Consider the following 1,133,993-nt stretch of genomic DNA (forward strand, 5'->3'; position numbering starts at 1 on the left):
AAAGAAGGTTTCTGAGAAACTGCTCTGTGTTCTCTTAATTTATCTCACAGAGTTACATCTTTCCCTTCAAGAAGCCTTTCGATAAGGCTGTTGTTTTGGCATTGGCAAAGGGATATTTGGAAGCCCATAGAGGGCTATGGTGAAAAAGGAAATACCTTCCGTTCAAAACTGGAAAGAAGCTTTCTGAGAAACTGCTCTGTGTTCTGTTAATTCTGCTCACAGAGTTACATCTTTCCCTTCAAGAATCCTTTTGATAAGGCTGTTCTTGTGGAATTGGCAAAGGGATATTTTGAAGCCCATAGAGGGCTATAGTGAAAAAGGAAATATCTTCTGTTCAAAACTGTAAAGAAGCTTTCTGAGTAACTGCTCTGTGTTCTGTTAATTCATCTAACAGGGTTACATCTTTCCCTTCAAGAAGCCTTTCGTTAAGGCTGTTCTTGTGGAATTGGCAAAGGGATATTTGGAAGCCCATAGAAGGCTATGGTGAAAAAGGAAATATCTTCCGTTCAAAACTGTAAAGAAGCATTCTGAGAAACTGCTCTGTGTTCTGTTAATTCATCTCACAGAATTACATCTTTACCTTCAACAAGCCTTTCGCTAAGGCTGTTCTTGTGGAATTGGCAAAGGGATATTTGGAAGCCCATAGATGGCTATGGTGAAAAAGGAAATACCTTCCGTTCAAAACTGGAAAGAAGCTTTCTGAGAAACTGCTCTGTGTTCTGTTAATTCATCTCACAGAGTTACATCTTTCCCTTCAAGAAGCCTTTCGCTAAGGCTGTTCTTGCGGAATTGGCAAAGGGATATTTGGAAGCCCAAAGAGAGCTATAGTGAAAAAGGAAATATCTTCTGTACAAAACTGGAAAGAAGCTTTCTGAGAAACTGCTCTGTGTTCTGTTAATTCATCTCACAGGGTTACATCTTTCCCTTCAAGAAGCCTTTCTCTAAGGCTGTTCTTGTGGAATTGGCAAAGGGATATTTGGAAGCCCATAGAGGGCTTTGGTGAAAAAGGAAATATCTTACGGTCAAAACTGGAAAGAAGCTTTCTGAGAAACTGCTCTGTGTTCTCTTAATTTATCTCACAGAGTTACATCTTTCCCTTCAAGAAGCCTTTCGCTAAGGCTGTTCTTGTGGAATTGGCAAAGGGATATTTGGAAGCCCAAAGAGAGCTATAGTAAAAAAGGAAATATCTTCTGTTCAAAACTGGAAAGAAGCTTTCTGAGAAACTTCTCTGTGTTCTGTTAATTCATCTCACAGAGTTACATCTTTCCCTTCAAGAAGCCTTTCGCTAAGGCTGTTCTTGTGGAATAGGCGAAGGGATATTTGGAAGCCCATAGAGGGCTATGGTAAAAAAGGAAATATCTGCCGTTCAAAACTGGAAAGAAGCTTTCTGAGAAACTGCTCTGTGTTCTGTTAGTTCATCTCACAGAGTTACATCTTTCCCTTCAAGAAGCCTTTCGCTACGGCTGTTCTTGTGGAATTGGCAAAGGGATATTTGGAAGCACATAGAGGGCTATCGTGAAAAAGGAAATATCTTACGGTCAAAACTGGAAAGAAGGTTTCTGAGAAACTGCTCTGTGTTCTCTTAATTTATCTCACAGAGTTACATCTTTCCCTTCAAGAAGCCTTTCGATAACGCTGTTCTTGTGGAATTGGCAAAGGGATATTTGGAAGCCCATAGAGGGCTATGGGGAAAAAGGAAATATCTTCCGTTCAAAACTGGAAGGAAGCGTTCTGAGAAACTGCTCTGTGTTCTGTTAATTCATCTCACAGAGTTACATCTTTCCCTTCAAGAAGCCTTTCGCTAAGACTGTTCTTGTGGCATGGCCAAAGGGATATTTGGAAGCCCATAGAGGTCTCGGTGAAAAAGGAAATATCTTCCGTTCAAAACTGGAAAGAAGCTTTCTGAGAAACTGCTCTGTGTTCTGTTAGTTCATCTCACAGAGTTACATCTTTATCTTCAAGAAGCCTTTCGCTAAGGCTGTTCTTGTGGAATTGGCAAAGGGATATTTGGAAGCACATAGAGGTCTATCGTGAAAAAGGAAATATCTTACGGTCAAAACTGGAAAGAAGGTTTCTGAGAAACGGCTCTGTGTTCTCTTAATTTATCTCACAGAGTTACATCTTTCCCTTCAAGAAGCCTTTCGATAAGGCTGTTCTTGTGGAATTGGCAAAGGGATATTTGGAAGCCCATAGAGGGCTATGGTGAAAAAGGAAATATCTTCCGTTCAAAACTGGAAAGAAGCTTTCTGAGAAACTGCTCTGTGTTCTGTTAATTCATCTCACAGAGTTACATCTTTCCCTTCAAGAAACCTTTCGCTAAGGCTGTTGTTCTGGAATTGGCAAAGCGATATTTGGAAGCCCATAGAGGGCTATGGTGAAAAAGGAAATATCTTCCGTTCAAAACTGGAAAGAAGCTTTCTGAGAAACTGCTCTGTGTTCTGTTAATTCATCTCACAGAGTTACATCTTTCCCTTCAAGAATCCTTTCGATAAGGCTGTTCTTGTGGAATTGGCAAAGGGATATTTGGAAGCCCATAGAGGGCTATAGTGAAAAAGGAAATATCTTCTGTTCAAAACTGGAAAGAAGCTTTCTGAGAAACTGCTCTGTGTTCTGTTAATTCATCTCACAAAGTTACATCTTTACCTTGAACAAGCCTTTCGCTAAGGCTGTTCTTGTGGAATTGGCAAAGGGATATTTGGAAGCCCATGGAGGTCTATGGTGAAAAAGGAAATATCTTCCGTTCAAAACTGGAAATAAGCTTTCTGAGAAACTGCTCTGTGTTCTGTTAATTCATCTCACAGAGTTACATCTTTCCCTTCAAGAAGCCTTTCGCTAAGGCTGTTCTTGTGGAATTTGCAAAGTGATATTTGGAAGCCCATAGAGGGCTATGGTGAAAAAGGAAATATCTTCTGTTCAAAACTGGAAAGAAGCCTTCTGAGAAACTGCTCTGTGTTCTGTTAATTCATCTCACAGAGTTACATCTTTCCCTTCAAGAAGCCTTTCGCTAAGGCTGTTCTTGTGGAATTGGCAAAGGGATATTTGGAAGCCCATAGAGGGCTATGGTGAAAAAGGAAATATCTTCCGTTCAAAACTGGAAAGAAGCGTTCTGAGAAACTGCTCTGTGTTCTGTTAATTCATCTCACTGAGTTACATCTTTCCCTTCAAGAAGCCTTTTGCTAAGGCTGTTCTTTTGGCATTGGCAAAGGGATATTTGGAAGCCCATAGAGGGCTATGGTGAAAAAGGAAATACCTTCCGTTCAAAACTGGAAAGAAGCTTTCTGAGAAACTGCTCTGTGTTCTGTTAATTCTGCTCACAGAGTTACATCTTTCCCTTCAAGAATCCTTTTGATAAGGCTGTTCTTGTGGAATTGGCAAAGGGATATTTTGAAGCCCATAGAGGGCTATAGTGAAAAAGGAAATATCTTCTGTTCAAAACTGGAAAGAAGCTTTCTGAGTAACTGCTCTGTGTTCTGTTAATTCATCTAACAGGGTTACATCTTTCCCTTCAAGAAGCCTTTCGCTAAGGCTGTTCTTGTGGAATTGGCAAAGGGATATTTGGAAGCCCATAGAAGGCTATGGTGAAAAAGGAAATATCTTCCGTTCAAAACTGTAAAGAAGCCTTCTGAGAAACCCCTCTGTGTTCTGTTAATTCATCTCACAGAATTACATCTTTACCTTCAACAAGCCTTTCGCTAAGGTTGTTCTTGTGGAATTGGCAAAGGGATATTTGGAAGCCCGTGGAGGTCTATGGTGAAAAAGGAAATATCTTCCGTTCAAAACTGGAAAGAAGCTTTCTGAGAAACTGCTCTGTGTTCTGTGAATTCATCTCACAGAGTTACATCTTTCCCTTCAAGAAGCCTTTCGCTAAGGCTGTTCTTTTGGCATTGGCAAAGGGATATTTGGAAGCCCATAGATGGCTATGGTGAAAAAGGAAATACCTTCCGTTCAAAACTGGAAAGAAGCTTTCTGAGAAACTGCTCTGTGTTCTGTTAATTCTGCTCACAGAGTTACATCTTTCCCTTCAAGAAGCCTTTCGCTAAGGCTGTTCTTGCGGAATTGGCAAAGGGTTATTTGGAAGCCCAAAGAGAGCTATAGTGAAAAAGGAAATATCTTCTGTTCAAAACTGGAAAGAAGCTTTCTGAGAAACTGCTCTGTGTTCTGTTAATTCATCTCACAGGGTTACATCTTTCCCTTCAAGAAGCCTTTCTCTAAGGCTCTTCTTGTGGAATTGGCAAAGGGATATTTGGAAGCCCATAGAGGGCTTTGGTGAAAAAGGAAATATCTTACGGTCAAAACTGGAAAGAAGCTTTCTGAGAAACTGCTCTGTGTTCTCTTAATTTATCTCACAGAGTTACATCTTTCCCTTCAAGAAGCCTTTCGCTAAGGCTGTTCTTGTGGAATTGGCAAAGGGATATTTGGAAGCCCAAAGAGAGCTATAGTGAAAAAGGAAATATCTTCTGTTCAAAACTGGAAAGAAGCTTTCTGAGAAACTTCTCTGTGTTCTGTTAATTCATCTCACAGAGTTACATCTTTCCCTTCAAGAAGCCTTTCGCTAAGGCTGTTCTTGTGGAATAGGCGAAGGGATATTTGGAAGCCCATAGAGGGCTATGGTAAAAAAGGAAATATCTGCCGTTCAAAACTGGAAAGAAGCTTTCTGAGAAACTGCTCTGTGTTCTGTTAGTTCATCTCACAGAGTTACATCATTCCCTTCAAGAAGCCTTTCGCTAAGGCTGTTCTTGTGGAATTGGCAAAGGGATATTTGGAAGCACATAGAGGGCTATCGTGAAAAAGGAAATATCTTACGGTCAAAACTGGAAAGAAGGTTTCTGAGAAACTGCTCTGTGTTCTCTTAATTTATCTCACAGAGTTACATCTTTCCCTTCAAGAAGCCTTTCGATAACGCTGTTCTTGTGGAATTGGCAAAGGGATATTTGGAAGCCCATAGAGGGCTATGGGGAAAAAGGAAATATCTTCCGTTCAAAACTGGAAGGAAGCGTTCTGAGAAACTGCTCTGTGTTCTGTTAATTCATCTCACAGAGTTACATCTTTCCCTTCAAGAAGCCTTTCGCTAAGACTGTTCTTGTGGCATGGCCAAAGGGATATTTGGAAGCCCATAGAGGTCTATGGTGAAAAAGGAAATATCTTCCGTTCAAAACTGGAAAGAAGCTTTCTGAGAAACTGCTCTGTGTTCTGTTAGTTCATCTCACAGAGTTACATCTTTTTCTTCAAGAAGCCTTTCGCTAAGGCTGTTCTTGTGGAATTGGCAAAGGGATATTTGGAAGCACATAGAGGTCTATCGTGAAAAAGGAAATATCTTACGGTCAAAACTGGAAAGAAGGTTTCTGAGAAACGGCTCTGTGTTCTCTTAATTTATCTCACAGAGTTACATCTTTCCCTTCAAGAAGCCTTTCGATAAGGCTGTTCTTGTGGAATTGGCAAAGGGATATTTGGAAGCCCATAGAGGGCTATGGTGAAAAAGGAAATATCTTCCGTTCAAAACTGGAAAGAAGCTTTCTGAGAAACTGCTCTGTGTTCTGTTAATTCATCTCACAGAGTTACATCTTTCCCTTCAAGAAACCTTTCGCTAAGGCTGTTGTTCTGGAATTGGCAAAGCGATATTTGGAAGCCCATAGAGGGCTATGGTGAAAAAGGAAATATCTTCCGTTCAAAACTGGAAAGAAGCTTTCTGAGAAACTGCTCTGTGTTCTGTTAATTCATCTCACAGAGTTACATCTTTCCCTTCAAGAATCCTTTCGATAAGGCTGTTCTTGTGGAATTGGCAAAGGGATATTTGGAAGCCCATAGAGGGCTATAGTGAAAAAGGAAATATCTTCTGTTCAAAACTGGAAAGAAGCTTTCTGAGTAACTGCTCTGTGTTCTGTTAATTCATCTCACAGAGTTACATCTTTCCCTTCAAGAAGCCTTTCGCTAAGGCTGTTCTTGTGGAATTGGCAAAGGGATATTTGGAAGCTCATAGAAGGCTATGGTGAAAAAGGAAATATCTTCCATTCAAAACTGGAAAGAAGCCTTCTGAGAAACTGCTCTGTGTTCTGTTAATTCATCTCACAGAGTTACATCTTTACCTTCAACAAGCCTTTCGCTAAGGCTGTTCTTGTGGAAATGGCAAAGGGATATTTGGAAGCCCATAGAAGGCTACGGTGAAAAAGGAAATATCTTGCGTTCAAAACTGGAAAGAAGCTTTCTGAGAAACTGCTCTGTGTTCTGTTAATTCATCTCACAGAGTTACATCTTTCCCTTCAAGAAGCCTTTCGCTAAGGCTGTTCTTGTGGAATTGGCAAAGGGATATTTGGAAGCCCATAGCGGGCTATGGTGAAAAAGGAAATATCTTCCGTTCAAAACTGGAAAGGAGCGTTCTGAGAAACTGCTCTGTGTTCTGTTAATTCATCTCACAGAGTTACATGTTTCCCTTCAAGAAGCCTTTCGCTAAGGCTGTTCTTGTGGAATTGGCGAAGGGATATTTGGAAGCCCATAGAGGGCTATGGTGAAAAAGGAAATATCTTCCGTTCAAAACTGGAAAGAAGCGTTCTGAGAAACTGCTCTGTGTTCTGTTAATTCATCTCACAGAGTTACATCTTTCCCTTCAAGAAGCCTTTCGCTAAGTCTGTTCTTGTGGCATTGGCAAAGGGATATTTGGAAGCCCATAAAGGGCTATGGTGAAAAAGGAAATATCTTCCGTTTAAAACTGGAAAGAAGCCTTCTGAGAAACTGCTCTGTGTTCTGTTAATTCATCTCACAGAGTTACATCTTTACCTTGAACAAGCCTTTCGCTAAGGCTGTTCTTGTGGAATTGGCAAAGGGATATTTGGAAGCCCATGGAGGTCTATGGTGAAAAAGGAAATATCTTCCGTTCAAAACTGGAAAGAAGCTTTCTGAGAAACTGCTCTGTGTTCTGTTAATTCATCTCACAGAGTTACATCTTTCCCTTCAAGAAGCCTTTCGCTAAGGCTGTTCTTGTGGAATTTGCAAAGTGATATTTGGAAGCCCATAGAGGGCTATGGTGAAAAAGGAAATATCTTCTGTTCAAAACTGGAAAGAAGCCTTCTTAGAAACTGCTCTGTGTTCTGTTAATTCATCTCACAGAGTTACATCTTTCCCTTCAAGAAGCCTTTCGCTAAGGCTGTTCTTGTGGCATTGGCAAAGGGATATTTAAAGCCCATAGAGGGCTATGGTGAAAAAGGAAATATCTTCCGTTCAAAACTGGAAAGAAGCTTTTTGAGAAACTGCTCTGTGTTCTGTTAGTTCATCTCACAGAGTTACATCTTTCCCTTCAAGAAGCCTTTCGCTAAGGCTGTTCTTCTGTAATTGGCAAAGGGATATTTGGAAGCCCATAGAGGGCGATGTTGAAAAAGGAAATATCTTCCGTTCAAAACTGGAAAGAAGCTTTCTGAGAAACTGCTCTGTGTTCTGTTAATTCATCTCACAGAGTTACATCTTTCCCTTCAAGAAGCCTTTCGCTAAGACTGTTCTTGTGGAATTGGCAAAGGGATATTTGGAAGCCCATAGAAGGCTATGGTGAAAAAGGAAATATCTTCCGTTCAAAACTGGAAAGAAGCCTTCGAGAAACTGCTCTGTGTTCTCTTAATTCACCTCACAGAGTTACATCTTTACCTTCAACAAGCCTTTCGCTAAGGCTGTTCTTGTGGAATTGGCAAAGGGATATATGGAAGCCCATGGAGGTCTATGGTGAAAAAGGAAATATCTTCCGTTCAAAACTGGAAAGAAGCTTTCTGAGAAACTGCTCTGTGTTCTGTTAATTCATCTCACAGAGTTACATCTTTCCTCTCAAGAAGCCTTTGGCTGAGGCTGTTCTTGTGGAATTGGCAAAGGGATATTTGGAAGCCCATAGAGGTCTATGGTGAAAAAGGAAATATCTTCCGTTGAAAACTGGAAAGAAGCTTTCTGAGAAACTGCTCTGTGTTCTGTTAATTCATCTCACAGAGTTACATCTTTCCCTTCAATTTCCCTTTGACTAAGGCTGTTCTTGTGGAATTGGCAACGGGATATTTGGAAGCCCATGGAGGGCTATGGTGAAAAAGGAGATATCTTCCGTTCAAAACTGGAAAGAAACTTTCTGAGAAACTGCTCTGTGTTCTGTTAATTCATCTCACAGAGTTACATCTTTCCCTTCAAGAAGCCTTTCGCTAAGGCTGTTCTTGTGGAATTGGCAAAGGGATATTTGGAAGCCCATAGAGGGCTATGGTGAAAAAGGAAATATCTTCCGTTCAAAACTGGAAAGAAGCGTTCTGAGAAACTGCTCTGTGTTCTGTTAATTCATCTCACAGAGTTACATCTTTCCCTTCAGGAAGCCTTTCGATAAGGCTGTTCTTGTGGAATTGGCAAAGGGATATTTGGAAGCCCATAGAGGGCTATAGTGAAAAAGGAAATATCTTCTGTTCAAAACTGGAAAGAAGCTTTCTGAGTAACTGCTCTGTGTTCTGTTAATTCATCTCACAGGGTTACATCTTTCCCTTCAAGAAGCCTTTCGCTAAGGCTGTTCTTGTGGAATTGGCAAAGGGATATTTGGAAGCCCATAGAAGGCTATGGTGAAAAAGGAAATATCTTCCGTTCAAAACTGGAAAGAAACCTTCTGAGAAACTGCTCTGTGTTCTGTTAATTCATCTCACAGAGTAACATCTTTACCTTCAACAAGTCTTTCGCTAAGGCTGTTCTTGTGGAATTGGCAAAGGGATATTTGGAAGCCCATAGAAGGCTACGGTGAAAAAGGAAATATCTTCCGTTCAAAACTGGATAGAAGCTTTCTGAGAAACTGCTCTGTGTTCTGTTAATTCATCTCACAGAGTTACATCTTTCCCTTCAAGAAGCCTTCGCTAAGGCTGTTATTGTGGAATTGGCAAAGGGATATTTGGAAGCCCATAGAGGGCTATGGTGAAAAAGGAAATATCTTCCGTTCAAAACTGGAAAGAAGCGTTCTGAGAAACTGCTCTGTGTTCTGTTAATTCATCTCACAGAGTTACATCTTTCCCTTCAAGAAGCCTTTTGCTAAGGCTGTTCTTTTGGCATTGGCAAAGGGATATTTGGAAGCCCATAGAGGGCTATGGTGAAAAAGGAAATACCTTCCGTTCAAAACTGGAAAGAACCTTTCTGAGAAACTGCTCTGTGTTCTGTTAATTCTGCTCACAGAGTTACATCTTTCCCTTCAAGAATCCTTTTGATAAGGCTGTTCTTGTGGAATTGGCAAAGGGATATTTTGAAGCCCATAGAGGGCTATAGTGAAAAACGAAATATCTTCTGTTCAAAACTGGAAAGAAGCTTTCTGAGTAACTGCTCTGTGTTCTGTTAATTCATCTCACAGAGTTACATCTTTCCCTTCAAGAAGCCTTTCGCTAAGGCTGTTCTTGTGGAATTGGCAAAGGGATATTTGGAAGCCCATAGAAGGCTATGGTGAAAAAGGAAATATCTTCCGTTCCAAACTGGAAAGAAGCCTTCTGAGAAACTGCTCTGTGTTCCGTTAATTCATCTCACAGAATTACATCTTTACCTTCAACAAGCCTTTCGCTAAGGCTGTTCTTGTGTAATTGCAAAGGGATATTTGGAAGCCCGTGGAGGTCTACGGTGAAAAAGGAAATATCTTCCGTTCAAAACTGGAAAGAAGCTTTCTGAGAAACTGCTCTGTGTTCTGTGAATTCATCTCACAGAGTTACATCTTTCCTCTCAAGGAGCCTTTGGCTAAGGCTGTTCTTGTGGAATTGGCAAAGGGATATTTGGAAGCCCATAGAAGGCTATGGTGAAAAAGGAAATATCTTCCGTTCAAAACTGGAAAGAAGGTTTCCGAGAAACTGCTCTGTGTTCTCTTAATTTATCTCACAGAGTTACATCTTTCCCTTCAAGAAGCCTTTCGATAACGCTGTTCTTGTGGAATTGGCAAAGGGATATTTGGAAGCCCATAGAGGGCTATGGGGAAAAAGGAAATATCTTCCGTTCAAAACTGGAAGGAAGCGTTCTGAGAAACTGCTCTGTGTTCTGTTAATTCATCTCACAGAGTTACATCTTTCCCTTCAAGAAGCCTTTCGCTAAGACTGTTCTTGTGGCATTGCCAAAGGGATATTTGGAAGCCCTTAGAGGTCTATGGTGAAAAAGGAAATATCTTCCGTTCAAAACTGGAAAGAAGCTTTCTGAGAAACTGCTCTGTGTTCTGTTAGTTCATCTCACAGAGTTACATCTTTCCCTTCAAGAAGCCTTTCGCTAAGGCTGTTCTTGTGGAATTGGCAAAGGGATATTTGGAAGCACATAGAGGTCTATCGTGAAAAAGAAAATATCTTACGCTCAAAACTGGAAAGAAGGTTTCTGAGAAACGGCTCTGTGTTCTCTTAATTTATCTCACAGAGTTACATCTTTCCCTTCAAGAAGCCTTTCGCTAAGGCTGTTCTTGTGGAATTGGCAAAGGGATATTTGGAAGCCCATAGAAGGCTACGCTGAAAAAGGAAATATCTTCAGTTCAAAACTGGAAAGAAGCCTTCTGAGAAACTGCTCTGTGTTCTGTTAATTCATCTCACAGACTTACATCTTTACCTTCAACAAGCCTTTCGATAAGGCTGTTCTTGTGGAATTGGCAAAGGGATATTTGGAAGCCCATAGAAGGCTACGGTGAAAAAGGAAATATCTTCCGTTCAAAACTGGAAAGAAGCTTTCTGAGAAACTGCTCTGTGTTCTGTTAATTCATCTCACAGAGTTACATCTTTCCCTTCAAGAAGCCTTTCGCTAAGGCTGTTCTTGTGGAATTTGCAAAGTGATATTTGGAAGCCCATAGAGGGCTATGGTGAAAAAGGAAATATCTTCTGTTCAAAACTGGAAAGAAGCCTTCTGAGAAACTGCTCTGTGTTCTGTTAATTCATCTCACAGAGTTACATCTTTCCCTTCAAGAAGCCTTTCGCTAAGGCTGTTCTTGTGGCATTGGCAAAGGGATATTTAAAGCCCATAGAGGGCTATGGTGAAAAAGGAAATATCTTCCGTTCAAAACTGGAAAGAAGCTTTTTGAGAAACTGCTCTGTGTTCTGTTAGTTCATCTCACAGAGTTACATCTTTCCCTTCAAGAAGCCTTTCGCTAAGGCTGTTCTTGTGGAATTGGCCTAGGGATATTTGGAAGCCCATAGAGGGCTATGGTGAAAAAGGAAATATCTTCTGTTCAAAACTGGAAAGAAGCTTTCTGAGAAGCTTCTCTGTGTTCTGTTAATTCATCTCACAGAGTTACATCTTTCCCTTCAAGAAGCGTTTCGCTAAGGCTGTTCTTGTGGAATTGGCAAAGGGATATTTGGAAGCCCATAGAGGGCGATGTTGAAAAAGGAAATATCTTCCGTTCAAAACTGGAAAGAAGCTTTCTGAGAAACTGCTCTGTGTTCTGTTAATTCATCTCACAGAGTTACATCTTTCCCTTCAAGAAGCCTTTCGCTAAGACTGTTCCTGTGGAATTGGCAAAGGGATATTTGGAAGCCCATAGAAGGCTATGGTGAAAAAGGAAATATCTTCCGTTCAAAACTGGAAAGAAGCCTTCGAGAAACTGCTCTGTGTTCTCTTAATTCATCTCACAGAGTTACATCTTTACCTTCAACAAGCCTTTCGCTAAGGCTGTTCTTGTGGAATTGGCAAAGGGATATTTGGAAGCCCATGGAGGTCTATAGTGAAAAAGGAAATATCTTCCGTTCAAAACTGGAAAGAAGCTTTCTGAGAAACTGCTCTGTGTTCTGTTAATTCATCTCACAGAGTTACATCTTTCCTCTCAAGAAGCCTTTGGCTGAGGCTGTTCTTGTGGAATTGGCAAAGGGATATTTGGAAGCCCATAGAGGTCTATGGTGAAAAATGAAATATCTTCCGTTGAAAACTGGAAAGAAGCTTTCTGAGAAACTGCTCTGTGTTCTGTTAATTCATCTCACAGAGTTACATCTTTCCCTTCAATTTCCCTTTGACTAAGGCTGTTCTTGTGGAATTGGCAACGGGATATTTGGAAGCCCATGGAGGGCTATGGTGAAAAAGGAAATATCTTCCGTTCAAAACAGGAAAGAAACTTTCTGAGAAACTGCTCTGTGTTCTGTTAATTCATCTCACAAAGTTACATCTTTCCCTTCAAGAAGCCTTTCGCTAAGGCTGTTCTTGGGGAATTGGCAAAGGGATATTTGGAAGCCCATAGAGGGCTATGGTGAAAAAGGAAATATCTTCCGTTCAAAACTGGAAAGAAGCGTTCTGAGAAACTGCTCTGTGTTCTGTTAATTCATCTCACAGAGTTACATCTTTCCCTTCAGGAAGCCTTTCGATAAGGCTGTTCTTGTGGAATTGGCAAAGGGATATTTGGAAGCACATAGAGGGCTATGGTGAAAAAGGAAATATCTTCCGTTCAAAACTGGAAAGAAGCGTTCTGAGAAACTGCTCTGTGTTCTGTTAATTCATCTCACAGAGTTACATCTTTCCCTTCAAGAAGCCTTTCGCTAAGGCTGTTCTTTTGGCATTGGCAAAGGGATATTTGGAAGCCCATAGATGGCTATGGTGAAAAAGGAAATACCTTCCGTTCAAAACTGGAAAGAAGCTTTCTGAGAAACTGCTCTGTGTTCTGTTAATTCTGCTCACAGAGTTACATCTTTCCCTTCAAGAAGCCTTTCGCTAAGGCTGTTCTTGCGGAATTGGCAAAGGGATATTTGGAAGCCCAAAGAGAGCTATAGTGAAAAAGGAAATATCTTCTGTTCAAAACTGGAAAGAAGCTTTCTGAGAAACTGCTCTGTGTTCTGTTAATTCATCTCACAGGGTTACATCTTTCCCTTCAAGAAGCCTTTCTCTAAGGCTGTTCTTGTGGAATTGGCAAAGGGATATTTGGAAGCCCATAGAGGGCTTTGGTGAAAAAGGAAATATCTTACGGTCAAAACTTGAAAGAAGCTTTCTGAGAAACTGCTCTGTGTTCTCTTAATTTATCTCACAGAGTTACATCTTTCCCTTCAAGAAGCCTTTCGCTAAGGCTGTTCTTGTGGAATTGGCAAAGGGATATTTGGAAGCCCAAAGAGAGCTATAGTGAAAAAGGAAATATCTTCTGTTCAAAACTGGAAAGAAGCTTTCTGAGAAACTTCTCTGTGTTCTGTTAATTCATCTCACAGAGTTACATCTTTCCCTTCAAGAAGCCTTTCGCTAAGGCTGTTCTTGTGGAATAGGCGAAGGGATATTTGGAAGCCCATAGAGGGCTATGGTAAAAAAGGAAATATCTTCCGTTCAAAAATGGAAAGAAGCTTTCTGAGAAACTGCTCTGTGTTCTGTTAGTTCATCTCACAGAGTTACATCTTTCCCTTCAAGAAGCCTTTCGCTAAGGCTGTTCTTGTGGAATTGGCAAAGGGATATTTGGAAGCACATAGAGGGCTATCGTGAAAAAGGAAATATCTTACGGTCAAAACTGGAAAGAAGGTTTCTGAGAAACTGCTCTGTGTTCTCTTAATTTATCTCACAGAGTTACATCTTTCCCTTCAAGAAGCCTTTCAATAACGCTGTTCTTGTGGAATTGGCAAAGGGATATTTGGAAGCCCATAGAGGGCTATGGGGAAAAAGGAAATATCTTCCGTTCAAAACTGGAAGGAAGCGTTCTGAGAAACTGCTCTGTGTTCTGTTAATTCATCTCACAGAGGTACATCTTTCCCTTCAAGAAGCCTTTCGCTAAGACTGTTCTTGTGGCATGGCCAAAGGGATATTTGGAAGCCCATAGAGGTCTATGGTGAAAAAGGAAATATCTTCCGTTCAAAACTGGAAAGAAGCTTTCTGAGAAACTGCTCTGTGTTCTGTTAGTTCATCTCACAGAGTTACATCTTTATCTTCAAGAAGCCTTTCGCTAAGGCTGTTCTTGTGGAATTGGCAAAGGGATATTTGGAAGCACATAGAGGTCTATCGTGAAAAAGGAAATATCTTACGGTCAAAACTGGAAAGAAGGTTTCTGAGAAACGGCTCTGTGTTCTCTTAATTTATCTCACAGAGTTACATCTTTCCCTTCAAGAAGCCTTTCGATAAGGTTGTTCTTGTGGAATTGGCAAAGGGATATTTGGAAGCCCATAGAGGTCTATGGTGAAAAAGGAAATATCTTCCGTTCAAAACTGGAAAGAAGCTTTCTGAGAAACTGCTCTGTGTTCTGTTAGTTCATCTCACAGAGTTACATCTTTCCCTTCAAGAAGCCTTTCGCTAAGGCTGTTCTTGTGGAATTGGCAAAGGGATATTTGGAAGCACATAGAGGTCTATCGTGAAAAAGGAAATATCTTACGCTCAAAACTGGAAAGAAGGTTTCTGAGAAACGGCTCTGTGTTCTCTTAATTTATCTCACAGAGTTACATCTTTCCCTTCAAGCAGCCTTTCGCTAAGGCTGTTCTTGTGGAATTGGCAAAGGGATATTTGGAAGCCCATAGAAGGCTACGCTGAAAAAGGAAATATCTTCAGTTCAAAACTGGAAAGAAGCCTTCTGAGAAAGTGCTCTGTGTTCTGTTAATTCATCTCACAGACTTACATCTTTACCTTCAACAAGCCTTTCGATAAGGCTGTTCTTGTGGAATTGGCAAAGGGATATTTGGAAGCTCATAGAAGGCTATGGTGAAAAAGGAAATATCTTCCATTCAAAACTGGAAAGAAGCCTTCTGAGAAACTGCTCTGTGTTCTGTTAATTCATCTCACAGAGTTACATCTTTACCTTCAACAAGCCTTTCGCTAAGGCTGTTCTTGTGGAAATGGCAAAGGGATATTTGGAAGCCCATAGAAGGCTACGGTGAAAAAGGAAATATCTTCCGTTCAAAACTGGAAAGAAGCTTTCTGAGAAACTGCTCTGTGTTCTGTTAATTCATCTCACAGAGTTACATCTTTCCCTACAAGAAGCCTTTCGCTAAGGCTGTTCTTGTGGCATTGGCAAAGGGATATTTGGAAGCCCATAGAGGGCTATGCTGAAAAAGGAAATATCTTCCGTTCAAAACTGGAAAGAAGCTTTCTGAGAAACTGCTCTGTGTTCTGTTAATTCTGCTCACAGAGTTACATCTTTCCCTTCAAGAAGCCTTTCGCTAAGGCTGTTCTTGCGGAATTGGCAAAGGGATATTTGGAAGCCCAAAGAGAGCTATAGTGAAAAAGGAAATATCTTCTGTTCAAAACTGGAAAGAAGCTTTCTGAGAAACTGCTCTGTGTTCTGTTAATTCATCTCACAGAGGTACATCTTTCCCTTCAAGAAGCCTTTCGCTAAGACTGTTCTTGTGGCATGGCCAAAGGGATATTTGGAAGCCCATAGAGGTCTATGGTGAAAAACGAAATATCTTCCGTTCAAAACTGGAAAGAAGCTTTCTGAGAAACTGCTCTGTGTTCTGTTAGTTCATCTCACAGAGTTACATCTTTATCTTCAAGAAGCCTTTCGCTAAGGCTGTTCTTGTGGAATTGGCAAAGGGATATTTGGAAGCACATAGAGGTCTATCGTGAAAAAGGAAATATCTTACGGTCAAAACTGGAAAGAAGGTTTCTGAGAAACGGCTCTGTGTTCTCTTAATTTATCTCACAGAGTTACATCTTTCCCTTCAAGAAGCCTTTCGATAAGGTTGTTCTTGTGGAATTGGCAAAGGGATATTTGGAAGCCCATAGAGGTCTATGGTGAAAAAGGAAATATCTTCCGTTCAAAACTGGAAAGAAGCTTTCTGAGAAACTGCTCTGTGTTCTGTTAGTTCATCTCACAGAGTTACATCTTTCCCTTCAAGAAGCCTTTCGCTAAGGCTGTTCTTGTGGAATTGGCAAAGGGATATTTGGAAGCACATAGAGGTCTATCGTGAAAAAGGAAATATCTTACGCTCAAAACTGGAAAGAAGGTTTCTGAGAAACGGCTCTGTGTTCTCTTAATTTATCTCACAGAGTTACATCTTTCCCTTCAAGAAGCCTTTCGCTAAGGCTGTTCTTGTGGAATTGGCAAAGGGATATTTGGAAGCCCATAGAAGGCTACGCTGAAAAAGGAAATATCTTCAGTTCAAAACTGGAAAGAAGCCTTCTGAGAAAGTGCTCTGTGTTCTGTTAATTCATCTCACAGCCTTACATCTTTACCTTCAACAAGCCTTTCGATAAGGCTGTTCTTGTGGAATTGGCAAAGGGATATTTGGAAGCCCGTGGAGGTCTACGGTGAAAAAGGAAATATCTTCCGTTCAAAACTGGAAAGAAGCTTTCTGAGAAACTGCTCTGTGTTCTGTGAATTCATCTCACAGAGTTACATCTTTCCTCTCAAGGAGCCTTTGGCTAAGGCTGTTCTTGTGGAATTGGCAAAGGGATATTTGGAAGCCCATAGAAGGCTATGGTGAAAAAGGAAATATCTTCCGTTCAAAACTGGAAAGAAGGTTTCCGAGAAACTGCTCTGTGTTCTCTTAATTTATCTCACAGAGTTACATCTTTCCCTTCAAGAAGCCTTTCGATAACGCTGTTCTTGTGGAATTGGCAAAGGGATATTTGGAAGCCCATAGAGGGCTATGGGGAAAAAGGAAATATCTTCCGTTCAAAACTGGAAGGAAGCGTTCTGAGAAACTGCTCTGTGTTCTGTTAATTCATCTCACAGAGTTACATCTTTCCCTTCAAGAAGCCTTTCGCTAAGACTGTTCTTGTGGCATTGCCAAAGGGATATTTGGAAGCCCTTAGAGGTCTATGGTGAAAAAGGAAATATCTTCCGTTCAAAACTGGAAAGAAGCTTTCTGAGAAACTGCTCTGTGTTCTGTTAGTTCATCTCACAGAGTTACATCTTTCCCTTCAAGAAGCCTTTCGCTAAGGCTGTTCTTGTGGAATTGGCAAAGGGATATTTGGAAGCACATAGAGGTCTATCGTGAAAAAGAAAATATCTTACGCTCAAAACTGGAAAGAAGGTTTCTGAGAAACGGCTCTGTGTTCTCTTAATTTATCTCACAGAGTTACATCTTTCCCTTCAAGAAGCCTTTCGCTAAGGCTGTTCTTGTGGAATTGGCAAAGGGATATTTGGAAGCCCATAGAAGGCTACGCTGAAAAAGGAAATATCTTCAGTTCAAAACTGGAAAGAAGCCTTCTGAGAAACTGCTCTGTGTTCTGTTAATTCATCTCACAGACTTACATCTTTACCTTCAACAAGCCTTTCGATAAGGCTGTTCTTGTGGAATTGGCAAAGGGATATTTGGAAGCCCATAGAAGGCTACGGTGAAAAAGGAAATATCTTCCGTTCAAAACTGGAAAGAAGCTTTCTGAGAAACTGCTCTGTGTTCTGTTAATTCATCTCACAGAGTTACATCTTTCCCTTCAAGAAGCCTTTCGCTAAGGCTGTTCTTGTGGAATTTGCAAAGTGATATTTGGAAGCCCATAGAGGGCTATGGTGAAAAAGGAAATATCTTCTGTTCAAAACTGGAAAGAAGCCTTCTGAGAAACTGCTCTGTGTTCTGTTAATTCATCTCACAGAGTTACATCTTTCCCTTCAAGAAGCCTTTCGCTAAGGCTGTTCTTGTGGCATTGGCAAAGGGATATTTAAAGCCCATAGAGGGCTATGGTGAAAAAGGAAATATCTTCCGTTCAAAACTGGAAAGAAGCTTTTTGAGAAACTGCTCTGTGTTCTGTTAGTTCATCTCACAGAGTTACATCTTTCCCTTCAAGAAGCCTTTCGCTAAGGCTGTTCTTGTGGAATTGGCCTAGGGATATTTGGAAGCCCATAGAGGGCTATGGTGAAAAAGGAAATATCTTCTGTTCAAAACTGGAAAGAAGCTTTCTGAGAAGCTTCTCTGTGTTCTGTTAATTCATCTCACAGAGTTACATCTTTCCCTTCAAGAAGCGTTTCGCTAAGGCTGTTCTTGTGGAATTGGCAAAGGGATATTTGGAAGCCCATAGAGGGCGATGTTGAAAAAGGAAATATCTTCCGTTCAAAACTGGAAAGAAGCTTTCTGAGAAACTGCTCTGTGTTCTGTTAATTCATCTCACAGAGTTACATCTTTCCCTTCAAGAAGCCTTTCGCTAAGACTGTTCCTGTGGAATTGGCAAAGGGATATTTGGAAGCCCATAGAAGGCTATGGTGAAAAAGGAAATATCTTCCGTTCAAAACTGGAAAGAAGCCTTCGAGAAACTGCTCTGTGTTCTCTTAATTCATCTCACAGAGTTACATCTTTACCTTCAACAAGCCTTTCGCTAAGGCTGTTCTTGTGGAATTGGCAAAGGGATATTTGGAAGCCCATGGAGGTCTATAGTGAAAAAGGAAATATCTTCCGTTCAAAACTGGAAAGAAGCTTTCTGAGAAACTGCTCTGTGTTCTGTTAATTCATCTCACAGAGTTACATCTTTCCTCTCAAGAAGCCTTTGGCTGAGGCTGTTCTTGTGGAATTGGCAAAGGGATATTTGGAAGCCCATAGAGGTCTATGGTGAAAAATGAAATATCTTCCGTTGAAAACTGGAAAGAAGCTTTCTGAGAAACTGCTCTGTGTTCTGTTAATTCATCTCACAGAGTTACATCTTTCCCTTCAATTTCCCTTTGACTAAGGCTGTTCTTGTGGAATTGGCAACGGGATATTTGGAAGCCCATGGAGGGCTATGGTGAAAAAGGAAATATCTTCCGTTCAAAACAGGAAAGAAACTTTCTGAGAAACTGCTCTGTGTTCTGTTAATTCATCTCACAAAGTTACATCTTTCCCTTCAAGAAGCCTTTCGCTAAGGCTGTTCTTGGGGAATTGGCAAAGGGATATTTGGAAGCCCATAGAGGGCTATGGTGAAAAAGGAAATATCTTCCGTTCAAAACTGGAAAGAAGCGTTCTGAGAAACTGCTCTGTGTTCTGTTAATTCATCTCACAGAGTTACATCTTTCCCTTCAGGAAGCCTTTCGATAAGGCTGTTCTTGTGGAATTGGCAAAGGGATATTTGGAAGCACATAGAGGGCTATGGTGAAAAAGGAAATATCTTCCGTTCAAAACTGGAAAGAAGCGTTCTGAGAAACTGCTCTGTGTTCTGTTAATTCATCTCACAGAGTTACATCTTTCCCTTCAAGAAGCCTTTCGCTAAGGCTGTTCTTTTGGCATTGGCAAAGGGATATTTGGAAGCCCATAGATGGCTATGGTGAAAAAGGAAATACCTTCCGTTCAAAACTGGAAAGAAGCTTTCTGAGAAACTGCTCTGTGTTCTGTTAATTCTGCTCACAGAGTTACATCTTTCCCTTCAAGAAGCCTTTCGCTAAGGCTGTTCTTGCGGAATTGGCAAAGGGATATTTGGAAGCCCAAAGAGAGCTATAGTGAAAAAGGAAATATCTTCTGTTCAAAACTGGAAAGAAGCTTTCTGAGAAACTGCTCTGTGTTCTGTTAATTCATCTCACAGGGTTACATCTTTCCCTTCAAGAAGCCTTTCTCTAAGGCTGTTCTTGTGGAATTGGCAAAGGGATATTTGGAAGCCCATAGAGGGCTTTGGTGAAAAAGGAAATATCTTACGGTCAAAACTTGAAAGAAGCTTTCTGAGAAACTGCTCTGTGTTCTCTTAATTTATCTCACAGAGTTACATCTTTCCCTTCAAGAAGCCTTTCGCTAAGGCTGTTCTTGTGGAATTGGCAAAGGGATATTTGGAAGCCCAAAGAGAGCTATAGTGAAAAAGGAAATATCTTCTGTTCAAAACTGGAAAGAAGCTTTCTGAGAAACTTCTCTGTGTTCTGTTAATTCATCTCACAGAGTTACATCTTTCCCTTCAAGAAGCCTTTCGCTAAGGCTGTTCTTGTGGAATAGGCGAAGGGATATTTGGAAGCCCATAGAGGGCTATGGTAAAAAAGGAAATATCTTCCGTTCAAAAATGGAAAGAAGCTTTCTGAGAAACTGCTCTGTGTTCTGTTAGTTCATCTCACAGAGTTACATCTTTCCCTTCAAGAAGCCTTTCGCTAAGGCTGTTCTTGTGGAATTGGCAAAGGGATATTTGGAAGCACATAGAGGGCTATCGTGAAAAAGGAAATATCTTACGGTCAAAACTGGAAAGAAGGTTTCTGAGAAACTGCTCTGTGTTCTCTTAATTTATCTCACAGAGTTACATCTTTCCCTTCAAGAAGCCTTTCAATAACGCTGTTCTTGTGGAATTGGCAAAGGGATATTTGGAAGCCCATAGAGGGCTATGGGGAAAAAGGAAATATCTTCCGTTCAAAACTGGAAGGAAGCGTTCTGAGAAACTGCTCTGTGTTCTGTTAATTCATCTCACAGAGGTACATCTTTCCCTTCAAGAAGCCTTTCGCTAAGACTGTTCTTGTGGCATGGCCAAAGGGATATTTGGAAGCCCATAGAGGTCTATGGTGAAAAAGGAAATATCTTCCGTTCAAAACTGGAAAGAAGCTTTCTGAGAAACTGCTCTGTGTTCTGTTAGTTCATCTCACAGAGTTACATCTTTATCTTCAAGAAGCCTTTCGCTAAGGCTGTTCTTGTGGAATTGGCAAAGGGATATTTGGAAGCACATAGAGGTCTATCGTGAAAAAGGAAATATCTTACGGTCAAAACTGGAAAGAAGGTTTCTGAGAAACGGCTCTGTGTTCTCTTAATTTATCTCACAGAGTTACATCTTTCCCTTCAAGAAGCCTTTCGATAAGGTTGTTCTTGTGGAATTGGCAAAGGGATATTTGGAAGCCCATAGAGGTCTATGGTGAAAAAGGAAATATCTTCCGTTCAAAACTGGAAAGAAGCTTTCTGAGAAACTGCTCTGTGTTCTGTTAGTTCATCTCACAGAGTTACATCTTTCCCTTCAAGAAGCCTTTCGCTAAGGCTGTTCTTGTGGAATTGGCAAAGGGATATTTGGAAGCACATAGAGGTCTATCGTGAAAAAGGAAATATCTTACGCTCAAAACTGGAAAGAAGGTTTCTGAGAAACGGCTCTGTGTTCTCTTAATTTATCTCACAGAGTTACATCTTTCCCTTCAAGCAGCCTTTCGCTAAGGCTGTTCTTGTGGAATTGGCAAAGGGATATTTGGAAGCCCATAGAAGGCTACGCTGAAAAAGGAAATATCTTCAGTTCAAAACTGGAAAGAAGCCTTCTGAGAAAGTGCTCTGTGTTCTGTTAATTCATCTCACAGACTTACATCTTTACCTTCAACAAGCCTTTCGATAAGGCTGTTCTTGTGGAATTGGCAAAGGGATATTTGGAAGCTCATAGAAGGCTATGGTGAAAAAGGAAATATCTTCCATTCAAAACTGGAAAGAAGCCTTCTGAGAAACTGCTCTGTGTTCTGTTAATTCATCTCACAGAGTTACATCTTTACCTTCAACAAGCCTTTCGCTAAGGCTGTTCTTGTGGAAATGGCAAAGGGATATTTGGAAGCCCATAGAAGGCTACGGTGAAAAAGGAAATATCTTCCGTTCAAAACTGGAAAGAAGCTTTCTGAGAAACTGCTCTGTGTTCTGTTAATTCATCTCACAGAGTTACATCTTTCCCTACAAGAAGCCTTTCGCTAAGGCTGTTCTTGTGGCATTGGCAAAGGGATATTTGGAAGCCCATAGAGGGCTATGCTGAAAAAGGAAATATCTTCCGTTCAAAACTGGAAAGAAGCTTTCTGAGAAACTGCTCTGTGTTCTGTTAATTCTGCTCACAGAGTTACATCTTTCCCTTCAAGAAGCCTTTCGCTAAGGCTGTTCTTGCGGAATTGGCAAAGGGATATTTGGAAGCCCAAAGAGAGCTATAGTGAAAAAGGAAATATCTTCTGTTCAAAACTGGAAAGAAGCTTTCTGAGAAACTGCTCTGTGTTCTGTTAATTCATCTCACAGAGGTACATCTTTCCCTTCAAGAAGCCTTTCGCTAAGACTGTTCTTGTGGCATGGCCAAAGGGATATTTGGAAGCCCATAGAGGTCTATGGTGAAAAACGAAATATCTTCCGTTCAAAACTGGAAAGAAGCTTTCTGAGAAACTGCTCTGTGTTCTGTTAGTTCATCTCACAGAGTTACATCTTTATCTTCAAGAAGCCTTTCGCTAAGGCTGTTCTTGTGGAATTGGCAAAGGGATATTTGGAAGCACATAGAGGTCTATCGTGAAAAAGGAAATATCTTACGGTCAAAACTGGAAAGAAGGTTTCTGAGAAACGGCTCTGTGTTCTCTTAATTTATCTCACAGAGTTACATCTTTCCCTTCAAGAAGCCTTTCGATAAGGTTGTTCTTGTGGAATTGGCAAAGGGATATTTGGAAGCCCATAGAGGTCTATGGTGAAAAAGGAAATATCTTCCGTTCAAAACTGGAAAGAAGCTTTCTGAGAAACTGCTCTGTGTTCTGTTAGTTCATCTCACAGAGTTACATCTTTCCCTTCAAGAAGCCTTTCGCTAAGGCTGTTCTTGTGGAATTGGCAAAGGGATATTTGGAAGCACATAGAGGTCTATCGTGAAAAAGGAAATATCTTACGCTCAAAACTGGAAAGAAGGTTTCTGAGAAACGGCTCTGTGTTCTCTTAATTTATCTCACAGAGTTACATCTTTCCCTTCAAGAAGCCTTTCGCTAAGGCTGTTCTTGTGGAATTGGCAAAGGGATATTTGGAAGCCCATAGAAGGCTACGCTGAAAAAGGAAATATCTTCAGTTCAAAACTGGAAAGAAGCCTTCTGAGAAAGTGCTCTGTGTTCTGTTAATTCATCTCACAGACTTACATCTTTACCTTCAACAAGCCTTTCGATAAGGCTGTTCTTGTGGAATTGGCAAAGGGATATTTGGAAGCTCATAGAAGGCTATGGTGAAAAAGGAAATATCTTCCATTCAAAACTGGAAAGAAGCCTTCTGAGAAACTGCTCTGTGTTCTGTTAATTCATCTCACAGAATTACATCTTTACCTTCAACAAGCCTTTCGCTAAGGCTGTTCTTGTGGAAATGGCAAAGGGATATTTGGAAGCCCATAGAAGGCTACGGTGAAAAAGGAAATATCTTCCGTTCAAAACTGGAAAGAAGCTTTCTGAGAAACTGCTCTGTGTTCTGTTAATTCATCTCACAGAGTTACATCTTTCCCTTCAAGAAGCCTTTCGCTAAGGCTGTTCTTGTGGAATTGGCAAAGGGATATTTGGAAGCCCATAGCGGGCTATGGTGAAAAAGGAAATATCTTCCCTTCAAAACTGGAAAGGAGCGTTCTGAGAAACTGCTCTGTGTTCTGTTAATTCATCTCACAGAGTTACATCTTTCCCTTCAAGAAGCCTTTCGCTAAGGCTGTTCTTGTGGCATTGGCAAAGGGATATTTGGAAGCCCATAGAGGGCTATGCTGAAAAAGGAAATATCTTCCGTTCAAAACTGGAAAGAAGCTTTCTGAGAAACTGCTCTGTGTTCTGTTAATTCTGCTCACAGAGTTACATCTTTCCCTTCAAGAAGCCTTTCGCTAAGGCTGTTCTTGCGGAATTGGCAAAGGGATATTTGGAAGCCCAAAGAGAGCTATAGTGAAAAAGGAAATATCTTCTGTTCAAAACTGGAAAGAAGCTTTCTGAGAAACTTCTCTGTGTTCTGTTAATTCATCTCACAGAGTTACATCTTTCCCTTCAAGAAGCCTTTCGCTAAGGCTGTTCTTGTGGAATTGGCGAAGGGATATTTGGAAGCCCATAGAGGGCTATGGTGAAAAAGGAAATATCTTCCGTTCAAAACTGGAAAGAAGCGTTCTGAGAAACTGCTCTGTGTTCTGTTAATTCATCTCACAGAGTTACATCTTTCCCTTCAAGAAGCCTTTCGCTAAGTCTGTTCTTGTGGCATTGGCAAAGGGATATTTGGAAGCCCATAAAGGGCTATGGTGAAAAAGGAAATATCTTCCGTTTAAAACTGGAAAGAAGCCTTCTGAGAAACTGCTCTGTGTTCTGTTAATTCATCTCACAGAGTTACATCTATACCTTGAACAAGCCTTTCGCTAAGGCTGTTCTTGTGGAATTGGCAAAGGGATATTTGGAAGCCCATGGAGGTCTATGGTGAAAAAGGAAATATCTTCCGTTCAAAACTGGAAAGAAGCTTTCTGAGAAACTGCTCTGTGTTCTGTTAATTCATCTCACAGAGTTACATCTTTCCTCTCAAGAAGCCTTTGGCTGAGGCTGTTCTTGTGGAATTGGCAAAGGGATATTTGGAAGCCCATAGAGGTCTATGGTGAAAAAGGAAATATCTTCCGTTGAAAACTGGAAAGAAGCGTTCTGAGAAACTGCTCTGTGTTCTGTTAATTCATCTCGCAGAGTTACATCTTTCCCTTCAATTTCCCTTTGACTAAGGCTGTTCTTGTGGAATTGGCAACGGGATATTTGGAAGCCCATGGAGGGCTATGGTGAAAAAGGAGATATCTTCCGTTCAAAACTGGAAAGAAACTTTCTGAGAAACTGCTCTGTGTTCTGTTAATTCATCTCACAGAGTTACATCTTTCCCTTCAAGAAGCCTTTCGCTAAGGCTGTTCTTGTGGAATTGGCAAAGGGATATTTGGAAGCCCATAGAGGGCTATGGTGAAAAAGGAAATATCTTCCGTTCAAAACTGGAAAGAAGCGTTCTGAGAAACTGCTCTGTGTTCTGTTAATTCATCTGACAGAGTTACATCTTTCCCTTCAGGAAGCCTTTCGATAAGGCTGTTCTTGTGGAATTGGCAAAGGGATATTTGGAAGCCCATAGAGGGCTATAGTGAAAAAGGAAATATCTTCTGTTCAAAACTGGAAAGAAGCTTTCTGTGTAACTGCTCTGTGTTCTGTTAATTCATCTCACAGGGTTACATCTTTCCCTTCAAGAAGCCTTTCGCTAAGGCTGTTCTTGTGGAATTGGCAAAGGGGTATTTGGAAGCCCATAGAAGGCTATGGTGAAAAAGGAAATATCTTCCGTTCAAAACTGGAAAGAAGCCTTCTGAGAAACTGCTCTGTGTTCTGTTAATTCATCTCACAGAGTTACATCTTTACCTTCAACAAGTCTTTCGCTACGGCTGTTCTTGTGGAATTGGCAAAGGGATATTTGGAAGCCCATAGAAGGCTACGGTGAAAAAGGAAATATCTTCCGTTCAAAACTGGATAGAAGCTTTCTGAGAAACTGCTCTGTGTTCTGTTAATTCATCTCACAGAGTTACATCTTTCCCTTCAAGAAGCCTTTCGCTAAGGCTGTTCTTGTGGAATTGGCAAAGGGATATTTGGAAGCCCATAGAGGGCTATGGTGAAAAAGGAAATATCTTCCGTTCAAAACTGGAAAGAAGCTTTTTGAGAAACTGCCCTGTGTTCTGTTAATTCATCTCACAGAGTTACATCTTTCCCTTCAAGAATCCTTTCGATAAGGCTGTTCTTGTGGAATTGGCAAAGGGATATTTGGAAGCCCATAGAGGGCTATAGTGAAAAAGGAAATATCTTCTGTTCAAAACTGGAAAGAAGCTTTCTGAGTAACTGCTCTGTGTTCTGTTAATTCATCTCACAGAGTTACATCTTTCCCTTCAAGAAGCCTTTCGCTAAGGCTGTTCTTGTGGAATTGGCAAAGGGATATTTGGAAGCCCATAGAAGGCTATGGTGAAAAATGAAATATCTTCCGTTCAAAACTGGAAAGAAGCCTTCTGAGAAACTGCTCTGTGTTCTGTTAATTCATCTCACAGAGTTACATCTTTACCTTCAACAAGCCTTTCGCTAAGGCTGTTCTTGTGGAATTGGCAAAGGGATATTTGGAAGCCCATGGAGGTCTATGGTGAAAAAGGAAATATCTTCCGTTCAAAACTGGAAAGAAGCTTTCTGAGAAACTGCTCTGTGTTCTGTGATTTCATCTCACAGAGTTACATCTTTCCTCTCAAGGAGCCTTTGGCTAAGGCTGTTCTTGCGGAATTGGCAAAGGGATATTTGGAAGCCCAAAGAGAGCTATAGTGAAAAAGGAAATATCTTCTGTTCAAAACTGGAAAGAAGCTTTCTGAGAAACTTCTCTGTGTTCTGTTAATTCATCTCACAGAGTTACATCTTTCCCTTCAAGAAGCCTTTCGCTAAGGCTGTTCTTGTGGAATTGGCGAAGGGATATTTGGAAGCCCATAGAGGGCTATGGTGAAAAAGGAAATATCTTCCGTTCAAAACTGGAAAGAAGCGTTCTGAGAAACTGCTCTGTGTTCTGTTAATTCATCTCACAGAGTTACATCTTTCCCTTCAAGAAGCCTTTCGCTAAGTCTGTTCTTGTGGCATTGGCAAAGGGATATTTGGAAGCCCATAAAGGGCTATGGTGAAAAAGGAAATATCTTCCGTTCAAAACTGGAAAGAAGCCTTCTGAGAAACTGCTCTGTGTTCTGTTAATTCATCTCACAGAGTTACATCTTTACCTTCAACAAGTCTTTCGCTAAGGCTGTTCTTGTGGAATTGGCAAAGGGATATTTGGAAGCCCATAGAGGGCTATGGTGAAAAAGGAAATATCTTCCGTTCAAAACTGGAAAGAAGCTTTCAGAGAAACCCCTCTGTGTTCTGTTAATTCATCTCAGAGAGTTACATCTTCGCCTTCAAGAAGCCTTTCGCTAAAGCTGTTCTTGTGGAATTGGCAAAGGGATATTTGAAAGCCCATAGAGGGCTATAGTGAAAAAGGAAATATCTTCTGTTCAAAACTGGAAAGCAGCTTTCTGAGAAACTGCTCTGTGTTCTGTTAATTCATCTCACAGAGTTACATCTTTCCCTTCAAGAAGCCTTTCGCTACGGCTGTTCTTGTGGAATTGGCAAAGGGATATTTGGAAGCCCATAGAGGGCTATGGTGAAAAAGGAAATATCTTCCGTTCAAAACTGGAAAGAAGCCTTCTGAGAAACTGCTCTGTGTTCTGTTAATTCATCTCACAGAGTTACATCTTTCCCTTCAAGAAGCATTTCGCTAAGGCTGTTCTTGTGGCATTGGCAAAGGGATATTTGGAAGCCCATAGAGGGCTATGGTGAAAAAGGAAATATCTTCCGTTCAAAACTGGAAAGAAGCTTTCTGAGAAACTTCTCTGTGTTCTGTTAGTTCATCTCACAGAGTTACATCTTTCCCTTCAAGAGCCTTTCGCTAAGGCTGTTCTTGTGTAATTGGCAAAGGGATATTTGGAAGCCCATAGAGGTCTATGGGGAAAAAGGAAATATCTTCCGTTCAAAACTGGAAAGAAGCTTTCTGGGAAACTGCTCTGTGTTCTGTTAATTCATCTCAGAGAGTTACATCTTTCCCTTCAAGAAGCCTTTCGCTAAGGCTGTTCTTGTGGAATTGGCAAAGGGATATTTGGAAGCCCATAGAAGGCTATGGTGAAAAAGGAAATATTTTCCGTTCAAAACTGGAAAGAAGCCTTCTGAGAAACTGCCCTGTGTTCTGTTAATTCATCTCACAGAGTTACATCTTTACCTTCAACAAGCCTTTCGCTAAGGCTGTTCTTGTGGAATTGGCAAAGGGATATTTGGAAGCCCATAGAGGGCTATGGTGAAAAAGGAAATATCTTCCGTTCAAAACTGGAAAGAAGCTTTCTGAGAAACTGCTCTGTGTTCTGTTAATTCATCTCACAGAGTTACATCTTTCCCTTCAAGAAGCCTTTCGCTAAGGCTGTTCTTGTGGAATTGGCAAAGGGATATTTGGAAGCCCATAGAGGGCTATGGTGAAAAAGGAAATATCTTCCGTTCAAAACTGGAAAGAAGCTTTCTGAGAAACTGCTCTGTGTTCTGTTAATTCATCTCACAGAGTTACATCTTTCCCTTCAAGAAACCTTTCGCTAAGGCTGTTGTTCTGGAATTGGCAAAGGGATATTTGGAAGCCCATAGAGGGCTATGGTGAAAAAGGAAATATCTTCCGTTCAAAACTTGAAAGAAGCTTTCTGAGAAACTGCTCTGTGTTCTGTTAATTCATCTCACAGAGTTACATCTTTCTCTTCAAGAATCCTTTCGATAAGGCTGTTCTTGTGGAATTGGCAAAGGGATATTTGGAAGGCCATAGAGGGCTATAGTGTAATAGGAAATATCTTCTGTTCAAAACTGGAAAGAAGCTTTCTGAGAAACTGCTCTGTGTTCTCTTAATTCATCTCACTGTGTTACATCTTTCCCTTCAAGCAGCCTTTCGCTAAGGCTATTCTTGTGGAATTGGCAAAGGGATATTTGGAAGCTCATAGAATGCTATGGTGAAGAAGGAAATATCTTCCGTTCAAAACTGGAAAAAAGCCTTCTGAGAAACTGCTCTGTGTTCTGTTAATTCATCTCACAGAGTTACATCTTTACCTTCAACAAGCCTTTCGCTAAGGCTGTTCTTGTGGAATTGGCAGAGGGATATTTGGAAGCCCGTAGAGGGCTATAGGGAAAAAGGAAATAGCTTCTGTTCAAAACTGGAAAGAAGCTTTCTGAGAAACTGCTCTGTGTTCTGTTAATTCATCTCACAGAGTTACATCTTTCTCTTCAAGAAGCCTTTCGCTAAGGCTGTTCTTGTGGAATTGGCAAAGGGATATTTGGAAGCCCATAGAGGGCTATGGTGAAAAAGGAAATATCTTCCGTTCAAAACTGGAAAGAAGCCATCTGAGAAACTGCTCTGTGTTCTGATAATTCATCTCACAGAGTTACATCTTTCCCTTCAAGAAGCCTTTCGCTAAGGCTGTTCTTGTGGAATTGGCAAAGGGATATTTGGAAGACCATAGAGGGCTATGGTGAAAAAGGAAATATCTTCCGTTCAAAACTGGAAAGAATCTTTCTGAGAAACTGCTCTGTGTTCTGTTAATTCATCTCACAGAGTTACATCTTTCCCTTCAAGAAGCCTTTCGCTAAGGCTGTTCTTTTGGAATTGACAAAGGGATATTAGGAAGCCCATAGAGTGCTATGGTGAAAAAGGAAATATCTTCCGTTCAAAACTGGAAAGAAGCTTTCAGAGAAACCCCTCTGTGTTCTCTTAATTCATCTCACAGAGTTACATCTTCGCCTTCAAGAAGCCTTTCGCTAAGGCTGTTCTTGTGGAATTGGCAAAGGGATATTTGGAAGCCCATAGAGGGCTATAGTGAAAAAGGAAATATCTTCTGTTCAAAACTGGAAAGAAGCTTTCTGAGAAACTGCTCTGTGTTCTGTTAATTCATCTCACAGAGTTACATCTTTCCCTTCAAGAAGCCTTTCGCTAAGGCTGTTCTTGTGGAATTGGCAAAGGGATATTTGGAAGCCCATAGAGGTCTATGGTGAAAAAGGAAATATCTTCCGTTCAAAACTGGAAAGAAGCCTTCTGAGAAACTGCTCTGTGTTCTGTTAATTCATCTCACAGAGTTACATCTTTCCCTTCAAGAAGCCTTTCGCTAAGGCTGTTCTTGTGTAATTGGCAAAGGGATATTTGGAAGCCCATAGAGGTCTATTTGGAAAAAGGAAATATATTCCGTTCAAAACTGGAAAGAAGCTTTCTGGGAAACAGCTCTGTGTTCTGTTAATTCATCTCACAGAGTTACATCTTTCCCTTCAAGAAGCCTTTCGCTAGGGCTGTTCTTGTGGAATTGGCAAAGGGATATTTGGAAGCCCATACAAGGCTATGGTGAAAAAGGAAATATTTTCCGTTCAAAACTGGAAAGAAGCCTTCTGAGAAACTGCCCTGTGTTCTGTTAATTCATCTCACAGAGTTACATCTTTACCTTCAACAAGACTTTCGTTAAGGCTGTTCTTGTGGAATTGGCAAAGGGATATTTGGAAGCCCATAGAGGGCTACGGTGAAAAAGGAAATATCTTCCGTTCAAAACTGGAAAGATTCTTTCTGAGAAACTGCTCTGTGTTCTGTTAATTCATCTCACAGAGTTACATCTTTCCCTTCAAGAAGCCTTTCGCTAAGGCTGTTCTTGTGGAATTGGCAAAGGGATATTTGGAAGCCCATAGAGGTCTATGGTGAAAAAGGAAATATCTTCCGTTCAAAACTGGAAAGAAGCTTTCAGAGAAACCCCTCTGTGTTCTGTTAATTCATCTCACAGAGTTACATCTTCGCCTTCAAGAAGCCTTTCGCTAAGGCTGTTCTTGTGGAATTGGCAAAGGGATATTTGGAAGCCCATCGACGGCTATAGTGAAAAAGGAAATATCTTCCGTTCAAAACTGGAAAGAAGCCTTCTGAGAAACTGCTTTGTTTTCTGTTAATTCATCTCACAGAGTTACATCTTTTCCTTCAAGAAGCCTTTCGCTAAGGCTGTTCTTGTGTCATTGGCAAAGGGATATTTGGAAGCCCATAGTGAGCTATGGTGAAAAAGGAAATATCTTCCGTTCAAAACTGGAAAGAAGCTTTCTGAGAAACTGCTCTGTGTTCTGTTAGTTCATCTCACAGAGTTATATCTTTCCCTTCAAGAAGCCTTTCGCTAAGGCTGTTCTTGTGTAATTGGCAAAGGGATATTTGGAAGCCCATAGAGGTCTATGGGGAAAAAGGAAATATATTCCGTTCAAAACTGGAAAGAAGCTTTCTGGGAAACTGCTCTGTGTTCTGTTAATTCATCTCACAGAGTTACATCTTTCCCTTCAAGAAGCCTTTCGCTAAGGCTGTTCTTGTGGAATTGGCAAAGGGATATTTGGAAGCCCATAGAAGGCTATGGTGAAAAAGGAAATATTTTCCGTTCAAAACTGGAAAGAAGCCTTCTGAGAAACTGCCCTGTGTTCTGTTAATTCATCTCACAGAGTTACATCTTTACTTCAACAAGCCTTTCGCTAAGGCTGTTCTTGTGGAATTGGCAAACGGATATTTGGAAGCCCATAGAGGGTTATGGTGAAAAAGGAAATATCTTCCGTTCAAAACCGGAAAGAATCTTTCTGAGAAACTGCTCTGTGTTCTGTTAATTCATCTCACAGAGTTACATCTTTACCTTCAACAAGCCTTTCGCTAAGGCTTTTCTTGAGGAACTGGCAAAGGGATATTTGGAAGCCCATAGAATGCTACGGTGAAAAAGGAAATATCTTCCGTTCAAAACTGGAAAGAAGCTTTCTGAGAAACTGCTCTGTGTTCTGTTAATTCATCTCACAGAGTTACATCTTTCCCTTCAAGAAGCCTTTCGCTAAGGCTGTTCTTGTGGAATTGGCAAAGGGATATTTGGAAGCACATAGAGGGCTATGGTGAAAAAGGAAATATCTTCCGTTCAAAACTGGAAGGAAGCGTTCTGAGAAACTGCTCTGTGTTCTGTTAATTCATCTCACAGAGTTACACCTTTCCCTTCAAGAAGCCTTTCGCTAAGGCTGTTCTTGTGGAATTGGCAAAGGGATATTTGGAAGCCCTTAGAGGGCTATGGTGAAAAAGGAAATATCTTCCGTTCAAGAGTGGAAAGAAGCTTTCTGAGAAACTGCTCTGTGTTCTGTTAGTTCATCTCACAGAGTTACATCTTTCCCTTCAAGAAGCCTTTCGCTAAGGCTGTTCTTGTGGAATTGGCAAAGGGATATTTGGAAGCCCATAGAAGGATATGGTGAAAAAGGAAATATCTTCCATTCAAAACTGGAAAGAAGCCTTCTGAGAAACTGCTCTGTGTTCAGTTAATTCAGCTCACAGAGTAACATCTTTACCTTCAACAAGCCTTTCGCTAAGGCTGTTCTTGTGGAATTGGCAAAGGGATATTTGGAAGCCCATAGAGGGCTATGGTGAAAAAGGAAATATCTTCCGTTCAAAACTGGAAAGAAGCTTTCTGAGAAACTGCTCTGTGTTCTGTTAATTCATCTCACAGAGTTACATCTTTCCCTTCAAGAAGCCTTTCGCTAAGGCTGTTCTTGTGGAATTGGCAAAGGGATATTTGGAGGCCCATAGAGGGCTATAGTGAAAAAGGAAATATCTTATGTTCAAAACTGGAAAGAAGCTTTGTGAGAAACTGCTCTGTATTTTGTTAATTCATCTCAAAGAGTTACATCTTTCCCTTCAAGAAGCCTTTCGCTAAGGCTGTTCTTGTGGAATTGGCAAAGGGATATTTGGAAGCCCATAGAGGGCTATGGTGAAAAAGGAAATATCTTCCGTTCAAAACTGGAAAGAAGCGTTCTGAGAAACTGCTCTGTGTTCTGTAAATTCATCTCACAGAGTTACATCTTTCCCTTCAAGAAGCCTTTCGCTAAGGCTGTTCTTGTGGCATTGGCAAAGGGATATTTGGAAGCCCATAGAGGGCTATGGTGAAAAAGGAAATATCTTCCGTTCAAAACTGGAAAGAAGCTTTCTGAGAAACTGCTCTGTGTTCTGTTAATTCATCTCACAGAGTTACATCTTTCCCTTCAAGAATCCTTTCGATAAGGCTGTTCTTGTGGAATTGGCAAAGGGATATTTGGAAGCCCATAGAAGGCTATAGTGAAAAAGGAAATATCTTCTGTTCAAAACTGGAAAGATGCTTTCTGAGTAACTGTTCTGTGTTCTGTTAATTCATCTCACAGGGTTACATCTTTCCCTTCAAGAAGCCTTTCGCTAAGGCTGTTCTTGTGGAATTGGCAAAGGGATATTTGGAAGCCCATAGAAGCCTAAGGTGAAAAAGGAAATATCTTCCGTTCAAAACTGGAAAGAAGCCTTCTGAGAAACTGCTCTGTGTTCTGTTAATTCATCTCACAGAGTTACAACTTTACCTTCAACAAGCCTTTCGCTAAGGCTGTTCTTGTGGAAATGGCAAAGGGATATTTTGAAGCCCATGGAAGGCTACGGTGAAAAAGGAAATATCTTCCGTTCAAAACTGGAAAGAAGCTTTCTGAGAAACTGCTCTGTGTTCTGTTAATTCATCTCACAGAGTTACATCTTTCCCTTCAAGAAGCCTTTCGCTAAGGCTGTTCTTGTGGAATTGGCAAAGGGATATTTGGAAGCCCATAGAGGGCTATGGTGAAAAAGGAAATATCTTCCGTTCAAAACTGGAAAGAAGCGTTCTGAGAAACTGCTCTGTGTTCTGTTAATTCATCTCACAGAGTTACATCTTTCCCTTCAAGAAGCCTTTCGCTAAGGCTGTTCTTTTGGCATTGGCAAAGGGATATTTGGAAGCCCAAAGAGGACTATGGTGAAAAAGGAAATACCTTCCGTTCAAAACTGGAAAGAAGCTTTCTGAGAAACTACTCTGTGTTCTGTTAATTCTGCTCACAGAGTTACATCTTTCCCTTCAAGAATCCTTTCGATAAGGCTGTTCTTGTGGAATTGGCAAAGGGATATTTGGAAGCCCATAGAGGGCTATAGTGAAAAAGGAAATATCTTCTGTTCAAAACTGGAAAGAAGCTTTCTGAGTAACTGCTCTGTGTTCTGTTAATTCATCTCACAGGGTTACATCTTTCCCTTCAAGAAGCCTTTCGCTAAGGCTGTTCTTGTGGAATTGGCAAAGGGATATTTGGAAGCCCATAGAAGGCTATGGTGAAAAAGGAAATATCTTCCGTTCAAAACTGGAAAGAAGCCTTCTGAAAAACTGCTCTGTGTTCTGTTAATTCATCTCACAGAGTTACATCTTTCCGTTCAAGAAGCCTTTCGCTAAGGCTGTTCTTGTGGCATTGGCAAAGGGATATTTGGAAGCCCATGGAGGTCTATGGTGAAAAAGGAAATATCTTCCGTTCAAAACTGGAAAGAAGCTTTCTGAGAAACTGCTCTGTGTTCTGTTAATTCATCTCACAGAGTTACATCTTTCCTCTCAAGAAGCCTTTGGCTGAGGCTGTTCTTGTGGAATTGGCAAAGGGATATTTGGAAGCCCATAGAGGTCTATGGTGAAAAATGAAATATCTTCCGTTGAAAACTGGAAAGAAGCTTTCTGAGAAACTGCTCTGTGTTCTGTTAATTCATCTCACAGAGTTACATCTTTCCCTTCAATTTCCCTTTGACTAAGGCTGTTCTTGTGGAATTGGCAACGGGATATTTGGAAGCCCATGGAGGGCTATGGTGAAAAAGGAAATATCTTCCGTTCAAAACAGGAAAGAAAATTTCTGAGAAACTGCTCTGAGTTCTGTTAATTCATCTCAGAAAGTTACATCTTTCCCTTCAAGAAGCCTTTCGCTAAGGATGTTCTTGGGGAATTGGCAAAGGGATATTTGGAAGCCCATAGTGGGCTATGGTGAAAAAGGAAATATCTTCCGTTCAAAACTGGAAAGAAGCGTTCTGAGAAACTGCTCTGTGTTCTGTTAATTCATCTCACAGAGTTACATCTTTCCCTTCAGGAAGCCTTTCGATAAGGCTGTTCTTGTGGAATTGGCAAAGGGATATTTGGAAGCACATAGAGGGCTATGGTGAAAAAGGAAATATCTTCCGTTCAAAACTGGAAAGAAGCGTTCTGAGAAACTGCTCTGTGTTCTGTTAATTCATCTCACAGAGTTACATCTTTCCCTTCAAGAAGCCTTTCGATAAGGCTGTTCTTTTGGCATTGGCAAAGGGATATTTGGAAGCCCATAGATGGCTATGGTGAAAAAGGAAATACCTTCCGTTCAAAACTGGAAAGAAGCTTTCTGAGAAACTGCTCTGTGTTCTGTTAATTCTGCTCACAGAGTTACATCTTTCCCTTCAAGAAGCCTTTCGCTAAGGCTGTTCTTGCGGAATTGGCAAAGGGATATTTGGAAGCCCAAAGGGAGCTATAGTGAAAAAGGAAATATCTTCTGTTCAAAACTGGAAAGAAGCTTTCTGAGAAACTGCTCTGTGTTCTGTTAATTCATCTCACAGGGTTACATCTTTCCCTTCAAGAAGCCTTTCTCTAAGGCTGTTCTTGTGGAATTGGCAAAGGGATATTTGGAAGCCCATAGAGGGCTTTGGTGAAAAAGGAAATATCTTACGGTCAAAACTGGAAAGAAGCTTTCTGAGAAACTGCTCTGTGTTCTCTTAATTTATCTCACAGAGTTACATCTTTCCCTTCAAGAAGCCTTTCGCTAAGGCTGTTCTTGTGGAATTGGCAAAGGGATATTTGGAAGCCCAAAGAGAGCTATAGTGAAAAAGGAAATATCTTCTGTTCAAAACTGGAAAGAAGCTTTCTGAGAAACTTCTCTGTGTTCTGTTAATTCATCTCACAGAGTTACATCTTTCCCTTCAAGAAGCCTTTCGCTAAGGCTGTTCTTGTGGAATAGGCGAAGGGATATTTGGAAGCCCATAGAGGGCTATGGTAAAAAAGGAAATATCTTCCGTTCAAAAATGGAAAGAAGCTTTCTGAGAAACTGCTCTGTGTTCTGTTAGTTCATCTCACAGAGTTACATCTTTCCCTTCAAGAAGCCTTTCGCTAAGGCTGTTCTTGTGGAATTGGCAAAGGGATATTTGGAAGCACATAGAGGGCTATCGTGAAAAAGGAAATATCTTACGGTCAAAACTGGAAAGAAGGTTTCTGAGAAACTGCTCTGTGTTCTCTTAATTTATCTCACAGAGTTACATCTTTCCCTTCAAGAAGCCTTTCGATAACGCTGTTCTTGTGGAATTGGCAAAGGGATATTTGGAAGCCCATAGAGGGCTATGGGGAAAAAGGAAATATCTTCCGTTCAAAACTGGAAGGAAGCGTTCTGAGAAACTGCTCTGTGTTCTGTTAATTCATCTCACAGAGGTACATCTTTCCCTTCAAGAAGCCTTTCGCTAAGACTGTTCTTGTGGCATGGCCAAAGGGATATTTGGAAGCCCATAGAGGTCTCTGGTGAAAAAGGAAATATCTTCCGTTCAAAACTGGAAAGAAGCTTTCTGAGAAACTGCTCTGTGTTCTGTTAGTTCATCTCACAGAGTTACATCTTTATCTTCAAGAAGCCTTTCGCTAAGGCTGTTCTTGTGGAATTGGCAAAGGGATATTTGGAAGCACATAGAGGTCTATCGTGAAAAAGGAAATATCTTACGGTCCAAACTGGAAAGAAGGTTTCTGAGAAACGGCTCTGTGTTCTCTTAATTTATCTCACAGAGTTACATCTTTCCCTTCAAGAAGCCTTTCGATAAGGTTGTTCTTGTGGAATTGGCAAAGGGATATTTGGAAGCCCATAGAGGTCTATGGTGAAAAAGGAAATATCTTCCGTTCAAAACTGGAAAGAAGCTTTCTGAGAAACTGCTCTGTGTTCTGTTAGTTCATCTCACAGAGTTACATCTTTCCCTTCAAGAAGCCTTTCGCTAAGGCTGTTCTTGTGGAATTGGCAAAGGGATATTTGGAAGCACATAGAGGTCTATCGTGAAAAAGGAAATATCTTACGCTCAAAACTGGAAAGAAGGTTTCTGAGAAACGGCTCTGTGTTCTTTTAATTTATCTCACAGAGTTACATCTTTCCCTTCAAGAAGCCTTTCGCTAAGGCTGTTCTTGTGGAATTGGCAAAGGGATATTTGGAAGCCCATAGAAGGCTACGCTGAAAAAGGAAATATCTTCAGTTCAAAACTGGAAAGAAGCCTTCTGAGAAAGTGCTCTGTGTTCTGTTAGTTCATCTCACAGACTTACATCTTTACCTTCAACAAGCCTTTCGATAAGGCTGTTCTTGTGGAATTGGCAAAGGGATATTTGGAAGCTCATAGAAGGCTATGGTGAAAAAGGAAATATCTTCCATTCAAAACTGGAAAGAAGCCTTCTGAGAAACTGCTCTGTGTTCTGTTAATTCATCTCACAGAGTTACATCTTTACCTTCAACAAGCCTTTCGCTAAGGCTGTTCTTGTGGAAATGGCAAAGGGATATTTGGAAGCCCATAGAAGGCTACGGTGAAAAAGGAAATATCTTCCGTTCAAAACTGGAAAGAAGCTTTCTGAGAAACTGCTCTGTGTTCTGTTAATTCATCTCACAGAGTTACATCTTTCCCTTCAAGAAGCCTTTCGCTAAGGCTGTTCTTGTGGAATTGGCAAAGGGATATTTGGAAGCCCATAGCGGGCTATGGTGAAAAAGGAAATATCTTCCCTTCAAAACTGGAAAGGAGCGTTCTGAGAAACTGCTCTGTGTTCTGTTAATTCATCTCACAGAGTTACATCTTTCCCTTCAAGAAGCCTTTCGCTAAGGCTGTTCTTGTGGCATTGGCAAAGGGATATTTGGAAGCCCATAGAGGGCTATGCTGAAAAAGGAAATATCTTCCGTTCAAAACTGGAAAGAAGCTTTCTGAGAAACTGCTCTGTGTTCTGTTAATTCTGCTCACAGAGTTACATCTTTCCCTTCAAGAAGCCTTTCGCTAAGGCTGTTCTTGCGGAATTGGCAAAGGGATATTTGGAAGCCCAAAGAGAGCTATAGTGAAAAAGGAAATATCTTCTGTTCAAAACTGGAAAGAAGCTTTCTGAGAAACTGCTCTGTGTTCTGTTAATTCATCTCACAGAGTTACATCTTTCCCTTCAAGAAGCCTTTCGCTAAGTCTGTTCTTGTGGCATTGGCAAAGGGATATTTGGAAGCCCATAAAGGGCTATGGTGAAAAAGGAAATATCTTCCGTTTAAAACTGGAAAGAAGCCTTCTGAGAAACTGCTCTGTGTTCTGTTAATTCATCTCACAGAGTTACATCTTTACCTTGAACAAGCCTTTCGCTAAGGCTGTTCTTGTGGAATTGGCAAAGGGATATTTGGAAGCCCATGGAGGTCTATGGTGAAAAAGGAAATATCTTCCGTTCAAAACTGGAAAGAAGCTTTCTGAGAAACTGCTCTGTGTTCTGTTAATTCATCTCACAGAGTTACATCTTTCCTCTCAAGAAGCCTTTGGCTGAGGCTGTTCTTGTGGAATTGGCAAAGGGATATTTGGAAGCCCATAGAGGTCTATGGTGAAAAAGGAAATATCTTCCGTTGAAAACTGGAAAGAAGCGTTCTGAGAAACTGCTCTGTGTTCTGTTAATTCATCTCGCAGAGTTACATCTTTCCCTTCAATTTCCCTTTGACTAAGGCTGTTCTTGTGGAATTGGCAACGGGATATTTGGAAGCCCATGGAGGGCTATGGTGAAAAAGGAGATATCTTCCGTTCAAAACTGGAAAGAAACTTTCTGAGAAACTGCTCTGTGTTCTGTTAATTCATCTCACAGAGTTACATCTTTCCCTTCAAGAAGCCTTTCGCTAAGGCTGTTCTTGTGGAATTGGCAAAGGGATATTTGGAAGCCCATAGAGGGCTATGGTGAAAAAGGAAATATCTTCCGTTCAAAACTGGAAAGAAGCGTTCTGAGAAACTGCTCTGTGTTCTGTTAATTCATCTGACAGAGTTACATCTTTCCCTTCAGGAAGCCTTTCGATAAGGCTGTTCTTGTGGAATTGTCAAAGGGATATTTGGAAGCCCATAGAGGGCTATAGTGAAAAAGGAAATATCTTCTGTTCAAAACTGGAAAGAAGCTTTCTGAGTAACTGCTCTGTGTTCTGTTAATTCATCTCACAGGGTTACATCTTTCCCTTCAAGAAGCCTTTCGCTAAGGCTGTTCTTGTGGAATTGGCAAAGGGGTATTTGGAAGCCCATAGAAGGCTATGGTGAAAAAGGAAATATCTTCCGTTCAAAACTGGAAAGAAGCCTTCTGAGAAACTGCTCTGTGTTCTGTTAATTCATCTCACAGAGTTACATCTTTACCTTCAACAAGTCTTTCGCTAAGGCTGTTCTTGTGGAATTGGCAAAGGGATATTTGGAAGCCCATAGAAGGCTACGGTGAAAAAGGAAATATCTTCCGTTCAAAACTGGATAGAAGCTTTCTGAGAAACTGCTCTGTGTTCTGTTAATTCATCTCACAGAGTTACATCTTTCCCTTCAAGAAGCCTTTCGCTAAGGCTGTTCTTGTGGAATTGGCAAAGGGATATTTGGAAGCCCATAGAGGGCTATGGTGAAAAAGGAAATATCTTCCGTTCAAAATTGGAAAGAAGCTTTTTGAGAAACTGCCCTGTGTTCTGTTAATTCATCTCACAGAGTTACATCTTTCCCTTCAAGAATCCTTTCGATAAGGCTGTTCTTGTGGAATTGGCAAAGGGATATTTGGAAGCCCATAGAGGGCTATAGTGAAAAAGGAAATATCTTCTGTTCAAAACTGGAAAGAAGCTTTCTGAGTAACTGCTCTGTGTTCTGTGAATTCATCTCACAGAGTTACATCTTTCCCTTCAAGAAGCCTTTCGCTAAGGCTGTTCTTGTGGAATTGGCAAAGGGATATTTGGAAGCCCATAGAAGGCTATGGTGAAAAATGAAATATCTTCCGTTCAAAACTGGAAAGAAGCCTTCTGAGAAACTGCTCTGTGTTCTGTTAATTCATCTCACAGAGTTACATCTTTACCTTCAACAAGCCTTTCGCTAAGGCTGTTCTTGTGGAATTGGCAAAGGGATATTTGGAAGCCCATGGAGGTCTATGGTGAAAAAGGAAATATCTTCCGTTCAAAACTGGAAAGAAGCTTTCTGAGAAACTGCTCTGTGTTCTGTGATTTCATCTCACAGAGTTACATCTTTCCTCTCAAGGAGCCTTTGGCTAAGGCTGTTCTTGCGGAAGTGGCAAAGGGATATTTGGAAGCCCAAAGAGAGCTATAGTGAAAAAGGAAATATCTTCTGTTCAAAACTGGAAAGAAGCTTTCTGAGAAACTTCTCTGTGTTCTGTTAATTCATCTCACAGAGTTACATCTTTCCCTTCAAGAAGCCTTTCGCTAAGGCTGTTCTTGTGGAATTGGCGAAGGGATATTTGGAAGCCCATAGAGGGCTATGGTGAAAAAGGAAATATCTTCCGTTCAAAACTGGAAAGAAGCGTTCTGAGAAACTGCTCTGTGTTCTGTTAATTCATCTCACAGAGTTACATCTTTCCCTTCAAGAAGCCTTTCGCTAAGTCTGTTCTTGTGGCATTGGCAAAGGGATATTTGGAAGCCCATAAAGGGCTATGGTGAAAAAGGAAATATCTTCCGTTCAAAACTGGAAAGAAGCCTTCTGAGAAACTGCTCTGTGTTCTGTTAATTCATCTCACAGAGTTACATCTTTACCTTCAAAAAGTCTTTCGCTAAGGCTGTTCTTGTGGAATTGGCAAAGGGATATTTGGAAGCCCATAGAGGGCTATGGTGAAAAAGGAAATATCTTCCGTTCAAAACTGGAAAGAAGCTTTCAGAGAAACCCCTCTGTGTTCTGTTAATTCATCTCAGAGAGTTACATCTTCGCCTTCAAGAAGCCTTTCGCTAAAGCTGTTCTTGTGGAATTGGCAAAGGGATATTTGGAAGCCCATAGAGGGCTATAGTGAAAAAGGAAATATCTTCTGTTCAAAACTGGAAAGCAGCTTTCTGAGAAACTGCTCTGTGTTCTCTTAATTCATCTCACAGAGTTACATCTTTCCCTTCAAGAAGCCTTTCGCTACGGCTGTTCTTGTGGAATTGGCAAAGGGATATTTGGAAGCCCATAGAGGGCTATGGTGAAAAAGGAAATATCTTCCGTTCAAAACTGGAAAGAAGCCTTCTGAGAAACTGCTCTGTGTTCTGTTAATTCATCTCACAGAGTTACATCTTTCCCTTCAAGAAGCCTTTCGCTAAGGCTGTTCTTGTGGCATTGGCAAAGGGATATTTGGAAGCCCATAGAGGGCTATGGTGAAAAAGGAAATATCTTCCGTTCAAAACTGGAAAGAAGCTTTCTGAGAAACTTCTCTGTGTTCTGTTAGTTCATCTCACAGAGTTACATCTTTCCCTTCAAGAGCCTTTCGCTAAGGCTGTTCTTGTGTAATTGGCAAAGGGATATTTGGAAGCCCATAGAGGTCTATGGGGAAAAAGGAAATATCTTCCGTTCAAAACTGGAAAGAAGCTTTCTGGGAAACTGCTCTGTGTTCTGTTAATTTATCTCAGAGAGTTACATCTTTCCCTTCAAGAAGCCTTTCGCTAAGGCTGTTCTTGTGGAATTGGCAAAGGGATATTTGGAAGCCCATAGAAGGCTATGGTGAAAAAGGAAATATTTTCCGTTCAAAACTGGAAAGAAGCCTTCTGAGAAACTGCCCTGTGTTCTGTTAATTCATCTCACAGAGTTACATCTTTACCTTCAACAAGCCTTTCGCTAAGGCTGTTCTTGTGGAATTGGCAAAGGGATATTTGGAAGCCCATAGAGGGCTATGGTGAAAAAGGAAATATCTTCCGTTCAAAACTGGAAAGAAGCTTTCTGAGAAACTGCTCTGTGTTCTGTTAATTCATCTCACGGAGTTACATCTTTCCCTTCAAGAAGCCTTTTGCTAAGGCTGTTCTTGTGGAATTGGCAAAGGGATATTTGGAAGCCCATAGAGGGCTATGGTGAAAAAGGAAATATCTTCCGTTCAAAACTGGAAAGAAGCTTTCTGAGAAACTGCTCTGTGTTCTGTTAATTCATCTCACAGAGTTACATCTTTCCCTTCAAGAAACCTTTCGCTAAGGCTGTTGTTCTGGAATTGGCAAAGGGATATTTGGAAGCCCATAGAGGGCTATGGTGAAAAAGGAAATATCTTCCGTTCAAAACTTGAAAGAAGCTTTCTGAGAAACTGCTCTGTGTTCTGTTAATTCATCTCACAGTGTTACATCTTTCTCTTCAAGAATCCTTTCGATAAGGCTGTTCTTGTGGAATTGGCAAAGGGATATTTGGAAGGCCATAGAGGGCTATAGTGTAATAGGAAATATCTTCTGTTCAAAACTGGAAAGAAGCTTTCTGAGAAACTGCTCTGTGTTCTCTTAATTCATCTCACTGTGTTACATCTTTCCCTTCAAGCAGCCTTTCGCTAAGGCTATTCTTGTGGAATTGGCAAAGGGATATTTGGAAGCTCATAGAATGCTATGGTGAAAAAGGAAATATCTTCCGTTCAAAACTGGAAAAAAGCCTTCTGAGAAACTGCTCTGTGTTCTGTTAATTCATCTCACAGAGTTACATCTTTCCCTTCAAGAAGCCTTTCGCTAAGGCTGTTCTTGTGGAATTGGCAGAGGGATATTTGGAAGCCCGTAGAGGGCTATAGGGAAAAAGGAAATAGCTTCTGTTCGAAACTGGAAAGAAGCTTTCTGAGAAACTGCTCTGTGTTCTGTTAATTCATCTCACAGAGTTACATCTTTCTCTTCAAGAAGCCTTTCGCTAAGGCTGTTCTTGTGGAATTGGCAAAGGGATATTTGGAAGCCCATAGAGGGCTATGGTGAAAAAGGAAATATCTTCCGTTCAAAACTGGAAAGAAGCCATCTGAGAAACTGCTCTGTGTTCTGATAATTCATCTCACAGAGTTACATCTTTCCCTTCAAGAAGCCTTTCGCTAAGGCTGTTCTTGTGGAATTGGCAAAGGGATATTTGGAAGACCATAGAGGGCTATGGTGAAAAAGGAAATATCTTCCGTTCAAAACTGGAAAGAATCTTTCTGAGAAACTGCTCTGTGTTCTGTTAATTCATCTCACAGAGTTACATCTTTCCCTTCAAGAAGCCTTTCGCTAAGGCTGTTCTTGTGGAATTGGCAAAGGGATATTTGGAAGCCCATACAAGGCTATGGTGAAAAAGGAAATATTTTCCGTTCAAAACTGGAAAGAAGCCTTCTGAGAAACTGCCCTGTGTTCTGTTAATTCATCTCACAGAGTTACATCTTTACCTTCAACAAGACTTTCGTTAAGGCTGTTCTTGTGGAATTGGCAAAGGGATATTTGGAAGCCCATAGAGGGCTACGGTGAAAAAGGAAATATCTTCCGTTCAAAACTGGAAAGATTCTTTCTGAGAAACTGCTCTGTTTTCTGTTAATTCATCTCACAGAGTTACATCTTTCCCTTCAAGAAGCCTTTCGCTAAGGCTGTTCTTGTGGAATTGGCAAAGGGATATTTGGAAGCCCATAGAGGTCTATGGTGAAAAAGGAAATATCTTCCGTTCAAAACTGGAAAGAAGCTTTCAGAGAAACCCCTCTGTGTACTGTTAATTCATCTCACAGAGTTACATCTTCGCCTTCAAGAAGCCTTTCGCTAAGGCTGTTCTTGTGGAATTGGCAAAGGGATATTTGGAAGCCCATCGAGGGCTATAGTGAAAAAGGAAATATCTTCCGTTCAAAACTGGAAAGAAGCCTTCTGAGAAACTGCTTTGTTTTCTGTTAATTCATCTCACAGAGTTACATCTTTTCCTTCAAGAAGCCTTTCGCTAAGGCTGTTCTTGTGTCATTGGCAAAGGGATATTTGGAAGCCCATAGTGAGCTATGGTGAAAAAGGAAATATCTTCCGTTCAAAACTGGAAAGAAGCTTTCTGAGAAACTGCTCTGTGTTCTGTTAATTCATCTCACAGAGTTACAACTTTTCCTTCAACAAGCCTTTCGCTAAGGCTGTTCTTGTGGAAATGGCAAAGGGATATTTGGAAGCCCATGGAAGGCTACGGTGAAAAAGGAAATATCTTCCGTTCAAAACTGGAAAGAAGCTTTCTGAGAAACTGCTCTGTGTTCTGTTAATTCATCTCACAGAGTTACATCTTTCCCTTCAAGAAGCCTTTCGCTAAGGCTGTTCTTGTGGAATTGGCAAAGGGATATTTGGAAGCCCATAGAGGGCTATGGTGAAAAAGGAAATATCTTCCGTTCAAAACTGGAAAGAAGCGTTCTGAGAAACTGCTCTGTGTTCTGTTAATTCATCTCACAGAGTTACATCTTTCCCTTCAAGAAGCCTTTCGCTAAGGCTGTTCTTTTGGCATTGGCAAAGGGATATTTGGAAGCCCAAAGAGGACTATGGTGAAAAAGGAAATACCTTCCGTTCAAAACTGGAAAGAAGCTTTCTGAGAAACTACTCTGTGTTCTGTTAATTCTGCTCACAGAGTTACATCTTTCCCTTCAAGAATCCTTTCGATAAGGCTGTTCTTGTGGAATTGGCAAAGGGATATTTGGAAGCCCATAGAGGGCTATAGTGAAAAAGGAAATATCTTCTGTTCAAAACTGGAAAGAAGCTTTCTGAGTAACTGCTCTGTGTTCTGTTAATTCATCTCACAGGGTTACATCTTTCCCTTCAAGAAGCCTTTCGCTAAGGCTGTTCTTGTGGAATTGGCAAAGGGATATTTGGAAGCCCATAGAAGGCTATGGTGAAAAAGGAAATATCTTCCGTTCAAAACTGGAAAGAAGCCTTCTGAAAAACTGCTCTGTGTTCTGTTAATTCATCTCACAGAGTTACATCTTTCCGTTCAAGAAGCCTTTCGCTAAGGCTGTTCTTGTGGAATTGGCAAAGGGATATTTGGAAGCCCATAGAGGGCAATGGTGAAAAAGGAAATATCTTCCATTCAAATCTGGAAAGAAGCGTTCTCAGAAACTGCTCTGTGTTCTGTAAATTCATCTCACAGAGCTACATCGCTCCCTTCAAGAAGCCTTTCGCTAAGGCTGTTCTTGTGGAATTGGCAAAGGGATATTTGGAAGCCCATAGATGTCTATGGGGAAAAAGGAAATATCTTCCGTTCAAAACTGGAAAGAAGCTTTCTGAGAAACTGCTCTGTGTTCTGTTAATTCATCTCACAGAGTTACATCTTTCCCTTCAAGAAGCCTTTCGCTAAGGCTGTTCTTGTGGAATTGGCAAAGGGATATTTGGAAGCCCATAGAGGGCTATGGTGAAAAAGGAAATATCTTCCGTTCAAAACTGCAAAAAAGCCTTCTGAGAAACTGCTCTGTGTTCAGTTAATTCATCTCACAGAGTTACATCTTTACCTTCAACAAGCCTTTCGCTAAGGCTGTTCTTGTGGAATTGGCAAAGGGATATTTGGAAGCCCATAGAGGGCTACGGTGAAAAAGGAAATACCTTCCGTTCAAAACTGGAAAGAAGCTTTCTGAGAAACTGCTCTGTGTTCTGTTAATTCATCTCACAGAGTTACATCTTTCTCTTCAAGATGCCTTTTGATAAGCCTGTTCTTGTGGAATTGGCAAAGGGATATTTGGAGGCCCATAGAGGGCTATAGTGAAAAAGGAAATATCTTCTGTTCAAAACTGGAAAGAAGCTTTGTGAGAAACTGCTCTGTACTCTGTTAATTCATCTCAAAGAGTTACATCTTTCCCTTCAAGAAGCCTTTCGCTAAGGCTGTTCTTGTGGAATTGGCAAAGGGATATTTGGAAGCCCATAGAGGGCTATGGTGAAAAAGAAAATATCTTCCGTTCAAATCTGGAAAGAAGCGTTCTGAGAAACTGCTCTGTGTTCTGTTAATTCATCTCACAGAGTTACATCTTTCCGTTCAAGAAGCCTTTCGCTAAGGCTGTTCTTGTGGCATTGGCAAAGGGATATTTGGAAGCCCATAGAGGGCTATGGTGAAAAAGGAAATATCTTCCGTTCAAAACTGGAAAGAAGCTTTCTGAGAAACTGCTCTGTGTTCTGTTAGTTCATCTCACAGAGTTACATCTTTCCCTTCAAGAAGCCTTTCTCTAAGGCTGTTCTTGTGGAATTGGCAAAGGGATATTTGGAAGCCCATAGAAGGCTCTGGTGAAAAAGGAAATATCTTCCGTTCAAAACTGGAAAGAAGCCTTCTGAGAAACTGCTCTGTTTTCTGTTATTTCATCTCACAGGGTTACATCTTTACCTTCAACAAGCCTTTCGCTAAGGCTGTCCTTGTGGAATTCCAATGGGATATTTGGAATCCCATAGAAGGCTACGGTGAAAGAGGAAATATCTTCCGTTCAAAACTGGAAAGAAGCTTTCTGAGAAACTGCTCTGTGTTCTGTTAATTCATCTCACAGAGTTACATCTTTCCCTTCAAGAAGCCTTTCGCTAAGGCTGTTCTTGTGGAATTGGCAGAGGGATATTTGGAAGCCCATAGAGGGCTATGGTGAAAAAGGAAATATCTTCCGTTCCAAACTGGAAAGAAGCTTTCAGAGAAACCCCTCTGTGTTCTGTTAATTCATCTCACAGAGTTACATCTTTCCCTTCAAGAAGCCTTTAGCTAAGGCTGTTCTTGTGGAATTGGCAAAGGGATATTTGGAAGCCCATAGTGGGCTATGGTGAAAAAGGAAATATCTTCCGTTCAAAACTGGAAAGAAGCTTTCTGAGAAACTGCTCTGTGTTCTGTTAATTCTTCTCACAGAGTTACATCTTTCCCTTCAAGAAGCCTTTCGATAAGGCTGTTCTTTTGGAATTGGCAAAGTTATATTTGGAAGCCCATAGAGGGCTATGGTGAAAAAGGAAATATCTTCCGTTCAAAACTGGAAAGAAGCGTTCTGAGAAACTGCTCTGTGTTCTGTTAATTCATCTCAGAGAGTTACATCTTCACCTTCAAAAAGCCTTTCGCTAAGGCTGTTCTTGTGGAATTGGCAGAGGGATATTTGGAAGCCCATAGAGGGCTATGGTGAAAAAGGAAATATCTTCCGTTCAAAACTGGAAAGAAGCTTTCAGAGAAACCCCTCTGTGTTCTGTTAATTCATCTCACAGAGTTACATCTTTCCCTTCAAGAAGCCTTTCGCTAAGGTTGTTCTTGTGGCATTGGCAAAGGGATATTTGGAAGCCCATAGAGGGCTATGGTGAAAAAGGAAATATCTTCCGTTCAAAACTGGAAAGAAGCGTTCTGAGAAACTGCTCTGTGTTCTGTTAATTCATCTCACAGAGTTACATCTTTCCCTTCAGGAAGCCTTTCGCTAAGGCTGTTCTTTTGGCATTGGCAAAGGGATATTTGGAAGCCCATAGAAGGCTATGGTGAAAAAGGAAATATCTTCCGTTCAAAACTGGAAAGAAGCTTTCTGAGAAACTGCTCTGTGTTCTGTTAATTCATCTCACAGAGTTACATCTTTCCCTTCAAGATGCCTTTTGATTAGCCTGTTCTTGTGGAATTGGCAAAGGGATATTTGGAGGCCCATAGAGGGCTATAGTGAAAAAGGAAATATCTTCTGTTCAAAACTGGAAAGAAGCTTTGTGAGAAACTGCTCTGTATTCTGTTAATTCATCTCAAAGAGTTACATCTTTCCCTTCAAGAAGCCTTTCGCTAAGGCTGTTCTTGTGGAATTGGCAAAGGGATATTTGGAAGCCCATAGAGGGCTATGGTGAAAAAGGAAATATCTTCCGTTCAAATCTGGAAAGAAGCGTTCTGAGAAACTGCTCTGTGTTCTGTTAATTCATCTCACAGAGTTACATCTTTCCGTTCAAGAAGCCTTTCGCTAAGGCTGTTCTTGTGGCATTGGCAAAGGGATATTTGGAAGCCCATAGAGGGCTATGGTGAAAAAGGAAATATCTTCCGTTCAAAACTGGAAAGAAGCTTTCTGAGAAACTGCTCTGTGTTCTGTTAGTTCATCTCACAGAGTTACATCTTTCCCTTCAAGAAGCCTTTCTCTAAGGCTGTTCTTGTGGAATTGGCAAAGGGATATTTGGAAGCCCATAGAAGGCTATGGTGAAAAAGGAAATATCTTACGGTCAAAACTGGAAAGAAGCTTTCTGAGAAACTGCTCTGTGTTCTCTTAATTTATCTCACAGAGTTACATCTTTCCCTTCAAGAAGCCTTTTGCTAAGGCTGTTCTTGTGGAATTGGCAAAGGGATATTCGGAAGCCCATAGGGGTCTATGGGGAAAAAGGAAATATCTTCATTTCAAAACTGGAAAGAAGCTTTCTGAGAAACTGCTCTGTGTTCTGTTAATTCATCTCACCGAGTTACATCTTTCCCTTCAAGAAGCCTTTCGCTAAGACTGTTCTTGTGGAATTAGCAAAGGGATATTTGGAAGCCCATAGAAGGCTCTGGTGAAAAAGGAAATATCTTCCGTTCAAAACTGGAAAGAAGCCTTCTGAGAAACTGCTCTGTTTTCTGTTATTTCATCTCACAGAGTTACATCTTTACCTTCAACAAGCCTTTCGCTAAGGCTGTTCTTGTGGAATTCCAATGGGATATTTGGAATCCCATAGAAGGCTACGGTGAAAGAGGAAATATCTTCCGTTCAAAACTGGAAAGAAGCTTTCTGAGAAACTGCTCTGTGTTCTGTTAATTCATCTCACAGAGTTACATCTTTCCCTTCAAGAAGCCTTTCGCTAAGGCTGTTCTTGTGGAATTGGCAAAGGGATATTTGGAAGCCCATAGAGGGCTATGGTGAAAAAGGAAATATCTTCCGTTCCAAACTGGAAAGAAGCTTTCAGAGAAACCCCTCTGTGTTCTGTTAATTCATCTCACAGAGTTACATCTTTCCCTTCAAGAAGCCTTTAGCTAAGGCTGTTCTTGTGGAATTGGCAAAGGGATATTTGGAAGCCCATAGTGGGCTATGGTGAAAAAGGAAATATCTTCCGTTCAAAACTGGAAAGAAGCGTTCTGAGCAACTGCTCTGTGTTCTGTTAATTCATCTCACAGAGTTACATCTTTCCCTTCAGGAAGCCTTTCGCTAAGGCTATTCTTTTGGCATTGGCAAAGGGATATTTGGAAGCCCATAGAGGGCTATGGTGAAAAAGGAAATATCTTCCGTTCAAAACTGGAAAGAAGCTTTCTGAGAAACTGCTCTGTGTTCTGTTAGTTCATCTCACAGAGTTACATCTTTCCCTTCAAGAAGCCTTTAGCTAAGGCTGTTCTTGTGGAATTGGCAAAGGGATATTTGGAAGCCCATAGAAGGATATGGTGAAAAAGGTAATATCTTCCATTCAAAACTGGAAAGAAGCCTTCTGAGAAACTGCTCTGTGTTCAGTTAATTCATCTCACAGAGTTACATCTTTACCTTCAACAAGCCTTTCGCTAAGGCTGTTAATGTGGAATTGGCAAAGGGACATTTGGAAGCCCATAGAGGGCTACGGTGAAAAAGGAAATACCTTCCGTTCAAAACTGGAAAGAAGCTTTCTGAGAAACTGCTCTGTGTTCTGCTAATTCATCTCACAGAGTTACATCTTTCCCTTCAAGAAGCCTTTCGCTAAGGCTGTTCTTGTGGAATTGGCAGAGGGATATTTGGAAGCCCATAGAGGGCTATGTTGAAAAAGGAAATATCTTCCGTTCCAAACTGGAAAGAAGCTTTCAGAGAAACCCCTCTGTGTTCTGTTAATTCATCTCACAGAGTTACATCTTTCCCTTCAAGAAGCCTTTCGCTAAGGCTGTTCTTGTGGAATTGGCAAAGGGATATTTGGAAGCCCATAGTGGGCTATGGTGAAAAAGGAAATATCTTCCGTTCAAAACTGGAAAGAAGCTTTCTGAGAAACTGCTCTGTGTTCTGTTAATTCTTCTCACAGAGTTACATCTTTCCCTTCAAGAAGCCTTTCGATAAGGCTGTTCTTGTGGAATTGGCAAAGTTATATTTGGAAGCCCATAGAGGGCTATGGTGAAAAAGGAAATATCTTCCGTTCAAAACTGGAAAGAAGCTTTCTGAGAAACTGCTCTGTGTTCTGTTAATTCATCTCACGGAGTTACATCTTTCCCTTCAAGAAGCCTTTTGCTAAGGCTGTTCTTGTGGAATTGGCAAAGGGATATTTGGAAGCCCATAGAGGGCTATGGTGAAAAAGGAAATATCTTCCGTTCAAAACTGGAAAGAAGCTTTCTGAGAAACTGCTCTGTGTTCTGTTAATTCATCTCACAGAGTTACATCTTTCCCTTCAAGAAACCTTTCGCTAAGGCTGTTGTTCTGGAATTGGCAAAGGGATATTTGGAAGCCCATAGAGGGCTATGGTGAAAAAGGAAATATCTTCCGTTCAAAACTTGAAAGAAGCTTTCTGAGAAACTGCTCTGTGTTCTGTTAATTCATCTCACAGTGTTACATCTTTCTCTTCAAGAATCCTTTCGATAAGGCTGTTCTTGTGGAATTGGCAAAGGGATATTTGGAAGGCCATAGAGGGCTATAGTGTAATAGGAAATATCTTCTGTTCAAAACTGGAAAGAAGCTTTCTGAGAAACTGCTCTGTGTTCTCTTAATTCATCTCACTGTGTTACATCTTTCCCTTCAAGCAGCCTTTCGCTAAGGCTATTCTTGTGGAATTGGCAAAGGGATATTTGGAAGCTCATAGAATGCTATGGTGAAAAAGGAAATATCTTCCGTTCAAAACTGGAAAAAAGCCTTCTGAGAAACTGCTCTGTGTTCTGTTAATTCATCTCACAGAGTTACATCTTTCCCTTCAAGAAGCCTTTCGCTAAGGCTGTTCTTGTGGAATTGGCAGAGGGATATTTGGAAGCCCGTAGAGGGCTATAGGGAAAAAGGAAATAGCTTCTGTTCGAAACTGGAAAGAAGCTTTCTGAGAAACTGCTCTGTGTTCTGTTAATTCATCTCACAGAGTTACATCTTTCTCTTCAAGAAGCCTTTCGCTAAGGCTGTTCTTGTGGAATTGGCAAAGGGATATTTGGAAGCCCATAGAGGGCTATGGTGAAAAAGGAAATATCTTCCGTTCAAAACTGGAAAGAAGCCATCTGAGAAACTGCTCTGTGTTCTGATAATTCATCTCACAGAGTTACATCTTTCCCTTCAAGAAGCCTTTCGCTAAGGCTGTTCTTGTGGAATTGGCAAAGGGATATTTGGAAGACCATAGAGGGCTATGGTGAAAAAGGAAATATCTTCCGTTCAAAACTGGAAAGAATCTTTCTGAGAAACTGCTCTGTGTTCTGTTAATTCATCTCACAGAGTTACATCTTTCCCTTCAAGAAGCCTTTCGCTAAGGCTGTTCTTGTGGAATTGGCAAAGGGATATTTGGAAGCCCATACAAGGCTATGGTGAAAAAGGAAATATTTTCCGTTCAAAACTGGAAAGAAGCCTTCTGAGAAACTGCCCTGTGTTCTGTTAATTCATCTCACAGAGTTACATCTTTACCTTCAACAAGACTTTCGTTAAGGCTGTTCTTGTGGAATTGGCAAAGGGATATTTGGAAGCCCATAGAGGGCTACGGTGAAAAAGGAAATATCTTCCGTTCAAAACTGGAAAGATTCTTTCTGAGAAACTGCTCTGTTTTCTGTTAATTCATCTCACAGAGTTACATCTTTCCCTTCAAGAAGCCTTTCGCTAAGGCTGTTCTTGTGGAATTGGCAAAGGGATATTTGGAAGCCCATAGAGGTCTATGGTGAAAAAGGAAATATCTTCCGTTCAAAACTGGAAAGAAGCTTTCAGAGAAACCCCTCTGTGTACTGTTAATTCATCTCACAGAGTTACATCTTCGCCTTCAAGAAGCCTTTCGCTAAGGCTGTTCTTGTGGAATTGGCAAAGGGATATTTGGAAGCCCATCGAGGGCTATAGTGAAAAAGGAAATATCTTCCGTTCAAAACTGGAAAGAAGCCTTCTGAGAAACTGCTTTGTTTTCTGTTAATTCATCTCACAGAGTTACATCTTTTCCTTCAAGAAGCCTTTCGCTAAGGCTGTTCTTGTGTCATTGGCAAAGGGATATTTGGAAGCCCATAGTGAGCTATGGTGAAAAAGGAAATATCTTCCGTTCAAAACTGGAAAGAAGCTTTCTGAGAAACTGCTCTGTGTTCTGTTAATTCATCTCACAGAGTTACAACTTTTCCTTCAACAAGCCTTTCGCTAAGGCTGTTCTTGTGGAAATGGCAAAGGGATATTTGGAAGCCCATGGAAGGCTACGGTGAAAAAGGAAATATCTTCCGTTCAAAACTGGAAAGAAGCTTTCTGAGAAACTGCTCTGTGTTCTGTTAATTCATCTCACAGAGTTACATCTTTCCCTTCAAGAAGCCTTTCGCTAAGGCTGTTCTTGTGGAATTGGCAAAGGGATATTTGGAAGCCCATAGAGGGCTATGGTGAAAAAGGAAATATCTTCCGTTCAAAACTGGAAAGAAGCGTTCTGAGAAACTGCTCTGTGTTCTGTTAATTCATCTCACAGAGTTACATCTTTCCCTTCAAGAAGCCTTTCGCTAAGGCTGTTCTTTTGGCATTGGCAAAGGGATATTTGGAAGCCCAAAGAGGACTATGGTGAAAAAGGAAATACCTTCCGTTCAAAACTGGAAAGAAGCTTTCTGAGAAACTACTCTGTGTTCTGTTAATTCTGCTCACAGAGTTACATCTTTCCCTTCAAGAATCCTTTCGATAAGGCTGTTCTTGTGGAATTGGCAAAGGGATATTTGGAAGCCCATAGAGGGCTATAGTGAAAAAGGAAATATCTTCTGTTCAAAACTGGAAAGAAGCTTTCTGAGTAACTGCTCTGTGTTCTGTTAATTCATCTCACAGGGTTACATCTTTCCCTTCAAGAAGCCTTTCGCTAAGGCTGTTCTTGTGGAATTGGCAAAGGGATATTTGGAAGCCCATAGAAGGCTATGGTGAAAAAGGAAATATCTTCCGTTCAAAACTGGAAAGAAGCCTTCTGAAAAACTGCTCTGTGTTCTGTTAATTCATCTCACAGAGTTACATCTTTCCGTTCAAGAAGCCTTTCGCTAAGGCTGTTCTTGTGGAATTGGCAAAGGGATATTTGGAAGCCCATAGAGGGCAATGGTGAAAAAGGAAATATCTTCCATTCAAATCTGGAAAGAAGCGTTCTCAGAAACTGCTCTGTGTTCTGTAAATTCATCTCACAGAGCTACATCGCTCCCTTCAAGAAGCCTTTCGCTAAGGCTGTTCTTGTGGAATTGGCAAAGGGATATTTGGAAGCCCATAGATGTCTATGGGGAAAAAGGAAATATCTTCCGTTCAAAACTGGAAAGAAGCTTTCTGAGAAACTGCTCTGTGTTCTGTTAATTCATCTCACAGAGTTACATCTTTCCCTTCAAGAAGCCTTTCGCTAAGGCTGTTCTTGTGGAATTGGCAAAGGGATATTTGGAAGCCCATAGAGGGCTATGGTGAAAAAGGAAATATCTTCCGTTCAAAACTGCAAAAAAGCCTTCTGAGAAACTGCTCTGTGTTCAGTTAATTCATCTCACAGAGTTACATCTTTACCTTCAACAAGCCTTTCGCTAAGGCTGTTCTTGTGGAATTGGCAAAGGGATATTTGGAAGCCCATAGAGGGCTACGGTGAAAAAGGAAATACCTTCCGTTCAAAACTGGAAAGAAGCTTTCTGAGAAACTGCTCTGTGTTCTGTTAATTCATCTCACAGAGTTACATCTTTCTCTTCAAGATGCCTTTTGATAAGCCTGTTCTTGTGGAATTGGCAAAGGGATATTTGGAGGCCCATAGAGGGCTATAGTGAAAAAGGAAATATCTTCTGTTCAAAACTGGAAAGAAGCTTTGTGAGAAACTGCTCTGTACTCTGTTAATTCATCTCAAAGAGTTACATCTTTCCCTTCAAGAAGCCTTTCGCTAAGGCTGTTCTTGTGGAATTGGCAAAGGGATATTTGGAAGCCCATAGAGGGCTATGGTGAAAAAGAAAATATCTTCCGTTCAAATCTGGAAAGAAGCGTTCTGAGAAACTGCTCTGTGTTCTGTTAATTCATCTCACAGAGTTACATCTTTCCGTTCAAGAAGCCTTTCGCTAAGGCTGTTCTTGTGGCATTGGCAAAGGGATATTTGGAAGCCCATAGAGGGCTATGGTGAAAAAGGAAATATCTTCCGTTCAAAACTGGAAAGAAGCTTTCTGAGAAACTGCTCTGTGTTCTGTTAGTTCATCTCACAGAGTTACATCTTTCCCTTCAAGAAGCCTTTCTCTAAGGCTGTTCTTGTGGAATTGGCAAAGGGATATTTGGAAGCCCATAGAAGGCTCTGGTGAAAAAGGAAATATCTTCCGTTCAAAACTGGAAAGAAGCCTTCTGAGAAACTGCTCTGTTTTCTGTTATTTCATCTCACAGGGTTACATCTTTACCTTCAACAAGCCTTTCGCTAAGGCTGTCCTTGTGGAATTCCAATGGGATATTTGGAATCCCATAGAAGGCTACGGTGAAAGAGGAAATATCTTCCGTTCAAAACTGGAAAGAAGCTTTCTGAGAAACTGCTCTGTGTTCTGTTAATTCATCTCACAGAGTTACATCTTTCCCTTCAAGAAGCCTTTCGCTAAGGCTGTTCTTGTGGAATTGGCAGAGGGATATTTGGAAGCCCATAGAGGGCTATGGTGAAAAAGGAAATATCTTCCGTTCCAAACTGGAAAGAAGCTTTCAGAGAAACCCCTCTGTGTTCTGTTAATTCATCTCACAGAGTTACATCTTTCCCTTCAAGAAGCCTTTAGCTAAGGCTGTTCTTGTGGAATTGGCAAAGGGATATTTGGAAGCCCATAGTGGGCTATGGTGAAAAAGGAAATATCTTCCGTTCAAAACTGGAAAGAAGCTTTCTGAGAAACTGCTCTGTGTTCTGTTAATTCTTCTCACAGAGTTACATCTTTCCCTTCAAGAAGCCTTTCGATAAGGCTGTTCTTTTGGAATTGGCAAAGTTATATTTGGAAGCCCATAGAGGGCTATGGTGAAAAAGGAAATATCTTCCGTTCAAAACTGGAAAGAAGCGTTCTGAGAAACTGCTCTGTGTTCTGTTAATTCATCTCAGAGAGTTACATCTTCACCTTCAAAAAGCCTTTCGCTAAGGCTGTTCTTGTGGAATTGGCAGAGGGATATTTGGAAGCCCATAGAGGGCTATGGTGAAAAAGGAAATATCTTCCGTTCAAAACTGGAAAGAAGCTTTCAGAGAAACCCCTCTGTGTTCTGTTAATTCATCTCACAGAGTTACATCTTTCCCTTCAAGAAGCCTTTCGCTAAGGTTGTTCTTGTGGCATTGGCAAAGGGATATTTGGAAGCCCATAGAGGGCTATGGTGAAAAAGGAAATATCTTCCGTTCAAAACTGGAAAGAAGCGTTCTGAGAAACTGCTCTGTGTTCTGTTAATTCATCTCACAGAGTTACATCTTTCCCTTCAGGAAGCCTTTCGCTAAGGCTGTTCTTTTGGCATTGGCAAAGGGATATTTGGAAGCCCATAGAAGGCTATGGTGAAAAAGGAAATATCTTCCGTTCAAAACTGGAAAGAAGCTTTCTGAGAAACTGCTCTGTGTTCTGTTAATTCATCTCACAGAGTTACATCTTTCCCTTCAAGATGCCTTTTGATTAGCCTGTTCTTGTGGAATTGGCAAAGGGATATTTGGAGGCCCATAGAGGGCTATAGTGAAAAAGGAAATATCTTCTGTTCAAAACTGGAAAGAAGCTTTGTGAGAAACTGCTCTGTATTCTGTTAATTCATCTCAAAGAGTTACATCTTTCCCTTCAAGAAGCCTTTCGCTAAGGCTGTTCTTGTGGCATTGGCAAAGGGATATTTGGAAGCCCATAGAGGGCTATGGTGAAAAAGGAAATATCTTCCGTTCAAAACTGGAAAGAAGCTTTCTGAGAAACTGCTCTGTGTTCTGTTAGTTCATCTCACAGAGTTACATCTTTCCCTTCAAGAAGCCTTTCTCTAAGGCTGTTCTTGTGGAATTGGCAAAGGGATATTTGGAAGCCCATAGAAGGCTATGGTGAAAAAGGAAATATCTTACGGTCAAAACTGGAAAGAAGCTTTCTGAGAAACTGCTCTGTGTTCTCTTAATTTATCTCACAGAGTTACATCTTTCCCTTCAAGAAGCCTTTTGCTAAGGCTGTTCTTGTGGAATTGGCAAAGGGATATTCGGAAGCCCATAGGGGTCTATGGGGAAAAAGGAAATATCTTCATTTCAAAACTGGAAAGAAGCTTTCTGAGAAACTGCTCTGTGTTCTGTTAATTCATCTCACCGAGTTACATCTTTCCCTTCAAGAAGCCTTTCGCTAAGACTGTTCTTGTGGAATTAGCAAAGGGATATTTGGAAGCCCATAGAAGGCTCTGGTGAAAAAGGAAATATCTTCCGTTCAAAACTGGAAAGAAGCCTTCTGAGAAACTGCTCTGTTTTCTGTTATTTCATCTCACAGAGTTACATCTTTACCTTCAACAAGCCTTTCGCTAAGGCTGTTCTTGTGGAATTCCAATGGGATATTTGGAATCCCATAGAAGGCTACGGTGAAAGAGGAAATATCTTCCGTTCAAAACTGGAAAGAAGCTTTCTGAGAAACTGCTCTGTGTTCTGTTAATTCATCTCACAGAGTTACATCTTTCCCTTCAAGAAGCCTTTCGCTAAGGCTGTTCTTGTGGAATTGGCAAAGGGATATTTGGAAGCCCATAGAGGGCTATGGTGAAAAAGGAAATATCTTCCGTTCCAAACTGGAAAGAAGCTTTCAGAGAAACCCCTCTGTGTTCTGTTAATTCATCTCACAGAGTTACATCTTTCCCTTAAAGAAGCCTTTAGCTAAGGCTGTTCTTGTGGAATTGGCAAAGGGATATTTGGAAGCCCATAGTGGGCTATGGTGAAAAAGGAAATATCTTCCGTTCAAAACTGGAAAGAAGCGTTCTGAGCAACTGCTCTGTGTTCTGTTAATTCATCTCACAGAGTTACATCTTTCCCTTCAGGAAGCCTTTCGCTAAGGCTATTCTTTTGGCATTGGCAAAGGGATATTTGGAAGCCCATAGAGGGCTATGGTGAAAAAGGAAATATCTTCCGTTCAAAACTGGAAAGAAGCTTTCTGAGAAACTGCTCTGTGTTCTGTTAGTTCATCTCACAGAGTTACATCTTTCCCTTCAAGAAGCCTTTAGCTAAGGCTGTTCTTGTGGAATTGGCAAAGGGATATTTGGAAGCCCATAGAAGGATATGGTGAAAAAGGTAATATCTTCCATTCAAAACTGGAAAGAAGCCTTCTGAGAAACTGCTCTGTGTTCAGTTAATTCATCTCACAGAGTTACATCTTTACCTTCAACAAGCCTTTCGCTAAGGCTGTTAATGTGGAATTGGCAAAGGGACATTTGGAAGCCCATAGAGGGCTACGGTGAAAAAGGAAATACCTTCCGTTCAAAACTGGAAAGAAGCTTTCTGAGAAACTGCTCTGTGTTCTGCTAATTCATCTCACAGAGTTACATCTTTCCCTTCAAGAAGCCTTTCGCTAAGGCTGTTCTTGTGGAATTGGCAGAGGGATATTTGGAAGCCCATAGAGGGCTATGTTGAAAAAGGAAATATCTTCCGTTCCAAACTGGAAAGAAGCTTTCAGAGAAACCCCTCTGTGTTCTGTTAATTCATCTCACAGAGTTACATCTTTCCCTTCAAGAAGCCTTTCGCTAAGGCTGTTCTTGTGGAATTGGCAAAGGGATATTTGGAAGCCCATAGTGGGCTATGGTGAAAAAGGAAATATCTTCCGTTCAAAACTGGAAAGAAGCTTTCTGAGAAACTGCTCTGTGTTCTGTTAATTCTTCTCACAGAGTTACATCTTTCCCTTCAAGAAGCCTTTCGATAAGGCTGTTCTTGTGGAATTGGCAAAGTTATATTTGGAAGCCCATAGAGGGCTATGGTGAAAAAGGAAATATCTTCCGTTCAAACCTGGAAAGAAGCGTTCTGAGAAACTGCTCTGTGTTCTGTTAATTCATCTCAGAGAGTTACATCTTCACCTTCAAAAAGCCTTTCGCTAAGGCTGTTCTTGTGGAATTGGCAAAGGGATATTTGGAAGCCCATAGAGGTCTATGGTGAAAAAGGAAATATCTTCCGTTCAAAACTGGAAAGAAGCTTTCAGAGAAACCCCTCTGTGTTCTGTTAATTCATCTCACAGAGTTACATCTTTCCCTTCAAGAAGCCTTTCGCTAAGGTTGTTCTTGTGGCATTGGCAAAGGGATATTTGGAAGCCCATAGAGGGCTATGGTGAAAAAGGAAATATCTTCCGTTCAAAACTGGAAAGAAGCGTTCTGAGAAACTGCTCTGTGTTCTGTTAATTCATCTCACAGAGTTACATCTTTCCCTTCAGGAAGCCTTTCGCTAAGGCTGTTCTTTTGGCATTGGCAAAGGGATATTTGGAAGCCCATAGAAGGCTATGGTGAAAAAGGAAATATCTTCCGTTCAAAACTGGAAAGAAGCTTTCTGAGAAACTGCTCTGTGTTCTGTTAGTTCATCTCACAGAATTACATCTTTCCCTTCAAGAAGCCTTTCTCTAAGGCTGTTCTTGTGGAATTGGCAAAGGGATATTTGGAAGCCCATAGAGGGCTATGGAGAAAATGGAAATATCTTACGGTCAAAACTGGAAAGAAGCGTTCTGAGAAACTGCTCTGTGTTCTGTTAATTCATCTCACAGAGTTACATGTTTCCCTTCAAGAAGCCTTTAGCTAAGGCTGTTCTTGTGGAATTGGCAAAGGGATATTTGGAACCCCTAAAGGGCTACGGTGAAAAAGGAAATATCTTCCGTTCCAAACTGGAAAGAAGCTTTCAGAGAAACCCCTCTGTGTTCTGTTTATTCATCTCACAGAGTTACATCTTTCTCTTCAAGAAGCCTTTAGCTAAGGCTGTTCTTGTGGAATTGGCAAAGGGATATTTGGAAGCCCATAGTGGGCTATGGTGAAAAAGGAAATATCTTCCGTTCAAAACTGGAAAGAAGCTTTCTGAGAAACTGCTCGGTGTTCTGTGAATTCATCTCACAGAGCTACATCTCTCCCTTCAAGAAGCCTTTCGCTAAGGCTGTTCTTGTGGAATTGGCAAAGGGATATTTGTAAGCCCATAGAGGTCTACGGGGAAAAAGGAAATATCTTCCGTTCAAAACTGGAAAGAATCTTTTTGAGAAACTGCTCTGTGTTCTGTTTATTCATCTCACAGAGTTACATCTTTACCTTCAACAAGCCTTTCGCTAAGGCTGTTCTTGTGGAATTGGCAAAGGGATATTTGGAAGCCCATAGAAGGCTACGGTGAAATATTAAATATCTTCCGTTCAAAACTGGAAAGAAGCTTTCTGAGAAACTGCTCTGTGTTCTGTTAATTCATCTCACAGAGTTACATCTTTCCCTTCAAGATGCCTTTTGATTAGCCTGTTCTTGTGGAATTGGCAAAGGGATATTTGGAGGCCCATAGAGGGCTATAGTGAAAAAGGAAATATCTTCTGTTCAAAACTGGAAAGAAGCTTTGTGAGAAACTGCTCTGTATTCTGTTAATTCATCTCAAAGAGTTACATCTTTCCCTTCAAGAAGCCTTTCGCTAAGGCTGTTCTTGTGGAATTGGCAAAGAGATATTTGGAAGCCCATAGAGGGCTATGGTGAAAAAGGAAATATCTTCCGTTCAAATCTGGAAAGAAGCGTTCTGAGAAACTGCTCTGTGTTCTGTTAATTCATCTCACAGAGTTACATCTTTCCGTTCAAGAAGCCTTTCGCTAAGGCTGTTCTTGTGGCATTGGCAAAGGGATATTTGGAAGCCCATAGAGGGCTATGGTGAAAAAGGAAATATCTTCCGTTCAAAACTGGAAAGAAGCTTTCTGAGAAACTGCTCTGTGTTCTGTTAGTTCATCTCACAGAGTTACATCTTTCCCTTCAAGAAGCCTTTCTCTAAGGCTGTTCTTGTGGAATTGGCAAAGGGATATTTGGAAGCCCATAGAAGGCTATGGTGAAAAAGGAAATATCTTACGGTCAAAACTGGAAAGAAGCTTTCTGAGAAACTGCTCTGTGTTCTCTTAATTTATCTCACAGAGTTACATCTTTCCCTTCAAGAAGCCTTTTGCTAAGGCTGTTCTTTTGGAATTGGCAAAGGGATATTCGGAAGCCCATAGGGGTCTATGGGGAAAAAGGAAATATCTTCATTTCAAAACTGGAAAGAAGCTTTCTGAGAAACTGCTCTGTGTTCTGTTAATTCATCTCACCGAGTTACATCTTTCCCTTCAAGAAGCCTTTCGCTAAGACTGTTCTTGTGGAATTAGCAAAGGGATATTTGGAAGCCCATAGAAGGTTCTGGTGAAAAAGGAAATATCTTCCGTTCAAAACTGGAAAGAAGCCTTCTGAGAAACTGCTCTGTTTTCTGTTATTTCATCTCACAGAGTTACATCTTTACCTTCAACAAGCCTTTCGCTAAGGCTGTTCTTGTGGAATTCCAATGGGATATTTGGAATCCCATAGAAGGCTACGGTGAAAGAGAAAATATCTTCCGTTCAAAACTGGAAAGAAGCTTTCTGAGAAACTGCTCTGTGTTCTGTTAATTCATCTCACAGAGTTACATCTTTCCCTTCAAGAAGCCTTTCGCTAAGGCTGTTCTTGTGGAATTGGCAAAGGGATATTTGGAAGCCCATAGAGGGCTATGGTGAAAAAGGAAATATCTTCCGTTCAAAACTGGAAAGAAGCCTTCTGAGAAACTGCTCTGTGTTCTGTTAATTCATCTCACAGAGTTACGTCTTCCCCTTCAAGAAGACTTTTGATAAGCCTGTTCTTGTGGAATTGGCAAAGGGATATTTGGAGGCCCATAGAGGGCTATAGTGATAAAGGAAATATCTTCTGTTCAAAACTGGAAAGAAGCTTTGTGAGAAACTGCTCTGTATTCTGTTAATTCATCTCACAGAGTTACATCTTTCCCTTCAAGAAGCCTTTCGCTAAGGGTGTTCTTGTGGAATTGGCAAAGGGATATTTGCAAGCCCATAGAGGGCTATGGTGAAAAAGGAAATATCTTCGGTTCAAATCTGGAAAGAAGCGTTCTGAGAAACTGCTCTGTGTTCTGTTAATTCATCTCACAGAGTTACATCTTTCCCTTCAAGAAGCCTTTCGCTAAGGCTGTTCTTGTGGCATTGGCAAAGGGATATTTGGAAGCCCATAGAGGGCTATGGTGAAAAAGGAAATATCTTCCGTTCAAAACTGGAAAGAAGCTTTCTGAGAAACTGCTCTGTGTTCTGTTAGTTCATCTCACAGAGTTACATCTTTCCCTTCAAGAAGCCTTTCGCTAAGGCTGTTCTTGTGGAATTGGCAAAGGGATATTTGGAAGCCCATAGAAGCATATGGTGAAAAAGGAAATATCTTCCATTCAAAACTGGAAAGAAGCCTTCTGAGAAACTGCTCTGTGTTCAGTTAATTCATCTCACAGAGTTACATCTTTACCTTCAACAAGCCTTTCGCTAAGGCTGTTCATGTGGAATTGGCAAAGGGACATTTGGAAGCCCATAGAGGGCTACGGTGAAAAAGGAAATATCTTCCGTTCAAAACTGGAAAGAATCTTTCTGAGAAACTGCTCTGTGTTCTGTTAATTCATCTCACAGAGTTACATCTTTCCTTTCAAGAAGCCTTTTGACAAGCCTGTTCTTGTGGAATTTGCAAAGGGATATTTGGAGGCCCATAGAGGGCTATACTGAAAAAGGAAATATCTTCTGTTCAAAACTGGAAAGAAGCTTTCTGAGAAACTGCTCCATATTCTGTTAATTCATCTCACAGAGTTACATCTTTCCCTTCAAGAAGCCTTTCGCTAAGGCTGTTCTTGTGGAATTGGCAAAGGGATATTTGGAAGCCCATAGAGGGCTATGGTGAAAAAGGAAATATCTTCCGTTCAATTCTGGAAAGAAGCGTTCTGAGAAACTGCTCTGTGTTCTGTTAATTCATCTCGCAGAGTTACATCTTTCCCTTCAAGAAGCCTTTCGCTAAGGCTGTTCTTGTGGCATTGGCAAAGGGATATTTGGAAGCCCATAGAGGGCTATGGTGAAAAAGGAAGTATCTTCCGTTCAAAACTGGAAAGAAGCTTTCTGAGAAACTGCTCTGTGTTCTGTTAGTTCATCTCACAGAGTTACATCTTTCCCTTCAAGAAGCCTTTCTCTAAGGCTGTTCTTGTGGAATTGGCAAAGGGATATTTGGAAGCCCATAGAGGGCTACGGTGAAAAAGGAAATATCTTACGGTCAAAACTGGAAAGAAGCTTTCTGAGAAACTGCTCAGTGTTCTCTTAATTTATCTCACAGAGTTACATCTTTCCCTTCAAGAAGCCTTTCGCTAAGGCTGTTCTTGTGGAATTGGCAAAGGGATATTCGGAAGCCCATAGAGGTCTACGGGGAAAAAGGAAATATCTTCATTTCAAAACTGGAAAGAAGCTTTCTGAGAAACTGCTCTGTGTTCTGTTCATTCATCTCACAGAGTTACATCTTTCCCTTCAAGAAGCCTTTCGCTAAGACTGTTCTTGTGGAATTGGCAAAGGGATATTTGGAAGCCCATAGAAGGCTACGGTGAAAAAGGAAATATCTTCCATTCAAAACTGGAAAGAAGCCTTCTGAGAAACTGCTCTGTTTTCTGTAAATTCATCTCACAGACTTACATCTTTCCCTTCAAGAAGCCTTTCGCTAAGGCTGTTCTTGTGGAATTGGCAAAGGGATATTTGGAAGCCCATAGAGGGCAATGGTGAAAAAGGAAATATCTTCCATTCAAATCTGGAAAGAAGCGTTCTGAGAAACTGCTCTGTGTTCTGTTAATTCATCTCACAGAGTTACATATTTCCCTTCAAGAAGCCTTTCGCTAAGGCTGTTCTTGTGGAATTGGCAAAGGGATATTTGGAAGCCCATAGAGGGCTCTGGTGAAAAAGGAAATATCTTCCGTTCAAAACTGGAAAGAAGCCTTCTGAGAAACTGCTCTGTGTTCTGTTAATTCATCTCACAGAGTTACATCTTTCCCTACAAGAAGCCTTTCGCTAAGGCTGTTCTTGTGGCATTGGCAAAGGGATATTTGGAAGCCCATAGAGGGCTATGGTGAAAAAGGAAATATCTTCCGTTCAAAACTGGAAAGAAGCCTTCTGAGAAACTGCTCTGTGTTCTGTTAATTCATCTCACAGAGTTACATCTTTCCCTTCAAGTAGCCTTTCGCTAAGGCTGTTCTTGTGGAATTGGCAAAGGGATATTTGGAAGCCCATAGAGGGCTATGCTGAAAAAGGAAATATCTTCCGTTCAAAACTGGAAAGAAGCTTTCTGAGAAACTGCTATGTGTTCAGTTAATTCATCTCACAGAGTTACATCTTTACTTTCAACAAGCCTTTCTCTAAGGCTGTTCTTGTGGAATTGGCAAAGGGATATTTGGAAGCCCGTAGAGGGCTACGGTGAAAAAGGAAATATCTTCCGTTCAAAACTGGAAAGAAGCTTTCTGAGAAACTGCTCTGTGTTCTGTTAATTCATCTCACAGAGTTACATCTTTCCCTTCAAGAAGCCTTTTGATAAGCCTGTTCTTGTGGAATTGGCAAAGGGATATTTGGAGGCCCATAGAGGGCTATAGTGAAAAAGGAAATATCTTCTGTTCAAAACTGGAAAGAAGCTTTGTGAGAAACTGCTCTGTATTCTGTTAATTCATCTCACAGAGTTACATCTTTCCCTTAAAGAAGCCTTTCGCTAAGGGTGTTCTTGTGGAATTGGCAAAGGGATATTTGGAAGCCCATAGAGGGCTATGGTGAAAAAGGAAATATCTTCCGTTCAAATCTGGAAAGAAGCGTTCTGAGAAACTGCTCTGTGTTCTGTTAATTCATCTCACAGAGTTACATCTTTCCCTTCAAGAAGCCTTTCGCTAAGGCAGTTCTTGTGGAATTGGCAAAGGGATATTTGGAAGCCCATAGAGGGCTATGGGGAAAAAGGAAATATCTTCCGTTCAAAACTGGAAAGAAACTTTCTGAGAAAATGCTCTGTGTTCTGTTAATTCATCTCACAGAGTTACATCTTTCCCCTCAAGAAGTCTTTCGCTAAGGCTGTTCTTGTGGAATTGGCAAAGGGATATTTGGAAGCCCATAGAGGTCTATGGTGAAAAAGGAAATATCTTCCGTTTCAAACTGGAAAGAAGCTTCCAGAGAAACCCCTCTGTGTTCTGTTAATTCATCTCACAGAGTTACATCTTTCCCTTCAAGAAGCCTTTAGCTAAGGCTGTTCTTCTTGAATTGGCAAAGGGATATTTGGAAGCCCATAGTGGGCTATGGTGAAAAAGGAAATATCTTCCGTTCAAAACTGGAAAGAAGCTTTCTGAGAAACTGCTCTGTGTTCTGTTAATTCTTATCACAGAGTTACATCTTTCCCTTCAAGAAGCCTTTCGCTAAGGCTGTTCTTGTGGAATTGGCAAAGGGATATTTGGAAGCCCATAGAGGGCTATGGTGAAAAAGGAAATATCTTCCGTTCAAAACTGGAAAGAACCGTTCTGAGAAACTGCTCTGTGTTCTGTTAATTCATCTCACAGAGTTACATCTTTCCCTTCAAGAAGCCTTTCGCTAAGACTGTTCTTGTGGAATTGGCAAAGGGATATTTGGAAGCCCATAGAAGGCTATGGTGAAAAAGGAAATATCTTCCATTCAAAACTGGAAAGAAGCCTTCTGAGAAACTGCTCTGTTTTCTGTAAATTCATCTCACAGACTGACATCTTTCCCTTCAAGAAGCCTTTCGCTAAGGCTGTTCTTGTGGAATTGGCAAAGGGATATTTGGAAGCCCATAGAGGGCAATGGTGAAAAAGGAAATATCTTCCATTCAAATCTGGAAAGAAGCGTTCTGAGAAACTGCTCTGTGTTCTGTTAATTCATCTCACAGAGTTACATCTTTCCCTTCAAGAAGCCTTTCGCTAAGGCTGTTCTTGTGGAATTGGCAAAGGGATATTTGGAAGCCCATAGAGGGCTATGGTGAAAAAGGAAATATCTTCCGTTCAAAACTGGAAAGAAGCCTTCTGAAAAACTGCTCTGTGTTCTGTTAATTCATCTCACAGAGTTACATCTTTCCCTTCAAGAAGCCTTTCGCTAAGGCTGTTCTTGTGGCATTGGCAAAGGGATATTTGGAAGCCCATAGAGGGCTTTGGTGAAAAAGGAAATATCTTCCGTTCAAAACTGGAAAGAAGCCTTCTGAGAAACTGCTCTGTGTTCTGTTAATTCATCTCACAGAGTTACATCTTTCCCTTCAAGAAGCCTTTCGCTAAGGCTGTTCTTGTGGAATTGGCAAAGGGATATTTGGAAGCCCATAGAGGGCTATGCTGGAAAAGGAATTATCTTCCGTTCAAAACTGGAAAGAAGCGTTCTGAGAAACTGCTCTGTGTTCTGTTAATTCATCTCACAGAGTTACATCTTTCCCTTCAAGAAGCCTTTCGCTAAGGTTGTTCTTGTGGCATTGGCAAAGGGATATTTGGAAGCCCATAGAGGGCTATGGTGAAAAAGGAAATATCTTCCGTTCAAAACTGGAAAGAAGCGTTCTGAGAAACTGCTCTGTGTTCTGTTAATTCATCTCACAGAGTTACATCTTTCCCTTCAGGAAGCCTTTCGCTAAGGCTGTTCTTTTGGCATTGGCAAAGGGATATTTGGAAGCCCATAGAGGGCTATGGTGAAAAAGGAAATATCTTCCGTTCAAAACTGGAAAGAAGCTTTCTGAGAAACTGCTCTGTGTTCTGTTAGTTCATCTCAAAGAGTTACATCTTTCCCTTCAAGAAGCCTTTCGATAAGGCTGTTCTTGTGGAATTGGCAAAGGGATATTTGGAAGCCCATAGAAGGATATGGTGAAAAAGGAAATATCTTCCATTCAAAACTGAAAAGAATCCTTCTGAGAAACTGCTCTGTGTTCAGTTAATTCATCTCACAGAGTTACATCTTTACTTTCAACAAGCCTTTCTCTAAGGCTGTTCTTGTGGAATTGGCAAAGGGATATTTTGAAGCCCGTAGAGGGCTACGGTGAAAAAGGAAATATCTTCCGTTCAAAACTGGAAAGAAGCTTTCTGAGAAACTGCTCTGTATTCTGTTAATTCATCTCACAGAGTTACATCTTTCCCTTAAAGAAGCCTTTCGCTAAGGGTGTTCTTGTGGAATTGGCAAAGGGATATTTGGAAGCCCATAGAGGGCTATGGTGAAAAAGGAAATATCTTCCGTTCAAATCTGGAAAGAAGCGTTCTGAGAAACTGTTCTGTGTTCTGTTAATTCATCTCACAGAGTTACATCTTTCCCTTCAAGAAGCCTTTCGCTAAGGCAGTTCTTGTGGAATTGGCAAAGGGATATTTGGAAGCCCATAGAGGTCTATGGGGAAAAAGGAAATATCTTCCGTTCAAAACTGGAAAGAAACTTTCTGAGAAAATGCTCTGTGTTCTGTTAATTCATCTCACAGAGTTACATCTTTCCCCTCAAGAAGTCTTTCGCTAAGGCTGTTCTTGTGGAATTGGCAAAGGGATATTTGGAAGCCCATAGAGGTCTATGGTGAAAAAGGAAATATCTTCCGTTTCAAACTGGAAAGAAGCTTCCAGAGAAACCCCTCTGTGTTCTGTTAATTCATCTCACAGAGTTACATCGTTCCCTTCAAGAAGCCTTTAGCTAAGGCTGTTCTTCTGGAATTGGCAAAGGGATATTTGGAAGCCCATAGTGGGCTATGGTGAAAAAGGAAATATCTTCCGTTCAAAACTGGAAAGAAGCTTTCTGAGAAACTGCTCTGTGTTCTTTTAATTCTTCTCACAGAGTTACATCTTTCCTTTCAAGAAGCCTTTCGCTAAGGCTGTTCTTGTGGAATTGGCAAAGGGATATTTGGAAGCCCATAGAGGGCTATGGTGAAAAAGGAAATATCTTCCGTTCAAAACTGGAAAGAAGCTTTCTGAGAAACTGCTCTGTGTTCTGTTAATTCATCTCAGAGAGTTACATCTTCACCTTCAAAAACCCTTTCGCTAAGGCTGTTCTTGTGGAATTGGCAAAGGGATATTTGGAAGCCCATAGAGGGCTATGCTGGAAAAGGAATTATCTTCCGTTCAAAACTGGAAAGAAGCGTTCTGAGAAACTGCTCTGTGTTCTGTTAATTCATCTCACAGAGTTACATCTTTCCCTTCAAGAAGCCTTTCGCTAAGGTTGTTCTTGTGGCATTGGCAAAGGGATATTTGGAAGCCCATAGAGGGCTATGGTGAAAAAGGAAATATCTTCCGTTCAAAACTGGAAAGAAGCGTTCTGAGAAACTGCTCTGTGTTCTGTTAATTCATCTCACAGAGTTACATCTTTCCCTTCAGGAAGCCTTTCGCTAAGGCTGTTCTTTTGGCATTGGCAAAGGGATATTTGGAAGCCCATAGAGGGCTATGGTGAAAAAGGAAATATCTTCCGTTCAAAACTGGAAAGAAGCTTTCTGAGAAACTGCTCTGTGTTCTGTTAGTTCATCTCAAAGAGTTACATCTTTCCCTTCAAGAAGCCTTTCGATAAGGCTGTTCTTGTGGAATTGGCAAAGGGATATTTGGAAGCCCATAGAAGGATATGGTGAAAAAGGAAATATCTTCCATTCAAAACTGAAAAGAATCCTTCTGAGAAACTGCTCTGTGTTCAGTTAATTCATCTCACAGAGTTACATCTTTACTTTCAACAAGCCTTTCTCTAAGGCTGTTCTTGTGGAATTGGCAAAGGGATATTTTGAAGCCCGTAGAGGGCTACGGTGAAAAAGGAAATATCTTCCGTTCAAAACTGGAAAGAAGCTTTCTGAGAAACTGCTCTGTATTCTGTTAATTCATCTCACAGAGTTACATCTTTCCCTTAAAGAAGCCTTTCGCTAAGGGTGTTCTTGTGGAATTGGCAAAGGGATATTTGGAAGCCCATAGAGGGCTATGGTGAAAAAGGAAATATCTTCCGTTCAAATCTGGAAAGAAGCGTTCTGAGAAACTGTTCTGTGTTCTGTTAATTCATCTCACAGAGTTACATCTTTCCCTTCAAGAAGCCTTTCGCTAAGGCAGTTCTTGTGGAATTGGCAAAGGGATATTTGGAAGCCCATAGAGGTCTATGGGGAAAAAGGAAATATCTTCCGTTCAAAACTGGAAAGAAACTTTCTGAGAAAATGCTCTGTGTTCTGTTAATTCATCTCACAGAGTTACATCTTTCCCCTCAAGAAGTCTTTCGCTAAGGCTGTTCTTGTGGAATTGGCAAAGGGATATTTGGAAGCCCATAGAGGTCTATGGTGAAAAAGGAAATATCTTCCGTTTCAAACTGGAAAGAAGCTTCCAGAGAAACCCCTCTGTGTTCTGTTAATTCATCTCACAGAGTTACATCGTTCCCTTCAAGAAGCCTTTAGCTAAGGCTGTTCTTCTGGAATTGGCAAAGGGATATTTGGAAGCCCATAGTGGGCTATGGTGAAAAAGGAAATATCTTCCGTTCAAAACTGGAAAGAAGCTTTCTGAGAAACTGCTCTGTGTTCTTTTAATTCTTCTCACAGAGTTACATCTTTCCTTTCAAGAAGCCTTTCGCTAAGGCTGTTCTTGTGGAATTGGCAAAGGGATATTTGGAAGCCCATAGAGGGCTATGGTGAAAAAGGAAATATCTTCCGTTCAAAACTGGAAAGAAGCTTTCTGAGAAACTGCTCTGTGTTCTGTTAATTCATCTCAGAGAGTTACATCTTCACCTTCAAAAACCCTTTCGCTAAGGCTGTTCTTGTGGCATTGGCAAAGGGATATTTGGAAGCCCATAGAGGGCTATGGTGAAAAAGGAAATATCTTCCGTTCAAAACTGGAAAGAAGCGTTCTGAGAAACTGCTCTGTGTTCTGTTAATTTATCTCACAGAGTTACATCTTTCCCTTCAAGAAGCCTTTCGCTAAGGCTGTTCTTGTGGAATTGGCAAAGGGATATTTGGAAGCACATAGAGGGCTATGGTGAAAAAGGAAATATCTTACGGTCAAAACTGGAAAGAAGGTTTCTGAGAAACTGCTGTGTGTCCTCTTAATTTATCTCACAGAGTTACATCTTTCCCTTCAAGAAGCCTTTCGATAAGGCTGTTCTTGTGCAATTGGCAAAGGGATATTTGGAAGCCCATAGAGGGCTACGGTGAAAAAGGAAATATCTTCCGTTCAAAACTAGAAAGAAGCTTTCTGAGAAACTGCTCTGTGTTCTGTTAATTCATCTCACAGAGTTACATCTTTCCCTTCAAGAAACCTTTCGCTAAGGCTGTTGTTCTGGAATTTGCAAAGGGATATTTGGAAGCCCATAGAGGGCTATGGTGAAAAAGGACATATCTTCCGTTCAAAACTGGAAAGAAGCTTTCGGAGAAACTGCTCTGTGTTCTGTTAATTCATCTCACAGAGATACATCTTTCCCTTCAAGAAGCCTTTAGCTAAGGCTGTTCTTGTGGCATTGGCAAAGGGATATTTGGAAGCCCATAATGGGCTATGGTGAAAAAGGAAATATCTTCCGTTCAAAACTGGAAAGAAGCTTTCTGAGAAACTGCTCTGTGTTCTGTGAATTCATCTCACAGAGCTACATCTCTCCCTTCAAGAAGCCTTTCGCTAAGGCTGTTCTTGTGGAATTGGCAAAGGGATATTTGGAATCCCATAGAAGGCTATGGTGAAAAAGGAAATATCTTCCGTTCAAAACTGGAAATAACCCTTCTGATAAACTGCTCTGTGTTCTGTTAATTCATCTCACAGAGTTACATCTTTACCTTCAACAAGCGTTTCGCTAAGGCTGTTCTTGTGGAATTGGCAAAGGGATATTTGGAAACCCATAGAAGGCTACGGTGAAAAATTAAATATCTTCCGTTCAAAACTGGAAAGAAGCTTTCTGAGAAACTGCTCTGTGTTCTGTTAATTCATCTCACAGAGTTATATCTTTCCCTTCAAGAAGCCTTTCGCTAAGTCTGTTCTTGTGGAATTGGCAAAGTGATATTTGGAAGCCCATAGAGGGCTATGGTGAAAAAGGAAATATCTTCCGTTCAAAACTGGAAAGAAGCCTTCTGAGAAACTGCTCTGTGTTCTGTAAATTCATCTCACAGAGTTACATCTTTCCCTTCAAGAAGCCTTTCGCTAAGGCTGTTCTTGTGGCATTGGCAAAGGGATATTTGGAAGCCCATAGAGGGCTATGGTGAAAAAGGAAATATCTTCCGTTCAAAACTGGAAAGAAGCCTTCTGAGAAACTGCTCTGTATTCTGTTAATTCATCTCACAGAGTTACATCTTTCCCTTCAAGAAGCCTTTTGCTAAGGCTGTTCTTGTGGAATTGGCAAAGGGATATTTGGAAGCCCATAGAGGGCTATGGTGAAAAAGGAAATATCTTCCGTTCAAAACTGGAAAGAAGCTTTCTGAGAAACTGCTCTGTGTTCTGTTAATTCATCTCACAGAGTTACATCTTTCCCTTCAAGAAGCCTTTCGCTAAGGTTGTTCTTGTGGCATTGGCAAAGGGATATTTGGAAGTCCATAGAGGGCTATGGTGAAAAAGGAAATATCTTCCGTTCAAAACTGGAAAGAAGCGTTCTGAGAAACTGCTCTGTGTTCTGTTAATTCATCTCACAGAGTTACACCTTTCCCTTCAGGACGCCTTTCGCTAAGGCTGTTCTTTTGGCATTGGCAAAGGGATATTTGGAAGCCCATAGAGGGCTATGGTGAAAAAGGAAATATCTTCCATTCAAACCTGGAAAGAAGCTTTCTGAGAAACTGCTCTGTGTTCTGTTAGTTCATCTCACAGAGTTACATCTTTCCCTTCAAGAAGCCTTTCTCTAAGGCTGTTCTTGTGGAATTGGCAAAGGGATATTTGGAAGCCCATAGAAGGATATGGTGAAAAAGGAAATATCTTCCATTCAAAACTGGAAAGAAGCCTTCTGAGAAACTGCTCTGTGTTCAGTTAATTCATCTCACAGAGTTACATCTTTACCTTCAACAAGCCTTTCGCTAAGGCTGTTCTTGTGGAATTGGCAAAGGGATATTTGGAAGCCCATAGAGGGCTACGGTGAAAAACGAAATATCTTCCGTTCAAAACTGTAAAGAAGCGTTCTGAGAAAATGCTCTGTGTTCTGTTAATTCATCTCACAGAGTTACATCTTTCCCTTCAAGAAGCCTTTCGCTAAGGCTGTTCTTGTGGAATTGGCAAAGGGATATTTGGAAGCCCATAGAGGGCTATGGTGAAAAAGGAAATATCTTCCGTTCAAAACTGGTAAGAAGCCTTCTGAGAAACTGCTCTCTGTTCTGTTAATTCATCTGACAGAGTTACATCTTTCCCTTCAAGAAGCCTTTCGCTAAGGTTGTTCTTGTGGAATTGGCAAAGGGATATTTGGAAGCCCATAGAGGGCAATGGTGAAAAAGGAAATATCTTCCATTCAAATCTGGAAAGAAGCGTTCTGAGAAACTGCTCTGTGTTCTTTAATTCATCTCACAGAGTTACATCTTTCCCTTCAAGAAGCCTTTCTCTAAGGCTGTTCTTGTGGAATTGGCAAAGCGATATTTGGAAGCCCATAGAGGGCTATGGTGAAAAAGGAAATATCTTCCGTTCCAAACTGGAAAGAAGCTTTCAGAGAAACCCGTCTGTGTTCTGTTAATTCATCTCACAGAGTTACATTTTTCCCATCAAGAAGGCTTTAGCTAAGGCTGTTCTTGTGGAATTGGCAAAGGGATATTTGGAAGCCCATAGTGGGCTATGGTGAAAAAGGAAATATCTTCCGTTCAAAACTGGAAAGAAGCTTTCTGAGAAACTGCTCTGTGTTCTGTGAATTCATCTCACAGAGCTACATCTCTCCCTTCAAGAAGCCTTTGCTAAGGCTGTTCTTGTGGAATTGGCAAAGGGATATTTGGAAGCCCATAGAGGTCTATGGGGAAAAAGGAAATATCTTCCGTTCAAAACTGGAAAGAAGCTTTCTGAGAAACTGCTCTGTGTTCTGTTAATTCATCTCACAGAGTTACATCTTTCCCTTCAAGAAGCCTTTCGCTAAGGCTGTTATTGTGGAACTGGCAAAGGGATATTTGGAAGCCCATAGAGGGCTATGGTGAAAAAGGAAATATCTTCCGTTCCAAACTGGAAAGAAGCTTTCAGAGAAACCCCTCTGTGTTCTGTTAATTCATCTCACAGAGTTACATCTTTCTCTTCAAGAAGGCTTTAGCTAAGGCTGTTCTTGTGGAATTGGCAAAGGGATATTTGGAAGCCCATAGTGGGCTATGGTGAAAAAGGAAATATCTTCCGTTCAAAACTGGAAAGAAGCTTTCTGAGAAACTGCTCTGTGTTCTGTTAATTCTTCTCACAGAGTTACATCTTTCCCTTCAAGAAGCCTTTCGATAAGGCTGCTCTTGTGGAATTACCAAAGGGATATTTGGAAGCCCATAGAGGGCTATGGTGAAAAAGGAAATATCTTCCGTTCAAAACTGGAAAGAAGCGTTCTGAGAAACTGCTCTGTGTTCTGTTAATTCATCTCAGAGAGTTACATCTTCACCTTCAAAAAGCCTTTCGCTAAGGCTGTTCTTGTGGCATTGGCAAAGGGATATTTGGAAGCTCATAGAGGGCTATGGTGAAAAAGGAAATATCTTACGGTCAAAACTGGAAAGAAGCGTTCTGAGAAACTGCTCTGTGTTGTGTTAATTCATCTCACAGAGTTACATCTTTCCCTTCAAGAAGCCTTTCGCTAAGGCTGTTCTTGTGGAATTGGCAAAGGGATATTTGGAAGCCCATAGTGGGCTATGGTGAAAAAGGAAATATCTTCCGTTCAAAACTGGAAAGAAGCTTTCTGAGAAACTGCTCTGTGTTCTGTGAATTCATCTCACAGAGCTACATATCTCCCTTCAAGAAGCCTTTCGCTAAGGCTGTTCTTGTGGAATTGGTAAAGGGATATTTGGAAGCCCATAGAGGTCTATGGGGAAAAAGGAAATGTCTTCCGTTCAAAAGTGGAAAGAATCTTTCTGAGAAACTGCTCTGTGTTCTGTTAATTCATCTCACAGAGTTACATCTTTCCCTTCAAGAAGCCTTTTGATAAGCCTGTTGTTGTGGAATTGGCAAAGGGATATTTGGAGGCCCATAGAGGGCTATAGTGAAAAAGGAAATATCTTCTGTTCAAAACTGGAAAGAAGCTTTGTGAGAAACTGCTCTGTATTCTATTAATTCATCTCACAGAGTTACATCTTTCCCTTCAAGAAGCCTTTCGCTAAGGTTGTTCTTGTGGCATTGGCAAAGGGATATTTGGAAGCCCATAGAGGGCTATGGTGAAAAAGGAAATATCTTCCGTTCAAGACTGGAAAGAAGCTTTCTGAGAAACTGCTCTGTGTTCTGTTAGTTCATCTCACAGAGTTACATCTTTCCCTTCAAGAAGCCTTTCTCTAAGGCTGTTCTTGTGGAATTGGCAAAGGGATATTTGGAAGCCCATAGAGGGCTATGGTGAAAAAGGAAATATCTTACGGTCAAAACTGGAAAGAAGCTTTCTGAGAAACTGCTCTGTGTTCTCTTAATTTATCTCACAGAGTTACATCCTTCCCTTCAAGAAGCCTTTCGCTAAGGCTGTTCTTGTGGAATTGGCAAAGGGATATTCGGTAGCCCATAGAGGTCTATGGGGAAAAAGGAAATATCTTCATTTCAAAACTGGAAAGACGCTTTCTGAGAAACTGCTCTGTGTTCTGTTAATTCATCTCACAGAGTTACATCTTTCCCTTCAAGAAGCCTTTCGCTAAGACTGTTCTTGTGGAATTGGCAAAGGGATATTTGGAAGCCCATAGAAGGCTATGGTGAAAAAGGAAATATCTTCCGTTCAAAACTGGAAAGAAGCCTTCTGAGAAACTGCTCTGTTTTCTGTTAATTCATCTCACAGAGTTACATCTTTACCTTCAACAAGCCTTTCGCTAAGGCTGTTCTTGTGGAATTGGCAATGGGATATTTGGAAGCCCATAGAAGGCTACGGTGAAAAAGGAAATATCTTCCGTTCAAAACTGGAAAGAAGCTTTCTGAGAAACTGCTCTGGGTTCTGTTAATTCATCTCACAGAGTTATATCTTTCCCTTCAAGAAGCCTTTCACTAAGGCTGTTCTTGTGGAATTGGCAAAGGGATATTTGGAAGCCCATAGAGGGCTATGGTGAAAAATGAAATACCTTCCGTTCAAAACTGGTAAGAAGTTTTCTGAGAAACTGCTCTGTGTTCTGTTAATTCATCTCACAGAGTTACATCTTTCCCTTCAAGAAGCCTTTCGCTAAGGTTGTTCTTGTGGAATTGGCAAAGGGATATTTGGAAGCCCATAGAGGGCAATGATGAAAAAGGAAATATCTTCCCTTCAAAACTGGAAATAAGCCTTCTGAGAAACTGCTCTGTGTTCTGTTAATTCATCTCACAGAGTTACATCTTTCCCTTCAGGAAGCCTTTCGCTAAGGCTGTTCTTTTGGCATTGGCAAAGGGATATTTGGAAGCCCATAGTGGGCTATGGTGAAAAAGGAAATATCTTCCGTTCAAAACTGGAAAGAAGCTTTCTGAGAAACTGCTCTGTGTTCTCTTAGTTCATCTCACAGAGATACATCTTTCCCTTCAAGAAGCCTTTCGATAAGGCTGTTCTTGTGGAATTGGCAAAGGGATATTTGGAAGCCCATAGAAGGCTATGGTGAAAAAGGAAATATCTTCCATTCAAAACTGGAAAGAAGCCTTCTGAGAAACTGCTCTGTGTTCAGTTAATTCATCTCACAGAGTTACATCTTTACCTTCAACAAGCCTTTCGCTAAGGCTGTTCTTGTGGAATTGGCAAAGGGATATTTTGAAGCCCATAGAGGGCTACGGTGAAAAAGGAAATATCTTCCGTTCAAAACTGGAAAGAAGCTTTCTGAGAAACTGCTCTGTGTTCTGTTAATTCATCTCACAGAGTTACATCTTTCCCTTCAAGAAGCCTTTTGATAAGCCTGTTCTTGTGGATTTGGCAAAGGGATATTTGGAGGCCCATAGAGGGCTATAGTGAAAAAGGAAATATCTTCTGTTCAAAACTGGAAAGAAGCTTTGTGAGAAACTGCTCTGTATTCTGTTAATTCATCTCACAGAGTTACATCTTTCCCTTCAAGAAGCCTTTCGCTAAGGGTGTTCTTGTGGAATTGGCAAAGGGATATTTGGAAGCCCATAGAGGGCTATGGTGAAAAAGGAAATATCTTCCGTTCAAATCTGGAAAGAAGCGTTCTGAGAAACTGCTCTATGTTCTGTTAATTCATCTCACAGAGTTACATCTTTCCTTTCAAGAAGCCTTTCGCTCAGGTTGTTCTTGTGGCATTGGCAAAGGGATATTTGGAAGCCCATAGAGGGCTATGGTGAAAAAGGAAATATCTTCCGTTCAAAACTGGAAAGAAGCTTTCTGAGAAACTGCTCTGTGTTCTGTTAGTTCATCTCACAGAGTTACATCTTTCCCTTCAAGAAGCCTTTCTCTAAGGCTGTCCTTGTGGAATTGGCAAAGGGATATTTGGAAGCCCATAGAGGGCTATTGTGAAAAAGGAAATATCTTACAGTCAAAACTGGAAAGAATCTTTCTGAGAAACTGCTCTGTGTTCTCTTAATTTGTCTCACAGAGTTACATCTTTCCCTTCAGGAAGCCTTTCGCTAAGGCTGTTCTTGTGGAATTGGCAAAGGGATATTCGGAAGCCCATAGAGGTCTATGGGGAAAAAGGAAATATCTTCATTTCAAAACTGGAAAGAAGCTTTCTGAGAAACTGCTCTGTGTTCTGTTAATTCATCTCACAGAGTTACATCTTTCCCTTCAAGAAGCCTTTCGCTAAGACTGTTCTTGTGGAATTGGCAAAGGGATATTTGGAAGCCCATAGAAGGCTATGGTGAAAAAGGAAATATCTTCCGTTCAAAACTGGAAAGAAGCCTTCTGAGAAACTGCTCTGTTTTCTGTTAATTCATCTCACAGAGTTACATCTTTACCTTCAACAAGCCTTTCGCTTAGGCTGTTCTTGTGGAAATGGCAATGGGATATTTGGAAGCCCATAGAAGGCTACGGTGAAAAAGGAAATATCTTCCGTTCAAAACTGGAAAGAAGCTTTCTGAGAAACTGCTCTGGGTTCTGTTAATTCATCTCACAGAGTTATATCTTTCCCTTCAAGAAGCCTTTCGCTAAGGCTGTTCTTGTGGAATTGGCAAAGGGATATTTGGAAGCCCATAGAGGGCTATGGTGAAAAAGGAAATATCTTCCGTTCAAAACTGGTAAGAAGCCTTCTGAGAAACTGCTCTCTGTTCTGTTAATTCATCTCACAGAGTTACGTCTTTCCCTTCAAGAAGCCTTTCGCTAAGGTTGTTCTTGTGGAATTGGCAAAGGGATATTTGGAAGCCCATAGGGGGCAATGGTGAAAAAGGAAATATCTTCCATTCAAATCTGGAAATAAGCGTTCTGAGAAACTGCTCTGTGTTCTTTAATTCATCTCACAGAGTTACATCTTTCCCTTCAAGAAGCCTTTCTCTAAGGCTGTTCTTGTGGAATTGGCAAAGCGATATTTGGAAGCCCATAGAGGGCTATGGTGAAAAAGGAAATATCTTCCGTTCCAAACTGGAAAGAAGCTTTCAGAGAAACCCCTCTGTGTTCTGTTAATTCATCTCACAGAGTTACATCTTTCCCATCAAGAAGGCTTTAGCTAAGGCTGTTCTTGTGGAATTGGCAAAGGGATATTTGGAAGCCCATAGTGGGCTATGGTGAAAAAGGAAATATCTTCCGTTCAAAACTGGAAAGAAGCTTTCTGAGAAACTGCTCTGTGTTCTGTGAATTCATCTCACAGAGCTACATCTCTCCCTTCAAGAAGCCTTTGCTAAGGCTGTTCTTGTGGAATTGGCAAAGGGATATTTGGAAGCCCATAGAGGTCTATGGGGAAAAAGGAAATATCTTCCGTTCAAAACTGGAAAGAAGCTTTCTGAGAAACTGCTCTGTGTTCTGTTAATTCATCTCACAGAGTTACATCTTTCCCTTCAAGAAGCCTTTCGCTAAGGCTGTTCTTGTGGAACTGGCAAAGGGATATTTGGAAGCCCATAGAGGGCTATGGTGAAAAAGGAAATATCTTCCGTTCCAAACTGGAAAGAAGCTTTCAGAGAAACCCCTCTGTGTTCTGTTAATTCATCTCACAGAGTTACATCTTTCCCTTCAAGAAGCCTTTTGATAAGCCTGTTCCTGTGGAATTGGCAAAGGGATATTTGGAGGCCCATAGAGGGCTATAGTGAAAAAGGAAATATCTTCTGTTCAAAACTGGAAAAAAGCTTTGTGAGAAACTGCTCTGTATTCTGTTAATTCATCTCACAGAGTTACATCTTTCCCTTCAAGAAGCCTTTCGCTAAGGTTGTTCTTGTGGCATTGGCAAAGGGATATTTGGAAGCCCATAGAGGGCTATGGTGAAAAAGGAAATATCTTCCGTTCAAAACTGGAAAGAAGCTTTCTGAGAAACTGCTCTGTGTTCTGTTAGTTCATCTCACAGAGTTACATCTTTCCCTTCAAGAAGCCTTTCTCTAAGGCTGTTCTTGTGGAATTGGCAAAGGGATATTTGGAAGCCCATAGAGGGCTATGGTGAAAAAGGAAATATCTTACGGTCAAAACTGGAAAGAAGCTTTCTGAGAAACTGCTCTGTGTTCTCTTAATTTATCTTACAGAGTTACATCTTTCCCTTCAAGAAGCCTTTCGCTTAGGCTGTTCTTGTGGAATTGGCAAAGGGATATTCGGAAGCCCATAGAGGTCTATGGGGAAAAAGGAAATATCTTCATTTCAAAACTGGAAAGACGCTTTCTGAGAAACTGCTCTGTGTTCTGTTAATTCATCTCACAGAGTTACATCTTTCCCTTCAAGAAGCCTTTCGCTAAGACTGTTCTTGTGGAATTGGCAAAGGGATATTTGGAAGCCCATAGAAGGCTATGGTGAAAAAGGAAATATCTTCCGTTCAAAACTGGAAAGAAGCCTTCTGAGAAACTGCTCTGTTTTCTGTTAATTCATCTCACAGAGTTACATCTTTACCTTAAACAAGCCTTTCGCTAAGGCTGTTCTTGTGGAATTGGCAATGGGATATTTGGAAGGCCATAGAAGGCTACGGTGAAAAAGGAAATATCTTCCGTTCTAAACTGGAAAGAAGCTTTCTGAGAAACTGCTCTGGGTTCTGTTAATTCATCTCACAGAGTTATATCTTTCCCTTCAAGAAGCCTTTCACTAAGGCTGTTCTTGTGGAATTGGCAAAGGGATATTTGGAAGCCCATAGAGGGCTATGGTGAAAAATGAAATATCTTCCGTTCAAAACTGGTAAGAAGTTTTCTGAGAAACTGCTCTGTGTTCTGTTAATTCATCTCACAGAGTTACATCTTTCCCTTCAAGAAGCCTTTCGCTAAGCTTGTTCTTGTGGAATTGGCAAAGGGATATTTGGAAGCCCATAGAGGGCAATGATGAAAAAGGAAATATCTTCCATTCAAATCTGGAAATAAGCGTTCTGAGAAACTGCTCTGTGTTCTGTTAATTCATCCCACAGAGTTACATCTTTCCCTTCAAGAAGCCTTTCTCTAAGGTTGTTCTTGTGGAATTGGCAAAGGGATATTTGGAAGCCCATAGAGGGCTATGGTGAAAAAGGAAATATCTTCCGTTCCAAACTGGAAAGAAGCTTTCTGAGAAACTGCTCTGTGTTCTGTGAATTCATCTCACAGAGCTACATCTCTCCCTTCAAGAAGCCTTTCGCTAAGGCTGTTCTTGTGGAATTGGCAAAGGGATATTTGGAAGCCCATAGAGGTCTATGGGGAAAAAGGAAATATCTTCCGTTCAAAACTGGAAAGAAGCTTTCTGAGAAACTGCTCTGGGTTCTGTTAATTCATCTCACAGAGTTATATCTTTCCCTTCAAGAAGCCTTTCGCTAAGGCTGTTCTTGTGGAATTGGCAAAGGGATATTTGGAAGCCCATAGAGGGCTATGGTGAAAAAGGAAATATCTTCCGTTCAAAACTGGTAAGAAGCCTTCTGAGAAACTGCTCTCTGTTCTGTTAATTCATCTGACAGAGTTACATCTTTCCCTTCAAGAAGCCTTTCGCTAAGGTTGTTCTTGTGGAATTGGCAAAGGGATATTTGGAAGCCCATAGAGGGCAATGGTGAAAAAGGAAATATCTTCCATTCAAATCTGGAAAGAAGCGTTCTGAGAAACTGCTCTGTGTTCTTTAATTCATCTCACAGAGTTACATCTTTCCCTTCAAGAAGCCTTTCTCTAAGGCTGTTCTTGTGGAATTGGCAAAGCGATATTTGGAAGCCCATAAAGGGCTACGGTGAAAACGGAAATATCTTCCGTTCCAAACTGGAAAGAAGCTTTCAGAGAAACCCGTCTGTGTTCTGTTAATTCATCTCACAGAGTTACATCTTTCCCATCAAGAAGGCTTTAGCTAAGGCTGTTCTTGTGGAATTGGCAAAGGGATATTTGGAAGCCCATAGTGGGCTATGGTGAAAAAGGAAATATCTTCCGTTCAAAACTGGAAAGAAGCTTTCTGAGAAACTGCTCTGTGTTCTGTGAATTCATCTCACAGAACTACATCTCTCCCTTCAAGAAGCCTTTGCTAAGGCTGTTCTTGTGGAATTGGCAAAGAGATATTTGGAGGCCCATAGAGGGCTATAGTGAAAAAGGAAATATCTTCTGTTCAAAACTGGAAAAAAGCTTTGTGAGAAACTGCTCTGTATTCTGTTAATTCATCTCACAGAGTTACATCTTTCCCTTCAAGAAGCCTTTCGCTAAGGTTGTTCTTGTGGCATTGGCAAAGGGATATTTGGAAGCCCATAGAGGGCTATGGTGAAAAAGGAAATATCTTCCGTTCAAAACTGGAAAGAAGCTTTCTGAGAAACTGCTCTGTGTTCTGTTAGTTCATCTCACAGAGTTACATCTTTCCCTTCAAGAAGCCTTTCTCTAAGGCTGTTCTTGTGGAATTGGCAAAGGGATATTTGGAAGCCCATAGAGGGCTATGGTGAAAAAGGAAATATCTTACGGTCAAAACTGGAAAGAAGCTTTCTGAGAAACTGCTCTGTGTTCTCTTAATTTATCTTACAGAGTTACATCTTTCCCTTCAAGAAGCCTTTCGCTAAGGCTGTTCTTGTGGAATTGGCACAGGGATATTCGGAAGCCCATAGAGGTCTATGGGGAAAAAGGAAATATCTTCATTTCAAAACTGGAAAGACGCTTTCTGAGAAACTGCTCTGTGTTCTGTTAATTCATCTCACAGAGTTACATCTTTCCCTTCAAGAAGCCTTTCGCTAAGACTGTTCTTGTGGAATTGGCAAAGGGATATTTGGAAGCCCATAGAAGGCTATGGTGAAAAAGGAAATATCTTCCGTTCAAAACTGGAAAGAAGCCTTCTGAGAAACTGCTCTGTTTTCTTTTAATTCATCTCACAGAGTTACATCTTTACCTTCAACAAGCCTTTCGCTAAGGCTGTTCTTGTGGAATTGGCAATGGGATATTTGGAAGGCCATAGAAGGCTACGGTGAAAAAGGAAATATCTTCCGTTCTAAACTGGAAAGAAGCTTTCTGAGAAACTGCTCTGGGTTCTGTTAATTCATCTCACAGAGTTATATCTTTCCCTTCAAGAAGCCTTTCACTAAGGCTGTTCTTGTGGAATTGGCAAAGGGATATTTGGAAGCCCATAGAGGGCTATGGTGAAAAATGAAATATCTTCCGTTCAAAACTGGTAAGAAGTTTTCTGAGAAACTGCTCTGTGTTCTGTTAATTCATCTCACAGAGTTACATCTTTCCCTTCAAGAAGCCTTTCGCTAAGGTTGTTCTTGTGGAATTGGCAAAGGGATATTTGGAAGCCCATAGAGGGCAATGATGAAAAAGGAAATATCTTCCATTCAAATCTGGAAATAAGCGTTCTGAGAAACTGCTCTGTGTTCTGTTAATTCATCCCACAGAGTTACATCTTTCCCTTCAAGAAGCCTTTCTCTAAGGTTGTTCTTGTGGAATTGGCAAAGGGATATTTGGAAGCCCATAGAGGGCTATGGTGAAAAAGGAAATATCTTCCGTTCCAAACTGGAAAGAAGCTTTCAGAGAAACCCCTCTGTGTTCTGTTAATTCATCGCACAGAGTTACATCTTTCCCTTCAAGAAGCCTTTAGCTAAGGCTGTTCTTGTGGAATTGGCAAAGGGATATTTGGAAGCCCATAGTGGGCTATGGTGAAAAAGGAAATATCTTCCGTTCAAAACTGTAAAGAGGCTTTCTGAGAAACTGCTCTGTGTTCTGTGAATTCATCTCACAGAGTTACATCTTTACCTTCAAGAACCCTTTCGCTAAGGCTGTTCTTGTGGAATTGGCAAAGGATATTTGGAAGCCCATAGAGGTCTATGGGGAAAAAGGAAATATCTTCCGTTCAAAACTGGAAAGAAGCTTTCTGAGAAACTGCTCTGGGTTCTGTTAATTCATCTCACAGAGTTATATCTTTCCCTTCAAGAAGCCTTTCGCTAAGGCTGTTCTTGTGGAATTGGCAAAGGGATATTTGGAAGCCCATAGAGGGCTATGGTGAAAAAGGAAATATCTTCCGTTCAAAACTGGTAAGAAGCCTTCTGAGAAACTGCTCTCTGTTCTGTTAATTCATCTGACAGAGTTACATCTTTCCCTTCAAGAAGCCTTTCGCTAAGGTTGTTCTTGTGGAATTGGCAAAGGGATATTTGGAAGCCCATAGAGGGCAATGGTGAAAAAGGAAATATCTTCCATTCAAATCTGGAAAGAAGCGTTCTGAGAAACTGCTCTGTGTTCTTTAATTCATCTCACAGAGTTACATCTTTCCCTTCAAGAAGCCTTTCTCTAAGGCTGTTCTTGTGGAATTGGCAAAGCGATATTTGGAAGCCCATAGAGGGCTATGGTGAAAAAGGAAATATCTTCCGTTCCAAACTGGAAAGAAGCTTTCAGAGAAACCCGTCTGTGTTCTGTTAATTCATCTCACAGAGTTACATCTTTCCCATCAAGAAGGCTTTAGCTAAGGCTGTTCTTGTGGAATTGGCAAAGGGATATTTGGAAGCCCATAGTGGGCTATGGTGAAAAAGGAAATATCTTCCGTTCAAAACTGGAAAGAAGCTTTCTGAGAAACTGCTCTGTGTTCTGTGAATTCATCTCACAGAACTACATCTCTCCCTTCAAGAAGCCTTTGCTAAGGCTGTTCTTGTGGAATTGGCAAAGGGATATTTGGAAGCCCATAGAGGTCTATGGGGAAAAAGGAAATATCTTCCGTTCAAAACTGGAAAGAATCTTTCTGAGAAACTGCTCTGTGTTCTGTTAATTCATCTCACAGAGTTACATCTTTCCCTTCAAGAAGCCTTTTGATAAGCCTGTTGTTGTGGAATTGGCAAAGGGATATTTGGAGGCCCATAGAGGGCTATAGTGAAAAAGGAAATATCTTCTGTTCAAAACTGGAAAGAAGCTTTGTGAGAAACTGCTCTGTATTCTATTAATTCATCTCACAGAGTTACATCTTTCCCTTCAAGAAGCCTTTCGCTAAGGTTGTTCTTGTGGCATTGGCAAAGGGATATTTGGAAGCCCATAGAGGGCTATGGTGAAAAAGGAAATATCTTCCGTTCAAAACTGGAAAGAAGCTTTCTGAGAAACTGCTCTGTGTTCTGTTAGTTCATCTCACAGAGTTACATCTTTCCCTTCAAGAAGCCTTTCTCTAAGGCTGTTCTTGTGGAATTGGCAAAGGGATATTTGGAAGCCCATAGAGGGCTATGGTGAAAAAGGAAATATCTTACGGTCAAAACTGGAAAGAAGCTTTCTGAGAAACTGCTCTGTGTTCTCTTAATTTATCTCACAGAGTTACATCTTTCCCTTCAAGAAGCCTTTCGCTAAGGCTGTTCTTGTGGAATTGGCAAAGGGATATTCGGAAGCCCATAGAGGTCTATGGGGAAAAAGGAAATATCTTCATTTCAAAACTGGAAAGACGCTTTCTGAGAAACTGCTCTGTGTTCTGTTAATTCATCTCACAGAGTTACATCTTTCCCTTCAAGAAGCCTTTCGCTAAGACTGTTCTTGTGGAATTAGCAAAGGGATATTTGGAAGCCCATAGAAGGCTATGGTGAAAAAGGAAATATCTTCCGTTCAAAACTGGAAAGAAGCCTTCTGAGAAACTGCTCTGTTTTCTGTTAATTCATCTCACAGAGTTACATCTTTACCTTCAACAAGCCTTTCGCTGAGGCTGTTCTTGTGGAATTGGCAATGGGATATTTGGAAGCCCATAGAAGGCTACGGTGAAAAAGGAAATATCTTCCGTTCAAAACTGGAAAGAAGCTTTCTGAGAAACTGCTCTGGGTTCTGTTAATTCATCTCACAGAGTTATATCTTTCCCTTCAAGAAGCCTTTCACTAAGGCTGTTCTTGTGGAATTGGCAAAGGGATATTTGGAAGCCCATAGAGGGCTATGGTGAAAAATGAAATATCTTCCGTTCAAAACTGGTAAGAAGTTTTCTGAGAAACTGCTCTGTGTTCTGTTAATTCATCTCACAGAGTTACATCTTTCCCTTCAAGAAGCCTTTCGCTAAGGTTGTTCTTGTGGAATTGTCAAAGGGATATTTGGAAGCCCATAGAGGGCAATGATGAAAAAGGAAATATCTTCCCTTCAAAACTGGAAATAAGCCTTCTGAGAAACTGCTCTGTGTTCTGTTAATTCATCTCACGGAGTTACATCTTTCCCTTCAAGAAGGCTTTCGCTAAGGCTGTACTTGTGGCATTGGCAAAGGGATATTTGGAAGCCCATAGAGGGCTATGGTGAAAAAGGAAATATCTTCCGTTCAAAACTGGAAGGAAGCGTTCTGAGAAACTGCTCTGTGTTCTGTTAATTCATCTCACAGAGTTACATCTTTCCCTTCAGGAAGCCTTTCGCTAAGGCTGTTCTTTTGGCATTGGCAAAGGGATATTTGGAAGCCCATAGTGGGCTATGGTGAAAAAGGAAATATCTTCCGTTCAAAACTGTAAAGAAGCTTTCTGAGAAACTGCTCTGTGTTCTGTTAGTTCATCTCACAGAGTTACATCTTTCCCTTCAAGAAGCCTTTTGATAAGCCTGTTCTTGTGGAATTGGCAAAGGGATATTTGGAGGCCCTTAGAGGGCTATAGTGAAAAAGGAAATATCTTCTGTTCAAAACTGGAAAAAAGCTTTGTGAGAAACTGCTCTGTATTCTGTTAATTCATCTCACAGAGTTACATCTTTCCCTTCAAGAAGCCTTTCGCTAAGGTTGTTCTTGTGGCATTGGCAAAGGGATATTTGGAAGCCCATAGAGGGCTATGGTGAAAAAGGAAATATCTTCCGTTCCAAACTGGAAAGAAGCTTTCTGAGAAACTGCTCTGTGTTCTGTTAGTTCACATCACAGAGTTACATCTTTCCCTTCAAGAAGCCTTTCTCTAAGGCTGTTCTTGTGGAATTGGCAAAGGGATATTTGGAAGCCCATAGAGGGCTATGCTGAAAAAGGAAATATCTTACGGTCAAAACTGGAAAGAAGCTTTCTGAGAAACTGCTCTGTGTTCTCTTAATTTATCTCACAGAGTTACATCTTTCCCTTCAAGAAGCCTTTCGCTAAGGCTGTTCTTGTGGAATTGGCAAAGGGATATTCGGAAGCCCATAGAGGTCTATGTGGAAAAAGGAAATATCTTCATTTCAAAACTGGAAAGACGCTTTCTGAGAAACTGCTCTGTGTTCTGTTAATTCATCTCACAGAGTTACATCTTTCCCTTCAAGAAGCCTTTCGCTAAGACTGTTCTTGTGGAATTGGCAAAGGGATATTTGGAAGCCCATAGAAGGCTATGGTGAAAAAGGAAATATCTTCCGTTCAAAACTGGAAAGAAGCCTTCTGAGAAACTGCTCTGTTTTCTGTTAATTCATCTCACAGAGTTACATCTTTACCTTCAACAAGCCTTTCGCTAAGGCTGTTCTTGTGGAATTGGCAATGGGATATTTGGAAGGCCATAGAAGGCTACGGTGAAAAAGGAAATATCTTCCGTTCTAAACTGGAAAGAAGCTTTCTGAGAAACTGCTCTGGGTTCTGTTAATTCATCTCACAGAGTTATATCTTTCCCTTCAAGAAGCCTTTCGCTAAGGCTGTTCTTTTGGCATTGGCAAAGGGATATTTGGAAGCCCATAGTGGGCTATGGTGAAAAAGGAAATATCTTCCGTTCAAAACTGTAAAGAAGCTTTCTGAGAAACTGCTCTGTGTTCTGTTAGTTCATCTCACAGAGTTACATCTTTCTCTTCAAGAAGCCTTTCGCTAAGGCTGTTCTTGTGGAATTGGCAAAGGGATATTTGGAAGCCCATAGAAGGATATGGTGAAAAAGGAAGTATCTTCCATTCAAAACTGGAAAGAAGCCTTCTGAGAAACTGCTCTGTATTCAGTTAATTCATCTCACAGAGTTACATCTTTACCTTCAACAAGCCTTTCGCTAAGGCTGTTCTTGTGGAATTGGCAAAGGGATATTTGGAAGCCCATAGAGGGCTACGGTGTAAAAGGAAATATCTTCCGTTCAAAACTGGAAAGAAGCTTTCTGAGAAACTGCTCTGTGTTCTGTTAATTCATCTCACAGAGTTACATCTTTCCCTTCAAGAAGCCTTTCACTAAGGTTGTTCTTGTGGAATTGGCAAAGGGATATTTGGAAGCCCATAGAGGGCAATGATGAAAAAGGAAATATCTTCCATTCAAATCTGGAAATAAGCATTCTGAGAAACTGCTCTGTGTTCTGTTAATTCATCCCACAGAGTTACATCTTTCCCTTCAAGAAGCCTTTCTCTAAGGTTGTTCTTGTGGAATTGGCAAAGGGATATTTGGAAGCCCATAGAGGGCTATGGTGAAAAAGGAAATATCTTCCGTTCCAAACTGGAAAGAAGCTTTCAGAGAAACCCCTCTGTGTTCTGTTAATTCATCTCACAGAGTTACATCTTTCCCTTCAAGAAGCCTTTAGCTAAGGCTGTTCTTGTGGAATTGGCAAAGGGATATTTGGAAGCCCATAGTGGGCTATGGTGAAAAAGGAAATATCTTCCGTTCAAAACTGTAAAGAAGCTTTCTGAGAAACTGCTCTGTGTTCTGTGAATTCCTCTCACAGAGCTACATCCTCCCTTCAAGAAGCCTTTCGCTAAGGCTGTTCTTGTGGAATTGGCAAAGGGATATTTGGAAGCCCATAGAGGTCTATGGGGAAAAAGGAAATATCTTCCGTTCAAAACTGGAAAGAAGCTTTCTGAGAAACTGCTCTGTGTTCTGTTAATTCATCTCACAGAGTTACATCTTTCCCTTCAAGAAGCCTTTCGCTAAGGCTGTTCTTGTGGAATTGGCAAAGGGATATTTGGAAGCCCATAGAGGGCTATGGTGAAAAAGGAAATATCTTCCGTTCCAAACTGGAAAGAAGCTTTCAGAGAAACCCCTCTGTGTTCTGTTAATTCATCTCACAGAGTTACATCTTTCCCTTCAAGAAGGCTTTAGCTAAGGCTGTTCTTGTGGAATTGGCAAAGGGATATTTGGAAGCCCATAGTGGGCTATGGTGAAAAAGGAAATATCTTCCGTTCAAAACTGGAAAGAAGCTTTCTGAGAAACTGCTCTGTGTTCTGTTAATTCTTCTCACAGAGTTACATCTTTCCCTTCAAGAAGCCTTTCGATAAGGCTGCTCTTGTGGAATTGGCAAAGGGATATTTGGAAGCCCATAGAGGGCTATGGTGAAAAAGGAAATATCTTCCGTTCAAAACTGGAAAGAAGCGTTCTGAGAAACTGCTCTGTGTTCTGTTAATTCATCTCAGAGAGTTACATCTTCACCTTCAAAAAGCCTTTCGCTAAGGCTGTTCTTGTGGCATTGGCAAAGGGATATTTGAAAGCCCATAGTGGGCTATGGTGAAAAAGGAAATATCTTCCGTTCAAAACTGGAAAGAAGCGTTCTGAGAAACTGCTCTGTGTTCTGTTAATTCATCTCACAGAGTTACATCTTTCCCTTCAAGTAGCCTTTCGCTAAGGCTGTTCTTGTGGCATTGGCAAAGGGATATTTGGAAGCCCATAGAGGGCTACTGTGAAAAAGGAAATATCTTGCGTTCAAAACAGGAAAGAAGCTTTCTGAGAAACTGCTCTGTGTTCTGTTAGTTCATCTCACAGAGTTACATCTTTCCCTTTAAGAAGCCTTTCGTTAAGGCTGTTCTTGGGGCATTGGCAAAGGGATATTTGGAAGCCCATAGAGGGCTATGGTGAAAAAGGAAATATCTTCCGTTCAAAACTGGAAAGAAGCTTTCTGAGAAACTGCTCTGTGTTCTGTTAGTTCGTCTCACACAGTTACATCTTTCCCTTCAAGAAGCCTTTCGATAAGGCTGTTCTTGTGGAATTGGCAAAGGGATATTTGGAAGCCCATAGAAGGATATCGTGAAAAAGGAAATATCTTCCATTCAAAACTGGAAAGAAGCCTTCTGAGAAACTGCTCTCTGTTCTGTTAATTCATCTCACAGAGTTACATCTTTACCTTCAACAAGCCTTTCACTAAGGCTGTTCTTGTGGAATTGGCAAAGGGATATTTGGAAGCCCATAGAGGGCTACGGTGAAAAAGGAAATATCTTCCGTTCAAAACTGGAAAGAAGCTTTCTGAGAAACTGCTCTGTGTTCTGTTAATTCATCTCACAGAGTTACATCTTTCCCTTCAAGAAGCCTTTCGCTAAGGCTGTTCTTGTGGAATTGGCAAAGGGATATTTGGAAGCCCTTAGAGGGCTATGGTGAAAAAGGAAATATCTTCCGTTCCAAACTGGAAAGAAGCTTTCAGAGAAACCCCTCTGTGTTCTGTTAATTCATCTCACAGAGTTACATCTTTCTCTTCAAGAAGCCTTTAGCTAAGGCTGTTCTTGTGGAATTGGCAAAGGGATATTTGGAAGCCCATAGTGGGCTATGGTGAAAAAGGAAATATCTTCCGTTCAAAACTGGAAAGAAGCTTTCTGAGAAACTGCTCTGTGTTCTGTGAATTAATCTCACAGAGCTACATCTCTCCCTTCAAAAAGCCTCTCGCTAAGGCTGTTCTTGTGGAATTGGCAAAGGGATATTTGGAAGCCCATAGAGGTCTATGGGGAAAAAGGAAATATCTTCCGTTCAAAACTGGAAAGAAGCTTTCTGAGAAACTGCTCAGTGTTCTGTTAATTCATCTCACAGAGTTACATCTTTCCCTTCAAGAAGCCTTTCGCTAAGGCTGTTCTTGTGGTTTGGCAAAGGGATATTTGGAAGCCCATAGAAGGCTATGGTGAAAAAGGAAATATCTTCCGTTCAAAACTGGAAATAAGCCTTCTGAGAAACTGCTCTGTGTTCTGTTAATTCATCTCACAGAGTTACATCTTTACCTTCAAGAAGCCTTTCGCTAAGGCTGTTCTTGTGGCATTGGCAAAGGGATATTTGGAAGCCCGTAGAAGGCAACGGTGAAAAAGGAAATATCTTCGGTTCAAATCTGGAAAGAAGCTTTCTGAGAAACTGCTCTGTGTTCTGTTAATTCATCTCACAGAGATACATCTTTCCCTTCAAGAAGCCTTTCGCTAAGGCTGTTCTTGTGGAAATGGCAAAGGGATATTTGGAAGCCCATAGAGGGCTATGGTGAAAAAGGAAATATCTTCCGTTCAAAACTGGAAAGAAGCTTTCTGAGAAACTGCTCTGTGTTCTGTTAATTCATCTCACAGAGTTACATCTTTCCCTTCAAGAAGCCTTTCGCTAAGGCTGTTCTTGTGGAATTGGCAAAGGGATATTAGGAAGCCCATAGAGGGCTATGGTGAAAAACGAAATATCTTCCGTTCAAAACCGGAAAGAAGCGTTCTGAGAGACTGCTCTGTGTTCTGTTAATTCATATCACAGAGTTACATGTTTCCCTTCAGGAAGCCTTTCGCTAAGGCTGTTCTTTTGGCATTGGCAAAGGGATATTTGGAAACCCATAGAGGGCTATGGTGAAAAAGGAAATATCTTCCGTTCAAAACTGGAAAAAAGCTTTCTGAGAAACTGCTCTGTGTTCTGTTAGTTCATCTCACAGAGTTACATCTTTCCCTTCAAGTAGCCTTTCGCTAAGGCTGTTCTTGTGGAATTGGCAAAGGGATATTTGGAAGCCCATAGAAGGCTATGGTGAAAAAGGAAATATCTTCCGTTCAAAACTGGAAATAAGCCTTCTGAGAAACTGCTCTGTGTTCTGTTAATTCATCTCACAGAGTTACATCTTTACCTTCAAGAAGCCTTTCGCTAAGGCTGTTCTTGTGGCATTGGCAAAGGGATATTTGGAAGCCCGTAGAAGGCAACGGTGAAAAAGGAAATATCTTCGGTTCAAATCTGGAAAGAAGCTTTCTGAGAAACTGCTCTGTGTTCTGTTAATTCATCTCACAGAGATACATCTTTCCCTTCAAGAAGCCTTTCGCTAAGGCTGTTCTTGTGGAAATGGCAAAGGGATATTTGGAAGCCCATAGAGGGCTATGGTGAAAAAGGAAATATCTTCCGTTCAAAACTGGAAAGAAGCTTTCTGAGAAACTGCTCTGTGTTCTGTTAATTCATCTCACAGAGTTACATCTTTCCCTTCAAGAAGCCTTTCGCTAAGGCTGTTCTTGTGGAATTGGCAAAGGGATATTAGGAAGCCCATAGAGGGCTATGGTGAAAAACGAAATATCTTCCGTTCAAAACCGGAAAGAAGCGTTCTGAGAGACTGCTCTGTGTTCTGTTAATTCATATCACAGAGTTACATGTTTCCCTTCAGGAAGCCTTTCGCTAAGGCTGTTCTTTTGGCATTGGCAAAGGGATATTTGGAAACCCATAGAGGGCTATGGTGAAAAAGGAAATATCTTCCGTTCAAAACTGGAAAGAAGCTTTCTGAGAAACTGCTCTGTGTTCTGTTAGTTCATCTCACAGAGTTACATCTTTCCCTTCAAGTAGCCTTTCGCTAAGGCTGTTCTTGTGGAATTGGCAAAGGGATATTTGGAAGCCCATAGAAGGATATGGTGAAAAAGGAAATATCTTACGGTCAAAACTGGAAAGAAGCCTTCTGAGAAACTGCTCTGTGTTCTGTTAATTCATCTCACAGAGTTACATCTTTCCCTTCAAGAAGCCTTTTGATAAGCCTGTTCTTGTGGAATTGGCAAAGGGATATTTGGAGGCCCATAGAGGGCTATAGTGAAAAAGGAAATATCTTCTGTTCAAAACTGGAAAGAAGCTTTGTGAGAAACTACTCTGTATTCTGTTAATTCATCTCACAGAGTTACATCTTTCAGTTCAAGAAGCCTTTCGCTAAGGCTGTTCTTGTGGAATTGGCAAAGGGATATTTGGAAGCCCCTAGAGGGCTATGGTGAAAAAGGAAATATCTTCCGTTCAAATCTGGAAAGAAGCGTTCTGAGAAACTGCTCTGTGTTGTGTTAATTCATCTCGCAGAGTTACATCTTTCCCTTCAAGAAGCCTTTCGCTAAGGATGTTCTTGTGGAATTGGCAAAGGGATATTTGGAAGCCCATAGAGGGCTATGGTGAAAAAGGAAATATCTTCCGTTCAAAACTGGAAAGAAGCTTTCTGAGAAACTGCTCTGTGTTCTGTTAGTTCATCTCACAGAGTTACATCTTTCCCTTCAAGAAGCCTTTCTCTAAGGCTGTTCTTGTGGAATTCGCAAAGGGATATTTGGAAGCCCATAGAGGGCTACGGTGAAAAAGGAAATATCTTACGGTCAAAACTGGAAAGAAGCTTTCTGAGAAACTGCTCTGTGTTCTCTTAATTTATCTCACAGAGTTACATCTTTCCCTTCAAGAAGCCTTTCGCTAAGGCTGTTCTTGTGGAATTGGCAAAGGGATATTCGGAAGCCCATAGAGGTCTATGGGGAAAAAGGAAATATCTTCATTTCAAAACTGGAAAGAAGCTTTCTGAGAAACTGCTCTGTGTTCTGTTAATTCATCTCACAGAGTTACATCTTTCCCTTCAAGAAGCCTTTCGCTAAGACTGTTCTTGTGGAATTGGCAAAGGGATATTTGGAAGCCCATAGAAGGCTATGGTGAAAAAGGAAATATCTTCCGTTCAAAACTGGAAAGAAGCCTTCTGAGAAACTGCTCTGTTTTCTGTTAATTCATCTCACAGAGTTACATCTTTACCTTCAACAAGCCTTTCGCTAAGGCTGTTCTTGTGGAATTGGCAATGGGATATTTGGAAGTCCATAGAAGGCTACGGTGAACAAGGAAATATCTTCCGTTCAAAACTGGAAAGAAGCTTTCTGAGAAACTGCTCTGTGTTCTGTTAAATCATCTCACAGAGTTACATCTTTCCCTTCAAGAAGCCTTTCGCTAAGGCTGTTCTTGTGGAATTGGCAAAGGGATATTTGGAAGCCCATAGAGGGCAATGGTGAAAAAGGAAATATCTTCCATTCAAATCTGGAAAGAAGCGTTCTGAGAAACTGCTCTGTGTTCTGTTAATTCATCTCACAGAGTTACATCTTTCCCTTCAAGAAGCCTTTCGCTAAGGCTGTTCTTGTGGAATTGGCAAAGGGATATTTGGAAGCCCATAGAGGGCTATGGTGAAAAAGGAAATATCTTCCGTTCCAAACTGGAAAGAAGCTTTCAGAGAAACCCCTCTGTGTTCTGTTAATTCATCTCACAGAGTTACATCTTTCCCTTCAAGAAGCCTTTCGCTAAGGCTGTTCTTGTGGAATTGGCAAAGGGATATTTGGAAGCCCATAGAGGGCAATGGTGAAAAAGGAAATATCTTCCATTCAAATCTGGAAAGAAGCGTTCTGAGAAACTGCTCTGTGTTCTGTTAATTCATCTCACAGAGTTACATCTTTCCCTTCAAGAAGCCTTTCGCTAAGGCTGTTCTTGTGGAATTGGCAAAGGGATATTTGGAAGCCCATAGAGGGCTATGGTGAAAAAGGAAATATCTTCCGTTCCAAACTGGAAAGAAGCTTTCAGAGAAACCCCTCTGTGTTCTGTTAATTCATCTCACAGAGTTACATCTTTCCCTTCAAGAAGCCTTTCGCTAAGGCTGTTCTTGTGGAATTGGCAAAGGGATATTTGGAAGCCCATAGTGGGCTATGGTGAAAAAGGAAATATCTTCCGTTCAAAACTGGAAAGAAGCTTTCTGAGAAACTGCTCTGTGTTCTGTGAATTCATCTCACAGAGTTACATCTTTCCCTTCAAGAAGCCTTTCGCTAAGGCTGTTCTTGTGGCATTGGCAAAGGGATATTTGGAAGCCCATAGAGGGCTATGGTGAAAAAGGAAACATCTTCCGTTCAAAACTGGAAAGAAGCTTTCTGAGAAACTGCTCTGTGTTCTGTTAGTTCATCTCACAGAGTTACATCTTTCCCTTCAAGAAGCCTTTCGCTAAGGCTGTTCTTGTGGCATTGGCAAAGGGATATTTGGAAGCCCATAGAGGGCTATGGTGAAAAAGGAAACATCTTCCGTTCAAAACTGGAAAGAAGCTTTCTGAGAAACTGCTCTGTGTTCTGTTAGTTCATCTCACAGAGTTACATCTTTCCCTTCAAGAAGCCTTTCGCTAAGGCTGTTCCTGTGGAATTGGCAAAGGGATATTTGGAAGCCCATAGAAGGATATGGTGAAAAAGGAAATATCTTCCATTCAAAACTGGAAAGAAGCCTTCTGAGAAACTGCTCTGTGTTCAGTTAATTCATCTCACAGAGTTACATCTTTACCTTCAACAAGCCTTTCGCTAAGGCTGTTCTTGTGGATTTGGCAAAGGGATATTTGGAATCCCAAAGAGGGCAATGGTGAAAAAGGAAATATCTTCCATTCAAATCTGGAAAGAAGCGTTCTGAGAAACTGCTCTGTGTTCTGTTAATTCATCTCACAGAGTTACATCTTTCCCTTCAAGAAGCCTTTCGCTAAGGCTGTTCTTGTGGAATTGGCAAAGGGATATTTGGAAGCCCATAGAGGGCTACGGTGAAAAAGGAAATATCTTCCGTTCCAAACTGGAAAAAAGCTTTCAGAGAAACCCCTCTGTGTTCTGTTAATTCATCTCACAGAGTTACATCTTTCCCTTCAAGAAGCCTTTTGATAAGCCTGTTCTTGTGGAATTGGCAATGGGATATTTGGAGGCCCATAGAGGGCTATAGTGAAAAAGGAAATATCTTCTGTTCAAAACTGGAAAGAAGCTTTGTGAGAAAACGCTCTGTATTCTGTTAATTCATCTCACAGAGTTACATCTTTCCCTTCAAGAAGCCTTTCGCTAAGGGTGTTCTTGTGGAATTGCCAAAGGGATATTTGGAAGCCCATAGAGGGCTATGGTGAAAAAGGAAATATCTTCCGTTCAAATCTGGAAAGAAGCGTTCTGAGAAACTGCTCTGTGTTCTGTTAATTCATCTCACAGAGTTACATCTTTCCCTTCAAGAAGCCTTTCGCAAAGGCTGTTCTTGTGGCATTGGCAAAGGGATATTTGGAAGCCCATAGACGGCTATGGTGAAAAAGGAAATATCTTCCGTTCAAAACTGGAAAGAAGCTTTCTGAGAAACTGCTCTGTGTTCTGTTAGTTCATCTCACAGAGTTACATCTTTCCCTTCAAGAAGCCTTTCTCTAAGGCTGTTCTTGTGGAGTTGGCAAAGGGATATTTGGAAGCCCATAGAGGGCTATGGTGAAAAAGGAAATATCTTACGGTCAAAACTGGAAAGAAGCTTTCTGAGAAACTGCTCTGTGTTCTCTTAATTTATCTCACAGAGTTACATCTTTCCCTTCAAGAAGCCTTTCGCTAAGGCTGTTCTTGTGGATTTGGCAAAGGGATATTCGGAAGCCCATAGAGGTCTATGGGGAAAACGGAAATATCTTCATTTCAAAACTGGAAAGAAGCTTTCTGAGAAACTGCTCTGTGTTCTGTTAATTCATCTCACAGAGTTACATCTTTCCCTTCAAGAAGCCTTTCGCTAAGACTGTTCTTGTGGAATTGGCAAAGGGATATTTTGAAGCCCTTAGAAGGCTATGGTGAAAAAGGAAATATCTTCCGTTCAAAACTGGAAAGAAGCCTTCTGAGAAACTGCTCTGTTTTCTGTTAATTTATCTCACAGAGTTACATCTTTACCTTCAACAAGCCTTTCGCTAAGTCTGTTCTTGTGGAATTGGCAATGGGATATTTGGAAGCCCATAGAAGGCTACGGTGAAAAAGGAAATATCTTCCGTTCAAAACTGGAAAGAAGCTTTCTGAGAAACTGCTCTGTGTTCTGTTAATTCAACTCACAGAGTTATATCTTTAACTTCAAGAAGCCTTTCGCTAAGGCTGTTCTTGTGGAATTGGCAAAGGGATATTTGGAAGCCCATAGAGGGCTACGGTGAAAAAGGAAATATCTTCCGTTCCAAACTGGAAAGAAGCTTTCAGAGAAACCCCTCTGTGTTCTGTTAATTCATCTCACAGAGTTACATCTTTCTCTTCAAGAAGCCTTTCGCTAAGGCTGTTCTTGTGGAATTGGCAAAGGGATATTTGGAAGCCCACAGAGGTCTATGGGGAAAAAGGAAATATCTTCCGTTCAAAACTGGAAAGAATCTTTCTGAGAAACTGCTCTGTGTTCTGTTAATTCATCTCACAGAGTTACATCTTTCCCTTCAAGAAGCCTTTCGCTAAGGCTGTTCTTGTGGAATTGGCAAAGGGATATTTGGAAGCCCATAGAGGGCTATGGTGAAAAAGGAAATATCTTCCGTTCAAAACTGGAAAGAAGCCTTCTGAGAAACTGCTCTGTGTTCTGTTAATTCATCTCACAGAGTTACATCTTTCCCTTCAAGAAGCCTTTCGCTAAGGATGTTCTGGTGGCATTGGTAAAGGGATATTTGGAAGCCCATAGAGGGCTATGGTGAAAAAGGAAATATCTTCCGTTCAAAACTGGAAAGAAGCCTTCTGAGAAACTGCTCTGTGTTCTGTTAATTCATCTCACAGAGTTACATCTTTCCCTTCAAGAAGCCTTTCGCTAAGGCTGTTCTTGTGGAATTGGCAAAGGGATATTTGGAAGCCCATAGAGGGCTATGGTGAAAAAGGAAATATCTTCCGTTCAAAACTGGAAAGAAGCTTTCTGAGAAACTGCTCTGTGTTCTGTTAATTCATCTCACAGAGTTACATCTTTCCCTTCAAGAAGCCTTTCGCTAAGGTTGTTCTTGTGGCATTGGCAAAGAGATATTTTTTAAGCCCATAGAGGGCTATGGTGAAAAAGGAAATGTCTTCCGTTCAAAACTGGAAAGAAGCGTTCTGAGAAACTGCTCTGTGTTCTGTTAATTCATCTCACAGAGTTACATCTTTCCCTTCAGGAAGCCTTTCGCTAAGGCTGTTCTTTTGGCATTGGCAAAGGGATACTTGGAAGACCATAGAGGGCTATGGTGAAAAAGGAAATATCTTCCGTTCAAAACTGGAAAGAAGCTTTCTGAGAAACTGCTCTGTGTTCTGTTAGTTCATCTCACAGAGTTACATCTTTCCCTTCAAGAAGCCTTTCGATAAGGCTGTTCTTGTGGAATTGGCAAAGGGATATTTGGAAGCCCATAGAAGGATATGGTGAAAAAGGAAATATCTTCCATTCAAAACTGGAAAGAAGCCTTCTGAGAAACTGCTCTGTGTTCAGTTAATTCATCTCACAGAGTTACATCTCTACCTTCAACAAGCCTTTCGCTAAGGCTGTTCTTGTGGAATTGGCAAAGGGATATTTTGAAGCCCATAGAGAGCTACGGTTAAAAAGGAAATATCTTCCGTTCAAAACTGGAAAGAAGCTTTCTGAGAAACTGCTCTGTGTTCTATTAATTCATCTCAAAGAGTTACATCTTTCCCTTCAAGAAGCCTTTTGATAAGCCTGTTCTTGTGGAATTTTCAAAGGGATATTTGGAGGCCCATAGAGGGCTATAGTGAAAAAGGAAATATCTTCTGTTCAAAACTGGAAAGAAGCTTTGTGAGAAAATGCTCTGTATTCTGTTAATTCATCTCACAGAGTTACATCTTTCCCTTCAAGAAGCCTTTCGCTAAGGGTGTTCTTGTGGAATTGCCAAAGGGATATTTGGAAGCCCATAGAGGGCTATGGTGAAAAAGGAAATATCTTCCGTTCAAATCTGGAAAGAAGCGTTCTGAGAAACTGCTCTGTGTTCTGTTAATTCATCTCACAGAGTTACATCTTTCCCTTCAAGAAGCCTTTCGCTAAGGCTGTTCTTGTGGCATTGGCAATGGGATATTTGGAAGCCCATAGAATTCTACGGTGAAAAAGGAAATATCTTCCGTTCAAAACTGGAAAGAAGCTTTCTGAGAAACTGCTCTGTGTTCTCTTAATTCAACTCACAGAGTTATATCTTTAACTTCAAGAAGCCTTTCGCTAAGGCTGTTCTTGTGGAATTGGCAAAGGGATATTTGGAAGCCCATATAGGGCTATGGTGAAAAAGGAAATATCTTCCGTTCAAAACTGGTAAGAAGCTTTCTGAGAAACTGCTCTGTGTTCTGTTAATTCATCTCACAGAGTTACATCTTTCCCTTCAAGAAGCCTTTCGCTAAGGCTGTTCTTGTGGAATTGGCAAAGGGATATTTGGAAGCCCATAGAGGGCAATGGTGAAAAAGGAAATATCTTCCATTCAAATCTGGAAAGAAGCGTTCTGAGAAACTGCTCTGTGTTCTGTTAATTCATCTCACAGAGTTACATCTTTCATTTCAAGAAGCCTTTCTCTAAGGCTGTTCTTGTGGAATTGGCAAAGGGATATTTGGAAGCCCATAGAGGGCTATGGTGAAAAAGGAAATATCTTCCGTTCCAAACTGGAGAGAAGCTTTCAGAGAAACCCCTCTGTGTTCTGTTAATTCATTTCACAGAGTTACATCTTTCCCTTCAAGAAGCCTTTAGCTAAGGCTGTTCTTGTGGAATTGGCAAAGGGATATTTGGAAGCCCATAGTGGGCTATGGTGAAAAAGGAAATATCTTCCGTTCAAAACTGTAAAGAAGCTTTCTGAGAAACTGCTCTGTGTTCTGTGAATTCATCTCACAGAGCTACATCTCTCCCTTCAAGAAGCCTTTCGCTAAGGCTGTTCTTGTGGAATTGGCAAAGGGATATTTGGAAGCCCATAGAGGTCTATGGGGAAAAAGGAAATATCTTCCGTTCAAAACTGGAAAGAAGCTTTCTGAGAAACTGCTCTGTGTTCTGTTAATTCATCTCACAGAGTTACATCTTTCCCTTTAAGAAGCCTTTCGATAAGGCTGTTCTTGTGGAATTGGCAAAGGGATATTTGGAAGCCCATAGAGGGCTATGATGAAAAAGGTAATATCTTCCGTTCCAAACTGGAAAGAATCTTTCAGAGAAACCCCTCTGTGTTCTGTTAATTCATCTCACAGAGTTACATCTTTCCCTTCAAGAAGCCTTTCGCTAAGGCTGTTCTTGTGGAATTGGCAAAGGGCTATTTGGAAGCCCATAGTGGGCTATGGTGAAAAAGGAAATATCTTCCGTTCAAAACTGGAAAGAAGCTTTCTGAGAAACTGCTCTGTGTTCTGTTAATTCTTCTCACAGAGTTACATCTTTCCCTTCAATAAGCCTTTCGATAAGGCTGTTCTTGTGGAATTGGCAAAGGGATATTTGGAAGCCCATAGAGGGCTATGGTGAAAAACGAAATATCTTCCGTTCAAAACTGGAAAGAAGCGTTCTGAGAAACTGCTCTGTGTTCTGTTAATTCATCTCACAGAGTTACATCTTTCCCTTCAAAAAGCCTTTCGCTAAGGCTGTTCTTGTGGCATTGGCAAAGGGATATTTGGAAGCCCATAGAAGGCTATTGTGAAAAAGGAAATATCTTCCGTTCAAAACTGGAAAGAAGCTTTCTGAGAAACTGCTCTGTGTTCTGTTAGTTCATCTCACAGAGTTACATCTTTCCCTTCAAGAAGCCTTTCGCTAAGGCTGTTCTTGTGGAATTGGCAAAGGGATATTTGGAAGCACATAGAGGGCTATGGTGAAAAAGGAAATATCTTACGGTCAAAACTGGAAAGAAGGTTTCTGAGAAACTGCTCTGTGTCCTCTTAATTTATCTCACAGAGTTACATCTTTCCCTTCAAGAAGCCTTTCGATAAGGCTGTTCTTGTGGAATTGGCAAAGGGATATTTGGAAGCCCATAGAGGGCTATGGTGAAAAAGGAAATATCTTCCGTTCAAAACTAGAAAGAAGCTTTCTGAGAAACTGCTCTGTGTTCTGTTAATTCATCTCACAGAGTTACATCTTTCCCTTCAAGAAGCCTTTCGCTAAGGCTGTTGTTGTGGAATTGGCAAAGGGATATTTCGAAGCGCATAGAGGGCTATGGTGAAAAAGGAATTATCTTCCGTTCAAAACTGGAAAGAAGCTTTCTGAGAAACTGCTCTGTGTTTTGTTAATTCATCTCACAGGGTTACATCTTTCCCTTCAAGAAGCCTTTCGCTAAGGCTGTTCTTGTGGAATTGGCAAAGGGATATTTGGAAGCCCATAGAGGGCTATGATGAAAAAGGAAATATCTTCCGTTCAAAACTGGAAAGAAGCCTTCTGAGAAACTGCTCTGTGTTCTGTTAATTCATCTCACAGAGTTACATCTTTCCCTTCAAGAAGCCTTTCGCTAAGGCTGTTCTTGTGGCATTGGCAAAGGGATATTTGGAAGCCCACAGAGGGCTATGGTGAAAAAGGAAATATCTTCCGTTCAAAACTGGAAAGAAGCCTTCTGAGAAACTGCTCTGTGTTCTGTTAATTCATCTCACAGAGTTACATCTTTCCCTTCAAGAAGCCTTTCGCTAAGGCTGTTCTTGTGGCATTGGCAAAGGGATATTTGGAAGCCCATAGAGGGCTATGGTGAAAAAGGAAATATCTTCCGTTCAAAACTGGAAAGAAGCTTTCTGAGAAACTGCTCTGTGTTCTGTTAATTCATCTCACAGAGATACATCTTTCCCTTCAAGAAGCCTTTCGCTAAGGTTGTTCTTGTGGCATTTGCAAAGGGATATTTGGAAGCCCATAGAGGGCTATGGTGAAAAAGGAAATATCTTCCGTTCAAAACTGGAAAGAAGCGTTCTGAGAAACTGCTCTGTGTTCTGTTAATTCATCTCACAGAGATACATCTTTCCCTTCAGGAAGCCTTTCGCTAAGGCCGTTCTTTTGGCATTGGAAAGGGATATTTGGAAGCTCCAAGAGGGCTATGGTGAAAAAGGAAATATCTTCCGTTCAAAACTGGAAAGAAGCTTTCTGAGAAACTGCTCTGTGTTCTGTTAGTTCATCTCAAAGAGTTACATATTTCCCTTCAAGAAGCCTTTCGATAAGGCTGTTCTTGTGGAATTGGCAAAGGGATATTTGGAAGCCCATAGGAGGATATGGTGAAAAAGCAAATATCTTCCATTCAAAACTGGAAAGAAGCCTTCTGAGAAACTGCTCTGTGTTCTGTTAGTTTATCTCACGGAGTTACATCTTTCCCTTCAAGAAGCCTTTCGCTAAGGCTGTTCTTGTGGCATTGGCAAAGGGATATTTGGAAGCCCATAGAGGGCTATGGTGAAAAAGGAAATATCTTCCGTTCAAAACTGGAAAGAAGCTTTCTGAGAAACTGCTCTGTGTTCTGTTAGTTCATCTCACAGAGTTACATCTTTCCCTTCAAGAAGCCTTTCGCTAAGGCTGTTCTTGTGGAACTGGCAAAGGGATATTTGGAAGCCCATAGAGGTCTATGGGAAAAAAGGAAATATCTTCCATTCAAAACAGGAAAGAAGCTTTCTGAGAAACTGCTCTGTGTTCTGTTAATTCATCTCACAGAGTTACATCTTTCCCTTCAAGAAGCCTTTCGCTAAGGCTGTTCTTGTGGAATTGGCAAATTGATATTTGGAAGCGCATAGAGGGCTATGGTGAAAAAGGAAATACCATCCCTTCAAAACTGGAAAGAAGATTTCTGAGAAACTGCTCGGTGTTCTGTTAATTCATCTCACAGAGTTATATCTTTCCCTTCAAGAAGCCTTTCGATAAGGCTGTTGTTGTGGAATTGGCAAAGGGATATTTGGAAGCCCATAGAAGGCTATGGTGAAAAAGGAAATATCTTCCGTTCCAAACTGGAAATAAGCCCTCTGAGAAACTGCTCTGTGTTCTGTTAATTCATCTCTCAGAGTTACATCTTTATCTTTAAAAAGCCTTTCGCTAAGGCTGTTCTTGTGGAATTGGCAAAGGGATATTTGGAAGCCCATAGAAGGCTACGGTGAAAAAGGAAATATCTTCCGTTCAAAACTGGAAAGAAGCTTTCTGAGAAACTGCTCTGTGTTCTGTTAATTCATCTCACAGAGTTACATCTTTCCCTTCAAGAAGCCTTTCGCTAAGGCTGTTCTTGTAGAATTGGCAAAGGGATATTTGGAAGCCCATAGAGGGCTATGGTGAAAAAGGAAATATCTTCCGTTCAAAACTGGAAGGAAGCTTTCTGAGAAACTGCTCTGTGTTCTGTTAGTTCATCTCACAGAGTTACTCTTTCCCTTCAAGAAGCCTTTCGCTAAGGCAGTTCCTGTGGAATTGGCAAAGGGATATTTAGAAGCCCATAGAGGTCTATGGGGAAAAAGGAAATATCTTCCGTTCAAAACTAGAAAGAAGCTTTCTGAGAAACTGCTCTGTGTTCTGTTAATTCATCTCACAGAGTTACATCTTTACCTTCAACAAGCCTTTCGCTAAGGCTGTTCTTGAGGAATTGGCAAAGGGATATTTGGAAGCCCATAGAAGGCTGTGGTGAAAAAGGAAATATCTTCCGTTCAAAACTGGAAAGAAGCCTTCTGAGAAACTGCTCTGTGTTCAGTTAGTTCATCTCACAGAGTTACATCTTTACCTTCAACAAGTCTTACGCTAAGGCTGTTCTTGTGGAATTGGCAAAGGGATATTTGGGAGCCCATAGAGGGCTATGATGAAAAAGGAAATATCTTCCTTTCAAAACTGGTAAGAAGCTTTCTGAGAAACTGCTCTGTGTTCTGTTAATTCATCTCACAGAGTTACATCTTTCCCTTCAAGAAGCCTTTCCCTAAGGCTGTTCTTGTGGAATTGGCAAAGGGATATTTGGAAGCCCATAGAGGGCAATGGTGAAAAAGGAAATATCTTCCATTCAAATCTGGAAAGAAGCGTTCTGAGAAACTGCTTTACTTTCTGTTAATTCATCTCACAGAGTTACATCTTTCCCTTCAAGAAGCCTTTCGCTAAGGCTGTTCTTGTGGAATTGGCAAAGGGATATTTGGAAGCCCATAGAGGGCTTTGGTGAAAAAGGAAATATCTTCCGTTCCAAACTGGAAAGAAGCTTTCAGAGAAACCCCTCTGTGTTCTGTTAATTCATCTCACAGAGTTACATCTTTCTCTTCAAGAAGCCTTAACTAAGGCTCTTCTTTTGGAATTGGCAAAGGGATATTTGGAAGCCCATAGTGGGCTATGGTGAAAAAGGAAATATCTTCCGTTCAAAACTGGAAAGAAGCTTTCTGAGAGACTGCTCTGTGTTCTGTGAATTCATCTCACAGAGCTACATCTCTCCCTTCAAAAAGCCTTTCGCTAAGGCTGTTCTTGTGGAATTGGCAAAGGGATATTTGGAAGCCCATAGAAGTCTATGGGGAAAAAGGAAATATCTTCCGTTCAATACTGGAAAGAAGCTTTCTGAGAAACTGCTCTGTGTTCTGTTAATTCATCTCACAGAGTTACATCTTTCCCTTCAAGAAGCCTTTCGCTAAGGCTGTTCTTGTGGAATTGGCAAAGGGATATTTGGAAGCCCATAGAAGGCTATGGTGAAAAAGGAAATATCTTCCGTTCAAAACTGGAAATAAGCCTTCTGAGAAACTGCTCTGTGTTCTGTTAATTCATCTCACAGAGTTACATCTTTATCTTCAACAAGCCTTTCGCTAAGGCTGTTCTTGTGGAATTGGCAAAGGGATATTTGGAAGCCTATGGAGGGCTATGGTGAAAAAGGAAATATCTTCCGTTCAAAACTGGAAAGAAGCCTTCTGAGAAACTGCTCTGTGTTCTGTTAGTTTATCTCACAGAGTTACATCTTTCCCTTCAAGAAGCCTTTCGCTAAGGCTGTTCTTGTGGCATTGGCAAAGGGATATTTGGAAGCCCATAGAGGGCTATGATGAAAAAGGAAATATCTTCCGTTCAAAACTGGAAAGAAGCTTTCTGAGAAACTGCTCTGTGTTCTGTTAGTTCATCTCACAGAGTTACATCTTTCCCTTCAAGAAGCCTTTCGCTAAGGCTGTTCTTGTGGAACTGGCAAAGGGATATTTGGAAGCCCATAGAGGTCTATGGGAAAAAAGGAAATATCTTCCGTTCAAAACAGGAAAGAAGCTTTCTGAGAAACTGCTCTGTGTTGTGTTAATTCATCTCACAGAGTTACATCTTTCCCTTCAAGAAGCCTTTCGCTAAGGCTGTTCTTGTGGAACTGGCAAAGGGATATTTGGAAGCGCATAGAGGGCTATGGTGAAAAAGGAAATACCATCCCTTCAAAACTGGAAAGAAGCTTTCTGAGAAACTGCTCGGTGTTCTGTTAATTCATCTCACAGAGTTATATCTTTCCCTTCAAGAAGCCTTTCGATAAGGCTGTTGTTGTGGAATTGCCAAAGGGATATTTGGAAGCCCATAGAGGGCTATGGAGAAAAAGGAAATATCTTCCGTTCAAAACTGGAAAGAAGCTTTCATAGAAACTGCTCTGTGTTCTGTTAATTCATCTCACAGAGTTACATCTTTCCCTTCAAGAAGACTTTCGCTAAGGCTGTTCTTGTGGAATTGGCAAAGGGATATTTGGAAGCCCATAGAGGGCTATGGTGAAAAAGGAAATATCTTCCGTTCAAAACTGGTAAGAAGCTTTCTGAGAAACTGCTCTGTGTTCTGTAATTCATCTCACAGAGTTACATCTTTCCCTTCAAGAAGCCTTTCGCTAAGGCTGTTCTTGTGGAATTGGCAAAGGGATATTTGGAAGCCCATAGAGGGCAATGGTGAAAAAGGAAATATCTTCCATTCAAATCTGGAAAGAAGCATTCTGAGAAACTGCTCTGTGTTCTGTTAATTCATCTCACAGAGTTACATCTTTCCCTTCAAGAAGCCTTTCGCTAAGGCTGTTCTTGTGGAATTGGCAAAGGGATATGTGGAAGCCCATAGAGGGCTATGGTGAAAAAGGAAATATCTTCCGTTCAAAACTGGAAAGAAGCCTTCTGAGAAACTGCTCTGTGTTCTGTTAATTCATCTCACAGAGTTACATCTTTCCCTTCAAGAAGCCTTTCGCTAAGGCTGTTCTTGTGGCATTGGCAAAGGGATATTTGGAAGCCCATAGAGGGCTATGGTGAAAAAGGAAATATCTTCCGTTCCAAACTGGAAAGAAGCTTTCAGAGAAACCCCTCTGTGTTCTGTTAATTCATCTCACAGAGTTACATCTTTCCCTTCAAGAAGCCTTTCGCTAAGGCTGTTCTTGTGGAATTGGCATAGGGATCTTTGGAAGCCCATAGTGGGCTATGGTGAAAAAGGAAATATCTTCCGTTCAAAACTGGAAAGAAGCTTTCTGAGAAACTGCTCTGTGTTCTGTTAATTCATCTCACAGAGTTACATCTTTCCCTTCAAGAAGCCTTTCGCTAAGGCTGTTCTTGTGGAATTGGCAAAGGGATATTTGGAAGCCCATAGAAGGCTATGGTGAAAAAGGAAATATCTTCCGTTCAAAACTGGAAAGAAGCCTTCTGAGAAACTGCTCTGTGTTCTGTTAATTCATCTCACAGACTTACATCTTTACCTTCAACAAGCCTTTCGCTAAGGCTGTTCTTGTGGAATTGGCAAAGGGATATTTGGAAGCCCATAGAAGGCTACGGTGAAAAATTAAATATCTTCCGTTCAAAACTGGAAAGAAGCTTTCTGAGAAACTGCTCTGTGTTCTGTTAATTCATCTCACAGAGTTACATCTTTCCCTTCAAGAAGCCTTTCGCTAAGGCTGTTCTTGTGGAATTGGCAAAGGGATATTTGGAAGCCCATAGAGGGCTAAGGTGAAAAAGGAAATATCTTCCGTTCAAAACTGGAAAGAAGCCTTCTGAGAAACTGCTCTGTGTTCTGTTAATTCATCTCACAGAGTTACATCTTTCCCTTCAAGAAGCCTTTGGCTAAGGCTGTTCTTGTGGCATTGGCAAAGGGATATTTGGAAGCCCATAGAGGGCTATGGTGAAAAAGGAAATATCTTCCGTTCCAAACTGGAAAGAAGCTTTCAGAGAAACCCCTCTGTGTTCTGTTAATTCATCTCACAGAGTTACATCTTTCCCTTCAAGAAGCCTTTAGCTAAGGCTGTTCTTGTGGAATTGGCAAAGGGATATTTGGAAGCCCATAGTGGGCTATGGTGAAAAAGGAAATATCTTCCGTTCAAAACTGGAAAGAAGCTTTCTGAGAAACTGCTCTCTGTTCTGTGAATTCATCTCACAGAGCTACATCTCTCCCTTCAAGAAGCCTTTCGCTAAGGCTGTTCTTGTGGAATTGGCAAAGGGATATTTGGAAGCCCATAGAGGTCTATGGGGAAAAAGGAAATATCTTCCGTTCAAAACTGGAAAGAAGCTTTCTGAGAAACTGCTCTGTGTTCTGTTAATTCATCTCACAGAGTTACATCTTTCCCTTCAAGAAGCCTTTCGCTAAGGCTGTTCTTGTGGAATTGGCAAAGGGATATTTGGAAGCCCATAGAAGGCTATGGTGAAAAAGGAAATATCTTCCGTTCAAAACTGGAAAGAAGCCTTCTGAGAAACTGCTCTGTGTTCTGTTAATTCATCTCACAGAGTTACATCTTTACCTTCAACAAGCCTTTCGCTAAGGCTGTTCTTGTGGAATTGGCAAAGGGATATTTGGAAGCCCATAGAAGGCTACGGTGAAAAAGGAAATATCTTACGGTCAAAACTGGAAAGTAGCTTTCTGAGAAACTGCTCTGTGTTCTGTTAATTCATCTCACAGAGTTGCATCTTTCCCTTCAAGAAGCCTTTCGCTAAGGCTGTTCTTGTGGAATTGGCAAAGGGATATTTGGAAGCCCATAGAGGGCTATGGTGAAAAAGGAAATATCTTCCGTTCAAAACTGGAAAGAAGCCTTCTGAGAAACTGCTCTGTGTTCTGTTAGTTCATCTCACAGAGTTACATCTTTACCTTCAACAAGCCTTTCGCTAAGACTGTTCTTGTGGAATTGGCAAAGGGATATTTGGAAGCCCATAGAGGGCTATGGTGAAAAAGGAAATATCTTCCGTTCAAAACTGGAAAGAAGCTTTCTGAGAAACTGCTCTGTGTTCTGTTAGTTCATCTCACAGAGTTACATCTTTCCCTTCAAGAAACCTTTCGCTAAGGCTGTTCTTGTGGAATTGGCAAAGGGATATTTGGAAGCCCATAGAGGGCTATGGTGAAAAAGGAAATATCTTCCGTTCAAAACTGGAAAGTAGCTTTCTGAGAAACTGCTCTGTGTTCTGTTAATTCATCTCACAGAGTTACATCTTTCCCTTCAAGAAGCCTTTCGCTAAGGCTGTTCTTGTGGAATTGGCAAAGGGATATTTGGAAGCCCATAGAGGGCTACGGTGAAAAAGGAAATATCTTCCGTTCCAAACTGGAAAGAAGCTTTCAGAGAAACCCCTCTGTGTTCTGTTAATTCATCTCACAGAGTTACATCTTTCTCTTCAAGAAGCCTTTAGCTAAGGCTGTTCTTGTGGAATTGGCAAAGGGATATATGGAACCACATAGTGGGCTACGGTGAAAAAGGAAATATCTTCCGTTCCAAACTGGAAAGAATCTTTCTGAGACACTGCTCTGTGTTCTGTTAATTCATCTCACAGAGTTACATCTTTCCCTTCAAGAAGCCTTTCGCTAAGGCTGTTCTTGTGGAATTGGCAAAGGGATATTTGGAAGCCCATAGAAGGCTATGGTGAAAAAGGAAATATCTTCCGTTCAAAACTGGAAAGAAGCCTTCTGAGAAACTGCTCTGTGTTCTGTTAATTCATCTCACAGAGTTACATCTTTACCTTCAACAAGCCTTTCGCTAAGGCTGTTCTTGTGGAATTGGCAAAGGGATATTTGGAAGCCCATAGAAGGCTACGGTGAAAAATTAAATATCTTCCGTTCAAAACTGGAAAGAAGCTTTCTGAGAAACTGCTCTGTGTTCTGTTAATTCATCTCACAGAGTTACATCTTTCCCTTCAAGAAGCCTTTCGCTAAGGCTGTTCTTGTGGAATTGGCAAAGGGATATTTGGAAGCCCATAGAGGGCTATGGTGAAAAAGGAAATATCTTCCGTTCCAAACTGGAAAGAAGCTTTCAGAGAAACTGCTCTGTGTTCTGTTAATTCATCTCACAGAGTTACATCTTTCTCTTCAAGAAGCCTTTAGCTAAGGCTGTTCTTGTGGAATTGGCAAAGGGATATTTGGAAGCCCATAGTGGGCTATGGTGAAAAAGGAAATATCTTCCGTTCAAAACTGGAAAGAAGCTTTCTGAGAAACTGCTCTGTGTTCTGTGAATTCAACTAACAGAGCTACATCTTTCCCTTCAAAAAGCCTTTCGCTAAGGCTGTTCTTGTGGAATTGGCAAAGGGATATTTGGAAGCCCATAGAGGTCTATGGGGAAAATGGAAATATCTTCCGTTCAAAACTGGAAAGAAGCTTTCTCAGAAACTGCTCTGTGTTCTGTTAATTCATCTCACAGAGTTACATCTTTCCCTTCAAGAAGCCTTTCGCTAAGGCTGTTCTTGTGGAATTGGCAAAGGGATATTTGGAAGCCCATAGAAGGCTATGGTGAAAAAGGAAATATCTTCCGTTGAAAACTGGAAATAAGCCTTCTGAGAAACTGCTCTGTGTTCTGTTAACTCATCTCACAGAGTTACAACTTTATCTTCAACAAGCCTTTCGCTAAGGCTGTTCTTGTGGAATTGACAAAGGGATATTTGGAAGCCCATAGAAGGCTACGGTGAAAAAGGAAATATCTTCCGTTCAAAACTGGAAAGAAGCTTTCTGAGAAACTGCTCTGTGTTCTGTTAATTCAGCTCAGAGATACATCTTTCCCTTCAAGAAGCCTTTCGCTAAGGCTGTTCTTGTGGAATTGGCAAAGGGATATTTGGAAGCCCATAGAGGGCTATGGTGAAAAAGGAAATATCTTCCGTTCAAAACTGGAAAGAAGCCTTCTGAGAAACTGCTCTGTGTTCTGTTAATTCATCTCACAGAGTTACATCTTTCCCTTCAAGAAGCCTTTCGCTAAGTCTGTTCTTCTGGCATTGGCAAAGGGATATTAGGAAGAACATAGAGGGCTATGGTGAAAAAGGAAATATCTTCCGTTCAAAACTGGAAAGAAGGTTTCTGAGAAACTGCTCTGTGTTCTGTTAGTTCATCTCACAGAGTTAAATCTTTCCCTTCCAGAAGCCTTTCGCTAAGGCTGTTCTTGTGGAATTGGCAAAGGGATATATGGAAGCCCATAGAGGTCTATGGGGAAAAAGGAAATATCTGCCGTTCAAAACTGGAAAGAAGCTTTCTGAGAAACTGCTCTGTGTTCTGTTAATTCATCTCACAGAATTACATCTTTACCTTCAACAAGCCTTTCGCTAAGGCTGTTCTTGAGGAATTGGCAAAGGGATATTTGGAAGCCCATAGAGGGCTATGGTGAAAAAGGAAATATCTTCCGTTCAAAACTGGAAAGAAGCTTTTTGAGAAACTGCTCTGTATTCTGTTAGTTCATCTCACAGAGTTACATCTCTCCCTTCAAGAAGCCTTTCGCTAAGGCTGTTCTTGTGGAACTGGCAAGGGATATTTGGAAGCCCATAGAGGTGTATGGGAAAAAAGGAAATATCTTCCGTTCAAAACTGGAAAGAAGCTTTCTGAGAAACTGCTCTGTGTTCTGTTAATTCATCTCACAGAGTCACATCTTTCCCTTCAAGAAACCTTTCGCTAAGGCTGTTCTTGTGGAATTGGCAAAGTGATATTTGGAAGCGCATACAGAGCTATGGTGAAAAAGGAAATACCATCCCTTCAAAACTGGAAAGAAGCTTTCTGAGAAACTGCTCGGTGTTCTGTTAATTCATCTCACAGAGTTATATCTTTCCCTTCAAAAAGCGTTTCGCTAAGGCTGTTCTTGTGGAATTGGCAAAGGGATATTTGAAAGCCCATAGAGGGCTATGGAGAAAAAGGAAATATCTTCCGTTCAAAACTAGAAAGAAGCTTTCATAGAAACTGCTCTGTGTTGTGTTAATTCATCTCACAGAGTTACATCTTTCCCCTCAAGAAGCCTTTCGCTAAGACTGTTCTTGTGGAATTGGCAAAGGGATATTTGGAAGCCCATAGAAGGCTGTGGTGAAAAAGGAAATATCTTCCGTTCAAAACTGGAAAGAAGCCTTGTGAGAAACTGCTCTGTTTTCTGTTAATTCATCTCACAGAGTTACATCTTTACCTTCAACAAGCCTTTCGCTAAGGCTGTTCTTGTGGAATTGGCAATGTGATATTTGGAAGCCCATAGAAGGCTATGGTGAAAAAGGAAATATCTTCCGTTGAAAACTGGAAAGAAGCTTTCTGAGAAACTGCTCTGTGTTCTGTTAATACATCTCACAGAGTTACATCTTTCCCTTCAAGAAGCCTTTCGCTAAGGCTGTTCTTGTGAAATTGGCAAAGGGATATTTGGAAGCCCATAGAGGGCTATGGTGAAAAAGGAAATATCTTCCGTTCAAAACTGGAAAGAAACTTTCAGAAAAACCCCTCTGTGTTCTGTTAATTCATCTCACAGAGTTACATCTTTCCCTTCAAGAAGCCTTTCGCTAAGGCTGTTCTTGTGGAATTGGCAAAGGGATGTTTGGAAGCCCATAGAGGGCTATGGTGAAAAAGGAAATATCTTCCGTTCCAAACTGGAAAGAAGCTTTCAGAGAAACCCCTCTGTGTTCTCTGAATTCATCTCACAGAGTTACATCTTTCTCTTCAAGAAGCCTTTAGCTAAGGCTGTTCTTGTGGAATTGGCAAAGGGATATTTGGAAGCCCATAGTGGGCTATGGTGAAAAAGGAAATATCTTCCGTTCAAAACTGGAAAGAAGCTTTCTGAGAAACTGCTCTGTGTTCTGTGAATTCATCTCACAGAGCTACATCTTTCCCTTCAAAAAGCCTTTCGCTAAGGCTGTTCTTGTGGAATTGGCAAAGGGATATTTGGAAGCCCATAGAGGTCTATGGGGAAAAAGGAAATATCTTCCGTTCAAAACTGGAAAAAAGCTTTCTGAGAAACTGCTCTGTGTTCTGTTAATTCATCTCACAGAGTTACATCTTTCCCTTCAAGAAGCCTTTCGCTAAGGCTGTTCTTGTGGAATTGGCAAAGGGATATTTGGAAGCCCATAGAAGGCTATGGTGAAAAAGGAAATATCTTCCGTTCAAAACTGGAAATAAGCCTTCTGAGAAACTGCTCTGTGTTCTGTTAATTCATCTCACAGAGTTACATCTTTACCTTCAACAAGCCTTTCGCTAAGGCTGTTCTTGTGGAATTGGTAAAGGGATATTTGGAAGCCCATAGAAGGCTACGGTGAAAAATTAAATATCTTCCGTTCAAAACTGGAAAGAAGCTTTCTGAGAAACTGCTCTGTGTTCTGTTAATTCATCTCACAGAGTTACATCTTTCCCTTCAAGAAGCCTATCGCTAAGGCTGTTCTTGTGGAATTGGCAAAGGGATATTTGGAAGCCCATAGAGGGCTATGGTGAAAAAGGAAATATCTTCCGTTCCAAACTGGAAAGAAGCTTTCAGAGAAACCCCTCTGTGTTCTGTTAATTCATCTCACAGAGTTACATCTTTCTCTTCAAGAAGCCTTTAGCTAAGGCTGTAATTGTGGAATTGGCAAAGGGATATTTGGAAGCCCATAGTGGGCTATGGTGAAAAAGGAAATATCTTCCGTTCAAAACTCGAAAGAAGCTTTCTGAGAAACTGCTCTGTGTTCTGTGAATTCATCTCACAGAGCTACATCTTTCCCTTCAAAAAGCCTTTCGCTAAGGCTGTTCTTGTGGAATTGGCAAAGGGATATTTGGAAGCCCATAGAGGTCTATGGGGAAAAAGGAAATATCTTCCGTTCAAAACTGGAAAGAAGCTTTCTGAGAAACTGCTCGGTGTTCTGTTAATTCATCTCACAGAGTTACATCTTTCCCTTCAAGAAGCCTTTCGCTAAGGCTGTTCTTGTGGAATTGGCAAAGGGATATTTGGAAGCCCATAGAAGGCTATGGTGAAAAAGGAAATATCTTCCGTTCAAAACTGGAAATAAGCCTTCTGAGAAACTGCTCTGTGTTCTGTTAACTCATCTCACAGAGTTACATCTTTATCTTCAACAAGCCTTTCGCTAAGGCTGTTCTTGTGGAATTGGCAAAGGGATATTTGGAAGCCCATAGAAGGCTACGGTGAAAAAGGAAATATCTTCCGTTCAAAACTGGAAAGAAGCTTTCTGAGAAACTGCTCTGTGTTCTGTTAATTCATCTCACAGAGTTACATCTTTCCCTTCAAGAAGCCTTTGGCTAAGGCTGTTCTTGTGGCATTGGCAAAGGGATATTTGGAAGCCCATAGAGGGCTATGGTGAAAAAGGAAATATCTTCCGTTCCAAACTGGAAAGAAGCTTTCAGAGAAACCCCTCTGTGTTCTGTTAATTCATCTCACAGAGTTACATCTTTCCCTTCAAGAAGCCTTTCGCTAAGGCTGTTCTTGTGGAATTGGCAAAGGGATATTTGGAAGCCCATAGAGGGCTATGGAGAAAAAGGAAATATCTTCCGTTCAAAACTAGAAATAAGCTTTCATAGAAACTGCTCTGTGTTCTGTTAATTCATCTCACAGAGTTACATCTTTCCCTTCAAGAAGCCTTTCGCTAAGGCTGTTCTTGTGGAATTGGCAAAGGGATATTTGGAAGCCCATAGAGGGCTAGGGTGAAACAGGAAATATCTTCCGTTCAAAACTGGTAAGAAGCTTTCTGAGAAACTGCTCTGTGTTCTGTTAATTCATCTCACAGAGTTACATCTTTCCCTTCAAGAAGCCTTTCGCTAAGGCTGTTCTTGTGGAATTGGCAAAGGGATATTTGGAAGCCCATAGAGGGCAATGGTGAAAAAGGAATTATCTTCCATTCAAATCTGGAAAGAAGCGTTCTGAGAAACTGCTCTGTGTTCTGTTAATTCATCTCACAGAGTTACATCTTTCCCTTCAAGGAGCCTTTCGCTAAGGCTGTTCTTGTGGAATTGGCAAAGGGATATTTGGAAGCCCATAGAGGGCTATGGTGAAAAAGGAAATATCTTCCGTTCAAAACTGGAAAGAAGCCTTCTGAGAAACTGCTCTGTGTTCTGTTAGTTCATCTCACAGAGTTACATCTTTACCTTCAACAAGCCTTTCGCTAAGGCTGTTCTTGTGGAATTGGCAAAGGGATATTTGGAAGCCCATAGAGGGCTATGGTGAAAAAGGAAATATCTTCCGTTCAAAACTGGAAAGAAGCCTTCTGAGAAATTGCTCTGTGTTCTCTTAGTTCATCTCACAGAGTTACATCTTTACCTTCAACAAGCCTTTCGCTAAGGCTGTTCTTGTGGAATTGGCAAAGGGATATTTGGAAGCCCATAGAGGGCTATGGTGAAAAAGGAAATATCTTCCGTTCAAAACTGGAAAGAAGCTTTCTGAGAAACTGCTCTGTGTTCTGTTAGTTCATCTCACAGAGTTACATCTTTCCCTTCAAGAAGCCTTTCGCTAAGGCTGTTCTTGTGGAATTGGCAAAGGGATATTAGGAAGCCCATAGAGGGCTATGGTGAAAAAGGAAATATCTTCCGTTCAAAACTGGAAAGTAGCTTTCTGAGAAACTGCTCTGTGTTCTGTTAATTCATCTCACAGAGTTACATCTTTCCCTTCAAGAAGCCTTTCGCTAAGGCTGTTCTTGTGGAATTGGCAAAGGGATATTTGGAAGCCCATAGAGGGCTACGGTGAAAAAGGAAATATCTTCCGTTCCAAACTGGAAAGAAGCTTTCAGAGAAACCCCTCTGTATTCTGTTAATTCATCTCACAGAGTTACATCTTTCTCTTCAAGAAGCCTTTAGCTAAGGCTGTTCTTGTGGAATTGGCAAAGGGATATATGGAAGCCCATAGTGGGCTACGGTGAAAAAGGAAATATCTTCCGTTCAAAACTGGAAAGAAGCTTTCTGAGAAACTGCTCTGTGTTCTGTGAATTCATCTCACAGAGCTACATCCTCCCTTCAAGAAGCATTTCGCTAAGGCTGTTCTTGTGGATTTGGCAAATGGATATTTGGAATCCCATAAAGGTCTATGGGGAAAAAGGAAATATCTTCCGTTCAAAACTGGAAAGAATCTTTCTGAGAAACTGCTCTGTGTTCTGTTAATTCATCTCACAGAGTTACATCTTTCCCTTCAAGAAGCCTTTCGCTAAGGCTGTTCTTGTGGAATTGGCAAAGGGATATTTGGAAGCCCATAGAAGGCTATGGTGAAAAAGGAAATATCTTCCGTTCAAAACTGGAAAGAAGCCTTCTGAGAAACTGCTCTGTGTTCTGTTAATTCATCTCACAGAGTTACATCTTTACCTTCAACAAGCCTTTCGCTAAGGCTGTTCTTGTGGAATTGGAAAAGGGATATTTGGAAGCCCTTAGAAGGCTACGGTGAAAAATTAAATATCTTCCGTTCAAAACTGGAAAGAAGCTTTCTGAGAAACTGCTCTGTGTTCTGTTAATTCATCTCACAGAGTTACATCTTTCCCTTCAAGAAGCCTTTCGCTAAGGCTGTTCTTGTGGAATTGGCAAAGGGATATTTGGAAGCCCATAGAGGGCTATGGTGAAAAAGGAAATATCTTCCGTTCCAAACTGGAAAGAAGCTTTCAGAGAAACTGCTCTGTGTTCTGTTAATTCATCCCACAGAGTTACATCTTTCTCTTCAAGAAGCCTTTAGCTAAGGCTGTTCTTGTGGAATTGGCAATGGGATATTTGGAAGCCCATAGTGGGCTATGGTGAAAAAGGAAATATCTTCCGTTCAAAACTGGAAAGAAGCTTTCTGAGAAACTGCTCTGTGTTCTGTGAATTCAACTCACAGAGCTACATCTCTCCCTTCAAAAAGCCTATTGCTAAGGCTGTTCTTGTGGAATTGGCAAAGGGATATTTGGAAGCCCATAGAAGGCTACGGTGAAAAAGGAAATATCTTACGGTCAAAACTGGAAAGTAGCTTTCTGAGAAACTGCTCTGTGTTCTGTTAATTCATCTCACAGAGTTGCATCTTTCCCTTCAAGAAGCCTTTCGCTAAGGCTGTTCTTGTGGAATTGGCAAAGGGATATTTGGAAGCCCATAGAGGGCTATGGTGAAAAAGGAAATTTCTTCCGTTCAAAACTGGAAAGAAGCCTTCTGAGAAACTGCTCTGTGTTCTGTTAGTTCATCTCACAGAGTTACATCTTTATCTTTAAAAAGCCTTTCGCTAAGGCTGTTCTTGTGGAATTGGCAAAGGGATATTTGGAAGCCCATAGAAGGCTACGGTGAAAAAGGAAATATCTTCCGTTCAAAACTGGAAAGAAGCTTTCTGAGAAACTGCTCTGTGTTCTGTTAATTCATCTCACAGAGTTCCATCTTTCCCTTCAAGAAGCCTTTCGCTAAGGCTGTTCTTGTGGAATTGGCAAAGGGATATTTGGAAGCCCATAGAGGGCTATGGTGAAAAAGGAAATATCTTCCGTTCAAAACTGGAAAGAAGCCTTCTGAGAAACTGCTCTGTGTTCTGTTAATTCATCTCACAGAGTTACATCTTTCCCTTCAAGAAGCCTTTCGCTAAGGCTGTTCTTGTGGCATTGGCAAAGGGATATTTGGAAGCCCATAGAGGGCTATGGTGAAAAAGGAAATATCTTCCGTTCCAAACTGGAAAGAAGCTTTCAGAGAAACCCCTCTGTGTTCTGTTAATTCATCTCACAGAGTTACATCTTTCCCTTCAAGAAGCCTTTCGCTAAGGCTGTTCTTGTGGAATTGGCATAGGGATATTTGGAAGCCCATAGTGGGCTATGGTGAAAAAGGAAATATCTTCCGTTCAAAACTGGAAAGAAGCTTTCTGAGAAACTGCTCTGTGTTCTGTTAATTCATCTCACAGAGTTACATCTTTCCCTTCAAGAAGCCTTTCGCTAAGGCTGTTCTTGTGGAATTGGCAAAGGGATATTTGGAAGCCCATAGAAGGCTATGGTGAAAAAGGAAATATCTTCCGTTCAAAACTGGAAAGAAGCCTTCTGAGAAACTGCTCTGTGTTCTGTTAATTCATCTCACAGACTTACATCTTTACCTTCAACAAGCCTTTCGCTAAGGCTGTTCATGTGGAATTGGCAAAGGGATATTTGGAAGCCCATAGAAGGCTACGGTGAAAAATTAAATATCTTCCGTTCAAAACTGGAAAGAAGCTTTCTGAGAAACTGCTCTGTGTTCTGTTAATTCATCTCACAGAGTTACATCTTTCCCTTCAAGAAGCCTTTCGCTAAGGCTGTTCTTGTGGAATTGGCAAAGGGATATTTGGAAGCCCATAGAGGGCTAAGGTGAAAAAGGAAATATCTTCCGTTCAAAACTGGAAAGAAGCCTTCTGAGAAACTGCTCTGTGTTCTGTTAATTCATCTCACAGAGTTACATCTTTCCCTTCAAGAAGCCTTTGGCTAAGGCTGTTCTTGTGGCATTGGCAAAGGGATATTTGGAAGCCCATAGAGGGCTATGGTGAAAAAGGAAATATCTTCCGTTCCAAACTGGAAAGAAGCTTTCAGAGAAACCCCTCTGTGTTCTGTTAATTCATCTCACAGAGTTACATCTTTCCCTTCAAGAAGCCTTTAGCTAAGGCTGTTCTTGTGGAATTGGTAAAGGGATATTTGGAAGCCCATAGTGGGCTATGGTGAAAAAGGAAATATCTTCCGTTCAAAACTGGAAAGAAGCTTTCTGAGAAACTGCTCTCTGTTCTGTGAATTCATCTCACAGAGCTACATCTCTCCCTTCAAGAAGCCTTTCGCTAAGGCTGTTCTTGTGGAATTGGCAAAGGGATATTTGGAAGCCCATAGAGGTCTATGGGGAAAAAGGAAATATCTTCCGTTCAAAACTGGAAAGAAGCTTTCTGAGAAACTGCTCTGTGTTCTGTTAATTCATCTCACAGAGTTACATCTTTCCCTTCAAGAAGCCTTTCGCTAAGGCTGTTCTTGTGGAATTGGCAAAGGGATATTTGGAAGCCCATAGAAGGCTATGGTGAAAAAGGAAATATCTTCCGTTCAAAACTGGAAAGAAGCCTTCTGAGAAACTGCTCTGTGTTCTGTTAATTCATCTCACAGAGTTACATCTTTACCTTCAAGAAGCCTTTCGCTAAGGTTGTTCTTGTGGAATTGGCAAAGGGATATTTGGAAGCCCATAGAAGGCTACGGTGAAAAAGGAAATATCTTACGGTCAAAACTGGAAAGTAGCTTTCTGAGAAACTGCTCTGTGTTCTGTTAATTCATCTCACAGAGTTGCATCTTTCCCTTCAAGAAGCCTTTCGCTAAGGCTGTTCTTGTGGAATTGGCAAAGGGATATTTGGAAGCCCATAGAGGGCTATGGTGAAAAAGGAAATTTCTTCCGTTCAAAACTGGAAAGAAGCCTTCTGAGAAACTGCTCTGTGTTCTGTTAGTTCATCTCACAGAGTTACATCTTTACCTTAAACAAGCCTTTCGCTAAGGCTGTTCTTGTGGAATTGGCAAAGGGATATTTGGAAGCCCATAGAGGGCTATGGTGAAAAAGGAAATATCTTCCGTTCAAAACTGGAAAGAAGCTTTCTGAGAAACTGCTCTGTGTTCTGTTAGTTCATCTCACAGAGTTACATCTTTCCCTTCAAGAAACCTTTCGCTAAGGCTGTTCTTGTGGAATTGGCAAAGGGATATTTGGGAGCCCATAGAGGGCTATGGTGAAAAAGGAAATATCTTCCGTTCAAAACTGGAAAGTAGCTTTCTGAGAAACTGCTCTGTGTTCTGTTAATTCATCTCACAGAGTTACATCTTTCCCTTCAAGAAGCCTTTCGCTAAGGCTGTTCTTGTGGAATTGGTAAAGGGATATTTGGAAGCCCATAGAGGGCTACGGTGAAAAAGGAAATATCTTCCGTTCCAAACTGGAAAGAAGCTTTCAGAGAAACCCCTCTGTGTTCTGTTAATTCATCTCACAGAGTTACATCTTTCTCTTCAAGAAGCCTTTAGCTAAGGCTGTTCTTGTGGAATTGGCAAAGGGATATATGGAACCACATAGTGGGCTACGGTGAAAAAGGAAATATCTTCCGTTCAAAACTGGAAAGAAGCTTTCTGAGAAACTGCTCTGTGTTCTGTGAATTCATCTCACAGAGCTACATCCTCCCTTCAAGAAGCATTTCGCTAAGGCTGTTCTTGTGGATTTGGCAAAGGGATATTTGGAATCCCATAAAGGTCTATGGGGAAAAAGGAAATATCTTCCGTTCAAAACTGGAAAGAATCTTTCTGAGACACTGCTCTGTGTTCTGTTAATTCATCTCACAGAGTTACATCTTTCCCTTCAAGAAGCCTTTCGCTAAGGCTGTTCTTGTGGAATTGGCAAAGGGATATTTGGAAGCCCATAGAAGGCTATGGTGAAAAAGGAAATATCTTCCGTTCAAAACTGGAAAGAAGCCTTCTGAGAAACTGCTCTGTGTTCTGTTAATTCATCTCACAGAGTTACATCTTTACCTTCAACAAGCCTTTCGCTAAGGCTGTTCTTGTGGAATTGGAAAAGGGATATTTGGAAGCCCTTAGAAGGCTACGGTGAAAAATTAAATATCTTCCGTTCAAAACTGGAAAGAAGCTTTCTGAGAAACTGCTCTGTGTTCTGTTAATTCATCTCACAGAGTTACATCTTTCCCTTCAAGAAGCCTTTCGCTAAGGCTGTTCTTGTGGAATTGGCAAAGGGATATTTGGAAGCCCATAGAGGGCTATGGTGAAAAAGGAAATATCTTCCGTTCCAAACTGGAAAGAAGCTTTCAGAGAAACTGCTCTGTGTTCTGTTAATTCATCTCACAGAGTTACATCTTTCTCTTCAAGAAGCCTTTAGCTAAGGCTGTTCTTGTGGAATTGGCAATGGGATATTTGGAAGCCCATAGTGGGCTATGGTGAAAAAGGAAATATCTTCCGTTCAAAACTGGAAAGAAGCTTTCTGAGAAACTGCTCTGTGTTCTGTGAATTCAACTCACAGAGCTACATCTCTCCCTTCAAAAAGCCTTTCGCTAAGGCTGTTCTTGTGGAATTGGCAAAGGGATATTTGGAAGCCCATAGAGTTCTATGGGGAAAAAGGAAATATCTTCCGTTCAAAACTGGAAAGAAGCTTTCTGAGAAACTGCTCTGTGTTCTGTTAATTCATCTCACAGAGTTACATCTTTCCCTTCAAGAAGCCTTTCGCTAAGGCTGTTCTTGTGGAATTGGCAAAGGGATATTTGGAAGCCCATAGAAGGCTATGGTGAAAAAGGAAATATCATCCGTTCAAAACTGGAAATAAGCCTTCTGAGAAACTTCTCTGTGTTCTGTTAATTCATCTCACAGAGTTACATCTTTATCTTTAAAAAGCCTTTCGCTAAGGCTGTTCTTGTGGAATTGGCAAAGGGATATTTGGAAGCCCATAGAAGGCTACGGTGAAAAAGGAAATATCTTCCGTTCAAAACTGGAAAGAAGCTTTCTGAGAAACTGCTCTGTGTTCTGTTAATTCATCTCACAGAGTTCCATCTTTCCCTTCAAGAAGCCTTTCGCTAAGGCTGTTCTTGTGGAATTGGCAAAGGGATATTTGGAAGCCCATAGAGGGCTATGGTGAAAAAGGAAATATCTTCCGTTCAAAACTGGAAAGAAGCCTTCTGAGAAACTGCTCTGTGTTCTGTTAATTCATCTCACAGAGTTACATCTTTCCCTTCAAGAAGCCTTTCGCTAAGGCTGTTCTTGTGGAATTGGCATAGGGATATTTGGAAGCCCATAGTGGGCTATGGTGAAAAAGGAAATATCTTCCGTTCAAAACTGGAAAGAAGCTTTCTGAAAAACTGCTCCGTGTTCTGTTAATTCATCTCACAGAGTTACATCTTTCCCTTCAAGAAGCCTTTCGCTAAGGCTGTTCTTGTGGAATTGGCAAAGGGATATTTGGAAGCCCATAGAAGGCTATGGTGAAAAAGGAAATATCTTCCGTTCAAAACTGGAAAGAAGCCTTCTGAGAAACTGCTCTGTGTTCTGTTAATTCATCTCACAGACTTACCTCTTTACCTTCAACAAGCCTTTCGCTAAGGCTGTTCTTGTGGAATTGGCAAAGGGATATTTGGAAGCCCATAGAAGGCTACGGTGAAAAATTAAATATCTTCCGTTCAAAACTGGAAAGAAGCTTTCTGAGAAACTGCTCTGTGTTCTGTTAATTCATCTCACAGAGTTACATCTTTCCCTTCAAGAAGCCTTTCGCTAAGGCTGTTCTTGTGGAATTGGCAAAGGGATATTTGGAAGCCCATAGAGGGCTAAGGTGAAAAAGGAAATATCTTCCGTTCAAAACTGGAAAGAAGCCTTCTGAGAAACTGCTCTGTGTTCTGTTAATTCATCTCACAGAGTTCCATCTTTCCCTTCAAGAAGCCTTTCGCTAAGGCTGTTCTTGTGGCATTGGCAAAGGGATATTTGGAAGCCCATAGAGGGCTATGGTGAAAAAGGAAATATCTTCCGTTCCAAACTGGAAAGAAGCTTTCAGAGAAACCCCTCTGTGTTCTGTTAATTCATCTCACAGAGTTACATCTTTCCCTTCAAGAAGCCTTTAGCTAAGGCTGTTCTTGTGGAATTGGCAAAGGGATATTTGGAAGCCCATAGTGGGCTATGGTGAAAAAGGAAATATCTTCCGTTCAAAACTGGAAAGAAGCTTTCTGAGAAACTGCTCTCTGTTCTGTGAATTCATCTCACAGAGCTACATCTCTCCCTTCAAGAAGCCTTTCGCTAAGGCTGTTCTTGTGGAATTGGCAAAGGGATATTTGGAAGCCCATAGAGGTCTATGGGGAAAAAGGAAATATCTTCCGTTCAAAACTGGAAAGAAGCTTTCTGAGAAACTGCTCTGTGTTCTGTTAATTCATCTCACAGAGTTACATCTTTCCCTTCAAGAAGCCTTTCGCTAAGGCTGTTCTTGTGGAATTGGCAAAGGGATATTTGGAAGCCCATAGAAGGCTATGGTGAAAAAGGAAATATCTTCCGTTCAAAACTTGAAAGAAGCCTTCTGAGAAACTGCTCTGTGTTCTGTTAATTCATCTCACAGAGTTACATCTTTACCTTCAAGAAGCCTTTCGCTAAGGCTGTTCTTGTGGAATTGGCAAAGGGATATTTGGAAGCCCATAGAAGGCTACGGTGAAAAAGGAAATATCTTCCGTTCCAAACTGGAAAGAAGCTTTCAGAGAAACTGCTCTGTGTTCTGTTAATTCATCTCACAGAGTTACATCTTTCTCTTCAAGAAGCCTTTAGCTAAGGCGGTTCTTGTGGAATTGGCAAAGGGATATTTGGAAGCCCATAGTGGGCTATGGTGAAAAAGGAAATATCTTCCGTTCAAAACTGGAAAGAAGCTTTCTGAGAAACTGCTCTGTGTTCTGTGAATTCAACTAACAGAGCTACATCTTTCCCTTCAAAAAGCCTTTCGCTAAGGCTGTTCTTGTGGAATTGGCAAAGGGATATTTGGAAGCCCATAGAGGTCTATGGGGAAAAAGGAAATATCTTCCGTTCAAAACTGGAAAGAAGCTTTCTCAGAAACTGCTCTGTGTTCTGTTAATTCATCTCACAGAGTTACATCTTTCCCTTCAAGAAGCCTTTCGCTAAGGCTGTTCTTGTGGAATTGGCAAAGGGATATTTGGAAGCCCATAGAAGGCTATGGTGAAAAAGGAAATATCTTCCGTTCAAAACTGGAAATAAGCCTTCTGAGAAACTGCTCTGTGTTCTGTTAACTCATCTCACAGAGTTACAACTTTATCTTCAACAAGCCTTTCGCTAAGGCTGTTCTTGTGGAATTGACAAAGGGATATTTGGAAGCCCATAGAAGGCTACGGTGAAAAAGGAAATATCTTCCGTTCAAAACTGGAAAGAAGCTTTCTGAGAAACTGCTCTGTGTTCTGTTAATTCAGCTCACAGAGATACGTCTTTCCCTTCAAGAAGCCTTTCGCTAAGGCTGTTCTTGTGGAATTGGCAAATGGATATTTGGAAGCCCATAGAAGGCTATGGTGAAAAAGGAAATATCTTCCGTTCAAAACTGGAAAGAAGCCTTCTGAGAAACTGCTCTGTGTTCTGTTAATTCATCTCACAGACTTACATCTTTACCTTCAACAAGCCTTTCGCTAAGGCTGTTCTTGTGGAATTGGCAAAGGGATATTTGGAAGCCCATAGAAGGCTACGGTGAAAAAGGAAATATCTTCCGTTCAAAACTGGAAAGAAGCTTTCTGAGAAACTGCTCTGTGTTCTGTTAATTCATCTCACAGAGTTACATCTTTCCCTTCAAGAAGCCTTTCGCTAAGGCTGTTCTTGTGGAATTGGCAAAGGGATATTTGGAAGCCCATAGAGGGCTAAGGTGAAAAAGGAAATATCTTCCGTTCAAAACTGGAAAGAAGCCTTCTGAGAAACTGCTCTGTGTTCTGTTAATTCATCTCACAGAGTTCCATCTTTCCCTTCAAGAAGCCTTTCGCTAAGGCTGTTCTTGTGGCATTGGCAAAGGGATATTTGGAAGCCCATAGAGGGCTATGGTGAAAAAGGAAATATCTTCCGTTCCAAACTGGAAAGAAGCTTTCAGAGAAACCCCTCTGTGTTCTGTTAATTCATCTCACAGAGTTACATCTTTCCCTTCAAGAAGCCTTTAGCTAAGGCTGTTCTTGTGGAATTGGCAAAGGGATATTTGGAAGCCCATAGTGGGCTATGGTGAAAAAGGAAATATCTTCCGTTCAAAACTGGAAAGAAGCTTTCTGAGAAACTGCTCTCTGTTCTGTGAATTCATCTCACAGAGCTACATCTCTCCCTTCAAGAAGCCTTTCGCTAAGGCTGTTCTTGTGGAATTGGCAAAGGGATATTTGGAAGCCCATAGAGGTCTATGGGGAAAAAGGAAATATCTTCCGTTCAAAACTGGAAAGAAGCTTTCTGAGAAACTGCTCTGTGTTCTGTTAATTCATCTCACAGAGTTACATCTTTCCCTTCAAGAAGCCTTTCGCTAAGGCTGTTCTTGTGGAATTGGCAAAGGGATATTTGGAAGCCCATAGAAGGCTATGGTGAAAAATTAAATATCTTCCGTTCAAAACTGGAAAGAAGCTTTCTGAGAAACTGCTCTGTGTTCTGTTAATTCATCTCACAGAGTTACATCTTTCCCTTCAAGAAGCCTTTCGCTAAGGCTGTTATTGTGGAATTGGCAAAGGGATATTTGGAAGCCCATAGAGGGCTATGGTGAAAAAGGAAATATCTTCCGTTCCAAACTGGAAAGAAGCTTTCAGAGAAACTGCTCTGTGTTCTGTTAATTCATCTCACAGAGTTACATCTTTCTCTTCAAGAAGCCTTTAGCTAAGGCGGTTCTTGTGGAATTGGCAAAGGGATATTTGGAAGCCCATAGTGGGCTATGGTGAAAAAGGAAATATCTTCCGTTCAAAACTGGAAAGAAGCTTTCTGAGAAACTGCTCTGTGTTCTGTGAATTCAACTAACAGAGCTACATCTTTCCCTTCAAAAAGCCTTTCGCTAAGGCTGTTCTTGTGGAATTGGCAAAGGGATATTTGGAAGCCCATAGAGGTCTATGGGGAAAAAGGAAATATCTTCCGTTCAAAACTGGAAAGAAGCTTTCTCAGAAACTGCTCTGTGTTCTGTTAATTCATCTCACAGAGTTACATCTTTCCCTTCAAGAAGCCTTTCGCTAAGGCTGTTCTTGTGGAATTGGCAAAGGGATATTTGGAAGCCCATAGAAGGCTATGGTGAAAAAGGAAATATCTTCCGTTCAAAACTGGAAATAAGCCTTCTGAGAAACTGCTCTGTGTTCTGTTAACTCATCTCACAGAGTTACAACTTTATCTTCAACAAGCCCTTCGCTAAGGCTGTTCTTGTGGAATTGACAAAGGGATATTTGGAAGCCCATAGAAGGCTACGGTGAAAAAGGAAATATCTTCCGTTCAAAACTGGAAAGAAGCTTTCTGAGAAACTGCTCTGTGTTCTGTTAATTCAGCTCACAGAGATACATCTTTCCCTTCAAGAAGCCTTTCGCTAAGGCTGTTCTTGTGGAATTGGCAAAGGGATATTTGGAAGCCCATAGAGGGCTATGGTGAAAAAGGAAATATCTTCCGTTCAAAACTGGAAAGAAGCCTTCTGAGAAACTGCTCTGTGTTCTGTTAATTCATCTCACAGAGTTACATCTTTCCCTTCAAGAAGCCTTTCGCTAAGTCTGTTCTTCTGGCATTGGCAAAGGGATATTAGGAAGCCCATAGAGGGCTATGGTGAAAAAGGAAATATCTTCCGTTCAAAACTGGAAAGAAGGTTTCTGAGAAACTGCTCTGTGTTCTGTTAGTTCATCTCACAGAGTTACATCTTTCCCTTCAAGAAGCCTTTCGCTAAGGCTGTTCTTGTGGAATTGGCAAAGGGATATTTGGAAGCCCATAGAGGTCTATGGGGAAAAAGGAAATATCTGCCGTTCAAAACTGGAAAGAAGCTTTCTGAGAAACTGCTCTGTGTTCTGTTAATTCATCTCACAGAGTTACATCTTTACCTTCAACAAGCCTTTCGCTAAGGCTGTTCTTGAGTAATTGGCAAAGGGATATTTGGAAGCCCATAGAGGGCTATGGTGAAAAAGGAAATATCTTCCGTTCAAAACTGGAAAGAAGCTTTTTGAGAAACTGCTCTGTATTCTGTTAGTTCATCTCACAGAGTTACATCTCTCCCTTCAAGAAGCCTTTCGCTAAGGCTGTTCTTGTGGAACTCGCAAGGGATATTTGGAAGCCCATAGAGGTGTATGGGAAAAAAGGAAATATCTTCCGTTCAAAACTGGAAAGAAGCTTTCTGAGAAACTGCTCTGTGTTCTGTTAATTCATCTCAAAGAGTCACATCTTTCCCTTCAAGAAACCTTTCGCTAAGGCTGTTCTTGTGGAATTGGCAAAGTGATATTTGGAAGCGCATACAGAGCTATGGGGAAAAAGGAAATACCATCCCTTCAAAACTGGAAAGAAGCTTTCTGAGAAACTGCTCGGTGTTCTGTTAATTCATCTCACAGAGTTATATCTTTCCCTTCAAAAAGCCTTTCGCTAAGGCTGTTCTTGTGGAATTGGCAAAGGGATATTTGGAAGCCCATAGAGGGCTATGGAGAAAAAGGAAATATCTTCCGTTCAAAACTAGAAAGAAGCTTTCATAGAAACTGCTCTGTGTTCTGTTAATTCATCTCACAGAGTTACATCTTTCCCCTCAAGAAGCCTTTCGCTAAGACTGTTCTTGTGGAATTGGCAAAGGGATATTTGGAAGCCCATAGAAGGCTGTGGTGAAAAACGAAATATCTTCCGTTCAAAACTGGAAAGAAGCCTTGTGAGAAACTGCTCTGTTTTCTGTTAATTCATCTCACAGAGTTACATCTTTACCTTCAACAAGCCTTTCGCTAAGGCTGTTCTTGTGGAATTGGCAATGTGATATTTGGAAGCCCATAGAAGGCTATGGTGAAAAAGGAAATATCTTCCGTTCAAAACTGGAAAGAAGCTTTCTGAGAAACTGCTCTGTGTTCTGTTAATACATCTCACAGAGTTACATCTTTCCCTTCAAGAAGCCTTTCGCTAAGGCTGTTCTTGTGAAATTGGCAAAGGGATATTTGGAAGCCCATAGAGGGCTATGGTGAAAAAGGAAATATCTTCCGTTCAAAACTGGAAAGAAACTTTCAGAAAAACCCCTCTGTGTTCTGTTAATTCATCTCACAGAGTTACATCTTTCCCTTCAAGAAGCCTTTCGCTAAGGCTGTTCTTGTGGAATTGGCAAAGGGATATTTGGAAGCCCATAGAGGGCTACGGTGAAAAAGGAAATATCTTCCGTTCCAAACTGGAAAGAAGCTTTCAGAGAAACCCCTCTGTGTTCTCTTAATTCATCTCACAGAGTTACATCTTTCTCTTCAAGAAGCCTTTAGCTAAGGCTGTTCTTGTGGAATTGGCAAAGGGATATTTGGAAGCCCATAGTGGGCTATGGTGAAAAAGGAAATATCTTCCGTTCAAAACTGGAAAGAAGCTTTCTGAGAAACTGCTCTGTGTTCTGTGAATTCATCTCACAGAGCTACATCTTTCCCTTCAAAAAGCCTTTCGCTAAGGCTGTTCTTGTGGAATTGGCAAAGGGATATTTGGAAGCCCATAGAGGTCTATGGGGAAAAAGGAAATATCTTCCGTTCAAAACTGGAAAAAAGCTTTCTGAGAAACTGCTCTGTGTTCTGTTAATTCATCTCACAGAGTTACATCTTTCCCTTCAAGAAGCCTTTCGCTAAGGCTGTTCTTGTGGAATTGGCAAAGGGATATTTGGAAGCCCATAGAAGGCTATGGTGAAAAATTAAATATCTTCCGTTCAAACCTGGAAAGAAGCTTTCTGAGAAACTGCTCTGTGTTCTGTTAACTCATCTCACAGAGTTACATCTTTATCTTCAACAAGCCTTTCGCTAAGGCTGTTCTTGTGGAATTGGCAAAGGGATATTTGGAAGCCCATAGAAGGCTACGGTGAAAAAGGAAATATCTTCCGTTCAAAACTGGAAAGAAGCTTTCTGAGAAACTGCTCTGTGTTCTGTTAATTCATCTCACAGAGTTACATCTTTCCCTTCAAGAAGCCTTTGGCTAAGGCTGTTCTTGTGGCATTGGCAAAGGGATATTTGGAAGCCCATAGAGGGCTATGGTGAAAAAGGAAATATCTTCCGTTCCAAACTGGAAAGAAGCTTTCAGTGAAACCCCTCTGTGTTCTGTTAATTCATCTCACAGAGTTACATCTTTCCCTTCAAGAAGCCTTTCGCTAAGGCTGTTCTTGTGGAATTGGCAAAGGGATATTTGGAAGCCCATAGAGGGCTATGGTGAAAAAGGAAATATCTTCCTTTCAAAACTAGAAATAAGCTTTCATAGAAACTGCTCTGTGTTCTGTTAATTCATCTCACAGAGTTACATCTTTCCCTTCAAGAAGCCTTTCGCTAAGGCTGTTCTTGTGGAATTGGCAAAGGGATATTTGGAAGCCCATAGAGGGCTAGGGTGAAAAAGGAAATATCTTCCGTTCAAAACTGGTAAGAAGCTTTCTGAGAAACTGCTCTGTGTTCTGTTAATTCATCTCACAGAGTTACATCTTTCCCTTCAAGAAGCCTTTCGCTAAGGCTGTTCTTGTGGAATTGGCAAAGGGATATTTGGAAGCCCATAGAGGGCAATGGTGAAAAAGGAATTATCTTCCATTCAAATCTGGAAAGAAGCGTTCTGAGAAACTGCTCTGTGTTCTGTTAATTCATCTCACAGAGTTACATCTTTCCCTTCAAGGAGCCTTTCGCTAAGGCTGTTCTTGTGGAATTGGCAAAGGGATATTTGGAAGCCCATAGAGGGCTATGGTGAAAAAGGAAATATCTTCCGTTCAAAACTGGAAAGAAGCCTTCTGAGAAACTGCTCTGTGTTCTGTTAGTTCATCTCACTGAGTTACATCTTTACCTTCAACAAGCCTTTCGCTAAGGCTGTTCTTGTGGAATTGGCAAAGGGATATTTGGAAGCCCATAGAGGGCTATGGTGAAAAAGGAAATATCTTCCGTTGAAAACTGGAAAGTAGCTTTCTGAGAAACTGCTCTGTGTTCTGTTAATTCATCTCACAGAGTTACATCTTTCCCTTCAAGAAGCCTTTCGCTAAGGCTGTTCTTGTGGAATTGGCAAAGGGATATTTGGAAGCCCATAGAGGGCTATGGTGAAAAAGGAAATATCTTCCGTTCCAAACTGGAAAGAAGCTTTCAGAGAAACCCCTCTGTATTCTGTTAATTCATCTCACAGAGTTACATCTTTCTCTTCAAGAAGCCTTTAGCTAAGGCTGTTCTTGTGGAATTGGCAAAGGGATATATGGAAGCCCATAGTGGGCTACGGTGAAAAAGGAAATATCTTCCGTTCAAAACTGGAAAGAAGCTTTCTGAGAAACTGCTCTGTGTTCTGTGAATTCATCTCACAGAGCTACATCCTCCCTTCAAGAAGGATTTCGCTAAGGCTGTTCTTGTGGATTTGGCAAATGGATATTTGGAATCCCATAAAGGTCTATGGGGAAAAAGGAAATATCTTCCGTTCAAAACTGGAAAGAATCTTTCTGAGAAACTGCTCTGTGTTCTGTTAATTCATCTCACAGAGTTACATCTTTCCCTTCAAGAAGCCTTTCGCTAAGGCTGTTCTTGTGGAATTGGCAAAGGGATATTTGGAAGCCCATAGAAGGCTATGGTGAAAAAGGAAATATCTTCCGTTCAAAACTGGAAAGAAGCCTTCTGAGAAACTGCTCTGTGTTCTGTTAATTCATCTCACAGAGTTACATCTTTACCTTCAACAAGCCTTTCGCTAAGGCTGTTCTTGTGGAATTGGCAAAGGGATATTTGGAAGCCCATAGAATGCTACGGTGAAAAATTAAATATCTTCCGTTCAAAACTGGAAAGAAGCTTTCTGAGAAACTGCTCTGTGTTCTGTTAATTCATCTCACAGAGTTACATCTTTCCCTTCAAGAAGCCTTTCGCTAAGGCTGTTCTTGTGGAATTGGCAAAGGGATATTTGGAAGCCCATAGAGGGCTATGGTGAAAAAGGAAATATCTTCCGTTCCAAACTGGAAAGAAGCTTTCAGAGAAACTGCTCTGTGTTCTGTTAATTCATCTCACAGAGTTACATCTTTCTCTTTAAGAAGCCTTTAGCTAAGGCTGTTCTTGTGGATTTGGCAATGGGATATTTGGAAGCCCATAGTGGGCTATGGTGAAAAAGGAAATATCTTCCGTTCAAAACTGGAAAGAAGCTTTCTGAGAAACTGCTCTGTGTTCTGTGAATTCAACTCACAGAGCTACATCTCTCCCTTCAGAAAGCCTTTCGCTAAGGCTGTTCTTGTGGAATTGGCAAAGGGATATTTGGAAGCCCATAGAGTTCTATGGGGAAAAAGGAAATATCTTCCGTTCAAAACTGGAAAGAAGCTTTCTGAGAAACTGCTCTGTGTTCTGTTAATTCATCTCACAGAGTTACATCTTTCCCTTCAAGAAGCCTTTCGCTAAGGCTGTTCTTGTGGAATTGGCAAAGGGATATTTGGAAGCCCATAGAAGGCTATGGTGAATAAGGAAATATCTTCCGTTCAAAACTGGAAATAAGCCTTCTGAGAAACTTCTCTGTGTTCTGTTAATTCATCTCACAGAGTTACATCTTTATCTTTAAAAAGCCTTTCGCTAAGGCTGTTCTTGTGGAATTGGCAAAGGGATATTTGGAAGCCCATAGAAGGCTACGGTGAAAAAGGAAATATCTTCCGTTCAAAACTGGAAAGAAGCTTTCTGAGAAACTGCTCTGTGTTCTGTTAATTCATCTCACAGAGTTACATCTTTCCCTTCAAGAAGCCTTTCGCTAAGGCTGTTCTTGTGGAATTGGCAAAGGGATATTTGGAAGCCCATAGAGGGCTATGGTGAAAAAGGAAATATCTTCCGTTCAAAACTGGAAAGAAGACTTCTGAGAAACTGCTCTGTGTTCTGTTAATTCATCTCACAGAGTTACATCTTTCCCTTCAAGAAGCCTTTCGCTAAGGCTGTTCTTGTGGAATTGGCAAAGGGATATTTGGAAGCCCATAGAAGGCTATGGTGAAAAAGGAAATATCTTCCGTTCAAAACTGGAAAGAAGCCTTCTGAGAAACTGCTCTGTGTTCTGTTAATTCATCTCACAGACTTACATCTTTTCCTTCAACAAGCCGTTCGCTAAGGCTGTTCTTGTGGAATTGGCAAAGGGATATTTGGAAGCCCATAGAAGGCTACGGTGAAAAAGGAAATATCTTCCGTTCAAAACTGGAAAGAAGCTTTCTGAGAAACTGCTCTGTGTTCTGTTAATTCATCTCACAGAGTTACATCTTTCCCTTCAAGTAGCCTTTCGCTAAGGCTGTTCTTGTGGAATAGGCAAAGGGATATTTGGAAGCCCATAGAGGGCTATGTTGAAAAAGGAAATATCTTCCGTTCAAAACTGGAAAGAAGCCTTCTGAGAAACTGCTCTGTGTTCTGTTAATTCATCTCACAGAGTTACATCTTTCCCTTCAAGTAGCCTTTCGCTAAGGCTGTTCTTCTGGCATTGGCAAAGGGATATTAGGAAGCCCATAGAGGGCTATGGTGAAAAAGGAAATACCTTCCGTTCAAAACTGGAAAGAAGCTTTCTGAGAAACTGCTCTGTGTTCTGTTAGTTCATCTCACAGAGTTACATCTTTCCCTTCAAGAAGCCTTTCGCTAAGGCTGTTCTTGTGTAATTGGCAAAGGGATATTTGGAAGCCCATAGAGGTCTATGGGGAAAAAGGAAATATCTTCCGTTCAAAACTGGAAAGAAGCTTTCTGAGAAACTGCTCTGTGTTCTGTTAATTCATCTCACAGAGTTACATCTTTACCTTCAACAAGCCTTTCGCTAAGGCTGTTCTTGTGGAATTGGCAAAGGGATATTTGGAAGCCCATAGAGGGCTATGGTGAAAAAGGAAATATCTTCCGTTCAAAACTGGAAAGAAGCTTTCTGAGAAACTGCTCTGTGTTCTGTTAGTTCATCTCACAGAGTTACATCTTTCCCTTCAAGAAGCCTTTCGCTAAGGCTGTTCTTGTGGAATTGGCAAAGGGATATTTGGAAGCCCATAGAGGGCTATGGTGAAAAAGGAAATATCTTCCGTTCAAAACTGAAAAGTAGCTTTCTGAGAAACTGCTCTGTGTTCTGTTAATTCATCTCACAGAGTTACATCTTTCCCTTCAAGAAGCCTTTCGCTAAGGCTGTTCTTGTGGATTTGGCAAAGGGATATTTGGAAGCCCATAGAGGGCTACGGTGAAAAAGGAAATATATTCCGTTCAAAACTGGAAAGAAGCTTTCAGAGAAACCCCTGTGTGTTCTGTTAATTCATCTCACAGTGTTACATCTTTCTCTTCAAGAAGCCTTTAGCTAAGGCTGTTCTTGTGGAATTGGCAAAGGGATATTTGGAAGCCCATAGTGGGCTATGGTGAAAAAGGAAATATCTTCCGTTCAAAACTGGAAAGAAGCTTTCTGAGAAACTGCTCTGTGTTCTGTGAATTCATCTCACAGAGCTACATCTCTCCCTTCAAGAAGCCTTTCACTAAGGCTGTTCTTGTGGAATTGGCAAAGGGATATTTGGAATCCCTTAAAGGTCTATGGGGAAAAAGGAAATATCTTCCGTTCAAAACTGGAAAGAATCTTTCTGAGAAACTGCTCTGTGTTCAGTTAATTCATCTCACAGAGTTACATCTTTCCCTTCAAGAAGCCTTTCGCTAAGGCTGTTCTTGTGGAATTGGCAAAGGGATATTTGGAAGCCCATAGAAGGCTATGGTGAAAAAGGAAATATCTTCCGTTCAAAACTGGAAATAAGCCTTCTGAGAAACTGCTCTGTGTTCTGTTAACTCATCTCACAGAGTTACAACTTTATCTTCAACAAGCCTTTCGCTAAGGCTGTTCTTGTGGAATTGGCAAAGGGATATTTGGAAGCCCATAGAAGTCTACGGTGAAAAAGGAAATATCTTCCGTTCAAAACTGGAAAGAAGCTTTCTGAGAAACTGCTCTGTGTTCTGTTAATTCATCTCACAGAGTTACATCTTTCCCTTCAAGAAGCCTTTCGCTAAGGCTGTTCTTGTGGAATTGGCAAAGGGATATTTGGAAGCCCATAGAAGGCTATGGTGAAAAAGGGAATATCTTCCGTTCAAAACTGGAAATAAGCCTTCTGAGAAACTTCTCTGTGTTCTGTTAATTCATCTCACAGAGATACATCTTTATCTTTAAAAAGCCTTTCGCTAAGGCTGTTCTTGTGGAATTGGCAAAGGGATATTTGGAAGCCCATAGAAGGCTACGGTGAAAAAGGAAATATCTTCCGTTCAAAACTGGAAAGAAGCTTTCTGAGAAACTGCTCTGTGTTCTGTTAATTCATCTCACAGAGTTACATCTTTCCCTTCAAGAAGCCTTTCGCTAAGGCTGTTCTTGTGGAATTGGCAAAGGGATATTTGGAAGCCCATAGAGGGCTATGGTGAAAAAGGAAATATCTTCCGTTCAAAACTGGAAAGATGACTTCTGAGAAACTGCTCTGTGTTCTGTTAATTCATCTCACAGAGTTACATCTTTCCCTTCAAGAAGCCTTTCGCTAAGGCTGTTCTTGTGGAATTGGCAAAGGGATATTTGGAAGCCCATAGAAGGCTATGGTGAAAAAGGAAATATCTTCCGTTCAAAACTGGAAAGAAGCCTTCTGAGAAACTGCTCTGTGTTCTGTTAATTCATCTCACAGACTTACATCTTTTCCTTCAACAAGCCGTTCGCTAAGGCTGTTCTTGTGGAATTGGCAAAGGGATATTTGGAAGCCCATAGAAGGCTACGGTGAAAAAGGAAATATCTTCCGTTCAAAACTGGAAAGAAGCTTTCTGAGAAACTGCTCTGTGTTCTGTTAATTCATCTCACAGAGTTACATCTTTCCCTTCAAGTAGCCTTTCGCTAAGGCTGTTCTTGTGGAATAGGCAAAGGGATATTTGGAAGCCCATAGAGGGCTATGTTGAAAAAGGAAATATCTTCCGTTCAAAACTGGAAAGAAGCCTTCTGAGAAACTGCTCTGTGTTCTGTTAATTCATCTCACAGAGTTACATCTTTCCCTTCAAGAAGCCTTTCGCTAAGGCTGTTCTTGTGGAATTGGCAAAGGGATATTTGGAAGCCCATAGAGGGCAATGGTGAAAAAGGAATTATCTTCCATTCAAATCTGGAAAGAAGCGTTCTGAGAAACTGCTCTGTGTTCTGTTAATTCATCTCACAGAGTTACATCTTTCCCTTCAAGGAGCCTTTCGCTAAGGCTGTTCTTGTGGAATTGGCAAAGGGATATTTGGAAGCCCATAGAGGGCTATGGTGAAAAAGGAAATATCTTCCGTTCAAAACTGGAAAGAAGCCTTCTGAGAAACTGCTCTGTGTTCTGTTAGTTCATCTCACAGAGTTACATCTTTACCTTCAACAAGCCTTTCGCTAAGGCTGTTCTTGTGGAATTGGCAAAGGGATATTTGGAAGCCCATAGAGGGCTATGGTGAAAAAGGAAATATCTTCCGTTCAAAACTGGAAAGAAGCCTTCTGAGAAACTGCTCTGTGTTCTGTTAGTTCATCTCACAGAGTTACATCTTTCCCTTCAACAAGCCTTTCGCTAAGGCTGTTCTTGTGGAATTGGCAAAGGGATATTTGGAAGCCCATAGAGGGCTACGGTGAAAAAGGAAATATCTTCCGTTCCAAACTGGAAAGAAGCTTTCAGAGAAACCCCTCTGTATTCTGTTAATTCATCTCACAGAGTTACATCTTTCTCTTCAAGAAGCCTTTAGCTAAGGCTGTTCTTGTGGAATTGGCAAAGGGATATATGGAAGCCCATAGTGGGCTACGGTGAAAAAGGAAATATCTTCCGTTCAAAACTGGAAAGAAGCTTTCTGAGAAACTGCTCTGTGTTCTGTGAATTCATCTCACAGAGCTACATCCTCCCTTCAAGAAGCATTTCGCTAAGGCTGTTCTTGTGGATTTGGCAAATGGATATTTGGAATCCCATAAAGGTCTATGGGGAAAAAGGAAATATCTTCCGTTCAAAACTGGAAAGAATCTTTCTGAGAAACTGCTCTGTGTTCTGTTAATTCATCTCACAGAGTTACATCTTTCCCTTCAAGAAGCCTTTCGCTAAGGCTGTTCTTGTGGAATTGGCAAAGGGATATTTGGAAGCCCATAGAAGGCTATGGTGAAAAAGGAAATATCTTCCGTTCAAAACTGGAAAGAAGCCTTCTGAGAAACTGCTCTGTGTTCTGTTAATTCATCTCACAGAGTTACATCTTTACCTTCAACAAGCCTTTCGCTAAGGCTGTTCTTGTGGAATTGGCAAAGGGATATTTGGAAGCCCATAGAAGGCTACGGTGAAAAAGGAAATATCTTCCGTTCAAAACTGGAAAGAAGCTTTCTGAGAAACTGCTCTGTGTTCTGTTAATTCATCTCACAGAGTTACATCTTTCCCTTCAAGAAGCCTTTCGCTAAGGCTGTTCTTGTGGAATTGGCAAAGGGATATTTGGAAGCCCATAGAGGGCTATGGTGAAAAAGGAAATATCTTCCGTTCAAAACTGGAAAGAAGACTTCTGAGAAACTGCTCTGTGTTCTGTTAATTCATCTCACAGAGTTACATCTTTCCCTTCAAGAAGCCTTTCGCTAAGGCTGTTCTTGTGGAATTGGCAAAGGGATATTTGGAAGCCCATAGAAGGCTATGGTGAAAAAGGAAATATCTTCCGTTCAAAACTGGAAAGAAGCCTTCTGAGAAACTGCTCTGTGTTCTGTTAATTCATCTCAGAGACTTACATCTTTTCCTTCAACAAGCCGTTCGCTAAGGCTGTTCTTGTGGAATTGGCAAAGGGATATTTGGAAGCCCATAGAAGGCTACGGTGAAAAAGGAAATATCTTCCGTTCAAAACTGGAAAGAAGCTTTCTGAGAAACTGCTCTGTGTTCTGTTAATTCATCTCACAGAGTTACATCTTTCCCTTCAAGTAGCCTTTCGCTAAGGCTGTTCTTGTGGAATAGGCAAAGGGATATTTGGAAGCCCATAGAGGGCTATGTTGAAAAAGGAAATATCTTCCGTTCAAAACTGGAAAGAAGCCTTCTGAGAAACTGCTCTGTGTTCTGTTAATTCATCTCACAGAGTTACATCTTTCCCTTCAAGTAGCCTTTCGCTAAGGCTGTTCTTCTGGCATTGGCAAAGGGATATTAGGAAGCCCATAGAGGGCTATGGTGAAAAAGGAAATACCTTCCGTTCAAAACTGGAAAGAAGCTTTCTGAGAAACTGCTCTGTGTTCTGTTAGTTCATCTCACAGAGTTACATCTTTCCCTTCAAGAAGCCTTTCGCTAAGGCTGTTCTTGTGTAATTGGCAAGGGATATTTGGAAGCCCATAGAGGTCTATGGGGAAAAAGGAAATATCTTCCGTTCAAAACTGGAAAGAAGCTTTCTGAGAAACTGCTCTGTGTTCTGTTAATTCATCTCACAGAGTTACATCTTTACCTTCAACAAGCCTTTCGCTAAGGCTGTTCTTGTGGAATTGGCAAAGGGATATTTGGAAGCCCATAGAGGGCTAGGGTGAAAAAGGAAATATCTTCCGTTCAAAACTGGTAAGAAGCTTTCTGAGAAACTGCTCTGTGTTCTGTTAATTCATCTCACAGAGTTACATCTTTCCCTTCAAGAAGCCTTTCGCTAAGGCTGTTCTTGTGGAATTGGCAAAGGGATATTTGGAAGCCCATAGAGGGCAATGGTGAAAAAGGAATTATCTTCCATTCAAATCTGGAAAGAAGCGTTCTGAGAAACTGCTCTGTGTTCTGTTAATTCATCTCACAGAGTTACATCTTTCCCTTCAAGGAGACTTTCGCTAAGGCTGTTCTTGTGGAATTGGCAAAGGGATATTTGGAAGCCCATAGAGGGCTATGGTGAAAAAGGAAATATCTTCCGTTCAAAACTGGAAAGAAGCCTTCTGAGAAACTGCTCTGTGTTCTGTTAGTTCATCTCACAGAGTTACATCTTTACCTTCAACAAGCCTTTCGCTAAGGCTGTTCTTGTGGAATTGGCAAAGGGATATTTGGAAGCCCATAGAGGGCTATGGTGAAAAAGGAAATAACTTCCGTTCAAAACTGGAAAGAAGGTTTCTGAGAAACTGCTCTGTGTTCTGTTAGTTCATCTCACAGAGTTACATCTTTCCCTTCAAGAAGCCTTTCGCTAAGGCTGTTCTTGTGGAATTGGCAAAGGGATATTTGGAAGCCCATAGAGGTCTATGGGGAAAAAGGAAATATCTGCCGTTCAAAACTGGAAAGAAGCTTTCTGAGAAACTGCTCTGTGTTCTGTTAATTCATCTCACAGAGTCACATCTTTCCCTTCAAGAAACCTTTCGCTAAGGCTGTTCTTGTGGAATTGGCAAAGTGATATTTGGAAGCGCATAGAGAGCTATGGTGAAAAAGGAAATACCATCCCTTCCAAACTGGAAAGAAGCTTTCTGAGAAACTGCTCGGTGTTCTGTTAATTCATCTCACAGAGTTATATCTTTCCCTTCAAAAAGCCTTTCGCTAAGGCTGTTCTTGTGGAATTGGCAAAGGGATATTTGGAAGCCCATAGAGGGCTATGGAGAAAAAGGAAATATCTTCCGTTCAAAACTAGAAAGAAGCTTTCATAGAAACTGCTCTGTGTTCTGTTAATTCATCTCACAGAGTTACATCTTTCCCCTCAAGAAGCCTTTCGCTAAGACTGTTCTTGTGGAATTGGCAAAGGGATATTTGTAAGCCCATAGAAGGCTGTGGTGAAAAAGGAAATATCTTCCGTTCAAAACTGGAAAGAAGCCTTGTGAGAAACTGCTCTGTTTTCTGTTAATTCATCTCACAGAGTTACATCTTTACCTTCAACAAGCCTTTCGCTAAGGCTGTTCTTGTGGAATTGGCAATGGGATATTTGGAAGCCCATAGAAGGCTATGGTGAAAAAGGAAATATCTTCCGTTCAAAACTGGAAAGAAGCTTTCTGAGAAACTGCTCTGTGTTCTGTTAATACATCTCACAGAGTTACATCTTTCCCTTCAAGAAGCCTTTCGCTAAGGCTGTTCTTGTGAAATTGGCAAAGGGATATTTGGAAGCCCATAGAGGGCTATGGTGAAAAAGGAAATATCTTCCGTTCAAAACTGGAAAGAAACTTTCAGAGAAACCCCTCTGTGTTCTGTTAATTCATCTCACAGAGTTACATCTTTCCCTTCAAGAAGCCTTTCGCTAAGGCTGTTCTTGTGGAATTGGCAAAGGGATATTTGGAAGCCCATAGAGGGCTACGGTGAAAAAGGAAATATCTTCCGTTCCAAACTGGAAAGAAGCTTTCAGAGAAACCCCTCTGTGTTCTCTTAATTCATCTCACAGAGTTACATCTTTCTCTTCAAGAAGCCTTTAGCTAAGGCTGTTCTTGTGGAATTGGCAAAGGGATATTTGGAAGCCCATAGTGGGCTATGGTGAAAAAGGAAATATCTTCCGTTCAAAACTGGAAAGAAGCTTTCTGAGAAACTGCTCTGTGTTCTGTGAATTCAACTCACAGAGCTACATCTCTCCCTTCAAAAAGCCTTTCGCTAAGGCTGTTCTTGTGGAATTGGCAAAGGGATATTTGGAAGCCCATAGAGTTCTATGGGGAAAAAGGAAATATCTTCCGTTCAAAACTGGAAAGAAGCTTTCTGAGAAACTGCTCTGTGTTATGTTAGTTCATCTCACAGAGTTACATCTTTCCCTTCAAGAAGCCTTTCGCTAAGGCTGTTCTTGTGGAATTGGCAAAGGGATATTTGGAAGCCCATAGAAGGCTATGGTGAAAAAGGAAATATCTTCCGTTCAAAACTGGAAATAAGCCTTCTGAGAAACTTCTCTGTGTTCTGTTAATTCATCTCACAGAGTTACATCTTTATCTTTAAAATGCCTTTCGCTAAGGCTGTTCTTGTGGAATTGGCAAAGGGATATTTGGAAGCCCATAGAAGGCTACGGTGAAAAAGGAAATATCTTCCGTTCAAAACTGGAAAGAAGCTTTCTGAGAAACTGCTCTGTGTTCTGTTAATTCATCTCACAGAGTTACATCTTTCCCTTCAAGAAGCCTTTCGCTAAGGCTGTTCTTGTGGAATTGGCAAAGGGATATTTGGAAGCCCATAGAGGGCTATGGTGAAAAAGGAAATATCTTCCGTTCAAAACTGGAAAGAAGACTTCTGAGAAACTGCTCTGTGTTCTGTTAATTCATCTCACAGAGTTACATCTTTCCCTTCAAGAAGCCTTTCGCTAAGGCTGTTCTTGTGGAATTGGCAAAGGGATACTTGGAAGCCCATAGAAGGCTATGGTGAAAAAGGAAATATCTTCCGTTCAAAACTGGAAAGAAGCCTTCTGAGAAACTGCTCTGTGTTCTGTTAATTCATCTCACAGACTTACATCTTTTCCTTCAACAAGCCTTTCGCTAAGGCTGTTCTTGTGGAATTGGCAAAGGCATATTTGGAAGCCCATAGAAGGCTATGGTATAAAAGGAAATATCTTCCGTTCAAAACTGGAAAGAAACCTTCTGAGAAACTGCTCTGTGTTCTGTTAATTCATCTCACAGAGTTACATCTTTCCCTTCAAGTAGCCTTTCGCTAAGGCTGTTCTTCTGTCATTGGCAAAGGGATATTAGGAAGCCCATAGAGGGCTATGGTGAAAAAGGAAATACCTTCCGTTCAAAACTGGAAAGAAGCTTTCTGAGAAACTGCTCTGTGTTCTCTTAGTTCATCTCACAGAGTTACATCTTTCCCTTCAAGAAGCCTTTCGCTAAGGCTGTTCTTGTGTAATTGGCAAAGTGATATTTGGAAGCGCATAGAGAGCTATGGTGAAAAAGGAAATACCATCCCTTCCAAACTGGAAAGAAGCTTTCTGAGAAACTGCTCGGTGTTCTGTTAATTCATCTCACAGAGTTATATCTTTCCCTTCAAAAAGCCTTTCGCTAAGGCTGTTCTTGTGGAATTGGCAAAGGGATATTTGGAAGCCCATAGAGGGCTATGGAGAAAAAGGAAATATCTTCCGTTCAAAACTAGAAAGAAGCTTTCATAGAAACTGCTCTGTGTTCTGTTAATTCATCTCACAGAGTTACATCTTTCCCCTCAAGAAGCCTTTCGCTAAGACTGTTCTTGTGGAATTGGCAAAGGGATATTTGTAAGCCCATAGAAGGCTGTGGTGAAAAAGGAAATATCTTCCGTTCAAAACTGGAAAGAAGCCTTGTGAGAAACTGCTCTGTTTTCTGTTAATTCATCTCACAGAGTTACATCTTTACCTTCAACAAGCCTTTCGCTAAGGCTGTTCTTGTGGAATTGGCAATGGGATATTTGGAAGCCCATAGAAGGCTATGGTGAAAAAGGAAATATCTTCCGTTCAAAACTGGAAAGAAGCTTTCTGAGAAACTGCTCTGTGTTCTGTTAATACATCTCACAGAGTTACATCTTTCCCTTCAAGAAGCCTTTCGCTAAGGCTGTTCTTGTGAAATTGGCAAAGGGATATTTGGAAGCCCATAGAGGGCTATGGTGAAAAAGGAAATATCTTCCGTTCAAAACTGGAAAGAAACTTTCAGAGAAACCCCTCTGTGTTCTGTTAATTCATCTCACAGAGTTACATCTTTCCCTTCAAGAAGCCTTTCGCTAAGGCTGTTCTTGTGGAATTGGCAAAGGGATATTTGGAAGCCCATAGAGGGCTACGGTGAAAAAGGAAATATCTTCCGTTCCAAACTGGAAAGAAGCTTTCAGAGAAACCCCTCTGTGTTCTCTTAATTCATCTCACAGAGTTACATCTTTCTCTTCAAGAAGCCTTTAGCTAAGGCTGTTCTTGTGGAATTGGCAAAGGGATATTTGGAAGCCCATAGTGGGCTATGGTGAAAAAGGAAATATCTTCCGTTCAAAACTGGAAAGAAGCTTTCTGAGAAACTGCTCTGTGTTCTGTGAATTCAACTCACAGAGCTACATCTCTCCCTTCAAAAAGCCTTTCGCTAAGGCTGTTCTTGTGGAATTGGCAAAGGGATATTTGGAAGCCCATAGAGTTCTATGGGGAAAAAGGAAATATCTTCCGTTCAAAACTGGAAAGAAGCTTTCTGAGAAACTGCTCTGTGTTATGTTAGTTCATCTCACAGAGTTACATCTTTCCCTTCAAGAAGCCTTTCGCTAAGGCTGTTCTTGTGGAATTGGCAAAGGGATATTTGGAAGCCCATAGAAGGCTATGGTGAAAAAGGAAATATCTTCCGTTCAAAACTGGAAATAAGCCTTCTGAGAAACTTCTCTGTGTTCTGTTAATTCATCTCACAGAGTTACATCTTTATCTTTAAAATGCCTTTCGCTAAGGCTGTTCTTGTGGAATTGGCAAAGGGATATTTGGAAGCCCATAGAAGGCTACGGTGAAAAAGGAAATATCTTCCGTTCAAAACTGGAAAGAAGCTTTCTGAGAAACTGCTCTGTGTTCTGTTAATTCATCTCACAGAGTTACATCTTTCCCTTCAAGAAGCCTTTCGATAAGGCTGTTCTTGTGGAATTGGCAAAGGGATATTTGGAAGCCCATAGAGGGCTATGGTGAAAAAGGAAATATCTTCCGTTCAAAACTGGAAAGAAGACTTCTGAGAAACTGCTCTGTGTTCTGTTAATTCATCTCACAGAGTTACATCTTTCCCTTCAAGAAGCCTTTCGCTAAGGCTGTTCTTGTGGAATTGGCAAAGGGATACTTGGAAGCCCATAGAAGGCTATGGTGAAAAAGGAAATATCTTCCGTTCAAAACTGGAAAGAAGCCTTCTGAGAAACTGCTCTGTGTTCTGTTAATTCATCTCACAGACTTACATCTTTTCCTTCAACAAGCCTTTCGCTAAGGCTGTTCTTGTGGAATTGGCAAAGGCATATTTGGAAGCCCATAGAAGGCTATGGTATAAAAGGAAATATCTTCCGTTCAAAACTGGAAAGAAACCTTCTGAGAAACTGCTCTGTTTTCTGTTAATTCATCTCACAGAGTTACATCTTTCCCTTCAAGTAGCCTTTCGCTAAGGCTGTTCTTCTGTCATTGGCAAAGGGATATTAGGAAGCCCATAGAGGGCTATGGTGAAAAAGGAAATACCTTCCGTTCAAAACTGGAAAGAAGCTTTCTGAGAAACTGCTCTGTGTTCTCTTAGTTCATCTCACAGAGTTACATCTTTCCCTTCAAGAAGCCTTTCGCTAAGGCTGTTCTTGTGTAATTGGCAAAGGGATATTTGGAAGCCCATAGAGGTCTATGGGGAAAAAGGAAATATCTTCCGTTCAAAACTGGAAAGAAGCTTTCTGAGAAACTGCTCTGTGTTCTGTTAATTCATCTCACAGAGTTACATCTTTACCTTCAACAAGCCTTTCGCTAAGGCTGTTTTTGAGGAATTGGCAAAGGGATATTTGGAAGCCCATAGAAGGCTATGGTGAAAAAGGAAATATCTTCCGTTCAAAACTGGAAAGAAGCCTTCTGAGAAACTGCTCTGTGTTCAGTTAGTTCATCTCACAGAGCTACATCTCTCCCTTCAAGAAGCCTTTCGCTAAGGCTGTTCTTGTGGAATTGGCAAAGGGATATTTGGAATCCCTTAAAGGTCTATGGGGAAAAAGGAAATATCTTCCGTTCAAAACTGGAAAGAATCTTTCTGAGAAACTGCTCTGTGTTCTGTTAATTCATCTCACAGAGTTACATCTTTCCCTTCAAGAAGCCTTTCGCTAAGGCTGTTCTTGTGGAATTGGCAAAGGGATATTTGGAAGCCCATAGAAGGCTATGGTGAAAAAGGAAATATCTTCCGTTCAAAACTGGAAATAAGCCTTCTGAGAAACTGCTCTGTGTTCTGTTAATTCATCTCACAGAGTTACATCTTTACCTTCAACAAGCCTTTCGCTAAGGCTGTTCTTGTGGAATTGGCAAAGGGATATTTGGAAGCCGATAGAAGGCTACGGTGAAAAATTAAATATCTTCCGTTCAAAACTGGAAAGAAGCTTTCTGAGAAACTGCTCTGTGTTCTGTTAATTCATCTCACAGAGTTACATCTTTCCGTTCAAGAAGCCTTTCGCTAAGGCTGTTCTTGTGGAATTGGCAAAGGGATATTTGGAAGCCCATAGAGGGCTATGGTGAAAAAGGAAATATCTTCCGTTCCAAACTGGAAAGAAGCTTTCAGAGAAACCCCTCTGTGTTCTGTTAATTCATCTCACAGAGTTACATCTTTCTCTTCAAGAAGCCTTTAGCTAAGGCTGTTCTTGTGGAATTGGCAAAGGGATATTTGGAAGCCCATAGAGGTCTATGGGGAAAAAGGAAATATCTTCCGTTCAAAACTGGAAAGAAGCTTTCTGAGAAACTGCTCTGTGTTCTGTGAATTCATCTCCCAGAGCTACATCTTTCCCTTCAAAAAGCCTTTCGCTAAGGCTGTTCTTGTGGAATTGGCAAAGGGATATTTGGAAGCCCATAGAGGGCTATGGAGAAAAAGGAAATATCTTCCGTTCAAAACTAGAAATAAGCTTTCATAGAAACTGCTCTGTGTTCTGTTAATTCATCTCACAGAGTTACATCTTTCCCTTCAAGAAGCCTTTCGCTAAGGCTGTTCTTGTGGAATTGGCAAAGGGATATTTGGAAGCCCATAGAGGGCTAGGGTGAAAAAGGAAATATCTTCCGTTCAAAACTGGTAAGAAGCTTTCTGAGAAACTGCTCTGTGTTCTGTTAATTCATCTCACAGAGTTACATCTTTCCCTTCAAGAAGCCTTTCGCTAAGGCTGTTCTTGTGGAATTGGCAAAGGGATATTTGGAAGCCCATAGAGGGCAATGGTGAAAAAGGAAATATCTTCCATTCAAATCTGGAAAGAAGCGTTCTGAGAAACTGCTCTGTGTTCTGTTAATTCATCTCACAGAGTTACATCTTTCCCTTCAAGGAGCCTTTCGCTAAGGCTGTTCTTGTGGAATTGGCAAAGGGATATTTGGAAGCCCATAGAGGGCTATGGTGAAAAAGGAAATATCTTCCGTTCCAAACTGGAAAGAAGCTTTCAGAGAAACCCCTCTGTGTTCTGTTAATTCATCTCACAGAGTTACATCTTTCTCTTCAAGCAGCCTTTCGCTAAGGCTGTTCTTGTGGAATTGGCAAAGGGATATTTGGAAGCCCATAGTGGGCTATGGTGAAAAAGGAAATATCTTCCGTTCAAAACTGGAAAGAAGCTTTCTGAGAAAGTGCTCTGTGTTCTGTGAATTCATCTCACAGAGCTACATCTCTCCCTTCAAAAAGCCTTTCGCTAAGGCTGTTCTTGTGGAATTGGCAAAGGGATATTTGGAAGTCCGTAGAAGGCTATGGTGAAAAAGGATATATCTTCCGTTCAAAACTGGAAATAAGCCTTCTGAGAAACTGCTCTGTGTTCTGTTAATTCATCTCACAGAGTTACATCTTTACCTTCAAGAAGCCTTTCGCTAAGGCTGTTCTTGTGGAATTGGCAAAGGGATATTTGGAAGCACATAGTGGGCTATGGTGAAAAAGGAAATATCTTCCGTTCAAAACTGGAAAGAAGCTTTCTGAGAAACTGCTCTGTGTTCTGTGAGTTCATCTCACAGAGTTACATTTTTCCCTTCAAGAATCCTTTCGCTAAGGCTGTTCTTGTGAAATTGGCAAAGGGATATTTGGAAGCCCATAGAGGTCTATGGGGAAAAAGGAAATATCTTCCGTTCAAAACTGGAAAGAAGCTTTCTGAGAAACTGCTCTGTGTTCTGTTAATTCATCTCACAGAGTTACATCTTTCCCTTCAAGAAGCCTTTCGCTAAGGCTGTTCTTGTGGAATTGGCAAAGGGATATTTGGAAGCCCATAGAAGGCTATGGTGAAAAAGGAAATATCTTCCGTTCAAAACTGGAAAGAAGCTTTCTGAGAAACTGCTCTGTGTTCTGTTAATTCATCTCACAGAGTTACATCTTTCCCTTCAAGAAGCCTTTCGCTAAGGCTGTTCTTGTGGAATTGGCAAAGGGATATTTGGAAGCCCATAGAGGGCTATGGTGAAAAAGGAAATATCTTCCGTTCAAAACTGGAAAGAAGCTTTCTGAGAAACTGCTCTGTGTTCTGTTAATTCATCTCACAGAGTTACATCTTTAACTTCAGGAAGCCTTTCGCTAAGGCTGTTCTTTTGTCATTGGCAAAGGGATATTTGGAAGCCCATAGAGGGCTATGGTGAAAAAGGAAATATCTTCCGTTCAAAACTGGAAAGTAGCTTTCTGAGAAACTGCCCTATGTTCTGTTAGTTCATCTCACAGAGTTACATCTTGCCCTTCAAGAAGCCTTTCGCTAAGGCTGTTCTTGTGGAATTGGCATAGGGATATTTGGAAGCCCATAGAAGGATATGTTGAAAAAGGAAATATCTTCCATTCAAAACTGGAAAGAAGCCTTCTGAGAAACTGCTCTGTGTTCAGTTAATTCATCTCACAGAGTTACATCTTTAACTTCAACAAGCCTTTCGCTAAGGCTGTTCTTGTGGAATTGGCAAAGGGATATTTGGAAGCCCATAGAGGGCTACGGTGAAAAAGGAAATATCTTCCGTTCAAAACTGGAAAGAAGCTTTGTGAGAAACTGCTCTGTGTTCTGTTAATTCATCTCACAGAGTTACATCTTTCCCTTCAAGAAGCCTTTTTCTAAGGCTGTTCTTGTGGAATTGGCAAAGGGATATTTGGAAGCACATAGAGGGCTATGGTGTAAAAGGAAATATCTTACGGTCAAAACTGGAAAGAAGGTTTCTGAGAAACTGCTCTGTGTCCTCTTAATTCATCTCACAGAGTTACATCTTTCCCTTCAAGAAGACTTTCGCTAAGGCTGTTCTTGTGGAATTGGCAAAGGGATATTTGGAAGCCCATAGAGGGCTATGGTGAAAAAGGAAATATCTTCCGTTCAAAACTGGAAAGAAGCTTTCTGAGAAACTGCTCTGTGTTCTGTTAATTCATCTCACAGAGTTACATCTTTCCCTTCAAGAAACCTTTCGCTAAGGCTGTTGTTCTGGAATTTGCAAAGGGATATTTGGAAACACATAGAGGGCTATGGTGAAAAAGGAAATATCCGCCGTTCAAAACTGGAAAGAAGCTTTCTGAGAAACTGCTCTGTGTTCTGTTAATTCATCTCACAGAGTTACATCTTTCCCTTCAAGAAGCCTTTCGATAAGGCTGTTCTTGTGGAATTGGCAAAGGGATATTTGGAAGCCCATAGATGGCCATAGTGAAAAAGGAAATATCTTCTGTTCAAAACTGGAAAGAAGCTTTCTGAGAAACTGCTCTGTGTTCTGTTAATTCATCTCACAGAGTTACATCTTTCCCTTCAACAAGCCTTTCGCTAAGGCTGTTCTTGTGGAATTGGCAAAGGGATATTTGGAAGACCATAGTGGGCTATGGTGAAAAAGGAAATATCTTCCGTTCAAAACTGGAAAGAATCCTTCTGAGAAACTGCTCTGTGTTCTGTTAATTCATCTCACAGAGTTACATCTTTCCCTTCAAGAAGCCTTTCGCTAAGGCTGTTCTTGTGGAATTGACAAAGGGATATTTGGAAGCCCATAGAGGGCTATGGTGAAAAAGGAAATATCTTCCGTTCAAAACTGGAAAGAAGCTTTCTGAGAAACTGCTCTGTGTTCTGTTAATTCATCTCACAGAGTTACATCTTTAACTTCAGGAAGCCTTTCGCTAAGGCTGTTCTTTTGTCATTGGCAAAGGGATATTTGGAAGCCCATAGAGGGCTATGGTGAAAAAGGAAATATCTTCCGTTCAAAACTGGAAAGTAGCTTTCTGAGAAACTGCCCTATGTTCTGTTAGTTCATCTCACAGAGTTACATCTTGCCCTTCAAGAAGCCTTTCGCTAAGGCTGTTCTTGTGGAATTGGCATAGGGATATTTGGAAGCCCATAGAAGGATATGTTGAAAAAGGAAATATCTTCCATTCAAAACTGGAAAGAAGCCTTCTGAGAAACTGCTCTGTGTTCAGTTAATTCATCTCACAGAGTTACATCTTTAACTTCAACAAGCCTTTCGCTAAGGCTGTTCTTGTGGAATTGGCAAAGGGATATTTGGAAGCCCATAGAGGGCTACGGTGAAAAAGGAAATATCTTCCGTTCAAAACTGGAAAGAAGCTTTGTGAGAAACTGCTCTGTGTTCTGTTAATTCATCTCACAGAGTTACATCTTTCCCTTCAAGAAGCCTTTTTCTAAGGCTGTTCTTGTGGAATTGGCAAAGGGATATTTGGAAGCACATAGAGGGCTATGGTGTAAAAGGAAATATCTTACGGTCAAAACTGGAAAGAAGGTTTCTGAGAAACTGCTCTGTGTCCTCTTAATTTATCTCACAGAGTTACATCTTTCCCTTCAAGAAGACTTTCGCTAAGGCTGTTCTTGTGGAATTGGCAAAGGGATATTTGGAAGCCCATAGAGGGCTATGGTGAAAAAGGAAATATCTTCCGTTCAAAACTGGAAAGAAGCTTTCTGAGAAACTGCTCTGTGTTCTGTTAATTCATCTCACAGAGTTACATCTTTCCCTTCAAGAAACCTTTCGCTAAGGCTGTTGTTCTGGAATTTGCAAAGGGATATTTGGAAACACATAGAGGGCTATGGTGAAAAAGGAAATATCCGCCGTTCAAAACTGGAAAGAAGCTTTCTGAGAAACTGCTCTGTGTTCTGTTAATTCATCTCACAGAGTTACATCTTTCCCTTCAAGAAGCCTTTCGATAAGGCTGTTCTTGTGGAATTGGCAAAGGGATATTTGGAAGCCCATAGATGGCCATAGTGAAAAAGGAAATATCTTCTGTTCAAAACTGGAAAGAAGCTTTCTGAGAAACTGCTCTGTGTTCTGTTAATTCATCTCACAGAGTTACATCTTTCCCTTCAACAAGCCTTTCGCTAAGGCTGTTCTTGTGGAATTGGCAAAGGGATATTTGGAAGACCATAGTGGGCTATGGTGAAAAAGGAAATATCTTCCGTTCAAAACTGGAAAGAATCTTTCTGAGAAACTGCTCTGTGTTCTGTTAATTCATCTCACAGAGTTACATCTTTCCCTTCAAGAAGCCTTTCGCTAAGGCTGTTCTTGTGGAATTGACAAAGGGATATTTGGAAGCCCATAGAGGGCTATGGTGAAAAAGGAAATATCTTCCGTTCAAAACTGGAAAGAAGCTTTCTGAGAAACTGCTCTGTGTTCTGTTAATTCATCTCACAGAGTTACATCTTTCCCTTCAAGAAGCTTTTCGCCACGGCTGTTCATGTGGAAATTACAAAGGGATATTTGGAAGCCCATAGAGGGCTATGGTGAAAAAGGAATTATCTTACGGGGAAAACTGGAAAGAAGCTTTCTGAGAAACTTCTCTGTGTTCTCTTAATTTATCTCACAGAGTTACATCTTTCCCTTCAAGAAGCCTTTCGCTAAGGCTGTTCTTGTGGAATTGGCAAAGGGATTTTTGGAAGCCCATAGAAGGCTACGGTGAAAAAGGAGATATCTTCCGTTCACAACTGGAAAGAAGCTTTCTGAGAAACTGCTCTGTGTTCTGTTAATTCATCTCACAGAGTTACATCTTTCCCTTCAAGAAGCCTTTCGCTAAGGCTGTTCTTGTGGAATAGGCAAAGGGATATTTGGAAGCCCATAGAGGGCTATGGTGAAAAAGGAAATATCATCCGTTCAAAAGTGGAAAGAAGCGTTCTGAGAAACTGCTCTGTGTTCTGTTAATTCATCTCACAGAGTTACATCTTTCCCTTCAGGAAGCCTTTCGCTAAGGCTGCTCTTGTGGCATTGGCAAAGGGATATTTGGAAGCCCATAGAGGGCTATGGTGAAAAAGGAAATATCTTCCGTTCAAAACTGGAAAGAAGCGTTCTGAGAAACTGCTCTGTGTTCTGTTAATTCTTCTCACAGAGTTACATCTTTCCCTTCAAGAAGCCTTTCGATAAGGCTGTTCTTGTGGAATTGGCAAAGGGATATTTGGAAGCCCATGGAGGGCTATGGTGAAAAAGGAAATATCTTCCGTTCAAAACTGGAAAGAAGCTTTCTGAGAAACTGCTTTGTGTTTTGTGAATTCATCTCACAGAGCTACATCTCTCCCTTCAAAAAGCCTTTCGCTAAGGCTGTTCTTATGGAATTGGCAAAGGGATATTTGGAAGCCCTTAGAGTTCTATGGGGAAAAAGGAAATATCTTCCGTTCAAAACTGGAAAGAAGCTTTCTGAGAAACTGCTCTGTGTTCTGTTAATTCATCTCACAGAGTTACATCTTTCCCTTCAAGAAGCCTTTCGCTAAGGCTGTTCTTGTGTAATTGGCAAAGGGATATTTGGAAGCCCTTAGAGGTCTATGGGGAAAAAGGAAATATCTTCCGTTCAAAACTGGAAAGAAGCTTTCTGAGAAACTGCTCTGTGTTCTGTTAATTCATCTCACAGAGTTACATCTTTCCCTTCAAGAAGCCTTTCGCTAAGGCTGTTCTTGTGGAATTGGCAAAGGGATATTTGGAAGCCCATAGAAGGCTATGGTGAAAAAGGAAATATCTTCCGTTCAAAACTGGAAAGAAGCTTTCTGAGAAACTGCTCTGTGTTCTGTTAATTCATCTCACAGAGTTACATCTTTCCCTTCAAGAAGCCTTTCGCTAAGGCTGTTCTTGTGGAATTGGCAAAGGGATATTTGGAAGCCCATAGAGGGCTATGGTGAAAAAGGAAATATCTTCCGTTCAAAACTGGAAAGAAGCTTTCTGAGAAACTGCTCTGTGTTCTGTTAATTCATCTCACAGAGTTACATCTTTCCCTTCAGGAAGCCTTTCGCTAAGGCTGTTCTTTTGTCATTGGCAAAGGGATATTTGGAAGCCCATAGAGGGCTATGGTGAAAAAGGAAATATCTTCCGTTCAAAACTGGAAAGTAGCTTTCTGAGAAACTGCCCTGTGTTCTGTTAGTTCATCTCACAGAGTTACATCTTGCCCTTCAAGAAGCCTTTCGCTAAGGCTGTTCTTGTGGAATTGGCAAAGGGATATTTGGAAGCCCATAGAAGGATATGGTGAAAAAGGAAATATCTTCCATTCAAAACTGGAAAGAAGCCTTCTGAGAAACTGCTCTGTGTTCAGTTAATTCATCTCACAGAGTTACATCTTTACCTTCAACAAGCCTTTCGCTAAGGCTGTTCTTGTGGAATTGGCAAAGGGATATTTGGAAGCCCATAGAGGGCTACGGTGAAAAAGGAAATATCTTCCGTTCAAAACTGTAAAGAAGCTTTGTGAGAAACTGCTCTGTGTTCTGTTAATTCATCTCGCAGAGTTACATCTTTCCCTTCAAGAAGCCTTTTTCTAAGGCTGTTCTTGTGGAATTGGCAAAGGGATATTTGGAAGCACATAGAGGGCTATGGTGAAAAAGGAAATATCTTACGGTCAAAACTGGAAAGAAGGTTTCTGAGAAACTGCTCTGTGTCCTCTTAATTTATCTCACAGAGTTACATCTTTCCCTTCAAGAAGACTTTCGCTAAGGCTGTTCTTGTGGAATTGGCAAAGGGATATTTGGAAGCCCATAGAGGGCTATGGTGAAAAAGGAAATATCTTCCGTTCAAAACTGGAAAGAAGCTTTCTGAGAAACTGCTCTGTGTTCTGTTAATTCATCTCACAGAGTTACATCTTTCCCTTCAAGAAACCTTTCGCTAAGGCTGTTGTTCTGGAATTCGCAAAGGGATATTTGGAAACACATAGAGGGCTATGGTGAGAAAGGAAATATCCTCCGTTCAAAACTGGAAAGAAGCTTTCTGAGAAACTGCTCTGTGTTCTGTTAATTCATCTCACAGAGTTACATCTTTCCCTTCAAGACGCCTTTCGATAAGGCTGTTCTTGTGGAATTGGCAAAGGGATATTTGGAAGCCCATAGATGGCCATAGTGAAAAAGGAAATATCTTCTGTTCAAAACTGGAAAGAAGCTTTCTGAGAAACTGCTCTGTGTTCTGTTAATTCATCTCACAGAGTTACATCTTTCCCTTCAAGAAGCCTTTCGCTAAGGCTGTTCTTGTGGAATTGGCAAAGGGATATTTGGAAGACCATAGAGGGCTATGGTGAAAAAGGAAATATCTTCCGTTCAAAACTGGAAAGAAGCTTTCTGAGAAACTGCTCTGTGTTCTGTTAATTCATCTCACAGAGTTACATCTTTCCCTTCAAGAAGCCTTTCGCCATGGCTGTTCATGTGGAAATTACAAAGGGATATTTGGAAGCCCATAGAGGGCTATGGTGAAAAAGGAATTATCTTACGGGGAAAACTGGAAAGAAGCTTTCTGAGAAACTGCTCTGTGTTCTCTTAATTTATCTCACAGAGTTACATCTTTCCCTTCAAGAAGCCTTTCGCTAAGGCTGTTCTTGTGGAATTGGCAAAGGGATTTTTGGAAGCCCATAGAAGGCTACGGTGAAAAAGGAAATATCTTCCGTTCAAAACTGGAAAGAAGCTTTCTGAGAAACTGCTCTGTGTTCTGTTAATTCATCTCACAGAGTTACATCTTTCCCTTCAAGAAGCCTTTCGCTAAGGCTGTTCTTGTGGAATAGGCAAAGGGATATTTGGAAGCCCATAGAGGGCTATGGTGAAAAAGGAAATATCTTCCTTTCAAAAGTGGAAAGAAGCTTTCTGAGAAACTGCTCTGTGTTCTGTGTATTCATCTCACAGAGTTACATCTTTCCCTTCAAGAAGCCTTTCGCTAAGGCTGTTCTTGTGGAATTGGCAAAGGGATATTTGGAAGCCCAGAGAAGGCTATGGTGAAAAAGGAAATATCTTCCGTTCAAAACTGGAAATAAGCCTTCTGAGAAACTGCTCTGTGTTCTGTTAATTCATCTCACAGAGTTACATCTTTATCTTTAAAAAGCCTTTAGCTAAGGCTGTTCTTGTGGAATTGGCAAAGGGATATTTGGAAGCCCATAGAAGGCTACGGTGAAAAAGGAAATATCTTCCGTTCAAAACTGGAAGGAAGCTTTCTGAGAAACTACTCTGTGTTCTGTTAATTCATCTCACAGAGTTACATCTTTCCCTTCAAGAAGACTTTCGCTAAGGCTGTTCTTGTGGAATTGGCAAAGGGATATTTGGAAGCCCATAGAGGGCTATGGTGAAAAAGGAAATATCTTCCGTTCAAAACTGGAAAGAAGCCTTCTGAGAAACTGCTCTGTGTTCTGTTAATTCATCTCACAGAGTTACATCTTTCCCTTCAAGAAGCCTTTCGCTAAGGCTGTTCTTGTGGAATTGGCAAAGGGATATTTGGAAGCCCATAGAAGGCTATGGTGAAAAAGGAAATATCTTCCGTTCAAAACTGGAAAGAAGCCTTCTGAGAAACTGCTCTGTGTTCTGTTAATTCATCTCACAGACGTACATCTTTACCTTCAACAAGCCTTTCGCTAAGGCTGTTCTTGTGGAATTGGCAAAGGGATATTTGGAAGCCCATAGAAGGCTACGGTGAAAAAGGAAATATCTTCCGTTCAAAACTTTAAAGAAGCTTTCTGAGAAACTGCTCTGTGTTCTGTAAATTCATCTCACAGAGTTACGTCTTTCCCTTCAAGTAGTCTTTCGCTAAGGCTGTTCTTGTGGAATAGGCAAAGGGATATTTGGAAGCCCATAGAGGGCTATGTTGAAAAAGGAAATATCTTCCGATAAAACTCTAAAGAAGCCTTCTGAGAAACTGTTCTGTGTTCTGTTAATTCATCTCACAGAGTTACATCTTTCCCTTCAAGAAGCCTTTCGCTAAGGCTGTTCTTCTGGCATTGGCAAAGGGATATTAGGAAGCCCATAGAGGGCTATGGTGAAAAAATAAATACCTTCCGTTCACAACTGGAAAGAAGCTTTCTGAGAAACTGCTCTGTGTTCTCTTAGTTCATCTCACAGTGTAACATCTTTCCCTTCAAGAAGCCTTTCGCTAAGGCTGTTCTTGTGTAATTGTCAAAGGGATATTTGGAAGCCCATAGAGGTCTATGGGGAAAAAGGAAATATCTTCCGTTCAAAACTGGAAAGAAGCTTTCTGTGAAACTGCTCTGTGTTCTGTTAATTCATCTCACAGAGTTACATCTTTACCTTCAAGAAGCCTTTCGCTAAGGCTGTTCTTGTAGAATTGGCAAAGGGATATTTGGAAGCCCATAGAGGGCTATGGTGAAAAAGGAAATATCTTCCGTTCAAAACTGGAAAGAACCTTCTGAGAAACTGCTCTGTGTTCTGTTAATTCATCTCACAGAGTTACATCTTTCCCTTCAAGAAGCCTTTCGCTAAGGCTGTTCTTCTGGCATTGGCAAAGGGATATTAGGAAGCCCATAGAGTGCTAGGGTGAAAAAGGAAATATCTTCCGTTCAAAACTGGAAAGAAGCTTTCTGAGAAACTGCTCTGTGTTCTGTTAGTTCATCTCACAGAGTTACATCTTTCCCTTCAAGAAGCCTTTCGCTAAGGCTGTTCTTGTGTAATTCGCAAAGGGATATTTGGAAGCCCATAGAGGTCTATGGGGAAAAAGGAAATATCTTCCGTTCAAAACTGGAAAGAAGCTTTCTGAGAAACTGCTCTGTGTTCTGTTAATTCATCTCACAGAGTTACATCTTTGCCTTCAAGAAGCCTCTCGCTAAGGCTGGTCTTGTGGAATTGGCAAAGGGATATTTGGAAGCCCTTAGAAGGCTATGGTGAAAAAGGAAATAGCTTCCGTTCAAAACTGGAAATAAGCCTTCTGAGAAACTGCTCTGTGTTCTGTTAATTCATCTCACAGAGTTACATCTTTACCTTCAACAAGCCTTTCGCTAAGGCTGTTCTTGTGGAATTGGCTAAGGGATATTTGGAAGCCCATAGAAGGCTACGGTGAAAATTGAAATATCTTCCGTTCAAAACTGGAAAGAAGCTTTGTGAGAAACTGCTCTGTGTTCTGTTAATTCATCTCACAGAGATACATCTTTCCCTTCAAGAAGCCTTTCGCTAAGGCTGTTCTTGTGGAATTGGCAAAGGGATATTTGGAAGCCCATAGAGGGCTATGGTGAAAAAGGAAATATCTTCCGTTCAAAACTGGAAAGAAGCGTTCTGAGAAACTGCTCTGTGTTCTGTTAATTCATATCACAGAGTTACATCTTTCCCTTCAGGAAGCCTTTCGCTAAGGCTGTTCTTTTGTCATTGGCAAAGGGATATTTGGAAACCCATAGAGGGCTATGGTGAAAAAGGAAATATCTTCCGTTCAAAACTGGAAAGAAGCTCTGAGAAACTGCTCTGTGTTCTGTTAGTTCATCTCACAGAGTTACATCTTTCCCTTCAAGAAGCCTTTCGCTAAGGCTGTTCTTGTGGAATTGGCAAAGGGATATTTGGAAGCCCATAGAAGGATATGGTGAAAAAGGAAATATCTTACGGTCAAAACTGGAAAGAAGCCTTCTGAGAAACTGCTCTGTGTTCAGTTAATTCATCTCACTGAGTTACATCTTTACCTTCAAAAAGCCTTTCGCTAAGGCTGTTCTTGTGGAATTGGCAAAGGGATATTTGGAAGCCCATAGAGGGCTATGGTGAAAAAGGAAATATCTTCCGTTCAAATCTGGAAAGAAGCGTTCTGAGAAACTGCTCTGTGTTCTGTTAATTCATCTCGCAGAGTTACATCTTTCCCTTCAAGAAGCCTTTCGCTAAGGCTGTTCTTGTGGAATTGGCAAAGGGATATTTGGAAGCCCATAGAGGGCTGTGGTGAAAAAGGAAATATCTTCCGTTGAAAACTGGAAAGAAGCTTTCTGAGAAACTGCTCTGTGTTCTGTTAGTTCATCTCACAGAGTTACATCTTTCCCTTCAAGAAGCCTTTCTCTAAGGCTGTTCTTGTGGAATTGGCAAAGGGATATTTGGAAGCCCATAGAGGGCTATGGTGAAAAAGGAAATATCTTCCGTTCAAAACTGGAAAGAAGCTTTCAGAGAAACCCCTCTGTGTTCTGTTAATTCATCTCACAGAGTTACATCTTTCCCTTCAAGAAGCCTTTAGCTAAAGCTGATCTTGTGGAATTGGCAAAGGGATATTTGGAAGCCCATAGTGGGCTACGGTGAAAAAGGAAATATCTTCCGTTCAAAACTGGAAAGAAGCGTTCTGAGAAACTGCTCTGTGTTCTGTGAATTCATCTCACAAAGTTACATATTTCCCTTCAAGAAGCCTTTCGCTAAGGCTGTTCTTGTGGAATTGGCAAAGGGATATTTGGAAGCCCATAGAGGGCTATGGTGAAAAAGGAAATATCTTCCGTTCAAAACTGGAAAGAAGCTTTCTGAGAAACTGTTCTGTGTTCTGTTAGTTCATCTCACAGAGTTACATCTTTCCCTTCAAGAAGCCTTTCGCTAAGGCTGTTCTTGTGGAATTGGCAAAGGGATATTTGGAAGCCCATAGAAGGATATGGTGAAAAAGGAAATATCTTACGGTCAAAACTGGAAAGAAGCCTTCTGAGAAACTGCTCTGTGTTCAGTTAATTCATCTCACAGAGTTACATCTTTACATTCAACAAGCCTTTCGCTAAGGCTGTTCATGTGGAATTGGCAAAGGGACATTTGGAAGCCCATAGAGGGCTACGGTGAAAAAGGAAATATCTTCCGTTCAAAACTGGAAAGAAGCTTTCTGAGAAACTGCTCTGTGTTCTGTTAATTCATCTCACAGAGTTACATCTTTCCCTTCAAGAAGCCTTTTGATAAGCCTGTTCTTGTGGAATTGGCAAAGGGATATTTGGAGGCCCAAAGAGGGCTATAGTGAAAAAGGAAATACCTTCTGTTCAAAACTGGAAAGAAGCTTTGTGAGAAACTACTCTGTATTCTGTTAATTCATCTCACAGAGTTACATCTTTCCCTTCAAGAAGCCTTTCGCTAAGGCTGTTCTTCTGGAATTGGCAAAGGGATATTTGGAAGCCCATAGAGGGCTATGGTGAAAAAGGAAATATCTTCCGTTCAAAACTGGAAAGAAGCTTTCTGAGAAACTGCTCTGTGTTCTGTTAGTTTATCTCACAGAGTTACATCTTTCCCTTCAAGAAGCCTTTCGCTAAGGCTGTTCTTGTGGCATTGGCAAAGGGATATTTGGAAGCCCATAGAGGGCTATGGTGAAAAAGGAAATATCTTCCGTTCAAAACTGGAAAGAAGCTTTCTGAGAAACTGCTCTGTGTTCTGTTAGTTCATCTCACAGAGTTACATCTTTCCCTTCAAGAAGCCTTTCGCTAAGGCTGTTCTTTTGGAACTGGCAAAGGGATATTTGGAAGCCCATAGAGGTCTATGGGAAAAAAGGAAATATCTTCCGTTCAAAACAGGAAAGAAGCTTTCTGAGAAACTGCTCTGTGTTCTGTTAATTCATCTCACAGAGTTACATCTTTCCCTTCAAGAAGCCTTTCGCTAAGGCTATTCTTGTGGAATTGGCGAAGGGATATTTGGAAGCGCATAGAGGGTTATGGTGAAAAAGGAAATACCATCCCTTCAAAACTGGAAAGAAGCTTTCTGAGAAACTGCTCTGTGTTCTGTTAATTCATCTCACAGAGTTACATCTTTCCCTTCAAGAAGCCTTTCGCTAAGGCTGTTCTTGTGGAATTGGCAAAGGGATATTTGGAAGCCCATAGAGGGCTACGGTGAAAAAGGAAATATCTTCCGTTCCAAACTGGAAAGAAGCTTTCAGAGAAACCACTCTGTGTTCTGTTAATTCATCTCACAGGGTTACATCTTTCTCTTCAAGAAGCCTTTAGCTAAGGCTGTTCTTGTGGAATTGGCAAAGGGATATTAGGAAGCCCATAGTGGGCTATGGTGAAAAAGGAAATATCTTCCGTTGAAAACTGGAAAGAAGCTTTCTGAGAAACTGCTCTGTGTTCTGTGTATTCATCTCACAGAGCTACATCTCTCCCTTCAAGAAGCCTTTCGCTAAGGCTGTTCTTGTGGAATTGGCAAAGGGATATTTGGAAGCCCTTAGAGGTCTATGGGGAAAAAGGAAATATCTTCCGTTCAAAACTGGAAAGAAGCTTTCTGAGAAACTGCTCTGTGTTCTGTTAATTCATCTCACAGAGTTACATCTTTCCCTTCAAGAAGCCTTTCGCTAAGGCTGTTCTTGTGGAATTGGCAAAGGGATATTTGGAAGCCCATAGAAGGCTACGGTGAAAAAGGAAATATCTTCCGTTCAAAACTGGAAAGAAGTTTTCTGAGAAACTGCTCTGTGTTCTGTTAATTCATTTCACAGAGTTACATCTTTCCCTTCAAGAAGCCTTTCGCTAAGGCTGTTCTTGTGGAATTGGCAAAGGGATATTTGGAAGCCCATAGAGGGCTATGGTGAAAAAGGAAATATCTTCCGTTCAAAACTGGAAAGAAGCTTTCTGAGAAACTGCTCTGTGTTGTGTTAATTCATCTCAGAGAGTTACATCTTTCCCTTCAGGAAGCCTTTCGCTAAGGCTGTTCTTTTGTCATTGGCAAAGGGATATTTGGAAGCCCATAGAGGGCTATGGTGAAAAAGGAAATATCTTCCGTTCAAAACTGGAAAGTAGCTTTCTGAGAAACTGCTCTGTGTTCTGTTAGTTCATCTCACAGAGTTACATCTTTGCCTTCAAGAAGCCTCTCGCTAAGGCTGTTCTTGTGGAATTGGCAAAGGGATATTTGGAAGCCCATAGAAGGCTATGGTGAAAAAGGAAATAGCTTCCGTTCAAAACTGGAAATAAGCCTTCTGAGAAACTGCTCTGTGTTCTGTTAATTCATCTCACAGAGTTACATCTTTACCTTCAACAAGCCTTTCGCTGAGGCTGTTCTTGTGGAATTGGCTAAGGGATATTTGGAAGCCCATAGAAGGCTACGGTGAAAATTGAAATATCTTCCGTTCAAAACTGGAAAGAAGCTTTGTGAGAAACTGCTCTGTGTTCTGTTAATTCATCTCACAGAGATACATCTTTCCCTTCAAGAAGCCTTTCGCTAAGGCTGTTCTTGTGGAATTGGCAAAGTGATATTTGGAAGCCCATAGAGGGCTATGGTGAAAAAGGAAATATCTTCCGTTCAAAACTGGAAAGAAGCTTTCTGAGAAACTGCTCTGTGTTCTGTTAATTCATCTCACAGAGTTACATCTCTCCCTTCAAGAAACCTTTCGCTAAGGCTGTTCTTGTGGAATTGGCAAAGGGATATTTGGAAGCCCATAGAGGGCTATGGTGAAAAAGGAAATATCTTCCGTTCAAAACTGGAAAGAAGCGTTCTGAGAAACTGCTCTGTGTTCTGTTAATTCATCTCACAGAGTTACATCTTTCCCTTCAGGAAGCCTTTCGCTAAGGCTGTTCTTTTGGCATTGGCAAAGGGATATTTGGAAGCCCATAGAGGGCTATGGTGAAAAAGGAAATATCTTCCGTTCAAAACTGGAAAGAAGCTTTCTGAGAAACTGCTCTGTGTTCTGTTAGTTCATCTCACAGAGTTACATCTTTCCCTTCAAGAAGCCTTTCGCTAAGGCTGTTCTTGTGGAATTTGCAAAGGGATATTTGGAAGCCCATAGAAGGATATGGTGAAAAAGGAAATATCTTCCATTCAAAACTGGAAAGAAGCCTTATGAGAAACTGCTCTGTGTTCTGTTAATTCATCTCACAGAGTTACATCTTTACCTTCCACAAGCCTTTCGCTAAGGCTGTTCATGTGGAATTGGCAAAGGGACATTTGGAAGCCCATAGAGGGCTACGGTGAAAAAGGAAATATCTTCCGTTCAAAACTGGAAAGAAGCTTTCTGAGAAACTGCTCTGTGTTCTGTTAATTCATCTCACAGAGTTACATCTTTCCCTTCAAGAATCCTTTCGATAAGGCTGTTCTTGTGGAATTGGCAAAGGGATATTTGGAGGCCCATAGAGGGCTATAGTGAAAAAGGAAATATGTTCTGTTCAAAATTGGAAAGAAGCTTTGTGAGAAACTGCTCTGTATTCTGTTAATTCATCTCACAGAGTTACATCTTTCCCTTCAAGAAGCCTTTCGCTAAGGCTGTTCTTGTGGAATTGGCAAAGGGATATTTGGAAGCCCATAGAGGGCTATGGTGAAAAAGGAAATACCTTCCGTTCAAATCTGGAAAGAAGCGTTCTGAGAAACTGCTCTGTGTTCTGTTAATTCATCTCGCAGAGTTACATGTTTCCCTTCAAGAAGCCTTTCGCTAAGGCTGTTCTTGTGGCATTGGCAAAGGGATATTTGGAAGCCCATAGAGGGCTATGGTGAAAAAGGAAATATCTTCCGTTCAAAACTGGAAAGAAGCTTTCTGAGAAACTGCTCTGTGTTCTGTTAGTTCATCTCACAGAGTTACATCTTTCCCTTCAAGAATCCTTTCGCTAAGGCTGTTCTTGTGGAATTGGCAAAGGGATATTTGGAAGCCCATAGAGGGCTATGGTGAAAAAGGAAATATCTTACGGTCAAAACTGGAAAGAAGCTTTCTGAGAAACTGCTCTGTGTTCTCTTAATTTATCTCACAGAGTTACATCTTTCCCTTCAAGAAGCCTTTCGCTAAGGCTGTTCTTGTGGAATTGGCAAAGGGATATTCGGAAGCCCTTAGAGGTCTATTGGGAAAAAGGAAATATCTTCATTTCAAAACTGGAAAGAAGCTTTCTGAGAAACTGCTCTGTGTTCTGTTAATTCATCTCACAGAGTTACATCTTTCCCTTCAAGAAGCCTTTCGCTAAGACTGTTCTTGTGGAATTGGCAAAGGGATATTTGGAAGCCCATAGAAGGCTGTGGTGAAAAAGGAAATATCTTCCGTTCAAAACTGGAAAGAAGCTTTCTGAGAAACTGCTCTGTTTTCTGTTAATTCATCTCACAGAGTTACATCTTTACCTTCAACAAGCCTTTCGCTAAGGCTGTTCTTGTGGAATTGGCAATGGGATATTTGGAAGCCCATAGAAGGCTACGGTGAAAAAGGAAATATCTTCCGTTCAAAACTGGAAAGAAGCTTTCTGAGAAACTGCTCTGTGTTCTGTTAATTCATCTCACAAAGTTACATCTTTCCCTTCAAGAAGCCTTTCGCTAAGGCTGTTCTTGTGGAATTGGCAAAGGGATATTTGGAAGCCCATAGAGGGCAATGGTGAAAAAGGAAATATCTTCCATTCAAATCTGGAAAGAAGCGTTCTGAGAAACTGCTCTGTGTTCTGTTAATTCATCTCACAGAGTTACATCTTTCCCTTCAAGAAGCCTTTCGCTAAGGCTGTTCTTGTGAAATTGGGAAAGGGATATTTGGAAGCCCATGGAGGGCTATGGTGAAAAAGGAAATATCTTCCGTTCAAAACTGGAAAGAAGCTTTCAGAAAAACCCCTCTGGGTTCTGTTAATTCATCTCACAGAGTTTCATCTTTCCCTTCAAGAAGCCATTAGCTAAGGCTGTTCTTGTGGAATTGGCAAAGGGATATTTGGAAGCCCATAGTGGGCTATGGTGAAAAAGGAAATATCTTCCGTTCAAAACTGGAAAGAAGCCTTCTGAGAAACTGCTCTGTGTTCTGTGAATTCATCTCACAGAGCTACATCTCTCCCTTCAAGAAGCCTTTCGCTAAGGCTGTTCTTGTGGAATTGGCAAAGGGATATTTGGAAGCCCATAGAGGTCTATGGGGAAAAAGGAAATATCTTCCGTTCAAAACTGGAAAGAAGCTTTCTGAGAAACTGCTCTGTGTTCTGTTAATTCATTTCACAGAGTTACATCTTTCCCTTCAAGAAGCCTTTCGCTAAGGCTGTTCTTGTGGAATTGGCAAAGGGATATTTGGAAGCCCATAGAGGGCTATGGTGAAAAAGGAAATATCTTCCGTTCAAAACTGGAAAGAAGCTTTCTGAGAAACTGCTCTGTGTTGTGTTAATTCATCTCAGAGAGTTACATCTTTCCCTTCAAGGAACCTTTCGCTAAGGCTGTTCTTGTGGAATTGGCAAAGGGATATTTGGAAGCCCATAGAGGGCTATGGTGAAAAAGGAAATATCTTCCGTTCAAAACTGGAAAGAAGCGTTCTGAGAAACTGCTCTGTGTTCTGTTAATTCATCTCACAGAGTTACATCTTTCCCTTCAGGAAGCCTTTCGCTAAGGCTGTTCTTTTGGCATTGGCAAAGGGATATTTGGAAGCCCATAGAGGGCTATGGTGAAAAAGGAAATATCTTCCGTTCAAAACTGGAAAGAAGCTTTCTGAGAAACTGCTCTGTGTTCTGTTAGTTCATCTCACAGAGTTACATCTTTCCCTTCAAGAAGCCTTTCGCTAAGGCTGTTCTTGTGGAATTTGCAAAGGGATATTTGGAAGCCCATAGAAGGATATGGTGAAAAAGGAAATATCTTCCATTCAAAACTGGAAAGAAGCCTTCTGAGAAACTGCTCTGTGTTCTGTTAATTCATCTCACAGAGTTACATCTTTACCTTCCACAAGCCTTTCTCTAAGGCTGTTCATGTGGAATTGGCAAAGGGACATTTGGAAGCCCATAGAGGGCTACGGTGAAAAAGGAAATATCTTCCGTTCAAAACTGGAAAGAAGCTTTCTGAGAAACTGCTCTGTGTTCTGTTAATTCATCTCACAGAGTTACATCTTTCCCTTCAAGAATCCTTTCGATAAGGCTGTTCTTGTGGAATTGGCAAAGGGATATTTGGAGGCCCATAGAGGGCTATAGTGAAAAAGGAAATATGTTCTGTTCAAAATTGGAAAGAAGCTTTGTGAGAAACTGCTCTGTATTCTGTTAATTCATCTCACAGAGTTACATCTTTCCCTTCAAGAAGCCTTTCGCTAAGGCTGTTCTTGTGGAATTGGCAAAGGGATATTTGGAAGCCCATAGAGGGCTATGGTGAAAAAGGAAATACCTTCCGTTCAAATCTGGAAAGAAGCGTTCTGAGAAACTGCTCTGTGTTCTGTTAATTCATCTCGCAGAGTTACATGTTTCCCTTCAAGAAGCCTTTCGCTAAGGCTGTTCTTGTGGCATTGGCAAAGGGATATTTGGAAGCCCATAGAGGGCTATGGTGAAAAAGGAAATATCTTCCGTTCAAAACTGGAAAGAAGCTTTCTGAGAAACTGCTCTGTGTTCTGTTAGTTCATCTCACAGAGTTACATCTTTCCCTTCAAGAATCCTTTCGCTAAGGCTGTTCTTGTGGAATTGGCAAAGGGATATTTGGAAGCCCATAGAGGGCTATGGTGAAAAAGGAAATATCTTACGGTCAAAACTGGAAAGAAGCTTTCTGAGAAACTGCTCTGTGTTCTCTTAATTTATCTCACAGAGTTACATCTTTCCCTTCAAGAAGCCTTTCGCTAAGGCTGTTCTTGTGGAATTGGCAAAGGGATATTCGGAAGCCCTTAGAGGTCTATTGGGAAAAAGGAAATATCTTCATTTCAAAACTGGAAAGAAGCTTTCTGAGAAACTGCTCTGTGTTCTGTTAATTCATCTCACAGAGTTACATCTTTCCCTTCAAGAAGCCTTTCGCTAAGACTGTTCTTGTGGAATTGGCAAAGGGATATTTGGAAGCCCATAGAAGGCTGTGGTGAAAAAGGAAATATCTTCCGTTCAAAACTGGAAAGAAGCTTTCTGAGAAACTGCTCTGTTTTCTGTTAATTCATCTCACAGAGTTACATCTTTACCTTCAACAAGCCTTTCGCTAAGGCTGTTCTTGTGGAATTGGCAATGGGATATTTGGAAGCCCATAGAAGGCTACGGTGAAAAAGGAAATATCTTCCGTTCAAAACTGGAAAGAAGCTTTCTGAGAAACTGCTCTGTGTTCTGTTAATTCATCTCACAAAGTTACATCTTTCCCTTCAAGAAGCCTTTCGCTAAGGCTGTTCTTGTGGAATTGGCAAAGGGATATTTGGAAGCCCATAGAGGGCAATGGTGAAAAAGGAAATATCTTCCATTCAAATCTGGAAAGAAGCGTTCTGAGAAACTGCTCTGTGTTCTGTTAATTCATCTCACAGAGTTACATCTTTCCCTTCAAGAAGCCTTTCGCTAAGGCTGTTCTTGTGAAATTGGGAAAGGGATATTTGGAAGCCCATGGAGGGCTATGGTGAAAAAGGAAATATCTTCCGTTCAAAACTGGAAAGAAGCTTTCAGAAAAACCCCTCTGGGTTCTGTTAATTCATCTCACAGAGTTTCATCTTTCCCTTCAAGAAGCCATTAGCTAAGGCTGTTCTTGTGGTATTGGCAAAGGGATATTTGGAAGCCCATAGTGGGCTATGGTGAAAAAGGAAATATCTTCCGTTCAAAACTGGAAAGAAGCCTTCTGAGAAACTGCTCTGTGTTCTGTGAATTCATCTCACAGAGCTACATCTCTCCCTTCAAGAAGCCTTTCGCTAAGGCTGTTCTTGTGGAATTGGCAAAGGGATATTTGGAAGCCCATAGAGGTCTATGGGGAAAAAGGAAATATCTTCCGTTCAAAACTGGAAAGAAGCTTTCTGAGAAACTGCTCTGTGTTCTGTTAATTCATTTCACAGAGTTACATCTTTCCCTTCAAGAAGCCTTTCGCTAAGGCTGTTCTTGTGGAATTGGCAAAGGGATATTTGGAAGCCCATAGAGGGCTATGGTGAAAAAGGAAATATCTTCCGTTCAAAACTGGAAAGAAGCTTTCTGAGAAACTGCTCTGTGTTGTGTTAATTCATCTCAGAGAGTTACATCTTTCCCTTCAGGAAGCCTTTCGCTAAGGCTGTTCTTTTGTCATTGGCAAAGGGATATTTGGAAGCCCATAGAGGGCTATGGTGAAAAAGGAAATATCTTCCGTTCAAAACTGGAAAGTAGCTTTCTGAGAAACTGCTCTGTGTTCTGTTAGTTCATCTCACAGAGTTACATCTTTGCCTTCAAGAAGCCTCTCGCTAAGGCTGTTCTTGTGGAATTGGCAAAGGGATATTTGGAAGCCCATAGAAGGCTATGGTGAAAAAGGAAATAGCTTCCGTTCAAAACTGGAAATAAGCCTTCTGAGAAACTGCTCTGTGTTCTGTTAATTCATCTCACAGAGTTACATCTTTACCTTCAACAAGCCTTTCGCTAAGGCTGTTCTTGTGGAATTGGCTAAGGGATATTTGGAAGCCCATAGAAGGCTACGGTGAAAATTGAAATATCTTCCGTTCAAAACTGGAAAGAAGCTTTGTGAGAAACTGCTCTGTGTTCTGTTAATTCATCTCACAGAGATACATCTTTCCCTTCAAGAAGCCTTTCGCTAAGGCTGTTCTTGTGGAATTGGCAAAGTGATATTTGGAAGCCCATAGAGGGCTATGGTGAAAAAGGAAATATCTTCCGTTCAAAACTGGAAAGAAGCTTTCTGAGAAACTGCTCTGTGTTCTGTTAATTCATCTCACAGAGTTACATCTTTCCCTTCAAGAAACCTTTCGCTAAGGCTGTTCTTGTGGAATTGGCAAAGGGATATTTGGAAGCCCATAGAGGGCTATGGTGAAAAAGGAAATATCTTCCGTTCAAAACTGGAAAGAAGCGTTCTGAGAAACTGCTCTGTGTTCTGTTAATTCATCTCACAGAGTTACATCTTTCCCTTCAGGAAGCCTTTCGCTAAGGCTGTTCTTTTGGCATTGGCAAAGGGATATTTGGAAGCCCATAGAGGGCTATGGTGAAAAAGGAAATATCTTCCGTTCAAAACTGGAAAGAAGCTTTCTGAGAAACTGCTCTGTGTTCTGTTAGTTCATCTCACAGAGTTACATCTTTCCCTTCAAGAAGCCTTTCGCTAAGGCTGTTCTTCTGGAATTTGCAAAGGGATATTTGGAAGCCCATAGAAGGATATGGTGAAAAAGGAAATATCTTCCATTCAAAACTGGAAAGAAGCCTTCTGAGAAACTGCTCTGTGTTCTGTTAATTCATCTCACAGAGTTACATCTTTACCTTCCACAAGCCTTTCGCTAAGGCTGTTCATGTGGAATTGGCAAAGGGACATTTGGAAGCCCATAGAGGGCTACGGTGAAAAAGGAAATATCTTCCGTTCAAAACTGGAAAGAAGCTTTCTGAGAAACTGCTCTGTGTTCTGTTAATTCATCTCACAGAGTTACATCTTTCCCTTCAAGAATCCTTTCGATAAGGCTGTTCTTGTGGAATTGGCAAAGGGATATTTGGAGGCCCATAGAGGGCTATAGTGAAAAAGGAAATATGTTCTGTTCAAAATTGGAAAGAAGCTTTGTGAGAAACTGCTCTGTATTCTGTTAATTCATCTCACAGAGTTACATCTTTCCCTTCAAGAAGCCTTTCGCTAAGGCTGTTCTTGTGGAATTGGCAAAGGGATATTTGGAAGCCCATAGAGGGCTATGGTGAAAAAGGAAATACCTTCCGTTCAAATCTGGAAAGAAGCGTTCTGAGAAACTGCTCTGTGTTCTGTTAATTCATCTCGCAGAGTTACATGTTTCCCTTCAAGAAGCCTTTCGCTAAGGCTGTTCTTGTGGCATTGGCAAAGGGATATTTGGAAGCCCATAGAGGGCTATGGTGAAAAAGGAAATATCTTCCGTTCAAAACTGGAAAGAAGCTTTCTGAGAAACTGCTCTGTGTTCTGTTAGTTCATCTCACAGAGTTACATCTTTCCCTTCAAGAATCCTTTCGCTAAGGCTGTTCTTGTGGAATTGGCAAAGGGATATTTTATAAGCCCATAGAGGGCTATGGTGAAAAAGGAAATATCTTACGGTCAAAACTGGAAAGAAGCTTTCTGAGAAACTGCTCTGTGTTCTCTTAATTTATCTCACAGAGTTACATCTTTCCCTTCAAGAAGCCTTTCGCTAAGGCTGTTCTTGTGGAATTGGCAAAGGGATATTTGGAAGCCCATAGAGGGCTATGGTGAAAAAGGAAATATCTTCCGTTCAAAACTGGAAAGAAGCGTTCTGAGAAACTGCTCTGTGTTCTGTTAATTCATATCACAGAGTTACATCTTTCCCTTCAGGAAGCCTTTCGCTAAGGCTGTTCTTTTGTCATTGGCAAAGGGATATTTGGAAACCCATAGAGGGCTATGGTGAAAAAGGAAATATCTTCCGTTCAAAACTGGAAAGAAGCTCTGAGAAACTGCTCTGTGTTCTGTTAGTTCATCTCACAGAGTTACATCTTTCCCTTCAAGAAGCCTTTCGCTAAGGCTGTTCTTGTGGAATTGGCAAAGGGATATTTGGAAGCCCATAGAAGGATATGGTGAAAAAGGAAATATCTTACGGTCAAAACTGGAAAGAAGCCTTCTGAGAAACTGCTCTGTGTTCAGTTAATTCATCTCACTGAGTTACATCTTTACCTTCAACAAGCCTTTCGCTAAGGCTGTTCTTGTGGAATTGGCAAAGGGATATTTGGAAGCCCATAGAGGGCTATGGTGAAAAAGGAAATATCTTCCGTTCAAATCTGGAAAGAAGCGTTCTGAGAAACTGCTCTGTGTTCTGTTAATTCATCTCGCAGAGTTACATCTTGCCCTTCAAGAAGCCTTTCGCTAAGGCTGTTCTTGTGGAATTGGCAAAGGGATATTTGGAAGCCCATAGAGGGCTGTGGTGAAAAAGGAAATATCTTCCGTTGAAAACTGGAAAGAAGCTTTCTGAGAAACTGCTCTGTGTTCTGTTAGTTCATCTCACAGAGTTACATCTTTCCCTTCAAGAAGCCTTTCTCTAAGGCTGTTCTTGTGGAATTGGCAAAGGGATATTTGGAAGCCCATAGAGGGCTATGGTGAAAAAGGAAATATCTTCCGTTCAAAACTGGAAAGAAGCTTTCAGAGAAACCCCTCTGTGTTCTGTTAATTCATCTCACAGAGTTACATCTTTCCCTTCAAGAAGCCTTTAGCTAAAGCTGATCTTGTGGAATTGGCAAAGGGATATTTGGAAGCCCATAGTGGGCTATGGTGAAAAAGGAAATATCTTCCGTTCAAAACTGGAAAGAAGCGTTCTGAGAAACTGCTCTGTGTTCTGTGAATTCATCTCACAGAGTTACATCTTTCCCTTCAAGAAGCCTTTCGCTAAGGCTGTTCTTGTGGAATTGGCAAAGGGATATTTGGAAGCCCATAGAGGGCTATGGTGAAAAAGGAAATATCTTCCGTTCAAAACGGGAAAGAAGCTTTCTGAGAAACTGCTCAGTGTTCTGTTAGTTCATCTCACAGAGTTACATCTTTCCCTTCAAGAAGCCTTTCGCTAAGGCTGTTCTTGTGGAATTGGCAAAGGGATATTTGGAAGCCCATAGAAGGATATGGTGAAAAAGGAAATATCTTACGGTCAAAACTGGAAAGAAGCCTTCTGAGAAACTGCTCTGTGTTCAGTTAATTCATCTCACAGAGTTACATCTTTACATTCAACAAGCCTTTCGATAAGGCTGTTCATGTGGAATTGGCAAAGGGACATTTGGAAGCCCATAGAGGGCTTCGGTGAAAAAGGAAATATCTTCCGTTCAAAAGTGGAAAGAAGCTTTCTGAGAAACTGCTCTGTGTTCTGTTAATTCATCTCACAGAGTTACATCTTTCCCTTCAAGAAGCCTTTTGATAAGCCTGTTCTTGTGGAATTGGCAAAGGGATATTTGGAGGCCCAAAGAGGGCTATAGTGAAAAAGGAAATATCTTCTGTTCAAAACTGGAAAGAAGCTTTGTGAGAAATTACTCTGTATTCTGTTAATTCATCTCACAGAGTTACGTCTTTCCCTTCAAGAAGCCTTTCGCTAAGGCTGTTCTTCTGGAATTGGCAAAGGGATATTTGGAAGGCCATAGAGGGCTATGGTGAAAAAGGAAATATCTTCCGTTCAAAACTGGAAAGAAGCTTTCTGAGAAACTGCTCTGTGTTCTGTTAGTTTATCTCACAGAGTTACATCTTTCCCTTCAAGAAGCCTTTCGCTAAGGCTATTCTTGTGGCATTGGCAAAGGGATATTTGGAAGCCCATAGAGGGCTATGGTGAAAAAGGAAATATCTTCCGTTCAAAACTGGAAAGAAGCTTTCTGAGAAACTGCTCTGTGTTCTGTTAGTTCATCTCACAGAGTTACATCTTTCCCTTCAAGAAGCCTTTCGCTAAAGCTGTTCTTTTGGAACTGGCAAAGGGATATTTGGAAGCCCATAGAGGTCTATGGGAAAAAGGAAATATCTTCCGTTCAAAACAGGAAAGAAGCTTTCTGAGAAACTGCTCTGTGTTCTGTTAATTCATCTCACAGAGTTACATCTTTCCCTTCAAGAAGCCTTTCGCTAAGGCTGTTCTTGTGGAATTGGCAAAGGGATATTTGGAAGCGCATAGAGGGCTATGGTGAAAAAGGAAATACCATCCCTTCAAAACTGGAAAGAAGCTTTCTGAGAAACTGCTCTGTGTTCTGTTAATTCATCTCACAGAGTTACATCTTTCCCTTCAAGAAGCCTTTCGCTAAGGCTGTTCTTGTGGAATTGGCAAAGGGATATTTGGAAGCCCATAGAGGGCTACGGTGAAAAAGGAAATATCTTCCGTTCCAAACTGGATAGAAGCTTTCAGAGAAACCCCTCTGTGTTCTGTTAATTCATCTCACAGAGTTACATCTTTCTCTTCAAGAAGCCTTTAGCTAAGGCTGTTCTTGTGGAATTGGCAAAGGGATATTTGGAAGCCCATAGTGGGCTATGGTGAAAAAGGAAATATCTTCCGTTGAAAACTGGAAAGAAGCTTTCTGAGAAACTGCTCTGTGTTCTGTGTATTCATCTCACAGAGCTACATCTCTCCCTTCAAGAAGCCTTTCGCTAAGGCTGTTCTTGTGGAATTGGCAAAGGGATATTTGGAAGCCCTTAGAGGTCTATGGGGAAAAAGGAAATATCTTCCGTTCAAAACTGGAAAGAATCTTTCTGAGAAACTGCTCTGTGTTCTGTTAATTCATCTCACAGAGTTACATCTTTCCCTTCAAGAAGCCTTTCGCTAAGTCTGTTCTTGTGGAATTGGCAAAGGGATATTTGGAAGCCCATAGAAGGCTATGGTGAAAAAGGAAATATCTTCCGTTCAAAACTGGAAATAAGCCTTCTGAGAAACTGCTCTGTGTTCTGTTAATTCATCTCACAGAGTTACATCTGTACCTTCAACAAGCCTTTCGCTAAGGCTGTTCTTGTGGAATTGGCAAAGGGATATTTGGAAGGCCATAGAAGGCTACGGTGAAAAATTAAATATCTTCCGTTCAAAACTGGAAAGAAGCTTTCTGAGAAACTGCTCTGTGTTCTGTTAATTCATCTCACAGAGTTACATCTTTCCCTTCAAGAAGCCTTTCGCTAAGGCTGTTGTTGTGGAATTGGCAAAGGGATATTTGGAAGCCCATAGAGGGCTATGGTGAAAAAGGAATTATCTTCCGTTCAAACTGGAAAGAAGCTTTCTGAGAAACTGCTCTGTGTTCTGTTAATTCATCTCACAGAGTTACATCTTTCCCTTCAAGAAGCCTTTCGCTAAGGCTGTTCTTGTGGAATTGGCAAAGGGATATTTGGAAGCCCATAGAGGGCTATGGTGAAAAAGGAAATATCTTCCATTCAAAACTGGAAAGAAGCCTTCTGAGAAACTGCTCTGTGTTCAGTTAATTCATCTCACAGAGTTACATCTTTACCTTCAACAAGCCTTTCGCTAAGGCTGTTCTTGTGGCATTGGCAAAGGGATATTTGGAAGCCCATAGAGGGCTATGGTGAAAAAGGAAATATCTTCAGTTCAAAACTGGAAAGAAGCTTTCTGAGAAACTGCTCTGTGTTCTGTTAGTTCATCTCACAGAGTTACATCTTTCCCTTCAAGAAGCCTTTCTCTAATTCTGTTCTTGTGGAATTGGCAAAGGGATATTTGGAAGCACATAGAGGGCTATGGTGAAAAAGGAAATATCTTACGGTCAAAACTGGAAAGAAGGTTTCTGAGAAACTGCTCTGTGTCCTCTCAATTTATCTCACAGAGTTACATCTTTCCCTTCAAGAAGCCTTTCGATAAGGCTGTTCTTGTGGAATTGGCAAAGGGATATTTGGAAGCCCATAGAGGGCTATGGTGAAAAAGGAAATATCTTCCGTTCAAAACTGGAAAGAAGCTTTCTGAGAAACTGCTCTGTGTTCTGTTAATTCATCTCACAGAGTTACATCTGTACCTTCAACAAGCCTTTCGCTAAGGCTGTTCTTGTGGAATTGGCAAAGGGATATTTGGAAGGCCATAGAAGGCTACGGTGAAAAATTAAATATCTTCCGTTCAAAACTGGAAAGAAGCTTTCTGAGAAACTGCTCTGTGTTCTGTTAATTCATCTCACAGAGTTACATCTTTCCCTTCAAGAAGCCTTTCGCTAAGGCTGTTGTTGTGGAATTGGCAAAGGGATATTTGGAAGCCCATAGAGGGCTATGGTGAAAAAGGAATTATCTTCCGTTCAAACTGGAAAGAAGCTTTCTGAGAAACTGCTCTGTGTTCTGTTAATTCATCTCACAGAGTTACATCTTTCCCTTCAAGAAGCCTTTCGCTAAGGCTGTTCTTGTGGAATTGGCAAAGGGATATTTGGAAGCCCATAGAGGGCTATGGTGAAAAAGGAAATATCTTCCATTCAAAACTGGAAAGAAGCCTTCTGAGAAACTGCTCTGTGTTCAGTTAATTCATCTCACAGAGTTACATCTTTACCTTCAACAAGCCTTTCGCTAAGGCTGTTCTTGTGGCATTGGCAAAGGGATATTTGGAAGCCCATAGAGGGCTATGGTGAAAAAGGAAATATCTTCAGTTCAAAACTGGAAAGAAGCTTTCTGAGAAACTGCTCTGTGTTCTGTTAGTTCATCTCACAGAGTTACATCTTTCCCTTCAAGAAGCCTTTCTCTAATTCTGTTCTTGTGGAATTGGCAAAGGGATATTTGGAAGCACATAGAGGGCTATGGTGAAAAAGGAAATATCTTACGGTCAAAACTGGAAAGAAGGTTTCTGAGAAACTGCTCTGTGTCCTCTCAATTTATCTCACAGAGTTACATCTTTCCCTTCAAGAAGCCTTTCGATAAGGCTGTTCTTGTGGAATTGGCAAAGGGATATTTGGAAGCCCATAGAGGGCTATGGTGAAAAAGGAAATATCTTCCGTTCAAAACTGGAAAGAAGCTTTCTGAGAAACTGCTCTGTGTTCTGTTAATTCATCTCACAGAGTTACATCTTTCCCTTCAAGAAACCTTTCGCTAAGGCTGTTGTTCTGGAATTTGCAAAGGGATATTTGGAAACCCATAGAGGGCTATGGTGAAAAAGGAAATATCTTCCGTTCAAAACTGGAAAGAAGCTTTCTGAGAAACTGCTCTGTGTTCTGTTAATTCATCTCACAGAGTTACATCTTTCCCTTCAAGAAGCCTTTCGCTAAGGCTATTCTTGTGGCATTGGCAAAGGGATGTTTGGAAGCCCATAGAGGGCTATGGTGAAAAAGGAAATATCTTCCGTTCAAAACTGGAAAGAAGCTTTTTGAGAAACTGCTCTGTGTTCTGTTAGTTCATCTCACAGAGTTACATCTTTCCCTTCAAGAAGCCTTTCGCTAAGGCTGTTCTTGTGGAATTGGCAAAGGGATATTTGGAAGCCTATAGAGGTCTATGGGGAAAAAGGAAATATCTTCCGTTCAAAACTGGAAAGAAGCTTTCTGAGAAACTGCTCTGTGTTCTGTTAATTCATCTCACAGAGTTACCTCTTTCCCTTCAAGAATCCTTTCGATAAGGCTGTTCTTGTGGAATTCGCCAGGGGATATTTGGAAACCCATAGAAGGCTATGGTGAACAAGGAAATATCTTCCGTTCAAAACTGGAAAGAAGCCTTCTGAGAAACTGCTCTGTGTTCTGTTAATTCACCTCACAGAGTTACATCTTTCCCTTCAAGAAGCCTTTTGCTAAGGCTGTTCTTGTGGAATTGGCAAAGGGATATTTGGAAGCCCATAGAGGTCTATGGGGAAAAAGGAAATATCTTCATTTCAAAACTGGAAGGAAGCTTTCTGAGAAACTGCTCTGTGTTCTGTTAATTCATCTCACAGAGTTACATCTTTCCCTTCAAGAAGCCTTTCGCTAAGACTGTTCTTGTGGAATTGGCAAAGGGATATTTGGAAGCCCATAGAAGGCTATGGTGAAAAAGAAAATATCTTCCGTTCAAAACTGGAAAGAAGCCTTCTGAGAAACTGCTCTGTTTTCTGTTAATTCATCTCACAGAGATACATCTTTCCCTTCAAGAAGCCTTTCGCTAAGGCTGTTCTTGTGGAATTGGCAAAGGGATATTTGGAAGCCCATAGAGGGCTATGGTGAAAAAGGAAATATCTTCCGTTCAAAACTGGAAAGAAGCGTTCTGAGAAACTGCTCTGTGTTCTGTTAGTTCATATCACAGAGTTACATCTTTCCCTTCAGGAAGCCTTTCGCTAAGGCTGTTCTTTTGTCATTGGCAAAAGGATATTTGGAAACCCATAGAGGGCTATGGTGAAAAAGGAAATATCTTCCGTTCAAAACTGGAAAGAAGCTCTGAGAAACTGCTCTGTGTTCTGTTAGTTCATCTCACAGAGTTACATCTTTCCCTTCAAGAAGCCTTTCGCTAAGGCTGTTCTTGTGGAATTGGCAAAGGGATATTTGGAAGCCCATAGAAGGATATGGTGAAAAAGGAAATATCTTACGGTCAAAACTGGAAAGAAGCCTTCTGAGAAACTGCTCTGTGTTCAGTTAATTCATCTCACAGAGTTACATCTTTACATTCAACAAGCCTTTCGCTAAGGCTGTTCATGTGGAATTGGCAAAGGGACATTTGGAAGCCCATAGAGGGCTACGGTGAAAAAGGAAATATCTTCCGTTCAAAACTGGAAAGAAGCTTTCTGAGAAACTGCTCTGTGTTCTGTTAATTCATCTCACAGAGTTACATCTTTCCCTTCAAGAAGCCTTTTGATAAGCCTGTTCTTGTGGAATTGGCAAAGGGATATTTGGAGGCCCAAAGAGGGCTATAGTGAAAAAGGAAATATCTTCTGTTCAAAACTGGAAAGAAGCTTTGTGAGAAACTACTCTGTATTCTGTTAATTCATCTCACAGAGTTACATCTTTCCCTTCAAGAAGCCTTTCGCTAAGGCTGTTCTTCTGGAATTGGCAAAGGGATATTTGGAAGCCCATAGAGGGCTATGGTGAAAAAGGAAATATCTTCCGTTCAAAACTGGAAAGAAGCTTTCTGAGAAACTGCTCTCTGTTCTGTTAGTTTATCTCACAGAGTTACATCTTTCCCTTCAAGAAGCCTTTCGCTAAGGCTATTCTTGTGGCATTGGCAAAGGGATATTTGGAAGCCCATAGAGGGCTATGGTGAAAAAGGAAATATCTTCCGTTCAAAACTGGAAAGAAGCTTTCTGAGAAACTGCTCTGTGTTCTGTTAGTTCAACTCACAGAGTTACATCTTTCCCTTCAAGGAGCCTTTCGCTAAGGCTGTTCTTGTGGAATTGGCAAAGGGATATTTGGAAGCCTATAGAGGTCTATGGGGAAAAAGGAAATATCTTCCGTTCAAAACTGGAAAGAAGCTTTCTGAGAAACTGCTCTGTGTTCTGTTAATTCATCTTACAGAGTTACATCTTTCCCTTCAAGAATCCTTTCGATAAGGCTCTTCTTGTGGAATTCGCCAGGGGATATTTGGAAGCCCATAGAAGGCTATGGTGAACAAGGAAATATCTTCCGTTCAAAACTGGAAAGAAGCCTTCTGAGAAACTGCTCTGTGTTCTTTTAATTCACCTCACAGAGTTACATCTTTCCCTTCAAGAAGCCTTTCGCTAAGGCTGTTCTTGTGGAATTGGCAAAGGGATATTTGGAAGCCCACAGAGGTCTATGGGGAAAAAGGAAATATCTTCATTTCAAAACTGGAAGGAAGCTTTCTGAGAAACTGCTCTGTGTTCTGTTAATTCATCTCACAGAGTTACATCTTTCCCTTCAAGAAGCCTTTCGCTAAGACTGTTCTTGTGGAATTGGCAAAGGGATATTTGGAAGCCCATAGAAGGCTATGGTGAAAAAGAAAATATCTTCCGTTCAAAACTGGAAAGAAGCCTTCTGAGAAACTGCTCTGTTTTCTGTTAATTCATCTCACAGAGATACATCTTTCCCTTCAAGAAGCCTTTCGCTAAGGCTGTTCTTGTGGAATTGGCAAAGGGATATTTGGAAGCCCATAGAGGGCTATGGTGAAAAAGGAAATATCTTCCGTTCAAAACTGGAAAGAAGCGTTCTGAGAAACTGCTCTGTGTTCTGTTAATTCATATCACAGAGTTACATCTTTCCCTTCAGGAAGCCTTTCGCTAAGGCTGTTCTTTTGTCATTGGCAAAGGGATATTTGGAAACCCATAGAGGGCTATGGTGAAAAAGGAAATATCTTCCGTTCAAAACTGGAAAGAAGCTCTGAGAAACTGCTCTGTGTTCTGTTAGTTCATCTCACAGAGTTACATCTTTCCCTTCAAGAAGCCTTTCCCTAAGGCTGTTCTTGTGGAATTGGCAAAGGGATATTTGGAAGCCCATAGAACGATATGGTGAAAAAGGAAATATCTTACGGTCAAAACTGGAAAGAAGCCTTCTGAGAAACTGCTCTGTGTTCAGTTAATTCATCTCACTGAGTTACATCTTTACCTTCAACAAGCCTTTCGCTAAGGCTGTTCTTGTGGAATTGGCAAAGGGATATTTGGAAGCCCATAGAGGGCTATGGTGAAAAAGGAAATATCTTCCGTTCAAATCTGGAAAGAAGCGTTCTGAGAAACTGCTCTGTGTTCTGTTAATTCATCTCGCAGAGTTACATCTTGCCCTTCAAGAAGCCTTTCGCTAAGGCTGTTCTTGTGGAATTGGCAAAGGGATATTTGGAAGCCCATAGAGGGCTGTGGTGAAAAAGGAAATATCTTCCGTTGAAAACTGGAAAGAAGCTTTCTGAGAAACTGCTCTGTGTTCTGTTAGTTCATCTCACAGAGTTACATCTTTCCCTTCAAGAAGCCTTTCTCTAAGGCTGTTCTTGTGGAATTGGCAAAGGGATATTTGGAAGCCCATAGAGGGCTATGGTGAAAAAGGAAATATCTTCCGTTCAAAACTGGAAAGAAGCTTTCAGAGAAAACCCTCTGTGTTCTGTTAATTCATCTCACAGAGTTACATCTTTCCCTTCAAGAAGCCTTTAGCTAAAGCTGATCTTGTGGAATTGGCAAAGGGATATTTGGAAGCCCATAGTGGGCTATGGTGAAAAAGGAAATATCTTCCGTTCAAAACTGGAAAGAAGCGTTCTGAGAAACTGCTCTGTGTTCTGTGAATTCATCTCACAGAGTTACATCTTTCCCTTCAAGAAGCCTTTCGCTAAGGCTGTTCTTGTGGAATTGGCAAAGGGATATTTGGAAGCCCATAGAGGGCTATGGTGAAAAAGGAAATATCTTCCGTTCAAAACTGGAAAGAAGCTTTCTGAGAAACTGCTCTGTGTTCTGTTAGTTCATCTCACAGAGTTACATCTTTCCCTTCAAGAAGCCTTTCGCTAAGGCTGTTCTTGTGGAATTGGCAAAGGGATATTTGGAAGCCCATAGAAGGATATGGTGAAAAAGGAAATATCTTACGGTCAAAACTGGAAAGAAGCCTTCTGAGAAACTGCTCTGTGTTCAGTTAATTCATCTCACAGAGTTACATCTTTACATTCAACAAGCCTTTCGCTAAGGCTGTTCATGTGGAATTGGCAAAGGGACATTTGGAAGCCCATAGAGGGCTACGGTGAAAAAGGAAATATCTTCCGTTCAAAACTGGAAAGAAGCTTTCTGAGAAACTGCTCTGTGTTCTGTTAATTCATCTCACAGAGTTACATCTTTCCCTTCAAGAAGCCTTTCGCTAAGGCTGTTCTTGTGGAATTGGCAAAGGGATATTTGGAATCGCATAGAGGGCTATGGTGAAAAAGGAAATACCATCCCTTCAAAACTGGAAAGAAGCTTTCTGAGAAACTGCTCTGTGTTCTGTTAATTCATCTCACAGAGTTACATCTTTCCCTTCAAGAAGCCTTTCGCTAAGGCTGTTCTTGTGGAATTGGCAAAGGGATATTTGGAAGCCCATAGAGGGCTACGGTGAAAAAGGAAATATCTTCCGTTCCAAACTGGAAAGAAGCTTTCAGAGAAACCCCTCTGTGTTCTGTTAATTCATCTCACAGAGTTACATCTTTCTCTTCAAGAAGCCTTTAGCTAAGGCTGTTCTTGTGGAATTGGCAAAGGGATATTTGGAAGCCCATAGTGGGCTATGGTGAAAAAGGAAATATCTTCCGTTGAAAACTGGAAAGAAGCTTTCTGAGAAACTGCTCTGTGTTCTGTGTATTCATCTCACAGAGCTACATCTCTCCCTTCAAGAAGCCTTTCGCTAAGGCTGTTCTTGTGGAATTGGCAAAGGGATATTTGGAAGCCCTTAGAGGTCTATGGGGAAAAAGGAAATATCTTCCGTTCAAAACTGGAAAGAATCTTTCTGAGAAACTGCTCTGTGTTCTGTTAATTCATCTCACAGAGTTACATCTTTCCCTTCAAGAAGCCTTTCGCTAAGTCTGTTCTTGTGGAATTGGCAAAGGGATATTTGGAAGCCCATAGAAGGCTACGGTGAAAAAGGAAATATCTTCCGTTCAAAACTGGAAATAAGCCTTCTGATAAACTGCTCTGTGTTCTGTTAATTCATCTCACAGAGTTACATCTGTACCTTCATCAAGCCTTTCGCTAAGGCTGTTCTTGTGGATTTGGCAAAGGGATATTTGGAAGGCCATAGAAGGCTACGGTGAAAAATTAAATATCTTCCGTTCAAAACTGGAAAGAAGCTTTCTGAGAAACTGCTCTGTGTTCTGTTAATTCATCTCACAGAGTTACATCTTTCCCTTCAAGAAGCCTTTCGCTAAGGCTGTTCTTGTGGAATTGGCAAAGGGATATTTGGAAGCCCATAGAGGGCTATGGTGAAAAAGGAAATATCTTCCGTTCAAACTGGAAAGAAGCTTTCTGAGAAACTGCTCTGTGTTCTGTTAATTCATCTCACAGAGTTACATCTTTCCCTTCAAGAAGCCTTTCGCTAAGGCTGTTCTTGTGGAATTGGCAAAGGGATATTTGGAAGCCCATAGAGGGCTATGGTGAAAAAGGAAATATCTTCCGTTCAAAACTGGAAAGAAGACTTCTGAGAAACTGCTCTGTGTTCTGTTAGTTCATCTCACAGAGTTACATCTTTCCCTTCAAGAAGCCTTTCTATAAGGCTGTTCTTGTGGAATTGGCAAAGGGATATTAGGAAGCCCATAGAGGGCAATGGTGAAAAAGGAAATATCTTCCATTCAAATCTGGAAATAAGCGTTCTGAGAAACTGCTCGGTGTTCTGTTAATTCATCTCACAGAGTTGCATCTTTCCCTTCAAGAAGCCTTTCGCTAAGGCTGTTCTTGTGGAATTGGCAAAGGGATATTTGGAAGCCCATTGAGGGCTCTGGTGAAAAAGGAAATATCTTCCGTTCCAAACTGGAAAGAAGCTTTCAGAGAAACCCCTCTGTGTTCTGTTTATTCATCTCACAGAGTTACCTCTTTCCCTTCAAGAAGCGTTTAGCTAAGGCTGTTCTTGTGGAATTGGAAAAGGGATATTTGGAAGCCCATAGAGGGCTATGGGGAAAAAGGAAATATCTTCCGTTCAAAACTGGAAAGAAGCTTTCTGAGAAACTGCTCTGTGTTCTGTTAGTTTATCTCACAGAGTTACATCTTTCCCTTCAAGAAGCCTTTCGCTAAGGCTGTTCTTGTGGCATTGGCAAAGGGATATTTGGAAGCCCATAGAGGGCTATGGTGAAAAAGGAAATATCTTCCGTTCAAAACTGGAAAGAAGCTTTCTGAGAAACTGCTCTGTGTTCTGTTAGTTCATCTCACAGAGTTACATCTTTCCCTTCAAGAAGCCTTTCGCTAAGGCTGTTCTTTTGGAACTGGGAAAGGGATATTTGGAAGCCCATAGAGGTCTATGGGAAAAAAGGAAATATCTTCCGTTCAAAACAGGAAAGAAGCTTTCTGAGAAACGGCTCTGTGTTCTGTTAATTCATCTCACAGAGTTACATCTTTCCCTTCAAGAAGCCTTTCGCTAAGGCTGTTCTTGTGGAATTGGCAAAGGGATATTTGGAAGCGCATAGAGGGTTATGGTGAAAAAGGAAATACCATCCCTTCAAAACTGGAAAGAAGCTTTCTGAGAAACTGCTCTGTGTTCTGTTAATTCATCTCACAGAGTTACATCTTTCCCTTCAAGAAGCCTTTCGCTAAGGCTGTTCTTGTGGAATTGGCAAAGGGATATTTGGAAGCCCTTAGAGGGCTACGGTGAAAAAGGAAATATCTTCCGTTCCAAACTGGAAAGAAGCTTTCAGAGAAACCCCTCTGTGTTCTGTTAATTCATCTCACAGAGTTACATCTTTCTCTTCAAGAAGCCTTTAGCTAAGGCTGTTCTTGTGGAATTGGCAAAGGGATATTTGGAAGCCCATAGTGGGCTATGGTGAAAAAGGAAATATCTTCCGTTGAAAACTGGAAAGAAGCTTTCTGAGAAACTGCTCTGTGTTCTGTGTATTCATCTCACAGAGCTACATCTCTCCCTTCAAGAAGCCTTTCGCTAAGGCTGTTCTTGTGGAATTGGCAAAGGGATATTTGGAAGCCCTTAGAGGTCTATGGGGAAAAAGGAAATATCTTCCGTTCAAAAATGGAAAGAATCTTTCTGAGAAACTGCTCTGTGTTCTGTTAATTCATCTCACAGAGTTACATCTTTCCCTTCAAGAAGCCTTTCGCTAAGGCTGTTCTTGTGGAATTGGCAAAGGGATATTTGAAAGCCCATAGAGGTCTACGGGGAAAAAGGAAATATCTTCCGTTCAAAACTGGAAAGAAGCTTTCTGAGAAACTGCTCTGTGTTCTGTTAATTCATCTCACAGAGTTACATCTTTACCTTCAACAAGCCTTTCGCTAAGGCTGTTCTTGTGGAATTGGCAAAGGGATATTTGGAAGCCCATAGAAGGCTACGGTGAAAAATTAAATATCTTCCGTTCAAAACTGGAAAGAAGCTTTCTGAGAAACTGCTCTGTGTTCTGTTAATTCATCTCACAGAGTTACATCTTTCCCTTCAAGAAGCCTTTCGCTAAGGCCTCTTCCGTTCAAAACTGGAAAGAAGCTTTCTGAGAAACTGCTCTGTGTTCTGTTAATTCATCTCACAGAGTTACATCTTTCCCTTCAAGAAGCCTTTTGATAATCCTGTTCTTGTGGAATTGGCAAAGGGATATTTGGAAGCCCATAGAGGGCTATGGTGAAAAAGGAAATATCTTCCGTTCAAAACTGGAAAGAAGCCTTTTGAGAAACTGCTCTGTGTTCTGTTAATTCATCTCACAGAGTTACATCTTTCCCTTCAGGAAGCCTTTCGCTAAGGCTGTTCTTGTGGAATTGGCAAAGGGATATTCGGAAACCCATAGAGGGCTATGGTGAAAAAGGAAATATCTTCCGTTCAAAACTGGAAAGAAGCTTTCTGAGAAACTGCTCTGTGTTCTGTTAATTCAACTCACAGAGTTACATCTTTCCCTTCAAGAAGCCTTTCGCTAATATTGTTCTTGTGGCATTGGCAAAGGGATATTTGGAAGCCCATAGAGGGCTATGGTGAAAAAGGAAATATCTTCCGTTCAAAACTGGAAAGAAGCGTTCTGAGAAACTGCTCTGTGTTCTGTTAATTCATCTCACAGAGTTACATCTTTCCCTTCAGGAAGCCTTTCGCTAAGGCTGTTCTTTTGGCATTGGAAAGGGATATTTGGAAGCCCATAGAGGGCTATGGTGAAAAAGGAAATATCTTCCGTTCAAAACTGGAAAGAAGCTTTCTGAGAAACTGCTCTGTGTTCTGTTAGTTCATCTCACAGAGTTACATCTTTCCCTTCAAGAAGCCTTTCGCTAAGGCTGTTCTTGTGGAATTGGCAAAGGGATATTTGGAGGCCCATAGAGGGCTATAGGGAAAAAGGAAATATGTTCTGTTCAAAATTGGAAAGAAGCTTTGTGAGAAACTGCTCTGTATTCTGTTAATTCATCTCACAGAGTTACATCTTTCCCTTCAAGAAGCCTTTCGCTAAGGCTGTTCTTGTGGAATTGGCAAAGGGATATTTGGAAGCCCATAGAGGGTTATGGTGAAAAAGGAAATACCTTCCGTTCAAATCTGGAAAGAAGCGTTCTGAGAAACTGCTCTGTGTTCTGTTAATTCATCTCGCAGAGTTACATGTTTCCCTTCAAGAAGCCTTTCGCTAAGGGTGTTCTTGTGGCATTGGCAAAGGGATATTTGGAAGCCCTTAGAGGGCTATGGTGAAAAAGGAAATATCTTCCGTTCAAAACTGGAAAGAAGCTTTCTGAGAAACTGCTCTGTGTTCTGTTAGTTCATCTCACAGAGTTACATCTTTCCCTTCAAGAATCCTTTCGCTAAGGCTGTTCTTGTGGAATTGGCAAAGGGATATTTGGAAGCCCATAGAGGGCTATGGTGAAAAAGGAAATATCTTACGGTCCAAACTGGAAAGAAGCTTTCTGAGAAACTGCTCTGTGTTCTCCTAATTCATCTCACAGAGTTACATCTTTCCCTTCAAGAAGCCTTTTGATAAGGCTGTTCTTGTGGAATTGGCAAAGGGATATTTGGAGGCCCATAGAGGGCTATAGTGAAAAAGGAAATATCTTCTGTTCAAAACTGTAAAGAAGCTTTGTGAGAAACTGCTCTGTATTCTGTTAATTCATCTCACAGAGTTACATCTTTCCCTTCCAGAAGCCTTTCGCTAAGGCTGTTCTTGTGGCATTGGCAAAGGGATATTTGGAAGCCCATAGAGGGCTATGGTGAAAAAGGAAATATCTTACCGTCAAAAGTGGAAAGAAGGTTTCTGATAAACTGCTCTGTGTCCTCTTAATTTATCTCACAGAGTTACATCTTTCCCTTCAAGAAGCCTTTCGATAAGGCTGTTCTTGTGGAATTGGCAAAGGGATATTTGGAAGCCCATAGAGGGCTATGGTGAAAAAGGAAATATCTTCCGTTCAAAACTGGAAAGAAGCTTTCTGAGAAACTGCTCTGTGTTCTGTTAATTCATCTCACAGAGTTACATCTTTCCCTTCAAGAAACCTTTCGCTAAGGCTGTTGTTCTGGAATTTGCAAAGGGATATTTGGAAACCCATAGAGGGCTATGGTGAAAAAGGAAATATCTTCCGTTCAAAACTGGAAAGAAGCTTTCTGAGAAACTGCTCTGTGTTCTGTTAATTCATCTCACAGAGTTACATCTTTTCCTTCAAGAAGCCTTTCGCTAAGGCTGTTCTTGTGGAATTGGCAAAGGGATATTTGGAAGCCCATAGAGGGCTATAGTGAAAAAGGAAATATCTTCTGTTCAAAACTGGAAAGAAGCTTTCTGAGAAACTGCTCTGTGTTCTGTTAATTCATCTCACAGAGTTACATCTTTCCCTTCAAGAAGCCTTTCGCTAAGGCTGTTCTTGTGGAATTGGCAAAGGGATATTTGGAAGACCATAGAGGGCTATGGTGAAAAAGGAAATATCTTCCGTTCAAAACTGGAAAGAATCTTTCTGAGAAACTGCTCTGTGTTCTGTTAATTCATCTCACAGAGTTACATCTTTCCCTTCAAGAAGACTTTCGCCATGGCTGTTCATGTGGAAATTACAAAGGGATATTTGGAAGCCCATAGAGGGCTATGGTGAAAAAGGAATTATCTTACGGTCAAAACTGGAAAGAAGCTTTCTGAGAAACTGCTCTGTGTTCTCTTAATTTACCTCACAGAGTTACATCTTTCCCTTCAAGAAGCCTTTCGCTAAGGCTGTTCTTGTGGAATTGGCAAAGGGATATTTGGAAGCCTATAGAGGTCTATGGGGAAAAAGGAAATATCTTCCGTTCAAAACTGGAAAGAAGCTTTCTGAGAAACTGCTCTGTGTTCTGTTAATTCATCTCACAGAGTTACATCTTTCCCTTCAAGAATCCTTTCGATAAGGCTGTTCTTGTGGAATTCGCAAGGGGATATTTGGAAGCCCATAGAAGGCTATGGTGAATAAGGAAATATCTTCCGTTCAAAACTGGAAATAAGCCTTCTGAGAAACTGCTCTGTGTTCTGTTAATTCATCTCACAGAGTTACATCTTTACCTTCAACAAGCTTTTCGCTAAGGCTGTTCTTGTGGAATTGGCAAAGGGATATTTGGAAGCCCATAGAAGGCTACGGTGAAAAAGGACATATCTTCCGTTCAAAAGTGGAAAGAAGCGTTCTGAGAAACTGCTCTGTGTTCTGTTAATTCATCTCACAGAGTTACATCTTTCCCTTCAAGAAGCCTTTCGCTAAGGCTGTTCTTGTGGAATAGGCAAAGGGATATTTGGAAGCCCATGGAGGGCTATGGTGAAAAAGGAAATATCTTCCGTTCAAAAGTGGAAAGAAGCGTTCTGAGAAACTGCTCTGTGTTCTGTTAATTCATCTCACAGAGTTACATCTTTACCTTCAACAAGCCTTTCGCTAAGGCTGTTCTTGTGGAATTGGCAAAGGGATATTTGGAGGCCCTTAGAGGGCTATAGTGAAAAAGGAAATATGTTCTGTTCAAAATTGGAAAGAAGCTTTGTGAGAAACTGCTCTGTATTCTGTTAATTCATCTCACAGAGTTACATCTTTCCCTTCAAGAAGCCTTTCGCTAAGGCTGTTCTTGTGGAATTGGCTAAGGGATATTTGGAAGCCCATAGAGGGCTATGGTGAAAAAGGAAATATCTTCCGTTCAAAACTGGAAAGAAGCTTTCTGAGAAACTGCTCTGTGTTCTGTTAGTTCATCTCACAGAGTTACATCTTTCCCTTCAAGAAGCCTTTCGCTAAGGCTGTTCTTGTGGAATAGGCAAAGGGATATTTGGAAGCCCATAGAGGGCTATGGTGAAAAAGGAAATATCTTCCGTTCAAAAGTGGAAAGAAGCGTTCTGAGAAACTGCTCTGTGTTCTGTTAATTCATCTCACAGAGTTACATCTTTACCTTCAACAAGCCTTTCGCTAAGGCTGCTCTTGTGGAATTGGCAAAGGGATATTTGGAAGCCCACAGAAGGCTACGGTGAAAAAGGAAATATCTTCCGTTCAAAACTGGAAAGAAGCTTTCTGAGAAACTGCTCTGTGTTCTGTTAATTCATCTCACAGAGTTACATCTTTCCCTTCAAGAAGCCTTTCGCTAAGGCTGTTCTTGTGGAACTGACAAAGGGATATTTGGAAGCCCATAGCGGGCTATGGTGAAAAAGGAAATATCTTCCGTTCAAATCTGGAAAGAAGCGTTCTGTGAAACTGCTCTGTGTTCTGTTAATTCATCTCACAGAGTTACATCTTTCCCTTCAAGAAGCCTTTCGCTAAGGCTGTTCTTGTGGCATTGGCAAAGGGATATTTGGAAGCCCATAGAGGGCTATGGTGAAAAAGTAATTATCTTCCGTTCAGAACTGGAAAGAAGCTTTCTGAGAAACTGCTCTGTGTTCTGTTAATTCATCTCACAGAGTTACATCTTTCCCTTCAGGAAGCCTTTCGCTAAGGCTGTTCTTTTGGCATTGGAAAGGGATATTTGGAAGCCCATAGAGGGCTATGGTGAAAAAGGAAATATCTTCCGTTCAAAACTGGAAAGAAGCTTTCTGAGAAACTGCTCTGTGTTCTGTTAGTTCATCTCACAGAGTTACATCTTTCCCTTCAAGAAGCCTTTCGATAAGGCTGTTCTTGTGGAATTGGCAAAGGGATATTTGGAAGCCCATAGAGGGCAATGGTGAAAAAGGAAATATCTTCCATTCAAATCTGGAAATAAGCGTTCTGAGAAACTGCTCGGTGTTCTGTTAATTCATCTCACAGAGTTGCATCTTTCCCTTCAAGAAGCCTTTCGCTAAGGCTGTTCTTGTGGAATTGGCAAAGGGATATTTGGAAGCCCATTGAGGGCTCTGGTGAAAAAGGAAATATCTTCCGTTCCAAACTGGAAAGAAGCTTTCAGAGAAACCCCTCTGTGTTCTGTTTATTCATCTCACAGAGTTACCTCTTATACTTCAAGAAGCGTTTAGCTAAGGCTGTTCTTGTGGAATTGGCAAAGGGATATTTGGAAGCCCATAGAGGACTATGGTGAAAAAGGAAATATCTTCCGTTCAAAACTGGAAAGAAGCTTTCTGAGAAACTGCTCTGTGTTCTGTTAGTTTATCTCACAGAGTTACATCTTTCCCTTCAAGAAGCCTTTCGCTAAGGCTGTTCTTGTGGAACTGACAAAGGGATATTTGGAAGCCCATAGCGGGCTATGGTGAAAAAGGAAATATCTTCCGTTCAAAACTGGAAAGAAGCTTTCTGAGAAACTGCTCTGTGTTCTGTTAATTCATCTCACAGAGTTACATCTTTCCCTTCAAGAAGCCTTTCGCTAAGGCTGTTCTTGTGGAACTGACAAAGGGATATTTGGAAGCCCATAGCGGGCTATGGTGAAAAAGGAAATATCTTCCGTTCAAAACTGGAAAGAAGCTTTCTGAGAAACTGCTCTGTGTTCTGTTAATTCATCTCACAGAGTTACATCTTTCCCTTCAAGAAGCCTTTCGCTAAGGCTGTTCTTGTGGAATTGGCAAAGGGATATTTGGAAGCCCATAGAGGGCTATGGTGAAAAAGGTAATATCTTCCGTTCCAAACTGGAAAGAAGCTTTCAGAGAAACCCCTCTGTGTTCTGTTAATTCATCTCACAGAGTTACATCTTTCCCTTCAAGAAGTCTTTAGCTAAGGCTGTTCTTGTGGAAATGGCAAAGGGATATTTGGAAGCCCATAGTGGGCTATGGTGAAAAAGGAAATATCTTCCGTTCAAAACTGGAAAGAAGCTTTGTGAGAAACTGCTCTGTGTTCTGTTAATTCTTCTCACAGAGTTACATCTTTCCCTTCAGGAAGCCTTTCGATAAGGCTGTTCTTGTGGAATTGGCAAAGGGATATTTGGAAGCCCATAGAGGGCTATGGTGAAAAACGAAATATCTTCCGTTCAAAACTGGAAAGAAGCGTTCTGAGAAACTGCTCTGTGTTCTGTTAATTCATCTCAGAGAGTTACATCTTCACCTTCAAAAAGCCTTTCGCTAAGGCTGTTCTTGTGGCATTGGCAAAGGGATATTTGGAAGCCCATAGAGGGCTATGGTGAAAAAGGAAATATCTTCCGTTCAAAACTGGAAAGAAGCGTTCTGAGAAACTGCTCTGTGTTCTGTTAATTCATCTCACAGAGTTACATCTTTCCCTTCAAGAAGCCTTTCGCCAAGGCTGTTCTTCTGGAATTGGCAAAGGGATATTTGGAAGCACATAGAGGTCTATGGTGAAAAAGGAAATATCTTTCGGTCAAAACTAGAAAGAAGGTTTCTGAGAAACTGCTCTGTGTCCTCTTAATTTATCTCACAGAGTTACATCTTTCCCTTCAAGAAGCCTTTCGATAAGGCTGTTCTTGTGGAATTGGCAAAGGGATATTTGGAAGCCCATAGAGGGCTACGGTGAAAAAGGAAATATCTTCCGCTCAAACCTAGAAAGAAGCTTTCTGAGAAACTGCTCTGTGTTCTGTTAATTCATCTCACAGAGTTACATCTTTGTCTTCAAGAAACCTTTCGCTAAGGCTGTTGTTCTGGAATTTGCAAAGGGATATTTGGAAGCCCATAGAGGGCTATGGTGAAAAAGGAAATATCTTCCGTTCAAAACTGGATAGAAGCTTTCTGAGAAACTGCTCTGTGTTCTGTTAATTCATCTCACAGAGTTACATCTTTCCCTTCAAGAAGCCTTTCGCTAAGGCTGTTCTTGTGGAATTGGCAAAGGGATATTTGGAAGCCCATAGAGGGCTACGGTGAAAAAGGAAATATCTTCCGTTCCAAACTGGAAAGAAGCTTTCAGAGAAACCCCTCTGTGTTCTGTTAATTCATCTCACAGAGTTACATCTTTCTCTTCAAGAAGCCTTTAGCTAAGGCTCTTCTTGTGGAATTGGCAAAGGGATATTTGGAAGCCCATAGTGGGCTATGGTGAAAAAGGAAATATCTTCCGTTCAAAACTGGAAAGAAGCTTTCTGAGAAACTGCTCTGTGTTCTATGAATTCATCTCACAGAGCTACATCTCTCCCTTCAAGAAGCCTTTCGCTAAGGCTGTTCTTGTGGAATTGGCAAAGGGATATTTGGAAGCCCATAGAAGGCTATGGTGAAAAAGGAAATATCTTCCGTTCAAAACTGGAAATAAGCCTACTGAGAAACTGCTCTGTGTTCTGTTAATTCATCTCACAGAGTTACATCTTTACCTTCAACAAGCCTTTCGCTAAGGCTGTTCTTGTGGAATTGGCAAAGGGATATTTGGAAGCCCATAGAAGGCTACGGTGAAAAATTAAATATCTTCCGTTCAAAACTTGAAAGAAGCTTTCTGAGAAACTGCTCTGTGTTCTGTTAATTCATCTCACAGAGTTACATCTTTCCCTTCAAGAAGCCTTTCGCTAAGGCTGTTCTTGTGGCATTGGCAAAGGGATATTTGGAAGCCCATAGAGGGCTATGGTGAAAAAGGAAATATCTTCCGTTCAAAACTGGAAAGAAGCCTTCTGAGAAACTGCTCTGTGTTCTGTTAATTCATCTCACAGAGTTACATCTTTCCCTTCAGGAAGCCTTTCGCTAAGGCTGTTCTTGTGGAATTGGCAAAGGGATATTTGGAAGCCCATAGAGGGCTATGGTGAAAAAGGAAATATCTTCCGTTCAAAACTGGAAAGAAGCCTTCTGAGAAACTGCTCTGTTTTCTGTTAATTCATCTCACAGAGATACATCTTTCCCTTCAAGAAGCCTTTCGCTAAGGCTGTTCTTGTGGAATTGGCAAAGGGATATTTGGAAGCCCATAGAGGGCTATGGTGAAAAAGGAAATATCTTCCGTTCAAAACTGGAAAGAAGCGTTCTGAGAAACTGCTCTGTGTTCAGTTAATTCATCTCACAGAGTTACATCTTTACCTTCAACAAGCCTTTCGCTAAGGCTGTTCTTGTGGAATTGGCAAAGGGATATGTGGAAGCCCTTAGAGGGCTACGGTGAAAAAGGAAATATCTTCCGTTCAAAACTGGAAAGAAGCTTTCTGAGAAACTGCTCTGTGTTCTGTTAATTCATCTCACAGAGTTACATCTTTCCCTTCAAGAAGCCTTTTGATAAGGCTGTTCTTGTGGAATTGGCAAAGGGATATTTGGAGGCCCATAGAGGGCTATAGTGAAAAAGGAAATATCTTCTGTTCAAAACTGGAAAGAAGCTTTGTGAGAAACTGCTCTGTATTCTGTTAATTCATCTCACAGAGTTACATCTTTCCCTTCCAGAAGCCTTTCGCTAAGGCTGTTCTTGTGGCATTGGCAAAGGGATATTTGGAAGCCCATAGAGGGCTATGGTGAAAAAGGAAATATCTTACGGTCAAAAGTGGAAAGAAGGTTTCTGATAAACTGCTCTGTGTCCTCTTAATTTATCTCACAGAGTTACATCTTTCCCTTCAAGAAGCCTTTCGATAAGGCTGTTCTTGTGGAATTGGCAAAGGGATATTTGGAAGCCCATAGAGGGCTATGGTGAAAAAGGAAATATCTTCCGTTCAAAACTGGAAAGAAGCTTTCTGAGAAACTGCTCTGTGTTCTGTTAATTCATCTCACAGAGTTACATCTTTCCCTTCAAGAAACCTTTCGCTAAGGCTGTTGTTCTGGAATTTGCAAAGGGATATTTGGAAACCCATAGAGGGCTATGGTGAAAAAGGAAATATCTTCCGTTCAAAACTGGAAAGAAGCTTTCTGAGAAACTGCTCTGTGTTCTGTTAATTCATCTCACAGAGTTACATCTTTTCCTTCAAGAAGCCTTTCGCTAAGGCTGTTCTTGTGGAATTGGCAAAGGGATATTTGGAAGCCCATAGAGGGCTATAGTGAAAAAGGAAATATCTTCTGTTCAAAACTGGAAAGAAGCTTTCTGAGAAACTGCTCTGTGTTCTGTTAATTCATCTCACAGAGTTACATCTTTCCCTTCAAGAAGCCTTTCGCTAAGGCTGTTCTTGTGGAATTGGCAAAGGGATATTTGGAAGACCATAGAGGGCTATGGTGAAAAAGGAAATATCTTCCGTTCAAAACTGGAAAGAATCTTTCTGAGAAACTGCTCTGTGTTCTGTTAATTCATCTCACAGAGTTACATCTTTCCCTTCAAGAAGACTTTCGCCATGGCTGTTCATGTGGAAATTACAAAGGGATATTTGGAAGCCCATAGAGGGCTATGGTGAAAAAGGAATTATCTTACGGTCAAAACTGGAAAGAAGCTTTCTGAGAAACTGCTCTGTGTTCTCTTAATTTACCTCACAGAGTTACATCTTTCCCTTCAAGAAGCCTTTCGCTAAGGCTGTTCTTGTGGAATTGGCAAAGGGATATTTGGAAGCCTATAGAGGTCTATGGGGAAAAAGGAAATATCTTCCGTTCAAAACTGGAAAGAAGCTTTCTGAGAAACTGCTCTGTGTTCTGTTAATTCATCTCACAGAGTTACATCTTTCCCTTCAAGAATCCTTTCGATAAGGCTGTTCTTGTGGAATTCGCAAGGGGATATTTGGAAGCCCATAGAAGGCTATGGTGAATAAGGAAATATCTTCCGTTCAAAACTGGAAATAAGCCTTCTGAGAAACTGCTCTGTGTTCTGTTAATTCATCTCACAGAGTTACATCTTTACCTTCAACAAGCTTTTCGCTAAGGCTGTTCTTGTGGAATTGGCAAAGGGATATTTGGAAGCCCATAGAAGGCTACGGTGAAAAAGGACATATCTTCCGTTCAAAAGTGGAAAGAAGCGTTCTGAGAAACTGCTCTGTGTTCTGTTAATTCATCTCACAGAGTTACATCTTTCCCTTCAAGAAGCCTTTCGCTAAGGCTGTTCTTGTGGAATAGGCAAAGGGATATTTGGAAGCCAATGGAGGGCTATGGTGAAAAAGGAAATATCTTCCGTTCAAAAGTGGAAAGAAGCGTTCTGAGAAACTGCTCTGTGTTCTGTTAATTCATCTCACAGAGTTACATCTTTACCTTCAACAAGCCTTTCGCTAAGGCTGTTCTTGTGGAATTGGCAAAGGGATATTTGGAGGCCCATAGAGGGCTATAGTGAAAAAGGAAATATGTTCTGTTCAAAATTGGAAAGAAGCTTTGTGAGAAACTGCTCTGTATTCTGTTAATTCATCTCACAGAGTTACATCTTTCCCTTCAAGAAGCCTTTCGCTAAGGCTGTTCTTGTGGAATTGGCTAAGGGATATTTGGAAGCCCATAGAGGGCTATGGTGAAAAAGGAAATACCTTCCGTTCAAATCTGGAAAGAAGCGTTCTGAGAAACTGCTCTGTGTTCTGTTAATTCATCCCGCAGAGTTACATGTTTCCCTTCAAGAAGCCTTTCGCTAAGGCTGTTATTGTGGCATTGGCAAAGGGATATTTGGAAGCCCATAGAGGGCTGTGGTGAAAAAGGAAATATCTTCCGTTGAAAACTGGAAAGAAGCTTTCTGAGAAACTGCTCTGTGTTCTGTTAGTTCATCTCACAGAGTTACATCTTTCCCTTCAAGAAGCCTTTCGCTAAGGCTGTTCTTGTGGAATAGGCAAAGGGATATTTGGAAGCCCATAGAGGGCTATGGTGAAAAAGGAAATATCTTCCGTTCAAAAGTGGAAAGAAGCGTTCTGAGAAACTGCTCTGTGTTCTGTTAATTCATCTCACAGAGTTACATCTTTACCTTCAACAAGCCTTTCGCTAAGGCTGTTCTTGTGGAATTGGCAAAGGGATATTTGGAAGCCCATAGAAGGCTACGGTGAAAAAGGAAATATCTTCCGTTCAAAACTGGAAAGAAGCTTTCTGAGAAACTGCTCTGTGTTCTGTTAATTCATCTCACAGAGTTACATCTTTCCCTTCCAGAAGCCTTTCGCTAAGGCTGTTCTTGTGGAACTGACAAAGGGATATTTGGAAGCCCATAGCGGGCTATGGTGAAAAAGGAAATATCTTCCGTTCAAAACTGGAAAGAAGCGTTCTGTGAAACTGCTCTGTGTTCTGTTAATTCATCTCACAGAGTTACATCTTTCCCTTCAAGAAGCCTTTCGCTAAGGCTGTTCTTGTGGCATTGGCAAAGGGATATTTGGAAGCCCATAGAGGGCTATGGTGAAAAAGTAATTATCTTCCGTTCAAAACTGGAAAGAAGCTTTCTGAGAAACTGCTCTGTGTTCTGTTAATTCATCTCACAGAGTTACATCTTTCCCTTCAGGAAGCCTTTCGCTAAGGCTGTTCTTTTGGCATTGGAAAGGGATATTTGGAAGCCCATAGAGGGCTATGGTGAAAAAGGAAATATCTTCCGTTCAAAACTGGAAAGAAGCTCTCTGAGAAACTGCTCTGTGTTCTGTTAGTTCATCTCACAGAGTTACATCTTTCCCTTCAAGAAGCCTTTCGATAAGGCTGTTCTTGTGGAATTGGCAAAGGGATATTTGGAAGCCCATAGAGGGCAATGGTGAAAAAGGAAATATCTTCCATTCAAATCTGGAAATAAGCGTTCTGAGAAACTGCTCGGTGTTCTGTTAATTCATCTCACAGAGTTGCATCTTTCCCTTCAAGAAGCCTTTCGCTAAGGCTGTTCTTGTGGAATTGGCAAAGGGATATTTGGAAGCCCATTGAGGGCTCTGGTGAAAAAGGAAATATCTTCCGTTCCAAACTGGAAAGAAGCTTTCAGAGAAACCCCTCTGTGTTCTGTTTATTCATCTCACAGAGTTACCTCTTATACTTCAAGAAGCGTTTAGCTAAGGCTGTTCTTGTGGAATTGGCAAAGGGATATTTGGAAGCCCATAGAGGACTATGGTGAAAAAGGAAATATCTTCCGTTCAAAACTGGAAAGAAGCTTTCTGAGAAACTGCTCTGTGTTCTGTTAGTTTATCTCACAGAGTTACATCTTTCCCTTCAAGAAGCCTTTCGCTAAGGCTGTTCTTGTGGAACTGACAAAGGGATATTTGGAAGCCCATAGCGGGCTATGGTGAAAAAGGAAATATCTTCCGTTCAAAACTGGAAAGAAGCTTTGTGAGAAACTGCTCTGTGTTCTGTTAATTCTTCTCACAGAGTTACATCTTTCCCTTCAGGAAGCCTTTCGATAAGGCTGTTCTTGTGGAATTGGCAAAGGGATATCTGGAAGCCCATAGAGGGCTATGGTGAAAAACGAAATATCTTCCTTTCAAAACTGGAAAGAAGCGTTCTGAGAAACTGCTCTGTGTTCTGTTAATTCATCTCAGAGAGTTACATCTTCACCTTCAAAAAGCCTTTCGCTAAGGCTGTTCTTGTGGCATTGGCAAAGGGATATTTGGAAGCCCATAGAGGGCTATGGTGAAAAAGGAAATATCTTCCGTTCAAAACTGGAAAGAAGCGTTCTGAGAAACTGCTCTGTGTTCTGTTAATTCATCTCACAGAGTTACATCTTTCCCTTCAAGAAGCCTTTCGCCAAGGCTGTTCTTGTGGAATTGGCAAAGGGATATTTGGAAGCACATAGAGGTCTATGGTGAAAAAGGAAATATCTTTCGGTCAAAACTAGAAAGAAGGTTTCTGAGAAACTGCTCTGTGTCCTCTTAATTTATCTCACAGAGTTACATCTTTCCCTTCAAGAAGCCTTTCGATAAGGCTGTTCTTGTGGAATTGGCAAAGGGATATTTGGAAGCCCATAGAGGGCTACGGTGAAAAAGGAAATATCTTCCGCTCAAACCTAGAAAGAAGCTTTCTGAGAAACTGCTCTGTGTTCTGTTAATTCATCTCACAGAGTTACATCTTTGTCTTCAAGAAACCTTTCGCTAAGGCTGTTGTTCTGGAATTTGCAAAGGGATATTTGGAAGCCCATAGAGGGCTATGGTGAAAAAGGAAATATCTTCCGTTCAAAACTGGATAGAAGCTTTCTGAGAAACTGCTCTGTGTTCTGTTAATTCATCTCACAGAGTTACATCTTTCCCTTCAAGAAGCCTTTCGCTAAGGCTGTTCTTGTGGAATTGGCAAAGGGATATTTGGAAGCCCATAGAGGGCTACGGTGAAAAAGGAAATATCTTCCGTTCCAAACTGGAAAGAAGCTTTCAGAGAAACCCCTCTGTGTTCTGTTAATTCATCTCACAGAGTTACATCTTTCTCTTCAAGAAGCCTTTAGCTAAGGCTCTTCTTGTGGAATTGGCAAAGGGATATTTGGAAGCCCATAGTGGGCTATGGTGAAAAAGGAAATATCTTCCGTTCAAAACTGGAAAGAAGCTTTCTGAGAAACTGCTCTGTGTTCTATGAATTCATCTCACAGAGCTACATCTCTCCCTTCAAGAAGCCTTTCGCTAAGGCTGTTCTTGTGGAATTGGCAAAGGGATATTTGGAAGCCCATAGAAGGCTATGGTGAAAAAGGAAATATCTTCCGTTCAAAACTGGAAATAAGCCTACTGAGAAACTGCTCTGTGTTCTGTTAATTCATCTCACAGAGTTACATCTTTACCTTCAACAAGCCTTTCGCTAAGGCTGTTCTTGCGGAATTGGCAAAGGGATATTTGGAAGCCCATAGAAGGCTACGGTGAAAAATTAAATATCTTCCGTTCAAAACTTGAAAGAAGCTTTCTGAGAAACTGCTCTGTGTTCTGTTAATTCATCTCACAGAGTTACATCTTTCCCTTCAAGAAGCCTTTCGCTAAGGCTGTTCTTGTGGCATTGGCAAAGGGATATTTGGAAGCCCATAGAGGGCTATGGTGAAAAAGGAAATATCTTCCGTTCAAAACTGGAAAGAAGCCTTCTGAGAAACTGTTCTGTGTTCTGTTAATTCATCTCACAGAGTTACATCTTTCCCTTCAGGAAGCCTTTCGCTAAGGCTGTTCTTGTGGAATTGGCAAAGGGATATTTGGAAGCCCATAGAGGGCTATGGTGAAAAAGGAAATATCTTCCGTTCAAAACTGGAAAGAAGCCTTCTGAGAAACTGCTCTGTTTTCTGTTAATTCATCTCACAGAGATACATCTTTCCCTTCAAGAAGCCTTTCGCTAAGGCTGTTCTTGTGGAATTGGCAAAGGGATATTTGGAAGCCCATAGAGGGCTATGGTGAAAAAGGAAATATCTTCCGTTCAAAACTGGAAAGAAGCGTTCTGAGAAACTGCTCTGTGTTCAGTTAATTCATCTCACAGAGTTACATCTTTACCTTCAACAAGCCTTTCGCTAAGGCTGTTCTTGTGGAATTGGCAAAGGGATATGTGGAAGCCCTTAGAGGGCTACGGTGAAAAAGGAAATATCTTCCGTTCAAAACTGGAAAGAAGCTTTCTGAGAAACTGCTCTGTGTTCTGTTAATTCATCTCACAGAGTTACATCTTTCCCTTCAAGAAGCCTTTTGATAAGGCTGTTCTTGTGGAATTGGCAAAGGGATATTTGGAGGCCCATAGAGGGCTATAGTGAAAAAGGAAATATCTTCTGTTCAAAACTGGAAAGAAGCTTTGTGAGAAACTGCTCTGTATTCTGTTAATTCATCTCACAGAGTTACATCTTTCCCTTCCAGAAGCCTTTCGCTAAGGCTGTTCTTGTGGCATTGGCAAAGGGATATTTGGAAGCCCATAGAGGGCTATGGTGAAAAAGGAAATATCTTACGGTCAAAAGTGGAAAGAAGGTTTCTGATAAACTGCTCTGTGTCCTCTTAATTTATCTCACAGAGTTACATCTTTCCCTTCAAGAAGCCTTTCGATAAGGCTGTTCTTGTGGAATTGGCAAAGGGATATTTGGAAGCCCATAGAGGGCTATGGTGAAAAAGGAAATATCTTCCGTTCAAAACTGGAAAGAAGCTTTCTGAGAAACTGCTCTGTGTTCTGTTAATTCATCTCACAGAGTTACATCTTTCCCTTCAAGAAACCTTTCGCTAAGGCTGTTGTTCTGGAATTTGCAAAGGGATATTTGGAAACCCATAGAGGGCTATGGTGAAAAAGGAAATATCTTCCGTTCAAAACTGGAAAGAAGCTTTCTGAGAAACTGCTCTGTGTTCTGTTAATTCATCTCACAGAGTTACATCTTTTCCTTCAAGAAGCCTTTCGCTAAGGCTGTTCTTGTGGAATTGGCAAAGGGATATTTGGAAGCCCATAGAGGGCTATAGTGAAAAAGGAAATATCTTCTGTTCAAAACTGGAAAGAAGCTTTCTGAGAAACTGCTCTGTGTTCTGTTAATTCATCTCACAGAGTTACATCTTTCCCTTCAAGAAGCCTTTCGCTAAGGCTGTTCTTGTGGAATTGGCAAAGGGATATTTGGAAGACCATAGAGGGCTATGGTGAAAAAGGAAATATCTTCCGTTCAAAACTGGAAAGAATCTTTCTGAGAAACTGCTCTGTGTTCTGTTAATTCATCTCACAGAGTTACATCTTTCCCTTCAAGAAGACTTTCGCCATGGCTGTTCATGTGGAAATTACAAAGGGATATTTGGAAGCCCATAGAGGGCTATGGTGAAAAAGGAATTATCTTACGGTCAAAACTGGAAAGAAGCTTTCTGAGTAACTGCTCTGTGTTCTCTTAATTTACCTCACAGAGTTACATCTTTCCCTTCAAGAAGCCTTTCGCTAAGGCTGTTCTTGTGGAATTGGCAAAGGGATATTTGGAAGGCTATAGAGGTCTATGGGGAAAAAGGAAATATCTTCCGTTCAAAACTGGAAAGAAGCTTTCTGAGAAACTGCTCTGTGTTCTGTTAATTCATCTCACAGAGTTACATCTTTCCCTTCAAGAATCCTTTCGATAAGGCTGTTCTTGTGGAATTCGCAAGGGGATATTTGGAAGCCCATAGAAGGCTATGGTGAATAAGGAAATATCTTCCGTTCAAAACTGGAAATAAGCCTTCTGAGAAACTGCTCTGTGTTCTGTTAATTCATCTCACAGAGTTACATCTTTACCTTCAACAAGCTTTTCGCTAAGGCTGTTCTTGTGGAATTGGCAAAGGGATATTTGGAAGCCCATAGAAGGCTACGGTGAAAAAGGACATATCTTCCGTTCAAAACTGGAAAGAAGCTTTCTGAGAAACTGCTCTGTGTTCTGTTAATTCATCTCACAGAGTTACATCTTTCCCTTCAAGAAGCCTTTCGCTAAGGCTGTTCTTGTGGAATAGGCAAAGGGATATTTGGAAGCCCATGGAGGGCTATGGTGAAAAAGGAAATATCTTCCGTTCAAAAGTGGAAAGAAGCGTTCTGAGAAACTGCTCTGTGTTCTGTTAATTCATCTCACAGAGTTACATCTTTACCTTCAACAAGCCTTTCGCTAAGGCTGTTCTTGTGGAATTGGCAAAGGGATATTTGGAGGCCCATAGAGGGCTATAGTGAAAAAGGAAATATGTTCTGTTCAAAATTGGAAAGAAGCTTTGTGAGAAACTGCTCTGTATTCTGTTAATTCATCTCACAGAGTTACATCTTTCCCTTCAAGAAGCCTTTCGCTAAGGCTGTTCTTGTGGAATTGGCAAAGGGATATTTGGAAGCCCATAGAGGGCTATGGTGAAAAAGGAAATACCTTCCGTTCAAATCTGGAAAGAAGCGTTCTGAGAAACTGCTCTGTGTTCTGTTAATTCATCTCGCAGAGTTACATGTTTCCCTTCAAGAAGCCTTTCGCTAAGGCTGTTATTGTGGCATTGGCAAAGGGATATTTGGAAGCCCATAGAGGGCTATGGTGAAAAAGGAAATATCTTCCGTTCAAAACTGGAAAGAAGCTTTCTGAGAAACTGCTCTGTGTTCTGTTAGTTCATCTCACAGAGTTACATCTTTCCCTTCAAGAAGCCTTTTGCTAAGGCTGTTCTTGTGGAATAGGCAAAGGGATATTTGGAATCCCATAGAGGGCTATGGTGAAAAAGGAAATATCTTCCGTTCAAAAGTGGAAAGAAGCGTTCTGAGAAACTGCTCTGTGTTCTGTTAATTCATCTCACAGAGTTACATCTTTACCTTCAACAAGCCTTTCGCTAAGGCTGTTCTTGTGGAATTGGCAAAGGGATATTTGGAAGCCCATAGAAGGCTACGGTGAAAAAGGAAATATCTTCCGTTCAAAACTGGAAAGAAGCTTTCTGAGAAACTGCTCTGTGTTCTGTTAATTCATCTCACAGAGTTACATCTTTCCCTTCAAGAAGCCTTTCGCTAAGGCTGTTCTTGTGGAACTGACAAAGGGATATTTGGAAGCCCATAGCGGGCTATGGTGAAAAAGGAAATATCTTCCGTTCAAATCTGGAAAGAAGCGTTCTGTGAAACTGCTCTGTGTTCTGTTAATTCATCTCACAGAGTTACATCTTTCCCTTCAAGAAGCCTTTCGCTAAGGCTGTTCTTGTGGCATTGGCAAAGGGATATTAGGAAGCCCATAGAGGGCTATGGTGAAAAAGTAATTATCTTCCGTTCAAAACTGGAAAGAAGCTTTCTGAGAAACTGCTCTGTGTTCTGTTAATTCATCTCACAGAGTTACATCTTTCCCTTCAGGAAGCCTTTCGCTAAGGCTGTTCTTGTAGAATTGGCAAAGGGATATTTGGAAGCCCATAGAGGGCTATGGTGAAAAAGGAAATATCTTCCGTTCAAAACTGGAAAGAAGCTTTCTGAGAAACTGCTCTGTGTTCTCTTAATTTATCTCACAGAGTTACATCTTTCCCTTCAATAAGCCTTTCGCTAAGGTTGTTCTTGTGGCATTGGCAAAGGGATATTTGGAAGCCCATAGTGGGCTATGGTGAAAAAGGAAATATCTTCCGTTCAAAACAGGAAAGAAGCTTTCTGAGAAACTGCTCTGTGTTCTGTTAATTCATCTCACAGAGTTACATCTTTCCCTTCAGGAAGCCTTTCGCTAAGGCTGTTCTTTTGGCATTGGAAAGGGATATTTGGAAGCCCATAGAGGGCTATGGTGAAAAAGGAAATATCTTCCGTTCAAAACTGGAAAGAAGCTTTCTGAGAAACTGCTCTGTGTTCTGTTAGTTCATCTCACAGAGTTACATCTTTCCCTTCAAGAAGCCTTTCGATAAGGCTGTTCTTGTGGAATTGGCAAAGGGATATTTGGAAGCCCATAGAGGGCAATGGTGAAAAAGGAAATATCTTCCATTCAAATCTGGAAATAAGCGTTCTGAGAAACTGCTCGGTGTTCTGTTAATTCATCTCACAGAGTTGCAACTTTCCCTTCAAGAAGCCTTTCGCTAAGGCTGTTCTTGTGGAATTGGCAAAGGGATATTTGGAAGCCCATTGAGGGCTCTGGTGAAAAAGGAAATATCTTCCGTTCCAAACTGGAAAGAAGCTTTCAGAGAAACCCCTCTGTGTTCTGTTTATTCATCTCACAGAGTTACCTCTTATACTTCAAGAAGCGTTTAGCTAAGGCTGTTCTTGTGGAATTGGCAAAGGGATATTTGGAAGCCCATAGAGGACTATGGTGAAAAAGGAAATATCTTCCGTTCAAAACTGGAAAGAAGCTTTCTGAGAAACTGCTCTGTGTTCTGTTAGTTTATCTCACAGGGTTACATCTTTCCCTTCAAGAAGCCTTTCGCTAAGGCTGTTCTTGTGGAACTGACAAAGGGATATTTGGAAGCCCATAGCGGGCTATGGTGAAAAAGGAAATATCTTCCGTTCAAAACTGGAAAGAAGCTTTCTGAGAAACTGCTCTGTGTTCTGTTAATTCATCTCACAGAGTTACATCTTTCCCTTCAAGAAGCCTTTCGCTAAGGCTGTTCTTGTGGAACTGACAAAGGGATATTTGGAAGCCCATAGCGGGCTATGGTGAAAAAGGAAATATCTTCCGTTCAAAACTGGAAAGAAGCTTTCTGAGAAACTGCTCTGTGTTCTGTTAATTCATCTCACAGAGTTACATCTTTCCCTTCAAGAATCCTTTCGCTAAGGCTGTTCTTGTGGAATTGGCAAAGGGATATTTGGAAGCCCATAGAGGGCTATGGTGAAAAAGGTAATATCTTCCGTTCCAAACTGGAAAGAAGCTTTCAGAGAAACCCCTCTGTGTTCTGTTAATTCATCTCACAGAGTTACATCTTTCCATTCAAGAAGTCTTTAGCTAAGGCTGTTCTTGTGGAAATGGCAAAGGGATATTTGGAAGCCCATAGTGGGCTATGGTGAAAAAGGAAATATCTTCCGTTCAAAACTGGAAAGAAGCTTTGTGAGAAACTGCTCTGTGTTCTGTTAATTCTTCTCACAGAGTTACATCTTTCCCTTCAGGAAGCCTTTCGATAAGGCTGTTCTTGTGGAATTGGCAAAGGGATATTTGGAAGCCCATAGAGGGCTATGGTGAAAAACGAAATATCTTCCGTTCAAAACTGGAAAGAAGCGTTCTGAGAAACTGCTCTGTGTTCTGTTAATTCATCTCAGAGAGTTACATCTTCACCTTCAAAAAGCCTTTCGCTAAGGCTGTTCTTGTGGCATTGGCAAAGGGACATTTGGAAGCCCATAGAGGGCTATGGTGAAAAAGGAAATATCTTCCGTTCAAAACTGGAAAGAAGCGTTCTGAGAAACTGCTCTGTGTTCTGTTAATTCATCTCACAGAGTTACATCTTTCCCTTCAAGAAGCCTTTCGCCAAGGCTGTTCTTGTGGAATTGGCAAAGGGATATTTGGAAGCACATAGAGGGCTATGGTGAAAAAGGAAATACCTTTCGGTCAAAACTGGAAAGAAGGTTTCTGAGAAACTGCTCTGTGTCCTCTTAATTTATCTCACAGAGTTACATCTTTCCCTTCAAGAAGCCTTTCGATAAGGCTGTTCTTGTGGAATTGGCAAAGGGATATTTGGAAGCCCATAGAGGGCTACGGTGAAAAAGGAAATATCTTCCGCTCAAACCTAGAAAGAAGCTTTCTGAGAAACTGCTCTGTGTTCTGTTAATTCATCTCACAGAGTTACATCTTTGTCTTCAAGAAACCTTTCGCTAAGGCTGTTGTTCTGGAATTTGCAAAGGGATATTTGGAAGCCCATAGAGGGCTATGGTGAAAAAGGAAATATCTTCCGTTCAAAACTGGATAGAAGCTTTCTGAGAAACTGCTCTGTGTTCTGTTAATTCATCTCACAGAGTTACATCTTTCCCTTCAAGAAGCCTTTCGCTAAGGCTGTTCTTGTGGAATTGGCAAAGGGATATTTGGAAGCCCATAGAGGGCTACGGTGAAAAAGGAAATATCTTCCGTTCCAAACTGGAAAGAAGCTTTCAGAGAAACCCCTCTGTGTTCTGTTAATTCATCTCACAGAGTTACATCTTTCTCTTCAAGAAGCCTTTCGCTAAGGCTCTTCTTGTGGAATTGGCAAAGGGATATTTGGAAGCCCATAGTGGGCTATGGTGAAAAAGGAAATATCTTACGTTCAAAACTGGAAAGAAGCTTTCTGAGAAACTGCTCTGTGTTCTATGAATTCATCTCACAGAGCTACATCTCTCCCTTCAAGAAGCCTTTCGCTAAGGCTGTTCTAGTGGAATTGGCAAAGGGATATTTGGAAGCCCATAGAAGGCTATGGTGAAAAAGGAAATATCTTCCGTTCAAAACTGGAAATAAGCCTACTGAGAAACTCCTCTGTGTTCTGTTAATTCATCTCACAGAGTTACATCTTTACCTTCAACAAGCCTTTCGCTAAGGCTGTTCTTGTGGAATTGGCAAAGGGATATTTGGAAGCCCATAGAAGGCTACGGTGAAAAATTAAATATCTTCCGTTCAAAACTTGAAAGAAGCTTTCTGAGAAACTGCTCTGTGTTCTGTTAGTTCATCTCACAGAGTTACATCTTTCCCTTCAAGAAGCCTTTCGCTAAGGCTGTTCTTGTGGCATTGGCAAAGGGATATTTGGAAGCCCATAGAGGGCTATGGTGAAAAAGGAAATATCTTCCGTTCAAAACTGGAAAGAAGCCTTCTGAGAAACTGCTCTGTGTTCTGTTAATTCATCTCACAGAGTTACATCTTTCCCTTCAGGAAGCCTTTCGCTAAGGCTGTTCTTGTTGAATTGGCAAAGGGATATTTGGAAGCCCATAGAGGGCTATGGTGAAAAAGGAAATATCTTCCGTTCAAAACTGGAAAGAAGCCTTCTGAGAAACTGCTCTGTTTTCTGTTAATTCATCTCACAGAGATACATCTTTCCCTTCAAGAAGCCTTTCGCTAAGGCTGTTCTTGTGGAATTGGCAAAGGGATATTTGGAAGCCCATAGAGGGCTATGGTGAAAAAGGAAATATCTTCCGTTCAAAACTGGAAAGAAGCGTTCTGAGAAACTGCTCTGTGTTCTGTTAATTCATATCACAGAGTTACATCTTTCCCTTCAGGAAGCCTTTCGCTAAGGCTGTTCTTTTGGCATTGGCAAAGGGATATTTGGAAACCCATAGAGGGCTATGGTGAAAAAGGAAATATCTTCCGTTCAAAACTGGAAAGAAGCTCTGAGAAACTGCTCTGTGTTCTGTTAGTTCATCTCACAGAGTTACATCTTTCCCTTCAAGAAGCCTTTCGCTAAGGCTGTTCTTGTGGAATTGGCAAAGGGATATTTGGAAGCCCATAGAAGGATATGGTGAAAAAGGAAATATCTTACGGTCAAAACTGGAAAGAAGCCTTCTGAGAAACTGCTCTGTGTTCAGTTAATTCATCTCACAGAGTTACATCTATACATTCAACAAGCCTTTCGCTAAGGCTGTTCATGTGGAATGGGTAAAGGGACATTTGGAAGCCCATAGAGGGCTACGGTGAAAAAGGAAATACCTTCCGTTCAAAACTGGAAAGAAGCTTTCTGAGAAACTGCTCTGTGTTCTGTTAATTCATCTCACAGAGTTACATCTTTCCCTTCAAGAAGCCTTTTGATAAGCCTGTTCTTGTGGAATTGGCAAAGGGATATTTGGAGGCCCAAAGAGGGCTATAGTGAAAAAGGAAATATCTTCTGTTCAAAACTGGAAAGAAGCTTTGTGAGAAACTACTCTGTATTCTGTTAATTCATCTCACAGTGTTACACCTTTCCCTTCAAGAAGCCTTTCGCTAAGGCTGTTCTTGTGGAACTGGCAAAGGGATATTTGGAAGCACATAGAGGTCTATGGGAAAAAAGGAAATATCTTCCGTTCACAACAGGAAAGAAGCTTTCTGAGAAACTGCTCTGTGTTCTGTTCATTCATCTCACAGAGTTACATCTTTCCCTTCAAGAAACCTTTCGCTAAGGCTGTTGTTCTGGAATTTGCAAAGGGATATTTGGAAGCCCATAGAGGGCTATGGTGAAAAAGGAAATATCTTCCGTTCCAAACTGGAAAGAAGCTTTCAGAGAAACCCCTCTGTGTTCTGTTTATTCATCTCACAGAGTTACCTCTTATACTTCAAGAAGCGTTTAGCTAAGGCTGTTTTTGTGGAATTGGCAAAGGGATATTTGGAAGCCCATAGAGGGCTATGGTGAAAAAGGAAATATCTTCCGTTCAAAACTGGAAAGAAGCTTTCTGAGAAACTGCTCTGTGTTCTGTTAGTTTATCTCACAGAGTTACATCTTTCCCTTCAAGAAGCCTTTCTCTAAGGCTGTTCTTGTTGGATTGGCAAAGGGATATTTGGAAGCCCATAGAGGGCTATGGTGAAAAAGGAAATATCTTCCGTTCAAAACTGGAAAGAAGCTTTCAGAGAAACCCCTCTGTGTTCTGTTAATTCATTTCACAGAATTACATCTTTCCCTTCAAGAAGCCTTTCGCTAAGGCTGTTCTTGTGGAATTGGCAAAGGGATATTTGGAAGCCCATAGTGGGCTATGGTGAAAAAGGAAATCTCTTCCGTTCAAAACTGTAAAGAAGCTTTCTGAGAAACTGCTCTGTGTTCTGTGAATTCATCTCACAGAGCTACATCTCTCCCTTCAAGAAGCCTTTCGCTAAGGCTGTTCTTGTGGAATTGGCAAAGGGATATTTGGAAGCCCATAGAGGTCTATGGGGAAAAAGGAAATATCTTCCGTTCAAAACTGGAAAGAAGCTTTCTGAGAAACTGCTCTGTGTTCTGTTAATTCATCTCACAGAGTTACATCTTTCCCTTCAAGAAGCCTTTCGCTAAGGCTGTTCTTGTGGAATTGGCAAAGGGATATTTGGAAGCCCATAGAGGGCTATGGTGAAAAAGGTAATATCTTCCGTTCCAAACTGGAAAGAAGCTTTCAGAGAAACCCCTCTGTGTTCTGTTAATTCATCTCAGAGAGTTACATCTTTCCCTTCAAGAAGCCTTTAGCTAAGGCTGTTCTTGTGGAAATGGCAAAGGGATATTTGGAAGCCCATAGTGGGCTATGGTGAAAAAGGAAATATCTTCCGTTCAAAACTGGAAAGAAGCTTTGTGAGAAACTGCTCTGTGTTCTGTTAGTTCATCTCACAGAGTTACATCTTTCCCTTCAAGAAGCCTTTCGCTAAGGCTGTTCTTGTGGTTTGGCAAAGGGATATTTGGAAGCCCATAGAAGGCTATGGTGAAAAAGGAAATATCTTCCGTTCAAAACTGGAAATAAGCCTTCTGAGAAACTGCTCTGTGTTCTGTTAATTCATCTCAGAGAGTTACATCTTCACCTTCAAAAAGCCTTTCGCTAAGGCTGTTCTTGTGGAATTGGCAAAGGGATATTTGGAAGCCCTTAGAGGGCAATGGTGAAAAAGGAAATATCTTCCATTCAAATCTGGAAATAAGCGTTCTGAGAAACTGCTCTGTGTTCTGTTAATTCATCTCACAGAGTTACATCTTTCTCTTCAAGAAACCTTTCGCTAAGGCTGTTGTTCTGGAATTTGCAAAGGGATATTTGGAAGCCCATAGAGTGCTATGGTGAAAAAGGAAATATCTTCCGTTCAAAACTGGATAGAAGCTTTCTGAGAAACTGCTCTGTGTTCTGTTAATTCATCTCACAGAGTTACATCTTTCCCTTCAAGAAGCCTTTCGCTAAGGCTGTTCTTGTGGAATTGGCAAAGGGATATTTGGAAGCCCATAGAGGGCTACGGTGAAAAAGGAAATATCTTCCGTTCCAAACTGGAAAGAAGCTTTCAGAGAAACCCTTCTGTGTTCTGTTAATTCATCTCACAGAGTTACATCTTTCCCTTCAAGAAGCCTTTCGCTAAGGCTGTTCTTGTGGAATTGGCAAAGGGATATTTGGAAGCCCATAGTGGGCTATGGTGAAAAAGGAAATATCTTCCGTTCAAAACTGTAAAGAAGCTTTCTGAGAAACTGCTCTGTGTTCTGTGAATTCATCTCACAGAGCTACATCTCTCCCTTCAAGAAGCCTTTCGCTAAGGCTGTTCTTGTGGAATTGGCAAAGGGATATTTGGAAGCCCATAGAGGTCTATGGGGAAAAAGGAAATATCTTCCGTTCAAAACTGGAAAGAAGCTTTCTGAGAAACTGCTCTGTGTTCTGTTAATTCATCTCACAGAGTTACATCTTTCCCTTCAAGAAGCCTTTCGCTAAGGCTGTTCTTGTGGAATTGGCAAAGGGATATTTGGAAGCCCATAGAGGGCTATGGTGAAAAAGGTAATATCTTCCGTTCCAAACTGGAAAGAAGCTTTCAGAGAAACCCCTCTGTGTTCTGTTAATTCATCTCAGAGAGTTACATCTTTCCCTTCAAGAAGCCTTTAGCTAAGGCTGTTCTTGTGGAAATGGCAAAGGGATATTTGGAAGCCCATAGTGGGCTATGGTGAAAAAGGAAATATCTTCCGTTCAAAACTGGAAAGAAGCTTTGTGAGAAACTGCTCTGTGTTCTGTTAGTTCATCTCACAGAGTTACATCTTTCCCTTCAAGAAGCCTTTCGCTAAGGCTGTTCTTGTGGTTTGGCAAAGGGATATTTGGAAGCCCATAGAAGGCTATGGTGAAAAAGGAAATATCTTCCGTTCAAAACTGGAAAGAAGCCTTCTGAGAAACTGCTCTGTGTTCTGTTAATTCATCTCAGAGAGTTACATCTTCACCTTCAAAAAGCCTTTCGCTAAGGCTGTTCTTGTGGAATTGGCAAAGGGATATTTGGAAGCCCATAGAGGGCAATGGTGAAAAAGGAAATATCTTCCATTCAAATCTGGAAATAAGCGTTCTGAGAAACTGCTCTGTGTTCTGTTAATTCATCTCACAGAGTTACATCTTTCTCTTCAAGAAACCTTTCGCTAAGGCTGTTGTTCTGGAATTTGCAAAGGGATATTTGGAAGCCCATAGAGTGCTATGGTGAAAAAGGAAATATCTTCCGTTCAAAACTGGAAAGAAGCTTTCTGAGAAACTGCTCTGTGTTCTGTTCATTCATCTCACAGAGTTACATCTTTCCCTTCAAGAAACCTTTCGCTAAGGCTGTTGTTCTGGAATTTGCAAAGGGATATTTGGAAGCCCATAGAGGGCTATGGTGAAAAAGGAAATATCTTCCGTTCCAAACTGGAAAGAAGCTTTCAGAGAAACCCCTCTGTGTTCTGTTTATTCATCTCACAGAGTTACCTCTTATACTTCAAGAAGCGTTTAGCTAAGGCTGTTTTTGTGGAATTGGCAAAGGGATATTTGGAAGCCCATAGAGGGCTATGGTGAAAAAGGAAATATCTTCCGTTCAAAACTGGAAAGAAGCTTTCTGAGAAACTGCTCTGTGTTCTGTTAGTTTATCTCACAGAGTTACATCTTTCCCTTCAAGAAGCCTTTCTCTAAGGCTGTTCTTGTTGGATTGGCAAAGGGATATTTGGAAGCCCATAGAGGGCTATGGTGAAAAAGGAAATATCTTCCGTTCAAAACTGGAAAGAAGCTTTCAGAGAAACCCCTCTGTGTTCTGTTAATTCATTTCACAGAATTACATCTTTCCCTTCAAGAAGCCTTTCGCTAAGGCTGTTCTTGTGGAATTGGCAAAGGGATATTTGGAAGCCCATAGAGGGCTATGGTGAAAAAGGTAATATCTTCCGTTCCAAACTGGAAAGAAGCTTTCAGAGAAACCCCTCTGTGTTCTGTTAATTCATCTCAGAGAGTTACATCTTTCCCTTCAAGAAGCCTTTAGCTAAGGCTGTTCTTGTGGAAATGGCAAAGGGATATTTGGAAGCCCATAGTGGGCTATGGTGAAAAAGGAAATATCTTCCGTTCAAAACTGGAAAGAAGCTTTGTGAGAAACTGCTCTGTGTTCTGTTAGTTCATCTCACAGAGTTACATCTTTCCCTTCAAGAAGCCTTTCGCTAAGGCTGTTCTTGTGGAATTGGCAAAGGGATATTTGGAAGCCCATAGAGGGCTACGGTGAAAAAGGAAATATCTTCCGTTCCAAACTGGAAAGAAGCTTTCAGAGAAACCCTTCTGTGTTCTGTTAATTCATCTCACAGAGTTACATCTTTCCCTTCAAGAAGCCTTTCGCTAAGGCTGTTCTTGTGGAATTGGCAAAGGGATATTTGGAAGCCCATAGTGGGCTATGGTGAAAAAGGAAATATCTTACGTTCAAAACTGGAAAGAAGCTTTCTGAGAAACTGCTCTGTGTTCTGTGAATTCATCTCACAGAGCTACATCTCTCCCTTCAAGAAGCCTTTCGCTAAGGCTGTTCTTGTGGAATTGGCAAAGGGATATTTGGAAGCCCATAGAGGTCTATGGGGAAAAAGGAAATATCTTCCGTTCAAAACTGGATAGAAGCTTTCTGAGAAACTGCTCTGTGTTCTGTTAATTCATCTCACAGAGTTACATCTTTCCCTTCAAGAAGCCTTTCGCTAAGGCTGTTCTTGTGGAATTGGCAAAGGGATATTTGGAAGCCCATAGAGGGCTATGGTGAAAAAGGTAATATCTTCCGTTCCAAACTGGAAAGAAGCTTTCAGAGAAACCCCTCTGTGTTCTGTTAATTCATCTCAGAGAGTTACATCTTTCCCTTCAAGAAGCCTTTAGCTAAGGCTGTTCTTGTGGAAATGGCAAAGGGATATTTGGAAGCCCATAGTGGGCTATGGTGAAAAAGGAAATATCTTCCGTTCAAAACTGGAAAGAAGCTTTGTGAGAAACTGCTCTGTGTTCTGTTAGTTCATCTCACAGAGTTACATCTTTCCCTTCAAGAAGCCTTTCGCTAAGGCTGTTCTTGTGGTTTGGCAAAGGGATATTTGGAAGCCCATAGAAGGCTATGGTGAAAAAGGAAATATCTTCCGTTCAAAACTGGAAAGAAGCCTTCTGAGAAACTGCTCTGTGTTCTGTTAATTCATCTCAGAGAGTTACATCTTCACCTTCAAAAAGCCTTTCGCTAAGGCTGTTCTTGTGGAATTGGCAAAGGGATATTTGGAAGCCCATAGAGGGCAATGGTGAAAAAGGAAATATCTTCCATTCAAATCTGGAAATAAGCGTTCTGAGAAACTGCTCTGTGTTCTGTTAATTCATCTCACAGAGTTACATCTTTCTCTTCAAGAAACCTTTCGCTAAGGCTGTTGTTCTGGAATTTGCAAAGGGATATTTGGAAGCCCATAGAGTGCTATGGTGAAAAAGGAAATATCTTCCGTTCAAAACTGGATAGAAGCTTTCTGAGAAACTGCTCTGTGTTCTGTTAATTCATCTCACAGAGTTACATCTTTCCCTTCAAGAAGCCTTTCGCTAAGGCTTTTCTTGTGGAATTGGCAAAGGGATATTTGGAAGCCCATAGAGGGCTACGGTGAAAAAGGAAATATCTTCCGTTCCAAACTGGAAAGAAGCTTTCAGAGAAACCCTTCTGTGTTCTGTTAATTCATCTCACAGAGTTACATCTTTCTCTTCAAGAAGCCTTTAGCTAAGGCTCTTCTTGTGGAATTGGCAAAGGGATATTTGGAAGCCCATAGTGGGCTATGGTGAAAAAGGAAATATCTTCCGTTCAAAACTGGAAGGAAGCTTTCTGAGAAACTGCTCTGTGTTCTATGAATTCATCTCACAGAGCTACATCTCTCCCTTCAAGAAGCCTTTCGCTAAGGCTGTTCTTGTGGAATTGGCAAAGGGATATTTGGAACCCATAGAAGGCTATGGTGAAAAAGGAAATATCTTCCGTTCAAAACTGGAAATAAGCCTACTGAGAAACTGCTCTGTGTTCTGTTAATTCATCTCACAGAGTTACATCTTTACCTTCAACAAGCCTTTCGCTAAGGCTGTTCTTGTGGAATTGGCAAAGGGATATTTGGAAGCCCATAGAGGGCTATGGTGAAAAAGGAAATATCTTCCGTTCAAAACTGGAAAGAAGCTTTCTGAGAAACTGCTCTGTGTTCTGTTAATTCATCTCACAGAGTTACATCTTTCCCTTCAAGAAGCCTTTCGCTAAGGCTGTTCTTGTGGAATTGCAAAGGGATATTTGGAAGCCCATAGAGGGCTATGGTGAAAAAGGAAATATCTTCCGTTCAAAACTGGAAAGAAGCTTTCTGAGAAACTGCTCTGTGTTCTGTTAATTCATCTCACAGAGTTACATCTTTCCCTTCAAGAAGCCTTTCGCTAAGGTTGTTCTTGTGGCATTGGCAAAGGGATATTTGGAAGCCCATAGAGGGCTATGGTGAAAAAGGAAATATCTTCCGTTCAAAACTGGAAAGAAGCGTTCTGAGAAACTGCTCAGTGTTCTGTTAATTCATCTCACAGAGTTACATCTTTCCCTTCAGGAAGCCTTTCGCTAAGGCTGTTCTTTTGGCATTGGAAAGGGATATTTGGAAGCCCATAGATTGCTATGGTGAAAAGGGAAATATCTTCCGTTCAAAACTGGAAAGAAGCTTTCTGAGAAACTGCTCTGTGTTCTGTTAGTTCATCTCACAGAGTTACATCTTTACCTTCAACAAGCCTTTCGATAAGGCTGTTCTTGTGGAATTGGCAAAGGGATATTTGGAAGCCCATAGAGGGCAATGGTGAAAAAGGAAATATCTTCCATTTAAATCTGGAAATAAGCGTTCTGAGAAACTGCTCGGTGTTCTGTTAATTCATCTCACAGAGTTGCATCTTTCCCTTCAAGAAGCCTTTCGCTAAGGCTGTTCTTGTGGAATTGGCAAAGGGATATTTGGAAGCCCATTGAGGGCTCTGGTGAAAAAGGAAATATCTTCCGTTCAAAACTGGAAAGAAGCTTTCAGAGAAACCCCTCTGTGTTCTGTTTATTCATCTCACAGAGTTACCTCTTTCCCTTCAAGAAGCGTTTAGCTAACCTGTTCTTGTGGAATTGGCAAAGGGATATTTGGAAGCCCATAGAGGGCTATGGTGAAAAAGGAAATATCTTCCGTTGAAAACTGGAAAGAAGCTTTCTGAGAAACTGCTCTGTGTTCTGTTAGTTTATCTCACAGAGTTACATCTTTCCCTTCAAGAAGCCTTTCGCTAAGGCTGTTCTTGCGGCATTGGCAAAGGGATATTTGGAAGCCCATAGAGGGCTATGGTGAAAAAGGAAATATCTTCCGTTCAAAACTGGAAAGAAGCTTTCTGAGAAACTGCTCTGTGTTCTGTTAGTTCATCTCACAGAGTTACATCTTTCCCTTCAAGAAGCCTTTCGCTAAGGCTGTTCTTGTGGAACTGGCAAAGGGATATTTGGAAGCACATAGAGGTCTATGGGAAAAAAGGAAATATCTTCCGTTCACAACAGGAAAGAAGCTTTCTGAGAAACTGCTCTGTGTTCTGTTCATTCATCTCACAGAGTTACATCTTTCCCTTCAAGAAACCTTTCGCTAAGGCTGTTGTTCTGGAATTTGCAAAGGGATATTTGGAAGCCCATAGAGGGCTATGGTGAAAAAGGAAATATCTTCCGTTCCAAACTGGAAAGAAGCTTTCAGAGAAACCCCTCTGTGTTCTGTTTATTCATCTCACAGAGTTACCTCTTATACTTCAAGAAGCGTTTAGCTAAGGCTGTTTTTGTGGAATTGGCAAAGGGATATTTGGAAGCCCATAGAGGGCTATGGTGAAAAAGGAAATATCTTCCGTTCAAAACTGGAAAGAAGCTTTCTGAGAAACTGCTCTGTGTTCTGTTAGTTTATCTCACAGAGTTACATCTTTCCCTTCAAGAAGCCTTTCGCTAAGTTTGTTATTGTGGCATTGGCAAAGGGATATTTGGAAGCCCATAGAGGGCTACGGTGAAAAAGGAAATATCTTCCGTTCAAAACTGGAAAGAAGCTTTCTGAGAAACTGCTCTGTGTTCTGTTAGTTCATCTCACAGAGTTACATCTTTCCCTTCAAGAAGCCTTTCGCTAAGGCTGTTCTTGTTGAACTGACAAAGGGATATTTGGAAGCCCATAGCGGGCTATGGTGAAAAAGGAAATATCTTCCGTTCAAAACTGGTAAGAAGCTTTCTGAGAAACTGCTCTGTGTTCTGTTAATTCATCTCACAGAGTTACATCTTTCCCTTCAAGAAGCCTTTCGCTAAGGCTGTTCTTGTGGAATTGGCAAAGGGATATTTGGAAGCCCATAGAGGGCAACGGTGAAAAAGGAAATATCTTCCATTCAAATCTGGAAATAAGCGTTCTGAGAAACTGCTCTGTGTTCTGTTAATTCATCTCACAGAGTTACATCTTTCCCTTCAAGAAGCCTTTCTCTAAGGCTGTTCTTGTTGGATTGGCAAAGGGATATTTGGAAGCCCATAGAGGGCTATGGTGAAAAAGGAAATATCTTCCGTTCCAAACTGGAAAGAAGCTTTCAGAGAAACCCCTCTGTGTTCTGTTAATTCATTTCACAGAATTACATCTTTCCCTTCAAGAAGCCTTTCGCTAAGGCTGTTCTTGTGGAATTGGCAAAGGGATATTTGGAAGCCCATAGTGGGCTATGGTGAAAAAGGAAATATCTTCCGTTCAAAACTGTAAAGAAGCTTTCTGAGAAACTGCTCTGTGTTCTGTGAATTCATCTCACAGAGCTACATCTCTCCCTTCAAGAAGCCTTTCGCTAAGGCTGTTCTTGTGGAATTGGCAAAGGGATATTTGGAAGCCCATAGAGGTCTATGGGGAAAAAGGAAATATCTTCCGTTCAAAACTGGAAAGAAGCTTTCTGAGAAACTGCTCTGTGTTCTGTTAATTCATCTCACAGAGTTACATCTTTCCCTTCAAGAAGCCTTTCGCTAAGGCTGTTCTTGTGGAATTGGCAAAGGGATATTTGGAAGCCCATAGAGGGCTATGGTGAAAAAGGTAATATCTTCCGTTCCAAACTGGAAAGAAGCTTTCAGAGAAACCCCTCTGTGTTCTGTTAATTCATCTCAGAGAGTTACATCTTTCCCTTCAAGAAGCCTTTAGCTAAGGCTGTTCTTTTGGAAATGGCAAAGGGATATTTGGAAGCCCATAGTGGGCTATGGTGAAAAAGGAAATATCTTCCGTTCAAAACTGGAAAGAAGCTTTGTGAGAAACTGCTCTGTGTTCTGTTAATTCTTCTCACAGAGTTACATCTTTCCCTTCAAGAAGCCTTTCGATAAGGCTGTTCTTGTGGAATTGGCAAAGGGATATTTGGAAGCCCATAGAGGGCTATGGTGAAAAACGAAATATCTTCCGTTCAAAACTGGAAAGAAGCGTTCTGAGAAACTGCTCTGTGTTCTGTTAATTCATCTCAGAGAGTTACATCTTCACCTTCAAAAAGCCTTTCGCTAAGGCTGTTCTTGTGGCATTGGCAAAGGGATATTTGGAAGCCCATAGAGGGCTATGGTGAAAAAGGAAATATCTTCCGTTCAAAACTGGAAAAAAGCGTTCTGAGAAACTGCTCTGTGTTCTGTTAATTCATCTCACAGAGTTACATCTTTCCCTTCAAGCAGCCTTTCGCTAAGGCTGTTCTTGTGGAATTGGCAAAGGGATATTTGGAAGCACATAGAAGGCTATGGTGAAAAAGGAAATATCTTTCGGTCAAAACTGGAAAGAAGGTTTCTGAGAAACTGCTCTGTGTCCTCTTAATTTATCTCACAGAGTTACATCTTTCCCTTCAAGAAGCCTTTCGATAAGGCTGTTCTTGTGGTATTGGCAAAGGGATATTTGGAAGCCCATAGAGGGCTATGGTGAAAAAGGAAATATCTTCCGCTCAAAACTAGAAAGAAGCTTTCTGAGAAACTGCTCTGTGTTCTGTTAATTCATCTCACAGAGTTACATCTTTCCCTTCAAGAAACCTTTCGCTAAGGCTGTTGTTCTGGAATTTGCAAAGGGATATTTGGAAGCCCATAGAGGGCTATGGTGAAAAAGGAAATATCTTCCGTTCAAAACTGGATAGAAGCTTTCTGAGAAACTGCTCTGTGTTCTGTTAATTCATCTCACAGAGTTACATCTTTCCCTTCAAGAAGCCTTTCGCTAAGGCTGTTCTTGTGGAATTGGCAAAGGGATATTTGGAAGCCCATAGAGGGCTACGGTGAAAAAGGAAATATCTTCCGTTCCAAACTGGAAAGAAGCTTTCAGAGAAACCCCTCTGTGTTCTGTTAATTCATCTCACAGAGTTACATCTTTCTCTTCAAGAAGCCTTTAGCTAAGGCTCTTCTTGTGGAATAGGCAAAGGGATATTTGGAAGCCCATAGTGGGCTATGGTGAAAAAGGAAATATCTTCCGTTCAAAACTGGAAAGAAGCTTTCTGAGAAACTGCTCTGTGTTCTGTGAATTCATCTCACAGAGCTACATCTCTCCCTTCAAGAAGCCTTTCGCTAAGGCTGTTCTTGTGGAATTGGCAAAGGGATATTTGGAAGCCCATAGAAGGCTATGGTGAAAAAGGAAATATCTTCCGTTCAAAACTGGAAATAAGCCTACTGAGAAACTGCTCTGTGTTCTGTTAATTCATCTCACAGAGTTACATCTTTACTTTCAACAAGCCTTTCGCTAAGGCTGTTCTTGTGGAATTGGCAAAGGGATATTTGGAAGCCCATAGAGGGCTATGGTGAAAAAGGAAATATCTTCCGTTCCAAACAGGAAAGAAGCTTTCAGAGAAACCCCTCTGTGTTCTGTTAATTCATTTCACAGAATTACATCTTTCCCTTCAAGAAGCCTTTCGCTAAGGCTGTTCTTGTGGAATTGGCAAAGGGATATTTGGAAGCCCATAGTGGGCTATGGTGAAAAAGGAAATATCTTCCGTTCAAAACTGTAAAGAAGCTTTCTGAGAAACTGCTCTGTGTTCTGTGAATTCATCTCACAGAGCTACATCTCTCCCTTCAAGAAGCCTTTCGCTAAGGCTGTTCTTGTGGAATTGGCAAAGGGATATTTGGAAGCCCATAGAGGTCTATGGGGAAAAAGGAAATATCTTCCGTTCAAAACTGGAAAGAAGCTTTCTGAGAAACTGCTCTGTGTTCTGTTAATTCATCTCACAGAGTTACATCTTTCCCTTCAAGAAGCCTTTCGCTAAGGCTGTTCTTGTGGAATTGGCAAAGGGATATTTGGAAGCCCATAGAGGGCTATGGTGAAAAAGGTAATATCTTCCGTTCCAAACTGGAAAGAAGCTTTCAGAGAAACCCCTCTGTGTTCTGTTAATTCATCTCAGAGAGTTACATCTTTCCCTTCAAGAAGCCTTTAGCTAAGGCTGTTCTTGTGGAAATGGCAAAGGGATATTTGAAAGCCCATGGTGGGCTATGGTGAAAAAGGAAATATCTTCCGTTCAAAACTGGAAAGAAGCTTTGTGAGAAACTGCTCTGTGTTCTGTTAATTCTTCTCACAGAGTTACATCTTTCCCTTCAAGAAGCCTTTCGATAAGGCTGTTCTTGTGGAATTGGCAAAGGGATATTTGGAAGCCCATAGAGGGCTATGGTGAAAAACGAAATATCTTCCGTTCAAAACTGGAAAGAAGCGTTCTGAGAAACTGCTCTGTGTTCTGTTAATTCATCTCAGAGAGTTACATCTTCACCTTCAAAAAGCCTTTCGCTAAGGCCGTTCTTGTGGCATTGGCAAAGGGATATTTGGAAGCCCATAGAGGGCTATGGTGAAAAAGGAAATATCTTCCGTTCAAAACTGGAAAAAAGCGTTCTGAGAAACTGCTCTGTGTTCTGTTAATTCATCTCACAGAGTTACATCTTTCCCTTCAAGCAGCCTTTCGCTAAGGCTGTTCTTGTGGAATTGGCAAAGGGATATTTGGAAGCACATAGAAGGCTATGGTGAAAAAGGAAATATCTTCCGTTCAAAACTGGATAGAAGCTTTCTGAGAAACTGCTCTGTGTTCTGTTAATTCATCTCACAGAGTTACATCTTTCCCTTCAAGAAGCCTTTCGCTAAGGCTGTTCTTGTGGAATTGGCAAAGGGATATTTGGAAGCCCATAGAGGGCTACGGTGAAAAAGGAAATATCTTCCGTTCCAAACTGGAAAGAAGCTTTCAGAGAAATCCCTCTGTGTTCTGTTAATTCATCTCACAGAGTTACATCTTTCTCTTCAAGAAGCCTTTAGCTAAGGCTCTTCTTGTGGAATAGGCAAAGGGATATTTGGAAGCCCATAGTGGGCTATGGTGAAAAAGGAAATATCTTCCGTTCAAAACTGGAAAGAAGCTTTCTGAGAAACTGCTCTGTGTTCTGTGAATTCATCTCACAGAGCTACATCTCTCCCTTCAAGAAGCCTTTCGCTAAGGCTGTTCTTGTGGAATTGTCAAAGGGATATTTGGAAGCCCATAGAAGGCTATGGTGAAAAAGGAAATATCTTCCGTTCAAAACTGGAAATAAGCCTACTGAGAAACTGCTCTGTGTTCTGTTAATTCATCTCACAGAGTTACATCTTTACTTTCAACAAGCCTTTCGCTAAGGCTGTTCTTGTGGAATTGGCAAAGGGATATTTGGAAGCCCATAGAAGGCTACGGTGAAAAATTAAATATCTTCCGTTCAAAACTGGAAAGAAGCTTTCTGAGAAACTGCTCTGTGTTCTGTTAATTCATCTCACAGAGTTACATCTTTCCCTTCAAGAGGCCTTTCGCTAAGGCTGTTGTTGTGGAATTGGCAAAGGGATATTTGGAAGCCCATAGAGGGCTATGGTGAAAAAGGAAATATCTTCCGTTCAAAACTGGAAAGAAGCCTTCTGAGAAACTGCTCTGTGTTCTGTTACTTCATCTCACAGAGTTACATCTTTCCCTTCAAGAAGCATTTCGCTAAGGCTGTTCTTGTGGCATTGGCAAAGGGTATTTGGAAGCCCATAGAGGGCTATGGTGAAAAAGGAAATATCTTCCGTTCAAAACTGGAAAGAAGCCTTCTGAGAAAATGCTCTGTGTTCTGTTAATTCATCTCACAGAGTTACATCTTTCCCTTCAGGAAGCCTTTCGCTAAGGCTGTTCTTGTGGAATTGGCAAAGGGATATTTGGAAGCCCATAGAGGGCTATGGTGAAAAAGGAAATATCTTCCGTTCAAAACTGGAAAGAAGCTTTCTGAGAAACTGCTCGGTTTTCTGTTAATTCATCTCACAGAGTTGCATCTTTCCCTTCAAGAAGCCTTTCGCTAAGGCTCTTCTTGTGGAATTGGCAAAGGGATATTTGGAAGCCCATTGAGGGCTCTGGTGAAAAAGGAAATATCTTCCGTTCCAAACTGGAAAGAAGCTTTCAGAGAAACCCCTCTGTGTTCTGTTTATTCATCTCACACAGTTACCTCTTTCCCTTCAAGAAGCGTTTAGCTAAGGCTGTTCTTGTGGAATTGGCAAAGGGATATTTGGAAGCCCATAGAGGGCTATGGGGAAAAAGGAAATATCTTCCGTTCAAAACTGGAAAGAAGCTTTCTGAGAAACTGCTCTGTGTTCTGTTAGTTTATCTCACAGAGGTACATCTTTCCCTTCAAGAAGCCTTTCGCTAAGGCTGTTCTTGTGGCATTGGCAAAGGGATATTTTGAAGCCCATAGAAGGCTATGGTGAAAAAGGAAATATCTTCCGTTCAAAACTGGAAAGAAGCTTTCTGAGAAACTGCTCTGTGTTCTGTTAGTTCATCTCACAGAGTTACATCTTTCCCTTCAAGAAGCCTTTCGCTAAGGCTGTTCTTTTGGAACTGGCAAAGGGATATTTGGAAGCCCATAGAGGTCTATGGGAAAAAAGGAAATATCTTCCGTTCAAAACAGGAAAGAAGCTTTCTGAGAAACTGCTCTGTGTTCTGTTAATTCATCTCACAGAGTTAGATCTTTCCCTTCAAGAAGCCTTTCGCTAAGGCTGTTCTTGTGGAATTGGCAAAGGGATATTTGGAAGCGCATGGAGGGCTATGGTGAAAAAGGAAATACCATCCCTTCAAAACTGGAAAGAAGCTTTCTGAGAAACTGCTCTGTGTTCTGTTAATTCATCTCACAGAGTTACATCTTTCCCTTCAAGAAGCCTTTCGCTAAGGCTGTTCTTGTGGAATTGGCAAAGGGATATTTGGAAGCCCATAGAGGGCTACGGTGAAAAAGGAAATATCTTCCGTTCCAAACTGGAAAGAAGCTTTCAGAGAAACCCCTCTGTGTTCTGTTAATTCATCTCACAGAGTTACATCTTTCTCTTCAAGAAGCCTTTAGCTAAGGCTGTTCTTGTGGAATTGGCAAAGGGATATTTGGAAGCCCATAGTGGGCTATGGTGAAAAAGGAAATATCTTCCGTTGAAAACTGGAAAGAAGCTTTCTGAGAAACTGCTCTGTGTTCTGTGTATTCATCTCACAGAGCTACATCTCTCCCTTCAAGAAGCCTTTCGCTAAGGCTGTTCTTGTGGAATTGGCAAAGGGATATTTGGAAGCCCTTAGAGTTCTATGGGGAAAAAGGAAATATCTTCCGTTCAAAACTGGAAAGAATCTTTCTGAGAAACTGCTCTGTGTTCTGTTAATTCATCTCACAGAGTTACATCTTTCCCTTCAAGAAGCCTTTCGCTAAGTCTGTTCTTGTGGAATTGGCAAAGGGATATTTGGAAGCCCATAGAAGGCTATGGTGAAAAAGGAAATATCTTCCGTTCAAAACTGGAAATAAGCCTTCTGAGAAACTGCTCTGTGTTCTGTTAATTCATCTCACAGAGTTACATTTGTACCTTCAACAAGCCTTTCGCTAAGGCTGTTCTTGTGGAATTGGCAAAGGGATATTTGGAAGGCCATAGAAGTCTACGGTGAAAAATTAAATATCTTCCGTTCAAAACTGGAAAGAAGCTTTCTGAGAAACTGCTCTGTGTTCTGTTAATTCATCTCACAGAGTTACATCTTTCCCTTCAAGAAGCCTTTCGCTAAGGCTGTTGTTGTGGAATTGGCAAAGGGATATTTGGAAGCCCATAGAGGGCTATGGTGAAAAAGGAAATATCTTCCGTTCAAACTGGAAAGAAGCTTTCTGAGAAACTGCTCTGTGTTCTCTTAGTTCATCTCACAGAGTTACATCTTTCCCTTCAAGAAGCCTTTCGATAAGGCTGTTCTTGTGGAATTGGCAAAGGGATATTTGGAAGCCCATAGAAGGATATGGTGAAAAAGGAAATATCTTCCGTTCAAAACTGGAAAGAAGCGTTCTGAGAAACTGCTCTGTGTTCTGTTAATTTATCTCACAGAGTTACATCTTTCCCTTCAAGAAGCCTTTCGCTAAGGCTGTTCTTGTGGCATTGGCAAAGGCATATTTGGAAGCCCATAGTGGGCTATGGTGAAAAAGGAAATATCTTCCGTTCAAAACTGGAAAGAAGCCTTCTGAGAAACTGCTCTGTGTTCTGTTAATTCATCTCACAGAGTTACATCTTTCCCCTCAAGAAGCCTTTCGCTAAGGCTGTTCTTGTGGAATTGGCAAAGGGATATTTGGAAGCCCATAGAGGGCTATGCTGAAAAAGGAAATATCTTCCGTTCAAAACTGGAAAGAAGCTTTCTGAGAAACTGCTCTGTGTTCTGTTAATTCATCTCACAGAGTTACATCTTTCCCTTCAAGAAGCCTTTCGCTAAGGCTGTTCTTGTGGCATTGGCAAAGGGATATTTGGAAGCCCATAGAGGGCTATGGTGAAAAAGGAAATATCTTCCGTTCAAAACTGGAGAGAAGCCTTCTGAGAAACTGCTCTGTGTTCTGTTAATTCATCTCACAGAGTTACATCTTTCCCCTCAAGAAGCCTTTCGCTAAGGCTGTTCTTGTGGAATTGGCATAGGGATATTTGGAAGCCCATAGAGGGCTATGCTGAAAAAGGAAATATCTTCCGTTCAAAACTGGAAAGAAGCTTTCTGAGAAACTGCTCTGTGTTCTGTTAATTCATCTCACAGAGTTACATCTTTCCCTTCAAGAAGCCTTTCGCTAAGGCTGTTCTTGTGGAATTGGCAAAGGGATATTTGGAAGCACATAGAGGGCTATGGTGAAAAAGGAAATATCTTACGGTCAAAACTGGAAAGAAGGTTTCTGAGAAACTGCTCTGTGTCCTCTTAATTTATCTCACAGAGTTACATCTTTCCCTTCAAGAAGCCTTTCGATAAGGCCGTTCTTGTGCAATTGGCAAAGGGATATTTGGAAGCCCATAGAGGGCTACGGTGAAAAAGAAAATATCTTCCGTTCAAAACTAGAAAGAAGCTTTCTGAGAAACTGCTCTGTGTTCTGTTAATTCATCTCACAGAGTTACATTTTTCCCTTCAAGAAACCTTTCGCTAAGGCTGTTGATCTGGAATTTGCAAAGGGATATTTGGAAGCCCATAGAGGGCTATGGTGAAAAAGGAAATATCTTCCGTTCAAAACTGGAAAGAAGCGTTCTGAGAAACTGCTCTGTGTTCTGTTAATTCTTCTCACAGAGATACATCTTTCCCTTCAAGAAGCCTTTAGCTAAGGCTGTTCTTGTGGCATTGGCAAAGGGATATTTGGAAGCCCATAGTGGGCTATGGTGAAAAAGGAAATATCTTCCGTTCAAAACTGGAAAGAAGCTTTCTGAGAAACTGCTCTGTGTTCTGTGAATTCATCTCACAGAGCTACATCTCTCCCTTCAAGAAGCCTTTCGCTAAGGCTGTTCTTGTGGAATTGGCAAAGGGATATTTGGAAGCCCATAGAGGTCTATGGGGAAAAAGGAAATATCTTCCGTTCAGAACTGGAAAGAATCTTTCTGAGAAACTGCTCTGTGTTCTGTTAATTCATCTCACAGAGTTACATGTTTCCCTTCATGAAGCCTTTCGCTACGGCTGTTCTTGTGGAATTGGCAAAGGGATATTTGGAATCCCATAGAAGGCTATGGTGAAAAAGGAAATATCTTAGGTTCAAAACTGGAAATAAGCCTTCTGAGAAACTGCTCTGTGTTCTGTTAATTCATCTCACAGAGTTACATCTTTACCTTCAACAAGCCTTTCGCTAAGGCTGTTCTTGTGGAATTGGCAAAGGGATATTTGGAAGCCCATAGAAGGCTACGGTGAAAAATTAAATATCTTCCGTTCAAAACTGGAAAGAAGCTTTCTGAGAAACTGCTCTGTGTTCTGTTAATTCATCTCACAGAGTTATATCTTTCCCTTCAAGAAGCCTTTCGCTAAGACTGTTCTTGTGGAATTGGCAAAGGGATATTTGGAAGCCCATAGAAGGCTATGGTGAAAAAGGAAATATCTTCCATTCAAAACTGGAAAGAAGCCTTCTGAGAAACTGCTCTGTTTTCTGTAAATTCATCTCACAGACTTACATCTTTCCCTTCAAGAAGCCTTTCGCTAAGGCTGTTCTTGTGGAATTGGCAAAGGGATATTTGGAAGCCCTTAGAGGGCAATGGTGAAAAAGGAAATATCTTCCATTCAAATCTGGAAAGAAGCGTTCTGAGAAACTGCTCTGTGTTCTGTTAATTCATCTCACAGAGTTACATCTTTCCCTTCAAGAAGCCTTTCGCTAAGGCTGTTCTTGTGGAATTGGCAAAGGGATATTTGGAAGCCCATAGAGGGCTATGGTGAAAAAGGAAATATCTTCCGTTCAAAACTGGAAAGAAGCCTTCTGAGAAACTGCTCTGTGTTCTGTTAATTCATCTCACAGAGTTACATCTTTCCCTTCAAGAAGCCTTTCGCTAAGGCTGTTCTTGTGGCATTGGCAAAGGGATATTTGGAAGCCCATAGAGGGCTATGGTGAAAAAGGAAATATCTTCCGTTCAAAACTGGAAAGAAGCCTTCTGAGAAACTGCTCTGTGTTCTGTTAATTCATCTCACAGAGTTACATCTTTCCCCTCAAGAAGCCTTTCGCTAAGGCTGTTCTTGTGGAATTGGCAAAGGGATATTTGGAAGCCCATAGAGGGCTATGCTGAAAAAGGAAATATCTTCCGTTCAAAACTGGAAAGAAGCTTTCTGAGAAACTGCTCTGTGTTCTGTTAATTCATCTCACAGAGTTACATCTTTCCCTTCAAGAAGCCTTTCGCTAAGGCTGTTCTTGTGGCATTGGCAAAGGGATATTTGGAAGCCCATAGAGGGCTATGATGAAAAAGGAAATATCTTCCGTTCAAAACTGGAAAGAAGCCTTCTGAGAAACTGCTCTGTGTTCTGTTAATTCATCTCACAGAGTTACATCTTTCCCCTCAAGAAGCCTTTCGCTAAGGCTGTTCTTGTGGAATTGGCAAAGGGATATTTGGAAGCCCATAGAGGGCTACGCTGAAAAAGGAAATATCTTCCGTTCAAAACTGGAAAGAAGCTTTCTGAGAAACTGCTCTGTGTTCTGTTAATTCATCTCACAGAGTTACATCTTTCCCTTCAAGAAGCCTTTCGCTAAGGTTGTTCTTGTGGCATTGGCAAAGGTATATTTGGAAGCCCATAGAGGGCTATGGTGAAAAAGGAAATATCTTCCGTTCAAAACTGGAAAGAAGCGTTCTGAGAAACTGCTCTGTGTTCTGTTAATTCATCTCACAGAGTTACATCTTTCCCTTCAGGAAGCCTTTCGCTAAGGCTGTTCTTTTGGCATTGGCAAAGGGATATTTGGAAGCCCATAGAGGGCTATGGTGAAAAAGGAAATATATTGCGTTCAAAACTGGAAAGAAGCTTTCTGAGAAACTGCTCTGTGTTCTGTTAGTTCATCTCACAGAGTTACATCTTTCCCTTCAAGAAGCCTTTCGATAAGGCTGTTCTTGTGGAATTGGCAAAGGGATATTTGGAAGCCTATAGAAGGATATGGTGAAAAAGGAAATATCTTCCATTCAAAACTGAAAAGAATCCTTCTGAGAAACTGCTCTGTGTTCAGTTAATTCATCTCACAGAGTTACATCTTTACTTTCAACAAGCCTTTCTCTAAGGCTGTTCTTGTGGAATTGGCGAAGGGATATTTGGAAGCCCGTAGAGGGCTACGCTGAAAAAGGAAATATCTTCCGTTCAAAACTGGAAAGAAGCTTTCTGAGAAACTGCTCTGTGTTCTGTTAATTCATCTCACAGAGTTACATCTTTCCCTTCAAGAAGCCTTTTGATAAGCCTGTTCTTGTGGAATTGGCAAAGGGATATTTGGAGGCCCATAGAGGGCTATAGTGAAAAAGGAAATATCTTCTGTTCAAAACTGGAAAGAAGCTTTGTGAGAAACTGCTCTGTATTCTGTTAATTCATCTCACAGAGTTACATCTTTCCCTTAAAGAAGCCTTTCGCTAAGGGTGTTCTTGTGGAATTGGCAAAGGGATATTTGGAAGCCCATAGAGGGCTATGGTGAAAAAGGAAATATCTTCCGTTCAAATCTGGAAAGAAGCGTTCTGCGAAACTGCTCTGTGTTCTGTTAATTCATTTCAGAGAGTTACATCTTCACCTTCAAAAAGCCTTTCGCTAAGGCTGTTCTTGTGGCATTGGCAAAGGGATATTTGGAAGCCCATAGAGGTCTATGAGGAAAAAGGAAATGTCTTCCGTTCAAAACTGGAAAGAATCTTTCTGAGAAACTGCTCTGTGTTCTGTTAATTCATCTCACAGAGTTACATCTTTCCCTTCAAGAAGCCTTTCGCTAAGGCTGTTCTTGTGGAATTGGCAAAGGGATATTTGGAAGCCCATAGAGGGCTATGGTGAAAAAGGAAATAACTTCCCTTCAAAACTGGAAATAAGCCTTCTGAGAAACTGCTCTGTGTTCTGTTAATTCATCTCACGGAGTTACATCTTTCCCTTCAAGAAGCCTTTCGCTAAGGCTGTTCTTGTGGCATTGGCAAAGGGATATTTGGAAGCCCATAGAGGGCTATGGTGAAAAAGGAAATATCTTCCGTTCAAAACTGGAAAGAAGCGTTCTGAGAAACTGCTCTGAGTTCTGTTAATTCATCTCACAGAGTTACATCTTTCCCTTCAGGAAGCCTTTCGCTAAGGCTGTTCTTTTGGCATTGGCAAAGGGATATTTGGAAGCCCATAGTGGGCTATGCTGAAAAAGGAAATATCTTCCGTTCAAAACTGGAAAGAAGCTTTCTGAGAAACTGCTCTGTGTTCTCTTAGTTCATCTCACAGAGTTACATCTTTCCCTTCAAGAAGCCTTTCGATAAGGCTGTTCTTGTGGAATTGGCAAAGGGATATTTGGAGGCCCATAGAGGGCTATAGTGAAAAAGGAAATATCTTCTGTTCAAAACTGGAAAGAAGCTTTGTGAGAAACTGCTCTGTATTCTGTTAATTCATCTCACAGAGTTACATCTTTCCCTTCAAGAATCCTTTCGCTAAGGGTGTTCTTGTGGAATTGGCAAAGGGATATTTGGAAGCCCATAGAGGGCTATGGTGAAAAAGGAAATATCTTCCGTTCAAATCTGGAAAGAAGCGTTCTGAGAAACTGCTCTATGTTCTGTTAATTCATCTCACAGAGTTACATCTTTCCCTTCAAGAAGCCTTTCGCTCAGGTTGTTCTTGTGGCATTGGCAAAGGGATATTTGGAAGCCCATAGAGGGCTATGGTGAAAAAGGAAATATCTTCCGTTCAAAACTGGAAAGAAGCTTTCTGAGAAACTGCTCTGTGTTCTGTTAGTTCATCTCACAGAGTTACATCTTTCCCTTCAAGAAGCCTTTCTCTAAGGCTGTCCTTGTGGAATTGGCAAAGGGATATTTGGAAGCCCATAGAGGGCTATTGTGAAAAAAGAAATATCTTACCGTCAAAACTGGAAAGAATCTTTCTGAGAAACTGCTCTGTGTTCTCTTAATTTATCTCACAGAGTTACATCTTTCCCTTCAAGAAGCCTTTCGCTAAGGCTGTTCTTGTGGAATTGGCAAAGGGATATTCGGAAGCCCATAGAGGTCTATGGGGAAAAAGGAAATATCTTCATTTCAAAACTGGAAAGAAGCTTTCTGAGAAACTGCTCTGTGTTCTGCTAATTCTTCTCACAGAGTTACATCTTTCCCTTCAAGAAGCCTTTCGATAAGGCTGCTCTTGTGGAATTAGCAAAGGGATATTTGGAAGCCCATAGAGGGCTATGGTGAAAAAGGAAATATCTTCCGTTCAAAACTGGAAAGAAGCGTTCTGAGAAACTGCTCTGTGTTCTGTTAATTCATCTCAGAGAGTTACATCTTCACCTTCAAAAAGCCTTTCGCTAAGGCTGTTCTTGTGGCATTGGCAAAGGGATATTTGGAAGCTCATAGATGGCTATGGTGAAAAAGGAAATATCTTACGGTCAAAACTGGAAAGAAGCGTTCTGAGAAACTGCTCTGTGTTGTGTTAATTCATCTCACAGAGTTACATCTTTCCCTTCAAGAAGCCTTTCGCTAAGGCTGTTCTTGTGGAATTGGCAAAGGGATATTTGGAAGCCCATAGTGGGCTATGGTGAAAAAGGAAATATCTTCCGTTCAAAACTGGAAAGAAGCTTTCTGAGAAACTGCTCTGTGTTCTGTGAATTCATCTCACAGAGCTACATATCTCCCTTCAAGAAGCCTTTCGCTAAGGCTGTTCTTGTGGAATTGGCAAAGGGATATTTGGAAGCCCATAGAGGACTATGGGGAAAAAGGAAATGTCTTCCGTTCAAAACTGGAAAGAATCTTTCTGAGAAACTGCTCTGTGTTCTGTTAATTCATCTCACAGAGTTACATCTTTCCCTTCAAGAAGCCTTTCGCTAAGGCGGTTCTTGTGGAATTGGCAAAGGGATATTTGGAAGCCCATAGAAGGATATGGTGAAAAAGGAAATATCTTCCATTCAAAACTGGAAAGAAGCCTTCTGAGAAACTGCTCTGTGTTCAGTTAATTCATCTCACAGAGTTACATCTTTACCTTCAACAAGCCTTTCGCTAAGGCTGTTCTTGTGGAATTGGCAAAGGGATATTTGGAAGCCCATAGAGGGCTATGGTGAAAAAGGAAATATCTTACGGTCAAAACTGGAAAGAAGCTTTCTGAGAAACTGCTCTGTGTTCTCTTAATTTATCTCACAGAGTTACATCTTTCCCTTCAAGAAGCCTTTCGCTAAGGCTGTTCTTGTGAAATTGGCAAAGGGATATTTGGAAGCCCATAGAAGGCTACGGTGAAAAAGGAAATATCTTCCGTTCAAAACTGGAAAGAAGCTTTCATAGACACTGCTCTGTGTTCTGTTAATTCATCTCACAGACTTACATCTTTACCTTCAACAAGCCTTTCGCTAAGGCTGTTCTTGTGGAATTGGCAAAGGGATATTTGGAAGCCCATAGAAGGCTACGGTGAAAAAGGAAATATCTTCCGTTCAAAACTGGAAAGAAGCTTTCTGAGAAACTGCTCTGTGTTCTGTTAATTCATCTCACAGAGTTACATCTTTCCCTTCAAGAGCCTTTCGCTAAGGCTGTTCTTGTGGAATTGGCAAAGGGATATTTGGAAGCCCATAGAGGGCTATGGTGAAAAAGGAAATATCTTCCGTTCAAAACTGGAAATAAGCCTTCTGAGAAACTGCTCTGTGTTCTGTTAATTCATCTCACAGAGTTACATCTTTACCTTCAACAAGCCTTTCGCTAAGGCTGTTCTTGTGGAATTGGCAAAGGGATATTTGGAAGCCCATAGAAGGCTACGGTGAAAAATTAAATATCTTCCGTTCAAAACTGGAAAGAAGCTTTCTGAGAAACTGCTGTGTGTTCTGTTAATTCATCTCACAGAGTTACATCTTTCCCTTCAAGAAGCCTTTCGCTAAGGCTGTTCTTGTGGAATTGGCAAAGGGATATTTGGAAGCCCATAGAGGGCTATGGTGAAAAAGGAAATATCTTCCGTTCAAAACTGGAAAGAAAACTTCTGAGAAACTGCTCTGTGTTCTGTTAATTCATCTCACAGAGTTACATCTTTCCCTTCAAGAAGCCTTTCGCTAAGGCTGTTCTTGTGGCATTGGCAAAGGGATATTTGGAAGCCCATAGAGGGCTATGGTGAAAAAGGAAATATCTTCCGTTCAAAACTGGAAAGAAGCCTTCTGAGAAACTGCTCTGTGTTCTGTTAATTCATCTCACAGAGTTACATCTTTACCTTCAACAACCCTTTCGCTATGGCTGTTCTTGTGGAATTGGCAAAGGGATATTTGGAAGCCCATAGAGTGCTACGGTGAAAAAGGAAATATCTTCCGTTCAAAACTGGAAAGAAGCTTTCTGAGAAACTGCTCTGTGTTCTGTTAATTAATCTCACAGTGTTACATCTTTCCCTTCAAGAAGCCTTTTGATAAGACTGTTCTTGTGGAATTGGCAAAGGGATATTTGGAGGCCCATAGAGGGCTATAGTGAAAAAGGAAATATCTTCTGTTCAAAACTGGAAAGAAGCTTTGTGAGAAACTGCTCTGTATTCTGTTAATTCATCTCACAGAGTTACATCTTTCCCTTCAAGAAGCCTTTCGCTAAGGGTGTTCTTGTGGAATTGGCAAAGGCATATTTGGAAGCCCATAGAGGGCTATGGTGAAAAAGGAAATATCTTCCGTTCAAATCTGGAAAGAAGCGTTCTGAGAAACTGCTCTGTGTTCTGTTAATTCATCTCACAGAGTTACATCTTTCCCTTCAAGAAGCCTTTCGCTAACTGTTCTTGTGGAATTGGCAAAGGGATATTTGGAAGCCCATAGTGGGCTATGGTGAAAAAGGAAATATCTTTCGTTCAAAACTGGAAAGAAGCTTTCTGAGAATCTGCTCTGTGTTCTGTGAATTCATCTCACAGAGCTACATCTCTCCCTTCAAGAAGCCTTTCGCTAAGGCTGTTCTTGTGGAATTGGCAAAGGGATATTTGGAAGCCCATAGAGGTCTATGGGGAAAAAGGAAATATCTTCCGTTCAAAACTGGAAAGAATCTTTCTGAGAAACTGCTCTGTGTTCTGTTAATTCATCTCACAGAGTTACATCTTTCCCTTCAAGAAGGCTTTCGCTAAGACTGTTCTTGTGGAATTGGCAAAGGGATATTTGGAAGCCCATAGAAGGCTATGGTGAAAAAGGAAATATCTTCCGTTCAAAACTGGAAAGAAGCCTTCTGAGAAACTGCTCTGTTTTCTGTTAATTCATCTCACAGAGTTACATCTTTACCTTCAACAAGCCTTTCGCTAAGGCTGTTCTTGTGGAATTGGCAATGGGATATTTGGAAACCCATAGAAGGCTACGGTGAAAAAGGAAATATCTTCCGTTCCAAACTGGAAAGAAGCTTTCTGAGAAACTGCTCTGGGTTCTGTTAATTCATCTCACAGAGTTATATCTTTCCCTTCAAGAAGCCTTTCGCTAAGGCTGTTCTTGTGGAATTGGCAAAGGGATATTTGGAAGCCCATAGAGGGCTATGGTGAAAAATGAAATATCTTCCGTTCAAAACTGGTAAGAAGTTTTCTGAGAAACTGCTCTGTGTTCTGTTAATTCATCTCACAGAGTTACATCTTTCCCTTCAAGAAGCCTTTCGCTAAGGTTGTTCTTGTGGAATTGGCAAAGGGATATTTGGAAGGCCATAGAGGGCAATGATGAAAAAGGAAATACCTTCCATTCAAATCTGGAAATAAGCGTTCTGAGAAACTGCTCTGTGTTCTGTTAATTCATCCCACAGAGTTACATCTTTCCCTTCAAAAAGCCTTTCTCTAAGGTTGTTCTTGTGGAATTGGCAAAGGGATATTTGGAAGCCCATAGAGGGCTATGGTGAAAAAGGAAATATCTTCCGTTCCAAACTGGAAAGAAGCTTTCAGAGAAACCCCTCTGTGTTCTGTTAATTCATCTCACAGAGTTACATCTTTCCCTTCAAGAAGCCTTTAGCTAAGGCTGTTCTTGTGGCATTGGCAAAGGGATATTTGGAAGCCCATAGTGGGCTATGGTGAAAAAGGAAATATCTTCCGTTCAAAACTGGAAAGAAGCTTTCTGAGAAACTGCTCTGTGTTCTGCTAATTCTTCTCACAGAGTTACATCTTTCCCTTCAAGAAGCCTTTCGCTAAGGCTGTTCTTGTGGAATTGGCAAAGGGATATTTGGAAGCCCATAGAGGGCTACGGTGAAAAAGGAAATATCTTCCGTTCAAAACTGGAAAGAAGCTTTCTGAGAAACTGCTCTGTGTTCTGTTAATTCATCTCACAGAGTTACATCTTTCCCTTCAAGAAGCCTTTCGCTAAGGCTGTTCTTGTGGAATTGGCAAAGGGATATTTGGAAGCCCATAGAGGGCTATGGTGAAAAAGGAAATATCTTCCGTTCCAAACTGGAAAGAAGCTTTCAGAGAAACCCCTCTGTGTTCTGTTAATTCATCTCACAGAGTTACATCTTTCTCTTCAAGAAGCCTTTAGCTAAACTGTTCTTGTGGAATTGGCAAAGGGATATTTGGAAGCCCATAGTGGGCTATGGTGAAAAAGGAAATATCTTCCGTTCAAAACTGGAAAGAAGCTTTCTGAGAAACTGCTCTGTGTTCTGTGAATTAATCTCACAGAGCTACATCTCTCCCTTCAAAAAGCCTGTCGCTAAGGCTGTTCTTGTGGAATTGGCAAAGGGATATTTGGGAGCCCATAGAGGTCTACGGGGAAAAAGGAAATATCTTCCGTTCAAAACTGGAAAGAAGCTTTCTGAGATACTGCTCTGTGTTCTCTTAATTTATCTCACAGAGTTACATCTTTCCCTTCAAGAAGCCTTTCGCTAAGGCTGTTCTTGTGGAATTGGCAAAGGGATATTCCGAAGCCCATAGAGGTCTATGGGGAAAAAGGAAATATCTTCATTTCAAAACTGGAAAGACGCTTTCTGAGAAACTGCTCTGTGTTCTGTTAATTCATCTCACAGAGTTACATCTTTCCCTTCAAGAAGCCTTTCGCTAAGACTGTTCTTGTGGAATTGGCAAAGGGATATTTGGAAGCCCATAGAAGACTATGGTGAAAAAGGAAATATCTTCCGTTCAAAACTGGAAAGAAGCCTTCTGAGAAACTGCTCTGTTTTCTGTTAATTCATCTCACAGAGTTACATCTTTACCTTCAACAAGCCTTTCGCTAAGGCTGTTCTTGTGGAATTGGCAATGGGATATTTGGAAGCCCATAGAAGGCTACGGTGAAAAAGGAAATATCTTCCGTTCCAAACTGGAAAGAAGCTTTCTGAGAAACTGCTCTGGGTTCTGTTAATTCATCTCACAGAGTTATATCTTTCCTTTCAAGAAGCCTTTCGCTAAGGCTGTTCTTGTGGAATTGGCAAAGGGATATTTGGAAGCCCATAGAGGGCTATGGTGAAAAATGAAATATCTTCCGTTCAAAACTGGTAAGAAGTTTTCTGAGAAACTGCTCTGTGTTCTGTTAATTCATCTCACACAGTTACATCTTTCCCTTCAAGAAGCCTTTCGCTAAGGTTGTTCTTGTGGAATTGGCAAAGGGATATTTGGAAGCCCATAGAGGGCAATGATGAAAAAGGAAATACCTTCCATTCAAATCTGGAAATAAGCGTTCTGAGAAACTGCTCTGTGTTCTGTTAATTCATCCCACAGAGTTACATCTTTCCCTTCAAGAAGCCTTTCTCTAAGGTTTTTCTTGTGGAATTGGCAAAGGGATATTTGGAAGCCCATAGAGGGCTATGGTGATAAAGGAAATATCTTCCGTTCCAAACTGGAAAGAAGCTTTCAGAGAAACCCCTCTGTGTTCTGTTAATTCATCTCACAGAGTTACATCTTTCCCGTCAAGAAGCCTTTAGCTAAGGCTGTTCTTGTGGAATTGGCAAAGGGATATTTGGAAGCCCATAGTGGGCTATGGTGAAAAAGTAAATATCTTCCGTTCAAAACTGGAAAGAAGCTTTCTGAGAAACTGCTCTGTGTTCTGTTAATTCTTCTCACAGAGTTACATCTTTCCCTTCAAGAAGCCTTTCGATAAGGCTGCTCTTGTGGAATTGGCAAAGGGATATTTGGAAGCCCATAGAGGGCTATGGTGAAAAAGGAAATATCTTCCGTTCAAAACTGGAAAGAAGCGTTCTGAGAAACTGCTCTGTGTTCTGTAAATTCATCTCAGAGAGTTACATCTTCACCTTCAAAAAGCCTTTCGCTAAGGCTGTTCTTGTGGCATTGGCAAAGGGATATTTGGAAGCCCACAGAGGGCTATGGTGAAAAAGGAAATATCTTCCGTTCAAAACTGGAAAGAAGCGTTCTGAGAAACTGCTCTGTGTTCTGTTAATTCATCTCACAGAGTTACATCTTTCCCTTCAAGTAGCCTTTCGCTAAGGCTGTTCTTGTGGCATTGGCAAAGGGATATTTGGAAGCCCATAGAGGGCTACTGTGAAAAAGGAAATATCTTCCCTTCAAAACAGGAAAGAAGCTTTCTGAGAAACTGCTCTGTGTTCTGTTAGTTCATCTCACAGAGTTACATCTTTCCCTTCAAGAAGCCTTTCGTTAAGGCTGTTCTTGTGGCATTGGCAAAGGGATATTTGGAAGCCCATAGAGGGCTATGGTGAAAAAGGAAATATCTTCCGTTCAAAACTGGAAAGAAGCTTTCTGAGAAACTGTTCTGTGTTCTGTTAGTTCGTCTCACACAGTTACATCTTTCCCTTCAAGAAGCCTTTCGATAAGGCTGTTCTTGTGGAATTGGCAAAGGGATATTTGGAAGCCCATAGAAGGATATCGTGAAAAAGGAAATATCTTCCATTCAAAACTGGAAAGAAGCCTTCTGAGAAACTGCTCTGTGTTCTGTTAATTCATCTCACAGAGTTACATCTTTCCCTTCAAGAAGCCTTTCGCTAAGGCTGTTCTTGTGGAATTGGCAAAGGGATATTTGGAAGCCCATAGAGGGCTACGGTGAAAAAGGAAATATCTTCCGTTCAAAACTGGAAAGAAGCTTTCTGAGAAACTGCTCTGTGTTCTGTTAATTCATCTCACAGAGTTACATCTTTCCCTTCAAGAAGCCTTTCGCTAAGGCTGTTCTTGTGGAATTGGCAAAGGGATATTTGGAAGCCCATAGAGGGCTATGGTGAAAAAGGAAATATCTTCCGTTCCAAACTGGAAAGAAGCTTTCAGAGAAACCCCTCTGTGTTCTGTTAATTCATCTCACAGAGTTACATCTTTCTCTTCAAGAAGCCTTTAGCTAAGGCTGTTCTTGTGGAATTGGCAAAGGGATATTTGGAAGCCCGTAGTGGGCTATGGTGAAAAAGGAAATATCTTCCGTTCAAAACTGGAAAGAAGCTTTCTGAGAAACTGCTCTGTGTTCTGTGAATTAATCTCACAGCGCTACATCTCTCCCTTCAAAAAGCCTGTCGCTAAGGCTGTTCTTGTGGAATTGGCAAAGGGATATTTGGAAGCCCATAGAGGTCTATGGGGAAAAAGGAAATATCTTCCGTTCAAAACTGGAAAGAAGCTTTCTGAGAAACTGCTCTGTGTTCTGTTAATTCATCTCACAGAGTTACATCTTTCCCTTCAAGAAGCCTTTCGCTAAGGCTGTTCTTGTGGTTTGGCAAAGGGATATTTGGAAGCCCATAGAAGGCTATGGTGAAAAAGGAAATATCTTCCGTTCAAAACTGGAAATAAGCCTTCTGAGAAACTGCTCTGTGTTCTGTTAATTCATCTTACAGAGTTACATCTTTACCTTCAAGAAGCCTTTCGCTAATGCTGTTCTTGTGGCATTGGCAAAGGGATATTTGGAAGCCCGTAGAAGGCTACGGTGAAAAAGGAAATATCTTCCGTTCAAATCTGGAAAGAAGCTTTCTGAGAAACTGCTCTGTGTTCTGTTAATTCATCTCACAGAGATACATCTTTCCCTTCAAGAAGCCTTTCGCTAAGGCTGTTCTTGTGGAATTGGCAAAGGGATATTTGGAAGCCCATAGAGGGCTATGGTGAAAAAGGAAATATCTTCCGTTCAAAACTGGAAAGAAGCTTTCTGAGAAACTGCTCTGTGTTCTGTTAATTCATCTCACAGAGTTACATCTTTCCCTTCAAGAAGCCTTTCGCTAAGGCTGTTCTTGTGGAATTGGCAAAGGGATATTAGGAAGCCCCTAGAGGGCTATGGTGAAAAAGGAAATATCTTCCGTTCAAAACTGGAAAGAAGCGTTCTGAGAAACTGCTCTGTGTTCTGTTAATTCATATCACAGAGTTACATCTTTCCCTTCAGGAAGCCTTTCGCTAAGGCTGTTCTTTTGGCATTGGCAAAGGGATATTTGGAAACCCATAGAGGGCTATGGTGAAAAAGGAAATATCTTCTGTTCAAAACTGGAAAGAAGCTTTCTGAGAAACTGCTCTGTGTTCTGTTAGTTCATCTGACAGAGTTACATCTTTCCCTTCAAGAAGCCTTTCGCTAAGGCTGTTCTTGTGGAATTGGCAAAGGGATATTTGGAAGCCCATAGAAGGATATGGTGAAAAAGGAAATATCTTACGGTCAAAACTGGAAAGAAGCCTTCTGAGAAACTGCTCTGTGTTCAGTTAATTCATCTCACAGAGTTACATCTTTACCTTCAACAAGCCTTTAGCTAAGGCTGTTCATGTGGAATTGGCAAAGGGACATTTGGAAGCCCATAGAGGGCTACGGTGAAAAAGGAAATATCTTCCGTTCAAAACTGGAAAGAAGCTTTCTGAGAAACTGCTCTGTGTTCTGTTAAAACATCTCACAGAGTTACATCTTTCCCTTCAAGAAGCCTTTCGCTAAGGCTGTTCTTGTGGAATTGGCAAAGGGATATTTGGAAGCCCCTAGAGGGCAATGGTGAAAAAGGAAATATCTTCCATTCAAATCTGGATAGAAGCGTTCTGAGAAACTGCTCTGTGTTCTGTTAATTCATCTCACAGAGTTACATCTTTCCCTTCAAGAAGCCTTTCGCTAAGGCTGTTCTTGTGGAATTGGCAAAGGGATATTTGGAAGCCCATAGAGGGCTATGGTGAAAAAGGAAATATCTTCCGTTCCAAACTGGAAAGAAGCTTTCAGAGAAACCCCTCTGTGTTCTGTTAATTCAACTCACAGAGTTACATCTTTCCCTTCAAGAAGCCTTTAGCTAAGGCTGTTCTTGTGGAATTGGCAAAGGGATATTTGGAAGCCCATAGTGGGCTATGGTGAAAAAGGAAATATCTTCCGTTCAAAACTGGAAAGAAGCTTTCTGAGAAACTGCTCTGTGTTCTGTGAATTCATCTCACAGAGTTACATGTTTCCCTTCAAGAAGCCTTTCGCTAAGGCTGTTCTTGTGGAATTGGCAAAGGGATATTTGGAAGCCCATAGAGGGCTATGGTGAAAAAGGAAACATCTTCCGTTCAAAACTGGAAAGAAGCTTTCTGAGAAACTGCTCTGTGTTCTGTTAGTTCATCTCACAGAGTTACATCTTTACCTTCAAGAAGCCTTTCGCTAAGGCTGATCTTGTGGAATTGGCAAAGGGATATTTGGAAGCGCATAGAGGGCTATGGAGAAAAAGGAAATATCTTCCGTTCAAAACTGGAAAGAAGCTTTCATAGAAACTGCTCTGTGTTCTGTTAATTCATCTCACAGACTTACATCTTTACCTTCAACAAGCCTTTCGCTAAGGCTGTTCTTGTGGAATTGGCAAAGGGATATTTGGTAGCCCATAGAAGGCTACGGTGAAAAAGGAAATATCTTCCGTTCAAAACTGGAAAGAAGCTTTCTGAGAAACTGCTCTGTGTTCTGTTAATTCATCTCACAGAGTTACATCTTTCCCTTCAAGAGCCTTTCGCTAAGGCTGTTCTTGTGGAATTGGCAAAGGGATATTTGGAAGCCCATAGAGGACTATGGTGAAAAAGGAAATATCTTCCGTTCAAAACTGGAAAGAAGCGTTCTGAGAAACTGCTCTGTGTTCTGTTAATTCATCTCACAGAGTTACATCTTTCCCTTCAAGAAGCCTTTCGCTAAGGCTGTTCTTCTGGCATTGGCAAAGGGATATTAGGAAGCCCATAGAGGGCTATGGTGAAAAAGGAAATAGCTTCCGTTCAAAACTGGAAGGAAGCTTTCTGAGAAACTGCTCTGTGTTCTGTTAGTTCATCTCACAGAGTTACTCTTTCCCTCCAAGAAGCCTTTCGCTAAGGCTGTTCCCGTGGAATTGGCAAAGGGATATTTGGAAGCCCATAGAGGTCTATGGTGAAAAAGGAAATATCTTCCGTTCAAAACTAGAAAGAAGCTTTCTGAGAAACTGCTCTGTGTTCTGTTAATTCATCTCACAGAGTTACATCTTTACCTTCAACAAGCCTTTCGCTAAGGCTGTTCTTGAGGAATTGGCAAAGGGATATTTGGAAGCCCATAGAAGGCTATGGTGAAAAAGGAAATATCTTCCGTTCAAAACTGGAAAGAAGCCTTCTGAGAAACTGCTCTGTGTTCAGTTAGTTCATCTCACAGAGTTACATCTTTACCTTCAACAAGCCTTTCGCTAAGGCTGTTCTTGTGGAATTGGCAAAGGGATATTTGGAAGCCCATAGAGGGCTATGGTGAAAAAGGAAATATCTTCCGTTCAAAACTGGTAAGAAGCTTTCTGAGAAACTGCTCTGTGTTCTGTTAATTCATCTCACAGAGTTACATCTTTCCCTTCAAGAAGCCTTTCGCTAAGGCTGTTCTTGTGGAATTGGCAAAGGGATATTTGGAACCACATAGAGGGCAATGGTGAAAAAGGAAATATCTTCCATTCAAATCTGGAAAGAAGCATTCTGAGAAACTGCTCTGCGTTCTGTTAATTCATCTCACAGAGTTACATCTTTCCCTTCAAGAAGCCTTTCGTTAAGGCTGTTCTTGTGGAATTGGCAAAGGGATATTTGGAAGCCCATAGAGGGCTATGGTGAAAAAGGAAATATCTTCCGTTCCAAAGTGGAAAGAAGCTTTCAGAGAAACCCCTCTGTGTTCTGTTAATTCATCTCACAGAGTTACATCTTTCTCTTCAAGAAGCCTTTAGCTAAGGCTGTTCTTGTGGAATTGGCAAAGGGATATTTGGAAGCCCATAGTGGGCTATGGTGAAAAAGGAAATATCTTCCGTTCAAAACTGGAAAGAAGCTTTCTGAGAAACTGCTCTGTGTTCTGTGAATTCATCTCACAGAGCTACATCTCTCCCTTCAAAAATCCTTTCGCTAAGGCTGTTCTTGTGGAATTGGCAAAGGGATATTTGGAAGCCCATAGAAGTCTATGGGGAAAAAGGAAATATCTTCCGTTCAATACTGGAAAGAAGCTTTCTGAGAAACTGCTCTGTGTTCTGTTAATTCATCTCACAGAGTTACATCTTTCCCTTCAAGAAGCCTTTCGCTAAGGCTGTTCTTGTGGCATTGGCAAAGGGATATTTGGAAGCCCATAGAGGTCTATGGGAAAAAAGGAAATATCTTCCGTTCAAAACAGGAAAGAAGCTTTCTGAGAAACTGCTCTGTGTTGTGTTAATTCATCTCACAGAGTTACATCTTTCCCTTCAAGAAGCCTTTCGCTAAGGCTGTTCTTGAGGAATTGGCAAAGGGATATTTGGAAGCGCATAGAGGGCTATGGTGAAAAAGGAAATACCATCCCTTCAAAACTGGAAAGAAGCTTTCTGAGAAACTGCTCGGTGTTCTGTTAATTCATCTCACATAGTTATATCTTTCCCTTCAAGAAGCCTTTCGATAAGGCTGTTCTTGTGGAATTGGCAAAGGGATATTTGGAAGCCCATAGAGGGCTATGGAGGAAAAGGAAATATCTTCCGTTCAAAACTGGAAAGAAGCTTTCATAGAAACTGCTCTGTGTTCTGTTAATTCATCTCACAGAGTTACATCTTTCCCTTCAAGAAGTCTTTCGCTAAGGCTGTTCTTGTGGAATTGGCAAAGGGATATTTGGAAGCCCATAGAGGGCTATGGTGAAAAAGGAAATATCTTCCGTTCAAAACTGGTAAGAAGCTTTCTGAGAAACTGCTCTGTGTTCTGTTAATTCATCTCACAGAGTTACATCTTTCCCTTCAAGAAGCCTTTCGCTAAGGCTGTTCTTGTGGAATTGGCAAAAGGATATTTGGAAGCCCATAGAGGGCAATGGTGAAAAAGGAAATATCTTCCATTCAAATCTGGAAAGAAGCGTTCTGAGAAACTGCTCTGTGTTCTGTTAATTCATCTCACAGAGTTACATCTTTCCCTTCAAGAAGCCTTTCGCTAAGGCTGTTCTTGTGGAATTGGCAAAGGGATATTTGGAAGCCCATAGAGGGCTATGGTGAAAAAGGAAATATCTTCCGTTCCAAACTGGAAAGAAGCTTTCAGAGAAACCCCTCTTTGTTCTGTTAATTCATCTCACAGAGTTACATCTTTCTCTTCAAGAAGCCTTTAGCTAAGGCTGTTCTTGTGGAATTGGCAAAGGGATATTTGGAAGCCCATAGTGGGCTATGGTGAAAAAGGAAATATCTTTCGTTCAAAACTGGAAAGAAGCTTTCTGAGAAACTGCTCTGTGTTCTGTGAATTCATCTCACAGAGCTACATCTCTCCCTTCAAAAAGCCTTTCGCTAAGGCTGTTCTTGTGGAATTGGCAAAGGGATATTTGGAAGCCCATAGAGTTCTATGGGGAAAAAGGAAATATCTTCCGTTCAAAACTGTAAAGAAGCTTTCTGAGAAACTGCTCTGTGTTCTGTTAATTCATCTCACAGAGTTACATCTTTCCCTTCAAGAAGCCTTTCGCTAAGGCTGTTCTTGTGGAATTGGCAAAGGGATATTTGGAAGCCTATAGAAGGCTATGGTGAAAAAGGAAATATCTTCCGTTCAAAACTGGAAATAAGCCTTCTGAGAAACTGCTCTGTGTTCTGTTATTTCATCTCACAGAGTTACATCATTATCTTTAAAAAGCCTTTCGCTAAGGCTGTTCTTGTGTAATTGGCAAAGGGATATTTGGAAGCCCATAGAAGGCTACGGTGAAAAAGGAAATATCTTCCGTTCAAAACTGGAAAGAAGCTTTCTGAGAAACTGCTCTGTGTTCTGTTAATTCATCTCACAGAGTTACATCTTTCCCTTCAAGAAGCCTTTCGCTAAGGCTGTTCTTGTAGAATTGGCAAAGGGATATTTGGAAGCCCATAGAGGGCTATGGTGAAAAAGGAAATATCTTCCGTTCAAAACTGGAAGGAAGCTTTCTGAGAAACTGCTCTGTGTTCTGTTAGTTCATCACACAAAGTTACTCTTTCCCTTCAAGAAGCCTTTCGCTAAGGCTGTTCCTGTGGAATTGGCAAAGGGATATTTGGAAGCCCATAGAGGTCTATGGGGAAAAAGGAAATATCTTCCGTTCAAAACTAGAAAGAAGCTTTCTGAGAAACTGCTCTGTGTTCTGTTAATTCATCTCACAGAGTTACATCTTTACCTTCAACAAGCCTTTCGCTAAGGCTGTTCTTGAGGAATTGGCAAAGGGATATTTGGAAGCCCATAGAAGGCTGTGGTGAAAAAGGAAATATCTTCCGTTCAAAACTGGAAAGAAGCTTTCTGAGAAACTGCTCTGTGTTCTGTTACTTTATCTCACAGAGTTACATCTTTCCCTTCAAGAAGCCTTTCGCTAAGGCTGTTCTTGTGGCATTGGCAAAGGGATATTTGGAAGCCCATAGAGGGCTATGGTGAAAAAGGAAATATCTTCCGTTCAAAACTGGAAAGAAGCTTTCATAGAAACTGCTCTGTGTTCTGTTAATTCATCTCACAGAGTTACATCTTTCCCTTCAAGTAGCCTTTCGCTAAGGCTGTTCTTGTGGAACTGGCAAAGGGATATTTGGAAGCCCATAGAGGTCTATGGGAAAAAAGGAAATATCTTCCGTTCAAAACAGGAAAGAAGCTTTCTGAGAAACTGCTCTGTGTTGTGTTAATTCATCTCACAGAGTTACATCTTTCCCTTCAAGAAGCCTTTCGCTAAGGCTGTTCTTGTGGAATTGGCAAAGGGATATTTGGAAGCGCATAGAGGGCTATGGTGAAAAAGGAAATACCATCCCTTCAAAACTGGAAAGAAGCTTTCTGAGAAACTGCTCGGTGTTCTGTTAATTCATCTCACAGAGTTATATCTTTCCCTTCAAGAAGCCTTTCGATAAGGCTGTTGTTGTGGAATTGGCAAAGGGATATTTGGAAGCCCATAGAGGGCTATGGAGAAAAAGGAAATATCTTCCGTTCAAAACTGGAAAGAAGCTTTCATAGAAACTGCTCTGTGTTCTCTTAATTCATCTCACAGAGTTACATCTTTCTCTTCAAGAAGCCTTTAGCTAAGGCTGTTCTTGTGGAATTGGCAAAGGGATATTTGGAAGCCCATAGTGGGCTATGGTGAAAAAGGAAATATCTTTCGTTCAAAACTGGAAAGAAGCTTTCTGAGAAACTGCTCTGTGTTCTGTGAATTCATCTCACAGAGCTACATCTCTCCCTTCAAAAAGCCTTTCGCTAAGGCTGTTCTTGTGGAATTGGCAAAGGGATATTTGGAAGCCCATAGAGTTCTATGGGGAAAAAGGAAATATCTTCCGTTCAAAACTGGAAAGAAGCTTTCTGAGAAACTGCTCTGTATTCTGTTAATTCATCTCACAGAGTTACATCTTTCCCTTCAAGAAGCCTTTCGCTAAGGCTGTTCTTGTGGAATCGGCAAAGGGATATTTGGAAGCCCATAGAAGGCTATGGTGAAAAAGGAAATATCTTCCGTTCAAAACTGGAAATAAGCCTTCTGAGAAACTGCTCTGTGTTCTGTTATTTCATCTCACAGAGTTACATCATTATCTTTAAAAAGCCTTTCGCTAAGGCTGTTCTTGTGTAATTGGCAAAGGGATATTTGGAAGCCCATAGAAGGCTACGGTGAAAAAGGAAATATCTTCCGTTCAAAACTGGAAAGAAGCTTTCTGAGAAACTGCTCTGTGTTCTGTTAATTCATCTCACAGAGTTACATCTTTCCCTTCAAGAAGCCTTTCGCTAAGGCTGTTCTTGTAGAATTGGCAAAGGGATATTTGGAAGCCCATAGAGGGCTATGGTGAAAAAGGAAATATCTTCCGTTCAAAACTGGAAGGAAGCTTTCTGAGAAACTGCTCTGTGTTCTGTTAGTTCATCACACAAAGTTACTCTTTCCCTTCAAGAAGCCTTTCGCTAAGGCTGTTCCTGTGGAATTGGCAAAGGGATATTTGGAAGCCCATAGAGGTCTATGGGGAAAAAGGAAATATCTTCCGTTCAAAACTAGAAAGAAGCTTTCTGAGAAACTGCTCTGTGTTCTGTTAATTCATCTCACAGAGTTACATCTTTACCTTCAACAAGCCTTTCGCTAAGGCTGTTCTTGAGGAATTGGCAAAGGGATATTTGGAAGCCCATAGAAGGCTGTGGTGAAAAAGGAAATATCTTCCGTTCAAAACTGGAAAGAAGCCTTCTGAGAAACTGCTCTGTGTCCAGTTAGTTCATCTCACAGAGTTACATCTTTACCTTCAACAAGCCTTTCGCTAAGGCTGTTCTTGTGGAATTGGCAAAGAGATATTTGGAAGCCCATAGAGCGCTATGGTGAAAAAGGAAATATCTTCCGTTCAAAACTGGTAAGAAGCTTTCTGAGAAACTGCTCTGTGTTCTGTTAATTAATCTCACAGAGTTACATCTTTCCCTTCAAGAAGCCTTTCGCTAAGGCTGTTCTTGTGGAATTGGCAAAGGGATATTTGGAAGCCCATAGAGGGCAATGGTGAAAAAGGAAATATCTTCCATTCAAATATGGAAAGAAGCGTTCTGAGAAACTGCTCTGCGTTTTGTTAATTCATCTCACAGAGTTACATCTTTCCCTTCAAGAAGCCTTTCGCTAAGGCTGTTCTTGTGGAATTGGCAAAGTGATATTTGGAAGCCCATAGAGGGCTATGGTGAAAAAGGAAATATCTTCCGTTCCAAACTGGAAAGAAGCTTTCTGAGAAACTGCTCTGTGTTCTGTGAATTCATCTCACAGAGCTACATCTCTCCCTTCAAAAACCCTTTCGCTAAGGCTGTTCTTGTGGAATTGGCAAAGGGATATTTGGAAGCCCATAGAAGTCTATGGGGAAAAAGGAAATATCTTCCGTTCAATACTGGAAAGAAGCTTTCTGAGAATCTGCTCTGTGTTCTGTTAATTCATCTCACAGAGTTACATCTTTCCCTTCAAGAAGCCTTTCGCTAAGGCTGTTCTTGTGGAATTGGCAAAGGGATATTTGGAAGCCCATAGAAGGCTATGGTGAAAAAGGAAATATCTTCCGTTCAAAACTGGAAATAAGCCTTCTGAGAAACTGCTCTGTGTTCTGTTAATTCATCTCACAGAGTTACATCTTTATCTTCAACAAGCCTTTCGCTAAGGCTGTTCTTGTGGAATTGGCAAAGGGATATTTGGAAGCCCATAGAGGGCTATGGTGAAAAAGGAAATATCTTCCGTTCAAAACTGGAAAGAAGCCTTCTGAGAAACTGCTCTGTGTTCTGTTAGCTTATCTCACAGAGTTACATCTTTCCCTTCAAGAAGCCTTTCGCTAAGGCTGTTCTTGTGGCATTGGCAAAGGGATATTTGGAAGCCCATAGAGGGCTATGGTGAAAAAGGAAATATCTTCCGTTCAAAACTGGAAAGAAGCTTTCTGAGAAACTGCTCTGTGTTCTGTTAGTGCATCTCACAGAGTTACATCTTTCCCTTCAAGAAGCCTTTCGCTAAGGCTGTTCTTGTGGAACTGGCAAAGGGATATTTGGAAGCCCATAGAGGTCTATGGGAAAAAAGGAAATATCTTCCGTTCAAAACAGGAAAGAAGCTTTCTGAGAAACTGCTCTGTGTTGTGTTAATTCATCTCACAGAGTTACATCTTTCCCTTCAAGAAGCCTTTCGCTAAGGCTGTTCTTGTGGAATTGGCAAAGGGATATTTGGAAGCGCATAGAGGGCTATGGTGAAAAAGGAAATACCATCCCTTCAAAACTGGAAAGAAGCTTTCTGAGAAACTGCTCGGTGTTCTGTTAATTCATCTCACAGAGTTATATCTTACCCTTCAAGAAGCCTTTCGATAAGGCTGTTGTTGTGGAATTGGCAAAGGGATATTTGGAAGCCCATAGAGGGCTATGGAGAAAAAGGAAATATCTTCCGTTCAAAACTGGAAAGAAGCTTTCATAGAAACTGCTCTGTGTTCTGTTAATTCATCTCACAGAGTTACATCTTTCCCTTCAAGAAGACTTTCGCTAAGGCTGTTCTTGTGTAATTGGCAAAGGGATATTTGGAAGCCCATAGAGGGCAATGGTGAAAAAGGAAATATCTTCCATTCAAATCTGGAAAGAAGCGTTCTGAGAAACTGCTCTGTGTTCTGTTAATTCATCTCACAGAGTTACATCTTTCCCTTCAAGAAGCCTTTCGCTAAGGCTGTTCTTGTGGAATTGGCAAAGGGATATTTGGAAGCCCATAGAGGGCTATGGTGAAAAAGGAAATATCTTCCGTTCAAAACTGGAAAGAAGCTTTCAGAGAAACCCCTCTGTGTTCTCTTAATTCATCTCACAGAGTTACATCTTTCTCTTCAAGAAGCCTTTAGCTAAGGCTGTTCTTGTGGAATTGGCAAAGGGATATTTGGAAGCCCATAGTGGGCTATGGGGAAAAGGAAATATCTTCCGTTCAAAACTGGAAAGAAGCTTTCTGAGAAACTGCTCTGTGTTCTGTGAATTCATCTCACAGAGCTACATCTCTCCCTTCAAAAGCCTTTCGCTAAGGCTGTTCTTGTGGAATTGGCAAAGGGATATTTGGAAGCCCATAGAGTTCTATGGGGAAAAAGGAAATATCTTCCGTTCAAAACTGGAAAGAAGCTTTCTGAGAAACTGCTCTGTGTTCTGTTAATTCATCTCACAGAGTTACATCTTTCCCTTCAAGAAGCCTTTCGCTAAGGCTGTTCTTGTGGAATTGGCAAAGGGATATTTGGAAGCCCATAGAAGGCTATGGTGAAAAAGGAAATATCTTCCGTTCAAAACTGGAAATAAGCCTTCTGAGAAACTGCTCTGTGTTCTGTTAATTCATCTCACAGAGTTACATCTTTATCTTTAAAAAGCCTTTCGCTAAGGCTGTTCTTGTGGAATTGGCAAAGGGATATTTGGAAGCCCATAGAAGGCTACGGTGAAAAAGGACATATCTTCCGTTCAAAACTGGAAAGAAGCTTTCTGAGAAACTGCTCTGTGTTCAGTTAGTTCATCTCACAGAGTTACATCTTTCCCTTCAAGAAGCCTTTTGCTAAGGCTGTTCTTGTGGAATTGGCAAAGGGATATTTGGAAGCCCATAGATGGCTATGGTGAAAAAGGAAATACCTTCCGTTCAAAACTGGAAAGAAGCTTTCTGAGAAACTGCTCTGTGTTCTGTTAGTTCATCTCACAGAGTTACATCTTTCCCTTCAAGAAGCCTTTCGCTAAGGCTGTTCTTGTGGAATTGGCAAACGGATATTTGCAAGCCCATAGAGGGCTATGGTGAAAAAGGAAATATCTTCCGTTCAAAACTGGAAAGAAGCTTTCTGAGAAACTGCTCTGTGTTCTGTTAATTCATCTCACAGAGTTTCATCTTTCCCTTCAAGAAGCCTTTCGCTAAGGCTGTTCTTGTGGAATTGGCAAAGGGATATTTGGAAGCCCATAGAGGGCTATGGTGAAAAAGGAAATATCTTCCGTTCCAAACTGGAAAGAAGCTTTCAGAGAAACTGCTCTGTGTTCTCTTAATTCATCTCACAGAGTTACATCTTTCTCTTCAAGAAGCCTTTAGCTAAGTCTGTTCTTGTGGAATTGGCAAAGGGATATTTGGAAGCCCATAGTGGGCTATGGTGAAAAAGGAAATATCTTCCGTTCAAAACTGGAAAGAAGCTTTCTGAGAAACTGCTCTGTGTTCTGTGAATTCATCTCACAGAGCTACATCTTTCCCTTCAAAAAGCCTTTCGCTAAGGCTGTTCTTGTGGAATTGGCAAAGGGATATTTGGAAGCCCATAGAGGTCTATGGGGAAAAAGGAAATATCTTCCGTTCAAAACTAGAAAGAAGCTTTCATAGAAACTGCTCTGTGTTCTGTTAATTCATCTCACAGAGTTACATCTTTCCCCTCAAGAAGCCTTTCGCTAAGACTGATCTTGTGGAATTGGCAAAGGGATATTTGGAAGCCCATAGAAGGCTATGGTGAAAAAGGAAATATCTTCCGTTCAAAACTGGAAAGAAGCTTTCTGAGAAACTGCTCTGTGTTCTGTTAATACATCTCACAGAGTTACATCTTTCCCTTCAAGAAGCCTTTCGCTAAGGCTGTTCTTGTGAAATTGGCAAAGGGATATTTGGAAGCCCATAGAGAGCTATGGTGAAAAAGGAAATATCTTCCGTTCAAAACTGGAAAGAAGCTTTCAGAAAAACCCCTCTGTGTTCTGTTAATTCATCTCACAGAGTTACATCTTTCCCTTCAAGAAGCCTTTCGCTAAGGCTGTTCTTGTGGAATTGGCAAAGGGATATTTGGAAGCCCATAGAGGGCTATGGTGAAAAAGGAAATATCTTCCGTTCAAAACTGGAAAGAAGCTTTCAGAGAAACCCCTCTGTGTTCTCTTAATTCATCTCACAGAGTTACATCTTTCTCTTCAAGAAGCCTTTAGCTAAGGCTGTTCTTGTGGAATTGGCAAAGGGATATTTGGAAGCCCATAGTGGGCTATGGTGAAAAAGGAAATATCTTCCGTTCAAAACTGGAAAGAAGCTTTCTGAGAAACTGCTCTGTGTTCTGTGAATTCAACTCACAGAGCTACATCTCTCCCTTCAAAAAGCCTTTCGCTAAGGCTGTTCTTGTGGAATTGGCAATGGGATATTTGGAAGCCCATAGAGTTCTATGGGGAAAAAGGAAATATCTTCCGTTCAAAACTGGAAAGAAGCTTTCTGAGAAACTGCTCTGTGTTCTGTTAATTCATCTCACAGAGTTACATCTTTCCCTTCAAGAAGCCTTTCGCTAAGGCTGTTCTTGTGGAATTGGCAAGGGGATATTTTGAAGCCCATAGAAGGCTATGGTGAAAAAGGAAATATCTTCCGTTCAAAACTGGAAATAAGCCCTCTGAGAAACTTCTCTGTGTTCTGTTAATTCATCTCACAGAGTTACATCTTTATCTTTAAAAAGCCTTTCGCTAAGGCTGTTCTTGTGGAATTGGCAAAGGGATATTTGGAAGCCCATAGAAGGCTACGGTGAAAAAGGAAATATCTTCCGTTCAAAACTGGAAAGAAGCTTTCTGAGAAACTGCTCTGTGTTCTGTTAATTCATCTCACAGAGTTACATCTTTCCCTTCAAGAAGCCTTTCGCTAAGGCTGTTCTTGTGGAATTGGCAAAGGGATATTTGGAAGCCCATAGAGGGCTATGGTGAAAAAGGAAATATCTTCCGTTCAAAACTGGAAAGAATCCTTCTGAGAAACTGCTCTGTGTTCTGTTAATTCATCTCACAGAGTTACATCTTTCCCTTCAAGAAGCCTTTCGCTAAGGCTGTTCTTGTGGAATTGGCAAAGGGATATTTGGAAGCCCATAGAAGGCTATGGTGAAAAAGGAAATATCTTCCGTTCAAAACTGGAAAGAAGCTTTCTGAGAAACTGCTCTGTGTTCTGTTAATTCATCTCACAGACTTACATCTTTACCTTCAACAAGCCTTTCGCTAAGGCTGTTCTTGTGGAATTGGCAAAGGGATATTTGGAAGCCCATAGAAGGCTACGGTGAAAAAGGAAATATCTTCCGTTCAAAACTGGAAAGAAGCTTTCTGAGAAACTGCTCTGTGTTCTGTTAATTCATCTCACAGAGTTACATCTTTCCCTTCAAGTAGCCTTTCGCTAAGGCTGTTCTTGTGGAATAGGCAAAGGGATATTTGGAAGCCCATAGAGGGCTATTTTGAAAAAGGAAATATCTTCCGTTCAAAACTGGAAAGAAGCCTTCTGAGAAACTGCTCTGTGTTCTGTTAATTCATCTCACAGAGTTACATCTTTCCCTTCAAGAAGCCTTTCGCTAAGGCTGTTCTTCTGGCATTGGCAAAGGGATATTAGGAAGCCCATAGAGGGCTATGGTGAAAAAGGAACTACCTTCCGTTCAAAACTGGAAAGAAGCTTTCTGAGAAACTGCTCTGTGTTCTGTTAGTTCATCTCACAGAGTTACATCTTTCCCTTCAAGAAGCCTTTCGCTAAGGCTGTTCTTGTGTAATTGGCAAAGGGATATTTGGAAGCCCATAGAGGTCTATGGGGAAAAAGGAAATATCTTCCGTTCAAAACTGGAAGGAAGCTTTCTGAGAAACTGCTCTGTGTTCTGTTAATTCATCTCACAGAGTTACATCTTTACCTTCAACAAGCCTTTCGCTAAGGCTGTTTTTGAGGAATTGGCAAAGGGATATTTGGAAGCCCATAGAAGGCTATGGTGAAAAAGGAAATATCTTCCGTTCAAAACTGGAAAGAAGCCTTCTGAGAAACTGCTCTGTGTTCAGTTAGTTCATCTCACAGAGTTACATCTTTATCTTCAACAAGCCTTTCGCTAAGGCTGTTATTGTGGAATTGGCAAAGTGATATTTGGAAGCCCATAGAGGGCTATGGTGAAAAAGGAAATATCTTCCGTTCAAAACTGGAAAGAAGCTTTCTGAGAAACTGCTCTGTGTTCTGTTAGTTCATCTCACAAAGTTACATCTTTCCCTTCAAGAAGCCTTTCGCTAAGGCTGTTCTTGTGGAATTGGCAAAGGGATATTTGGAAGCCCATAGAGGGCTATGGTGAAAAAGGAAATATCTTCCGTTCAAAACTGGAAAGAATCCTTCTGAGAAACTGCTCTGTGTTCTGTTAATTCATCTCACAGAGTTACATCTTTCCCTTCAAGAAGCCTTTCGCTAAGGCTGTTCTTGTGGATTTGGCAAAGGGATATTTGGAAGCCCATACAGGGCTACGGTGAAAAAGGAAATATCTTCCGTTCCAAACTGAAAAGAAGCTTTCAGAGAAACCCCTCTGTGTTCTGTTAATTCATCTCACAGAGTTACATCTTTCCCTTCAAGAAGCCTTTCGCTAAGGCTGTTCTTGTGGAATTGGCAAAGGGATATTTGGAAGCCCATAGTGGGCTATGGTGAAAAAGGAAATATCTTCCGTTCAAAACTGGAAAGAAGCTTTCTGAGAAACTGCTCTCTGTTCTGTGAATTCATCTCACAGAGCTACATCTCTCCCTTCAAGAAGCCTTTCGCTAAGGCTGTTCTTGTGGAATTGGCAAAGGGATATTTGGAAGCCCATAGAGGTCTATGGGGAAAAAGGAAATATCTTGCGTTCAAAACTGGAAAGAAGCTTTCTGAGAAACTGCTCTGTGTTCTGTTAATTCATCTCAGAGAGTTACATCTTTCCCTTCAAGAAGCCTTTCGCTAAGGCTGTTCTTGTGGAATTGGCAAAGGGATATTTGGAAGCCCATAGAAGGCTACGGTGAAAAAGGAAATATCTTCCGTTCAAAACTGGAAAGAAGCCTTCTGAGAAACTGCTCTGTGTTCTGTTAATTCATCTCACAGAGTTACATCTTTCCCTTCAAGAAGCCTTTCGCTAAGGCTGTTCTTGTGTTATTGGCAAAGGGATATTTGGAAGCCCATAGAAGGCTACGGTGAAAAAGGAAATATCTTCCGTTCAAAACTGGAAAGAAGCTTTCTGAGAAACTGCTCTGTGTTCTGTTAATTCATCTCACAGAGTTACATCTTTCCCTTCAAGAAGCCTTTCGCTAAGGCTGTTCTTGTGGAATTGGCAAAGGGATATTTGGAAGCCCATAGAGGGCTATGGTGAAAAAGGAAATATCTTCCGTTCAAAACTGGAAAGTAGCTTTCTGAGAAACTGCTCTGTGTTCTGTTAATTCATCTCACAGAGTTACATCTTTCCCTTCAAGAAGCCTTTCGCTAAGGCTGTTCTTGTGGATTTGGCAAAGGGATATTTGGAAGCCCATAGAGGGCTACGGTGAAAAAGGAAATATCTTCCGTTCCAAACTGGAAAGAAGCTTTCAGAGAAACCCCTCTGTGTTCTGTTAATTCATCTCACAGAGTTACATCTTTCTCTTCACGAAGCCTTTAGCTAAGGCTGTTCTTGTGGAAGTGGCAAAGGGATATTTGGAAGCCAATAGTGGGCTATGGTGAAAAAGGAAATATCTTCCGTTCAAAACTGGAAAGAAGCTTTCTGAGAAACTGCTCTGTGTTCTGTGAATTCATCTCACAGAGCTACATCTTTCCCTTCAAAAAGCCTTTCGCTAAGGCTGTTCTTGTGGAATTGGCAAAGGGATATTTGGAAGCCCATAGAGGTCTATGGGGAAAAAGGAAATATCTTCCGTTCAAAACTGGAAAGAAGATTTCTGAGAAACTGCTCTGTGTTCTGTTAATTCATCTCACAGAGTTACATCTTTCCCTTCAAGAAGCCTTTCGCTAAGGCTGTTCTTGTGGAATTGGCAAAGGGTTATTTGGAAGCCCATAGAAGGCTATGGTGAAAAAGGAAATATCTTCCGTTCAAAACTGGAAATAAGCCTTCTGAGAAACTGTTCTGTGTTCTGTTAACTCATCTCACAGAGTTACATCTTTATCTTCAACAAGCCTTTCGCTAAGGCTGTTCTTGTGGAATTGGCAAAGGGATATTTGGAAGCCCATAGAGGGCTAAGGTGAAAAAGGAAATATCTTCCGTTCAAAACTGGAAAGAAGCCTTCTGAGAAACTGCTCTGTGTTCTGTTAATTCATCTCACAGAGTTACATCTTTCCCTTCAAGAAGCCTTTGGCTAAGGCTGTTCTTGTGGAATTGGCAAAGGGATATTTGGAAGCCCATAGAGGGCTATGGTGAAAAAGGAAATATCTTCCGTTCCAAACTGGAAAGAAGCTTTCTGAGAAACTGCTCTGTGTTCTGTTAGTTCATCTCACAGAGTTACATCTTTCCCTTCAAGAAGCCTTTCGCTAAGGCTGTTCTTGTGGAACTGGCAAGGGATATTTGGAAGCCCATAGAGGTGTATGGGAAAAAAGGAAATATCTTCCGTTCAAAACTGGAAAGAAGCTTTCTGAGAAACTGCTCTGTGTTCTGTTAATTCATCTCACAGAGTCACATCTTTCCCTTCAAGAAGCCTTTCGCTAAGGCTGTTCTTGTGGAATTGGCAAAGTGATATTTGGAAGCGCATAGAGAGCTATGGTGAAAAAGGAAATACCATCCCTTCAAAACTGGAAAGAAGCTTTCTGAGAAACTGCTCGGTGTTCTGTTAATTCATCTCACAGAGTTATATCTTTCCCTTCAAGAAGCCTTTCGCTAAGGCTGTTCTTGTGGAATTGGCAAAGGGATATTTGGAAGCCCATAGAGGGCTATGGAGAAAAAGGAAATATCTTCCGTTCAAAACTAGAAAGAAGCTTTCATAGAAACTGCTCTGTGTTCTGTTAATTCATCTCACAGAGTTACATCTTTCCCTTCAAGAAGCCTTTCGCTAAGGCTGTTCTTGTGGAATTGGCAAAGGGATATTTGGAAGCCCATAGAGGGCTAGGGTGAAAAAGGAAATATCTTCCGTTCAAAACTGGTAAGAAACTTTCTGAGAAACTGCTCTGTGTTCTGTTAATTCATCTCACAGAGTTACATCTTTCCCTTCAAGAAGCCTTTCGCTAAGGCTGTTCTTGTGGAATTGGCAAAGGGATATTTGGAAGCCCATAGAGGGCAATGGTGAAAAAGGAAATATCTTCCATTCAAATCTGGAAAGAAGCGTTGTGAGAAACTGCTCTGTGTTCTGTTAATTCATCTCAGAGAGTTACATCTTTCCCTTCAAGGAGCCTTTCGCTAAGGCTGTTCTTGTGGAATTGGCAAAGGGATATTTGGAAGCCCATAGAGGGCTATGGTGAAAAAGGAAATATCTTCCGTTCCAAACTGGAAAGAAGCTTTCAGAGAAACCCCTCTGTGTTCTGTTAATTCTTCTCACAGAGTTACATCTTTCTCTTCAAGCTGCCTTTCGCTAAGGCTGTTCTTGTGGAATTGGCAAAGGGATATTTGGAAGCCCATAGTGGGCTATGGTGAAAAAGGAAATATCTTCCGTTCAAAACTGGAAAGAAGCTTTCTGAGAAAGTGCTCTGTGTTCTGTGAATTCATCTCACAGAGCTACGTCTCTCCCTTCAAAAAGCCTTTCGCTAAGGCTGTTCTTGTGGAATTGGCAAAGGGATATTTGGAAGCCCGTAGAAGGCTATGGTGAAAAAGGATATATCTTCCGTTCAAAACTGGAAATAAGCCTTCTGAGAAACTGCTCTGTTTTCTGTTAATTCATCTCACAGAGTTACATCTTTACCTTCAACAAGCCTTTCGCTAAGGCTGTTCTTGTGGAATTGGCAAAGGGATATTTGGAAGCCCATAGAGGGCTATGGTGAAAAAGGAAATATCTTCCGTTCAAATCTGGAAAGAAGCGTTCTGAGAAACTGCTCTGTGTTCTGTTAATTCATCTCGCAGAGTTACATCTTTCCCTTCAAGAAGCCTTTCGCTAAGGCTGTTCTTGTGGCATTGGCAAAGGGATATTTGGAAGCCCATAGAGGGCTATGGTGAAAAAGGAAATATCTTCCGTTCAAAACTGGAAAGAAGCTTTCTGAGAAACTGCTCTGTGTTCTGTTAATTCATCTCACAGAGTTACATCTTTCCCTTCAAGAAGCCTTTCGCTAAGGCTGTTCTTGTGGAATTGGCAAAGGGATATTTGGAAGCCCATAGAAGGCTATGGTGAAAAAGGAAATATCTTCCGTTCAAAACTGGAAAGAAGCCTTCTGAGAAACTGCTCTGTGTTCTGTTAATTCATCTCACAGACGTACATCTTTACCTTCAACAAGCCTTTCGCTAAGGCTGTTCTTGTGGAATTGGCAAAGGGTTATTTGGAAGCCCATAGAAGGCTACGGTGAAAAAGGAAATATCTTCCGTTCAAAACTGGAAAGAAGCTTTCTGAGAAACTGCTCTGTGTTCTGTTAATACATCTCACAGAGTTACATCTTTCCCTTCAAGAAGCCTTTCGCTAAGGCTGTTCTTGTGAAATTGGCAAAGGGATATTTGGAAGCCCATAGAGGGCTATGGTGAAAAAGGAAATATCTTCCGTTCAAAACTGGAAAGAAGCTTTCAGAAAAACCCCTCTGTGTTCTGTTAATTCATCTCACAGAGTTACATCTTTCCCTTCAAGAAGCCTTTAGCTAAGGCTGTTCTTGTGGAATTGGCAAAGGGATATTTGGAAGCCCATAGTGGGCTATGGTGAAAAAGGAAATATCTTCCGTTCAAAACTGGAAAGAAGCTTTCTGAGAAACTGCTCTGTGTTCTGTGAATTCATCTCACAGAGCTACATCTCTCCCTTCAAGAAGCCTTTCGCTAAGGCTGTTCTTGTGGAATTGGCAAAGGGATATTTGGAAGCCGATAGAGGTCTATGGGGAAAAAGGAAATATCTTCCGTTCAAAACTGGAAAGAAGCTTTCTGAGAAACTGCTCTGTGTTCTGTTAATTCATCTCAGAGAGTTACATCTTCCCCTTCAAGAAGCCTTTCGCTAAGGCTGTTCTTGTGGAATTGGCAAAGGGATATTTGGAAGCCCATAGAAGGCTATGGTGAAAAAGGAAATATCTTCCGTTCAAAACTGGAAAGAAGCCTTCTGAGAAACTGCTCTGTGTTCTGTTAATTCATCTCACAGAGTTACATCTTTACCTTCAACAAGCTTTTCGCTAAGGCTCTTCTTGTGGAATTGGCAAAGGGATATTTGGAAGCCCATAGAAGGCTACGGTGAAAAAGGAAATATCTTCCGTTCAAAACTGGAAAGAAGCTTTCTGAGAAACTGCTCTGTGTTCTGTTAATTCATCTCACAGAGTTACATCTTTCCCTTCAAGAAGCCTTTCGCTAAGGCTGTTCTTGTAGAATTGGCAAAGGGATATTTGGAAGCCCATAGAGGGCTATGGTGAAAAAGGAAATATCTTCCGTTCAAAACTGGAAAGAAGCCTTCTGAGAAACTGCTCTGTGTTCTGTTAATTCATCTCACAGAGTTACATCTTTCCCTTCAAGAAGCCTTTCGCTAAGGCTGTTCTTGTGGAATTGGCAAAGGGATATTTGGAGGCCCATAGAGGGCTATAGTGAAAAAGGAAATATGTTCTGTTCAAAATTGGAAAGAAGCTTTGTGAGAAACTGCTCTGTATTCTGTTAATTCATCTCACAGAGTTACATCTTTCCCTTCAAGAAGCCTTTCGCTAAGGCTGTTCTTGTGGAATTGGCAAAGGGATATTTGGAAGCCCATAGAGGGTTATGGTGAAAAAGGAAATACCTTCCGTTCAAATCTGGAAAGAAGCGTTCTGAGAAACTGCTCTGTGTTCTGTTAATTCATCTCGCAGAGTTACATGTTTCCCTTCAAGAAGCCTTTCGCTAAGGGTGTTCTTGTGGCATTGGCAAAGGGATATTTGGAAGCCCTTAGAGGGCTATGGTGAAAAAGGAAATATCTTCCGTTCAAAACTGAAAAGAAGCTTTCTGAGAAACTGCTCTGTGTTCTGTTAGTTCATCTCACAGAGTTACATCTTTCCCTTCAAGAATCCTTTCGCTAAGGCTGTTCTTGTGGAATTGGCAAAGGGATATTTGGAAGCCCATAGAGGGCTATGGTGAAAAAGGAAATATCTTACGGTCCAAACTGGAAAGAAGCTTTCTGAGAAACTGCTCTGTGTTCTCCTAATTCATCTCACAGAGTTACATCTTTCCCTTCAAGAAGCCTTTTGATAAGGCTGTTCTTGTGGAATTGGCAAAGGGATATTTGGAGGCCCATAGAGTGCTATAGTGAAAAAGGAAATATCTTCTGTTCAAAACTGTAAAGAAGCTTTGTGAGAAACTGCTCTGTATTCTGTTAATTCATCTCACAGAGTTACATCTTTCCCTTCCAGAAGTCTTTCGCTAAGGCTGTTCTTGTGGCATTGGCAAAGGGATATTTGGAAGCCCATAGAGGGCTATGGTGAAAAAGGAAATATCTTACGGTCAAAAGTGGAAAGAAGGTTTCTGATAAACTGCTCTGTGTCCTCTTAATTTATCTCACAGAGTTACATCTTTCCCTTCAAGAAGCCTTTCGATAAGGCTGTTCTTGTGGAATTGGCAAAGGGATATTTGGAAGCCCATAGAGGGCTATGGTGAAAAAGGAAATATCTTCCGTTCAAAACTGGAAAGAAGCTTTCTGAGAAACTGCTCTGTGTTCTGTTAATTCATCTCACAGAGTTACATCTTTACCTTCAAGAAACCTTTCGCTAAGGCTGTTGTTCTGGAATTTGCAAAGGGATATTTGGAAACCCATAGAGGGCTATGGTGAAAAAGGAAATATCTTCCGTTCAAAACTGGAAAGAAGCTTTCTGAGAAACTGCTCTGTGTTCTGTTAATTCATCTCACAGAGTTACATCTTTTCCTTCAAGAAGCCTTTCGCTAAGGCTGTTCTTGTGGAATTGGCAAAGGGATATTTGGAAGCCCATAGAGGGCTATAGTGAAAAAGGAAATATCTTCTGTTCAAAACTGGAAAGAAGCTTTCTGAGAAACTGCTCTGTGTTCTGTTAATTCATCTCACAGAGTTACATCTTTCCCTTCAAGAAGCCTTTCGCTAAGGCTGTTCTTGTGGAATTGGCAAAGGGATATTTGGAAGACCATAGAGGGCTATGGTGAAAAAGGAAATATCTTCCGTTCAAAACTGGAAAGAAGCTTTCTGAGAAACTGCTCTGTGTTCTGTTAATTCATCTCACAGAGTTACATCTTTCCCTTCAAGAAGACTTTCGCCATGGCTGTTCATGTGGAAATTACAAAGGGATATTTGGAAGCCCATAGAGGGCTATGGTGAAAAAGGAATTATCTTACGGTCAAAACTGGAAAGAAGCTTTCTGAGAAACTGCTCTGTGTTCTCTTAATTTACCTCACAGAGTTACATCTTTCCCTTCAAGAAGCCTTTCGCTAAGGCTGTTCTTGTGGAATTGGCAAAGGGATATTTGGAAGCCTATAGAGGTCTATGGGGAAAAAGGAAATATCTTCCGTTCAAAACTGGAGAGAAGCTTTCTGAGAAACTGCTCTGTGTTCTGTTAATTCATCTCACAGAGTTACATCTTTCCCTTCAAGAATCCTTTCGATAAGGCTGTTCTTGTGGAATTCGCAAGGGGATATTTGGAAGCCCATAGAAGGCTATGGTGAATAAGGAAATATCTTCCGTTCAAAACTGGAAATAAGCCTTCTGAGAAACTGCTCTGTGTTCTGTTAATTCATCTCACAGAGTTACATCTTTACCTTCAACAAGCTTTTCGCTAAGGCTGTTCTTGTGGAATTGGCAAAGGGATATTTGGAAGCCCATAGAAGGCTACGGTGAAAAAGGACATATCTTCCGTTCAAAAGTGGAAAGAAGCGTTCTGAGAAACTGCTCTGTGTTCTGTTAATTCATCTCACAGAGTTACATCTTTCCCTTCAAGAAGCCTTTCGCTAAGGCTGTTCTTGTGGAATAGGCAAAGGGATATTTGGAAGCCCATGGAGGGCTATGGTGAAAAAGGAAATATCTTCCGTTCAAAAGTGGAAAGAAGCGTTCTGAGAAACTGCTCTGTGTTCTGTTAATTCATCTCACAGAGTTACATCTTTACCTTCAACAAGCCTTTCGCTAAGGCTGTTCTTGTGGAATTGGCAAAGGGATATTTGGAGGCCCATAGAGGGCTATAGTGAAAAAGGAAATATGTTCTGTTCAAAATTTGAAAGAAGCTTTGTGAGAAACTGCTCTGTATTCTGTTAATTCATCTCACAGAGTTACATCTTTCCCTTCAAGAAGCCTTTCGCTAAGGCTGTTCTTGTGGAATTGGCAAAGGGATATTTGGAAGCCCATAGAGAGCTATGGTGAAAAAGGAAATACCTTCCGTTCAAATCTGGAAAGAAGCGTTCTGAGAAACTGCTCTGTGTTCTGTTAATTCATCTCGCAGAGTTACATGTTTCCCTTCAAGAAGCCTTTCGCTAAGGCTGTTATTGTGGCATTGGCAAAGGGATATTTGGAAGCCCATAGAGGGCTATGGTGAAAAAGGAAATATCTTCCGTTCAAAACTGGAAAGAAGCTTTCTGAGAAACTGCTCTGTGTTCTGTTAGTTCATCTCACAGAGTTACATCTTTCCCTTCAAGAAGCCTTTCGCTAAGGCTGTTCTTGTGGAATAGGCAAAGGGATATTTGGAAGCCCATAGAGGGCTATGGTGAAAAAGGAAATATCTTCCGTTCAAAAGTGGAAAGAAGCGTTCTGAGAAACTGCTCTGTGTTCTGTTAATTCATCTCACAGAGTTACATCTTTACCTTCAACAAGCCTTTCGCTAAGGCTGTTCTTGTGGAATTGGCAAAGGGATATTTGGAAGCCCATAGAAGGCTACGGTGAAAAAGGAAATATCTTCCGTTCAAAACTGGAAAGAAGCTTTCTGAGAAACTGCTCTGTGTTCTGTTAATTCATCTCACAGAGTTACATCTTTCCCTTCAAGAAGCCTTTCGCTAAGGCTGTTCTTGTGGAATTGGCAAAGGGATATTTGGAAGCCCATAGAAGGCTATGGTGAAAAAGGAAATATCTTCCGTTCAAAACTGGAAAGAAGCCTTCTGAGAAACTGCTCTGTGTTCTGTTAATTCATCTCACAGACGTACATCTTTACCTTCAACAAGCCTTTCGCTAAGGCTGTTCTTGTGGAATTGGCAAAGGGTTATTTGGAAGCCCATAGAAGGCTACGGTGAAAAAGGAAATATCTTCCGTTCAAAACTGGAAAGAAGCTTTCTGAGAAACTGCTCTGTGTTCTGTTAATACATCTCACAGAGTTACATCTTTCCCTTCAAGAAGCCTTTCGCTAAGGCTGTTCTTGTGAAATTGGCAAAGGGATATTTGGAAGCCCATAGAGGGCTATGGTGAAAAAGGAAATATCTTCCGTTCAAAACTGGAAAGAAGCTTTCAGAAAAACCCCTCTGTGTTCTGTTAATTCATCTCACAGAGTTACATCTTTCCCTTCAAGAAGCCTTTAGCTAAGGCTGTTCTTGTGGAATTGGCAAAGGGATATTTGGAAGCCCATAGTGGGCTATGGTGAAAAAGGAAATATCTTCCGTTCAAAACTGGAAAGAAGCTTTCTGAGAAACTGCTCTGTGTTCTGTGAATTCATCTCACAGAGCTACATCTCTCCCTTCAAGAAGCCTTTCGCTAAGGCTGTTCTTGTGGAATTGGCAAAGGGATATTTGGAAGCCGATAGAGGTCTATGGGGAAAAAGGAAATATCTTCCGTTCAAAACTGGAAAGAAGCTTTCTGAGAAACTGCTCTGTGTTCTGTTAATTCATCTCAGAGAGTTACATCTTTCCCTTCAAGAAGCCTTTCGTTAAGGCTGTTCTTGTGGAATTGGCAAAGGGATATTTGGAAGGCCATAGAGGTCTATGGTGAAAAAGGAAATATCTTCCGTTCAAAACTGGAAAGAAGCTTTCTGAGAAACTGCTCTGTGTTCTGTGAGTTCATCTCACAGAGTTACATTTTTCCCTTCAAGAATCCTTTCGCTAAGGCTGTTCTTGTGGAATTGGCAAAGGGATACTTGGAAGCCCATAGAAGGATATGGTGAAAAAGGAAATATCTTCCATTCAAAACTGGAAAGAAGCCTTCTGAGAAACTGCTCTGTGTTCAGTTAATTCATCTCACAGACATACATCTTTACCTTCAACAAGCCTTTCGCTAAGGCTGTTCTTGTGGAATTGGCAAAGGGATATTTAGAAGCCCATAGAGGGCTACGGTGAAAAAGGAAATATCTTCCGTTCAAAACTGGAATGAAGCTTTGTGAGAAACTGCTCTGTGTTCTGTTAACTCATCTCACAGAGTTACATCTTTCCCTTCAAGAAGCCTTTCTCTAAGGCTGTTCTTGTGGAATTGGCAAAGGGATATTTGGAAGCACATAGAGGGCTATGGTGAAAAAGGAAATATCTTACGGTCAAAACTGGAAAGAAGGTTTCTGAGAAACTGCTCTGTGTCCTCTTAATTTATCTCACAGAGTTACATCTTTCCCTTCAAGAAGACTTTCGCTAAGGCTATTCTTGTGGAATTGGCAAAGGGATATTTGGAAGAACATTGAGGGCTATGGTGAAAAATTAAATATCTTCCGTTCAAAACTGGAAAGAAGCTTTCTGAGAAACTGCTCTGTGTTCTGTTAATTCATCTCACAGAGTTACATCTTTCCCTTCAAGAAGCCTTTCGCTAAGGCTGTTCTTGTGGAATTGGCAAAGGGATATTTGGAAGGCCATAGAGGGCTATGGTGAAAAACGAAATATCTTCCGTTCAAAACTGGAAAGAAGCGTTCTGAGAGACTGCTGTGTGTTCTGTTAATTCATCTCAGAGAGTTACATCTTCACCTTCAAAAAGCCTTTCGCTAAGGCTGTTCTTGTGGCATTGGCAAAGGGATATTTGGAAGCCCATAGAGGGCTATGGTGAAAAAGGAAATATCTTCCGTTCAAAACTGGAAAGAAGCGTTCTGAGAAACTGCTCTGTGTTCTGTTAATTCATCTCACAGAGTTACATCTTTCCCTTCAAGAAGCCTTTCGCCAAGGCTGTTCTTGTGGAATTGGCAAAGGGATATTTGGAAGCACATAGAGGGCTATGGTGAAAAAGGAAATATCTTTCCGTCAAAACTGGAAAGAAGGTTTCTGAGAAACTGCTCTGTGTCCTCTTAATTTATCTCACAGAGTTACATCTTTCCCTTCAAGAAGCCTTTCGATAAGGCTGTTCTTGTGGAATTGGCAAAGGGATATTTGGAAGCCCATAGAGGGCTACGGTGAAAAAGGAAATATCTTCCGCTCAAACCTAGAAAGAAGCTTTCTGAGAAACTGCTCTGTGTTCTGTTAATTCATCTCACAGAGTTACATCTTTGTCTTCAAGAAACCTTTCGCTAAGGCTGTTGTTCTGGAATTTGCAAAGGGATATTTGGAAGCCCATAGAGGGCTATGGTGAAAAAGGAAATATCTTCCGTTCAAAACTGGATAGAAGCTTTCTGAGAAACTGCTCTGTGTTCTGTTAGTTCATCTCACAGAGTTACATCTTTCCCTTCAAGAAGCCTTTCGCTAAGGCTGTTCTTGTGGTTTGGCAAAGGGATATTTGGAAGCCCATAGAAGGCTATGGTGAAAAAGGAAATATCTTCCGTTCAAAACTGGAAATAAGCCTTCTGAGAAACTGCTCTGTGTTCTGTTAATTCATCTCAGAGAGTTACATCTTCACCTTCAAAAAGCCTTTCGCTAAGGCTGTTCTTGTGGAATTGGCAAAGGGATATTTGGAAGCCCATAGAGGGCAATGGTGAAAAAGGAAATATCTTCCATTCAAATCTGGAAATAAGCGTTCTGAGAAACTGCTCTGTGTTCTGTTAATTCATCTCACAGAGTTACATCTTTCTCTTCAAGAAACCTTTCGCTAAGGCTGTTGTTCTGGAATTTGCAAAGGGATATTTGGAAGCCCATAGAGTGCTATGGTGAAAAAGGAAATATCTTCCGTTCAAAACTGGATAGAAGCTTTCTGAGAAACTGCTCTGTGTTCTGTTAATTCATCTCACAGAGTTACATCTTTCCCTTCAAGAAGCCTTTCGCTAAGGCTGTTCTTGTGGAATTGGCAAAGGGATATTTGGAAGCCCATAGAGGGCTACGGTGAAAAAGGAAATATCTTCCGTTCCAAACTGGAAAGAAGCTTTCAGAGAAACCCTTCTGTGTTCTGTTAATTCATCTCACAGAGTTACATCTTTCCCTTCAAGAAGCCTTTCGCTAAGGCTGTTCTTGTGGAATTGGCAAAGGGATATTTGGAAGCCCATAGTGGGCTATGGTGAAAAAGGAAATATCTTCCGTTCAAAACTGTAAAGAAGCTTTCTGAGAAACTGCTCTGTGTTCTGTGAATTCATCTCACAGAGCTACATCTCTCCCTTCAAGAAGCCTTTCGCTAAGGCTGTTCTTGTGGAATTGGCAAAGGGATATTTGGAAGCCCATAGAGGTCTATGGGGAAAAAGGAAATATCTTCCGTTCAAAACTGGAAAGAAGCTTTCTGAGAAACTGCTCTGTGTTCTGTTAATTCATCTCACAGAGTTACATCTTTCCCTTCAAGAAGCCTTTCGCTAAGGCTGTTCTTGTGGAATTGGCAAAGGGATATTTGGAAGCCCATAGAGGGCTATGGTGAAAAAGGTAATATCTTCCGTTCCAAACTGGAAAGAAGCTTTCAGAGAAACCCCTCTGTGTTCTGTTAATTCATCTCAGAGAGTTACATCTTTCCCTTCAAGAAGCCTTTAGCTAAGGCTGTTCTTGTGGAAATGGCAAAGGGATATTTGGAAGCCCCTAGTGGGCTATGGTGAAAAAGGAAATATCTTCCGTTCAAAACTGGAAAGAAGCTTTGTGAGAAACTGCTCTGTGTTCTGTTAGTTCATCTCACAGAGTTACATCTTTCCCTTCAAGAAGCCTTTCGCTAAGGCTGTTCTTGTGGTTTGGCAAAGGGATATTTGGAAGCCCATAGAAGGCTATGGTGAAAAAGGAAATATCTTCCGTTCAAAACTGGAAAGAAGCCTTCTGAGAAACTGCTCTGTGTTCTGTTAATTCATCTCAGAGAGTTACATCTTCACCTTCAAAAAGCCTTTCGCTAAGGCTGTTCTTGTGGAATTGGCAAAGGGATATTTGGAAGCCCATAGAGGGCAATGGTGAAAAAGGAAATATCTTCCATTCAAATCTGGAAATAAGCGTTCTGAGAAACTGCTCTGTGTTCTGTTAATTCATCTCACAGAGTTACATCTTTCTCTTCAAGAAACCTTTCGCTAAGGCTGTTGTTCTGGAATTTGCAAAGGGATATTTGGAAGCCCATAGAGTGCTATGGTGAAAAAGGAAATATCTTCCGTTCAAAACTGGAAAGAAGCTTTCTGAGAAACTGCTCTGTGTTCTGTTCATTCATCTCACAGAGTTACATCTTTCCCTTCAAGAAACCTTTCGCTAAGGCTGTTGTTCTGGAATTTGCAAAGGGATATTTGGAAGCCCATAGAGGGCTATGGTGAAAAAGGAAATATCTTCCGTTCCAAACTGGAAAGAAGCTTTCAGAGAAACCCCTCTATGTTCTGTTTATTCATCTCACAGAGTTACCTCTTATACTTCAAGAAGCGTTTAGCTAAGGCTGTTTTTGTGGAATTGGCAAAGGTATATTTGGAAGCCCATAGAGGGCTATGGTGAAAAAGGAAATATCTTCCGTTCAAAACTGGAAAGAAGCTTTCTGAGAAACTGCTCTGTGTTCTGTTAGTTTATCTCACAGAGTTACATCTTTCCCTTCAAGAAGCCTTTCGCTAAGTTTGTTATTGTGGCATTGGCAAAGGGATATTTGGAAGCCCATAGAGGGCTACGGTGAAAAAGGAAATATCTTCCGTTCAAAACTGGAAAGAAGCTTTCTGAGAAACTGCTCTGTGTTCTGTTAGTTCATCTCACAGAGTTACATCTTTCCCTTCAAGAAGCCTTTCGCTAAGGCTGTTCTTGTTGAACTGACAAAGGGATATTTGGAAGCCCATAGCGGGCTATGGTGAAAAAGGAAATATCTTCCGTTCAAAACTGGTAAGAAGCTTTCTGAGAAACTGCTCTGTGTTCTGTTAATTCATCTCACAGAGTTACATCTTTCCCTTCAAGAAGCCTTTCGCTAAGGCTGTTCTTGTGGAATTGGCAAAGGGATATTTGGAAGCCCATAGAGGGCAATGGTGAAAAAGGAAATATCTTCCATTCAAATCTGGAAATAAGCGTTCTGAGAAACTGCTCTGTGTTCTGTTAATTCATCTCACAGAGTTACATCTTTCCCTTCAAGAAGCCTTTCGCTAAGGCTGTTCTTGTGGAATTGGCAAAGGGATATTTGGAAGCCCATAGAGGGCTATGGTGAAAAAGGAAATATCTTCCGTTCCAAACTGGAAAGAAGCTTTCAGAGAAACCCCTCTGTGTTCTGTTAATTCATTTCACAGAATTTCATCTTTCCCTTCAAGAAGCCTTTCGCTAAGGCTGTTCTTGTGGAATTGGCAAAGGGATATTTGGAAGCCCATAGTGGGCTATGGTGAAAAAGGAAATATCTTCCGTTCAAAACTGTAAAGAAGCTTTCTGAGAAACTGCTCTGTGTTCTGTGAATTCATCTCACAGAGCTACATCTCTCCCTTCAAGAAGCCTTTCGATAAGGCTGTTTTGTGGTATTGGCAAAGGGATATTTGGAAGCCCATAGAGGGCTATGGTGAAAAAGGAAATATCTTCCGCTCAAAACTAGAAAGAAGCTTTCTGAGAAACTGCTCTGTGTTCTGTTAATTCATCTCACAGAGTTACATCTTTCCCTTCAAGAAACCTTTCGCTAAGGCTGTTGTTCTGGAATTTGCAAAGGGATATTTGGAAGCCCATAGAGGGCTATGGTGAAAAAGGAAATATCTTCCGTTCAAAACTGGATAGAAGCTTTCTGAGAAACTGCTCTGTGTTCTGTTAATTCATCTCACAGAGTTACATCTTTCCCTTCAAGAAGCCTTTCGCTAAGGCTGTTCTTGTGGAATTGGCAAAGGGATATTTGGAAGCTCATAGAGGGCTACGGTGAAAAAGGAAATATCTTCCGTTCCAAACTGGAAAGAAGCTTTCAGAGAAACCCCTCTGTGTTCTGTTAATTCATCTCACAGAGTTACATCTTTCTCTTCAAGAAGCCTTTAGCTAAGGCTCTTCTTGTGGAATAGGCAAAGGGATATTTGGAAGCCCATAGTGGGCTATGGTGAAAAAGGAAATATCTTCCGTTCAAAACTGGAAAGAAGCTTTCTGAGAAACTGCTCTGTGTTCTGTGAATTCATCTCACAGAGCTACATCTCTCCCTTCAAGAAGCCTTTCGCTAAGGCTGTTCTTGTGGAATTGGCAAAGGGATATTTGGAACCCCTAGAAGGCTATGGTGAAAAAGGAAATATCTTCCGTTCAAAACTGGAAATAAGCCTACTGAGAAACTGCTCTGTGTTCTGTTAATTCATCTCACAGAGTTACATCTTTACTTTCAACAAGCCTTTCGCTAAGGCTGTTCTTGTGGAATTGGCAAAGGGATATTTGGAAGCCCATAGAGGGCTATGGTGAAAAAGGAAATATCTTCCGTTCCAAACAGGAAAGAAGCATTCAGAGAAACCCCTCTGTGTTCTGTTAATTCATTTCACAGAATTACATCTTTCCCTTCAAGAAGCCTTTCGCTAAGGCTGTTCTTGTGGAATTGGCAAAGGGATATTTGGAAGCCCATAGTGGGCTATGGTGAAAAAGGAAATATCTTCCGTTCAAAACTGTAAAGAAGCTTTCTGAGAAACTGCTCTGTGTTCTGTGAATTCATCTCACAGAGCTACATCTCTCCCTTCAAGAAGCCTTTCGCTAAGGCTGTTCTTGTGGAATTGGCAAAGGGATATTTGGAAGCCCATAGAGGTCTATGGTGAAAAAGGAAATATCTTCCGTTCAAAACTGGAAAGAAGCCTTCTGAGAAAATGCTCTGTGTTCTGTTAATTCATCTCACAGAGTTACATCTTTCCCTTCAGGAAGCCTTTCGCTAAGGCTGTTCTTGTGGAATTGGCAAAGGGATATTTGGAAGCCCATAGAGGGCTATGGTGAAAAAGGAAATATCTTCCGTTCAAAACTGGAAAGAAGCTTTCTGAGAAACTGCTCGGTTTTCTGTTAATTCATCTCACAGAGTTGCATCTTTCCCTTCAAGAAGCCTTTCGCTAAGGCTCTTCTTGTGGAATTGGCAAAGGGATATTTGGAAGCCCATTGAGGGCTCTGGTGAAAAAGGAAATATCTTCCGTTCCAAACTGGAAAGAAGCTTTCAGAGAAACCCCTCTGTGTTCTGTTTATTCATCTCACAGAGTTACCTCTTTCCCTTCAAGAAGCGTTTAGCTAAGATTGTTCTTGTGGAATTGGCAAAGGGATATTTGGAAGCCCATAGAGGGCTATGGGGAAAAAGGAAATATCTTCCGTTCAAAACTGGAAAGAAGCTTTCTGAGAAACTGCTCTGTGTTCTGTTAGTTTATCTCACAGAGGTACATCTTTCCCTTCAAGAAGCCTTTCGCTAAGGCTGTTCTTGTGGCATTGGCAAAGGGATATTTTGAAGCCCATAGAGGGCTATGGTGAAAAAGGAAATATCTTCCGTTCAAAACTGGAAAGAAGCTTTCTGAGAAACTGCTCTGTGTTCTGTTAGTTCATCTCACAGAGTTACATCTTTCCCTTCAAGAAGCCTTTCGCTAAGGCTGTTCTTTTGGAACTGGCAAAGGGATATTTGGAAGCCCATAGAGGTCTATGGGAAAAAAGGAAATATCTTCCGTTCAAAACAGGAAAGAAGCTTTCTGAGAAACTGCTCTGTGTTCTGTTAATTCATCTCACAGAGTTACATCTTTCCCTTCAAGAAGCCTTTCGCTAAGGCTGTTCTTGTGGAATTGGCAAAGGGATATTTGGAAGCGCATGGAGGGCTATGGTGAAAAAGGAAATACCATCCCTTCAAAACTGGAAAGAAGCTTTCTGAGAAACTGCTCTGTGTTCTGTTAATTCATCTCACAGAGTTACATCTTTCCCTTCAAGAAGCCTTTCGCTAAGGCTGTTCTTGTGGAATTGGCAAAGGGATATTTGGAAGCCCATAGAGGGCTACGGTGAAAAAGGAAATATCTTCCGTTCCAAACTGGAAAGAAGCTTTCAGAGAAACCCCTCTGTGTTCTGTTAATTCATCTCACAGAGTTACATCTTTCTCTTCAAGAAGCCTTTAGCTAAGGCTGTACTTGTGGAATTGGCAAAGGGATATTTGGAAGCCCATAGTGGGCTATGGTGAAAAAGGAAATATCTTCCGTTGAAAACTGGAAAGAAGCTTTCTGAGAAACTGCTCTGTGTTCTGTGTATTCATCTCACAGAGCTACATCTCTCCCTTCAAGAAGCCTTTCGCTAAGGCTGTTCTTGTGGAATTGGCAAAGGGATATTTGGAAGCCCATAGAGGGCTACGGTGAAAAAGGAAATATCTTCCGTTCCAAACTGGAAAGAAGCTTTCAGAGAAACCCCTCTGTGTTCTGTTAATTCATCTCACAGAGTTACATCTTTCTCTTCAAGAAGCCTTTAGCTAAGGCTGTTCTTGTGGAATTGGCAAAGGGATATTTGGAAGCCCATAGTGGGCTATGGTGAAAAAGGAAATATCTTCCGTTGAAAACTGGAAAGAAGCTTTCTGAGAAACTGCTCTGTGTTCTGTGTATTCATCTCACAGAGCTACATCTCTCCCTTCAAGAAGCCTTTCGCTAAGGCTGTTCTTGTGGAATTGGCAAAGGGATATTTGGAAGGCCATAGAAGTCTACGGTGAAAAACGAAATATCTTCCGTTCAAAACTGGAAAGAAGCGTTCTGAGAAACTGCTCTGTGTTCTGTTAATTCATCTCACAGAGTTACATCTTTCCCTTCAAGAAGCCTTTCGCTAAGGCTGTTCTTGTGGAATTGCCAAAGGGATATTTGGAAGTTCATAGAGGGCTATGGTGAAAAAGGAAATATCTTTCGGTCAAACCTGGAAAGAAGGTTTCTGAGAAACTGCTCTGTGTCCTCTTAATTTATCTCACAGAGTTACATCTTTCCCTTCAAGAAGCCTTTCGATAAGGCTGTTCTTGTGGAATTGGCAAAGGGATATTTGGAAGCCCATAGAGGGCTATGGTGAAAAAGGAAATATCTTCCGCTCAAAACTAGAAAGAAGCTTTCTGAGAAACTGCTCTGTGTTCTGTTAATTCATCTCACAGAGTTACATCTTTCCCTTCAAGAAACCTTTCGCTAAGGCTGTTGTTCTGGAATTTGCAAAGGGATATTTGGAAGCCCATAGAGGGCTATGGTGAAAAAGGAAATATCTTCCGTTCAAAACTGGATAGAAGCATTCTGAGAAACTGCTCTGTGTTCTGTTAATTCATCTCACAGAGTTACATCTTTCCCTTCAAGAAGCCTTTCGCTAAGGCTGTTCTTGTGGAATTGGCAAAGGGATATTTGGAAGCCCATAGATGGCTACGGTGAAAAAGGAAATATCTTCCGTTCCAAACTGGAAAGAAGCTTTCAGAGAAAACCCTCTGTGTTCTGTTAATTCATCTCACAGAGTTACATCTTTCTCTTCAAGAAGCCTTTAGCTAAGGCTCTTCTTGTGGAATTGGCAAAGGGATATTTGGAAGCCCATAGTGGGCTATGGTGAAAAAGGAAATATCTTCCGTTCAAAACTGGAAAGAAGCTTTCTGAGAAACTGCTCTATGTTCTATGAATTCATCTCACAGAGCTACATCTCTCCCTTCAAGAAGCCTTTCGCTAAGGCTGTTCTTGTGGAATTGGCAAAGGGATATTTGGAAGCCCATAGAAGGCTATGGTGAAAAAGGAAATATCTTCCGTTCAAAACTGGAAATAAGCCTACTGAGAAACTGCTCTGTGTTCTGTTAATTCATCTCACAGAGTTACATCTTTACCTTCAACAAGCCTTTCGCTAAGGCTGTTCTTGTGGAATTGGCAAAGGGATATTTGGAAGCCCATAGAAGGCTACGGTGAAAAATTAAATATCTTCCGTTCAAAACTTGAAAGAAGCTTTCTGAGAAACTGCTCTGTGTTCTGTTAATTCATCTCACAGAGTTACATCTTTCCCTTCAAGAAGCCTTTCGCTAAGGCTGTTGTTGTGGAATTGGCAAAGGGATATTTGGAAGCCCATAGAGGGCTATGGTGAAAAAGGAAATATCTTCCGTTCAAAACTGGAAAGAAGCTTTCTGAGAAACTGCTCTGTGTTCTGTTAATTCATCTCACAGAGTTACATCTTTCCCTTCAAGAAGCCTTTCGCTAAGGCTGTTCTTGTGGAATTGCAAAGGGATATTTGGAAGCCCATAGAGGGCTACGGTGAAAAAGGAAATATCTTCCGTTCAAAACTGGAAAGAAGCCTTCTGAGAAACTGCTCTGTGTTCTGTTAATTCATCTCACAGAGTTACATCTTTCCCTTCAAGAAGCATTTCGCTAAGGCTGTTCTTGTGGCATTGGCAAAGGGATATTTGGAAGCCCATAGAGGGCTATGGTGAAAAAGGAAATATCTTCCGTTCAAAACTGGAAAGAAGCCTTCTGAGAAACTGCTCTGTGTTCTGTTAATTCATCTCACAGAGTTACATCTTTCCCTTCAGGAAGCCTTTCGCTAAGGCTGTTCTTGTGGAATTGGCAAAGGGATATTTGGAAGCCCATTGAGGGCTCTGGTGAAAAAGGAAATATCTTCCGTTCAAAACTGGAAAGAAGCTTTCAGAGAAAGCCCTCTGTGTTCTGTTTATTCATCTCACAGAGTTACCTCTTTCCCTTCAAGAAGCGTTTAGCTAAGGCTGTTCTTGTGGAATTGGCAAAGGGATATTTGTAAGCCCATAGAGGTCTATGGGGAAAAAGGAAATATCTTCCGTTCAAAACTGGAAAGAAGCTTTCTGAGAAACTGCTCTGTGTTCTGTTAGTTTATCTCACAGAGTTACATCTTTCCCTTCAAGAAGCCTTTCGCTAAGGCTGTTCTTGTGGCATTGGCAAAGGGATATTTGGAAGCCCATAGAGGGCTATGGTGAAAAAGGAAATATCTTCCGTTCAAAACTGGAAAGAAGCTTTCTGAGGAACTGCTCTGTGTTCTGTTAGTTCATCTCACAGAGTTACATCTTTCCCTTCAAGAAGCCTTTCGCTAAGGCTGTTCTTGTGGAACTGGCAAAGGGATATTTGGAAGCACATAGAGGTCTATTGGAAAAAAGGAAATATCTTCCGTTCACAACAGGAAAGAAGCTTTCTGAGAAACTGCTCTGTGTTCTGTTAATTCATCTCACAGAGTTACATCTTTCCCTTCAAGAAGCCTTTCGCTAAGGCTGTTCTTGTGGAATTGGCAAAGGGATATTTGGAAGCGCATAGAGGGCTATGGTGAAAAAGGAAATACCATCCCTTCAAAACTGGAAAGAAGCTTTCTGAGAAACTGCTCTGTGTTCTGTTAATTCATCTCACAGAGTTACATCTTTCTCTTCAAGAAGCCTTTCGCTAAGGCTGTTCTTGTGGAATTGGCAAAGGGATATTTGGAAGCCCATAGAGGGCTACGGTGAAAAAGGAAATATCTTCCGTTCCAAACTGGAAAGAAGCTTTGTGAGAAACTGCTCTGTGTTCTGTTAATTCATCTCAGAGAGTTACATCTTGACCTTCAAAAAGCCTTTCGCTAAGGCTGTTCTTGTGGCATTGGCAAAGGGATATTTGGAAGCACATACAGGGCTACGGTGAAAAAGGAAATATCTTCCGTTCAAAACTGGAAATAAGCCTACTGAGAAACTGCTCTGTGTTCTGTTAATTTATCTCACAGAGTTACATCTTTCCCTTCAAGAAGCCTTTCGATAAGGCTGTTCTTGTGGAATTGGCAAAGGGATATTAGGAAGCCCATAGAGGGCAATGGTGAAAAAGGAAATATCTTCCATTCAAATCTGGAAATAAGCGTTCTGAGAAACTGCTCGGTGTTCTGTTAATTCATCTAACAGAGTTGCATCTTTCCCTTCAAGAAGCCTTTCGCTAAGGCTGTTCTTGTGGAATTGGCAAAGGGATATTTGGAAGCCCATTGAGGGCTCTGGTCAAAAAGGAAATATCTTCCGTTCCAAACTGGAAAGAAGCTTTCAGAGAAACCCCTCTGTGTTCTGTTTATTCATCTCACAGAGTTACCTCTTTCCCTTCAAGAAGCGTTTAGCTAAGGCTGTTCTTGTGGAATTGGCAAAGGGATATTTGGAAGCCCATAGAGGGCTATGGGGAAAAAGGAAATATCTTCCGTTCAAAACTGGAAAGAAGCTTTCTGAGAAACTGCTCTGTGTTCTGTTAGTTTATCTCACAAAGTTACATCTTTCCCTTCAAGAAGCCTTTCTCTAAGGCTGTTCTTGTGGCATTGGCAAAGGGATATTTGGAAGCCCTTAGAGGGCTATGGTGAAAAAGGAAATATCTTCCGTTCAAAACTGGAAAGAAGCTTTCTGAGAAACTGCTCTGTGTTCTGTTAGTTCATCTCACAGAGTTACATCTTTCCCTTCAAGAAGCCTTTCGCTAAGGCTGTTCTTTTGGAACTGGCAAAGGGATATTTGGAAGCCCTTAGAGGTCTATGGGAAAAAAGGAAATATCTTCCGTTCAAAACAGGAAAGAAGCTTTCTGAGAAACTGCTCTGTGTTCTGTTAATTCATCTCACAGAGTTACATCTTTCCCTTCAAGAAGCCTTTCGCTAAGGCTGTTCTTGTGGAATTGGCAAAGGGATATTTGGAAGCGCATAGAGGGATATGGTGAAAAAGGAAATATCATCCCTTCAAAACTGGAAAGAAGCTTTCTGAGAAACTGCTCTGTGTTCTGTTAATTCATCTCACAGAGTTACATCTTTCCCTTCAAGAAGCCTTTCGCTAAGGCTGTTCTTGTGGAATTGGCAAAGGGATATTTGGAAGCCCATAGAGGGCTACGGTGAAAAAGGAAATATCTTCCGTTCCAAACTGGAAAGAAGCTTTCAGAGAAACCCCTCTGTGTTCTGTTAATTCATCTCACAGAGTTACATCTTTCTCTTCAAGAAGCCTTTAGCTAAGGCTGTTCTTGTGGAATTGGCAAAGGGATATTTGGAAGCCCATAGTGGGCTATGGTGAAAAAGGAAATATCTTCCCTTGAAAACTGGAAAGAAGCTTTCTGAGAAACTGCTCTGTGTTCTGTGTATTCATCTCACAGAGCTACATCTCTCCCTTCAAGAAGCCTTTCGCTAAGGCTGTTCTTGTGGAATTGGCAAAGGGATATTTGGAAGCCCTTAGAGGTCTATGGGGAAAAAGGAAATATCTTCCGTTCAAAACTGGAAAGAATCTTTCTGAGAAACTGCTCTGTGTTCTGTTAATTCATCTCACAGAGTTACATCTTTCCCTTCAAGAAGCCTTTCGCTAAGTCTGTTCTTGTGGAATTGGCAAAGGGATATTTGGAAGCCCATAGAAGGCTGTGGTGAAAAAGGAAATATCTTCCGTTCAAAACTGGAAATAAGCCTTCTGAGAAACTGCTCTGTGTTCTGTTAATTCATCTCACAGAGTTACATATGTACCTTCAACAAGCCTTTCGCTAAGGCTGTTCTTGTGGAATTGGCAAAGGGATATTTGGAAGGCCATAGAAGGCTACGGTGAAAAATTAAATATCTTCCGTTCAAAACTGGAAAGAAGCTTTCTGAGAAACTGCTCTGTGTTCTGTTAATTCATCTCACAGAGTTACATCTTTCCCTTCAAGAAGCCTTTCGCTAAGGCTGTTGTTGTGGAATTGGCAAAGGGATATTTGGAAGCCCATAGAGGGCTATGGTGAAAAAGGAAATATCGTCCGTTCAAACTGGAAAGAAGCTTTCTGAGAAACTGCTCTGTGTTCTGTTAATTCATCTCACAGAGTTACATCTTTCCCTTCAAGAAGCCTTTCGCTAAGGCTGTTCTTGTGCAATTGGCAAAGGGATATTTGGAAGCCCATAGAGGGCTATGGTGAAAAAGGAAATATCTTCCGTTCAAAACTGGAAAGAAGCTTTCTGAGAAACTGCTCTGTGTTCTGTTAATTCATCTCACAGAGTTACATCTTTCCCTTCAAGAAGCCTTTCGCTAAGGCTGTTCTTGTGGCATTGGGAAAGGGATATTTGGAAGCCCATAGAGGGCTATGGTGAAAAAGGAAATATCTTCCGTTCAAAACTGGAAAGAAGCCTTCTGAGAAACTGCTCTGTGTTCTGTTAATTCATCTCACAGAGTTACATCTTTCCCTTCAGGAAGCCTTTCGCTAAGGCTGTTCTTGTGGAATTGGCAAAGGGATATTTGGAAACCCATAGAGGGCTATGGTGAAAAAGGAAATATCTTCCGTTCAAAACTGGAAAGAAGCTTTCTGAGAAACTGCTCTGTGTTCTGTTAATTCATCTCACAGAGTTACATCTTTCCCTTCAAGAAGCCTTTCGCTAAGGTTGTTCTTGTGGCATTGGCAAAGGGATATTTGGAAGCCCATAGAGGGCTATGGTGAAAAAGGAAATATCTTCCGTTCAAAACTGGAAAGAAGCGTTCTGAGAAACTGCTCTGTGTTCTGTTAATTCATCTCACAGAGTTACATCTTTCCCTTCAGGAAGCCTTTCGCTAAGGCTGTTCTTTTGGCATTGGAAAGGGATATTTGGAAGCCCATAGAGGGCTATGGTGAAAAAGGAAATATCTTCCGTTCAAAACTGGAAAGAAGCTTTCTGAGAAACTGGTCTGTGTTCTGTTAGTTCATCTCACAGAGTTACATCTTTCCCTTCAAGAAGCCTTTCGATAAGGCTGTTCTTGTGGAATTGGCACAGGGATATTTGGAAGCCCATAGAAGGATATGGTGAAAAAGGAAATATCTTCCATTCAAAACTGGAAAGAAGCCTTCTGAGAAACTGCTCTGTGTTCAGCTAATTCATCTCACAGAGTTACATCTTTCCCTTCAAGAAGCCTTTCGCTAAGGCTGTTCTTGTGGTATTGGCAAAGGGATATTTGGAAGCCCATAGAGGGCTACGGTGAAAAAGGAAATATCTTCCGTTCAAAACTGGAAAGAAGCTTTCTGAGAAACTGCTCTGTGTTCTGTTAATTCATCTCACAGAGTTACATCTTTCCCTTCAAGAAGCCTTTTGATAAGCCTGTTCTTGTGGAATTGGCAAAGGGATATTTGGAGGCCCATTGAGGGCTATAGTGAAATAGGACATATCTTCTGTTCAAAACTGGAAAGAAGCTTTCTGAGAAACTGCTCTGTATTCTGTTAATTCATCTCACAGAGTTACATCTTTCCCTTCAAGAAGCCTTTCGCTAAGGGTGTTCTTGTGGAATTGGCAAAGGGATATTTGGAAGCCCATAGAGGGCTAGGGTGAAAAAGGAAATATCTTCCGTTCAAAACTGGAAAGAAGCCTTCTGAGAAACTGCTCTGTGTTCAGTTAGTTCATCTCACAGAGTTACATCTTTACCTTCAACAAGCCTTTCGCTAAGGGTGTTCTTGTGGAATTGGCAAAGGGATATTTGGAAGCCCATAGAGGGCTATGGTGAAAAAGGAAATATCTTCCGTTCAAAACTGGAAAGAAGCTTTCTGAGAAACTGCTCTGTGTTCTGTTAGTTCATTTCACAGAGTTACATCTTTCCCTTCAAGAAGCCTTTCGCTAAGGCTGTTCTTGTGGAATTGGCAAAGGGATATTTGGAAGCCCATAGAGGGCTATGGTGAAAAAGGAAATATCTTCCGTTCAAAACTGGAAAGAAGCTTTCTGAGAAACTGCTCTGTGTTCTGTTAATTCATCTCACAGAGTTACATCTTTCCCTTTAAGAAGCCTTTCGCTAAGGCTGTTCTTGTGGAATTGGCAAAGGGATAATTGGAAGCCCATAGAGGGCTACGGTGAAAAAGGAAATATCTTCCGTTCAAAACTGGAAAGAAGCTTTCAGAGAAACCCCTCTGTGTTCTGTTAATTCATCTCACAGAGCTACATCTTTCTCTTCAAGAAGTCTTTAGCTAAGGCTGTTCTTGTGGAATTGGCAAAGGGATATTTGGAAGCCCATAGTGGGCTATGGTGAAAAAGGAAATATCTTCCGTTCAAAACTGGAAAGAAGCTTTCTGAGAAACTGCTCTGTGTTCTGTTAATTCATCTCACAGAGCTACATCTCTCCCTTCAAGAAGCCTTTCGCTAAGGCTGTTCTTCTGGAATTGGCAAAGGGATATTTGGAAGCCCATAGAGGTCTATGGGGAAAAAGGAAATATCTTCCGTTCAAAACTGGAAAGAAGCTTTCTGAGAAACTGCTCTGTGTTCTGTTAATTCATCTCACAGAGTTACATCTTTCCCTTCAAGTAGCCTTTCGCTAAGGCTGTTCTTGTGGAATTGGCAAAGGGATATTTGGAAGCCCATAGAAGGCTATGGTGAAAAAGGAAATGTCTTCCGTTCAAAACTGGAAAGAAGCCTTCTGAGAAACTGCTCTGTGTTCTGTTAATTCATCTCACAGAGTTACATCTTTCCCTTCAACAAGCCTTTCGCTAAGGCTGTTCTTGTGGAATTGGCAAAGGGATATTTGGAAGCCCATAGAAGGCTACGGTGAAAAAGGAAATATCTTACGGTAAAAACTGGAAAGAAGCTTTCTGAGAAACTGCGCTGTGTTCTGTTAATTCATCTCACAGAGTTACATCTTTCCCTTCAAGAAGCCTTTCACTAAGGCTGTTCTTGTAGAATAGGCAAAGGGATATTTGGAAGCCAATAGAGGGCTATGGTGAAAAAGGAAATATCTTCCGTTCAAAACTGGAAAGAAGCCTTCTGAGAAACTGCTCTGTGTTCTGTTACTTCATCTCACAGAGTTACATCTTTCCCTTCAAGAAGCCTTTCGCTAAGGCTGTTCTTCTGGCATTGGCAAAGCGATATTAGGAAGCCCATAGAGGGCAAGGGTGAAAAAGGAAATATCTTCCGTTCAAAACTGGAAAGAAGCTTTCTGAGAAACTGCTCTGTGTTCTGTTAGTTCATCTCACAGAGTTACATCTTTCCCTTCAAGAAGCCTTTCGATAAGGCTGTTCTTGTGGAATTGGCACAGGGATATTTGGAAGCCCATAGAAGGATATGGTGAAAAAGGAAATATCTTCCATTCAAAACTGGAAAGAAGCCTTCTGAGAAACTGCTCTGTGTTCAGCTAATTCATCTCACAGAGTTACATCTTTCCCTTCAAGAAGCCTTTCGCTAAGGCTGTTCTTGTGGTATTGGCAAAGGGATATTTGGAAGCCCATAGAGGGCTACGGTGAAAAAGGAAATATCTTCCGTTCAAAACTGGAAAGAAGCTTTCTGAGAAACTGCTCTGTGTTCTGTTAATTCATCTCACAGAGTTACATCTTTCCCTTCAAGAAGCCTTTTGATAAGCCTGTTCTTGTGGAATTGGCAAAGGGATATTTGGAGGCCCATTGAGGGCTATAGTGAAATAGGACATATCTTCTGTTCAAAACTGGAAAGAAGCTTTCTGAGAAACTGCTCTGTATTCTGTTAATTCATCTCACAGAGTTACATCTTTCCCTTCAAGAAGCCTTTCGCTAAGGGTGTTCTTGTGGAATTGGCAAAGGGATATTTGGAAGCCCATAGAGGGCTAGGGTGAAAAAGGAAATATCTTCCGTTCAAAACTGGAAAGAAGCCTTCTGAGAAACTGCTCTGTGTTCAGTTAGTTCATCTCACAGAGTTACATCTTTACCTTCAACAAGCCTTTCGCTAAGGGTGTTCTTGTGGAATTGGCAAAGGGATATTTGGAAGCCCATAGAGGGCTATGGTGAAAAAGGAAATATCTTCCGTTCAAAACTGGAAAGAAGCTTTCTGAGAAACTGCTCTGTGTTCTGTTAGTTCATTTCACAGAGTTACATCTTTCCCTTCAAGAAGCCTTTCGCTAAGGCTGTTCTTGTGGAATTGGCAAAGGGATATTTGGAAGCCCATAGAGGGCTATGGTGAAAAAGGAAATATCTTCCGTTCAAAACTGGAAAGAAGCTTTCTGAGAAACTGCTCTGTGTTCTGTTAATTCATCTCACAGAGTTACATCTTTCCCTTTAAGAAGCCTTTCGCTAAGGCTGTTCTTGTGGAATTGGCAAAGGGATAATTGGAAGCCCATAGAGGGCTACGGTGAAAAAGGAAATATCTTCCGTTCAAAACTGGAAAGAAGCTTTCAGAGAAACCCCTCTGTGTTCTGTTAATTCATCTCACAGAGCTACATCTTTCTCTTCAAGAAGTCTTTAGCTAAGGCTGTTCTTGTGGAATTGGCAAAGGGATATTTGGAAGCCCATAGTGGGCTATGGTGAAAAAGGAAATATCTTCCGTTCAAAACTGGAAAGAAGCTTTCTGAGAAACTGCTCTGTGTTCTGTTAATTCATCTCACAGAGCTACATCTCTCCCTTCAAGAAGCCTTTCGCTAAGGCTGTTCTTCTGGAATTGGCAAAGGGATATTTGGAAGCCCATAGAGGTCTATGGGGAAAAAGGAAATATCTTCCGTTCAAAACTGGAAAGAAGCTTTCTGAGAAACTGCTCTGTGTTCTGTTAATTCATCTCACAGAGTTACATCTTTCCCTTCAAGTAGCCTTTCGCTAAGGCTGTTCTTGTGGAATTGGCAAAGGGATATTTGGAAGCCCATAGAAGGCTATGGTGAAAAAGGAAATGTCTTCCGTTCAAAACTGGAAAGAAGCCTTCTGAGAAACTGCTCTGTGTTCTGTTAATTCATCTCACAGAGTTACATCTTTCCCTTCAACAAGCCTTTCGCTAAGGCTGTTCTTGTGGAATTGGCAAAGGGATATTTGGAAGCCCATAGAAGGCTACGGTGAAAAAGGAAATATCTTACGGTAAAAACTGGAAAGAAGCTTTCTGAGAAACTGCGCTGTGTTCTGTTAATTCATCTCACAGAGTTACATCTTTCCCTTCAAGAAGCCTTTCGCTAAGGCTGTTCTTGTAGAATAGGCAAAGGGATATTTGGAAGCCAATAGAGGGCTATGGTGAAAAAGGAAATATCTTCCGTTCAAAACTGGAAAGAAGCCTTCTGAGAAACTGCTCTGTGTTCTGTTACTTCATCTCACAGAGTTACATCTTTCCCTTCAAGAAGCCTTTCGCTAAGGCTGTTCTTCTGGCATTGGCAAAGCGATATTAGGAAGCCCATAGAGGGCAAGGGTGAAAAAGGAAATATCTTCCGTTCAAAACTGGAAAGAAGCTTTCTGAGAAACTGCTCTGTGTTCTGTTAGTTCATCTCACAGAGTTACATCTTTACCTTCAACAAGCCTTTCGCTAAGGCTGTTCTTTAGGAATTGGCAAAGGGATATTTGGAACCCTTAGAGGGCTATGGTGAAAAAGGAAATATCCTCCGTACAAAACTGGAAAGAAGTTTTCTGAGAAACTGCTCTGTGTTCTGTTAGTTCATCTCACAGAGTTACATCTTTCCCTTCAAGAAGCCTTTCGCTAAGGCTGTTCTTGTGGAACTGGCAAGGGATATTTGGAAGCCCATAGAGGTCTATGGGAAAAAAGGAAATATCTTCCGTTCAAAACAGGAAAGAAGCTTTCTGAGAAACTGCTCTGTGTTCTGTTAATTCATCTCACAGAGTCACATCTTTCCCTTCAAGAAGCCTTTCGCTAAGGCTGTTCTTGTGGAATTGGCAAAGTGATATTTGGAAGCGCATAGAGAGCTATGGTGAAAAAGGAAATACCATCCCTTCAAAACTAGAAAGAAGCTTTCATAGAAACTGCTCTGTGTTCTGTTAATTCATCTCACAGAGTTACATCTTTCCCTTCAAGAAGCCTTACGCTGAGGCTGTTCTTGTGGAATTGGCAAAGGGATATTTGGAAGCCCATAGAGGTCTATGGGGAAAAAGGAAATATCTTCCGTTCAAAACTGGTAAGAAGCTTTCTGAGAAACTGCTCTGTGTTCTGTTAATTCATCTCACAGAGTTACATCTTTCCCTTCAAGAAGCCTTTCGCTAAGGCTGTTCTTGTGGAATTGGCAAAGGGATATTTGGAAGCCCATAGAGGGCAATGGTGAAAAAGGAAATATCTTCCATTCAAATCTGGAAAGAAGCGTTCTGAGAAACTGCTCTGTGTTCTGTTAATTCATCTCACAGAGTTACATCTTTCCCTTCAAGAAGCCTTGCGCTAAGGCTGTTCTTGTGGAATTGGCAAAGGGATATTTGGAAGCCCATAGAGGGCTATGGTGAAAAAGGGAATATCTTCCGTTCCAAACTGGAAAGAAGCTTTCAGAGAAACCCCTCTGTGTTCTGTTAATTCATCTCACAGAGTTACATCTTTCTCTTCAAGCGGCCTTTAGCTAAGGCTGTTCTTGTGGAATTGGCAAAGGGATATTTGGAAGCCCATAGAGGGCTATGGTGAAAAAGGAAATATCTTCCGTTCAAAACTGGAAAGAAGCTTTCTGAGAAACTGCTCTGTGTTCTGTTAGTTCATCTCACAGAGTTACATCTTTCTCTTCAAGCAGCCTTTAGCTAAGGCTGTTCTTGTGGAATTGGCAAAGGGATATTTGGAAGCCCATAGTGGGCTATGGTGAAAAAGGAAATATCTTCCGTTCAAAACTGGAAAGAAGCTTTCTGAGAAACTGCTCTGTGTTCTGTGAATTCATCTCACAGAACTACATCTCTCCCTTCAAAAAGCCTTTCGCTAAGGCTGTTCTTGTGGAATAGGCAAAGGGATATTTGGAAGCCCATAGAGGTCTATGGGGAAGAAGGAAATATCTTCCGTTCAAAACTGGAAAGAAGCTTTCTGAGAAACTGCTCTGTGTTCTGTTAATTCATCTCACAGAGTTACATCTTTGCCTTCAAGAAGCCTTTCGCTAAGGCTGTTCTTGTGGAATTGGCAAAGGGATATTTGGAAGCCCATAGAAGGCTATGGTGAAAAAGGAAATATCTTCCGTTCAAAACTGGAAATAAGCCTTCTGAGAAACTGCTCCGTGTCCTAGTAATTCATCTCACAGAGTTACATCTTTACCTTCAACAAGCCTTTCGCTAAGGCTGTTCTTGTGGAATTGGCAAAGGGATATTTGGAAGCCCATAGAAGGCTACGGTGAAAAAGGAAATATCTTCCGTTCAAAACTGGAAAGAAGCTTTCTGAGAAACTGCTCTCTGTTCTGTTAATTCATCTCACAGAGATACATCTTTCCCTTCAAGAAGCCTTTCGCTAAGGCTGTTCTTGTGGAATTTGCAAAGGGATATTTGGAAGCCCATAGAAGGATATGGTGAAAAAGGAAATATCTTCCATTCAAAACTGGAATGAAGCCTTCTGAGAAACTGCTCTGTGTTCTGTTAATTCATCTCACAGAGTTACATCTTTACCTTCAACAAGCCTTTCGCTAAGGCTGTTCATGTGGAATTGGCAAAGGGACATTTGGAGGCCCATAGAGGGCTATAGTGAAAAAGGAAATATCTTCTCTTCAAAACTGGAAAGAAGCTTTGTGAGAAACTGCTCTGTGTTCTGTTAATTCATCTCTCAGAGTTACATCTTTCCCTTCAAGAAGCCTTTCGCTAAGGCTGTTCTTGTGGAATTGGCAAAGGGATATTTGGAAGCCCATAGAGGGCTATGGTGAAAAAGGAAATACCTTCCGTTCAAATCTGGAAAGAAGCGTTCTGAGAAACTGCTCTGTGTTCTCTTAATTCATCTCGCAGAGTTACATCTTTCCCTTCAAGAAGCCTTTCGCTAAGGCTGTTCTTGTGGCATTGGCAAAGGGATATTTGGAAGCCCATAGAGGGCTATGGTGAAAAAGGAAATATCTTCCGTTCAAAACTGGAAAGAAGCATTCTGAGAAACTGCTCTGTGTTCTCTTAATTTATCTCACAGAGTTACATCTTTCCCTTCAAGAAGCCTTTCGCTAAGGCTGTTCTTGTGTAATTGGCAAAGGGATATTTGGAAGCCCATAGAAGTCTATGGGGAAAAAGGAAATATCTTCCGTTCAAAACTTCAAAGAAGCTTTCTGAGAAACTGCTCTGTGTTCTGTTAATTCATCTCACAGAGTTACATCTTTCCCTTCAAGAAGCCTTTCGCTAAGGCTGTTCTTGTGGAATTGGCAAAGGGATATATGGAAGCCCATAGAAGGCTATGGTGAAAAAGGAAATATCTTCCGTTCAAAACTGGAAAGAAGCTTTCTGAGAAACTGCTCTGTGTTCTGTTAATTCATCTCACAGAGTTACATCTTTCCCTTCAAGAAGCCTTTCGCTAAGGCTGTTCTTGTGGAATTGGCAAAGGGATATTTGGAAGCCCATAGAGGACTATGGTGAAAAAGGAAATATCTTCCGTTCAAGACTGGAAAGAAGCTTTCTGAGAAACTGCTCTGTGTTCTGTTAAGTCATCTCACAGAGTTACATCTTTCCCTTCAGGAAGCCTTTCGCTAAGGCTGTTCTTTTGTCATTGGCAAAGGGATGTTTGGAAGCCCATAGAGGGCTATGGTGAAAAAGGAAATATCTTCCGTTCAAAACTGGAAAGTAGCTTTCTGGGAAACTGCTCTGTGTTCTGTTAGTTCATCTCACAGAGTTACATCTTTCCCTTCAAGAAGCCTTTCGCTAAGGCTGTTCTTGTGGAATTGGCAAAGGGATATTTGGAAGCCCATAGAAGGATATGGTGAAAAAGGAAATATCTTCCATTCAAAACTGGAAAGAAGCCTTCTGAGAAACTGCTCTGTGTTCAGTTAATTCATCTCACAGAGTTACACCTTTCCCTTCAACAAGCCTTTCGCTAAGGCTGTTCTTGTGGAATTGGCAAAGGGATATTTGGAAGCCCATAGAGGGCTACGGTGAAAAAGGAAATATCTTCCGTTCAAAACTGGAAAGAAGCTTTCTGAGAAACTGCTCTGTGTTCTGTTAATTCATCTCACAGAGTTACATCTTTCCCTTCAAGAAGCCTTTTGATAAGGCTGTTCTTGTGGAATTGGCAAAGGGATATTTGGAGGCCCATAGAGGGCTATAGTGAAAAAGGAAATATCTTCTGTTCAAAACTGGAAAGAAGCTTTGTGAGAAACTGCTCTGTATTCTGTTAATTCATCTCACAGAGTTACATGTTTCCCTTCAAGAAGCCTTTCGCTAAGGCTGTTCTTGTGGCATTGGCAAAGGGATATTTGGAAGCCCATAGAGGGCTATGGTGAAAAAGGAAATATCTTCCGTTCAAAACTGGAAAGAAGCTTTCTGAGAAACTGCTCTGTGTTCTGTTAATTCATCTCACAGAGTTACATCTTTCCCTTCAAGAAACCTTTCGCTAAGGCTGTTGTTCTGGAATTTGCAAAGGGATATTTGGAAACCCATAGAGGGCTATGGTGAAAAAGGAAATATCCTCCGTTCAAAACTGGAAAGAAGCTATCTGAGAAACTGCTCTGTGTTCTGTTAATTCATCTCACAGAGTTACATCTTTCCCTTCAAGAAGCCTTTCGCTAAGGCTGTTCTTCTGGCATTGGCAAAGGGATATTAGGAAGCCCATAGAGGGCTACGGTGAAAAAGGAAATATCTTCCGTTCAAAACTGGAAAGAAGCATTCTGAGAAACTGCTCTGTGTTCTGTTAGTTCATCTCACAGAGTTACATCTTTACCTTCAACAAGCCTTTCGCTAAGGCTGTTCTTGAGGAATTGGCAAAGGGATATTTGGAAGCCCATAGAGGGCTATGGTGAAAAAGGAAATATCTTCCGTTCAAATCTGGAAAGAAGCGTTCTGAGAAACTGCTCTGTGTTCTGTTAATTCATCTCACAGAGTTACATCTTTCCCTTCAAGAAGCCTTTCGCTAAGGCTGTTCTTGTGGAATTGGCAAAGGGATATTTGGAAGCCCATAGAGGGCTATGGTGAAAAAGGGAATATCTTCCGTTCCAAACTGGAAAGAAGCTTTCAGAGAAACCCCTCTGTGTTCTGTTAATTCATCTCACAGAGTTACATCTTTCTCTTCAAGCAGCCTTTAGCTAAGGCTGTTCTTGTGGAATTGGCAAAGGGATATTTGGAAGCCCATAGTGGGCTATGGTGAAAAAGGAAATATCTTCCGTTCAAAACTGGAAAGAAGCTTTCTGAGAAACTGCTCTGTGTTCTGTTAGTTCATCTCACAGAGTTACATCTTTCCCTTCAACAAGCCTTTCGCTAAGGCTGTTCTTGTGGAATTGGCAAAGGGATATTTGGAAGCCCATAGAGGGCTATGGTGAAAAAGGAAATATCTTCCGTTCAAAACTGGAAAGAAGCTTTCTGAGAAACTGCTCTGTGTTCTGTTAGTTCATCTCACAGAGTTACATCTTTCTCTTCAAGCAGCCTTTAGCTAAGGCTGTTCTTGTGGAATTGGCAAAGGGATATATGGAAGCCCATAGTGGGCTATGGTGAAAAAGGAAATATCTTCCGTTCAAAACTGGAAAGAAGCTTTCTGAGAAACTGCTCTGTGTTCTGTGAATTCATCTCACAGAACTACATCTTTGCCTTCAAGAAGCCTTTCGCTAAGGCTGTTCTTGTGGAATTGGCAAAGGGATATTTGGAAGCCCATAGAAGGCTATGGTGAAAAAGGAAATATCTTCCGTTCAAAACTGGAAATAAGCCTTCTGAGAAACTGCTCCGTGTTCTAGTAATTCATCTCACAGAGTTACATCTTTACCTTCAACAAGCCTTTCGCTAAGGCTGTTCTTGTGGAATTGGCAAAGGGATATTTGGAAGCCCATAGAAGGCTACGGTGAAAAAGGAAATATCTTCCGTTCAAAACTGGAAAGAAGCTTTCTGAGAAACTGCTCTCTGTTCTGTTAATTCATCTCACAGAGATACATCTTTCCCTTCAAGAAGCCTTTCGCTAAGGCTGTTCTTGTGGAATTGGCAAAGTGATATTTGGAAGCCCATAGAGGGCTATGGTGAAAAAGGAAATATCTTCCGTTCAAAACTGGAAAGAAGCTTTCTGAGAAACTGCTCTGTGTTCTGTTAATTCATCTCAGAGAGTTACATCTTTCCCTTCAAGAAGCCTTTCGCTAAGGCTGTTCTTGTGGGATTGGCAAAGGGATATTTGGAAGCCCATAGAGGGCTATGGTGAAAAAGGAAATATCTTCCGTTCAAAACTGGAAAGAAGTGTTCTGAGAAACTGCTCTGTGTTCTGTTAATTCATCTCACAGAGTTACATCTTTCCCTTCAGGAAGCCTTTCGCTAAGGCTGTTCTTTTGGCATTGGCAAAGGGATATTTGGAAGCCCATAGTGGGCTATGGTGAAAAAGGAAATATCTTCCGTTCAAAACTGGAAAGAAGCTTTCTGAGAAACTGCTCTGTGTTCTGTTAGTTCATCTCACAGAGTTACATCTTTCCCTTCAAGAAGCCTTTCGCTAAGGCTGTTCTTGTGGAATTTGCAAAGGGATATTTGGAAGCCCATAGAAGGATATGGTGAAAAAGGAAATATCTTTCATTCAAAACTGGAATGAAGCCTTCTGAGAAACTGCTCTGTGTTCTGTTAATTCATCTCACAGAGTTACATCTTTACCTTCAACAAGCCTTTCGCTAAGTCTGTTCATGTGGAATTGGCAAAGGGACATTGGGAAGCCCATAGAGGGCTACGGTGAAGAAGGAAATATCTTCCGTTCAAAACTGGAAAGAAGCTTTCTGAGAAACTGCTCTGTGTTCTGTTAATTCATCTCACAGAGTTACATCTTTCCCTTCAAGAAGACTTTTGATAAGCCTGTTCTTGTGGAATTGGCAAAGGGATATTTGGAGGCCCATAGAGGGCTATAGTGAAAAAGGAAATATCTTCTGTTCAAAACTGGAAAGAAATTTTGTGAGAAACTGCTCTGTATTCTGTTAATTCATCTCTCAGAGTTACATCTTTCCCTTCAAGAAGCCTTTCGCTAAGGCTGTTCTTGTGGAATTGGCAAAGGGATATTTGGAAGCCCACAGAGGGCTATGGTGAAAAAGGAAATACCTTCCGTTCAAATCTGGAAAGAAGCGTTCTGAGAAACTGCTCTGTGTTCTGTTAATTCATCTCGCAGAGTTACATCTTTCCCTTCAAGAAGCCTTTCGCTAAGGCTGTTCTTGTGGCATTGGCAAAGGGATATTTGGAAGCCCATAGAGGGCTATGGTGAAAAAGGAAATATCTTCCGTTCAAAACTGGAAAGAAGCTTTCTGAGAAACTGCTCTGTGTTCTCTTAGTTCATCTCACAGAGTTACATCTTTCCCTTCAAGAATCCTTTCGCTAAGGCTGTTCTTGTGGCATTGGCAAAGGGATATTTGGAAGCCCATAGAGGGCTATGGTGAAAAAGGAAATATCTTACGGTCAAAACTGGAAAGAAGCATTCTGAGAAACTGCTCTGTGTTCTCTTAATTTATCTCACAGAGTTACATTTTTCCCTTCAAGTAGCCTTTCGCTAAGGCTGTTCTTGTGTAATTGGCAAAGGGATATTTGGAAGCCCATAGAAGTCTATGGGGAAAAAGGAAATATCTTCCGTTCAAAACTGGAAAGAAGCTTTCTGAGAAACTGCTCTGTGTTCTGTTAATTCATCTCACAGAGTTACATCTTTCCCTTCAAGAAGCCTTTCGCTAAGGCTGTTCTTGTGGAATTGGCAAAGGGATATATGGAAGCCCATAGAAGGCTATGGTGAAAAAGGAAATATCTTCCGTTCAAAACGGGAAAGAAGCTTTCCGAGAAACTGCTCTGTGTTCTGTTAATTCATCTCACAGAGTTACATCTTTCCCTTCAAGAAGCCTTTCGCTAAGGCTGTTCTTGTGGAATTGGCAAAGGGATATTTGGAAGCCCATAGAGGGCTATGGTGAAAAAGGAAATATCTTCCGTTCAAAACTGGAAAGAACCTTTCTGAGAAACTGCTCTGTGTTCTGTTAAGTCATCTCACAGAGTTACATCTTTCCCTTCAGGAAGCCTTTCGCTAAGGCTGTTCTTTTGTCATTGGCAAAGGGATATTTGGAAGCCCATAGAGGGCTATGGTGAAAAAGGAAATATCTTCCTTTCAAAACTGGAAAGTAGCTTTCTGAGAAACTGCTCTGTGTTCTGTTAGTTCATCTCACAGAGTTACATCTTTCCCTTCAAGAAGCATTTCGCTAAGGCTGTTCTTGTGGAATTGGCAAAGGGATATTTGGAAGCCCATAGAAGGATATGGTGAAAAAGGAAATATCTTCCGTTCAAAACTGGAAAGAAGCTTTCTGAGAAACTGCTCTGTGTTCTGTTAATTCATCTCACAGAGTTACATCTTTCCCTTCAAGAAGCCTTTCGCTAAGGCTGTTCTTGTGGCATTGGCAAAGGGATATTTGGAAGCCCATAGAGGGCTATGGTGAAAAAGGAAATATCTTCCGTTCAAAACTGGAAAGAAGCGTTCTGAGAAACTGCTCTGTGTTCTGTTAATTCTTCTCACAGAGTTACATCTTTCCCTTCAAGAAGCCTTTCGATAAGGCTGTTCTTGTGGAATTGGCAAAGGGATATTTGGAAGCCTATGGAGGGCTATGGTGAAAAAGGAAATATCTTCCGTTCAAAACTGGAAAGAAGCGTTCTGAGAAACTGCTCTGTGTTCTGTTAATTCATCTCACAGAGTTACATCTTTCCCTTCAAGAAGCCTTTCGCTAAGGCTGTTCTTGTGGCATTGGCAAAGGGATATTTGGAAGCCCATAGAGGGCTATGGTGAAAAAGGAAATATCTTCCGTTCAAAACTGGAAAGAAGCTTTCTGAGAAACTGCTCTGTGCTCTGTTAGTTCATCTCACAGAGTTACATCTTTCCCTTCAAGAAGACTTTCGCTAAGGCTGTTCTTGTGGAATTGGCAAAGGGATATTTGGAAGCACATAGAGGGCTATGGTGAAAAAGGAAATATCTTACTTTCAAAACTGGAAAGAAGGTTTCTGAGAAACTGCTCTGTGTTCTCTTAATTTATCTCACAGAGTTACATCTTTCCCTTCAAGAAGCCTTTCGCTAAGGCTGTTCTTGTGGAATAGGCAAAGGGATATTTGGAAGCCCATAGAGGTCTACGGTGAAAAAGGAAATATCTTCCGTTCAAAACTGGAAAGAAGCTTTCTGAGAAACTGCTCAGTGTTCTGTTAATTCATCTCACAGAGTTACATCTTTCCCTTCAAGAAGCCTTTCGCTAAGACTGTTCTTGTGGAATTGGCAAAGGGATATTTGGAAGCCCATAGAAGGCTATGGTGAAAAAGGAAATATCTTCCGTTCAAAACTGGAAAGAAGCCTTCTGAGAAACTGCTCTGTGTTCTGTTAATTCATCTCACAGAGTTACATCTTTCCCTCAAGAATCCTTTCGCTAAGGCTGTTCTTGTGGAATTGGCAAAGGGATATTTGGAAGCCCATAGAGGGCTATGGTGAAAAAGGAAATATCTTCCGTTCAAAACTGGAAAGAAGTCTTCTGAGAAACTGCTCTGTGTTCAGTTAATTCATCTCACAGAGTTACATCTTTACCTTCAACAAGCCTTTCGCTAAGACTGTTCTTGTGGAATTGGCAAAGGGATATTTGGAAGCCCATAGAGTGCTATGGTGAAAAAGGAAATATCTTGCGTTCAAAACTGGAAAGAAGCTTTCTGAGAAACTGCTCTGTGTTCTGTTAATTTATCTCACAGAGTTACATCTTTCCCTTCAAGAAGCCTTTCGCCATGGCTGTTCATGTGGAAATTACAAAGGGATATTTGGAAGCCCATAGAAGGCTATGGTGAAAAAGGAATTATCTTACGGTCAAAACTGGAAAGTAGCTTTCTGAGAAACTGCTCTGTGTTCTCTTAATTTATCTCACAGAGTTACATCTTTCCCTTCAAGAAGCCTTTCGCTAAGGTTGTTCTTGTGGAATTGGCAAAGGGATATTTGGAAGCCTATAGAGGTCTATGGGGAAAAAGGAAATATCTTCCGTTCAAAACTGGAAAGAAGCTTTCTGAGAAACTGCTCAGTGTTCTGTTAATTCATCTCACAGAGTTACATCTTTCCCTTCAAGAAGCCTTTCGCTAAGACTGTTCTTGTGGAATTGGCAAAGGGATATTTGGAAGCCCATAGAAGGCTATGTTGAAAAAGGAAATATCTTCCGTTCAAAACTGGAAAGAAGCGTTCTGAGAAACTGCTCTGTGTTCTGTTAATTCATCTCACAGAGTTACATCTTTCCCTTCAGGAAGCCTTTCGCTAAGGCTGTTCTTTTGGCATTGGCAAAGGGATATTTGGAAGCCCATAGAGGGCTATGGTGAAAAAGGAAATATCTTCCTTTCAAAACTGGAAAGAAGCTTTCTGAGAAACTGCTCTGTGTTCTGTTAGTTCATCTCACAGAGTTACATCTTTCCCTTCAAGAAGCCTTTCGCTAAGGCTGTTCTTGTGGAATTGGCAAAGGGATATTTTGAAGCCCATAGAAGGATATCGTGAAAAAGGAAATATCTTCCATTCAAAACTGGAAAGAAGCCTTCTGAGAAACTGCTCTGTGTTCAGTTAATTCATCTCACAGAGTTACATCTTTACCTTCAACAAGCCTTTCGCTAAGACTGTTCTTGTGGAATTGGCAAAGGGATATTTGGAAGCCCATAGAGGGCTACGGTGAAAAAGGAAATATCTTCCGTTCAAAACTGGAAAGAAGCTTTCTGAGAAACTGCTCTGTGTTCTGTTAATTCATCTCACAGAGTTACATCTTTCCCTTCAAGAAGCCTTTTGATAAGCCTGTTCTTGTGGAATTGGCAAAGGGATATTTGGAGGCCCATAGAGGGCTATAGTGAAAAAGGAAATATCTTCTGTTCAAAACTGGAATGAAGCTTCGTGAGAAACTGCTCTGTATTCTGTTAATTCATCTCACAGAGTTACATCTTTCAATTCAAGAAGCCTTTCGCTAAGGCTGTTCTTGTGGCATTGGCAAAGGGATATTTGGAAGCCCATAGAGGGCTATGGTGAAACAGGAAATATCTTACGGTCAAAACTGGAAAGAAGCGTTCTGAGAAACTGCTCTGTGTTCTGTTAATTCATCTCAGAGAGTTACATCTTTCCCTTCAAGAAGCCTTTCGCTAAGGCTGTTCTTGTGGAATTGGCAAAGGGATATTTGGAAGACCATAGAGGGCTATGGTGAAAAAGGAAATATCTTCCGTTTAAAATTGGAAAGAATCTTTCTGAGAAACTGCTCTGTGTTCTGTTAATTCATCTCACAGAGTTACATCTTTCCCTCCAAGAAGCCTTTCGCTAAGGCTGTTCTTGTGGAATTGGCAAAGGGATATTTGGAAGCCCATAGAGGGCTATGGTGAAAAAAGAAATATCTTCCGTTCAAAACTGGAAAGAAGCGTTCTGAGAAACTGCTCTGTGTTCTGTTAATTCTTCTCACAGAGTTACATCTTTCCCTTCAAGAAGCCTTTCGATAATGCTGTTCTTGTGGAATTGGCAAAGGGATATTTGGAAGCCTATGGAGGGCTATGGTGAAAAAGGAAATATCTTCCGTTCAAAACTGGAAAGAAGCGTTCTGAGAAACTGCTCTGTGTTCTGTTAATTCATCTCACAGAGTTACATCTTTCCCTTCAAGAAGCCTTTCGATAAGGCTGTTGTTGTGGAATTGGCAAAGGGATATTTGGAAGCCCATGGAGGGCTATGGTGAAAAAGGAAATATCTTACTTTCAAAACTGGAAAGAAGGTTTCTGAGAAACTGCTCTGTGTTCCCTTAATTTATCTCACAGAGTTACATCTTTCCCTTCAAGAAGCCTTTTGCTAAGGCTGTTCTTGTGGAATAGGCAAAGGGATATTTGGAAGCCCATAGAGGTCTACGGTGAAAAAGGAAATATCTTCCGTTCAAAACTGGAAAGAAGCTTTCTGAGAAACTGCTCAGTGTTCTGTTAATTCATCTCAAAGAGTTACATCTTTCCCTTCAAGAAGCCTTTCGCTAAGACTGTTCTTGTGGAATTTGCAAAGGGATATTTGGAAGCCCATAGAAGGCTATGGTGAAAAAGGAAATATCTTCCGTTCAAAACTGGAAAGAAGCCTTCTGAGAAACTGCTCTATGTTCTGTTAATTCATCTCACAGAGTTACATCTTTCCCTTCAAGAAGCCTTTCGCTAAGTCTGTTCTTGTGGAATTGGCAAAGGGATATTTGGAAGCCCATAGAGGGCTATGGTGAAAAAGGAAATATCTTCCGTTCAAAACTGGAAAGAAGCTTTCTGAGAAACTGCTCTGTGTTCTGTTAATTCATCTCACAGAGTTACATCTTTCCCTTCAAGAAGCCTTTCGCTAAGGCTGTTCTTGTGGAATTGGCAAAGGGATATTTGGAAGCTCATGGAGGGCTATGGTGAAAAAGGAAATATCTTCCGTTCAAAACCGGAAAGAAGCTTTCTGAGAAACTGCTCTGTGTTCTGTTAATTTATCTCACAGAGTTACATCTTTCCCTTCAAGAGGCCTTTCGCCATGGCTGTTCATGTGGAAATTACAAAGGGATATTTGGAAGCCCATAGAAGGCTATGGTGAAAAAGGAATTATCTTACGGTCAAAACTGGAAAGAAGCTTTCTGAGAAACTGCTCTGTGTTCTCTTAATTTATCTCACAGAGTTACATCTTTCCCTTCAAGAAGCCTTTCGCTAAGGTTGTTCTTGTGGAATTGGCAGAAGGATATTTGGAAGCCTATAGAGGTCTATGGGGAAAAAGGAAATATCTTCCGTTCAAAACTGGAAAGAAGCTTTCTGAGAAACTGCTCTGTGTTCTGTTAATTCATCTCACAGAGTTACATCTTTCCCTTCAAGAAGCCTTTCGCTAAGACTGTTCTTGTGGAATTGGCAAGGGGATATTTGGAAGCTCATAGAAGGCTATGGTGAACAAGGAAATATCTTCCGTTCAAAACTGGAAAGAAGCCTTCTAAGAAACTGCTCTGTGTTCTGTTAATTCATCTCACAGAGTTACATCTTTACCTTCAACAAGCCTTTCGCTAAGGCTGTTCTTGTGGAATTGGCAAAGGGATATTTGGAAGCCCATAGAAGGCTACGGTGAAAAAGGAAATATCTTCCGTTCAAAACTGGAAAGAAGCTTTCTGAGAAACTGCTCTGTGTTCTGTTAATTCATCTCACAGAGTTACATCTTTCCCTTCAAGAAGCCTTTCGCCAAGGCTGTTCTTGTGGCATTGGCGAAGGGATATTTGGAAGCCCATAGAGGGCTATGGTGAAACAGGAAATATCTTACGGTCAAAACTGGAAAGAAGCGTTCTGAGAAACTGCTCTGTGTTCTCTTAATTTATCTCACAGAGTTACATCTTTCCCTTCAAGAAGCCTTTCGCTAAGGCTGTTCTTGTGGAATTGGCAAAGGGATATTTGGAAGCCCATAGAAGGCTACGGTGAAAAAGGAAATATCTTCCGTTCAAAACTGGAAAGAAGCTTTCTGAGAAACTGCTCTGTGTTCTGTTAATTCATCTCACAGAGTTACATCTTTCCCTTCAAGAAACCTTTCGCTAAGGCTGTTGTTCTGGAATTTGCAAAGGGATATTTGGAAGCCCATAGAGGCCTATGGTGAAAAAGGAAATATCTTCCGTTCAAAACTGGAAAGAAGCTTTCTGAGAAACTGCTCTGTGTTCTGTTAATTCATCTCACAGAGTTACATCTTTCCCTTCAAGAAGCCTTTCGATAAGGCTGTTCTTGTGGAATTGGCAAAGGGATATTTGGAATCCCATAGAGGGCTATAGTGAAAAAGGAAATATCTTCTGTTCAAAACTGGAATGAAGCTTCGTGAGAAACTGCTCTGTATTCTGTTAATTAATCTCACAGAGTTACATCTTTCAATTCAAGAAGCCTTTCGCTAAGGCTGTTCTTGTGGCATTGGCAAAGGGATATTTGGAAGCCCATAGAGGGCTATGGTGAAACAGGAAATATCTTACGGTCAAAACTGGAAAGAAGCGTTCTGAGAAACTGCTCTGTGTTCTCTTAATTTATCTCACAGAGTTACATCTTTCCCTTCCAGAAGCCTTTCGCTAAGGCTGTTCTTGAGGAATTGGTAAAGGGATATTTGGAAGCCCATAGAAGGCTACGGTGAAAAAGGAAATATCTTCCGTTCAAAACTGGAAAGAAGCTTTCTGAGAAACTGCTCTGTGTTCTGTTAATTCATCTCACAGAGTTACATCTTTCCCTTCAAGAAGCCTTTCGCCATGGCTGTTCATGTGGAAATTACAAAGGGATATTTGGAAGCCCATAGAGGGCTATGGTGAAAAAGGATTTATCTTACGGTCAAAACTGGAAAGAAGCTTTCTGAGAAACTGCTCTGTGTTCTCTTAATTTATCTCACAGAGTTACATCTTTCCCTTCAAGAAGCCTTTCGCTAAGGCTGTTCTTGTGGAATTGGCAAAGGGATATTTGGAAGCCTATAGAGGTCTATGGGGAAAAAGGAAATATCTTCCGTTCAAAACTGGAAAGAAGCTTTCTGAGAAACTGCTCTGTGTTCTGTTAATTCATCTCACAGAGTTACATCTTTCCCTTCTAGAAGCCTTTCGCTAAGACTGTTCTTGTGGAATTGGCAAGGGGATATTTGGAAGCCCTTAGAAGGCTATGGTGAACAAGGAAATATCTTCCGTTCAAAACTGGAAAGAAGCCTTCTGAGAAACTGCTCTGTGTTCTGTTAATTCATCTCACAGAGTTACATCTTTACCTTCAACAAGCTTTTCGCTAAGGCTGTTCTTGTGGAATTGGCAAAGGGATATTTGGAAGCCCATAGAAGGCTACGGTGAAAAAGGAAATATCTTCCGTTCAAAACTGGAAAGAAGCTTTCTGAGAAACTGCTCTGTGTTCTGTTAATTCATCTCACAGAGTTACATCTTTCCCTTCAAGAAGCATTTCGCTAAGGCTGTTCTTGTGGAATAGGCAAAGCGATATTTGGAAGCCCATAGAGGGCTATGGTGAAAAAGGAAATATCTTCCGTTCAAAAGTGGAAAGAAGCGTTCTGAGAAACTGCTCTGTGTTCTGTTAATTCATCTCACAGAGTTACATCTTTCCCTTCAGGAAGCCTTTCGCTAAGGCTGTTCTTGTGGCATTGGCAAAGGGATATTTGGAAGCCCATAGAGGGCTATGGTGAAAAAGGAAATATCTTCCGTTCAAAACTGGAAAGAAGCTTTCTGAGAAACTGCTCTGTGTTCTGTTAATTCATCTCACAGAGTTACATCTTTCCCTTCAAGAAGCCTTTCGATAAGGCTGTTCTTGTGGAATTGGCAAAGGGATATTTGGAAGCCCGTAGAGGGCTATGGTGAAAAAGGAAATATCTTCCGTTCAAAACTGGAAAGAAGCTTTCTGAGAAACTGCTCTGTGTTCTGTTAATTTATCTCACAGAGTTACATCTTTCCCTTCAAGAAGCGTTTCGCCATGGCTGTTCATGTGGAAATTACAAAGGGATATTTGGAAGCCCTTAGAAGGCTACGGTGAAAAAGGAATTATCTTACGGTCAAAACTGGAAAGAAGCTTTCTGAGAAACTTCTCTGTGTTCTCTTAATTTATCTCACAGAGTTACATCTTTCCCTTCAAGAAGCCTTTCGCTAAGGTTGTTCTTGTGGAATTGGCAAAGGGATATTTGGAAGCCTATAGAGGTCTATGGGGAAAAAGGAAATATCTTCCGTTCAAAACTGGAAAGAAGCTTTCTGAGAAACTGCTCTGTGTTCTGTTAATTCATCTCACAGAGTTACATCTTTCCCTTCAAGAAGCCTTTCGCTAAGACTGTTCTTGTGGAATTGGCAAGGGGATATTTGGAAGCCCATAGAAGGCTATGGTGAACAAGGAAATATCTTCCGTTCAAAACTGGAAAGAAGCCTTCTAAGAAACTGCTCTGTGTTCTGTTAATTCATCTCACAGAGTTACATCTTTACCTTCAACAATCCTTTCGCTAAGGCTGTGCTTGTGGAATTGGTAAAGGGATATTTGGAAGCCCATAGAAGGCTATGGTGAAAAAGGAATATCTTCCGTTCAAAACTGGAAAGAAGCTTTCTGAGAAACTGCTCTGTGTTCTGTTAATTCATCTCACAGAGTTACATCTTTCCCTTCAAGAAGCCTTTCGCCAAGGCTGTTCTTGTGGAATAGGCAAAGGGATATTTGGAAGCCCATAGAGGGCTATGGTGAAAAAGGAAATATCTTCCGTTCAAAAGTGGAAAGTAGCGTTCTGAGAAACTGCTCTGTGTTCTGTTAATTCATCTCACAGAGTTACATCTTTCCCTTCAAGAAGCCTTTCGATAAGGCTGTTGTTGTGGAATTGGCAAAGGGATATTTGGAAGCCCATGGAGGGCTATGGTGAAAAAGGAAATATCTTACTTTCAAAACTGGAAAGAAGGTTTCTGAGAAACTGCTCTGTGTTCCCTTAATTTATCTCACAGAGTTACATCTTTCCCTTCAAGAAGCCTTTTGCTAAGGCTGTTCTTGTGGAATAGGCAAAGGGATATTTGGAAGCCCATAGAGGTCTACGGTGAAAAAGGAAATATCTTCCGTTCAAAACTGGAAAGAAGCTTTCTGAGAAACTGCTCAGTGTTCTGTTAATTCATCTCAAAGAGTTACATCTTTCCCTTCAAGAAGCCTTTCGCTAAGACTGTTCTTGTGGAATTTGCAAAGGGATATTTGGAAGCCCATAGAAGGCTATGGTGAAAAAGGAAATATCTTCCGTTCAAAACTGGAAAGAAGCCTTCTGAGAAACTGCTCTATGTTCTGTTAATTCATCTCACAGAGTTACATCTTTCCCTTCAAGAAGCCTTTCGCTAAGGCTGTTCTTGTGGAATTGGCAAAGGGATATTTGGAAGCCCATAGAGGGCTATGGTGAAAAAGGAAATATCTTCCGTTCAAAACTGGAAAGAAGCTTTCTGAGAAACTGCTCTGTGTTCTGTTAATTCATCTCACAGAGTTACATCTTTCCCTTCAAGAAGCCTTTCGCTAAGGCTGTTCTTGTGGAATTGGCAAAGGGATATTTGGAAGCTCATGGAGGGCTATGGTGAAAAAGGAAATATCTTCCGTTCAAAACCGGAAAGAAGCTTTCTGAGAAACTGCTCTGTGTTCTGTTAATTTATCTCACAGAGTTACATCTTTCCCTTCAAGAGGCCTTTCGCCATGGCTGTTCATGTGGAAATTACAAAGGGATATTTGGAAGCCCATAGAAGGCTATGGTGAAAAAGGAATTATCTTACGGTCAAAACTGGAAAGAAGCTTTCTGAGAAACTGCTCTGTGTTCTCTTAATTTATCTCACAGAGTTACATCTTTCCCTTCAAGAAGCCTTTCGCTAAGGTGGTTCTTGTGGAATTGGCAGAAGGATATTTGGAAGCCTATAGAGGTCTCTGGGGAAAAAGGAAATATCTTCCGTTCAAAACTGGAAAGAAGCTTTCTGAGAAACTGCTCTGTGTTCTGTTAATTCATCTCACAGAGTTACATCTTTCCCTTCAAGAAGCCTTTCGCTAAGACTGTTCTTGTGGAATTGGCAAGGGGATATTTGGAAGCTCATAGAAGGCTATGGTGAACAAGGAAATATCTTCCGTTCAAAACTGGAAAGAAGCCTTCTAAGAAACTGCTCTGTGTTCTGTTAATTCATCTCACAGAGTTACATCTTTACCTTCAACAAGCCTTTCGCTAAGGCTGTTCTTGTGGAATTGGCAAAGGGATATTTGGAAGCCCATAGAAGGCTACGGTGAAAAAGGAAATATCTTCCGTTCAAAACTGGAAAGAAGCTTTCTGAGAAACTGCTCTGTGTTCTGTTAATTCATCTCACAGAGTTACATCTTTCCCTTCAAGAAGCCTTTCGCCAAGGCTGTTCTTGTGGCATTGGCGAAGGGATATTTGGAAGCCCATAGAGGGCTATGGTGAAACAGGAAATATCTTACGGTCAAAACTGGAAAGAAGCGTTCTGAGAAACTGCTCTGTGTTCTCTTAATTTATCTCACAGAGTTACATCTTTCCCTTCAAGAAGCCTTTCGCTAAGGCTGTTCTTGTGGAATTGGCAAAGGGATATTTGGAAGCCCATAGAAGGCTACGGTGAAAAAGGAAATATCTTCCGTTCAAAACTGGAAAGAAGCTTTCTGAGAAACTGCTCTGTGTTCTGTTAATTCATCTCACAGAGTTACATCTTTCCCTTCAAGAAACCTTTCGCTAAGGCTGTTGTTCTGGAATTTGCAAAGGGATATTTGGAAGCCCATAGAGGCCTATGGTGAAAAAGGAAATATCTTCCGTTCAAAACTGGAAAGAAGCTTTCTGAGAAACTGCTCTGTGTTCTGTTAATTCATCTCACAGAGTTACATCTTTCCCTTCAAGAAGCCTTTCGATAAGGCTGTTCTTGTGGAATTGGCAAAGGGATATTTGGAATCCCATAGAGGGCTATAGTGAAAAAGGAAATATCTTCTGTTCAAAACTGGAATGAAGCTTCGTGAGAAACTGCTCTGTATTCTGTTAATTAATCTCACAGAGTTACATCTTTCAATTCAAGAAGCCTTTCGCTAAGGCTGTTCTTGTGGCATTGGCAAAGGGATATTTGGAAGCCCATAGAGGGCTATGGTGAAACAGGAAATATCTTACGGTCAAAACTGGAAAGAAGCGTTCTGAGAAACTGCTCTGTGTTCTCTTAATTTATCTCACAGAGTTACATCTTTCCCTTCCAGAAGCCTTTCGCTAAGGCTGTTCTTGAGGAATTGGTAAAGGGATATTTGGAAGCCCATAGAAGGCTACGGTGAAAAAGGAAATATCTTCCGTTCAAAACTGGAAAGAAGCTTTCTGAGAAACTGCTCTGTGTTCTGTTAATTCATCTCACAGAGTTACATCTTTCCCTTCAAGAAGCCTTTCGCCATGGCTGTTCATGTGGAAATTACAAAGGGATATTTGGAAGCCCATAGAGGGCTATGGTGAAAAAGGATTTATCTTACGGTCAAAACTGGAAAGAAGCTTTCTGAGAAACTGCTCTGTGTTCTCTTAATTTATCTCACAGAGTTACATCTTTCCCTTCAAGAAGCCTTTCGCTAAGGCTGTTCTTGTGGAATTGGCAAAGGGATATTTGGAAGCCTATAGAGGTCTATGGGGAAAAAGGAAATATCTTCCGTTCAAAACTGGAAAGAAGCTTTCTGAGAAACTGCTCTGTGTTCTGTTAATTCATCTCACAGAGTTACATCTTTCCCTTCTAGAAGCCTTTCGCTAAGACTGTTCTTGTGGAATTGGCAAGGGGATATTTGGAAGCCCTTAGAAGGCTATGGTGAACAAGGAAATATCTTCCGTTCAAAACTGGAAAGAAGCCTTCTGAGAAACTGCTCTGTGTTCTGTTAATTCATCTCACAGAGTTACATCTTTACCTTCAACAAGCTTTTCGCTAAGGCTGTTCTTGTGGAATTGGCAAAGGGATATTTGGAAGCCCATAGAAGGCTACGGTGAAAAAGGAAATATCTTCCGTTCAAAACTGGAAAGAAGCTTTCTGAGAAACTGCTCTGTGTTCTGTTAATTCATCTCACAGAGTTACATCTTTCCCTTCAAGAAGCATTTCGCTAAGGCTGTTTTTGTGGAATAGGCAAAGCGATATTTGGAAGCCCATAGAGGGCTATGGTGAAAAAGGAAATATCTTCCGTTCAAAAGTGGAAAGAAGCGTTCTGAGAAACTGCTCTGTGTTCTGTTAATTCATCTCACAGAGTTACATCTTTCCCTTCAGGAAGCCTTTCGCTAAGGCTGTTCTTGTGGCATTGGCAAAGGGATATTTGGAAGCCCATAGAGGGCTATGGTGAAAAAGGAAATATCTTCCGTTCAAAACTGGAAAGAAGCGTTCTGGGAAACTGCTCTGTGTTCTGTTAATTCTTCTCACAGAGTTACATCTTTCCCTTCAAGAAGCCTTTCGATAGGGCTGTTCTTGTGGAATTGGCAAAGGGATATTTGGAAGCCCATGGAGGGCTATGGTGAAAAAGGAAATATCTTCCGTTCAAAACTGGAAAGAAGCGTTCTGAGAAACTGCTCTGTGTTCTGTTAATTCATCTCACAGAGTTACATCTTTCCCTTCAAGAAGCCTTTCGCTAAGGCTGTTCTTGTGGCATTGGCAAAGGGATATTTGGAAGCCCATAGAGTGCTATGGTGAAAAAGGAAATATCTTCCGTTCAAAACTGGAAAGAAGCTTTCTGAGAAACTGCTCTGTGTTCTGTTAGTTCATCTCACAGAGTTACATCTTTCCCTTCAAGAAGACTTTCGCTAAGGCTGTTCTTGTGGAATTGGCAAAAGGATATTTGGAAGCACATAGAGGGCTATGGTGAAAAAGGAAATATCTTACTTTCAAAACTGGAAAGAAGGTTTCTGAGAAACTGCTCTGTGTTCTCTTAATTTATCTCACAGAGTTACATCTTTCCCTTCAAGAAGCCTTTCGCTAAGGCTGTTCTTGTGGAATAGGCAAAGGGATATTTGGAAGCCCATAGAGGTCTACGGTGAAAAAGGAAATATCTTCCGTTCAAAACTGGAAAGAAGCTTTCTGAGAAACTGCTCAGTGTTCTGTTAATTCATCTCACAGAGTTACATCTTTCCCTTCAATAAGCCTTTCGCTAAGACTGTTCTTGTGGAATTGGCAAAGGGATATTTGGAAGCCCAAAGAAGGCTATGGTGAAAAAGGAAATATCTTCCGTTCAAAACTGGAAAGAAGCCTTCGGAGAAACTGCTCTGTGTTCTGTTAATTCATCTCACAGAGTTACATCTTTCCCTTCAAGAAGCCTTTCGCTAAGGCTGTTCTTGTGGAATTGGCAAAGGGATATTTGGAAGCCCATAGTGGGCTATGGTGAAAAAGGAAATATCTTCCGTTCAAAACTGGAAAGAAGCTTTCTGAGAAACTGCTCTGTGTTCTGTTAATTCATCTCACAGAGTTACATCTTTCCCTTCAAGAAGCCTTTCGCTAAGGCTGTTCTTGTGGAATTGGCAAAGGGATATTTGGAAGCCCATAGAGGGCTATGGTGAAAAAGGAAATATCTTCCGTTCAAAACTGGAAAGAATCGTTCTGAGAAACTGCTCTGTGTTCTGTTAATTCATCTCACAGAGTTACATCTTTCCCTTCAGGAAGCCTTTCGCTAAGGCTGTTCTTTTGGCATTGGCAAAGGGATATTTGGAAGCCCATAGAGGGCTATGGTGAAAAAGGAAATATCTTCCTTTCAAAACTGGAAAGAAGCTTTCTGAGAAACTGCTCTGTGTTCTGTTAATTCATCTCACAGAGTTACATCTTTCCCTTCAAGAAGCCTTTCGCTAAGACTGTTCTTGTGGAATTGGCAAGGGGATATTTGGAAGCCCATAGAAGGCTACGGTGAACAAGGAAATATCTTCCGTTCAAAACTGGAAAAAAGCCTTCTGAGAAACTGCTCTGTGTTCTGTTAATTCATCTCACAGAGTTACATCTTTACCTTCAACATGCCTTTCGCTAAGGCTGTTCTTGTGGAATTGGCAAAGGGATATTTGGAAGCCCATAGAAGGCTACGGTGAAAAAGGAAATATCTTCCGTTCAAAACTGGAAAGAAGCTTTCTGAGAAACTGCTCTGTGTTCTGTTAATTCATCTCACAGAGTTACATCTTTCCCTTCAAGAAGCCTTTCGCTAAGGCTGTTCTTGTGGAATTGGCAAAGGGATATTTGGAAGACCATAGAGGGCTATGGTGAAAAAGGAAATATCTTCCGTTCAAAACTGGAAAGAAGCTTTCTGAGAAACTGCTCTGTGTTCTCTTAATTTATCTCAAAGAGTTACATCTTTCCCTTCAAGAAGCCTTTCGCTAAGGCTGTTCTTGTGAAATTGGCAAAGGGATATTTGGAAGCGTATAGAGGTCTATGGGGAAAAAGGAAATATCTTCCGTTCAAAACTGGAAAGTAGCTTTCTGAGAAACTGCTCTGTGTTCTGTTAGTTCATCTCACAGAGTTACATCTTTCCCTTCAAGAAGCGTTTCGATAAGGCTGTTCTTGTGGAATTGGCAAAGGGATATTTGGAAGCCCATAGAAGGATATGGTGAAAAAGGAAATATCTTCCATTCAAAACTGGAAAGAAGCCTTCTGAGAAACTGCTCTGTGTTCAGTTAATTCATCTCACAGAGTTACATCTTTACCTTCAACAAGCCTTTCGCTAAGGCTGTTCTTGTGGAATTGGCAAAGGGATATTTGGAAGCCCATAGAGGGCTACGGTGAAAAAGGAAATATCTTCCGTTCAAAACTGGAAAGAAGCTTTCTGAGAAACTGCTCTGTGTTCTGTTAATTCATCTCACAGAGTTACATCTTTCCCTTCAAGAAGCCTTTTGATAAGGCTGTTCTTGTGGAATTGGCAAAGGGATATTTGGAGGCCCTTAGAGGGCTATAGTGAAAAAGGAAATATCTTCTGTTCAAAACTGGAAAGAAGCTTTGTGAGAAACTGCTCTGTATTCTGTTAATTCATCTCACAGAGTTACATCTTTCCCTTCAAGAAGCCTTTCGCTAAGGCTGTTCTTGTGGCATTGGCAAAGGGATATTTGGAAGCCCACAGAGGGCTATGGTGAAAAAGGAAATATCTTCCGTTCAAAACTGGAAAGACGCTTTCTGAGAAACTGCTCTGTGTTCTGTTAGTTCATCTCACAGAGTTACATCTTTCCCTTCAAGAAGCCTTTCTCTAAGGCTGTTCTTGTGGAATTGGCAAAGGGATATTTGGAAGCACATAGAGGGCTATGGTGAAAAGGAAATATCTTACGGTCAAAACTGGAAAGAAGTTTTCTGAGAACCTGCTCTGTGTCCTCTTAATTCATCTCACAGAGTTACATCTTTCCCCTCAAGAAGCCTTTCGATAAGGCTGTTCTTGTGGAATTGGCAAAGGGATATTTGGAAGCCCATAGAGGGCTACGGTGAAAAAGGAAATATCTTCCGTTCAAAACTGGAAAGAAGCTTTCTGAGAAACTGCTCTGTGTTCTGTTAATTCATCTCACAGAGTTACATCTTTCCCTTCAAGAAACCTTTCGCTAAGGCTGTTGTTCTGGAATTTGCAAAGGGATATTTGGAAACCCATAGAGGGCTATGGTGAAAAAGGAAATATCCTCCGTTCAAAACTGGAAAGAAGCTTTCTGAGAAACTGCTCTGTGTTCTGTTAATTCATCTCACAGAGTTACATCTTTCCCTTCAAGAAGCCTTTCGATAAGGCTGTTCTTGTGGAATTGGCAAAGGGATATTTGGAAGCCCGTAGAGGGCTATGGTGAAAAAGGAAATATCTTCCGTTCAAAACTGGAAAGAATCGTTCTGAGAAACTGCTCTGTGTTCTGTTAATTCATCTCACAGAGTTACATCTTTCCCTTCAGGAAGCCTTTCGCTAAGGCTGTTCTTTTGGCATTGGCAAAGGGATATTTGGAAGCCCATAGAGGGCTATGGTGAAAAAGGAAATATCTTCCTTTCAAAACTGGAAAGAAGCTTTCTGAGAAACTGCTCTGTGTTCTGTTAATTCATCTCACAGAGTTACATCTTTCCCTTCAAGAAGCCATTCGCTAAGACTGTTCTTGTGGAATTGGAAAGGGGATATTTGGAAGCCCATAGAAGGCTACGGTGAACAAGGAAATATCTTCCGTTCAAAACTGGAAAAAAGCCTTCTGAGAAACTGCTCTGTGTTCTGTTAATTCATCTCACAGAGTTACATCTTTACCTTCAACATGCCTTTCGCTAAGGCTGTTCTTGTGGAATTGGCAAAGGGATATTTGGAATCCCATAGAAGGCTACGGTGAAAAAGGAAATATCTTCCGTTCAAAACTGGAAAGAAGCTTTCTGAGAAACTGCTCTGTGTTCTGTTAATTCATCTCACAGAGTTACATCTTTCCCTTCAAGAAGCCTTTCGCTAAGGCTGTTCTTGTGGAATTGGCAAAGGGATATTTGGAAGACCATAGAGGGCTATGGTGAAAAAGGAAATATCTTCCGTTCAAAACTGGAAAGAAGCTTTCTGAGAAACTGCTCTGTGTTCTCTTAATTTATCTCACAGAGTTACATCTTTCCCTTCAAGAAGCCTTTCGCTAAGGCTGTTCTTGTGGAATTGGCAAAGGGATATTTGGAAGCGTATAGAGGTCTATGGGGAAAAAGGAAATATCTTCCGTTCAAAACTGGAAAGTAGGTTTCTGAGAAACTGCTCTGTGTCCTCTTAATTTATCTCACAGAGTTACATCTTTCCCCTCAAGAAGCCTTTCGATAAGGCTGTTCTTGTGGAATTGGCAAAGGGATATTTGGAAGCCCATAGAGGGCTACGGTGAAAAAGGAAATATCTTCCGTTCAAAACTGGAAAGAAGCTTTCTGAGAAACTGCTCTGTGTTCTGTTAATTCATCTCACAGAGTTACATCTTTCCCTTCAAGAAACCTTTCGCTAAGGCTGTTGTTCTGGAATTTGCAAAGGGATATTTGGAAACCCATAGAGGGCTATGGTGAAAAAGGAAATATCCTCCGTTCAAAACTGGAAAGAAGCATTCTGAGAAACTGCTCTGTGTTCTGTTAATTCATCTCACAGAGTTACATCTTTCCCTTCAAGAAGCCTTTCGATAAGGCTGTTCTTGTGGAATTTGCAAAGGGATATTTGGAAGCCCATAGAGGGCTATAGTGAAAAAGGAAATATCTTCTGTTCAAAACCGGAAAGAAGCTTTCTGAGAAACTGCTCTGTGTTCTGTTAATTCATCTCACAGAGTTACATCTTTCCCTTCAAGAAGCCTTTCGCTAAGGCTGTTCTTGTGGAATTGGCAAAGGGATATTTGGAAGACCATAGAGGGCTATGGTGAAAAAGGAAATATCTTCCGTTCAAAACTGGAAAGAAGCTTTCTGAGAAACTGCTCTGTGTTCTGTTAATTCATCTCACAGAGTTACATCTTTCCCTTCAAGAAGCCTTTCGCTAAGGCTGTTCTTGTGGAATAGGCAAAAGGATATTTGGAAGCCCATAGAGGGCTATGGTGAAAAAGGAAATATCTTCCGTTCAAAAGTGGAAAGAAGCGTTCTGAGAAACTGCTCTGTGTTCTGTTAATTCATCTCACAGAGTTACATCTTTCCCTTCAAGAAGCCTTTCGCTAAGGCTGTTCTTGTGGCATTGGCAAAAGGATATTTGGAAGCCCATAGAGGGCTATGGTGAAAAAGGAAATATCTTCCGTTCAAAACTGGAAAGAAGCGTTCTGAGAAACTGCTCTGTGTTCTGTTAATTCATCTCACAGAGTTACATCTTTCCCTTCGAGAAGCCTTTCGCTAAGGCTGTTCTTGTGGCATTGGCAAGGGGATATTTGGAAGCCCATAGAGGGCTATGGTGAAAAAGGAATTATCTTACGGTCAAAACTGAAAAGAAGCTTTCTGAGAAACTGCTCTGTGTTCTCTTAATTTATCTCACAGAGTTACATCTTTCCCTTCAAGAAGCCTTTCGCTAAGTTTGTTCTTGTGGAATTGGCAAAGGGATATTTGGAAGCCTATGGAGGTCTACGGGGAAAAAGGAAATATCTTCCGTTCAAAACTGGAAAGAAGCTTTCTGAGAAACTGCTCTGTGTTCTGTTAATTCATCTCACAGAGTTACATCTTTCCCTTCAAGAAGCCTTTCGCTAAGACTGTTCTTTTGGAATTGGCAAGGGGATATTTGGAAGCCCATAGAAGGCTATGGTGAACAAGGAAATATCTTCCGTTCAAAACTGGAAAGAAGCCTTCTGAGAAACTGCTCTGTGTTCTGTTAATTCATCTCACAGAGTTACGTCTTTACCTTCAACAAGCCTTTCGCTAAGGCTGTTCTTGTGGAATTGGCAAAGGGATATTTGGAAGCCCATAGAAGGCTACGGTGAAAAAGGAAATATCTTCCGTTCAAAACTGGAAAGAAGCTTTCTGAGAAACTGCTCTGTGTTCTGTTAATTCATCTCACAGAGTTACATCTTTCCCTTCAAGAAGCCTTTCGCTAAGGCTGTTCTTGTGGAATTGGCAAAGGGATATTTGGAAGACCATAGAGGGCTAGGGTGAAAAAGGAAATATCTTCCGTTCAAAACTGGAAAGAATCTTTCTGAGAAACTGCTCTGTGTTCTGTTAATTCATCTCACAGAGTTACATCTTTCCCTTCAAGAAGCCTTTCGCTAAGGCTGTTCTTGTGGAATTGGCAAAGGGATATTTGGAAGCCCATAGAGGGCTATGGTGAAAAAGGAAATATCTTCCGTTCAAAACTGGAAAGAAGCTTTCTGAGAAACTGCTCTGTGTTCTGTTAATTCATCTCACAGAGTTACATCTTTCCCTTCAAGAAGCCTTTCGCCATCGCTGTTCATGTGGAAATTACAAAGGGATGTTTGGAAGCCCATAGAGGGCTATGGTGAAAAAGGAATTATCTTACGGTCAAAACTGGAAAGAAGCTTTCTGAGAAACTGCTCTGTGTTCTCTTAATTTATCTCACAGAGTTACATCTTTCCCTTCAAGAAGCCTTTCGCTAAGGCGGTTGTTGTGGAATTGGAAAAGGGATATTTGGAAGCCTATAGAGGTCTATGGGGAAAAAGGAAATATCTTCCGTTCAATACTGGAAAGAAGCTTTCTGAGAAACTGCTCTGTGTTCTGTTAATTCTTCTCACAGAGTTACATCTTTCCCTTCAAGAAGCCTTTCGATAAGGCTGTTCTTGTGGAATTGGCAAAGGGATATTTGGAAGCCTATGGAGGGCTATGGTGAAAAAGGAAATATCTTCCGTTCAAAACTGGAAAGAAGCGTTCTGAGAAACTGCTCTGTGTTCTGTTAATTCATCTCACAGAGTTACATCTTTCCCTTCAAGAAGCCATTCGCTAAGGCTGTTCTTGTGGCATTGGCAAAGGGATATTTGGAAGCCCATAGAGGGCTGTGGTGAAAAAGGAAATAACTTCCGTTCAAAACTGGAAAGAAGCTTTCTGAGAAACTGCTCTGTGTTCTGTTAGTTCATCTCACAGAGTTACATCTTTCCCTTCAAGAAGACTTTCGCTAAGGCTGTTCTTGTGGAATTGGCAAAGGGATATTTGGAAGCACATAGGGGGCTATGGTGAAAAAGGAAATATCTTACTTTCAAAACTGGAAAGAAGGTTTCTGAGAAACTGCTCTGTGTTCTCTTAATTTATCTCACAGAGTTACATCTTTCCCTTCAAGAAGCCTTTCGCTAAGGCTGTTCTTGTGGAATTGGCAAAGGGATATTTGGAAGCCCTTAGAGGTCTACGGTGAAAAAGGAAATATCTTCCGTTCAAAACTGGAAAGAAGCTTTCTGAGAAACTGCTCAGTGTTCTGTTAATTCATCTCACAGAGTTACATCTTTCCCTTCAAGAAGCCTTTCGCTAAGACTGTTCTTGTGGAATTGGCAAAGGGATATTTGGAAGCCCATAGAAGGCTATGGTGAAAAAGAAAATATCTTCCGTTCAAAACTGGAAAGAAGCCTTCTGAGAAACTGCTCTGTGTTCTGTTAATTCATCTCACAGAGTTACATCTTTCCCTTCAAGAATCCTTTCGCTAAGGCTGTTCTTGTGGAATTGGCAAAGGGATATTTGGAAGCCCATAGAGGGCTATGGTGAAAAAGGAAATATCTTCCGTTCAAAACTGGAAAGAAGCTTTCTGAGAAACTGCTCTGTGTTCTGTTAATTCATCTCACAGAGTTACATCTTTCCCTTAAAGAAGCCTTTCGCTAAGGCTGTTCTTGTGGAATTGGAAAAGGGATATTTGGAAGCCCATAGAGGGCTATGGTGAAAAAGGAAATATCTTCCGTTCAAAACTGGAAAGAAGCGTTCTGAGAAACTGCTCTGTGTTATGTTAATTCATCTCACAGAGTTACATCTTTCCCTTCAGGAAGCCTTTCGCTAAGGCTGTTCTTTTGGCATTGGCAAAGGGATATTTGGAAGCCCATAGAGGGCTATGGTGAAAAAGGAAATATCTTCCGTTCAAAACTGGAAAGAAGCTTTCTGAGAAACTGCTCTGTGTTCTGTTAGTTCATCTCACAGAGTTACATCTTTCCCTTCAAGAAGCCTTTCGCTAAGGCAGTTCTTGTGGAATTGGCAAAGGGATATTTGGAAGCCTATAGAAGGATATGATGAAAAAGGAAATATCTTCCATTCAAAACTGGAAAGAAGCCTTCTGAGAAACTGCTCTGTGTTCAGTTAATTCATCTCACAGAGTTACATCTTTACCTTCAACAAGCCTTTCGCTAAGACTGTTCTTGTGGAATTGGCAAAGGGATATTTGGAAGCCCGTAGAGGGCTATGGTGAAAAAGGAAATATCTTCCGTTCAAAACTGGAAAGAAGCTTTCTGAGAAACTGCTCTGTGTTCTGTTAATTTATCTCACAGGGTTACATCTTTCCCTTCAAGAAGCGTTTCGCCATGGCTGTTCATGTGGAAATTACAAAGGGATATTTGGAAGCCCATAGAAGGCTATGGTGAAAAAGGAATTATCTTACGGTCAAAACTGGAAAGAAGCTTTCTGAGAAACTTCTCTGTGTTCTCTTAATTTATCTCACAGAGTTACATCTTTCCCTTCAAGAAGCCTTTCGCTAAGGTTGTTCTTGTGGAATTGGCAAAGGGATATTTGGAAGCCTATAGAGGTCTATGGGGAAAAAGGAAATATCTTCCGTTCAAAACGGGAAAGAAGCTTTCTGAGAAACTGCTCTGTGTTCTGTTAATTCATCTCACAGAGTTACATCTTTCCCTTCAAGAAGCCTTTCGCTAAGACTGTTCTTGTCGAATTGGCAAGGGGATATTTGGAAGCCCATAGAAGGCTATGGTGAACAAGGAAATATCTTCCGTTCAAAACTGGAAAGAAGCCTTCTAAGAAACTGCTCTGTGTTCTGTTAATTCATCTCACAGAGTTACATCTTTACCTTCAACAAGCCTTTCGCTAAGGCTGTTCTTGTGGAATTGGCAAAGGGATATTTGGAAGACCAGAGAGGGCTATGGTGAAAAAGGAAATATCTTCCGTTTAAAACTGGAAAGAATCCTTCTGAGAAACTGCTCTGTGTTCTGTTAATTCATCTCACAGTGTTACATCTTTCCCTCCAAGAAGCCTTTCGCTAAGGCTGTTCTTGTGGAATTGGCAAAGGGATATTTGGAAGCCCATAGAGGGCTATGGTGAAAAAGGAAATATCTTCCGTTCAAAACTGGAAAGAAGCTTTCTGAGAAACTGCTCTGTGTTCTGTTAATTCATCTCACAGAGTTACATCTTTCCCTTCAAGAAGCCTTTCGCTAAGACTGTTCTTGTGGAATTGGCAAGGGGATATTTGGAAGCCCATAGAAGGCTACGGTGAACAAGGAAATATCTTCCGTTCAAAACTGGAAAGAAGCCTTCTGAGAAACTGCTCTGTGTTCTGTTAATTCATCTCACAGAGTTACATCTTTCCCTTCAAGAAGCCTTTCGCTAAGGCTGTTCTTGTGGAATTGGCAAAGGGATAATTGGAAGCCCATAGAGGGCTATGGTGAAAAAGGAAATATCTTCCTTTCAAAACTGGAAAGAAGCTTTCTGAGAAACTGCTCTGTGTTCTGTTAATTCATCTCACAGAGTTACATCTTTCCCTTCAAGAAGCCTTTCGCCATGGCTGTTCATGTGGAAATTACAAAGGGATATTTGGAAGCCCATAGAGGGCTATGGTGAAAAAGGAATTATCTTACGGTCAAAACTGGAAAGAAGCTTTCTAAGAAACTGCTCTGTGTTCTCTTAATTTATCTCACAGAGTTACATCTTTCCCTTCAAGAAGCCTTTCGCTAAGGCTGTTCTTGTGGAATTGGCAAAGGGATATTTGGAAGCCTATAGAGGTCTATGGGGAAAAAGGAAATATCTTCCGTTCAAAACTGGAAAGAAGCTTTCTGAGAAACTGCTCTGTGTTCTGTTAATTCATCTCACAGAGTTACATCTTTCCCTTCAAGAAGACTTTCGCTGAGACTGTTCTTGTGGAATTGGCAAGGGGATATTTGGAAGCCCATAGAAGGCTATGGTGAACAAGGAAATATCTTCCGTTCAAATCTGGAAAGAAGCTTTCTGAGAAACTGCTCTGTGTTCTGTTAATTCATCTCACAGAGTTACATCTTTACCTTCAACAAGCTTTTCGCTAAGGCTGTTCTTGTGGAATTGGCAAAGGGATATTTGGAAGCCCATAGAAGGCTACGGTGAAAAAGGAAATATCTTCCGTTCAAAACTGGAAAGAAGCTTTCTGAGAAACTGCTCTGTGTTCTGTTAATTCATCTCACAGAGTTACATCTTTCCCTTCAAGAAGCATTTCGCTAAGGCTGTTCTTGTGGAATAGGCAAAGGGATATTTGGAACCCCATAGAGGGCTATGGTGAAAAAGGAAATATCTTCCGTTCAAAAGTGGAAAGAAGCGTTCTGAGAAACTGCTCTGTGTTCTGTTAATTCATCTCACAGAGTTACATCTTTCCCTTCAGGAAGCCTTTCGCTAAGGCTGTTCTTGTGGCATTGGCAAAGTGATATTTGGAAGCCCATAGAGGGCTATGGTGAAAAAGGAAATATCTTCCGTTCAAAACTGGAAAGAAGCGTTCTGGGAAACTGCTCTGTGTTCTGTTAATTCTTCTCACAGAGTTACATCTTTCCCTTCAAGAAGCCTTTCGATAGGGCTGTTCTTGTGGAATTGGCAAAGGGATATTTGGAAGCCCATGGAGGGCTATGGTGAAAAAGGAAATATCTTCCGTTCAAAACTGGAAAGAAGCGTTCTGAGAAACTGCTCTGTGTTCTGTTAATTCATCTCACAGAGTTACATCTTTCCCTTCAAGAAGCCTTTCGCTAAGGCTGTTCTTGTGGCATTGGCAAAGGGATATTTGGAAGCCCATAGAGTGCTATGGTGAAAAAGGAAATAACTTCCTTTCAAAACTGGAAAGAAGCTTTCTGAGAAACTGCTCTGTGTTCTGTTAGTTCATCTCACAGAGTTACATCTTTCCCTTCAAGAAGCCTTTCGCTAAGGCTGTTCTTGTGGAATTGGCAAAGGGATATTTTGAAGCCCATAGAAGGATATCGTGAAAAAGGAAATATCTTCCATTCAAAACTGGAAAGAAGCCTTCTGAGAAACTGCTCTGTGTTCAGTTAATTCATCTTACAGAGTTACATCTTTACCTTCAACAAGCCTTTCGCTAAGACTGTTCTTGTGGAATTGGCAAAGGGATATTTGGAAGCCCATAGAGGGCTACGGTGAAAAAGGAAATATCTGCCGTTCAAAACTGGAAAGAAGCTTTCTGAGAAACTTCTCTGTGTTCTGTTAATTCATCTCACAGAGTTACATCTTTCCCTTCAAGAAGCCTTTTGATAAGCCTGTTCTTGTGGAATTGGCAAAGGGATATTTGGAGGCCCATAGAGGGCTATAGTGAAAAAGGAAATATCTTCTGTTCAAAACTGGAATGAAGCTTCGTGAGAAACTGCTCTGTATTCTGTTAATTCATCTCACAGAGTTACATCTTTCAATTCAAGAAGCCTTTCGCTAAGGCTGTTCTTGTGGCATTGGCAAAGGGATATTTGGAAGCCCATAGAGGGCTATGGTGAAACAGGAAATATCTTACGGTCAAAACTGGAAAGAAGCGTTCTGAGAAACTGCTCTGTGTTCTCTTAATTTATCTCACAGAGTTACATCTTTCCCTTCCAGAAGCCTTTCGCTAAGGCTGTTCTTGTGGAATTGGTAAAGGGATATTTGGAAGCCCATAGAAGGCTACGGTGAAAAAGGAAATATCTTCCGTTCAAAACTGGAAAGAAGCTTTCTGAGAAACTGCTCTGTGTTCTGTTAATTCATCTCACAGAGTTACATCTCTCCCTTCAAGAAACCTTTCGTTAAGGCTGTTGTTCTGGAATTTGCAAAAGGATATTTGGAAGCCCATAGAGGCCTATGGTGAAAAAGGAAATATCTTCCGTTCAAAACTGGAAAGAAGCTTTCTGAGAAACTGCTCTGTGTTCTGTTAATTCATCTCACAGAGTTACATCTTTCCCTTCAAGAAGCCTTTCGATCAGGCTGTTCTTGTGGAATTGGCAAAGGGATATTTGGAATCCCATAGAGGGCTATAGTGAAAAAGGAAATATCTTCTGTTCAAAACTGGAAAGAAGCTTTCTGAGAAACTGCTCTGTGTTCTGTTAATTCATCTCAGAGAGTTACATCTTTCCCTTCAAGAAGCCTTTCGCTAACGCTGTTCTTGTGGAATTGGCAAAGGGATATTTGGAAGACCAGAGAGGGCTATGGTGAAAAAGGAAATATCTTCCGTTGAAAACTGGAAAGAATCTTTCTGAGAAACAGCTCTGTGTTCTGTTAATTCATCTCACAGAGTTACATCTTTCCCTCCAAGAAGCCTTTCGCTAAGTCTGTTCTTGTGGAATTGGCAAAGGGATATTTGGAATCCCATAGAAGGCTACGGTGAAAAAGGAAATATCTTCCGTTCAAAACTGGAAAGAAGCTTTCTGAGAAACTGCTCTGTGTTCTGTTAATTCATCTCACAGCGTTACATCTTTCCCTTCAAGAAGCCTTTCGCTAAGGCTGTTCTTGTGGAATTGGCAAAGGGATATTTGGAAGACCATAGAGGGCTATGGTGAAAAAGGAAATATCTTCCGTTCAAAACTGGAAAGAAGCTTTCTGAGAAACTGCTCTGTGTTCTCTTAATTTATCTCACAGAGTTACATCTTTCCCTTCAAGAAGCCTTTCGCTAAGGCTGTTCTTGTGGAATTGGCAAAGGGATATTTGAAAGCGTATAGAGGTCTACGGGGAAAAAGGAAATATCTTCCGTTCAAAACTGGAAAGAAGCTTTCTGAGAAACTGCTCTGTGTTCTGTTAATTCATCTCACAGAGTTACATCGTTCCCTTCAAGAAGCCTTTCGCTAAGACTGTTCTTGTGGAATTGGCAAGGGGATATTTGGAAGCCCATAGAAGGCTATGGTGAACAAGGAAATATCTTCCGTTCAAAACTGGAAAGAAGCCTTCTGAGAAACTGCTCTGTGTTCTGTTAATTCATCTCACAGAGTTACATCTTTACCTTCAACAAGCCTTTCGCTAAGGCTGTTCTTGTGGAATTGGCAAAGGGATTTTCGGAAGCCCATAGAGGTCTATGGGGAAAAAGGAAATATCTTCATTTCTAAACTGGAAAGAAGCTTTCTGAGAAACTGCTCTGTGTTCTGTTAATTCATCTCACAGAGTTAAATCTTTCCCTTCAGGAAGCCTTTCGCTAAGACTGTTCTTGTGGAATTGGCAAAGGGATATTTGGAAGCCCATAGAAGGCTATGGTGAAAAAAGAAATATCTTCCGTTCAAAACTGGAAAGAAGCCTTCTGAGAAACTGCTCTGTTTTCTGTTAATTCATCTCACAGAGTTACATCTTTACCTTCAACAAGCCTTTCGCTAAGGCTGTTCTTGTGGAATTGGCAATGGGATATTTGGAAGCCCATAGAAGGCTACGGTGAAAAAGGAAATATCTTCCGTTCAAAACTGGAAAGAAGCTTTCTGAGAAATTGCTCTGTGTTCTGTTAATTCATCTCACAGAGTTACATCTTTCCCTTCAAGAAACCTTTCGCTAAAGCTGTTCTTGTGGAATTGGCAAAGGGATATTTGGAAGCCCATAGAGGGCAATGGTGAAAAAGGAAATATCTTCCATTCAAATCTTGAAAGAAGCGTTCTGAGAAACTGCTCTGTGTTCTGTTAATTCATCTCACAGAGTTACATCTTTCCCTTCAAGAAGCCTTTCGCTAAGGCTGTTCTTGTGGAATTGGCAAAGGGATATTTGGAAGCCCATAGAGGGCTATGGTGAAAAAGGAAATATCTTCCGTTCCAAACTGGAAAGAAGCTTTCAGAGAAACCCCTCTTTGTTCTGTTAATTCATCTCACAGTGTTACATCTTTCCCTTCAAGAAGCCTTTCGCTAAGGCTGTTCTTGTGGAATTGGCAATGGGATATTTGGAAGCCCATAGAGGTCTACGGGAAAAAGGAAATATCTTCCGTTCAAAACTGGAAAGAAGCTTTCTGAGAAACTGCTCTGTGTTCTGTTAATTCATCACACAGAGTTACATCTTTCCCTTCAAGAATCCTTTCGGTAAGGCTGTTCTTGTGGAATTGGCAAAGGGATATTTGGAAGCCCATAGAAGGCTACGGTGAAAAAGGAAATATCTTCCGTTCAAAACTGGAAAGAAGCGTTCTGAGAAACTGCTCTGTGTTCTGTTAATTCATCTCACAGAGTTACATCTTTCCCTTCAAGAAGCCTTTCGCTAAGGCTGTTCTTGTGGAATTGGCAAAGGGATATTTGGAAGACCATAGAGGGCTATGGTGAAAAAGGAAATATCTTCCGTTCAAAACTGGAAAGAAGCTTTCTGAGAAACTGCTCTGTGTTCTGTTAGTTCATCTCACAGAGTTACATCTTTCCCTTCAAGAAGCCTTTCTCTAAGGCTGTTATTGTGGAATTGGCAAAGGGATATTTGGAAGCACATAGAGGGCTACGGTGAAAAAGGAAATATCTTACGGTCAAAACTGGAAAGAAGGTTTCTGAGAAACTGCTCTGTGTCCTCTTAATTTATCTCACAGAATTACATCTTTCCCTTCAAAAAGCCTTTCGCTAAGGCTGTTCTTGTGGAATTGGCAAAGGGATATTTGGAAGCCCATAGAGGGCTATGGTGAAAAAGGAAATATCTTCCGTTAAAAACTGGAAAGAAGCTTTCTGAGAAACTGCTCTGTGTTCTGTTAATTCATCTAACAGAGTTACATCTTTCCCTTCAAGAAACCTTTCGCTAAGGCTGTTGTTCTGGAATTTGCAAAGGGATATTTGGAAGCCCATAGAGGCCTATGGTGAAAAAGGAAATATCTTCCGTTCAAAACTGGAAAGAAGCTTTCTGAGAAACTGCTCTGTGTTCTGTTAATTCATCTCACAGAGTTACATCTTTCCCTTCAAGGAGCCTTTCGATCAGGCTGTTCTTGTGGAATTGGCAAAGGGATATTTGGAATCCCATAGAGGGCCATAGTGAAAAAGGAAATATCTTCTGTTCAAAACTGGAAAGAAGCTTTCTGAGAAACTGCTCTGTGTTCTGTTAATTCATCTCACAGAGTTACATCTTTCCCTTCAAGAAGCCTTTCGCTAAGGCTGTTCTTGTGGAATTGGCAAAGGGATATTTGGAAGCCCATAGAGGGCTATGGTGAAAAAGGAAATATCTTCCGTTCAAAACTGGAAAGAATCTTTCTGAGAAACTGCTCTGTGTTCTGTTAATTCATCTCACAGAGTTACATCTTTACCTTCAACAAGCCTTTCGCTAAGGCTGTTCTTGTGGTATTGGCAAAGGGATATTTGGAAGCCCATAGAGGGCTATGGTGAAAAAGGAAATATCTTCCGTTCAAAACTGGAAAGAAGCTTTCTGAGAAACTGCTCTGTGTTCTGTTAATTCATCTCACAGAGTTACATCTTTCCCTTCAAGAAGCCTTTCACTAAGGCTGTTCTTGTGGAATTGGCAAAGGGATATTTGGAAGCCCATAGAGGGCTATGGTGAAAAAGGAAATATCTTATGGTCAAAACTGGAAAGAAGCTTTCTGAGAAACTGCTCTGTGTTCTCTTAATTTATCTCACAGAGTTTCATCTTTCCCTTCAAGAAGTCTTGCGCTAAGGCTGTTCTTGTGGAATTGGCAAAGGGATATTTGGAAGCCTATAGAGGTCTATGGGGAAAAAGGAAATATCTTCCGTTCAAAACTGGAAAGAAGCTTTCTGAGAAACTGCTCTGTGTTCTGTTAATTCATCTCACAGAGTTACATCTTTCCCTTCAAGAAGCCTTTCGCTAAGACAGTTCTTGTGGAATTGGCAAGGGGATATTTGGAAGCACATGGAAGGCTACGGTGAACAAGGAAATATCTTCCGTTCAAAACTGGAAAGAAGCCTTCTGAGAAACTGCTCTGTGTTCTGTTAATTCATCTCACAGAGTAACATCTTTACCTTCAACAAGCCTTTCGCTAAGGCTGTTCTTGTGGAATTGGCAAAGGGATATTTGGAAGCCCATAGAAGGCTACGGTGAAAAAGGAAATATCTTCCGTTCAAAACTGGAAAGAAGCTTTCTGAGAAACTGCTCTGTGTTCTGTTAATTCATCTCACAGAGTTACATCTTTCCCTTCAAGAAGCCTTTCGCTAAGGCTGTTCTTGTGGCATTGGCAAAGGGATATTTGGAAGCCCATAGAGGGCTATGGTGAAAAAGGAAATATCTTACTTTTAAAACTGGAAAGAAGGTTTCTCAGAAACTGCTCTGTGTTCTCTTAATTTATCGCACAGAGTTACATCTTCCCCTTCAAGAAGCCTTTCGCTAAGGCTGTTCTTGAGGAATTGGCAAAGGATTATTTGGAAGCCCATAGAGGGCTATGGTGAAAAAGGAAATATCTTCCGTTCAAAACTGGAAACAAGCTTTCTGAGAAACTGCTCTGTGTTCTGTTAATTCATCTCACAGAGTTACATCTTTCCCTTCAAGAAACCTTTCGCTAAGGCTGTTGTTCTGGAATTTGCAAAGGGATATTTGGAAGCCCATAGAGGGCTATGGTGAAAAAGGAAATATCTTCCGTTCAAAACTGGAAAGAAGCTTTCTGAGAAACTGCTCTGTGTTCTCTTAATTTATCTCACAGAGTTTCATCTTTCCCTTCAACAAGCCTTGCGCTAAGGCTGTTCTTGTGGAATTGGCAAAGGGATATTTGGAAGCCTATAGAGTTCTATGGGGAAAAAGTAAATATCTTCCATTCAAAACTGGAAAGATGCTTTCTGAGAAACTGCTCTGTGTTCTGTTAATTCATCTCACAGAGTTACATCTTTCCCTTCAAGAAGCCTTTCGCTAAGACTGTTCTTGTGGAATTGGCAAGGGGATATTTGGAAGCCCATAGAAGGCTACGTTGAACAAGGAAATATCTTCCGTTCAAAACTGGAAAGAAGCCTTCTGAGAAACTGCTCTGTGTTCTGTTAATTCATCTCACAGAGTTACATCTTTACCTTCAACAAGCCTTTCCCTAAGGCTGTTCTTGTGGAATTGGCAAAGGGATATTTGGAAGCCCATAGAAGGCTACGGTGAAAAAGGAAATATCTTCCGTTCAAAACTGGAAAGAAGCTTTCTGAGAAACTGCTCTGTGTTCTGTTAAATCATCTCACAGAGTTACATGTTTCCCTTCAAGAAGCCTTTCGCTAAGGCTGTTCTTGTGGCATTGGCAAAGGGATATTTGGAAGCCCATAGACGGCTATGGTGAAAAAGGAAATATCTTCCGTTCAAAACTGGAAAGAAGCTTTCTGAGAAACTGCTCTGTGTTCTGGTAATTCTTCTCACAGAGTTACATCTTTCCCTTCAAGAAGCCTTTCGATAAGGCTGTTCTTGTGGAAATGGCAAAGGGATATTTGGAAGCCCATGGAGGGCTATGGTGAAAAAGGAAATATCTTCCGTTCAAAACTGGAAAGAAGCTTTCTGAGAAACTGCTCTGTGTTCTGTTAGTTCATCTCACAGAGTTACATCTTTCCCTTCAAGAAGACTTTCGCTAAGGCTGTTCTTGTGGAATTGGCAAAAGGATATTTGGAAGCACATAGAGGGCTATGGTGAAAAAGGAAATATCTTACTTTCAAAACTGGAAAGAAGCTTTCTGAGAAACTGCTCTGTGTTCTCTTAATTTATCTCACAGAGTTACATCTTTCCCTTAAAGAAGCCTTTCGCTAAGGCTGTTCTTGTGGAATTGGCAAGGGGATATTTGGAAGCCCATAGAAGGCTATGGTGAACAAGGAAATATCTTCCGTTCAAAACTGGAAAGAAGCCTTCTGAGAAACTGCTCTGTGTTCTGTTAATTCATCTCACAGAGTTACATCTTTACCTTCAACAAGCTTTTCGCTAAGGCTGTTCTTGTGGAATTGGCAAAGGGATATTTGGAAGCCCATAGAAGGCTACGGTGAAAAAGGAAATATCTTCCGTTCAAAACTGGAAAGAAGCTTTCTGAGAAACTGCTCTGTGTTCTGTTAATTCATCTCACAGAGTTACATCTTTCCCTTCAAGAAGCATTTCGCTAAGGCTGTTCTTGTGGAATAGGCAAAGCGATATTTGGAAGCCCATAGAGGGCTATGGTGAAAAAGGAAATATCTTCCGTTCAAAAGTGGAAAGAAGCGTTCTGAGAAACTGCTCTGTGTTCTGTTAATTCATCTCACAGAGTTACATCTTTCCCTTCAGGAAGCCTTTCGCTAAGGCTGTTCTTGTGGCATTGGCAAAGGGATATTTGGAAGCCCATAGAGGGCTATGGTGAAAAAGGAAATATCTTCCGTTCAAAACTGGAAAGAAGCGTTCTGGGAAACTGCTCTGTGTTCTGTTAATTCTTCTCACAGAGTTACATCTTTCCCTTCAAGAAGCCTTTCGATAGGGCTGTTCTTGTGGAATTGGCAAAGGGATATTTGGAAGCCCATGGAGGGCTATGGTGAAAAAGGAAATATCTTCCGTTCAAAACTGGAAAGAAGCGTTCTGAGAAACTGCTCTGTGTTCTGTTAATTCATCTCACAGAGTTACATCTTTCCCTTCAAGAAGCCTTTCGCTAAGGCTGTTCTTGTGGCATTGGCAAAGGGATATTTGGAAGCCCATAGAGTGCTATGGTGAAAAAGGAAATATCTTCCGTTCAAAACTGGAAAGAAGCTTTCTGAGAAACTGCTCTGTGTTCTGTTAGTTCATCTCACAGAGTTACATCTTTCCCTTCAAGAAGACTTTCGCTAAGGCTGTTCTTGTGGAATTGGCAAAAGGATATTTGGAAGCACATAGAGGGCTATGGTGAAAAAGGAAATATCTTACTTTCAAAACTGGAAAGAAGCTTTCTGAGAAACTGCTCTGTGTTCTCTTAATTTATCTCACAGAGTTACATCTTTCCCTTAAAGAAGCCTTTCGCTAAGGCTGTTCTTGTGGAATTGGCAAAAGGATATTTGGAAGCGTATAGAGGTCTATGGGGAAAAAGGAAATATCTTCCGTTCAAAACTGGAAAGAAGCTTTCTGAGAAACTGCTCTGTGTTCTGTTAATTCATCTCACAGAGTTACATCTTTCCCTTCAAGAAGCCTTTCGCTAAGACTGTTCTTGTGGAATTGGCAAGGGGATATTTGGAAGCCCATAGAAGGCTATGGTGAACAAGGAAATATCTTCCGTTCAAAACTGGAAAGAAGCCTTCTGAGAAACTGCTCTGTGTTCTGTTAATTCATCTCACAGAGTTACATCTTTACCTTCAACAAGCCTTTCGCTAAGGCTGTTCTTGTGGAATTGGCAAAGGGATATTTGGAAGCCCATAGAGGGCTCTGGTGAAAAAGGAAATATCTTATGGTCAAAACTGGAAAGAAGCTTTCTGAGAAACTGCTCTGTGTTCTCTTAATTTATCTCACAGAGTTTCATCTTTCCCTTCAAGAAGCCTTGCGCTAAGGCTGTTCTTGTGGAATTGGCAAAGGGATATTTGCAAGCCTATAGAGGTCTATGGGGAAAAAGGAAATATCTTCCGTTCAAAACTGGAAAGAAGCTTTCTGAGAAACTGCTCTGTGTTCTGTTAATTCATCTCACAGAGTTACATCTTTCCCTTCAAGAAGCCTTTCGCTAAGACAGTTCTTGTGGAATTGGCAAGGGGATATTTGGAAGCACATGGAAGGCTACGGTGAACAAGGAAATATCTTCCGTTCAAAACTGGAAAGAAGCCTTCTGAGAAACTGCTCTGTGTTCTGTTAATTCATCTCACAGAGTAACATCTTAACCTTCAACAAGCCTTTCGCTAAGGCTGTTCTTGTGGAATTGGCAAAGGGATATTTGGAAACCCATAGAAGGCTACGGTGAAAAAGGAAATATCTTCCGTTCAAAACTGGAAAGAAGCTTTCTGAGAAACTGCTCTGTGTTCTGTTAATTCATCTCACAGAGTTACATCTTTCCCTTCAAGAAGCCTTTCGCTAAGGCTGTTCTTGTGGCATTGGCAAAGGGATATTTGGAAGCCCATAGAGGGCTATGGTGAAAAAGGAAATATCTTACTTTTAAAACTGGAAAGAAGGTTTCTGAGAAACTGCTCTGTGTTCTCTTAATTTATCTCACAGAGTTACATCTTCCCCTTCAAGAAGCCTTTCGCTAAGGCTGTTCTTGAGGAATTGGCAAAGGATTATTTGGAAGCCCATAGAGGGCTATGGTGAAAAAGGAAATATCTTCCGTTCAAAACTGGAAACAAGCTTTCTGAGAAACTGCTCTGTGTTCTGTTAATTCATCTCACAGAGTTACATCTTTCCCTTCAAGAAACCTTTCGCTAAGGCTGTTGTTCTGGAATTTGCAAAGGGATATTTGGAAGCCCATAGAGGGCTATGGTGAAAAAGGAAATATCTTCCGTTCAAAACTGGAAAGAAGCTTTCTGAGAAACTGCTCTGTGTTCTCTTAATTTATCTCACAGAGTTTCATCTTTCCCTTCAAGAAGCCTTGCGCTAAGGCTGTTCTTGTGGAATTGGCAAAGGGATATTTGGAAGCCTATAGAGTTCTATGGGGAAAAAGTAAATATCTTCCATTCAAAACTGGAAAGAAGCTTTCTGAGAAACTGCTCTGTGTTCTGTTAATTCATCTCACAGAGTTACATCTTTCCCTTCAAGAAGCCTTTCGCTAAGACTGTTCTTGTGGAATTGGCAAGGGGATATTTGGAAGCCCATAGAAGGCTACGGTGAACAAGGAAATATCTTCCGTTCAAAACTGGAAAGAAGCCTTCTGAGAAACTGCTCTGTGTTCTGTTAATTCATCTCACAGAGTTACATCTTTACCTTCAACAAGCCTTTCCCTAAGGCTGTTCTTGTGGAATTGGCAAAGGGATATTTGGAAGCCCATAGAAGGCTACGGTGAAAAAGGAAATATCTTCCGTTCAAAACTGGAAAGAAGCTTTCTGAGAAACTGCTCTGTGTTCTGTTAAATCATCTCACAGAGTTACATCTTTCCCTTCAAGAAGCCTTTCGCTAAGGCTGTTCTTGTGGCATTGGCAAAGGGATATTTGGAAGCCCATAGAGGGCTATGGTGAAAAAGGAAATATCTTCCGTTCAAAACTGGAAAGAAGCTTTCTGAGAAACTGCTCTGTGTTCTGTTAATTCTTCTCACAGAGTTACATCTTTCCCTTCAAGAAGCCTTTCGATAAGGCTGTTCTTGTGGAAATGGCAAAGGGATATTTGAAGCCCATGGAGGGCTATGGTGAAAAAGGAAATATCTTCCGTTCAATACTGGAAAGAAGCTTTCTGAGAAACTGCTCTGTGTTCTGTTAGTTCATCTCACAGAGTTACATCTTTCCCTTCAAGAAGCCTTTCGCTAAGGCTGTTCTTGTGGCATTGGCAAAGGGATATTTGGAAGCCCATAGAGGGCTATGGTGAAAAAGGAAATATCTTCCGTTCAAAACTGGAAAGAAGCTTTCTGAGAAACTGCTCTGTGTTCTGTTAGTTCATCTCACAGAGATACATCTTTCCCTTCAAGAAGCCTTTCGCTAAGACTGTTCCTGTGGAATTCGCAAAGGGATATTTGGAAGCTCATAGAGGGCTACGGTGAAAAAGGAAATAATCTTACGGTCAAAACTGGAAAGAAGCTTTCTGTGAAACTGCTCTGTGTACTCTTAATTTATCTCACAGAGTTACATCTTTCCCTTCAAGAAGCCTTTCGCTAAGGCTGTTCTTGTGGAATTGGCAAAGGGATATTTGGAAGCCCTTAGAGGGCTATGGTGAAAAGGAAATATCTTCCGTTCAAAACTCGAAAGAAGCTTTCTGAGAAACTGCTCTGTGTTTTGTTAATTCATCTCACAGAGTTACATCTTCCCCTTCAAGAAGCCTTTCGCTAAGGCTGTTCTTGTGGAATTGGCAAAGTGATATTTGGAAGCGCATAGAGGGCTATGGTGAAAAAGGAAATATCTTCCGTTCAAAACTGGAAAGTAGCGTTCTGAGAAACTGCTCGGTGTTCTGTTAATTCATCTCACAGTGTTACAACTTTCCCTTCAAGAAGCCTTTCGCTAAGGCTGTTCTAGTGGAATTGACAATGGGATATTTGGAAGCCCATAGAGGTCTATGGGGAAAAAGGAAATATCTTCCGTTCAAAACTGGAAAGAAGCTTTCTGAGAAACTGCTCTGTGTTCTGTTATTTCATCTCACAGAGTTACATCTTTCCCTTCAAGACGCCTTTCGCTAAGACTGTTCTTGTGGAATTGGCAAAGGGATATGTGGAAGCCCATAGAAGGCTATGGTGAAAAAGGAAATATCTTCCGTTCAAAACTGGAAAGAAGCCTTCTGAGAAACTGCTCTGTGTTCTGTTAATTCATCTCACAGAGTTACATCTTTACCTTCAAGAAGCCTTTCGCTAAGGCTGTTCTTGTGGAATTGGCAAAGGGATTTTTGAAGCCCATAGAAGGCTATGGTGAAAAAGGAAATATCTTCCGTTCAAAACTGGAAAGAAGCCTTCTGAGGAACTGCTCTGTGTTCTGTTAATTCATCTCACAGAGTTACATCTTTACCTTCAACAAGCCTTTCGCTAAGGATGTTCTTGTGGAATTGGCAAAGGGATATTTGGAAGCCCATAGAGGGCAACTGTGAAAAAGGAAATATCTTCCGTTCAAAACTGGAAAGAAGCTTTGTGAGAAACTGCTGTGTGTTCTGTTAATTCATCTCACAGAGGTACATCTTTCCCTTCAAGAAGCCTTTCGCTAAGGCTGTTCTTGTGGAATTGGCAAAGGGATATTTGGAAGCCCATAGAGGGCTATGGTGAAAAAAGAAATATCTTCCGTTCAAAACTGGAAAGAAACGTTCTGAGAAACTGCTCTGTGTTCTGTTAATTCATCTCACAGAGTTACATCGTTCCCTTCAAGAACCCTTTGGCTAAGGCTGTTCTTGTAGCATTGGCAAAGGGATATTTGGAAGCCCATAGAGGGCTATGGTGAAAAAGGAAATATCTTCCGTTCAAAACTGGAAAGAAGCTTTCTGAGAAACTGCTCTGTGTTCTGTTAGTTCATCTCACAGAGTTACATCTTTCCCTTCAAGAAGCCTTTCGCTAAGGCTGTTCTTGTGGAATTGGCAAAGGGATATTTGGAAGCCCATAGAAGGATACGGTGAAAAAGGAAATATCTTCCGTTCAAAACTGGAAAGAAGCCTTCTGAGAAACTGCTCTGGGTTCAGTTAATTCATCTCACAGAGTTACATCTTTACCTTCAACAAGCCTTTCGCTAAGGCTGTTCTTGTGGAATTGACAAAGGGATATTTGGAAGCCCATAGAGGGCTATGGTGAAAAAGGAAATATCTTCCATTCAAAACTGGAAAGAAGCTTTCTGAGAAACTGCTCTGTGTTCTGTTAATTCATCTCACAGAGTTACATCTTTCCCTTCAAGAAGCCTTTCGCTAAGACTGTTCTTGTGGAATTGGCAAGGGGATATTTGGAAGCCCATAGAAGGCTACGGTGAACAAGGAAATATCTTCCGTTCAAAACTGGAAAGAAGCCTTCTGAGAAACTGCTCTGTGTTCTGTTAATTCATCTCACAGAGTTACATCTTTCCCTCCAAGAAGCCTTTCGCTAAGGCTGTTCTTGTGGAATTGGCAAAGGGATATTTGGAAGCGCATAGAGGGCTATGGTGAAAAAGGAAATATCTTCCGTTCAAAACTGGAAAGAAGCGTTCTGAGAAACTGCTCGGTGTTCTGTTAATTCATCTCACAGAGTTACAACTTTCCCTTCAAGAAGCCTTTCGCTAAGGCTGTTCTAGTGGAATTGACAATGGGATATTTGGAAGCCCATAGAGGTCTATGGGGAAAAAGGAAATATCTTCCGTTCAAAACTGGAAAGAAGCTTTCTGAGAAACTGCTCTGTGTTCTGTTAATTCATCTCACAGAGTTACATCTTTCCCTACAAGAAGCCTTTCGCTAAGACTGTTCTTGTGGAATTGGCAAAGGGATATGTGGAAGCCCATAGAAGGCTATGGTGAAAAAGGAAATATCTTCCGTTCAAAACTGGAAAGAAGCCTTCTGAGAAACTGCTCTGTGTTCTGTTAATTCATCTCACAGAGTTACATCTTTACCTTCAAGAAGCCTTTCCCTAAGGCTGTTCTTGTGGAATTGGCAAAGGGATTTTTGAAGCCCATAGAAGGCTATGGTGAAAAAGGAAATATCTTCCGTTCAAAACTGGAAAGAAGCCTTCTGAGGAACTGCTCTGTGTTCTGTTAATTCATCTCACAGAGTTACATCTTTACCTTCAACAAGCCTTTCGCTAAGGCTGTTCTTGTGGAATTGGCAAAGGGATATTTGGAAGCCCCTAGAGGGCAACTGTGAAAAAGGAAATATCTTCCGTTCAAAACTGGAAAGAAGCTTTGTGAGAAACTGCTCTGTGTTCTGTTAATTCATCTCACAGAGTTACATCTTTCCCTTCAAGAAGCCTTTCGCTAAGGCTGTTCTTGTGGAATTGGCAAAGGGATATTTGGAAGCCCATAGAGGGCTATGGTGAAAAAAGAAATATCTTCCGTTCAAAACTGGAAAGAAACGTTCGGAGAAACTGCTCTGTGTTCTGTTAATTCATCTCAAAGAGTTACATCGTTCCCTTCAAGAACCCTTTGGCTAAGGCTGTTCTTGTAGCATTGGCAAAGGGATATTTGGAAGCCCATACAGGGCTATGGTGAAAAAGGAAATATCTTCCGTTCAAAACTGGAAAGAAGCTTTCTGAGAAACTGCTCTGTGTTCTGTTAGTTCATCTCACAGAGTTATATCTTTCCCTTCAAGAAGCCTTTCGCTAAGACTGTTCTTGTGGAATTGGCAAAGGGATATTTGGAAGCCCATAGAGGGCTATGGTGAAAAAGGAAATATCTTCAGTTCAAAACTGGAAAGAAGCTTTCTGAGAAACTGCTCTGTGTTCTGTTAATTCTTCTCACAGAGTTACATCTTTCCCTTCAAGAAGCCTTTTGATAAGGCTGTTCTTGTGGAAATGGCAAAGGGATATTTGGAAGCCCATGGAGGGCTATGGTGAAAAAGGAAATATCTTCCGTTCAAAACTGGAAAGAAGCGTTCTGAGAAACTGCTCTGTGTTCTGTTAATTCATCTCACAGAGTTACATCTTTCCCTTCAAGAAGCCTTTCGCTAAGGCTGTTCTTGTGGCATTGGCAAAGGGATATTTGGAAGCCCATAGAGGGCTATGGTGAAAAAGGAAATATCTTCCGTTCAAAACTGGAAAGAATCTTTCTGAGAAACTGCTCTGTGTTCTGTTAGTTCATCTCACAGAGTTACATCTTTCCCTTCAAGAAGACTTTCGCTAAGGCTGTTCTTGTGGAATTGGCAAAGGGATATATGGAAGCACATAGAGGGCTATGGTGAAAAAGGAAATATCTTACTTTTAAAACTGGAAAGAAGGTTTCTGAGAAACTGCTCTGTGTTCTGTTAATTCATCTCACAGAGTTACATCTTTCCCTTCAAGAAGCCTTTCGCTAAGGCTGTTCTTGTGGAATTGGCAAAGGGATATTTGGAGGCCCATAGAGGGCTATAGTGAAAAAGGAAATATCTTCTGTTCAAAACTGGAAAGAAGCTTTGTGAGAAACTGCTCTGTGTTCTGTTAATTCGTCTCACAGAGGTACATCTTTCCTTTCAAGAAGCCTTTCGCTAAGGCTGTTCTTGTGGTATTGGCAAAGGGATATTTGGAAGCCCAACGAGGGCTATGGTGAAAAAAGAAATATCTTCCGTTCAAAACTGGAAAGAAGCGTTCTGAGAAACTGCTCTGTGTTCTGTTAATTCATCTCACAGAGTTACATCTTTCCCTTCAAGAAGCCTTTCGCTAAGGCTGTTCTTGTGGCATTGGCAAAGGGATATTTGGAAGCCCATAGAGGGCTATGGTGAAAAAGGAAATATCTTCCGTTCAAAACTGTAAAGAAGCTTTCTGAGAAACTGCTCTGTGTTCTGTTAGTTCATCTCACAGAGATACATCTTTCCCTTCAAGAATCCTTTCGCTAAGACTGTTCCTGTGGAATTCGCAAAGGGATATTTGGAAGCCCATAGAGGGCTATGGTGAAAAAGGAAATAATCTTACGGTCAAAACTGGAAAGAAGCTTTCTGTGAAACTGCTCTGTGTACTCTTAATTTATCTCACAGAGTTACATCTTTCCCTTCAAGAAGCCTTTCGCTAAGGCTGTTCTTGTGGAATTGGCAAAGGGATATTTGGAAGCCCTTAGAGGGCTATGGTGAAAAGGAAATATCTTCCGTTCAAAACTCGAAAGAAGCTTTCTGAGAAACTGCTCTGTGTTTTGTTAATTCATCTCACAGAGTTACATCTTTCCCTTCAAGAAGCCTTTCGATAAGGCTGTTCTTGTGGAATTGGCAAAGGGATATTTGGAAGACCAGAGAGGGCTATGGTGAAAAAGGAAATATCTTCCGTTTAAAACTGGAAAGAATCTTTCTGAGAAACTGCTCTGTGTTCTGTTAATTCATCTCACAGAGTTACATCTTTCCCTCCAAGAAGCCTTTCGCTAAGGCTGTTCTTGTGGAATTGGCAAAGGGATATTTGGAAGCCCATAGAGGGCTATGGTGAAAAAGGAAATATCTTCCGTTCAATACTGGAAAGAAGCTTTCTGAGAAACTGCTCTGTGTTCTGTTAATTCATCTCACAGAGTTACATCTTTCCCTTCAAGAAGCCTTTCGCTAAGGCTGTTCTTGTGGAATTGGCAAAGGGATATTTGGAAGCCCATAGGGGGCTATGGTGAAAAAGGAAATATCTTATGGTCAAAACTGGAAAGAAGCTTTCTGAGAAACTGCTCTGTGTTCTCTTAATTTATCTCACAGAGTTTCATCTTTCCCTTCAAGAAGCCTTGCGCTAAGGCTGTTCTTGTGGAATTGGCAAAGGGATATTTGGAAGCCTATAGAGGTCTGTGGGGAAAAAGGAAATATCTTCCATTCAAAACTGGAAAGAAGCTTTCTGAGAAACTGCTCTGTGTTCTGTTAATTCATCTCACAGAGTTACATCTTTCCCTTCAAGAAGCCTTTCGCTAAGACTGTTCTTGTGGAATTGGCAAGGGGATATTTGGAAGCCCATAGAAGGCTACGGTGAACAAGGAAATATCTTCCGTTCAAAACTGGAAAGAAGCCTTCTGAGAAACTGCTCTGTGTTCTGTTAATTCATCTCACAGAGTTACATCTTTCCCTTCAAGAAGCCTTTCGCTAAGGCTGTTCTTGTGGAATTGGCAAAGTGATATTTGGAAGCGCATAGAGGGCTATGGTGAAAAAGGAAATATCTTCCGTTGAAAACTGGAAAGAAGCGTTCTGAGAAACTGCTCGGTGTTCTGTTAATTCATCTCACAGAGTTACAACTTTCCCTTCAAGAAGCCTTTCGCTAAGGCTGTTCTTGTGGAATTGGCAAAGGGATATTTGGAAGCCCATAGAGGGCTATGGTGAAAAAGGAAATATCTTCCGTTCAATACTGGAAAGAAGCTTTCTGAGAAACTGCTCTGTGTTCTGTTAATTCATCTCACAGAGTTACATCTTTCCCTTCAAGAAGCCTTTCGCTAAGGCTGTTCTTGTGGAATTGGCAAAGGGATATTTGGAAGCCCATAGGGGGCTATGGTGAAAAAGGAAATATCTTCCGTTCAAAACTGGAAAGAAGCGTTCTGAGAAACTGCTCTGTGTTCTGTTATTTCATCTCACAGAGTTACATCTTTCCCTTCAAGAAACCTTTCGCTAAGGCTGTTGTTCTGGAATTTGCAAAGGGATATTTGGAAGCGCATAGAGGGCTATGGTGAAAAAGGAAATATCTTCCGTTCAAAACTGGAAAGAAGCTTTCTGAGAAACTGCTCTGTGTTCTGTTAATTCATCTCACAGAGTTACCTCTTTCCCTCAAGTCGCCTTTCGCTATGGCTGTTCTTGTGGAATTGGCAAAGGGATATTTGGAAGACCATAGAGGGCTATGGTGAAAAAGGAAATATCTTCCGTTCAAAACTGGAAAGAATCTTCCTGAGAAACTGCTCTGTGTTCTGTTAATTCATCTCACAGAGTTACATCTTTCCCTTCAAGAAGCCTTTCGCTAAGGCTGTTCTTGTGTAATTGGCAAAGGGATAGTTGGAAGCCCATAGAGGGCTACGGTGAAAAAGGAAATATCTTCCGTTCAAAACTGGAAAGAAGCTTTCTGAGAAACTGCTCTGTGTTCTGTTAATTCATCTCACAGAGTTACATCTTTCCCTTCAAGAAGCCTTTCGCTAAGGCTGTTCTTGTGGCATTGGCAAAGGGCTATTTGGAAGCCCATAGAGGGCTATGGTGAAAAAGGAAATATCTTCCGTTCAAAACTGGAAAGAAGCTTTCTGAGAAACTGCTCTGTGTTCTGTTAATTCTTCTCACAGAGTTACATCTTTCCCTTCAAGAAGCCTTTCGATAAGGCTGTTCTTGTGGAAATGGCAAAGGGATATTTGGAAGCCCATGGAGGGCTATGGTGAAAAAGGAAATATCTTCCGTTCAAAACTGGAAAGAAGCGTTCTGAGAAACTGCTCTGTGTTCTGTTAATTCATCTCACAGAGTTACATCTTTCCCTTCAAGAAGCCTTTCGCTAAGACTGTTCTTGTGGAATTGGCAAAGGGATATGTGGAAGCCCATAGAAGGCTATCGTGAAAAAGGAAATAACTTCCGTTCAAAACTGGAAAGAAGCCTTCTGAGAAACTGCTCTGTGTTCTGTTAATTCATCTCACAGAGTTACAACTTTACCTTCAACAAGCCTTTCGCTAAGGCTGTTCTTGTGGAATTGGCAAAGGGATATTTGGAAGCCCATAGAGGGCAACGGTGAAAAAGGAAATATCTTCCGTTCAAAACTGGAAAGAAGCGTTCTGAGAAACTGCTCTGTGTTCTGTTAATTCATCTCACAGAGTTACATCTTTCCCTTCAAGAAGCCTTTCGCTAAGGCTGTTCTTGTGGCATTGGCAAAGGGATATTTGGAAGCCCATAGAGGGCTATGGTGAAAAAGGAAATATCTTCCGTTCAAAACTGGAAAGAAGCTTTCTGAGAAACTGCTATGTGTTCTGTTAGTTCATCTCACAGAGATACATCTTTCCCTTCAAGAAGCCTTGCGCTAAGGCTGTTCTTGTGGAATTGGCAAAGGGATATTTGGAAGCCTATAGAGGTCTATGGGGAAAAAGGAAATATCTTCCATTCAAAACTGGAAAGAAGCTTTCTGAGAAACTGCTCTGTGTTCTGTTAATTCATCTCACAGAGTTACATCTTTCCCTTCAAGAAGCCTTTCGCTAAGACTGTTCTTGTGGAATTGGCAAGGGGATATTTGGAAGCCCATAGAAGGCTACGGTGAACAAGGAAATATCTTCCGTTCAAAACTGGAAAGAAGCCTTCTGAGAAACTGCTCTGTGTTCTGTTAATTCATCTCACAGAGTTACATCTTTCCCTTCAAGAAGCCTTTCGCTAAGGCTGTTCTTGTGGAATTGGCAAAGTGATATTTGGAAGCGCATAGAGGGCTATGGTGAAAAAGGAAATATCTTCCGTTGAAAACTGGAAAGAAGCGTTCTGAGAAACTGCTCGGTGTTCTGTTAATTCATCTCACAGAGTTACAACTTTCCCTTCAAGAAGCCTTTCGCTAAGGCTGTTCTAGTGGAATTGACAATGGGATATTTGGAAGCCCATAGAGGTCTATGGGGAAAAAGGAAATATCTTCCGTTCAAAACTGGAAAGAAGCTTTCTGAGAAACTGCTCTGTGTTCTGTTAATTCATCTCACAGAGTTACATCTTTCCCTTCAAGAAGCCTTTCGCTAAGACTGTTCTTGTGGAATTGGCAAAGGGATATGTGGAAGCCCATAGAAGGCTATGGTGAAAAAGGAAATATCTTCCGTTCAAAACTGGAAAGAAGCCTTCTGAGAAACTGCTCTGTGTTCTGTTAATTCATCTCACAGAGTTACATCTTTCCCTTCAAGAAGCCTTTCGCTAAGGCTGTTCTTGTGGAATTGGCAAAGGGATTTTTGAAGCCCATAGAAGGCTATGGTGAAAAAGGAAATATCTTCCGTTCAAAACTGGAAAGAAGCCTTCTGAGGAACTGCTCTGTGTTCTGTTAATTCATCTCACAGAGTTACATCTTTACCTTCAACAAGCCTTTCGCTAAGGCTGTTCTTGTGGAATTGGCAAAGGGATATTTGGAAGCCCCTAGAGGGCAACTGTGAAAAAGGAAATATCTTCCGTTCAAAACTGGAAAGAAGCTTTGTGAGAAACTGCTCTGTGTTCTGTTAATTCATCTCACAGAGTTACATCTTTCCCTTCAAGAAGCCTTTCGCTAAGGCTGTTCTTGTGGAATTGGCAAAGGGATATTTGGAAGCCCATAGAGGGCTATGGTGAAAAAAGAAATATCTTCCGTTCAAAACTGGAAAGAAACGTTCTGAGAAACTGCTCTGTGTTCTGTTAATTCATCTCACAGAGTTACATCGTTCCCTTCAAGAACCCTTTGGCTAAGGCTGTTCTTGTAGCATTGGCAAAGGGATATTTGGAAGCCCATAGAGGGCTATGGTGAAAAAGGAAATATCTTCCGTTCAAAACTGGAATGAAGCTTTCTGAGAAACTGCTCTGTGTTCTGTTAGTTCATCTCACAGAGTTATATCTTTCCCTTCAAGAAGCCTTTCGCTAAGACTGTTCTTGTGGAATTGGCAAAGGGATATTTGGAAGCCCATAGAGGGCTATGGTGAAAAAGGAAATATCTTCCGTTCAAAACTGGAAAGAAGCGTTCTGAGAAACTGCTCTGTGTTCTGTTATTTCATCTCACAGAGTTACATCTTTCCCTTCAAGAAACCTTTCGCTAAGGCTGTTGTTCTGGAATTTGCAAAGGGATATTTGGAAGCGCATAGAGGGCTATGGTGAAAAAGGAAATATCTTCCGTTCAAAACTGGAAAGAAGCTTTCTGAGAAACTGCTCTGTGTTCTGTTAATTCATCTCACAGAGTTACCTCTTTCCCTCAAGTCGCCTTTCGCTATGGCTGTTCTTGTGGAATTGGCAAAGGGATATTTGGAAGCCCATAGAGGGCTATGGTGAAAAAGGAAATATCTTCCGTTCAAAACTGGAAAGAATCTTCCTGAGAAACTGCTCTGTGTTCTGTTAATTCATCTCACAGAGTTACATCTTTCCCTTCAAGAAGCCTTTCGCTAAGGCTGTTCTTGTGTAATTGGCAAAGGGATAGTTGGAAGCCCATAGAGGGCTACGGTGAAAAAGGAAATATCTTCCGTTCAAAACTGGAAAGAAGCTTTCTGAGAAACTGCTCTGTGTTCTGTTAATTCATCTCACAGAGTTACATCTTTCCCTTCAAGAAGCCTTTCGCTAAGGCTGTTCTTGTGGCATTGGCAAAGGGCTATTTGGAAGCCCATAGAGGGCTATGGTGAAAAAGGAAATATCTTCCGTTCAAAACTGGAAAGAAGCTTTCTGAGAAACTGCTCTGTGTTCTGTTAATTCTTCTCACAGAGTTACATCTTTCCCTTCAAGAAGCCTTTCGATAAGGCTGTTCTTGTGGAAATGGCAAAGGGATATTTGGAAGCCCATGGAGGGCTATGGTGAAAAAGGAAATATCTTCCGTTCAAAACTGGAAAGAAGCGTTCTGAGAAACTGCTCTGTGTTCTGTTAATTCATCTCACAGAGTTACATCTTTCCCTTCAAGAAGCCTTTCGCTAAGACTGTTCTTGTGGAATTGGCAAAGGGATATGTGGAAGCCCATAGAAGGCTATCGTGAAAAAGGAAATAACTTCCGTTCAAAACTGGAAAGAAGCCTTCTGAGAAACTGCTCTGTGTTCTGTTAATTCATCTCACAGAGTTACAACTTTACCTTCAACAAGCCTTTCGCTAAGGCTGTTCTTGTGGAATTGGCAAAGGGATATTTGGAAGCCCATAGAGGGCAACGGTGAAAAAGGAAATATCTTCCGTTCAAAACTGGAAAGAAGCGTTCTGAGAAACTGCTCTGTGTTCTGTTAATTCATCTCACAGAGTTACATCTTTCCCTTCAAGAAGCCTTTCGCTAAGGCTGTTCTTGTGGCATTGGCAAAGGGATATTTGGAAGCCCATAGAGGGCTATGGTGAAAAAGGAAATATCTTCCGTTCAAAACTGGAAAGAAGCTTTCTGAGAAACTGCTATGTGTTCTGTTAGTTCATCTCACAGAGATACATCTTTCCCTTCAAGAAGCCTTTCGCTAAGACTGTTCCTGTGGAATTCGCAAAGGGATATTTGGAAGCCCATAGAGGGCTATGGTGAAAAAGGAAATAATCTTACGGTCAAAACTGGAAAGAAGCTTTCTGTGAAACTGCTCTGTGTACTCTTAATTTATCTCACAGAGTTACATCTTTCCCTTCAAGAAGCCTTTCGCTAATGCTGTTCTTGTGGAATTGGCAAGGGGATATTTGGAAGCCCTTAGAGGGCTATGGTGAAAAGGAAATATCTTCCGTTCAAAACTCGAAAGAAGCTTTCTGAGAAACTGCTCTGTGTTTTGTTAATTCATCTCACAGAGTTACATCTTTCCCTTCAAGAAGCCTTTCGCTAAGGCTGTTCTTGTGGAATTGGCAAAGTGATATTTGGAAGCGCATAGAGGGCTATGGTGAAAAAGGAAATATCTTCCGTTCAAAACTGGAAAGAAGCGTTCTGAGAAACTGCTCGGTGGTCTGTTAATTCATCTCACAGACTTACAACTTTCCCTTCAAGAAGCCTTTCGCTAAGGCTGTTCTAGTGGAATTGACAATGGGATATTTGGAAGCCCATAGAGGTCTATGTGGAAAAAGGAAATATCTTCCGTTCAAAACTGGAAAGAAGCTTTCTGAGAAACTGCTCTGTGTTCTGTTAATTCATCTCACAGAGTTACATCTTTCCCTTCAAGAAGCCTTTCGCTAAGACTGTTCTTGTGGAATTGGCAAAGGGATATGTGGAAGCCCATAGAAGGCTATGGTGAAAAAGGAAATATCTTCCGTTCAAAACTGGAAAGAAGCCTTCTGAGAAACTGCTCTGTGTTCTGTTAATTCATCTCACAGAGTTACATCTTTACCTTCAACAAGCCTTTCGCTAAGGCTGTTCTTGTGGAATTGGCAAAGGGATTTTTGAAGCCCATAGAGGGCAACTGTGAAAAAGGAAATATCTTCCGTTCAAAACTGGAAAGAAGCTTTGTGAGAAACTGCTCTGTGTTCTGTTAATTCATCTCACAGAGTTACATCTTTCCCTTCAAGAAGCCTTTCGCTAAGGCTGTTCTTGTGGAATTGGCAAAGGGATATTTGGAAGCCCATAGAGGGCTATGGTGAAAAAGGAAATATCTTACTTTTAAAACTGGAAAGAAGGTTTCTGAGAAACTGCTCTGTGTTCTGTTAATTCATCTCACAGAGTTACATCTTTCCCTTCAAGAAGCCTTTCGCTAAGGCTGTTCTTGTGGAATTGGCAAAAGGATATTTGGAGGCCCATAGAGGGCTATAGTGAAAAAGGAAATATCTTCTGTTCAAAACTGGAAAGAAGCTTTGTGAGAAACTGCTCTGTGTTCTGTTAATTCATCTCACAGAGTTACATCTTTCCTTTCAAGAAGCCTTTCGCTAAGGCTGTTCTTGTGGAATTGGCAAAGGGATATTTGGAAGCCCAAAGAGGGCTATGGTGAAAAAAGAAATATCTTCCGTTCAAAACTGGAAAGAAGCGTTCTGAGAAACTGCTCTGTGTTCTGTTAATTCATCTCACAGAGTTACATCTTTCCCTTCAAGAAGCCTTTCGCTAAGACTGTTCTTGTGGAATTGGCAAAGGGATATGTGGAAGCCCATAGAAGGCTATCGTGAAAAAGGAAATAACTTCCGTTCAAAACTGGAAAGAAGCCTTCTGAGAAACTGCTCTGTGTTCTGTTAATTCATCTCACAGAGTTACAACTTTACCTTCAACAAGCCTTTCGCTAAGGCTGTTCTTGTGGAATTGGCAAAGGGATGTTTGGAAGCCCATAGAGGGCAACGGTGAAAAAGGAAATATCTTCCGTTCAAAACTGGAAAGAAGCGTTCTGAGAAACTGCTCTGTGTTCTGTTAATTCATCTCACAGAGTTACATCTTTCCCTTCAAGAAGCCTTTCGCTAAGGCTGTTCTTGTGGCATTGGCAAAGGGATATTTGGAAGCCCATAGAGGGCTATGGTGAAAAAGGAAATATCTTCCGTTCAAAACTGGAAAGAAGCTTTCTGAGAAACTGCTCTGTGTTCTGTTAGTTCATCTCACAGAGATACATCTTTCCCTTCAAGAAGCCTTTCGCTAAGACTGTTCCTGTGGAATTCGCAAAGGGATATTTGGAAGCCCATAGAGGGCTATGGTGAAAAAGGAAATAATCTTACGGTCAAAACTGGAAAGAAGCTTTCTGTGAAACTGCTCTGTGTACTCTTAATTTATCTCACAGAGTTACATCTTTCCCTTCAAGAAGCCTTTCGCTAAGGCTGTTCTTGTGGAATTGGCAAAGGGATATTTGGAAGCCCTTAGAGGGCTATGGTGAAAAGGAAATATCTTCCGTTCAAAACTCGAAAGAAGCTTTCTGAGAAACTGCTCTGTGTTTTGTTAATTCATCTCACAGAGTTACATCTTTCCCTTCAAGAAGCCTTTCGCTAAGACTGTTCTTGTGGAATTGGCAAAGGGATATGTGGAAGCCCATAGAAGGCTATGGTGAAAAAGGAAATATCTTCCGTTCAAAACTGGAAAGAAGCCTTCTGAGAAACTGCTCTGTGTTCTGTTAATTCATCTCACTGAGTTACATCTTTACCTTCAAGAAGCCTTTCGCTAAGGCTGTTCTTGTGGAATTGGCAAAGGGATTTTTGAAGCCCATAGAAGGCTATGGTGAAAAAGGAAATATCTTCCGTTCAAAACTGGAAAGAAGCCTTCTGAGGAACTGCTCTGTGTTCTGTTAATTCATCTCACAGAGTTACATCTTTACCTTCAACAAGCCTTTCGCTAAGGCTGTTCTTGTGGAATTGGCAAAGGGATATTTGGAAGCCCATAGAGGGCAACTGTGAAAAAGGAAATATCTTCCGTTCAAAACTGGAAAGAAGCTTTGTGAGAAACTGCTCTGTGTTCTGTTAATTCATCTCACAGAGTTACATCTTTCCCTTCAAGAAGCCTTTCGCTAAGGCTGTTCTTGTGGAATTGGCAAAGGGATATTTGGAAGCCCATAGAGGGCTATGGTGAAAAAAGAAATATCTTCCGTTCAAAACTGGAAAGAAACGTTCTGAGAAACTGCTCTGTGTTCTGTTAATTCATCTCACAGAGTTACATCGTTCCCTTCAAGAACCCTTTGGCTAAGGCTGTTCTTGTAGCATTGGCAAAGGGATATTTGGAAGCCCATAGAGGGCTATGGTGAAAAAGGAAATATCTTCCGTTCAAAACTGGAAAGAAGCTTTCTGAGAAACTGCTCTGTGTTCTGTTAGTTCATCTCACAGAGTTATATCTTTCCTTCAAGAAGCCTTTCGCTAAGACTGTTCTTGTGGAATTGGCAAAGGGATATTTGGAAGCCCATAGAGGGCTATGGTGAAAAAGGAAATATCTTCCGTTCAAAACTGGAAAGAAGCGTTCTGAGAAACTGCTCTGTGTTCTGTTATTTCATCTCACAGAGTTACATCTTTCCCTTCAGGAAGCCTTTCGCTAAGGCTGTTCTTGTGGCATTGGCAAAGGGATATTTGGAAGCCCATAGAGGGCTATGGTGAAAAAGGAAATATCTTCCGTTCAAAACTGGAAAGAAGCTTTCTGAGAAACTGCTCTGTGTTCTGTTAGTTCATCTCACAGAGTTACATCTTTCCCTTCAAGAAGCCTTTCGCTAAGGCTGTTCTTGTGGAATTGGCAAAGGGATATTTGGAAGCCCATAGAAGGATATGGTGAAAAAGGAAATATCTTCCGTTCAAAACTGGAAAGAAGCCTTCTGAGAAACTGCTCTGGGTTCAGTTAATTCATCTCACAGAGTTACATCTTTACCTTCAACAAGCCTTTCGCTAAGGCTGTTCTTGTGGAATTGACAAAGGGATATTTGGAAGCCCATAGAGGGCTACGGTGAAAAAGGAAATATCTTCCGTTCAAAACTGGAAAGAAGCTTTCTGAGAAACTGCTCTGTGTTCTGTTAATTCATCTCACAGAGTTACATCTTTCCCTTCAAGAAGCCTTTCGATAAGGCTGTTCTTGTGGAATTGGCAAAGGGATATTTGGAGGCCCATAAAGGGCTATAGTGAAAAAGGAAATATCTTCTGTTCAAAACTTTAAAGAAGCTTTGTGAGAAACTGCTCTGTGTTCTGTTAATTCATCTCACAGAGTTACATCTTTCCCTTCAAGAAGCCTTTCGATAAGGCTGTTCTTGTGGAATTGGCAAAGGGATATTTGGAAGCCCATAGAGGGCTATGGTGAAAAAGGAAATATCTTCCGTTCAAAACTGGAAAGAAGCGTTCTGAGAAACTGCTCTGTGTTCTGTTAATTCATCTCACAGAGTTACATCTTTCCCTTCAAGAAACCTTTCGCTAAGGCTGTTGTTCTGGAATTTGCAAAGGGATATTTGGAAGCGCATAGAGGGCTACGGTGAAAAAGGAAATATCTTCCGTTCAAAACTGGAAAGAAGCTTTCTGAGAAACTGCTCTGTGTTCTGTTAATTCATCTCACAGAGTTACATCTTTCCCTTTAAGAAGCCTTTCGATAAGGCTGTTCTTGTGGAATAGGCAAAGGGATATTTCAAAGCCCATAGAGGGCTATAGTGAAAAAGGAAATATCTTCTGTTCAAAACTGGAAAGAAGCTTTCTGAGAAACTGCTCTGTGTTCTGTTAATTCATCTCACAGAGTTACATCTTTCCCTCAAGTAGCCTTTCGCTATGGCTGTTCTTGTGGAATTGGCAAAGGGATATTTGGAAGACCATAGAGGGCTATGGTGAAAAAGGAAATATCTTCCGTTCAAAACTGGAAAGAATCTTCCTGAGAAACTGCTCTGTGTTCTGTTAATTCATCTCACAGAGTTACATCTTTCCCTTCAAGAAGCCTTTCGCTAAGGCTGTTCTTGTGTAATTGGCAAAGGGATAGTTGGAAGCCCATAGAGGGCTACGGTGAAAAAGGAAATATCTTCCGTTCAAAACTGGAAAGAAGCTTTCTGAGAAACTGCTCTGTGTTCTGTTAATTCATCTCACAGAGTTACATCTTTCCCTTCAAGAAGCCTTTCGCTAAGGCTGTTCTTGTGGCATTGGCAAAGGGCTATTTGGAAGCCCATAGAGGGCTATGGTGAAAAAGGAAATATCTTCCGTTCAAAACTGGAAAGAAGCTTTCTGAGAAACTGCTCTGTGTTCTGTTAATTCTTCTCACAGAGTTACATCTTTCCCTTCAAGAAGCCTTTCGATAAGGCTGTTCTTGTGGAAATGGCAAAGGGATATTTGGAAGCCCATGGAGGGCTATGGTGAAAAAGGAAATATCTTCCGTTCAAAACTGGAAAGAAGCGTTCTGAGAAACTGCTCTGTGTTCTGTTAATTCATCTCACAGAGTTACATCTTTCCCTTCAAGAAGCCTTTCGCTAAGGCTGTTCTTGTGGCATTGGCAAAGGGATATTTGGAAGCCCATAGAGAGCTATGGTGAAAAAGGAAATATCTTCCGTTCAAAACTGGAAAGAAGCTTTCTGAGAAACTGCTCTGTGTTCTGTTAGTTCATCTCCCAGAGTTACATCTTTCCCTTCAAGAAGACTTTCGCTAATGCTGTTCTTGTGGAATTGGCAAAGGGATATATGGAAGCACATAGAGGGCTATGGTGAAAAACGAAATATCTTACTTTTAAAACTGGAAAGAAGGTTTCTGAGAAACTGCTCTGTGTTCTGTTAATTCATCTCACAGAGTTACATCTTTCCCTTCAAGAAGCCTTTCGCTAAGGCTGTTCTTGTGGAATTGGCAAAGGGATATTTGGAGGCCCATAGAGGGCTATAGTGAAAAAGGAAATATCTTCTGTTCAAAACTGGAAAGAAGCTTTGTGAGAAACTGCTCTGTGTTCTGTTAATTCATCTCACAGAGTTACATCTTTCCCTTCAAGAAGCCTTTCGCTAAGGCTGTTCTTGTGGAATTGGCAAAGGGATATTTGGAAGCCCATAGAGGGCTATGGTGAAAAAAGAAATATCTTCCGTTCAAAACTGGAAAGAATCTTCCTGAGAAACTGCTCTGTGTTCTGTTAATTCATCTCACAGAGTTACATCTTTCCCTTCAAGAAGCCTTTCGCTAAGGCTGTTCTTGTGGAATTGGCAAAGGGATATTTGGAAGCCCATAGAGGGCTATGGTGAAAAAAGAAATATCTTCCGTTCAAAACTGGAAAGAAACGTTCTGAGAAACTGCTCTGTGTTCTGTTAATTCATCTCACAGAGTTACATCGTTCCCTTCAAGAACCCTTTGGCTAAGGCTGTTCTTGTAGCATTGGCAAAGGGATATTTGGAAGCCCATAGAGGGCTATGGTGAAAAAGGAAATATCTTCCGTTCAAAACTGGAAAGAAGCTTTCTGAGAAACCGCTCTGTGTTCTGTTAGTTCATCTCACAGAGTTATATCTTTCCCTTCAAGAAGCCTTTCGCTAAGACTGTTCTTGTGGAATTGGCAAAGGGATATTTGGAAGCCCATAGAGGGCTATGGTGAAAAAGGAAATATCTTCCGTTCAAAACTGGAAAGAAGCGTTCTGAGAAACTGCTCTGTGTTCTGTTATTTCATCTCACAGAGTTACATCTTTCCCTTCAGGAAGCCTTTCGCTAAGACTGTTCTTGTGGAATTGGCAAAGGGATATTTGGAAGCCCATAGAGGGCTATGGTGAAAAAGGAAATATCTTCCGTTCAAAACTGGAAAGAAGCTTTCTGAGAAACTGCTCTGTGTTCTGTTAGTTCATCTCACAGAGTTACATCTTTCCCTTCAAGAAGCCTTTCGCTAAGGCTGTTCTTGTGGAATTGGCAAAGGGATATTTGGAAGCCCATAGAAGGATATGGTGAAAAAGGAAATATCTTCCGTTCAAAAATGGAAAGAAGCCTTCTGAGAAACTGCTCTGGGTTCAGTTAATTCATCTCACAGAGTTACATCTTTACCTTCAACAAGCCTTTCGCTAAGGCTGTTCTTGTGGAATTGACAAAGGGATATTTGGAAACCCATAGAGGGCTACGGTGAAAAAGGAAATATCTTCCGTTCAAAACTGGAAAGAAGCTTTCTGAGAAACTGCTCTGTGTTCTGTTAATTCATCTCACAGAGTTACATCTTTCCCTTCAAGAAGCCTTTCGATAAGGCTGTTCTTGTGGAATTGGCAAAGGGATATTTGGAGGCCCATAAAGGGCTATAGTGAAAAAGGAAATATCTTCTGTTCAAAACTTTAAAGAAGCTTTGTGAGAAACTGCTCTGTGTTCTGTTAATTCATCTCACAGAGTTACATCTTTCCCTTCAAGAAGCCTTTCGATAAGGCTGTTCTTGTGGAATTGGCAAAGGGATATTTGGAAGCCCATAGAGGGCTATGGTGAAAAAGGAAATATCTTCCGTTCAAAACTGGAAAGAAGCGTTCTGAGAAACTGCTCTGTGTTCTGTTAATTCATCTCACAGAGTTACATCTTTCCCTTCAAGAAACCTTTCGCTAAGGCTGTTGTTCTGGAATTTGCAAAGGGATATTTGGAAGCGCGTAGAGGGCTATGGTGAAAAAGGAAATATCTTCCGTTCAAAACTGGAAAGAAGCTTTCTGAGAAACTGCTCTCTGTTCTGTTAATTCATCTCACAGAGTTACATCTTTCCCTTTAAGAAGCCTTTCGATAAGGCTGTTCTTGTGGAATAGGCAAAGGGATATTTCAAAGCCCATAGAGGGCTATAGTGAAAAAGGAAATATCTTCTGTTCAAAACTGGAAAGAAGCTTTCTGAGAAACTGCTCTGTGTTCTGTTAATTCATCTCACAGAGTTACATCTTTCCCTCAAGTAGCCTTTCGCTATGGCTGTTCTTGTGGAATTGGCAAAGGGATATTTGGAAGACCATAGAGGGCTATGGTGAAAAAGGAAATATCTTCCGTTCAAAACTGGAAAGAAGCTTTCTGAGAAACTGCTCTGTGTTCTGTTAATTCATCTCACAGAGTTACATCTTTCCCTTCAAGAAGCCTTTCGCTAAGGCTGTTCTTGTGGCATTGGCAAAGGGCTATTTGGAAGCCCATAGAGGGCTATGGTGAAAAAGGAAATATCTTCCGTTCAAAACTGGAAAGAAGCTTTCTGAGAAACTGCTCTGTGTTCTGTTAATTCTTCTCACAGAGTTACATCTTTCCCTTCAAGAAGCCTTTCGATAAGGCTGTTCTTGTGGAAATGGCAAAGGGATATTTGGAAGCCCATGGAGGGCTATGGTGAAAAAGGAAATATCTTCCGTTCAAAACTGGAAAGAAGCGTTCTGAGAAACTGCTCTGTGTTCTGTTAATTCATCTCACAGAGTTACATCTTTCCCTTCAAGAAGCCTTTCGCTAAGGCTGTTCTTGTGGCATTGGCAAAGGGATATTTGGAAGCCCATAGAGGGCTATGGTGAAAAAGGAAATATCTTCCGTTCAAAACTGGAAAGAAGCTTTCTGAGAAACTGCTCTGTGTTCTGTTAGTTCATCTCACAGAGTTACATCTTTCCCTTCAAGAAGACTTTCGCTAATGCTGTTCTTGTGGAATTGGCAAAGGGATATATGGAAGCACATAGAGGGCTATGGTGAAAAAGGAAGTATCTTACTTTTAAAACTGGAAAGAAGGTTTCTGAGAAACTGCTCTGTGTTCTGTTAATTCATCTCACAGAGTTACATCTTTCCCTTCAAGAAGCCTTTCGCTAAGGCTGTTCTTGTGGAATTGGCAAAGGGATATTTGGAAGCCCTTAGAGGGCTATGGTGAAAAGGAAATATCTTCCGTTCAAAACTCGAAAGAAGCTTTCTGAGAAACTGCTCTGTGTTTTGTTAATTCATCTCACAGAGTTACATCTTTCCCTTCAAGAAGCCTTTCGCTAAGGCTGTTCTTGTGGAATTGGCAAAGTGATATTTGGAAGCGCATAGAGGGCTATGGTGAAAAAGGAAATATCTTCCGTTCAAAACTGGAAAGAAGCGTTCTGAGAAACTGCTCGGTGTTCTGTTAATTCATCTCACAGAGTTACAACTTTCCCTTCAAGAAGCCTTTCGCTAAGGCTGTTCTAGTGGAATTGACAATGGGATATTTGGAAGCCCATAGAGGTCTATGTGGAAAAAGGAAATATCTTCCGTTCAAAACTGGAAAGAAGCTTTCTGAGAAACTGCTCTGTGTTCTGTTAATTCATCTCACAGAGTTACATCTTTCCCTTCAAGAAGCCTTTCGCTAAGACTGTTCTTGTGGAATTGGCAAAGGGATATGTGGAAGCTAATAGAAGGCTATGGTGAAAAAGGAAATATCTTCCGTTCAAAACTGGAAAGAAGCCTTCTGAGAAACTGCTCTGTGTTCTGTTAATTCATCTCACAGAGTTACATCTTTACCTTCAAGAAGCCTTTCGCTAAGGCTGTTCTTGTGGAATTGGCAAAGGGATTTTTGAAGCCCATAGAAGGCTATGGTGAAAAAGGAAATATCTTCCGTTCAAAACTGGAAAGAAGCCTTCTGAGGAACTGCTCTGTGTTCTGTTAATTCATCTCACAGAGTTACATCTTTACCTTCAACAAGCCTTTCGCTAAGGCTGTTCTTGTGGAATTGGCAAAGGGATATTTGGAAGCCCATAGAGGGCAACTGTGAAAAAGGAAATATCTTCCGTTCAAAACTGGAAAGAAGCTTTCTGAGAAACTGCTCTGTGTTCTGTTATTTCATCTCACAGAGTTACATCTTTCCCTTCAAGAAGCCTTTCGCTAAGGCTGTTCTTGTGGAATTGGCAAAGGGATATTTGGAAGCCCATAGAAGGATATGGTGAAAAAGGAAATATCTTCCGTTCAAAACTGGAAAGAAGCCTTCTGAGAAACTGCTCTGGGTTCAGTTAATTCATCTCACAGAGTTACATCTTTACCTTCAACAAGCCTTTCGCTAAGGCTGTTCTTGTGGAATTGACAAAGGGATATTTGGAAGCCCATAGAGGGCTACGGTGAAAAAGGAAATATCTTCCGTTCAAAACTGGAAAGAAGCTTTCTGAGAAACTGCTCTGTGTTCTGTTAATTCATCTCACAGAATTACATCTTTCCCTTCAAGAAGCCTTTTGATAAGGCTGTTCTTGTGGAATTGGCAAAGGGATATTTGGAGGCCCATAAAGGGCTATAGTGAAAAAGGAAATATCTTCTGTTCAAAACTTTAAAGAAGCTTTGTGAGAAACTGCTCTGTGTTCTGTTAATTCATCTCACAGAGTTACATCTTTCCCTTCAAGAAGCCTTTCGATAAGGCTGTTCTTGTGGAATTGGCAAAGGGATATTTGGAAGACCAGAGAGGGCTATGGTGAAAAAGGAAATATCTTCCGTTTAAAACTGGAAAGAATCTTTCTGAGAAACTGCTCTGTGTTCTGATAATTCATCTCACAGAGTTACATCTTTCCCTCCAAGAAGCCTTTCGCTAAGGCTGTTCTTGTGGAATTGGCAAAGGGATATTTGGAAGCCCATAGAGGGCTATGGTGAAAAAGGAAATATCTTCCTTTCAAAACTGGAAAGAAGCTTTCTGAGAAACTGCTCTGTGTTCTGTTAATTCATCTCACAGAGTTATATCTTTCCCTTCAAGAAGCCTTTCGCTAAGGCTGTTCTTGTGGAATTGGCAAAGGGATATTTGGAAGCCCATAGGGGGCTATGGTGAAAAAGGAAATATCTTATGGTCAAAACTGGAAAGAAGCTTTCTGAGAAACTGCTCTGTGTTCTCTTAATTTATCTCACAGAGTTTCATCTTTCCCTTCAAGAAGCCTTGCGCTAAGGCTGTTCTTTTGGAATTGGCAAAGGGATATTTGGAAGCCTATAGAGGTCTATGGGGAAAAAGGAAATATCTTCCATTCAAAACTGGAAAGAAGCTTTCTGAGAAACTGCTCTGTGTTCTGTTAATTCATCTCACAGAGTTACATCTTTCCCTTCAAGAAGCCTTTCGCTAAGACTGTTCTTGTGGAATTGGCAAGGGGATATTTGGAAGCCCATAGAAGGCTACGGTGAACAAGGAAATATCTTCCGTTCAAAACTGGAAAGAAGCCTTCTGAGAAACTGCTCTGTGTTCTGTTAATTCATCTCACAGAGTTACATCTTTCCTTTCAAGAAGCCTTTCGCTAAGGCTGTTCTTGTGGAATTGGCAAAGTGATATTTGGAAGCGCATAGAGGGCTATGGTGAAAAAGGAAATATCTTCCGTTCAAAACTGGAAAGAAGCGTTCTGAGAAACTGCTCGGTGTTCTGTTAATTCATCTCACAGAGTTACAACTTTCCCTTCAAGAAGCCTTTCTCTAAGGCTCTTCTAGTGGAATTGACAATGGGATATTTGGAAGCCCATAGAGGTCTATGGGGAAAAAGGAAATATCTTCCGTTCAAAACTGGAAAGAAGCTTTCTGAGAAACTGCTCTGAGTTCTGTTAATTCATCTCACAGAGTTACATCTTTCCCTTCAAGAAGCCTTTCGCTAAGACTGTTCTTGTGGAATTGGCAAAGGGATATGTGGAAGCCCATAGAAGGCTATGGTGAAAAAGGAAATATCTTCCGTTCAAAACTGGAAAGAAGCCTTCTGAGAAACTGCTCTGTGTTCTGTTAATTCATCTCACAGAGTTACATCTTTACCTTCAAGAAGCCTTTCGCTAAGGCTGTTCTTGTGGAATTGGCAAAGGGATTTTTGAAGCCCATAGAAGGCTATGGTGAAAAAGGAAATATCTTCCGTTCAAAACTGGAAAGAAGCCTTCTGAGGAACTGCTCTGTGTTCTGTTAATTCATCTCACAGAGTTACATCTTTACCTTCAACAAGCCTTTCGCTAAGGCTGTTCTTGTGGAATTGGCAAAGGGATATTTGGAAGCCCCTAGAGGGCAACTGTGAAAAAGGAAATATCTTCCGTTCAAAACTGGAAAGAAGCTTTGTGAGAAACTGCTCTGTGTTCTGTTAATTCATCTCACAGAGTTACATCTTTCCCTTCAAGAACCCTTTGGCTAAGGCTGTTCTTGTAGCATTGGCAAAGGGATATTTGGAAGCCCATAGAGGGCTATGGTGAAAAAGGAAATATCTTCCGTTCAAAACTGGAAAGAAGCTTTCTGAGAAACTGCTCTGTGTTCTGTTACTTCATCTCACAGAGTTATATCTTTCCCTTCAAGAAGCCTTTCGCTAAGACTGTTCTTGTGGAATTGGCAAAGGGATATTTGGAAGCCCATAGAGGGCTATGGTGAAAAAGGAAATATCTTCCGTTCAAAACTGGAAAGAAGCGTTCTGAGAAACTGCTCTGTGTTCTGTTATTTCATCTCACAGAGTTACATCTTTCCCTTCAGGAAGCCTTTCGCTAAGGCTGTTCTTGTGGCAGTGGCAAAGGGATATTTGGAAGCCCATAGAGGACTACGGTGAAAAAGGAAATATCTTCCGTTCAAAACTGGAAAGAAGCTTTCTGAGAAACTGCTCTGTGTTCTGTTAGTTCATCTCAAAGAGTTACATCTTTCCCTTCAAGAAGCCTTTCGCTAAGGCTGTTCTTGTGGAATTGGCAAAGGGATATTTGGAAGCCCATAGAAGGATATGGTGAAAAAGGAAATATCTTAAGTTCAAAACTGGAAAGAAGCCTTCTGAGAAACTGCTCTGGGTTCAGTTAATTCATCTCACAGAGTTACATCTTTCCCTTCAAGAAGCCTTTCGCTAAGGCTGTTCTTGTGGAATTGACAAAGGGATTTTTGGAAGCCCATAGAGGGCTACGGTGAAAAAGGAAATATCTTCCGTTCAAAACTGGAAAGAAGCTTTCTGAGAAACTGCTCTGTGTTCTGTTAATTCATCTCACAGAGTTACATCTTTCCCTTCAAGAAGCCTTTCGATAAGGCTGTTCTTGTGGAATTGGCAAAGGGATATTTGGAGGCCCATAAAGGGCTATAGTGAAAAAGGAAATATCTTCTGTTCAAAACTTTAAAGAAGCTTTGTGAGAAACTGCTCTGTGTTCTGTTAATTCATCTCACAGAGTTACATCTTTCCCTTCAAGAAGCCTTTCGATAAGGCTGTTCTTGTGGAATTGGCAAAGGGATATTTGGAAGCCCATAGAGGGCTATGGTGAAAAAGGAAATATCTTCCGTTCAAAACTGGAAAGAAGCGTTCTGAGAAACTGCTCTGTGTTCTGTTAATTCATCTCACAGAGTTACATCTTTCCCTTCAAGAAACCTTTCGCTAAGGCTGTTGTTCTGGAATTTGCAAAGGGATATTTGGAAGCGCATAGAGGGCTATGGTGAAAAAGGAAATATCTTCCGTTCAAAACTGGAAAGAAGCTTTCTGGGAAACTGCTCTGTGTTCTGTTAATTCATCTCACAGAGTTACATCTTTCCCTTTAAGAAGCCTTTCGATAAGGCTGTTCTTGTGGAATAGGCAAAGGGATATTTCAAAGCCCATAGAGGGCTATAGTGAAAAAGGAAATATCTTCTGTTCAAAACTGGAAAGAAGCTTTCTGAGAAACTGCTCTGTGTTCTGTTAATTCATCTCACAGAGTTACATCTTTCCCTCAAGTAGCCTTTCGCTATGGCTGTTCTTGTGGAATTGGCAAAGGGATATTTGGAAGACCATAGAGGGCTATGGTGAAAAAGGAAATATCTTCCGTTCAAAACTGGAAAGAATCTTCCTGAGAAACTGCTCTGTGTTCTGTTAATTCATCTCACAGAGTTACATCTTTCCCTTCAAGAAGCCTTTCGCTAAGGCTGTTCTTGTGTAATTGGCAAAGGGATAGTTGGAAGCCCATAGAGGGCTACGGTGAAAAAGGAAATATCTTCCGTTCAAAACTGGAAAGAAGCTTTCTGAGAAACTGCTCTGTGTTCTGTTAATTCATCTCACAGAGTTACATCTTTCCCTTCAAGAAGCCTTTCGCTAAGGCTGTTCTTGTGGCATTGGCAAAGGGCTATTTGGAAGCCCATAGAGGGCTACGGTGAAAAAGGAAATATCTTCCGTTCAAAACTGGAAAGAAGCTTTCTGAGAAACTGCTCTGTGTTCTGTTAATTCATCTCACAGAGTTACATCTTTCCCTTCAAGAAGCCTTTCGATAAGGCTGTTCTTGTGGAATTGGCAAAGGGATATTTGGAGGCCCATAAAGGGCTATAGTGAAAAAGGAAATATCTTCTGTTCAAAACTTTAAAGAAGCTTTGTGAGAAACTGCTCTGTGTTCTGTTAATTCATCTCACAGAGTTACATCTTTCCCTTCAAGAAGCCTTTCGATAAGGCTGTTCTTGTGGAATTGGCAAAGGGATATTTGGAAGCCCATAGAGGGCTATGGTGAAAAAGGAAATATCTTCCGTTCAAAACTGGAAAGAAGCGTTCTGAGAAACTGCTCTGTGTTCTGTTAATTCATCTCACAGAGTTACATCTTTCCCTTCAAGAAACCTTTCGCTAAGGCTGTTGTTCTGGAATTTGCAAAGGGATATTTGGAAGCGCATAGAGGGCTATGGTGAAAAAGGAAATATCTTCCGTTCAAAACTGGAAAGAAGCTTTCTGGGAAACTGCTCTGTGTTCTGTTAATTCATCTCACAGAGTTACATCTTTCCCTTTAAGAAGCCTTTCGATAAGGCTGTTCTTGTGGAATAGGCAAAGGGATATTTCAAAGCCCATAGAGGGCTATAGTGAAAAAGGAAATATCTTCTGTTCAAAACTGGAAAGAAGCTTTCTGAGAAACTGCTCTGTGTTCTGTTAATTCATCTCACAGAGTTACATCTTTCCCTCAAGTAGCCTTTCGCTATGGCTGTTCTTGTGGAATTGGCAAAGGGATATTTGGAAGACCATAGAGGGCTATGGTGAAAAAGGAAATATCTTCCGTTCAAAACTGGAAAGAATCTTCCTGAGAAACTGCTCTGTGTTCTGTTAATTCATCTCACAGAGTTACATCTTTCCCTTCAAGAAGCCTTTCGCTAAGGCTGTTCTTGTGTAATTGGCAAAGGGATAGTTGGAAGCCCATAGAGGGCTACGGTGAAAAAGGAAATATCTTCCGTTCAAAACTGGAAAGAAGCTTTCTGAGAAACTGCTCTGTGTTCTGTTAATTCATCTCACAGAGTTACATCTTTCCCTTCAAGAAGCCTTTCGCTAAGGCTGTTCTTGTGGCATTGGCAAAGGGCTATTTGGAAGCCCATAGAGGGCTATGGTGAAAAAGGAAATATCTTCCGTTCAAAACTGGAAAGAAGCTTTCTGAGAAACTGCTCTGTGTTCTGTTAATTCTTCTCACAGAGTTACATCTTTCCCTTCAAGAAGCCTTTCGATAAGGCTGTTCTTGTGGAAATGGCAAAGGGATATTTGGAAGCCCATGGAGGGCTATGGTGAAAAAGGAAATATCTTCCGTTCAAAACTGGAAAGAAGCGTTCTGAGAAACTGCTCTGTGTTCTGTTAATTCATCTCACAGAGTTACATCTTTCCCTTCAAGAAGCCTTTCGCTAAGGCTGTTCTTGTGGCATTGGCAAAGGGATATTTGGAAGCCCATAGAGGGCTATGGTGAAAAAGGAAATATCTTCCGTTCAAAACTGGAAAGAAGCTTTCTGAGAAACTGCTCTGTGTTCTGTTAGTTCATCTCACAGAGTTACATCTTTCCCTTCAAGAAGACTTTCGCTAAGGCTGTTCTTGTGGAATTGGCAAAGGGATATATTTAAGCACATAGAGGGCTATGGTGAAAAAGGAAATATCTTACTTTTAAAACTGGAAAGAAGGTTTCTGAGAAACTGCTCTGTGTTCTGTTAATTCATCTCACAGAGTTACATCTTTCCCTTCAAGAAGCCTTTCGCTAAGGCTGTTCTTGTGGAATTGGCAAAGGGATATTTGGAGGCCCATAGAGGGCTATAGTGAAAAAGGAAATATCTTCTGTTCAAAACTGGAAAGAAGCTTTGTGAGAAACTGCTCTGTGTTCGGTTAATTCATCTCACAGAGTTACATCTTTCCTTTCAAGAAGCCTTTCGCTAAGGCTGTTCTTGTGGAATTGGCAAAGGGATATTTGGAAGCCCAAAGAGGGCTATGGTGAAAAAAGAAATATCTTCCGTTCAAAACTGGAAAGAAGCGTTCTGAGAAACTGCTCTGTGTTCTGTTAATTCATCTCACAGAGTTACATCTTTCCCTTCAAGAAGCCTTTCGCTAAGACTGTTCCTGTGGAATTGGCAAAGGGATATGTGGAAGCCCATAGAAGGCTATCGTGAAAAAGGAAATAACTTCCGTTCAAAACTGGAAAGAAGCCTTCTGAGAAACTGCTCTGTGTTCTGTTAATTCATCTCACAGAGTTACAACTTTACCTTCAACAAGCCTTTCGCTAAGGCTGTTCTTGTGGAATTGGCAAAGGGATATTTGGAAGCCCATAGAGGGCAACGGTGAAAAAGGAAATATCTTCCGTTCAAAACTGGAAAGAAGCGTTCTGAGAAACTGCTCTGTGTTCTGTTAATTCATCTCACAGAGTTACATCTTTCCCTTCAAGAAGCCTTTCGCTAAGGCTGTTCTTGTGGCATTTGCAAAGGGATATTTGGAAGCCCATAGAGGGCTATGGTGAAAAAGGAAATATCTTCCGTTCAAAACTGGAAAGAAGCTTTCTGAGAAACTGCTCTGTGTTCTCTTAGTTCATCTCACAGAGATACATCTTTCCCTTCAAGAAGCCTTTCGCTAAGACTGTTCCTGTGGAATTCGCAAAGGGATATTTGGAAGCCCATAGAAGGCTATGGTGAAAAAGGAAATAATCTTACGGTCAAAACTGGAAAGAAGCTTTCTGTGAAACTGCTCTGTGTACTCTTAATTTATCTCACAGAGTTACATCTTTCCCTTCAAGAAGCCTTTCGCTAAGGCTGTTCTTGTGGAATTGGCAAAGGGATATTTGGAAGCCCTTAGAGGGCTATGGTGAAAAGGAAATATCTTCCGTTCAAAACTCGAAAGAAGCTTTCTGAGAAACTGCTCTGTGTTTTGTTAATTCATCTCACAGAGTTACATCTTTCCCTTCAAGAAGCCTTTCGCTAAGGCTGTTCTTGTGGAATTGGCAAAGTGATATTTGGAAGCGCATAGAGGGCTATGGTTAAAAAGGAAATATCTTCCGTTCAAAACTGGAAAGAAGCCTTCTGAGGAACTGCTCTGTGTTCTGTTAATTCATCTCACAGAGTTACATCTTTACCTTCAACAAGCCTTTCGCTAAGGCTGTTCTTGTGGAATTGGCAAAGGGATATTTGGAAGCCCATAGAGGGCAACTGTGAAAAAGGAAATATCTTCCGTTCAAAACTGGAAAGAAGCTTTGTGAGAAACTGCTCTGTGTTCTGTTAATTCATCTCACAGAGTTACATCTTTCCCTTCAAAAAGCCTTTCGCTAAGGCTGTTCTTGTGGAATTGGCAAAGGGATATTTGGAAGCCCATAGAGGGCTATGGTGAAAAAAGAAATATCTTCCGTTCAAAACTGGAAAGAAGCGTTCTGAGAAACTGCTCTGTGTTCTGTTAATTCATCTCACAGAGTTACATCTTTCCCTTCAGGAAGCCTTTCGCTAAGGCCTTTCTTTTGGCATTGGCAAAGGGATATTTGGAAGCCCATAGAGGGCTATGGTGAAAAAGGAAATATCTTCCTTTCAAAACTGGAAAGAAGCTTTCTGAGAAACTGCTCTGTGTTCTGTTAATTCATCTCACAGAGTTACATCTTTCCCTTCAAGAAGCCTTTCGCTAAGACTGTTCTTGTGGAATTGGCAAGGGGATATTTGGAAGCCCATAGAAGGCTACGGTGAACAAGGAAATATCTTCCGTTCAAAACTGGAAAAAAGCCTTCTGAGAAACTGCTCTGTGTTCTGTTAATTCATCTCACAGAGTTACATCTTTCCCTTCAAGAAGACTTTTGCTAAGGCTGTTCTTGTGGAATTGGCAAAGTGATATATGGAAGCACATAGAGGGCTATGGTGAAAAAGGAAATATCTTACTTTTAAAACTGGAAAGAAGGTTTCTGAGAAACTGCTCTGTGTTCTGTTAATTCATCTCACAGAGTTACATCTTTCCCTTCAAGAAGCCTTTCGCTAAGGCTGTTCTTGTGGAATTGGCAAAAGGATATTTGGAGGCCCATAGAGGGCTATAGTGAAAAAGGAAATATCTTCTGTTCAAAACTGGAAAGAAGCTTTGTGAGAAACTGCTCTGTGTTCTGTTAATTCATCTCACAGAGTTACATCTTTCCTTTCAAGAAGCCTTTCGCTAAGGCTGTTCTTGTGGAATTGGCAAAGGGATATTTGGAAGCCCAAAGAGGGCTATGGTGAAAAAAGAAATATCTTCCGTTCAAAACTGGAAAGAAGCGTTCTGAGAAACTGCTCTGTGTTCTGTTAATTCATCTCACAGAGTTACATCTTTCCCTTCAAGAAGCCTTTCGCTAAGACTGTTCTTGTGGAATTCGCAAAGGGATATGTGGAAGCCCATAGAAGGCTATCGTGAAAAAGGAAATAACTTCCGTTCAAAACTGGAAAGAAGCCTTCTGAGAAACTGCTCTGTGTTCTGTTAATTCATCTCACAGAGTTACAACTTTACCTTCATCAAGCCTTTCGATAAGGCTGTTCTTGTGGAATTGGCAAAGGGATATTTGGAAGCCCATAGAGGGCAACGGTGAAAAAGGAAATATCTTCCGTTCAAAACTGGAAAGAAGCGTTCTGAGAAACTGCTCTGTGTTCTGTTAATTCATCTCACAGAGTTACATCTTTCCCTTCAAGAAGCCTTTCGCTAATGCTGTTCTTGTGGCATTGGCAAAGGGATATTTGGAAGCCCATAGAGGGCTATGGTGAAAAAGGAAATATCTTCCGTTCAAAACTGGAAAGAAGCTTTCTGAGAAACTGCTCTGTGTTCTGTTAGTTCATCTCACAGAGATACATCTTTCCCTTCAAGAAGCCTTTCGCTAAGACTGTTCCTGTGGAATTCGCAAAGGGATATTTGGAAGCCCATAGAGGGCTATGGTGAAAAAGGAAATAATCTTACGGTCAAAACTGGAAAGAAGCTTTCTGAGAAACTGCTCTGTGTTCTGTTAATTCATCTCACAGAGTTACATCTTTCCCTTCAAGAAGCCTTTCGCTAAGACAGTTCTTGTGGAATTGGCAAAGGGATATGTGGAAGCCCATAGAAGGCTATGGTGAAAAAGGAAATATCTTCCGTTCAAAACTGGAAAGAAGCCTTCTGAGAAACTGCTCTGTGTTCTGTTAATTCATCTCACAGAGTTACATCTTTACCTTCAAGAAGCCTTTCGCTAAGGCTGTTCTTGTGGAATTGGCAAAGGGATTTTTGAAGCCCATAGAAGGCTATGGTGAAAAAGGAAATATCTTCCGTTCAAAACTGGAAAGAAGCCTTCTGAGGAACTGCTCTGTGTTCTGTTAATTCATCTCACAGAGTTACATCTTTACCTTCAACAAGCCTTTCGCTAAGGCTGTTCTTGTGAAATTGGCAAAGGGATATTTGGAAGCCCATAGAGGGCAACTGTGAAAAAGGAAATATCTTCCGTTCAAAACTGGAAAGAAGCTTTGTGAGAAACTGCTCTGTGTTCTGTTAATTCATCTCACAGAGTTACATCTTTCCCTTCAAGAAGCCTTTCGCTAAGGCTGTTCTTGTGGAATTGGCAAAGGGATATTTGGAAGCCCATAGAGGGCTATGGTGAAAAAAGAAATATCTTCCGTTCAAAACTGGAAAGAAACGTTCTGAGAAACTGCTCTGTGTTCTGTTAATTCATCTCACAGAGTTACATCGTTCCCTTCAAGAACCCTTTCGCTAAGGCTGTTCTTGTGGAATTGGCAAAGTGATATTTGGAAGCGCATAGGGGGCTATGGTTAAAAAGGAAATATCTTCCGTTCAAAACTGGAAAGAAGCCTTCTGAGGAACTGCTCTGTGTTCTGTTAATTCATCTCACAGAGTTACATCTTTACCTTCAACAAGCCTTTCGCTAAGGCTGTTCTTGTGGAATTGGCAAAGGGATATTTGGAAGCCCATAGAGGGCAACTGTGAAAAAGGAAATATCTTCCGTTCAAAACTGGAAAGAAGCTTTGTGAGAAACTGCTCTGTGTTCTGTTAATTCATCTCACAGAGTTACATCTTTCCCTTCAAAAAGCCTTTCGCTAAGGCTGTTCTTGTGGAATTGGCAAAGGGATATTTGGAAGCCCATAGAGGGCTATGGTGAAAAAAGAAATATCTTCCGTTCAAAACTGGAAAGAAGCGTTCTGAGAAACTGCTCTGTGTTCTGTTAATTCATCTCACAGAGTTACATCTTTCCCTTCAGGAAGCCTTTCGCTAAGGCCTTTCTTTTGGCTTTGGCAAAGGGATATTTGGAAGCCCATAGAGGGCTATGGAGAAAAAGGAAATATCTTCCTTTCAAAACTGGAAAGAAGCTTTCTGAGAAACTGCTCTGTGTTCTGTTAATTCATCTCACAGAGTTACATCTTTCCCTTCAAGAAGCCTTTCGCTAAGACTGTTCTTGTGGAATTGGCAAGGGGATATTTGGAAGCCCATAGAAGGCTACGGTGAACAAGGAAATATCTTCCGTTCAAAACTGGAAAAAAGCCTTCTGAGAAACTGCTCTGTGTTCTGTTAATTCATCTCACAGAGTTACATCTTTCCCTTCAAGAAGACTTTTGCTAAGGCTGTTCTTGTGGAATTGGCAAAGTGATATATGGAAGCACATAGAGGGCTATGGTGAAAAAGGAAATATCTTACTTTTAAAACTGGAAAGAAGGTTTCTGAGAAACTGCTCTGTGTTCTGTTAATTCATCTCACAGAGTTACATCTTTCCCTTCAAGAAGCCTTTCGCTAAGGCTGTTCTTGTGGAATTGGCAAAAGGATATTTGGAGGCCCATAGAGGGCTATAGTGAAAAAGGAAATATCTTCTGTTCAAAACTGGAAAGAAGCTTTGTGAGAAACTGCTCTGTGTTCTGTTAATTCATCTCACAGAGTTACATCTTTCCTTTCAAGAAGCCTTTCGCTAAGGCTGTTCTTGTGGAATTGGCAAAGGGATATTTGGAAGCCCAAAGAGGGCTATGGTGAAAAAAGAAATATCTTCCGTTCAAAACTGGAAAGAAGCGTTCTGAGAAACTGCTCTGTGTTCTGTTAATTCATCTCACAGAGTTACATCTTTCCCTTCAAGAAGCCTTTCGCTAAGACTGTTCTTGTGGAATTCGCAAAGGGATATGTGGAAGCCCATAGAAGGCTATCGTGAAAAAGGAAATAACTTCCGTTCAAAACTGGAAAGAAGCCTTCTGAGAAACTGCTCTGTGTTCTGTTAATTCATCTCACAGAGTTACAACTTTACCTTCATCAAGCCTTTCGATAAGGCTGTTCTTGTGGAATTGGCAAAGGGATATTTGGAAGCCCATAGAGGGCAACGGTGAAAAAGGAAATATCTTCCGTTCAAAACTGGAAAGAAGCGTTCTGAGAAACTGCTCTGTGTTCTGTTAATTCATCTCACAGAGTTACATCTTTCCCTTCAAGAAGCCTTTCGCTAATGCTGTTCTTGTGGCATTGGCAAAGGGATATTTGGAAGCCCATAGAGGGCTATGGTGAAAAAGGAAATATCTTCCGTTCAAAACTGGAAAGAAGCTTTCTGAGAAACTGCTCTGTGTTCTGTTAGTTCATCTCACAGAGATACATCTTTCCCTTCAAGAAGCCTTTCGCTAAGACTGTTCCTGTGGAATTCGCAAAGGGATATTTGGAAGCCCATAGAGGGCTATGGTGAAAAAGGAAATAATCTTACGGTCAAAACTGGAAAGAAGCTTTCTGAGAAACTGCTCTGTGTTCTGTTAATTCATCTCACAGAGTTACATCTTTCCCTTCAAGAAGCCTTTCGCTAAGACAGTTCTTGTGGAATTGGCAAAGGGATATGTGGAAGCCCATAGAAGGCTATGGTGAAAAAGGAAATATCTTCCGTTCAAAACTGGAAAGAAGCCTTCTGAGAAACTGCTCTGTGTTCTGTTAATTCATCTCACAGAGTTACATCTTTACCTTCAAGAAGCCTTTCGCTAAGGCTGTTCTTGTGGAATTGGCAAAGGGATTTTTGAAGCCCATAGAAGGCTATGGTGAAAAAGGAAATATCTTCCGTTCAAAACTGGAAAGAAGCCTTCTGAGGAACTGCTCTGTGTTCTGTTAATTCATCTCACAGAGTTACATCTTTACCTTCAACAAGCCTTTCGCTAAGGCTGTTCTTGTGAAATTGGCAAAGGGATATTTGGAAGCCCATAGAGGGCAACTGTGAAAAAGGAAATATCTTCCGTTCAAAACTGGAAAGAAGCTTTGTGAGAAACTGCTCTGTGTTCTGTTAATTCATCTCACAGAGTTACATCTTTCCCTTCAAGAAGCCTTTCGCTAAGGCTGTTCTTGTGGAATTGGCAAAGGGATATTTGGAAGCCCATAGAGGGCTATGGTGAAAAAAGAAATATCTTCCGTTCAAAACTGGAAAGAAACGTTCTGAGAAACTGCTCTGTGTTCTGTTAATTCATCTCACAGAGTTACATCGTTCCCTTCAAGAACCCTTTGGCTAAGGCTGTTCTTGTAGCATTGGCAAAGGGATATTTGGAAGCCCATAGAGGGCTATGGTGAAAAAGGAAATATCTTCCGTTCAAAACTGGAAAGAAGCTTTCTGAGAAACTGCTCTGTGTTCTGTTAGTTCATCTCACAGAGTTACATCTTTCCCTTCAAGAAGCCTTTCGCTAAGACTGTTCTTGTGGAATTGGCAAAGGGATATTTGGAAGCCCATAGAGGGCTATGGTGAAAAAGGAAATATCTTCCGTTCAAAACTGGAAAGAAGCGTTCTGAGAAACTGCTCTGTGTTCTGTTATTTCATCTCACAGAGTTACATCTTTCCCTTCAGGAAGCCTTTCGCTAAGGCTGTTCTTGTGGCATTGGCAAAGGGATATTTGGAAGCCCATAGAGGGCTATGGTGAAAAAGGAAATATCTTCCGTTCAAAACTGGAAAGAAGCTTTCTGAGAAACTGCTCTGTGTTCTGTTAGTTCATCTCACAGAGTTACATCTTTCCCTTCAAGAAGCCTTTCGCTAAGGCTGTTCTTGTGGAATTGGCAAAGGGATATTTGGAAGCCCATAGAAGGATATGGTGAAAAAGGAAATATCTTCCGTTCAAAACCGGAAAGAAGCCTTCTGAGAAACTGCTCTGGGTTCAGTTAATTCATCTCACAGAGTTACATCTTTACCTTCAACAAGCCTTTCGCTAAGGCTGTTCTTGTGGAATTGACAAAGGGATATTTCGAAGCCCATAGAGGGCTACGGTGAAAAAGGAAATATCTTCCGTTCAAAACTGGAAAGAAGCTTTCTGAGAAACTGCTCTGTGTTCTGTTAATTCATCTCACAGAGTTACATCTTCCCTTCAAGAAGCCTTTTGATAAGGCTGTTCTTGTGGAATTGGCAAAGGGATATTTGGAGGCCCATAAAGGGCTATAGTGAAAAAGGAAATATCTTCTGTTCAAAACTTTAAAGAAGCTTTGTGAGAAACTGCTCTGTGTTCTGTTAATTCGTCTCACAGAGTTACATCTTTCCCTTCAAGAAGCCTTTCGAAAAGGCTGTTCTTGTGGAATTGGCAAAGGGATATTTGGAAGCCCATAGAGGGCTATGGTGAAAAAGGAAATATCTTCCGTTCAAAACTGGAAAGAAGCGTTCTGAGAAACTGCTCTGTGTTCTGTTAATTCATCTCACAGAGTTACATCTTTCCCTTCAAGAAACCTTTCGCTAAGGCAGTTGTTCTGGAATTTGCAAAGGGATATTTGAAAGCGCATAGAGGGCTATGGTGAAAAAGGAAATGCCTTCCGTTCAAAACTGGAAAGAAGCTTTCTGAGAAACTGCTCTGTGTTCTGTTAATTCATCTCACAGAGTTACATCTTTCCCTTCAAGAAGCCTTTCGATAAGGCTGTTCTTGTGGAATAGGCAAAGGGATATTGCAAAGCCCATAGAGGGCTAGAGTGAAAAAGGAAATATCTTCTGTTCAAAACTGGAAAGAAGCTTTCTGAGAAATTGCTCTGTGTTCTGTTAATTCATCTCACAGAGTTACATCTTTCCCTCAAGTAGCCTTTCGCTATGGCTGTTCTTGTGGAATTGGCAAAGGGATATTTGGAAGCCCATAGAGTGCTATGGTGAAAAAGGAAATATCTTCCGTTCAAAACTGGAAAGAAGCTTTCTGAGAAACTGCTCTGTGTTCTGTTAGTTCATCTCACAGAGTTACATCTTTCCCTTCAAGAAGACTTTCGCTAAGGCTGTTCTTGTGGAATTGGCAAAGGGATATTTGGAAGCACATAGAGGGCTATGGTGAAAAAGGAAATATCTTACTTTCAAAACTGGAAAGAAGGTTTCTGAGAAACTGCTCTGTGTTCTCTTAATTTATCTCACAGAGTTACATCTTTCCCTTCAAGAAGCCTTTCGCTAAGGCTGTTCTTGTGGAATAGGCAAAGGGATATTTGGAAGCGCCTAGAGGGCTATGGTGAAAAAGGAAATATCTTACGGTCAAAACTGGAAAGAAGCTTTCTGAGAAACTGCTCTGTGTTCTCTTAATTTATCTCACAGAGTTACATCTTTCCCTTCAAGAAGCCTTTCGCTAAGGCTGTTCTTGTGAAATTGACAAAGGGATATTTGGAAGCCCATAGAGGGCTATGGTGAAAAAGGAAATATCTTCCGTTCAAAACTGGAAAGAAGCTTTCTGAGAATCTGCTCTGTGTTCTGTTAATTCATCTCACAGAGTTACATCTTTCACTTCAAGAAGCCTTTCGCTAAGACTGTTCTTGTGGAATTGGCAAGGGGATATTTGGAAGCCCATAGAAGGCTATGGTGAAAAAGGAAATATCTTCCGTTCAAAACTGGAAAGAAGCCTTCTGAGAAACTGCTCTGTGTTCTGTTAATTCATCTCACAGAGTTACATCTTTACCTTCAACAAGCCTTTCGCTAAGGCTGTTCTTGTGTCATTGGCAAAGGGATATTTGGAAGCCCATAGAAGGCTACGGTGAAAAAGGAAATATCTTACGGTCAAAACTGGAAAGAAGCTTTCTGAGAAACTGCTCTGTGTTCTGTTAATTCATCTCACAGAGTTACATCTTTCCCTTCAAGAAGCCTTTCGCTAAGGCTGTTCTTGTGGAATTGGCAAAGGGATATTTGGAAGCCCATAGAGGGCTATGGTGAAAAAGGAAATATCTTCCGTTCAAAACTGGAAAGAAGCGTTCTGAGAAACTGCTCTGTGTTCTGTTAATTCATCTCACAGAGTTACATCTTTCCCTTCAAGAAGCCTTTCGCTAAGTCTGTTCTTGTGGAATTGGCAAAGGGATATTTGGAAGCCCCTAGAGGGCTGTGGTGAAAAAGGAAATATCTTCCGTTCACAACTGGAAAGAAGCTTTCTGAGAAACTGCTCTGTGTTCTGTTAATTCATCTCACAGAGTTACATCTTTACCTTCAACAAGCCTTTCGCTAAGGCTGTTCTTGTGGAATTGGCAAAGGGATATTTGGGAGCCCATAGAGGGCTACGGTGAAAAAGAAAATACCTTCCGTTCAAAACTGGAAAGAAGCTTTCTGAGAAACTGCTCTGTGTTCTGTTAATTCATCTCACAGAGTTACATCTTTCCCTTCAAGAAGCCTTTTGATAAGGCTGTTTTTGTGGAATTGGCAAAGGGATATTTGGAGGCCCATAGAGGGCTATAGTGAAAAAGGAAATATCTTCTCTTCAAAACTGTAAAGAAGCTTTGTGAGAAACTGCTCTGTGTTCTGTTAATTCATCTCACAGAGTTACATCGTTCCCTTCAAGAAGCCTTTCGCTAAGGCTGTTCTTGTGGAATTGGCAAAGGGATATTTGGAAGCCCATAGAGGGCTATGGTGAAAAAAGAAATATCTTCCGTTCAAAACTGGAAAGAAGCGTTCTGAGAAACTGCTCTGTGTTCTGTTAATTCATCTCACAGAGTTACATCTTTCCCTTCAAGAAGCCTTTCGCTAAGGCTGTTCTTGTGGCATTGGCAAAGGGATATTTGGAAGCCCATAGAGGGCTATGGTGAAAAAGGAAATATCTTCCGTTCAAAACTGGAAAGAAGCGTTCTGAGAAACTGCTCTGTGTTCTGTTAGTTCATCTCACAGAGTTACATCTTTCCCTTCAAGAAGTCTTTCGCTAAGACTATTCCTGTGGAATTCGCAAAGGGATATTTGGAAGCCCATAGAGGCCTATGGTGAAAAAGGAAATAATCTTACGGTCAAAACTGGAAAGAAGCTTTCTGTGAAACTGCTCTGTGTTCTCTTAATTTATCTCACAGAGTTACATCTTTCCCTTCAAGAAGCCTTTCGCTAAGGCTGTTCTTGTGGAATTGGCAAAGGGATATTTGGAAGCCCGTAGAGGGCTATGGTGAAAAGGAAATATCTTCCGTTCAAAACTCGAAAGAAGCTTTCTGAGAAACTGCTCTGTGTTTTGTTAATTCATCTCACAGAGTTACATCTTTCCCTTCAAGAAGCCTTTCGCTAAGGCTGTTCTTGTGGAATTGGCAAAGTGATATTTGGAAGCGCATAGAGGACTATGGTGAAAAAGGAAATATCTTACGGTCAAAACTGGAAAGAAGCTTTCTGAGAAACTGCTCTGTGTTCTCTTAATTTATCTCACAGAGTTACATCTTTCCCTTCAAGAAGCCTTTCGCTAAGGCTGTTCTTGTGAAATTGACAAAGGGATATTTGGAAGCCCATAGAGGGCTATGGTGAAAAAGGAAATATCTTCCGTTCAAAACTGGAAGGAAGCTTTCTGTGAAACTGCTCTGTGTTCTGTTAATTCATCTCACAGAGTTACATCTTTCCCTTCAAGAAGCCTTTCGCTAATACTGTTCTTGTGGAATTGGCAAGGGGATATTTGGAAGCCCATAGAAGGCTATGGTGAAAAAGGAAATATCTTCCGTTCAAAACTGGAAAGAAGCCTTCTGAGAAACTGCTCTGTGTTCTGTTAATTCATCTCACAGAGTTACATCTTTACCTTCAACAAGCCTTTCGCTAAGGCTGTTCTTGTGGCATTGGCAAAGGGATATTTGGAAGCCCATGAAAGGCTACGGTGAAAAAGGAAATATCTTACGGTCAAAACTGGAAAGTAGCTTTCTGAGAAACTGCTCTGTGTTCTGTTAATTCATCTCACAGAGTTACATCTTTCCCTTCAAGAAGCCTTTCGCTAAGACTGTTCTTGTGGAATTGGCAAAGGGATATTTTGAAGCCCAACGAGGGCTATGGTGAAAAAGGAAATATCTTCCGTTCAAAACTGGAAAGAAGCGTTCTGAGAAACTGCTCTGTGTTCTGTTAATTCATCTCACAGAGTTACATCTTTCCCTACAAGAAGCCTTTCGCCAAGGCAGTTCTTGTGGCATTGGCAAAGGGATATTTGGAAGCCCATAGAGGGCTCTGGTGAAAAAGAAATATCTTCCGTTCAAAACTCGAAAGAAGCTTTCAGAGAAACTGCTCTGTGTTCTGTTAGTTCATCTCACAGAGTTACATCTTTCCCTTCAAGAAGCCTTGCACTAAGGCTGCTCTTGTGGAATTGGCAAAGTGATATTTGGAACCCCTAGAGGGCTATGGTGAAAAAGGAAATATCTTCCGTTCAAAACTGGAAAGAAGGTTTCTGAGAAACTGCTCTGTGTTCTCTTAATTTATCTCACAGGTTACATCTTTCCCTTCAAGAAGCCTTTCCCTAAGGCTGTTCTTGTGGAATTGGCAAAGGGATATTTGGAAGCCCATAGAGGGCTATGGTGAAAAAGGAAATATCTTCCGTTCAAAACTGGAAAGAAGCTTTCTGAGAAACTGCTCTCTGTTCTGTTAATTCTGCTCACAGAGTTACATCTTTCCCTTCAAGAAGCCTTTCGCTAAGACTGTTCTTGTGGCATTGGCAAAGGGATATTTGGAAGCCCATAGAGGGCTATGGTGAAAAAGGAAATATCTTCCGTTCAAAACTGGAAAGAAGCTTTCTGAGAAACTGCTCTGTGTTCTGTTAGTTCATCTCACAGAGTTACATCTTTCCCTTCAAGAAGCCTTTCCCTAAGACTGTTCTTGTGGAATTTGCAAAGGGATATTTGGAAGCCCATAGAGGGCTATGGTGAAAAAGGAAATAATCTTACGGTCAAAACTGGAAAGAAGCTTTCTGTGAAACTGCTCTGTGATCTCTTAATTTATCTCACAGAGTTACATCTTTCCCTTCAAGAAGCCTTTCGCTAAGGCTGTTCTTGTGGAATTGGCAAAGGGATATTTGGAAGCCCATAGAGGGCTATGGTGAAAAGGAAATATCTTCCGTTCAAAACTAGAAAGAAGTTTTCTGAGAAACTGCTCTGTGTTCTGTTAATTCATCTCACAGAGTTACATCTTTCCCTTCAAGAAGCCTTTCGCTAAGACTGTTCTTGTGGAATTGGCAAGGGGATATTTGGAAGCCCATAGAAGGCTATGGTGAAAAAGGAAATATCTTTCCTTCAAAACTGGAAAGAAGCCTTCTGAGAAACTGCTCTGTGTTCTGTTAATTCATCTCACAGAGTTACATCTTTACCTTCAACAAGCCTTTCGCTAAGGCTGTTCTTGTGGAATTGGCAAAGGGATATTTGGAAGCCCATAGAAGGCTACGGTGAAAAAGGAAATATCTTACGGTCAAAACTGGAAAGAAGCTTTCAGAGAAACTGCTCTGTGTTCTGTTAATTCTTCTCACAGAGTTACATCTTTCCCTTCAAGAAGCCTTTCGCTAAGGCTGTTCTTGTGTAATTGGCAAAGGGATATTTGGAAGCCCATAGAGGGCTATGGTGAAAAAGGAAATATCTTCCGTTCAAAACTGGAAAGAAGCGTTCTGAGAAACTGCTCTGTGTTCTGTTAATTCATCTCACAGAGTTACATCTTTCCCTTCAAGAAGCCTTTCGCTAAGGCTGTTCTTGTGGCATTGGCAAAGGGATATTTGGAAGCCCATAGAGGGCTATGGTGAAAAAGGAAATATCTTCTGTTCAAAACTGGAAAGAAGCTTTCTGAGAAACTGCTCTGTGTTCTGTTAATTCTTCTCACAGAGTTACATCTTTACCTTCAAGAAGCCTTTCGCTAAGGCTGTTCTTGTGGAATTGTCAAAGGGATATTTGGAAGCCCATAGAGGGCTATGGTGAAAAAGGAAATATCGTAAGTTCAAAACTGGAAAGAAGCGTTCTGAGAAACTGCTCTGTGTTCCGTTAATTCATCTCACAGAGTTATATCTTTCCCTTCAAGAAGCCTTATGCTAAGGCTGTTCTTTTGGCATTGGCAAAGGTATATTTGGAAGCCCATAGAGGGCTATGGTGAAAAAGGAAATATCTTCCGTTCAAAACTGGAAAGAAGCTTTCTGAGAAACTGCTCTGTGTTCTGTTAGTTCATCTCACAGAGTTACATCTTTCCCTGCAAGAAGCCTTTCGCTAAGGCTGTTCTTGTGGAATTGGCAAAGGGATATTTGGAAGCACATAGAGGGCTATGGTGAAAAAGGAAATATCTTACGGTGAAAACTAGAAAGAAGGTTTCTGAGAAACTACTCTGTGTTCTCTTAATTTATCTCACAGAGTTACATCTTTCCCTTCAAGAAGCCTTTCGCTAAGGCTGTTCTTGTGGAATTGGCAAAGGGATATTTGGAAGCCCATAGAGGGCTATGGTGAAAAAGGAAATATCTTCCGTGCAAAACTGGAAAGAAGCTTTCTGAGAAACTGCTCTGTGTTCTGTTAATTCATCTCACAGAGTTACATCTTTCCCTTCAAGAAACCTTTCGCTAAGGCTGTTGTTCTGGAATTTGCAAAGGGATATTTGGAAGCCCATAGAGGGCTATGGTGAAAAAGGAAATATCTTCCGTTCAAAACTGGAAAGAAGCTTTCTGAGAAACTGCTCTGTGTTCTGTTAATTCATCTCACGGAGTTACATCTTTCCCTTCAAGAAACCTTTCGCTAAGGCTGTTGTTCTGGAATTTGCAAAGGGATATTTGGAAGCCCATAGGGGGCTATGGTGAAAAAGGAAATATCTTCCGTTCAAAACTGGAAAGAAGCTTTCTGAGAAACTGCTCTGTGTTCTGTTCATTCATCTCACAGAGTTAAATCTTTCCCTTCAAGAAGCCTTTCGATAAGGCTGTTCTTGTGGAATTGGCAAAGGGATATTTGGAATCCCATAGAGGGCTATAGTGAAAAAGGAAATATCTTCTGTTCAAAACTGGAAAGAAGCGTTCTGAGGAACTGCTCTGTGTTCAGTTAATTCATCACACAGAGTTACATCTTTACCTTCAACAAGCATTTCGCTAAGGCTGTTCTTGTGGAATTGGCAAAGGGATATTTGGAAGCCCATAGAGGGTTACGGTGAAAAAGGAAATATCTTCCGTTCAAAACTGGAAAGAAGCTTTCTGAGAAACTGCTCTGTGTTCTGTTAATTCATCTCGCAGAGTTACATCATTCCGTTCAAGAAGCCTTTTGATAAGGCTGTTCTTGTGAAATTGGCAAAGGGATATTTGGAAGCCCATAGAGGGCTATGGTGAAAAAGGAAGTAATCTTACGGTCAAAACTGGAAAGAAGCTTTCTGTGAAACTGCTCTGTGTTCTCTTAATTCATCTCACAGAGTTACATCTTTCCCTTCAAGAAGCCTTTCGCTAAGGCTGTTCTTGTGGAATTGGCAAAGGGATATTTGGAAGCCCATAGAGGGCTATGGTGAAAAAAGAAATATCTTCCGTTCAAAACTGGAAAGAAGCTTTCTGAGAAACTGCTCTGTGTTCTGTTAGTTCATCTCACAGAGTTACATCTTTCCCTTCAGGAAGCCTTTCGCTAAGGCTGTTCTTGTGGAATTGGCAAAGGGATGTTTGGAAGCCCATAGAAGGATATGGTGAAAAAGGAAATATCTTCCGTTGAAAACTGGAAAGAAGCCTTCTGAGAAACTGCTCTGTGTTCAGTTAATTCATCTCACAGTGTTACATCTTTACCTTCAACAAGCCTTTCGCTAAGGCTGTTGTTGTGGAATTGGCAAAGGGATATTTGGAAGCCCATAGAGGGCTACGGTGAAAAAGGAAGTATCTTCCGTTCAAAACTGGAAAGAAGCTTTCTGAGAAACTGCTCTGTGTTCTGTTAATTCATCTCACAGAGTTACATCTTTTCCTTCAAGAAGCCTTTTGATAAGGCTGTTCTTGTGGAATTGGCAAAGGGATATTTGGAGGCCCATAGAGGGCTATAGTGAAGAAGGAAATATCTTCTGTTCAAAACTGGAAAGAAGCTTTGTGAGAAACTGCTCTGTGTTCTGTTAATTCATCTCACAGAGTTACATCTTTCCCTTCAAGAAGCCTTTCGCTAAGGCTGTTCTTGTGGAATTGGCAAAGGGATATTTGGAAGCCCATAGAGGGCTATGGTGAAAAAAGAAATACCTTCCGTTCAAAACTGGAAAGAAGCTTTTTGAGAAACTGCTCTGTGTTCTGTTAGTTCATCTCACAGAGTTACATCTTTCCCTTCAAGAAGCCTTTCGCTAAGACTGTTCTTGTGGAATTGGCAAAGGGATATTTGGAAGCCCATAGAGGGCTATGGTGAAAAAGGAAATATCTTCCGTTCAAAACTGGAAAGAAGCGTTCTGAGAAACTGCTCTGTGTTCTGTTAATTCATCTCACAGAGTTACATCTTTCCCTTCAGGAAGCTTTTCTCTAAGGCTGTTCTTGTGGCATTGGCAAAGGGATATTTGGAAGCCCATAGAGGGCTATGGTGAAAAAGGAAATATCTTCCGTTCAAAACAGGAAAGAAGCCTTCTGAGAAACTGCTCTGTGTTCAGTTAATTCATCTCACAGAGTTACATCTTTACCTTCAACAAGCCTTTCGCTAATTCTGTTCTTGTGGAATTGGCAAAGGGATATTTGGAAGCCCATAGAGGGCTACGGTGAAAAAGGAAATATCTTCCGTTCAAAACTGGAAAGAAGCTTTCTGAGAAACTGCTCTGTGTTCTGTTAATTCATCTCACAGAGTTACATCTTTCCCTTCAAGAAGCCTTTTGATAAGGCTGTTCTTGTGGAATTGGCAAAGGGATATTGGGAGGCCCATAGAGGGCTATAGTGAAAAAGGAAATATCTTCTGTTCAAAACTGGAAAGAAGCTTTGTGAGAAACTGCTCTGTGTTCTGTTAATTCATCTCACAGAGTTACATCTTTCCCTTCAAGAAGCCTTTCGCTAAGGCTGTTCTTGTGGAATTGGCAAAGGGATATTTGGAAGCCCACAGAGGGCTATGTTGAAAAAGGAAATATCTTCCGTTCAAAACAGGAAAGAAGCTTTCTGAGAAACTACTCTGTGTTCTGTTAGTTCATCTCACAGAGTTACATCTTTCCCTTCAAGAAGCCTTTCCCTAAGACTGTTCTTGTGGAATTGGCAAAAGGATATTTGGAAGCCCATAGAGGGCTATGGTGAAAAAGGAAATAATATTACGGTCAAAACTGGAAAGAAGCTTTCTGTGAAACTGCTCTGTGTTCTCTTAATTTATCTCACAGAGTTACATCTTTCCCTTCAAGAAGCCTTTCGCTAAGGCTGTTCTTGTGGAATTGGCAAAGGGATATTTGGAAGCCCGTAGAGGGCTATGGTGAAAAGGAAATATCTTCCGTTCAAAACTCGAAAGAAGCTTTCTGAGAAACTGCTCTGTGTTTTGTTAATTCATCTCACAGAGTTACATCTTTCCCTTCAAGAAGCCTTTCGCTAAGGCTGTTCTTGTGGAATTGGCAAAGTGATATTTGGAAGCGCATAGAGGGCTATGGTGAAAAAGGAAATATCTTACGGTCAAAACTGGAAAGAAGCTTTCTGAGAAACTGCTCTGTGTTCTCTTAATTTATCTCACAGAGTTACATCTTTCCCTTCAAGAAGCCTTTCGCTAAGGCTGTTCTTGTGAAATTGACAAAGGGATATTTGGAAGCCCATAGAGGGCTATGGTGAAAAAGGAAATATCTTCCGTTCAAAACTGGAAGGAAGCTTTATGAGAAACTGCTCTGTGTTCTGTTAATTCATCTCACAGAGTTACATCTTTCCCTTCAAGAAGCCTTTCGCTAAGACTGTTCTTGTGGAATTGGCAAGGGGATATTTGGAAGCCCATAGAAGGCTATGGTGAAAAAGGAAATATCTTCCGTTCAAAACTGGAAAGAAGCCTTCTGAGAAACTGCTCTGTGTTCTGTTAATTCATCTCACAGAGTTACATCTTTACCTTCAACAAGCCTTTCGCTAAGGCTGTTCTTGTGGCATTGGCAAAGGGATATTTGGAAGCCCATAAAAGGCTACGGTGAAAAAGGAAATATCTTACGGTCAAAACTGGAAAGTAGCTTTCTGAGAAACTGCTCTGTGTTCTGTTAATTCATCTCACAGAGTTACATCTTTCCCTTCAAGAAGCCTTTCGCTAAGGCTGTTCTTGTGGAATTGGCAAAGGGATATTTGGAAGCCCAACGAGGGCTATGGTGAAAAAGGAAATATCTTTCGTTCAAAACTGGAAAGAAGCGTTCTGAGAAACTGCTCTGTGTTCTGTTAATTCATCTCACAGAGTTACATCTTTCCCTTCAAGAAGCCTTTCGCCAAGGCAGTTCTTGTGGCATTGGCAAAGGGATATTTGGAAGCCCATAGAGGGCTATGGTGAAAAAGGAAATATCTTCCGTTCAAAACTGGAAACAAGCTTTCTGAGAAACTGCTCTGTGTTCCGTTAATTCTTCTCACAGAGTTACATCTTTCCCTTCAAGAAGCCTTTCGCTAAGGCTGTTCTTGTGGAATCGGCAAAGGGATATTTGGAAGCCCATAGAGGGCTATGGTGAAAAAGGAAATATCTTTCGTTCAAAACTGGAAAGAAGCGTTCTGAGAAACTGCTCTGTGTTCTGTTAATTCATCTCACAGAGTTACATCTTTCCCTTGAGGAAGCTTTTCTCTAAGGCTGTTCTTGTGGCATTGGCAAAGGGATATTTGGAAGCCCATAGAGGGCTCTGGTGAAAAAGAAATATCTTCCGTTCAAAACTCGAAAGAAGCTTTCTGAGAAACTGCTCTGTGTTCTGTTAGTTCATCTCACAGAGTTACATCTTTACCTTCAACAAGCCTTTCGCTAAGGCTGTTCTTGTGGCATTGGCAAAGGGATATTTGGAAGCCCATAAAAGGCTACGGTGAAAAAGGAAATATCTTACGGTCAAAACTGGAAAGTAGCTTTCTGAGAAACTGCTCTGTGTTCTGTTAATTCATCTCACAGAGTTACATCTTTCCCTTCAAGAAGCCTTTCGCTAAGGCTGTTCTTGTGGAATTGGCAAAGGGATATTTGGAAGCCCAACGAGGGCTATGGTGAAAAAGGAAATATCTTCCGTTCAAAACTGGAAAGAAGCGTTCTGAGAAACTGCTCTGTGTTCTGTTAATTCATCTCACAGAGTTACATCTTTCCCTTCAAGAAGCCTTTCGCCAAGGCAGTTCTTGTGGCATTGGCAAAGGGATATTTGGAAGCCCATAGAGGGCTATGGTGAAAAAGGAAATGTCTTCCGTTCAAAACTGGAAACAAGCTTTCTGAGAAACTGCTCTGTTTTCCGTTAATTCTTCTCACAGAGTTACATCTTTCCCTTCAAGAAGCCTTTCGCTAAGGCTGTTCTTGTGGAATCGGCAAAGGGATATTTGGAAGCCCATAGAGGGCTATGGTGAAAAAGGAAATATCTTTCGTTCAAAACTGGAAAGAAGCGTTCTGAGAAACTGCTCTGTGTTCTGTTAATTCATCTCACAGAGTTACATCTTTCCCTTGAGGAAGCTTTTCTCTAAGGCTGTTCTTGTGGCATTGGCAAAGGGATATTTGGAAGCCCATAGAGGGCTCTGGTGAAAAAGAAATATCTTCCGTTCAAAACTCGAAAGAAGCTTTCTGAGAAACTGCTCTGTGTTCTGTTAGTTCATCTCACAGAGTTACATCTTTCCCTTCAAGAAGCCTTGCACTAAGGCTGCTCTTGTGGAATTGGCAAAGTGATATTTGGAACCCCTAGAGGGCTATGGTGAAAAAGGAAATATCTTCCGTTCAAAACTGGAAAGAAGGTTTCTGAGAAACTGCTCTGTGTTCTCTTAATTTATCTCACAGGTTACATCTTTCCCTTCAAGAAGCCTTTGCCTAAGGCTGTTCTTGTGGAATTGGCAAAGGGATATTTGGAAGCCCACAGAGGGCTATGGTGAAAAAGGAAATATCTTCCGTTCAAAACTGGAAAGAAGCTTTCTGAGAAACTGCTCTCTGTTCTGTTAATTCATCTCACAGAGTTACATCTTTCCCTTCAAGAAGCCTTTCGATAAGGCTGTTCTTGTGGAATTGGCAAAGGGATATTTGGAAGCCCATAGAGGGCTATAGTGAAAAAGGAAATATCTTCTTTTCAAAACTGGAAAAAAGCTTTCTGAGAAACTGCTCTGTGTTCTGTAAATTCATCTCACAGAGTTACATCTTTACCTTCAACAAGCCTTTCGCGAAGGCTGTTCTTGTGGAATTGGCAAAGGGATATTTGGAAGCCCATAGTGGGCTACGGTGAAAAAGGAAATATCTTCCGTTCAAAACTGGAAAGAAGCTTTCTGAGAAACTGCTCTGTGTTCTGTTAATTCATCTCACAGAGTTACATCTTTCCCTTCAAGGAGCCTTTTGATAAGACTGTTCTTGTGGAATTGGCAAAGGGATATTTGGAGGCCCATAGAGGGCTATAGTGAAAAAGGAAATATCTTCTGTTCAAAACTGGAAAGAAGCTTTGTGAGAAACTGCTCTGTGTTCTGTTAATTCATCTCACAGAGTTACATCTTTCCCTTCAAGAAGCCTTTCGCTAAGGCTGTTCTTGTGGAATTGGCAAAGGGATATTTGGAAGCCCACAGAGGGCTATGTTGAAAAAGGAAATATCTTCCGTTCAAAACAGGAAAGAAGCTTTCTGAGAAACTACTCTGTGTTCTGTTAGTTCATCTCACAGAGTTACATCTTTCCCTTCAAGAAGCCTTTCCCTAAGACTGTTCTTGTGGAATTGGCACAAGGATATTTGGAAGCCCATAGAGGGCTATGGTGAAAAAGGAAATAATCTTACGGTCAAAACTGGAAAGAATCTTTCTGTGAAACTGCTCTGTGTTCTCTTAATTTATCTCACAGAGTTACATCTTTCCCTTCAAGAAGCCTTTCGCTAAGGCTGTTCTTGTGGAATTGGCAAAGGGATATTTGGAAGCCCATAGAGGGCTATGGTGAAAAGGAAATATCTTCCGTTCAAAACTGGAAAGAAGCTTTCTGAGAAACTGCTCTGTGTTCTGTTAGTTCATCTCACAGAGTTACCTCTTTCCCTTCAAGAAGCCTTTCGCTAAGACTGTTCTTCTGGAATTGGCAAAGGGATATTTGGAAGCACATAGAGGGCTATGGTGAAAAAGGAAATATCTTCCGTTCAAAACTGGAAAGAAGCTTTTAAAGAATCTGCTCTGTGTTCTGTTAGTTCATCTCACAGAGTTACATCTTTCCGTTCAAGAAGCCTTTCCCTAAGACTGTTCTTGTGGAATTTGCAAAGGGATATTTGGAAGCCCATAGAGGGCTATGGTGAAAAAGGAAATAATCTTACGGTCAAAACTGGAAAGAAGCTTTCTGTGAAACTGCTCTGTGATCTCTTAATTTATCTCACAGAGTTACATCTTTCCCTTCAAGAAGCCTTTCGCTAAGGCTGTTCTTGTGGAATTGGCAAAGGGATATTTGGAAGCCAATAGAGGGCTATGGTGAAAAGGAAATATCTTCCGTTCAAAACTAGAAAGAAGTTTTCTGAGAAACTGCTCTGTGTTCTGTTAATTCATCTCACAGAGTTACATATTTCCCTTCAAGAAGCCTTTCGCTAAGACTGTTCTTGTGGAATTGGCAAGGGGATATTTGGAAGCCCATAGAAGGCTATGGTGAAAAAGGAAATATCTTCCCTTCAAAACTGGAAAGAAGCCTTCTGAGAAACTGCTCTGTGTTCTGTTAATTCATCTCACAGAGTTACATCTTTACCTTCAACAAGCCTTTCGCTAAGGCTGTTCTTGTGGAATTGGCAAAGGGATATTTGGAAGCCCATAGAAGGCTACGGTGAAAAAGGAAATATCTTACGGTGAAAACTAGAAAGAAGGTTTCTGAGAAACTACTCTGTGTTCTGTTAATTCATCTCACAGAGTTACATCTTTCCCTTCAAGAAGCCTTTCGCTAAGGCTGTTCTTGTGGCATTGGCAAAGGGATATTTGGAAGCCCATAGAGGGCTATGGTGAAAAAGGAAATATCTTCTGTTCAAAACTGGAAAGAAGCTTTCTGAGAAACTGCTCTGTGTTCTGTTAATTCTTCTCACAGAGTTACATCTTTACCTTCAAGAAGCCTTTCGCTAAGGCTGTTCTTGTGGAATTGTCAAAGGGATATTTGGAAGCCCATAGAGGGCTATGGTGAAAAAGGAAATATCGTAAGTTCAAAACTGGAAAGAAGCGTTCTGAGAAACTGCTCTATGTTCTGTTAATTCATCTCACAGAGTTATATCTTTCCCTTCAAGAAGCCTTATGCTAAGGCTGTTCTTTTGGCATTGGCAAAGGGATATTTGGAAGCCCATAGAGGGCTATGGTGAAAAAGGAAATATCTTCCGTTCAAAACTGGAAAGAAGCTTTCTGAGAAACTGCTCTGTGTTCTGTTAGTTCATCTCACAGAGTTACATCTTTCCCTGCAAGAAGCCTTTCGCTAAGGCTGTTCTTGTGGAATTGGCAAAGGGATATTTGGAAGCCCATAGAGGGCTACGGTGAAAAAGGAAATATCTTCCGTTCAAAACTGGAAAGAAGCTTTCTGAGAAACTGCTCTGTGTTCTGTTAATTCATCTCACAGAGTTACATCTTTCCCTTCAAGAAGCCTTTTGATAAGGCTGTTCTTGTGGAATTGGCAAAGGGATATTTGGAAGCCCATAGAAGGATATGGTGAAAAAGGAAATATCTTCCGTTGAAAACTGGAAAGAAGCCTTCTGAGAAACTGCTCTGTGTTCAGTTAATTCATCTCACAGAGTTACATCTTTACCTTCAACAAGCCTTTCGCTAAGGCTGTTCTTGTGGAATTGGCAAAGGGATATTTGGAAGCCCATAGAGGGCTACGGTGAAAAAGGAAGTATCTTCCGTTCAAAACTGGAAAGAAGCTTTCTGAGAAACTGCTCTGTGTTCTGTTAATTCATCTCACAGAGTTACATCTTTCCCTTCAAGAAGCCTTTTGATAAGGCTGTTCTTGTGGAATTGGCAAAGGGATATTTGGATGCCCATAGAGGGCTATAGTGAAAAAGGAAATATCTTCTGTTCAAAACTGGAAAGAAGCTTTGTGAGAAACTGCTCTGTGTTCTGTTAATTCATCTCACAGAGTTACATCTTTCCCTTCAAGAAGCCTTTCGCTAAGGCTGTTCTTGTGGAATTGGCAAAGGGATATTTGGAAGCCCATAGAGGGCTATGGTGAAAAAAGAAATATCTTCCGTTCAAAACTGGAAAGAAGCGTTCTGAGAAACTGCTCTGTGTTCTGTTAATTCATCTCACAGAGTTACATCTTTCCCTTCAAGAAGCCTTTCGCTAAGGCTGTTATTGTGGCATTGGCAAAGGGATATTTGGAAGCCCATAGAGGGCTATGGTGAAAAAGGAAATATCTTCCGTTCAAAACTGGAAAGAAGCTTTTTGAGAAACTGCTCTGTGTTCTGTTAGTTCATCTCACAGAGTTACATCTTTCCCTTCAAGAAGCCTTTCGCTAAGACTACTCTTGTGGAATTGGCAAAGGTATATTTGGAAGCCCATAGAGGGCTATGGTGAAAAAGGAAATATCTTCCGTTCAAAACTGGAAAGAAGCGTTCTGAGAAACTGCTCTGTGTTCTGTTAATTCATCTCACAGAGTTACATCTTTCCCTTCAGGAAGCTTTTCTCTAAGGCTGTTCTTGTGGCATTGGCAAAGGGATATTTGGAAGCCCATAGAGGGCTATGGTGAAAAAGGAAATATCTTCCGTTCAAAACTGGAAAGAAGCTTTCTGAGAAACTGCTCGGTGTTCTGTTAGTTCATCTCACAGAGTTACATCTTTCCCTTCAAGAAGCCTTTCGCTAAGGCTGTTCTTGTGGAACTGGCAAAGGGATATTTGGAAGCCCATAGAAGGCTATGGTGAAAAAGGAAATATCTTACGTTCAAAACTGGAAAGAAGCCTTCTGAGAAACTGCTCTGTGTTCAGTTAATTCATCTCACAGAGTTACATCTTTACCTTCAACAAGCCTTTCGCTAAGGCTGTTCTTGTGGAATTGGCAAAGGGATATTTGGAAGCCCATAGAGGGCTATGGTGAAAAAGGAAATATCTTCCGTTCAAAACTGGAAAGAAGCTTTCTGAGAAACTGCTCTGTGTTCTGTTAATTCATCTCACAGAGTTACATCTTTCCCTTCAAGAAGCCTTTTGATAAGGCTGTTCTTGTGGAATTGGCAATGGGATATTTGGAGGCCCATAGAGGGCTATAGTGAAAAAGGAAATATCTTCTGTTCAAAACTGGAAAGAAGCTTTTTGAGAAACTGCTCTGTGTTCTGTTAATTCATCTCACCGAGTTACATCTTTCCCTTCAAGAATCCTTTCGATAAGGCTGTTCTTGTGGAATTGGCAAAGGGATATTTGGAAGCCCATAGAGGGCTATGGTGAAAAAGGAAATATCTTCCGTTCAAAACTGGAAAGAAGCGTTCTGAGAAACTGCTCTGTGTTCTGTTAATTCATCTCACAGAGTTACATCTTTCCCTTGAAGAAGACTTTCGCTAAGGCTGTTCTTGTGGCATTGGCAAAGGGATATTTGGAAGCCCTTAGAGGGCTATGGTGAAAAAGGAAATATATTCCGTTCAAAACTGGAAAGAAGCTTTCTGAGAAACTGCTCTGTGTTCTGTTAGTTCATCTCACAGATGTACATCATTCCCTTCAAGAAGCCTTTCGCTAAGGCTGTTCTTGTGGAATTGGCAAAGGGATATTTGGAAGCACATAGAGGGCTATGGTGAAAAAGGAAATATCTTACGGTCAAAACTGGAAAGAAGGTTTCTGAGAAACTGCTCTGTGTTCTGTTAATTCATCTCACAGAGATACATCTTTACCTTCAACAAGCCTTTCGCTAAGGCTGTTCTTGTGGAATTGGCAAAGGGATATTTGGAAGCCCATAGAGGGCTACGGTGAAAAAGGAAATATCTTCCGTTCAAAACTGGAAAGAAGCTTTCTGAGAAACTGCTCTGTGTTCTGTTAATTCATCTCACAGAGTTACATCTTTCCCTTCAAGAAGCCTTTTGATAAGACTGTTCTTGTGGAATTGGCAAAGGGATATTTGGAGGCCCATACAGGGCTATAGTGAAAAAGGAAATATCTTCTGTTCAAAACTGGAAAGAAGCTTTGTGAGAAACTGCTCTGTGTTCTGTTAATTCATCTCACAGAGTTACATCTTTCCCTTCAAGAAGCCTTTCGCTAAGGCTGTTCTTGTGGAATTGGCAAAGGGATATTTCGAAGCCCATAGAGGGCTATGGTGAAAAAGGAAATATCTTCCGTTCAAAACTGGAAAGAAGCTTTCTGAGAAACTGCTCTGTGTTCTGTTAGTTCATCTCACAGAGTTACATCTTTCCCTTCAAGAAAACTTGCACTAAGGCTGCTCTTGTGGAATTGGCAAAGTGATATTTGGAACCCCTAGAGGGCTATGGTGAAAAAGGAAATATCTTCCGTTCAAAACTGGAAAGAAGCGTTCTGAGAAACTGCTCTGTGTTCTGTTAATTCATCTCACAGAGTTACATCTTTCCCTTGAAGAAGACTTTCGCTAAGGCTGTTCTTGTGGCATTGGCAAAGGGATATTTGGAAGCCCTTAGAGGGCTATGGTGAAAAAGGAAATATATTCCGTTCAAAACTGGAAAGAAGCTTTCTGAGAAACTGCTCTGTGTTCTGTTAGTTCATCTCACAGATGTACATCATTCCCTTCAAGAAGCCTTTCGCTAAGGCTGTTCTTGTGGAATTGGCAAAGGGATATTTGGAAGCACATAGAGGGCTATGGTGAAAAAGGAAATATCTTACGGTCAAAACTGGAAAGAAGGTTTCTGAGAAACTGCTCTGTGTTCTGTTAATTCATCTCACAGAGATACATCTTTACCTTCAACAAGCCTTTCGCTAAGGCTGTTCTTGTGGAATTGGCAAAGGGATATTTGGAAGCCCATAGAGGGCTACGGTGAAAAAGGAAATATCTTCCGTTCAAAACTGGAAAGAAGCTTTCTGAGAAACTGCTCTGTGTTCTGTTAATTCATCTCACAGAGTTACATCTTTCCCTTCAAGAAGCCTTTTGATAAGACTGTTCTTGTGGAATTGGCAAAGGGATATTTGGAGGCCCATACAGGGCTATAGTGAAAAAGGAAATATCTTCTGTTCAAAACTGGAAAGAAGCTTTGTGAGAAACTGCTCTGTGTTCTGTTAATTCATCTCACAGAGTTACATCTTTCCCTTCAAGAAGCCTTTCGCTAAGGCTGTTCTTGTGGAATTGGCAAAGGGATATTTCGAAGCCCATAGAGGGCTATGGTGAAAAAGGAAATATCTTCCGTTCAAAACTGGAAAGAAGCTTTCTGAGAAACTGCTCTGTGTTCTGTTAGTTCATCTCACAGAGTTACATCTTTCCCTTCAAGAAAACTTGCACTAAGGCTGCTCTTGTGGAATTGGCAAAGTGATATTTGGAACCCCTAGAGGGCTATGGTGAAAAAGGAAATATCTTCCGTTCAAAACTGGAAAGACGGTTTCTGAGAAACTGCTCTGTGTTCTCTTAATTTATCTCACAGAGTTACATCTTTCCCTTCAAGAAGCCTTTCGCTAAGGCTGTTCTTGTGGAATTAGCAAAGGGATATTTGGAAGCCTATAGAGGTATATGGGGAAAAAGGAAATATCTTCCGTTCAAAACTGGAAAGAAGCTTTCTGAGAAACTGCTCTGTGTTCTGTTAATTCATCTCACAGAGTTACATCTTTCCCTTCAAGAAGCCTTTCGCTAAGGCTGTTCTTGTGGAATTGGCAAAGGGATATTTGAAAGCCCATAGAGGGCTATGGTGAAAAAAGAAATATCTTCCGTTCAAAACTGGAAAGAAGCGTTCTGAGAAACTGCTCTGTGTTCTGTTAATTCATCTCACAGAGTTACATCTTTCCTTATAAGAAGCCTTTCGCTAAGGCTGTTCTTGTGGAATTGGAAAAGGGATATTTGGAAGCCCCTAGAGGGCTATGGTGAAAAAGGAAATATCTTCCGTTCACAACTGGAAAGAAGCTTTCTGAGAAACTGCTCTGTGTTCTGTTAATTCATCTCACAGAGTTACATCTTTCCCTTCAAGAAGCCTTTCGCTAAGGCTGTTCTTGTGGAATTGGCAAAGTGATATTTGGAAGCGCATAGAGGGCTATGGTGAGAAAGGAAATATCTTACGGTCAAAACTGGAAAGAAGGTTTCTGAGAAACTGCTCTGTGTTCTCTTAATTTATCTCACAGAGTTACATCTTTCCCTTCAAGAAGCCTTTCCCTAAGGCTGTTCTTGTGGAATTGGCAAAGGGATATTTGGAAGCCCATAGAGGGCTATGGTGAAAAAGGAAATATCTTCCGTTCAAAACTGGAAAGAAGCTTTCTGAGAAACTGCTCTGTGTTCTGTTAATTCATCTCACAGAGTTACATCTTTCCCTTCAAGAAGCCTTTCGCTAAGGCTGTTCTTGTGGCATTGGCAAAGGGATATTTGGAAGCCCATAGAGGTCTATGGTGAAAAAGGTAATATCTTCCGTTCAAAACTGCAAAGAAGCTTTCTGAGAAACAGCTCTGTGTTCTGTTAATTCATCTCACAGAGTTACATCTTTCCCTTCAAGAAGCCTTTTGATAAGGCTGTTCTTGTGGAATTGGCAAAGGGATATTTGGAGGCCCATAGAGGGCTATAGTGAAAAAGGAAATATCTTCTGTTCAAAACTGGAAAGAAGCTTTCTGAGAAACTGCTCTGTGTTCTGTTAATTCATCTCACAGAGTTACATCTTTCCTTTCAAGAATCCTTTCGATAAGGCTGTTCTTGTGGAATTGGCAAAGGGATATTTGGAAGCCCATAGAGGGCTATGGTGAAAAAGGAAATATCTTCCGTTCAAAACTGGAAAGAAGCGTTCTGAGAAACTGCTCTGTGTTCTGTTAATTCATCTCACAGAGTTACATCTTTCCCTTGAAGAAGACTTTCGCTAAGGCTGTTCTTGTGGCATTGGCAAAGGGATATTTGGAAGCCCTTAGAGGGCTATGGTGAAAAAGGAAATGTATTCCGTTCAAAACTGGAAAGAAGCTTTCTGAGAAACTGCTCTGTGTTCTGTTAGTTCATCTCACAGAGTTACATCTTTATCTTCAAGAAGCCTTTCGCTAAGGCTGTTCTTGTGGAATTGGCAAAGGGATATTTGGAAGCCCATAGAGGGCTACGGTGAAAAAGGAAATATCTTCCGTTCAAAACTGGAAAGAAGCTTTCTGAGAAACTGCTCTGTGTTCTGTTAATTCATCTCACAGAGTTACATCTTTCCCTTCAAGATGCCTTTTGATAAGACTGTTCTTGTGGAATTGGCAAAGGGATATTTGGAGGCCCATAGAGGGCTATAGTGAAAAAGGAAATATCTTCTGTTCAAAACTGGAAAGAAGCTTTGTGAGAAACTGCTCTGTGTTCTGTTAATTCATCTCACAGAGTTACATCTTTCCCTTCAAGAAGCCTTTCGCTAAGGCTGTTCTTGTGGAATTGGCAAAGGGATATTTGGAAGCCCATAGAGGTCTATGGTGAAAAAAGAAATATCTTCCGTTCAAAACTGGAAAGAAGCGTTCTGAGAAACTGCTCTGTGTTCTGTTAATTCATCTCACAGAGTTACATCTTTCCCTTCAAGAAGCCTTTCGCTAAGGCTGTTCTTGTGGAATTGGCAAAGGGATATTTGGAAGCCCATAGAAGGCTATGGTGAAAAAGGAAATACCTTCCGTTCAAAACTGGAAAGAAGCCTTCTGTGAAACTGCTCTGTGTTCTGTTAATTCATCTCACAGAGTTACATCTTTCCCTTCAAGAAGCCTTTCGCTAAGGCTGTTCTTTTGGAATTGGCAAAGGGATATTTCGAAGCCCATAGAGGGCTATAGTGAAAAAGGAAATATCTTCCGTTCAAAACTGGAAAGAAGCTTTCTGAGAAACTGCTCTGTGTTCTGTTAGTTCATCTCACAGAGTTACATCTTTCCCTTCAAGAAGCCTTGCACTAAGGCTGCTCTTGTGGAATTGGCAAAGTGATATTTGGAACCCCTAGAGGGCTATGGTGAAAAAGGAAATATCTTCCGTTCAAAACTGGAAAGACGGTTTCTGAGAAACTGCTCTGTGTTCTCTTAATTTATCTCACAGAGTTACATCTTTCCCGTCAAGATGCCTTTCGCTAAGGCTGTACTTGTGGAATTTGCAAAGGGATATTTGGAAGCCTATAGAGGTCTATGGGGAAAAGGAAATATCTTCCGTTCAAAACTGGAAAGAAGCTTTCGGAGAAACTGCTCTGTGTTCTGTTAATTCATCTCACAGAGTTACATCTTTCCCTTCAAGAAGCCTTTCGCTAAGTCTGTTCTTGTGGAATTGGCAAAGGGATATTTGGAAGCCCATAGAGGGCTATGGTGAAAAAGGAAATATCTTCCGTTCAATACTGGAAAGAAGCTTTCTGAGAAACTGCTCTGTGTTCTGTTAATTCATCTCACAGAGTTACATCTTTCCCTTCAAGAAGCCTTTTGATAAGGCTGTTCTTGTGGAATTGGCAAAGGGATATTTGGAGGCCCATAGAGGGCTATAGTGAAAAAGGAAATATCTTCTGTTCAAAACTGGAAAGAAGCTTTGTGAGAAACTGCTCTGTGTTCTGTTAATTCATCTCACAGAGTTACATCTTTCCCTTCAAGAAGCCTTTCGCTAAGGCTGTTCTTGTGGAATTGGCAAAGGGATATTTGGAAGCCCATAGAGGGCTATGGTGAAAAAAGAAATATCTTCCGTTCAAAACTGGAAAGAAGCGTTCTGAGAAACTGCTCTGTGTTCTGTTAATTCATCTCACAGAGTTACATCTTTCCCTTCAAGAAGCCTTTCGCTAAGGCTGTTCTTGTGGCATTGGCAAAGGGATATTTGGAAGCCCATAGAGGGCTATGGTGAAAAAGGAAATATCTTCCGTTCAAAACTGGAAAGAAGCTTTCTGAGAAACTGCTCTGTGTTCTGTTAGTTCATCTCACAGAGTTACATCTTTCCCTTCAAGAAGCCTTTCCCTAAGACTGTTCTTGTGGAATTGGCAAAGGGATATTTGGAAGCCCATAGAGGGCTATGGTGAAAAAGGAAATAATCTTACGGTCAAAACTGGAAAGAAGCTTTCTGTGAAACTGCTCTGTGTTCTCTTAATTTATCTCACAGAGTTACATCTTTCCCTTCAAGAAGCCTTTCGCTAAGGCTGTTCTTGTGGAATTGGCAAAGGGATATTTGGAAGCCCATAGAGGGCTATGGTGAAAAGGAAATATCTTCCGTTCAAAACTGGAAAGAAGTTTTCTGAGAAACTGCTCTGTGTTCTGTTAATTCATCTCACAGAGTTACATCTTTCCCTTCAAGAAGCCTTTCGCTAAGACTGTTCTTGTGGAATTGGCAAGGGGATATTTGGAAGCCCATAGAAGGCTATGGTGAAAAAGGAAATATCTTCCGTTCAAAACTGGAAAGAAGCCTTCTGAGAAAATGCTCTGTGTTCTGTTAATTCATCTCACAGAGTTACATCTTTACCTTCAACAAGCCTTTCGCTAAGGCTGTTCTTGTGGAATTGGCAAAGGGATATTTGGAAGCCCATAGAAGGCTACGGTGAAAAAGGAAATATCTTACGGTCAAAACTGGAAAGAAGCTTTCTGAGAAACTGCTCTGTGTTCTGTTAATTCTTCTCACAGAGTTACATCTTTCAATTCAAGAAGCCTTTCGCTAAGGCTGTTCTTGTGGAATTGGCAAAGGGATATTTGGAAGCCCATAGAGGGCTATGGTGAAAAAGGAAATATCTTCCGTTCAAAACTGGAAAGAAGCGTTCTGAGAAACTGCTCTGTGTTCTGTTAATTCATCCCACAGAGTTACATCTTTCCCTTCAAGAAGCCTTTCGCTAAGGCTGTTCTTGTGGCATTGGCAAAGGGATATTTGGAATCCCATAGAGGGCTATGGTGAAAAAGGAAATATCTTCTGTTCAAAACTGGAAAGAAGCTTTCTGAGAAACTGCTCTGTGTTCTGTTAATTCTTCTCACAGAGTTACATCTTTACCTTCAAGAAGCCTTTCGCTAAGGCTGTTCTTGTGGAATTGGCAAAGGGATATTTGGAAGCCCATAGAGGGCTATGGTGAAAAAGGAAATATCGTAAGTTCAAAACTGGAAAGAAGCGTTCTGAGAAACTGCTCTGTGTTCTGTTAATTCATCTCACAGAGTTATATCTTTCCCTTCAAGGAGCCTTATGCTAAGGCTGTTCTTTTGGCATTGGCAAAGGGATATTTGGAAGCCCATAGAGGGCTATGGTGAACAAGAAAATATCTTCCGTTCAAAACTGGAAAGAAGCTTTCTGAGAAACTGCTCTGTGTTCCTGTTAGTTCATCTCACAGAGTTACATCTTTCCCTGCAAGAAGCCTTTCGCTAAGGCTGTTCTTGTGGAATTGGCAATGGGATATTTGGAAGCACATAGAGGGCTATGGTGAAAAAGGAATTATCTTACGGTGAAAACTAGAAAGTAGGTTTCTGAGAAACTACTCTGTGTTCTCTTAATTTATCTCACAGAGTTACATCTTTCCCTTCAAGAAGCCTTTCGCTAAGGCTGTTCTTGTGGAATTGGCAAAGGGATATTTGGAAGCCCATAGAGGACTATGGTGAAAAAGGAAATATCTTCCGTTCAAAACTGGAAAGAAGCGTTCTGAGAAACTGCTCTGTGTTCTGTTAATTCATCTCACAGAGTTACATCTTTCCCTTCAAGAAACCTTTCGCTAAGGCTGTTGTTCTGGAATTTGCAAAGGGATATTTGGAAGCCCATAGAGGGCTATGGTGAAAAAGGAAATATCTTCCGTTCAAAACTGGAAAGAAGCTTTCTGAGAAACTGCTCTGTGTTCTGTTCATTCATCTCACAGAGTTACATCTTTCCCTTCAAGAAGCCTTTCGATAAGGCTGTTCTTGTGGAATTGGCAAAGGGATATTTGGAAGCCCATAGAGGGCTATAGTGAAAAAGGAAATATCTTCTGTTCAAAACTGGAAAGAAGCTTTCTGAGAAACTGCTCTGTGTTCTGTTAATTCATCTCACAGAGTTACATCTTTCCTTATAAGAAGCCTTTCGCTAAGGCTGTTCTTGTGGAATTGGCAAAGGGATATTTGGAAGACCATAGAGGGCTATGGTGAAAAAGGAAATATCTTCCGTTCAAAACTGGAAAGAAGCGTTCTGAGAAACTGCTCTGTGTTCTGTTAGTTCATCTCACAGCGTTACATCTTTCCCTTCAAGAAGCCTTTCGCTAAGGCTGTTCTTGTGGAATTGGCAAAGGGATATTTGGAAGCCCATAGAGGGCTATGGTGAAAAAAGAAATATCTTCCGTTCAAAACTGGAAAGAAGCGTTCTGAGAAACTGCTCTGTGTTCTGTTAATTCATCTCACAGAGTTACATCTTTCCCTTCAAGAAGCCTTTCGCTAAGGCTGTTCTTGTGGCATTGGCAAAGGGATATTTGGAATCCCATAGAGGGCTATGGTGAAAAAGGAAATAACTTCCGTTCAAAACTGGAAAGAAGCTTTCTGAGAAACTGCTCTGTGTTCTGTTAGTTCATCTCACAGAGTTACATCTTTCCCTTCAAGAAGCCTTTCGCTAAGACTGTTCCTGTGGAATTCGCAAAGGGATATTAGGAAGCCCATAGAGGGCTATGGTGAAAAAGGAAATAATCTTACGGTCAAAACTGGAAAGAAGCTTTCTGTGAAACTGCTCTGTGTTCTCTTAATTTATCTCACAGAGTTACATCTTTCCCTTCAAGAAGCCTTTCGCTAAGGCTGTTCTTGTGGAATTGGCAAAGGGATATTTGGAAGCCCATAGAGGGCTATGGTGAAAAAGGAAATATCTTCCGTTCAAAACTGGAAAGAAGCCTTCTGAGAAACTGCTCTGTGTTCTGTTAATTCATCTCAAAGAGTTACATCTTTACCTTCAACAAGTCTTTCGCTAAGGCTGTTCTTGTGGCATTGGCAAAGGGATATTTGGAAGCCCTAAGAAGGCTACGGTGAAAAAGGAAATATCTTACGGTCAAAACTGGAAAGAAGCGTTCTGAGAAACTGCTCTGTGTTCTGTTAATTCATCCCACAGAGTTACATCTTTCCCTTCAAGAAGCCTTTCGCTAAGGCTGTTCTTATGGCATTGGCAAAGGGATATTTGGAATCCCATAGAGGGCTATGGTGAAAAAGGAAATATCTTCTGTTCAAAACTGGAAAGAAGCTTTCTGAGAAACTGCTCTGTGTTCTGTTAATTCTTCTCACAGAGTTACATCTTTACCTTCAAGAAGCCTTTCGCTAAGGCTGTTCTTGTGGAATTGGCAAAGGGATATTTGGAAGCCCATAGAGGGCTATGGTGAAAAAGGAAATATCGTAAGTTCAAAACTGGAAAGAAGCGTTCTGAGAAACTGCTCTGTGTTCTGTTAATTCATCTCACAGAGTTATATCTTTCCCTTCAAGGAGCCTTATGCTAAGGCTGTTCTTTTGGCATTGGCAAAGGGATATTTGGAAGCCCATAGAGGGCTATGGTGAAAAAGAAAATATCTTCCGTTCAAAACTGGAAAGAAGCTTTCTGAGAAACTGCTCTGTGTTCCTGTTAGTTCATCTCACAGAGTTACATCTTTCCCTGCAAGAAGCCTTTCGCTAAGGCTGTTCTTGTGGAATTGGCAATGGGATATTTGGAAGCACATAGACGGCTATGGTGAAAAAGGAATTATCTTACGGTGAAAACTAGAAAGTAGGTTTCTGAGAAACTACTCTGTGTTCTCTTAATTTATCTCACAGAGTTACATCTTTCCCTTCAAGAAGCCTTTCGCTAAGGCTGTTCTTGTGGAATTGGCAAAGGGATATTTGGAAGCCCATAGAGGGCTATGGTGAAAATGGAAATATCTTCCGTGCAAAACTGGAAAGAAGCTTTCTGAGAAACTGCTCTGTGTTCTGTTAATTCATCTCACAGAGTTACATCTTTCCCTTCAAGAAACCTTTCGCTAAGGCTGTTGTTCTGGAATTTGCAAAGGGATATTTGGAAGCCCATAGAGGACTATGGTGGAAAAGGAAATATCTTCCGTTCAAAACTGGAAAGAAGCGTTCTGAGAAACTGCTCTGTGTTCTGTTAATTCATCTCACAGAGTTACATCTTTACCTTCAACAAGCCTTTCGCTAAGGCTGTTCTTGTGGAATTGGCAAAGGGATATTTGGAAGCCCATAGAGGGCTACGGTGAAAAAGGAAATATCTTCCGTTCAAAACTGGAAAGAAGCTTTCTGAGAAACAGCTCTGTGTTCTGTTAATTCATCTCACAGAGTTACATCTTTCCCTTCAAGAAGCCTTTTGATAAGGCTGTTCTTGTGAAATTGGCAAAGGGATATTTGGAAGCCTATAGAGGGCTATAGTGAAAAAGGAAATATCTTGTGTTCAAAACTGGAAAGAAGCTTTGTGAGAAACTGCTCTGTGTTCTGTTAATTCATCTCACAGAGTTACATCTTTCCCTTCAAGAAACCTTTCGCTAAGGCTGTTGTTCTGGAATTGGCAAAGGGATATTTGGAAGCCCATAGAAGTCTACGGTGAAAAAAGAAATATCTTCCGTTCAAAACAGGAAAGAAGCGTTCTGAGAAACTGCTCTGTGTTCTGTTAATTCATCTCACAGAGTTACATCTTTCCCTTCAAGAAGACTTTCGCTAAGGCTGTTCTTGTGGAATTGGCAAAGGGATATTTGGAAGCCCATAGAAGGCTATGGTGAAAAAGAAATACCTTCCGTTCAAAACTGGAAAGAAGCCTTCTGTGAAACTGCTCTGTGTTCTGTTAATTCATCTCACAGAGTTACATCTTTACCTTCAACAAGCCTTTCCCTAAGGCTGTTCTTGTGGAATTGGCAAAGGGATATTTGGAAGCCCATAGAGGGCTATGGTGAAAAAGTAAATATCTTCCGTTCAAAACTGGAAAGAAGCTTTTAGAGAATCTGCTCTGTGTTCTGTTAGTTCATCTCACAGAGTTACATCTTTCCCTTCAAGAAGCCTTGCACTAAGGCTGTTCTTGTGGAATTGGCAAAGGGATATTTGGAACCCCTAGAGGGCTATGGTGAAAAAGGAAATATCTTCCGTTCAAAACTGGAAAGACGGTTTCTGAGAAACTGCTCTGTGTTCTCTTAATTTATCTCACAGAGTTACATCTTTCCCTTCAAGAAGCCTTTCGCTAAGGCTGTTCTTGTGGAATTTGCAAAGGGATATTTGGAAGCCTATAGAGGTCTATGGGGAAAAAGGAAATATCTTCAGTTCAAAACTGGAAAGAAGCTTTCTGAGAACTGCTCTGTGTTCTGTTAATTCATCTCACAGAGTTACATCTTTCCCTTCAAGAAGCCTTTCGCTAAGGCTGTTCTTGTGGAATTGGCAAAGGGATATTTGGAATCCCCTAGAGGGCTATGGTGAAAAAGGAAATATCTTCCGTTCACAACTGGAAAGAAGCCTCCTGAGAAACTGCTCTGTGTTCTGTTAATTCATCTCACAGAGTTACATCTTTACCTTCAACAAGCCTTTCGCTAAGGCTGTTCTTGTGGCATTGGCAAAGGGATATTTGGGAGCCCTTAGAGGGCTACGGTGAAAAAGGAAATATCTTCCGTTCAAAACTGGAAAGAAGCTTTCTGAGAAACTGCTCTGTGTTCTGTTAATTCATCTCACAGAGTTACATCTTTCCCTTCAAGAAGCCTTTTGATAAGGCTGTTCTTGTGGAATTGGCAAAGGGATATTTGGAGGCCCATAGAGGGCTATAGTGAAAAAGGAAATATCTTCTGTTCAAAACTGGAAAGAAGCTTTGTTAGAAACTGCTCTGTGTTCTGTTAATTCATCTCACAGAGTTACATCTTTCCCTTCAGGAAGCCTTTCGCAAAGGCTGTTCTTGTGGAATTGGCAAAGGGATATTTGGAAGCCCATAGAGGGCTATGGTGAAAAAAGAAATATCTTCCGTTCAAAACTGGAAAGAAGCGTTCTGAGAAACTGCTCTGTGTTCTGTTAATTCATCTCACAGAGTTACATCTTTCCCTTCAAGAAGCCTTTCGCTAAGGCTGTTCTTGTGGCATTGGCAAAGGGATATTTGGAAGCCCATAGAGGGCTATGGTGAAAAAGGAAATATCTTCCGTTCAAAACTGGAAAGAAGCTTTCTGAGAAACTGCTCTGTGTTCTGTTAGTTCATCTCACAGAGTTACATCTTTCCCTTCAAGAAGCCTTTCGCTAAGACTGTTCCTGTGGAATTCGCAAAGGGATATTAGGAAGCCCATAGAGGGCTATGGTGAAAAAGGAAATAATCTTACGGTCAAAACTGGAAAGAAGCTTTCTGTGAAACTGCTCTGTGTTCTCTTAATTTATCTCACAGAGTTACATCTTTCCCTTCAAGAAGCCTTTCGCTAAGGCTGTTCTTGTGGAATTGGCAAAGAGATATTTGGAAGCCCTTAGAGGGCTATGGTGAAAAGGAAATATCTTCCGTTCAAAACTCGAAAGAAGCTTTCTGAGAAACTGCTCTGTGTTTTGTTAATTCATCTCAAAGAGTTACATCTTTACCTTCAACAAGTCTTTCGCTAAGGCTGTTCTTGTGGCATTGGCAAAGGGATATTTGGAAGCCCTAAGAAGGCTACGGTGAAAAAGGAAATATCTTACGGTCAAAACTGGAAAGAAGCTTTCTGAGAAACTGCTCTGTGTTCTGTTAATTCATCTCACAGAGTTACATCTTTTCCTTCAAGAAGCCTTTCGCTAAGGCTGTTCTTGTGTAATTGGCAAAGGGATATTTGGAAGCCCATAGAAGGCTATGGTGAAAAAGGAAATATCTTCCGTTCAAAACTGGAAAGAAGCGTTCTGAGAAACTGCTCTGTGTTCTGTTAATTCATCTCACAGATTTACATCTTTCCCTTCAAGAAGCCTTTCGCTAAGGCTGTTCTTGTGGCATTGGCAAAGGGATATTTGGAAGCCCATAGAGGGCTATGGTGAAAAAGGAAATATGTTCCGTTCAAAACTGGAAACAAGCTTTCTGAGAAACTGCTCTGTGTTCCGTTAATTCTTCTCACAGAGTTACATCTTTCCCTTCAAGAAGCCTTTCGCTAAGGCTGTTCTTGTGGAATTGGCAAAGGAATATTTGGAAGCATATAGAGGGCTATGGTGAAAAAGGAAATATCTTACGGTCAAAACTGGAAAGAAGGTTTCTGAGAAACTGCTCTGTGTTATGTTAATTCATCTCACAGAGTTACATCTTTACCTTCAACAAGCCTTTCGCTAAGGCTGTTCTTGTGGAATTGGCAAAGGGATATTTGGAAGCCCATAGAGGGCTACGGTGAAAAAGGAAATATCTTCCGTTCAAAACTGGAAATAAGCTTTCTGAGAAACTGCTCTGTGTTCTGTTAATTCATCTCACAGAGTTACATCTTTCCCTTCAAGAAGCCTTTTGATAAGGCTGTTCTTGTGGAATTGGCAAAGGGATATTTGGAGGCCCATAGAGGGCTATAGTGAAAAAGGAAATATCTTCTGTTCAAAACTGGAAAGAAGCTTTGTGAGAAACTGCTCTGTGTTCTGTTAATTCATCTCACAGAGTTACATCTTTCCCTTCAAGAAGCCTTTCGCTAAGGCTGTTCTTGTGGAATTGGCAAAGGGATATTTGGAAGCCCATAGAGGTCTATGGTGAAAAAAGAAATATCTTCCGTTCAAAACTGTAAAGAAGCGTTCGGAGAAACTGCTCTGTGTTCTGTTAATTCATCTCACAGAGTTACATCTTTCCCTTCAAGAAGACTTTCGCTAAGGCTGTTCTTGTGGAATTGGCAAAGGGATATTTGGAAGCCCATAGAAGGCTATGGTGAAAAAGGAAATACCTTCCGTTCAAAACTGGAAAGAAGCCTTCTGTGAAACTGCACTGTGTTCTGTTAATTCATCTCACAGAGTTACATCTTTACCTTCAACAAGCCTTTCGCTAAGGCTGTTCTTGTGGAATTGGCAAAGGGATATTTGGAAGCCCATAGAGGGCTACGGTGAAAAAGGAAATATCTTCCGTTCAAACCTGGAAAGAAGCTTTCTGAGAAACTGCTCTGTGTTCTGTTAGTTCATCTCACAGAGTTACATCTTTCCCTTCAAGAAGCCTTTCGCTAAGGCTGTTCTTGTGGAATTGGCAAAGTGATATTTGGAACCCCTAGAGGGCTATGGTGAAAAAGGAAATATCTTCCGTTCAAAACTGGAAAGACGGTTTCTGAGAAACTGCTCTGTGTTCTCTTAATTTATCTCACAGAGTTACATCTTTCCCTTCAAGAAGCCTTTCGCTAAGGCTGTTCTTGTGGAATTTGCAAAGGGATATTTGGAAGCCTATAGAGGACTATGGGGAAAAAGGAAATATCTTCCGTTCAAAACTGGAAAGAAGCTTTCTGAGAAACTGCTCTGTGTTCTGTCAATTCATCTCACAGAGTTACATCTTTCCCTTCAAGAAGCCTTTCGCTAAGGCTGTTCTTGTGGAATTGGCAAAGGGATATTTGGAATCCCCTAGAGGGCTATGGTGAAAAAGGAAATATCTTCCGTTCACAACTGGAAAGAAGCCTCCTGAGAAACTGCTCTGTGTTCTGTTAATTCATCTCACAGAGTTACATCTTTACCTTCAACAAGCCTTTCGCTAAGGCTGTTCTTGTGGCATTGGCAAAGGGATATTTGGGAGCCCATAGAGGGCTACGGTGAAAAAGGAAATATCTTCCGTTCAAAACTGGAAAGAAGCTTTCTGAGAAACTGCTCTGTGTTCTGTTAATTCATCTCACAGAGTTACATCTTTCCCTTCAAGAAGCCTTTTGATAAGGCTGTTCTTGTGGAATTGGCAAAGGGATATTTGGAGGCCCATAGAGGGCTATAGTGAAAAAGGAAATATCTTCTGTTCAAAACTGGAAAGAAGCTTTGTTAGAAACTGCTCTGTGTTCTGTTAATTCATCTCACAGAGTTACATCTTTCCCTTCAGGAAGCCTTTCGCTAAGGCTGTTCTTGTGGAATTGGCAAAGGGATATTTGGAAGCCCATAGAGGGCTATGGTGAAAAAAGAAATATCTTCCGTTCAAAACTGGAAAGAAGCGTTCTGAGAAACTGCTCTGTGTTCTGTTAATTCATCTCACAGAGTTACATCTTTCCCTTCAAGAAGCCTTTCGCTAAGGCTGTTCTTGTGGCATTGGCAAAGGGATATTTGGAAGCCCATAGAGGGCTATGGTGAAAAAGGAAATATCTTCCGTTCAAAACTGGAAAGAAGCTTTCTGAGAAACTGCTCTGTGTTCTGTTAGTTCATCTCACAGAGTTACATCTTTCCCTTCAAGAAGCCTTTCGCTAAGACTGTTCCTGTGGAAATCGCAAAAGGATATTAGGAAGCCCATAGAGGGCTATGGTGAAAAAGGAAATAATCTTACGGTCAAAACTGGAAAGAAGCTTTCTTTGAAACTGCTCTGTGTTCTCTTAATTTATCTCACAGAGTTACATCTTTCCCTTCAAGAAGCCTTTCGCTAAGGCTGTTCTTGTGGAATTGGCAAAGGGATATTTGGAAGCCCTTAGAGGGCTATGGTGAAAAGGAAATATCTTCCGTTCAAAACTCGAAAGAAGCTTTCTGAGAAACTGCTCTGTGTTTTGTTAATTCATCTCAAAGAGTTACATCTTTACCTTCAACAAGTCTTTCGCTAAGGCTGTTCTTGTGGCATTGGCAAAGGGATATTTGGAAGCCCTAAGAAGGCTACGGTGAAAAAGGAAATATCTTACGGTCAAAACTGGAAAGAAGCTTTCTGAGAAACTGCTCTGTGTTCTGTTAATTCATCTCACAGAGTTACATCTTTTCCTTCAAGAAGCCTTTCGCTAAGGCTGTTCTTGTGTAATTGGCAAAGGGATATTTGGAAGCCCCTAGAAGGCTATGGTGAAAAAGGAAATATCTTCCGTTCAAAACTGGAAAGAAGCGTTCTGAGAAACTGCTCTGTGTTCTGTTAATTCATCTCACAGATTTACATCTTTCCCTTCAAGAAGCCTTTCGCTAAGGCTGTTCTTGTGGCATTGGCAAAGGGATATTTGGAAGCCCATAGAGGGCTATGGTGAAAAAGGAAATATGTTCCGTTCAAAACTGGAAACAAGCTTTCTGAGAAACTGCTCTGTGTTCCGTTAATTCTTCTCACAGAGTTACATCTTTCCCTTCAAGAAGCCTTTCGCTAAGGCTGTTCTTGTGGAATTGGCAAAGGAATATTTGGAAGCATATAGAGGGCTATGGTGAAAAAGGAAATATCTTACGGTCAAAACTGGAAAGAAGGTTTCTGAGAAACTGCTCTGTGTTCTGTTAATTCATCTCACAGAGTTACATCTTTACCTTCAACAAGCCTTTCGCTAAGGCTGTTCTTGTGGAATTGGCAAAGGGATATTTGGAAGCCCATAGAGGGCTACGGTGAAAAAGGAAATATCTTCCGTTCAAAACTGGAAATAAGCTTTCTGAGAAACTGCTCTGTGTTCTGTTAATTCATCTCACAGAGTTACATCTTTCCCTTCAAGAAGCCTTTTGATAAGGCTGTTCTTGTGGAATTGGCAAAGGGATATTTGGAGGCCCATAGAGGGCTATAGTGAAAAAGGAAATATCTTCTGTTCAAAACTGGAAAGAAGCTTTGTGAGAAACTGCTCTGTGTTCTGTTAATTCATCTCACAGAGTTACATCTTTCCCTTCAAGAAGCCTTTCGCTAAGGCTGTTCTTGTGGAATTGGCAAAGGGATATTTGGAAGCCCATAGAGGTCTATGGTGAAAAAAGAAATATCTTCCGTTCAAAACTGTAAAGAAGCGTTCGGAGAAACTGCTCTGTGTTCTGTTAATTCATCTCACAGAGTTACATCTTTCCCTTCAAGAAGACTTTCGTTAAGGCTGTTCTTGTGGAATTGGCAAAGGGATATTTGGAAGCCCATAGAAGGCTATGGTGAAAAAGGAAATACCTTCCGTTCAAAACTGGAAAGAAGCCTTCTGTGAAACTGCACTGTGTTCTGTTAATTCATCTCACAGAGTTACATCTTTACCTTCAACAAGCCTTTCGCTAAGGCTGTTCTTGTGGAATTGGCAAAGGGATATTTGGAAGCCCATAGAGGGCTACGGTGAAAAAGGAAATATCTTCCGTTCAAACCTGGAAAGAAGCTTTCTGAGAAACTGCTCTGTGTTCTGTTAGTTCATCTCACAGAGTTACATCTTTCCCTTCAAGAAGCCTTTCGCTAAGGCTGTTCTTGTGGAATTGGCAAAGTGATATTTGGAACCCCTAGAGGGCTATGGTGAAAAAGGAAATATCTTCCGTTCAAAACTGGAAAGACGGTTTCTGAGAAACTGCTCTGTGTTCTCTTAATTTATCTCACAGAGTTACATCTTTCCCTTCAAGAAGCCTTTCGCTAAGGCTGTTCTTGTGGAATTTGCAAAGGGATATTTGGAAGCCTATAGAGGACTATGGGGAAAAAGGAAATATCTTCCGTTCAAAACTGGAAAGAAGCTTTCTGAGAAACTGCTCTGTGTTCTGTTAATTCATCTCACAGAGTTACATCTTTCCCTTCAAGAAGCCTTTCGCTAAGGCTGTTCTTGTGGAATTGGCAAAGGGATATTTGGAAGCCCCTAGAGGGCTATGGTGAAAAAGGAAATATCTTCCGTTCACAACTGGAAAGAAGCTTTCTGAGAAACTGCTCTGTGTTCTGTTAATTCATCTCACAGAGTTACATCTTTACCTTCAACAAGCCTTTCGCTAAGGCTGTTCTTGTGGAATTGGCAAAGGGATATTTGGGAGCCCATAGAGGGCTACGGTGAAAAAGGAAATATCTTCCGTTCAAAACTGGAAAGAAGGTTTCTGAGAAACTGCTCTGTGTTCTGTTAATTCATCTCACAGAGTTACATCTTTCCTTTCAAGAAGCCTTTCGGTAAGGCTGTTCTTGTGGAATTGGCAAAGGGATATTTGGAAGCCCATAGAAGGCTATGGTGAAAAAGGAAATAACTTCCGTTCAAAACTGGAAAGAAGCCTTCTGTGAAACTGCTCTGTGTTCTGTTAATTCATCTCACAGAGTTCCATCTTTACCTTCAACAAGCCTTTCGCTAAGGCTGTTCTTGTGGAATTGGCAAAGGGATATTTGGAAGCCCATAGAGGGCTATGGTGAAAAAGGAAATATCTTCCATTCAAAACTGGAAAGAAGCTTTCTGAGAAACTGCTCTGTGTTCTGTTAGTTCATCTCACAGAGTTACATCTTTCCCTTCAAGATGCCTTGCACTAAGGCTGTTCTTTTGGAATTGGCAAAGTGATATTTGGAACCCCTAGAGGGCTATGGTGAAAAAGGAAATATCTTCCGTTCAAAACTGGAAAGACGGTTTCTGAGAAACTGCTCTGTGTTCTCTTAATTTATCTCACAGAGTTACATCTTTCCCTTCAAGAAGCCTTTCGCTAAGGCTGTTCTTGTGGAATTAGCAAAGGGATATTTGGAAGCCTATAGAGGTCTATGGGGAAAAAGGAAATATCTTCCGTTCAAAACTGGAAAGAAGCTTTCTGAGAAACTGCTCTGTGTTCTGTTAATTCATCTCACAGAGTTACATCTTTCCCTTCAAGAAGCCTTTCGCTAAGGCTGTTCTTGTGGAATTGGCAAAGGGATATTTGGAAGCCCCTAGAGGGCTATGGAGAAAAAGGAAATATCTTCCGTTCACAACTGGAAAGAAGCTTTCTGAGAAACTGCTCTGTGTTCTGTTAATTCATCTCACAGAGTTACATCTTTACCTTCAACAAGCCTTTCGCTAAGGCTGCTCTTGTGGAATAGGCAAAGGGATATTTGGGAGCCCATAGAGGGCTACGGTGAAAAAGGAAATATCTTCCGTTCAAAACTGGAAAGAAGCTTTGTGAGAAACTGCTCTGTGTTCTGTTAATTCATCTCACAGAGTTACATCTTTCCCTTCAAGAAGCCTTTCGCTAAGGCTGTTCTTGTGGAATTGGCAATGGGATATTTGGAAGCCCATAGAGGGCTATGGTGAAAAAAGGAAAATCTTCCGTTCAAAACTGGAAAGAAGCGTTCTGAGAAACTGCTCTGTGTTCTGTTAATTCATCTCACAGAGTTACATCTTTCCCTTCAAGAAGCCTTTCGCTAAGGCTGTTCTTGTGGCATTGGCAAAGGGATATTTGGAAGCCCATAGAGGGCTATGGTGAAAAAGGAAATATCTTCCGTTCAAAACTGTAAAGAAGCGTTCGGAGAAACTGCTCTGTGTTCTGTTAATTCATCTCACAGAGTTACATCTTTCCCTTCAAGAAGACTTTCGCTAAGGCTGTTCTTGTGGAATTGGCAAAGGGATATTTGGAAGCCCATAGAAGGCTATGGTGAAAAAGGAAATACCTTCCGTTCAAAACTGGAAAGAAGCCTTCTGTGAAACTGCACTGTGTTCTGTTAATTCATCTCACAGAGTTACATCTTTACCTTCAACAAGCCTTTCGCTAAGGCTGTTCTTGTGGAATTGGCAAAGGGATATTTGGAAGCCCATAGAGGGCTATGGTGAAAAAGGAAATATCTTCCGTTCAAAACTGGAAAGAAGCTTTCTGAGAAACTGCTCTGTGTTCTGTTAGTTCATCTCACAGAGTTACATCTTTCCCTTCAAGAAGCCTTGCACTAAGGCTGTTCTTGTGGAATTGGCAAAGTGATATTTGGAACCCCTAGAGGGCTATGGTGAAAAAGGAAATATCTTCCGTTCAAAACTGGAAAGACGGTTTCTGAGAAACTGCTCTGTGTTCTCTTAATTTATCTCACAGAGTTACATCTTTCCCTTCAAGAAGCCTTTCGCTAAGGCTGTTCTTGTGGAATTTGCAAAGGGATATTTGGAAGCCTATAGAGGTCTATGGGGAAAAAGGAAATAACTTCCGTTCAAAACTGGAAAGAAGCTTTCTGAGAAACTGCTCTGTGTTCTGTTAATTCATCTCACAGAGTTACATCTTTCCCTTCAAGAAGCCTTTCGCTAAGGCTGTTCTTGTGGAATTGGCAAAGGGATATTTGGAAGCCCCTAGAGGGCTATGGTGAAAAAGGAAATATCTTCCGTTCACAACTGGAAAGAAGCTTTCTGAGAAACTGCTCTGTGTTCTGTTAATTCATCTCACAGAGTTACATCTTTACCTTCAACAAGCCTTTCGCTAAGGCTGTTCTTGTGGAATTGGCAAAGGGATATTTGGGAGCCCATAGAGGGCTACGGTGAAAAAGGAAATATCTTCCGTTCAAAACTGGAAAGAAGCTTTCTGAGAAACTGCTCTGTGTTCTGTTAATTCATCTCACAGAGTTACATCTTTCCTTTCAAGAAGCCTTTCGGTAAGGCTGTTCTTGTGGAATTGGCAAAGGGATATTTGGAAGCCCATAGAAGGCTATGGTGAAAAAGGAAATAACTTCCGTTCAAAACTGGAAAGAAGCCTTCTGTGAAACTGCTCTGTGTTCTGTTAATTCATCTCACAGAGTTCCATCTTTACCTTCAACAAGCCTTTCGCTAAGGCTGTTCTTGTGGAATTGGCAAAGGGATATTTGGAAGCCCATAGAGGGCTATGGTGAAAAAGGAAATATCTTCCATTCAAAACTGGAAAGAAGCTTTCTGAGAAACTGCTCTGTGTTCTGTTAGTTCATCTCACAGAGTTACATCTTTCCCTTCAAGATGCCTTGCACTAAGGCTGTTCTTTTGGAATTGGCAAAGTGATATTTGGAACCCCTAGAGGGCTATGGTGAAAAAGGAAATATCTTCCGTTCAAAACTGGAAAGACGGTTTCTGAGAAACTGCTCTGTGTTCTCTTAATTTATCTCACAGAGTTACATCTTTCCCTTCAAGAAGCCTTTCGCTAAGGCTGTTCTTGTGGAATTAGCAAAGGGATATTTGGAAGCCTATAGAGGTCTATGGGGAAAAAGGAAATATCTTCCGTTCAAAACTGGAAAGAAGCTTTCTGAGAAACTGCTCTGTGTTCTGTTAATTCATCTCACAGAGTTACATCTTTCCCTTCAAGAAGCCTTTCGCTAAGGCTGTTCTTGTGGAATTGGCAAAGGGATATTTGGAAGCCCCTAGAGGGCTATGGAGAAAAAGGAAATATCTTCCGTTCACAACTGGAAAGAAGCTTTCTGAGAAACTGCTCTGTGTTCTGTTAATTCATCTCACAGAGTTACATCTTTACCTTCAACAAGCCTTTCGCTAAGGCTGTTCTTGTGGAATAGGCAAAGGGATATTTGGGAGCCAATAGAGGGCTACGGTGAAAAAGGAAATATCTTCCGTTCAAAACTGGAAAGAAGCTTTGTGAGAAACTGCTCTGTGTTCTGTTAATTCATCTCACAGAGTAACATCTTTCCCTTCAAGAAGCCTTTGGCTAAGGCTGTTCTTGTGGAATTGGCAATGGGATATTTGGAAGCCCATAGAGGGCTATGGTGAAAAAAGGAAAATCTTCCGTTCAAAACTGGAAAGAAGCGTTCTGAGAAACTGCTCTGTGTTCTGTTAATTCATCTCACAGAGTTACATCTTTCCCTTCAAGAAGCCTTTCGCTAAGGCTGTTCTTGTGGCATTGGCAAAGGGATATTTGGAAGCCCATAGAGGGCTATGGTGAAAAAGGAAATATCTTCCGTTCAAAACTGGAAAGAAGCTTTCTGAGAAACTGCTCTGTGTTCTGTTAGTTCATCTCACAGAGTTACATCTTTCCCTTCAAGAAGCCTTTCGCTAAGTCTGTTCTTGTGGAATTGGCAAAAGGATATTTGGAAGCCCATAGAGGGCTATGGTGAAAAAGGAAATATCTTTCGTTCAAAACTGGAAAGAAGCGTTCTGAGAAACTGCTCTGTGTTCTCTTAATTCATCTCACAGAGTTATATCTTACCCTTCAAGAAGCCTTACGATAAGGCTGTTCTTTTGGCATTTTCAAAGGGATATTTGGAAGCCCATAGAGGGCTATGGTGAAAAAGGAAATATCTTCCGTTCAAAACTGGAAACAAGCTTTCTGAGAAACTGCTCTGTGTTCTGTTAGTTCATCTCACAGAGTTACATCTTTCCCTTCAAGAAGCCTTTCGCTAAGACTGTTCTTGTGGAATTGGCAAAGGGATATTTGGAAGCACATAGAGGGCTATGGTGAAAAAGGAAATATCTTACGGTCAAAACTAGAAAGAAGGTTTCTGAGAAACTGCTCTGTGTTCTCTTAATTTATCTCACAGAGTTACATCTTTCCCTTCAAGAAGCCTTTCGCTAAGGCTGTTCTTGTGGAATTGGCAAAGGGATATTTGGAAGCCCATAGAGGGCTATGGTGAAAAAGGAAATATCTTCCGTTCAAAACTGGAAAGAAGCTTTCTGAGAAACTGCTCTGTGTTCTGTTAATTCATCTCACAGAGTTACATCTTTCCCTTCAAGAAACCTTTCGCTAAGGCTGTTGTTCTGGAATTTGCAAAGGGATATTTGGAAGCCCATAGAGGGCTATGGTGAAAAAGGAAATATCTTCCGTTCAAAACTGGAAAGAAGCTTTCTGAGAAACTGCTCTGTGTTCTGTTAATTCATCTCACAGAGTTACATCTTTCCCTTCAAGAAACCTTTCGCTAAGGCTGTTGTTCTGGAATTGGCAAAGGGATATTTGGAAGCCCATAGAGGTCTACGGTGAAAAAAGAAATATCTTCCGTTCAAAACAGGAAAGAAGCGTTCTGAGAAACTGCTCTGTGTTCTGTTAATTCATCTCACAGAGTTACATCTTTCCCTTCAAGAAGACTTTCGCTAAGGCTGTTCTTGTGGAATTGGCAAAGGGATATTTGGAAGCCCATAGAAGGCTATGGTGAAAAAGAAATACCTTCCGTTCAAAACTGGAAAGAAGCCTTCTGTGAAACTGCTCTGTGTTCTGTTAATTCATCTCACAGAGTTACATCTTTCCCTTCAAGAAGCCTTTCGCTAAGGCTGTTCTTGTGGAATTGGCAAAGGGATATTTGGAAGCCCATAGAGGGCTATGGTGAAAAAAGAAATATCTTCCGTTCAAAACTGGAAAGAAGCGTTCTGAGAAACTGCTCTGTGTTCTGTTAATTCATCTCACAGAGTTACATCTTTCCCTTCAAGAAGCCTTTCGCTAAGGCTGTTCTTGTGGCATTGGCAAAGGGATATTTGGAAGCCCATAGAGGGCTATGGTGAAAAAGGAAATATCTTCCGTTCAAAACTGGAAAGAAGCCTTCTGTGAAACTGCTCTGTGTTCTGTTAATTCATCTCACAGAGTTACATCTTTACCTTCGACAAGCCTTTCCCTAAGGCTGTTCTTGTGGAATTGGCAAAGGGATTTTGGCAGCCCATAGAGGGCTATGGTGAAAAAGGAAATATCTTCCGTTCAAAACTGGAAAGAAGCTTTTAGAGAATCTGCTCTGTGTTCTGTTAGTTCATCTCACAGAGTTACATCTTTCCCTTCAAGAAGCCTTGCACTAAGGCTGTTCTTGTGGAATTGGCAAAGGGATATTTGGAACCCCTAGAGGGCTATGGTGAAAAAGGAAATATCTTCCGTTCAAAACTGGAAAGACGGTTTCTGAGAAACTGCTCTGTGTTCTCTTAATTTATCTCACAGAGTTACATCTTTCCCTTCAAGAATCCTTTCGCTAAGGCTGTTCTTGTGGAATTTGCAAAGGGATATTTGGAAGCCTATAGAGGTCTATGGGGAAAAAGGAAATATCTTGAGTTCAAAACTGGAAAGAAGCTTTCTGAGAACTGCTCTGTGTTCTGTTAATTCATCTCACAGAGTTACATCTTTCCCTTCAAGAAGCCTTTCACTAAGGCTGTTCTTGTGGAATTGGCAAAGGGATATTTGGAAGCCCCTAGAGGGCTATGGTGAAAAAGGAAATATCTTCCGTTCACAACTGGAAAGAAGCGTTCTGAGAAACTGCTCTGTGTTCTGTTAATTCATCTCACAGAGTTACATCTTTACCTTCAACAAGCCTTTCGCTAAGGCTGTTCTTGTGGCATTGGCAAAGGGATATTTGGGAGCCCATAGAGGGCTACGGTGAAAAAGGAAATATCTTCCGTTCAAAACTGGAAAGAAGCTTTCTGAGAAACTGCTCTGTGTTCTGTTAATTCATCTCACAGAGTTACATCTTTCCCTTTAAGAAGCCTTTTGATAAGGCTGTTCTTGTGGAATTGGCAAAGGGATATTTGGAGGCCCATAGAGGGCTATAGTGAAAAAGGAAATATCTTCTGTTCAAAACTGGAAAGAAGCTTTCTGAGAAACTGCTCTGTGTTCTGTTAGTTCATCTCACAGAGTTACATCTTTCCCTTCAAGAAGCCTTTCGCTAAGACTGTTCCTGTGGAATTCGCAAAGGGATATTTGGAAGCCCATAGAGGGCTATGGTGAAAAAGGAAATAATCTTACGGTCAAAACTGGAAAGAAGCTTTCTGTGAAACTGCTCTGTGTTCTCTTAATTTATCTCACAGAGTTACATCTTTCCCTTCAAGAAGCCTTTCGCTAAGGCTGTTCTTGTTGAATTGGCAAAGGGATATTTGGAAGCCCATAGAGGGCTATGGTGAAAAAGGAAATATCTTCCGTTCAAAACTGGAAAGAAGCCTTCTGAGAAACTGCTCTGTGTTCTGTTAATTCATCTCACAGAGTTACATCTTTACCTTCAACAAGTCTTTCGCTAAGGCTGTTCTTGTGGCATTGGCAAAGGGATATTAGGAAGCCCAAATAAGGCTACGGTGAAAAAGGAAATATCTTACGGTCAAAACTGAAAAGAAGCTTTCTGAGAAACTGCTCTGTGTTCTGTTAATTCATCTCACAGAGTTACATCTTTTCCTTCAAGAAGCCTTTAGCTAAGGCTGTTCTTGTGTAATTGGCAAAGGGATATTTGGAAGCCCATAGAAGGCGATGGTGAAAAAGGAAATATCTTCCGTTCAAAACTGGAAAGAAGCGTTCTGAGAAACTGCTCTGTGTTCTGTTAATTCATCTCACAGAGTTACATCTTTCCCTTCAAGAAGCCTTTCGCTAAGGCTGTTCTTGTGGCATTGGCAAAGGGATATTTGGAAGCCCATAGAGGGCTATGGTGAAAAAGGAAATATTTTCCGTTCAAAACTGGAAAGAAGCTTTCTGAGAAACTGCTCTGTGTTCCGTTAATTCTTCTCACAGAGTTACATCTTTCCCTTCAAGAAGCCTTTCGCTAAGGCTGTTCTTGTGGAATTGGCAAAGGAATATTTGGAAACACATAGAGGGCTATGGTGAAAAAGGAAATATCTTACGGTCAAAACTGGAAAGAAGGTTTCTGAGAAACTGCTCTGTGTTCTGTTAATTCATCTCACAGAGTTACATCTTTACCTTCAACAAGCCTTTCGCTAAGGCTGTTCTTGTGGAATTGGCAAAGGGATATTTGGAAGCCCATAGAGGGCTACGGTGAAAAAGGAAATATCTTCCGTTCAAAACTGGAAAGAAGCTTTCTGAGAAACTGCTCTGTGTTCTGTTAATTCATCTCACAGAGTTACATCTTTCCCTTCAAGAAGCCTTTTGATAAGGCTGTTCTTGTGGAATTGGTAAAGGGATATTTGGGAGCCCATAGAGGGCTACGGTGAAAAAGGAAATATCTTCCGTTCAAAACTGGAAAGAAGCTTTCTGAGAAACTGCTCTGTGTTCTGTTAATTCATCTCACAGAGTTACATCTTTCCCTTCAAGAAGCCTTTCGCTAAGGCTGTTCTTGTGGAATTGGCAAAGGGATATTTGGAAGCCCATAGAAGGCTATGGTGAAAAAGGAAATACCTTCCGTTCAAAACTGGAAAGAAGCCTTCTGTGAAACTGCTCTGTGTTCTCTTAATTCATCTCACAGAGTTACATCTTTACCTTCAACAAGCCTTTCGCTAAGGCTGTTCTTGTGGAATTGGCAAAGGGATATTTGGAAGCCCATAGAGGGCTATGGTGAAAAAGGAAATATCTTCCGTTCAAAACTGGAAAGAAGCTTTCTGAGAAACTGCTCTGTGTTCTGTTAGTTCATCTCACAGAGTTACATCTTTCCCTTCAAGATGCCTTGCACTAAGGCTGTTCTTGTGGAATTGGCAAAGTGATATTTGGAACCCCTAGAGGGCTATGGTGAAAAAGGAAATATCTTCCGTTCAAAACTGGAAAGACGGTTTCTGAGAAACTGCTCTGTGTTCTCTTAATTTATCTCACAGAGTTACATCTTTCCCTTCAAGAAGCCTTTCGCTAAGGCTGTTCTTGTGGAATTTGCAAAGGGATATTTGGAAGCCTATAGAGGTCTATGGGGAAAAAGGAAATATCTTCCGTTCAAAACTGGAAAGAAGCTTTCTGAGAAACTGCTCTGTGTTCTGTTAATTCATCTCACAGAGTTACATCTTTCCCTTCAAGAAGCCTTTCGCTAAGGCTGTTCTTGTGGAATTGGCAAAGGGATATTTGGAAGCCCCTAGAGGGCTATGGTGAAAAAGGAAATATCTTCCGTTCACAACTGGAAAGAAGCTTTCTGAGAAACTGCTCTGTGTTCTGTTAATTCATCTCACAGAGTTACATCTTTACCTTCAACAAGCCTTTCGCTAAGGCTGTTCTTGTGGAATTGGCAAAGGGATATTTGGGAGCCCATAGAGGGCTACGGTGAAAAAGGAAATATCTTCCGTTCAAAACTGGAAAGAAGCTTTCTGAGAAACTGCTCTGTGTTCTGTTAATTCATCTCACAGAGTTACATCTTTCCCTTCAAGAAGCCTTTTGATAAGGCTGTTCTTGTGGAATTGGCAAAGGGATATTTGGAGGCCCATAGAGGGCTATAGTGAAAAAGGAAATATCTTCTGTTCAAAACTGGAAAGAAGCTTTGTGAGAAACTGCTCTGTGTTCTGTTAATTCATCTCACAGAGTTACATCTTTCCCTTCAAGAAGCCTTTCGCTAAGGCTGTTCTTGTGGAATTGGCAAAGGGATATTTGGAAGCCCATAGAGGGCTATGGTGAAAAAAGAAATTTCTTCCGTTCAAAACTGGAAAGAAGCGTTCTGAGAAACTGCTCTGTGTTCTGTTAATTCATCTCACAGAGTTACATCTTTCCCTTCAAGAAGCCTTTCGCTAAGGCTGTTCTTGTGGCATTGGCAAAGGGATATTTGGAAGCCCATAGAGGGCGATGGTGAAAAAGGAAATATCTTCCGTTCAAAACTGGAAAGAAGCTTTCTGAGAAACTGCTCTGTGTTCTGTTAGTTCATCTCACAGAGTTACATCTTTCCCTTCAAGAAGTCTTTCGCTAAGACTATTCCTGTGGAATTCGCAAAGGGATATTTGGAAGCACATAGAGGGCTATGGTGAAAAAGGAAATATCTTACGGTCAAAACTAGAAAGAAGGATTCTGAGAAACTGCTCTGTGTTCTCTTAATTTATCTCACAGAGTTACATCTTTCCCTTCAAGAAGCCTTTCGCTAAGGCTGTTCTTGAGGAATTGGCAAAGGGATATTTGGAAGCCCATAGAGGGCTATGGTGAAAAAGGAAATATCTTCCGTTCAAAACTGGAAAGAAGCTTTCTGATAAACTGCTCTGTGTTCTGTTAATTCATCTCACAGAGTTACATCTTTAGCTTCAAGAAACCTTTCGCTAAGGCTGTTGTTCTGGAATTTGCAAAGGGATATTTGGAAGCCCATAGAGGGCTACGGTGAAAAAGGAAATATCTTCCGTTCAAAACTGGAAAGAAGCTTTCTGAGAAACTGCTCTGTGTTCTGTTAATTCATCTCACAGAGTTACATCTTTCCCTTCAAGAAGACTTTCGCTAAGGCTGTTCTTGTGGAATTGGCAAAGGAATATTTGGAAGCCCATAGAAGGCTATGGTGAAAAAGAAATACCTTCCGTTCAAAACTGGAAAGAAGCCTTCTGTGAAACTGCTCTGTGTTCTGTTAATTCATCTCACAGAGTTACATCTTTCCCTTCAAGAAACCTTTCGCTAAGGCTGTTGTTCTGGAATTTGCAAAGGGATATTTGGAAGCCCATAGAGGGCTATGGTGAAAAAGGAAATATCTTCCGTTCAAAACTGGAAAGAAGCTTTCTGAGAAACTGCTCTGTGTTCTGTTAATTCATCTCACAGAGTTACATCTTTCCCTTCAAGAAACCTTTCGCTAAGGCTGTTGTTCTGGAATTGGCAAAGGGATATTTGGAAGCCCATAGAGGTCTACAGTGAAAAAAGAAATATCTTCCGTTCAAAACATGAAAGAAGCGTTCTGAGAAACTGCTCTGTGTTCTGTTAATTCATCTCACAGAGTTACATCTTTCCCTTCAAGAAGACTTTCGCTAAGGCTGTTCTTGTGGAATTGGCAAAGGGATATTTGGAAGCCCATAGAAGGCTATGGTGAAAAAGAAATACCTTCCGTTCAAAACTGGAAAGAAGCCTTCTGTGAAACTGCTCTGTGTTCTGTTAATTCATCTCACAGAGTTACATCTTTACCTTCAACAAGCCTTTCCCTAAGGCTGTTCTTGTGGAATTGGCAAAGGGATATTTGGAAGCCCATAGAGGGCTATGGTGAAAAAGGAAATATCTTCCGTTCAAAACTGGAAAGAAGCTTTCTGAGAAACTGCTCTGTGTTCTGTTAGTTCATCTCACAGAGTTACATCTTTCCCTTCAAGAAGCCTTTCGCTAAGGCTGTTCTTGTGGAATTGGCAAAGGGATATTTGGAAGCCCATAGAGGGCTATGGTGAAAAAGGAAATATCTTTCGTTCAAAACTGGAAAGAAGCGTTCTGAGAAACTGCTCTGTGTTCTGTTAATTCATCTCACAGAGTTATATCTTACCCTTCAAGAAGCCTTACGATAAGGCTGTTCTTTTGGCATTGGCAAAGGGATATTTGGAAGCCCATAGAGGGCTATGGTGAAAAAGGAAATATCTTCCGTTCAAAACTGGAAACAAGCTTTCTGAGAAACTGCTCTGTGTTCTGTTAGTTCATCTCACAGAGTTACATCTTTCCCTTCAAGAAGCCTTTCGCTAAGACTGTTCTTGTGGAATTGGCAAAGTGATATTTGGAACCCCTAGAGGGCTATGGTGAAAAAGGAAATATCTTCCGTTCAAAACTGGAAAGACGGTTTCTGAGAAACTGCTCTGTGTTCTCTTAATTTATCTCACAGAGTTACATCTTTCCCTTCAAGAAGCCTTTCGCTAAGGCTGTTCTTGTGGAATTGGCAAAGGGATATTTGGAAGCCTATAGAGGACTATGGGGAAAAAGGAAATATCTTCCGTTCAAAACTGGAAAGAAGCTTTCTGAGAAACTGCTCTGTGTTCTGTCAATTCATCTCACAGAGTTACATCTTTCCCTTCAAGAAGCCTTTCGCTAAGGCTGTTCTTGTGGAATTGGCAAAGGGATATTTGGAATCCCCTAGAGGGCTATGGTGAAAAAGGAAATATCTTCCGTTCACAACTGGAAAGAAGCCTCCTGAGAAACTGCTCTGTGTTCTGTTAATTCATCTCACAGAGTTACATCTTTACCTTCAACAAGCCTTTCGCTAAGGCTGTTCTTGTGGCATTGGCAAAGGGATATTTGGGAGCCCATAGAGGGCTACGGTGAAAAAGGAAATATCTTCCGTTCAAAACTGGAAAGAAGCTTTCTGAGAAACTGCTCTGTGTTCTGTTAATTCATCTCACAGAGTTACATCCTTCCCTTCAAGAAGCCTTTCGCTAAGGCTGTTCTTGTGGAATTGGCAAAGGGATATTTGGAGGCCCATAGAGGGCTATAGTGAAAAAGGAAATATCTTCTGTTCAAAACTGGAAAGAAGCTTTGTTAGAAACTGCTCTGTGTTCTGTTAATTCATCTCACAGAGTTACATCTTTCCCTTCAGGAAGCCTTTCGCTAAGGCTGTTCTTGTGGAATTGGCAAAGGGATATTTGGAAGCCCATAGAGGGCTATGGTGAAAAAAGAAATATCTTCCGTTCAAAACTGGAAAGAAGCGTTCTGAGAAACTGCTCTGTGTTCTGTTAATTCATCTCACAGAGTTACATCTTTCCCTTCAAGAAGCCTTTCGCTAAGGCTGTTCTTGTGGCATTGGCAAAGGGATATTTGGAAGCCCATAGAGGGCTATGGTGAAAAAGGAAATATCTTCCGTTCAAAACTGGAAAGAAGCTTTCTGAGAAACTGCTCTGTGTTCTGTTAGTTCATCTCACAGAGTTACATCTTTCCCTTCAAGAAGCCTTTCGCTAAGACTGTTCCTGTGGAAATCGCAAAAGGATATTAGGAAGCCCATAGAGGGCTATGGTGAAAAAGGAAATAATCTTACGGTCAAAACTGGAAAGAAGCTTTCTTTGAAACTGCTCTGTGTTCTCTTAATTTATCTCACAGAGTTACATCTTTCCCTTCAAGAAGCCTTTCGCTAAGGCTGTTCTTGTGGAATTGGCAAAGGGATATTTGGAAGCCCTTAGAGGGCTATGGTGAAAAGGAAATATCTTCCGTTCAAAACTCGAAAGAAGCTTTCTGAGAAACTGCTCTGTGTTTTGTTAATTCATCTCAAAGAGTTACATCTTTACCTTCAACAAGTCTTTCGCTAAGGCTGTTCTTGTGGCATTGGCAAAGGGATATTTGGAAGCCCTAAGAAGGCTACGGTGAAAAAGGAAATATCTTACGGTCAAAACTGGAAAGAAGCTTTCTGAGAAACTGCTCTGTGTTCTGTTAATTCATCTCACAGAGTTACATCTTTTCCTTCAAGAAGCCTTTCGCTAAGGCTGTTCTTGTGTAATTGGCAAAGGGATATTTGGAAGCCCATAGAAGGCTATGGTGAAAAAGGAAATATCTTCCGTTCAAAACTGGAAAGAAGCGTTCTGAGAAACTGCTCTGTGTTCTGTTAATTCATCTCACAGATTTACATCTTTCCCTTCAAGAAGCCTTTCGCTAAGGCTGTTCTTGTGGCATTGGCAAAGGGATATTTGGAAGCCCATAGAGGGCTATGGTGAAAAAGGAAATATGTTCCGTTCAAAACTGGAAACAAGCTTTCTGAGAAACTGCTCTGTGTTCCGTTAATTCTTCTCACAGAGTTACATCTTTCCCTTCAAGAAGCCTTTCGCTAAGGCTGTTCTTGTGGAATTGGCAAAGGAATATTTGGAAGCATATAGAGGGCTATGGTGAAAAAGGAAATATCTTACGGTCAAAACTGGAAAGAAGGTTTCTGAGAAACTGCTCTGTGTTCTGTTAATTCATCTCACAGAGTTACATCTTTACCTTCAACAAGCCTTTCGCTAAGGCTGTTCTTGTGGAATTGGCAAAGGGATATTTGGAAGCCCATAGAGGGCTACGGTGAAAAAGGAAATATCTTCCGTTCAAAACTGGAAATAAGCTTTCTGAGAAACTGCTCTGTGTTCTGTTAATTCATCTCACAGAGTTACATCTTTCCCTTCAAGAAGCCTTTTGATAAGGCTGTTCTTGTGGAATTGGCAAAGGGATATTTGGAGGCCCATAGAGGGCTATAGTGAAAAAGGAAATATCTTCTGTTCAAAACTGGAAAGAAGCTTTGTGAGAAACTGCTCTGTGTTCTGTTAATTCATCTCACAGAGTTACATCTTTCCCTTCAAGAAGCCTTTCGCTAAGGCTGTTCTTGTGGAATTGGCAAAGGGATATTTGGAAGCCCATAGAGGTCTATGGTGAAAAAAGAAATATCTTCCGTTCAAAACTGTAAAGAAGCGTTCGGAGAAACTGCTCTGTGTTCTGTTAATTCATCTCACAGAGTTACATCTTTCCCTTCAAGAAGACTTTCGCTAAGGCTGTTCTTGTGGAATTGGCAAAGGGATATTTGGAAGCCCATAGAAGGCTATGGTGAAAAAGGAAATACCTTCCGTTCAAAACTGGAAAGAAGCCTTCTGTGAAACTGCACTGTGTTCTGTTAATTCATCTCACAGAGTTACATCTTTACCTTCAACAAGCCTTTCGCTAAGGCTGTTCTTGTGGAATTGGCAAAGGGATATTTGGAAGCCCATAGAGGGCTACGGTGAAAAAGGAAATATCTTCCGTTCAAACCTGGAAAGAAGCTTTCTGAGAAACTGCTCTGTGTTCTGTTAGTTCATCTCACAGAGTTACATCTTTCCCTTCAAGAAGCCTTTCGCTAAGGCTGTTCTTGTGGAATTGGCAAAGTGATATTTGGAACCCCTAGAGGGCTATGGTGAAAAAGGAAATATCTTCCGTTCAAAACTGGAAAGACGGTTTCTGAGAAACTGCTCTGTGTTCTCTTAATTTATCTCACAGAGTTACATCTTTCCCTTCAAGAAGCCTTTCGCTAAGGCTGTTCTTGTGGAATTTGCAAAGGGATATTTGGAAGCCTATAGAGGACTATGGGGAAAAAGGAAATATCTTCCGTTCAAAACTGGAAAGAAGCGTTCTGAGAAACTGCTCTGTGTTCTGTTAATTCATCTCACAGAGTTACATCTTTCCCTTCAAGAAGCCTTTCGCTAAGGCTGTTCTTGTGGAATTGGCAAAGGGATATTTGGAAGCCCCTAGAGGGCTATGGTGAAAAAGGAAATATCTTCCGTTCACAACTGGAAAGAAGCTTTCTGAGAAACTGCTCTGTGTTCTGTTAATTCATCTCACAGAGTTACATCTTTACCTTCAACAAGCCTTTCGCTAAGGCTGTTCTTGTGGAATTGGCAAAGGGATATTTGGGAGCCCATAGAGGGCTACGGTGAAAAAGGAAATATCTTCCGTTCAAAACTGGAAAGAAGGTTTCTGAGAAACTGCTCTGTGTTCTGTTAATTCATCTCACAGAGTTACATCTTTCCTTTCAAGAAGCCTTTCGGTAAGGCTGTTCTTGTGGAATTGGCAAAGGGATATTTGGAAGCCCATAGAAGGCTATGGTGAAAAAGGAAATAACTTCCGTTCAAAACTGGAAAGAAGCCTTCTGTGAAACTGCTCTGTGTTCTGTTAATTCATCTCACAGAGTTCCATCTTTACCTTCAACAAGCCTTTCGCTAAGGCTGTTCTTGTGGAATTGGCAAAGGGATATTTGGAAGCCCATAGAGGGCTATGGTGAAAAAGGAAATATCTTCCATTCAAAACTGGAAAGAAGCTTTCTGAGAAACTGCTCTGTGTTCTGTTAGTTCATCTCACAGAGTTACATCTTTCCCTTCAAGATGCCTTGCACTAAGGCTGTTCTTTTGGAATTGGCAAAGTGATATTTGGAACCCCTAGAGGGCTATGGTGAAAAAGGAAATATCTTCCGTTCAAAACTGGAAAGACGGTTTCTGAGAAACTGCTCTGTGTTCTCTTAATTTATCTCACAGAGTTACATCTTTCCCTTCAAGAAGCCTTTCGCTAAGGCTGTTCTTGTGGAATTAGCAAAGGGATATTTGGAAGCCTATAGAGGTCTATGGGGAAAAAGGAAATATCTTCCGTTCAAAACTGGAAAGAAGCTTTCTGAGAAACTGCTCTGTGTTCTGTTAATTCATCTCACAGAGTTACATCTTTCCCTTCAAGAAGCCTTTCGCTAAGGCTGTTCTTGTGGAATTGGCAAAGGGATATTTGGAAGCCCCTAGAGGGCTATGGAGAAAAAGGAAATATCTTCCGTTCACAACTGGAAAGAAGCTTTCTGAGAAACTGCTCTGTGTTCTGTTAATTCATCTCACAGAGTTACATCTTTACCTTCAACAAGCCTTTCGCTAAGGCTGCTCTTGTGGAATAGGCAAAGGGATATTTGGGAGCCCATAGAGGGCTACGGTGAAAAAGGAAATATCTTCCGTTCAAAACTGGAAAGAAGCTTTGTGAGAAACTGCTCTGTGTTCTGTTAATTCATCTCACAGAGTTACATCTTTCCCTTCAAGAAGCCTTTCGCTAAGGCTGTTCTTGTGGAATTGGCAATGGGATATTTGGAAGCCCATAGAGGGCTATGGTGAAAAAAGGAAAATCTTCCGTTCAAAACTGGAAAGAAGCGTTCTGAGAAACTGCTCTGTGTTCTGTTAATTCATCTCACAGAGTTACATCTTTCCCTTCAAGAAGCCTTTCGCTAAGGCTGTTCTTGTGGCATTGGCAAAGGGATATTTGGAAGCCCATAGAGGGCTATGGTGAAAAAGGAAATATCTTCCGTTCAAAACTGTAAAGAAGCGTTCGGAGAAACTGCTCTGTGTTCTGTTAATTCATCTCACAGAGTTACATCTTTCCCTTCAAGAAGACTTTCGCTAAGGCTGTTCTTGTGGAATTGGCAAAGGGATATTTGGAAGCCCATAGAAGGCTATGGTGAAAAAGGAAATACCTTCCGTTCAAAACTGGAAAGAAGCCTTCTGTGAAACTGCACTGTGTTCTGTTAATTCATCTCACAGAGTTACATCTTTACCTTCAACAAGCCTTTCGCTAAGGCTGTTCTTGTGGAATTGGCAAAGGGATATTTGGAAGCCCATAGAGGGCTATGGTGAAAAAGGAAATATCTTCCGTTCAAAACTGGAAAGAAGCTTTCTGAGAAACTGCTCTGTGTTCTGTTAGTTCATCTCACAGAGTTACATCTTTCCCTTCAAGAAGCCTTGCACTAAGGCTGTTCTTGTGGAATTGGCAAAGTGATATTTGGAACCCCTAGAGGGCTATGGTGAAAAAGGAAATATCTTCCGTTCAAAACTGGAAAGACGGTTTCTGAGAAACTGCTCTGTGTTCTCTTAATTTATCTCACAGAGTTACATCTTTCCCTTCAAGAAGCCTTTCGCTAAGGCTGTTCTTGTGGAATTTGCAAAGGGATATTTGGAAGCCTATAGAGGTCTATGGGGAAAAAGGAAATAACTTCCGTTCAAAACTGGAAAGAAGCTTTCTGAGAAACTGCTCTGTGTTCTGTTAATTCATCTCACAGAGTTACATCTTTCCCTTCAAGAAGCCTTTCGCTAAGGCTGTTCTTGTGGAATTGGCAAAGGGATATTTGGAAGCCCCTAGAGGGCTATGGTGAAAAAGGAAATATCTTCCGTTCACAACTGGAAAGAAGCTTTCTGAGAAACTGCTCTGTGTTCTGTTAATTCATCTCACAGAGTTACATCTTTACCTTCAACAAGCCTTTCGCTAAGGCTGTTCTTGTGGAATTGGCAAAGGGATATTTGGGAGCCCATAGAGGGCTACGGTGAAAAAGGAAATATCTTCCGTTCAAAACTGGAAAGAAGCTTTCTGAGAAACTGCTCTGTGTTCTGTTAATTCATCTCACAGAGTTACATCTTTCCTTTCAAGAAGCCTTTCGGTAAGGCTGTTCTTGTGGAATTGGCAAAGGGATATTTGGAAGCCCATAGAAGGCTATGGTGAAAAAGGAAATAACTTCCGTTCAAAACTGGAAAGAAGCCTTCTGTGAAACTGCTCTGTGTTCTGTTAATTCATCTCACAGAGTTCCATCTTTACCTTCAACAAGCCTTTCGCTAAGGCTGTTCTTGTGGAATTGGCAAAGGGATATTTGGAAGCCCATAGAGGGCTATGGTGAAAAAGGAAATATCTTCCATTCAAAACTGGAAAGAAGCTTTCTGAGAAACTGCTCTGTGTTCTGTTAGTTCATCTCACAGAGTTACATCTTTCCCTTCAAGATGCCTTGCACTAAGGCTGTTCTTTTGGAATTGGCAAAGTGATATTTGGAACCCCTAGAGGGCTATGGTGAAAAAGGAAATATCTTCCGTTCAAAACTGGAAAGACGGTTTCTGAGAAACTGCTCTGTGTTCTCTTAATTTATCTCACAGAGTTACATCTTTCCCTTCAAGAAGCCTTTCGCTAAGGCTGTTCTTGTGGAATTAGCAAAGGGATATTTGGAAGCCTATAGAGGTCTATGGGGAAAAAGGAAATATCTTCCGTTCAAAACTGGAAAGAAGCTTTCTGAGAAACTGCTCTGTGTTCTGTTAATTCATCTCACAGAGTTACATCTTTCCCTTCAAGAAGCCTTTCGCTAAGGCTGTTCTTGTGGAATTGGCAAAGGGATATTTGGAAGCCCCTAGAGGGCTATGGAGAAAAAGGAAATATCTTCCGTTCACAACTGGAAAGAAGCTTTCTGAGAAACTGCTCTGTGTTCTGTTAATTCATCTCACAGAGTTACATCTTTACCTTCAACAAGCCTTTCGCTAAGGCTGTTCTTGTGGAATAGGCAAAGGGATATTTGGGAGCCCATAGAGGGCTACGGTGAAAAAGGAAATATCTTCCGTTCAAAACTGGAAAGAAGCTTTGTGAGAAACTGCTCTGTGTTCTGTTAATTCATCTCACAGAGTAACATCTTTCCCTTCAAGAAGCCTTTGGCTAAGGCTGTTCTTGTGGAATTGGCAATGGGATATTTGGAAGCCCATAGAGGGCTATGGTGAAAAAAGGAAAATCTTCCGTTCAAAACTGGAAAGAAGCGTTCTGAGAAACTGCTCTGTGTTCTGTTAATTCATCTCACAGAGTTACATCTTTCCCTTCAAGAAGCCTTTCGCTAAGGCTGTTCTTGTGGCATTGGCAAAGGGATATTTGGAAGCCCATAGAGGGCTATGGTGAAAAAGGAAATATCTTCCGTTCAAAACTGGAAAGAAGCTTTCTGAGAAACTGCTCTGTGTTCTGTTAGTTCATCTCACAGAGTTACATCTTTCCCTTCAAGAAGCCTTTCGCTAAGTCTGTTCTTGTGGAATTGGCAAAAGGATATTTGGAAGCCCATAGAGGGCTATGGTGAAAAAGGAAATATCTTTCGTTCAAAACTGGAAAGAAGCGTTCTGAGAAACTGCTCTGTGTTCTCTTAATTCATCTCACAGAGTTATATCTTACCCTTCAAGAAGCCTTACGATAAGGCTGTTCTTTTGGCATTTTCAAAGGGATATTTGGAAGCCCATAGAGGGCTATGGTGAAAAAGGAAATATCTTCCGTTCAAAACTGGAAACAAGCTTTCTGAGAAACTGCTCTGTGTTCTGTTAGTTCATCTCACAGAGTTACATCTTTCCCTTCAAGAAGCCTTTCGCTAAGACTGTTCTTGTGGAATTGGCAAAGGGATATTTGGAAGCACATAGAGGGCTATGGTGAAAAAGGAAATATCTTACGGTCAAAACTAGAAAGAAGGTTTCTGAGAAACTGCTCTGTGTTCTCTTAATTTATCTCACAGAGTTACATCTTTCCCTTCAAGAAGCCTTTCGCTAAGGCTGTTCTTGTGGAATTGGCAAAGGGATATTTGGAAGCCCATAGAGGGCTATGGTGAAAAAGGAAATATCTTCCGTTCAAAACTGGAAAGAAGCTTTCTGAGAAACTGCTCTGTGTTCTGTTAATTCATCTCACAGAGTTACATCTTTCCCTTCAAGAAACCTTTCGCTAAGGCTGTTGTTCTGGAATTTGCAAAGGGATATTTGGAAGCCCATAGAGGGCTATGGTGAAAAAGGAAATATCTTCCGTTCAAAACTGGAAAGAAGCTTTCTGAGAAACTGCTCTGTGTTCTGTTAATTCATCTCACAGAGTTACATCTTTCCCTTCAAGAAACCTTTCGCTAAGGCTGTTGTTCTGGAATTGGCAAAGGGATATTTGGAAGCCCATAGAGGTCTACGGTGAAAAAAGAAATATCTTCCGTTCAAAACAGGAAAGAAGCGTTCTGAGAAACTGCTCTGTGTTCTGTTAATTCATCTCACAGAGTTACATCTTTCCCTTTAAGAAGACTTTCGCTAAGGCTGTTCTTGTGGAATTGGCAAAGGGATATTTGGAAGCCCATAGAAGGCTATGGTGAAAAAGAAATACCTTCCGTTCAAAACTGGAAAGAAGCCTTCTGTGAAACTGCTCTGTGTTCTGTTAATTCATCTCACAGAGTTACATCTTTCCCTTCAAGAAGCCTTTCGCTAAGGCTGTTCTTGTGGAATTGGCAAAGGGATATTTGGAAGCCCATAGAGGGCTATGGTGAAAAAAGAAATATCTTCCGTTCAAAACTGGAAAGAAGCGTTCTGAGAAACTGCTCTGTGTTCTGTTAATTCATCTCACAGAGTTACATCTTTCCCTTCAAGAAGCCTTTCGCTAAGGCTGTTCTTGTGGCATTGGCAAAGGGATATTTGGAAGCCCATAGAGGGCTATGGTGAAAAAGGAAATATCTTCCGTTCAAAACTGGAAAGAAGCCTTCTGTGAAACTGCTCTGTGTTCTGTTAATTCATCTCACAGAGTTACATCTTTACCTTCGACAAGCCTTTCCCTAAGGCTGTTCTTGTGGAATTGGCAAAGGGATATTTGGCAGCCCATAGAGGGCTATGGTGAAAAAGGAAATATCTTCCGTTCAAAACTGGAAAGAAGCTTTTAGAGAATCTGCTCTGTGTTCTGTTAGTTCATCTCACAGAGTTACATCTTTCCCTTCAAGAAGCCTTGCACTAAGGCTGTTCTTGTGGAATTGGCAAAGGGATATTTGGAACCCCTAGAGGGCTATGGTGAAAAAGGAAATATCTTCCGTTCAAAACTGGAAAGACGGTTTCTGAGAAACTGCTCTGTGTTCTCTTAATTTATCTCACAGAGTTACATCTTTCCCTTCAAGAATCCTTTCGCTAAGGCTGTTCTTGTGGAATTTGCAAAGGGATATTTGGAAGCCTATAGAGGTCTATGGGGAAAAAGGAAATATCTTGAGTTCAAAACTGGAAAGAAGCTTTCTGAGAACTGCTCTGTGTTCTGTTAATTCATCTCACAGAGTTACATCTTTCCCTTCAAGAAGCCTTTCACTAAGGCTGTTCTTGTGGAATTGGCAAAGGGATATTTGGAAGCCCCTAGAGGGCTATGGTGAAAAAGGAAATATCTTCCGTTCACAACTGGAAAGAAGCGTTCTGAGAAACTGCTCTGTGTTCTGTTAATTCATCTCACAGAGTTACATCTTTACCTTCAACAAGCCTTTCGCTAAGGCTGTTCTTGTGGCATTGGCAAAGGGATATTTGGGAGCCCATAGAGGGCTACGGTGAAAAAGGAAATATCTTCCGTTCAAAACTGGAAAGAAGCTTTCTGAGAAACTGCTCTGTGTTCTGTTAATTCATCTCACAGAGTTACATCTTTCCCTTTAAGAAGCCTTTTGATAAGGCTGTTCTTGTGGAATTGGCAAAGGGATATTTGGAGGCCCATAGAGGGCTATAGTGAAAAAGGAAATATCTTCTGTTCAAAACTGGAAAGAAGCTTTCTGAGAAACTGCTCTGTGTTCTGTTAGTTCATCTCACAGAGTTACATCTTTCCCTTCAAGAATCCTTTCGCTAAGGCTGTTCTTGTGGCATTGGCAAAGGGATATTTGGAAGCCCATAGAGGGCTATGGTGAAAAAGGAAATATCTTCCGTTCAAAACTGGAAAGAAGCCTTCTGTGAAACTGCTCTGTGTTCTGTTAATTCATCTCACAGAGTTACATCTTTACCTTCGACAAGCCTTTCCCTAAGGCTGTTCTTGTGGAATTGGCAAAGGGATATTTGGCAGCCCATAGAGGGCTATGGTGAAAAAGGAAATATCTTCCGTTCAAAACTGGAAAGAAGCTTTTAGAGAATCTGCTCTGTGTTCTGTTAGTTCATCTCACAGAGTTACATCTTTCCCTTCAAGAAGCCTTGCACTAAGGCTGTTCTTGTGGAATTGGCAAAGGGATATTTGGAACCCCTAGAGGGCTATGGTGAAAAAGGAAATATCTTCCGTTCAAAACTGGAAAGACGGTTTCTGAGAAACTGCTCTGTGTTCTCTTAATTTATCTCACAGAGTTACATCTTTCCCTTCAAGAATCCTTTCGCTAAGGCTGTTCTTGTGGAATTTGCAAAGGGATATTTGGAAGCCTATAGAGGTCTATGGGGAAAAAGGAAATATCTTGAGTTCAAAACTGGAAAGAAGCTTTCTGAGAACTGCTCTGTGTTCTGTTAATTCATCTCACAGAGTTACATCTTTCCCTTCAAGAAGCCTTTCACTAAGGCTGTTCTTGTGGAATTGGCAAAGGGATATTTGGAAGCCCCTAGAGGGCTATGGTGAAAAAGGAAATATCTTCCGTTCACAACTGGAAAGAAGCGTTCTGAGAAACTGCTCTGTGTTCTGTTAATTCATCTCACAGAGTTACATCTTTACCTTCAACAAGCCTTTCGCTAAGGCTGTTCTTGTGGCATTGGCAAAGGGATATTTGGGAGCCCATAGAGGGCTACGGTGAAAAAGGAAATATCTTCCGTTCAAAACTGGAAAGAAGCTTTCTGAGAAACTGCTCTGTGTTCTGTTAATTCATCTCACAGAGTTACATCTTTCCCTTTAAGAAGCCTTTTGATAAGGCTGTTCTTGTGGAATTGGCAAAGGGATATTTGGAGGCCCATAGAGGGCTATAGTGAAAAAGGAAATATCTTCTGTTCAAAACTGGAAAGAAGCTTTCTGAGAAACTGCTCTGTGTTCTGTTAGTTCATCTCACAGAGTTACATCTTTCCCTTCAAGAAGCCTTTCGCTAAGACTGTTCCTGTGGAATTCGCAAAGGGATATTTGGAAGCCCATAGAGGGCTATGGTGAAAAAGGAAATAATCTTACGGTCAAAACTGGAAAGAAGCTTTCTGTGAAACTGCTCTGTGTTCTCTTAATTTATCTCACAGAGTTACATCTTTCCCTTCAAGAAGCCTTTCGCTAAGGCTGTTCTTGTTGAATTGGCAAAGGGATATTTGGAAGCCCATAGAGGGCTATGGTGAAAAAGGAAATATCTTCCGTTCAAAACTGGAAAGAAGCCTTCTGAGAAACTGCTCTGTGTTCTGTTAATTCATCTCACAGAGTTACATCTTTACCTTCAACAAGTCTTTCGCTAAGGCTGTTCTTGTGGCATTGGCAAAGGGATATTAGGAAGCCCAAATAAGGCTACGGTGAAAAAGGAAATATCTTACGGTCAAAACTGAAAAGAAGCTTTCTGAGAAACTGCTCTGTGTTCTGTTAATTCATCTCACAGAGTTACATCTTTTCCTTCAAGAAGCCTTTAGCTAAGGCTGTTCTTGTGTAATTGGCAAAGGGATATTTGGAAGCCCATAGAAGGCGATGGTGAAAAAGGAAATATCTTCCGTTCAAAACTGGAAAGAAGCGTTCTGAGAAACTGCTCTGTGTTCTGTTAATTCATCTCACAGAGTTACATCTTTCCCTTCAAGAAGCCTTTCGCTAAGGCTGTTCTTGTGGCATTGGCAAAGGGATATTTGGAAGCCCATAGAGGGCTATGGTGAAAAAGGAAATATCTTCCGTTCAAAACTGGAAAGAAGCTTTCTGAGAAACTGCTCTGTGTTCCGTTAATTCTTCTCACAGAGTTACATCTTTCCCTTCAAGAAGCCTTTCGCTAAGGCTGTTCTTGTGGAATTGGCAAAGGAATATTTGGAAACACATAGAGGGCTATGGTGAAAAAGGAAATATCTTACGGTCAAAACTGGAAAGAAGGTTTCTGAGAAACTGCTCTGTGTTCTGTTAATTCATCTCACAGAGTTACATCTTTACCTTCAACAAGCCTTTCGCTAAGGCTGTTCTTGTGGAATTGGCAAAGGGATATTTGGAAGCCCATAGAGGGCTACGGTGAAAAAGGAAATATCTTCCGTTCAAAACTGGAAAGAAGCTTTCTGAGAAACTGCTCTGTGTTCTGTTAATTCATCTCACAGAGTTACATCTTTCCCTTCAAGAAGCCTTTTGATAAGGCTGTTCTTGTGGAATTGGTAAAGGGATATTTGGGAGCCCATAGAGGGCTACGGTGAAAAAGGAAATATCTTCCGTTCAAAACTGGAAAGAAGCTTTCTGAGAAACTGCTCTGTGTTCTGTTAATTCATCTCACAGAGTTACATCTTTCCCTTCAAGAAGCCTTTCGCTAAGGCTGTTCTTGTGGAATTGGCAAAGGGATATTTGGAAGCCCATAGAAGGCTATGGTGAAAAAGGAAATACCTTCCGTTCAAAACTGGAAAGAAGCCTTCTGTGAAACTGCTCTGTGTTCTCTTAATTCATCTCACAGAGTTACATCTTTACCTTCAACAAGCCTTTCGCTAAGGCTGTTCTTGTGGAATTGGCAAAGGGATATTTGGAAGCCCCTAGAGGGCTATGGTGAAAAAGGAAATATCTTCCGTTCACAACTGGAAAGAAGCTTTCTGAGAAACTGCTCTGTGTTCTGTTAATTCATCTCACAGAGTTACATCTTTACCTTCAACAAGCCTTTCGCTAAGGCTGTTCTTGTGGAATTGGCAAAGGGATATTTGGGAGCCCATAGAGGGCTACGGTGAAAAAGGAAATATCTTCCGTTCAAAACTGGAAAGAAGCTTTCTGAGAAACTGCTCTGTGTTCTGTTAATTCATCTCACAGAGTTACATCTTTCCCTTCAAGAAGCCTTTTGATAAGGCTGTTCTTGTGGAATTGGCAAAGGGATATTTGGAGGCCCATAGAGGGCTATAGTGAAAAAGGAAATATCTTCTGTTCAAAACTGGAAAGAAGCTTTGTGAGAAACTGCTCTGTGTTCTGTTAATTCATCTCACAGAGTTACATCTTTCCCTTCAAGAAGCCTTTCGCTAAGGCTGTTCTTGTGGAATTGGCAAAGGGATATTTGGAAGCCCATAGAGGGCTATGGTGAAAAAAGAAATTTCTTCCGTTCAAAACTGGAAAGAAGCGTTCTGAGAAACTGCTCTGTGTTCTGTTAATTCATCTCACAGAGTTACATCTTTCCCTTCAAGAAGCCTTTCGCTAAGGCTGTTCTTGTGGCATTGGCAAAGGGATATTTGGAAGCCCATAGAGGGCGATGGTGAAAAAGGAAATATCTTCCGTTCAAAACTGGAAAGAAGCTTTCTGAGAAACTGCTCTGTGTTCTGTTAGTTCATCTCACAGAGTTACATCTTTCCCTTCAAGAAGTCTTTCGCTAAGACTATTCCTGTGGAATTCGCAAAGGGATATTTGGAAGCACATAGAGGGCTATGGTGAAAAAGGAAATATCTTACGGTCAAAACTAGAAAGAAGGATTCTGAGAAACTGCTCTGTGTTCTCTTAATTTATCTCACAGAGTTACATCTTTCCCTTCAAGAAGCCTTTCGCTAAGGCTGTTCTTGAGGAATTGGCAAAGGGATATTTGGAAGCCCATAGAGGGCTATGGTGAAAAAGGAAATATCTTCCGTTCAAAACTGGAAAGAAGCTTTCTGATAAACTGCTCTGTGTTCTGTTAATTCATCTCACAGAGTTACATCTTTAGCTTCAAGAAACCTTTCGCTAAGGCTGTTGTTCTGGAATTTGCAAAGGGATATTTGGAAGCCCATAGAGGGCTACGGTGAAAAAGGAAATATCTTCCGTTCAAAACTGGAAAGAAGCTTTCTGAGAAACTGCTCTGTGTTCTGTTAATTCATCTCACAGAGTTACATCTTTCCCTTCAAGAAGACTTTCGCTAAGGCTGTTCTTGTGGAATTGGCAAAGGAATATTTGGAAGCCCATAGAAGGCTATGGTGAAAAAGAAATACCTTCCGTTCAAAACTGGAAAGAAGCCTTCTGTGAAACTGCTCTGTGTTCTGTTAATTCATCTCACAGAGTTACATCTTTCCCTTCAAGAAACCTTTCGCTAAGGCTGTTGTTCTGGAATTTGCAAAGGGATATTTGGAAGCCCATAGAGGGCTATGGTGAAAAAGGAAATATCTTCCGTTCAAAACTGGAAAGAAGCTTTCTGAGAAACTGCTCTGTGTTCTGTTAATTCATCTCACAGAGTTACATCTTTCCCTTCAAGAAACCTTTCGCTAAGGCTGTTGTTCTGGAATTGGCAAAGGGATATTTGGAAGCCCATAGAGGTCTACAGTGAAAAAAGAAATATCTTCCGTTCAAAACATGAAAGAAGCGTTCTGAGAAACTGCTCTGTGTTCTGTTAATTCATCTCACAGAGTTACATCTTTCCCTTCAAGAAGACTTTCGCTAAGGCTGTTCTTGTGGAATTGGCAAAGGGATATTTGGAAGCCCATAGAAGGCTATGGTGAAAAAGAAATACCTTCCGTTCAAAACTGGAAAGAAGCCTTCTGTGAAACTGCTCTGTGTTCTGTTAATTCATCTCACAGAGTTACATCTTTACCTTCAACAAGCCTTTCCCTAAGGCTGTTCTTGTGGAATTGGCAAAGGGATATTTGGAAGCCCATAGAGGGCTATGGTGAAAAAGGAAATATCTTCCGTTCAAAACTGGAAAGAAGCTTTCTGAGAAACTGCTCTGTGTTCTGTTAGTTCATCTCACAGAGTTACATCTTTCCCTTCAAGAAGCCTTTCGCTAAGGCTGTTCTTGTGGAATTGGCAAAGGGATATTTGGAAGCCCATAGAGGGCTATGGTGAAAAAGGAAATATCTTTCGTTCAAAACTGGAAAGAAGCGTTCTGAGAAACTGCTCTGTGTTCTGTTAATTCATCTCACAGAGTTATATCTTACCCTTCAAGAAGCCTTACGATAAGGCTGTTCTTTTGGCATTGGCAAAGGGATATTTGGAAGCCCATAGAGGGCTATGGTGAAAAAGGAAATATCTTCCGTTCAAAACTGGAAACAAGCTTTCTGAGAAACTGCTCTGTGTTCTGTTAGTTCATCTCACAGAGTTACATCTTTCCCTTCAAGAAGCCTTTCGCTAAGACTGTTCTTGTGGAATTGGCAAAGGGATATTTGGAAGCACATAGAGGGCTATGGTGAAAAAGGAAATATCTTACGGTCAAAACTAGAAAGAAGGTTTCTGAGAAACTGCTCTGTGTTCTCTTAATTTATCTCACAGAGTTACATCTTTCCCTTCAAGAAGCCTTTCGCTAAGGCTGTTCTTGTGGAATTGGCAAAGGGATATTTGGAAGCCCATAGAGGGCTATGGTGAAAAAGGAAATATCTTCCGTTCAAAACTGAAAAGAAGCTTTCTGAGAAACTGCTCTGTGTTCTGTTAATTCATCTCACAGAGTTACATCTTTCCCTTCAAGAAACCTTTCGCTAAGGCTGTTGTTCTGCAATTTGCAAAGGGATATTTGGAAGCCCATAGAGGGCTATGGTGAAAAAGGAAATATCTTCCGTTCAAAACTGGAAAGAAGCTTTCTGAGAAACTGCTCTGTGTTCTGTTAATTCATCTCACAGAGTTACATCTTTCCCTTCAAGAAACCTTTCGCTAAGGCTGTTGTTCTGGAATTGGCAAAGGGATATTTGGAAGCCCATAGAGGTCTACGGTGAAAAAAGAAATATCTTCCGTTCAAAACAGGAAAGAAGCGTTCTGAGAAACTGCTCTGTGTTCTGTTAATTCATCTCACAGAGTTACATCTTTCCCTTCAAGAAGACTTTCGCTAAGGCTGTTCTTGTGGAATTGGCAAAGGGATATTTGGAAGCCCATAGAAGGCTATGGTGAAAAAGAAATACCTTCCGTTCAAAACTGGAAAGAAGCCTTCTGTGAAACTGCTCTGTGTTCTGTTAATTCATCTCACAGAGTTACATCTTTACCTTCAACAAGCCTTTCCCTAAGGCTGTTCTTGTGGAATTGGCAAAGGGATATTTGGAAGCCCATAGAGGGCTATGGTGAAAAAGGAAATATCTTCCGTTCAAAACTGGAAAGAAGCGTTCTGAGAAACTGCTCTGTGTTCTGTTAATTCATCTCACAGAGTTACATCTTTCCCTTCAAGAAGCCTTGCACTAAGGCTGTTCTTGTGGCATTGGCAAAGGGATATTTGGGAGCCCATAGAGGACTACGGTGAAAAAGGAAATATCTTCCGTTCAAAACTGGAAAGAAGCTTTCTGAGAAACTGCTCTGTGTTCTGTTAATTCATCTCACAGAGTTACATCTTTCCCTTCAAGAAGCCTTTTGATAAGGCTGTTCTTGTGGAATTGGCAAAGGGATATTTGGAGGCCCATAGAGGGCTATAGTGAAAAAGGAAATATCTTCTGTTCAAAACTGGAAAGAAGCTTTGTGAGAAACTGCTCTGTGTTCTGTTAATTCATCTCACAGAGTTACATCTTTCCCTTCAAGAAGCCTTTCGCTAAGGCTGTTCTTGTGGAATTGGCAAAGGGATATTTGGAAGCCCATAGAGTGCTATGGTGAAAAAAGAAATATCTTCCGTTCAAAACTGGAAAGAAGCGTTCTGAGAAACTGCTCTGTGTTCTGTTAATTCATCTCACAGAGTTACATCTTTCCCTTCAAGAAGCCTTTCGCTAAGGCTGTTCTTGTGGCATTGGCAAAGGGATATTTGGAAGCCCATAGAGGGCTATGGTGAAAAAGGAAATATCTTCCGTTCAAAACTGGAAAGAAGCTTTCTGAGAAACTGCTCTGTGTTCTGTTAGTTCATCTCACAGAGTTACATCTTTCCCTTCAAGAAGCCTTTCGCTAAGACTGTTCCTGTGGAATTCGCAAAGGGATATTTGGAAGCCCATAGAGGGCTATGGTGAAAAAGGAAATAATCTTACGGTCAAAACTGGAAAGAAGCTTTCTGTGAAACTGCTCTGTGTTCTCTTAATTTATCTCACAGAGTTACATCTTTCCCTTCAAGAAGCCTTTCGCTAAGGCTGTTCTTGTGGAATTGGCAAAGGGATATTTGGAAGCCCATAGAGGGCTATGGTGAAAAAGGAAATATCTTCCGTTCAAAACTGGAAAGAAGCCTTCTGAGAAACTGCTCTGTGTTCTGTTAATTCATCTCACAGAGTTACATCTTTACCTTCAACAAGTCTTTCGCTAAGGCTGTTCTTGTGGCATTGGCAAAGGGATATTTGGAAGCCCAAAGAAGGCTACGGTGAAAAAGGAAATATCTTACGGTCAAAACTGGAAAGAAGCTTTCTGAGAAACTGCTCTGTGTTCTGTTAATTCATCTCACAGAGTTACATCTTTCCCTTCAAGAAGCCTTTCGCTAAGGCTGTTCTTGTGGCATTGGCAAAGGGATATTTGGAAGCCCATAGACGGCTATGGTGAAAAAGGAAATATGTTCCGTTCAAAACTGGAAACAAGCTTTCTGAGAAACTGCTCTGTGTTCCGTTAATTCTTCGCACAGAGTTACATCTTTCCCTTTAAGAAGCCTTTCGCTAAGGCTGTTCTTGTGGAATTGGCAAAGGAATATTTGGAAGCACATAGAGGGCTATGGTGAAAAAGGAAATATCTTACGGTCAAAACTGGAAAGAATGTTTCTGAGAAACTGCTCTGTGTTCTGTTAATTCATCTCACAGAGTTACATCTTTACCTTCAACAAGCCTTTCGCTAAGGCTGTTCTTGTGGAATTTGCAAAGGGATATTTGGAAGCCCATAGAGGGCTACGGTGAAAAAGGAAATATCTTCCGTTCAAAACTGGAAAGAAGCTTTCTGAGAAACTGCTCTGTGTTCTCTTAATTTATCTCACAGAGTTACATCTTTCCCTTAAAGAAGCCTTTCGCTAAGGCTGTTCTTGTGGAATTTGCAAAGGGATATTTGGAAGCCTATAGAGGTCTATGGGGAAAAAGGAAATATCTTCCGTTCAAAACTGGAAAGAAGCTTTCTGAGAAACTGCTCTGTGTTCTGTTAATTCATCTCACAGAGTTACATCTTTCCCTTCAAGAAGCCTTTCGCTAAGGCTGTTCTTGTGGAATTGGCAAAGGGATATTTGGAAGCCCCTAGAGGGCTATGGTGAAAAAGGAAATATCTTCCGTTCACAACTGGAAAGAAGCTTTCTGAGAAACTGCTCTGTGTTCTGTTAATTCATCTCACAGAGTTACATCTTTACCTTCAACAAGCCTTTCGCTAAGGCTGTTCTTGTGGAATTGGCAAAGGGATATTTGGGAGCCCATAGAGGGCTACGGTGAAAAAGGAAATATCTTCCGTTCAAAACTGGAAAGAAGCTTTCTGAGAAACTGCTCTGTGTTCTGTTAATTCATCTCACAGAGTTACATCTTTCCCTTCAAGAAGCCTTTCGCTAAGGCTGTTCTTGTGGAATTGGCAAAGGGATATTTGGAAGCCCATAGAAGGCTATGGTGAAAAAGGAAATACCTTCCGTTCAAAACTGGAAAGAAGCCTTCTGTGAAACTGCTCAGTGTTCTGTTAATTCATCTCACAGAGTTACATCTTTACCTTCAACAAGCCTTTCGCTAAGGCTGTTCTTGTGGAATTGGCAAAGGGATATTTGGAAGCCCATAGAGGGCTATGGTGAAAAAGGAAATATCTTCCGTTCAAAACTGGAAAGAAGCTTTCTGAGAAACTGCTCTGTGTTCTGTTAGTTCATCTCACAGAGTTACATCTTTCCCTTCAAGATGCCTTGCACTAAGGCTGTTCTTGTGGAATTGGCAAAGTGATATTTGGAACCCCTAGAGGGCTATGGTGAAAAAGGAAATATCTTCCGTTCAAAACTGGAAAGACGCTTTCTGAGAAACTGCTCTGTGTTCTCTTAATTTATCTCACAGAGTTACATCTTTCCCTTCAAGAAGCCTTTCGCTAAGACTATTCCTGTGGAATTCGCAAAGGGATATTTGGAAGCACATAGAGGGCTATGGTGAAAAAGGAAATATCTTACGGTCAAAACTAGAAAGAAGGTTTCTGAGAAACTGCTCTGTGTTCTCTTAATTTATCTCACAGAGTTACATCTTTCCCTTCAAGAAGCCTTTCGCTAAGGCTGTTCTTGTGGAATTGGCAAAGGGATATTTGGAAGCCCATAGCGGGCTATGGTGAAAAAGGAAATATCTTCCGTTCAAAACTGGAAAGAAGCTTTCTGAGAATCTGCTCTGTGTTCTGTTAATTCATCTCACAGAGTTACATCTTTCCCTTCAAGAAACCTTTCGCTAAGGCTGTTGTTCTGGAATTTGTAAAGGGATATTTGGAAGCCCATAGAGGGCTATGGTGAAAAAGGAAATATCTTCCGTTCAAAACTGGAAAGAAGCTTTCTGAGAAACTGCTCTGTGTTCTGTTAATTCATCTCACAGAGTTACATCTTTCCCTTCAAGAAACCTTTCGCTAAGGCTGTTTTTCTGGAATTTGCAAAGGGATATTTGGAAGCCCATAGAGGGCTATGGTGAAAAAGGTAATATCTTCCGTTCAAAACTGGAAAGAAGCTTTCTGAGAAACTGCTCTGTGTTCTGTTAATTCATCTCACAGAGTTACATCTTTCCCTTCAAGAAGCCTTTTGAAAAGGCTGTTCTTGTGGAATTGGCAAAGGGATATTTGGAGGCCCATAGAGGGCTATAGTGAAAAAGGAAATATCTTCTGTTCAAAACTGGAAAGAAGCTTTCTGAGAAACTGCTCTGTGTTCTGTTAATTCATCTCACAGAGTTACATCTTTCCCTTCAAGAATCCTTTCGATAAGGCTGTTCTTGTGGAATTGGCAAAGGGATATTTCGAAGCCCATAGAGGGCTATGGTGAAAAAGGAAATATCTTCCGTTCAAAACTGGAAAGAAGCTTTCTGAGAAACTGCTCTGTGTTCTGTTAATTCATCTCACAGAGTTACATCTTTCCCTTCAAGAAGCCTTTCGATAAGGCTGTTCTTGTGGAATTGGCAAAGGGATATTTTGAAGCCCATAGAGGGCTATAGTGAAAAAGGAAATATCTTCTGTTCAAAACTGGAAAGAAGCTTTCTGAGAAACTGCTCTGTGTTCTGTTAATTCATCTCACAGAGTTACATCTTTCCATTCAAGAAGCCTTTCGCTAAGGCTGTTCTTGTGGAATTGGCAAAGGGATATTCGGAAGCCCCTAGAGGGCTATGGTGAAAAAAGAAATATCTTCCCTTCAAAACTGGAAAGAAGCGTTCTGAGAAACTGATCTGTGTTCTGTTAATTCATCTCACAGAGTTACATCTTTCCCTTCAAGAAGCCTTTCGCTAAGGCTGTTCTTTTGGCATTGGCAAAGGGATATTTGGAAGCCCATAGAGGGCTATGGTGAAAAAGGAAATATCTTCCGTTCAAAACTGGAAAGAAGCGTTCTGAGAAACTGCTCTGTGTTCTGTTAATTCATCTCAAAGAGTTACATCTTTCCCTTCAAGAAGCCTTTTGATAAGGCTGTCCTTGTGGAATTGGCAAAGGGATATTTGGAGGCCCATAGAGGGCTACAGTGATAAAGGAAATATCTTCTGTTCAAAACTGGAAAGAAGCTTTGTGAGAAACTGCTCTGTGTTCTGTTAATTCATCTCACAGAGTTACATCTTTCCCTTCAAGAAGCCTTTCGCTAACGCTGTTCTTGTGGAATTGGCAAAGGGATATTTGGAAGCCCATAGAGGGCTATGGTGAAAAAGGAAATATCTTCCGTTCAAAACTGGAAAGAAGCGTTCTGAGAAACTGCTCTGTGTTCTGTTAATTCATCTCACAGAGTTACATCTTTCCCTTCAAGAAGCCTTTCGCTAAGGCTGTTCTTGTGGCATTGGCAAAGGGATATTTGGAATCCCATAGAGGGCTTTGGTGAAAAAGGAAATATCTTCCGTTCAAAACTGGAAAGAAGCTTTCTGAGAAACTGCTCTGTGTTCTGTTAATTCTTCTCACAGAGTTACATCTTTCCCTTCAAGAAGCCTTTCGCTAAGGCTGTTCTTGTGGAATTGGCAAAGGAATATTTGGAAGCCCATAGAGGGCTATGGTGAAAAAGGAAATATCGTAAGTTCAAAACTGGAAAGAAGCGTTCTGAGAAACTGCTCTGTGTTCTGTTAATTCATCTCACAGAGTTATATTTTTCCCTTCAAGAAGCCTTATGCTAAGGCTGTTCTTTTGGCATTGGCAAAGGGATATTTGGAAGCCCATAGAGGGCTATGGTGAAAAAGGAAATATCTTCCGTTCAAAACTGGAAAGAAGCTTTCTGAGAAACTGCTCTGTGTTCTGTTAGTTCATCTCACAGAGTTACATCTTTCCCTGCAAGAAGCCTTTCGCTAAGGCTGTTCTTGTGGAATTGGCAAAGGGATATTTGGAAGCACATAGAGGGCTATGGTGAAAAAGGAAATATCTTACGGTGAAAACTAGAAAGAAGGTTTCTGAGAAACTACTCTGCGTTCTCTTAATTTATCTCACAGAGTTACATCTTTCCCTTCAATAAGCCTTTCGCTAAGGCTGTTCTTGTGGAATTGGCAAAGGGATATTTGGAAGCCCATAGAGGGCTATGGTGAAAAAGGAAATATCTTCCGTGCAAAACTGGAAAGAAGCTTTCTGAGAAACTGCTCTGTGTTCTGTTAATTCATCTCACAGAGTTACATCTTTCCCTTCAAGAAACCTTTCGCTAAGGCTGTTGTTCTGGAATTTGCAAAGGGATATTTGGAAGCCCATAGAGGGCTATGGTGAAAAAGGAAATATCTTCCGTTCAAAACTGGAAAGAAGCGTTCTGAGAAACTGCTCTGTGTTCAGTTAATTCATCACACAGAGTTACATCTTTACCTTCAACAAGCCTTTCGCTGAGGCTGTTCTTGTGGAATTGGCAAAGGGATATTTGGAAGCCCATAGAGGGCTACGGTGAAAAAGGAAATATCTTCCGTTCAAAACTGGAAAGAAGCTTTCTGAGAAACTGCTCTGTGTTCTGTTAATTCATCTCACAGAGTTACATCTTTCCCTTCAAGAAGCCTTTTGATAAGGCTGTTCTTGTGAAATTGGCAAAGGGATATTTGGAAGCCTATAGAGGGCTATAGTGAAAAAGGAAATATCTTCTGTTCAAAACTGGAAAGAAGCTTTGTGAGAAACTGCTCTGAGTTCTGTTAATTCATCTCACAGAGTTACATCTTTCCCTTCAAGAAGCCTTTCGCTAAGGCTGTTCTTGTGGAATTGGCAAAGGGATATTTGGAAGCCCATAGATGGCTATGGTGAAAAAAGAAATATCTTCCGTTCAAAACTGGAAAGAAGCGTTCTGAGAAACTGCTCTGTGTTCTGTTATTTCATCTCACACAGTTACATCTTTCCCTTCAAGAAGCATTGCGCTAAGGCTGTTCTTGTGGCATTGGCAAAGGAATATTTGGAAGCCCATAGAGGGCTATGGTGAAAAAGGAAATATCTTCCGTTCAAAACTGGAAAGAAGCTTTCTGAGAAACTGTTCTGTGTTCTGTTAGTTCATCTCACAGAGTTACATCTTTCCCTTCAAGAAGCCTTTCGCTAAGGCTGTTCTTGTGGAATTGGCAAAGGGATATTTGGAAGCCCATAGAAGGATATGGTGAAAAAGGAAATATCTTCCGTTGAAAACTGTAAAGAAGCCTTCTGAGAAACTGCTCTGTGTTCAGTTAATTCATCTCACAGAGTTACATCTTTACCTTCAACAAGCCTTTCGCTAAGGCTGTTCTTGTGGAATTGGCAAAGGGATATTTGGAAGCCCATAGAGGGCTACGGTGAAAAAGGAAATATCTTCCGTTCAAAACTTGAAAGAAGCTTTCTGAGAAACTGCTCTGTGTTCTGTTAATTCATCTCACAGAGTTACATCTTTCCCTTCAAGAAGCCTTTTGATAAGGCTGTTCTTGTGGAATTGGCAAAGGGATATTTGGAGGCCCATAGAGGGCTATAGTGAAAAAGGAAATATCTTCTGTTCAAAACTGGAAAGAAGTTTGTGAGAAACTGCTCTGTGTTCTGTTAATTCATCTCACAGAGTTACATCTTTCCCTTCAAGAAGCCTTTCGCTAAGGCTGTTCTTGTGGAATTGGCAAAGGGATATTTGGAAGCCCATAGAGGGCTATGTTGAAAAAGGAAATAACTTCCGTTCAAAACAGGAAAGAAGCTTTCTGAGAAACTGCTCTGTGTTCTGTTAGTTCATCTCACAGAGTTACATCTTTCCCTTCAAGAAGCCTTTCCCTAAGACTGTTATTGTGGAATTGGCAAAAGGATATTTGGAAGCCCATAGAGGGCTATGGTGAAAAAGGAAATAATCTTACGGTCAAAACTGGAAAGAAGCTTTCTGTGAAACTGCTCTGTGTTCTCTTAATTTATCTCACAGAGTTACATCTTTCCCTTCAAGAAGCCTTTCGCTAAGGCTGTTCTTGTGGAATTGGCAAAGGGATATTTGGAAGCCCATAGAGGGCTATGGTGAAAAGGAAATATCTTCCGTTCAAAACTGGAAAGAAGCTTTGTGAGAAACTGCTCTGTGTTCTGTTAATTCATCTCACAGAGTTACATCTTTCCCTTCAAGAAGCCTTTCGCTAAGGCTGTTCTTGTGGCATTGGCAAAGGGATATTTGGAAGCCCATAGAGGGCTATGTTGAAAAAGGAAATATCTTCCGTTCAAAACTGGAAAGAAGCTTTCTGAGAAACTGCTCTGTGTTCTGTTAATTCTTCTCACAGAGTTACATTTTTCCCTTCAAGAAGCCTTTCGCTAAGGCTGTTCTTGTGGAATTGGCAAAGGGATATTTGGAAGCCCATAGAGGGGTATGGTGAAAAAGGAGATATCTTCCGTTCAAAACTGGAAAGAAGCTTTCTGAGAAACTGCTCTGTGTTCTGTTAAATCATCTCACAGAGTTACATCTTTCCCTTCAAGAAACCTTTCGCTAAGGCTGTTATTCTGGAATTTGCAAAGGGATATTTGGAAGCCCATAGAGGGCTATGGTGAAAAAGGAAATATCTTCCGTTCAAAACTGGAAAGAAGCTTTCTGAGAAACTGCTCTGTGTTCTGTTAATTCATCTCACAGAGTTACATCTTTCCCTTCAAGAAGGCTTTCGCTAAGGCTGTTGTTCTGGAATTGGCAAAGGGATATTTGGAAGCCCATAGAGGACTAGGGTGAAAAAGGAATTATCTTCCGTTCACAACTGGAAAGAAGCTTTCTGAGAAACTGCTCTGTGTTCTGTTAATTCATCTCACAGAGTTACATCTTTACCTTCAACAAGCCTTTCGCTAAGGCTGTTCTTGTGGAATTGGCAAAGGGATATTTCGGAGCCCATCGAGGGCTACGGTGAAAAATGAAATATCTTCCATTCAAAACTGGAAAGAAGCCTTCTGAGAAACTGCTCTGTGTTCTGTTAATTCATCTCACAGAGTTACATCTTTCCCTTCAACAAGCCTTTCACTAAGGCTGTTCTTGTGGAATTGGCAAAGGGATATTTGGAAGCCTATAGAAGGCTACGGTGAAAAAGGAAATATCTTACGGTCAAAACTGGAAAGAAGCTTTCTGAGAAACTGCTCTGTGTTCTGTTAATTCTTCTCACAGAGTTACATCTTTCCCTTCAAGAAGCCTTTCGCTAAGGCTGTTCTTGTGTAATTGGCAAAGGGATATTTGGAAGCCCATAGAGGGCTATGGTGGAAAAGGAAATATCTTCCGTTCAAAACTGGAAAGAAGCGTTCTGAGAAACTGCTCTGTGTTCTGTTAATTCATCTCACAGAGTTACATCTTTTCCTTCAAGAAGCCTTTCGCTAAAGCTGTTCTTGTGGCATTGGCAAAGGGATATTTGGAAGCCCATAGAGGGCTATGGTGAAAAAGGAAATATCTTCCGTTCAAAACTGGAAAGAAGCTTTCTGAGAAACTGCTCTTTGTTCTCTTAATTCTTCTCACAGAGTTACATCTTTCCCTTAAAGAAGCCTTTCGCTAAGGCTGTTCTTGTGGAATTGGCAAAGGGATATTTGGAAGCCCATAGAGGGCTATGGTGAAAAAGGAAATATCGTAAGTTCAAAACTGGAAAGAAGCGTTCTGAGAAACTGCTCTGTGTTCTGTTAATTCATCTCACAGAGTTATATCTTTCCCTTCAAGAAGCCTTATGCTAAGGCTGTTCTTTTGCCATTGGCAAAGGGATATTTGGAAGCCCATAGAGGGCTATGGTGAAAAAGGAAATATCTTCCGTTCAAAACTGGAAAGAAGCTTTCTGAGAAACTGCTCTGTGTTCTGTTAGTTCATCTCACAGAGTTACATCTTTCCCTGCAAGAAGCCTTTCGCTAAGGCTGTTCTTGTGGAATTGGCAAAGGGATATTTGGAAGCATATAGAGGGCTATGGTGAAAAAGGAAATATCTTCCGTTCAAAACTGTAAAGAAGCTTTCTGGGAAACTGCTCTGTGTTCTGTTAATTCATCTCACAGAGTTACATCTTTCCCTTCAAGAAGCCTTTCGATAAGGCTGTTCTTGTGGAATTGGCAAAGGGATATTTGGAAGCCCATAGAGGGCTATAGTGAAAAAGGAAATATCTTCTGTTCAAAACTGGAAAGAAGCGTTCTGAGAAACTCCTCTGTGTTCTGTTAATTCATCTCACACAGTTACATCTTTCCCTTCAAGAAGCATTGCGCTAAGGCTGTTCTTGTGGCATTGGCAAAGGGATATTTGGAAGCCCATAGAGGGCTATGGTGAAAAAGGAAATATCTTCCGTTCAAAACTGGAAAGAAGCTTTCTGAGAAACTGCTCTGTGTTCTGTTAGTTCATCTCACAGAGTTACATCTTTCCCTTCAAGAAGCCTTTCGCTAAGGCTGTTCTTGTGGAATTGGCAAAGGGATATTTGGAAGCCCATAGAAGGATATGGTGAAAAAGGAAATATCTTCCGTTGAAAACTGGAAAGAAGCCTTCTGAGAAACTGCTCTGTGTTCAGTTAATTCATCTCACAGATTTACATCTTTACCTTCAACAAGCCTTTCGCTAAGGCTGTTCTGGTGGAATTGGCAAAGGGATATTTGGAAGCCCATAGAGGGCTACGGTGAAAAAGGAAATATCTTCCGTTCAAAACTGGAAAGAAGCTTTCTGAGAAACTGCTCTGTGTTCTGTTAATTCATCTCACAGAGTTACATCTTTCCCTTCAAGAAGCCTTTCGCTAAGGCTGTTCTTGTGGAATTGGCAAAGTGATATTTGGAAGCGCATAGAGGGCTATGGTGAAAAAGGAAATATCTTACGGTCAAAACTGGAAAGAAGCTTTCTGAGAAACTGCTCTGTGTTCTCTTAATTTATCTCACAGAGTTACATCTTTCCCTTCAAGAAGCCTTTCGCTAAGGCTGTTCTTGTGAAATTGACAAAGGGATATTTGGAAGCCCATAGAGGGCTATGGTGAAAAAGGAAATATCTTCCGTTCAAAACTCGAAAGAAGCTTTCTGAGAAACTGCTCTGTGTTCTGTTAGTTCATCTCACAGAGTTACATCTTTCCCTTCAAGAAGCCTTTCGCTAAGGCTGTTCTTGTGGAATTGGCAAAGGGATATTTGGAAGCACATAGAGGGCTATGGTGAAAAAGGAAATATCTTACGGTCAAAACTAGAAAGAAGGATTCTGAGAAACTGCTCTGTGTTCTCTTAATTTATCTCACAGAGTTACATCTTTCCCTTCAAGAAGCCTTTCGCTAAGGCTGTTCTTGTGGAATTGGCAAAGGGATATTTGGAAGCCCATAGAGGGCTATGGTGAAAAAGGAAATATCTTCCGTTCAAAACTGGAAAGAAGCTTTCTGAGAAACTGCTCTGTGTTCTGTTAATTCATCTCACAGAGTTACATCTTTCCCTTCAAGAAACCTTTCGCTAAGGCTGTTGTTCTGGAATTTGTAAAGGGATATTTGGAAGCCCATAGAGGGCTATGGTGAAAAAGGAAATATCTTCCGTTCAAAACTGGAAAGAAGCTTTCTGAGAAACTGCTCTGTGTTCTGTTAATTCATCTCACAGAGTTACATCTTTCCCTTCAAGAAACCTTTCGCTAAGGCTGTTTTTCTGGAATTTGCAAAGGGATATTTGGAAGCCCATAGAGGGCTATCGTGAAAAAGGTAATATCTTCCGTTCAAAACTGGAAAGAAGCTTTCTGAGAAACTGCTCTGTGTTCTGTTAATTCATCTCACAGAGTTACATCTTTCCCTTCAAGAAGCCTTTTGAAAAGGCTGTTCTTGTGGAATTGGCAAAGGGATATTTGGAGGCCCATAGAGTGCTATAGTGAAAAAGGAAATATCTTCTGTTCAAAACTGGAAAGAAGCTTTCTGAGAAACTGCTCTGTGTTCTGTTAATTCATCTCACAGAGTTACATCTTTCCCTTCAAGAATCCTTTCAATAAGGCTGTTCTTGTGGAATTGGCAAAGGGATATTTGGAAGCCCTTATAGGGCTATGGTGAAAAAGGAAATATATTCCGTTCAAACTGGAAAGAAGCTTTCTGAGAAACTGCTCTGTGTTCTGTTAGTTCATCTCACAGAGTTACATCTTTCCCTTCAAGAAGCCTTTCGCTAAGGCTGTTCTTGTGGAATTGGCAAAGGGATATTTGGAAGCCCATAGAGGGCTACGGTGAAAAAGGAAATATCTTCCGTTCAAAACTGGAAAAAAGCTTTCTGAGAAACTGCTCTGTGTTCTGTTAATTCATCTTACAGAGTTACATCTTTCCCTTCAAGAAGCCTTTTGATAAGACTGTTCTTGTGGAATTGGCAAAGGGATATTTGGAGGCCCATAGAGGGCTATAGTGAAAAAGGAAATATCTTCTGTTCAAAACTGGAAAGAAGCTTTGTGAGAAACTGTTCTGTGTTCTGTTAATTCATCTCACAGAGTTACATCTTTCCCTTCAAGAAGCCTTTCGCTAAGGCTGTTCTTGTGGAATTGGCAAAGGGATATTTGGAAGCCCATAGAGGTCTATGGTGAAAAAGGAAATATCTTCCGTTCAAAACTGGAAAGAAGCGTTCTGAGAAACTGCTCTGTGTTCTGTTAATTCATCTCACAGAGTTACATCTTTCCCTTCAAGAAGCCTTTCGCTAAGGCTGTTCTTGTGGAATTGGCAAAGGGATATTTGGAAGCCCATAGAAGGCTATGGTGAAAAAGGAAATACCTTCCGTTCAAAACTGGAAAGAAGCCTTCTGTGAAACTGCTCTGTGTTCTGTTAATTCATCTCACAGAGTTACATCTTTCCCTTCAAGAAGCCTTTCGCTAAGGCTGTTCTTGTGGAATTGGCAAAGGGATATTTCGAAGCCCATAGAGGGCTATGGTGAAAAAGGAAATATCTTCCGTTCAAAACTGGAAAGAAGCTTTCTGAGAAACTGCACTGTGTTCTGTTAGTTCATCTCACAGAGTTACATCTTTCCCTTCAAGAAGCCTTGCACTAAGGCTGCTCTTGTGGAATTGGCAAAGTGATATTTGGAACCCCTAGAGGGCTATGGTGAAAAAGGAAATATCTTCCGTTCAAAACTGGAAAGACGGTTTCTGAGAAACTGCTCTGTGTTCTCTTAATTTATCTCACAGAGTTACATCTTTCCCTTCAAGAAGCCTTTCGCTAAGGCTGTTCTTGTGGAATTTGCAAAGGGATATTTGGAAGCCTATAGAGGTCTATGGGGAAAAAGGAAATATCTTCCGTTCAAAACTGGAAAGAAGCTTTCTGAGAAACTGCTCTGTGTTCTGTTAATTCATCTCACAGAGTTACATCTTTACCTTCAACAAGCCTTTCGCTAAGGCTGTTCTTGTGGAATTGGCAAAGGGATATTCGGAAGCCCCTAGAGGGCTATGGTGAAAAAAGAAATATCTTCCGTTCAAAACTGGAAAGAAGCGTTCTGAGAAACTGCTCTGTGTTCTGTTAATTCATCTCACAGAGTTACATCTTTCCCTTCAAGAAGCCTTTCGCTAAGGCTGTTCTTTTGGCATTGGCAAAGGGATATTTGGAAGCCCATAGAGGGCTATGGTGAAAAAGGAAATATCTTCCGTTCAAAACTGGAAAGAAGCTTTCTGAGAAACTGCTCTGTGTTCTGTTAGTTCATCTCACAGAGTTACATCTTTCCCTTCAAGAAGCCTTTCGCTAAGGCTGTTCTTGTGGAATTGGCAAAGGGATATTTGGAAGCCCATAGAGGGCTATGGTGAAAAAGGAAATATCTTCCGTTCAAAACTGGAAAGAAGCGTTCTGAGAAACTGCTCTGTGTTCAGTTAATTCATCTCACAGAGTTACATCTTTCCCTTCAACAAGACTTTCGCTAAGGCTGTTCTTGTGGAATTGGCAAAGGGATATTTGGAAGCCCATAGAGGGCTACGGTGAAAAAGGAAATATCTTCCGTTCAAAACTGGAAAGAAGCGTTCTGAGAAACTGCTCTGTGTTCTGTTAATTCATCTCACAGAGTTACATCTTTCCCTTCAAGAAGCCTTTTGATAAGGCTGTTCTTGTGGAATTGGCAAAGGGATATTTGGAGGCCCATAGAGGGCTATAGTGAAAAAGGAAATATCTTCTGTTCAAAACTGGAAAGAAGCTTTGTGAGAAACTGCTCTGTGTTCTGTTAATTCATCTCACAGAGTTACATCTTTCCCTTCAAGAAGCCTTTCGCTAAGGCTGTTCTTGTGGAATTGGCAAAGGGATATTTGGAAGCCCATAGAGGGCTATGGTGAAAAAAGAAATATCTTCCGTTCAAAACTGGAAAGAAGCGTTCTGAGAAACTGCTCTGTGTTCTGTTAATTCATCTCACAGAGTTACATCTTTCCCTTCAAGAAGCCTTTCGCTAAGGCTGTTCTTGTGGAATTGGCAAAGGGATATTTGGAAGCCCATAGAGGGCTATGGTGAAAAAGGAAATATCTTCCGTTCCAAAACTGGAAAGAAGGTTTCTGAGAAACTGCTCTGTCTTCTGTTAGTTCATCTCACAGAGTTACATCTTTCCCTTCAAGAAGCCTTTCCCTAAGACTGTTCTTGTGGAATTGGCAAAGGGATATTTGGAAGCCCATAGAGGGCTATGGTGAAAAAGGAAATATTCTTACGGTCAAAACTGGAAAGAAACTTTCTGTGAAACGGCTTTGTGTTCTCTTAATTTATCTCACAGAGTTACATGTTTCCCTTCAAGAAGCCTTTCGCTAAGGCTGTTCTTGTGGAATTGGCAAAGGGATATTTGGAAGCCCATAGAGGGCTATGGTGAAAAGGAAATATCTTCCGTTCAAAACTGGAAAGAAGTTTTCTGAGAAACTGCTCTGTGTTCTGTTAATTCATCTCACAGAGTTACATCCTTACCTTCAAGAAGCCTTTCGCTAAGACTGTTCTTGTGGAATTGGCAAGGGGATATTTGGAAGCCCATAGAAGGCGGTGGTGAAAAAGGAAATATCTTCCGTTCAAAACTGGAAAGAAGCCTTCTTAGAAACTGCTCTGTGTTCTGTTAATTCATCTCACAGAGTTACATCCTTACCTTCGACAAGCCTTTCGCTAAGGCTGTTCTTGTGGAATTGGCAAAGGGATATTTGGAAGCCCGTAGAAGGCTACGGTGAAAAAGGAAATATCTTACGGTCAAAACTGGAAAGAAGCTTTCTGAGAAACTGCTCTGTGTTCTGTTAATTCTTCTCACAGAGTTACATCTTTCCCTTCAAGAAGCCTTTCGCTAAGGCTGTTCTTGTGGAATTGGCAAAGGAATATTTGGAAGCCCATAGAGGGCTATGGTGAAAAAGGAAATATCGTAAGTTCAAAACTGGAAAGAAGCGTTCTGAGAAACTGCTCTGTGTTGTGTTAATTCATCTCACAGAGTTATATCTTTCCCTTCAAGAAGCCTTATGCTAAGGCTGTTCTTTTGGCATTGGCAAAGGGATATTTGGAAGCCCATAGAGGGCTATGGTGAAAAAGGAAATATCTTCCGTTCAAAACTGGAAAGAAGCTTTCTGAGAAACTGCTCTGTGTTCTGTTAGTTCATCTCACAGAGTTACATCTTTACCTTCAACAAGCCTTTCGCTAAGGCTGTTCTTGTGGAATTGGCAAAGGGATATTTGGAAGCCCATAGAGGGCTACGGTGAAAAAGGAAATATCTTCCGTTCAAAACTGGAAAGAAGCTTTCTGAGAAACTGCTCTGTGTTCTGTTAATTCATCTCACAGAGTTACATCTTTCCCTTCAAGAAGCCTTTTGATAAGGCTGTTCTTGTGGAATTGGCAAAGGGATATTTGGAGGCCCCTAGAGGGCTATAGTGAAAAAGGAAATATCTTCTGTTCAAAACTGGAAAGAAGCTTTGTGAGAAACTGCTCTGTGTTCTGTTAATTCATCTCACAGAGTTACATCTTTCCCTTCAAGAAGCCTTTCGCTAAGGTTGTTCTTGTGGAATTGGCAAAGGGATATTTGGAAGCCCATAGAGGGCTATGGTGAAAAAAGAAATATCTTCCGTTCAAAACTGGAAAGAAGCGTTCTGAGAAACTGCTCTGTGTTCTGTTAATTCATCTCTCAGAGTTACATCTTTCCCTTCAAGAAGCCTTTCGCTAAGGCTGTTCTTGTGGCATTGGCAAAGGGATATTTGGAAGCCCATAGAGGGCTATGGTCAAAAAGGAAATATCTTCCGTTCAAAACTGGAAAGAAGCTTTTTGAGAAACTGCTCTGTGTTCTGTTAGTTCATCTCACAGAGTTACATCTTTCCCTTCAAGAAGCCTTTCGCTAAGACTGTTCTTGTGGAATTGGCAAAGGGATATTTCGAAGCCCATAGAGGGCTATGGTGAAAAAGGAAATATCTTCCGTTCAAAACTGGAAAGAAGCTTTCTGAGAAACTGCACTGTGTTCTGTTAGTTCATCTCACAGAGTTACATCTTTCCCTTCAAGAAGCCTTGCACTAAGGCTGCTCTTGTGGAATTGGCAAAGTGATATTTGGAACCCCTAGAGGGCTATGGTGAAAAAGGAAATATCTTCCGTTCAAAACTGGAAAGACGGTTTCTGAGAAACTGCTCTGTGTTCTCTTAATTTATCTCACAGAGTTACATCTTTCCCTTCAAGAAGCCTTTCGCTAAGGCTGTTCTTGTGGAATTTGCAAAGGGATATTTGGAAGCCTATAGAGGTCTATGGGGAAAAAGGAAATATCTTCCGTTCAAAACTGGAAAGAAGCTTTCTGAGAAACTGCTCTGTGTTCTGTTAATTCATCTCACAGAGTTACATCTTTCCCTTCAAGAAGCCTTTCGCTAAGGCTGTTCTTGTGGAATTGGCAAAGGGATATTTGGAAGCCCATAGAGGGCTATGGTGAAAAAAGAAATATCTTCCGTTCAAAACTGGAAAGAAGCGTTCTGAGAAACTGCTCTGTGTTCTGTTAATTCATCTCACAGAGTTACATCTTTCCTTATAAGAAGCCTTTCGCTAAGGCTGTTCTTGTGGAATTGGAAAAGGGATATTTGGAAGCCCCTAGAGGGCTATGGTGAAAAAGGAAATATATTCCGTTCACAACTGGAAAGAAGCTTTCTGAGAAACTGCTCTGTGTTCTGTTAATTCATCTCACAGACTTACATCTTTCCCTTCAAGAAGCCTTTCGCTAAGGCTGTTCTTGTGGAATTGGCAAAGGGATATTTGGAAGCGCATAGAGGGCTATGGTGAGAAAGGAATATCTTACGGTCAAAACTGGAAAGAAGGTTTCTGAGAAACTGTTCTGTGTTCTCTTAATTTATCTCACAGAGTTACATCTTTCCCTTCAAGAAGCCTTTCGCTAAGGCTGTTCTTGTGGAATTGGCAAAGGGATATTTGGAAGCCCATAGAGGGCTATGGTGAAAAAGGAAATATCTTCCGTTCAAAACTGGAAAGAAGCTTTCTGAGAAACTGCTCTGTGTTCTGTTAATTCATCTCACAGAGTTACATCTTTCCCTTCAAGAAGCCTTTCGCTAAGGCTGTTCTTGTGGAATTGGCAAAGGGATATTCGGAAGCCCCTAGAGGGCTATGGTGAAAAAAGAAATATCTTCCGTTCAAAACTGGAAAGAAGCGTTCTGAGAAACTGCTCTGTGTTCTGTTAATTCATCTCACAGAGTTACATCTTTCCCTTCAAGAAGCCTTTCGCTAAGGCTGTTCTTTTGGCATTGGCAAAGGGATATTTGGAAGCCCATAGAGGGCTATGGTGAAAAAGGAAATATCTTCCGTTCAAAACTGGAAAGAAGCTTTCTGAGAAACTGCTCTGTGTTCTGTTAGTTCATCTCACAGAGTTACATCTTTCCCTTCAAGAAGCCTTTCGCTAAGACTGTTCTTGTGGAATTGGCAAAGGGATATTTGGAAGCCCATAGAGGGCTATGGTGAAAAAGGAAATATCTTCCGTTCAAAACTGGAAAGAAGCGTTCTGAGAAACTGCTCTGTGTTCAGTTAATTCATCTCACAGAGTTACATCTTTCCCTTCAACAAGACTTTCGCTAAGGCTGTTCTTGTGGAATTGGCAAAGGGATATTTGGAAGCCCATAGAGGGCTATGGTGAAAAAGGAAATATCTTCCGTTCAAAACTGGAAAGAAGCGTTCTGAGAAACTGCTCTGTGTTCAGTTAATTCATCTCACAGAGTTACATCTTTCCCTTCAAGAAGCCTTTTGATAAGGCTGTTCTTGTGGAATTGGCAAAGGGATATTTGGAGGCCCATAGAGGGCTATAGTGAAAAAGGAAATATCTTCTGTTCAAAACTGGAAAGAAGCTTTGTGAGAAACTGCTCTGTGTTCTGTTAATTCATCTCACAGAGTTACATCTTTCCCTTCAAGAAGCCTTTCGCTAAGGCTGTTCTTGTGGAATTGGCAAAGGGATATTTGGAAGCCCATAGAGGGCTATGGTGAAAAAAGAAATATCTTCCGTTCAAAACTGGAAAGAAGCGTTCTGAGAAACTGCTCTGTGTTCTGTTAATTCATCTCACAGAGTTACATCTTTCCCTTCAAGAAGCCTTTCGCTAAGGCTGTTCTTGTGGAATTGGCAAAGGGATATTTGGAAGCCCATAGAGGGCTATGGTGAAAAAGGAAATATCTTCCGTTCCAAAACTGGAAAGAAGCTTTCTGAGAAACTGCTCTGTGTTCTGTTAGTTCATCTCACAGAGTTACATCTTTCCCTTCAAGAAGCCTTTCCCTAAGACGGTTCTTGTGGAATTGGCAAAGGGATATTTGGAAGCCCATAGAGGGCTATGGTGAAAAAGGAAATAATCTTACGGTCAAAACTGGAAAGAAACTTTCTGTGAAACGGCTTTGTGTTCTCTTAATTTATCTCACAGAGTTACATGTTTCCCTTCAAGAAGCCTTTCGCTAAGGCTGTTCTTGTGGAATTGGCAAAGGGATATTTGGAAGCCCATAGAGGGCTATGGTGAAAAGGAAATATCTTCCGTTCAAAACTGGAAAGAAGTTTTCTGAGAAACTGCTCTGTGTTCTGTTAATTCATCTCACAGAGTTACATCCTTCCCTTCAAGAAGCCTTTCGCTAAGACTGTTCTTGTGGAATTGGCAAGGGGATATTTGGAAGCCCATAGAAGGCGGTGGTGAAAAAGGAAATATCTTCCGTTCAAAACTGGAAAGAAGCCTTCTGAGAAACTGCTCTGTGTTCTGTTAATTCATCTCACAGAGTTACATCCTTACCTTCGACAAGCCTTTCGCTAAGGCTGTTCTTGTGGAATTGGCAAAGGGATATTTGGAAGCCCATAGAAGGCTACGGTGAAAAAGGAAATATCTTACGGTCAAAACTGGAAAGAAGCTTTCTGAGAAACTGCTCTGTGTTCTGTTAATTCTTCTCACAGAGTTACATCTTTCCCTTCAAGAAGCCTTTCGCTAAGGCTGTTCTTGTGGAATTGGCAAAGGAATATTTGGAAGCCCATAGAGGGCTATGGTGAAAAAGGAAATATCGTAAGTTCAAAACTGGAAAGAAGCGTTCTGAGAAACTGCTCTGTGTTGTGTTAATTCATCTCACAGAGTTATATCTTTCCCTTCAAGAAGCCTTATGCTAAGGCTGTTCTTTTGGCATTGGCAAAGGGATATTTGGAAGCCCATAGAGGGCTATGGTGAAAAAGGAAATATCTTCCGTTCAAAACTGGAAAGAAGCTTTCTGAGAAACTGCTCTGTGTTCTGTTAGTTCATCTCACAGAGTTACATCTTTCCCTGCAAGAAGCCTTTCGCTAAGGCTGTTCTTGTGGAATTGGCAAAGGGATATTTGGAAGCACACAGAGGGCTATGGTGAAAAAGGAAATATCTTACGGTGAAAACTAGAAAGAAGGTTTCTGAGAAACTACTCTGCGTTCTCTTAATTTATCTCACAGAGTTACATCTTTCCCTTCAAGAAGCCTTTCGCTAAGGCTGTTCTTGTGGAATCGGCAAAGGGATATTTGGAAGCCCATAGAGGGCTATGGTGAAAAAGGAAATATCTTCCGTGCAAAACTGGAAAGAAGCTTTCTGAGAAACTGCTCTGTGTTCTGTTAATTCATCTCACAGAGTTACATCTTTCCCTTCAAGAAACCTTTCGCTAAGGCTGTTCTTGTGGAATTTGCAAAGGGATATTTGGAAGCCCATAGAGGGCTATGGTGAAAAAGGAAATATCTTCCGTTAAAAACTGGAAAGAAGCTTTCTGAGAAACTGCTCTGTGTTCTGTTAATTCATCTCACAGAGTTACATCTTTCCCCTCAAGAAGCCTTTTGATAAGTCTATTCTTGTGAAATTGGCAAAGGGATATTTGGAAGCCTATAGAGGGCTATAGTGAAAAAGGAAATATCTTCTGTTCAAAACTGGAAAGAAGCTTTTTGAGAAACTGCTCTGTGTTCTGTTAATTCATCTCACAGAGTTACATCTTTCCCTTCAAGAAGCCTTTCGCTAAGGCTGTTCTTGTGGAATTGGCAAAGGGATATTTGGAAGCCCATAGAGGGCTATGGTGAAAAAAGAAATATCTTCCGTTCAAAACTGGAAAGAAGCGTTCTGAGAAACTGCTCTGTGTTCTGTTAATTCATCTCACACAGTTACATCTTTCCCTTCAAGAAGCATTGCGCTAAGGCTGTTCTTGTGGCATTGGCAAAGGAATATTTGGAAGCCCATAGAGGGCTATGGTGAAAAAGGAAATATCTTCCGTTCAAAACTGGAAAGAAGCTTTCTGAGAAACTGTTCTGTGTTCTGTTAGTTCATCTCACAGAGTTACATCTTTCCCTTCAAGAAGCCTTTCGCTAAGGCTGTTCTTGTGGAATTGGCAAAGGGATATTTGGAAGCCCATAGAAGGATATGGTGAAAAAGGAAATATCTTCCGTTGAAAACTGTAAAGAAGCCTTCTGAGAAACTGCTCTGTGTTCAGTTAATTCATCTCACAGAGTTACATCTTTACCTTCAAGAAGCCTTTCGCTAAGGCTGTTCTTGTGGAATTGGCAAAGGGATATTTGGAAGCCCATAGAGGGCTACGGTGAAAAAGGAAATATCTTCCGTTCAAAACTGGAAAGAAGCTTTTTGAGAAACTGCTCTGTGTTCTGTTAGTTCATCTCACAGAGTTACATCTTTCCCTTCAAGAAGCCTTTCGCTAAGACTGTTCTTGTGGAATTGGCAAAGGGATATTTGGAAGCCCATAGAGGGCTATGGTGAAAAAGGAAATATCTTCCGTTCAAACCTGGAAAGAAGCATTCTGAGAAACTGCTCTGTGTTCTGTTAATTCATCTCACAGAGTTACATCTTTCCCTTCAGGAAGCTTTTCTCTAAGGCTGTTCTTGTGGCTTTGGCAAAGGGATATTTGGAAGCCCATAGAGGGCTATGGTGAAAAAGGAAATATCTTCCGTTCAAAACTGGAAAGAAGCTTTCTGAGAAACTGCTCTGTGTTCTGTTAGTTCATCTCACAGATTTACATCTTTCCCTTCAAGAAGCCTTTCGCTAAGGCTGTTCTTGTGGAATTGGCAAAGGGATATTTGGAAGCCCATAGAAGTATATGGTGAAAAAGGAAATATCTTCCGTTCAAAAGTGGAAAGAAGCCTTCTGAGAAACTGCTCTGTGTTCAGTTAATTCACCTCACAGAGTTACATCTTTACCTTCAACAAGCCTTTCGCTAAGGCTGTTCTTGTGGAATTGGCAAAGGGATATTTGGAAGCCCATAGAGGGCTACGGTGAAAAAGGAAATATCTTCCGTTCCAAAATGGAAAGAAGCTTTCTGAGAAACTGCTCTGTGTTCTGTTAATTCATCTCACAGAGTTACATCTTTCCCTTCAAGAAGCCTTTTGATAAGGCTGTTCTTGTGGAATTGGCAAAGGGATATTGGGAGGCCCATAGAGGGCTATAGTGAAAAAGGAAATATCTTCTGTTCAAAACTGGAAAGAAGATTGTGAGAAACTGCTCTGTGTTCTGTTAATTCATCTCACAGAGTTACATCTTTCCCTTCAAGAAGCCTTTCGCTAAGGCTGTTCTTGTGGAATTGGCAAAGGGATATTTGGAAGCCCATAGAGGGCTATGTTGAAAAAGGAAATATCTTCCGTTCAAAACAGGAAAGAAGCTTTCTGAGAAACTGCTCTGTGTTCTGTTAGTTCATCTCACAGAGTTACATCTTTCCCTTCAAGAAGCCTTTCCCTAAGACTGTTCTTGTGGAATTGGCAAAAGGATATTTGGAAGCCCATAGAGGGCTATGGTGAAAAAGGAAATAATCTTACGGTCAAAACTGGAAAGAAGCTTTCTGTGAAACTGCTCTGTGTTCTCTTAATTTATCTCACAGAGTTACATCTTTCCCTTCAAGAAGCCTTTCGCTAAGGCTGTTCTTGTGGAATTGGCAAAGGGATATTTGGAAGCCCATAGAGGGCTATGGTGAAAAGGAAATATCTTCCGTTCAAAACTGGAAAGAAGCTTTCTTAGAAACTGCTCTGTGTTCTGTTAATTCATCTCACAGAGTTACATCTTTCCCTTCAAGAAGCCTTTCGCTAAGACTGTTCTTGTGGAATTGGCAAGGGGATATTTGGAAGCCCATAGAAGGCTATGGTGAAAAAGGAAATATCTTCCGTTCAAAACTGGAAAGAAGCCTTCTGAGAAACTGCTCTGTGTTCTGTTAATTCATCTCACAGAGTTACATCTTTACCTTCAACAAGCCCATCGCTAAGGCTGTTCTTGTGGAATTTTTAAAGGGATATTTGGAAGCCCATAGAAGTCTACGGTGAAAAAGGAAATATCTTACGGTCAAAACTGGAAAGAAGCTTTCTGAGAAACTGCTCTGTGTTCTGTTAATTCATCTCACAGAGTTACATCTTTCCCTTCAAGAAGCCTTTCGCTAAGGCTGTTCTTGTGTAATTGGCAAAGGGATATTAGGAAGCCCATAGAGGGCTATGGTGAAAAAGGAAATATCTTCCGTTCAAAACTGGAAAGAAGCGTTCTGAGAAACTGCTCTGTGTTCTGTTAATTCATCTCACAGAGTTACATCTTTCCCTTCAAGAAGCCTTTCGCTAAGGCTGTTCTTGTGGCATTGGCAAAGGGATATTTGGAAGCCCATAGAGGGCTATGGTGAAAAAGGAAATATCTTCCGTTCAAAACTGGAAAGAAGCTTTCTGAGAAACTGCTCTGTGTTCTGTTAATTCTTCTCACAGAGTTACATTTTTCCCTTCAAGAAGCCTTTCGCTAAGGCTGTTCTTGTGGAATTGGCAAAGGGATATTTGGAAGCCCATAGAGGGCTACGGTGAAAAAGGAAATATCTTTCGTTCAAAACTGGAAAGAAGCGTTCTGAGAAACTGCTCTGTGTTCTGTTAATTCATCTCACAGAGTTATATCTTACCCTTCAAGAAGCCTTACGATAAGGCTGTTCTTTTGGCATTGGCAAAGGGATATTTGGAAGCCCATAGAGGGCTATGGTGAAAAAGGAAATATCTTCCGTTCAAAACTGGAAAGAAGCTTTCTGAGACACTGCTCTGTGTTCTGTTAGTTCATCTCACAGAGTTACATCTTTCCCTTCAAGAAGCCTTTCGCTAAGACTGTTCTTGTGGAATTGGCAAAGGGATATTTGGAAGCACATAGAGGGCTATGGTGAAAAAAGAAATATCTTACGGTCAAAACTAGAAAGAAGGTTTCTGAGAAACTGCTCTGTGTTCTCTTAATTTATCTCACAGAGTTACATCTTTCCCTTCAAGAATCCTTTCGCTAAGGCTGTTCCTGTGGAATTGGCAAAGGGATATTTGGAAGCCCATAGAGGGCTATGGTGAAAAAGGAAATATCTTCCGTTCAAAACTGGAAAGAAGCTTTCTGAGAAACTGCTCTGTGCTCTGTTAATTCATCTCACAGAGTTACATCTTTCCCTTCAAGAAACCTTTCGCTAAGGCTGTTGTTCTGGAATTTGCAAAGGGATATTTGGAAGCCCATAGAGGGCTATGGTGAAAAAGGAAATATCTTCCGTTCAAAACTGGAAAGAAGCTTTCTGAGAAACTGCTCTGTGTTCTGTTAATTCATCTCACAGAGTTACATCTTTCCCTTCAAGAAGGCTTTCGCTAAGGCTGTTGTTCTGGAATTGGCAAAGGGATATTTGGAAGCCCATAGAGGGCTAGGGTGAAAAAGGAAATATCTTCCGTTCAAAACTGGAAAGAAGCTTTTTGAGAAACTGCTCTGTGTTCTGTTAGTTCATCTCACAGAGTTACATCTTTCCCTTCAAGAAGCCTTTCGCTAAGACTGTTCTTGTGGAATTGGCAAAGGGATATTTCGAAGCCCATAGAGGGCTATGGTGAAAAAGGAAATATCTTCCGTTCAAAACTGGAAAGAAGCTTTCTGAGAAACTGCACTGTGTTCTGTTAGTTCATCTCACAGAGTTACATCTTTCCCTTCAAGAAGCCTTGCACTAAGGCTGCTCTTGTGGAATTGGCAAAGTGATATTTGGAACCCCTAGAGGGCTATGGTGAAAAAGGAAATATCTTCCGTTCAAAACTGGAAAGACGGTTTCTGAGAAACTGCTCTGTGTTCTCTTAATTTATCTCACAGAGTTACATCTTTCCCTTCAAGAAGCCTTTCGCTAAGGCTGTTCTTGTGGAATTTGCAAAGGGATATTTGGAAGCCTATAGAGGTCTATGGGGAAAAAGGAAATATCTTCCGTTCAAAACTGGAAAGAAGCTTTCTGAGAAACTGCTCTGTGTTCTGTTAATTCATCTCACAGAGTTACATCTTTCCCTTCAAGAAGCCTTTCGCTAAGGCTGTTCTTGTGGAATTGGCAAAGGGATATTTGGAAGCCCATAGAGGGCTATGGTGAAAAAAGAAATATCTTCCGTTCAAAACTGGAAAGAAGCGTTCTGAGAAACTGCTCTGTGTTCTGTTAATTCATCTCACAGAGTTACATCTTTCCTTATAAGAAGCCTTTCGCTAAGGCTGTTCTTGTGGAATTGGAAAAGGGATATTTGGAAGCCCCTAGAGGGCTATGGTGAAAAAGGAAATATATTCCGTTCACAACTGGAAAGAAGCTTTCTGAGAAACTGCTCTGTGTTCTGTTAATTCATCTCACAGACTTACATCTTTCCCTTCAAGAAGCCTTTCGCTAAGGCTGTTCTTGTGGAATTGGCAAAGGGATATTTGGAAGCGCATAGAGGGCTATGGTGAGAAAGGAATATCTTACGGTCAAAACTGGAAAGAAGGTTTCTGAGAAACTGTTCTGTGTTCTCTTAATTTATCTCACAGAGTTACATCTTTCCCTTCAAGAAGCCTTTCGCTAAGGCTGTTCTTGTGGAATTGGCAAAGGGATATTTGGAAGCCCATAGAGGGCTATGGTGAAAAAGGAAATATCTTCCGTTCAAAACTGGAAAGAAGCTTTCTGAGAAACTGCTCTGTGTTCTGTTAATTCATCTCACAGAGTTACATCTTTCCCTTCAAGAAGCCTTTCGCTAAGGCTGTTCTTGTGGAATTGGCAAAGGGATATTCGGAAGCCCCTAGAGGGCTATGGTGAAAAAAGAAATATCTTCCGTTCAAAACTGGAAAGAAGCGTTCTGAGAAACTGCTCTGTGTTCTGTTAATTCATCTCACAGAGTTACATCTTTCCCTTCAAGAAGCCTTTCGCTAAGGCTGTTCTTTTGGCATTGGCAAAGGGATATTTGGAAGCCCATAGAGGGCTATGGTGAAAAAGGAAATATCTTCCGTTCAAAACTGGAAAGAAGCTTTCTGAGAAACTGCTCTGTGTTCTGTTAGTTCATCTCACAGAGTTACATCTTTCCCTTCAAGAAGCCTTTCGCTAAGACTGTTCTTGTGGAATTGGCAAAGGGATATTTGGAAGCCCATAGAGGGCTATGGTGAAAAAGGAAATATCTTCCGTTCAAAACTGGAAAGAAGCGTTCTGAGAAACTGCTCTGTGTTCAGTTAATTCATCTCACAGAGTTACATCTTTCCCTTCAACAAGACTTTCGCTAAGGCTGTTCTTGTGGAATTGGCAAAGGGATATTTGGAAGCCCATAGAGGGCTACGGTGAAAAAGGAAATATCTTCCGTTCAAAACTGGAAAGAAGCTTTCTGAGAAACTGCTCTGTGTTCTCTTAATTCATCTCACAGAGTTACATCTTTCCCTTCAAGAAGCCTTTTGATAAGGCTGTTCTTGTGGAATTGGCAAAGGGATATTTGGAGGCCCATAGAGGGCTATAGTGAAAAAGGAAATATCTTCTGTTCAAAACTGGAAAGAAGCTTTGTGAGAAACTGCTCTGTGTTCTGTTAATTCATCTCACAGAGTTACATCTTTCCCTTCAAGAAGCCTTTCGCTAAGGCTGTTCTTGTGGAATTGGCAAAGGGATATTTGGAAGCCCATAGAGGGCTATGGTGAAAAAAGAAATATCTTCCGTTCAAAACTGGAAAGAAGCGTTCTGAGAAACTGCTCTGTGTTCTGTTAATTCATCTCACAGAGTTACATCTTTCCCTTCAAGAAGCCTTTCGCTAAGGCTGTTCTTGTGGAATTGGCAAAGGGATATTTGGAAGCCCATAGAGGGCTATGGTGAAAAAGGAAATATCTTCCGTTCCAAAACTGGAAAGAAGCTTTCTGAGAAACTGCTCTGTGTTCTGTTAGTTCATCTCACAGAGTTACATCTTTCCCTTCAAGAAGCCTTTCCCTAAGACGGTTCTTGTGGAATTGGCAAAGGGATATTTGGAAGCCCATAGAGGGCTATGGTGAAAAAGGAAATAATCTTACGGTCAAAACTGGAAAGAAACTTTCTGTGAAACGGCTTTGTGTTCTCTTAATTTATCTCACAGAGTTACATGTTTCCCTTCAAGAAGCCTTTCGCTAAGGCTGTTCTTGTGGAATTGGCAAAGGGATATTTGGAAGCCCATAGAGGGCTATGGTGAAAAGGAAATATCTTCCGTTCAAAACTGGAAAGAAGTTTTCTGAGAAACTGCTCTGTGTTCTGTTAATTCATCTCACAGAGTTACATCCTTCCCTTCAAGAAGCCTTTCGCTAAGACTGTTCTTGTGGAATTGGCAAGGGGATATTTGGAAGCCCATAGAAGGCGGTGGTGAAAAAGGAAATATCTTCCGTTCAAAACTGGAAAGAAGCCTTCTGAGAAACTGCTCTGTGTTCTGTTAATTCATCTCACAGAGTTACATCCTTACCTTCGACAAGCCTTTCGCTAAGGCTGTTCTTGTGGAATTGGCAAAGGGATATTTGGAAGCCCATAGAAGGCTACGGTGAAAAAGGAAATATCTTACGGTCAAAACTGGAAAGAAGCTTTCTGAGAAACTGCTCTGTGTTCTGTTAATTCTTCTCACAGAGTTACATCTTTCCCTTCAAGAAGCCTTTCGCTAAGGCTGTTCTTGTGGAATTGGCAAAGGAATATTTGGAAGCCCATAGAGGGCTATGGTGAAAAAGGAAATATCGTAAGTTCAAAACTGGAAAGAAGCGTTCTGAGAAACTGCTCTGTGTTGTGTTAATTCATCTCACAGAGTTATATCTTTCCCTTCAAGAAGCCTTATGCTAAGGCTGTTCTTTTGGCATTGGCAAAGGGATATTTGGAAGCCCATAGAGGGCTATGGTGAAAAAGGAAATATCTTCCGTTCAAAACTGGAAAGAAGCTTTCTGAGAAACTGCTCTGTGTTCTGTTAGTTCATCTCACAGAGTTACATCTTTCCCTGCAAGAAGCCTTTCGCTAAGGCTGTTCTTGTGGAATTGGCAAAGGGATATTTGGAAGCACACAGAGGGCTATGGTGAAAAAGGAAATATCTTACGGTGAAAACTAGAAAGAAGGTTTCTGAGAAACTACTCTGCGTTCTCTTAATTTATCTCACAGAGTTACATCTTTCCCTTCAAGAAGCCTTTCGCTAAGGCTGTTCTTGTGGAATCGGCAAAGGGATATTTGGAAGCCCATAGAGGGCTATGGTGAAAAAGGAAATATCTTCCGTGCAAAACTGGAAAGAAGCTTTCTGAGAAACTGCTCTGTGTTCTGTTAATTCATCTCACAGAGTTACATCTTTCCCTTCAAGAAACCTTTCGCTAAGGCTGTTCTTGTGGAATTTGCAAAGGGATATTTGGAAGCCCATAGAGGGCTATGGTGAAAAAGGAAATATCTTCCGTTAAAAACTGGAAAGAAGCTTTCTGAGAAACTGCTCTGTGTTCTGTTAATTCATCTCACAGAGTTACATCTTTCCCCTCAAGAAGCCTTTTGATAAGTCTATTCTTGTGAAATTGGCAAAGGGATATTTGGAAGCCTATAGAGGGCTATAGTGAAAAAGGAAATATCTTCTGTTCAAAACTGGAAAGAAGCTTTTTGAGAAACTGCTCTGTGTTCTGTTAATTCATCTCACAGAGTTACATCTTTCCCTTCAAGAAGCCTTTCGCTAAGGCTGTTCTTGTGGAATTGGCAAAGGGATATTTGGAAGCCCATAGAGGGCTATGGTGAAAAAAGAAATATCTTCCGTTCAAAACTGGAAAGAAGCGTTCTGAGAAACTGCTCTGTGTTCTGTTAATTCATCTCACACAGTTACATCTTTCCCTTCAAGAAGCATTGCGCTAAGGCTGTTCTTGTGGCATTGGCAAAGGAATATTTGGAAGCCCATAGAGGGCTATGGTGAAAAAGGAAATATCTTCCGTTCAAAACTGGAAAGAAGCTTTCTGAGAAACTGTTCTGTGTTCTGTTAGTTCATCTCACAGAGTTACATCTTTCCCTTCAAGAAGCCTTTCGCTAAGGCTGTTCTTGTGGAATTGGCAAAGGGATATTTGGAAGCCCATAGAAGGATATGGTGAAAAAGGAAATATCTTCCGTTGAAAACTGTAAAGAAGCCTTCTGAGAAACTGCTCTGTGTTCAGTTAATTCATCTCACAGAGTTACATCTTTACCTTCAAGAAGCCTTTCGCTAAGGCTGTTCTTGTGGAATTGGCAAAGGGATATTTGGAAGCCCATAGAGGGCTACGGTGAAAAAGGAAATATCTTCCGTTCAAAACTGGAAAGAAGCTTTTTGAGAAACTGCTCTGTGTTCTGTTAGTTCATCTCACAGAGTTACATCTTTCCCTTCAAGAAGCCTTTCGCTAAGACTGTTCTTGTGGAATTGGCAAAGGGATATTTGGAAGCCCATAGAGGGCTATGGTGAAAAAGGAAATATCTTCCGTTCAAACCTGGAAAGAAGCATTCTGAGAAACTGCTCTGTGTTCTGTTAATTCATCTCACAGAGTTACATCTTTCCCTTCAGGAAGCTTTTCTCTAAGGCTGTTCTTGTGGCTTTGGCAAAGGGATATTTGGAAGCCCATAGAGGGCTATGGTGAAAAAGGAAATATCTTCCGTTCAAAACTGGAAAGAAGCTTTCTGAGAAACTGCTCTGTGTTCTGTTAGTTCATCTCACAGATTTACATCTTTCCCTTCAAGAAGCCTTTCGCTAAGGCTGTTCTTGTGGAATTGGCAAAGGGATATTTGGAAGCCCATAGAAGTATATGGTGAAAAAGGAAATATCTTCCGTTCAAAAGTGGAAAGAAGCCTTCTGAGAAACTGCTCTGTGTTCAGTTAATTCACCTCACAGAGTTACATCTTTACCTTCAACAAGCCTTTCGCTAAGGCTGTTCTTGTGGAATTGGCAAAGGGATATTTGGAAGCCCATAGAGGGCTACGGTGAAAAAGGAAATATCTTCCGTTCCAAAATGGAAAGAAGCTTTCTGAGAAACTGCTCTGTGTTCTGTTAATTCATCTCACAGAGTTACATCTTTCCCTTCAAGAAGCCTTTTGATAAGGCTGTTCTTGTGGAATTGGCAAAGGGATATTGGGAGGCCCATAGAGGGCTATAGTGAAAAAGGAAATATCTTCTGTTCAAAACTGGAAAGAAGATTGTGAGAAACTGCTCTGTGTTCTGTTAATTCATCTCACAGAGTTACATCTTTCCCTTCAAGAAGCCTTTCGCTAAGGCTGTTCTTGTGGAATTGGCAAAGGGATATTTGGAAGCCCATAGAGGGCTATGTTGAAAAAGGAAATATCTTCCGTTCAAAACAGGAAAGAAGCTTTCTGAGAAACTGCTCTGTGTTCTGTTAGTTCATCTCACAGAGTTACATCTTTCCCTTCAAGAAGCCTTTCCCTAAGACTGTTCTTGTGGAATTGGCAAAAGGATATTTGGAAGCCCATAGAGGGCTATGGTGAAAAAGGAAATAATCTTACGGTCAAAACTGGAAAGAAGCTTTCTGTGAAACTGCTCTGTGTTCTCTTAATTTATCTCACAGAGTTACATCTTTCCCTTCAAGAAGCCTTTCGCTAAGGCTGTTCTTGTGGAATTGGCAAAGGGATATTTGGAAGCCCATAGAGGGCTATGGTGAAAAGGAAATATCTTCCGTTCAAAACTGGAAAGAAGCTTTCTTAGAAACTGCTCTGTGTTCTGTTAATTCATCTCACAGAGTTACATCTTTCCCTTCAAGAAGCCTTTCGCTAAGACTGTTCTTGTGGAATTGGCAAGGGGATATTTGGAAGCCCATAGAAGGCTATGGTGAAAAAGGAAATATCTTCCGTTCAAAACTGGAAAGAAGCCTTCTGAGAAACTGCTCTGTGTTCTGTTAATTCATCTCACAGAGTTACATCTTTACCTTCAACAAGCCCATCGCTAAGGCTGTTCTTGTGGAATTTTTAAAGGGATATTTGGAAGCCCATAGAAGTCTACGGTGAAAAAGGAAATATCTTACGGTCAAAACTGGAAAGAAGCTTTCTGAGAAACTGCTCTGTGTTCTGTTAATTCATCTCACAGAGTTACATCTTTCCCTTCAAGAAGCCTTTCGCTAAGGCTGTTCTTGTGTAATTGGCAAAGGGATATTAGGAAGCCCATAGAGGGCTATGGTGAAAAAGGAAATATCTTCCGTTCAAAACTGGAAAGAAGCGTTCTGAGAAACTGCTCTGTGTTCTGTTAATTCATCTCACAGAGTTACATCTTTCCCTTCAAGAAGCCTTTCGCTAAGGCTGTTCTTGTGTAATTGGCAAAGGGATATTAGGAAGCCCATAGAGGGCTATGGTGAAAAAGGAAATATCTTCCGTTCAAAACTGGAAAGAAGCTTTCTGAGACACTGCTCTGTGTTCTGTTAGTTCATCTCACAGAGTTACATCTTTCCCTTCAAGAAGCCTTTCGCTAAGACTGTTCTTGTGGAATTGGCAAAGGGATATTTGGAAGCACATAGAGGGCTATGGTGAAAAAAGAAATATCTTACGGTCAAAACTAGAAAGAAGGTTTCTGAGAAACTGCTCTGTGTTCTCTTAATTTATCTCACAGAGTTACATCTTTCCCTTCAAGAATCCTTTCGCTAAGGCTGTTCCTGTGGAATTGGCAAAGGGATATTTGGAAGCCCATAGAGGGCTATGGTGAAAAAGGAAATATCTTCCGTTCAAAACTGGAAAGAAGCTTTCTGAGAAACTGCTCTGTGCTCTGTTAATTCATCTCACAGAGTTACATCTTTCCCTTCAAGAAACCTTTCGCTAAGGCTGTTGTTCTGGAATTTGCAAAGGGATATTTGGAAGCCCATAGAGGGCTATGGTGAAAAAGGAAATATCTTCCGTTCAAAACTGGAAAGAAGCTTTCTGAGAAACTGCTCTGTGTTCTGTTAATTCATCTCACAGAGTTACATCTTTCCCTTCAAGAAGGCTTTCGCTAAGGCTGTTGTTCTGGAATTGGCAAAGGGATATTTGGAAGCCCATAGAGGGCTAGGGTGAAAAAGGAAATATCTTCCGTTCACAACTGGAAAGAAGCTTTCTGAGAAACTGCTCTGTATTCTGTTAATTCATCTCACAGAGTTACATCTTTACCTTCAACAAGCCTTTCGCTAAGGCTGTTCTTGTGGAATTGGCAAAGGGATATTTCGGAGCCCATAGAGGGCTACGGTGAAAAAGGAAATATCTTCCGTTCAAAACTGGAAAGAAGCTTTCTGAGAATCTGCTCTGTGTTCTGTTAATTCATCTCACAGAGTTACATCTTTCCCTTCAAGAAGCCTTTTGATAAGGCTGTTCTTGTGGAATTGGCAAAGGGATATTTGGAGGCCCATAGAGGGCTATAGTGAAAAAGGAAATATCTTCTGTTCAAAACTGGAAAGAAGCTTTGTGAGAAACTGCTCTGTGTTCTGTTAATTCATCTCACAGAGTTACATCTTTCCCTTCAAGAAGCCTTTCGCTAAGTCTGTTCTTGTGGAATTGGCAAAGGGATATTTGGAAGCCCTTAGAGGGCTATGGTGAAAAAAGAAATATCTTCCGTTCAAAACTGGAAAGAAGCATTCTGAGAAACTGCTCTGTGTTCTGTTAATTCATCTCACAGAGTTACATCTTTCCTTATAAGAAGCCTTTCGCTAAGGCTGTTCTTGTGGAATTGGAAAAGGGATATTTGGAAGCCCCTAGAGGGCTATGGTGAAAAAGGAAATATCTTCCGTTCACAACTGGAAAGAAGCTTTCTGAGAAACTGCTCTGTGTTCTGTTAATTCATCTCACAGAGTTACATCTTTCCCTTCAAGAAGCCTTTCGCTAAGGCTGTTCTTGTGGAAATGGCAAAGGGATATTTCTAAGCCCATAGAGGGCTATGGTGAAAAAGGAAATATCTTCCGTTCAAAACTGGAAAGAAGCTTTCTGAGAAACTGCTCTGTGTTCTGTTAATTCATCTCACAGAGTTACATCTTTCCCTTCAAGAAGCCTTTCGCTAAGACTGTTCTTGTGGAATTGGCAAAGGGATATTTGGAAGCCCATAGAAGGCTACGGTGAAAAAGGAAATATCTTACGGTCAAAACTGGAAAGAAGCTTTCTGAGAAACTGCTCTGTGTTCTGTTAATTCATCTCACAGAGTTACATCTTTCCCTTCAAGAAGCCTTTTGATAAGGCTGTTCTTGTGGAATTGGCAAAGGGATATTTGGAGGCCCATAGAGGGCTATGGTGAAAAAGGAAATATCGTAAGTTCAAAACTGGAAAGAAGCGTTCTGAGAAACTGCTCTGTGTTCTGTTAATTCATCTCACACAGTTACATCTTTCCCTTCAAGAAGCATTGCGCTAAGGCTGTTCTTGTGGCATTGGCAAAGGGATATTTGGAAGCCCATAGAGGGCTATGGTGAAAAAGGAAATATCTTCCGTTCAAAACTGGAAAGAAGCTTTCTGAGAAACTGCTCTGTGTTCTGTTAGTTCATCTCACAGAGTTACATCTTTCCCTTTAAGAAGCATTTCGCTAAGGCTGTTCTTGTGGAATTGGCAAAGGGATATTTGGAAGCCCATAGAAGGATATGGTGAAAAAGGAAATATCTTCCGTTGAAAACTGGAAAGAAGCCTTCTGAGAAACTGCTCTGTGTTCAGTTAATTCATCTCACAGAGTTACATCTTTACCTTCAACAAGCCTTTCGCTAAGGCTGTTCTTGTGGAATTGGCAAAGGGATATTTGGAAGCCCATAGAGGGCTACGGTGAAAAAGGAAATATCTTCCGTTCAAAACTGGAAAGAAGCTTTCTGAGAAACTGCTCTGTGTTCTGTTAATTCATCTCACAGAGTTACATCTTTCCCTTCAAGAAGCCTTTCGCTAAGACTGTTCTTGTGGAATTGGCAAAGGGATATTTGGAAGCCCATAGAAGGCTACGGTGAAAAAGGAAATATCTTACGGTCAAAACTGGAAAGAAGCTTTCTGAGAAACTGCTCTGTGTTCTGTTAATTCTTCTCACAGAGTTACATCTTTCCCTTCAAGAAGCCTTTCGCTAAGGCTGTTCTTGTGTAATTGGCAAAGGGATATTTGGAAGCCCATAGAGGGCTATGGTGAAAAAGGAAATATCTTCCGTTCAAAACTGGAAAGAAGCGTTCTGAGAAACTGCTCTGTGTTCTGTTAATTCACCTCACAGAGTTACATCTTTCCCTTCAGGAAGCCTTTCGCTAAGGCTGTTCTTGTGGCATTGGCAAAGGGATATTTGGAAGCCCATAGAGGGCTATGGTGAAAAAGGAAATATCTTCCGTTCAAAACTGGAAAGAAGCTTTCTGAGAAACTGCTCTGTGTTCTGTTAATTCATCTCACAGAGTTACATCTTTCCCCTCAAGAAGCCTTTTGATAAGGCTGTTCTTGTGAAATTGGCAAAGGGATATTTGGAAGCCTATAGAGGGCTATAGTGAAAAAGGAAATATCTTCTGTTCAAAACTGGAAAGAAGCTTTTTGAGAAACTGCTCTGTGTTCTGTTAATTCATCTCACAGAGTTACATCTTTCCCTTCAAGAAGCCTTTCGCTAAGGCTGTTCTTGTGGAATTGGCAAAGGGATATTTGGAAGCCCATAGAGGGCTATGGTGAAAAAAGAAATATCTTCCGTTCAAAACTGGAAAGAAGCGTTCTGAGAAACTGCTCTGTGTTCTGTTAATTCATCTCACACAGTTACATCTTTCCCTTCAAGAAGCATTGCGCTAAGGCTGCTCTTGTGGCATTGGCAAAGGAATATTTGGAAGCCCATAGAGGGCTATGGTGAAAAAGGAAATATCTTCCGTTCAAAACTGGAAAGAAGCTTTCTGAGAAACTGCTCTGTGTTCTGTTAGTTCATCTCACAGATTTACATCTTTCCCTTCAAGAAGCCTTTCGCTAAGGCTGTTCTTGTGGAATTGGCAAAGGGATATTTGGAAGCCCATAGAAGTATATGGTGAAAAAGGAAATATCTTCCGTTCAAAAGTGGAAAGAAGCCTTCTGAGAAACTGCTCTGTGTTCAGTTAATTCATCTCACAGAGTTACATCTTTACCTTCAACCAGCCTTTCGCTAAGGCTGTTCTTGTGGAATTTGCAAAGGGATATTTGGAAGCCCATAGAGGGCTATGGTGAAAAAGGAAATATCTTCCGTTCCAAATTGGAAAGAAGCTTTCTGAGAAACTGCTCTGTGTTCTGTTAATTCATCTCACAGAGTTACATCTTTCCCTTCAAGAAGCCTTTTGATAAGGCTGTTCTTGTGGAATTGGCAAAGGGATATTGGGAGGCCCATAGAGGGCTATAGTGAAAAAGGAAATATCTTCTGTTTAAAACTGGAAAGAAGATTGTGAGAAACTGCTCTGTGTTCTGTTAATTCATCTCACAGAGTTACATCTTTCCCTTCAAGAAGCCTTTCCCTAAGACTGTTCTTGTGGAATTGGCAAAAGGATATTTGGAAGCCCATAGAGGGCTATGGTGAAAAAGGAAATAATCTTACGGTCAAAACTGGAAAGAAGCTTTCTGTGAAACTGCTCTGTGTTCTCTTAATTTATCTCACAGAGTTACGTCTTTCCCATCAAGAAGCCTTTCGCTAAGGCTGTTCTTGTGGAATTGGCAAAGGGATATTTGGAAGCCCATAGAGGGCTATGGTGAAAAGGAAATATCTTCCGTTCAAAACTGGAAAGAAGCTTTCTTAGAAACTGCTCTGTGTTCTGTTAATTCATCTCACAGAGTTACATCTTTCCCTTCAAGAAGCCTTTCGCTAAGACTGTTCTTGTGGAATTGGCAAGGGGATATTTGGAAGCCCATAGAAGGCTATGGTGAAAAAGGAAATATCTTCCGTTCAAAACTGGAAAGAAGCCTTCTGAGAAACTGCTCTGTGTTCTGTTAATTCATCTCACAGAGTTACATCTTTACCTTCAACAAGCCCATCGCTAAGGCTGTTCTTGTGGAATTTTTAAAGGGATATTTGGAAGCCCATAGAAGTCTACGGTGAAAAAGGAAATATCTTACGGTCAAAACTGGTAAGAAGCTTTCTGAGAAACTGCTCTGTGTTCTGTTAATTCATCTCACAGAGTTACATCTTTCCCTTCAAGAAGCCTTTCGCTAAGGCTGTTCTTGTGTAATTGGCAAAGGGATATTAGGAAGCCCATAGAGGGCTATGGTGAAAAAGGAAATATCTTCCGTTCAAAACTGGAAAGAAGCGTTCTGAGAAACTGCTCTGTGTTCTGTTAATTCATCTCACAGAGTTACATCTTTCCCTTCAAGAAGCCTTTCGCTAAGGCTGTTCTTGTGGCATTGGCAAAGGGATATTTGGAAGCCCATAGAGGGCTATGGTGAAAAAGGAAATATCTTCCGTTCAAAACTGGAAAGAAGCTTTCTGAGAAACTGCTCTGTGTTCTGTTAATTCTTCTCACAGAGTTACATTTTTCCCTTCAAGAAGCCTTTCGCTAAGGCTGTTCTTGTGGAATTGGCAAAGGGATATTTGGAAGCCCATAGAGGGCTATGGTGAAAAAGGAAATATCTTTCGTTCAAAACTGGAAAGAAGCGTTCTGAGAAACTGCTCTGTGTTCTGTTAATTCATCTCACAGAGTTATATCTTACCCTTCAAGAAGCCTTACGATAAGGCTGTTCTTTTGGCATTGGCAAAGGGATATTTGGAAGCCCATAGAGGGCTATGGTGAAAAAGGAAATATCTTCCGTTCAAAACTGGAAAGAAGCTTTCTGAGACACTGCTCTGTGTTCTGTTAGTTCATCTCACAGAGTTACATCTTTCCCTTCAAGAAGCCTTTCGCTAAGACTGTTCTTGTGGAATTGGCAAAGGGATATTTGGAAGCACATAGAGGGCTATGGTGAAAAAGGAAATATCTTACGGTCAAAACTAGAAAGAAGGTTTCTGAGAAACTGCTCTGTGTTCTCTTAATTTATCTCACAGAGTTACATCTTTCCCTTCAAGAATCCTTTCGCTAAGGCTGTTCCTGTGGAATTGGCAAAGGGATATTTGGAAGCCCATAGAGGGCTATGGTGAAAAAGGAAATATCTTCCGTTCAAAACTGGAAAGAAGCTTTCTGAGAAACTGCTCTGTGCTCTGTTAATTCATCTCACAGAGTTACATCTTTCCCTTCAAGAAACCTTTCGCTAAGGCTGTTGTTCTGGAATTTGCAAAGGGATATTTGGAAGCCCATGGAGGGCTATGGTGAAAAAGGAAATATCTTCCGTTCAAAACTGGAAAGAAGCTTTCTGAGAAACTGCTCTGTGTTCTGTTAATTCATCTCACAGAGTTACATCTTTCCCTTCAAGAAGGCTTTCGCTAAGGCTGTTGTTCTGGAATTGGCAAAGGGATATTTGGAAGCCCATAGAGGGCTAGGGTGAAAAAGGAAATATCTTCCGTTCACAACTGGAAAGAAGCTTTCTGAGAAACTGCTCTGTATTCTGTTAATTCATCTCACAGAGTTACATCTTTACCTTCAACAAGCCTTTCGCTAAGGCTGTTCTTGTGGAATTGGCAAAGGGATATTTCGGAGCCCATAGAGGGCTACGGTGAAAAAGGAAATATCTTCCGTTCAAAACTGGAAAGAAGCTTTCTGAGAAACTGCTCTGTGTTCTGTTAATTCATCTCACAGAGTTACATCTTTCCCTTCAAGAAGCCTTTTGATAAGGCTGTTCTTGTGGAATTGGCAAAGGGATATTTGGAGGCCCATAGAGGGCTATAGTGAAAAAGGAAATATCTTCTGTTCAAAACTGGAAAGAAGCTTTGTGAGAAACTGCTCTGTGTTCTGTTAATTCATCTCACAGAGTTACATCTTTCCCTTCAAAAGCCTTTCGCTAAGGCTGTTCTTGTGGAATTGGCAAAGGGATATTTGGAAGCCCTTAGAGGGCTATGGTGAAAAAAGAAATATCTTCCGTTCAAAACTGGAAAGAAGCATTCTGAGAAACTGCTCTGTGTTCTGTTAATTCATCTCACAGAGTTACATCTTTCCTTATAAGAAGCCTTTCGCTAAGGCTGTTCTTGTGGAATTGGAAAAGGGATATTTGGAAGCCCCTAGAGGGCTATGGTGAAAAAGGAAATATCTTCCGTTCAAAACTGGAAAGAAGCTTTCTGAGAAACTGCTCTGTGTTCTGTTAATTCATCTCACAGAGTTACATCTTTCCCTTCAAGAAGCCTTTCGCTAAGACTGTTCTTGTGGAATTGGCAAAGGGATATTTGGAAGCCCATAGAAGGCTACGGTGAAAAAGGAAATATCTTACGGTCAAAACTGGAAAGAAGCTTTCTGAGAAACTGCTCTGTGTTCTGTTAATTCTTCTCACAGAGTTACATCTTTCCCTTCAAGAAGCCTTTCGCTAAGGCTGTTCTTGTGTAATTGGCAAAGGGAAATTTGGAAGCCCATAGAGGGCTGTGGTGAAAAAGGAAATATCTTCCGTTCAAAACTGGAAAGAAGCGTTCTGAGAAACTGCTCTGTGTTCTGTTAATTCATCTCACAGAGTTACATCTTTCCCTTCAAGAAGCCTTTTGATAAGGCTGTTCTTGTGGAATTGGCAAAGGGATATTTGGAGGCCCATAGAGGGCTATGGTGAAAAAGGAAATATCGTAAGTTCAAAACTGGAAAGAAGCGTTCTGAGAAACTGCTCTGTGTTCTGTTAATTCATCTCACACAGTTACATCTTTCCCTTCAAGAAGCATTGCGCTAAGGCTGTTCTTGTGGCATTGGCAAAGGGATATTTGGAAGCCCATAGAGGGCTATGGTGTAAAAGGAAATATCTTCCGTTCAAAACTGGAAAGAAGCTTTCTGAGAAACTGCTCTGTGTTCTGTTAGTTCATCTCACAGAGTTACATCTTTCCCTTTAAGAAGCATTTCGCTAAGGCTGTTCTTGTGGAATTGGCAAAGGGATATTTGGAAGCCCATAGAAGGATATGGTGAAAAAGGAAATATCTTCCGTTGAAAACTGGAAAGAAGCCTTCTGAGAAACTGCTCTGTGTTCAGTTAATTCATCTCACAGAGTTACATCTTTACCTTCAACAAGCCTTTCGCTAAGGCTGTTCTTGTGGAATTGGCAAAGGGATATTTGGAAGCCCATAGAGGGCTACGGTGAAAAAGGAAATATCTTCCGTTCAAAACTGGAAAGAAGCTTTCTGAGAAACTGCTCTGTGTTCTGTTAATTCATCTCACAGAGTTACATCTTTCCCTTCAAGAAGCCTTTTGATAAGGCTGTTCTTGTGGAATTGGCAAAGGGATATTTGGAGGCCCATAGAGGGCTATAGTGAAAAAGGAAATATCTTCTGTTCAAAACTGGAAAGAAGCTTTGTGAGAAACTGCTCTGTGTTCTGTTAGTTCATCTCACAGAGTTACATCTTTCCCTTCAAGAAGCCTTTCGCTAAGACTGTTCTTGTGGAATTGGCAAAGGGATATTTGGAAGCCCATAGAGGGCTATGGTGAAAAAGGAAATATCTTCCGTTCAAAACTGGAAAGAAGCGTTCTGAGAAACTGCTCTGTGTTCTGTTAATTCATCTCACAGAATTACATCTTTCCCTTCAGGAAGCCTTTCTCTAAGGCTGTTCTTGTGGCATTGGCAAAGGGATATTTGGAAGCCCATAGTGGGCTATGGTGAAAAAGGAAATATCTTCCGTTCAAAACTCGAAAGAAGCTTTCTGAGAAACTGCTCTGTGTTCTGTTAGTTCATCTCACAGAGTTACATCTTTCCCTTCAAGAAACCTTTCGCTAAGGCTGTTCTTGTGGAATTGGCAAAGGGATATTTGGAAGCCCATAGAAGGATATGGTGAAAAAGGAAATATCTTCCGTTCAAAACTGGAAAGAAGCCTTCTGAGAAACTGCTCTGTGTTCAGTTAATTCATCTCACAGAGTTACATCTTTACCTTCAACCAGCCTTTCGCTAAGGCTGTTCTTGTGGAATTGGCAAAGGGATATTTGGAAGCCCATAGAGGGCTACGGTGAAAAAGGAAATATCTTCCGTTCAAAACTGGAAAGAAGCTTTCTGAGAAACTGCTCTGTGTTCTGTTAATTCATCTCACAGAGTTACATCTTTCCCTTCAAGAAGCCTTTTGATAAGGCTGTTCTTGTGGAATTGGCAAAGGGATATTTGGAGGCCCATAGTGGGCTATAGTGAAAAAGGAAATATCTTCCCTTCAAAACTGGAGAGAAGCTTTGTGAGAAACTGTTCTGTGTTCTGTTAATTCATCTCACAGAGTTACATCTTTCCCTTCAAGAAGCCTTTCGCTAAGGCTGTTCTTGTGGAATTTGCAAAGGGATATTTGGAAGCCTATAGAGGTCTATGGGGAAAAAGGAAATATCTTCCGTTCAAAACTGGAAAGAAGCTTTCTGAGAAACTGCTCTGTGTTCTGTTAATTCATCTCACAGAGTTACATCTTTCCCTTCAAGAAGCCTTTCGATAAGGCTGTTCTTGTGGAATTGGCAAAGGGATATTTGGAAGCCCCTAGAGGGCTATGGTGAAAAAGGAAATATCTTCCGTTCACAACTGGAAAGAAGCTTTCTGAGAAACTGCTCTGTGTTCTGTTAATTCATCTCACAGAGTTACATCTTTACCTTCAACAAGCCTTTCGCTAAGGCTGTTCTTGTGGAATTGGCAAAGGGATATTTGGGAGCCCATAGAGGGCTACGGTGAAAAAGGAAATATCTTCCGTTCAAAACTGGAAAGAAGCCTTCTGAGAAACTGCTCTGTGTTCTGCTAATTCATCTCACAGAGTTACATCTTTACCTTCAACAAGCCTTTCGCTAAGGCTGTTCTTGTGGCATTGGCAAAGGGATATTTGGAAGCCCATAGAAGGCTACGGTGAAAAAGGAAATATCTTACGGTCAAAACTGGAAAGAAGCTTTCTGAGAAACTGCTCTGTGTTCTGTTAATTCATCTCACAGAGTTACATCTTTCCCTTCAAGAAGCCTTTCGCTAAGGCTGTTCTTGTGTAATTGCCAAAGGGATATTTGGAAGCCCATAGAGGGCTATGGTGAAAAAGGAAATATCTTCCGTTCAAAACTGGAAAGAAGCTTTCTGAGAAACTGCTCTGTGTTCTGTTAATTCATCTCACAGAGTTACATCTTTCCCTTCAAGAAGCCTTTCGCTAAGGCAGATCTTGTGGCATTGGCAAAGGGATATTTGGAAGCCCATAGAAGGCTATGGTGAAAAAGGAAATATCTTCCGTTCAAAATTGGAAACAAGCTTTCTGAGAAACTGCTCTGTGTTCCGTTAATTCTTCTCACAGAGTTACATCTTTCCCTTCAAGAAGCCTTTCGCTAAGGCTGTTCTTGTGGAATCGGCAAAGGGATATTTGGAAGCCCATAGAGGGCTATGGTGAAAAAGGAAATATCTTTCGTTCAAAACTGGAAAGAAGTTTCTGAGAAACTGCTCTGTGTTCTCTTAATTCATCTAACAGAGTTACATCTTTCCTTTCAAGAATCCTTTCGATAAGGCTGTTCTTGTGGAATTGGCAAAGGGATATTTGGAAGCACATAGAGGGCTATGGTGAAAAAGGAAATAATCTTACGGTCAAAACTGGAAAGAAGCTTTCTGTGAAACTGCTCTGTGTTCTCTTAATTTATCTCACAGAGTTACATCTTTCCCTTCAAGAAGCCTTTCGCTAAGGCTGTTCTTGTGGAATTGGCAAAGGGATATTTGGAAGCCCATAGAGGGCTATGGTCAAAAGGAAATATCTTCCGTTCAAAACTAGAAAGAAGTTTTCTGAGAAACTGCTCTGTGTTCTGTTAATTCATCTCACAGAGTTACATCTTTCCCTTCAAGAAGCCTTTCGCTAAGGCTGTTCTTGTGGAATTGGCAAAGGGATATTTGGAAGCCCATAGAGGGCTACGGTGAAAAAAGAAATATCTTCCGTTCAAAACTGGAAAGAAGCGTTCTGAGAAACTGCTCTGTGTTCTGTTAATTCATCTTACAGAGTTACATCTTTACCTTCAAGAAGCCTTTCGCTAAGGCTGTTCTTGTGGAATTGGCAAAGGGATATTTGGAAGCCCATAGAAGGCTATGGTGAAAAAGGAAATACCTTCCGTTCAAAACTGGAAAGAAGCCTTCTGTGAAACTGCTCTGTGTTCTGTTAATTCATCTCACAGAGTTACATCTTTCCCTTCAAGAAGCCTTGCACTAAGGCTGCTCTTGTGGAATTGGCAAAGTGATATTTGGAACCCCTAGACGGCTATGGTGAAAAAGGAAATATCTTCCGTTCAAAACTGGAAAGACGGTTTCTGAGAAACTGCTCTGTGTTCTCTTAATTTATCTCACAGAGTTACATCTTTCCCTTCAAGAAGCCTTTCGCTAAGGCTGTTCTTGTGGAATTTGCAAAGGGATATTTGGAAGCCTATAGAGGTCTATGGGGAAAAAGGAAATATCTTCCGTTCAAAACTGGAAAGAAGCTTTCTGAGAAACTGCTCTGTGTTCTGTTAATTCATCTCACAGAGTTACATCTTTCCCTTCAAGAAGCCTTTCGCTAAGGCTGTTCTTCTGGAACTGGCAAAGGGATATTTGGAAGCCCATAGAGGGCTATGGTGAAAAAAGAAATATCTTCCGTTCAAAACTGGAAAGAAGCGTTCTGAGAAACTGCTCTGTGTTCTGTTAATTCATCTCACAGAGTTACATCTTTCCTTATAAGAAGCCTTTCGCTAAGGCTGTTCTTGTGGAATTGGAAAAGGGATATTTGGAAGCCCCTAGAGGGCTATGGTGAAAAAGGAAATATCTTCCGTTCACAACTGGAAAGAAGCTTTCTGAGAAACTGCTCTGTGTTCTGTTAATTCATCTCACAGAGTTACATCTTTCCCTTCAAGAAGCCTTTCGCTAAGGCTGTTCTTGTGGAATTGGCAAAGTGATATTTGGAAGCGCATAGAGGGCTATGGTGAGAAAGGAAATATCTTACGGTCAAAACTGGAAAGAAGGTTTCTGAGAAACTGCTCTGTGTTCTCTTAATTTATCTCACAGAGTTACATCTTTCCCTTCAAGAAGCCTTTCCCTAAGGCTGTTCTTGTGGAATTGGCAAAGGGATATTTGGAAGACCATAGAGGGCTATGGTGAAAAAAGAAATATCTTCCGTTCAAAACTGGAAAGAAGCGTTCTGAGAAACTGCTCTGTGTTCTGTTAATTCATCTCACAGAGTTACATCTTTCCCTTCAAGAAGCCTTTCGCTAAGGCTGTTCTTGTGGAATTGGCGAAGGGATATTTGGAAGCCCATAGAGGGCTATGGTGAAAAAGGAAATATCTTACGGTGAAAACTAGAAAGAAGGTTTCTGAGAAACTACTCTGCGTTCTCTTAATTGATCTCACAGAGTTACATCTTTCCCTTCAAGAAGCCTTTCGCTAAGGCTGTTCTTGTGGAATTGGCAAAGGGATATTTGGAAGCCCATAGAGGGCTATGGTGAAAAAGGAAATATCTTCCGTGCAAAACTGGAAAGAAGCTTTCTGAGAAACTGCTCTGTGTTCTGTTAATTCATCTCACAGAGTTACATCTTTCCCTTAAAGAAACCTTTCGCTAAGGCTGTTGTTCTGGAATTTGCAAAGGGATATTTGGAAGCCCATAGAGGGCTATGGTGAAAAAGGAAATATCTTCCGTTCAAAACTGGAAAGAAGCGTTCTGAGAAACTGCTCTGTGTTCTGTTAATTCATCTCACAGAGTTACATCTTTCCCTTCAAGAAACCTTTCGCTAAGGCTGTTGTTCTGGAATTTGCAAAGGGATATTTGGAAGCCCATAGAGGGCTATGGTGAAAAAGGAAATATCTTCCGTTCAAAACTGGAAAGAAGCTTTCTGAGAAACTGCTCTGTGTTCTGTTCATTCATCTCACAGAGTTACATCTTTCCCTTCAAGAAGCCTTTCGCTAAGGCTGTTCTTGTGGAATTGGCAAAGGGATATTTGGAAGCCCTTAGAGGGCTATGGTGAAAAAAGAAATATCTTCCGTTCAAAACTGGAAAGAAGCATTCTGAGAAACTGCTCTGTGTTCTGTTAATTCATCTCACAGAGTTACATCTTTCCTTATAAGAAGCCTTTCGCTAAGGCTGTTCTTGTGGAATTGGAAAAGGGATATTTGGAAGCCCCTAGAGGGCTATGGTGAAAAAGGAAATATCTTCCGTTCAAAACTGGAAAGAAGCTTTCTGAGAAACTGCTCTGTGTTCTGTTAATTCATCTCACAGAGTTACATCTTTCCCTTCAAGAAGCCTTTCGCTAAGACTGTTCTTGTGGAATTGGCAAAGGGATATTTGGAAGCCCATAGAAGGCTACGGTGAAAAAGGAAATATCTTACGGTCAAAACTGGAAAGAAGCTTTCTGAGAAACTGCTCTGTGTTCTGTTAATTCTTCTCACAGAGTTACATCTTTCCCTTCAAGAAGCCTTTCGCTAAGGCTGTTCTTGTGTAATTGGCAAAGGGAAATTTGGAAGCCCATAGAGGGCTGTGGTGAAAAAGGAAATATCTTCCGTTCAAAACTGGAAAGAAGCGTTCTGAGAAACTGCTCTGTGTTCTGTTAATTCATCTCACAGAGTTACATCTTTCCCTTCAAGAAGCCTTTTGATAAGGCTGTTCTTGTGGAATTGGCAAAGGGATATTTGGAGGCCCATAGAGGGCTATGGTGAAAAAGGAAATATCGTAAGTTCAAAACTGGAAAGAAGCGTTCTGAGAAACTGCTCTGTGTTCTGTTAATTCATCTCACACAGTTACATCTTTCCCTTCAAGAAGCATTGCGCTAAGGCTGTTCTTGTGGCATTGGCAAAGGGATATTTGGAAGCCCATAGAGGGCTATGGTGTAAAAGGAAATATCTTCCGTTCAAAACTGGAAAGAAGCTTTCTGAGAAACTGCTCTGTGTTCTGTTAGTTCATCTCACAGAGTTACATCTTTCCCTTTAAGAAGCATTTCGCTAAGGCTGTTCTTGTGGAATTGGCAAAGGGATATTTGGAAGCCCATAGAAGGATATGGTGAAAAAGGAAATATCTTCCGTTGAAAACTGGAAAGAAGCCTTCTGAGAAACTGCTCTGTGTTCAGTTAATTCATCTCACAGAGTTACATCTTTACCTTCAACAAGCCTTTCGCTAAGGCTGTTCTTGTGGAATTGGCAAAGGGATATTTGGAAGCCCATAGAGGGCTACGGTGAAAAAGGAAATATCTTCCGTTCAAAACTGGAAAGAAGCTTTCTGAGAAACTGCTCTGTGTTCTGTTAATTCATCTCACAGAGTTACATCTTTCCCTTCAAGAAGCCTTTTGATAAGGCTGTTCTTGTGGAATTGGCAAAGGGATATTTGGAGGCCCATAGAGGGCTATAGTGAAAAAGGAAATATCTTCTGTTCAAAACTGGAAAGAAGCTTTGTGAGAAACTGCTCTGTGTTCTGTTAGTTCATCTCACAGAGTTACATCTTTCCCTTCAAGAAGCCTTTCGCTAAGACTGTTCTTGTGGAATTGGCAAAGGGATATTTGGAAGCCCATAGAGGGCTATGGTGAAAAAGGAAATATCTTCCGTTCAAAACTGGAAAGAAGCGTTCTGAGAAACTGCTCTGTGTTCTGTTAATTCATCTCACAGAATTACATCTTTCCCTTCAGGAAGCCTTTCTCTAAGGCTGTTCTTGTGGCATTGGCAAAGGGATATTTGGAAGCCCATAGTGGGCTATGGTGAAAAAGGAAATATCTTCCGTTCAAAACTCGAAAGAAGCTTTCTGAGAAACTGCTCTGTGTTCTGTTAGTTCATCTCACAGAGTTACATCTTTCCCTTCAAGAAACCTTTCGCTAAGGCTGTTCTTGTGGAATTGGCAAAGGGATATTTGGAAGCCCATAGAAGGATATGGTGAAAAAGGAAATATCTTCCGTTCAAAACTGGAAAGAAGCCTTCTGAGAAACTGCTCTGTGTTCAGTTAATTCATCTCACAGAGTTACATCTTTACCTTCAACCAGCCTTTCGCTAAGGCTGTTCTTGTGGAATTGGCAAAGGGATATTTGGAAGCCCATAGAGGGCTACGGTGAAAAAGGAAATATCTTCCGTTCAAAACTGGAAAGAAGCTTTCTGAGAAACTGCTCTGTGTTCTGTTAATTCATCTCACAGAGTTACATCTTTCCCTTCAAGAAGCCTTTTGATAAGGCTGTTCTTGTGGAATTGGCAAAGGGATATTTGGAGGCCCATAGTGGGCTATAGTGAAAAAGGAAATATCTTCCCTTCAAAACTGGAGAGAAGCTTTGTGAGAAACTGTTCTGTGTTCTGTTAATTCATCTCACAGAGTTACATCTTTCCCTTCAAGAAGCCTTTCGCTAAGGCTGTTCTTGTGGAATTTGCAAAGGGATATTTGGAAGCCTATAGAGGTCTATGGGGAAAAAGGAAATATCTTCCGTTCAAAACTGGAAAGAAGCTTTCTGAGAAACTGCTCTGTGTTCTGTTAATTCATCTCACAGAGTTACATCTTTCCCTTCAAGAAGCCTTTCGATAAGGCTGTTCTTGTGGAATTGGCAAAGGGATATTTGGAAGCCCCTAGAGGGCTATGGTGAAAAAGGAAATATCTTCCGTTCACAACTGGAAAGAAGCTTTCTGAGAAACTGCTCTGTGTTCTGTTAATTCATCTCACAGAGTTACATCTTTACCTTCAACAAGCCTTTCGCTAAGGCTGTTCTTGTGGAATTGGCAAAGGGATATTTGGGAGCCCATAGAGGGCTACGGTGAAAAAGGAAATATCTTCCGTTCAAAACTGGAAAGAAGCCTTCTGAGAAACTGCTCTGTGTTCTGCTAATTCATCTCACAGAGTTACATCTTTACCTTCAACAAGCCTTTCGCTAAGGCTGTTCTTGTGGCATTGGCAAAGGGATATTTGGAAGCCCATAGAAGGCTACGGTGAAAAAGGAAATATCTTACGGTCAAAACTGGAAAGAAGCTTTCTGAGAAACTGCTCTGTGTTCTGTTAATTCATCTCACAGAGTTACATCTTTCCCTTCAAGAAGCCTTTCGCTAAGGCTGTTCTTGTGTAATTGCCAAAGGGATATTTGGAAGCCCATAGAGGGCTATGGTGAAAAAGGAAATATCTTCCGTTCAAAACTGGAAAGAAGCTTTCTGAGAAACTGCTCTGTGTTCTGTTAATTCATCTCACAGAGTTACATCTTTCCCTTCAAGAAGCCTTTCGCTAAGGCAGATCTTGTGGCATTGGCAAAGGGATATTTGGAAGCCCATAGAAGGCTATGGTGAAAAAGGAAATATCTTCCGTTCAAAATTGGAAACAAGCTTTCTGAGAAACTGCTCTGTGTTCCGTTAATTCTTCTCACAGAGTTACATCTTTCCCTTCAAGAAGCCTTTCGCTAAGGCTGTTCTTGTGGAATCGGCAAAGGGATATTTGGAAGCCCATAGAGGGCTATGGTGAAAAAGGAAATATCTTTCGTTCAAAACTGGAAAGAAGTTTCTGAGAAACTGCTCTGTGTTCTCTTAATTCATCTAACAGAGTTACATCTTTCCTTTCAAGAATCCTTTCGATAAGGCTGTTCTTGTGGAATTGGCAAAGGGATATTTGGAAGCACATAGAGGGCTATGGTGAAAAAGGAAATAATCTTACGGTCAAAACTGGAAAGAAGCTTTCTGTGAAACTGCTCTGTGTTCTCTTAATTTATCTCACAGAGTTACATCTTTCCCTTCAAGAAGCCTTTCGCTAAGGCTGTTCTTGTGGAATTGGCAAAGGGATATTTGGAAGCCCATAGAGGGCTATGGTCAAAAGGAAATATCTTCCGTTCAAAACTAGAAAGAAGTTTTCTGAGAAACTGCTCTGTGTTCTGTTAATTCATCTCACAGAGTTACATCTTTCCCTTCAAGAAGCCTTTCGCTAAGGCTGTTCTTGTGGAATTGGCAAAGGGATATTTGGAAGCCCATAGAGGGCTACGGTGAAAAAAGAAATATCTTCCGTTCAAAACTGGAAAGAAGCGTTCTGAGAAACTGCTCTGTGTTCTGTTAATTCATCTTACAGAGTTACATCTTTACCTTCAAGAAGCCTTTCGCTAAGGCTGTTCTTGTGGAATTGGCAAAGGGATATTTGGAAGCCCATAGAAGGCTATGGTGAAAAAGGAAATACCTTCCGTTCAAAACTGGAAAGAAGCCTTCTGTGAAACTGCTCTGTGTTCTGTTAATTCATCTCACAGAGTTACATCTTTCCCTTCAAGAAGCCTTGCACTAAGGCTGCTCTTGTGGAATTGGCAAAGTGATATTTGGAACCCCTAGACGGCTATGGTGAAAAAGGAAATATCTTCCGTTCAAAACTGGAAAGACGGTTTCTGAGAAACTGCTCTGTGTTCTCTTAATTTATCTCACAGAGTTACATCTTTCCCTTCAAGAAGCCTTTCGCTAAGGCTGTTCTTGTGGAATTTGCAAAGGGATATTTGGAAGCCTATAGAGGTCTATGGGGAAAAAGGAAATATCTTCCGTTCAAAACTGGAAAGAAGCTTTCTGAGAAACTGCTCTGTGTTCTGTTAATTCATCTCACAGAGTTACATCTTTCCCTTCAAGAAGCCTTTCGCTAAGGCTGTTCTTCTGGAACTGGCAAAGGGATATTTGGAAGCCCATAGAGGGCTATGGTGAAAAAAGAAATATCTTCCGTTCAAAACTGGAAAGAAGCGTTCTGAGAAACTGCTCTGTGTTCTGTTAATTCATCTCACAGAGTTACATCTTTCCTTATAAGAAGCCTTTCGCTAAGGCTGTTCTTGTGGAATTGGAAAAGGGATATTTGGAAGCCCCTAGAGGGCTATGGTGAAAAAGGAAATATCTTCCGTTCACAACTGGAAAGAAGCTTTCTGAGAAACTGCTCTGTGTTCTGTTAATTCATCTCACAGAGTTACATCTTTCCCTTCAAGAAGCCTTTCGCTAAGGCTGTTCTTGTGGAATTGGCAAAGTGATATTTGGAAGCGCATAGAGGGCTATGGTGAGAAAGGAAATATCTTACGGTCAAAACTGGAAAGAAGGTTTCTGAGAAACTGCTCTGTGTTCTCTTAATTTATCTCACAGAGTTACATCTTTCCCTTCAAGAAGCCTTTCCCTAAGGCTGTTCTTGTGGAATTGGCAAAGGGATATTTGGAAGACCATAGAGGGCTATGGTGAAAAAAGAAATATCTTCCGTTCAAAACTGGAAAGAAGCGTTCTGAGAAACTGCTCTGTGTTCTGTTAATTCATCTCACAGAGTTACATCTTTCCCTTCAAGAAGCCTTTCGCTAAGGCTGTTCTTGTGGAATTGGCGAAGGGATATTTGGAAGCCCATAGAGGGCTATGGTGAAAAAGGAAATATCTTACGGTGAAAACTAGAAAGAAGGTTTCTGAGAAACTACTCTGCGTTCTCTTAATTGATCTCACAGAGTTACATCTTTCCCTTCAAGAAGCCTTTCGCTAAGGCTGTTCTTGTGGAATTGGCAAAGGGATATTTGGAAGCCCATAGAGGGCTATGGTGAAAAAGGAAATATCTTCCGTGCAAAACTGGAAAGAAGCTTTCTGAGAAACTGCTCTGTGTTCTGTTAATTCATCTCACAGAGTTACATCTTTCCCTTAAAGAAACCTTTCGCTAAGGCTGTTGTTCTGGAATTTGCAAAGGGATATTTGGAAGCCCATAGAGGGCTATGGTGAAAAAGGAAATATCTTCCGTTCAAAACTGGAAAGAAGCGTTCTGAGAAACTGCTCTGTGTTCTGTTAATTCATCTCACAGAGTTACATCTTTCCCTTCAAGAAACCTTTCGCTAAGGCTGTTGTTCTGGAATTTGCAAAGGGATATTTGGAAGCCCATAGAGGGCTATGGTGAAAAAGGAAATATCTTCCGTTCAAAACTGGAAAGAAGCTTTCTGAGAAACTGCTCTGTGTTCTGTTCATTCATCTCACAGAGTTACATCTTTCCCTTCAAGAAGCCTTTCGATAAGGCTGTTCTTGTGGAATTGGCAAAGGGATATTTGGAAGCCTATAGAGGGCTATAGTGAAAAAGGAAATATCTTCTGTTCAAAACTGGAAAGAAGCTTTCTGAGAAACTGCTCTGTGGTCTGTTAATTCATCTCACAGAGTTACGTCTTTCCCTCAAGAAGCCTTTCGCTAAGGCTGTTCTTGTGGAATTGGCAAAGGGATATTTGGAAGACCATAGAGGGCTTTGGTGAAAAAGGAAATATCTTCCGTTCAAAACTGCAAAGAAGCGTTCTGAGAAACTGCTCTGTGTTCAGTTAATTCATCACACAGAGTTACATCTTTACCTTCAACAAGCCTTTCGCTAAGGCTGTTCTTGTGGAATTGGCAAAGGAATATTTGGAAGCCCATAGAGGGCTACCGTGAAAAAGGAAATATCTTCCGTTCAAAACTGGAAAGAAGCGTTCTGAGAAACTGCTCTGTGTTCTGTTAATTCATCTCACAGAGTTACATCTTTCCCTTCAAGAAGCCTTTCGCTAAGGCTGTTCTTGTGGCATTGGCAAAGGGATATTTGGAAGCCCATAGAGGGCTATGGTGAAAAAGGAAATATCTTCCGTTCAAAACTGGAAAGAAGCTTTCTGAGAAACTGCTCTGTGTTCTGTTAGTTCATCTCACAGAGTTACATCTTTCTCTTCAAGAAGCCTTTCCCTAAGACTGTTCTTGTGGAATTGGCAAAGGGATATTTGGAAGCCCATAGAGGGCTATGGTGAAAAAGGAAATAATCTTACGGTCAAAACTGGAAAGAAACTTTCTGTGAAACGGCTCTGTGTTCTCTTAATTTATCTCACAGAGTTACATCTTTAACTTCAAGAAGCCTTTCGCTAAGGCTGTTCTTGTGGAATTGGCAAAGGGATATTTGGAAGCCCATAGAGGGCTATGGTGAAAAGGAAATATCTTCCGTTCAAAACTGGAAAGAAGTTTTCTGAGAAACTGCTCTGTGTTCTGTTAATTCATCTCACAGAGTTACATCTTTCCCTTCAAGAAGCCTTTCGCTAAGACTGTTCTTGTGGAATTGGCAAGGGGATATTTGGAAGCCCATAGAAGGCTATGGTGAAAAAGGAAATATCTTCCGTTCAAAACTGGAAAGAAGCCTTCTGAGAAACTGCTCTGTGTTCTGTTAATTCATCTCACAGAGTTACATCTTTACCTTCAACAAGCCTTTCGCTAAGGCTGTTCTTGTGGAATAGGCAAAGGGATATTTGGAAGCCCATAGAAGGCTACGGTGAAAAAGGAAATATCTTACGGTCAAAACTGGAAAGAAGCTTTCTGAGAAACTGCTCTGTGTTCTGTTAATTCTTCTCACAGAGTTACATCTTTCCCTTCAAGAAGCCTTTCGCTAAGGCTGTTCTTGTGTAATTGGCAAAGGGATATTTGGAAGCCCATAGAGGGCTATGGTGAAAAAGGAAATATCTTCCGTTCAAAACTGGAAAGAAGCGTTCTGAGAAACTGCTCTGTGTTCTGTTAATTCATCTCACAGAGTTACATCTTTCCCTTCAAGAAGCCTTTCGCTAAGGCTGTTCTTGTGGCATTGGCAAAGGGATATTTGGAATCCCATAGAGGGCTATGGTGAAAAAGGAAATATCTTCCGTTCAAAACTGGAAAGAAGCTTTCTGAGAAACTGCTCTGTGTTCTGTTAATTCTTCTCACAGAGTTACATCTTTCCCTTCAAGAAGCCTTTCGCTAAGGCTGTTCTTGTGGAATTGGCAAAGGAATATTTGGAAGCCCATACAGGGCTATGGTGAAAAAGGAAATATCTTACGGTGAAAACTAGAAAGAAGGTTTCTGAGAAACTACTCTGCGTTCTCTTAATTTATCTCACAGAGTTACATCTTTCCCTTCAAGAAGCCTTTCGATAAGGCTGTTCTTGTGGAATTGGCAAAGGGATATTTGGAAGCCCATAGAGGGCTATGGTGAAAAAGGAAATATCTTCCGTGCAAAACTGGAAAGAAGCTTTCTGAGAAACTGCTCTGTGTTCTGTTAATTCATCTCACAGAGTTACATCTTTCCCTTCAAGAAACCTTTCGCTAAGGCTGTTGTTCTGGAACTGGCAAAGGGATATTTGGAAGCCCATAGAGGGCTATGGTGAAAAAAGAAATATCTTCCGTTCAAAACTGGAAAGAAGCGTTCTGAGAAACTGCTCTGTGTTCTGTTAATTCATCTCACAGAGTTACATCTTTCCTTATAAGAAGCCTTTCGCTAAGGCTGTTCTTGTGGAATTGGAAAAGGGATATTTGGAAGCCCCTAGAGGGCTATGGTGAAAAAGGAAATATCTTCCGTTCACAACTGGAAAGAAGCTTTCTGAGAAACTGCTCTGTGTTCTGTTAATTCATCTCACAGAGTTACATCTTTCCCTTCAAGAAGCCTTTCGCTAAGGCTGTTCTTGTGGAATTGGCAAAGTGATATTTGGAAGCGTATAGAGGGCTATGGTGAGAAAGGAAATATCTTACGGTCAAAACTGGAAAGAAGGTTTCTGAGAAACTGCTCTGTGTTCTCTTAATTTATCTCACAGAGTTACATCTTTCCCTTCAAGAAGCCTTTCCCTAAGGCTGTTCTTGTGGAATTGGCAAAGGGATATTTGGAAGACCATAGAGGGCTATGGTGAAAAAAGAAATATCTTCCGTTCAAAACTGGAAAGAAGCGTTCTGAGAAACTGCTCTGTGTTCTGTTAATTCATCTCACAGAGTTACATCTTTCCCTTCAAGAAGCCTTTCGCTAAGGCTGTTCTTGTGGAATTGGCGAAGGGATATTTGGAAGCCCATAGAGGGCTATGGTGAAAAAGGAAATATCTTACGGTGAAAACTAGAAAGAAGGTTTCTGAGAAACTACTCTGCGTTCTCTTAATTTATCTCACAGAGTTACATCTTTCCCTTCAAGAAGCCTTTCGCTAAGGCTGTTCTTGTGGAATTGGCAAAGGGATATTTGGAAGCCCATAGAGGGCTATGGTGAAAAAGGAAATATCTTCCGTGCAAAACTGGAAAGAAGCTTTCTGAGAAACTGCTCTGTGTTCTGTTAATTCATCTCACAGAGTTACATCTTTCCCTTCAAGAAACCTTTCGCTAAGGCTGTTGTTCTGGAATTTGCAAAGGGATATTTGGAAGCCCATAGAGGGCTATGGTGAAAAAGGAAATATCTTCCGTTCAAAACTGGAAAGAAGCGTTCTGAGAAACTGCTCTGTGTTCTGTTAATTCATCTCACAGAGTTACATCTTTCCCTTCAAGAAACCTTTCGCTAAGGCTGTTGTTCTGGAATTTGCAAAGGGATATTTGGAAGCCCATAGAGGGCTATGGTGAAAAAGGAAATATCTTCCGTTCAAAACTGGAAAGAAGCTTTCTGAGAAACTGCTCTGTGTTCTGTTCATTCATCTCACAGAGTTACATCTTTCCCTTCAAGAAGCCTTTCGATAAGGCTGTTCTTGTGGAATTGGCAAAGGGATATTTGGAAGACCATAGAGGGCTATGGTGAAAAAGGAAATATCTTCCGTTCAAAACTGGAAAGAAGCGTTCTGAGAAACTGCTCTGTGTTCAGTTAATTCATCACACAGAGTTACATCTTTACCTTCAACAAGCCTTTCGCTAAGGCTGTTCTTGTGGAATTGGCAAAGGAATATTTGGAAGCCCATAGAGGGCTACCGTGAAAAAGGAAATATCTTCCGTTCAAAACTGGAAAGAAGCGTTCTGAGAAACTGCTCTGTGTTCTGTTAATTCATCTCACAGAGTTACATCTTTCCCTTCAAGAAGCCTTTCGCTAAGGCTGTTCTTGTGGCATTGGCAAAGGGATATTTGGAAGCCCATAGAGGGCTATGGTGAAAAAGGAAATATCTTCCGTTCAAAACTGGAAAGAAGCTTTCTGAGAAACTGCTCTGTGTTCTGTTAGTTCATCTCACAGAGTTACATCTCTCTCTTCAAGAAGCCTTTCCCTAAGACTGTTCTTGTGGAATTGGCAAAGGGATATTTGGAAGCCCATAGAGGGCTGTGGTGAAAAAGGAAATAATCTTACGGTCAAAACTGGAAAGAAACTTTCTGTGAAACGGCTCTGTGTTCTCTTAATTTATCTCACAGAGTTACATCTTTCCCTTCAAGAAGCCTTTCGCTAAGGCTGTTCTTGCGGAATTGGCAAAGGGATATTTGGAAGCCCATAGAGGGCTATGGTGAAAAGGAAATATCTTCCGTTCAAAACTGGAAAGAAGTTTTCTGAGAAACTGCTCTGTGTTCTGTTAATTCATCTCACAGAGTTACATCTTTATCTTCAAGAAGCCTTTCGCTAAGACTGTTCTTGTGGAATTGGCAAGGGGATATTTGGAAGCCCATAGAAGGCTATGGTGAAAAAGGAAATATCTTCCGTTCAAAACTGGAAAGAAGCCTTCTGAGAAACTGCTCTGTGTTCTGTTAATTCATCTCACAGAGTTACATCTTTACCTTCAACAAGCCTTTCGCTAAGGCTGTTCTTGTGGAATTGGCAAAGGGATATTTGGAAGCCCATAGAAGGCTACGGTGAAAAAGGAAATATCTTACGGTCAAAACTGGAAAGAAGCTTTCTGAGAAACTGCTCTGTGTTCTGTTAATTCTTCTCACAGAGTTACATCTTTCCCTTCAGGAAGCCTTTCGCTAAGGCTGTTCTTGTGTAATTGGCAAAGGGATATTTGGAAGCCCATAGAGGGCTATGGTGAAAAAGGAAATATCTTCCGTTCAAAACTGGAAAGAAGCGTTCTGAGAAACTGCTCTGTGTTCTGTTAATTCATCTCACAGAGTTACATCTTTCCCTTCAAGAAGCCTTTCGCTAAGGCTGTTCTTGTGGCATTGGCAAAGGGATATTTGGAATCCCATAGAGGGCTATGGTGAAAAAGGAAATATCTTCCGTTCAAAACTGGAAAGAAGCTTTCTGAGAAACTGCTCTGTGTTCTGTTAATTCTTCTCACAGAGTTACATCTTTCCCTTCAAGAAGCCTTTCGCTAAGGCTGTTCTTGTGGAATTGGCAAAGGAATATTTGGAAGCCCATAGAGGGCTATGGTGAAAAAGGAAATATCTTACGGTGAAAACTAGAAAGAAGGTTTCTGAGAAACTACTCTGCGTTCTCTTAATTTATCTCACAGAGTTACATCTTTCCCTTCAAGAAGCCTTTCGCTAAGGCTGTTCTTGTGGAATTGGCAAAGGGATATTTGGAAGCCCATAGAGGGCTATGGTGAAAAAGGAAATATCTTCCGTGCAAAACTGGAAAGAAGCTTTCTGAGAAACTGCTCTGTGTTCTGTTAATTCATCTCACAGAGTTACATCTTTCCCTTCAAGAAACCTTTCGCTAAGGCTGTTGTTCTGGAATTTGCAAAGGGATATTTGGAAGCCCATAGAGGGCTATGGTGAAAAAGGAAATATCTTCCGTTCAAAACTGGAAAGAAGCGTTCTGAGAAACTGCTCTGTGTTCTGTTAATTCATCTCACAGAGTTACATCTTTACCTTCAAGAAACTTTTCGCTAAGGCTGTTGTTCTGGAATTTGCAAAGGGATATTTGGAAGCCCATAGAGGGCTATGGTGAAAAAGGAAATATCTTCCGTTCAAAACTGGAAAGAAGCTTTCTGAGAAACTGCTCTGTGTTCCGTTAATTCATCTCACAGAGTTACATCTTTCCCTTCAAGAAGCCTTTCGCTAAGGCTGTTCTTGTGGCATTGGTAAAGGGATATTTGGAAGCCCATAGAGGGCTATGGTGAAAAAGGAAATATCTTCCGTTCAAAACTGGAAAGAAGCTTTTTGAGAAACTGCTCTGTGTTCTGTTAGTTCATCTCACAGAGTTACATCTTTCCCTTCAAGAAGCCTTTTGATAAGGCTGTTCTTGTGGAATTGGCAAAGGGATATTGGGAGGCCCATAGAGGGCTATAGTGAAAAAGGAAATATCTTCTGTTCAAAACTGGAAAGAAGTTTGTGAGAAACTGCTCTGTGTTCTGTTAATTCATCTCACAGAGTTACATCTTTCCCTTCAAGAAGCCTTTCGCTAAGGCTGTTCTTGTGGAATTGGCAAAGGGATATTTGGAAGCCCATAGAGGGCTATGTTGAAAAAGGAAATATCTTCAGTTCAAAACAGGAAAGAAGCTTTCTGAGAAACTGCTCTGTGTTCTGTTAGTTCATCTCACAGAGTTATATCTTTCCCTTCAAGAAGCCTTTCCCTAAGACTGTTCTTGTGGAATTGGAAAAGGGATATTTGGAAGCCCATAGAGGGCTTTGGTGAAAAAGGAAATATCTTTCGTTCAAAATTGGAAAGAAGCGTTCTGAGAAACTGCTCTGTGTTCTGTTAATTCATCTCACAGAGTTATATCTTACCCTTCAAGAAGCCTTACGATAAGGCTGTTCTTTTGGCATTGGCAAAGGGATATTTGGAAGCCCATAGAGGGCTATGGTGAAAAAGGAAATATCTTCCGTTCACAACTGGAAAGAAGCTTTCTGAGAAACTGCTCTGTGTTCTGTTAATTCATCTCACAGAGTTACATCTTTACCTTCAACAAGCCTTTCGCTAAGGCTGTTCTTGTGGAATTGGCAAAGGGATATTTCGGAGCCCATAGAGGGCTACGGTGAAAAAGGAAATATCTTCCGTTCAAAACTGGAAAGAAGCTTTCTGAGAAACTGCTCTGTGTTCTGTTAATTCATCTCACAGAGTTACATCTTTCCCTTCAAGAAGCCTTTTGATAAGGCTGTTCTTGTGGAATTGGCAAAGGGATATTTGGAGGCCCATAGAGGGCTATAGTGAAAAAGGAAATATCTTCTGTTCAAAACTGGAAAGAAGCTTTGTGAGAAACTGCTCTGTGTTCTGTTAATTCATCTCACAGAGTTACATCTTTCCCTTCAAGAAGGCTTTCGCTAAGGCTGTTCTTGTGGAATTGGCAAAGGGATATTTGGAAGCCCTTAGAGGGCTATGGTGAAAAAAGAAATATCTTCCGTTCGAAACTGGAAAGAAGCATTCTGAGAAACTGCTCTGTGTTCTGTTAATTCATCTCACAGAGTTACATCTTTCCTTATAAGAAGCCTTTCGCTAAGGCTGTTCTTGTGGAATTGGCAAAGTGATATTTGGAACCCCTAGAGGGCTACGGTGAAAAAGGAAATATCTTCCGTTCAAAACTGGAAAGACGGTTTCTGAGAAACTGCTCTGTGTTCTCTTAATTTATCTCACAGAGTTACATCTTTCCCTTCAAGAAGCCTTTCGCTAAGGCTGTTCTTGTGGAGTTTGCAAAGGGATATTTGGAAGCCCATAGAAGGCTATGGTGAAAAAGGAAATATCTTCCGTTAAAAACTGGAAAGAAGCTTTCTGAGAAACTGCTCTGTGTTCTGTTAATTCATCTCACAGAGTTACATCTTTCCCTTCAAGAAGCCTTTCGCTAAGGCTGTTCTTGTGGAATTGGCAAAGGGATATTTGGAAGCCCCTAGAGGGCTATGGTGAAAAAGGAAATATCTTCCGTTCACAACTGGAAAGAAGCTTTCTGAGAAACTGCTCTGTGTTCTGTTAATTCATCTCACAGAGTTACATCTTTACCTTCAACAAGCCTTTCGCTAAGGCTGTTCTTGTGGAATTGGCAAAGGGATATTTGGGAGCCCATAGAGGGCTTCGGTGAAAAAGGAAATATCTTCCGTTCAAAACTGGAAAGAAGCTTTCTGAGAAACTGCTCTGTGTTTTGTTAATTCATCTCACAGAGTTACATCTTTCCCTTCAAGAAGCCTTTTGATAAGGCTGTTCTTGTGGAATTGGCAAAGGGATATTTGGAAGCTCATAGAGGGCTATGGTGAAAAGGAAATATCTTCCGTTCAAAACTCGAAAGAAGCTTTCTGAGAAACTGCTCTGTGTTTTTTTAATTCATCTCCCAGAGTTACATCTTTCCCTTCAAGAAGCCTTTCGCTAAGGCTGTTCTTGTGGAATTGGCAAAGTGATATTTGGAAGCGCATAGAGGGCTATGGTGAAAAAGGAAATATCTTACGGTCAAAACTGGAAAGAAGCTTTCTGAGAAACTGCTCTGTGTTCTCTTAATTTATCTCACAGAGTTACATCTTTCCCTTCAAGAAGCCTTTCGCTAAGGCTGTTCTTGTGAAATTGACAAAGGGATATTTGGAAGCCCATAGAGGGCTATGGTGAAAAAGGAAATATCTTCCGTTCAAAACTGGAAAGAAGCTTTCTGAGAAACTGCTCTGTGTTCTGTTAATTCATCTCACAGAGTTACATCTTTCCCTTCAAGAAGCCTTTCGCTAAGACTGTTCTTGTGGAATTGGCAAGGGGATATTTGGAAGCCCATAGAAGGCTATGGTGAAAAAGGAAATATCTTCCGTTCAAAACTGGAAAGAAGCCTTGTGAGAAACTGCTCTGTGTTCTGTTAATTCATCTCACAGAGTTACATCTTTACCTTCAACAAGCCTTTCGCTAAGGCTGTTCTTGTGGCATTGGCAAAGGGATATTTGGAAGCCCATAGAAGGCTACGGTGAAAAAGGAAATATCTTACGGTCAAAACTGGAAAGAAGCTTTCTGAGAAACTGCTCTGTGTTCTGTTAATTCATCTCACAGAGTTACATCTTTCCCTTCAAGAAGCCTTTCGCTAAGGCTGTTCTTGTGGAATTGCCAAAGGGATATTTGGAAGTCCATAGAGGGCTATGGTGAAAAAGGAAATATCTTCCGTTCAAAACTGGAAAGAAGCTTTCTGAGAAACTGCTCTGTGTTCCGTTAATTCATCTCACAGAGTTACATCTTTCCCTTCAAGAAGCCTTTCGCTAAGGCAGTTCTTGTGGCATTGGCAAAGGGATATTTGGAAGCTCATAGAAGGCTATGGTGAAAAAGGAAATATCTTCCGTTCAAAACTGGAAACAAGCTTTCTGAGAAACTGCTCTGTGTTCCGTTAATTCTTCTCACAGAGTTACATCTTTCCCTTCAAGAAGCCTTTCGCTAAGGCTGTTCTTGTGGAATCGGCAAAGGGATATTTGGAAGCCCATAGAGGGCTATGGTGAAAAAGGAAATATCTTACGGTCAAAACTAGAAAGAAGGATTCTGAGAAACTGCTCTGTGTTCTCTTAATTTATCTCACAGAGTTACATCTTTCCCTTCAAGAAGCCTTTCGCTAAGGCTGTTCTTGTGGAATTGGCAAAGGGATATTTGGAAGCCCATAGAGGGCTATGGTGAAAAAGGAAATATCTTCCGTTCGAAACTGGAAAGAAGCTTTCTGAGAAACTGCTCTGTGTTCTGTTAATTCATCTCACAGTGTTACATCTTTCCCTTCAAGAAACCTTTCGCTAAGGCTGTTGTTCTGGAATTTGTAAAGGGATATTTGGAAGCCCATAGAGGGCTATGGTGAAAAAGAAAATATCTTCCGTTCAAAACTGGAAAAAAGCTTTCTGAGAAACTGCTCTGTGTTCTGTTAATTCATCTCACAGAGTTACATCTTTCCCTTCAAGAAACCTTTCGCTAAGGCTGTTTTTCTGGAATTTGCAAAGGGATATTTGGAAGCCCATAGAGGGCTATGGTGAAAAAGGTAATATCTTCCGTTCAAAACTGGAAAGAAGCTTTCTGAGAAACTGCTCTGTGTTCTGTTAATTCATCTCACAGAGTTACATCTTTCCCTTCAAGAAGTCTTTTGATAAGGCTGTTCTTGTGGAATTGGCAAAGGGATATTTGGAGGCCCATAGAGGGCTATAGTGAAAAAGGAAATATCTTCTGTTCAAAACTGGAAAGAAGCTTTCTGAGAAACTGCTCTGTGTTCTCTTAATTCATCTCACAGAGTTACATCTTTCCTTTCAAGAATCCTTTCGATAAGCTGTTCTTGTGGAATTGGCAAAGGGATATTTGGAAGCCCATAGAGGGCTATGGTGAAAAAGGAAATATCTTCCATTCAAAACTGGAAAGAAGCGTTCTGAGAAACTGCTCTGTGTTCTGTTAATTCATCTCACAGAGTTACATCTTTCCCTTGAAGAAGACTTTCGCTAAGGCTGTTCTTGTGGCATTGGCAAAGGGATATTTGGAAGCCCTTAGAGGGCTATGGTGAAAAAGGAAATATATTCCGTTCAAAACTGGAAAGAAGCTTTCTGAGAAACTGCTCTGTGTTCTCTTAGTTCATCTCACAGAGTTACATCTTTCCCTTCAAGAAGCCTTTCGCTAAGGCTGTTCTTGTGGAATTGGCAAAGGGATATTTGGAAGCACATAGAGGGCTATGGTGAAAAAGGAAATATCTTACGGTCAAAACTGGAAAGAAGGTTTCTGAGAAACTGCTCTGTGTTCTGTTCATTCATCTCACAGAGTTACATCTTTACCTTCAAGAAGCCTTTCGCTAAGGCTGTTCTTGTGGAATTGGCAAAGGGATATTTGGAAGCCCATAGAGGGCTACGGTGAAAAAGGAAATATCTTCCGTTCAAAACTGGAAAGAAGCTTTCTGAGAAACTGCTCTGTGTTCTGTTAATTCATCTCACAGTGTTACATCTTTCCCTTCAAGATGCCTTTTGATAAGACTGTTCTTGTGGAATTGGCAAAGGGATATTTGGAGGCCCATAGAGGTCTATGGTGAAAAAAGAAATATCTTCCGTTCAAAACTGTAAAGAAGCGTTCTGAGAAACTGCTCTGTGTTCTGTTAATTCATCTCACAGAGTTACATCTTTCCCTTCAAGAAGCCTTTCGCTAAGGCTGTTCTTGTGGAATTGGCAAAGGGATATTTGGAAGCCCATAGAAGGCTATGGTGAAAAAGGAAATACCTTCCGTTCAAAACTGGAAAGAAGCCTTCTGTGAAACTGCTCTGTGTTCTGTTAATTCATCTCACAGAGTTACATCTTTCCCTTCAAGAAGCCTTTCGCTAAGGCTGTTCTTGTGGAATTGGCAAAGGGATATTTGGAAGCCCATAGAGGGCTATGGTGAAAAGGAAATATCTTCCGTTCAAAACTCGAAAGAAGTTTTCTGAGAAACTGCTCTGTGTTTTTTTAATTCATCTCCCAGAGTTACATCTTTCCCTTCAAGAAGCCTTTCGCTAAGGCTGTTCTTGTGAAATTGACAAAGGGATATTTGGAAGCCCATAGAGGGCTATGGTGAAAAAGGAAATATCTTCCGTTCAAAACTGGAAAGAAGCTTTCTGAGAAACTGCTCTGTGTTCTGTTAATTCATCTCACAGAGTTACATCTTTCCCTTCAAGAAGCCTTTCGCTAAGACTGTTCTTGTGGAATTGGCAAGGGGATATTTGGAAGCCCATTGAGGGCTATGGTGAAAAAGGAAATATCTTCCGTTCAAAACTGGAAAGAAGCCTTCTGAGAAACTGCTCTGTGTTCTGTTAATTCATCTCACAGAGTTACATCTTTACCTTCAACAAGCCTTTCGCTAAGGCTGTTCTTGTGGCATTGGCAAAGGGATATTTGGAAGCCCATAGAAGGCTACGGTGAAAAAGGAAATATCTTACGGTCAAAACTGGAAAGAAGCTTTCTGAGAAACTGCTCTGTGTTCTGTTAATTCATCTCAAAGAGTTACATCTTTCCCTTCAAGAAGCCTTTCGCTAAGGCTGTTCTTGTGTAATTGCCAAAGGGATATTTGGAAGCCCATAGAGGGCTATGGTGAAAAAGGAAATATCTTCCGTTCAAAACTGGAAAGAAGCTTTCTGAGAAACTGCTCTGTGTTCTGTTAATTCATCTCACAGAGTTACATCTTTCCCTTCAAGAAGTCTTTCGCTAAGGCAGTTCTTGTGGCATTGGCAAAGGGATATTTGGAAGCCCATAGAAGGCTATGGTGAAAAAGGAAATATCTTCCGTTCAAAACTGGAAACAAGCTTTCTGAGAAACTGCTCTGTGTACCGTTAATTCTTCTCACAGAGTTACATCTTTCCCTTCAAGAAGCCTTTCGCTAAGGCTGTTCTTGTGGAATCGGCAAAGGGATATTTGGAAGCCCATAGAGGGCTATGGTGAAAAAGGAAATATCTTTCGATCAAAACTGGAAAGAAGCCTTCTGAGAAACTGCTCTGTGTTCTGTTAATTCATCTCACAGAGTTACATCTTTCCCTTCAGGAAGCTTTTCTCTAAGGCTGTTCTTGTGGCATTGGCAAAGGGATATTTGGAAGCCCATAGAGGGCTATGGTGAAAAAGGAAATATCTTCCGTTCAAAACTAGAAAGAAGCTTTCTGAGAAACTGCTCTGTGTTCTGTTAGTTCATCTCACAGAGTTACATCTTTCCCTTCAAGAAGCCTTTCGCTAAGGCTGTTCTTGTGGAATTGGCAAAGGGATATTTGGAAGCACATAGAGGGCTATGGTGAAAAAGGAAATATCTTACGGCCAAAACTAGAAAGAAGGATTCTGAGAAACTGCTCTGTGTTCTCTTAATTTATCTCACAGAGTTACATCTTTCCCTTCAAGAAGCCTTTCGCTAAGGCTGTTCTTGTGGAATTGGCAAAGGGATATTTGGAAGCCCATAGAGGGCTATGGTGAAAAAGGAAATATCTTCCGTTCGAAACTGGAAAGAAGCTTTCTGAGAAACTGCTCTGTGTTCTGTTAATTCATCTCACAGAGTTACATCTTTCCCTTCAAGAAACCTTTCGCTAAGGCTGTTGTTCTGGAATTTGTAAAGGGATATTTGGAAGCCCATAGAGGGCTATGGTGAAAAAGGAAATATCTTCCGTTCAAAACTGGAAAAAAGCTTTCTGAGAAACTGCTCTGTGTTCTGTTAATTCATCTCACAGAGTTACATCTTTCCCTTCAAGAAACCTTTCGCTAAGGCTGTTTTTCTGGAATTTGCAAAGTGATATTTGGAAGCCCATAGAGGGCTACGGTGAAAAAGGAAATATCTTCCGTTCAAAACTGGAAAGAAGCTTTCTGAGAAACTGCTCTGTGTTCTGTTAATTCATCTCACAGTGTTACATCTTTCCCTTCAAGATGCCTTTTGATAAGACTGTTCTTGTGGAATTGACAAAGGGATATTTGGAGGCCCATAGAGGGCTATAGTGAAAAAGGAAATATCTTCTGTTCAAAACTGGAAAGAAGCTTTGTGAGAAACTGCTCTGTGTTCTGTTAATTCATCTCACAGAGTTACATCTTTCCCTTCAAGAAGCCTTTCGCTAAGGCTGTTCTTGTGGAATTGGCAAAGGGATATTTAGAAGCCCATAGAAGGCTATGGTGAAAAAGGAAATACCTTCCGTTCAAAACTGGAAAGAAGCCTTCTGTGAAACTGCTCTGTGTTCTGTTAATTCATCTCACAGAGTTACATCTTTCCCTTCAAGAAGCCTTTCGCTAAGGCTGTTCTTGTGGAATTGGCAAAGGGACATTTGGAAGTCCATAGAGGGCTATGGTGAAAAAGGAAATATCTTCCGTTCAAAACTGGAAAGAAGCTTTCTGAGAAACTGCTCTGTGTTCTGTTAGTTCATCTCACAGAGTTACATCTTTCCCTTCAAGAAGCCTTGCACTAAGGCTGCTCTTGTGGAATTGGCAAAGTGATATTTGGAACCCCTAGAGGGCTATGGTGAAAAAGGAAATATCTTCCGTTCAAAACTGGAAAGACGGTTTCTGAGAAACTGCTCTGTGTTCTCTTAATTTATCTCACAGAGTTACATCTTTCCCTTCAAGAAGCCTTTCGCTAAGGCTGTTCTTGTGGAATTTGCAAAGGGATATTTGGAAGCCTATAGAGGTCTATGGGGAAAAAGGAAATATCTTCCGTTCAAAACTGGAAAGAAGCTTTCTGAGAAACTGCTCTGTGTTCTGTTAATTCATCTCACAGAGTTACATCTTTCCCTTCAAGAAGCCTTTCGCTAAGGCTGTTCTTTTGGAATTGGCAAAGGGATATTTTGAAGCCCATAGAGGGCTATGGTGAAAAAAGAAATATCTTCCGTTCAAAACTGGAAAGAAGCGTTCTGAGAAACTGCTCTGTGTTCTGTTAATTCATCTCACAGAGTTACATCTTTCCTTATAAGAAGCCTTTCGCTAAGGCTCTTCTTGTGGAATTGGAAAAGGGATATTTGGAAGCCCCTAGAGGGCTATGGTGAAAAAGGAAATATCTTCCGTTCACAACTGGAAAGAAGCTTTCTGAGAAACTGCTCTGTGTTCTGTTAATTCATCTCACAGAGTTACATCTTTCCCTTCAAGAAGCCTTTCGCTAAGGCTGTTCTTGTGGAATTGGCAAAGGGATATTTGGAGGCCCATAGAGGGCTATAGTGAAAAAGGAAATATCTTCTGTTCAAAACTGGAAAGAAGCTTTGTGAGAAACTGCTCTGTGTTCTGTTAATTCATCTCACAGAGTTACATCTTTCCCTTCAAGAAGCCTTTCGCTAAGGCTGTTCTTGTGGAATTGGCAAAGGGATATTTGGAAGCCCATAGAGGGCTATGGTGAAAAAAGAAATATCTTCCGTTCAAAACTGGAAAGAAGCGTTCTGAGAAACTGCTCTGTGTTCTGTTAATTCATCTCACAGAGTTACATCTTTCCCTTCAAGAAGCCTTTCGCTAAGGCTGTTCTTGTGGCATTGGCAAAGGGATATTTGGAAGCCCATAGAGGGCTATGGTGAAAAAGGAAATATCTTCCGTTCAAAACTGGAAAGAAGCTTTCTGAGAAACTGCTCTGTGTTCTGTTAGTTCATCTCACAGAGTTACATCTTTCCCTTCAAGAAGCCTTTCCCTAAGACTGTTCTTGTGGAATTGGCAAAGGGATATTTGGAAGCCCATAGAGGGCTATGGTGAAAAAGGAAATAATCTTACGGTCAAAACTGGAAAGAAGCTTTCTGTGAAACTGCTCTGTGTTCTCTTAATTTATCTCACAGAGTTACATCTTTCCCTTCAAGAAGCCTTTCGCTAAGGCTGTTCTTGTGGAATTGGCAAAGGGATATTTGGAAGCCCATAGAGGGCTATGGTGAAAAGGAAATATCTTCCGTTCAAAACTGGAAAGAAGTTTTCTGAGAAACTGCTCTGTGTTCTGTTAATTCATCTCACAGAGTTACATCTTTCCCTTCAAGAAGCCTTTCGCTAAGACTACTCTTGTGGAATTGGCAAGGGGATATTTGGAAGCCCATAGAGGGCTATGGTGAAAAAGGAAATATCTTCCGTTCAAAACTGGAAAGAAGCTTTTTGAGAAACTGCTCTGTGTTCTGTTAGTTCATCTCACAGAGTTACATCTTTCCCTTCAAGAAGCCTTTTGATAAGGCTGTTCTTGTGGAATTGGCAAAGGGATATTGGGAGGCCCATAGAGGGCTATAGTGAAAAAGGAAATATCTTCTGTTCAAAACTGGAAAGAAGTTTGTGAGAAACTGCTCTGTGTTCTGTTAATTCATCTCACAGAGTTACATCTTTCCCTTCAAGAAGCCTTTCGCTAAGGCTGTTCTTGTGGAATTGGCAAAGGGATATTTGGAAGCCCATAGAGGGCTATGTTGAAAAAGGAAATATCTTCAGTTCAAAACAGGAAAGAAGCTTTCTGAGAAACTGCTCTGTGTTCTGTTAGTTCATCTCACAGAGTTATATCTTTCCCTTCAAGAAGCCTTTCCCTAAGACTGTTCTTGTGGAATTGGAAAAGGGATATTTGGAAGCCCATAGAGGGCTTTGGTGAAAAAGGAAATATCTTTCGTTCAAAATTGGAAAGAAGCGTTCTGAGAAACTGCTCTGTGTTCTGTTAATTCATCTCACAGAGTTATATCTTACCCTTCAAGAAGCCTTACGATAAGGCTGTTCTTTTGGCATTGGCAAAGGGATATTTGGAAGCCCATAGAGGGCTATGGTGAAAAAGGAAATATCTTCCGTTCACAACTGGAAAGAAGCTTTCTGAGAAACTGCTCTGTGTTCTGTTAATTCATCTCACAGAGTTACATCTTTACCTTCAACAAGCCTTTCGCTAAGGCTGTTCTTGTGGAATTGGCAAAGGGATATTTCGGAGCCCATAGAGGGCTACGGTGAAAAAGGAAATATCTTCCGTTCAAAACTGGAAAGAAGCTTTCTGAGAAACTGCTCTGTGTTCTGTTAATTCATCTCACAGAGTTACATCTTTCCCTTCAAGAAGCCTTTTGATAAGGCTGTTCTTGTGGAATTGGCAAAGGGATATTTGGAGGCCCATAGAGGGCTATAGTGAAAAAGGAAATATCTTCTGTTCAAAACTGGAAAGAAGCTTTGTGAGAAACTGCTCTGTGTTCTGTTAATTCATCTCACAGAGTTACATCTTTCCCTTCAAGAAGGCTTTCGCTAAGGCTGTTCTTGTGGAATTGGCAAAGGGATATTTGGAAGCCCTTAGAGGGCTATGGTGAAAAAAGAAATATCTTCCGTTCGAAACTGGAAAGAAGCATTCTGAGAAACTGCTCTGTGTTCTGTTAATTCATCTCACAGAGTTACATCTTTCCTTATAAGAAGCCTTTCGCTAAGGCTGTTCTTGTGGAATTGGCAAAGTGATATTTGGAACCCCTAGAGGGCTACGGTGAAAAAGGAAATATCTTCCGTTCAAAACTGGAAAGACGGTTTCTGAGAAACTGCTCTGTGTTCTCTTAATTTATCTCACAGAGTTACATCTTTCCCTTCAAGAAGCCTTTCGCTAAGGCTGTTCTTGTGGAGTTTGCAAAGGGATATTTGGAAGCCCATAGAAGGCTATGGTGAAAAAGGAAATATCTTCCGTTAAAAACTGGAAAGAAGCTTTCTGAGAAACTGCTCTGTGTTCTGTTAATTCATCTCACAGAGTTACATCTTTCCCTTCAAGAAGCCTTTCGCTAAGGCTGTTCTTGTGGAATTGGCAAAGGGATATTTGGAAGCCCCTAGAGGGCTATGGTGAAAAAGGAAATATCTTCCGTTCACAACTGGAAAGAAGCTTTCTGAGAAACTGCTCTGTGTTCTGTTAATTCATCTCACAGAGTTACATCTTTACCTTCAACAAGCCTTTCGCTAAGGCTGTTCTTGTGGAATTGGCAAAGGGATATTTGGGAGCCCATAGAGGGCTTCGGTGAAAAAGGAAATATCTTCCGTTCAAAACTGGAAAGAAGCTTTCTGAGAAACTGCTCTGTGTTTTGTTAATTCATCTCACAGAGTTACATCTTTCCCTTCAAGAAGCCTTTTGATAAGGCTGTTCTTGTGGAATTGGCAAAGGGATATTTGGAAGCTCATAGAGGGCTATGGTGAAAAGGAAATATCTTCCGTTCAAAACTCGAAAGAAGCTTTCTGAGAAACTGCTCTGTGTTTTTTTAATTCATCTCCCAGAGTTACATCTTTCCCTTCAAGAAGCCTTTCGCTAAGGCTGTTCTTGTGGAATTGGCAAAGTGATATTTGGAAGCGCATAGAGGGCTATGGTGAAAAAGGAAATATCTTACGGTCAAAACTGGAAAGAAGCTTTCTGAGAAACTGCTCTGTGTTCTCTTAATTTATCTCACAGAGTTACATCTTTCCCTTCAAGAAGCCTTTCGCTAAGGCTGTTCTTGTGAAATTGACAAAGGGATATTTGGAAGCCCATAGAGGGCTATGGTGAAAAAGGAAATATCTTCCGTTCAAAACTGGAAAGAAGCTTTCTGAGAAACTGCTCTGTGTTCTGTTAATTCATCTCACAGAGTTACATCTTTCCCTTCAAGAAGCCTTTCGCTAAGACTGTTCTTGTGGAATTGGCAAGGGGATATTTGGAAGCCCATAGAAGGCTATGGTGAAAAAGGAAATATCTTCCGTTCAAAACTGGAAAGAAGCCTTGTGAGAAACTGCTCTGTGTTCTGTTAATTCATCTCACAGAGTTACATCTTTACCTTCAACAAGCCTTTCGCTAAGGCTGTTCTTGTGGCATTGGCAAAGGGATATTTGGAAGCCCATAGAAGGCTACGGTGAAAAAGGAAATATCTTACGGTCAAAACTGGAAAGAAGCTTTCTGAGAAACTGCTCTGTGTTCTGTTAATTCATCTCACAGAGTTACATCTTTCCCTTCAAGAAGCCTTTCGCTAAGGCTGTTCTTGTGGAATTGCCAAAGGGATATTTGGAAGTCCATAGAGGGCTATGGTGAAAAAGGAAATATCTTCCGTTCAAAACTGGAAAGAAGCTTTCTGAGAAACTGCTCTGTGTTCCGTTAATTCATCTCACAGAGTTACATCTTTCCCTTCAAGAAGCCTTTCGCTAAGGCAGTTCTTGTGGCATTGGCAAAGGGATATTTGGAAGCTCATAGAAGGCTATGGTGAAAAAGGAAATATCTTCCGTTCAAAACTGGAAACAAGCTTTCTGAGAAACTGCTCTGTGTTCCGTTAATTCTTCTCACAGAGTTACATCTTTCCCTTCAAGAAGCCTTTCGCTAAGGCTGTTCTTGTGGAATCGGCAAAGGGATATTTGGAAGCCCATAGAGGGCTATGGTGAAAAAGGAAATATCTTACGGTCAAAACTAGAAAGAAGGATTCTGAGAAACTGCTCTGTGTTCTCTTAATTTATCTCACAGAGTTACATCTTTCCCTTCAAGAAGCCTTTCGCTAAGGCTGTTCTTGTGGAATTGGCAAAGGGATATTTGGAAGCCCATAGAGGGCTATGGTGAAAAAGGAAATATCTTCCGTTCGAAACTGGAAAGAAGCTTTCTGAGAAACTGCTCTGTGTTCTGTTAATTCATCTCACAGTGTTACATCTTTCCCTTCAAGAAACCTTTCGCTAAGGCTGTTGTTCTGGAATTTGTAAAGGGATATTTGGAAGCCCATAGAGGGCTATGGTGAAAAAGAAAATATCTTCCGTTCAAAACTGGAAAAAAGCTTTCTGAGAAACTGCTCTGTGTTCTGTTAATTCATCTCACAGAGTTACATCTTTCCCTTCAAGAAACCTTTCGCTAAGGCTGTTTTTCTGGAATTTGCAAAGGGATATTTGGAAGCCCATAGAGGGCTATGGTGAAAAAGGTAATATCTTCCGTTCAAAACTGGAAAGAAGCTTTCTGAGAAACTGCTCTGTGTTCTGTTAATTCATCTCACAGAGTTACATCTTTCCCTTCAAGAAGTCTTTTGATAAGGCTGTTCTTGTGGAATTGGCAAAGGGATATTTGGAGGCCCATAGAGGGCTATAGTGAAAAAGGAAATATCTTCTGTTCAAAACTGGAAAGAAGCTTTCTGAGAAACTGCTCTGTGTTCTCTTAATTCATCTCACAGAGTTACATCTTTCCTTTCAAGAATCCTTTCGATAAGCTGTTCTTGTGGAATTGGCAAAGGGATATTTGGAAGCCCATAGAGGGCTATGGTGAAAAAGGAAATATCTTCCATTCAAAACTGGAAAGAAGCGTTCTGAGAAACTGCTCTGTGTTCTGTTAATTCATCTCACAGAGTTACATCTTTCCCTTGAAGAAGACTTTCGCTAAGGCTGTTCTTGTGGCATTGGCAAAGGGATATTTGGAAGCCCTTAGAGGGCTATGGTGAAAAAGGAAATATATTCCGTTCAAAACTGGAAAGAAGCTTTCTGAGAAACTGCTCTGTGTTCTCTTAGTTCATCTCACAGAGTTACATCTTTCCCTTCAAGAAGCCTTTCGCTAAGGCTGTTCTTGTGGAATTGGCAAAGGGATATTTGGAAGCACATAGAGGGCTATGGTGAAAAAGGAAATATCTTACGGTCAAAACTGGAAAGAAGGTTTCTGAGAAACTGCTCTGTGTTCTGTTCATTCATCTCACAGAGTTACATCTTTACCTTCAAGAAGCCTTTCGCTAAGGCTGTTCTTGTGGAATTGGCAAAGGGATATTTGGAAGCCCATAGAGGGCTACGGTGAAAAAGGAAATATCTTCCGTTCAAAACTGGAAAGAAGCTTTCTGAGAAACTGCTCTGTGTTCTGTTAATTCATCTCACAGTGTTACATCTTTCCCTTCAAGATGCCTTTTGATAAGACTGTTCTTGTGGAATTGGCAAAGGGATATTTGGAGGCCCATAGAGGTCTATGGTGAAAAAAGAAATATCTTCCGTTCAAAACTGTAAAGAAGCGTTCTGAGAAACTGCTCTGTGTTCTGTTAATTCATCTCACAGAGTTACATCTTTCCCTTCAAGAAGCCTTTCGCTAAGGCTGTTCTTGTGGAATTGGCAAAGGGATATTTGGAAGCCCATAGAAGGCTATGGTGAAAAAGGAAATACCTTCCGTTCAAAACTGGAAAGAAGCCTTCTGTGAAACTGCTCTGTGTTCTGTTAATTCATCTCACAGAGTTACATCTTTCCCTTCAAGAAGCCTTTCGCTAAGGCTGTTCTTGTGGAATTGGCAAAGGGATATTTGGAAGCCCATAGAGGGCTATGGTGAAAAGGAAATATCTTCCGTTCAAAACTCGAAAGAAGTTTTCTGAGAAACTGCTCTGTGTTTTTTTAATTCATCTCCCAGAGTTACATCTTTCCCTTCAAGAAGCCTTTCGCTAAGGCTGTTCTTGTGAAATTGACAAAGGGATATTTGGAAGCCCATAGAGGGCTATGGTGAAAAAGGAAATATCTTCCGTTCAAAACTGGAAAGAAGCTTTCTGAGAAACTGCTCTGTGTTCTGTTAATTCATCTCACAGAGTTACATCTTTCCCTTCAAGAAGCCTTTCGCTAAGACTGTTCTTGTGGAATTGGCAAGGGGATATTTGGAAGCCCATTGAGGGCTATGGTGAAAAAGGAAATATCTTCCGTTCAAAACTGGAAAGAAGCCTTCTGAGAAACTGCTCTGTGTTCTGTTAATTCATCTCACAGAGTTACATCTTTACCTTCAACAAGCCTTTCGCTAAGGCTGTTCTTGTGGCATTGGCAAAGGGATATTTGGAAGCCCATAGAAGGCTACGGTGAAAAAGGAAATATCTTACGGTCAAAACTGGAAAGAAGCTTTCTGAGAAACTGCTCTGTGTTCTGTTAATTCATCTCAAAGAGTTACATCTTTCCCTTCAAGAAGCCTTTCGCTAAGGCTGTTCTTGTGTAATTGCCAAAGGGATATTTGGAAGCCCATAGAGGGCTATGGTGAAAAAGGAAATATCTTCCGTTCAAAACTGGAAAGAAGCTTTCTGAGAAACTGCTCTGTGTTCTGTTAATTCATCTCACAGAGTTACATCTTTCCCTTCAAGAAGTCTTTCGCTAAGGCAGTTCTTGTGGCATTGGCAAAGGGATATTTGGAAGCCCATAGAAGGCTATGGTGAAAAAGGAAATATCTTCCGTTCAAAACTGGAAACAAGCTTTCTGAGAAACTGCTCTGTGTACCGTTAATTCTTCTCACAGAGTTACATCTTTCCCTTCAAGAAGCCTTTCGCTAAGGCTGTTCTTGTGGAATCGGCAAAGGGATATTTGGAAGCCCATAGAGGGCTATGGTGAAAAAGGAAATATCTTTCGATCAAAACTGGAAAGAAGCCTTCTGAGAAACTGCTCTGTGTTCTGTTAATTCATCTCACAGAGTTACATCTTTCCCTTCAGGAAGCTTTTCTCTAAGGCTGTTCTTGTGGCATTGGCAAAGGGATATTTGGAAGCCCATAGAGGGCTATGGTGAAAAAGGAAATATCTTCCGTTCAAAACTAGAAAGAAGCTTTCTGAGAAACTGCTCTGTGTTCTGTTAGTTCATCTCACAGAGTTACATCTTTCCCTTCAAGAAGCCTTTCGCTAAGGCTGTTCTTGTGGAATTGGCAAAGGGATATTTGGAAGCACATAGAGGGCTATGGTGAAAAAGGAAATATCTTACGGCCAAAACTAGAAAGAAGGATTCTGAGAAACTGCTCTGTGTTCTCTTAATTTATCTCACAGAGTTACATCTTTCCCTTCAAGAAGCCTTTCGCTAAGGCTGTTCTTGTGGAATTGGCAAAGGGATATTTGGAAGCCCATAGAGGGCTATGGTGAAAAAGGAAATATCTTCCGTTCGAAACTGGAAAGAAGCTTTCTGAGAAACTGCTCTGTGTTCTGTTAATTCATCTCACAGAGTTACATCTTTCCCTTCCAGAAACCTTTCGCTAAGGCTGTTGTTCTGGAATTTGTAAAGGGATATTTGGAAGCCCATAGAGGGCTATGGTGAAAAAGGAAATATCTTCCGTTCAAAACTGGAAAAAAGCTTTCTGAGAAACTGCTCTGTGTTCTGTTAATTCATCTCACAGAGTTACATCTTTCCCTTCAAGAAACCTTTCGCTAAGGCTGTTTTTCTGGAATTTGCAAAGTGATATTTGGAAGCCCATAGAGGGCTACGGTGAAAAAGGAAATATCTTCCGTTCAAAACTGGAAAGAAGCTTTCTGAGAAACTGCTCTGTGTTCTGTTAATTCATCTCACAGTGTTACATCTTTCCCTTCAAGATGCCTTTTGATAAGACTGTTCTTGTGGAATTGACAAAGGGATATTTGGAGGCCCATAGAGGGCTATAGTGAAAAAGGAAATATCTTCTGTTCAAAACTGGAAAGAAGCTTTGTGAGAAACTGCTCTGTGTTCTGTTAATTCATCTCACAGAGTTACATCTTTCCCTTCAAGAAGCCTTTCGCTAAGGCTGTTCTTGTGGAATTGGCAAAGGGATATTTAGAAGCCCATAGAAGGCTATGGTGAAAAAGGAAATACCTTCCGTTCAAAACTGGAAAGAAGCCTTCTGTGAAACTGCTCTGTGTTCTGTTAATTCATCTCACAGAGTTACATCTTTCCCTTCAAGAAGCCTTTCGCTAAGGCTGTTCTTGTGGAATTGGCAAAGGGACATTTGGAAGTCCATAGAGGGCTATGGTGAAAAAGGAAATATCTTCCGTTCAAAACTGGAAAGAAGCTTTCTGAGAAACTGCTCTGTGTTCTGTTAGTTCATCTCACAGAGTTACATCTTTCCCTTCAAGAAGCCTTGCACTAAGGCTGCTCTTGTGGAATTGGCAAAGTGATATTTGGAACCCCTAGAGGGCTATGGTGAAAAAGGAAATATCTTCCGTTCAAAACTGGAAAGACGGTTTCTGAGAAACTGCTCTGTGTTCTCTTAATTTATCTCACAGAGTTACATCTTTCCCTTCAAGAAGCCTTTCGCTAAGGCTGTTCTTGTGGAATTTGCAAAGGGATATTTGGAAGCCTATAGAGGTCTATGGGGAAAAAGGAAATATCTTCCGTTCAAAACTGGAAAGAAGCTTTCTGAGAAACTGCTCTGTGTTCTGTTAATTCATCTCACAGAGTTACATCTTTCCCTTCAAGAAGCCTTTCGCTAAGGCTGTTCTTTTGGAATTGGCAAAGGGATATTTTGAAGCCCATAGAGGGCTATGGTGAAAAAAGAAATATCTTCCGTTCAAAACTGGAAAGAAGCGTTCTGAGAAACTGCTCTGTGTTCTGTTAATTCATCTCACAGAGTTACATCTTTCCTTATAAGAAGCCTTTCGCTAAGGCTCTTCTTGTGGAATTGGAAAAGGGATATTTGGAAGCCCCTAGAGGGCTATGGTGAAAAAGGAAATATCTTCCGTTCACAACTGGAAAGAAGCTTTCTGAGAAACTGCTCTGTGTTCTGTTAATTCATCTCACAGAGTTACATCTTTCCCTTCAAGAAGCCTTTCGCTAAGGCTGTTCTTGTGGAATTGGCAAAGGGATATTTGGAGGCCCATAGAGGGCTATAGTGAAAAAGGAAATATCTTCTGTTCAAAACTGGAAAGAAGCTTTGTGAGAAACTGCTCTGTGTTCTGTTAATTCATCTCACAGAGTTACATCTTTCCCTTCAAGAAGCCTTTCGCTAAGGCTGTTCTTGTGGAATTGGCAAAGGGATATTTGGAAGCCCATAGAGGGCTATGGTGAAAAAAGAAATATCTTCCGTTCAAAACTGGAAAGAAGCGTTCTGAGAAACTGCTCTGTGTTCTGTTAATTCATCTCACAGAGTTACATCTTTCCCTTCAAGAAGCCTTTCGCTAAGGCTGTTCTTGTGGCATTGGCAAAGGGATATTTGGAAGCCCATAGAGGGCTATGGTGAAAAAGGAAATATCTTCCGTTCAAAACTGGAAAGAAGCTTTCTGAGAAACTGCTCTGTGTTCTGTTAGTTCATCTCACAGAGTTACATCTTTCCCTTCAAGAAGCCTTTCCCTAAGACTGTTCTTGTGGAATTGGCAAAGGGATATTTGGAAGCCCATAGAGGGCTATGGTGAAAAAGGAAATAATCTTACGGTCAAAACTGGAAAGAAGCTTTCTGTGAAACTGCTCTGTGTTCTCTTAATTTATCTCACAGAGTTACATCTTTCCCTTCAAGAAGCCTTTCGCTAAGGCTGTTCTTGTGGAATTGGCAAAGGGATATTTGGAAGCCCATAGAGGGCTATGGTGAAAAGGAAATATCTTCCGTTCAAAACTGGAAAGAAGTTTTCTGAGAAACTGCTCTGTGTTCTGTTAATTCATCTCACAGAGTTACATCTTTCCCTTCAAGAAGCCTTTCGCTAAGACTACTCTTGTGGAATTGGCAAGGGGATATTTGGAAGCCCATAGAAGGCTACGGTGAAAAAGGAAATATCTTCCGTTCAAAACTGGAAAGAAGCTTTCTGAGAAACTGCTCTGTGTTCTGTTAATTCATCTCACAGAGTTACATCTTTACCTTCAACAAGCCTTTCGCTAAGGCTGTTCTTGTGGAATTGGCAAAGGGATATTTGGAAGCCCATAGAAGGCTACGGTGAAAAAGGAAATATCTTACGGTCAAAAGTGGAAAGAAGCTTTCTGAGAAACTGCTCTGTGTTCTGTTAATTCATCTCACAGAGTTACATCTTTCCCTTCAAGAAGCCTTTCGCTAAGGCTGTTCTTGTGTAATTGGCAAAGGCATATTTCGAAGCCCATAGAGGGCTATGGTGAAAAAGGAAATATCTTCCGTTCAAAACTGGAAAGAAGCTTTCTGAGAAACTGCTCTGTGTTCTGTTAGTTCATCTCACAGAGTTACATCTTTCCCTTCAAGAAACCTTGCGCTAAGGCTGCTCTTGTGGAATTGGCAAAGTGATATTTGGAACCCCTAGAGGGCTTTGGTGAAAAAGGAAATATCTTCCGTTCAAAACTGGAAAGACGGTTTCTGAGAAACTGCTCTGTGTTCTCTTAATTTATCTCAGAGAGTTACATCTTTCCCTTCAAGAAGCCTTTCGCTAAGGCTGTTCTTATGGAATTTGCAATGGGATATTTGGAAGCCTATAGAGGTCTATGGGGAAAAAGGAAATATCTTCCGTTCAAAACTGGAAAGAAGCTTTCTGAGAAACTGCTCTGTGTTCTGTTAATTCATCTCACAGAGTTACATCTTTCCCTTCAAGAAGCCTTTCGCTAAGGCTGTTCTTGTGGAATTGGCAAAGGGATATTTGGAAGCCCATAGAGAGCTATGGTGAAAAAAGAAATATCTTCCGTTCAAAACTGGAAAGAAGCGTTCTGAGAAACTGCTCTGTGTTCTGTTAATTCATCTCACAGAGTTACATCTTTCCTTATAAGAAGCCTTTCGCTAAGGCTGTTCTTGTGGAATTGGAAAAGGGATATTTGGAAGCCCCTAGAGGGCTATGGTGAAAAAGGAAATATCTTCCGTTCACAACTGGAAAGAAGCTTTCTGAGAAACTGCTCTGTGTTCCGTTAATTCATCTCACAGAGTTACATCTTTCCCTTCAAGAAGCCTTTCGCTAAGGCTGTTCTTGTGGAATTGGCAAAGTGATATTTGGAAGCGCATAGAGGGCTATGGTGAGAAAGGAAATATCTTACGGTCAAAATTGGAAAGAAGGTTTCTGAGAAACTGCTCTGTGTTCTGTTAATTTATCTCACAGAGTTACATCTTTCCCTTCAAGAAGCCTTTCCCTAAGGCTGTTCTTGTGGAATTGGCAAAGGGATATTTGGAAGCCCATAGAGGGCTATGGTGAAAAAGGAAATATCTTCCGTTCAAAACTGGAAAGAAGCTTTCTGAGAAACAGCTCTGTGTTCTGTTAGTTCATCTCACAGAGTTACATCTTTCCCTTCAAGAAGCCTTTCGCTAAGACTGTTCTTGTGGAATTGGCAAAGGGATATTTGGAAGCCCATAGAGGGCTATGGTGAAAAAGGAAATATCTTCCGTTCAAAACTGGAAAGAAGCGTTCTGAGAAACTGCTCTGTGTTCAGTTAATTCATCTCACAGAGTTACATCTTTCCCTTCAACAAGACTTTCGCTAAGGCTGTTCTTGTGGAATTGGCAAAGGGATATTTGGAAGCCCATAGAGGGCTACGGTGAAAAAGGAAATATCTTCCGTTCAAAACTGGAAAGAAGCTTTCTGAGAAACTGCTCTGTGTTCTGTTAATTCATCTCACAGAGTTACATCTTTCCCTTCAAAAAGCCTTTTGATAAGGCTGTTCTTGTGGAATTGGCAAAGGGATATTTGGAGGCCCATAGAGGGCTATAGTGAAAAAGGAAATAAATTCTGTTCAAAAGTGGAAAGAAGCTTTGTGAGAAACTGCTCTGTGTTCTGTTAATTCATCTCACAGAGTTACATCTTTCCCTTCAAGAAGCCTTTCGCTAAGGCTGTTCTTGTGGAATTGGCAAAGGGATATTTGGAAGCCCATAGAAGGCTATGGTGAAAAAGGAAACACCTTCCGTTCAAAACTGGAAAGAAGCCTTCTGTGAAACTGCTCTGTGTTCTGTTAATTCATCTCACAGAGTTACATCTTTCCCTTCAAGAAGCCTTTCGCTAAGGCTGTTATTGTGGAATTGGCAAAGGGATATTTCGAAGCCCATAGAGGGCTATGGTGAAAAAGGAAATATCTTCCGTTCAAAACTGGAAAGAAGCGTTCTGAGAAACTGCTCTGTGTTCAGTTAATTCATCTCACAGAGTTACATCTTTCCCTTCAACAAGACTTTCGCTAAGGCTGTTCTTGTGGAATTGGCAAAGGGATATTTGGAAGCCCATAGAGGGCTACGGTGAAAAAGGAAATATCTTCCGTTCAAAACTGGAAAGAAGCTTTCTGAGAAACTGCTCTGTGTTCTGTTAGTTCATCTCACAGAGTTACATCTTTCCCTTCAAGAAGCCTTGGACTAAGGCTGCTCTTGTGGAATTGGCAAAGTGATATTTGGAACCCCTAGAGGGCTATGGTGAAAAAGGAAATATCTTCCGTTCAAAACTGGAAAGACGGTTTCTGAGAAACTGCTCTGTGTTCCCTTAATTTATCTCACAGAGTTACATCTTTCCCTTCAAGAAGCCTTTCGCTAAGGCTGTTCTTGTGGAATTTGCAAAGGGATATTTGGAAGCCTATAGAGGTCTATGGGGAAAAAGGAAATATCTTCCGTTCAAAACTGGAAAGAAGCTTTCTGAGAAACTGCTCTGTGTTCTGTTAATTCATCTCACAGAGTTACATCTTTCCCTTCAAGAAGCCTTTCGCTAAGGCTGTTCTTGTGGAACTGGCAAAGGGATATTTGGAAACCCATAGAGGGCTATGGTGAAAAAAGAAATATCTTCCGTTCAAAACTGGAAAGAAGCGTTCTGAGAAACTGCTCTGTGTTCTGTTAATTCATCTCACAGAGTTACATCTTTCCTTATAAGAAGCCTTTCGCTAAGGCTGTTCTTGTGGAATTGGAAAAGGGATATTTGGAAGCCCCTAGAGGGCTATGGTGAAAAAGGAAATATCTTCCGTTCACAACTGGAAAGAAGCTTTCTGAGAAACTGCTCTGTGTTCTGTTAATTCATCTCACAGAGTAACATCTTTCCCTTCAAGAAGCCTTTCGCTAAGGCTGTTCTTATGGAATTGGCAAAGTGATATTTGGAAGCGCATAGAGGGCTATGGTGAGAAAGGAAATATCTTACGGTCAAAACTGGAAAGAAGGTTTCTGAGAAACTGCTCTGTGTTCTCTTAATTTATCTCACAGAGTTACATCTTTCCCTTCAAGAAGCCTTTCCCAAAGGCTGTTCTTGTGGAATTGGCAAAGGGATATTTGGAAGCCCATAGAGGGCTATGGTGAAAAAGGAAATATCTTCCGTTCAAAACTGGAAAGAAGCTTTCTGAGAAACTGCTCTGTGTTCCGTTAATTCATCTCACAGAGTTACATCTTTCCCTTCAAGAAGCCTTTCGATAAGGCTGTTCTTGTGGAATTGGCAAAGGGATATTTTGAAGCCCATAGAGGGCTATAGTGAAAAAGGAAATATCTTCTGTTCAAATCTGGAAAGAAGCTTTCTGAGAAACTGCTCTGTGTTCTGTTAATTCATCTCACAGAGTTACATCTTTCCCTACAAGAAGCCTTTCGCTAAGGCTGTTCTTGTGGAATTGGCAAAGGGATATTCGGAAGCCCCTAGAGGTCTATGGTGAAAAAAGAAATATCTTCCGTTCAAAACTGGAAAGAAGCGTTCTGAGAAACTGCTCTGTGTTCTGTTAATTCATCTCACAGAGTTACATCTTTCCCTTCAAGAAGCCTTTCGCTAAGGCTGTTCTTTTGGCATTGGCAAAGGGATATTTGGAAGCCCATAGAGGGCTATGGTGAAAAAGGAAATATCTTCCGTTCAAAACTGGAAAGAAGCTTTCTGAGAAACTGCTCTGTGTTCTGTTAATTCATCTCACAGAGTTACATCTTTCCCTTCAAGAACCCTTTCGCTAAGGCTGTTCTTGTGGCATTGGCAAAGGGATATTTGGAAGCCCATAGAGGGCTATGGTGAAAAAGGAAATATCTTCCGTTCAAAACTGGAAAGAAGCTTTCTGAGAAACTGCTCTGTGTTCTGTTAGTTCATCTCACAGAGTTACATCTTTCCCTTCAAGAAGCCTTTCCCTAAGACTGTTCTTGTGGAATTGGCAAAGGGATATTTGGAAGCCCATAGAGGGCTATGGTGAAAAAAGAAATAATCTTACGGTCAAAACTGGAAAGAAGTTTTCTGTGAAACTGCTCTGTGTTCTCTTATTTATCTCACAGAGTTACCTCTTTCCCTTCAAGAAGCCTTTCGCTAAGGCTGTTCTTGTGGAATTGGCAAAGGGATATTTGGAAGCCCATAGAGGGCTATGGTGAAAAGGAAATATCTTCCGTTCAAAACTGGAAAGAAGTTTTCTGAGAAACTGCTCTGTGTTCTGTTAATTCATCTCACAGAGTTACATCTTTCCCTTCAAGAAGCCTTTCGCTAAGACTGTTCTTGTGGAATTGGCAAGGGGATATTTGGAAGCCCATAGAAGGCTATGGTGAAAAAGGAAATATCTTCCGTTCAAAACTGGAAAGAAGCCTTCTGAGAAACTGCTCTGTTTTCTGTTAATTCATCTCACAGAGTTACATCTTTACCTTCAACAAGCCTTTCACTAAGGCTGTTCTTGTGGAATTGGCAAAGGGATATTTGGAAGCCCATAGAAGGCTACGGTGAAAAAGGAAATATCTTACGGTCAAAACTGGAAAGAAGCTTTCTGAGAAACTGCTCTGTGTTCTGTTAATTCTTCTCACAGAGTTACATCTTTCCCTTCAAGAAGCCTTTCGCTAAGGCTGTTCTTGTGTAATTGGCAAAGGGATATTTGGAAGCCCATAGAGGGCTATGGTGAAAAAGGAAATATCTTCCGTTCAAAACTGGAAAGAAGCGTTCTGAGAAACTGCTCTGTGTTCTGTTAATTCATCTCACAGAGTTACATCTTTCCCTTCAAGAAGCCTTTCCCTAAGGCTGTTCTTGTGGCATTGGCAAAGGGATATTTGGAATCCCATAGAGGGCTATGGTGAAAAAGGAAATATCTTCTGTTCAAAACTGGAAAGAAGCTTTCTGAGAAACTGCTCTGTGTTCTGTTAATTCTTCTCACAAAGTTACATCTTTACCTTCAAGAAGGCTTTCGCTAAGGCTGTTCTTGTGGAATTGGCAAAGGGATATTTGGAAGCCCATAGAGGGCTATGGTGAAAACGGAAATATCTTCCTTTCAAAACTGGAAAGAAGCTTTCTGAGAAACTACTCTGTGTTCTGTTAATTCTTCTCACAGAGTTACATTTTTCCCTTCAAGAAGCCTTTCGCTAAGGCTGTTCTTGTGGAATTGGCAAAGGGATATTTGGAAGCCCATAGAGGGCTATGGTGAAAAAGGAAATATCTTTCGTTCAAAACTGGAAAGAAGCGTTCTGAGAAACTGCTCTGTGTTCTGGTAATTCATCTCACAGAGTTATATCTTACCCTTCAAGAAGCCTTACGATAAGGCTGTTCTTTTGGCATTGGCAAAGGGATATTTGGAAGCCCATAGAGGGCTATGGTGAAAAAGGAAATATCTTCCGTTCAAAACTGGAAACAAGCTTTCTGAGAAACTGCTCTGTGTTCTGTTAGTTCATCTCACAGAGTTACATCTTTCCCTTCAAGAAGCCTTTCGCTAAGACTGTTCTTGTGGAATTGGCAAAGGGATATTTGGAAGCACATAGAGGGCTATGGTGAAAAAGGAAATATCTTACGGTCAAAACTAGAAAGAAGGTTTCTGAGAAACTTCTCTGTGTTCTCTTAATTTATCTCACAGAGTTACATCTTTCCCTTCAAGAAGCCTTTCGCTAAGGCTGTTCTTGTGGAATTGGCAAAGGGATATTTGGAGGCCCATAGAGGGCTATGGTGAAAAAGGAAATATCTTCCGTTCAAAACTGGAAAGAAGCTTTCTGAGAAACTGCTCTGTGTTCTGTTAATTCATCTCACAGAGTTACATCTTTCCCTTCAAGAAACCTTTCGCTAAGGCTGTTGTTCTGGAATTTGCAAAGGGATATTTGGAAGCCCATAGAGGGCTATGGTGAAAAAGGAAATATCTTCCGTTCAAAACTGGAAAGAAGCTTTCTGAGAAACTGCTCTGTGTTCTGTTAATTCATCTCACTGAGTTACATCTTTCCCTTCAAGAAACCTTTCGCTAAGGCTGTTGTTCTGGAATTGGCAAAGGGATATTTGGAAGCCCCTAGGGGTCTACGGTGAAAAAAGAAATATCTTCCGTTCAAAACAGGAAAGAAGCGTTCTGAGAAACTGCTCTGTGTTCTGTTAATTCATCTCACAGAGTTACATCTTTCCCTTCAAGAAGATTTTCGCTAAGGCTGTTCTTGTGGAATTGGCAAAGGGATATTTGGAAGCCCATAGAGGGCTATGGTGAAAAAGGAAATATCTTCCGTTCAAAACTGGAAAGACGGTTTCTGAGAAACTGCTCTGTGTTCTCTTAATTTATCTCACAGAGTTACATCTTTCCCTTCAAGAAGCCTTTCGCTAAGGCTGTTCCTGTGGAATTTGCAAAGGGATATTTGGAAGCCTATAGAGGTCTATGGGGAAAAAGGAAATATCTTCAGTACAAAATTGGAAAGAAGCTTTCTGAGAAACTGCTCTGTGTTCTGTTAATTCATCTCACAGAGTTACATCTTTCCCTTCAAGAAGCCTTTCGCTAAGGCTGTTCTTGTGGAATTGGCAAAGGGATATTTGGAAGCCCCTAGAGGGCTATGGTGAAAAAGGAAATATCTTCCGTTCACAACTGGAAAGAAGCGTTCTGAGAAACTGCTCTGTGTTCTGTTAATTCATCTCACAGAGTTACATCTTTTCCTTCAAGAAGCCTTTCGCTAAGGCTGTTCTTGTGTAATTGGCAAAGGGATATTTGGAAGCCCATAGAAGGCTATGGTGAAAAAGGAAATATCTTCCGTTCAAAACTGGAAAGAAGCGTTCTGAGAAACTGCTCTGTGTTCTGTTAATTCATCTCACAGAGTTACATCTTTCCCTTCAAGAAGCCTTTCGCTAAGGCTGTTCTTGTGGCATTGGCAAAGGGATATTTGGAAGTCCATAGAGGGCTATGGTGAAAAAGGAAATAATCTTACGGTCAAAACTGGAAAGAAGCTTTCTGTGAAACTGCTCTGTGTTCTCTTAATTTATCTCACAGAATTACATCTTTCCCTTCAAGAAGCCTTTCGCTAAGGCTGTTCTTGTGGAATTGGCAAAGGGATATTTGGAAGCCTATAGAGGGCTATGGTGAAAAGGAAATATCTTCCGTTCAAAACTCGAAAGAAGCTTTCTGAGAAACTGCTCTGTGTTTTGTTAATTCATCTCACAGAGTTACATCTTTCCCTTCAAGAAGCCTTTCGCTAAGGCTGTTCTTGTGGAATTGGCAAAGGGATATTTGGAGGCCCATAGAGGGCTGTGGTGAAAAAGGAAATATCTTCCGTTCAAAACTGGAAAGAAGCTTTCTGAGAAACTGCTCTGTGTTCTGTTAATTCATCTCACAGAGTTACATCTTTCCCTTCAAGAAACCTTTCGCTAAGGCTGTTGTTCTGGAATTTGCAAAGGGATATTTGGAAGCCCATAGAGGGCTATGGTGAAAAAGGAAATATCTTCCGTTCAAAACTGGAAAGAAGCTTTTAGAGAATCTGCTCTGTGTTCTGTTAGTTCATCTCACAGAGTTACATCTTTCCCTTCAAGAAGCCTTGCACTAAGGCTGTTCTTGTGGAATTGGCAAAGGGATATTTGGAACCCCTAGAGGGCTATGGTGAAAAAATGAAATATCTTCCGTTCAAAACTGGAAAGACGGTTTCTGAGAAACTGCTCTGTGTTCTCTTAATTTATCTCACAGAGTTACATCTTTCCCTTCAAGAAGCCTTTCGCTAAGGCTGTTCTTGTGGAATTTGCAAAGGGATATTTGGAAGCCTATAGAGGTCTATGGGGAAAAAGGAAATATCTTCAGTTCAAAATTGGAAAGAAGCTTTCTGAGAAACTGCTCTGTGTTCTGTTAATTCATCTCACAGAGTTACATCTTTCCCTTCAAGAAGCCTTTTGATAAGGCTGTTCTTGTGGAATTGGCAAAGGGATATTTGGAGGCCCATAGAGGGCTATAGTGAAAAAGGAAATATCTTCTGTTCAAAACTGGAAAGAAGCTTTGTGAGAAACTGCTCTGTGTTCTGTTAATTCATCTCACAGAGTTACATCTTTCCCTTCAAGAAGCCTTTCGCTAAGGCTGTTCTTGTGGAATTGGCAAAGTGATATTTGGAAGCGCATAGAGGGCTATGGTGAGAAAGGAAATATCTTACGGTCAAAACTGGAAAGAAGGTTTCTGAGAAACTGCTCTGTGTTCTCTTAATTTATCTCACAGAGTTACATCTTTCCCTTCAAGAAGCCTTTCGCTAAGGCTGTTCTTGTGGAATTGGCAAAGGGATATTTGGAAGCCCATAGAGGGCTATGGTGAAAAAGGAAATATCTTCCGTTCAAAACTGGAAAGAAGCTTTCTGAGAAACTGCTCTGTGTTCTGTTAATTCATCTCACAGAGTTACATCTTTCCCTTCAAGAAGCCTTTTGATAAGGCTGTTCTTGTGGAATTGGCAAAGGGATATTTTGAAGCCCATAGAGGGCTATAGTGAAAAAGGAAATATCTTCTGTTCAAAACTGGAAAGAAGCTTTCTGAGAAACTGCTCTGTGTTCTGTTAATTCATCTCACAGAGTTACATCTTTCCCTTCAAGAAGCCTTTCGCTAAGGCTGTTCTTGTGGAATTGGCAAAGGGATATTCGGAAGCCACTAGAGGGCTATGGTGAAAAAAGAAATATCTTCCGTTCAAAACTGGAAAGAAGCGTTCTGAGAAACTGCTCTGTGTTCTGTTAATTCATCTCACAGAGTTACATCTTTCCCTTCAACAAGCCTTTCGCTAAGGCTGTTCTTTTGGCATTGGCAAAGGGATATTTGGAAGCCCATAGAGGGCTATGGTGAAAAAGGAAATATCTTCCGTTCAAAACTGGAAAGAAGCTTTCTGAGAAACTGCTCTGTGTTCTGTTAGTTCATCTCACAGAGTTACATCTTTCCCTTCAAGAAGCCTTTCGCTAAGACTGTTCTTGTGGAATTGGCAAAGGGATATTTGGAAGCCCATAGAGGGCTATGGTGAAAAAGGAAATGTCTTCCGTTCAAAACTGGAAAGAAGCGTTCTGAGAAACTGCTCTGTGTTCAGTTAATTCATCTCACAGAGTTACATCTTTCCCTTCAACAAGACTTTCGCTAAGGCTGTTCTTGTGGAATTGGCAAAGGGATATTTGGAAGCCCATAGAGGGCTACGGTGAAAAAGGAAATATCTTCCGTTCAAAACTGGAAAGAAGCTTTCTGAGAAACTGCTGTGTGTTCTGTTAATTCATCTCCCAGAGTTACATCTTTCCCTTCAAGAAGCCTTTTGATAAGGCTGTTCTTGTGGAATTGGCAAAGGGATATTTGGAGGCCCATAGAGGGCTATAGTGAAAAAGGAAATATCTTCTGTTCAAAACTGGAAAGAAGCTTTGTGAGAAACTGCTCTGTGTTCTGTTAATTCATCTCACAGAGTTACATCTTTCCCTTCAAGAAGCCTTTCGCTAAGGCTGTTCTTGTGGAATTGGCAAAGGGATATTTCGAAGCCCATAGAGGGCTATGGTGAAAAATGAAATATCTTCCGTTCAAAACTGGAAAGAAGCGTTCTGAGAAACTGCTCTGTGTTCTGTTAATTCATCTCACAGAGTTACATCTTTCCCTTCAAGAAGCCTTTCGCTAAGGCTGTTCTTGTGGCATTGGCAAAGGGATATTTGGAAGCCCCTAGAGGGCTATGGTGAAAAAGGAAATATCTTCCGTTCAAAACTGGAAAGAAGCTTTCTGAGAAACTGCTCTGTGTTCTGTTAGTTCATCTCACAGAGTTACATCTTTCCCTTCAAGAGGCCTTTCCCTAAGACTGTTCTTGTGGAATTGGCAAAGGGATATTTGGAAGCCCATAGAGGGCTATGGTGAAAAAGTAAATAATCTTACGGTCAAAACTGGAAAGCAGCTTTCTGTGAAACGGCTCTGTGTTCTCTTAATTTATCTCACAGAGTTACATCTTTCCCTTCAAGAAGCCTTTCGCTAAGGCTGTTCTTGTGGAATTGGCAAAGGGATATTTGGAAGCCCATAGAGGGCTATGGTGAAAAAGGAAATATCTTCCGTTCAAAACTGGAAAGAAGTTTTCTGAGAAACTGCTCTGTGTTCTGTTAATTCATCTCACAGAGTTACATCTTTCCCTTCAAGAAGCCTTTCGCTAAGACTGTTCTTGTGGAATTGGCAAGGGGATATTTGGAAGCCCATAGAAGGCTATGGTGAAAAAGGAAATATCTTCCGTTCAAAACTGGAAAGAAGCCGTCTGAGAAACTGCTCTGTGTTCTGTTAATTCATCTCACAGAGTTACATCTTTACCTTCAACAAGCCTTTCGCTAAGGCTGTTCTTGTGGAATTGGCAAAGGGATATTTGGAAGCCCATAGAAGGCTACCGTGAAAAAGGAAATATCTTACGGTCAAAACTGGAAAGAAGCTTTCTGAGAAACTGCTCTGTGTTCTGTTAATTCTTCTCACAGAGTTACATCTTTCCCTTCAAGAAGCCTTTCGCTAAGGCTGTTCTTGTGTAATTGGCAAAGGGATAATTGGAAGCCCATAGAGGGCTATGGTGAAAAAGGAAATATCTTCCGTTCAAAACTGGAAAGAAGCTTTCTGAGAAACTGCTCTGTGTTCTGTTAGTTCATCTCACAGAGTTACATCTTTTCCTGCAAGAAGCCTTTCGCTAAGGCTGTTCTTGTGGAATTGGCAAAGGGAAATTTGGAAGCACACAGAGGGCTATGGTGAAAAAGGAAATATCTTCCGTTCAAAACTGGAAAGAAGCTTTCTGAGAAACTGCTCTGTGTTCTGTTAATTCTTCTCACAGAGTTACATTTTTCCCTTCAAGAAGCCTTTCGCTAAGGCTGTTCTTGTGGAATTGGCAAAGGGATATTTGGAAGCCCATAGAGGGCTATGGTGAAAAAGGAAATATCTTTCGTTCAAAACTGGAAAGAAGCGTTCTGAGAAACTGCTCTGTGTTCTGTTAATTCATCTCACAGAGTTATATCTTACCCTTCAAGAAGCCTTACGATAAGGCTGTTCTTTTGGCATTGGCAAAGGGATATTTGGAAGCCCATAGAGGGCTATGGTGAAAAAGGAAATATCTTCCGTTCAAAACTGGAAACAAGCTTTCTGAGAAACTGCTCTGTGTTCTGTTAGTTCATCTCACAGAGTTACATCTTTCCCTTCAAGAAGCCTTTCGCTAAGACTGTTCTTGTGGAATTGGCAAAGGGATATTTGGAAGCCCATAGAGGGCTATGGTGAAAAAGGAAATATCTTACGGTCAAAACTAGAAAGAAGGTTTCTGAGAAACTGCTCTGTGTTCTCTTAATTTATCTCACAGAGTTACATCTTTCCCTTCAAGAAGCCTTTCGCTAAGGCTGTTCTTGTGGAATTGGCAAAGGGATATTTGGAGGCCCATAGAGGGCTATGGTGAAAAAGGAAATATCTTCCGTTCAAAACTGGAAAGAAGCTTTCTGAGAAACTGCTCTGTGTTCTGTTAATTCATCTCACAGAGTTACATCTTTCCCTTCAAGAAACCTTTCGCTAAGGCTGTTGTTCTGGAATTTGCAAAGGGATATTTGGAAGCCCATAGAGGGCTATGGTGAAAAAGGAAATATCTTCCGTTCAAAACTGGAAAGAAGCTTTCTGAGAAACTGCTCTGTGTTCTGTTAATTCATCTCACAGAGTTACATCTTTCCCTTCAAGAAACCTTTCGCTAAGGCTGTTGTTCTGGAATTGGCAAAGGGATATTTGGAAGCCCCTAGAGGTCTACGGTGAAAAAAGAAATATCTTCCGTTCAAAACAGGAAAGAAGCGTTCTGAGAAACTGCTCTGTGTTCTGTTAATTCATCTCACAGAGTTACATCTTTCCCTTCAAGAAGATTTTCGCTAAGGCTGTTCTTGTGGAATTGGCAAAGGGATATTTGGAAGCCCATAGAGGGCTATGGTGAAAAAGGAAATATCTTCCGTTCAAAACTGGAAAGACGGTTTCTGAGAAACTGCTCTGTGTTCTCTTAATTTATCTCACAGAGTTACATCTTTCCCTTCAAGAAGCCTTTCTCTAAGGCTGTTCCTGTGGAATTTGTAAAGGGATATTTGGAAGCCTATACAGGTCTATGGGGAAAAAGGAAATATCTTCAGTTCAAAATTGGAAAGAAGCTTTCTGAGAAACTGCTCTGTGTTCTGTTAATTCATCTCACAGAGTTACATCTTTCCCTTCAAGAAGCCTTTCGCTAAGGCTGTTCTTGTGGAATTGGCAAAGGGATATTTGGAAGCCCCTAGAGGGCTATGGTGAAAAAGGAAATATCTTCCGTTCACAACTGGAAAGAAGCGTTCTGAGAAACTGCTCTGTGTTCTGTTAATTCATCTCACAGAGTTACATCTTTACCTTCAACAAGCCTTTCGCTAAGGCTGTTCTTGTGGCATTGGCAAAGGGATATTTGGAAGCCCATAGTGGGCTATGGTGAAAAAGGAAATATCTTCCATTCAAAACTGGAAAGAAGCTTTCTGAGAAACTGCTCTGTGTTCTGTTAGTTCATCTCACAGAATTACATCTTTCCCTTCAAGAAGCCTTTCGCTAAGACTGTTCCTGTGGAATTCGCAAAGGGATATTTGGAAGCCTATAGAGGGCTATGGTGAAAAAGGAAATAATCTTACGGTCAAAACTGGAAAGAAGCTCTCTGTGAAACTGCTCTGTGTTCTCTTAATTTATCTCACAGAGTTACATCTTTCCCTTCAAGAAGCCTTTCGCTAAGGCTGTTCTTCTGGAATTGGCAAAGGGATATTTGGAAGCCCATAGAGGGCTATGGTGAAAAAGGAAATATCTTCCGTTCAAAACTGGAAAGAAGCCTTCTGAGAAACTGCTCTGTGTTCTGTTAATTCATCTCACAGAGTTACATCTTTACCTTCAACAAGTCTTTCGCTAAGGCTGTTCTTGTGGCATTGGCAAAGGGATATTTGGAAGCCCATAGAAGGCTACGGTGAAAAAGGAAATATCTTACGGTCAAAACTGGAAAGAAGCTTTCTGAGAAACTGCTCTGTGTTCTGTTAATTCATCTCACAGAGTTACATCTTTTCCTTCAAGAAGCCTTTCGCTAAGGCTGTTCTTGTGTAATTGGCAAAGGGATATTTGGAAGCCCATAGAAGGCTATGGTGAAAAAGGAAATATCTTCCGTTCAAAACTGGAAAGAAGCGTTCTGAGAAACTGCTCTGTGTTCTGTTAATTCATCTCTCAGAGTTACATCTTTCCCTTCAAGAAGCCTTTCGCTAAGGCCGTTCTTGTGGCATTGGCAAAGGGATATTTGGAAGTCCATAGAGGGCTATGGTGAAAAAGGAAATAATCTTACGGTCAAAACTGGAAAGAAGCTTTCTGTGAAACTGCTCTGTGTTCTCTTAATTTATCTCACAGAATTACATCTTTCCCTTCAAGAAGCCTTTCGCTAAGGCTGTTCTTTTGGAATTGGCAAAGGGATATTTGGAAGCCTATAGAGGGCTATGGTGAAAAGGAAATATCTTCCGTTCAAAACTCGAAAGAAGCTTTCTGAGAAACTGCTCTGTGTTTTGTTAATTCATCTCACAGAGTTACATCTTTCCCTTCAAGAAGCCTTTCGCTAAGGCTGTTCTTGTGGAATTGGCAAAGGGATATTTGGAGGCCCATAGAGGGCTATGGTGAAAAAGGAAATATCTTCCGTTCAAAACTGGAAAGAAGCTTTCTGAGAAACTGCTCTGTGTTCTGTTAATTCATCTCACAGAGTTACATCTTTAACTTCAAGAAACCTTTCGCTAAGGCTGTTGTTCTGGAATTTGCAAAGGGATATTTGGAAGCCCATAGAGGGCTATGGTGAAAAAGGAAATATCTTCCGTTCAAAACTGGAAAGAAGCTTTCTGAGAAACTGCTCTGTGTTCTGTTAATTCATCTCACAGAGTTACATCTTTCCCTTCAAGAAACCTTTCGCTAAGGCTGTTGTTCTGGAATTGGCAAAGGGATATTTGGAAGCCCCTAGAGGTCTACGGTGAAAAAAGAAATATCTTCCGTTCAAAACAGGAAAGAAGCGTTCTGAGAAACTGCTCTGTGTTCTGTTAATTCATCTCACAGAGTTACATCTTTCCCTTCAAGAAGATTTTCGCTAAGGCTGTTCTTGTGGAATTGGCAAAGGGATATTTGGAAGCCCATAGAGGGCTATGGTGAAAAAGGAAATATCTTCCGTTCAAAACTGGAAAGAAGCTTTTAGAGAATCTGCTCTGTGTTCTGTTAGTTCATCTCACAGAGTTACATCTTTCCCTTCAAGAAGCCTTGCACTAAGGCTGTTCTTGTGGAATTGGCAAAGGGATATTTGGAAACCCTAGAGGGCTATGGTGAAAAAGGAAATATCTTCCGTTCAAAACTGGAAAGACGGTTTCTGAGAAACTGCTCTGTGTTCTCTTAATTTATCTCACAGAGTAACATCTTTCCCTTCAAGAAGCCTTTCGCTAAGGCTGTTCTTGTGGAATTTGCAAAGGGATATTTGGAAGCCTATAGAGGTCTATGGGGAAAAAGGAAATATCTTCAGTTCAAAATTGGAAAGAAGCCTTCTGAGAAACTGCTCTGTGTTCTGTTAATTCATCTCACAGAGTTACATCTTTCCCTTCAAGAAGCCTTTTGATAAGGCTGTTCTTGTGGAATTGGCAAAGGGATATTTGGAGGCCCATAGAGGGCTATAGTGAAAAAGGAAATATCTTCTGTTCAAAACTGGAAAGAAGCTTTGTGAGAAACTGCTCTGTGTTCTGTTAATTCATCTCACAGAGTTACATCTTTCCCTTCAAGAAGCCTTTCGCTAAGGCTGTTCTTGTGGAATTGGCAAAGGGATATTTGGAAGCCCATAGAGGGCTATGGTGAAAAAAGAAATATCTTCCGTTCAAAACTGGAAAGAAGCGTTCTGAGAAACTGCTCTGTGTTCTGTTAATTTATCTCACAGAGTTACATCTTTCCCTTCAAGAAGCCTTTCACTAAGGCTGTTCTTGTGGCATTGGCAAAGGGATATTTGGAAGCCCATAGTGGGCTATGGTGAAAAAGGAAATATCTTCCGTTCAAAACTGGAAAGAAGCTTTCTGAGAAACTGCTCTGTGTTCTGTTAGTTCATCTCACAGAATTACATCTTTCCCTTCAAGAAGCCTTTCGCTAAGACTGTTCCTGTGGAATTCGCAAAGGGATATTTGGAAGCCCATAGAGGGCTATGGTGAAAAAGGAAATAATCTTACGGTCAAAACTGGAAAGAAGCTTTCTGTGAAACTGCTCTGTGTTCTCTTAATTTATCTCACAGAGTTACATCTTTCCCTTCAAGAAGCCTTTCGCTAAGGCTGTTCTTCTGGAATTGGCAAAGGGATATTTGGAAGCCCATAGAGGGCTATGGTGAAAAAGGAAATATCTTCCGCTCAAAACTGGAAAGAAGCCTTCTGAGAAACTGCTCTGTGTTCTGTTAATTCATCTCACAGAGTTACATCTTTTCCTTCAAGAAGCCTTTCGCTAAGGCTGTTCTTGTGTAATTGGCAAAGGGATATTTGGAAGCCCATAGAAGGCTATGGTGAAAAAGGAAATATCTTCCGTTCAAAACTGGAAAGAAGCGTTCTGAGAAACTGCTCTGTGTTCTGTTAATTCATCTCACAGAGTTACATCTTTCCCTTCAAGAAGCCTTTCGCTAAGGCTGTTCTTGTGGCATTGGCAAAGGGATATTTGGAAGTCCATAGAGGGCTATGGTGAAAATGGAAATAATCTTACGGTCAAAACTGGAAAGAAGCTTTCTGTGAAACTGCTCTGTGTTCTCTTAATTTATCTCACAGAATTACATCTTTCCCTTCAAGAAGCCTTTCGCTAAGGCTGTTCTTGTGGAATTGGCAAAGGGATATTTGGAAGCCTATAGAGGGCTATGGTGAAAAGGAAATATCTTCCGTTCAAAACTCGAAAGAAGCTTTCTGAGAAACTGCTCTGTGTTTTGTTAATTCATCTCACAGAGTTACATCTTTCCCTTCAAGAAGCCTTTCGCTAAGGCTGTTCTTGTGTAATTGGCAAAGTGATATTTGGAAGCGCATAGAGGGCTATGGTGAAAAAGGAAATATCTTACGGTCAAAACTGGAAAGAAGCTTTCTGTGAAACTGCTCTGTGTTCTCTTAATTTATCTCACAGAATTACATCTTTCCCTTCAAGAAGCCTTTCGCTAAGGCTGTTCTTGTGGAATTGGCAAAGGGATATTTGGAAGCCTATAGAGGGCTATTGTGAAAAGGAAATATCTTCCGTTCAAAACTCGAAAGAAGCTTTCTGAGAAACTGCTCTGTGTTCTGTTAATTCATCTCACAGAGTTACATCTTTCCCTTCAAGAAGCCTTTTGATAAGGCTGTTCTTGTGGAATTGGCAAAGGGATATTTGGAGGCCCATAGAGGGCTATAGTGAAAAAGGAAATATCTTCCGTTCAAAACTGGAAAGAAGCCTTCTGAGAAACTGCTCTGTGTTCTGTTAATTCATCTCACAGAGTTACATCTTTCCCTTCAAGAAGCCTTTCGCTAAGGCTGTTCTTGTGGAATTGGCAAAGGGATATTTGGAAGCCCATAGAGTTCTATGGTGAAAAAAGAAATACCTTCCTCTCAAAACTGGAAAGAAGCGTTCTGAGAAACTGCTCTGTGTTCTGTTAATTCATCTCACAGAGTTACATCTTTCCCTTCAAGAAGCCTTTCGCTAAGGCTGTTCTTGTGGAATTGGCAAAGGGATATTTGGAAGCCCATAGAAGGCTATGGTGAAAAAGGAAATACCTTCCGTTCAAAACTGGAAAGAAGCCTTCTGTGAAACTGCTCTGTGTTCTGTTAATTCATCTCACAGAGTTACATCGTTCCCTTCAAGAAGCCTTTCGCTAAGGCTGTTCTTGTTGAATTGGCAAAGGGATATTTCGAAGCCCATAGAGGGCTATGGTGAAAAAGGAAATATCTTCCGTTCAAACCTGGAAAGAAGCTTTCTGAGAAACTGCTCTGTGTTCTGTTAGTTCATCTCACAGAGTTACATCTTTCCCTTCAAGAAGCCTTTCGCTAAGGCTGTTCTTGTGGAATTGGCAAAGGGATATTTGGAAGCCCATAGAAGGATATGGTGAAAAAGGAAATATCTTCCGTTCAAAACTGGAAAGAAGCCTTCTGAGAAACTGCTCTGTGTTCAGTTAATTCATCTCACAGAGTTACATCTTTACCTTCAACCAGCCTTTCGCTAAGGCTGTTCTTGTGGAATTGGCAAAGGGATATTTGGAGGCCCATAGAGGGTTATGGTGAAAAAGGAAATATCTTCCGTTCAAAACTGGAAAGAAGCTTTCTGAGAAACTGCTCTGTGTTCTGTTAATTCATCTCACAGAGTTACATCTTTCCCTTCAAGAAGCCTTTTGATAAGGCTGTTCTTGTGGAATTGGCAAAGGGATATTTGGAGGCCCATAGAGGGCTATAGTGAAAAAGGAAATATCTTCCGTTCAAAACTGGAAAGAAGCCTTCTGAGAAACTGCTCTGTGTTCAGTTAATTCATCTCACAGAGTTACATCTTTACCTTCAACCAGCCTTTCGCTAAGGCTGTTCTTGTGGAATTGGCAAAGGGATATTTGGAGGCCCATAGAGGGCTATGGTGAAAAAGGAAATATCTTCCGTTCAAAACTGGAAAGAAGCTTTCTGAGAAACTGCTCTGTGTTCTGTTAATTCATCTCACAGAGTTACATCTTTCCCTTCAAGAAGCCTTTTGATAAGGCTGTTCTTGTGGAATTGGCAAAGGGATATTTGGAGGCCCATAGAGGGCTATAGTGAAAAAGGAAATATCTTCCGTTCAAAACTGGAAAGAAGCTTTCTGAGAAACTGCTCTGTGTTCTGTTAATTCATCTCACAGAGTTACATCTTTCCCTTCAAGAAGCCTTTCGCTAAGGCTGTTCTTGTAGAATTGGCAAAGGGATATTTGGAAGCCCATAGAGGGCTATGGTGAAAAAGGAAATATCTTCCGTTCAAAACTGGAAAGAAGCTTTCTGAGAAACTGCTCTGTGTTCTGTTAGTTCATCTCACAGAGTTACATCTTTCCCTTCAAGAAGCCTTGCACTAAGGCTGTTCTTGTGGAATTGGCAAAGTGATATTTGGAACCCCTAGAGGGCTATGGTGAAAAGGGAAATATCTTCCGTTCAAAACTGGAAAGACGGTTTCTGAGAAACTGCTCTGTGTTCTCTTAATTTATCTCACAGAGTTACATCTTTCCCTTCAAGAAGCCTTTCGCTAAGGCTGTTCTTGTGGAATTTGCAAAGGGATATTTGGAAGCCTATAGAGGTCTATGGGGAAAAAGGAAATATCTTCCGTTCAAAACTGGAAAGAAGCTTTCTGAGAAACTGCCCTGTGTTCTGTTAATTCATCTCACAGAGTTACATCTTTCCCTTCAAGAAGCCTTTCGCTAAGACTGTTCTTGTGGAATTGGCAAAGGGATATTTGGAAGCACATAGAGGGCTATGGTGAAAAAGGAAATATCTTACGGTCAAAACTAGAAAGAAAGTATCTGAGAAACTGCTCTGTGTTATCTTAATTTATCTCACAGAGTTACATCTTTCCCTGCAAGAATCCTTTCGCTAAGGCTGTTCTTGTGGAATTGGCAAAGGGATATTTGGAAGCCCATAGAGGGCTATGGTGAAAAAGGAAATATCTTCCGTTCAAAACTGGAAAGAAGCTTTCTGAGAAACTGCTCTGTGTTCTGTTAATTCATCTCACAGAGTTACATCTTTCCCTTCAAGAAACCTTTCGCTAAGGCTGTTGTTCTGGAATTTGCAAAGGGATATTTGGAAGCCCATAGAGGGCTATGGTGAAAAAGGAAATATCTTCCGTTCAAAACTGGAAAGAAGCTTTCTGAGAAACTGCTCTGTGTTCTGTTAATTCATCTCACAGAGTTACATCTTTCCCTTCAAGAAGCCTTTCGCTAAGGCTGTTGTTCTGGAATTGGCAAAGGGATATTTGGAAGCCCATAGAGGGCTAGGGTGAAAAAGGAAATATCTTCCGTTCACAACTGGAAAGAAGCTTTCTGAGAAACTGCTCTGTGTTCTGTTAATTCATCTCACAGAGTTACATCTTTACCTTCAACAAGCCTTTCGCTAAGGCTGTTCTTGTGGAATTGGCAAAGGGATATTTCGGAGCCCATAGAAGGCTACGGTGAAAAATGAAATATCTTCCCTTCAAAACTGGAAAGAAGCTTTCTGAGAAACTGCTCTGTGTTCTGTTAATTCATCTCACAGTGTTACATCTTTCCCTTCAAGAAGCCTTTCGCTAAGACTGTTCTTGTGCAATTGGCAAGGGGATATTTGAAAGCCCATAGAAGGCTATGGTGAAAAAGGAAATATCTTCCGTTCAAAACTGGAAAGAAGCCTTCTGAGAAACTGCTCTGTGTTCTGTTAATTCATCTCACAGAGTTACATTTTACCTTCAACAAGCCTTTCGCTAAGGCTGTTCTTGTGGAATTGGCAAAGGGATATTTGGAAGCCCATAGAAGGCTACGGTGAAAAAGGAAATATCTTACGGTCAAAACTGGAAAGAAGCTTTCTGAGAAACTGCTCTGTGTTCTGTTAATTCTTCTCACAGAGTTACATCTTTCCCTTCAAGAAGCCTTTCGCTAAGGCTGTTCTTGTGTAATTGGCAAAGGGATATTTGGAAGCCCATAGAGGGCTATGGTGAAAAAGGAAATATCTTCCGTTCAAAACTGGAAAGAAGCGTTCTGAGAAACTGCTCTGTGTTCTGTTAATTCATCTCACAGAGTTTCATCTTTCCCTTCAAGAAGCCTTATGCTAACGCTGTTCTTTTGCCATTGGCAAAGGGATATTTGGAAGCCCATAGAGGGCTATGGTGAAAAAGGAAATATCTTCCGTTCAAAACTGGAAAGAAGCTTTCTGAGAAACTGCTCTGTGTTCTGTTAGTTCATCTCACAGAGTTACATCTTTCCCTGCAAGAAGCCTTTCGCTAAGGCTGTTCTTGTGGAATTGGCAAAGGGATATTTGGAAGCACATAGAGGGCTATGGTGAAAAAGGAAATATCTTCCGTTCAAAACTGGAAAGAAGCTTTCTTGGAAACTGCTCTGTGTTCTGTTAATTCATCTCACAGAGTTACATCTTTCCCTTCAAGAAGCCTTTCGATAAGGCTGTTCTTGTGGAATTGGCAAAGGGATATTTGGAAGCCCATAGAGGGCTATAGTGAAAAAGGAAATATCTTCTGTTCAAAACTGGAAAGAAGCTTTCTGAGAAACTGCTCTGTGTTCTGTTAATTCATCTCACAGAGTTACATCTTTCCCTTCAAGAAGCCTTTTGATAAGGCTGTTCTTGTGGAATTGGCAAAGGGATATTTGGAGGCCCATAGAGGGCTATAGTGAAAAAGGAAATATCTTCCGTTCAAAACTGGAAAGAAGCCTTCTGAGAAACTGCTCTGTGTTCAGTTAATTCATCTCACAGAGTTACATCTTTACCTTCAACCAGCCTTTCGCTAAGGCTGTTCTTGTGGAATTGGCAAAGGGATATTTGGAGGCCCATAGAGGGCTATGGTGAAAAAGGAAATATCTTCCGTTCAAAACTGGAAAGAAGCTTTCTGAGAAACTGCTCTGTGTTCTGTTAATTCATCTCACAGAGTTACATCTTTCCCTTCAAGAAGCCTTTTGATAAGGCTGTTCTTGTGGAATTGGCAAAGGGATATTTGGAGGCCCATAGAGGGCTATAGTGAAAAAGGAAATATCTTCCGTTCAAAACTGGAAAGAAGCTTTCTGAGAAACTGCTCTGTGTTCTGTTAATTCATCTCACAGAGTTACATCTTTCCCTTCAAGAAGCCTTTCGCTAAGGCTGTTCTTGTAGAATTGGCAAAGGGATATTTGGAAGCCCATAGAGGGCTATGGTGAAAAAGGAAATATCTTCCGTTCAAAACTGGAAAGAAGCTTTCTGAGAAACTGCTCTGTGTTCTGTTAGTTCATCTCACAGAGTTACATCTTTCCCTTCAAGAAGCCTTGCACTAAGGCTGTTCTTGTGGAATTGGCAAAGTGATATTTGGAACCCCTAGAGGGCTATGGTGAAAAGGGAAATATCTTCCGTTCAAAACTGGAAAGACGGTTTCTGAGAAACTGCTCTGTGTTCTCTTAATTTATCTCACAGAGTTACATCTTTCCCTTCAAGAAGCCTTTCGCTAAGGCTGTTCTTGTGGAATTTGCAAAGGGATATTTGGAAGCCTATAGAGGTCTATGGGGAAAAAGGAAATATCTTCCGTTCAAAACTGGAAAGAAGCTTTCTGAGAAACTGCCCTGTGTTCTGTTAATTCATCTCACAGAGTTACATCTTTCCCTTCAAGAAGCCTTTCGCTAAGACTGTTCTTGTGGAATTGGCAAAGGGATATTTGGAAGCACATAGAGGGCTATGGTGAAAAAGGAAATATCTTACGGTCAAAACTAGAAAGAAAGTATCTGAGAAACTGCTCTGTGTTATCTTAATTTATCTCACAGAGTTACATCTTTCCCTGCAAGAATCCTTTCGCTAAGGCTGTTCTTGTGGAATTGGCAAAGGGATATTTGGAAGCCCATAGAGGGCTATGGTGAAAAAGGAAATATCTTCCGTTCAAAACTGGAAAGAAGCTTTCTGAGAAACTGCTCTGTGTTCTGTTAATTCATCTCACAGAGTTACATCTTTCCCTTCAAGAAACCTTTCGCTAAGGCTGTTGTTCTGGAATTTGCAAAGGGATATTTGGAAGCCCATAGAGGGCTATGGTGAAAAAGGAAATATCTTCCGTTCAAAACTGGAAAGAAGCTTTCTGAGAAACTGCTCTGTGTTCTGTTAATTCATCTCACAGAGTTACATCTTTCCCTTCAAGAAGCCTTTCGCTAAGGCTGTTGTTCTGGAATTGGCAAAGGGATATTTGGAAGCCCATAGAGGGCTAGGGTGAAAAAGGAAATATCTTCCGTTCACAACTGGAAAGAAGCTTTCTGAGAAACTGCTCTGTGTTCTGTTAATTCATCTCACAGAGTTACATCTTTACCTTCAACAAGCCTTTCGCTAAGGCTGTTCTTGTGGAATTGGCAAAGGGATATTTCGGAGCCCATAGAAGGCTACGGTGAAAAATGAAATATCTTCCCTTCAAAACTGGAAAGAAGCTTTCTGAGAAACTGCTCTGTGTTCTGTTAATTCATCTCACAGTGTTACATCTTTCCCTTCAAGAAGCCTTTCGCTAAGACTGTTCTTGTGCAATTGGCAAGGGGATATTTGAAAGCCCATAGAAGGCTATGGTGAAAAAGGAAATATCTTCCGTTCAAAACTGGAAAGAAGCCTTCTGAGAAACTGCTCTGTGTTCTGTTAATTCATCTCACAGAGTTACATTTTACCTTCAACAAGCCTTTCGCTAAGGCTGTTCTTGTGGAATTGGCAAAGGGATATTTGGAAGCCCATAGAAGGCTACGGTGAAAAAGGAAATATCTTACGGTCAAAACTGGAAAGAAGCTTTCTGAGAAACTGCTCTGTGTTCTGTTAATTCTTCTCACAGAGTTACATCTTTCCCTTCAAGAAGCCTTTCGCTAAGGCTGTTCTTGTGTAATTGGCAAAGGGATATTTGGAAGCCCATAGAGGGCTATGGTGAAAAAGGAAATATCTTCCGTTCAAAACTGGAAAGAAGCGTTCTGAGAAACTGCTCTGTGTTCTGTTAATTCATCTCACAGAGTTTCATCTTTCCCTTCAAGAAGCCTTATGCTAACGCTGTTCTTTTGCCATTGGCAAAGGGATATTTGGAAGCCCATAGAGGGCTATGGTGAAAAAGGAAATATCTTCCGTTCAAAACTGGAAAGAAGCTTTCTGAGAAACTGCTCTGTGTTCTGTTAGTTCATCTCACAGAGTTACATCTTTCCCTGCAAGAAGCCTTTCGCTAAGGCTGTTCTTGTGGAATTGGCAAAGGGATATTTGGAAGCACATAGAGGGCTATGGTGAAAAAGGAAATATCTTCCGTTCAAAACTGGAAAGAAGCTTTCTTGGAAACTGCTCTGTGTTCTGTTAATTCATCTCACAGAGTTACATCTTTCCCTTCAAGAAGCCTTTCGATAAGGCTGTTCTTGTGGAATTGGCAAAGGGATATTTGGAAGCCCATAGAGGGCTATAGTGAAAAAGGAAATATCTTCTGTTCAAAACTGGAAAGAAGCGTTCTGAGAAACTGCTCTGTGTTCTGTTAATTCATCTCACACAGTTACATCTTTCCCTTCAAGAAGCATTGCGCTAAGGCTGTTCTTGTGGCATTGGCAAAGGGATATTTGGAAGCCCATAGAGGGCTATGGTGAAAAAGGAAATATCTTCCGTTCAAAACTGGAAAGAAGCTTTCTGAGAAACTGCTCTGTGTTCTGTTAGTTCATCTCACAGAGTTACATCTTTCCCTTCAAGAAGCCTTTCGCTAAGGCTGTTCTTGTGGAATTGGCAAAGGGATATTTGGAAGCCCATAGAAGGATATGGTGAAAAAGGAAATATCTTCCGTTGAAAACTGGAAAGAAGCCTTCTGAGAAACTGCTCTGTGTTCAGTTAATTCATCTCACAGAGTTACATCTTTACCTTCAACAAGCCTTTCGCTAAGGCTGTTCTTGTGGAATTGGCAAAGGGATATTTGGAAGCCCCTAGAGGGCTACGGTGAAAAAGGAAATATCTTCCGTTCAAAACTGAAAAGAAGCTTTCTGAGAAACTGCTCTGTGTTCTGTTAATTCATCTCACAGAGTTACATCTTTCCCTTCAAGAAGTCTTTTGATAAGGCTGTTCTTGTGCAATTGGCAAAGGGATATTTGGAGGCCCATAGAGGGCTATAGTGAAAAAGGAAATATCTTCCGTTCAAAACTGGAAAGAAGCTTTGTGAGAAACTGCTTTGTGTTCTGTTAATTCATCTCACAGAGTTACATCTTTCCCTTCAAGAAGCCTTTCCCTAAGGCTGTTCTTGTGGAATTGGCAAAGGGATATTTGGAAGCCCATAGAGGGCTATGGTGAAAAAAGAAATATCTTCCGTTCAAAACTGGAAAGAAGCTTTGTGAGAAACTGCTTTGTGTTCTGTTAATTCATCTCACAGAGTTACATCTTTCCCTTCAAGAAGCCTTTCGCTAAGGCTGTTCTTGTGGAATTGGCAAAGGGATATTTGGAAGCCCATAGAGGGCTATGGTGAAAAAAGAAATATCTTCCGTTCAAAACTGGAAAGAAGCTTTCTGTGAAACTGCTCTGTGTTCTGTTAATTCATCTCACAGAGTTACATCTTTCCCTTCAAGAAGCCTTTCGCTAAGGCTGTTCTTGTGGCATTGGCAAAGGGATATTTGGAAGCCCATAGAGGGCTATGGTGAAAAAGGAAATATCTTCCGTTCAAAACTGGAAAGAAGCGTTCTGAGAAAGTGCTCTGTGTTCTGTTAGTTCATCTCACAGAGTTACATCTTTCCCTTCAAGAAGCCTTTCGCTAAGGCTGTTCCTGTGGAATTCGCAAAGGGATATTTGGAAGCCCATAGAGGGCTATGGTGAAAAAGGAAATATCTTCCGTTCAAAACTGGAAACAAGCTTTCTGAGAAACTGCTCTGTGTTCCGTTAATTCTTCTCACAGAGTTACATCTTTCCCTTCAAGAAGCCTTTCGCTAAGGCTGTTCTTGTGGAATTGGCAAAGGAATATTTGGAAGCAAATAGAGGGCTATGGTGAAAAAGGAAATATCTTACGGTCAAAACTGGAAAGAAGGTTTCTGAGAAACTGCTCCGTGTTCTGTTAATTCATCTCACAGAGTTACATCTTTACCTTCAACAAGCCTTTCGCTAAGGCTGTTCTTGTGGAATTGGCAAAGGGATATTTGGAAGCCCATAGAGGCCTACGGTGAAAAAGGAAATATCTTCCGTTCAAAACTGGAAAGAAGCTTTCTGAGAAACTGCTCTGTGTTCTGTTAATTCATCTCACAGAGTTACATCTTTCCCTTCAAGAAGCCTATGGATAAGGCTGTTCTAGTGGAATTGGCAAAGGGATATTTGGAGGCCCATTGAGGGCTATAGTGAAAAAGGAAATATGTTCTGTTCAAAACTGGAAAGAAGCTTTGTGAGAAACTGCTCTGTGTTCTGTTAATTCATCTCACAGAGTTACATCTTTACCTTCAACAAGCCTTTCTCTAAGGCTGTTCTTGTGGAATTGGCAAAGGGATATTTGGAAACCCATAGAGGGCTATGGTGAAAAAGGAAATATCTTCCGTTCAAAACTGGAAAGAAGCTTTCTGAGAAACTGCTCTGTGTTCTGTTAGTTCATCTCACAGAGTTACATCTTTCCCTTCAAGAAGCCTTGCACTAAGGCTGTTCTTGTGGAATTGGCAAAGTGATATTTGGAACCCCTAGAGGGCTATGGTGAAAAAGGAAATATCTTCCGTTCAAAACTGGAAAGACGGTTTCTGAGAAACTGCTCTGTGTTCTCTTAATTTATCTCACAGAGTTACATCTTTCCCTTCAAGAAGCCTTTCGCTAAGGCTGTTCTTGTGGAATTTGCAAAGGGATATTTGGAAGCCTATAGAGGTCTATGGGGAAAAAGGAAATATCTTCCGTTCAGAACTGGAAAGAAGCTTTCTGAGAAACTGCTCTGTGTTCTGTTAATTCATCTCACAGAGTTACATCTTTCCCTTCAAGAAGCCTTTCGCTAAGGCTGTTCTTGTGGAATTGGCAAAGGGATATTTGGAAGCCCCTAGAGGGCTATGGTGAAAAAGGAAATATCTTCCGTTCACAACTGGAAAGAAGCTTTCTGGGAAACTGCTCTGTGTTCTGTTAATTCATCTCACAGAGTTACATCTTTACCTTCAACAAGCCTTTCGCTAAGGCTGTTCTTGTGGAATTGGCAAAGGGATATTTGGGAGCCCATAGAGGGCTACGGTGAAAAAGGAAATGTCTTCCGTTCAAAACTGGAAAGAAGCTTTCTGAGAAACTGCTCTGTGTTCTGGTAATTCATCTCACAGAGTTACATCTTTCCCTTCAAGAAGACTTTCGCTAAGGCTGTTCTTGTGGAATTGGCAAAGGGATATTTGGAAGCCCATAGAAGGCTATGGTGAAAAAGGAAATATCTTCCGTTCAAAACTGGAAACAAGCTTTCTGAGAAACTGCTCTGTGTTCCGTTAATTCTTCTCACAGAGTTACATCTTTCCCTTCAAGAAGCCTTTCGCTACGGCTGTTCTTGTGGAATCGGCAAAGGGATATTTGGAAGCCCATAGAGGGCTATGGTTAAAAAGGAAATATCTTCCGTTCAAAACTGGAAAGAAGCTTTCTGAGAAACTGCTCTGTGTTCTGTTAATTCATCTCACAGAGTTACATCTTTCCCTTCAAGAAACCTTTCGCTAATGCTGTTGTTCTGGAATTTGTAAAGGGATATTTGGAAGCCCATAGAGGGCTATGGTGAAAAAGGAAATATCTTCCGTTCAAAACTGGAAAGAAGCTTTCTGAGAAACTGCTCTGTGTTCTGTTAATTCATCTCACAGAGTTACATCTTTCCCTTCAAGAAACCTTTCGCTAAGGCTGTTTTTCTGGAATTTGCAAAGGGATATTTGGAAGCCCATAGAGGGCTATGGTGAAAAAGGTAATATCTTCCGTTCAAAACTGGAAAGAAGCTTTCTGAGAAACTGCTCTGTGTTCTGTTAATTCATCTCACAGAGTTACATCTTTCCCTTCAAGAAGCCTTTTGATAAGGCTGTTCTTGTGGAATTGGCAAAGGGATATTTGGAGGCCCATAGAGGGCTATAGTGAAAAAGGAAATATCTTCTGTTCAAAACTGGAAAGAAGCTTTTTGAGAAACTGCTCTGTGTTCTGTTAATTCATCTCACAGAGTTACATCTTTCCCTTCAAGAATCCTTTCGATAAGGCTGTTCTTGTGGAATTGGCAAAGGGATATTTGGAAGCCCATAGAGGGCTATGGTGAAAAAGGAAATATCTTCCGTTCAAAACTGGAAAGAAGCGTTCTGAGAAACTGGTCTGTGTTCTGTTAATTCATCTCACAGAGTTACATCTTTCACTTGAAGAAGACTTTCGCTAAGGCTGTTCTTGTGGCATTGGCAAAGGGATATTTGGAAGCCCTTAGAGGGCTATGGTGAAAAAGGAAATATCTTCCGTTCAAAACTGGAAAGAAGCTTTCTGAGAAACTGCTCTGTGTTCTGTTAGTTCATCTAACAGAGTTACATCTTTCCCTTCAAGAAGCCTTTCGCTAAGGCTGTTCTTGTGGAATTGGCAAAGGGATATTTGGAAGCACATAGAGGGCTATGGTGAAAAAGGAAATATCTTACGGTCAAAACTGGAAAGAAGGTTTCTGAGAAACTGCTCTGTGTTCTGTTAATTCATCTCACAGAGTTACATCTTTACCTTCAACAAGCCTTTCGCTAAGGCTGTTCTTGTGGAATTGGCAAAGGGATATTTGGAAGCCCATAGAGGGCTACGGTGAAAAAGGAAATATCTTCCGTTCAAAACTGGAAAGAAGCTTTCTGAGAAACTGCTCTGTGTTCTGTTAATTCATCTCACAGAGTTACATCTTTCCCTTCAAGAAGCCTTTTGATAAGACTGTTCTTGTGGAATTGGCAAAGGGATATTTGGAGGCCCATAGAGGGCTATAGTGAAAAAGGAAATATCTTCTGTTCAAAACTGGAAAGAAGCTTTGTGAGAAACTGCTCTGTGTTCTGTTAATTCATCTCACAGAGTTACATCTTTCCCTTCAAGAAGCCTTTCGCTAAGGCTGTTCTTGTGGAATTGGCAAAGGGATATTTGGAAGCCCATAGAGTTCTATGGTGAAAAAAGAAATACCTTCCTCTCAAAACTGGAAAGAAGCGTTCTGAGAAACTGCTCTGTGTTCTGTTAATTCATCTCACAGAGTTACATCTTTCCCTTCAAGAAGCCTTTCGCTAAGGCTGTTCTTGTGGAATTGGCAAAGGGATATTTGGAAGCCCATAGAAGGCTATGGTGAAAAAGGAAATACCTTCCGTTCAAAACTGGAAAGAAGCCTTCTGTGAAACTGCTCTGTGTTCTGTTAATTCATCTCACAGAGTTACATCTTTCCCTTCAAGAAGCCTTTCGCTAAGGCTGTTCTTGTTGAATTGGCAAAGGGATATTTCGAAGCCCATAGAGGGCTATGGTGAAAAAGGAAATATCTTCCGTTCAAAACTGGAAAGAAACTTTCTGAGAAACTGCTCTGTGTTCTGTTAGTTCATCTCACAGAGTTACATCTTTCCCTTCAAGAAGCCTTTCGCTAAGGCTGTTCTTGTGGAATTGGCAAAGGGATATTTGGAAGCCCATAGAAGGATATGGTGAAAAAGGAAATATCTTCCGTTCAAAACTGGAAAGAAGCCTTCTGAGAAACTGCTCTGTGTTCAGTTAATTCATCTCACAGAGTTACATCTTTACCTTCAACCAGCCTTTCGCTAAGGCTGTTCTTGTGGAATTGGCAAAGGGATATTTGGAGGCCCATAGAGGGTTATGGTGAAAAAGGAAATATCTTCCGTTCAAAACTGGAAAGAAGCTTTCTGAGAAACTGCTCTGTGTTCTGTTAATTCATCTCACAGAGTTACATCTTTCCCTTCAAGAAGCCTTTTGATAAGGCTGTTCTTGTGGAATTGGCAAAGGGATATTTGGAGGCCCATAGAGGGCTATAGTGAAAAAGGAAATATCTTCCGTTCAAAACTGGAAAGAAGCCTTCTGAGAAACTGCTCTGTGTTCAGTTAATTCATCTCACAGAGTTACATCTTTACCTTCAACCAGCCTTTCGCTAAGGCTGTTCTTGTGGAATTGGCAAAGGGATATTTGGAGGCCCATAGAGGGCTACGGTGAAAAAGGAAATATCTTCCGTTCAAAACTGGAAAGAAGCTTTCTGAGAAACTGCTCTGTGTTCTGTTAATTCATCTCACAGAGTTACATCTTTCCCTTCAAGAAGCCTTTTGATAAGGCTGTTCCTGTGGAATTGGCAAAGGGATATTTGGAGGCCCATAGAGGGCTATAGTGAAAAAGGAAATATCTTCCGTTCAAAACTGGAAAGAAGCTTTCTGAGAAACTGCTCTGTGTTCTGTTAATTCATCTCACAGAGTTACATCTTTCCCTTCAAGAAGCCTTTCGCTAAGGCTGTTCTTGTAGAATTGGCAAAGGGATATTTGGAAGCCCATAGAGGGCTATGGTGAAAAAGGAAATATCTTCCGTTCAAAACTGGAAAGAAGCTTTCTGAGAAACTGCTCTGTGTTCTGTTAGTTCATCTCACAGAGTTACATCTTTCCCTTCAAGAAGCCTTGCACTAAGGCTGTTCTTGTGGAATTGGCAAAGTGATATTTGGAACCCCTAGAGGGCTATGGTGAAAAGGGAAATATCTTCCGTTCAAAACTGGAAAGACGGTTTCTGAGAAACTGCTCTGTGTTCTCTTAATTTATCTCACAGAGTTACATCTTTCCCTTCAAGAAGCCTTTCGCTAAGGCTGTTCTTGTGGAATTTGCAAAGGGATATTTGGAAGCCTATAGAGGTCTATGGGGAAAAAGGAAATATCTTCCGTTCAAAACTGGAAAGAAGCTTTCTGAGAAACTGCCCTGTGTTCTGTTAATTCATCTCACAGAGTTACATCTTTCCCTTCAAGAAGCCTTTCGCTAAGGCTGTTCTTGTGGAATTGGCAAAGGGATATTTGGAAGCCCCTAGAGGGCTATGGTGAAAAAGGAAATATCTTCGGTTCACAACTGGAAAGAAGCTTTCTGAGAAACTGCTCTGTGTTCTGTTAATTCATCTCACAGAGTTACATCTTTACCTTCAACAAGCCTTTCGCTAAGGCTGTTCTTGTGGAATTGGCAAAGGGATATTTGGGAGCCCATAGAGGGCTACAGTGAAAAAGGAAATATCTTCCGTTCAAAACTGGAAAGAAGCTTTCTGAGAAACTGCTCTGTGTTCTGTTAATTCATCTCACAGAGTTACATCTTTCCCTTCAAGAAGACTTTCGCTAAGGCTGTTCTTGTGGAATTGGCAAAGGGATATTTGGAAGCCCATAGAAGGCTATGGTGAAAAAGGAAATACCTTCCGTTCAAAACTGGAAAGAAGCGTTCTGAGAAACTGCTCTGTGTTCTGTTAATTCATCTCACAGAGTTACATCTTTCCCTTCAAGAAGCCTTTCGCTAAGGCTGTTCTTGTGGAATTGGCAAAGGGATATTTGGAAGCCCATAGAAGGCTATGGTGAAAAAGGAAATACCTTCCGTTCAAAACTGGAAAGAAGCCTTCTGTGAAACTGCTCTGTGTTCTGTTAATTCATCTCACAGAGTTACATCTTTCCCTTCAAGAAGCCTTCGCTAAGGCTGTTCTTGTGGAATTGGCAAATGGATATTTGGAAGCCCATAGAGGGCTATGGTGAAAAAAGAAATATCTTCCGTTCAAAACTGGAAAGAAGCTTTCTGTGAAACTGCTCTGTGTTCTGTTAATTCATCTCACAGAGTTACATCTTTCCCTTCAAGAAGCCTTTCGCTAAGGCTGTTCTTGTGGCATTGGCAAAGGGATATTTGGAAGCCCATAGAGGGCTATGGTGAAAAAGGAAATATCTTCCGTTCAAAACTGGAAAGAAGCGTTCTGAGAAACTGCTCTGTGTTCTGTTAGTTCATCTCACAGAGTTATATCTTTCCCTTCAAGAAGACTTTCGCTAAGGCTGTTCCTGTGGAATTCGCAAAGGGATATTTGGAAGCCCATAGAGGGCTATGGTGAAAAAGGAAATATCTTCCGTTCAAAACTGGAAAGACGGTTTCTGAGAAACTGCTCTGTGTTCTCTTAATTTATCTCACAGAGTTACATCTTTCCCTTCAAGAAGCCTTTCGCTAAGGCTGTTCTTGTGGAATTTGCAAAGGGATATTTGGAAGCCTATAGAGGTCTATGGGGAAAAAGGAAATATCTTCCGTTCAAAACAGGAAAGAAGCTTTCTGAGAAACTGCTCTGTGTTCTGTTAATTCATCTCAGAGAGTTACATCTTTCCCTTCAAGAAGCCTTTCCCTAAGGCTGTTCTTGTGGAATTGGCAAAGGGATATTTGGAAACCCCTAGAGGGCTATGGTGAAAAAGGAAATATCTTCCGTTCACAACTGGAAAGAAGCTTTCTGGGAAACTGCTCTGTGTTCTGTTAATTCATCTCACAGAGTTACATCTTTACCTTCAACAAGCCTTTCGCTAAGGCTGTTCTTGTGGAATTGGCAAAGGGATATTTGGGAGCCAATAGAGGGCTACGGTGAAAAAGGAAATATCTTCCGTTCAAAACTGGAAAGAAGCTTTCTGAGAAACTGCTCTGTGTTCTGTTAATTCATCTCACAGAGTTACATCTTTCCCTTCAAGAAGACTTTCGCTAAGGCTGTTCTTGTGGAATTGGCAAAGGGATATTTGGAAGCCCATAGAAGGCTATGGTGAAAAAGGAAATACCTTCCGTTCAAAACTGGAAAGAAGCCTTCTGTGAAACTGCTCTGTGTTCTGTTAATTCATCTCACAGAGTTACATCTTTACTTTCAACAAGCCTTTCGCTAAGGCTGTTCTTGTGGAATTGGCAAAGGGATATTTGGAAGCCCATAGAGGGCTATGGTGAAAAAGGAAATATCTTCCGTTCAAAACTGGAAAGAAGCTTTCTGAGAATCTGCTCTGTGTTCTGTTAGTTCATCTCACAGAGTTACATCTTTCCCTTCAAGAAGCCTTGCACTAAGGCTGTTCTTGTGGAATTGGCAAAATGATATTTGGAACCCCTAGAGGGCTATGGTGAAAAGGGAAATATCTTCCGTTCAAAACTGGAAAGACGGTTTCTGAGAAACTGCTCTGTGTTCTCTTAATTTATCTCACAGAGTTACATCTTTCCCTTCAAGAAGCCTTTCGCTAAGGCTGTTCTTGTGGAATTTGCAAAGGGATATTTGGAAGCCTATAGAGGTCTATGGGGAAAAAGGAAATATCTTCCGTTCAAAACTGGAAAGAAGCTTTCTGAGAAACTGCTCTGTGTTCTGTTAATTCATCTCACAGAGTTACATCTTTCCCTTCAAGAAGCCTTTCGCTAAGGCTGTTCTTGTGGAATTGGCAAAGGGATATTTGGAAGCCCCTAGAGGGCTATGGTGAAAAAGGAAATATCTTCCGTTCACAACTGGAAAGAAGCTTTCTGAGAAACTGCTCTGTGTTCCGTTAATTCATCTCACAGAGTTACATCTTTCCCTTCAGGAAGCTTTTCTCTAAGGCTGTTCTTGTGGCATTGGCAAAGGGATATTTGGAAGCCCATAGAGGGCTACGGTGAAAAAGGAAATATCTTCCGTTCAAAACTCGAAAGAAGCTTTCTGAGAAACTGCTCTGTGTTCTGTTAGTTCATCTCACAGTGTTACATCTTTCCCTTCAAGAAACCTTTCGCTAAGGCTGTTCTTGTGGAATTGGCAAAGGGATATTTGGAAGCACATAGAGGGCTATGGTGAAAAAGGAAATATGTTACGGTCAAAACTAGAAAGAAGGATTCTGAGAAACTGCTCTGTGTTCTCTTAATTTATCTCACAGAGTTACATCTTTCCCTTCAAGAAGCCTTTCGCTAAGGCTGTTCTTGTGGAATTGGCAAAGGGATATTTGGAAGCCCATAGAGGGCTATGGTGAAAAAGGAAATATCTTCCGTTCAAAACTGGAAAGAAGCTTTCTGAGAAACTGCTCTGTGTTCTGTTAATTCATCTCACAGAGTGACATCTTTCCCTTCAAGAAGCCTTTTGATAAGGCTGTTCTTGTGGAATTGGCAAGGGGATATTTGGAGGCCCATAGAGGGCTATAGTGAAAAAGGAAATATCTTCTGTTCAAAACTGGAAAGAAGCTTTTTGAGAAACTGCTCTGTGTTCTGTTAATTCATCTCACAGAGTTACATCTTTCCCTTCAAGAATCCTTTCGATAAGGCTGTTCTTGTGGAATTGGCAAAGGGATATTTGGAAGCCCATAGAGGGCTATGGTGAAAAAGGAAATATCTTCCGTTCAAAACTGGAAAGAAGCGTTCTGAGAAACTGCTCTGTGTTCTGTTAATTCATCTCACAGAGTTACATCTTTCACTTGAAGAAGACTTTCGCTAAGGCTGTTCTTGTGGCATTGGCAAAGGGATACTTGGAAGCCCTTAGAGGGCTATTTTGAAAAAGGAAATATATTCCGTTCAAAACTGGAAAGAAGCTTTCTGAGAAACTGCTCTGTGTTCTGTTAGTTCATCTAACAGAGTTACATCTTTCCCTTCAAGAAGCCTTTCGCTAAGGCTGTTCTTGTGGAATTGGCAAAGGGATATTTGGAAGCACATAGAGGGCTATGGTGAAAAAGGAAATATCTTACGGTCAAAACTGGAAAGAAGGTTTCTGAGAAACTGCTCTGTGTTCTGTTAATTCATCTCACAGAGTTACATCTTTACCTTCAACAAGCCTTTCGCTAAGGCTGTTCTTGTGGAATTGGCAAAGGGATATTTGGAAGCCCATAGTGGGCTACGGTGAAAAAGGAAATATCTTCCGTTCAAAACTGGAAAGAAGCTTTCTGAGAAACTGCTCTGTGTTCTGTTAATTCATCTCACAGAGTTACATCTTTCCCTTCAAGAAGCCTTTTGATAAGACTGTTCTTGTGGAATTGGCAAAGGGATATTTGGAGGCCCATAGAGGGCTATAGTGAAAAAGGAAATATCTTCTGTTCAAAACTGGAAAGAAGCTTTGTGAGAAACTGCTCTGTGTTCTGTTAATTCATCTCACAGAGTTACATCTTTCCCTTCAAGAAGCCTTTCGCTAAGGCTGTTCTTGTGGAATTGGCAAAGGGATATTTGGAAGCCCATAGAGGTCTATGGTGAAAAAAGAAATATCTTCCGCTCAAAACTGGAAAGAAGCGTTCTGAGAAACTGCTCTGTGTTCTGTTAATTCATCTCACAGAGTTACATCTTTCCCTTCAAGAAGCCTTTCGCTAAGGCTGTTCTTGTGGAATTGGCAAAGGGATATTTGGAAGCCCATAGAAGGCTATGGTGAAAAAGGAAATACCTTCCGTTCAAAACTGGAAAGAAGCCTTCTGTGAAACTGCTCTGTGTTCTGTTAATTCATCTCACAGAGTTACATCTTTCCCTTCAAGAAGCCTTTCGCTAAAACTGTTCTTGTGGAATTGGCAAAGGGATATTTGGAAGCCCATAGAGGGCTATGGTGAAAAAAGAAATATCTTCCGTTCAAAACTGGAAAGAAGCTTTCTGTCAAACTGCTCTGTGTTCTGTTAATTCATCTCACAGAGTTACATCTTTCCCTTCAAGAAGCCTTTCGCTAAGGCTGTTGTTGTGGCATTGGCAAAGGGATATTTGTAAGCCCATAGAGGGCTATGGTGAAAAAGGAAATATCTTCCGTTCAAAACTGGAAAGAAGCGTTCTGAGAAACTGCTCTGTGTTCTGTTAGTTCATCTCACAGAGTTACATCTTTCCCTTCAAGAAGACTTTCGCTAAGGCTGTTCCTGTGGAATTCGCAAAGGGATATTTGGAAGCCCATAGAGGGCTATGGTGAAAAAGGAAATATCTTCCGTTCAAAACTGGAAAGACGGTTTCTGAGAAACTGCTCTGTGTTCTCTTAATTTATCTCACAGAGTTACATCTTTCCCTTCAAGAAGCCTTTCGCTAAGACTGTTCTTGTGGAATTGGCAAGGGGATATTTGGAAGCCCATAGAAGGCTATGGTGAAAAAGGAAATATCTTTCGTTCAAAACTGGAAAGAAGCCTTCTGAGAAACTGCTCAGTGTTCTGTTAATTCATCTCACAGAGTTACATCTTTACCTTCAACAATCCTTTCGCTAAGGCTGTTCTTGTGTCATTGGCAAAGGGATATTTGGAAGCCCATAGAAGGCTACGGTGAAAAAGGAAATATCTTACGGTCAAAACTGGAAAGAAGCTTTCTGAGAAACTGCTCTGTGTTCTGTTAATTCATCTCACAGAGTTACATCTTTCCCATCAAGAAGCCTTTCGCTAAGGCTGTTCTTGTGGAATTGGCAAAGGGATATTTGGAAGCCCATAGAGGGCTATGGTGAAAAAGGAAATATCTTCCGTTCAAAACTGGAAAGAAGCGTTCTGAGAAACTGCTCTGTGTTCTGTTAATTCATCTCACAGAGTTACATCTTTCCCTTCAAGAAGCCTTTCGCTAAGGCAGTTCTTGTGGCATTGGCAAAGGGATATTTGGAAGCCCATAGAGGGCTATGGTGAAAAAGGAAATATCTTCCGTTCAAAACTGGAAACAAGCTTTCTGAGAAACTGCTCTGTGTTCCGTTAATTCTTCTCACGGAGTTACATCTTTCCCTTCAAGAAGCCTTTCGCTAAGGCTGTTCTTGTGGAATCGGCAAAGGGATATTTGGAAGCCCATAGAGGGCTATGGTGAAAAAGGAAATATCTTCCATTCAAAACTGGAAAGAAGCTTTCTGAGAAACTGCTCTGTGTTCTGTTAATTCATCTCACAGAGTTACATCTTTCCCTTCAAGAAACCTTTCGCTAAGGCTGTTGTTCTGGAATTTGTAAAGGGATATTTGGAAGCCCATAGAGGGCTATGGTGAAAAAGGAAATATCTTCCGTTCAAAACTGGAAAGAAGCTTTCTGAGAAACTGCTCTGTGTTCTGTTAATTCATCTCACAGAGTTACATCTTTCCCTTCAAGAAACCTTTCGCTAAGGCTGTTTTTCTGGAATTTGCAAAGGGATATTTGGAAGCCCATAGAGGTCTATGGTGAAAAAGGAAATATCTTCCGTTCAAAACTGGAAAGAAGCTTTCTGAGAAACTGCTCTGTGTTCTGTTAATTCATCTCACAGAGTTACATCTTTCCCTTCAAGAAGCCTTTTGATAAGGCTGTTCTTGTGGAATTGGCAAAGGGATATTTGGAGGCCCATAGAGGGCTATAGTGAAAAAGGAAATATCTTCTGTTCAAAACTGGAAAGAAGCTTTTTGAGAAACTGCTCTGTGTTCTGTTAATTCATCTCACAGAGTTACATCTTCCCTTTCAAGAATCCTTTCGATAATGCTGTTCTTGTGGAATTGGCAAAGGGATATTTGGAAGCCCATAGAGGGCTATGGTGAAAAAGGAAATATCTTCCGTTCAAAACTGGAAAGAAGCTTTCTGAGAAACTGCTCTGTGTTCTGTTAATTCATCTCACAGAGTTACATCTTTCCCTTGAAGAAGACTTTCGCTAAGGCTGTTCTTGTGACATTCCAAAGGGATATTTGGAAGCCCTTAGAGGGCTATGGTGAAAAAGGAAATATATTCCGTTCAAAACTGGAAAGAAGCTTTCTGAGAAACTGCTCTGTGTTCTGTTAGTTCATCTCACAGAATTACATCTTTCCCTTCAAGAAGCCTTTCGCTAAGGCTGTTCTTGTGGAATTGGCAAAGGGATATTTGGAAGCCCATAGAGGTCTATGGTGAAAAAAGAAATATCTTCCGCTCTAAACTGGAAAGAAGCCTTCTGAGAAACTGCTCTGTGTTCTGTTAATTCATCTCACAGAGTTACATCTTTCCCTTCAAGAAGTCTTTCGCTAAGGCTGTTCTTGTGGAATTGGCAAAGGGATATTTGGAAGCCCTTAGAAGGCTATGGTGAAAAAGGAAATACCTTCCGTTCAAAACTGGAAAGAAGCCTTCTGTGAAACTGCTCTGTGTTCTGTTAATTCATCTCACAGAGTTACATCTTTCCCTTCAAGAAGCCTTTCGCTAAGGCTGTTCTTGTGGAATTGGCAAAGGGATATTTCGAAGCCCATAGAGGGCTATGGTGAAAAAGGAAATATCTTCCGTTCAAAACTGGAAAGAAGCTTTCTGAGAAACTGCTCTGTGTTCTGTTAGTTCATCTCACAGAGTTACATCTTTCCCTTCAAGAAGACTTTCGCTAAGGCTGTTCTTGTGGAATTGGCAAAGGGATATTTGGAAGCCCATAGAGGGCTATGGTGAAAAAGGAAATACCTTCCGTTCAAAACTGGAAAGAAGCCTTCTGTGAAACTGCTCTGTGTTCTGTTAATTCATCTCACAGAGTTACATCTTTACCTTCAACAAGCCTTTCGCTAAGGCTGTTCTTGTGGAATTGGCAAAGGGATATTTGGAAGCCCATAGAGGGCTATGGTGAAAAAGGAAATATCTTCCGTTCAAAACTTGAAAGAAGCTTTCTGAGAAACTGCTCTGTGTTCTGTTAGTTCATCTCTCAGAGTTACATCTTTCCCTTCAAGATGCCTTGCACTAAGGCTGTTCTTGTGGAATTGGCAAAGTGATATTTGGAACCCCTAGAGGGCTATGGTGAAAAAGGAAATATCTTCCGTTCAAAACTGGAAAGACGGTTTCTGAGAAACTGCTCTGTGTTCTCTTAATTTATCTCACAGAGTTACATCTTTCCCTTCAAGAAGCCTTTCGCTAAGGCTGTTCTTGTGGAATTTGCAAAGGGATATTTGGAAGCCTATAGAGGTCTATGGGGAAAAAGGAAATATCTTCCTTTCAAAACTGGAAAGAAGCTTTCTGAGAAACTGCTCTGTGTTCTGTTAATTCATCTCACAGAGTTACATCTTTCCCTTCAAGAAGCCTTTCGCTAAGGCTGTTCTTGTGGAATTGGCAAAGGGATATTTGGAAGCCCCTAGAGGGCTATGGTGAAAAAGGAAATATCTTCCGTTCACAACTGGAAAGAAGCTTTCTGAGAAACTGCTCTGTGTTCTGTTAATTCATCTCACAGAGTTACATCTTTACCTTCAACAAGCCTTTCGCTAAGGCTGTTCTTGTGGAATTGGCAAAGGGATATTTGGGAGCCCATAGAGGGCTACGGTTAAAAAGGAAATATCTTCCGTTCAAAACTGGAAAGAAGCTTTCTGAGAAACTGCTCTGTGTTCTGTTAATTCATCTCACAGAGTTACATCTTTCCCTTCAAGAAGCCTTTTGATAAGGCTGTTCTTGTGGAATTGGCAAAGGGATATTTGGAGGCCCATAGAGGGCTATAGTGAAAAAGGAAATATCTTCTGTTCAAAACTGGAAAGAAGCTTTTTGAGAAACTGCTCTGTGTTCTGTTAATTCATCTCACAGAGTTACATCTTCCCTTTCAAGAATCCTTTCGATAATGCTGTTCTTGTGGAATTGGCAAAGGGATATTTGGAAGCCCATAGAGGGCTATGGTGAAAAAGGAAATATCTTCCGTTCAAAACTGGAAAGAAGCTTTCTGAGAAACTGCTCTGTGTTCTGTTAATTCATCTCACAGAGTTACATCTTTCCCTTGAAGAAGACTTTCGCTAAGGCTGTTCTTGTGACATTCCAAAGGGATATTTGGAAGCCCTTAGAGGGCTATGGTGAAAAAGGAAATATATTCCGTTCAAAACTGGAAAGAAGCTTTCTGAGAAACTGCTCTGTGTTCTGTTAGTTCATCTCACAGAGTTACATCTTTCCCTTCAAGAAGCCTTTCGCTAAGGCTGTTCTTGTGGAATTGGCAAAGGGATATTTGGAAGCCCATAGAGGTCTATGGTGAAAAAAGAAATATCTTCCGCTCTAAACTGGAAAGAAGCGTTCTGAGAAACTGCTCTGTGTTCTGTTAATTCATCTCACAGAGTTACATCTTTCCCTTCAAGAAGCCTTTCGCTAAGGCTGTTCTTGTGGAATTGGCAAAGGGATATTTGGAAGCCCTTAGAAGGCTATGGTGAAAAAGGAAATACCTTCCGTTCAAAACTGGAAAGAAGCCTTCTGTGAAACTGCTCTGTGTTCTGTTAATTCATCTCACAGAGTTACATCTTTCCCTTCAAGAAGCCTTTCGCTAAGGCTGTTCTTGTGGAATTGGCAAAGGGATATTTCGAAGCCCATAGAGGGCTATGGTGAAAAAGGAAATATCTTCCGTTCAAAACTGGAAAGAAGCTTTCTGAGAAACTGCTCTGTGTTCTGTTAGTTCATCTCACAGAGTTACATCTTTCCCTTCAAGAAGACTTTCGCTAAGGCTGTTCTTGTGGAATTGGCAAAGGGATATTTGGAAGCCCATAGAGGGCTATGGTGAAAAAGGAAATACCTTCCGTTCAAAACTGGAAAGAAGCCTTCTGTGAAACTGCTCTGTGTTCTGTTAATTCATCTCACAGAGTTACATCTTTACCTTCAACAAGCCTTTCGCTAAGGCTGTTCTTGTGGAATTGGCAAAGGGATATTTGGAAGCCCATAGAGGGCTATGGTGAAAAAGGAAATATCTTCCGTTCAAAACTTGAAAGAAGCTTTCTGAGAAACTGCTCTGTGTTCTGTTAGTTCATCTCTCAGAGTTACATCTTTCCCTTCAAGATGCCTTGCACTAAGGCTGTTCTTGTGGAATTGGCAAAGTGATATTTGGAACCCCTAGAGGGCTATGGTGAAAAAGGAAATATCTTCCGTTCAAAACTGGAAAGACGGTTTCTGAGAAACTGCTCTGTGTTCTCTTAATTTATCTCACAGAGTTACATCTTTCCCTTCAAGAAGCCTTTCGCTAAGGCTGTTCTTGTGGAATTTGCAAAGGGATATTTGGAAGCCTATAGAGGTCTATGGGGAAAAAGGAAATATCTTCCTTTCAAAACTGGAAAGAAGCTTTCTGAGAAACTGCTCTGTGTTCTGTTAATTCATCTCACAGAGTTACATCTTTCCCTTCAAGAAGCCTTTCGCTAAGGCTGTTCTTGTGGAATTGGCAAAGGGATATTTGGAAGCCCCTAGAGGGCTATGGTGAAAAAGGAAATATCTTCCGTTCACAACTGGAAAGAAGCTTTCTGAGAAACTGCTCTGTGTTCTGTTAATTCATCTCACAGAGTTACATCTTTACCTTCAACAAGCCTTTCGCTAAGGCTGTTCTTGTGGAATTGGCAAAGGGATATTTGGGAGCCCATAGAGGGCTACGGTTAAAAAGGAAATATCTTCCGTTCAAAACTGGAAAGAAGCTTTCTGAGAAACTGCTCTGTGTTCTGTTAATTCATCTCACAGAGTTACATCTTTCCCTTCAAGAAGCCTTTTGATAAGGCTGTTCTTGTTGAATTGGCAAAGGGATATTTGGAGGCCCATAGAGGGCTATAGTGAAAAAGGAAATATCTTCTGTTCAAAACTGGAAAGAAGCTTTGTGAGAAACTGCTCTGTGTTCTGTTAATTCATCTCACAGAGTTACATCTTTCCCTTCAAGAAGCCTTTCGCTAAGGCTGTTCTTGTGGAATTGGCAAAGGGATATTTGGAAGCCCATAGAGGGCTATGGTGAAAAAGGAAATACCTTCCGTTCAAAACTGGAAAGAAGCCTTCTGTGAAACTGCTCTGTGTTGTGTTAATTCATCTCACAGAGTTACATCTTTACCTTCAACAAGCCTTTCGCTAAGGCTGTTCTTGTGGAATTGGCAAAGGGATATTTGGAAGCCCATAGAGGGCTATGGTGAAAAAGGAAATATCTTCCGTTCAAAACTTGAAAGAAGCTTTCTGAGAAACTGCTCTGTGTTCTGTTAGTTCATCTCTCAGAGTTACATCTTTCCCTTCAAGATGCCTTGCACTAAGGCTGTTCTTGTGGAATTGGCAAAGTGATATTTGGAACCCCTAGAGGGCTATGGTGAAAAAGGAAATATCTTCCGTTCAAAACTGGAAAGACGGTTTCTGAGAAACTGCTCTGTGTTCTCTTAATTTATCTCACAGAGTTACATCTTTCCCTTCAAGAAGCCTTTCGCTAAGGCTGTTCTTGTGGAATTTGCAAAGGGATATTTGGAAGCCTATAGAGGTCTATGGGGAAAAAGGAAATATCTTCCTTTCAAAACTGGAAAGAAGCTTTCTGAGAAACTGCTCTGTGTTCTGTTAATTCATCTCACAGAGTTACATCTTTCCCTTCAAGAAGCCTTTCGCTAAGGCTGTTCTTGTGGAATTGGCAAAGGGATATTTGGAAGCCCCTAGAGGGCTATGGTGAAAAAGGAAATATCTTCCGTTCACAACTGGAAAGAAGCTTTCTGAGAAACTGCTCTGTGTTCTGTTAATTCATCTCACAGAGTTACATCTTTACCTTCAACAAGCCTTTCGCTAAGGCTGTTCTTGTGGAATTGGCAAAGGGATATTTGGGAGCCCATAGAGGGCTACGGTTAAAAAGGAAATATCTTCCGTTCAAAACTGGAAAGAAGCTTTCTGAGAAACTGCTCTGTGTTCTGTTAATTCATCTCACAGAGTTACATCTTTCCCTTCAAGAAGCCTTTTGATAAGGCTGTTCTTGTGGAATTGGCAAAGGGATATTTGGAGGCCCATAGAGGGCTATAGTGAAAAAGGAAATATCTTCTGTTCAAAACTGGAAAGAAGCTTTGTGAGAAACTGCTCTGTGTTCTGTTAATTCATCTCACAGAGTTACATCTTTCCCTTCAAGAAGCCTTTCGCTAAGGCTGTTCTTGTGGAATTGGCAAAGGGATATTTGGAAGCCCATAGAGGGCTATGGTGAAAAAAGAAATATCTTCCGTTCAAAACTGGAAAGAAGCCTTCTGAGAAACTGCTCTGTGTTCTGTTAATTCATCTCACAGAGTTACATCTTTCCCTTCAAGAAGCCTTTCGCTAAGGCTGTTCTTGTGGCATTGGCAAAGGGATATTTGGAAGCCCATAGAGGGCTATGGTGAAAAAGGAAATATCTTCCGTTCAAAACTGGAAAGAAGCTTTCTGAGAAACTGCTCTGTGTTCTGTTAGTTCATCTCACAGAGTTACATCTTTCCCTTCAAGAAGTCTTTCGCTAAGACTATTCCTGTGGAATTCGCAAAGGGATATTTGGAAGCCCATCCAGGGCTATGGTGAAAAAGGAAATCATCTTACGGTCAAAACTGGAAAGAAGCTTTCTGTGAAACTGCTCTGTGTTCTCTTAATTTATCTCAGAGAGTTACATCTTTCCCTTCAAGAAGCCTTTCGCTAAGGCTGTTCTTGTGGAATTGGCAAAGGGATATTTGGAAGCCCATAGAGGGTTATGGTGAAAAGGAAATATCTTCCGTTCAAAACTCGAAAGAAGCTTTCTGAGAAACTGCTCTGTGTTTTGTTAATTCATCTCACAGAGTTACATCTTTCCCTTCAAGAAGCCTTTCGCTAAGGCTTATCTTGTGGAATTGGCAAAGTGATATTTGGAAGCGCATAGAGGGCTATGGTGAAAAAGGAAATATCTTACGGTCAAAACTGGAAAGAAGCTTTCTGAGAAACTGCTCTGTGTTCTCTTAATTTATCTCACAGAGTTGTATCTTTCCCTTCAAGAAACCTTTCGATAAGGCTGTTCTTGTGAAATTGACAAAGGGATATTTGGAAGCCCATAGAGGGCTATGGTGAAAAAGGAAATATCTTCCGTTCAAAACTGGAAAGAAGCTTTCTGAGAAACTGCTCTGTGTTCTGTTAATTCATCTCACAGAGTTACATCTTTCCCTTCAAGAAGCCTTTCGCTAAGACTGTTCTTGTGGAATTGGCAAGGGGATATTTGGAAGCCCATAGAAGGCTATGGTGAAAAAGGAAATATCTTTCGTTCAAAACTGGAAAGAAGCCTTCTGAGAAACTGCTCTGTGTTCTGTTAATTCATCTCACAGAGTTACATCTTTACCTTCAACAATCCTTTCGCTAAGGCTGTTCTTGTGTCATTGGCAAAGGGATATTTGGAAGCCCATAGAAGGCTACGGTAAAAAAGGAAATATCTTACGGTCAAAACTGGAAAGAAGCTTTCTGAGAAACTGCTCTGTGTTCTGTTAATTCATCTCACAGAGTTACATCTTTCCCTTCAAGAAGCCTTTCGCTAAGGCTGTTCTTGTGGAATCGGCAAAGGGATATTTGGAAGCCCATAGAGGGCTATGGTGAAAAAGGAAATATCTTTCGTTCAAAACTGGAAAGAAGCGTTCTGAGAAACTGCTCTGTGTTCTGTTAATTCATCTCGCAGAGTTACATCTTTCCCTTCAGGAAGCTTTTCTCTAAGGCTGTTCTTGTGGCATTGGCAAAGGGATATTTGGAAGCCCATAGAGGGCTATGGTGAAAAAGGAAATATCTTCCGTTCAAAACTCGAAAGAAGCTTTCTGAGAAACTGCTCTGTGTTCTGTTAGTTCATCTCACAGAGTTACATCTTTCCCTTCAAGAAGCCTTTCGCTAAGGCTGTTCTTGTGGAATTGGCAAAGGGATATTTGGAAGCACATAGAGGGCTACGGTGAAAAAGGAAATATCTTACGGTCAAAACTGGAAAGAAGGTTTCTGAGAAACTGCTCTGTGTTCTGTTAATTCATCTCACAGAGTTACATCTTTACCTTCAACAAGCCTTTCGCTAAGGCTGTTCTTGTGGAATTGGCAAAGGGATATTTGGAAGCCCATAGAGGGCTACGGTGAAAAAGGAAATATCTTCCTTTCAAAACTGGAAAGAAGCTTTCTGAGAAACTGCTCTGTGTTCTGTTAATTCATCTCACAGAGTTACATCTTTCCCTTCAAGAAGCCTTTTGATAAGACTGTTTTTGTGGAATTGGCAAAGGGATATTTGGAGGCCCATAGAGGGCTATAGTGAAAAAGGAAATATCTTCTGTTCAAAACTGGAAAGAAGCTTTGTGAGAAACTGCTCTGTGTTCTGTTAATTCATCTCACAGAGTTACATCTTTCCCTTCAAGAAGCCTTTCGCTAAGGCTGTTCTTGTGGAATTGGCAAAGGGATATTTGGAAGTCCATAGAGGTCTATGGTGAAAAAAGAAATATCTTCCGCTCAAAACTGGAAAGAAGCGTTCTGAGAAACTGCTCTGTGTTCTGTTAATTCATCTCACAGAGTTACATCTTTCCCTTCAAGAAGCCTTTCGCTAAGGCTGTTCTTGTGGAATTGGCAAAGGGATATTTGGAAGCCCATAGAAGGCTATGGTGAAAAAGGAAATACCTTCCGTTCAAAACTGGAAAGAAGCCTTCTGTGAAACTGCTCTGTGTTCTGTTAATTCATCTCACAGAGTTACATCTTTCCCTTCAAGAAGCCTTTCGCTAAGGCTGTTCTTGTGGAATTGGCAAAGGGATATTTCGAAGCCCATAGAGGGCTATGGTGAAAAAGGAAATATCTTCCGTTCAAAACTGGAAAGAAGCTTTCTGAGAAACTGCTCTGTGTTCTGTTAGTTCATCTCACAGAGTTACATCTTTCCCTTCAAGAAGCCTTGCACTAAGGCTGCTCTTGTGGAATTGGCAAAGGGATATTTGGAAGACCATAGAGGGCTATGGTGAAAAAGGAAATATCTTCCGTTCAAAACTGGAAAGACGGTTTCTGAGAAACTGCTCTGTGTTCTCTTAATTTATCTCACAGAGTTACATCTTTCCCTTCAACAAGCCTTTCGCTAAGGCTGTTCTTGTGGAATTGGCAAAGGGATATTTGGAAGCCCATAGAAGGCTATGGTGAAAAAGGAAATACCTTCCGTTCAAAACTGGAAAGAAGCCTTCTGTGAAACTGCTCTGTGTTCTGTTAATTCATCTCACAGAGTTACATCTTTCCCTTCAAGAAGCCTTTCGCTACGGCTGTTCTTGTGGAATCGGCAAAGGGATATTTGGAAGCCCATAGAGGGCTATGGTGAAAAAGGAAATATCTTCCGTTCAAAACTGGAAAGAAGCTTTCTGAGAAACTGCTCTGTGTTCTGTTAATTCATCTCACAGAGTTACATCTTTCCCTTCAAGAAACCTTTCGCTAATGCTGTTGTTCTGGAATTTGTAAAGGGATATTTGGAAGCCCATAGAGGGCTATGGTGAAAAAGGAAATATCTTCCGTTCAAAACTGGAAAGAAGCTTTCTGAGAAACTGCTCTGTGTTCTGTTAATTCATCTCACAGAGTTACATCTTTCCCTTCAAGAAACCTTTCGCTAAGGCTGTTTTTCTGGAATTTGCAAAGGGATATTTGGAAGCCCATAGAGGGCTATGGTGAAAAAGGTAATATCTTCCGTTCAAAACTGGAAAGAAGCTTTCTGAGAAACTGCTCTGTGTTCTGTTAATTCATCTCACAGAGTTACATCTTTCCCTTCAAGAAGCCTTTTGATAAGGCTGTTCTTGAGGAATTGGCAAAGGGATATTTGGAGGCCCATAGAGGGCTATAGTGAAAAAGGAAATATCTTCTGTTCAAAACTGGAAAGAAGCTTTTTGAGAAACTGCTCTGTGTTCTGTTAATTCATCTCACAGAGTTACATCTTTCCCTTCAAGAATCCTTTCGATAAGGCTGTTCTTGTGGAATTGGCAAAGGGATATTTGGAAGCCCATAGAGGGCTATGGTGAAAAAGGAAATATCTTCCGTTCAAAACTGGAAAGAAGCGTTCTGAGAAACTGGTCTGTGTTCTGTTAATTCATCTCACAGAGTTACATCTTTCACTTGAAGAAGACTTTCGCTAATGCTGTTCTTGTGGCATTGGCAAAGGGATATTTGGAAGCCCTTAGAGGGCTATGGTGAAAAAGGAAATATCTTCTGTTCAAAACTGGAAAGAAGCTTTGTGAGAAACTGCTGTGTGTTCTGTTAATTCATCTCACCGAGTTACATCTTTCCCTTCAAGAAGCCTTTCGCTAAGGCTGTTCTTGTGGAATCGGCAAAGGGATATTTGGAAGCCCATAGAGGGCTATGGTGAAAAAGGAAATATCTTCCGTTCAAAACTGGAAAGAAGCTTTCTGAGAAACTGCTCTGTGTTCTGTTAATTCATCTCACAGAGTTACATCTTTCCCTTCAAGAAACCTTTCGCTAATGCTGTTGTTCTGGAATTTGTAAAGGGATATTTGGAAGCCCATAGAGGGCTATGGTGAAAAAGGAAATATCTTCCGTTCAAAACTGGAAAGAAGCTTTCTGAGAAACTGCTCTGTGTTCTGTTAATTCATCTCACAGAGTTACATCTTTCCCTTCAAGAAACCTTTCGCTAAGGCTGTTTTTCTGGAATTTGCAAAGGGATATTTGGAAGCCCATAGAGGGCTATGGTGAAAAAGGTAATATCTTCCGTTCAAAACTGGAAAGAAGCTTTCTGAGAAACTGCTCTGTGTTCTGTTAGTTCATCTAACAGAGTTACATCTTTCCCTTCAAGAAGCCTTTCGCTAAGGCTGTTCTTGTGGAATTGGCAAAGGGATATTTGGAAGCACATAGAGGGCTATGGTGAAAAAGGAAATATCTTACGGTCAAAACTGGAAAGAAGGTTTCTGAGAAACTGCTCTGTGTTCTGTTAATTCATCTCACAGAGTTACATCTTTACCTTCAACAAGCCTTTCGCTAAGGCTGTTCTTGTGGAATTGGCAAAGGGATATTTGGAAGCCCATAGAGGGCTACGGTGAAAAAGGAAATATCTTCCGTTCAAAACTGGAAAGAAGCTTTCTGAGAAACTGCTCTGTGTTCTGTTAATTCATCTCACAGAGTTACATCTTTCCCTTCAAGAAGCCTTTTGATAAGACTGTTCTTGTGGAATTGGCAAAGGGATATTTGGAGGCCCATAGAGGGCTATAGTGAAAAAGGAAATATCTTCTGTTCAAAACTGGAAAGAAGCTTTGTGAGAAACTGCTGTGTGTTCTGTTAATTCATCTCACCGAGTTACATCTTTCCCTTCAAGAAGCCTTTCGCTAAGGCTGTACTTGTGGAATTGGCAAAGGGATATTTGGAAGCCCATAGAGGTCTATGGTGAAAAAAGAAATACCTTCCGCTCAAAACTGGAAAGAAGCGTTCTGAGAAACTGCTCTGTGTTCTGTTAATTCATCTCACAGAGTTACATCTTTCCCTTCAAGAAGCCTTTCGCTAAGGCTGTTCTTGTGGAATTGGCAAAGGGATATTTGGAAGCCCATAGAAGGCTATGGTGAAAAAGGAAATACCTTCCGTTCAAAACTGGAAAGCAGCCTTCTGTGAAACTGCTCTGTGTTCTGTTAATTCATCTCACAGAGTTACAACTTTCCCTTCAAGAAGCCTTTCGCTAAGGCTGTTCTTGTTGAATTGGCAAAGGGATATTTCGAAGCCCATAGAGGGCTATGGTGAAAAAGGAAATATCTTCCGTTCAAAACTGGAAAGAAGCTTTCTGAGAAACTGCTCTGTGTTCTGTTAATTCATCTCAGAGAGTTACATCTTTCCCTTCAAGAAGCCTTTCGCTAAGGCTGTTCTTGTGGAATTGGCAAAGGGATATTTGGAAGCCCATAGAGGGCTATGGTGAAAAAGGAAATATCTTCCGTTCAAAACTGGAAAGAAGCTTTCTGAGAAACTGCTCTGTGTTCTGTTAGTTCATCTCACAGAGTTACATCTTTCCCTTCAAGAAGCCTTGCACTAAGGCTGTTCTTGTGGAATTGGCAAAGTGATATTTGGAACCCCTAGAGGGCTTTGGTGAAAAGGGAAATATCTTCCGTTCAAAACTGGAAAGACGGTTTCAGAGAAACTGCTCTGTGTTCTCTTAATTTATCTCACAGAGTTACATCTTTCCCTTCAAGAAGCCTTTCGCTAAGGCTGTTCTTGTGGAATTTGCAAAGGGATATTTGGAAGCCTATAGAGGTCTATGGGGAAAAAGGAAATATCTTCCGTTCAAAACTGGAAAGAAGCTTTCTGAGAAACTGCCCTGTGTTCTGTTAATTCATCTCACAGAGTTACATCTTTCCCTTCAAGAAGCCTTTCGCTAAGGCTGTTCTTGTGGAATTGGCAAAGGGATATTTGGAAGCCCCTAGAGGGCTATGGTGAAAAAGGAAATATCTTCCGTTCACAACTGGAAAGAAGCTTTCTGGGAAACTGCTCTGTGTTCTGTTAATTCATCTCACAGAGTTACATCTTTACCTTCAACAAGCCTTTCGCTAAGGCTGTTCTTGTGGAATTGGCAAAGGGATATTTGGGAGCCCATAGAGGGCTACGGTGAAAAAGGAAATATCTTCCGTTCAAAACTGGAAAGAAGCTTTCTGAGAAACTGCTCTGTGTTCTGTTAATTCATCTCACAGAGTTACATCTTTCCCTTCAAGAAGCCTTTCGCTAAGGGAGTTCTTGTGGCATTGGCAAAGGGATATTTGGAAGCCCATAGAGGGCTATGGTGAAAAAGGAAATATCTTCCGTTCAAAACTGGAAACAAGCTTTCTGAGAAACTGCTCTGTGTTCCGTTAATTCTTCTCACAGAGTTACATCTTTCCCTTCAAGAAGCCTTTCGCTACGGCTGTTCTTGTGGAATCGGCAAAGGGATATTTGGAAGCCCATAGAGGGCTATGGTGAACAAGGAAATATCTTCCGTTCAAAACTGGAAAGAAGCGTTCTGAGAAACTGCTCTGTGTTCTGTTAATTCATCTCACAGAGTTACATCTTTCCCTTCAGGAAGCTTTTCTCTAAGGCTGTTCTTGTGGCATTGGCAAGGGGATATTTGGAAGCCCATAGAGGGCTATGGTGAAAAAGGAAATATCTTCCGTTCAAAACTCGAAAGAAGCTTTCTGAGAAACTGCTCTGTGTTCTGTTAGTTCATCTCACAGAGTTACATCTTTCCCTTCAAGAAACCTTTCGCTAAGGCTGTTCTTGTGGAATTGGCAAAGGGATATTTGGAAGCACATAGAGGGCTATGGTGAAAAAGGAAATATTTTACGGTCAAAACTAGAAAGAATGATTCTGAGAAACTGCTCTGTGTTCTCTTAATTTATCTCACAGAGTTACATCTTTCCCTTCAAGAAGCCTTTCGCTAAGGCTGTTCTTGTGGCATTGGCAAAGGGATATTTGGAAGCCCATAGAGGGCTATGGTGAAAAAGGAAATATCTTCCGTTCAAAACTGGAAAGAAGCTTTCTGAGAAACTGCTCTGTGTTCTGTTAGTTCATCTCACAGAGTTACATCTTTCCCTTCAAGAAGTCTTTCGCTAAGACTATTCCTGTGGAATTCGCAAAGGGATATTTGGAAGCCCATCCAGGGCTATGGTGAAAAAGGAAATAATCTTACGGTCAAAACTGGAAAGAAGCTTTCTGTGAAACTGCTCTGTGTTCTCTTAATTTATCTCACAGAGTTACATCTTTCCCTTCAAGAAGCCTTTCGCTAAGGCTGTTCTTGTGGAATTGGCAAAGGGATATTTGGAAGCCCATAGAGGGCTATGGTGAAAAGGAAATATCTTCCGTTCAAAACTCGAAAGAAGCTTTCTGAGAAACTGCTCTGTGTTTTGTTAATTCATCTCACAGAGTTACATCTTTCCCTTCAAGAAGCCTTTCGCTAAGGCTGTTCTTGTGGAATTGGCAAAGTGATATTTGGAAGCGCATAGAGGGCTATGGTGAAAAAGGAAATATCTTACGGTCAAAACTGGAAAGAAGCTTTCTGAGAAACTGCTCTGTGTTCTCTTAATTTATCTCACAGAGTTACATCTTTCCCTTCAAGAAGCCTTTCGCTAAGGCTGTTCTTGTGAAATTGACAAAGGGATATTTGGAAGCCCATAGAGGGCTATGGTGAAAAAGGAAATATCTTCCGTTCAAAACTGGAAAGAAGCTTTCTGAGAAACTGCTCTGTGTTCTGTTAATTCATCTCACAGAGTTACATCTTTCCCTTCAAGAAGCCTTTCGCTAAGACTGTTCTTGTGGAATTGGCAAGGGGATATTTGGAAGCCCATAGAAGGCTATGGTGAAAAAGGAAATATCTTTCGTTCAAAACTGGAAAGAAGCCTTCTGAGAAACTGCTCTGTGTTCTGTTAATTCATCTCACAGAGTTACATCTTTACCTTCAACAATCCTTTCGCTAAGGCTGTTCTTGTGTCATTGGCAAAGGGATATTTGGAAGCCCATAGAAGGCTACGGTGAAAAAGGAAATATCTTACGGTCAAAACTGGAAAGAAGCTTTCTGAGAAACTGCTCTGTGTTCTGTTAATTCATCTCACAGAGTTACATCTTTCCCATCAAGAAGCCTTTCGCTAAGGCTGTTCTTGTGGAATTGGCAAAGGGATATTTGGAAGCCCATAGAGGGCTATGGTGAAAAAGGAAATATCTTCCGTTCAAAACTGGAAAGAAGCGTTCTGAGAAACTGCTCTGTGTTCTGTTAATTCATCTCACAGAGTTACATCTTTCCCTTCAAGAAGCCTTTCGCTAAGGCAGTTCTTGTGGCATTGGCAAAGGGATATTTGGAAGCCCATAGAGGGCTATGGTGAAAAAGGAAATATCTTCCGTTCAAAACTGGAAACAAGCTTTCTGAGAAACTGCTCTGTGTTCCGTTAATTCTTCTCACGGAGTTACATCTTTCCCTTCAAGAAGCCTTTCGCTAAGGCTGTTCTTGTGGAATCGGCAAAGGGATATTTGGAAGCCCATAGAGGGCTATGGTGAAAAAGGAAATATCTTCCATTCAAAACTGGAAAGAAGCTTTCTGAGAAACTGCTCTGTGTTCTGTTAATTCATCTCACAGAGTTACATCTTTCCCTTCAAGAAACCTTTCGCTAAGGCTGTTGTTCTGGAATTTGTAAAGGGATATTTGGAAGCCCATAGAGGGCTATGGTGAAAAAGGAAATATCTTCCGTTCAAAACTGGAAAGAAGCTTTCTGAGAAACTGCTCTGTGTTCTGTTAATTCATCTCACAGAGTTACATCTTTCCCTTCAAGAAACCTTTCGCTAAGGCTGTTTTTCTGGAATTTGCAAAGGGATATTTGGAAGCCCATAGAGGTCTATGGTGAAAAAGGAAATATCTTCCGTTCAAAACTGGAAAGAAGCTTTCTGAGAAACTGCTCTGTGTTCTGTTAATTCATCTCACAGAGTTACATCTTTCCCTTCAAGAAGCCTTTTGATAAGGCTGTTCTTGTGGAATTGGCAAAGGGATATTTGGAGGCCCATAGAGGGCTATAGTGAAAAAGGAAATATCTTCTGTTCAAAACTGGAAAGAAGCTTTTTGAGAAACTGCTCTGTGTTCTGTTAATTCATCTCACAGAGTTACATCTTCCCCTTCAAGAATCCTTTCGATAATGCTGTTCTTGTGGAATTGGCAAAGGGATATTTGGAAGCCCATAGAGGGCTATGGTGAAAAAGGAAATATCTTCCGTTCAAAACTGGAAAGAAGCTTTCTGAGAAACTGCTCTGTGTTCTGTTAATTCATCTCACAGAGTTACATCTTTCCCTTGAAGAAGACTTTCGCTAAGGCTGTTCTTGTGACATTCCAAAGGGATATTTGGAAGCCCTTAGAGGGCTATGGTGAAAAAGGAAATATATTCCGTTCAAAACTGGAAAGAAGCTTTCTGAGAAACTGCTCTGTGTTCTGTTAGTTCATCTCACAGAGTTACATCTTTCCCTTCAAGAAGCCTTTCGCTAAGGCTGTTCTTGTGGAATTGGCAAAGGGATATTTGGAGGCACATAGAGGGCTATGGTGAAAAAGGAAATATCTTACGGTCAAAACTGGAAAGAAGGTTTCTGAGAAACTGCTCTGTGTTCTGTTAATTCATCTCACAGAGTTACATCTTTACCTTCAACAAGCCTTTCGCTAAGGCTGTTCTTGTGGAATTGGCAAAGGGATATTTGGAAGCCCATAGAGGGCTACGGTGAAAAAGGAAATATCTTCCGTTCAAAACTGGAAAGAAGCTTTCTGAGAAACTGCTCTGTGTTCTGTTAATTCATCTCACAGAGTTACATCTTTCCCTTCAAGAAGCCTTTTGATAAGACTGTTCTTGTGGAATTGGCAAAGGGATATTTGGAGGCCCATAGAGGGCTATAGTGAAAAAGGAAATATCTTCTGTTCAAAACTGGAAAGAAGCTTTGTGAGAAACTGCTCTGTGTTCTGTTAATTCATCTCACAGAGTTACATCTTTCCCTTCAAGAAGCCTTTCGCTAAGGCTGTTCTTGTGGAATTGGCAAAGGGATATTTGGAAGCCCATAGAGGTCTATGGTGAAAAAAGAAATATCTTCCGCTCAAAACTGGAAAGAAGCGTTCTGAGAAACTGCTCTGTGTTCTGTTAATTCATCTCACAGAGTTACATCTTTCCCTTCAAGAAGCCTTTCGCTAAGGCTGTTCTTGTGGAATTGGCAAAGGGATATTTGGAAGCCCTTAGAAGGCTATGGTGAAAAAGGAAATACCTTCCGTTCAAAACTGGAAAGAAGCCTTCTGTGAAACTGCTCTGTGTTCTGTTAATTCATCTCACAGAGTTACATCTTTCCCTTCAAGAAGCCTTTCGCTAAGGCTGTTCTTGTGGAATTGGCAAAGGGATATTTCGAAGCCCATAGAGGGCTATGGTGAAAAAGGAAATATCTTCCGTTCAAAACTGGAAAGAAGCTTTCTGAGAAACTGCTCTGTGTTCTGTTAGTTCATCTCACAGAGTTACATCTTTCCCTTCAAGAAGACTTTCGCTAAGGCTGTTCTTGTGGAATTGGCAAAGGGATATTTGGAAGCCCATAGAGGGCTATGGTGAAAAAGGAAATACCTTCCGTTCAAAACTGGAAAGAAGCCTTCTGTGAAACTGCTCTGTGTTCTGTTAATTCATCTCACAGAGTTACATCTTTACCTTCAACAAGCCTTTCGCTAAGGCTGTTCTTGTGGAATTGGCAAAGGGATATTTGGAAGCCCATAGAGGGCTACGGTGAAAAAGGAAATATCTTCCGTTCAAAACTTGAAAGAAGCTTTCTGAGAAACTGCTCTGTGTTCTGTTAGTTCATCTCTCAGAGTTACATCTTTCCCTTCAAGATGCCTTGCACTAAGGCTGTTCTTGTGGAATTGGCAAAGTGATATTTGGAACCCCTAGAGGGCTATGGTGAAAAAGGAAATATCTTCCGTTCAAAACTGGAAAGACGGTTTCTGAGAAACTGCTCTGTGTTCTCTTAATTTATCTCACAGAGTTACATCTTTCCCTTCAAGAAGCCTTTCGCTAAGGCTGTTCTTGTGGAATTTGCAAAGGGATATTTGGAAGCCTATAGAGGTCTATGGGGAAAAAGGAAATATCTTCCTTTCAAAACTGGAAAGAAGCTTTCTGAGAAAAAGCTCTGTGTTCTGTTAATTCATCTCACAGAGTTACATCTTTCCCTTCAAGAAGCCTTTCGCTAAGGCTGTTCTTGTGGAATTGGCAAAGGGATATTTGGAAGCCCCTAGAGGGCTATGGTGAAAAAGGAAATATCTTCCGTTCACAACTGGAAAGAAGCTTTCTGAGAAACTGCTCTGTGTTCTGTTAATTCATCTCACAGAGTTACATCTTTACCTTCAACAAGCCTTTCGCTAAGGCTGTTCTTGTGGAATTGGCAAAGGGATATTTGGGAGCCCATAGAGGGCTACGGTTAAAAAGGAAATATCTTCCGTTCAAAACTGGAAAGAAGCTTTCTGAGAAACTGCTCTGTGTTCTGTTAATTCATCTCACAGAGTTACATCTTTCCCTTCAAGAAGCCTTTTGATAAGGCTGTTCTTGTGGAATTGGCAAAGGGATATTTGGAGGCCCATAGAGGGCTATAGTGAAAAAGGAAATATCTTCTGTTCAAAACTGGAAAGAAGCTTTGTGAGAAACTGCTCTGTGTTCTGTTAATTCATCTCACAGAGTTACATCTTTCCCTTCAAGAAGCCTTTCGCTAAGGCTGTTCTTGTGGAATTGGCAAAGGGATATTTGGAAGCCCATAGAGGGCTATGGTGAAAAAAGAAATATCTTCCGTTCAAAAATGGAAAGAAGCCTTCTGAGAAACTGCTCTGTGTTCTGTTAATTCATCTCACAGAGTTACATCTTTCCCTTCAAGAAGCCTTTCGCTAAGGCTGTTCTTGTGGCATTGGCAAAGGGATATTTGGAAGCCCATAGAGGGCTATGGTGAAAAAGGAAATATCTTCCGTTCAAAACTGGAAAGAAGCTTTCTGAGAAACTGCTCTGTGTTCTGTTAGTTCATCTCACAGAGTTACATCTTTCCCTTCAAGAAGTCTTTCGCTAAGACTATTCCTGTGGAATTCGCAAAGGGATATTTGGAAGCCCATCCAGGGCTATGGTGAAAAAGGAAATCATCTTACGGTCAAAACTGGAAAGAAGCTTTCTGTGAAACTGCTCTGTGTTCTCTTAATTTATCTCAGAGAGTTACATCTTTCCCTTCAAGAAGCCTTTCGCTAAGGCTGTTCTTGTGGAATTGGCAAAGGGATATTTGGAAGCCCATAGAGGGTTATGGTGAAAAGGAAATATCTTCCGTTCAAAACTCGAAAGAAGCTTTCTGAGAAACTGCTCTGTGTTTTGTTAATTCATCTCACAGAGTTACATCTTTCCCTTCAAGAAGCCTTTCGCTAAGGCTTATCTTGTGGAATTGGCAAAGTGATATTTGGAAGCGCATAGAGGGCTATGGTGAAAAAGGAAATATCTTACGGTCAAAACTGGAAAGAAGCTTTCTGAGAAACTGCTCTGTGTTCTCTTAATTTATCTCACAGAGTTATATCTTTCCCTTCAAGAAACCTTTCGCTAAGGCTGTTCTTGTGAAATTGACAAAGGGATATTTGGAAGCCCATAGAGGGCTATGGTGAAAAAGGAAATATCTTCCGTTCAAAACTGGAAAGAAGCTTTCTGAGAAACTGCTCTGTGTTCTGTTAATTCATCTCACAGAGTTACATCTTTCCCTTCAAGAAGCCTTTCGCTAAGACTGTTCTTGTGGAATTGGCAAGGGGATATTTGGAAGCCCATAGAAGGCTATGGTGAAAAAGGAAATATCTTTCGTTCAAAACTGGAAAGAAGCCTTCTGAGAAACTGCTCTGTGTTCTGTTAATTCATCTCACAGAGTTACATCTTTACCTTCAACAATCCTTTCGCTAAGGCTGTTCTTGTGTCATTGGCAAAGGGATATTTGGAAGCCCATAGAAGGCTACGGTAAAAAAGGAAATATCTTACGGTCAAAACTGGAAAGAAGCTTTCTGAGAAACTGCTCTGTGTTCTGTTAATTCATCTCACAGAGTTACATCTTTCCCATCAAGAAGCCTTTCGCTAAGGCTGTTCTTGTGGAATTGGCAAAGGGATATTTGGAAGCCCATAGAGGGCTATGGTGAAAAAGGAAATATCTTCCGTTCAAAACTGGAAAGAAGCGTTCTGAGAAACTGCTCTGTGTTCTGTTAATTCATCTCACAGAGTTACATCTTTCCCTTCAAGAAGCCTTTCGCTAAGGCAGTTCTTGTGGCATTGGCAAAGGGATATTTGGAAGCCCATAGAGGGCTATGGTGAAAAAGGAAATATCTTCCGTTCAAAACTGGAAACAAGCTTTCTGAGAAACTGCTCTGTGTTCCGTTAATTCTTCTCACGGAGTTACATCTTTCCCTTCAAGAAGCCTTTCGCTAAGGCTGTTCTTGTGGAATCGGCAAAGGGATATTTGGAAGCCCATAGAGGGCTATGGTGAAAAAGGAAATATCTTTCGTTCAAAACTGGAAAGAAGCGTTCTGAGAAACTGCTCTGTGTTCTGTTAATTCATCTCGCAGAGTTACATCTTTCCCTTCAGGAAGCTTTTCTCTAAGGCTGTTCTTGTGGCATTGGCAAAGGGATATTTGGAAGCCCATAGAGGGCTATGGTGAAAAAGGAAATATCTTCCGTTCAAAACTGGAAAGAAGCGTTCTGAGAAACTGCTCTGTGTTCTGTTAATTCATCTCACAGAGTTACATCTTTCCCTTCAAGAAGCCTTTCGCTAAGGCAGTTCTTGTGGCATTGGCAAAGGGATATTTGGAAGCCCATAGAGGGCTATGGTGAAAAAGGAAATATCTTCCGTTCACAACTGGAAAGAAGCTTTCTGAGAAACTGCTCTGTGTTCTGTTAATTCATCTCACAGAGTTACATCTTTACCTTCAACAAGCCTTTCGCTAAGGCTGTTCTTGTGGAATTGGCAAAGGGATATTTGGGAGCCCATAGAGGGCTACGGTTAAAAAGGAAATATCTTCCGTTCAAAACTGGAAAGAAGCTTTCTGAGAAACTGCTCTGTGTTCTGTTAATTCATCTCACAGAGTTACATCTTTCCCTTCAAGAAGCCTTTTGATAAGGCTGTTCTTGTGGAATTGGCAAAGGGATATTTGGAGGCCCATAGAGGGCTATAGTGAAAAAGGAAATATCTTCTGTTCAAAACTGGAAAGAAGCTTTGTGAGAAACTGCTCTGTGTTCTGTTAATTCATCTCACAGAGTTACATCTTTCCCTTCAAGAAGCCTTTCGCTAAGGCTGTTCTTGTGGAATTGGCAAAGGGATATTTGGAAGCCCATAGAGGGCTATGGTGAAAAAAGAAATATCTTCCGTTCAAAAATGGAAAGAAGCCTTCTGAGAAACTGCTCTGTGTTCTGTTAATTCATCTCACAGAGTTACATCTTTCCCTTCAAGAAGCCTTTCGCTAAGGCTGTTCTTGTGGCATTGGCAAAGGGATATTTGGAAGCCCATAGAGGGCTATGGTGAAAAAGGAAATATCTTCCGTTCAAAACTGGAAAGAAGCTTTCTGAGAAACTGCTCTGTGTTCTGTTAGTTCATCTCACAGAGTTACATCTTTCCCTTCAAGAAGTCTTTCGCTAAGACTATTCCTGTGGAATTCGCAAAGGGATATTTGGAAGCCCATCCAGGGCTATGGTGAAAAAGGAAATCATCTTACGGTCAAAACTGGAAAGAAGCTTTCTGTGAAACTGCTCTGTGTTCTCTTAATTTATCTCAGAGAGTTACATCTTTCCCTTCAAGAAGCCTTTCGCTAAGGCTGTTCTTGTGGAATTGGCAAAGGGATATTTGGAAGCCCATAGAGGGTTATGGTGAAAAGGAAATATCTTCCGTTCAAAACTCGAAAGAAGCTTTCTGAGAAACTGCTCTGTGTTTTGTTAATTCATCTCACAGAGTTACATCTTTCCCTTCAAGAAGCCTTTCGCTAAGGCTTATCTTGTGGAATTGGCAAAGTGATATTTGGAAGCGCATAGAGGGCTATGGTGAAAAAGGAAATATCTTACGGTCAAAACTGGAAAGAAGCTTTCTGAGAAACTGCTCTGTGTTCTCTTAATTTATCTCACAGAGTTATATCTTTCCCTTCAAGAAACCTTTCGCTAAGGCTGTTCTTGTGAAATTGACAAAGGGATATTTGGAAGCCCATAGAGGGCTATGGTGAAAAAGGAAATATCTTCCGTTCAAAACTGGAAAGAAGCTTTCTGAGAAACTGCTCTGTGTTCTGTTAATTCATCTCACAGAGTTACATCTTTCCCTTCAAGAAGCCTTTCGCTAAGACTGTTCTTGTGGAATTGGCAAGGGGATATTTGGAAGCCCATAGAAGGCTATGGTGAAAAAGGAAATATCTTTCGTTCAAAACTGGAAAGAAGCCTTCTGAGAAACTGCTCTGTGTTCTGTTAATTCATCTCACAGAGTTACATCTTTACCTTCAACAATCCTTTCGCTAAGGCTGTTCTTGTGTCATTGGCAAAGGGATATTTGGAAGCCCATAGAAGGCTACGGTAAAAAAGGAAATATCTTACGGTCAAAACTGGAAAGAAGCTTTCTGAGAAACTGCTCTGTGTTCTGTTAATTCATCTCACAGAGTTACATCTTTCCCATCAAGAAGCCTTTCGCTAAGGCTGTTCTTGTGGAATTGGCAAAGGGATATTTGGAAGCCCATAGAGGGCTATGGTGAAAAAGGAAATATCTTCCGTTCAAAACTGGAAAGAAGCGTTCTGAGAAACTGCTCTGTGTTCTGTTAATTCATCTCACAGAGTTACATCTTTCCCTTCAAGAAGCCTTTCGCTAAGGCAGTTCTTGTGGCATTGGCAAAGGGATATTTGGAAGCCCATAGAGGGCTATGGTGAAAAAGGAAATATCTTCCGTTCAAAACTGGAAACAAGCTTTCTGAGAAACTGCTCTGTGTTCCGTTAATTCTTCTCACGGAGTTACATCTTTCCCTTCAAGAAGCCTTTCGCTAAGGCTGTTCTTGTGGAATCGGCAAAGGGATATTTGGAAGCCCATAGAGGGCTATGGTGAAAAAGGAAATATCTTTCGTTCAAAACTGGAAAGAAGCGTTCTGAGAAACTGCTCTGTGTTCTGTTAATTCATCTCGCAGAGTTACATCTTTCCCTTCAGGAAGCTTTTCTCTAAGGCTGTTCTTGTGGCATTGGCAAAGGGATATTTGGAAGCCCATAGAGGGCTATGGTGAAAAAGGAAATATCTTCCGTTCAAAACTCGAAAGAAGCTTTCTGAGAAACTGCTCTGTGTTCTGTTAGTTCATCTCACAGAGTTACATCTTTCCCTTCAAGAAGCCTTTCGCTAAGGCTGTTCTTGTGGAATTGTCAAAGGGATATTTGGAAGCACATAGAGGGCTACGGTGAAAAAGGAAATATCTTACGGTCAAAACTGGAAAGAAGGTTTCTGAGAAACTGCTCTGTGTTCTGTTAATTCATCTCACAGAGTTACATCTTTACCTTCAATAAGCCTTTCGCTAAGGCTGTTCTTGTGGAATTGGCAAAGGGATATTTGGAAGCCCATAGAGGGCTACGGTGAAAAAGGAAATATCTTCCGTTCAAAACTGGAAAGAAGCTTTCTGAGAAACTGCTCTGTGTTCTGTTAATTCATCTCACAGAGTTACATCTTTCCCTTCAAGAAGCCTTTTGATAAGACTGTTCTTGTGGAATTGGCAAAGGGATATTTGGAGGCCCATAGAGGGCTATAGTGAAAAAGGAAATATCTTCTGTTCAAAACTGGAAAGAAGCTTTGTGAGAAACTGCTCTGTGTTCTGTTAATTCATCTCACAGAGTTACATCTTTCCCTTCAAGAAGCCTTTCGCTAAGGCTGTTCTTGTGGAATTGGCAAAGGGATATTTGGAAGCCCATAGAGGTCTATGGTGAAAAAAGAAATATCTTCCGCTCAAAACTGGAAAGAAGCGTTCTGAGAAACTGCTCTGTGTTCTGTTAATTCATCTCACAGAGTTACATCTTTCCCTTCAAGAAGCCTTTCGCTAAGGCTGTTCTTGTGGAATTGGCAAAGGGATATTTGGAAGCCCATAGAAGGCTATGGTGAAAAAGGAAATACCTTCCGTTCAAAACTGGAAAGAAGCCTTCTGTGAAACTGCTCTGTGTTCTGTTAATTCATCTCACAGAGTTACATCTTTCCCTTCAGGAAGCTTTTCTCTAAGGCTGTTCTTGTGGCATTGGCAAGGGGATATTTGGAAGCCCATAGAGGGCTATGGTGAAAAAGGAAATATCTTCCGTTCAAAACTCGAAAGAAGCTTTCTGAGAAACTGCTCTGTGTTCTGTTAGTTCATCTCACAGAGTTACATCTTTCCCTTCAAGAAACCTTTCGCTAAGGCTGTTCTTGTGGAATTGGCAAAGGGATATTTGGAAGCACATAGAGGGCTATGGTGAAAAAGGAAATATCTTACGGTCAAAACTAGAAAGAAGGATTCTGAGAAACTGCTCTGTGTTCTCTTAATTTATCTCACAGAGTTACATCTTTCCCTTCAAGAAGCCTTTCGCTAAGGCTGTTCTTGTGGCATTGGCAAAGGGATATTTGGAAGCCCATAGAGGGCTATGGTGAAAAAGGAAATATCTTCCGTTCAAAACTGGAAAGAAGCTTTCTGAGAAACTGCTCTGTGTTCTGTTAGTTCATCTCACAGAGTTACATCTTTCCCTTCAAGAAGTCTTTCGCTAAGACTATTCCTGTGGAATTCGCAAAGGGATATTTGGAAGCCCATCCAGGGCTATGGTGAAAAAGGAAATAATCTTACGGTCAAAACTGGAAAGAAGCTTTCTGTGAAACTGCTCTGTGTTCTCTTAATTTATCTCACAGAGTTACATCTTTCCCTTCAAGAAGCCTTTCGCTAAGGCTGTTCTTGTGGAATTGGCAAAGGGATATTTGGAAGCCCATAGAGGGCTATGGTGAAAAGGAAATATCTTCCGTTCAAAACTCGAAAGAAGCTTTCTGAGAAACTGCTCTGTGTTTTGTTAATTCATCTCACAGAGTTACATCTTTCCCTTCAAGAAGCCTTTCGCTAAGGCTGTTCTTGTGGAATTGGCAAAGTGATATTTGGAAGCGCATAGAGGGCTATGGTGAAAAAGGAAATATCTTACGGTCAAAACTGGAAAGAAGCTTTCTGAGAAACTGCTCTGTGTTCTCTTAATTTATCTCACAGAGTTACATCTTTCCCTTCAAGAAGCCTTTCGCTAAGGCTGTTCTTGTGAAATTGACAAAGGGATATTTGGAAGCCCATAGAGGGCTATGGTGAAAAAGGAAATATCTTCCGTTCAAAACTGGAAAGAAGCTTTCTGAGAAACTGCTCTGTGTTCTGTTAATTCATCTCACAGAGTTACATCTTTCCCTTCAAGAAGCCTTTCGCTAAGACTGTTCTTGTGGAATTGGCAAGGGGATATTTGGAAGCCCATAGAAGGCTATGGTGAAAAAGGAAATATCTTTCGTTCAAAACTGGAAAGAAGCCTTCTGAGAAACTGCTCTGTGTTCTGTTAATTCATCTCACAGAGTTACATCTTTACCTTCAACAATCCTTTCGCTAAGGCTGTTCTTGTGTCATTGGCAAAGGGATATTTGGAAGCCCATAGAAGGCTACGGTGAAAAAGGAAATATCTTACGGTCAAAACTGGAAAGAAGCTTTCTGAGAAACTGCTCTGTGTTCTGTTAATTCATCTCACAGAGTTACATCTTTCCCATCAAGAAGCCTTTCGCTAAGGCTGTTCTTGTGGAATTGGCAAAGGGATATTTGGAAGCCCATAGAGGGCTATGGTGAAAAAGGAAATATCTTCCGTTCAAAACTGGAAAGAAGCGTTCTGAGAAACTGCTCTGTGTTCTGTTAATTCATCTCACAGAGTTACATCTTTCCCTTCAAGAAGCCTTTCGCTAAGGCAGTTCTTGTGGCATTGGCAAAGGGATATTTGGAAGCCCATAGAGGGCTATGGTGAAAAAGGAAATATCTTCCGTTCAAAACTGGAAACAAGCTTTCTGAGAAACTGCTCTGTGTTCCGTTAATTCTTCTCACGGAGTTACATCTTTCCCTTCAAGAAGCCTTTCGCTAAGGCTGTTCTTGTGGAATCGGCAAAGGGATATTTGGAAGCCCATAGAGGGCTATGGTGAAAAAGGAAATATCTTCCATTCAAAACTGGAAAGAAGCTTTCTGAGAAACTGCTCTGTGTTCTGTTAATTCATCTCACAGAGTTACATCTTTCCCTTCAAGAAACCTTTCGCTAAGGCTGTTGTTCTGGAATTTGTAAAGGGATATTTGGAAGCCCATAGAGGGCTATGGTGAAAAAGGAAATATCTTCCGTTCAAAACTGGAAAGAAGCTTTCTGAGAAACTGCTCTGTGTTCTGTTAATTCATCTCACAGAGTTACATCTTTCCCTTCAAGAAACCTTTCGCTAAGGCTGTTTTTCTGGAATTTGCAAAGGGATATTTGGAAGCCCATAGAGGTCTATGGTGAAAAAGGAAATATCTTCCGTTCAAAACTGGAAAGAAGCTTTCTGAGAAACTGCTCTGTGTTCTGTTAATTCATCTCACAGAGTTACATCTTTCCCTTCAAGAAGCCTTTTGATAAGGCTGTTCTTGTGGAATTGGCAAAGGGATATTTGGAGGCCCATAGAGGGCTATAGTGAAAAAGGAAATATCTTCTGTTCAAAACTGGAAAGAAGCTTTTTGAGAAACTGCTCTGTGTTCTGTTAATTCATCTCACAGAGTTACATCTTCCCCTTCAAGAATCCTTTCGATAATGCTGTTCTTGTGGAATTGGCAAAGGGATATTTGGAAGCCCATAGAGGGCTATGGTGAAAAAGGAAATATCTTCCGTTCAAAACTGGAAAGAAGCTTTCTGAGAAACTGCTCTGTGTTCTGTTAATTCATCTCACAGAGTTACATCTTTCCCTTGAAGAAGACTTTCGCTAAGGCTATTCTTGTGACATTCCAAAGGGATATTTGGAAGCCCTTAGAGGGCTATGGTGAAAAAGGAAATATATTCCGTTCAAAACTGGAAAGAAGCTTTCTGAGAAACTGCTCTGTGTTCTGTTAATTCATCTCACAGAGTTACATCTTTCCCTTCAAGAAGCCTTTCGCTAAGGCTGTTCTTGTGGAATTGGCAAAGGGATATTTGGAAGCCCATAGAGGGCTATGGTGAAAAAAGAAATATCTTCCGTTCAAAACTGGAAAGAAGCCTTCTGAGAAACTGCTCTGTGTTCTGTTAATTCATCTCACAGAGTTACATCTTTCCCTTCAAGAAGCCTTTCGCTAAGGCTGTTCTTGTGGCATTGGCAAAGGGATATTTGGAAGCCCATAGAGGGCTATGGTGAAAAAGGAAATATCTTCCGTTCAAAACTGGAAAGAAGCTTTCTGAGAAACTGCTCTGTGTTCTGTTAGTTCATCTCACAGAGTTACATCTTTCCCTTCAAGAAGTCTTTCGCTAAGACTATTCCTGTGGAATTCGCAAAGGGATATTTGGAAGCCCATCCAGGGCTATGGTGAAAAAGGAAATCATCTTACGGTCAAAACTGGAAAGAAGCTTTCTGTGAAACTGCTCTGTGTTCTCTTAATTTATCTCAGAGAGTTACATCTTTCCCTTCAAGAAGCCTTTCGCTAAGGCTGTTCTTGTGGAATTGGCAAAGGGATATTTGGAAGCCCATAGAGGGTTATGGTGAAAAGGAAATATCTTCCGTTCAAAACTCGAAAGAAGCTTTCTGAGAAACTGCTCTGTGTTTTGTTAATTCATCTCACAGAGTTACATCTTTCCCTTCAAGAAGCCTTTCGCTAAGGCTTATCTTGTGGAATTGGCAAAGTGATATTTGGAAGCGCATAGAGGGCTATGGTGAAAAAGGAAATATCTTACGGTCAAAACTGGAAAGAAGCTTTCTGAGAAACTGCTCTGTGTTCTCTTAATTTATCTCACAGAGTTATATCTTTCCCTTCAAGAAACCTTTCGCTAAGGCTGTTCTTGTGAAATTGACAAAGGGATATTTGGAAGCCCATAGAGGGCTATGGTGAAAAAGGAAATATCTTCCGTTCAAAACTGGAAAGAAGCTTTCTGAGAAACTGCTCTGTGTTCTGTTAATTCATCTCACAGAGTTACATCTTTCCCTTCAAGAAGCCTTTCGCTAAGACTGTTCTTGTGGAATTGGCAAGGGGATATTTGGAAGCCCATAGAAGGCTATGGTGAAAAAGGAAATATCTTTCGTTCAAAACTGGAAAGAAGCCTTCTGAGAAACTGCTCTGTGTTCTGTTAATTCATCTCACAGAGTTACATCTTTACCTTCAACAATCCTTTCGCTAAGGCTGTTCTTGTGTCATTGGCAAAGGGATATTTGGAAGCCCATAGAAGGCTACGGTAAAAAAGGAAATATCTTACGGTCAAAACTGGAAAGAAGCTTTCTGAGAAACTGCTCTGTGTTCTGTTAATTCATCTCACAGAGTTACATCTTTCCCATCAAGAAGCCTTTCGCTAAGGCTGTTCTTGTGGAATTGGCAAAGGGATATTTGGAAGCCCATAGAGGGCTATGGTGAAAAAGGAAATATCTTCCGTTCAAAACTGGAAAGAAGCGTTCTGAGAAACTGCTCTGTGTTCTGTTAATTCATCTCACAGAGTTACATCTTTCCCTTCAAGAAGCCTTTCGCTAAGGCAGTTCTTGTGGCATTGGCAAAGGGATATTTGGAAGCCCATAGAGGGCTATGGTGAAAAAGGAAATATCTTCCGTTCAAAACTGGAAACAAGCTTTCTGAGAAACTGCTCTGTGTTCCGTTAATTCTTCTCACGGAGTTACATCTTTCCCTTCAAGAAGCCTTTCGCTAAGGCTGTTCTTGTGGAATCGGCAAAGGGATATTTGGAAGCCCATAGAGGGCTATGGTGAAAAAGGAAATATCTTTCGTTCAAAACTGGAAAGAAGCGTTCTGAGAAACTGCTCTGTGTTCTGTTAATTCATCTCGCAGAGTTACATCTTTCCCTTCAGGAAGCTTTTCTCTAAGGCTGTTCTTGTGGCATTGGCAAAGGGATATTTGGAAGCCCATAGAGGGCTATGGTGAAAAAGGAAATATCTTCCGTTCAAAACTCGAAAGAAGCTTTCTGAGAAACTGCTCTGTGTTCTGTTAGTTCATCTCACAGAGTTACATCTTTCCCTTCAAGAAGCCTTTCGCTAAGGCTGTTCTTGTGGAATTGGCAAAGGGATATTTGGAAGCACATAGAGGGCTACGGTGAAAAAGGAAATATCTTACGGTCAAAACTGGAAAGAAGGTTTCTGAGAAACTGCTCTGTGTTCTGTTAATTCATCTCACAGAGTTACATCTTTACCTTCAATAAGCCTTTCGCTAAGGCTGTTCTTGTGGAATTGGCAAAGGGATATTTGGAAGCCCATAGAGGGCTACGGTGAAAAAGGAAATATCTTCCGTTCAAAACTGGAAAGAAGCTTTCTGAGAAACTGCTCTGTGTTCTGTTAATTCATCTCACAGAGTTACATCTTTCCCTTCAAGAAGCCTTTTGATAAGACTGTTCTTGTGGAATTGGCAAAGGGATATTTGGAGGCCCATAGAGGGCTATAGTGAAAAAGGAAATATCTTCTGTTCAAAACTGGAAAGAAGCTTTGTGAGAAACTGCTCTGTGTTCTGTTAATTCATCTCACAGAGTTACATCTTTCCCTTCAAGAAGCCTTTCGCTAAGGCTGTTCTTGTGGAATTGGCAAAGGGATATTTGGAAGCCCATAGAGGTCTATGGTGAAAAAAGAAATAACTTCCGCTCAAAACTGGAAAGAAGCGTTCTGAGAAACTGCTCTGTGTTCTGTTAATTCATCTCACAGAGTTACATCTTTCCCTTCAAGAAGCCTTTCGCTAAGGCTGTTCTTGTGGAATTGGCAAAGGGATATTTGGAAGCCCATAGAAGGCTATGGTGAAAAAGGAAATACCTTCCGTTCAAAACTGGAAAGAAGCCTTCTGTGAAACTGCTCTGTGTTCTGTTAATTCATCTCACAGAGTTACATCTTTCCCTTCAAGAAGCCTTTCGCTAAGGCTGTTCTTGTGGAATTGGCAAAGGGATATTTCGAAGCCCATAGAGGGCTATGGTGAAAAAGGAAATATCTTCCGTTCAAAACTGGAAAGAAGCTTTCTGAGAAACTGCTCTGTGTTCTGTTAATTCATCTCACAGAGTTACATCTTTCCCTTCAAGAAGCCTTTCGCTAAGGGAGTTCTTGTGGCATTGGCAAAGGGATATTTGGAAGCCCATAGAGGGCTATGGTGAAAAAGGAAATATCTTCCGTTCAAAACTGGAAACAAGCTTTCTGAGAAACTGCTCTGTGTTCCGTTAATTCTTCTCACAGAGTTACATCTTTCCCTTCAAGAAGCCTTTCGCTACGGCTGTTCTTGTGGAATCGGCAAAGGGATATTTGGAAGCCCATAGAGGGCTATGGTGAACAAGGAAATATCTTCCGTTCAAAACTGGAAAGAAGCGTTCTGAGAAACTGCTCTGTGTTCTGTTAATTCATCTCACAGAGTTACATCTTTCCCTTCAGGAAGCTTTTCTCTAAGGCTGTTCTTGTGGCATCGGCAAGGGGATATTTGGAAGCCCATAGAGGGCTATGGTGAAAAAGGAAATATCTTCCGTTCAAAACTCGAAAGAAGCTTTCTGAGAAACTGCTCTGTGTTCTGTTAGTTCATCTCACAGAGTTACATCTTTCCCTTCAAGAAACCTTTCGCTAAGGCTGTTCTTGTGGAATTGGCAAAGGGATATTTGGAAGCACATAGAGGGCTATGGTGAAAAAGGAAATATCTTACGGTCAAAACTAGAAAGAAGGATTCTGAGAAACTGCTCTGTGTTCTCTTAATTCATCTCACAGAGTTACATCTTTCCCTTCAAGAAGCCTTTCGCTAAGGCTGTTCTTGTGGCATTGGCAAAGGGATATTTGGAAGCCCATAGAGGGCTATGGTGAAAAAGGAAATATCTTCCGTTCAAAACTGGAAAGAAGCTTTCTGAGAAACTGCTCTGTGTTCTGTTAGTTCATCTCACAGAGTTACATCTTTCCCTTCAAGAAGTCTTTCGCTAAGACTATTCCTGTGGAATTCGCAAAGGGATATTTCGAAGCCCATCCAGGGCTATGGTGAAAAAGGAAATAATCTTACGGTCAAAACTGGAAAGAAGCTTTCTGTGAAACTGCTCTGTGTTCTCTTAATTTATCTCACAGAGTTACATCTTTCCCTTCAAGAAGCCTTTCGCTAAGGCTGTTCTTGTGGAATTGGCAAAGGGATATTTGGAAGCCCATAGAGGGCTATGGTGAAAAGGAAATATCTTCCGTTCAAAACTCGAAAGAAGCTTTCTGAGAAACTGCTCTGTGTTTTGTTAATTCATCTCACAGAGTTACATCTTTCCCTTCAAGAAGCCTTTCGCTAAGGCTGTTCTTGTGGAATTGGCAAAGTGATATTTGGAAGCGCATAGAGGGCTATGGTGAAAAAGGAAATATCTTACGGTCAAAACTGGAAAGAAGCTTTCTGAGAAACTGCTCTGTGTTCTCTTAATTTATCTCACAGAGTTACATCTTTCCCTTCAAGAAGCCTTTCGCTAAGGCTGTTCTTGTGAAATTGACAAAGGGATATTTGGAAGCCCATAGAGGGCTATGGTGAAAAAGGAAATATCTTCCGTTCAAAACTGGAAAGAAGCTTTCTGAGAAACTGCTCTGTGTTCTGTTAATTCATCTCACAGAGTTACATCTTTCCCTTCAAGAAGCCTTTCGCTAAGACTGTTCTTGTGGAATTGGCAAGGGGATATTTGGAAGCCCATAGAAGGCTATGGTGAAAAAGGAAATATCTTTCGTTCAAAACTGGAAAGAAGCCTTCTGAGAAACTGCTCTGTGTTCTGTTAATTCATCTCACAGAGTTACATCTTTACCTTCAACAATCCTTTCGCTAAGGCTGTTCTTGTGTCATTGGCAAAGGGATATTTGGAAGCCCATAGAAGGCTACGGTGAAAAAGGAAATATCTTACGGTCAAAACTGGAAAGAAGCTTTCTGAGAAACTGCTCTGTGTTCTGTTAATTCATCTCACAGAGTTACATCTTTCCCATCAAGAAGCCTTTCGCTAAGGCTGTTCTTGTGGAATTGGCAAAGGGATATTTGGAAGCCCATAGAGGGCTATGGTGAAAAAGGAAATATCTTCCGTTCAAAACTGGAAAGAAGCGTTCTGAGAAACTGCTCTGTGTTCTGTTAATTCATCTCACAGAGTTACATCTTTCCCTTCAAGAAGCCTTTCGCTAAGGCAGTTCTTGTGGCATTGGCAAAGGGATATTTGGAAGCCCATAGAGGGCTATGGTGAAAAAGGAAATATCTTCCGTTCAAAACTGGAAACAAGCTTTCTGAGAAACTGCTCTGTGTTCCGTTAATTCTTCTCACGGAGTTACATCTTTCCCTTCAAGAAGCCTTTCGCTAAGGCTGTTCTTGTGGAATCGGCAAAGGGATATTTGGAAGCCCATAGAGGGCTATGGTGAAAAAGGAAATATCTTCCATTCAAAACTGGAAAGAAGCTTTCTGAGAAACTGCTCTGTGTTCTGTTAATTCATCTCACAGAGTTACATCTTTCCCTTCAAGAAACCTTTCGCTAAGGCTGTTGTTCTGGAATTTGTAAAGGGATATTTGGAAGCCCATAGAGGGCTATGGTGAAAAAGGAAATATCTTCCGTTCAAAACTGGAAAGAAGCTTTCTGAGAAACTGCTCTGTGTTCTGTTAATTCATCTCACAGAGTTACATCTTTCCCTTCAAGAAACCTTTCGCTAAGGCTGTTTTTCTGGAATTTGCAAAGGGATATTTGGAAGCCCATAGAGGTCTATGGTGAAAAAGGAAATATCTTCCGTTCAAAACTGGAAAGAAGCTTTCTGAGAAACTGCTCTGTGTTCTGTTAATTCATCTCACAGAGTTACATCTTTCCCTTCAAGAAGCCTTTTGATAAGGCTGTTCTTGTGGAATTGGCAAAGGGATATTTGGAGGCCCATAGAGGGCTATAGTGAAAAAGGAAATATCTTCTGTTCAAAACTGGAAAGAAGCTTTTTGAGAAACTGCTCTGTGTTCTGTTAATTCATCTCACAGAGTTACATCTTCCCCTTCAAGAATCCTTTCGATAATGCTGTTCTTGTGGAATTGGCAAAGGGATATTTGGAAGCCCATAGAGGGCTATGGTGAAAAAGGAAATATCTTCCGTTCAAAACTGGAAAGAAGCTTTCTGAGAAACTGCTCTGTGTTCTGTTAATTCATCTCACAGAGTTACATCTTTCCCTTGAAGAAGACTTTCGCTAAGGCTGTTCTTGTGACATTCCAAAGGGATATTTGGAAGCCCTTAGAGGGCTATGGTGAAAAAGGAAATATATTCCGTTCAAAACTGGAAAGAAGCTTTCTGAGAAACTGCTCTGTGTTCTGTTAGTTCATCTCACAGAGTTACATCTTTCCCTTCAAGAAGCCTTTCGCTAAGGCTGTTCTTGTGGAATTGGCAAAGGGATATTTGGAAGCACATAGAGGGCTATGGTGAAAAAGGAAATATCTTACGGTCAAAACTGGAAAGAAGGTTTCTGAGAAACTGCTCTGTGTTCTGTTAATTCATCTCACAGAGTTACATCTTTACCTTCAACAAGCCTTTCGCTAAGGCTGTTCTTGTGGAATTGGCAAAGGGATATTTGGAAGCCCATAGAGGGCTACGGTGAAAAAGGAAATATCTTCCGTTCAAAACTGGAAAGAAGCTTTCTGAGAAACTGCTCTGTGTTCTGTTAATTCATCTCACAGAGTTACATCTTTCCCTTCAAGAAGCCTTTTGATAAGACTGTTCTTGTGGAATTGGCAAAGGGATATTTGGAGGCCCATAGAGGGCTATAGTGAAAAAGGAAATATCTTCTGTTCAAAACTGGAAAGAAGCTTTGTGAGAAACTGCTCTGTGTTCTGTTAATTCATCTCACAGAGTTACATCTTTCCCTTCAAGAAGCCTTTCGCTAAGGCTGTTCTTGTGGAATTGGCAAAGGGATATTTGGAAGCCCATAGAGGTCTATGGTGAAAAAAGAAATATCTTCCGCTCAAAACTGGAAAGAAGCGTTCTGAGAAACTGCTCTGTGTTCTGTTAATTCATCTCACAGAGTTACATCTTTCCCTTCAAGAAGCCTTTCGCTAAGGCTGTTCTTGTGGAATTGGCAAAGGGATATTTGGAAGCCCTTAGAAGGCTATGGTGAAAAAGGAAATACCTTCCGTTCAAAACTGGAAAGAAGCCTTCTGTGAAACTGCTCTGTGTTCTGTTAATTCATCTCACAGAGTTACATCTTTCCCTTCAAGAAGCCTTTCGCTAAGGCTGTTCTTGTGGAATTGGCAAAGGGATATTTCGAAGCCCATAGAGGGCTATGGTGAAAAAGGAAATACCTTCCGTTCAAAACTGGAAAGAAGCCTTCTGTGAAACTGCTCTGTGTTCTGTTAATTCATCTCACAGAGTTACATCTTTACCTTCAACAAGCCTTTCGCTAAGGCTGTTCTTGTGGAATTGGCAAAGGGATATTTGGAAGCCCATAGAGGGCTATGGTGAAAAAGGAAATATCTTCCGTTCAAAACTTGAAAGAAGCTTTCTGAGAAACTGCTCTGTGTTCTGTTAGTTCATCTCTCAGAGTTACATCTTTCCCTTCAAGATGCCTTGCACTAAGGCTGTTCTTGTGGAATTGGCAAAGTGATATTTGGAACCCCTAGAGGGCTATGGTGAAAAAGGAAATATCTTCCGTTCAAAACTGGAAAGACGGTTTCTGAGAAACTGCTCTGTGTTCTCTTAATTTATCTCACAGAGTTACATCTTTCCCTTCAAGAAGCCTTTCGCTAAGGCTGTTCTTGTGGAATTTGCAAAGGGATATTTGGAAGCCTATAGAGGTCTATGGGGAAAAAGGAAATATCTTCCTTTCAAAACTGGAAAGAAGCTTTCTGAGAAACTGCTCTGTGTTCTGTTAATTCATCTCACAGAGTTACATCTTTCCCTTCAAGAAGTCTTTCGCTAAGGCTGTTCTTGTGGAATTGGCAAAGGGATATTTGGAAGCCCCTAGAGGGCTATGGTGAAAAAGGAAATATCTTCCGTTCACAACTGGAAAGAAGCTTTCTGAGAAACTGCTCTGTGTTCTGTTAATTCATCTCACAGAGTTACATCTTTACCTTCAACAAGCCTTTCGCTAAGGCTGTTCTTGTGGAATTGGCAAAGGGATATTTGGGAGCCCATAGAGGGCTACGGTTAAAAAGGAAATATCTTCCGTTCAAAACTGGAAAGAAGCTTTCTGAGAAACTGCTCTGTGTTCTGTTAATTCATCTCACAGAGTTACATCTTTCCCTTCAAGAAGCCTTTTGATAAGGCTGTTCTTGTGGAATTGGCAAAGGGATATTTGGAGGCCCATAGAGGGCTATAGTGAAAAAGGAAATATCTTCTGTTCAAAACTGGAAAGAAGCTTTGTGAGAAACTGCTCTGTGTTCTGTTAATTCATCTCACAGAGTTACATCTTTCCCTTCAAGAAGTCTTTCGCTAAGACTCTTCCTGTGGAATTCGCAAAGGGATATTTGGAAGCCCATCCAGGGCTATGGTGAAAAAGGAAATCATCTTACGGTCAAAACTGGAAAGAAGCTTTCTGTGAAACTGCTCTGTGTTCTCTTAATTTATCTCAGAGAGTTACATCTTTCCCTTCAAGAAGCCTTTCGCTAAGGCTGTTCTTGTGGAATTGGCAAAGGGATATTTGGAAGCCCATAGAGGGTTATGGTGAAAAGGAAATATCTTCCGTTCAAAACTCGAAAGAAGCTTTCTGAGAAACTGCTCTGTGTTTTGTTAATTCATCTCACAGAGTTACATCTTTCCCTTCAAGAAGCCTTTCGCTAAGGCTTATCTTGTGGAATTGGCAAAGTGATATTTGGAAGCGCATAGAGGGCTATGGTGAAAAAGGAAATATCTTACGGTCAAAACTGGAAAGAAGCTTTCTGAGAAACTGCTCTGTGTTCTCTTAATTTATCTCACAGAGTTATATCTTTCCCTTCAAGAAACCTTTCGCTAAGGCTGTTCTTGTGAAATTGACAAAGGGATATTTGGAAGCCCATAGAGGGCTATGGTGAAAAAGGAAATATCTTCCGTTCAAAACTGGAAAGAAGCTTTCTGAGAAACTGCTCTGTGTTCTGTTAATTCATCTCACAGAGTTACATCTTTCCCTTCAAGAAGCCTTTCGCTAAGACTGTTCTTGTGGAATTGGCAAGGGGATATTTGGAAGCCCATAGAAGGCTATGGTGAAAAAGGAAATATCTTACGGTCAAAACTGGAAAGAAGCTTTCTGAGAAACTGCTCTGTGTTCTGTTAATTCATCTCACAGAGTTACATCTTTCCCATCAAGAAGCCTTTCGCTAAGGCTGTTCTTGTGGAATTGGCAAAGGGATATTTGGAAGCCCATAGAGGGCTATGGTGAAAAAGGAAATATCTTCCGTTCAAAACTGGAAAGAAGCGTTCTGAGAAACTGCTCTGTGTTCTGTTAATTCATCTCACAGAGTTACATCTTTCCCTTCAAGAAGCCTTTCGCTAAGGCAGTTCTTGTGGCATTGGCAAAGGGATATTTGGAAGCCCATAGAGGGCTATGGTGAAAAAGGAAATATCTTCCGTTCAAAACTGGAAACAAGCTTTCTGAGAAACTGCTCTGTGTTCCGTTAATTCTTCTCACGGAGTTACATCTTTCCCTTCAAGAAGCCTTTCGCTAAGGCTGTTCTTGTGGAATCGGCAAAGGGATATTTGGAAGCCCATAGAGGGCTATGGTGAAAAAGGAAATATCTTTCGTTCAAAACTGGAAAGAAGCGTTCTGAGAAACTGCTCTGTGTTCTGTTAATTCATCTCGCAGAGTTACATCTTTCCCTTCAGGAAGCTTTTCTCTAAGGCTGTTCTTGTGGCATTGGCAAAGGGATATTTGGAAGCCCATAGAGGGCTATGGTGAAAAAGGAAATATCTTCCGTTCAAAACTCGAAAGAAGCTTTCTGAGAAACTGCTCTGTGTTCTGTTAGTTCATCTCACAGAGTTACATCTTTCCCTTCAAGAAGCCTTTCGCTAAGGCTGTTCTTGTGGAATTGGCAAAGGGATATTTGGAAGCACATACAGGGCTACGGTGAAAAAGGAAATATCTTACGGTCAAAACTGGAAAGAAGGTTTCTGAGAAACTGCTCTGTGTTCTGTTAATTCATCTCACAGAGTTACATCTTTACCTTCAACAAGCCTTTCGCTAAGGCTGTTCTTGTGGAATTGGCAAAGGGATATTTGGAAGCCCATAGAGGGCTACGGTGAAAAAGGAAATATCTTCCGTTCAAAACTGGAAAGAAGCTTTCTGAGAAACTGCTCTGTGTTCTGTTAATTCATCTCACAGAGTTACATCTTTCCCTTCAAGAAGCCTTTTGATAAGACTGTTCTTGTGGAATTGGCAAAGGGATATTTGCAGGCCCATAGAGGGCTATAGTGAAAAAGGAAATATCTTCTGTTCAAAACTGGAAAGAAGCTTTGTGAGAAACTGCTCTGTGTTCTGTTAATTCATCTCACAGAGTTACATCTTTCCCTTCAAGAAGCCTTTCGCTAAGGCTGTTCTTGTGGAATTGGCAAAGGGATATTTGGAAGCCCATAGAGGTCTATGGTGAAAAAAGAAATATCTTCCGCTCAAAACTGGAAAGAAGCGTTCTGAGAAACTGCTCTGTGTTCTGTTAATTCATCTCACAGAGTTACATCTTTCCCTTCAAGAAGCCTTTCGCTAAGGCTGTTCTTGTGGAATTGGCAAAGGGATATTTGGAAGCCCATAGAAGGCTATGGTGAAAAAGGAAATACCTTCCGTTCAAAACTGGAAAGAAGCCTTCTGTGAAACTGCTCTGTGTTCTGTTAATTCATCTCACAGAGTTACATCTTTCCCTTCAAGAAGCCTTTCGCTAAGGCTGTTCTTGTGGAATTGGCAAAGGGATATTTCGAAGCCCATAGAGGGCTATGGTGAAAAAGGAAATATCTTCCGTTCAAAACTGGAAAGAAGCTTTCTGAGAAACTGCTCTGTGTTCTGTTAGTTCATCTCACAGAGTTACATCTTTCCCTTCAAGAAGCCTTGCACTAAGGCTGCTCTTGTGGAATTGGCAAAGGGATATTTGGAAGACCATAGAGGGCTATGGTGAAAAAGGAAATATCTTCCGTTCAAAACTGGAAAGACGGTTTCTGAGAAACTGCTCTGTGTTCTATTAATTTATCTCACAGAGTTACATCTTTCCCTTCAAGAAGCCTTTCGCTAAGGCTGTTCTTGTGGAATTGGCAAAGGGATATTTGGAAGCCCATAGAAGGCTATGGTGAAAAAGGAAATACCTTCCGTTCAAAACTGGAAAGAAGCCTTCTGTGAAACTGCTCTGTGTTCTGTTAATTCATCTCACAGAGTTACATCTTTCCCTTCAAGAAGCCTTTCGCTACGGCTGTTCTTGTGGAATCGGCAAAGGGATATTTGGAAGCCCATAGAGGGCTATGGTGAAAAAGGAAATATCTTCCGTTCAAAACTGGAAAGAAGCTTTCTGAGAAACTGCTCTGTGTTCTGTTAATTCATCTCACAGAGTTACATCTTTCCCTTCAAGAAACCTTTCGCTAATGCTGTTGTTCTGGAATTTGTAAAGGGATATTTGGAAGCCCATAGAGGGCTATGGTGAAAAAGGAAATATCTTCCGTTCAAAACTGGAAAGAAGCTTTCTGAGAAACTGCTCTGTGTTCTGTTAATTCATCTCACAGAGTTACATCTTTCCCTTCAAGAAACCTTTCGCTAAGGCTGTTTTTCTGGAATTTGCAAAGGGATATTTGGAAGCCCATAGAGGGCTATGGTGAAAAAGGTAATATCTTCCGTTCAAAACTGGAAAGAAGCTTTCTGAGAAACTGCTCTGTGTTCTGTTAATTCATCTCACAGAGTTACATCTTTCCCTTCAAGAAGCCTTTTGATAAGGCTGTTCTTGTGGAATTGGCAAAGGGATATTTGGAGGCCCATAGAGGGCTATAGTGAAAAAGGAAATATCTTCTGTTCAAAACTGGAAAGAAGCTTTTTGAGAAACTGCTCTGTGTTCTGTTAATTCATCTCACAGAGTTACATCTTTCCCTTCAAGAATCCTTTCGATAAGGCTGTTCTTGTGGAATTGGCAAAGGGATATTTGGAAGCCCATAGAGGGCTATGGTGAAAAAGGAAATATCTTCCGTTCAAAACTGGAAAGAAGCGTTCTGAGAAACTGGTCTGTGTTCTGTTAATTCATCTCACAGAGTTACATCTTTCACTTGAAGAAGACTTTCGCTAATGCTGTTCTTGTGGCATTGGCAAAGGGATATTTGGAAGCCCTTAGAGGGCTATGGTGAAAAAGGAAATATATTCCGTTCAAAACTGGAAAGAAGCTTTCTGAGAACCTGCTCTGTGTTCTGTTAGTTCATCTAACAGAGTTACATCTTTCCCTTCAAGAAGCCTTTCGCTAAGGCTGTTCTTGTGGAATTGGCAAAGGGATATTTGGAAGCACATAGAGGGCTATGGTGAAAAAGGAAATATCTTACGGTCAAAACTGGAAAGAAGGTTTCTGAGAAACTGCTCTGTGTTCTGTTAATTCATCTCACAGAGTTACATCTTTACCTTCAACAAGCCTTTCGCTAAGGCTGTTCTTGTGGAATTGGCAAAGGGATATTTGGAAGCCCATAGAGGGCTACGGTGAAAAAGGAAATATCTTCCGTTCAAAACTGGAAAGAAGCTTTCTGAGAAACTGCTCTGTGTTCTGTTAATTCATCTCACAGAGTTACATCTTTCCCTTCAAGAAGCCTTTTGATAAGACTGTTCTTGTGGAATTGGCAAAGGGATATTTGGAGGCCCATAGAGGGCTATAGTGAAAAAGGAAATATCTTCTGTTCAAAACTGGAAAGAAGCTTTGTGAGAAACTGCTGTGTGTTCTGTTAATTCATCTCACCGAGTTACATCTTTCCCTTCAAGAAGCCTTTCGCTAAGGCTGTACTTGTGGAATTGGCAAAGGGATATTTGGAAGCCCATAGAGGTCTATGGTGAAAAAAGAAATACCTTCCGCTCAAAACTGGAAAGAAGCGTTCTGAGAAACTGCTCTGTGTTCTGTTAATTCATCTCACAGAGTTACATCTTTCCCTTCAAGAAGCCTTTCGCTAAGGATGTTCTTGTGGAATTGTCAAAGGGATATTTGGAAGCCCATAGAAGGCTATGGTGAAAAAGGAAATACCTTCCGTTCAAAACTGGAAAGCAGCCTTCTGTGAAACTGCTCTGTGTTCTGTTAATTCATCTCACAGAGTTACAACTTTCCCTTCAAGAAGCCTTTCGCTAAGGCTGTTCTTGTTGAATTGGCAAAGGGATATTTCGAAGCCCATAGAGGGCTATGGTGAAAAAGGAAATATCTTCCGTTCAAAACTGGAAAGAAGCTTTCTGAGAAACTGCTCTGTGTTCTGTTAGTTCATCTCACAGAGTTACATCTTTCCCTTCAAGAAGCCTTTCGCTAAGGCTGTTCTTGTGGAATTGGCAAAGGGATATTTGGAAGCCCATAGAAGGATATGGTGAAAAAGGAAATATCTTCCGTTCAAAACTGGAAAGAAGCCTTCTGAGAAACTGCTCTGTGTTCAGTTAATTCATCTCACAGAGTTACATCTTTACCTTCAACCAGCCTTTCGCTAAGGCTGTTCTTGTGGAATTGGCAAAGGGATATTTGGAGGCCCATAGAGGGCTACGGTGAAAAAGGAAATATCTTCCGTTCAAAACTGGAAAGAAGCTTTCTGAGAAACTGCTCTGTGTTCTGTTAATTCATCTCACAGAGTTACATCTTTCCCTTCAAGAAGCCTTTTGATAAGGCTGTTCTTGTGGAATTGGCAAAGGGATATTTGGAGGCCCATAGAGGGCTATAGTGAAAAAGGAAATATCTTCCGTTCAAAACTGGAAAGAAGCTTTCTGAGAAACTGCTCTGTGTTCTGTTAATTCATCTCAGAGAGTTACATCTTTCCCTTCAAGAAGCCTTTCGCTAAGGCTGTTCTTGTGGAATTGGCAAAGGGATATTTGGAAGCCCATAGAGGGCTATGGTGAAAAAGGAAATATCTTCCGTTCAAAACTGGAAAGAAGCTTTCTGAGAAACTGCTCTGTGTTCTGTTAGTTCATCTCACAGAGTTACATCTTTCCCTTCAAGAAGCCTTGCACTAAGGCTGTTCTTGTGGAATTGGCAAAGTGATATTTGGAACCCCTAGAGGGCTTTGGTGAAAAGGGAAATATCTTCCGTTCAAAACTGGAAAGACGGTTTCAGAGAAACTGCTCTGTGTTCTCTTAATTTATCTCACAGAGTTACATCTTTCCCTTCAAGAAGCCTTTCGCTAAGGCTGTTCTTGTGGAATTTGCAAAGGGATATTTGGAAGCCTATAGAGGTCTATGGGGAAAAAGGAAATATCTTCCGTTCAAAACTGGAAAGAAGCTTTCTGAGAAACTGCCCTGTGTTCTGTTAATTCATCTCACAGAGTTACATCTTTCCCTTCAAGAAGCCTTTCGCTAAGGCTGTTCTTGTGGAATTGGCAAAGGGATATTTGGAAGCCCCTAGAGGGCTATGGTGAAAAAGGAAATATCTTCCGTTCACAACTGGAAAGAAGCTTTCTGGGAAACTGCTCTGTGTTCTGTTAATTCATCTCACAGAGTTACACCTTTACCTTCAACAAGCCTTTCGCTAAGGCTGTTCTTGTGGAATTGGCAAAGGGATATTTGGGAGCCCATAGAGGGCTACGGTGAAAAAGGAAATATCTTCCGTTCAAAACTGGAAAGAAGCTTTCTGAGAAACTGCTCTGTGTTCTGTTAATTCATCTCACAGAGTTACATCTTTCCCTTCAAGAAGCCTTTCGCTAAGGGAGTTCTTGTGGCATTGGCAAAGGGATATTTGGAAGCCCATAGAGGGCTATGGTGAAAAAGCAAATATCTTCCGTTCAAAACTGGAAACAAGCTTTCTGAGAAACTGCTCTGTGTTCCGTTAATTCTTCTCACAGAGTTACATCTTTCCCTTCAAGAAGCCTTTCGCTACGGCTGTTCTTGTGGAATCGGCAAAGGGATATTTGGAAGCCCATAGAGGGCTATGGTGAACAAGGAAATATCTTCCGTTCAAAACTGGAAAGAAGCGTTCTGAGAAACTGCTCTGTGTTCTGTTAATTCATCTCACAGAGTTACATCTTTCCCTTCAGGAAGCTTTTCTCTAAGGCTGTTCTTGTGGCATTGGCAAGGGGATATTTGGAAGCCCATAGAGGGCTATGGTGAAAAAGGAAATATCTTCCGTTCAAAACTCGAAAGAAGCTTTCTGAGAAACTGCTCTGTGTTCTGTTAATTCATCTCACAGAGTTACATCTTTCCCTTCAAGAAGCCTTTCGCTAAGGCTGTTCTTGTGGAATTGGCAAAGGGATATTTGGGAGCCCATAGAGGGCTACGGTGAAAAAGGAAATATCTTCCGTTCAAAACTGGAAAGAAGCTTTCTGAGAAACTGCTCTGTGTTCTGTTAATTCATCTCACAGAGTTACATCTTTCCCTTCAAGAAACCTTTCGCTAATGCTGTTGTTCTGGAATTTGTAAAGGGATATTTGGAAGCCCATAGAGGGCTATGGTGAAAAAGGAAATATCTTCCGTTCAAAACTGGAAAGAAGCTTTCTGAGAAACTGCTCTGTGTTCTGTTAATTCATCTCACAGAGTTACATCTTTCCCTTCAAGAAGCCTTTCGCTAAGGCTGTTCTTGTGGAATTGGCAAAGGGATATTTGGAAGCCCCTAGAGGGCTATGGTGAAAAAGGAAATATCTTCCGTTCACAACTGGAAAGAAGCTTTCTGGGAAACTGCTCTGTGTTCTGTTAATTCATCTCACAGAGTTACATCTTTCCCTTCAAGAAGCCTTTCGCTAAGGCTGTTCTTGTGGAATTGGCAAAGGGATATTTGGGAGCCCATAGAGGGCTACGGTGAAAAAGGAAATATCTTCCGTTCAAAACTGGAAAGAAGCTTTCTGAGAAACTGCTCTGTGTTCTGTTAATTCATCTCACAGAGTTACATCTTTCCCTTCAAGAAACCTTTCGCTAATGCTGTTGTTCTGGAATTTGTAAAGGGATATTTGGAAGCCCATAGAGGGCTATGGTGAAAAAGGAAATATCTTCCGTTCAAAACTGGAAAGAAGCTTTCTGAGAAACTGCTCTGTGTTCTCTTAATTCATCTCACAGAGTTACATCTTTCCCTTCAAGAAACCTTTCGCTAAGGCTGTTTTTCTGGAATTTGCAAAGGGATATTTGGAAGCCCATAGAGGGCTATGGTGAAAAAGGTAATATCTTCCGTTCAAAACTGGAAAGAAGCTTTCTGAGAAACTGCTCTGTGTTCTGTTAATTCATCTCACAGAGTTACATCTTTCCCTTCAAGAAGCCTTTTGATAAGGCTGTTCTTGTGGAATTGGCAAAGGGATATTTGGAGGCCCATAGAGGGCTATAGTGAAAAAGGAAATATCTTCTGTTCAAAACTGGAAAGAAGCTTTTTGAGAAACTGCTCTGTGTTCTGTTAATTCATCTCACAGAGTTACATCTTTCCCTTCAAGAATCCTTTCGATAAGGCTGTTCTTGTGGAATTGGCAAAGGGATATTTGGAAGCCCATAGAGGGCTATGGTGAAAAAGGAAATATCTTCCGTTCAAAACTGGAAAGAAGCGTTCTGAGAAACTGCTCTGTGTTCTGTTAATTCATCTCACAGAGTTACATCTTTCACTTGAAGAAGACTTTCGCTAATGCTGTTCTTGTGGCATTGGCAAAGGGATATTTGGAAGCCCTTAGAGGGCTATTTTGAAAAAGGAAATATATTCCGTTCAAAACTGGAAAGAAGCTTTCTGAGAAACTGCTCTGTGTTCTGTTAGTTCATCTGACAGAGTTACATCTTTCCCTTCAAGAAGCCTTTCGCTAAGGCTGTTCTTGTGGAATTGGCAAAGGGATATTTGGAAGCACATAGAGGGCTATGGTGAAAAAGGAAATATCTTACGGTCAAAACTGGAAAGAAGGTTTCTGAGAAACTGCTCTGTGTTCTGTTAATTCATTTCACAGAGTTACATCTTTACCTTCAACAAGCCTTTCGCTAAGGCTGTTCTTGTGGAATTGGCAAAGGGATATTTGGAAGCCCATAGAGGGCTACGGTGAAAAAGGAAATACCTTCCGTTAAAAACTGGAAAGAAGCGTTCTGAGAAACTGCTCTGTGTTCTGTTAATTCATCTCACAGAGTTACATCTTTCCCTTCAAGAAGCCTTTTGATAAGACTGTTCTTGTGGAATTGGCAAAGGGATATTTGGAGGCCCATAGAGGGCTATAGTGAAAAAGGAAATATCTTCTGTTCAAAACTGGAAAGAAGCTTTGTGAGAAACTGCTCTGTGTTCTGTTAATTCATCTCACAGAGTTACATCTTTCCCTTCAAGAAGCCTTTCAGTAAGGCTGTTCTTGTGGAATTGGCAAAGGGATATTTGGAAGCCCATAGAGGTCTATGGTGAAAAAAGAAATATCTTCCGCTCAAAACTGGAAAGAAGCGTTCTGAGAAACTGCTCTGTGTTCTGTTAATTCATCTCACAGAGTTACATCTTTCCCTTCAAGAAGCCTTTCGCTAAGGCTGTTCTTGTGGAATTGGCAAAGGGATATTTGGAAGCCCATAGAAGGCTATGGTGAAAAAGGAAATACCTTCCGTTCAAAACTGGAAAGAAGCCTTCTGTGAAACTGCTCTGTGTTCTGTTAATTCATCTCACAGAGTTACATCTTTCCCTTCAAGAAGCCTTCGCTAAGGCTGTTCTTGTGGAATTGGCAAAGGGATATTTCGAAGCCCATAGAGGGCTATGATGAAAAAGGAAATATCTTCCGTTCAAAACTGGAAAGAAGCTTTCTGAGAAACTGCTCTGTGTTCTGTTAGTTCATCTCACAGAGTTACATCTTTCCCTTCAAGAAGCCTTTCGCTAAGGCTGTTCTTGTGGAATTGGCAAAGGGATATTTGGAAGCCCATAGAAGGATATGGTGAAAAAGGAAATATCTTCCGTTCAAAACTGGAAAGAAGCCTTCTGAGAAACTGCTCTGTGTTCAGTTAATTCATCTCACAGAGTTACATCTTTACCTTCAACCAGCCTTTCGCTAAGGCTGTTCTTGTGGAATTGGCAAAGGGATATTTGGAAGCCCGTGGAGGGCTACGGTAAAAAAGGAAATATCTTCCGTTCAAAACTGGAAAGAAGCTTTCTGAGAAACTGCTCTGTGTTCTGTTAATTCATCTCACAGAGTTACATGTTTCCCTTCAAGAAGCCTTTTGATAAGGCTGTTCTTGTGGAATTGGCAAAGGGATATTTGGAGGCCCATAGAGGGCTATAGTGAAAAAGGAAATATCTTCCGTTCAAAACTGGAAAGAAGCTTTGTGAGAAACTACTCTGTGTTCTGTTAATTCATCTCACAGAGTTACATCTTTCCCTTCAAGAAGCCTTTCGCTAAGGCTGTTCTTGTGGAATTGGCAAAGGGATATTTGGAAGCCCATAGAGGGCTATGGTGAAAAAAGAAATATCTTCCGTTCAAAACTGGAAAGAAGCTTTCTGTGAAACTGCTCTGTGTTCTGTTAATTCATCTCACAGAGTTACATCTTTCCCTTCAAGAAGCCTTTCGCTAAGGCTGTTCTTGTGGCATTGGCAAAGGGATATTTGGAAGCCCATAGAGGGCTATGGTGAAAAAGGAAATATCTTCCGTTCAAAACTCGAAAGAAGCGTTCTGAGAAACTGCTCTGTGTTCTGTTAGTTCATCTCTCAGAGTTACATCTTTCCCTTCAAGATGCCTTGCACTAAGGCTGTTCTTGTGGAATTGGCAAAGGGATATTTGGAACCCCTAGAGGGCTATGGTGAAAAAGGAAATATCTTCCGTTCAAAACTGGAAAGACGGTTTCTGAGAAACTGCTCTGTGTTCTCTTAATTTATCTCACAGAGTTACATCTTTCCCTTCAAGAAGCCTTTCGCTAAGGCTGTTCTTGTGGAATTTGCAAAGGGATATTTGGAAGCCTATAGAGGTCTATGGGGAAAAAGGAAATATCTTCCGTTCAAAACTGGAAAGAAGTTTTCTGAGAAACTGCTCTGTGTTCTGTTAATTCATCTCACAGAGTTACATCTTTCCCTTCAAGAAGCCTTTCGCTAAGGCTGTTCTTGTGGAATTGGCAAAGGGATATTTGGAAGCCCCTAGAGGGCTATGGTGAAAAAGGAAATATCTTCCGTTCACAACTGGAAAGAAGCTTTCTGAGAAACTGCTCTGTGTTCTGTTAATTCATCTCACCGAGTTACATCTTTACCTTCAACAAGCCTTTCGCTAAGGCTGTTCTTGTGGAATTGGCAAAGGGATATTTGGGAGCCCATAGAGGGCTACGGTGAAAAAGGAAATATCTTCCGTTCAAAACTGGAAAGAAGCTTTCTGAGAAACTGCTCTGTGTTCTGTTAATTCATCTCACAGAGTTACATCTTTCCCTTCAAGAAGCCTTTTGATAAGGCTGTTCTTGTGGAATTGGCAAAGGGATATTTGGAGGCCCATAGAGGGCTATAGTGAAAAAGGAAATATCTTCTGTTCAAAACTGGAAAGAAGCTTTGTGAGAAACTGCTCTGTGTTCTGTTAATTCATCTCACAGAGTTACATCTTTCCCTTCAAGAAGCCTTTCGCTAAGGCTTTTCTTGTGGAATTGGCAAAGGGATATTTGGAAGCCCATAGAGGGCTATGGTGAAAAAAGAAATATCTTCCGTTCAAAACTGGAAAGAAGCCTTCTGAGAAACTGCTCTGTGTTCTGTTAATTCATCTCACAGAGTTACATCTTTCCCTTCAAGAAGCCTTTCGCTAAGGCTGTTCTTGTGGCATTGGCAAAGGGATATTTGGAAGCCCATAGAGGGCTATGGTGAAAAAGGAAATATCTTCCGTTCAAAACTGGAAAGAAGCTTTCTGAGAAACTGCTCTGTGTTCCGTTAGTTCATCTCACAGAGTTACATCTTTCCCTTCAAGAAGTCTTTCGCTAAGACTATTCCTGTGGAATTCGCAAAGGGATATTTGGAAGCCCATCCAGGGCTATGGTGAAAAAGGAAATCATCTTACGGTCAAAACTGGAAAGAAGCTTTCTGTGAAACTGCTCTGTGTTCTCTTAATTTATCTCACAGAGTTACATCTTTCCCTTCAAGAAGCCTTTCGCTAAGGCTGTTCTTGTGGAATTGGCAAAGGGATATTTGGAAGCCCATAGAGGGCTATGGTGAAAAGGAAATATCTTCCGTTCAAAACTCGAAAGAAGCTTTCTGAGAAACTGCTCTGTGTTTTGTTAATTCATCTCACAGAGTTACATCTTTCCCTTCAAGAAGCCTTTCGCTAAGGCTGTTCTTGTGGAATTGGCAAAGTGATATTTGGAAGCGCATAGAGGGCTATGGTGAAAAAGGAAATATCTTACGGTCAAAACTGGAAAGAAGCTTTCTGAGAAACTGCTCTGTGTTCTCTTAATTTATCTCACAGAGTTACATCTTTCCCTTCAAGAAGCCTTTCGCTAAGGCTGTTCTTGTGAAATTGACAAAGGGATATTTGGAAGTCCATAGAGGGCTATGGTGAAAAAGGAAATATCTTCCGTTCAAAACTGGAAAGAAGCTTTCTGAGAAACTGCTCTGTGTTCTGTTAATTCATCTCACAGAGTTACATCTTTCCCTTCAAGAAGCCTTTCGCTAAGACTGTTCTTGTGGAATTGGCAAGGGGATATTTGGAAGCCCATAGAAGGCTATGGTGAAAAAGGAAATATCTTTCGTTCAAAACTGGAAAGAAGCCTTCTGAGAAACTGCTCTGTGTTCTGTTAATTCATCTCACAGAGTTACATCTTTACCTTCAACAATCCTTTCGCTAAGGCTGTTCTTGTGTCATTGGCAAAGGGATATTTGGAAGCCCATAGAAGGCTACGGTGAAAAAGGAAATATCTTACGTTCAAAACTGGAAAGAAGCTTTCTGAGAAACTGCTCTGTGTTCTGTTAATTCATCTCACAGAGTTACATCTTTCCCATCAAGAAGCCTTTCGCTAAGGCTGTTCTTGTGGAATTGGCAAAGGGATATTTGGAAGCACATAGAGGGCTATGGTGAAAAAGGAAATATCTTACGGTCAAAACTGGAAAGAAGGTTTCTGAGAAACTGCTCTGTGTTCTGTTAATTCATCTCACAGAGTTACATCTTTACCTTCAACAAGCCTTTCGCTAAGGCTGTTCTTGTGGAATTGGCAAAGGGATATTTGGAAGCCCATAGAGGGCTACGGTGAAAAAGGAAATATCTTCCGTTCAAAACTGGAAAGAAGCTTTCTGAGAAACTGCTCTGTGTTCTGTTAATTCATCTCACAGAGTTACATCTTTCCCTTCAAGAAGCCTTTTGATAAGACTGTTCTTGTGGAATTGGCAAAGGGATATTTGGAGGCCCATAGAGGGCTATAGTGAAAAAGGAAATATCTTCCGTTCAAAACTGGAAAGAAGCTTTGTGAGAAACTGCTCTGTGTTCTGTTAATTCATCTCACAGAGTTACATCTTTCCCTTCAAGAAGCCTTTCGCTAAGGCTGTTCTTGTGGAATTGGCAAAGGGATATTTGGAAGCCCATAGAGGTCTATGGTGAAAAAAGAAATATCTTCCGCTCAAAACTTGAAAGAAGCGTTCTGAGAAACTGCTCTGTGTTCTGTTAATTCATCTCACAGAGTTACATCTTTCCCTTCAAGAAGCCTTTCGCTAAGGCTGTTCTTGTGGAATTGGCAAAGGGATATTTGGAAGCCCATAGAAGGCTATGGTGAAAAAGGAAATACCTTCCGTTCAAAACTGGAAAGAAGCCTTCTGTGAAACTGCTCTGTGTTCTGTTAATTCATCTCACAGAGTTACATCTTTCCCTTCAAGAAGCCTTTCGCTAAGGCTGTTCTTGTGGAATTGGCAAAGGGATATTTCGAAGCCCATAGAGGGCTATGGTGAAAAAGGAAATATCTTCCGTTCAAAACTGGAAAGAAGCTTTCTGAGAAACTGCTCTGTGTTCTCTTAGTTCATCTCACAGAGTTATATCTTTCCCTTCAAGAAGCCTTGCACTAAGGCTGCTCTTGTGGAATTGGCAAAGTGATATTTGGAACCCCTAGAGGGCTATGGTGAAAAAGGAAATATCTTCCGTTCAAACCTGGAAAGACGGTTTCTGAGAAACTGCTCTGTGTTCTCTTAATTTATCTCACAGAGTTACATCTTTCCCTTCAAGAAGTCTTTCGCTAAGGCTGTTCTTGTGGAATTTGCAAAGGGATATTTGGAAGCCTATAGAGGTCTATGGGGAAAAAGGAAATATCTTCCGTTCAAAACTGGAAAGAAGCTTTCTGAGAAACTGCTCTGTGTTCTGTTAATTCATCTCACAGAGTTACATCTTTCCCTTCAAGAAGCCTTTCGCTAAGGCTGTTCTTGTGGAATTGGCAAAGGGATATTTGGAAGCCCATAGAGGGCTATGGTGAAAAAAGAAATATCTTCCGTTCAAAACTGGCAAGAAGCGTTCTGAGAAACTGCTCTGTGTTCTGTTAATTCATCTCACAGAGTTACATCTTTCCTTATAAGAAGTCCTTCGCTAAGGCTGTTCTTGTGGAATTGGAAAAGGGATATTTGGAAGCCCCTAGAGGGCTATGGTGAAAAAGGAAATATCTTCCGTTCACAACTGGAAAGAAGCTTTCTGAGAAACTGCTCTGTGTTCTGTTAATTCATCTCACAGAGTTACATCTTTCCCTTCAAGAAGCCTTTCGCTAAGGCTGTTCTTGTGGAATTGGCAAAGTGATATTTGGAAGCGCATAGAGGGCTATGGTGAGAAAGGAAATATCTTACGGTCAAAACTGGAAAGAAGGTTTCTGAGAAACTGCTCTGTGTTCTCTTAATTTATCTCACAGAGTTACATCTTTCCCTTCAAGAAGCCTTTCCCTAAGGCTGTTCTTGTGGAATTGGCAAAGGGATATTTGGAAGCCCATAGAGGGCTATGGTGAAAAAGGAAATATCTTCCGTTCAAAACTGGAAAGAAGCTTTCTGAGAAACTGCTCTGTGTTCTGTTAATTCATCTCACAGAGTTACATCTTTACCTTCAACAAGCCTTTCGCTTAGGCTGTTCTTGTGGAATTGGCAAAGGGATATTTGGGAGCCCATAGAGGGCTACGGTGAAAAAGGAAATATCTTCCGTTCAAAACTGAAAAGAAGCTTTCTGAGAAACTGCTCTGTGTTCTGTTAATTCATCTCACAGAGTTACATCTTTCCCTTCAAGAAGCCTTTTGATAAGGCTGTTCTTGTGGAATTGGCAAAGGGATATTTGGAGGCCCATAGAGGGCTATAGTGAAAAAGGAAATATCTTCTGTTCAAAACTGGAAAGAAGCTTTGTGAGAAACTGCTCTGTGTTCTGTTAATTCATCTCACAGAGTTACATCTTTCCCTTCAAGAAGCCTTTCTCTAAGGCTGTTCTTGTGGAATTGGCAAAGGGATATTTGGAAGCCCATAGAGGGCTATGGTGAAAAAAGAAATATCTTCCGTTCAAAACTGGAAAGAAGCCTTCTGAGAAACTGCTCTGTGTTCTGTTAATTCATCTCACAGAGTTACATCTTTCCCTTCAAGAAGCCTTTCGCTAAGGCTGTTCTTGTGGCATTGGCAAAGGGATATTTGGAAGCCCATAGAGGGCTATGTTGAAAAAGGAAATATCTTCCGTTCAAAACTGGAAAGAAGCTTTCTGAGAAACTGCTCTGTGTTCTGTTAGTTCATCTCACAGAGTTACATCTTTCCCTTCAAGAAGTCTTTCGCTAAGACTATTCCTGTGGAATTCGCAAAGGGATATTTGGAAGCCCATCCAGGGCTATGGTGAAAAAGGAAATAATCTTACGGTCAAAACTGGAAAGAAGCTTTCTGTGAAACTGCTCTGTGTTCTCTTAATTTATCTCACAGAGTTACATCTTTCCCTTCAAGAAGCCTTTCGCTAAGGCTGTTCTTGTGGAATTGGCAAAGGGATATTTGGAAGCCCATAGAGGGCTATGGTGAAAAGGAAATATCTTCCGTTCAAAACTCGAAAGAAGCTTTCTGAGAAACTGCTCTGTGTTTTGTTAATTCATCTCACAGAGTTACATCTTTCCCTTCAAGAAGCCTTTCGCTAAGGCTGTTCTTGTGGAATTGGCAAAGTGATATTTGGAAGCGCATAGAGGGCTATGGTGAAAAAGGAAATATCTTACGGTCAAAACTGGAAAGAAGCTTTCTGAGAAACTGCTCTGTGTTCTCTTAATTTATCTCACAGAGTTACATCTTTCCCTTCAAGAAGCCTTTCGCTAAGGCTGTTCTTGTGAAATTGACAAAGGGATATTTGGAAGCCCATAGAGGGCTATGGTGAAAAAGGAAATATCTTCCGTTCAAAACTGGAAAGAAACTTTCTGAGAAACTGCTCTGTGTTCTGTTAATTCATCTCACAGAGTTACATCTTTCCCTTCAAGAAGCCTTTCGCTAAGACTGTTCTTGTGGAATTGGCAAGGGGATATTTGGAAGCCCATAGAAGGCTATGGTGAAAAAGGAAATATCTTTCGTTCAAAACTGGAAAGAAGCCTTCTGAGAAACTGCTCTGTGTTCTGTTAATTCATCTCACAGAGTGACATCTTTACCTTCAACAATCCTTTCGCTAAGGCTGTTCTTGTGTCATTGGCAAAGGGATATTTGGAAGCCCATAGAAGGCTACGGTGAAAAAGGAAATATCTTACGGTCAAAACTGGAAAGAAGCTTTCTGAGAAACTGCTCTGTGTTCTGTTAATTCATCTCACAGAGTTACATCTTTCCCATCAAGAAGCCTTTCGCTAAGGCTGTTCTTGTGGAATTGGCAAAGGCATATTTGGAAGCCCATAGAGGGCTATGGTGAAAAAGGAAATATCTTCCGTTCAAAACTGGAAAGAAGCGTTCTGAGAAACTGCTCTGTGTTCTGTTAATTCATCTCACAGAGTTACATCTTTCCCTTCAAGAAGCCTTTCGCTAAGGCAGTTCTTGTGGCATTGGCAAAGGGATATTTGGAAGCCCATAGAGGGCTATGGTGAAAAAGGAAATATCTTCCGTTCAAAACTGGAAACAAGCTTTCTGAGAAACTGCTCTGTGTTCCCTTAATTCTTCTCACAGAGTTACATCTTTCCCTTCAAGAAGCCTTTCGCTAAGGCTGTTCTTGTGGAATCGGCAAAGGGATATTTGGAAGCCCATAGAGGGCTATGGTGAAAAAGGAAATATCTTTTGTTCAAAACTGGAAAGAAGCGTTCTGAGAAACTGCTCTGTGTTCTGTTAATTCATCTCGCAGAGTTACATCTTTCCCTTCAGGAAGCTTTTCTGTAAGGCTGTTCTTGTGGCATTGGCAAAGGGATATTTGGAAGCCCATAGAGGGCTATGGTGAAAAAGGAAATATCTTCCGTTCAAAACTCGAAAGAAGCTTTCTGAGAAACTGCTCTGTGTTCTGTTAGTTCATCTCACAGAGTTACATCTTTCCCTTCAAGAAGCCTTTCGCTAAGGCTGTTCTTGTGGAATTGGCAAAGGGATATTTGGAAGCACATAGAGGGCTACGGTGAAAAAGGAAATATCTTACGGTCAAAACTAGAAAGAAGGATTCTGAGAAACTGCTCTGTGTTCTCTTAATTTATCTCACAGAGTTACATCTTTCCCTTCAAGAAGCCTTTCGCTAAGGCTGTTCTTGTGGAATTGGCAAAGGGATATTTGGAAGCCCATAGAGGGCTATGGTGAAAAAGGAAATATCTTCCGTTCAAAACTGGAAAGAAGCTTTCTGAGAAACTGCTCTGTGTTCTGTTAATTCATCTCACAGAGTTACATCTTTCCCTTCAAGAAACCTTTCGCTAAGGCTGTTGTTCTGGAATTTGTAAAGGGATATTTGGAAGCCCATAGAGGGCTATGGTGAAAAAGGAAATATCTTCCGTTCAAAACTGGAAAGAAGCTTTCTGAGAAACTGCTCTGTGTTCTGTTAATTCATCTCACAGAGTTACATCTTTCCCTTCAAGAAACCTTTCGCTAAGGCTGTTTTTCTGGAATTTGCAAAGGGATATTTGGAAGCCCATAGAGGTCTATGGTGAAAAAGGAAATATCTTCCGTTCAAAACTGGAAAGAAGCTTTCTGAGAAACTGCTCTGTGTTCTGTTAATTCATCTCACAGAGTTACATCTTTCCCTTCAAGAAGCCTTTTGATAAGGCTGTTCTTGTGGAATTGGCAAAGGGATATTTGGAGGCCCATAGAGGGCTATAGTGAAAAAGGAAATATCTTCTGTTCAAAACTGGAAAGAAGCTTTTTGAGAAACTGCTCTGTGTTCTGTTAATTCATCTCACAGAGTTACATCTTCCCCTTCAAGAATCCTTTCGATAATGCTGTTCTTGTGGAATTGGAAAAGGGATATTTGGAAGCCCATAGAGGGCTATGGTGAAAAAGGAAATATCTTCCGTTCAAAACTGGAAAGAAGCGTTCTGAGAAACTGCTCTGTGTTCTGTTAATTCATCTCACAGAGTTATATCTTTCCCTTGAAGAAGACTTTCGCTAAGGCTGTTCTTGTGACATTGGCAAAGGGATATTTGGAAGCCCTTAGAGGGCTATGGTGAAAAAGGAAATATATTCCGTTCAAAACTGGAAAGAAGCTTTCTGAGAAACTGCTCTGTGTTCTGTTAGTTCATCTCACAGAGTTACATCTTTCCCTTCAAGAAGCCTTTCGCTAAGGCTGTTCTTGTGGAATTGGCAAAGGGATATTTGGAAGCACATAGAGGGCTATGGTGAAAAAGGAAATATCTTACGGTCAAAACTGGAAAGAAGGTTTCTGAGAAACTGCTCTGTGTTCTGTTAATTCATCTCACAGAGTTACATCTTTACCTTCAACAAGCCTTTCGCTAAGGCTGTTCTTGTGGAATTGGCAAAGGGATATTTGGAAGCCCATAGAGGGCTACGGTGAAAAAGGAAATATCTTCCGTTCAAAACTGGAAAGAAGCTTTCTGAGAAACTGCTCTGTGTTCTGTTAATTCATCTCACAGAGTTACATCTTTCCCTTCAAGAAGCCTTTTGATAAGACTGTTCTTGTGGAATTGGCAAAGGGATATTTGGAGGCCCATAGAGGGCTATAGTGAAAAAGGAAATATCTTCTGTTCAAAACTGGAAAGAAGCTTTGTGAGAAACTGCTCTGTGTTCTGTTAATTCATCTCACAGAGTTACATCTTTCCCTTCAAGAAGCCTTTCGCTAAGGCTGTTCTTGTGGAATTGGCAAAGGGATATTTGGAAGCCCATAGAGGTCTATGGTGAAAAAAGAAATATCTTCCGCTCAAAACTGGAAAGAAGCGTTCTGAGAAACTGCTCTGTGTTCTGTTAATTCATCTCACAGAGTTACATCTTTCCCTTCAAGAAGCCTTTCGCTAAGGCTGTTCTTGTGGAATTGGCAAAGGGATATTTGGAAGCCCATAGAAGGCTATGGTGAAAAAGGAAATACCTTCCGTTCAAAACTGGAAAGAAGCCTTCTGTGAAACTGCTCTGTGTTCTGTTAATTCATCTCACAGAGTTACATCTTTCCCTTCAAGAAGCCTTTCGCTAAGGCTGTTCTTGTGGAATTGGCAAAGGGATATTTCGAAGCCCATAGAGGGCTATGGTGAAAAAGGAAATATCTTCCGTTCAAAACTGGAAAGAAGCTTTCTGAGAAACTGCTCTGTGTTCTGTTAGTTCATCTCACAGAGTTACATCTTTCCCTTCAAGAAGCCTTGCACTAAGGCTGCTCTTGTGGAATTGGCAAAGTGATATTTGGAACCCCTAGAGGGCTATGGTGAAAAAGGAAATATCTACCGTTCAAAACTGGAAAGACGGTTTCTGAGAAACTGCTCTGTGTTCTCTTAATTTATCTCACAGAGTTACATCTTTCCCTTCAAGAAGCCTTTCGCTAAGGCTGTTCTTGTGGAATTTGCAAAGGGATATTTGGAAGCCTATAGAGGTCTATGGGGAAAAAGGAAATATCTTCCGTTCAAAACTGGAAAGAAGCTTTCTGAGAAACTGCTCTGTGTTCTGTTAATTCATCTCACAGAGTTACATCTTTCCCTTCAAGAAGCCTTTCGCTAAGGCTGTTCTTGTGGAATTGGCAAAGGGATATTTGGAAGCCCATAGAGGGCTATGGTGAAAAAAGAAATATCTTCCGTTCAAAACTGGCAAGAAGCGTTCTGAGAAACTGCTCTGTGTTCTGTTAATTCATCTCACAGAGTTACATCTTTCCTTATAAGAAGTCTTCCGCTAAGGCTGTTCTTGTGGAATTGGAAAAGGGATATTTGGAAGCCCCTAGAGGGCTATGGTGAAAAAGGAAATATCTTCCGTTCACAACTGGAAAGAAGCTTTCTGAGAAACTGCTCTGTGTTCTGTTAATTCATCTCACAGAGTTACATCTTTCCCTTCAAGAAGCCTTTCGCTAAGGCTGTTCTTGTGGAATTGGCAAAGTGATATTTGGAAGCGCATAGAGGGCTATGGTGAGAAAGGAAATATCTTACGGTCAAAACTGGAAAGAAGGTTTCTGAGAAACTGCTCTGTGTTCTCTTAATTTATCTCACAGAGTTACATCTTTCCCTTCAAGAAGCCTTTCCCTAAGGCTGTTCTTGTGGAATTGGCAAAGAGATATTTGGAAGCCCATAGAGGGCTATGGTGAAAAAGGAAATATCTTCCGTTCAAAACTGGAAAGAAGCTTTCTGAGAAACTGCTCTGTGTTCTGTTAATTCATCTCACAGAGTTACATCTTTCCCTTCAAGAAGCCTTTCGATATGGCTGTTCTTGTGGAATTGGCAAAGGGATATTTTGAAGCCCGTAGAGGGCTATAGTGAAAAAGGAAATATCTTCTGTTCAAAACTGGAAAGAAGCTTTCTGAGAAACTGCTCTGTGTTCTGTTAATTCATCTCACAGAGTTACATCTTTCCCTTCAAGAAGCCTTTCGCTAAGGCTGTTCTTGTGGAATTGGCAAAGGGATATTCGGAAGCCCCTAGAGGGCTATGGTGAAAAAAGAAATATCTTCCGTTCAAAACTGGAAAGAAGCGTTCTGAGAAACTGCTCTGTGTTATGTTAATTCATCTCACAGAGTTACATCTTTCCCTTCAAGAAGCCTTTCGCTAAGGCTGTTCTTTTGGCATTGGCAAAGGGATATTTGGAAGCCCATAGAGGGCTATGGTGAAAAAGGAAATATCTTCCGTTCAAAACTGGAAAGAAGCTTTCTGAGAAACTGCTCTGTGTTCTGTTAGTTCGTCTCACTGAGTTACATCTTTACCTTCAAGAAGCCTTTCACTAAGACTGTTCTTGTGGAATTGGCAAAGGGATATTTGGAAGCCCATAGAGGGCTATGGTGAAAAAGGAAATATCTTCCGTTCAAAACTGGAAAGAAGCGTTCTGAGAAACTGCTCTGTGTTCAGTTAATTCATCTCACAGAGTTACATCTTTCCCTTCAACAAGACTTTCGCTAAGGCTGTTCTTGTGGAATTGGCAAAGGGATATTTGGAAGCCCATAGAGGGCTACGGTGATAAAGGAAATATCTTCCGTTCAAAACTGGAAAGAAGCTTTCTGAGAAACTGCTCTGTGTTCTGTTAATTCATCTCACAGAGGTACATCTTTCCCTTCAAGAAGCCTTTTGATAAGGCTGTTTTGTGGAATTGGCAAAGTGATATTTGGAGGCCCATAGAGGGCTATAGTGAAAAAGGAAATATCTTCTGTTCAAAACTGGAAAGAAGCTTTGTGAGAAACTGCTCTGTGTTCTGTTAATTCATCTCACAGAGTTACATCTTTCCCTTCAAGAAGCCTTTCGCTAAGGCTGTTCTTGTGGAATTGGCAAAGGGATATTTGGAAGCCCATAGAGGGCTATGGTGAAAAAAGAAATATCTTCCGTTCAAAACTGGAAAGAAGCGTTCTGAGAAACTGCTCTGTGTTCTGTTAATTCATCTCACAGAGTTACATCTTTCCCTTCAAGAAGCCTTTCGCTAAGGCTGTTCTTGTGGCATTGGCAAAGGGATATTTGGAAGCCCATAGAGGGCTAGGGTGAAAAAGGAAATATCTTCCGTTCAAAACTGGAAAGAAGCTTTCTGAGAAACTGCTCTGTGTTCTGTTAGTTCATCTCACAGAGTTACATATTTCCCTTCAAGAAGCCTTTCCCTAAGACTGTTCTTGTGGAATTGGCAAAGGGATATTTGGAAGCTCATAGAGGGCTATGGTGAAAAAGGAAATAATCTTACGGTCAAAACTGGAAAGAAGCTTTCTGTGAAACTGCTCTGTGTTCTCTTAATTTATCTCACAGAGTTACATCTTTCCCTTCAAGAAGCCTTTCGCTAAGGCTGTTCTTGTGGAATTGGCAAAGGGATATTTGGAAGCCCATAGAGGGCTATGGTGAAAAAGGAAATATCTTCCGTTCAAAACTGGAAAGAAGCTTTCTGAGAAACTGCTCTGTGTTCTGTTAATTCATCTCACAGAGTTACATCTTTCCCTTCAAGAAACCTTTCGCTAAGGCTGTTGTTCTGGAATTTGCAAAGGGATATTTGGAAACACATAGAGGGCTATGGTGAAAAAGGAAATATCTTCCGTTCAAAACTGCAAAGAAGCTTTCTGAGAGACTGCTCTGTGTTCTGTTAATTCATCTCACAGAGTTACATCTTTCCCTTCAAGAAACCTTTCGCTAAGGCTGTTTTTCTGGAATTTGCAAAGGGATATTTGGAAGCCCATAGAGGGCTATGGTGAAAAAGGTAATATCTTCCGTTCAAAACTGGAAAGAAGCTTTCTGAGAAACTGCTCTGTGTTCTGTTAATTCATCTCACAGAGTTACATCTTTCCCTTCAAGAAGCCTTTCGCTAAGGTTGTTCTTGTGGCATTGGCAAAGGGATATTTGGAATCCCATAGAGGGCTATGGTGAAAAAGGAAATATCTTCTGTTCAAAACTGGAAAGAAGCTTTCTGAGAAACTGCTCTGTGTTCTGTTAATTCTTCTCACAGAGTTACATCTTTACCTTCAAGAAGCCTTTCGCTAAGGCTGTTCTTGTGGAATTGGCAAAGGGATATTTGGAAGCCCATGGAGGCCTATGTTGAAAAAGGAAATATCGTAAGTTCAAAACTGGAAAGAAGCGTTCTGAGAAACTGCTCTGTGTTCTGTTAATTCATCTCACAGAGTTATATCTTTCCCTTCAAGAAGCCTTATGCTAAGGCTGTTCTTTTGGCATTGGCAAAGGGATATTTGGAAGCCCATAGAGGGCTATGGTGAAAAAGGAAATATCTTCCGTTCAAAACTGGAAAGAAGCTTTCTGAGAAACTGCTCTGTGTTCTGTTAATTCATCTCACAGAGTTACATCTTTCCTTATAAGAAGTCTTCCGCTAAGGCTGTTCTTGTGGAATTGGAAAAGGGATATTTGGAAGCCCCTAGAGGGCTATGGTGAAAAAGGAAATATCTTCCGTTCACAACTGGAAAGAAGCTTTCTGAGAAACTGCTCTGTGTTCTGTTAATTCATCTCACAGAGTTACATCTTTCCCTTCAAGAAGCCTTTCGCTAAGGCTGTTCTTGGGAATTGGCAAAGTGATATTTGGAAGCGCATAGAGGGCTATGGTGAGAAAGGAAATATCTTACGGTCAAAACTGGAAAGAAGGTTTCTGAGAAACTGCTCTGTGTTCTCTTAATTTATCTCACAGAGTTACATCTTTCCCTTCAAGAAGCCCTTCCCTAAGGCTGTTCTTGTGGAATTGGCAAAGAGATATTTGGAAGCCCATAGAGGGCTATGGTGAAAAAGGAAATATCTTCCGTTCAAAACTGGAAAGAAGCTTTCTGAGAAACTGCTCTGTGTTCTGTTAATTCATCTCACAGAGTTACATCTTTCCCTTCAAGAAGCCTTTCGATATGGCTGTTCTTGTGGAATTGGCAAAGGGATATTTTGAAGCCCGTAGAGGGCTATAGTGAAAAAGGAAATATCTTCTGTTCAAAACTGGAAAGAAGCTTTCTGAGAAACTGCTCTGTGTTCTGTTAATTCATCTCACAGAGTTACATCTTTCCCTTCAAGAAGCCTTTCGCTAAGGCTGTTCTTGTGGAATTGGCAAAGGGATATTCGGAAGCCCCTAGAGGGCTATGGTGAAAAAAGAAATATCTTCCGTTCAAAACTGGAAAGAAGCGTTCTGAGAAACTGCTCTGTGTTCAGTTAATTCATCTCACAGAGTTACATCTTTCCCTTCAACAAGACTTTCGCTAAGGCTGTTCTTGTGGAATTGGCAAAGGGATATTTGGAAGCCCATAGAGGGCTACGGTGATAAAGGAAATATCTTCCGTTCAAAACTGGAAAGAAGCTTTCTGAGAAACTGCTCTGTGTTCTGTTAATTCATCTCACAGAGGTACATCTTTCCCTTCAAGAAGCCTTTTGATAAGGCTGTTTTGTGGAATTGGCAAAGTGATATTTGGAGGCCCATAGAGGGCTATAGTGAAAAAGGAAATATCTTCTGTTCAAAACTGGAAAGAAGCTTTGTGAGAAACTGCTCTGTGTTCTGTTAATTCATCTCACAGAGTTACATCTTTCCCTTCAAGAAGCCTTTCGCTAAGGCTGTTCTTGTGGAATTGGCAAAGGGATATTTGGAAGCCCATAGAGGGCTATGGTGAAAAAAGAAATATCTTCCGTTCAAAACTGGAAAGAAGCGTTCTGAGAAACTGCTCTGTGTTCTGTTAATTCATCTCACAGAGTTACATCTTTCCCTTCAAGAAGCCTTTCGCTAAGGCTGTTCTTGTGGCATTGGCAAAGGGATATTTGGAAGCCCATAGAGGGCTAGGGTGAAAAAGGAAATATCTTCCGTTCAAAACTGGAAAGAAGCTTTCTGAGAAACTGCTCTGTGTTCTGTTAGTTCATCTCACAGAGTTACATCTTTCCCTTCAAGAAGCCTTTCCCTAAGACTGTTCTTGTGGAATTGGCAAAGGGATATTTGGAAGCTCATAGAGGGCTATGGTGAAAAAGGAAATAATCTTACGGTCAAAACTGGAAAGAAGCTTTCTGTGAAACTGCTCTGTGTTCTCTTAATTTATCTCACAGAGTTACATCTTTCCCTTCAAGAAGCCTTTCGCTAAGGCTGTTCTTGTGGAATTGGCAAAGGGATATTTGGAAGCCCATAGAGGGCTATGGTGAAAAAGGAAATATCTTCCGTTCAAAACTGGAAAGAAGCTTTCTGAGAAACTGCTCTGTGTTCTGTTAATTCATCTCACAGAGTTACATCTTTCCCTTCAAGAAACCTTTCGCTAAGGCTGTTTTTCTGGAATTTGCAAAGGGATATTTGGAAACACATAGAGGGCTATGGTGAAAAAGGAAATATCTTCCGTTCAAAACTGCAAAGAAGCTTTCTGAGAAACTGCTCTGTGTTCTGTTAATTCATCTCACAGAGTTACATCTTTCCCTTCAAGAAACCTTTCGCTAAGGCTGTTTTTCTGGAATTTGCAAAGGGATATTTGGAAGCCCATAGAGGGCTATGGTGAAAAAGGTAATATCTTCCGTTCAAAACTGGAAAGAAGCTTTCTGAGAAACTGCTCTGTGTTCTGTTAATTCATCTCACAGAGTTACATCTTTCCCTTCAAGAAGCCTTTCGCTAAGGTTGTTCTTGTGGCATTGGCAAAGGGATATTTGGAATCCCATAGAGGGCTATGGTGAAAAAGGAAATATCTTCTGTTCAAAACTGGAAAGAAGCTTTCTGAGAAACTGCTCTGTGTTCTGTTAATTCTTCTCACAGAGTTACATCTTTACCTTCAAGAAGCCTTTCGCTAAGGCTGTTCTTGTGGAATTGGCAAAGGGATATTTGGAAGCCCATGGAGGCCTATGTTGAAAAAGGAAATATCGTAAGTTCAAAACTGGAAAGAAGCGTTCTGAGAAACTGCTCTGTGTTCTGTTAATTCATCTCACAGAGTTATATCTTTCCCTTCAAGAAGCCTTATGCTAAGGCTGTTCTTTTGGCATTGGCAAAGGGATATTTGGAAGCCCATAGAGGGCTATGGTAAAAAAGGAAATATCTTCCGTTCAAAACTGGAAAGAAGCTTTCTGAGAAACTGCTCTGTGTTCTGTTAGTTCATCTCACAGAGTTACATCTTTCCCTGCAAGAAGCCTTTCGCTAAGGCTGTTCTTGTGGAATTGGCAAAGGGATATTTGGAAGCACATAGAGGGCTATGGTGAAAAAGGAAATATCTTACGGTGAAAACTAGAAAGAAGGTTTCTGAGAAACTACTCTGTGTTCTCTTAATTTATCTCACAGAGTTACATCTTTCCCTTCAAGAAGCCTTTCGCTAAGGCTTTTCTTTTGGAATTGGCAAAGGGATATTTGGAAGCCCTTAGAGGGCTATGGTGAAAAAGGAAATATCTTCCGTGCAAAACTGGAAAGAAGCTTTCTGAGAAACTGCTCTGTGTTCTGTTAATTCATCTCACAGAGTTACATCTTTCCCTTCAAGAAACCTTTCGCTAAGGCTGTTGTTCTGGAATTTGCAAAGGGATATTTGGAAGCCCATAGAGGGCTATGGTGAAAAAGGAAATATCTTCCGTTCAAAACTGGAAAGAAGCGTTCTGAGAAACTGCTCTGTGTTCTGTTAATTCATCTCACAGAGTTACATCTTTCCCTTCAAGAAACCTTTCGCTAATGCTGTTGTTCTGGAATTTGCAAAGGGATATTTGGAAGCCCATAGAGGGCTATGGTGAAAAAGGAAATATCTTCCGTTCAAAACTGGAAAGAAGCTTTCTGAGAAACTGCTCTGTGTTCTGTTCATTCATCTCACAGAGTTACATCTTTCCCTTCAAGAAGCCTTTCGATAAGGCTGTTCTTGTGGAATTGGCAAAGGGATATTTGGAAGCCCATAGAGGGCTATAGTGAAAAAGGAAATATCTTCTGTTCAAAACTGGAAAGAAGCTTTCTGAGAAACTGCTCTGTGTTCTGTTAATTCATCTCACAGAGTTACATCTTTCCCTCAAGAAGCCTTTCGCTAAGGCTGTTCTTGTGGAATTGGCAAAGGGATATTTGGAAGACCATAGAGGGCTATGGTGAAAAAGGAAATATCTTCCGTTCAAAACTGGAAAGAAGCGTTCTGAGAAACTGCTCTGTGTTCAGTTAATTCATCACACAGAGTTACATCTTTACCTTCAACAAGCCTTTCGCTAAGGCTGTTCTTGTGGAATTGGCAAAGGGATATTTGGAAGCCCATAGAGGGCTACGGTGAAAAAGGAAATATCTTCCGTTCAAAACTGGAAAGAAGCTTTCTGAGAAACTGCTCTGTGTTCTGTTAATTCATCTCACAGAGTTACATCTTTCCCTTCAAGAAGCCTTTTGATAAGGCTGTTCTTGTGAAATTGGCAAAGGGATATTTGGAAGCCTATAGAGGGCTATAGTGAAAAAGGAAATACCTTGTGTTCAAAACTGGAAAGAAGCTTTGTGAGAAACTGCTCTGTGTTCTGTTAATTCATCTCACAGAGATACATCTTTCCCTTCAAGAAGCCTTTCGCTAAGGCTGTTCTTGTGGAATTGGCAAAGGGATATTTGGGAGCCCATAGGGGGCTATGGTGAAAAAAGAAATATCTTCCGTTCAAAACTGGAAAGAAGCGTTCTGAGAAACTGCTCTGTGTTCCGTTATTTCATCTCACACAGTTACATCATTCCCTTCAAGAAGCATTGCGCTAAGGCTGTTCTTGTGGCATTGGCAAAGGAATATTTGGAAGCCCATAGAGGGCTATGGTGAAAAAGGAAATATCTTCCGTTCAAAACTGGAAAGAAGCTTTCTGAGAAACTGCTCTGTGTTCTGTTAGTTCATCTCACAGAGTTACATCTTTCCCTTCAAGAAGCCTTTCGCTAAGGCTGTTCTTGTGGAATTGGCAAAGGGATATTTGGAAGCCCATAGAAGGATATGGTGAAAAAGGAAATATCTTCCGTTGAAAACTGGAAAGAAGCCTTCTGAGAAACTGCTCTGTGTTCAGTTAATTAATCTCACAGAGTTACATCTTTACCTTCAACAAGCCTTTCGCTAAGGCTGTTCTTGTGGAATTGGCAAAGGGATATTTGGAAGCCCATAGAGGTCTACGGTGAAAAAGGAAATATCTTCCGTTCAAAACTGGAAAGAAGCTTTCTGAGAAACTGCTCTGTGTTCTGTTAATTCATCTCACAGAGTTACATCTTTCCCTTCAAGAAGCCTTTCGCTAAGGCTGTTCTTGTGGAATTGGCAAAGGGATATTTGGAAGCCCATAGAGGGCTATGGTGAAACAAGAAATATCTTCCGTTCAAAACTGGAAAGAAGCGTTCTGTGAAACTGCTCTGTGTTCTGTTAATTCATCTCACAGAGTTACATCTTTCCCTTCAAGAAGCCTTTCGCTAAGGCTGTTCTTGTGGCATTGGCAAAGGGATATTTGGAAGCCCATAGAGGGCTATGGTGAAAAAGGAAATATCCTCCGTTCAAAACTGGAAAGAAGCTTTTTGAGAAACTGCTCTGTGTTCTGTTAGTTCATCTCACAGAGTTACATCTTTCCCTTCAAGAAGCCTTTCGCTAAGACTGTTCTTGTGGAATTGGCAAAGGGATATTTGGAAGCCCATAGAGGGCTATGGTGAAAAAGGAAATATCTTCCGTTCAAAACAGGAAAGAAGCGTTCTGAGAAACTGCTCTGTGTTCTGTTAATTCAACTCACAGAGTTACATCTTTCCCTTCAAGAAGCCTTTTGATAAGGCTGTTCTTGTGGAATTGGCAAAGGGATATTGGGAGGCCCATAGAGGGCTATAGTGAAAAAGGAAATATCTTCTGTTCAAAACTGGAAAGAAGCTTTGTGAGAAACTGCTCTGTGTTCTGTTAATTCATCTCACAGAGTTACATCTTTCCCTTCAAGAAGCCTTTCGCTAAGGCTGTTCTTGTGGAATTGGCAAAGGGATATTTGGAAGCCCATAGAGGGCTATGGTGAAACAAGAAATATCTTCCGTTCAAAACTGGAAAGAAGCGTTCTGAGAAACTGCTCTGTTTTCTGTTAATTCATCTCACAGAGTTACATCTTTCCCTTCAAGAAGCCTTTCGCTAAGGCTGTTCTTGTGGCATTGGCAAAGGGATATTTGGAAGCCCATAGAGGGCTATGGTGAAAAAGGAAATATCTTCCGTTCAAAACTGGAAAGAAGCTTTCTGAGAAACTGCTCTGTGTTCTGTTAGTTCATCTCACAGAGTTACATCTTTCCCTTCAAGAAGCCTTTCCCTAAGACTGTTCTTGTGGAATTGGCAAAGGGATATTTGGAAGCCCATAGAGGGCTATGTTGAAAAAGGTAATAATCTTACGGTCAAAACTGGAAAGAAGCTTTCTGTGAAACTGCTCTGTGTTCTCTTAATTTATCTCACAGAGTTACATCTTTCCCTTCAAGAAGCCTTTCGCTAAGGCTGTTCTTGTGGAATTGGCAAAGGGATATTTGGAAGCCCATAGAGGTCTATGGTGAAAAGGAAATATCTTCCGTTCAAAACTGGAAAGAAGTTTTCTGAGAAACTGCTCTGTGTTCTGTTAATTCATCTCACAGAGTTACATCTTTCCCTTCAAGAAGCCTTTCGCTAAGACTGTTCTTGTGGAATTGGCAAGGGCATATTTGGAAGCCCATAGAAGGCTATGGTGAAAAAGGAAATATCTTCCGTTCAAAACTGGAAAGAAGCCTTCTGAGAAACTGCTCTGTGTTCTGTTAATTCATCTCACAGAGTTACATCTTTACCTTCAACAAGCCTTTCGCTAAGGCTGTTCTTGTGGAATTGGCAAAGGGATATTTGGAAGCCCATAGAAGGCTACGGTGAAAAAGGAAATATCTTACGGTCAAAACTGGAAAGAAGCTTTCTGAGAAACTGCTCTGTGTTCTGTTAATTCTTCTCACAGAGTTACATCTTTCCCTTCAAGAAGCCTTTCGCTAAGGCTGTTCTTGTGCAATTGGCAAAGGGATATTTGGAAGCCCATAGAGGGCTATGGTGAAAAAGGAAATATCTTCCGTTCAAAACTGGAAAGAAGCGTTCTGAGAAACTGCTCTGTGTTCTGTTAATTCATCTCACAGAGTTACATCTTTCCCTTCAAGAAGCCTTTCGCTAAGTCTGTTCATGTGGCATTGGCAAAGGGATATTTGGAATCCCATAGAGGGCTATGGTGAAAAAGGAAATATCTTCTGTTCAAAACTGGAAAGAAGCTTTCTGAGAAACTGCTCTGTGTTCTGTTAATTCTTCTCACAGAGTTACATCTTTACCTTCAAGAAGCCTTTCGCTAAGGCTGTTCTTGTGGAATTGGCAAAGGGATATTTGGAAGCCCATAGAGGCCTATGTTGAAAAAGGAAATATCGTAAGTTCAAAACTGGAAAGAAGCGTTCTGAGAAACTGCTCTGTGTTCTGTTAATTCATCTCACAGAGTTATATCTTTCCCTTCAAGAAGCCTTATGCTAAGGCTGTTCTTCTGGCATTGGCAAAGGGATATTTGGAAGCCCATAGAGGGCTATGGTGAAAAAGGAAATATCTTCCGTTCAAAACTGGGAAAGAAGCTTTCTGAGAAACTGCTCTGTGTTCTGTTAGTTCATCTCACAGAGTTACATCTTTCCCTGCAAGAAGCCTTTCGCTAAGGCTGTTCTTGTGGAATTGGCAAAGGGATATTTGGAAGCACATAGAGGGCTATGGTGAAAAAGGAAATATCTTACGGTGAAAACTAGAAAGAAGGTTTCTGAGAAACTACTCTGTGTTCTCTTAATTTATCTCACAGAGTTACATCTTTCCTTTCAAGAAGCCTTTCGCTAAGGCTGTTCTTTTGGAATTGGCAAAGGGATATTTGGAAGCCCTTAGAGGGCTATGGTGAAAAAGGAAATATCTTCCCTGCAAAACTGGAAAGAAGCTTTCTGAGAAACTGCTCTGTGTTCTGTTAATTCATCTCACAGAGTTACATCTTTCCCTTCAAGAAACCTTTCGCTAAGGCTGTTGTTCTGGAATTTGCAAAGGGATATTTGGAAGCCCATAGAGGGCTATGGTGAAAAAGGAAATATCTTCCGTTCAAAACTGGAAAGAAGCGTTCTGAGAAACTGCTCTGTGTTCTGTTAATTCATCTCACAGAGTTACATCTTTCCCTTCAAGAAACCTTTCGCTAAAGCTGTTTTTCTGGAATTTGCAAAGGGATATTTGGAAGCCCATAGAGGGCTATGGTGAAAAAGGAAATATCTTCGTTCAAAACTGGAAAGAAGCTTTCTGAGAAACTGCTCTGTGTTCTGTTCATTCATCTCACAGAGTTACATCTTTCCCTTCAAGAAGCCTTTCGATAAGGCTGTTCTTGTGGAATTTGCAAAGGGATATTTGGAAGCCCATAGAGGGCTATAGTGAAAAAGGAAATATCTTCTGTTGAAAATTGGAAAGAAGCTTTCTGAGAAACTGCTCTGTGTTCTGTTAATTCATCTCACAGAGTTACATCTTTCCCTCAAGAAGCCTTTCGCTAAGGCTGTTCTTGTGGAATTGGCAAAGGGATATTTGGAAGACCATAGAGGGCTATGGTGAAAAAAGGAAATATCTTCCGTTCAAAACTGGAAAGAAGCGTTCTGAGAAACTGCTCTGTGTTCAGTTAATTCATCACACAGAGTTACATCTTTACCTTCAACAAGCCTTTCGCTAAGGCTGTTCTTGTGGAATTGGCAAAGGGATATTTGGAAGCCCATAGAGGGCTACGGTGAAAAGGAAATATCTTCCGTTCAAAACTGGAAAGAAGCTTTCTGAGAAACTGCTCTGTGTTCTGTTAATTCATCTCACAGAGTTACATCTTTCCCTTCAAGAAGCCTTTTGATAAGGCTGTTCTTGTGAAATTGGCAAAGGGATATTTGGAAGCCTATAGAGGGCTATAGTGAAAAAGGAAATATCTTGTGTTCAAAACTGGAAAGAAGCTTTGTGAGAAACTACTCTGTGTTCTGTTAATTCATCCCACAGAGTTACATCTTTCCCTTCAAGAAGCCTTTCGCTAAGGATGTTCTTGTGGAATTGGCAAAGGGATATTTGGAAGCCCATAGGGGGCTACGGTGAAAAAAGAAATATCTTCCGTTTAAAACTGGAAAGAAGCGTTCTGAGAAACTGCTCTGTGTTCTGTTAATTCATCTCACACAGTTACATCTTTCCCTTCAAGAAGCATTGCGCTAAGGCTGTTCTTGTGGCATTGGCAAAGGAATATTTGGAAGCCCATAGAGGGCTATGGTGAAAAAGGAAATATCTTCCGTTCAAAACTGGAAAGAAGCTTTCTGAGACACTGCTCTGTGTTCTGTTAGTTCATCTCACAGAGTTACATCTTTCCCTTCAAGAAGCCTTTCGCTAAGGCTGTTCTTGTGGAATTGGCAAAGGGATATTTGGAAGCCCATAGAAGGATATGGTGAAAAAGGAAATATCTTCCGTTGAAAACTGGAAAGAAGCCTTCTGAGAAACTGCTCTGTGTTCAGTTAATTAATCTCACAGAGTTACATCTTTACCTTCAACAAGCCTTTCGCTAAGGCTGTTCTTGTGGAATTGGCAAAGGGATATTTGGAAGCCCATAGAGGTCTACGGTGAAAAAGGAAATATCTTCCGTTCAAAACTGGAAAGAAGCTTTCTGAGAAACTGCTCTGTGTTCTGTTAATTCATCTCACAGAGTTACATCTTTCCCTTCAAGAAGCCTTTCGCTAAGGCTGTTCTTGTGGAATTGGCAAAGGGATATTTGGAAGCCCAGACAGGGCTATGGTGAAAGAAGAAATATCTTCCGTTCAAAACTGGAAAGAAGCGTTTCTGTGAAACTGCTCTGTGTTCTGTTAATTCATCTCACAGAGTTACATCTTTCCCTTGAAGAAGCCTTTCGCTAAGGCTGTTCTTGTGGCATTGGCAAAGGGATATTTGGAAGCCCATAGAGGGCTATGGTGAAAAAGGAAATATCTTCCGTTCAAAACCGGAAAGAAGCTTTTTGAGAAACTGCTCTGTGTTCTGTTAGTTCATCTCACAGAGTTACATCTTTCCCTTCAAGAAGCCTTTCGCTAAGACTGTTCTTGTGGAATTGGCAAAGGGATATTTGGAAGCCCATAGAGGGCTATGGTGAAAAAGGAAATATCTTCCGTTCAAAACTGGAAAGAAGCGTTCTGAGAAACTGCTCTGTGTTCTGTTAATTCATCTCACAGAGTTACATCTTTCCCTTCAAGAAGCCTTTTGATAAGGCTGTTCTTGTGGAATTGGCAAAGGGATATTGGGAGGCCCATAGAGGGCTATAGTGAAAAAGGAAATATCTTCCGTTCAAAACTGGAAAGAAGCTTTGTGAGAAACTGCTCTGTGTTCTGTTAATTCATCTCACAGAGTTACATCTTTCCCTTCAAGAAGCCTTTCGCTAAGGCTGTTCTTGTGGAATTGGCAAAGGGATATTTGGAAGCCCACAGAGGGCTATGTTGAAAAAGGAAGTATCTTCCGTTCAAAACAGGAAAGAAGCTTTCTGAGAAACTGCTCTGTGTTCTGTTTGTTCATCTCACAGAGTTACATCTTTCCCTTCAAGAAGCCTTACCCTAAGACTGTTCTTGTGGAATTGGCAAAAGGATATTTGGAAGCCCATAGAGGGCTATGGTGAAAAAGGAAATAATCTTACGGTCAAAACTGGAAAGAAGCTTTCTGTGAAACTGCTCTGTGTTCTCTTAATTTATCTCACAGAGTTACATCTTTCCCTTCAAGAAGCCTTTCGCTAAGGCTGTTCTTGTGGAATTGGCAAAGGGATATTTGGAAGCCCATAGAGGGCTATGGTGAAAAGGAAATATCTTCCGTTCAAAACTGGAAAAAAGCTTTCTGAGAAACTGCTCTGTGTTCTGTTAATTCATCTCACAGAGTTACATCTTTCCCTTCAAGAAGCCTTTCGCTAAGACTGTTCTTGTGGAATTGGCAAGGGGATATTTGGAAGCCCATAGAAGGCTATGGTGAAAAAGGAAATATCTTCCGTTCAAAACTGGAAAGAAGCCTTCTGAGAAACTGCTCTGTGTTCTGTTAATTCATCTCACAGAGTTACATCTTTACCTTCAACAAGCCTTTCGCTAAGGCTGTTCTTGTGGAATTGGCAAAGGGATATTTGGAAGCCCATCGAAGTCTACGGTGAAAAAGTAAATATCTTACGGTCAAAACTGGAAAGAAGCTTTCTGAGAAACTGCTCTGTGTTCTGTTAATTCATCTCACAGTGTTACATCTTTCCCTTCAAGAAGCCTTTCGCTAACGCTGTTCTTGTGTAATTGGCAAAGGGATATTAGGAAGCCCATAGAGGGCTATGGTGAAAAAGGAAATATCTTACGGTCAAAACTAGAAAGAAGGTTTCTGAGAAACTGCTCTGTGTTCTCTTAATTTATCTCACAGAGTTACATCTTTCCCTTCAAGAAGCCTTTCGCTAAGGCTGTTCTTGTGGAATTTGCAAAGGGATATTTTGAAGCCCATAGAGGGCTATGGTGAAAAAGGAAATATCTTCCGTTCAAAACTGGAAAGAAGCTTTCTGAGAAACTGCTCTGTGTTCTGTTAATTCATCTCACAGAGTTACATCTTTCCATTCAAGAAACCTTTCGCTAAGGCTGTTGTTCTGGAATTGGCAAAGGGATATTTGGAAGCCCATAGAGGTCTACGGTGAAAAAAGAAATATCTTCCGTTCAAAACAGGAAAGAAGCGTTCTGAGAAACTGCTCTGTGTTCTGTTAATTCATCTCACAGAGTTACATCTTTCCCTTCAAGAAGACTTTCGCTAAGGCTGTTCTTGTGGAATTGGCAAAGGGATATTTGGAAGCCCATAGAAGGCTATGGTGAAAAAGAAATACCTTCCGTTCAAAACTGGAAAGAAGCCTTCTGTGAAACTGCTCTGTGTTCTGTTAATTCATCTCACAGAGTTATATCTTTACCTTCAACAAGCCTTTCCCTAAGGCTGTTCTTGTGGAATTGGCAAAGGGATATTTGGAAGCCTATAGAGGGCTATGGTGAAAAAGGAAATATCTTCCGTTCAAAACTGGAAAGAAGCTTTTAGAGAATCTGCTCTGTGTTCTGTTAGTTCATCTCACAGAGTTACATCTTTCCCTTCAAGAAGCCTTGCACTAAGGCTGTTCTTGTGGAATTGGCAAAGGGATATTTGGAACCCCTAGAGGGCTATGGTGAAAAAGGAAATATCTTCCGTTCAAAACTGGAAAGACGGTTTCTGAGAGACTGCTCTGTGTTCTCTTAATTCATCTCACAGAGTTACATCTTTCCCTTCAAGAAGCCTTTCGCTAAGGCTGTTCTTGTGGAATTTGCAAAGGGATATTTGGAAGCCTATAGAGGTCTATGGGGAAAAAGGAAATATCTTCCGTTCAAAACTGGAAAGAAGCTTTCTGAGAAACTGCTCTGTGTTCTGTTAATTCATCTCACAGAGTTACATCTTTCCCTTCAAGAAGCCTTTCGCTAAGGCTGTTCTTGTGGAATTGGCAAAGGGATATTTGGAAGCCCCTAGAGGGCTATGGTGAAAAAGGAAATATCTTCCGTTCACAACTGGAAAGAAGCGTTCTGAGAAACTGCTCTGTGTTCTGTTAATTCATCTCACAGAGTTACATCTTTCCCTTCAAGAAGCCTTTCGCTAAGGCTGTTCTTGTGGCATTGGCAAAGGGATATTTGGAAGCCCATAGAGGGCTATGGTGAAAAAGGAAATATCTTCCGTTCAAAACTGGAAAGAAGCTTTCTGAGAAACTGCTCTGTGTTCTGTTAATTCATCTCACAGAGTTACATCTTTCCCTTCAAGAAGCCTTTCGCTAAGACTGTTCTTGTGGAATTGGCAAGGGCATATTTGGAAGCCCATAGAAGGCTATGGTGAAAAAGGAAATATCTTCCGTTCAAAACTGGAAAGAAGCCTTCTGAGAAACTGCTCTGTGTTCTCTTAATTCATCTCACAGAGTTACATCTTTACCTTCAACAAGCCTTTCGCTAAGGCTGTTCTTGTGGAATTGGCAAAGGGATATTTGGAATCCCATAGAAGGCTACGGTGAAAAAGGAAATATCTTACGGTCAAAACTGGAAAGAAGCTTTCTGAGAAACTGCTCTGTGTTCTGTTAATTCTTCTCACAGAGTTACATCTTTCCCTTCAAGAAGCCTATCGCTAAGGCTGTTCTTGTGTAATTGGCAAAGGGATATTTGGAAGCCCATAGAGGGCTATGGTGAAAAAGGAAATATCTTCCGTTCAAAACTGGAAAGAAGCGTTCTGAGAAACTGCTCTGTGTTCTGTTAATTCATCTCACAGAGTTACATCTTTCCCTTCAAGAAGCTTTTCGCTAAGGCTGTTCTTGTGGCATTGGCAAAGGGATATTCGGAATCCCATAGAGGGCTATGGTGAAAAAGGAAATATCTTTTGTTCAAAACTGGAAAGAAGCTTTCTGAGAAACTCCTCTGTGTTCTGTTAATTTTTCTCACAGAGTTACATCTTTACCTTAAAGAAGCCTTTCGCTAAGGCTGCTCTTGTGGAATTGGCAAAGGGATATTTGGAAGCCCATAGAGGCCTATGGGGAAAAAGGAAATATCGTAACTTCAAAACTGGAAAGAAGCGTTCTGAGAAACTGCTCTGTGTTCTGTTAATTCATCTCACAGAGTTATATCTTTCCCTTCAAGAAGCCTTATGCTAAGGCTGTTCTTTTGGCATTGGCAAAGGGATATTTGGAAGCCCATAGAGGGCTATGGTGAAAAAGGAAATATCTTCCGTTCAAAACTGGAAAGAAGCTTTCTGAGAAACTGCTCTGTGTTCTGTTAGTTCATCTCAGAGAGTTACATCTTTCCCTGCAAGAAGCCTTTCGCTAAGGCTGTTCTTGTGGAATTGGCAAAGGGATATTTGGAAGCACATAGAGGGCTATGGTGAAAAAGGAAATATCTTACGGTGAAAACTAGAAAGAAGGTTTCTGAGAAACTACTCTGTGTTCTCTTAATTTATCTTACAGAGTTACATCTTTCCCTTCAAGAAGCCTTTCGCTAAGGCTGTTCTTGTGGAATTGGCAAAGGGATATTTGGAAGCCCATAGAGGGTATGGTGAAAAAGGAAATATCTTCCGTGCAAAACTGGAAAGAAGCTTTCTGAGAAACTGCTCTGTGTTCTGTTAATTCATCTCACAGAGTTACATCTTTCCCTTCAAGAAACCTTTCGCTAAGGCTGTTGTTCTGGAATTTGCAAAGGGATATTTGGAAGCCCATAGAGGGCTATGGTGAAAAAGGAAATATCTTCCGTTCAAAACTGGAAAGAAGCGTTCTGAGAAACCGCTCTGTGTTCTGTTAATTCATCTCACAGAGTTACTTCTTTCCCTTCAAGAAACCTTTCGCTAAGGCTGTTGTTCTGGAATTTGCAAAGGGATATTTGGAAGCCCATAGAGGGCTATGGTGAAAAAGGAAATATCTTCCGTTCAAAACTGGAAAGAAGCTTTCTGAGAAACTGCTCTGTGTTCTGTTCATTCATCTCACAGAGTTACATCTTTCCCTTCAAGAAGCCTTTCGATAAGGCTGTTCTTGTGGAATTGGCAAAGGGATATTTGGAAGCCCATAGAGGGCTATAGTGAAAAAGGAAATATCTTCTGTTCAAAACTGGAAAGAAGCTTTCTGAGAAACTGCTCTGTGTTCTGTTAATTCATCTCACAGAGTTACATCTTTCCCTCAAGAAGCCTTTCGCTAAGGCTGTTCTTGTGGAATTGGCAAAGGGATATTTGAAAGACCATAGAGGGCTATGGTGAAAAAGGAAATATCTTCCGTTCAAAACTGGAAAGAAGCGTTCTGAGAAACTGCTCTGTGTTCAGTTAATTCATCACACAGAGTTACATCTTTACCTTCAACAAGCCTTTCGCTAAGGCTGTTCTTGTGGAATTGGCAAAGGGATATTTGGAAGCCCATAGAGGGCTACGGTGAAAAAGGAAATATCTTCCGGTCAAAACTGGAAAGAAGCTTTGTGAGAAACTGCTCTGTGTTCTGTTAATTCATCTCACAGAGTTACATCTTTCCCTTCAAGAAGCCTTTCGCTAAGGCTGTTCTTGTGGAATTGGCAAAGGGATATTTGGAAGCCCGTAGAGGGCTATGGTGAAAAAAGAAATATCTTCCGTTCAAAACTAGAAAGAAGCGTTCTGAGAAACTGCTCTGTGTTCTGTTAATTCATCTCACACAGTTACATCTTTCCCTTCAAGAAGCATTGCGCTAAGGTTGTTCTTGTGGCATTGGCAAAGGAATATTTGGAAGCCCATAGAGGGCTATGGTGAAAAAGGAAATACCTTCCGTTCAAAACTGGAAAGAAGCTTTCTGAGAAACTGCTCTGTGTTCTGTTAGTTCATCTCACAGAGTTACATCTTTCCCTTCAAGAAGCCTTTCGCTAAGGCTGTTCTTGTGGAATTGGCAAAGGGATATTTGGAAGCCCATAGAAGGATATGGTGAAAAAGGAAATATCTTCCGTTGAAAACTGGAAAGAAGCCTTCTGAGAAACTGCTCGGTGTTCAGTTAATTAATCTCACAGAGTTACATCTTTTCCTTCAACAAGCCTTTCGCTAAGGCTGTTCTTGTGGAATTGGCAAAGGGATATTTGGAAGCCCATAGAGGTCTACGGTGAAAAAGGAAATATCTTCCGTTCAAAACTGGAAAGAAGCTTTCTGAGAAACTGCTCTGTGTTTTGTTAATTCATCTCACAGAGTTACATCTTTCCCTTCAAGAAGCCTTTCGCTAAGGCTGTTCTTGTGGAATTGGCAAAGGGATATTTGGAAGCCCATAGAGGGCTATGGTGAAAAAAGAAATATCTTCCGTTCAAAACTGGAAAGAAGCGTTCTGAGAAACTGCTCTGTGTTCTGTTAATTCATCTCACAGAGTTACATCTTTCCCTTCAAGAAGCCTTTCGCTAAGGCTGTTCTTGGGGCATTGGCAAAGGGATATTTGGAAGCCCATAGAGGGCTACGGTGAAAAAGGAAATATCTTCCGTTCAAAACTGGAAAGAAGCTTTTTGAGAAAGTGCTCTGTGTTCTGTTAGTTCATCTCACAGAGTTACATCTTACCCTTCAAGAAGCCTTTCGCTAAGACTGTTCTTGTGGAATTGGCAAAGGGATATTTGGAAGCCCATAGAGGGCTATGGTGAAAAAGGAAATATCTTCCGTTCAAAACTGGAAAGAAGCGTTCTGAGAAACTGCTCTGTGTTCTGTTAATTCACCTCACAGAGTTACATCTTTCCCTACAGGAAGCTTTTCTCTAAGGCTGTTCTTGTGGCATTGGCAAAGGGATATTTGGAAGCCCATAGAGGGCTATGGTGAAAAAGGAAATATCTTCCGTTCAAAACTGGAAAGAAGCTTTCTGAGAAACTGCTCTGTGTTCTGTTAGTTCATCTCACAGAGTTACATCTTTCCTTTCAAGAAGCCTTTTGCTAAGGCTGTTCTTGTGGAATTGGCAAACGGATATTTGGAAGCCCATAGAAGGATATGGTGAAAAAGGAAATATCTTCCGTTCAAAACTGGAAAGAAGCCTTCTGAGAAACTGCTCTGTGTTCAGTTAATTCATCTCACAGAGTTACATCTTTACCTTCAACAAGCCTTTCGCTAAGGCTGTTCTTGTGGAATTGGCAAAGGGATATTTGGAAGCCCATAGAGGGCTACGGTGAAAAAGGAAATATCTTCCGTTCAAAACTGGAAAGAAGCTTTCTGAGAAACTGCTCTGTGTTCTGTTAATTCATCTCACAGAGTTACATCTTTCCCTTCAAGAAGCCTTTTGATAAGGCTGTTCTTGTGGAATTGGCAAAGGGATATTGGGAGGCCCATAGAGGGCTATAGTGAAAAAGGAAATATCTTCTGTTCAAAACTGGAAAGAAGCTTTGTGAGAAACTGCTCTGTGTTCTGTTAATTCATCTCACAGAGTTACATCTTTCCCTTCAAGAAGCCTTTCGCTAAGGCTGTTCTTGTGGAATTGGCAAAGGGATATTTGGAAGCCCACAGAGGGCTATGTTGAAAAAGGAAATATCTTCCGTTCAAAACAGGAAAGAAGCTTTCTGAGAAACTGCTCTGTGTTCTGTTAGTTCATCTCACAGAGTTACATCTTTCCCTTCAAGAAGCCTTTCCCTAAGACTGTTCTTGTGGAATTGGCAAAAGGATATTTGGAAGCCCATAGAGGGCTATGGTGAAAAAGGAAATAATCTTACGGTCAAAACTGGAAAGAAGCTTTCTGTGAAACTGCTCTGTGTTCTCTTAATTTATCTCACAGAGTTACATCTTTCCCTTCAAGAAGCCTTTCGCTAAGGCTGTTCTTGTGGAATTGGCAAAGGGATATTTGGAAGCCCATAGAGGGCTATGGTGAAAAGGAAATATCTTCCGTTCAAAACTGGAAAGAAGCTTTCTGAGAAACTGCTCTGTGTTCTGTTAATTCATCTCACAGAGTTACATCTTTCCCTTCAAGAAGCCTTTCGCTAAGACTGTTCTTGTGGAATTGGCAAGGGCATATTTGGAAGCCCATAGAAGGCTATGGTGAAAAAGGAAATATCTTCCGTTCAAAACTGGAAAGAAGCCTTCTGAGAAACTGCTCTGTGTTCTGTTAATTCATCTCACAGAGTTACATCTTTACCTTCAACAAGCCTTTCGCTAAGGCTGTTCTTGTGGAATTGGCAAAGGGATATTTGGAAGAACATAGAAGTCTACGGTGAAAAAGGAAATATCTTACGGTCAAAACTGGAAAGAAGCTTTCTGAGAAACTGCTCTGTGTTCTGTTAATTCATCTCACAGAGTTACATCTTTCCCTTCAAGAAGCCTTTCGCTAAGGCTTTTCTTGTGTAATTGGCAAAGGGATATTAGGAAGCCCATAGAGGGCTATGGTGAAAAAGGAAATATCTTCGGTTCAAAACTGGAAAGAAGCGTTCTGAGAAACTGCTCTGTGTTCTGTTAATTCATCTCACAGAGTTACATCTTTCCCTTCAAGAAGCCTTTCGCTAAGGCTGTTCTTGTGGCATTGGCAAAGGGATATTTGGAAGCCCATAGAGGGCTATGGTGAAAAAGGAAATATCTTCCGTTCAAAACTGGAAAGAAGCTTTCTGAGAAACTGCTCTGTGTTCTGTTAATTCTTCTCACAGAGTTACATTTTTCCCTTCAAGAAGCCTTTCGCTAAGGCTGTTCTTGTGGAATTGGCAAAGGGATATTTGGAAGCCCATAGAGGGCTATGGTGAAAAAGGAAATATCTTTCGTTCAAAACTGGAAAGAAGCGTTCTGAGAAACTGCTCTGTGTTCTGTTAATTCATCTCACGGAGTTATATCTTACCCTTCAAGAAGCCTTACGATAAGGCTGTTCTTTTGGCATTGGCAAAGGGATATTTGGAAGCCCATAGAGGGCTATGGTGAAAAAGGAAATATCTTCCGTTCAAAACTGGAAACAAGCTTTCTGAGAAACTGCTCTGTGTTCTCTTAATTCATCTCACAGAGTTACATCTTTACCTTCAACAAGCCTTTCCCTAAGGCTGTTCTTGTGGAATTGGCAAAGGGATATTTGGAAGCCCATAGAGGGCTATGGTGAAAAAGGAAATATCTTCCGTTCAAAACTGGAAAGAAGCTTTTAGAGAATCTGCTCTGTGTTCTGTTAGTTCATCTCACAGAGTTACATCTTTCCCTTCAAGGAGCCTTGCACTAAGGCTGTTCTTGTGGAATTGGCAAAGGGATATTTGGAACCCCTAGAGGGCTATGGTGAAAAAGGAAATATCTTCCGTTCAAAACTGGAAAGACGGTTTCTGAGAAACTGCTCTGTGTTCTCTTAATTTATCTCACAGAGTTACATCTTTCCCTTCAAGAAGCCTTTTGATAAGGCTGTTCTTGTGGAATTGGCAAAGGGATATTTGGAGGCCCATAGAGGGCTATAGTGAAAAAGGAAATATCTTCTGTTCAAAACTGGAAAGAAGCTTTGTGAGAAACTGCTCTGTGTTCTGTTAATTCATCTCACAGAGTTACATCTTTCCCTTCAAGAAGCCTTTCGCTAAGGCTGTTCTTGTGGAATTGGCAAAGGGATATTTGGAAGCCCATAGAGGGCTATGGTGAAAAAAGAAATATCTTCCGTTCAAAACTGGAAAGAAGCGTTCTGAGAAACTGCTCTGTGTTCTGTTAATTCATCTCACAGAGTTACATCTTTCCCTTCAAGAAGCCTTTCGCTAAGGCTGTTCTTGTGGCATTGGCAAAGGGATATTTGGAAGCCCATAGAGGGCTATGGAGAAAAAGGAAATATCTTCCGTTCAAAACTGGAAAGAAGCTTTCTGAGAAACTGCTCTGTGTTCTGTTAGTTCGTCTCACAGAGTTACATCTTTCCCTTCAAGAAGCCTTTCGCTAAGACTGTTCCTGTGGAATTCGCAAAGGGATATTTGGAAGCCCATAGAGTGCTATGGTGAAAAAGGAAATAATCTTACGGTCAAAACTGGAAAGAAGCTTTCTGTGAAACTGCTCTGTGTTCTCTTAATTTATCTCACAGAGTTACATCTTTCCCTTCAAGAAGCCTTTCGCTAAGGCTGTTCTTGTGGAATTGGCAAAGGGATATTTGGAAGCCCATAGAGTGCTATGGTGAAAAAGGAAATATCTTCCGTTCAAAACTGGAAAGAAGCCTTCTGAGAAACTGCTCTGTGTTCTGTTAATTCATCTCACAGAGTTACATCTTTCCCTTCAAGAAGCCTTTTGATAAGGCTGTTCTTGTGGAATTGGCAAAGGGATATTGGGAGGCCCTTAGAGGGCTATAGTGAAAAAGGAAATATCTTCTGTTCAAAACTGGAAAGAAGCTTTGTGAGAAACTGCTCTGTGTTCTGTTAATTCATCTCACAGAGTTACATCTTTCCCTTCAAGAAGCCTTTCGATAAGGCTGTTCTTGTGGAATTGGCAAAGGGATATTTGGAAGCCCATAGAGGGCTATGTTGAAAAAGGAAATATCTTCCGTTCAAAACAGGAAAGAAGCTTTCTGAGAAACTGCTCTGTGTTCTGTTAGTTCATCTCAAAGAGTTACATCTTTCCCTTCAAGAAGCCTTTCCCTAACACTGTTCTTGTGGAATTGGCAAAAGGATATTTGGAAGCCCATAGAGGGCTATGGTGAAAAAGGAAATAATCTTACGGTCAAAACTGGAAAGAAGCTTTCTGTGAAACTGCTCTGTGTTCTCTTAATTTATCTCACAGAGTTACATCTTTCCCTTCAAGAAGCCTTTCGCTAAGGCTGTTCTTGTGGCATTGGCAAAGGGATATTTGGAAGCCCATAGAGGGCTACGGTGAAAAAGGAAATATCTTCCGTTCAAACCTGGAAAGAAGCTTTCTGAGAAACTGCTCTGTGTTCTGTTAATTCTTCTCACAGAGTTACATTTTTCCCTTCAAGAAGCCTTTCGCTAAGGCTGTTCTTGTGGAATTGGCAAAGGGATATTTGGAAGCCCATAGAGGGCTATGGTGAAAAAGGAAATATCTTTCGTTCAAAACTGGAAAGAAGCGTTCTGAGAAACTGCTCTGTGTTCTGTTAATTCATCTCACAGAGTTATATCTTACCCTTCAAGAAGCCTTACCATAAGGCTGTTCTTTTGGCATTGCAAAAGGATATTTGGAAGCCCATAGAGGGCTATGGTGAAAAAGGAAATATCTTCCGTTCAAAACTGGAAACAAGCTTTCTGAGAAACTGCTCTGTGTTCTGTTAGTTCATCTCACAGAGTTACATCTTTCCCTTCAAGAAGCCTTTCGCTAAGACTGTTCTTGTGGAATTGGCAAAGGGATATTTGGAAGCACATAGAGGGCTATGGTGAAAAAGGAAATATCTTACGGTCAAAACTAGAAAGAAGGTTTCTGAGAAACTGCTCTGTGTTCTCTTAATTTATCTCACAGAGTTACATCTTTCCCTTCAAGAAGCCTTTCGCTAAGGCTGTTCTTGTGGAATTGGCAAAGGGATATTTGGAAGCCCATAGAGGGCTATGGTTAAAAAGGAAATATCTTCCGTGCAAAACTGGAAAGAAGCTTTCTGAGAAACTGCTCTGTGTTCTGTTAATTCATCTCACAGAGTTACATCTTTCCCTTCAAGAAACCTTTCGCTAAGGCTGTTGTTCTGGAATTTGCAAAGGGATATTTGGAAGCCCATAGAGGGCTATGGTGAAAAAGGAAATATCTTCCGTTCAAAACTGGAAAGAAGCGTTCTGAGAAACTGCTCTGTGTTCTGTTAGTTCATCTAACAGAGTTACATCTTTCCCTTCAAGAAGCCTTTCGCTAAGGCTGTTCTTGTGGAATTGGCAAAGGGATATTTGGAAGCCCGTAGAGGTCTATGGTGAAAAAAGAAATATCTTCCGTTCAAAACTGGAAAGAAGCGTTCTGAGAAACTGCTCTGTGTTCTGTTAATTCATCTCACACAGTTACATCTTTCCCTTCAAGAAGCATTGCGCTAAGGTTGTTCTTGTGGCATTGGCAAAGGAATATTTGGAAGCCCATAGAGGGCTATGGTGAAAAAGGAAATATCTTCCGTTCAAAACTGGAAAGAAGCTTTCTGAGAAACTGCTCTGTGTTCTGTTAGTTCATCTCACAGAGTTACATCTTTCCCTTCAAGAAGCCTTTCGCTAAGGCTGTTCTTGTTGAATTGGCAAAGGGATATTTGGAAGCCCATAGAAGGATATGGTGAAAAAGGAAATATCTTCCGTTGAAAACTGGAAAGAAGCCTTCTGAGAAACTGCTCTGTGTTCAGTTAATTAATCTCACAGAGTTACATCTTTACCTTCAACAAGCCTTTCGCTAAGGCTGTTCTTGTGGAATTGGCAAAGGGATATTTGGAAGCCCACAGAGGTCTACGGTGAAAAAGGAAATATCTTCCGTTCAAAACTGGAAAGAAGCTTTCTGAGAAACTGCTCTGTGTTCTGTTAATTCATCTCACAGAGTTACATCTTTCCCTTCAAGAAGCCTTTCGCTAAGGCTGTTCTTGTGGAATTGGCAAAGGGATATTTGGAAGCCCATAGAGGGCTATGGTGAAAAAAGAAATATCTTCCGTTCAAAACTGGAAAGAAGCGTTCTGAGAAACTGCTCTGTGTTCTGTTAATTCATCTCACAGAGTTACATCTTTCCCTTCAAGAAGCCTTTCGATAAGGCTGTTCTTGTGGCATTGGCAAAGGGATATTTGGAAGCCCATAGAGGGCTATGGTGAAAAAGGAAATATCTTCCGTTCAAAACTGGAAAGAAGCTTTTTGAGAAACTGCTCTGTGTTCTGTTAGTTCATCTAACAGAGTTACATCTTTCCCTTCAAGAAGCCTTTCGCTAAGACTGTTCTTGTGGAATTGGCAAAGGGATATTTGGAAGCCCATAGAGGGCTATGGTGAAAAAGGAAATATCTTCCGTTCAAAACTGGAAAGAAGCGTTCTGAGAAACTGCTCTGTGTTCTGTTAATTCATCTCACAGAGTTACATCTTTCCCTTCAGGAAGCTTTTCTCTAAGGCTGTTCTTGTGGCATTGGCAAAGGGATATTTGGAAGCCCATAGAGGGCTATGGTGAAAAAGGAAATATCTTCCGTTCAAAACTGGAAAGAAGCTTTCTGAGAAACTGCTCTGTGTTCTGTTAGTTCATCTCACAGAGTTACATCTTTCCCTTCAAGAAGCCTTTCGCTAAGGCTGTTCTTGTGGAATTGGCAAAGGGATATTTGGAAGCCCATAGAAGGTTATGGTGAAAAAGGAAATATCTTCCGTTCAAAACTGGAAAGAAGCCTTCTGAGAAACTGCTCTGTGTTCAGTTAATTCATCTCACAGAGTTACATCTTTACCTTCAACAAGCCTTTCGCTAAGGCTGTTCTTGTGGAATTGGCAAAGGGATATTTGGAAGCCCATAGAGGGATACGGTGAAAAAGGAAATATCTTCCGTTCAAAACTGGAAAGAAGCTTTCTGAGAAACTGCTCTGTGTTCTGTTAATTCATCTCACAGAGTTACATCTTTCCCTTCAAGAAGCCTTTTGATAAGGCTGTTCTTGTGGAATTGGCAAAGGGATATTGGGAGGCCCATAGAGGGCTATAGTGAAAACGGAAATATCTTCTGTTCAAAACTGGAAAGAAGCTTTGTGAGAAACTGCTCTGTGTTCTGTTAATTCATCTCACAGAGTTACATCTTTCCCTTCAAGAAGCCTTTCGCTAAGGCTGTTCTTGTGGAATTGGCAAAGGGATATTTGGAAGCCCACAGAGGGCTATGTTGAAAAAGGAAATATCTTCCGTTCAAAACAGGAAAGAAGCTTTCTGAGAAACTGCTCTGTGTTCTGTTAGTTCATCTCACAGAGTTACATCTTTCCCTTCAAGAAGCCTTTCCCTAAGACTGTTCTTGTGGAATTGGCAAAAGGATATTTGGAAGCCCATAGAGGGCTATGGTGAAAAAGGAAATAATCTTACGGTCAAAACTGGAAAGAAGCTTTCTGTGAAACTGCTCTGTGTTCTCTTAATTTATCTCACAGAGTTACATCTTTCCCTTCAAGAAGCCTTTCGCTAAGGCTGTTCTTGTGGAATTGGCAAAGGGATATTTGGAAGCCCATAGAGGGCTATGGTGAAAAGGAAATATCTTCCGTTCAAAACTGGAAAGAAGCTTTCTGAGAAACTGCTCTGTGTTCTGTTAATTCATCTCACAGAGTTACATCTTTCCCTTCAAGAAGCCTTTCGCTAAGACTGTTCTTGTGGAATTGGCAAGGGGATATTTGGAAGCCCATAGAAGGCTATGGTGAAAAAGGAAATATCTTCCGTTCAAAACTGGAAAGAAGCCTTCTGAGAAACTGCTCTGTGTTCTGTGAATTCATCTCACAGAGTTACATCTTTCCCTTCAAGAAGCCTTTCGCTAAGGCTGTTCTTGTGTAATTGGCAAAGGGATATTAGGAAGCCCATAGAGGGCTATGGTGAAAAAGGAAATATCTTCCGTTCAAAACTGGAAAGAAGCGTTCTGAGAAACTGCTCTGTGTTCTGTTAATTCATCTCACAGAGTTACATCTTTTCCTTCAAGAAGCCTTTCGCTAAGGCTGTTCTTGTGGAATTGGCAAAGGGTTATTTGGAAGCCCATAGTGGGCTATGGTGAAAAAAGAAATATCTTCCGTTCAAAACTGGAAAGAAGCGTTCTGAGAAACTGCTCTGTGTTCTGTTAATTCATCTCACACAGTTACATCTTTCCCTTCAAGAAGCATTGCGCTAAGGTTGTTCTTGTGGCATTGGCAAAGGAATATTTGGAAGCCCATAGAGGGCTATGGTGAAAAAGGAAATATCTTCCGTTCAAAACTGGAAAGAAGCTTTCTGAGAAACTGCTCTGTGTTCTGTTAGTTCATCTCACAGAGTTACATCTTTCCCTTCAAGAAGCCTTTCGCTAAGGCTGTTCTTGTGGAATTGGCAAAGGGATATTTGGAAGCCCATAGAAGGATATGGTGAAAAAGGAAATATCTTCCGTTGAAAACTGGAAAGAAGCCTTCTGAGAAACTGCTCTGTGTTCAGTTAATTAATCTCACAGAGTTACATCTTTACCTTCAACAAGCCTTTCGCTAAGGCTGTTCTTGTGGAATTGGCAAAGGGATATTTGGAAGCCCACAGGGGGCTATGGTGAAAAAAGAAATATCTTCCGTTCAAAACTGGAAAGAAGCGTTCTGAGAAACTGCTCTGTGTTCTGTTAATTCATCTCACAGAGTTACATCTTTCCCTTCAAGAAGCCTTTCGCTAAGGCTGTTCTTGTGGAATTGGCAAAGGGATATTTGGAAGCCCATAGAGGGCTATGGTGAAAAAAGAAATATCTTCCGTTCAAAACTGGAAAGAAGCGTTCTGAGAAACTGCTCTGTGTTCTGTTAGTTCATCTCACAGAGTTACATCTTTCCCTTCAAGAAGCCTTTCGATAAGGCTGTTCTTGTGGCATTGGCAAAGGGATATTTGGAAGCCCATAGAGGGCTATGGTGAAAAAGGAAATATCTTCCGTTCAAAACTGGAAAGAAGCTTTTTGAGAAACTGCTCTGTGTTCTGTTAGTTCATCTCACAGAGTTACATCTTTCCCTTCAAGAAGCCTTTCGCTAAGACTGTTCTTGTGGAATTGGCAAAGGGATATTTGGAAGCCCATAGAGGGCTATGGTGAAAAAGGAAATATCTTCCGTTCAAAACTGGAAAGAAGCGTTCTGAGAAACTGCTCTGTGTTCTGTTAATTCATCTCACAGAGTTACATCTTTCCCTTCAGGAAACTTTTCTCTAAGGCTGTTCTTGTGGCATTGGCAAAGGGATATTTGGAAGCCCATAGAGGGCTATGGTGAAAAAGGAAATATCTTCCGTTCAAAACTGGAAAGAAGCTTTCTGAGAAACTGCTCTGTGTTCTGTTAGTTCATCTCACAGAGTTGCATCTTTCCCTTCAAGAAGCCTTTCGCTAAGGCTGTTCTTGTGGAATTGGCAAAGGGATATTTGGAAGCCCATAGAAGGTTATGGTGAAAAAGGAAATATCTTCCGTTCAAAACTGGAAAGAAGCCTTCTGAGAAACTGCTCTGTGTTCAGTTAATTCATCTCACAGAGTTACATCTTTACCTTCAACAAGCCTTTCGCTAAGGCTGTTCTTGTGGAATTGGCAAAGGGATATTTGGAAGCCCATAGAGGGATACGGTGAAAAAGGAAATATCTTCCGTTCAAAACTGGAAAGAAGCTTTCTGAGAAACTGCTCTGTGTTCTGTTAATTCATCTCACAGAGTTACATCTTTCCCTTCAAGAAGCCTTTTGATAAGGCTGTTCTTGTGGAATTGGCAAAGGGATATTGGGAGGCCCATAGAGGGCTATAGTGAAAAAGGAAATATCTTCTGTTCAAAACTGGAAAGAAGCTTTGTGAGAAACTGCTCTGTGTTCTGTTAATTCATCTCACAGAGTTACATCTTTCCCTTCAAGAAGCCTTTCGCTAAGGCTGTTCTTGTGGAATTGGCAAAGGGATATTTGGAAGCCCACAGAGGGCTATGTTGAAAAAGGAAATATCTTCCGTTCAAAACAGGAAAGAAGCTTTCTGAGAAACTGCTCTGTGTTCTGTTAGTTCATCTCACAGAGTTACATCTTTCCCTTCAAGAAGCCTTTCCCTAAGACTGTTCTTGTGGAATTGGCAAAAGGATATTTGGAAGCCCATAGAGGGCTATGGTGAAAAAGGAAATAATCTTACGGTCAAAACTGGAAAGAAGCTTTCTGTGAAACTGCTCTGTGTTCTCTTAATTTATCTCACAGAGTTACATCTTTCCCTTCAAGAAGCCTTTCGCTAAGGCTGTTCTTGTGGAATTGGCAAAGGGATATTTGGAGGCCCATAGAGGGCTATGGTGAAAAGGAAATATCTTCCGTTCAAAACTGGAAAGAAGCTTTCTGAGAAACTGCTCTGTGTTCTGTTAATTCATCTCACAGAGTTACATCTTTCCCTTCAAGAAGCCTTTCGCTAAGACTGTTCTTGTGGAATTGGCAAGGGGATATTTGGAAGCCCATAGAAGGCTATGGTGAAAAAGGAAATATCTTCCGTTCAAAACTGGAAAGAAGCCTTCTGAGAAACTGCTCTGTGTTCTCTTAATTCATCTCACAGAGTTACATCTTTCCCTTCAAGAAGCCTTTCGCTAAGGCTGTTCTTGTGTAATTGGCAAAGGGATATTAGGAAGCCCATAGAGGGCTATGGTGAAAAAGGAAATATCTTCCGTTCAAAACTGGAAAGAAGCGTTCTGAGAAACTGCTCTGTGTTCTGTTAATTCATCTCACAGAGTTACATCTTTCCCTTCAAGAAGCCTTTCGCTAAGGCTCTTCTTGTGGCATTGGCAAAGGGATATTTGGAAGCCCATAGAGGGCTATGGTGAAAAAGGAAATATCTTCCGTTCAAAACTGGAAAGAAGCTTTCTGAGAAACTGCTCTGTGTTCTGTTAATTCTTCTCACAGAGTTACATTTTTCCCTTCAAGAAGCCTTTCGCTAAGGCTGTTCTTGTGGAATTGGCAAAGGGATATTTGGAAGCCCATAGAGGGCTATGGTGAAAAAGGAAATATCTTTCGTTCAAAACTGGAAAGAAGCGTTCTGAGAAACTGCTCTGTGTTCTGTTAATTCATCTCACAGAGTTACATCTTTCCCTTCAGGAAGCTTTTCTCTAAGGCTGTTCTTGTGGCATTGGCAAAGGGATATTTGGAAGCCCTTAGAGGGCTATGGTGAAAAAGGAAATATCTTCCGTTCAAAACTCGAAAGAAGCTTTCTGAGAAACTGCTCTGTGTTCTGTTAGTTCATCTCACAGAGTTACATCTTTCCCTTCAAGAAGCCTTTCGCTAAGGCTGTTCTTGTGGAATTGGCAAAGGGATATTTGGAAGCACATAGAGGGCTATGGTGAAAAAGCAAATATCTTACGGTCAAAACTAGAAAGAAGGATTCTGAGAAACTGCTCTGTGTTCTCTTAATTTATCTCACAGAGTTACATCTTTCCCTTCAAGAAGCCTTTCGCTAAGGCTGTTCTTGTGGAATTGGCAAAGGGATATTTGGAAGCCCATAGAGGGCTATGGTGAAAAAGGAAATATCTTCCGTTCAAAACTGGAAAGAAGCTTTCTGAGAAACTGCTCTGTGTTCTGTTAATTCATCTCCCAGAGTTACATCTTTCCCTTCAAGAAACCTTTCGCTAAGGCTGTGGTTCTGGAATTTGTAAAGGGATATTTGGAAACCCATAGAGGGCTATGGTGAAAAAGGAAATATCTTCCGTTCAAAACTGGAAAGAAGCTTTCTGAGAAACTGCTCTGTGTTCTGTTAATTCATCTCACAGAGTTACATCTTTCCCTTCAAGAAACCTTTCGCTAAGGCTGTTTTTCTGGAATTTGCAAAGGGATATTTGGAAGCCCATAGAGGGCTATGGTGAAAAAGGAAATATCTTCCGTTCAAAACTGGAAAGAAGCGTTCTGAGAAACTGCTCTGTGTTCTGTTAATTCATCTCACAGAGTTACATCTTTCCCTTGAAGAAGACTTTCGCTAAGGCTGTTCTTGTGGCATTGGCAAAGGGATATTTGGAAGCCCTTAGAGAGCTATGGTGAAAAAGGAAATATATTCCGTTCAAAACTGGAAAGAAGCTTTCTGAGAAACTGCTCTGTGTTCTGTTAATTCATCTCACAGAGTTACATCTTTCCCTTCAAGAAGCCTTTTGATAAGACTGTTCTTGTGGAATTGGCAAAGGGATATTTGGAAGCACATAGACGGCTATGGTGAAAAAGGAAATATCTTACGGTCAAAACTGGAAAGAAGGTTTCTGAGAAACTGCTCTGTGTTCTGTTAATTCATCTCACAGAGTTACATCTTTACCTTCAACAAGCCTTTCGCTAAGGCTGTTCTTGTGGAATTGGCAAAGGGATATTTGGAAGCCCTTAGAGGGCTACGGTGAAAAAGGAAATATCTTCCGTTCAAAACTGGAAAGAAGCTTTCTGAGAAACTGCTCTGTGTTCTGTTAATTCATCTCACAGAGTTACATCTTTCCCTTCAAGAAGCCTTTCGCTAAGGCTGTTCTTGTGGAATTGGCAAAGGGATATTTGGAAGCCCATAGAGGTCTATGGTGAAAAAAGAAATATCTTCCGTTCAAAACTGGAAAGAAGCGTTCTGAGAAACTGCTGTGTGTTCTGTTAATTCATCTCACAGAGTTACATCTTTCCCTTCAAGAAGCCTTTCTCTAAGGCTGTTCTTGTGGAATTGGCAAAGGGATATTTCAAAGCCCATAGAAGGCTATGGTGAAAAAGGAAATACCTTCCGTTCAAAACTGGAAAGAAGCCTTCTGTGAAACTGCTCTGTGTTCTGTTAATTCATCTCACAGAGTTACATCTTTCCCTTCAAGAAGCCTTTCGCTAAGGCTGTTCTTGTGGAATTGGCAAAGGGATATTTCGAAGCCCATAGAGGGCTATGGTGAAAAAGGAAATATCTTCCGTTCAAAACTGGAAAGAAGCTTTCTGAGAAACTGCTCTGTGTTCTGTTAGTTCATCTCACAGAGTTACATCTTTCCCTTCAAGAAGCCTTGCACTAAGGCTGCTCTTGTGGAATTGGCAAAGTGATATTTGGAACCCCTAGAGGGCTATGGTGAAAAAGGAAATATCTTCCGTTCAAAACTGGAAAGACTGTTTCTGAGAAACTGCTCTGTGTTCTCTTAATTTATCTCACAGAGTTACATCTTTCCCTTCAAGAAGCCTTTCGCTAAGGCTGTTCTTGTAGAATTTGCAAAGGGATATTTGGAAGCCTATAGAGGTCTATGGGGAAAAAGGAAATATCTTCCGTTCAAAACTGGAAAGAAGCTTTCTGAGAAACTGCTCTGTGTTCTGTTAATTCATCTCACAGAGTTACATCTTTCCCTTCAAGAAGCCTTTCGCTAAGGCTGTTCTTGTGGAATTGGCAAAGGGATATTTGGAAGCCCATAGAGGGCTATGGTGAAAAAAGAAATATCTTCCGTTCAAAACTGGAAAGACGCGTTCTGAGAAACTGCTCTGTGTTCTGTTAATTCATCTCACAGAGTTACATCTTTCCCTTCAAGAAGCCTTTCGCTAAGGCTGTTCTTGTGGCATTGGCAAAGGGATATTTGGAAGCCCATAGAGGGCTATGGTGAAAAAGGAAATATCTTCCGTTCAAAACTGGAAAGAAGCTTTCTGAGAATCTGCTCTGTGTTCTGTTAGTTCATCTCACAGAGTTACATCTTTCCCTTCAAGAAGCCTTTCCCTAAGACTGTACTTGTGGAATTGGCAAAGGGATATTTGGAAGCCCATAGAGGGCTATGGTGAAAAAGGAAATAATCTTACGGTCAAAACTGGAAAGAAGCTTTCTGTGAAAATGCTCTGTGTTCTCTTAATTTATCTCACAGAGTTACATCTTTCCCTTCAAGAAGCCTTTCGCTAAGGCTGTTCTTGTGGAATTGGCAAAGGGATATTTGGAAGCCCATAGAGGGCTATGGTGAAAAGGAAATATCTTCCGTTCAAAACTGGAAAGAAGTTTTCTGAGAAACTGCTCTGTGTTCTGTTAATTCATCTCACAGAGTTACATCTTTCCCTTCAAGAAGCCTTTCGCTAAGATTGTTCTTGTGGAATTGGCAAGGGCATATTTGGAAGCCCATAGAAGGCTATGGTGAAAAAGGAAATATCTTCCGTTCAAAACTGGAAAGAAGCCTTCTGAGAAACTGCTCTGTGTTCTGTTAATTCATCTCACAGAGTTACATCTTTACCTTCAACAAGCCTTTCGCTAAGGCTGTTCTTGTGGAATTGGCAATGGGATATTTGGAAGCCCATAGAAGGCTACGGTGAAAAAGGAAATATCTTACGGTCAAAACTGGAAAGAAGCTTTCTGAGAAACTGCTCTGTGTTCTGTCAATTCTTCTCACAGAGTTACATCTTTCCCTTCAAGAAGCCTTTCGCTAAGGCTGTTCTTGTGTAATTGGCAAAGGGATATTTGGAAGCCCATAGAGGGCTATGGTGAAAAAGGAAATATCTTCCGTTCAAAACTGGAAAGAAGCGTTCTGAGAAACTGCTCTGTGTTCTGTTAATTCATCTCACAGAGTTACATCTTTCCCTTCAAGAAGCCTTTCGCTAAGGCTGTTCTTGTGGCATTGGCAAAGGGATATTTGGAATCCCACAGAGGGCTATGGTGAAAAAGGAAATATCTTCTGTTCAAAACTGGAAAAAAGCTTTCTGAGAATCTGCTCTGTGTTCTGTTAATTCTTCTCACAGAGTTACATCTTTCCCTTCAAGAAGCCTTTCGCTAAGGCTGTTCTTGTGGAATTGGCAAAGGGATATTTGGAAGCCCATAGAGGGCTATGTTGAAAAAGGAAATATCGTAAGTTCAAAACTGGAAAGAAGCGTTCTGAGAAACTGCTCTGTGTTCTGTTAATTCATCTCACGGAGTTATATCTTTCCCTTCAAGAAGCCTTATGCTAAGGCTGTTCTTTTGGCATTGGCAAAGGGATATTTGGAAGCCCATAGAGGGCTATGGTGAAAAAGGAAATATCTTCCGTTCAAAACTGGAAAGAAGCTTTCTGAGAAACTGCTCTGTGTTCTGTTAGTTCATCTCACAGAGTTACATCTTTCCCTGCAAGAAGCCTTTCGCTAAGGCTGTTCTTGTGGAATTGGCAAAGGGATATTTGGAAGCCCATTGAGGGCTATGGTGAAAAAGGAAATATCTTCCGTTCACAACTGGAAAGAAGCGTTCTGAGAAACTGCTCTGTGTTCTGTTAATTCATCTCACAGAGTTACATCTTTCCCTTCAAGAAGCCTTTCGCTAAGGCTGTTCTTGTGGAATTGGCAAAGGGATATTTGGAAGCCCATAGAGGGCTATGGTGAAAAAGGAAATATCTTCCGTTCAAAACTGGAAAGAAGCTTTCTGAGAAACTGCTCTGTGTTCTGTTAGTTCATCTCACAGAGTTACATCTTTCCCTTCAAGAAGCCTTTCCCTAAGACTGTACTTGTGGAATTGGCAAAGGGATATTTGGAAGCCCATAGAGGGCTATGGTGAAAAAGGAAATAATCTTACGGTCAAAACTGGAAAGAAGCTTTCTGTGAAACTGCTCTGTGTTCTCTTAATTTATCTCACAGAGTTACATCTTTCCCTTCAAGAATCCTTTCGCTAAGGCTGTTCTTGTGGAATTGGCAAAGGGATATTTGGAAGCCCATAGAGGGCTATGGTGAAAAGGAAATATCTTCCGTTCAAAACTGGAAAGAAGTTTTCTGAGAAACTTCTCTGTGTTCTGTTAATTCATCTGACAGAGTTACATCTTTCCCTTCAAGAAGCCTTTCGCTAAGATTGTTCTTGTGGAATTGGCAAAGGGATATTTGGAAGCCCATAGAGGGCTATGGTGAAAAAGGAAATATCTTCCGTTCAAAACTGGAAAGAAGCGTTCTGAGAAACTGCTCTGTGTTCTGTTAATTCATCTCACAGAGTTACATCTTTCCCTTCAGGAAGCTTTTCTCTAAGGCTGTTCTTGTGGCATTGGCAAAGGGATATTTGGAAGCCCATAGAGGGCTATGGTGAAAAAGGAAATATCTTCCGTTCAAAACTGGAAAGAAGCTTTCTGAGAAACTGCTCTGTGTTCTGTTAGTTCATCTCACAGAGTTGCATCTTTCCCTTCAAGAAGCCTTTCGCTAAGGCTGTTCTTGTGGAATTGGCAAAGGGATATTTGGAAGCCCATAGAAGGTTATGGTGAAAAAGGAAATATCTTCCGTTCAAAACTGGAAAGAAGCCTTCTGAGAAACTGCTCTGTGTTCAGTTAATTCATCTCACAGAGTTACATCTTTACCTTCAACAAGCCTTTCGCTAAGGCTGTTCTTGTGGAATTGGCAAAGGGATATTTGGAAGCCCATAGAGGGATACGGTGAAAAAGGAAATATCTTCCGTTCAGAACTGGAAAGAAGCTTTCTGAGAAACTGCTCTGTGTTCTGTTAATTCATCTCACAGAGTTACATCTTTCCCTTCAAGAAGCCTTTTGATAAGGCTGTTCTTGTGGAATTGGCAAAGGGATATTGGGAGGCCCATAGAGGGCTATAGTGAAAAAGGAAATATCTTCTGTTCAAAACTGGAAAGAAGCTTTGTGAGAAACTGCTCTGTGTTCTGTTAATTCATCTCACAGAGTTACATCTTTCCCTTCAAGAAGCCTTTCGCTAAGGCTGTTCTTGTGGAATTGGCAAAGGGATATTTGGAAGCCCACAGAGGGCTATGTTGAAAAAGGAAATATCTTCCGTTCAAAACAGGAAAGAAGCTTTCTGAGAAACTGCTCTGTGTTCTGTTAGTTCATCTCACAGAGTTACATCTTTCCCTTCAAGAAGCCTTTCCCTAAGACTGTTCTTGTGGAATTGGCAAAAGGATATTTGGAAGCCCATAGAGGGCTATGGTGAAAAAGGAAATAATCTTACGGTCAAAACTGGAAAGAAGCTTTCTGTGAAACTGCTCTGTGTTCTCTTAATTTATCTCACAGAGTTACATCTTTCCCTTCAAGAAGCCTTTCGCTAAGGCTGTTCTTGTGGAATTGGCAAAGGGATATTTGGAGGCCCATAGAGGGCTATGGTGAAAAGGAAATATCTTCCGTTCAAAACTGGAAAGAAGCTTTCTGAGAAACTGCTCTGTGTTCTGTTAATTCATCTCACAGAGTTACATCTTTCCCTTCAAGAAGCCTTTCGCTAAGACTGTTCTTGTGGAATTGGCAAGGGGATATTTGGAAGCCCATAGAAGGCTATGGTGAAAAAGGAAATATCTTCCGTTCAAAACTGGAAAGAAGCCTTCTGAGAAACTGCTCTGTGTTCTGTGAATTCATCTCACAGAGTTACATCTTTCCCTTCAAGAAGCCTTTCGCTAAGGCTGTTCTTGTGTAATTGGCAAAGGGATATTAGGAAGCCCATAGAGGGCTATGGTGAAAAAGGAAATATCTTCCGTTCAAAACTGGAAAGAAGCGTTCTGAGAAACTGCTCTGTGTTCTGTTAATTCATCTCACAGAGTTACATCTTTCCCTTCAAGAAGCCTTTCGCTAAGGCTGTTCTTGTGGCATTGGCAAAGGGATATTTGGAAGCCCATAGAGGGCTATGGTGAAAAAGGAAATATCTTCCGTTCAAAACTGGAAAGAAGCTTTCTGAGAAACTGCTCTGTGTTCTGTTAATTCTTCTCACAGAGTTACATTTTTCCCTTCAAGAAGCCTTTCGCTAAGGCTGTTCTTGTGGAATTGGCAAAGGGATATTTGGAAGCCCATAGAGGGCTATGGTGAAAAAGGAAATATCTTTCGTTCAAAACTGGAAAGAAGCGTTCTGAGAAACTGCTCTGTGTTCTGTTAATTCATCTCACAGAGTTACATCTTTCCCTTCAGGAAGCTTTTCTCTAAGGCTGTTCTTGTGGCATTGGCAAAGGGATATTTGGAAGCCCTTAGAGGGCTATGGTGAAAAAGGAAATATCTTCCGTTCAAAACTCGAAAGAAGCTTTCTGAGAAACTGCTCTGTGTTCTGTTAGTTCATCTCACAGAGTTACATCTTTCCCTTCAAGAAGCCTTTCGCTAAGGCTGTTCTTGTGGAATTGGCAAAGGGATATTTGGAAGCACATAGAGGGCTATGGTGAAAAAGCAAATATCTTACGGTCAAAACTAGAAAGAAGGATTCTGAGAAACTGCTCTGTGTTCTCTTAATTTATCTCACAGAGTTACATCTTTCCCTTCAAGAAGCCTTTCGCTAAGGCTGTTCTTGTGGAATTGGCAAAGGGATATTTGGAAGCCCATAGAGGGCTATGGTGAAAAAGGAAATATCTTCCGTTCAAAACTGGAAAGAAGCTTTCTGAGAAACTGCTCTGTGTTCTGTTAATTCATCTCCCAGAGTTACATCTTTCCCTTCAAGAAACCTTTCGCTAAGGCTGTGGTTCTGGAATTTGTAAAGGGATATTTGGAAACCCATAGAGGGCTATGGTGAAAAAGGAAATATCTTCCGTTCAAAACTGGAAAGAAGCTTTCTGAGAAACTGCTCTGTGTTCTGTTAATTCATCTCACAGAGTTACATCTTTCCCTTCAAGAAACCTTTCGCTAAGGCTGTTTTTCTGGAATTTGCAAAGGGATATTTGGAAGCCCATAGAGGGCTATGGTGAAAAAGGAAATATCTTCCGTTCAAAACTGGAAAGAAGCGTTCTGAGAAACTGCTCTGTGTTCTGTTAATTCATCTCACAGAGTTACATCTTTCCCTTGAAGAAGACTTTCGCTAAGGCTGTTCTTGTGGCATTGGCAAAGGGATATTTGGAAGCCCTTAGAGAGCTATGGTGAAAAAGGAAATATATTCCGTTCAAAACTGGAAAGAAGCTTTCTGAGAAACTGCTCTGTGTTCTGTTAATTCATCTCACAGAGTTACATCTTTCCCTTCAAGAAGCCTTTTGATAAGACTGTTCTTGTGGAATTGGCAAAGGGATATTTGGAAGCACATAGACGGCTATGGTGAAAAAGGAAATATCTTACGGTCAAAACTGGAAAGAAGGTTTCTGAGAAACTGCTCTGTGTTCTGTTAATTCATCTCACAGAGTTACATCTTTACCTTCAACAAGCCTTTCGCTAAGGCTGTTCTTGTGGAATTGGCAAAGGGATATTTGGAAGCCCATAGAGGGCTACGGTGAAAAAGGAAATATCTTCCGTTCAAAACTGGAAAGAAGCTTTCTGAGAAACTGCTCTGTGTTCTGTTAATTCATCTCACAGAGTTACATCTTTCCCTTCAAGAAGCCTTTCGCTAAGGCTGTTCTTGTGGAATTGGCAAAGGGATATTTGGAAGCCCATAGAGGTCTATGGTGAAAAAAGAAATATCTTCCGTTCAAAACTGGAAAGAAGCGTTCTGAGAAACTGCTGTGTGTTCTGTTAATTCATCTCACAGAGTTACATCTTTCCCTTCAAGAAGCCTTTCTCTAAGGCTGTTCTTGTGGAATTGGCAAAGGGATATTTCAAAGCCCATAGAAGGCTATGGTGAAAAAGGAAATACCTTCCGTTCAAAACTGGAAAGAAGCCTTCTGTGAAACTGCTCTGTGTTCTGTTAATTCATCTCACAGAGTTACATCTTTCCCTTCAAGAAGCCTTTCGCTAAGGCTGTTCTTGTGGAATTGGCAAAGGGATATTTCGAAGCCCATAGAGGGCTATGGTGAAAAAGGAAATATCTTCCGTTCAAAACTGGAAAGAAGCTTTCTGAGAAACTGCTCTGTGTTCTGTTAGTTCATCTCACAGAGTTACATCTTTCCCTTCAAGAAGCCTTGCACTAAGGCTGCTCTTGTGGAATTGGCAAAGTGATATTTGGAACCCCTAGAGGGCTATGGTGAAAAAGGAAATATCTTCCGTTCAAAACTGGAAAGACTGTTTCTGAGAAACTGCTCTGTGTTCTCTTAATTTATCTCACAGAGTTACATCTTTCCCTTCAAGAAGCCTTTCGCTAAGGCTGTTCTTGTAGAATTTGCAAAGGGATATTTGGAAGCCTATAGAGGTCTATGGGGAAAAAGGAAATATCTTCCGTTCAAAACTGGAAAGAAGCTTTCTGAGAAACTGCTCTGTGTTCTGTTAATTCATCTCACAGAGTTACATCTTTCCCTTCAAGAAGCCTTTCGCTAAGGCTGTTCTTGTGGAATTGGCAAAGGGATATTTGGAAGCCCATAGAGGGCTATGGTGAAAAAAGAAATATCTTCCGTTCAAAACTGGAAAGACGCGTTCTGAGAAACTGCTCTGTGTTCTGTTAATTCATCTCACAGAGTTACATCTTTCCCTTCAAGAAGCCTTTCGCTAAGGCTGTTCTTGTGGCATTGGCAAAGGGATATTTGGAAGCCCATAGAGGGCTATGGTGAAAAAGGAAATATCTTCTGTTCAAAACTGGAAAGAAGCTTTCTGAGAATCTGCTCTGTGTTCTGTTAGTTCATCTCACAGAGTTACATCTTTCCCTTCAAGAAGCCTTTCCCTAAGACTGTACTTGTGGAATTGGCAAAGGGATATTTGGAAGCCCATAGAGGGCTATGGTGAAAAAGGAAATAATCTTACGGTCAAAACTGGAAAGAAGCTTTCTGTGAAAATGCTCTGTGTTCTCTTAATTTATCTCACAGAGTTACATCTTTCCCTTCAAGAAGCCTTTCGCTAAGGCTGTTCTTGTGGAATTGGCAAAGGGATATTTGGAAGCCCATAGAGGGCTATGGTGAAAAGGAAATATCTTCCGTTCAAAACTGGAAAGAAGTTTTCTGAGAAACTGCTCTGTGTTCTGTTAATTCATCTCACAGAGTTACATCTTTCCCTTCAAGAAGCCTTTCGCTAAGATTGTTCTTGTGGAATTGGCAAGGGCATATTTGGAAGCCCATAGAAGGCTATGGTGAAAAAGGAAATATCTTCCGTTCAAAACTGGAAAGAAGCCTTCTGAGAAACTGCTCTGTGTTCTGTTAATTCATCTCACAGAGTTACATCTTTACCTTCAACAAGCCTTTCGCTAAGGCTGTTCTTGTGGAATTGGCAATGGGATATTTGGAAGCCCATAGAAGGCTACGGTGAAAAAGGAAATATCTTACGGTCAAAACTGGAAAGAAGCTTTCTGAGAAACTGCTCTGTGTTCTGTCAATTCTTCTCACAGAGTTACATCTTTCCCTTCAAGAAGCCTTTCGCTAAGGCTGTTCTTGTGTAATTGGCAAAGGGATATTTGGAAGCCCATAGAGGGCTATGGTGAAAAAGGAAATATCTTCCGTTCAAAACTGGAAAGAAGCGTTCTGAGAAACTGCTCTGTGTTCTGTTAATTCATCTCACAGAGTTACATCTTTCCCTTCAAGAAGCCTTTCGCTAAGGCTGTTCTTGTGGCATTGGCAAAGGGATATTTGGAATCCCATAGAGGGCTATGGTGAAAAAGGAAATATCTTCTGTTCAAAACTGGAAAAAAGCTTTCTGAGAATCTGCTCTGTGTTCTGTTAATTCTTCTCACAGAGTTACATCTTTACCTTCAAGAAGCCTTTCGCTAAGGCTGTTCTTGTGGAATTGGCAAAGGGATATTTGGAAGCCCATAGAGGCCTATGTTGAAAAAGGAAATATCGTAAGTTCAAAACTGGAAAGAAGCGTTCTGAGAAACTGCTCTGTGTTCTGTTAATTCATCTCACGGAGTTATATCTTTCCCTTCAAGAAGCCTTATGCTAAGGCTGTTCTTTTGGCATTGGCAAAGGGATATTTGGAAGCCCATAGAGGGCTATGGTGAAAAAGGAAATATCTTCCGTTCAAAACTGGAAAGAAGCTTTCTGAGAAACTGCTCTGTGTTCTGTTAGTTCATCTCACAGAGTTACATCTTTCCCTGCAAGAAGCCTTTCGCTAAGGCTGTTCTTGTGGAATTGGCAAAGGGATATTTGGAAGCCCATTGAGGGCTATGGTGAAAAAGGAAATATCTTCCGTTCACAACTGGAAAGAAGCGTTCTGAGAAACTGCTCTGTGTTCTGTTAATTCATCTCACAGAGTTACATCTTTCCCTTCAAGAAGCCTTTCGCTAAGGCTGTTCTTGTGGAATTGGCAAAGGGATATTTGGAAGCCCATAGAGGGCTATGGTGAAAAAGGAAATATCTTCCGTTCAAAACTGGAAAGAAGCTTTCTGAGAAACTGCTCTGTGTTCTGTTAGTTCATCTCACAGAGTTACATCTTTCCCTTCAAGAAGCCTTTCCCTAAGACTGTACTTGTGGAATTGGCAAAGGGATATTTGGAAGCCCATAGAGGGCTATGGTGAAAAAGGAAATAATCTTACGGTCAAAACTGGAAAGAAGCTTTCTGTGAAACTGCTCTGTGTTCTCTTAATTTATCTCACAGAGTTACATCTTTCCCTTCAAGAATCCTTTCGCTAAGGCTGTTCTTGTGGAATTGGCAAAGGGATATTTGGAAGCCCATAGAGGGCTATGGTGAAAAGGAAATATCTTCCGTTCAAAACTGGAAAGAAGTTTTCTGAGAAACTTCTCTGTGTTCTGTTAATTCATCTGACAGAGTTACATCTTTCCCTTCAAGAAGCCTTTCGCTAAGATTGTTCTTGTGGAATTGGCAAGGGCATATTTGGAAGCCCATAGAAGGCTATGGTGAAAAAGGAAATATCTTCCGTTCAAAACTGGAAAGAAGCCTTCTGAGAAACTGCTCTGTGTTCTGTTAATTCATCTCACAGAGTTACATCTTTACCTTCAACAAGCCTTTCGCTAAGGCTGTACTTGTGGAATTGGCAATGGGATATTTGGAAGCCCATAGAAGGCTACGGTGAAAAAGGAAATATCTTACGGTCAAAACTGGAAAGAAGCTTTCTGAGAAACTGCTCTGTGTTCTGTTAATTCTTCTCACAGAGTTACATCTTTCCCTTCAAGAAGCCTTTCGCTAAGGCTGTTCTTGTGTAATTGGCAAAGGGATATTTGGAAGCCCATAGAGGGCTATGGTGAAAAAGGAAATATCTTCCGTTCAAAACTGGAAAGAAGCGTTCTGAGAAACTGCTCTGTGTTCTGTTAATTCATCTCACAGAGTTACATCTTTCCCTTCAAGAAGCCTTTCGCTAAGGCTGTTCTTGTGGCATTGGCAAAGGGATATTTGGAATCCCATAGAGGGCTATGGTGAAAAAGGAAATATCTTCTGTTCAAAACTGGAAAGAAGCTTTCTGAGAAACTGCTCTGTGTTCTGTTAATTCTTCTCACAGAGTTACATCTTTACCTTCAAGAAGCCTTTCGCTAAGGCTGTTCTTGTGGAATTGGCAAAGGGATATTTGGAAGCCCATAGAGGCCTATGTTGAAAAAGGAAATATCGTAAGTTCAAAACTGGAAAGAAGCGTTCTGAGAAACTGCTCTGTGTTCTGTTAATTCATCTCACAGAGTTATATCTTTCCCTTCAAGAAGCCTTATGCTAAGGCTGTTCTTTTGGCATTGGCAAAGGGATATTTGGAAGCCCATAGAGGGCTAAGGTGAAAAAGGAAATATCTTCCGTTCAAAACTGGAAAGAAGCTTTCTGAGAAACTGCTCTGTGTTCTGTTAGTTCATCTCACAGAGTTACATCTTTCCCTGCAAGAAGCCTTTCGCTAAGGCTGTTCTTGTGGAATTGGCAAAGGGATATTTGGAAGCCCATTGAGGGCTATGGTGAAAAAGGAAATATCTTCCGTTCACAACTGGAAAGAAGCGTTCTGAGAAACTGCTCTGTGTTCTGTTAATTCATCTCACAGAGTTACATCTTTCCCTTCAAGAAACCTTTCGCTCAGGCTGTTGTTCTGGAATTTGCAAAGGGATATTTGGAAGCCCATAGAGGGCTATGGTGAAAAAGGAAATATCTTCCGTTCAAAACTGGAAAGAAGCTTTCTGAGAAACTGCTCTGTGTTCTGTTAATTCATCTCATAGAGTTACATCTTTCCCTCAAGAAGCCTTTCGCTAAGGCTGTTCTTGTGGAATTGGCAAAGGGATATTTGGAAGACCATAGAGGGCTATGGTGAAAAAGGAAATATCTTCCGTTCAAAACTGGAAAGAAGCGTTCTGAGAAACTGCTCTGTGTTCAGTTAATTCATCACACAGAGTTACATCTTTACCTTCAACAAGCCTTTCGCTAAGGCTGTTCTTGTGGAATTGGCAAAGGGATATTTGGAAGCCCATAGAGGGCTACGGTGAAAAAGGAAATATCTTCCGTTCAAAACTGGAAAGAAGCTTTCTGATAAACTGCTCTGTGTTCTGTTAATTCATCTCACAGAGTTACATCTTTCCCTTCAAGAAGCCTTTTGATAAGGCTGTTCTTGTGAAATTGGCAAAGGGATATTTGGAAGCCTATAGAGGGCTATAGTGAAAAAGGAAATATCTTGTGTTCAAAACTGGAAAGAAGCTTTGTGAGAAACTGCTCTGTGTTCTGTTAATTCTTCTCACAGAGTTACATCTTTCCCTTCAAGAAGCCTTTCGCTAAGGCTGTTCTTGTGGAATTGGCAAAGGGATATTTGGAAGCCCATAGGGGGCTATGGTGAAAAAAGAAATATCTTCCGTTCAAAACTGGAAAGAAGCGTTCTGAGAAACTGCTCTGTGTTCTGTTAATTCATCTCACACAGTTACATCATTCCCTTCAAGAAGCATTGCGCTAAGGCTGTTCTTGTGGCATTGGAAAAGGAATATTTGGAAGCCCATAGAGGGCTATGGTGAAAAAGGAAATATCTTCCGTTCAAAACTGGAAAGAAGCTTTCTGAGAAACTGCTCTGTGTTCTGTTAGTTCATCTCACAGAGTTACATCTTTCCCTTCAAGAAGCCTTTCGCTAAGGCTGTTCTTGTGGAATTGGCAAAGGGATATTTGGAAGCCCATAGAAGGCTATGGTGAAAAAGGAAATATCTTCCGTTGAAAACTGGAAAGAAGCCTTCTGAGAAACTGCTCTGTGTTCAGTTAATTAATCTCACAGAGTTACATCTTTACCTTCAACAAGCCTTTCGCTAAGGCTGTTCTTGTGGAATTGGCAAAGGGATATTTGGAAGCCCATAGAAGTCTACGGTGAAAAAGGAAATATCTTACGGTCAAAACTGGAAAGAAGCTTTCTGAGAAACTGCTCTGTGTTCTGTTAATTCATCTCACAGAGTTACATCTTTTCCTTCAAGAAGCCTTTCGCTAAGGCTGTTCTTGTGGAATTGGCAAAGGGATATTAGGTAGCCCATAGAGGGCTATGGTGAAAAAGGAATTATCTTCCGTTCAAAACTGGAAAGAAGCTTTCTGAGAAACTGCTCTGTGTTCTGTTAATTCATCTCTCAGAGTTACATCTTTCCCTTCAAGAAGCCTTTCGCTGAGGCTGTTCTTGTGGCATTGGCAAAGGGATATTTGGAAGCCCATAGAGGGCTATGGTGAAAAAGGAAATATCTTCCGTTCAAAACTGGAAAGAAGCTTTCTGAGAAACTGCTCTGTGTTCTGTTAATTCTTCTCACAGAGTTACATTTTTCCCTTCAAGAAGCCTTTCGCTAAGGCTGTTCTTGTGGAATTGGCAAAGGGATATTTGGAAGCCCATAGAGGGCTATGGTGAAAAAGGAAATATCTTTCGTTCAAAACTGGAAAGAAGCGTTCTGAGAAACTGCTCTGTGTTCTGTTAATTCATCTCACAGAGTTATATCTTACACTTCAAGAAGCCTTACGATAAGGCTGTTCTTTTGGCATTGGCAAAGGGATATTTGGAAGCCCATAGAGGGCTATGGTGAAAAAGGAAATATCTTCCGTTCAAAACTGGAAACAAGCTTTCTGAGAAACTGCTCTGTGTTCTGTTAGTTCATCTCACACAGTTACATCTTTCCCTTCAAGAAGCCTTTCGCTAAGACTGTTCTTGTGGAATTGGCAAAGGGATATTTGGAAGCACATAGAGGGCTATGGTGAAAAAGGAAATATCTTACGGACAAAACTAGAAACAAGGTTTCTGAGAAACTGCTCTGTGTTCTCTTAATTTATCTCACAGAGTTACATCTTTCCCTTCAAGAAGCCTTTCGCTAAGGCTGTTCTTGTGGCATTGGCAAAGGGATATTTGGAAGCCCATAGAGGGCTATGGTGAAAAAGGAAATATCTTCCGTTCAAAACTGGAAAGAACCTTTCTGAGAAACTGCTCTGTGTTCTGTTAATTCTTCTCACAGAGTTACATTTTTCCATTCAAGAAGCCTTTCGCTAAGGCTGTTCTTGTGGAATTGGCAAAGGGATATTTGGAAGCCCATAGAGGGCTATGGTGAAAAAGAAATATCTTTCGTTCAAAACTGGAAAGAAGCGTTCTGAGAAACTGCTCTGTGTTCTGTTAATTCATCTCACAGAGTTATATCTTACCCTTCAAGAAGCCTTACGATAAGGCTGTTCTTTTGGCATTGGCAAAGGGATATTTGGAAGCCCATAGAGGTCTACGGTGAAAAAAGAAATATCTTCCGTTCAAAACAGGAAAGAAGCGTTCGGAGAAACTGCTCTGTGTTCTGTTAATTCATCTCACAGAGTTACATCTTTCCCTTCAAGAAGACTTTCGCTAAGGCTGTTCTTGTGGAATTGGAAAAGGGATATTTGGAAGCCCATAGAAGGCTATGGTGAAAAAGAAATACCTTCTGTTCAAAACTGGAAAGAAGCCTTCTGTGAAACTGCTCTGTGTTCTGTTAATTCATCTCACAGAGTTACATCTTTACCTTCAACAAGCCTTTCCCTAAGGCTGTTCTTGTGGAATTGGCAAAGGGATATTTGGAAGCCCATAGAGGGCTATGGTGAAAAAGGAAATATCTTCCGTTCAAAACTGGAAAGAAGCTTTTAGAGAATCTGCTCTGTGTTCTGTTAGTTCATCTCACAGAGTTACATCTTTCCCTTCAAGAAGCCTTGCACTAAGGCTGTTCTTGTGGAATTGGCAAAGGGATATTTGGAACCCCTAGAGGGCTATGGTGAAAAAGGAAATATCTTCCGTTCAAAACTGGAAAGACGGTTTCTGAGAAACTGCTCTGTGTTCTCTTAATTTATCTCACAGAGTTACATCTTTCCCTTCAAGAAGCCTCTCGCTAAGGCTGTTCTTGTGGAATTTGCAAAGGGATATTTGGAAGCCTATAGAGGTCTATGGGGAAAAAGGAAATATCTTCCGTTCAAAACTGGAAAGAAGCTTTCTGAGAAACTGCTCTGTGTTCTGTTAATTCATCTCACAGAGTTACATCTTTCCCTTCAAGAAGCCTTTCGCTAAGGCTGTTCTTGTGGAATTGGCAAAGGGATATTTTGAAGCCCCTACAGGGCTATGGTGAAAAAGGAAATATCTTCCGTTCACAACTGGAAAGAAGCGTTCTGAGAAACTGCTCTGTGTTCTGTTAATTCATCTCACAAAGTTACATCTTTACCTTCAAGAAGTCTTTCGCTAAGGCTGTTCTTGTGGCATTGGCAAAGTTATATTTGGGAGCCCATAGAGGGCTACGGTGAAAAAGGAAATCTCTTCCGTTCAAAACTGGAAAGAAGCTTTCTGAGAAACTGCTCTGTGTTCTGTTAATTCATCTCACAGAGTTACATCTTTCCCTTCAAGAAGCCTTTTGATAAGGCTGTTCTTGTGGAATTGGCAAAGGGATATTTGGAGGCCCATAGAGGGCTATAGTGAAAAAGGAAATATCTTCTGTTCAAAACTGGAAAGAAGCTTTCGGAGAAACTGCTCTGTGTTCTGTTAATTCATCTCACAGAGTTACATCTTTCCCTTCAAGAAGTCTTTCGCTAAGGCTGTTCTTGTGGAATTGGCAAAGGGAGATTTGGAAGCCCATAGAGGACTATGGTGAAAAAAGAAATATCTTCCGTTCAAAACTGGAAAGAAGCGTTCTGAGAAACTGCTCTGTGTTCTGTTAATTCATCTCACAGAGTTACATCTTTCCCTTCAAGAAGCCTTACGATAAGGCTGTTCTTTTGGCATTGGCAAAGGGATATTTGGAAGCCCATAGAGGTCTACGGTGAAAAAAGAAATATCTTCCGTTCAAAACAGGAAAGAAGCGTTCTGAGAAACTGCTCTGTGTTCTGTTAATTCATCTCACAGAGTTATATCTTACCCTTCAAGAAGCCTTACGATAAGGCTGTTCTTTTGGCATTGGCAAAGGGATATTTGGAAGCCCATAGAGGTCTACGGTGAAAAAAGAAATATCTTCCGTTCAAAACAGGAAAGAAGCGTTCTGAGAAACTGCTCTGTGTTCTGTTAATTCATCTCACAGAGTTACATCTTTCCCTTCAAGAAGACTTTCGCTAAGGCTGTTCTTGTGGAATTGGAAAAGGGATATTTGGAAGCCCATAGAAGGCTATGGTGAAAAAGAAATACCTTCTGTTCAAAACTGGAAAGAAGCCTTCTGTGAAACTGCTCTGTGTTCTGTTAATTCATCTCACAGAGTTACATCTTTACCTTCAACAAGCCTTTCCCTAAGGCTGTTCTTGTGGAATTGGCAAAGGGATATTTGGAAGCCCATAGAGGGCTATGGTGAAAAAGGAAATATCTTCCGTTCAAAACTGGAAAGAAGCTTTTAGAGAATCTGCTCTGTGTTCTGTTAGTTCATCTCACAGAGTTACATCTTTCCCTTCAAGAAGCCTTGCACTAAGGCTGTTCTTGTGGAATTGGCAAAGGGATATTTGGAACCCCTAGAGGGCTATGGTGAAAAAGGAAATATCTTCCGTTCAAAACTGGAAAGACGGTTTCTGAGAAACTGCTCTGTGTTCTCTTAATTTATCTCACAGAGTTACATCTTTCCCTTCAAGAAGCCTCTCGCTAAGGCTGTTCTTGTGGAATTTGCAAAGGGATATTTGGAAGCCTATAGAGGTCTATGGGGAAAAAGGAAATATCTTCCGTTCAAAACTGGAAAGAAGCTTTCTGAGAAACTGCTCTGTGTTCTGTTAATTCATCTCACAGAGTTACATCTTTCCCTTCAAGAAGCCTTTCGCTAAGGCTGTTCTTGTGGAATTGGCAAAGGGATATTTTGAAGCCCCTAGAGGGCTATGGTGAAAAAGGAAATATCTTCCGTTCACAACTGGAAAGAAGCGTTCTGAGAAACTGCTCTGTGTTCTGTTAATTCATCTCACAGAGTTACATCTTTACCTTCAAGAAGTCTTTCGCTAAGGCTGTTCTTGTGGCATTGGCAAAGTTATATTTGGGAGCCCATAGAGGGCTACGGTGAAAAAGGAAATCTCTTCCGTTCAAAACTGGAAAGAAGCTTTCTGAGAAACTGCTCTGTGTTCTGTTAATTCATCTCACAGAGTTACATCTTTCCCTTCAAGAAGCCTTTTGATAAGGCTGTTCTTGTGGAATTGGCAAAGGGATATTTGGAGGCCCATAGAGGGCTATAGTGAAAAAGGAAATATCTTCTGTTCAAAACTGGAAAGAAGCGTTCTGAGAAACTGCTCTGTGTTCTGTTAATTCATCTCACAGAGTTACATCTTTCCCTTCAAGAAGCCTTTCGCTAAGGCTGTTCTTGTGGCATTGGCAAAGGGATATTTGGAAGCCCATACAGGGCTATGGTGAAAAAGGAAATATCTTCCGTTCAAAACTGGAAAGAAGCTTTCTGAGAAACTGCTCTGTGTTCTGTTAGTTCATCTCACAGAGTTACATCTTTCCCTTTAAGAAGCCTTTCGCTAAGACTGTTCCTGTGGAATTCGCAAAGGGATATTTGGAAGCCCATAGAGGGCTATGGTGAAAAAGGAAATAATCTTATGGTCAAAACTGGAAAGAAGCTTTCTGTGAAACTGCTCTGTGTTCTCTTAATTTATCTCATAGAGTTACATCTTTCCCTTCAAGAAGCCTTTCGCTAAGGCTGTTCTTGTGGAATTGGCAAAGGGATATTTGGAAGCCCATAGAGTGCTATGGTGAAAAAGGAAATATCTTCCGTTCAAAACTGGAAAGAAGCCTTCTGAGAAACTGCTCTGTGTTCTGTTAATTCATCTCACAGAGTTACATCTTTCCCTTCAAGAAGCCTTTTGATAAGGCTGTTCTTGTGGAATTGGCAAAGGGATATTGGGAGGCCCATAGAGGGCTATAGTGAAAAAGGAAATATCTTCTGTTCAAAACTGGAAAGAAGCTTTCTGAGAAACTGCTCTGTGTTCTGTTAATTCATCTCACAGAGTTACATCTTTCCCTTCAAGAAGCCTTTCGCTAAGGCTGTTCTTGTGGAATTGGCAAAGGGATATTTGGAAGCCCACAGAGGGCTATGTTGAAAAAGGAAATATCTTCCGTTCAAAACAGGAAAGAAGCTTTCTGAGAAACTGCTCTGTGTTCTGTTAGTTCATCTCAAAGAGTTACATGTTTCCATTCAAGAAGCCTTTCCCTAAGACTGTTCTTGTGGAATTGGCAAAAGGATATTTGGAAGCCCATAGAGGGATATGGTGAAAAAGGAAATAATCTTACGGTCAAAACTGGAAAGAAGCTTTCTGTGAAACTGCTCTGTGTTCTGTTAATTCATCTCACAGAGTTACATCTTTCCATTGAAGAAACCTTTCGCTAAGGCTGTTGTTCTGGAATTGGCAAAGGGATATTTGGAAGCCCATAGAGGGCTATGGTGAAAAAGGAAATATCTTCCGTTCAAAACTGGAAAGAAGCTTTCTGAGAAACTGCTCTGTGTTCTGTTAATTCATCTCACAGAGTTACATCTTTCCATTGAAGAAACCTTTCGCTAAGGCTGTTGTTCTGGAATTGGCAAAGGGATATTTGGAAGCCCATAGAGGTCTACGGTGAAAAAAGAAATATCTTCCGTTCAAAACAGGAAAGAAGCGTTCTGAGAAACTGCTCTGTGTTCTGTTAATTCATCTCACAGAGTTATATCTTTCCCTTCAAGAAGCCTTATGCTAAGGCTGTTCTTTTGGCATTGGCAAAGGGATATTTGGAAGCCCATAGAGGGCTATGGTGAAAAAGGAAATATCTTCCGTTCAAAACTGGAAAGAAGCTTTCTGAGAAACTGCTCTGTGTTCTGTTAGTTCATCTCACAGAGTTACATCTTTCCCTGCAAGAAGCCTTTCGCTAAGGCTGTTCTTGTGGAATTGGCAAAGGGATATTTGGAAGCACATAGAGGGCTATGGTGAAAAAGGAAATATCTTACGGTGAAAACTAGAAAGAAGGTTTCTGAGAAACTACTCTGTGTTCTCTTAATTTATCTCACAGAGTTACATCTTTCCCTTCAAGAAACCTTTCGCTAAGGCTGTTGTTCTGGAATTTGCAAAGGGATATTTGGAAGCCCATAGAGGGCTATGGTGAAAAAGGAAATATCTTCCGTTCAAAACTGGAAAGAAGCGTTCTGAGAAACTGCTCTGTGTTCTGTTAATTCATCTCACAGAGTTACATCTTTCCCTTCAAGAAACCTTTCGCTAAGGCTGTTGTTCTGGAATTTGCAAAGGGATATTTGGAAGCCCATAGAGGGCTATGGTGAAAAAGGAAATATCTTCCGTTCAAAACTGGAAAGAAGCTTTCTGAGAAACTGCTCTGTGTTCTGTTCATTCATCTCACAGAGTTACATCTTTCCCTTCAAGAAGCCTTTCGATACGGCTGTTCTTGTGGAATTGGCAAAGGGATATTTGGAAGCCCATAGAGGGCTATAGTGAAAAAGGAAATATCTTCTGTTCAAAACTGGAAAGAAGCTTTCTGAGAAACTGCTCTGTGTTCTGTTAATTCATCTCACAGAGTTACATCTTTCCCTCAAGAAGCCTTTCGCTAAGGCTGTTCTTGTGGAATTGGCAAAGGGATATTTGGAAGACCATAGAGGGCTATGGTGAAAAAGGAAATATCTTCCGTTCAAAACTGGAAAGAAGCGTTCTGAGAAACTACTCTGTGTTCAGTTAATTCATCACACAGAGTTACATCTTTACCTTCAACAAGACTTTCGCTAAGGCTGTTCTTGTGGAATTGGCAAAGGGATATTTGGAAGCCCATAGAGGGCTACGGTGAAAAAGGAAATATCTTCCGGTCAAAACTGGAAAGAAGCTTTGTGAGAAACTGCTCTGTGTTCTGTTAATTCATCTCACAGAGTTACATCTTTCCCTTCAAGAAGCCTTTCGCTAAGGCTGTTCTTGTGGAATTGGCAAAGGGATATTTGGAAGCCCGTAGAGGGCTATGGTGAAAAAAGAAATATCTTCCGTTCAAAACAGGAAAGAAGCTTTCTGAGAAACTGCTCTGTGTTCTGTTAGTTCATCTCACAGAGTTACATCTTTCCCTTCAAGAAGCCTTTCCCTAAGACTGTTCTTGTGGAATTGGCAAAAGGATATTTGGAAGCCCATAGAGGGCTATGGTGAAAAAGGAAATAATCTTACGGTCAAAACTGGAAAGAAGCTTTCTGTGAAACTGCTCTGTGTTCTCTTAATTGATCTCACAGAGTTACCTCTTTCCCTTCAAGAAGCCTTTCGCTAAGGCTGTTCTTGAGGAATTGGCAAAGGGATATTTGGAAGCCCATAGAGGGCTATGGTGAAAAGGAAATATCTTCCGTTCAAAACTGGAAAGAAGCTTTCTGAGAAACTGCTCTGTGTTCTGTTAATTCATCTCACAGAGTTACATCTTTCCCTTCAAGAAGCCTTTCGCTAAGACTGTTCTTGTGGAATTGGCAAGGGGATATTTGGAAGCCCATAGAAGGCTATGGTGAAAAAGGAAATATCTTCCGTTCAAAACTGGAAAGAAGCGTTCTGAGAAACTGCTCTGTGTTCTGTTAATTCATCTCACAGAGTTACATCTTTCCCTCAAGAAGCCTTTCGCTAAGGCTGTTCTTGTGGAATTGGCAAAGGGATATTTGGAAGCCAATAGAGGGCTATGGTGAAAAAGGAAATATCTTTCGTTCAAAACTGGAAAGAAGCGTTCTGAGAAACTGCTCTGTGTTCTGTTAATTCATCTCACAGAGTTATATCTTACCCATCAATAAGCCTTACGATAAGGCTGTTCTTTTGGCATTGGCAAAGGGATATTTGGAAGCCCATAGAGGGCTATGGTGAAAAAGGAAATATCTTCCGTTCAAAACTGGAAAAAAGCTTTCTGAGAAACTGCTCTGTGTTCTGTTAGTTCATCTCACAGAGTTACATCTTTACCTTCAACAAGCCTTTCGCTAAGGCTGTTCTTGTGGAATTGGCAAAGGGATATTTGGAAGCCCATAGAGGGCTATTGTGAAAAAGGAAATATCTTCCGTTCAAAACTGGAAAGAAGCTTTCTGAGAAACTGCTCTGTGTTCTGTTAATTCATCTCACAGAGTTACATCTTTCCCTTCAAGAAACCTTTCGCTAAGGCTGTTGTTCTGGAATTTGCAAAGGGATATTTGGAAGCCCATAGAGGGCTATGGTGAAAAAGGAAATATCTTCCGTTCAAAACTGGAAAGAAGCTTTCTGAGAAACTGCTCTGTGTTCTGTTAATTCATCTCACAGAGTTACATCTTTCCATTGAAGAAACCTTTCGCTAAGGCTGTTGTTCTGGAATTGGCAAAGGGATATTTGGAAGCCCATAGAGGTCTACGGTGAAAAAAGAATTATCTTCCGTTCAAAACAGGAAAGAAGCGTTCTGAGAAACTGCTCTGTGTTCTGTTAATTCATCTCACAGAGTTACATCTTTCCCTTCAAGAAGACTTTCGCTAAGGCTGTTCTTGTGGAATTGGCAAAGGGATATTTGGAAGCCCATAGAAGGCTATGGTGAAAAAGAAATACCTTCTGTTCAAAACTGGAAAGAAGCCTTCTGTGAAACTGCTCTGTGTTCTGTTAATTCATCTCACAGAGTTACATCTTTACCTTCAACAAGCCTTTCCCTAAGGCTGTTCTTGTGGAATTGGCAAAGGGATATTTGGAAGCCCATAGAGGGCTATGGTGAAAAAGGAAATATCTTCCGTTCAAAACTGGAAAGAAGCTTTTAGAGAATCTGCTCTGTGTTCTGTTAGTTCATCTCACAGAGTTACATCTTTCCCTTCAAGAAGCCTTGCACTAAGGCTGTTCTTGTGGAATTGGCAAAGGGATATTTGGAACCCCTAGAGGGCTATGGTGAAAAAGGAAATATCTTCCGTTCAAAACTGGAAAGACGGTTTCTGAGAAACTGCTCTGTGTTCTCTTAATTTATCTCACAGAGTTACATCTTTCCCTTCAAGAAGCCTTTCGCTAAGGCTGTTCTTGTGGAATTTGCAAAGGGATATTTGGAAGCCTATAGAGGTCTATGGTGAAAAAGGAAATATCTTCCGTTCAAAACTCGAAAGAAGCTTTCTGAGAAACTGTTCTGTGTTCTGTTAATTCATCTCACAGAGTTACATCTTTCCCTTCAAGAAGCCTTTCGCTAAGGCTGTTCTTGTGGAATTGGCAAAGGGATATTTGGAATCCCCTAGAGGGCTATGGTGAAAAAGGAAATATCTTCCGTTCACAACTGGAAAGAAGCGTTCTGAGAAACTGCTCTGTGTTCTGTTAATTCATCTCACAGAGTTACATCTTCACCTTCAACAAGCCTTTCGCTAAGGCTGTTCTAGTGGCATTGGCAAAGGGATATTTGGGAGCCCATAGAGGGCTACGGTGAAAAAGGAAATATCTTCCGTTCAAAACTGGAAAGAAGCTTTCTGAGAAACTGCTCTGTGTTCTGTTAATTCATCTCACAGAGTTACATCTTTCCCTTCAAGAAGCCTTTTGAAAAGGCTGTTCTTGTGGAATTGGCAAAGGGATATTTGGAGGCCCATAGAGGGCTATAGTGAAAAAGGAAATATCTTCTGTTCAAAACTGGAAAGAAGCTTTGTGAGAAACTGCTCTGTGTTCTGTTAATTCATCTCACAGAGTTACATCTTTCCCTTCAAGAAGCCTTTCGCTAAGGCTGTTCTTGTGGAATTGGCAAAGGGATATTTGGAAGCCCATAGAGGGCTATGGTGAAAAAAGAAATATCTTCCGTTCAAAACTGGAAAGAAGCGTTCTGAGAAACTGCTCTGTGTTCTGTTAATTCATCTCACAGAGTTACATCTTTACCTTCAAGAAGCCTTTCGCTAAGGCTGTTCTTGTGGCATTGGCAAAGGGATATTTGGAAGCCCATAGAGGGCTATGGTGAAAAAGGAAATATCTTCCGTTCAAAACTGGAAAGAAGCTTTCTGAGAAACTGCTCTGTGTTCTGTTAGTTCATCTCACAGAGTTACATCTTTCCCTTCAAGAAGCCTTTCGCTAAGACTGTTCCTGTGGAATTCGCAAAGGGATATTTGGAAGCCCATAGAGGGCTATGGTGAAAAAGGAAATAATCTTACGGTCAAAACTGGAAAGAAGCTTTCTGTGAAACTGCTCTGTGTTCTCTTAATTTATCTCACAGAGTTACATCTTTCCCTTCAAGAAGCCTTTCGCTAAGGCTGTTCTTGTGGAATTGGCAAAGGGATATTTGGAAGCCCATAGAGTGCTATGGTGAAAAAGGAAATATCTTCCGTTCAAAACTGGAAAGAAGCCTTCTGAGAAACTGCTCTGTGTTCTGTTAATTCATCTCACAGAGTTACATCTTTACCTTCAACAAGTCTTTCCCTAAGGCTGTTCTTGTGGCATTGGCAACGGGATATTTGGAAGCCCATAGAAGGCTACGGTGAAAAAGGAAATATCTTCCGTTCAAAACTGGAAAGAAGCTTTGTGAGAAACTGCTCTGTGTTCTGTTAATTCATCTCACAGAGTTACATCTTTCCCTTCAAGAAAGCTTTCGCTAAGACTGTTCTTGTGGAATTGGCAAGGGCATATTTGGAAGCCCATAGAAGGCTATGGTGAAAAAGGAAATATCGTAAGTTCAAAACTGGAAAGAAGCGTTCTGAGAAACTGCTCTGTGTTCTGTTAATTCATCTCACAGAGTTATATCTTTCCCTTCAAGAAGCCTTATGCTAAGGCTGTTCTTTTGGTATTGGCAAAGGGATATTTGGAAGCCCATAGAGGGCTATGGTGAAAAAGGAAATATCTTCCGTTCAAAACTGGAAAGAAGCTTTCTGAGAAACTGCTCTGTGTTCTGTTAGTTCATCTCACAGAGTTACATCTTTCCCTGCAAGAAGCCTTTCGCTAAGGCTGTTCTTGTGGAATTGGCAAAGGGATATTTGGAAGCACATAGAGGGCTATGGTGAAAAAGGAAATATCTTACGGTGAAAACTAGAAAGAAGGTTTCTGAGAAACCACTCTGTGTTCTCTTAATTTGTCTCACAGAGTTACATCTTTCCCTTCAAGAAGCCTTTCGCTAAGGCTGTTCTTGTGGAATTGGCAAAGGGATATTTGGAAGCCCATAGAGGGCTATGGTGAAAAAGGAAATATCTTCCGTGCAAAACTGGAAAGAAGCTTTCTGAGAAACTGCTCTGTGTTCTGTTAATTCATCTCACAGAGTTACATCTTTCCCTTCAAGAAACCTTTCGCTAAGGCTGTTGTTCTGGAATTTGCAAAGGGATATTTGGAAGCCCATAGAGGGCTATAGTGAAAAAGGAAATATCTTCTGTTCAAAACTGGAAAGAAGCATTCTGAGAAACTGCTCTGTGTTCTGTTAATTCATCTCACAGAGTTACATCTTTCCCTCAAGAAGCCTTTCGCTAAGGCTGTTCTTGTGGAGTTGGCAAAGGGATATTTGGAAGACCATAGAGGGCTATGGTGAAAAAGGAAATATCTTCCGTTCAAAACTGGAAAGAAGCGTTCTGAGAAACTACTCTGTGTTCAGTTAATTCATCACACAGAGTTACATCTTTACCTTCAGCAAGACTTTCGCTAAGGCTGTTCTTGTGGAATTGGCAAAGGGATATTTGGAAGCCCATAGAGGGCTACGGTGAAAAAGGAAATATCTTCCGGTCAAAACTGGAAAGAAGCTTTGTGAGAAACTGCTCTGTGTTCTGTTAATTCATCTCACAGAGTTACATCTTTCCCTTCAAGAAGCCTTTCGCTAAGGCTGTTCTTGTGGAATTGGCAAAGGGATATTTGGAAGCCCGTAGAGGGCTATGGTGAAAAAAGAAATATCTTCCGTTCAAAACAGGAAAGAAGCTTTCTGAGAAACTGCTCTGTGTTCTGTTAGTTCATCTCACAGAGTTACATCTTTCCCTTCAAGAAGCCTTTCCCTAAGACTGTTCTTGTGGAATTGGCAAAAGGATATTTGGAAGCACATAGAGGGCTATGGTGAAAAAGGAAATAATCTTACGGTCAAAAATGGAAAGAAGCATTCTGTGAAACTGCTCTGTGTTCTCTTAATTTATCTCACAGAGTTACATCTTTCCCTTCAAGAAGCCTTTCGCTAAGGCTGTTCTTGTGGAATTGGCAAAGGGATATTTGGAAGCCCATAGAGGGCTATGGTGAAAAGGAAATATCTTCCGTTCAAAACTGGAAAGAAGCTTTCTGAGAAACTGCTCTGTGTTCTGTTAATTCATCTCACAGAGTTACATCTTTCCCTTCAAGAAGCCTTTCGCTAAGTCTGTTCTTGTGGAATTGGCAAGGGGATATTTGGAAGCCCATAGAAGGCTATGGTGAAAAAGGAAATATCTTCCGTTCAAAACTGGAAAGAAGCCTTCTGAGAAACTGCTCTGTATTCTGTTAATTCATCTCACAGAGTTACATCTTTACCTTCAACAAGCCTTTCGCTAAGGCTGTTCTTGTGGAATTGGCAAAGGGATATTTGGAAGCCCATAGAAGTCTACGGTGAAAAAGGAAATATCTTACGGTCAAAACTGGAAAGAAGCTTTCTGAGAAACTGCTCTGTGTTCTGTTAATTCATCTCACAGAGTTACATCTTTCCCTTCAAGAAGCCTTTCGCTAAGGCTGTTCTTGTGGAATTGGCAAAGGGATATTAGGAAGCCCATAGAGGGCTATGGTGAAAAAGGAAATATCTTCCGTTCAAAACTGGAAAGAAGCGTTCTGAGAAACTGCTCTGTGTTCTGTTAATTCATCTCACAGAGTTACATCTTTCCCTTCAAGAAGCCTTTCGCTAAGGCTGTTCTTGTAGCATTGGCAAAGGGATATTTGGAAGCCCATAGAGGGCTATGGTGAAAAAGGAAATATCTTCCGTTCAAAACTGGAAAGAAGCTTTCTGAGAAACTGCTCTGTGTTCTGTTAATTCTTCTCACAGAGTTACATTTTTCCCTTCAAGAAGCCTTTCGCTAAGGCTGTTCTTGTGGAATTGGCAAAGGGATATTTGGAAGCCCATAGAGGGCTATGGTGAAAAAGGAAATATCTTTCGTTCAAAACTGGAAAGAAGCGTTCTGAGAAACTGCTCTGTGTTCTGTTAATTCATCTCACAGAGTTATATCTTACCCTTCAATAAGCCTTACGATAAGGCTGTTCTTTTGGCATTGGCAAAGGGATATTTGGAAGCCCATAGAGGGCTATGGTGAAAAAGGAAATATCTTCCGTTCAAAACTGGAAAAAAGCTTTCTGAGAAACTGCTCTGTGTTCTGTTAGTTCATCTCACAGAGTTACATCTTTCCCTTCAAGAAGCCTTTCGCTAAGACTGTTCTTGTGGAATTGGCAAAGGGATATTTGGAAGCACATAGAGGGCTATGGTGAAAAAGGAAATATCTTACGGTCAAAAGTAGAAAGAAGATTTCTGAGAAACTGCTCTGTGTTCTCTTAATTTATCTCACAGAGTTACATCTTTCCCTTCAAGAAGCCTTTCGCTAAGGCTGTTCTTGTGGAATTGGCAAAGGGATATTTGGAAGCCCATAGAGGGCTATTGTGAAAAAGGAAATATCTTCCGTTCAAAACTGGAAAGAAGCTTTCTGAGAAACTGCTCTGTGTTCTGTTAATTCATCTCACAGAGTTACATCTTTCCCTTCAAGAAACCTTTCGCTAAGGCTGTTCTTGTGGAATTTGCAAAGGGATATTTGGAAGCCCATAGAGGGCTATGGTGAAAAAGGAAATATCTTCCGTTCAAAACTGGAAAGAAGCTTTCTGAGAAACTGCTCTGTGTTCTGTTAATTCATCTCACAGAGTTACATCTTTCCATTGAAGAAACCTTTCGCTAAGGCTGTTCTTGTGGAATTTGCAAAGGGATATTTGGAAGCCTATAGAGGTCTATGGTGAAAAAGGAAATATCTTCCGTTCAAAACTCGAAAGAAGCTTTCTGAGAAACTGCTCTGTGTTCTGTTAATTCATCTCACAGAGTTACATCTTTCCCTTCAAGAAAGCTTTCGCTAAGACTGTTCTTGTGGAATTGGCAAGGGCATATTTGGAAGCCCATAGAAGGCTATGGTGAAAAAGGAAATATCTTCCGTTCAAAACTGGAAAGAAGCTTTCTGAGAAACTGCTCTGTGTTCTGTTAATTCATCTCACAGAGTTACATCTTTCCCTTCAAGAAGCCTTTTGAAAAGGCTGTTCTTGTGGAATTGGCAAAGGGATATTTGGAGGCCCATAGAGGGCTATAGTGAAAAAGGAAATATCTTCTGTTCAAAACTGGAAAGAAGCTTTGTGAGAAACTGCTCTGTGTTCTGTTAATTCATCTCACAGAGTTACATCTTTCCCTTCAAGAAGCCTTTCGCTAAGGCTGTTCTTGTGGAATTGGCAAAGGGATATTTGGAAGCCCATAGAGGGCTATGGTGAAAAAAGAAATATCTTCCGTTCAAAACTGGAAAGAAGCGTTCTGAGAAACTGCTCTGTGTTCTGTTAATTCATCTCACAGAGTTACATCTTTACCTTCAAGAAGCCTTTCGCTAAGGCTGTTCTTGTGGCATTGGCAAAGGGATATTTGGAAGCCCATAGAGGGCTATGGTGAAAAAGGAAATATCTTCCGTTCAAAACTGGAAAGAAGCTTTCTGAGAAACTGCTCTGTGTTCTGTTAGTTCATCTCACAGAGTTACATCTTTCCCTTCAAGAAGCCTTTCGCTAAGACTGTTCCTGTGGAATTCGCAAAGGGATATTTGGAAGCCCATAGAGGGCTATGGTGAAAAAGGAAATAATCTTACGGTCAAAACTGGAAAGAAGCTTTCTGTGAAACTGCTCTGTGTTCTCTTAATTTATCTCACAGAGTTACATCTTTCCCTTCAAGAAGCCTTTCGCTAAGGCTGTTCTTGTGGAATTGGCAAAGGGATATTTGGAAGCCCATAGAGTGCTATGGTGAAAAAGGAAATATCTTCCGTTCAAAACTGGAAAGAAGCCTTCTGAGAAACTGCTCTGTGTTCTGTTAATTCATCTCACAGAGTTACATCTTTACCTTCAACAAGTCTTTCCCTAAGGCTGTTCTTGTGGCATTGGCAACGGGATATTTGGAAGCCCATAGAAGGCTACGGTGAAAAAGGAAATATCTTCCGTTCAAAACTGGAAAGAAGCTTTGTGAGAAACTGCTCTGTGTTCTGTTAATTCATCTCACAGAGTTACATCTTTCCCTTCAAGAAAGCTTTCGCTAAGACTGTTCTTGTGGAATTGGCAAGGGCATATTTGGAAGCCCATAGAAGGCTATGGTGAAAAAGGAAATATCTTCCGTTCAAAACTGGAAAGAAGCCTTCTGAGAAACTGCTCTGTGTTCTGTTAATTCATCTCACAGAGTTACATCTTTACCTTCAACAAGCCTTTCGCTAAGGCTGTTCTTGTGGAATTGGCAAAGGGATATTAGGAAGCCCATAGAAGGCTACGGTGAAATAGGAAATATCTTACGGTCAAAACTGGAAAGAAGCTTTCTGAGAAACTGCTCTGTGTTCTGTTAATTCTTCTCACAGAGTTACATCTTTCCCTTCAAGAAGCCTTTCGCTAAGGCTGTTCTTGTGTAATTGGCAAAGGGATATTTGGAAGCCCATAGAGGGCTATGGTGAAAAAGGAAATATCTTCCGTTGAAAACTGGAAAGAAGCGTTCTGAGAAACTGCTCTGTGTTCTGTTAATTCATCTCACAGAGTTACATCTTTCCCTTCAAGAAGCCTTTCGCTAAGGCTGTTCTTGTGGCATTGGCAAAGGGATATTTGGAATCCCATAGAGGGCTATGGTGAAAAAGGAAATATCTTCTGTTCAAAACTGGAAAGAAGCTTTCTGAGAAACTCCTCTGTGTTCTGTTAATTCTTCTCACAGAGTTACATCTTTACCTTCAAGAAGCCTTTCGCTAAGGCTGTTCTTGTGGAATTGGCAAAGGGATATTTGGAAGCCCATAGAGGCCTATGGTGAAAAAGGAAATATCGTAAGTTCAAAACTGGAAAGAAGCGTTCTGAGAAACTGCTCTGTGTTCTGTTAATTCATCTCACAGAGTTATATCTTTCCCTTCAAGAAGCCTTATGCTAAGGCTGTTCTTTTGGTATTGGCAAAGGGATATTTGGAAGCCCATAGAGGGCTATGGTGAAAAAGGAAATATCTTCCGTTCAAAACTGGAAAGAAGCTTTCTGAGAAACTGCTCTGTGTTCTGTTAGTTCATCTCACAGAGTTACATCTTTCCCTGCAAGAAGCCTTTCGCTAAGGCTGTTCTTGTGGAATTGGCAAAGGGATATTTGGAAGCACATAGAGGGCTATGGTGAAAAAGGAAATATCTTACGGTGAAAACTAGAAAGAAGGTTTCTGAGAAACCACTCTGTGTTCTCTTAATTTGTCTCACAGAGTTACATCTTTCCCTTCAAGAAGCCTTTCGCTAAGGCTGTTCTTGTGGAATTGGCAAAGGGATATTTGGAAGCCCATAGAGGGCTATGGTGAAAAAGGAAATATCTTCCGTGCAAAACTGGAAAGAAGCTTTCTGAGAAACTGCTCTGTGTTCTGTTAATTCATCTCACAGAGTTACATCTTTCCCTTCAAGAAACCTTTCGCTAAGGCTGTTGTTCTGGAATTTGCAAAGGGATATTTGGAAGCCCATAGAGGGCTATGGTGAAAAAGGAAATATCTTCCGTTCAAAACTCTAAAGAAGCGTTCTGAGAAACTGCTCTGTGTTCTGTTAATTCATCTCACAGAGTTACATCTTTCCCTCCAAGAAACCTTTCGCTAAGGCTGTTGTTCTGGAATTTGCAAAGGGATATTTGGAAGCCCATAGAGGGCTATGGTGAAAAAGGAAATATCTTCCGTTCAAAACTGGAAAGAAGCTTTCTGAGAAACTGCTCTGTGTTCTGTTCATTCATCTCACAGAGTTACATCTTTCCCTTCAAGAAGCCTTTCGATAAGGCTGTTCTTGTGGAATTGGCAAAGGGATATTTGGAAGCCCATAGAGGGCTATAGTGAAAAAGGAAATATCTTCTGTTCAAAACTGGAAAGAAGCTTTCTGAGAAACTGCTCTGTGTTCTGTTAATTCATCTCACAGAGTTACATCTTTCCCTCAAGAAGCCTTTCGCTAAGGCTGTTCTTGTGGAGTTGGCAAAGGGATATTTGGAAGACCATAGAGGGCTATGGTGAAAAAGGAAATATCTTCCGTTCAAAACTGGAAAGAAGCGTTCTGAGAAACTACTCTGTGTTCAGTTAATTCATCACACAGAGTTACATCTTTACCTTCAACAAGACTTTCGCTAAGGCTGTTCTTGTGGAATTGGCAAAGGGATATTTGGAAGCCCATAGAGGGCTACGGTGAAAAAGGAAATATCTTCCGGTCAAAACTGGAAAGAAGCTTTGTGAGAAACTGCTCTGTGTTCTGTTAATTCATCTCACAGAGTTACATCTTTCCCTTCAAGAAGCCTTTCGCTAAGGCTGTTCTTGTGGAATTGGCAAAGGGATATTTGGAAGCCCGTAGAGGGCTATGGTGAAAAAAGAAATATCTTCCGTTCAAAACAGGAAAGAAGCTTTCTGAGAAACTGCTCTGTGTTCTGTTAGTTCATCTCACAGAGTTACATCTTTCCCTTCAAGAAGCCTTTCCCTAAGACTGTTCTTGTGGAATTGGCAAAAGGATATTTGGAAGCACATAGAGGGCTATGGTGAAAAAGGAAATAATCTTACGGTCAAAAATGGAAAGAAGCATTCTGTGAAACTGCTCTGTGTTCTCTTAATTTATCTCACAGAGTTACATCTTTCCCTTCAAGAAGCCTTTCGCTAAGGCTGTTCTTGTGGAATTGGCAAAGGGATATTTGGAAGCCCATAGAGGGCTATGGTGAAAAGGAAATATCTTCCGTTCAAAACTGGAAAGAAGCTTTCTGAGAAACTGCTCTGTGTTCTGTTAATTCATCTCACAGAGTTACATCTTTCCCTTCAAGAAGCCTTTCGCTAAGACTGTTCTTGTGGAATTGGCAAGGGGATATTTGGAAGCCCATAGAAGGCTATGGTGAAAAAGGAAATATCTTCCGTTCAAAACTGGAAAGAAGCCTTCTGAGAAACTGCTCTGTATTCTGTTAATTCATCTCACAGAGTTACATCTTTACCTTCAACAAGCCTTTCGCTAAGGCTGTTCTTGTGGAATTGGCAAAGGGATATTTGGAAGCCCATAGAAGTCTACGGTGAAAAAGGAAATATCTTACGGTCAAAACTGGAAAGAAGCTTTCTGAGAAACTGCTCTGTGTTCTGTTAATTCATCTCACAGAGTTACATCTTTCCCTTCAAGAAGCCTTTCGCTAAGGCTGTTCTTGTGGAATTGGCAAAGGGATATTAGGAAGCCCATAGAGGGCTATGGTGAAAAAGGAAATATCTTCCGTTCAAAACTGGAAAGAAGCGTTCTGAGAAACTGCTCTGTGTTCTGTTAATTCATCTCACAGAGTTACATCTTTCCCTTCAAGAAGCCTTTCGCTAAGGCTGTTCTTGTAGCATTGGCAAAGGGATATTTGGAAGCCCATAGAGGGCTATGGTGAAAAAGGAAATATCTTCCGTTCAAAACTGGAAAGAAGCTTTCTGAGAAACTGCTCTGTGTTCTGTTAATTCTTCTCACAGAGTTACATTTTTCCCTTCAAGAAGCCTTTCGCTAAGGCTGTTCTTGTGGAATTGGCAAAGGGATATTTGGAAGCCCATAGAGGGCTATGGTGAAAAAGGAAATATCTTTCGTTCAAAACTGGAAAGAAGCGTTCTGAGAAACTGCTCTGTGTTCTGTTAATTCATCTCACAGAGTTATATCTTACCCTTCAATAAGCCTTACGATAAGGCTGTTCTTTTGGCATTGGCAAAGGGATATTTGGAAGCCCATAGAGGGCTATGGTGAAAAAGGAAATATCTTCCGTTCAAAACTGGAAAAAAGCTTTCTGAGAAACTGCTCTGTGTTCTGTTAGTTCATCTCACAGAGTTACATCTTTCCCTTCAAGAAGCCTTTCGCTAAGACTGTTCTTGTGGAATTGGCAAAGGGATATTTGGAAGCACATAGAGGGCTATGGTGAAAAAGGAAATATCTTACGGTCAAAAGTAGAAAGAAGATTTCTGAGAAACTGCTCTGTGTTCTCTTAATTTATCTCACAGAGTTACATCTTTCCCTTCAAGAAGCCTTTCGCTAAGGCTGTTCTTGTGGAATTGGCAAAGGGATATTTGGAAGCCCATAGAGGGCTATTGTGAAAAAGGAAATATCTTCCGTTCAAAACTGGAAAGAAGCTTTCTGAGAAACTGCTCTGTGTTCTGTTAATTCATCTCACAGAGTTACATCTTTCCCTTCAAGAAACCTTTCGCTAAGGCTGTTCTTGTGGAATTTGCAAAGGGATATTTGGAAGCCCATAGAGGGCTATGGTGAAAAAGGAAATATCTTCCGTTCAAAACTGGAAAGAAGCTTTCTGAGAAACTGCTCTGTGTTCTGTTAATTCATCTCACAGAGTTACATCTTTCCATTGAAGAAACCTTTCGCTAAGGCTGTTGTTCTGGAATTGGCAAAGGGATATTTGGAAGCCCATAGAGGTCTACGGTGAAAAAAGAATTATCTTCCGTTCAAAACAGGAAAGAAGCATTCTGAGAAACTGCTCTGTGTTCTGTTAATTCATCTCACAGAGTTACATTTTTCCCTTCAAGAAGACTTTCGCTAAGGCTGTTCTTGTGGAATTGGCAAAGGGATATTTGGAAGCCCATAGAAGGCTATGATGAAAAAGAAATACCTTCTGTTCAAAACTGGAAAGAAGCCTTCTGTGAAACTGCTCTGTGTTCTGTTAATTCATCTCACAGAGTTACATCTTTACCTTCAACAAGCCTTTCCCTAAGGCTGTTCTTGTGGAATTGGCAAAGGGATATTTGGAAGCCCATAGAGGGCTATGGTGAAAAAGGAAATATCTTCCGTTCAAAACTGGAAAGAAGCTTTTAGAGAATCTGCTCTGTGTTCTGTTAGTTCATCTCACAGAGTTACATCTTTCCCTTCAAGAAGCCTTGCACTAAGGCTGTTCTTGTGGAATTGGCAAAGGGATATTTGGAACCCCTAGAGGGCTATGGTGAAAAAGGAAATATCTTCCGTTCAAAACTGGAAAGACGGTTTCTGAGAAACTGCTCTGTGTTCTCTTAATTTATCTCACAGAGTTACATCTTTCCCTTCAAGAAGCCTTTCGCTAAGGCTGTTCTTGTGGAATTTGCAAAGGGATATTTGGAAGCCTATAGAGGTCTATGGTGAAAAAGGAAATATCTTCCGTTCAAAACTCGAAAAAAGCTTTCTGAGAAACTGCTCTGTGTTCTGTTAATTCATCTCACAGAGTTACATCTTTCCCTTCAAGAAAGCTTTCGCTAAGACTGTTCTTGTGGAATTGGCAAGGGCATATTTGGAAGCCCATAGAAGGCTATGGTGAAAAAGGAAATATCTTCCGTTCAAAACTGGAAAGAAGCTTTCTGAGAAACTGCTCTGTGTTCTGTTAATTCATCTCACAGAGTTACATCTTTCCCTTCAAGAAGCCTTTTGAAAAGGCTGTTCTTGTGGAATTGGCAAAGGGATATTTGGAGGCCCATAGAGGGCTATAGTGAAAAAGGAAATATCTTCTGTTCAAAACTGGAAAGAAGCTTTGTGAGAAACTGCTCTGTGTTCTGTTAATTCATCTCACAGAGTTACATCTTTCCCTTCAAGAAGCCTTTCGCTAAGGCTGTTCTTGTGGAATTGGCAAAGGGATATTTGGAAGCCCATAGAGGGCTATGGTGAAAAAAGAAATATCTTCCGTTCAAAACTGGAAAGAAGCGTTCTGAGAAACTGCTCTGTGTTCTGTTAATTCATCTCACAGAGTTACATCTTTACCTTCAAGAAGCCTTTCGCTAAGGCTGTTCTTGTGGCATTGGCAAAGGGATATTTGGAAGCCCATAGAGGGCTATGGTGAAAAAGGAAATATCTTCCGTTCAAAACTGGAAAGAAGCTTTCTGAGAAACTGCTCTGTGTTCTGTTAGTTCATCTCACAGAGTTACATCTTTCCCTTCAAGAAGCCTTTCGCTAAGACTGTTCCTGTGGAATTCGCAAAGGGATATTTGGAAGCCCATAGAGGGCTATGGTGAAAAAGGAAATAATCTTACGGTCAAAACTGGAAAGAAGCTTTCTGTGAAACTGCTCTGTGTTCTCTTAATTTATCTCACAGAGTTACATCTTTCCCTTCAAGAAGCCTTTGGCTAAGGCTGTTCTTGTGGAATTGGCAAAGGGATATTTGGAAGCCCATAGAGTGCTATGGTGAAAAAGGAAATATCTTCCGTTCAAAACTGGAAAGAAGCCTTCTGAGAAACTGCTCTGTGTTCTGTTAATTCATCTCACAGAGTTACATCTTTACCTTCAACAAGTCTTTCCCTAAGGCTGTTCTTGTGGCATTGGCAACGGGATATTTGGAAGCCCATAGAAGGCTACGGTGAAAAAGGAAATATCTTCCGTTCAAAACTGGAAAGAAGCTTTGTGAGAAACTGCTCTGTGTTCTGTTAATTCATCTCACAGAGTTACATCTTTCCCTTCAAGAAAGCTTTCGGTAAGACTGTTCTTGTGGAATTGGCAAGGGCATATTTGGAAGCCCATAGAAGGCTATGGTGAAAAAGGAAATATCTTCCGTTCAAAACTGGAAAGAAGCCTTCTGAGAAACTGCTCTGTGTTCTGTTAATTCATCTCACAGAGTTACATCTTTACCTTCAACAAGCCTTTCGCTAAGGCTGTTCTTGTGGAATTGGCAAAGGGATATTTGGAAGCCCATAGAAGGCTACGGTGAAATAGGAAATATCTTACGGTCAAAACTGGAAAGAAGCTTTCTGAGAAACTGCTCTGTGTTCTGTTAATTCTTCTCACAGAGTTACATCTTTCCCTTCAAGAAGCCTTTCGCTAAGGCTGTTCTTGTGTAATTGGCAAAGGGATATTTGGAAGCCCATAGAGGGCTATGGTGAAAAAGGAAATATCTTCCGTTGAAAACTGGAAAGAAGCGTTCTGAGAAACTGCTCTGTGTTCTGTTAATTCATCTCACAGAGTTACATCTTTCCCTTCAAGAAGCCTTTCGCTAAGGCTGTTCTTGTGGCATTGGCAAAGGGATATTTGGAATCCCATAGAGGGCTATGGTGAAAAAGGAAATATCTTCTGTTCAAAACTGGAAAGAAGCTTTCTGAGAAACTCCTCTGTGTTCTGTTAATTCATCTCACAGAGTTACATCTTTACCTTCAAGAAGCCTTTCGCTAAGGCTGTTCTTGTGGAATTGGCAAAGGGATATTTGGAAGCCCATAGAGGCCTATGGTGAAAAAGGAAATATCGTAAGTTCAAAACTGGAAAGAAGCGTTCTGAGAAACTGCTCTGTGTTCTGTTAATTCATCTCACAGAGTTATATCTTTCCCTTCAAGAAGCCTTATGCAAAGGCTGTTCTTTTGGTATTGGCAAAGGGATATTTGGAAGCCCATAGAGGGCTATGGTGAAAAAGGAAATATCTTCCGTTCAAAACTGGAAAGAAGCTTTCTGAGAAACTGCTCTGTGTTCTGTTAGTTCATCTCACAGAGTTACATCTTTCCCTGCAAGAAGCCTTTCGCTAAGGCTGTTCTTGTGGAATTGGCAAAGGGATATTTGGAAGCACATAGAGGGCTATGGTGAAAAAGGAAATATCTTACGGTGAAAACTAGAAAGAAGGTTTCTGAGAAACCACTCTGTGTTCTCTTAATTTGTCTCACAGAGTTACATCTTTCCCTTCAAGAAGCCTTTCGCTAAGGCTGTTCTTGTGGAATTGGCAAAGGGATATTTGGAAGCCCATAGAGGGCTATGGTGAAAAAGGAAATATCTTCCGTGCAAAACTGGAAAGAAGCTTTCTGAGAAACTGCTCTGTGTTCTGTTAATTCATCTCACAGAGTTACATCTTTCCCTTCAAGAAACCTTTCGCTAAGGCTGTTGTTCTGGAATTTGCAAAGGGATATTTGGAAGCCCATAGAGGGCTATGGTGAAAAAGGAAATATCTTCCGTTCAAAACTCTAAAGAAGCGTTCTGAGAAACTGCTCTGTGTTCTGTTAATTCATCTCACAGAGTTACATCTTTCCCTCCAAGAAACCTTTCGCTAAGGCTGTTGTTCTGGAATTTGCAAAGGGATATTTGGAAGCCCATAGAGGGCTATGGTGAAAAAGGAAATATCTTCCGTTCAAAACTGGAAAGAAGCTTTCTGAGAAACTGCTCTGTGTTCTGTTCATTCATCTCACAGAGTTACATCTTTCCCTTCAAGAAGCCTTTCGATAAGGCTGTTCTTGTGGAATTGGCAAAGGGATATTTGGAAGCCCATAGAGGGCTATAGTGAAAAAGGAAATATCTTCTGTTCAAAACTGGAAAGAAGCTTTCTGAGAAACTGCTCTGTGTTCTGTTAATTCATCTCACAGAGTTACATCTTTCCCTCAAGAAGCCTTTCGCTAAGGCTGTTCTTGTGGAGTTGGCAAAGGGATATTTGGAAGACCATAGAGGGCTATGGTGAAAAAGGAAATATCTTCCGTTCAAAACTGGAAAGAAGCGTTCTGAGAAACTACTCTGTGTTCAGTTAATTCATCACACAGAGTTACATCTTTACCTTCAACAAGACTTTCGCTAAGGCTGTTCTTGTGGAATTGGCAAAGGGATATTTGGAAGCCCATAGAGGGCTACGGTGAAAAAGGAAATATCTTCCGGTCAAAACTGGAAAGAAGCTTTGTGAGAAACTGCTCTGTGTTCTGTTAATTCATCTCACAGAGTTACATCTTTCCCTTCAAGAAGCCTTTCGCTAAGGCTGTTCTTGTGGAATTGGCAAAGGGATATTTGGAAGCCCGTAGAGGGCTATGGTGAAAAAAGAATTATCTTCCGTTCAAAACAGGAAAGAAGCTTTCTGAGAAACTGCTCTGTGTTCTGTTAGTTCATCTCACAGAGTTACATCTTTCCCTTCAAGAAGCCTTTCCCTAAGACTGTTCTTGTGGAATTGGCAAAAGGATATTTGGAAGCACATAGAGGGCTATGGTGAAAAAGGAAATAATCTTACGGTCAAAAATGGAAAGAAGCATTCTGTGAAACTGCTCTGTGTTCTCTTAATTTATCTCACAGAGTTACATCTTTCCCTTCAAGAAGCCTTTCGCTAAGGCTGTTCTTGTGGAATTGGCAAAGGGATATTTGGAAGCCCATAGAGGGCTATGGTGAAAAGGAAATATCTTCCGTTCAAAACTGGAAAGAAGATTTCTGAGAAACTGCTCTGTGTTCTGTTAATTCATCTCACAGAGTTACATCTTTCCCTTCAAGAAGCCTTTCGCTAAGACTGTTCTTGTGGAATTGGCAAGGGGATATTTGGAAGCCCATAGAAGGCTATGGTGAAAAAGGAAATATCTTCCGTTCAAAACTGGAAAGAAGCCTTCTGAGAAACTGCTCTGTATTCTGTTAATTCATCTCACAGAGTTACATCTTTACCTTCAACAAGCCTTTCGCTAAGGCTGTTCTTGTGGAATTGGCAAAGGGATATTTGGAAGCCCATAGAAGTCTACGGTGAAAAAGGAAATATCTTACGGTCAAAACTGGAAAGAAGCTTTCTGAGAAACTGCTCTGTGTTCTGTTAATTCATCTCACAGAGTTACATCTTTCCCTTCAAGAAGCCTTTCGCTAAGGCTGTTCTTGTGGAATTGGCAAAGGGATATTAGGAAGCCCATAGAGGGCTATGGTGAAAAAGGAACTATCTTCCGTTCAAAACTGGAAAGAAGCGTTCTGAGAAACTGCTCTGTGTTCTGTTAATTCATCTCACAGAGTTACATCTTTCCCTTCAAGAAGCCTTTCGCTAAGGCTGTTCTTGTAGCATTGGCAAAGGGATATTTGGAAGCCCATAGAGGGCTATGGTGAAAAAGGAAATATCTTCCGTTCAAAACTGGAAAGAAGCTTTCTGAGAAACTGCTCTGTGTTCTGTTAATTCTTCTCACAGAGTTACATTTTTCCCTTCAAGAAGCCTTTCGCTAAGGCTGTTCTTGTGGAATTTGCAAAGGGATATTTGGAAGCCCATAGAGGGCTATGGTGAAAAAGGAAATATCTTTCGTTCAAAACTGCAAAGAAGCGTTCTGAGAAACTGCTCTGTGTTCTGTTAATTCATCTCACAGAGTTATATCTTACCCTTCAATAAGCCTTACGATAAGGCTGTTCTTTTGGCATTGGCAAAGGGATATTTGGAAGCCCATAGAGGGCTATGGTGAAAAAGGAAATATCTTCCGTTCAAAACTGGAAAAAAGCTTTCTGAGAAACTGCTCTGTGTTCTGTTAGTTCATCTCACAGAGTTACATCTTTCCCTTCAAGAAGCCTTTCGCTAAGACTGTTCTTGTGGAATTGGCAAAGGGATATTTGGAAGCACATAGAGGGCTATGGTGAAAAAGGAAATATCTTACGGTCAAAAGTAGAAAGAAGATTTCTGAGAAACTGCTCTGTGTTCTCTTAATTTATCTCACAGAGTTACATCTTTCCCTTCAAGAAGCCTTTCGCTAAGGCTGTTCTTGTGGAATTGGCAAAGGGATATTTGGAAGCCCATAGAGGGCTATTGTGAAAAAGGAAATATCTTCCGTTCAAAACTGGAAAGAAGCTTTCTGAGAAACTGCTCTGTGTTCTGTTAATTCATCTCACAGAGTTACATCTTTCTCTTCAAGAAACCTTTCGCTAAGGCTGTTCTTGTGGAATTTGCAAAGGGATATTTGGAAGCCCATAGAGGGCTATGGTGAAAAAGGAAATATCTTCCGTTCAAAACTGGAAAGAAGCTTTCTGAGAAACTGCTCTGTGTTCTGTTAATTCATCTCACAGAGTTACATCTTTCCATTGAAGAAACCTTTCGCTAAGGCTGTTGTTCTGGAATTGGCAAAGGGATATTTGGAAGCCCATAGAGGTCTACGGTGAAAAAAGAATTATCTTCCGTTCAAAACAGGAAAGAAGCGTTCTGAGAAACTGCTCTGTGTTCTGTTAATTCATCTCACAGAGTTACATTTTTCCCTTCAAGAAGACTTTCGCTAAGGCTGTTCTTGTGGAATTGGCAAAGGGATATTTGGAAGCCCATAGAAGGCTATGGTGAAAAAGAAATACCTTCTGTTCAAAACTGGAAAGAAGCCTTCTGTGAAACTGCTCTGTGTTCTGTTAATTCATCTCACAGAGTTACATCTTTACCTTCAACAAGCCTTTCCCTAAGGCTGTTCTTGTGGAATTGGCAAAGGGATATTTGGAAGCCCATAGAGGGCTATGGTGAAAAAGGAAATATCTTCCGTTCAAAACTGGAAAGAAGCTTTTAGAGAATCTGCTCTGTGTTCTGTTAGTTCATCTCACAGAGTTACATCTTTCCCTTCAAGAAGCCTTGCACTAAGGCTGTTCTTGTGGAATTGGCAAAGGGATATTTGGAACCCCTAGAGGGCTATGGTGAAAAAGGAAATATCTTCCGTTCAAAACTGGAAAGACGGTTTCTGAGAAACTGCTCTGTGTTCTCTTAATTTATCTCACAGAGTTACATCTTTCCCTTCAAGAAGCCTTTCGCTAAGGCTGTTCTTGTGGAATTTGCAAAGGGATATTTGGAAGCCTATAGAGGTCTATGGTGAAAAAGGAAATATCTTCCGTTCAAAACTCGAAAGAAGCTTTCTGAGAAACTGCTCTGTGTTCTGTTAATTCATCTCACAGAGTTACATCTTTCCCTTCAAGAAAGCTTTCGCTAAGACTGTTCTTGTGGAATTGGCAAGGGCATATTTGGAAGCCCATAGAAGGCTATGGTGAAAAAGGAAATATCTTCCGTTCAAAACTGGAAAGAAGCCTTCTGAGAAACTGCTCTGTGTTCTGTTAATTCATCTCACAGAGTTACATCTTTACCTTCTACAAGCCTTTCGCTAAGGCTGTTCTTGTGGAATTGGCAAAGGGATATTTGGAAGCCCATAGAAGGCTACGGTGAAAAAGGAAATATCTTACGGTCAAAACTGGAAAGAAGCTTTCTGAGAAACTGCTCTGTGTTCTGTTAATTCTTCTCACAGAGTTACATCTTTCCCTTCAAGAAGCCTTTCGCTAAGGCTGTTCTTGTGTAATTGGCAAAGGGATATTTGGAAGCCCATAGAGGGCTATGGTGAAAAAGGAAATATCTTCCGTTGAAAACTGGAAAGAAGCGTTCTGAGAAACTGCTCTGTGTTCTGTTAATTCATCTCACAGAGTTACATCTTTCCCTTCAAGAAGCCTTTCGCTAAGGCTGTTCTTGTGGCATTGGCAAAGGGATATTTGGAATCCCATAGAGGGCTATGGTGAAAAAGGAAATATCTTCTGTTCAAAACTGGAAAGAAGCTTTCTGAGAAACTGCTCTGTGTTCTGTTAATTCATCTCACAGAGTTATATCTTTCCCTTCAAGAAGCCTTATGCTAAGGCTGTTCTTTTGGTATTGGCAAAGGGATATTTGGAAGCCCATAGAGGGCTATGGTGAAAAAGGAAATATCTTCCGTTCAAAACTGGAAAGAAGCTTTCTGAGAAACTGCTCTGTGTTCTGTTAGTTCATCTCACAGAGTTACATCTTTCCCTGCAAGAAGCCTTTCGCTAAGGCTGTTCTTGTGGAATTGGCAAAGGGATATTTGGAAGCACATAGAGGGCTATGGTGAAAAAGGAAATATCTTACCCTGAAAACTAGAAAGAAGGTTTCTGAGAAACTACTCGGTGTTCTCTTAATTTGTCTCACAGAGTTACATCTTTCCCTTCAAGAAGCCTTTCGCTAAGGCTGTTCTTGTGGAATTGGCAAAGGGATATTTGGAAGCCCATAGAGGGCTATGGTGAAAAAGGAAATATCTTCCGTGCAAAACTGGAAAGAAGCTTTCTGAGAAACTGCTCTGTGTTCTGTTAATTCATCTCACAGAGTTACATCTTTCCCTTAAAGAAACCTTTCGCTAAGGCTGTTGTTCTGGAATTTGCAAAGGGATATTTGGAAGCCCATAGAGGGCTATGGTGAAAAAGGAAATATCTTCCGTTCAAAACTGGAAAGAAGCGTTCTGAGAAACTGCTCTGTGTTCTGTTAATTCATCTCACAGAGTTACATCTTTCCCTTCAAGAAACCTTTCGCTAAGGCTGTTGTTCTGGAATTTGCAAAGGGATATTTGGAAGCCCATAGAGGGCTATGGTGAAAAAGGAAATATCTTCCGTTCAAAACTGGAAAGAAGCTTTCTGAGAAACTGCTCTGTGTTCTGTTCATTCATCTCACAGAGTTACATCTTTCCCTTCAAGAAGCCTTTCGATAAGGCTGTTCTTGTGGAATTGGCAAAGGGATATTTGGAAGCCCATAGAGGGCTATAGTGAAAAAGGAAATATCTTCTGTTCAAAACTGGAAAGAAGCTTTCTGAGAAACTGCTCTGTGTTCTGTTAATTCATCTCAGAGTTACATCTTTCCCTCAAGAAGCCTTTCGCTAAGGCTGTTCTTGTGGAATTGGCAAACGGATATTTGGAAGACCATAGAGGGCTATGGTGAAAAAGGAAATATCTTCCGTTCAAAACTGGAAAGAAGCGTTCTGAGAAACTGCTCTGTGTTCAGTTAATTCATCACACAGAGTTACATCTTTACCTTCAAGAAGCCTTTCGCTAAGGCTGTTCTTGTGGAATTGGCAAAGGGATATTTGGAAGCCCATAGAGGGCTACGGTGAAAAAGGAAATATCTTCCGGTCAAAACTGGAAAGAAGCTTTGTGAGAAACTGCTCTGTGTTCTGTTAATTCATCTCACAGAGTTACATCTTTCCCTTCAAGAAGCCTTTCGCTAAGGCTGTTCTTGTGGAATTGGCAAAGGGATATTTGGAAGCCCCTTGAGGGCTATGGTGAAAAAAGAAATATCTTCCGTTCAAAACTGGAAAGAAGTGTTCTGAGAAACTGCTCTGTGTTCTGTTAATTCATCTCACACAGTTACATCTTTCCCTTCAAGAAGCATTGCGCTAAGTTTGTTCTTGTGGCATTGGCAAAGGAATATTTGGAAGCCCATAGAGGGCTATGGTGAAAAAGGAAATATCTTCCGTTCAAAACTGGAAAGAAGCTTTCTGAGAAACTGCTCTGTGTTCTGTTAGTTCATCTCACAGAGTTACATCTTTCCCTTCAAGAAGCCTTTCGCTAAGGCTGTTCTTGTGGAATTGGCAAAGGGATATTTGGTAGCCCATAGAAGGATATGGTGAAAAAGGAAATATCTTCCGTTGAAAACTGGAAAGAAGCCTTCTGAGAAACTGCTCTGTGTTCAGTTAATTAATCTCACAGAGTTACATCTTTACCTTCAACAAGCCTTTCGCTAAGACTGTTCTTGTGGAATTGGCAAAGGGATATTTGGAAGCCCATAGAGGTCTACGGTGAAAAAGGAAATATCTTCCGTTCAAAACTGGAAAGAAGCGTTCTGAGAAACTGCTCTGTGTTCTGTTAATTCATCTCACAGAGTTACATCTTTCCCTTCAAGAAGCCTTTCGCTAAGGCTGTTCTTGTGGAAAATGCAAAGGGATATTTGGAAGCCCATAGAGGGCTATGGTGAAAAAAGAAATATCTTCCGTTCAAAACTGGAAAGAAGCGTTCTGAGAAACTGCTCTGTGTTCTGTTAATTCATCTCACAGAGTTACATCTTTCCCTTCAAGAAGCCTTTCGCTAAGGCTGTTCTTGTGGCATTGGCAAAGGGATATTTGGAAGCCCATAGAGGGCTATGGTGAAAAAGGAAATATCTTCCGTTCAAAACTGGAAAGAAGCTTTCTGAGAAACTGCTCTGTGTTCTGTTAGTTCATCTCACAGAGTTACATCTTTCCCTTCAAGAAGCCTTTCGCTAAGACTGTTCCTGTGGAATTCGCAAAGGGATATTTGGAAGCCCATAGAGGGCTATGGTGAAAAAGGAAATAATCTTACGGTCAAAACTGGAAAGAAGCTTTCTGTGAAACTGCTCTGTGTTCTCTTAATTTATCTCACAGAGTTACATCTTTCCCTTCAAGAAGCCTTTCGCTAAGGCTGTTCTTGTGGAATTGGCAAAGGGATATTTGGAAGCCCATAGAGTGCTATGGTGAAAAAGGAAATATCTTCCGTTCAAAACTGGAAAGAAGCCTTCTGAGAAACTGCTCTGTGTTCTGTTAATTCATCTCACAGAGTTACATCTTTACCTTCAAGAAGCCTTTCGCTAAGGCTGTTCTTGTGGCATTGGCAACGGGATATTTGGAAGCCCATAGAAGGCTACGGTGAAAAAGGAAATATCTTCCGTTCAAAACTGGAAAGAAACTTTGTGAGAAACTGCTCTGTGTTCTGTTAATTCATCTCACAGAGTTACATCTTTCCCTTCAAGAAAGCTTTCGCTAAGACTGTTCCTGTGGAATTGGCAAGGGCATATTTGGAAGCCCATAGAAGGCTATGGTGAAAAAGGAAATATCTTCCGTTCAAAACTGGAAAGAAGCCTTCTGAGAAACTGCTCTGTGTTCTGTTAATTCATCTCACAGAGTTACATCTTTACCTTCAACAAGCCTTTCGCTAAGGCTGTTCTTGTGGAATTGGCAAAGGGATATTTGGAATCCCATAGAGGGCTATGGTGAAAAAGGAAATATCTTCTGTTCAAAACTGGAAAGAAGCTTTCTGAGAAACTCCTCTGTGTTCTGTTAATTCTTCTCACAGAGTTACATCTTTACCTTCAAGAAGCCTTTCGCTAAGGCTGTTCTTGTGGAATTGGCAAAGGGATATTTGGAAGCCCATAGAGGCCTATGGTGAAAAAGGAAATATCGTAAGTTCAAAACTGGAAAGAAGCGTTCTGAGAAACTGCTCTGTGTTCTGTTAATTCATCTCACAGAGTTATATCTTTCCCTTCAAGAAGCCTTATGCTAAGGCTGTTCTTTTGGCATTGGCAAAGGGATATTTGGAAGCCCATAGAGGGCTATGGTGAAAAAGGAAATATCTTCCGTTCAAAACTGGAAAGAAGCTTTCTGAGAAACTGCTCTGTGTTCTGTTAGTTCATCTCACAGAGTTACATCTTTCCCTGCAAGAAGCCTTTCGCTAAGGCTGTTCTTGTGGAATTGGCAAAGGGATATTTGGAAGCACATAGAGGGCTATGGTGAAAAAGGAAATATCTTACGGTGAAAACTAGAAAGAAGGTTTCTGAGAAACTACTCGGTGTTCTCTTAATTTGTCTCACAGAGTTACATCTTTCCCTTCAAGAAGCCTTTCGCTAAGGCTGTTCTTGTGGAATTGGCAAAGGGATATTTGGAAGCCCATAGAGGGCTATGGTGAAAAAGGAAATATCTTCCGTGCAAAACTGGAAAGAAGCTTTCTGAGAAACTGCTCTGTGTTCTGTTAATTCATCTCACAGAGTTACATCTTTCCCTTCAAGAAACCTTTCGCTAAGGCTGTTGTTCTGGAATTTGCAAAGGGATATTTGGAAGCCCATAGAGGGCTATGGTGAAAAAGGAAATATCTTCCGTTCAAAACTGGAAAGAAGCTTTCTGAGAAACTGCTCTGTGTTCTGTTAGTTCATCTCACACAGTTACATCTTTCCCTTCAAGAAGCAGTGCGCTAAGTTTGTTCTTGTGGCATTGGCAAAGGAATATTTGGAAGCCCATAGAGGGCTATGGTGAAAAAAGAAATATCTTCCGTTCAAAACTGGAAAGAAGTGTTCTGAGAAACTGCTCTGTGTTCTGTTAATTCATCTCACACAGTTACATCTTTCCCTTCAAGAAGCATTGCGCTAAGTTTGTTCTTGTGGCATTGGCAAAGGAATATTTGGAAGCCCATAGAGGGCTATGGTGAAAAAGGAAATATCTTCCGTTCAAAACTGGAAAGAAGCTTTCTGAGAAACTGCTCTGTGTTCTGTTAGTTCATCTCACAGAGTTACATCTTTCCCTTCAAGAAGCCTTTCGCTAAGGCTGTTCTTGTGGAATTGGCAAAGGGATATTTGGAAGCCCATAGAAGGATATGGTGAAAAAGGAAATATCTTCCGTTGAAAACTGGAAAGAAGCCTTCTGAGAAACTGCTCTGTGTTCAGTTAATTAATCTCACAGAGTTACATCTTTACCTTCAACAAGCCTTTCGCTAAGGCTGTTCTTGTGGAATTGGCAAAGGGATATTTGGAACCCATAGAGGTCTACGGTGAAAAAGGAAATATCTTCCGTTCAAAACTGGAAAGAAGCTTTCTGAGAAACTGCTCTGTGTTCTGTTAATTCATCTCACAAAGTTACATCTTTCCCTTCAAGAAGCCTTTCGCTAAGGCTGTTCTTGTGGAATTGGCAAAGGGATATTTGGAAGCCCATAGAGGGCTATGGTGAAAAAAGAAATATCTTCCGTTCAAAACTGGAAAGAAGCGTTCTGAGAAACTGCTCTGTGTTCTGTTAATTCATCTCACAGAGTTACATCTTTCCCTTCAAGAAGCCTTTCGCTAAGGCTGTTCTTGTGGCATTGGCAAAGGGATATTTGGAAGCCCATAGAGGGCTATGGTGAAAAAGGAAATATCTTCCGTTCAAAACTGGAAAGAAGCTTTTTGAGAAACTGCTGTGTGTTCTGTTAGTTCATCTCACAGAGTTACATCTTTCCCTTCAAGAAGCTTTTCGCTACGACTCTTCTTGTGGAATTGGCAAAGGGATATTTGGAAGCCCATAGAGGGCTATGGTGAAAAAGGAAATATCTTCCGTTCAAAAATGGAAAGAAGCGTTCTGAGAAACTGCTCTGTGTTCTGTTAATTCATCTCACAGAGTTACATCTTTCCCTTCAGGAAGCTTTTCTCTAAGGCTGTTCTTGTGGCATTGGCAAAGGGATATTTGGAAGCCCATAGAGGGCTATGGTGAAAAAGGAAATATCTTCCGTTCAAAACTGGAAAGAAGCTTTCTGAGAAACTGCTCTGTGTTCTGTTAGTTCATCTCACAGAGTTACATCTTTCCCTTCAAGAAGCCTTTCGCTAAGGCTGTTCTTGTGGAATTGGCAAAGGGATATTTGGAAGCCCATAGAAGGATATGGTGAAAAAGGAAATATCTTCCGTTCAAAACTGGAAAGAAGCCTTCTGAGAAACTGCTCTGTGTTCAGTTAATTCATCTCACAGAGTTACATCTTTCCCTTCAAGAAGCCTTTTGATAAGGCTGTTCTTGTGGAATTGGCAAAGGGATATTGGGAGGCCCATAGAGGGCTATAGTGAAAAAGGAAATATCTTCTGTTCAAAACTGGAAAGAAGCTTTGTGAGAAACTGCTCTGTGTTCTGTTAATTCATCTCACAGAGTTACATCTTTCCCTTCAAGAAGCCTTTCGCTAAGGCTGTTCTTGTGGAATTGGCAAAGGGATATTTGGAAGCCCACAGAGGGCTATGTTGAAAAAGGAAATATCTTCCGTTCAAAACAGGAAAGAAGCTTTCTGAGAAACTGCTCTGTGTTCTGTTAGTTCATCTCACAGAGTTACATCTTTCCCTTCAAGAAGCCTTTCCCTAAGACTGTTCTTGTGGAATTGGCAAAAGGATATTTGGAAGCCCTTAGAGGGCTATGGTGAAAAAGGAAATAATCTTACGGTCAAAACTGGAAAGAAGCTTTCTGTGAAACTGCTCTGTGTTCTCTTAATTTATCTCACAGAGTTACATCTTTCCCTTCAAGAAGCCTTTCGCTAAGACTGTTCTTGTGGAATTGGCAAGGGGATATTTGGAAGCCCATAGAAGGTTATGTTGAAAAAGGAAATATCTTCCGTTCAAAACTGGAAAGAAGCCTTCTGAGAAACTGCTCTGTGTTCTGTTAATTCATCTCACAGAGTTACATCTTTACCTTCAACAAGCCTTTCGCTAAGGCTGTTCTTGTGGAATTGGCAAAGGGATATTTGGAAGCCCATAGAAGTCTACGGTGAAAAAGGAAATATCTTACGGTCAAAACTGGAAAGAAGCTTTCTGAGAAACTGCTCTGTGTTCTGTTAATTCATCTCACAGAGTTACATCTTTCCCTTCAAGAAGCCTTTCGCTAAGGCTGTTCTTGTGTAATTGGCAAAGGGATATTAGGAAGCCCATAGAGGGCTATGGTGAAAAAGGAAATATCTTCCGTTCAAAACTGGGAAGAAGCGTTCTGAGAAACTGCTCTGTGTTCTGTTAATTCATCTCACAGAGTTACATCTTTCCCTTCAAGAATCCTTTGGCTAAGGCTGTTCTTGTGGCATTGGCAAAGGGATATTTGGAAGCCCATAGAGGGCTATGGTGAAAAAGGAAATATCTTTCGTTCAAAACTGGAAAGAAGCGTTCTGAGAAACTGCTCTGTGTTCTGTTAATTCATCTCACAGAGTTATATCTTACACTTCAAGAAGCCTTACGATAAGGCTGTTCTTTTGGCATTGGCAAAGGGATATTTGGAAGCCCATAGAGGGCTATGGTGAAAAAGGAAATATCTTCCGTTCAAAACTGGAAACAAGCTTTCTGAGAAACTGCTCTGTGTTCTGTTAGTTCATCTCACAGAGTTACATCTTTCCCTTCAAGAAGCCTTTCGCTAAGACTGTTCTTGTGGAATTGGCAAAGGGATATTTGGAAGCACATGGAGGGTTATGGTGAAAAAGGAAATATCTTACGGTCAAAACTAGAAAGAAGGTTTCTGAGAAACTGCTCTGTGTTCTCTTAATTTATCTCACAGAGTTACATCTTTCCCTTCAAGAAGCCTTTCGCTAAGGCTGTTCCTGTGGAATTGGCAAAGGGATATTTGGAAGCCCATAGAGGGCTATGGTGAAAAAGGAAATATCTTCCGTTCAAAACTGGAAAGAAGCTTTCTGAGAAACTGCTCTGTGTTCTGTTAATTCATCTCACAGAGTTACATCTTTCCCTTCAAGAAACCTTTCGCTAAGGCTGTTGTTCTGGAAATGGCAAAGGGATATTTGGAGGCCCATAGAGGGCTATTGTGAAAAAGGAAATATCTTCCGTTCCAAACTGGAAAGAAGCTTTCTGAGAAACTGCTCTGTGTTCTGTTAATTCATCTCACAGAGTTACATCTTTCCCTTCAAGAAACCTTTCGCTAAGGCTGTTGTTCTGGAATTTGCAAAGGGATATTTGGAAGCCCATAGAGGGCTATGGTGAAAAAGGAAATATCTTCCGTTCAAAACTGGAAAGAAGCTTTCTGAGAAACTGCTCTGTGTTCTGTTAATTCATCTCACAGAGTTACATCTTTCCATTGAAGAAACCTTTCGCTAAGGCTGTTGTTCTGGAATTGGCAAAGGGATATTTGGAAGCCCATAGAGGTCTACGGTGAAAAAAGAATTATCTTCCGTGCAAAACAGGAAAGAAGCGTTCTGAGAAACTGCTCTGTGTTCTGTTAATTCATCTCACAGAGTTACATCTTTCCCTTCAAGAAGACTTTCGCTAAGGCTGTTCTTGTGGAATTGGCAAAGGGATATTTGGAAGCCCATAGAAGTCTATGGTGAAAAAGAAATACCTTCTGTTCAAAACTGGAAAGAAGCCTTCTGTGAAACTGCTCTGTGTTCTGTTAATTCATCTCACAGAGTTACATCTTTACCTTCAACAAGCCTTTCCCTACGGCTGTTCTTGTGGAATTGGCAAAGGGATATTTGGAAGCCCATAGAGGGCTATGGTGAAAAAGGAAATATCTTCCGTTCAAAACTGGAAAGAAGCTTTTAGAGAATCTGCTCTGTGTTCTGTTAGTTCATCTCACAGAGTTACATCTTTCCCTTCAAGAAGCCTTGCACTAAGGCTGTTCTTGTGGAATTGGCAAAGGGATATTTGGAACCCCTAGAGGGCTATGGTGAAAAAGGAAATATCTTCCGTTCAAAACTGGAAAGACGGTTTCTGAGAAACTGCTCTGTGTTCTCTTAATTTATCTCACAGAGTTACATCTTTCCCTTCAAGAAGCCTTTCGCTAAGGCTGTTCTTGTGGAATTTGCAAAGGGATATTTGGAAGCCTATAGAGGTCTATGGTGAAAAAGGAAATATCTTCCGTTCAAAACTGGAAAGAAGCTTTCTGAGAAACTGCTCTGTGTTCTGTTAATTCATCTCACAGAGTTACATCTTTCCCTTCAAGAAGCCTTTCGCTAAGGCTGTTCTTGTGGAATTGGCAAAGGGATATTTGGAATCCCCTAGAGGGCTATGGTGAAAAAGGAAATATCTTCCGTTCAAAACTGGAGAGAAGCGTTCTGAGAAACTGCTCTGTGTTCTGTTAATTCATCTCACAGAGTTACATCTTTACCTTCAAGAAGCCTTTCGCTAAGGCTGTTCTTGTGGCATTGGCAAAGGGATATTTGGAAGCCCATAGAGGGCTATGGTGAAAAAGGAAATATCTTCCGTTCAAAACTGGAAAGAAGCTTTCTGAGAAACTGCTCTGTGTTCTGTTAGTTCATCTCACAGAGTTACATCTTTCCCTTCAAGAAGCCTTTCGATAAGACTGTTCCTGTGGAATTCGCAAAGGGATATTTGGAAGCCCATAGAGGGTTATGGTGAAAAAGGAAATAATCTTACGGTCAAAACTGGAAAGAAGCTTTCTGTGAAACTGCTCTGTGTTCTCTTAATTTATCTCACAGAGTTACATCTTTCCCTTCAAGAAGCCTTTCGCTAAGGCTGTTCTTGTGGAATTGGCAAAGGGATATTTGGAAGCCCATAGAGTGCTATGGTGAAAAAGGAAATATCTTCCGTTCAAAACTGGAAAGAAGCCTTCTGAGAAACTGCTCTGTGTTCTGTTAATTCATCTCACAGAGTTAAATCTTTACCTTCAACAAGTCTTTCGCTAAGGCTGTTCTTGTGGCATTGGCAACGGGATATTTGGAAGCCCATAGAAGGCTACGGTGAAAAAGGAAATATCTTCCGTTCAAAACTGGAAAGAAGCTTTGTGAGAAACTGCTCTGTGTTCTGTTAATTCATCTCACAGAGTTACATCTTTCCCTTCAAGAAAGCTTTCGCTAAGACTGTTCTTGTGGAATTGGCAAGGGCATATTTGGAAGCTCATAGAAGGCTATGGTGAAAAAGGAAATATCTTCCGTTCAAAACTGGAAAGAAGCCTTCTGAGAAACTGCTCTGTGTTCTGTTAATTCATCTCACAGAGTTACATCTTTACCTTCAACAAGCCTTTCGCTAAGGCTGTTCTTGTGAAATTGGCAAAGGGATATTTGGAAGCCCATAGAAGGCTACAGTGAAAAAGGAAATATCTTACGGTCTAAAATGGAAAGAAGCTTTCTGAGAAACTGCTCTGTGTTCTGTTAATTCTTCTCACAGAGTTACATCTTTCCCTTCAAGAAGCCTTTCGCTAAGGCTGTTCTTGTGTAATTGGCAAAGGGATATTTGGAAGCCCATAGAGGGCTATGGTGAAAAAGGAAATATCTTCCGTTCAAAACTGGAAAGAAGCGTTCTGAGAAACTGCTCTGTGTTCTGTTAATTCATCTCACAGAGTTACATCTTTCCCTTCAAGAAGCCTTTCGCTAAGGCTGTTCTTGTGGCATTGGCAAAGGGATATTTGGAATCCCATAGAGGGCTATAGTGAAAAAGGAAATATCTTCTGTTCAAAACTGGAAAGAAGCTTTCTGAGAAACTCTTCTGTGTTCTGTTAATTCATCTCACAGAGTTACATCTTTCCCTTCAAGAAGACTTTCGCTAAGGCTGTTCTTGTGGAATTGGCAAAGGGATATTTGGAAGCCCATAGAAGGCTATGGTGAAAAAGAAATACCTTCTGTTCAAACCTGGAAAGAAGCCTTCTGTGAAACTGCTCTGTGTTCTGTTAATTCGTCTCACAGAGTTACATCTTTACCTTCAACAAGCCTTTCCCTAAGGCTGTTCTTGTGGAATTGGCAAAGGGATATTTGGAAGCCCATAGAGGGCTATGGTGAAAAAGGAAATATCTTCCGTTCAAAACTGGAAAGAAGCTTTTAGAGAATCTGCTCTGTGTTCTGTTAGTTCATCTCACAGAGTTACATCTTTCCCTTCAAGAAGCCTTGCACTAAGGCTGTTCTTGTGGAATTGGCAAAGGGATATTTGGAACCCCTAGAGGGCTATGGTGAAAAAGGAAATATCTTCCGTTCAAAACTGGAAAGACGGTTTCTGAGAAACTGCTCTGTGTTCTCTTAATTTATCTCACAGAGTTACATCTTTCCCTTCAAGAAGCCTTTCGCTAAGGCTGTTCTTGTGGAATTTGCAAAGGGATATTTGGAAGCCTATAGAGGTCTACGGTGAAAAAGGAAATATCTTCCGTTCAAAACTCGAAAGAAGCTTTCTGAGAAACTGCTCTGTGTTCTGTTAATTCATCTCACAGAGTTACATCTTTCCCTTCAAGAAGCCTTTCGCTAAGGCTGTTCTTGTGGAATTGGCAAAGGGAAATTTGGAATCCCCTAGAGGGCTATGGTGAAAAAGGAAATATCTTCCGTTCACAACTGGAAAGAAGCGTTCTGAGAAACTGCTCTGTGTTCTGTTAATTCATCTCACAGAGTTACATCTTTACCTTCAACAAGCCTTTCGCTAATGCTGTTCTTGTGGCATTGGCAAAGGGATATTTGGGAGCCCATAGAGGGCTACGGTGAAAAAGGAAATATCTTCCGTTCAAAACTGGAAAGAAGCTTTCTGAGAAACTGCTCTGTGTTCTGTTAATTCATCTCACAGAGTTACATCTTTCCCTTCAAGAAGCCTTTTGAAAAGGCTGTTCTTGTGGAATTGGCAAAGGGATATTTGGAGGCCCATAGAGGGCTATAGTGAAAAAGGAAATATCTTCTGTTCAAAACTGGAAAGAAGCTTTGTGAGAAACTGCTCTGTGTTCTGTTAATTCATCTCACAGAGTTACATCTTTCCCTTCAAGAAGCCTTTCGCTAAGGCTGTTCTTGTGGAATTGGCAAAGGGATATTTGGAAGCCCATAGAGGGCTATGGTGAAAAAAGAAATATCTTCCGTTCAAAACTGGAAAGAAGCGTTCTGAGAAACTGCTCTGTGTTCTGTTAATTCATCTCACAGAGTTACATCTTTCCCTTCAAGAAGCCTTTCGCTAAGGCTGTTCTTGTGGCATTGGCAAAGGGATATTTGGAAGCCCATAGAGGGCTATGGTGAAAAAGGAAATATCTTCTGTTCAAAACTGGAAAGAAGCTTTCTGAGAAACTGCTCTGTGTTCTGTTAGTTCATCTCACAGAGTTACATCTTTCCCTTCAAGAAGCCTTTCGATAAGACTGTTCTTGTGGAATTCGCAAAGGGATATTTGGAAGCCCATAGAGGGCTATGGTGAAAAAGGAAATAATCTTACGGTCAAAACTGGAAAGAAGCTTTCTGTGAAACTGCTCTGTGTTCTCTTAATTTATCTCACAGAGTTACATCTTTCCCTTCAAGAAGCCTTTCGCTAAGGCTGTTCTTGTGGAATTGGTAAAGGGATATTTGGAAGCCCATAGAGTGCTATGGTGAAAAAGGAAATATCTTCCGTTCAAAACTGGAAAGAAGCCTTCTGAGAAACTGCTCTGTGTTCTGTTAATTCATCTCACAGAGTTAAATCTTTACCTTCAACAAGTCTTTCGCTAAGGCTGTTCTTGTGGCATTGGCAACGGGATATTTGGAAGCCCATAGAAGGCTACGGTGAAAAAGGAAATATCTTCCGTTCAAAACTGGAAAGAAGCTTTGTGAGAAACTGCTCTGTGTTCTGTTAATTCATCTCACAGAGTTACATCTTTCCCTTCAAGAAAGCTTTCGCTAAGACTGTTCTTGTGGAATTGGCAAGGGCATATTTGGAAGCTCATAGAAGGCTATGGTGAAAAAGGAAATATCTTCCGTTCAAAACTGGAAAGAAGCCTTCTGAGAAACTGCTCTGTGTTCTGTTAATTCATCTCACAGAGTTACATCTTTACCTTCAACAAGCCTTTCGCTAAGGCTGTTCTTGTGGAATTGGCAAAGGGATATTTGGAAGCCCATAGAAGGCTACAGTGAAAAAGGAAATATCTTACGGTCAAAAATGGAAAGAAGCTTTCTGAGAAACTGCTCTGTGTTCTGTTAATTCATCTCACAGAGTTACATCTTTCCCTTCAAGAAGCCTTTCGCTAAGGCTGTTCTTGTGGCATTGGCAAAGGGATATTTGGAAGCCCATAGAGGGCTATGGTGAAAAAGGAAATATCTTCTGTTCAAAACTGGAAAGAAGCTTTCTGAGAAACTCCTCTGTGTTCTGTTAATTCATCTCACAGAGTTACATCTTTCCCTTCAAGAAGACTTTCGCTAAGGCTGTTCTTGTGGAATTGGCAAAGGGATATTTGGAAGCCCATAGAAGGCTATGGTGAAAAAGAAATACCTTCTGTTCAAACCTGGAAAGAAGCCTTCTGTGAAACTGCTCTGTGTTCTGTTAATTCGTCTCACAGAGTTACATCTTTACCTTCAACAAGCCTTTCCCTAAGGCTGTTCTTGTGGAATTGGCAAAGGGATATTTGGAAGCCCATAGAGGGCTATGGTGAAAAAGGAAATATCTTCCGTTCAAAACTGGAAAGAAGCTTTTAGAGAATCTGCTCTGTGTTCTGTTAGTTCATCTCACAGAGTTACATCTTTCCCTTCAAGAAGCCTTGCACTAAGGCTGTTCTTGTGGAATTGGCAAAGGGATATTTGGAACCCCTAGAGGGCTATGGTGAAAAAGGAAATATCTTCCGTTCAAAACTCGAAAGAAGCTTTCTGAGAAACTGCTCTGTGTTCTGTTAATTCATCTCACAGAGTTACATCTTTCCCTTCAAGAAGCCTTTCGCTAAGGCTGTTCTTGTGGAATTGGCAAAGGGATATTTGGAATCCCCTAGAGGGCTATGGTGAAAAAGGAAATATCTTCCGTTCACAACTGGAAAGAAGCGTTCTGAGAAACTGCTCTGTGTTCTGTTAATTCATCTCACAGAGTTACATCTTTACCTTCAACAAGCCTTTCGCTAAGGCTGTTCTTGTGGCATTGGCAAAGGGATATTTGGGAGCCCATAGAGGGCTACGGTGAAAAAGGAAATATCTTCCGTTCAAAACTGGAAAGAAGCTTTCTGAGAAACTGCTCTGTGTTCTGTTAATTCATCTCACAGAGTTACATCTTTCCCTTCAAGAAGCCTTTTGAAAAGGCTGTTCTTGTGGAATTGGCAAAGGGATATTTGGCGGCCCATAGAGGGCTATAGTGAAAAAGGAAATATCTTCTGTTCAAAACTGGAAAGAAGCTTTGTGAGAAACTGCTCTGTGTTCTGTTAATTCATCTCACAGAGTTACATCTTTCCCTTCAAGAAGCCTTTCGCTAAGACTGTTCTTCTGGAATTGGCAAAGGGGTATTTGGAAGCCTATAGAGGGCTATGCTGAAAAAGGAAATATCTTCCGTTCAAAACTGGAAAGAAGCTTTCTGAGAAACTGCTCTGTGTTCTGTTAATTCATCTCACAGAGTTACATCTTTCCCTTCAAGAAGCCTTTCGCTAAGGCTGTTCTTGTGGAATTGGCAAAGGGATATTTGGAAGCCCATAGAGGGCTATGGTGAAAAAAGAAATATCTTCCGTTCAAAACTGGAAAGAAGCGTTCTGAGAAACTGCTCTGTGTTCTGTTAATTCATCTCACAGAGTTACATCTTTCCCTTCAAGAAGCCTTTCGCTAAGGCTGTTCTTGTGCCATTGGCAAAGGGATATTTGGAAGCCCATAGAGGGCTATGGTAAAAAAGGAAATATCTTCCGTTCAAAACTGGAAAGAAGCTTTCTGAGAAACTGCTCTGTGTTCTGTTAGTTCATCTCACAGAGTTACATCTTTCCCTTCAAGAAGCCTTTCGCTACGGCTGTTCTTGTGGAATTGGCAAAGGGATATTTGGAAGCCCATAGAAGGATATGGTGAAAAAGGAAATATCTTCTGTTCAAAACTGGAAAGAAGCTTTCTGAGAAACTCTTCTGTGTTCTGTTAATTCATCTCACAGAGTTACATCTTTCCCTTCAAGAAGACTTTCGCTAAGGCTGTTCTTGTGGAATTGGCAAAGGGATATTTGGAAGCCCATAGAAGGCTATGGTGAAAAAGAAATACCTTCTGTTCAAACCTGGAAAGAAGCCTTCTGTGAAACTGCTCTGTGTTCTGTTAATTCGTCTCACAGAGTTACATCTTTACCTTCAACAAGCCTTTCCCTAAGGCTGTTCTTGTGGAATTGGCAAAGGGATATTTGGAAGCCCATAGAGGGCTATGGTGAAAAAGGAAATATCTTCCGTTCAAAACTGGAAAGAAGCTTTTAGAGAATCTGCTCTGTGTTCTGTTAGTTCATCTCACAGAGTTACATCTTTCCCTTCAAGAAGCCTTGCACTAAGGCTGTTCTTGTGGAATTGGCAAAGGGATATTTGGAACCCCTAGAGGGCTATGGTGAAAAAGGAAATATCTTCCGTTCAAAACTGGAAAGACGGTTTCTGAGAAACTGCTCTGTGTTCTCTTAATTTATCTCACAGAGTTACATCTTTCCCTTCAAGAAGCCTTTCGCTAAGGCTGTTCTTGTGGAATTTGCAAAGGGATATTTGGAAGCCTATAGAGGTCTACGGTGAAAAAGGAAATATCTTCCGTTCAAAACTCGAAAGAAGCTTTCTGAGAAACTGCTCTGTGTTCTGTTAATTCATCTCACAGAGTTACATCTTTCCCTTCAAGAAGCCTTTCGCTAAGGCTGTTCTTGTGGAATTGGCAAAGGGAAATTTGGAATCCCCTAGAGGGCTATGGTGAAAAAGGAAATATCTTCCGTTCACAACTGGAAAGAAGCGTTCTGAGAAACTGCTCTGTGTTCTGTTAATTCATCTCACAGAGTTACATCTTTACCTTCAACAAGCCTTTCGCTAATGCTGTTCTTGTGGCATTGGCAAAGGGATATTTGGGAGCCCATAGAGGGCTACGGTGAAAAAGGAAATATCTTCCGTTCAAAACTGGAAAGAAGCTTTCTGAGAAACTGCTCTGTGTTCTGTTAATTCATCTCACAGAGTTACATCTTTCCCTTCAAGAAGCCTTTTGAAAAGGCTGTTCTTGTGGAATTGGCAAAGGGATATTTGGAGGCCCATAGAGGGCTATAGTGAAAAAGGAAATATCTTCTGTTCAAAACTGGAAAGAAGCTTTGTGAGAAACTGCTCTGTGTTCTGTTAATTCATCTCACAGAGTTACATCTTTCCCTTCAAGAAGCCTTTCGCTAAGGCTGTTCTTGTGGAATTGGCAAAGGGATATTTGGAAGCCCATAGAGGGCTATGGTGAAAAAAGAAATATCTTCCGTTCAAAACTGGAAAGAAGCGTTCTGAGAAACTGCTCTGTGTTCTGTTAATTCATCTCACAGAGTTACATCTTTCCCTTCAAGAAGCCTTTCGCTAAGGCTGTTCTTGTGGCATTGGCAAAGGGATATTTGGAAGCCCATAGAGGGCTATGGTGAAAAAGGAAATATCTTCTGTTCAAAACTGGAAAGAAGCTTTCTGAGAAACTGCTCTGTGTTCTGTTAGTTCATCTCACAGAGTTACATCTTTCCCTTCAAGAAGCCTTTCGATAAGACTGTTCTTGTGGAATTCGCAAAGGGATATTTGGAAGCCCATAGAGGGCTATGGTGAAAAAGGAAATAATCTTACGGTCAAAACTGGAAAGAAGCTTTCTGTGAAACTGCTCTGTGTTCTCTTAATTTATCTCACAGAGTTACATCTTTCCCTTCAAGAAGCCTTTCGCTAAGGCTGTTCTTGTGGAATTGGTAAAGGGATATTTGGAAGCCCATAGAGTGCTATGGTGAAAAAGGAAATATCTTCCGTTCAAAACTGGAAAGAAGCCTTCTGAGAAACTGCTCTGTGTTCTGTTAATTCATCTCACAGAGTTAAATCTTTACCTTCAACAAGTCTTTCGCTAAGGCTGTTCTTGTGGCATTGGCAACGGGATATTTGGAAGCCCATAGAAGGCTACGGTGAAAAAGGAAATATCTTCCGTTCAAAACTGGAAAGAAGCTTTGTGAGAAACTGCTCTGTGTTCTGTTAATTCATCTCACAGAGTTACATCTTTCCCTTCAAGAAAGCTTTCGCTAAGACTGTTCTTGTGGAATTGGCAAGGGCATATTTGGAAGCTCATAGAAGGCTATGGTGAAAAAGGAAATATCTTCCGTTCAAAACTGGAAAGAAGCCTTCTGAGAAACTGCTCTGTGTTCTGTTAATTCATCTCACAGAGTTACATCTTTACCTTCAACAAGCCTTTCGCTAAGGCTGTTCTTGTGGAATTGGCAAAGGGATATTTGGAAGCCCATAGAAGGCTACAGTGAAAAAGGAAATATCTTACGGTCAAAAATGGAAAGAAGCTTTCTGAGAAACTGCTCTGTGTTCTGTTAATTCATCTCACAGAGTTACATCTTTCCCTTCAAGAAGCCTTTCGCTAAGGCTGTTCTTGTGGCATTGGCAAAGGGATATTTGGAAGCCCATAGAGGGCTATGGTGAAAAAGGAAATATCTTCTGTTCAAAACTGGAAAGAAGCTTTCTGAGAAACTCCTCTGTGTTCTGTTAATTCATCTCACAGAGTTACATCTTTCCCTTCAAGAAGACTTTCGCTAAGGCTGTTCTTGTGGAATTGGCAAAGGGATATTTGGAAGCCCATAGAAGGCTATGGTGAAAAAGAAATACCTTCTGTTCAAACCTGGAAAGAAGCCTTCTGTGAAACTGCTCTGTGTTCTGTTAATTCGTCTCACAGAGTTACATCTTTACCTTCAACAAGCCTTTCCCTAAGGCTGTTCTTGTGGAATTGGCAAAGGGATATTTGGAAGCCCATAGAGGGCTATGGTGAAAAAGGAAATATCTTCCGTTCAAAACTGGAAAGAAGCTTTTAGAGAATCTGCTCTGTGTTCTGTTAGTTCATCTCACAGAGTTACATCTTTCCCTTCAAGAAGCCTTGCACTAAGGCTGTTCTTGTGGAATTGGCAAAGGGATATTTGGAACCCCTAGAGGGCTATGGTGAAAAAGGAAATATCTTCCGTTCAAAACTCGAAAGAAGCTTTCTGAGAAACTGCTCTGTGTTCTGTTAATTCATCTCACAGAGTTACATCTTTCCCTTCAAGAAGCCTTTCGCTAAGGCTGTTCTTGTGGAATTGGCAAAGGGATATTTGGAATCCCCTAGAGGGCTATGGTGAAAAAGGAAATATCTTCCGTTCACAACTGGAAAGAAGCGTTCTGAGAAACTGCTCTGTGTTCTGTTAATTCATCTCACAGAGTTACATCTTTACCTTCAACAAGCCTTTCGCTAAGGCTGTTCTTGTGGCATTGGCAAAGGGATATTTGGGAGCCCATAGAGGGCTACGGTGAAAAAGGAAATATCTTCCGTTCAAAACTGGAAAGAAGCTTTCTGAGAAACTGCTCTGTGTTCTGTTAATTCATCTCACAGAGTTACATCTTTCCCTTCAAGAAGCCTTTTGAAAAGGCTGTTCTTGTGGAATTGGCAAAGGGATATTTGGCGGCCCATAGAGGGCTATAGTGAAAAAGGAAATATCTTCTGTTCAAAACTGGAAAGAAGCTTTGTGAGAAACTGCTCTGTGTTCTGTTAATTCATCTCACAGAGTTACATCTTTCCCTTCAAGAAGCCTTTCGCTAAGACTGTTCTTCTGGAATTGGCAAAGGGGTATTTGGAAGCCTATAGAGGGCTATGCTGAAAAAGGAAATATCTTCCGTTCAAAACTGGAAAGAAGCTTTCTGAGAAACTGCTCTGTGTTCTGTTAATTCATCTCACAGAGTTACATCTTTCCCTTCAAGAAGCCTTTCGCTAAGGCTGTTCTTGTGGAATTGGCAAAGGGATATTTGGAAGCCCATAGAGGGCTATGGTGAAAAAAGAAATATCTTCCGTTCAAAACTGGAAAGAAGCGTTCTGAGAAACTGCTCTGTGTTCTGTTAATTCATCTCACAGAGTTACATCTTTCCCTTCAAGAAGCCTTTCGCTAAGGCTGTTCTTGTGGCATTGGCAAAGGGATATTTGGAAGCCCATAGAGGGCTATGGTAAAAAAGGAAATATCTTCCGTTCAAAACTGGAAAGAAGCTTTCTGAGAAACTGCTCTGTGTTCTGTTAGTTCATCTCACAGAGTTACATCTTTCCCTTCAAGAAGCCTTTCGCTACGGCTGTTCTTGTGGAATTGGCAAAGGGATATTTGGAAGCCCATAGAAGGATATGGTGAAAAAGGAAATATCTTCCGTTCAAAACTGGAAAGAAGCCTTCTGAGAAACTGCTCTGTGTTCAGTTAATTCATCTCACAGAGTTACATCTTTCCCTTCAAGAAGCCTTTCGCTAAGGCTGTTCTTGTGGCATTGGCAAAGGGATATTTGGAAGCCCATAGAGGGCTATGGTGAAAAAGGAAATATCTTCTGTTCAAAACTGGAAAGAAGCTTCCTGAGAAACTCCTCTGTGTTCTGTTAATTCATCTCACAGAGTTACATCTTTCCCTTCAAGAAGACTTTCGCTAAGGCTGTTCTTGTGGAATTGGCAAAGGGATATTTGGAAGCCCATAGAAGGCTATGGTGAAAAAGAAATATCTTCTGTTCAAACCTGGAAAGAAGCCTTCTGTGAAACTGCTCTGTGTTCTGTTAATTCGTCTCACAGAGTTACATCTTTACCTTCAACAAGCCTTTCCCTAAGGCTGTTCTTGTGGAATTGGCAAAGGGATATTTGGAAGCCCATAGAGGGCTATGGTGAAAAAGGAAATATCTTCCGTTCAAAACTGGAAAGAAGCTTTTAGAGAATCTGCTCTGTGTTCTGTTAGTTCATCTCACAGAGTTACATCTTTCCCTTCAAGAAGCCTTGCACTAAGGCTGTTCTTGTGGAATTGGCAAAGGGATATTTGGAACCCCTAGAGGGCTATGGTGAAAAAGGAAATATCTTCCGTTCAAAACTCGAAAGAAGCTTTCTGAGAAACTGCTCTGTGTTCTGTTAATTCATCTCACAGAGTTACATCTTTCCCTTCAAGAAGCCTTTCGCTAAGGCTGTTCTTGTGGAATTGGCAAAGGGATATTTGGAATCCCCTAGAGGGCTATGGTGAAAAAGGAAATATCTTCCGTTCACAACTGGAAAGAAGCGTTCTGAGAAACTGCTCTGTGTTCTGTTAATTCATCTCACAGAGTTACATCTTTACCTTCAACAAGCCTTTCGCTAAGGCTGTTCTTGTGGCATTGGCAAAGGGATATTTGGGAGCCCATAGAGGGCTACGGTGAAAAAGGAAATATCTTCCGTTCAAAACTGGAAAGAAGCTTTCTGAGAAACTGCTCTGTGTTCTGTTAATTCATCTCACAGAGTTACATCTTTCCCTTCAAGAAGCCTTTTGAAAAGGCTGTTCTTGTGGAATTGGCAAAGGGATATTTGGCGGCCCATAGAGGGCTATAGTGAAAAAGGAAATATCTTCTGTTCAAAACTGGAAAGAAGCTTTGTGAGAAACTGCTCTGTGTTCTGTTAATTCATCTCACAGAGTTACATCTTTCCCTTCAAGAAGCCTTTCGCTAAGACTGTTCTTCTGGAATTGGCAAAGGGGTATTTGGAAGCCTATAGAGGGCTATGCTGAAAAAGGAAATATCTTCCGTTCAAAACTGGAAAGAAGCTTTCTGAGAAACTGCTCTGTGTTCTGTTAATTCATCTCACAGAGTTACATCTTTCCCTTCAAGAAGCCTTTCGCTAAGGCTGTTCTTGTGGAATTGGCAAAGGGATATTTGGAAGCCCATAAAGGGCTATGGTGAAAAAAGAAATATCTTCCGTTCAAAACTGGAAAGAAGCGTTCTGAGAAACTGCTCTGTGTTCTGTTAATTCATCTCACAGAGTTACATCTTTCCCTTCAAGAAGCCTTTCGCTAAGGCTGTTCTTGTGGCATTGGCAAAGGGATATTTGGAAGGCCATAGAGGGCTATGGTAAAAAAGGAAATATCTTCCGTTCAAAACTGGAAAGAAGCTTTCTGAGAAACTGCTCTGTGTTCTGTTAGTTCATCTCACAGAGTTACATCTTTCCCTTCAAGAAGCCTTTCGCTACGGCTGTTCTTGTGGAATTGGCAAAGGGATATTTGGAAGCCCATAGAAGGATATGGTGAAAAAGGAAATATCTTCCGTTCAAAACTGGAAAGAAGCCTTCTGAGAAACTGCTCTGTGTTCAGTTAATTCATCTCACAGAGTTACATCTTTCCCTTCAAGAAGCCTTTTGATAAGGCTGTTCTTGTGGAATTGGCAAAGGGATATTGGGAGGCCCATAGAGGGCTATAGTGAAAAAGGAAATATCTTCTGTTCAAAACTGGAAAGAAGCTTTGTGAGAAACTGCTCTGTGTTCTGTTAATTCATCTCACAGAGTTACATCTTTCCCTTCAAGAAGCCTTTCGCTAAGGCTGTTCTTGTGGAATTGGCAAAGGGATATTTTGAAGCCCACAGAGGGCTATGTTGAAAAAGGAAATATCTTCCGTTCAAAACAGGAAAGAAGCTTTCTGAGAAACTGCTCTGTGTTCTGTTAGTTCATCTCACAGAGTTACATCTTTCCCTTCAAGAAGCCTTTCCCTAAGACTGTTCTTGTGGAATTGGCAAAAGGATATTTGGAAGCCCTTAGAGGGCTATGGTGAAAAAGGAAATAATCTTACGGTCAAAACTGGAAAGAAGCTTTCTGAGAAACTGCTCTGTGTTCTGTTAATTCATCTCACAGAGTTACATCTTTCCCTTCAAGAAACCTTTCGCTAAGGCTGTTGTTCTGGAATTTGCAAAGGGATATTTGGAAGCCCATAGAGGGCTATGGTGAAAAAGGAAATATCTTCCGTTCAAAACTGGAAAGAAGCTTTCTGAGAAACTGCTCTGTGTTCTGTTAATTCATCTCACAGAGTTACATCTTTCCATTGAAGAAACCTTTCGCTAAGGCTGTTGTTCTGGAATTGGCAAAGGGATATTTGGAAGCCCATAGAGGTCTACGGTGAAAAAAGAATTATCTTCCGTTCAAAACAGGAAAGAAGCGTTCTGAGAAACTGCTCTGTGTTCTGTTAATTCATCTCACAGAGTTACATCTTTCCCTTCAAGAAGACTTTCGCTAAGGCTGTTCTTGTGGAATTGGCAAAGGGATATTTGGAAGCCCATAGAAGGCTATGGTGAAAAAGAAATACCTTCTGTTCAAAACTGGAAAGAAGCCTTCTGTGAAACTGCTCTGTGTTCTGTTAATTCATCTCACAGAGTTACATCTTTACCTTCAACAAGCCTTTCCCTAAGGCTGTTCTTGTGGAATTGGCAAAGGGATATTTGGAAGCCCATAGAGGGCTATGGTGAAAAAGGAAATATCTTCCGTTCAAAACTGGAAAGAAGCTTTTAGAGAATCTGCTCTGTGTTCTGTTAGTTCATCTCACAGAGTTACATCTTTCCCTTCAAGAAGCCTTGCACTAAGGCTGTTCTTGTGGAATTGGCAAAGGGATATTTGGAACCCCTAGAGGGCTATGGTGAAAAAGGAAATATCTTCCGTTCAAAACTGGAAAGACGGTTTCTGAGAAACTGCTCTGTGTTCTCTTAATTTATCTCACAGAGTTACATCTTTCCCTTCAAGAAGCCTTTCGCTAAGGCTGTTCTTGTGGAATTTGCAAAGGGATATTTGGAAGCCTATAGAGGTCTATGGTGAAAAAGGAAATATCTTCCGTTCAAAACTCGAAAGAAGCTTTCTGAGAAACTGCTCTGTGTTCTGTTAATTCATCTCACAGAGTTACATCTTTCCCTTCAAGAAGCCTTTCACTAAGGCTGTTCTTGTGGAATTGGCAAAGGGATATTTGGAATCCCCTAGAGGGCTATGGTGAAAAAGGAAATATCTTCCGTTCACAACTGGAAAGAAGCGTTCTGAGAAACTGCTCTGTGTTCTGTTAATTCATCTCACAGAGTTACATCTTTACCTTCAACAAGCCTTTCGCTAATGCTGTTCTTGTGGCATTGGCAAAGGGATATTTGGGAGCCCATAGAGGGCTACGGTGAAAAAGGAAATATCTTCCGTTCAAAACTGGAAAGAAGCTTTCTGAGAAACTGCTCTGTGTTCTGTTAATTCATCTCACAGAGTTACATCTTTCCCTTCAAGAAGCCTTTTGAAAAGGCTGTTCTTGTGGAATTGGCAAAGGGATATTTGGAGGCCCATAGAGGGCTATAGTGAAAAAGGAAATATCTTCTGTTCAAAACTGGAAAGAAGCTTTGTGAGAAACTGCTCTGTGTTCTGTTAATTCATCTCACAGAGTTACATCTTTCCCTTCAAGAAGCCTTTCGCTAAGGCTGTTCTTGTGGAATTGGCAAAGGGATATTTGGAAGCCCATAGAGGGCTATGGTGAAAAAAGAAATATCTTCCGTTCAAAACTGGAAAGAAGCGTTCTGAGAAACTGCTCTGTGTTCTGTTAATTCATCTCACAGAGTTACATCTTTCCCTTCAAGAAGCCTTTCGCTAAGGCTGTTCTTGTGGCATTGGCAAAGGGATATTTGGAAGGCCATAGAGGGCTATGGTGAAAAAGGAAATATCTTCCGTTCAAAACTGGAAAGAAGCTTTCTGAGAAACTGCTCTGTGTTCTGTTAGTTCATCTCACAGAGTTACATCTTTCCCTTCAAGAAGCCTTTCGCTAAGACTGTTCCTGTGGAATTCGCAAAGGGATATTTGGAAGCCCATAGAGGGCTATGGTGAAAAAGGAAATATCTTCCGTTCAAAACTGGAAAGAAGCTTTGTGAGAAACTGCTCTGTGTTCTGTTAATTCATCTCACAGAGTTACATCTTTCCCTTCAAGAAAGCTTTCGCCAAGACTGTTCTTGTGGAATTGGCAAGGGCATATTTGGAAGCCCATAGAAGGCTATGGTGAAAAAGGAAATATCTTCCGTTCAAAACTGGAAAGAAGCCTTCTGAGAAACTGCTCTGTGTTCTGTTAATTCATCTCACAGAGTTACATCTTTACCTTCAACAAGCCTTTCGCTAAGACTGTTCTTGTGGAATTGGCAAAGTGATATTTGGAAGCCCATAGAAGGCTACGGTTAAAAAGGAAATATCTTACGGTCAAAACTGGAAAGAAGCTTTCTGAGAAACTGCTCTGTGTTCTGTTAATTCTTCTCACAGAGTTACATCTTTCCCTTCAAGAAGCCTTTCGCTAAGGCTGTTCTTGTGTAATTGGCAAAGGGATATTTGGAAGCCCATAGAGGGCTATGGTGAAAAAGGAAATATCTTCCGTTCAAAACTGGAAAGAAGCGTTCTGAGAAACTGCTCTGTGTTCTGTTAATTCATCTCACAGAGTTACATCTTTCCCTTCAAGAAGCCTTTCGCTAAGGCTGTTCTTGTGGCATTGGCAAAGGGATATTTGGAATCCCATAGAGGGCTATGGTGAAAAAGGAAATATCTTCTGTTCAAAACTGGAAAGAAGCTTTCTGAGAAACTCCTCTGTGTTCTGTTAATTCTTCTCACAGAGTTACATCTTTACCTTCAAGAAGCCTTTCGCTAAGGCTGTTCTTGTGGAATTGGCAAAGGGATATTTGGAAGCCCATAGAGGCCTATGGTGAAAAAGGAAATATCGTAAGTTCAAAACTGGAAAGAAGCGTTCTGAGAAACTGCTCTGTGTTCTGTTAATTCATCTCACAGAGTTATATCTTTCCCTTCAAGAAGCCTTATGCTAAGGCTGTTATTTTGGCATTGGCAAAGGGATATTTGGAAGCCCATAGAGGGCTATGGTGAAAAAGGAAATATCTTCCGTTCAAAACTGGAAAGAAGCTTTCTGAGAAACTGCTCTGTGTTCTGTTAGTTCATCTCACAGAGTTACATCTTTCCCTGCAAGAAGCCTTTCGCTAAGGCTGTTCTTGTGGAATTGGCAAAGGGATATTTGGAAGCACATAGAGGGCTATGGTGAAAAAGGAAATATCTTACGGTGAAAACTAGAAAGAAGGTTTCTGAGAAACTACTCTGTGTTCTCTTAATTTGTCTCACAGAGTTACATCTTTCCCTTCAAGAAGCCTTTCGCTAAGGCTGTTCTTGTGGAATTGGCAAAGGGATATTTGGAAGCCCATAGAGGGCTATGGTGAAAAAGGAAATATCTTCCGTGCAAAACTGGAAAGAAGCTTTCTGAGAAACTGCTCTGTGTTCTGTTAATTCATCTCACAGAGTTACATCTTTCCCTTCAAGAAACCTTTCGCTAAGGCTGTTGTTCTGGAATTTGCAAAGGGATATTTGGAAGCCCATAGAGGTCTATGGTGAAAAAGGAAATATCTTCCGTTCAAAACTGGAAAGAAGCGTTCTGAGAAACTGCTCTGTGTTCTGTTAATTCATCTCACAGAGTTACATCTTTCCCTTCGAGAAACCTTTCGCTAAGGCTGTTGTTCTGGAATTTGCAAAGGGATATTTGGAAGCCCATAGAGGGCTATGGTGAAAAAGGAAATATCTTCCGTTCAAAACTGGAAAGAAGCTTTCTGAGAAACTGCTCTGTGTTCTGCTCATTCATCTCACAGAGTTACATCTTTCCCTTCAAGAAGCCTTTCGATAAGGCTGTTCTTGTGGAATTGGCAAAGGGATATTTGGAAGCCCATAGAGGGCTATAGTGAAAAAGGAAATATCTTCTGTTCAAAACTGGAAAGAAGCTTTGTGAGAAACTGCTCTGTGTTCTGTTAATTTATCTCACAGAGTTACATCTTTCCCTTCAAGAAGCCTTTCGCTAAGGCTGTTCTTGTGGAATTGGCAAAGGGATATTTTGAAGCCCACAGAGGGCTATGTTGAAAAAGGAAATATCTTCCGTTCAAAACAGGAAAGAAGCTTTCTGAGAAACTGCTCTGTGTTCTGTTAGTTCATCTCACAGAGTTACATCTTTCCCTTCAAGAAGCCTTTCCCTAAGACTGTTCTTGTGGAATTGGCAAAAGGATATTTGGAAGCCCTTAGAAGGCTATGGTGAAAAAGGAAATAATCTTACGGTCAAAACTGGAAAGAAGCTTTCTGAGAAACTGCTCTGTGTTCTGTTAATTCATCTCACAGAGTTACATCTTTCCCTTCAAGAAACCTTTCGCTAAGGCTGTTGTTCTGGAATTTGCAAAGGGATATTTGGAAGCCCATAGAGGGCTATGGTGAAAAAGGAAATATCTTCCGTTCAAAACTGGAAAGAAGCTTTCTGAGAAACTGCTCTGTGTTCTGTTAATTCATCTCACAGAGTTACATCTTTCCATTGAAGAAACCTTTCGCTAAGGCTGTTGTTCTGGAATTGGCAAAGGGATATTTGGAAGCCCATAGAGGTCTACGGTGAAAAAAGAATTATCTTCCGTTCAAAACAGGAAAGAAGCGTTCTGAGAAACTGCTCTGTGTTCTGTTAATTCATCTCACAGAGTTACATCTTTCCCTTCAAGAAGACTTTCGCTAAGGCTGTTCTTGTGGAATTGGCAAAGGGATATTTGGAAGCCCATAGAAGGCTATGGTGAAAAAGAAATACCTTCTGTTCAAAACTGGAAAGAATCCTTCTGTGAAACTGCTCTGTGTTCTGTTAATTCATCTCACAGAGTTACATCTTTACCTTCAACAAGCCTTTCCCTAAGGCTGTTCTTGTGGAATTGGCAAAGGGATATTTGGAAGCCCATAGAGGGCTATGGTGAAAAAGGAAATATCTTCCGTTCAAAACTGGAAAGAAGCTTTTAGAGAATCTGCTCTGTGTTCTGTTAGTTCATCTCACAGAGTTACATCTTTCCCTTCAAGAAGCCTTGCACTAAGGCTGTTCTTGTGGAATTGGCAAAGGGATATTTGGAACCCCTAGAGGGCTATGGTGAAAAAGGAAATATCTTCCGTTCAAAACTGGAAAGACGGTTTCTGAGAAACTGCTCTGTGTTCTCTTAATTTATCTCACAGAGTTACATCTTTCCCTTCAAGAAGCCTTTCGCTAAGGCTGTTCTTGTGGAATTTGCAAAGGGATATTTGGAAGCCTATAGAGGTCTATGGTGAAAAAGGAAATATCTTCCGTTCAAAACTCGAAAGAAGCTTTCTGAGAAACTGCTCTGTGTTCTGTTAATTCATCTCACAGAGTTACATCTTTCCCTTCAAGAAGCCTTTCGCTAAGGCTGTTCTTGTGGAATTGGCAAAGGGATATTTGGAATCCCCTAGAGGGCTATGGTGAAAAAGGAAATATCTTCCGTTCACAACTGGAAAGAAGCGTTCTGAGAAACTGCTCTGTGTTCTGTTAATTCATCTCACAGAGTTACATCTTTACCTTCAACAAGCCTTTCGCTAATGCTGTTCTTGTGGCATTGGCAAAGGGATATTTGGGAGCCCATAGAGGGCTACGGTGAAAAAGGAAATATCTTCCGTTCAAAACTGGAAAGAAGCTTTCTGAGAAACTGCTCTGTGTTCTGTTAATTCATCTCACAGAGTTACATCTTTCCCTTCAAGAAGCCTTTTGAAAAGGCTGTTCTTGTGGAATTGGCAAAGGGATATTTGGAGGCCCATAGAGGGCTATAGTGAAAAAGGAAATATCTTCTGTTCAAAACTGGAAAGAAGCTTTGTGAGAAACTGCTCTGTGTTCTGTTAATTCATCTCACAGAGTTACATCTTTCCCTTCAAGAAGCCTTTCGCTAAGGCTGTTCTTGTGGAATTGGCAAAGGGATATTTGGAAGCCCATAGAGGGCTATGGTGAAAAAAGAAATATCTTCCGTTCAAAACTGGAAAGAAGCGTTCTGAGAAACTGCTCTGTGTTCTGTTAATTCATCTCACAGAGTTACATCTTTCCCTTCAAGAAGCCTTTCGCTAAGGCTGTTCTTGTGGCATTGGCAAAGGGATATTTGGAAGCCCATAGAGGGCTATGGTGAAAAAGGAAATATCTTCCGTTCAAAACTGGAAAGAAGCTTTCTGAGAAACTGCTCTGTGTTCTGTTAGTTCATCTCACAGAGTTACATCTTTCCCTTCAAGAAGCCTTTCGCTAAGACTGTTCCTGTGGAATTCGCAAAGGGATATTTGGAAGCCCATAGAGGGCTATGGTGAAAAAGGAAATAATCTTACGGTCAAAACTGGAAAGAAGCTTTCTGTGAAACTGCTCTGTGTTCTCTTAATTTATCTCACAGAGTTACATCTTTCCCTTCAAGAAGCCTTTCGCTAAGGCTGTTCTTGTGGAATTGGCAAAGGGATATTTGGAAGCCCATAGAGTGCTATGGTGAAAAAGGAAATATCTTCCGTTCAAAACTGGAAAGAAGCCTTCTGAGAAACTGCTCTGTGTTCTGTTAATTCATCTCACAGAGTTACATCTTTACCTTCAACAAGTCTTTCGCTAAGGCTGTTCTTGTGGCATTGGCAACGGGATATTTGGAAGCCCATAGAAGGCTACGGTGAAAAAGGAAATATCTTCCGTTCAAAACTGGAAAGAAGCTTTGTGAGAAACTGCTCTGTGTTCTGTTAATTCATCTCACAGAGTTACATCTTTCCCTTCAAGAAAGCTTTCGCTAAGACTGTTCTTGTGGAATTGGCAAGGGCATATTTGGAAGCCCATAGAAGGCTATGGTGAAAAAGGAAATATCTTCCGTTCAAAACTGGAAAGAAGCCTTCTGAGAAACTGCTCTGTGTTCTGTTAATTCATCTCACAGAGTTACATCTTTACCTTCAACAAGCCTTTCGCTAAGACTGTTCTTGTGGAATTGGCAAAGTGATATTTGGAAGCCCATAGAAGGCTACGGTTAAAAAGGAAATATCTTACGGTCAAAACTGGAAAGAAGCTTTCTGAGAAACTGCTCTGTGTTCTGTTAATTCTTCTCACAGAGTTACATCTTTCCCTTCAAGAAGCCTTTCGCTAAGGCTGTTCTTGTGTAATTGGCAAAGGGATATTTGGAAGCCCATAGAGGGCTATGGTGAAAAAGGAAATATCTTCCGTTCAAAACTGGAAAGAAGCGTTCTGAGAAACTGCTCTGTGTTCTGTTAATTCATCTCACAGAGTTACATCTTTCCCTTCAAGAAGCCTTTCGCTAAGGCTGTTCTTGTGGCATTGGCAAAGGGATATTTGGAATCCCATAGAGGGCTATGGTGAAAAAGGAAATATCTTCTGTTCAAAACTGGAAAGAAGCTTTCTGAGAAACTCCTCTGTGTTCTGTTAATTCTTCTCACAGAGTTACATCTTTACCTTCAAGAAGCCTTTCGCTAAGGCTGTTCTTGTGGAATTGGCAAAGGGATATTTGGAAGCCCATAGAGGCCTATGGTGAAAAAGGAAATATCGTAAGTTCAAAACTGGAAAGAAGCGTTCTGAGAAACTGCTCTGTGTTCTGTTAATTCATCTCACAGAGTTATATCTTTCCCTTCAAGAAGCCTTATGCTAAGGCTGTTATTTTGGCATTGGCAAAGGGATATTTGGAAGCCCATAGAGGGCTATGGTGAAAAAGGAAATATCTTCCGTTCAAAACTGGAAAGAAGCTTTCTGAGAAACTGCTCTGTGTTCTGTTAGTTCATCTCACAGAGTTACATCTTTCCCTGCAAGAAGCCTTTCGCTAAGGCTGTTCTTGTGGAATTGGCAAAGGGATATTTGGAAGCACATAGAGGGCTATGGTGAAAAAGGAAATATCTTACGGTGAAAACTAGAAAGAAGGTTTCTGAGAAACTACTCTGTGTTCTCTTAATTTGTCTCACAGAGTTACATCTTTCCCTTCAAGAAGCCTTTCGCTAAGGCTGTTCTTGTGGAATTGGCAAAGGGATATTTGGAAGCCCATAGAGGGCTATGGTGAAAAAGGAAATATCTTCCGTGCAAAACTGGAAAGAAGCTTTCTGAGAAACTGCTCTGTGTTCTGTTAATTCATCTCACAGAGTTACATCTTTCCCTTCAAGAAACCTTTCGCTAAGGCTGTTGTTCTGGAATTTGCAAAGGGATATTTGGAAGCCCATAGAGGTCTATGGTGAAAAAGGAAATATCTTCCGTTCAAAACTGGAAAGAAGCGTTCTGAGAAACTGCTCTGTGTTCTGTTAATTCATCTCACAGAGTTACATCTTTCCCTTCGAGAAACCTTTCGCTAAGGCTGTTGTTCTGGAATTTGCAAAGGAATATTTGGAAGCCCATAGAGGGCTATGGTGAAAAAGGAAATATCTTCCGTTCAAAACTGGAAAGAAGCTTTCTGAGAAACTGCTCTGTGTTCTGCTCATTCATCTCACAGAGTTACATCTTTCCCTTCAAGAAGCCTTTCGATAAGGCTGTTCTTGTGGAATTGGCAAAGGGATATTTGGAAGCCCATAGAGGGCTATAGTGAAAAAGGAAATATCTTCTGTTCAAAACTGGAAAGAAGCTTTCTGAGAAACTGCTCTGTGTTCTGTTAATTCATCTCACAGAGTTACATCTTTCCCTCAAGAAGCCTTTCGCTAAGGCTGTTCTTGTGGAATTGGCAAAGGGATATTTGGAAGACCCTAGAGGGCTATGGTGAAAAAGGAAATATCTTCCGTTCAAAACTGGAAAGAAGCGTTCTGAGAAACTGCTCTGTGTTCAGTTAATTCATCACACAGAGTTACATCTTTACCTTCAACAAGCCTTTCGCTAAGGCTGTTCTTGTGGAATTGGCAAAGGGATATTTGGAAGCCCATAGAGGGCTACGGTGAAAAAGGAAATATCTTCCGGTCAAAACTGGAAAGAAGCTTTGTGAGAAACTGCTCTGTGTTCTGTTAATTCATCTCACAGAGTTACATCTTTCCCTTCAAGAAGCCTTTCGCTAAGGCTGTTCTTGTGGAATTGGCAAAGGGATATTTGGAATCCCCTTGAGGGCTATGGTGAAAAAAGAAATATCTTCCGTTCAAAACTGGAAAGAAGTGTTCTGAGAAACTGCTCTGTGTTCTGTTAATTCATCTCACAGAGTTACATCTTTCCCTTCAAGAAGCATTGCGCTAAGTTTGTTCTTGTGGCATTGGCAAAGGAATATTTGGAAGCCCATAGAGGGCTATGGTGAAAAAGGAAATATCTTCCGTTCAAAACTGGAAAGAAGCTTTCTGAGAAACTGCTCTGTGTTCTGTTAGTTCATCTCACAGAGTTACATCTTTCCCTTCAAGAAGCCTTTCGCTAAGGCTGTTCTTGTGGAATTGGCAAAGGGATATTTGGAAGCCCATAGAAGGATATGGTGAAAAAGGAAATATCTTCCGTTGAAAACTGGAAAGAAGCCTTCTGAGAAACTGCTCTGTGTTCAGTTAATTAATCTCACAGAGTTACATCTTTACCTTCAACAAGCCTTTCGCTAAGGCTGTTCTTGTGGAATTGGCAAAGGGATATTTGGAAGCCCATAGAGGTCTACGGTGAAAAAGGAAATATCTTCCGTTCAAAACTGGAAAGAAGCTTTCTGAGAAACTGCTCTGTGTTCTGTTAATTCATCTCACAGAGTTACATCTTTCCCTTCAAGAAGCCTTTCGCTAAGGCTGTTCTTGTGGCATTGGCAAAGGGATATTTGGAAGCCCATAGAGGTCTATGGTGAAAAAGGAAATATCTTCCGTTCAAAACTGGAAAGAAGCTTTTTGAGAAACTGCTCTGTGTTCTGTTAGTTCATCTCACAGAGTTACATCTTTCCCTTCAAGAAGCTTTTCGCTAAGACTGTTCTTGTGGAAATGGCAAAGGGATATTTGGAAGCCCATAGAGGGCTATGGTGAAAAAGGAAATATCTTCCGTTCAAAACTGGAAAGAAGCGTTCTGAGAAACTGCTCTGTGTTCTGTTAATTCATCTCACAGAGTTACATCTTTCCCTTCAGGAAGCTTTTCTCTAAGGCTGTTCTTGTGGCATTGGCAAAGGGATATTTGGAAGCCCATAGAGTGCTATGGTGAAAAAGGAAATATCTTCCGTTCGAAACTGGAAAGAAGCTTTCTGAGAAACTGCTCTGTGTTCTGTTAGTTCATCTCACAGAGTTACGTCTTTCCCTTCAAGAAGCCTTTCGCTAAGGCTGTTCTTGTGGAATTGGCAAAGGGATATTTGGAAGCCCATAGAAGGATATGGTGAAAAAGGAAATATCTTCCGTTCAAAACTGGAAAGAAGCCTTCTGAGAAACTGCTCTGTGTTCAGTTAATTCATCTCACAGAGTTACATCTTTCCCTTCAAGAAGCCTTTTGATAAGGCTGTTCTTGTGGAATTGGCAAAGGGATATTGGGAGGCCCATAGAGGGCTATAGTGAAAAAGGAAATATCTTCTGTTCAAAACTGGAAAGAAGCTTTGTGAGAAACTGCTCTGTGTTCTGTTAATTCATCTCACAGAGTTACATCTTTCCCTTCAAGAAGCCTTTCGCTAAGGCTGTTCTTGTGGAATTGGCAAAGGGATATTTGGAAGCCCACAGAGGGCTATGTTGAAAAAGGAAATATCTTCCGTTCAAAACAGGAAAGAAGCTTTCTGAGAAACTGCTCTGTGTTCTGTTAGTTCATCTCACAGAGTTACATCTTTCCCTTCAAGAAGCCTTTCCCTAAGACTGTTCTTGTGGAATTCGCAAAGGGATATTTGGAAGCCCATAGAGGGCTATGGTGAAAAAGGAAATAATCTTACGGTCAAAACTGGAAAGAAGCTTTCTGTGAAACTGCTCTGTGTTCTCTTAATTTATCTCACAGAGTTACATCTTTCCCTTCAAGAAGCCTTTCGCTAAGGCTGTTCTTGTGGAATTGGCAAAGGGATATTTGGAAGCACATAGAGTGCTATGGTGAAAAAGGAAATATCTTCCGTTCAAAACTGGAAAGAAGCCTTCTGAGAAACTGCTCTGTGTTCTGTTAATTCATCTCACAGAGTTACATCTTTACCTTCAACAAGTCTTTCGCTAAGGCTGTTCTTGTGGCATTGGCAACGGGATATTTGGAAGCCCATAGAAGGCTACGGTGAAAAAGGAAATATCTTCCGTTCAAAACTGGAAAGAAGCTTTGTGAGAAACTGCTCTGTGTTCTGTTAATTCATCTCACAGAGTTACATCTTTCCCTTCAAGAAGCCTTTCGCTAAGACTGTTCTTGTGGAATTGGCAAGGGCATATTTGGTAGCCCATAGAAGGCTATGGTGAAAAAGGAAATATCTTCCGTTCAAAACTGGAAAGAAGCCTTCTGAGAAACTGCTCTGTGTTCTGTTAATTCATCTCACAGAGTTACATCTTTACCTTCAACAAGCCTTTCGCTAAGGCTGTTCTTGTGGAATTGGCAAAGGGATATTTGGAAGCCCATAGAAGGCTACGGTGAAAAAGGAAATATCTTACGGTCAAAACTGGAAAGAAGCTTTCTGAGAAACTGCTCTGTGTTCTGTTAATTCTTCTCACAGAGTTACATCTTTCCCTTCAAGAAGCCTTTCGCTAAGGCTGTTCTTGTGTAATTGGCAAAGGGATATTTGGAAGCCCATAGAGGGCTATGGTGAAAAAGGAAATATCTTCCGTTCAAAACTGGAAAGAAGCGTTCTGAGAAACTGCTCTGTGTTCTGTTAATTCATCTCACAGAGTTACATCTTTCCCTTCAAGAAGCCTTTCGCTAAGGCTGTTCTTGTGGCATTGGCAAAGGGATATTTGGAATCCCATAGAGGGCTATGGTGAAAAAGGAAATATCTTCTGTTCAAAACTGGAAAGAAGCTTTCTGAGAAACTCCTCTGTGTTCTGTTAATTCTTCTCACAGAGTTACATCTTTACCTTCAAGAAGCCTTTCGCTAAGGCTGTTCTTGTGGAATTGGCAAAGGGATATTTGGAAGCCCATAGAGGCCTATGGTGAAAAAGGAAATATCGTAAGTTCAAAACTGGAAAGAAGCGTTCTGAGAAACTGCTCTGTGTTCTGTTAATTCATCTCACAGAGTTATATCTTTCCCTTCAAGAAGCCTTTTGATAAGGCTGTTCTTGTGGAATTGGCAAAGGGATATTGGGAGGCCCATAGAGGGCTATAGTGAAAAAGGAAATATCTTCTGTTCAAAACTGGAAAGAAGCTTTGTGAGAAACTGCTCTGTGTTCTGTTAATTCATCTCACAGAGTTACATCTTTCCCTTCAAGAAGCCTTTCCCTAAGACTGTTCTTGTGGAATTGGCAAAAGGATATTTGGAAGCCCTTAGAGGGCTATGGTGAAAAAGGAAATAATCTTACGGTCAAAACTGGAAAGAAGCTTTCTGTGAAACTGCTCTGTGTTCTCTTAATTTATCTCACAGAGTTACATCTTTCCCTTCAAGAAGCCTTTCGCTAAGGCTGTTCTTGTGGAATTGGCAAAGGGATATTTGGAAGCCCACAGAGGGCTATGTTGAAAAAGGAAATATCTTCCGTTCAAAACAGGAAAGAAGCTTTCTGAGAAACTGCTCTGTGTTCTGTTAGTTCATCTCACAGAGTTACATCTTTCCCTTCAAGAAGCCTTTCCCTAAGACTGTTCTTGTGGAATTGGCAAAAGGATATTTGGAAGCCCTTAGAGGGCTATGGTGAAAAAGGAAATAATCTTACGGTCAAAACTGGAAAGAAGCTTTCTGTGAAACTGCTCTGTGTTCTCTTAATTTATCTCACAGAGTTACATCTTTCCCTTCAAGAAGCCTTTCGCTAAGGCTGTTCTTGTGGAATTGGCAAAGGGATATTTGGAAGCCCATAGAGGGCTATGGTGAAAAGGAAATATCTTCCGTTCAAAACTGGAAAGAAGCTTTCTGAGAAACTGCTCTGTGTTCTGTTAATTCATCTCACAGAGTTACATCTTTCCCTTCAAGAAGCCTTTCGCTAAGACTGTTCTTGTGGAATTGGCAAGGGGATATTTGGAAGCCCATAGAAGGCTATGGTGAAAAAGGAAATATCTTCCGTTCAAAACTGGAAAGAAGCCTTCTGAGAAACTGCTCTGTGTTCTGTTAATTCATCTCACAGAGTTACATCTTTACCTTCAACAAGCCTTTCGCTAAGGCTGTTCTTGTGGAATTGGCAAAGGGATATTTGGAAGCCCATAGAAGTCTACGGTGAAAAAGGAAATATCTTACGGTCAAAACTGGAAAGAAGCTCTCTGAGAAACTGCTCTGTGTTCTGTTAATTCATCTCACAGAGTTACATCTTTCCCTTCAAGAAGCCTTTCGCTAAGGCTGTTCTTGTGTAATTGGTAAAGGGATATTAGGAAGCCCATAGAGGGCTATGGTGAAAAAGGAAATATCTTCCGTTCAAAACTGGAAAGAAGCGTTCTGAGAAACTGCTCTGTGTTCTGTTAATTCATCTCACAGAGTTACATCTTTCCCTTCAAGAAGCCTTTCGCTAAGGTTGTTCTTGTGGAATTGGCAAAGGGATATTTGGAAGCCCATAGAGGGCTATGGTGAAAAAGGAAATATCTTTCGATCAAAACTGGAAAGAAGCGTTCTGAGAAACTGCTCTGTGTTCTGTTAATTCATCTCACAGAGTTATATCTTACACTTCAAGAAGCCTTACGATAAGGCTGTTCTTTTGGCATTGTCAAAGGGATATTTGGAAGCCCATAGAGGGCTATGGTGAAAAAGGAAATATCTTCCGTTCAAAACTGGAAACAAGCTTTCTGAGAAACTGCTCTGTGTTCTGTTAGTTCATCTCACAGAGTTACATCTTTCCCTTCAAGAAGCCTTTCGCTAAGACTGTTCTTGTGGAATTGGCAAAGGGATATTTGGAAGCACATGGAGGGCTATGGTGAAAAAGGAAATATCTTACGATCAAAACTAGAAAGAAGGTTTCTGAGAAACTGCTCTGTGTTCTCTTAATTTATCTCACAGAGTTACATCTTTCCCTTCAAGAAGCCTTTCGCTAAGGCTGTTCTTGTGGAATTGGCAAAGGGATATTTGGAAGCCCATAGAGGGCTATGGTGAAAAAGGAAATATCTTCCGTTCAAAACTGGAAAGAAGCTTTCTGAGAAACTGCTCTGTGTTCTGTTAATTCATCTCACAGAGTTACATCTTTCCCTTCAAGAAACCTTTCGCTAAGGCTGTTGTTCTGGAATTTGCAAAGGGATATTTGGAAGCCCATAGAGGGCTATGGTGAAAAAGGAAATATCTTCCGTTCAAAACTGGAAAGAAGCTTTCTGAGAAACTGCTCTGTGTTCTGTTAATTCATCTCACAGAGTTACATCTTTCCCTTCAAGAAACCTTTCGCTAAGGCTGTTGTTCTGGAATTGGCAAAGGGATATTTGGAAGCCCATAGAGGTCTACGGTGAAAAAAGAAATATCTTCCGTTCAAAACAGGAAAGAAGCGTTCTGAGAAACTGCTCTGTGTTCTGTTAATTCATCTCACCGAGTTACATCTTTCCCTTCAAGAAGACTTTCGCTAAGGCTGTTCTTGTGGAATTGGCAAAGGGATATTTGGAAGCCCATAGAAGGCTATGGTGAAAAAGAAATACCTTCCGTTCAAAACTGGAAAGAAGCCTTCTGTGAAACTGCTCTGTGTTCTGTTAATTCATCTCACAGAGTTACATCTTTACCTTCAACAAGCCTTTCCCTAAGGCTGTTCTTGTGGAATTGGCAAAGGGATATTTGGAAGCCCATAGAGGGCTATGGTGAAAAAGGAAATATCTTCCGTTCAAAACTGGAAAGAAGCTTTTAGAGAATCTGCTCTGTGTTCTGTTAGTTCATCTCACAATGTTACATCTTTCCCTTCAAGAAGCCTTGCACTAAGGCTGTTCTTGTGGAATCGGCAAAGGGATATTTGGAACCCCTAGAGGGCTATGGTGAAAAAGGAAATATCTTCCGTTCAAAACTGGAAAGACGGTTTCTGAGAAACTGCTCTGTGTTCTCTTAATTTATCTCACAGAGTTACATCTTTCCCTTCAAGAAGCCTCTCGCTAAGGCTGTTCTTGTGGAATTTGCAAAAGGGATATTTGGAAGCCTATAGAGGTCTATGGGGAAAAAGGAAATATCTTCCGTTCAAAACTGGAAAGAAGCTTTCTGAGAAACTGCTCTGTGTTCTGTTAATTCATCTCACAGAGTTACATCTTTCCCTTCAAGAAGCCTTTCGCTAAGGCTGTTCTTGTGGAATTGGCAAAGGGATATTTGGAAGCCCCTAGAGGGCTATGGTGAAAAAGGAAATATCTTCCGTTCACAACTGGAAAGAAGCGTTCTGAGAAACTGCTCTGTGTTCTGTTAATTCATCTCACAGAGTTACATCTTTACCTTCAACAATCCTTTCGCTAAGGCTGTTCTTGTGGCATTGGCAAAGGGATATTTGGGAGCCCATAGAGGGCTACGGTGAAAAAGGAAATCTCTTCCGTTCAAAACTGGAAAGAAGCTTTCTGAGAAACTGCTCTGTGTTCTGTTAATTCATCTCACAGAGTTACATCTTTCCCTTCAAGAAGCCTTTTGATAAGGCTGTTCTTGTGGAATTGGCAAAGGGATATTTGGAGGCCCATAGAGGGCTATAGTGAAAAAGGAAATATCTTCTGTTCAATACTGGAAAGAAGCTTTGTGAGAAACTGCTCTGTGTTCTGTTAATTCATCTCACAGAGTTACATCTTTCCCTTCAAGAAGCCTTTCGCTAAGGCTGTTCTTGTGGAATTGGCAAAGGGATATTTGGAAGCCCATAGAGGGCTATGGTGAAAAAAGAAATATCTTCCGTTCAAAACTGGAAAGAAGCGTTCTGAGAAACTGCTCTGTGTTCTGTTAATTCATCTCACAGAGTTACATCTTTCCCTTCAAGAAGCCTTTCGCTAAGGCTGTTCTTGTGGAATTGGCAAAGGGATATTTGGAAGCCCATAGAAGGCTATGGTGAAAAAGGAAATACCTTCCGTTCAAAACTGGAAAGAAGCCTTCTGTGAAACTGCACTGTGTTCTGTTAATTCATCTCACAGAGTTACATCTTTACCTTCAACAAGCCTTTCGCTAAGGCTGTTCTTGTGGAATTGGCAAAGGGATATTTGGAAGCCCAATTAGGGCTATGGTGAAAAAGGAAATATCTTCCGTTCAAAACTGGAAAGAAGCTTTCTGAGAAACTGCTCTGTGTTCTGTTAGTTCATCTCACAGAGTTACATCTTTCCCTTCAAGAAGCCTTGCACTAAGGCTGTTCTTGTGGAATTGGCAAAGTGATATTTGGAACCCCTAGAGGGCTATGGTGAAAAAGGAAATATCATCCGTTCAAAACTGGAAAGACGGTTTCTGAGAAACTGCTCTGTGTTCTCTTAATTTATCTCACAGAGTTACATCTTTCCCTTAAAGAAGCCTTTCGCTAAGGCTGTTCTTGTGGAATTTGCAAAGGGATATTTGGGAGCCTAAAGAGGTCTATGGGGAAAAAGGAAATGTCTTCCGTTCAAAACTGGAAAGAAGCTTTCTGAGAAACTGCTCTGTGTTCTGTTAATTCATCTCACAGAGTTACATCTTTCCCTTCAAGAAGCCTTTCGCTAAGACTGTTCTTGTGGAATTGGCAAGGGGATATTTGGAAGCCCATAGAAGGCTATGGTGAAAAAGGAAATATCTTCCGTTCAAAACTGGAAAGAAGCCTTCTGAGAAACTGCTCTGTGTTCTGTTAATTCATCTCACAGAGTTACATCTTTACCTTCAACAAGCCTTTCGCTAAGGCTGTTCTTGTGGCATTGGCAAAGGGATATTTGGAAGCCCATAGAAGGCTACGGTGAAAAAGGAAATATCTTTCGGTCAAAACTGGAAAGAAGCTTTCTGAGAAACTGCTCTGTGTTCTGTTAATTCATCTCACAGAGTTACATCTTTCCCTTCAAGAAGCCTTTCGCTAAGGCTGTTCTTGTGTAATTGGCAAAGGGATATTTGGAAGCCCATAGAGGGCTATGGTGAAAAAGGAAATATCTTCCGTTCAAAACTGGAAAGAAGCGTTCTGAGAAACTGCTCTGTGTTCTGTTAATTCATCTCACAGAGTTACATCTTTCCCTTCAAGAAGCCTTTCGCTAAGGCAGTTCTTGTGGCATTGGCAAAGGGATATTTGGAAGCCCATAGAGGGCTTGTTGAAAAAGGAAATATCTTCCGTTGAAAACTGGAAACAAGCTTTCTGAGAAACTGCTCTGTGTTCCGTTAATTCTTCTCACAGAGTTACATCTTTCCCTTCAAGAAGCCTTTCGCTAAGGCTGTTCTTGTGGAATCGGCAAAGGGATATTTGGAAGCCCATAGAGGGCTATTGTGAAAAAGGAAATATCTTTCGTTCAAAACTGGAAAGAAGCGTTCTGAGAAACTGCTCTGTGTTCTGTTAATTCATCTCACAGAGCTACATCTTTCCCTTCAGGAAGCTTTTCTCTAAGGCTGTTCTTGTGGCATTGGCAAAGGGATATTTGGAAGCCCATAGAGGGCTATGGTGAAAAAGGAAATATCTTCCGTTCAAAACTGGAAAGAAGCTTTCTGAGAAACTGCTCTGTGTTCTGTTAGTTCATCTCACAGAGTTACATCTTTCCCTTCAAGAAGCCTTTCGCTAAGGCTGTTCTTGTGGAATTTGCAAAGGGATATTTGGAAGCACATAGAGGGCTACGGTGAAAAAGGAAATATCTTACGGTCAAAACTAGAAAGAAGGATTCTGAGAAACTGCTCTGTGTTCTCTTAATTTATCTCACAGAGTTACATCTTTCCCTTCAAGAAGCCTTTCGCTAAGGCTGTTCTTGTGGAATTGGCAAAGGGATATTTGGAAGCACATAGAGGGCTATGGTGAAAAAGGAAATATCTTACGGTCAAAACTGGAAAGAAGGTTTCTGAGAAACTGCTCTGTGTTCTGTTAATTCATCTCAAAGAGTTACATCTTTACCTTCAACAAGCCTTTCGCTAAGGCTGTTCTTGTGGAATTGGCAAAGGGATATTTGGAAGCCCATAGAGGGCTACGGTGAAAAAGGAAATATCTTCCGTTCAAAACTGGAAAGAAGGTTTCTGAGAAACTGCTCTGTGTTCTGTTAGTTCATCTCACAGAGTTACATCTTTCCCTTCAAGAAGCCTTTCGCTAAGGCTGCTCTTGTGGAATTGGCAAAGTGATATTTGGAACCCCTAGAGGGCTATGGTGAAAAAGGAAATATCTTCCGTTCAAAACTGGAAAGACGGTTTCTGAGAAACTGCTCTGTGTTCTGTTAATTTATCTCACAGAGTTACATCTTTCCCTTCAAGAAGCCTTTCGCTAAGGCTGTTCTTGTGGAATTTGCAAAGGGATATTTGAAGCCTATAGAGGTCTATGGGGAAAAAGGAAATATCTTCCGTTCAAAACTGGAAAGAAGCTTTCTGAGAAACTGCTCTGTGTTCTGTTAATTCATCTCACAGAGTTACATCTTTCCCTTCAAGAAGCCTTTCGCTAAGGCTGTTCTTGTGGAATTGGCAAAGGGATATTTGGAAGCCCATAGAGGGCTATGGTGAAAAAAGAAATATCTTCCGTTCAAAACTGGAAAGAAGCGTTCTGAGAAACTGCTCTGTGTTCTGTTAATTCATCTCACAGAGTTACATCTTTCCTTATAAGAAGCCTTTCGCTAAGGCTGTTCTTGTGGAATTGGAAAAGGGATATTTGGAAGCCCCTAGAGGGCTATGGTGAAAAAGGAAATATCTTCCGTTCACAACTGGAAAGAAGCTTTCTGAGAAACTGCTCTGTGTTCTGTTAATTCATCTCACAGAGTTACATCTTTCCCTTCAAGAAGCCTTTCGATAAGGCTGTTCTTCTGGAATTGGCAAAGGGATATTTTGAAGCCCATAGAGGGCTATAGAGTAAAAGGAAATATCTTCTGTTCAAAACTGGAAAGAAGCTTTCTGAGAAACTGCTCTGTGTTCTCTTAATTCATCTCACAGAGTTACATCTTTCCCTTCAAGAAGCCTTTCGCTAAGGCTGTTCTTGTGGAATTGGCAAAGGGATATTCGGAAGCCCCTAGAGGGCTATGGTGAAAAAGGAAATATCTTCCGTTCAAAACTGGAAAGAAGCCTTCTGAGAAACTGCTCTGTGTTCTGTTAATTCATCTCACAGAGTTACATCTTTACCTTCAACAAGCCTTTCGCTAAGGCTGTTCTTGTGGAATTGGCAAAGGGATATTTGGAAGCCCATAGAAGGCTACGGTGAAAAAGGAAATATCTTACGGTCAAAACTGGAAAGAAGCTTTCTGAGAAACTGCTCTGTGTTCTGTTAATTCTTCTCACAGAGTTACATCTTTCCCTTCAAGAAGCCTTTCGCTAAGGCTGTTCTTGTGTAATTGGCAAAGGGATATTTGGAAGCCCATAGAGGGCTATGGTGAAAAAGGAAATATCTTCCGTTCAAAACTGGAAAGAAGCGTTCTGAGAAACTGCTCTGTGTTCTGTGAATTCATCTCACAGAGTTACATCTTTCCCTTCAAGAAGCCTTTCGCTAAGGCTGTTCTTGTGGCATTGGCAAAGGGATATTTGGAAGCCCATAGAGGGCTATGGTGAAAAAGGAAATATCGTAAGTTCAAAACTGGAAAGAAGCGTTCTGAGAAACTGCTCTGTGTTCTGTTAATTCATCTCACAGAGTTATATCTTTCCCTTCAAGAAGCCTTATGCTAAGGCTGTTCTTTTGGCATTGGCAAAGGGATATTTGGTAGCCCATAGAGGGCTATGGTGAAAAAGGAAATATCTTCCGTTCAAAACTGGAAAGAAGCTTTCTGAGAAACTGCTCTGTGTTCTGTTAGTTCATCTCACAGAGTTAAATCCTTCCCTGCAAGAAGCCTTTCGCTAAGGCTGTTCTTGTGGAATTGGCAAAGGGATATTTGGAAGCACACAGAGGGCTATGGTGAAAAAGGAAATACCTTACGGTGAAAACTAGAAAGAAGGTTTCTGAGAAACTACTCTGTGTTCTCTTAATTTATCTCACAGAGTTACATCTTTCCCTTCAAGAAGCCTTTCGCTAAGGCTGTTCTTGTGGAATTGGCAAAGGGATATTTGGAAGCCCATAGAGGGCTATGGTGAAATAGGAAATATCTTCCGTGCAAAACTGGAAAGAAGCTTTCTGAGAAACTGCTCTGTGTTCTGTTAATTCATCTCACAGAGTTACATCTTTCCCTTCAAGAAGCCTTTCGCTAAGGCTGTTGTTCTGGAATTTGCAAAGGGATATTTGGAAGCCCATAGAAGGATATGGTGAAAAAGGAAATATCTTCCGTTCAAAAGTGGAAAGAAGCCTTCTGAGAAACTGCTCTGTGTTCAGTTAATTCATCTCACAGAGTTACATCTTTACCTTCAACAAGCCTTTCGCTAAGGCTGTTCTTGTGGAATTGGAAAGGGATATTTGGAAGCACATAGAGGGCTACGGTGAAAAAGGAAATATCTTCCGTTCAAAACAGGAAAGAAGCTTTCTGAGAAACTGCTCTGTGTTCTGTTAGTTCATCTCACAGAGTTACATCTTTCCCTTCAAGAAGCCTTTCCCTAAGACTGTTCTTGTGGAATTGGCAAAAGGATATTTGGAAGCCCATAGAGGGCTATGGTGAAAAAGGAAATAATCTTACGGTCAAAACTGGAAAGAAGCTTTCTGTGAAACTGCTCTGTGTTCTCTTAATTTATCTCACAGAGTTACATCTTTCCCTTCAAGAAACCTTTCACTAAGGCTGATCTTGTGGAATTGGCAAAGGGATATTTGGAATCCCATAGAGGGCTATGGTGAAAAGGAAATATCTTCCGTTCAAAACTGGAAAGAAGCTCTCTGAGAAACTGCTCTGTGTTCTGTTAATTCATCTCACAGAGTTACATCTTTCCCTTCAAGAAGCCTTTCGCTAAGACTGTTCTTGTGGAATTGGCAAGGGGATATTTGGAAGCCCATAGAAGGCTATGGTGAAAAAGGAAATATCTTCCGTTCAAAACTGGAAAGAAGCCTTCTGAGAAACTGCTCTGTGTTCTGTTAATTCATCTCACAGAGTTACATCTTTACCTTCAACAAGCCTTTCGCTAAGGCTGTTCTTGTGCAATTGGCAAAAGGATATTTGGAAGCCCATAGAAGTCTACGGTGAAAAAGGAAATATCTTACGGTCAAAACTGGAAAGAAGCTTTCTGAGAAACTGCTCTGTGTTCTGTTAATTCATCTCACAGAGTTACATCTTTCCCTTCAAGAAGCCTTTCGCTAAGGCTGTTCTTGTGGAATTGGCAAAGGGATATTTCGGAGCCCATAGAGGACTATGGTGAAAAAGGAAATATCTTCCGTTCAAAACTGGAAAGAATCTTTCTGAGAAACTGCTCTGTGTTCTGTTAATTCATCTCACAGAGTTACATCTTTCCCTTCAAGAAACCTTTCGCTAAGGCTGTTGTTCTGGAATTTGCAAAGGGATATTTGGAAGCCCATAGAGGGCTATGGTGAAAAAGGAAATATCTTCCGTTCAAAACTGGAAAGAAGCTTTCTGAGAAACTGCTCTGTGTTCTGTTAATTCATCTCACAGAGTTACATCTTTCCCTTCAAGAAACCTTTCGCTAAGACTGTTGTTCTGGAATTTGCAAAGGGATATTTGGAAGCCCATAGAGGGCTAGGGTGAAAAAGGAAATATCTTCCGTTCACAACTGGAAAGAAGCTTTCTGAGAAACTGCTCTGTGTTCTGTTAATTCATCTCACAGAGTTACATCTTTACCTTCAACAAGCCTTTCGCTAAGGCTGTTCTTGTGGAATTGGCAAAGGGATATTTCGGAGCCCATAGAGGGCTACGGTGAAAAAGGAAATATCTTCCGTTCAAAACTGGAAAGAAGCTTTCTGAGAAACTGCTCTGTGTTCTGTTAATTCATCTCACAGAGTTACATCTTTCCCTTCAAGAAGCCTTTTGATAAGGCTGTTCTTGTGGAATTGGCAAAGGGATATTTGGAGGCCCATAGAGGGCTATAGTGAAAAAGGAAATATCTTCTGTTCAAAACTGGAAAGAAGCTTTGTGAGAAACTGCTCTGTGTTCTGTTAATTCATCTCACAGAGTTACATCTTTCCCTTCAAGAAGCCTTTCGCTAAGGCTGTTCTTGTGGAATTGGCAAAGGGATATTTGGAAGCACATAGAGGGCTATGGTGAAAAAAGAAATATCTTCCGTTCAAAACTGGAAAGAAGCGTTCTGAGAAACTGCTCTGTGTTCTGTTAATTCATCTCACGGAGTTACATCTTTCCTTATAAGAAGCCTTTCGCTAAGGCTGTTCTTGTGGAATTGGAAAAGGGATATTTGGAAGCACACAGAGGGCTATGGTGAAAAAGGAAATATCTTACGGTGAAAACTAGAAAGAAGGTTTCTGAGAAACTACTCTGTGTTCTCTTAATTTATCTCACAGAGTTACATCTTTCCCTTCAAGAAGCCTTTCGCTAAGGCTGTTCTTGTGGAATTGGCAAAGGGATATTTGGAAGCCCATAGAGGGCTATGGTGAAAAAGGAAATATCTTCCGTGCAAAACTGGAAAGAAGCTTTCTGAGAAACTGCTCTGTGTTCTGTTAATTCATCTCACAGAGTTACATCTTTCCCTTCAAGAAACCTTTCGCTAAGGCTGTTGTTCTGGAATTTGCAAAGGGATATTTGGAAGCCCATAGAGGGCTATGGTGAAAAAGGAAATATCTTCCGTTCAAAACTGGAAAGAAGCGTTCTGAGAAACTGCACTGTGTTCTGTTAATTCATCTCACAGAGTTACATCTTTCCCTTCAAGAAACCTTTCGCTAAGGCTGTTGTTCTGGAATTTGCAAAGGGATATTTGGAAGCCCATAGAGGGCTATGGTGAAAAAGGAAATATCTTCCGTTCAAAACTGGAAAGAAGCTTTCTGAGAAACTGCTCTGTGTTCTGTTCATTCATCTCACAGAGTTACATCTTTCCCTTCAAGAAGCCTTTCGATAAGGCTGTTCTTGTGGAATTGGCAAAGGGATATTTGGAAGCCCATAGAGGGCTATAGTGAAAAAGGAAATATCTTCTGTTCAAAACTGGAAAGAAACTTTCTGAGAAACTGCTCTGTGTTCTGTTAATTCATCTCACAGAGTTACATCTTTCCCTCAAGAAGCCTTTCGCTAAGGCTGTTCTTGTGGAATTGGCAAAGGGATATTTGGAAGACCATAGAGGGGTATGGTGAAAAAGGAAATATCTTCCGTTCAAAACTGGAAAGAAGCGTTCTGAGAAACTGCTCTGTGTTCAGTTAATTCATCACACAGAGTTACATCTTTACCTTCAACAAGCCTTTCGCTAAGGCTGTTCTTGTGGAATTGGCAAAGGGATATTTGGAAGCCCATAGAGGGCTACGGTGAAAAAGGAAATATCTTCCGTTCAAAACTGGAAAGAAGCTTTCTGAGAAACTGCTCTGTGTTCTGTTAATTCATCTCACAGAGTTACATCTTTCCCTTCAAGAAGCCTTTTGATAAGGCTGTTCTTGTGAAATTGGCAAAGGGATATTTGGAAGCCTATAGAGGGATATAGTGAAAAAGGAAATATCTTCTGTTCAAAACTGGAAAGAAGCTTTGTGAGAAACTGCTCTGTGTTCTGTTAATTCATCTCACAGAGTTACATCTTTCCCTTCAAGAAGCCTTTCGCTAAGGCTGTTCTTGTGGAATTGGCAAAGGGATATTTGGAAGCCCATAGAGGGCTATGGTGATAAAAGAAATATCTTCCGTTCAAAACTGGAAAGAAGCGTTCTGAGAAACTGCTCTGTGTTCTGTTAATTCATCTCACACAGTTACATCTTTCCCTTCAAGAAGCATTGCGCTAAGGCTGTTCTTGTGGCATTGGCAAAGGAATATTTGGAAGCCCAGAGAGGGCTATGGTGAAAAAGGAAATATCTTCCGTTCAAAACTGGAAAGAAGGTTTCTGAGAAACTGCTCTGTGTTCTGTTAGTTCATCGCACAGAGTTACATCTTTCCCTTCAAGAAGCCTTTCGCTAAGGCTGTTCTTGTGGAATTGGCAAAGGGATATTTGGAAGCCCATAGAAGGATATGGTGAAAAAGGAAATATCTTCCGTTGAAAACTGTAAAGAAGCCTTCTGAGAAACTGCTCTGTGTTCAGTTAATTCATCTCACAGAGTTACATCTTTACCTTCAACAAGCCTTTCGCTAAGGCTGTTCTTGTGGAATTGGCAAAGGGATATTTGGAAGCCCATAGAGGGCTACGGTGAAAAAGGAAATATCTTCCGTTCAAAACTGGAAAGAAGCTTTCTGAGAAACTGCTCTGTGTTCTGTTAATTCATCTCACAGAGTTACATCTTTCCCTTCAAGAAGCCTTTTGATAAGGCTGTTCTTGTGGAATTGGCAAAGGGATATTTGGAGGCCCATAGAAGGCTATAGTGAAAAAGGAAATATCTTCTGTTCAAAACTGGAAAGAAGCTTTGTGAGAAACTGCTCTGTGTTCTGTTAATTCATCTCACAGAGTAACATCTTTCCCTTCAAGAAGCCTTTCGCTAAGACTGTTCTTGTGGAATTGGCAAAGGGATATTTGGAAGCCCATAGAGGGCTATGGTGAAAAAAGAAATATCTTCCGTTCAAAACTAGAAAGAAGCGTTCTGAGAAACTGCTCTGTGTTCTGTTAATTCATCTCACAGAGTTACATCTTTCCCTTCAAGAAGCCTTTCGCTAAGGCTGTTCTTGTGGCATTGGCAAAGGGATATTTGGAAGCCCATAGAGGGCTATGGTGAAAAAGGAAATATCTTCCGTTCAAAACTGGAAAGAAGCTTTTTGAGAAACTGCTCTGTGTTTTGTTAGTTCATCTCACAGAGTTACATCTTTCCCTTCAAGAAGCCTTTCGCTAAGACTGTTCTTGTGGAATTGGCAAAGGGATATTTGGAAGCCCATAGAGGGCTATGGTGAAAAAGGAAATATCTTCCGTTCAAAACTGGAAAGAAGCGTTCTGAGAAACTGCTCTGTGTTCTGTTAGTTCATCTCACAGAGTTACATCTTTCCCTTCAGGAAGCTTTTCTCTATGGCTGTTCTTGTGGCATTGGCAAAGGGATATTTGGAAGCCCATAGAGGGCTATGGTGAAAAAGGAAATATCTTCCGTTCAAAACTGGAAAGAAGCTTTCTGAGAAACTGCTCTGTGTTCTGTTAGTTCATCTCACAGAGTTACATCTTTCCCTTCAAGAAGCCTTTCGCTAAGGCTGTTCTTGTGGAATTGGCAAAGGGATATTTGGAAGCCCATAGAAGGATATGGTGAAAAAGGAAATATCTTCCGTTCAAAAGTGGAAAGAAGCCTTCTGATAAACTGCTCTGTGTTCAGTTAATTCATCTCAGAGAGTTACATCTTTACCTTCAACAAGCCTTTCGCTAAGGCTGTTCTTGTGGAATTGGCAAAGGGATATTTGGAAGCCCATAGAGGGCTACGGTGAAAAAGGAAATATCTTCCGTTCAAAACTGGAAGAAGCTTTCTGAGAAACTGCTCTGTGTTCTGTTAATTCATCTCACAGAGTTACATCTTTCCCTTCAAGAAGCCTTTTGATAAGGCTGTTCTTGTGGAATTGGCAAAGGGATATTGGGAGGCCCATAGAGGGCTATAGTGAAAAAGGAAATATCTTCTGTTCAAAACTGGAAAGAAGTTTGTGAGAAACTGCTCTGTGTTCTGTTAATTCATCTCACAGAGTTACATCTTTCCCTTCAAGAAACCTTTCGCTAAGGCTGTTCTTGTGGAATTGGCAAAGGGATATTTGGAAGCCCATAGAAGGATATGGTGAAAAAGGAAATATCTTCCGTTCAAAAGTGGAAAGAAGCCTTCTGAGAAACTGCTCTGTGTTCAGTTAATTCATCTCACCGAGTTACATCTTTACCTTCAACAAGCCTTTCGCTAAGGCTGTTCTTTTGGAATTGGCAAAGGGATATTTGGAAGCCCATAGAGGGCTACGGTGAAAAAGGAAATATCTTCCGTTCAAAACAGGAAAGAAGCTTTCTGAGAAACTGCTCTGTGTTCTGTTAGTTCATCTCACAGAGTTACATCTTTCCCTTCAAGAAGCCTTTCCCTAAGACTGTTCTTGTGGAATTGGCAAAAGGATATTTGGAAGCCCATAGAGGGCTATGGTGAAAAAGGAAATAATCTTACGGTCAAAACTGGAAAGAAGCTTTCTGTGAAACTGCTCTGTGTTCTCTTAATTTATCTCACAGAGTTACATCTTTCCCTTCAAGAAGCCTTTCGCTAAGGCTGTTCTTGTGGAATTGGCAAAGGGATATTTGGAAGCCCATAGAGGGCTATGGTGAAAAGGAAATATCTTCCGTTCAAAACTGGAAAGAAGCTCTCTGAGAAACTGCTCTGTATTCTGTTAATTCACCTCACAGAGTTACATCTTTCCCTTCAAGAAGCCTTTCGCTAAGACTGTTCTTGTGGAATTGGCAAGGGGATATTTGGAAGCCCATAGAAGGCTATGGTGAAAAAGGAAATATCTTCCGTTCAAAACTGGAAAGAAGCCTTCTGAGAAACTGCTCTGTGTTCTGTTAATTCATCTCACAGAGTTACATCTTTACCTTCGACAAGCCTTTCGCTAAGGCTGTTCTTGTGGAATTGGCAAAGGGATATTTGGAAGCCCATAGAAGTCTACGGTGAAAAAGGAAATATCTTACGGTCAAAACTGGAAAGAAGCTTTCTGAGAAACTGCTCTGTGTCCTGTTAATTCATCTCACAGAGTTACATCTTTCCCTTCAAGAAGCCTTTCGCTATGGCTGTTCTTGTGTAATTGGCAAAGGGATATTAGGAAGCCCATAGAGGGCTATGGTGAAAAAGGAAATATCTTCCGTTCAAAACTGGAAAGAAGCGTTCTGAGAAACTGCTCTGTGTTCTGTTAATTCATCTCACAGAGTTACATCTTTCCCTTCAAGAAGCCTTTCGCTAAGGCTGTTCTTGTGGCATTGGCAAAGGGATATTGGAAGCCCATAGAGGGCTATGGTGAAAAAGGAAATATCTTCCGTTCAAAATTGGAAAGAAGCTTTCTGAGAAACTGCTCTGTGTTCTGTTAATTCTTCTCACAGGGTTACATTTTTCCCTTCAAGAAGCCTTTCGCTAAGGCTGTTCTTGTGGAATTGGCAAAGGGATATTTGGAAGCCCATAGAGGGCTATGGTGAAAAAGGAAATATCTTTCGTTCAAAACTGGAAAGAAGCGTTCTGAGAAACTGCTCTGTGTTCTGTTAATTCATCTCACAGAGTTATATCTTACCCTTCAAGAAGCCTTACGATAAGGCTGTTCTTTTGGCATTGGCAAAGGGATATTTGGAAGCCCATAGAGGGCTATGGTGAAAAAGGAAATATCTTCCGTTCAAAACTGGAAAGAAGCTTTCTGAGAAACTGCTCTGTGTTCTGTTAGTTCATCTCACAGAGTTACATCTTTCCCTTCAAGAAGCCTTTCGCTAAGACTGTTCTTGTGGAATTGGCAAAGGGATATTTGGAAGCACATAGAGGGCTATGGTGAAAAAGGAAATATCTTACGGTCAAAACTAGAAAGAAGGTTTCTGAGAAACTGCTCTGTGTTCTCTTAATTTATCTCACAGAGTTACATCTTTCCCTTCAAGAAGCCTTTCGCTAAGGCTGTTCTTGTGGAATTGGCAAAGGGATATTTGGAAGCCCATAGAGGGCTATGGAGAAAAAGGAAATATCTTCCGTTCAAAACTGGAAAGAAGCTTTCTGAGAAACTGCTCTGTGTTCTGTTAATTCATCTCACAGAGTTACATTTTTCCCTTCAAGAAACCTTTCGCTAAGGCTGTTGTTCTGGAATTTGCAAAGGGATATTTGGAAGCCCATAGAGGGCTATGGTGAAAAAGGAAATATCTTCCGTTCAAAACTGGAAAGAAGCTTTCTGAGAAACTGCTCTGTGTTCTGTTAATTCATCTCACAGAGTTATATCTTTCCCTTCAAGAAACCTTTCGCTAAGGCTGTTGTTCTGGAATTTGCAAAGGGATATTTGGAAGCCCATAGAGGGCTAGGGTGAAAAAGGAAATATCTTCCGTTCACAACTGGAAAGAAGCTTTCTGAGAAACTGCTCTGTGTTCTGTTAATTCATCTCACAGAGTTACATCTTTACCTTCAACAAGCCTTTCGCTAAGGCTGTTCTTGTGGAATTGGCAAAGGGATATTTCGGAGCCCATAGAGGGTTACGGTGAAAAAGGAAATATCTTCCGTTCAAAACTGGAAAGAAGCTTTCTGAGAAACTGCTCTGTGTTCTGTTAATTCATCTCACAGAGTTACATCTTTCCCTTCAAGAAGCCTTTTGATAAGGCTGTTCTTGTGGAATTGGCAAAGGGATATTTGGAGGCCCATAGAGGGCTATAGTGAAAAAGGAAATATCTTCTGTTCAAAACTGGAAAGAAGCTTTGTGAGAAACTGCTCTGTGTTCTGTTAATTCATCTCACAGAGTTACATCTTTCCCTTCAAGAAGCCTTTCGCTAAGGCTGTTCTTGTGGAATTGGCAAAGGGATATTTGGAAGCCCATAGAGGGCTATGGTGAAAAAAGAAATATCTTCCGTTCAAAACTGGAAAGAAGCATTTTGAGAAACTGCTCTGTGTTCTGTTAATTCATCTCACAGAGTTACATCTTTCCTTATAAGAAGGCTTTCGCTAAGGCTGTTCTTGTGGAATTGGAAAAGGGATATTTGGAAGCCCCTAGAGGGCTATGGTGAAAAAGGAAATATCTTCCGTTCACAACTGGAAAGAAGCTTTCTGAGAAACTGATCTGTGTTCTGTTAATTCATCTCACAGAGTTACATCTTTCCCTTCAAGAAGCCTTTCGCTAAGGCTGTTCTTGTGGAATTGGCAAAGGGATATTTGGAAGCCCATAGAGGGCTATGGTGAAAAAGGAAATATCTTCCGTTCAAAACTGGAAAGAAGCCTTCTGAGAAACAGCTCTGTGTTCTGTTAATTCATCTCACAGAGTTACATCTTTACCTTCAACAAGCCTTTCGCTAAGGCTGTTCTTGTGGAATTGGCAAAGGGATATTTGGAAGCCCATAGAAGGCTACGGTGAAAAAGGAAATATCTTACGGTCAAAACTGGAAAGAAGCTTTCTGAGAAACTGCTCTGTGTTCTGTTAATTCTTCTCACAGAGTTACATCTTTCCCTTCAAGAAGCCTTTCGCTAAGGCTGTTCTTGTGGAATTGGCAAAGGGATATTTGGAAGCCCATAGAGGGCTATGGTGAAAAAGGAAATATCTTCCGTTCAAAACTGGAAAGAAGCGTTCTGAGAAACTGCTCTGTGTTCTGTTAATTCATCTCACAGAGTTACATCTTTCCCTTCAAGAAGCCTTTCGCTAAGGCTGTTCTTGTGGCATTGGCAAAGGGATATTTGGAAGCCCATAGAGGGCTATGGTGAAAAAGGAAATATCTTCCGTTCAAAACTGGAAAGAAGCTTTCTGAGAAACTGCTCTGTGTTCTGTTAGTTCATCTCACAGAGTTACATCTTTCCCTTCAAGAAGCCTTTTGATAAGGCTGTTCTTGTGGAATTGGCAAAGGGATATTTGGAGGCCCATAGAGGGCTATAGTGAAAAAGGAAATATCTTCTGTTCAAAACTGGAAAGAAGCTTTGTGAGAAACTGCTCTGTGTTCTGTTAATTCATCTCACAGAGTTACATCTTTCCCTTCAAGAAGCCTTTCGCTAAGGCTGTTCTTGTGGAATTAGCAAAGGGATATGTGGAAGCCCATAGAGGGCTATGGTGAAAAAAGAAATATCTTCCGTTCAAAACAGGAAAGAAGCGTTCTGAGAAACTGCTCTGTGTTCTGTTAATTCATCTCACGGAGTTACATCTTTCCTTATAAGAAGCCTTTCGCTAAGGCTGTTCTTGTGGAATTGGAAAAGGGATATTTGGAAGCCCCTAGAGGGCTATGGTGAAAAAGGAAATATCTTCCGTTCACAACTGGAAAGAAGCTTTCTGAGAAACTGCTCTGTGTTCTGTTAATTCATCTCACAGAGTTACATCTTTCCCTTCAAGAAGCCTTTCGCTAAGGCTGTTCTTGTGTAATTGGCAAAGTGATATTTGGAAGCGCATAGAGGGCTATGGTGAAAAAGGAAATATCTTACGGTCAAAACTGGAAAGAAGGTTTCTGAGAAACTGCTCTGTGTTCTCTTAATTTATCTCACAGAGTTACATCTTTCCCTTCAAGAAGCCTTTCGCTAAGGCTGTTCTTGTGGAATTGGCAAAGGGATATTTGGAAGCCCATAGAGGGCTATGGTGAAAAAGGAAATATCTTCCGTTCAAAACTGGAAAGAAGCTTTCTGAGAAACTGCTCTGTGTTCTGTTAATTCATCTCACAGAGTTACATCTTTCCCTTCAAGAAGCCTTTCGCTAAGACTGTTCTTGTGGAATTGGCAAGGGGATATTTGGAAGCCCATAGAAGGCTATGGTGAAAAAGGAAATATCTTCCGTTCAAAACTGGAAAGAAGCCTTCTGAGAAACTGCTCTGTGTTCTGTTAATTCATCTCACAGAGTTACATCTTTACCTTCAACAAGCCTTTCGCTAAGGCTGTTCTTGTGGCATTGGCAAAGGGATATTTGGAAGCCCATAGAGGGCTATGGTGAAAAAGGAAATATCTTCCTTTCAAAACTGGAAAGAAGCTTTCTGAGAAACTGCTCTGTGTTCTGTTAATTCATCTCACAGAGTTACATCTTTCCCTCAAGAAGCCTTTCGCTAAGGCTGTTCTTGTGGAATTGGCAAAGGGATATTTGGAAGACCATAGAGGGCTATGGTGAAAAAGGAAATATCTTCCATTCAAAACTGGAAAGAAGCGTTCTGAGAAACTGCTCTGTGTTCTGTTAATTCGTCTCACAGAGTTACATCTTTCCCTTCAGGAAGCCTTTCGCTAAGGCTGTTGTTGTGGCATTGGCAAAGGGATATTTGGAAGCCCGTAGAGGGCTATGTTGAAAAAGGAAATATCTTCCGTTCAAAACTGGAAAGAAGCTTTCTGAGAAACTGCTCTGTGTTCTGTTAGTTCATCTAACAGAGTTACATCTTTCCCCTCAAGAAGCCTTTCGCTAAGGCTATTCTTGTGGAATTGGCAAAGGGATATTTGGAAGCCCATAGAAGGATATGGTGAAAAATGAAATATCTTCCGTTCAAAACTGGAAAGAAGCCTTCTGAGAAACTGCTCTGTGTTCAGTTAATTCATCTCACAGAGTTACATCTTTCCCTTCAAGAAGCCTTTCGCTAAGGCTGTTCTTGTGGAATTGGCAAAGGGATATTTGGAAGCCCATAGGGGGCTACGGTGAAAAAGGAAATATCTTCCGTTCAAAACTGGAAAGAAGCTTTCTGAGAAACTGCTCTGTGTTCTGTTAGTTCATCTCACAGAGTTACATCTTTCCCTTCTAGAAGCCTTTCGCTAAGACTGTTCTTGTGGAATTGGCAAAGGGATATTTGGAAGTCCATACAGGGCTATGGTGAAAAAGGAAATATCTTCCGTTCAAAACTGGAAAGAAGCGTTCTGAGAAACTGCTCTGTGTTCTGTTAATTCATCTCACAGAGTTACATCTTTCCCTTCAAGAAACCTTTCGCTAAGGCTGTTGTTCTGGAATTTGCAAAGGGATATTTGGAAGCCCATAGAGGGCTAGGGTGAAAAAGGAAATATCTTCCGTTCACAACTGGAAAGAAGCTTTCTGAGAAACTGCTCTGTGTTCTGTTAATTCATCTCACAGAGTTACATCTTTACCTTCAACAAGCCTTTCGCTAAGGCTGTTCTTGTGGAATTGGCAAAGGGATATTTCGGAGCCCATAGAGGGTTACGGTGAAAAAGGAAATATCTTCCGTTCAAAACTGGAAAGAAGCTTTCTGAGAAACTGCTCTGTGTTCTGTTAATTCTTCTCACAGAGTTACATCTTTCCCTTCAAGAAGCCTTTCTCTAAGGCTGTTCTTGTGGCATTGGCAAAGGGATATTTGGAAGCCCATAGAGGGCTATGGTGAAAAAGGAAATATCTTCCGTTCAAAACTGGAAAGAAGCTTTCTGAGAAACTGCTCTGTGTTCTGTTAGTTCATCTCACAGAGTTACATCTTTCCCTTCAAGAAGCCTTTCGCTAAGGCTGTTCTTGTGGAATTGGCAAAGGGTTATTTTGAAGCCCATAGAAGGATATGGTGAAAAAGGAAATATCTTCCGTTCAAAACTGGAAAGAAGCCTTCTGAGAAACTGCTCTGTGTTCTGTTAATTCATCTCACAGAGTTACATCTTTCCCTTCAAGAAGCCTTTTGATAAGGCTCTTCGTGTGGAATTGGCAAAGGGATATTTGGAGGCCCATAGAGGGCTATAGTGAAAAAGGAAATATCTTCTGTTCAAAACTGGAAAGAAGCTTTGTGAGAAACTGCTCTGTGTTCTGTTAATTCATCTCACAGAGTTACATCTTTCCCTTCAAGAAGCCTTTCGCTAAGGCTGTTCTTGTGGAATTGGCAAAGGGATATTTGGAAGCCCATAGAGGGCTATGGTGAAAAAAGAAATATCTTCCGTTCAAAACTGGAAAGAAGCGTTCTGAGAAACTGCTCTGTGTTCTGTTAATTCATCTCACAGAGTTACATCTTTCCCTTCAGGAAGCCTTTCTCTAAGGCTGTTCTTGTGGCATTGGCAAAGGGATATTTGGAAGCCCATAGAGGGTTATGGTGAAAAAGGAAATATCTTCCGTTCAAAACTGGAAAGAAGCTTTCTGAGAAACTGCTCTGTGTTCTGTTAATTCATCTCACAGAGTTACATCTTTCCCTTCAAGAAGCATTTCGCTAAGACTGTTCTTGTGGAATTGGCAAGGGGATATTTGGAAGCCCATAGAAGGCTATGGTGAAAAGGAAATATCTTCCGTTCAAAACTGGAAAGAAGCTTTCTGAGAAACTGCTCTGTGTTCTGTTAATTCATCTCACAGAGTTACATCTTTCCCTTCAAGAAGCCTTTTGATAAGGCTGTTCTTGTGGAATTGGCAAAGGGATATTTGGAGGCCCATAGAGGGCTATAGTGAAAAAGGAAATATCTTCTGTTCAAAACTGGAAAGAAGCTTTGTGAGAAACTGCTCTGTGTTCTGTTAATTCATCTCACAGAGTTACATCTTTTCCTTCAAGAAGCCTTTCGCTAAGGCTGTTCTTGTGGAATTGGCAAAGGGATATTTGGAAGCCCATAGAGGGCTATGGTGAAAAAAGAAATATCTTACGGTCAAAACTGGAAAGAAGCATTCTGAGAAACTGCTCTGTGTTCTGTTAATTCATCTCACAGAGTTACATCTTTCCTTATAAGAAGCCTTTCGCTAAGGCTGTTCTTGTGGAATTGGAAAAGGGATATTTGGAAGCCCCTAGAGGGCTATGGTGAAAAAGGAAATATCTTCCGTTCACAACTGGAAAGAAGCTTTCTGAGAAACTGATCTGTGTTCTGTTAATTCATCTCACAGAGTTACATCTTTCCCTTCAAGAAGCCTTTCGCTAAGGCTGTTCTTGTGGAATTGGCAAAGGGATATTTGGAAGCCCATAGAGGGCTATGGTGAAAAAGGAAATATCTTCCGTTCAAAACTGGAAAGAAGCTTTCTGAGAAACTGCTCTGTGTTCTGTTAATTCATCTCACAGAGTTACATCTTTCCCTTCAAGAAACCTTTCGCTAAGGCTGTTGTTCTGGAATTTGCAAAGGGATATTTGGAAGCCCATAGAGGGCTAGGGTGAAAAAGGAAATATCTTCCGTTCACAACTGGAAAGAAGCTTTCTGAGAAACTGCTCTGTGTTCTGTTAATTCATCTCACAGAGTTACATCTTTACCTTCAACAAGCCTTTCGCTAAGGCTGTTCTTGTGGAATTGGCAAAGGGATATTTCGGAGCCCATAGAGGGTTACGGTGAAAAAGGAAATATCTTCCGTTCAAAACTGGAAAGAAGCTTTCTGAGAAACTGCTCTGTGTTCTGTTAATTCATCTCACAGAGTTACATCTTTCCCTTCAAGAAGCCTTTTGATAAGGCTGTTCTTGTGGAATTGGCAAAGGGATATTTGGAGGCCCATAGAGGGCTATAGTGAAAAAGGAAATATCTTCTGTTCAAAACTGGAAAGAAGCTTTGTGAGAAACTGCTCTGTGTTCTGTTAATTCATCTCACAGAGTTACATCTTTCCCTTCAAGAAGCCTTTCGCTAAGGCTGTTCTTGTGGAATTGGCAAAGGGATATTTGGAAGCCCATAGAGGGCTATGGTGAAAAAGGAAATATCGTAAGTTCAAAACTGGAAAGAAGCGTTCTGAGAAACTGCTCAGTGTTCTGTTAATTCATCTCACAGAGTTATATCTTTCCCTTCAAGAAGCCTTATGCTAAGGCTGTTCTTTTGCCATTGGCAAAGGGAGATTTGGAAGCCCATAGAGGGCTATGGTGAAAAAGGAAATATCTTCGGTTCAAAACTGGAAAGAAGCTTCCTGAGAAACTGCTCTGTGTTCTGTTAATTCATCTCACAGAGTTACATCTTTCCCTTCAAGAAGCCTTTCGCTAAGGCTGTTCTTGTGGAATTGGCAAAGGGATATTTGGAAGCCCATAGAGGGCTATGGTGAAAAAGGAAATATCGTAAGTTCAAAACTGGAAAGAAGCGTTCTGAGAAACTGCTCAGTGTTCTGTTAATTCATCTCACAGAGTTATATCTTTCCCTTCAAGAAGCCTTATGCTAAGGCTGTTCTTTTGCCATTGGCAAAGGGAGATTTGGAAGCCCATAGAGGGCTATGGTGAAAAAGGAAATATCTTCCGTTCAAAACTGGAAAGAAGCTTTCTGAGAAACTGCTCTGTGTTCTGTTAGTTCATCTCACAGAGTTACATCTTTCCCTTCAAGAAGCCTTTTGATAAGGCTGTTCTTGTGGAATTGGCAAAGGGATATTTGGAGGCCCATAGAGGGCTATAGTGAAAAAGGAAATATCTTCTGTTCAAAACTGGAAAGAAGCTTTGTGAGAAACTGCTCTGTGTTCTGTTAATTCATCTCACAGAGTTACATCTTTCCCTTCAAGAAGCCTTTCGCTAAGGCTGTTCTTGTGGAATTGGCAAAGGGATATGTGGAAGCCCATAGAGGGCTATGGTGAAAAAAGAAATATCTTCCGTTCAAAACTGGAAAGAAGCGTTCTGAGAAACTGCTCTGTGTTCTGTTAATTCATCTCACGGAGTTACATCTTTCCTTATAAGAAGCCTTTCGCTAAGGCTGTTCTTGTGGAATTGGAAAAGGGATATTTGGAAGCCCGTAGAGGGCTATGTTGAAAAAGGAAATATCTTCCGTTCAAAACTGGAAAGAAGCTTTCTGAGAAACTGCTCTGTGTTCTGTTAGTTCATCTAACAGAGTTACATCTTTCCCCTCAAGAAGCCTTTCGCTTAGGCTATTCTTGTGGAATTGGCAAAGGGATATTTGGAAGCCCATAGAAGGATATGGTGAAAAATGAAATATCTTCCGTTCAAAACTGGAAAGAAGCCTTCTGAGAAAGTGCTCTGTGTTCAGTTAATTCATCTCACAGAGTTACATCTTTCCCTTCAACAAGCCTTTCGCTAAGGCTGTTCTTGTGGAATTGGCAAAGGGATATTTGGAAGCCCATAGGGGGCTACGGTGAAAAAGGAAATATCTTCCGTTCAAAACTGGAAAGAAGCTTTCTGAGAAACTGCTCTGTGTTCTGTTAGTTCATCTCACAGAGTTACATCTTTCCCTTCTAGAAGCCTTTCGCTAAGACTGTTCTTGTGGAATTGGCAAAGGGATATTTGGAAGTCCATAGAGGGCTATGGTGAAAAAGGAAATATCTTCCGTTCAAAACTGGAAAGAAGCGTTCTGAGAAACTGCTCTGTGTTCTGTTAATTCATCTCACAGAGTTACATCTTTCCCTTCAGGAAGCCTTTCTCTAAGGCTGTTCTTGTGGCATTGGCAAAGGGATATTTGGAAGCCCATAGAGGGCTATGGTGAAAAAGGAAATATCTTCCGTTCAAAACTGGAAAGAAGCTTTCTGAGAAACTGCTCTGTGTTCTGTTAGTTCATCTCACAGAGTTACATCTTTCCCTTCAAGAAGCCTTTCGCTAAGGCTGTTCTTGTGGAATTGGCAAAGGGTTATTTGGAAGCCCATAGAAGGATATGGTGAAAAAGGAAATATCTTCCGTTCAAAACTGGAAAGAAGCCTTCTGAGAAACTGCTCTGTGTTCTGTTAATTCATCTCACAGAGTTACATCTTTCCCTTCAAGAAGCCTTTTGATAAGGCTGTTCGTGTGGAATTGGCAAAGGGATATTTGGAGGCCCATAGAGGGCTATAGTGAAAAAGGAAATATCTTCTGTTCAAAACTGGAAAGAAGCTTTGTGAGAAACTGCTCTGTGTTCTGTTAATTCATCTCACAGAGTTACATCTTTCCCTTCAAGAAGCCTTTCGCTAAGGCTGTTCTTGTGGAATTGGCAAAGGGATATTTGGAAGCCCATAGAGGGCTATGGTGAAAAAAGAAATATCTTCCGTTCAAAACTGGAAAGAAGCGTTCTGAGAAACTGCTCTGTGTTCTGTTAATTCATCTCACAGAGTTACATCTTTCCCTTCAGGAAGCCTTTCGCTAAGGCTGTTCTTGTGGCATTGGCAAAGGGATATTTGGAAGCCCATAGAGGGTTATGGTGAAAAAGGAAATATCTTCCGTTCAAAACTGGAAAGAAGCTTTCTGAGAAACTGCTCTGTGTTCTGTTAATTCATCTCACAGAGTTACATCTTTCCCTTCAAGAAGCATTTCGCTAAGACTGTTCTTGTGGAATTGGCAAGGGGATATTTGGAAGCCCATAGAAGGCTATGGTGAAAAGGAAATATCTTCCGTTCAAAACTGGAAAGAAGCTTTCTGAGAAACTGCTCTGTGTTCTGTTAATTCATCTCACAGAGTTACATCTTTCCCTTCAAGAAGCCTTTCGCTAAGGCTGTTCTTGTGGAATTGGCAAAGGGATATTTGGAAGCCCATAGAGGGCTATGGTGAAAAAGGAAATATCTTCCGTTCAAAACTGGAAAGAAGCTTTCTGAGAAACTGCTCTGTGTTCTGTTAATACATCTCACAGAGTTACATCTTTCCCTTCAAGAAACCTTTCGCTAAGGCTGTTGTTCTGGAATTTGCAAAGGGATATTTGGAAGCCCATAGAGGGCTATGGTGAAAAAGGAAATATCTTCCGTTCAAAACTGGAAAGAAGCTTTCTGAGAAACTGCTCTGTGTTCTGTTAATTCATCTCACAGAGTTACATCTTTCCCTTCAAGAAACCTTTCGCTAAGGCTGTTGTTCTGGAATTTGCAAAGGGATATTTGGAAGCCCATAGAGGGCTAGGGTGAAAAAGGAAATATCTTCCGTTCACAACTGGAAAGAAGCTTTCTGAGAAACTGCTCTGTGTTCTGTTAATTCATCTCACAGAGTTACATCTTTACCTTCAACAAGCCTTTCGCTAAGGCTGTTCTTGTGGAATTGGCAAAGGGATATTTCGGAGCCCATAGAGGGTTACGGTGAAAAAGGAAATAACTTCCGTTCAAAACTGGAAAGAAGCTTTCTGAGAAACTGCTCTGTGTTCTGTTAATTCTTCTCACAGAGTTACATCTTTCCCTTCAAGAAGCCTTTCTCTAAGGCTGTTCTTGTGGCATTGGCAAAGGGATATTTGGAAGCCCATAGAGGGCTATGGTGAAAAAGGAAATATCTTCCGTTCAAAACTGGAAAGAAGCTTTCTGAGAAACTGCTCTGTGTTCTGTTAGTTCATCTCACAGAGTTACATCTTTCCCTTCAAGAAGCCTTTCGCTAAGGCTGTTCTTGTGGAATTGGCAAAGGGTTATTTGGAAGCCCATAGAAGGATATGGTGAAAAAGGAAATATCTTCCGTTCAAAACTGGAAAGAAGCCTTCTGAGAAACTGCTCTGTGTTCTGTTAATTCATCTCACAGAGTTACATCTTTCCCTTCAAGAAGCCTTTTGATAAGGCTGTTCGTGTGGAATTGGCAAAGGAATATTTGGAGGCCCATAGAGGGCTATAGTGAAAAAGGAAATATCTTCTGTTCAAAACTGGAAAGAAGTTTGTGAGAAACTGCTCTGTGTTCTGTTAATTCATCTCACAGAGTTACATCTTTCCCTTCAAGAAGCCTTTCGCTAAGGCTGTTCTTGTGGAATTGGCAAGGGGATATTTGGAAGCCCATAGAAGGATATGGTGAAAAAGGAAATATCTTCCGTTCAAAAGTGGAAAGAAGCCTTCTGATAAACTGCTCTGTGTTCAGTTAATTCATCTCACAGAGTTACATCTTTCCCTTCAAGAAGCCTTTCGCTAAGGCTGTTCTTGTGGAATTGGCAAAGGGATATTTGGAAGCCCATAGAGGGCTACGGTGAAAAAGGAAATATCTTCCGTTCAAAACTGGAAGAAGCTTTCTGAGAAACTGCTCTGTGTTCTGTTAATTCATCTCACAGAGTTACATCTTTCCCTTCAAGAAGCCTTTTGATAAGGCTGTTCTTGTGGAATTGGCAAAGGGATATTGGGAGGCCCATAGAGGGCTATAGTGAAAAAGGAAATATCTTCTGTTCAAAACTGGAAAGAAGTTTGTGAGAAACTGCTCTGTGTTCTGCTAATTCATCTCACAGAGTTACATCTTTCCCTTGAAGAAGCCTTTCGCTAAGGCTGTTCTTGTGGAATTGGCAAAGGGATATTTGGAAGCCCATAGAAGGATATGGTGAAAAAGGAAATATCTTCCGTTCAAAACTGGAAAGAAGCCTTCTGAGAAACTGCTCTGTGTTCTGTTAATTCATCTCACAGAGTTACATCTTTCCCTTCAGGAAGCCTTTCTCTAAGGCTGTTCTTGTGGCATTGGCAAAGGGATATTTGGAAGCCCATAGAGGGTTATGGTGAAAAAGGAAATATCTTCCGTTCAAAACTGGAAAGAAGCTTTCTGAGAAACTGCTCTGTGTTCTGTTTATTCATCTCACAGAGTTACATCTTTCCCTTCAAGAAGCATTTCGCTAAGACTGTTCTTGTGGAATTGGCAAGGGGATATTTGGAAGCCCATAGATGGCTATGGTGAAAAGGAAATATCTTCCGTTCAAAACTGGAAAGAAGCTTTCTGAGAAACTGCTCTGTGTTCTGTTAATTCATCTCACAGAGTTACATCTTTCCCTTCAAGAAGCCTTTCGCTAAGGCTGTTCTTGTGGAATTGGCAAAGGGATATTTGGAAGCCCATAGAGGGCTATGGTGAAAAAGGAAATATCTTCCGTTCAAAACTGGAAAGAAGCTTTCTGAGAAACTGCTCTGTGTTCTGTTAATTCATCTCACAGAGTTACATCTTTCCCTTCAAGAAACCTTTCGCTAAGGCTGTTGTTCTGGAATTTGCAAAGGGATATTTGGAAGCCCATAGAGGGCTAGGGTGAAAAAGGAAATATCTTCCGTTCACAACTGGAAAGAAGCTTTCTGAGAAACTGCTCTGTGTTCTGTTAATTCATCTCACAGAGTTACATCTTTACCTTCAACAAGCCTTTCGCTAAGGCTGTTCTTGTGGAATTGGCAAAGGGATATTTCGGAGCCCATAGAGGGTTACGGTGAAAAAGGAAATATCTTCCGTTCAAAACTGGAAAGAAGCTTTCTGAGAAACTGCTCTGTGTTCTGTTAATTCATCTCACAGAGTTACATCTTTCCCTTCAAGAAGCCTTTTGATAAGGCTGTTCTTGTGGAATTGGCAAAGGGATATTTGGAGGCCCATAGAGGGCTATAGTGAAAAAGGAAATATCTTCTGTTCAAAACTGGAAAGAAGCTTTCTGAGAAACTGCTCTGTGTTCTGTTAATTCATCTCACAGAGTTGCATCTTTTCCTTCAGGAAGCCTTTCGCTAAGGCTGTTCTTGTGGAATTGGCAAAGGGATATTTGGAAGCCCATAGAGGGCTATGGTGAAAAAAGAAATATCTTCCGTTCAAAACTGGAAAGAAGCATTCTGAGAAACTGCTCTGTGTTCTGTTAATTCATCTCACAGAGTTACATCTTTCCTTATAAGAAGCCTTTCGCTAAGGCTGTTCTTGTGGAATTGGAAAAGGGATATTTGGAAGCCCCTAGAGGGCTATGGTGAAAAAGGAAATATCTTCCGTTCACAACTGGAAAGAAGCTTTCTGAGAAACTGATCTGTGTTCTGTTAATTCATCTCACAGAGTTACATCTTTCCCTTCAAGAAGCCTTTCGCTAAGGCTGTTTTTGTGGAATTGGCAAAGGGATATTTGGAAGCCCATAGAGGGCTATGGTGAAAAAGGAAATATCTTCCGTTCAAAACTGGAAAGAAGCGTTCTGAGAAACTGCTCTGTGTTCTGTTAATTCATCTCACAGAGTTACATCTTTCCCTTCAAGAAGCCTTTCGCTAAGACTGTTCTTGTGGAATTGGCAAGGGGATATTTGGAAGCCCATAGAAGGCTATGGTGAAAAAGGAAATATCTTCCGTTCAAAACTGGAAAGAAGCCTTCTGAGAAACTGCTCTGTGTTCTGTTAATTCATCTCACAGAGTTACATCTTTACCTTCAACAAGCCTTTCGCTAAGGCTGTTCTTGTGGAATTGGCAAAGGGATATTTGGAAGCCCATAGAAGGCTACGGTGAAAAAGGAAATATCTTACGGTCAAAACTGGAAAGAAGCTTTCTGAGAAACTGCTCTGTGTTCTGTTAATTCTTCTCACAGAGTTACATCTTTCCCTTCAAAAAGCCTTTCGCTAAGGCTGTTCTTGTGTAATTGGCAAAGGGATATTTGGAAGCCCATAGAGGGCTATGGTGAAAAAGGAAATATCTTCCGTTAAAAACTGGAAAGAAGCGTTCTGAGAAACTGCTCTGTGTTCTGTTAATTCATCTCACAGAGTTACATCTTTCCCTTCAAGAAGCCTTTCGCTAAGGCTGTTCTTGTGGCATTGGCAAAGGGATATTTGGAAGCCCATAGAGGGCTATGGTGAAAAAGGAAATATCTTCCGTTCAAAACTGGAAAGAAGCTTTCTGAGAAACTGCTCTGTGTTCTCTTAATTCTTCTCACAGAGTTACATCTTTCCCTTCAAGAAGCCTTTCGCTAAGGCTGTTCTTGTGGAATTGGCAAAGGGATATTTGGAAGCCCATAGAGGGCTATGGTGAAAAAGGAAATATCGTAAGTTCAAAACTGGAAAGAAGCGTTCTGAGAAACTGCTCAGTGTTCTGTTAATTCATCTCACAGAGTTATATCTTTCCCTTCAAGAAGCCTTATGCTAAGGCTGTTCTTTTGCCATTGGCAAAGGGATATTTGGAAGCCCATAGAGGGCTATGGTGAAAAAGGAAATATCTTCCGTTCAAAACTGGAAAGAAGCTTTCTGAGAAACTGCTCTGTGTTCTGTTAGTTCATCTCACAGAGTTACATCTTTCCCTGCAAGAAGCCTTTCGCTAAGGCTGTTCTTGTGGAATTGGAAAAGGGATATTTGGAAGCACATAGAGGGCTATGGTGAAAAAGGAAATATCTTCCGTTCAAAACTGGAAAGAAGCTTTCTGAGAAACTGCTCTGTGTTCTGTTAATTCATCTCACAGAGTTACATCTTTCCCTTCAAGAAGCCTTTTGATAAGGCTGTTCTTGTGGAATTGGCAAAGGGATATTTGGAGGCCCATAGAGGGCTATAGTGAAAAAGGAAATATCTTCTGTTCAAAACTGGAAAGAAGCTTTGTGAGAAACTGCTCTGTGTTCTGTTAATTCATCTCACAGAGTTACATCTTTCCCTTCAAGAAGCCTTTCGCTAAGGCTGTTCTTGTGGAATTGGCAAAGGGATATTTGGAAGCCCATAGAGGGCTATGGTGAAAAAAGAAATATCTTCCGTTCAAAACTGGAAAGAAGCGTTCTGAGAAACTGCTCTGTGTTCTGTTAATTCATCTCACGGAGTTACATCTTTCCTTATAAGAAGCCTTTCGCTAAGGCTGTTCTTGTGGAATTGGTAAAGGGATATTTGGAAGCCCCTAGAGGGCTATGGTGAAAAAGGAAATATCTTCCGTTCACAACTGGAAAGAAGCTTTCTGAGAAACTGCTCTGTGTTCTGTTAATTCATCTCACAGAGTTACATCTTTCCTTATAAGAAGCCTTTCGCTAAGGCTGTTCTTGTGGAATTGGAAAAGGGATATTTGGAAGCCCCTAGAGGGCTATGGTGAAAAAGGAAATATCTTCCGTTCACAACTGGAAAGAAGCTTTCTGAGAAACTGCTCTGTGTTCTGTTAATTCATCTCACGGAGTTACATCTTTCCTTATAAGAAGCCTTTCGCTAAGGCTGTTCTTGTGGAATTGGCAAAGTGATATTTGGAAGCGCATAGAGGGCTATGGTGAAAAAGGAAATATCTTACGGTCAAAACTGGAAAGAAGGTTTCTGAGAAACTGCTCTGTGTTCTCTTAATTTATCTCACAGAGTTACATCTTTCCCTTCAAGAAGCCTTTCGCTAAGGCTGTTCTTGTGGAATTGGCAAAGGGATATTTGGAAGCCCATAGAGGGCTATGGTGAAAAGGAAATATCTTCCGTTCAAAACTGGAAAGAAGCTTTTTGAGAAACTGCTCTGTGTTCTGTTAGTTCATCTCACAGAGTTACATCTTTCCCTTCAGGAAGCTTTTCTCTATGGCTGTTCTTGTGGCATTGGCAAAGGGATATTTGGAAGCCCATAGAGGGCTATGGTGAAAAAGGAAATATCTTCCGTTCAAAACTGGAAAGAAGCTTTCTGAGAAACTGCTCTGTGTTCTGTTAGTTCATCTCACAGAGTTACATCTTTCCCTTCAAGAAGCCTTTCGCTAAGGCTGTTCTTGTGGAATTGGCAAAGGGATATTTGGAAGCCCATAGAAGGATATGGTGAAAAAGGAAATATCTTCCGTTCAAAAGTGGAAAGAAGCCTTCTGATAAACTGCTCTGTGTTCAGTTAATTCATCTCACAGAGTTACATCTTTACCTTCAACAAGCCTTTCGCTAAGGCTGTTCTTGTGGAATTGGCAAAGGGATATTTGGAAGCCCAGAGAGGGCTACGGTGAAAAAGGAAATATCTTCCGTTCAAAACTGGAAGAAGCTTTCTGAGAAACTGCTCTGTGTTCTGTTAATTCATCTCACAGAGTTACATCTTTCCCTTCAAGAAGCCTTTTGATAAGGCTGTTCTTGTGGAATTGGCAAAGGGATATTGGGGGGCCCATAGAGGGCTATAGTGAAAAAGGAAATATCTTCTGTTCAAAACTGGAAAGAAGTTTGTGAGAAACTGCTCTGTGTTCTGTTAATTCATCTCACAGAGTTACATCTTTCCCTTGAAGAAGCCTTTCGCTAAGGCTGTTCTTGTGGAATTGGCAAAGGGATATTTGGAAGCCCATAGAAGGATATGGTGAAAAAGGAAATATCTTCCGTTCAAAAGTGGAAAGAAGCCTTCTGAGAAACTGCTCTGTGTTCAGTTAATTCATCTCACAGAGTTACATCTTTACCTTCAACAAGCCTTTCGCTAAGGCTGTTCTTGTGGAATTGGCAAAGGGATATTTGGAAGCCCATAGAGGGCTACGGTGAAAAAGGAAATATCTTCCGTTCAAAACAGGAAAGAAGCTTTCTGAGAAACTGCTCTGTGTTCTGTTAGTTCATCTCACAGAGTTGCATCTTTCCCTTCAAGAAGCCTTTCCCTAAGACTGTTCTTGTGGAATTGGCAAAAGGATATTTGGAAGCCCATAGAGGGCTATGGTGAAAAAGGAAATAATCTTACGGTCAAAACTGGAAAGAAGCTTTCTGTGAAACTGCTCTGTGTTCTCTTAATCTATCTCACAGAGTTACATCTTTCCCTTCAAGAAGCCTTTCGCTAAGGCTGTTCTTGTGGAATTGGCAAAGGGATATTTGGAAGCCCATAGAGGGCTATGGTGAAAAGGAAATATCTTCCGTTCAAAACTGGAAAGAAGCTCTCTGAGAAACTGCTCTGTGTTCTGTTAATTCATCTCACAGAGTTACATCTTTCCCTTCAAGAAGCCTTTCGCTAAGACTGTTCTTGTGGAATTGGCAAGGGGATATTTGGAAGCCCATAGAAGGCTATGGTGAAAAAGGAAATATCTTCCGTTCAAAACTGGAAAGAAGCCTTCTGAGAAACTGCTCTGTGTTCTGTTAATTCATCTCACAGAGTTACATCTTTACCTTCAACAAGCCTTTCGCTAAGGCTGTTCTTGTGGAATTGGCAAAGGGATATTTGGAAGCCCATAGAAGTCTACGGTGAAAAAGGAAATATCTTACGGTCAAAACTGGAAAGAAGCTTTCTGAGAAACTGCTCTGTGTACTCTTAATTCATCTCACAGAGTTACATCTTTCCCTTCAAGAAGCCTTTCGCTAAGGCTGTTCTTGTGTAATTGGCAAAGGGATATTAGGAAGCCCATAGAGGGCTATGGTGAAAAAGGAAATATCTTCCGTTCAAAACTGGAAAGAAGCGTTCTGAGAAACTGCTCTGTGTTCTGTTAATTCATCTCACAGAGTTACATCTTTCCCTTCAAGAAGCCTTTCGCTAAGGCTGTTCTTGTGGAATTGGCAAAGGGATATTTGGAAGCCCATAGAGGGCTATGGTGAAAAAGGAAATATCTTCCGTTCAAAACTGGAAAGAAGCGTTCTGAGAAACTGCTCTGTGTTCTGTTAATTTATCTCACAGAGTTACATCTTTCCCTTCAAGAAGCCTTTCGCTAAGGCTGTTCTTGTGGAATTGGCAAAGGGATATTTGGAAGCCCATAGAGGGCTATGGTGAAAAAGGAAATATCTTCCGTTCAAAACTGGAAAGAAGCTTTCTGAGAAACTGCTCTGTGTTCTGTTAATTCATCTCACAGAGTTACATCTTTCCCTTCAAGAAACCTTTCGCTAAGGCTGTTGTTCTGGAATTTGCAAAGGGATATTTGGAAGCCCATAGAGGGCTATGGTGAAAAAGGAAATATCTTCCGTTCAAAACTGGAAAGAAGCTTTCTGAGAAACTGCTCTGTGTTCTGTTAATTCATCTCACAGAGTTACATCTTTCCCTTCAAGAAGCCTTTCGCTAAGGCTGTTCTTGTGTAATTGGCAAAGGGATATTAGGAAGCCCATAGAGGGCTATGGTGAAAAAGGAAATATCTTCCGTTCAAAACTGGAAAGAAGCGTTCTGAGAAACTGCTCTGTGTTCTGTTAATTCATCTCACAGAGTTACATCTTTCCCTTCAAGAAGCCTTTCGCTAAGGCTGTTCTTGTGGAATTGGCAAAGGGATATTTGGAAGCCCCTAGAGGGCTATGGTGAAAAAGGAAATATCTTCCGTTCACAACTGGAAAGAAGCTTTCTGAGAAACTGATCTGTGTTCTGTTAATTCATCTCACAGAGTTACATCTTTCCCTTCAAGAAGCCTTTCGCTAAGGCTGTTCTTGTGGAATTGGCAAAGGGATATTTGGAAGCCCATAGAGGGCTATGGTGAAAAAGGAAATATCTTCCGTTCAAAACTGGAAAGAAGCGTTCTGAGAAACTGCTCTGTGTTCTGTTAATTCATCTCACAGAGTTACATCTTTCCCTTCAAGAAGCCTTTCGCTAAGACTGTTCTTGTGGAATTGGCAAGGGGATATTTGGAAGCCCATAGAAGGCTATGGTGAAAAAGGAAATATCTTCCGTTCAAAACTAGAAAGAAGCCTTCTGAGAAACTGCTCTGTGTTCTGTTAATTCATCTCACAGAGTTACATCTTTACCTTCAACAAGCCTTTCCCTAAGGCTGTTCTTGTGGAATTGGCAAAGGGATATTTGGAAGCCCATAGAAGGCTACGGTGAAAAAGGAAATATCTTACGGTCAAAACTGGAAAGAAGCTTTCTGAGAAACTGCTCTGTGTTCTGTTAATTCTTCTAACAGAGTTACATCTTTCCCTTCAAGAAGCCTTTCGCTAAGGCTGTTCTTGTGGAATTGGCAAAGGGATATTTGGAAGCCCATAGAGGGCTATGGTGAAAAAGGAAATATCTTCCGTTCAAAACTGGAAAGAAGCGTTCTGAGAAACTGCTCTGTGTTCTGTTAATTCATCTCACAGAGTTACATCTTTCCCTTCAAGAAGCCTTTCGCTAAGGCTGTTCTTGTGGCATTGGCAAAGGGATATTTGGAAGCCCATAGAGGGCTATGGTGAAAAAGGAAATATCTTCCGTTCAAAACTGGAAAGAAGCTTTCTGAGAAACTGCTCTGTGTTCTCTTAATTCTTCTCACAGAGTTACATCTTTCCCTTCAAGAAGCCTTTCGCTAAGGCTGTTCTTGTGGAATTGGCAAAGGGATATTTGGAAGCCCATAGAGGGCTATGGTGAAAAAGGAAATATCGTAAGTTCAAAACTGGAAAGAAGCGTTCTGAGAAACTGCTCAGTGTTCTGTTAATTCATCTCACAGCGTTATATCTTTCCCTTCAAGAAGCCTTATGCTAAGGCTGTTCTTTTGCCATTGGCAAAGGGAGATTTGGAAGCCCATAGAGGGCTATGGTGAAAAAGGAAATATCTTCCGTTCAAAACTGGAAAGAAGCTTTCTGAGAAACTGCTCTGTGTTTTGTTAGTTCATCTCACAGAGTTACATCTTTCCCTTCAAGAAGCCTTTCGCTAAGACTGTTCTTGTGGAATTGGCAAAGGGATATTTGGAAGCACATAGAGGGCTATGGTGAAAAAGGAAATATCTTCCGTTCAAAACTGGAAAGAAGCTTTCTGAGAAACTGCTCTGTGTTCTGTTAATTCATCTCACAGAGTTACATCTTTCCCTTCAAGAAGCTTTTTGATAAGGCTGTTCTTGTGGAATTGGCAAAGGGATATTTGGAGGCCCATAGAAGGCTATAGTGAAAAAGGAAATATCTTCTGTTCAAAACTGGAAAGAAGCTTTGTGAGAAACTGCTCTTTGTTCTGTTAATTCATCTCACAGAGTTACATCTTTCCCTTCAAGAAGCCTTTCGCTAAGGCTGTTCTTGTGGAATTGGCAAAGGGATATGTGGAAGCCCATAGAGGGCTATGGTGAAAAAAGAAATATCTTCCGTTCAAAACTGGAAAGAAGCGTTCTGAGAAACTGCTCTGTGTTCTGTTAATTCATCTCACGGAGTTACATCTTTCCTTATAAGAAGCCTTTCGCTAAGGCTGTTCTTGTGGAATTGGAAAAGGGATATTTGGAAGCCCCTAGAGGGCTATGGTGAAAAAGGAAATATCTTCCGTTCACAACTGGAAGGAAGCTTTCTGAGAAACTGCTCTGTGTTCTGTTAATTCATCTCACAGAGTTACATCTTTCCCTTCAAGAAGCCTTTCGCTAAGGCTGTTCTTGTGGAATTGGCAAAGTGATATTTGGAAGCGCATAGAGGGCTATGGTGAAAAAGGAAATATCTTACGGTCAAAACTGGAAAGAAGGTTTCTGAGAAACTGCTCTGTGTTCTCTTAATTTATCTCACAGAGTTACATCTTTCCCTTCAGGAAGCCTTTCGCTAAGGCTGTTGTTGTGGCATTGGCAAAGGGATATTTGGAAGCCCGTAGAGGGCTATGGTGAAAAAGGAAATATCTTCCGTTCAAAACTGGAAAGAAGCCTTCTGAGAAACTGCTCTGTGTTCTGTTAATTCATCTCACAGAGTTACATCTTTACCTTCAACAAGCCTTTCGCTAAGGCTGTTCTTGTGGAATTGGCAAAGGGATATTTGGAAGCCCATAGAAGTCTACGGTGAAAAAGGAAATATCTTACGGTCAAAACTGGAAAGAAGCTTTCTGAGAAACTGCTCTGTGTACTCTTAATTCATCTCACAGAGTTACATCTTTCCCTTCAAGAAGCCTTTCGCTAAGGCTGTTCTTGTGGAATTGGCAAAGGGATATTTGGAAGCCCATAGAGGGCTATGGTGAAAAAGGAAATATCTTCCGTTCAAAACTGGAAAGAAGCTTTCTGAGAAACTGCTCTGTGTTCTGTTAATTCATCTCACAGAGTTACATCTTTCCCTTCAAGAAACCTTTCGCTAAGGCTGTTGTTCTGGAATTTGCAAAGGGATATTTGGAAGCCCATAGAGGGCTATGGTGAAAAAGGAAATATCTTCCGTTCAAAACTGGAAAGAAGCTTTCTGAGAAACTGCTCTGTGTTCTGTTAATTCATCTCACAGAGTTACATCTTTCCCTTCAAGAAACCTTTCGCTAAGGCTGTTGTTCTGGAATTTGCAAAGGGATATTTGGAAGCCCATAGAGGGCTAGGGTGAAAAAGGAAATATCTTCCGTTCACAACTGGAAAGAAGCTTTCTGAGAAACTGCTCTGTGTTCTGTTAATTCATCTCACAGAGTTACATCTTTACCTTCAACAAGCCTTTCGCTAAGGCTGTTCTTGTGGAATTGGCAAAGGGATATTTCGGAGCCCATAGAGGGTTACGGTGAAAAAGGAAATATCTTCCGTTCAAAACTGGAAAGAAGCTTTCTGAGAAACTGCTCTGTGTTCTGTTAATTCATCTCACAGAGTTACATCTTTCCCTTCAAGAAGCCTTTTGATAAGGCTGTTCTTGTGGAATTGGCAAAGGGATATTTGGAGGCCCATAGAGGGCTATAGTGAAAAAGGAAATATCTTCTGTTCAAAACTGGAAAGAAGCTTTGTGAGAAACTGCTCTGTGTTCTGTTAATTCATCTCACAGAGTTACAACTTTCCCTTCAAGAAGCCTTTCGCTAAGGCTGTTCTTGTGGAATTGGCAAAGGGATATTTGGAAGCCCATAGAGGGCTATGGTGAAAAAAGAAATATCTTCCGTTCAAAACTGGAAAGAAGCATTCTGAGAAACTGCTCTGTGTTCTGTTAATTCATCTCACGGAGTTACATCTTTCCTTATAAGAAGCCTTTCGCTAAGGCTGTTCTTGTGGAATTGGAAAAGGGATATTTGGAAGCCCCTAGAGGGCTATGGTGAAAAAGGAAATATCTTCCGTTCACAACTGGAAAGAAGCTTTCTGAGAAACTGATCTGTGTTCTGTTAATTCATCTCACAGAGTTACATCTTTCCCTTCAAGAAGCCTTTCGCTAAGGCTGTTCTTGTGGAATTGGCAAAGGGATATTTGGAAGCCCATAGAGGGCTATGGTGAAAAAGGAAATATCTTCCGTTCAAAACTGGAAAGAAGCGTTCTGAGAAACTGCTCTGTGTTCTGTTAATTCATCTCACAGAGTTACATCTTTCCCTTCAAGAAGCCTTTCGCTAAGACGGTTCTTGTGGAATTGGCAAGGGGATATTTGGAAGCCCATAGAAGGCTATGGTGAAAAAGGAAATATCTTCCGTTCAAAACTAGAAAGAAGCCTTCTGAGAAACTGCTCTGTGTTCTGTTAATTCATCTCACAGAGTTACATCTTTACCTTCAACAAGCCTTTCCCTAAGGCTGTTCTTGTGGAATTGGCAAAGGGATATTTGGAAGCCCATAGAAGGCTACGGTGAAAAAGGAAATATCTTACGGTCAAAACTGGAAAGAAGCTTTCTGAGAAACTGCTCTGTGTTCTGTTAATTCTTCTCACAGAGTTACATCTTTCCCTTCAAGAAGCCTTTCGCTAAGGCTGTTCTTGTGGAATTGGCAAAGGGATATTTGGAAGCCCATAGAGGGCTATGGTGAAAAAGGAAATATCTTCCGTTCAAAACTGGAAAGAAGCTTTCTGAGAAACTGCTCTGTGTTCTGTTAATTCATCTCACAGAGTTACATCTTTCCCTTCAAGAAACCTTTCGCTAAGGCTGTTGTTCTGGAATTTGCAAAGGGATATTTGGAAGCCCATAGAGGGCTATGGTGAAAAAGGAAATATCTTCCGTTCAAAACTGGAAAGAAGCTTTCTGAGAAACTGCTCTGTGTTCTGTTAATTCATCTCACAGAGTTACATCTTTCCCTTCAAGAAACCTTTCGCTAAGGCTGTTGTTCTGGAATTTGCAAAGGGATATTTGGAAGCCCATAGAGGGCTAGGGTGAAAAAGGAAATATCTTCCGTTCACAACTGGAAAGAAGCTTTCTGAGAAACTGCTCTGTGTTCTGTTAATTCATCTCACAGAGTTACATCTTTACCTTCAACAAGCCTTTCGCTAAGGCTGTTCTTGTGGAATTGGCAAAGGGATATTTGGAAGCCCATAGAGGGCTATGGTGAAAAAGGAAATATCTTCCGTTCAAAACTGGAAAGAAGCTTTCTGAGAAACTGCTCTGTGTTCTCTTAATTCTTCTCACAGAGTTACATCTTTCCCTTCAAGAAGCCTTTCGCTAAGGCTGTTCTTGTGGAATTGGCAAAGGGATATTTGGAAGCCCATAGAGGGCTATGGTGAAAAAGGAAATATCGTAAGTTCAAAACTGGAAAGAAGCGTTCTGAGAAACTGCTCAGTGTTCTGTTAATTCATCTCACAGCGTTATATCTTTCCCTTCAAGAAGCCTTATGATAAGGCTGTTCTTTTGCCATTGGCAAAGGGAGATTTGGAAGCCCATAGAGGGCTACGGTGAAAAAGGAAATATCTTCCGTTCAAAACTGGAAAGAAGCTTTCTGAGAAACTGCTCTGTGTTCTGTTAGTTCATCTCACAGAGTTACATCTTTCCCTGCAAGAAGCCTTTCGCTAAGGCTGTTCTTGTGGAATTGGCAAAGGGATATTTGGAAGCACATAGAGGGCTATGGTGAAAAAGGAAATATCTTCCGTTCAAAACTGGAAAGAAGCTTTCTGAGAAACTGCTCTGTGTTCTGTTAATTCATCTCACAGAGTTACATCTTTCCCTTCAAGAAGCCTTTTGATAAGGCTGTTCTTGTGGAATTGGCAAAGGGATATTTGGAGGCCCAGAGAAGGCTATGGTGAAAAAGGAAATATCTTCTGTTCAAAACTGGAAAGAAGCTTTGTGAGAAACTGCTCTTTGTTCTGTTAATTCATCTCACAGAGTTACATCTTTCCCTTCAAGAAGCCTTTCGCTAAGGCTGTTCTTGTGGAATTGGCAAAGGGATATGTGGAAGCCCATAGAGGGCTATGGTGAAAAAAGAAATATCTTCCGTTCAAAACTGGAAAGAAGCGTTCTGAGAAACTGCTCTGTGTTCTGTTAATTCATCTCACGGAGTTACATCTTTCCTTATAAGAAGCCTTTCGCTAAGGCTGTTCTTGTGGAATTGGAAAAGGGATATTTGGAAGCCCCTAGAGGGCTATGGTGAAAAAGGAAATATCTTCCGTTCACAACTGGAAAGAAGCTTTCTGAGAAACTGCTCTGTGTTCTGTTAATTCATCTCACAGAGTTACATCTTTCCCTTCAAGAAGCCTTTCGCTAAGGCTGTTCTTGTGGAATTGGCAAAGTGATATTTGGAAGCGCATAGAGGGCTATGGTGAAAAAGGAAATATCTTACGGTCAAAACTGGAAAGAAGGTTTCTGAGAAACTGCTCTGTGTTCTCTTAATTTATCTCACAGAGTTACATCTTTCCCTTCAGGAAGCCTTTCGCTAAGGCTGTTGTTGTGTCATTGGCAAAGGGATATTTGGAAGCCCGTAGAGGGCTATGTTGAAAAAGGAAATATCTTCCGTTCAAAACTGGAAAGAAGCTTTCTGAGAAACTGCTCTGTGTTCTGTTAGTTCATCTAACAGAGTTACATCTTTCCCCTCAAGAAGCCTTTCGCTAAGGCTATTCTTGTGGAATTGGCAAAGGGATATTTGGAAGCCCATAGAAGGATATGGTGAAAAAGGAAATATCTTCCGTTCAAAACTGGAAAGAAGCCTTCTGAGAAACTGCTCTGTGTTCAGTTAATTCATCTCACAGAGTTACATCTTTCCCTTCAACAAGCCTTTCGCTAAGGCTGTTCTTGTGGAATTGGCAAAGGGATATTTGGAAGCCCATAGAGGGCTACGGTGAAAAAGGAAATATCTTCCGTTCAAAACTGGAAAGAAGCTTTCTGAGAAACTGCTCTGTGTTCTGTTAGTTCATCTCACAGAGTTACATCTTTCCCTTCTAGAAGCCTTTCGCTAAGACTGTTCTTGTGGAATTGGCAAAGGGATATTTGGAAGCCCATAGAGGGCTATGGTGAAAAAGGAAATATCTTCCGTTCAAAACTGGAAAGAAGCGTTCTTAGAAACTGCTCTGTGTTCTGTTAATTCATCTCACAGAGTTACATCTTTCCCTTCAGGAAGCCTTTCTCTAAGGCTGTTCTTGTGGCATTGGCAAAGGGATATTTGGAAGCCCATAGAGGGCTATGGTGAAAAAGGAAATATCTTCCGTTCAAAACTGGAAAGAAGCTTTCTGAGAAACTGCTCTGTGTTCTGTTAGTTCATCTCACAGAGTTACATCTTTCCCTTCAAGAAGCCTTTCGCTAAGGCTGTTCTTGTGGAATTGGCAAAGGGATATTTGGAAGCCCATAGAAGGATATGGTGAAAAAGGAAATATCTTCCGTTCAAAACTGGAAAGAAGCCTTCTGAGAAACTGCTCTGTGTTCTGTTAATTCATCTCACAGAGTTACATCTTTCCCTTCAAGAAGCCTTTTGATAAGGCTGTTCGTGTGGAATTGGCAAAGGGATATTTGGAGGCCCATAGAGGGCTATAGTGAAAAAGGAAATATCTTCTGTTCAAAACTGGAAAGAAGCTTTGTGAGAAACTGCTCTGTGTTCTGTTAATTCATCTCACAGAGTTACATCTTTCCCTTCAAGAAGCCTTTCGCTAAGGCTGTTCTTGTGGCATTGGCAAAGGGATATTGGAAGCCCATAGAGGGCTATGGTGAAAAAGGAAATATCTTCCGTTCAAAATTGGAAAGAAGCTTTCTGAGAAACTGCTCTGTGTTCTGTTAATTCTTCTCACAGAGTTACATTTTTCCCTTCAAGAAGCCTTTCGCTAAGGCTGTTCTTGTGGAATTGGCAAAGGGATATTTGGAAGCCCATAGAGGGCTATGGTGAAAAAGGAAATATCTTTCGTTCAAAACTGGAAAGAAGCGTTCTGAGAAACTGCTCTGTGTTCTGTTAATTCATCTCACAGAGTTATATCTTACCCTTCAAGAAGCCTTACGATAAGGCTGTTCTTTTGGCATTGGCAAAGGGAGATTTGGAAGCCCATAGAGGGCTATGGTGAAAAAGGAAATATCTTCCGTTCAAAACTGCAAAGAAGCTTTCTGAGAAACTGCTCTGTGTTCTGTTAGTTCATCTCACAGAGTTACATCTTTCCCTTCAAGAAGCCTTTCGCTAAGACTGTTCTTGTGGAATTGGCAAAGGGATATTTGGAAGCACATAGAGGGCTATGGTGAAAAAGGAAATATCTTACGGTCAAAACTAGAAAGAAGGTTTCTGAGAAACTGCTCTGTGTTCTCTTAATTTATCTCACAGAGTTACATCTTTCCCTTCAAGAAGCCTTTCGCTAAGGCTGTTCTTGTGGAATTGGCAAAGGGATATTTGGAAGCCCATAGAGGGCTATGGTTAAAAAGGAAATATCTTCCGTTCAAAACTGGAAAGAAGCTTGCTGAGAAACTGCTCTGTGTTCTGTTAATTCATCTCACAGAGTTACATCTTTCCCTTCAAGAAACCTTTCGCTAAGGCTGTTGTTCTGGAATTTGCAAAGGGATATTTGGAAGCCCATAGAGGGCTATGGTGAAAAAGGAAATATCTTCCGTTCAAAACTGGAAAGAAGCTTTCTGAGAAACTTCTCTGTGTTCTGTTAATTCATCTCACAGAGTTACATCTTTCCCTTCAAGAAACCTTTCGCTAAGGCTGTTGTTCTGGAATTTGCAAAGGGATATTTGGAAGCCCATAGAGGGCTAGGGTGAAAAAGGAAATATCTTCCGTACACAACTGGAAAGAAGCTTTCTGAGAAACTGCTCTGTGTTCTGTTAATTCATCTCACAGAGTTACATCTTTACCTTCAACAAGCCTTTCGCTAAGGCTGTTCTTGTGGAATTGGCAAAGGGATATTTCGGAGCCCATAGAGGGTTACGGTGAAAAAGGAAATATCTTCCGTTCAAAACTGGAAAGAAGCTTTCTGAGAAACTGCTCTGTGTTCTGTTAATTCATCTCACACAGTTACATCTTTCCCTTCAAGAAGCCTTTTGATAAGGCTGTTCTTGTGGAATTGGCAAAGGGATATTTGGAGGCCCATAGAGGGCTATAGTGAAAAAGGAAATATCTTCTGTTCAAAACTGGAAAGAAGCTTTGTGAGAAACTGCTCTGTGTTCTGTTAATTCATCTCACAGAGTAACATCTTTCCCTTCAAGAAGCCTTTCGCTAAGACTGTTCTTGTGGAATTGGCAAAGGGATATTTGGAAGCCCATAGAGGGCTATGGTGAAAAAAGAAATATCTTCCGTTCAAAACTAGAAAGAAGCGTTCTGAGAAACTGCTCTGTGTTCTGTTAATTCATCTCACAGAGTTACATCTTTCCCTTCAAGAAGCCTTTCGCTAAGGCTGTTCTTGTGGCATTGGCAAAGGGATATTTGGAAGCCCATAGAGGGCTATGGTGAAAAAGGAAATATCTTCCGTTCAAAACTGGAAAGAAGCTTTTTGAGAAACTGCTCTGTGTTTTGTTAGTTCATCTCACAGAGTTACATCTTTCCCTTCAAGAAGCCTTTCGCTAAGACTGTTCTTGTGGAATTGGCAAAGGGATATTTGGAAGCCCATAGAGGGCTATGGTGAAAAAGGAAATATCTTCCGTTCAAAACTGGAAAGAAGCGTTCTGAGAAACTGCTCTGTGTTCTGTTAATTCATCTCACAGAGTTACATCTTTCCCTTCAAGAAGCCTTTCGCTAAGGCTGTTATTGTGGCATTGGCAAAGGGATATTGGAAGCCCATAGAGGGCTATGGTGAAAAAGGAAATATCTTCCGTTCAAAATTGGAAAGAAGCTTTCTGAGAAACTGCTCTGTGTTCTGTTAATTCTTCTCACAGAGTTACATTTTTCCCTTCAAGAAGCCTTTCGCTAAGGCTGTTCTTGTGGAATTGACAAAGGGATATTTGGAAGCCCATAGAGGGCTATGGTGAAAAAGGAAATATCTTTCGTTCAAAACTAGAAAGAAGCGTTCTGAGAAACTGCTCTGTGTTCTGTTAATTCATCTCACAGAGTTATATCTTACCCTTCAAGAAGCCTTACGATAAGGCTGTTCTTTTGGCATTGGCAAAGGGAGATTTGGAAGCCCATAGAGGGCTATGGTGAAAAAGGAAATATCTTCCGTTCAAAACTGCAAAGAAGCTTTCTGAGAAACTGCTCTGTGTTCTGTTAGTTCATCTCACAGAGTTACATCTTTCCCTTCAAGAAGCCTTTCGCTAAGACTGTTCTTGTGGAATTGGCAAAGGGATATTTGGAAGCACATAGAGGGCTATGGTGAAAAAGGAAATATCTTACGGTCAAAACTAGAAAGAAGGTTTCTGAGAAACTGCTCTGTGTTCTCTTAATTTATCTCACAGAGTTACATCTTTCCCTTCAAGAAGCCTTTCGCTAAGGCTGTTCTTGTGGAATTGGCAAAGGGATATTTGGAAGCCCATAGAGGGCTATGGTGAAAAAGGAAATATCTTCCGTTCAAAACTGGAAAGAAGCTTTCTGAGAAACTGCTCTGTGTTCTGTTAATTCATCTCACAGAGTTACATCTTTCCCTTCAAGAAACCTTTCGCTAAGGCTGTTGTTCTGGAATTTGCAAAGGGATATTTGGAAGCCCATAGAGGGCTATGGTGAAAAAGGAAATATCTTCCGTTCAAAACTGGAAAGAAGCTTTCTGAGAAACTGCTCTGTGTTCTGTTAATTCATCTCACAGAGTTACATCTTTCCCTTCAAGAAACCTTTCGCTAAGGCTGTTGTTCTGGAATTTGCAAAGGGATATTTGGAAGCCCATAGAGGGCTAGGGTGAAAAAGGAAATATCTTCCGTTCACAACTGGAAAGAAGCTTTCTGAGAAACTGCTCTGTGTTCTGTTAATTCATCTCACAGAGTTACATCTTTACTTTCAACAAGCCTTTCGCTAAGGCTGTTCTTGTGGAATTGGCAAAGGGATATTTCGGAGCCCACAGAGGGTTACGGTGAAAAAGGAAATATCTTCCGTTCAAAACTGGAAAGAAGCTTTCTGAGAAACTGCTCTGTGTTCTGTTAATTCATCTCACAGAGTTACATCTTTCCCTTCAAGAAGCCTTTTTATAAAGCTGTTCTTGTGGAATTGGCAAAGGGATATTTGGAGGCCCATAGAGGGCTATAGTGAAAAAGGAAATATCTTCTGTTCAAAACTGGAAAGAAGCTTTGTGAGAAACTGCTCTGTGTTCTGTTAATTCATCTCACAGAGTTACATCTTTCCCTTCAAGAAGCCTTTCGCTAAGGCTGTTCTTGTGGGATTGGCAAAGGGATATTTGGAAGCCCATAGAGGGCTATGGTGAAAAAAGAAATATCTTCCGTTCAAAACTGGAAAGAAGCATTTTGTGAAACTGCTCTGTGTTCTGTTAATTCATCTCACAGAGTTACATCTTTCCTTATAAGAAGCCTTTCGCTAAGGCTGTTCTTGTGGAATTGGAAAAGGGATATTTGGAAGCCCCTAGAGGGCTATGGTGAAAAAGGAAATATCTTCCGTTCACAACTGGAAAGAAGCTTTCTGAGAAACTGATCTGTGTTCTGTTAATTCATCTCACAGAGTTACATCTTTCCCTTCAAGAAGCCTTTCGCTAAGGCTGTTCTTGTGGAATTGGCAAAGGGATATTTGGAAGCCCATAGAGGGCTATGGTGAAAAAGGAAATATCTTCCGTTCAAAACTGGAAAGAAGCGTTCTGAGAAACTGCTCTGTGTTCTGTTAATTCATCTCACAGAGTTACATCTTTCCCTTCAAGAAGCCTTTCGCTAAGACTGTTCTTGTGGAATTGGCAAGGGGATATTTGGAAGCCCATAGAAGGCTATGGTGAAAAAGGAAATATCTTCCGTTCAAAACTGGAAAGAAGCCTTCTGAGAAACAGCTCTGTGTTCTGTTAATTCATCTCACAGAGTTACATCTTTACCTTCAACAAGCCTTTCGCTAAGGCTGTTCTTGTGGAATTGGCAAAGGGATATTTGGAAGCCCATAGAAGGCTACGGTGAAAAAGGAAATATCTTACGGTCAAAACTGGAAAGAAGCTTTCTGAGAAACTGCTCTGTGTTCTGTTAATTCTTCTCACAGAGTTACATCTTTCCCTTCAAGAAGCCTTTCGCTAAGGCTGTTCTTGTGTAATTGGCAAAGGGATATTTGGAAGCCCATAGAGGGCTATGGTGAAAAAGGAAATATCTTCCGTTCAAAACTGGAAAGAAGCGTTCTGAGAAACTGCTCTGTGTTCTGTTAATTCATCTCACAGAGTTACATCTTTCCCTTCAAGAAGCCTTTCGCTAAGGCTGTTCTTGTGGCATTGGCAAAGGGATATTTGGAAGCCCATAGAGGGCTATGGTGAAAAAGGAAATATCTTCCGTTCACAACTGGAAAGAAGCTTTCTGAGAAACTGATCTGTGTTCTGTTAATTCATCTCACAGAGTTACATCTTTCCCTTCAAGAAGCCTTTCGCTAAGGCTGTTCTTGTGGAATTGGCAAAGGGATATTTGGAAGCCCATAGAGGGCTATGGTGAAAAAGGAAATATCGTAAGTTCAAAACTGGAAAGAAGCGTTCTGAGAAACTGCTCAGTGTTCTGTTAATTCATCTCACAGAGTTATATCTTTCCCTTCAAGAAGCCTTATGCTAAGGCTGTTCTTTTGCCATTGGCAAAGGGAGATTTGGAAGCCCATAGAGGGCTATGGTGAAAAAGGAAATATCTTCCGTTCAAAACTGGAAAGAAGCTTTCTGAGAAACTGCTCTGTGTTCTGTTAGTTCATCTCACAGAGTTACATCTTTCCCTGCAAGAAGCCTTTCGCTAAGGCTGTTCTTGTGGAATTGGCAAAGGGATATTTGGAAGCACATAGAGGGCTATGGTGAAAAAGGAAATATCTTCCGTTCAAAACTGGAAAGAAGCTTTCTGAGAAACTGCTCTGTGTTCTGTTAATTCATCTCACAGAGTTACATCTTTCCCTTCAAGAAGCCTTTTGATAAGGCTGTTCTTGTGGAATTGGCAAAGGGATATTTGGAGGCCCATAGAGGGCTATAGTGAAAAAGGAAATATCTTCTGTTCAAAACTGGAAAGAAGCTTTGTGAGAAACTGCTCTGTGTTCTGTTAATTCATCTCACAGAGTTACATCTTTCCCTTCAAGAAGCCTTTCGCTAAGGCTGTTCTTGTGGAATTGGCAAAGGGATATGTGGAAGCCCATAGAGGGCTATGGTGAAAAAAGAAATATCTTCCGTTCAAAACTGGAAAGAAGCGTTCTGAGAAACTGCTCTGTGTTCTGTTAATTCATCTCACGGAGTTACATCTTTCCTTATAAGAAGCCTTTCGCTAAGGCTGTTCTTGTGGAATTGGAAAAGGGATATTTGGAAGCCCCTAGAGGGCTATGGTGAAAAAGGAAATATCTTCCGTTCACAACTGGAAAGAAGCTTTCTGAGAAACTGCTCTGTGTTCTGTTAATTCATCTCACAGAGTTACATCTTTCCCTTCAAGAAGCCTTACGATAAGGCTGTTCTTGTGGAATTGGCAAAGTGATATTTGGAAGCGCATAGAGGGCTATGGTGAAAAAGGAAATATCTTACGGTCAAAACTGGAAAGAAGGTTTCTGAGAAACTGCTCTGTGTTCTCTTAATTTATCTCACAGAGTTACATCTTTCCCTTCAAGAAGCCTTTCGCTAAGGCTGTTCTTGTGGAATTGGCAAAGGGATATTTGGAAGCCCATAGAGGGCTATGGTGAAAAAGGAAATATCTTCCGTTCAAAACTGGAAAGAAGCTTTCTGAGAAACTGCTCTGTGTTCTGTTAATTCATCTCACAGAGTTACATCTTTCCCTTCAAGAAGCCTTTCGCTAAGACTGTTCTTGTGGAATTGGCAAGGGGATATTTGGAAGCCCATAGAGGGCTATGGTGAAAAAGGAAATATCTTCCGTTCAAAACTGGAAAGAAGCCTTCTGAGAAACTGCTCTGTGTTCTGTTAATTCATCTCACAGAGTTACATCTTTACCTTCAACAAGCCTTTCGCTAAGGCTGTTCTTGTGGCATTGGCAAAGGGATATTTGGAAGCCCATAGAGGGCTATGGTGAAAAAGGAAATATCTTCCTTTCAAAACTGGAAAGAAGCTTTCTGAGAAACTGCTCTGTGTTCTGTTAATTCATCTCACAGAGTTACATCTTTCCCTTCAAGAAACCTTTCGCTAAGGCTGTTGTTCTGGAATTTGCAAAGGGATATTTGGAAGCCCATAGAGGGCTATGGTGAAAAAGGAAATATCTTCCGTTCAAAACTGGAAAGAAGCTTTCTGAGAAACTGCTCTGTGTTCTGTTAATTCATCTCACAGAGTTACATCTTTCCCTTCAAGAAGCCTTTCGATAAGGCTGTTCTTGTGGAATTGGCAAAGGGATATTTGGAAGCCCATAGAGGGCTATAGTGAAAAAGGAAATATCTTCTGTTCAAAACTGGAAAGAAGCTTTCTGAGAAATTGCTCTGTGTTCTGTTAATTCATCTCACAGAGTTACATCTTTCCCTCAAGAAGCCTTTCGCTAAGGCTGTTGTTGTGGAATTGGCAAAGGGATATTTGGAAGACCATAGAGGGCTATGGTGAAAAAGGAAATATCTTCCATTCAAAACTGGAAAGAAGCGTTCTGAGAAACTGCTCTGTGTTCTGTTAATTCGTCTCACAGAGTTACATCTTTCCCTTCAGGAAGCCTTTCGCTAAGGCTGTTGTTGTGGCATTGGCAAAGGGATATTTGGAAGCCCGTAGAGGGCTATGTTGAAAAAGGAAATATCTTCCGTTCAAAACTGGAAAGAAGCTTTCTGAGAAACTGCTCTGTGTTCTGTTAGTTCATCTAACTGAGTTACATCTTTCCCCTCAAGAAGCCTTTCGCTAAGGCTATTCTTGTGGAATTGGCAAAGGGATATTTGGAAGCCCATAGAAGGATATGGTGAAAAAGGAAATATCTTCCGTTCAAAACTGGAAAGAAGCCTTCTGAGAAACTGCTCTGTGTTCAGTTAATTCATCTCACAGAGTTACATCTTTCCCTTCAACAAGCCTTTCGCTAAGGCTGTTCTTGTGGAATTGGCCAAGGGATATTTGGAAGCCCATAGGGGGCTACGGTGAAAAAGGAAATATCTTCCGTTCAAAACTGGAAAGAAGCTTTCTGAGAAACTGCTCTGTGTTCTGTTAGTTCATCTCACAGAGTTACATCTTTCCCTTCTAGACGCCTTTCGCTAAGACTGTTCTTGTGGAATTAGCAAAGGGATATTTGGAAGTCCATAGAGGGCTATGGTGAAAAAGGAAATATCTTCCGTTCAAAACTGGAAAGAAGCGTTCTGAGAAACTGCTCTGTGTTCTCTTAATTCATCTCACAGAGTTACATCTTTCCCTTCAGGAAGCCTTTCTCTAAGGCTATTCTTGTGGCATTGGCAAAGGGATATTTGGAAGCCCATAGAGGGCTATGGTGAAAAAGGAAATATCTTCCGTTCAAAACTGGAAAGAAGCTTTCTGAGAAACTGCTCTGTGTTCTGTTAGTTCATCTCACAGAGTTACATCTTTCCCTTCAAGAAGCCTTTCGCTAAGGCTGTTCTTGTGGAATTGGCAAAGGGATATTTGGAAGCCCATAGAAGGATATGGTGAAAAAGGAAATATCTTCCGTTCAAAACTGGAAAGAAGCCTTCTGAGAAACTGCTCTGTGTTCTGTTAATTCATCTCACAGAGTTACATCTTTCCCTTCAAGAAGCCTTTTGATAAGGCTGTTCTTGTGGAATTGGCAAAGGGATATTTGGAGGCCCATAGAGGGCTATAGTGAAAAAGGAAATATCTTCTGTTCAAAACTGGAAAGAAGCTTTGTGAGAAACTGCTCTGTGTTCTGTTAATTCATCTCACAGAGTTACATCTTTCCCTTCAAGAAGCCTTTCGCTAAGGCTGTTCTTGTGGAATTGGCAAAGGGATATGTGGAAGCCCATAGAGGGCTATGGTGAAAAAAGAAATATCTTCCGTTCAAAACTGGAAAGAAGCGTTCTGAGAAACTGCTCTGTGTTCTGTTAATTCATCTCACGGAGTTACATCTTTCCTTATAAGAAGCCTTTCGCTAAGGCTGTTCTTGTGGAATTGGAAAAGGGATATTTGGAAGCCCCTAGAGGGCTATGGTGAAAAAGGAAATATCTTCCGTTCACAACTGGAAAGAAGCTTTCTGAGAAACTGCTCTGTGTTCTGTTAATTCATCTCACAGAGTTACATCTTTCCCTTCAAGAAGCCTTACGATAAGGCTGTTCTTGTGGAATTGGCAAAGTGATATTTGGAAGCGCATAGAGGGCTATGGTGAAAAAGGAAATATCTTACGGTCAAAACTGGAAAGAAGGTTTCTGAGAAACTGCTCTGTGTTCTCTTAATTTATCTCACAGAGTTACATCTTTCCCTTCAAGAAGCCTTTCGCTAAGGCTGTTCTTGTGGAATTGGCAAAGGGATATTTGGAAGCCCATAGAGGGCTATGGTGAAAAAGGAAATATCTTCCGTTCAAAACTGGAAAGAAGCTTTCTGAGAAACTGCTCTGTGTTCTGTTAATTCATCTCACAGAGTTACATCTTTCCCTTCAAGAAGCCTTTCGCTAAGACTGTTCTTGTGGAATTGGCAAGGGGATATTTGGAAGCCCATAGAAGGCTATGGTGAAAAAGGAAATATCTTCCGTTCAAAACTGGAAAGAAGCCTTCTGAGAAACTGCTCTGTGTTCTGTTAATTCATCTCACAGAGTTACATCTTTACCTTCAACAAGCCTTTCGCTAAGGCTGTTCTTGTGGCATTGGCAAAGGGATATTTGGAAGCCCATAGAGGGCTATGGTGAAAAAGGAAATATCTTCCTTTCAAAACTGGAAAGAAGCTTTCTGAGAAACTGCTCTGTGTTCTGTTAATTCATCTCACAGAGTTACATCTTTCCCTTCAAGAAACCTTTCGCTAAGGCTGTTGTTCTGGAATTTGCAAAGGGATATTTGGAAGCCCATAGAGGGCTATGGTGAAAAAGGAAATATCTTCCGTTCAAAACTGGAAAGAAGCTTTCTGAGAAACTGCTCTGTGTTCTGTTAATTCATCTCACAGAGTTACATCTTTCCCTTCAAGAAGCCTTTCGATAAGGCTGTTCTTGTGGAATTGGCAAAGGGATATTTGGAAGCCCATAGAGGGCTATAGTGAAAAAGGAAATATCTTCTGTTCAAAACTGGAAAGAAGCTTTCTGAGAAATTGCTCTGTGTTCTGTTAATTCATCTCACAGAGTTACATCTTTCCCTCAAGAAGCCTTTCGCTAAGGCTGTTGTTGTGGAATTGGCAAAGGGATATTTGGAAGACCATAGAGGGCTACGGTGAAAAAGGAAATATCTTCCATTCAAAACTGGAAAGAAGCGTTCTGAGAAACTGCTCTGTGTTCTGTTAATTCGTCTCACAGAGTTACATCTTTCCCTTCAGGAAGCCTTTCGCTAAGGCTGTTGTTGTGGCATTGGCAAAGGGATATTTGGAAGCCCGTAGAGGGCTATGTTGAAAAAGGAAATATCTTCCGTTCAAAACTGGAAAGAAGCTTTCTGAGAAACTGCTCTGTGTTCTGTTAGTTCATCTAACTGAGTTACATCTTTCCCCTCAAGAAGCCTTTCGCTAAGGCTATTCTTGTGGAATTGGCAAAGGGATATTTGGAAGCCCATAGAAGGATATGGTGAAAAAGGAAATATCTTCCGTTCAAAACTGGAAAGAAGCCTTCTGAGAAACTGCTCTGTGTTCTGTTAATTCATCTCACAGAGTTACATCTTTCCCTTCAAGAAGCCTTTTGATAAGGCTGTTCGTGTGGAATTGGCAAAGGGATATTTGGAGGCCCATAGAGGGCTATGGTGAAATAAGAAATATCTTCCGTTCAAAACTGGAAAGAAGCGTTCTGAGAAACTGCTCTGTGTTCTGTTAATTCATCTCACAGAGTTACATCTTTCCCTTCAGGAAGCCTTTCTCTAAGGCTGTTCTTGTGGCATTGGCAAAGGGATATTTGGAAGCCCATAGAGGGTTATGGTGAAAAAGGAAATATCTTCCGTTCAAAACTGGAAAGAAGCTTTCTGAGAAACTGCTCTGTGTTCTGTTAATTCATCTCACAGAGTTACATCTTTCCTTTCAAGAAGCATTTCGCTAAGACTGTTCTTGTGGAATTGGCAAGGGGATATTTGGAAGCCCATAGAGGTCTATGGTGAAAAGGAAATATCTTCCGTTCAAAACTGGAAAGAAGCTTTCTGAGAAACTGCTCTGTGTTCTGTTAATTCATCTCACAGAGTTACATCTTTCCCTTCAAGAAGCCTTTCGCTAAGGCTGTTCTTGTGGAATTGGCAAAGGGATATTTGGAAGCCCATAGAGGGCTATGGTGAAAAAGGAAATATCTTCCGTTCAAAACTGGAAAGAAGCTTTCTGAGAAACTGCTCTGTGTTCTGTTAATTCATCTCACAGAGTTACATCTTTCCCTTCAAGAAACCTTTCGCTAAGGCTGTTGTTCTGGAATTTGCAAAGGGATATTTGGAAGCCCATAGAGGGCTATGGTGAAAAAGGAAATATCTTCCGTTCAAAACTGGAAAGAAGCTTTCTGAGAAACTGCTCTGTGTTCTGTTAATTCATCTCACAGAGTTACATCTTTCCCTTCAAGAAACCTTTCGCTAAGGCTGTTGTTCTGGAATTTGCAAAGGGATATTTGGAAGCCCATAGAGGGCTAGGGTGAAAAAGGAAATATCTTCCGTTCACAACTGGAAAGAAGCTTTCTGAGAAACTGCTCTGTGTTCTGTTAATTCATCTCACAGAGTTACATCTTTACCTTCAACAAGCCTTTCGCTAAGGCTGTTCTTGTGGAATTGGCAAAGGGATATTTCGGAGCCCATAGAGGGTTACGGTGAAAAAGGAAATATCTTCCGTTCAAAACTGGAAAGAAGCTTTCTGAGAAACTGCTCTGTGTTCTGTTAATTCATCTCACAGAGTTACATCTTTCCCTTCAAGAAGCCTTTCGATAAGGCTGTTCTTGTGGAATTGGCAAAGGGATATTTGGAGGCCCATAGAGGGCTATAGTGAAAAAGGAAATATCTTCTGTTCAAAACTGGAAAGAAGCTTTGTGAGAAACTGCTCTGTGTTCTGTTAATTCATCTCACAGAGTTACATCTTTCCCTTCAAGAAGCCTTTCGCTAAGGCTGTTCTTGTGGAATTGGCAAAGGGATATTTGGAAGCCCATAGAGGGCTATGGTGAAAAAAGAAATATCTTCCGTTCAAAACTGGAAAGAAGCATTTTGAGAAACTGCTCTGTGTTCTGTTAATTCATCTCACAGAGTTACATCTTTCCTTATAAGAAGCCTTTCGCTAAGGCTGTTCTTGTGGAATTGGAAAAGGGATATTTGGAAGCCCCTAGAGGGCTATGGTGAAAAAGGAAATATCTTCTGTTCACAACTGGAAAGAAGCTTTCTGAGAAACTGATCTGTGTTCTGTTAATTCATCTCACAGAGTTACATCTTTCCCTTCAAGAAGCCTTTCGCTAAGGCTGTTCTTGTGGAATTGGCAAAGGGATATTTGGAAGCCCATAGAGGGCTATGGTGAAAAAGGAAATATCTTCCGTTCAAAACTGGAAAGAAGCGTTCTGAGAAACTGCTCTGTGTTCTGTTAATTCATCTCACAGAGTTACATCTTTCCCCTCAAGAAGCCTTTCGCTAAGACTGTTCTTGTGGAATTGGCAAGGGGATATTTGGAAGCCCATAGAAGGCTATGGTGAAAAAGGAAATATCTTCCGTTCAAAACTGGAAAGAAGCCTTCTGAGAAACAGCTCTGTGTTCTGTTAATTCATCTCACAGAGTTACATCTTTACCTTCAACAAGCCTTTCGCTAAGGCTGTTCTTGTGGAATTGGCAAAGGGATATTTGGAAGCCCATAGAAGGCTACGGTGAAAAAGGAAATATCTTACGGTCAAAACTGGAAAGAAGCTTTCTGAGAAACTGCTCTGTGTTCTGTTAATTCTTCTCACAGAGTTACATCTTTCCCTTCAAGAAGCCTTTCGCTAAGGCTGTTCTTGTGGAATTGGCAAAGGGATATTTGGAAGCCCATAGAGGGCTATGGTGAAAAAGGAAATATCTTCCGTTCAAAACTGGAAAGAAGCGTTCTGAGAAACTGCTCTGTGTTCTGTTAATTCATCTCACAGAGTTACATCTTTCCCTTCAAGAAGCCTTTCGCTAAGGCTGTTCTTGTGGCATTGGCAAAGGGATATTTGGAAGCCCATAGAGGGCTATGGTGAAAAAGGAAATATCTTCCGTTCAAAACTGGAAAGAAGCTTTCTGAGAAACTGCTCTGTGTTCTCTTAATTCTTCTCACAGAGTTACATCTTTCCCTTCAAGAAGCCTTTCGCTAAGGCTGTTCTTGTGGAATTGGCAAAGGGATATTTGGAAGCCCATAGAGGGCTATGGTGAAAAAGGAAATATCGTAAGTTCAAAACTGGAAAGAAGCGTTCTGAGAAACTGCTCAGTGTTCTGTTAATTCATCTCACAGAGTTATATCTTTCCCTTCAAGAAGCCTTATGCTAAGGCTGTTCTTTTGCCATTGGCAAAGGGAGATTTGGAAGCCCATAGAGGGCTATGGTGAAAAAGGAAATATCTTCCGTTCAAAACTGGAAAGAAGCTTTCTGAGAAACTGCTCTGTGTTCTGTTAGTTCATCTCACAGAGTTACATCTTTCCCTTCAAGAAGCCTTTTGATAAGGCTGTTCTTGTGGAATTGGCAAAGGGATATTTGGAGGCCCATAGAGGGCTATAGTGAAAAAGGAAATATCTTCTGTTCAAAACTGGAAAGAAGCTTTGTGAGAAACTGCTCCGTGTTCTGTTAATTCATCTCACAGAGTTACATCTTTCCCTTCAAGAAGCCTTTCGCTAAGGCTGTTCTTGTGGAATTGGCAAAGGGATATGTGGAAGCCCATAGAGGGCTATGGTGAAAAAAGAAATATCTTCCGTTCAAAACTGGAAAGAAGCGTTCTGAGAAACTGCTCTGTGTTCTGTTAATTCATCTCACGGAGTTACATCTTTCCTTATAAGAAGCCTTTCGCTAAGGCTGTTCTTGTGGAATTGGAAAAGGGATATTTGGAAGCCCCTAGAGGGCTATGGTGAAAAAGGAAATATCTTCCGTTCACAACTGGAAAGAAGCTTTCTGAGAAACTGCTCTGTGTTCTGTTAATTCATCTCACAGAGTTACATCTTTCCCTTCAAGAAGCCTTTCGCTTAGGCTGTTCTTGTGGAATTGGCAAAGTGATATTTGGAAGCGCATAGAGGGCTATGGTGAAAAAGGAAATATCTTACGGTCAAAACTGTAAAGAAGGTTTCTGAGAAACTGCTCTGTGTTCTCTTAATTTATCTCACAGAGTTACATCTTTCCCTTCAAGAAGCCTTTCGCTAAGGCTGTTCTTGTGGAATTGGCAAAGGGATATTTGGAAGCCCATAGAGTGCTATGGTGAAAAAGGAAATATCTTCCGTTCAAAACTGGAAAGAAGCTTTCTGAGAAACTGCTCTGTGTTCTGTTAATTCATCTCACAGAGTTACATCTTTCCCTTCAGGAAGCCTTTCGCTAAGACTGTTCTTGTGGAATTGGCAAGGGGATATTTGAAAGCCCATAGAAGGCTATGGTGAAAAAGGAAATATCTTCCGTTCAAAACTGGAAAGAAGCCTTCTGAGAAACTGCTCTGTGTTCTGTTAATTCATCTCACAGAGTTACATCTTTACCTTCAACAAGCCTTTCGCTAAGGCTGTTCTTGTGGCATTGGCAAAGGGATATTTGGAAGCCCATAGAGGGCTATGGTGAAAAAGGAAATATCTTCCTTTCAAAACTGGAAAGAAGCTTTCTGAGAAACTGCTCTGTGTTCTGTTAATTCATCTCACAGAGTTACATCTTTCCCTTCAAGAAACCTTTCGCTAAGGCTGTTGTTCTGGAATTTGCAAAGGGATATTTGGAAGCCCATAGAGGGCTATGGTGAAAAAGGAAATATCTTCCGTTCAAAACTGGAAAGAAGCTTTCTGAGAAACTGCTCTGTGTTCTGTTAATTCATCTCACAGAGTTACATCTTTCCCTTCAAGAAGCCTTTCGATAAGGCTGTTCTTGTGGAATTGGCAAAGGGATATTTGGAAGCCCATAGAGGGCTATAGTGAAAAAGGAAATATCTTCTGTTCAAAACTGGAAAGAAGCTTTCTGAGAAATTGCTCTGTGTTCTGTTAATTCATCTCACAGAGTTACATCTTTCCCTCAAGAAGCCTTTCGCTAAGGCTGTTCTTGTGGAATTGGCAAAGGGATATTTGGAAGACCATAGAGGGCTATGGTGAAAAAGGAAATATCTTCCATTCAAAACTGGAAAGAAGCGTTCTGAGAAACTGCTCTGTGTTCTGTTAATTCGTCTCACAGAGTTACATATTTCCCTTCAGGAAGCCTTTCGCTAAGGCTGTTGTTGTGGCATTGGCAAAGGGATATTTGGAAGCCCGTAGAGGGCTATGTTGAAAAAGGAAATATCTTCCGTTCAAAACTGGAAAGAAGCTTTCTGAGAAACTGCTCTGTGTTCTGTTAGTTCATCTAACAGAGTTATATCTTTCCCCTCAAGAAGCCTTTCGCTAAGGCTATTCTTGTGGAATTGGCAAAGGGATATTTGGAAGCCCATAGAAGGATATGGTGAAAAAGGAAATATCTTCCGTTCAAAACTGGAAAGAAGCCTTCTGAGAAACTGCTCTGTGTTCAGTTAATTCATCTCACAGAGTTACATCTTTCCCTTCAACAAGCCTTTCGCTAAGGCTGTTCTTGTGGAATTGGCAAAGGGATATTTGGAAGCCCATAGGGGGCTACGGTGAAAAAGGAAATATCTTCCGTTCAAAACTGGAAAGAAGCTTTCTGAGAAACTGCTCTGTGTTCTGTTAGTTCATCTCACAGAGTTACATCTTTCCCTTCTAGAAGCCTTTCGCTAAGACTGTTCTTGTGGAATTGGCAAAGGGATATTTGGAAGCCCATAGAGGGCTATGGTGAAAAAGGAAATATCTTCCGTTCAAAACTGGAAAGAAGCGTTCTGAGAAACTGCTCTGTGTTCTGTTAATTCATCTCACAGAGTTACATCTTTCCCTTCAGGAAGCCTTTCTCTAAGGCTGTTCTTGTGGCATTGGCAAAGGGATATTTGGAAGCCCATAGAGGGCTATGGTGAAAAAGGAAATATCTTCCGTTCAAAACTGGAAAGAAGCTTTCTGAGAAACTGCTCTGTGTTCTGTTAGTTCATCTCACAGAGTTACATCTTTCCCTTCAAGAAGCCTTTCGCTAAGGCTGTTCTTGTGGAATTGGCAAAGGGATATTTGGAAGCCCATAGAAGGATATGGTGAAAAAGGAAATATCTTCCGTTCAAAACTGGAAAGAAGCCTTCTGAGAAACTGCTCTGTGTTCTGTTAATTCATCTCACAGAGTTACATCTTTCCCTTCAAGAAGCCTTTTGATAAGGCTGTTCGTGTGGAATTGGCAAAGGGATATTTGGAGGCCCATAGAGGGCTATAGTGAAAAAGGAAATATCTTCTGTTCAAAACTGGAAAGAAGCTTTGTGAGAAACTGCTCTGTGTTCTGTTAATTCATCTCACAGAGTTACATCTTTCCCTTCAAGAAGCCTTTCGCTAAGGCTGTTCTTGTGGAATTGGCAAAGGGATATTTGGAAGCCCATAGAGGGCTATGGTGAAAAAAGAAATATCTTCCGTTCAAAACTGGAAAGAAGCGTTCTGAGAAACTGCTCTGTGTTCTGTTAATTCATCTCACAGAGTTACATCTTTCCCTTCAGGAAGCCTTTCTCTAAGGCTGTTCTTGTGGCATTGGCAAAGGGATATTTGGAAGCCCATAGAGGGTTATGGTGAAAAAGGAAATATCTTCCGTTCAAAACTGGAAAGAAGCTTTCTGAGAAACTGCTCTGTGTTCTGTTAATTCATCTCACAGAGTTACATCTTTCCCTTCAAGAAGCATTTCGCTAAGACTGTTCTTGTGGAATTGGCAAGGGGATATTTGGAAGCCCATAGAGGGCTATGGTGAAAAGGAAATATCTTCCGTTCAAAACTGGAAAGAGGCTTTCTGAGAAACTGCTCTGTGTTCTGTTAATTCATCTCACAGAGTTACATCTTTCCCTTCAAGAAGCCTTTCGCTAAGGCTCTTCTTGTGGAATTGGCAACGGGATATTTGGAAGCCCATAGAGGGCTATGGTGAAAAGGGAAATATCTTCCGTTCAAAACTGGAAAGAAGCTTTCTGAGAAACTGCTCTGTGTTCTGTTAATTCATCTCACAGAGTTACATCTTTCCCTTCAAGAAACCTTTCGCTAAGGCTGTTGTTCTGGAATTTGCAAAGGGATATTTGGAAGCCCATAGAGGGCTATGGTGAAAAAGGAAATATCTTCCGTTCAAAACTGGAAAGAAGCTTTCTGAGAAACTGCTCTGTGTTCTGTTAATTCATCTCACAGAGTTACATCTTTCCCTTCAAGAAGCCTTTTGATAAGGCTGTTCTTGTGGAATTGGCAAAGGGATATTTGGAGGCCCATAGAGGGCTATAGTGAAAAAGGAAATATCTTCTGTTCAAAACTGGAAAGAAGCTTTGTGAGAAACTGCTCTGTGTTCTGTTAATTCATCTCACAGAGTTACATCTTTCCCTTCAAGAAGCCTTTCGCTAAGACTGTTCTTGTGGAATTGGCAAGGGGATATTTGGAAGCCCATAGAAGGCTGTGGTGAAAAAGGAAATATCTTCCGTTCAAAACTGGAAAGAAGCCTTCTGAGAAACTGCTCTGTGTTCTGTTAATTCATCTCACAGAGTTACATCTTTACCTTCAACAAGCCTTTCGCTAAGGCTGTTCTTGTGGAATTGGCAAAGGGATATTTGGAAGCCCATAGAAGGCTACGGTGAAAAAGGAAATATCTTACGGTCAAAACTGGAAAGAAGCTTTCTGAGAAACTGCTCTGTGTTCTGTTAATTCTTCTCACAGAGTTACATCTTTACCTTCAAAAAGCCTTTCGCTAAGGCTGTTCTTGTGTAATTGGCAAAGGGATATTTGGAAGCCCATAGAGGGCTATGGTGAAAAAGGAAATATCTTCCGTTCAAAACTGGAAAGAAGCGTTCTGAGAAACTGCTCTGTGTTCTGTTAATTCATCTCACAGAGTTACATCTTTCCCTTCAAGAAGCCTTTCGCTAAGGCTGTTCTTGTGGCATTGGCAAAGTGATATTTGGAAGCCCATAGAGGGCTATGGTGAAAAAGGAAATATCTTCCGTTCAAAACTGGAAAGAAGCTTTCTGAGAAACTGCTCTGTGTTCTCTTAATTCTTCTCACAGAGTTACATCTTTCCCTTCAAGAAGCCTTTCGCTAAGGCTGTTCTTGTGGAATTGGCAAAGGGATATTTGGAAGCCCATAGAGGGCTATGGTGAAAAAGGAAATATCGTAAGTTCAAAACTGGAAAGAAGCGTTCTGAGAAACTGCTCAGTGTTCTGTTAATTCATCTCACAGAGTTATATCTTTCCCTTCAAGAAGCCTTATGCTAAGGCTGTTCTTTTGCCATTGGCAAAGGGATATTTGGAAGCCCATAGAGAGCTATGGTGAAAAAGGAAATATCTTCCGTTCAAAACTGGAAAGAAGCTTTCTGAGAAACTGCTCTGTGTTCTGTTAGTTCATCTCACAGAGTTACATCTTTCCCTGCAAGAAGCCTTTCGCTAAGGCTGTTCTTGTGGAATTGGCAAAGGGATATTTGGAAGCACATACAGGGCTATGGTGAAAAAGGAAATATCTTCCGTTCAAAACTGGAAAGAAGCTTTCTGAGAAACTGCTCTGTGTTCTGTTAATTCATCTCACAGAGTTACATCTTTCCCTTCAAGAAGCCTTTTGATAAGGCTGTTCTTGTGGAATTGGCAAAGGGATATTTGGAGGCCCATAGAGGGCTATAGTGAAAAAGGAAATATCTTCTGTTCAAAACTGGAAAGAAGCTTTGTGAGAAACTGCTCTGTGTTCTGTTAATTCATCTCACAGAGTTACATCTTTCCCTTCAAGAAGCCTTTCGCTAAGGCTGTTCTTGTGGAATTGGCAAAGGGATATTTGGAAGCCCATAGAGGGCTATGGTGAAAAAAGAAATATCTTCCGTTCAAAACTGGAAAGAAGCGTTCTGAGAAACTGCTCTGTGTTCTGTTAATTCATCTCACGGAGTTACATCTTTCCTTATAAGAAGCCTTTCGCTAAGGCTGTTCTTGTGGAATTGGTAAAGGGATATTTGGAAGGCCCTAGAGGGCTATGGTGAAAAAGGAAATATCTTCCGTTCACAACTGGAAAGAAGCTTTCTGAGAAACTGCTCTGTGTTCTGTTAATTCATCTCACAGAGTTACATCTTTCCCTTCAAGAAGCCTTTCGCTAAGGCTGTTCTTGTGGAATTGGCAAAGTGATATTTGGAAGCGCATAGAGGGCTATGGTGAAAAAGGAAATATCTTACGGTCAAAACTGGAAAGAAGGTTTCTGAGAAACTGCTCTGTGTTCTCTTAATTTATCTCACAGAGTTACATCTTTCCCTTCAAGAAGCCTTTCGCTAAGGCTGTTCTTGTGGAATTGGCAAAGGGATATTTGGAAGCCCATAGAGGGCTATGGTGAAAAGGAAATATCTTCCGTTCAAAACTGGAAAGAAGCTTTTTGAGAAACTGCTCTGTGTTTTGTTAGTTCATCTCACAGAGTTACATCTTTCCCTTCAAGAAGCCTTTCGCTAAGACTGTTCTTGTGGAATTGGCAAAGGGATATTTGGAAGCCCATAGAGGGCTATGGTGAAAAAGGAAATATCTTCCGTTCAAAACTGGAAAGAAGCGTTCTGAGAAACTGCTCTGTGTTCTGTTAATTCATCTCACAGAGTTACATCTTTCCCTTCAGGAAGCTTTTCTCTATGGCTGTTCTTGTGGCATTGGCAAAGGGATATTTGGAAGCCCATAGAGGGCTATGGTGAAAAAGGAAATATCTTCCGTTCAAAACTGGAAAGAAGCTTTCTGAGAAACTGCTCTGTGTTCTGTTAGTTCATCTCACAGAGTTACATCTTTCCCTTCAAGAAGCCTTTCGCTAAGGCTGTTCTTGTGGAATTGGCAAAGGGATATTTGGAAGCCCATAGAAGGATATGGTGAAAAAGGAAATATCTTCCGTTCAAAAGTGGAAAGAAGCCTTCTGATAAACTGCTCTGTGTTCAGTTAATTCATCTCACAGAGTTACATCTTTACCTTCAACAAGCCTTTCGCTAAGGCTGTTCTTGTGGAATTGGCAAAGGGATATTTGGAAGCCCATAGAGGGCTACGGTGAAAAAGGAAATATCTTCCGTTCAAAACTGGAAGAAGCTTTCTGAGAAACTGCTCTGTGTTCTGTTAATTCATCTCACAGAGTTACATCTTTCCGTTCAAGAAGCCTTTTGATAAGGCTGTTCTTGTGGAATTGGCAAAGGGATATTGGGAGGCCCATAGAGGGCTATAGTGAAAAAGGAAATATCTTCTGTTCAAAACTGGAAAGAAGTTTGTGAGAAACTGCTCTGTGTTCTGTTAATTCATCTCACAGAGTTACATCTTTCCCTTCAAGAAGCCTTTCGCTAAGGCTGTTCTTGTGGAATTGGCAAAGGGATATTTGGAAGCCCATAGAAGGATATGGTGAAAAAGGAAATATCTTCCGTTCAAAAGTGGAAAGAAGCCTTCTGAGAAACTGCTCTGTGTTCAGTTAATTCATCTCACAGAGTTACATCTTTACCTTCAACAAGCCTTTCGCTAAGGCTGTTCTTGTGGAATTGGCAAAGGGATATTTGGAAGCCCATAGAGGGCTACGGTGAAAAAGGAAATATCTTCCGTTCAAAACAGGAAAGAAGCTTTCTGAGAAACTGCTCTGTGTTCTGTTAGTTCATCTCACAGAGTTGCATCTTTCCCTTCAAGAAGCCTTTCCCTAAGACTGTTCTTGTGGAATTGGCAAAAGGATATTTGGAAGCCCATAGAGGGCTATGGTGAAAAAGGAAATAATCTTACGGTCAAAACTGGAAAGAAGCTTTCTGTGAAACTGCTCTGTGTTCTCTTAATCTATCTCACAGAGTTACATCTTTCCCTTCAAGAAGCCTTTCGCTAAGGCTGTTCTTGTGGAATTGGCAAAGGGATATTTGGAAGCCCCTAGAGGGCTATGGTGAAAAGGAAATATCTTCCGTTCAAAACTGGAAAGAAGCTCTCTGAGAAACTGCTCTGTGTTCTGTTAATTCATCTCACAGAGTTACATCTTTCCCTTCAAGAAGCCTTTCGCTAAGACTGTTCTTGTGGAATTAGCAAGGGGATATGTGGAAGCCCATAGAAGGCTATGGTGAAAAAGGAAATATCTTCCGTTCAAAACTGGAAAGAAGCCTTCTGAGAAACTGCTCTGTGTTCTGTTAATTCATCTCACAGAGTTACATCTTTACCTTCAACAAGCCTTTCGCTAAGGCTGTTCTTGTGGAATTGGCAAAGGGATATTTGGAAGCCCATAGAAGTCTACGGTGAAAAAGGAAATATCTTACGGTCAAAACTGGAAAGAAGCTTTCTGAGAAACTGCTCTGTGTACTCTTAATTCATCTCACAGAGTTACATCTTTCCCTTCAAGAAGCCTTTCGCTAAGGCTGTTCTTGTGTAATTGGCAAAGGGATATTAGGAAGCCCATAGAGGGCTATGGTGAAAAAGGAAATATCTTCCGTTCAAAACTGGAAAGAAGCGTTCTGAGAAACTGCTCTGTGTTCTGTTAATTCATCTCACAGAGTTACATCTTTCCCTTCAAGAAGCCTTTCGCTAAGGCTGTTCTTGTGGCATTGGCAAAGGGATATTGGAAGCCCATAGAGGGCTATGGTGAAAAAGGAAATATCTTCCGTTCAAAATTGGAAAGAAGCTTTCTGAGAAACTGCTCTGTGTTCTGTTAATTCTTCTCACAGAGTTACATTTTTCCCTTCAAGAAGCCTTTCGCTAAGGCTGTTCTTGTGGAATTGGCAAAGGGATATTTGGAAGCCCATAGAGGGCTATGGTGAAAAAGGAAATATCTTTCGTTCAAAACTGGAAAGAAGCGTTCTGAGAAACTGCTCTGTGTTCTGTTAATTCATCTCACAGAGTTATATCTTACCCTTCAAGAAGCCTTACGATAAGGCTGTTCTTTTGGCATTGGCAAAGGGATATTTGGAAGCCCATAGAGGGCTATGGCGAAAAAGGAAATATCTTCCGTTCAAAACTGGAAAGAAGCTTTCTGAGAAACTGCTCTGTGTTCTGTTAGTTCATCTCACAGAGTTACATCTTTCCCTTCAAGAAGCCTTTCGCTAAGACTGTTCTTGTGGAATTGGCAAAGGGATATTTGGAAGCACATAGAGGGCTATGGTGAAAAAGGAAATATCTTACGGTCAAAACTAGAAAGAAGGTTTCTGAGAAACTGCTCTGTGTTCTCTTAATTTATCTCACAGAGTTACATCTTTCCCTTCAAGAAGCCTTTCGCTAAGGCTGTTCTTGTGGAATTGGCAAAGGGATATTTGGAAGCCCATAGAGGGCTATGGTGAAAAAGGAAATATCTTCCGTTCAAAACTGGAAAGAAGCTTTCTGAGAAACTGCTCTGTGTTCTGTTAATTCATCTCACAGAGTTACATCTTTCCCTTCAAGAAACCTTTCGCTAAGGCTGTTGTTCTGGAATTTGCAAAGGGATATTTGGAAGCCCATAGAGGGCTATGGTGAAAAAGGAAATATCTTCCGTTCAAAACTGGAAAGAAGCTTTCTGAGAAACTGCTCTGTGTTCTGTTAATTCATCTCACAGAGTTACATCTTTCCCTTCAAGAAACCTTTCGCTAAGGCTGTTGTTCTGGAATTTGCAAAGGGATATTTGGAAGCCCCTAGAGGGCTATGGTGAAAAAAGGAAATATCTTCCGTTCACAACTGGAAAGAAGCTTTCTGAGAAACTGATCTGTGTTCTGTTAATTCATCTCACAGAGTTACATCTTTCCCTTCAAGAAGCCTTTCGCTAAGGCTGTTCTTGTGGAATTGGCAAAGGGATATTTGGAAGCCCATAGAGGGCTATGGTGAAAAAGGAAATATCTTCCGTTCAAAACTGGAAAGAAGCGTTCTGAGAAACTGCTCTGTGTTCTGTTAATTCATCTCACAGAGTTACATCTTTCCCTTCAAGAAGCCTTTCGCTAACACTGTTCTTGTGGAATTGGCAAGGGGATATTTGGAAGCCCATAGAAGGCTATGGTGAAAAAGGAAATATCTTCCGTTCAAAACTGGAAAGAAGCCTTCTGAGAAACTGCTCTGTGTTCTGTTAATTCATCTCACAGAGTTACATCTTTACCTTCAACAAGCCTTTCCCTAAGGCTGTTCTTGTGGAATTGGCAAAGGGATATTTGGAAGCCCATAGAAGGCTACGGTGAAAAAGGAAATATCTTACGGTCAAAACTGGAAAGAAGCTTTCTGAGAAACTGCTCTGTGTTCTGTTAATTCTTCTCACAGAGTTACATCTTTCCCTTCAAGAAGCCTTTCGCTAAGGCTGTTCTTGTGGAATTGGCAAAGGGATATTTGGAAGCCCATAGAGGGCTATGGTGAAAAAGGAAATATCTTCCGTTCAAAACTGGAAAGAAGCGTTCTGAGAAACTGCTCTGTGTTCTGTTAATTCATCTCACAGAGTTACATCTTTCCCTTCAAGAAGCCTTTCGCTAAGGCTGTTCTTGTGGCATTGGCAAAGGGATATTTGGAAGCCCATAGAGGGCTATGGTGAAAAAGGAAATATCTTCCGTTCAAAACTGGAAAGAAGCTTTCTGAGAAACTGCTCTGTGTTCTCTTAATTCTTCTCACAGAGTTACATCTTTCCCTTCAAGAAGCCTTTCGCTAAGGCTGTTCTTGTGGAATTGGCAAAGGGATATTTGGAAGCCCATAGAGGGCTATGGTGAAAAAGGAAATATCGTAAGTTCAAAACTGGAAAGAAGCGTTCTGAGAAACTGCTCAGTGTTCTGTTAATTCATCTCACAGAGTTATATCTTTCCCTTCAAGAAGCCTTATGCTAAGGCTGTTCTTTTGCCATTGGCAAAGGGATATTTGGAAGCCCATAGAGAGCTATGGTGAAAAAGGAAATATCTTCCGTTCAAAACTGGAAAGAAGCTTTCTGAGAAACTGCTCTGTGTTCTGTTAGTTCATCTCACAGAGTTACATCTTTCCCTGCAAGAAGCCTTTCGCTAAGGCTGTTCTTGTGGAATTGGCAAAGGGATATTTGGAAGCACATACAGGGCTATGGTGAAAAAGGAAATATCTTCCGTTCAAAACTGGAAAGAAGCTTTCTGAGAAACTGCTCTGTGTTCTGTTAATTCATCTCACAGAGTTACATCTTTCCCTTCAAGAAGCCTTTTGATAAGGCTGTTCTTGTGGAATTGGCAAAGGGATATTTGGAGGCCCATAGAGGGCTATAGTGAAAAAGGAAATATCTTCTGTTCAAAACTGGAAAGAAGCTTTGTGAGAAACTGCTCTGTGTTCTGTTAATTCATCTCACAGAGTTACATCTTTCCCTTCAAGAAGCCTTTCGCTAAGGCTGTTCTTGTGGAATTGGCAAAGGGATATTTGGAAGCCCATAGAGGGCTATGGTGAAAAAAGAAATATCTTCCGTTCAAAACTGGAAAGAAGCGTTCTGAGAAACTGCTCTGTGTTCTGTTAATTCATCTCACAGAGTTACATCTTTCCCTTCAAGAAGCCTTTCGCTAACACTGTTCTTGTGGAATTGGCAAGGGGATATTTGGAAGCCCATAGAAGGCTATGGTGAAAAAGGAAATATCTTCCGTTCAAAACTGGAAAGAAGCCTTCTGAGAAACTGCTCTGTGTTCTGTTAATTCATCTCACAGAGTTACATCTTTACCTTCAACAAGCCTTTCCCTAAGGCTGTTCTTGTGGAATTGGCAAAGGGATATTTGGAAGCCCATAGAAGGCTACGGTGAAAAAGGAAATATCTTACGGTCAAAACTGGAAAGAAGCTTTCTGAGAAACTGCTCTGTGTTCTGTTAATTCTTCTCACAGAGTTACATCTTTCCCTTCAAGAAGCCTTTCGCTAAGGCTGTTCTTGTGGAATTGGCAAAGGGATATTTGGAAGCCCATAGAGGGCTATGGTGAAAAGGAAATATCTTCCGTTCAAAACTGGAAAGAAGCTTTTTGAGAAACTGCTCTGTGTTTTGTTAGTTCATCTCACAGAGTTACATCTTTCCCTTCAAGAAGCCTTTCGCTAAGACTGTTCTTGTGGAATTGGCAAAGGGATATTTGGAAGCCCATAGAGGGCTATGGTGAAAAAGGAAATATCTTCCGTTCAAAACTGGAAAGAAGCGTTCTGAGAAACTGCTCTGTGTTCTGTTAATTCATCTCACAGAGTTACATCTTTCCCTTCAGGAAGCTTTTCTCTATGGCTGTTCTTGTGGCATTGGCAAAGGGATATTTGGAAGCCCATAGAGGGCTATGGTGAAAAAGGAAATATCTTCCGTTCAAAACTGGAAAGAAGCTTTCTGAGAAACTGCTCTGTGTTCTGTTAGTTCATCTCACAGAGTTACATCTTTCCCTTCAAGAAGCCTTTCGCTAAGGCTGTTCTTGTGGAATTGGCAAAGGGATATTTGGAAGCCCATAGAAGGATATGGTGAAAAAGGAAATATCTTCCGTTCAAAAGTGGAAAGAAGCCTTCTGATAAACTGCTCTGTGTTAAGTTAATTCATCTCACAGAGTTACATCTTTACCTTCAACAAGCCTTTCGCTAAGGCTGTTCTTGTGGAATTGGCAAAGGGATATTTGGAAGCCCATAGAGGGCTACGGTGAAAAAGGAAATATCTTCCGTTCAAAACTGGAAGAAGCTTTCTGAGAAACTGCTCTGTGTTCTGTTAATTCATCTCACAGAGTTACATCTTTCCGTTCAAGAAGCCTTTTGATAAGGCTGTTCTTGTGGAATTGGCAAAGGGATATTGGGAGGCCCATAGAGGGCTATAGTGAAAAAGGAAATATCTTCTGTTCAAAACTGGAAAGAAGTTTGTGAGAAACTGCTCTGTGTTCTGTTAATTCATCTCACAGAGTTACATCTTTCCCTTCAAGAAGCCTTTCGCTAAGGCTGTTCTTGTGGAATTGGCAAAGGGATATTTGGAAGCCCATAGAAGGATATGGTGAAAAAGGAAATATCTTCCGTTCAAAAGTGGAAAGAAGCCTTCTGAGAAACTGCTCTGTGTTCAGTTAATTCATCTCACAGAGTTACATCTTTACCTTCAACAAGCCTTTCGCTAAGGCTGTTCTTGTGGAATTGGCAAAGGGATATTTGGAAGCCCATAGAGGGCTACGGTGAAAAAGGAAATATCTTCCGTTCAAAACAGGAAAGAAGCTTTCTGAGAAACTGCTCTGTGTTCTGTTAGTTCATCTCACAGAGTTGCATCTTTCCCTTCAAGAAGCCTTTCCCTAAGACTGTTCTTGTGGAATTGGCAAAAGGATATTTGGAAGCCCATAGAGGGCTATGGTGAAAAAGGAAATAATCTTACGGTCAAAACTGGAAAGAAGCTTTCTGTGAAACTGCTCTGTGTTCTCTTAATCTATCTCACAGAGTTACATCTTTCCCTTCAAGAAGCCTTTCGCTAAGGCTGTTCTTGTGGAATTGGCAAAGGGATATTTGGAAGCCCCTAGAGGGCTATGGTGAAAAGGAAATATCTTCCGTTCAAAACTGGAAAGAAGCTCTCTGAGAAACTGCTCTGTGTTCTGTTAATTCATCTCACAGAGTTACATCTTTCCCTTCAAGAAGCCTTTCGCTAAGACTGTTCTTGTGGAATTAGCAAGGGGATATGTGGAAGCCCATAGAAGGCTATGGTGAAAAAGGAAATATCTTCCGTTCAAAACTGGAAAGAAGCCTTCTGAGAAACTGCTCTGTGTTCTGTTAATTCATCTCACAGAGTTACATCTTTACCTTCAACAAGCCTTTCGCTAAGGCTGTTCTTGTGGAATTGGCAAAGGGATATTTGGAAGCCCATAGAAGTCTACGGTGAAAAAGGAAATATCTTACGGTCAAAACTGGAAAGAAGCTTTCTGAGAAACTGCTCTGTGTACTCTTAATTCATCTCACAGAGTTACATCTTTCCCTTCAAGAAGCCTTTCGCTAAGGCTGTTCTTGTGTAATTGGCAAAGGGATATTAGGAAGCCCATAGAGGGCTATGGTGAAAAAGGAAATATCTTCCGTTCAAAACTGGAAAGAAGCGTTCTGAGAAACTGCTCTGTGTTCTGTTAATTCATCTCACAGAGTTACATCTTTCCCTTCAAGAAGCCTTTCGCTAAGGCTGTTCTTGTGGCATTGGCAAAGGGATATTGGAAGCCCATAGAGGGCTATGGTGAAAAAGGAAATATCTTCCGTTCAAAATTGGAAAGAAGCTTTCTGAGAAACTGCTCTGTGTTCTGTTAATTCTTCTCACAGAGTTACATTTTTCCCTTCAAGAAGCCTTTCGCTAAGGCTGTTCTTGTGGAATTGGCAAAGGGATATTTGGAAGCCCATAGAGGGCTATGGTGAAAAAGGAAATATCTTTCGTTCAAAACTGGAAAGAAGCGTTCTGAGAAACTGCTCTGTGTTCTGTTAATTCATCTCACAGAGTTATATCTTACCCTTCAAGAAGCCTTACGATAAGGCTGTTCTTTTGGCATTGGCAAAGGGATATTTGGAAGCCCATAGAGGGCTATGGCGAAAAAGGAAATATCTTCCGTTCAAAACTGGAAAGAAGCTTTCTGAGAAACTGCTCTGTGTTCTGTTAGTTCATCTCACAGAGTTACATCTTTCCCTTCAAGAAGCCTTTCGCTAAGACTGTTCTTGTGGAATTGGCAAAGGGATATTTGGAAGCACATAGAGGGCTATGGTGAAAAAGGAAATATCTTACGGTCAAAACTAGAAAGAAGGTTTCTGAGAAACTGCTCTGTGTTCTCTTAATTTATCTCACAGAGTTACATCTTTCCCTTCAAGAAGCCTTTCGCTAAGGCTGTTCTTGTGGAATTGGCAAAGGGATATTTGGAAGCCCATAGAGGGCTATGGTGAAAAAGGAAATATCTTCCGTTCAAAACTGGAAAGAAGCTTTCTGAGAAACTGCTCTGTGTTCTGTTAATTCATCTCACAGAGTTACATCTTTCCCTTCAAGAAACCTTTCGCTAAGGCTGTTGTTCTGGAATTTGCAAAGGGATATTTGGAAGCCCATAGAGGGCTATGGTGAAAAAGGAAATATCTTCCGTTCAAAACTGGAAAGAAGCTTTCTGAGAAACTGCTCTGTGTTCTGTTAATTCATCTCACAGAGTTACATCTTTCCCTTCAAGAAACCTTTCGCTAAGGCTGTAGTTCTGGAATTTGCAAAGGGATATTTGGAAGCCCCTAGAGGGCTATGGTGAAAAAGGAAATATCTTCCGTTCACAACTGGAAAGAAGCTTTCTGAGAAACTGATCTGTGTTCTGTTAATTCATCTCACAGAGTTACATCTTTCCCTTCAAGAAGCCTTTCGCTAAGGCTGTTCTTGTGGAATTGGCAAAGGGATATTTGGAAGCCCATAGAGGGCTATGGTGAAAAAGGAAATATCTTCCGTTCAAAACTGGAAAGAAGCGTTCTGAGAAACTGCTCTGTGTTCTGTTAATTCATCTCACAGAGTTACATCTTTCCCTTCAAGAAGCCTTTCGCTAACACTGTTCTTGTGGAATTGGCAAGGGGATATTTGGAAGCCCATAGAAGGCTATGGTGAAAAAGGAAATATCTTCCGTTCAAAACTGGAAAGAAGCCTTCTGAGAAACTGCTCTGTGTTCTGTTAATTCATCTCACAGAGTTACATCTTTACCTTCAACAAGCCTTTCCCTAAGGCTGTTCTTGTGGAATTGGCAAAGGGATATTTGGAAGCCCATAGAAGGCTACGGTGAAAAAGGAAATATCTTACGGTCAAAACTGGAAAGAAGCTTTCTGAGAGACTGCTCTGTGTTCTGTTAATTCTTCTCACAGAGTTACATCTTTCCCTTCAAGAAGCCTTTCGCTAAGGCTGTTCTTGTGGAATTGGCAAAGGGATATTTGGAAGCCCATAGAGGGCTATGGTGAAAAAGGAAATATCTTCCGTTCAAAACTGGAAAGAAGCGTTCTGAGAAACTGCTCTGTGTTCTGTTAATTCATCTCACAGAGTTACATCTTTCCCTTCAAGAAGCCTTTCGCTAAGGCTGTTCTTGTGGCATTGGCAAAGGGATATTTGGAAGCCCATAGAGGGCTATGGTGAAAAAGGAAATATCTTCCGTTCAAAACTGGAAAGAAGCTTTCTGAGAAACTGCTCTGTGTTCTCTTAATTCTTCTCACAGAGTTACATCTTTCCCTTCAAGAAGCCTTTCGCTAAGGCTGTTCTTGTGGAATTGGCAAAGGGATATTTGGAAGCCCATAGAGGGCTATGGTGAAAAAGGAAATATCGTAAGTTCAAAACTGGAAAGAAGCGTTCTGAGAAACTGCTCAGTGTTCTGTTAATTCATCTCACAGAGTTATATCTTTCCCTTCAAGAAGCCTTATGCTAAGGCTGTTCTTTTGCCATTGGCAAAGGGATATTTGGAAGCCCATAGAGAGCTATGGTGAAAAAGGAAATATCTTCCGTTCAAAACTGGAAAGAAGCTTTCTGAGAAACTGCTCTGTGTTCTGTTAGTTCATCTCACAGAGTTACATCTTTCCCTGCAAGAAGCCTTTCGCTAAGGCTGTTCTTGTGGAATTGGCAAAGGGATATTTGGAAGCACATAGAGGGCTATGGTGAAAAAGGAAATATCTTCCGTTCAAAACTGGAAAGAAGCTTTCTGAGAAACTGCTCTGTGTTCTGTTAATTCATCTCACAGAGTTACATCTTTCCCTTCAAGAAGCCTTTTGATAAGGCTGTTCTTGTGGAATTGGCAAAGGGATATTTGGAGGCCCATAGAGGGCTATAGTGAAAAAGGAAATATCTTCTGTTCAAAACTGGAAAGAAGCTTTGTGAGAAACTGCTCTGTGTTCTGTTAATTCATCTCACAGAGTTACATCTTTCCCTTCAAGAAGCCTTTCGCTAAGGCTGTTCTTGTGGAATTGGCAAAGGGATATTTGGAAGCCCATAGAGGGCTATGGTGAAAAAAGAAATATCTTCCGTTCAAAACTGGAAAGAAGCGTTCTGAGAAACTGCTCTGTGTTCTGTTAATTCATCTCACGGAGTTACATCTTTCCTTATAAGAAGCCTTTCGCTAAGGCTGTTCTTGTGGAATTGGTAAAGGGATATTTGGAAGCCCCTAGAGGGCTATGGTGAAAAAGGAAATATCTTCCGTTCACAACTGGAAAGAAGCTTTCTGAGAAACTGCTCTGTGTTCTGTTAATTCATCTCACAGAGTTACATCTTTACCTTCAAGAAGCCTTTCGCTAAGGCTGTTCTTGTGGAATTGGCAAAGTGATATTTGGAAGCGCATAGAGGGCTATGGTGAAAAAGGAAATATCTTACGGTCAAAACTGGAAAGAAGGTTTCTGAGAAACTGCTCTGTGTTCTCTTAATTTATCTCACAGAGTTACATCTTTCCCTTCAAGAAGCCTTTCGCTAAGGCTGTTCTTGTGGAATTGGCAAAGGGATATTTGGAAGCCCATAGAGGGCTATGGTGAAAAGGAAATATCTTCCGTTCAAAACTGGAAAGAAGCTTTTTGAGAAACTGCTCTGTGTTTTGTTAGTTCATCTCACAGAGTTACATCTTTCCCTTCAAGAAGCCTTTCGCTAATACTGTTCTTGTGGAATTGGCAAAGGGATATTTGGAAGCCCATAGAGGGCTATGGTGAAAAAGGAAATATCTTCCGTTCAAAACTGGAAAGAAGCGTTCTGAGAAACTGCTCTGTGTTCTGTTAATTCATCTCACAGAGTTACATCTTTCCCTTCAGGAAGCTTTTCTCTATGGCTGTTCTTGTGGCATTGGCAAAGGGATATTTGGAAGCCCATAGAGGGCTATGGTGAAAAAGGAAATATCTTCCGTTCAAAACTGGAAAGAAGCTTTCTGAGAAACTGCTCTGTGTTCTGTTAGTTCATCTCACAGAGTTACATCTTTCCCTTCAAGAAGCCTTTCGCTAAGGCTGTTCTTGTGGAATTGGCAAAGGGATATTTGGAAGCCCATAGAAGGATATGGTGAAAAAGGAAATATCTTCCGTTCAAAAGTGGAAAGAAGCCTTCTGATAAACTGCTCTGTGTTCAGTTAATTCATCTTACAGAGTTACATCTTTACCTTCAACAAGCCTTTCGCTAAGGCTGTTCTTGTGGAATTGGCAAAGGGATATTTGGAAGCCCGTAGAGGGCTACGGTAAAAAAGGAAATATCTTCCGTTCAAAACTGGAAGAAGCTTTCTGAGAAACTGCTCTGTGTTCTGTTAATTCATCTCACAGAGTTACATCTTTCCCTTCAAGAAGCCTTTTGATAAGGCTGTTCTTGTGGAATTGGCAAAGGGATATTGGGAGGCCCATAGAGGGCTATAGTGAAAAAGGAAATATCTTCTGTTCAAAACTGGAAAGAAGTTTGTGAGAAACTGCTCTGTGTTCTGTTAATTCATCTCACAGAGTTACATCTTTCCCTTCAAGAAGCCTTTCGCTAAGGCTGTTCTTGTGGAATTGGCAAAGGGATATTTGGAAGCCCATAGAAGGATATGGTGAAAAAGGAAATATCTTCCGTTCAAAAGTTGAAAGAAGCCTTCTGAGAAACTGCTCTGTGTTCAGTTAATTCATCTCACAGAGTTACATCTTTACCTTCAACAAGCCTTTCGCTAAGGCTGTTCTTGTGGAATTGGCAAAGGGATATTTGGAAGCCCATAGAGGGCTACGGTGAAAAAGGAAATATCTTCCGTTCAAAACAGGAAAGAAGCTTTCTGAGAAACTGCTCTGTGTTCTGTTAGTTCATCCCACAGAGTTACATCTTTCCCTTCAAGAAGCCTTTCCCTAAGACTGTTCTTGTGGAATTGGCAAAAGGATATTTGGAAGCCCATAGAGGGCTATGGTGAAAAAGGAAATAATCTTACGGTCAAAACTGGAAAGAAGCTTTCTGTGAAACTGCTCTGTGTTCTCTTAATTTATCTCACAGAGTTACATCTTTCCCTTCAAGAAGCCTTTCGCTAAGGCTGTTCTTGTGGAATTGGCAAAGGGATATTTGGAAGCCCATAGAGGTCTATGGTGAAAAGGAAATATCTTCCGTTCAAAACTGGAAAGAAGCTCTCTGAGAAACTGCTCTGTATTCTGTTAATTCATCTCACAGAGTTACATCTTTCCCTTCAAGAAGCCTTTCGCTAAGACTGTTCTTGTGGAATTGGCAAGGGGATATTTGGAAGCCCATAGAAGGCTATGGTGAAAAAGGAAATATCTTCCGTTCAAAACTGGAAAGAAGCCTTCTGAGAAACTGCTCTGTGTTCTGTTAATTCATCTCACAGAGTTACATCTTTACCTTCGACAATCCTTTCGTTAAGTCTGTTCTTGTGGAATTGGCAAAGGGATATTTGGAAGCCCATAGAAGTCTACGGTGAAAAAGGAAATATCTTACGGTCAAAACTGGAAAGAAGCTTTCTGAGAAACTGCTCTGTGTACTGTTAATTCATCTCACAGAGTTACATCTTTCCCTTCAAGAAGCCTTTCGCTAAGGCTGTTCTTGTGTAATTGGCAAAGGGATATTAGGAAGCCCATAGAGGGCTATGGTGAAAAAGGAAATATCTTCCGTTCAAAACTGGAAAGAAGCTTTGTGAGAAACTGCTCTGTGTTCTGTTAATTCATCTCACAGAGTTACATCTTTCCCTTCAAGAAACCTTTCGCTAAGGCTGTTGTTCTGGAATTTGCAAAGGGATATTTGGAAGCCCATAGAGGGCTATGGTGAAAAAGGAAATATCTTCCGTTCAAAACTGGAAAGAAGCTTTCTGAGAAACTGCTCTGTGTTCTGTTAATTCATCTCACAGAGTTACATCTTTCCCTTCAAGAAACCTTTCGCTAAGGCTGTTGTTCTGGAATTTGCAAAGGGATATTTGGAAGCCCATAGAGGGCTAGGGTGAAAAAGGAAATATCTTCCGTTCACAACTGGAAAGAAGCTTTCTGAGAAACTGCTCTGTGTTCTGTTAATTCATCTCACAGTGTTACATCTGTACCTTCAACAAGCCTTTCGCTAAGGCTGTTCTTGTGGAATTGGCAAAGGGATATTTCGAAGCCCATAGAGGGTTACGGTGAAAAAGGAAATATCTTCCGTTCAAAACTGGAAAGAAGCTTTCTGAGAAACTGCTCTGTGTTCTGTTAATTCATCTCACAGAGTTACATCTTTCCCTTCAAGAAGCCTTTTGATAAGGCTGTTCTTGTGGAATTGGCAAAGGGATATTTGGAGGCCCATAGAAGGCTATAGTGAAAAAGGAAATATCTTCTGTTCAAAACTGGAAAGAAGCTTTGTGAGAAACTGCTCTGTGTTCTGTTAATTCATCTCACAGGGTAACATCTTTCCCTTCAAGAAGCCTTTCGCTAAGACTGTTCTTGTGGAATTGGCAAAGGGATATTTGGAAGCCCATAGAGGGCTATGGTGAAAAAAGAAATATCTTCCGTTCAAAACTAGAAAGAAGCGTTCTGAGAAACTGCTCTGTGTTCTGTTAATTCATCTCACAGAGTTACATCTTTCCCTTCAAGAAGCCTTTCGCTAAGGCTGTTCTTGTGGCATTGGCAAAGGGATATTTGGAAGCCCATAGAGGGCTATGGTGAAAAAGGAAATATCTTCCGTTCAAAACTGGAAAGAAGCTTTTTGAGAAACTGCTCTGTGTTTTGTTAGTTCATCTCACAGAGTTACATCTTTCCCTTCAAGAAGCCTTTCGCTAAGACTGTTCTTGTGGAATTGGCAAAGGGATATTTGGAAGCCCATAGAGGGCTATGGTGAAAAAGGAAATATCTTCCGTTCAAAACTGGAAAGAAGCGTTCTGAGAAACTGTTCTGTGTTCTGTTAATTCATCTCACAGAGTTACATCTTTCCCTTCAGGAAGCTTTTCTCTATGGCTGTTCTTGTGGCATTAGCAAAGGGATATTTGGAAGCCCATAGAGGGCTATGGTGAAAAAGGAAATATCTTCCGTTCAAAACTGGAAAGAAGCTTTCTGAGAAACTGCTCTGTGTTCTGTTAGTTCATCTCACAGAGTTACATCTTTCCCTTCAAGAAGCCTTTCGCTAAGGCTGTTCTTGTGGAATTGGCAAAGGGATATTTGGAAGCCCATAGAAGGATATGGTGAAAAAGGAAATATCTTCCGTTCAAAAGTGGAAAGAAGCCTTCTGATAAACTGCTCTGTGTTCAGTTAATTCATCTCACAGAGTTACATCTTTACCTTCAACAAGCCTTTCGCTAAGGCTGTTCTTGTGGAATTGGCAAAGGGATATTTGGAAGCCCATAGAGGGCTACGGTAAAAAAGGAAATATCTTCCGTTCAAAACTGGAAGAAGCTTTCTGAGAAACTGCTCTGTGTTCTGTTAATTCATCTCACAGAGTTACATCTTTCCCTTCAAGAAGCCTTTTGATAAGGCTGTTCTTGTGGAATTGGCAAAGGGATATTGGGAGGCCCATAGAGGGCTATAGTGAAAAAGGAAATATCTTCTGTTCAAAACTGGAAAGAAGTTTGTGAGAAACTGCTCTGTGTTCTGTTAATTCATCTCACAGAGTTACATCTTTCCCTTCAAGAAGCCTTTCGCTAAGGCTGTTCTTGTGGAATTGGCAAAGGGATATTTGGAAGCCCATAGAAGGATATGGTGAAAAAGGAAATATCTTCCGTTCAAAAGTTGAAAGAAGCCTTCTGAGAAACTGCTCTGTGTTCAGTTAATTCATCTCACAGAGTTACATCTTTACCTTCAACAAGCCTTTCGCTAAGGCTGTTCTTGTGGAATTGGCAAAGGGATATTTGGAAGCCCATAGAGGGCTACGGTGAAAAAGGAAATATCTTCCGTTCAAAACAGGAAAGAAGCTTTCTGAGAAACTGCTCTGTGTTCTGTTAGTTCATCTCACAGAGTTACATCTTTCCCTTCAAGAAGCCTTTCCCTAAGACTGTTCTTGTGGAATTGGCAAAAGGATATTTGGAAGCCCATAGAGGGCTATGGTGAAAAAGGAAATAATCTTACGGTCAAAACTGGAAAGAAGCTTTCTGTGAAACTGCTCTGTGTTCTCTTAATTTATCTCACAGAGTTACATCTTTCCCTTCAAGAAGCCTTTCGCTAAGGCTGTTCTTGTGGAATTGGCAAAGGGATATTTGGAAGCCCATAGAGGTCTATGGTGAAAAGGAAATATCTTCCGTTCAAAACTGGAAAGAAGCTCTCTGAGAAACTGCTCTGTATTCTGTTAATTCATCTCACAGAGTTACATCTTTCCCTTCAAGAAGCCTTTCGCTAAGACTGTTCTTGTGGAATTGGCAAGGGGATATTTGGAAGCCCATAGAAGGCTATGGTGAAAAAGGAAATATCTTCCGTTCAAAACTGGAAAGAAGCCTTCTGAGAAACTGCTCTGTGTTCTGTTAATTCATCTCACAGAGTTACATCTTTACCTTCGACAATCCTTTCGTTAAGTCTGTTCTTGTGGAATTGGCAAAGGGATATTTGGAAGCCCATAGAAGTCTACGGTGAAAAAGGAAATATCTTACGGTCAAAACTGGAAAGAAGCTTTCTGAGAAACTGCTCTGTGTACTGTTAATTCATCTCACAGAGTTACATCTTTCCCTTCAAGAAGCCTTTCGCTAAGGCTGTTCTTGTGTAATTGGCAAAGGGATATTAGAAAGCCCATAGAGGGCTATGGTGAAAAAGGAAATATCTTCCGTTCAAAACTGGAAAGAAGCTTTGTGAGAAACTGCTCTGTGTTCTGTTAATTCATCTCACAGAGTTACATCTTTCCCTTCAAGAAGCCTTTCGCTAAGGCTGTTCTTGTGGAATTGGCAAAGGGATATTTGGAAGCCCATAGAGGTCTATGGTGAAAAAAGAAATATCTTCCGTTCAAAACTGGAAAGAAGCATTCTGAGAAACTGCTCTGTGTTCTGTTAATTCATCTCACAGAGTTACATCTTTCCCTTCAAGAAGCCTTTCGCTAAGGCTGTTCTTGTGGAATTGGCAAAGGGATATTTGGAAGCCCATAGAGGGCTATGGTGAAAAAGGAAATATCGTAAGTTCAAAACTGGAAAGAAGCGTTCTGAGAAACTGCTCAGTGTTCTGTTAATTCATCTCACAGAGTTATATCTTTCCCTTCAAGAAGCCTTATGCTAAGGCTGTTCTTTTGCCATTGGCAAAGGGAGATTTGGAAGCCCATAGAGGGCTATGGTGAGAAAGGAAATATCTTCCGTTCAAAACTGGAAAGAAGCTTTCTGAGAAACTGCTCTGTGTTCTGTTAGTTCATCTCACAGAGTTACATCTTTCCCTGCAAGAAGCCTTTCGCTAAGGCTGTTCTTGTGGAATTGGCAAAGGGATATTTGGAAGCACATAGAGGGCTATGGTGAAAAAGGAAATATCTTCCGTTCAAAACTGGAAAGAAGCTTTCTGAGAAACTGCTCTGTGTTCTGTTAATTCATCTCACAGAGTTACATCTTTCCCTTCAAGAAGCCTTTTGATAAGGCTGTTCTTGTGGAATTGGCAAAGGGATATTTGGAGGCCCATAGAGGGCTATAGTGAAAAAGGAAATATCTTCTGTTCAAAACTGGAAAGAAGCTTTGTGAGAAACTGCTCTGTGTTCTGTTAATTCATCTAACAGAGTTACATCTTTCCCTTCAAGAAGCTTTTCGCTAAGGCTGTTCTTGCGGAATTGGCAAAGGGATATGTGGAAGCCCATAGAGGGCTATGGTGAAAAAAGAAATATCTTCCGTTCAAAACTGGAAAGAAGCGTTCTGAGAAACTGCTCTGTGTTCTGTTAATTCATCTCACGGAGTTACATCTTTCCTTATAAGAAGCCTTTCGCTAAGGCTGTTCTTGTGGAATTGGAAAAGGGATATTTGGAAGCCCCTAGAGGGCTATGGTGAAAAAGGAAATATCTTCCGTTCACAACTGGAAAGAAGCTTTCTGAGAAACTGCTCTGTGTTCTGTTAATTCATCTCACAGAGTTACATCTTTCCCTTCAAGAAGCCTTTCGCTAAGGCTGTTCTTGTGGAATTGGCAAAGTGATATTTGGAAGCGCATAGAGGGCTATGGTGAAAAAGGAAATATCTTACGGTCAAAACTGGAAAGAAGGTTTCTGAGAAACTGCTCTGTGTTCTCTTAATTTATCTCACAGAGTTACATCTTTCCCTTCAGGAAGCCTTTCGCTAAGGCTGTTGTTGTGGCATTGGCAAAGGGATATTTGGAAGCCCGTAGAGGGCTATGTTGAAAAAGGAAATATCTTCCGTTCAAAACTGGAAAGAAGCTTTCTGAGAAACTGCTCTGTGTTCTGTTAGTTCATCTAACAGAGTTACATCTTTCCCTTCAACAAGCCTTTCGCTAAGGCTGTTCTTGTGGAATTGGCAAAGGGATATTTGGAAACCCATAGAGGGCTACGGTGAAAAAGGAAATATCTTCCGTTCAAAACTGGAAAGAAGCTTTCTGAGAAACTGCTCTGTGTTCTGTTAGTTCATCTCACAGAGTTACATCTTTCCCTTCTAGAAGCCTTTCGCTAAGACTGTTCTTGTGGAATTGGCAAAGGGATATTTGGAAGCCCATAGAGGGCTATGGTGAAAAAGGAAATATCTTCCGTTCAAAACTGGAAAGAAGCGTTCTGAGAATCTGCTCTGTGTTCTGTTAATTCATCTCACAGAGTTACATCTTTCCCTTCAGGAAGACTTTCTCTAAGGCTGTTCTTGTGGCATTCGCAAAGGGATATTTGGAAGCCCATAGAGGGCTATGGTGAAAAAGGAAATATCTTCCGTTCAAAACTGGAAAGAAGCTTTCTGAGAAACTGCTCTGTGTTCTGTTAGTTCATCTCACAGAGTTACATCTTTCCCTTCAAGAAGCCTTTCGCTAAGGCTGTTCTTGTGGAATTGGCAAAGGGATATTTGGAAGCCCATCGAAGGATATGGTGAAAAAGGAAATATCTTCCGTTCAAAACTGGAAAGAAGCCTTCTGAGAAACTGCTCTGTGTTCTGTTAATTCATCTCACAGAGTTACATCTTTCCCTTCAAGAAGCCTTTTGATAAGGCTGTTCGTGTGGAATTGGCAAAGGGATATTTGGAGGCCCATAGAGGGCTATAGTGAAAAAGGAAATATCTTCTGTTCAAAACTGGAAAGAAGCTTTGTGAGAAACTGCTCTGTGTTCTGTTAATTCATCTCACAGAGTTACATCTTTCCCTTCAAGAAGCCTTTCGCTAAGGCTGTTCTTGTGGCATTGGCAAAGGGATATTGGAAGCCCATAGAGGGCTATGGTGAAAAAGGAAATATCTTCCGTTCAAAATTGGAAAGAAGCTTTCTGAGAAACTGCTCTGTGTTCTGTTAATTCTTCTCACAGAGTTACATTTTTCCCTTCAAGAAGCCTTTTGATAAGGCTGTTCTTGTGGAATTGGCAAAGGGATATTTGGAAGCCCATAGAGGGCTATGGTGAAAAAGGAAATATCTTTCGTTCAAAACTGGAAAGAAGCGTTCTGAGAAACTGCTCTGTGTTCTGTTAATTCATCTCACAGAGTTATATCTTACCCTTCAAGAAGCCTTACGATAAGGCTGTTCTTTTGGCATTGGCAAAGGGATATTTGGAAGCCCATAGAGGGCTATGGTGAAAAAGGAAATATCTTCCGTTCAAAACTGGAAAGAAGCTTTCTGAGAAACTGCTCTGTGTTCTGTTAGTTCATCTCACAGAGTTACATCTTTCCCTTCAAGAAGCCTTTCGCTAAGACTGTTCTTGTGGAATTGGCAAAGGGATATTTGGAAGCACATAGAGGGCTATGGTGAAAAAGGAAATATCTTACGGTCAAAACTAGAAAGAAGGTTTCTGAGAAACTGCTCTGTGTTCTCTTAATTTATCTCACAGAGTTACATCTTTCCCTTCAAGAAGCCTTTCGCTAAGGCTGTTCTTGTGGAATTGGCAAAGGGATATTTGGAAGCCCATAGAGGGCTATGGTGAAAAAGGAAATATCCTCCGTTCAAAACTGGAAAGAAGCTTTCTGAGAAACTGCTCTGTGTTCTGTTAATTCATCTCACAGAGTTACATCTTTCCCTTCAAGAAACCTTTCGCTAAGGCTGTTGTTCTGGAGTTTGCAAAGGGATATTTGGAAGCCCATAGAGGGCTATGGTGAAAAAGTAAATATCTTCCGTTCAAAACTGGAAAAAAGCTTTCTGAGAAACTGCTCTGTGTTCTGTTAATTCATCTCACAGAGTTACATCTTTCCCTTCAAGAAACCTTTCGCTAAGGCTGTTGTTCTGGAATTTGCAAAGGGATATTTGGAAGCCCATAGAGGGCTAGGGTGAAAAAGGAAATATCTTCCGTTCACAACTGGAAAGAAGCTTTCTGAGAAACTGCTCTGTGTTCTGTTAATTCATCTCACAGTGTTACATCTGTACCTTCAACAAGCCTTTCGCTAAGGCTGTTCTTGTGGAATTGGCAAAGGGATATTTCGAAGCCCATAGAGGGTTACGGTGAAAAAGGAAATATCTTCCGTTCAAAACTGGAAAGAAGCTTTCTGAGAAACTGCTCTGTGTTCTGTTAATTCATCTCACAGAGTTACATCTTTCCCTTCAAGAAGCCTTTTGATAAGGCCGTTCTTGTGGAATTGGCAAAGGGATATTTGGAGGCCCATAGAAGGCTATAGTGAAAAAGGAAATATCTTCTGTTCAAAACTGGAAAGAAGCTTTGTGAGAAACTGCTCTGTGTTCTGTTAATTCATCTCACAGGGTAACATCTTTCCCTTCAAGAAGCCTTTCGCTAAGACTGTTCTTGTGGAATTGGCAAAGGGATATTTGGAAGCCCATAGAGGGCTATGGTGAAAAAAGAAATATCTTCCGTTCAAAACTAGAAAGAAGCGTTCTGAGAAACTGCTCTGTGTTCTGTTAATTCATCTCACAGAGTTACATCTTTCCCTTCAAGAAGCCTTTCGCTAAGGCTGTTCTTGTGGCATTGGCAAAGGGATATTTGGAAGCCCATAGAGGGCTATGGTGAAAAAGGAAATATCTTCCGTTCAAAACTGGAAAGAAGCTTTTTGAGAAACTGCTCTGTGTTTTGTTAGTTCATCTCACAGAGTTACATCTTTCCCTTCAAGAAGCCTTTCGCTAAGACTGTTCTTGTGGAATTGGCAAAGGGATATTTGGAAGCCCATAGAGGGCTATGGTGAAAAAGGAAATATCTTCCGTTCAAAACTGGAAAGAAGCGTTCTGAGAAACTGTTCTGTGTTCTGTTAATTCATCTCACAGAGTTACATCTTTCCCTTCAGGAAGCTTTTCTCTATGGCTGTTCTTGTGGCATTAGCAAAGGGATATTTGGAAGCCCATAGAGGGCTATGGTGAAAAAGGAAATATCTTCCGTTCAAAACTGGAAAGAAGCTTTCTGAGAAACTGCTCTGTGTTCTGTTAGTTCATCTCACAGAGTTACATCTTTCCCTTCAAGAAGCCTTTCGCTAAGGCTGTTCTTGTGGAATTGGCAAAGGGATATTTGGAAGCCCATAGAAGGATATGGTGAAAAAGGAAATATCTTCCGTTCAAAAGTGGAAAGAAGCCTTCTGATAAACTCCTCTGTGTTCAGTTAATTCATCTCACAGAGTTACATCTTTACCTTCAACAAGCCTTTCGCTAAGGCTGTTCTTGTGGAATTGGCAAAGGGATATTTGGAAGCCCATAGAGGGCTACGGTAAAAAAGGAAATATCTTCCGTTCAAAACTGGAAGAAGCTTTCTGAGAAACTGCTCTGTGTTCTGTTAATTCATCTCACAGAGTTACATCTTTCCCTTCAAGAAGCCTTTTGATAAGGCTGTTCTTGTGGAATTGGCAAAGGGATATTGGGAGGCCCATAGAGGGCTATAGTGAAAAAGGAAATATCTTCTGTTCAAAACTGGAAAGAAGTTTGTGAGAAACTGCTCTGTGTTCTGTTAATTCATCTCACAGAGTTACATCTTTCCCTTCAAGAAGCCTTTCGCTAAGGCTGTTCTTGTGGAATTGGCAAAGGGATATTTGGAAGCCCATAGAAGGATATGGTGAAAAAGGAAATATCTTCCGTTCAAAAGTTGAAAGAAGCCTTCTGAGAAACTGCTCTGTGTTCAGTTAATTCATCTCACAGAGTTACATCTTTACCTTCAACAAGCCTTTCGCTAAGGCTGTTCTTGTGGAATTGGCAAAGGGATATTTGGAAGCCCATAGAGGGCTACGGTGAAAAAGGAAATATCTTCCGTTCAAAACAGGAAAGAAGCTTTCTGAGAAACTGCTCTGTGTTCTGTTAGTTCATCTCACAGAGTTACATCTTTCCCTTCAAGAAGCCTTTCCCTAAGACTGTTCTTGTGGAATTGGCAAAAGGATATTTGGAAGCCCATAGAGGGCTATGGTGAAAAAGGAAATAATCTTACGGTCAAAACTGGAAAGAAGCTTTCTGTGAAACTGCTCTGTGTTCTCTTAATTTATCTCACAGAGTTACATCTTTCCCTTCAAGAAGCCTTTCGCTAAGGCTGTTCTTGTGGAATTGGCAAAGGGATATTTGGAAGCCCATAGAGGTCTATGGTGAAAAGGAAATATCTTCCGTTCAAAACTGGAAAGAAGCTCTCTGAGAAACTGCTCTGTATTCTGTTAATTCATCTCACAGAGTTACATCTTTCCCTTCAAGAAGCCTTTCGCTAAGACTGTTCTTGTGGAATTGGCAAGGGGATATTTGGAAGCCCATAGAAGGCTATGGTGAAAAAGGAAATATCTTCCGTTCAAAACTGGAAAGAAGCCTTCTGAGAAACTGCTCTGTGTTCTGTTAATTCATCTCACAGAGTTACATCTTTACCTTCGACAATCCTTTCGTTAAGTCTGTTCTTGTGGAATTCGCAAAGGGATATTTGGAAGCCCATAGAAGTCTACGGTGAAAAAGGAAATATCTTACGGTCAAAACTGGAAAGAAGCTTTCTGAGAAACTGCTCTGTGTACTGTTAATTCATCTCACAGAGTTACATCTTTCCCTTCAAGAAGCCTTTCGCTAAGGCTGTTCTTGTGTAATTGGCAAAGGGATATTAGGAAGCCCATAGAGGGCTATGGTGAAAAAGGAAATATCTTCCGTTCAAAACTGGAAAGAAGCGTTCTGAGAAACTGCTCTGTGTTCTGTTAATTCATCTCACAGAGTTACATCTTTCCCTTCAAGAAGCCTTTCGCTAAGGCTGTTCTTGTGGCATTGGCAAAGGGATATTGGAAGAGCATAGAGGGCTATGGTGAAAGAGGAAATATCTTCCGTTCAAAATTGGAAAGAAGCTTTCTGAGAAACTGCTCTGTGTTCTGTTAATTCTTCTCACAGGGTTACATTTTTCCCTTCAAGAAGCCTTTCGCTAAGGCTGTTCTTGTGGAATTGGCAAAGGGATATTTGGAAGCCCATAGAGGGCTATGGTGAAAAAGGAAATATCTTCCGTTCAAAACTGGAAAGAAGCTTTCTGAGAAACTGCTCTGTGTTCTGTTAGTTCATCTCACAGAGTTACATCTTTCCCTTCAAGAAGCCTTTCGCTAAGACTGTTCTTGTGGAATTGGCAAAGGGATATTTGGAAGCACATAGAGGGCTATGGTGAAAAAGGAAATATCTTACGGTCAAAACTAGAAATAAGGTTTCTGAGAAACTGCTCTGTGTTCTCTTAATTTATCTCACAGAGTTACATCTTTCCCTTCAACAAGCCTTTCGCTAAGGCTGTTCTTGTGGAATTGGCAAAGGGATATTTGGAAGCCCATAGAGGGCTATGGTGAAAAAGGAAATATCTTCCGTTCAAAACTGGAAAGAAGCTTTCTGAGAAACTGCTCTGTGTTCTGTTAATTCATCTCACAGAGTTACATCTTTCCCTTCAAGAAACCTTTCGCTAAGGCTGTTGTTCTGGAATTTGCAAAGGGATATTTGGAAGCCCATAGAGGGCTATGGTGAAAAAGGAAATATCTTCCGTTCAAAACTGGAAAGAAGCTTTCTGAGAAACTGCTCTGTGTTCTGTTAATTCATCTCACAGAGTTACATCTTTCCTTATAAGAAGCCTTTCGCTAAGGCTGTTCTTGTGGAATTGGAAAAGGGATATTTGGAAGCCCCTAGAGGGCTATGGTGAAAAAGGAAATATCTTCCGTTCACAACTGGAAAGAAGCTTTCTGAGAAACTGATCTGTGTTCTGTTAATTCATCTCACAGAGTTACATCTTTCCCTTCAAGAAGCCTTTCGCTAAGGCTGTTCTTGTGGAATTGGCAAAGGGATATTTGGAAGCCCATAGAGGGCTATGGTGAAAAAGGAAATATCTTCCGTTCAAAACTGGAAAGAAGCGTTCTGAGAAACTGCTCTGTGTTCTGTTAATTCATCTCACAGAGTTACATCTTTCCCTTCAAGAAGCCTTTCGCTAAGACTGTTCTTGTGGAATTGGCAAGGGGATATTTGGAAGCCCATAGAAGGCTATGGTGAAAAAGGAAATATCTTCCGTTCAAAACTGGAAAGAAGCCTTCTGAGAAACAGCTCTGTGTTCTGTTAATTCATCTCACAGAGTTACATCTTTACCTTCAACAAGCCTTTCGCTAAGGCTGTTCTTGTGGAATTGGCAAAGGGATATTTGGAAGCCCATAGAAGGCTACGGTGAAAAAGGAAATATCTTCCGTTCAAAACTGGAAAGAAGCTTTCTGAGAAACTGCTCTGTGTTCTCTTAATTCTTCTCACAGAGTTACATCTTTCCCTTCAAGAAGCCTTTCGCTAAGGCTGTTCTTGTGGAATTGGCAAAGGGATATTTGGAAGCCCATAGAGGGCTATGGTGAAAAAGGAAATATCGTAAGTTCAAAACTGGAAAGAAGCGTTCTGAGAAACTGCTCAGTGTTCTGTTAATTCATCTCACAGAGTTATATCTTTCCCTTCAAGAAGCCTTATGCTAAGGCTGTTCTTTTGCCATTGGCAAAGGGAGATTTGGAAGCCCATAGAGGGCTATGGTGAAAAAGGAAATATCTTCCGTTCAAAACTGGAAAGAAGCTTTCTGAGAAACTGCTCTGTGTTCTGTTAGTTCATCTCACAGAGTTACATCTTTCCCTGCAAGAAGCCTTTCGCTAAGGCTGTTCTTGTGGAATTGGCAAAGGGATATTTGGAAGCACATAGAGGGCTATGGTGAAAAAGGAAATATCTTCCGTTCAAAACTGGAAAGAAGCTTTCTGAGAAACTGCTCTGTGTTCTGTTAATTCATCTCACAGAGTTACATCTTTCCCTTCAAGAAGCCTTTTGATAAGGCTGTTCTTGTGGAATTGGCAAAGGGATATTTGGAGGCCCCTAGAGGGCTATAGTGAAAAAGGAAATATCTTCTGTTCAAAACTGGAAAGAAGCTTTGTGAGAAACTGCTCTGTGTTCTGTTAATTCATCTCACAGAGTTACATCTTTTCCTTCAAGAAGCCTTTCGCTAAGGCTGTTCTTGTGGAATTGGCAAAGGGATATGTGGAAGCCCATAGAGGGCTAAGGTGAAAAAAGAAATATCTTCCGTTCAAAACTGGAAAGAAGCGTTCTGAGAAACTGCTCTGTGTTCTGTTAATTCATCTCACGGAGTTACATCTTTCCTTATAAGAAGCCTTTCGCTAAGGCTGTTCTTGTGGAATTGGAAAAGGGATATTTGGAAGCCCCTAGAGGGCTATGGTGAAAAAGGAAATATCTTCCGTTCACAACTGGAAAGAAGCTTTCTGAGAAACTGCTCTGTGTTCTGTTAATTCATCTCACAGAGTTACATCTTTCCCTTCAAGAAGCCTTTCGCTAAGGCTGTTCTTGTGGAATTGGCAAAGTGATATTTGGAAGCGCATAGAGGGCTATGGTGAAAAAGGAAATATCTTACGGTCAAAACTGGAAAGAAGGTTTCTGAGAAACTGCTCTGTGTTCTCTTAATTTATCTCACAGAGTTACATCTTTCCCTTCAAGAAGCCTTTCGCTAAGGCTGTTCTTGTGGAATTCGCAAAGGGATATTTGGAAGCCCATAGAGGGCTATGGTGAAAAAGGAAATATCTTCCGTTCAAAACTGGAAAGAAGCTTTCTGAGAAACTGCTCTGTGTTCTGTTAATTCATCTCACAGAGTTACATCTTTCCCTTCAAGAAGCCTTTCGTTAAGACTGTTCTTGTGGAATTGGCAAGGGGATATTTGGAAGCCCATAGAAGGCTATGGTGAAAAAGGAAATATCTTCCGTTCAAAACTGGAAAGAAGCCTTCTGAGAAACTGCTCTGTGTTCTGTTAATTCATCTCACAGAGTTACATCTTTACCTTCAACAAGCCTTTCGCTAAGGCTGTTCTTGTGGCATTGGCAAAGGGATATTTGGAAGCCCATAGAGGGCTATGGTGAAAAAGGAAATATCTTCCTTTCAAAACTGGAAAGAAGCTTTCTGAGAAACTGCTCTGTGTTCTGTTAATTCATCTCACAGAGTTACATCTTTCCCTTCAAGAAACCTTTCGCTAAGGCTGTTGTTCTGGAATTTGCAAAGGGATATTTGGAAGCCCATAGAGGGCTATGGTGAAAAAGGAAATATCTTCCGTTCAAAACTGGAAAGAAGCTTTCTGAGAAACTGCTCTGTGTTCTGTTAATTCATCTCACAGAGTTACATCTTTCCCTTCAAGAAGCCTTTCGATAAGGCTGTTCTTGTGGAATTGGCAAAGGGATATTTGGAAGCCCATAGAGGGCTATAGTGAAAAAGGAAATATCTTCTGTTCAAAACTGGAAAGAAGCTTTCTGAGAAATTGCTCTGTGTTCTGTTAATTCATCTCACAGAGTTACATCTTTCCCTCAAGAAGCCTTTCGCTAAGGCTGTTCTTGTGGAATTGGCAAAGGGATATTTGGAAGCCCATAGGGGGCTACCGTGAAAAAGGAAATATCTTCCGTTCAAAACTGGAAAGAAGCTTTCTGAGAAACTGCTCTGTGTTCTGTTAATTCATCTCACAGAGTTACATCTTTCCCTTCAGGAAGCCTTTCTCTAAGGCTGTTCTTGTGGCATTGGCAAAGGGATATTTGGAAGCCCATAGAGGGCTATGGTGAAAAAGGAAATATCTTCCGTTCAAAACTGGAAAGAAGCTTTCTGAGAAACTGCTCTGTGTTCTGTTAGTTCATCTCACAGAGTTACATCTTTCCCTTCAAGAAGCCTTTCGCTAAGGCTGTTCTTGTGGAATTGGCAAAGGGATATTTGGAAGCCCATAGAAGGATATGGTGAAAAAGGAAATATCTTCCGTTCAAAACTGGAAAGAAGCCTTCTGAGAAACTGCTCTGTGTTCTGTTAATTCAACTCACAGAGTTACATCTTTCCCTTCAGGAAGCCTTTTGATAAGGCTGTTCGTGTGGAATTGGCAAAGGGATATTTGGAGGCCCATAGAGGGCTATAGTGAAAAAGGAAATATCTTCTTTTCAAAACTGGAAAGAAGCTTTGTGAGAAACTGCTCTGTGTTCTGTTAATTCATCTCACAGAGTTACATCTTTCCCTTCAAGAAGCCTTTCGCTAAGGCTGTTCTTGTGGAATTGGCAAAGGGATATTTGGAAGCCCATAGAGGGCTATGGTGAAAAAAGAAATATCTTCCGTTCAAAACTGGAAAGAAGCGTTCTGAGAAACTGCTCTGTGTTCTGTTAATTCATCTCACAGAGTTACATCTTTCCCTTCAGGAAGCCTTTCTCTAAGGCTGTTCTTGTGGCATTGGCAAAGGGATATTTGGAAGCCCATAGAGGGTTATGGTGAAAAAGGAAATATCTTCCGTTCAAAACTGGAAAGAAGCTTTCTGAGAAACTGCTCTGTGTTCTGTTAATTCATCTCACAGAGTTACATCTTTCCCTTCAAGAAGCATTTCGCTAAGACTGTTCTTGTGGAATTGGCAAGGGGATATTTGGAAGCCCATAGAGGGCTATGGTGAAAAAGGAAATATCTTCCGTTCAAAACTGGAAAGAAGCTTTCTGAGAAACTGCTCTGTGTTCTGTTAATTCATCTCACAGAGTTACATCTTTCCCTTCAAGAAACCTTTCGCTAAGGCTGTTGTTCTGGAATTTGCAAAGGGATATTTGGAAGCCCATAGAGGGCTATGGTGAAAAAGGAAATATCTTCCGTTCAAAACTGGAAAGAAGCTTTCTGAGAAACTGCTCTGTGTTCTGTTAATTCATCTCACAGAGTTACATCTTTCCCTTGAGGAATCTTTTCTCTATGGCTGTTCTTGTGGCATTGGCAAAGGGATATTTGGAAGCCCATAGAGGGCTATGGTGAAAAAGGAAATATCTTCCGTTCAAAACTGGAAAGAAGCTTTCTGAGAAACTGCTCTGTGTTCTGTTAGTTCATCTCACAGAGTTACATCTTTCCCTTCAAGAAGCCTTTCGCTAAGGCTGTTCTTGTGGAATTGGCAAAGGGATATTTGGAAGCCCATAGAAGGATATGGTGAAAAAGGAAATATCTTCCGTTCAAAAGTGGAAAGAAGCCTTCTGAGAAACTGCTCTGTGTTCAGTTAATTCATCTCACAGAGTTACATCTTTACCTTCTACAAGCCTTTCGCTAAGGCTGTTCTTGTGGAATTGGCAAAGGGATATTTGGAAGCCCATAGAGGGCTACGGTGAAAAAGGAAATATCTTCCGTTCAAAACAGGAAAGAAGCTTTCGGAGAAACTGCTCTGTGTTCTGTTAGTTCATCTCACAGAGTTGCATCTTTCCCTTCAAGAAGCCTTTCCCTAAGACTGTTCTTGTGGAATTGGCAAAAGGATATTTGGAAGCCCATAGAGGGCTATGGTGAAAAAGGAAATAATCTTACGGTCAAAACTGGAAAGAAGCTTTCTGTGAAACTGCTCTGTGTTCCCTTAATTTATCTCACAGAGTTACATCTTTCCCTTCAAGAAGCCTTTCGCTAAGGCTGTTCTTGTGGAATTGGCAAAGGGATATTTGGAAGCCCATAGAGGGCTATGGTGAAAAGGAAATATCTTCCGTTCAAAACTGGAAAGAAGCTCTCTGAGAAACTGCTCTGTGTTCTGTTAATTCATCTCACAGAGTTACATCTTTCCCTTCAAGAAGCCTTTCGCTAAGACTGTTCTTGTGGAATTGGCAAGGGGATATTTGGAAGCCCATAGAAGGCTATGGTGAAAAAGGAAATATCTTCCGTTCAAAACTGGAAAGAAGCCTTCTGAGAAACTGCTCTGTGTTCTGTTAATTCATCTCACAGAGTTACATCTTTACCTTCAACAAGCCTTTCGCTAAGGCTGTTCTTGTGGAATTGGCAAAGGGATATTTGGAAGCCCATAGAAGTCTACGGTGAAAAAGGAAATATCTTACGGTCAAAACTGGAAAGAAGCTTTCTGAGAAACTGCTCTGTGTACTCTTAATTCATCTCACAGAGTTACATCTTTCCCTTCAAGAAGCCTTTCGCTAAGGCTGTTCTTGTGTAATTGGCAAAGGGATATTTGGAAGCCCATAGAGGGCTATGGTGAAAAAGGAAATATCTTCCGTTCAAAACTGGAAAGAAGCGTTCTGAGAAACTGCTCTGTGTTCTGTTAATTCATCTCACAGAGTTACATCTTTCCCTTCAAGAAGCCTTTCGCTAAGGCTGTTCTTGTGGCATTGGCAATTGATATTGGAAGCCCATAGAGGGCTATGGTGAAAAAGGAAATATCTTCCGTTCAAAATTGGAAAGAAGCTTTCTGAGAAACTGCTCTGTGTTCTGTTAATTCTTCTCACAGAGTTACATTTTTCCCTTCAAGAAGCCTTTCGCTATGGCTGTTCTTGTGGAATTGGCAAAGGGATATTTGGAAGCACATAGAGGGCTATGGTGAAAAAGGAAATATCTTACGGTCAAAACTAGAAAGAAGGTTTCTGAGAAACTGCTCTGTGTTCTCTTAATTTATCTCACAGAGTTACATCTTTCCCTTCAAGAAGCCTTTCGCTAAGGCTGTTCTTGTGGAATTGGCAAAGGGATATTTCGGAGCCCATAGAGGGTTACGGTGAAAAAGGAAATATCTTCTGTTCAAAACTGGAAAGAAGCTTTCTGAGAAACTGCTCTGTGTTCTGTTAATTCATCTCACAGAGTTACATCTTTCCCTTCAAGAAGCCTTTTGATAAGGCTGTTCTTGTGGAATTGGCAAAGGGATATTTGGAGGCCCATAGAGGGCTATAGTGAAAAAGGAAATATCTTCTGTTCAAAACTGGAAAGAAGCTTTGTGAGAAACTGCTCTGTGTTCTGTTAATTCATCTCACAGAGTTACATCTTTCCCTTCAAGAAGCCTTTCGCTAAGGCTGTTCTTGTGGAATTGGCAAAGGGATATTTGGAAGCCCATAGAGGGCTATGGTGAAAAAAGAAATATCTTCCGTTCAAAACTGGAAAGAAGCATTCTGAGAAACTGCTCTGTGTTCTCTTAATTCTTCTCACAGAGTTACATCTTTCCCTTCAAGAAGCCTTTCGCTAAGGCTGTTCTTGTGGAATTGGCAAAGGGATATTTGGAAGCCCATAGAGGGCTATGGTGAAAAAGGAAATATCGTAAGTTCAAAACTGGAAAGAAGCGTTCTGAGAAACTGCTCAGTGTTCTGTTAATTCATCTCACAGAGTTATATCTTTCCCTTCAAGAAGCCTTATGCTAAGGCTGTTCTTTTGCCATTGGTAAAGGGAGATTTGGAAGCCCATAGAGGGCTATGGTGAAAAAGGAAATATCTTCCGTTCAAAACTGGAAAGAAGCTTTCTGAGAAACTGCTCTGTGTTCTGTTAGTTCATCTCACAGAGTTACATCTTTCCCTGCAAGAAGCCTTTCGCTAAGGCTGTTCTTGTGAAATTGGCAAAGGGATATTTGGAAGCACATAGAGGGCTATGGTGAAAAAGGAAATATCTTCCGTTCAAAACTGGAAAGAAGCTTTCTGAGAAACTGCTCTGTGTTCTGTTAATTCATCTCACAGAGTTACATCTTTCCCTTCAAGAAGCCTTTTGATAAGGCTGTTCTTGTGGAATTGGCAAAGGGATATTTGGAGGCCCATAGAGGGCTATAGTGAAAAAGGAAATATCTTCTGTTCAAAACTGGAAAGAAGCTTTGTGAGAAACTGCTCTGTGTTCTGTTAATTCATCTCACAGAGTTACATCTTTCCCTTCAAGAAGCCTTTCGCTAAGGCTGTTCTTGTGGAATTGGCAAAGGGATATGTGGAAGCCCATAGAGGGCTATGGTGAAAAAAGAAATATCTTCCGTTCAAAACTGGAAAGAAGCGTTCTGAGAAACTGCTCTGTGTTCTGTTAATTCATCTCACGGAGTTACATCTTTCCTTATAAGAAGCCTTTCGCTAAGGCTGTTCTTGTGGAATTGGAAAAGGGATATTTGGAAGCCCCTAGAGGGCTATGGTGAAAAAGGAAATATCTTCCGTTCACAACTGGAAAGAAGCTTTCTGAGAAACTGCTCTGTGTTCTGTTAATTCATCTCACAGAGTTACATCTTTCCCTTCAAGAAGCCTTTCGCTAAGGCTGTTCTTGTGGAATTGGCAAAGTGATATTTGGAAGCGCATAGAGGGCTATGGTGAAAAAGGAAATATCTTACGGTCAAAACTGGAAAGAAGGTTTCTGAGAAACTGCTCTGTGTTCTCTTAATTTATCTCACAGAGTTACATCTTTCCCTTCAAGAAGCCTTTCGCTAAGGCTGTTCTTGTGGAATTGGCAAAGGGATATTTGGAAGCCCATAGAGGGCTATGGTGAAAAAGGAAATATCTTCCGTTCAAAACTGGAAAGAAGCTTTCTGAGAAACTGCTCTGTGTTCTGTTAATTCATCTCCCAGAGTTACATCTTTCCCTTCAAGAAGCCTTTCGCTAAGACTGTTCTTGTGGAATTGGCAAGGGGATATTTGGAAGCCCATAGAAGGCTATGGTGAAAAAGGAAATATCTTCCGTTCAAAACTGGAAAGAGGCCTTCTGAGAAACTGCTCTGTGTTCTGTTAATTCATCTCACAGAGTTACATCTTTACCTTCAACAAGCCTTTCGCTAAGGCTGTTCTTGTGGAATTGGCAAAGGGATATTTGGAAGCCCATAGAGGGCTATGGTGAAAAAGGAAATATCTTCCTTTCAAAACTGGAAAGAAGCTTTCTGAGAAACTGCTCTGTGTTCTGTTAATTCATCTCACAGAGTTACATCTTTCCCTTCAAGAAACCTTTCGCTAAGGCTGTTGTTCTGGAATTTGCAAAGGGATATTTGGAAGCCCATAGAGGGCTATGGTGAAAAAGGAAATATCTTCCGTTCAAAACTGGAAAGAAGCTTTCTGAGAAACTGCTCTGTGTTCTGTTAATTCATCTCACAGAGTTACATCTTTCTCTTCAAGAAGCCTTTCGATAAGGCTGTTCTTGTGGAATTGGCAAAGGGATATTTGGAAGCCCATAGAGGGCTATAGTGAAAAAGGAAATATCTTCTGTTCAAAACTGGAAAGAAGCTTTCTGAGAAATTGCTCTGTGTTCTGTTAATTCATCTCACAGAGTTACATCTTTCCCTCAAGAAGCCTTTCGCTAAGGCTGTTCTTGTGGAATTGGCAAAGGGATATTTGGAAGACCATAGAGGGCTATGGTGAAAAAGGAAATATCTTCCGTTCAAAACAGGAAAGAAGCGTTCTGAGAAACTGCTCTGTGTTCTGTTAATTCGTCTCACAGAGTTACATCTTTCCCTTCAGGAAGCCTTTCGCTAAGGCTGTTGTTGTGGCATTGGCAAAGGGATATTTGGAAGCCCGTAGAGGGCTATGTTGAAAAAGGAAATATCTTCCGTTCAAAACTGGAAAGAAGCTTTCTGAGAAACTGCTCTGTGTTCTGTTTGTTCATCTAACAGAGTTACATCTTTCCCCTCAAGAAGCCTTACGCTAAGGCTATTCTTGTGGAATTGGCAAAGGGATATTTGGAAGCCCATAGAAGGATATGGTGAAAAAGGAAATATCTTCCGTTCAAAACTGGAAAGAAGCCTTCTGAGAAACTGCTCTGTGTTCAGTTAATTCATCTCACAGAGTTACATCTTTCCCTTCAACAAGCCTTTCGCTAAGGCTGTTCTTGTGGAATTGGCAAAGGGATATTTGGAAGCCCATAGAGGGCTACGGTGAAAAAGGAAATATCTTCCGTTCAAAACTGGAAAGAAGCTTTCTGAGAAACTGCTCTGTGTTCTGTTAGTTCATCTCACAGAGTTACATCTTTCCCTTCTAGAAGCCTTTCGCTAAGACTGTTCTTGTGGAATTGGCAAAGGGATATTTGGAAGCCCATAGAGGGCTATGGTGAAAAAGGAAATATCTTCCGTTCAAAACTGGAAAGAAGCGTTCTGAGAAACTGCTCTGTGTTCTGTTAATTCATCTCACAGAGTTACATCTTTCCCTTCAGGAAGCCTTTCTCTAAGGCTGTTCTTGTGGCATTGGCAAAGGGATATTTGGAAGCCCATAGAGGGCTATGGTGAAAAAGGAAATATCTTCCGTTCAAAACTGGAAAGAAGCTTTCTGAGAAACTGCTCTGTGTTCTGTTAGTTCATCTCACAGAGTTACATCTTTCCCTTAAAGAAGCCTTTCGCTAAGGCTGTTCTTGTGGAATTGGCAAAGGGGTATTTGGAAGCCCATAGAAGGATATGGTGAAAAAGGAAATATCTTCCGTTCAAAACTGGAAAGAAGCCTTCTGAGAAACTGCTCTGTGTTCTGTTAATTCATCTCACAGAGTTACTTCTTTCACTTCAAGAAGCCTTTTGATAAGGCTGTTCGTTTGGAATTGGCAAAGGGATATTTGGAGGCCCATAGAGGGCTATAGTGAAAAAGGAAATATCTTCTGTTCAAAACTGGAAATAAGCTTTGTGAGAAACTGCTCTGTGTTCTGTTAATTCATCTCACAGAGTTACATCTTTCCCTTCAAGAAGCCTTGCGCTAAGGCTGTTCTTGTGGAATTGGCAAAGGGATATTTGGAAGCCCATATAGGGCTATGGTGAAAAAAGAAATATCTTCCGTTCAAAACTGGAAAGAAACGTTCTGAGAAACTGCTCTGTGTTCTGTTAATTCATCTCACGGAGTTACATCTTTCCTTATAAGAAGCCTTTCGCTAAGGCTGTTCTTGTGGAATTGGAAAAGGGATATTTGGAAGCCCCTAGAGGGCTATGGTGAAAAAGGAAATATCTTCCGTTCACAACTGGAAAGAAGCCTTCTGAGAAACTGCTCTGTGTTCTGTTAATTCATCTCACAGAGTTACATCTTTCCCTTCAAGAAGCCTTTCGCTAAGACTGTTCTTGTGGAATTGGCAAGAGGATATTTGGAAGCCCATAGAAGGCTATGGTGGAAAAGGAAATATCTTCCGTTCAAAACTGGAAAGAAGCCTTCTGAGAAACTGCTCTGTGTTCTGTTAATTCATCTCACAGAGTTACATCTTTCCCTTCAAGAAGCCTTTCGCTAAGACTGTTCTTGTGGAATTGGCAAGGGGATATTTGGAAGCCCATAGAAGGCTATGGTGGAAAAGGAAATATCTTCCGTTCAAAACTGGAAAGAAGCCTTCTGAGAAACTGCTCTGTGTTCTGTTAATTCATCTCACAGAGTTACATCTTTACCTTCAACAAGCCTTTCGCTAAGGCTGTTCTTGTGGCATTGGCAAAGGGATATTTGGAAGCCCATAGAGGGCTATAGTGAAAAAGGAAATATCTTCTGTTCAAAACTGGAAAGAAGCTTTCTGAGAAGTTGCTCTGTGTTATGTTAATTCATCTCACAGAGTTACATCTTTCCCTCAAGAAGCCTTTCGCTAAGGCTGTCTTGTGGAATTGGTAAAGGGATATTTGGAAGACCATAGAGGGCTATGGTGAAAAAGGAAATATCTTCCATTCAAAACTGGAAAGAAGCATTCTGAGAAACTGCTCTGTGTTCTGTTAATTCGTCTCACAGAGTTACATCTTTCCCTTCAGGAAGCCTTTCGCTAAGGCTGTTGTTGTGGCATTGGCAAAGGGATATTTGGAAGCCCGTAGAGGGCTATGTTGAAAAAGGAAATATCTTCCGTTCAAAACTGGAAAGAAGCTTTCTGAGAAACAGCTCTGTGTTCTGTTAGTTCATCTAACAGAGTTACATCTTTCCCCTCAAGAAGCCTTTCGCTAAGGCTATTCTTGTGGAATTGGCAAAGCGATATTTGAAAGCCCATAGAAGGATATGGTGAAAAAGGAAATATCTTCCGTTCAAAACTGGAAAGAAGCCTTCTGAGAAACCGCTCTGTGTTCAGTTAATTCATCTCACAGAATTACATCTTTCCCTTCAACAAGCCTTTCGCTAAGGCTGTTCTTGTGGAATTGGCAAAGGGATATTTGGAAGCCCATAGAGGGCTACGGTGAAAAAGGAAATATCTTCCGTTCAAAACTGGAAATAAGCTTTCTGAGAAACTGCTCTGTGTTCTGTTAATTCATCTCACAGAGTTACATCTTTCCCTTCTAGAAGCCTTTCGCTAAGACTGTTCTTGTGGAATTGGCAAAGGGATATTTGGAAGCCCATAGAGGGCTATGGTGAAAAAGGAAATATCTTCCGTTCAAAACTGGAAAGAAGCGTTCTGAGAAACTGCTCTGTGTTCTGTTAATTCATCTCACAGAGTTACATCTTTCCCTTCAGGAGGCCTTTCTCTAAGGCTGTTCTTGTGGCATTGGCAAAGGGATATTTGGAAGCCCATAGAGGGCTATGGTGAAAAAGGAAATATCTTCCGTTCAAAACTGGAAAGAAGCTTTCTGAGAAACTGCTCTGTGTTCTGTTAGTTCATCTCACAGAGTTACATCTTTCCCTTAAAGAAGCCTTTCGCTAAGGCTGTTCTTGTGGAATTGGCAAAGGGATATTTGGAAGCCCATAGAAGGATATGGTGAAAAAGGAAATATCTTCCGTTCAAAACTGGAAAGAAGCCTTCTGAGAAACTGCTCTGTGTTCTGTTAATTCATCTCACAGAGTTACATCTTTCCCTTCAAGAAGCATTTCGCTAAGACTGTTCTTGTGGAATTGGCAAGGGGATATTTGGAAGCCCATAGAAGGCTATGGTGAAAAGGAAATATCTTCCGTTGAAAACTGGAAAGAAGCTTTCTGAGAAACTGCTCTGTGTTCTGTTAATTCATCTCACAGAGTTACATCTTTCCCTTCAAGAAGCCTTTCGCTAAGACTGTTCTTGTGGAATTGGCAAGGGGATATTTGGAAGCCCATAGAAGGCTATGGTGAAAAAGGAAATATCTTCCGTTCAAAACTGGAAAGAAGCCTTCTGAGAAACTGCTCTGTGTTCTGTTAATTCATCTCACAGAGTTACATCTTTACCTTCAACAAGCCTTTCGCTAAGGCTGTTCTTGTGGAATTGGCAAAGGGATATTTGGAAGCCCATAGAAGTCTACGGGGAAAAAGGAAATATCTTCTGTTCAAAACTGGAAAGAAGCTTTCTGAGAAACTGCTCTGTGTTCTGTTAATTCATCTCACAGAGTTATATCTTACCCTTCAAGAAGCCTTACGACAAGGCTGTTCTTTTGGCATTGGCAAAGGGATATTTGGAAGCCCATAGAGGGCTATGGTGAAAAAGGAAATATCTTCCGTTCAAAACTGGAAAGAAGCTTTCTGAGAAACTGCTCTGTGTTCTGTTAGTTCATCTCACAGAGATACAACTTTCCCTTCAAGAAGCCTTTCGCTAAGGCTGTTCTTGTGGAATTGGCAAAGGGATATTTGGAAGCCCATAGAGTGCTATGGTGAAAAAGGAAATATCTTCCGTTCAAAACTGTAAAGAAGCGTTCTGAGAAACTTCTCTGTGTTCTGTTAATTCATCTCACAGAGTTACATTTTTCCCTTCAAGAAGCCATTCGCTAAGGCTGTTCTTGTGGCATTGGCAAAGGGATATTTGGAAGCCCATAGAGGGCTATGGTGAAAAAGGAAATATCTTCCGTTCAAAACTGGAAAGAAGCTTTCTGAGAAACTGCTCTCTGTTCTGTTAATTCATCTCACAGAGTTACATCTTTATCTTCAAGAAACCTTTCGCTAAGGCTGTTGTTCTGGAATTTGCAAAGGGATATTTGGAAGCCCATAGAGGGCTATGGTGAAAAAGGAAATATCTTCCGATCAAAACTGGAAAGAAGCTTTCTGAGAAACTGCTCTGTGTTCTGTTAATACATCTCACAGAGTTACATCTTTCCCTTCAAAAAGCCTTTCGCTAAGGCTGTTCTTGTGGAATTGGCAAAGGGATATTTGGAAGACCATAGAGGGCTATGGTGAAAAAGGAAATATCTTCCATTCAAAACTGGAAAGAAGCGTTCTGAGAAACTGCTCTGTGTTCTGTTAATTCGTCTCACAGAGTTACATCTTTCCCTTCAGGAAGCCTTTCGCTAAGGCTGTTCTTGTGGCATTGGCAAAGGGATATTTGGAAGCCCGAAGAGGGCTATGGTGAAAAAGGAAATATCTTCCGTTCAAAACTGGAAAGAACCTTTCTGAGAAACTGCTCTGTGTTCTGTTAGTTCTTCTAACAGAGTTACATCTTTCCCTTCAAGAAGCCTTTCGCTAAGGCTATTCTTGTGGAATTGGCAAAGGGATATTTGGAAGCCAACAGAAGGATATGGTGAAAAAGGAAATATCTTCCGTTCAAAACTGGAAAGAAGCCTTCTGAGAAACTGCTCTGTGTTCAGTTAATTCATCTCACAGAGTTACATCTTTACCTTCAACAAGCCTTTCGCTAAGGCTGTTCTTGTGGAATTGGCAAAGGGATATTTGGAAGCCCATAGAGGGCTACGGTGAAAAAGGAAATATCTTCCGTTCCAAACTGGAAAGAAGCTTTCTGAGAAACTGCTCTGTGTTCTGTTAGTTCATCTCACAGAGTTACATCTTTCCCTTCTAGAAGCCTTTCGCTAAGACTGTTCTTGTGGAATTGGCAAAGGGATATTTGGAAGCCCATAGAGGGCTATGGTGAAAAAGGAAATATCTTCCGTTCAAAACTGGAAAGAAGCGTTCTGAGAAACTGCTCTGTGTTCTGTTAATTCATCTCACAGAGTTACATCTTTCCCTTCAGGAAGCCTTTCTCTAAGGCTGTTCTTGTGGCATTGGCAAAGGGATATTTGGAAGCCCATAGAGGGCTATGGTGAAAAAGGAAATATCTTCCGTTCAAAACTGGAAAGAAGCTTTCTGAGAAAGTGCTCTGTGTTCTGTTAGTTCATCTCACAGAGTTACATCTTTCCCTTCAAGAAGCCTTTCGCTAAGGCTGTTCTTGTGGAATTGGCAAAGGGATATTTGGAAGCCCATAGAAGGATATGGTGAAAAAGGAAATATCTTCCGTTCAAAACTGGAAAGAAGCCTTCTGAGAAACTGCTCTGTGTTCAGTTAATTCATCTCACAGAGTTACATCTTTACCTTCAAAAAGCCTTTCGCTAAGGCTGTTCTTGTGGAATTGGCAAAGGGATATATGGAAGCCCATAGAGGGCTACGGTGAAAAAGGAAATATCTTCCGTTCAAAACTGGAAAGAAGCGTTCTGAGAAACTGCTCTGTGTTCTGTTAATTCATCTCACAGAGTTACATCTTTCCCTTCAGGAAGCCTTTCTCTAAGGCTGTTCTTGTGGCATTGGCAAAGGGATATTTGGAAGCCCATAGAGGGCTATGGTGAAAAAGGAAATATCTTCCGTTCAAAACTGGAAAGAAGCTTTCTGAGAAACTGCTCTGTGTTCTGTTAATTCATCTCACAGAGTTACATCTTTCCCTTCAAGAAGCCTTTTGCTAAGACTGTTCTTGTGGAATTGGCAAGGGGATATTTGGAAGCCCATAGAAGGCTATGGTGAAAAAGGAAATATCTTCCGTTCAAAACTGGAAAGAAGCCTTCTGAGAAACTGCTCTGTGTTCTGTTAATTCATCTCACAGAGTTACATCTTTACCTTCAACAAGCCTTTCGCTAAGGCTGTTCTTGTGGAATTGGCAAAGGGATATTTGGAAGCCCATAGAAGTCTACGGGGAAAAAGGAAATATCTTCTGTTCAAAACTGGAAAGAAGCTTTCTGAGAAACTGCTCTGTGTTCTGTTAATTCATCTCACAGAGTTATATCTTACCCTTCAAGAAGCCTTACGACAAGGCTGTTCTTTTGGCATTGGCAAAGGGATATTTGGAAGCCCATAGAGGGCTATGGTGAAAAAGGAAATATCTTCCGTTCAAAACTGGAAAGAAGCTTTCTGAGAAACTGCTCTGTGTTCTGTTAGTTCATCTCACAGAGTTACAACTTTCCCTTCAAGAAGCCTTTCGCTAAGGCTGTTCTTGTGGAATTGGCAAAGGGATATTTGGAAGCCCATAGAGGGCTATGGTGAAAAAGGAAATATCTTCCGTTCAAAACTGTAAAGAAGCGTTCTGAGAAACTTCTCTGTGTTCTGTTAATTCATCTCACAGAGTTACATTTTTCCCTTCAAGAAGCCATTCGCTAAGGCTGTTCTTGTGGAATTGGCAAAGGGATATTTGGAAGCCCATAGAGGGCTATGGTGAAAAAGGAAATATCTTCCGTTCAAAACTGGAAAGAAGCTTTCTGAGAAACTGCTCTGTGTTCTGTTAATTCATCTCACAGAGTTACATCTTTACTTCAAGAAACCTTTCGCTAAGGCTGTTGTTCTGGAATTTGCAAAGGGATATTTGGAAGCCCATAGAGGGCTATGGTGAAAAAGGAAATATCTTCCGATCAAAACTGGAAAGAAGCTTTCTGAGAAACTGCTCTGTGTTCTGTTAATACATCTCACAGAGTTACATCTTTTCCTTCAAAAAGCCTTTCGCTAAGGCTGTTCTTGTGGAATTGGCAAAGGGATATTTGGAAGACCATAGAGGGCTATGGTGAAAAAGGAAATATCTTCCATTCAAAACTGGAAAGAAGCGTTCTGAGAAACTGCTCTGTGTTCTGTTAATTCGTCTCACAGAGTTACATCTTTCCCTTCAGGAAGCCTTTCGCTAAGGCTGTTCTTGTGGCATTGGCAAAGGGATATTTGGAAGCCCGAAGAGGGCTATGGTGAAAAAGGAAATATCTTCCGTTCAAAACTGGAAAGAAGCTTTCTGAGAAACTGCTCTGTGTTCTGTTAGTTCATCTAACAGAGTTACATCTTTCCCTTCAAGAAGCCTTTCGCTAAGGCTATTCTTGTGGAATTGGCAAAGGGATATTTGGAAGCCAACAGAAGGATATGGTGAAAAAGGAAATATCTTCCGTTCAAAACTGGAAAGAAGCCTTCTGAGAAACTGCTCTGTGTTCAGTTAATTCATCTCACAGAGTTACATCTTTACCTTCAACAAGCCTTTCGCTAAGGCTGTTCTTGTGGAATTGGCAAAGGGATATTTGGAAGCCCATAGAGGGCTACGGTGAAAAAGGAAATATCTTCCGTTCCAAACTGGAAAGAAGCTTTCTGAGAAACTGCTCTGTGTTCTGTTAGTTCATCTCACAGAGTTACATCTTTCCCTTCTAGAAGCCTTTCGCTAAGACTGTTCTTGTGGAATTGGCAAAGGGATATTTGGAAGCCCATAGAGGGCTATGGTGAAAAAGGAAATATCTTCCGTTCAAAACTGGAAAGAAGCGTTCTGAGAAACTGCTCTGTGTTCTGTTAATTCATCTCACAGAGTTACATCTTTCCCTTCAGGAAGCCTTTCTCTAAGGCTGTTCTTGTGGCATTGGCAAAGGGATATTTGGAAGCCCATAGAGGGCTATGGTGAAAAAGGAAATATCTTCCGTTCAAAACTGGAAAGAAGCTTTCTGAGAAACTGCTCTGTGTTCTGTTAGTTCATCTCACAGAGTTACATCTTTCCCTTCAAGAAGCCTTTCGCTAAGGCTGTTCTTGTGGAATTGGCAAAGGGATATTTGGAAGCCCATAGAAGGATATGGTGAAAAAGGAAATATCTTCCGTTCAAAACTGGAAAGAAGCCTTCTGAGAAACTGCTCTGTGTTCAGTTAATTCATCTCACAGAGTTACATCTTTACCTTCAAAAAGCCTTTCGCTAAGGCTGTTCTTGTGGAATTGGCAAAGGGATATTTGGAAGCCCATAGAGGGCTACGGTGAAAAAGGAAATATCTTCCGTTCAAAACTGGAAAGAAGCGTTCTGAGAAACTGCTCTGTGTTCTGTTAATTCATCTCACAGAGTTACATCTTTCCCTTCAGGAAGCCTTTCTCTAAGGCTGTTCTTGTGGCATTGGCAAAGGGATATTTGGAAGCCCATAGAGGGCTATGGTGAAAAAGGAAATATCTTCCGTTCAAAAATGGAAAGAAGCTTTCTGAGAAACTGCTCTGTGTTCTGTTAGTTCATCTCACAGAGTTACATCTTTCCCTTCAAGAAGCCTTTCGCTAAGGCTGTTCTTGTGGAATTGGCAAAGGGATATTTGGAAGCCCATAGAAGGATATGGTGAAAAAGGAAATATCTTCCGTTCAAAACTGGAAAGAAGCCTTCTGAGAAACTGCTCTGTGTTCTGTTAATTCATCTCACAGAGTTACATCTTTCCCTTCAAGAAGCATTTCGCTAAGACTGTTCTTGTGGAATTGGCAAGGGGATATTTGGAAGCCCATAGAAGGCTATGGTGAAAAGGAAATATCTTCCGTTCAAAACTGGAAAGAAGCTTTCTGAGAAACTGCTCTGTGTTCTGTTAATTCATCTCACAGAGTTACATCTTTCCCTTCAAGAAGCCTTTCGCTAAGACTGTTCTTGTGGAATTGGCAAGGGGATATTTGGAAGCCCATAGAGGGCTATGGTGAAAAAGGAAATATCTTCCGTTCAAAACTGGAAAGAAGCTTTCTGAGAAACTGCTCTGTGTTCTGTTAGTTCATCTCCCAGAGTTACATCTTTCCCTTCTAGAAGGCTTTCGCTAAGACTGTTCTTGTGGAATTGGCAAAGGGATATTTGGAAGCCCATAGAGGGCTATGGTGAAAAAGGAAATATCTGCCGTTCAAAACTGGAAAGAAGCGTTCTGAGAAACTGCTCTGTGTTCTGTTAATTCATCTCACAGAGTTACATCTTTCCCTTCAGGAAGCCTTTCTCTAAGGCTGTTCTTGTGGCATTGGCAAAGGGATATTTGGAAGCCCATAGAGGGCTATGGTGAAAAAGGAAATATCTTCCGTTCAAAACTGGAAAGAAGCTTTCTGAGAAACTGCTCTGTGTTCTGTTAATTCATCTCACAGAGTTACATCTTTCCCTTCAAGAAGCCTTTTGCTAAGACTGTTCTTGTGGAATTGGCAAGGGGATATTTGGAAGCCCATAGAAGGCTATGGTGAAAAAGGAAATATCTTCCGTTCAAAACTGGAAAGAAGCCTTCTGAGAAACTGCTCTGTGTTCTGTTAATTCATCTCACAGAGTTACATCTTTACCTTCAACAAGCCTTTCGCTAAGGCTGTTCTTGTGGAATTGGCAAAGGGATATTTGGAAGCCCATAGAAGTCTACGGGGAAAAAGGAAATATCTTCTGTTCAAAACTGGAAAGAAGCTTTCTGAGAAACTGCTCTGTGTTCTGTTAATTCATCTCACAGAGTTATATCTTACCCTTCAAGAAGCCTTACGACAAGGCTGTTCTTTTGGCATTGGCAAAGGGATATTTGGAAGCCCATAGAGGGCTATGGTGAAAAAGGAAATATCTTCCGTTCAAAACTGGAAAGAAGCTTTCTGAGAAACTGCTCTGTGTTCTGTTAGTTCATCTCACAGAGTTACAACTTTCCCTTCAAGAAGCCTTTCGCTAAGGCTGTTCTTGTGGAATTGGCAAAGGGATATTTGGAAGCCCATAGAGGGCTATGGTGAAAAAGGAAATATCTTCCGTTCAAAACTGTAAAGAAGCGTTCTGAGAAACTTCTCTGTGTTCTGTTAATTCATCTCACAGAGTTACATTTTTCCCTTCAAGAAGCCATTCGCTAAGGCTGTTCTTGTGGAATTGGCAAAGGGATATTTGGAAGCCCATAGAGGGCTATGGTGAAAAAGGAAATATCTTCCGTTCAAAACTGGAAAGAAGCTTTCTGAGAAACTGCTCTGTGTTCTGTTAATTCATCTCACAGAGTTACATCTTTATCTTCAAGAAACCTTTCGCTAAGGCTGTTGTTCTGGAATTTGCAAAGGGATATTTGGAAGCCCATAGAGGGCTATGGTGAAAAAGGAAATATCTTCCGATCAAAACTGGAAAGAAGCTTTCTGAGAAACTGCTCTGTGTTCTGTTAATACATCTCACAGAGTTACATCTTTCCCTTCAAAAAGCCTTTCGCTAAGGCTGTTCTTGTGGAATTGGCAAAGGGATATTTGGAAGACCATAGAGGGCTATGGTGAAAAAGGAAATATCTTCCATTCAAAACTGGAAAGAAGCGTTCTGAGAAACTGCTCTGTGTTCTGTTAATTCGTCTCACAGAGTTACATCTTTCCCTTCAGGAAGCATTTCGCTAAGGCTGTTCTTGTGGCATTGGCAAAGGGATATTTGGAAGCCCGAAGAGGGCTATGGTGAAAAAGGAAATATCTTCCGTTCAAAACTGGAAAGAAGCTTTCTGAGAAACTGCTCTGTGTTCTGTTAGTTCATCTAACAGAGTTACATCTTTCCCTTCAAGAAGCCTTTCGCTAAGGCTATTCTTGTGGAATTGGCAAAGGGATATTTGGAAGCCAACAGAAGGATATGGTGAAAAAGGAAATATCTTCCGTTCAAAACTGGAAAGAAGCCTTCTGAGAAACTGCTCTGTGTTCAGTTAATTCATCTCACAGAGTTACATCTTTACCTTCAACAAGCCTTTCGCTAAGGCTGTTCTTGTGGAATTGGCAAAGGGATATTTGGAAGCCCATAGAGGGCTACGGTGAAAAAGGAAATATCTTCCGTTCCAAACTGGAAAGAAGCTTTCTGAGAAACTGCTCTGTGTTCTGTTAGTTCATCTCACAGAGTTACATCTTTCCCTTCTAGAAGCCTTTCGCTAAGACTGTTCTTGTGGAATTGGCAAAGGGATATTTGGAAGCCCATAGAGGGCTATGGTGAAAAAGGAAATATCTTCCGTTCAAAACTGGAAAGAAGCGTTCTGAGAAACTGCTCTGTGTTCTGTTAATTCATCTCACAGAGTTACATCTTTCCCTTCAGGAAGCCTTTCTCTAAGGCTGTTCTTGTGGCATTGGCAAAGGGATATTTGGAAGCCCATAGAGGGCTATGGTGAAAAAGGAAATATCTTCCGTTCAAAACTGGAAAGAAGCTTTCTGAGAAACTGCTCTGTGTTCTGTTAGTTCATCTCACAGAGTTACATCTTTCCCTTCAAGAAGCCTTTCGCTAAGGCTGTTCTTGTGGAATTGGCAAAGGGATATTTGGAAGCCCATAGAAGGATATGGTGAAAAAGGAAATATCTTCCGTTCAAAACTGGAAAGAAGCCTTCTGAGAAACTGCTCTGTGTTCAGTTAATTCATCTCACAGAGTTACATCTTTACCTTCAAAAAGCCTTTCGCTAAGGCTGTTCTTGTGGAATTGGCAAAGGGATATTTGGAAGCCCATAGAGGGCTACGGTGAAAAAGGAAATATCTTCCGTTCAAAACTGGAAAGAAGCGTTCTGAGAAACTGCTCTGTGTTCTGTTAATTCATCTCACAGAGTTACATCTTTCCCTTCAGGAAGCCTTTCTCTAAGGCTGTTCTTGTGGCATTGGCAAAGGGATATTTGGAAGCCCATAGAGGGCTATGGTGAAAAAGGAAATATCTTCCGTTCAAAACTGGAAAGAAGCTTTCTGAGAAACTGCTCTGTGTTCTGTTAGTTCATCTCACAGAGTTACATCTTTCCCTTCAAGAAGCCTTTCGCTAAGGCTGTTCTTGTGGAATTGGCAAAGGGATATTTGGAAGCCCATAGAAGGATATGGTGAAAAAGGAAATATCTTCCGTTCAAAACTGGAAAGAAGCCTTCTGAGAAACTGCTCTGTGTTCTGTTAATTCATCTCACAGAGTTACATCTTTCCCTTCAAGAAGCATTTCGCTAAGACTGTTCTTGTGGAATTGGCAAGGGGATATTTGGAAGCCCATAGAAGGCTATGGTGAAAAGGAAATATCTTCCGTTCAAAACTGGAAAGAAGCTTTCTGAGAAACTGCTCTGTGTTCTGTTAATTCATCTCACAGAGTTACATCTTTACCTTCAACAAGCCTTTCGCTAAGACTGTTCTTGTGGAATTGGCAAGGGGATATTTGGAAGCCCATAGAGGGCTATGGTGAAAAAGGAAATATCTTCCGTTCAAAACTGGAAAGAAGCTTTCTGAGAAACTGCTCTGTGTTCTGTTAGTTCATCTCACAGAGTTACATCTTTCCCTTCTAGAAGGCTTTCGCTAAGACTGTTCTTGTGGAATTGGCAAAGGGATATTTGGAAGCCCATAGAGGGCTATGGTGAAAAAGGAAATATCTGCCGTTCAAAACTGGAAAGAAGCGTTCTGAGAAACTGCTCTGTGTTCTGTTAATTCATCTCACAGAGTTACATCTTTCCCTTCAGGAAGCCTTTCTCTAAGGCTGTTCTTGTGGCATTGGCAAAGGGATATTTGGAAGCCCATAGAGGGCTATGGTGAAAAAGGAAATATCTTCCGTTCAAAACTGGAAAGAAGCTTTCTGAGAAACTGCTCTGTGTTCTGTTAGTTCATCTCACAGAGTTACATCTTTACCTTCAAAAAGCCTTTCGCTAAGGCTGTTCTTGTGGAATTGGCAAAGGGATATTTGGAAGCCCATAGAGGGCTACGGTGAAAAAGGAAATATCTTCCGTTCAAAACTGGAAAGAAGCTTTCTGAGAAACTGCTCTGTGTTCTGTTAATTCATCTCACAGAGTTACATCTTTCCCTTCAGGAAGCCTTTCTCTAAGGCTGTTCTTGTGGAATTGGCAAAGGGATATTTGGAGGCCCATAGAGGGCTATAGTGAAAAAGGAAATATCTTCTGTTCAAAACTGGAAAGAAGCTTTGTGAGAAACTGCTCTGTGTTCTGTTAATTCATCTCACAGAGTTACATCTTTCCCTTCAAGAAGCCTTATGCTAATGCTGTTCTTGTGGAATTGGCAAAGGGATATTTGGAAGCCCATAGAGGGCTATGGTGAAAAAAGAAATATCTTCCGTTCAAAACTGGAAAGAAGCGTTCTGAGAAACTGCTATGTGTTCTGTTAATTCATCTCACAGAGTTACATCTTTCCCTTCAAGAAGCCTTTCGCTAAGTCTGTTCTTGTGGCATTGGCAAAGGGATATTTGGGAGCCCAAGAGGGCTATGGTGAAAAAGGAAATATCTTCCGTTCAAAACTGGAAAGAAGCTTTCTGAGAAACTGCTCTGTGTTCTGTTAGTTCATCTCACAGAGTTACATCTTTCCCTTCAAGAAGCCTTTCCCTAAGACTGTTCTTGTGGAATTTTCAAAGGGATATTTGGAAGCCCATAGAGGGCTATGGTGAAAAAGGAAATAATCTTACGGTCAAAACTGGAAAGAAGCTTTCTGAGAAACTGCTCTGTGTTCTCTTAATTTATCTCACAGAGTTACATCTTTCCCTTCAAGAAGCCTTTTGCTAAGGCTGTTCTTGTGGAATTGGCAAAGGGATATTTGGAAGCCCTTAGAGGGCTATGGTGAAAAGTAAATATCTTCCGTTCAAAACTGGAAAGAAGCTTTCTGAGAAACTGCTCTGTGTTCTGTTAATTCTTCTCACAGAGTTACATCTTTCCCTTCAAGAAGCCTTTCCCTAAGGCTGTTCTTGTGTAATTGGCAAAGGGATATTTGGAAGCCCATAGAGGGCTATGGTGAAAAAGGAAATATCTTCCGTTCAAAACTGGAAAGAAACTTTCTCAGAAACTGCTCTGTGTTCTGTTAATTCTTCTCACAGAGTTACATCTTTCCCTGCAAGAAGCCTTTCGCTAAGGCTGTTCTTGTGGAATTGGCAAAGGGATATTTGGAAGCACATAGAGGGCTATGGTGAAAAAGGAAATATCTTACGGTCAAAACTAGAAAGAATGTTTCTGAGAAACTACTCTGTGTTCTCTTAATTTATCTCACAGAGTTACATCTTTCCCTTCAAGAAGCCTTTCGCTAAGGCTGTTCTTGTGGAATTGGCAAAGGGATATTTGGAAGCCCATAGAGGGCTATGGTGAAAAAGGAAATATCTTCCGTTCAAAACTGGAAAGAAGCTTTCTGAGAAACTGCTCTGTGTTCTGTTAATTCAACTCACAGAGTTACATCTTTCCCTTCAAGAAACCTTTCGCTAAGGCTGTTGTTCTGGAATTTGCAAAGGGATATTTGGAAGCCCATAGAGGACTATGGTGAAAAAGGAAATATCTTCCGTTCAAAACTGGAAAGAAGCTTTCTGAGAAACTGCTCTGTGTTCTGTTAATTCATCTCACAGAGTTACATCTTTCCCTTCAAGAAACCTTTCGCTAAGGCTGTTGTTCTGGAATTTGCAAAGGGATATTTGGAAGCCCATAGAGGGCTATGGTGAAAAAGGAAATATCTTCCGTTCAAAACTGGAAAGAAGCTTTCTGAGAAACTGCTCTGTGTTCTGTTAATTCTTCTCACAGAGTTACATCTTTCCCTTCAAGAAGCCTTTCGATAAGGCTGTTCTTGTGGAATTGGCAAAGGGATATTTGGAAGCCCCTAGAGGGCTATAGTGAAAAAGGAAATATCTTCTGTTCAAAACTGGAAAGAAGCTTTCTGAGAAACTGCTCTGTGTTCTGTTAATTCATCTCACAGAGTTACATCTTTCCCTCAAGAAGCCTTTCGCTAAGGCTGTTCTTCTGGAATTGTCAAAGGGATATTTGGAAGACCATAGAGGGCTATGGTGAAAAAGGAAATATCTTCCGTTCAAAACTGGAAAGAAGCGGTCTGAGAAACTGCTCTGTGTTCAGTTAATTCATCACACAGAGTTACATCTTTACCTTCAACAAGCCTTTCGCTAAGGCTGTTCTTGTGGAATTGGCAAAGGGATATTTGGAAGCCCATAGAGGGCTACGGTGAAAAAGGAAATATCTTCCGTTCAAAACTGGAAAGAAGCTTTCTGAGAAACTGCTCTGTGTTCTGTTAATTCATCTCACAGAGTTACATCTTTAACTTCAAGAAGCCTTTTGATAAGGCTGTTCTTGTGGAATTGGCAAAGGGATATTTGGAAGCCCATAGAGGGCTATAGTGAAAAAGGAAATATCTTCTGTTCAAAACTGGAAAGAAGCTTTGTGAGAAACTGCTCTGTGTTCTGTTAATTCATCTCACAGAGTTACATCTTTCCCTTCAAGAAGCCTTTCGCTAAGGCTGTTCTTGTGGAATTGGCAAAGGGATATTTGGAAGCCCATAGAGGGCTACGTTGAAAAAAGAAATATCTTCCGTTCAAAACTGGAAAGAAGCGTTCTGAGAAACTGCTCTGTGTTCTGTTAATTCATCTCACACAGTTACATCTTTCCGTTCAAGAAGCATTGCGCTAAGGCTGTTCTTGTGGCATTGGCAAAGGGATATTTGGAAGCCCATAGAGGGCTATGGTGAAAAAGGAAATATCTTCCGTTCAAAACTGGAAAGAAGCTTTCTAAGAAACTGCTCTGTGTTCTGTTAGTTCATCTCACAGAGTTACATCTTTCCCTTCAAGAAGCCTTTCGCTAAGGCTGTTTTTGTGGAATTGGCAAAGGGATATTGGGAAGCCCATAGAAGGATATGGTGAAAAAGGAAATATCTTCCGTTGAAAACTGGAAAGAAGCGTTCTGAGAAACTGTTCTGTGTTCTGTTAATTCATCTCACAGAGTTACATCTTTCCCTTCAAGAAGCCTTTCGCTAAGGCTGTTCTTGTGGCATTGGCAAAGGGGTATTTGGAAGCCCATAGAGGGCTATGTTGAAAAAGGAAATATCTTTCGTTCAAAACAGGAAAGAAGCTTTCTGAGAAACTGCTCTGTGTTCTGTTAGTTCATCTCACAGAGTTACATCTTTCCCTTCAAGAAGCCTTTCCCTAAGACTATTCTTGTGGAATTGGCAAAAGGATATTTGGAAGCCCATAGAGGGCTACGGTGAAAAAGGAAATAATCTTACGGTCAAAACTGGAAAGAAGCTTTCTGTGAAACTGCTCTTTGTTCTCTTAATTTATCTCACAGAGTTACATCTTTCCCTTCAAGAAGCCTTTCGATAAGGCTGTTCTTGTGGAATTGGCAAAGGGATATTTGGAAGCCCATAGAGGGCTATTGTGAAAAGGAAATATCTTCCGTTCAAAACTGGAAAGAAGCTTTCTGAGAAACTGCTCTGTGTTCTGTTAATTCATCTCACAGAGTTACATCTTTCCCTTCAAGAAGCCTTTCCCTAAGACTGTTCTTGTGGAATTGGCAAGGGGTTATTTGGAAGCCCATAGAAGGCTATGGTGAAAAAGGAAATATCTTCCGTTCAAATCTGGAAAGAAGCTTTCTAAGAAACTGCTCTGTGTTCTGTTAGTTCATCTCACAGAGTTACATCTTTCCCTTCAAGAAGCCTTTCGCTAAGGCTGTTCTTGGGGCATTGGCAAAGGGATATTTGGAAGCCCATAGAGGGCTATGGTGAAAAAGGAAATATCTTCCGTTCAAAACTGGAAAGAAGCTCTCTGAGAAACTGCTCTGTGTTCTGTTAATTCATCTCACAGAGTTACACATTTCCCTTCAAGAAGCCTTTCGATAAGGCTGTTCTTGTGGAATTGGCAAAGGGATATTTGGAAGCCCATAGAGGGCTATAGTGAAAAAGGAAATATCTTCTGTTCAAAACTGGAAAGAAGCTTTCTGAGAAACTGCTCTGTGTTCTGTTAATTCATCTCACAGAGTTACATCTTTCCCTCAAGAAGCCTTTCGCTAAGGCTGTTCTTGTGGAATTGGCAAAGGGATATTTGGAAGACCATAGAGAGCTATGGTGAAAAAGGAAATATCTTCCGTTCAAAACTGGAAAGAAGCGTTCTGAGAAACTGCTCTGTGTTCAGTTAATTCATCTCACAGAGTTACATCTTTACCTTCAACAAGCCTTTCGCTAAGGCTGTTCTTGTGGAATTGGCAAAGGGATATTTGGAAGCCCATAGAGGGCTACGGAGAAAAAGGAAATATCTTCCGTTCAAAACTGGAAAGAAGCTTTCTGAGAAACTGCTCTGGGTTCTGTTAATTCATCTCACAGAGTTACATCTTTCCCTTCAGGAAGCCTTTTGATAAGGCTGTTCTTGTGGAATTGGCAAAGGGATATTTGGAAGCCGATAGAGGGCTATAGTGAAAAAGGAAATATCTTCTGTTCGAAACTGGAAAGAAGCTTTGTGAGAAACTGCTCTGTGTTCTGTTAATTCATCTCACAAAGTTACATCTTTCCCTTCAAGAAGCCTTTCGCTAAGGCTGTTCTTGTGGAATTGGCAAAGGGATATTTGGAAGCCCATAGAGGGCTATGGTGAAAAAAGAAATATCTTCCGTTCAAAACTGGAAAGAAGCGTTCTGAGAAACTGCTCTGTGTTCTGTTAATTCATCTCACAGAGTTACATGTTTCCCTTCAAGAAGCCTTTCGCTAAGGCAGTTCTTGTGGCATTGGCAAAGGGATATTTGGAAGCCCATAGAGGGCTATGGTGAAAAAGGAAATATCTTCCGTTCAAAACTGGAAAGAAGCTTTCTGAGAAACTGCTCTGTGTTCTGTTAGTTCATCTCACAGAGTTACATCTTTCCCTTCAAGAAGCCTTTCCCTAAGACTGTTCTTGTGGAATTGGCAAAGGGATATTTGGAAGCCCATAGAGGGCTATGGTGAAAAAGGAAATAATCTTACGGTCAAAACTGGAAAGAAGCTTTCTGTGAAACTGCTCTGTGTTCTGTTAATTCATCTCACACAGTTACATCTTTCCCTTCAAGAAGCATTGCGCTAAGGCTGTTCTTGTGGCATTGGCAAAGGGATATTTGGAAGCCCATAGAGGGCTATGGTGAAAAAGGAAATATCTTCCGTTCAAAAGTGGAAAGAAGCTTTCTGAGAAACTGCTCTGTGTTCTGTTAGTTCATCTCACAGAGTTACATCTTTCCCTTCAAGAAGCCTTTCGCTAAGGCTGTTTTTGTGGAATTGGCAAAGGGATATTTGGAAGCCCATAGAAGGATATGGTGAAAAAGGAAATATCTTCCGTTGAAAACTGGAAAGAAGCCTTCTGAGAAACTGCTCTGTGTTCAGTTAATTCATCTCACAGAGTTACATCTTTACCTTCAACAAGCCTTTCGCTAAGGCTGTTCTTGTGGAATTGGCAAAGGGATATTTGGAAGCCCATAGAGGGTTACGGTGAAAAAGGAAATATCTTCCGTTCAAAACTGGAAAGAAGCTTTCTGAGAAACTGCTCTGTGTTCTGTTAATTCATCTCACAGAGTTACATCTTTCCCTTCAAGGAGCCTTTTGATAAGGCTGTTCTTGTGGAATTGGCAAAGGGATATTTGGAGGCCCATAGAGGGCTATAGTGAAAAAGGAAATATCTTCTGTTCAAAACTGGAAAGAAGCTTTGTGAGAAACTGCTCTGTGTTCTGTTAATTCATCTCACAGAGTTACATCTTTCCCTTCAAGAAGCCTTTCGCTAAGGCTGTTCTTGTGGAATTGGCAAAGGGATATTTGGAAGCCCATAGAGGGCTATGGTGAAAAAAGAAATATCTTCCGTTCAAAACTGGAAAGAAACGTTCTGAGAAACTGCTCTGTGTTCTTTTAATTCATCTCACAGAGTTACATCTTTCCCTTCAAGAAGCCTTTCGCTAAGGCTGTTCTTGTGGCATTGGCAAAGGGATATTTGGAAGCCCATAGAGGGCTATGGTGAAAAAGGAAATATCTTCCGTTCAAAAATGGAAAGAAGCTTTTTGAGAAACTGCTCTGTGTTCTGTTAGTTCATCTCACAGAGTTACATCTTTCCCTTCAAGAAGCCTTTCGCTAAGACTGTTCTTGTGGAATTGGCAAAGGGATATTTGGAAGCCCATAGAGGGCTATGGTGAAAAAGGAAATATCTTCCGTTCAAAACTGGAAAGAAGCGTTCTGAGAAACTGCTCTGTGTTCTGTTAATTCATCTCACAGGGTTACATCTTTCCCTTCTAGAAGACTTTCGCTAAGGCAGTTCTTGTGGCATTGGCAAAGGGATATTTGGAAGCCCATAGAGGACTATGGCGAAAAAGGAAATATCTTGCGTTCAAAACTGGAAAGAAGCTTTCTGAGAAACTGCTCTGTGTTCTGTTAGTTCATCTCACAGAGATACATCTTTCCCTTCAAGAAGCCTTTCGCTAAGGCTGTTCTTGTGGAATTCGCAAAGGGATATTTGGAAGCCCATAGAGGGCTATGGTGAAAAAGGAAATAAAGTTACGGTCAAAACTGGAAAGAAGCTTTCTGTGAAACTGCTCTGTGTTCTCTTAATTTATCTCAGAGAGTTACATCTTTCCCTTCAAGAAGCCTTTCGCTAAGGCTGTTCTTGTGGAATTGGCAAAGGGATATTTGGAAGCCCATAGAGTTCTATGGTGAAAAGGAAATGTCTTCCGTTCAAAACTCGACAGAAGCTTTCTGTGAAACTGCTCTGTGTTTTGTTAATTCATCTCACAGAGTTACATCTTTCCCTTCAAGAAGCCTTTCGCTAAGGCTGTTCTTGTGGAACTGGCAAAGTGATATTTGGAAGCGCATAGAGGGCTATGGTGAAAAGGGAAATATCTTCCGTTCAAAACTGGAAAGAAGCGTTCTGAGAAACTGCTCGGTGTTCTGTTAATTCATCTCACAGAATTACAACATTCCCTTCAAGAAGCCTTTCGCTAAGGCTGTTCTAGTGTAATTGACAATGGGATATTTGGAAGCCCATACAGGTCTATGGGGAAAAAGGAAATATCTTCCGTTCAAAACTGGAAAGAAGCCTCCTGTGAAACTGCTCTGTGTTCTGTTAATTCATCTCACAGAGTTACATCTTTACCTTCAACAAGCCTTTCGCTAATTCTGTTCTTATGGAATTGGCAAAGGGATATTTGGAAGCACATAGAGGGCTATGGTGAAAAAGGAAATATCTTCCGTTCAAAACTGGAAAGAAGCTTTCTGAGAAACTGCTCTGTGTTCTGTTAGTTCATCTCACAGAGTTACATCTTTCCCTTCAAGAAGCCTTGCGCTAAGGCTGTTCTTGTGGAATTGGCAAAGTGATATTTGGAACCCCTAGAGGGCTATGGTGAAAAAGGAAATATCTTCCGTTCAAAACTGGAAAGACGGTTTCTGAGAAACTGCTCTGTGTTCTCTTAATTTATCTCACAGAGTTACATCTTTCCCTTCAAGAAGCCTTTCGCTAAGGCTGTTCTTGTGGAATTTGCAAAGGGATATTTGGAAGCCTATAGAGGTCTATGGGGAAAATGGACATATCTTCCGTTCAAAACTGGAAAGAAGCTTTCTGAGAAACTGCTCTGTGTTCTGTTAATTCATCTCACAGAGTTACATCTTTCCCTTCAAGAATCCTTTCGCTAAGGCTGTTCTTGTGGAATTGGCAAAGGGATATTTGGAAGCCCATAGAGGGCTACGGTGAAAAAGGAAATATCTTCCGTTCAAAACTGGAAAGAAGCTTTCTGAGAAACTGCTCTGTGTTCTGTTAATTCATCTCACAGAGTTACATCTTTCCCTTCAAGGAGCCTTTTGATAAGGCTGTTCTTGTGGAATTGGCAAAGGGATATTTGGAGGCCCATAGAGGGCTATAGTGAAAAAGGAAATATCTTCTGTTCAAAACTGGAAAGAAGCTTTGTGAGAAACTGCTCTGTGTTCTGTTAATTCATCTCACAGAGTTACATCTTTCCCTTCAAGAAGCCTTTCGCTAAGGCTGTTCTTGTGGAATTGGCAAAGGGATATTTGGAAGCCCATAGAGGGCTATGGTGAAAAAAGAAATATCTTCCGTTCAAAACTGGAAAGAAACGTTCTGAGAAACTGCTCTGTGTTCTTTTAATTCATCTCACAGAGTTACATCTTTCCCTTCAAGAAGCCTTTCGCTAAGGCTGTTCTTGTGGCATTGGCAAAGGGATATTTGGAAGCCCATAGAGGGCTATGGTGAAAAAGGAAATATCTTCCGTTCAAAAATGGAAAGAAGCTTTTTGAGAAACTGCTCTGTGTTCTGTTAGTTCATCTCACAGAGTTACATCTTTCCCTTCAAGAAGCCTTTCGCTAAGACTGTTCTTGTGGAATTGGCAAAGGGATATTTGGAAGCCCATAGAGGGCTATGGTGAAAAAGGAAATATCTTCCGTTCAAAACTGGAAAGAAGCGTTCTGAGAAACTGCTCTGTGTTCTGTTAATTCATCTCACAGGGTTACATCTTTCCCTTCTAGAAGACTTTCGCTAAGGCAGTTCTTGTGGCATTGGCAAAGGGATATTTGGAAGCCCATAGAGGACTATGGCGAAAAAGGAAATATCTTGCGTTCAAAACTGGAAAGAAGCTTTCTGAGAAACTGCTCTGTGTTCTGTTAGTTCATCTCACAGAGATACATCTTTCCCTTCAAGAAGCCTTTCGCTAAGGCTGTTCTTGTGGAATTCGCAAAGGGATATTTGGAAGCCCATAGAGGGCTATGGTGAAAAAGGAAATAAAGTTACGGTCAAAACTGGAAAGAAGCTTTCTGTGAAACTGCTCTGTGTTCTCTTAATTTATCTCACAGAGTTACATCTTTCCCTTCAAGAAGCCTTTCGCTAAGGCTGTTCTTGTGGAATTGGCAAAGGGATATTTGGAAGCCCATAGAGTTCTATGGTGAAAAGGAAATGTCTTCCGTTCAAAACTCGACAGAAGCTTTCTGTGAAACTGCTCTGTGTTTTGTTAATTCATCTCACAGAGTTACATCTTTCCCTTCAAGAAGCCTTTCGCTAAGGCTGTTCTTGTGGAACTGGCAAAGTGATATTTGGAAGCGCATAGAGGGCTATGGTGAAAAGGGAAATATCTTCCGTTCAAAACTGGAAAGAAGCGTTCTGAGAAACTGCTCGGTGTTCTGTTAATTCATCTCACAGAATTACAACATTCCCTTCAAGAAGCCTTTCGCTAAGGCTGTTCTAGTGTAATTGACAATGGGATATTTGGAAGCCCATACAGGTCTATGGGGAAAAAGGAAATATCTTCCGTTCAAAACTGGAAAGAAGCCTCCTGTGAAACTGCTCTGTGTTCTGTTAATTCATCTCACAGAGTTACATCTTTACCTTCAACAAGCCTTTCGCTAATTCTGTTCTTATGGAATTGGCAAAGGGATATTTGGAAGCACATAGAGGGCTATGGTGAAAAAGGAAATATCTTCCGTTCAAAACTGGAAAGAAGCTTTCTGAGAAACTGCTCTGTGTTCTGTTAGTTCATCTCACAGAGTTACATCTTTCCCTTCAAGAAGCCTTGCGCTAAGGCTGTTCTTGTGGAATTGGCAAAGTGATATTTGGAACCCCTAGAGGGCTATGGTGAAAAAGGAAATATCTTCCGTTCAAAACTGGAAAGACGGTTTCTGAGAAACTGCTCTGTGTTCTCTTAATTTATCTCACAGAGTTACATCTTTCCCTTCAAGAAGCCTTTCGCTAAGGCTGTTCTTGTGGAATTTGCAAAGGGATATTTGGAAGCCTATAGAGGTCTATGGGGAAAATGGACATATCTTCCGTTCAAAACTGGAAAGAAGCTTTCTGAGAAACTGCTCTGTGTTCTGTTAATTCATCTCACAGAGTTACATCTTTCCCTTCAAGAATCCTTTCGCTAAGGCTGTTCTTGTGGAATTGGCAAAGGGATATTTGGAAGCCCCTAGAGGGCTATGGTGAAAAAGGAAATATCTTCCGTTCACAACTGGAAAGAAGGTTTCTGAGAAACTGCTCTGTGTTCTGTTAATTCATCTCACAGAGTTACATCTTTACCTTCAACAAGCCTTTCGCTAAGGCTGTTCTTGTGGAATTGGCAAAGGGATATTTGGGAGCCCATAGAGTGCTACCGTGAAAAAGGAAATATCTTCCGTTCAAAACTGGAAAGAAGCTTTGTGAGAAACCGCTCTGTGTTCTGTTAATTCATCTCACAGAGTTACATCTTTCCCTTCAAGAAGCCTTTTGATAAGGCTGTTCTTGTGGAATTGGCAAAGGGATATTTTGAGGCCCATAGAGGGCTATAGTGAAAAAGGAAATATCTTCTGTTCAAAACTGGAAAGAAGCTTTGTGAGAAACTGCTCTGTGTTCTGTTAATTCATCTCACTGAGTTACATCTTTCTCTTCAAGAAGCCTTTCGCTAAGGCTGTTCTTGTGGAATTGGCAAAGGGATATTTGGAAGCCCATAGAGGGCTATGGTGAAAAAAGAAATATCTTCCGTTCAAAACTGGAAAGAAGCGTTCTGAGAAACTGCTCTGTGTTCTGTTAATTCATCTCACAGAGTTACATCTTTCCCTTCAAGAAGCCTTTCGCTAAGGCTGTTCTTGTGGCATTGGCAAAGGGATATTTGGAAGCCCATAGAGGGCTATGGTGAAAAAGGAAATATCTTGCGTTCAAAACTGGAAAGAAGCTTTCTGAGAAACTGCTCTGTGTTCTGTTAGTTCATCTCACAGAGTTACATCTTTCCCTTCAAGAAGCCTTTCGCTAAGACTGTTCCTGTGGAATTCGCAAAGGGATATTTGGAAGCCCATAGAGGGCTATGGTGAAAAAGGAAATGTCTTCCGTTCAAAACTCGAAAGAAGCTTTCTGTGAAACTGCTCTGTGTTTTGTTAATTCATCTCACAGAGTTACATCTTTCCCTTCAAGAAGCCTTTCGCTAAGGCTGTTCTTGTGGAATTGGCAAAGGGATATTTGGAAGCCCATAGAGGGCTATGGTGAAAAAAGAAATATCTTCCGTTCAAAACTGGAAAGAAGCGTTCTGAGAAACTGCTCTGTGTTCTGTTAATTCATCTCACAGGGTTACATCTTTCCCTTCAAGAAGACTTTCGCTAAGGCTGTTCTTGTGGCATTGGCAAAGGGATATTTGGAAGCCCATAGAGGGCTATGGCGAAAAAGGAAATATCTTGCGTTCAAAACTGGAAAGAAGCTTTCTGAGAAACTGCTCTGTGTTCTGTTAGTTCATCTCACAGAGATACATCTTTCCCTTCAAGAAGCCTTTCGCTAAGGCTGTTCTTGTGGAATTCGCAAAGGGATATTTGGAAGCCCATAGAGGGCTATGGTGAAAAAGGAAATAAAGTTACGGTCAAAACTGGAAAGAAGCTTTCTGTGAAACTGCTCTGTGTTCTCTTAATTTATCTCACAGAGTTACATCTTTCCCTTCAAGAAGCCTTTCGCTAAGGCTGTTCTTGTGGAATTGGCAAAGGGATATTTGGAAGCCCATAGAGTTCTATGGTGAAAAGGAAATGTCTTCCGTTCAAAACTCGACAGAAGCTTTCTGTGAAACTGCTCTGTGTTTTGTTAATTCATCTCACAGAGTTACATCTTTCCCTTCAAGAAGCCTTTCGCTAAGGCTGTTCTTGTGGAACTGGCAAAGTGATATTTGGAAGCGCATAGAGGGCTATGGTGAAAAAGGAAATATCTTCCGTTCAAAACTGGAAAGAAGCGTTCTGAGAAACTGCTCGGTGTTCTGTTAATTCATCTCACAGAATTACAACTTTCCCTTCAAGAAGCCTTTCGCTAAGGCTGTTCTAGTGTAATTGACAATGGGATATTTGGAAGCCCATACAGGTCTATGGGGAAAAAGGAAATATCTTCCGTTCAAAACTGGAAAGAAGCCTCCTGTGAAACTGCTCTGTGTTCTGTTAATTCATCTCACAGAGTTACATCTTTACCTTCAACAAGCCTTTCGCTAATTCTGTTCTTATGGAATTGGCAAAGGGATATTTGGAAGCACATAGAGGGCTATGGTGAAAAAGGAAATATCTTCCGTTCAAAACTGGAAGGAAGCTTTCTGAGAAACTGCTCTGTGTTCTGTTAGTTCATCTCACAGAGTTACATCTTTCCCTTCAAGAAGCCTTGCGCTAAGGCTGTTCTTGTGGAATTGGCAAAATGATATTTGGAACCCCTAGAGGGCTATGGTGAAAAAGGAAATATCTTCCGTTCAAAACTGGAAAGACGGTTTCTGAGAAACTGCTCTGTGTTCTCTTAATTTATCTCACAGAGTTACATCTTTCCCTTCAAGAAGCCTTTCGCTAAGGCTGTTCTTGTGGAATTTGCAAAGGGATATTTGGAAGCCTATAGAGGTCTATGGGGAAAATGGACATATCTTCCGTTCAAAACTGGAAAGAAGCTTTCTGAGAAACTGCTCTGTGTTCTGTTAATTCATCTCACAGAGTTACATCTTTCCCTTCAAGAAGCCTTTCGCTAAGGCTCTTCTTGTGGAATTGGCAAAGGGATATTTGGAAGCCCCTAGAGGGCTATGGTGAAAAAGGAAATATCTTCCGTTCACAACTGGAAAGAAGCTTTCTGAGAAACTGCTCTGTGTTCTGTTAATTCATCTCACAGAGTTACATCTTTACCTTCAACAAGCCTTTCGCTAAGGCTGTTCTTGTGGAATTGGCAAAGGGATATTTGGGAGCCCATAGAGGGCTACGGTGAAAAAGGAAATATCTTCCGTTCAAAACTGGAAAGAAGCTTTCTGAGAAACTGCTCTGTGTTCTGTTAATTCATCTCACAGAGTTACATCTTTCCCTTCAAGAAGCCTTTTGATAAGGCTGTTCTTGTGGAATTGGCAAAGGGATATTTGGAGGCCCATAGAGGGCTATAGTGAAAAAGGAAATATCTTCTGTTCAAAACTGGAAAGAAGCTTTGTGAGAAACTGCTCTGTGTTCTGTTAATTCATCTCACAGAGTTACATCTTTCCCTTCAAGAAGCCTTTCGCTAAGGCTGTTCTTGTGGAATTGGCAAAGGGATATTTGGAAGCCCATAGAGGGCTATGGTGAAAAAAGAAATATCTTCCGTTCAAAACTGGAAAGAAACGTTCTGAGAAACTGCTCTGTGTTCTTTTAATTCATCTCACAGAGTTACATCTTTCCCTTCAAGAAGCCTTTCGCTAAGGCTGTTCTTGTGGCATTGGCAAAGGGATATTTGGAAGCCCATAGAGGGCTATGGTGAAAAAGGAAATATCTTCCGTTCAAAAATGGAAAGAAGCTTTTTGAGAAACTGCTCTGTGTTCTGTTAGTTCATCTCACAGAGTTACATCTTTCCCTTCAAGAAGCCTTTCGCTAAGGCTGTTCTTGTGGCATTGGCAAAGGGATATTTGGAAGCCCCTAGAGGGCAATGGTGAAAAAGGAAATATCTTCCGTTCAAAACTGGAAAGAAGCTTTCAGAGAAACTGCTCTGTGTTCTGTTAGTTCATCTCACAGAGTTACATCTTTCCCTTCAAGAAGCCTTTCGCTAAGGCTGTTCTTGTGGAATTGGCAAAGGGATATTTGGAAGCCCATAGAAGGATATGGTGAAAAAGGAAATATCTTCCGTTCATAACTGGAAAGAAGCCTTCTGAGAAACTGCTCTGTGTTCTGTTAATTCATCTCACAGAGTTACATCTTTACCTTCAACAAGCCTTTCGCTAAGGCTGTTCTTGTGGAATTGGCAAAGGGATATTTGGAAGCCCATAGAGGGCTACGGTGAAAAAGGAAATATCTTCCGTTCAAAACTGGAAAGAAGCTTTCTGAGAAACTGCTCTGTGTTCTGTTAATTCATCTCACAGAGTTACATCTTTCCCTTCAAGAAGCCTTTTGATAAGGCTGTTCTTGTGGAATTGGCAAAGGGATATTTGGAGGCCCATAGAGGGCTATAGTGAAAAAGGAAATATCTTCTGTTCAAAACTGGAAAGAAGCTTTCTGAGAAACTGCTCTGTGTTCTGTTAATTCATCTCACAGAGTTACATCTTTCCCTTCAAGAAGCCTTTCGCTAAGGCTGTTCTTGTGGAATTGGCAAAGGGATATTTGGAAGCCCATAGAGGGCTATGGTGAAAAAAGAAATATCTTCCGTTCAAAACTGGAAAGAAGCGTTCTGAGAAACTGCTCTGTGTTCTGTTAATTCATCTCACAGAGTTACATCTTTCCCTTCAAGAAGCCTTTCTCTAAGGCTGTTCTTGTGGCATTGGCAAAGGGATATTTGGAAGCCCATAGAGGTCTATGGTGAAAAAAGAAATATCTTCCTTTCAAAACTGGAAAGAAGCGTTCTGAGAAACTGCTCTGTGTTCTTTTAATTCATCTCACAGGGTTACATCTTTCCCTTCAAGAAGACTTTCGCTAAGGCTGTTCTTGTGGCATTGGCAAAGGGATATTTGGAAGCCCATAGAGGGCTATGGCGAAAAAGGAAATATCTTCCGTTCACAACTGGAAAGAAGCTTTCTGAGAAACTGCTCTGTGTTCTGTTAATTCATCTCACAGAGTTACATCTTTACCTTCAACAAGCCTTTCGCTAAGGCTGTTCTTGTGGAATTGGCAAAGGGATATTTGGGAGCCCATAGAGTGCTACGGTGAAAAAGGAAATATCTTCCGTTCAAAACTGGAAAGAAGCTTTGTGAGAAACTGCTCTGTGTTCTGTTAATTCATCTCACAGAGTTACATCTTTCCCTTCAAGAAGCCTTTTGATAAGGCTGTTCTTGTGGAATTGGCAAAGGGATATTTGGAGGCCCATAGAGGGCTATAGTGAAAAAGGAAATATCTTCTGTTCAAAACTGGAAAGAAGCTTTGTGAGAAACTGCTCTGTGTTCTGTTAATTCATCTCACTGAGTTACATCTTTCTCTTCAAGAAGCCTTTCGCTAAGGCTGTTCTTGTGGAATTGGCAAAGGGATATTTGGAAGCCCATAGAGGGCTATGGTGAAAAAACAAATATCTTCCGTTCAAAACTGGAAAGAAGCGTTCTGAGAAACTGCTCTGTGTTCTGTTAATTCATCTCACAGAGTTACATCTTTCCCTTCAAGAAGCCTTTCGCTAAGGCTGTTCTTGTGGCATTGGCAAAGGGATATTTGGAAGCCCATAGAGGGCTATGGTGAAAAAGGAAATATCTTGCGTTATAAACTGGAAAGAAGCTTTCTGAGAAACTGCTCTGTGTTCTGTTAGTTCATCTCAAAGAGTTACATCTTTCCCTTCAAGAAGCCTTTCGCTAAGACTGTTCCTGTGGAATTCGCAAAGGGATATTTGGAAGCCCATAGAGGGCTATGGTGAAAAAGGAAATGTCTTCCGTTCAAAACTCGAAAGAAGCTTTCTGTGAAACTGCTCTGTGTTTTGTTAATTCATCTCACAGAGTTACATCTTTCCCTTCAAGAAGCCTTTCGCTAAGGCTGTTCTTGTGGAATTGGCAAAGTGATATTTGGAAGCGCATAGAGGGCTATGGTGAAAAAGGAAATATCTTCCGTTCAAAACTGGAAAGAAGCGTTCTGAGAAACTGCTCGTTGTTCTGTTAATTCATCTCACAGAGTTACAACTTTCCCTTCAAGAAGCCTTTCGCTAAGGCTGTTCTAGTGGAATTGACAATGGGATATTTGGAAGCCCATAGAGGTCTATGGGGAAAAAGGAAATATCTTCCGTTCAAAACTGGAAAGAAGCGTTCTGAGAAACTGCTCTGTGTTCTGTTAATTCATCTCACAGAGTTACATCTTTCCCTTCAAGAAGCCTTTCGCTAAGGCTGTTCTTGTGGAATTGGCAAAGGGATATTTGGAAGCCCATAGAGGGCTATGGTGAAAAAACAAATATCTTCCGTTCAAAACTGGAAAGAAGCGTTCTGAGAAACTGCTCTGTGTTCTGTTAATTCATCTCACAGAGTTACATCTTTCCCTTCAAGAAGCCTTTCGCTAAGGCTGTTCTTGTGGAATTAGCAAAGGGATATTTGGAAGCCCATAGAGATCTATGGTGAAAAAAGAAATATCTTCCGTTCAAAACTGGAAAGAAGCGTTCTGAGAAACTGCTCTGTGTTCTGTTAATTCATCTCACAGAGTTACATTTTCCCTTCAAGAAGACTTTCGCTAAGGCTGTTCTTGTGGAATTGGCAAAGGGATATTTGGAAGCCCTTAGAAGGCTATGGTGAAAAAGGAAATACCTTCCGTTCAAAACTGGAAAGAAGCCTTCTGTGAAACTGCTCTGTGTTCTGTTAATTCATCTCACAGAGTTACGTCTTTACCTTCAACAAGCCTTTCGCTAATTCTGTTCTTATGGAATTGGCAAACGGATATTTGGAAGCCCATAGAGGGCTATGGTGAAAAAGGAAATATCTTCCGTTCAAAACTGGAAGGAAGCTTTCTGAGAAACTGCTCTGTGTTCTGTTAGTTCATCTGACAGAGTTACATCTTTCCCTTCAAGAAGCCTTTCGCTAAGGCTGTTCTTGTGGAATTGGCAAAGTGATATTTGGAACCCCTAGAGGGCTATGGTGAAAAAGGAAATATCTTCCGTTCAAAACTGGAAAGACGGTTTCTGAGAAACTGCTCTGTGTTCTCTTAATTTATCTCACAGTGTTACATCTTTCCCTTCAAGAAGTCTTTCGCTAAGGCTGTTCTTGTGGAATTTGCAAAGGGATATTTGGAAGCCTATAGAGGTCTATGGGGAAAATGGACATATCTACCGTTCAAAACTGGAAAGAAGCTTTCTGAGAAACTGCTCTGTGTTCTGTTAATTCATCTCACAGAGTTACATCTTTCCCTTGAAGAAGACTTTCGCTAAGGCTGTTCTTGTGGCATTGGCAAAGGGATATTTGGAAGCCCTTAGAGGGCTATGGTTAAAAAGGAAATATATTCCGTTCAAAACTGGAAAGAAGCTTTCTGAGAAACTGCTCTGTGTTCTGTTAGTTCATCTCACAGAGTTACATCTTTCCCTTCAAGAAGCCTTTCGCTAAGGCTGTTCTTGTGGAATTGGCAAAGGGATATTTGGAAGCACATAGAGGGCTAGGGTGAAAAAGGAAATAATCTTACGGTCAAAACTGGAAAGAAGCTTTCTGTGAAACTGCTCTGTGTTCTCTTAATTTATCTCACAGAGTTACATCTTTCCCTTCAAGAAGCCTTTCGCTAAGGCTGTTCTTGTGGAATTGGCAAAGGGATATTTGGAAGCCCTTAGAGGGCTATGGTGAAAAGGAAATATCTTCCGTTCAAAACTGGAAAGAAGCTTTCTGAGAAACTGCTCTGTGTTCTGTTAATTCATCTCACAGAGTTACATCTTTCCCTTCAAGAAGCCTTTCGCTAAGACTGTTCTTGTGGAATTGGCAAGGGGATATTTGGAAGCCCATAGAAGGCTATGGTGAAAAAGGAAATATCTTCCGTTCAAAACTGGAAAGAAGCCTTCTGAGAAACTGCTCTGTGTTCTGTTAATTCATCTCACAGAGTTACATCTCTACCTTCAACAAGCCTTTCGCTAAGGCTGTTCTTGTGGAATTGGCAAAGGGATATTTGGAAGCCCCTAGAAGGCTACGGTGAAAAAGGAAATATCTTACGGTCAAAACTGGAAAGAAGCTTTCTGAGAAACTGCTCTGTGTTCTGTTAATTCTTCTCACAGAGTTACATCTTTCCCTTCAAGAAGCCTTTCGCTAAGGCTGTTCTTGTGTAATTGGCAAAGGGATATTTGGAAGCCCATAGAGGGCTATGGTGAAAAAGGAAATATCTTCCGTTCAAAACTGGAAAGAAACTTTCTGAGAAACTGCTCTGTGTTCTGTTAATTCTTCTCACTGAGTTACATCTTTCCCTGCAAGAAGCCTTTCGCTAAGGCTGTTCTTGTGGAATTGGCAAAGGGATATTTGGAAGCACATAGAGGGCTATGGTGAAAAAGGAAATATCTTACGGTCAAAACTAGAAAGAAGGTTTCTGAGAAACTACTCTGTGTTCTCTTAATTTATCTCACAGAGTTACATCTTTCCCTTCAAGAAGCCTTACGCTAAGGCTGTTCTTGTGGAATTGGCAAAGGGATATTTGGAAGCCCATAGAGGGCTATGGTGAAAAAGGAAATATCTTCCGTTCAAAACTGGAAAGAAGCTTTCTGAGAAACTGCTCTGTGTTCTGTTAATTCATCTCACAGAGTTACATCTTTGCCTTCAAGAAGCCTTTTGATAAGGCTGTTCTTGTGGAATTGGCAAAGGGATATTTGGAGGCCCATAGAGGGCTATAGTGAAAAAGGAAATATCTTCTGTTCAAAACTGGAAAGAAGCTTTGTGAGAAACTGCTCTGTGTTCTGTTAATTCATCTCACAGAGTTACATTTTCCCTTCAAGAAGACTTTCGCTAAGGCTGTTCTTGTGGAATTGGCAAAGGGATATTTGGAAGCCCTTAGAAGGCTATGGTGAAAAAGGAAATACCTTCCGTTCAAAACTGGAAAGAAGCCTTCTGTGAAACTGCTCTGTGTTCTGTTAATTCATCTCACAGAGTTACGTCTTTACCTTCAACAAGCCTTTCGCTAATTCTGTTCTTATGGAATTGGCAAACGGATATTTGGAAGCCCATAGAGGGCTATGGTGAAAAAGGAAATATCTTCCGTTCAAAACTGGAAGGAAGCTTTCTGAGAAACTGCTCTGTGTTCTGTTAGTTCATCTCACAGAGTTACATCTTTCCCTTCAAGAAGCCTTGCGCTAAGGCTGTTCTTGTGGAATTGGCAAAGTGATATTTGGAACCCCTAGAGGGCTATGGTGAAAAAGGAAATATCTTCCGTTCAAAACTGGAAAGACGGTTTCTGAGAAACTGCTCTGTGTTCTCTTAATTTATCTCACAGAGTTACATCTTTCCCTTCAAGAAGCCTTTCGCTAAGGCTGTTCTTGTGGAATTTGCAAAGGGATATTTGGAAGCCTATAGAGGTCTATGGGGAAAATGGACATATCTTCCGTTCAAAACTGGAAAGAAGCTTTCTGAGAAACTGCTCTGTGTTCTGTTAATTCATCTCACAGAGTTACATCTTTCCCTTCAAGAAGCCTTTCGCTAAGGCTCTTCTTGTGGAATTGGCAAAGGGATATTTGGAAGCCCCTAGAGGGCTATGGTGAAAAAGGAAATATCTTCCGTTCACAACTGGAAAGAAGCTTTCTGAGAAACTGCTCTGTGTTCTGTTAATTCATCTCACAGAGTTACATCTTTACCTTCAACAAGCCTTTCGCTAAGGCTGTTCTTGTGGAATTGGCAAAGGGATATTTGGGAGCCCATAGAGGGCTACGGTGAAAAAGGAAATATCTTCCGTTCAAAACTGGAAAGAAGCTTTCTGAGAAACTGCTCTGTGTTCTGTTAATTCATCTCACAGAGTTACATCATTCCCTTCAAGAAGCCTTTTGATAAGGCTGTTCTTGTGGAATTGGCAAAGGGATATTTGGAGGCCCATAGAGGGCTATAGTGAAAAAGAAAATATCTTCTGTTCAAAACTGGAAAGAAGCTTTGTGAGAAACTGCTCTGTGTTCTGTTAATTCATCTCACAGAGTTACATCTTTCCCTTCAAGAAGCCTTTCGCTAAGGCTGTTCTTGTGGAATTGGCAAAGGGATATTTGGAAGCCCATAGAGGGCTATGGTGAAAAAACAAATATCTTCCGTTCAAAACTGGAAAGAAGCGTTCTGAGAAACTGCTCTGTGTTCTGTTAATTCATCTCACAGAGTTACATCTTTCCCTTCAAGAAGACTTTCGCTAAGGCTGTTCTTGTGGCATTGGCAAAGGGATACTTGGAAGCCCATAGAGGGCTATGGTGAAAAGGAAATATCTTCCGTTCAAAACTCGAAAGAAGCTTTCTGAGAAACTGCTCTGTGTTCTGTTAATTCTCCTCACAGAGTTACATCTTTCCCTTCAAGAAGCCTTTCTCTAAGGCTGTTCTTGTGGAATTGGCAAAGGGATATTTGGAAGCCCATAGAGGGCTATGGTGAAAAGGGACATATCTTCCGTTCATAACTGGAAAGAAGCGTTCTGAGAAACTGCTCTGTGTTCTGTTAATTCATCTCACAGAGTTACATCTTTCCCTTCAAGAAGACTTTCGCTAAGGCTGTTCTTGTGGCATTGGCAAAGGGATATTTGGAAGCCCTTAGTGGGCTATGGTGAACAAGGAAATATCTTCCGTTCAAAACTGGAAAGAAGCTTTGTGAGAAACTGCTCTGTGTTCTGTTAGTTCATCTCACAGAGTTACATCTTTCCCTTCAAGAAGCCTTTCGCTAAGGCTGTTCTTGTGGAATTGGCAAAGGGATATTTGGAAGCCCATAGAGGGCTATGGTGAAAAAGGAAATATCTTCGGTTCAAAACTGGAAAGAAGCGTTCTGAGAAACTGCTCTGTGTTCTGTTAATTCATCTCACAGAGTTACATCTTTCCCTTGAAGAAGACTTTCGCTAAGGCTGTTCTTGTGGCATTGGCAAAGGGATATTTCTAAGCCCTTAGAGGGCTATGGTGACAAAGGAAATATATTCCGTTCAAAACTGGAAAGACGGTTTCTGAGAAACTGCTCTGTGTTCTCTTAATTTATCTCACAGAGTTACATCTTTCCCTTCAAGAAGCCTTTCGCTAAGGCTGTTCTTGTGGAATTGGCAAAGGGATATTTGGAAGCCTATAGAGGTCTATGGGGAAAATGGACATATCTTCCGTTCAAAACTGGAAAGAAGCTTTCTGAGAAACTGCTTTGTGTTCTGTTAATTCATCTCACAGAGTTACATCTTTCCCTTCAAGAAGCCTTTCGCTAAGGCTGTTCTTGTGGAATTGGCAAAGGGATATTTGGAAGCCCCTAGAGGGCTATGGTGAAAAAGGAAATATCTTCCGTTCACAACTGGAAAGAAGCTTTCTGAGAAACCGCTCTGTGTTCTGTTAATTCATCTCACAGAGTTACATCTTTACCTTCAACAAGCCTTTCGCTAAGGCTGTTGTTGTGGAATTGGCAAAGGGATATTTGGGAGCCCATAGAGGGCTACGGTGAAAAAGGAAATATCTTCCGTTCAAAACTGGAAAGAAGCTTTCTGAGAAACTGCTCTGTGTTCTGTTAATTCATCTCACAGAGTTACATCTTTGCCTTCAAGAAGCCTTTTGATAAGGCTGTTCTTGTGGAATTGGCAAAGGGATATTTGGAGGCCCATAGAGGGCTATAGTGAAAAAACAAATATCTTCCGTTCAAAACTGGAAAGAAGCGTTCTGAGAAACTGCTCTGTGTTCTGTTAATTCATCTCACAGAGTTACATCTTTCCCTTCAAGAAGCCTTTCGCTAAGGCTGTTCTTGTGGAATTAGCAAAGGGATATTTGGAAGCCCATAGAGATCTATGGTGAAAAAAGAAATATCTTCCGTTCAAAACTGGAAAGAAGCGTTCTGAGAAACTGCTCTGTGTTCTGTTAATTCATCTCACAGAGTTACATTTTCCCTTCAAGAAGACTTTCGCTAAGGCTGTTCTTGTGGAATTGGCAAAGGGATATTTGGAAGCCCTTAGAAGGCTATGGTGAAAAAGGAAATACCTTCCGTTCAAAACTGGAAAGAAGCCTTCTGTTAAACTGCTCTGTGTTCTGTTAATTCATCTCACAGAGTTACGTCTTTACCTTCAACAAGCCTTTCGCTAATTCTGTTCTTATGGAATTGGCAAACGGATATTTGGAAGCCCATAGAGGGCTATGGTGAAAAAGGAAATATCTTCCGTTCAAAACTGGAAGGAAGCTTTCTGAGAAACTGCTCTGTGTTCTGTTAGTTCATCTGACAGAGTTACATCTTTCCCTTCAAGAAGCCTTTCGCTAAGGCTGTTCTTGTGGAATTGGCAAAGTGATATTTGGAACCCCTAGAGGGCTATGGTGAAAAAGGAAATATCTTCCGTTCAAAACTGGAAAGACGGTTTCTGAGAAACTGCTCTGTGTTCTCTTAATTTATCTCACAGAGTTACATCTTTCCCTTCAAGAAGTCTTTCGCTAAGGCTGTTCTTGTGGAATTTGCAAAGGGATATTTGGAAGCCTATAGAGGTCTATGGGGAAAATGGACATATCTTCCGTTAAAAACTGGAAAGAAACTTTCTGAGAAACTACTCTGTGTTCTGTTAATTCTTCTCACAGAGTTACATCTTTCCCTGCAAGAAGCCTTTCGCTAAGGCTGTTCTTGTGGAATTGGCAAAGGGATATTTGGAAGCACATAGAGGGCTATGGTGAAAAAGGAAATATCTTACGGTCAAAACTAGAAAGAAGGTTTCTGAGAAACTACTCTGTGTTCTCTTAATTTATCTCACAGAGTTACATCATTCCCTTCAAGAAGCCTTTCGCTAAGGCTGTTCTTGTGGAATTGGCAAAGGGATATTTGGAAGCCCATAGAGGGCTATGGTGAAAAAGGAAATATCTTCCGTTCAAAACTGGAAAGAAGCTTTCTGAGAAACTGCTCTGTGTTCTGTTAATTCATCTCACAGAGTTACATCTTTCCCTTCAAGAAACCTTTCGCTAAGGCTGTTGTTCTGGAATTTGCAAAGGGATATTTGGAAGCCCATAGAGGACTATGGTGAAAAAGGAAATATCTTCCGTTCAAAACTGGAAAGAAGCTTTCTGAGAAACTGCTCTGTGTTCTGTTAATTCATCTCACAGAGTTACATCTTTCCCTTCAAGAAACCTTTCGCTAAGGCTGTTGTTCTGGAATTTGCAAAGGGACATTTGGAAGCCCGTAGAGGGCTATGGTGAAAAAGGAAATATCTTCCGTTCAAAACTGGAAAGAAGCTTTCTGAGAAACTGCTCTGTGTTCTGTTAATTCTTCTCACAGAGTTACATCTTTCCCTTCAAGAAGCCTTTCGATAAGGCTGTTCTTGTGGAATTGGCAAAGGGATATTTGGAAGCCCATAGAGGGCTATAGTGAAAAAGGAAATATCTTCTGTTCAAAACTGGAAAGAAGCTTTCTGAGAAACTGCTCTGTGTTCTGTTAATTCATCTCACAGAGTTACATCTTTCCCTCAAGAAGCCTTTCGCTAAGGCTGTTCTTCTGGAATTGGCAAAGGGATATTTGGAAGCCCATAGAGGGCTACGGTGAAAAAGGAAATATCTTCCGTTCAAAACTGGAAAGAAGCTTTCTGAGAAACTGCTCTGTGTTCTGTTAATTCATCTCACAGAGTTACATCTTTAACTTCAAGAAGCCTTTTGATAAGGCTGTTCTTGTGGAATTGGCAAAGGGGTATTTGGAAGCCCATAGAGGGCTATGTTGAAAAAGGAAATATCTTCCGTTCAAAACAGGAAAGAAGCTTTCTGAGAAACTGCTCTGTGTTCTGTTAGTTCATCTCACAGAGTTACATCTTTCCCTTCAAGAAGCCTTTCCCTAAGACTATTCTTGTGGAATTGGCAAAAGGATATTTGGAAGCCCATAGAGGGCTATGGTGAAAAAGGAAATAATCTTACGGTCAAAACTGGAAAGAAGCTTTCTGTGAAACTGCTCTGTGTTCTCTTAATTTATCTCACAGAGTTACATCTTTCCCTTCAAGAAGCCTTTCGCTAAGGCTGTTCTTGTGGAATTGGCAAAGGGATATTTGGAAGCCCATAGAGGTCTATTGTGAAAAGGAAATATCTTCCGTTCAAAACTGGAAAGAAGCTTTCTGAGAAACTGCTCTGTGTTCTGTTAATTCATCTCACAGAGTTACATCTTTCCCTTCAAGAAGCCTTTCCCTAAGACTGTTCTTGTGGAATTGGCAAGGGGATATTTGGAAGCCCATAGAAGGCTATGGTGAAAAAGGAAATATCTTCCGTTCAAAACTGGAAAGAAGCCTTCTGAGAAACTGCTCTGTGTTCTGTTAATTCATCTCACAGAGTTACATCTTTACCTTCAACAAGCCTTTCGCTAAGGCTGTTCTTGTGGAATTGGCAAAGGGATATTTGGAAGCCCATAGAAGTCTACGGTGAAAAAGGAAATATCTTACGGTCAAAACTGGAAAGAAGCTTTCTGAGAAACTGCTCTGTGTTCTGTTAATTCATCTCACAGAGTTACATCTTTCCCTTCAAGAAGCCTTTCGCTAAGGCTGTTCTTGTGGAATTGGCAAAGGGATATTTGGAAGCCCATAGAGGTCTATGGTGAAAAAGGAAATATCTTCCGTTCAAAACTGGAAAGAAGCTTTCTGAGAAACTGCTCTGTGTTCTGTTAATTCATCTCACAGAGTTACATCTTTCCCTTCAAGAAGCCTTTCGCTAAGGCTGTTCTTGGGGCATTGGCAAAGGGATATTTGGAAGCCCATAGAGGGCTATGGTGAAAAAGGAATTATCTTTCGTTCAAAACTGGAAAGAAGCGTTCTGAGAAACTGCTCTGTGTTCTGTTAATTCATCTCACAGAGTTATATCTTACCCTTCAAGAAGCCTTACGATAAGGCTGTTCTTTTGGCATTGGCAAAGGGATATTTGGAAGCCCATAGAGGGCTATGGTGAAAAAGGAAATATCTTCCGTTCAAAACTGGAAAGAAGCTTTCTGAGAAACTGCTCTGTGTTCTGTTAATTCATCTCACAGAGTTACATCTTTCCCTTCAAGAAGCCTTTCGATAAGGCTGTTCTTGTGGAATTGGCAAAGGGATATTTGGAAGCCCATAGAGGGCTATAGTGAAAAAGGAAATATCTTCTGTTCAAAACTGGAAAGAAGCTTTCTGAGAAACTGCTCTGTGTTCTGTTAATTCATCTCACAGAGTTACATCTTTCCCTCAAGAAGCCTTTCGCTAAGGCTGTTCTTGTGGAATTGGCAAAGGGATATTTGGAAGACCATAGAGGGCTATGGTGAAAAAGGAAATATCTTCCGTTCAAAACTGGAAAGAAGCGTTCTGAGAAACTGCTCTGTGTTCAGTTAATTCATCTCACAGAGTTACATCTTTACCTTCAACAAGCCTTTCGCTAAGGCTGTTCTTGTGGAATTGGCAAAGGGATATTTGGGAGCCCATAGAGGGCTACGGTGAAAAAGGAAATATCTTCCGTTCAAAACTGGAAAGAAGCTTTCTGAGAAACTGCTCTGTGTTCTGTTAATTCATCTCACAGAGTTACATCTTTCCCTTCAAGAAGCCTTTTGATAAGGCTGTTCTTGTGGAATTGGCAAAGGGATATTTGGAGGCCCATAGAGGGCTATAGTGAAAAAGGAAATATCTTCTGTTCAAAACTGGAAAGAAGCTTTGTGAGAAACTGCTCTGTGTTCTGTTAATTCATCTCACAGAGTTACATCTTTCCCTTCAAGAAGCCTTTCGCTAAGGCTGTTCTTGTGGAATTGGCAAAGGGATATTTGGAAGCCCATAGAGGGCTATGGTGAAAAAAGAAATATCTTCCGTTCAAAACTGGAAAGAAACGTTCTGAGAAACTGCTCTGTGTTCTTTTAATTCATCTCACAGAGTTACATCTTTCCCTTCAAGAAGCCTTTCGCTAAGGCTGTTCTTGTGGCATTGGCAAAGGGATATTTGGAAGCCCATAGAGGGCTATGGTGAAAAAGGAAATATCTTCCGTTCAAAAATGGAAAGAAGCTTTTTGAGAAACTGCTCTGTGTTCTGTTAGTTCATCTCACAGAGTTACATCTTTCCCTTCAAGAAGCCTTTCGCTAAGGCTGTTCTTGTGGAATTGGCAAAGGGATATTTGGAAGCCCATAGAGGGCTATGGTGAAAAAGGAAATATCTTCCGTTCAAAACTGGAAAGAAGCGTTCTGAGAAACTGCTCTGTGTTCTGTTAATTCATCTCACAGAGTTACATCTTTCCCTTCAGGAAGCCTTTCTCTAAGGCTGTTCTTGTGGCATTGGCAAAGGGATATTTGGAAGCCCCTAGAGGGCTATGGTGAAAAAGGAAATATCTTCCGTTCAAAACTGGAAAGAAGCTTTCAGAGAAACTGCTCTGTGTTCTGTTAGTTCATCTCACAGAGTTACATCTTTCCCTTCAAGAAGCCTTTCGCTAAGGCTGTTCTTGTGGAATTGGCAAAGGGATATTTGGAAGCCCATAGAAGGATATGGTGAAAAAGGAAATATCTTCCGTTCATAACTGGAAAGAAGCCTTCTGAGAAACTGCTCTGTGTTCTGTTAATTCATCTCACAGAGTTACATCTTTACCTTCAACAAGCCTTTCGCTAAGGCTGTTCTTGTGGAATTGGCAAAGGGATATTTGGAAGCCCATAGAGGGCTACGGTGAAAAAGGAAATATCTTCCGTTCAAAACTGGAAAGAAGCTTTCTGAGAAACTGCTCTGTGTTCTGTTAATTCATCTCACAGAGTTACATCTTTCCCTTCAAGAAGCCTTTTGATAAGGCTGTTCTTGTGGAATTGGCAAAGGGATATTTGGAGGCCCATAGAGGGCTATAGTGAAAAAGGAAATATCTTCTGTTCAAAACTGGAAAGAAGCTTTCTGAGAAACTGCTCTGTGTTCTGTTAATTCATCTCACAGAGTTACATCTTTCCCTTCAAGAAGCCTTTCGCTAAGGCTGTTCTTGTGGAATTGGCAAAGGGATATTTGGAAGCCCATAGAGGGCTATGGTGAAAAAAGAAATATCTTCCGTTCAAAACTGGAAAGAAGCGTTCTGAGAAACTGCTCTGTGTTCTGTTAATTCATCTCACAGAGTTACATCTTTCCCTTCAAGAAGCCTTTCTCTAAGGCTGTTCTTGTGGCATTGGCAAAGGGATATTTGGAAGCCCATAGAGGTCTATGGTGAAAAAAGAAATATCTTCCTTTCAAAACTGGAAAGAAGCGTTCTGAGAAACTGCTCTGTGTTCTTTTAATTCATCTCACAGGGTTACATCTTTCCCTTCAAGAAGACTTTCGCTAAGGCTGTTCTTGTGGCATTGGCAAAGGGATATTTGGAAGCCCATAGAGGGCTATGGCGAAAAAGGAAATATCTTCCGTTCACAACTGGAAAGAAGCTTTCTGAGAAACTGCTCTGTGTTCTGTTAATTCATCTCACAGAGTTACATCTTTACCTTCAACAAGCCTTTCGCTAAGGCTGTTCTTGTGGAATTGGCAAAGGGATATTTGGGAGCCCATAGAGTGCTACGGTGAAAAAGGAAATATCTTCCGTTCAAAACTGGAAAGAAGCTTTGTGAGAAACTGCTCTGTGTTCTGTTAATTCATCTCACAGAGTTACATCTTTCCCTTCAAGAAGCCTTTTGATAAGGCTGTTCTTATGGAATTGGCAAAGGGATATTTGGAGGCCCATAGAGGGCTATAGTGAAAAAGGAAATATCTTCTGTTCAAAACTGGAAAGAAGCTTTGTGAGAAACTGCTCTGTGTTCTGTTAATTCATCTCACTGAGTTACATCTTTCTCTTCAAGAAGCCTTTCGCTAAGGCTGTTCTTGTGGAATTGGCAAAGGGATATTTGGAAGCCCATAGAGGGCTATGGTGAAAAAACAAATATCTTCCGTTCAAAACTGGAAAGAAGCGTTCTGAGAAACTGCTCTGTGTTCTGTTAATTCATCTCACAGAGTTACATCTTTCCCTTCAAGAAGCCTTTCGCTAAGGCTGTTCTTGTGGCATTGGCAAAGGGATATTTGGAAGCCCATAGAGGGCTATGGTGAAAAAGGAAATATCTTGCGTTATAAACTGGAAAGAAGCTTTCTGAGAAACTGCTCTGTGTTCTGTTAGTTCATCTCAAAGAGTTACATCTTTCCCTTCAAGAAGCCTTTCGCTAAGACTGTTCCTGTGGAATTCGCAAAGGGATATTTGGAAGCCCATAGAGGGCTATGGTGAAAAAGGAAATGTCTTCCGTTCAAAACTCGAAAGAAGCTTTCTGTGAAACTGCTCTGTGTTTTGTTAATTCATCTCACAGAGTTACATCTTTCCCTTCAAGAAGCCTTTCGCTAAGGCTGTTCTTGTGGAATTGGCAAAGTGATATTTGGAAGCGCATAGAGGGCTATGGTGAAAAAGGAAATATCTTCCGTTCAAAACTGGAAAGAAGCGTTCTGAGAAACTGCTCGTTGTTCTGTTAATTCATCTCACAGAGTTACAACTTTCCCTTCAAGAAGCCTTTCGCTAAGGCTGTTCTAGTGGAATTGACAATGGGATATTTGGAAGCCCATAGAGGTCTATGGGGAAAAAGGAAATATCTTCCGTTCAAAACTGGAAAGAAGCGTTCTGAGAAACTGCTCTGTGTTCTGTTAATTCATCTCACAGAGTTACATCTTTCCCTTCAAGAAGCCTTTCGCTAAGGCTGTTCTTGTGGAATTGGCAAAGGGATATTTGGAAGCCCATAGAGGGCTATGGTGAAAAAACAAATATCTTCCGTTCAAAACTGGAAAGAAGCGTTCTGAGAAACTGCTCTGTGTTCTGTTAATTCATCTCACAGAGTTACATCTTTCCCTTCAAGAAGCCTTTCGCTAAGGCTGTTCTTGTGGAATTAGCAAAGGGATATTTGGAAGCCCATAGAGATCTATGGTGAAAAAAGAAATATCTTCCGTTCAAAACTGGAAAGAAGCGTTCTGAGAAACTGCTCTGTGTTCTGTTAATTCATCTCACAGAGTTACATTTTCCCTTCAAGAAGACTTTCGCTAAGGCTGTTCTTGTGGAATTGGCAAAGGGATATTTGGAAGCCCTTAGAAGGCTATGGTGAAAAAGGAAATACCTTCCGTTCAAAACTGGAAAGAAGCCTTCTGTGAAACTGCTCTGTGTTCTGTTAATTCATCTCACAGAGTTACGTCTTTACCTTCAACAAGGCTTTCGCTAATTCTGTTCTTATGGAATTGGCAAACGGATATTTGGAAGCCCATAGAGGGCTATGGTGAAAAAGGAAATATCTTCCGTTCAAAACTGGAAGGAAGCTTTCTGAGAAACTGCTCTGTGTTCTGTTAGTTCATCTGACAGAGTTACATCTTTCCCTTCAAGAAGCCTTTCGCTAAGGCTGTTCTTGTGGAATTGGCAAAGTGATATTTGGAACCCCTAGAGGGCTATGGTGAAAAAGGAAATATCTTCCGTTCAAAACTGGAAAGACGGTTTCTGAGAAACTGCTCTGTGTTCTCTTAATTTATCTCACAGTGTTACATCTTTCCCTTCAAGAAGTCTTTCGCTAAGGCTGTTCTTGTGGAATTTGCAAAGGGATATTTGGAAGCCTATAGAGGTCTATGGGGAAAATGGACATATCTACCGTTCAAAACTGGAAAGAAGCTTTCTGAGAAACTGCTCTGTGTTCTGTTAATTCATCTCACAGAGTTACATCTTTCCCTTGAAGAAGACTTTCGCTAAGGCTGTTCTTGTGGCATTGGCAAAGGGATATTTGGAAGCCCTTAGAGGGCTATGGTTAAAAAGGAAATATATTCCGTTCAAAACTGGAAAGAAGCTTTCTGAGAAACTGCTCTGTGTTCTGTTAGTTCATCTCACAGAGTTACATCTTTCCCTTCAAGAAGCCTTTCGCTAAGGCTGTTCTTGTGGAATTGGCAAAGGGATATTTGGAAGCACATAGAGGGCTAGGGTGAAAAAGGAAATAATCTTACGGTCAAAACTGGAAAGAAGCTTTCTGTGAAACTGCTCTGTGTTCTCTTAATTTATCTCACAGAGTTACATCTTTCCCTTCAAGAAGCCTTTCGCTAAGGCTGTTCTTGTGGAATTGGCAAAGGGATATTTGGAAGCCCTTAGAGGGCTATGGTGAAAAGGAAATATCTTCCGTTCAAAACTGGAAAGAAGCTTTCTGAGAAACTGCTCTGTGTTCTGTTAATTCATCTCACAGAGTTACATCTTTCCCTTCAAGAAGCCTTTCGCTAAGACTGTTCTTGTGGAATTGGCAAGGGGATATTTGGAAGCCCATAGAAGGCTATGGTGAAAAAGGAAATATCTTCCGTTCAAAACTGGAAAGAAGCCTTCTGAGAAACTGCTCTGTGTTCTGTTAATTCATCTCACAGAGTTACATCTCTACCTTCAACAAGCCTTTCGCTAAGGCTGTTCTTGTGGAATTGGCAAAGGGATATTTGGAAGCCCCTAGAAGGCTACGGTGAAAAAGGAAATATCTTACGGTCAAAACTGGAAAGAAGCTTTCTGAGAAACTGCTCTGTGTTCTGTTAATTCTTCTCACAGAGTTACATCTTTCCCTTCAAGAAGCCTTTCGCTAAGGCTGTTCTTGTGTAATTGGCAAAGGGATATTTGGAAGCCCATAGAGGGCTATGGTGAAAAAGGAAATATCTTCCGTTCAAAACTGGAAAGAAACTTTCTGAGAAACTGCTCTGTGTTCTGTTAATTCTTCTCACTGAGTTACATCTTTCCCTGCAAGAAGCCTTTCGCTAAGGCTGTTCTTGTGGAATTGGCAAAGGGATATTTGGAAGCACATAGAGGGCTATGGTGAAAAAGGAAATATCTTACGGTCAAAACTAGAAAGAAGGTTTCTGAGAAACTACTCTGTGTTCTCTTAATTTATCTCACAGAGTTACATCTTTCCCTTCAAGAAGCCTTACGCTAAGGCTGTTCTTGTGGAATTGGCAAAGGGATATTTGGAAGCCCATAGAGGGCTATGGTGAAAAAGGAAATATCTTCCGTTCAAAACTGGAAAGAAGCTTTCTGAGAAACTGCTCTGTGTTCTGTTAATTCATCTCACAGAGTTACATCTTTGCCTTCAAGAAGCCTTTCGATAAGGCTGTTCTTGTGGAATTGGCAAAGGGATATTTGGAGGCCCATAGAGGGCTATAGTGAAAAAGGAAATATCTTCTGTTCAAAACTGGAAAGAAGCTTTGTGAGAAACTGCTCTGTGTTCTGTTAATTCATCTCACAGAGTTACATTTTCCCTTCGAGAAGACTTTCGCTAAGGCTGTTCTTGTGGAATTGGCAAAGGGATATTTGGAAGCCCTTAGAAGGCTATGGTGAAAAAGGAAATACCTTCCGTTCAAAACTGGAAAGAAGCCTTCTGTGAAACTGCTCTGTGTTCTGTTAATTCATCTCACAGAGTTACGTCTTTACCTTCAACAAGCCTTTCGCTAATTCTGTTCTTATGGAATTGGCAAACGGATATTTGGAAGCCCATAGAGGGCTATGGTGAAAAAGGAAATATCTTCCGTTCAAAACTGGAAGGAAGCTTTCTGAGAAACTGCTCTGTGTTCTGTTAGTTCATCTCACAGAGTTACATCTTTCCCTTCAAGAAGCCTTGCGCTAAGGCTGTTCTTGTGGAATTGGCAAAGTGATATTTGGAACCCCTAGAGGGCTATGGTGAAAAAGGAAATATCTTCCGTTCAAAACTGGAAAGACGGTTTCTGAGAAACTGCTCTGTGTTCTCTTAATTTATCTCACAGAGTTACATCTTTCCCTTCAAGAAGCCTTTCGCTAAGGCTGTTCTTGTGGAATTTGCAAAGGGATATTTGGAAGCCTATAGAGGTCTATGGGGAAAATGGACATATCTTCCGTTCAAAACTGGAAAGAAGCTTTCTGAGAAACTGCTCTGTGTTCTGTTAATTCATCTCACAGAGTTACATCTTTCCCTTCAAGAAGCCTTTCGCTAAGGCTCTTCTTGTGGAATTGGCAAAGGGATATTTGGAAGCCCCTAGAGGGCTATGGTGAAAAAGGAAATATCTTCCGTTCACAACTGGAAAGAAGCTTTCTGAGAAACTGCTCTGTGTTCTGTTAATTCATCTCACAGAGTTACATCTTTACCTTCAACAAGCCTTTCGCTAAGGCTGTTCTTGTGGAATTGGCAAAGGGATATTTGGGAGCCCATAGAGGGCTACGGTGAAAAAGGAAATATCTTCCGTTCAAAACTGGAAAGAAGCTTTCTGAGAAACTGCTCTGTGTTCTGTTAATTCATCTCACAGAGTTACATCATTCCCTTCAAGAAGCCTTTTGATAAGGCTGTTCTTGTGGAATTGGCAAAGGGATATTTGGAGGCCCATAGAGGGCTATAGTGAAAAAGAAAATATCTTCTGTTCAAAACTGGAAAGAAGCTTTGTGAGAAACTGCTCTGTGTTCTGTTAATTCATCTCACAGAGTTACATCTTTCCCTTCAAGAAGCCTTTCGCTAAGGCTGTTCTTGTGGAATTGGCAAAGGGATATTTGGAAGCCCATAGAGGGCTATGGTGAAAAAACAAATATCTTCCGTTCAAAACTGGAAAGAAGCGTTCTGAGAAACTGCTCTGTGTTCTGTTAATTCATCTCACAGAGTTACATCTTTCCCTTCAAGAAGACTTTCGCTAAGGCTGTTCTTGTGGCATTGGCAAAGGGATACTTGGAAGCCCATAGAGGGCTATGGTGAAAAGGAAATATCTTCCGTTCAAAACTCGAAAGAAGCTTTCTGAGAAACTGCTCTGTGTTCTGTTAATTCTCCTCACAGAGTTACATCTTTCCCTTCAAGAAGCCTTTCTCTAAGGCTGTTCTTGTGGAATTGGCAAAGGGATATTTGGAAGCCCATAGAGGGCTATGGTGAAAAGGGACATATCTTCCGTTCATAACTGGAAAGAAGCGTTCTGAGAAACTGCTCTGTGTTCTGTTAATTCATCTCACAGAGTTACATCTTTCCCTTCAAGAAGACTTTCGCTAAGGCTGTTCTTGTGGCATTGGCAAAGGGATATTTGGAAGCCCTTAGTGGGCTATGGTGAACTAGGAAATAACTTCCGTTCAAAACTGGAAAGAAGCTTTGTGAGAAACTGCTCTGTGTTCTGTTAGTTCATCTCACAGAGTTACATCTTTCCCTTCAAGAAGCCTTTCGCTAAGGCTGTTCTTGTGGAATTGGCAAAGGGATATTTGGAAGCCCATAGAGGGCTATGGTGAAAAAGGAAATATCTTCGGTTCAAAACTGGAAAGAAGCGTTCTGAGAAACTGCTCTGTGTTCTGTTAATTCATCTCACAGAGTTACATCTTTCCCTTGAAGAAGACTTTCGCTAAGGCTGTTCTTGTGGCATTGGCAAAGGGATATTTCTAAGCCCTTAGAGGGCTATGGTGACAAAGGAAATATATTCCGTTCAAAACTGGAAAGACGGTTTCTGAGAAACTGCTCTGTGTTCTCTTAATTTATCTCACAGAGTTACATCTTTCCCTTCAAGAAGCCTTTCGCTAAGGCTGTTCTTGTGGAATTGGCAAAGGGATATTTGGAAGCCTATAGAGGTCTATGGGGAAAATGGACATATCTTCCGTTCAAAACTGGAAAGAAGCTTTCTGAGAAACTGCTTTGTGTTCTGTTAATTCATCTCACAGAGTTACATCTTTCCCTTCAAGAAGCCTTTCGCTAAGGCTGTTCTTGTGGAATTGGCAAAGGGATATTTGGAAGCCCCTAGAGGGCTATGGTGAAAAAGGAAATATCTTCCGTTCACAACTGGAAAGAAGCTTTCTGAGAAACCGCTCTGTGTTCTGTTAATTCATCTCACAGAGTTACATCTTTACCTTCAACAAGCCTTTCGCTAAGGCTGTTGTTGTGGAATTGGCAAAGGGATATTTGGGAGCCCATAGAGGGCTACGGTTAAAAAGGAAATATCTTCCGTTCAAAACTGGAAAGAAGCTTTCTGAGAAACTGCTCTGTGTTCTGTTAATTCATCTCACAGAGTTACATCTTTGCCTTCAAGAAGCCTTTTGATAAGGCTGTTCTTGTGGAATTGGCAAAGGGATATTTGGAGGCCCATAGAGGGCTATAGTGAAAAAACAAATATCTTCCGTTCAAAACTGGAAAGAAGCGTTCTGAGAAACTGCTCTGTGTTCTGTTAATTCATCTCACAGAGTTACATCTTTCCCTTCAAGAAGCCTTTCGCTAAGGCTGTTCTTGTGGAATTAGCAAAGGGATATTTGGAAGCCCATAGAGATCTATGGTGAAAAAAGAAATATCTTCCGTTCAAAACTGGAAAGAAGCGTTCTGAGAAACTGCTGTGTGTTCTGTTAATTCATCTCACAGAGTTACATTTTCCCTTCAAGAAGACTTTCGCTAAGGCTGTTCTTGTGGAATTGGCAAAGGGATATTTGGAAGCCCTTAGAAGGCTATGGTGAAAAAGGAAATACCTTCCGTTCAAAACTGGAAAGAAGCCTTCTGTTAAACTGCTCTGTGTTCTGTTAATTCATCTCACAGAGTTACGTCTTTACCTTCAACAAGCCTTTCGCTAATTCTGTTCTTATGGAATTGGCAAACGGATATTTGGAAGCCCATAGAGGGCTATGGTGAAAAAGGAAATATCTTCCGTTCAAAACTGGAAGGAAGCTTTCTGAGAAACTGCTCTGTGTTCTGTTAGTTCATCTGACAGAGTTACATCTTTCCCTTCAAGAAGCCTTTCGCTAAGGCTGTTCTTGTGGAATTGGCAAAGTGATATTTGGAACCCCTAGAGGGCTATGGTGAAAAAGGAAATATCTTCCGTTCAAAACTGGAAAGACGGTTTCTGAGAAACTGCTCTGTGTTCTCTTAATTTATCTCACAGAGTTACATCTTTCCCTTCAAGAAGTCTTTCGCTAAGGCTGTTCTTGTGGAATTTGCAAAGGGATATTTGGAAGCCTATAGAGGTCTATGGGGAAAATGGACATATCTTCCGTTAAAAACTGGAAAGAAACTTTCTGAGAAACTACTCTGTGTTCTGTTAATTCTTCTCACAGAGTTACATCTTTCCCTGCAAGAAGCCTTTCGCTAAGGCTGTTCTTGTGGAATTGGCAAAGGGATATTTGGAAGCACATAGAGGGCTATGGTGAAAAAGGAAATATCTTACGGTCAAAACTAGAAAGAAGGTTTCTGAGAAACTACTCTGTGTTCTCTTAATTTATCTCACAGAGTTACATCATTCCCTTCAAGAAGCCTTTCGCTAAGGCTGTTCTTGTGGAATTGGCAAAGGGATATTTGGAAGCCCATAGAGGGCTATGGTGAAAAAGGAAATATCTTCCGTTCAAAACTGGAAAGAAGCTTTCTGAGAAACTGCTCTGTGTTCTGTTAATTCATCTCACAGAGTTACATCTTTCCCTTCAAGAAACCTTTCGCTAAGGCTGTTGTTCTGGAATTTGCAAAGGGATATTTGGAAGCCCATAGAGGACTATGGTGAAAAAGGAAATATCTTCCGTTCAAAACTGGAAAGAAGCTTTCTGAGAAACTGCTCGGTGTTCTGTTAATTCATCTCACAGAGTTACATCTTTCCCTTCAAGAAACCTTTCGCTAAGGCTGTTGTTCTGGAATTTGCAAAGGGACATTTGGAAGCCCGTAGAGGGCTATGGTGAAAAAGGAAATATCTTCCGTTCAAAACTGGAAAGAAGCTTTCTGAGAAACTGCTCTGTGTTCTGTTAATTCTTCTCACAGAGTTACATCTTTCCCTTCAAGAAGCCTTTCGATAAGGCTGTTCTTGTGGAATTGGCAAAGGGATATTTGGAAGCCCATAGAGGGCTATAGTGAAAAAGGAAATATCTTCTGTTCAAAACTGGAAAGAAGCTTTCTGAGAAACTGCTCTGTGTTCTGTTAATTCATCTCACAGAGTTACATCTTTCCCTCAAGAAGCCTTTCGCTAAGGCTGTTCTTCTGGAATTGGCAAAGGGATATTTGGAAGCCCATAGAGGGCTACGGTGAAAAAGGAAATATCTTCCGTTCAAAACTGGAAAGAAGCTTTCTGAGAAACTGCTCTGTGTTCTGTTAATTCATCTCACAGAGTTACATCTTTAACTTCAAGAAGCCTTTTGATAAGGCTGTTCTTGTGGAATTGGCAAAGGGGTATTTGGAAGCCCATAGAGGGCTATGTTGAAAAAGGAAATATCTTCCGTTCAAAACAGGAAAGAAGCTTTCTGAGAAACTGCTCTGTGTTCTGTTAGTTCATCTCACAGAGTTACATCTTTCCCTTCAAGAAGCCTTTCCCTAAGACTATTCTTGTGGAATTGGCAAAAGGATATTTGGAAGCCCATAGAGGGCTATGGTGAAAAAGGAAATAATCTTACGGTCAAAACTGGAAAGAAGCTTTCTGTGAAACTGCTCTGTGTTCTCTTAATTTATCTCACAGAGTTACATCTTTCCCTTCAAGAAGCCTTTCGCTAAGGCTGTTCTTGTGGAATTGGCAAAGGGATATTTGGAAGCCCATAGAGGTCTATGGTGAAAAGGAAATATCTTCCGTTCAAAACTGGAAAGAAGCTTTCTGAGAAACTGCTCTGTGTTCTGTTAATTCATCTCACAGAGTTACATCTTTCCCTTCAAGAAGCCTTTCCCTAAGACTGTTCTTGTGGAATTGGCAAGGGGATATTTGGAAGCCCATAGAAGGCTATGGTGAAAAAGGAAATATCTTCCGTTCAAAACTGGAAAGAAGCCTTCTGAGAAACTGCTCTGTGTTCTGTTAATTCATCTCACAGAGTTACATCTTTACCTTCAACAAGCCTTTCGCTAAGGCTGTTCTTGTGGAATTGGCAAAGGGATATTTGGAAGCCCATAGAAGTCTACGGTGAAAAAGGAAATATCTTACGGTCAAAACTGGAAAGAAGCTTTCTGAGAAACTGCTCTGTGTTCTGTTAATTCATCTCACAGAGTTACATCTTTCCCTTCAAGAAGCCTTTCGCTAAGGCTGTTCTTGTGGAATTGGCAAAGGGATATTTGGAAGCCCATAGAGGTCTATGGTGAAAAAGGAAATATCTTCCGTTCAAAACTGGAAAGAAGCTTTCTGAGAAACTGCTCTGTGTTCTGTTAATTCATCTCACAGAGTTACATCTTTCCCTTCAAGAAGCCTTTCGCTAAGGCTGTTCTTGGGGCATTGGCAAAGGGATATTTGGAAGCCCATAGAGGGCTATGGTGAAAAAGGAATTATCTTTCGTTCAAAACTGGAAAGAAGCGTTCTGAGAAACTGCTCTGTGTTCTGTTAATTCATCTCACAGAGTTATATCTTACCCTTCAAGAAGCCTTACGATAAGGCTGTTCTTTTGGCATTGGCAAAGGGATATTTGGAAGCCCATAGAGGGCTATGGTGAAAAAGGAAATATCTTCCGTTCAAAACTGGAAAGAAGCTTTCTGAGAAACTGCTCTGTGTTCTGTTAATTCATCTCACAGAGTTACATCTTTCCCTTCAAGAAGCCTTTCGATAAGGCTGTTCTTGTGGAATTGGCAAAGGGATATTTGGAAGCCCATAGAGGGCTATAGTGAAAAAGGAAATATCTTCTGTTCAAAACTGGAAAGAAGCTTTCTGAGAAACTGCTCTGTGTTCTGTTAATTCATCTCACAGAGTTACATCTTTCCCTCAAGAAGCCTTTCGCTAAGGCTGTTCTTGTGGAATTGGCAAAGGGATATTTGGAAGACCATAGAGGGCTATGGTGAAAAAGGAAATATCTTCCGTTCAAAACTGGAAAGAAGCGTTCTGAGAAACTGCTCTGTGTTCAGTTAATTCATCTCACAGAGTTACATCTTTACCTTCAACAAGCCTTTCGCTAAGGCTGTTCTTGTGGAATTGGCAAAGGGATATTTGGAAGCCCATAGAGGGCTACGGTGAAAAAGGAAATATCTTCCGTTCAAAACTGGAAAGAAGCTTTCTGAGAAACTGCTCTGGGTTCTGTTAATTCATCTCACAGAGTAACATCTTTCCCTTCAGGAAGCCTTTTGATAAGGCTGTTCTTGTGGAATTGGCAAAGGGATATTTGGAAGCCGATAGAGGGCTATAGTGAAAAAGGAAATATCTTCTGTTCGAAACTGGAAAGAAGCTTTGTGAGAAACTGCTCTGTGTTCTGTTAATTCATCTCACAAAGTTACATCTTTCCCTTCAAGAAGCCTTTCGCTAAGGCTGTTCTTGTGGAATTGGCAAAGGGATATTTGGAAGCCCATAGAGGGCTATGGTGAAAAAAGAAATATCTTCCGTTCAAAACTGGAAAGAAGCGTTCTGAGAAACTGCTGTGTTCTGTTAATTCATCTCACAGAGTTACATCTTTCCCTTCAAGAAGCCTTTCGCTAAGGCTGTTCTTGTGGCATTGGCAAAGGGATATTTGGAAGCCCATAGGGGGCTATGGTGAAAAAGGAAATATCTTCCGTTCAAAACTGGAAAGAAGCTTTCTGAGAAACTGCTCTGTGTTCTGTTAGTTCATCTCACAGAGTTACATCTTTCCTTTCAAGAAGCCTTTCCCTAAGACTGTTCTTGTGGAATTGGCAAAGGGATATTTGGAAGCCCATAGAGGGCTATGGTGAAAAAGGAAATAATCTTACGGTCAAAACTGGAAAGAAGCTTTCTGTGAAACTGCTCTGTGTTCTCTTAATTTATCTCACAGAGTTACATCTTTCCCTTCAAGAAGCCTTTCGCTAAGGCTGTTCTTGTGGAATTGGCAAAGGGATATTTGGAAGCCCATAGAGGGCTATGGTGAAAAGGAAATATCTTCCGTTCAAAACTGGAAAGAAGCTTTCTGAGAAACTGCTCTGTGTTCTGTTAATTCATCTCACAGAGTTACATCTTTCCCTTCAAGAAGCCTTTCGCTAAGACTGTTCTTGTGGAATTGGCAAGGGGATATTTGGAAGCCCATAGAAGGCTATGGTGAAAAAGGAAATATCTTCCGTTCAAAACTGGAAAGAAGCCTTCTGAGAAACTGCTCTGTGTTCTGTTAATTCATCTCACAGAGTTACATCTCTACCTTCAACAAGCCTTTTGCTAAGGCTGTTCTTGTGGAATTGGCAAAGGGATATTTGGAAGCCCATAGAAGGCTACGGTAAAAAAGGAAATATCTTACGGTCAAAACTGGAAAGAAGCTTTCTGAGAAACTGCTCTGTGTTCTGTTAATTCTTCTCACAGTGTTACATCTTTCCCTTCAAGAAGCCTTTCCCTAAGGCTGTTCTTGTGTAATTGGCAAAGGGATATTTGGAAGCCCATAGAGGGCTATGGTGAAAAAGGAAATATCTTCCGTTCAAAACTGGAAAGAAACTTTCTGAGAAACTGCTCTGTGTTCTGTTAATTCTTCTCACAGAGTTACATCTTTCCCTGCAAGAAGCCTTTCGCTAAGGCTGTTCTTGTGGAATTGGCAAAGGGATATTTGGAAGCACATGGAGGGCTATGGTGAAAAAGGAAATATCTTACGGTCAAAACTAGAAAGAAGGTTTCTGAGAAACTACTCTGTGTTCTCTTAATTTATCTCACAGAGTTACATCTTTCCCTTCAAGAAGCCTTTCGGTAAGGCTGTTCTTGTGGAATTGGCAAAGGGATATTTGGAAGCCCATAGAGGGCTATGGTGAAAAAGGAAATATCTTCCGTTCAATACTGGAAAGAAGCTTTCTGAGAAACTGCTCTGTGTTCTGTTAATTCATCTCACAGAATTACATCTTTCCCTTCAAGAAACCTTTCGCTAAGGCTGTTGTTCTGGAATTTGCAAAGGGATATTTGGAAGCCCATAGAGGACTATGGTGAAAAAGGAAATATCTTCCGTTCAAAACTGGAAAGAAGCTTTCTGAGAAACTGCTCTGTGATCTGTTAATTCATCTCACAGAGTTACATCTTTCCCTTCAAGAAACCTTTCGCTAAGGCTGTTGTTCTGGAATTTGCAAAGGGATATTTGGAAGCCCATAGAGGGCTATGGTGAAAAAGGAAATATCTTCCGTTCAAAACTGGAAAGAAGCTTTCTGAGAAACTGCTCTGTGTTCTGTTAATTCTTCTCACAGAGTTACATCTTTCCCTTCAAGAAGCCTTTCCCTAAGGCTGTTCTTGTGGAATTGGCAAAGGGATATTTGGAAGCCCATAGAGGGCTATAGTGAAAAAGGAAATATCTTCTGTTCAAAACTGGAAAGAAGCTTTCTGAGAAACTGCTCTGTGTTCTGTTAATTCATCTCACAGAGTTACATCTTTCCCTCAAGAAGCCTTTCGCTAAGGCTGTTCTTCTGGAATTGGCAAAGGGATATTTGGAAGAACATAGAGGGCTATGGTGAAAAAGGAAATATCTTCCGTTCAAAACTGGAAAGAAGCGGTCTGAGAAACTGCTCTGTGTTCAGTTAATTCATCACACAGAGTTACATCTTTACCTTCAACAAGCCTTTCGCTAAGGCTGTTCTTGTGGAATTGGCAAAGGGATATTTGGAAGCCCATAGAGGGCTACGGTGAAAAAGGAAATATCTTCCGTTCAAAACTGGAAAGAAGCTTTCTGAGAAACTGCTCTGTGTTCTGTTAATTCATCTCACAGAGTTACATCTTTCCCTTCAAGAAGCCTTTTGATAAGGCTGTTCTTGTGGAATTGGCAAAGGGATATTTGGAAGCCCATAGAGGACTATAGTGAAAAAGGAAATATCTTCTGTTCTAAACTGGAAAGAAGCTTTGTGAGAAACTGCTCTGTGTTCTGTTAATTCATCTCACAGAGTTACATCTTTCCCTTCAAGAAGCCTTTCGCTAAGGCTGTTCTTGTGGAATTGGCAAAGGGATATTTGGAAGCCCATAGAGGGCTACGGTGAAAAAAGAAATATCTTCCGTTCAAAACTGGAAAGAAGCGTTCTGAGAAACTGCTCTGTGTTCTGTTAATTCATCTCACACAGTTACATCTTTCCCTTCAAGAAGCATTGCGCTAAGGCTGTTCTTGTGGCATTGGCAAAGGGATATTTGGAAGCCCATAGAGGGCTATGGTGAAAAAGGAAATATCTTCCGTTCAAAACTGGAAAGAAGCTTTCTGAGAAACTGCTCTGTGTTCTGTTAGTTCATCTCACAGAGTTACATCTTTCCCTTCAAGAAGCCTTTCGCTAAGGCTGTTTTTGTGGAATTGGCAAAGGGATATTTGGAAGCCCATAGAAGGATATGGTGAAAAAGTAAATATCTTCCGTTGAAAACTGGAAAGAAGCCTTCTGAGAAACTGCTCTGTGTTCAGTTAATTCATCTCACAGAGTTACATCTTTACCTTCAACAAGCCTTTCGCTAAGGCTGTTCTTGTGGAATTGGCAAAGGGATATTTGGAAGCCCATAGAGGGCTACGGTGAAAAAGGAAATATCTTCCGTTCAAAACTGGAAAGAAGCTTTCTGAGAAACTGCTCTGTGTTCTGTTAATTCATCTCACAGAGTTACATCTTTCCCTTCAAGAAGCCTTTTGATAAGGCTGTTCTTGTGGAATTGGCAAAGGGATATTTGGAGGCCCATAGAGGGCTATAGTGAAAAAGGAAATATCTTCTGTTCAAAACTGGAAAGAAGCTTTGTGAGAAACTGCTCTGTGTTCTGTTAATTCATCTCACAGAGTTACATCTTTCCCTTCAAGAAGCCTTTCGCTAAGGCTGTTCTTGTGGAATTGGCAAAGGGATATTTGGAAGCCCATAGAGGGCTGTGGTGAAAAAAGAAATATCTTCCGTTCAAAACAGGAAAGAAACGTTCTGAGAAACTGCTCTGTGTTCTTTTAATTCATCTCACAGAGTTACATCTTTCCCTTCAAGAAGCCTTTCGCTAAGGCTGTTCTTGTGGCATTGGCAAAGGGATATTTGGAAGCCCATAGAGGGCTATGGTGAAAAAGGAAATATCTTCCGTTCAAAAATGGAAAGAAGGTTTTTGAGAAACTGCTCTGTGTTCTGTTAGTTCATCTCACAGAGTTACATCTTTCCCTTCAAGAAGCCTTTCGCTAAGACTGTTCTTGTGGAATTGGCAAAGGGATATTTGGAAGCCCATAGAGGGCTATGGTGAAAAAGGAAATATCTTCCGTTCAAAACTGGAAAGAAGCGTTCTGAGAAACTGCTCTGTGTTCTGTTAATTCATCTCACAGAGTTACATCTTTCCCTTCAGGAAGCCTTTCTCTAAGGCTGTTCTTGTGGCATTGGCAAAGGGATATTTGGAAGCCCCTAGAGGGCTATGGTGAAAAAGGAAATATCTTCCGTTCAAAACTGGAAAGAAGCTTTCAGAGAAACTGCTCTGTGTTCTGTTAGTTCATCTCACAGAGTTACATCTTTCCCTTCAAGAAGCCTTTCGCTAAGGCTGTTCTTGTGGAATTGGCAAAGGGATATTTGGAAGCCCATAGAAGGATATGGTGAAAAAGGAAATATCTTCCGTTCAAAACTGGAAAGAAGCCTTCTGAGAAACTGCTCTGTGTTCAGTTAATTCATCTCACAGAGTTACATCTTTACCTTCAACAAGCCTTTCGCTAAGGCTGTTCTTGTGGAATTGGCAAAGGGATACTTGGAAGCCCATTGAGGGCTACGGTGAAAAAGGAAATATCTTCCGTTCAAAACTGGAAAGAAGCTTTCTGAGAAACTGCTCTGTGTTCTGTTAATTCATCTCACAGAGTTACATCTTTCCCTTCAAGAAGCCTTTTGATAAGGCTGTTCTTGTGGAATTGGCAAAGGGATATTTGGAGGCCCATAGAGGGCTATAGTGAAAAAGGAAATATCTTCTGTTCAAAACTGGAAAGAAGCTTTCTGAGAAACTGCTCTGTGTTCTGTTAATTCATCTCACAGAGTTACATCTTTCCCTTCAAGAAGCCTTTCGCTAAGGCTGTTCTTGTGGAATTGGCAAAGGGATATTTGGAAGCCCATAGAGGGCTATGGTGAAAAAAGAAATAATCTTCCGTTCAAAACTGGAAAGAAGCGTTCTGAGAAACTGCTCTGTGTTCTGTTAATTCATCTCACAGAGTTACATCTTTCCCTTCAAGAAGCCTTTCGCTAAGGCTGTTCTTGTGGCATTGGCAAAGGGGTATTTGGAAGCCCATAGAGGGCTATGTTGAAAAAGGAAATATCTTCCGTTCAAAACAGGAAAGAAGCTTTCTGAGAAACTGCTCTTTGTTCTGTTAGTTCATCTCACAGAGTTACATCTTTCCCTTCAAGAAGCCTTTCCCTAAGACTGTTCTTGTGGAATTGGCAAAAGGATATTTGGAAGCCCATAGAGGGCTATGGTGAAAAAGGAAATAATCTTACGGTCAAAACTGGAAAGAAGCTTTCTGAGAAACTGCTCTGTGTTCTGTTAATTCATCTCACAGAGTTACATCTTTCCCTTCAAGAAGCCTTTCGCTAAGGCTGTTCTTGTGGAATTGGCAAAGGGATATTTGGAAGCCCATAGAGGGCTATGGTGAAAAAACAAATATCTTCCGTTCAAAACTGGAAAGAAGCGTTCTGAGAAACTGCTCTGTGTTCTGTTAATTCATCTCACAGAGTTACATCTTTCCCTTCAAGAAGCCTTTCGCTAAGACTGTTCTTGTGGAATTGGCAAAGGGATATTTGGAAGCCCATAGAGGGCTATGGTGAAAAAGGAAATATCTTCCGTTCAAAACTGGAAAGAAGCGTTCTGAGAAACTGCTCTGTGTTCTGTTAATTCATCTCACAGAGTTACATCTTTCCCTTCAGGAAGCCTTTCTCTAAGGCTGTTCTGTTGGCATTGGCAAAGGGATATTTGGAAGCCCCTAGAGGGCTATGGTGAAAAAGGAAATATCTTCCGTTTAAAACTGGAAAGAAGCTTTCTGTGAAACTGCTCTGTGTTTTGTTAATTCATCTCACAGAGTTACATCTTTCCCTTCAAGAAGCCTTTCGCTAAGGCTGTTCTTGTGGAATTGGCAAAGGGATATTTGGAAGCGCATAGACGGCTATGGTGAAAAAGGAAATATCTTCTGTTCAAAACTGGAAAGAAGCTTTGTGAGAAACTGCTCTGTGTTCTCTGAATTCATCTCACAGAGTTACAACTTTCCCTTCAAGAAGCCTTTCGCTAAGGCTGTTCTAGTGGAATTGACAATGGGATATTTGGAAGCCCATAGAGGTCTATGGGGAAAAAGGAAATATCTTCCGTTCAAAACTGGAAAGAAGCGTTCTGAGAAACTGCTCTGTGTTCTGTTAATTCATCTCACAGAGTTACATCTTTCCCTTCAAGAAGCCTTTCGCTAAGGCTGTTCTTGTGGAATTGGCAAAGGGATATTTGGAAGCCCCTAGAGGGCTATGGTGAAAAAGGAAATATCTTCCGTTCACAACTGGAAAGAAGCTTTCTGAGAAACCGCTCTGTGTTCTGTTAATTCATCTCACAGAGTTACATCTTTACCTTCAACAAGCCTTTCGCTAAGGCTGTTCTTGTGGAATTGGCAAAGGGATATTTGGGAGCCCATAGAGGGCTACGGTGAAAAAGGAAATATCTTCCGTTCAAAACTGGAAAGAAGCTTTCTGAGAAACTGCTCTGTGTTCTGTTAATTCATCTCATAGAGTTACATCTTTGCCTTCAAGAAGCCTTTTGATAAGGCTGTTCTTGTGGAATTGGCAAAGGGATATTTGGAGGCCCATAGAGGGCTATAGTGAAAAAGGAAATATCTTCTGTTCAAAACTGGAAAGAAGCTTTGTGAGAAACTGCTCTGTGTTCTGTTAATTCATCTCACAGAGTTACATCTTTCCCTTCAAGAAGCCTTTCGCTAAGGCTGTTCTTGTGGAATTGGCAAAGGGATATTTGGAAGCCCATAGAGGGCTATGGTGAAAAAACAAATATCTTCCGTTCAAAACTGGAAAGAAGCGTTCTGAGAAACTGCTCTGTGTTCTGTTAATTCATCTCACAGAGTTACATCTTTCCCTTCAAGAAGCCTTTCGCTAAGGCTGTTCTTGTGGAATTAGCAAAGGGATATTTGGAAGCCCATAGAGATCTATGGTGAAAAAAGAAATATCTTCCGTTCAAAACTGGAAAGAAGCGTTCTGAGAAACTGCTCTGTGTTCTGTTAATTCATCTCACAGAGTTACATTTTCCCTTCAAGAAGACTTTCGCTAAGGCTGTTCTTGTGGAATTGGCAAAGGGATATTTGGAAGCCCTTAGAAGGCTATGGTGAAAAAGGAAATACCTTCCGTTCAAAACTGGAAAGAAGCCTTCTGTGAAACTGCTCTGTGTTCTGTTAATTCATCTCACAGAGTTACGTCTTTACCTTCAACAAGCCTTTCGCTAATTCTGTTCTTATGGAATTGGCAAACGGATATTTGGAAGCCCATAGAGGGCTATGGTGAAAAAGGAAATATCTTCCGTTCACAACTGGAAGGAAGCTTTCTGAGAAACTGCTCTGTGTTCTGTTAGTTCATCTGACAGAGTTACATCTTTCCCTTCAAGAAGCCTTTCGCTAAGGCTGTTCTTGTGGAATTGGCAAAGTGATATTTGGAACCCCTAGAGGGCTATGGTGAAAAAGGAAATATCTTCCGTTCAAAACTGGAAAGACGGTTTCTGAGAAACTGCTCTGTGTTCTCTTAATTTATCTCACAGAGTTACATCTTTCCCTTCAAGAAGTCTTTCGCTAAGGCTGTTCTTGTGGAATTTGCAAAGGGATATTTGGAAGCCTATAGAGGTCTATGGGGAAAATGGACATATCTTCCGTTCAAAACTGGAAAGAAACTTTCTGAGAAACTACTCTGTGTTCTGTTAATTCTTCTCACAGAGTTACATCTTTCCCTGCAAGAAGCCTTTCGCTAAGGCTGTTCTTGTGGAATTGGCAAAGGGATATTTGGAAGCACATAGAGGGCTATGGTGAAAAAGGAAATATCTTACGGTCAAAACTAGAAAGAAGGTTTCTGAGAAACTACTCTGTGTTCTCTTAATTTATCTCACAGAGTTACATCTTTCCCTTCAAGAAGCCTTTCGCTAAGGCTGTTCTTGTGGAATTGGCAAAGGGATATTTGGAAGCCCATAGAGGGCTATGGTGAAAAAGGAAATATCTTCCGTTCAAAACTGGAAAGAAGCTTTCTGAGAAACTGCTCTGTGTTCTGTTAATTCATCGCACAGAGTTACATCTTTCCCTTCAAGAAACCTTTCGCTAAGGCTGTTGTTCTGGAATTTGCAAAGGGATATTTGGAAGCCCATAGAGGGCTATGGTGAAAAAGGAAATATCTTCCGTTCAAAACAGGAAAGAAGCTTTCTGAGAAACTGCTCTGTGTTCTGTAAATTCATCACACAGAGTTACATCTTTCCCTTCAAGAAGCCTTTCGCTAAGGCTGTTCTTGTGGAATTGGCAAAGCGATATTTGGAAGCCCATAGAGGGCTATGGTGAAAAAGGAAATATCTTCCGTTCAAAACTGGAAAGAAGCTTTCTGAGAAACTGCTCTGTGTTCTGTTAATTCTTCTCACAGAGTTACATCTTTCCCTTCAAGAAGCCTTTCGATAAGGCTGTTCTTGTGGAATTGGCAAAGGGATATTTGGAAGCCCATAGAGGGCTATAGTGAAAAAGGAAATATCTTCTGTTCAAAACTGGAAAGAAGCTTTCTGAGAAACTGCTCTGTGTTCTGTTAATTCATCTCGCAGAGTTACATCTTTCCCTCAAGAAGCCTTTCGCTAAGGCTGTTCTTCTGGAATTGGCAAAGGGATATTTGGAAGACCATAGAGGGCTATGGTGAAAAAGGAAATATCTTCCGTTCAAAACTGGAAAGAAGCGGTCTGAGAAACTGCTCTGTGTTCAGTTAATTCATCACACAGAGTTACATCTTTACCTTCAACAAGCCTTTCGCTAAGGCTGTTCTTGTGGAATTGGCAAAGGGATATTTGGAAGCCCATAGAGGGCTACGGTGAAAAAGGAAATATCTTCCGTTCAAAACTGGAAAGAAGCTTTCTGAGAAACTGCTCTGTGTTCTGTTAATTCATCTCACAGAGTTACATCTTTAACTTCAAGAAGCCTTTTGATAAGGCTGTTCTTGTGGAATTGGCAAAGGGATATTTGGAAGCCCATAGAGGGCTATAGTGAAAAAGGAAATATCTTCTGTTCAAAACTGGAAAGAAGCTTTGTGAGAAACTGCTCTGTGTTCTGTTAATTCATCTCACAGAGTTACATCTTTCCCTTCAAGAAGCCTTTCGCTAAGGCTGTTCTTGTGGAATTGGCAAAGGGATATTTGGAAGCCCATAGAGGGCTACGTTGAAAAAAGAAATATCTTCCGTTCAAAACTGGAAAGAAGCGTTCTGAGAAACTGCTCTGTGTTCTGTTAATTCATCTCACACAGTTACATCTTTCCGTTCAAGAAGCATTGCGCTAAGGCTGTTCTTGTGGCATTGGCAAAGGGAAATTTGGAAGCCCATAGAGGGCTATGGTGAAAAAGGAAATATCTTCCGTTCAAAACAGGAAAGAAGCTTTCTGAGAAACTGCTCTGTGTTCTGTTAGTTCATCTCACAGAGTTACATCTTTCCCTTCAAGAAGCCTTTCCCTAAGACTATTCTTGTGGAATTCGCAAAAGGATATTTGGAAGCCCATAGAGGGCTATGGTGAAAAAGGAAATAATCTTACGGTCAAAACTGGAAAGAAGCTTTCTGTGAAACTGCTCTGTGTTCTCTTAATTTATCTCACAGAGTTACATCTTTCCCTTCAAGAAGCCTTTCGCTAAGGCTGTTCTTGTGGAATTGGCAAAGGGATATTTGGAAGCCCATAGAGGTCTATTGTGAAAAGGAAATATCTTCCGTTCAAAACTGGAAAGAAGCTTTCTGAGAAACTGCTCTGTGTTCTGTTAATTCATCTCACAGAGTTACATCTTTCCCTTCAAGAAGCCTTTCCCTAAGACTGTTCTTGTGGAATTGGCAAGGGGATATTTGGAAGCCCATAGAAGGCTATGGTGAAAATGGAAATATCTTCCGTTCAAAACTGGAAAGAAGCCTTCTGAGAAACTGCTCTGTGTTCTGTTAATTCATCTCACAGAGTTACATCTTTACCTTCAACAAGCCTTTCGCTAAGGCTGTTCTTGTGGAATTGGCAAAGGGATATTTGGAACCCCATAGAAGTCTACGGTGAAAAAGGAAATATCTTACGGTGAAAACTGGAAAGAAGCTTTCTGAGAAACTGCTCTGTGTTCTGTTAATTCACCTCACAGAGTTACATCTTTCCCTTCAAGAAGCCTTTCGCTAAGGCTGTTCTTGTGGAATAGGCAAAGGGATATTTGGAAGCCCATAGAGGTCTATGGTGAAAAAGGAAATATCTTCCGTTCAAAACCGGAAAGAAGCTTTCTGAGAAACTGCTCTGTGTTCTGTTAATTCATCTCACAGAGTTACATCTTTCCCTTCAAGAAGCCTTTCGCTAAGGCTGTTCTTGGGGCATTGGCAAAGGGATATTTGGAAGCCCATAGAGGGCTATGGTGAAAAAGGAATTATCTTTCGTTCAAAACTGGAAAGAAGCGTTCTGAGAAACTGCTCTGTGTTCTGTTAATTCATCTCACAGAGTTATATCTTAACCTTCAAGAAGCCTTACGATAAGGCTGTTCTTTTGGCATTGGCAAAGGGATATTTGGAAGCCCATAGAGGGCTATGGTGAAAAAGGAAATATCTTCCGTTCAAAACTGGAAAGAAGCTTTCTGAGAAACTGCTCTGTGTTCTGTTAATTCATCTCACAGAGTTACATCTTTCCCTCAAGAAGCCTTTCGCTAAGGCTGTTCTTGTGGAATTGGCAAAGGGATATTTGGAAGACCATAGAGGGCTATGGTGAAAAAGGAAATATCTTCCGTTCAAAACTGGAAAGAAGCGTTCTGAGAAACTGCTCTGTGTTCAGTTAATTCATCTCACAGAGTTACATCTTTACCTTCAACAAGCCTTTCGCTAAGGCTGTTCTTGTGGAATTGGCAAAGGGATATTTGGAAGCCCATAGAGGGCTACGGTGAAAAAGGAAATATCTTCCGTTCAAAACTGGAAAGAAGCTTTCTGAGAAACTGCTCTGGGTTCTGTTAATTCATCTCACAGAGTTACATCTTTCCCTTCAGGAAGCCTTTTGATAAGGCTGTTCTTGTGGAATTGGCAAAGGGATATTTGGAAGCCGATAGAGGGCTATAGTGAAAAAGGAAATATCTTCTGTTCGAAACTGGAAAGAAGCTTTGTGAGAAACTGCTCTGTGTTCTGTTAATTCATCTCACAGAGTTACATCTTTCCCTTCAAGAAGCCTTTCGCTAAGGCTGTTCTTGTGGAATTGGCAAAGGGATATTTGGAAGCCCATAGAGGGCTATGGTGAAAAAAGAAATATCTTCCGTTCAAAACTGGAAAGAAGCGTTCTGAGAAACTGCTCTGTGTTCTGTTAATTCATCTCACAGAGTTACATCTTTCCCTTCAAGAAGCCTTTCGCTAAGGCTGTTCTTGTGGCATTGGCAAAGGGATATTTGGAAGCCCATAGAGGGCTATGGTGAAAAAGGAAATATCTTCCGTTCAAAACTGGAAAGAAGCTTTCTGAGAAACTGCTCTGTGTTCTGTTAGTTCATCTCACAGAGTTACATCTTTCCCTTCAAGAAGCCTTTCCCTAAGACTGTTCTTGTGGAATTGGCAAAGGGATATTTGGAAGCCCATAGAGGGCTATGGTGAAAAAGGAAATAATCTTACGGTCAAAACTGGAAAGAAGCTTTCTGTGAAACTGCTCTGTGTTCTCTTAATTTATCTCACAGAGTTACATCTTTCCCTTCAAGAAGCCTTTCGCTAAGGCTGTTCTTGTGGAATTGGCAAAGGGATATTTGGAAGCCCATAGAGGGCTATGGTGAAAAGGAAATATCTTCCGTTCAAAACTGGAAAGAAGCTTTCTGAGAAACTGCTCTGTGTTCTGTTAATTCATCTCACAGAGTTACATCTTTCCCTTCAAGAAGCCTTTCGCTAAGACTGTTCTTGTGGAATTGGCAAGGGGATATTTGGAAGCCCATAGAAGGCTATGGTGAAAAAGGAAATATCTTCCGTTCAAAACTGGAAAGAAGCCTTCTGAGAAACTGCTCTGTGTTCTGTTAATTCATCTCACAGAGTTACATCTCTACCTTCAACAAGCCTTTTGCTAAGGCTGTTCTTGTGGAATTGGCAAAGGGATATTTGGAAGCCCATAGAAGGCTACGGTGAAAAAGGAAATATCTTACGGTCAAAACTGGAAAGAAGCTTTCTGAGAAACTGCTCTGTGTTCTGTTAATTCTTCTCACAGTGTTACATCTTTCCCTTCAAGAAGCCTTTCCCTAAGGCTGTTCTTGTGTAATTGGCAAAGGGATATTTGGAAGCCCATAGAGGGCTATGGTGAAAAAGGAAATATCTTCCGTTCAAAACTGGAAAGAAACTTTCTGAGAAACTGCTCTGTGTTCTGTTAATTCTTCTCACAGAGTTACATCTTTCCCTGCAAGAAGCCTTTCGCTAAGGCTGTTCTTGTGGAATTGGCAAAGGGATATTTGGAAGCACATAGAGGGCTATGGTGAAAAAGGAAATATCTTACGGTCAAAACTAGAAAGAAGGTTTCTGAGAAACTACTCTGTGTTCTCTTAATTTATCTCACAGAGTTACATCTTTCCCTTCAAGAAGCCTTTCGCTAAGGCTGTTCTTGTGGAATTGGCAAAGGGATATTTGGAAGCCCATAGAGGGCTATGGTGAAAAAGGAAATATCTTCCGTTCAAAACTGGAAAGAAGCTTTCTGAGAAACTGCTCTGTGTTCTGTTAATTCATCTCACAGAGTTACATCTTTCCCTTCAAGAAACCTTTCGCTAAGGCTGTTGTTCTGGAATTTGCAAAGGGATATTTGGAAGCCCATAGAGGACTATGGTGAAAAAGGAAATATGTTCCGTTCAAAACTGGAAAGAAGCTTTCTGAGAAACTGCTCTGTGATCTGTTAATTCATCTCACAGAGTTACATCTTTCCCTTCAAGAAACCTTTCGCTAAGGCTGTTGTTCTGGAATTTGCAAAGGGATATTTGGAAGCCCATAGAGGGCTATGGTGAAAAAGGAAATATCTTCCGTTCAAAACTGGAAAGAAGCTTTCTGAGAAACTGCTCTGTGTTCTGTTAATTCTTCTCACAGAGTTACATCTTTCCCTTCAAGAAGCCTTTCCCTAAGGCTGTTCTTGTGGAATTGGCAAAGGGATATTTGGAAGCCCATAGAGGGCTATAGTGAAAAAGGAAATATCTTCTGTTCAAAACTGGAAAGAAGCTTTCTGAGAAACTGCTCTGTGTTCTGTTAATTCATCTCACAGAGTTACATCTTTCCCTTCAAGAAGCCTTTCGCTAAGGCTGTTCTTGTGGCATTGGCAAAGGGATATTTGGAAGCCCATAGAGGGCTATGGTGAAAAAGGAAATATCTTCCGTTCAAAACTGGAAAGAAGCTTTCTGAGAAACTGCTCTGTGTCCTGTTAGTTCATCTCACAGAGTTACATCTTTCCCTTCAAGAAGCCTTTCGCTAAGGCTGTTTTTGTGGAATTGGCAAAGGGATATTTGGAAGCCCATAGAAGGATATGGTGAAAAAGGAAATATCTTCCGTTGAAAACTGGAAAGAAGCCTTCTGAGAAACTGCTCTGTGTTCAGTTAATTCATCTCACAGAGTTACATCTTTACCTTCAACAAGCCTTTCGCTAAGGCTGTTCTTGTGGAATTGGCAAAGGGATATTTGGAAGCCCATAGAGGGCTACGGTGAAAAAGGAAATATCTTCCGTTCAAAACTGGAAAGAAGCTTTCTGAGAAACTGCTCTGTGTTCTGTTAATTCATCTCACAGAGTTACATCTTTCCCTTCAAGAAGCCTTTTGATAAGGCTGTTCTTGTGGAATTGGCAAAGGGATATTTGGAGGCCCATAGAGGGCTATAGTGAAAAAGGAAATATCTTCTGTTCAAAACTGGAAAGAAGCTTTGTGAGAAACTGCTCTGTGTTCTGTTAATTCATCTCACAGAGTTACATCTTTCCCTTCAAGAAGCCTTTCTCTAAGGCTGTTCTTGTGGAATTGGCAAAGGGATATTTGGAAGTCCATAGAGGGCTATGGTGAAAAAAGAAATATCTTCCGTTCAAAACTGGAAAGAAACGTTCTGAGAAACTGCTCTGTGTTCTTTTAATTCATCTCACAGAGTTACATCTTTCCCTTCAAGAAGCCTTTCGCTAAGGCTGTTCTTGTGGCATTGGCAAAGGGATATTTGGAAGCCCATAGAGGGCTATGGTGAAAAAGGAAATATCTTCCGTTCAAAAATGGAAAGAAGCTTTTTGAGAAACTGCTCTGTGTTCTGTTAGTTCATCTCACAGAGTTACATCTTTCCCTTCAAGAAGCCTTTCGCTAAGACTGTTCTTGTGGAATTGGCAAAGGGATATTTGGAAGCCCATAGAGGGCTATGGTGAAAAAGGAAATATCTTCCGTTCAAAACTGGAAAGAAGCGTTCTGAGAAACTGCTCTGTGTTCTGTTAATTCATCTCACAGAGTTACATCTTTCCCTTCAGGAAGCCTTTCTCTAAGGCTGTTCTTGTGGCATTGGCAAAGGGATATTTGGAAGCCCCTAGAGGGCTATGGTGAAAAAGGAAATATCTTCCGTTCAAAACTGGAAAGAAGCTTTCAGAGAAACTGCTCTGTGTTCTGTTAGTTCATCTCACAGAGTTACATCTTTCCCTTCAAGAAGCCTTTCCCTAAGACTGTTCTTGTGGAATTGGCAAAAGGATATTTGGAAGCCCATAGAGGGCTATGGTGAAAAAGGAAATAATCTTACGGTCAAAACTGGAAAGAAGCTTTCTGAGAAACTGCTCTGTGTTCTGTTAATTCATCTCACAGAGTTACATCTTTCCCTTCAAGAAGCCTTTCGCTAAGGCTGTTCTTGTGGAATTGGCAAAGGGATATTTGGAAGCCCATAGAGGGCTATGGTGAAAAAACAAATATCTTCCGTTCAAAACTGGAAAGAAGCGTTCTGAGAAACTGCTCTGTGTTCTGTTAATTCATCTCACAGAGTTACATCTTTCCCTTCAAGAAGCCTTTCGCTAAGGCTGTTCTTGTGGAATTGGCAAAGGGATATTTGGAAGCCCATGGAGGTCTATGGTGAAAAAAGAAATATCTTCCGTTCAAAACTGGAAAGAAGCGTTCTGAGAAACTGCTCTGTGTTCTGTTAATTCATCTCACAGAGTTACATCTTTCCCTTCAAGAAGACTTTCGCTAAGGCTGTTCTTGTGGAATTGGCAAAGGGATATTTGGAAGCCCATAGAAGGCTATGGTGAAAAAGGAAATATCTTCCGTTCAAAACTGGAAAGAAGCCTTCTGTGAAACTGCTCTGTGTTCTGTTAATTCATCTCACAGAGTTACATCTTTACCTTCAACAAGCCTTTCGCTAATTCTGTTCTTATGGAATTGGCAAAGGGATATTTGGAAGCACATAGAGGGCTATGGTGAAAAAGATATTATCTTCCGTTCAAAACTGGAAGGAAGCTTTCTGAGAAACTGCTCTGTGTTCTGTTAGTTCATCTCACAGAGTTACATCTTTCCCTTCAAGAAGCCTTGCGCTAAGGCTGTTCTTGTGGAATTGGCAAAGTGATATTTGGAACCCCTAGAGGGCTATGGTGAAAAAGGAAATATCTTCCGTTCAAAACTGGAAAGAAGCCTTCTGAGAAACTGCTCTGTGTTCTGTTAATTCATCTCACAGAGTTACATCTCTACCTTCAACAAGCCTTTTGCTAAGGCTGTTCTTGTGGAATTGGCAAAGGGATATTTGGAAGCCCATAGAAGGCTACGGTGAAAAAGGAAATATCTTACGGTCAAAACTGGAAAGAAGCTTTCTGAGAAACTGCTCTGTGTTCTGTTAATTCTTCTCACAGTGTTACATCTTTCCCTTCAAGAAGCCTTTCCCTAAGGCTGTTCTTGTGTAATTGGCAAAGGGATATTTGGAAGCCCATAGAGGGCTATGGTGAAAAAGGAAATATCTTCCGTTCAAAACTGGAAAGAAACTTTCTGAGAAACTGCTCTGTGTTCTGTTAATTCTTCTCACAGAGTTACATCTTTCCCTGCAAGAAGCCTTTCGCTAAGGCTGTTCTTGTGGAATTGGCAAAGGGATATTTGGAAGCACATAGAGGGCTATGGTGAAAAAGGAAATATCTTACGGTCAAAACTAGAAAGAAGGTTTCTGAGAAACTACTCTGTGTTCTCTTAATTTATCTCACAGAGTTACATCTTTCCCTTCAAGAAGCCTTTCGCTAAGGCTGTTCTTGTGGAATTGGCAAAGGGATATTTGGAAGCCCATAGAGGGCTATGGTGAAAAAGGAAATATCTTCCGTTCAAAACTGGAAAGAAGCTTTCTGAGAAACTGCTCTGTGTTCTGTTAATTCATCTCACAGAGTTACATCTTTCCCTTCAAGAAGCCTTTCGCTAAGGCTGTTCTTGGGGCATTGGCAAAGGGATATTTGGAAGCCCATAGAGGGCTATGGTGAAAAAGGAATTATCTTTCGTTCAAAACTGGAAAGAAGCGTTCTGAGAAACTGCTCTGTGTTCTGTTAATTCATCTCACAGAGTTATATCTTACCCTTCAAGAAGCCTTACGATAAGGCTGTTGTTTTGGCATTGGCAAAGGGATATTTGGAAGCCCATAGAGGGCTATGGTGAAAAAGGAAATATCTTCCGTTCAAAACTGGAAAGAAGCTTTCTGAGAAACTGCTCTGTGTTCTGTTAATTCATCTCACAGAGTTACATCTTTCCCTTCAAGAAGCCTTTCGATAAGGCTGTTCTTGTGGAATTGGCAAAGGGATATTTGTAAGCCCATAGAGGGCTATAGTGAAAAAGGAAATATCTTCTGTTCAAAACTGGAAAGAAGCTTTCTGAGAAACTGCTCTGTGTTCTGTTAATTCATCTCACAGAGTTACATCTTTCCCTCAAGAAGCCTTTCGCTAAGGCTGTTCTTGTGGAATTGGCAAAGGGATATTTGGAAGACCATAGAGGGCTATGGTGAAAAAGGAAATATCTTCCGTTCAAAACTGGAAAGAAGCGTTCTGAGAAACTGCTCTGTGTTCAGTTAATTCATCTCACAGAGTTACATCTTTACCTTCAACAAGCCTTTCGCTAAGGCTGTTCCTGTGGAATTGGCAAAGGGATATTTGGAAGCCCATAGAGGGCTACGGTGAAAAAGGAAATATCTTCCGTTCAAAACTGGAAAGAAGCTTTCTGAGAAACTGCTCTGTGTTCTGTTAATTCATCTCACAGAGTTACATCTTTCCCTTCAGGAAGCCTTTTGATAAGGCTGTTCTTTTGGAATTGGCAAAGGGATATTTGAGAGCCGATAGAGGGCTATAGTGAAAAAGGAAATATCTTCTGTTCGAAACTGGAAAGAAGCTTTGTGAGAAACTGCTCTGTGTTCTGTTAATTCATCTCACAAAGTTACATCTTTCCCTTCAAGAAGCCTTTCGCTAAGGCTGTTCTTGTGGAATTGGCAAAGGGATATTTGGAAGCCCATAGAGGGCTATGGTGAAAAAGGAAATATCTTCCGTTCAAAACTGGAAAGAAGCTTTCTGAGAAACTGCTCTGTGTTCTGTTAATTCATCTCACAGAGTTACATCGTTCCCTTCAAGAAGCCTTTTGATAAGGCTGTTCTTGTGGAATTGGCAAAGGGATATTTGGAGGCCCATAGAGGGCTATAGTGAAAAAGGAAATACCTTCTGTTCAAAACTGGAAAGAAGCTTTGTGAGAAACTGCTCTGTGTTCTGTTAATTCATCTCACAGAGTTACATCTTTCCCTTCAAGAAGCCTTTCGATAAGGCTGTTCTTGTGGAATTGGCAAAGGGATATTTGGAAGCCCACAGAGGGCTATGGTGAAAAAGGAAATATCTTCGGTTCAAAACTGGAAAGAAGCCTTCTGAGAAACTGCTCTGTGTTCTGTTAATTCATCTCACAGAGTTACATCTTTCCCTTGAAGAAGACTTTCGCTAAGGCTGTTCTTGTGGCATTGGCAAAGGGATATTTGGAAGCCCTTAGAGGGCTATGGTGAAAAAGGAAATATATTCCGTTCAAAACTGGAAAGAAGCTTTCTGAGAAACTGCTCTGTGTTCTGTTAGTTCATCTCACAGAGTTACATCTTTCCTTCAAGAAGCCTTTCGCTAAGGCTGTTCTTGTGGAATTGGCAAAGGGATATTTGGAAGCACATAGAGGGCTACGGTGAAAAAGGAAATATCTTACGGTCAAAACTGGAAAGAAGGTTTCTGAGAAACTGATCTGTGTTCTGTTAATTCATCTCACAGAGTTACATCTTTCCCTTCAACAAGCCTTTCGCTAAGGCTGTTCTTGTGGAATTGGCAAAGGGATATTTGGAATCCCATAGAGGGCTACGGTGAAAAAGGAAATATCTTCCGTTCAAAACTGGAAAGAAGCTTTGTGAGAATCTGCTCTGTGTTCTGTTAATTCATCTCACAGAGTTACATCTTTCCCTTCAAGCAGCCTTTTGATAAGGCTGTTCTTGTGGAATTGGCAAAGGGATATTTGGAGGCCCATATAGGGCTATAGTGAAAAAGGAAATATCTTATGTTCAAAACTGGAAAGAAGCTTTGTGAGAAACTGCTCTGTGTTCTGTTAATTCATCTCACAGAGTTACATCTTTCCCTTCAAGAAACCTTTCGCTAAGGCTGTTCTTGTGGAATTGGCAAAGGGATATTTGGAAGCCCATAGAGGTCTCTGGTGAAAAAAGAAATATCTTCCGTTCAAAACTGGAAAGAGGCGTTCTGAGAAACTGCTCTGTGTTCTGTTAATTCATCTCACAGAGTTACATCTTTCCGTTCAAGCAGCATTGCGCTAAGGCTGTTCTTGTGGAATTGGCAAAGTGATATTTGGAACCCCTAGAGGGCTATGGTGAAAAAGGAAATATATTCCGTTCAAAACTGGAAAGACGGTTTCTGAGAAACTGCTCTGTGTTCTCTTAATTTATCTCACAAAGTTACATCTTTCCCTTCAAGAAGCCTTTCGCTAAGGCTGTTCTTGTGGAATTTGCAAAGGGATATTTGGAAGCCTATAGAGGTCTATGGGGAAAATGGACATATCTTCCGTTCAAAACTGGAAAGAAGCTTTCTGAGAAACTACTCTGTGTTCTGTTAATTCATCTCACAGAGTTACATCTTTCCCTTCAAGAAGCCTTTCGCTAAGGCTCTTCTTGTGGAATTGGCAAAGGGATATTTGGAAGCCCCTAGAGGGCTATGGTGAAAAAGGAAATATCTTCCGTTCACAACTGGAAAGAAGCTTTCTGAGAAACTGCTCTGTGTTCTGTTAATTCATCTCACAGAGTTACATCTTTACCTTCAACAAGCCTTTCGCTAAGGCTGTTCTTGTGGAATTGGCAAAGGGATATTTGGAAGCCCCTAGAGGGCTATGGTGAAAAAAGAAATATCTTCCGTTCAAAACTGGAAAGAAGCGTTCTGAGAAACTGCTCTGTGTTCTGTTAATTCATCTCACAGAGTTACATCTTTCCCTTCAAGAAGCCTTTCGCTAAGGCTGTTCTTGTGGCATTGGCAAAGGGATATTTGGAAGCCCATAGAGGGCTATGGTGAAAAAGGAAATATCTTCCGTTCAAAACTGGAAAGAAGCTTTCTGAGAAACTGCTCTGTGTTCTGTTAGTTCATCTCACAGAGTTACATCTTTCCCTTCAACAAGCCTTTCGCTAAGGCTGTTCTTTTGGAATTGTCAAAGGGATACTTGGAAGCCCATAGAGGGCTATGGTGAAAAGGAAATATCTTCCATTCAAAACTCGAAAGAAGCTTTCTGAGAAACTGCTCTGTGTTCTGTTAATTCTTCTCACAGAGTTACATCTTTCCCTTCAAGAAGCCTTTCGCTAAGGCTGTTCTTGTGGAATTGGCAAAGGGATATTTGGAAGCCCATAGAGGGCTATGGTGAAAAAGGAAATATCTTCGGTTCAAAACTGGAAAGAAGCGTTCTGAGAAACTGCTCTGTGTTCTGTTAATTCATCTCACAGAGTTACATCTTTCCCTTGAAGAAGACTTTCGCTAAGGCTGTTCTTGTGGCATTGGCAAAGGGATATTTCTAAGCCCTTAGAGGGCTATGGTGACAAAGGAAATATATTCCGTTCAAAACTGGAAAGACGGTTTCTGAGAAACTGCTCTGTGTTCTCTTAATTTATCTCACAGAGTTACATCTTTCCCTTCAAGAAGCCTTTCGCTAAGGCTGTTCTTGTGGAATTTGCAAAGGGATATTTGGAAGCCTATAGAGGTCTATGGGGAAAATGGACATATCTTCCGTTCAAAACTGGAAAGAAGCTTTCTGAGAAACTGCTCTCTGTTCTGTTAATTCATCTCACAGAGTTACATCTTTCCCTTCAAGAAGCCTTTCGCTAAGGCTGTTCTTGTGGAATTGGCAAAGGGATATTTGGAAGCCCCTAGAGGGCTATGGTGAAAAAGGAAATATCTTCCGTTCACAACTGGAAAGAAGCTTTCTGAGAAACTGCTCTGTGTTCTGTTAATTCATCTCACAGAGTTACATCTTTACCTTCAACAAGCCTTTCGCTAAGGCTGTTCTTGTGGAATTGGCAAAGGGATATTTGGGAGCCCATAGAGGGCTACGGTGAAAAAGGAAATATCTTCCCTTCAAAACTGGAAAGAAGCTTTCTGAGAAACTGCTCTGTGTTCTGTTAATTCATCTCACAGAGTTACATCTTTGCCTTCAAGAAGCCTTTTGATAAGGCTGTTCTTGTGGAATTGGCAAAGGGATATTTGGAGGCCCATAGAGGGCTATAGTGAAAAAGGAAATATCTTCTGTTCAAAACTGGAAAGAAGCTTTGTGAGAAACTGCTCTGTGTTCTGTTAATTCATCTCACAGAGTTACATCTTTCCCTTCAAGAAGCCTTTCGCTAAGGCTGTTCTTGTGGAATTGGCAAAGGGATATTTGGAAGCCCATAGAGGGCTATGGTGAAAAAACAAATATCTTCCGTTCAAAACTGGAAAGAAGCGTTCTGAGAAACTGCTCTGTGTTCTGTTAATTCATCTCACAGAGTTACATCTTTCCCTTCAAGAAGCCTTTCGCTAAGGCTGTTCTTGTGGAATTAGCAAACGGATATTTGGAAGCCCATAGAGATCTATGGTGAAAAAAGAAATATCTTCCGTTCAAAACTGGAAAGAAGCGTTCTGAGAAACTGCTCTGTGTTCTGTTAATTCATCTCACAGAGTAACATTTTCCCTTCAAGAAGACTTTCGCTAAGGCTGTTCTTGTGGAATTGGCAAAGGGATATTTGGAAGCCCTTAGAAGGCTATGGTGAAAAAGGAAATACATTCCGTTCAAAACTGGAAAGAAGCCTTCTGTGAAACTGCTCTGTGTTCTGTTAATTCATCTCACAGAGTTATGTCTTTACCTTCAACAAGCCTTTCGCTAATTCTGTTCTTATGGAATTGGCAAACGGATATTTGGAAGCCCATAGAGGGCTATGGTGAAAAAGGAAATATCTTCCGTTCAAAACTGGAAGGAAGCTTTCTGAGAAACTGCTCTGTGTTCTGTTAGTTCATCTCACAGAGTTACATCTTTCCCTTCAAGAAGCCTTGCGCTAAGGCTGTTCTTGTGGAATTGGCAAAGTGATATTTGGAACCCCTAGAGGGCTATGGTGAAAAAGGAAATATCTTCCGTTCAAAACTGGAAAGACGGTTTCTGAGAAACTGCTCTGTGTTCTCTTAATTTATCTCACAGAGTTACATCTTTCCCTTCAAGAAGCCTTTCGCTAAGGCTGTTCTTGTGGAATTTGCAAAGGGATATTTGGAAGCCTATAGAGGTCTATGGGGAAAATGGACATATCTTCCGTTCAAAACTGGAAAGAAGCTTTCTGAGAAACTGCTCTGTGTTCTGTTAATTCATCTCACAGAGTTACATCTTTCCCTTCAAGAAGCCTTTCGCTAAGACTGTTCTTGTGAAATTGGCAAAGGGATATTTGGAAGACCATAGAAGGCTATGGTGAAAAAGGAAATATCTTCCGTTCAAAACTGGAAAGAAGCCTTCTGAGAAACTGCTCTGTGTTTTGTTAATTCATCTCACAGAGTTGCATCTTTACCGTCAACAAGCCTTTCGCTAAGGCTGTTCTTGTGGAATTGGCAAAGGGATATTTGGAAGCCCATAGAGGGCTACGGTGAAAAAGGAAATATCTTCCGTTCAAAACTGGAAAGAAGCTTTCTGAGAAACTGCTCTGTGTTCTGTTAATTCATCTCACAGAGTTACATCGTTCCCTTCAAGAAGCCTTTTGATAAGGCTGTTCTTGTGGAATTGGCAAAGGGATATTTGGAGGCCCATAGAGGGCTATAGTGAAAAAGGAAATATCTTCTGTTCAAAACTGGAAAGAAGCTTTGTGAGAAACTGCTCTGTGTTCTGTTAATTCATCTCACAGAGTTACACCTTTCCCTTCAAGAAGCCTTTCGATAAGGCTGTTCTGGTGGAATTGGCAAAGGGATATTTGGAAGCCCACAGAGGGCTATGGTGAAAAATGAAATATCTTCCGTTCAAAACTGGAAAGAAGCGTTCTGAGAATCTGCTCTGTGTTCTGTTAATTCATCTAGCAGAGTTACATCTTTCCCTTGAAGAAGACTTTCGCTAAGGCTGTTCTTGTGGCATTGGCAAAGGGATATTTGGAAGCCCTTAGAGGGCTATGGTGAAAAAGGAAATATATTCCGTTCAAAACTGGAAAGAAGCTTTCTGAGAAACTGCTCTGTGTTCTGTTAGTTCATCTCACAGAGTTACATCTTTCCCTTCAAGAAGCCTTTCGCTAAGGCTGTTCTTGTGGAATTGGCAAAGGGATATTTGGAAGCACATAGAGGGCTATGGTGAAAAAGGAAATATCTTACGGTCAAAACTGGAAAGAAGGTTTCTGAGAAACTGCTCTGTGTTCTGTTAATTCATCTCACAGAGTTACATCTTTACCTTCAACAAGCCTTTCGCTAAGGCTGTTCTTGTGGAATTGGAAAAGGGATATTTGGAAGCCCATAGAGGGCTACGGTGAAAAAGGAAATATCTTCCGTTCAAAACTGGAAAGAAGCTTTGTGAGAATCTGCTCTGTGTTCTGTTAATTCATCTCACAGAGTTACATCTTTCCCTTCAAGAAGCCTTTTGATAAGGCTGTTCTTGTGGAATTGGCAAAGGGATATTTGGAGGCCCATAGAGGGCTATAGTGAAAAAGGAAATATCTTCTGTTCAAAACTGGAAAGAAGCTTTGTGAGAAACTGCTCTGTGTTCTGTTAATTCATCTCACAGAGTTACATCTTTCCCTTCAAGAAGCCTTTCGCTAAGGCTGTTCTTGTGGAATTGGCAAAGGGATATTTGGAAGCCCATAGAGGTCTCTGGTGAAAAAAGAAATATCTTCCGTTCAAAACTGGAAAGAAGCGTTCTGAGAAACTGCTCTGTGTTCTGTTAATTCATCTCACAGAGTTACATATTTCCCTTCCAGAAGACTTTCGCTAAGGCTGTTCTTGTGGAATTGGCAAAGGGATATTTGGAAGCCCATAGAAGGCTATGGTGAAAAAGGAAATACCTTCCGTTCAAAACTGGAAAGAAGCCTTCTGTGAAACTGCTCTGTGTTCTGTTAATTCATCTCACAGAGTTACATCTTTACCTTCAACAAGCCTTTCGCTAATTCTGTTCTTGTGCAATTGGCAAAGGGATATTTTGAAGCCCATAGAGGGCTATGGTGAAAAAGGAAATATCTTCCGTTCAAAACTGGAAAGACGGTTTCTGAGAAACTGCTCTGTGTTCTCTTAATTTATCTCACAGAGTTACATCTTTCCCTTCAAGAAGCCTTTCGCTAAGGCTGTTCTTGTGGAATTTGCAAAGGGATATTTGGAAGCCTATAGAGGTCTATGGGGAAAATGGACATATCTTCCGTTCAAAACTGGAAAGAAGCTTTCTGAGAAACTGCTCTGTGTTCTGTTAATTCATCTCACAGAGTTACATCTTTCCCTTCAAGAAGCCTTTCGCTAAGGCTCTTCTTGTGGAATTGGCAAAGGGATATTTGGAAGCCCCTAGAGGGCTATGGTGAAAAAGGAAATATCTTCCGTTCACAACTGGAAAGAAGCTTTCTGAGAAACTGCTCTGTGTTCTGTTAATTCATCTCACAGAGTTACATTTTTACCTTCAACAAGCCTTTCGCTAAGGCTGTTCTTGTGGAATTGGCAAAGGGATATTTGGGAGCCCATAGAGGGCTACGGTGAAAAAGGAAATATCTTCCGTTCAAAACTGGAAAGAAGATTTCTGAGAAACTGCTCTGTGTTCTGTTAATTCATCTCACAGAGTTACATCTTTCCCTTCAAGAAGCCCTTTGATAAGGCTGTTCTTGTGGAATTGGCAAAGGGATATTTGGAGGCCCATAGAGGGCTATAGTGAAAAAGGAAATATCTTCTGTTCAAAACTGGAAAGAAGCTTTGTGAGAAACTGCTCTGTGTTCTGTTAATTCATCTCACAGAGTTACATCTTTACCTTCAACAAGCCTTTCGCTAAGGCTGTTCTTGTGGAATTGGCAAAGGGATATTTGGAAGCCCATAGAGGGCTATGGTGAAAAGAGAAATATCTTCCGTTCAAAACTGGAAAGAAGCTTTCTGAGAAACTGCTCTGTGTTCTGTTAATTCATCTCACAGAGTTACATCGTTCCCTTCAAGAAGCCTTTTGATAAGGCTGTTCTTGTGGAATTGGCAAAGGGATATTTGGAGGCCCATAGAGGGCTATAGTGAAAAAGGAAATATCTTCTGTTCAAAACTGGAAAGAAGCTTTGTGAGAAACTGCTCTGTGTTCTGTTAATTCATCTCACAGAGTTACATCTTTCCCTTCAAGAAGCCTATCGATAAGGCTGTTCTTGTGGAATTGGCAAAGGGATATTTGGAAGCCCACAGAGGGCTATGGTGAAAAAGGAAATATCTTCGGTTCAAAACTGGAAAGAAGCCTTCTGAGAAACTGCTCTGTGTTCTGTTAATTCATCTCACAGAGTTACATCTTTCCCTTGAAGAAGACTTTCGCTAAGGCTGTTCTTGTGGCATTGGCAAAGGGATATTTGGAAGCCCTTAGAGGGCTATGGTGAAAAAGGAAATATATTCCGTTCAAAACTGGAAAGAAGCTTTCTGAGAAACTGCTCTGTGTTCTGTTAATTCATCTCACAGAGTTACATCTTTCCCTTCAAGAAGCCTTTTGATAAGGCTGTTCTTGTGGAATTGGCAAAGGGATATTTGGAGGCCCATAGAGGGCTATAGTGAAAAAGGAAATATCTTCTGTTCAAAACTGGAAAGAAGCTTTGTGAGAAACTGCTCTGTGTTCTGTTAATTCATCTCACAGAGTTACATCTTTCCCTTCAAGAAGCCTTTTGATAAGGCTGTTCTTGTGGAATTGGCAAAGGGATATTTGGAGGCCCATAGAGGGCTATAGTGAAAAAGGAAATATCTTCTATTCAAAACTGGAAAGAAGCTTTGTGAGAAACTGATCTGTGTTCTGTTAATTGATCTCACAGAGTTACATCTTTCCCTTCAAGAAGCCTTTCGCTAAGGCTGTTCTTGTGGAATTGGCAAAGGGATATTTGGAAGCCCATAGAGGGCTATGGTGAAAAAAGAAATATCTTCCGTTCAAAACTGGAAAGAAGCGTTCTGAGAAACTGCTCTGTGTTCTGTTAATTCATCTCACAGAGTTACATCTTTCCCTTCAAGAAGCCTTTCGCTAAGGCTGTTCTTGTGTCATTGGCAAAGGGGTATTTGGAAGCCCATAGAGGGCTATGTTGAAAAAGGAAATATCTTCCGTTCAAAACAGGAAAGAAGCTTTCTGAGAAACTGCTCTGTGTTCTGTTAGTTCATCTCACAGAGTTACATCTTTCCCATCAAGAAGCCTTTCCCTAAGACTATTCTTGTGGAATTGGCAAAAGGATATTTGGAAGCCCATAGAGGGCTATGGTGAAAAAGGAAATAATCTTACGGTCAAAACTGGAAAGAAGCTTTCTGTGAAACTGCTCTGTGTTCTCTTAATTTATCTCACAGAGTTACATCTTTCCCTTCAAGAAGCCTTTCGCTAAGGCTGTTCTTGTGGAATTGGCAAAGGGATATTTGGAAGCCCATAGAGGTCTATTGTGAAAAGGAAATATCTTCCGTTCAAAACTGGAAAGAAGCTTTCTGAGAAACTGCTCTGTGTTCTGTTAATTCATCTCACAGAGTTACATCTTTCCCTTCAAGAAGCCTTTCGCTAAGACTGTTCTTGTGGAATTGGCAAGGGGATATTTGGAAGCCCATAGAAGGCTATGGTGAAAAAGGAAATATCTTCCGTTCAAAACTGGAAAGAAGCCTTCTGAGAAACTGCTCTGTGTTCTGTTAATTCATCTCACAGAGTTACATCTTTACCTTCAACAAGCCTTTCGCTAAGGCTGTTCTTGTGGAATTGGCAAAGGGATATTTGGAAGCCCATAGAAGTCTACGGTGAAAAAGGAAATATCTTACGGTCAAAACTGGAAAGAAGCTTTCTGAGAAACTGCTCTGTGTTCTGTTAATTCATCTCACAGAGTTACATCTTTCCCTTCAAGAAGCCTTTCGCTAAGGCTGTTCTTGGGGCATTGGCAAAGGGATATTTGGAAGCCCATAGAGGGCTATGGTGAAAAAGGAATTATCTTTCGTTCAAAACTGGAAAGAAGCGTTCTGAGAAACTGCTCTGTGTTCTGTTAATTCATCTCACAGAGTTATATCTTACCCTTCAAGAAGCCTTACGATAAGGCTGTTGTTTTGGCATTGGCAAAGGGATATTTGGAAGCCCATAGAGGGCTATGGTGAAAAAGGAAATATCTTCCGTTCAAAACTGGAAAGAAGCTTTCTGAGAAACTGCTCTGTGTTCTGTTAATTCATCTCACAGAGTTACATCTTTCCCTTCAAGAAGCCTTTCGATAAGGCTGTTCTTGTGGAATTGGCAAAGGGATATTTGTAAGCCCATAGAGGGCTATAGTGAAAAAGGAAATATCTTCTGTTCAAAACTGGAAAGAAGCTTTCTGAGAAACTGCTCTGTGTTCTGTTAATTCATCTCACAGAGTTACATCTTTCCCTCAAGAAGCCTTTCGCTAAGGCTGTTCTTGTGGAATTGGCAAAGGGATATTTGGAAGACCATAGAGGGCTATGGTGAAAAAGGAAATATCTTCCGTTCAAAACTGGAAAGAAGCGTTCTGAGAAACTGCTCTGTGTTCAGTTAATTCATCTCACAGAGTTACATCTTTACCTTCAACAAGCCTTTCGCTAAGGCTGTTCCTGTGGAATTGGCAAAGGGATATTTGGAAGCCCATAGAGGGCTACGGTGAAAAAGGAAATATCTTCCGTTCAAAACTGGAAAGAAGCTTTCTGAGAAACTGCTCTGTGTTCTGTTAATTCATCTCACAGAGTTACATCTTTCCCTTCAGGAAGCCTTTTGATAAGGCTGTTCTTTTGGAATTGGCAAAGGGATATTTGAGAGCCGATAGAGGGCTATAGTGAAAAAGGAAATATCTTCTGTTCGAAACTGGAAAGAAGCTTTGTGAGAAACTGCTCTGTGTTCTGTTAATTCATCTCACAAAGTTACATCTTTCCCTTCAAGAAGCCTTTCGCTAAGGCTGTTCTTGTGGAATTGGCAAAGGGATATTTGGAAGCCCATAGAGGGCTATGGTGAAAAAGGAAATATCTTCCGTTCAAAACTGGAAAGAAGCTTTCTGAGAAACTGCTCTGTGTTCTGTTAATTCATCTCACAGAGTTACATCGTTCCCTTCAAGAAGCCTTTTGATAAGGCTGTTCTTGTGGAATTGGCAAAGGGATATTTGGAGGCCCATAGAGGGCTATAGTGAAAAAGGAAATACCTTCTGTTCAAAACTGGAAAGAAGCTTTGTGAGAAACTGCTCTGTGTTCTGTTAATTCATCTCACAGAGTTACATCTTTCCCTTCAAGAAGCCTTTCGATAAGGCTGTTCTTGTGGAATTGGCAAAGGGATATTTGGAAGCCCACAGAGGGCTATGGTGAAAAAGGAAATATCTTCGGTTCAAAACTGGAAAGAAGCCTTCTGAGAAACTGCTCTGTGTTCTGTTAATTCATCTCACAGAGTTACATCTTTCCCTTGAAGAAGACTTTCGCTAAGGCTGTTCTTGTGGCATTGGCAAAGGGATATTTGGAAGCCCTTAGAGGGCTATGGTGAAAAAGGAAATATATTCCGTTCAAAACTGGAAAGAAGCTTTCTGAGAAACTGCTCTGTGTTCTGTTAGTTCATCTCACAGAGTTACATCTTTCCTTCAAGAAGCCTTTCGCTAAGGCTGTTCTTGTGGAATTGGCAAAGGGATATTTGGAAGCACATAGAGGGCTACGGTGAAAAAGGAAATATCTTACGGTCAAAACTGGAAAGAAGGTTTCTGAGAAACTGATCTGTGTTCTGTTAATTCATCTCACAGAGTTACATCTTTCCCTTCAACAAGCCTTTCGCTAAGGCTGTTCTTGTGGAATTGGCAAAGGGATATTTGGAATCCCATAGAGGGCTACGGTGAAAAAGGAAATATCTTCCGTTCAAAACTGGAAAGAAGCTTTGTGAGAATCTGCTCTGTGTTCTGTTAATTCATCTCACAGAGTTACATCTTTCCCTTCAAGCAGCCTTTTGATAAGGCTGTTCTTGTGGAATTGGCAAAGGGATATTTGGAGGCCCATATAGGGCTATAGTGAAAAAGGAAATATCTTATGTTCAAAACTGGAAAGAAGCTTTGTGAGAAACTGCTCTGTGTTCTGTTAATTCATCTCACAGAGTTACATCTTTCCCTTCAAGAAACCTTTCGCTAAGGCTGTTCTTGTGGAATTGGCAAAGGGATATTTGGAAGCCCATAGAGGTCTCTGGTGAAAAAAGAAATATCTTCCGTTCAAAACTGGAAAGAGGCGTTCTGAGAAACTGCTCTGTGTTCTGTTAATTCATCTCACAGAGTTACATCTTTCCGTTCAAGCAGCATTGCGCTAAGGCTGTTCTTGTGGAATTGGCAAAGTGATATTTGGAACCCCTAGAGGGCTATGGTGAAAAAGGAAATATATTCCGTTCAAAACTGGAAAGACGGTTTCTGAGAAACTGCTCTGTGTTCTCTTAATTTATCTCACAGAGTTACATCTTTCCCTTCAAGAAGCCTTTCGCTAAGGCTGTTCTTGTGGAATTTGCAAAGGGATATTTGGAAGCCTATAGAGGTCTATGGGGAAAATGGACATATCTTCCGTTCAAAACTGGAAAGAAGCTTTCTGAGAAACTACTCTGTGTTCTGTTAATTCATCTCACAGAGTTACATCTTTCCCTTCAAGAAGCCTTTCGCTAAGGCTCTTCTTGTGGAATTGGCAAAGGGATATTTGGAAGCCCCTAGAGGGCTATGGTGAAAAAGGAAATATCTTCCGTTCACAACTGGAAAGAAGCTTTCTGAGAAACTGCTCTGTGTTCTGTTAATTCATCTCACAGAGTTACATCTTTACCTTCAACAAGCCTTTCGCTAAGGCTGTTCTTGTGGAATTGGCAAAGGGATATTTGGAAGCCCCTAGAGGGCTATGGTGAAAAAAGAAATATCTTCCGTTCAAAACTGGAAAGAAGCGTTCTGAGAAACTGCTCTGTGTTCTGTTAATTCATCTCACAGAGTTACATCTTTCCCTTCAAGAAGCCTTTCGCTAAGGCTGTTCTTGTGGCATTGGCAAAGGGATATTTGGAAGCCCATAGAGGGCTATGGTGAAAAAGGAAATATCTTCCGTTCAAAACTGGAAAGAAGCTTTCTGAGAAACTGCTCTGTGTTCTGTTAATTCATCTCACAGAGTTACATCTTTCCCTTCAAGAAGCCTTTTGATAAGGCTGTTCTTGTGGAATTGGCAAAGGGATATTTGGAGGCCCATAGAGGGCTATAGTGAAAAAGGAAATATCTTCTGTTCAAAACTGGAAAGAAGCTTTGTGAGAAACTGCTCTGTGTTCTGTTAATTCATCTCACAGAGTTACATCTTTCCCTTCAAGAAGCCTTTTGATAAGGCTGTTCTTGTGGAATTGGCAAAGGGATATTTGGAGGCCCATAGAGGGCTATAGTGAAAAAGGAAATATCTTCTATTCAAAACTGGAAAGAAGCTTTGTGAGAAACTGATCTGTGTTCTGTTAATTCATCTCACAGAGTTACATCTTTCCCTTCAAGAAGCCTTTCGCTAAGGCTGTTCTTGTGGAATTGGCAAAGGGATATTTGGAAGCCCATAGAGGGCTATGGTGAAAAAAGAAATATCTTCCGTTCAAAACTGGAAAGAAGCGTTCTGAGAAACTGCTCTGTGTTCTGTTAATTCATCTCACAGAGTTACATCTTTCCCTTCAAGAAGCCTTTCGCTAAGGCTGTTCTTGTGTCATTGGCAAAGGGGTATTTGGAAGCCCATAGAGGGCTATGTTGAAAAAGGAAATATCTTCCGTTCAAAACAGGAAAGAAGCTTTCTGAGAAACTGCTCTGTGTTCTGTTAGTTCATCTCACAGAGTTACATCTTTCCCATCAAGAAGCCTTTCCCTAAGACTATTCTTGTGGAATTGGCAAAAGGATATTTGGAAGCCCATAGAGGGCTATGGTGAAAAAGGAAATAATCTTACGGTCAAAACTGGAAAGAAGCTTTCTGTGAAACTGCTCTGTGTTCTCTTAATTTATCTCACAGAGTTACATCTTTCCCTTCAAGAAGCCTTTCGCTAAGGCTGTTCTTGTGGAATTGGCAAAGGGATATTTGGAAGCCCATAGAGGTCTATTGTGAAAAGGAAATATCTTCCGTTCAAAACTGGAAAGAAGCTTTCTGAGAAACTGCTCTGTGTTCTGTTAATTCATCTCACAGAGTTACATCTTTCCCTTCAAGAAGCCTTTCGCTAAGACTGTTCTTGTGGAATTGGCAAGGGGATATTTGGAAGCCCATAGAAGGCTATGGTGAAAAAGGAAATATCTTCCGTTCAAAACTGGAAAGAAGCCTTCTGAGAAACTGCTCTGTGTTCTGTTAATTCATCTCACAGAGTTACATCTTTACCTTCAACAAGCCTTTCGCTAAGGCTGTTCTTGTGGAATTGGCAAAGGGATATTTGGAAGCCCATAGAAGTCTACGGTGAAAAAGGAAATATCTTACGGTCAAAACTGGAAAGAAGCTTTCTGAGAAACTGCTCTGTGTTCTGTTAATTCATCTCACAGAGTTACATCTTTCCCTTCAAGAAGCCTTTCGCTAAGGCTGTTCTTGGGGCATTGGCAAAGGGATATTTGGAAGCCCATAGAGGGCTATGGTGAAAAAGGAATTATCTTTCGTTCAAAACTGGAAAGAAGCGTTCTGAGAAACTGCTCTGTGTTCTGTTAATTCATCTCACAGAGTTATATCTTACCCTTCAAGAAGCCTTACGATAAGGCTGTTGTTTTGGCATTGGCAAAGGGATATTTGGAAGCCCATAGAGGGCTATGGTGAAAAAGGAAATATCTTCCGTTCAAAACTGGAAAGAAGCTTTCTGAGAAACTGCTCTGTGTTCTGTTAATTCATCTCACAGAGTTACATCTTTCCCTTCAAGAAGCCTTTCGATAAGGCTGTTCTTGTGGAATTGGCAAAGGGATATTTGTAAGCCCATAGAGGGCTATAGTGAAAAAGGAAATATCTTCTGTTCAAAACTGGAAAGAAGCTTTCTGAGAAACTGCTCTGTGTTCTGTTAATTCATCTCACAGAGTTACATCTTTCCCTCAAGAAGCCTTTCGCTAAGGCTGTTCTTGTGGAATTGGCAAAGGGATATTTGGAAGACCATAGAGGGCTATGGTGAAAAAGGAAATATCTTCCGTTCAAAACTGGAAAGAAGCGTTCTGAGAAACTGCTCTGTGTTCAGTTAATTCATCTCACAGAGTTACATCTTTACCTTCAACAAGCCTTTCGCTAAGGCTGTTCCTGTGGAATTGGCAAAGGGATATTTGGAAGCCCATAGAGGGCTACGGTGAAAAAGGAAATATCTTCCGTTCAAAACTGGAAAGAAGCTTTCTGAGAAACTGCTCTGGGTTCTGTTAATTCATCTCACAGAGTTACATCTTTCCCTTCAGGAAGCCTTTTGATAAGGCTGTTCTTTTGGAATTGGCAAAGGGATATTTGAGAGCCGATAGAGGGCTATAGTGAAAAAGGAAATATCTTCTGTTCGAAACTGGAAAGAAGCTTTGTGAGAAACTGCTCTGTGTTCTGTTAATTCATCTCACAAAGTTACATCTTTCCCTTCAAGAAGCCTTTCGCTAAGGCTGTTCTTGTGGAATTGGCAAAGGGATATTTGGAAGCCCATAGAGGGCTATGGTGAAAAAGGAAATATCTTCCGTTCAAAACTGGAAAGAAGCTTTCTGAGAAACTGCTCTGTGTTCTGTTAATTCATCTCACAGAGTTACATCTTTCCCTTCAAGAAACCTTTCGCTAACGCTGTTGTTCTGGAATTTGCAAAGGGATATTTGGAAGCCCATAGAGGACTATGGTGAAAAAGGAAATATCTTCCGTTCAAAACTGGAAAGAAGCTTTCTGAGAAACTGCTCTGTGATCTGTTAATTCATCTCACAGAGTTACATCTTTCCCTTCAAGAAACCTTTCGCTAAGGCTGTTGTTCTGGAATTTGCAAAGGGATATTTGGAAGCCCATAGAGGGCTATGGTGAAAAAGGAAATATCTTCCGTTCAAAACTGGAAAGAAGCTTTCTGAGAAACTGCTCTGTGTTCTGTTAATTCTTCTCACAGAGTTACATCTTTCCCTTCAAGAAGCCTTTCGATAAGGCTGTTCTTGTGGAATTGGCAAAGGGATATTTGGAAGCCCATAGAGGGCTATAGTGAAAAAGGAAATATCTTCTGTTCAAAACTGGAAAGAAGCTTTCTGAGAAACTGCTCTGTGTTCTGTTAATTCATCTCACAGAGTTACATCTTTCCCTCAAGAAGCCTTTCGCTAAGGCTGTTCTTCTGGAATTGGCAAAGGGATATTTGGAAGACCATAGAGGGCTATGGTGAAAAAGGAAATATCTTCCGTTCAAAACTGGAAAGAAGCGGTCTGAGAAACTGCTCTGTGTTCAGTTAATTCATCACACAGAGTTACATCTTTACCTTCAACAAGCCTTTCGCTAAGGCTGTTCTTGTGGAATTGGCAAAGGGATATTTGGAAGCCCATAGAAGGCTACGGTGAAAAAGGAAATATCTTCCGTTCAAAACTGGAAAGAAGCTTTCTGAGAAACTGCTCTGTGTTCTGTTAATTCATCTCACAGAGTTACATCTTTCCCTTCAAGAAGCCTTTCGCTAAGGCTGTTTTTGTGGAATTGGCAAAGGGATATTTGGAAGCCCATAGAAGGATATGGTGAAAAAGGAAATATCTTCCGTTGAAAACTGGAAAGAAGCCTTCTGAGAAACTGCTCTGTGTTCAGTTAATTCATCTCACAGAGTTACATCTTTACCTTCAACAAGCCTTTCGCTAAGGCTGTTCTTGTGGAATTGGCAAAGGGATATTTGGAAGCCCATAGAGGGCTACGGTGAAAAAGGAAATATCTTCCGTTCAAAACTGGAAAGAAGCTTTCTGAGAAACTGCTCTGTGGTCTGTTAATTCATCTCACAGAGTTCCATCTTTCCCTTCAAGAAGCCTTTTGATAAGGCTGTTCTTGTGGAATTGGCAAAGGGATATTTGGAGGCCCATAGAGGGCTATAGTGAAAAAGGAAATATCTTCTGTTCAAAACTGGAAAGAAACTTTGTGAGAAACTGCTCTGTGTTCTGTTAATTCATCTCACAGGGTTACATCTTTCCCTTCAAGAAGCCTTTCGCTAAGGCTGTTCTTGTGGAATTGGCAAAGGGATATTTGGAAGCCCATAGAGGGCTATGGTGAAAAAAGAAATATCTTCCGTTCAAAACTGGAAAGAAACGTTCTGAGAAACTGCTCTGTGTTCTTTTAATTCATCTCACAGAGTTACATCTTTCCCTTCAAGAAGCCTTTCGCTAAGGCTGTTCTTGTGGCATTGGCAAAGGGATATTTGGAAGCCCATAGAGGGCTATGGTGAAAAAGGAAATATCTTCCGTTCAAAAATGGAAAGAAGCTTTTTGAGAAACTGCTCTGTGTTCTGTTAGTTCATCCCACAGAGTTACATCTTTCCCTTCAAGAAGCCTTTCGCTAAGACTGTTCTTGTGGAATTGGCAAAGGGATATTTGGAAGCCCATAGAGGGCTATGGTGAAAAAGGAAATATCTTCCGTTCAAAACTGGAAAGAAGCGTTCTGAGAAACTGCTCTGTGTTCTGTTAATTCATCTCACAGAGTTACATCTTTCCCTTCAGGAAGCCTTTCTCTAAGGCTGTTCTTGTGGCATTGGCAAAGGGATATTTGGAAGCCCCTAGAGGGCTATGGTGAAAAAGGAAATCTCTTCCGTTCAAAACTGGAAAGAAGCTTTCAGAGAAACTGCTCTGTGTTCTGTTAGTTCATCTCACAGAGTTACATCTTTCCCTTCAAGAAGCCTTTCGCTAAGGCTGTTCTTGTGGAATTGGCAAAGGGATATTTGGAAGCCCATAGAAGGATATGGTGAAAAAGGAAATATCTTCCGTTCAAAACTGGAAAGAAGCCTTCTGAGAAACTGCTCTGTGTTCAGTTAATTCATCTCACAGAGTTACATCTTTACCTTCAACAAGCCTTTCGCTAAGGCTGTTCTTGTGGAATTGGCAAAGGGATATTTGGAAGCCCATAGAGGGCTACGGTAAAAAAGGAAATATCTTCCGTTCAAAACTGGAAAGAAGCTTTCTGAGAAACTGCTCTGTGTTCTGTTAATTCATCTCACAGAGTTACATCTTTCCCTTCAAGAAGCCTTTTGATAAAGCTGTTCTTGTGGAATTGGCAAAGGGATATTTGGAGGCCCATAGAGGGCTATAGTGAAAAAGGAAATATCTTCTGTTCAAAACTGGAAAGAAGCTTTCTGAGAAACTGCTCTGTGTTCTGTTAATTCATCTCACAGAGTTACATCTTTCCCTTCAAGAAGCCTTTCGCTAAGGCTGTTCTTGTGGAATTGGCAAAGGGATATTTGGAAGCCCATAGAGGGCTATGGTGAAAAAAGAAATATCTTCCGTTCAAAACTGGAAAGAAGCGTTCTGAGAAACTGCTCTGTGTTCTGTTAATTCATCTCACAGAGTTACATCTTTCCCTTCAAGAAGCCTTTCGCTAAGGCTGTTCTTGTGGCATTGGCAAAGGGGTATTTGGAAGCCCATAGAGGGCTATGTTGAAAAAGGAAATATCTTCCGTTCAAAACAGGAAAGAAGCTTTCTGAGAAACTGTTCTGTGTTCTGTTAGTTCATCTCACAGAGTTACATCTTTCCCTTCAAGAAGCCTTTCCCTAAGACTGTTCTTGTGGAATTGGCAAAAGGATATTTGGAAGCCCATAGAGGGCTATGGTGAAAAAGGAAATAATCTTACGGTCAAAACTGGAAAGAAGCTTTCTGAGAAACTGCTCTGTGTTCTGTTAATTCATCTCACAGAGTTACATCTTTCCCTTCAAGAAACCTTTCGCTAACGCTGTTGTTCTGGAATTTGCAAAGGGATATTTGGAAGCCCATAGAGGACTATGGTGAAAAAGGAAATATCTTCCGTTCAAAACTGGAAAGAAGCTTTCTGAGAAACTGCTCTGTGATCTGTTAATTCATCTCACAGAGTTACATCTTTCCCTTCAAGAAACCTTTCGCTAAGGCTGTTGTTCTGGAATTTGCAAAGGGATATTTGGAAGCCCATAGAGGGCTATGGTGAAAAAGGAAATATCTTCCGTTCAAAACTGGAAAGAAGCTTTCTGAGAAACTGCTCTGTGATCTGTTAATTCTTCTCACAGAGTTACATCTTTCCCTTCAAGAAGCCTTTCGATAAGGCTGTTCTTGTGGAATTGGCAAAGGGATATTTGGAAGCCCATAGAGGGCTATAGTGAAAAAGGAAATATCTTCTGTTCAAAACTGGAAAGAAGCTTTCTGAGAAACTGCTCTGTGTTCTGTTAATTCATCTCACAGAGTTACATCTTTCCCTCAAGAAGCCTTTCGCTAAGGCTGTTCTTCTGGAATTGGCAAAGGGATGTTTGGAAGACCATAGAGGGCTATGGTGAAAAAGGAAATATCTTCCGTTCAAAACTGGAAAGAAGCGGTCTGAGAAACTGCTCTGTGTTCAGTTAATTCATCACACAGAGTTACATCTTTACCTTCAACAAGCCTTTCGCTAAGGCTGTTCTTGTGGAATTGGCAAAGGGATATTTGGAAGCCCATAGAGGGCTACGGTGAAAAAGGAAATATCTTCCGTTCAAAACTGGAAAGAAGCTTTCTGAGAAACTGCTCTGTGTTCTGTTAATTCATCTCACAGAGTTACATCTTTCCCTTCAAGAAGCCTTTTGATAAGGCTGTTCTTGTGGAATTGGCAAAGGGATATTTGGAAGCCCATAGAGGGCTATAGTGAAAAAGGAAATATCTTCTGTTCTAAACTGGAAAGAAGCTTTGTGAGAAACTGCTCTGTGTTCTGTTAATTCATCTCACAGAGATACATCTTTCCCTTCAAGAAGCCTTTCGCTAAGGCTGTTTTTGTGGAATTGGCAAAGGGATATTTGGAAGCCCATAGAAGGATATGGTGAAAAAGGAAATATCTTCCGTTGAAAACTGGAAAGAAGCCTTCTGAGAAACTGCTCTGTGTTCAGTTAATTCATCTCACAGAGTTACATCTTTACCTTCAACAAGCCTTTCGCTAAGGCTGTTCTTGTGGAATTGGCAAAGGGATATTTGGAAGCCCATAGAGGGCTACGGTGAAAAAGGAAATATCTTCTGTTCAAAACTGGAAAGAAGCTTTCTGAGAAACTGCTCTGTGTTCTGTTAATTCATCTCACAGAGTTACATCTTTCCCTCAAGAAGCCTTTCGCTAAGGCTGTTCTTCTGGAATTGGCAAAGGGATATTTGGAAGACCATAGAGGGCTATGGTGAAAAAGGAAATATCTTCCGTTCAAAACTGGAAAGAAGCGGTCTGAGAAACTGCTCTGTGTTCAGTTAATTCATCACACAGAGTTACATCTTTACCTTCAACAAGCCTTTCGCTAAGGCTGTTCTTGTGGAATTGGCAAAGGGATATTTGGAAGCCCATAGAGGGCTACGGTGAAAAAGGAAATATCTTCCGTTCAAAACTGGAAAGAAGCTTTCTGAGAAACTGCTCTGTGTTCTGTTAATTCATCTCACAGAGTTACATCTTTCCCTTCAAGAAGCCTTTTGATAAGGCTGTTCTTGTGGAATTGGCAAAGGGATATTTGGAAGCCCATAGAGGGCTATAGTGAAAAAGGAAATATCTTCTGTTCTAAACTGGAAAGAAGCTTTGTGAGAAACTGCTCTGTGTTCTGTTAATTCATCTCACAAGGATACATCTTTCCCTTCAAGAAGCCTTTCGCTAAGGCTGTTTTTGTGGAATTGGCAAAGGGATATTTGGAAGCCCATAGAAGGATATGGTGAAAAAGGAAATATCTTCCGTTGAAAACTGGAAAGAAGCCTTCTGAGAAACTGCTCTGTGTTCAGTTAATTCATCTCACAGAGTTACATCTTTACCTTCAACAAGCCTTTCGCTAAGGCTGTTCTTGTGGAATTGGCAAAGGGATATTTGGAAGCCCATAGAGGGCTACGGTGAAAAAGGAAATATCTTCCGTTCAAAACTGGAAAGAAGCTTTCTGAGAAACTGCTCTGTGTTCTGTTAATTCATCTCACAGAGTTACATCTTTCCCTTCAAGAAGCCTTTTGATAAGGCTGTTCTTGTGGAATTGGCAAAGGGATATTTGGAGGCCCATAGAGGGCTATAGTGAAAAAGGAAATATCTTCTGTTCAAAACTGGAAAGAAGCTTTGTGAGAAACTGCTCTGTGTTCTGTTAATTCATCTCACAGAGTTACATCTTTCCCTTCAAGAAGCCTTTCGCTAAGGCTGTTCTTGTGGAATTGGCAAAGGGATATTTGGAAGCCCATAGAGGGCTATGGTGAAAAAAGAAATATCTTCCGTTCAAAACTGGAAAGAAACGTTCTGAGAAACTGCTCTGTGTTCTTTTAATTCATCTCACAGAGTTACATCTTTCCCTTCAAGAAGCCTTTCGCTAAGGCTGTTCTTGTGGCATTGGCAAAGGGATATTTGGAAGCCCATAGAGGGCTATGGTGAAAAAGGAAATATCTTCCGTTCAAAAATGGAAAGAAGCTTTTTGAGAAACTGCTCTGTGTTCTGTTAGTTCATCTCACAGAGTTACATCTTTCCCTTCAAGAAGCCTTTCGCTAAGACTGTTCTTGTGGAATTGGCAAAGGGATATTTGGAAGCCCATAGAGGGCTATGGTGAAAAAGGAAATATCTTCCGTTCAAAACTGGAAAGAAGCGTTCTGAGAAACTGCTCTGTGTTCTGTTAATTCATCTCACAGAGTTACATCTTTCCCTTCAGGAAGCCTTTCTCTAAGGCTGTTCTTGTGGCATTGGCAAAGGGATATTTGGAAGCCCCTAGAGGGCTATGGTGAAAAAGGAAATCTCTTCCGTTCACAACTGGAAAGAAGCTTTCAGAGAAACTGCTCTGTGTTCTGTTAGTTCATCTCACAGAGTTACATCTTTCCCTTCAAGAAGCCTTTCGCTAAGGCTGTTCTTGTGGAATTGGCAAAGGGATATTTGGAAGCCCATAGAAGGATATGGTGAAAAAGGAAATATCTTCCGTTCAAAACTGGAAAGAAGCCTTCTGAGAAACTGCTCTGTGTTCAGTTAATTCATCTCACAGAGTTACATCTTTACCTTCAACAAGCCTTTCGCTAAGGCTGTTCTTGTGGAATTGGCAAAGGGATATTTGGAAGCCCATAGAGGGCTACGGTAAAAAAGGAAATATCTTCCGTTCAAAACTGGAAAGAAGCTTTCTGAGAAACTGCTCTGTGTTCTGTTAATTCATCTCACAGAGTTACATCTTTCCCTTCAAGAAGCCTTTTGATAAAGCTGTTCTTGTGGAATTGGCAAAGGGATATTTGGAGGCCCATAGGGGGCTATAGTGAAAAAGGAAATATCTTCTGTTCAAAACTGGAAAGAAGCTTTCTGAGAAACTGCTCTGTGTTCTGTTAATTCATCTCACAGAGTTACATCTTTCCCTTCAAGAAGCCTTTCGCTAAGGCTGTTCTTGTGGAATTGGCAAAGGGATATTTGGAAGCCCATAGAGGGCTATGGTGAAAAAAGAAATATCTTCCGTTCAAAACTGGAAAGAAGCGTTCTGAGAAACTGCTCTGTGTTCTGTTAATTCATCTCACAGAGTTACATCTTTCCCTTCAAGAAGCCTTTCGCTAAGGCTGTTCTTGTGGCATTGGCAAAGGGGTATTTGGAAGCCCATAGAGGGCTATGTTGAAAAAGGAAATATCTTCCGTTCAAAACAGGAAAGAAGCTTTCTGAGAAACTGTTCTGTGTTCTGTTAGTTCATCTCACAGAGTTACATCTTTCCCTTCAAGAAGCCTTTCCCTAAGACTGTTCTTGTGGAATTGGCAAAAGGATATTTGGAAGCCCATAGAGGGCTATGGTGAAAAAGGAAATATCTTCCGTTCAAAACTGGAAAGAAGCTTTCTGAGAAACTGCTCTGTGATCTGTTAATTCTTCTCACAGAGTTACATCTTTCCCTTCAAGAAGCCTTTCGATAAGGCTGTTCTTGTGGAATTGGCAAAGGGATATTTGGAAGCCCATAGAGGGCTATAGTGAAAAAGGAAATATCTTCTGTTCAAAACTGGAAAGAAGCTTTCTGAGAAACTGCTCTGTGTTCTGTTAATTCATCTCACAGAGTTACATCTTTCCCTCAAGAAGCCTTTCGCTAAGGCTGTTCTTCTGGAATTGGCAAAGGGATGTTTGGAAGACCATAGAGGGCTATGGTGAAAAAGGAAATATCTTCCGTTCAAAACTGGAAAGAAGCGGTCTGAGAAACTGCTCTGTGTTCAGTTAATTCATCACACAGAGTTACATCTTTACCTTCAACAAGCCTTTCGCTAAGGCTGTTCTTGTGGAATTGGCAAAGGGATATTTGGAAGCCCATAGAGGGCTACGGTGAAAAAGGAAATATCTTCCGTTCAAAACTGGAAAGAAGCTTTCTGAGAAACTGCTCTGTGTTCTGTTAATTCATCTCACAGAGTTACATCTTTCCCTTCAAGAAGCCTTTTGATAAGGCTGTTCTTGTGGAATTGGCAAAGGGATATTTGGAAGCCCATAGAGGGCTATAGTGAAAAAGGAAATATCTTCTGTTCTAAACTGGAAAGAAGCTTTGTGAGAAACTGCTCTGTGTTCTGTTAATTCATCTCACAGAGATACATCTTTCCTTTCAAGAAGCCTTTCGCTAAGGCTGTTTTTGTGGAATTGGCAAAGGGATATTTGGAAGCCCATAGAAGGATATGGTGAAAAAGGAAATATCTTCCGTTGAAAACTGGAAAGAAGCCTTCTGAGAAACTGCTCTGTGTTCAGTTAATTCATCTCACAGAGTTACATCTTTACCTTCAACAAGCCTTTCGCTAAGGCTGTTCTTGTGGAATTGGCAAAGGGATATTTGGAAGCCCATAGAGGGCTACGGTGAAAAAGGAAATATCTTCTGTTCAAAACTGGAAAGAAGCTTTCTGAGAAACTGCTCTGTGTTCTGTTAATTCATCTCACAGAGTTACATCTTTCCCTCAAGAAGCCTTTCGCTAAGGCTGTTCTTCTGGAATTGGCAAAGGGATATTTGGAAGACCATAGAGGGCTATGGTGAAAAAGGAAATATCTTCCGTTCAAAACTGGAAAGAAGCGGTCTGAGAAACTGCTCTGTGTTCAGTTAATTCATCACACAGAGTTACATCTTTACCTTCAACAAGCCTTTCGCTAAGGCTGTTCTTGTGGAATTGGCAAAGGGATATTTGGAAGCCCATAGAGGGCTACGGTGAAAAAGGAAATATCTTCCGTTCAAAACTGGAAAGAAGCTTTCTGAGAAACTGCTCTGTGTTCTGTTAATTCATCTCACAGAGTTACATCTTTCCCTTCAAGAAGCCTTTTGATAAGGCTGTTCTTGTGGAATTGGCAAAGGGATATTTGGAAGCCCATAGAGGGCTATAGTGAAAAAGGAAATATCTTCTGTTCTAAACTGGAAAGAAGCTTTGTGAGAAACTGCTCTGTGTTCTGTTAATTCATCTCACAAGGATACATCTTTCCCTTCAAGAAGCCTTTCGCTAAGGCTGTTTTTGTGGAATTGGCAAAGGGATATTTGGAAGCCCATAGAAGGATATGGTGAAAAAGGAAATATCTTCCGTTGAAAACTGGAAAGAAGCCTTCTGAGAAACTGCTCTGTGTTCAGTTAATTCATCTCACAGAGTTACATCTTTACCTTCAACAAGCCTTTCGCTAAGGCTGTTCTTGTGGAATTGGCAAAGGGATATTTGGAAGCCCATAGAGGGCTACGGTGAAAAAGGAAATATCTTCCGTTCAAAACTGGAAAGAAGCTTTCTGAGAAACTGCTCTGTGTTCTGTTAATTCATCTCACAGAGTTACATCTTTCCCTTCAAGAAGCCTTTTGATAAGGCTGTTCTTGTGGAATTGGCAAAGGGATATTTGGAGGCCCATAGAGGGCTATAGTGAAAAAGGAAATATCTTCTGTTCAAAACTGGAAAGAAGCTTTGTGAGAAACTGCTCTGTGTTCTGTTAATTCATCTCACAGAGTTACATCTTTCCCTTCAAGAAGCCTTTCGCTAAGGCTGTTCTTGTGGAATTGGCAAAGGGATATTTGGAAGCCCATAGAGGGCTATGGTGAAAAAAGAAATATCTTCCGTTCAAAACTGGAAAGAAACGTTCTGAGAAACTGCTCTGTGTTCTTTTAATTCATCTCACAGAGTTACATCTTTCCCTTCAAGAAGCCTTTCGCTAAGGCTGTTCTTGTGGCATTGGCAAAGGGATATTTGGAAGCCCATAGAGGGCTATGGTGAAAAAGGAAATATCTTCCGTTCAAAAATGGAAAGAAGCTTTTTGAGAAACTGCTCTGTGTTCTGTTAGTTCATCTCACAGAGTTACATCTTTCCCTTCAAGAAGCCTTTCGCTAAGACTGTTCTTGTGGAATTGGCAAAGGGATATTTGGAAGCCCATAGAGGGCTATGGTGAAAAAGGAAATATCTTCCGTTCAAAACTGGAAAGAAGCGTTCTGAGAAACTGCTCTGTGTTCTGTTAATTCATCTCACAGAGTTACATCTTTCCCTTCAGGAAGCCTTTCTCTAAGGCTGTTCTTGTGGCATTGGCAAAGGGATATTTGGAAGCCCCTAGAGGGCTATGGTGAAAAAGGAAATCTCTTCCGTTCACAACTGGAAAGAAGCTTTCAGAGAAACTGCTCTGTGTTCTGTTAGTTCATCTCACAGAGTTACATCTTTCCCTTCAAGAAGCCTTTCGCTAAGGCTGTTCTTGTGGAATTGGCAAAGGGATATTTGGAAGCCCATAGAAGGATATGGTGAAAAAGGAAATATCTTCCGTTCAAAACTGGAAAGAAGCCTTCTGAGAAACTGCTCTGTGTTCAGTTAATTCATCTCACAGAGTTACATCTTTACCTTCAACAAGCCTTTCGCTAAGGCTGTTCTTGTGGAATTGGCAAAGGGATATTTGGAAGCCCATAGAGGGCTACGGTAAAAAAGGAAATATCTTCCGTTCAAAACTGGAAAGAAGCTTTCTGAGAAACTGCTCTGTGTTCTGTTAATTCATCTCACAGAGTTACATCTTTCCCTTCAAGAAGCCTTTTGATAAAGCTGTTCTTGTGGAATTGGCAAAGGGATATTTGGAGGCCCATAGGGGGCTATAGTGAAAAAGGAAATATCTTCTGTTCAAAACTGGAAAGAAGCTTTCTGAGAAACTGCTCTGTGTTCTGTTAATTCATCTCACAGAGTTACATCTTTCCCTTCAAGAAGCCTTTCGCTAAGGCTGTTCTTGTGGAATTGGCAAAGGGATATTTGGAAGCCCATAGAGGGCTATGGTGAAAAAAGAAATATCTTCCGTTCAAAACTGGAAAGAAGCGTTCTGAGAAACTGCTCTGTGTTCTGTTAATTCATCTCACAGAGTTACATCTTTCCCTTCAAGAAGCCTTTCGCTAAGGCTGTTCTTGTGGCATTGGCAAAGGGGTATTTGGAAGCCCATAGAGGGCTATGTTGAAAAAGGAAATATCTTCCGTTCAAAACAGGAAAGAAGCTTTCTGAGAAACTGTTCTGTGTTCTGTTAGTTCATCTCACAGAGTTACATCTTTCCCTTCAAGAAGCCTTTCCCTAAGACTGTTCTTGTGGAATTGGCAAAAGGATATTTGGAAGCCCATAGAGGGCTATGGTGAAAAAGGAAATAATCTTACGGTCAAAACTGGAAAGAAGCTTTCTGAGAAACTGCTCTGTGTTCTGCTAATTCATCTCACAGAGTTACATCTTTCCCTTCAAGAAGCCTTTCGCTAAGGCTGTTCTTGTGGAATTGGCAAAGGAATATTTGGAAGCCCATAGAGGTCTATGGTGAAAAAGGAAATATCTTCCGTTCAAAACTGGAAAGAAGCTTTCTGAGAAACTGCTCTGTGTTCTGTTAATTCATCTCACAGAGTTACATCTTTCCCTTCAAGAAGCATTTCGCTAAGACTGTTCTTGTGGAATTGGCAAGGGGATATTTGGAAGCCCATAGAAGGCTATGGTGAAAAAGGAAATATCTTCCGTTCAAAACTGGAAAGAAGCCTTCTGAGAAACTGCTCTGTGTTCTGTTAATTCATCTCACAGAGTTACATCTTTACCTTCAACAAGCCTTTCGCTAAGACTGTTCTTGTGGAATTGGCAAAGGGATATTTGGAAGCCCAAAGAAGTCTACGGTGAAAAAGGAAATATCTTACGGTCAAAACTGGAAAGAAGCTTTCTGAGAAACTGCTCTGTGTTCTGTTAATTCATCTCACAGAGTTACATCTTTCCCTTCAAGAAGCCTTTCGCTAAGGCTGTTCTTGTGGAATTGGCAAAGGGATATTTGGAAGCCCATAGAGGTCTATGGTGAAAAAGGAAATATCTTCCGTTCAAAACTGGAAAGAAGCTTTCTGAGAAACTGCTCTGTGTTCTGTTAATTCATCTCACAGAGTTACATCTTTCCCTTCAAGAAGCCTTTCGCTAAGGCTGTTCTTGTGAAATTGGCAAAGGGATATTTGGAAGCCCATAGAAGGCTATGGTGAAAAAGGAAATACCTTCCGTTCAAAACTGGTAAGAAGCCTTCTGTGAAACTGCTCTGTGTTCTGTTAATTCATCTCACAGAGTTACATCTTTACCTTCAACAAGCCTTTCGCTAAGGCTGTTCTTGTGGCATTGGCAAAGGGATATTTGGAAGCCCATAGAGGACTACGGTGAAAAAGGAAATATCTTCCGTTCAAAACTGGAAAGAAGCTTTGTGAGAAACTGCTCTGTGTTCTGTTAATTCATCTCACAGAGTTACATCGTTCCCTTCAAGAAGACTTTTGATAAGGCTGTTCTTGTGGAATTGGCAAAGGGATATTTGGAGGCCCATAGAGGGCTATAGTGAAAAAGGAAATATCTTCTGTTCAAAACTGGAAAGAAGCTTTGTGAGAAACTGCTCTGTGTTCTGTTAATTCATCTCACAGAGTTACATCTTTCCCTTCAAGAAGCCTTTCGATAAGGCTGTTCTTGTGGAATTGGCAAAGGGATATTTGGAAGCCCATAGAGGGCTATGGTGACAAAGGAAATATCTTCGGTTCAAAAATGGAAAGAAGCGTTCTGAGAAACTGCTCTGTGTTCTGTTAATTCATCTCACAGAGTTACATCTTTCCCTTGAAGAAGGCTTTCGCTAAGGCTGTTTTTGTGGCATTGGCAAAGGGATATTTGGAAGCCCTTAGAGGGCTATGGTGAAAAAGGAAATATATTCCGTTCAAAACTGGAAAGAAGCTTTCTGAGAAACTGCTCTGTGTTCTGTTAGTTCATCTCACAGAGTTACATCTTTCCCTTCAAGAAGCCTTTCGCTAAGGCTGTTCTTGTGGAATTGGCAAAGGGATATTTGGAAGCACATAGAGGGCTATGGTGAAAAAGGAAATATCTTACGGTCAAAACTGGAAAGAAGGTTTCTGAGAAACTGCTCTGTGTTCTGTTAATTCATCTCACAGAGTTACATCTTTACCTTCAACAAGCCTTTCGCTAAGGCTGTTCTTGTGGAATTGGCAAAGGGATATTTGGAAGCCCATAGAGGGCTACGGTGAAAAAGGAAATATCTTCCGTTCAAAACTGAAAAGAAGCTTTGTGAGAATCTGCTCTGTGTTCTGTTAATTCATCTCACAGAGTTACATCTTTCCCTTCAAGAAGCCTTTTGATAAGGCTGTTCTTGTGGAATTGGCAAAGGGATATTTGGAGGCCCATAGTGGGCTATAGTGAAAAAGGAAATATCTTCTGTTCAAAACTGGAAAGAAGCTTTGTGAGAAACTGCTCTGTGTTCTGTTAATTCATCTCACAGAGTTACATCTTTCCCTTCAAGAAGCCTTTCGCTAAGGCTGTTCTTGTGGAATTGGCAAAGGGATATTTGGAAGCCCATAGAGGGCTATGGTGAAAAAACAAATATCTTCCGTTCAAAACTGGAAAGAAGCGTTCTGAGAAACTGCTCTGTGTTCTGTTAATTCATCTCACAGAGTTACATCTTTCCCTTCAAGAAGCCTTTCGCTAAGGCTGTTCTTGTGGAATTGGCAAAGGGATATTTGGAAGCCCCTAGAGGGCTATGGTGAAAAAGGAAATATCTTCCGTTCACAACTGGAAAGAAGCTTTCTGAGAAACTGCTCTGTGTTCTGTTAATTCATCTCACAGAGTTACATCTTTACCTTCAACAAGCCTTTCGCTAAGGCTGTTCTTGTGGAATTGGCAAAGGGATATTTGGGAGCCCATAGAGGGCTACGGTGAAAAAGGAAATATCTTCCGTTCAAAACTGGAAAGAAGCTTTGTGAGAAACTGCTCTGTGTTCTGTTAATTCATCTCACAGAGTTACATCTTTCCCTTCAAGAAGCCTTTTGATAAGGCTGTTCTTGTGGAATTGGCAAAGGGATATTTGGAGGCCCATAGAGGGCTATAGTGAAAAAGGAAATATCTTCTGTTCAAAACTGGAAAGAAGCTTTGTGAGAAACTGCTCTGTGTTCTGTTAATTCAAATCACTGAGTTACATCTTTCTCTTCAAGAAGCCTTTCGCTAAGGCTGTTCTTGTGGCATTGGCAAAGGGATATTTGGAAGCCCATAGAGGGCTATGGTGAAAAAGGAAATATCTTGCGTTCAAAACTGGAAAGAAGCTTTCTGAGAAACTGCTCTGTGATCTGTTAATTCTTCTCACAGAGTTACATCTTTCCCTTCAAGAAGCCTTTCGATAAGGCTGTTCTTGTGGAATTGGCAAAGGGATATTTGGAAGCCCATAGAGGGCTATAGTGAAAAAGGAAATATCTTCTGTTCAAAACTGGAAAGAAGCTTTCTGAGAAACTGCTCTGTGTTCTGTTAATTCATCTCACAGAGTTACATCTTTCCCTCAAGAAGCCTTTCGCTAAGGCTGTTCTTCTGGAATTGGCAAAGGGATGTTTGGAAGACCATAGAGGGCTATGGTGAAAAAGGAAATATCTTCCGTTCAAAACTGGAAAGAAGCGGTCTGAGAAACTGCTCTGTGTTCAGTTAATTCATCACACAGAGTTACATCTTTACCTTCAACAAGCCTTTCGCTAAGGCTGTTCTTGTGGAATTGGCAAAGGGATATTTGGAAGCCCATAGAGGGCTACGGTGAAAAAGGAAATATCTTCCGTTCAAAACTGGAAAGAAGCTTTCTGAGAAACTGCTCTGTGTTCTGTTAATTCATCTCACAGAGTTACATCTTTCCCTTCAAGAAGCCTTTTGATAAGGCTGTTCTTGTGGAATTGGCAAAGGGATATTTGGAAGCCCATAGAGGGCTATAGTGAAAAAGGAAATATCTTCTGTTCTAAACTGGAAAGAAGCTTTGTGAGAAACTGCTCTGTGTTCTGTTAATTCATCTCACAGAGATACATCTTTCCCTTCAAGAAGCCTTTCGCTAAGGCTGTTTTTGTGGAATTGGCAAAGGGATATTTGGAAGCCCATAGAAGGATATGGTGAAAAAGGAAATATCTTCCGTTGAAAACTGGAAAGAAGCCTTCTGAGAAACTGCTCTGTGTTCAGTTAATTCATCTCACAGAGTTACATCTTTACCTTCAACAAGCCTTTCGCTAAGGCTGTTCTTGTGGAATTGGCAAAGGGATATTTGGAAGCCCATAGAGGGCTACGGTGAAAAAGGAAATATCTTCTGTTCAAAACTGGAAAGAAGCTTTCTGAGAAACTGCTCTGTGTTCTGTTAATTCATCTCACAGAGTTACATCTTTCCCTCAAGAAGCCTTTCGCTAAGGCTGTTCTTCTGGAATTGGCAAAGGGATATTTGGAAGACCATAGAGGGCTATGGTGAAAAAGGAAATATCTTCCGTTCAAAACTGGAAAGAAGCGGTCTGAGAAACTGCTCTGTGTTCAGTTAATTCATCACACAGAGTTACATCTTTACCTTCAACAAGCCTTTCGCTAAGGCTGTTCTTGTGGAATTGGCAAAGGGATATTTGGAAGCCCATAGAGGGCTACGGTGAAAAAGGAAATATCTTCCGTTCAAAACTGGAAAGAAGCTTTCTGAGAAACTGCTCTGTGTTCTGTTAATTCATCTCACAGAGTTACATCTTTCCCTTCAAGAAGCCTTTTGATAAGGCTGTTCTTGTGGAATTGGCAAAGGGATATTTGGAAGCCCATAGAGGGCTATAGTGAAAAAGGAAATATCTTCTGTTCTAAACTGGAAAGAAGCTTTGTGAGAAACTGCTCTGTGTTCTGTTAATTCATCTCACAAGGATACATCTTTCCCTTCAAGAAGCCTTTCGCTAAGGCTGTTTTTGTGGAATTGGCAAAGGGATATTTGGAAGCCCATAGAAGGATATGGTGAAAAAGGAAATATCTTCCGTTGAAAACTGGAAAGAAGCCTTCTGAGAAACTGCTCTGTGTTCAGTTAATTCATCTCACAGAGTTACATCTTTACCTTCAACAAGCCTTTCGCTAAGGCTGTTCTTGTGGAATTGGCAAAGGGATATTTGGAAGCCCATAGAGGGCTACGGTGAAAAAGGAAATATCTTCCGTTCAAAACTGGAAAGAAGCTTTCTGAGAAACTGCTCTGTGTTCTGTTAATTCATCTCACAGAGTTACATCTTTCCCTTCAAGAAGCCTTTTGATAAGGCTGTTCTTGTGGAATTGGCAAAGGGATATTTGGAGGCCCATAGAGGGCTATAGTGAAAAAGGAAATATCTTCTGTTCAAAACTGGAAAGAAGCTTTGTGAGAAACTGCTCTGTGTTCTGTTAATTCATCTCACAGAGTTACATCTTTCCCTTCAAGAAGCCTTTCGCTAAGGCTGTTCTTGTGGAATTGGCAAAGGGATATTTGGAAGCCCATAGAGGGCTATGGTGAAAAAAGAAATATCTTCCGTTCAAAACTGGAAAGAAACGTTCTGAGAAACTGCTCTGTGTTCTTTTAATTCATCTCACAGAGTTACATCTTTCCCTTCAAGAAGCCTTTCGCTAAGGCTGTTCTTGTGGCATTGGCAAAGGGATATTTGGAAGCCCATAGAGGGCTATGGTGAAAAAGGAAATATCTTCCGTTCAAAAATGGAAAGAAGCTTTTTGAGAAACTGCTCTGTGTTCTGTTAGTTCATCTCACAGAGTTACATCTTTCCCTTCAAGAAGCCTTTCGCTAAGACTGTTCTTGTGGAATTGGCAAAGGGATATTTGGAAGCCCATAGAGGGCTATGGTGAAAAAGGAAATATCTTCCGTTCAAAACTGGAAAGAAGCGTTCTGAGAAACTGCTCTGTGTTCTGTTAATTCATCTCACAGAGTTACATCTTTCCCTTCAGGAAGCCTTTCTCTAAGGCTGTTCTTGTGGCATTGGCAAAGGGATATTTGGAAGCCCCTAGAGGGCTATGGTGAAAAAGGAAATCTCTTCCGTTCACAACTGGAAAGAAGCTTTCAGAGAAACTGCTCTGTGTTCTGTTAGTTCATCTCACAGAGTTACATCTTTCCCTTCAAGAAGCCTTTCGCTAAGGCTGTTCTTGTGGAATTGGCAAAGGGATATTTGGAAGCCCATAGAAGGATATGGTGAAAAAGGAAATATCTTCCGTTCAAAACTGGAAAGAAGCCTTCTGAGAAACTGCTCTGTGTTCAGTTAATTCATCTCACAGAGTTACATCTTTACCTTCAACAAGCCTTTCGCTAAGGCTGTTCTTGTGGAATTGGCAAAGGGATATTTGGAAGCCCATAGAGGGCTACGGTAAAAAAGGAAATATCTTCCGTTCAAAACTGGAAAGAAGCTTTCTGAGAAACTGCTCTGTGTTCTGTTAATTCATCTCACAGAGTTACATCTTTCCCTTCAAGAAGCCTTTTGATAAAGCTGTTCTTGTGGAATTGGCAAAGGGATATTTGGAGGCCCATAGGGGGCTATAGTGAAAAAGGAAATATCTTCTGTTCAAAACTGGAAAGAAGCTTTCTGAGAAACTGCTCTGTGTTCTGTTAATTCATCTCACAGAGTTACATCTTTCCCTTCAAGAAGCCTTTCGCTAAGGCTGTTCTTGTGGAATTGGCAAAGGGATATTTGGAAGCCCATAGAGGGCTATGGTGAAAAAAGAAATATCTTCCGTTCAAAACTGGAAAGAAGCGTTCTGAGAAACTGCTCTGTGTTCTGTTAATTCATCTCACAGAGTTACATCTTTCCCTTCAAGAAGCCTTTCGCTAAGGCTGTTCTTGTGGCATTGGCAAAGGGGTATTTGGAAGCCCATAGAGGGCTATGTTGAAAAAGGAAATATCTTCCGTTCAAAACAGGAAAGAAGCTTTCTGAGAAACTGTTCTGTGTTCTGTTAGTTCATCTCACAGAGTTACATCTTTCCCTTCAAGAAGCCTTTCCCTAAGACTGTTCTTGTGGAATTGGCAAAAGGATATTTGGAAGCCCATAGAGGGCTATGGTGAAAAAGGAAATAATCTTACGGTCAAAACTGGAAAGAAGCTTTCTGAGAAACTGCTCTGTGTTCTGCTAATTCATCTCACAGAGTTACATCTTTCCCTTCAAGAAGCCTTTCGCTAAGGCTGTTCTTGTGGAATTGGCAAAGGAATATTTGGAAGCCCATAGAGGTCTATGGTGAAAAAGGAAATATCTTCCGTTCAAAACTGGAAAGAAGCTTTCTGAGAAACTGCTCTGTGTTCTGTTAATTCATCTCACAGAGTTACATCTTTCCCTTCAAGAAGCATTTCGCTAAGACTGTTCTTGTGGAATTGGCAAGGGGATATTTGGAAGCCCATAGAAGGCTATGGTGAAAAAGGAAATATCTTCCGTTCAAAACTGGAAAGAAGCCTTCTGAGAAACTGCTCTGTGTTCTGTTAATTCATCTCACAGAGTTACATCTTTACCTTCAACAAGCCTTTCGCTAAGACTGTTCTTGTGGAATTGGCAAAGGGATATTTGGAAGCCCAAAGAAGTCTACGGTGAAAAAGGAAATATCTTACGGTCAAAACTGGAAAGAAGCTTTCTGAGAAACTGCTCTGTGTTCTGTTAATTCATCTCACAGAGTTACATCTTTCCCTTCAAGAAGCCTTTCGCTAAGGCTGTTCTTGTGGAATTGGCAAAGGGATATTTGGAAGCCCATAGAGGTCTATGGTGAAAAAGGAAATATCTTCCGTTCAAAACTGGAAAGAAGCTTTCTGAGAAACTGCTCTGTGTTCTGTTAATTCATCTCACAGAGTTACATCTTTCCCTTCAAGAAGCCTTTCGCTAAGGCTGTTCTTGTGAAATTGGCAAAGGGATATTTGGAAGCCCATAGAAGGCTATGGTGAAAAAGGAAATACCTTCCGTTCAAAACTGGTAAGAAGCCTTCTGTGAAACTGCTCTGTGTTCTGTTAATTCATCTCACAGAGTTACATCTTTACCTTCAACAAGCCTTTCGCTAAGGCTGTTCTTGTGGCATTGGCAAAGGGATATTTGGAAGCCCATAGAGGACTACGGTGAAAAAGGAAATATCTTCCGTTCAAAACTGGAAAGAAGCTTTCTGAGAAACTGCTCTGTGTTCTGTTAATTCATCTCACAGAGTTACATCGTTCCCTTCAAGAAGACTTTTGATAAGGCTGTTCTTGTGGAATTGGCAAAGGGATATTTGGAGGCCCATAGAGGGCTATAGTGAAAAAGGAAATATCTTCTGTTCAAAACTGGAAAGAAGCTTTGTGAGAAACTGCTCTGTGTTCTGTTAATTCATCTCACAGAGTTACATCTTTCCCTTCAAGAAGCCTTTCGATAAGGCTGTTCTTGTGGAATTGGCAAAGGGATATTTGGAAGCCCATAGAGGGCTATGGTGACAAAGGAAATATCTTCGGTTCAAAAATGGAAAGAAGCGTTCTGAGAAACTGCTCTGTGTTCTGTTAATTCATCTCACAGAGTTACATCTTTCCCTTGAAGAAGGCTTTCGCTAAGGCTGTTTTTGTGGCATTGGCAAAGGGATATTTGGAAGCCCTTAGAGGGCTATGGTGAAAAAGGAAATATATTCCGTTCAAAACTGGAAAGAAGCTTTCTGAGAAACTGCTCTGTGTTCTGTTAGTTCATCTCACAGAGTTACATCTTTCCCTTCAAGAAGTCTTTCGCTAAGGCTGTTCTTGTGGAATTGGCAAAGGGATATTTGGAAGCACATAGAGGGCTATGGTGAAAAAGGAAATATCTTACGGTCAAAACTGGAAAGAAGGTTTCTGAGAAACTGCTCTGTGTTCTGTTAATTCATCTCACAGAGTTACATCTTTACCTTCAACAAGCCTTTCGCTAAGGCTGTTCTTGTGGAATTGGCAAAGGGATATTTGGAAGCCCATAGAGGGCTACGGTGAAAAAGGAAATATCTTCCGTTCAAAACTGAAAAGAAGCTTTGTGAGAATCTGCTCTGTGTTCTGTTAATTCATCTCACAGAGTTACATCTTTCCCTTCAAGAAGCCTTTTGATAAGGCTGTTCTTGTGGAATTGGCAAAGGGATATTTGGAGGCCCATAGTGGGCTATAGTGAAAAAGGAAATATCTTCTGTTCAAAACTGGAAAGAAGCTTTGTGAGAAACTGCTCTGTGTTCTGTTAATTCATCTCACAGAGTTACATCTTTCCCTTCAAGAAGCCTTTCGCTAAGGCTGTTCTTGTGGAATTGGCAAAGGGATATTTGGAAGCCCATAGAGGGCTATGGTGAAAAAACAAATATCTTCCGTTCAAAACTGGAAAGAAGCGTTCTGAGAAACTGCTCTGTGTTCTGTTAATTCATCTCACAGAGTTACATCTTTCCCTTCAAGAAGCCTTTCGCTAAGGCTGTTCTTGTGGAATTGGCAAAGGGATATTTGGAAGCCCCTAGAGGGCTATGGTGAAAAAGGAAATATCTTCCGTTCACAACTGGAAAGAAGCTTTCTGAGAAACTGCTCTGTGTTCTGTTAATTCATCTCACAGAGTTACATCTTTACCTTCAACAAGCCTTTCGCTAAGGCTGTTCTTGTGGAATTGGCAAAGGGATATTTGGGAGCCCATAGAGGGCTACGGTGAAAAAGGAAATATCTTCCGTTCAAAACTGGAAAGAAGCTTTGTGAGAAACTGCTCTGTGTTCTGTTAATTCATCTCACAGAGTTACATCTTTCCCTTCAAGAAGCCTTTTGATAAGGCTGTTCTTGTGGAATTGGCAAAGGGATATTTGGAGGCCCATAGAGGGCTATAGTGAAAAAGGAAATATCTTCTGTTCAAAACTGGAAAGAAGCTTTGTGAGAAACTGCTCTGTGTTCTGTTAATTCAAATCACTGAGTTACATCTTTCTCTTCAAGAAGCCTTTCGCTAAGGCTGTTCTTGTGGCATTGGCAAAGGGATATTTGGAAGCCCATAGAGGGCTATGGTGAAAAAGGAAATATCTTGCGTTCAAAACTGGAAAGAAGCTTTCTGAGAAACTGCTCTGTGTTCTGTTAGTTCATCTCACAGAGTTACATCTTTCCCTTCAAGAAGCCTTTCACTAAGACTGTTCCTGTGGAATTCGCAAAGGGATATTTGGAAGCCCATAGAGGGCTATGGTGAAAAAGGAAATGTCTTCCGTTCAAAACTCGAAAGAAGCTTTCTGTGAAACTGCTCTGTGTTTTTTTAATTCATCTCACAGAGTTACATCTTTCCCTTCAAGAAGCCTTTCGCTAAGGCTGTTCTTGTGGAATTGGCAAAGTGATATTTGGAAGCGCATAGAGGGCTATGGTGAAAAAGGAAATATCTTCCGTTCAAAACTGGAAAGAAGCGTTCTGAGAAACTGCTCGGTGTTCTGTTAATTCATCTCACAGAGTTACAACTTTCCCTTCAAGAAGCCTTTCGCTAAGGCTGTTCTTGTGGAATTGACAATGGGATATTTGGGAGCCCCTAGAAGTCTATGGGGAAAAAGGAAATATCTTCCGTTCAAAACTGGAAAGAAGCTTTCTGAGAAACTGCTCTGTGTTCTGTTAATTCTTCTCACAGAGTTACATCTTTCCCTTCAAGAAGCCTTTCCCTAAGGCTGTTCTTGTGGAATTGGCAAAGGGATATTTGGAAGCCCATAGAGGGCTATAGTGAAAAAGGAAATATCTTCTGTTCAAAACTGGAAAGAAGCTTTCTGAGAAACTGCTCTGTGTTCTGTTAATTCATCTCACAGAGTTACATCTTTCCCTCAAGAAGCCTTTCGCTAAGGCTGTTCTTCTGGAATTGGCAAAGGGATATTTGGAAGACCATAGAGGGCTATGGTGAAAAAGGAAATATCTTCCGTTCAAAACTGGAAAGAAGCGGTCTGAGAAACTGCTCTGTGTTCAGTTAATTCATCACACAGAGTTACATCTTTACCTTCAACAAGCCTTTCGCTAAGGCTGTTCTTGTGGAATTGGCAAAGGGATATTTGGAAGCCCATAGAGGGCTACGTTGAAAAAGGAAATATCTTCCGTTCAAAACTGGAAAGAAGCTTTCTGAGAAACTGCTCTGTGTTCTGTTAATTCATCTCACAGAGTTACATCTTTCCCTTCAAGAAGCCTTTTGATAAGGCTGTTCTTGTGGAATTGGCAAAGGGATATTTGGAAGCCCATAGAGGGCTATAGTGAAAAAGGAAATATCTTCTGTTCAAAACTGGAAAGAAGCTTTGTGAGAAACTGCTCTGTGTTCTGTTAATTCATCTCACAGAGTTACATCTTTCCCTTCAAGAAGCCTTTCGCTAAGGCTGTTCTTGTGGAATTGGCAAAGGGATATTTGGAAGCCCATAGAGAGCTATGGTGAAAAAAGAAATATCTTCCGTTCAAAACTGGAAAGAAACGTTCTGAGAAACTGCTCTGTGTTCTTTTAATTCATCTCACAGAGTTACATCTTTCCCTAAAAGAAGCCTTTCGCTAAGGCTGTTCTTGTGGCATTGGCAAAGGGATATTTGGAAGCCCATAGAGGGCTATGGTGAAAAAGGAAATATCTTCCGTTCAAAAATGGAAAGAAGCTTTTTGAGAAACTGCTCTGTGTTCTGTTAGTTCATCTCACAGAGTTACATCTTTCCCTTCAAGAAGCCTTTCGCTAAGACTGTTCTTGTGGAATTGGCAAAGGGATATTTGGAAGCCCATAGAGGGCTATGGTGAAAAAGGAAATATCTTCCGTTCAAAACTGGAAAGAAGCGTTCTGAGAAACTGCTCTGTGTTCTGTTAATTCATCTCACAGAGTTACATCTTTCCCTTCAGGAAGCCTTTCTCTAAGGCTGTTCTTGTGGCATTGGCAGAGGGATATTTGGAAGCCCCTAGAGGGCTATGGTGAAAAAGGAAATATCTTCCGTTCAAAACTGGAAAGAAGCTTTCAGAGAAACTGCTCTGTGTTCTGTTAGTTCATCTCACAGAGTTACATCTTTCCCTTCAAGAAGCCTTTCGCTAAGGCTGTTCTTGTGGAATTGGCAAAGGGATATTTGGAAGCCCATAGAAGGATATGGTGAAAAAGGAAATATCTTCCGTTCAAAACTGGAAAGAGGCCTTCTGAGAAACTGCTCTGTGTTCAGTTAATTCATCTCACAGAGTTACATCTTTACCTTCAACAAGCTTTTCGCTAAGGCTGTTCTTGTGGAATTGGCAAAGGGATATTTGGAAGCCCATAGAGGGCTACGGTGAAAAAGGAAATATCTTCCGTTCAAAACTGGAAAGAAGCTTTCTGAGAAACTGCTCTGTGTTCTGTTAATTCATCTCACAGAGTTACATCTTTCCCTTCAAGAAGCCTTTTGATAAGGCTGTTCTTGTGGAATTGGCAAAGGGATATTTGGAGGCCCATAGAGGGCTATAGTGAAAAAGGAAATATCTTCTGTTCAAAACTGGAAAGAAGCTTTCTGAGAAACTGCTCTGTGTTATGTTAATTCATCTCACAGAGTTACATCTTTCCCTTCAAGAAGCCTTTCGCTAAGGCTGTTCTTGTGGAATTGGCAAAGGGATATTTGGAAGCCCATAGAGGGCTATGGTGAAAAAAGAAATATCTTCCGTTCAAAACTGGAAAGAAGCGTTCTGAGAAACTGCTCTGTGTTCTGTTAATTCATCTCACAGAGTTACATCTTTCCCTTCAAGAAGCCTTTCGCTAAGGCTGTTCTTGTGGCATTGGCAAAGGGGTATTTGGAAGCCCATAGAGGGCTATGTTGAAAAAGGAAATATCTTCCGTTCAAAACAGGAAAGAAGCTTTCTGAGAAACTGCTCTGTGTTCTGTTAGTTCATCTCACAGAGTTACATCTTTCCCTTCAAGAAGCCTTTCCCTAAGACTGTTCTTGTGGAATTGGCAAAAGGATATTTGGAAGCCCATAGAGGGCTATGGTGAAAAAGGAAATAATCTTACGGTCAAAACTGGAAAGAAGCTTTCTGAGAAACTGCTCTGTGTTCTGTTAATTCCTCTCACAGAGTTACATCTTTCCCTTCAAGAAGCCTTTCGCTAAGGCTGTTCTTGTGGAATTGGCAAAGGGATATTTGGAAGCCCATAGAGGGCTATGGTGAAAAAACAAATATCTTCCGTTCAAAACTGGAAGGAAGCTTTCTGAGAAACTGCTCTGTGTTCTGTTAGTTCATCTCACAGAGTTACATCTTTCCCTTCAAGAAGCCTTGCGCTAAGGCTGTTCTTGTGGTATTGGCAAAGTGATATTTGGAACCCCTAGAGGGCTATGGTGAAAAAGGAAATATCTTCCGTTCAAAACTGGAAAGACGGTTTCTGAGAAACTGCTCTGTGTTCTCTTAATTTATCTCACAGAGTTACATCTTTCCCTTCAAGAAGCCTTTCGCTAAGGCTGTTCTTGTGGCATTGGCAAAGGGATATTTGGAAGCCCATAGAGGGCTATGGTGAAAAAGGAAATATCTTCCGTTCAAAAATGGAAAGAAGCTTTTTGAGAAACTGCTCTGTGTTCTGTTAGTTCATCTCACAGAGTTACATCTTTCCCTTCAAGAAGCCTTTCGCTAAGACTGTTCTTGTGGAATTGGCAAAGGGATATTTGGAAGCCCATAGAGGGCTATGGTGAAAAAGGAAATATCTTCCGTTCAAAACTGGAAAGAAGCGTTCTGAGAAACTGCTCTGTGTTCTGTTAATTCATCTCACAGAGTTACATCTTTCCCTTCAGGAAGCCTTTCTCTAAGGCTGTTCTGTTGGCATTGGCAAAGGGATATTTGGAAGCCCCTAGAGGGCTATGGTGAAAAAGGAAATATCTTCCGTTCAAAACTGGAAAGAAGCTTTCAGAGAAACTGCTCTGTGTTCTATTAGTTCATCTCACAGAGTTACATCTTTCCCTTCAAGAAGCCTTTCGCTAAGGCTGTTCTTGTGGAATTGGCAAAGGGATATTTGGAAGCCCATAGAAGGATATGGTGAAAAAGGAAATATTTTCCGTTCAAAACTGGAAAGAACCCTTCTGAGAAACTGCTCTGTGTTCTGTTAATTCATCTCACAGAGTTACATCTTTCCCTTCAAGAAGCCTTTCGCTAAGGCTGTTCTTGTGGCATTGGCAAAGGGATATTTGGAAGCCCATAGAGGGCTATGGTGAAAAAGGAAATATCTTCCGTTCAAAACTGGAAAGAAGCCTTCTGTGAAACTGCTCTGTGTTCTGTTAATTCATCTCACAGAGTTACGTCTTTACCTTCAACAAGCCTTTCGCTAATTCTGTTCTTATGGAATTGGCAAACGGATATTTGGAAGCCCATAGAGGGCTATGGTGAAAAAGGAAATATCTTCCGTTCAAAACTGGAAGGAAGCTTTCTGAGAAACTTCTCTGTGTTCTGTTAGTTCATCTCACAGAGTTACATCTTTCCCTTCAAGAAGCCTTGCGCTAAGGCTGTTCTTGTGGAATTGGCAAAGTGATATTTGGAACCCCTAGAGGGCTATGGTGAAAAAGGAAATATCTTCCGTTCAAAACTGGAAAGACGGTTTCTGAGAAACTGCTCTGTGTTCTCTTAATTTATCTCACAGAGTTACATCTTTCCCTTCAAGAAGCCTTTCGCTAAGGCTGTTCTTGTGGAATATGCAAAGGGATATTTGGAAGCCTATAGAGGTCTATGGGGAAAATGGACATATCTTCCGTTCAAAACTGGAAAGAAGCTTTCTGAGAAACTGCTCTGTGTTCTGTTAATTCATCTCACAGAGTTACATCTTTCCCTTCAAGAAGCCTTTCGCTAAGGCTCTTCTTGTGGAATTGGCAAAGGGATATTTGGAAGCCCCTAGAGGGCTATGGTGAAAAAGGAAATATCTTCCGTTCACAACTGGAAAGAAGCTTTCTGAGAAACTGCTCTGTGTTCTGTTAATTCATCTCACAGAGTTACATCTTTACCTTCAACAAGCCTTTCGCTAAGGCTGTTCTTGTGGAATTGGCAAAGGGATATTTGGGAGCCCATAGAGGGCTACGGTGAAAAAGGAAATATCTTCCGTTCAAAACTGGAAAGAAGCTTTCTGAGAAACTGCTCTGTGTTCTGTTAATTCATCTCACAGAGTTACATCTTTCCCTTCAAGAAGCCTTTTGATAAGGCTGTTCTTGTGGAATTGGCAAAGGGATATTTGGAGGCCCATAGAGGGCTATAGTGAAAAAGAAAATATCTTCTGTTCAAAACTGGAAAGAAGCTTTCTGAGAAACTGCTCTGTGTTCTGTTAATTCATCTCACAGAGTTACATCTTTCCCTTCAAGAAGCCTTTCGCTAAGGCTGTTCTTGTGGAATTGGCAAAGGGATATTTGGAAGCCCATAGAGGGCTATGGTGAAAAAACAAATATCTTCCGTTCAAAACTGGAAAGAAGCGTTCTGAGAAACTGCTCTGTGTTCTGTTAATTCATCTCACAGAGTTACATCTTTCCCTTCAAGAAGACTTTCGCTAAGGCTGTTCTTGTGGCATTGGCAAAGGGATATTTGGAAGCCCATAGAGGGCTATGGCGAAAAAGGAAATATCTTGCGTTCAAAACTGGAAAGAAGCTTTCTGAGAAACTGCTCTGTGTTCTGTTAGTTCATCTCACAGAGTTACATCTTTCCCTTCAAGAAGCCTTTCGCTAAGGCTATTCTTGTGGAATTGGCAAAGGGATATTTGGAAGCCCCTAGAGGGCTATGGTGAAAAAGGAAATAAAGTTACGGTCAAAACTGGAAAGAAGCTTTCTGTGAAACTGCTCTGTGTTCTCTTAATTTATCTCACAGAGTTACATCTTTCCCTTCAAGAAGCCTTTCGCTAAGGCTGTTCTTGTGGAATTGGCAAAGGGATATTTGGAAGCCCATAGAGTTCTATGGTGAAAAGGAAATGTCTTCCGTTCAAAACTCGCAGAAGCTTTCTGTGAAACTGCTCTGTGTTTTGTTAATTCATCTCACAGAGTTACATCTTTCCCTTCAAGAAGCCTTTCGCTAAGGCTGTTCTTGTGGAACTGGCAAAGTGATATTTGGAAGCGCATAGAGGTCTATGGTGAAAAAGGAAATATCTTCCGTTCAAAACTGGAAAGAAGCGTTCTGAGAAACTGCTCGGTGTTCTGTTAATTCATCTCACAGAGTTACAACTTTCCCTTCAAGAAGCCTTTCGTTAAGGCTGTTCTAGTGTAATTGACAATGGGATATTTGGAAGCCCATACAGGTCTATGGGGAAAAAGGAAATATCTTCCGTTCAAAACTGGAAAGAAGCCTCCTGTGAAACTGCTCTGTGTTCTGTTAATTCATCTCACAGAGTTACATCTTTACCTTCAACAAGCCTTTCGCTAATTCTGTTCTTATGGAATTGGCAAAGGGATATTTGGAAGCACATAGAGGGCTATGGTGAAAAAGGAAATATCTTCCGTTCAAAACTGGAAGGAAGCTTTCTGAGAAACTGCTCTGTGTTCTGTTAGTTCATCTCACAGAGTTACATCTTTCCCTTCAAGAAGCCTTGCGCTAAGGCTGTTCTTGTGGAATTGGCAAAGTGATATTTGGAACCCCTAGAGGGCTATGGTGAAAAAGGAAATATCTTCCGTTCAAAACTGGAAAGACGGTTTCTGAGAAACTGCTCTGTGTTCTCTTAATTTATCTCACAGAGTTACATCTTTCCCTTCAAGAAGCCTTTCGCTAAGGCTGTTCTTGTGGCATTGGCAAAGGGATATTTGGAAGCCCATAGAGGGCTATGGTGAAAAAGGAAATATCTTGCGTTCAAAACTGGAAAGAAGCTTTCTGAGAAACTGCTCTGTGTTCTGTTAGTTCATCTCACAGAGTTACATCTTTCCCTTCAAGAAGCCTTTCACTAAGACTGTTCCTGTGGAATTCGCAAAGGGATATTTGGAAGCCCATAGAGGGCTATGGTGAAAAAGGAAATGTCTTCCGTTCAAAACTCGAAAGAAGCTTTCTGTGAAACTGCTCTGTGTTTTTTTAATTCATCTCACAGAGTTACATCTTTCCCTTCAAGAAGCCTTTCGCTAAGGCTGTTCTTGTGGAATTGGCAAAGTGATATTTGGAAGCGCATAGAGGGCTATGGTGAAAAAGGAAATATCTTCCGTTCAAAACTGGAAAGAAGCGTTCTGAGAAACTGCTCGGTGTTCTGTTAATTCATCTCACAGAGTTACAACTTTCCCTTCAAGAAGCCTTTCGCTAAGGCTGTTCTTGTGGAATTGACAATGGGATATTTGGAAGCCCCTAGAAGTCTATGGGGAAAAAGGAAATATCTTCCGTTCAAAACTGGAAAGAAGCTTTCTGAGAAACTGCTCTGTGTTCTGTTAATTCTTCTCACAGAGTTACATCTTTCCCTTCAAGAAGCCTTTCCCTAAGGCTGTTCTTGTGGAATTGGCAAAGGGATATTTGGAAGCCCATAGAGGGCTATAGTGAAAAAGGAAATATCTTCTGTTCAAAACTGGAAAGAAGCTTTCTGAGAAACTGCTCTGTGTTCTGTTAATTCATCTCACAGAGTTACATCTTTCCCTCAAGAAGCCTTTCGCTAAGGCTGTTCTTCTGGAATTGGCAAAGGGATATTTGGAAGACCATAGAGGGCTATGGTGAAAAAGGAAATATCTTCCGTTCAAAACTGGAAAGAAGCGGTCTGAGAAACTGCTCTGTGTTCAGTTAATTCATCACACAGAGTTACATCTTTACCTTCAACAAGCCTTTCGCTAAGGCTGTTCTTGTGGAATTGGCAAAGGGATATTTGGAAGCCCATAGAGGGCTACGGTGAAAAAGGAAATATCTTCCGTTCAAAACTGGAAAGAAGCTTTCTGAGAAACTGCTCTGTGTTCTGTTAATTCATCTCACAGAGTTACATCTTTCCCTTCAAGAAGCCTTTTGATAAGGCTGTTCTTGTGGAATTGGCAAAGGGATATTTGGAAGCCCATAGAGGGCTATAGTGAAAAAGGAAATATCTTCTGTTCTAAACTGGAAAGAAGCGTTCTGAGAAACTGCTCTGTGTTCTGTTAATTCATCTCACACAGTTACATCTTTCCCTTCAAGAAGCATTGCGCTAAGGCTGTTCTTGTGGCATTGGCAAAGGGATATTTGGAAGCCCATAGAGGGCTATGGTGAAAAAGGAAATATCTTCTGTTCAAAACTGGAAAGAAGCTTTCTGAGAAACTGCTCTGTGTTCTGTTAGTTCATCTCACAGAGTTACATCTTTCCCTTCAAGAAGCCTTTCGCTAAGGCTGTTTTTGTGGAATTGGCAAAGGGATATTTGGAAGCCCATAGAAGGATATGGTGAAAAAGGAAATATCTTCCGTTGAAAACTGGAAAGAAGCCTTCTGAGAAACTGCTCTGTGTTCAGTTAATTCATCTCACAGAGTTACATCTTTCCCTTCAAGAAGCCTTTCGCTAAGGCTGTTCTTGTGGAATTGGCAAAGGGATATTTGGAAGCCCATAGAGGGCTACGGTGAAAAAGGAAATATCTTCCGTTCAAAACTGGAAAGAAGCTTTCTGAGAAAGTGCTCTGTGTTCTGTTAATTCATCTCACAGAGTTACATCTTTCCCTTCAAGAAGCCTTTTGATAAGGCTGTTCTTGTGGAATTGGCAAAGGGATATTTGGAGGCCCATAGAGGGCTATAGTGAAAAAGGAAATATCTTCTGTTCAAAACTGGAAAGAAGCTTTGTGAGAAACTGCTCTGTGTTCTGTTAATTCATCTCACAGAGTTACATCTTTCCCTTCAAGAAGCCTTTCGCTAAGGCTGTTCTTGTGGAATTGGCAAAGGGATATTTGGAAGCCCATAGAGAGCTATGGTGAAAAAAGAAATATCTTCCGTTCAAAACTGGAAAGAAACGTTCTGAGAAACTGCTCTGTGTTCTTTTAATTCATCTCACAGAGTTACATCTTTCCCTAAAAGAAGCCTTTCGCTAAGGCTGTTCTTGTGGCATTGGCAAAGGGATATTTGGAAGCCCATAGAGGGCTATGGTGAAAAAGGAAATATCTTCCGTTCAAAAATGGAAAGAAGCTTTTTGAGAAACTGCTCTGTGTTCTGTTAGTTCATCTCACAGAGTTACATCTTTCCCTTCAAGAAGCCTTTCGCTAAGACTGTTCTTGTGGAATTGGCAAAGGGATATTTGGAAGCCCATAGAGGGCTATGGTGAAAAAGGAAATATCTTCCGTTCAAAACTGGAAAGAAGCTTTCTGAGAAACTGCTCTGTGTTCTGTTAATTCATCTCACAGAGTTACATCTTTCCCTTCAGGAAGCCTTTCTCTAAGGCTGTTCTTGTGGCATTGGCAGAGGGATATTTGGAAGCCCCTAGAGGGCTATGGTGAAAAAGGAAATAACTTCCGTTCAAAACTGGAAAGAAGCTTTCAGAGAAACTGCTCTGTGTTCTGTTAGTTCATCTCACAGAGTTACATCTTTCCCTTCAAGAAGCCTTTCGCTAAGGCTGTTCTTGTGGAATTGGCAAAGGGATATTTGGAAGCCCATAGAAGGATATGGTGAAAAAGGAAATATCTTCCGTTCAAAACTGGAAAGAAGCCTTCTGAGAAACTGCTCTGTGTTCAGTTAATTCATCTCACAGAGTTACATCTTTACCTTCAACAAGCCTTTCGCTAAGGCTGTTCTTGTGGAATTGGCAAAGGGATATTTGGAAGCCCATAGAGGGCTACGGTGAAAAAGGAAATATCTTCCGTTCAAAACTGGAAAGAAGCTTTCTGAGAAACTGCTCTGTGTTCTGTTAATTCATCTCACAGAGTTACATCTTTCCCTTCAAGAAGCCTTTTGATAAGGCTGTTCTTGTGGAATTGGCAAAGGGATATTTGGAGGCCCATAGAGGGCTATAGTGAAAAAGGAAATATCTTCTGTTCAAAACTGGAAAGAAGCTTTCTGAGAAACTGCTCTGTGTTATGTTAATTCATCTCACAGAGTTACATCTTTCCCTTCAAGAAGCCTTTCGCTAAGGCTGTTCTTGTGGAATTGGCAAAGGGATATTTGGAAGCCCATAGAGGGCTATGGTGAAAAAAGAAATATCTACCGTTCAAAACTGGAAAGAAGCGTTCTGAGAAACTGCTCTGTGTTCTGTTAATTCATCTCACAGAGTTACATCTTTCCCTTCAAGAAGCCTTTCGCTAAGGCTGTTCTTGTGGCATTGGCAAAGGGGTATTTGGAAGCCCATAGAGGGCTATGTTGAAAAAGGAAATATCTGCCGTTCAAAACAGGAAAGAAGCTTTCTGAGAAACTGCTCTGTGTTCTGTTAGTTCATCTCACAGAGTTACATCTTTCCCTTCAAGAAGCCTTTCCCTAAGACTGTTCTTGTGGAATTGGCAAAAGGATATTTGGAAGCCCATAGAGGGCTATGGTGAAAAAGGAAATAATCTTACGGTCAAAACTGGAAAGAAGCTTTCTGAGAAACTGCTCTGTGTTCTGTTAATTCATCTCACAGAGTTACATCTTTCCCTTCAAGAAGCCTTTCGCTAAGGCTGTTCTTGTGGAATTGGCAAAGGGATATTTGGAAGCCCATAGAGGGCTATGGTGAAAAAACAAATATCTTCCGTTCAAAACTGGAAGGAAGCTTTCTGAGAAACTGCTCTGTGTTCTGTTAGTTCATCTCACAGAGTTACATCTTTCCCTTCAAGAAACCTTGCGCTAAGGCTGTTCTTGTGGAATTGGCAAAGTGATATTTGGAACCCCTAGAGGGCTATGGTGAAAAAGGAAATATCTTCCGTTCAAAACTGGAAAGACGGTTTCTGAGAAACTGCTCTGTGTTCTCTTAATTTATCTCACAGAGTTACATCTTTCCCTTCAAGAAGCCTTTCGCTAAGGCTGTTCTTGTGGCATTGGCAAAGGGATATTTGGAAGCCCATAGAGGGCTATGGTGAAAAAGGAAATATCTTCCGTTCAAAAATGGAAAGAAGCTTTTTGAGAAACTGCTCTGTGTTCTGTTAGTTCATCTCACAGAGTTACATCTTTCCCTTCAAGAAGCCTTTCGCTAAGACTGTTCTTGTGGAATTGGCAAAGGGATATTTGGAAGCCCATAGAGGGCTATGGTGAAAAAGGAAATATCTTCCGTTCAAAACTGGAAAGAAGCGTTCTGAGAAACTGCTCTGTGTTCTGTTAATTCATCTCACAGAGTTACATCTTTCCCTTCAGGAAGCCTTTCTCTAAGGCTGTTCTGTTGGCATTGGCAAAGGGATATTTGGAAGCCCCTAGAGGGCTATGGTGAAAAAGGAAATATCTTCCGTTCAAAACTGGAAAGAAGCTTTCAGAGAAACTGCTCTGTGTTCTGTTAGTTCATCTCACAGAGTTACATCTTTCCCTTCAAGAAGCCTTTCGCTAAGGCTGTTCTTGTGGAATTGGCAAAGGGATATTTGGAAGCCCATAGAAGGATATGGTGAAAAAGGAAATATTTTCCGTTCAAAACTGGAAAGAACCCTTCTGAGAAACTGCTCTGTGTTCTGTTAATTCATCTCACAGAGTTACATCTTTCCCTTCAAGAAGCCTTTCGCTAAGGCTGTTCTTGTGGCATTGGCAAAGGGATATTTGGAAGCCCATGGAGGGCTATGGTGAAAAAGGAAATATCTTCCGTTCAAAACTGGAAAGAAGCCTTATGTGAAACTGCTCTGTGTTCTGTTAATTCATCTCACAGAGTTACGTCTTTACCTTCAACAAGCCTTTCGCTAATTCTGTTCTTATGCAATTGGCAAACGGATATTTGGAAGCCCATAGAGGGCTATGGTGAAAAAGGAAATATCTTCCGTTCAAAACTGGAAGGAAGCTTTCTGAGAAACTTCTCTGTGTTCTGTTAGTTCATCTCACAGAGTTACATCTTTCCCTTCAAGAAGCCTTGCGCTAAGGCTGTTCTTGTGGAATTGGCAAAGTGATATTTGGAACCCCTAGAGGGCTATGGTGAAAAAGGAAATATCTTCCGTTCAAAACTGGAAAGACGGTTTCTGAGAAACTGCTCTGTGTTCTCTTAATTTATCTCACAGAGTTACATCTTTCCCTTCAAGAAGCCTTTCGCTAAGGCTGTTCTTGTGGAATTTGCAAAGGGATATTTGGAAGCCTATAGAGGTCTATGGGGAAAATGGACATATCTTCCGTTCAAAACTGGAAAGAAGCTTTCTGAGAAACTGCTCTGTGTTCTGTTAATTCATCTCACAGAGTTACATCTTTCCCTTCAAGAAGCCTTTCGCTAAGGCTCTTCTTGTGGAATTGGCAAAGGGATATTTGGAAGCCCCTAGAGGGCTATGGTGAAAAAGGAAATATCTTCCGTTCACAACTGGAAAGAAGCTTTCTGAGAAACTGCTCTGTGTTCTGTTAATTCATCTCACAGAGTTACATCTTTACCTTCAACAAGCCTTTCGCTAAGGCTGTTCTTGTGGAATTGGCAAAGGGATATTTGGGAGCCCATAGAGGGCTACGGTGAAAAAGGAAATATCTTCCGTTCAAAACTGGAAAGAAGCTTTCTGAGAAACTGCTCTGTGTTCTGTTAATTCATCTCACAGAGTTACATCTTTCCCTTCAAGAAGCCTTTTGATAAGGCTGTTCTTGTGGAATTGGCAAAGGGATATTTGGAGGCCCATAGAGGGCTATAGTGAAAAAGAAAATATCTTCTGTTCAAAACTGGAAAGAAGCTTTCTGAGAAACTGCTCTGTGTTCTGTTAATTCATCTCACAGAGTTACATCTTTCCCTTCAAGAAGCCTTTCGCTAAGGCTGTTCTTGTGGAATTGGCAAAGGGATATTTGGAAGCCCATAGAGGGCTATGGTGAATAAACAAATATCTTCCGTTCAAAACTGGAAAGAAGCGTTCTGAGAAACTGCTCTGTGTTCTGTTAATTCATCTCACAGAGTTACATCTTTCCCTTCAAGAAGACTTTCGCTAAGGCTGTTCTTGTGGCATTGGCAAAGGGATATTTGGAAGCCCATAGAGGGCTATGGCGAAAAAGGAAATATCTTGCGTTCAAAACTGGAAAGAAGCTTTCTGAGAAACTGCTCTGTGTTCTGTTAGTTCATCTCACAGAGTTACATCTTTCCCTTCAAGAAGCCTTTCGCTAAGGCTGTTCTTGTGGAATTCGCAAAGGGATATTTGGAAGCCCCTAGAGGGCTATGGTGAAAAAGGAAATAAAGTTACGGTCAAAACTGGAAAGAAGCTTTCTGTGAAACTGCTCTGTGTTCTCTTAATTTATCTCACAGAGTTACATCTTTCCCTTCAAGAAGCCTTTCGCTAAGGCTGTTCTTGTGGAATTGGCAAAGGGATATTTGGAAGCCCATAGAGTTCTATGGTGAAAAGGAAATGTCTTCCGTTCAAAACTCGCAGAAGCTTTCTGTGAAACTGCTCTGTGTTTTGTTAATTCATCTCACAGAGTTACATCTTTCCCTTCAAGAAGCCTTTCGCTAAGGCTGTTCTTGTGGAACTGGCAAAGTGATATTTGGAAGCGCATAGAGGTCTATGGTGAAAAAGGAAATATCTTCCGTTCAAAACTGGAAAGAAGCGTTCTGAGAAACTGCTCGGTGTTCTGTTAATTCATCTCACAGAGTTACAACTTTCCCTTCAAGAAGCCTTTCGTTAAGGCTGTTCTAGTGTAATTGACAATGGGATATTTGGAAGCCCATACAGGTCTATGGGGAAAAAGGAAATATCTTCCGTTCAAAACTGGAAAGAAGCCTCCTGTGAAACTGCTCTGTGTTCTGTTAATTCATCTCACAGAGTTACATCTTTACCTTCAACAAGCCTTTCGCTAATTCTGTTCTTGTGGAATTGGCAAAGTGATATTTGGAACCCCTAGAGGGCTATGGTGAAAAAGGAAATATCTTCCGTTCAAAACTGGAAAGACGGTTTCTGAGAAACTGCTCTGTGTTCTCTTAATTTATCTCACAGAGTTACATCTTTCCCTTCAAGAAGCCTTTCGCTAAGGCTGTTCTTGTGGAATTTGCAAAGGGATATTTGGAAGCCTATAGAGGTCTATGGGGAAAATGGACATATCTTCCGTTCAAAACTGGAAAGAAGCTTTCTGAGAAACTGCTCTGTGTTCTGTTAATTCATCTCACAGAGTTACATCTTTCCCTTCAAGAATCCTTTCGCTAAGGCTGTTCTTGTGGAATTGGCAAAGGGATATTTGGAAGCCCCTAGAGTGCTATGGTGAAAAAGGAAATATCTTCCGTTCACAACTGGAAAGAAGCTTTCTGAGAAACTGCTCTGTGTTCTGTTAATTCATCTCACAGAGTTACATCTTTACCTTCAACAAGCCTTTCGCTAAGGCTGTTCTTGTGGAATTGGCAAAGGGATATTTGGGAGCCCATAGAGGGCTACGGTGAAAAAGGAAATATCTTCCGTTCAAAACTGGAAAGAAGCTTTGTGAGAAACTGCTCTGTGTTCTGTTAATTCATCTCACAGAGTTACATCTTTCCCTTCAAGAAGCCTTTTGATAAGGCTGTTCTTGTGGAATTGGCAAAGGGATATTTGGAGGCCCATAGAGGGCTATAGTGAAAAAGGAAATATCTTCTGTTCAAAACTGGAAAGAAGCTTTGTGAGAAACTGCTCTGTGTTCTGTTAATTCATCTCACTGAGTTACATCTTTCTCTTCAAGAAGCCTTTCGCTAAGGCTGTTCTTGTGGAATTGGCAAAGGGATATTTGGAAGCCCATAGAGGGCTATGGTGAAAAAACAAATATCTTCCGTTCAAAACTGGAAAGAAGCGTTCTGAGAAACTGCTCTGTGTTCTGTTAATTCATCTCACAGAGTTACATCTTTCCCTTCAAGAAGCCTTTCGCTAAGGCTGTTCTTGTGGCATTGGCAAAGGGATATTTGGAAGCCCATAGAGGGCTATGGTGAAAAAGGAAATATCTTGCGTTCAAAACTGGAAAGAAGCTTTCTGAGAAACTGCTCTGTGTTCTGTTAGTTCATCTCAAAGAGTTACATCTTTCCCTTCAAGGAGCCTTTCGCTAAGACTGTTCCTGTGGAATTCGCAAAGGGATATTTGGAAGCCCATAGAGGGCTATGGTGAAAAAGGAAATGTCTTCTGTTCAAAACTCGAAAGAAGCTTTCTGTGAAACTGCTCTGTGTTTTGTTAATTCATCTCACAGAGTTACATCTTTCCCTTCAAGAAGCCTTTCGCTAAGGCTGTTCTTGTGGAATTGGCAAAGTGATATTTGGAAGCGCATAGAGGGCTATGGTGAAAAAGGAAATATCTTCCGTTCAAAACTGGAAAGAAGCGTTCTGAGAAACTGCTCGGTGTTCTGTTAATTCATCTCACAGAGTTACAACTTTCCCTTCAAGAAGCCTTTCGCTAAGGCTGTTCTAGTGGAATTGACAATGGGATATTTGGAAGCCCATAGAGGTCTATGGGGAAAAAGGAAATATCTTCCGTTCAAAACTGGAAAGAAGCGTTCTGAGAAACTGCTCTGTGTTCTGTTAATTCATCTCACAGAGTTACATCTTTCCCTTCAAGAAGCCTTTCGCTAAGACTGTTCTTGTTTAATTGGCAAAGGGATATTTGGAAGCCCCTAGAGGGCTATGGTGAAAAAGGAAATATCTTCCGTTCAAAACTGGAAAGAAGCGTTCTGAGAAACCGCTCTGTGTTCTGTTAATTCATCTCACAGAGTTACTTCTTTCCCTTCAAGAAGCCTTTCGCTAAGGCTGTTCTTGTGGAATTGGCAAAGGGATATTTGGAAGCCCATAGAGATCTATGGTGAAAAAAGAAATATCTTCCGTTCAAAACTGGAAAGAAGCGTTCTGAGAAACTGCTCTGTGTTCTGTTAATTCATCTCACAGAGTTACATTTTCCCTTCAAGAAGACTTTCGCTAAGGCTGTTCTTGTGGAATTGGCAAAGGGATATTTGGAAGCCCTTAGAAGGCTATGGTGAAAAAGGAAATACCTTCCGTTCAAAACTGGAAAGAAGCCTTCTGTGAAACTGCTCTGTGTTCTGTTAATTCATCTCACAGAGTTACGTCTTTACCTTCAACAAGCCTTTCGCTAATTCTGTTCTTATGGAATTGGCAAACGGATATTTGGAAGCCCATAGAGGGCTACGGTGAAAAAGGAAATATCTTCCGTTCAAAACTGGAAGGAAGCTTTCTGAGAAACTGCTCTGTGTTCTGTTAGTTCATCTCACAGAGTTACATCTTTCCCTTCAAGAAGCCTTGCGCTAAGGCTGTTCTTGTGGAATTGGCAAAGTGATATTTGGAACCCCTAGAGGGCTATGGTGAAAAAGGAAATATCTTCCGTTCAAAACTGGAAAGACGGTTTCTGAGAAACTGCTCTGTGTTCTCTTAATTTATCTCACAGAGTTACATCTTTCCCTTCAAGAAGCCTTTCGCTAAGGCTGTTCTTGTGGAATTTGCAAAGGGATATTTGGAAGCCTATAGATGTCTATGGGGAAAATGGACATATCTTCCGTTCAAAACTGGAAAGAAGCTTTCTGAGAAACTGCTCTGTGTTCTGTTAATTCATCTCACAGAGTTACATCTTTCCCTTCAAGAAGCCTTTCGCTAAGGCTCTTCTTGTGGAATTGGCAAAGGGATATTTGGAAGCCCCTAGAGGGCTATGGTGAAAAAGGAAATATCTTCCGTTCACAACTGGAAAGAAGCTTTCTGAGAAACTGCTCTGTGTTCTGTTAATTCATCTCACAGAGTTACATCTTTACCTTCAACAAGCCTTTCGCTAAGGCTGTTCTTGTGGAATTGGCAAAGGGATATTTGGGAGCCCATAGAGGGCTACGGTGAAAAAGGAAATATCTTGCGTTCAAAACTGGAAAGAAGCTTTCTGAGAAACTGCTCTGTGTTCTGTTAATTCATCTCACAGAGTTACATCTTTCCCTTCAAGAAGCCTTTTGATAAGGCTGTTCTTGTGGAATTGGCAAAGGGATATTTGGAGGCCCATAGAGGGCTATAGTGAAAAAGAAAATATCTTCTGTTCAAAACTGGAAAGAAGCTTTGTGAGAAACTGCTCTGTGTTCTGTTAATTCATCTCACAGAGTTACATCTTTCCCTTAAGAAGCCTTTCGCTAAGGCTGTTCTTGTGGAATTGGCAAAGGGATATTTGGAAGCCCATAGAGGGCTATGGTGAAAAAACAAATATCTTCCGTTCAAAACTGGAAAGAAGCGTTCTGAGAAACTGCTCTGTGTTCTGTTAGTTCATCTCACAGAGTTACATCTTTCCCTTCAAGAAGCCTTTCGCTAAGGCTGTTCTTGTGGAATTCGCAAAGGGATATTTGGAAGCCCATAGAGGGCTATGGTGAAAAAGGAAATAATCTTACGGTCAAAACTGGAAAGAAGCTTTCTGTGAAACTGCTCTGTGTTCTCTTAATTTATCTCACAGAGTTACATCTTTCCCTTCAAGAAGCCTTTCGCTAAGGCTGTTCTTGTGGAACTGGCAAAGTGATATTTGGAAGCCCATAGAGTCCTATGGTGAAAAGGAAATGTCTTCCGTTCAAAACTCGAAAGAAGCTTTCTGTGAAACTGCTCTGTGTTTTGTTAATTCATCTCACAGAGTTACATCTTTCCCTTCAAGAAGCCTTTCGCTAAGGCTGTTCTTGTGGAACTGGCAAAGTGATATTTGGAAGCGCATAGAGGGCTATGGTGAAAAAGGAAATATCTTCCGTTCAAAACTGGAAAGAAGATTTCTGAGAAACTGCTCGGTGTTCTGTCAATTCATCTCACAGAGTTACAACTTTCCCTTCAAGAAGCCTTTCGCTAAGGCTGTTCTAGTGGAATTGACAATGGGATATTTGGAAGCCCATAGAGGTCTATGGGGAAAAAGGAAATATCTTCCGTTCAAAACTGGAAAGAAGCCTCCTGTGAAACTGCTCTGTGTTCTGTTAATTCATCTCACAGAGTTACATCTTTACCTTCAACAAGCCTTTCGCTAATTCTGTTCTTATGGAATTGGCAAAGGGATATTTGGAAGCACATAGAGGGCTATAGTGAAAAAGGAAATATCTTCCGTTCAAAACTGGAAGGAAGCTTTCTGAGAAACTGCTCTGTGTTCTGTTAGTTCATCTCACAGAGTTACATCTTTCCCTTCAAGAAGCCTTGCGCTAAGGTTGTTCTTGTGGAATTGGCAAAGTGATATTTGGAACCCCTAGAGGGCTATGGTGAAAAAGGAAATATCTTCCGTTCAAAACTGGAAAGACGGTTTCTGAGAAACTGCTCTGTGTTCTCTTAATTTATCTCACAGAGTTACATCTTTCCCTTCAAGAAGCCTTTCGCTAAGGCTGTTCTTGTGGAATTTGCAAAGGGATATTTGGAAGCCTATAGAGGTCTATGGGGAAAATGGACATATCTTCCGTTCAAAACTGGAAAGAAGCTTTCTGAGAAACTGCTCTGTGTTCTGTTAATTCATCTCACAGAGTTACATCTTTCCCTTCAAGAATCCTTTCGCTAAGGCTGTTCTTGTGGAATTGGCAAAGGGATATTTGGAAGCCCCTAGAGGGCTATGGTGAAAAAGGAAATATCTTCCGTCACAACTGGAAAGAAGCTTTCTGAGAAACTGCTCTGTGTTCTGTTAATTCATCTCACAGAGTTACATCTTTACCTTCAACAAGCCTTTCGCTAAGGCTGTTCTTGTGGAATTGGCAAAGGGATATTTGGGAGCCCATAGAGGGCTACGGTGAAAAAGGAAATATCTTCCGTTCAAAACTGGAAAGAAGCTTTGTGAGAAACTGCTCTGTGTTCTGTTAATTCATCTCACAGAGTTACATCTTTCCCTTCAAGAAGCCTTTTGATAAGGCTGTTCTTGTGGAATTGGCAAAGGGATATTTGGAGGCCCATAGAGGGCTATAGTGAAAAAGGAAATATCTTCTGTTCAAAACTGGAAAGAAGCTTTGTGAGAAACTGCTCTGTGTTCTGTTAATTCATCTCACTGAGTTACATCTTTCTCTTCAAGAAGCCTTTCGCTAAGGCTGTTCTTGTGGAATTGGCAAAGGGATATTTGGAAGCCCATAGAGGGCTATGGTGAAAAAACAAATATCTTCCGTTCAAAACTGGAAAGAAGCGTTCTGAGAAACTGCTCTGTGTTCTGTTAATTCATCTCACAGAGTTACATCTTTCCCTTCAAGAAGCCTTTCGCTAAGGCTGTTCTTGTGGCATTGGCAAAGGGATATTTGGAAGCCCATAGAGGGCTATGGTGAAAAAGGAAATATCTTGCGTTCAAAACTGGAAAGAAGCTTTCTGAGAAACTGCTCTGTGTTCTGTTAGTTCATCTCACAGAGTTACATCTTTCCCTTCAAGAAGCCTTTCGCTAAGACTGTTCCTGTGGAATTCGCAAAATGATATTTGGAAGCCCATAGAGGGCTATGGTGAAAAAGGAAATGTCTTCCGTTCAAAACTCGAAAGAAGCTTTCTGTGAAACTGCTCTGTGTTTTGTTAATTCATCTCACAGAGTTACATCTTTCCCTTCAAGAAGCCTTTCGCTAAGGCTGTTCTTGTGGAATTGGCAAAGTGATATTTGGAAGCGCATAGAGGGCTATGGTGAAAAAGGAAATATCTTCCGTTCAAAACTGGAAAGAAGCGTTCTGAGAAACTGCTCGGTGTTCTGTTAATTCATCTCACAGAGTTATAACTTTCCCTTCAAGAAGCCTTTCGCTAAGGCTGTTCTAGTGGAATTGACAATGGGATATTTGGAAGCCCATAGAGGTCTATGGGGAAAAAGGAAATATCTTCCGTTCAAAACTGGAAAGAAGCGTTCTGAGAAACTGCTCTGTGTTCTGTTAATTCATCTCACAGAGTTACATCTTTCCCTTCAAGAAGCCTTTCGCTAAGGCTGTTCTTGTGGCATTGGCAAAGGGATATTTGGAAGCCCATAGAGGGCTATGGTGAAAAAGGAAATATCTTCCGTTCAAAACTGGAAAGAAGCTTTCTGAGAAACTGCTCTGTGTTCTGTTAGTTCATCTCACAGAGTTACATCTTTCCCTTCAACAAGCCTTTCGCTAAGGCTGTTCTTGTGGAATTGGCAAAGGGATACTTGGAAGCACATAGAGGGCTATGGTGAAAAGGAAATATCTTCCGTTCAAAACTCGAAAGAAGCTTTCTGAGAAACTGCTCTGTGTTCTGTTAATTCTTCTCACAGAGTTACATCTTTCCCTTCAAGAAGCCTTTCTCTAAGGCTGTTCTTGTGGAATTGGCAAAGGGATATTTGGAAGCCCATAGAGGGCTATGGTGAAAAGGGAAATATCTTCCGTTCATAATGGAAAGAAGCGTTCTGAGAAACTGCTCTGTGTTCTGTTAATTCATCTCACAGAGTTACATCTTTCCCTTCAAGAAGACTTTCGCTAAGGCTGTTCTTGTGGCATTGGCAAAGGGATATTTGGAAGCCCTTAGTGGGCTATGGTGAACAAGGAAATATCTTCCGTTCAAAACTGGAAAGAAGCTTTGTGAGAAACTGCTCTGTGTTCTGTTAGTTCATCTCACAGAGTTACATCTTTCCCTTCAAGAAGCCTTGCGCTAAGGCTGTTCTTGTGGAATTGGCAAAGTGATATTTGGAACCCCTAGAGGGCTATGGTGAAAAAGGAAATATCTTCCGTTCAAAACTGGAAAGACGGTTTCTGAGAAACTGCTCTGTGTTCTCTTAATTTATCTTACAGAGTTACATCTTTCCCTTCAAGAAGCCTTTCGCTAAGGCTGTTCTTGTGGAATTGGCAAAGGGATATTTGGAAGCCTATAGAGGTCTATGGGGAAAATGGACATATCTTCCGTTCAAAACTGGAAAGAAGCTTTCTGAGAAACTGCTCTGTGTTCTGTTAATTCATCTCACAGAGTTACATCTTTCCCTTCAAGAAGCCTTTCGCTAAGACTGTTCTTGTGGAATTGGCAAAGGGATATTTGGAAGACCATAGAAGGCTATGGTGAAAAAGGAAATATCTTCCGTTCAAAACTGGAAAGAAGCCTTCTGAGAAACTGCTCTGTGTTTTGTTAATTCATCTCACAGAGTTGCATCTTTACCGTCAACAAGCCTTTCGCTAAGGCTGTTCTTGTGGAATTGGCAAAGGGATATTTGGAAGCCCATAGAGGGCTACGGTGAAAAAGGAAATATCTTCCGTTCAAAACTGGAAAGAAGCTTTCTGAGAAACTGCTCTGTGTTCTGTTAATTCATCTCACAGAGTTACATCGTTCCCTTCAAGAAGCCTTTTGATAAGGCTGTTCTTGTGGAATTGGCAAAGGGATATTTGGAGGCCCATAGAGGGCTATAGTGAAAAAGGAAATATCTTCTGTTCAAAACTGGAAAGAAGCTTTGTGAGAAACTGCTCTGTGTTCTGTTAATTCATCTCACAGAGTTACATCTTTCCCTTCAAGAAGCCTTTCGATAAGGCTGTTCTGGTGGAATTGGCAAAGGGATATTTGGAAGCCCACAGAGGGCTATGGTGAAAAATGAAATATCTTCCGTTCAAAACTGGAAAGAAGCGTTCTGAGAAACTGCTCTGTGTTCTGTTAATTCATCTCACAGAGTTACATCTTTCCCTTGAAGAAGACTTTCCCTAAGGCTCTTCTTGTGGCATTGGCAAAGGGATATTTGGAAGCCCTTAGAGGGCTATGGTGAAAAAGGAAATATATTCCGTTCAAAACTGGAAAGAAGCTTTCTGAGAAACTGCTCTGTGTTCTGTTAGTTCATCTCACAGAGTTACATCTTTCCCTTCAAGAAGCCTTTCGCTAAGGCTGTTCTTGTGGAATTGGCAAAGGGATATTTGGAAGCACATAGAGGGCTATGGTGAAAAAGGAAATATCTTACGGTCAAAACTGGAAAGAAGGTTTCTGAGAAACTGCTCTGTGTTCTGTTAATTCATCTCACAGAGTTACATCTTTACCTTCAACAAGCCTTTCGCTAAGGCTGTTCTTGTGGAATTGGAAAAGGGATATTTGGAAGCCCATAGAGGGCTACGGTGAAAAAGGAAATATCTTCCGTTCAAAACTGGAAAGAAGTTTTGTGAGAATCTGCTCTGTGTTCTGTTAATTCATCTCACAGAGTTACATCTTTCCCTTCAAGAAGCCTTTTGATAAGGCTGTTCTTGTGGAATTGGCAAAGGGATATTTGGAGGCCCACAGAGGGCTATAGTGAAAAAGGAAATATCTTCTGTTCAAAACTGGAAAGAAGCTTTGTGAGAAACTGCTCTGTGTTCTGTTAATTCATCTCACAGAGTTACATCTTTCCCTTCAAGAAGCCTTTCGCTAAGGCTGTTCTTGTGGAATTGGCAAAGGGATATTTGGAAGCCCATAGAGGTCTCTGGTGAAAAAAGAAATATCTTCCGTTCAAAACTGGAAAGAAGCGTTCTGAGAAACTGCTCTGTGTTCTGTTAATTCATCTCACAGAGTTACATATTTCCCTTCCAGAAGACTTTCGCTAAGGCTGTTCTTGTGGAATTGGCAAAGGGATATTTGGAAGCCCATAGAAGGCTATGGTGAAAAAGGAAATACCTTCCGTTCAAAACTGGAAAGAAGCCTTCTGTGAAACTGCTCTGTGTTCTGTTAATTCATCTCACAGAGTTACATCTTTACCTTCAACAAGCCTTTCGCTAATTCTGTTCTTGTGGAATTGGCAAAGGGATATTTTGAAGCCCATAGAGGGCTGTGGTGAAAAAGGAAATATCTTCCGTTCAAAACTGGAAAGAAGCTTTCTGAGAAACTGCTCTGTGTTCTGTTAGTTCATCTCACAGAGTTACATCTTTCCCTTCAAGAAGCCTTGCGCTAAGGCTGTTCTTGTGGAATTGGCAAAGTGATATTTGGAACCCCTAGAGGGCTATGGTGAAAAAGGAAATATCTTCCGTTCAAAACTGGAAAGACGGTTTCTGAGAAACTGCTCTGTGTTCTCTTAATTTATCTCACAGAGTTACATCTTTCCCTTCAAGAAGCCTTTCGCTAAGGCTGTTCTTGTGGAATTTGCAAAGGGATATTTGGAAGCCTATAGAGGTCTATGGGGAAAATGGACATATCTTCCGTTCAAAACTGGAAAGAAGCTTTCTGAGAAACTGCTCTGTGTTCTGTTAATTCATCTCACAGAGTTACATCTTTCCCTTCAAGATGCCTTTCGCTAAGGCTGTTCTTGTGGAATTGGCAAAGGGATATTTGGAAGCCCCTAGAGGGCTATGGTGAAAAAGGAAATATCTTCCGTTCACAACTGGAAAGAAGCTTTCTGAGAAACTGCTCTGTGTTCTGTTAATTCATCTCACAGAGTTACATCTTTACCTTCAACAAGCCTTTCGCTAAGGCTGTTCTTGTGGAATTGGCAAAGGGATATTTGGGAGCCCATAGAGGGCTACGGTGAAAAAGGAAATATCTTCCGTTCAAAACTGGAAAGAAGCTTTCTGAGAAACTGCTCTGTGTTCTGTTAATTCATCTCACAGAGTTACATCTTTCCCTTCAAGAAGCCTTTTGATAAGGCTGTTCTTGTGGAATTGGCAAAGGGATATTTGGAGGCCCATAGAGGGCTATAGTGAAAAAGGAAATATCTTCTGTTCAAAACTGGAAAGAAGCTTTGTGAGAAACTGCTCTGTGTTCTGTTAATTCATCTCACAGAGTTACATCTTTCCCTTCAAGAAGCCTTTCGCTAAGGCTGTTCTTGTGGAATTGGCAAAGGGATATTTGGAAGCCCATAGAGGGCTATGGTGAAAAAACAAATATCTTCCGTTCAAAACTGGAAAGAAGCGTTCTGAGAAACTGCTCTGTGTTCTGTTAATTCATCTCACAGAGTTACATCTTTCCCTTCAAGAAGCCTTTCGCTAAGGCTGTTCTTGTGGCATTGGCAAAGGGATATTTGGAAGCCCATAGAGGGTTATGGCGAAAAAGGAAATATCTTGCGTTCAAAACTGGAAAGAAGCTTTCTGAGAAACTGCTCTGTGTTCTGTTAGTTCACCTAACAGAGTTACATCTTTCCCTTCAAGAAGCCTTTCGCTAAGGCTGTTCTTGTGGAATTCGCAAAGGGATATTTGGAAGCCCATAGAGGGCTACGGTGAAAAAGGAAATAATCTTACGGTCAAAACTGGAAAGAAGCTTTCTGTGAAACTGCTCTGTGTTCTCTTAATTTATCTCACAGAGTTACATCTTTCCCTTCAAGAAGCCTTTCGCTAAGGCTGTTCTTGTGGAATTGGCAAAGGGATATTTGGAAGCCCATAGAGTTCTATGGTGAAAAGGAAATGTCTTCCGTTCAAAACTCGAAAGAAGCTTTCTGTGAAACTGCTCTGTGTTTTGTTAATTCATCTCACAGAGTTACATCTTTCCCTTCAAGAAGCCTTTCGCTAAGGCTGTTCTTGTGGAATTGGCAAAGTGATATTTGGAAGCGCATAGAGGGCTATGGTGAAAAAGGAAATATCTTCCGTTCAAAACTGGAAAGAAGCGTTCTGAGAAACTGCTCGGTGTTCTGTTAATTCATCTCACAGAGTTACAACTTTCCCTTCAAGAAGCCTTTCGCTAAGGCTGTTCTAGTGTAATTGACAATGGGATATTTGGAAGCCCATACAGGTCTATGGGGAAAAAGGAAATATCTTCCGTTCAAAACTGGAAAGAAGCTTTCTGAGAAACTGCTCTGTGTTCTGTTAATTCATCTCACAGAGTTACATCTTTCCCTTCAAGAAGCCTTTCGCTAAGACTGTTCTAGTGGAATTGGCAAAGGGATATTTGGAAGACCATAAAAAGCTATGGTGAAAAAGGAAATATCTTCCGTTCAAAACTGGAAAGAAGCCTTCTGAGAAACTGCTCTGTGTTTTGTTAATTCATCTCACAGAGTTGCATCTTTACCGTCAACAAGCCTTTCGCTAAGGCAGTTCTTGTGGAATTGGCAAAGGGATATTTGGAAGCCCCTAGAGGGCTACGGTGAAAAAGGAAATATCTTCCGTTCAAAACTGGAAAGAAGCTTTCTGAGAAACTGCTCTGTGTTCTGTTAATTCATCTCACAGAGTTACATCTTTCCCTTCAACAAGCCTTTCGCTAAGGCTGTTCTTGTGGAATTGGCAAAGGGATACTTGGAAGCCCATAGAGGGCTATGGTGAAAAGGAAATATCTTCCGTTCAAAACTCGAAAGAAGCTTTCTGAGAAACTGCTCTGTGTTCTGTTAATTCTTCTCACAGAGTTACATCTTTCCCTTCAAGAAGCCTTTCTCTAAGGCTGTTCTTGTGGAATTGGCAAAGGGATATTTGGAAGCCCATAGAGGGCTATGGTGAAAAGGGAAATATCTTCCGTTCATAACTGGAAAGAAGCGTTCTGAGAAACTGCTCTGTGTTCTGTTAATTCATCTCACAGAGTTACATCTTTCCCTTCAAGAAGACTTTCGCTAAGGCTGTTCTTGTGGCATTGGCAAAGGGATATTTGGAAGCCCTTAGTGGGCTATGGTGAACAAGGAAATATCTTCCGTTCAAAACTGGAAAGAAGCTTTGTGAGAAACTGCTCTGTGTTCTGTTAGTTCATCTCACAGAGTTACATCTTTCCCTTCAAGAAGCCTTTCGCTAAGGCTGTTCTTGTGGAATTGGCAAAGGGATATTTGGAAGCCCATAGAGGGCTATGGTGAAAAAGGAAATATCTTCGGTTCAAAACTGGAAAGAAGCGTTCTGAGAAACTGCTCTGTGTTCTGTTAATTCATCTCACAGAGTTACATCTTTCCCTTGAAGAAGACTTTCGCTAAGGCTGTTCTTGTGGCATTGGCAAAGGGATATTTCTAAGCCCTTAGAGGGCTATGGTGACAAAGGAAATATATTCCGTTCAAAACTGGAAAGACGGTTTCTGAGAAACTGCTCTGTGTTCTCTTAATTTATCTCACAGAGTTACATCTTTCCCTTCAAGAAGCCTTTCGCTAAGGCTGTTCTTGTGGAATTTGCAAAGGGATATTTGGAAGCCTATGGAGGTCTATGGGGAAAATGGACATATCTTCCGTTCAAAACAGGAAAGAAGCTTTCTGAGAAACTGCTCTGTGTTCTGTTAATTCATCTCACAGAGTTACATCTTTCCCTTCAAGAAGCCTTTCGCTAAGGCTGTTCTTGTGGAATTGGCAAAGGGATATTTGGAAGCCCATAGAGGGCTATGGTGAAAAAGGAAATATCTTCCGTTCACAACTGGAAAGAAGCTTTCTGAGAAACTGCTCTGTGTTCTGTTAATTCATCTCACAGAGTTACATCTTTACCTTCAACAAGCCTTTCGCTAAGGCTGTTCTTGCGGAATTGGCAAAGGGATATTTGGGAGCCCATAGAGGGCTACGGTGAAAAAGGAAATATCTTCCGTTCAAAACTGGAAAGAAGCTTTCTGAGAAACTGCTCTGTGTTCTGTTAATTCATCTCACAGAGTTACATCTTTGCCTTCAAGAAGCCTTTTGATAAGGCTGTTCTTGTGGAATTGGCAAAGGGATATTTGGAGGCCCATAGAGGGCTATAGTGAAAAAGGAAATATCTTCTGTTCAAAACTGGAAAGAAGCTTTGTGAGAAACTGCTCTGTGTTCTGTTAATTCATCTCACAGAGTTACATCTTTCCCTTCAAGAAGCCTTTCGCTTAGGCTGTTCTTGTGGAATTGGCAAAGGGATATTTGGAAGCCCATAGAGGGCTATGGTGAAAAAACAAATATCTTCCGTTCAAAACTGGAAAGAAGCGTTCTGAGAAACTGCTCTGTGTTCTGTTAATTCATCTCACAGAGTTACATCTTTCCCTTCAAGAAGCCTTTCGCTAAGGCTGTTCTTGTGGAATTAGCAAAGGGATATTTGGAAGCCCATAGAGATCTATGGTGAAAAAAGAAATATCTTCCGTTCAAAACTGGAAAGAAGCGTTCTGAGAAACTGCTCTGTGTTCTGTTAATTCATCTCACAGAGTAACATTTTCCCTTCAAGAAGACTTTCGCTAAGGCTGTTCTTGTGGAATTGGCAAAGGGATATTTGGAAGCCCTTAGAAGGCTATGGTGAAAAAGGAAATACCTTCCGTTCAAAACTGGAAAGAAGCCTTCTGTGAAACTGCTCTGTGTTCTGTTAATTCATCTCACAGAGTTACGTCTTTACCTTCAACAAGCCTTTCGCTAATTCTGTTCTTATGGAATTGGCAAACGGATATTTGGAAGCCCATAGAGGGCTATGGTGAAAAAGGAAATATCTTCCGTTCAAAACTGGAAGGAAGCTTTCTGAGAAACTGCTCTGTGTTCTGTTAGTTCATCTCACAGAGTTACATCTTTCCCTTCAAGAAGCCTTGCGCTAAGGCTGTTCTTGTGGAATTGGCAAAGTGATATTTGGAACCCCTAGAGGGCTATGGTGAAAAAGGAAATATCTTCCGTTCAAAACTGGAAAGACGGTTTCTGAGAAACTGCTCTGTGTTCTCTTAATTTATCTTACAGAGTTACATCTTTCCCTTCAAGAAGCCTTTCGCTAAGTCTGTTCTTGTGGAATTTGCAAAGGGATATTTGGAAGCCTATAGAGGTCTACGGGGAAAATGGACATATCTTCCGTTCAAAACTGGAAAGAAGCTTTTGAGAAACTGCTCTGTGTTCTGTTAATTCATCTCACAGAGTTACATCTTTCCCTTCAAGAAGCCTTTCGCTAAGACTGTTCTTGTGGAATTGGCAAAGGGATATTTGGAAGACCATAGAAGGCTATGGTGAAAAAGGAAATATCTTCCGTTCAAAACTGGAAAGAAGCCTTCTGAGAAACTGCTCTGTGTTTTGTTAATTCATCTCACAGAGTTGCATCTTTACCGTCAACAAGCCTTTCGCTAAGGCTGTTCTTGTGGAATTGGCAAAGGGATATTTGGAAGCCCATAGAGGGCTACGGTGAAAAAGGAAATATCTTCCGTTCAAAACTGGAAAGAAGCTTTCTGAGAAACTGCTCTGTGTTCTGTTAATTCATCTCACAGAGTTACATCGTTCCCATCAAGAAGCCTTTTGATAAGGCTGTTCTTGTGGAATTGGCAAAGGGATATTTGGAGGCCCGTAGAGGGCTATAGTGAAAAAGGAAATATCTTCTGTTCAAAACTGGAAAGAAGCTTTGTGAGAAACTGCTCTGTGTTCTGTTAATTCATCTCACAGAGTTACATCTTTCCCTTCAAGAAGCCTTTCGATAAGGCTGTTCTGGTGGAATTGGCAAAGGGATATTTGGAAGCCCACAGAGGGCTATGGTGAAAAATGAAATATCTTCCGTTCAAAACTGGAAAGAAGCGTTCTGAGAAACTGCTCTGTGTTCTGTTAATTCATCTCACAGAGTTACATCTTTCCCTTGAAGAAGACTTTCCCTAAGGCTGTTCTTGTGGCATTGGCAAAGGGATATTTGGAAGCCCTTAGAGGGCTATGGTGAAAAAGGAAATATATTCCGTTCAAAACTGGAAAGAAGCTTTCTGAGAAACTGCTCTGTGTTCTGTTAGTTCATCTCACAGAGTTACATCTTTCCCTTCAAGAAGCCTTTCGCAAAGGCTGTTCTTGTGGAATTGGCAAAGGGATATTTGGAAGCACATAGAGGGCTATGGTGAAAAAGGAAATATCTTACGGTCAAAACTGGAAAGAAGGTTTCTGAGAAACTGCTCTGTGTTCTGTTAATTCATCTCACAGAGTTACATCTTTACCTTCAACAAGCCTTTCGCTAAGGCTGTTCTTGTGGAATTGGAAAAGGGATATTTGGAAGCCCATAGAGGGCTACGGTGAAAAAGGAAATATCTTCCGTTCAAAACTGGAAAGAAGCTTTGTGAGAATCTGCTCTGTGTTCTGTTAATTCATCTCACAGAGTTACATCTTTCCCTTCAAGAAGCCTTTTGATAAGGCTGTTCTTGTGGAATTGGCAAAGGGATATTTGGAGGCCCATAGAGGGCTATAGTGAAAAAGGAAATATCTTCTGTTCAAAACTGGAAAGAAGCTTTGTGAGACACTGCTCTGTGTTCTGTTAATTCATCTCACAGAGTTACATCTTTCCCTTCAAGAAGCCTTTCGCTAAGGCTGTTCTTGTGGAATTGGCAAAGGGATATTTGGAAGCCCATAGAGGTCTCTGGTGAAAAAAGAAATATCTTCCGTTCAAAACTGGAAAGAAGCGTTCTGAGAAACTGCTCTGTGTTCTGTTAATTCATCTCACAGAGTTACATATTTCCCTTCCAGAAGACTTTCGCTAAGGCTGTTCTTGTGGAATTGGCAAAGGGATATTTGGAAGCCCATAGAAGGCTATGGTGAAAAAGGAAATACCTTCCGTTCAAAACTTTAAAGAAGCCTTCTGTGAAACTGCTCTGTGTTCTGTTAATTCATCTCACAGAGTTACATCTTTACCTTCAACAAGCCTTTCACTAATTCTGTTCTTGTGGAATTGGCAAAGGGATATTTTGAAGCCCATAGAGGGCTGTGGTGAAAAAGGAAATATCTTCCGTTCAAAACTGGAAAGAAGCTTTCTGAGAAACTGCTCTGTGTTCTGTTAGTTCATCTCACAGAGTTACATCTTTCCCTTCAAGAAGCCTTTCGCTAAGGCTGTTCTTGTGGAATTGGCAAAGTGATATTTGGAACCCCTAGAGGGCTATGGTGAAAAAGGAAATATCTTCCGTTCAAAACTGGAAAGACGGTTTCTGAGAAACTGCTCTGTGTTCTCTTAATTTATCTCACAGAGTTACATCTTTCCCTTCAAGAAGCCTTTCGCTAAGGCTGTTCTTGTGGAATTTGCAAAGGGATATTTGGAAGCCTATAGAGGTCTATGGGGAAAATGGACATATCTTCCGTTCAAAACTGGAAAGAAGCTTTCTGAGAAACTGCTCTGTGTTCTGTTAATTCATCTCACAGAGTTACATCTTTCCCTTCAAGAAGCCTTTCGCTAAGGCTCTTCTTGTGGAATTGGCAAAGGGATATTTGGAAGCCCATAGAGGGCTACGGTGAAAAAGGAAATATCTTCCGTTCAAAACTGAAAAGAAGCTTTGTGAGAATCTGCTCTGTGTTCTGTTAATTCATCTCACAGAGTTACATCTTTCCCTTCAAGAAGCCTTTCGCTAAGGCTGTTCTTGTGGAATTGGCAAAGGGATATTTGGAAGCCCATAGAGGGCTATGGTGAAAAAACAAATATCTTCCGTTCAAAACTGGAAAGAAGCGTTCTGAGAAACTGCTCTGTGTTCTGTTAATTCATCTCACAGAGTTACATCTTTCCCTTCAAGAAGCCTTTCGCTAAGGCTGTTCTTGTGGAATTGGCAAAGGGATATTTGGAAGCCCATAGAGGTCTATGGTGAAAAAAGAAATATCTTCCGTTCAAAACTGGAAAGAAGCGTTCTGAGAAACTGCTCTGTGTTCTGTTAATTCATCTCACAGAGTTACATCTTTCCCTTCAAGAAGACTTTCGCTAAGTCTGTTCTTGTGGAATTGGCAAAGGGATATTTGGAAGCCCATAGAAGGCTATGGTGTAAAAGGAAATACCTTCCGTTCAAAACTGGAAAGAAGCCTTCTGTGAAACTGCTCTCCGTTCCGTTAATTCATCTCACAGAGTTACATCTTTACCTTCAACAAGCCTTTCGCTAATTCTGTTCTTATGGAATTGGCAAAGGGATATTTGGAAGCACATAGAGGGCTATGGTGAAAAAGGAAATATCTTCCGTTCAAAACTGGAAGGAAGCTTTCTGGGAAACTGCTCTGTGTTCTGTTAGTTCATCTCACAGAGTTACATCTTTCCCTTCAAGAAGCCTTGCGCTAAGGCTGTTCTTGTGGAATTGGCAAAGTGATATTTGGAACCCCTAGAGGGCTATGGTGAAAAAGGAAATATCTTCCGTTCAAAACTGGAAAGACGGTTTCTGAGAAACTGCTCTGTGTTCTCTTAATTTATCTCACAGAGTTACATCTTTCCCTTCAAGAAGCCTTTCGCTAAGGCTGTTCTTGTGGCATTGGCAAAGGGATATTTGGAAGCCCATAGAGGGCTATGGTGAAAAAGGAAATATCTTCCGTTCAAAAATGGAAAGAAGCTTTTTGAGAAACTGCTCTGTGTTCTGTTAGTTCATCTCACAGAGTTACATCTTTCCCTTCAAGAAGCCTTTCGCTAAGACTGTTCTTGTGGAATTGGCAAAGGGATATTTGGAAGCCCATAGAGGGCTATGGTGAAAAAGGAAATATCTTCCGTTCAAAACTGGAAAGAAGCGTTCTGAGAAACTGCTCTGTGTTCTGTTAATTCATCTCACAGAGTTACATCTTTCCCTTCAGGAAGCCTTTCTCTAAGGCTGTTCTGTTGGCATTGGCAAAGGGATATTTGGAAGCCCCTAGAGGGCTATGGTGAAAAAGGAAATATCTTCCGTTCAAAACTGGAAAGAAGCTTTCAGAGAAACTGCTCTGTGTTCTATTAGTTCATCTCACAGAGTTACATCTTTCCCTTCAAGAAGCCTTTCGCTAAGGCTGTTCTTGTGGAATTGGCAAAGGGATATTTGGAAGCCCATAGAAGGATATGGTGAAAAAGGAAATATTTTCCGTTCAAAACTGGAAAGAACCCTTCTGAGAAACTGCTCTGTGTTCTGTTAATTCATCTCACAGAGTTACATCTTTCCCTTCAAGAAGCCTTTCGCTAAGGCTGTTCTTGTGGCATTGGCAAAGGGATATTTGGAAGCCCATAGAGGGCTATGGTGAAAAAGGAAATATCTTCCGTTCAAAACTGGAAAGAAGCCTTCTGTGAAACTGCTCTGTGTTCTGTTAATTCATCTCACAGAGTTACGTCTTTACCTTCAACAAGCCTTTCGCTAATTCTGTTCTTATGGAATTGGCAAACGGATATTTGGAAGCCCATAGAGGGCTATGGTGAAAAAGGAAATATCTTCCGTTCAAAACTGGAAGGAAGCTTTCTGAGAAACTTCTCTGTGTTCTGTTAGTTCATCTCACAGAGTTACATCTTTCCCTTCAAGAAGCCTTGCGCTAAGGCTGTTCTTGTGGAATTGGCAAAGTGATATTTGGAACCCCTAGAGGGCTATGGTGAAAAAGGAAATATCTTCCGTTCAAAACTGGAAAGACGGTTTCTGAGAAACTGCTCTGTGTTCTCTTAATTTATCTCACAGAGTTACATCTTTCCCTTCAAGAAGCCTTTCGCTAAGGCTGTTCTTGTGGAATATGCAAAGGGATATTTGGAAGCCTATAGAGGTCTATGGGGAAAATGGACATATCTTCCGTTCAAAACTGGAAAGAAGCTTTCTGAGAAACTGCTCTGTGTTCTGTTAATTCATCTCACAGAGTTACATCTTTCCCTTCAAGAAGCCTTTCGCTAAGGCTCTTCTTGTGGAATTGGCAAAGGGATATTTGGAAGCCCCTAGAGGGCTATGGTGAAAAAGGAAATATCTTCCGTTCACAACTGGAAAGAAGCTTTCTGAGAAACTGCTCTGTGTTCTGTTAATTCATCTCACAGAGTTACATCTTTACCTTCAACAAGCCTTTCGCTAAGGCTGTTCTTGTGGAATTGGCAAAGGGATATTTGGGAGCCCATAGAGGGCTACGGTGAAAAAGGAAATATCTTCCGTTCAAAACTGGAAAGAAGCTTTCTGAGAAACTGCTCTGTGTTCTGTTAATTCATCTCACAGAGTTACATCTTTCCCTTCAAGAAGCCTTTTGATAAGGCTGTTCTTGTGGAATTGGCAAAGGGATATTTGGAGGCCCATAGAGGGCTATAGTGAAAAAGAAAATATCTTCTGTTCAAAACTGGAAAGAAGCTTTCTGAGAAACTGCTCTGTGTTCTGTTAATTCATCTCACAGAGTTACATCTTTCCCTTCAAGAAGCCTTTCGCTAAGGCTGTTCTTGTGGAATTGGCAAAGGGATATTTGGAAGCCCATAGAGGGCTATGGTGAAAAAACAAATATCTTCCGTTCAAAACTGGAAAGAAGCGTTCTGAGAAACTGCTCTGTGTTCTGTTAATTCATCTCACAGAGTTACATCTTTCCCTTCAAGAAGACTTTCGCTAAGGCTGTTCTTGTGGCATTGGCAAAGGGATATTTGGAAGCCCATAGAGGGCTATGGCGAAAAAGGAAATATCTTGCGTTCAAAACTGGAAAGAAGCTTTCTGAGAAACTGCTCTGTGTTCTGTTAGTTCATCTCACAGAGTTACATCTTTCCCTTCAAGAAGCCTTTCGCTAAGGCTATTCTTGTGGAATTGGCAAAGGGATATTTGGAAGCCCCTAGAGGGCTATGGTGAAAAAGGAAATAAAGTTACGGTCAAAACTGGAAAGAAGCTTTCTGTGAAACTGCTCTGTGTTCTCTTAATTTATCTCACAGAGTTACATCTTTCCCTTCAAGAAGCCTTTCGCTAAGGATGTTCTTGTGGAATTGGCAAAGGGATATTTGGAAGCCCATAGAGTTCTATGGTGAAAAGGAAATGTCTTCCGTTCAAAACTCGCAGAAGCTTTCTGTGAAACTGCTCTGTGTTTTGTTAATTCATCTCACAGAGTTACATCTTTCCCTTCAAGAAGCCTTTCGCTAAGGCTGTTCTTGTGGAACTGGCAAAGTGATATTTGGAAGCGCATAGAGGTCTATGGTGAAAAAGGAAATATCTTCCGTTCAAAACTGGAAAGAAGCGTTCTGAGAAACTGCTCGGTGTTCTGTTAATTCATCTCACAGAGTTACAACTTTCCCTTCAAGAAGCCTTTCGTTAAGGCTGTTCTAGTGTAATTGACAATGGGATATTTGGAAGCCCATACAGGTCTATGGGGAAAAAGGAAATATCTTCCGTTCAAAACTGGAAAGAAGCCTCCTGTGAAACTGCTCTGTGTTCTGTTAATTCATCTCACAGAGTTACATCTTTACCTTCAACAAGCCTTTCGCTAATTCTGTTCTTATGGAATTGGCAAAGGGATATTTGGAAGCACATAGAGGGCTATGGTGAAAAAGGAAATATCTTCCGTTCAAAACTGGAAGGAAGCTTTCTGAGAAACTGCTCTGTGTTCTGTTAGTTCATCTCACAGAGTTACATCTTTCCCTTCAAGAAGCCTTGCGCTAAGGCTGTTCTTGTGGAATTGGCAAAGTGATATTTGGAACCCCTAGAGGGCTATGGTGAAAAAGGAAATATCTTCCGTTCAAAACTGGAAAGACGGTTTCTGAGAAACTGCTCTGTGTTCTCTTAATTTATCTCACAGAGTTACATCTTTCCCTTCAAGAAGCCTTTCGCTAAGGCTGTTCTTGTGGCATTGGCAAAGGGATATTTGGAAGCCCATAGAGGGCTATGGTGAAAAAGGAAATATCTTGCGTTCAAAACTGGAAAGAAGCTTTCTGAGAAACTGCTCTGTGTTCTGTTAGTTCATCTCACAGAGTTACATCTTTCCCTTCAAGAAGCCTTTCACTAAGACTGTTCCTGTGGAATTCGCAAAGGGATATTTGGAAGCCCATAGAGGGCTATGGTGAAAAAGGAAATGTCTTCCGTTCAAAACTCGAAAGAAGCTTTCTGTGAAACTGCTCTGTGTTTTTTTAATTCATCTCACAGAGTTACATCTTTCCCTTCAAGAAGCCTTTCGCTAAGGCTGTTCTTGTGGAATTGGCAAAGTGATATTTGGAAGCGCATAGAGGGCTATGGTGAAAAAGGAAATATCTTCCGTTCAAAACTGGAAAGAAGCGTTCTGAGAAACTGCTCGGTGTTCTGTTAATTCATCTCACAGAGTTACAACTTTCCCTTCAAGAAGCCTTTCGCTAAGGCTGTTCTTGTGGAATTGACAATGGGATATTTGGAAGCCCCTAGAAGTCTATGGGGAAAAAGGAAATATCTTCCGTTCAAAACTGGAAAGAAGCTTTCTGAGAAACTGCTCTGTGTTCTGTTAATTCTTCTCACAGAGTTACATCTTTCCCTTCAAGAAGCCTTTCCCTAAGGCTGTTCTTGTGGAATTGGCAAAGGGATATTTGGAAGCCCATAGAGGGCTATAGTGAAAAAGGAAATATCTTCTGTTCAAAACTGGAAAGAAGCTTTCTGAGAAACTGCTCTGTGTTCTGTTAATTCATCTCACAGAGTTACATCTTTCCCTCAAGAAGCCTTTCGCTAAGGCTGTTCTTCTGGAATTGGCAAAGGGATATTTGGAAGACCATAGAGGGCTATGGTGAAAAAGGAAATATCTTCCGTTCAAAACTGGAAAGAAGCGGTCTGAGAAACTGCTCTGTGTTCAGTTAATTCATCACACAGAGTTACATCTTTACCTTCAACAAGCCTTTCGCTAAGGCTGTTCTTGTGGAATTGGCAAAGGGATATTTGGAAGCCCATAGAGGGCTACGGTGAAAAAGGAAATATCTTCCGTTCAAAACTGGAAAGAAGCTTTCTGAGAAACTGCTCTGTGTTCTGTTAATTCATCTCACAGAGTTACATCTTTCCCTTCAAGAAGCCTTTTGATAAGGCTGTTCTTGTGGAATTGGCAAAGGGATATTTGGAAGCCCATAGAGGGCTATAGTGAAAAAGGAAATATCTTCTGTTCTAAACTGGAAAGAAGCGTTCTGAGAAACTGCTCTGTGTTCTGTTAATTCATCTCACACAGTTACATCTTTCCCTTCAAGAAGCATTGCGCTAAGGCTGTTCTTGTGGCATTGGCAAAGGGATATTTGGAAGCCCATAGAGGGCTATGGTGAAAAAGGAAATATCTTCTGTTCAAAACTGGAAAGAAGCTTTCTGAGAAACTGCTCTGTGTTCTGTTAGTTCATCTCACAGAGTTACATCTTTCCCTTCAAGAAGCCTTTCGCTAAGGCTGTTTTTGTGGAATTGGCAAAGGGATATTTGGAAGCCCATAGAAGGATATGGTGAAAAAGGAAATATCTTCCGTTGAAAACTGGAAAGAAGCCTTCTGAGAAACTGCTCTGTGTTCAGTTAATTCATCTCACAGAGTTACATCTTTCCCTTCAAGAAGCCTTTCGCTAAGGCTGTTCTTGTGGAATTGGCAAAGGGATATTTGGAAGCCCATAGAGGGCTACGGTGAAAAAGGAAATATCTTCCGTTCAAAACTGGAAAGAAGCTTTCTGAGAAAGTGCTCTGTGTTCTGTTAATTCATCTCACAGAGTTACATCTTTCCCTTCAAGAAGCCTTTTGATAAGGCTGTTCTTGTGGAATTGGCAAAGGGATATTTGGAGGCCCATAGAGGGCTATAGTGAAAAAGGAAATATCTTCTGTTCAAAACTGGAAAGAAGCTTTGTGAGAAACTGCTCTGTGTTCTTTTAATTCATCTCACAGAGTTACATCTTTCCCTAAAAGAAGCCTTTCGCTAAGGCTGTTCTTGTGGCATTGGCAAAGGGATATTTGGAAGCCCATAGAGGGCTATGGTGAAAAAGGAAATATCTTCCGTTCAAAAATGGAAAGAAGCTTTTTGAGAAACTGCTCTGTGTTCTGTTAGTTCATCTCACAGAGTTACATCTTTCCCTTCAAGAAGCCTTTCGCTAAGACTGTTCTTGTGGAATTGGCAAAGGGATATTTGGAAGCCCATAGAGGGCTATGGTGAAAAAGGAAATATCTTCCGTTCAAAACTGGAAAGAAGCTTTCTGAGAAACTGCTCTGTGTTCTGTTAATTCATCTCACAGAGTTACATCTTTCCCTTCAGGAAGCCTTTCTCTAAGGCTGTTCTTGTGGCATTGGCAGAGGGATATTTGGAAGCCCCTAGAGGGCTATGGTGAAAAAGGAAATAACTTCCGTTCAAAACTGGAAAGAAGCTTTCAGAGAAACTGCTCTGTGTTCTGTTAGTTCATCTCACAGAGTTACATCTTTCCCTTCAAGAAGCCTTTCGCTAAGGCTGTTCTTGTGGAATTGGCAAAGGGATATTTGGAAGCCCATAGAAGGATATGGTGAAAAAGGAAATATCTTCCGTTCAAAACTGGAAAGAAGCCTTCTGAGAAACTGCTCTGTGTTCAGTTAATTCATCTCACAGAGTTACATCTTTACCTTCAACAAGCCTTTCGCTAAGGCTGTTCTTGTGGAATTGGCAAAGGGATATTTGGAAGCCCATAGAGGGCTACGGTGAAAAAGGAAATATCTTCCGTTCAAAACTGGAAAGAAGCTTTCTGAGAAACTGCTCTGTGTTCTGTTAATTCATCTCACAGAGTTACATCTTTCCCTTCAAGAAGCCTTTTGATAAGGCTGTTCTTGTGGAATTGGCAAAGGGATATTTGGAGGCCCATAGAGGGCTATAGTGAAAAAGGAAATATCTTCTGTTCAAAACTGGAAAGAAGCTTTCTGAGAAACTGCTCTGTGTTATGTTAATTCATCTCACAGAGTTACATCTTTCCCTTCAAGAAGCCTTTCGCTAAGGCTGTTCTTGTGGAATTGGCAAAGGGATATTTGGAAGCCCATAGAGGGCTATGGTGAAAAAAGAAATATCTTCCGTTCAAAACTGGAAAGAAGCGTTCTGAGAAACTGCTCTGTGTTCTGTTAATTCATCTCACAGAGTTACATCTTTCCCTTCAAGAAGCCTTTCGCTAAGGCTGTTCTTGTGGCATTGGCAAAGGGGTATTTGGAAGCCCATAGAGGGCTATGTTGAAAAAGGAAATATCTTCCGTTCAAAACAGGAAAGAAGCTTTCTGAGAAACTGCTCTGTGTTCTGTTAGTTCATCTCACAGAGTTACATCTTTCCCTTCAAGAAGCCTTTCCCTAAGACTGTTCTTGTGGAATTGGCAAAAGGATATTTGGAAGCCCATAGAGGGCTATGGTGAAAAAGGAAATAATCTTACGGTCAAAACTGGAAAGAAGCTTTCTGAGAAACTGCTCTGTGTTCTGTTAATTCATCTCACAGAGTTACATCTTTCCCTTCAAGAAGCCTTTCGCTAAGGCTGTTCTTGTGGAATTGGCAAAGGGATATTTGGAAGCCCATAGAGGGCTATGGTGAAAAAACAAATATCTTCCGTTCAAAACTGGAAGGAAGCTTTCTGAGAAACTGCTCTGTGTTCTGTTAGTTCATCTCACAGAGTTACATCTTTCCCTTCAAGAAACCTTGCGCTAAGGCTGTTCTTGTGGAATTGGCAAAGTGATATTTGGAACCCCTAGAGGGCTATGGTGAAAAAGGAAATATCTTCCGTTCAAAACTGGAAAGACGGTTTCTGAGAAACTGCTCTGTGTTCTCTTAATTTATCTCACAGAGTTACATCTTTCCCTTCAAGAAGCCTTTCGCTAAGGCTGTTCTTGTGGCATTGGCAAAGGGATATTTGGAAGCCCATAGAGGGCTATGGTGAAAAAGGAAATATCTTCCGTTCAAAAATGGAAAGAAGCTTTTTGAGAAACTGCTCTGTGTTCTGTTAGTTCATCTCACAGAGTTACATCTTTCCCTTCAAGAAGCCTTTCGCTAAGACTGTTCTTGTGGAATTGGCAAAGGGATATTTGGAAGCCCATAGAGGGCTATGGTGAAAAAGGAAATATCTTCCGTTCAAAACTGGAAAGAAGCGTTCTGAGAAACTGCTCTGTGTTCTGTTAATTCATCTCACAGAGTTACATCTTTCCCTTCAGGAAGCCTTTCTCTAAGGCTGTTCTGTTGGCATTGGCAAAGGGATATTTGGAAGCCCCTAGAGGGCTATGGTGAAAAAGGAAATATCTTCCGTTCAAAACTGGAAAGAAGCTTTCAGAGAAACTGCTCTGTGTTCTGTTAGTTCATCTCACAGAGTTACATCTTTCCCTTCAAGAAGCCTTTCGCTAAGGCTGTTCTTGTGGAATTGGCAAAGGGATATTTGGAAGCCCATAGAAGGATATGGTGAAAAAGGAAATATTTTCCGTTCAAAACTGGAAAGAACCCTTCTGAGAAACTGCTCTGTGTTCTGTTAATTCATCTCACAGAGTTACATCTTTCCCTTCAAGAAGCCTTTCGCTAAGGCTGTTCTTGTGGCATTGGCAAAGGGATATTTGGAAGCCCATGGAGGGCTATGGTGAAAAAGGAAATATCTTCCGTTCAAAACTGGAAAGAAGCCTTCTGTGAAACTGCTCTGTGTTCTGTTAATTCATCTCACAGAGTTACGTCTTTACCTTCAACAAGCCTTTCGCTAATTCTGTTCTTATGGAATTGGCAAACGGATATTTGGAAGCCCATAGAGGGCTATGGTGAAAAAGGAAATATCTTCCGTTCAAAACTGGAAGGAAGCTTTCTGAGAAACTTCTCTGTGTTCTGTTAGTTCATCTCACAGAGTTACATCTTTCCCTTCAAGAAGCCTTGCGCTAAGGCTGTTCTTGTGGAATTGGCAAAGTGATATTTGGAACCCCTAGAGGGCTATGGTGAAAAAGGAAATAAAGTTACGGTCAAAACTGGAAAGAAGCTTTCTGTGAAACTGCTCTGTGTTCTCTTAATTTATCTCACAGAGTTACATCTTTCCCTTCAAGAAGCCTTTCGCTAAGGCTGTTCTTGTGGAATTGGCAAAGGGATATTTGGAAGCCCATAGAGTTCTATGGTGAAAAGGAAATGTCTTCCGTTCAAAACTCGCAGAAGCTTTCTGTGAAACTGCTCTGTGTTTTGTTAATTCATCTCACAGAGTTACATCTTTCCCTTCAAGAAGCCTTTCGCTAAGGCTGTTCTTGTGGAACTGGCAAAGTGATATTTGGAAGCGCATAGAGGTCTATGGTGAAAAAGGAAATATCTTCCGTTCAAAACTGGAAAGAAGCGTTCTGAGAAACTGCTCGGTGTTCTGTTAATTCATCTCACAGAGTTACAACTTTCCCTTCAAGAAGCCTTTCGTTAAGGCTGTTCTAGTGTAATTGACAATGGGATATTTGGAAGCCCATACAGGTCTATGGGGAAAAAGGAAATATCTTCCGTTCAAAACTGGAAAGAAGCCTCCTGTGAAACTGCTCTGTGTTCTGTTAATTCATCTCACAGAGTTACATCTTTACCTTCAACAAGCCTTTCGCTAATTCTGTTCTTGTGGAATTGGCAAAGTGATATTTGGAACCCCTAGAGGGCTATGGTGAAAAAGGAAATATCTTCCGTTCAAAACTGGAAAGACGGTTTCTGAGAAACTGCTCTGTGTTCTCTTAATTTATCTCACAGAGTTACATCTTTCCCTTCAAGAAGCCTTTCGCTAAGGCTGTTCTTGTGGAATTTGCAAAGGGATATTTGGAAGCCTATAGAGGTCTATGGGGAAAATGGACATATCTTCCGTTCAAAACTGGAAAGAAGCTTTCTGAGAAACTGCTCTGTGTTCTGTTAATTCATCTCACAGAGTTACATCTTTCCCTTCAAGAATCCTTTCGCTAAGGCTGTTCTTGTGGAATTGGCAAAGGGATATTTGGAAGCCCCTAGAGTGCTATGGTGAAAAAGGAAATATCTTCCGTTCACAACTGGAAAGAAGCTTTCTGAGAAACTGCTCTGTGTTCTGTTAATTCATCTCACAGAGTTACATCTTTACCTTCAACAAGCCTTTCGCTAAGGCTGTTCTTGTGGAATTGGCAAAGGGATATTTGGGAGCCCATAGAGGGCTACGGTGAAAAAGGAAATATCTTCCGTTCAAAACTGGAAAGAAGCTTTGTGAGAAACTGCTCTGTGTTCTGTTAATTCATCTCACAGAGTTACATCTTTCCCTTCAAGAAGCCTTTTGATAAGGCTGTTCTTGTGGAATTGGCAAAGGGATATTTGGAGGCCCATAGAGGGCTATAGTGAAAAAGGAAATATCTTCTGTTCAAAACTGGAAAGAAGCTTTGTGAGAAACTGCTCTGTGTTCTGTTAATTCATCTCACTGAGTTACATCTTTCTCTTCAAGAAGCCTTTCGCTAAGGCTGTTCTTGTGGAATTGGCAAAGGGATATTTGGAAGCCCATAGAGGGCTATGGTGAAAAAACAAATATCTTCCGTTCAAAACTGGAAAGAAGCGTTCTGAGAAACTGCTCTGTGTTCTGTTAATTCATCTCACAGAGTTACATCTTTCCCTTCAAGAAGCCTTTCGCTAAGGCTGTTCTTGTGGCATTGGCAAAGGGATATTTGGAAGCCCATAGAGGGCTATGGTGAAAAAGGAAATATCTTGCGTTCAAAACTGGAAAGAAGCTTTCTGAGAAACTGCTCTGTGTTCTGTTAGTTCATCTCAAAGAGTTACATCTTTCCCTTCAAGGAGCCTTTCGCTAAGACTGTTCCTGTGGAATTCGCAAAGGGATATTTGGAAGCCCATAGAGGGCTATGGTGAAAAAGGAAATGTCTTCTGTTCAAAACTCGAAAGAAGCTTTCTGTGAAACTGCTCTGTGTTTTGTTAATTCATCTCACAGAGTTACATCTTTCCCTTCAAGAAGCCTTTCGCTAAGGCTGTTCTTGTGGAATTGGCAAAGTGATATTTGGAAGCGCATAGAGGGCTATGGTGAAAAAGGAAATATCTTCCGTTCAAAACTGGAAAGAAGCGTTCTGAGAAACTGCTCGGTGTTCTGTTAATTCATCTCACAGAGTTACAACTTTCCCTTCAAGAAGCCTTTCGCTAAGGCTGTTCTAGTGGAATTGACAATGGGATATTTGGAAGCCCATAGAGGTCTATGGGGAAAAAGGAAATATCTTCCGTTCAAAACTGGAAAGAAGCGTTCTGAGAAACTGCTCTGTGTTCTGTTAATTCATCTCACAGAGTTACATCTTTCCCTTCAAGAAGCCTTTCGCTAAGACTGTTCTTGTTTAATTGGCAAAGGGATATTTGGAAGCCCCTAGAGGGCTATGGTGAAAAAGGAAATATCTTCCGTTCAAAACTGGAAAGAAGCGTTCTGAGAAACCGCTCTGTGTTCTGTTAATTCATCTCACAGAGTTACTTCTTTCCCTTCAAGAAGCCTTTCGCTAAGGCTGTTCTTGTGGAATTGGCAAAGGGATATTTGGAAGCCCATAGAGATCTATGGTGAAAAAAGAAATATCTTCCGTTCAAAACTGGAAAGAAGCGTTCTGAGAAACTGCTCTGTGTTCTGTTAATTCATCTCACAGAGTTACATTTTCCCTTCAAGAAGACTTTCGCTAAGGCTGTTCTTGTGGAATTGGCAAAGGGATATTTGGAAGCCCTTAGAAGGCTATGGTGAAAAAGGAAATACCTTCCGTTCAAAACTGGAAAGAAGCCTTCTGTGAAACTGCTCTGTGTTCTGTTAATTCATCTCACAGAGTTACGTCTTTACCTTCAACAAGCCTTTCGCTAATTCTGTTCTTATGGAATTGGCAAACGGATATTTGGAAGCCCATAGAGGGCTACGGTGAAAAAGGAAATATCTTCCGTTCAAAACTGGAAGGAAGCTTTCTGAGAAACTGCTCTGTGTTCTGTTAGTTCATCTCACAGAGTTACATCTTTCCCTTCAAGAAGCCTTGCGCTAAGGCTGTTCTTGTGGAATTGGCAAAGTGATATTTGGAACCCCTAGAGGGCTATGGTGAAAAAGGAAATATCTTCCGTTCAAAACTGGAAAGACGGTTTCTGAGAAACTGCTCTGTGTTCTCTTAATTTATCTCACAGAGTTACATCTTTCCCTTCAAGAAGCCTTTCGCTAAGGCTGTTCTTGTGGAATTTGCAAAGGGATATTTGGAAGCCTATAGATGTCTATGGGGAAAATGGACATATCTTCCGTTCAAAACTGGAAAGAAGCTTTCTGAGAAACTGCTCTGTGTTCTGTTAATTCATCTCACAGAGTTACATCTTTCCCTTCAAGAAGCCTTTCGCTAAGGCTCTTCTTGTGGAATTGGCAAAGGGATATTTGGAAGCCCCTAGAGGGCTATGGTGAAAAAGGAAATATCTTCCGTTCACAACTGGAAAGAAGCTTTCTGAGAAACTGCTCTGTGTTCTGTTAATTCATCTCACAGAGTTACATCTTTACCTTCAACAAGCCTTTCGCTAAGGCTGTTCTTGTGGAATTGGCAAAGGGATATTTGGGAGCCCATAGAGGGCTACGGTGAAAAAGGAAATATCTTGCGTTCAAAACTGGAAAGAAGCTTTCTGAGAAACTGCTCTGTGTTCTGTTAATTCATCTCACAGAGTTACATCTTTCCCTTCAAGAAGCCTTTTGATAAGGCTGTTCTTGTGGAATTGGCAAAGGGATATTTGGAGGCCCATAGAGGGCTATAGTGAAAAAGAAAATATCTTCTGTTCAAAACTGGAAAGAAGCTTTGTGAGAAACTGCTCTGTGTTCTGTTAATTCATCTCACAGAGTTACATCTTTCCCTTAAGAAGCCTTTCGCTAAGGCTGTTCTTGTGGAATTGGCAAAGGGATATTTGGAAGCCCATAGAGGGCTATGGTGAAAAAACAAATATCTTCCGTTCAAAACTGGAAAGAAGCGTTCTGAGAAACTGCTCTGTGTTCTGTTAGTTCATCTCACAGAGTTACATCTTTCCCTTCAAGAAGCCTTTCGCTAAGGCTGTTCTTGTGGAATTCGCAAAGGGATATTTGGAAGCCCATAGAGGGCTATGGTGAAAAAGGAAATAATCTTACGGTCAAAACTGGAAAGAAGCTTTCTGTGAAACTGCTCTGTGTTCTCTTAATTTATCTCACAGAGTTACATCTTTCCCTTCAAGAAGCCTTTCGCTAAGGCTGTTCTTGTGGAACTGGCAAAGTGATATTTGGAAGCCCATAGAGTCCTATGGTGAAAAGGAAATGTCTTCCGTTCAAAACTCGAAAGAAGCTTTCTGTGAAACTGCTCTGTGTTTTGTTAATTCATCTCACAGAGTTACATCTTTCCCTTCAAGAAGCCTTTCGCTAAGGCTGTTCTTGTGGAACTGGCAAAGTGATATTTGGAAGCGCATAGAGGGCTATGGTGAAAAAGGAAATATCTTCCGTTCAAAACTGGAAAGAAGATTTCTGAGAAACTGCTCGGTGTTCTGTCAATTCATCTCACAGAGTTACAACTTTCCCTTCAAGAAGCCTTTCGCTAAGGCTGTTCTAGTGGAATTGACAATGGGATATTTGGAAGCCCATAGAGGTCTATGGGGAAAAAGGAAATATCTTCCGTTCAAAACTGGAAAGAAGCCTCCTGTGAAACTGCTCTGTGTTCTGTTAATTCATCTCACAGAGTTACATCTTTACCTTCAACAAGCCTTTCGCTAATTCTGTTCTTATGGAATTGGCAAAGGGATATTTGGAAGCACATAGAGGGCTATAGTGAAAAAGGAAATATCTTCCGTTCAAAACTGGAAGGAAGCTTTCTGAGAAACTGCTCTGTGTTCTGTTAGTTCATCTCACAGAGTTACATCTTTCCCTTCAAGAAGCCTTGCGCTAAGGTTGTTCTTGTGGAATTGGCAAAGTGATATTTGGAACCCCTAGAGGGCTATGGTGAAAAAGGAAATATCTTCCGTTCAAAACTGGAAAGACGGTTTCTGAGAAACTGCTCTGTGTTCTCTTAATTTATCTCACAGAGTTACATCTTTCCCTTCAAGAAGCCTTTCGCTAAGGCTGTTCTTGTGGAATTTGCAAAGGGATATTTGGAAGCCTATAGAGGTCTATGGGGAAAATGGACATATCTTCCGTTCAAAACTGGAAAGAAGCTTTCTGAGAAACTGCTCTGTGTTCTGTTAATTCATCTCACAGAGTTACATCTTTCCCTTCAAGAATCCTTTCGCTAAGGCTGTTCTTGTGGAATTGGCAAAGGGATATTTGGAAGCCCCTAGAGGGCTATGGTGAAAAAGGAAATATCTTCCGTCACAACTGGAAAGAAGCTTTCTGAGAAACTGCTCTGTGTTCTGTTAATTCATCTCACAGAGTTACATCTTTACCTTCAACAAGCCTTTCGCTAAGGCTGTTCTTGTGGAATTGGCAAAGGGATATTTGGGAGCCCATAGAGGGCTACGGTGAAAAAGGAAATATCTTCCGTTCAAAACTGGAAAGAAGCTTTGTGAGAAACTGCTCTGTGTTCTGTTAATTCATCTCACAGAGTTACATCTTTCCCTTCAAGAAGCCTTTTGATAAGGCTGTTCTTGTGGAATTGGCAAAGGGATATTTGGAGGCCCATAGAGGGCTATAGTGAAAAAGGAAATATCTTCTGTTCAAAACTGGAAAGAAGCTTTGTGAGAAACTGCTCTGTGTTCTGTTAATTCATCTCACTGAGTTACATCTTTCTCTTCAAGAAGCCTTTCGCTAAGGCTGTTCTTGTGGAATTGGCAAAGGGATATTTGGAAGCCCATAGAGGGCTATGGTGAAAAAACAAATATCTTCCGTTCAAAACTGGAAAGAAGCGTTCTGAGAAACTGCTCTGTGTTCTGTTAATTCATCTCACAGAGTTACATCTTTCCCTTCAAGAAGCCTTTCGCTAAGGCTGTTCTTGTGGCATTGGCAAAGGGATATTTGGAAGCCCATAGAGGGCTATGGTGAAAAAGGAAATATCTTGCGTTCAAAACTGGAAAGAAGCTTTCTGAGAAACTGCTCTGTGTTCTGTTAGTTCATCTCACAGAGTTACATCTTTCCCTTCAAGAAGCCTTTCGCTAAGACTGTTCCTGTGGAATTCGCAAAATGATATTTGGAAGCCCATAGAGGGCTATGGTGAAAAAGGAAATGTCTTCCGTTCAAAACTCGAAAGAAGCTTTCTGTGAAACTGCTCTGTGTTTTGTTAATTCATCTCACAGAGTTACATCTTTCCCTTCAAGAAGCCTTTCGCTAAGGCTGTTCTTGTGGAATTGGCAAAGTGATATTTGGAAGCGCATAGAGGGCTATGGTGAAAAAGGAAATATCTTCCGTTCAAAACTGGAAAGAAGCGTTCTGAGAAACTGCTCGGTGTTCTGTTAATTCATCTCACAGAGTTATAACTTTCCCTTCAAGAAGCCTTTCGCTAAGGCTGTTCTAGTGGAATTGACAATGGGATATTTGGAAGCCCATAGAGGTCTATGGGGAAAAAGGAAATATCTTCCGTTCAAAACTGGAAAGAAGCGTTCTGAGAAACTGCTCTGTGTTCTGTTAATTCATCTCACAGAGTTACATCTTTCCCTTCAAGAAGCCTTTCGCTAAGGCTGTTCTTGTGGCATTGGCAAAGGGATATTTGGAAGCCCATAGAGGGCTATGGTGAAAAAGGAAATATCTTCCGTTCAAAACTGGAAAGAAGCTTTCTGAGAAACTGCTCTGTGTTCTGTTAGTTCATCTCACAGAGTTACATCTTTCCCTTCAACAAGCCTTTCGCTAAGGCTGTTCTTGTGGAATTGGCAAAGGGATACTTGGAAGCACATAGAGGGCTATGGTGAAAAGGAAATATCTTCCGTTCAAAACTCGAAAGAAGCTTTCTGAGAAACTGCTCTGTGTTCTGTTAATTCTTCTCACAGAGTTACATCTTTCCCTTCAAGAAGCCTTTCTCTAAGGCTGTTCTTGTGGAATTGGCAAAGGGATATTTGGAAGCCCATAGAGGGCTATGGTGAAAAGGGAAATATCTTCCGTTCATAATGGAAAGAAGCGTTCTGAGAAACTGCTCTGTGTTCTGTTAATTCATCTCACAGAGTTACATCTTTCCCTTCAAGAAGACTTTCGCTAAGGCTGTTCTTGTGGCATTGGCAAAGGGATATTTGGAAGCCCTTAGTGGGCTATGGTGAACAAGGAAATATCTTCCGTTCAAAACTGGAAAGAAGCTTTGTGAGAAACTGCTCTGTGTTCTGTTAGTTCATCTCACAGAGTTACATCTTTCCCTTCAAGAAGCCTTGCGCTAAGGCTGTTCTTGTGGAATTGGCAAAGTGATATTTGGAACCCCTAGAGGGCTATGGTGAAAAAGGAAATATCTTCCGTTCAAAACTGGAAAGACGGTTTCTGAGAAACTGCTCTGTGTTCTCTTAATTTATCTTACAGAGTTACATCTTTCCCTTCAAGAAGCCTTTCGCTAAGGCTGTTCTTGTGGAATTGGCAAAGGGATATTTGGAAGCCTATAGAGGTCTATGGGGAAAATGGACATATCTTCCGTTCAAAACTGGAAAGAAGCTTTCTGAGAAACTGCTCTGTGTTCTGTTAATTCATCTCACAGAGTTACATCTTTCCCTTCAAGAAGCCTTTCGCTAAGACTGTTCTTGTGGAATTGGCAAAGGGATATTTGGAAGACCATAGAAGGCTATGGTGAAAAAGGAAATATCTTCCGTTCAAAACTGGAAAGAAGCCTTCTGAGAAACTGCTCTGTGTTTTGTTAATTCATCTCACAGAGTTGCATCTTTACCGTCAACAAGCCTTTCGCTAAGGCTGTTCTTGTGGAATTGGCAAAGGGATATTTGGAAGCCCATAGAGGGCTACGGTGAAAAAGGAAATATCTTCCGTTCAAAACTGGAAAGAAGCTTTCTGAGAAACTGCTCTGTGTTCTGTTAATTCATCTCACAGAGTTACATCGTTCCCTTCAAGAAGCCTTTTGATAAGGCTGTTCTTGTGGAATTGGCAAAGGGATATTTGGAGGCCCATAGAGGGCTATAGTGAAAAAGGAAATATCTTCTGTTCAAAACTGGAAAGAAGCTTTGTGAGAAACTGCTCTGTGTTCTGTTAATTCATCTCACAGAGTTACATCTTTCCCTTCAAGAAGCCTTTCGATAAGGCTGTTCTGGTGGAATTGGCAAAGGGATATTTGGAAGCCCACAGAGGGCTATGGTGAAAAATGAAATATCTTCCGTTCAAAACTGGAAAGAAGCGTTCTGAGAAACTGCTCTGTGTTCTGTTAATTCATCTCACAGAGTTACATCTTTCCCTTGAAGAAGACTTTCCCTAAGGCTCTTCTTGTGGCATTGGCAAAGGGATATTTGGAAGCCCTTAGAGGGCTATGGTGAAAAAGGAAATATATTCCGTTCAAAACTGGAAAGAAGCTTTCTGAGAAACTGCTCTGTGTTCTGTTAGTTCATCTCACAGAGTTACATCTTTCCCTTCAAGAAGCCTTTCGCTAAGGCTGTTCTTGTGGAATTGGCAAAGGGATATTTGGAAGCACATAGAGGGCTATGGTGAAAAAGGAAATATCTTACGGTCAAAACTGGAAAGAAGGTTTCTGAGAAACTGCTCTGTGTTCTGTTAATTCATCTCACAGAGTTACATCTTTACCTTCAACAAGCCTTTCGCTAAGGCTGTTCTTGTGGAATTGGAAAAGGGATATTTGGAAGCCCATAGAGGGCTACGGTGAAAAAGGAAATATCTTCCGTTCAAAACTGGAAAGAAGTTTTGTGAGAATCTGCTCTGTGTTCTGTTAATTCATCTCACAGAGTTACATCTTTCCCTTCAAGAAGCCTTTTGATAAGGCTGTTCTTGTGGAATTGGCAAAGGGATATTTGGAGGCCCACAGAGGGCTATAGTGAAAAAGGAAATATCTTCTGTTCAAAACTGGAAAGAAGCTTTGTGAGAAACTGCTCTGTGTTCTGTTAATTCATCTCACAGAGTTACATCTTTCCCTTCAAGAAGCCTTTCGCTAAGGCTGTTCTTGTGGAATTGGCAAAGGGATATTTGGAAGCCCATAGAGGTCTCTGGTGAAAAAAGAAATATCTTCCGTTCAAAACTGGAAAGAAGCGTTCTGAGAAACTGCTCTGTGTTCTGTTAATTCATCTCACAGAGTTACATATTTCCCTTCCAGAAGACTTTCGCTAAGGCTGTTCTTGTGGAATTGGCAAAGGGATATTTGGAAGCCCATAGAAGGCTATGGTGAAAAAGGAAATACCTTCCGTTCAAAACTGGAAAGAAGCCTTCTGTGAAACTGCTCTGTGTTCTGTTAATTCATCTCACAGAGTTACATCTTTACCTTCAACAAGCCTTTCGCTAATTCTGTTCTTGTGGAATTGGCAAAGGGATATTTTGAAGCCCATAGAGGGCTGTGGTGAAAAAGGAAATATCTTCCGTTCAAAACTGGAAAGAAGCTTTCTGAGAAACTGCTCTGTGTTCTGTTAGTTCATCTCACAGAGTTACATCTTTCCCTTCAAGAAGCCTTGCGCTAAGGCTGTTCTTGTGGAATTGGCAAAGTGATATTTGGAACCCCTAGAGGGCTATGGTGAAAAAGGAAATATCTTCCGTTCAAAACTGGAAAGACGGTTTCTGAGAAACTGCTCTGTGTTCTCTTAATTTATCTCACAGAGTTACATCTTTCCCTTCAAGAAGCCTTTCGCTAAGGCTGTTCTTGTGGAATTTGCAAAGGGATATTTGGAAGCCTATAGAGGTCTATGGGGAAAATGGACATATCTTCCGTTCAAAACTGGAAAGAAGCTTTCTGAGAAACTGCTCTGTGTTCTGTTAATTCATCTCACAGAGTTACATCTTTCCCTTCAAGATGCCTTTCGCTAAGGCTGTTCTTGTGGAATTGGCAAAGGGATATTTGGAAGCCCCTAGAGGGCTATGGTGAAAAAGGAAATATCTTCCGTTCACAACTGGAAAGAAGCTTTCTGAGAAACTGCTCTGTGTTCTGTTAATTCATCTCACAGAGTTACATCTTTACCTTCAACAAGCCTTTCGCTAAGGCTGTTCTTGTGGAATTGGCAAAGGGATATTTGGGAGCCCATAGAGGGCTACGGTGAAAAAGGAAATATCTTCCGTTCAAAACTGGAAAGAAGCTTTCTGAGAAACTGCTCTGTGTTCTGTTAATTCATCTCACAGAGTTACATCTTTCCCTTCAAGAAGCCTTTTGATAAGGCTGTTCTTGTGGAATTGGCAAAGGGATATTTGGAGGCCCATAGAGGGCTATAGTGAAAAAGGAAATATCTTCTGTTCAAAACTGGAAAGAAGCTTTGTGAGAAACTGCTCTGTGTTCTGTTAATTCATCTCACAGAGTTACATCTTTCCCTTCAAGAAGCCTTTCGCTAAGGCTGTTCTTGTGGAATTGGCAAAGGGATATTTGGAAGCCCATAGAGGGCTATGGTGAAAAAACAAATATCTTCCGTTCAAAACTGGAAAGAAGCGTTCTGAGAAACTGCTCTGTGTTCTGTTAATTCATCTCACAGAGTTACATCTTTCCCTTCAAGAAGCCTTTCGCTAAGGCTGTTCTTGTGGCATTGGCAAAGGGATATTTGGAAGCCCATAGAGGGTTATGGCGAAAAAGGAAATATCTTGCGTTCAAAACTGGAAAGAAGCTTTCTGAGAAACTGCTCTGTGTTCTGTTAGTTCACCTAACAGAGTTACATCTTTCCCTTCAAGAAGCCTTTCGCTAAGGCTGTTCTTGTGGAATTCGCAAAGGGATATTTGGAAGCCCATAGAGGGCTACGGTGAAAAAGGAAATAATCTTACGGTCAAAACTGGAAAGAAGCTTTCTGTGAAACTGCTCTGTGTTCTCTTAATTTATCTCACAGAGTTACATCTTTCCCTTCAAGAAGCCTTTCGCTAAGGCTGTTCTTGTGGAATTGGCAAAGGGATATTTGGAAGCCCATAGAGTTCTATGGTGAAAAGGAAATGTCTTCCGTTCAAAACTCGAAAGAAGCTTTCTGTGAAACTGCTCTGTGTTTTGTTAATTCATCTCACAGAGTTACATCTTTCCCTTCAAGAAGCCTTTCGCTAAGGCTGTTCTTGTGGAATTGGCAAAGTGATATTTGGAAGCGCATAGAGGGCTATGGTGAAAAAGGAAATATCTTCCGTTCAAAACTGGAAAGAAGCGTTCTGAGAAACTGCTCGGTGTTCTGTTAATTCATCTCACAGAGTTACAACTTTCCCTTCAAGAAGCCTTTCGCTAAGGCTGTTCTAGTGTAATTGACAATGGGATATTTGGAAGCCCATACAGGTCTATGGGGAAAAAGGAAATATCTTCCGTTCAAAACTGGAAAGAAGCTTTCTGAGAAACTGCTCTGTGTTCTGTTAATTCATCTCACAGAGTTACATCTTTCCCTTCAAGAAGCCTTTCGCTAAGACTGTTCTAGTGGAATTGGCAAAGGGATATTTGGAAGACCATAAAAAGCTATGGTGAAAAAGGAAATATCTTCCGTTCAAAACTGGAAAGAAGCCTTCTGAGAAACTGCTCTGTGTTTTGTTAATTCATCTCACAGAGTTGCATCTTTACCGTCAACAAGCCTTTCGCTAAGGCAGTTCTTGTGGAATTGGCAAAGGGATATTTGGAAGCCCCTAGAGGGCTACGGTGAAAAAGGAAATATCTTCCGTTCAAAACTGGAAAGAAGCTTTCTGAGAAACTGCTCTGTGTTCTGTTAATTCATCTCACAGAGTTACATCTTTCCCTTCAACAAGCCTTTCGCTAAGGCTGTTCTTGTGGAATTGGCAAAGGGATACTTGGAAGCCCATAGAGGGCTATGGTGAAAAGGAAATATCTTCCGTTCAAAACTCGAAAGAAGCTTTCTGAGAAACTGCTCTGTGTTCTGTTAATTCTTCTCACAGAGTTACATCTTTCCCTTCAAGAAGCCTTTCTCTAAGGCTGTTCTTGTGGAATTGGCAAAGGGATATTTGGAAGCCCATAGAGGGCTATGGTGAAAAGGGAAATATCTTCCGTTCATAACTGGAAAGAAGCGTTCTGAGAAACTGCTCTGTGTTCTGTTAATTCATCTCACAGAGTTACATCTTTCCCTTCAAGAAGACTTTCGCTAAGGCTGTTCTTGTGGCATTGGCAAAGGGATATTTGGAAGCCCTTAGTGGGCTATGGTGAACAAGGAAATATCTTCCGTTCAAAACTGGAAAGAAGCTTTGTGAGAAACTGCTCTGTGTTCTGTTAGTTCATCTCACAGAGTTACATCTTTCCCTTCAAGAAGCCTTTCGCTAAGGCTGTTCTTGTGGAATTGGCAAAGGGATATTTGGAAGCCCATAGAGGGCTATGGTGAAAAAGGAAATATCTTCGGTTCAAAACTGGAAAGAAGCGTTCTGAGAAACTGCTCTGTGTTCTGTTAATTCATCTCACAGAGTTACATCTTTCCCTTGAAGAAGACTTTCGCTAAGGCTGTTCTTGTGGCATTGGCAAAGGGATATTTCTAAGCCCTTAGAGGGCTATGGTGACAAAGGAAATATATTCCGTTCAAAACTGGAAAGACGGTTTCTGAGAAACTGCTCTGTGTTCTCTTAATTTATCTCACAGAGTTACATCTTTCCCTTCAAGAAGCCTTTCGCTAAGGCTGTTCTTGTGGAATTTGCAAAGGGATATTTGGAAGCCTATGGAGGTCTATGGGGAAAATGGACATATCTTCCGTTCAAAACAGGAAAGAAGCTTTCTGAGAAACTGCTCTGTGTTCTGTTAATTCATCTCACAGAGTTACATCTTTCCCTTCAAGAAGCCTTTCGCTAAGGCTGTTCTTGTGGAATTGGCAAAGGGATATTTGGAAGCCCATAGAGGGCTATGGTGAAAAAGGAAATATCTTCCGTTCACAACTGGAAAGAAGCTTTCTGAGAAACTGCTCTGTGTTCTGTTAATTCATCTCACAGAGTTACATCTTTACCTTCAACAAGCCTTTCGCTAAGGCTGTTCTTGCGGAATTGGCAAAGGGATATTTGGGAGCCCATAGAGGGCTACGGTGAAAAAGGAAATATCTTCCGTTCAAAACTGGAAAGAAGCTTTCTGAGAAACTGCTCTGTGTTCTGTTAATTCATCTCACAGAGTTACATCTTTGCCTTCAAGAAGCCTTTTGATAAGGCTGTTCTTGTGGAATTGGCAAAGGGATATTTGGAGGCCCATAGAGGGCTATAGTGAAAAAGGAAATATCTTCTGTTCAAAACTGGAAAGAAGCTTTGTGAGAAACTGCTCTGTGTTCTGTTAATTCATCTCACAGAGTTACATCTTTCCCTTCAAGAAGCCTTTCGCTTAGGCTGTTCTTGTGGAATTGGCAAAGGGATATTTGGAAGCCCATAGAGGGCTATGGTGAAAAAACAAATATCTTCCGTTCAAAACTGGAAAGAAGCGTTCTGAGAAACTGCTCTGTGTTCTGTTAATTCATCTCACAGAGTTACATCTTTCCCTTCAAGAAGCCTTTCGCTAAGGCTGTTCTTGTGGAATTAGCAAAGGGATATTTGGAAGCCCATAGAGACCTATGGTGAAAAAAGAAATATCTTCCGTTCAAAACTGGAAAGAAGCGTTCTGAGAAACTGCTCTGTGTTCTGTTAATTCATCTCACAGAGTAACATTTTCCCTTCAAGAAGACTTTCGCTAAGGCTGTTCTTGTGGAATTGGCAAAGGGATATTTGGAAGCCCTTAGAAGGCTATGGTGAAAAAGGAAATACCTTCCGTTCAAAACTGGAAAGAAGCCTTCTGTGAAACTGCTCTGTGTTCTGTTAATTCATCTCACAGAGTTACGTCTTTACCTTCAACAAGCCTTTCGCTAATTCTGTTCTTATGGAATTGGCAAACGGATATTTGGAAGCCCATAGAGGGCTATGGTGAAAAAGGAAATATCTTCCGTTCAAAACTGGAAGGAAGCTTTCTGAGAAACTGCTCTGTGTTCTGTTAGTTCATCTCACAGAGTTACATCTTTCCCTTCAAGAAGCCTTGCGCTAAGGCTGTTCTTGTGGAATTGGCAAAGTGATATTTGGAACCCCTAGAGGGCTATGGTGAAAAAGGAAATATCTTCCGTTCAAAACTGGAAAGACGGTTTCTGAGAAACTGCTCTGTGTTCTCTTAATTTATCTTACAGAGTTACATCTTTCCCTTCAAGAAGCCTTTCGCTAAGTCTGTTCTTGTGGAATTTGCAAAGGGATATTTGGAAGCCTATAGAGGTCTACGGGGAAAATGGACATATCTTCCGTTCAAAACTGGAAAGAAGCTTTTGAGAAACTGCTCTGTGTTCTGTTAATTCATCTCACAGAGTTACATCTTTCCCTTCAAGAAGCCTTTCGCTAAGACTGTTCTTGTGGAATTGGCAAAGGGATATTTGGAAGACCATAGAAGGCTATGGTGAAAAAGGAAATATCTTCCGTTCAAAACTGGAAAGAAGCCTTCTGAGAAACTGCTCTGTGTTTTGTTAATTCATCTCACAGAGTTGCATCTTTACCGTCAACAAGCCTTTCGCTAAGGCTGTTCTTGTGGAATTGGCAAAGGGATATTTGGAAGCCCATAGAGGGCTACGGTGAAAAAGGAAATATCTTCCGTTCAAAACTGGAAAGAAGCTTTCTGAGAAACTGCTCTGTGTTCTGTTAATTCATCTCACAGAGTTACATCGTTCCCATCAAGAAGCCTTTTGATAAGGCTGTTCTTGTGGAATTGGCAAAGGGATATTTGGAGGCCCGTAGAGGGCTATAGTGAAAAAGGAAATATCTTCTGTTCAAAACTGGAAAGAAGCTTTGTGAGAAACTGCTCTGTGTTCTGTTAATTCATCTCACAGAGTTACATCTTTCCCTTCAAGAAGCCTTTCGATAAGGCTGTTCTGGTGGAATTGGCAAAGGGATATTTGGAAGCCCACAGAGGGCTATGGTGAAAAATGAAATATCTTCCGTTCAAAACTGGAAAGAAGCGTTCTGAGAAACTGCTCTGTGTTCTGTTAATTCATCTCACAGAGTTACATCTTTCCCTTGAAGAAGACTTTCCCTAAGGCTGTTCTTGTGGCATTGGCAAAGGGATATTTGGAAGCCCTTAGAGGGCTATGGTGAAAAAGGAAATATATTCCGTTCAAAACTGGAAAGAAGCTTTCTGAGAAACTGCTCTGTGTTCTGTTAGTTCATCTCACAGAGTTACATCTTTCCCTTCAAGAAGCCTTTCGCAAAGGCTGTTCTTGTGGAATTGGCAAAGGGATATTTGGAAGCACATAGAGGGCTATGGTGAAAAAGGAAATATCTTACGGTCAAAACTGGAAAGAAGGTTTCTGAGAAACTGCTCTGTGTTCTGTTAATTCATCTCACAGAGTTACATCTTTACCTTCAACAAGCCTTTCGCTAAGGCTGTTCTTGTGGAATTGGAAAAGGGATATTTGGAAGCCCATAGAGGGCTACGGTGAAAAAGGAAATATCTTCCGTTCAAAACTGGAAAGAAGCTTTGTGAGAATCTGCTCTGTGTTCTGTTAATTCATCTCACAGAGTTACATCTTTCCCTTCAAGAAGCCTTTTGATAAGGCTGTTCTTGTGGAATTGGCAAAGGGATATTTGGAGGCCCATAGAGGGCTATAGTGAAAAAGGAAATATCTTCTGTTCAAAACTGGAAAGAAGCTTTGTGAGACACTGCTCTGTGTTCTGTTAATTCATTTCACAGAGTTACATCTTTCCCTTCAAGAAGCCTTTCGCTAAGGCTGTTCTTGTGGAATTGGCAAAGGGATATTTGGAAGCCCATAGAGGTCTCTGGTGAAAAAAGAAATATCTTCCGTTCAAAACTGGAAAGAAGCGTTCTGAGAAACTGCTCTGTGTTCTGTTAATTCATCTCACAGAGTTACATATTTCCCTTCCAGAAGACTTTCGCTAAGGCTGTTCTTGTGGAATTGGCAAAGGGATATTTGGAAGCCCATAGAAGGCTATGGTGAAAAAGGAAATACCTTCCGTTCAAAACTTTAAAGAAGCCTTCTGTGAAACTGCTCTGTGTTCTGTTAATTCATCTCACAGAGTTACATCTTTACCTTCAACAAGCCTTTCACTAATTCTGTTCTTGTGGAATTGGCAAAGGGATATTTTGAAGCCCATAGAGGGCTGTGGTGAAAAAGGAAATATCTTCCGTTCAAAACTGGAAAGAAGCTTTCTGAGAAACTGCTCTGTGTTCTGTTAGTTCATCTCACAGAGTTACATCTTTCCCTTCAAGAAGCCTTTCGCTAAGGCTGTTCTTGTGGAATTGGCAAAGTGATATTTGGAACCCCTAGAGGGCTATGGTGAAAAAGGAAATATCTTCCGTTCAAAACTGGAAAGACGGTTTCTGAGAAACTGCTCTGTGTTCTCTTAATTTATCTCACAGAGTTACATCTTTCCCTTCAAGAAGCCTTTCGCTAAGGCTGTTCTTGTGGAATTTGCAAAGGGATATTTGGAAGCCTATAGAGGTCTATGGGGAAAATGGACATATCTTCCGTTCAAAACTGGAAAGAAGCTTTCTGAGAAACTGCTCTGTGTTCTGTTAATTCATCTCACAGAGTTACATCTTTCCCTTCAAGAAGCCTTTCGCTAAGGCTCTTCTTGTGGAATTGGCAAAGGGATATTTGGAAGCCCATAGAGGGCTACGGTGAAAAAGGAAATATCTTCCGTTCAAAACTGAAAAGAAGCTTTGTGAGAATCTGCTCTGTGTTCTGTTAATTCATCTCACAGAGTTACATCTTTCCCTTCAAGAAGCCTTTCGCTAAGGCTGTTCTTGTGGAATTGGCAAAGGGATATTTGGAAGCCCATAGAGGGCTATGGTGAAAAAACAAATATCTTCCGTTCAAAACTGGAAAGAAGCGTTCTGAGAAACTGCTCTGTGTTCTGTTAATTCATCTCACAGAGTTACATCTTTCCCTTCAAGAAGCCTTTCGCTAAGGCTGTTCTTGTGGAATTGGCAAAGGGATATTTGGAAGCCCATAGAGGTCTATGGTGAAAAAAGAAATATCTTCCGTTCAAAACTGGAAAGAAGCGTTCTGAGAAACTGCTCTGTGTTCTGTTAATTCATCTCACAGAGTTACATCTTTCCCTTCAAGAAGACTTTCGCTAAGTCTGTTCTTGTGGAATTGGCAAAGGGATATTTGGAAGCCCATAGAAGGCTATGGTGTAAAAGGAAATACCTTCCGTTCAAAACTGGAAAGAAGCCTTCTGTGAAACTGCTCTCCGTTCCGTTAATTCATCTCACAGAGTTACATCTTTACCTTCAACAAGCCTTTCGCTAATTCTGTTCTTATGGAATTGGCAAAGGGATATTTGGAAGCACATAGAGGGCTATGGTGAAAAAGGAAATATCTTCCGTTCAAAACTGGAAGGAAGCTTTCTGGGAAACTGCTCTGTGTTCTGTTAGTTCATCTCACAGAGTTACATCTTTCCCTTCAAGAAGCCTTGCGCTAAGGCTGTTCTTGTGGAATTGGCAAAGTGATATTTGGAACCCCTAGAGGGCTATGGTGAAAAAGGAAATATCTTCCGTTCAAAACTGGAAAGACGGTTTCTGAGAAACTGCCCTGTGTTCTCTTAATTTATCTCACAGAGTTACATCTTTCCCTTCAAGAAGCCTTTCGCTAAGGCTGTTCTTGTGGAATTGGCAAAGGGATATTTGGAAGCCCATAGAGTTCTATGGTGAAAAGGAAATGTCTTCCGTTCAAAACTCGAAAGAAGCTTTCTGTGAAACTGCTCTGTGTTTTGTTAATTCATCTCACAGAGTTACATCTTTCCCTTCAAGAAGCCTTTCGCTAAGGCTGTTCTTGTGGAATTGGCAAAGTGATATTTGGAAGCGCATAGAGGGCTATGGTGAAAAAGGAAATATCTTCCGTTCAAAACTGGAAAGAAGCGTTCTGAGAAACTGCTCGGTGTTTTGTTAATTCATCTCACAGAGTTGCATCTTTACCGTCAACAAGCCTTTCGCTAAGGCTGTTCTTGTGGAATTGGCAAAGGGATATTTGGAAGCCCCTAGAGGGCTACGGTGAAAAAGGAAATATCTTCCGTTCAAAACTGGAAACAAGCTTTCTGAGAAACTGCTCTGTGTTCTGTTAATTCATCTCACAGAGTTACATCGTTCCCTTCAAGAAGCCTTTTGATAAGGCTGTTCTTGTGGAATTGGCAAAGGGATATTTGGAGGCCCATAGAGGGCTATAGTGAAAAAGGAAGTATCTTCTGTTCAAAACTGGAAAGAAGCTTTGTGAGAAACTGCTCTGTGTTCTGTTAATTCATCTCACAGAGTTACATCTTTCCCTTCAAGAAGCCTTTCGATAAGGCTGTTCTTGTGGAATTGGCAAAGGGATATTTGGAAGCCCACAGAGGGCTATGGTGAAAAAGGAAATATCTTCGGTTCAAAACTGGAAAGAAGCCTTCTGAGAAACTTCTCTGTGTTCTGTTAATTCATCTCACAGAGTTACATCTTTCCCTTGAAGAAGACTTTCGCTAAGGCTGTTCTTGTGGCATTGGCAAAGGGATATTTGGAAGCCCTTAGAGGGCTATGGTGAAAAAGGAAATATATTCCGTTCAAAACAGGAAAGAAGCTTTCTGAGAAACTGCTCTGTGTTCTGTTAGTTCATCTCACAGAGTTACATCTTTCCTTCAAGAAGCCTTTCGCTAAGGCTGTTCTTGTGGAATTGGCAAAGGGATATTTGGAAGCATATAGAGGGCTACGGTGAAAAAGGAAATATCTTACGGTCAAAACTGGAAAGAAGGTTTCTGAGAAACTGCTCTGTGTTCTGTTAATTCATCTCACAGAGTTACATCTTTCCCTTCAACAAGCCTTTCGCTAAGGCTGTTCTTGTGGAATTGGCAAAGGGATATTTGGAATCCCATAGAGGGCTACGGTGAAAAAGGAAATATCTTCCGTTCAAAACTGGAAAGAAGCTTTGTGAGAATCTGCTCTGTGTTCTGTTAATTCATCTCACAGAGTTACATCTTTCCCTTCAAGAAGCCTTTTGATAAGGCTGTTCTTGTGGAATTGGCAAAGGGATATTTGGAGGCCCATAGAGGGCTATAGTGAAAAAGGAAATATCTTCTGTTCAAAACTGGAAAGAAGCTTTGTGAGACACTGCTCTGTGTTCTGTTAATTCATCTCACAGAGTTACATATTTCCCTTCCAGAAGACTTTCGCTAAGGCTGTTCTTGTGGAATTGGCAAAGTGATATTTGGAACCCCTAGAGGGCTATGGTGAAAAAGGAAATATCTTCCGTTCAAAACTGGAAAGACGGTTTCTGAGAAACTGCTCTGTGTTCTCTTAATTTATCTCACAGAGTTACATCTTTCCCTTCAAGAAGCCTTTCGCTAAGGCTGTTCTTGTGGAATTTGCAAAGGGATATTTGGAAGCCTATAGAGGTCTATGGGGAAAATGGACATATCTTCCGTTCAAAACTGGAAAGAAGCTTTCTGAGAAACTGCTCTGTGTTCTGTTAATTCATCTCACAGAGTTACATCTTTCCCTTCAAGAAGCCTTTCGCTAAGGCTCTTCTTGTGGAATTGGCAAAGGGATATTTGGAAGCCCCTAGAGGGCTATGGTGAAAAAGGAAATATCTTCCGTTCACAACTGGAAAGAAGCTTTCTGAGAAACTGCTCTGTGTTCTGTTAATTCATCTCACAGAGTTACATCTTTACCTTCAACAAGCCTTTCGCTAAGGCTGTTCTTGTGGAATTGGCAAAGGGATATTTGGGAGCCCATAGAGGGCTACGGTGAAAAAGGAAATATCTTCCGTTCAAAACTGGAAAGAAGCTTTCTGAGAAACTGCTCTGTGTTCTGTTAATTCATCTCACAGAGTTACATCTTTCCCTTCAAGAAGCCTTTTGATAAGGCTGTTCTTGTGGAATTTGTAAAGGGATATTTGGAGGCCCATAGAGGGCTATAGTGAAAAAGGAAATATCTTCTGTTCAAAACTGGAAAGAAGCTTTGTGAGAAACTGCTCTGTGTTCTGTTAATTCATCTCACAGAGTTACATCTTTCCCTTCAAGAAGCCTTTCGCTAAGGCTGTTCTTGTGGAATTGGCAAAGGGATATTTGGAAGCCCATAGAGGGCTATGGTGAAAAAACAAATATCTTCCGTTCAAAACTGGAAAGAAGCGTTCTGAGAAACTGCTCTGTGTTCTGTTAATTCATCTCACAGAGTTACATCTTTCCCTTCAAGAAGCCTTTCGCTAAGGCTGTTCTTGTGGCATTGGCAAAGGGATATTTGGAAGCCCATAGAGGGTTATGGCGAAAAAGGAAATATCTTGCGTTCAAAACTGGAAAGAAGCTTTCTGAGAAACTGCTCTGTGTTCTGTTAGTTCACCTCACAGAGTTACATCTTTCCCTTCAAGAAGCCTTTCGCTAAGGCTGTTCTTGTGGAATTCGCAAAGGGATATTTGGAAGCCCATAGAGGGCTACGGTGAAAAAGGAAATAATCTTACGGTCAAAACTGGAAAGAAGCTTTCTGTGAAACTGCTCTGTGTTCTCTTAATTTATCTCACAGAGTTACATCTTTCCCTTCAAGAAGCCTTTCGCTAAGGCTGTTCTTGTGGAATTGGCAAAGGGATATTTGGAAGCCCATAGAGTTCTATGGTGAAAAGGAAATGTCTTCCGTTCAAAACTCGAAAGAAGCTTTCTGTGAAACTGCTCTGTGTTTTGTTAATTCATCTCACAGAGTTACATCTTTCCCTTCAAGAAGCCTTTCGCTAAGGCTGTTCTTGTGGAATTGGCAAAGTGATATTTGGAAGCGCATAGAGGGCTATGGTGAAAAAGGAAATATCTTCCGTTCAAAACTGGAAAGAAGCGTTCTGAGAAACTGCTCGGTGTTCTGTTAATTCATCTCACAGAGTTACAACTTTCCCTTCAAGAAGCCTTTCGCTAAGGCTGTTCTAGTGTAATTGACAATGGGATATTTGGAAGCCCATACAGGTCTATGGGGAAAAAGGAAATATCTTCCGTTCAAAACTGGAAAGAAGCTTTCTGAGAAACTGCTCTGTGTTCTGTTAATTCATCTCACAGAGTTACATCTTTCCATTCAAGAAGCCTTTCGCTAAGACTGTTCTTGTGGAATTGGCAAAGGGATATTTGGAAGACCATAAAAAGCTATGGTGAAAAAGGAAATATCTTCCGTTCAAAACTGGAAAGAAGCCTTCTGAGAAACTGCTCTGTGTTTTGTTAATTCATCTCACAGAGTTGCATCTTTACCGTCAACAAGCCTTTCGCTAAGGCTGTTCTTGTGGAATTGGCAAAGGGATATTTGGAAGCCCCTAGAGGGCTACGGTGAAAAAGGAAATATCTTCCGTTCAAAACTGGAAACAAGCTTTCTGAGAAACTGCTCTGTGTTCTGTTAATTCATCTCACAGAGTTACATCGTTCCCTTCAAGAAGCCTTTTGATAAGGCTGTTCATGTGGAATTGGCAAAGGGATATTTGGAGGCCCATAGAGGGCTATAGTGAAAAAGGAAGTATCTTCTGTTCAAAACTGGAAAGAAGCTTTGTGAGAAACTGCTCTGTGTTCTGTTAATTCATCTCACAGAGTTACATCTTTCCCTTCAAGAAGCCTTTCGATAAGGCTGTTCTTGTGGAATTGGCAAAGGGATATTTGGAAGCCCACAGAGGGCTATGGTGAAAAAGGAAATATCTTCGGTTCAAAACTGGAAAGAAGCCTTCTGAGAAACTGCTCTGTGTTCTGTTAATTCATCTCACAGAGTTACATCTTTCCCTTGAAGAAGACTTTCGCTAAGGCTGTTCTTGTGGCATTGGCAAAGGGATATTTGGAAGCCCTTAGAGGGCTATGGTGAAAAAGGAAATATATTCCGTTCAAAACAGGAAAGAAGCTTTCTGAGAAACTGCTCTGTGTTCTGTTAGTTCATCTCACAGAGTTACATCTTTCCTTCAAGAAGCCTTTCGCTAAGGCTGTTCTTGTGGAATTGGCAAAGGGATATTTGGAAGTACATAGAGGGCTACGGTGAAAAAGGAAATATCTTACGGTCAAAACTGGAAAGAAGGTTTCTGAGAAACTGCTCTGTGTTCTGTTAATTCATCTCACAGAGTTACATCTTTCCCTTCAACAAGCCTTTCGCTAAGGCTGTTCTTGTGGAATTGGCAAAGGGATATTTGGAATCCCATAGAGGGCTACGGTGAAAAAGGAAATATCTTCCGTTCAAAACTGGAAAGAAGCTTTGTGAGAATCTGCTCTGTGTTCTGTTAATTCATCTCACAGAGTTACATCTTTCCCTTCAAGCAGCCTTTTGATAAGGCTGTTCTTGTGGAATTGGCAAAGGGATATTTGGAGGCCCATATAGGGCTATAGTGAAAAAGGAAATATCTTATGTTCAAAACTGGAAAGAAGCTTTGTGAGAAACTGCTCTGTGTTCTGTTAATTCATCTCACAGAGTTACATCTTTCCCTTCAAGAAGCCTTTCTCTAAGGCTGTTTTTGTGGAATTGGCAAAGGGATATTTGGAAGCCCATAGAAGGATATGGTGAAAAAGGAAATATCTTCCGTTGAAAACTGGAAAGAAGCCTTCTGAGAAACTGCTCTGTGTTCAGTTAATTCATCTCACAGAGTTACATCTTTCCCTTCAAGAAGCCTTTCGCTAAGGCTGTTCTTGTGGCATTGGCAAAGGGATATTTGGAAGCCCATAGGGGGCTATGGTGAAAAAGGAAATATCTTCCGTTCAAAAATGGAAAGAAGCTTTTTGAGAAACTGCTCTGTGTTCTGTTAGTTCATCTCACAGAGTTACATCTTTCCCTTCAAGAAGCCTTTCGCTAAGACTGTTCTTGTGGAATTGGCAAAGGGATATTTGGAAGCCCATAGAGGGCTATGGTGAAAAAGGAAATATCTTCCGTTCAAAACTGGAAAGAAGCGTTCTGAGAAACTGCTCTGTGTTCTGTTAATTCATCTCACAGAGTTACATCTTTCCCTTCAGGAAGCCTTTCTCTAAGGCTGTTCTTGTGGCATTGGCAAAGGGATATTTGGAAGCCCCTAGAGGGCTATGGTGAAAAAGGAAATCTCTTCCGTTCAAAACTGGAAAGAAGCTTTCAGAGAAACTGCTCTGTGTTCTGTTAGTTCATCTCACAGAGTTACATCTTTCCCTTCAAGAAGCCTTTCGCTAAGGCTGTTCTTGTGGAATTGGCAAAGGGATATTTGGAAGCCCATAGAAGGATATGGTGAAAAAGGAAATATCTTCCGTTCAAAACTGGAAAGAAGCCTTCTGAGAAACTGCTCTGTGTTCAGTTAATTCATCTCACAGAGTTACATCTTTACCTTCAACAAGCCTTTCGCTAAGGCTGTTCTTGTGGAATTGGCAAAGGGATATTTGGAAGCCCATAGAGGGCTACGGTAAAAAAGGAAATATCTTCCGTTCAAAACTGGAAAGAAGCTTTCTGAGAAACTGCTCTGTGTTCTGTTAATTCATCTCACAGAGTTACATCTTTCCCTTCAAGAAGCCTTTTGATAAAGCTGTTCTTGTGGAATTGGCAAAGGGATATTTGGAGGCCCATAGAGGGCTATAGTGAAAAAGGAAATATCTTCTGTTCAAAACTGGAAAGAAGCTTTCTGAGAAACTGCTCTGTGTTCTGTTAATTCATCTCACAGAGTTACATCTTTCCCTTCAAGAAGCCTTTCGCTAAGGCTGTTCTTGTGGAATTGGCAAAGGGATATTTGGAAGCCCATAGAGGGCTATGGTGAAAAAAGAAATACCTTCCGTTCAAAACTGGAAAGAAGCGTTCTGAGAAACTGCTCTGTGTTCTGTTAATTCATCTCACAGAGTTACATCCTTCCCTTCAAGAAGCCTTTCGCTAAGGCTGTTCTTGTGGCATTGGCAAAGGGGTATTTGGAAGCCCATAGAGGGCTATGTTGAAAAAGGAAATATCTTCCGTTCAAAACAGGAAAGAAGCTTTCTGAGAAACTGTTCTGTGTTCTGTTAGTTCATCTCACAGAGTTACATCTTTCCCTTCAAGAAGCCTTTCCCTAAGACTGTTCTTGTGGAATTGGCAAAAGGATATTTGGAAGCCCATAGAGGGCTATGGTGAAAAAGGAAATAATCTTACGGTCAAAACTGGAAAGAAGCTTTCTGAGAAACTGCTCTGTGTTCTGTTAATTCATCTCACAGAGTTACATCTTTCCCTTCAAGAAACCTTTCGCTAACGCTGTTGTTCTGGAATTTGCAAAGGGATATTTGGAAGCCCATAGAGGACTATGGTGAAAAAGGAAATATCTTCCGTTCAAAACTGGAAAGAAGCTTTCTGAGAAACTGCTCTGTGATCTGTTAATTCATCTCACAGAGTTACATCTTTCTCTTCAAGAAACCTTTCGCTAAGGCTGTTGTTCTGGAATTTGCAAAGGGATATTTGGAAGCCCATAGAGGGCTATGGTGAAAAAGGAAATATCTTCCGTTCAAAACTGGAAAGAAGCTTTCTGAGAAACTGCTCTGTGTTCTGTTAATTCTTCTCACAGAGTTACATCTTTCCCTTCAAGAAGCCTTTCGATAAGGCTGTTCTTGTGGAATTGGCAAAGGGATATTTGGAAGCCCATAGAGGGCTATAGTGAAAAAGGAAATATCTTCTGTTCAAAACTGGAAAGAAGCTTTCTGAGAAACTGCTCTGTGTTCTGTTAATTCATCTCACAGAGTTACATCTTTCCCTCAAGAAGCCTTTCGCTAAGGCTGTTCTTCTGGAATTGGCAAAGGGATATTTGGAAGACCATAGAGGGCTATGGTGAAAAAGGAAATATCTTCCGTTCAAAACTGGAAAGAAGCGGTCTGAGAAACTGCTCTGTGTTCAGTTAATTCATCACACAGAGTTACATCTTTACCTTCAACAAGCCTTTCGCTAAGGCTGTTCTTGTGGAATTGGCAAAGGGATATTTGGAAGCCCATAGAGGGCTACGGTGAAAAAGGAAATATCTTCCGTTCAAAACTGGAAAGAAGCTTTCTGAGAAACTGCTCTGTGTTCTGTTAATTCATCTCACAGAGTTACATCTTTCCCTTCAAGAAGCCTTTTGATAAGGCTGTTCTTGTGGAATTGGCAAAGGGATATTTGGAAGCCCATAGAGGGCTATAGTGAAAAAGGAAATATCTTCTGTTCTAAACTGGAAAGAAGCTTTGTGAGAAACTGCTCTGTGTTCTGTTAATTCATCTCACAGAGTTACATCTTTCCCTTCAAGAAGCCTTTCGCTAAGGCTGTTTTTGTGGAATTGGCAAAGGGATATTTGGAAGCCCATAGAAGGATATGGTGAAAAAGGAAATATCTTCCGTTGAAAACTGGAAAGAAGCCTTCTGAGAAACTGCTCTGTGTTCTGTTAATTCATCTCACAGAGTTACATCTTTACCTTCAACAAGCCTTTCGCTAAGGCTGTTCTTGTGGAATTGGCAAAGGGATATTTGGAAGCCCATAGAGGGCTATAGTGAAAAAGGAAATATCTTCTGTTCAAAACTGGAAAGAAGCTTTCTGAGAAACTGCTCTGTGTTCTGTTAATTCATCTCACAGAGTTACATCTTTCCCTCAAGAAGCCTTTCGCTAAGGCTGTTCTTCTGGAATTGGCAAAGGGATATTTGGAAGCCCATAGAGGGCTACGGTGAAAAAGGAAATATCTTCCGTTCAAAACTGGAAAGAAGCTTTCTGAGAAACTGCTCTGTGTTCTGTTAATTCATCTCACAGAGTTACATCTTTCCCTTCAAGAAGCCTTTTGACAAGGCTGTTCTTGTGGAATTGGCAAAGGGATATTTGGAGGCCCATAGAGGGCTATAGTGAAAAAGGAAATATCTTCTGTTCAAAACTGGAAAGAAGCTTTGTGAGAAACTGCTCTGTGTTCTGTTAATTCATCTCACAGAGTTACATCTTTCCCTTCAAGAAGCCTTTCGCTAAGGCTGTTCTTGTGGAATTGGCAAAGGGATATTTGGAAGCCCATAGAGGGCTATGGTGAAAAAAGAAATATCTTCCGTTCAAAACTGGAAAGAAACGTTCTGAGAAACTGCTCTGTGTTCTTTTAATTTATCTCACAGAGTTACATCTTTCCCTTCAAGAAGCCTTTCGCTAAGGCTGTTCTTGTGGCATTGGCAAAGGGATATTTGGAAGCCCATAGAGGGCTATGGTGAAAAAGGAAATATCTTCCGTTCAAAAATGGAAAGAAGCTTTTTGAGAAACTGCTCTGTGTTCTGTTAGTTCATCTCACAGAGTTACATCTATCCCTTCAAGAAGCCTTTCGCTAAGACTGTTCTTGTGGAATTGGCAAAGGGATATTTGGAAACCCATAGAGGGCTATGGTGAAAAAGGAAATATCTTCCGTTCAAAACTGGAAAGAAGCGTTCTGAGAAACTGCTCTGTGTTCTGTTAATTCATCTCACAGAGTTACATCTTTCCCTTCAGGAAGCCTTTCTCTAAGGCTGTTCTTGTGGCATTGGCAAAGGGATATTTGGAAGCCCCTAGAGGGCTATGGTGAAAAAGGAAATCTCTTCCGTTCAAAACTGGAAAGAAGCTTTCAGAGAAACTGCTCTGTGTTCTGTTAGTTCATCTCACAGAGTTACATCTTTCCCTTCAAGAAGCCTTTCGCTAAGGCTGTTCTTGTGGAATTGGCAAAGGGATATTTGGAAGCCCATAGAAGGATATGGTGAAAAAGGAAATATCTTCCGTTCAAAACTGGAAAGAAGCCTTCTGAGAAACTGCTCTGTGTTCAGTTAATTCATCTCACAGAGTTACATCTTTACCTTCAACAAGCCTTTCGCTAAGGCTGTTCTTGTGGAATTGGCAAAGGGATATTTGGAAGCCCATAGAGGGCTACGGTAAAAAAGGAAATATCTTCCGTTCAAAACTGGAAAGAAGCTTTCTGAGAAACTGCTCTGTGTTCTGTTAGTTCATCTCACAGAGTTACATCTTTCCCTTCAAGAAGCCTTTTGATAAAGCTGTTCTTGTGGAATTGGCAAAGGGATATTTGGAGGCCCATAGAGGGCTATAGTGAAAAAGGAAATATCTTCTGTTCAAAACCGGAAAGAAGCTTTCTGAGAAACTGCTCTGTGTTCTGTTAATTCATCTCACAGAGTTACATCTTTCCCTTCAAGAAGCCTTTCGCTAAGGCTGTTCTTGTGGAATTGGCAAAGGGATATTTGGAAGCCCATAGAGGGCTATGGTGAAAAAAGAAATATCTTCCGTTCAAAACTGGAAAGAAGCGTTCTGAGAAACTGCTCTGTGTTCTGTTAATTCATCTCACAGAGTTACATCTTTCCCTTCAAGAAGCCTTTCGCTAAGGCTGTTCTTGTGGCATTGGCAAAGGGGTATTTGGAAGCCCATAGAGGGCTATGTTGAAAAAGGAAATATCTTCCGTTCAAAACAGGAAAGAAGCTTTCTGAGAAACTGTTCTGTGTTCTGTTAGTTCATGTCACAGAGTTACATCGTTCCCTTCAAGAAGACTTTTGATAAGGCTGTTCTTGTGGAATTGGCAAAGGGATATTTGGAGGCCCATAGAGGGCTATAGTGAAAAAGGAAATATCTTCTGTTCAAAACTGGAAAGAAGCTTTGTGAGAAACTGCTCTGTGTTCTGTTAATTCATCTCACAGAGTTACATCTTTCCCTTCAAGAAGCCTTTCGATAAGGCTGTTCTTGTGGAATTGGCAAAGGGATATTTGGAAGCCCATAGAGGGCTATGGTGACAAAGGAAATATCTTCGGTTCAAAAATGGAAAGAAGCGTTCTGAGAAACTGCTCTGTGTTCTGTTAATTCATCTCACAGTGTTACATCTTTCCCTTGAAGAAGGCTTTCGCTAAGGCTGTTTTTGTGGCATTGGCAAAGGGATATTTGGAAGCCCTTAGAGGGCTATGGTGAAAAAGGAAATATATTCCGTTCAAAACTGGAAAGAAGCTTTCTGAGAAACTGCTCTGTGTTCTGTTAGTTCATCTCACAGAGTTACATCTTTCCCTTCAAGAAGCCTTTCGCTAAGGCTGTTCTTGTGGAATTGGCAAAGGGATATTTGGAAGCACATAGAGGGCTATGGTGAAAAAGGAAATATCTTACGGTCAAAACTGGAAAGAAGGTTTCTGAGAAACTGCTCTGTGTTCTGTTAATTCATCTCACAGAGTTACATCTTTACCTTCAACAAGCCTTTCGCTAAGACTGTCCTTGTGGAATTGGCAAAGGGATATTTGGAAGCCCATAGAGGGCTACGGTGAAAAAGGAAATATCTTCCGTTCAAAACTGAAAAGAAGCTTTGTGAGAATCTGCTCTGTGTTCTGTTAATTCATCTCACAGAGTGACATCTTTCCCTTCAAGAAGCCTTTTGATAAGGCTGTTCTTGTGGAATTGGCAAAGGGATATTTGGAGGCCCATAGTGGGCTATAGTGAAAAAGGAAATATCTTCTGTTCAAAACTGGAAAGAAGCTTTGTGAGAAACTGCTCTGTGTTCTGTTAATTCATCTCACAGAGTTACATCTTTCCCTTCAAGAAGCCTTTCGCTAAGGCTGTTCTTGTGGAATTGGCAAAGGGATATTTGGAAGCCCATAGAGGGCTATGGTGAAAAAACAAATATCTTCCGTTCAAAACTGGAAAGAAGCGTTCTGAGAAACTGCTCTGTGTTCTGTTAATTCATCTCACAGAGTTACATCTTTCCCTTCAAGAAGCCTTTCGCTAAGGCTGTTCTTGTGGAATTGGCAAAGGGATATTTGGAAGCCCATAGAGGTCTATGGTGAAAAAAGAAATATCTTCCGTTCAAAACTGGAAAGAAGCGTTCTGAGAAACTGCTCTGTGTTCTGTTAATTCATCTCACAGAGTTACATCTTTCCCTTCAAGAAGACTTTCGCTAAGTCTGTTCTTGTGGAATTGGCAAAGGGATATTTGGAAGCCCATAGAAGGCTATGGTGAAAAAGGAAATACCTTCCGTTCAAAACTGGAAAGAAGCCTTCTGTGAAACTGCTCTCTGTTCTGTTAATTCATCTCACAGAGTTACATCTTTACCTTCAACAAGCCTTTCGCTAATTCTGTTCTTATGGAATTGGCAAAGGGATATTTGGAAGCACATAGAGGGCTATGGTGAAAAAGGAAATATCTTCCGTTCAAAACTGGAAGGAAGCTTTCTGGGAAACTGCTCTGTGTTCTGTTAGTTCATCTCACAGAGTTACATCTTTCCCTTCAAGAAGCCTTTCGCTAAGGCTGTTCTTGTGGAATTGGCAAAGTGATATTTGGAACCCCTAGAGGGCTATGGTGAAAAAGGAAATATCTTCCGTTCAAAACTGGAAAGACGGTTTCTGAGAAACTGCTCTGTGTTCTCTTAATTTATCTGACAGAGTTACATCTTTCCCTTCAAGAAGCCTTTCGCTAAGGCTGTTCTTGTGGAATTGGCAAAGGGATATGTGGAAGCCTATAGAGGTCTATGGGGAAAATGGACATATCTTCCGTTCAAAACTGGAAAGAAGCTTTCTGAGAAACTGCTCTGTGTTCTGTTAATTCATCTCACAGAGTTACATCTTTACCTTCAACAAGCCTTTCGCTAAGGCTGTTCTTGTGGAATTGGCAAAGGGATATTTGGAGGCCCATAGAGGGCTATAGTGAAAAAGGAAATATCTTCTGTTCAAAACTGGAAAGAAGCTTTGTGAGAAACTGCTCTGTGTTCTGTTAATTCATCTCACTGAGTTACATCTTTCTCTTCAAGAAGCCTTTCGCTAAGGCTGTTCTTGTGGAATTGGCAAAGGGATATTTGGAAGCCCATAGAGGGCTATGGTGAAAAAACAAATATCTTCCGTTCAAAACTGGAAAGAAGCGTTCTGAGAAACTGCTCTGTGTTCTGTTAATTCATCTCACAGAGTTACATCTTTCCCTTCAAGAAGCCTTTCGCTAAGGCTGTTCTTGTGGCATTGGCAAAGGGATATTTGGAAGCCCATAGAGGGCTATGGTGAAAAAGGAAATATCTTGCGTTCAAAACTGGAAAGAAGCTTTCTGAGAAACTGCTCTGTGTTCTGTTAGTTCATCTCACAGAGTTACATCTTTCCCTTCAAGAAGCCTTTCGCTAAGACTGTTCCTGTGGAATTCGCAAAGGGATATTTGGAAGCCCATAGAGGGCTATGGTGAAAAAGGAAATGTCTTCCATTCAAAACTCGAAAGAAGCTTTCTGTGAAACTGCTCTGTGTTTTGTTAATTCATCTCACAGAGTTACATCTTTCCCTTCAAGAAGCCTTTCGCTAAGGCTGTTCTTGTGGAATTGGCAAAGTGATATTTGGAAGCGCATAGAGGGCTATGGTGAAAAAGGAAATATCTTCCGTTCAAAACTGGAAAGAAGCGTTCTGAGAAACTGCTCGGTGTTCTGTTAATTCATCTCACAGAGTTACAACTTTCCCTTCAAGAAGCATTTCGCTAAGGCTGTTCTTGTGGAATTGACAATGGGATATTTGGAAGCCCATAGAGGTCTATGGGGAAAAAGGAAATATCTTCCGTTCAAAACTGGAAAGAAGCTTTCTGAGAAACTGCTCTGTGTTCTGTTAATTCTTCTCACAGAGTTACATCTTTCCCTTCAAGAAGCCTTTCCCTAAGGCTGTTCTTGTGGTATTGGCAAAGGGATATTTGGAAGCCCATAGAGGGCTATAGTGAAAAAGGAAATATCTTCTGTTCAAAACTGGAAAGAAGCTTTCTGAGAAACTGCTCTGTGTTCTGTTAATTCATCTCACAGAGTTACATCTTTCCCTCAAGAAGCCTTTCGCTAAGGCTGTTCTTCTGGAATTGGCAAAGGGATATTTGGAAGACCATAGAGGGCTATGGTGAAAAAGGAAATATCTTCCGTTCAAAACTGGAAAGAAGCGGTCTGAGAAACTGCTCTGTGTTCTGTTAATTCATCTCACACAGTTACATCTTTCCCTTCAAGAAGCATTGCGCTAAGGCTGTTCTTGTGGCATTGGCAAAGGGATATTTGGAAGCCCATAGAGGGCTATGGTGAAAAAGGAAATATCTTCCGTTCAAAACTGGAAAGAAGCTTTCTGAGAAACTGCTCTGTGTTCTGTTAGTTCATCTCACAGAGTTACATCTTTCCCTTCAAGAAGCCTTTCGCTAAGGCTGTTTTTGTGGAATTGGCAAAGGGATATTTGGAAGCCCATAGAAGGATATGGTGAAAAAGGAAATATCTTCCGTTGAAAACTGGAAAGAAGCCTTCTGAGAAACTGCTCTGTGTTCAGTTAATTCATCTCACAGAGTTACATCTTTACCTTCAACAAGCCTTTCGCTAAGGCTGTTCTTGTGGAATTGGCAAAGGGATATTTGGAAGCCCATAGAGGGCTACGGTGAAAAAGGAAATATCTTCCGTTCAAAACTGGAAAGAAGCTTTCTGAGAAACTGCTCTGTGTTCTGTTAATTCATCTCACAGAGTTACATCTTTCCCTTCAAGAAGCCTTTTGATAAGGCTGTTCTTGTGGAATTGGCAAAGGGATATTTGGAGGCCCATAGAGGGCTATAGTGAAAAAGGAAATATCTTCTGTTCAAAACTGGAAAGAAGCTTTGTGAGAAACTGCTCTGTGTTCTGTTAATTCATCTCACAGAGTTACATCTTTCCCTTCAAGAAGCCTTTCGCTAAGGCTGTTCTTGTGGAATTGGCAAAGGGATATTTGGAAGCCCATAGAGAGCTATGGTGAAAAAAGAAATATCTTCCGTTCAAAACTGGAAAGAAACGTTCTGAGAAACTGCTCTGTGTTCTTTTAATTCATCTCACAGAGTTACATCTTTCCCTTCAAGAAGCCTTTCGCTAAGGCTGTTCTTGTGGCATTGGCAAAGGGATATTTGGAAGCCCATAGAGAGCTATGGTGAAAAAGGAAATATCTTCCGTTCAAAAATGGAAAGAAGCTTTTTGAGAAACTGCTCTGTGTTCTGTTAGTTCATCTCACAGAGTTACATCTTTCCCTTCAAGAAGCCTTTCGCTAAGACTGTTCTTGTGGAATTGGCAAAGGGATATTTGGAAGCCCATAGAGGGCTATGGTGAAAAAGGAAATATCTTCCGTTCAAAACTGGAAAGAAGCGTTCTGAGAAACTGCTCTGTGTTCTGTTAATTCATCTCACAGAGTTACATCTTTCCCTTCAGGAAGCCTTTCTCTAAGGCTGTTCTTGTGGCATTGGCAAAGGGATATTTGGAAGCCCCTAGAGGGCTATGGTGAAAAAGGAAATATCTTCCGTTCAAAACTGGAAAGAAGCTTTCAGAGAAACTGCTCTGTGTTCTGTTAGTTCATCTCACAGAGTTACATCTTTCCCTTCAAGAAGCCTTTCGCTAAGGCTGTTCTTGTGGAATTGGCAAAGGGATATTTGGAAGCCCATAGAAGGATATGGTGAAAAAGGAAATATCTTCCGTTCAAAACTGGAAAGAAGCCTTCTGAGAAACTGCTCTGTGTTCAGTTAATTCATCTCACAGAGTTACATCTTTACCTTCAACAAGCCTTTCGCTAAGGCTGTTCTTGTGGAATTGGCAAAGGGATATTTGGAAGCCCATAGAGGGCTACGGTGAAAAAGGAAATATCTTCCGTTCAAAACTGGAAAGAAGCTTTCTGAGAAACTGCTCTGTGTTCTGTTAATTCATCTCACAGAGTTACATCTTTCCCTTCAAGAAGCCTTTTGATAAGGCTGTTCTTGTGGAATTGGCAAAGGATATTTGGAGGCCCATAGAGGGCTATAGTGAAAAAGGAAATATCTTCTGTTCAAAACTGGAAAGAAGCTTTCTGAGAAACTGCTCTGTGTTCTGTTAATTCATCTCACAGAGTTACATCTTTCCCTTCAAGAAGCCTTTCGCTAAGGCTGTTCTTGTCGAATTGGCAAAGGGATATTTGGAAGCCCATAGAGGGCTATGGTGAAAAAAGAAATATCTTCCGTTCAAAACTGGAAAGAAGCGTTCTGAGAAACTGCTCTGTGTTCTGTTAATTCATCTCACAGAGTTACATCTTTCCCTTCAAGAAGCCTTTCGCTAAGGCTGTTCTTGTGGCATTGGCAAAGGGGTATTTGGAAGCCCATAGAGGGCTATGTTGAAAAAGGAAATATCTTCCGTTCAAAACAGGAAAGAAGCTTTCTGAGAAACTGCTCTGTGTTCTGTTAGTTCATCTCACAGAGTTACATCTTTCCCTTCAAGAAGCCTTTCCCTAAGACTGTTCTTGTGGAATTGGCAAAAGGATATTTGGAAGCCCATAGAGGGCTATAGTGAAAAAGGAAATAATCTTACGGTCAAAACTGGAAAGAAGCTTTCTGAGAAACTGCTCTGTGTTCTGTTAATTCATCTCACAGAGTTACATCTTTCCCTTCAAGAAGCCTTTCGCTAAGGCTGTTCTTGTGGAATTGGCAAAGGGATATTTGGAAGCCCATAGAGGGCTATGGTGAAAAAGGAAATATCTTCCGTTCAAAAATGGAAAGAAGCTTTTTGAGAAACTGCTCTCTGTTCTGTTAGTTCATCTCACACAGTTACATCTTTCCCTTCAAGAAGCCTTTCGCTAAGACTGTTCTTGTGGAATTGGCAAAGGGATATTTGGAAACCCATAGAGGGCTATGGTGAAAAAGGAAATATCTTCCGTTCAAAACTGGAAAGAAGCGTTCTGAGAAACTGCTCTGTGTTCTGTTAATTAATCTAACAGAGTTACATCTTTCCCTTCAAGAAGCCTTTTGATAAAGCTGTTCTTGTGGAATTGGCAAAGGGATATTTGGAGGCCCATAGAGGGCTATAGTGAAAAAGGAAATATCTTCTGTTCAAAACCGGAAAGAAGCTTTCTGAGAAACTGCTCTGTGTTCTGTTAATTCATCTCACAGAGTTACATCTTTCCCTTCAAGAAGCCTTTCGCTAAGGCTGTTCTTGTGGAATTGGCAAAGGGATATTTGGAAGCCCATAGAGGGCTATGGTGAAAAAAGAAATATCTTCCGTTCAAAACTGGAAAGAAGCGTTCTGAGAAACTGCTCTGTGTTCTGTTAATTCATCTCACAGAGTTACATCTTTCCCTTCAAGAAGCCTTTCGCTAAGGCTGTTCTTGTGGCATTGGCAAAGGGGTATTTGGAAGCCCATAGAGGGCTATGTTGAAAAAGGAAATATCTTCCGTTCAAAACAGGAAAGAAGCTTTCTGAGAAACTGTTCTGTGTTCTGTTAGTTCATGTCACAGAGTTACATCGTTCCCTTCAAGAAGACTTTTGATAAGGCTGTTCTTGTGGAATTGGCAAAGGGATATTTGGAGGCCCATAGAGGGCTATAGTGAAAAAGGAAATATCTTCTGTTCAAAACTGGAAAGAAGCTTTGTGAGAAACTGCTCTGTGTTCTGTTAATTCATCTCACAGAGTTACATCTTTCCCTTCAAGAAGCCTTTCGATAAGGCTGTTCTTGTGGAATTGGCAAAGGGATATTTGGAAGCCCATAGAGGGCTATGGTGACAAAGGAAATATCTTCGGTTCAAAAATGGAAAGAAGCGTTCTGAGAAACTGCTCTGTGTTCTGTTAATTCATCTCACAGTGTTACATCTTTCCCTTGAAGAAGGCTTTCGCTAAGGCTGTTTTTGTGGCATTGGCAAAGGGATATTTGGAAGCCCTTAGAGGGCTATGGTGAAAAAGGAAATATATTCCGTTCAAAACTGGAAAGAAGCTTTCTGAGAAACTGCTCTGTGTTCTGTTAGTTCATCTCACAGAGTTACATCTTTCCCTTCAAGAAGCCTTTCGCTAAGGCTGTTCTTGTGGAATTGGCAAAGGGATATTTGGAAGCACATAGAGGGCTATGGTGAAAAAGGAAATATCTTATGGTCAAAACTGGAAAGAAGGTTTCTGAGAAACTGCTCTGTGTTCTGTTAATTCATCTCACAGAGTTACATCTTTACCTTCAACAAGCCTTTCGCTAAGACTGTTCTTGTGGAATTGGCAAAGGGATATTTGGAAGCCCATAGAGGGCTACGGTGAAAAAGGAAATATCTTCCGTTCAAAACTGAAAAGAAGCTTTGTGAGAATCTGCTCTGTGTTCTGTTAATTCATCTCACAGAGTTACATCTTTCCCTTCAAGAAGCCTTTTGATAAGGCTGTTCTTGTGGAATTGGCAAAGGGATATTTGGAGGCCCATAGTGGGCTATAGTGAAAAAGGAAATATCTTCTGTTCAAAACTGGAAAGAAGCTTTGTGAGAAACTGCTCCGTGTTCTGTTAATTCATCTCACAGAGTTACATCTTTCCCTTCAAGAAGCCTTTCGCTAAGGCTGTTCTTGTGGAATTGGCAAAGGGATATTTGGAAGCCCATAGAGGGCTATGGTGAAAAAACAAATATCTTCCGTTCAAAACTGGAAAGAAGCGTTCTGAGAAACTGCTCTGTGTTCTGTTAATTCATCTCACAGAGTTACATCTTTCCCTTCAAGAAGCCTTTCGCTAAGGCTGTTCTTGTGGAATTGGCAAAGGGATATTTGGAAGCCCATAGAGGTCTATGGTGAAAAAAGAAATATCTTCCGTTCAAAACTGGAAAGAAGCGTTCTGAGAAACTGCTCTGTGTTCTGTTAATTCATCTCACAGAGTTACATCTTTCCCTTCAAGAAGACTTTCGCTAAGTCTGTTCTTGTGGAATTGGCAAAGGGATATTTGGAAGCCCATAGAAGGCTATGGTGAAAAAGGAAATACCTTCCGTTCAAAACTGGAAAGAAGCCTTCTGTGAAACTGCTCTCCGTTCCGTTAATTCATCTCACAGAGTTACATCTTTACCTTCAACAAGCCTTTCGCTAATTCTGTTCTTATGGAATTGGCAAAGGGATATTTGGAAGCACATAGAGGGCTATGGTGAAAAAGGAAATATCTTCCGTTCAAAACTGGAAGGAAGCTTTCTGGGAAACTGCTCTGTGTTCTGTTAGTTCATCTCACAGAGTTACATCTTTCCCTTCAAGAAGCCTTGCGCTAAGGCTGTTCTTGTGGAATTGGCAAAGTGATATTTGGAACCCCTAGAGGGCTATGGTGAAAAAGGAAATATCTTCCGTTCAAAACTGGAAAGACGGTTTCTGAGAAACTGCTCTGTGTTCTCTTAATTTATCTCACAGAGTTACATCTTTCCCTTCAAGAAGCCTTTCGCTAAGGCTGTTCTTGTGGAATTGGCAAAGGGATATTTGGAAGCCTATAGAGGTCTATGGGGAAAATGGACATATCTTCCGTTCAAAACTGGAAAGAAGCTTTCTGAGAAACTGCTCTGTGTTCTGTTAATTCATCTCACAGAGTTACATCTTTCCCTTCAAGAATCCTTTCGCTAAGGCTGTTCTTGTGGAATTGGCAAAGGGATATTTGGAAGCCCCTAGAGGGCTATGGTGAAAAAGGAAATATCTTCCGTTCACAACTGGAAAGAAGCTTTCTGAGAAACTGCTCTGTGTTCTGTTAATTCATCTCACAGAGTTACATCTTTACCTTCAACAAGCCTTTCGCTAAGGCTGTTCTTGTGGAATTGGCAAAGGGATATTTGGAGGCCCATAGAGGGCTATAGTGAAAAAGGAAATATCTTCTGTTCAAAACTGGAAAGAAGCTTTGTGAGAAACTGCTCTGTGTTCTGTTAATTCATCTCACTGAGTTACATCTTTCTCTTCAAGAAGCCTTTCGCTAAGGCTGTTCTTGTGGAATTGGCAAAGGGATATTTGGAAGCCCATAGAGGGCTATGGTGAAAAAACAAATATCTTCCGTTCAAAACTGGAAAGAAGCGTTCTGAGAAACTGCTCTGTGTTCTGTTAATTCATCTCACAGAGTTACATCTTTCCCTTCAAGAAGCCTTTCGCTAAGGCTGTTCTTGTGGCATTGGCAAAGGGATATTTGGAAGCCCATAGAGGGCTATGGTGAAAAAGGAAATATCTTGCGTTCAAAACTGGAAAGAAGCTTTCTGAGAAACTGCTCTGTGTTCTGTTAGTTCATCTCACAGAGTTACATCTTTCCCTTCAAGAAGCCTTTCGCTAAGACTGTTCCTGTGGAATTCGCAAAGGGATATTTGGAAGCCCATAGAGGGCTATGGTGAAAAAGGAAATGTCTTCCGTTCAAAACTCGAAAGAAGCTTTCTGTGAAACTGCTCTGTGTTTTGTTAATTCATCTCACAGAGTTACATCTTTCCCTTCAAGAAGCCTTTCGCTAAGGCTGTTCTTGTGGAATTGGCAAAGTGATATTTGGAAGCGCATAGAGGGCTATGGTGAAAAAGGAAATATCTTCCGTTCAAAACTGGAAAGAAGCGTTCTGAGAAACTGCTCGGTGTTCTGTTAATTCATCTCACAGAGTTACAACTTTCCCTTCAAGAAGCCTTTCGCTAAGGCTGTTCTTGTGGAATTGACAATGGGATATTTGGAAGCCCATAGAGGTCTATGGGGAAAAAGGAAATATCTTCCGTTCAAAACTGGAAAGAAGCTTTCTGAGAAACTGCTCTGTGTTCTGTTAATTCTTCTCACAGAGTTACATCTTTCCCTTCAAGAAGCCTTTCCCTAAGGCTGTTCTTGTGGTATTGGCAAAGGGATATTTGGAAGCCCATAGAGGGCTATAGTGAAAAAGGAAATATCTTCTGTTCAAAACTGGAAAGAAGCTTTCTGAGAAACTGCTCTGTGTTCTGTTAATTCATCTCACAGAGTTACATCTTTCCCTCAAGAAGCCTTTCGCTAAGGCTGTTCTTCTGGAATTGGCAAAGGGATATTTGGAAGACCATAGAGGGCTATGGTGAAAAAGGAAATATCTTCCGTTCAAAACTGGAAAGAAGCGGTCTGAGAAACTGCTCTGTGTTCAGTTAATTCATCACACAGAGTTACATCTTTCCCTTCAAGAAGCCTTTCGCTAAGGCTGTTCTTGTGGAATTGGCAAAGGGATATTTGGAAGCCCATAGAGGGCTACGGTGAAAAAGGAAATATCTTCCGTTCAAAACTGGAAAGAAGCTTTCTGAGAAACTGCTCTGTGTTCTGTTAATTCATCTCACAGAGTTACATCTTTCCCTTCAAGAAGCCTTTTGACAAGGCTGTTCTTGTGGAATTGGCAAAGGGATATTTGGAGGCCCATAGAGGGCTATAGTGAAAAAGGAAATATCTTCTGTTCAAAACTGGAAAGAAGCTTTGTGAGAAACTGCTCTGTGTTCTGTTAATTCATCTCACAGAGTTACATCTTTCCCTTCAAGAAGCCTTTCGCTAAGGCTGTTCTTGTGGAATTGGCAAAGGGATATTTGGAAGCCCATAGAGGGCTATGGTGAAAAAAGAAATATCTTCCGTTCAAAACTGGAAAGAAACGTTCTGAGAAACTGCTCTGTGTTCTTTTAATTCATCTCACAGAGTTACATCTTTCCCTTCAAGAAGCCTTTCGCTAAGGCTGTTCTTGTGGCATTGGCAAAGGGATATTTGGAAGCCCATAGAGGGCTATGGTGAAAAAGGAAATATCTTCCGTTCAAAAATGGAAAGAAGCTTTTTGAGAAACTGCTCTGTGTTCTGTTAGTTCATCTCACAGAGTTACATCTTTCCCTTCAAGAAGCCTTTCGCTAAGACTGTTCTTGTGGAATTGGCAAAGGGATATTTGGAAACCCATAGAGGGCTATGGTGAAAAAGGAAATATCTTCCGTTCAAAACTGGAAAGAAGCTTTCTGAGAAACTGCTCTGTGTTCTGTTAATTCATCTCACAGAGTTACATCTTTCCCTTCAAGAAGCCTTTTGATAAGGCTGTTCTTGTGGAATTGGCAAAGGATATTTGGAGGCCCATAGAGGGCTATAGTGAAAAAGGAAATATCTTCTGTTCAAAACTGGAAAGAAGCTTTCTGAGAAACTGCTCTGTGTTCTGTTAATTCATCTCACAGAGTTACATCTTTCCCTTCAAGAAGCCTTTCGCTAAGGCTGTTCTTGTGGAATTGGCAAAGGGATATTTGGAAGCCCATAGAGGGCTATGGTGAAAAAAGAAATATCTTCCGTTCAAAACTGGAAAGAAGCGTTCTGAGAAACTGCTCTGTGTTCTGTTAATTCATCTCACAGAGTTACATCTTTCCCTTCAAGAAGCCTTTCGCTAAGGCTGTTCTTGTGGCATTGGCAAAGGGGTATTTGGAAGCCCATAGAGGGCTATGTTGAAAAAGGAAATATCTTCCGTTCAAAACAGGAAAGAAGCTTTCTGAGAAACTGCTCTGGGTTCTGTTAGTTCATCTCACAGAGTTACATCTTTCCCTTCAAGAAGCCTTTCCCTAAGACTGTTCTTGTGGAATTGGCAAAAGGATATTTGGAAGCCCATAGAGGGCTATGGTGAAAAAGGAAATAATCTTACGGTCAAAACTGGAAAGAAGCTTTCTGAGAAACTGCTCTGTGTTCTGTTAATTCATCTCACAGAGTTACATCTTTCCCTTCAAGAAGACTTTCGCTAAGGCTGTTCTTGTGGAATTGGCAAAGGGATATTTGGAAGCCCATAGAAGGCTATGGTGAAAAAGGAAATACCTTCCGTTCAAAACTGGAAAGAAGCCTTCTGTGAAACTGCTCTGTGTTCTGTTAATTCATCTCACAGAGTTACATCTTTACATTCAACAAGCCTTTCGCTAATTCTGTTCTTATGGAATTGGAAAAGGGATATTTGGAAGCACATAGAGGTCTATGGTGAAAAAGGAATTATCTTCCGTTCAAAACTGGAAGGAAGCTTTCTGAGAAACTGCTCTGTGTTCTGTTAGTTCATCTCACAGAGTTACATCTTTCCCTTCAAGAAGCCTTGCGCTAAGGCTGTTCTTGTGGAATTGGCAAAGTGATATTTGGAACCCCTTGAGGGCTATGGTGAAAAAGGAAATATCTTCCGTTCAAAACTGGAAAGACGGTTTCTGAGAAACTGCTCTGTGTTCTCTTAATTTATCTCACAGAGTTACATCTTTCCCTTCAAGAAGCCTTTCGCTAAGGCTGTTCTTGTGGCATTGGCAAAGGAATATTTGGAAGCCCATAGAGGGCTATGGTGAAAAAGGAAATATCTTCCGTTCCAAAATGGAAAGAAGCTTTTTGAGAAACTGCTCTGTGTTCTGTTAGTTCATCTCACAGAGTTACATCTTTCCCTTCAAGAAGCCTTTCGCTAAGACTGTTCTTGTGGAATTGGCAAAGGGATATTTGGAAGCCCATAGAGGGCTATGTTGAAAAAGGAAATATCTTCCGTTCAAAACAGGAAAGAAGCTTTCTGAGAAACTGCTCTGTGTTCTGTTAGTTCATCTCACAGAGTTACATCTTTCCCTTCAAGAAGCCTTTCCCTAAGACTGTTCTTGTGGAATTGGCAAAAGGATATTTGGAAGCCCATAGAGGGCTATAGTGAAAAAGGAAATAATCTTACGGTCAAAACTGGAAAGAAGCTTTCTGAGAAACTGCTCTGTGTTCTGTTAATTCATCTCACAGAGTTACATCTTTCCCTTCAAGAAGCCTTTCGCTAAGGCTGTTCTTGTGGAATTGGCAAAGGGATATTTGGAAGCCCGTAGAGGTCTATGGTGAAAAAACAAATATCTTCCGTTCAAAACTGGAAAGAAGCGTTCTGAGAAACTGCTCTGTGTTCTGTTAATTCATCTCACAGAGTTACATCTTTCCCTTCAAGAAGCCTTTCGCTAAGGCTGTTCTTGTGGAATTGGCAAAGGGATATTTGGAAGCCCATGGAGGTCTATGGTGAAAAAAGAAATATCTTCCGTTCAAAACTGGAAAGAAGCGTTCTGAGAAACTGCTCTGTGTTCTGTTAATTCATCTCACAGAGTTACATCTTTCCCTTCAAGAAGACTTTCGCTAAGGCTGTTCTTGTGGAATTGGCAAAGGGATATTTGGAAGCCCATAGAAGGCTATGGTGAAAAAGGAAATACCTTCCGTTCAAAACTGGAAAGAAGCCTTCTGTGAAACTGCTCTGTGTTCTGTTAATTCATCTCACAGAGTTACATCTTTCCCTTCAAGAAGCCTTTTGATAAGGCTGTTCTTGTGGAATTGGCAAAGGGATATTTGGAAGCCCATAGAGGGCTATAGTGAAAAAGGAAGTATCTTCTGTTCTAAACTGGAAAGAAGCTTTGTGAGAAACTGCTCTGTGTTCTGTTAATTCATCTCACAGAGTTACATCTTTCCCTTCAAGAAGCCTTTCGCTAAGGCTGTTTTTGTGGAATTGGCACAGGGATATTTGGAAGCCCATAGAAGGATATGGTGAAAAAGGAAATATCTTCCGTTGAAAACTGGAAAGAAGCCTTCTGAGAAACTGCTCTGTGTTCAGTTAATTCATCTCACAGAGTTACATCTTTACCTTCAACAAGCCTTTCGCTAAGGCTGTTCTTGTGGAATTGGCAAAGGGATATTTGGAAGCCCATAGAGGGCTACGGTGAAAAAGGAAATATCTTCCGTTCAAAACTGGAAAGAAGCTTTCTGAGAAACTGCTCTGTGTTCTGTTAATTCATCTCACAGAGTTACATCTTTCCCTTCAAGAAGCCTTTTGACAAGGCTGTTCTTGTGGAATTGGCAAAGGGATATTTGGAGGCCCATAGAGGGCTATAGTGAAAAAGGAAATATCTTCTGTTCAAAACTGGAAAGAAGCTTTGTGAGAAACTGCTCTGTGTTCTGTTAATTCATCTCACAGAGTTACATCTTTCCCTTCAAGAAGCCTTTCGCTAAGGCTGTTCTTGTGGAATTGGCAAAGGGATATTTGGAAGCCCATAGAGGGCTATGGTGAAAAAAGAAATATCTTCCGTTCAAAACTGGAAAGAAACGTTCTGAGAAACTGCTCTGTGTTCTTTTAATTCATCTCACAGAGTTACATCTTTCCCTTCAAGAAGCCTTTCGCTAAGGCTGTTCTTGTGGCATTGGCAAAGGGATATTTGGAAGCCCATAGAGGGCTATGGTGAAAAAGGAAATATCTTCCGTTCAAAAATGGAAAGAAGCTTTTTGAGAAACTGCTCTCTGTTCTGTTAGTTCATCTCACACAGTTACATCTTTCCCTTCAAGAAGCCTTTCGCTAAGACTGTTCTTGTGGAATTGGCAAAGGGATATTTGGAAACCCATAGAGGGCTATGGTGAAAAAGGAAATATCTTCCGTTCAAAACTGGAAAGAAGCGTTCTGAGAAACTGCTCTGTGTTCTGTTAATTAATCTAACAGAGTTACATCTTTCCCTTCAAGAAGCCTTTTGATAAAGCTGTTCTTGTGGAATTGGCAAAGGGATATTTGGAGGCCCATAGAGGGCTATAGTGAAAAAGGAAATATCTTCTGTTCAAAACCGGAAAGAAGCTTTCTGAGAAACTGCTCTGTGTTCTGTTAATTCATCTCACAGAGTTACATCTTTCCCTTCAAGAAGCCTTTCGCTAAGGCTGTTCTTGTGGAATTGGCAAAGGGATATTTGGAAGCCCATAGAGGGCTATGGTGAAAAAAGAAATATCTTCCGTTCAAAACTGGAAAGAAGCGTTCTGAGAAACTGCTCTGTGTTCTGTTAATTCATCTCACAGAGTTACATCTTTCCCTTCAAGAAGCCTTTCGCTAAGGCTGTTCTTGTGGCATTGGCAAAGGGGTATTTGGAAGCCCATAGAGGGCTATGTTGAAAAAGGAAATATCTTCCGTTCAAAACAGGAAAGAAGCTTTCTGAGAAACTGTTCTGTGTTCTGTTAGTTCATGTCACAGAGTTACATCGTTCCCTTCAAGAAGACTTTTGATAAGGCTGTTCTTGTGGAATTGGCAAAGGGATATTTGGAGGCCCATAGAGGGCTATAGTGAAAAAGGAAATATCTTCTGTTCAAAACTGGAAAGAAGCTTTGTGAGAAACTGCTCTGTGTTCTGTTAATTCATCTCACAGAGTTACATCTTTCCCTTCAAGAAGCCTTTCGATAAGGCTGTTCTTGTGGAATTGGCAAAGGGATATTTGGAAGCCCATAGAGGGCTATGGTGACAAAGGAAATATCTTCGGTTCAAAAATGGAAAGAAGCGTTCTGAGAAACTGCTCTGTGTTCTGTTAATTCATCTCACAGTGTTACATCTTTCCCTTGAAGAAGGCTTTCGCTAAGGCTGTTTTTGTGGCATTGGCAAAGGGATATTTGGAAGCCCTTAGAGGGCTATGGTGAAAAAGGAAATATATTCCGTTCAAAACTGGAAAGAAGCTTTCTGAGAAACTGCTCTGTGTTCTGTTAGTTCATCTCACAGAGTTACATCTTTCCCTTCAAGAAGCCTTTCGCTAAGGCTGTTCTTGTGGAATTGGCAAAGGGATATTTGGAAGCACATAGAGGGCTATGGTGAAAAAGGAAATATCTTATGGTCAAAACTGGAAAGAAGGTTTCTGAGAAACTGCTCTGTGTTCTGTTAATTCATCTCACAGAGTTACATCTTTACCTTCAACAAGCCTTTCGCTAAGACTGTTCTTGTGGAATTGGCAAAGGGATATTTGGAAGCCCATAGAGGGCTACGGTGAAAAAGGAAATATCTTCCGTTCAAAACTGAAAAGAAGCTTTGTGAGAATCTGCTCTGTGTTCTGTTAATTCATCTCACAGAGTTACATCTTTCCCTTCAAGAAGCCTTTTGATAAGGCTGTTCTTGTGGAATTGGCAAAGGGATATTTGGAGGCCCATAGTGGGCTATAGTGAAAAAGGAAATATCTTCTGTTCAAAACTGGAAAGAAGCTTTGTGAGAAACTGCTCCGTGTTCTGTTAATTCATCTCACAGAGTTACATCTTTCCCTTCAAGAAGCCTTTCGCTAAGGCTGTTCTTGTGGAATTGGCAAAGGGATATTTGGAAGCCCATAGAGGGCTATGGTGAAAAAACAAATATCTTCCGTTCAAAACTGGAAAGAAGCGTTCTGAGAAACTGCTCTGTGTTCTGTTAATTCATCTCACAGAGTTACATCTTTCCCTTCAAGAAGCCTTTCGCTAAGGCTGTTCTTGTGGAATTGGCAAAGGGATATTTGGAAGCCCATAGAGGTCTATGGTGAAAAAAGAAATATCTTCCGTTCAAAACTGGAAAGAAGCGTTCTGAGAAACTGCTCTGTGTTCTGTTAATTCATCTCACAGAGTTACATCTTTCCCTTCAAGAAGACTTTCGCTAAGTCTGTTCTTGTGGAATTGGCAAAGGGATATTTGGAAGCCCATAGAAGGCTATGGTGAAAAAGGAAATACCTTCCGTTCAAAACTGGAAAGAAGCCTTCTGTGAAACTGCTCTCCGTTCCGTTAATTCATCTCACAGAGTTACATCTTTACCTTCAACAAGCCTTTCGCTAATTCTGTTCTTATGGAATTGGCAAAGGGATATTTGGAAGCACATAGAGGGCTATGGTGAAAAAGGAAATATCTTCCGTTCAAAACTGGAAGGAAGCTTTCTGGGAAACTGCTCTGTGTTCTGTTAGTTCATCTCACAGAGTTACATCTTTCCCTTCAAGAAGCCTTGCGCTAAGGCTGTTCTTGTGGAATTGGCAAAGTGATATTTGGAACCCCTAGAGGGCTATGGTGAAAAAGGAAATATCTTCCGTTCAAAACTGGAAAGACGGTTTCTGAGAAACTGCTCTGTGTTCTCTTAATTTATCTCACAGAGTTACATCTTTCCCTTCAAGAAGCCTTTCGCTAAGGCTGTTCTTGTGGAATTGGCAAAGGGATATTTGGAAGCCTATAGAGGTCTATGGGGAAAATGGACATATCTTCCGTTCAAAACTGGAAAGAAGCTTTCTGAGAAACTGCTCTGTGTTCTGTTAATTCATCTCACAGAGTTACATCTTTCCCTTCAAGAATCCTTTCGCTAAGGCTGTTCTTGTGGAATTGGCAAAGGGATATTTGGAAGCCCCTAGAGGGCTATGGTGAAAAAGGAAATATCTTCCGTTCACAACTGGAAAGAAGCTTTCTGAGAAACTGCTCTGTGTTCTGTTAATTCATCTCACAGAGTTACATCTTTACCTTCAACAAGCCTTTCGCTAAGGCTGTTCTTGGGGAATTGGCAAAGGGATATTTGGAGGCCCATAGAGGGCTATAGTGAAAAAGGAAATATCTTCTGTTCAAAACTGGAAAGAAGCTTTGTGAGAAACTGCTCTGTGTTCTGTTAATTCATCTCACTGAGTTACATCTTTCTCTTCAAGAAGCCTTTCGCTAAGGCTGTTCTTGTGGAATTGGCAAAGGGATATTTGGAAGCCCATAGAGGGCTATGGTGAAAAAACAAATATCTTCCGTTCAAAACTGGAAAGAAGCGTTCTGAGAAACTGCTCTGTGTTCTGTTAATTCATCTCACAGAGTTACATCTTTCCCTTCAAGAAGCCTTTCGCTAAGGCTGTTCTTGTGGCATTGGCAAAGGGATATTTGGAAGCCCATAGAGGGCTATGGTGAAAAAGGAAATATCTTGCGTTCAAAACTGGAAAGAAGCTTTCTGAGAAACTGCTCTGTGTTCTGTTAGTTCATCTCACAGAGTTACATCTTTCCCTTCAAGAAGCCTTTCGCTAAGACTGTTCCTGTGGAATTCGCAAAGGGATATTTGGAAGCCCATAGAGGGCTATGGTGAAAAAGGAAATGTCTTCCGTTCAAAACTCGAAAGAAGCTTTCTGTGAAACTGCTCTGTGTTTTGTTAATTCATCTCACAGAGTTACATCTTTCCCTTCAAGAAGCCTTTCGCTAAGGCTGTTCTTGTGGAATTGGCAAAGTGATATTTGGAAGCGCATAGAGGGCTATGGTGAAAAAGGAAATATCTTCCGTTCAAAACTGGAAAGAAGCGTTCTGAGAAACTGCTCGGTGTTCTGTTAATTCATCTCACAGAGTTACAACTTTCCCTTCAAGAAGCCTTTCGCTAAGGCTGTTCTTGTGGAATTGACAATGGGATATTTGGAAGCCCATAGAGGTCTATGGGGAAAAAGGAAATATCTTCCGTTCAAAACTGGAAAGAAGCTTTCTGAGAAACTGCTCTGTGTTCTGTTAATTCTTCTCACAGAGTTACATCTTTCCCTTCAAGAAGCCTTTCCCTAAGGCTGTTCTTGTGGTATTGGCAAAGGGATATTTGGAAGCCCATAGAGGGCTATAGTGAAAAAGGAAATATCTTCTGTTCAAAACTGGAAAGAAGCTTTCTGAGAAACTGCTCTGTGTTCTGTTAATTCATCTCACAGAGTTACATCTTTCCCTCAAGAAGCCTTTCGCTAAGGCTGTTCTTCTGGAATTGGCAAAGGGATATTTGGAAGACCATAGAGGGCTATGGTGAAAAAGGAAATATCTTCCGTTCAAAACTGGAAAGAAGCGGTCTGAGAAACTGCTCTGTGTTCAGTTAATTCATCACACAGAGTTACATCTTTCCCTTCAAGAAGCCTTTCGCTAAGGCTGTTCTTGTGGAATTGGCAAAGGGATATTTGGAAGCCCATAGAGGGCTACGGTGAAAAAGGAAATATCTTCCGTTCAAAACTGGAAAGAAGCTTTCTGAGAAACTGCTCTGTGTTCTGTTAATTCATCTCACAGAGTTACATCTTTCCCTTCAAGAAGCCTTTTGACAAGGCTGTTCTTGTGGAATTGGCAAAGGGATATTTGGAGGCCCATAGAGGGCTATAGTGAAAAAGGAAATATCTTCTGTTCAAAACTGGAAAGAAGCTTTGTGAGAAACTGCTCTGTGTTCTGTTAATTCATCTCACAGAGTTACATCTTTCCCTTCAAGAAGCCTTTCGCTAAGGCTGTTCTTGTGGAATTGGCAAAGGGATATTTGGAAGCCCATAGAGGGCTATGGTGAAAAAAGAAATATCTTCCGTTCAAAACTGGAAAGAAACGTTCTGAGAAACTGCTCTGTGTTCTTTTAATTCATCTCACAGAGTTACATCTTTCCCTTCAAGAAGCCTTTCGCTAAGGCTGTTCTTGTGGCATTGGCAAAGGGATATTTGGAAGCCCATAGAGGGCTATGGTGAAAAAGGAAATATCTTCCGTTCAAAAATGGAAAGAAGCTTTTTGAGAAACTGCTCTGTGTTCTGTTAGTTCATCTCACAGAGTTACATCTTTCCCTTCAAGAAGCCTTTCGCTAAGACTGTTCTTGTGGAATTGGCAAAGGGATATTTGGAAACCCATAGAGGGCTATGGTGAAAAAGGAAATATCTTCCGTTCAAAACTGGAAAGAAGCTTTCTGAGAAACTGCTCTGTGTTCTGTTAATTCATCTCACAGAGTTACATCTTTCCCTTCAAGAAGCCTTTTGATAAGGCTGTTCTTGTGGAATTGGCAAAGGATATTTGGAGGCCCATAGAGGGCTATAGTGAAAAAGGAAATATCTTCTGTTCAAAACTGGAAAGAAGCTTTCTGAGAAACTGCTCTGTGTTCTGTTAATTCATCTCACAGAGTTACATCTTTCCCTTCAAGAAGCCTTTCGCTAAGGCTGTTCTTGTGGAATTGGCAAAGGGATATTTGGAAGCCCATAGAGGGCTATGGTGAAAAAAGAAATATCTTCCGTTCAAAACTGGAAAGAAGCGTTCTGAGAAACTGCTCTGTGTTCTGTTAATTCATCTCACAGAGTTACATCTTTCCCTTCAAGAAGCCTTTCGCTAAGGCTGTTCTTGTGGCATTGGCAAAGGGGTATTTGGAAGCCCATAGAGGGCTATGTTGAAAAAGGAAATATCTTCCGTTCAAAACAGGAAAGAAGCTTTCTGAGAAACTGCTCTGGGTTCTGTTAGTTCATCTCACAGAGTTACATCTTTCCCTTCAAGAAGCCTTTCCCTAAGACTATTCTTGTGGAATTGGCAAAAGGATATTTGGAAGCCCATAGAGGGCTATGGTGAAAAAGGAAATAATCTTACGGTCAAAACTGGAAAGAAGCTTTCTGAGAAACTGCTCTGTGTTCTGTTAATTCATCTCACAGAGTTACATCTTTCCCTTCAAGAAGACTTTCGCTAAGGCTGTTCTTGTGGAATTGGCAAAGGGATATTTGGAAGCCCATAGAAGGCTATGGTGAAAAAGGAAATACCTTCCGTTCAAAACTGGAAAGAAGCCTTCTGTGAAACTGCTCTGTGTTCTGTTAATTCATCTCACAGAGTTACATCTTTACATTCAACAAGCCTTTCGCTAATTCTGTTCTTATGGAATTGGAAAAGGGATATTTGGAAGCACATAGAGGTCTATGGTGAAAAAGGAATTATCTTCCGTTCAAAACTGGAAGGAAGCTTTCTGAGAAACTGCTCTGTGTTCTGTTAGTTCATCTCACAGAGTTACATCTTTCCCTTCAAGAAGCCTTGCGCTAAGGCTGTTCTTGTGGAATTGGCAAAGTGATATTTGGAACCCCTTGAGGGCTATGGTGAAAAAGGAAATATCTTCCGTTCAAAACTGGAAAGACGGTTTCTGAGAAACTGCTCTGTGTTCTCTTAATTTATCTCACAGAGTTACATCTTTCCCTTCAAGAAGCCTTTCGCTAAGGCTGTTCTTGTGGCATTGGCAAAGGAATATTTGGAAGCCCATAGAGGGCTATGGTGAAAAAGGAAATATCTTCCGTTCCAAAATGGAAAGAAGCTTTTTGAGAAACTGCTCTGTGTTCTGTTAGTTCATCTCACAGAGTTACATCTTTCCCTTCAAGAAGCCTTTCGCTAAGACTGTTCTTGTGGAATTGGCAAAGGGATATTTGGAAGCCCATAGAGGGCTATGGTGAAAAAGGAAATATCTTCCGTTCAAAACTGGAAAGAAGCGTTCTGAGAAACTGCTCTGTGTTCTGTTAATTCATCTCACAGAGTTACATCTTTCCCTTCAGGAAGCCTTTCTCTAAGGCTGTTCTGTTGGCATTGGCAAAGGGATATTTGGAAGCCCCTAGAGGGCTATGGTGAAAAAGGAAATATCTTCCGTTCAAAACTGGAAAGAAGCTTTCAGAGAAACTGCTCTGTGTTCTGTTAGTTCATCTCACAGAGTTACATCTTTCCCTTCAAGAAGCCTTTCGCTAAGGCTGTTCTTGTGGAATTGGCAAAGGGATATTTGGAAGCCCATAGAAGGATATGGTGAAAAAGGAAATATTTTCCGTTCAAAACTGGAAAGAACCCTTCTGAGAAACTGCTCTGTGTTCTGTTAATTCATCTCACAGAGTTACATCTTTCCCTTCAAGAAGCCTTTCGCTAAGGCTGTTCTTGTGGAATTGGCAAAGGGATATTTGGAAGCCCATAGAGGGCTATGGTGAAAAAAGAAATATCTTCCGTTCAAAACTGGAAAGAAGCGTTCTGAGAAACTGCTCTGTGTTCTGTTAATTCATCTCACAGAGTTACATCTTTCCCTTCAAGAAGCCTTTCGCTAAGGCTGTTCTTGTGGCATTGGCAAAGGGATATTTGGAAGCCCATAGAGGGCTATGGTGAAAAAGGAAATATCTTCCGTTCAAAACTGGAAAGAAGCCTTCTGTGAAACTGCTCTGTGTTCTGTTAATTCATCTCACAGAGTTACGTCTTTACCTTCAACAAGCCTTTCGCTAATTCTGTTCTTATGGAATTGGCAAACGGATATTTGGAAGCCCATAGAGGGCTATGGTGAAAAAGGAAATATCTTCCGTTCAAAACTGGAAGGAAGCTTTCTGAGAAACTTCTCTGTGTTCTGTTAGTTCATCTCACAGAGTTACATCTTTCCCTTCAAGAAGCCTTGCGCTAAGGCTGTTCTTGTGGAATTGGCAAAGTGATATTTGGAACCCCTAGAGGGCTATGGTGAAAAAGGAAATATCTTCCGTTCAAAACTGGAAAGACGGTTTCTGAGAAACTGCTCTGTGTTCTTTTAATTTATCTCACAGAGCTACATCTTTCCCTTCAAGAAGCCTTTCGTTAAGGCTGTTCTTGTGGAATTTGCAAAGGGATATTTGGAAGCCTATAGAGGTCTATGGGGAAAATGGACATATCTTCCGTTCAAAACTGGAAAGAAGCGTTCTGAGAAACTGCTCTGTGTTCTGTTAATTCATCTCACAGAGTTACATCTTTCCCTTCAAGAAGCCTTTCGCTAAGGCTCTTCTTGTGGAATTGGCAAAGGGATATTTGGAAGCCCCTAGAGGGCTATGGTGAAAAAGGAAATATCTTCCGTTCACAACTGGAAAGAAGCTTTCTGAGAAACTGCTCTGTGTTCTGTTAATTCATCTCACAGAGTTACATCTTTACCTTCAACAAGCCTTTCGCTAAGGCTGTTCTTGTGGAATTGGCAAAGGGATATTTGGGAGCCCATAGAGGGCTACGGTGAAAAAGGAAATATCTTCCGTTCAAAACTGGAAAGAAGCTTTCTGAGAAACTGCTCTGTGTTCTGTTAATTCATCTCACAGAGTTACATCTTTCCCTTCAAGAAGCCTTTTGATAAGGCTGTTCTTGTGGAATTGGCAAAGGGATATTTGGAGGCCCATAGAGGGCTATAGTGAAAAAGAAAATATCTTCTGTTCAAAACTGGAAAGAAGCTTTGTGAGAAACTGCTCTGTGTTCTGTTAATTCATCTCACAGAGTTATATCTTTCCCTTCAAGAAGCCTTTCGCTAAGGCTGTTCTTGTGGAATTGGCAAAGGGATATTTGGAAGCCCATAAAGGGCTATGGTGAAAAAACAAATATCTTCCGTTGAAAACTGGAAAGAAGCGTTCTGAGAAACTGCTCTGTGTTCTGTTAATTCATCTCACAGAGTTACATCTTTCCCTTCAAGAAGACTTTCGCTAAGGCTGTTCTTGTGGCATTGGCAAAGGGATATTTGGAAGCCCATAGAGGGCTATGGCGAAAAAGGAAATATCTTGCGTTCAAAACTGGAAAGAAGCTTTCTGAGAAACTGCTCTGTGTTCTGTTAGTTCATCTCACAGAGTTACATCTTTCCCTTCAAGAAGCCTTTCGCTAAGGCTGTTCTTGTGGAATTCGCAAAGGGATATTTGGAAGCCCATAGAGGGCTATGGTGAAAAAGGAAATAAAGTTACGGTCAAAACTGGAAAGAAGCTTTCTGTGAAACTGCTCTGTGTTCTCTTAATTTATCTCACAGAGTTACATCTTTCCCTTCAAGAAGCCTTTCGCTAAGGCTGTTCTTGTGGAATTGGCAAAGGGATATTTGGAAGCCCATAGAGTTCTATGGTGAAAAGGAAATGTCTTCCGTTCAAAACTCGCAGAAGCTTTCTGTGAAACTGCTCTGTGTTTTGTTAATTCATCTCACAGAGTTACATCTTTCCCTTCAAGAAGCCTTTCGCTAAGGCTGTTCTTGTGGCATTGGCAAAGGGATATTTGGAAGCCCATAGAGGGCTATGGCGAAAAAGGAAATATCTTGCGTTCAAAACTGGAAAGAAGCTTTCTGAGAAACTGCTCTGTGTTCTGTTAGTTCATCTCACAGAGTTACATCTTTCCCTTCAAGAAGCCTTTCGCTAAGGCTGTTCTTGTGGAATTCGCAAAGGGATATTTGGAAGCCCATAGAGGGCTATGGTGAAAAAGGAAATAAAGTTACGGTCAAAACTGGAAAGAAGCTTTCTGTGAAACTGCTCTGTGTTCTCTTAATTTATCTCACAGAGTTACATCTTTCCCTTCAAGAAGCCTTTCGCTAAGGCTGTTCTTGTGGAATTGGCAAAGGGATATTTGGAAGCCCATAGAGTTCTATGGTGAAAAGGAAATGTCTTCCGTTCAAAACTCGCAGAAGCTTTCTGTGAAACTGCTCTGTGTTTTGTTAATTCATCTCACAGAGTTACATCTTTCCCTTCAAGAAGCCTTTCGCTAAGGCTGTTCTTGTGGAACTGGCAAAGTGATATTTGGAAGCGCATAGAGGGCTATGGTGAAAAAGGAAATATCTTCCGTTCAAAACTGGAAAGAAGCGTTCTGAGAAACTGCTCGGTGTTCTGTTAATTCATCTCACAGAGTTACAACTTTCCCTTCAAGAAGCCTTTCGCTAAGGCTGTTCTAGTATAATTGACAATGGGATATTTGGAAGCCCATACAGGTCTATGGGGAAAAAGGAAATATCTTCCGTTCAAAACTGGAAAGAAGCCTCCTGTGAAACTGCTCTGTGTTCTGTTAATTCATCTCACAGAGTTACATCTTTACCTTCAACAAGCCTTTCGCTAATTCTGTTCTTATGGAATTGGCAAAGGGATATTTGGAAGCACATAGAGGGCTATGGTGAAAAAGGAAATATCTTCCGTTCAAAACTGGAAGGAAGCTTTCTGAGAAACTGCTCTGTGTTCTGTTAGTTCATCTCACAGAGTTACATCTTTCTCTTCAAGAAGCCTTGCGCTAAGGCTGTTCTTGTGGAATTGGCAAAGTGATATTTGGAACCCCTAGAGGGCTATGGTGAAAAAGGAAATATCTTCCGTTCAAAACTGGAAAGACGGTTTCTGAGAAACTGCTCTGTGTTCTCTTAATTTATCTCACAGAGTTACATCTTTCCCTTCAAGAAGCCTTTCGCTAAGGCTGTTCTTGTGGAATTTGCAAAGGGATATTTGGAAGCCTATAGAGGTCTATGGGGAAAATGGACATATCTTCCGTTCAAAACTGGAAAGAATCTTTCTGAGAAACTGCTCTGTGTTCTGTTAATTCATCTCACAGAGTTACATCTTTCCCTTCAAGAATCCTTTCGCTAAGGCTGTTCTTGTGGAATTGGCAAAGGGATATTTGGAAGCCCCTAGAGGGCTATGGTGAAAAAGGAAATATCTTCCGTTCACAACTGGAAAGAAGCGTTCTGAGAAACTGCTCTGTGTTCTGTTAATTCATCTCACAGAGTTACATCTTTACCTTCAACAAGCCTTTCGCTAAGGCTGTTCTTGTGGAATTGGCAAAGGGATATTTGGGAGCCCATAGAGGGCTACGGTGAAAAAGGAAATATCTTCCGTTCAAATCTGGAAAGAAGCTTTGTGAGAAACTGCTCTGTGTTCTGTTAATTCATCTCACAGAGTTACATCTTTCCCTTCAAGAAGCCTTTTGATAAGGCTGTTCTTGTGGAATTGGCAAAGGGATATTTGGAGGCCCATAGAGGGCTATAGTGAAAAAGGAAATATCTTCTGTTCAAAACTGGAAAGAAGCTTTGTGAGAAACTGCTCTGTGTTCTGTTAATTCATCTCACTGAGTTACATCTTTCTCTTCAAGAAGCCTTTCGCTAAGGCTGTTCTTGTGGAATTGGCAAAGGGATACTTGGAAGCCCATAGAGGGCTATGGTGAAAAAACAAATATCTTCCGTTCAAAACTGGAAAGAAGCGTTCTGAGAAACTGCTCTGTGTTCTGTTAATTCATCTCACAGACTTACATCTTTCCCTTCAAGAAGCCTTTCGCTAAGGCTGTTCTTGTGGCATTGGCAAAGGGATATTTGGAAGCCCATAGAGTTCTATGGTGAAAAAGGAAATATCTTGCGTTCAAAACTGGAAAGAAGCTTTCTGAGAAACTGCTCTGTGTTCTGTTAGTTCATCTCACAGAGTTACATCTTTCCCTTCAAGAAGCCTTTCGCTAAGACTGTTCCTGTGGAATTCGCAAAGGGATATTTGGAAGCCCATAGAGGGCTATGGTGAAAAAGGAAATGTCTTCCGTTCAAAACTCGAAAGAAGCTTTCTGTGAAACTGCTCTGTGTTTTGTTAATTCATGTCACAGAGTTACATCTTTCCCTTCAAGAAGCCTTTCGCTAAGGCTGTTCTTGTGGAATTGGCAAAGTGATATTTGGAAGCGCATAGAGGGCTATGGTGAAAAAGGAAATATCTTCCGTTCAAAACTGGAAAGAAGCGTTCTGAGAAACTGCTCGGTGTTCTGTTAATTCATCTCACAGAGTTACAACTTTCCCTTCAAGAAGCCTTTCGCTAAGGCTGTTCTAGTGAAATTGACAATGGGATATTTGGAAGCCCATAGAGGTCTATGGGGAAAAAGGAAATATCTTCCGTTCAAAACTGGAAAGAAGCGTTCTGAGAAACTGCTCTGTGTTCTGTTAATTCATCTCACAGAGTTACATCTTTCCCTTCAAGAAGCCTTTCGCTAAGGCTGTTCTTGTGGAATTGGCAAAGGGATATTTGGAAGCCCCTAGAGGGCTATGGTGAAAAAGGAAATATCTTCCGTTCACACCTGGAAAGAAGCTTTCTGAGAAACTGCTCTGTGTTCTGTTAATTCATCTCACAGAGTTACGTCTTTACCTTCAACAAGCCTTTCGCTAAGGCTGTTCTTGTGGAATTGGTAAAGGGATATGTGGGAGCCCATAGAGGGCTACGGTGAAAAAGGAAATATCTTCCGTTCAAAACTGGAAAGAAGCTTTCTGAGAAACTGCTCTGTGTTCTGTTAATTCATCTCACAGAGTTACATCTTTGCCTTCAAGAAGCCTTTTGATAAGGCTGTTCTTGTGGAATTGGCAAAGGGATATTTGGAGGCCCATAGAGGGCTATAGTGAAAAAGGAAATATCTTCTGTTCAAAACTGGAAAGAAGCTTTGTGAGAAACTGCTCTGTGTTCTGTTAATTCATCTCACAGAGTTACATCTTTCCCTTCAAGAAGCCTTTCGCTAAGGCTGTTCTTGTGGAATTGGCAAAGGGATATTTGGAAGCCCATAGAGGGCTATGGTGAAAAAACAAATATCTTCCGTTCAAAACTGGAAAGAAGCGTTCTGAGAAACTGCTCTGTGTTCTGTTAATTCATCTCACAGAGTTACATCTTTCCCTTCAAGAAGCCTTTCGCTAAGGCTGTTCTTGTGGAATTGGCAAAGGGATATTTGGAAGCCCATAGAGATCTATGGTGAAAAAAGAAATATCTTCCGTTCAAAACTGGAAAGAAGCGTTCTGAGAAACTGCTCTGTGTTCTGTTAATTCATCTCACAGAGTTACATTTTCCCTTCAAGAAGACTTTCGCTAAGGCTGTTCTTGTGGAATTGGCAAAGGGATATTTGGAAGCCATTAGAAGGCTATGGTGAAAAAGGAAATACCTTCCGTTCAAAACTGGAAAGAAGCCTTCTGTGAAACTGCTCTGTGTTCTGTTAATTCATCTCACAGAGTTACGTCTTTACCTTCAACAAGCCTTTCGCTAATTCTGTTCTTATGGAATTGGCAAACGGATATTTGGAAGCCCATAGAGGGCTACGGTGAAAAAGGAAATATCTTCCGTTCAAAACTGGAAGGAAGCTTTCTGAGAAACTGCTCTGTGTTCTGTTAGTTCATCTCACAGAGTTACATCTTTCCCTTCAAGAAGCCTTGCGCTAAGGCTGTTCTTGTGGAATTGGCAAAGTGATATTTGGAACCCCTAGAGGGCTATGGTGAAAAAGGAAATATCTTCCGTTCAAAACTGGAAAGACGGTTTCTGAGAAACTGCTCTGTGTTCTCTTAATTCATCTCACAGAGTTACATCTTTCCCTTCAAGAAGCCTTTCGCTAAGGCTGTTCTTGTGGAATTTGCAAAGGGATATTTGGAAGCCTATAGATGTCTAAGGGGAAAATGGACATATCTTCCGTTCAAAACTGGAAAGAAGCTTTCTGAGAAACTGCTCTGTGTTCTGTTAATTCATCTCACAGAGTTACATCTTTCCCTTCAAGAAGCCTTTCGCTAAGGCTCTTCTTGTGGAATTGGCAAAGGGATATTTGGAAGCCCCTAGAGGGCTATGGTGAAAAAGGAAATATCTTCCGTTCACAACTGGAAAGAAGCTTTCTGAGAAACTGCTCTGTGTTCTGTTAATTCATCTCACAGAGTTACATCTATACCTTCAACAAGCCTTTCGCTAAGGCTGTTCTTGTGGAATTGGCAAAGGGATATTTGGGAGCCCATAGAGGGCTACGGTGAAAAAGGAAATATCTTCCGTTCAAAACTGGAAAGAAGCTTTCTGAGAAACTGCTCTGTGTTCTGTTAATTCATCTCACAGAGTTACATCTTTCCCTTCAAGAAGCCTTTTGATAAGGCTGTTCTTGTGGAATTGGCAAAGTGATATTTGGAGGCCCATAGAGGGCTATAGTGAAAAAGAAAATCTCTTCTGTTCAAAACTGGAAAGAAGCTTTGTGAGAAACTGCTCTGTGTTCTGTTAATTCATCTCACAGAGTTACATCTTTCCCTTAAGAAGCCTTTCGCTAAGGTTGTTCTTGTGGAATTGGCAAAGGGATATTTGGAAGCCCATAGAGGGCTATGGTGAAAAAACAAATATCTTCCGTTCAAAACTGGAAAGAAGCGTTCTGAGAAACTGCTCTGTGTTCTGTTAATTCATCTCACAGAGTTACATCTTTCCCTTCAAGAAGACTTTCGCTAAGGCTGTTCTTGTGGCATTGGCAAAGGGATATTTGGAAGCCCATAGAGGGCTATGGCGAAAAAGGAAATATCTTGCGTTCAAAACTGGAAAGAAGCTTTCTGAGAAACTGCTCTGTGTTCTGTTAGTTCATCTCACAGAGTTACATCTTTCCCTTCAAGAAGCCTTTCGCTAAGGCTGTTCTTGTGGAATTCGCAAAGGGATATTTGGAAGCCCATAGAGGGCTATGGTGAAAAAGGAAATAATCTTACGGTCAAAACTGGAAAGAAGCTTTCTGTGAAACTGCTCTGTGTTCTCTTAATTTATCTCACAGAGTTACATCTTTCCCTTCAAGAAGCCTTTCGCTAAGGCTGTTCTTGTGGAACTGGCAAAGTGATATTTGGAAGCCCATAGAGTTCTATGGTGAAAAGGAAATGTCTTCCGTTCAAAACTCGAAAGAAGCTTTCTGTGAAACTGCTCTGTGTTTTGTTAATTCATCTCACAGAGTTACATCTTTCCCTTCAAGAAGCCTTTCGCTAAGGCTGTTCTTGTGGAACTGGCAAAGTGATATTTGGAAGCGCATAGAGGGCTATGGTGAAAAAGGAAATATCTTCCGTTCAAAACTGGAAAGAAGCGTTCTGAGAAACTGCTCGGTGTTCTGTTAATTCATCTCACAGAGTTACAACTTTCCCTTCAAGAAGCCTTTCGCTAAGGCTGTTCTAGTGTAATTGACAATGGGATATTTGGAAGCCCATACAGGTCTATGGGGAAAAAGGAAATATCTTCCGTTCAAAACTGGAAAGAAGCCTCCTGTGAAACTGCTCTGTGTTCTGTTAATTCATCTCACAGAGTTACATCTTTACCTTCAACAAGCCTTTCGCTAATTCTGTTCTTATGGAATTGGCAAAGGGATATTTGGAAGCACATAGAGGGCTATGGTGAAAAAGGAAATATCTTCCTTTCAAAACTGGAAGGAAGCTTTCTGAGAAACTGCTCTGTGTTCTGTTAGTTCATCTCACAGAGTTACATCTTTCCCTTCAAGAAGCCTTGCGCTAAGGCTGTTCTTGTGGAATTGGCAAAGTGATATTTGGAACCCCTAGAGGGCTATGGTGAAAAAGGAAAGATCTTCCGTTCAAAACTGGAAAGACGGTTTCTGAGAAACTGCTCTGTGTTCTCTTAATTTATCTCACAGAGTTACATCTTTCCCTTCAAGAAGCCTTTCGCTAAGGCTGTTCTTGTGGAATTTGCAAATTGATATTTGGAAGCCTATAGAGGTCTATGGGGAAAATGGACATATCTTCCGTTCAAAACTGGAAAGAAGCTTTCTGAGAAACTGCTCTGTGTTCTGTTAATTCATCTCACAGAGTTACATCTTTCCCTTCAAGAATCCTTTCGCTAAGGCTGTTCTTGTGGAATTGGCAAAGGGATATTTGGAAGCCCCTAGAGGGCTATGGTGAAAAAGGAAATATCTTCCGTCACAACTGGAAAGAAGCTTTCTGAGAAACTGCTCTGTGTTCTGTTAATTCATCTCACAGAGTTACATCTTTACCTTCAACAAGCCTTTCGCTAAGGCTGTTCTTGTGGAATTGGCAAAGGGATATTTGGGAGCCCATAGAGGGCTACGGTGAAAAAGGAAATATCTTCCGTTCAAAACTGGAAAGAAGCTTTGTGAGAAACTGCTCTGTGTTCTGTTAATTCATCTCACAGAGTTACATCTTTCCCTTCAAGAAGCCTTTTGATAAGGCTGTTCTTGTGGAATTGGCAAAGGGATATTTGGAGGCCCATAGAGGGCTATAGTGAAAAAGGAAATATCTTCTGTTCAAAACTGGAAAGAAGCTTTGTGAGAAACTGCTCTGTGTTCTGTTAATTCATCTCACTGAGTTACATCTTTCTCTTCAAGAAGCCTTTCGCTAAGGCTGTTCTTGTGGAATTGGCAAAGGGATATTTGGAAGCCCATAGAGGGCTATGGTGAAAAAAGAAATATCTTCCGTTCAAAACTGGAAAGAAGCGTTCTGAGAAACTGCTCTGTGTTCTGTTAATTCATCTCACAGAGTTACATCTTTCTCTTCAAGAAGCCTTTCGCTAAGGCTGTTCTTGTGGAATTGGCAAAGGGATATTTGGAAGCCCATAGAGGGCTATGGTGAAAAGGGAAATATCTTCCGTTCATAACTGGAAAGAAGCGTTCTGAGAAACTGCTCTGTGTTCTGTTAATTCATCTCACAGAGTTACATCTTTCCCTTCAAGAAGACTTTCGCTAAGGCTGTTCTTGTGGCATTGGCAAAGGGATATTTGGAAGCCCTTAGTGGGCTATGGTAAACAAGGAAATATCTTCCGTTCAAAACTGGAAAGAAGCTTTGTGAGAAACTGCTCTGTGTTCTGTTAGTTCATCTCACAGAGTTACATCTTTCCCTTCAAGAAGCCTTTCGCTAAGGCTGTTCTTGTGGAATTGGCAAAGGGATATTTGGAAGCCCATAGAGGGCTATGGTGAAAAAGGAAATATCTTCGGTTCAAAACTGTAAAGAAGCGTTCTGAGAAACTGCTCTGTGTTCTGTTAATTCATCTCACAGAGTTACATCTTTCCCTTGAAGAAGACTTTCGCTAAGGCTGTTCTTGTGGCATTGGCAAAGGGATATTTCTAAGCCCTTAGAGGGCTATGGTGACAAAGGAAATATATTCCGTTCAAAACTGGAAAGACGGTTTCTGAGAAACTGCTCTGTGTTCTCTTAATTTATCTCACAGAGTTACATCTTTCCCTTCAAGAAGCCTTTCGCTAAGGCTGTTCTTGTGGAATTTGCAAAGGGATATTTGGAAGCCTATAGAGGTCTATGGGGAAAATGGACATATCTTCCGTTCAAAACAGGAAAGAAGCTTTCTGAGAAACTGCTCTGTGTTCTGTTAATTCATCTCACAGAGTTACATCTTTCCCTTCAAGAAGCCTTTCGCTAAGGCTGTTCTTGTGGAATTGGCAAAGGGATATTTGGAAGCCCCTAGAGGGCTATGGTGAAAAAGGAAATATCTTCCGTTCACAACTGGAAAGAAGCTTTCTGAGAAACTGCTCTGTGTTCTGTTAATTCATCTCACAGAGTTACATCTTTACCTTCAACAAGCCTTTCGCTAAGGCTGTTCTTGTGGAATTGGCAAAGGGATATTTGGGAGCCCATAGAGGGCTACGGTGAAAAAGGAAATATCTTCCGTTCAAAACTGGAAAGAAGCTTTCTGAGAAACTGCTCTGTGTTCTGTTAATTCATCTCACAGAGTTACATCTTTGCCTTCAAGAAGCCTTTTGATAAGGCTGTTCTTGTGGAATTGGCAAAGGGATATTTGGAGGCCCATAGAGGGCTATAGTGAAAAAGGAAATATCTTCTGTTCAAAACTGGAAAGAAGCTTTGTGAGAAACTGCTCTGTGTTCTGTTAATTCATCTCACAGAGTTACATCTTTCCCTTCAAGAAGCCTTTCGCTAAGGCTGTTCTTGTGGAATTGGCAAAGGGATATTTGGAAGCCCATAGAGGGCTATGGTGAAAAAACAAATATCTTCCGTTCAAAACTGGAAAGAAGCGTTCTGAGAAACTGCTCTGTGTTCTGTTAATTAATCTCACAGAGTTACATCTTTCCCTTCAAGAAGCCTTTCGCTAAGGCTGTTCTTGTGGAATTAGCAAAGGGATATTTGGAAGCCCATAGAGATCTATGGTGAAAAAAGAAATATCTTCCGTTCAAAACTGGAAAGAAGCGTTCTGAGAAACTGCTCTGTGTTCTGTTAATTCATCTCACAGAGTAACATTTTCCCTTCAAAGAAGACTTTCGCTAAGGCTGTTCTTGTGGAATTGGCAAAGGGATATTTGGAAGCCCTTAGAAGGCTATGGTGAAAAAGGAAATACCTTCCGTTCAAAACTGGAAAGAAGCCTTCTGTGAAACTGCTCTGTGTTCTGTTAATTCATCTCACAGAGTTACGTCTTTACCTTCAACAAGCCTTTCGCTAATTCTGTTCTTATGGAATTGGCAAACGGATATTTGGAAGCCCATAGAGGGCTATGGTGAAAAAGGAAATATCTTCCGTTCAAAACTGGAAGGAAGCTTTCTGAGAAACTGCTCTGTGTTCTGTTAGTTCATCTCACAGAGTTACATCTTTCCCTTCAAGAAGCCTTGCGCTAAGGCTGTTCTTGTGGAATTGGCAAAGTGATATTTGGAACCCCTAGAGGGCTATGGTGAAAAAGGAAATATCTTCCGTTCAAAACTGGAAAGACGGTTTCTGAGAAACTGCTCTGTGTTCTCTTAATTTATCTTACAGACTTACATCTTTCCCTTCAAGAAGCCTTTCGCTAAGGCTGTTCTTGTGGAATTTGCAAAGGGATATTTGGAAGCCTATAGAGGTCTATGGGGAAAATGGACATATATTCCGTTCAAAACTGGAAAGAAGCTTTCTGAGAAACTGCTCTGTGTTCTGTTAATTCATCTCACAGAGTTACATCTTTCCCTTCAAGAAGCCTTTCGCTAAGACTGTTCTTGTGGAATTGGCAAAGGGATATTTGGAAGACCATAGAAGGCTATGGTGAAAAAGGAAATATCTTCCGTTCAAAACTGGAAAGAAGCCTTCTGAGAAACTGCTCTGTGTTTTGTTAATTCATCTCACAGAGTTGCATCTTTACCGTCAACAAGCCTTTCGCTAAGGCTGTTCTTGTGGAATTGGCAAAGGGATATTTGGAAGCCCATAGAGGGCTACGGTGAAAAAGGAAATATCTTCCGTTCAAAACTGGAAAGAAGCTTTCTGAGAAACTGCTCTGTGTTCTGTTAATTCAACTCACAGAGTTACATCGTTCCCTTCAAGAAGCCTTTTGATAAGGCTGTTCTTGTGGAATTGGCAAAGGGATATTTGGAGGCCCATAGAGGGCTATCGTGAAAAAGGAAATATCTTCTGTTCAAAACTGGAAAGAAGCTTTGTGAGAAACTGCTCTGTGTTCTGTTAATTCATCTCACAGAGTTACATCTTTCCCTTCAAGAAGCCTTTCGATAAGGCTGTTCTGGTGGAATTGGCAAAGGGATATTTGGAAGCCCACAGAGGGCTATGGTGAAAAATGAAATATCTTCCGTTCAAAACTGGAAAGAAGCGTTCTGAGAAACTGCTCTGTGTTCTGTTAATTCATCTCACAGAGTTACATCTTTCCCTTGAAGAAGACTTTCCCTAAGGCTGTTCTTGTGGCATTGGCAAAGGGATATTTGGAAGCCCTTAGAGGGCTATGGTGAAAAAGGAAATGTATTCCGTTCAAAACTGGAAAGAAGCTTTCTGAGAAACTGCTCTGTGTTCTGTTAGTTCATCTCACAGAGTTACATCTTTCCCTTCAAGAAGCCTTTCGCTAAGGCTGTTCTTGTGGAATTGGCAAAGGGATATTTGGAAGCACATAGAGGGCTATGGTGAAAAAGGAAATATCTTACGGTCAAAACTGGAAAGAAGGTTTCTGAGAAACTGCTCTGTGTTCTGTTAATTCATCTCACAGAGTTACATCTTTACCTTCAACAAGCCTTTCGCTAAGGCTGTTCTTGTGGAATTGGAAAAGGGATATTTGGAAGCCCATAGAGGGCTACGGTGAAAAAGGAAATATCTTCTGTTCAAAACTGGAAAGAAGCTTTGTGAGAATCTGCTCTGTGTTCTGTTAATTCATCTCACAGAGTTACATCTTTCCCTTCAAGAAGCCTTTTGATAAGGCTGTTCTTGTGGAATTGGCAAAGGGATATTTGGAGGCCCATAGAGGGCTATAGTGAAAAAGGAAATATCTTCTGTTCAAAACTGGAAAGAAGCTTTGTGAGAAACTGCTCTGTGTTCTGTTAATTCATCTCACAGAGTTACATCATTCCCTTCAAGAAGCCTTTCGCTAAGGCTGTTCTTGTGGAATTGGCAAAGGGATATTTGGAAGCCCATAGAGGTCTCTGGTGAAAAAAGAAATATCTTCCGTTCAAAACTGGAAAGAAGCGTTCTGAGAAACTGCTCTGTGTTCTGTTAATTCATCTCACAGAGTTACATATTTCCCTTCCAGAAGACTTTCGCTAAGGCTGTTCTTGTGGAATTGGCAAAGGGATATTTGGAAGCCCATAGAAGGCTATGGTGAAAAAGGAAATACCTTCCGTTCAAAACTGGAAAGAAGCCTTCTGTGAAACTGCTCTGTGTTCTGTTAATTCATCTCACAGAGTTACATCTTTACCTTCAACAAGCCTTTCGCTAATTCTGTTCTTGTGGAATTGGCAAAGGGATATTTTGAAGCCAATAGAGGGCTGTGGTGAAAAAGGAAATATCTTCCGTTCAAAACTGGAAAGAAGCTTTCTGAGAAACTGCTCTGTGTTCTGTTAGTTCATCTCACAGAGTTACATCTTTCCCTTCAAGAAGCCTTGCGCTAAGGCTGTTCTTGTGGAATTGGCAAAGTGATATTTGGAACCCCTAGAGGGCTATGGTGAAAAAGGAAATATCTTCCGTTCAAAACTGGAAAGACGGTTTCTGAGAAACTGCTCTGTGTTCTCTTAATTTATCTCACAGAGTTACATCTTTCCCTTCAAGAAGCCTTTCGCTAAGGCTGTTCTTGTGGAATTTGCAAAGGGATATTTGGAAGCCTATAGAGGTCTATGGGGAAAATGGACATATCTTCCGTTCAAAACTGGAAAGAAGCTTTCTGAGAAACTGCTCTGTGTTCTGTTAATTCATCTCACAGAGTTACATCTTTCCCTTCAAGAAGCCTTTCGCTAAGGCTCTTCTTGTGGAATTGGCAAAGGGATATTTGGAAGCCCCTAGAGGGCTATGGTGAAAAAGGAAATATCTTCCGTTCACAACTGGAAAGAAGCTTTCTGAGAAACTGCTCTGTGTTCTGTTAATTCATCTCACAGAGTTACATCTTTACCTTCAACAAGCCTTTCGCTAAGGCTGTTCTTGTGGAATTGGCAAAGGGATATTTGGGAGCCCATAGAGGGCTACGGTGAAAAAGGAAATATCTTCCGTTCAAAACTGGAAAGAAGCTTTCTGAGAAACTGCTCTGTGTTCTGTTAATTCATCTCACAGAGTTACATCTTTCCCTTCAAGAAGCCTTTTGATAAGGCTGTTCTTGTGGAATTTGCAAAGGGATATTTGGAGGCCCATAGAGGGCTATAGTGAAAAAGGAAATATCTTCTGTTCAAAACTGGAAAGAAGCTTTGTGAGAAACTGCTCTGTGTTCTGTTAATTCATCTCACAGAGTTACATCTTTCCCTTCAAGAAGCCTTTCGCTAAGGCTGTTCTTGTGGAATTGGCAAAGGGATATTTGGAAGCCCATAGAGGGCTATGGTGAAAAAACAAATATCTTCCGTTCAAAACTGGAAAGAAGCGTTCTGAGAAACTGCTCTGTGTTCTGTTAATTCATCTCACAGAGTTACATCTTTCCCTTCAAGAAGCCTTTCGCTAAGGCTGTTCTTGTGGCATTGGCAAAGGGATATTTGGAAGCCCATAGAGGGTTATGGCGAAAAAGGAAATATCTTGCGTTCAAAACTGGAAAGAAGCTTTCTGAGAAACTGCTCTGTGTTCTGTTAGTTCACCTCACAGAGTTACATCTTTCCCTTCAAGAAGCCTTTCGCTAAGGCTGTTCTTGTGGAATTCGCAAAGGGATATTTGGAAGCCCATAGAGGGCTACGGTGAAAAAGGAAATAATCTTACGGTCAAAACTGGAAAGAAGCTTTCTGTGAAACTGCTCTGTGTTCTCTTAATTTATCTCACAGAGTTACATCTTTCCCTTCAAGAAGCCTTTCGCTAAGGCTGTTCTTGTGGAATTGGCAAAGGGATATTTGGAAGCCCATAGAGTTCTATGGTGAAAAGGAAATGTCTTCCGTTCAAAACTCGAAAGAAGCTTTCTGTGAAACTGCTCTGTGTTTTGTTAATTCATCTCACAGAGTTACATCTTTCCCTTCAAGAAGCCTTTCGCTAAGGCTGTTCTTGTGGAATTGGCAAAGTGATATTTGGAAGCGCATAGGGGGCTTTGGTGAAAAAGGAAATATCTTCCGTTCAAAACTGGAAAGAAGCGTTCTGAGAAACTGCTCGGTGTTCTGTTAATTCATCTCACAGAGTTACAACTTTCCCTTCAAGAAGCCTTTCGCTAAGGCTGTTCTAGTGTAATTGACAATGGGATATTTGGAAGCCCATACAGGTCTATGGGGAAAAAGGAAATATCTTCCGTTCAAAACTGGAAAGAAGCTTTATGAGAAACTGCTCTGTGTTCTGTTAATTCATCTCACAGAGTTACATCTTTCCCTTCAAGAAGCCTTTCGCTAAGACTGTTCTTGTGGAATTGTCAAAGGGATATTTGGAAGACCATAAAAAGCTATGGTGAAAAAGGAAATATCTTCCGTTCAAAACTGGAAAGAAGCCTTCTGAGAAACTGCTCTGTGTTTTGTTAATTCATCTCACAGAGTTGCATCTTTACCGTCAACAAGCCTTTCGCTAAGGCTCTTCTTGTGGAATTGGCAAAGGGATATTTGGAAGCCCCTAGAGGGCTACGGTGAAAAAGGAAATATCTTCCGTTCAAAACTGGAAAGAAGCTTTCTGAGAAACTGCTCTGTGTTCTGTTAATTCATCTCACAGAGTTACATCGTTCCCTTCAAGAAGCCTTTTGATAAGGCTGTTCTTGTGGAATTGGCAAAGGGATATTTGGAGGCCCATAGAGGGCTATAGTGAAAAAGGAAATATCTTCTGTTCAAAACTGGAAAGAAGCTTTGTGAGAAACTGCTCTGTGTTCTGTTAATTCATCTCACAGAGTTACATCTTTCCCTTCAAGAAGCCTTTCGATAAGGCTGTTCTTGTGGAATTGGCAAAGGGATATTTGGAAGCCCACAGAGGGCTATGGTGAAAAAGGAAATATCTTCGGTTCAAAACTGGAAAGAAGCCTTCTGAGAAACTGCTCTGTGTTCTGTTAATTCATCTCACAGAGTTACATCTTTCCCTTGAAGAAGACTTTCGCTAAGGCTGTTCTTGTGGCATTGGCAAAGGGATATTTGGAAGCCCTTAGAGGGCTATGGTGAAAAATGAAATATATTCCGTTCAAAACTGGAAAGAAGCTTTCTGAGAAACTGCTCTGTGTTCTGTAAGTTCATCTCACAGAGTTACATCTTTCCTTCAAAAAGCCTTTCGCTAAGGCTGTTCTTGTGGAATTGGCAAAGGGATATTTGGAAGCACATAGAGGGCTACGGTGAAAAAGGAAATATCTTACGGTCAAAACTGGAAAGAAGGTTTCTGAGAAACTGCTCTGTGTTCTGTTAATTCATCTCACAGAGTTACATCTTTCCCTTCAAGAAGCCTTTCGCTAAGGCTGTTCTTGTGGAATTGGCAAAGGGATATTTGGAAGCCCATAGAGTTCTATGGTGAAAAGGAAATGTCTTCCGTTCAAAACTCGAAAGAAGCTTTCTGTGAAACTGCTCTGTGTTTTGTTAATTCATCTCACAGAGTTACATCTTTCCCTTCAAGAAGCCTTTCGCTAAGGCTGTTCTTGTGGAATTGGCAAAGTGATATTTGGAAGCGCATAGAGGGCTATGGTGAAAAAGGAAATATCTTCCGTTCAAAACTGGAAAGAAGCGTTCTGAGAAACTGCTCGGTGTTCTGTTAATTCATCTCACAGAGTTACAACTTTCCCTTCAAGAAGCCTTTCGCTAAGGCTGTTCTAGTGTAATTGACAATGGGATATTTGGAAGCCCATACAGGTCTATGGGGAAAAAGGAAATATCTTCCGTTCAAAACTGGAAAGAAGCTTTCTGAGAAACTGCTCTGTGTTCTGTTAATTCATCTCACAGAGTTACATCTTTCCCTTCAAGAAGCCTTTCGCTAAGACTGTTCTTGTGGAATTGGCAAAGGGATATTTGGAAGACCATAAAAAGCTATGGTGAAAAAGGAAATATCTTCCGTTCAAAACTGGAAAGAAGCCTTCTGAGAAACTGCTCTGTGTTTTGTTAATTCATCTCACAGAGTTGCATCTTTACCGTCAACAAGCCTTTCGCTAAGGCTGTTCTTGTGGAATTGGCAAAGGGATATTTGGAAGCCCCTAGAGGGCTACGGTGAAAAAGGAAATATCTTCCGTTCAAAACTGGAAAGAAGCTTTCTGAGAAACTGCTCTGTGTTCTGTTAATTCATCTCACAGAGTTACATCGTTCCCTTCAAGAAGCCTTTTGATAAGGCTGTTCTTGTGGAATTGGCAAAGGGATATTTGGAGGCCCATAGAGGGCTATAGTGAAAAAGGAAATATCTTCTGTTCAAAACTGGAAAGAAGCTTTGTGAGAAACTGCTCTGTGTTCTGTTAATTCATCTCACAGAGTTACATCTTTCCCTTCAAGAAGCCTTTCGATAAGGCTGTTCTTGTGGAATTGGCAAAGGGATATTTGGAAGCCCACAGAGGGCTATGGTGAAAAAGGAAATATCTTCGGTTCAAAACTGGAAAGAAGCCTTCTGAGAAACTGCTCTGTGTTCAGTTAATTCATCTCACAGAGTTACATCTTTCCCTTGAAGAAGACTTTCGCTAAGGCTGTTCTTGTGGCATTGGCAAAGGGATATTTGGAAGCCCTTAGAGGGCTATGGTGAAAAAGGAAATATATTCCGTTCAAAACTGGAAAGAAGCTTTCTGAGAAACTGCTCTGTGTTCTGTTAGTTCATCTCACAGAGTTACATCTTTCCTTCAAGAAGCCTTTCGCTAAGGCTGTTCTTGTGGAATTGGCAAAGGGATATTTGGAAGCACATAGAGGGCTACGGTGAAAAAGGAAATATCTTACGGTCAAAACTGGAAAGAAGGTTTCTGAGAAACTGCTCTGTGTTCTGTTAATTCATCTCACAGAGTTACATCTTTCCCTTCAACAAGCCTTTCGCTAAGGCTGTTCTTGTGGAATTGGCAAAGGGATATTTGGAATCCCATAGAGGGCTACGGTGAAAAAGGAAATATCTTCCGTTCAAAACTGGAAAGAAGCTTTGTGAGAATCTGCTCTGTGTTCTGTTAATTCATCTCACAGAGTTACATCTTTCCCTTCAAGCAGCCTTTTGATAAGGCTGTTCTTGTGGAATTGGCAAAGGGATATTTGGAGGCCCATATAGGGCTATAGTGAAAAAGGAAATATCTTATGTTCAAAACTGGAAAGAAGCTTTGTGAGAAACTGCTCTGTGTTCTGTTAATTCATCTCACAGAGTTACATCTTTCCCTTCGAGAAACCTTTCGCTAAGGCTGTTCTTGTGGAATTGGCAAAGGGATATTTGGAAGCCCATAGAGGTCTCTGGTGAAAAAAGAAATATCTTCCGTTCAAAACTGGAAAGAAGCGTTCTGAGAAACTGCTCTGTGTTCTGTTAATTCATCTCTCAGAGTTACATCTTTCCCTTCCAGAAGACTTTCGCTAAGGCTGTTCTTGTGGAATTGGCAAAGGGATATTTGGAAGCCCATAGAAGGCTATGGTGAAAAAGGAAATAGCTTCCGTTCAAAACTGGAAAGAAGCCTTCTGTGAAACTGCTCTGTGTTCTGTTAATTCATCTCACAGAGTTACATCTTTCCCTTCAAGAAGCCTTTCGCTAATTCTGTTCTTGTGGAATTGGCAAAGGGATATTTTGAAGCCCATAGAGGGCTATGGTGAAAAAGGAAATATCTTCCGTTCAAAACTGAAAAGAAGCTTTCTGAGAAACTGCTCTGTGTTCTGTTAGTTCATCTCACAGAGTTACATCTTTCCGTTCAAGCGGCATTGCGCTAAGGCTGTTCTTGTGGAATTGGCAAAGTGATATTTGGAACCCCTAGAGGGCTATGGTGAAAAAGGAAATATATTCCGTTCAAAACTGGAAAGACGGTTTCTGAGAAACTGCTCTGTGTTCTCTTAATTTATCTCACAGAGTTACATCTTTCCCTTCAAGAAGCCTTTCGCTAAGGCTGTTCTTGTGGAATTTGCAAAGGGATATTTGGAAGCCTATAGAGGTCTATGGGGAAAATGGACATATCTTCCGTTCAAAACAGGAAAGAAGCTTTCTGAGAAACTACTCTGTGTTCTGTTAATTCATCTCACAGAGTTACATCTTTCCCTTCAAGAAGCCTTTCGCTAAGGATCTTCTTGTGGAATTGGCAAAGGGATATTTGGAAGCCCCTAGAGGGCTATGGTGAAAAAGGAAATATCTTCCGTTCACAACTGGAAAGAAGCTTTCTGAGAAACTGCTCTGTGTTCTGTTAATTCATCTCACAGAGTTACATCTTTACCTTCAACAAGCATTTCGCTAAGGCTGTTCTTGTGGAATTGGCAAAGGGATATTTGGAAGCCCCTAGAGGGCTATGGTGAAAAAAGAAATATCTTCCGTTCAAAACTGGAAAGAAGCGTTCTGAGAAACTGCTCTGTGTTCTGTTAATTCATCTCACAGAGTTACATCTTTCCCTTCAAGAAGCCTTTCGCTAAGGCTGTTCTTGTGGCATTGGCAAAGGGATATTTGGAAGCCCATAGAGGGCTATGGTGAAAAAGGAAATATCTTCCGTTCAAAACTGGAAAGAAGCTTTCTGAGAAACTGCTCTGTGTTCTGTTAATTCATCTCACAGAGTTACATCTTTCCCTTCAAGAAGCCTTTTGATAAGGCTGTTCTTGTGGAATTGGCAAAGGGATATTTGGAGGCCCATAGAGGGCTATAGTGAAAAAGGAAATATCTTCTGTTCAAAACTGGAAAGAAGCTTTGTGAGAAACTGCTCTGTGTTCTGTTAATTCATCTCACAGAGTTACATCTTTCCCTTCAAGAAGCCTTTTGATAAGGCTGTTCTTGTGGAATTGGCAAAGGGATATTTGGAGGCCCATAGAGGGCTATAGTGAAAAAGGAAATATCTTCTGTTCAAAACTGGAAAGAAGCTTTCTGAGAAACTGCTCTGTGTTCTGTTAATTCATCTCACAGAGTTACATCTTTCCCTTCAAGAAGCCTTTCGCTAAGGCTGTTCTTGTGGAATTGGCAAAGGGATATTTGGAAGCCCATAGAGGGCTATGGTGAAAAAAGAAATATCTTCCGTTCAAAACTGGAAAGAAGCGTTCTGAGAAACTGCTCTGTGTTCTGTTAATTCATCTCACAGAGTTACATCTTTCCCTTCAAGAAGCCTTTCGCTAAGGCTGTTCTTGTGGCATTGGCAAAAGGGTATTTGGAAGCCCATAGAGGGCTATGTTGAAAAAGGAAATATCTTCCGTTCAAAACAGGAAAGAAGCTTTGTGAGAAACTGCTCTGTGTTCTGTTAGTTCATCTCACAGAGTTACATCTTTCCCTTCAAGAAGCCTTTCGCTAAGGCTGTTTTTGTGCAATTGGCAAAGGGATATTGGGAAGCCCATAGAAGGATATGGTGAAAAAGGAAATATCTTCCGTTGAAAACTGGAAAGAAGCCTTCTGAGAAACTGCTCTGTGTTCAGTTAATTCATCTCACAGAGTTACATCTTTACCTTCAACAAGCCTTTCGCTAAGGCTGTTCTTGTGGAATTGGCAAAGGGATATTTGGAAGCCCACAGAGGGCTACGGTGAAAAAGGAAATATCTTCCGTTCAAAACTGGAAAGAAGCTTTCTGAGAAACTGCTCTGTGTTCTGTTAATTCATCTCACAGAGTTACATCTTTCCCTTCAAGAAGCCTTTTGATAAGGCTGTTCTTGTGGAATTGGCAAAGGGATATTTGGAGGCCCATAGAGGGCTATAGTGAAAAAGGAAATATCTTCTGTTCAAAACTGGAAAGAAGCTTTGTGAGAAACTGATCTGTGTTCTGTTAATTCATCTCACAGAGTTACATCTTTCCCTTCAAGAAGCCTTTCGCTAAGGCTGTTCTTGTGGAATTGGCAAAGGGATATTTGGAAGCCCATAGAGGGCTATGGTGAAAAAAGAAATATCTTCCGTTCAAAACTGGAAAGAAGCGTTCTGAGAAACTGCTCTGTGTTCTGTTAATTCATCTCACAGAGTTACATCTTTCCCTTCAAGAAGCCTTTCGCTAAGGCTGTTCTTGTGGCATTGGCAAAGGGGTATTTGGAAGCCCATAGAGGGCTATGTTGAAAAAGGAAATATCTTCCGTTCAAAACAGGAAAGAAGCTTTCTGAGAAACTGCTCTGTGTTCTGTTAGTTCATCTCACAGAGTTACATCTTTCCCATCAAGAAGCCTTTCCCTAAGACTATTCTTGTGGAATTGGCAAAAGGATATTTGGAAGCCCATAGAGGGCTATGGTGAAAAAGGAAATAATCTTACGGTCAAAACTGAAAGAAGCTTTCTGTGAAACTGCTCTGTGTTCTCTTAATTTATCTCACAGAGTTACATCTTTCCCTTCAAGAAGCCTTTCGCTAAGGCTGTTCTTGTGGAATTGGCAAAGGGATATTTGGAAGCCCATAGAGGTCTATTTTGAAAAGGAAATATCTTCCGTTCAAAACTGGAAAGAAGCTTTCTGAGAAACTGCTCTGTGTTCTGTTAATTCATCTCACAGAGTTACATCTTTCCCTTCAAGAAGCCTTTCGCTAAGGCTGTTCTTGTTGAATTGGCAAAGTGATATTTGGAAGCGCATAGAGGGCTATGGTGAAAAAGGAAATATCTTCCGTTCAAAACTGGAAAGAAGCGTTCTGAGAAACTGCTCGGTGTTCTGTTAATTCATCTCACAGAGTTACAACTTTCCCTTCAAGAAGCCTTTCGCTAAGGCTGTTCTAGTGTAATTGACAATGGGATATTTGGAAGCCCATACAGGTCTATGGGGAAAAAGGAAATATCTTCCGTTCAAAACTGGAAAGAAGCTTTCTGAGAAACTGCTCTGTGTTCTGTTAATTCATCTCACAGAGTTACATCTTTCCCTTCAAGAAGCCTTTCGCTAAGACTGTTCTTGTGGAATTGGCAAAGGGATATTTGGAAGACCATAAAAAGCTATGCTGAAAAAGGAAATATCTTCCGTTCAAAACTGGAAAGAAGCCTTCTGCGAAACTGCTCTGTGTTTTGTTAATTCATCTCACAGAGTTGCATCTTTACCGTCAACAAGCCTTTCGCTAAGGCTGTTCTTGTGGAATTGGCAAAGGGATATTTGGAAGCCCCTAGAGGGCTACGGTGAAAAAGGAAATATCTTCCGTTCAAAACTGGAAAGAAGCTTTCTGAGAAACTGCTCTGTGTTCTGTTAATTCATCTCACAGAGTTACATCGTTCCCTTCAAGAAGCCTTTTGATAAGGCTGTTCTTGTGGAATTGGCAAAGGGATATTTGGAGGCCCATAGAGGGCTATAGTGAAAAAGGAAATATCTTCTGTTCAAAACTGGAAAGAAGCTTTGTGAGAAACTGCTCTGTGTTCTGTTAATTCATCTCACAGAGTTACATCTTTCCCTTCAAGAAGCCTTTCGATAAGGCTGTTCTTGTGGAATTGGCAAAGGGATATTTGGAAGCCCACAGAGGGCTATGGTGAAAAAGGAAATATCTTCGGTTCAAAACTGGAAAGAAGCCTTCTGAGAAACTGCTCTGTGTTCAGTTAATTCATCTCACAGAGTTACATCTTTCCCTTGAAGAAGACTTTCGCTAAGGCTGTTCTTGTGGCATTGGCAAAGGGATATTTGGAAGCCCTTAGAGGGCTATGGTGAAAAAGGAAATATATTCCGTTCAAAACTGGAAAGAAGCTTTCTGAGAAACTGCTCTGTGTTCTGTTAGTTCATCTCACAGAGTTACATCTTTCCTTCAAGAAGCCTTTCGCTAAGGCTGTTCTTGTGGAATTGGCAAAGGGATATTTGGAAGCACATAGAGGGCTACGGTGAAAAAGGAAATATCTTACGGTCAAAACTGGAAAGAAGGTTTCTGAGAAACTGCTCTGTGTTCTGTTAATTCATCTCACAGAGTTACATCTTTCCCTTCAACAAGCCTTTCGCTAAGGCTGTTCTTGTGGAATTGGCAAAGGGATATTTGGAATCCCATAGAGGGCTATGGTGAAAAAGGAAATATCTTCCGTTCAAAACTGGAAAGAAGCTTTGTGAGAATCTGCTCTGTGTTCTGTTAATTCATCTCACAGAGTTACATCTTTCCCTTCAAGCAGCCTTTTGATAAGGCTGTTCTTGTGGAATTGGCAAAGGGATATTTGGAGGCCCATATAGGGCTATAGTGAAAAAGGAAATATCTTATGTTCAAAACTGGAAAGAAGCTTTGTGAGAAACTGCTCTGTGTTCTGTTAATTCATCTCACAGAGTTACATCTTTCCCTTCGAGAAACCTTTCGCTAAGGCTGTTCTTGTGGAATTGGCAAAGGGATATTTGGAAGCCCATAGAGGTCTCTGGTGAAAAAAGAAATATCTTCCGTTCAAAACAGGAAAGAAGCGTTCTGAGAAACTGCTCTGTGTTCTGTTAATTCATCTCACAGAGTTACATCTTTCCCTTCCAGAAGACTTTCGCTAAGGCTGTTCTTGTGGAATTGGCAAAGGGATATTTGGAAGCCCATAGAAGGCTATGGTGAAAAAGGAAATAGCTTCCGTTCAAAACTGGAAAGAAGCCTTCTGTGAAACTGCTCTGTGTTCTGTTAATTCATCTCACAGAGTTACATCTTTCCCTTCAAGAAGCCTTTCGCTAATTCTGTTCTTGTGGAATTGGCAAAGGGATATTTTGAAGCCCATAGAGGGCTATGGTGAAAAAGGAAATATCTTCCGTTCAAAACTGAAAAGAAGCTTTCTGAGAAACTGCTCTGTGTTCTGTTAGTTCATCTCACAGAGTTACATCTTTCCGTTCAAGCAGCATTGCGCTAAGGCTGTTCTTGTGGAATTGGCAAAGTGATATTTGGAACCCCTAGAGGGCTATGGTGAAAAAGGAAATATATTCCGTTCAAAACTGGAAAGACGGTTTCTGAGAAACTGCTCTGTGTTCTCTTAATTTATCTCACAGAGTTACATCTTTCCCTTCAAGAAGCCTTTCGCTAAGGCTGTTCTTGTGGAATTTGCAAAGGGATATTTGGAAGCCTATAGAGGTCTATGGGGAAAATGGACATATCTTCCGTTCAAAACAGGAAAGAAGCTTTCTGAGAAACTACTCTGTGTTCTGTTAATTCATCTCACAGAGTTACATCTTTCCCTTCAAGAAGCCTTTCGCTAAGGCTCTTCTTGTGGAATTGGCAAAGGGATATTTGGAAGCCCCTAGAGGGCTATGGTGAAAAAGGAAATATCTTCCGTTCACAACTGGAAAGAAGCTTTCTGAGAAACTGCTCTGTGTTCTGTTAATTCATCTCACAGAGTTACATCTTTACCTTCAACAAGCATTTCGCTAAGGCTGTTCTTGTGGAATTGGCAAAGGGATATTTGGAAGCCCCTAGAGGGCTATGGTGAAAAAAGAAATATCTTCCGTTCAAAACTGGAAAGAAGCGTTCTGAGAAACTGCTCTGTGTTCTGTTAATTCATCTCACAGAGTTACATCTTTCCCTTCAAGAAGCCTTTCGCTAAGGCTGTTCTTGTGGCATTGGCAAAGGGATATTTGGAAGCCCATAGAGGGCTATGGTGAAAAAGGAAATATCTTCCGTTCAAAACTGGAAAGAAGCTTTCTGAGAAACTGCTCTGTGTTCTGTTAATTCATCTCACAGAGTTACATCTTTCCCTTCAAGAAGCCTTTTGATAAGGCTGTTCTTGTGGAATTGGCAAAGGGATATTTGGAGGCCCATAGAGGGCTATAGTGAAAAAGGAAATATCTTCTGTTCAAAACTGGAAAGAAGCTTTCTGAGAAACTGCTCTGTGTTCTGTTAATTCATCTCACAGAGTTACATCTTTCCCTTCAAGAAGCCTTTCGCTAAGGCTGTTCTTGTGGAATTGGCAAAGGGATATTTGAAAGCCCATAGAGGGCTATGGTGAAAAAAGAAATATCTTCCGTTCAAAACTGGAAAGAAGCCTTCTGAGAAACTGCTCTGTGTTCTGTTAATTCATCTCACAGAGTTACATCTTTCCCTTCAAGAAGCCTTTCGCTAAGGCTGTTCTTGTGGCATTGGCAAAAGGGTATTTGGAAGCCCATAGAGGGCTATGTTGAAAAAGGAAATATCTTCCGTTCAAAACAGGAAAGAAGCTTTGTGAGAAACTGCTCTGTGTTCTGTTAGTTCATCTCACAGAGTTACATCTTTCCCTTCAAGAAGCCTTTCGCTAAGGCTGTTTTTGTGCAATTGGCAAAGGGATATTGGGAAGCCCATAGAAGGATATGGTGAAAAAGGAAATATCTTCCATTCAAAACTGGAAAGAAGCCTTCTGAGAAACTGCTCTGTGTTCAGTTAATTCATCTCACAGAGTTACATCTTTACCTTCAACAAGCCTTTCGCTAAGGCTGTTCTTGTGGAATTGGCAAAGGGATATTTGGAAGCCCACAGAGGGCTACGGTGAAAAAGGAAATATCTTCCGTTCAAAACTGGAAAGAAGCTTTCTGAGAAACTGCTCTGTGTTCTGTTAATTCATCTCACAGAGTTACATCTTTCCCTTCAAGAAGCCTTTTGATAAGGCTGTTCTTGTGGAATTGGCAAAGGGATATTTGGAGGCCCATAGAGGGCTATAGTGAAAAAGGAAATATCTTCTGTTCAAAACTGGAAAGAAGCTTTGTGAGAAACTGATCTGTGTTCTGTTAATTCATCTCACAGAGTTACATCTTTCCCTTCAAGAAGCCTTTCGCTAAGGCTGTTCTTGTGGAATTGGCAAAGGGATATTTGGAAGCCCATAGAGGGCTATGGTGAAAAAAGAAATATCTTCCGTTCAAAACTGGAAAGAAGCGTTCTGAGAAACTGCTCTGTGTTCTGTTAATTCATCTCACAGAGTTACATCTTTCCCTTCAAGAAGCCTTTCGCTAAGGCTGTTCTTGTGGCATTGGCAAACGGGTATTTGGAAGCCCATAGAGGGCTATGTTGAAAAAGGAAATATCTTCCGTTCAAAACAGGAAAGAAGCTTTCTGAGAAACTGCTCTGTGTTCTGTTAGTTCATCTCACAGAGTTACATCTTTCCCATCAAGAAGCCTTTCCCTAAGACTATTCTTGTGGAATTGGCAAAAGGATATTTGGAAGCCCATAGAGGGCTATGGTGAAAAAGGAAATAATCTTACGGTCAAAACTGAAAGAAGCTTTCTGTGAAACTGCTCTGTGTTCTCTTAATTTATCTCACAGAGTTACATCTTTCCCTTCAAGAAGCCTTTCGCTAAGGCTGTTCTTGTGGAATTGGCAAAGGGATATTTGGAAGCCCATAGAGGTCTATTTTGAAAAGGAAATATCTTCCGTTCAAAACTGGAAAGAAGCTTTCTGAGAAACTGCTCTGTGTTCTGTTAATTCATCTCACAGAGTTACATCTTTCCCTTCAAGAAGCCTTTCGCTAAGACTGTTATTGTGGAATTGGCAAGGGGATATTTGGAAGCCCATAGAAGGCTATGGTGAAAAAGGAAATATATTCCGTTCAAAACTGGAAAGAAGCCTTCTGAGAAACTGCTCTGTGTTTTGTTAATTCATCTCACAGAGTTACATCTTTACCTTCAACAAGCCTTTCGCTAAGGCTGTTCTTGTGGAATTGGCAAAGGGATATTTGGAAGCCCATAGAAGTCTACGGTGAAAAAGGAAATATCTTACGGTCAAAACTGGAAAGAAGCTTTCTGAGAAACTGCTCTGTGTTCTGTTAATTCATCTCACAGAGTTACATCTTTCCCTTCAAGAAGCCTTTCGCTAAGGCTGTTCTTGGGGCATTGGCCAAGGGATATTTGGAAGCCCATAGAGGGCTATGGTGAAAAAGGAATTATCTTTCGTTCAAAACTGGAAAGAAGCGTTCTGAGAAACTGCTCTGTGTTCTGTTAATTCATCTCACAGAGTTATATCTTACCCTTCAAGAAGCCTTACGATAAGGCTGTTGTTTTGGCATTGGCAAAGGGATATTTGGAAGCCCATAGAGGGCTATGGTGAAAAAGGAAATATTTTCCGTTCAAAACTGGAAAGAAGCTTTCTGAGAAACTGCTCTGTGTTCTGTTAATTCATCTCACAGAGTTACATCTTTCCCTTCAAGAAGCCTTTCGATAAGGCTGTTCTTGTGGAATTGGCAAAGGGATATTTGGAAGCCCATAGAGGGCTATAGTGAAAAAGGAAATATCTTCTGTTCAAAACTGGAAAGAAGCTTTCTGAGAAACTGCTCTGTGTTCTGTTAATTCATCTCACAGAGTTACATCTTTCCCTCAAGAAGCCTTTCGCTAAGGCTGTTCTTGTGGAATTGGCAAAGGGATATTTGGAAGACCATAGAGGGCTATGGTGAAAAAGGAAATATCTTCCGTTCAAAACTGGAAAGAAGCGTTCTGAGAAACTGCTCTGTGTTCAGTTAATTCATCTCACAGAGTTACATCTTTACCTTCAACAAGCCTTTCGCTAAGGATGTTCTTGTGGAATTGGCAAAGGGATATTTGGAAGCCCATAGAGGGCTACGGTGAAAAAGGAAATATCTTCCGTTCAAAACTGGAAAGAAGCTTTCTGAGAAACTGCTCTGGGTTCTGTTAATTTATCTCACAGAGTTACATCTTTCCCTTCAGGAAGCCTTTTGATAAGGCTGTTCTTTTGGAATTGGCAAAGGGATATTTGGAAGCCGATAGAGGGCTATAGTGAAAAAGGAAATATCTTCTGTTCGAAACTGGAAAGAAGCTTTGTGAGAAACTGCTCTGTGTTCTGTTAATTCATCTCACAAAGTTACATCTTTCCCTTCAAGAAGCCTTTCGCTAAGGCTGTTCTTGTGGAATTGGCAAAGGGATATTTGGAAGCCCATAGAGGGCTATGGTGAAAAAGGAAATATCTTCCGTTCAAAACTGGAAAGAAGCTTTCTGAGAAACTGCTCTGTGTTCTGTTAATTCATCTCACAGAGTTACATCTTTCCCTTCAAGAAACCTTTCGCTAAGGCTGTTGTTCTGGAATTTGCAAAGGGATATTTGGAAGCCCATAGAGGACTTGGTGAAAAAGGAAATATCTTCCGTTCAAAACTGGAAAGAAGCTTTCTGAGAACCTGCTCTGTGGTCTGTTAATTCATCTCACAGAGTTACATCTTTCCCTTCAAGAAACCTTTCGCTAAGGCTGTTGTTCTGGAATTTGCAAAGGGATATTTGGAAGCCCATAGAGGGCTATGGTGAAAAAGGAAATATCTTCCGTTCAAAACTGGAAAGAAGCGTTCTGAGAAACTGCTCTGTGTTCAGTTAATTCATCTCACAGAGTTACATCTTTACCTTCAACAAGCCTTTCGCTAAGGATGTTCTTGTGGAATTGGCAAAGGGATATTTGGAAGCCCATAGAGGGCTACGGTGAAAAAGGAAATATCTTCCGTTCAAAACTGGAAAGAAGCTTTCTGAGAAACTGCTCTGGGTTCTGTTAATTCATCTCACAGAGTTACATCTTTCCCTTCAGGAAGCCTTTTGATAAGGCTGTTCTTTTGGAATTGGCAAAGGGATATTTGGAAGCCGATAGAGGGCTATAGTGAAAAAGGAAATATCTTCTGTTCGAAACTGGAAAGAAGCTTTGAGAGAAACTGCTCTGTGTTCTGTTAATTCATCTCACAAAGTTACATCTTTCCCTTCAAGAAGCCTTTCGCTAAGGCTGTTCTTGTGGAATTGGCAAAGGGATATTTGGAAGCCCATAGAGGGCTATGGTGAAAAAGGAAATATCTTCCGTTCAAAACTGGAAAGAAGCTTTCTGAGAAACTGCTCTGTGTTCTGTTAATTCATCTCACAGAGTTACATCTTTCCCTTCAAGAAACCTTTCGCTAAGGCTGTTGTTCTGGAATTTGCAAAGGGATATTTGGAAGCCCATAGAGGACTATGGTGAAAAAGGAAATATCTTCCGTTCAAAACTGGAAAGAAGCTTTCTGAGAAACTGCTCTGTGTTCTGTTAATTCATCTCACAGAGTTACATCTTTCCCTTCAAGAAGCCTTTCGCTAAGGCTGTTTTTGTGGAATTGGCAAAGGGATATTTGGAAGCCCCTAGAGGGCTATGGTGAAAAAGGAAATATCTTCCGTTGAAAACTGGAAAGAAGCCTTCTGAGAAACTGCTCTGTGTTCAGTTAATTCATCCCACAGAGTTACATCTTTACCTTCAACAAGCCTTTCTCTAAGGCTGTTCTTGTGGAATTGGCAAAGGGATATTTGGAAGCCCATAGAGGGCTACGGTGAAAAAGGAAATATCTTCCGTTCAAAACTGGAAAGAAGCTTTCTGAGAAACTGCTGTGTTCTGTTAATTCATCTCACAGAGTTACATCTTTCCCTTCAAGAAGCCTTTTGATAAGGCTGTTCTTGTGGAATTGGCAAAGGGATATTTGGAGGCCCATAGAGGGCTATAGTGAAAAAGGAAATATCTTCTGTTCAAAACTGGAAAGAAGCTTTGTGAGAAACTGCTCTGTGTTCTGTTAATTCATCTCACAGAGTTACATCTTTCCCTTCAAGAAGCCTTTCGCTAAGGCTGTTCTTGTGGAATTGGCAAAGGGATATTTGGAAGCCCATAGAGGGCTATGGTGAAAAAAGAAATATCTTCCGTTCAAAACTGGAAAGAAACGTTCTGAGAAACTGCTCTGTGTTCTTTTAATTCATCTCACAGAGTTACATCTTTCCCTTCAAGAAGCCTTTCGCTAAGGCTGTTCTTGTGGCATTGGCAAAGGGATATTTGGAAGCCCATAGAGGGCTATGGTGAAAAAGGAAATATCTTCCGTTCAAAAATGGAAAGAAGCTTTTTGAGAAACTGCTCTGTGTTCTGTTAGTTCATCTCACAGAGTTACATCTTTCCCTTCAAGAAGCCTTTCGCTAAGACTGTTCTTGTGGAATTGGCAAAGGGATATTTGGAAGCCCATAGAGGGCTATGGTGAAAAAGGAAATATCTTCCGTTCAAAACTGGAAAGAAGCGTTCTGAGAAACTGCTCTGTGTTCTGTTAATTCATCTCACAGAGTTACATCTTTCCCTTCAGGAAGCCTTTCTCTAAGTCTGTTCTTGTGGCATTGGCAAAGGGATATTTGGAAGCCCCTAGAGGGCTATGGTGAAAAAGGAAATCTCTTCCGTTCAAAACTGGAAAGAAGCTTTCAGAGAAACTGCTCTGTGTTCTGTTAGTTCATCTCACAGAGTTACATCTTTCCCTTCAAGAAGCCTTTCGCTAAGGCTGTTCTTGTGGAATTGGCAAAGGGATATTTGGAAGCCCATAGAAGGATATGGTGAAAAAGGAAATATCTTCCGTTCAAAACTGGAAAGAAGCCTTCTGAGAAACTGCTCTGTGTTCAGTTAATTCATCTCACAGAGTTACATCTTTACCTTCAACAAGCCTTTCGCTAAGGCTGTTCTTGTGGAATTGGCAAAGGGATATTTGGAAGCCCATAGAGGGCTACGGTAAAAAAGGAAATATCTTCCGTTCAAAACTGGAAAGAAGCTTTCTGAGAAACTGCTCTGTGTTCTGTTAATTCATCTCACAGAGTTACATCTTTCCCTTCAAGAAGCCTTTTGATAAAGCTGTTCTTGTGGAATTGGCAAAGGGATATTTGGAGGCCCATAGAGGGCTATAGTGAAAAAGGAAATATCTTCTGTTCAAAACTGGAAAGAAGCTTTCTGAGAAACTGCTCTGTGTTCTGTTAATTCATCTCACAGAGTTACATCTTTCCCTTCAAGAAGCCTTTCGCTAAGGCTGTTCTTGTGGAATTGGCAAAGGGATATTTGGAAGCCCATAGAGGGCTATGGTGAAAAAAGGAATATCTTCCGTTCAAAACTGGAAAGAAGCGTTCTGAGAAACTGCTCTGTGTTCTGTTAATTCATCTCACAGAGTTACATCTTTCCCTTCAAGAAGCCTTTCGCTAAGGCTGTTCTTGTGGCATTGGCAAAGGGGTATTTGGAAGCCCATAGAGGGCTATGTTGAAAAAGGAAATATCTTCCGTTCAAAACAGGAAAGAAGCTTTCTGAGAAACTGTTCTGTGTTCTGTTAGTTCATCTCACAGAGTTACATCTTTCCCTTCAAGAAGCCTTTCCCTAAGACTGTTCTTGTGGAATTGGCAAAAGGATATTTGGAAGCCCCTAGAGGGCTATGGTGAAAAAGGAAATAATCTTACGGTCAAAACTGGAAAGAAGCTTTCTGAGAAACTGCTCTGTGTTCTGTTAATTCATCTCACAGAGTTACATCTTTCCCTTCAAGAAGCCTTTCGCTAAGGCTGTTCTTGTGGAATTGGCAAAGGGATATTTGGAAGCCCATAGAGGTCTATGGTGAAAAAGGAAATATCTTCCGTTCAAAACTGGAAAGAAGCTTTCTGAGAAACTGCTCTGTGTTCTGTTAATTCATCTCACAGACTTACATCTTTCCCTTCAAGAAGCCTTTCGCTAAGACTGTTCTTGTGGAATTGGCAAGGGGATATTTGGAAGCCCAGAGAAGGCTATGGTGAAAAAGGAAATATCTTCCGTTCAAAACTGGAAAGAAGCCTTCTGAGAAACTGCTCTGTGTTCTGCTAATTCATCTCACAGAGTTACATCTTTACCTTCAACAAGCCTTTCGCTAAGGCTGTTCTTGTGGAATTGGCAAAGGGATATTTGGAAGCCCAAAGAAGTCTACGGTGAAAAAGGAAATATCTTACGGTCAAAACTGGAAAGAAGCTTTCTGAGAAACTGCTCTGTGTTCTGTTAATTCATCTCACAGAGTTACATCTTTCCCTTCAAGAAGCCTTTCGCTAAGGCTGTTCTTGTGGAATTGGCAAAGGGATATTTGGAAGCCCATAGAGGTCTATGGTGAAAAAGGAAATATCTTCCGTTCAAAACTGGAAAGAAGCTTTCTGAGAAACTGCTCTGTGTTCTGTTAATTCATCTCACAGAGTTACATCTTTCCCTTCAAGAAGCCTTTCGCTAAGGCTGTTCTTGTGAAATTGGCAAAGGGATATTTGGAAGCCCATAGAAGGCTATGGTGAAAAAGGAAATACCTTCCGTTCAAAACTGGTAAGAAGCCTTCTGTGAAACTGCTCTGTGTTCTGTTAATTCATCTCACAGAGTTACATCTTTACCTTCAACAAGCCTTTCGCTAAGGCTGTTCTTGTGGCATTGGCAAAGGGATATTTGGAAGCCCATAGAGGACTACGGTGAAAAAGGAAATATCTTCCGTTCAAAACTGGAAAGAAGCTTTCTGAGAAACTGCTCTGTGTTCTGTTAATTCATCTCACAGAGTTACATCGTTCCCTTCAAGAAGACTTTTGATAAGGCTGTTCTTGTGGAATTGGCAAAGGGATATTTGGAGGCCCATAGAGGGCTACAGTGAAAAAGGAAATATCTTCTGTTCAAAACTGGAAAGAAGCTTTGTGAGAAACTGCTCTGTGTTCTGTTAATTCATCTCACAGAGTTACATCTTTCCCTTCAAGAAGCCTTTCGATAAGGCTGTTCTTGTGGAATTGGCAAAGGGATATTTGGAAGCCCATAGAGGGCTATGGTGACAAAGGAAATATCTTCGGTTCAAAAATGGAAAGAAGCGTTCTGAGAAACTGCTCTGTGTTCTGTTAATTCATCTCACAGAGTTACATCTTTCCCTTGAAGAAGGCTTTCGCTAAGGCTGTTTTTGTGGCATTGGCAAAGGGATATTTGGAAGCCCTTAGAGGGCTATGGTGAAAAAGGAAATATATTCCGTTCAAAACTGGAAAGAAGCTTTCTGAGAAACTGCTCTGTGTTCTGTTAGTTCATCTGACAGAGTTACATCTTTCCCTTCAAGAAGCCTTTCGCTAAGGCTGTTCTTGTGGAATTGGCAAAGGGATATTTGGAAGCACATAGAGGGCTATGGTGAAAAAGGAAATATCTTACGGTCAAAACTGGAAAGAAGGTTTCTGAGAAACTGCTCTGTGTTCTGTTAATTCATCTCACAGAGTTACATCTTTACCTTCAACAAGCCTTTCGCTAAGGCTGTTCTTGTGGAATTGGCAAAGGGATATTTGGAAGCCCATAGAGGGCTACGGTGAAAAAGGAAATATCTTCCGTTCAAAACTGGAAAGAAGCTTTGTGAGAATCTGCTCTGTGTTCTGTTAATTCATCTCACAGAGTTACATCTTTCCCTTCAAGAAGCCTTTCTCTAAGGCTGTTCTTGTGGAATTGGCAAAGGGATATTTGGAGGCCCATAGTGGGCTATAGTGAAAAAGGAAATATCTTCTGTTCAAAACTGGAAAGAAGCTTTGTGAGAAACTGCTCTGTGTTCTGTTAATTCATCTCACAGAGTTACATCTTTCCCTTCAAGAAGCCTTTCGCTAAGGCTGTTCTTGTGGAATTGGCAAAGGGATATTTGGAAGCCCATAGAGGGCTATGGTGAAAAAACAAATATCTTCCGTTCAAAACTGGAAAGAAGCGTTCTGAGAAACTGCTCTGTGTTCTGTTAATTCATCTCACAGAGTTACATCTTTCCCTTCAAGAAGCCTTTCGCTAAGGCTGTTCTTGTGGAATTGGCAAAGGGATATTTGGAAGCCCATAGAGGTCTATGGTGAAAAAAGAAATATCTTCCGTTCAAAACTGGAAAGAAGCGTTCTGAGAAACTGCTCTGTGTTCTGTTAATTCATCTCACAGAGTTACATCTTTCCCTTCAAGAAGACTTTCGCTAAGTCTGTTCTTGTGGAATTGGCAAAGGGATATTTGGAAGCCCATAGAAGGCTATGGTGAAAAAGGAAATACCTTCCGTTCAAAACTGGAAAGAAGCCTTCTGTGAAACTGCTCTGTGTTCTGTTAATTCATCTCACAGAGTTACATCTTTACCTTCAACCAGCCTTTCGCTAATTCTGTTCTTATGGAATTGGCAAAGGGATATTTGGAAGCACATAGAGGGCTATGGTGAAAAAGGAAATATCTTCCGTTCAAAACTGGAAGGAAGCTTTCTGAGAAACTGCTCTGTGTTCTGTTAGTTCATCTCACAGAGTTACATCTTTCCCTTCAAGAAGCCTTTCGCTAAGGCTGTTCTTGTGGAATTGGCAAAGGGATATTTGGAAGCCCATAGAGGGCTATGGTGAAAAAGGAAATATCTTCGGTTCAAAACTGGAAAGAAGCGTTCTCAGAAACTGCTCTGTGTTCTGTTTATTCATCTCACAGAGTTACATCTTTCCCTTGAAGAAGACTTTCGCTAAGGCTGTTGTTGTGGCATTGGCAAAGGGATATTTCTAAGCCCTTAGAGGGCTATGGTGACAAAGGAAATATATTCCGTTCAAAACTGGAAAGACGGTTTCTGAGAAACTGCTCTGTGTTCTCTTAATTTATCTCACAGAGTTACATCTTTCCCTTCAAGAAGCCTTTCGCTAAGGCTGTTCTTGTGGAATTTGCGAAGGGATATTTGGAAGCCTATAGAGGTCTATGGGGAAAATGGACATATCTTCCGTTCAAAACTGGAAAGAAGCTTTCTGAGAAACTGCTCTGTGTTCTGTTAATTCATCTCACAGAGTTACATCTTTCCCTTCAAGAAGCCTTTCGCTAAGGCTGTTCTTGTGGAATTGGCAAAGGGATATTTGGAAGCCCCTAGAGGGCTACGGTGAAAAAGGAAATATCTTCCGTTCACAACTGGAAAGAAGCTTTCTGAGAAACTGCTCTGTGTTCTGTTAATTCATCTCACAGAGTTACATCTTTACCTTCAACAAGCCTTTCGCTAATGCTGTTCTTGTGGAATTGGCAAAGGGATATTTGGGAGCCCATAGAGGGCTACGGTGAAAAAGGAAATATCTTCCGTTCAAAACTGGAAAGAAGCTTTCTGAGAGACTGCTCTGTGTTCTGTTAATTCATCTCACAGAGTTACATCTTTACCTTCAACAAGCCTTTCGCTAAGGCTGTTCTTGTGGAATTGGCAAAGGGATATTTGGAAGCCCATAGAGGGCTACGGTGAAAAAGGAAATATCTTCCGTTCAAAACTGGAAAGAAGCTTTGTGAGAATCTGCTCTGTGTTCTGTTAATTCATCTCACAGAGTTACATCTTTCCCTTCAAGAAGCCTTTTGATAAGGCTGTTCTTGTGGAATTGGCAAAGGGATATTTGGAAGCCCATAGAAGGCTATGGTGAAAAAGGAAATATCTTCTGTTCAAAACTTGAAGGAAGCTTTCTGAGAAACTGCTCTGTGTTCTGTTAATTCATCTCACAGAGTTACATCTTTCCCTTCAAGAAGCCTTTCGCTAAGGCTGTTCTTGCGGAATTGGCAAAGGGATATTTGGAAGCCCATAGAGGTCTATGGTGAAAAAAGAAATATCTTCCGTTCAAAACTGGAAAGAAGCGTTCTGAGAAACTGCTCTGTGTTCTGTTAATTCATCTCACAAAGTGACATCTTTCCCTTCAAGAAGACTTTCGCTAAGGCTGTTCTTGTGGAATTGGCAAAGGGATATTTGGAAGCCCATAGAAGGCTATGGTGAAAAAGGAAATACCTTCCGTTCAAAACTGGAAAGAAGCCTTCTGTGAAACTGCTCTGTGTTCTGTTAATTCATCTCACAGAGTTACATCTTTACCTTCAACAAGCCTTTCGCTAATTCTGTTCTTATGGAATTGGCAAAGGGATATTTGGAAGCACATAGAGGGCTATGGTGAAAAAGGAAATATCTTCCGTTCAAAACTGGAAGGAAGCTTTCTGAGAAACTGCTCTGTGTTCTGTTAGTTCATCTCACAGAGTTACATCTTTCCCTTCAAGAAGCCTTGCGCTAAGGCTGTTCTTGTGGAATTGGCAAAGTGATATTTGGAACCCCTAGAGGGCTATGGTGAAAAAGGAAATATCTTCCGTTCAAAACTGGAAAGACGGTTTCTGAGAAACTGCTCTGTGTTCTCTTAATTTATCTCACAGAGTTACATCTTTCCCTTCAAGAAGCCTTTCGCTAAGGCTGTTCTTGTGGAATTGGCAAAGGGATATTTGGAAGCCTATAGAGGTCTATGGGGAAAATGGACATATCTTCCGTTCAAAACTGGAAAGAAGCTTTCTGAGAAACTGCTCTGTGTTCTGTTAATTCATCTCACAGAGTTACATCTTTCCCTTCAAGAATCCTTTCGCTAAGGCTGTTCTTGTGGAATTGGCAAAGGGATATTTGGAAGCCCCTAGAGGGCTATGGTGAAAAAGGAAATATCTTCCGTTCACAACTGGAAAGAAGCTTTCTGAGAAACTGCTCAGTGTTCTGTTAATTCATCTCACAGAGTTACATCTTTACCTTCAACAAGCCTTTCGATAAGGCTGTTCTTGTGGAATTGGCAAAGGGATATTTAGGAGCACATAGAGGGCTACGGTGAAAAAGGAAATATCTTCCGTTCAAAACTGGAAAGAAGCTTTGTGAGAAACTGCTCTGTGTTCTGTTAATTCATCTCACAGAGTTACATCTTTCCCTTCAAGAAGCCTTTTGATAAGGCTGTTCTTGTGGAATTGGCAAAGGGATATTTGGAAGCCCATAGAGGGCTATGGTGAAAAAACAAATATCTTCCGTTCAAAACTGGAAAGAAGCGTTCTGAGAAACTGCTCTGTGTTCTGTTAATTCATCTCACAGAGTTACATCTTTCCCTTCAAGAAGCCTTTCGCTAAGGCTGTTCTTGTGGCATTGGCAAAGGGATATTTGGAAGCCCATAGAGGGCTATGGTGAAAAAGGAAATATCTTCCGTTCAAAACTGGAAAGAAGCTTTCTGAGAAACTGCTCTGTGTTCTGTTAGTTCATCTCACAGAGTTACATCTTTCCCTTCAAGAAGCCTTTCGCTAAGACTGTTCCTGTGGAATTCGCAAAGGGATATTTGGAAGCCCATAGAGGGCTATGGTGAAAAAGGAAATGTCTTCCGTTCAAAACTCGAAAGAAGCTTTCTGTGAAACTGCTCTGTGTTTTGTTAATTCATCTCACAGAGTTACATCTTTCCCTTCAAGAAGCCTTTCGCTAAGGCTGTTCTTGTGGAATTGGCAAAGTGATATTTGGAAGCGCATAGAGGGCTATGGTGAAAAAGGAAATATCTTCCGTTCAAAACTGGAAAGAAGCGTTCTGAGAAACTGCTCGGTGTTCTGTTAATTCATCTCACAGAGTTACAACTTTCCCTTCAAGAAGCCTTTCGCTAAGGCTGTTCTTGTGGAATTGACAATGGGATATTTGGAAGCCCATAGAGGTCTATGGGGAAAAAGGAAATATCTTCCGTTCAAAACTGGAAAGAAGCGTTGTGAGAAACTGCTCTGTGTTCTGTTAATTCATCTCACAGAGTTACATCTTTCCCTTCAAGAAGCCTTTCGCTAAGGCTGTTCTTGTGGCATTGGCAAAGGGATATTTGGAAGCCCATAGAGGGCTATGGTGAAAAAGGAAATACCTTCCGTTCAAAACTGGAAAGAAGCTTTCTGAGAAACTGCTCTGTGTTCTGTTAGTTCATCTCACAGAGTTACATCTTTCCCTTCAACAAGCCTTACGCTAAGGCTGTTCTTGTGGAATTGGCAAAGGGATACTTGGAAGCCCATAGAGGGCTATGGTGAAAAGGAAATATCTTCCGTTCAAAACTCGAAAGAAGCTTTCTGAGAAACTGCTCTGTGTTCTGTTAATTCTTCTCACAGAGTTACATCTTTCCCTTCAAGAAGCCTTTCTCTAAGGCTGTTCTTGTGGAATTGGCAAAGGGATATTTGGAAGCCCATAGAGGGCTATGGTGAAAAAGGAAATATCTTCCGTTCAAAACTGGAAAGAAGCGTTCTGAGAAACTGCTCTGTGTTCTGTTAATTCATCTCACAGAGTTACATCTTTCCCTTCAAGAAGACTTTCGCTAAGGCTGTTCTTGTGGCATTGGCAAAGGGATATTTGGAAGCCCTTAGTGGGCTATGGTGAAAAAGGAAATATCTTCCGTTCAAAACTGGAAAGAAGCTTTCTGAGAAACTGCTCTGTGTTCTGTTAGTTCATCTCACAGAGTTACATCTTTCCCTTCAAGAAGCCTTTCGCTAAGGCTGTTCTTGTGGAATTGGCAAAGGGATATTTGGAAGCCCATAGAGGGCTATGGTGAAAAAGGAAATATCTTCGGTTCAAAACTGGAAAGAAGCGTTCTGAGAAACTGCTCTGTGTTCTGTTTATTCAACTCACAGAGTTACATCTTTCCCTTGAAGAAGACTTTCGCTAAGGCTGTTCTTGTGGCATTGGCAAAGGGATATTTCTAAGCCCTTAGAGGGCTATGGTGACAAAGGAAATATATTCCGTTCAAAACTGGAAAGACGGTTTCTGAGAAACTGCTCTGTGTTCTCTTAATTTACCTCACAGAGTTACATCTTTCCCTTCAAGAAGCCTTTCGCTAAGGCTGTTCTTGTGGAATTGGCAAAGGGATATTTGGAAGCACATAGAGGGCTATGGTGAAAAAGGAAATATCTTACGGTCAAAACTGGAAAGAAGGTTTCTGAGAAACTGCTCTGTGTTCTGTTAATTCATCTCACAGAGTTACATCTTTACCTTCAACAAGCCTTTCGCTAAGGCTGTTCTTGTGGAATTGGAAAAGGGATATTTGGAAGCCCATAGAGGGCTACGGTGAAAAAGGAAATATCTTCCGTTCAAAACTGGAAAGAAGCTTTGTGAGAATCTGCTCTGTGTTCTGTTAATTCATCTCACAGAGTTACATCTTTCCCTTCAAGAAGCCTTTTGATAAGGCTATTCTTGTGGAATTGGCAAAGGGATATTTGGAGGCCCATAGAGGGCTATAGTGAAAAAGGAAATATCTTCTGTTCAAAACTGGAAAGAAGCTTTGTGAGAAACTGCTCTGTGTTCTGTTAATTCATCTCACAGAGTTACATCTTTCCCTTCAAGAAGCCTTTCGCTAAGGCTGTTCTTGTGGAATTGGCAAAGGGATATTTGGAAGCCCATAGAGGTCTCTGGTGAAAAAAGAAATATCTTCCGTTCAAAACTGGAAAGAAGCGTTCTGAGAAACTGCTCTGTGTTCTGTTAATTCATCTCACAGAGTTACATATTTCCCTTCCAGAAGACTTTCGCTAAGGCTGTTCTTGTGGAATTGGCAAAGGGATATTTGGAAGCCCATAGAAGGCTATGGTGAAAAAGGAAATACCTTCCGTTCAAAACTGGAAAGAAGCCTTCTGTGAAACTGCTCTGTGTTCTGTTAATTCATCTCACAGAGTTACATCTTTACCTTCAACAAGCCTTTCGCTAATTCTGTTCTTGTGGAATTGGCAAAGGGATATTTTGAAGCCCATAGAGGGCTATGGTGAAAAAGGAAATATCTTCCGTTCAAAACTGGAAAGAAGCTTTCTGAGAAACTGCTCTGTGTTCTGTTAGTTCATCTCACAGAGTTACATCTTTCCCTTCAAGAAGCCTTGCGCTAAGGCTGTTCTTGTGGAATTGGCAAAGTGATATTTGGAACCCCTAGAGGGCTATGGTGAAAAAGGAAATATCTTCCGTTCAAAACTGGAAAGACGGTTTCTGAGAAACTGCTCTGTGTTCTCTTAATTTATCTCACAGAGTTACATCTTTCCCTTCAAGAAGCCTTTCGCTAAGGCTGTTCTTGTGGAATTTGCAAAGGGATATTTGGAAGCCTATAGAGGTCTATGGGGAAAATGGACATATCTTCCGTTCAAAACTGGAAAGAAGCTTTCTGAGAAACTGCTCTGTGTTCTGTTAATTCATCTCACAGAGTTACATCTTTCCCTTCAAGAAGCCTTTCGCTAAGGCTCTTCTTGTGGAATTGGCAAAGGGATATTTGGAAGCCCCTAGAGGGCTATGGTGAAAAAGGAAATATCTTCCGTTCACAACTGGAAAGAAGCTTTCTGAGAAACTGCTCTGTGTTCTGTTAATTCATCTCACAGAGTTACATCTTTACCTTCAACAAGCCTTTCGCTAAGGCTGTTCTTGTGGAATTGGCAAAGGGATATTTGGGAGCCCATAGAGGGCTACGGTGAAAAAGGAAATATCTTCCGTTCAAAACTGGAAAGAAGCTTTCTGAGAAACTGCTCTGTGTTCTGTTAGTTCATCTCACAGAGTTACATCTTTCCCTTCAAGAAGCCTTTCGATAAGGCTCTTCTTGTGGAATTGGCAAAGGGATATTTGGAAGCCCCTAGAGGGCTATGGTGAAAAAGGAAATATCTTCCGTTCACAACTGGAAAGAAGCTTTCTGAGAAACTGCTCTGTGTTCTGTTAATTCATCTCACAGAGTTACATCTTTACCTTCAACAAGCCTTTCGCTAAGGCTGTTCTTGTGGAATTGGCAAAGGGATATTTGGGAGCCCATAGAGGGCTACGGTGAAAAAGGAAATATCTTCCGTTCAAAACTGGAAAGAAGCTTTCTGAGAAACTGCTCTGTGTTCTGTTAATTCATCTCACAGAGTTACATCTTTCCCTTCAAGAAGCCTTTTGATAAGGCTGTTCTTGTGGAATTGGCAAAGGGATATTTGGAGGCCCATAGAGGGCTATAGTGAAAAAGGAAATATCTTCTGTTGAAAACTGGAAAGAAGCTTTGTGAGAAACTGCTCTGTGTTCTGTTAATTCATCTCACAGAGTTACATCTTTCCCTTCAAGAAGCCTTTCGCTAAGGCTGTTCTTGTGGCATTGGCAAAGGGATATTTGGAAGCCCGTAGAGGGCTATGGTGAAAAAGGAAATATCTTCCGTTCAAAACTGGAAAGAAGCTTTCTGAGAAACTGCTCTGTGTTCTGTTAGTTCATCTCACAGAGTTACATCTTTCCCTTCAAGAAGCCTTTCGCTAAGGCTGTTCTTGTGGAATTCGCAAAGGGATATTTGGAAGCCCGTAGAGGGCTATGGTGAAAAAGGAAATAATCTTACGGTCAAAACTGGAAAGAAGCTTTCTGTGAAACTGCTCTGTGTTCTCTTAATTTATCTCACAGAGTTACATCTTTCCCTTCAAGAAGCCTTTCGCTAAGGCTGTTCTTGTGGAATTGGCAAAGGGATATTTGGAAGCCCATAGAGTTCTATGGTGAAAAGGAAATGTCTTCCGTTCAAAACTCGAAAGAAGCTTTCTGTGAAACTGCTCTGTTTTTTGTTAATTCATCTCACAGAGTTACATCTTTCCCTTCAAGAAGCCTTTCGCTAAGGCTGTTCTTGTGGAACTGGCAAAGTGATATTTGGAAGCGCATATAGGGCTATGGTGAAAAAGGAAATATCTTCCGTTCAAAACTGGAAAGAAGCGTTCTGAGAAACTGCTCGGTGTTCTGTTAATTCATCTCACAGAGTTACAACTTTCCCTTCAAGAAGCCTTTCGCTAAGGCTGTTCTAGTGGAATTGACAATGGGATATTTGGAAGCCCATAGAGGGCTATGGCGAAAAAGGAAATATCTTGCGTTCAAAACTGGAAAGAAGCTTTCTGAGAAACTGCTCTGTGTTCTGTTAGTTCATCTCACAGAGTTACATCTTTCCCTTCAAGAAGCCTTTCGCTAAGGCTGTTCTTGTGGAATTCGCAAAGGGATATTTGGAAGCCCATAGAGGGCTATGGTGAAAAAGGAAATAATCTTACGGTCAAAACTGGAAAGAAGCTTTCTGTGAAACTGCTCTGTGTTCTCTTAATTTATCTCACAGAGTTACATCTTTCCCTTCAAGAAGCCTTTCGCTAAGGCTGTTCTTGTGGAATTGGCAAAGTGATATTTGGAAGCGCATACAGGTCTATGGGGAAAAAGGAAATATCTTCCGTTCAAAACTGGAGAGAAGCGTTCTGAGAAACTGCTCGGTGTTCTGTTAATTCATCTCACAGAGTTACAACTTTCCCTTCAAGAAGCCTTTCGCTAAGGCTGTTCTAGTGTAATTGACAATGGGATATTTTGAAGCCCATACAGGTCTATGTGGAAAAAGGAAATATCTTCCGTTCAAAACTGGAAAGAAGCTTTCTGAGAAACTGCTCTGTGTTCTGTTAATTCATCTCACAGAGTTACATCTTTCCCTTCAAGAAGCCTTTCGCTAAGACTGTTCTTGTGGAATTGGCAAAGGGATATTTGGAAGACCATAAAAAGCTATGGTGAAAAAGGAAATATCTTCCGTTCAAAACTGGAAAGAAGCCTTCTGAGAAACTGCTCTGTGTTTTGTTAATTCATCTCACAGTGTTGCATCTTTACCGTCAACAAGCCTTTCGCTAAGGCTGTTCTTGTGGAATTGGCAAAGGGATATTTGGAAGCCCCTAGAGGGCTACGGTGAAAAAGGAAATATCTTCCGTTCAAAACTGGAAAGAAGTTTTCTGAGAAACTGCTCTGTGTTCTGTTAATTCATCTCACAGAGTTACATCCTTCCCTTCAAGAAGCCTTTTGATAAGGCTGTTCTTGTGGAATTGGCAAAGGGATATTTGGAGGCCCATAGAGGGCTATAGTGAAAAAGGAAATATCTTCTGTTCAAAACTGGAAAGAAGCTTTGTGAGAAACTGCTCTGTGTTCTGTTAATTCATCTCACAGAGTTACATCTTTCCCTTCAAGAAGCCTTTCGATAAGGCTGTTCTTGTGGAATTGGCAAAGGGATATTTGGAAGCCCACAGAGGGCTATGGTGAAAAAGGAAATATCTTCGGTTCAAAACTGGAAAGAAGCGTTCTGAGAAACTGCTCTGTGTTCTGTTAATTCATCTCACAGAGTTACATCTTTCCTTCAAGAAGCCTTTCGCTAAGGCTGTTCTTGTGGCATTGGCAAAGGGATATTTGGAAGCCCTTAGAGGGCTATGGTGAAAAAGGAAATATATTCCGTTCAAAACTGGAAAGAAGCTTTCTGAGAAACTGCTCTGTGTTCTGTTAGTTCATCTCACAGAGTTACATCTTTCCTTCAAGAAGCCTTTCGCTAAGGCTGTTCTTGTGGAATTGGCAAAGGGATATTTGGAAGCACATAGAGGGCTATGGTGAAAAAGGAAATATCTTACGGTCAAAACTGGAAAGAAGGCTTCTGAGAAACTGCTCTGTGTTCTGTTAATTCATCTCACAGAGTTACATCTTTACCTTCAACAAGCCTTTCGCTAAGGCTGTTCTTGGGGAATTGGCAAAGGGATATTTGGAAGCCCATAGAGGGCTACGGTGAAAAAGGAAATATCTTCCGTTCAAAACTGGAAAGAAGCTTTGTGAGAATCTGCTCTGTGTTCTGTTAATTCATCTCACAGAGTTACATCTTTCCCTTCAAGAAGCCTTTTGATAAGGCTGTTCTTGTGGAATTGGCAAAGGGATATTTGGAGGCCCATATAGGGCTATAGTGAAAAAGGAAATATCTTATGTTCAAAACTGGAAAGAAGCTTTCTGAGAAACTGCTCTGTGTTCTGTTAATTCATCTCACAGAGTTACATCTTTCCCTTCAAGAAACCTTTCGCTAAGGCTGTTCTTGTGGAATTGGCAAAGGGATATTTGGAAGCCCATAGAGGTCTCTGGTGAAAAAAGAAATATCTTCCGTTCAAAACTGGAAAGAAGCGTTCTGAGAAACTGCTCTGTGTTCTGTTAATTCATCTCACAGAGTTACATCTTTCCCTTCCAGAAGACTTTCGCTAAGACTGTTCTTGTGGAATTGGCAAAGGGATATTTGGAAGCCCATAGAAGGCTATGGTGAAAAAGGAAATAGCTTCCGTTCAAAACTGGAAAGAAGCCTTCTGTGAAACTGCTCTGTGTTCTGTTAATTCATCTCACAGAGTTACATCTTTCCCTTCAAGAAGCCTTTCGCTAATTCTGTTCTTGTGGAATTGGCAAAGGGATATTTTGAAGCCCATAGAGGGCTATGGTGAAAAAGGAAATATCTTCCGTTCAAAACTGAAAAGAAGCTTTCTGAGAAACTGCTCTGTGTTCTGTTAGTTCATCTCACAGAGTTACATCTTTCCCTTCAAGAAGCCTTTCGCTAAGGCTGTTCTTGTGGAATTGGCAAAGGGATATTTGGAAGCCCATAGAGTTCTATGGTGAAAAGGAAATGTCTTCCGTTCAAAACTCGAAAGAAGCTTTCTGTGAAACTGCTCTGTGTTTTGTTAATTCATCTCACAGAGTTACATCTTTCCCTTCAAGAAGCCTTTCGCTAAGGCTGTTCTTGTGGAACTGGCAAAGTGATATTTGGAAGCGCATAGAGGTCTATGGTGAAAAAGGAAATATCTTCCGTTCAAAACTGGAAAGAAGCGTTCTGAGAAACTGCTCGGTGTTCTGTTAATTCATCTCACAGAGTTACAACTTTCCCTTCAAGAAGCCTTTCGCTAAGGCTGTTCTAGTGTAATTGACAATGGGATATTTGGAAGCCCATACAGGTCTATGGGGAAAAAGGAAATATCTTCCGTTCAAAACTGGAAAGAAGCCTTCTGTGAAACTGCTCTGTGTTCTGTTAATTCATCTCACAGAGTTACATCTTTACCTTCAACAAGCCTTTCGCTAATTCTGTTCTTATGGAATTGGCAAAGGGATATTTGGAAGCACATAGAGGGCTATGGTGAAAAAGGAAATATCTTCCGTTCAAAACTGGAAGGAAGCTTTCTGAGAAACTGCTCTGTGTTCTGTTAGTTCATCTCACAGAGTTACATCTTTCCCTTCAAGAAGCCTTGCGCTAAGGCTGTTCTTGTGGAATTGGCAAAGTGATATTTGGAACCCCTAGAGGGCTATGGTGAAAAAGGAAATATCTTCCGTTCAAAACTGGAAAGACGGTTTCTGAGAAACTGCTCTGTGTTCTCTTAATTTATCTCACAGAGTTACATCTTTCCCTTCAAGAAGCCTTTCGCTAAGGCTGTTCTTGTGGAATTTGCAACGGGATATTTGGAAGCCTATAGAGGTCTATGGGGAAAATGGACATATCTTCCGTTCAAAACTGGAAAGAAGCTTTCTGAGAAACTGCTCTGTGTTCTGTTAATTCATCTCACTGAGTTACATCTTTCCCTTCAAGAATCCTTTCGCTAAGGCTGTTCTTGTGGAATTGGCAAAGGGATATTTGGAAGCCCCTAGAGGGCTATGGTGAAAAAGGAAATATCTTCCGTTCACAACTGGAAAGAAGCTTTCTGAGAAACTGCTCTGTGTTCTGTTAATTCATCTCACAGAGTTACATCTTTACCTTCAACAAGCCTTTCGCTAAGGCTGTTCTTGTGGAATTGGCAAAGGGATATTTGGGAGCCCATAGAGGGCTACGGTGAAAAAGGAAATATCTTCCGTTCAAAACTGGAAAGAAGCTTTCTGAGAAACTGCTCTGTGTTCTGTTAGTTCATCTCACAGAGTTACATCTTTCCCTTCAAGAAGCCTTTCGATAAGGCTCTTCTTGTGGAATTGGCAAAGGGATATTTGGAAGCCCCTAGAGGGCTATGGTGAAAAAGGAAATATCTTCCGTTCACAACTGGAAAGAAGCTTTCTGAGAAACTGCTCTGTGTTCTGTTAATTCATCTCACAGAGTTACATCTTTACCTTCAACAAGCCTTTCGCTAAGGCTGTTCTTGTGGAATTGGCAAAGGGATATTTGGGAGCCCATAGAGGGCTACGGTGAAAAAGGAAATATCTTCCGTTCAAAACTGGAAAGAAGCTTTCTGAGAAACTGCTCTGTGTTCTGTTAATTCATCTCACAGAGTTACATCTTTCCCTTCAAGAAGCCTTTTGATAAGGCTGTTCTTGTGGAATTGGCAAAGGGATATTTGGAGGCCCATAGAGGGCTATAGTGAAAAAGGAAATATCTTCTGTTGAAAACTGGAAAGAAGCTTTGTGAGAAACTGCTCTGTGTTCTGTTAATTCATCTCACAGAGTTACATCTTTCCCTTCAAGAAGCCTTTCGCTAAGGCTGTTCTTGTGGCATTGGCAAAGGGATATTTGGAAGCCCGTAGAGGGCTATGGTGAAAAAGGAAATATCTTCCGTTCAAAACTGGAAAGAAGCTTTCTGAGAAACTGCTCTGTGTTCTGTTAGTTCATCTCACAGAGTTACATCTTTCCCTTCAAGAAGCCTTTCGCTAAGGCTGTTCTTGTGGAATTCGCAAAGGGATATTTGGAAGCCCGTAGAGGGCTATGGTGAAAAAGGAAATAATCTTACGGTCAAAACTGGAAAGAAGCTTTCTGTGAAACTGCTCTGTGTTCTCTTAATTTATCTCACAGAGTTACATCTTTCCCTTCAAGAAGCCTTTCGCTAAGGCTGTTCTTGTGGAATTGGCAAAGGGATATTTGGAAGCCCATAGAGTTCTATGGTGAAAAGGAAATGTCTTCCGTTCAAAACTCGAAAGAAGCTTTCTGTGAAACTGCTCTGTTTTTTGTTAATTCATCTCACAGAGTTACATCTTTCCCTTCAAGAAGCCTTTCGCTAAGGCTGTTCTTGTGGAACTGGCAAAGTGATATTTGGAAGCGCATATAGGGCTATGGTGAAAAAGGAAATATCTTCCGTTCAAAACTGGAAAGAAGCGTTCTGAGAAACTGCTCGGTGTTCTGTTAATTCATCTCACAGAGTTACAACTTTCCCTTCAAGAAGCCTTTCGCTAAGGCTGTTCTAGTGGAATTGACAATGGGATATTTGGAAGCCCATAGAGGGCTATGGCGAAAAAGGAAATATCTTGCGTTCAAAACTGGAAAGAAGCTTTCTGAGAAACTGCTCTGTGTTCTGTTAGTTCATCTCACAGAGTTACATCTTTCCCTTCAAGAAGCCTTTCGCTAAGGCTGTTCTTGTGGAATTCGCAAAGGGATATTTGGAAGCCCATAGAGGGCTATGGTGAAAAAGGAAATAATCTTACGGTCAAAACTGGAAAGAAGCTTTCTGTGAAACTGCTCTGTGTTCTCTTAATTTATCTCACAGAGTTACATCTTTCCCTTCAAGAAGCCTTTCGCTAAGGCTGTTCTTGTGGAATTGGCAAAGGGATATTTGGAAGCCCATAGAGTTCTATGGTGAAAAGGAAATGTCTTCCGTTCAAAACTGGAAAGAAGCTTTCTGTGAAACTGCTCTGTGTTTTGTTAATTCATCTCACAGAGTTACATCTTTCCCTTCAAGAAGCCTTTCGCTAAGGCTGTTCTTGTGGAATTGGCAAAGTGATATTTGGAAGCGCATACAGGTCTATGGGGAAAAAGGAAATATCTTCCGTTCAAAACTGGAGAGAAGCGTTCTGAGAAACTGCTCGGTGTTCTGTTAATTCATCTCACAGAGTTACAACTTTCCCTTCAAGAAGCCTTTCGCTAAGGCTGTTCTAGTGTAATTGACAATGGGATATTTTGAAGCCCATACAGGTCTATGGGGAAAAAGGAAATATCTTCCGTTCAAAACTGGAAAGAAGCTTTCTGAGAAACTGCTCTGTGTTCTGTTAATTCATCTCACAGAGTTACATCTTTCCCTTCAAGAAGCCTTTCGCTAAGACTGTTCTTGTGGAATTGGCAAAGGGATATTTGGAAGACCATAAAAAGCTATGGTGAAAAAGGAAATATCTTCCGTTCAAAACTGGAAAGAAGCCTTCTGAGAAACTGCTCTGTGTTTTGTTAATTCATCTCACAGAGTTGCATCTTTACCGTCAACAAGCCTTTCGCTAAGGCTGTTCTTGTGGAATTGGCAAAGGGATATTTGGAAGCCCCTAGAGGGCTACGGTGAAAAAGGAAATATCTTCCGTTCAAAACTGGAAAGAAGTTTTCTGAGAAACTGCTCTGTGTTCTGTTAATTCATCTCACAGAGTTACATCCTTCCCTTCAAGAAGCCTTTTGATAAGGCTGTTCTTGTGGAATTGGCAAAGGGATATTTGGAGGCCCATTGAGGGCTATAGTGAAAAAGGAAATATCTTCTGTTCAAAACTGGAAAGAAGCTTTGTGAGAAACTGCTCTGTGTTCTGTTAATTCATCTCACAGAGTTACATCTTTCCCTTCAAGAAGCCTTTCGATAAGGCTGTTCTTGTGGAATTGGCAAAGGGATATTTGGAAGCCCACAGAGGGCTATGGTGAAAAAGGAAATATCTTCGGTTCAAAACTGGAAAGAAGCGTTCTGAGAAACTGCTCTGTGTTCTGTTAATTCATCTCACAGAGTTACATCTTTCCTTCAAGAAGCCTTTCGCTAAGGCTGTTCTTGTGGCATTGGCAAAGGGATATTTGGAAGCCCTTAGAGGGCTATGGTGAAAAAGGAAATATATTCCGTTCAAAACTGGAAAGAAGCTTTCTGAGAAACTGCTCTGTGTTCTGTTAGTTCATCTCACAGAGTTACATCTTTCCTTCAAGAAGCCTTTCGCTAAGGCTGTTCTTGTGGAATTGGCAAAGGGATATTTGGAAGCACATAGAGGGCTATGGTGAAAAAGGAAATATCTTACGGTCAAAACTGGAAAGAAGGCTTCTGAGAAACTGCTCTGTGTTCTGTTAATTCATCTCACAGAGTTACATCTTTACCTTCAACAAGCCTTTCGCTAAGGCTGTTCTTGGGGAATTGGCAAAGGGATATTTGGAATCCCATAGAGGGCTACGGTGAAAAAGGAAATATCTTCCGTTCAAAACTGGAAAGAAGCTTTGTGAGAATCTGCTCTGTGTTCTGTTAATTCATCTCACAGAGTTACATCTTTCCCTTCAAGAAGCCTTTTGATAAGGCTGTTCTTGTGGAATTGGCAAAGGGATATTTGGAGGCCCATATAGGGCTATAGTGAAAAAGGAAATATCTTATGTTCAAAACTGGAAAGAAGCTTTCTGAGAAACTGCTCTGTGTTCTGTTAATTCATCTCACAGAGTTACATCTTTCCCTTCAAGAAACCTTTCGCTAAGGCTGTTCTTGTGGAATTGGCAAAGGGATATTTGGAAGCCCATAGAGGTCTCTGGTGAAAAAAGAAATATCTTCCGTTCAAAACTGGAAAGAAGCGTTCTGAGAAACTGCTCTGTGTTCTGTTAATTCATCTCACAGAGTTACATCTTTCCCTTCCAGAAGACTTTCGCTAAGACTGTTCTTGTGGAATTGGCAAAGGGATATTTGGAAGCCCATAGAAGGCTATGGTGAAAAAGGAAATAGCTTCCGTTCAAAACTGGAAAGAAGCCTTCTGTGAAACTGCTCTGTGTTCTGTTAATTCATCTCACAGAGTTACATCTTTCCCTTCAAGAAGCCTTTCGCTAATTCTGTTCTTGTGGAATTGGCAAAGGGATATTTTGAAGCCCATAGAGGGCTATGGTGAAAAAGGAAATATCTTCCGTTCAAAACTGAAAAGAAGCTTTCTGAGAAACTGCTCTGTGTTCTGTTAGTTCATCTCACAGAGTTACATCTTTCCCTTCAAGAAGCCTTTCGCTAAGGCTGTTCTTGTGGAATTGGCAAAGGGATATTTGGAAGCCCATAGAGTTCTATGGTGAAAAGGAAATGTCTTCCGTTCAAAACTCGAAAGAAGCTTTCTGTGAAACTGCTCTGTGTTTTGTTAATTCATCTCACAGAGTTACATCTTTCCCTTCAAGAAGCCTTTCGCTAAGGCTGTTCTTGTGGAACTGGCAAAGTGATATTTGGAAGCGCATAGAGGTCTATGGTGAAAAAGGAAATATCTTCCGTTCAAAACTGGAAAGAAGCGTTCTGAGAAACTGCTCGGTGTTCTGTTAATTCATCTCACAGAGTTACAACTTTCCCTTCAAGAAGCCTTTCGCTAAGGCTGTTCTAGTGTAATTGACAATGGGATATTTGGAAGCCCATACAGGTCTATGGGGAAAAAGGAAATATCTTCCGTTCAAAACTGGAAAGAAGCCTTCTGTGAAACTGCTCTGTGTTCTGTTAATTCATCTCACAGAGTTACATCTTTACCTTCAACAAGCCTTTCGCTAATTCTGTTCTTATGGAATTGGCAAAGGGATATTTGGAAGCACATAGAGGGCTATGGTGAAAAAGGAAATATCTTCCGTTCAAAACTGGAAGGAAGCTTTCTGAGAAACTGCTCTGTGTTCTGTTAGTTCATCTCACAGAGTTACATCTTTCCCTTCAAGAAGCCTTGCGCTAAGGCTGTTCTTGTGGAATTGGCAAAGTGATATTTGGAACCCCTAGAGGGCTATGGTGAAAAAGGAAATATCTTCCGTTCAAAACTGGAAAGACGGTTTCTGAGAAACTGCTCTGTGTTCTCTTAATTTATCTCACAGAGTTACATCTTTAACTTCAAGAAGCCTTTCGCTAAGGCTGTTCTTGTGGAATTTGCAACGGGATATTTGGAAGCCTATAGAGGTCTATGGGGAAAATGGACATATCTTCCGTTCAAAACTGGAAAGAAGCTTTCTGAGAAACTGCTCTGTGTTCTGTTAATTCATCTCACTGAGTTACATCTTTCCCTTCAAGAATCCTTTCGCTAAGGCTGTTCTTGTGGAATTGGCAAAGGGATATTTGGAAGCCCCTAGAGGGCTATGGTGAAAAAGGAAATATCTTCCGTTCACAACTGGAAAGAAGCTTTCTGAGAAACTGCTCTGTGTTCTGTTAATTCATCTCACAGAGTTACATCTTTACCTTCAACAAGCCTTTCGCTAAGGCTGTTCTTGTGGAATTGGCAAAGGGATATTTGGGAGCCCATAGAGGGCTACGGTGAAAAAGGAAATATCTTCCGTTCAAAAATGGAAAGAAGCTTTGTGAGAAACTGCTCTGTGTTCTGTTAATTCATCTCACAGAGTTACATCTTTCCCTTCAAGAAGCCTTTTGATAAGGCTGTTCTTGTGGAATTGGCAAAGGGATATTTGGAGGCCCATAGAGGGCTATGGTGAAAAGGAAATATCTTCCGTTCAAAACTCGAAAGAAGCTTTCTGAGAAACTGCTCTGTGTTCTGTTAATTCTTCTCACAGAGTTACATCTTTCCCTTCAAGAAGCCTTTCTCTAAGGCTGTTCTTGTGGAATTGGCAAAGGGATATTTGGAAGCCCATAGAGGGCTATGGTGAAAAAGGAAATATCTTCCGTTCAAAACTGGAAAGAAGCGTTCTGAGAAACTGCTCTGTGTTCTGTTAATTCATCTCACAGAGTTACATCTTTCCCTTCAAGAAGACTTTCGCTAAGGCTGTTCTTGTGGCATTGGCAAAGGGATATTTGGAAGCCCTTAGTGGGCTATGGTGAACAAGGAAATATCTTCCGTTCAAAACTGGAAAGAAGCTTTCTGAGAAACTGCTCTGTGTTCTGTTAGTTCATCTCACAGAGTTACATCTTTCCCTTCAAGAAGCCTTTCGCTAAGGCTGTTCTTGTGGAATTGGCAAAGGGATATTTGGAAGCCCATAGAGGGCTATGGTGAAAAAGGAAATATCTTCGGTTCAAAACTGGAAAGAAGCGTTCTGAGAAACTGCTCTGTGTTCTGTTAATTCATCTCACAGAGTTACATCTTTCCCTTGAAGAAGACTTTCGCTAAGGCTGTTCTTGTGGCGTTGGCAAAGGGATATTTCTAAGCCCTTAGAGGGCTACGGTGACAAAGGAAATATATTCCGTTCAAAACTGGAAAGACGGTTTCTGAGAAACTGCTCTGTGTTCTCTTAATTTATCTCACAGAGTTACATCTTTCCCTTCAAGAAGCCTTTCGCTAAGGCTGTTCTTATGGAATTTGCAAAGGGATATTTGGAAGCCTATAGAGGTCTATGGGGAAAATGGACATATCTTCCGTTCAAAACTGGAAAGAAGCTTTCTGAGAAACTGCTCTGTGTTCTGTTAATTCATCTCACAGAGTTACATCTTTCCCTTCAAGAAGCCTTTCGCTAAGGCTGTTCTTGTGGAATTGGCAAAGGGATATTTGGAAGCCCCTAGAGGGCTATGGTGAAAAAGGAAATATCTTCCGTTCACAACTGGAAAGAAGCTTTCTGAGAAACTGCTCTGCGTTCTGTTAATTCATCTCACAGAGTTACATCTTTCCCTTCAAGAAGCCTTGCGCTAAGGCTGTTCTTGTGGAATTGGCAAAGTGATATTTGGAACCCCTAGAGGGCTATGGTGAAAAAGGAAATATCTTCGGTTCAAAATTGGAAAGACGGTTTCTGAGAAACTGCTCTGTGTTCTCTTAATTTATCTCACAGAGTTACATCTTTCCCTTCAAGAAGCCTTTCGCTAAGGCTGTTCTTGTGGAATTTGCAAAGGGATATTTGGAAGCCTATAGAGGTCTATGGGGAAAATGGACATATCTTCCGTTCAAAACTGGAAAGAAGCTTTCTGAGAAACTGCTCTGTGTTCTGTTAATTCATCTCACAGAGTTACATCTTTCCCTTCAAGAAGCCTTTCGCTAAGGCTCTTCTTGTGGAATTGGCAAAGGGATATTTGGAAGCCCATAGAGGGCTATGGTGAAAAAGGAAATATCTTCCGTTCACAACTGGAAAGAAGCGTTCTGAGAAACTGCTCTGTGTTCTGTTAATTCATCTCACAGAGTTACATCTTTCCCTTCAAGAAGACTTTTGATAAGGCTGTTCTTGTGGAATTGGCAAAGGGATATTTGGAGGCCCATAGAGGGCTATAGTGAAAAAGGAAATATCTTCTGTTCAAAACTGGAAAGAAGCTTTGTGAGAAACTGCTCTGTGTTCTGTTAATTCATCTCACAGAGTTACATCTTTCCCTTCAAGAAGCCTTTCGCTAAGGCTGTTCTTGTGGAATTGGCAAAGGGATATTTGGAAGCCCATAGAGGGCTATGGTGAAAAAACAAATATCTTCCGTTCAAAACTGGAAAGAAGCGTTCTGAGAAACTGCTCTGTGTTCTGTTAATTCAACTCACAGAGTTACATCTTTCCCTTCAAGAAGCCTTTCGCTAAGGCTGTTCTTGTGGCATTGGCAAAGGGATATTTGGAAGCCCATAGAGGGCTATGGCGAAAAAGGAAATATCTTCCGTTCAAAACTGGAAAGAAGCTTTCTGAGAAACTGCTCTGTGTTCTGTTAGTTCATCTCACATAGTTACATCTTTCCCTTCAAGAAGCCTTTCCCTAAGGCTGTTCTTGTGGAATTCGCAAAGGGATATTTGGAAGCCCATAGAGGGCTATGGTGAAAAAGGAAATAATCTTACGGTCAAAACTGGAAAGAAGCTTTCTGTGAAACTGCTCTGTGTTCTCTTAATTTATCTCACAGAGTTACATCTTTCCCTTCAAGAAGCCTTTCGCTAAGGCTGTTCTTGTGGAATTGGCAAAGGGATATTTGGAAGCCCATAGAGTTCTATGGTGAAAAGGAAATGTCTTCCGTTCAAAACTCTAAAGAAGCTTTCTGTGAAACTGCTCTGTGTTTTGTTAATTCATCTCACAGAGTTACATCTTTCCCTTCAAGAAGCCTTTCGCTAAGGCTGTTCTTGTGGAATTGGCAAAGTGATATTTGGAAGCGCATACAGGTCTATGGGGAAAAAGGAAATATCTTCCGTTCAAAACTGGAAAGAAGCGTTCTGAGAAACTGCTCGGTGTTCTGTTAATTCATCTCACAGAGTTACAACTTTCCCTTCAAGAAGCCTTTCGCTAAGGCTGTTCTAGTGTAATTGACAATGGGATATTTGGAAGCCCATACAGGTCTATGGGGAAAAAGGAAATATCTTCCGTTCAAAACTGGAAAGAAGCTTTCTGAGAAACTGCTCTGTGTTCTGTTAATTCATCTCACAGAGTTACATCTTTCCCTTCAAGAAGCCTTTTGATAAGACTGTTCTTGTGGAATTGGCAAAGGGATATTTGGAAGACCATAAAAAGCTATGGTGAAAAAGGAAATATCTTCCGTTCAAAACTGGAAAGAAGCCTTCTGAGAAACTGCTCTGTGTTTTGTTAATTCATCTCACAGAGTTGCATCTTTACCGTCAACAAGCCTTTCGCTAAGGCTGTTCTTGTGGAATTGGCAAAGGGATATTTGGAAGCCCCTAGAGGGCTACGGTGAAAAAGGAAATATCTTCCGTTCAAAACTGGAAAGAAGTTTTCTGAGAAACTGCTCTGTGTTCTGTTAATTCATCTCACAGAGTTGCATCGTTCCCTTCAAGAAGCCTTTTGATAAGGCTGTTCTTGTGGAATTGGCAAAGGGATATTTGGAGGCCCATAGAGGGCTATAGTGAAAAAGGAAATATCTTCTGTTCAAAACTGGAAAGAAGCTTTGTGAGAAACTGCTCTGTGTTCTGTTAATTCATCTCACAGAGTTACATCTTTCCCTTCAAGAAGCCTTTCGATAAGGCTGTTCTTGTGGAATTGGCAAAGGGATATTTGGAAGCCCACAGAGGGCTATGGTGAAAAAGGAAATATCTTCGGTTCAAAACTGGAAAGAAGCGTTCTGAGAAACTGCTCTGTGTTCTGTTAATTCATCTCACAGAGTTACATCTTTCCCTTGAAGAAGACTTTCGCTAAGGCTGTTCTTGTGGCATTGGCAAAGGGATATTTGGAAGCCCTTAGAGGGCTATGGTGAAAAAGGAAATATATTCCGTTCAAAACTGGAAAGAAGCTTTCTGAGAAACTGCTCTGTGTTCTGTTAGTTCATCTCACAGAGTTACATCTTTCCTTCAAGAAGCCTTTCGCTAAGGCTGTTCTTGTGGAATTGGCAAAGGGATATTTGGAAGCACATAGAGGGCTATGGTGAAAAAGGAAATATCTTACGGTCAAAACTGGAAAGAAGGTTTCTGAGAAACTGCTCTGTGTTCTGTTAATTCATCTCACAGAGTTACATCTTTACCTTCAACAAGCCTTTCGCTAAGGCTGTTCTTGTGGAATTGGCAAAGGGATATTTGGAATCCCATAGAGGGCTACGGTGAAAAAGGAAATATCTTCCGTTCAAAACTGGAAAGAAGCTTTGTGAGAATCTGCTCTGTGTTCTGTTAATTCATCTCACAGAGTTACATCTTTCCCTTCAAGAAGCCTTTTGATAAGGCTGTTCTTGTGGAATTGGCAAAGGGATATTTGGAGGCCCATATAGGGCTATAGTGAAAAAGGAAATATCTTATGTTCAAAACTGGAAAGAAGCTTTGTGAGAAACTGCTCTGTGTTCTGTTAATTCATCTCACAGAGTTACATCTTTCCCTTCAAGAAACCTTTCGCTAAGGCTGTTCTTGTGGAATTGGCAAAGGGATATTTGGAAGCCCATAGAGGTCTCTGGTGAAAAATGAAATATCTTCCGTTCAAAACTGGAAAGAAGCGTTCTGAGAAACTGCTCTGTGTTCTGTTAATTCATCTCACAGAGTTACATCTTTCCCTTCCAGAAGACTTTCGCTACGGCTGTTCTTGTGGAATTGGCAAAGGGATATTTGGAAGCCCATAGAAGGCTATGGTGAAAAAGGAAATAGCTTCCGTCAAAACTGGAAAGAAGCCTTCTGTGAAACTGCTCTGTGTTCTGTTAATTCATCTCACAGAGTTACATCTTTCCCTTCAAGAAGCCTTTCGCTAATTCTGTTCTTGTGGAATTGGCAAAGGGATATTTTGAAGCCCATAGAGGGCTATGGTGAAAAAGGAAATATCTTCCGTTCAAAACTGAAAAGAAGCTTTCTGAGAAACTGCCCTGTGTTCTGTTAGTTCATCTCACAGAGTTACATCTTTCCCTTCAAGAAGCCTTGCGCTAAGGCTGTTCTTGTGGAATTGGCAAAGTGATATTTGGAACCCCTAGAGGGCTATGGTGAAAAAGGAAATATATTCCGTTCAAAACTGGAAAGACGGTTTCTGAGAAACTGCTCTGTGTTCTCTTAATTTATCTCACAGAGTTACATCTTTCCCTTCAAGAAGCCTTTCGCTAAGGCTGTTCTTGTGGAATTTGCAAAGGGATATTTGGAAGCCTATAGAGGTCTATGGGGAAAATGGACATATCTTCCGTTCAAAACTGGAAAGAAGCTTTCTGAGAAACTGCTCTGTGTTCTGATAATTCATCTCACAGAGTTACATCTTTCCCTTCAAGAAGCCTTTCGCTAAGGCTGTTCTTGTGGAATTGGCAAAGGGATATTTGGAAGCCCCTAGAGGGCTATGGTGAAAAAGGAAATATCTTCCGTTCACAACTGGAAAGAAGCTTTCTGAGAAACTGCTCTGTGTTCTGTTAATTCATCTCACAGAGTTACATCTTTACCTTCAACAAGCCTTTCGCTAAGGCTGTTCTTGTGGAATTCGCAAAGGGATATTTGGGAGCCCATAGAGGGCTACGGTGAAAAAGGAAATATCTTCCGTTCAAAACTGGAAAGAAGCTTTCTGAGAAACTGCTCTGTGTTCTGTTAATTCATCTCACAGAGTTACATCTTTGCCTTCAAGAAGCCTTTTGATAAGGCTGTTCTTGTGGAATTGGCAAAGGGATATTTGGAGGCCCATAGAGGGCTATAGTGAAAAAGGAAATATCTTCTGTTCAAAACTGGAAAGAAGCTTTGTGAGAAACTGCTCTGTGTTCTGTTAATTCATCTCACAGAGTTACATCTTTCCCTTCAAGAAGCCTTTCGCTAAGGCTGTTCTTGTGGAATTGGCAAAGGGATATTTGGAAGCCCATAGAGGGCTATGGTGAAAAAACAAATATCTTCCGTTCAAAACTGGAAAGAAGCGTTCTGAGAAACTGCTCTGTGTTCTGTTAATTCATCTCACAGAGTTACATCTTTCCCTTCAAGAAGCCTTTCGCTAAGGCTGTTCTTGTGGAATTGGCAAAGGGATATTTGGAAGCCCATAGAGATCTATGGTGAAAAAAGAAATAACTTCCGTTCAAAACTGGAAAGAAGCGTTCTGAGAAACTGCTCTGTGTTCTGTTAATTCATCTCACAGAGTTACATTTTCCCTTCAAGAAGACTTTCGCTAAGGCTGTTCTTGTGGAATTGGCAAAGGGATATTTGGAAGCCCTTAGAAGGCTATGGTGAAAAAGGAAATACCTTCCGTTCAAAACTGGAAAGAAGCCTTCTGTGAAACTGCTCTGTGTTCTGTTAATTCATCTCACAGAGTTACGTCTTTACCTTCAACAAGCCTTTCGCTAATTCTGTTCTTATGGAATTGGCAAACGGATATTTGGAAGCCCATAGAGGGCTATGGTGAAGAAGGAAATATCTTCCGTTCAAAACTGGAAGGAAGCTTTCTGAGAAACTGCTCTGTGTTCTGTTAGTTCATCTCACAGAGTTACATCTTTCCCTTCAAGAAGCCTTGCGCTAAGGCTGTTCTTGTGGAATTGACAAAGTGATATTTGGAACCCCTAGAGGGCTATGGTGAAAAAGGAAATATCTTCCGTTCAAAACTGGAAAGACGGTTTCTGAGAAACTGCTCTGTGTTCTCTTAATTTATCTCACAGAGTTACATCTTTCCCTTCAAGAAGCCTTTCGCTAAGGCTGTTCTTGTGGCATTGGCAAAGGGATATTTGGAAGCCTATAGAGGTCTATGGGGAAAATTGACATATCTTCCGTTCAAAACTGGAAAGAAGCTTTCTGAGAAACTGCTCTGTGTTCTGTTAATTCATCTCACAGAGTTACATCTTTCCCTTCAAGAAGCCTTTCGCTAAGACTGTTCTTGTGGAATTGGCAAAGGGATATTTGGAAGACCATAGAAGGCTATGGTGAAAAAGGAAATATCTTCCGTTCAAAACTGGAAAGAAGCCTTCTGAGAAAGTGCTCTGTGTTTTTTTAATTCATCTCACAGAGTTGCATCTTTACCGTCAACAAGCCTTTCGCTAAGGCTGTTCTTGTGGAATTGGAAAAGGGATATTTGGAAGCCCATAGAGGGCTACGGTGAAAAAGGAAATATCTTCCGTTCAAAACTGGAAAGAAGCTTTCTGAGAAACTGCTCTGTGTTCTGTTAATTCATCTCACAGAGTTACACCGTTCCCTTCAAGAAGCCTTTTGATAAGGCTGTTCTTGTGGAATTGGCAAAGGGATATTTGGAGGCCCATAGAGGGCTATAGTGAAAAAGGAAATATCTTCTGTTCAAAACTGGAAAGAAGCTTTGTGAGAAACTGCTCTGTGTTCTGTTAATTCATCTCACAGAGTTACATCTTTCCCTTCAAGAAGCCTTTCGATAAGGCTGTTCTTGTGGAATTGGAAAAGGGATATTTGGAAGCCCACAGAGGGCTATGGTGAAAAATGAAATATCTTCCGTTCAAAACTGGAAAGAAGCGTTCTGAGAAACTGCTCTGTGTTCTGTTAATTCATCTCAGAGAGTTACATCTTTCCCTTGAAGAAGACTTTCGCTAAGGCTGTTCTTGTGGCATTGGCAAAGGGATATTTGGAAGCCCTTAGAGGGCTATGGTGAAAAAGGAAATATATTCCGTTCAAAACTGGAAAGAAGCTTTCTGAGAAACTGCTCTGTGTTCTGTTAGTTCATCTCACAGAGTTACATCTTTCCCTTCAAGAAGCCTTTCGCTAAGGCTGTTCTTGTGGAATTGGCAAAGGGATATTTGGAAGCACATAGAGGGCTATGGTGAAAAAGGAAATATCTTACGGTCAAAACTGGAAAGAAGGTTTCTGAGAAACTGCTCTGTGTTCTGTTAATTCATCTAACAGAGTTACATCTTTACCTTCAACAAGCCTTTTGCTAAGGCTGTTCTTGTGGAATTGGAAAAGGGATATTTGGAAGCCCATAGAGGGCTACGGTGAAAAAGGAAATATCTTCCATTCAAAACTGGAAAGAAGCTTTGTGAGAATCTGCTCTGTGTTCTGTTAATTCATCTCACAGAGTTACATCTTTCCCTTCAAGAAGCCTTTTGATAAGGCTGTTCTTGTGGAATTGGCAAAGGGATATTTGGAAGCCCATAGAGGTCTCTGGTGAAAAAAGAAATACCTTCCGTTCAAAACTGGAAAGAAGCGTTCTGAGAAACTGCTCTGTGTTCTGTTAATTCATCTCACAGAGTTACATCTTTCCCTTCCAGAAGACTTTCGCTAAGGCTGTTCTTGTGGAATTGGCAAAGGGATATTTGGAAGCCCATAGAAGGCTATGGTGAAAAAGGAAATACCTTCCGTTCAAAACTGGAAAGAAGCCTTCTGTGAAACTGCTCTGTGTTCTGTTAATTCATCTCACAGAGTTACATCTTCACCTTCAACAAGCCTTTCGCTAATTCTGCTCTTGTGGAATTGGCAAAGGGATATTTTGAAGCCCATAGAGGGCTATGGTGAAAAAGGAAATATCTTCCGTTCAAAACTGGAAAGAAGCTTTCTGAGAAACTGCTCTGTGTTCTGTTAGTTCATCTCACAGAGTTACATCTTTCCCTTCAAGAAGCCTTGCGCTAAGGCTGTTCTTGTGGAATTGGCAAAGTGATATTTGGAACTCCTAGAGGGCTATGGTGAAAAAGGAAATATCTTCCGTTCAAAACTGGAAAGACGGTTTCTGAGAAACTGCTCTGTGTTCTCTTAATTTATCTCACAGAGTTACATCTTTCCCTTCAAGAAGCCTTTCGCTAAGGCTGTTCTTGTGGAATTTGCAAAGGGATATTTGGAAGCCTATAGAGGTCTATGGGGAAAATGGACATATCTTCCGTTCAAAACTGGAAAGAAGCTTTCTGAGAAACTGCTCTGTGTTCTGTTAATTCATCTCACAGAGTTACATCTTTCCCTTCAAGAAGCCTTTCGCTAAGGCTGTTCTTGTGGAATTGGCAAAGGGATATTTGGAAGCCCCTAGAGGGCTATGGTGAAAAAGGAAATATCTTCCGTTCACAACTGGAAAGAAGCTTTCTGAGAAACTGCTCTGTGTTCTGTTAATTCATCTCACAGAGTTACATCTTTACCTTCAACAAGCCTTTCGCTAAGGCTGTTCTTGTGGAATTGGCAAAGGGATATTTGGGAGCCCATAGAGGGCTACGGTGAAAAAGGAAATATCTTCCGTTCAAAACTGGAAAGAAGCTTTCTGAGAAACTGCTCTGTGTTCTGTTAATTCATCTCACAGAGTTACATCTTTCCCTTCAAGAAGCCTTTTGATAAGGCTGTTCTTGTGGAATTGGCAAAGGGATAGTTGGAGGTCCATAGAGGGCTATAGTGAAAAAGGAAATATCTTCTGTTCAAAACTGGAAAGAAGCTTTGTGAGAAACTGCTCTGTGTTCTGTTAATTCATCTCACAGAGTTACATCTTTCCCTTCAAGAAGCCTTTCGCTAAGGCTGTTCTTGTGGAATTGGCAAAGGGATATTTGGAAGCCCTTAGAGGGCTATGGTGAAAAAACAAATATCTTCCGTTCAAAACTGGAAAGAAGCTTTCTGAGAAACTGCTCTGTGTTCTGTTAATTCATCTCACAGAGTTACATCTTTCCCTTCAAGAAGCCTTTCGCTAAGGCTGTTCTTGTGGCATTGGCAAAGGGATATTTGGAAGCCCATAGAGGGCTATGGCGAAAAAGGAAATATCTTGCGTTCAAAACTGGAAAGAAGCTTTCTGAGAAACTGCTCTGTGTTCTGTTAGTTCATCTCACAGAGTTACGTCTTTCCCTTCAAGAAGCCTTTCGCTAAGGCTGTTCTTGTGGAATTCGCAAAGGGATATTTGGAAGCCCATAGAGGGCTATGGTGAAAAAGGAAATAATCTTACGGTCAAAACTGGAAAGAAGCTTTCTGTGAAACTGCTCTGTGTTCTCTTAATTTATCTCACAGAGTTACATCTTTCCCTTCAAGAAGCCTTTCGCTAAGGCTGTTCTTGTGGAATTGGCAAAGGGATATTTGGAAGCCCATAGAGTTCTATGGTGAAAAGGAAATGTCTTCCGTTCAAAACTCGAAAGAAGCTTTCTGTGAAACTGCTCTGTGTTTTGTTAATTCATCTCACAGAGTTACATCTTTCCCTTCAAGAAGCCTTTCGCTAAGGCTGTTCTTGTGGAATTGGCAAAGTGATATTTGGAAGCGCATAGAGGGCTATGGTGAAAAAGGAAATATCTTCCGTTCAAAACTGGAAAGAACCGTTCTGAGAAACTGCTCGGTGTTCTGTTAATTCATCTCACAGAGTTACAACTTTCCCTTCAAGAAGCCTTTCGCTAAGGCTGTTCTAGTGTAATTGACAATGGGATATTTGGAAGCCCATACAGGTCTATGGGGAAAAAGGAAATATCTTCCGTTCAAAACTGGAAAGAAGCCTTCTGTGAAACTGCTCTGTGTTCTGTTAATTCATCTCACAGAGTTACATCTTTCCCTTCAAGAAGCCTTGCGCTAAGGCTGTTCTTGTGGAATTGGCAAAGTGATATTTGGAACCCCTAGAGGGCTATGGTGAAAAAGGAAATATCTTCCGTTCAAAACTGGAAAGACGGTTTCTGAGAAACTGCTCTGTGTTCTCTTAATTTATCTCACAGAGTTACATCTTTCCCTTCAAGAAGCCTTTCGCTAAGGCTGTTCTTGTGGAATTTGCAAAGGGATATTTGGAAGCCTATAGAGGTCTATGGGGAAAATGGACATATCTTCCGTTCAAAATTGGAAAGAAGCTTTCTGAGAAACTGCTCTGTGTTCTGTTAATTCATCTCACAGAGTTACATCTTTCCCTTCAAGAATCCTTTCGCTAAGGCTGTTCTTGTGGAATTGGCAAAGGGATATTTGGAAGCCCCTAGAGGGCTATGGTGAAAAAGGAAATATCTTCCATTCAAAACTGGAAAGAAGCTTTCTGAGAAACTGCTCTGTGTTCTGTTAATTCATCTCACAGAGTTACATCTTTACCTTCAACAAGCCTTTCGCTAAGGCTGTTCTTGTGGAATTGGCAAAGGGATATTTGGGAGCCCATAGATGGCCACGGTGAAAAAGGAAATATCTTCCGTTCAAAACTGGAAAGAAGCTTTGTGAGAAACTGCTCTGTGTTCTGTTAATTCATCTCACAGAGTTACACCGTTCCCTTCAAGAAGCCTTTTGATAAGGCTGTTCTTGTGGAATTGGCAAAGGGATATTTGGAGGCCCATAGAGGTCTATAGTGAAAAAGGAAATATCTTCTGTTCAAAACTGGAAAGAAGCTTTGTGAGAAACTGCTCTGTGTTCTGTTAATTCATCTCACTGAGTTACATCTTTCTCTTCAAGAAGCCTTTCGCTAAGGCTGTTCTTGTGGAATTGGCAAAGGGATATTTGGAAGCCCATACAGGGCTATGGTGAAAAAACAAATATCTTCCGTTCAAAACTGGAAAGAAGCATTCTGAGAAACTGCTCTGTGTTCTGTTAATTCATCTCACAGAGTTACATCTTTCCCTTCAAGAAGCCTTTCGCTAAGGCTGTTCTTGTGGCATTGGCAAAGGGATATATGGAAGCCCATAGAGGGCTATGGTGAAAAAGGAAATATCTTACGTTCAAAACTGGAAAGAAGCTTTCTGAGAAACTGCTCTGTGTTCTGTTAATTCATCTCACAGAGTTACATCTTTCCCTTCAAGAAGCCTTTCGCTAAGACTGTTCCTGTGGAATTCGCAAAGGGATATTTGGAAACCCCTAGAGGGCTATGGTGAAAAAGGAAATGTCTTCCGTTCAAAACTCGAAAGAAGCTTTCTGTGAAACTGCTCTGTGTTTTGTTAATTCATCTCACAGAGTTACATCTTTCCCTTCAAGAAGCCTTTCGCTAAGGCTGTTCTTGTGGAATTGGCAAAGTGATATTTGGAAGCGCATAGAGGGCTATGGTGAAAAAGGAAATATCTTCCGTTCAAAACTGGAAAGAAGCGTTCTGAGAAACTGCTCGGTGTTCTGTTAATTCATCTCACAGAGTTACAACTTTCCCTTCAAGAAGCCTTTCGCTAAGGCTGTTCTAGTGGAATTGACAATGGGATATTTGGAAGCCCATAGAGGTCTATGGGGAAAAAGGAAATATCTTCCGTTCAAAACTGGAAAGAAGCTTTCTGAGAAACTGCTCTGTGTTCTGTTAATTCATCTCACAGAGTTACATCTTTCCCTTCAAGAAGCCTTTCGCTAAGACTGTTCTTGTGGAATTGGCAAAGGGATATTTGGAAGACCATAGAAGGCTATGGTGAAAAAGGAAATATCTTCCGTTCAAAACTGGAAAGAAGCCTTCTGAGAAACTGCTCTGTGTTTTGTTAATTCATCTCACAGAGTTACATCTTTACCTTCAACAAGCCTCTCGCTAAGGCTGTTCTTGTGGAATTGGCAAAGGGATATTTGGAAGCCCATAGAGGGCTACGGTGAAAAAGGAAATATCTTCCGTTCAAAACTGGAAAGAAGCTTTCTGAGAAACTGCTCTGTGTTCTGTTAATTCATCTCACAGAGTTACATCTTTACCTTCAACAAGCCTTTTGATAAGGCTGTTCTTGTGGAATTGGCAAAGGGATATTTGGAGGCCCATAAAGGGCTATAGTGAAAAAGGAAATATCTTCTGTTCAAAACTGGAAAGAAGCTTTGTGAGAAACTGCTCTGTGTTCTGTTAATTCATCTCACAGAGTTACATCTTTCCCTTCAAGAAGCCTTTCGCTAAGGCTGTTCTTGTGGAATTGGCAAAGGGATATTTGGAAGCCCATAGAGGGCTATGGTGAAAAAAGAATTATCTTCCGTTCAAAACTGGAAACAAGCGTTCTGAGAAACTGCTCTGTGTTCTGTTAATTCATCTCACAGAGTTACATCTTTCCCTTCAAGAAGCCTTTCGCTAAGGCTGTTCTTGTGGCATGGGCAAAGGGATATTTGGAAGCCCATAGAGGGCTATGGTGAAAAAGGAAATGTCTTCCGTTCAAAACTGGAAAGAAGCTTTCTGAGAAACTGCTCTGTGTTCTGTTAGTTCATCTCACAGAGTTACGTCTTTCCCCTCAACAAGCCTTTCGCTAAGGCTGTTCTTGTGGAATTGGCAAAGGGATACTTGGAAGCCCATAGAGGGCTATGGTGAAAAGGAAATATCTTCCGTTCAAAACTCGAAAGAAGCTTTCTGAGAAACTGCTCTGTGTTCTGTTAATTCTTCTCACAGAGTTACATCTTTCCCTTCAAGAAGCCTTTCTCTAAGTCTGTTCTTGTGGAATTGGCAAAGGGATATTTGGAAGCCCATAGAGGGCTATGGTGAAAAAGGAAATATCTTCCGTTCAAAACTGGAAAGAAGCGTTCTGAGAAACTGCTCTGTGTTCTGTTAATTCATCTCACAGAGTTACATCTTTCCCTTCAAGAAGACTTTCGCTAAGGCTGTTCTTGTGGCATTGGCAAAGGGATATTTGGAAGCCCTTAGTGGGCTATGGTGAAAAAGGAAATATCTTCCGTTCAAAACTGGAAAGAAGCTTTCTGAGAAACTGCTCTGTGTTCTGTTAGTTCATCTCACAGAGTTACATCTTTCCCTTCAAGAAGCCTTTCGCTAAGGCTGTTCTTGTGGAATTGGCAAAGGGATATTTGGAAGCCCCTAGTGGGCTATGGTGAAAAAGGAAATATCTTCCGTTCACAACTGGAAAGAAGCTTTCTGAGAAACTGCTCTGTGTTCTCTTAATTCATCTCACAGAGTTACATCTTTACCTTCAACAAGCCTTTCGCTAAGGCTGTTCTTGTGGAATTGGCAAAGGGATATTTGGGAGCCCATAGAGGGCTACGGTGAAAAAGGAAATATCTTCCGTTCAAAACTGGAAAGAAGCTTTCTGAGAAACTACTCTGTGTTCTGTTAATTCATCTCACAGAGTTACATCTTTGCCTTCAAGAAGCCTTTTGATAAGGCTGTTCTTGTGGAATTGGCAAAGGGATATTTGGAGGTCCATAAAGGGCTATAGTGAAAAAGGAAATATCTTCTGTTCAAACCTGGAAAGAAGCTTTGTGAGAAACTGCTCTGTGTTCTGTTAATTCATCTCACAGAGTTACATCTTTCCCTTCAAGAAGCCTTTCGCTAAGGCTGTTCTTGTGGAATTGGCAAAGGGATATTTGGAAGCCCTTAGAGGGCTATGGTGAAAAAAGAATTATCTTCCGTTCAAAACTGGAAAGAAGCGTTCTGAGAAACTGCTCTGTGTTCTTTTAATTCATCTCACAGAGTTACATCTTTCCCTTCAAGAAGCCTTTCGCTAAGGCTGTTCTTGTGGCATTGGCAAAGGGATATTTGGAAGCCCATAGAGGGCTATGGTGAAAAAGGAAATATCTTCCGTTCAAAACTGGAAAGAAGCTTTCTGAGAAACTGCTCTGTGTTCTGTTAGTTCATCTAACAGAGTTACATCTTTCCCTTCAACATGCCTTTTGCTAAGGCTGTTCTTGTGGAATTGGCAAAGGGATACTTGGAAGCCCATAGAGGGCTATGGTGAAAAGGAAATATCTTCCGTTCAAAACTCGAAAGAAGCTTTCTGAGAAACTGCTCTGTGTTCTGTTAATTCTTCTCATAGAGTTACATCTTTCCCTTCAAGAAGCCTTTCTCTAAGGCTGTTCTTGTGGAATTGGCAAAGGGATATTTGGAAGCCCATAGAGGGCTATGGTGAAAAAGGAAATATCTTCCGTTCAAAACTGGAAAGAAGCGTTCTGAGAAACTGCTCTGTGTTCTGTTATTTCATTTCACAGAGTTACATCTTTCCCTTCAGGAAGCTGTTCGCTAAGGCTGTTCTTGTGGCAATGGCAAAGGGATATTTGGAAGCCCATAGAGGGCTATGGTGAAAAAGGAAATATCTTCCGTTCAATACTGGAAAGAAGCTTTCTGAGAAACTGCTCTGTGTTCTGTTAATTCATCTCACAGAGTTACATCTTTCCCTTCAAGAAGCCTTTCGATAAGGCTGTTCTTGTGGAATTGGCAAAGGGATATTTGGAAGCCCATAGAGGGCTATGGTGAAAAAGGAAATATCTTCCGTTCAAAACTGGAAAGAAGCCTTCTGAGAAACTGCTCTGAGTTCAGTTAATTCATCTCACAGAGTTACATCTTTACCTTCAACAAGCCTTTCGCTAAGGCTGTTCTTTTGGAATTGGCAAAGGGATATTTGGAAGCCCATAGAGGGCTACGGTGAAAAAAGAAATATCTTCCGTTCAAAACTGGAAAGAAGCGTTCTGAGAAACTGCTCTGTGTTCTTTTAATTCATCTCACAGAGTTACATCTTTCCCTTCAAGAAGCCTTTCGCTAAGGCTGTTCTTGTGGCATTGGCAAAGGGATATTTGGAAGCCCATAGAGGGCTATGGTGAAAAAGGAAATATCTTCCGTTCAAAACTGGAAAGAAGCTTTCTGAGAAACTGCTCTGTGTTCTATTAGTTCATCTCACAGAGTAACATCTTTCCCTTCAAGAAGCCTTTCGCTAAGACTGTTCTTGTGGAATTGGCAAAGGGATATTTGGAAGCCCACAGAGGGCTATGGTGAAAAAGGAAATATCTTCCGTTCAAAACTGGAAAGAAGCGTTCTGAGAAACTGCTCTGTGTTCTGTTAATTCATCTCACAGAGTTACATCTTTCCCTTCAGGAAGCCTTTCTCTAAGGCTGTTCTTGTGGCATTGGCAAAGGGATATTTGGAAGCCCATAGAGGGCTATGGTGAAAAAGGAAATATCTTCCTTTCAAAACTGGAAAGAAGCTTTCTGAGAAACTGCTCTGTGTTCTGTTAGTTCATCTCACAGAGTTACATCTTTCCCTCCAAGAAGCCTTTCGCTAAGGCTGTTCTTGTGGAATTGGCAAAGGGATATTTGGAAGCCCATAGAAGGATATGGTGAAAAAGGAAATATCTTCCGTTCAAAACTGGAAAGAAGCCTTCTGTGAAACTGCTCTGTGTTCATTTAATTCATCTCACAGAGTTACATCTTTACCTTCAACAAGCCTTTCGCTAAGGCTGTTCTTGTGGAATTGGCAAAGGGATATTTGGAAGCCCATAGAGGGCTATGGTGAAAAAGGAAATATCTTCCGTTCAAAACTGGAAAGAAGCGTTCTGAGAAACTGCTCTGTGTTCTGTTAATTCATCTCACAGAGTTACATCTTTCCCTTCAAGAAGCCTTTCGCTAAGGCTGTTCTTGTGGCATTGGCAAAGGGATATTTGGAAGCCCATAGAGGGCTATGGTGAAAAAGGAAATATCTTCCGTTCAAAACTGGAAAGAAGCTTTCTGAGAAACTGCTCTGTGTTCTGTTAATTCTTCTCACAGAGTTACATCTTTCCCTTCAAGAAGCCTTTCGCTAAGGCTGTTCTTGTGGAATTGGCAAAGGGATATTTGGAAGACCATAGAGGGCTATGGTGAAAAAGGAAATATCTTCCGCTCAAAACTGGAAAGAAACGTTCTGAGAAACTGCTCTGTGTTCTGTTAATTCATCTCACAGAGTTACATCTTTCCCTTCAAGAAGCCTTTCACTAAGGCTGTTCTTGTGGAATTGGCAAAGGGATATTTGGAAGCCCATAGAGGGCTATGGTGATAAAAGAAATATCTTCCGTTCAAAACTGGAAAGAAGCGTTCTGAGAAACTGCTTTGTGTTCTGTTAATTCATCTCACAGAGTTACATCTTTCCCTTCAAGAAGCCTTTCGCTAAGGCTGTTCTTGTGGCATTGGCAAAGGGATATTTGGAAGCCCATAGAGGGCTGTGGTGAAAAAGGAAATATCTTCCGTTCAAAACTGGAAAGAAGCTTTCTGAGAAACTGCTCTGTGTTCTGTTAGTTCATCTCACAGAGTTACATCTTTCCCTTCAGGAAGCCTTTCTCTAAGGCTGTTCTTGTGGCATTGGCAAAGGGATATTTGGAAGCCCATAGAGGGCTATGGTGAAAAAGGAAATATCTTCCTTTCAAAACTGGAAAGAAGCTTTCTGAGAAACTGCTCTGTGTTCTGTTAGTTCATCTCACAGAGTTACATCTTTCCCTCCAAGAAGCCTTTCGCTAAGGCTGTTCTTGTGGAATTGGCAAAGGGATATTTGGAAGCCCATAGAAGGATATGGTGAAAAAGGAAATATCTTCCGTTCAAAACTGGAAAGAAGCCTTCTGTGAAACTGCTCTGTGTTCATTTAATTCATCTCACAGAGTTACATCTTTACCTTCAACAAGCCTTTCGCTAAGGCTGTTCTTGTGGAATTGGCAAAGGGATATTTGGAAGCCCATAGAGGGCTATGGTGAAAAAGGAAATATCTTCCGTTCAAAACTGGAAAGAAGCGTTCTGAGAAACTGCTCTGTGTTCTGTTAATTCATCTCACAGAGTTACATCTTTCCCTTCAAGAAGCCTTTCGCTAAGGCTGTTCTTGTGGAATTGGCAAAGGGATATTTGGAAGCCCATACAGGGCTATGGTGAAAAAACAAATATCTTCCGTTCAAAACTGGAAAGAAGCATTCTGAGAAACTGCTCTGTGTTCTGTTAATTCATCTCACAGAGTTACATCTTTCCCTTCAAGAAGCCTTTCGCTAAGGCTGTTCTTGTGGCATTGGCAAAGGGATATATGGAAGCCCATAGAGGGCTATGGTGAAAAAGGAAATATCTTACGTTCAAAACTGGAAAGAAGCTTTCTGAGAAACTGCTCTGTGTTCTGTTAATTCATCTCACAGAGTTACATCTTTCCCTTCAAGAAGCCTTTCGCTAAGACTGTTCCTGTGGAATTCGCAAAGGGATATTTGGAAACCCCTAGAGGGCTATGGTGAAAAAGGAAATGTCTTCCGTTCAAAACTCGAAAGAAGCTTTCTGTGAAACTGCTCTGTGTTTTGTTAATTCATCTCACAGAGTTACATCTTTCCCTTCAAGAAGCCTTTCGCTAAGGCTGTTCTTGTGGAATTGGCAAAGTGATATTTGGAAGCGCATAGAGGGCTATGGTGAAAAACGAAATATCTTCCGTTCAAAACTGGAAAGAAGCGTTCTGAGAAACTGCTCGGTGTTCTGTTAATTCATCTCACAGAGTTACAACTTTCCCTTCAAGAAGCCTTTCGCTAAGGCTGTTCTAGTGGAATTGACAATGGGATATTTGGAAGCCCATGGAGGTCTATGGGGAAAAAGGAAATATCTTCCGTTCAAAACTGTAAAGAAGCTTTCTGAGAAACTGCTCTGTGTTCTGTTAATTCATCTCACAGAGTTACATCTTTCCCTTCAAGAAGCTTTTCGCTAAGGCTGTTCTTGTGGAATTGGCAAAGGGATATTTGGAAGCCCATAGAGGGCTATGGTGAAAAGGAAATGTCTTCCGTTCAAAACTCGAAAGAAGCTTTCTGTGAAACTGCTCTGTGTTTTGTTAATTCATCTCACAGAGTTACATCTTTCCCTTCAAGAAGCCTTTCGCTAAGGCTGTTCTTGTGGAATTGGCAAAGTGATATTTGGAAGCGCATAGAGGGCTATGGTGAAAAAGGAAATATCTTCCGTTCAAAACTGGAAAGAAGCGTTCTGAGAAACTGCTCGGTGTTCTGTTAATTCATCTCACAGAGTTACAACTTTCCCTTCAAGAAGCCTTTCGCTAAGGCTGTTCTAGTGGAATTGACAATGGGATATTTGGAAGCCCATAGAGGTCTATGGGGAAAAAGGAAATATCTTCCGTTCAAAACTGGAAAGAAGCTTTCTGAGAAACTGCTCTGTGTTCTGTTAATTCATCTCACAGAGTTACATCTTTCCCTTCAAGAAGCCTTTCGCTAAGACTGTTCTTGTGGAATTGGCAAAGGGATATTTGGAAGACCATAGAAGGCTATGGTGAAAAAGGAAATATCTTCCGTTCAAAACTGGAAAGAAGCCTTCTGAGAAACTGCTCTGTGTTTTGTTAATTCATCTCACAGAGTTACATCTTTACCTTCAACAAGCCTCTCGCTAAGGCTGTTCTTGTGGAATTGGCAAAGGGATATTTGGAAGCCCATAGAGGGCTACGGTGAAAAAGGAAATATCTTCCGTTCAAAACTGGAAAGAAGCTTTCTGAGAAACTGCTCTGTGTTCTGTTAATTCATCTCACAGAGTTACATCTTTACCTTCAACAAGCCTTTTGATAAGGCTGTTCTTGTGGAATTGGCAAAGGGATATTTGGAGGCCCATAAAGGGCTATAGTGAAAAAGGAAATATCTTCTGTTCAAAACTGGAAAGAAGCTTTGTGAGAAACTGCTCTGTGTTCTGTTAATTCATCTCACAGAGTTACATCTTTCCCTTCAAGAAGCCTTTCGCTAAGGCTGTTCTTGTGGAATTGGCAAAGGGATATTTGGAAGCCCATAGAGGGCTATGGTGAAAAAAGAATTATCTTCCGTTCAAAACTGGAAACAAGCGTTCTGAGAAACTGCTCTGTGTTCTGTTAATTCATCTCACAGAGTTACATCTTTCCCTTCAAGAAGCCTTTCGCTAAGGCTGTTCTTGTGGCATGGGCAAAGGGATATTTGGAAGCCCATAGAGGGCTATGGTGAAAAAGGAAATGTCTTCCGTTCAAAACTGGAAAGAAGCTTTCTGAGAAACTGCTCTGTGTTCTGTTAGTTCATCTCACAGAGTTACGTCTTTCCCCTCAACAAGCCTTTCGCTAAGGCTGTTCTTGTGGAATTGGCAAAGGGATACTTGGAAGCCCATAGAGGGCTATGGTGAAAAGGAAATATCTTCCGTTCAAAACTCGAAAGAAGCTTTCTGAGAAACTGCTCTGTGTTCTGTTAATTCTTCTCACAGAGTTACATCTTTCCCTTCAAGAAGCCTTTCTCTAAGTCTGTTCTTGTGGAATTGGCAAAGGGATATTTGGAAGCCCATAGAGGGCTATGGTGAAAAAGGAAATATCTTCCGTTCAAAACTGGAAAGAAGCGTTCTGAGAAACTGCTCTGTGTTCTGTTAATTCATCTCACAGAGTTACATCTTTCCCTTCAAGAAGACTTTCGCTAAGGCTGTTCTTGTGGCATTGGCAAAGGGATATTTGGAAGCCCTTAGTGGGCTATGGTGAAAAAGGAAATATCTTCCGTTCAAAACTGGAAAGAAGCTTTCTGAGAAACTGCTCTGTGTTCTGTTAGTTCATCTCACAGAGTTACATCTTTCCCTTCAAGAAGCCTTTCGCTAAGGCTGTTCTTGTGGAATTGGCAAAGGGATATTTGGAAGCCCCTAGTGGGCTATGGTGAAAAAGGAAATATCTTCCGTTCACAACTGGAAAGAAGCTTTCTGAGAAACTGCTCTGTGTTCTCTTAATTCATCTCACAGAGTTACATCTTTACCTTCAACAAGCCTTTCGCTAAGGCTGTTCTTGTGGAATTGGCAAAGGGATATTTGGGAGCCCATAGAGGGCTACGGTGAAAAAGGAAATATCTTCCGTTCAAAACTGGAAAGAAGCTTTCTGAGAAACTACTCTGTGTTCTGTTAATTCATCTCACAGAGTTACATCTTTGCCTTCAAGAAGCCTTTTGATAAGGCTGTTCTTGTGGAATTGGCAAAGGGATATTTGGAGGTCCATAAAGGGCTATAGTGAAAAAGGAAATATCTTCTGTTCAAACCTGGAAAGAAGCTTTGTGAGAAACTGCTCTGTGTTCTGTTAATTCATCTCACAGAGTTACATCTTTCCCTTCAAGAAGCCTTTCGCTAAGGCTGTTCTTGTGGAATTGGCAAAGGGATATTTGGAAGCCCTTAGAGGGCTATGGTGAAAAAAGAATTATCTTCCGTTCAAAACTGGAAAGAAGCGTTCTGAGAAACTGCTCTGTGTTCTTTTAATTCATCTCACAGAGTTACATCTTTCCCTTCAAGAAGCCTTTCGCTAAGGCTGTTCTTGTGGCATTGGCAAAGGGATATTTGGAAGCCCATAGAGGGCTATGGTGAAAAAGGAAATATCTTCCGTTCAAAACTGGAAAGAAGCTTTCTGAGAAACTGCTCTGTGTTCTGTTAGTTCATCTAACAGAGTTACATCTTTCCCTTCAACATGCCTTTTGCTAAGGCTGTTCTTGTGGAATTGGCAAAGGGATACTTGGAAGCCCATAGAGGGCTATGGTGAAAAGGAAATATCTTCCGTTCAAAACTCGAAAGAAGCTTTCTGAGAAACTGCTCTGTGTTCTGTTAATTCTTCTCATAGAGTTACATCTTTCCCTTCAAGAAGCCTTTCTCTAAGGCTGTTCTTGTGGAATTGGCAAAGGGATATTTGGAAGCCCATAGAGGGCTATGGTGAAAAAGGAAATATCTTCCGTTCAAAACTGGAAAGAAGCGTTCTGAGAAACTGCTCTGTGTTCTGTTATTTCATTTCACAGAGTTACATCTTTCCCTTCAGGAAGCTGTTCGCTAAGGCTGTTCTTGTGGCAATGGCAAAGGGATATTTGGAAGCCCATAGAGGGCTATGGTGAAAAAGGAAATATCTTCCGTTCAATACTGGAAAGAAGCTTTCTGAGAAACTGCTCTGTGTTCTGTTAATTCATCTCACAGAGTTACATCTTTCCCTTCAAGAAGCCTTTCGATAAGGCTGTTCTTGTGGAATTGGCAAAGGGATATTTGGAAGCCCATAGAGGGCTATGGTGAAAAAGGAAATATCTTCCGTTCAAAACTGGAAAGAAGCCTTCTGAGAAACTGCTCTGAGTTCAGTTAATTCATCTCACAGAGTTACATCTTTACCTTCAACAAGCCTTTCGCTAAGGCTGTTCTTTTGGAATTGGCAAAGGGATATTTGGAAGCCCATAGAGGGCTACGGTGAAAAAAGAAATATCTTCCGTTCAAAACTGGAAAGAAGCGTTCTGAGAAACTGCTCTGTGTTCTTTTAATTCATCTCACAGAGTTACATCTTTCCCTTCAAGAAGCCTTTCGCTAAGGCTGTTCTTGTGGCATTGGCAAAGGGATATTTGGAAGCCCATAGAGGGCTATGGTGAAAAAGGAAATATCTTCCGTTCAAAACTGGAAAGAAGCTTTCTGAGAAACTGCTCTGTGTTCTATTAGTTCATCTCACAGAGTAACATCTTTCCCTTCAAGAAGCCTTTCGCTAAGACTGTTCTTGTGGAATTGGCAAAGGGATATTTGGAAGCCCACAGAGGGCTATGGTGAAAAAGGAAATATCTTCCGTTCAAAACTGGAAAGAAGCGTTCTGAGAAACTGCTCTGTGTTCTGTTAATTCATCTCACAGAGTTACATCTTTCCCTTCAGGAAGCCTTTCTCTAAGGCTGTTCTTGTGGCATTGGCAAAGGGATATTTGGAAGCCCATAGAGGGCTATGGTGAAAAAGGAAATATCTTCCTTTCAAAACTGGAAAGAAGCTTTCTGAGAAACTGCTCTGTGTTCTGTTAGTTCATCTCACAGAGTTACATCTTTCCCTCCAAGAAGCCTTTCGCTAAGGCTGTTCTTGTGGAATTGGCAAAGGGATATTTGGAAGCCCATAGAAGGATATGGTGAAAAAGGAAATATCTTCCGTTCAAAACTGGAAAGAAGCCTTCTGTGAAACTGCTCTGTGTTCATTTAATTCATCTCACAGAGTTACATCTTTACCTTCAACAAGCCTTTCGCTAAGGCTGTTCTTGTGGAATTGGCAAAGGGATATTTGGAAGCCCATAGAGGGCTATGGTGAAAAAGGAAATATCTTCCGTTCAAAACTGGAAAGAAGCGTTCTGAGAAACTGCTCTGTGTTCTGTTAATTCATCTCACAGAGTTACATCTTTCCCTTCAAGAAGCCTTTCGCTAAGGCTGTTCTTGTGGCATTGGCAAAGGGATATTTGGAAGCCCATAGAGGGCTATGGTGAAAAAGGAAATATCTTCCGTTCAAAACTGGAAAGAAGCTTTCTGAGAAACTGCTCTGTGTTCTGTTAATTCTTCTCACAGAGTTACATCTTTCCCTTCAAGAAGCCTTTCGCTAAGGCTGTTCTTGTGGAATTGGCAAAGGGATATTTGGAAGACCATAGAGGGCTATGGTGAAAAAGGAAATATCTTCCGCTCAAAACTGGAAAGAAACGTTCTGAGAAACTGCTCTGTGTTCTGTTAATTCATCTCACAGAGTTACATCTTTCCCTTCAAGAAGCCTTTCACTAAGGCTGTTCTTGTGGAATTGGCAAAGGGATATTTGGAAGCCCATAGAGGGCTATGGTGATAAAAGAAATATCTTCCGTTCAAAACTGGAAAGAAGCGTTCTGAGAAACTGCTTTGTGTTCTGTTAATTCATCTCACAGAGTTACATCTTTCCCTTCAAGAAGCCTTTCGCTAAGGCTGTTCTTGTGGCATTGGCAAAGGGATATTTGGAAGCCCATAGAGGGCTGTGGTGAAAAAGGAAATATCTTCCGTTCAAAACTGGAAAGAAGCTTTCTGAGAAACTGCTCTGTGTTCTGTTAGTTCATCTCACAGAGTTACATCTTTCCCTTCAAGAAGCCTTTCGCTAAGACTGTTCCTGTGGAATTCGCAAAGGGATATTTGGAAGCCCATAGAGGGCTATGGTGAAAAAGGAAATAATCTTCCGTTCAAAACTGGAAAGAAGCTTTCTGTGAAACTGCTCTGTGTTCTCTTAATTTATCTCACAGAGTTACATCTTTCCCTTCAAGAAGCCTTTCGTTAAGGCTGTTCTTTTGGAATTGGCAAAGGGATATTTGGAAGCCCATAGAGGGCTATGGTGAAAAGGAAATGTCTTCCGTTCAAAACTCGAAAGAAGCTTTCTGTGAAACTGCTCTGTGTTTTGTTAATTCATCTCACAGAGTTATATCTTTCCCTTCAAGAAGCCTTTCGCTAAGGCTGTTCTTGTGGAATTGGCAAAGTGATATTTGGAAGCGCATAGAGGGCTATGGTGAAAAAGGAAATATCTTCCGTTCAAAACTGGAAAGAAGCGTTCTGAGAAACTGCTCGGTGTTCTGTTAATTCATCTCACAGAGTTACAACTTTCCCTTCAAGAAGCCTTTCGCTAAGGCTGTTCTAGTGGAATTGACAATGGGATATTTGGAAGCCCATGGAGGTCTATGGGGAAAAAGGAAATATCTTCCGTTCAAAACTGTAAAGAAGCTTTCTGAGAAACTGCTCTGGGTTCTGTTAATTCATGTCATAGAGTTACATCTTTTCCTTCAAGAAGCCTTTCGCTAAGACTGTTCTTCTGGAATTGGCAAAGGGATATTTGGAAGACCATAGAAGGCTATGGTGAAAAAGGAAATATCTTCCGTTCCAAACTGGAAAGAAGCCTTCTGAGAAACTGCTCTGTGTTTTGTTAATTCATCTCACAGAGTTACATCTTCGCCGTCAACAAGCCTTTCGCTAAGGCTGTTCTTGTGGAATTGGCAAAGGGATATTTGGAAGCCCATAGAGGGCTATGGTGAAAAAGGAAATATCTTCCGTTCAAAACTGGAAAGAAGCGTTCTGAGAAACTGCTCTGTGTTCTGTTAATTCATCTCACAGAGTTACATCTTTCCCTTCAAGAAGCCTTTCGCTAAGGCTGTTCTTGTGGCATTGGCAAAGGGATATTTGGAAGCCCATAGAGGGCTATGGTGAAAAAGGAAATATCTTCCGTTCAAAACTGGAAAGAAGCTTTCTGAGAAACTGCTCTGTGTTCTGTTAATTCTTCTCACAGAGTTACATCTTTCCCTTCAAGAAGCCTTTCGCTAAGGCTGTTCCTGTGGAATTGGCAAAGGGATATTTGGAAGACCATAGAGGGCTATGGTGAAAAAGGAAATATCTTCCGCTCAAAACTGGAAAGAAGCGTTCTGAGAAACTGTTCTGTGTTCTGTTAATTCATCTCACAGAGTTACATCTTTCCCTTCAAGAAGCCTTTCGCTAAGGCTGTTCTAGTGGAATTGGCAAAGGGATATTTGGAAGCCCATAGAGGGCTATGGTGAAAAAAGAAATATCTTCCGTTCAAAACTAGAAAGAAGCGTTCTGAGAAACTGCTTTGTGTTCTGTTAATTCATCTCACAGAGTTACATCTTTCCCTTCAAGAAGCCTTTCGCTAAGGCTGTTCTTGTGGCATTGGCAAAGGGATATTTGGAAGCCCATAGAGGGCTGTGGTGAAAAAGGAAATATCTTCCGTTCAAAACTGGAAAGAAGCTTTCTGAGAAACTGCTCTGTGTTCTGTTAGTTCATCTCACAGAGTTACATCTTTCCCTTCAAGAAGCCTTTCGCTAAGACTGTTCCTGTGGAATTCGCAAAGGGATATTTGGAAGCCCATAGAGGGCTATGGTGAAAAAGGAAATAATCTTCCGTTCAAAACTGGAAAGAAGCTTTCTGTGAAACTGCTCTGTGTTCTCTTAATTTATCTCACAGAGTTACATCTTTCCCTTCAAGAAGCCTTTCGTTAAGGCTGTTCTTTTGGAATTGGCAAAGGGATATTTGGAAGCCCATAGAGGGCTATGGTGAAAAGGAAATGTCTTCCGTTCAAAACTCGAAAGAAGCTTTCTGTGAAACTGCTCTGTGTTTTGTTAATTCATCTCACAGAGTTATATCTTTCCCTTCAAGAAGCCTTTCGCTAAGGCTGTTCTTGTGGAATTGGCAAAGTGATATTTGGAAGCGCATAGAGGGCTATGGTGAAAAAGGAAATATCCTCCGTTCAAAACTGGAAAGAAGCGTTCTGAGAAACTGCTCGGTGTTCTGTTAATTCATCTCACAGAGTTACAACTTTCCCTTCAAGAAGCCTTTCGCTAAGGCTGTTCTAGTGGAATTGACAATGGGATATTTGGAAGCCCATGGAGGTCTATGGGGAAAAAGGAAATATCTTCCGTTCAAAACTGTAAAGAAGCTTTCTGAGAAACTGCTCTGGGTTCTGTTAATTCATGTCATAGAGTTACATCTTTTCCTTCAAGAAGCCTTTCGCTAAGACTGTTCTTCTGGAATTGGCAAAGGGATATTTGGAAGACCATAGAAGGCTATGGTGAAAAAGGAAATATCTTCCGTTCCAAACTGGAAAGAAGCCTTCTGAGAAACTGCTCTGTGTTTTGTTAATTCATCTCACAGAGTTACATCTTCGCCGTCAACAAGCCTTTCGCTAAGGCTGTTCTTGTGGAATTGGCAAAGGGATATTTGGAAGCCCATAGAGGGCTATGGTGAAAAAGGAAATATCTTCCGTTCAAAACTGGAAAGAAGCGTTCTGAGAAACTGCTCTGTGTTCTGTTAATTCATCTCACAGAGTTACATCTTTCCCTTCAAGAAGCCTTTCGCTAAGGCTGTTCTTGTGGCATTGGCAAAGGGATATTTGGAAGCCCATAGAGGGCTATGGTGAAAAAGGAAATATCTTCCGTTCAAAACTGGAAAGAAGCTTTCTGAGAAACTGCTCTGTGTTCTGTTAATTCTTCTCACAGAGTTACATCTTTCCCTTCAAGAAGCCTTTCGCTAAGGCTGTTCCTGTGGAATTGGCAAAGGGATATTTGGAAGATCATAGAGGGCTATGGTGAAAAAGGAAATATCTTCCGCTCAAAACTGGAAAGAAGCGTTCTGAGAAACTGTTCTGTGTTCTGTTAATTCATCTCACAGAGTTACATCTTTCCCTTCAAGAAGCCTTTCGCTAAGGCTGTTCTAGTGGAATTGGCAAAGGGATATTTGGAAGCCCATAGAGGGCTATGGTGAAAAAAGAAATATCTTCCGTTCAAAACTAGAAAGAAGCGTTCTGAGAAACTGCTTTGTGTTCTGTTAATTCATCTCACAGAGTTACATCTTTCCCTTCAAGAAGCCTTTCGCTAAGGCTGTTCTTGTGGCATTGGCAAAGGGATATTTGGAAGCCCATAGAGGGCTGTGGTGAAAAAGGAAATATCTTCCGTTCAAAACTGGAAAGAAGCTTTCTGAGAAACTGCTCTGTGTTCTGTTAGTTCATCTCACAGAGTTACATCTTTCCCTTCAAGAAGCCTTTCGCTAAGACTGTTCCTGTGGAATTCGCAAAGGGATATTTGGAAGCCCATAGAGGGCTATGGTGAAAAAGGAAATAATCTTCCGTTCAAAACTGGAAAGAAGCTTTCTGTGAAACTGCTCTGTGTTCTCTTAATTTATCTCACAGAGTTACATCTTTCCCTTCAAGAAGCCTTTCGTTAAGGCTGTTCTTTTGGAATTGGCAAAGGGATATTTGGAAGCCCATAGAGGGCTATGGTGAAAAGGAAATGTCTTCCGTTCAAAACTCGAAAGAAGCTTTCTGTGAAACTGCTCTGTGTTTTGTTAATTCATCTCACAGAGTTATATCTTTCCCTTCAAGAAGCCTTTCGCTAAGGCTGTTCTTGTGGAATTGGCAAAGTGATATTTGGAAGCGCATAGAGGGCTATGGTGAAAAAGGAAATATCTTCCGTTCAAAACTGGAAAGAAGCGTTCTGAGAAACTGCTCGGTGTTCTGTTAATTCATCTCACAGAGTTACAACTTTCCCTTCAAGAAGCCTTTCGCTAAGGCTGTTCTAGTGGAATTGACAATGGGATATTTGGAAGCCCATAGAGGTCTATGGGGAAAAAGGAAATATCTTCCGTTCAAAACTGTAAAGAAGCTTTCTGAGAAACTGCTCTGGGTTCTGTTAATTCATGTCATAGAGTTACATCTTTTCCTTCAAGAAGCCTTTCGCTAAGACTGTTCTTCTGGAATTGGCAAAGGGATATTTGGAAGACCATAGAAGGCTATGGTGAAAAAGGAAATATCTTCCGTTCCAAACTGGAAAGAAGCCTTCTGAGAAACTGCTCTGTGTTTTGTTAATTCATCTCACAGAGTTACATCTTTACCGTCAACAAGCCTTTCGCTAAGGCTGTTCTTGTGGAATTGGCAAAGGGATATTTGGAAGCCCATAGAGGGCTATGGTGAAAAAGGAAATATCTTCCGTTCAAAACTGGAAAGAAGCTTTCTGAGAAACTGCTCTGTGTTCTGTTAATTCATCTCACAGAGTTATATCTTTCCCTTCAAGAAGCCTTTTGATAAGGCTGTTCTTGTGGAATTGGCAAAGGGATATTTGGAGGTCCATAAAGGGCTATAGTGAAAAAGGAAATATCTTCTGTTCAAACCTGGAAAGAAGCTTTGTGAGAAACTGCTCTGTGTTCTGTTAATTCATCTCACAGAGTTACATCTTTCCCTTCAAGAAGCCTTTCGCTAAGGCTGTTCTTGTGGAATTGGCAAAGGGATATTTGGAAGCCCTTAGAGGGCTATGGTGAAAAAAGAATTATCTTCCGTTCAAAACTGGAAAGAAGCGTTCTGAGAAACTGCTCTGTGTTCTTTTAATTCATCTCACAGAGTTACATCTTTCCCTTCAAGAAGCCTTTCTCTAAGGCTGTTCTTGTGGAATTGGCAAAGGGATATTTGGAAGCCCATAGAGGGCTAGGGTGAAAAAGGAAATATCTTCCGTTCAAAACTGGAAAGAAGCGTTCTGAGAAACTGCTCTGTGTTCTGTTATTTCATCTCACAGAGTTATATCTTTCCCTTCAGGAAGCTGTTCGCTACGGCTGTTCTTGTGGCAATGGCAAAGGGATATTTGGAAGCCCATAGAGGGCTATGGTGAAAAAGGAAATATCTTCCGTTCAATACTGGAAAGAAGCTTTGTGAGAAACTGCTCTGTGTTCTGTTAATTCATCTCACAGAGTTACATCTTTCCCTTCAAGAAGCCTTTCGCTAAGGCTGTTCTTGTGTAATTGGCAAAGGGATATTTGGAAGCCCATAGAGGTCTATGGTAAAAAAGGAAATATCTTCCCTTCAAAACTGGAAAGAAGCTTTCTGAGAAACTGCTCTGTGTTCTGTTAATTCATCTCACAGAGTTACATCTTTCCCTTCAAGAAGCCTTTCACTAAGGCTGTTCTTGTGGAATTGGCAAAGGGATATTTGGAAGCCCATAGAGGGCTATGGTGAAAAAGGAAATATCTTCCATTCAAAACTGGAAAGAAGCGTTCTGAGAAACTGCTCTGTGTTCTGTTAATTCGTCTCACAGAGTTACATCTTTCCCTTCAGGAAGCCTTTCGCTAAGGCTGCTCTTGTGGCATTGGCAAAGGGATATTTGGAAGCCCGTAGAGGGCTATGGTGAAAAAGGAAATATCTTACGGTCAAAACTGGAAAGAAGCTTTCTGAGAAACTGCTCTGTGTTCTGTTAGTTCATCTAACAGAGTTACATCTTTCCCTTCAAGAAGCCTTTCGCTAAGGCTATTCTTGTGGAATTGGCAAAGGGATATTTGGAAGCCCATAGAAGGATATGGTGAAAAAGGAAATATCTTCCGTTCAAAACTGGAAAGAAGCCTTCTGAGAAACTGCTCTGAGTTCAGTTAATTCATCTCACAGAGTTACATCTTTACCTTCAACAAGCCTTTCGCTAAGGCTGTTCTTTTGGAATTGGCAAAGGGATATTTGGAAGCCCATAGAGGGCTACGGTGAAAAAAGAAATATCTTCCGTTCAAAACTGGAAAGAAGCGTTCTGAGAAACTGCTCTGTGTTCTTTTAATTCATCTCACAGAGTTACATCTTTCCCTTCAAGAAGCCTTTCGCTAAGGCTGTTCTTGTGGCATTGGCAAAGGGATATTTGGAAGCCCATAGAGGGCTATGGTGAAAAAGGAAATATCTTTCGTTCAAAACTGGAAAGAAGCTTTCTGAGAAACTGCTCTGTGTTCTATTAGTTCATCTCACAGAGTTACATCTCTCCCTTCAAGAAGCCTTTCGCTAAGACTGTTCTTGTGGAATTGGCAAAGGGATATTTGGAAGCCCACAGAGGGCTATGGTGAAAAAGGAAATATCTTCCGTTCAAAACTGGAAAGAAGCGTTCTGAGAAACTGCTCTGTGTTCTGTTAATTCATCTCACAGAGTTACATCTTTCCCTTCAGGAAGCCTTTCTCTAAGGCTGTTCTTGTGGCATTGGCAAAGGGATATTTGGAAGCCCACAGAGGGCTATGGTGAAAAAGGAAATATCTTCCTTTCAAAACTGGAAAGAAGCTTTCTGAGAAACTGCTCTGTGTTCTGTTAGTTCATCTCACAGAGTTACATCTTTCCCTCCAAGAAGCCTTTCGCTAAGGCTGTTCTTGTGGAATTGGCAAAGGGATATTTGGTAGCCCATAGAAGGATATGGTGAAAAAGGAAATATCTTCCGTTCAAAACTGGAAAGAAGCCTTCTGTGAAACTGCTCTGTGTTCATTTAATTCATCTCACAGAGTTACATCTTTACCTTCAACAAGCCTTTCGCTAAGGCTGTTCTTGTGGAATTGGCAAAGGGATATTTGGAAGCCCATAGAGGGCTACGGTGAAAAAGGAAATATCTTCCGTTCAAAACTGGAAAGAAGCTTTCTGAGAAACTGCTCTGTGTTCTGTTAATTCATCTCACAGAGTTACGTCTTTCCCTTCAAGAAGCCTTTGATAAGGCTGTTCTTGTGGAATTGGCAAAGGGATATTTGGAGGCCCAAAGAGGGCTATAGTGAAAAAGGAAATATCCTCTGTTCAAAACTGGAAAGAAGCTTTGTGAGAAACTGCTCTGTGTTCTGTTAATTCATCTCACAGAGTTACATCTTTCCCTTCAAGAAGCCTTTCGCTAAGGCTGTTCTTGTGGAATTGGCAAAGGGATATTTGGAAGCCCATAGAGGGCTATGGTGAAAAAAGAAATATCTTCCGTTCAAAACTGGAAAGAAGCGTTCTGAGAAACTGCTTTGTGTTCTGTTAATTCATCTCACAGAGTTACATCTTTCCCTTCAAGAAGCCTTTCCCTAATACTGTTCTTGTGGAATTGGCAAAGGGATATTTGGAAGCCCTTAGAGGGCTATGGTGAAAAAGGAAATAATCTTACGGTCAAAACTGGAAAGAAGCTTTCTGTGAAACTGCTCTGTGTTCTCTTAATTTATCTCACAGAGTTACATCTTTCCCTTCAAGAAGCCTTTCGCTAAGGCTGTTCTTGTGGAATTGGCAAAGGGATATTTGGAAGCCCATAGAGGGCTATGGTGAAAAGGAAATATCTTCCGTTCAAAACTGGAAAGAAGCGTTCTGAGAAACTGCTCTGTGTTCTGTTAATTCATCTCACAGAGTTACATCTTTCCCTTCAAGAAGCCTTTCGCTAAGACTGTTCTTGTGGAATTGGCAAGGGGATATTTGGAAGCCCATAGAAGGCTATGGTGAAAAAGGAAATATCTTCCGTTCAAAACTGGAAAGAAGCCTTCTGAGAAACTGCTCTGTGTTCTGTTAATTCATCTCACAGAGTTACATCTTTACCTTCAACAAGCCTTTCGCTAAGGCTGTTCTTGTGGAATTGGCAAAGGGATATTTGGAAGCCCATAGAAGGCTACGGTGAAAAAGGAATTATCTTACGGTCAAAACTGGAAAGAAGCGTTCTGAGAAACTGCTCTGTGTTCTGTTAATTCATCTCACAGAGTTACATCTTTCCCTTCAAGAGGCCTTTCGCTAAGGCTGTTCTTGTGGAATTGGCAAAGGGATATTTGGAAGCCCATAGAGGGCTATGGTGAAAAAGGAAATATCTTCCGTTCAAAACTGGAAAGAAGCGTTCTGAGAAACTGCTCTGTGTTCTGTTAATTCATCTCACAGAGTTACATCTTTCCCTTCAAGAAGCCTTTCGCTAAGGCTGTTCTTGTGGCATTGGTAAAGGGATATTTGGAAGCCCATAGAGGGCTATGGTGAAAAAGGAAATATCTTCCGTTCAAAACTGGAAAGATGCTTTCTGAGAAACTGCTCTGTGTTCTGTTAATTCTTCTCACAGAGTTACATCTTTCCCTTCAAGAAGCCTTTCGCTAAGGCTGTTCTTGTGGAATTGGCAAAGGGATATTTGGAAGCCCATAGAGGGCTATAGTGAAAAAGGAAATATCTTCTGTTCAAACCTGGAAAGAAGCTTTGTGAGAAACTGCTCTGTGTTCTGTTAATTCATCTCACAGAGTTACATCTTTCCCTTCAAGAAGCCTTTCGCTAAGGCTGTTCTTGTGGAATTGGCAAAGGGATATTTGGAAGCCCTTAGAGGGCTATGGTGAAAAAAGAATTATCTTCCGTTCAAAACTGGAAAGAAGCGTTCTGAGAAACTGCTCTGTGTTCTTTTAATTCATCTCACAGAGTTACATCATTCCCTTCAAGAAGCCTTTCGCTAAGGCTGTTCTTGTGGCATTGGCAAAGGGATATTTGGAAGCCCATAGAGGGCTATGGTGAAAAAGGAAATATCTTCCGTTCAAAACTGGAAAGAAGCTTTCTGAGAAACTGCTCTGGGTTCTGTTAGTTCATCTAACAGAGTTACATCTTTCCCTTCAACAAGCCTTTCGCTAAGGCTGTTCTTGTGGAATTGGCAAAGGGATACTTGGAAGCCCATAGAGGGCTATGGTGAAAAGGAAATATCTTCCGTTCAAAACTCGAAAGAAGCTTTCTGAGAAACTGCTCTGTGTTCTGTTAATTCTTCTCACAGAGTTACATCTTTCCCTTCAAGAAGCCTTTCTCTAAGGCTGTTCTTGTGGAATTGGCAAAGGGATATTTGGAAGCCCATAGAGGGCTATGGTGAAAAAGGAAATATCTTCCGTTCAAAACTGGAAAGAAGCGTTCTGAGAAACTGCTCTGTGTTCTGTTATTTCATCTCACAGAGTTAAATCTTTCCCTTCAGGAAGCTGTTCGCTAAGGCTGTTCTTGTGGCAATGGCAAAGGGATATTTGGAAGCCCATAGAGGGCTATGGTGAAAAAGGAAATATCTTCCGTTCAATACTGGAAAGAAGCTTTGTGAGAAACGGCTCTGTGTTCTGTTAATTCATCTCACAGAGTTACATCTTTCCCTTCAAGAAGCCTTTCGCTAAGGCTGTTCTTGTGGAATTGGCAAAGGGATATTTGGAAGCCCATAGAGGGCTATGGTGAAAAAAGAAATATCTTCCGTTCAAAACTGGAAAGAAGCGTTCTGAGAAACTGCTCTGTGTTCTGTTAATTCATCTCACAGAGTTACATCTTTCCCTTCAACAAGCCTTTCGCTAAGGCTGTTCTTGTGGCATTGGCAAAGGGATATTTGGAAGCCCATAGAGGGCTATGGTGAAAAAGGAAATATCTTCCGTTCAAAACTGGAAAGAAGCTTTCTGAGAAACTGCTCTGTGTTCTGTTAGTTCATCTCACAGAGTTACATCTTTCCCTTCAAGAAGCCTTTCCCTAAGACTGTTCTTGTGGAATTGGCAAAGGGATATTTGGAAGCACATAGAGGGCTATGGTGAAAAAGGAAATAATCTTACGGTCAAAACTGGAAAGAAGCTTTCTGTGAAACTGCTCTGTGTTCTCTTAATTTATCTCACAGAGTTACATCTTTCCCTTCAAGAAGCCTTTCGCTAAGGCTGTTCTTTTGTAATTGGCAAAGGGATATTTAGAAGCCCATAGAGGGCTATGGTGAAAAAGGAAATATCTTCCGTTCAAAACTGGAAAGAAGCGTTCTGAGAAACTGCTCTGTGTTCTGTTAATTCATCTCACTGAGTTACATCTTTCCCTTCAAGAAGCCTTTCGCTAAGGCTGTTCTTGTGGAATTGGCAAAGGGATATTTGGAAGCCCATAGAGGGCTATGGTGAAAAAGGAAATATCTTTCGTTCAAAACTGGAAAGAAGCGTTCTGAGAAACTGCTCTGTGTTCTGTTAATTCATCTCATAGAGTTATATCTTTCCCTTCAAGAAGCCTTACGCTAAGGCTGTTCTTGTGGAATTGGCAAAGGGATATTTGGAAGCCCATAGAGGGCTGTGGTGAAAAAGGAAATATCTTCCGTTCAAAACTGGAAAGAAGCTTTCTGAGAAACTGCTCTGTGTTCTGTTAGTTCATCTCACAGAGTTACATCTTTCCCTTCAAGAAGCCTTTCGCTAAGGCTGTTCTTGTGGAATTGGCAAAGGGATATTTGGAAGCACATAGAGGGCTATGGTGAAAAAGGAAATATCTTACGGTCAAAACTTGAAAGAAGGTTTCTGAGAAACTGCTCTGTGTTCTCTTAATTTATCTCACAGAGTTACATCTTTCCCTTCAAGAAGCCTTTCGCTAAGGCTGTTCTTGTGGAATTGGCAAAGGGATATTTGGAAGCCCATAGAGGGCTATGGTGAAAAAGGAAATATCTTCCGTTCAAAACTGGAAAGAAGGTTTCTGAGAAACTGCTCTGTGCTCTGTTAATTCATCTCACAGAGTTACATCTTTCCCTTCAAGAAACCTTTCCCTAAGGCTGTTGTTCTGGAATTTGCAAAGGGATATTTGGAAGCCCATAGAGGGCTATGGTGAAAAAGGAAATATCTTCCGTTCAAAACTGGAAAGAAGCTTTCTGAGAATCTGCTCTGTGTTCTGTTAGTTCATCTCACAGAGTTACATCTTTCCCTTCAAGAAGCCTTTCGCTAAGACTGTTCTTGTGGAATTGGCAAGGGGATATTTGGAAGCCCATAGAAGGCTATGGTGAAAAAGGAAATATCTTCCGTTCAAAACTGGAAAGAAGCCTTCTGAGAAACTGCTCTGTGTTCTGTTAATTCTTCTCACAGAGTTACATCTTTCCCTTCAAGAAGCCTTTCGCTAAGGCTGTTCTTGTATAATTGGCAAAGGGATATTTGGAAGCCCATAGCAGGCTATGGTGAAAAAGGATATATCTTTCGTTCAAAACTGGAAAGAAGTGTTCTGAGAAACTGCTCTGTGTTCTGTTAATTCATCTCACAGAGTTATATCTTTCCCTTCAAGAAGCCTTACGCTAAGGCTGTTCTTGTGGCATTGGCAAAGGGATATTTGGAAGCCCATAGAGGGCTATGGCGAAAAAGGAAATATTTTCCGTTCAAAACTGGAAAGAAGCTTTCTGAGAAACTGCTCTGTGTTCTGTTAGTTCATCTCACAGAGTTACATCTTTCCCTTCAAGAAGCCTTTCGCTAAGGCTGTTCTTGTGGAATTGGCAAAGGGATATTTGGAAGCACATAGAGGGCTATGGTGAAAAAGGAAATATCTTCCGTTCAAAACTGGAAAGAAGCTTTCTGAGAAACTGCTCTGTGTTCAGTTAATTCATCTCACAGAGCTACATCTTTCCCTTCAAGAAGCCTTTCGCTAAGGCTGTTCTTGTGGAATTGGCAAAGTGATATTTGGAAGCCCATAGAGGGCTACGGTGAAAAAGGAAATATCTTCCGTTCAAAACTGGAAAGAAGCTTTCTGAGAAACTGCTCTGTGTTCTGTTAATTCATCTCACAGAGTTACATCTTTCCCTTCAAGAAGCCTTTTGATAAGGCTGTTCCTGTGGAATTGGCAAAGGGATATTTGGAGGCCCATAGAGGGCTATAGTGAAAAAGGAAATATCATCTGTTCAAAACTCGAAAGAAGCTTTCTGAGAAACTGCTCTGTGTTCTGTTAATTCATCTCACAGAGTTACATCTTTCCCTTCAAGAAGCCTTTCGCTAAGGCTGTTCTTGTGTAATTGGCAAAGGGATATTTGGAAGCCCATAGAGGGCTATGGTGAAAAAGTAAATATCTTCCGCTCAAAACTGGAAACAAGCGTTCTGAGAAACTGCTCTGTGTTCTGTTAATTCATCTCACAGAGTTACATCTTTACCTTCAACAAGCCTTTCGCTAAGGCTGTTCTTGTGGAATTGGAAAAGGGATATTTGGAAGCCCATAGAGGGCTACGGTGAAAAAGGAAATATCTTCCGTTCAAAACTGGAAAGAAGCTTTCTGAGAAACTGCTTTGTGTTCTGTTAATTCATCTCACAGAGTTACATCTTTCCCTTCAAGAAGCCTTTTGATAAGGCTGTTCCTGTGGAATTGGCAAAGGGATATTTGGAGGCCCATAGAGGGCTATAGTGAAAAAGGAAATATCATCTGTTCAAAACTCGAAAGAAGCTTTCTGAGAAACTGCTCTGTGTTCTGTTAATTCATCTCACAGAGTTACATCTTTCCCTTCAAGAAGCCTTTCGCCAAGGCTGTTCTTGTGGCATTGGCAAAGGGATATTTGGAAGCCCATAGAGGGCTATGGTGAAAAAGGAAATATCTTCCGTTCAAAACTGGAAAGAAGCTTTCTGAGAAACTGCTCTGTGTTCTGTTAATTCTTCTCACAGAGTTACATCTTTCCCTTCAAGAAGCCTTTCTCTAAGGCTGTTCTTGTGGAATTGGCAAAGGGATATTTGGAAGCCCATAGAGGGCTATGGTGAAAAAGGAAATATCTTCCGTTCAAAACTGGAAAGAAGCGTTCTGAGAAACTGCTCTGTGTTCTGTTAATTCATCTCACAGAGTTACATCTTTCCGTTCAAGAAGACTTTCGCTAAGGCTGTTCTTGTGGCATTGGCAAAGGGATATTTGGAAGCCCTTAGAGGGCTATGGTGAAAAAGGAAATATCTTCCGTTCAAAACTGGAAAGAAGCTTTCTGAGAAACTGCTCTGTGTTCTGTTAGTTCATCTCACAGAGTTACATCTTTCCCTTCAAGAAGCCTTTCGCTAAGGCTGTTCTTGTGGAATTGGCAAAGGGATATTTGGAAGGACATAGAGGGCTATGGTGAAAAAGGAAATATCTTACGGTCAAAACTGGACAGAAGCTTTCTGAGAAACTGCTCTGTGTTCTGTTAATTCATCTCACAGCGTTACATCTTTCCCTTCAAGAAGCCTTTCGCTAAGGCTGTTCTTGTGTAATTGGCAAAGGGATATTTGGAAGCCCATAGAGGTCTATGGTAAAAAAGGAAATATCTTCCCTTCAAAACTGGAAAGAAGCTTTCTGAGAAACTGCTCTGTGTTCTGTTAATTCATCTCACAGAGTTACATCTTTCCCTTCAAGAAGCCTTTCACTAAGGCTGTTCTTGTGGAATTGGCAAAGGGATATTTGGAAGCCCATAGAGGGCTATGGTGAAAAAGGAAATATCTTCCATTCAAAACTGGAAAGAAGCGTTCTGAGAAACTGCTCTGTGTTCTGTTAATTCGTCTCACAGAGTTACATCTTTCCCTTCAGGAAGCCTTTCGCTAAGGCTGTTCTTGTGGCATTGGCAATAGGATATTTGGAAGCCCGTAGAGGGCTATGGTGAAAAAGGAAATATCTTACGGTCAAAACTGGAAAGAAGCTTTCTGAGAAACTGCTCTGTGTTCTGTTAGTTCATCTTACAGAGTTACATCTTTCCCTTCAAGAAGCCTTTCGCTAAGGCTATTCTTGTGGAATTGGCAAAGGGATATTTGGAAGCCCATAGAAGGATATGGTGAAAAAGGAAATATCTTCCGTTCAAAACTGGAAAGAAGCCTTCTGAGAAACTGCTCTGAGTTCAGTTAATTCATCTCACAGAGTTACATCTTTACATTCAACAAGCCTTTCCCTAAGGCTGTTCTTTTGGAATTGGCAAAGGGATATTTGGAAGCCCATAGAGGGCTACGGTGAAAAAAGAAATATCTTCCGTTCAAAACTGGAAAGAAGCGTTCTGAGAAACTGCTCTGTGTTCTGTTAATTCATCTCACAGAGTTACATCTTTCCCTTCAAGAAGCCTTTCGCTAAGGCTGTTCTTGTGGCATTGGCAAAGGGATATTTGGAAGCCCATAGAGGGCTATGGTGAAAAAGGAAATATCTTCCGTTAAAAACTGGAAAGAAGCTTTCTGAGAAACTGCTCTGTGTTCTATTAGTTCATCTCACAGAGTTACATCTTTCCCTTCAAGAAGCCTTTCGCTAAGACTGTTCTTGTGGAATTGGCAAAGGGATATTTGGAAGCCCACAGAGGGCTATGGTGAAAAAGGAAATATCTTCCGTTCAAAACTGGAAAGAAGCGTTCTGAGAAACTGCTCTGTGTTCTGTTAATTCATCTCACAGAGTTACATCTTTCCCTTCAGGAAGCCTTTCTCTAAGGCTGTCCTTGTGGCATTGGCAAAGGGATATTTGGAAGCCCATAGAGGGCTATGGTGAAAAAGGAAATATCTTCCTTTCAAAACTGGAAAGAAGCTTTCTGAGAAACTGCTCTGTGTTCTGTTAGTTCATCTCACAGAGTTACATCTTTCCCTCCAAGAAGCCTTTCGCTAAGGCTGTTCTTGTGGCATTGGCAAAGGGATATTTGGAAGCCCATAGAGGGCTATAGTGAAAAAGGAAATATCTTCCGTTCAAAACTGGAAAGAAGCTTTCTGAGAAACTGCTCTGTGTTCTATTAGTTCATCTCACAGAGTTACATCTTTCCCTTCAAGAAGCCTTTCGCTAAGACTGTTCTTGTGGAATTGGCAAAGGGATATTTGGAAGCCCACAGAGGGCTATGGTGAAAAAGGAAATATCTTCCGTTCAAAACTGGAAAGAAGCGTTCTGAGAAACTGCTCTGTGTTCTGTTAATTCATCTCACAGAGTTACATCTTTCCCTTCAGGAAGCCTTTCTCTAAGGCTGTCCTTGTGGCATTGGCAAAGGGATATTTGGAAGCCCATAGAGGGCTATGGTGAAAAAGGAAATATCTTCCTTTCAAAACTGGAAAGAAGCTTTCTGAGAAACTGCTCTGTGTTCTGTTAGTTCATCTCACAGAGTTACATCTTTCCCTCCAAGAAGCCTTTCGCTAAGGCTGTTCTTGTGGAATTGGCAAAGGGATATTTGGAAGCCCATAGAAGGATATGGTGAAAAAGGAAATATCTTCCGTTCAAAACTGGAAAGAAGCCTTCTGAGAAACTGCTCTGTGTTCTGTTAATTCATCTCACAGAGTTACATCTTTACCTTCAACAAGCCTTTCGCTAAGGCTGTTCTTGTGGAATTGGCAAAGGGATATTTGGAAGCCCATAGAGGGCTATGGTGAAAAAAGAAATATCTTCCGTTCAAAACTGGAAAGAAGCGTTCTGAGAAACTGCTTTGTGTTCTGTTAATTCATCTCACAGAGTTACATCTTTCCCTTCAAGAAGCCTTTCCCTAATACTGTTCTTGTGGAATTGGCAAAGGGATATTTGGAAGCCCATAGAGGGCTATGGTGAAAAAGGAAATAATCTTACGGTCAAAACTGGAAAGAAGCTTTCTGTGAAACTGCTCTGTGTTCTCTTAATTTATCTCACAGAGTTACATCTTTCCCTTCAAGAAGCCTTTCGCTAAGGCTGTTCTTGTGGAATTGGCAAAGGGATATTTGGAAGCCCATAGAGGGCTATGGTGAAAAGGAAATATCTTCCGTTCAAAACTGGAAAGAAGCTTTCTGAGAAACTGCTCTGTGTTCTGTTAATTCATCTCACAGAGTTACATCTTTCCCTTCAAGAAGCCTTTCGCTAAGACTGTTCTTGTGGAATTGGCAAGGGGATATTTGGAAGCCCATAGAAGGCTATGGTGAAAAAGGAAATATCTTCCGTTCAAAACTGGAAAGAAGCCTTCTGAGAAACTGCTCTGTGTTCTGTTAATTCATCTCACAGAGTTACATCTTTACCTTCAACAAGCCTTTCGCTAAGGCTGTTCTTGTGGAATTGGCAAAGGGATATTTGGAAGCCCATAGAAGGCTACGGTGAAAAAGGAATTATCTTACGGTCAAAACTGGAAAGAAGCGTTCTGAGAAACTGCTCTGTGTTCTGTTAATTCATCTCACAGAGTTACATCTTTCCCTTCAAGAGGCCTTTCGCTAAGGCTGTTCTTGTGGAATTGGCAAAGGGATATTTGGAAGCCCATAGAGGGCTATGGTGAAAAAGGAAATATCTTCCGTTCAAAACTGGAAAGAAGCGTTCTGAGAAACTGCTCTGTGTTCTGTTAATTCATCTCACAGAGTTACATCTTTCCCTTCAAGAAGCCTTTCGCTAAGGCTGTTCTTGTGGCATTGGTAAAGGGATATTTGGAAGCCCATAGAGGGCTATGGTGAAAAAGGAAATATCTTCCGTTCAAAACTGGAAAGATGCTTTCTGAGAAACTGCTCTGTGTTCTGTTAATTCTTCTCACAGAGTTACATCTTTCCCTTCAAGAAGCCTTTCGCTAAGGCTGTTCTTGTGGAATTGGCAAAGGGATATTTGGAAGCCCATAGAGGGCTATAGTGAAAAAGGAAATATCTTCTGTTCAAACCTGGAAAGAAGCTTTGTGAGAAACTGCTCTGTGTTCTGTTAATTCATCTCACAGAGTTACATCTTTCCCTTCAAGAAGCCTTTCGCTAAGGCTGTTCTTGTGGAATTGGCAAAGGGATATTTGGAAGCCCTTAGAGGGCTATGGTGAAAAAAGAATTATCTTCCGTTCAAAACTGGAAAGAAGCGTTCTGAGAAACTGCTCTGTGTTCTTTTAATTCATCTCACAGAGTTACATCATTCCCTTCAAGAAACCTTTCGCTAAGGCTGTTCTTGTGGCATTGGCAAAGGGATATTTGGAAGCCCATAGAGGGCTATGGTGAAAAAGGAAATATCTTCCGTTCAAAACTGGAAAGAAGCTTTCTGAGAAACTGCTCTGGGTTCTGTTAGTTCATCTAACAGAGTTACATCTTTCCCTTCAACAAGCCTTTCGCTAAGGCTGTTCTTGTGGAATTGGCAAAGGGATACTTGGAAGCCCATAGAGGGCTATGGTGAAAAGGAAATATCTTCCGTTCAAAACTCGAAAGAAGCTTTCTGAGAAACTGCTCTGTGTTCTGTTAATTCTTCTCACAGAGTTACATCTTTCCCTTCAAGAAGCCTTTCTCTAAGGCTGTTCTTGTGGAATTGGCAAAGGGATATTTGGAAGCCCATAGAGGGCTATGGTGAAAAAGGAAATATCTTCCGTTCAAAACTGGAAAGAAGCGTTCTGAGAAACTGCTCTGTGTTCTGTTATTTCATCTCACAGAGTTACATCTTTCCCTTCAGGAAGCTGTTCGCTAAGGCTGTTCTTGTGGCAATGGCAAAGGGATATTTGGAAGCCCATAGAGGGCTATGGTGAAAAAGGAAATATCTTCCGTTCAATACTGGAAAGAAGCTTTGTGAGAAACGGCTCTGTGTTCTGTTAATTCATCTCACAGAGTTACATCTTTCCCTTCAAGAAGCCTTTCGCTAAGGCTGTTCTTGTGGAATTGGCAAAGGGATATTTGGAAGCCCATAGAGGGCTATGGTGAAAAAAGAAATATCTTCCGTTCAAAACTGGAAAGAAGCGTTCTGAGAAACTGCTCTGTGTTCTGTTAATTCATCTCACAGAGTTACATCTTTCCCTTCAACAAGCCTTTCGCTAAGGCTGTTCTTGTGGCATTGGCAAAGGGATATTTGGAAGCCCATAGAGGGCTATGGTGAAAAAGGAAATATCTTCCGTTCAAAACTGGAAAGAAGCTTTCTGAGAAACTGCTCTGTGTTCTGTTAGTTCATCTCACAGAGTTACATCTTTCCCTTCAAGAAGCCTTTCCCTAAGACTGTTCTTGTGGAATTGGCAAAGGGATATTTGGAAGCACATAGAGGGCTATGGTGAAAAAGGAAATAATCTTACGGTCAAAACTGGAAAGAAGCTTTCTGTGAAACTGCTCTGTGTTCTCTTAATTTATCTCACAGAGTTACATCTTTCCCTTCAAGAAGCCTTTCGCTAAGGCTGTTCTTTTGTAATTGGCAAAGGGATATTTAGAAGCCCATAGAGGGCTATGGTGAAAAAGGAAATATCTTCCGTTCAAAACTGGAAAGAAGCGTTCTGAGAAACTGCTCTGTGTTCTGTTAATTCATCTCACTGAGTTACATCTTTCCCTTCAAGAAGCCTTTCGCTAAGGCTGTTCTTGTGGAATGGCAAAGGGATATTTGGAAGCCCATAGAGGGCTATGGTGAAAAAGGAAATATCTTTCGTTCAAAACTGGAAAGAAGCGTTCTGAGAAACTGCTCTGTGTTCTGTTAATTCATCTCATAGAGTTATATCTTTCCCTTCAAGAAGCCTTACGCTAAGGCTGTTCTTGTGGAATTGGCAAAGGGATATTTGGAAGCCCATAGAGGGCTGTGGTGAAAAAGGAAATATCTTCCGTTCAAAACTGGAAAGAAGCTTTCTGAGAAACTGCTCTGTGTTCTGTTAGTTCATCTCACAGAGTTACATCTTTCCCTTCAAGAAGCCTTTCGCTAAGGCTGTTCTTGTGGAATTGGCAAAGGGATATTTGGAAGCACATAGAGGGCTATGGTGAAAAAGGAAATATCTTACGGTCAAAACTTGAAAGAAGGTTTCTGAGAAACTGCTCTGTGTTCTCTTAATTTATCTCACAGAGTTACATCTTTCCCTTCAAGAAGCCTTTCGCTAAGGCTGTTCTTGTGGAATTGGCAAAGGGATATTTGGAAGCCCATAGAGGGCTATGGTGAAAAAGGAAATATCTTCCGTTCAAAACTGGAAAGAAGGTTTCTGAGAAACTGCTCTGTGCTCTGTTAATTCATCTCACAGAGTTACATCTTTCCCTTCAAGAAACCTTTCCCTAAGGCTGTTGTTCTGGAATTTGCAAAGGGATATTTGGAAGCCCATAGAGGGCTATGGTGAAAAAGGAAATATCTTCCGTTCAAAACTGGAAAGAAGCTTTCTGAGAATCTGCTCTGTGTTCTGTTAGTTCATCTCACAGAGTTACATCTTTCCCTTCAAGAAGCCTTTCGCTAAGACTGTTCTTGTGGAATTGGCAAGGGGATATTTGGAAGCCCATAGAAGGCTATGGTGAAAAAGGAAATATCTTCCGTTCAAAACTGGAAAGAAGCCTTCTGAGAAACTGCTCTGTGTTCTGTTAATTCTTCTCACAGAGTTACATCTTTCCCTTCAAGAAGCCTTTCGCTAAGGCTGTTCTTGTATAATTGGCAAAGGGATATTTGGAAGCCCATAGCAGGCTATGGTGAAAAAGGATATATCTTTCGTTCAAAACTGGAAAGAAGTGTTCTGAGAAACTGCTCTGTGTTCTGTTAATTCATCTCACAGAGTTATATCTTTCCCTTCAAGAAGCCTTACGCTAAGGCTGTTCTTGTGGCATTGGCAAAGGGATATTTGGAAGCCCATAGAGGGCTATGGCGAAAAAGGAAATATTTTCCGTTCAAAACTGGAAAGAAGCTTTCTGAGAAACTGCTCTGTGTTCTGTTAGTTCATCTCACAGAGTTACATCTTTCCCTTCAAGAAGCCTTTCGCTAAGGCTGTTCTTGTGGAATTGGCAAAGGGATATTTGGAAGCACATAGAGGGCTATGGTGAAAAAGGAAATATCTTCCGTTCAAAACTGGAAAGAAGCTTTCTGAGAAACTGCTCTGTGTTCAGTTAATTCATCTCACAGAGCTACATCTTTCCCTTCAAGAAGCCTTTCGCTAAGGCTGTTCTTGTGGAATTGGCAAAGTGATATTTGGAAGCCCATAGAGGGCTACGGTGAAAAAGGAAATATCTTCCGTTCAAAACTGGAAAGAAGCTTTCTGAGAAACTGCTCTGTGTTCTGTTAATTCATCTCACAGAGTTACATCTTTCCCTTCAAGAAGCCTTTTGATAAGGCTGTTCCTGTGGAATTGGCAAAGGGATATTTGGAGGCCCATAGAGGGCTATAGTGAAAAAGGAAATATCATCTGTTCAAAACTCGAAAGAAGCTTTCTGAGAAACTGCTCTGTGTTCTGTTAATTCATCTCACAGAGTTACATCTTTCCCTTCAAGAAGCCTTTCGCTAAGGCTGTTCTTGTGTAATTGGCAAAGGGATATTTGGAAGCCCATAGAGGGCTATGGTGAAAAAGTAAATATCTTCCGCTCAAAACTGGAAACAAGCGTTCTGAGAAACTGCTCTGTGTTCTGTTAATTCATCTCACAGAGTTACATCTTTACCTTCAACAAGCCTTTCGCTAAGGCTGTTCTTGTGGAATTGGAAAAGGGATATTTGGAAGCCCATAGAGGGCTACGGTGAAAAAGGAAATATCTTCCGTTCAAAACTGGAAAGAAGCTTTCTGAGAAACTGCTTTGTGTTCTGTTAATTCATCTCACAGAGTTACATCTTTCCCTTCAAGAAGCCTTTTGATAAGGCTGTTCCTGTGGAATTGGCAAAGGGATATTTGGAGGCCCATAGAGGGCTATAGTGAAAAAGGAAATATCATCTGTTCAAAACTCGAAAGAAGCTTTCTGAGAAACTGCTCTGTGTTCTGTTAATTCATCTCACAGAGTTACATCTTTCCCTTCAAGAAGCCTTTCGCCAAGGCTGTTCTTGTGGCATTGGCAAAGGGATATTTGGAAGCCCATAGAGGGCTATGGTGAAAAAGGAAATATCTTCCGTTCAAAACTGGAAAGAAGCTTTCTGAGAAACTGCTCTGTGTTCTGTTAATTCTTCTCACAGAGTTACATCTTTCCCTTCAAGAAGCCTTTCTCTAAGGCTGTTCTTGTGGAATTGGCAAAGGGATATTTGGAAGCCCATAGAGGGCTATGGTGAAAAAGGAAATATCTTCCGTTCAAAACTGGAAAGAAGCGTTCTGAGAAACTGCTCTGTGTTCTGTTAATTCATCTCACAGAGTTACATCTTTCCGTTCAAGAAGACTTTCGCTAAGGCTGTTCTTGTGGCATTGGCAAAGGGATATTTGGAAGCCCTTAGAGGGCTATGGTGAAAAAGGAAATATCTTCCGTTCAAAACTGGAAAGAAGCTTTCTGAGAAACTGCTCTGTGTTCTGTTAGTTCATCTCACAGAGTTACATCTTTCCCTTCAAGAAGCCTTTCGCTAAGGCTGTTCTTGTGGAATTGGCAAAGGGATATTTGGAAGGACATAGAGGGCTATGGTGAAAAAGGAAATATCTTACGGTCAAAACTGGACAGAAGCTTTCTGAGAAACTGCTCTGTGTTCTGTTAATTCATCTCACAGCGTTACATCTTTCCCTTCAAGAAGCCTTTCGCTAAGGCTGTTCTTGTGTAATTGGCAAAGGGATATTTGGAAGCCCATAGAGGTCTATGGTAAAAAAGGAAATATCTTCCCTTCAAAACTGGAAAGAAGCTTTCTGAGAAACTGCTCTGTGTTCTGTTAATTCATCTCACAGAGTTACATCTTTCCCTTCAAGAAGCCTTTCACTAAGGCTGTTCTTGTGGAATTGGCAAAGGGATATTTGGAAGCCCATAGAGGGCTATGGTGAAAAAGGAAATATCTTCCATTCAAAACTGGAAAGAAGCGTTCTGAGAAACTGCTCTGTGTTCTGTTAATTCATCTCACAGAGTTACATCTTTCCCTTCAGGAAGCCTTTCGCTAAGGCTGTTCTTGTGGCATTGGCAATAGGATATTTGGAAGCCCGTAGAGGGCTATGGTGAAAAAGGAAATATCTTACGGTCAAAACTGGAAAGAAGCTTTCTGAGAAACTGCTCTGTGTTCTGTTAGTTCATCTTACAGAGTTACATCTTTCCCTTCAAGAAGCCTTTCGCTAAGGCTATTCTTGTGGAATTGGCAAAGGGATATTTGGAAGCCCATAGAAGGATATGGTGAAAAAGGAAATATCTTCCGTTCAAAACTGGAAAGAAGCCTTCTGAGAAACTGCTCTGAGTTCAGTTAATTCATCTCACAGAGTTACATCTTTACATTCAACAAGCCTTTCCCTAAGGCTGTTCTTTTGGAATTGGCAAAGGGATATTTGGAAGCCCATAGAGGGCTACGGTGAAAAAAGAAATATCTTCCGTTCAAAACTGGAAAGAAGCGTTCTGAGAAACTGCTCTGTGTTCTGTTAATTCATCTCACAGAGTTACATCTTTCCCTTCAAGAAGCCTTTCGCTAAGGCTGTTCTTGTGGCATTGGCAAAGGGATATTTGGAAGCCCATAGAGGGCTATGGTGAAAAAGGAAATATCTTCCGTTAAAAACTGGAAAGAAGCTTTCTGAGAAACTGCTCTGTGTTCTATTAGTTCATCTCACAGAGTTACATCTTTCCCTTCAAGAAGCCTTTCGCTAAGACTGTTCTTGTGGAATTGGCAAAGGGATATTTGGAAGCCCACAGAGGGCTATGGTGAAAAAGGAAATATCTTCCGTTCAAAACTGGAAAGAAGCGTTCTGAGAAACTGCTCTGTGTTCTGTTAATTCATCTCACAGAGTTACATCTTTCCCTTCAGGAAGCCTTTCTCTAAGGCTGTCCTTGTGGCATTGGCAAAGGGATATTTGGAAGCCCATAGAGGGCTATGGTGAAAAAGGAAATATCTTCCTTTCAAAACTGGAAAGAAGCTTTCTGAGAAACTGCTCTGTGTTCTGTTAGTTCATCTCACAGAGTTACATCTTTCCCTCCAAGAAGCCTTTCGCTAAGGCTGTTCTTGTGGAATTGGCAAAGGGATATTTGGAAGCCCATAGAAGGATATGGTGAAAAAGGAAATATCTTCCGTTCAAAACTGGAAAGAAGCCTTCTGAGAAACTGCTCTGTGTTCTGTTAATTCATCTCACAGAGTTACATCGTTACCTTCAACAAGCCTTTCGCTAAGGCTGTTCTTGTGGAATTGGCAAAGGGATATTTGGAAGCCCATAGAGGGCTATGGTGAAAAAAGAAATATCTTCCGTTCAAAACTGGAAAGAAGCGTTCTGAGAAACTGCTTTGTGTTCTGTTAATTCATCTCACAGAGTTACATCTTTCCCTTCAAGAAGCCTTTCCCTAATACTGTTCTTGTGGAATTGGCAAAGGGATATTTGGAAGCCCATAGAGGGCTATGGTGAAAAAGGAAATAATCTTACGGTCAAAACTGGAAAGAAGCTTTCTGTGAAACAGCTCTGTGTTCTCTTAATTTATCTCACAGAGTTACATCTTTCCCTTCAAGAAGCCTTTCGCTAAGGCTGTTCTTGTGGAATTGGCAAAGGGATATTTGGAAGCCCATAGAGGGCTATGGTGAAAAGGAAATATCTTCCGTTCAAAACTGGAAAGAAGCTTTCTGAGAAACTGCTCTGTGTTCTGTTAATTCATCTCACAGAGTTACATCTTTCCCTTCAAGAAGCCTTTCGCTAAGACTGTTCTTGTGGAATTGGCAAGGGGATATTTGGAAGCCCATAGAAGGCTATGGTGAAAAAGGAAATATCTTCCGTTCAAAACTGGAAAGAAGCCTTCTGAGAAACTGCTCTGTGTTCTGTTAATTCATCTCACAGAGTTACATCTTTACCTTCAACAAGCCTTTCGCTAAGGCTGTTCTTTTGGAATTGGCAAAGGGATATTTGGAAGCCCATAGAAGGCTACGGTGAAAAAGGAAATATCTTCCGTTCAAAACTGGAAAGAAGCTTTCTGAGAAACTGCTCTGTGTTCTGTTAATTCATCTCACAGAGTTACATCTTTCCCTTCAAGAAGCCTTTCGCTAAGACTGTTCTTGTAGAATTGGCAAGGGGATATTTGGAAGCCCATGGAAGGCTATGGTGAAAAAGGAAATATCTTCCGTTCAAAACTGGAAAGAAGCCTTCTGAGAAACTGCTCTGTGTTCTGTTAATTCATCTCACAGAGTTACATCTTTACCTTCAACAAGCCTTTCGCTAAGGCTGTTCTTGTGGAATTGGCAAAGGGATATTTGGAAGCCCATAGAAGGCTACGGTGAAAAAGGAATTATCTTACGGTCAAAACTGGAAAGAAGCGTTCTGAGAAACTGCTCTGTGTTCTGTTAATTCATCTCACAGAGTTACATCTTTCCCTTCAAGAAGCCTTTCGCTAAGGCTGTTCTTGTGGAATTGGCAAAGGGATATTTGGAAGCCCATAGAGGGCTGTGGTGAAAAAGGAAATATCTTCCGTTCAAAACTGGAAAGAAGCTTTCTGAGAAACTGCTCTGTGTTCTGTTAGTTCATCTCACAGAGTTACATCTTTCCCTTCAAGAAGCCTTTTCCTAAGACTGTTCTTGTGGAATTGGCAAAGGGATATTTGGAAGCCCATAGAGGGCTATGGTGAAAAAGGAAATAATCTTACGGTCAAAACTGGAAAGAAGCTTTCTGTGAAACTGCTCTGTGTTCTCTTAATTTATCTCACAGAGTTACATCTTTCCCTTCAAGAAGCCTTTCGCTAAGGCTGTTCTTGTGGAATTGGCAAAGGGATATTTGGAAGCCCATAGAGGGCTATGGTGAAAAGGAAATATCTTCCGTTCAAAACTGGAAAGAAGCTTTCTGAGAAACTGCTCTGTGTTCTGTTAATTCATCTCACAGAGTTACATCTTTCCCTTCAAGAAGCCTTTCGCTAAGACTGTTGTTGTGGAATTGACAAGGGGATATTTGGAAGCCCATAGAAGGCTATGGTGAAAAAGGAAATATCTTCCGTTCAAAACTGGAAAGAAGCCTTCTGAGAAACTGCTCTGTGGTCTGTTAATTCATCTCACAGAGTTACATCTTTCCCTTCAACAAGCCTTTCGCTAAGGTTGTTCTTGTGGAATTGGCAAAGGGATATTTGGAAGCCCATAGAAGGCTACGGTGAAAAAGGAAATATCTTACGGTCAAAACTGGAAAGAAGCTTTCTGAGAAACTGCTCTGTGTTCTGTTAATTCATCTCACAGAGTTACATCTTTCCCTTCAAGAAGCCTTTCGCTAAGGCTGTTCTTGTGGCATTGGCAAAGGGATATTTGGAAGCCCATAGAGGGCTATGGTGAAAAAGGAAATATCTTTCGTTCAAAACTGGAAAGAAGCGTTCTGAGAAACTGCTCTGTGTTCTGTTAATTCATCTCACAGAGTTATATCTTTCCCTTCAAGAAGCCTTACGCTAAGGCTGTTCTTGTGGCATTGGCAAAGGGATATTTGGAAGCCCATAGAGGGCTATGGTGAAAAAGGAAATATCTTCCGTTCAAAACTGGAAGGAAGCTTTCTGAGAAACTGCTCTGTGTTCTGTTAGTTCATCTCACAGAGTTACATCTTTCCCTTCAAGAAGCCTTTCGCTAAGGCTGTTCTTGTGGAATTGGCAAAGGGATATTTGGAAGCCCATAGAGGGCTATGGTGAAAAAGGAAATATCTTCCGTTCAAAACTGGAAAGAAGCGTTCTGAGAAACTGCTCTGTGTTCTGTTAATTCATCTCACAGAGTTACATCTTTCACTTCAAGAAGCCTTTCGCTAAGGCTGTTCTTGTGGCATTGGCAAAGGGATATTTGGAAGCCCATAGAGGGCTATGGTGAAAAAGGAAATATCTTCCGTTCAAAACTGGAAAGAAGCTTTCTGAGAAACTGCTCTGTGTTCTATTAGTTCATCTCACAGAGTTACATCTTTCCCTTCAAGAAGCCTTTCGCTAAGACTGTTCTTGTGGAATTGGCAAAGGGATATTTGGAAGCCCATAGAGGGCTATGGTGAAAAAGGAAATATCTTCCGTTCAACACTGGAAAGAAGCGTTCTGAGAAACTGCTCTGTGTTCTGTTAATTCATCTCATAGAGTTACATCTTTCCCTTCAGGAAGCCTTTCTCTAAGGCTGTTCTTGTGGCATTGGCAAAGGGATATTTGGAAGCCCATAGAGGGCTATGGTGAAAAAGGAAATATCTTCCGTTCAAAACTGGAAAGAAGCTTTCTGAGAAACTGCTCTGTGTTCTGTTAGTTCATCTCACAGAGTTACATCTTTCCCTTCAAGAAGCCTTTCGCTAAGGCTGTTCTTGTGGAATTGGCAAAGGGATATTTGGAAGCCCATAGAAGGATATGGTGAAAAAGGAAATATCTTCCGTTCAAAACTGGAAAGAAGCCTTCTGAGAAACTGCTCTGTGTTCACTTAATTCATCTCACAGAGTTACATCTTTACCTTCAACAAGCCTTTCGCTAAGGCTGTTCTTGTGGAATTGGCAAAGGGATATTTGGAAGCCCATAGAGGGCTACGGTGAAAAAGGAAGTATCTTCCGTTCAAAACTGGAAAGAAGCTTTCTGAGAAACTGCTCTGTGTTCTGTTAATTCATCTCACAGAGTTACATCTTTCCCTTCAAGAAGCCTTTTGATAAGGCTGTTCTTGTGGAATTGGCAAAGGGATATTTGGAGGCCCATAGAGGGCTATAGTGAAAAAGGAAATGTCTTCTGTTCAAAACTGGAAAGAAGCTTTGTGAGAAACTGCTCTGTTTTCTGTTAATTCATCTCACAGAGTTACATCTTTCCCTTCAAGAAGCCTTTCGCTAAGGCTGTTCTTGTGGAATTGGCAAAGGGATATTTGGAAGCCCATAGAAGGCTACGGTGAAAAAGGAAATATCTTACGGTCAAAACTGGAAAGAAACTTTCTGAGAAACTGCTCTGTGTTCTGTTAATTCATCTCACAGAGTTACATCTTTCCCTTCAAGAAGCCTTTCGCTAAGGCTGTTCTTGTGTAATTGGCAAAGGGATATTTGGAAGCCCATAGAGGGCTATGGTGAAAAAGGAAATATCTTCCGTTCAAAACTAGAAAGAAGCCTTCTGAGAAACTGCTCTGTGTTCTGTTAATTCTTCTCACAGAGTTACATCTTTCCCTTCAAGAAGCCTTTCGCTAAGGCTGTTCTTGTATAATTGGCAAAGGGATATTTGGAAGCCCATAGCAGGCTATGGTGAAAAAGGATATATCTTTCGTTCAAAACTGGAAAGAAGTGTTCTGAGAAACTGCTCTGTGTTCTGTTAATTCATCTCACAGAGTTATATCTTTCCCTTCAAGAAGCCTTACGCTAAGGCTGTTCTTGTGGCATTGGCAAAGGGATATTTGGAAGCCCATAGAGGGCTATGGCGAAAAAGGAAATATTTTCCGTTCAAAACTGGAAAGAAGCTTTCTGAGAAACTGCTCTGTGTTCTGTTAGTTCATCTCACAGAGTTACATCTTTCCCTTCAAGAAGCCTTTCGCTAAGGCTGTTCTTGTGGAATTGGCAAAGGGATATTTGGAAGCACATAGAGGGCTATGGTGAAAAAGGAAATATCTTCCGTTCAAAACTGGAAAGAAGCTTTCTGAGAAACTGCTCTGTGTTCAGTTAATTCATCTCACAGAGCTACATCTTTCCCTTCAAGAAGCCTTTCGCTAAGGCTGTTCTTGTGGAATTGGCAAAGTGATATTTGGAAGCCCATAGAGGGCTACGGTGAAAAAGGAAATATCTTCCGTTCAAAACTGGAAAGAAGCTTTCTGAGAAACTGCTCTGTGTTCTGTTAATTCATCTCACAGAGTTACATCTTTCCCTTCAAGAAGCCTTTTGATAAGGCTGTTCCTGTGGAATTGGCAAAGGGATATTTGGAGGCCCATAGAGGGCTATAGTGAAAAAGGAAATATCATCTGTTCAAAACTCGAAAGAAGCTTTCTGAGAAACTGCTCTGTGTTCTGTTAATTCATCTCACAGAGTTACATCTTTCCCTTCAAGAAGCCTTTCGCTAAGGCTGTTCTTGTGTAATTGGCAAAGGGATATTTGGAAGCCCATAGAGGGCTATGGTGAAAAAGTAAATATCTTCCGCTCAAAACTGGAAACAAGCGTTCTGAGAAACTGCTCTGTGTTCTGTTAATTCATCTCACAGAGTTACATCTTTACCTTCAACAAGCCTTTCGCTAAGGCTGTTCTTGTGGAATTGGAAAAGGGATATTTGGAAGCCCATAGAGGGCTACGGTGAAAAAGGAAATATCTTCCGTTCAAAACTGGAAAGAAGCTTTCTGAGAAACTGCTTTGTGTTCTGTTAATTCATCTCACAGAGTTACATCTTTCCCTTCAAGAAGCCTTTTGATAAGGCTGTTCCTGTGGAATTGGCAAAGGGATATTTGGAGGCCCATAGAGGGCTATAGTGAAAAAGGAAATATCATCTGTTCAAAACTCGAAAGAAGCTTTCTGAGAAACTGCTCTGTGTTCTGTTAATTCATCTCACAGAGTTACATCTTTCCCTTCAAGAAGCCTTTCGCCAAGGCTGTTCTTGTGGCATTGGCAAAGGGATATTTGGAAGCCCATAGAGGGCTATGGTGAAAAAGGAAATATCTTCCGTTCAAAACTGGAAAGAAGCTTTCTGAGAAACTGCTCTGTGTTCTGTTAATTCTTCTCACAGAGTTACATCTTTCCCTTCAAGAAGCCTTTCTCTAAGGCTGTTCTTGTGGAATTGGCAAAGGGATATTTGGAAGCCCATAGAGGGCTATGGTGAAAAAGGAAATATCTTCCGTTCAAAACTGGAAAGAAGCGTTCTGAGAAACTGCTCTGTGTTCTGTTAATTCATCTCACAGAGTTACATCTTTCCGTTCAAGAAGACTTTCGCTAAGGCTGTTCTTGTGGCATTGGCAAAGGGATATTTGGAAGCCCTTAGAGGGCTATGGTGAAAAAGGAAATATCTTCCGTTCAAAACTGGAAAGAAGCTTTCTGAGAAACTGCTCTGTGTTCTGTTAGTTCATCTCACAGAGTTACATCTTTCCCTTCAAGAAGCCTTTCGCTAAGGCTGTTCTTGTGGAATTGGCAAAGGGATATTTGGAAGGACATAGAGGGCTATGGTGAAAAAGGAAATATCTTACGGTCAAAACTGGACAGAAGCTTTCTGAGAAACTGCTCTGTGTTCTGTTAATTCATCTCACAGCGTTACATCTTTCCCTTCAAGAAGCCTTTCGCTAAGGCTGTTCTTGTGTAATTGGCAAAGGGATATTTGGAAGCCCATAGAGGTCTATGGTAAAAAAGGAAATATCTTCCCTTCAAAACTGGAAAGAAGCTTTCTGAGAAACTGCTCTGTGTTCTGTTAATTCATCTCACAGAGTTACATCTTTCCCTTCAAGAAGCCTTTCACTAAGGCTGTTCTTGTGGAATTGGCAAAGGGATATTTGGAAGCCCATAGAGGGCTATGGTGAAAAAGGAAATATCTTCCATTCAAAACTGGAAAGAAGCGTTCTGAGAAACTGCTCTGTGTTCTGTTAATTCATCTCACAGAGTTACATCTTTCCCTTCAGGAAGCCTTTCGCTAAGGCTGTTCTTGTGGCATTGGCAATAGGATATTTGGAAGCCCGTAGAGGGCTATGGTGAAAAAGGAAATATCTTACGGTCAAAACTGGAAAGAAGCTTTCTGAGAAACTGCTCTGTGTTCTGTTAGTTCATCTTACAGAGTTACATCTTTCCCTTCAAGAAGCCTTTCGCTAAGGCTATTCTTGTGGAATTGGCAAAGGGATATTTGGAAGCCCATAGAAGGATATGGTGAAAAAGGAAATATCTTCCGTTCAAAACTGGAAAGAAGCCTTCTGAGAAACTGCTCTGAGTTCAGTTAATTCATCTCACAGAGTTACATCTTTACATTCAACAAGCCTTTCCCTAAGGCTGTTCTTTTGGAATTGGCAAAGGGATATTTGGAAGCCCATAGAGGGCTACGGTGAAAAAAGAAATATCTTCCGTTCAAAACTGGAAAGAAGCGTTCTGAGAAACTGCTCTGTGTTCTGTTAATTCATCTCACAGAGTTACATCTTTCCCTTCAAGAAGCCTTTCGCTAAGGCTGTTCTTGTGGCATTGGCAAAGGGATATTTGGAAGCCCATAGAGGGCTATGGTGAAAAAGGAAATATCTTCCGTTAAAAACTGGAAAGAAGCTTTCTGAGAAACTGCTCTGTGTTCTATTAGTTCATCTCACAGAGTTACATCTTTCCCTTCAAGAAGCCTTTCGCTAAGACTGTTCTTGTGGAATTGGCAAAGGGATATTTGGAAGCCCACAGAGGGCTATGGTGAAAAAGGAAATATCTTCCGTTCAAAACTGGAAAGAAGCGTTCTGAGAAACTGCTCTGTGTTCTGTTAATTCATCTCACAGAGTTACATCTTTCCCTTCAGGAAGCCTTTCTCTAAGGCTGTCCTTGTGGCATTGGCAAAGGGATATTTGGAAGCCCATAGAGGGCTATGGTGAAAAAGGAAATATCTTCCTTTCAAAACTGGAAAGAAGCTTTCTGAGAAACTGCTCTGTGTTCTGTTAGTTCATCTCACAGAGTTACATCTTTCCCTCCAAGAAGCCTTTCGCTAAGGCTGTTCTTGTGGAATTGGCAAAGGGATATTTGGAAGCCCATAGAAGGATATGGTGAAAAAGGAAATATCTTCCGTTCAAAACTGGAAAGAAGCCTTCTGAGAAACTGCTCTGTGTTCTGTTAATTCATCTCACAGAGTTACATCTTTACCTTCAACAAGCCTTTCGCTAAGGCTGTTCTTGTGGAATTGGCAAAGGGATATTTGGAAGCCCATAGAGGGCTATGGTGAAAAAAGAAATATCTTCCGTTCAAAACTGGAAAGAAGCGTTCTGAGAAACTGCTTTGTGTTCTGTTAATTCATCTCACAGAGTTACATCTTTCCCTTCAAGAAGCCTTTCCCTAATACTGTTCTTGTGGAATTGGCAAAGGGATATTTGGAAGCCCATAGAGGGCTATGGTGAAAAAGGAAATAATCTTACGGTCAAAACTGGAAAGAAGCTTTCTGTGAAACAGCTCTGTGTTCTCTTAATTTATCTCACAGAGTTACATCTTTCCCTTCAAGAAGCCTTTCGCTAAGGCTGTTCTTGTGGAATTGGCAAAGGGATATTTGGAAGCCCATAGAGGGCTATGGTGAAAAGGAAATATCTTCCGTTCAAAACTGGAAAGAAGCTTTCTGAGAAACTGCTCTGTGTTCTGTTAATTCATCTCACAGAGTTACATCTTTCCCTTCAAGAAGCCTTTCGCTAAGACTGTTCTTGTGGAATTGGCAAGGGGATATTTGGAAGCCCATAGAAGGCTATGGTGAAAAAGGAAATATCTTCCGTTCAAAACTGGAAAGAAGCCTTCTGAGAAACTGCTCTGTGTTCTGTTAATTCATCTCACAGAGTTACATCTTTACCTTCAACAAGCCTTTCGCTAAGGCTGTTCTTTTGGAATTGGCAAAGGGATATTTGGAAGCCCATAGAAGGCTACGGTGAAAAAGGAAATATCTTCCGTTCAAAACTGGAAAGAAGCTTTCTGAGAAACTGCTCTGTGTTCTGTTAATTCATCTCACAGAGTTACATCTTTCCCTTCAAGAAGCCTTTCGCTAAGACTGTTCTTGTAGAATTGGCAAGGGGATATTTGGAAGCCCATGGAAGGCTATGGTGAAAAAGGAAATATCTTCCGTTCAAAACTGGAAAGAAGCCTTCTGAGAAACTGCTCTGTGTTCTGTTAATTCATCTCACAGAGTTACATCTTTACCTTCAACAAGCCTTTCGCTAAGGCTGTTCTTGTGGAATTGGCAAAGGGATATTTGGAAGCCCATAGAAGGCTACGGTGAAAAAGGAATTATCTTACGGTCAAAACTGGAAAGAAGCGTTCTGAGAAACTGCTCTGTGTTCTGTTAATTCATCTCACAGAGTTACATCTTTCCCTTCAAGAAGCCTTTCGCTAAGGCTGTTCTTGTGGAATTGGCAAAGGGATATTTGGAAGCCCATAGAGGGCTGTGGTGAAAAAGGAAATATCTTCCGTTCAAAACTGGAAAGAAGCTTTCTGAGAAACTGCTCTGTGTTCTGTTAGTTCATCTCACAGAGTTACATCTTTCCCTTCAAGAAGCCTTTTCCTAAGACTGTTCTTGTGGAATTGGCAAAGGGATATTTGGAAGCCCATAGAGGGCTATGGTGAAAAAGGAAATAATCTTACGGTCAAAACTGGAAAGAAGCTTTCTGTGAAACTGCTCTGTGTTCTCTTAATTTATCTCACAGAGTTACATCTTTCCCTTCAAGAAGCCTTTCGCTAAGGCTGTTCTTGTGGAATTGGCAAAGGGATATTTGGAAGCCCATAGAGGGCTATGGTGAAAAGGAAATATCTTCCGTTCAAAACTGGAAAGAAGCTTTCTGAGAAACTGCTCTGTGTTCTGTTAATTCATCTCACAGAGTTACATCTTTCCCTTCAAGAAGCCTTTCGCTAAGACTGTTGTTGTGGAATTGACAAGGGGATATTTGGAAGCCCATAGAAGGCTATGGTGAAAAAGGAAATATCTTCCGTTCAAAACTGGAAAGAAGCCTTCTGAGAAACTGCTCTGTGGTCTGTTAATTCATCTCACAGAGTTACATCTTTCCCTTCAACAAGCCTTTCGCTAAGGTTGTTCTTGTGGAATTGGCAAAGGGATATTTGGAAGCCCATAGAAGGCTACGGTGAAAAAGGAAATATCTTACGGTCAAAACTGGAAAGAAGCTTTCTGAGAAACTGCTCTGTGTTCTGTTAATTCATCTCACAGAGTTACATCTTTCCCTTCAAGAAGCCTTTCGCTAAGGCTGTTCTTGTGGCATTGGCAAAGGGATATTTGGAAGCCCATAGAGGGCTATGGTGAAAAAGGAAATATCTTTCGTTCAAAACTGGAAAGAAGCGTTCTGAGAAACTGCTCTGTGTTCTGTTAATTCATCTCACAGAGTTATATCTTTCCCTTCAAGAAGCCTTACGCTAAGGCTGTTCTTGTGGCATTGGCAAAGGGATATTTGGAAGCCCATAGAGGGCTATGGTGAAAAAGGAAATATCTTCCGTTCAAAACTGGAAGGAAGCTTTCTGAGAAACTGCTCTGTGTTCTGTTAGTTCATCTCACAGAGTTACATCTTTCCCTTCAAGAAGCCTTTCGCTAAGGCTGTTCTTGTGGAATTGGCAAAGGGATATTTGGAAGCCCATAGAGGGCTATGGTGAAAAAGGAAATATCTTCCGTTCAAAACTGGAAAGAAGCGTTCTGAGAAACTGCTCTGTGTTCTGTTAATTCATCTCACAGAGTTACATCTTTCACTTCAAGAAGCCTTTCGCTAAGGCTGTTCTTGTGGCATTGGCAAAGGGATATTTGGAAGCCCATAGAGGGCTATGGTGAAAAAGGAAATATCTTCCGTTCAAAACTGGAAAGAAGCTTTCTGAGAAACTGCTCTGTGTTCTATTAGTTCATCTCACAGAGTTACATCTTTCCCTTCAAGAAGCCTTTCGCTAAGACTGTTCTTGTGGAATTGGCAAAGGGATATTTGGAAGCCCATAGAGGGGTATGGTGAAAAAGGAAATATCTTCCGTTCAACACTGGAAAGAAGCGTTCTGAGAAACTGCTCTGTGTTCTGTTAATTCATCTCATAGAGTTACATCTTTCCCTTCAGGAAGCCTTTCTCTAAGGCTGTTCTTGTGGCATTGGCAAAGGGATATTTGGAAGCCCATAGAGGGCTATGGTGAAAAAGGAAATATCTTCCGTTCAAAACTGGAAAGAAGCTTTCTGAGAAACTGCTCTGTGTTCTGTTAGTTCATCTCACAGAGTTACATCTTTCCCTTCAAGAAGCCTTTCGCTAAGGCTGTTCTTGTGGAATTGGCAAAGGGATATTTGGAAGCCCATAGAAGGATATGGTGAAAAAGGAAATATCTTCCGTTCAAAACTGGAAAGAAGCCTTCTGAGAAACTGCTCTGTGTTCACTTAATTCATCTCACAGAGTTACATCTTTACCTTCAACAAGCCTTTCGCTAAGGCTGTTCTTGTGGAATTGGCAAAGGGATATTTGGAAGCCCATAGAGGGCTACGGTGAAAAAGGAAGTATCTTCCGTTCAAAACTGGAAAGAAGCTTTCTGAGAAACTGCTCTGTGTTCTGTTAATTCATCTCACAGAGTTACATCTTTCCCTTCAAGAAGCCTTTTGATAAGGCTGTTCTTGTGGAATTGGCAAAGGGATATTTGGAGGCCCATAGAGGGCTATAGTGAAAAAGGAAATGTCTTCTGTTCAAAACTGGAAAGAAGCTTTGTGAGAAACTGCTCTGTTTTCTGTTAATTCATCTCACAGAGTTACATCTTTCCCTTCAAGAAGCCTTTCGCTAAGGCTGTTCTTGTGGAATTGGCAAAGGGATATTTGGAAGCCCATAGAAGGCTACGGTGAAAAAGGAAATATCTTACGGTCAAAACTGGAAAGAAACTTTCTGAGAAACTGCTCTGTGTTCTGTTAATTCATCTCACAGAGTTACATCTTTCCCTTCAAGAAGCCTTTCGCTAAGGCTGTTCTTGTGTAATTGGCAAAGGGATATTTGGAAGCCCATAGAGGGCTATGGTGAAAAAGGAAATATCTTCCGTTCAAAACTAGAAAGAAGCGTTCTGAGAAACTGCTCTGTGTTCTGTTAATTCATCTCACAGAGTTACATCTTTCCCTTCAAGAATCCTTTCGCTAAGGCTGTTCTTGTGGCATTGGCAAAGGGATATTTGGAAGCCCATAGAGGGCTATGCTGAAAAAGGAAATATCTTCCGTTCAAAACTGGAAAGAAGCTTTCTGAGAAACTACTCTGTGTTCTGTTAATTCTTCTCACAGAGTTACATCTTTCCCTTCAAGAAGCCTTTCGCTAAGGCTGTTCTTGTGGAATTGGCAAAGGGATATTTGGAAGCCCATAGAGGGCTATGGTGAAAAAGGAAATATCTTTCGTTCAAAACTGGAAAGAAGCGTTCTGAGAAACTGCTCTGTGTTCTGTTAATTCATCTCAGAGAGTTATATCTTTCCCTTCAAGAAGCCTTACGCTAAGGCTGTTCTTGTTGCTTTGGCAAAGGGATATTTGGAAGCCCATAGAGGGCTATGGTGAAAAAGGAAATATCTTCAGTTCAAAACTGGAAAGAAGCTTTCTGAGAAACTGCTCTGTGTTCTGTTAGTTCATCTCACAGAGTTACATCTTTCCCTTCAAGAAGCCTTTCGCTAAGGCTGTTCTTGTGGAATTGGCAAAGGGATATTTGGAAGCCCATAGAGGGCTATGGTGAAAAAAGAAATATCTTCCGTTCAAAACTGGAAAGAAGCGTTCTGAGAAACTGCTCTGTGTTCTGTTAATTCATCTCACAGAGTTACATCTTTCCCTTCAAGAAGCCTTTCGCTAAGGCTGTTCTTGTGGCATGGCAAAGGGATATTTGGAAGCCCATAGAGGGCTATGGTGAAAAAGGAAATATCTTCCGTTCAAAACTGGAAAGAAGCTTTCTGAGAAACTGCTCCGTGTTCTATTAGTTCATCTCACACAGTTACATCTTTCCCTTCAAGAAGCCTTTCGCTAAGACTGTTCTTGTGGAATTGGCAAAGGGATATTTGGAAGCCCATAGAGGGCTATGGTGAAAAAGGAAATATCTTCCGTTCAAAACTGGAAAGAAGCGTTCTGAGAAACTGCTCTGTGTTCTGTTAATTCATCTCACAGTGTTACATCTTTCCCTTCAGGAAGCCTTTCTCTAAGGCTGTTCTTGTGGCATTGGCAAAGGGATATTTGGAAGCCCATAGAGGGCTATGGTGAAAAAGGAAGTATCTTCCGTTCAAAAGTGGAAAGAAGATTTCTGAGAGACTACTCTGTGTTCTGTTAGTTCATCTCACAGAGTTACATCTTTCCCTTCAAGAAGCCTTTCGCTAAGGCTGTTCTTGTGGAATTGGCAAAGGGATATTTGGAAGCCCATCGAAGGATATGGTGAAAAAGGAAATATCTTCCGTTCAAAACTGGAAAGAAGCCTTCTGAGAAACTGCTCTGTGTTCAGTTAATTCATCTCACAGAGTTACATCTTTACCTTCAACAAGCCTTTCGCTAAGGCTGTTCTTGTGGAATTGGCAAAGGGATATTTGGAAGCCCATAGAGGGCTACGGTGAAAAAGGAAATATCTTCCGTTCAAAACTGGAAGGAAGCTTTCTGAGAAACTGCTCTGTGTTCTGTTAATTCATCTCACAGAGTTACATCTTTCCCTTCAAGAAGCCTTTTGATAAGGCTGTTCTTGTGGATTTGGCAAAGGGATATTTGGAGGCCCATAGAGGGCTATAGTGAAAAAGGAAATATCTTCTGTTCAAAACTGGAAAGAAGCTTTGTGAGAAACTGCTCTGTGTTCTGTTAATTCATCTCACAGAGTTACATCTTTCCCTTCAAGAAGCCTTTCACTAAGGCTGTTCTTGTGGAATTGGCAAAGGGATATTTGGAAGCCCTTAGAGGGCTATGGTGAAAAAAGAAATATCTTCCGTTCAAAACTGGAAAGAAGCGTTCTGAGAAACTGCTCTGTGTTCTGTTAATTCATCTCACAGAGTTACATCTTTCCCTTCAAGAAGCCTTTCGCTAAGGCTGTTCTTGTGGCATTGGCAAAGGGATATTTGGAAGCCCATAGAGGGCTATGGTGAAAAAGGAAATATCTTCCGTTCAAAACTGGAAAGAAGCTTTCTGAGAAACAGCTCTGTGTTCTGTTAGTTCATCTCACAGAGTTACATCTTTCCCTTCAAGAAGCCTTTCCCTAATACTGTTCTTGTGGAATTGGCAAAGGGATATTTGGAAGCCCATAGAGGGCTATGGTGAAAAAGGAAATAATCTTACGGTCAAAACTGGAAAGAAGCTTTCTGTGAAACTGCTCTGTGTTCTCTTAATTTATCTCACAGAGTTACATCTTTACTTCAAGTAGCCTTTCGCTAAGGCTGTTCTTGTGGAATTGGCAAAGGGATATTTGGAAGCCCATAGAGGGCTATGGTGAAAAGGAAATATCTTCCGTTCAAAACTGGAAAGAAGCTTTCTGAGAAACTGCTCTGTGTTCTGTTAATTCATCTCACAGAGTTACATCTTTCCCTTCAAGAAGCCTTTCGCTAAGACTGTTCTTGTGGAATTGGCAAGGGGATATTTGGAAGCCCATAGAAGGCTATGGTGAAAAAGGAAATATCTTCCGTTCAAAACTGGAAAGAAGCCTTCTGACAAACTGCTCTGTGTTCTGTTAATTCATCTCACAGAGTTACATCTTTACCTTCAACAAGCCTTTCGCTAAGGCTGTTCTTGTGGAATTGGCAAAGGGATATTTGGAAGCCCATAGAGGCTACGGTGAAAAAGGAAATATCTTACGGTCAAAACTGGAAAGAAGCTTTCTGAGAAACTGCTCTGTGTTCTGTTAATTCATCTCACAGAGTTACATCTTTCCCTTCAAGAAGCCTTTCGCTAAGGCTGTTCTTGTGGAATTGGCAAAGGGATATTTGGAAGCCCATAGAGGGCTACGGTGAAAAAGGAAATATCTTCCGTTCAAAACTGGAAAGAAGCGTTCTGAGAAACTGCTCTGTGTTCTGTTAATTCATCTCACAGAGTTACATCTTTCCCTTCAAGAAGCCTTTCGCTAAGGCTGTTCTTGTGGCATTGGCAAAGGGATATTTGGAAGCCCATAGAGGGCTATGGTGAAAAAGGAAATATCTTCCGTTCAAAACTGGAAAGAAGCTTTCTGAGAAACTGCTCTGTGTTCTGTTAATTCTTCTCACAGAGTTACATCTTTCCCTTCAAGAAGCCTTTCGCTAAGGCTGTTCTTGTGGAATTGGCAAAGGGATATTTGGAAGCCCATAGAGGGCTATGGTGAAAAAGGAAATATCTTTCGTTCAAAACTGGAAAGAAGCGTTCTGAGAAACTGCTCTGTGTTCTGTTAATTCATCTCACAGAGTTACATCTTTCCCTTCAAGAAGCCTTTCGCTAAGGCTGTTCTTGTGGAATTGGCAAAGGGATATTTGGAAGCCCATAGAGGGCTATGGTGAAAAAAGAAATATCTTCCGTTCAAAACTGGAAAGAAGCGTTCTGAGAAACTGCTCTGTGTTCTGTAAATTCATCTCACAGAGTTACATCTTTCCCTTCAAGAAGCCTTTCGCTAAGGCTGTTCTTGTGGCATTGGCAAAGGGATATTTGGAAGCCCATAGAGGGCTATGGTGAAAAAGGAAATATCTTCCGTTCAAAACTGGAAAGAAGCTTTCTGAGAAACTGCTCTGTGTTCTGTTAGTTCATCTCACAGAGTTACATCTTTCCCTTCAAGAAGCCCTTCCCTAAGACTGTTCTTGTGGAATTGGCAAAGGGATATTTGGAAGCCCATAGAGGGCTATGGTGAAAAAGGAAATAATCTTACGGTCAAAACTGGAAAGAAGCTTTCTGTGAAACTGCTCTGTGTTCTCTTAATTTATTTCACACAGTTACATCTTTCCCTTCAAGAAGCCTTTCGCTAAGGCTGTTCTTGTGGAATTGGCAAAGGGATATTTGGAAGCCCATAGAGGGCTATGGTGAAAAGGAAATATCTTCCGTTCAAAACTGGAAAGAAGCTTTCTGAGAAACTGCTCTGTGTTCTGTTAATTCATCTCACAGAGTTACATCTTTCCCTTCAAGAAGCCTTTCGCTAAGACTGTTCTTGTGGCATTGGCAAGGGGATATTTGGAAGCCCATAGAAGGCTATGGTGAAAAAGGAAATATCTTCCGTTCAAAACTGAAAAGAAGCCTTCTGAGAAACTGCTCTGTGTTCTGTTAATTCATCTCACAGAGTTACATCTTTACCTTCAACAAGCCTTTCGCTAAGGCTGTTCTTGTGGAATTGGCAAAGGGATATTTGGAAGCCCATAGAAGGCTACGGTGAAAAAGGAAATATCTTACGGTCAAAACTGGAAAGAAGCTTTCTGAGAAACTGCTCTGTGTTCTGTTAATTCATCTCACAGAGTTACATCTTTCCCTTCAAGAAGCCTTTCGCTAAGGCTGTTCTTGTGGAATTGGCAAAGGGATATTTGGAAGCCCATAGAGGGCTATGGTGAAAAAGGAAATCTCTTCCGTTCAAAACTGGAAAGAAGCGTTCTGAGAAACTGCTCTGTGTTCTGTTAATTCATCTCACAGAGTTACATCTTTCCCTTCAAGAAGCCTTTCGCTAAGGCTGTTCTTGTGGCATTGGCAAAGGGATATTTGGAAGCCCATAGAGGGCTGTGGTGAAAAAGGAAATATCTTCCGTTCAAAACTGGAAAGAAGCTTTCTGAGAAACTGCTCTGTGTTCTGTTAGTTCATCTCACAGAGTTACATCTTTCCCTTCAAGAAGCCTTTCCCTAAGACTGTTCTTGTGGAATTGGCAAAGGGATATTTGGAAGCCCATAGAGGGCTATGGTGAAAAAGGAAATAATCTTACGGTCAAAACTGGAAAGAAGCTTTCTGTGAAACTGCTCTGTGTTCTCTTAATTTATCTCACAGAGTTACATCTTTCCCTTCAAGAAGCCTTTCGCTAAGGCTGTTCTTGTGGAATTGGCAAAGGGATATTTGGAAGCCCATAGAGGGCTATGGAGAAAAGGAAATATCTTCCGTTCAAAACTGGAAAGAAACTTTCTGAGAAACTGCTCTGTGTTCTGTTAATTCATCTCACAGAGTTACATCTTTCCCTTCAAGAAGCCTTTCGCTAAGACTGTTGCTGTGGAATTGACAAGGGGATATTTGGAAGCCCATAGAAGGCTATGGTGAAAAAGGAAATATCTTCCGTTCAAAACTGGAAAGAAGACTTCTGAGAAACTGCTCTGTGTTCTGTTAATTCATCTCACAGAGTTACATCTTTCCATTCAACAAGCCTTTCGCTAAGGCTGTTCTTGTGGAATTGGCAAAGGGATATTTGGAAGCCCATAGAAGGCTACGGTGAAAAAGGAATTATCTTACGGTCAAAACTGGAAAGAAGCTTTCTGAGAAACTGCTCTGTGTTCTGTTAATTCATCTCACAGAGTTACATCTTTCCCTTCAAGAAGCCTTTCGCTAAGGCTGTTCTTGTGGAATTGGCAAAGTGATATTTGGAAGCCCATAGAGGGCTATGGTGAAAAAGGAAATATCTTCCGTTCAAAACTGGAAAGAGCTTTCTGAGAAACTGCTCTGTGTTCTGTTAATTCTTCTCACAGAGTTACATCTTTCCCTTCAAGAAGCCTTTCGCTAAGGCTGTTCTTGTGGAATTGGCAAAGGGATATTTGGAAGCCCATAGAGGGCTATGGTGAAAAAGGAAATATCTTCCGTTCAAAACTGGAAAGAAGCTTTCTGAGAAACTGCTCTGTGTTCTGTTAATTCTTCTCACAGAGTTACATCTTTCCCTTCAAGAAGCCTTTCGCTAAGGCTGTTCTTGTGGAATTGGCAAAGGGATATTTGGAAGCCCATAGAGGGCTATGGTGAAAAAGGAAATATCTTTCGTTCAAAACTGGAAAGAAGCGTTCTGAGAAACTGCTCTGTGTTCTGTTAATTCATCTCACAGAGTTACATCTTTCCCTTCAAGAAGCCTTTCGCTAAGGCTGTTCTTGTGGAATTGGCAAAGGGATATTTGGAAGCCCATAGAGGGCTACGGTGAAAAAAGAAATATCTTCCGTTCAAAACTGGAAAGAAGCGTTCTGAGAAACTGCTCTGTGTTCTGTTAATTCATCTCACAGAGTTACATCTTTCCCTTCAAGAAGCCTTTCGCTAAGGCTGTTCTTGTGGCATTGGCAAAGGGATATTTGGAATCCCATAGAGGGCTATGGTGAAAAAGGAAATATCTTCCGTTCAAAACTGGAAAGAAGCTTTCTGAGAAACTGCTCTGTGTTCTGTTAGTTCATCTCACAGAGTTACATCTTTCCCTTCAAGAAGCCCTTCCCTAAGACTGTTCTTGTGGAATTGGCAAAGGGATATTTGGAAGCCCATAGAGGGCTATGGTGAAAAAGGAAATAATCTTACGGTCAAAACTGGAAAGAAGCTTTCTGTGAAACTGCTCTGTGTTCTCTTAATTTATTTCACACAGTTACATCTTTCCCTTCAAGAAGCCTTTCGCTAAGGCTGTTCTTGTGGAATTGGCAAAGGGATATTTGGAAGCCCATAGAGGGCTATGGTGAAAAGGAAATATCTTCCGTTCAAAACTGGAAAGAAGCTTTCTGAGAAACTGCTCTGTGTTCTGTTAATTCATCTCACAGAGTTACATCTTTCCCTTCAAGAAGCCTTTCGCTAAGACTGTTCTTGTGGCATTGGCAATGGGATATTTGGAAGCCCATAGAAGGCTATGGTGAAAAAGGAAATATCTTCCGTTCAAAACTGGAAAGAAGCCTTCTGAGAAACTGCTCTGTGTTCTGTTAATTCATCTCACAGAGTTACATCTTTACCTTCAACAAGCCTTTCGCTAAGGCTGTTCTTGTGGAATTGGCAAAGGGATATTTGGAAGCCCATAGTAGGCTACGGTGAAAAAGGAAATATCTTACGGTCAAAACTGGAAAGAAGCTTTCTGAGAAACTGCTCTGTGTTCTATTAATTCATCTCACAGAGTTACATCTTTCCCTTCAAGAAGCCTTTCGCTAAGGCTGTTCTTGTGGAATTGGCAAAGGGATATTTGGAAGCCCATAGAGGGCTATGGTGAAAAAGGAAATATCTTCCGTTCAAAACTGGAAAGAAGCGTTCTGAGAAACTGCTCTGTGTTCTGTTAATTCATCTCACAGAGTTACATCATTCCCTTCAAGAAGCCTTTCTCTAAGGCTGTTCTTGTGGCATTGGCAAAGGGATATTTGGAAGCCCATAGAGGGCTGTGGTGAAAAAGGAAATATCTTCCGTTCAAAACTGGAAAGAAGCTTTCTGAGAAACTGCTCTGTGTTCTGTTAGTTCATCTCACAGAGTTACATCTTTCCCTTCAAGAAGCCTTTCCCTAAGACTGTTCTTGTGGAATTGGCAAAGGGATATTTGGAAGCCCATAGAGGGCTATGGTGAAAAAGGAAATAATCTTACGGTCAAAACTGGAAAGAAGCTTTCTGAGAAACTGCTCTGTGTTCTCTTAATTTATCTCACAGAGTTACATCTTTCCCTTCAAGAAGCCTTTCGCTAAGGCTGTTCTTGTGGAATTGGCAAAGGGATATTTGGAAGCCCATAGAGGGCAATGGTGAAAAGGAAATATCTTCCGTTCAAAACTGGAAAGAAGCTTTCTGAGAAACTGCTCTGTGTTCTGTTAATTCATCTCACAGAGTTACATCTTTCCCTTCAAGAAGCCTTTCGCTAAGACTGTTGTTGTGGAATTGACAAGGGGATATTTGGAAGCCCATAGAAGGCTATGGTGAAAAAGGAAATATCTTCCGTTCAAAACTGGAAAGAAGCTTTCTGAGAAACTGCTCTGTGTTCTGTTAATTCATCTCACAGAGTTACATCTTTCCCTTCAACAAGCCTTTCGCTAAGGCTGTTCTTGTGGAATTGGCAAAGGGATATTTGGAAGCCCATAGAAGGCTACGGTGAAAAAGGAAATATCTTACGGTCAAAACTGGAAAGAAGCTTTCTGAGAAACTGCTCTGTGTTCTGTTAATTCATCTCACAGAGTTACATCTTTCCCTTCAAGAAGCCTTTCGCTAAGGCTGTTCTTGTGGCATTGGCAAAGGGATATTTGGAAGCCCATAGAGGGCTATGGTGAAAAAGGAAATATCTTCCGTTCAAAACGGGAAAGAGCTTTCTGAGGAACTGCTCTGTGTTCTGTTAATTCTTCTCACAGAGTTACATCTTTCCCTTCAAGAAGCCTTTCGCTAAGGCTGTTCTTGTGGAATTGGCAAAGGGATATTTGGAAGCCCATAGAGGGCTATGGTGAAAAAGGAAATATCTTTCGTTCAAAACTGAAAAGAAGCGTTCTGAGAAACTGCTCTGTGTTCTGTTAATTCATCTCACAGAGTTATATCATTCCCTTCAAGAAGCCTTACGCTAAGGCTGTTCTTGTGGCATTGGCAAAGGGATATTTGGAAGCCCATAGCGGGCTATGGTGAAAAAGGAAATATCTTCCGTTCAAAACTGGAAAGAAGCTTTCTGAGAAACTGCTCTGTGTTCTGTTAGTTCATGTCACAGAGTTACATCTTTCCCTTCAAGAAGCATTTCGCTAAGGCTGTTCTTGTGGAATTGGCAAAGGGATATTTGGAAGCCCTTAGAGGGCTATGGTGAAAAAGGAAATATCTTCCGTTCAAAACTGGAAAGAAGCGTTCTGAGAAACTGCTCTGTGTTCTGTTAATTCATCTCACAGAGTTACATCTTTCCCTTCAGGAAGCCTTTCTCTAAGGCTGTTCTTGTGGCATTGGCAAAGGGATATTTGGAAGCCCATAGAGGGCTATGGTGAAAAAGGAAATATCTTCCGTTCAAAACTGGAAAGAAGCTTTCTGAGAAACTGCTCTGTGTTCTGTTAGTTCATCTCACAGAGTTACATCTTTCCCTTCAAGAAGCCTTTCGCTAAGGCTGTTCTTGTGGAATTGGCAAAGGGATATTTGGAAGCCCATAGAAGGATATGGTGAAAAAGAAATATCTTCCGTTCAAAACTGGAAAGAAGCCTTCTGAGAAACTGCTCTGTGTTCAGTTAATTCATCTCACAGAGTTACATCTTTACCTTCAACAAGCCTTTCGCTAAAGCTGTTGTTCTGGAATTTGAAAAGGGATATTTGGAAGCCCATAGAAGGCTATGGTGAAAAAGGAAATATCTTCCGTTCAAAACTGGAAAGAAGCTTTCTGAGAAACTGCTCTGTGTTCTGTTAATTCATCTCACAGAGTTACATCTTTACCTTCAACAAGCCTTTTGATAAGGCTGTTCTTGTGGAATTGGCAAAGGGATATTTGGAAGCCCATAGAAGGCTACGGTGAAAAAGGAAATATCTTTTGTTCAAAACTGGAAAGAAGATTTGTGAGAAACTGCTCTGTGTTCTGTTAATTCATCTCACAGAGTTACATCTTTCCCTTCAAGAAGCCTTTCGCTAAGGCTGTTCTTGTGGAATTGGCAAAGGGATATTTGGAAGCCCATAGAGGGCTACGGTGAAAAAGGAAATATCTTCCGTTCAAAACTAGAAAGAAGCGTTCTGAGAAACTGCTCTGTGTTCTGTTAATTCATCTCACAGAGTTACATCTTTCCCTTCAAGAAGCCTTTCGCTAAGGCTGTTCTTGTGGCATTGGCAAAGGGATATTTGGAAGCCCATAGAGGGCTACGGTGAAAAAGGAAATATCTTCCGTTCAAAACTGGAAAGAAGCTTTCTGAGAAACTGCTCTGTGTTCTGTTAATTCTTCTCACAGAGTTACATCTTTCCCTTCAAGAAGCCTTTCGCTAAGGCTGTTCTTGTGGAATTGGCAAAGGGATATTTGGAAGCCCATAGAGGGCTATGGTGAAAAAGGAAATATCTTCCGTTCAAAACTGGAAAGAAGCCTTCTGAGAAACTGCTCTGTGTTCTGTTAATTCATCTCACAGAGTTACATCTTTCCCTTCAAGAAACCTTTCGCTAAGTCTGTTGTTCTGGAATTGGCAAAGGGATATTTGGAAGCCCATAGAGGGCTATGGTGAAAAAGGAAATATCTTCCGTTCAAAACTGGAAAGAAGCTTTCTGAGAAACTGCTCTGTGTTCTGTTAATTCATCTCACAGAGTTACATCTTTCCTTTCAAGAAGCCTTTCGATAAGGCTGTTCTTGTGGAATTGGCAAAGGGATATTTGGAAGCCCGTAGAGGGCTATGGTGAAAAAGGAAATATCTTCCGTTCAAAACTGGAAAGAAGCTTTCTGAGAAACTGCTCTGCGTTCTGTTAGTTCATCTAACAGAGTTACATCTTTTCCTTCAAGACGCCTTTCGCTAAGACTATTCTTGTGGAATTGGCAAAGGGATATTTGGAAGCCCATAGAAGGATATGGTGAAAAAGGAAATATCTTCCGTTCAAAACTGGAAAGAAGCCTTCTGAGAAACTGCTCTTTGTTCAGTTAATTCATCTCACAGAGTTACATCTTTCCCTTCAAGAAGCCTTTCGCTAAGTCTGTTCTTGTGGAATTGGCAAAGGGATATTTGGAAGCCCATAGAGGGCTACGGTGAAAAAGGAAATATCTTCCGTTCAAAACTGGAAAGAAGCTTTCTGAGAAACTGCTCTGTGTTCTGTTAATTCATCTCACAGAGTTACATCTTTCCCTTCAAGAAGCCTTTTGATAAGGCTGTTCTTGTGGAATTGGCAAAGGGATATTTGGAAGCCCATAGAGGGCTATAGTGAAAAAGGAAATATCTTCTGTTCAAAACTGGAAAGAATCTTTGTGAGAAACTGCTCTGTGTTCTGTTAATTCATCTCACAGAGTTACATCTTTTCCTTCAAGAAGCCTTTCGCTAAGGCTGTTCTTGTGGAATTGGCAAAGGGATATTTGGAAGCCCATAGAGGGCTATGGTGAAAAAAGAAATATCTTCCGTTCAAAACTGGAAAGAAGCGTTCTGAGAAACTGCTCTGTGTTCTGTTAATTCATCTCACAGAGTTACATCTTTCCCTTCAAGAAGCCTTTCCCTAAGACTGTTCTTGTGGAATTGGCAAAGGGATATTTGGAAGCCCATAGAGGGCTATGGTGAAAAAGGAAATAATCTTACGGTCAAAACTGGAAAGAAGCTTTCTGTGAAACTGCTCTGTGTTCTCTTAATTTATCTCACAGAGTTACATCTTTCCCTTCAAGAAGCCTTTCGCTAAGGCTGTTCTTGTGGAATTGGCAAAGGGATATTTGGAAGCCCATAGAGGGCTATGGTGAAAAGGAAATATCTTCCGTTCAAACCTGGAAAGAAGCTTTCTGAGAAACTGCTCTGTGTTCTGTTAATTCATCTCACAGAGTGACATCTTTCCCTTCAAGAAGCCTTTCGCTAAGACTGTTCTTGTGGCATTGGCAAGGGGATATTTGGAAGCCCATAGAAGGCTATGGTGAAAAAGGAAATATCTTCCGTTCAAAACTGGAAAGAAGCCTTCTGAGAAACTGCTCTGTGTTCTGTTAATTCATCTCACAGAGTTACATCTTTACCTTCAACAAGCCTTTCGCTAAGGCTGTTCTTGTGGAATTGGCAAAGGGATATTTGGAACCCCATAGAAGGCTACGGTGAAAAAGGAAATATCTTACGGTCAAAACTGGAAAGAAGCTTTCTGAGAAACTGATCTGTGTTCTGTTAATTCATCTCACAGAGTTACATCTTTCCCTTCAAGAAGCCTTTCGCTAAGACTGTTCTTGTGGAATTGGCAAAGGGATATTTGGAAGCCCATAGAGGGCTATGGTGAAAAAGGAAATATCTTCCGTTCAAAACTGGAAAGAAGCGTTCTGAGAAACTACTCTGTGTTCTGTAAATTCATCTCACAGAGTTACATCTTTCCCTTCAAGAAGCCTTTCGCTAAGGCTGTTCTTGTGGCATTGGCAAAGGGATATTTGGAAGCCCATAGAGGGCTATGGTGAAAAAGGAAATATCTTCCGTTCAAAACTGGAAAGAAGCTTTCTGAGAAACTGCTCTGTGTTCTGTTAATTCTTCTCACAGAGTTACATCTTTCCCTTCAAGAAGCCCTTCGCTAAGGCTGTTCTTGTGGAATTGGCAAAGGGATATTTGGAAGCCCATAGAGGGCTATGGTGAAAAAGGAAATATCTTCCGCTCAAAACTGGAAAGAAGCGTTCTGAGAAACTGCTCTGTGTTCTGTTAATTCATCTCACAGAGTTACATCTTTCCCTTCAAGAAGCCTTTCGCTAAGGCTGTTCTTGTGGAATTGGCAAAGGGATATTTGGAAGCCCATAGAGGGCTATGGTGAAAAGGAAATATCTTCCGTTCAAAACTGGAAAGAAGCTTTCTGAGAAACTGCTCTGTGTTCTGTTAATTCATCTCACAGAGTTACATCTTTCCCTTCAAGAAGCCTTTCGCTAAGACTGTTCTTGTGGAATTGGCAAGGGGATATTTGGAAGCCCATAGAAGGCTATGGTGAAAAAGGAAATATCTTCCGTTCAAAACTGGAAAGAAGCCTTCTGAGAAACTGCTCTGTGTTCTGTTAATTCATCTCACAGAGTTACATCTTTACCTTCAACAAGCCTTTCGCTACGGCTGTTCTTGTGGAATTGGCAAAGGGATATTTGGAAGCCCATAGAAGGCTACGGTGAAAAAGGAAATATCTTACGGTCAAAACTGGAAAGAAGCTTTCTGAGAAACTGCTCTGTGTTCTGTTAATTCATCTCACAGAGTTACATCTTTCCCTTCAAGAAGCCTTTCGCTAAGTCTGTTCTTGTGTAATTGGCAAAGGGATATTTGGAAGCCCATAGAGGGCTATGGTGAAAAAGGAAATATCTTCCGTTCAAAACTAGAAAGAAGCGTTCTGAGAAACTGCTCTGTGTTCTGTTAATTCATCTCACAGAGTTACATCTTTCCCTTCAAGAAGCCTTTCGCTAAGGCTGTTCTTGTGGCATTGGCAAAGGGATATTTGGAAGCCCATAGAGGGCTACGGTGAAAAAGGAAATATCTTCCGTTCAAAACTGGAAAGAAGCTTTCTGAGAAACTGCTCTGTGTTCTGTTAATTCTTCTCACAGAGTTACATCTTTCCCTTCAAGAAGCCTTTCGCTAAGGCTGTTCTTGTGGAATTGGCAAAGGGATATTTGGAAGCCCATAGAGGAATATGGTGAAAAAGGAAATATCTTTCGTTCAAAACTGGAAAGAAGCGTTCTGAGAAACTGCTCTGTGTTCTGTTAATCCATCTCACAGAGTTATATCTTTCCCTTCAAGAAGCCTTACGCTAAGGCTGTTCTTGTGGCATTGGCAAAGGGATATTTGGAAGCCCATAGAGGGCTATGGTGAAAAAGGAAATATCTTCGGTTCAAAACTGGAAAGAAGCTTTCTGAGAAACTGCTCTGTGTTCTGTTAATTCATCTCACAGAGTTACATCTTTCCCTTCAAGAAACCTTTCGCTAAGGCTGTTGTTCTGGAATTTGCAAAGGGATATTTGGAAGCCCATAGAGGGCTATGGTGAAAAAGGAAATATCTTCCGTTCAAAACTGGAAAGAAGCTTTCTGAGAAACTGCTCTGTGTTCTGTTAATTCATCTCACAGAGTTACATCTTTCCTTTCAAGAAGCCTTTCGATAAGGCTGTTCTTGTGGAATTGGCAAAGGGATATTTGGAAGCCCGTAGAGGGCTATGGTGAAAAAGGAAATATCTTCCGTTCAAAACTGGAAAGAAGCTTTCTGAGAAACTGCTCTGCGTTCTGTTAGTTCATCTAACAGAGTTACATCTTTTCCTTCAAGACGCCTTTCGCTAAGGCTATTCTTGTGGAATTGGCAAAGGGATATTTGGAAGCCCATAGAAGGATATGGTGAAAAAGGAAATATCTTCCGTTCAAAACTGGAAAGAAGCCTTCTGAGAAACTGCTCTTTGTTCAGTTAATTCATCTCACAGAGTTACATCTTTACCTTCAACAAGCCTTTCGCTAAGTCTGTTCTTGTGGAATTGGCAAAGGGATATTTGGAAGCCCATAGAGGGCTATGGTGAAAAAGGAAATATCTTCCGTTCAAAACTGGAAAGAAGCTTTCTGAGAAACTACTGTGTGTTCTGTTAATTCATCTCACAGAGTTACATCTTTCCCTTCAAGAAGCCTTTTGATAAGGCTGTTCTTGTGGAATTGGCAAAGGGATATTTGGAAGCCCATAGAGGGCTACAGTGAAAAAGGAAATATCTTCTGTTCAAAACTGGAAAGAAGCTTTGTGAGAAACTGCTCTGTGTTCTGTTAATTCATCTCACAGAGTTACATCTTTCCCTTCAAGAAGCCTTTCGCTAAGGCTGTTCTTGTGGAATTGGCAAAGGGATATTTGGAAGCCCGTAGAGGGCTATGGTGAAAAAAGAAATATCTTCCGATCAAAACTGGAAAGAAGCCTTCTGAGAAACTGCTCTGTGTTCTGTTAATTCATCTCACAGAGTTACATCTTTACCTTCAACAAGCCTTTCGCTAAGGCTGTTCTTGTGGAATTGGCAAAGGGATATTTGGAAGCCCATAGTAGGCTACGGTGAAAAAGGAAATATCTTACGGTCAAAACTGGAAAGAAGCTTTCTGAGAAACTGCTCTGTGTTCTGTTAATTCATCTCACAGAGTTACATCTTTCCCTTCAAGAAGCCTTTCGCTAAGGCTGTTCTTGTGGAATTGGCAAAGGGATATTTGGAAGCCCATAGAGGGCTATGGTGAAAAAGGAAATATCTTCCGTTCAAAACTGGAAAGAAGCGTTCTGAGAAACTGCTCTGTGTTCTGTTAATTCATCTCACAGAGTTACATCATTCCCTTCAAGAAGCCTTTCTCTAAGGCTGTTCTTGTGGCATTGGCAAAGGGATATTTGGAAGCCCTTAGAGGGCTGTGGTGAAAAAGGAAATATCTTCCGTTCAAAACTGGAAAGAAGCTTTCTGAGAAACTGCTCTGTGTTCTGTTAGTTCATCTCACAGAGTTACATCTTTCCCTTCAAGAAGCCTTTCCCTAAGACTGTTCTTGTGGAATTGGCAAAGGGATATTTGGAAGCCCATAGAGGGCTATGGTGAAAAAGGAAATAATCTTACGGTCAAAACTGGAAAGAAGCTTTCTGAGAAACTGCTCTGTGTTCTCTTAATTTATCTCACAGAGTTACATCTTTCCCTTCAAGAAGCCTTTCGCTAAGGCTGTTCTTGTGGAATTGGCAAAGGGATATTTGGAAGCCCATAGAGGGCTATGGTGAAAAGGAAATATCTTCCGTTCAAAACTGGAAAGAAGCTTTCTGAGAAACTGCTCTGTGTTCTGTTAATTCATCTCACAGAGTTACATCTTTCCCTTCAAGAAGCCTTTCGCTAAGACTGTTGTTGTGGAATTGACAAGGGGATATTTGGAAGCCCATAGAAGGCTATGGTGAAAAAGGAAATATCTTCCGTTCAAAACTGGAAAGAAGCTTTCTGAGAAACTGCTCTGTGTTCTGTTAATTCATCTCACAGAGTTACATCTTTCCCTTCAACAAGCCTTTCGCTAAGGCTGTTCTTGTGGAATTGGCAAAGGGATATTTGGAAGCCCATAGAAGGCTACGGTGAAAAAGGAAATATCTTACGGTCAAAACTGGAAAGAAGCTTTCTGAGAAACTGCTCTTTGTTCTGTTAATTCATCTCACAGAGTTACATCTTTACCTTCAACAAGCCTTTCGCTAAGTCTGTTCTTGTGGAATTGGCAAGGGATATTTGGAAGCCCATAGAGGGCTACGGTGAAAAAGGAAATATCTTCCGTTCAAAACTGGAAAGAAGCTTTCTGAGAAACTGCTCTGTGTTCTGTTAATTCATCTCACAGAGTTACATCTTTCCCTTCAAGAAGCCTTTTGATAAGGCTGTTCTTGTGGAATTGGCAAAGGGATATTTGGAAGCCCATAGAGGGCTATAGTGAAAAAGGAAATATCTTCTGTTCAAAACTGGAAAGAATCTTTGTGAGAAACTGCTCTGTGTTCTGTTAATTCATCTCACAGAGTTACATCTTTTCCTTCAAGAAGCCTTTCGCTAAGGCTGTTCTTGTGGAATTGGCAAAGGGATATTTGGAAGCCCATAGAGGGCTATGGTGAAAAAAGAAATATCTTCCGTTCAAAACTGGAAAGAAGCGTTCTGAGAAACTGCTCTGTGTTCTGTTAATTCATCTCACAGAGTTACATCTTTCCCTTCAAGAAGCCTTTCCCTAAGACTGTTCTTGTGGAATTGGCAAAGGGATATTTGGAAGCCCATAGAGGGCTATGGTGAAAAAGGAAATAATCTTACGGTCAAAACTGGAAAGAAGCTTTCTGTGAAACTGCTCTGTGTTCTCTTAATTTATCTCACAGAGTTACATCTTTCCCTTCAAGAAGCCTTTCGCTAAGGCTGTTCTTGTGGAATTGGCAAAGGGATATTTGGAAGCCCATAGAGGGCTATGGTGAAAAGGAAATATCTTCCGTTCAAACCTGGAAAGAAGCTTTCTGAGAAACTGCTCTGTGTTCTGTTAATTCATCTCACAGAGTGACATCTTTCCCTTCAAGAAGCCTTTCGCTAAGACTGTTCTTGTGGCATTGGCAAGGGGATATTTGGAAGCCCATAGAAGGCTATGGTGAAAAAGGAAATATCTTCCGTTCAAAACTGGAAAGAAGCCTTCTGAGAAACTGCTCTGTGTTCTGTTAATTCATCTCACAGAGTTACATCTTTACCTTCAACAAGCCTTTCGCTAAGGCTGTTCTTGTGGAATTGGCAAAGGGATATTTGGAACCCCATAGAAGGCTACGGTGAAAAAGGAAATATCTTACGGTCAAAACTGGAAAGAAGCTTTCTGAGAAACTGCTCTGTGTTCTGTTAATTCATCTCACAGAGTTACATCTTTCCCTTCAAGAAGCCTTTCGCTAAGACTGTTCTTGTGGAATTGGCAAAGGGATATTTGGAAGCCCATAGAGGGCTATGGTGAAAAAGGAAATATCTTCCGTTCAAAACTGGAAAGAAGCGTTCTGAGAAACTACTCTGTGTTCTGTAAATTCATCTCACAGAGTTACATCTTTCCCTTCAAGAAGCCTTTCGCTAAGGCTGTTCTTGTGGCATTGGCAAAGGGATATTTGGAAGCCCATAGAGGGCTATGGTGAAAAAGGAAATATCTTCCGTTCAAAACTGGAAAGAAGCTTTCTGAGAAACTGCTCTGTGTTCTGTTAATTCTTCTCACAGAGTTACATCTTTCCCTTCAAGAAGCCCTTCGCTAAGGCTGTTCTTGTGGAATTGGCAAAGGGATATTTGGAAGCCCATAGAGGGCTATGGTGAAAAAGGAAATATCTTCCGCTCAAAACTGGAAAGAAGCGTTCTGAGAAACTGCTCTGTGTTCTGTTAATTCATCTCACAGAGTTACATCTTTCCCTTCAAGAAGCCTTTCGCTAAGGCTGTTCTTGTGGAATTGGCAAAGGGATATTTGGAAGCCCATAGAGGGCTATGGTGAAAAGGAAATATCTTCCGTTCAAAACTGGAAAGAAGCTTTCTGAGAAACTGCTCTGTGTTCTGTTAATTCATCTCACAGAGTTACATCTTTCCCTTCAAGAAGCCTTTCGCTAAGACTGTTCTTGTGGAATTGGCAAGGGGATATTTGGAAGCCCATAGAAGGCTATGGTGAAAAAGGAAATATCTTCCGTTCAAAACTGGAAAGAAGCCTTCTGAGAAACTGCTCTGTGTTCTGTTAATTCATCTCACAGAGTTACATCTTTACCTTCAACAAGCCTTTCGCTAAGGCTGTTCTTGTGGAATTGGCAAAGGGATATTTGGAAGCCCATAGTAGGCTACGGTGAAAAAGGAAATATCTTACGGTCAAAACTGGAAAGAAGCTTTCTGAGAAACTGCTCTGTGTTCTGTTAATTCATCTCACAGAGTTACATCTTTCCCTTCAAGAAGCCTTTCGCTAAGGCTGTTTTTGTGGAATTGGCAAAGGGATATTTGGAAGCCCATAGAGGGCTATGGTGAAAAAGGAAATATCTTCCGTTCAAAACTGGAAAGAAGCGTTCTGAGAAACTGCTCTGTGTTCTGTTAATTCATCTCACAGAGTTACATCATTCCCTTCAAGAAGCCTTTCTCTAAGGCTGTTCTTGTGGCATTGGCAAAGGGATATTTGGAAGCCCATAGAGGGCTGTGGTGAAAAAGGAAATATCTTCCGTTCAAAACTGGAAAGAAGCTTTCTGAGAAACTGCTCTGTGTTCTGTTAGTTCATCTCACAGAGTTACATCTTTCCCTTCAAGAAGCCTTTCCCTAAGACTGTTCTTGTGGAATTGGCAAAGGGATATTTGGAAGCCCATAGAGGGCTATGGTGAAAAAGGAAATAATCTTACGGTCAAAACTGGAAAGAAGCTTTCTGAGAAACTGCTCTGTGTTCTCTTAATTTATCTCACAGAGTTACATCTTTCCCTTCAAGAAGCCTTTCGCTAAGGCTGTTCTTGTGGAATTGGCAAAGGGATATTTGGAAGCCCATAGAGGGCAATGGTGAAAAGGAAATATCTTCCGTTCAAAACTGGAAAGAAGCTTTCTGAGAAACTGCTCTGTGTTCTGTTAATTCATCTCACAGAGTTACATCTTTCCCTTCAAGAAGCCTTTCGCTAAGACTGTTGTTGTGGAATTGACAAGGGGATATTTGGAAGCCCATAGAAGGCTATGGTGAAAAAGGAAATATCTTCCGTTCAAAACTGGAAAGAAGCTTTCTGAGAAACTGCTCTGTGTTCTGTTAATTCATCTCACAGAGTTACATCTTTCCCTTCAACAAGCCTTTCGCTAAGGCTGTTCTTGTGGAATTGGCAAAGGGATATTTGGAAGCCCATAGAAGGCTACGGTGAAAAAGGAAATATCTTACGGTCAAAACTGGAAAGAAGCTTTCTGAGAAACTGCTCTGTGTTCTGTTAATTCATCTCACAGAGTTACATCTTTCCCTTCAAGAAGCCTTTCGCTAAGGCTGTTCTTGTGGCATTGGCAAAGGGATATTTGGAAGCCCATAGAGGGCTATGGTGAAAAAGGAAATATCTTCCGTTCAAAACGGGAAAGAGCTTTCTGAGGAACTGCTCTGTGTTCTGTTAATTCTTCTCACAGAGTTACATCTTTCCCTTCAAGAAGCCTTTCGCTAAGGCTGTTCTTGTGGAATTGGCAAAGGGATATTTGGAAGCCCATAGAGGGCTATGGTGAAAAAGGAAATATCTTTCGTTCAAAACTGAAAAGAAGCGTTCTGAGAAACTGCTCTGTGTTCTGTTAATTCATCTCACAGAGTTATATCATTCCCTTCAAGAAGCCTTACGCTAAGGCTGTTCTTGTGGCATTGGCAAAGGGATATTTGGAAGCCCATAGCGGGCTATGGTGAAAAAGGAAATATCTTCCGTTCAAAACTGGAAAGAAGCTTTCTGAGAAACTGCTCTGTGTTCTGTTAGTTCATGTCACAGAGTTACATCTTTCCCTTCAAGAAGCATTTCGCTAAGGCTGTTCTTGTGTAATTGGCAAAGGGATATTTGGAAGCCCTTAGAGGGCTATGGTGAAAAAGGAAATATCTTCCGTTCAAAACTGGAAAGAAGCGTTCTGAGAAACTGCTCTGTGTTCTGTTAATTCATCTCACAGAGTTACATCTTTCCCTTCAGGAAGCCTTTCTCTAAGGCTGTTCTTGTGGCATTGGCAAAGGGATATTTGGAAGCCCATAGAGGGCTATGGTGAAAAAGGAAATATCTTCCGTTCAAAACTGGAAAGAAGCTTTCTGAGAAACTGCTCTGTGTTCTGTTAGTTCATCTCACAGAGTTACATCTTTCCCTTCAAGAAGCCTTTCGCTAAGGCTGTTCTTGTGGAATTGGCAAAGGGATATTTGGAAGCCCATAGAAGGATATGGTGAAAAAGAAATATCTTCCGTTCAAAACTGGAAAGAAGCCTTCTGAGAAACTGCTCTGTGTTCAGTTAATTCATCTCACAGAGTTACATCTTTACCTTCAACAAGCCTTTCGCTAAAGCTGTTGTTCTGGAATTTGAAAAGGGATATTTGGAAGCCCATAGAAGGCTATGGTGAAAAAGGAAATATCTTCCGTTCAAAACTGGAAAGAAGCTTTCTGAGAAACTGCTCTGTGTTCTGTTAATTCATCTCACAGAGTTACATCTTTACCTTCAACAAGCCTTTTGATAAGGCTGTTCTTGTGGAATTGGCAAAGGGATATTTGGAAGCCCATAGAAGGCTACGGTGAAAAAGGAAATATCTTTTGTTCAAAACTGGAAAGAAGATTTGTGAGAAACTGCTCTGTGTTCTGTTAATTCATCTCACAGAGTTACATCTTTCCCTTCAAGAAGCCTTTCGCTAAGGCTGTTCTTGTGGAATTGGCAAAGGGATATTTGGAAGCCCATAGAGGGCTACGGTGAAAAAGGAAATATCTTCCGTTCAAAACTAGAAAGAAGCGTTCTGAGAAACTGCTCTGTGTTCTGTTAATTCATCTCACAGAGTTACATCTTTCCCTTCAAGAAGCCTTTCGCTAAGGCTGTTCTTGTGGCATTGGCAAAGGGATATTTGGAAGCCCATAGAGGGCTACGGTGAAAAAGGAAATATCTTCCGTTCAAAACTGGAAAGAAGCTTTCTGAGAAACTGCTCTGTGTTCTGTTAATTCTTCTCACAGAGTTACATCTTTCCCTTCAAGAAGCCTTTCGCTAAGGCTGTTCTTGTGGAATTGGCAAAGGGATATTTGGAAGCCCATAGAGGGCTATGGTGAAAAAGGAAATATCTTCCGTTCAAAACTGGAAAGAAGCCTTCTGAGAAACTGCTCTGTGTTCTGTTAATTCATCTCACAGAGTTACATCTTTCCCTTCAAGAAACCTTTCGCTAAGTCTGTTGTTCTGGAATTGGCAAAGGGATATTTGGAAGCCCATAGAGGGCTATGGTGAAAAAGGAAATATCTTCCGTTCAAAACTGGAAAGAAGCTTTCTGAGAAACTGCTCTGTGTTCTGTTAATTCATCTCACAGAGTTACATCTTTCCTTTCAAGAAGCCTTTCGATAAGGCTGTTCTTGTGGAATTGGCAAAGGGATATTTGGAAGCCCGTAGAGGGCTATGGTGAAAAAGGAAATATCTTCCGTTCAAAACTGGAAAGAAGCTTTCTGAGAAACTGCTCTGCGTTCTGTTAGTTCATCTAACAGAGTTACATCTTTTCCTTCAAGACGCCTTTCGCTAAGACTATTCTTGTGGAATTGGCAAAGGGATATTTGGAAGCCCATAGAAGGATATGGTGAAAAAGGAAATATCTTCCGTTCAAAACTGGAAAGAAGCCTTCTGAGAAACTGCTCTTTGTTCAGTTAATTCATCTCACAGAGTTACATCTTTCCCTTCAAGAAGCCTTTCGCTAAGTCTGTTCTTGTGGAATTGGCAAAGGGATATTTGGAAGCCCATAGAGGGCTACGGTGAAAAAGGAAATATCTTCCGTTCAAAACTGGAAAGAAGCTTTCTGAGAAACTGCTCTGTGTTCTGTTAATTCATCTCACAGAGTTACATCTTTCCCTTCAAGAAGCCTTTTGATAAGGCTGTTCTTGTGGAATTGGCAAAGGGATATTTGGAAGCCCATAGAGGGCTATAGTGAAAAAGGAAATATCTTCTGTTCAAAACTGGAAAGAATCTTTGTGAGAAACTGCTCTGTGTTCTGTTAATTCATCTCACAGAGTTACATCTTTTCCTTCAAGAAGCCTTTCGCTAAGGCTGTTCTTGTGGAATTGGCAAAGGGATATTTGGAAGCCCATAGAGGGCTATGGTGAAAAAAGAAATATCTTCCGTTCAAAACTGGAAAGAAGCGTTCTGAGAAACTGCTCTGTGTTCTGTTAATTCATCTCACAGAGTTACATCTTTCCCTTCAAGAAGCCTTTCCCTAAGACTGTTCTTGTGGAATTGGCAAAGGGATATTTGGAAGCCCATAGAGGGCTATGGTGAAAAAGGAAATAATCTTACGGTCAAAACTGGAAAGAAGCTTTCTGTGAAACTGCTCTGTGTTCTCTTAATTTATCTCACAGAGTTACATCTTTCCCTTCAAGAAGCCTTTCGCTAAGGCTGTTCTTGTGGAATTGGCAAAGGGATATTTGGAAGCCCATAGAGGGCTATGGTGAAAAGGAAATATCTTCCGTTCAAACCTGGAAAGAAGCTTTCTGAGAAACTGCTCTGTGTTCTGTTAATTCATCTCACAGAGTGACATCTTTCCCTTCAAGAAGCCTTTCGCTAAGACTGTTCTTGTGGCATTGGCAAGGGGATATTTGGAAGCCCATAGAAGGCTATGGTGAAAAAGGAAATATCTTCCGTTCAAAACTGGAAAGAAGCCTTCTGAGAAACTGCTCTGTGTTCTGTTAATTCATCTCACAGAGTTACATCTTTACCTTCAACAAGCCTTTCGCTAAGGCTGTTCTTGTGGAATTGGCAAAGGGATATTTGGAACCCCATAGAAGGCTACGGTGAAAAAGGAAATATCTTACGGTCAAAACTGGAAAGAAGCTTTCTGAGAAACTGCTCTGTGTTCTGTTAATTCATCTCACAGAGTTACATCTTTCCCTTCAAGAAGCCTTTCGCTAAGACTGTTCTTGTGGAATTGGCAAAGGGATATTTGGAAGCCCATAGAGGGCTATGGTGAAAAAGGAAATATCTTCCGTTCAAAACTGGAAAGAAGCGTTCTGAGAAACTACTCTGTGTTCTGTAAATTCATCTCACAGAGTTACATCTTTCCCTTCAAGAAGCCTTTCGCTAAGGCTGTTCTTGTGGCATTGGCAAAGGGATATTTGGAAGCCCATAGAGGGCTATGGTGAAAAAGGAAATATCTTCCGTTCAAAACTGGAAAGAAGCTTTCTGAGAAACTGCTCTGTGTTCTGTTAATTCTTCTCACAGAGTTACATCTTTCCCTTCAAGAAGCCCTTCGCTAAGGCTGTTCTTGTGGAATTGGCAAAGGGATATTTGGAAGCCCATAGAGGGCTATGGTGAAAAAGGAAATATCTTCCGCTCAAAACTGGAAAGAAGCGTTCTGAGAAACTGCTCTGTGTTCTGTTAATTCATCTCACAGAGTTACATCTTTCCCTTCAAGAAGCCTTTCGCTAAGGCTGTTCTTGTGGAATTGGCAAAGGGATATTTGGAAGCCCATAGAGGGCTATGGTGAAAAGGAAATATCTTCCGTTCAAAACTGGAAAGAAGCTTTCTGAGAAACTGCTCTGTGTTCTGTTAATTCATCTCACAGAGTTACATCTTTACCTTCAACAAGCCTTTCGCTACGGCTGTTCTTGTGGAATTGGCAAAGGGATATTTGGAAGCCCATAGAAGGCTACGGTGAAAAAGGAAATATCTTACGGTCAAAACTGGAAAGAAGCTTTCTGAGAAACTGCTCTGTGTTCTGTTAATTCATCTCACAGAGTTACATCTTTCCCTTCAAGAAGCCTTTCGCTAAGTCTGTTCTTGTGTAATTGGCAAAGGGATATTTGGAAGCCCATAGAGGGCTATGGTGAAAAAGGAAATATCTTCCGTTCAAAACTAGAAAGAAGCGTTCTGAGAAACTGCTCTGTGTTCTGTTAATTCATCTCACAGAGTTACATCTTTCCCTTCAAGAAGCCTTTCGCTAAGGCTGTTCTTGTGGCATTGGCAAAGGGATATTTGGAAGCCCATAGAGGGCTACGGTGAAAAAGGAAATATCTTCCGTTCAAAACTGGAAAGAAGCTTTCTGAGAAACTGCTCTGTGTTCTGTTAATTCTTCTCACAGAGTTACATCTTTCCCTTCAAGAAGCCTTTCGCTAAGGCTGTTCTTGTGGAATTGGCAAAGGGATATTTGGAAGCCCATAGAGGGCTATGGTGAAAAAGGAAATATCTTTCGTTCAAAACTGGAAAGAAGCGTTCTGAGAAACTGCTCTGTGTTCTGTTAATCCATCTCACAGAGTTATATCTTTCCCTTCAAGAAGCCTTACGCTAAGGCTGTTCTTGTGGCATTGGCAAAGGGATATTTGGAAGCCCATAGAGGGCTATGGTGAAAAAGGAAATATCTTCGGTTCAAAACTGGAAAGAAGCTTTCTGAGAAACTGCTCTGTGTTCTGTTAATTCATCTCACAGAGTTACATCTTTCCCTTCAAGAAACCTTTCGCTAAGGCTGTTGTTCTGGAATTTGCAAAGGGATATTTGGAAGCCCATAGAGGGCTATGGTGAAAAAGGAAATATCTTCCGTTCAAAACTGGAAAGAAGCTTTCTGAGAAACTGCTCTGTGTTCTGTTAATTCATCTCACAGAGTTACATCTTTCCTTTCAAGAAGCCTTTCGATAAGGCTGTTCTTGTGGAATTGGCAAAGGGATATTTGGAAGCCCGTAGAGGGCTATGGTGAAAAAGGAAATATCTTCCGTTCAAAACTGGAAAGAAGCTTTCTGAGAAACTGCTCTGCGTTCTGTTAGTTCATCTAACAGAGTTACATCTTTTCCTTCAAGACGCCTTTCGCTAAGGCTATTCTTGTGGAATTGGCAAAGGGATATTTGGAAGCCCATAGAAGGATATGGTGAAAAAGGAAATATCTTCCGTTCAAAACTGGAAAGAAGCCTTCTGAGAAACTGCTCTTTGTTCAGTTAATTCATCTCACAGAGTTACATCTTTACCTTCAACAAGCCTTTCGCTAAGTCTGTTCTTGTGGAATTGGCAAAGGGATATTTGGAAGCCCATAGAGGGCTATGGTGAAAAAGGAAATATCTTCCGTTCAAAACTGGAAAGAAGCTTTCTGAGAAACTACTGTGTGTTCTGTTAATTCATCTCACAGAGTTACATCTTTCCCTTCAAGTAGCCTTTTGATAAGGCTGTTCTTGTGGAATTGGCAAAGGGATATTTGGAAGCCCATAGAGGGCTACAGTGAAAAAGGAAATATCTTCTGTTCAAAACTGGAAAGAAGCTTTGTGAGAAACTGCTCTGTGTTCTGTTAATTCATCTCACAGAGTTACATCTTTCCCTTCAAGAAGCCTTTCGCTAAGGCTGTTCTTGTGGAATTGGCAAAGGGATATTTGGAAGCCCGTAGAGGGCTATGGTGAAAAAAGAAATATCTTCCGTTCAAAACTGGAAAGAAGCCTTCTGAGAAACTGCTCTGTGTTCTGTTAATTCATCTCACAGAGTTACATCTTTACCTTCAACAAGCCTTTCGCTAAGGCTGTTCTTGTGGAATTGGCAAAGGGATATTTGGAAGCCCATAGTAGGCTACGGTGAAAAAGGAAATATCTTACGGTCAAAACTGGAAAGAAGCTTTCTGAGAAACTGCTCTGTGTTCTGTTAATTCATCTCACAGAGTTACATCTTTCCCTTCAAGAAGCCTTTCGCTAAGGCTGTTCTTGTGGAATTGGCAAAGGGATATTTGGAAGCCCATAGAGGGCTATGGTGAAAAAGGAAATATCTTCCGTTCAAAACTGGAAAGAAGCGTTCTGAGAAACTGCTCTGTGTTCTGTTAATTCATCTCACAGAGTTACATCATTCCCTTCAAGAAGCCTTTCTCTAAGGCTGTTCTTGTGGCATTGGCAAAGGGATATTTGGAAGCCCATAGAGGGCTGTGGTGAAAAAGGAAATATCTTCCGTTCAAAACTGGAAAGAAGCTTTCTGAGAAACTGCTCTGTGTTCTGTTAGTTCATCTCACAGAGTTACATCTTTCCCTTCAAGAAGCCTTTCCCTAAGACTGTTCTTGTGGAATTGGCAAAGGGATATTTGGAAGCCCATAGAGGGCTATGGTGAAAAAGGAAATAATCTTACGGTCAAAACTGGAAAGAAGCTTTCTGAGAAACTGCTCTGTGTTCTCTTAATTTATCTCACAGAGTTACATCTTTCCCTTCAAGAAGCCTTTCGCTAAGGCTGTTCTTGTGGAATTGGCAAAGGGATATTTGGAAGCCCATAGAGGGCTATGGTGAAAAGGAAATATCTTCCGTTCAAAACTGGAAAGAAGCTTTCTGAGAAACTGCTCTGTGTTCTGTTAATTCATCTCACAGAGTTACATCTTTCCCTTCAAGAAGCCTTTCGCTAAGACTGTTGTTGTGGAATTGACAAGGGGATATTTGGAAGCCCATAGAAGGCTATGGTGAAAAAGGAAATATCTTCCGTTCAAAACTGGAAAGAAGCTTTCTGAGAAACTGCTCTGTGTTCTGTTAATTCATCTCACAGAGTTACATCTTTCCCTTCAACAAGCCTTTCGCTAAGGCTGTTCTTGTGGAATTGGCAAAGGGATATTTGGAAGCCCATAGAAGGCTACGGTGAAAAAGGAAATATCTTACGGTCAAAACTGGAAAGAAGCTTTCTGAGAAACTGCTCTTTGTTCTGTTAATTCATCTCACAGAGTTACATCTTTACCTTCAACAAGCCTTTCGCTAAGTCTGTTCTTGTGGAATTGGCAAGGGATATTTGGAAGCCCATAGAGGGCTACGGTGAAAAAGGAAATATCTTCCGTTCAAAACTGGAAAGAAGCTTTCTGAGAAACTGCTCTGTGTTCTGTTAATTCATCTCACAGAGTTACATCTTTCCCTTCAAGAAGCCTTTTGATAAGGCTGTTCTTGTGGAATTGGCAAAGGGATATTTGGAAGCCCATAGAGGGCTATAGTGAAAAAGGAAATATCTTCTGTTCAAAACTGGAAAGAATCTTTGTGAGAAACTGCTCTGTGTTCTGTTAATTCATCTCACAGAGTTACATCTTTTCCTTCAAGAAGCCTTTCGCTAAGGCTGTTCTTGTGGAATTGGCAAAGGGATATTTGGAAGCCCATAGAGGGCTATGGTGAAAAAAGAAATATCTTCCGTTCAAAACTGGAAAGAAGCGTTCTGAGAAACTGCTCTGTGTTCTGTTAATTCATCTCACAGAGTTACATCTTTCCCTTCAAGAAGCCTTTCCCTAAGACTGTTCTTGTGGAATTGGCAAAGGGATATTTGGAAGCCCATAGAGGGCTATGGTGAAAAAGGAAATAATCTTACGGTCAAAACTGGAAAGAAGCTTTCTGTGAAACTGCTCTGTGTTCTCTTAATTTATCTCACAGAGTTACATCTTTCCCTTCAAGAAGCCTTTCGCTAAGGCTGTTCTTGTGGAATTGGCAAAGGGATATTTGGAAGCCCATAGAGGGCTATGGTGAAAAGGAAATATCTTCCGTTCAAACCTGGAAAGAAGCTTTCTGAGAAACTGCTCTGTGTTCTGTTAATTCATCTCACAGAGTGACATCTTTCCCTTCAAGAAGCCTTTCGCTAAGACTGTTCTTGTGGCATTGGCAAGGGGATATTTGGAAGCCCATAGAAGGCTATGGTGAAAAAGGAAATATCTTCCGTTCAAAACTGGAAAGAAGCCTTCTGAGAAACTGCTCTGTGTTCTGTTAATTCATCTCACAGAGTTACATCTTTACCTTCAACAAGCCTTTCGCTAAGGCTGTTCTTGTGGAATTGGCAAAGGGATATTTGGAACCCCATAGAAGGCTACGGTGAAAAAGGAAATATCTTACGGTCAAAACTGGAAAGAAGCTTTCTGAGAAACTGCTCTGTGTTCTGTTAATTCATCTCACAGAGTTACATCTTTCCCTTCAAGAAGCCTTTCGCTAAGACTGTTCTTGTGGAATTGGCAAAGGGATATTTGGAAGCCCATAGAGGGCTATGGTGAAAAAGGAAATATCTTCCGTTCAAAACTGGAAAGAAGCGTTCTGAGAAACTACTCTGTGTTCTGTAAATTCATCTCACAGAGTTACATCTTTCCCTTCAAGAAGCCTTTCGCTAAGGCTGTTCTTGTGGCATTGGCAAAGGGATATTTGGAAGCCCATAGAGGGCTATGGTGAAAAAGGAAATATCTTCCGTTCAAAACTGGAAAGAAGCTTTCTGAGAAACTGCTCTGTGTTCTGTTAATTCTTCTCACAGAGTTACATCTTTCCCTTCAAGAAGCCCTTCGCTAAGGCTGTTCTTGTGGAATTGGCAAAGGGATATTTGGAAGCCCATAGAGGGCTATGGTGAAAAAGGAAATATCTTCCGCTCAAAACTGGAAAGAAGCGTTCTGAGAAACTGCTCTGTGTTCTGTTAATTCATCTCACAGAGTTACATCTTTCCCTTCAAGAAGCCTTTCGCTAAGGCTGTTCTTGTGGAATTGGCAAAGGGATATTTGGAAGCCCATAGAGGGCTATGGTGAAAAGGAAATATCTTCCGTTCAAAACTGGAAAGAAGCTTTCTGAGAAACTGCTCTGTGTTCTGTTAATTCATCTCACAGAGTTACATCTTTCCCTTCAAGAAGCCTTTCGCTAAGACTGTTCTTGTGGAATTGGCAAGGGGATATTTGGAAGCCCATAGAAGGCTATGGTGAAAAAGGAAATATCTTCCGTTCAAAACTGGAAAGAAGCCTTCTGAGAAACTGCTCTGTGTTCTGTTAATTCATCTCACAGAGTTACATCTTTACCTTCAACAAGCCTTTCGCTACGGCTGTTCTTGTGGAATTGGCAAAGGGATATTTGGAAGCCCATAGAAGGCTACGGTGAAAAAGGAAATATCTTACGGTCAAAACTGGAAAGAAGCTTTCTGAGAAACTGCTCTGTGTTCTGTTAATTCATCTCACAGAGTTACATCTTTCCCTTCAAGAAGCCTTTCGCTAAGTCTGTTCTTGTGTAATTGGCAAAGGGATATTTGGAAGCCCATAGAGGGCTATGGTGAAAAAGGAAATATCTTCCGTTCAAAACTAGAAAGAAGCGTTCTGAGAAACTGCTCTGTGTTCTGTTAATTCATCTCACAGAGTTACATCTTTCCCTTCAAGAAGCCTTTCGCTAAGGCTGTTCTTGTGGCATTGGCAAAGGGATATTTCGAAGCCCATAGAGGGCTACGGTGAAAAAGGAAATATCTTCCGTTCAAAACTGGAAAGAAGCTTTCTGAGAAACTGCTCTGTGTTCTGTTAATTCTTCTCACAGAGTTACATCTTTCCCTTCAAGAAGCCTTTCGCTAAGGCTGTTCTTGTGGAATTGGCAAAGGGATATTTGGAAGCCCATAGAGGGCTATGGTGAAAAAGGAAATATCTTTCGTTCAAAACTGGAAAGAAGCGTTCTGAGAAACTGCTCTGTGTTCTGTTAATCCATCTCACAGAGTTATATCTTTCCCTTCAAGAAGCCTTACGCTAAGGCTGTTCTTGTGGCATTGGCAAAGGGATATTTGGAAGCCCATAGAGGGCTATGGTGAAAAAGGAAATATCTTCCGTTCAAAACTGGAAAGAAGCTTTCTGAGAAACTGCTCTGTGTTCTGTTAATTCATCTCACAGAGTTACATCTTTCCCTTCAAGAAACCTTTCGCTAAGGCTGTTGTTCTGGAATTTGCAAAGGGATATTTGGAAGCCCATAGAGGGCTATGGTGAAAAAGGAAATATCTTCCGTTCAAAACTGGAAAGAAGCTTTCTGAGAAACTGCTCTGTGTTCTGTTAATTCATCTCACAGAGTTACATCTTTCCTTTCAAGAAGCCTTTCGATAAGGCTGTTCTTGTGGAATTGGCAAAGGGATATTTGGAAGCCCGTAGAGGGCTATGGTGAAAAAGGAAATATCTTCCGTTCAAAACTGGAAAGAAGCTTTCTGAGAAACTTCTCTGCGTTCTGTTAGTTCATCTAACAGAGTTACATCTTTTCCTTCAAGACGCCTTTCGCTAAGGCTATTCTTGTGGAATTGGCAAAGGGATATTTGGAAGCCCATAGAAGGATATGGTGAAAAAGGAAATATCTTCCGTTCAAAACTGGAAAGAAGCCTTCTGAGAAACTGCTCTTTGTTCAGTTAATTCATCTCACAGAGTTACATCTTTACCTTCAACAAGCCTTTCGCTAAGTCTGTTCTGGTGGAATTGGCAAAGGGATATTTGGAAGCCCATAGAGGGCTATGGTGAAAAAGGAAATATCTTCCGTTCAAAACTGGAAAGAAGCTTTCTGAGAAACTACTCTGTGTTCTGTTAATTCATCTCACAGAGTTACATCTTTCCCTTCAAGAAGCCTTTTGATAAGGCTGTTCTTGTGGAATTGGCAAAGGGATATTTGGAAGCCCATAGAGGGCTACAGTGAAAAAGGAAATATCTTCTGTTCAAAACTGGAAAGAAGCTTTGTGAGAAACTGCTCTGTGTTCTGTTAATTCATCTCACAGAGTTACATCTTTCCCTTCAAGAAGCCTTTCGCTAAGGCTGTTCTTGTGGAATTGGCAAAGGGATATTTGGAAGCCCGTAGAGGGCTATGGTGAAAAAAGAAATATCTTCCGTTCAAAACTGGAAAGAAGCGTTCTGAGAAACTGCTCTGTGTTCTGTTAATTCATCTCACAGAGTTACATTTTTCCCTTCAAGAAGCCTTTCGCTAAGGCTGTTCTTGTGGCATTGGCAAAGGGATATTTGGAAGCCCATAGAGGGCTATGGTGAAAAAGGAAATATCTTCCGTTCAAAACTGGAAAGAAGCTTTCTGAGAAACTGCTCTGTGTTCTGTTAGTTCATCTCACAGAGTTACATCTTTCCCTTCAAGAAGTCTTTCCCTAAGACTGTTCTTGTGGAATTGGCAAAGGGATATTTGGAAGCCCATAGAGGGCTATGGTGAAAAAGGAAATAATCTTACGGTCAAAACTGGAAAGAAGCTTTCTGTGAAACTGCTCTGTGTTCTCTTAATTTATCTCAAAGAGTTACATCTTTCCCTTCAAGAAGCCTTTCGCTAAGGCTGTTCTTGTGGAATTGGCAAAGGGATATTTGGAAGCCCATAGAGGGCTATGGTGAAAAGGAAATATCTTCCGTTCAAACCTGCAAAGAAGCTTTCTGAGAAACTGCTCTGTGTTCTGTTAATTCATCTCACAGAGTTACATCTTTCCCTTCAAGAAGCCTTTCGCTAAGACTGTTCTTGTGGCATTGGCAAGGGGATATTTGGAAGCCCATAGAAGGCTATGGTGAAAAAGGAAATATCTTCCGTTCAAAACTGGAAAGAAGCCTTCTGAGAAACTGCTCTGTGTTCTGTTAATTCATCTCACAGAGTTACATCTTTACGTTCAACAAGCCTTTCGCTAAGTCTGTTCTTGTGGAATTGGCAAAGGGATATTTGGAAGCCCATAGAAGGCTACGGTGAAAAAGGAAATATCTTACGGTCAAAACTGGAAAGAAGCTTTCTGAGAAACTGCTCTGTGTTCTGTTAATTCATCTCACAGAGTTACATCTTTACCTTCAACAAGCCTTTTGATAAGGCTGTTCTTGTGGAATTGGCAAAGGGATATTTGGAAGCCCATAGAAGGCTACGGTGAAAAAGGAAATATCTTTTGTTCAAAACTGGAAAGAAGCTTTGTGAGAAACTGCTCTGTGTTCTGTTAATTCATCTCACAGAGTTACATCTTTCCCTTCAAGAAGCCTTTCGCTAAGGCTGTTCTTGTGGAATTGGCAAAGGGATATTTGGAAGCCCATAGAGGGCTATGGTGAAAAAGGAAATATCTTCCGTTCAAAACTGGAAAGAAGCTTTCTGAGAAACTGCTCTGTGCTCTGTTAATTCATCTCACAGGGTTACATCTTTCCCTTCAAAAAGCCTTTCTCTAAGGCTGTTCTTGTGGAATTGGCAAAGGGATATTTGGAAGCCCATAGAGGGCTATGGTGCAAAAGGAAATATCTTCCGTTCAAAACTGGTAAGAAGCTTTCTGAGAAACTGCTCTGTGTTCTCTTAATTCATCTCACAGAGTTACATCTTTCCCTTCAAGAAGCCTTTCGCTAAGGCTGTTCTTGTGGAATTGGCAAAGGGATATTTGGAAGCCCATAGAGGGCAATGGTGAAAAAGGAAATATCTTCCATTCAAATCTGAAAAGAAGCGTTCTCAGAAACTGCTCTGTGTTCTGTTAATTCATCTCACAGAGTTACATCTTTCCCTTCAAGAAGACTTTCGCTAAGGCTGTTCTTGTGGAATTGACAAAGGGATATTTGGAAGCCCATAGAGGGCTATGGTGAAAAAGGAAATATCTTCCGTTCCAAACTGGAAAGAAGCTTTCAGAGAAACCCCTCTGTGTTCTGTTAATTCATCTCACAGAGTTCCATCTTTCCCTTCAAGAAGCCTTTCGCTAAGGCTGTTCTTGTGGAATTGGCAAAGGGATAATTGGAAGCCCGTAGTGGGCTATGGTGAAAAAGGAAGTATCTTCCGTTCAAAACTGGAAAGAAGCTTTCTGAGAAACTGCTCTGTGTTCTGTGAATTCATCTCACAGAGCTACCTCTCTCCCTTTAAGAAGCCTTTCGCTAAGGCTGTTCTTGTGGAATTGGCAAAGGGATATTTGGAAGCCCATAGAGGTCTATGGGGAAAAAGGAAATATCTTCCGTTCAAAACTGGAAAGAAGCTTCCTGAGAAACTGCTCTGTGTTCTGTTAATTCATCTCACAGAGTTACATCTTTCCCTTCAAGAAGCCTTTCGCTAAGGCTGTTCTTGTGGAATTGGCAAAGGGATATTTGGAAGCCCATAGAAGGCTATGGTGAAAAAGGAAATATCTTCCGTTCAAAACTGGAAAGAAGCCTTCTGAGAAACTGCTCTGTGTTCTGTTAATTCATCTCACAGAGTTACATCTTTCCCTTCAAGAAGCCTTTCGCTAAGGCTGTTCTTGTGGCATTGGCAAAGGGATATTTGGAAGCCCATAGAGGGCTATGGTGAAAAAGGAAATATCTTCCGTTCAAAACTGGAAAGAAGCTTTTTGAGAAACTGCTCTGTGTTCTGTTAGTTCATCTCACAGAGTTACATCTTTCCCTTCAAGAAGCCTTTCGCTTAGGTGTTCTTGTGTAATTGGCAAAGGGATATTTGGAAGCCCATAGAGGTCTAAGGGGAAAAAGGAAATATCTTCTGTTCAAAACTGAAAAGAAGCTTTCTGAGAAACTGCTCTGTGTTCTGTTAATTCATCTCACAGAGTTACATCTTTCCCTTCAAGAAGCCTTTTGCTAAGGCTGTTCTTGTGGAATTGGCAAAGGGATATTTGGAAGCCCATAGAAGGCTACGGTGAAAAAGGAAATATCTTCCGTTCAAAACTGGAAAGAAGCTTTCTGAGAAACTGCTCTGTGTTCTGTTAATTCATCTCACAGAGTTACACTTTTCCCTTCAAGAAGCCTTTCGCTAAGGCTGTTCTTGTGGAATTGGCAAAGGGATATTTGGAAGCCCATAGAGGGCTATGGTGAAAAGGAAATATCCTCCGTTCAAAACTGGAAAGAAGCGTTCTGAGAAACTGCTCTGTGTTCTCTTAATTCATCTCACAGAGTTACATCTTTCCCTTCAGGAAGCCTTTCGCTAAGGCTGTTCTTTTGGCATTGGCAAAGGGATATTTGGAAGCCCGTAGAGGGCTATGGTGAAAAAGGAAATATGTTCCGTTCAAAACTGGAAAGAAGCTTTCTGAGAAACTGCTCTGTGTTCTGTTAGTTCATCTCACACAGTTACATCTTTCCCTTCAAGAAGCCTTTCGCTAAGGCTGTTCTTGTGGAATTGGCAAAGGGATATTTGGAAGCCCTTAGAAGGATATGGTGAAAAAGGAAATATCTTCCGTTCAAAACTGGAAAGAAGCGTTCTGAGAAACTGCTCTGTATTCTGTTAATTCATCTCACAGAGTTACATCTTTCCCTTAAGGAAGCCTTTCGCTAAGGCTGTTCTTGTGGCATTGGCAAAGGGATATTTGGAAGCCCATAGAGGGCTACGGTGAAAAAGGAAATATCTTCCGTTCAAAACTGGAAAGAAGCTTTCATAGAAACTGCTCTGTGTTCTGTTAATTCATCTCACAGAGTTACATCTTTCCTTCAAGAAGCCTTTCGATAAGGCTGTTCTTGTGGAATTGGCAAAGGGATATTTGGAAGCCCATAGAGGGCTACGGTGAAAAAGGAAATATCTTCCGTTCAAAACTGGAAAGAAGCTTTCTGAGAAACTGCTCTGTGTTCTGTTAATTCATCTCACAGAGTTACATCTTTCCCTTCAACAAGCCTTTCGCTAAGGCTGTTCTTGTGGAATTGGCAAAGGGATATTTGGAAGCCCATAGAGGGCTACGGTGAAAAAGGAAATATCTTCCGTTCAAAACTGGAAAGAAGCTTTCTGAGAAACTGCTCTGTGTTCTGTTAATTCATCTCACAGAGTTACATCTTTCCCTTCAAGAAGCCTTTTGATAAGGCTGTTCTTGTGGAATTGGCAAAGGGATATTTGGAGGCCCATAGAGGGCTATAGTGAAAAAGGAAATATCTTCTGTTCAAAACTGGAAAGAAGCTTTGTGAGAAACTGCTCTGTATTCTGTAAATTCATCTCACAGAGTTACATCTTTCCCTTCAAGAAGCCTTTCGCTAAGGCTGTTCTTGTGGAATTGGCAAAGGGATATTTGGAAGCCCATAGAGGGCTATGGTGAAAAAGGAAATATCTTACGGTCAAAACTTGAAAGAAGCTTTCTGAGAAACTGCTCTGTGTTCTCTTAATTTATCTCACAGAGGTACATCTTTCCCTTCAAGAAGCCTTTCGCTAAGGCTGTTCTTGTGGAATTGGCAAAGGGATATTCGGAAGCCCGTAGAGGTCTACGGGGAAAAAGGAAATATCTTCCGTTCAAAACTGGAAAGAAGCGTTCTGAGAAACTGCTCTGTGTTCTGTTAATTCATCTCACAGAGTTACATCTTTCCCTTCAAGAAGCCTTTCGCTAAGGCTGTTCTTGTGGCATTCGCAAAGGGATATTTGGAAGCCCATAGAGGGCTATGGTGAAAAAGGAAATATCTTCTGTTCAAAACTGGAAAGAAGCTTTCTGAGAAACTGATCTGTGTTCTGTTAATTCTGCTCACAGATTTACATCTTTCCCTTCAAGAAGCCTTTGGCTAAGGCTGTTCTTGCGGAATTGGCAAAGGGATATTTGGAAGCCCAAAGAGAGCTATAGTGAAAAAGGAAATATCTTCTGTTCAAAACTGGAAAGAAGCTATCTGAGAAACTTCTCTGTGTTCTGTTAATTCATCTCACAGAGTTACATCTTTCCCTTCAAGAAGCCTTTCGCTAAGGCTGTTCTTGTGGAATTGGCGAAGGGATATTTGGAAGCCCATAGAGGGCTATGGTGAAAAAGGAAATATCTTCCGTTCAAAACTGGAAAGAAGCGTTCTGAGAAACTGCTCTGTGTTCTGTTAATTCATCTCACAGAGTTACATCTTTCCCTTCAAGAAGCCTTTCGCTAAGTCTGTTCTTGTGGCATTGGCAAAGGGATATTTGGAAGCCCATAGAGGGCTATGGTGAAAAACGAAATATCTTCCGCTCAAAACTGGAAAGAAGCTTTCTGAGAAACTGCTCTGTGTTCTGTTAGTTCATCTCACAGAGTTACATCTTTCCCTTCAAGAAGCCTTTCGCTAAGGCTGTTCTTGTGGAATTGGCAAAGGGATATTTGGAAGCACATAGAGGGCTATCGTGAAAAAGGAAATATCTTACGGTCAAAACTGGAAAGAAGGTTTCTGAGAAACTGCTCTGTGTTCTCTTAATTTATCTCATAGAGTTACATCTTTCCCTTCAAGAAGCCTTTCGATAAGGCTGTTCTTGTGGAATTGGCAAAGGGATATTTGGAAGCCCTTAGAGGGCTATGGTGAAAAAGGAAATATCTTCCGTTCAAAACTGGAAAGAAGCTTTCTGAGTAACTGCTCTGTGTTCTGTTAATTCATCTCACAGGGTTACATCTTTCCCTTCAAGATGCCTTTCGCTAAGGCTGTTCTTGTGGAATTGGCAAAGGGATATTTGGAAGCCCATAGAAGGCTATGGTGAAAAAGGAAATATCTTCCGTTCAAAACTGGAAAGAAGCCTTCTGAGAAACTGCTCTGTGTTCTGTTAATTCATCTCACAGAGTTACATCTTTACCTTCAACAAGCCTTTCGCTAAGGCTGTTCTTGTGGAATTGGCAAAGGGATATTTGGAATCCCATGGAGGTCTATGGTGAAAAAGGAAATATCTTCCGTTCAAAACTGGAAAGAAGCTTTCTGAGAAACTGCTCTGTGTTCTGTTAATTCATCTCACAGAGTTACATCTTTCCTCTCAAGGAGCCTTTGGCTAAGCCTGTTCTTGTGGAATTGGCAAAGGGATATTTGGAAGCCCATAGAGGTCTATGGTGAAAAAGGAAATATCTTCCGTTCAAAACTGGAAAGAAGCTTTCTGAGAAACTGCTCTGTGTTCTGTTAATTCATCTCACAGAGTTACATCTTTCCTCTCAAGAAGCCTTTGGCTAAGGCTGTTCTTGTGGAATTGGCAAAGGGATATTTGGAAGCCCATAGAGGTCTATGGTGAAAAAGGAAATATCTTCCGTTCAAAACTGGAAAGAAGCTTTCTGAGAAACTGCTCTGTGTTCTGTTAATTCATCTCACAGAGTTACATCTTTCCTCTCAAGAAGCCTTTGGCTAAGGCTGTTCTTGTGGAATTGGCAAAGGGATATTTGGAAGCCCATAGAGGTCTATGGTGAAAAAGGAAATATCTTCCGTTCAAAACTGGAAAGAAGCTTTCTGAGAAACTGCTCTGTGTTCTGTTAATTCATCTCACAGAGTTACATCTTTCCCTTCAAGAAGCCTTTCGCTAAGTCTGTTCTTGTGGCATTGGCAAAGGGATATTTGGAAGCCCATAGAGGGCTATGGTGAAAAAGTAAATATCTTCCGTTCAAAACTGGGAAGAAGCTTTCTGAGAAACTGCTCTGTGTTCTGTTAGTTCATCTCACAGAGTTACATCTTTCCCTTCAAGAAGCCTTTCGCTAAGACTGTTCTTTTGGAATTGGCAAAGGGATATTTGGAAGCACATAGAGGGCTATCATGAAAAAGGAAATATCTTACGGTCAAAACTGGAAAGAAGTTTTCTGAGAAACTGCTCTGTGTTCTCTTAATTTATCTCACAGAGTCACATCTTTCCCTTCAAGAAGCCTTTCGATAAGGCTGTTCTTGTGGAATTGGCAAAGGGATATTTGGAAGCCCATAGAGGGCTATGGTGAAAAAGGAAATATCTTCCGTTCAAAACTGGAAAGAATCTTTCTGAGAAACTGCTCTGTGTTCTGTTATTTCATCTCACAGAGTTACATCTTTCCCTTCAAGAAACCTTTCGCTAAGGCTGTTGTTCTGGAATTGGCAAAGGGATATTTGGAAGACCATAGAGGGCTATGGTGAAAAAGGAAATATCTACCGTTCAAAACTGGAAAGAAGCTTTCTGAGAAACTGCTCTGTGTTCTGTTAATTCATCTCACAGAGTTACATCTTTCCTCTCAAGAAGCCTTTGGCTAAGGCTGTTCTTGTGGAATTGGCAAAGGGATATTTGGAAGCCCATAGAGGTCTATGGTGAAAAAGGAAATATCTTCCGTTCAAAACTGGAAAGAAGCTTTCTGAGAAACTGCTCTGTGTTCTGTTAATTCATCTCACAGAGTTACATCTTTCCCTTCAATTTCCCTTTGACTAAGGCTGTTCTTGTGGAATTGGCAACGGGATATTTGGAAGCCCATGGAGGGCTACGGTGAAAAAGGAAATATCTTCCGTTCAAAACTGGAAAGAAGCGTTCTGAGAAACTGCTCTGTGTTCTGTTAATTCATCTCACAGAGTTACATCTTTCCCTTCAAGAAGCCTTTCGCTAAGTCTGTTCTTGTGGCATTGGCAAAGGGATATTTGGAAGCCCATGGAGGGCTACGGTGAAAAAGGAAATATCTTCCGTTCAAAACTGGAAAGAAGCTTTCTGAGAAACTGCTCTGTGTTGTGTTAATTCATCTCACAGAGTTACATCTTTCCCTTCAAGAAACCTTTCGCTAAGGCTATTGTTCTGGAATTGGCAAAAGGATATTTGGAAGCCCATAGAGGGCTATGGTGAAAAAGGAAATATCTTCCGTTCAAAACTGGAAAGAAGCTTTCTGAGAAACCGCTCTGTGTTCTCTTAATTCATCTCACAGAGTTACATCTTTCCCTTCAAGAATCCTTTCGCTAAGGCTGTTCTTGTGGAATTGGCAAAGGGATATTTGGAAGCCCATAGAGGGCTATAGTGAAAAAGGAAATATCTTCTGTTCAAAACTGGAAAGGAGCTTTCTGAGAAACTGCTCTGTGTTCTGTTAATTCATCTCAGAGGGTTACATCTTTCCCTTCAAGAAGCCTTTCTCTAAGGCTGTTCTTGTGGAATTGGCAAAGGGATATTTGGAAGACCATAGAGGGCTATGGTGAAAAAGGAAATATCTTCCGTTCAAAACTGGAAAGAACCTTTCTAATAAACTGCTCTGTGTTCTGTTAATTCATCTCACAGAGTTACATCTTTCCCTTCAAGAAGCCTTTCGCTAAGGCTGTTCTTGTGGAATTGGCAAAGGGATATTTGGAAGCCCATACAGGGCTACGGTGAAAAAGGAAATTTCTTCCGTTCAAAACTGGAAAGAAGCTTTCTGAGAAACTGCTCGGTGTTCTGTTAATTCATCTCACAGAGTTACATCTTTCCCTTCAATAATCCTTTCGATAAGGCTGTTCTTGGGGAATTGGCAAAGGGATATTTGGAAGCCCATAGAGGCCTATAGTGAAAAAGGAAGTATCTTCCGTTCAAAACTGGAAAGAAGCTTTCTGAGAAACTTCTCTGTGTTCTGTGAATTCATCTCACAGAGCTACCTCTCTCCCTTTAAGAAGCCTTTCGCTAAGGCTGTTCTTGTGGAATTGGCAAAGGGATATTTGGAAGCCCATAGAGGTCTATGGGGAAAAAGGAAATATCTTCCGTTCAAAACTGGAAAGAAGCTTCCTGAGAAACTGCTCTGTGTTCTGTTAATTCATCTCACAGAGTTACATCTTTCCCTTCAAGAAGCCTTCGGCTAAGGCTGTTCTTGTGGAATTGGCAAAGGGATATTTGGAAGCCCATAGAAGGCTATGGTGAAAAAGGAAATATCTTCCGTTCAAAACTGGAAAGAAGCCTTCTGAGAAACTGCTCTGTGTTCTGTTAATTCATCTCACAGACTTACATCTTTACCTTCAACAAACCTTTCGATAAGGCTGTTCTTGTGGAATTGGCAAGGGGATATTTGGAAGCCCATAGAAGGCTACGGTGAAAAAGGAAATATCTTCCGTTTAAAACTGGAAAGAAGCTCTCTGAGAAACTGCTCTGTGTTCTGTTAATTCATCTCACAGAGTTACATCTTTCCCTTCAAGAAGCCTTTCGCTAAGGCTGTTCTTGTGGAATTCGCAAAGGGATATTTGGAAGCCCTTAGAGGGCTATGGTGAAAAAGGAAATATCTTCTGTTCAAACATGGAAAGAAGCCTTCTGAGAAACTGCTCTGTGTTCTGTTAATTCATCTCACAGAGTTACATCTTTCCCTTCAAGAAGCCTTTCGCTAAGGCTGTTGTTGTGGCATTGGCAAAGGGATATTTGGAAGCCCATAGAGGGCTACGGTGAAAAAGGAAATATCTTCCGTTCAAAACTGGAAAGAAGCTTTTTGAGAAACTGCTCTGTGTTCTGTTAGTTCATCTCACAGAGTTACATCTTTCCCTTCAAGAAGCCTTTCGCTTAGGTGTTCTTGTGTAATTGGCAAACGGATATTTGGAAGCCCATAGAGGTCTAAGGGGAAAAAGGAAATATCTTCTGTTCAAAACTGGAAAGAAGCTTTCTGAGAAACTGCTCTGTGTTCTGTTAATTCATCTCACAGAGTTACATCTTTCCCTTCAAGAAGCCTTTTGCTAAGGCTGTTCTTGAGGAATTGGCAAAGGGATATTTGGAAGCCCATAGAAGGCTATGGTGAAAAAGGAAATATCTTCCGTTCAAAACTGGAAAGAAGCCTTCTGAGAAACTGCTCTGTGTTCTGTTAATTCATCTCACAGAGTTACATCTTTACCTTCAACAAGCCTTTCGCTAAGGCTGTTCTTGTGGAATTGGCAAAGGGATATTTGGAAGCCCATAGAAGGCTACGGTGAAAAAGGAAATATCTTCCGTTCAAAACTGGAAAGAAGCTTTCTGAGAAACTGCTCTGTGTTCTGTTAATTCATCTCACAGAGTTACATTTTTCCCTTCAAGAAGCCTTTCGCTAACGCTGTTCTTGTGGAATTGGCAAAGGGATATTTGGAAGCCCATAGAGGGCTATGGTGAAAAAGGAAATATCTTCCGTTCAAAACTGGAAAGAAGCGTTCTGAGAAACTGCTCTGTGTTCTGTTAATTCATCTCACAGAGTTACATCTTTCCCTTCAGGAAGCCTTTCGCTAAGGCTGTTCTTTTGGCATTGGCAAAGGGATATTTGCAAGCCCGTAGAGGGCTATGGTGAAAAAGGAAATATGTTCCGTTCAAAACTGGAAAGAAGCTTTCTGAGAAACTGCTCTGTGTTCTGTTAGTTCATCTCACAGAGTTACATCTTTCCCTTCAAGAAGCCTTTCGCTAAGGCTGTTCTTGTGGAATTGGCAAAGGGATATTTGGAAGCCCATAGAAGAATATGGTGAAAAAGGAAATATCTTCCATTCAAAACTGGAAAGAAGCCTTCTGAGAGACTGCTCTGTGTTCAGTTAATTCATCTCACAGAGTTACATCTTTACCTTCGACAAGCATTTCGCTAAGGCTGTTCTTGTGGAATTGGCAAAGGGATATTTGGAAGCCCATAGAGGGCTACGGTGAAAAGGGAAATATCTTCCGTTCAAAACTGGAAAGAAGCTTTCTGAGAAACTGCTCTGTGTTCTGTTAATTCATCTCACAGAGTTACATGATTCCCTTCAAGAAGCCTTTTGATAAGGCTGTTCTTGTGGAATTGGCAAAGGGATATTTGGAGGCCCATAGAGGGCTATAGTGAAAAAGGAAATATCTTCTGTTCAAAACTGGAAAGAAGCTTTGTGAGAAACTGCTCTGTATTCTGTTAATTCATCTCACAGAGTTACATCTTTCCCTTCAAGAAGCCTTTCGCTAAGGCTGTCCTTGTGGAATTGGCAAAGGGATATTTGGAAGCCCATAGAGGGCTATGGTGAAAAAGGAAATATCTTCCGTTCAAATCTGGAAAGAAGCGTTCTGAGAAACTGCTCGGTGTTCTGTTAATTCATCTCACAGAGTTACATCTTTCCCTTCAAGAAGCCTTTCGCTAACGCTGTTCTTGTGGCATTGGCAAAGGGATATTTGGAAGCCCATAGAGGGCTATGGTGAAAAAGGAAATATCTTCCGTTCAAAACTGGAAAGAAGCCTTCTGAGAAACTGCTCTGTTTTCTGTTAATTCATCTCACAGAGTTACATCTTTACCTTCAACAAGCCTTTCGCTAAGGCTGTTCTTGTGGAATTGGCAAAGGGATATTTGGAAGCCCATAGAAGGCTACGGTGAAAAAGGAAATATCTTCCGTTCAAAATTGGAAAGAAGCTTTCTGAGAAACTGCTCTGTGTTCTGTTAATTCATCTCAAAGGGTTACATCTTTCCCTTTAAGAAGCCTTTCTCTAAGGCTGTTCTTGTGGAATTGGCAAAGGGATACTTGGAAGCCCATAGAGGGCTATGGTGCAAAAGGAAATATCTTCCGTTCAAAACTGGTAAGAAGCGTTCTCAGAAACTGCTCTGTGTTCTGTTAATTCATCTCACAGAGTTACATCTTTCCCTTCAAGAAGCCTTACGCTAAGGCTGTTCTTGTGGAATTGGCAAAGGGATATTTGGAAGCCCATAGAGGGCTATAGTGAAAAAGGAAATATCTTCTGTTCAAAACTGGAAAGAAGCTTTGTGAGAAACTGCTCTGTGTTCTGTTAATTCATCTCACAGAGTTACATCTTTCCCTTCAACAAGCCTTTCGCTAAGGCTGTTCTTGTAGAATTGGCAAAGGGATATTTGGAAGCCCATAGAGTGCTACGGTGAAAAAGGAAATATCTTCCGTTCAAAACTGGAAAGAAGCTTTCTGAGAAACTGCTCTGTGTTCTCTGAATTCATCTCACAGTGTTACATCTTTCCCTTCAAGAAGCCTTTCGCTAAGGCTGTTCTTGTGGCATTGGCAAAGGGGTATTTGGAAGCCATAGAGGGCTATGGTGAAAAAAGAAATATCTTCCGTTCAAAACTGGAAAGAAGCGTTCTGAGAAACTGCTCAGTGTTCTCTGAATTCATCTCACAGAGTTACATCTTTCCCTTCAAGAAGCCTTTCGCTGAGGCTGTTCTTGTGGAATTGGCAAAGGGATATTTGGAAGCCCATAGAGGGCTATGGTGAAAAAGGAAATATCTTCCGTTCAAAACTGGAAAGAAGCTTTCTGAGAAACTTCTCTGTGTTCTGTTAATTCATCTCACAGAGTTACATCTTTCCCTTCAAGAAACCTTTCGCTAAGGCTGTTCTTGTGGAATTGGCAAAGGGATATTTGGAAGCCCATAGTGGGCTGTGGTGAAAAAGGAAATATCTTCCGTTACAAACTGGAAAGAAGCTTTCAGAGAAACCCCTCTGTGTTCTGTTAATTCATCTCACAGAGTTACATCTCTCTCTTCAAGAAGCCTTTAGCAAAGGCTGTTCTTGTGGAATTGACAAAGGGATATTTGGAAGCCCACAGTGGGCTATGGTGAAAAAGGAAATATCTTCCGTTCAAAACTGGAAAGAAGCTTTCTGAGAAACTGCTCTGTGTTCTGTTAATTCATCTCACAGAGCTACATCTCTCCCTTCAAGAAGCCTTTCGCTAAGGCTGTTCTTGTGGAATTGGCAAAGGGATATTAGGAAGCCCATAGAGGGCTATGGGGAAAAAGGAAATATCTTCCGTTCAAAACTGGAAAGAAGCTTTCTGAGAAGCTGCTCTGTGTTCTGTTAGTTCATCTCACAGAGTTAAATCTTTCCCTTCAAGAAGCCTTTCGCTAAGGCTGTTCTTGTGGAATTGGCAAATGGATATTTGGAAGCCCATAGAAGGCTATGGTGAAAAAGGAAATATCTTCCGGTCAAAACTGGAAAGAAGCTTTCTGAGAAACTGCTCTGTGTTCTGTTAATTCATCTCACAGAGTTACATCTTTACCTTCAACAAGCCTTTCGCTAAGGCTGTTCTTGTGGAATTGGCAAAGGGATATTTGGAAGCCCATAGAAGGCTATGGTGAAAAAGGAAATATCTTCCGTTCAAAACTGGAAAGAAGCCTTCTGAGAAACTGCTCTGTGTTCTGTTAATTCATCTCACAGAGTTACATCTTTCCCTTCAGGAAGCCTTTCGCTAAGGCTGTTCTTGTGGAATTGGCAAAGGGATATTTGGAAGCCCATAGAGGGCTATGGTGAAAAAGGAAATATCTTCCGTTCAAAACTGGAAAGAAGCTCTCTGAGAAACTGCTCTGTGTTCTGTTAGTTCATCTCACAGAGTTAAATCTTTCCCTTCAAGAAGCCTTTCGCTAAGGCTGTTCTTGTGGAATTGGCAAAGGGATATTTGGAAGCCCATATAAGGATATGGTGAAAAAGGAAATATCTTCCATTCAAAACTGGAAAGAAGCCTTCTGAGAAACTGCTCTGTGTTCAGTTAATTCATCTCACAGAGTTACATCTTTACCTTCAACAAGCCTTTCGCTAAGGCTGTTCTTGTGGAATTGGCAAAGGGATATTTGGAAGCACATAGAGGGCTACGGTGAAAAAGGAAATATCTTCCGTTCAAACCTGGAAAGAAGCTTTCTGAGAAACTGCTCTGTGTTCTGTTAATTCATCTCTCAGAGTTACATCTTTCCCTTCAAGAAGCCTTTTCATAAGCCTGTTCTTGTGGAATTGGCAAAGGGATATTTGGAGGCCCATAGAGGGCTATAGTGAAAAAGGAAATATCTTCTCTTCAAAACTGGAAAGAAGCTTTGTGAGAAACTGCTCTGTATTCTGTTAATTCATCTCACAGAGTTACATCTTTCCCTTCAAGAAGCCTTTCGCTAAGGCTGTTCTTGTGGAATTGGCAAAGGGATATTTGGAAGCCCATAGAGGGCTATGGTGAAAAAGGAAATATCTTCCATTCAAAACTGGAAAGAAGCGTTCTGCGAAACTGCTCTGTGTTCTGTTAATTCATCTCACAGAGTTACATCTTTCCCTTCAAGAAGCCTTTCGCTAAGGCTGTTCTTGTGGCATTGGCAAAGGGATATTTGGAAGCCCATAGAGGGCTATGGTGAAAAAGGAAATATCTTCCGTTCAAAACTGGAAAGAAGCCTTCTGAGAAACTGCTCTGTGTTCTGTTAATTCATCTCACAGAGTTACATCCTTCCCTTCAAGAAGCCTTTCTCTAAGGCTGCTCTTGTGGAATTGGCAAGGGGATATTTGGAAGCCCATAGAGGGCTATGGTGAAAAAGGAAATATCTTCATTTCAAAACTGGAAAGAAGCTTTCTGAGAAACTGCTCTGTGTTCTGTTAATTCATCTCACAGAGTTACATCTTTCCCTTCAAGAAGCCTTTCGCTAAGGCTGTTCTTGTGGAATTGGCAAAGGGATATTTGGAAGCCCATAGAGGGCTATGGTGAAAAAGGAAATATCTTCCGTTCAAAACTGGAAAGAAGCTTTCTGAGAAACTGCTCTGTGTTCTGTTAATTCATCTCACAGAGTTACATCTTTCCCTTCAAGAAGCTTTTCGCTAAGGCTGTTCTTGTGGAATTGGCAAAGGGATATTTGGAAGCCCATAGAGGGCTATGGTGAAAAAGGAAATATCTTCCGTTCAAAACTGGAAAGAAGCGTTCTGAGAAACTGCTCTGTGTTCTGTTAATTCATCTCACAGAGTTACATCTTTCCCTTCAGGAAGTCTTTCGCTAAGGCTGTACTTTTGGCATTGGCAAAGGGATATTTGGAAGCCCATAGAGGGCTATGGTGAAAAAGGAAATATCTTCGGTTCAAAACTGGAAAGAAGCTTTCTGAGAAACTGCTCTGTGTTCTGTTAGTTCATCTCACAGAGTTACATCTTTCCCTTCAAGAATCCTTTCGCGAAGGCTGTTCTTGTGGAAGTGGCAAAGCGATATTTGGAAGCCCGTAGAGGGCTATGGTGAAAAAGGAAATATCTTCCGTTCAAAACTGGAAAGAAGCCTTCTGAGAAACTGCTCTGTGTTCAGTTAATTCATCTCACAGAGTTACATCTTTACCTTCAGCAAGCCTTTGGCTAAGGCTGTTCTTGTGGAATTGGCAAAGGGATATTTGGAAGCCCATAGAGGGCTACGGTGAAAAAGGAAATATCTTCCGTTCAAAACTGGAAAGAAGCTTTCTGAGAAACTGCTCTGTGTTCTGTTAATTCATCTCACAGAGTTACATCTTTCCCTTCAAGAAGCCTTTTGATAAGGCTGTTCTTGTGGAATTGGCAAAGGGATATTTGGAGGCCCATAGAGGGCTATAGTGAAAAAGGAAATATCTTCTCTTCAAAACTGGAAAGAAGCATTGTGAGAAACTCCTCTGTATTCTGTTAATTCATCTCACAGAGTTACATCTTTCCCTTCAAGAAGCCTTTCGCTAAGGCTGTTCTTGTGGAATTGGCAAAGGGATATTTGGAAGCCCATAGAGGGCTATGGTGAAAAAGGAAATATCTTCCGTTCAAATCTGGAAAGAAGCGTTCTGAGAAACTGCTCTGTGTTCTGTTAATTCATCTCACAGAGTTACATCTTTCCCTTCAAGAAGCCTTTCGCTAAGGCTATTCTTGTGGCATTGGCAAAGGGATATTTGGAAGCCCATAGAGGCCTATGGTGAAAAAGGAAATATCTTCCGTTCAAAACTGGAAAGAAGCTTTCTGAGAAACTGCTGTGTGTTCTGTTAATTCTTCTCACAGAGTTACATCTTTCCCTTCAAGAAGCCTTTCGATAAGGCTGTTCTTGTGGAATTGGCAAAGGGATATTTGGAAGCCCATAGAGGGCTACGGTGAAAAAGGAAATATCTTCCGTTCAAAACAGGAAAGAAGTGTTCTGAGAAACTGCTCTGTGTTCTGTTAATTCATCTCAGAGAGTTACATCTTCACCTTCAAAAAGCCTTTCGCTAAGGCTGTTCTTGTGGCATTGGCAAAGGGATATTTGGAAGCCCCTAGAGGGCTATGGTGAAAAAGGAAATATCTCCCGTTCAAAACTGGAAAGAAGCGTTCTGAGAAACTGCTCTGTGTTCTGTTAATTCATCTCACAGAGTTACATCTTTCCCTTCAAGAAGCCTTTCGCTAAGGCTGCTCTTGTTGAATTGGCAAAGGGATATTTGGAAGCCCATAGAGGGCTATGGTGAAAAAGGAAATATCTTCCGTTCAAAACTGGAAAGAAGCTTTCTGAGAAACTGCTCTGTGTTCTGTTAGTTCATCTCACAGAGTTACATCTTTCCCTTCAAGAAGCCTTTCGCTAAGGCTGTTCTTGTGGAATTGGCAAAGGGATTTTTGGAAGCACCTAGAGGGCTATGGTGAAAAAGGAAATATCTTACGGTCAAAACTGGAAAGAAGGTTTCTGAGAAACTGCTCTGTGTCCTCTTAATTTATCTCACAGAGTTACATCTTTCCCTTCAAGAAGCCTTTCGATAAGGCTGTTCTTGTGGAATTGGCAAAGGGATATTTGGAAGCCCATAGAGGGCTATGGTGAAAAAGGAAATATCTTCCGTTCAAAACTGGAAAGAAGCTTTCTGAGAAACTGCTCTGTGTTCTGTTAATTCATCTCACAGAGTTACATCTTTCCCTTCAAGGAACCTTTCGCTAAGGCTGTTGTTCTGGAATTGGCAAAGGGATATTTGGAAGCCCATAGAGGGCTATGGTGAAAAAGGAAATATCTTCCGTTCAAAACTGGAAAGAATCTTCCTGAGAAACTGCTCTGTGTTCTGTTAATTCATCTCACAGAGTTACATCTTTCCCTTCAAGAAGCCTTTCGCTAAGGCTGTTCTTGTGGAATTGGCAAAGGGATATTTGGAAGCCCATAGAGGGCATTGGTGAAAAAGGAAATACCTTCCATTCAAATCTGGAAAGAAGCGTTCTGAGAAACTTCTCTGTGTTCTGTTAATTCATCTCACAGAGTTACATCTTTCCCTTCAAGAAACCTTTCGCTAAGGCTGTTCTTGTGGAATTGGCAAAGGGATATTTGGAAGCCCATAGAGGGCTATGGTGAAAAAGGAAATATCTTCCGTTACAAACTGGAAAGAAGCTTTCAGAGAAACCCCTCTGCGTTCTGTTAATTCATCTCACAGAGCTACATCTGTCCCTTCAAGAAGCCTTTCGCTAAGGCTGTTCTTGTGGAATTGGCAAAGGGATATTAGGAAGCCCATAGAGGGCTATGGGGAAAAAGGAAATATCTTCCGTTCAAAACTGGAAAGAAGCTTTCTGAGAAGCTGCTCTGTGTTCTGTTAATTCATCTCACAGAGTTACATCTTTCCCTTCAAGAAGCCTTTCCCTAAGGCTGTTCTTGTGGAATTGGCAAATGGATATTTGGAAGCCCATAGAAGGCTATGGTGAAAAAGGAAATATCTTCCGGTCAAAACTGGATATAAGCCTTCTGAGAAACTGCTCTGTGTTCTGTTAATTCATCTCACAGAGTTACATCTTTACCTTCAACAAGCCTTTCGCTAAGGCTGTTCTTGTGGAATTGGCAAAGGGATATTTGGAAGCCCATAGAAGGCTATGGTGAAAAAGGAAATATCTTCCGCTCAAAACTGGAAAGAAGCCTTCTGAGAAACTGCTCTGTGTTCTGTTAATTCATCTCACAGAGTTACATCTTTCCCTTCAGGAAGCCTTTCGCTAAGGCTGTTCTTGTGGAATTGGCAAAGGGATATTTGGAGGCCCATAGAGGGCTATAGTGAAAAAGGAAATATCTTCTCTTCAAAACTGGAAAGAAGCATTGTGAGAAACTGCTCTGTATTCTGTTAATTCATCTCACAGAGTTACATCTTTCCCTTCAAGAAGCCTTTCGCTAAGGCTGTTCTTGTGGAATTGGCAAAGGGATATTTGGAAGCCCATAGAGGGCTATGGTGAAAAAGGAAATATCTTCCGTTCAAATCTGGAAAGAAGCGTTCTGAGAAACTGCTCTGTGTTCTGTTAATTCATCTCACAGAGTTACATCTTTCCCTTCAAGAAGCCTTTCGCTAAGGCTGTTCTTGTGGCATTGGCAAAGGGATATTTGGAAGCCCATAGAGGCCTATGGTGAAAAAGGAAATATCTTCCGTTCAAAACTGGAAAGAAGCTTTCTGAGAAACTGCTGTGTGTTCTGTTAATTCTTCTCACAGAGTTACATCTTTCCCTTCAAGAAGCCTTTCGATAAGGCTGTTCTTGTGGAATTGGCAAAGGGATATTTGGAAGCCCATAGAGGGCTATGGTGAAAAAGGAAATATCTTCCGTTCAAAACAGGAAAGTAGCGTTCTGAGAAACTGCTCTGTGTTCTGTTAATTCATCTCAGAGAGTTACATCTTCACCTTCAAAAAGCCTTTCGCTATCGCTGTTCTTGTGGCATTGGCAAAGGGATATTTGGAAGCCCCTAGAGGGCTATGGTGAAAAAGGAAATATCTTCCGTTCAAAACTGGAAAGAAGCGTTCTGAGAAACTGCTCTGTGTTCTCTTAATTCATCTCACGGAGTTACATCTTTCCCTTCAAGAAGCCTTTCGCTAAGGCTGTTCTTGTGGAATTGGCAAAGGGATATTTGGAAGCCCATAGAGGGCTATGGTGAAAAAGGAAATATCTTCCATTCAAATCTGGAAAGAAGCGTTCTGCGAAACTGCTCTGTGTTCTGTTAATTCATCTCACAGAGTTACATCTTTCCCTTCAAGAAGCCTTTCGCTAAGGCTGTTCTTGTGGCATTGGCAAAGGGATATTTGGAAGCCCATAGAGGGTTATGGTGAAAAAGGAAATATCTTCCGTTCAAAACTGGAAAGAAGCCTTCTGAGAAACTGCTCTGTGTTCTGTTAGTTCATCTCACAGAGTTACATCTTTCCCTTCAAGAAGCCTTTCTCTAAGGCTGTTCTTGTGGAATTGGCAAGGGGATATTTGGAAGCCCATAGAGGGCTATGGTGAAAAAGGAAATATCTTCATTTCAAAACTGGAAAGAAGCTTTCTGCGAAACTGATCTGTGTTCTGTTAATTCATCTCACAGTGTTACATCTTTCCCTTCAAGAAGCCTTTCGCTAAGGCTGTTCTTGTGGAATTGGCAAAGGGATATTTGGAAGCCCATAGAGGGCTATGGTGAAAAAGGAAATATCTTCCGTTCAAAACTGGAAAGAAGCTTTCAGAGAAACTGCTCTGTGTTCTGTTAATTCATCTCACAGAGTTACATCTTTCCCTTCAAGAAGCCTTTCGCTAAGGCTGTTCTTGTGGAATTGGCAAAGGGATATTTGGAAGCCCATAGAGGGCTATGGTGAAAAAGGAAATATCTTCCGTTCAAAACTGGAAAGAAGCGTTCTGAGAAACTGCTCTGTGTTCTGTTAATTCATCTCACAGAGTTACGTCTTTCCCTTCAGGAAGTCTTTCGCTAAGGCTGTACTTTTGGCATTGGCAAAGGGATATTTGGAAGCCCATAGAGGGCTATGGTGAAAAAGGAAATATCTTCGGTTCAAAACTGGAAAGAAGCTTTCTGAGAAACTGCTCTGTGTTCTGTTAGTTCATCTCACAGAGTTACATCTTTCCCTTCAAGAATCCTTTCGCGAAGGCTGTTCTTGTGGAAGTGGCAAAGCGATATTTGGAAGCCCGTAGAGGGCTATGGTGAAAAAGGAAATATCTTCCGTTCAAAACTGGAAAGAAGCCTTCTGAGAAACTACTCTGTGTTCAGTTAATTCATCTCACAGAGTTACATCTTTACCTTCAGCAAGCCTTTCGCTAAGGCTGTTCTTGTGGAATTGGCAAAGGGATATTTGGAAGCCCATAGAGGGCTACGGTGAAAAAGGAAATATCTTCCGTTCAAAACTGGAAAGAAGCTTTCTGAGAATCTGCTCTGTGTTCTGTTAATTCATCTCACAGAGTTACATCTTTCCCTTCAAGAAGCCTTTTGATAAGGCTGTTCTTGTGGAATTGGCAAAGGGATATTTGGAGGCCCATAGAGGGCTATAGTGAAAAAGGAAATATCTTCTCTTCAAAACTGGAAAGAAGCATTGTGAGAAACTGCTCTGTATTCTGTTAATTCATCTCACAGAGTTACATCTTTCTCTTCAAGAAGCCTTTCGCTAAGGCTGTTCTTGTGGAATTGGCAAAGGGATATTTGGAAGCCCATAGAGGGCTATGGTGAAAAAGGAAATATCTTCCGTTCAAATCTGGAAAGAAGCGTTCTGAGAAACTGCTCTGTGTTCTGTTAATTCATCTCACAGAGTTACATCTTTCCCTTCAAGAAGCCTTTCGCTAAGGCTGTTCTTGTGGCATTGGCAAAGGGATATTTGGAAGCCCATAGAGGCCTAAGGTGAAAAAGGAAATATCTTCCGTTCAAAACTGGAAAGAAGCTTTCTGAGAAACTGCTGTGTGTTCTGTTAATTCTTCTCACAGAGTTACATCTTTCCCTTCAAGAAGCCTTTCGATAAGGCTGTTCTTGTGGAATTGGCAAAGGGATATTTGGAAGCCCATAGAGGGCTATGGTGAAAAAGGAAATATCTTCCGTTCAAAACAGGAAAGAAGCGTTCTGAGAAACTGCTCTGTGTTCTGTTAATTCATCTCAGAGAGTTACATCTTCACCTTCAAAAAGCCTTTCGCTAAGGCTGTTCTTGTGGCATTGGCAAAGGGATATTTGGAAGCCCCTAGAGGGCTATGGTGAAAAAGGAAATATCTTCCGTTCAAAACTGGAAAGAAGCGTTCTGAGAAACTGCTCTGTGTTCTGTTAATTCATCTCACATAGTTACATCTTTCCCTTCAAGAAGCCTTTCGCTAAGGCTGCTCTTGTTGAATTGGCAAAGGGATATTTGGAAGCCCATAGAGGGCTATGGTGAAAAAGGAAATATCTTCCGTTCAAAACTGGAAAGAAGCTTTCTGAGAAACTGCTCTGTGTTCTGTTAGTTCATCTCACAGAGTTACATCTTTCCCTTCAAGAAGCCTTTCGCTAAGGCTGTTCTTGTGGAATTGGCAAAGGGATATTTGGAAGCACCTAGAGGGCTATGGTGAAAAAGGAAACATCTTACGGTCAAAACTGGAAAGAAGGTTTCTGAGAAACTGCTCTGTGTCCTCTTAATTTATCTCACAGAGTTACATCTTTCCCTTCAAGAAGCCTTTCGATAAGGCTGTTCTTGTGGAATTGGCAAAGGGATATTTGGAAGCCCATAGAGGGCTATGGTGAAAAAGGAAATATCTTCCGTTCAAAACTGGAAAGAAGCTTTCTGAGAAACTGCTCTGTGTTCTGTTAATTCATCTCACAGAGTTACATCTTTCCCTTCAAGAAACCTTTCGCTAAGGCTGTTCTTGTGGAATTGGCAAAGGGATATTTGGAAGCCCATAGAGGGCTATGGTGAAAAAGGAAATATCTTCGGTTCAAAACTGGAAAGAAGCTTTCAGAGAAACCCCTCTGTGTTCTGTTAATTCATCTCACAGAGTTACATCTTTCTCTTCAAGAAGCCTTTAGCTAAGGCTGTTCTTGTGGAATTGGCAAAGGGATATTTGGAAGCCCATAGTGGGCTATGGTGAAAAAGGAAATATCTTCCGTTCAAAACTGGAAAGAAGCTTTCTGAGAAACTGCTCTGTGTTCTGTGAATTCATCTCACAGAGCTACATCTCTCCCTTCAAGAAGCCTTTCGCTAAGGCTGTTCTTGTGGAATTGGCAAAGGGATATTAGGAAGCCCATAGAGGGCTATGGGGAAAAAGGAAATATCTTCCGTTCAAAACTGGAAAGAAGCTTTCTGAGAAGCTGCTCTGTGTTCTGTTAATTCATCTCACAGAGTTACATCTTTCCCTTCAAGAAGCCTTTCCCTAAGGCTGTTCTTGTGGAATTGGCAAAGGGATATTTGGAAGCCCATAGAAGGCTATGGTGAAAAAGGAAATATCTTCCGGTCAAAACTGGAAATAAGCCTTCTGAGAAACTGCTCTTTGTTCTGTTAATTCATCTCACAGAGTTACATCTTTACCTTCAACAAGCCTTTCGCTAAGGCTGTTCTTGTGGAATTGGCAAAGGGATATTTGGAAGCCCATAGAGGGCTATGGTGAAAAAGGAAATATCTTCCGTTCAAAACTGGAAAGAAGCTCTCTGAGAAACTGCTCTGTGTTCTGTTAGTTCATCTCACAGAGTTAAATCTTTCCCTTCAAGAAGCCTTTCGCTAAGGCTGTTCTTGTGGAATTGGCAAAGGGATATTTGGAAGCCCATATAAGGATATGGTGAAAAAGGAAATATCTTCCATTCAAAACTGGAAAGAAGCCTTCTGAGAAACTGCTCTGTGTTCAGTTAATTCATCTCACAGAGTTACATCTTTACCTTCAACAAGCCTTTCGCTAAGGCTGTTCTTGTGGAATTGGCAAAGGGATATTTGGAAGCACCTAGAGGGCTACGGTGAAAAAGGAAATATCTTCCGTTCAAAACTGGAAAGAAGCTTTCTGAGAAACTGCTCTGTGTTCTGTTAATTCATCTCTCAGAGTTACATCTTTCCCTTCAAGAAGCCTTTTCATAAGCCTGTTCTTGTGGAATTGGCAAAGGGATATTTGGAGGCCCATAGAGGGCTATAGTGAAAAAGGAAATATCTTCTCTTCAAAACTGGAAAGAAGCTTTGTGAGAAACTGCTCTGTATTCTGTTAATTCATCTCACAGAGTTACATCTTTCCCTTCAAGAAGCCTTTCGCTAAGGCTGTTCTTGTGGAATTGGCAAAGGGATATTTGGAAGCCCATAGAGGGCTATGGTGAAAAAGGAAATATCTTCCATTCAAATCTGGAAAGAAGCGTTCTGCGAAACTGCTCTGTGTTCTGTTAATTCATCTCACAGAGTTACATCTTTCCCTTCAAGAAGCCTTTCGCTAAGGCTGTTCTTGTGGCATTGGCAAAGGGATATTTGGAAGCCCATAGAGGGCTATGGTGAAAAAGGAAATATCTTGCGTTCAAAACTGGAAAGAAGCCTTCTGAGAAACTGCTCTGTGTTCTGTTAGTTCATCTCACAGAGTTACATCTTTCCCTTCAAGAAGCCTTTCGATAAGGCTGTTCTTGTGGAATTGGCAAGGGGATATTTGGAAGCCCATAGAGGGCTATGGTGAAAAAGGAAATATCTTCATTTCAAAACTGGAAACAAGCTTTCTGAGAAACTGCTCTGTGTTCTGTTAATTCATCTCACAGAGTTACATCTTTCCCTTCAAGAAGCCTTTCGCTAAGGCTGTTCTTGTGGAATTGGCAAAGGGATATTTGGAAGCCCATAGTGGGCTATGGTGAAAAAGGAAATATCTTCCGTTCAAAACTGGAAAGAAGCTTTCTGAGAAACTGCTCTGTGTTCTGTTAATTCATCTCACAGAGTTACATCTTTCCCTTCAAGAAGCCTTTCGCTAAGGCTGTTCTTGTGGAATTGGCAAAGGGATATTTGGAAGCCCATAGAGGGCTATGGTGAAAAAGGGAATATCTTCCGTTCAAAACTGGAAAGAAGCCTTCTGAGAAACTGCTCTGTGTTCTGTTAATTCATCTCACAGAGTTACATCTTTCCCTTCAGGAAGTCTTTCGCTAAGGCTGTACTTTTGGCATTGGCAAAGGGATATTTGGAAGCCCATAGAGGGCTATGGTGAAAAAGGAAATATCTTCGGTTCAAAACTGGAAAGAAGCTTTCTGAGAAACTGCTCTGTGTTCTGTTAGTTCATCTCACAGGGTTACATCTTTCCCTTCAAGAATCCTTTCGCGAAGGCTGTTCTTGTGGAAGTGGCAAAGCGATATTTGGAAGCCCGTAGAGGGCTATGGTGAAAAAGGAAATATCTTCCGTTCAAAACTGGAAAGAAGCCTTCTGAGAAACTGCTCTGTGTTCAGTTAATTCATCTCACAGAGTTACATCTTTACCTTCAGCAAGCCTTTCGCTAAGGCTGTTCTTGTGGAATTGGCAAAGGGATATTTGGAAGCCCATAGAGGGCTACGGTGAAAAAGGAAATATCTTCCGTTCAAAACTGGAAAGAAGCTTTCTGAGAAACTGCTCTGTGTTGTGTTAATTCATCTCACAGAGTTACAACTTTCCCTTCAAGAAGCCTTTCGCTAAGGCTGTTCTTGTGGCATTGGCAAAGGGATATTTGGAAGCCCATAGAGGCCTATGGTGAAAAAGGAAATATCTTCCGTTCAAAACTGGAAAGAAGCTTTCTGAGAAACTGCTGTGTGTTCTGTTAATTCTTCTCACAGAGTTACATCTTTCCCTTCAAGAAGCCTTTCGATAAGGCTGTTCTTGTGGAATTGGCAAAGGGATATTTGGTAGCCCATAGAGGGCTATGGTGAAAAAGGAAATATCTTCCGTTCAAAACAGGAAAGAAGCGTTCTGAGAAACTGCTCTGTGTTCTGTTAATTCATCTCAGAGAGTTACATCTTCACCTTCAAAAAGCCTTTCGCTAAGGCTGTTCTTGTGGCATTGGCAAAGGGATATTTGGAAGCCCCTAGAGGGCTATGGTGAAAAAGGAAATATCTTCCGTTCAAAACTGGAAAGAAGCGTTCTGAGAAACTGCTCTGTGTTCTGTTAATTCATCTCACAGAGTTACATCTTTCCCTTCAAGAAGCCTTTCGCTATGGCTGCTCTTGCTTAATTGGCAAAGGGATATTTGGAAGCCCATAGAGGGCTATGGTGAAAAAGGAAATATCTTCCGTTACAAACTGGAAAGAAGCTTTCAGAGAAACCCCTCTGTGTTCTGTTAATTCATCTCACAGAGTTACATCTTTCTCTTCAAGAAGCCTTTAGCTAAGGCTGTTCTTGTGGAATTGGCAAAGGGATATTTGGAAGCCCATAGTGGGCTATGGTGAAAAAGGAAATATCTTCCGTTCAAAACTGGAAAGAAGCTTTCTGAGAAACTGCTCTGTGTTCTGTGAATTCATCTCACAGAGCTACATCTCTCCCTTCAAGAAGCCTTTCGCTAAGGCTGTTCTTGTGGAATTGGCAAAGGGATATTAGGAAGCCCATAGAGGGCTATGGGGAAAAAGGAAATATCTTCCGTTCAAAACTGGAAAGAAGCTTTCTGAGAAGCTGCTCTGTGTTCTGTTAATTCATCTCACAGAGTTACATCTTTCCCTTCAAGAAGCCTTTCCCTAAGGCTGTTCTTGTGGAATTGGCAAATGGATATTTGGAAGCCCATAGAAGGCTATGGTGAAAAAGGAAATATCTTCCGGTCAAAACTGGAAATAAGCCTTCTGAGAAACTGCTCTGTGTTCTGTTAATTCATCTCACAGAGTTACATCTTTACCTTCAAGAAGCCTTTCGCTAAGGCTGTTCTTGTGGAATTGGCAAAGGGATATTTGGAAGCCCATAGAAGGCTATGGTGAAAAAGGAAATATCTTCCGTTCAAAACTGGAAAGAAGCCTTCTGAGAAACTGCTCTGTGTTCTGTTAATTCATCTCACAGAGTTACATCTTTCCCTTCAGGAAGCCTTTCGCTAAGGCTGTTCTTGTGGAATTGGCAAAGGGATATTTGGAAGCCCATAGAGGGCTATGGTGAAAAAGGAAATATCTTCCGTTCAAAACTGGAAAGAAGCTCTCTGAGAAACTGCTCTGTGTTCTGTTAGTTCATCTCACAGAGTTAAATCTTTCCCTTCAAGAAGCCTTTCGCTAAGGCTGTTCTTGTGGAATTGGCAAAGGGATATTTGGAAGCCCATATAAGGATATGGTGAAAAAGGAAATATCTTCCATTCAAAACTGGAAAGAAGCCTTCTGAGAAACTGCTCTGTGTTCAGTTAATTCATCTCACAGAGTTACATCTTTACCTTCAACAAGCCTTTCGCTAAAGCTGTTCTTGTGGAATTGGCAAAGGGATATTTGGAAGCACCTAGAGGGCTACGGTGAAAAAGGAAATATCTTCCGTTCAAAACTGGAAAGAAGCTTTCTGAGAAACTGCTCTGTGTTCTGTTAATTCATCTCTCAGAGTTACATCTTTCCCTTCAAGAAGCCTTTTCATAAGCCTGTTCTTGTGGAATTGGCAAAGGGATATTTGGAGGCCCATAGAGGGCTATAGTGAAAAAGGAAATATCTTCTCTTCAAAACTGGAAAGAAGCTTTGTGAGAAACTGCTCTGTATTCTGTTAATTCATCTCACAGAGTTACATCTTTCCCTTCAAGAAGCCTTTCGCTAAGGCTGTTCTTGTGGAATTGGCAAAGGGATATTTGGAAGCCCATAGAGGGCTATGGTGAAAAAGGAAATATCTTCCATTCAAATCTGGAAAGAAGCGTTCTGCGAAACTGCTCTGTGTTCTGTTAATTCATCTCACAGAGTTACATCTTTCCCTTCAAGAAGCCTTTCGCTAAGGCTGTTCTTGTGGCATTGGCAAAGGGATATTTGGAAGCCCATAGAGGGCTATGGTGAAAAAGGAAATATCTTCCGTTCAAAACTGGAAAGAAGCCTTCTGAGAAACTGCTCTGTGTTCTGTTAGTTCATCTCACAGAGTTACATCTTTCCCTTCAAGAAGCCTTTCTCTAAGGCTGTTCTTGTGGAATTGGCAAGGGGATATTTGGAAGCCCATAGAGGGCTATGGTGAAAAAGGAAATATCTTCATTTCAAAACTGGAAAGAAGCTTTCTGAGAAACTGCTCTGTGTTCTGTTAATTCATCTCACAGAGTTACATCTTTCCCTTCAAGAAGCCTTTCGCTAAGGCTGTTCTTGTGGAATTGGCAAAGGGATATTTGGAAGCCCATAGAGGGCTATGGTGAAAAAGGAAATATCTTCCGTTCAAAACTGGAAAGAAGATTTCGGAGAAACTGCTCTGTGTTCTGTTAATTCATCTCACAGAGTTACATCTTTCCCTTCAAGAAGCCTTTCGCTAAGGCTGTTCTTGTGGAATTGGCAAAGGGATATTTGGAAGCCCATAGAGGGCTATGGTGAAAAAGGAAATATCTTCCGTTCAAAACTGGAAAGAAGCGTTCTGAGAAACTGCTCTGTGTTCTGTTAATTCATCTCACAGAGTTACATCTTTCCCTTCAGGAAGCCTTTCGCTAAGGCTGTTCTTGTGGAATTGGCAAAGGGATATTTGGAAGCCCATAGAGGGCTACGGTGAAAAAGGAAATATCTTCCGTTCAAAACTGGAAAGAAGCTTTTTGAGAAACTGCTCTGTGTTCTGTTAATTCATCTCACAGAGTTACATCTTTCCCTTCAAGAAGCCTTTCGCTAAGGCTGTTCTTGTGGCATTGGCAAAGGGATATTTGGAAGCCCATAGAGGCCTATGGTGAAAAAGGAAATATATTCCGTTCAAAACTGGAAAGAAGCTTTCTGAGAAACTGCTGTGTGTTCTGTTAATTCTTCTCACAGAGTTACATCTTTCCCTTCAAGAAGCCTTTCGATAAGGCTGTTCTTGTGGAATTGGCAAAGGGATATTTGGAAGCCCATAGAGGGCTACGGTGAAAAAGGAAATATCTTCCGTTCAAAACAGGAAAGAAGCGTTCTGAGAAACTGCTCTGTGTTCTGTTAATTCATCTCAGAGAGTTACATCTTCACCTTCAAAAAGCCTTTCGCTAAGGCTGTTCTTGTGGCATTGGCAAAGGGATATTTGGAAGCCCCTAGAGGGCTATGGTGAAAAAGGAAATATCCTCCGTTCAAAACTGGAAAGAAGCGTTCTGAGAAACTGCTCTGTGTTCTGTTAATTCATCTCACAGAGTTACATCTTTCCCTTCAAGAAGCCTTTCGCTAAGGCTGCTCTTGTTGAATTGGCAAAGGGATATTTGGAAGCCCATAGAGGGCTATGGTGAAAAAGGAAATATCTTCCGTTCAAAACTGGAAAGAAGCGTTCTGAGAAACTGCTCTGTGTTCTGTTAGTTCATCTCACAGAGTTACATCTTTCCCTTCAAGAAGCCTTTCGCTAAGGCTGTTCTTGTGGAATTGGCAAAGGGATATTTGGAAGCACCTAGAGGGCTATGGTGAAAAAGGAAATATCTTACGGTCAAAACTGGAAAGAAGGTTTCTGAGAAACTGCTCTGTGTCCTCTTAATTTATCTCACAGAGTTACATCTTTCCCTTCAAGAAGCCTTTCGATAAGGCTGTTCTTGTGGAATTGGCAAAGGGATAATTGGAAGCCCATAGAGGGCTATGGTGAAAAAGGAAATATCTTCCGTTCAAAACTGGAAAGAAGCTTTCTGAGAAACTGCTCTGTGTTCTGTTAATTCATCTCAAAGAGTTACATCTTTCCCTTCAAGAAACCTTTCGCTAAGGCTGTTGTTCTGGAATTGGCAAAGGGATATTTGGAAGCCCATAGAGGGCTATGGTGAAAAAGGAAATATCTTCCGTTCAAAACTGGAAAGAATCTTTCTGAGAAACTGCTCTGTGTTCTGTTAATTCATCTCACAGAGTTACATCTTTCCCTTCAAGAAGCCTTTCGCTAAGGCTGTTCTTGTGGAATTGGCAAAGGGATATTTGGAAGCCCATAGAGGGCATTGGTGAAAAAGGAAATACCTTCCATTCAAATCTGGAAAGAAGCGTTCTGAGAAACTTCTCTGTGTTCTGTTAATTCATCTCACAGAGTTACATCTTTCCCTTCAAGAAACCTTTCGCTAAGGCTGTTCTTGTGGAATTGGCAAAGGGATATTTGGAAGCCCATAGAGGGCTATGGTGAAAAAGGAAATATCTTCCGTTACAAACTGGAAAGAAGCTTTCAGAGAAACCCCTCTGTGTTCTGTTAATTCATCTCACAGAGTTACATCTTTCTCTTCAAGAAGCCTTTAGCTAAGGCTGTCCTTGTGGAATTGGCAAAGGGATATTTGGAAGCCCATAGTGGGCTATGGTGAAAAAGGAAATATCTTCCGTTCAAAACTGGAAAGAAGCTTTCTGAGAAACTGCTCTGTGTTCTGTTATTTCATCTCACAGAGCTACATCTCTCCCTTCAAGAAGCCTTTCGCTAAGGCTGTTCTTGTGGAATTGGCAAAGGGATATTAGGAAGCCCATAGAGGGCTATGGGGAAAAAGGAAATATCTTCCGTTCAAAACTGGAAAGAAGCTTTCTGAGAAGCTGCTCTGTGTTCTGTTAATTCATCTCACAGAGTTACATCTTTCCCTTCAAGAAGCCTTTCCCTAAGGCTGTTCTTGTGGAATTGGCAAATGGATATTTGGAAGCCCATAGAAGGCTATGGTGAAAAAGGAAATATCTTCCGGTCAAAACTGGAAATAAGCCTTCTGAGAAACTGCTCTGTGTTCTGTTAATTAATCTCACAGAGTTACATCTTTACCTTCAACAAGCCTTTCGCTAAGGCTGTTCTTGTGGAATTGGCAAAGGGATATTTGGAAGCCCATAGAAGGCTATGGTGAAAAAGGAAATATCTTCCGTTCAAAACTGGAAAGAAGCCTTCTGAGAAACTGCTCTGTGTTCTGTTAATTCATCTCACAGAGTTACATCTTTCCCTTCAGGAAGCCTTTCGCTAAGGCTGTTCTTGTGGAATTGGCAAAGGAATATTTGGAAGCCCATAGAGGGCTATGGTGAAAAAGGAAATATCTTCCGTTCAAAACTGGAAAGAAGCTCTCTGAGAAACTGCTCTGTGTTCTGTTAATTCATCTCACAGAGTTACATCTTTCCCTTCAAGAAGCCTTTTCATAAGCCTGTTCTTGTGGAATTGGCAAAGGGATATTTGGAGGCCCATAGAGGGCTATAGTGAAAAAGGAAATATCTTCTCTTCAAAACTGGAAAGAAGCTTTGTGAGAAACTGCTCTGTATTCTGTTAATTCATCTCACAGAGTTACATCTTTCCCTTCAAGAAGCCTTTCGCTAAGGCTGTTCTTGTGGAATTGGCAAAGGGATATTTGGAAGCCCATAGAGGGCTATGGTGAAAAAGGAAATATCTTCCATTCAAATCTGGAAAGAAGCGTTCTGCGAAACTGCTCTGTGTTCTGTTAATTCATCTCACAGAGTTACATCTTTCCCTTCAAGAAGCCTTTCGCTAAGGCTGTTCTTGTGGCATTGGCAAAGGGATATTTGGAAGCCCATAGAGGGCTATGGTGAAAAAGGAAATATCTTCCGTTCAAAACTGGAAAGAAGCCTTCTTAGAAACTGCTCTGTGTTCTGTTAGTTCATCTCACAGAGTTACATCTTTCCCTTCAAGAAGCCTTTCTCTAAGGCTGTTCTTGTGGAATTGGCAAAGGGATATTTGGAAGCCCATAGAGGGCTATGGTGAAAAAGGAAATATCTTCATTTCAAAACTGGAAAGAATCTTTCCGAGAAACTGCTCTGTGTTCTGTTAATTCATCTCACAGAGTTACATCTTTCCCTTCAAGAAGCCTTTCGCTAAGGCTGTTCTTGTGGAATTGGCAAGGGGATATTTGGAAGCCCATAGAGGGCTATGGTGAAAAAGGAAATATCTTCATTTCAAAACTGGAAAGAATCTTTCTGAGAAACTGCTCTGTGTTCTGTTAATTCATCTCACAGAGTTACATCTTTCCCTTCAAGAAGCCTTTCGCTAAGGCTGTTCTTGTGGAATTGGCAAAGGGATATTTGGAAGCCCATAGAGGGCTATGGTGAAAAAGGAAATATCTTCCGTTCAAAACTGGAAAGAAGCTTTCTGAGAAACTGCTCTGTGTTCTGTTAATTCATCTCACAGAGTTACATCTTTCCCTTCAAAAAGCCTTTCGCTAAGGCTGTTCTTGTGGAATTGGCAAAGGGATATTTGGAAGCCCATAGAGGGCTATGGTGAAAAAGGAAATATCTTCCGTTCAAAACTGGAAAGAAGCCTTCTGAGAAACTGCTCTGTGTTCAGTTAATTCATCTCACAGAGTTACATCTTTACCTTCAACAAGCCTTTCGCTAAGGCTGTTCTTGTGGAATTGGCAAAGGGATATTTGGAAGCACCTAGAGGGCTACGGTGAAAAAGGAAATATCTTCCGTTCAAAACTGGAAAGAAGCTTTCTGAGAAACTGCTCTGTGTTCTGTTAATTCATCTCTCAGAGTTACATCTTTCCCTTCAAGAAGCCTTTTCATAAGCCTGTTCTTGTGGAATTGGCAAAGGGATATTTGGAGGCCCATAGAGGGCTATAGTGAAAAAGGAAATATCTTCTCTTCAAAACTGGAAAGAAGCTTTGTGAGAAACTGCTCTGTATTCTGTTAATTCATCTCACAGAGTTACATCTTTCCCTTCAAGAAGCCTTTCGCTAAGGCTGTTCTTGTGGAATTGGCAAAGGGATATTTGGAAGCCCATAGAGGGCTATGGTGAAAAAGGAAATATCTTCCATTCAAATCTGGAAAGAAGCGTTCTGCGAAACTGCTCTGTGTTCTGTTAATTCATCTCACAGAGTTACATCTTTCCCTTCAAGAAGCCTTTCGCTAAGGCTGTTCTTGTGGCATTGGCAAAGGGATATTTGGAAGCCCATAGAGGGCTATGGTGAAAAAGGAAATATCTTCCGTTCAAAACTGGAAAGAAGCCTTCTTAGAAACTGCTCTGTGTTCTGTTAGTTCATCTCACAGAGTTACATCTTTCCCTTCAAGAAGCCTTTCTCTAAGGCTGTTCTTGTGGAATTGGCAAGGGGATATTTGGAAGCCCATAGAGGGCTATGGTGAAAAAGGAAATATCTTCCGTTCAAAACTGGAAAGAAGCCTTCTGAGAAACTGCTCTGTGTTCTGTTAGTTCATCTCACAGAGTTACATCTTTCCCTTCAAGAAGCCTTTCTCTAAGGCTGTTCTTGTGTAATTGGCAAGGGGATATTTGGAAGCCCATAGAGGGCTATGGTGAAAAAGGAAATATCTTCATTTCAAAACTGGAAAGAATCTTTCTGAGAAACTGCTCTGTGTTCTGTTAATTCATCTCACAGAGTTACATCTTTTCCTTCAAGAAGCCTTTCGCTAAGGCTGTTCTTGTGGAATTGGCAAAGGGATATTTGGAAGCCCATAGAGGGCTATGGTGAAAAAGGAAATATCTTCCGTTCAAAACTGGAAAGAAGCTTTCTGAGAAACTGCTCTGTGTTCTGTTAATTCATCTCACAGAGTTACATCTTTCCCTTCAAGAAGCCTTTCGCTAAGGCTGTTCTTGTGGAATTGGCAAAGGGATATTTGGAAGCCCATAGAGGGCTATGGTGAAAAAGGAAATATCTTCCGTTCAAAACTGGAAAGAAGCCTTCTGAGAAACTGCTCTGTGTTCAGTTAATTCATCTCACAGAGTTACATCTTTACCTTCAACAAGCCTTTCGCTAAGGCTGTTCTTGTGGAATTGGCAAAGGGATATTTGGAAGCACCTAGAGGGCTACGGTGAAAAAGGAAATATCTTCCGTTCAAAACTGGAAAGAAGCTTTCTGAGAAACTGCTCTGTGTTCTGTTAATTCATCTCTCAGAGTTACATCTTTCCCTTCAAGAAGCCTTTTCATAAGCCTGTTCTTGTGGAATTGGCAAAGGGATATTTGGAGGCCCATAGAGGGCTATAGTGAAAAAGGAAATATCTTCTCTTCAAAACTGGAAAGAAGCTTTGTGAGAAACTGCTCTGTATTCTGTTAATTCATCTCACAGAGTTACATCTTTCCCTTCAAGAAGCCTTTCGCTAAGGCTGTTCTTGTGGAATTGGCAAAGGGATATTTGGAAGCCCATAGAGGGCTATGGTGAAAAAGGAAATATCTTCCATTCAAATCTGGAAAGAAGTGTTCTGCGAAACTGCTCTGTGTTCTGTTAATTCATCTCACAGAGTTACATCTTTCCCTTCAAGAAGCCTTTCGCTAAGGCTGTTCTTGTGGCATTGGCAAAGGGATATTTGGAAGCCCATAGAGGGCTATGGTGAAAAAGGAAATATCTTCCGTTCAAAACTGGAAAGAAGCCTTCTGAGAAACTGCTCTGTGTTCTGTTAGTTCATCTCACAGAGTTACATCTTTCCCTTCAAGAAGCCTTTCTCTAAGGCTGTTCTTGTGGAATTGGCAAGGGGATATTTGGAAGCCCATAGAGGGCTATGGTGAAAAAGGAAATATCTTCATTTCAAAACTGGAAAGAAGCTTTCTGAGAAACTGCTCTGTGTTCTGTTAATTCATCTCACAGAGTTACATCTTTCCCTTCAAGAAGCCTTTCGCTAAGGCTGTTCTTGTGGAATTGGCAAAGGGATATTTGGAAGCCCATAGAGGGCTATGGTGAAAAAGGAAATATCTTCCGTTCAAAACTGGAAAGAAGCTTTCTGAGAAACTGCTCTGTGTTCTGTTAATTCATCTCACAGAGTTACATCTTTCCCTTCAAGAAGCCTTTCGCTAAGGCTGTTCTTGTGGAATTGGCAAAGGGATATTTGGAAGCCCATAGAGGGCTATGGTGAAAAAGGAAATAACTTCCGTTCAAAACTGGAAAGAAGCGTTCTGAGAAACTGCTCTGTGTTCTGTTAATTCATCTCACAGAGTTACATCTTTCCCTTCAGGAAGTCTTTCGCTAAGGCTGTACTTTTGGCATTGGCAAAGGGATATTTGGAAGCCCATAGAGGTCTATGGTGAAAAAGGAAATATCTTCGGTTGAAAACTGGAAAGAAGCTTTCTGAGAAACTGCTCTGTGTTCTGTTAGTTCATCTCACAGAGTTACATCTTTCCCTTCAAGAATCCTTTCGCGAAGGCTGTTCTTGTGGAAGTGGCAAAGCGATATTTGGAAGCCCGTAGAGGGCTATGGTGAAAAAGGAAATATCTTCCGTTCAAAACTGGAAAGAAGCCTTCTGAGAAACTGCTCTGTGTTCAGTTAATTCATCTCACAGAGTTACATCTTTACCTTCAGCAAGCCTTTCGCCAAGGCTGTTCTTGTGGAATTGGCAAAGGGATATTTGGAAGCCCATAGAGGGCTACGGTGAAAAAGGAAATATCTTCCGTTCAAAACTGGAAAGAAGCTTTCTGAGAAACTGCTCTGTGTTCTGTTAATTCATCTCACAGAGTTACATCTTTCCCTTCAAGAAGCCTTTCGCTAAGGCTGTTCTTGTGGAATTGGCAAAGGGATATTTGGAAGCCCATAGAGGGCTATGGTGAAAAAGGAAATATCTTCCGTTCAAATCTGGAAAGAAGCGTTCTGAGAAACTGCTCTGTGTTCTGTTAATTCATCTCACAGAGTTACATCATTCCCTTCAAGAAGCCTTTCGCTAAGGCTGTTCTTGTGGCATTGGCAAAGGGATATTTGGAAGCCCATAGAGGGCTATGGTGAAAAAGGAAATATCTTCCGTTCAAAACTGGAAAGAAGCTTTCTGAGAAACTGCTCTGTGTTCTGTTAGTTCATCTCACAGAGTTACATCTTTCCCTTCAAGAAGCCTTTCGCTAAGGCTGTTCTTGTGGAATTGGCAAAGGGATATTTGGTAGCACCTAGAGGGCTATGGTGAAAAAGGAAATATCTTACGGTCAAAACTGGAAAGAAGGTTTCTGAGAAACTGCTCTGTGTCCTCTTAATTTATCTCACAGAGTTACATCTTTCCCTTCAAGAAGCCTTTCGATAAGGCTGTTCTTGTGGAATTGGCAAAGGGATATTTGGAAGCCCATAGAGGGCTATGGTGAAAAAGGAAATCTCTTCCGTTCAAAACTGGAAAGAAGCTTTCTGAGAAACTGCTCTGTGTCCTGTTAATTCATCTCACAGAGTTACATCTTTCCCTTCAAGAAACCTTTCGCTAAGGCTGTTGTTCTGGAATTGGCAAAGGGATATTTGGAAGCCCATAGAGGGCTATGGTGAAAAAGGAAATATCTTCCGTTCAAAACTGGAAAGAATCTTTCTGAGAAACTGCTCTGTGTTCTGTTAATTCATCTCACAGAGTTACATCTTTCTCTTCAAGAATCCTTTCGCTAAGGCTGTTCTTGTGGAATTGGCAAAGGGATATTTGGAAGCCCATAGAGGGCTATGGTGAAAAAGGAAATATCTTCCGTTACAAACTGGAAAGAAGCTTTCAGAGAAACCCCTCTGTGTTCTGTTAATTCATCTCACAGAGTTACATCTTTCTCTTCAAGAAGCCTTTAGCTAAGGCTGTTCTTGTGGAATTGGCAAAGGGATATTTGGAAGCCCATAGTGGGCTATGGTGAAAAAGGAAATATCTTCCGTTCAAAACTGGAAAGAAGCTTTCTGAGAAACTGCTCTGTGTTCTGTTAATTCATCTCACAGAGCTACATCTCCCCCTTCAAGAAGCCTTTCGCTAAGGCTGTTCTTGTGGAATTGGCAAAGGGATATTTGGAAGCCCATAGAAGGCTATGGTGAAAAAGGAAATACCTTCCGTTCAAAACTGGAAATAAGCCTTCTGAGAAACTGCTCTGTGTTCTGTTAATTCATCTCACAGAGTTACATCTTTACCTTCAACAAGCCTTTCGCTAAGGCTGTTCTTGTGGAATTGGCAAAGGGATATTTGGAAGCCCATAGAAGGCTATGGTGAAAAAGGAAATACCTTCCGTTCAAAACTGGAAAGAAGCCTTCTGAGAAACTGCTCTGTGTTCTGTTAATTCATCTCACAGAGTTACATCTTTCCCTTCAGGAAGCCTTTCGCTAAGGCTGTTCTTGTGGAATTGGCAAAGGGATATTTGGAAGCCCATAGAGGGCTATGGTGAAAAAGGAAATATCTTCCGTTCAAAACTGGAAAGAAGCTCTCTGAGAAACTGCTCTGTGTTCTGTTAGTTCATCTCACAGAGTTAAATCTTTCCCTTCAAGAAGCCTTTCGCTAAGGCTGTTCTTGTGGAATTGGCAAAGGGATATTTGGAAGCCCATATAAGGATATGGTGAAAAAGGAAATATCTTCCATTCAAAACTGGAAAGAAGCCTTCTGAGAAACTGCTCTGTGTTCAGTTAATTCATCTCACAGAGTTACATCTTTACCTTCAACAAGCCTTTCGCTAAGGCTGTTCTTGTGGAATTGGCAAAGGGATATTTGGAAGCACCTAGAGGGCTACGGTGAAAAAGGAAATATCTTCCGTTCAAAACTGGAAAGAAGCTTTCTGAGAAACTGCTCTGTGTTCTGTTAATTCATCTCACAGAGTTACATCTTTCCCTTCAAGAAGCCTTTTCATAAGCCTGTTCTTGTGGAATTGGCAAAGGGATATTTGGAGGCCCATAGAGGGCTATAGTGAAAAAGGAAATATCTTCTCTTCAAAACTGGAAAGAAGCTTTGTGAGAAACTGCTCTGTATTCTGTTAATTCATCTCACAGAGTTACATCTTTCCCTTCAAGAAGCCTTTCGCTAAGGCTGTTCTTGTGGAATTGGCAAAGGGATATTTGGAAGCCCATAGAGGGCTATGGTGAAAAAGGAAATATCTTCCATTCAAATCTGGAAAGAAGCGTTCTGTGAAACTGCTCTGTGTTCTGTTAATTCATCTCACAGAGTTACATCTTTCCCTTCAAGAAGCCTTTCGCTAAGGCTGTTCTTGTGGCATTGGCAAAGGGATATTTGGAAGCCCATAGAGGTCTATGGTGAAAAAGGAAATATCTTCCGTTCAAAACTGGAAAGAAGCCTTCTGAGAAACTGCTCTGTGTTCTGTTAGTTCATCTCACAGAGTTACATCTTTCCCTTCAAGAAGCCTTTCGCTAAGGCTGTTCTTGTGGAATTGGCAAAGGGATATTTGGAAGCCCATAGAGGGCATTGGTGAAAAAGGAAATACCTTCCATTCAAATCTGGAAAGAAGCGTTCTGAGAAACTTCTCTGTGTTCTGTTAATTCATCTCACAGAGTTACATCTTTCCCTTCAAGAAACCTTTCGCTAAGGCTGTTCTTGTGGAATTTTCAAAGGGATATTTGGAAGCCCATAGAGGGCTATGTTGAAAAAGGAAATATCTTCCGTTACAAACTGGAAAGAAGCTTTCAGAGAAACCCCTCTGTGTTCTGTTAATTCATCTCACAGAGTTACATCTTTCTCTTCAAGAAGCCTTTAGCTAAGGCTGTCCTTGTGGAATTGGCAAAGGGATATTTGGAAGCCCATAGTGGGCTATGGTGAAAAAGGAAATATCTTCCGTTCAAAACTGGAAAGAAGCTTTCTGAGAAACTGCTCTGTGTTCTGTTAATTCATCTCACAGAGCTACATCTCTCCCTTCAAGAAGCCTTTCGCTAAGGCTGTTCTTGTGGAATTGGCAAAGGGATATTAGGAAGCCCATAGAGGGCTATGGGGAAAAAGGAAATATCTTCCGTTCAAAACTGGAAAGAAGCTTTCTGAGAAGCTGCTCTGTGTTCTGTTAATTCATCTCACAGAGTTACATCTTTCCCTTCAAGAAGCCTTTCCCTAAGGCTGTTCTTGTGGAATTGGCAAATGGATATTTGGAAGCCCATAGAAGGCTATGGTGAAAAAGGAAATATCTTCCGGTCAAAACTGGAAATAAGCCTTCTGAGAAACTGCTCTGTGTTCTGTTAATTCATCTCACAGAGTTACATCTTTACCTTCAACAAGCCTTTCGCTAAGGCTGTTCTTGTGGAATTGGCAAAGGGATATTTGGAAGCCCATAGAAGGCTATGGTGAAAAAGGAAATATCTTCCGTTCAAAACTGGAAAGAAGCCTTCTGAGAAACTGCTCTGTGTTCTGTTAATTCAACTCACAGAGTTACATCTTTCCCTTCAGGAAGCCTTTCGCTAAGGCTGTTCTTGTGGAATTGGCAAAGGAATATTTGGAAGCCCATAGAGGGCTATGGTGAAAAAGGAAATATCTTCCGTTCAAAACTGGAAAGAAGCTCTCTGAGAAACTGCTCTGTGTTCTGTTAATTCATCTCACAGAGTTACATCTTTCCCTTAGAAGCCTTTCGATAAGGCTGTTCTTGTGGAATTGGCAAAGGGATATTTGGAAGCCCATAGAGGGCTATGGTGAAAAAGGAAATATCTTCCGTTCAAAACAGGAAAGAAGCGTTCTGAGAAACTGCTCTGTGTTCTGTTAATTCATCTCAGAGAGTTACATCTTCACCTTCAAAAAGCCTTTCGCTAAGGCTGTTCTTGTGGCATTGGCAAAGGGATATTTGGAAGCCCCTAGAGGGCTATGGTGAAAAAGGAAATATCTTCCGTTCAAAACTGGAAAGAAGCGTTCTGAGAAACTGCTCTGTGTTCTATTAATTCATCTCACAGAGTTACATCTTTCCCTTCAAGAGGCCTTTCGCTAAGGCTGCTCTTGTTGAAATGGCAAAGGGATATTTGGAAGCCCATAGAGGGCTATGGTGAAAAAGGAAATATCTTCCGTTCAAAACTGGAAAGAAGCTTTCTGAGAAACTGCTCTGTGTTCTGTTAGTTCATCTCACAGAGTTACATCTTTCCCTTCAAGAAGCCTTTCGCTAAGGCTGTTCTTGTGGAATTGGCAAAGGGATATTTGGAAGCACCTAGAGGGCTATGGTGAAAAAGGAAATATCTTACGGTCAAAACAGGAAAGAAGGTTTCTGAGAAACTGCTCTGTGTCCTCTTAATTTATCTCACAGAGTTACATCTTTCCCTTCAAGAAGCCTTTCGATAAGGCTGTTCTTGTGGAATTGGCAAAGGGATATTTGGAAGCCCATAGAAGGCTATGGTGAAAAAGGAAATATCTTCCGTTCAAAACTGGAAAGAAGCTTTCTGAGAAACTGCTCTGTGTTCTGTTAATTCATCTCACAGAGTTACATCTTTCCCTTCAAGAAACCTTTCGCTAAGGCTGTTGTTCTGGAATTGGCAAAGGGATATTTGGAAGCCCATAGAGGGCTATGGTGAAAAAGGAAATATCTTCCGTTCAAAACTGGAAAGAATCTTTCTGAGAAACTGCTCTGTGTTCTGTTAATTCATCTCACAGAGTTACATCTTTCCCTTCAAGAAGCCTTTCGCTAAGGCTGTTCTTGTGGAATTGGCAAAGGGATATTTGGAAGCCCATAGAGGGCATTGGTGAAAAAGGAAATACCTTCCATTCAAATCTGGAAAGAAGCGTTCTGAGAAACTTCTCTGTGTTCTGTTAATTCATCTCACAGAGTTACATCTTTCCCTTCAAGAAACCTTTCGCTAAGGCTGTTCTTGTGGAATTGGCAAAGGGATATTTGGAAGCCCATAGAGGGCTATGTTGAAAAAGGAAATATCTTCCGTTACAAACTGGAAAGAAGCTTTCAGAGAAACCCCTCTGTGTTCTGTTAATTCATCTCACAGAGTTACATCTTTCTCTTCAAGAAGCCTTTAGCTAAGACTGTTCTTGTGGAATTGGCAAAGGGATATTTGGAAGCCCATAGTGGGCTATGGTGAAAAAGGAAATATCTTCCGTTCAAAACTGGAAAGAAGCTTTCTGAGAAACTGCTCTGTGTTCTGTTAATTCATCTCACAGAGCTACATCTCTCCCTTCAAGAAGCCTTTCGCTAAGGCTGTTCTTGTGGAATTGGCAAAGGGATATTAGGAAGCCCATAGAGGGCTATGGGGAAAAAGGAAATATCTTCCGTTCAAAACTGGAAAGAAGCTTTCTGAGAAGCTGCTCTGTGTTCTGTTAATTCATCTCACAGAGTTACATCTTTCCCTTCAAGAAGCCTTTCCCTAAGGCTGTTCTTGTGGAATTGGCAAATGGATATTTGGAAGCCCATAGAAGGCTATGGTGAAAAAGGAAATATCTTCCGGTCAAAACTGGAAATAAGCCTTCTGAGAAACTGCTCTGTGTTCTGTTAATTCATCTCACAGAGTTACATCTTTACCTTCAACAAGCCTTTCGCTAAGGCTGTTCTTGTGGAATTGGCAAAGGGATATTTGGAAGCCCATAGAAGGCTATGGTGAAAAAGGAAATATCTTCCGTTCAAAACTGGAAAGAAGCCTTCTGAGAAACTGCTCTGTGTTCTGTTAATTCATCTCACAGAGTTACATCTTTCCCTTCAGGAAGCCTTTCGCTAAGGCTGTTCTTGTGGAATTGGCAAAGGGATATTTGGAAGCCCATAGAGGGCTATGGTGAAAAAGGAAATATCTTCCGTTCAAAACTGGAAAGAAGCTCTCTGAGAAACTGCTCTGTGTTCTGTTAGTTCATCTCACAGAGTTAAATCTTTCCTTTCAAGAAGCCTTTCGCTAAGGCTGTTCTTGTGGAATTGGCAAAGGGATATTTGGAAGCCCATATAAGGATATGGTGAAAAAGGAAATATCTTCCATTCAAAACTGGAAAGAAGCCTTCTGAGAAACTGCTCTGTGTTCAGTTAATTCATCTCACAGAGTTACATCTTTCCCTTCAACAAGCCTTTCGCTAAGGCTGTTCTTGTGGAATTGGCAAAGGGATATTTGGAAGCACCTAGACGGCTACGGTGAAAAAGGAAATATCTTCCGTTGAAAACTGGAAAGAAGCTTTCTGAGAAACTGCTCTGTGTTCTGTTAATTCATCTCTCAGAGTTACATCTTTCCCTTCAAGAAGCCTTTTCATAAGCCTGTTCTTGTGGAATTGGCAAAGGGATATTTGGAGGCCCATAGAGGCTATAGTGAAAAAGGAAATATCTTCTCTTCAAAACTGGAAAGAAGCTTTGTGAGAAACTGCTCTGTATTCTGTTAATTCATCTCACAGAGTTACATCTTTCCCTTCAAGAAGCCTTTCGCTAAGGCTGTTCTTGTGGAATTGGCAAAGGGATATTTGGAAGCCCATAGAGGGCTATGGTGAAAAAGGAAATATCTTCCATTCAAATCTGGAAAGAAGCGTTCTGCGAAACCGCTCTGTGTTCTGTTAATTCATCTCACAGAGTTACATCTTTCCCTTCAAGAAGCCTTTCGCTAAGGCTGTTCTTGTGGCATTGGCAAAGGGATATTTGGAAGCCCATAGAGGGCTATGGTGAAAAAGGAAATATCTTCCGTTCAAAACTGGAAAGAAGCCTTCTGAGAAACTGCTCTGTGTTCTGTTAGTTCATCTCACAGAGTTACATCTTTCCCTTCAAGAAGCCTTTCTCTAAGGCTGTTCTTGTGGAATTGGCAAGGGGATATTTGGAAGCCCATAGAGGGCTATGGTGAAAAAGGAAATATCTTCATTTCAAAACTGGAAAGAAGCTTTCTGAGAAACTGCTCTGTGTTCTGTTAATTCATCTCACAGAGTTACATCTTTCCCTTCAAGAAGCCTTTCGCTAAGGCTGTTCTTGTGGAATTGGCAAAGGGATATTTGGAAGCCCATAGAGGGCTATGGTGAAAAAGGAAATATCTTCCGTTCAAAACTGGAAAGAAGCTTTCTGAGAAACTGCTCTGTGTTCTGTTCATTCATCTCACAGAGTTACATCTTTCCCTTCAAGAAGCCTTTCGCTAAGGCTGTTCTTGTGAAATTGGCAAAGGGATATTTGGAAGCCCATAGAGGGCTATGGTGAAAAAGGAAATATCTTCCGTTCAAAACTGGAAAGAAGCGTTCTGAGAAACTGCTCTGTGTTCTGTTAATTCATCTCACAGAGTTACATCTTTCCCTTCAGGAAGCCTTTCGCTAAGGCTGTACTTTTGGCATTGGCAAAGGGATATTTGGAAGCCCATAGAGGGCTATGGTGAAAAAGGAAATATCTTCGGTTCAAAACTGGAAAGAAGCTTTCTGAGAAACTGCTCTGTGTTCTGTTAGTTCATCTCACAGAGTTACATCTTTCCCTTCAAGAATCCTTTCGCGAAGGCTGTTCTTGTGGAATTGGCAAAGGGATATTTGGAAGCCCATATAAGGACATGGTGAAAAAGGAAATATCTTCCATTCAAAACTGGAAATAAGCCTTCTGAGAAACTGCTCTGTGTTCAGTTAATTCACCTCACAGAGTTACATCTTTACCTTCAACAAGCCTTTCGCTAAGGCTGTTCTTGTCGAATTGGCAAAGGGATATTTGGAAGCCCATAGAGGGCTACGGTGAAAAAGGAAATATCTTCCGTTCAAAACTGGAAAGAAGCTTTCTGAGAAACTGCTCTGTGTTCTGTTAATTCATCTCACAGAGTTACATCTTTCCCTTCAAGAAGCCTTTTCATAAGCCTGTTCTTGTGGAATTGGCAAAGGGATATTTGGAGGCCCATAGAGGGCTATAGTGAAAAAGGAAATATCTTCTGTTCAAAACTGGAAAGAAGCTTTGTGAGAAACTGCTCTGTATTCTGTTAATTCATCTCACAGAGTTATATCTTTCCCTTCAAGAAGCCTTTCGCTAAGGCTGCTCTTGTGGAATTGGCAAAGGGATATTTGGAAGCCCATAGAGGGCTATGGTGAAAAAGGAAATATCTTCCGTTCAAAACTGGAAAGAAGCGTTCTGAGAAACTGCTCTGTGTTCTGTTAATTCATCTCAGAGAGTTACATCTTCACCTTCAAAAAGCCTTTCGCTAAGGCTGTTCTTGTGGCATTGGCAAAGGGATATTTGGAAGAATATAGAGGGCTATGGTGAAAAAGGAAATATCTTCCGTTCAAAACTGGAAAGAAGCGTTCTGAGAAACTGCTCTGTGTTCTGTTAATTCATCTCACAGAGTTACATCTTTCCCTTCAGGAAGCCTTTCGCTAAGGCTGTTCTTTTGGCATTTGCAGAGGGATATTTGGAAGCCCATAGAGGGCTATGGTGAAAAAGGAAATATCTTCCGTTCAAAACTGGAAAGAAGCTTTCTGAGAAACTGCTCTGTGTTCTGTTAGTTCATCTCACAGAGTTACATCTTTCCCTTCAAGAAGCCTTTCGCTAAGGCTGTTCTTGTGGAATTGGCAAAGGGATATTTGGAAGCCCATAGAGGGCTATGGTGAAAGAGGAAATATCTTCCATTCAAATCTGGAAAGAAGCGTTCTGAGAAACTGCTCTGTGTTCTGTTAATTCATCTCACAGAGTTACATCTTTCCCTTCAAGAAGCCTTTCGCTAAGGCTGTTCTTGTGGAATTGGCAAAAGGATATTTGGAAGCCCATAGAGGGTATTGGTGAAAAAGGAAATACCTTCCATTCAAATCTGGAAAGAAGCGTTCTGAGAAACTGCTCTGTGTTCTGTTAATTCATCTCAGAGAGTTACATCTTTCCCTTCAAGAAACCTTTCGCTAAGGCTGTTCTTGTGGAATTGGCAAAGGGATATTTGGAAGCCCATAGAGGGCTATGGTGAAAAGGGAAATATCTTCCGTTCCAAACTGGAAAGAAGCTTTCAGAGAAACCCCTCTGTGTTCTGTTAATTCATCTCACAGAGTTACATCTTTCTCTTCAAGAAGCCTTTAGCTAAGGCTGTTCTTGTGGAATTGGCAAAGGGATATTTGGAAGCCCATAGTGGGCTATGGTGAAAAAGGAAATCTCTTCCGTTCAAAACTGGAAAGAAGCTTTCTGAGAAACTGCTCTGTGTTCTGTTAATTCATCTCACAGAGCTACATCTCTCCCTTCAAGAAGCCTTTCGCTAAGGCTGTTCTTGTGGAATTGGCAAAGGGATATTAGGAAGCCCATAGAGGGCTATGGGGAAAAAGGAAATATCTTCCGTTCAAAACTGGAAAGAAGCTTTCTGAGAAACTGCTCTGTGTTCTGTTAATTCATCTCACAGAGTTACATCTTTCCCTTCAAGAAGCCTTTCCCTAAGGCTGTTCTTGTGGAATTGGCAAATGGATATTTGGAAGCCCATAGAAGGCTATGGTGAAAAAGGAAATATCTTCCGTTCAAAACTGGAAATAAGCCTTCGGAGAAACTGCTCTGTGTTCTGTTAATTCATCTCACAGAGTTACATCTTTACCTTCAACAAGCCTTTCGCTAAGGCTGTTCTTGTGGCATTGGCAAAGGGATATTTGGAAGCCCCTAGAGGTCTATGGGGAAAAAGGAAATATCTTCCATTCAAAACTGGAAAGAAGCTTTCTGAGAAACTGCTCTGTGTTCTGTTAATTCATCTCACAGAGTTACATCTTTCCCTTCAAGAAGCCTTTCGCAAAGGCTGTTCTTGTGGAATTGGCAAAGGGATATTTGGAAGCCCATAGAAGGCTATGGTGAAAAAGGAAATATCTTCCGTTCAAAACTGGAAAGAAGCCTTCTGAGAAACTGCTCTGTGTTCTCTTAATTCATCTCACAGAGTTACATCTTTCCCTTCAAGAAGCCTTTCGCTAAGGCTGTTCTTGTGGAATTGGCAAAGGGATATTTGGAAGCCCATAGAGGGCTATGGTGAAAAAGGAAATATCTTCCGTTCAAAACTGGAAAGAAGCTTTCTGAGAAACTGCTCTGTATTCTGTTAATTCATCTCACAGAGTTACATCTTTCCCTTCAAGAAGCCTTTCGCTAAGGCTGTTCTTGTGGAATTGGCAAAGGGATATTTGGAAGCCCATAGAGGGCTATAGTGAAAAAGGAAATATCTTCCGTTCAAACCTGGAAAGAAGCGTTCTGATAAACTGCTCTGTGTTCTGTTAATTCATCTCACAGAGTTACATCTTTCCCTTCAGGAAGCCTTTCGCTAAGGCTGTACTTTTGGCATTGGCAAAGGGATATTTGGAAGCCCATAGAGGGCTATGGTGAAAAAGGAAATATCTTCGGTTCAAA

Source organism: Chlorocebus sabaeus, chromosome 1, assembly GCF_047675955.1.
Source record: "Chlorocebus sabaeus isolate Y175 chromosome 1, mChlSab1.0.hap1, whole genome shotgun sequence".
Lineage (NCBI taxonomy): Eukaryota > Metazoa > Chordata > Mammalia > Primates > Cercopithecidae > Chlorocebus > Chlorocebus sabaeus.